Raw genomic sequence first — 1,153,433 nt, 5'->3', positions numbered from 1 at the left:
CACATGGATTCAGTACTCGTAGCTGATATATCTTTGTGCTCTGCAAGAATTTCTAGCTCTAGTACAAATGCCGAAATTTGTCATCACATTTTCAAAAAAATTCTTGGACTAGTCGTGGGATATTTGCTTCCTGTGCTATAGCTCAATTCAGGAATTCAGGAGTTCAGGATTTAGTTAAACTGAGCTTAACCTTATCTAAGAATATATAGGATATATATAATGATATATGATCCAAGATTGACGGCGCTGAAGAGGAAACTAAACATACTTAGAGTTTTAACGAGTACCGTGAGTTTTCACAGTCGCAAAGTGGGTTTGAGTGCTCCGATCAGTGGCTGAGCTCGCGGGTTAATCTAAATCAGCTTTATACCAATAATATTGAGCTGGTGCAGCAAAATTTATGGTCGGTATTAATTTCTGAACAAAATTTATGGACGGAATGAATTTCTGAACAAGGTAGCTCGAAATGGAGGGGACTGGAATGCGACGAAGTATCAAAGCTCATCAAGTGACAAAGCCTCAAACGAGACCGTCATCACTCGTTGAACGCCTACAGCAAAAATGAATTTCCGCTGTTTGCGCACAAACACACACTAGCATAAATATTTCGCTATAATTTCAACACAAATCGGAAATTGTCAACAGATCACTGACCCGCCAGTCAATGATTGATGGACTTAAAGGAAATAATTAAATTGACTATAAAAGCAAGCGAAAAAAATGCAAATAAAATGGATAAACGGTAAATAAATACATGCAGGCATTCGTGTCTATTAAAACCCTACATGTGACTACATGTCTATAACAACAACAAAAACAACAATACTCACCAATGTCTGCAACAATTCGCAACATTCAAGCAATTTGCTTGACAGCGCGTGCCGAGGGCCGACACGACCCACCCACCGCAACGCCCGGGCGATAAATGCCAAGCAACAATATAAGTATGTATGCAACAATGCCACAGAAGAAGTAAACGAAAACAATAATAACAATAACAAGTGCGGTGCATCAACATGTAAATAAGGGTGTACAAAGGCCATCGGCAGGATTACAATGCGGAAATCCGTAATGACAACAAAACACACAATCAACCAACCAACTAAACAAGCCAGCAAGGTAGGCTGCCAGGGCAGGCGCGCAGACAGGCTAGTAGTCAGACAGTCAGCAATAGCAATAACAACAGCAATAGCGCTGCTCTAAAACAGCCGCTGTCAGCAACCAGTCGCTACTCATGGCAAGCAAACAGCGAGCAATAAGAAAATTTACATATTAATAACAACAAAGCAGCGACTTTGTGGCAGCAGCAACAACAACAGTAGCAATGCGCACAAGCAGGCAGCATGTTGTTAGACGCCACGGTTGTCAAGCAAGTGCAAACGCCAGCCAGCCGGGCATGAGCAATAACAAAGCAACAACCAATGAAAATAATAACAACAACCAATGAAAATAATAACAACAACAAATGAAATTAACAACATCACTGCAAAGACAACAGGCAAGGTAAAGTATCTAATTGTTGTCAGTGCCGGCGCATGCTCCCCAGGGAGACGTACCCATAAATAAGAGGAAGCGGTAGTGGCGGAGCTAACACAACCTTCAGTCCAACAACCGCAGCGGAGAGCAAGCGATTCATGTCACTCGCTTACGCTTAGAAGTGGTGACAAGGTAGTACGTCGGGTGAACAAGTGGAACACTAGTAATTAGGGTTGCCAGAGCAATGTGAAGAAATGAATAATATTGGAGGAATTTAAGAACTGAATAGAGTACTCTTTAAAAATGCGGCAGTTTATTTTTGAAAATATAGATAAAGTAAGGTTCGGGCCCTCTAGAAACTGTTACAACTGAAGACTGGAGATGCAAACATAAAATTTCTCACTCGCAAAGTTAACTGTAGTGAGCTTCACAAATAATTCCAGTATTTAATTACCATATTGTGAGGATCGCACGGATGGTTTAAATACACCCCCAGTTTAAGTATATACCTAAATTCGGTGAATGGAGTGTCGTCTAAAGCTTAACGTGTAATAATATCCTTCAGTTTTGTCGTCCGATTGTCTCATGAATCCCTAAAAACCCTTAAATTGTCTTTCATATGTATTGAAGCTACCTTAACTTAGCCACAATATTCTTCTGCTTGCATTAATATTCAATAGATAGTAAATAAGCATAAGAAATATCCTTTCTGAAGTTTTTATTTGCGCTCGCTGATTTAAAGTCAAGCAAACTCTATGAAATTTCGAAAAGGTTTTCCGCGCACTAAAGAGAAACTCACTACTTAAATATGGAACGAGAAATATTATCGAATCGAAATTCAGAGATTATACAAATTTTATGCTATATGCAAAATTTTCAACAAACAATCTGAGATCTTATCGAGAATATTACAGATCTGCACTTAGATTTTCTTTTGAGGTTTGAAAATTATTTCTCTGGAAAAAAAAACGATTTCTCCGACAATTATATAGAGCATTTTGAGTTTAGTTTTGGAACCACAGTGTCCATGTATTTAGAGGTAAAAATGTGCTATTTTGGAGATAATTTAATATATTTTTTTACAAGATAGGGATAATAGACTATAGGTATGCATTCCTAAATATACATAATATTCATCTTTAGTTTGGCAAGTCAAAATTTTCTTCCAATAACCTCCGAACATATCGAAACAAAATTTAGTGAAGTTTTGTCATATGACAATTTATTGGAGTATGAAAATTCTAAAAAAAAAAGAATGATATAGGTATTACTGTTTGTATACATAATATTTTTCATAAATATTCAAAGAAATTTTTCAACTAAATTGGCAACCCTGTTTTGGTAAATTTGTGCACTGTGAATGAAGTTTCTTCGACAGAAATGTGCTTTTTTCTGTAAATTTTTTAACACTGGTTTTTAATTTTATTTATATTGGCTAAGTTTATATTTTTTGAAAGTAACATAGCAAATTTCCACTATTTTTTTGTTATATTTAATTTTTTAACAAATTTATGTTTGCTTATTTTCTACTAAATTGGCAACCCTGTTTTGGTAAATTTGTGCACTGTGAATGAAGTTTCTTCGACAGAAATGTGCTTTTTTCTGTAAATTTTTTAACACTGGTTTTTAATTTTATTTATATTGGCTAAGTTTATATTTTTTGAAAGTAACATAGCAAATTTCCACTATTTTTTTGTTATATTTAATTTTTTAACAAATTTATGTTTGCTTATTTTCTACTAAATTGGCAACCCTGTTTGCTTTTCAGTTAACTTAGCTATCGTTTTTGATTATAGTTTGATTAGAATTATTAAATTATTTATGTTTTAAGAAAATTGCATTGGCAACTCTGTAATTATTAAAATTTGCCTGTTTGTGATTCGATTAATCAGAAGATACTAAATTTTGTTAATTTTCAGTTTCAAAGTTTTTTTTCTATTTAGAAATTTTTTTCTGAATTACTTGGCAACTCTATGACTTGAAAATTTTGCTTGTTTGTAATTAATCAGAAGATACAAAATTTTTTTAATTTTCTGTTTCAAAGTAATTTTCTTATCCTGAATATTTCTTATGAATTAGTAAACAGGAAGTTGGCAACACTGAAAAATTATTTAAAAATTTTGGTTCAAATTTAAAATGTGAAATATTTATTGACAATAATCAACTTTTCTAAGATTTATTGAAGTGGATTGCACATTCTAACTGTGGAGCTGGCAACTCTGCGCCATGCAAATTAGCGGCATACAGTGAGTGGCTCGTTTGCGCTCTCTGGTTGTACAAAAACATTGCTGTATGTTGCTCCAACAGCTATTAAGGTGCTAACAACAAACTGACAGCCAACAGCAACAGCAATAACAATAACAACAACAATAGCAGTGAACTACAAAACAACAAAAGCGAATATGCCAAAAGGGCCAACGAACGTACGAAACAGCGCACGGACACACGAATGAGACAAACCCGAAATGGAACGCGAGTGTGTGTGTTGTTGTATGCAGAACATAAAAATAGATTTTTCTCGGTATATGGGATAACGACCATCAACGACCCCGGCAACGACGGCGACGACTCAATGATGAAGTTTGTCAGCAAAACAAGAAGAACAAGAACTGTAGCGACTAACGATGCGCAGTTGTTGGCAGTTGACGTTAATGAAGTTCGTGTTGTTGTATCAAATAGCGCGTGTATGTGTAAGTGTGTTTGGCTGTTGTTGCTTATGGCTTCGTGAATGAGGGCGGTTAGGCGCAGTGTGACACGATGGTGATAATGAAGCGGTTGCTGTTATTTGTTGTTGCCGCTGACGAAAACAACGCGACGATTCATTTTCATTTAAACAAACGATTCGTGTGGAGCACGACGAGTTCGTTTGAATGAACGATGATGACGACAGCAGGGTTAGTGCTATACACATATAGATTTAAGTATGTAAGCTATATATATATATATATATGTGTGTGTGTACGACAGCCAGCTGTGTGCGAGCCGAATGGGGGTTGCTGACCTCGCTCAGGGTCGTCCAAGTTCATTGAACCTGAGCGCTGGCTGTTTGCGTTCGGCTGGCGCTTCGTGCTGCTGCGCTGATTCGGGCGCAGTGTTTAGAAGTAAACACATACACACATAGAAACATATCAAACTGAGTGTACTTGTGTTGGTGTTGTTGCCCGCGCGCTGCTTGCTTTCATTACTCCTGTCGTTGGCAGTCGTGCACATATTGCTGCCGCTGTTGTTGTTGTTGCTGCTGTGTTAGGCATTGGGGTTGCAGTTTTTTTTTGCGCTTTCGCGAAATGTGTGCTGGTCGTTGGTCTTTGCGCCCGTCAACACGTTGCGCGCGCGTCCTTCACTCGCCCTCGGCTGGTTGCAGTTCGTTGCATTGTTTGTTGTTGTTATGCAGAAGTATGCGTGGCTGTATTTTTATAGCATTGCCACATCCTTTGGCATGTCGCTGTTACAAACATATGTGTCTTTTTGTTGTTGTTGGTCACATTAAATTTTTTCGGATTTTTTGTTGTTGTTTTTTTAAATAGTTTTTTTGGCATTTCAACAGCAACAGCTGCAATTTTTGTAGACAACTAGACTCGTGCGCAAATCGTGTGGACGCAATGTTGCATTTGCACACGAACACACACACGCATGCAGACAACACATGTGTGACTTTAAACGTGACTGCATGTTCGGTATGTGGTTGCTTTGTTGGTGTTTTTTTTGTTGTCATTTGACGTTGTTGTGCATAAAAAAGGGGGCTGGCATTGCGACACAACAATTTTGCCAAGCACGGCGGCATTGTCTGAGGTTAGGCACATCAGTGCACTGCAGACGCACGCACACATACACAGAAAAAACATCCACACACATACACTTATATTTCTGAAATTCACGAAGGGTAGCAGCATACAATTTAATCGGTATTTAAATTATTTGTTGCATGAAATTTAAATTGAATGCGACGAAGCAGCGCAGCGGCTTTAACTTTTGAAGTGAATTGCATAATTTTAGAGCAAAAAGTTTAGAGAACTCATATAGCGGTCAGTTTAACAGGGAGACTTGAATTTTACAAAATTTTAAAGATTATAATATTTGGGCAGGCAACTTCAAAACGTCTTCATACCAAGGTTCAGCATTTCAAAGTCGAGAAGCAGTATAATTGAGTCCTCAAATGAGTTTTAAAGTAGGATGTGGAGATCCAAAAGAGTTTCTGATGCCTTTAGGAAAATTATAGATTCCGCTACTCAATAGGAAGTTAGGTATCGAATGTAACAAAGACTCAACAAGTCAAGTTTGAATAAACCGAAATAATAAGCTGTCGCTCACAATAAAAATGGTCGACCGGAGGTCTTCTGAGGCTCGGAAGACTTCTTAACAGGCTGGATTAGTACACAAGCGACTTCTTCTATATCGTTTACGATGATTACCTCTTGCGTTAAACTAGGCTCAATTAGTCGTAAAATATTATTTTTCAGCGGTGACTCTGAAGTTTCTTTCATAAGATGCAGCTAAAAAAAGTTTCTGGCACCGCCTCGAACATCTAAACCCACTACTGCCACTTTGAAACAAGTTGTGCATACAATTAAATAAAATCAACAAAGTCTGCTGGATTAATTTTCGAACGTTTTTCGCAAGTTAAGAGGAGAATAATTTTAAAACCTTTTAAATTAGTCTGCGCTGAGTTGGACTCTAATGAGACCTCTTCGTACCTTCTTTGAAAGGAACTGAGCAGACTTCGTCCTTAAATAAATAACTACAGAGGCAATCCAAAAGAAGTTGACTTGAGAGACTTCAAAGATTCTTACCAAAAATTGAAGTGGTGCTTCCAGAATGTGTTAAATGCTTCCATTTCATTGTCTAAAACCCCAACTTATTGGGATTGGACTTACTACATCATAGAGGACGAATTCGATAAGATTAATTCAGAAATATTTTTTCGAGTCATTGAGGTGTCCCGGTAATCAAAATAAATTACTTTAAAAGTGCCTATAAAGCTGCAAAGTGAGGTTAGATCTTCCACTTTAACTCTTCTAATTTTAATCACGTTACTTACACAGTGCTTTATCTAAAAAGTACCTATAAAATGTGAAAGTGAGGTTAGGTCTTCCATAACGGTGTTTGACTACACTAAAGCCTATGTTATAGCAATACACGCTCAAAATATATGAAAGTAGTCAATACTGTAAGTCAGCATAATATTTTCCGTCGAACTGACATCTACCCAGTTTGGCTTTAAATGAAAAATCAACTGCTCTATCCGCAGGATCGATAAAAATCGAACTTCCATCGCAATAAATAATATTGCTGAAGTTATCGCTTATGTCAATCTCATTATTGCCATAGAAGTTGGATCAGAATTGGACCAAAGAAATTCCATGAACTATCATCAGCTGCTGAGTCATAAGCATTCGAGCTTGGAGTGAAAATTAATAAGATTTTGTTAAATTGGTACTTCGGAATATTGCAAAAATGATTTGGTCTAATCGTGGATACCTTCAACTTCTCGTCAGCACTCATCAGTCACTTCTTGGCTTTCCCCCTTAAGGTGCAAGACATCGGTTCCAGGAAACAGACGCAGCTCCGCTCAAAAGTATATTTTTTCGAGTCGCAACTTCATCGAAAGATAATTAAATGCACAAACAGAGCTAAATACTGTGGTAGAAAGCAGATAAGATTTCCACGACATCGTTCAAATGCTAGCTGCGGTATCGAGCTAAACAATTGAGATAGTAGGACTCACAAAAACTTCGACTTCAAATCGATGGAAAGAAGCTGGCGACTATGGATGTTTTCCAGTCCTTCACAGACCTCAAGCTTTCTATTTCCAATTGGAGTCCTATTTATATAGTATCAAATTGCTTGAAAGGCTAAAACATCACAAGTAAATCTCAACTCCAACACTTCACGCACTCTGTACTTTCAATACCAATTAAGTATACCATAAATAATGTTTTTTATTGCCATACACTTCTTCGCAGCGCGTTTACTCAATCTACTTGATGGTGTTCGATGACGCTTATCGCACTTTACGCGTGTATTATTGCTATCGGACAATGCACCGAGTAGCTGAGAGCAGCGACCCAGCAACTGCGGAACACATATAAATTCATTATCCGCACACGCCACCCCGCTGCATTAATCGAGCTAAAGGCTAGCTGTCAAAGGCACGCAAGAGCTTATCAATTTACGGCGTTAAGAGTATAAACAATTGTATATGTACTGTTATTTTTTGCTACCACTTTTCTTATTTCAATATTTGCCAACGTTACTGCGGCAGCTGTCACGCGTCTTATTCCTTTTGCATTAATTCTAAATGAATATTTTCTGCTTCGCCTTGGACGTGATTGCCATTGTCATTGTCATCGTACTATATTTTTGCCGTTATCAATAATAAGAAAGTATATTTTTTTTAATGCCATGACCGTGAAGTTGAATGCCCTCGACATCCTAGGCGACCTATCGCGCGTTACCAAACACACACACGCACCATAGAAGCAACTAATGCTGTCCCACGCGCTGATACACACTGCTCTTCGCTCACTCATGCTTCCTCGGGATACCACTCAAATTCACTATTTACACCCCGCGTCCAACATGGATTCCGCTTACACACACACACACGCATATTTTTCGGCAAACCGCTTGCCCTAAACGCCCGCGCCCACGCCTGCGCCTGCAGCACTGCTTTATTGCTCTCTTGCTCTTCAGCTATTTCGACACTTTGGTGTCATCGCCGCTTTTCGGCAACTTGCTGTCAAAAATAAATTCTTCTCATCTTGCTTGTTGTTTTATCCCAGTCACACGTGTGCGTGCTGACGTTAGCGTCGGCGTTTGACATTGAAATTTCATAATCAAGGGCTTGGCCGGTCTTTGACCGCTAAACGGTTGCCAGTTCTTTCACAAGCTCGTTGGTTTGCCTCTTTCTCTTTTATGCCACGCTTCCGTTTGGGGTTTTCACCAATTCGCATTTGCTAGCTGCTCGGTTAGCCGCTTTTTAATAATGACAGCTGTATGTCATACGTCGCTGACTTTGATCATATGTTGTGGCTTTAGCGAATGTGGTTTCCATTGCATGCAGTCGCTGTGAGGTTCCCACCGCGTTACGCCTTCTTTGCTGCTATTCAACTTTCTCCTATATTTTATCCAATTTTATGGGTTTTATTTCCCAGACATTAATATGGAAGTCCCGTTAGCAGTTAACGGTTTTCTTAGACTTCTATTGTGTGACACTAACATCACATTTAGCTTAGATTGCTAGTATGTGATGTTCACTCGAATCTCGCACGAGATTTCACTGTTTTCAGCTTCAGCTTCTATGAGGGATATAGGGAGAGTATCCAGTGGTATTCGAACGAAGAAACTCTTATTTAAATTTACAATTGATAATTCTATCATTAGAAGGGATCTAATTGGAACTTCCGAGAAAACTTAGAAAAGTCATAGGTTTACTTCCTTTCTCAACTCTTTTCGGCAAGTTTAATAATTTGATCATTAGATGGAAGATGGTTCCGAAATAAAAATAATAAACTACTTTTTTCAGCCTTTTCGGTAGGGTCGGTGGCTTTGTTTAAAGTAGTTAACCTTAACTTCGACTTTCTTTTTTGAAGACTTCTTCTTGATCTTAATGTATTTTCATACCATTGTTTATTATTTGGAGTCTTCCCAAAAGTGGGTTCTTTCTTCAGTTGGCATAAGGAAGAATAGGACTCTACGGTGATCGACCGTGCTCATTATTCGAACGATTCGTTGAACTTGCAGAGTTTTCGATTTTCAAAGCTAACCGGTTTCTTTTCTTTTTTTCTTTGTTTTCACTATAAAAGTTTTGGTACTCGGAGAGCCTCCGAATAAAAAATTTCAGAATTTTACTGTCAGTAAATTCTTTGGATTATGAATCTCTATCTTTTATTTTAATTAACGAAAAGCCTTGCATAAAAAGAGGAATCCATAACTATAAATATTAGGGTGGAGCCCTTTTTTTGCTTAGACTGAGGGTAATATCAGTAGATTATAAATATATATTTTTGGGCAAAAAAAAAATTTTTAACATCTAGAGGAATCCATAACTATAACTATTAGGGTGGCGCAAAAAAAATTTTGTTTTGCTTAGCTTGAGGAACAAGAAAAAATTATTTTTGGTTTAAACTCTTTACATTTATATAAAAATTACCGAATGTGATGGTTTTTGACTCAAAATGTATTTAAATGCTTATGGAAAGCATGTTGTCGTTTAAGACTTTTTTTTAAACTCCAATAATGACCACAAACATTTTTTTTTGAGTTAATAACTTTTAATTTAATTTTTACGAAAAAAATACTTTTTACGTAATAAAAATTTTAACTCGAAAATTTACTTTAAAACTGATATAACAATATAAATGTTTTTTGTCCAAAAGTTTTCTTTTGTTATAATCTACAAATTTTACCCTCAGGTTAAGCAACAAAAAAAAAATTTTTTTTGCTCCACCCTAATAGCAATACCATCTTTAAACGACACCGTTTGACTGAGCTCAATAAGAGCTCATTAAAGGATACCTATGAATATGTCATGAAGAGGTAAAAGCTTCCGAAAATAAATAATGGAAGCGTATACTTTAATATACTTATATATATGGCTACAGACTTTGAACGGTGGAATGTTGCAGAAATTTAGGAGAAACTAGCTAAGTAGATTGTCTCTTGCTTACTAAAATACAGGAGCGATTCGTAACATGAACAATATCTAAGGGATCTTAGGCAATAATATCATATATATAAATCAGAAAGCATTTTTCAAGATCCAGTCAAAATAGGGGGCGTGGCTTAATGCTATATATATGTACTACCTATCTATGTATTCGAGATTGAAGTGCGAAAAAAAATATAATATTCGATATCCTCGAAAGAATATGATTGGTGACAGTAGATAAAAACTAACTAAAAAAGCGGTTGTGGTTGAGGTAAACAAAGCCAAACTAAAAAAGTTGAGTGACAAATAGGGTAAGCGTACGGACCCCACTCAATGCAAACGCTATTGACATAGGGCAGGAATGCATTTTTTTACATATGTATTTGAATAACAGTGAGTGTGTTTAGTTTCTTATATGAATATAGTAGACAAAACGAGTATAATGGGTGTATGCACTCGTTATATATGTATATACATACAGATATAGAAATATAAACATTGATAAAGCTTTTTTAATGCAAAACTATTGGCATATTTAGAACAATGACAGACAGTATAATCAATTAAGGCGCAATAAAATGAAAACAATTTGAATTTATAACAAGTAAGGAAGGGCTAAGTTCGGATGTAACCGAACATTTTATACTCTCGCAAAGTCAAATGGTATACTCGTTTGAGATTTCTTTGTGGATTGACTGATATTTTCGGTAGAAGGTCAACTATAGGCACTGGGGTCCACATATTTAGTACTTAGGGGTTTGAACAGTTTTGGTTCGATTTAGACAATTTTTGGCCGCAAGGTGGCATACTTTAATTGCATTAGTCACGCAAAGTTTTAATCATTTATATAATCATTGTTACCTGATTTGCATAGTGGAAAGTGAAAGAATCAGATGGAATTGAAAATGGTGTTACATAGGAAGTAAGCGTGGTTGTAGTCCGCTTACCTACGGAAGGTAGGTAAAAATATAAAAGTTTGCATACAAGATATAGTGGTTTTATAAACAATTGTAGCGCCTTAGGAAGTAAACTATGTAAAATAGCTTGAAGATAACTTGTCAAAAAAAAAGGACTTCGTTCGGTCAGCCTGCTTTTATGGCAACTATGTGCAATAGTGATCCGATATCGACCAAAAAATGAGCAGCTTCTTGGGGAGAAAAGGACGCGTGCAAAATTCCAGATCGATAGCTCAAAAATTGGGACAAGTTCGCGTATATACTGACGAATGGTCAGAAAGACGGACATGGCTAAATCGACTCAGCTCGTCATACTGCTTATTTATATATATTTTCATATATATTTTATAGGGTATCCGATGTTTTCTTCTGGGTTTTACAAAATTCGTGGCATATAAATACGTAAATTAAAATTCAATGAGTAAGACAAAAAGTATTAAAATTAAAATAATTTTTTTAATGAAATAAAATTACTTAAATGAAAAAAAATTTAATAAACTTAATTTCAAAATTTCTGTGAGGCAAAATTATTTCTATACGTATGTATATATATACATATAATATAAGTATATACATAAATACGTATATAATAACGCCATTTGTTCCCCACTAAAGTTCACTCAACGCTGCACAAGACTTGTGCTGCAATAAACAGGATATGCATGCAGGGGTAAGTCGGCGCGCAGGATTAGTAGTCGCACTACTAGTTTTTTGTATTGCAATTTACAAATGAGAACAACAACAATAAATAACTAGTTATGGCAGCTAAAGTGCTATGTAAAGTTCAGTTGGCATAAAGTTCAAGTAGTAGTTGTAGTTGTTGTACTTACGGGAGCGGTGCATGAAAAGGATATGAGCGAATCTATTGGTATTGGCTGCAATATAAGCATTATATATGTATGTATGCGTGTATGTGTTTATATTCATCAAGTATGAAAATTTGTCTGAAGACACAATGCTAAATTGTAAACGCTTGAAAATAGTGCGATGAACAAAAGCAATCGGCATATGAATAGGGATAAAAGAAGAGAAAGAAGAAGAAAAAGGTGAAAAATGCATGCAAGCAATGAACAGGATGATGTTAGCTGACACAAAGCCAGCAATAACAGCAAAAGTAGGAGGAGCTGCGCGTTTGAAACGAATATGGTTGGCTGTTTGGTGCGGCGCTGGGCTTAAGACTCGGCAGGTAGCATGCATACCTGCAAATATTAAAAACAAAAAAATACATGCATTTATAGTTGAAAAATATGAATGAAGCTGCGTTAAGGCGTACATGATTGCGCAGTGAGAAGAAGAAGCGTTGTTTTAATGAGGAGAAAAAAATTCAAATTCAAAAAAATGAAAAAAATATATATAATAAAAAACTGAAAAAAAAAAATTAAATATAATTCATTCGTATATCATTGTTTCGCCAAAATGCATTCACTTCACACAATGCAGCAAAGAATCTGGACAGGCACACAAGCAAGACTTTGCACACACATAGTTTCAAAAATAAATATATAAATATGTTGGAACGCCATTTAGCTCCTGCATAGCTTCTCTTTTCGAGACACATACATATTTTTATTTTGTTTTAAATTTTTTTTATATACAAAATGTTTTTTGCTAAATATTTTTTCTTTGTTTTACTAAATTTTTTTCTTCTCAGTAGTCTCATCCTGTTGACCTAAATACCTGTGCACTGTCTGCAGTGCATTTCAGACTTCTTTTATTCGGAATTTCTCAGGCTGGCTTTACAAGCTTATTGCTTTAGCTTCTAAAGAACACAAATTGCACAGCGGCATTTCATATTTATTTCTTAGAATTCTATTAAACAATAAAACATGGAGTAAACATAGCGACATATTTTTTGCAAAGCGGCTGAATTGGAAAAATCTTCCTGAATATCAATAAACATCGTTTTGCATGCCTCTAGTTGCTGTTGTTATTGTAAAGCTAATTTTAAAGTTGTTAAATTTAAAATAATTTCAATTTATACCAAAATATTTGTCGCTATTATAAACTTACGAGAAAAATCTATTTCCTGGAACATCATTCGTCCGACATAAATACTAGTACCTATGACAATATGACTTAGAAAAACTTATTTTGAAATGTAAGAAATTTAGAAGAACTAAACAGAATCGATCTATGCACCAATCATGACCACTATCTAACATGCCTTCAGTCTGAAAAGCTCAAGTAAGGGAGCGCGCAGTCTATTCTCTCATTGAACTCAATTTCATACTCTTGCGACCGTATTGCCTGTCCTCCTTTTGTCATAAACTTAAGCTTTGCTCTTGTTGTTATGCCACATATCAGTGCCTGGATATGATATTATCATATGGTTGTTCAGAGAGGTTCTGGAACAAGATTTTCAATCAATTCATTGGAATATAGCTCTGTCCTGGAACTTACTACAGGATTATCGAGAAATAGGATGTCAGATTTACTAAGAGATCAAGGTATTTCTAGCGGACTTGAGTGATTTTAAAGCCCTTGTTGTGAACACACTCCTAACCACAAACAACGTATAAATTTCGAAGTCCACGTTAGGCCACGCGGTAACCAGTACTAGTTCGATAGCAAAGATTTTGTGTGGTCGATTTTTTTCCATAGGTTGTATGAAGAAGCAGCAATGTGGATGGAAAACATCGTCGAGATTCTAACTTTGCTGAGCAAAGCTTCGTCATTTAACGGCAATATGATAGCCCAAGCATTTAATGACTTAGATGGCCTATCAAATAACTCAAAGACCGCCTTCCTGATCAATCACTGCCCAAGATTGCAAATCTGCCAAGAATGCTCCCTGCTTTGTTTATGCATCTGGCATATTAAGCTCTGTACGCTTGGAAGTCCTCTCCGAAATTACTTGACAAGGGCGATGGTCATACGAGGGCTGCTATATAGCTGGATGGCCTAGGCAACACTAAGTGTTGCCAGGTGCAATCTGACATTTCCATTGGAAAGTTTGACATTTTTTATCATAACATCACTCAGAACGTTTTGTCATTTAATCGTGGATTATTTTATTTACAGGGAATTAAAAAATTCATCTCGGCCGAAAAATGGAATTAACTCGTGAACATTTTCGTGCGATCATTTTTTACAAATTTCGACGTGGATTATCACGACAAGAGTGCATCGATTAACTAAAATCTTTATATGGCTATGAAGCACCATCCTATAGCACTGTTAAAAACTGGTACAACGAATTCAATCGTGGCCGACGCTCGCTCAAAGACGAATTCCGTGAAGGTCGTCCAAAAACAGCCGTTGTGCCAGAAAACATCGATGCCGTACGTGAACTGATAATGCAAGACCGTCATGTAACATACCTTCAGATAGAGACATGCCTCTGCATTTCTCCCACCAGCATATATTCGATATTGCATGAACACCTGGCCGTAAAAAAGGTTTGTTCTCGTTGGATCCCGATCGCTCAAAAAAAAGCCCGTGTGGATTGGTGTAAAGAAATGCTGAAAAAATACGATCGTGGTGCTTCAAAAGACGTTTATAAGATCGTCACAGGTGACGAATCATGGATCTATGCGTATGAGCCCGAAACAAAACAGCAATCGACCGAAAAAAAAAAACATTTTCGTTGATAAATATTCGTATTTTCATTATTAGGCCAGAAATATATATAGCAGCCCTCGTATATCCTTATAAGAAACTTTTTCTATTAAAAATAGGTTTAAATGCTTGGTAAGAACTACCAAAATGGGTTTATAGTAGTTAATCCAACCCGATCGAGCGACAAGATGTGTGAATTAGTTACCAGCCAAAGCTCCTAAGTCGCTTTTGTAAATCTGTTGGAACTTGATGAGAGCTTTTGTGTCAACCAACTCACTTTTTAGGTTGTGGCGGAACAAACAATGGCAACCGAGGTTAAAAACATACATTATTTGGATTTTTGCAATAAAATTGAAATGAGGTCTACACTTTCAAGCGTCTTACTAAATGTTACTATTTTTAAAGTTGTAATTCTTACGAGCTTAGGTATACTGAAGATACTTAGTCACTTCCGGAAGTCTGATAGAGTTGTGTAGCAGATTTTGACGAAGCTTTGGCTGAGTTTATGCATCTAATGAAGTTCGAGGCGATTTTGACAAGTAAAAGCTTGCGAGCAAGGATTAGTAATTATATAGATAGTCTTGACTATTGTCGAAAAAGTTATATTCTTTGATATGAGAGTAACACGAATATACTTGTATGATCCAACTTATAATAGTCCAGCAGGTCAGTGGGGTTCGGTACAGTCGGTATGCTTGGAATGCTAGGGTCTGTTGGTGCAACTAATAAGGCAATATGTCATATACTAACTTTAGAGTGTTATCAATTTTATATTTCTGACACTCGCTACTTGCAGCTCTCTTATTTTCATTTAATGCCTCCTTATATTGGCGATCTCATGCTCCTAACCCTGCCTCACCACCATACTACTCTAATTTTTGCGCGCGAAATGTGTAATCCGCTTTCCACTTGAGCACAATTTGCAACCCTATTTCAAGGTGCATACACACACGCATAAATTATTTAATAGCAGAGGAAAATAAGATAACAAACTCGGTTGTGCCCCTAATAACTAACCTTAGTCAATAAGTTTTGCATTGTCGACGACATCCTGTCGTGGATGGACTTGGTTGTTGTTGCACACGTTGCTGCTGCTACTACGGCATTTGCACGAGTGTTGACATAATGCGCGCGCATTAAAAACCGATGGATGGAAGTATAATGCAACAGCAGGACATGCAATATAAAATTAAAAGGAGAAATCAACAGAAAAGCAAAGCAAAAGGTCCTTGAAATGTTGGCTTTGCACAAATAGATGACCAAAAATTCAACAAAAAATGCAAAAAAAAAACGCTTGCACGAGTTGTAGCAGAAGCTGTTGCACGTATATATATGTGTATGTGTGTGTGCCAATAACAAAGCATTGCAACACTTCAACAGCAGGACAGCAACAAGCTGGAAGAAGAACAAGAGCAAGGATCGCCTGCAAGGACATTGAACTTCAGCTGGCAGCTGGTAGCGACTGTTGCGCGCAGCAGAACATGAAAAAATATGTTGTGTTGTTTTTGTTATAATATAGCTGCGCTGTAATTTAATGCCAAAGTGCATTATATTTACCCTTTTACATGTTGAACATTCTATAATGGCTGGCAATAAAAGTAAATGCAATAAAAAATATAACAAAAACAAGGAATCCTTAAAAAGGAAGTGCATTGAAGAAGAAGCAGCAACAGCAGCAGCGAAACGCACGAAACAAAGAAAAGCATCGAGTGCTTACGAAGCTGCTGCGCCACAAAGTAAGGGTGTGTTCAGCTTAGGAATAAAAAATAAATAAAAAATGCATTGAAAAATGCAATGAAGAATTCAATTTAAGGCGTGCTTATCCTTGTTGTCGATTGAAGAATATGCAAAGGCAGACATGCTTATAAAGCTAAGCTATTAGCAATAAATTAATCCGAATCTGAAACCGAAATTATCTTAAACAGAAATTCGATAAAATATCGAACCCTAAAAGATTTTAAAATGGCTTACTAATTTTGTATAGCACGGATGTGGAGAATGTGGGTGATAGACCGAAGTAACAGTTCATTTCGAGGGCGTTAGACCGAAAGTATCGAGGCGGCTTAGAAGTAAAGGTTTGAGAAGACGAATGAAAAATATCCAAAACGGCCAAAACATGTCAACTCAGCATTCCTCAAAAAAATTTTTTTTACGAGAACTCTTGCTACAATAACAACAGCATACGTAGTATTTGCTTTGTCGATTCGAACTCACATAAGTAAGCGCATAAGTTGTGACGAAAACTGGACCAGAGGTACCGAAGTCAGTACAACAATGGTATGTTTCGGAAGCTAGGATATGATAAATACGAAATCCAGCCCAAGTCGTACTTACAGTAAACTCAATAAATCAGAAAAAGGTTTTTCAAAGAGGTATTTCTGAGAGCATTCCAAAAGATGTTACATACAAAACATATAGTTATGGTTATGGTTAGGCAGCTTTCATAAATTTGAAGCTTCTTCGGTTACGAACTATCTGGCTCCAAAATATTCAAATAATAATCAGCTACTCGCTTTCTTCGAATTTTCTGCAATCTCCGATTCACGACTTTGGTCACGACTGTGATCATATGGAAGAGAGTTTCCATTGAAAACTCTCAATAAGTTGGGCTTCACTTTGTTTTCCAAATCGAACTAATATATATTTTTAAAAAAATCGGAAATAAAGCTCAAAGAGAATATTTAGTTTATAGTTCCGTAAAATACGAGTACGAAAACGGTAATTTCCTAACCCAAGACGTCAACTATTTTCCAGTCTCACTATAATAGCCGCATTGGGTCACCTCTGCTGAGGGATAAGATACATGATATGAACTACAGCACGAATATGGAGAAAGCTTCTACTTAAGTTAAGCAAAGCTATTAAAGTAGACCCAGTTATAGCACTGTGATACCGCAATAAAGCATATGTATAAAAGAAGTAGCAGAACAAGACGGGAGAGTAAAATGACGGGAGACTTCGTTCAAGAAGCTCGACAGAGTCAAGGAAGGAAGACATAGTTCTATATGCTTAAATAAGACATTAGTCGAGGATAAGCGCTATTTAATTGGTTAAGCATATTAGTCAAAATAGGCCTAACAATTTTTACAAGCAAGATCTGCTTTGACGTAACTAGGAACCCGCTATTTGACCAAAAACACTACCGTAATTTAACTGAAACCCAAAGTTATGCTCGAGGCGCTTGCTCTAACGAGGACCACTCCAAACCAATAGCCGAAATACAAGAATTATAGCGGTACAGAGATATATTATGTTTAAGAAAAAATCATTAAATTCTATAAGCGACAGTCATCTAGGTACAACACTGCGGAGTCGCTTTTTGGGGTATATAATTAGTATAATTGATGTAGCAGTCTTTTTCGGATTCCATTTTAGTGCTTTATCACTCATTTGGGGTCTGCTGGATCCCAGAGAAAGTTTAACAAAACGTCTATGTTGGTGACCACTTAATTTTTTTTTTTAAATCGATGAAATTTGGACTCGAAGTAAAGTTATGTGCCATTCAAACTGCTAAGCGCCATCTAGCTTTAGGTTTCGAAGTAAATATAAGGGAACTAAAACAAAAGTAACTTATGAAGTTTATAAAAAAAAATTCGAAAATATTTACTTAAAATATTTTTTTTCTCACTCCAACTTACTCAGCTTGGCAGCAGTTTTCGTGCAAACAAATGTTTTTTCGTCAGTATTTTACTTAATATCATCAAAAACGATTTGTCACTTACCTGAAAAGAAAATGAGAAACAAATATGTTATGATTAATGGTGGATTGGTGAAAAATGAATTGTTTAGAAAGTAAATGGAATTCATAACAAATATATTTCATAATTTATGAGTCTCACGTGCGCGCCAAGCAATGCTAGAAACAGAAATGAATAAAGTAAAAATAATATTAATAGCAAATATACATGAAATTGGCAAGTCATGACACATAATAAATACATATACTTGAGGAGACACACTCAACGCCGTAAGCAGCCGCACACATCGCAAAACTCGCCTAGTTACCAACTGAGCAGTTAATTTGGAAGATATATATCACGAATTTCGATATTAGATTATATATATGCACATATGCATACATATATGTATATGTATGTATATTAGTATACAATGGTGAAATCTCACGTCAGGCAAAAACAAAATTAAACCGTTAAAGCAAATAGCATACACGAATAATAAAGCCGAAAAACCCAATGCAATCGCCGAAAGTCGAAAAACCGGCGCTTTTAGCTGTTCGACACTCGCTGATCGTTTATACAGTTAAAGGTAGCAATATATATGTACATATATACACACATATATACATTCTTATACATATATTAATATGTACATATGTATATGTTTGTATTTATTTGTTTGCCTCATCTTCGAAATATTTTTGACTGCCTGTTTGACGGTCAATGAACTTGTGCCTGAGCGCGCTGGTAGCAGCTGACTTCAAGCTGATTGCTTTCGAATTTTTATTGTTTTCTTTATTTGTTTTTGGGTTTTCTTTATTATTATTATTTTTTTTATATTGCGTAGTCTTACGGTATACGCCACGAAAAGGTAAGAAATTATTTAGGTAGGTAGGTAGCAGCGATGCGGGCATATTGTGTAATAACTGAGATTTCAACATTGGTAAATAATATTTACTATATATACACATATAAATATATACTTACATTCATAAAATCGAAATTTCTTATATATTGTCTGATTTATATACTTTAAGGTCAACTGGCAGCAACAGTTGGTATAAATGTTATATAAGAACTTGGTTAAGGCTTGAATCGTTATCCACAACTTGTGGCACCTTCTAACTCTAAATAAAGCCCAACATTCCCTACTAATTTTATGAAGCTATCTCATAAACCCGTCGATATATACCAGATCATATTAAATGAAAATACAAAAAAATACTTTTTGGGTATATAAGAGCTAGGCGAAGTTATGAATCGGTGTGAGCCATTTTTGGTACTAATGGATGCAATAATAAATGTCATAATTCCAACTTATTCCATTAAACTAGGTCGAGTATTTACTGATATATACGGTAAAAAGGCCACCGGAAACACGAAAACTCTTATACGTATGTAGTATGACCAATCTTGGGTAAGATGTGAACCGATGTCATTAATTTTTGGTATCAAATCAGACAATCCTAAGTATAACATTCTCTCCTAATTTCCTAAAATCGGCCAATATTGGCACCAAAGGGCGTTATGGTTATCATGTCAAACTTGCCCCCTTAATTTAACAAATATATCTACAATTCTAACCAATATATACCGTATAAAGTCAATCGGAAGGATAAAAACAATAAATATTGGTATATGGAAGCTAGGGAAAGATGTGAAATAATTTCGGTAATTGTTGGTACGAGATGACTCCATATTAAATGCAATATCTGATTTTATAAAATTACATCATATATTTACCAATATAAACAGCAAAACGGAAAATGGAAAAATGGGAATACTTATAAGAGGTTTCGGAAGCTAGGGGAAGAAGTGAACCGTTATCCGTTGATTTTAGTGCCAAGGCATTACACTATGTCTTACATGTTCACTAAATTTAACAAATATATCTCAGATATATACGGTAGTCCACATGTTTTTTGATTGAGTTTAAATATCTCTAATATTTTCCGACCAATTCCGTAAAAATTAAACCGGGAAGACGGAGATCCGATTAAACAGATACATGGAGATAAAGATAAAGCGTGAACCGATGACAGCCACTTTGGGTACCTAATGTTGTTACAATACGTCTAATAATCTCAACTAATTTTGTAAAGTTATTTTGTATAAGAGAGCCTTATATACATATATTGAATACAATTAACCGGAGAAACGGTGATTATTAGATCAGCTAGAACCACTATCTACCATAATGGGAAAGTATAGATCAATTTCGTTCATTTTGTTAAAAAAATAAAATCAATAAATCAAAGCCATGAGGCACATTCTGATATGATTTATTTAACGCCATTTAAAAGTCATACACACACGTAAAATTCTCATAAAATCTAAACAAAACTTCCAAAGCCTTTATTGCATATAGTTAAAAAAAACCTAAAAAAAAATTAATATTAAACAATAAAAGATCCAACCCAGACACACATACACATACAAAGAGCGCTGACAAATACCAACCAATTAAATACAAATTTGGAGTAAATTTTCATGCGCTGTCGCGTTTTCATGCGTTTACGCGAATTCGGCCATGTTCGTCGCACACCCACACACACGCACAAAAGCGCACAGCTGTACGTGCGCGGAGCATCAGAACGCACACGCTCGCTCAACATGACCTTGACTGTGACTTTCATTGCTGTGGATTTTTATCAGCTGAGTGGTGTATTGACGCCAATCGGACTGCGGTCAGTCAATCAGCAAAGAATTCATATTTTGTATTTTATGCCTTTCTTTTAGCAAGTTTTTGTTGTTTTCTCTTTTTGTCTTTTTTCTTTTGTTTTCTTAATATTAATCACTCTGCGGCATGCTTAAAATAGGCCCATATCAAGAAAGTCAGTTCATTGCTCTTAGCGTGTGGCTATAATTAGAAGAGCTCTTCGGATTGTGAAATTTATAATTATAAGGCAATTTGATTCATAAAGGTGGACTAAGCGTATAAAACCGGTCATTACAGACAAGCTTTCGTATCTCCAACAACACTTTAAACGGGAGAGCAAAACCACTCTAAGAGAGGTTTATCATCGCCTAACCACATCGAGGAATGATCCTCACGGTAAAAATGATATTCCGGCAGTATTCTTACTTATTCTTGTGATAGCAAAAGAAGGGGACAGAAACTTATAATAGATGATTGACCATCAAAGCTTGCCTGTAGGATCATTCGGGAGGATAGTATGACTGAGTGAGAGAAACACGAAAAGGTTAGTCATAATTAGATACAATTAAGAGGAAGGTGTCACAGAATAAATAGTATCGAAAGGGATTCCAAAAGTTTGAGATTACGGAAAAGAAATGAGGTTTCTTAAACGCCACGCAGGTTCAGCTTGCAGGTAAGACATTCGTCCAATTGACATTTGAAGACTAGCTGATATAATTTGATATTCAAAAAATTTTCCAAACTTTATAACAAATTTTTGGTTCCTTCAAGAAATGATTTTAAATCTTATTACATAGTGACAACGTACTAAGTGAAGAGGTCGTAAAATGTCACATAAATCAATTCAAGTGCTCCTCCCACACACAAGAGTAACAACTTTGAATTGCGTAACTCAAAATCAGAATCGCTCAATAATCAACAAACGTCAAAAGTGACCATTTGTAAAGGACAAGTGTAACAAAGCGATGACATAAGGTAGAGAAAGCGCATTAGAGCGGCACGAAGTGTAACCAAATAAAACTCTTAGTCAGTAAAAGAAGACACAGTCATAGAAAATAAATAAAACTGACATATGACAAACATAAGAAATTATAAGAATAAGAAGAAGAAGCGGCAATGGAAAAAACTCTGAAGAAGCCCATGCGAGCGAGTGACTCATTTGAATGGGATGCTGAAAACGTTGAGTATTAGCAGACTGCGTGCGTGAAAGAATGAAATATTACTGCCACTAAGAGCCGAGGAAGAGGCAGAAGATGTCAGTGTTGCCTTTGCTTCTAAGACTTCTTTTCACCTTCCGTGTATAGTTAAAGCGCCCACTCGCGAGCACAACGCACACACTCATAAAAACGATTGTGCTCAGCATATTTTCTCTATCTCTGGCGCTGTCTCTCCGACAATTCAAACAAATAAACATCAAAATAAAAAGAACAAATCACAACACATTTGGTGAAAAAACAAATGGCTAGGTCGGTCGTTCACCCGATAACATGAACATTCGTTCACTCAACTCGCGGCACACAAACAAACAACACAGCTAGCGAGTGGGGCTGGTGTGCATTTCTGCAGAACTCGACCGCTCTCGCGTTCCGGCCCCCTAATCGAGGGAGTAGCAAAAGAGAAAATTAGAGGAGCAACTAGAAATGTGCAGAGCAAGCAGGAACTGCTGCAAAAGCTGTGTGCTGTGCGGTTTGCAGCGCGGTGAATGACATTTTCAGCCAAGCAACCGGCGAATGCTTGATTGAAAAAGAGAAAAGCAAAGCAATTCAAATCCAACTAATAAAACCAAAAGCAGAAGCAAAGAAAATGTGCTCGGGCAACCAAACAGGAAGCAAATGTAGACTGAAGATGCGCAGAAAAGCAGTTGCTAACGGCTGGAGCGTGACTCGAGCATGCGTTTGGGAAGCTTAAAGTGTTCCCGAAGTCTAACAAGTCTATTTTAATAGAATGACCGGCAAACATAACATAAAATAAAGTTCAAAAACCGGCTTTTACATCGAGCAAGATCGATCCCGCGAAACCTTTTGGAAAATTCAAAAAAATTAGTGATGCGAATATTTAGGTAGTTCATGGCCATACTAGATCCTTGCGGAGCCTTTTATTCCTTACTTCGTACAGTTTTTTCTTTCTATTTGGTACTTAAATAATATATCTGAGTTGCAAAATACCGCAGCCATTTCGTAATTTCCAAGAGTCAAACCACAAACGGCATCATGGACCATGGCTTTGAACATAGATCTCTGCAGAGCATTTTTTCAATTATTTGTTGCTAGACCACTTCATCTGAGCTCTAAAAAACCTTGAGTCGTTTCATCATTCCCAAGAGTCAACGCTGCTAGTCCCAAAAGAAGCCAAATATTTGTTTTCTGAAGTTTCCATCAAAGGAGGAGTAACTAGTTCTTTGTACGTCTAAGATCTTTGCTGGTCGCATCTCTCTGTGTCTCAATTACTTGCCATTTTGGAACCAGGACTTTTTATTGTTGGTTTTTTAATGCAGTATAAATCATCTCTTAGGCACTGCTTTCCGAGGTCCCAATGAAGACTTCAGCGGGGAGGTTCTAAGTTCAGTTTTATCCAAAACAAATAGTGCCGCTATTATACTCTCGATTACGGTTTTTTCAGTAAGTACTGATGAAGCTGAACAATCATCGAGATTACGTCTGATCAGACACGACGCCTCGTTCCCAGACACGTCTAAAGGTGCAACGGAATTTGTGAACACTGATTTTCCATAGACTAGGACACATGTGTTTCCTTCTTTTCAGGCTAACATTATACACATCATAACTATGATCATCAAGTTATGAGGATCAGCATCTTTAGCGTATTCATCGTAAGCTTTCTCATCTTTTAGCGTTAAACTGGAAATCTGAATAACACTTGGCAGCTTGATGCTTTTGCGGCTCTGTAGAAGTAGCTAAAACTCAAAGTATTATCGCCACATAATATTTCCTATAGACTCCACGTGAAAATACTTTCATGCGGATCTTAGTGCCGAGACGGATGGAAATTTATCTGCCACTTCTTTAGCCAAGCCTCCGTCAACGTCCAAGACACAGTATCACTGGGAAGTGAGAAATATTTTTGCGCGTTTTCCCATCACTAGAGTGCTGTGCGTCTACGCTCGCTGTATCAAGCATATTTTTGATCATTTATATCTGTTATGATTGAGGCATGCACGCGCTCCTGGCACGATAGTTAGTTTTGGCGTTCGGCGCACCAACATGCCACTAACTTAGTACGTGGAGGTATCCTCTACAGTGAGCGCGTGCCGTGTTGCTCTTTTCGCGCGCACCATATATTGTTGCCTTACAAAATGTAACGGTCACTTTTCCACGGTGAACAGACAAGCGCGCGCTCACAGCGCTGCAAAGAGCGCACTGTGTTGTTATTATTATTATCTTTTTTTTACCTAGTAAGAACTCTTGCGAAATTGATTCGCATAAACTTTTGACTTTTGCACAAGCTCACGAGCACTTTTCGCTCTAACTCTCTTGCTCTCTAGCGCGTTGTTTAGCTGTCAGTTGGCGCGCGTTTGTTATGCTCTCGTTTTTTGTTTTCTTCTTTTACATTTTGCTTTTTGTTTTGCCCAGACAAAGTTTAATGACATTTGCTTTAGATTTGTTATTGCTTCCTGCTACACCTACTGGCTGCCGCTTGCCGCTGCTGCTTCTTCCCGTTTCGGTTTTGTTTATAAGTATCTCGCGCGACTTGCGGGTGACGTATCGCACTTGCTCGCGAATACTTGTTTGCTCACGCGGCCATACTTGTCTGTATGTATATATGTATTGGTTTACGGTTTATTTTTATACCTATCTGACTTTATTTTAAAATAATGCCAATAGCATTCTGCTTTTTCTTGTTTTTGTCCATTTTTGCGTTTTTGTTTTTACTCTGCGCTCAATAAATTTCGTAATAATGGGCGTTTGGTGTTCCTTTTGTCATGTTTCTTCCTCGGCACTATGTGTCGTTGTCCCACTGGCAGGCAGTCATGCTTCCGCCAACAAATGTTGGCACTTTTTTGCGGTCATGTCAAATTGTTTTTTATTTGTTGTTGCTTTTTTTTTTGACAGTTGTGCGATGACAAATTTTTGACAAATAAGCCGAAAAGTTGCTAACTACCGTTGGACGTGTCATATGATCTCAGCACACATCAGTTTTAAGTGAATTTATTGCTGTGTGAAGCTGTTTCATTGTGCGTGAGCATACTCCACTCATTTCACAATAATCCATTTAAGGTAATGAGCAGAATTAAAGTATAAGTATATTAATGAGGTTATGTTGGCTAACCCTAATTTAAGTTGACAGTGCCAGCTGTTTTGTGAACGTCAAACGCCCAGGTCAAAATCTAAAATAAAGTTCTTCTTTAAACCTTCCCCATCAAAATCCCAATAAAGTACTTCTTATTGGGGTCGACTCTCGACATAATACATATGTCAACTTAAAACAGAGAGTGACTTCAAGCTGGTTAAAACAAACTGCAGAAAAATACCCCTGTTCCAATTACTCCAAGTATCCAAGTTCCAGTTCATGCAATAACCGCCACATTTTGTAATTTCCAAGTTTCCAAAATATGCCTTGACTTGTTCTCCATGATCAGTTCTTGAGGTTGAGGAGAAGTTTGTCTCTATAAATATGTTGGCAAATGCAAGTTCATAATATCTTGACATTAAAATCAGCTGGAGGGTTTCTTAAACGAAAATAAAAGCCAGTTGCCGACCGAGAACCAATCGACGTAAAATTACTGGCTGAAAATGAGAAGTACTATTAAAATTGTATACAGAACTCCCGAAGAGTTACTCTCTAAATAATATGATATTTGTTGTTTCATAGTCAGATAAATTGTAATAATTAAAGAACCAGCCCAACTAAAAAGCTCTTCGGGTCTAAGATCCTCACTTTATTGAAAGACTTAGAATGGATAGAATACATTTATTCAGGCTATTTTCATTTGAGCTTTTCTTTATCCAACCATGTAAAGGTCGAAAATTCATGAAAAGAAATCAAAATTAGAGTCGCATAACCTTGAACTTTTTAAATTTTTTGAAATGCTCTATGCTTGGTGACAACTGACGAGCATCATTTAAACATATTATATAATATTATAAAATTGACTTGCGCTTACCGGAACTATTGAATTTCTAGTTTTTATTAGATAACTTTCACATTCATTATTTTATTGAGACAAACTTGTTTTTTGTTGAGGATTTTACCCACTCGAAGAAGGTGTTGGCAAATTTTCTTGTTCGGTTGAAAAATAAGACCACATAACCTATAAAAAACATTTTTTTGATCGAAGTAATGTAAGAGGTAAGTTTTAGTTACTGCGAATTGGGCTGATCAGTAACCCAAAATATTAAAAAACTAGGTATATCAATTACAATTCAACCTACCTAAACTATATAATTTCCAAAGCGTATGTGATAGTTTCAGATTTTATTAATCTAAGGAGGTTAAATTGATTATGGTCGAGTATTTTAGCCACCCCAAAAAGATATTAGAAAATGTAGTCGTACGGCTGAAAAATAAGACTACATAACCTATAAAAATTTGAATTTTGTGAGTTTGTATACCCAAATATGGAATAATCGAGCTGAAATTTGTTGCTGTCGAATATTTTAGTCACCAGAAAAAAGTGTCAGAAAATCTACTAGTTAGGTTGAAAAATGAGACTTCATAACCTATAAAAAATTTAAATTTTTGTGTGTTTTTATGCGTAAATATGAACTTATCGAATTGATATTTGTTTTTGTCGAGTATTTCAGCTAACCAAAGAATATGAAAAACAATACTACATAATGTGTGGTATAAAAATTTTACTTTTGGTAAGTTTGTATGAGTAAATATGGAATAATCGACCTAAAATCTGTTGCTGTTGAGCATTTTAGCCACCGGTAGAAAATGCTAGCAAATTTACTCGTTCGGTTGAGAAATGAGATGTTATAATCTAAAAAAACATGTATATTTATGAGTCTAAATGTATGTGTAAAGATGAGCTTATCGAATGGAGATTTAGTGCTGTCGACTATTTTTAATATGATTACTGATTGGTTGAAAATTGGGCGTGGTCCGCAAATTTAAATCTGTTATTTTAACAGCTGGCTGGTCTAAAAGTCAGTACTGAAATTTGAGCATATTGACGCAGTTGCAGAAAATTTTGCTATGTGTAGAACACTTCAATTTTCTAATTTTTTTAGTATTATTATTTTTTTTAATTTTAAATTTTTGTGTACACTTTTAATTATTATTTTTTTTGTGCTTTTTTAGTTAGCTTTGTCAACTTAACAACACTAACGCGCGCGCATCTCTCCAGCGCGCAATATTTCTCACTTAACCAGCGAGTTTCCAATTACCCAACACTTTTTTAATATGCACCAGATTTTTTTGCACACCCGTTAGCGCCAAATTCACAGCAGCGCGTTGTTTTGCACTTCCCGCATTCATTTCAGCAAATTTTTACAACGCGTTTTTTTATTATTATTTTTTTTTAGTTTTTGTTGCAAACTTTGCGTTTTTCCCCACTTCAATTTGTGTGTTTTTAAGCCACAACATGCGTTGGGAATTTTAACTCGCAAATAAAGGAAGTACACTCGTCGCTCAAAATGCTCGCGTCGCACCGCGCCGTACGCACATAACTGCGAGTGCTGCCTGCCGGTCGTTGGTTTGCCTATTCGCTGTTTTTGTCTTCTTCTTCTTTTTTTGTGTTTATTTTATTTACTCGTTGCTTGTTACACACACACGCGCTCGTGCTCGCTATCGAATGTGTGTTAGCCGCGGTCATTCACCGCACCGGCTTGCTGGTGTTCGTTCCGACGCTTTTTCACGCACACAAAGTGGGCCCTTTCGGCTTTTGCCTCCATCATTACTATGCTTTCATTTCGCTCTGTTACGGTCTTTACTACCGTTGTTCGCTTGCTTGCTGATTTGCTTTTATTGCTTTCTTCTTCTACTATCGCTACTTCGCCATTTCCGCGCATAGTATTTCTGTTGCTGTTGTTGTTCAGTGCGTGTGCATAATAAACCCGCTTGTTCATTGACTCTCTCTCTGTGGGTGGCTGTTCATGTGGCGTTCGGGGTGAGAGTCGCGGTAGAAAGTAATGTCAAAGCGCTCTTCTCTCCACTTTTTCTAAGTGCTTCCGAGCGTTTCGTCATGTTGGTGTATAACATAGTGGGTGGTTGGAGTTGTCACGCGTTCGAATCATCTGTTTTTGACTTCACCTGCCGCCCGCTCGAGTTTCTAAGCACCCTCGTGCGACGGCCAATTGAATTGCTTAATTCATTTGGCCGGAGATTAAATTACATCAACGTCCGTTTCTGGTTATTTTTGTATGTCGTTGCTTTGGAAGTTGACTTTAAGTTGATTAGAAATAGATGGGCTCTTGAAGCGGCCGCAGTTATTGGCGATATTTTAAAAGTGTAAGTGAAGTCACTTCAGTTCATTGAGCTTTTTATAGTTCTTCTAAATTACGGTGAACCTAATAATGAGTGCTATTTTTAAGTCTTCGTTTATATATAATACTTGTAGTATGTGATTCTACACAGCCTCAACACGCAGCTCATTCGGCATAAACTCCTTTAAACCCTTAAGGGTAAACTTTCAGGCAAGTCATATGAGGTCCATATCAGATTTTCGAAACCTAACATAATAATGATTCCAAGTGGATTTTCGAAATTCTTTCATTCTTCCATTTCTATTTCAATTCTCTGTCGGCGATAGATTTAGATCCGCAAAATCTTCAAAAAGTCTAGTTTGAAATTACCGCGCGATCCATTTTGGGTGTAAAATATTATATTAAAATATTCCTTTCAAGAGAGTGGTGTTTGTCAGAAGATATCGCTAGAGACAAAAGGAGTTGAATAGTTATCCAATTACGGTCTTAAAAAGAAAATCTGTCAATGTCGGTTTTGGTCTCTGGGACTAAACAGTTCAACACTATTGTCGGAAGCTTCGGTTCAAAAAAATTTCTTACTCGTTTCCTGAACTAAAAAGTCACAAGATTGAATTGAACAACCTATTTCTTTAACCAACAATCTTTGGTGTATCAAAGACTTAAGAAGCATATTTAGAATTGTTATATCGCCCTACTACTCGCCTTCTCCTCTTTGTAATCAAGGTTACCTATCAAGTTTAATGGGCAGATTTAACTACTTTCGAATTCAAGTTTTCATTCGCAACAATATCTCATTTAAATTGAGAAAATCAAGCTTCGAAAGCATTCACCGGCCAGAAAAGTAATTATAAGTTGTAGAAAAGAAAGAGTTCAATGACTTTCTCAGCTATACCAGATACATTAAACTTGACCTCTGAGAAAAAATCTAAGCCAAGAAACAAGTGGAATAGCAACAGAAGAAATAAGCTGTGTAATTTTGGTAAGAAAGCTAAAAATAGCTACAAAAGTTGATTGTTCAAGAAAGTTGGCTGAGCTTAGGCCAGCGGCAGAGGAATTTACAAACTGGGCATAATGAAAGGTAATGACCTTAACTGCCATTAGTATTTGACTATATATTTTTGTTGTACCTTTGCTAACTGCTATTGCTACAGCCAATTAATAACAAATTAACGAAGTCAGTAACAAAAACGCAAACAACACCACAGCTTCCAAGAAATTTGAAAAGAATTCACTTCAAATGCTACAAATGGGTATAAAACGCGCGAGCGGCAATAAATATTAGCAGCATGCAACTAAAATATTTCTGCTTCTTCTTTTTTGTGGTGAGAAAACGCAAATTCACGAAGGTAAGCGCAAAAATGTAACGGATTCTACGCACTGAGCAATTAATTAAGCGCTGGCTGAAAGATAACTGAAAATGAATTTGTGTGTGTATATACAGTTGTAAATTATCTTAAAAATTTCAGCAAAAATGATTATATGGTCTGCCTTACTGTTGCAGCAAGAGACATTAACCACATCTCACACGTCTTCCATACTTGTATGTGAAAATGTTTAAACTCACTCTTTGATGCAACTCTTGTATTTGCCGCATTTAATTTACCGCTTAGCAGTGCATCATTAGCAGATACAATGTGGTAACAACAATGAGTCACTGGCAAGTTTAATAGAAACGCTAATAGAGCGTAGGGATGTAATGAAAAAGAGTTCTTCTTCCTCCGATTCTCGCCGTTTCTTCTACTCTCCAATGCAAATTTTACGTGTATCACGCCTGAAAGTCATCTGGTTTAGGTTTTAATCACCTTCAGGTTCAATTCAACTGTCTTCGCCCCGCAAAACAGATCTACCGAAAGACTATCTCCGAATACTGGAACCAACTTAAATGAAGTTTGGACAAGTCTAAAAACCCTTTTTAGGCCGTCCATCTGTTCATTAGCTGACTGCAATTCGTTACATTAAGTCTTTGTCTATTAAGTCTTTTACTTCCTATGCTCATCAACACTTTTTGTTCTTGTTTCTTAAAAATTCTGTCCCAGCGTTTTCGTTGTACCCTCTAGACGAATCTGCGCAAATACTGGGCATAGAGAAGGCCTCTGAAGTTCTAATGAATAACTACAGGAGGATGCAGAGAGCTACCATATACACAGCTAGCCAGGCAACACTGTTAGCCATCTCGTCGCCAAAGATAAAGTCCAACGTTGTCAACAAATGTAGTAAGGCTTTAAGCTCACTGGCAGGCCAACTGCACCTGTCCATAATTTGTTTTCCCGGCCATAGGTCCAGGTAAAATTCTGTAGAACTGAAATTCGTTCGAGCCAACCCGTAGATTTGTACTCAATAAGTTTTTCTGAGTTCAGTCTGAGTTCTTCGCTCTGTGAAACTGCGGATTTAGTAATTACCCAGGCCAAGGCTGGGCTTTATTCGCAAGTACTGAAGCTAATTTGTCGGGATTTACAGAATGATTGACTGAATATTTTCCGATTCCATTTATAATACAAATCAATTTCAATCAAGAGGTAGGTTTTAAACTCCAGTGTAGCAGAATTAGTTTGCCTTAGCTTATCGCTGCAAATCGAGAATGAGGAACAACTAGAATTCCTACTTTAGCGAAAGCTCAAAAACATATCTTTATATTGTATATTGGAGCGTATCTGAGAAGTCCAATAAGACTATTAACATATTCATTCTGTTCGCATAAGACTTTGGTAGATCCAAGAAGAATTACGAATTTCTTCGCAAGAGATCTCCAACGCCAAAGTATTGTGAGAACCACATATTATCTCAAGATGTCTATATGGACCCGTATGTAAAGGGTACACACTACTAAACTATATATATTCTACTAGGCTAGGTTAGGGCTCCGGCTATATAACGAAGTATCTCTACGAACTATCCGAAACATCTTAGTAAGACTATAGAAACTATAAGATAAATATGATTTGCCAAACTTTAGGGAGTGGTGAATCGAACATACCAACTTAGACATTAAGAATGAAATGGAAATGGAATTTCAAAAGATTGAATGACTATACGGAGTTATCCACATTCTTTCTTGTGTTTTCTTTCTTCTTTGTTGTTGTTTTATAGTTTGTGAAAAGAGAGCAGAGCAAAACTTAAAGAGCAAAGAAGTGTATAAACGAAGATACTTTTAGTTGTAATAGGATAATTTTCGACAGTATCTTTCTTTCGCTTTAGTACTAAAGTTCGATGCTGAGAGATTACTATAGTACTGATACTTCTTTAGTTTCGAAACTAACTGACTAAGCGAACTCTGTATGTCGTGCCAATGATATATTTTCTGAGAAGAGAGACCAAACTTAGTGGGCGGAGAAGTTTTGGATCAAAGACGGTTTTAACTTTTTACAGCTGGGTTAATAGATATCCTGATTCTGCTTTAGTTTCAAAACCTGAACGCCTCAACAGTGATACGGCATTGGTAGTTCCATTAGCATGATTCATTGTAATATAGCTTTTTAGCCACACATACATATTTATTCTGATATTTTCATTTCCTTGTATGTCGAAAATCGCGAACAGTCAACACTTCGTAGTTATAACAGCTGTTAATTAATTTTATTATCTCCAAAAAATGCCAGACTCAAACATTATTTGCACATACCCATATGTAGTATTCTTTATGTATTTAATAATAATACAAATACAGATAAATATTGCCATAAAAAATTATAATTTCAATCTGCCAAAAAATACCATAAACAATTTTGACAGCTGCCAAAATGAATTGTCATTTACATCTGTTTCTTTGCAATTTTCATGGAGAAGCTAAAGAAATTTACCAAAAATTGCAGTAAATATAAATTGCAACTTGCAGACTTTCTTTGTTTCACGCTAATATGGCAGAGACAATGAGTAAGTAAACATTTCGGTGAAATGTCAATATTGACAATTGACACACTCAAGCATTAATATGGGCATTCGCGTGCTCAAGCATATGCACTTTTTGTTGCTGTGGAGGCTGAGTCATTTTAAAGCGCAAATGATAAATGAAAATTTTGGGGACAAGTGCAAAAGTAGGAATAAATATGTAGAACGGGACAGAATTATGGGATGGAAAGTATTTTAATTAATTTTCTTTTTAATTCACATATGTAAATCATAAATTTTAATCGGAAAAGACAAGAAAAAACGTTAACTTCGATTGCTTCGAAGCTATAATAGCCTTCACGGGTGCATTTTTTATAGCATAAAGGGTAAAAAGATATTTATCTTAGTTTTGAACGGTCAGTTTAAAATGCAACTATATGCTATAGTATATCGGAGATTGTAGCAACGTCTTAGGTAATCTACTACACCAAATTTCGTTAGAATACCTTGTCAAAAAAAAGGCAAGGCTAAATCGACTCAGCTCGTCACGCTGATCATTTATGTATATACTTTATAAGATCTTCCATATTTCCGTTCCGGCAAATTTAGTATACCCTGTTCAGGGTATAATAAACAAACAAAACTATGTTGTTAAGAATGGTTGGCAACGCTGTCAGTTATTAGAGTTTTATGTGTTAACTAAATCATTGTTATAAACATGTCAAATAGCTTTTATCATTGGTTGCCTTACAAGGTTTGATTAAAAAGCTATGGAGGAGATAAAAATTTATGAATTGGAAGTGGTTGGCAACGCTGTCGTTTGCATGATGATATATGTATATGACAGTGCAATCATTGCTTAAAACGTGTTAACCAGCCTTAATACGATGATTGTTAGATAGACTGATCGATATATTACAAGAAATAATAAAAGATTGAGAAACTATTTTTCAAGGCAGTAGAGCATGCGCAGGTTGGCGACTCCCGACCGAAGGTCGACTAAGCATTTAATCACCACTCTCAGAGAAAAGCTGAGTTTTTAATCTCTCCAAGATTATACAAAGACGAGCCAAACAAGCAACCATTTGATTTAAGAGTCCACTAAGGAGGTTATCTACCTTCAATTGTAACAGGGCGGAGGATATTTCCCTAAACAAGTCCCCTCAATTTGGTCATATAAAATTAAGTGGGCTCTACTGATTTAAACAAATCAAATCTTTCCTTTTTTAACTCTTATCTAATTATCGATATATACCCACGAAATCTCACACGTACATGAAATTGAAAACTGAAATATAGCTGAGACAGATATTAATGAAAATAGTCGTCACATAGAGGCTAAATCTATTAAATGAACACAATTTTTTTTTTTGACCTCTCGATTTCTTGTGTATATTTCCTTAGACAAATACAAATTAAAGTTCACTAATCCCAATCCTTCTTGGAAAAAAGCTAAGGTTTAGATTTTAGTTCGAGATGAAGGTTTTCCATAGTAGTACATAGTTGGTTGGAATCGAAAGTTTCAAGATCAGATATTTATTTTACCTCATTTAGAAGATTTAATGGAAAGCAGACAGTCGTTTAATATTGTATAATTTTTAACTTGATGGATCCAAACTAAGATTGGTTCCGAAATAACCACACTCACCAACTCTTACCCACAGATTACTAAACTTACTTCAGAAGTATCGAGCAATCAATACTGGAGGCATAAAAATCCTTACATTACACACATACACATATGCATGTACATATATACACTAACAATGCGTTTTTGTAAAGACAAGAAAGTACAGTTGGCGATATTTTTTAACAATTTTTGGGCTGCTGTAATTTTGCTTAAACCACAATTTCAAGCAAAACAAAGTGAAATAAAAGAAAAGAAAACATAAACATGAGAGAGAGTATGTAAAATAACAACAACAACAGCAAACAAACGACTGACTTTGTAAGCTGTAGAAAACCAGTTTTGAAATTTCAAAAATCGTATTACAAAATTAAGAAATGTGGCAGAGGAAAACGGCGAAAAAGAAAAGGTGAAAAAATATGAAAAGGCATGAAACTATAAATACAAAGAAACTAGTGAAAGGGTTGGTGAGCACGAGCAAGCGGAACATGTGTTCAGCAATGAAAAGAAAAAGAAAGTATTTATAGGGTGAGTGAAGAAAATGGGCTAAAATAAATTTCAAATTCAAAAAATGAGAAAGTGAATGCAAATATAGAGAATTTCGAATTAAATAAAGCTATGAAAATATATAAAAAAATGTATGTCAGTATCTTTAACAACACCCAAAAAAATGTAAACCTCTTATCTATTAAGTCATTTAACCACTTATGGCGGCTTAAAAGTTTATTTAAATTTAGAAATTGAAACATCCGCATATTTCATAAAAAAAAGTTGAGAAATGAAAAATTTTTTTTTGGAAAATTTCGACCTTTTTCTAAATAACCGGTTTCTACAACATATAAAGAAATATCAATTTTGTCGACTGAAATCGTCTTCAATTTTTTATTTCTAGACACGAACGAGTTTGGATGAAATTTGCGACTCTTACCCTTATATTATAAAGCTTTCGTGAGCGCTAACTAGCACCTACATATTTCCAATTTTCAACTTAATATTTCGTGCTGTCGTCTAAGTTTGTCTTCACTACTTTATTTCCACAAATTAACGTGATTGAAAAAATATTTCGTACAGTTGCCATATAAATATTATTTAAGTACTGATTATCGCAACAATCAAAATATCGCTTTGAAATTTGGTATTGTCGATGCATTTCGTCTTCACTTTTGTGTGCCAAGAAATAAGCCAGATTGTATGTAGAATTCGTTCATTTGCCATAACTTTTATATGAGCTGATTTAGACAAATATTAAGTTATCGCTTTGATATTGAATATAGTCGACTAATTTGGACTTCACCTTTTCATATCAAGAATTGCGCGCGATTTAATAAAACCATCAAGCACTTGTCATATAAAGGTTACATTTTCTATGCGTTAATTTTCACAAATATTAAGTTATCGCTAGTATATTGAATATGGTCAACTCTTCTGATCATTAAATGAGTTTGCATGAAATTTCTGTAATCAAACCACAGCTTATTTTCTATATACCGGCTGTAATTATTGAGTTAAAGCAGTAAAATTTAATATTGTCAACTAATTTAGGATTCTCGTTCATATATCCAAATATGAAGAAAAACCAATGCAAAATTCAAACACTTTCCTTTAAAGTTCTTTAATTTATCTGAAGTTTTAACGTGCTGAAATTTGTTTTTGTCGAGTATTTTCATCAGCAGCACCAACTTACAAAAAATGGGCGTGGTTAAACACAGATTACGGCAACTTTCCATGAAAATTTATGTAACATAGAAACTTAGTACGCAGTTTAGCTGACACATAGCAGTCTAGTAAGCCGATATTTAGTTTTAGTATTACAACTGCTACACATTGATATATATTTTCACCTATTTAGCCTCCGAATTTACCGAAAATTCTCTTTTTTTTTTGTTTAGTTTTACCTTTATTATTATTCTCTATAATATTTCATTTTTTTTTTGCCACCCTTAATTAAATTTATATGCGGTTGCATGCAACACAATCGATTGACAAAGTTTAAAAATAATTTTATAAAATAATAATTACAACAACAACAAAGCATGCAACCATCCAGAGAGCTACTCGAACTTGAAATTCAGCGCTGTAGAGTGGATTATGAGCATGAAAAAATATGAACAAAAAAAATCGAGTTTAAAAAATTTGAGTAGGAGCTGTTAACTGCCAGCAGACCGCGCAGAATTCAAGTGGAAACCTTCAAAACGAGTTTCAATGTCATGGCAAAAATTATATATTCACTTACAATGTGCACGCAGCGTAATGTAATGCATTACAACAACCCCCAAATTGATATGACATTCGCCATAAAACACACCCATACATAAATAACTAACATAAATGGTATTATGTGTATGAATGCGGTGAAATGCCAACGCACCCTGTTGGCAATACATACATATATAAACACATACAAACACACAAACATACATATGTGTGTGTATTTTGTTAACTCTGAGAGGGTGGTTATGCGCCCGATGAGTTTACAACCCCCAAAAATAAGCCAATATATTTTTTTCAAACAAAAGTCTTCGAACTTCAATTTCAGCTTCAACTAACTGTGTTTTATGTTTATGTATGTAGGTGCGTATTTGTGTCTGCGTATTTGTCATACAACATGCGTATAATTTGAAATTAGCAATATAAAGAAAGGTGTCTCAAAGGACAAAGCACTGCTAAGGCGCAAGAATACTGATGAGAGCTGAGAGCTAAAGATGAAATGAGACCGATGACAGATGCGAAAATGGAATTTTCTTTAATTTTTAAATAATAAATTGTACAAAGTACAAAGTGGAGAGTGTGAAAAATTGGAAATTAAAGTTTTTATTAGGCACATCGTCTTTGCTCATAAGACAGAAACTCATGAGCTGTCGTTGTTAGTCTGCCTTACGAGCTGCCAAAGAGACAATTAGAGAAGAGTAACGACATTTTTTAGTGCTCTCCGCAAGAAATTATAAAAAGATATTGTTTTTACTTCTCAATGCAGCGAAGTTTCCAAATTGAAATAATATTTTCAACACCCTAGACCTTCAAAGCGCTTGAAACTTCTTCACAAAATCGGTTATATTTAAGATGATGAATCTATTGCAAGCGATTTTACTTTTAGAACGAGCTTTTACAACACCAAATTTGTTAAACCAGCGTTTCTTAATTCGACTCTCAACCAAAAATTCTCTTCTTTACTCTGCATAAAACCCAACAGTAGTTATCTTAAAATTATTATTAATTTATTTAAACCTAGAAATGTGGACCATTTCTAATAAAACCTCAAACTTTGAGCTCTTCAAAATGCGTTTAAATTTGCCCAGACAATTTTTTTTAGTTTTCCGATGGTCTATTAGGTTATCTGTGTAATTTTCAACGGCCGTTTTCTTAAAATTACTTTTAGAGCACTAATGTTTCTGTCAGATATGCTCCTGCTTCATTCGAGCCGTCTTTTCACGCATCCGTATCACTCTTTCTAAATATTTTCTCAATACTTAAAGCCTCTTCTCGATATTTGGATTTTTCCAGAAATTTTTCTCGATTACCGAAGATTAAGAACCTGTTTATAGAGCCGATCTAACTATGAGATTGAAGCAACTTCTTCAATATTCGCCGATGCTAATAAACTACTTTAACATATTTTCTCTACAAGTTGCTTAAAACTTACTGTAATCTAATAATTAAGGAAGGGGTTATACAAGTATTTCTAATAAAAAATTATGGTGTGTGACCACTTGTAAGCCTCAACATCGCATTTAAACATCAGAATCTAAAATGAATCCTAGTCGACTGCCTATATATAATCCCCTAGAAGAGTGCAGACAGTACAAAAAAAAGTCGAAGTCTGATCCAGAGGTACTATACTTCAATATTCTGGTATCAGTAGAACTACCAAAAAGGTGGTTCTAAGTACACTTGAGACTGGTAAATTGCTCAAATTCTTCTTAAAAATCGGTGTTGCTTTCTCTAACGCCTATACTTGTATATGAGAAAACTTTTCTATTACTAACTATTCTCTTCGTAAATTTACTTCGTCACCAGTCTCACAGGCAAAATAATAAAACCAAAACTGCCCTCATTAGCATTTGAGCCACAAAAACAAATTGTCTGATAATCAACCGAAACGCCCGCCTACGCATTTAAAGAGACTTAGTTGCGCACAATTACATACATACATAAGTATGTATATATTACTTATTTATCTGTAATATCTAAATATGTAAAGACTGCGAGTTCATTGAACTTGCAATGAATATATTTTTTTTACTTTACTTTCATAACCGTTAGGCATAAATTTATTACTTTCTAGTGATTGCTAGGCACGATTTGTAGCTACTTCGTATACATAGATGAATAAAGTGTATACATATTTACAATATAGGTATATATATATAAACCTTACACTTGCCAACGATGCATGAACGAAGTGCTAATTTTTTACGTAAACTGGAAACATAACTTAGCATAACATAACATGAGACAACATATTAGAAACACAAGTAAATGACACTCACAATGACTCAGACATGATGAAACGTAACATAACATATCTTAAAATAGCATAGAAAACGTAACATAACATAGCTTAAGGACTGTTAAGCAAACATAATTTAATATAACTAACATAACAAAATGTTTAAATTTTGTATCACATAAAATAGTAATTAAGGAAAACTTAACGTAACATAACTTAACGTAACGCAACACAGCTTAACATAACATAACATAACTTAATATTACTTAAGGTAACGTAACACAGCTTAACATTACATAACATAACATAACTTAACATAACTTAACGAAACATAACTTAACATAACATAACTTAACATAAAATAAATTAAGATAACGTAACTAACTTAATTTTTTTTAACACAAGCAGAATGTAATTAACATAATGTAATTTAACATAGGAACTTTATACAGCACAACATAACTTAACTTAACATAACATAACGTAACTTAACCTTACACAACCTATCACAACAAAATATTTAAAAAAATATTTGCAACCCAATTTTGTTTAACACAATTTTAAAAATTACAATAATAGCATATAATTGAACGTAACTTAACTTACGAACTAACCAGAGCGCAACATAACTTAACTTAACTCAACGTAATGTAAATTAACTAAACATAGCTAAATAAAAGACAATGCACATTACACTTAATTTAACTTTACTCACATAACATAACTTTATTTAACGTTACACCACTTAACATAACATAACATAATTTAAATTAACATATAACAACGTAAATTAACTAAAAATAATTAAATACAAAGTACATTACTATATATATAATATATATATACCTTCACATAACTTAACTTAACATAACAGATCACAACATATCGTAACATAACATAACTTCGCAGCTAGAAAGAAAATGATGAAGCCTCTAAATAACAATATTTCGCACCCACTTCTCAAGCACCTTCCAAAACAATTTTCTGCCTCACTGTTGTTGTTGTTGATGCTTACTTTCGCCATTTCACACGACAATGACCTTTAACGGAAATCAGCATACATACAAACAACAAACAAATTTATATTAAATCATCAGCGTCATCATAGGCAATTTCGCTTGTGATATTTGCAATACACATCAACAGGAACAATGGCAACAACAGCAACAACAATACGGGGAAGGTCAATATTTAGTTAGTAACAGCAATAAAACACGAAAAAGGTTATTGTACATGCCGCTTTAACCGCTGGGAATATGTCAAACGGGCATTCAACTTAGATTAGAATTTACGCTTGCGGCGAGGAGGAAGTCTGCGAAGCATTAGTGAGGCGTGAATATTTACGCAATTTTCGACCAATTCAATGATTCGGGCCTAAATAGAGATTAATATGTAGCGGAAAAATGTGAGAAATAAAATTAAGTTCATTGAACCTAAAGTAAATTTGGAAAATTCCCAGAAATGATTGGAAATCTTTGATGATTGAGTAATGGTTAGCAAATATTTGGCACCGAGAGGCAGGTGACGGAGTAAAATAGGATGGCAACTGATAGTTGATGACTGAGCGAAACAGGACTTTGCTGAATTTGATACTAAAAATTTTAATTTAATTTTATTATTGTTGGGCTCAGTTGATTCATGCTGCATATATTAAGTCGGAAAAAACGTGGATATACAAACACACAAATATACATACACACACCTATTCATACTTAAACCGGCTTAGCAACACTTTGGACTCTCATCTCCAGAGATGACAAATTTCTCTATGTTTGTCACATTAAACAAAGGATAATTGTTGGCTCATAAGTTATATACAAACATTTCACATATACATAAAGACAAAGAAAACCCAAAGAAAACCCTCAACACTTTCTTATCAGTCAAATGTGAATATAAATACCTATAAAGAAGAACTAGTAGAGTATGACTCAAAGTGAACTATAAAAAAGAGTGACACAAAGAATCAAAAAAAGGTATATAAAAAAAGAATATATACATATATAAATATATAAAAGTATATGTATGTACATCTTACTATATCTCAAGTTAGTAAAATTTTTTTTTTTTTAATTAATTCAAATATTTTCACACAAAAATTTTAATATTAAAAAAATGGTTATATCTAAAAAATTTATTATTAAAAAAATTTAGTTAAATTCAAAATTTTTTTTTAAATTTAGTTATATATAATTAATTTTTAATTATTTTTTAAAATCTTTAGCACCCTTTTTTTTTACTTTGTAAAAATTTTTGTTAAATATTTTTGCAACCAATTTTTTACTTAATTTTTGTTGAATTTCTTCGTTAGTAACATTATACATTTTTATACTCTTGCAACATGTCGCTACAGACTATAATAGTTTTGTTCACCTAACGGTTGTTTGTATCATATAAACTAATCGAGATAGATATAGAGTTATATATACATACTTGTATATACTACACCCCACTATAACTAATATCAGCATTTTCAAACATCTAGTTGACTTTACGCCTTAAATATTGGTGATGGTATATGAGGTATGTTAATGTTACTCACAAAGCATACTTTTCTGTTGATAATATGTAGTAATGCCAAAATTAAATAAATTCAGGTCAATACTAAACCTATCTCGCATATAACTAATAAGAGATTTTCAAACTTTCGGTTAACCTTATACCGTATATATTGGTCAATATGTAAGATATCTTAGTAAACCTGCTTATTTGAATTTTTCACATAAATTTTGAGGTTTTGTTTAAAAAATTTATATACAAAAGTTAGAGGCGCTTATATTACCTACATAATTGCCATATACACTTTTTCTATAGCATCCGTAGTTTTGACGGAAATCGAGTTAAACCATTCTTAACCCTTAAAAACCACGCCCCAGCCCTTCCCTAAATGTTTGTTATTTTAGCTTTCGTTTACGACGGGTTTCAATTTACAATTATTTTTTTTCTTTTTTTTTATCATTTTCAAAGGCTGCTGCACTAGTCTACATATATGTATGTTATTAATTAAAATATTTATTGGAAAAATAGTAATTATAAAAGGTAAAATATACACAAATATATACTGTACACACAAAAATAGATTGCTACGCCTGTTGTCTTTGCACCATATGAAAAATCGTAGATAAATATATTTTTACAATGTTGCTTTTATCAATGATTTCAACATACATACATAGATATGTGTCTATAAACATAGATAAGCCTTCATATAAATTCTATAACAACTTAACAATACCTCTCAAACGCAGATGACGCAGGTAATAACCAAAAAAGATATGGATTTTTAGTAAGATATAATAAGATAACGCTGGTTATATAACTAAAAATATTTGTATGTACATACTCATATATGTATAACTGAAGCCACAGTTAAATGCTGAAGCTTTAATTTTATAAGCGACATGACGCGCCATTTAGGGATTTGCCTTAAATACATATACTTTTTTTGGTATTTTTTTCACACACCCACCACATTTGACACGCTATTGTAATTTTTGTGTGCTTTTTGATTATTATTATGCCTGCGTTGCCATATCTGCGAAATACATTTCTTTCAGCCGAAGTGTTTTTATTTGTTTGTATGTGTGTGCGTGTGAGCGTGCTGTTTGTTCCCGAAAATTTCAATAGCAAAGTTCAATGAACTCAAAACGCACCGCAAATACGCACGCATACACACGCAACACAAACGGCACGCACACTAAACAAATCAAACGCACATACACACACACATATATATATGCATACAAACGCATACTTTTTTCGTTTTTGTATACCCATTCACACGCACAGCTATCCGTATTTCCAACTTGCCCCGCAGCTCGCCGCTTTTCCTCACAACGCATTCTCTTCCGCACGCATACAGGCACGCACGCACACAAATGCAAACACCCTTCAAGTGCTTTTAGTAACAATCTTATTGACTTCGTTGCTCGCTTCGAAATTTTCGGCAAATAGCCGAATTTGCTTTCTTCATTTGAAACAAAAAAAAGTATATTCTTCCATATCTCATACGCATTGCATTAAGTTTTTGCTTCTTCTGTTTTGCTGTTGTTCAAATCATCAAATACCAGTGTTGCCGCTCAAAATATACTAATGGACAATACCTGATTATTTAATGTGGTACTAAAAACTTTTTTTTTTTAATTTTTAAACACAACATTAACCAAAATAAATTCTGTTATAAAAAACGAATTTTATTCAAAAAACCAGAAAAATTTTTTGGTTTCATGTAAAGCTATTAAACTTTTTTTATATATATATTTTTTTTTGCGAATGAAATATAATAAATTATATATTTAAAAGTTTATTAAAAGATTGAAAAAAAGTTTAGAATCTCCAAGTTTTTAGATTAAAACAAAATTAAAAATAATTTTACTTGCAACTTTACCAGTTTTCAAAATTTCTTACAAAAATATTTAACAACAAAAAAATTTTAAGTTAAATTTCTTTTTTTTTTTGTTTCTAAAATACTATTATGTTAATTTAAATTTTTTTTTTATTTCATTTTTTTTTTTTATTTTAAGAATTTAATGCAGTTTAAGATACACTTGTTTGTAAAAAATTGTTACGACAAAATATAATAAATAATGGATTAAAATAATATTAAATATAAGATTATTCAATAAAAATAAAATTTTTAACATCTTCATGTTCAAAAAAACTATAATATATTTTTTCGAAATTTTAAAATTTTCACAATTTAAAAAAAATAAATTTTTAATAACAAGAATTTATGAAAAACAACTATTAATTTCTAAAAATTTTAGTTTCGAATATATTTAACAACAAATTAAAAAATTCTCGCTTTTACGAAACATATTTTTGCACAATAAATAAAAATATTTTTATTTAAAAAATGAAAATCTGGTTTTAAATGTAAATTCATTTCGAAATTTTTTCAATATTCAAAAAAAAATATTTTTTGTATAAAACAATAAATAACAAGAAAATTAATTATTAATGAATTATTTTATAAAAAAAACACATTTTTGAAAACTTAAATTTAAAAAGTTATGTATTTATTTTTAAATTATTATACAAGGAAGAGATTTTTTTAATTAAAAATGAATATTTATTATTAACGCGCTCTATTTTTAAGATGAAGGTACTGTCGGAGTATGTTAAAATATACGCCATTTTTAAAAAGGAATTAAAAAAAACTAAAAAAATTAAGTCGTAACAAATTCTAATTTTCGATTTCTTTAAAAATCAGTGTAAGTAAAAATATATTTTAAATTATAACAAACATTATTTAAAATATATTAAATCGTAAAATATTTTTTATTTACAAATGTAAAATGTTTTTTATACATTTTTTAACTTTAAAATTTTTAATTTATGAAAAATTCGATTTTTTAAAAAGATTTCAAGAGCTATTTTGGGAAAATTCCACGATATTAACTTTTAAATGTAAGTCTTTAACGAGTAAAAATATTAATGAATAATTGTATATTTTTCAATGTACACTCACACTTTTTTATTCGATTCGACAATTTCCAAATTCTAAGCCAGGTGATCATTTTTAAGCGTTTTTTTTTGTAATATCGTTAAATAAAATGGTTCTAAAAATAATGTTGCAACTGTGGCCTGAAAATTGTTGCATTTTTGTTGAAACTTCTGAGGCTTGAATTTTGAAAAAGAAAGTTTACTTCAAATTGACATATTTTTTCTACTCCACACTAGCTAACATGTCTATCAAGGCGTTTAATCTCAAAATACTTCTCTGAATGTATTAAGTAATTTTTCATTCGAAGGGAGGAGGTATACTGCTGTTTAGTGACTTTACTTAAGCTACTACATAGGTCTTCATAAGTGTAGTAGAAGCTATTTATTCGCTTAAGCGCTATTTATTATACTAGCCAGCGTTCTTTTGCAACTCGTTAACAAAAACCGAAATAGCGTAAAAAATCTTTTAAAATTTATTAGAAGAATCGCAAAATCGGCAACACTGCCAAGCAACAAAGCTGCCGGCATTTGTACGCTGTCAGTGTCGTTTTGTGTAAACAGAGCATTCTATTCGCAAAATGCGTACTGATGCTCACTCTCTTTGCAGCCTAAAACTCACGCACACACCCAAACAAACAGAAATACGAAATATTTTAGCGTTGAAAATATAGTTGTAGTAGCTCCAACAGCCGTGAATGAAGCCAGTAATACGAGTACTAGTATTTGCTACTTAGCGAGTGGGAGCTTAAGCGCTCTTCACACAAATATGCGCACTCTCTACTGCGTTCAAAGAGCAGAGTGTGATTGCTGATGTCTTCTTTCTTTTTAATTTTTTTGGTTGGTAATTTTCGCTGCTTTGTTTTTGCTCTGCTCTGTCGTGTAGTTCGTTATGTTTGTATGCGTGTGTGTGCCATAGTAGGAAGCATTTGTGGCATTATGATGTAATACATGCTGCGTTGCAATTAAATAGCGGCAAATCCACTTTTTTCTGCTTCATTTCCCTCATTGCTTGTTCGGATATGTATTACAATGAACTCTGTGCGGTTCGGGCGAGTTCAATTGTTGGTTTGGCGAAAGCATGGAAAATTTGAAAACAAAATGTGCAATGGGTAATATCAACACTGGGGTGGGGTTAATGGCAATTTCAGAAATAACGATATTTAAATGGGAGAAAAGTTGTAAGAAAATGTTTAAGGAAGGCATAAAATCTAATAAAAATAAATATAACTGGAGTCAAAGAGATTTCAGTGTCGTCTATTGAGTTAAACCTATGTATGTACATTAAAATATTGGCTGGGGTGACATTTGGGAATTAAATACTCAAATCGCATAATTAGAAGGCATTAGGCAACATTGCTACTACAGCACCACCTATCCGATGTAATTTAAGATCAAAAAATTGGACAAACGTTGTGATTTCAAATCCGATTTCACTTTTAAACCTCTGCGAGTATGTCTGACACAAAAATTCATAAACTCTTGAAGATAGGCAACACAAACTCGATATGATCAATCATTTGAGAGCGAATCGGCCAGTCTCATACTTGCTAGCGGTGCTCTACTGCTATCTCTTTGACAAATTAAATTATTGAGTTTCATAAAAAGTAATAAAACTTCGAAGATACAGGTTCACCAACTTGGAACATATAGTCAGATGGCTGAGCTCCAAGTCATATGAGTTTTAAATTTTACCATAAGTTTCACTGATAAAATACCAAAAAAAAAAAAAATAATAATATTATGTCACTGAAAGCACAGTGAACTTGATTTGTGCTGCTCTTTTGTTAGGAGAAAGCAAAAGAACTTCGACGAGTCTGGTTCATTAACTTGTACATTTTTAAATTATCTCAAAAGTTTCATTGACAAAAGCCGAAAAATAGTTAATATGCTGACACTGAGAACACATTGAGCTTGATCTGTGCGAAACCGATAAGAAACGTTTGCTCTTTGCGTAAGCTTCACCACAAGAGGTTTACACAAAGAAGCCTACAATTTCTAACTCCACCCGGATCGATTATGTTAGCTTTCAATGAAATATTTCTCCTAAGAATAAATTTACTGAGAGATTTCACCAATATCTTCCTAAATACAGTTTATATTAACAAAATGACCTTTATAAATCAATAGCATCAGCACTTTCCCTACTAAGTACTAATTAAGAACAGTGTTTTTCCGAAGGTTATATCCCTAGAAGCAACCTGGAAGTTTCTTGCTTTAAAGGCTATCTTAAATCAAAGACACAAGTTACATTGGGAAATATTTGATAGTCCGAGCCTGAGAGCACATTTTAAATGGAGTATCGTTGACTACTTTGGTCGTGGTTTAATGAAGTACTGAGCAGTTTAATACTGAAGCATATCTAAATTGGATACAAATCGGAACCTATTTTCGAAACACTCTGTAAAATTGATTGAATAGTATAAATGACATTGGATCTCAAAGAACTGTGAAATTTATTAAGATAAAAATTTTGCCAGAAAAATGAGTTTAATCGTATTTAAATATTTAATCATGGATTGGAGGACTTAGATGGATGGTCACATTTAACTCTTGGCATTAATCACTTAAATTTACAAAACATTTTTGTATATGGATATACGGTAAATATACGGAGTTCAAAAGGAGAGATATGTATCTGTTTTATTCGAAGAAATATGAACCATTACTAGTGATGCAGCATTAGGTGAAAGAACTATTTGACTCTCTGAAATTGAATGTTACGATTTTAACAATCTTTGGACTTTCTGACAAGAATTGAGTTTTGTCAAAAGTTCAGATAATTTGTAGTGATTCTTGATCTTGATTGTTGATCAAAATCTACTGATTGGTTCCTCAGTTGTGAAATTCAGAAACTGCTTCAATAGAATAGAATAGAACAAATACTTATTTCTATATCATAAAAAGAAGTAAGGTATAAAGAGAGGCTGAAAATATTTAGAACCGTTCTCCTACGCTCAACGTTAGAAACAACGTCGCCAAGTTCTAAACTCTAAATCATGTTTTTCTTCAATTATAGTGTCTACTTCGATCTTAATCTTATCAATATCAGTCTTAACAATTGCTTCGCATAATTAAATCTTATCTTTATCGCTTTTAACTCTTTCACTCAGCACTCTTCAACGCACATGCTTACTTTCCACATTGCGAATGAGCACAAGTTTATTGAAAGGAAGAAAAGTTTTGCGCCGATCGCAATGTGAACTTCAAACTGCTTTTGATTTTTCATTGCTTTCTTCTGCAGACTTAATAGCTGCCTGTTGTTATTATTGTTACTTTTACATTCTTGTTATCTACCAGTTTCGCTACAGCACCGCGGCTTGTTTTGTTGTTACAGTTCATCGCAAATGTAGACTCTCGCGCGGCAGACGTTGCAAGATCAGCAGATGTTGCAAGCACAGCTAAGCGCGTTGCAGCGCAGTGAATGACTTTTATACATATATTATTTGCGCTTTTTTCTCTCAAATTTTGTTATATTTTTCTTTTTTGCACACCGATTGTCTCTACTAGCCAAAACCGCTAGTCTCACGCCAAGTTCAACTGATCATGATCGCTATTATTGTTAGTGCTGTTGTTGTTATTAGCTGATTTTCCTGCCTAATGCAGTTGTGGTTTTTCCAGTCTTTTTACTTTCATTTTCTTTTAGTTGCTGCTCAGAATGCTCAGCAGAAATTGTAGTGGCTAGCTGACTACCTAGCTGACTGGAGCTTTGGCTGGCCAATCTCTCTTCAAGCGAAATCAAGTATCATAAAATAGTCGCGTCATAGTAAAGTACGACAAACTTAGCGATAAGATTATAAAAGCAGCGATAGATAGGTTCATATTATATGTATGTTTGTATGAAATTCTAAACAAATTTATTTTCTGTAATCAGTTCTTGAGCAGTTATTGGCATTGTTTGTTTGTATGGTATGTGTATTTACGGTTGATAGTTTAACGAAAGTTGAATGTCTGATTAGGTGTAACGCGACGTAGACTCGAATGGCTATTAATTTTCAATAAAGCACAGCTATAAGCAGCATGTGAAGTGATCACTTAGACTCTAGTGAGACCACAGTATTAATTTTCTTAAGTTTAAGTTAAAGAAAACTAGTTTGCTTAAAAAAGTGAAAAACTGCCGAAAAGATTTTATTTACTGGTCAAAACATAAAAAGCTTCTTATCAATTCGCTTCTCCTCGCGTGTAATTGCTTAAAAATCGTATCAAACTATAATATGTAATGAGCTAACTGAGGCCTTAAAAGTTTTTTAACAGTTAGATCCGCCGATGCTATGATACTGATATTTCTCTAATATAAACCGCCTTCCCTCGAGTGTAATTATTTATAAATGAGATCAAACTATTACATTTAGTGAGTAGTCTTAAGTCTTAAGGGTCTTAAGTCTTTATCCTCTCGATTCTAGCATTTCCGTAAAATAAATTGTCTTCCCTCGTGTGAAATCACTTAGAAATTTCATTAAACTATTAAATGTTGTGGGAGATCTGAAGTCTTGAACATTTTCGTTCAGTTTGCTCCCTGGATCTGGATCGTCATTTCTCAAGTGTATTAACTAAAAAATCATATCAAACTATTGTATTATATGTAGTGATCTGATGCTGTATAGGTTAAAAAAAACAGTTACTTTCCCGATTTCAACGTAATTCTAGTATTTCCGTAAAAAGAATTGTTTTCCCTCGAGTAAAATTGCTTAGAAATCACATCTAGTTATAATATGTAATGAAATTTCCGAGGACTTTAGGGTTTTGAGACAGTTACCGTCAATAATTTAATGATAATACGATTTTACAACAAATACCCTTATAGTAGGGTTCTACTCTAACGTTCGTACCAGAAAAGCATTCGCAAAAGTCCATGAGATCGACTTTGAATCAGACAAATAGAAAATAATTAATTTGGCTAAAAATATTTAAGTCTCTTCAAGGAGATCTAAGATTTCCCCGATATTACTCAAGTTTCCTAAAAATCCTGACTGCCGGCATCTTCCGCAAACTGCTTGCAACACACTGTAAATATTTTTGTTATTGCATAAGAGTTTTTATTCCGACGAAATCACAGTCCGCACGAGGTGACCTGCCACAACTGAATGAAATATTAAATGATTTTGTCATTGATTTAGAAAAATGTGTTGTGCAAAAGTGTGCGAATAATAAAGATGAAACAAAGGCAATGAACAACAAACAAGTCGTAGTTGCATTGCATTTGCTGCAACAACAACAATAACAGTATGAATGAACGACGTGCAAAAGTGTGAACCGCAAAAATTTTGCAGTAAATTTGCAAAACACAAAGACGCCAACTGGCAAACAAATTATGGGATATACATACAAACATATGTACATATTAAAGGAGGCAGCATAAACATGGCCACCAACAAATGGATGTGTCATATGAGTCTACAAATTGTCATATAAATATTTATAATATTTCGCTGCGCAGTGCAAAGCAATCTTTTGTTATTACTACAAGCAATTTAAATTGTTGTAGTGAGGAGATTGTATGTATCTGTATCTGTATCTGGTTTTTATGACAGTATATTTAAATATATGTAATACAAAGAGGAAGTGCGAAACTGCGTACTCGAACTTTTGTGTTATGACAAAATTTTAAACTGCTCCGTTTGTAACTAGTATCTAGCAAGGTGCAAAAAAATTTTTGTTTTTATTATGTCACGCTGTGTATAAAATATATTTGAATTCTTTATAAAATAGTTTATTCTGAACTGGTCTGATTGTAACTAGTGTGCAACTAGCGACAAAAATATGTTTGTATGTATAGCCAATAACATCGAAAAAAACCGGGAACATAAAAAAAAACATTGATGTATTAACTCATCATGACTGATGGTAATACTGTGCTATTCTAATGTATTTACATATTTATGCATCATAATTGATGCCTATGCTCACCACTCACCCCAGACCCTGAGTACAAATAAATATACAAGTCTTTACACTAAGGCGCGTATTGCTGTTCGTTTTCAACGAATAGAGAGAATTTTATCACATTAAACAAAAAAAATATAGTGGTCCTCGAATAACTAGTTTGTAACTAGTAACCTGTCGATTAAAACATCGCCGAACGATATTTCGGCGCATTCAAATGTAATATATTTTGAATTATTATGTACCGGGCCAAATGTAACTAGTTTGTGTCTAGTTTCGTGCTGTTTAAAGAGTTGCCGAACGAAATTTTGTTACTTGAAAGCGTTAAATAGTTGATAACATGGAACTAGTTCGGAGTAACGTTGTTTCTGCTGCTGTATAGACATACATCCGTACATCGCAGACACGCATACATACACAAACATGCAAGTATCTGAAAATTAACATTTGACGGTACTTCCTTGTCTGCAACGACAGCAACAGCGGCACTATGACAACACCAACAGCTATAGTTTAAAAAAAAAACAACAACAAAAAATATCACGTATTTGCAATGACAACAACAGTGAACTGCTGCGCTTGCTGAGCAAAGCCGAATAAATGAAGCTAAAACAAATCAAAAGGGATAGGTATGCACACACATGCAACAACAAAAAAACAACGAATATGAAAATTTACTAGTGAAAATAATTGCAAAGAACAAATTGGCAACTAAAAAATAAACAGTAGCAGAGTAAGGCTGCAAACGAGCCACCACCGGCTATCTAGAGGCCGTTAAAAAAACAAAAAAAAAAATTATAAAAACATGAGATAAAAAAATATCAACAACAATTGCACCGATCGGCGACAACACGCGTCGTAGCCAACGTAGTTAGCGTGTAGACGTCAAAAGCTCGCCGACTGTTGCCGGCAATGGTAAGCAGTCAATATGGTTCTGACGTTGCAGCCATCTTAATTAAATGTAAAGGCTGCAAAAACAATAACAATAACAATGCATGCAATACAAATACAACAAGCAGCACGACGTCATGTCGCGCTGTTGCTGCAAAGCGTTGTGTTTATGTCACACACATACACACATATATATATGTCTAAATAAATGAACATATGAATATCTGTACATATATACTTATGTATATGTATGTTTGTATATTTATGCAACGCCAACGCTCGCGCCAAACTATTCACTTTTCGTATTATTTGCTTTCGCCAACAGCACGTTCGCGCACTCATTGACGCCGTGAGGGAGGTCATGAATGTGGCAACTATGCGGCAATTTAATTGATGCAATTACATACATACATACGCACACACTCAGCGTATACTGTGCATTGAGCATATACTGCAATTGCTTTTGCTTTTGTTTTGTTATTGTATGTAAATATTGCAAATTGTTGAGAAGAGCGGAACTTGTGAGAGAAACTCATCGATTTGCTTCCTTCAATGCTTGTAATAGCCTGAAATTCTCAACAGATTGATGGAATTTTTATGGAAACATATTTTGGATCATAAATACTAAAAATAGACGAAAGTGAACTTATAACGGTAGACTTACTAAGAAAAAATAATTTTTTTACAACCCTTGACCACTTCTTCGATGCAACCAAGAGAGCTGAAAACTCTGGATAAGCTTTTGAAGTTCTCTACTCACCAAAACACGGTGTTTAGATCTAAATCACATATCATTTGTAAGAAAACAATATAGACTTAACAGATTTTCTGCCAATAGTGGCAATCAGCGTATTTGTAGTAATATAGAACTTCGATCTGGTATATATTTTTAAAACTACAACATCAGTGTTCATTATAAGGAAGTATTTGAAAGATAGCGCTTGCTATAAAAAACATATACAAAGGATTTTTCTTTGAAAAAGCCCAGACACAGACGTCTATGGAAAAATGAGACAGAATGTCTTAGAGATTTCTAAAAATAGGACATAAGGACTTTTCGTTATTAACTTATGAAGAATGGGGAACATGAAAAGGCGAAGAATCTCTGCTGAAGGTAGACCACAGATTTAAAAGCTACTCATATATTAAAATACTTTGGTATCAAAAATATATACAGGTATTAGGTGGTCGATATCAGTATCAGATAGCAGATGCAGTTCCTCAGGCAGTTTTGTCGAATTATAATTCTTTTTTTTTTGGTTTAGGAAGCCTTCCACATACAAGACTATTTTATAATAATTTTTTTTCCAAATAATACTTCAGATACTCCTAAAATAAACGTATGTAACTTTGATAAAATTATTATTTATACATATGTATATAAGTTAATATCATATTTAGTATATATATATACATATGTACATATGTATGCCAAATAAGCGCTCTTGTCACTCACCTTGCTTGTTCATCCGCAAACAGCATCTTTAGCAGAATTCATCATTTTTCGTTGAATTAAATTTGCTTTATGTAAAATTAAAATTTTTACGCGAGCAACTCATCGATATTGATGATTAAACAAAGAAACAGCACTGCAACACACACACATGCACTTAAATGCCATATTTTTATATTTTATATAGATATATACTATTTACTTTTTGGTTGAAACACTTTTATCACTGCTTGTTGTTGTTGTAAAAAAACATGACGAATAAAACTTTGCTCTCTTTGCTGTTAATATCTTAAATTTTTCGTTATTTCGTAAAAATATTTTATAAGCTAAGAACCGTGCTTAATTCGCTCTCACACACACACACATATGCATATGAACACTTGCTGGTTAAACACTTCGCACAAAACGCTCACGCGCCTTACGAGCTGGTTATATAATTTTTATGCACTTGTTGTTGCATTTATACACTTCATGTGTTTTTTTTTATTAATTGGCGACAATTTTTTGCATTTAATTATTCGTTGATTTGATATAAATTTCATTTAACGTTAAACTTCGTTTTTATCGTTTTCAAGATGCAGCTTTCGGGTTTGCTCGATACATTTGTGTTGACATTCTCTTTATTTATTTATTTTTATTTTTTACGTCGTTGGAAATTATAAATTTTGAATTATACATTTTTAACACTAATTTTTTATTTTGTTAAATAATTTAATATTAATTTCTTATTTATATATATATTTTAGAAACACTTTTATTTATAAATACTTTTTGTTTCAGCGCGAGATTTGAACACAATTGGGTATCGTGGCGTTGCAATTTACAAATTTTACTTAAATTATTATTTTTTTTTTAATTTTTTTTTTAATATATATTTTTTGTATCTATGTATATTTATGTATGTACATGTGTATTACATACTTGTATTTACAATTTACACACTAACAAATCATTTTCAATTGACGCGATGTTGGGATACTTATTATCTTTTCTTTATGTTTTATTCTGTCACCTAAAAAGAGAGCAAAAAATATTATTAAATATTTACAAACGATTAAAAATTTATAAAAATTATAAGAATAACATAAAGTATCAATAACTAACATAGAACCATTAATCAAAAGAAGTCGGATCTAAGCTTTAAGAACTCATACATGTGTATGTAGATATTTATGGATTATGGTATGAGCTTCCATATTTCAAATATGGCATTTCATTCACGGAAAAGACCAGAATCACTGCAGCAGTTGCGTGTCTTATTTTAGCGCCGTCGAAGATCGCGTGTAACTCACAAAAATTTTAAGTCTGTTCTACAAAAATTTTTCAGTGTATTCTTAAATTTTTTTAATTTCTGAAAATTTTTTTTTTATGCTGTCACACCAGGTGTGCCTCTTAAATACAAACAGACCATAAAATATATTTTAAACTAAAAAAAAAAATTTATTTAACACGAACTTTGGAATTATGATCGGACTCTCTGTCATTTGAAATCGGCGCTAAACTTAAAGGACATATAATATTGGAATAGAGTCCTCATATTTCAGTACCAGAACGACGGAGAGTCGTTTAGGTCACAGAATTGGGTGCAATAAACGAACTGTTAAATTGAATTTAGCGCTTACTATGATTTCTTTCTTCAAAAATACAATAAATTTCGTCTTAATTGATTATATTTTTGAAGGTCTCCAGACCCACTAGATTATAATATTATAGAGGATTCGATAATCGAATTTATATATATACATATTTCTATAATATATAACTAGAATAGTAACTAGAGTCCACTATAATTATTTTTTTCGGAAATATAATAAATTAGGGGGTCTAGAGACCTTTACGAGTTCTTTCTTCATATAATCAATTAAGTTAATATTATAATGAATTCTTAAACACAAGCTCAGAATTTACAAGTTCTGAAGTTTATTCTTTTGAGGTTATGTTAAAATCAGATCTAATTTTAGAAAAAAAAATATATTGAGAGCGCATAACGGCAATTTAAGAAGTTAATTGGTAATATATAATAATATATTATAATTTTTAAAAAATAGTAAGGGCAGTTTTTCGTATCAGTATTTGAAATGGCTTAAATGTTTTAAAATCTACTTCAACTTCTACTACATCTCAGTACTTACTTCTCGATGCGTAATCCAATCACGGAAAAAATGTCTCACCAGCTGATAAAGTTGTGTTAACACTTATGTATTGCTCGTTAATTACACTGATAATCCCCACAATCCAATTGTATTTACATTAGCTGGTATACACTGTGACTTATGTAGTTGAATAAACTTCATACTCGTATTGCAAACAAAATTTTTGGAAAATGTTCCGTGTTTGAACAGCGACAATTGCACGCTTTAAATTTTGAAACAATCTATATTCTTTACATGCTTATTTTTCGGTTAAATTTTAATTGCATTTTATTGTATTTGCTTTTGTTTTAATAAACAAAATTTTTACACTACTGCTTTTGTATTATTTCCAAAAAAATTTTTTTTTTCGTTAATTTGCTGTATCAAAAAAAATTATTTTTTTAAAGTGATTTTGTATTTTATTGCTTATAAAATTTTAAAATTATATAATTTGTATATGATTTCTTCATTTTATTTTTATTAATATTTCCAGGTTGCTTCATGTTATCCTTACTTCATATATTTTTTTTACAGTTTAACTCACTTCCACACAATTTTCACAATTGACACAAGTTTTCAATTGTCGCACTATTGCTGCACAGTGCACTTTATTTTTGTTAGTCTTAGTTTTCTCCATTTTGGCGGAGATTTTGAAAAATTTTCACAAACGCTTTGAAAAATATTTTCTTTCTTCGGCGCATTTAGTTGTAAGTTGTTATGCGTTATTTGTTTAAAAAATTTTCATTTTAAAAATGCTTTCACTTATTTTCGTTCACGAAAATTATGCAATTGTTGTTGGCTGCGTTGTAAAGAGCTTTTTAATCAAAATTATTTTGGTTAAATTTTTTTTATTTATTCTTGATATTTTTTATTGTAATGTCGGAAGTTATGTAGTTTATTTTTTTCAAATACACCTTATGGCAATTTTCTATAACTTTTAAGTACACTTTGTCACTTTTCTTTTTTATTTTTATTCACTTAAGTTGTTTGGGATGATAAAAATTTCTGACTTTTGTCGCTTTTGAATATCTTTAAAAATATTTCACTGCTTTTCTTACGTGCAGGTGTTAAGAATTATGAAATGTATTATGTTTTAATCATTCAAAAGGTGTTTAATATAATTTTTTAGGTTGGTAAAAAAATTTAAAATAAAAATTTTGCGTTTTTGTTTGCAATTGTTGAATGTTTGATGCTACTGCACGGCTCTTATATAACTTCTTTATTAATTTTGCTTGCTTTTTTGTTTCCACAAACTTTTTCAAACGTGCCAAAAGTGCATTTATGGTTTCGAAAATCATTTACGGTTAAAATTTTTATTTTTTCACGCCTTTTTTCTTATGCAAAACTATTTGAATTTTTAATTTTCGTATGTGTACATAGTTATTTCGGCATATAGGTAGTGGCTTTCTCTGTGTTATGTAGTAAGTAATTAACTCCTTATCCGACTGAATTTTGATTTATTTATTTACAAATTTTGCTTTCTTTCATATGTGTAACTTCATACTTTCCAAGTATTTTCAGCAATATTTTGCATGTATTTCAATTTTTTTATATTCACCTTGCCAATATTTCTTGCATAAAAACTGGCTTTTTAGACCAAGTCACCTTTCTAATGCCATACAATTTTTTTCTGTGCTACAAATTGCGCATTAATACCGTTGCGCGAGTTTAAGTTATATGTGCAACATTTAATTTAATATTAGAACTGAAAACAAGACGTGCTCCAAAAGTTTTCTAGTATTTTTCATTAACTAGAACACTTTTTTTCATCATTTAGCTATTTTCAAAATTTATTGTTTAACTGTTTTGCATTATTTTACAATTTTTACGTTGGTTTTTATATATTTTGCAATTTTTAATAATTTTTTAGTTAATTTGTATGCCTCTTTTGCTTTTCAAACCATATCCACACCACACAATTAAGGCTCTTCTACCTTTTTTTAACAATATGAGTTTTCTTGCCAAATTTATTAGTATTTTTTTATTTTTAAAATTTCAAATTTCAAATTTTGTTTTTGCTATTTATATTTCTTAGCAACCACAATTTGTTTGTTAAAATTGTTTAATGAAATTGCAACATGTTATAACATGCACACATTCTGCAGTTACACCTAAGCTGCACTCGCTGTTTGTTGCTCGTTATTGCTTTATTTATTATATCTTTTTAACGTGCCGATTATTATTGCAAACCGTGTGTACCCAAATTTCTGTTTTACAAATTTCCACACTCCAGTAAATTTTCTTGCTTACAATTTTTTACATTTAATAAAATTTCTTTTATTTCTCCACGCAAATATTCACATGCACTCACTTCTAAATTTAATTTGCAATTGTAAGCTCACTTTTTGCTTTATTGATCACAATTTTTAACGCATTTAAATTCGCACTTGAAATACCATAATTTACACGCGTGCATTTGCAGCCCAAATGACGATACAAAGTGGCCACGAAATGTGTCAGCTGACTGCCGCTGATACCGTTTTGTCCAAAGCGTTTTCCTACCTATGCCGTTAATGCACTAAGCAAACATACATATGTACACACACGAGCGGTCTTGACTTGTATGCCGTTAATCCACTTCGGCATTAACGACGCGCACACCTTGTGCACTGAGCTAGCCCACCATTGCCGGCGCACTTCAAAACCTTCGCCAAAATCATTGCAACAATAAGCCACGAAAATTACAACACTTTTGCAAATTTATCAACTATTTTCAATTTCCTTGCACTTTTCTTTACAATTATATTTAATAATATTTAATGATTTTTAGCGTTCACGCCACAACCAGCACTGAAGAAAGAAATATTTCCGCGTTCACGTACAAAATCTGTGCACTGCGCGCACTTAGTGGTGTCGGCGGTAACGTTGTCGTCGCAAATAACAACAGTAATAATAATAATATAATATAACGAAGAGACGACGGCGAAGGCAACGGTTTTTGACGACAGCGTGCAAGCAGAAAGCGACAACAACGACCGACACACTCGTACAATTGGCGGCGGCAAAGGCAATACACAAACTCTCTGTTGGAGTGTTGCTAAGAGCGGGCGACTATGTGTCCGTGCAACGTGAGCAACAGCAAATGACAGCAATTGTGATCGCAATAGCATAAGTTCGTGACGTCGTCCGCAGATTTGTTGCTCGTACTGGCAATTGGGCTTTATTGCGCGCTCTTTTGCTGGCTGTGAGTGCGTAAGAGTAGTAATAGTAGTGTGAACGCGCAATAAAATCAAGAGAAGAGTAGTGAGTGAGTGCGTATACTGGTGACGGCGACTTTTGAAGAGAGCGCACTTTTATGTGGAGATGTGTGTGCGCGCGCTTTGAGTATTACGTATGACAGCGGAAAGCGGACAAAAAACAAAAACAATAAGAGAAAAGTTCATTCACCGTTTGGGGGCAGTGGATGAAGGGCCCACATAGTTGCATACATACAAACAAATTTATATGCATATATGTATGTTTGCATGTATATATATATGAATAAAAGTATGTATGTAAGCGCGTAAAACATTGTTGCTGCTGCGGTTTGCTACTGTTGTTGTTGTATATGTAATACTGACAGTTGCTTTATTTTAGCTGCTTTCATACAATTTGCTTGCGTTTATACGTATGCACATACATGTATACATACATACATATATATATGTAGTTGGAAAGCAGCTGCTCTTGCTAGCGCAGCGTAATTTGATATTAAAATAATTTATTTAAATGTGTGTGCATATGTATGTATGTATGTAAAAAAAAAATTCATATGAAATTAATTAAAATGTAACCACATACATACCTACATATCTACATGCATACATATGTATGTATATAGGCCTCTTATGCAAATGCACGAAATTTAATGAAGTTAAGGTGCTATATCAACCTATACACATACATATGTACAAATATACATATAAACAAAGTCACCTAAACACATACTATACAAATGGAATATCACATTAAGCTCAGCTTGCAGAGTGTCTTAAATATAAACTTCATTGCTAGAAAGTATGACTTGATGGCGAGCTGGTTCACCTTTTTCAAGGTTAACAGTTAGGAGAGTCTCGGAAAAGCAGGAAAGCCTTCTGAGAAGTAACTATATACATATATTTTTATTTATATATATGTATTATATATCGAATAAAGAAACGACATTTGCCGCTAGTAAAGGAGATTCTAAAGGTTCACAAGACTTCACGATTGTAGTGGAAAGCCATACTCTTCGAGCGTTCGATGTTAGGAGGAGAATTTCGACTAAATGGAAGATAATTCGGTGAATAATTATGTATGTCAGCTAGTCGGCAGCATTTGTTTCTTCTTCTGATGCATGTTTATGTCGCAGATGAGTTTTTAACTTCCTTTTTGTTGTCAACTTTTAAAAATCTGAATTTCTGTATCAGATTTTTTTTATATTGACAAGAAAATAATTTTCTGAAGATTATCTATTTTTTTAATACCGATCCAAATAGGGTAAGATCGCCGGAATGACAACCCTAGGCCAGATAAAATCCGAGTCAATCCCAATACCGTTAAACCGGCTGTTGTAGGATTCTCCGGATTCCAGATACAACAGATCTGACATCTTATGACGAGTTTCTAAATGAACAAATGTCTTGAAGCTGTACGTACATATCTAATAAAAAATCAATATATCCTATTAGTTTAGTAAACGAGATCCGAAACGTTTGTAGACAATCGTGAATGTAATGAAGAGTCAAAATCTTTCAACTAATTCAGCAAAGTTCGAGTTTTACGGATTTCTACGCTGGATGGATCAGTAAGTAGATCAGTATGTAGCTATGTCTACTATTCAACAGCATTTTTCTCTACTTCTGATTCAGTTTCAAGTTTCTCTGGCGAAAGAGAACTCATTTCATTTATGCTGCCATCCTTTGAGGATCTGACTTTCTGCATCAGATTTTGGGTTTTGTATTCTAGAGATTATCTGTTTTTTTTTTAGAAGCTAGAGCGCCAAAATGACAGTCATTGGCCTTATTGTGCAATATATTGAATTCATCTAACTAATGGGTAATCTTGAAGACATTGTGTTTCAAAGATCTTGCAAAAAAACGGTCTTGTGTCTTGTGCGTTCTTCGGAAGTCATTAATCAACAAACAAAAAATAATTGGTATAAAAACAATTAAAATTACCAGAATTCAGCGATATTGAAGTACCGTTGCGCAGCTCTAAGCCCTTATTTAATTATTTAGGACTTAAGAAGTATGTACATCAGTCCATGTTCACTTACATGTACTTCAATCAGGTGGTCAGGCTATGTAAGGTTGACTTATATGGCTGATCCCAAGAGAGGATCGCATATGAACTGATTATGAACAATCCTTTATGAAGCGAGAAAAAGAACTCCAGTAATTTGTTTTTATGTGTCGACAAAGCTCTGTACACATTACAAATCTACTTAGGCATTTCATTTCTATACCCGGCACCACATAAGGATGTCTAAAGTTGTGAAATCCGTGGTGTTATAAGCCTTTTTCTCGCAAATATGTGTCAATCTGGTAGAAGTGTTGAGTAACTCGCATTCATTCAAGCAGCTTCGGCAATTGGCAGCCGGTAAGATTTTTAACCTTACCGCGTGGACACCGATAGAACATATACATATGTATAAATACATATATATAGAGATAGAACAAAGAACATAGAGCAGTAAGAATCCTTACATATGGAGCAAGCTTAACTTTGCTGAGCGCGAAAAGCTCATTGGTCAGATTAAGCTGCAATTTGAAGCTCGAGAGCTTCAGAAACCAATTCTGGTTTAGCATGAGTCTTGAAATCTGAACTTCTAGGTGTCATAGCATGCTCATGTACAGATATTGATATACATATAGACACAGATACAAATGTACATACATACAAGTATAGAAACTGTAGTTCGCAAAATTAAATTTAATTATCGGTGGTTAATTGAAAAGCGAGTCAAAATTCTCCCCAAACCAATATCCATGAATGCAACTGATTAATCATAATTTTCAGTGTTGCTAAGTGCGTACAGTGAATGCGCGAAATAAAACAAAAGAAAATGCAAAAAAAATTAATAAAAAATTATTTATTTTATTTCATTTAGCAAATGTGTCATATCATGAGCTCACATTTTATTTGCACATTTTGCTTTGCACGCATATTTCGTTTATTTCACGCTTCATACGTTATTACAGATAATATATGTAAATATGTTTGCATGTATATTAATATACATATATTTACATATATGCATATGAGTTTATGTACATACATAAACACCTATACATATATATACATACATATATACACACACACCGTTGGCCGCTTACAACTTTTTCCCTTTCTCTACGTTGTTTATTTTTTTTGTTGCTCCCCACTGCTACAACAGCACTCCATGTGCTTGCTGTTGTTGTTGCCTTTAATAATTTCTTTCTACGGGGTGAATGACCTTGCTTAGTACGCGTTTTTTCCCCCAACACACACACACGCAACGCAACTATTCTTATAGTTTTACTCTTTAGCCTGTGTATTCTCTCTCGCACTGTCACTCTTCTCACTCGCAAGCACATACACGCTCACTATGCGTCTCTTTGCTCACTCGCTCTTTGCTTGCTTTGCTTTTATCGGCCAGTATTGCTGGCTGTCATTGCTGGTCTCCGATTGCTGTTGCTGCTTCCTCTTCCGCAAAGCTATGTTAAAGACGCTCTCATCGCCTCGCATCTCCTCTGTGCTAACTTCAGCAACTAACTAACTGCTTATCAAGTAATAAAATTAATAAAGCGTGTTACATGCCTATAGACTTGCGTTTTTGCCTTATTAACTTTCATTGTTGTTGTTGTTCGTTGCTTTCTTTTCACTCTCTTGTGGCTGAAGTGTCTTCCACGCAGTCTTTCAAACAAAATTTCTTTCCGATTTCAAACTGCTGTCTACTTTCAAGACACCTCTACGCTGTTTCTTTCGTGTTAGTTTAATACAATTTTGTTGTTGTCTTACATAATCACCGCTTTCTTCTACTAATGCTCAGCATTAGTGGTTTGAAAATGTTTGTCCACTTTTATCTAATCAAAACTTATTCGTATTATTTAAATATACCCACATTTACGCTATTTCGTGCTTTGAACTTGAACTTAAAATTCGTTTCGTTACTTTTTCTTTGCTTGTTGGTTTTCTTCTGCGCTTTTATTTTTGCATTTGTGTGGCGTTGAGCGCATTTTGTTAATGATGAACTTGAATTTCTTTGACTTTTTTGTCTCTTTTTTGGCTTTTTGGCCTTTCGGTAGTTGGTTTTTTCGGTGGTGGTTAGTTGGTTGGCAGTTCATTGCCCTTTCCTCATTTATGCTTTGCTCTACTTTCATATAATTAAATAAAGTAACTTGGAGAAGAGTACAGAGAAAGAGGCTTGAGGAGCTGGAGTGTATGGTAGAAGCATGAAAATTATAATTATATTTTGATATTCAATAATATAACTGTAGTCCTACATATTTGCAGTGAGCCAAGCACCAAGAGGTGCTCAAATGCTCTAAACACTCTGTAATGGAGCTTGAATGTTTCGTGCTGGGAGAGTATATCTGAAAATACTGATTATATATAAAAAAAAAAAAACAAGAAAAAAAAATAGAATATAGAAGAAAGTCAGATTAGGTTGTGAAATCAAATTTGTAGTAAGCCATATTAAGTACTCAAAATACTCAGCAACATCGGCTTGAGTACTACCTACTCAGAAACCAGAAACAAAACTATTCCATATAAAAAATTTTCATTTTAAAAGCTAAGTGAGGTTATGTTGGAGAAACATATGTCTAGAAATATATTATAAAGTACTCAAACTACTCAACTACGGCAGACATTTTGGACATAACAAAACATATATTAAACTAGCTTGAGAAATTTGTTCTTGAACAAGGAAAAACGTTAATTTCGGTTGCACCTTCAAGCTATAATACCCTTTACAAATAAAAAAAAAATATCGTTTTCGGCGGTTCCGACAAATAAGCAGCATCTTGAGGAGAAAAGAACGTGTGCAAAATTTCAGATGGATATCTCAAACTGAGGACTAGTTCGCATATATACAGAGAGGCGGATTGACAGACGCACACGGTTAAATCGTCTCAGCTCGTCACGCTGATCATTTATAGATATAAGTATATATTTTATAAGATTTTCGACGTTTCCTTCTTGTCGTTAAAAACTTTATGACAAAGTTAATATACCCTCTTCAGGGTGTAAAAATAGAAAATAAAAGAAAGTGGATGGACTCGGCAGCTGCGTTAACTAAACTAAATGCCAATATTTTTGAAGTCAAAGCACACTCTGATATTAACCAGAGCCGAGTAAGTTTACTGAACTATGACTTAACACATATGGAGCCTAATCCAATCTTCGAATAACAAGAATACGCCCAATGCAATGGAGGTTAAAGATTGGAGGAAGAGGTCTTAAAGACCAGTTGAACAAGCATATGATAACAGGGCATATATTATTTACTAAGAAACACACTGGGTAGTCCAAACTAATTCGACAAATACGAAAAGACTAAAGGATGGACCATTGTATCCGATGATTCTGGTGAAGTAACAACAATTTTGGGAGAGTAAATGACGGCGCTAAATTATTTAGCTTCCTGCGAAATATAGTGGGATATTAGTGTAAAATTAAAAGACAGTCTTTAACTACGCAGTCATACGACAACAACTCTAGAACCCTAAGCCATTAGTTCCATCTTTACCAGGTTAAATGTATATAAGTTGGATTGTGTAGGGAAAGAGGATAATATGTATATCATGTTTTTATGAAGTTTAGAGCCTAGACCCAAACGCTTCTGTATGCACTGTAGACCATGAGCTTACTTGAAATGTCTCCCATTTGCTAACTGTTCTGTCTTAATCACGATATTATGGTCAATCATAAATATCTTAATATCTAAAAAGACCTTTGGTTCGATATGCTAACTATCACAACTAACGCCAGTATTAACCTTGAAAAGGAAAATTGGGAGACCTATCCAGAAGTATTTTTTAGCTCTAAACTTGTTAAGAGGTAATATAATATATATTATAATACTAGAGGTGAAGTCATAGCATTTGCTTGGATAGTAAAGCGATCAACAAAACTGACGAGAGATTACATACTTTTTTCTCCACCTACAAATTTGAATTCACTTCACTCTCACTGAGACTGTCTTTAGAAATGAAATGCCAGCTTTATCTTCAAAGGTATAATATTTAGTGCAGTGAACTGAGTAAGTAAAGGCTATATCCATTGATGCTTTGGAAATCGTCCAAGTAAGTCGTGTATGCTTTGTCTAAGGACGTTGATCTTGCCATGGACCTGCACATTTAGGTCCGCTACAAAAAAAAAAAACACGATTGAAAACGGATTTAGTCTATATAGATTTTAAAATCTCGGAATCTTTCAATATTTCCAGCTAAATGGAGGATATATAAGAGATATTTGACTTTGGAAGCTGATTTTACCATGGATCTGCGAATTAAGGTCCGCTAAAAAATAAAATTTTAAATGGATTTAGTAGCTCTACTGCGTTCGTTAGTCAACATAGACTTCAAAATCTTGAAATCATTCAATATTTTCAGTTAATGGAGGACATAAAAGAGAGGTGGTTCGTAAAATCAGCGATCATAGTAGAAAGCTGAATTTAAATTATTTTGAAAATTCTAAAAATTCTTTAAAAAATTTGTGAAATTTTCTAAAAATTTCTGGAACTTTTTAGAGTTTTTTAATTAATTTTGTTTAAAGAATGCAACGCTGATATCATATTTATATATACAATACATATCTATGTAGATATGTTATAACGTATATATGGGATTTTTCTTTTACAAATGGAAAAATTGCCAGTTCTTGCTTTAATTGTATCATAGCAGTTGCTGAATATGACACTTACACACTGCCATAATTATACATACGCGTATATATGTATGTATGTATATGATTGTACTGTATGATTAAGCATGAAAATCCAAAGTCCATTCAACTCCGTTGTGGCAGGCAAAAAAATTTAACGCTGAGCATAGTCAAATTTCATTTATCTAGTTTAAAGTTTCGCAAAATATTTCTGCAATCGGTTTGTGTGAAAACTGTCACTTTGCTGAAATTGCGCATTCGGCATGATTTTTTTTCTAGGAACTTAAAAACTATGGGTGAATAAACCTTTCGTTTTGCAATGCAGCAACAAATTGTGGCAATGTTGCTGATTGCGAAGAATATACAAACTAGCAATTATGTTTTATATACATATATGTACATATGTATATATACTTACACTTATGCATATGTATATATATGAAACATATTATCTCTACAGAAAATCGAATTAACACCAAACTAGCGAGAAAATAAAAAAATAGCGTTCAGTTTTCTAACAGAAGTAGTAGAAGATTTTGGTCCCAACAGCATATTAAAAAAGTCATTACATGTTTTGGGCGGAGCATGCCTTGCGGTTAGATTACCTATAGTATTCGGAATTTGGCTACAAAAGAGTTAGGGTGAGCTCAGAAGTAGATATCAATCACATATGAACCAATAATCTATAAACGTCAGAACTGTCGCCGACCAATAATTCATTTACCTCGTTCCCAGATACTCTTTGCGGCCCAACTCAATTACCGCTAGAATTCATTATTTTTCCACAAATAGGTATAGCTAAGCTGTTACAGTACTATTATCGATCTTGAGAGCTGCTTTTTCCCTTTAAGAAACGTCTGAAATCCTGTCTCTATACTAAGTTTCAACAATATATAACAAGATCTAGAAAATCAGACAATTAGACTCACCGCTATATGCTTTATGAATATTAGAGATTTTTAAGAGAGAGTTTAAGTCCAATCTCAAATTCCACACTTCAAACCTGTTAATATGATGCTTACAGAGTTTATATATAACCATCTTGAAGAATAGTCAGTAAAGGGTGGGATTCCTAAAACAACCGGCGTTAGATCCATCCTCTCTAAGTCAAAAAATAGATGGTAAGACTCTAAGGATCAGTAAGCTTGGATAGGTAAAAGGTAAAGTTGAAAAAAACTCGAAAAATTGTTATTAGATGCTCCAAAAGGTATTTAAGCGAAATTACAGAAAGCAAAAATTAAGATCACTGTAGTAAATCGCCACTCTTATGTATCATACTCTCTCTAGCTTTTAGTTACTTTCTCTGATCATAGAAAAATCGCTTACAGTTTTAAAATACAATCGTTTTGTGCAATCATATATAATACAGTGAGAGACTGCGCCTAGAAAGCATTAAGTATTCTCTGAAATTAAAAGTATTTTTGAGGTTTCTAGAATAAAAAATACCTGTAATATATTTGACATCAACGAAAAATGTTTGTCAATAATATTGCCAATTGAAGTTGGAGTGTCTCTAACAGCACTACCATTTGCTGGACCATTCAAGCAGAAAAGAAAACTAAGCAATCGTAAGTCAGAAATCGAAACCGATATTATATTGTTACGACTTCTTCAACAAATTTTTATGATCTTAATTCAAAAGTTATAAACTTATCGCGCTGAAATTCAATATTGTCGACTATTTTTACTTCTCAAACATTGTACCCAAATATAAATGAAATTGGTTCAAAATAAAGTATACTAACCTTATAAATTTTGATAGTTTTATTGACTAGTATAGGTAAAGAGATTCTGTAGAACTGTAACTTGCCATATATAGGCGCATTTCGTTTTCAGAATTATTGTGGCTTCGGTCCACTACTTATAGTTGACAAAAAGTTTCCAAAAGCTATGCTATACCTTAAATCTATGTGTTAAGTCATAGCATTTAGGATCACAGCTTACTTTCTCGTCATCAATCCCTGAGCTGCTTGCTTTCGGTGTTTCAGACGCACAGGTTGACTGTGGAAGTTCTTCAGTAGCACAAAAAATCATCTAAATAAAGGTAATTTTGCTAAAATCTAAATGTATTTACAACAACAACACTAAATTCATTAAAATTAAAAATAATTGAAAATTTGTTGCAGAAAATTTCAATAAAAATATTCCTAAGTAACCAATTTCGTTCAGCTACTTCAATAATTTCTAATTAGCGCCAAAGAACTATCACAAAACGCTCTCTCAATAGCTCTCTCTTAACACAACTCTCTTGGAACACTACAAGTAAATTGGTGTTAAATTTTTGTTATTTTCGATTTTATAGTACTCTTCCTTGTTGATTTGCCGCTGCTTACTCTGCTCTTCCTGCACAACAATCGCTATACAAATTTACATCGCCACTGACAGATTTATACACAAATATATATATACGCGCAGATATATTTACACTCATACACATGTTTTTGATTTCTTTGCTTTGTTGGTGTGTGCGCACATTTCAAGTTCATTGACTTTTGTGTTGTTATGAAAAAATTGTAAACATTGCAATTTGAGTGAGATACTGCGAGCGTAAAACACCGTGTGAGAGCTATATAGAGTAGCGCTGTAAAATAAACCACTACATATGCAGTGAAGAGTTTGTTACGCTCAAAACCTCAGCGGCGAATATTGCGTATGGGTTGCAAGGTGACGTTTGGAAAAAGTAGTAGTAAAAAAACAAATAAATATTTATATATGTATAATAAAAATCTGTAATAAATTATTTAAAATAAATTATTTGCATAGCATATTTAGCTAAATTATTATTATTTATTATTTTATTTTTAAAATACAAAACTCAATTTCAATGGTTAAATATTAATTTTACGATATTCGAAAAAATGATAACGATAAATATAAGTGCCAATTACACAGTTAGTAATTTTTTATTGAAATACTTGAATTATAAAATTTTTTTAAACTCTATATTTTTTTTTACTGCTATCAAATGATTTAAATAAGGTTTAAAATAAAAAAAACCAATGATAATTAAAATTTTTGGTCTAGTCTTAATTTAAGAAAAAATTTAATAAATAAAATAATTCAAAATAACTAACTTATTTTACGTAAAAAAAAAGAATTTTAAATTTCAAGAAATTTACTTAATTAAAAAAAATATTTGTAAAACAATAAATTACAAAAATTTATTTATTTTAGGTTTTTATTTTTTATAATATTTTTTTCTTTGTTCGAATTTTTTTATCATAATTTAAATTATTAAATTTTTTTTATATATAATAAATTTTTTTGTGCAATTACCGCACGGTAAAAACATATTTTTTATCAACTTTTTTCAAATATTTATTTTTTTATTTAACATATTTGTTTTATTTTATATTATTTTACTCGAAATAATTTTTTTCAAAATTTAAATTGTTAAAACTTTTTAATAAAATTAATGTGCTAAAACAATTTTTTTATGCAATTACGATACAATTTAAAAACACATATTTTGTATTATCTTTTGTTTTAAAATAATTTTTTTTTTTTAATTTGTACAGATACTCTTATTTAAATTTTTTTATCAAATTACTTTAATTATTTTTAAGCCTTAAAATTTTGATATTTAAAATTTTTTGTTATTTATATTTTTAAAATACATTACAATATATTAAACAATTTTTTCTTAAACTAAATTTCTATTTTGTGCAAGTAACGGTATATTTTAAAACATAAATATTGATTACATTTTATTATAACATAATTTTGTTTTTATTTAAAAATATTTTTACTATTTTTTAGCATTATTTTTTAAATTATGTTTAATAAAAAATGTATCTATTCTTATAAATTATTTCTTCTTTTATTACAAACATTTTAAACAATTTTTTTTTCATATTCAATATTTTGCAAGTAACAGTAAAAAGTTAAAATTTTTTTTTTACTTTTGTGAAAATTTTTATTTTTTTTTAAATTAAATATGATTGTTAAAAATAATATTTTTACTTCAAGAATATTATTTAATATATTTGGTAAGTAAATGTTCTTAAAACTTTTTTATATCTAAAGTTAATATTATTATATTTTTAATTGAAAAAATATTATTTATTATTTTTAAATCTTAAGTTAAAATTAATATTTTTTTATATATAAATATTATTGTTTATTATTTTTTTAATTATGTTTTGTCAATAATTATATGTTTGTGTTAAAATTATTTTCTCAATTTATTAATATTTAGTTTACTTGTTTAATATTGTTTTATTCAAGCAAAAGTATTTTTATGTATGTAACGGCATATTTTGAAACAATTCGTTTACATTTTTTAGCAACCCTGATTTTTCACTCTCTATTCTCTAACGCTTCGCTAGACTCTCACTAAAAAATCAAAGCAACTCCACTTCAAAAATTTCATTTTGGGCGAAACAGCTTTCCCGCGCGAATTTCGGACACAACCAAAATAAAGTCATCTTCCTCTCAGCCACCCCTCAAACTACCTTTACGAGTTTATTGCGCTGCTATGCCTTGAATTGAATTGATAAAACATTCCACAAATAAGGCATCAGCATGCCATTTGGATTTGACAATCACAAACACACAAATATACATGTATTGTTACTTATATAAGCGCGACTTCGCCGGGTGCACGACTTCGCTATACTCGCCTGTTATAAATGCCATACATACATATGTATATATGTACATTGATTCATACACCCTTGCGAAAGTTTCCTACCCGCTACATAACGCTCCGCTGCTGTAACATAACCTTTCGCCTGCTGCTGGCTATGTTTACCTGTTACAAATGTGGTATTGAAATCGATTTTAAATCGCATAACGAAATCGATTCCGTAAAGCGTTCGCTTGTCGGGTACATGTTTCGAATACGAAATATGGCAGAGATAGCTGACATAGTGTTTGTATGACAGTGCGTGTATGCGTTACTGATATTAGACAAATTAACTGTACATCATTGGCTTACTGCAACAGCAATTTAAAATTTGTTTAATATCGGTTTTATCGATATTTCGTGTCTCAAGGCAAATTGGTTCTTTCCATGACGACATATAAGTTTTATTTTAATTCTATAATTTAAATATTTTATTAAATTTAATCAAAATCTTTTCACATAAATTTTCGGGATCCCGAAAATGCTTTACACGAGTCCAGAAAATATTTTTTAACAAAGTTTCTTGCTGATTTTTCTGTTGATAATAATATCGGGATCCCGAAAATGCTTTACACGAATCCCGAAAATATTTTTGTAACAAAGTGCTTGCTGATCATTCTGTCGACAATAAATTTTATGTATGTTTGAATTAAAATTTTAATGTTTTTTAATAGTGTGTGTTCATTTGTACAGTACTACAAGTGCTCCATTTATCGTATCTCAAGGCACGATGAAAGATGAGCTTAAATTAGCAAACTGAAATTCTTGTCACACAATACGTTTGACAAAAAATTATTACGGAAAATTTCCGAAAATGTTATAACTAAGTCCCTAAAAAATTTTAATACGCAAATATAAATTTTTGTCAGAAACTACGCGTGACACATAAAAATTACTAAAATTCGAAAAATTACTTAAAGATCGCGAAAAAGTTTTAATAAACAAAAAAAACTTGTCAGAAACTACGCTTGACACATAAAAATTATAAATTATTTTCGGGATCCCGAATGTGTTATAACTAAATCGCGAAATATTTTTAATAAGCAAGCAAGCTTAAGTTATTGTCACAAAATATGTTTAAAAAAAGAGAAACACCGAAATTTTTGGAATCCCGAAAGTGTCATAACCGAATCCCGAAAATTTTAATTTTCAAAATTTTTTGTTGTCGTTCTATTAATCATAACATTTTTTTATTTTCAATTTTTTTTTTAATATTTAAGTGTGCGTTGACATCTACATACACACATATACATACCATATGTTATTACATACATATGTATTTTGTAATACAGCATTACAAACATTACTTTTATTGACATACAATATCATTCGTTATTTATGCGCTTAAATTGCATATATTTACATTATATTGTCTTAAGATAATTTACTAACTGCATATATGCAAAACTAAAATAAATCCCGAAATTTTACGGGATCCCGAAAATTCTTTATGAAAATCCCGAAATGCAAATTGCTTCGAGAATGTATGTATGTTTAAATTAAATGTATAAAATTTTAACCACTCAATGACCTTAGTCATTATCGATATTTTCCACAGTTTGAGCCGTGTATGAATGTACATATTTTAAGTATGTATGTACATACGAGTATATGCATACCCATATATTATACATATGTATCTGTGCATTGAAATCACCTTTATTTAAAATGTATAAAACGTACAAATCAACACTTGTCGTACATTATCTTCGAAATAGCAGGCGAACAGCTTTAACACATCTATCTAAACAAACACACAACCATACATACATGCAATCTATGGGCTATGTCGCTTGTCAGTTAACATTCATTTTTCGTATTTGTTGAGTAGGCGCGCAGAATTGATTCGTCATTCATTGTAGTATGCGTTGTTAATAAAATAAAGCTAACTCTTAATAAACAAATTTGCTATACTATGTGCATATGTATGTATGTATGTACGATACCTAGCAAATATAAAAGCACGAATTTATTTAGCTAGCTTCACATTGGCTAAATGTTGTATTTAATGGCGTGTGTGTGTATGTATAGAGCTTTGTTGCTTTATATTAGCTTTTATTATCTTCGATGTGCTATAAAATATTACAGAAACATATATACATAAATATGATATACAAATATATATAATATATACGAAAGTGCCAAGACCTACCTGCAATGTTGTTGCTATTGCTTTGCTGGAATCTTTTTCTGAAGCGTTAGTCATTAAAATCCAATGTGTCTTCAAAGAAGCTTTTAAATAAACTTTTGCGTAAAGAATGCCGACTTATGAAAAACATACGAATAATTTCACAGTGCTTTCTCAAGTGTATAGACCTATAAAAAGTTATAAAGCACAGATAATAGTCAAGTTCCTGAAGGCAAACTCTAGTAGCAGATCGTTTCCATCAGAGGCTTTTTATCCCTAAGTGTTGAGAGCTTTAAGCTTCAAAGCACTCACTGACTAAGTATCCGTAATAATACTCCACATTTACTACCAGAAGTTGTCTCCCCCGGCCACTAGTTTTCGAGAGCTTTAAGGTCCAAAGCGCTGTCTGACTAAACCTCCATCTATACACCATCGACTTACCTTTGAATATCTTCTGTATGAGATAGTCCATTTGAAGACCGCTTTGTAAGTTTAAAATTCATCGTCACTAATGACTGATATTGGCTATAAGTTACAAAAGCCAATACCCACAGTTTCCATGACGACGTTATACTCTTTGCTTAACGAGCTCTTACTTTTTATACTTACAATACCCCGAAAACTTGGATTTTATGATTTCTCTACACGAGCTGCTGATCACTTCAGTATACACTTCTACAGCCTTAAAACTTACCATCGATTATAAGCGAAATTAGCAATCTGAGTCTCAGTTCTACCTACCTTAACGTTATGGATTTGCTGAATCAATGGAAACCGAGCCATACGGCATTTTTATTTCTCCAAACACCAGTCATGATAACTCCCTTGCCTCCGAAAGTAGAAGATTCTACAAATCTATGTTGGATCTCTGATGTTGCATAACACTGACTTCATTGGAATGCTCAACGCATAGTTCCAACTTCTGCTCATTGAAGTCCTTTGTCAGAAGAGCTCACTGAAAGGTTGGTAAAAACTAGAGTTTGGACTAAATTCGGCTTATGAAAGCTAGACAAATTTGTATTGAATCAAATAAACTGTTCGGCGATCCAAATGGAATCAGCGTCAATTGTTGTATCTGTTAAGACTGCTCGTCCTCGTCTTCCACTACAAAAGAGTTACGCCATTCGAGTCTTACAGAGAACACAGAGTTCTTAGTTAGATATGTGAACCCTGACTTGACTCGTTCAATCCAATTTGTACCACTGACATCCGATCCTACTTAAATTTGAACCACTGAGATATGATGGGACAGACTTACCACTTCCAGAAAACTCAGTTCCGACTTAAGTTCAGTTTCTATTGTAAAATTCAAAAACAAAATGCTCGGAGCTTTCATTCTATGTCTAACCCACCATAAAATCGAAAATTTCGAGATTCGAAGTCAACGCTTGAAACTCTGATGGCTTGAAGACAACGAGAACACTACAAAAAGCTTGAGAAACTTCCGATACCCTTAGACCACAAAGTCTCTCTGAATATCTACTCTAAACTAAGTTGAGTTCATAATCCTCAACTATTTAGCTTGCTTGGAGAGCATGAACTTTATATACCCGGGATACAATTATCCAAATTGGGAAATGAGAACACTTTTTCTAGTTTTTAAAATGTTTAATAAATACTCATACATTCGCATGTATTTATTCTTACAATATATGTATGTATAGGTAGGTATTCGCCAATTGATTTGAGTGAAGCAAAAGCGAGACAAAACCACTACTGACTAAACAGAGAGCTTTCGAATTGTTATCGATTATATATCGATTTATATATGATGTGATAGTATTGTTTAAACCAAGCGCTTGCATTGTATCCAGTTCTGTGTGAGTGTGCTCGACATACAAATGTAAGAAATGTGTACTTTTTGTTTATAAACAATTTCTCTACTATTTTTATATAAATCTAAACCTACATACTCGTATGTATACAGTTATACTGAGACTTACATAGTATCTGTACTGGGTTTGAGAGGGGTTTACGGTAAAATGTTTTTGATTTGTGTGTGTATGTATGTAAAATACTACAAAATATTTTATTGAAGATGTCATAATTTTCTCTTTAATATTTTTATATTTTGCTAAGACGAAGAAACTACTAAAATTAAAAAATAATATAATATTAATTACAAAAAAAAAAATAAATAGAAATAATTGTTTTTTTAATAAAATTTTTTTAATAAATAATAAAATAATAAAAAAAAATTAGAAAAACAAAATTATCAGTTGTAAAACTAATAATAATTTTAAAAAAATTAAAGAAAAAAATATATAAAAAAAAAATAAAAAATAAATAAAATAAAAATATAAAAAAATCAATGAAAAGAAATAATCAGAAAAAAAATTTATTTAATAAATAAAAAAAATAAAAAGTAAAAATACTTTTAAAAAAATTTTAAGTTAAATTAAAAAATTAAAAATTAGAATAAAATATTTGAAAATAAAAATTGGGTTTTTGGGCATCTTTAAAAAATATTTTTTTTTCGATACATTTTTAAATCTTTCGGGTTTTTTTTTTTTTTTTGATAATAAAAAGTAGTAAAATTTTTTGTTTGCATTATAAAAAAATTTTTAATTTAAATAAGGAAAATTTTTTATTAATAAAATTTTTTAGTTTTTGAAAAAATTAAAATTTTTTAAAGTTTTTTAATTTTATGTTGTGAAAAAAATGCAATTATTTACATACTTATTTACCTGTAAATAAATAAATAAACCGATAATATTGGTTTCCGTGACACCCAAAACCGATACAATTTTTGTTTCGAACGTCAAACCAATAATATCTGAATTCATGACACCTACTACATTTTTTTATCGGTTTCAATTCTGATTCCGACAACTATCAGAGTCTACAACACCCTTGATTATATACAACTATTTTAGAGATATCATTTTTGTTGTTCGCTATTTGTAAAATTCGAAAAATACATTTTCCTGTAAAACCGATATATTGTTTTTAAAAAATCGAAAATATGCGTTTCATAATTTCTTACACATTTTGAATAACTCTTTATTAATGAAAAAACTTATAAAATTGAATAGTAATATTGAAATTTTTGTTGAAAATTTTTAAAAATTAGTCAAATTTTTTTAAATTTAAAATTCAAATTTATAAAAAAATTTTTACAATTAAATTTTAAATTTTTGTAGTAAATTTTTTAAAACTGGCCTCCAAATTTTTTTAAATATCAAACTTACAAATTTTTATTGGATTGACTTTTATTGCATATAATATTTTCTACGCCTTTGCTAATCTTGCTACCACTTTTACAGTTATTTCTCCTCACTTGCTTTTGTAAGCCCAACTTACATTACTCTCTTTTACAAACTTTTTTTAATATTTTTTTTTGGAATCTCATTGCAGCTCTTTTGCATTTTTGATTGTTTATACACAAATTTAATTTTTGTTCATATAGTTTTTATTTATTTTTATTTTTCAAAAATTTCATTAAAATATGAATACTTAAAAAGTTGCACTTAAATACTAAAAGATTAAATAAATGTAAACGCTTAATATTTTAAAAATTACTTTAAAACATATGTGTGTTTGTGTGTGTGTTTTGTTCTTTTTTCTTTGATTATACAAATTTTCAATTCATATATAAATATTTGAAACAAAGCAGCGCAGTTTAATAGAAAACGGTTTAAAATATATGCAAAGCAAATGTGTATGCGCACAGTGGCGCAGAAGTGAAAAATAAATATATAAAAATTTTAAATCAATTTTTAAAAGTTTTAAGACCGAAGACGCACAAAAACATGCTATAGCGAAATTTTAGTTAAATTTTCGGAATTTTTTATTTTAAAAAATGTTTCTAAAAAATATTTAAAAAAAAAAATGTTAAAAAATTAAAAAACAAAAATTTAATTAAAAATAAAACTACAAAAATTAATGACAAAAATTTTTTTTTTAAATGATTTTAAAGTAAGTTTTGAATTTTAATATGTATAGAATGCTTAAAAAAATTTTAACACAAAAATTTAATATAAAAAATATTTAAAATAAATGATAATAAAAATTTAATAAGAACAAATCAGAACCACAGTCCAAAACGGCAGTTGTTAAAATTTAAAAAATTATACAAGCTTAGTTTCGCAACAAAAATCGAATATACAATACATATAGTATATATAAAAAAAAAATTGTTAGCCATAAAGTAACTTAAAACAAGCAACGCGTCTAAAAGCTAAATATTTGGAAACGTATATTTTTTTACACTTAGCGCGCAAAATGAAAGCTTATCGCCATATTTCTTTGTTTATTTATTTTTTACTCTCCACTTCAACTCAAGTTCATACTTCGCTGCCGCCTTTACGCTGCGGCGCGCACTAATTACTAACGCGTAAATAATTTAATAAATTTAATTTAAGAATAAAAATTAATTATGTATATAACTTCGAATGCTACGCACTGCTGCTGTTATCCATGCGCCACACGCCAACTTACTGCGCCTGCTGCTGTGCGCTTGCGCCCGCTAAACTCGTTTGCTGTTGTTGTTGCTGCTGTTGCTGTTGCTGTTGCTGTGTTTCATAGCGTTGCCGCAGCGCGGTGAGCGCGCTCAGCAGACGACTGTTGGCGGCATCTAGTGCGGCGATTTGCTGACCCTGCTCTTCGATGACGCGCTGCTTGTGCGACAGCGCCAACGACATTTTCAACTGCTCGCGTCGCAGCTCCTCCTCCATTGTGATAAGCCTGGAAAGAGTTGTCGAAAACGAACTATTAATGTATTTTCGAACATTCTACACATACTTATGTTGCGCGCGCGTACTCACCTGTCGATAATACTGCGCATAGTTGATTCCGATTGCATGCTTAGATTGCTTACACCGCTGCCGCCACTGCCACCATTGACGCTATTGTGACGATTGAGCGCGAACAACTCATCGCTGGAGTCGCGCAGCTCGGCTTCGTCGCGATCGAGCGTGTGCCGCAGCGTGTCGAGTGTTTCTTGCAACAATTGTATTTCGCCATTCTGGTCAAAGCTGCCGCTGTTGGCGCTGCCAGCGCTACCGCCTGTGCTGCTATTGCCGGCCGCGATGTGGTGTTGCTGATGATTGCCGGAGTTTGTGTGTGCACGCGGCTGACGACGACGCTTGCCTTCATGTGGCGCGCAGTGGCCTATAAAACGAGAAATTAAATAAATACAATATATACAATTTCGAAGCGCGCTAAATTTTCTTACCTTCTGTGTCTGTGGAGCTGTCTGATAGCGTGCGCGCTGAGTCCAAGCTCAAGCGTCGCTGATAACGTCCGCTTATATTCGCGCTATTGTGCGCTAAGCCATTGCTCGGCTTGCCAAAACCGCTATTGCTAAACAGGCCACTCACGGCGTTCGAAGCCGCCACGGCGGCTGGCATATAACTGCCGCTGCTACTGCCATTAAGTGGACCGTAATTATCTTCACGTTTAAATTGCGGATTAGTGCGCGGCATGCGTGCGCCACTTGTGTTGGATTGCATTGAAATGGGCCCTAAGCCTATATTAGCGCCCGACGAAGATGAACTGCTGCCACCGCTGAGCGAGCGCTGTGCCTCTAAATGTCCATGTGAGGGCGATTTCATAAGCTTATTGATGCCGTTGCCGCCACCAAAGCCATGGTAGTTGTCAGTGGAAAGGCGCTCGTCTGAGGATGAGGGTGTGAGCGCGCCGCCGTTGTTCAATAGCGCGGCGCGCGCTGCGACAAGCCCGCCACCGTGTGGTTTCGGACGTTGCGCGGCGCCAGAACCGAACAGCTGTTGATGCGCCGATTGTTGCTGGCCATTGGTGCCGGCGTGAAAGCCGCTGCTGTAGTTGACACGCTGATGATGATGATGGTGGTGGTGATGATGCGCCGGCGCAGCGCTGTTCGTCGATTGTTGCTGCTGTAGCTGGTATGTGGGATTTTTGAAAGCGAGTGGCGTATTGCCACCGACGTTTTTTTGTTGTTGTAACTGTTGTTGTTGCTGCTGTTGCTGTTGTTCGATGGGGCTCGACGACTGCGACGGCGGATTCGTGGCGATGCTCTGATAACCCGACGAGCAGTGACTGCTTTTAGCCGACAGCTGCTCACGTGCGTTCTTGCCGTGTTGGCCGACAGCGTGCGTCGCGGAAGTTACCACCTCACCTACCACTGCGTGCTCCTCGGCGTACTTAAAGAGATCATCTAGATCTTCCAGATTCATTGGCATATTTGGGTGCGGATTGGAGTCGCGCGAAGCGTGCATATGAGCGCCTGCTGCAGGCGGCGGTCTTTGGTATGCGGGCAGCTTGTGTGCTAGCGGTGTGGAAGCGCTGCTGTGATCAGGTATGCCTAAATTCAATTTGCTTGGCGTGCGCTCATTCAATACCAAGCTCACATTCGAGTTGTGTAGCTTCTGACGCTGTTGCTGCTGCTGCTGTTGCTGCAACAATGCGGCGTTACCCTTCAGCAGCGGCGTGGGAGACTTGCGCACAAAGGCGCTGTTTGAGTCCAAACCGGATATTTGTATAAACTCACCGTTAGCCAACTCATCGTAATTATTGTTGTTGCCGCGCGGCAGTGTAGTGGCGCGCAACATGCCAGCGGCGGTGCCGTCGCTGTCGTTGCCATTGTGACTGCTCAAATTGCTGCTACTAGCCAGCGACGAGCTCATGTTGCCATTGCTATTACCCATGAGACCGTAGTAATGCGCATTGCCGCCGCCGCCGCCCATATGCAATCTCTCAATGGTATTGCTGGCGCTGGCAGCGGGCGCAGGCGGACAATGATGCTGCACATTGGTGAGTAGATTGTGACTGCTGCCGCCACCGCCATTAATCGATGACGAAGTCAGCGAGCTTTGTGATTGCGCATGCTGTAGTTGTGTGCTCATGTAGCCGCCGGCGATGGAGCTTTGAGAATTCGAGTGGCGCTTGTCAAGCGCGCTATTGCTGCCCATTACATGTTGTGACTGCAGTTGATGCGCATGCGCGTGTTGTTGCTGCTGCTGTTGTTGTTGCTGTAACAGCGCATTGACCGTGGGATCGTTGTAGCGGAAAATGTTCTTCTCCAATGAGCTGGGCGTCAAGACACCGCGCATGATGCCACGCTCCGCCGACATAGGCTTTGTGACGACCGCATGCTGTGGCTGCGCCAACTGTGCTTGATGCTGTATGGGCTGGTGTTGTTGCTGCTGTTGCTGCACCTGCATAGCCATATCCTCGGGATTACGGTTCTCCTGGTTCTCAGTGGGCGTATGCGAGGTGGGACACATGTGCGGCATGTGTTGCATGAAATTGTTGCTCTCTTTGGCTTTGCTGATCTCATCTAAGATATGCTGTAGTGGATCAAGTTCGTGCTGACGCGCTTCCGGCAGCTTGCTAATGCTCTCGCTAAGCAATATATGCAAAATGGAAAGCTGTTTGCCCTGATCAATATAGCCGGCCCAGTCGAGTATGGACTCGGGCGCGGCATGTTCGGGGCGCGTGGAGATCTGTTGCAAGAACTCTTTCATGCGTGGAGCTTCCTGCTCGAGGAAGTCATTGAGAAACTCCATAAAACTCTCCTTGCCCTGAAAGCGTGTGAAGTTCGCCAAAGTTTGCAGCGTCTTGGCGACAAGCGTTAAATTACGTGTGGCGCGCGCGGAGGGCAGCTCTGTAATAAAATTTTTTTTTTTAATAAATGGAACAAAATATAGGCATGTACTGTTTACTCACCATTGGTTATATTAAACAAGCTTGGCGACAGTATAGCCGGACACAAGAAGCGCAAAAAGATGGACGCCGATATAAGATTATCCGCCATATCCTGGCGGCCCAGCTGCTGCAAGCGCTCTCTGAAAGTCGCAAAGCATGAGCGGAGCTGCTGTGGAAAATGTTTGTGCGACTCGTAGATGCATTGCCAAGCGCTGCGCACGGCGGCGCGTAGCGAGGCCTGTTGTCGTTGCAGCGAGCCGCTTGCCTTTGTCGGATCCACTTCACAGTCGCGATCGGATTGTATAATCTCGTTGATTGGCGCTGAAAGCGTGTCCTGCAAATACTGTTCGCCAGTTAGTTTCAGAAAAGCTTCCATGCTTTTGGTCGCCAACGAATTGCCGCGGAATGTGAGACGCTGATCGCCAACGCGTAGCAAATCCAATGCTACCACATCGGTTAGAAAAGCGCCGGCTAAGCCTTGTGCGTGCATTAGCAAGACGAGCGCCTGTCCAATATCCTCTTTGGCTTTCACACCGATCACCGGCTCGAGCGTTTCACAAACGCGCTTATAATTATTCTTTAAATACTCGAGAAAGTCGGCATACACATTGATCGGCAGTATGTCGGTGCTTTGGAAGCGACACTTGATGCGCAACGTCGGCGTCACCTCTTTGCCGTTGCGGTTCAAGCTGTCGTTAGATTTCTCACTTAGTATCGGATACCAGTCCTCGGAGAATATGCGCGATGTCACTTCGTGTATCGGTATCTTTACCGACCCAACAAACATATGCTTATCGCGCTTCTTCTTCTTCTCCACCTCGCGGAATACATTCACTGTGATCACATTGATGTCGGGCACATCGGGAAAATCGAAATATTCACCCCAGAATAGCAAATCGGTTTGCAGCTTCACGCTAGTGCGTCCATACAAAGCTTTGTCGAGGTGTAGTTCGCAGAAATATTTCTTCTTTGGTGGCAAATTCTTAGCTTCGTAGATCCACATTTTAAGCGAGTTGTCTGTGTGGCGCGTGTGTTCTGCATTTGGCGATATGGATTTGCGCAGCGAGTAAATCCACAGATCGCGCTCTTGTCGCGAACCGCAAGCGTAGTAGCGCTCACCACGCGGACCACCGCGCACTTGAAAACAGTGCCGGCGGCCGAGCACCGATTGATGCACGGGCGCGACGCCAACGGCACCGGTGCAGGAGAGATCTGTATGACGAAAGATATTATTTAGTTGATACAATGGCGAAGAAGTAGAAAATGTGTTAAAACTTACCGATCGACGACATTACTGCATGACTAGAGAGCAAGCTCTCATGTGAACGCGAGCCGCGTAAGCCACCTGAGCCTCTTTTGGTGCGTTCCAATTTGGTAACTGACTTTGTACGTTTGAGTGGATTTGATCTGCGTACAAAAAAGGACACAATAAATTAAGTGAGGTCAAGGAAACAAAAAAATAATGCAAATCTTAAATTTTACAAAACTAAGTTTATGAAAGTTTGCGCAAACTGTGATGGCGTAAAAATATTGTAACTATGGAGTAAAGTTAAAAGTTTGGAGTTTGTAAATATCAACTATGCTTATCGCAATGTTAGAAAAAAATGTTTAAGAGCTTGCGCAAACTTTTTTTTTTATAAATCCATGAAACAAAATCTTCTTGCTTAGGCTATGGAATTTCGAAGGTCATAAATTTTTTTTATTGGTTTCTGCAAACAAGTTGGCGCAACATTTTCTTTTTGTCAAGAGATTTTTTATTCAAGTGTACTCTTGTTGGTTATAGGTAAAAAAAAAATGGTATACGTTTGTGCAAACGATTTTGCGCAAACTTTTTTTTATGGATGTAAAACGTGTTTACACGTTCGAAATCAAAATGTCATATTTTTTTGGTTTGTGCAAAATATAAAGCTATTTTTTTTATCAAATCGTATTCTTTATAGGTTAAAAAAGTTTTAATCATTAATTTTGTATTCGTTTGTGAAAATAAGTTTAAAATATTGCTTGAACGCTACAAAAAGGAGTCGTTTTTTCATCGGATTGTGATTAGTGACGAAAAATGGATCCATTACAACTATAAAAGCAAAAGTCATAAATGAAATCTGGACAACCAGCCAAATCTACGGCAAAGTCGAATATCTGTATTTGGTGGGATCATAAGAGCGTGCTCTAAAACCGGTTGAAACTATTAATGGTGAACGCTACGCGGAATTTGCGACTAGACACGAGGCAATAATTTTACATCATGACAACGCTTGATTCATTATTGCCGCGTTTCTTTTGGGATTGAATCCACAAACCCAATACTTAGATCTGTTTCGTTCGGAACACTTTTGAGCAACATTATTTGTCATGAAACTACTTTAGTATGTTATAACCAGCCGCCAACTCATTCAGCTGTGTTTCATGGCCTCCATACGAAATGTAAATGCAATCAATGACTTCAGTGTGTCACACTGCTTATTGGCAAGCCTCCCAACTACAAATTGAGTGCCTAAGCAAAACTGCTACGGAAATGCGGTAATCGCAGTTACTCAACTAGGCAGCCGAGCAATAAAGCAAAAATTGCTGCAAAGTATGCACCGAACTGTCAATCAAATGTCAAGCACAAGTAAACATGACAACTGACAATTGTATGCCAACAGCTAACTGTAAACGTAAAAATGAGCGGTGAAAGAGAAAGGCAATAGCGTAGCAATCACACGAGAGAGTGCGATAAAACTTAGATTGCACAAAAGCAAAAGTTTGATTGGAAAACTTGGCAATTGCAACAGCAGCAGGTGTGTAGTTTCGGCGGAAGGCGGAAAGGGCGTCAATGCAGCAGAGTTTAGAGTTTAGTTAGTTCAGTGACTTCGCCAGCAGAATTGCATGGAAATTGGCAATGTTTTGCAATGTAATTTTTGTTTTTGTTTTCTTGTTTTATTTTGCAATTGCTGCATTATAAATTCAATGCTGGCGCATTGTCATGGCAACCATGCGCTTTGTTGACGCTGCAAGCGGCATGCAATGGCCGTTGCTATTTATATTTATTGTGTGCCAGTGGTTTGTTTGGACATTTTTATGGCGCCCAAGTGCAAAATTTCGCAAACACTTGCACAAGCGCACACATCTTGCTATATATGTATATACATATACATATGTGTTTATTGCATGTGGCAAATTTACAATGTCGCATTGCGCTCATAAAAAATAAGTTGCACATAAAAGTTGCAAGTATTGCAAACTATTTGCGAGGAAGAAAAGTAGAAAAATAAAAACGAACTAATGTGATAGCAATATTGAAAGTATGAAGGGTATGGAAAAACAAAAACCAAAATAATATATGCTGTGCGCACAGTGCGCACGGAAGTAGAAATGCTTTTACATGACATTTTGCCAATCAATTGACCGTTAGCGTTGCCAATGCGGCACAATACTACACTTATTATTATTTACTTTTTATGTTTTTGCTATTTTTGCTATTGTTGTTGTAATGCTCACATGCAATTTAAAGGCGTGTGTGCATATATAACTGCCCTCAGGCACTTGGCGACAGGTGCGCCAATGTGGCATGTCTAATGCAAGAGCACTCAATTTTTATTGTTATTGTTTTGTTGTGGTTGTTGTTGTGAAACGGAAAAAGTTGCATTTGCCACATATCAGCTGTCAAAATGTCGGACTGGTGGTTAAATGAAGGGAATTATTTGAGCGATATTATGCAAATATGAGTGAGTTTAGTGGCACTTAGATACATATCAGTGATATTTATTTGCATATAACGGTTAATTTATTGATGCTTGAAACGCGAGTATTGGATTTAGATATATTCGTTCTAAAAATAAATTATTGTAAGACACTTATAAATGTTTAAGAATTTGAAAATTATGGTTTGGTTTTTTAAACAACTAAAGACAACTTAACTACCAAAGGGAACTGGATATTCTAAGCAACCAATTAGAGAGAGTTGCCAGTGCAACTACGAAGGAATTCGTAAAGAGCCGAATTTTGATACAAAAACTTAGATACTGGCGATGGCTTGACGACGTCTCAGTGGTAGTGGCACAGATAAAGCTTGACATACTGATTAAGTACATCAGAAGCACGTAGTGGTTTAGAGAGAAACGAATAGAAGGAGGGGTTTGGTTCCGGTGATATCACAATGGACCTACTAAAGGTCTAGGTGTGTCGTAAATAACCACTCTACCTACCTACCTACCTACCTGGATACTGGCGCTGCTTTAAGTGAGAGAGTCTCTAATTTTGCCCTTACTGAAGCCATTGAAAAATCTCTTTCAACCGGTTCTATGATATAGAGATCTGATATAAAGGCACAACATCTACCATTCCTGGTTGGACATTGAAACTTCGTCTTTCAGAACAAATTTCATCACTGAATCCCCACTAATACCCTAATTACCTTCACTCATACGATAGAATAAGATCGATGACCCAGCAAACACGAATTAAGATATTCTATTATTCTTAAAGAAAAACGAGTCTGTTCTGCCTATACTACCAGGGTCTGTAGTTAACTATGGCATATGTAACCTTAGCGCGTGTGAAAAATGTGTCTCTCAATCATCAATTATTTACTGCTTTCTTTCGTGCACTTACCGTTTTGAAAAGAAATTCGTAAATCTTGAGGTTGTATTATGCTCTTGTTGCTGTTGCTTCTGACCCAATATGGGTGTCGCTGGTGCGGAGCCACGCCTGCAAGCCTTCTCATATGAAGTGTCTGCAAGTAGAGTTGGAGAGGAAAAAATATTGGAATTAGTATATGTTGAAAAGAAATATATATACATATGTATATATGTAAATAAAAATACAATTTTATATTAATTAGTTTTTATTTTTTTTTTCATATAAGCCCGCCATCTAAGTGCAAGTTTTAGAAAATGAAAATTTTTGAACTTTTCAAAATAAAAAATTTTTAAATTTAATTTACTTTCTTTCTATCTCATTATTTTATTAATTTCTAATACCATTTATAAAAATAAAAAATAAATAAATAATAAATGAATAATAAATAAATAATAAATAAATAAAACATAAAAATTAAAAAAAAAAATTTTAAATAAATAAAAAAAATACAGAATAACATCAGATATATAAAAAAGATAAAAATAATATAAAAAATATATTCAAAAAAATAAATAAAAAATATACAAAAAAAATAAATAACAAAAAATTAACAAATATTATCAAAACTTAAAAAAACAATTTAAAAAAAAACATTAAAAAATATTTGTAATTGTAAAATCATTTTTTGAAGTATTTTTCACTATTATTTACTAAATTCCGAAACTAAGTATTTTTGTTGAGATATTTTTGACTTAAGTCGCTATGCGTATCGGCTAAGTATTGTTTAAAGCGCCTTATGGTAGGCAATGTTTCAACAGTGTAAAGTCAACATTGTTTTATGTATTAAAAAAAATAAGTGTTGTTAACAATTAGGCTCTATATAGAAAAAATTGGAGTGAAAAAGTGAAGAACCGACTCTGAAATGCTGTAAATTTTTTTAAATAAATATTAATTAAAATAATTATTCTTATAATCAATTTTAGATTTTTTTCATATACTTGTATGTATTTTTTGTGATTTTCTGATTCATTCATTTTCGAACATTTTATTTTAATTTATTTTATAATGTTTTTATAAAAATAATTTAAATATATATGCATAGACGTTTAAGACGTTAAAACTTAGACGTTTAAAAATTAAATGCTGCCTACATTTAGGCTGAAATTTAAAAACCGTGACTGGGTAAACAATTTTGAGTGATAAAGTGATAAACTGTTAAGACAGACTCTATGAAAATGATCTATAGTCCTTCTTCAATAAAAAAATAATAATACATATAAATATTAATTTTTTTTTTTGGAATTTTATATATACATATATACTGTAAATAAACATGTCTATATTATATTAAATTTTTATATAAACTTTGTTGTTAATTTTTATAAACGTTTTATTTTATTTAAAGTTCTTTAACTTTTTTCTCAAATATTTAGTTTTATTTTTTTGTATGTAGTTTTTATAAAAAACCGTTTTTTATTAATTGAGATTTTTAAAAAGTTTTTTGGTTAATTTTTTATTATTAAATGTATTTTATAATATCTTTATAAATAATTTATATTACTATAATTGTTTTAGTATTCCACCAAACTTGCATTATTTTTTCACTTTTTCCAAGTATATTTTTCTAATAATTACACGATATAAATTTTGTTGTAATTTTTATATAATTGTTTTTTGCGATTATTTCATTTTTATAAAAAAGTTTTGGTTTTATAAATTTTTTTGTAACTTTTATATTAATTTTTTTTTGTTTTTTAATTAAAAATTTGATTTTTATTATTACTAAATTTTAATATTGTATAATAACATTATTTAAATTATAATTGGTGGTATAATTTTTGGTTTTTCTCACTTTTTGCAAAAATTTGATTTTTTTTTTTAATTTTATTATTATTACTTTGTTTAGATTATTATTCCGGCAAACTTAAATTTTTTCCCTTTAAATGTTTTTCTTTTGAAATTCTTTAAGTTTTTCTAACACTTTAAGGTATTATTAATTTTTATGTCACTTTTACATTTTTAAGCATACATTACATTTTAACATTTCTTTAATTTAATTTATTACATTTTTATATTTTTTTATTTATATATTTTATATTTTTAAAACTTCAGTATTTTTAGTATAAATCATTTGTTTTTATTATAAATAATTTATTAAAATTATTACTTCAGTAAACTTGCATTATTTTGTCACTAATTGCAAGAATTTGTCATTATGCATGAATAAACATGTAATAAATTGTGTAGAAATTGATTTTAGAAAATTTATATCATGAAATAATTTTGTAAATGGAAAGACAGTTTACTTGATTTTGAAATAAAGAAAAAAAAATTAATAAAAGTAGAAATGTAACTTCAAATAAAGCAATAATAAAATGGTTTGTTTTACTACGTTTGTAATATAATTCAAATTAAAAAAAAATGTTATCAATCAAAATCCACTTTTTCAGTAACAGATAAGAATTTTCATATAAAATAGGTTAATTTTTCTCATAAATTAATATTGATAAGACTATGAATGTAGATAGCGATGGAATTCGGCGGCTTTTTAGTGATTTCATCGAAAAGTGATAAAATATATACCTACATACGAGTACATAATAACATATCTATATAATATTTGCAAAAAAAAAACAACTTTGTGCACTAAATTTCAATGTTTGGAATTCCAAAATGAATCACCCTACACCGAAGTGACTCATCTTAACTAAGCAAGCAACAACTAGTTCCAGTTAAGGAGAAAAAATCGCATGCGACTTTTGTTGCTTTTCAATTTGGTATTAGCATTTAAGTGCATTTTATAAATTTTAAACAGCGTGAAAACAAAACAAATTAAATATGTAAATATAAATATAAATTCCAGCGAAGGGTAAACATATTTTGCATGCAGACACAGCGGTAGATACCGAGGAATTTATTGCAATAGCAATGGACAATGGCTATATCAGCAGCATCCAAAGGGCAACAGGCAGCGCACGCCAAGCAGACACGAAGGCAAAAAGGCATAAAAGTATGCATACATATTTATATATTTATATAGGTATATGTAAAGTAGATATGCAGGCATTTATCGCGATATGTAAATGTATGTCTCAGTGTGTATGTGTATGTAAGTATTGGTGCGACCAAGCGACTTGCAGCGCACGCAAATTATTGAAGAGTGTGTTTATAAATATGTATGAAAATATGTAGATATTTATATATGTATTCACAAATACACATATATATGCAAGTATATACATATGTATTTATATATGTGGATATGAACACATTTCTGCATTTAAGGACCACAAAGAATGTTGGCATGCCAAACGAGCTATTACAAATTGAAAGCAAATAAGGCATGCCAACCGCAGGCGCTTTTGCAACAGCAAAAACAACAGTACTAAATGACAACAACACTAATAATATGCGTGAGCAAATAAACAAAACAAGAAGTTGTGATTCAATAAAAAATGGCATGCTGAAATGCCAAACCACTTATTGAACGTAGTAAGGACCCAGAAGAGGCACGTAGGTCAAGCGAGATTTGGACATAATTTATATAGGACTCCACTTCGGTATGGAAATATTTCTATTATAATTTTTGTACACCATAGATAAACACAAATTTCAAATGCTTTTTTGGAAATATCTAAAATTTTAATAAATAATTATATATAGGTATAAAATGTATCATTTTAATTATAATTTAAAACTTTTTATTATTAAAATTAGCTTTTTTATTATTAATATTATTTTTAATTTTTTGTGAAAATTACAAAAAGCTAACATTGTAATTATTATTTTTTTTAATTTCTTGAAAATTTTTAATATAATTGTGTGCATAAAAAATTATTTTAATTTTTACGATTTTTTGAAGTATTAATGCTATTTTAGTGTTATTATTATGACTATTGTTTTCATTAAAACAATAATTGTAAATATTTATTTTTTTTTTTTAAATTGTAAAAATAATATAAATTTTACAGGTAATTAATAAAAATCGAACAAACAAATTTTATAAGAAAATGTCTATAAAAAAATTAAGCCAAAAATAATTAAAACGAAAAAATTATAGTGTAAAAAAGCATAACATGTTTTATAAATAATTTCAAATTTTTCTATATCAATGGAATAAAATTTTAAATATTTTAGCAAATATTTAATTAATACGAAATTCTCATAAATGTTTTGATAAATTTTTTTTATAAAAATCATCTAGTATTTTTATGGCTTATTTATTTTGTAATAATATAATTTTTTATAAAAATTAACATTTAATTTTATTTTGAAATTTAAAAAATAATATAAACTTTTATTAACAGAATTAAAATCTCCAGTTTTTTTTTTATAAAAAAAATATACCTTTACATCAAAGCACATACATTATAATTTCTTTATAAACTAAATAAGTAACACATAAAAAAATTATTAAAATCTAAAATTATTTTTAATTAAATTCTATAATAATTTTTTTATATTTATAAAATTCTTTTTTTTTTAACAGAAACATTGCTTTTTATATTGAGTTATATTTTTATTTTATTATAAGAAAAATTGCGCAAGCATACCAGTCAATTTTAATTAATGATGTGTATGGCTCTAAAATATTCAATAAAAAAAAAATTCAATGAAAAACAAAATAAAAATATTTACAAATATAGTATTCAAAAACAATTATTTTAAAAATATTTTTTAAATATTCAAAAAATAATTATTTTAAAAATACTTTTATTTTGTGCATACATATTGAAACTCGAAAATACTTTTATAAGATTTTATTTTTTTGTTTCTTATCAGCAGCTGTTGAATATATTTAAGAAAACCCCCTCAAGCGCATGTTCTAAGTAAGTACATAAAAGCATCAAAAACATATAGACCAACCAAAAAATGGCAACTCTACAACACCAACAACTCAACAAGCACATCAACACAACAATCAACCACTTGGCCTGCTCCAAAAATGTGCTGGCGCATTCGCCGCTTGGCCACTTCACAGCACAAGTGTTGCTACACAGCAATTTGTTGTTGTAGTGCAATTTTATTAATGTGGAAATACATATGCATAAATGTACATAGCTATATCAGTGTGTTTGTGTGTTAGCTTGTTGTACTCTACCAACAGCTGCCGGGCCGTGAAGAAAATTTATCAAAACATAAACAAAAACATATAAAAAGAAAAAAAACCTAACCTCTTTGCTGGTATAGACTTTAAGTGAACGCTTGCTAGTGCGTTTTGCACTACTTTCTGATGCATTTATTGCAATTTCTTGCTGCCGTGTTTTCGCATCATATTTTTTAAGTGCGCTCTTCTGCCTACTTCTTCTTCTTACTTCAACTTTTTATAGTTTTTTTAATGGTTTCTACTGTTACCGCGCGTTTTTGTGGTTATATTAAGCATTTAGGATGTTCACTTAGCTTTAGTGTAGTCTTTGCTCTGATTGGTTATTTTGTATATAAAAGTCTCCAATTGACCCAATGCTTATAAATCTGTGTAGAGTTTACTCCGAATGAACTTCCACCCATTAATGTTTAATCGATTTTCATAAATACCTCCTTGTTGTAAAATTTTTGAAATAATTTCCAGCGTAGCTCTGCGTGGAAAGTGAAGAGTGAGAGAGAAAGTTCGGAAGAATGCTCTTCAGTCTCGTTAAATCTACATTGAAATATTCTACACAAATAAACCATGGTAAGCGTTTGCTCAGTCTACATGCGTCGATAGCGTCAACAATAAAGGTCTATAAAAATTTTATCGACTGCAAAGCGTTGCCAGACTAATATAAATAGTAACTTGATATAACTAAAATAAACAATGCTAAGGGTCTATACAGTTGGCATGCTCGTTTGAGTTAATATAAAAGGTATATTCAAATTTTTAGACTCAAAAGTGTTGCCATACTAATGGAAAAGCGATTTGGTATAAATATAACTAAACTTGTTAAGTGTCTAACTAGTTTGCATTTATTGTTTGAGTCAAAACAAAAACTCTATTGAAATTTTTAGGGTTCCCAGTGTTGCCAGACTGTTGATAAATGATACTTGGTATTAAAACAAAACACATATTAAGTGTCTACTTAGTTTGCATGCGTCGATTGGGAAAGTCCATTAAAACTTTTAGACTACCAAGTGTTACCAGACTAGTGAAAAAGGTAATCATTACACAAAAAAAAAAAAAAACATAGAAAAAAAAAATATACACTGACTTGTTTTTTGCTATTCGCTACACAAATTATGCTGCACGCAAATGTGGCAACTTGCCACTTGAGCCAGCACCTGCTGTGCAATTTATCAATAAGCTTATGCTGTATTGTTGCAATAAGCGCAATCAGCCAGACAGTGTTTTAATTACGAACTTTTTTTAGCTTACAACACATTTTGTTGTTGTAATTATTTCATTTGCACGTCATTGTTATGTATGTATGTATGTGCCTGCATATTGCATTTCTACGCGCTCATTGCTCTACATTGTTGCAATACTTTGAATGAGCGAATAATAAATGCCTTGCGTTAATGCGTATCTATGTGTGTGTGTGTGCGTATTGCAACATTCACCATTTTCATTCTCTATTATCTTTGCATTATTTATCGCTGATTTGTGATTGTGCAAAGCGCACGCGTGCCGCGCCGTCTGCGTATTTCGAGCCAATCGATGCTCTGTCTACGCGCTGGCGTCAGGCGTTTGAGCCTTTAATGAGGCTGCTACTTATTTTGAAGCGCTTATGTTGCACTTTATAGCAAGATAGTGCAAAAAAACCTTGCATTTTTTATTTATTTTATTCCACTCTGCGCTTTTTAATTTAAATCTTTTGTTGCGATAAGCGGTTAAGCTGTTTTTCTGCTTGCACTCATTTATTCCATATTTTCTTAGGGGGTCTTGAAACCATTCAAGGAAACTTTCACAACTTTGACGAAGCTGGGAGCTATTTCTTAGTTAGTTACCCCAAAATCGCTTTGAATCAGCAAAAAACCGGCCATAAGATAGCAATACACAAAAAATTATCCATACAACAGTACTATCGGAATTATTACCTCGAAACAAGGTATTTTCTCAAGGAATATGCAGCTCCGACTTTATTCAGTATGAGGTCTCAGCGTTATCAAACATCAACTCTGGAATCCAATAGCTCCAGAATTTAAAATGTTATTTAGGAATTCCAATGGCATGGCTATATTTATAACTGTTAAACATTATAAAACCGATACTTGAGCTGGCTAGATTTTCCCAAGAACTCATTCTGAAAACATTAAAAACAAACCAACTGTTTTGAGAGAGGAAGACAATAGTGCAGGATTTCTTCCGCAGTAAAGGTTCACGGAATTACTGTTGAGCTTACGATGAAACAGCCTCAACATCATTAAAATATTGAAGGATTTTTACAAGGTTCGATTTATATATAAGATGACTGTACTAGGCGAGCGTGTGAGTGTTTCTACAAATGTGTGGATCTTTTAGCCACAGAAAAATTCATTGAATATTAAAGTGGCGATGCTTCACAATTGATTCTACCTCTGCTTTACAACATATTATGAAAAAACGAACTCAACAGAATCCGCGAGTAGCTGAATCTCAGGACGGCAGCGAGAAGACGAACCTATCATATATTGAGATTGCAGAGCTTTAAGCGGCTTACATAAGTTTTTGGTACATTTTCTCAACGATGTTGGCTAATGAGTTTATTCTGACACATGAAGTCCCAGCTCCAAGTCAATATCTTGAAACAAATCCTGAAATTTAAAACTACCAGAGTTGAAAAAAAGGTCAGCAGCTTTATTCTCATCTTTAGCAGCTCGAGAGAGAACTGTTATGTATAGGTACTTATACAACCTGAGTTTGAGCGAGAACACACAGACTAAGCGTGTAACCTTTCTTTAACAGGCAGAAAGAGCTCCCAACAAGCTTGGTATTATTGCCGTGAGCTTACCGGTGTTTGAATAAACTATTAGGCATTTTATTGGCTTCGAAATTGATAGGTCTTTCAGGAAATCCGCTAAAACTCAGCAATAAATACAATAATATATCATTTTCGAATTTAAACCCTGATCCAATACTATAACAAACCTCTTTTCTATAAATAAAAACAATTCATAAAACCATCCAACAAAACTGGTAGTTTCGACAGCATCAGCAATAAATTTTAAATTGCGTTGGCAGCGCTGACTTTTGATCTTTTTCTACACAGCTTAGCTGATCGTGCAATTTCTGTGACCTGATAGCCGCACTTAAACCAAACCGGCAGGTGGCTTAGTTGGCTAAATGTAGCCGGAAAGGCAATTACAATGTCTAAGCAACAATAACCATTATGTTACAACAACCACATTTGTGCTACAAAAACAGCAAACAGTAACGGCTGCAAATACAAAAGGCAGCTGACTGCCAAAAGAGAGCGGGAGAGTTAGTAGAGCCAGGTAGAGATTAAGTTGAGCAGTGAGGGTAAAGAACAGGAGCGGTATAATAAAGAGGCCATTGGCATTCGGATTGAATAATAGGCAATACATTAATTAAAAGGATGTTTAAATCATAAATATCTGCTACTATGGTATGTATGTATATATTATATGTATGTATATACATATGTAGGTATGTCTGTCTGTCATGTGCAAGAAAATAATTACAAATGCTGCGAATTGCTTTAGTGAAATGCCAGTTTATGAAAAATCATTGCGGTCATTGCTGCGCAGTCGTGCAACACCGTTAAATATCAGTTAAAGCAAATTGATTGAATCTTTCATATATACGTCATTATATAAATGCATACATATACTAATATATATAGATATACAATTCCTTAGCAACATTGTATGCGCTTTCAACAAAACATTCCAGCTATTATTTATAGTTATAAAATTATTTGATAATTATTGTGATTGTTACTTTTTATGCAGTTGTTGTTGCAATACCAGGCAAATTTTTTGTTGTATATTGGTTTACCGTTATTTTCTCTTAATTACATCACTAATAATTTTACGCACTCCTCAGCGCTAATATTTTTATCACACCACGCTAATACGCGTTTTACAACTGCTTACAAAGTGGTCTGCACACTTCTAGTCTCAATAAGTAGTACTTTGCAACTAGTCGCTTATTTATTACTTTATATTATCATTACTTTATCTCAAAAATATATCGTGAGTTTTTACAACTAGCTACAAACTAGTCTTTAAATAACTAGTTAGTATTTCAATCATATTATACCTAGTTAGAAAGTAGTTGCGGTTACTTACGAAAATATATCTTGAGAAAACATATCTTCGACTTTTACATATACTTTGAAACTAGGCTTAAAACACTAGTTAAATTTTCAGTCATGCAAACACTAGTTAGGCAGTAGTCGCTAATAACTAGTTAAGCACATTTTTGCAATTAAAATGTATGCACGAATTTACATTTTAATTGCAAAAATTGGTTTAAAAGCAACTACTATGCAATAGTAGCACAGAAAGATTAATTTGCAAAAGCAAATCGTCACTGTAATATATTTTATTACAGATTTGTGAAGTTTGTAATTTTTTTAACCTAAGTCCATAATTTTAATATTATGCAACTGGTGACAAACCGGTCTCAATATAACTAGGTAATTCTAGAATACAACGGTACTAGCCAAGAACTAGTTATCAAAAATTTGCTGTTATTAAAAAAAAAAAACTTTTTTAATAAAAAGACTTGACTGACAAATAATAGCAGCAGTTGCAGTTGACTACAACAACAAACAGTTACTTTCAAGTGCCACAACTGCCGCAACTACCTTAGTTGCATCTAATTGCTTTTATTTTGACGCATTGCATTCAACGACGCTCACAAGTGCTCACATCTGCCGCAGTAGCAGCCAAACAGTCACTAAAACCAACTCAAACAGGCATTCAACATATCAAATCCGCTAATTGTGCCGAGTTGTTCAATGAAACCGGCTTGCTGCATGTGCAATAATTTACTCTTTTTTTATTGTTGTAATACCATACACTGGTTGTTGCTATTGTTCGTGTCGACGATTTTTCAATAGTTTGTGAAAATGGCAATTAAGTAAGTGCACAAATTTTTAACTGTCAGGTGCTTGTCGACTATTTTTTAGTCACCGCGGTGGCTGCCGCCGCTCTCGAAATTGATATTGCAGCTCGCTCTTAACGTTCGTATGAATATGCACACAAAACGTTGTCTATGATATCAGTTGTAGTTGTTGAAGTGGAGTTGGTGATTTTTTGCCGTTTTTGTTGTAAATCGTTTAGAAACACTTTATGTGTTAAGACTAGTAATAGCTTGGACCAAATATAGCGCTGGTAGTGGTTGATTAAATCTTTTATTACAGCTATGGCCTCCTTACTTTACGTGTTGCCGAAGACAGCAGGAAATGGTAATGGGAGAAAGGTTTAAAAAAGTATTAAAAAATCGATATCTGCCAATCAAATTACAATAATACGATCGTTTAACTTTTTAATTTCGAACGATAAATGAAAATCAATATAAATTAATCGATAATTTATTCTACGAAGTATGACCTAACGCTTTTCAATCTCAAATAATAAAATATTAAAATTTTAAATAATTTAATGAAAATAAAAAAGTAATCGATATATTATCGAAAATGATCGATAAATGCTAATTAAAGGAATTAAAAACAGAAAATCATTATTTAAAAAAAAAATAGCTGTCACATGTCTATATAATCAAAAAGTTTAGGAATTTAAGTTGTATATTTCAATTTAAAAGCAAATAATAACAAGTAACGAAGGGCTAAGTTCGGATGTAACCGAACATTTTATACTCTCGCAAAGTCAAATGGTATACTCGTTTGAGATTTCTTTGTGGATTGACTGATATTTTCGGTAGAAGGTCAACTATAGGCAATGGGGTCCATATATTTAGTACTTAGGGGTTTGAACAGTTTTGGTTCGATTTAGACAATTTTTGGCCGCAGGTGGCATACTTTAATTGCATTATTCACGCAAAGTTTTACCCCGATATAATCATTGTTACCTGATTTGCATAGTGGAAAGTGAAAGAATCAGATGGAATTGAAAATGGTGTTACATGGGAAGTAAGCGTGGTTGTAGTCCGATTTCGCCCATTTTCGCACTATGAAAAAAACAACAAAAGAACGTTATGCACCGAATTTGGTTGAAATCGGTTGAGCAGATCTCAAGATATGGGTTTTCACCTAAAAGTGGGCTGTGCCACGCCCACTGACTAATTTTGAACGCGGTTCCTATAAAGTCATCTTATACCATCTCAGAGATAAAATTTAATGTCTCTGGCGTGTTTAGTGCTTGATTTATCGCGCTTTTAGTAGTTTTTAACAGTACCGTTATATGGGGAGTGGGCGGAGTTGCCACTCGATTTCAACTATTTTCACACCGTCAATAGAAGTGCTAAAAACATTTGCTTCTAGTGAATTTTGTTATTATAGCATTAGCGGTTTAGGAGATATGCACATTAAACCTATTAGAGGCGGGACCACGGCCACTTTAAAAAAAAAAAGTTTTAACTGCAGATGCCCCTCCCTAATGTGATCCTGTGTACCAAATAACAGTCTTGTATCTTATTGCGGAGCTTAGTTATGGCAAGTTATTTGTTTTTGATTAATGGCGTTTTGTGGGCGTGGCAGTGGTCCGATTACGCCCATCTGCAATACCAACCGTCTCACGGTACCAAGAAACATGTCTACCAAGTTTCATAAAGATATCTCAAGTTAGAGCTTGCACGGACGGACGGACGGACGGACGGACGGACGGACGGACGGACGGACAGACAGTCACCCGGATTTCAACTCGTCTCTTCATCCCGATCATTTATATATACATAACCCTATATCTAACTCGATTAGTTTTAGGTGATACAAACAACCGTTAGGTGAACAAAACTATTATACTCTGTAGCAACAGGTTGCGAGAGTATAAAAATTTAATATCACATTCTTGATGTAATATTATCGATATAATAACAATAAAAAAGTATCGATTAAATACATAAATATAGTCCGATGCAATTTATCGATTTAGTTAAAATTTTAACTACTTCCATTTAAAAAAAAAATTACAAAAATTGTAAATCAAATACTCGATGTAATGTTATCGATAATAAGAATTAGAAAATAGCAGCAAAATATATTATATCAAATTTAGCAAACTTATTCAACATTGAGATGGTGTATTGAAAGAGGTTCGATTTAATATTATCGATATAAAACAATTAAAAATTATCTATAAAAATATATTTAAATATATGTCAAAATAAAAAGCAAACAAGAAAACAAAACAAAATAATTGTATTTATAATATTGAATAGACATTGATGAAATATTATCGTTAATACAATTAACAGTTTTTCAAAACATTCAAAAATAAACGAAATTATGCAAAATCTCAGTAACATAATTCAATATCTACCCAAAATATCGCAAAGTGCATTATATTTCAATTATTATTCAAAAATTATATTTAAAAAAAATTTAATTATATAATTAAAGATGTTCGATAAAAAACATTGAGAAATAGTAATGTAAATTATCGTTTCAAAGTTATGCATCAAATTTATGTAATCGATAAATTGATTAAATCAACAAAAAAAATTTCAAAATTAATAATTTTAAACGGCCTTCAACATTCAACAGATCATTTTTAACCCTTTTTCTTATTCTTATTCATGGCTCGCTCACCTGGATTAAAGTCGATGCTATAACTGCTCGGCTCGTTGTCCCAGAAATCATAAAAAATACGACGTGTCACCGCATAGATGTGACTCTGTGACAAGTTCAAGCCGAAATTTTGTGAAATATCCAAAATGCGCGTATAAAATTCCATGCCGAAGTGGAGCAAGTTGGTCAATAAAGTGCACAAAAACAACACACAATTACAGCGGAAATAAAATTGAGCGACAAGCGGAAAAAATACGCAAAACAAAGCGCGTTGAAGGCGACAAGAAGTGTTGCTTGAAAAAACAAACAAAAACAAAAAAAAAACAGCTGCGTTCGGATTTAACTGCTATTGCAGATGCGGCAAAATTACGTGATTTATTTTTTGATTTTTTATTGCAGAGTAATTTAGCGGCATTATGCTTTAAATTTTGTCTTTTTCTTTTAATATTTTCATTTTATTTTGCTACATTCACTTTTTCGCATACTACTGGTGTTTTTGCGCGCCTCATAAACGTGAAATCAAGGTGATGTCGGCAATCAGTTTGACAATCGGGTGTGAAAATTAAGACGAGACTATTTTTTTATTATATTTAGTTTGTTTTTCTTTCATTTTTGCTTGGTTGCCATTTCTACATGGCACGCTGTTCGAAATGTGATACAGTGGCGGGCCTATAATAAGTGCAAGAACGAGTTATTGTCAGTTGCAGACAAAGCATACGTTATCTGATGCTTAAGGTGAAGAACGAGCGGCGTAAAGGAATGAGTGCTGACAGAATATAAATTGCATGGCAATTTTATAGAAAAAAGTTTAAACAAAAAGCCGGAAAACGTAAAAGAATTAAATGGCTGACATTGACGAAAAGTTTTTGCATGAAATAAAATGGTTTCATAAAGTAAAATTTTGTTTTTTGTTAACTTTATACTTAAGCACGATCACTTGATATTTTTCATATCATTTCTAACAAAATCTCTTTTTTAAAATTAATGCAAATCTTTTGCTTTATAAACAAGTATTTTGAAAACACTTGGCAAAATGCTAAAGAAACTAAATTTAAGTTTTTTAAGGCTGCTAATGGCACGATCACTAAGTTTTTCAACTGAATGAGTTTATTTTTTTATCTATTTTAGCAAAATATGAAATTCTCCCATCATTCATCACTTCATATTATATTTTATAAATATTTTTTAAATACATTTTTCTAACTATTCACTATTCCAACAATCAAAATAATTCACTTTGCCATTTTAGTACAGTTCATATGAAATTTTTGCGCCCAAAACATTTACACACCACTTCAACACACACCGATAAACGATCACTGCACTACTACAAGGCACAGCGGCGACTGCGGGGACATATGCAAAGCGGGAGATCCTACCAGCAATGTTATTTGAGCAGATAATTGCTTCAAAGATTAAACGCGTACAATTAGGGAGAGTTCAAAGGTGAAATTGTAACTACATGTGATGCTTCAGAAAGATCAGAAGAGCATGAGGAAGTGGAAAGGCACACAAGTGGAGAGAGAAAGTAATGTTGCCCGATAAGAATGAAAGATTTCAAGTAACAGGCTGTAAAGACATTTCAAAATAGTTTGTCGGTATTGCCACATTGAAATTTTTTATAAAAACTAGTATTAATTGATTTTGCTTAGAAAGTGTTGCCACAATAAGAAAAATATTTTTGGACAATAATAAAATTTTTAGACTATAGTAAAATTATTTAAAATATGAGGAGGAAAATATGAATGTTTACCAAAGTTGTCACACTGATAGTAATTTATACATTATATATAAAATATTTCTATGCGAAAATGTATATATAATTACAAAATATTTTTTTAGCGTTGCCACAGTGCACAAAACTGATTTTTAATGAATATTATAATTTTCTGTATTTTTATTGGCTTGTAAAAAGATAATTTATTTAGAATATAAGAAGGAAAAAATGAATGTTTACCAAAGCGGCCCATAGCACAAGCATTTATTTCTAATTATATTTATTATATAATAATTATATTTATTATATAAAAAATATTTGTATGCGAAAATGTAGTTAAAAATGTAACGAAGCTAGTCTAATAAAAGATAACCATAATCCCCATAATTGAAAAGCAAGTTCTAAATCTTTTCTAAATACTACATTATTTATCTTTTTTTAGTCATCAAGCACCCTAACCCATAAAAGTAAGTAAAAACTTCGATTTTTCGAGCGTGGCCGAAAAGTAATAAAAAAAAGCTTTATTTATAAATAAAACATGTAATTTTTGGTTTCAAATTTAAAAACTTTCTTGAGGCAAATGCTGTTTTTGCTACTGAAGATTGCTTTGAGATCGGATGACAGAACTTCTTAACCTCAAATTAAGCGTGATACAGTTCTTATACCAAATTTGTAATTCTTATAACTTTTTTTAAAATAAAATTTTTAGTGAAATGGCAACTCTAGCGACTATTTAATTTCCATGCGGTATTTGTTTTGCTTGGAGAACTAAGGTTATATTTACTGGCGTGGGAGAACTGCGATTATATAAAAATCGTAAATTTTCGCATTATTTTAAGCTACCGCTCTCTTATGCTATTTGTCTTCGCACAGAACTAAATCTTAAATTAGAAACTTAAAAAAAAATTGTATTTTCAACTACTTGTATATCTCACGTGCAGCTGCAGACTATACGCTCTTTTATGACTCCCACCGAGAGCGCGTCGATAAGAACTTCGCTGAGAGCAAAGGTTTTAAAAATAAACTGACACTTTCTACCTAGATAACGAATAGGGAGTAACAAGTAGAATTAAAGATATTTTTATGTGCGTGTGTTTATTTGTACGGTTTAGAGAATGCATAACAAAAATATCACCTGCTCAATGGAGTAGCAAAGGAAATGCCAACAAGCAAGTGTTGAATATGCTGAACAACAATGTTTGGTTGGCTGGCTACAAGTAAGAGATAAACCAGAAAAATGCGCTGCTATGGCTAATGCTACAACAAATATGTTGATAATGCCGCACAAAAGGAAAAATAACACGAATAACAACACTAACAACAACATAGGCATGTAAAGCAGCATGAGAGCTGACATTTTCCGATAGCACAAGGTTTGAGCGCGCCAAAAAAGAAAAAACTAAAAACAACAAATACAAAAGAAATAGACAATAAGACAAGTGAAGCAGCGTGCAGCAAGCAAGCAGGTAATATAAGTATACGATAAAATGCATTTGTAAAGCCGTTAAGCGTTCAACAGCACGTTCTCTAAGCAAGTATGAGCGTTTTGCAGAATGGAAGTGAGCGCTGGGAACTGTTGACGCTGCGTGGCGACGTTCCAAAATGTGCACTGAAGTGCATAGTACACAAAGAACCGTTTCTAGCGGCGGTCTACAATATCAACAACAACAACAACAATAATAATAGCAATGAAATGCTACATATTTTTAACTCTAAACAAATTTGCTAGAAATTCTCTTATCTGTAGAAATTTTCACACCAAAGTGTTAAACACGTACGTGGAATACGCGAGACATTAGACGTGCCTTAGAGTTGGCTCTGTCGCCGTGTAATTAGCAGCATTTATATAACCAATAACAAATAGGGAAAGTAATCAGCAAGTCTGCTATCATTCAACTAAAGTAAATATTTATCATTTTTCTTTGCTAAAATAATAAAAATAATTTATCCATCAGATTTCGTTCGGCTAAACAAATATTGTTGTTGACAACTAGCAAAACCATAACTTTTTTTTGTTAAAAATGTATTTTAAGCTCAATACAAAGGTTTCGGCAAACATATAAACACAAAAAATGTAGCTCTAAAGCAATAAATATCATTGTGTGCCTAGTTTCAACCATAGTTTACATAAAAAACAAGCTTAATTTCACTTTTGTTTCAAAAGAAAAAGTAGATTTAACCTAAAATTAGTTATATAACATATTTTTTAAATAAAGATTGTATAAGAAACAATACTGTGGCCTATTAAATGCATAAATAAATAAGTTTTATATTTGTTTTGTTGAAAAATAGTGAAACCATAACCTCATTTTTTGTAAACATGTATTTTAAGCTTATCTTAAATGTATTAGCACATCTATCATCATAACCAATATAATTCTTTAGCTTAATTATAACTATTTTCACCGTAATTTATATAAAAAAAATCATAACCTCACTTTTTTAAAAGTAAAATAATAAGTATAACCTTAAATTGAGGTTATATAATACATATTTTTTAATAAATGCCAAATAAACATTCACTAAATGCTTAAATAATGTTTTCCGAGGTTAAAAACTAGTAAACCCATAACCTCAATTTTTATGTAAAATGTAGTTTATACTTAGGTCAAGGAGTTTTAATATAAGTATTTTCGTAAAAAAATATTTTTAAACCCGAAATCCACAACAAATTGTGTACTTTAAGCTTCATTTGTTAAATACTAAAATAATAAAATCTCACTTTTAAGCAAAATAAATTGTAAACCTATTTTTTTGAGGTTTTCAACACAGACTATGAATGTATATACATATATATATATTTTTTCAATTAAAAAATCAATTTTGTTGCAAACTAACAAATCCTTAATCTCACCTTTTCTCAAATCATCAATTTAACCAAAATTTTAGGTTATTTAGTTAAACAACAATTTAAGTCGTTTTTGACTGCAGTGTTATTTAAACTGTTCATTTCATAATATTAATCATCCACAAAATTTTTTTCTTACATTTTTTTTGAAAATCGGTATGCTCAAATTGCTGATAAGCAGTTCTGATCAGAGCAGATATCGAAGAAAATTCAACAGTTTTGAAACTACTGTGCTCCAACAAAATCCTCAAAACAGTGACACTCAAATTTTGAAAAATACATTTTCTAATAAGATTTATTGTGGAAACCAATAAGAATTATCTCCACGCGATGCACATATAAGCTTTTTTAAAATAACCTGTTTTTGAATAATCTTCAAAAAGTTGTTGGAAAATTATTATTATTTCAAAAAATAAGAAATATAACCAGATATCTACTTCAATACCAAAAAACATATTCACCTTCTTAATTGAAGAGCAAGGAAAATAAGTTTTTGAAGATCACTTCGAGCGATCTCTACTAATCGCATACATTTTCTTTTTTTGTAAGCCACACCTATTGCATGCTTTATTTTCGCACAATTTTCGTAAAATATCTTGCAAAGAAAGAGCGTCAAAAACACTGTCGACACAGAGTTGATCTTTAAACGATTCTCAAGTGATCTCCAGCTAATCTCTGATCTTCACACTGACTCATCGTTGACTTTTGTCTTGCTCTGCTCATTATCAACCGCAACACGTTTATCGCTTTTCTAGAAATCGGCGCTATTTGTATTTTTAGTCAACTAATTTCATTTGCTGTAATTACTTTTTTGTTTATTTTCGTACTCCATTATTATGTATACGAATTGTTTTCAAGCTACGAAAAGCCACTGATAAATAGCCAGATTAAATCTAATTATCTTAAGTAGATAAACGGTTATCTTAGTTAAGCTTGTTTCCGCTGTAGCGGATATATTAAAGAGACCTTGAACGTGTAGAAGGTTGAACATATTTTTCTCACAATATATTTTGTTGTTAAGGGTGGCTGAGTGATGGTGTGAATGCATGTGTGCGAAAGCAAATGAGTTTTTATTTATTATAATTATTGTTGTTAATTGTGGAGGTTTCGCCCATCCCCGCTTCTTAGCCTTATGAACTAAAGTTCAGCAAGTGTTTTATACTTTGGTTTCTTTTAGATTAATTTTTGTGAAAAATCTTTCGGGTAGACTATTTTAATTTATATTTTAATGAGTCTCTTAGATTTCCTTAGTAATTTTTGCAAATATTATGCCAATAAAGCGAATAATGAAAATCAGTGAGATCGGTTCAAGATCAAGACGAATCAGTTACTGTTAAAAATCTTAGAATAAAACTCAAACGCGGGATGTATGTAAAAGGTTGTTAAGAAATCGAAAATGAGTTTTTAGGCGATTATTGTCTTCTATATGATCTTCAACAATTTTTTATTTACTCAAAAGATCATCGAACGTCGTAACGTCTTATATTAAGCAGCTGGCTTTTACTCACAGTTTTTGGGTTTTCTTACATTTGAAACACTTTTTATTTGGTACTCACCTGTAATGAGAAGAAAAAATACTTGTTAATTAAGAGTGAAACCAAATTTAGTCAATTTTAATTTAAATTATATTTATTAAATCAAAAATTAATTTCTAGGAAGTTTCAAGAACAAAGAAAGTGTAAATAAATCAACTGTTACTTTTTAGACTCGATAGCTAATTTTAAAACATAAACCCCTCCCTACTTATTAGAAACAAGATCACTCCCAACATATTGTCAATTAATCGCACACCTTTACAGGAAAGATAGTTAAGGGCTAAGTGAAATATGTAGAGGAAAAAACACGAAATATTTGAGATCTATACAAGAAGAAAGTTGATGCCTCAAATAATAGACTGCTCGCACTTCTTAAACGACATAAAAAGCATGAAGAAGTCGTTGTTATACTCACTAAGAAAACCACATGTCGGATATTGTATTAATAGAATATAATCTCTACAACCTGCTCATCGTAGATGGACTTCAATGATAATAAATTATGAGGAACAGTTTATATAGGAAGTAGGAAACTGAGAAAGAGGGCTCTTGGAGATAACTGATCGAAAAATACAGGAGACCCATTGATAACGTGCCTACCAAAAAGTTTTTTCACGTTATAACAAAAATCTGTATATTTCAGCGATTTATAGTGAACTCGCATCGCTCTCCAAAGAGCTTTAAAGATGAGAGACAGATAAAAATTTTAATTTCGAAGTAACTAAACAAGCCTAAAAACATGAGAGGATACGGCAGCTAAGGTGTTTTTAACTTAGGAGCTCTCGGAGCTTTGATCCTAATCTAATAGGAACTTAAAATCTTCGACAATTATAGAGCTTATACAACTTGTAGAGCAACGGTATTCGTATTTAATAAATATGATAAGGCTCGGAACACAGTGAAATGCAGAGCATAGAGCTTATAAAAAATATTGTAAAAGTCTTTCAAAAAGCATTTTGCAATGAAAACTTATACGAGTATTATGCAGTCATCATGATTCCAATTATAAAATAACGGTATCGTTTATTCAAAAACGCTCCAACGTCATTTTTATTTCGCTCTCAATACTTTCGCTATCCAAATTCAAATCCATAGAAATGTATGAAAAAGAAAAATCCATTTGGAAAAACTAGGCCGCAAGCCATCTGGCGTTGAATAGCCAACCACAAACAATATGGTTGAGTGTAAATAAAGGACAGGTAAATGAGACAGCTTAGCGAATGCTTAGAATTTGTAAAGGAAGCGATTTTCTATAGATTTACAAAGTGGACAAATGCTAAAGCAGAGGAGTTTTGAAATTGAAGTATGAAAGACTGGACGAAGGTGGACCTACTAATACCGACCGAAGAAAGCAAGATAAAATAGAGCGGCAGGGGTAAGGAGAAAATTTTAGAGCGCTGGTGAATGCTCATAAGATATAGCAGAGACATTGTTGACTATAAAAATGCATGCAAATAATTTGCAGGGATGCTCAAATATAAAAAGTAATAAAAGGGAATTTTTAATATTTGCAGTGGTGCTCAAATGTAAACAGCTTTACAAGAGTTTAAAAGTATAAGAAAGCACTTTTTTAATAGAAGTGGCTCAAAAGCGCATCTTTTAATACAACGAGGACACGCTGCAAATGAAGTGAAATGAAAAGAAAAACCTTCGTGCTATGAAAAGCAATGAAAAACAAAATGTAAAAAAGCAAGAAAAGAGAAAAATTTAAAAAAGCATTAAAAAACGAAAATGTAAGAGAAGCAATGAAATGAAAAATAAATAAAGCAGTAAAATGGTTGAGGGACGTTCTCAATTTTGAAAAAAAGGTATATAAAATTAAAAAAAAAGAGATAAAATAAGTGCGAAGCAATGAAAATGAAAAAAAGTATTAAAAAAGTTATGTAACAATCGACCTTTTCATGAAAATCTATGTGCATACATATGTACCTATATTTGTAAGCAAGCCTTACGCTGAACTTTAGCCTTTCTGCTTAGGTCAATAGAAAGAATTCCATAGAAAGTACTTAGCCAGCAGCGCGCATAGTTACACAAATGACATGTTTACCAGGCGCACAATGACACAAAATATACAAAGTACACACACAAACATAAATATGTAAGTAAATATACAAACAAACATAGATATTATATATACATACAAGTGTGCATTATTTATAGAGCTATCTGCCACTTTGATAAAAGTACATTTGTGATATGCTTTCTTTGTATGCAGCCGTATGCGTGTATGTACGTATGTATGCCATGTATTATATGTTATGCATTTATGTGTCAATCAAAAGCACACTGTCGCTTCTGAGGTCCACTGAATAGCCGCAAACTTCCAGATAATGGTCGTGGCAAGCTATTGTACTAGACAAACAAAATAGCAGATTATCAACGTTTATTGAAAATGCTGTCACAATAATACCATATATTATTTCAAAGCGCTATATGGTATATATGTATATATACATACTAAATGAAATATATATACATACCTACAAACAATCATCAATACAACTATTTATATATAAACACAGCTTGACATATTTATTAAGGTAAAAACATATGTATGTAATCTAAGAACAGCTCGAACTCACATTTTAATAACTGCTTTACATAAATACATACATCTATACATATGTACATATATATGTAAATACATACGTACATATTTACCTTTTACTATCATCACATACTTTTCTCAAGCATCGAGAGTAGTCATCGGCATATCCCTTGCGCTTACTCGCATGTCCGGCTGTCAGTGAGTTGACAGATCTGTCATTTACTGACAGCAAATGTTGTCAGGTATTCATGCAAACTTGTTTTTAAAATTTTTTACAGAAATTTGTTTTTTGTTAATTTTTTATGTCATTTTAGTATACACTACAATTTTCTTTGTCTCTTAGAATTTATGTTTTTTGTTTTGTGAGATTTTATTTATGTGGTTTCTCATTTTCTTTTGTATTCTAATGCTGATGACTACTAATGATGAGTTATGAAAATATATACTTACACATGTATATGCATGAAAATATACACATATACACATATAAATATATATAAGTGGATATGTTTTTATGAGCTTGCTCGTTCTAATTTCCAAATATTGCACGAAATGACATTTATGGAAGCACATAAAAAATGTTTTTACTAGTTATAGGCACGTGGGTAAAATAAGGGGAACGAAGTTGTTAAAAAAATATGCATAAAATGTATTGTATTATACAATTTATGGGTGTAAGTGAGGAAATAGATATAACTGAATTAAAAAAAAAAATATTAATGTTAATAAACATATTGAAAAAATATTTTTATGAACAAATAGAATAATATTATTAATTAAAATTGACGAAAATATAACAAAATATGAAAGTTTACAAATTACAAAAAAACAAAATAATAATAAAATATTAATATTAAAAAACGGGAATTAAAAAAAATATCACAATACAAATAAGCCACAAAAAAATATTTTTACCCACAAAAATTATATTAAAAATTAAGAATTTTAAATCGACAAAAAAATTTAACTATAATAAGTGAAATGAAAACAAACAAAATATGTATGTAGTAAAATTATTATTCTCATTTTTTAACCATAACCAATGACTTAAAAGTTGTTAATACAAAAAAAATTAACAAAAAATCAGAAAAATATAAATTAAAAAATAAAATAACAAAAAATAAATAAACAAAAAATTAGAAAAATAAAAAAAATAAAAAATTAGAAAATATAAATCAAATAATAGAATAACAAAGAATTAAAAAAAAAATATAAAGTAAAATCAACAGTAAAAAATATTAAGAATTTTGTATCGAAAAAGAAAAAGAGAAAAATATGTAGTAAAAACTAAAAATTACTAATAATTCTTTACGACAAAAAATAAAGAAATAAAGGAGAAAAAAGTAATATACATTAAAAAAACTTTTTTGTACATAAAGAAATATTTGCAAAAAAAATAAATAAAAATATTTAGATAAAAACACACTTTTTACTATTGATTATAATTTGGTAAATTTAAAAACAAATAATATAATAATAAAAAAATAAAATAATTAGGCGCAAAAAATAAAATGTAAAAAATAAGAAATAAAAAATTGTATTTAATTTAACATGTAGATATTTCAAAAAACAAAAATATAATGTTAAAACAATGAATTTGAAATATTAAGTTATTATATTTTATTTTTATTTATGTAAAACAATTAATTTGAAATATTAAGTTATTATATTTTACCTTTTTGCTTGTTTTTTATTTAAATACCGAAACCATTTTTAGTGAAAAATAAAACATTAAAATAAAACAATAATAAATATTGAATATGTATTTCAAAATAAAAAAAATTGATATTACAATAGAATACATTTTTTTAACATTTTATTTAAAAAATTTTAAATTACTGATTTTATAAAACTACAAAACAATAAAAAAAATTTATAAAATATTTTTGTAGTTTTTCAAATTATTTTAACTTTTTTTATTATTTAATACTAAAAAAGTTTTAGTCAAAATTTTTTACATAAAAAACCTCAAGGAATTTATTTCAACATCAAATTTTTCCGTTCTGAAACACATAAGAATTTGCTTTAATTAAATTTTTTATGATGATTTAATAAAATTCTTATTAAATTAATTTTAGTAGTTTTTAATAAATTATTTTAACGTTTATTATTTTTGTTAATAAAAAAAAAATTTTGTAAAATTTAGTAACATTTTTTTTTAGTTTTTTTAGTAAAAAAAAATTTAGTAAGATTCAATAAAAAAATGTTTAGCAAAAAAAAAATAAATTCTTAATATATTATTTTTAGTAGTAATAATAAATTGTTTAAACTTTTTTTTATTTATTTAGTTTTTTTTGGTAAACAAATTTTTACTAAAACATTTTTATGCTAAAAAAAAATAATAAAAGTTAAAATAATTTATTAAAAAAAAGTACTAAAATTAATTAAATAAGAATTTTGTTAAATCATCATAAAACATTTAATTTGATTAAATTCTTGTATTTCAGAACGGAACTTTTTGATGTTGGAATAAATTCTTTGAAATTTTAAGAATTTTACTTACAAACAATAACAAAAAACCAAAAAAAAATATTTAAAAATTGCAATCACAAAGAAATAATTTTGACTAAATAAACTAAAAAGTAAATAAATTAAATTAAAAAAAAAATTATTTTAATGACAATAAAATATATACAATTTTGTTATTTTTGAATATATATATACATATAATTATAATATATGTATAACATAGTATAAAACAATGTTTTTGTTTAAATTTTAGGTTCAAGATTTATAATTCAAAACTATCTTTCAGAGAAAATTCACAGAAATTCCACCACCATTAGCACACTACCTACTAAAATGCCCTAATATTATTTAATACTCACATTTAACCCAATAAAGTTGTGTTACGAAGTCTTTATCGAAATTTAATAACCGCTCAGGGTCACATAAGCGCGTTCAAGTTCATTTTTCAACAAAACTGCTTTAAAGCTCATTCAAAATTTATTATAATACACAAAACTAATAGAACACATTTAGTGTTAGATTAAAAAATGTATATACATATGAATATAAAACGACCAATAGTCAAGTTACACCTACAAGGCGCCAAACGTAGGCGCAGCAGCCTTCTGAGCGGCTTACAAAGCACAGCGGAAACCGGGCGTTGAAATAATACAATATTTTTGAAGCTCCAACACAATACAATAACGAGCTTAATGCTAAAATTTCATTTACAAATAATTGGCATTTCAACAGTAAATGGACACGATAGCTTAAAAATATAATATATACGGTAGCGCTAATACATGCTAAATTTCTAGCGTTAATAAGTGTAACTAATATTTAAATATGACGGCGTAATGATAAGTGGGGTGCAACAACAAGCGATAAGTCACAACAAAAGTCGAAAATATTAAAAAAAGCAGTAGATGCAATAAAAGAAATGTAGGCGAGCGCAAATTAATGCTATCAAGCAAGCGCACGCGAGATGCGAAGCGCAAAACAAATAAACAGAGCGAAGGAAAAAAGTCCACGCTACACATAAACAGTAAATAAAGCTTAAACAGCAGCTTGGAATATGACGCGTTTCAAAATAGAAGCATATGCTTGATTTTAGTATTCTTTACGCGCAGCGCCGCCATTTTTTTTTTCGTAGCCATCTACGGACTGCTGGTGATCACTGGCACCCACACGCGCTGTTTTATTGATGCCTTTGTTTATCGGCTTATTTTGTAAAAAATAATTGTGCTTTATTGACTTGCGTAGTACACGCACACCCGCTGACGACAACAAGTCTGAGGCATGTTTTTTGCTAAGCGCTGGCTATAAATTACGAAGAAGACATCTACAAATTCTTAAACTATAAATACACAAACATGAACACTGTTATATAAAGCGCTAAGCTACAATTTTGGACAGCTTAAGAACGCCCACGTATACTAAGCGATTTTTTAAGCAGATTCTTCACACGCTATTACAATTGGTTTTCGTTTCATTACTATTCTTCTGCTTTCCACTTACGGCTTTACATGTTTTTTGAACACTTTTCGTTTGATTATAGCACCAAATAAGTTTTGGTTTTCTTGTTGAATTGCTTTCTCAGGTTGGTTAACACCATCTTCTTCAGTTTTTGTTGTTTTAATTAATTATAATATCTTCAAAACCACTAAAACTGTTGTCTTTAAAACCATAGTAGTCAAATTATCTATGAATGAATGAATAGACACTACATTTCTTAGAGAGATCTAAGTTTAGTGCCCTCACAGCAGAAGAAGAATGTCACAAAGATTTCAAATTTCAAAAAACGGTTTCATATTTCCGAGTAATCGAGATGGTTATGAGTGAATGCTGAGTGAACTTTATTCCTCTTGTCTTTAAGACTAAGAAAGCTGAGTTGATTATTATGGAATTGAACTTAGAAGAAGGTTATCCGTCAAGTTGTCCACAATAATGACTCCCAACCGTAACCCGAATCTCCCGAAAATTAGGCATTAAATCTTTAATAATCAAATATGTACTTAAAGACGCTAGAATACTCACCAGCTATGAAGACAGGTTTGTTTATCTTCAAGCCAACATCAAATCTAATAACAGTGCCATTCAGCTAACCAAACGTCTCTGCTCTCTACTAGACCGTGATATCTTCGGCAACTGTACCAAAATTGTTGTCGACGATCAAAAATAATACTTCATAAATTCTTTAAACATCCAAAAATGTGGCTAATTTTGTTAATCCAGCTAATAGGCATTTCTTCTAAGAGAACTCAAAAATTGGAAGCGGCACTTTGGACCCATGATATCTGTATCAAAAGCAAAATTTTCGCTGGACAATCAAATAAAAATAAACTCTTTACAAACTCAGCAGTTTGGCTAATTTTGTTAATCCATCCAATACATAAGTATCTCTCGATAAAGAACTTAAAACCGGAAGTGAGCCTTAAGGTGTCTAAAGTGAGCCCTAAAGTGTCTAAAGTACGACAGAGGGCATGTTCCTACATCTGACGTGCCCAGAAACTGAAAGACCACGCCAGTCTGCGACTTTAGGGTTGGCATACTCCGGCTTAGTATAAGAAGCTTCCATATTTTATAAGTTACAGAATCTAGAATGTCGATCTATTCAGGTTTTCGTTTCAATTCACTTAAATGCATTATATCAGACTACTGGATAAAGTGGCACCAATTGATGAATACGTCTAATATAATATGTACCACTGATTATCAAAACTAATATCATCGAGTGACCCTTAGAGTACCTAAAGAGAACCCCTGAAGGCGTTTTCCGCCATCTGACGTCTTCAGAAACTGAAAGACCACGTTAGTCCGTCTTTTCAGGCTAGCAATCTCTATCTAAGTATAAGAATTTTACTTATTTTATGAGTTCCTAGATCTAGAATGTCGTTCTATTCAGGTTTTCATGCTTCGAAACCATATGTTGACTTTCATATGTACAACAAATGAAAAAGACTTCCACTACTCATACCAGACTGCTGGAAAACACGGCACCGTTTGATGGATGCGTATAATATGTACCGTTGATTATCGGATGTACGAAATATTAAGTCGTAGTTAACTGTACTTAACTTGACAGCAACAAAAATGGAGATCTCTCTGTATTGATGAATTAAGCTTATAAATAATGTAAACTGAAAGCTCTGAATGTCTATCTCACAATAAAGAAAAGTCTGGTTACGAGGTAGCCGTCAAAAATGAATCAGCTGTCATTCTGCAGAAACTCATTGAGACGATTTCTCTGTCATTTCGCTGACATTCTGCAGAATTTGCGTATTAAGTCATTACAAATTTACTCCGCAGTCTATATGTGAGTAAGACGCAAACTGGAAATCGGTCCAACTTATTATGACAAAAAAAAAAACATAAGCTAGGCAAAGAGAAAGGGGATGATATTAAAAAAATGCAATTTACTCAATTGTATAATTTGTTAACCATGTGGTTTGTAGAGGATTGCAATGGACGTGTGTGAGAGAATGATTGCGCCGCAGGAAGTGAGTGCGGGTGCTTTTGGGGAAAAGAAAGAGCACAAGTAACCGCACTTGTTGGACACCACAATATGACAGATATGCAAATTACTGTATGGAAGCATAAAGTATATAAATTGATTTAAGTGAGCTTACAATTCCTTTTTTAAAAGCACCCTGTTGGGATTAGGAGCTTATGTATATTACTAATTGAATACTTCTTCGATTACTGAAGATTAATCTCTTCTTCTACTCCCCAAAAAATAATAATAAAATTATTTAAATATCTTCAAAATAAACTTATATTTGCAGTACACACACGATTACCAGTGCATACATTTTCCTACAGGGAAATTTTATAACCGCATATGCCTCATTGGCTGAAATTTAAATGCGAAATTGTATGTTTTCTTTAGTCATTTGCAAATATGAGCACATAAAGTAATAAAATTGAGGGTAAGCTTCAGCAACAACTGTCAGTTAAGTTGAATTTCTCAAAGGTCAGAGCTCAATGAGTGCGATTTAAATGTGTTTGCTTGGTGGTCGGGTCAGACTAAAAGGGCAGGAAGTGCGCTACGTGTAAATATAAATACAAACATATGTATGTCGAAAGATGTGTAATAAAAAAAGATAAATATATCCAAATGAGCGCTCGCAGTTTTTAGAGCTAGAACTAAGAATAATCGAGCTATTAGTATTGCAGACTACAATTCGATAACATTTAGACAAGTTGTAATACATTTTTTTCTTGCTGGAATATTTATATGAAGCCGCAAACTATTTAAAAAAAAAAAAAATCTCACCTCAGAGGCCTTTATTTATCATTAGTCTCATAGGGCGATCTCTAAAAACAAAAACCAAATACTTTGTGAATTTAAATATTGAAGTTAAGAATAACTGATTTTCGAAAATCAGTAGAAAAGAGATCGAGAAGCTAAAAATTCCGCAAATTCTTATAATTAGTCAAGTCACATGGTTTATTTCATGAATTCCAAGTAGTGTTTCAACTAATCTTACCTGGTTTTCGAAATTCGGTATGGGAAAGATCGAGAAGGAAGCTACAAATTTTGAAAGGCCTTCTAGGTAGTGAAGTATCTACACTACTATAAAGAAAGTAGAAAAAAATGTGTTCTCTAGTAGTAACTATTCTCTCAATTTTCTTTATGAATTATTTCAAAATAATTTCAACCGAGAAGTAATATAAAAATTTCGAAAAGCCTTCGAATTCCACATTCCTAAAGGGAAACTAGAAAGCAATTTATTGCTAGAAACATTTGTTTACTTAATATTTTCTATAAATTATTTGAATTTCGACAGAACACTGACATTATCTGTTTACATTTATAGGTATATAGAGTTTCGAACAAGGTTTACGAGAACCGTTACCATAACAGTTGACTTTACGTAACCATAAGAGAAAGTGTAATATGAGGTCAAGGACTGACTACTGGGAAACATTTTCTAAAAATATTTTCGTGATGGTTTCTGCCGCTACTATAATAGGTTCTTGAGGATAAATGTCAAATTTAACAGAATTTTATCTCTTTTTTAAATTATGAAGATTGCTTTATTTCATAAAGACCTACGAATTTGATTTTCAAAAGCCGTCATCAATCCCATCATCGAACGCGGTTTCATCAGATATACTTATTTCAAAGTGCTGTGATAAATTTCGTTTCAAGGAAATTATTGAATGCTGTTAAAAAAACAGATTTGTGAACAAGAATATTCTGAAATCCGTAAGATAGATTCTGGATTGTGAATATGCACCCCAGGCGTAAAATTTGTCATAAGTATTTATAATTTTAGGCATCTCTAAGAAGTAGTGAAACTATTTTTAAGATATTAAGAATTCCTGAACTACGTGACTTGAAAAACTCAAAAGATACTTACGAAATTAAATAGACTTAGCAAAAAAGCGACAGTCAGCCAACATTAGAGGGTTATGTGCGTCACCAGACACCGACGGCATAAAAAGTGAGTGTCTCTGCCTACAATGGCAATGACCATAACCGTAACCATAACAAAAAAGACGAAGCTACATTGGACACTTTACAAAAATGTGTGGTCTACGAGTATCTTATGTAACAAAGAACATAGGAAGCTGGCGTAGCGAGGTAGTAGAAGGAAGATACGACGAATAAAATGATGTAAAGATTGATTAGTCAGCGGTAGCTTCATGCGTCAGCTAGCAAGGTGCTTACCAATCGTTGGAGACGAAACAAGTGAGGGCCAAACGCACGAAGCGCTGGGACTAAGGCTTGCAGCATAGAACAAAAGCGCAATAAAACCGGCATTGTTATTGTTATACGTGTTGTTGTTTTGTGAAGAAAAGCAATATAAAGAAAGAAATGAAAAGTAGATGGGGAAAAAGTAATAAAAAGACAAAAGCGCAGACGTAGAACAACGCATCACATGACATCACAAACGAAGCAGCAGTTAAATGACAACTGAGGACAACTGAGGACAACACTGTGGGACAGCGTGTCGGCATGCGGCAGCTGATGAAATGCAACATGCTGGTAAGGGCGCAATTGCAGCTTGCAAACAAGCGTCTGCCAACATTATATGGCATGAAACAACCTAATTGCAAAGGTTAAGTTCAGACGCGACACAAAAGACTGACATGCTCTCAAGTTCTCAAGTTCATAAGCATGTATTTGGACGAGTTTGAAGCGACGCTAAGCTGACAGCTTCAATGTGTCGAAGTTGCGAGACAGTACGAGGTCAATTTACGTGCAAACCGCAAGCGTCTTGCATTTTAGATAGACAAGGAAGGCTGACGCGTAGCGGCTGTAAAAGCACGCGCGTATCTAACCCTTAAATTTCAGCTACATTTACAGTTGGAAATGTCGTTAGACCAACATATGAGCAACGCTATCGACACGAAACCACACTGCGCAGATAAAATTAACTGCTATTACGTTGCAGACTGCACATAACCTCAAAATAATGTATGCATAGCTGCATAACCTCAAATTAAGCTACATGAGTAGATGTGTATATATGAATATATATATCTATACCCACCAAAGTCAACGCTGTTGCTACACTCCGTTGATGAGTCATCAGCCAAGAGACAACACTATTGTCCGTCTACATTTCATACATACTGTGCGCGGCTAAATTCTTCCTTATTTTCTTTTTTTGTAGCTGCAGCATTTTTGTCAAAAAAATTTGTGTTTGAGAATGAAATGAAATTTCTTTAACATGTTCGAGCGATGCATCGGTATGGGTGTACATACATATGCATATGTGTCAATATGTTTGTAATTTAAAAATATCCCTTTGTGTTAATTAAGAAAGTGTGAATGAAGAAAGCAGAAAATCAACTTCTAGTGGAAAATTAAGAAAAGTTAATTTGTGGCGTTGGGCAGATTGGCTTAATAAAGACGCGGTGAAAAAATATTATAAAATTTATACGAAGAAAAATATTAATTTTTGTTTTTAGTTACTTAAGTTTTATATGGTCAATGAAAAAATGTTTGCACACAAATAATATTCAGAAAACATAACTTCATATTTATCGCATACACATATGTATATAAAATGAACTTGGTTTAGTTTAAAAAAATAAGTCTTAAATAAAACATAAAATAAAAAAAATTATTGTGAAATATACTTAGACGAAAAAAAATTGTTAACAATTTTAAAAACTAAGTTTTTTACAAAATAACATAAAAAAAATATTTTTAAAAAATTTTGCATTAATAAATATATACAATAATAATATAAAAAAATTATGAAAAAATTCAGAATTAATATTTTTGTGAGAATTTTAAGTTTTAGTAGAAAACTTTAAGCAAATTTTTTTTTTAATTTAAAAAAAATTAATAAAAAATTTAAAATAGGTTTAAAAATTTAAATTTTTGTAGTATTTTGTTGTGTTGAAAAATTTGTAAAATGTAAAAATTTACAAACGTTTTTTTTAAATAATCTAAAAATTTTAATTCATTAATTAAAAAAAAACGTTTATTTTTAAAAAAATATACATGTTTATATCTAACATGTGAAAATTTCAAATATATAAATATTTTTACATTTGAAAAAATTTGTTTTAACTTTTTTTTTTAACCTATAACCATAAAATTATTTTGTTTAAAAATTATTATATAAATATTTTAATTTAGTAATTTAAGAAAAAGTTATATATAATATATTCACATTTTCACTAAAATTAAATATTTAAATTATTTATTGAAAAAATTGTATGTATTATTTTATTTTTGTAAATTTTCTTTAAAAACTTTATTATATATTTTAAATCTTAATAAAGAAATATTTGTTTAAGAACTTAAAATACCGATATATCTCACAGCACACAGTTAAAATTTATCTTGGAAAAAGAAATGTAAAAATTGTTTCAAAAAATGTTATGAAAAAATATAAATATAAGTTTTTGTAATAATGTTTTATCTTGCAAAAACAAAGAAAACTTACCAAACATGAATGCCAAAATGTAAGCATAGGTATTTTTCTTGCAAATTTTTCATTCGAAAAAGTTATTTATTCAATTTAAATACATTATATTAAAAATTAAAAAACTTAAATTTTTTGCAAAAACTCTATAATTCAATTTTTATTAAATTTATTTATTTAAAATTTTTTATTAAATTTATTTATTTAAATTTTTGTATTAAATTAAATTTATTTAAAATTTCTTTAAATTAATATATGTTATTCATGTAAAATTTTTGCTTTTAAAATGTGTAAATTTCATAATTATAAATTTTTATTAATTTTAACAAATTCATTTAAACATTTTTGGAAATTATTAAGTTTCATTCACACAAAATTTTTTTTTAATGTTTACTTTCCATAACGGAAAAATTTTTCAAAATCGTGAATCGGCTTATGCGCATATATTTTTCTTTGCCTCTTTCCACTTGTGTAATATACATATATCTCCATACAAACATGTTATTCTTCTACACCATTTCACCCATCCAGGTATACCTGGCTGTCGCTTAACAAAAAGAAAATTTATTATGCATTTAGAGCGCCTGAGAATTCCTAAGAAGCACTTAACCTAAACCGAAAATGACAAAATACCATCATGTATTGAAGTGACAATTGTCAATTAGGCTCAATGTATGTGTCAATTGAGGTGAAACGAGTGACGAATTCGTTAGCGACAAAAGAAATGCAAGAAACAGAAGAAAGTAAATATGAAACAGAAGAGTTGTGCATAGAAGGGTCCCAAAGCGTCTTCGGTAATCAGAAGTATGCATTGGCGCCAAATAAAAATGTTTGATGGGCATTAAAGACATATTTTAATAAACAGAACTTGACAAAGGTCAAAAGAGGTTAAAGGGAGCAAGAAGAAACACTAAGTTGATGAGAGGTTAGAGAATATGGGTTAATTAACTGAGTTGTGATAATTTTAATTAGCTAAATATTTGAAGTAAATGTAAGATATAATGAAATATATATAACTGAGTTGTGATAATTTTAATTAGCTAAATACTTGACGGAGATGTAAGATATAATGAAATATATAGAAACAATTTGGATTTAAAAAATTTAAAACTTTTTTGGCAACTTTTTTAGTGAACATTTTTTTATAAATAAATTAACAAAAAATTAAAATTTTTCCAAAAAAAAATATATATATTTTTTAATTTTTCAATAATTTTTTAAAAATTTTTCAAAATTTTTTTTAATAATTTTTATATTTTTTTCCATTTTTTGTTTGTTTCGTATTGTACTATTTCATATTTTTTTTTAAATTTGTTTCTTAATTTTTTCATACATCTTTTAAATCTTATTAAATTTTTACGCCATTGCATAGCTATGCATGAATCACTTTCGCGAAATTCCACATTCGACGCATGTCCATATTTCTCTTTCAAACATTTGTCTTTATTATGCAAATATCTTCAATATTTTACGCTTTGTAACTCCCACAGCTTGGCTTACAAATTATTTATATTTAATTGCTTTGCTAAGAAAATAATTATGCAATATTTTCTACATAATTGGCAGCGCTTTGTTGTAAGACATTTCATATGTGCATTTTTTAAATATGGATACGGTATAAAAGAAAAAAAATTATTACAACACAGTTGTTCGATTTGGTTTAATGGAAATGGAAAAAGGGAGAATAATGAACATTAAAGCAGACAAATTAGGAATATAAAGAAAATACGATGAATTGGTAGATGCTGAGAATTCAAAAGAAAAACATAACGAAATTGGCGCAATAAATATTTTTTATAGACTTGGAATATTGAATGCTATTTACAAAATTTAAAAATATGAAAAATAGAAAAACATATGTATATCCAGCATTATTCTCAAACCGTCTGTTATTAGAAAAATTATATTTTTTTTATTACTTTATTAATTTTTCAAACCACTGTAGGTTTATTCTTTTTAATGTTCATTAAATAGTTAATAATATTTAATTTTTAATGATTTCTGTTAATATTTCTTTTGTTTTTGAGAAATACTTATGGATATTAGTGAAAATTAAAAAAAGAATAATTTGCATATATTTTTTTATTTTTCGTTTTAGTTTTAAAATATCTTATTTTCAAAATATTTGAAGTTTTTTTTCTTATTCATGAAGTTTTTTTTTTATTTTTAATTTTAATTTAAAAATATTTTAGTGTTTTTCCTTTTATCATGAAAAATTTTAAAAAATAAATTTTTTTATTTATTCGTCTGATTTCTTTGTTCTTTTTATTTTTAATATAAGTAGTTAGTTATGAAGGCAATTTTTTTTCATTTTATTTTGATGAATGTTTGGTGGAATATATTAAAATTTATTTTAAAATAATTTAAAATTAAAAAGTTTAAATTTTAAGCCCTCTTAATTAATTATTTTCTAACGAAATTTAAAAAAAAATTAATTTCGAATGTATGGTTGTTGTTAACCAAACTATTTATGTATTGCGCGAATACTTAATAAAAACTAATTAATGAATTTACTTTTCCTTTACAAATATTAAATTTTTTTATATTTTCTAAAAATCTTTTATTAAAAAAAAAAAAAAAACAATAAATCGGTATTAATCATTGTTGCTGAGCGCATTCATAATATGATGATTTTACAAAAAAATTTGTGTCTAAAATAAAATTAAAATTAAATAGTTTGCAAATAAAAATATAAAATTAAATATTTTTCATAAAAAATTTAAATTAAATAATTTTGCATATTAAAATTTTTAATTAAAAATTTTGGTTATTATGTAAATTCAATTTCATATTTAAAAAATGCTACCTATCAAAAAATAGTGTCTAATTAAACAAAAATTATTTTAATTTTAAATTTTTAATTGAAAATTTTTTGTTATGATGTAAAAATTTTTTTAATGGATTTTTCAAAGTTTTATATGACTCAGCTTTTTATTTCATATTTCAATAAAATATGCAAAAAAAATTTTAATTTTAATATTAATATAAAAAATTAAAAAATAATATTAAAAATTTGCAATTAAAATTTTTATTCTTTTTAATTTTTTTTTGTCAGTTTATTTTATTTCATTATTATTACAAAATTGGCTGCTTATCGCTCACAATTCATTGTACACATTTGAATTTTTTAGTTATATTTTTGCTGCAGCATTTTGTTATCAGCAGACACTCCTCTCAAACAAAAGCGTTTGTTGTTGTTATAATGCATGCTCAACTCATATCAAGTTGAGTTACAAGTATTTTCTTTTTTCCAAACGATTTCCATGGCAAAATACGATATGCATACAATGAAGTGTGCACATTTAACCATATTACAGACATATATACACATATTTGTATACACTATATATATATATATATATATATATGTATATGTGTATATAATGTATATGTGTATGTATATGTGTATATAAATATGTATGTATATAAATATATGATTCTATAGCATAGTATGGCAAACTGTGGGACCAACAACGCTCCTCCTCTGTGGTTGCAAAAGAAAACACAACAAATTAGGTTAGTAATTTTATCTGCTTAGCTGCCGCAATTTCTTGCTTCCTGATGGCTTCTCGCTTTGGCCGCAACACCACCGAGTCGGGTTGGGTGAAACTGAAGCGAGTAAAGCGCCGTTACATAGTAATGTTGAGAAATTGATATGGGTGCGTGTGCGGCAAGCAATGGAGGAGTTGATTTCTTTTTTATTTCAATTTTTCGTAAAATTACTTTTCTCAAATTTTTTAATAGCTTTCTTATGAAATTTGCATGCAGAAAATTATGTGGAAAATTGCTTTTACGTAAAATGTGAAGATAATTATGTATAAATTATTGGGTGTCAAAGCCTCAAAATTTTTAATGTGATTAATTGTTTCACAATTTTTAATAAAGACATATTTTTTTATTTTTCTTAAATTTATTTTTACTTTTTCTAACAAATTAAAAAAAAATGATTGAAAGTTTAAATTTAAAAAATTTAATTAGTTTGTTTATTAATTTTATTATTTTTATATATTTTAACTTTTTTTAATTAACTAAATATTATAATTTTTATTTATTTTCTTTTAAGCAAATTAAAAAAAATTATTTAAAATTAAAAAAAGTTAACTTAATATTATTTTATTTATTATAATTTATTTTATGTAATTATAACTTAGTTGCTTTTTAGAGTGGGACAAAAGTAATTCAAAATTAATTAACTTAATTTTATTTAATTTTAATTATTTATAATTTTTTTTTTGAATTTTAACTAAATTTTTTTAATTAACTTAATTTTTTTTCTTTTTTTTGATTTTATTACTTTTCAATTATAATTTATTTTCTTTTTATGGGGGGACCGAATCATAACAAAGTCAAAGAACAACTTTAATCCGAAATTGGTCACGGTATTTACATATGCTGTTTTTTGAGCACATTTCTTCCTACTTTATGTGAGGATTATGGAAACTCGCTTTAATGTTTTTAAAAAGGTATAATTGTATAAGAGTTTAATGTTCTGTTTTCTTAACCTCCAACAACTAAAGCTTCGAAGCTTCTTTTACACCACCAAATCTTTGTTAGATTATCGGGATCTCGATATTAGTGCCGTGCAGAAATGTTTCCATTGACACATAAGCACGTATGTTGCTTGTTTCTTATTTATCGTAAACTAGTAACACGAATTCGGGACCCCGAAACTTTAGTTTTGAGATCCCGACATTGCGGAATTTACTACTTTCAATTTTCTTATAAAATATATTTTTATGTAAAAAAACTCGGGATCCCGAAACTGTAATTTAGAAATCCCGAATTTTCGGGATTTACTTCTTTAAAAATGTATTTCTCCGGCAGTTATGGCTTATATGGAATTTATTGTAATTTTTTGTTGCAAATGAATATATTTATTACTTTTACGGTACTTGATATAGCATCTCCTCTACACTTGTGAAATTATGTTGTTGCCAACTTTCCGCTTGAATTTTGCCTGCATATCGTCAAATGACAGTCATGCCGCTCTAATAAATTTCATAACATAAAGTTTTTATTAGCGAAATTTAAAACAACAAGAAAAAAATATAATGAAAATTAAGCCACACCTCACAGCAGCGCTGCGCAGAATTGCTATTAACCGCACGAAAATGCAGCAATGTTTCAACGCCAACCACTGCAGCATAGCGGTTTTGTGCTTTTGACACATTTGTCATATTTACAGCTTCTTAGCTTTCTTATTGCTTTATTTCTAACATTGCGTGCATGTTGTTGTCATGCTTGGTGGCGTTGCAAACATTTAAATTGCATGAAATTGTTGTCAACAAGGCGCAGGGTTGCATTCAAGCGTAAGTGCGTGCGGCACTTTCTAACTGGAATTTTGTTGCTGCTTAGCGGAAAAAAAACTTTTTATATAGAAATAAGCGCACTTTGACATATTTATTAGAGAGAGAAATAAAATTTCTTTATAAATTGCATTTGTTTTTTCAGCGAAAATCTCACGCCAGTCGCTGCTTCCGCTGACAATCGTGTGCAACATGCAATGTCAATTTGTAGTCTGATTGAAAAATCGTGCTGTTTTTTCTTTTAATTATTAAACATATGACAATGACATTACAAAAAACAAGGTCATAATAACAACTAGTAAACTGATTCCGTTAGAAACTATTAGCTGACTATGAAACCGCTATTCGCCTTTTTACATATTAAGAATCAATTATCTCGACTCCAATATGCATTATTCTTAGATATCGACCCTCAAAATTTTAGGATAGAATTGTTCGCATAGACGTTCTTTTGTTAAATTTTGTTACACATTTCGAGGCTTTTCTCAGCCCGATCAAAGCCCTTTTTATCCAAAGTAGTTAAGGAAAAGGCTACAGCAGTGCCCAACAAAAGCAACTTAGCGAAAGTACTTATCATACTCGGGTTATAACAAATATAATATTATATTATATGACATTAGTATTCATCGCTGATTTTCAAAGTTCACTTTGATTCTCGTCTCCGGAAAGTACGCGATTTGATGCTGGATCTCCATTTAATTAATGATAATGTAACTGAAGGATCTCAACAGATTTAATAGATAGAAATGTTCGCGACGAAACCCTTTGCTTGCTCTAATTTTTTTCGAGCCTTAGGGATATCAATCCCTAAGCGTCTTAATAACAACCCCTGCCGAGTTTAAATAAGATTTAATATATATATTGTATATAATTTATAATATTATCCATTCACTATATATACACAGATATAGAATCATCTTCCACTCACTTCACTTCATTCATATAATGAACCAAGACAGATATTTCGTCAGAAAACACCCCCTAAAAGACCATTGAAGAACGATCAACATAGTCGCTATTGAAATTGCTATTTGTTGTAAGCGTTTACAACAACCAAATGTGTTTCCAAGTACGCCCCCTCAGCCAGGTCAAATACCACGAAATAAATTACAAAACATTTTACAAAAACAAAAAATAGTATTTCATATGGACAAACGTGGCAAACGACCAGCTGCTTGTGGCTTATGGAGCGTATGAAATTTTGGGAGTGTAATATAAAACCTTAGACAATTGAAAACGGCTGAGATTTAATTGCAAGTGTCTGCTTTTGTAGGCGTTACAAGAGAAATTAATCGAATAGTAAACATATGGTAATAACTGAGTGTTGTTGTGGAAGGTACCCTGTAGGAAGGGAAAAGCTGATGGAGTGAATCAAAATTTTTATATATTGTACATTGGCGGTAAAATACCGATAGATTTTGATAATGGATGAGAGTTTCAGTTTATTTTTGGAATATGTCCTTCAGAATCCGTTGTTCAAACTCTTTTAGGAAAACAGGAAGAATACTCTTTTACTCGTTTTCTGACAACTTATGTCTAGCTGTTCCTACAGGGCATAGATACAATATATATATGTGATTTCTACAGAACCGGAGCCTACCTTAATATTTTAGCAAGCAATTATTGGCGTGTTCTTGCCAATAAGCGCTAGTCCCTTGTCGCCTTATGTAAATTATTGTTTTGTGTAGGAATTGAAATTAAAATTGAAGCAATTGATCGCAAAATTTATTGCTTGCAGCATTTGGAGGGGTGTTTGAGCGACGTCCTAACAATAATTGCCTCTGTAAGTTTTTCTAGTATATACAATAGGCAAGCAGGCAATATTTTGGTTTCGATTCGATTTTTTCAATCGCTTTAATTTAATTGGAAGAAGAGAGTAGCTTGTGAAAACTCTAAATCGAAGTGGATGTACAGTTCTTCAATTAGCGTTGCTAGTCCTTTTTGTTGGCAAACCCTGCATTCTCTCTCTCTCTTTCGCTCCGTCACTCGCTTTACCTTTTAATTGTTGCAGGTACCGTGTTTAATACCTAACAGGGTTGTTTTTCCGTGCAATTTTTCTGGTACTGATTGTTTTTGTTGGCTTGCAAAAATATTGAATTTCTCATCCGCACATTAATCATTTTAATTGCCGTGCATTTGCACTTGCCGTTAATTTATTGCGTCACAGTTGTGTTGTAAACCATTTACTTTGTGGGTTTTGCAGAGTTCGACGCGAATGAAAATGTTGTCGTTTGCTGGGCGCAGGGTTGTAATTTGATATAGCGGTTATCTAGAACAAATAGCGCATTTATGATATTTACGCACAGCGTAAAACAGCTGACTTGCATGATTTACACAGATTTATTACTTTTATGCATTGATTCATAATTTCAATTAAATTTTCAGGCGCGCATGAAACTGTCAAATGCACACAGCTGTTTTGTATGTTACTAAATGTAAATTTACTATTATTTCTTTTAATTTTATATACTATAATTGTGGCAGACCTCGAAATCGTTCACCCATCTATACAAACTTTATCGTTCTTTAAGTTTCTCATATAATTGTAATACTCAAGTCGTCCAAAACGTGCCACGCCAATAGCGCTTTTGTTGTTATTAATTTGTGATCTTGACTTTGACACACTTTTCACGTTCGCATGCTGTCGATATTAACAAGCACTTATGACGTGTCTAATTGCTGATTGCTCGTTAATTGTAACAGCTGTTTTATATTTATTTATTTCTTCGCCCTCACTCTCAATATCTGATTTTTTCTTAGTAATATTTTTTACTATTGTTGTTTTTCATTTACAACGCTCTGTCGCTAGCATTACGATAAAATATTATTGTTATTCTTTCGAAATAAGATTTCCACTTAATTACCAGGTCTGGCAAGCTCAAATATAATATATTATAGAGTGATTGTACAACTTTTTCCTCCCACAAATTTCCGTTTGTTATTTCTATGTTTTATGTAATTCGATCACAGCTTATGCAATCTTAGTTAACAGGGCACCAGAAAAGTATAATAAAATATTTTTATTCATTCATTTCTTATTCATTTTTAGACATTCAGTACATGTAGCTATGTTATTTTTTTTACATTTCCGATATTTTTACGGGGTCCCGAAATTTCGGGATTCAGAATATTTAATCAAAGGGATTCATACTTATTCAAAATATATTTTATTTGAAAACATTTAGTATACAGAAACATATATGTATCTTATCTCAGTCAAGATATTTTTACGACGAATTTTCGAATATTCGGTATCCAAAATAGTTATTTAGAGTGATATAAATTATTACTAAATATTTTAATTAAAGATATGCATTGCTTGTAGAAATGTATATTTTTTCAGTACTGATACTAAATAGTCCCGAAATTTCGGGACTCCAAACCAAAGGAATTCAGAATTTTTTTTTTGATATTTAGTAATTGTAGATATCTGTATGTTTTCAATCCCGATATATTTAGTGAGTCCCGAAATTTCGGGATTCAAAGTCAAAGTATATATATATATTTGTTTTTGAAAATATTGTATTTAGTAATTGAAAATATGTACATTTTTCAATCTCGATTTATTTATTGAGTCCCGGTGGGATTCAAATTATTTACGCTATTGTATTTCAGAACATTTTTATATTAGAGCAATATTTAAAATCAATATGGCTGATACTAAAATCAGAAATTAGCGATGACGAAAAAATACATAATTTATATTAATTATGATAATTTTAAGTTTATATTCGAAGAAGTATGTGAAATCCAAAATTTCACAACTTCAAAATATAATCGTAGATTTATAAATCACAAAGCTGTTTATTAGAAAGAGATTTATATAATCACACAAATCCTACAATAGATGAAGCCTTGAACTTCTTGCTTACTTGCTGCATAAAGCTTAAATCTGTTGATTGGTCAAAACTACATAATTCTGCCTGCTTATTTATTAAATGTGTTGTGGAAACATGCTATTATGTATCATAAAGTACTTTGAGTATCGATAACTTATGTATAATTTAATTTATCGAGCGCTACTTACAAATATGTATGCATTTGAAAGCTTTATTGACCCAATTTAACGAACTTACCTGAAATAAAAAGAAATATGGAATAATTTAGTTAATGTAATGAAAAAATGTAGTGAAAACTTTTTGAATATAAATAAATATCTAATAATATATATTTAGAAACACTACCACATGCTGGCAATTTACAAATAGAAAATGTTTATCAATAATCAAAATTTATTTGAAAAAGTTCACACGACTCGAAAGCATTTTTGAGGCACAGGCTCAATTTGCTTATATAACATCAAACGCTTAGCCATGCCAGTGAACCGAACTGAGTTAAATTGCTTTGAAAATAAATAAAGCATAACGCCGGCTACACAGTGAAAGGGAAACCTGCAAAAATGTAGTACCGAGCTGAACAAGATTTTTTCTCGAGTTAGAACCCGCAGTAATTTTGCTTGACAGTCCACAAACTTAGCTGATTTTATGATGGCAAGCTGGGGAAATTTGAAAAAATTATACTAGATATTGCAACCTTGTGTTTGTTTTTTGCAAATATAATATTTATCTAAGACTGAACGTATTAAAAAAATATATAAATTAAAACAAAAAGTTTTTAAATTTAGTCGCTTCATATTTTTTCACACTAAGTTCACTGCCTTATGCCATTAAATATATAAAAAACAAGCAAAGAATATTCTTCACATGCAATGACAGGCATACTAATGATCTTCAAGTGTTTTAAGCGTCTTCATCTACAAAAAGAAAAGTCAGAAGAATTTAAGCTAAATTTACTTTTTCATCATTTTCTTGCAGCTTTTTGGTTACAAAAAATAATTTTTTTTTTTAAATAACACACCAGTCGCCAAACACGCGCAGCAAGCATGCTAACAGCACGTACAACAGGCGCTAAGTCGAAAAACAAACGTTAACACGTTGTTGCCGCTGCTGTTGTCTGTTGTAAACCAATTTTAGTGCGAGTAAACAACCAAATAATTAAAACAAATTTGCTGTAACAAGCGATGGGCTCGCGATTGCAGCACTAGGTGAAAGAATATTAATTATATAAAGAGAAAAAAATAAAAAACACGAAAACATGAAATAAAATCAAGACGACCGAAATTTTCGCTGTTTGGTGCGCGTTTTATTGACACAGTTTGCCGAACGAAGTAGCTAAGAAACGTTACTTTTCAGCAGCTAGCGCAGCAAGCATGCTTTCTTCATGCAAAAAACGCGAAGTAGTTGACAAAGCATTGACGTTTGAATAGTTTTTTCGTAGGGTAAATGACCAGCATACCAAAAATGGTGCGACAAAGTAAAGCTGAGTGAGTGACCAAATATGCTGCGCTGCGTTGTCAGCCTTACATGCAAAGTTGACCATATATATTTTTAATTACTAACAGTTTATGACAGTTGGCTAAAACGATTTTATATAAAGAAAAATATACAAAACAGCTGAATTAGTTAGCCAACTTTCTATAAAGTTTTGAGTGATGGGGAGTTTTCGTGAGTTCGTGCCACTAAACAGCTACTACTTCGCTGCTTATGTCATACGTAATGGCGTTATTTGCATATTATTGTGCTAATTATGCTTAAAAGGTAATGGAAGAGTCAAACACAAATATATTTCAAAATTTAATAGAGCATGGTTGGGTAGGAAGACTAGAAAATTTATTTATAGACAGCATTAAAGCTCTATATGGATGCTATTTTAAGAGCACTAGCTACTCAGGTCCTCCAATCTTTAAGAAAGACTTGACAGCTCTCTACAATGTGAGTTCAGAAACTAAAAATTATTCAAATTGGTTCAGAGAACTCGAAAAAGTTCTCAAAACAAGAAATTCCGAACCCGAAAAGGTTTCAAAGCTATAGCAGTGTTTTAACGCAGACAATCCTTACAATTCTCTTATGAAAATTCTTTCTTTAAAACCCATCCGAGGTAAGAGTTAGCTCGTGGACGACTCTATTTGACCACTTATAAAAAGTTATGATTAACCAAACAAATGGTACTCAAAGGTGTCAAGTTCTATAGCAATACAAGTACCACCACACCCGAAAACTACATAATATTTGTTCGAAACGAGCTCAGTACAAACTATAACGAGTCCACGAAATATTTAACCTTAAACTTTAGAACATCTCGAAACATATTTAATGGTTTACAACCGGTGAATAAAAGTAAATTTCTTAATTAAGGACTCTAGCGGGGCTGATGTCAACAAAAATATTGATAAGTCGACAATTAAAATGAAGTTTCAGAAGTTTCGAAGACTACTTGTACCTACGAGCCGGTTTTTTTACAGCCTTCTATAATATGATTTGACTTTAAGCTGATTCATACGGTTCAGTGCATATTCGATTAAGATCTTTCATTTTTGCTTCTAATTTTCTCAAGAGCTACATTATTTGTACCGTTATAAATATGTCAACTCTATTTCTGCATTTAATTCGCAAATTAACTAACGCTCGTTAAAAAGGCGAAAATTTTAGCGTAATAAATATGCGCGACGAACCAAAAATCTATTAAAATGCAAATTAGCAAAAAAAATATTAATTTGAAGCATGAAATCACCAAACCAAGCAAGAGAGAAAACGTATGGGAGTTGTTTAATTTAACGCTATGTGAATCCGATAAACGCTGAGAAAGTGACAATGAAATTAAAGAAGAAAGTGGAATTGAAATCGGTGGACGTTAGAAGAAAAGCTGAGAAAATAAGCAAATAAAAATAAAAAAGATCTGATAAAAAGTAAAAAACAAAATAAAAAGTCAATAAAAATTAAATTTTTTGATACATTTTTTTTATTGCCAAAAATTTTTTTTTTAAATTCTTCTTTTAAAAATATTTTGTAATTAAGGTAATTTTTTGATATATTATTACCAAATGTTGTTATTTAATTTAACATTTAAAATTTATTTTGGCCTTTTACACTAAAAATACTAGACAAACAATTTAATAAATATTACTTTCACATATAAAAATATATGCCATAAAAGTAATTATTTAGTAATTTATACGTGTATAACAAATATTTTTTTTTTAAAATCAAAAAGATTAAAGTACAAATTAAAAAATTTAATATTCGTCAATTTTTTATATAAAAATTTAAGAAATTAATTTTTTCAATATTTTTGAACAGTTTTTGTTTTTACAAAATATTAATTAAAAATTCTTTTTTTATCAAAAATTTATTTTTTTAATCGCAAGAATTTATTTTAATCTATTATAGGCAAATTGTGTTATTTAATTTAATATTAAAAAATTTATTTTTGCATTGTACACAAAAAAAAATTGCACAAAATAAGTTAAAAAATATTTCAAACTTTACCAAATAAAAAAAATGCCATTAAACTAATTTGGGGATATAAATTTTATTTTAAAAGTAAAAAAAAAATACAGCAAATTTATATTAAAAAAAAAAAAATTAAATAATATATACTACAAACAAAGGTGAAAAAATATATATGTTTTTAATATTAAAAATTATATATTTTTTTATTATATATTTTATTATTATATTTTTTTTAATTTTTACTGATTTTAAAAATATTTAAAAATTTTTGAATTTCTTTTTTAAGTCAATAGATGTACATACATAGGTACATGTATACACACATATATAAATAGATTAAAAAACATACTAAAGTCAAATTTTCATCACTACGGCAACCCCTAAAATAATGAAGCCATAAAAAATAATTAAATCAAAATTAGAAAAAATAATATTTTAATGCTGATAACGTTATTACCATAAATATTTAGAAGCAATTCGAAATGCTTTGCATAGTTTGGAGCTACTGCGGGGTCACTAAAAATACACACACTCAAATCAACAATGTATGTATATACATACGTATATTCGTATATTTGTATATTTTTAAGTGCATGCAACACAATTTGCTTTCATCGGCAGCGCAACGAACGCAAGATTATCAAGCATAATCGTTTTCAAATACACCAGAAACCATAAATTCCACTAAAAATATATTTGTTTCAAAAGCCACTGTCACTTGACACATAAATTTTCCGGCGGCGAACAGTTGTTACTCATGGTTTCAGAATAAAAGAACACACATACACATATATACATACATACACACATATGTGTAGCGGAAAGACGAATATAAAAATTTAAAGAAGGCACAAAAAAAAAATCCGAATATAAAAAGAATAGAAGACTAAAGCTGTGTTGGGTGAGTCTGTCGAATCAAAGTATGGGTGTGTTGACATATGCCAATGTGTGTAGGTCTGTATGTTTGTAAATATTTCTGTTTACATGAGAGAATTATTTCAAGTGATCAAACAACAAGAAAGAAATAAATCAGAACAAATACTTTATTGAACATGCAAAGCTCCTCCATTCACAGTGAACCACGAAGGAAACAAATTTAAAAATAAAAAAAAAAAAATTTATAGAAGAAAAAAACAATTTAATAAAAATAAAAAAATACTAAAACAATAAAAAATATTAAGAAAAAAATTAAAAAAAAAAACAGCTTAAAAACTCCAAAAAAACTTTTCTCAAATTTCAAATTTGAAAAAACTAAAGAAATTTTAAGAATTTAATTTAAATAAAAAAAATTATTTAAAAAAGCAAATATAAGTTAAAAAACAACGACACAAATAGTAAAATAACCATATACATATGAACAAACATATATATGTTTATTAAAAAAATACAAAATAAAAAAAAAAATTAAAAATTGAAATAAAAAAATGTTTAATTAAAAAATTCAATTGAAATGTAAAATTAAAAATATAAAAAAATTAAGAAAAGTTAAAAATAAGTACAAAAATTAAATTTCAAATTAAAAATTAAAAAAATATAATTAAAAAAAAAAAAATTTTAATTTATTTAATTTTCTATAAATTTAGTTGATAGAAAAATTTATGTACATATAATTATGACCTAGCGTTTCTAACACACAAAATCAATAGGAAATACAATACATAAATGAGATGCACCCAATAGGCAGTTAGGCAGTTATACATGTGTGTTGATAACGGCAGGAAATGCTTTTCATGCAATAAAATATTTTCGAATAATGCATTTTATTTACGCTGCTTATTGTAGAATGTAATGCGTTAATAATTGAAAAAATAGTAATAAAAATTTTTTTTTTATGATTTAACAAGAATTGGGTGATTAAAAAACGCAGAATAAGAATACGGAGCGTAAATAATCAATGCCAATCATCAGCAGCAGACAAGTCTTCAGGACTTGACTTTTTAGTACTTAAGGGAGTGTTAAAAGTAAAAAAATAAAAAAGAAAATAAGAGTTTATAATAATTCAAAAAAAAAAAATTTAATAAAAAAAAACACAAAAAAAAAATTTAAATCAATTTAAAAAAAAAAATTGTAAATGACTGGAAAATTAAAAAAACGAAATAGAATAAAAATGTAATAAATATAATTTAAAGTTTAAATAAATAATTTAAAGTTTTAAAAAGAGTGAAAAATTAAAAAAAAATTATTTAAATTAAAAAAAAATTAATATATAACAATCTTTAAATAACTCGTAAAACGTATCACACCTGATAAAACAAAACCAAAAGAAGGATAGAGACAAACTAAAAAGAAAACTGTAATAAATATAAAATTATTTCATAAAAAATTTATTCAAAATGCAATTAAGAGTTCATACAAATTATTATTGAAAAAAAAATTTAGTAATTACAAATTCTGACTTAAAATATAAAAATTATAGAAAAAATACGAAAAGTAAAAAATTAAACCAAAATTAAATATATTAATAAATTATAAAAAAACAACGGAAAAAAATTTTCACATTTGAAAAAAAAATCCAAATTTTTATTTTTTAAATATTAAATTTATTAAAAAATATTAATTAAAAAAATAATAATTTTAAAAATAGACAAAAAGTTAAATAAGAATATAAATAATAAAAACAATATATGTATATATAATTTAAAAATAAAAATGTGAAAGCTAAACAATTAATAAAAATTAACATATGCAGAGTAAAGAATTTTAATAATTAATAATGATAAAATAAAATTTAACACTAAATATGTATATTAAAATAAAAAAAAATAAAAATATATAAACATTAAACTTATTAAAAAACGTTATTAAAAAAAATAATTTAAAAAAATATATTTAAAAATAAAATGTGAAAAAAAAAATTAAAATATGCAGAGCAAAGAATTTTTATTAAATTTTTTTTAATAATAAAAAAAACCAAATTCAACACAAAATATGTATATTAAACTAAAAACCAATAAAAATAAAATTATTTTTTGAAATTAAATATGTATATATTTTTATATAATATTAAAAAAAAAATAACTCATAATGATTTTAAGTAAAATTTCATGATTTAAAAAATTTAAATTGCAAAAAAAAATATAAATATTTTTATAAAGCCTAACGCATTATACATAGCAAAACTCCAAATTGAAAAAGAACTCTATGAAAACTAGTCAAATAACTATAGATAGCCAGTTCGCTATTTCAAGAAACTCATAATGCAGGGAGCACAAGTGACAACTGACACATATCAATTCTAACAGGGTCAGAGCGCCGATATAATAGTTCGCGGCCGAATAAAATCCGACGCTATGCAGGTATCTAAGAACCGATTGTTGTGGGAATTGTGTTCGTATCTCGTCTACTACAAGAGTTTGGTACAGAAGAGCGACTAAAGTCCTTTAATATCAAAACTGCTTTTTTATAATAAGTCAACTTTGAGCGATCAACACCTTATAGTAAGTTAACCGCATTCCTAACCTATCCAAAGTGCGTTTACCTGCATGCTGGTCTCTTCTCTGACTTCACGTTTGAGTAAGTATTGTGGAAATTAATAAATTCAGTTTTCTTAAAGGTGCAAGCTAGTAAGTTTCTTTAGTCACATCCTCTTAGCGTGCATTCTAAGAACACACTTTCAATATATCATCGTCGGTTTTGAAGCGCAGACGTCAGATTTCCGCCTACCTACACTGTTTACTCATATATTATTCCACTTACGACTTAGAATAACAATTGCTGCGCACAATAACATAATTTCCACGCACTACTTGTCCTCAGCCAGCAGTGTATTTCCTTTTAAATGCGCAACATTAGTAATTACCATGCATTACTGCCTTCTACAATTGGAATAGGAAAACCAATTTCCCGCTTAAGCCGAATGCAAATAGCCCAAAGACATTTAGCTACTTGAGGATTAGGTGCGACTACCTAACAAACTAATAGAAAAAAGCAACGACAAAACCGGTAAGAAGATTGCCCAAAAAAGCATAAAATTCCCGCACAAAATTGCCCAAAACGAGCCGCGAACGAGACTCATAAACCAGCAGTATTGGTAATTGGTAATGAAAAATGACGCGTGTAGTTGCTTGTGACGTGTGTGGTCCTACTACCACATGGACGGACGTCTGTCCAACGAATAGTCAAATAAAAACAACATGGCCAGTTCGGTCTTGCGGTCCCGAGTGAAAATTAGAGACTACACTTGGAATGGCGTACTAATGAAACAATCAAGCAGCTAGCACCGAAGGCCATGCCATGCAATGTATGAAAGAATTCAAAAAAGAAGCAATAGAAAGCATGATAGATAGTCGAATGAACCGAAAGACTATTAGAAAAGAAAATTGTTGAATGGAATTGCATAAATGAGTTCGTTGGTGTGCTGTGACATGGGAGACGAAGTAAACGAGATAAATAAGATATTTTGAGGAAAAACAATAACAATAAAAAATAGCCATCAATTTCTTGTGGCGAACCGGTAATCATGCTTAGATTGAGGGGTTTAGTCGTTGAATCAATTGTGGAATGTAAGCAGTTTTTAATCCTCAGTGTTCATTTTTACGAGGTAGAAATACTGAAAATTTATTGAGTGAAAAGATAAATCAAAAGTTCTATTGCCGAATTTTATCAAATTAGGAACTTAACACAGCGTTAAAATCTTAGATAATTAAATCTAACCGTAGAAGTTTTATGGACGTATGTAACTACAACCCGGATTTAGTTAAAAACACAGCCTGGAGTTAAGCATAAGTCTGTCCGAATATATCAGGCAGAGTCTATAATCATTATGGAGGTCCCCAGGGGGGATTCCTCTTGAATTGTAACAAGTTCAGCTTCATAATTACTGGGTAAATAAAAGAACATACTAATACTAAAAGTAGCTTCCAACAAAGACGGATGGTAACAACTTCAAGGCACTTCTAGGCCAAACTTAAGTATGCATGATGGATGATCATTGCTGTGATCCTTATCAGGGTTGATGCTATAGAATGTTAAACATATTTCTTCTAAATATCGTTCTTGATAGCACCACATCTTAGCCGAACTAAGGCACATAATTCAGCCTTGATGTGATCCTAAACTTATCAGGGTTGCTTTTAGAAGTAAGGACTTGGAAAGATCTGCGTTTACAAAGAAACTCTCTTTCATATTGACACTTTCCACTAAAGTTTCAAAATATATAGACAGGCTGCGGATGTGCGCATTTCAACTAATCCGATAACGGTTCTTAACTTGAGGCATGCATTTTTTTATAACTACCAGAAAAAACTATTGTTATTAAGACTTAATACAATGTCATTCAAACCACACATATTCTCACTTTCGACAATTTTTCAACGACTTAAGCACACATACTTCACGTCCTTCCGCAAATTATATGCGCATTAATCTCATTTTAACAGGAAACGAACAATAATGCCAGGCGATGACTTTGCAAAATTTCCCCTCATCAAACCAATTGCGTGCAGCCACTTAAGAATTTGCCAAAATTTTCATAAATTCGTTGTCGCAAATGTCGGAAATTGCTGAAAAATTATTTGCATGTCGCAAAATTGCACGCACCCTTGTAAAGTATTTTTTGACATTTTTTGTCACTCATACACAAATACACATATACAAAGGTATGCCTGGATTAAGTGTTGCTGCCTTTGTGTTTTGTGCCACCGTCTTCGATAGAGGTGGAGTGTATGCGTCCCAGGTTCAAGTTCGGTTGTGCGTGCTGGAGAGTTGGTTCTATCTTCTTTCACTGTATGTACATACCTATATATGAATGTGTGCATATATTTGCACATTTGTTTGTTTGTCACTACTTGCTTTGACACCAGATGGTCGCGCAGCGGTTCGTTATTACACCCGAAACTGTTTTTCAATAGGGCTTTTGTCATGTATTATTATTATGTGACCACTTAAATGCCTTTGTGTGTATAATTATGTATACAAAAATGTAGGAAAATACAATTTTTAAATTTTTTTAGCAAATTTAAGAACCACTCTTTAAGCTGATAATTGAAAGAGCTCTTGTAGGGGCACATATAATGATAAAGACAGTGCAAATGGTTGTTTAATTTAAATTATAAAAAAAAGTTCGTTTATTTTCACAAGTGCAGCTTAAAATAGTGCAGAAGGCTAATTTAAATTTTTTTCTTTGTTTTGTAGTCCACAAAATTATAAATTACGCTTGGCAAAGAAAAGAAAGCGTTTGAAGCTGTCGATCATGTTCAATTATAATTAATTTGCAATACAAAAATTTGCTTCAGCATTTGTGTGCTGGTAGAAGTAAACACTTTTTCCTGTCTACAATATAAAATACTATACTCGTAATTGAAATTCACTGTTTTTATTAAAACGTATTTGTTTTTGGCGAAAAAATTTGTTATTCTGTATAATAAGCATAACACATGAAATTATCTAAATTGAAGCACACATTTATATTACAATATAATCACGAATTGTTTACATTTTGCTAAAGTGAGTGGGAGTTATCGAAATTCGATAACCATCAACTGTGTTAATCAGCAGTTGTTTATGTAAACAAGTGCCGGCTGATAAGGATGTGTGCATACGTTGGTTTACGTAGAGAGAAAATGTTAGATAAATTAATTTCATTATAGTTATAAATAATTTTTGGTAAAAAAAACATCAAAAGTGTTGCAAAAAAAGGTTAAATATGGCAAAAAGTTTTACAAATATTTAAGTTATTTTATTAGGATGAAAATTAAAAACAATGTGTTTTTTGAAAAAAAAGGTTTTCAAAGCTTAATATAAGATAAATGCAGATTTAAAAGCAATTCTACATAGATTAAATGTATTAATAATCGAGAATACACAGCTATTCTCAAGTGAAATGAAAATTAAGGCCTGATGCATGACTGTATATGCAAAAATGATTTACAAATATATTTAATAATTCTTATTTTTTATTAAAATAGATATAAAAATCAACTTTCTTTGCTGCCAACTCCTTCTAAATTACAACAAATAAATTTTTTGTTTTCGAGATATGCGCGCAACGAATTCCTCACTTTAGCTAATTTCTCATTTAATACAACTCATTACGGCAATTTAACATGAACCGGGCAACAAGCAATAAACATGCATTTCCGCATTAACCGCAAGCAGAATGTTGCTGTCGTGCTGCAACATAACAAAACTTTAATGATGCGTGCAATGCTTGGAATAAACAAACAGTTGTGATGGCAGGCAGAAGAGCATGTGAAGTAAGATTATACTTAAATTGACGTAACACATACATGCATATGTATATATTTACAGAAAATGTTCGGTGAAATTTCGAAATGCAACAAGCGGATGATGCAGCGCGAGTATGCAATAAAATAAGTGTAGAGAAATACAAAATACCAGTTAAAAGTAACGGTCAGAAGCAGGAGAAAATCAGATTTGCTAGTCATATACTAAGTGATGTTGAGAGCTGTGGCAACAGCGACGGATAAAGTTGAATGTAGAAAATTAGCAACGATTTTTAATTACATATTAAATTGTAAGCAATCAAAATAACAGCTAGCTTTGAGATAAAAATTGAGCTGTGAAAGTAACCATAACTCATTTATCAGTAATTTCGCCCAAAAGAAATTTAAATTCAATATTCCATTATAATAATTTAAAGCTGCTTTCAAATTAGCTACGCCTCATTGATTTGTGCAACCGAAAATTCTTCTTTGCACTGACTCATTAACAAAAAAAAAATGCAATAGCAAATGAGACAAATGCCCAAGACACTGCAGTCAATGACCGTCGGAACAGCAGGTAAGGGAAATGAAATAAGTCGTTGCACTTTATTGTATAGTCTAAGCAACAGGTAACTAAAGCTGATTAGTAATTATTGTTATAGCCAATTCACATAGAATTTTTGTTTTGCTTTGCGTCAGACATTTGTTTTGACAGAGGAGTTCGAGGTACGCTTTTGTACGAGTACGTTCAAAAAAAGTTTTCGACGCGAAGTCAAGCAAAATGTTGGGCAACTCTCATCTTTTTACGCTTTACAAAGCAACGGTCGCCATTTTTATTAGAGAGAAACACCAAAAGCAAAGCGTTCATTGTGGCATACCCTTTGTCTTCTGCGCTTCGTTGTTTCAGTATGAACTGTCACGCAAAGCAAAGAAACTTATATGTGAATGGGTCTTTAAGAAGCTGACTGATTGAAACTTATTTTTCTTCATATTAATTTTTTTTTGTTTTGTACAACAGCAGCTGACTAAAAAGGATACGGCACACGCTTGAATGGCCAATAATCAACAATTGTTGAAACATGTGCAACAACAACAAGTTGCAGTCTATTGTGCGCAGCAGCTGTGCGGCACGCTGACTAATGCGCGGGTTGCGCCTGAAATAAATGTAAAAAATAATAGAAATACATAGCAGCAAATAAAAACAAATAATTTTTGTCGGCGCGAAGCAACAAAGGTATCTGAGCGTTGATAAGGTAGGCTGAAGCGCACAAAAAGATGAGGAATTTAATTTTCGGCGCGTTTATTATTGTAAAACTGCATGTATACATACAAGATGCATTGTTTGCAAGCAGCCAACACTGTTTCTATGGAGACTGCTGAGCTTGCGGCTGCAATTACAAATTATTCAAGCATAATTAGTTGACTATGTGTAGGCGAAAAAGTGGAAAATTAAAAATAAATAATAAACACAAACATTTGCCTCAGGTAACTACCAATCACCAATACTTCCTTTTCTCACTGTGCTCAAAAGCTGTAAGCGGTGATTTATCTCAGGTGTACAATTTAACTACAGTTCAAAGAATACTGACGCTGTTCCGGTTGTATGAATGCGGCTTTTGTTTGCTTCAAAATGCCATATCCGATTATGGATTTTTGGTTGCTTGTGGATTAAAGTGTTTTTGTGGTGAAAGAAGGTATGACAATTGTAAGAGCGGATGCCAGAAGCGCAAAGCGGCAGCGAAAATGCTGAAAAAATTATGCTAAAACCGGATGCAGCGCTGTGGGAAATACCACGAATTGTTGAGCAAACAAAACAATTACTGGTGATAAACAAAAACGAAATTGAAGGAAAAAAGTTAAAAATAAAAAATAATAATAAAAAAAAATTTTTAAAAAAATATAATTAGGAAATTTTGACAGCGGCGACCCACTTTCAGCCGTTCAAAAGTTATATGAAATATTAAAAATTTAAAAAAATGTAATTAAAAAACTAAGAAGGAACATTAATTTGTAACAAAAAATGGAATCAATCAAAACTCAATTTTAAATTGCAATTTGATTTGATTTATTTGAGCGCCGTCGTCTGCGCATGCATAACGCATGGCACACAGTTCGATGCAATGCGCCATAAATACCACATAAAAATATTCAGACTGACCCATACATATCTACGTATGTCGAGTATAGGTATACCTGTTACCTTACAGTTGGGGTCAAACACACAATGCTGTGGGGCAAACATATGTATGTATGGCTGTATACTCACGCGTCGTCTGTGAATGTCAAATGGCGCAGCAAGAGTGGAAGACAAAAGAAGTTGGTGAATAACCGTTTTAGCTGTTAGTATCCAAAAAAACGTAAATAAACCAAACTCAACTTTAAGCTGAGTCATAGCAAAAGAATGGCACTGGAAGTGTCTAATGCCGCGGCTTAAGCGCTCATGAACTGGCAACAGACGTTGAAAACCAGATTTAAGCAAGTGGTGCGTTTTAACAGTCTATGGGCCGTTTGATGTTTGAAAGCAAGGTAAATAATAATTATTGTGATTAAATATATTGGATTTGGGTTAAGTTTTGTTAAAATAAATTTTAATTTCATTTTATAATTAACATTTATTTTTTATGTAATAATTAAACGTCTATGATTTAAATATACATGTATATTTATTTAAAAAAAGTTATATTTTTTTAATTTAAAAAAATTAATATTAATATTATTATTATTATTTTTTAATTTAGAAAATATTAATATTATTATTATTATTTTTTTAATTTTAGAAAATTAAAATGATTATTTTAATTAAAAAAAGTTTGAATTAAAATTATAAATAAAATAAAAAATCGGCACTTTTTAAGTTTTATTTAATTCGCGTTTTTTTTTTGTTTTGATATCACGAGTTTTCTACTATTTTTAAATCAGTTTGAGAATAATATGAATAATTCTCTTCTTTATTTTGTCAAATCAATGCCTTTAAGCATCTATATACTTTTGTTTAGTAATTACATAAGCACGCATTAAAGTAAGCAAATTAGCATTATTATTGTTGCAAACAGGTCACACACGATTCCTAAGTAAATATTTTTATACTTTTTTAGATCATATCTGGTCAGACATGTTTTGTTTTCGTTCACACAGTTATTTATACTAATATATGTGCATGCTTTTGACAGTCGCCAGTTAATCGCCGTTAGTATTAGCAAAAAAGTTTTTTTAAGAATCATTATTTTGTGTGCGCAATGTAGATGATTTTTGTTTATTTACCAAAATTTTTTTTGTTCATTTTTTATAAATATGCCAATATGTAAATAAATATTGATAGAAAAAGTATAAGTGACTAAATCTAATGTTAAATTACACTTATTTGTTAAACACTAATAGCATTAATAAACAAAAATAATAAGCATTTAAAATTTTTTTTTTAATATTTAAAAACTCAATAATTAATAAAAAAATATTTTTTAGACCAAATAAATCTGCAGAATTTTTAAATTTTCTACATTTTTTTTTTTAATATAATAATATGATATTTAGTTTTTAATACACAAATAATTATTTCGTTTAAGTTTTGGTCAATTTTAAGTGTTAGAATACATAACTATTTAATTTTTATATTTACTGAGGTTTACTATAACATTTATCGAATGTGTAAACGCCATATTATGCTATTGAATACTCTCTTATTTTTATCTGAAGTTACGTTGATACAATTGACTGACTTTAAAAAGTTAATTATAACCGTTTGGTTAGGGTTGTATTTTTGGAATAATTAATTTATTTTTTATATAATAATATTAAGTTTGCCAGGATGTTCATAACACCCGATAAAATAATGATGATAAATAATGATCAGCATGACGAGCTTTGAAATTGTAAAACAAAGTTATTTTTTATTTCCTTGTTACTTTTTTTAATTGTCTATTTAAAAGAATTTTCTTAACGAAAAATTGCAAAAAAAATTCTACACTAATCAGTTAAGCAATTAAAAATTAATATTTTCACGCTTATAACTACAATGAATACATAAAGGTATACATACTCGATGAGTAACGGTGAAATACAAATACTTGTATGTATAGTACCTGCACAATATTACAGAAAAGTCCTAAGCACTTGAAGACATTACGAATATTTTTTATCTATAAATTAATACAAAAAAATAATAATAGAAAAATATATATATATAAGTACACGCATACATATGTATGTACTTCTTTACCACAACACATTACAAATACAATTACAATTTAATATTCTACAATTTTTACTCATTATTACGTGCTCTTCTCCACTGTAGTAACTCAATTTATTAGAAGTTTCTAATTAGTAATACCTTGGTATTTTTTTTGTAGTATTTCTGACATAATAACTTTTGATCGAACAACTTTTTTTTTTATAAAACACAACAACAAATATTTATATTCATATTCATTAATTGCGTTCTAATATTACAGCAAAAGCTTTTTATAATGCACGTAAATGAAAGCTAGTGAAGAGATTTATTACACAGAATTATAATGTGCCAAATGTAGTCAATATCCCGAATTTCGGAACTTTCGGGATCCCGAAACGCCACTTGTTATTTTTTGTGAAATATTTAGAACAAATACATTTTAATATTTAAATGTATCACAAAAAATTTCGGGATCCCGAAAAATTTATTTGTCAGTCCCGAAATTTTAAATTAAGTAATAAAGCAAAAAAGGCGAAATATGTTGAAACCAACAGTGGCAACAGTTAACGACTTTTTCATCAATATTTTTTACAACAATCGCATTATTAAACCTTTCGTACATTTACATTAGACAGTCAATTTGAGGGCTGCATACGACAATGACGTGAACTTAATTGGATTTCGCTCTATTCTATTATTGTTATTTTAACTCCTTTTTCAAAATTGAAAAGCAGCACAATTGAAAGGCAAACAAAAACATAAGCGCAGCTGAAAAATTGTCTGCATAAGTGTAAACGAAAAGCGGCTTAAAATGCTGAACAAAAATATTTTTTCATTTTGTGTTAAGATTTTCGAAATCGAAATGAACCATATAAAGCGGTGCAGGTGGCAATAGCCATGTTAAGTAATCGTATTATGACACTGCATTTATTATTATTTTCATGACATACATACGCAGCAACAATAATATAAAGTATATAATACTAACTATATAGTTATGATTAATTAAGCGAAAAAGTTGCGCGAATTCACGAAAGTGTGGCAACACAAAAGATTTTAATAGGAAAACTCTAAAGCGACCCTGATATATTATATTTGAGTTACAACAATGCAGCCATAAATTAAGTATAGTCTGTCAATAAATTTATTTTTAAGGTTTCTGGCATTTCGGTATCGGTAGTTTATTTTCGAAATCGGCAGTTATGAGGTTGGTAGAGATCTACCTGCATAAACTGGTTACAAAAACTACTAAAATGTTTTTAAATATGTTGATACACAAAAATTTTTAATTTTGGAATCGAAATAACTTTTATTATATTTCGGGATTGCCAGCCTTTAGGTTAGGAAAAATTGTATTTCAAATAACAAATAAAAAACATGAAAAAGCGTGTAGCAACAGCTTTAAATTTTTACAGAAGCAGTTTTTTGACTTTAAGAGCTATTAATGTATGTCGGGATCATTAAATTTGAGGTTAGAAATGGGTTTCATGCAAAAATAACAAAAAAAAAATGTTTTATACATACATACATAACACAGACAATATTTTTGTGGAAACCGTCTTAAGCTTTAACTAAATGAAATTTTTCAGTTTCATATATCTTATTAAATTTCGGCACTTGTAAATTTAAGGTTAAATATTTTTTGCATGTTTAAATTACAGAAAAAGCTTTGAAATATTTCTTCGAAAACTGTAAATATACAAAAAAAATTTATTTACGTAGCAATAGGTGTCTAAATTATATGTCTATTTGAGGTTAGTAAGCATTCTTTGTATTTTGAGGTTAGATTAAACACAAAAGACTACCTCAAGTTCTTCGTCGTTACATTCTTTCAAAAAGTTACGAAGTTTGAAAGTATAAAAAAAACTCACATATAACTTAATATAATCAGCACAACTTCGCATTTAGATTTCGAATATTACGCAGGAAAATAAGTTCTTAAAGGCACAAAAATCAGCAACTTATCTTATCACTGAAAAGTAAACATAAGAAAGCAATGATATCGATAAGCCAAGAAAACATTTCAGAAATACAAATTGCAGAAAAATATTACTGTAGCAGTAGGAGTTTAGCAAAAATAATGTGCCGCGATTTTTTTTTGGATTTTTTCAGCGGCTTACACATCTTGCCACGCTTTCACAAATTTTCGTTCTCCCGTACGTCATATTTGTTCACTGTGCCGCTATAAAAAGTCACATTCGCATTCGAAAAGCAATAGACGTTTTAACGAAACAAAACTCTGCTTTGTTCGTTATCAAAACTATGCATTTCGGCGCTTACGTTTCGCCTAAAGCTGCGTAATTACGTTTAATTTGTTTCGGCTAATCAATCATTTTACTGTTTTATGTTACTGTCAGACCATCCGCCGTAGCATAGATAAGCGTACATGTGCGATTGCTCCTAACGAGCCGACAGCGTCTGTTATACATGTCGGCTACGGTTGCACTTGCGTCGCGTTTGTTATTTCGTTTTATATTTCGACTTATTTGTTGTAGTTCTTTCTTATTTTCCGATTTTTTATTAGCTTGTTTATTTTTTGTCTTTATCTTTCGTATTTGTGTCGATACAGCTGTTCGTTTTGTTGTTTCGTTCGTCGACGCGTACTCTTTGGGTGTTTACCATATGTGCTTTGTTGTAATAATATTGCTGGCGTCGCTTGATAAACGGTTATAAGTTGCTAGATAACAGTTTTGGGCATTGAAAGTTTTACCTTGAAAACTAAAGTAACACAACAATTTTCGAAATCCTACTTCGAATGGTATAAATAATAGTTCGCTGAAACATCAAGTCTTGTTGAGATTTTGGAGATTTTACAAAGATAGAAGATTGGCTGGGTTCAACGGACCTCCGAAGACTAGTTTTTCAGGGCTTCAAATGTAAGGTATCGAAAAAAGTTTGAAAGTGAGCTCCCTAATATAGATTCTAATCTAATAGAACAAATTAGAATACACTAGGAGCAACGCTAAGAGTATGACGAACCCTAAGCCCTATAATGAAACATTGAATCTTATGAAGGATGAGTGATACACTAAGTTATAACTATGTAACAGCGATGTCTTCTTTTTGTAAAGATTCTACCGTACAAACATTTCGTTTTCTATGTAAACCTGCAACTGCAAGAGCCCAACCTAATCGATGATCATTACTGAGAAGTCGTTGTCTGCTAAAGTGCTTCAGGAGATTGGCTAAAAAGAGCTCTGTAGAAACAAATTAGTCCGAAAAGACTGAACGTCACACTAAAATCTTTTGATCCGTGGCGTTATAAAAGAAAGATCGTAACAAAATTAAATTGAAGTATATAGACATTTGCTCAGAAACCAGCGTTTTCCAACCCGCAAAGAGTTCGAAGTATCAATTTAAGAATTTCTGTAGTTTCTCAAAAGCTATTAAATGTACTTTCACGATCTCTATCAAAAAATGTGCAATAACTTCACACCATTCATTTAAACTCACCCGAATGATGTCCTGCATCATCGTCTTCCGTTGTTCCGGGCACCCTCAGGTGCTGCTGACTACTGCAACTTGTGTCGAGCTCACGCAATGAGCTATCCTGTTGTTGCTGATGATGCGATTCATCCGCTGCCGAGCAATTCAATGGTATATCCAATATTTTAAACCGTTCGCGTATTAAGCTCGTACAACGTTCCGAACGAAAATACGATTCGAGCTCGTCCAGCGCTAACGGACACACATCATAATTCAAATAGAAGTCCTTACCCCAACTGCCCGAGCAGTCGACTATCCAATTACCAGCCATATTAGCTGACGATGACGATGACGACTGTTGTATATTCTGTTGATGTTGACTGGCGATCGATTTGAGTAGCGAATTATTACGCGACAATTTCGTTGAGTGAGCGCGACGTATAAAACTCAACGATTTCTTTGGTGGTGACGTCACCGTTTGCGTTTGTATAGCACTCGCGTTTGGTGGTGAGGTAATCGATGTATCCGAACTGAAACTTTTCGTTGCCTTCGATTTGCTATGTTCCAGGCTCGTTGAAGCAGACGAGCTCGTATTGCTAATGGGTAACTTTGATGTAGACTTGAGTAGAAATAAATGTTTGGGTGGAAAAGTTTGTGTAATTAGCGAAGTAGACGCACTGTGCGCGAGTTTGTTGGCATCTTTACTTTTGACAGCGCCGCCAACGCTGTGAGTTGTTGTAGCACTAGCGCCAATATGACTGGCAACACTACCACCAAATAAATTATGATGTACCTTAGTTAACGGACCGATTAGGCGTGCAGTGCGCGAGGTGCTCGTAACGACCGCGCCACCACCCGTCGTTTTTGTAGTTTTCGTCTGACACGTACCACTCGTATTGCACTCGTCAAACAATGCCTCCGACTGTTGTAATACAACTGAAGGGGATAAATTTTGTGGGAGCGTTTTGGACTTGGCGCGCAATAACAGCGGTGTGGCGTTTGCATTGGGTTTGACAGCAGCTGCGGCTACGCTCAATAGGTTGTGCTGTTCCACACTCGGTACCGATAAGATATTTGTGCGCGAGCGTGATTTCATCATTTTGATTGGCGTCGATGTGTTCGTTTGTATGCGGCTTATCTCTGAGTCATCGTCATCGTCGTCGTTGTCGCCATCGTTGCGATTATCATCGGTATCCATATCCGAATGCGGTAGCGATTCGTCGTCACCAACATCAATGTCCGAATTGTGCGCATCTATGTTACGCCAATTGTCCGCACGTCTGCCATGTTTTGTTATGCGCGTACTATTACTGTTATTATTACTATTTTTATTAACGCTGCTCGTTGCCGGTTTGCCGGGCGTTGTCGGTGTTCTCGAACTACGCGCCTGTTTGTTGGGGGTCGCCAGCACGATATCGTCCTCATTGAACTCGACTAAATTGGTACATGTTTTCGTTGCCGTCGACTTGTTGCTTGCGTGCATCGGCTGTGCGATTTGCAATTGCTCGTCGTCCAAACTTATGCCATTCAGCACGATACCGTAACGTTTCGTCTTGGCATTCACGCTGGTTTTTTGCATTGCCTTGCTGCTCGTCAACGATGCGGTTGTGGCGTTGCTATTTACAGAGCTTTTACTGCTAGTGCTGTGTCGTTTTTCGGTCTTTTGCGTTAAACGACTCAATTTTAATTTATCTTTGCCGGCATTTTTGTTGACTACAGTCGCGGTTATCTGTTCCGACGCATCACTGTCCTCTTCCAAATCTGTATCGGCGGTGTTGCCGCTGATTGTCCAATTGAAGCCACAGGGTGGTGACATTTTCTTCGCACTGTTGCGCTTGACTACACCACTACCCGCGTTACTGCTGTTACTACCGCTGGCACCAAAACCCAAAGTACTGTTGGTGCGTTCGAAGAGCAGCGCCGCCACCTTCGAAGTCGCGCTGGCGTTCTTCAACGAGGTCGACTTCTTCAAATTATTGTTATTACTATTCTTTTCGGCTTTACTCCTGCTGCCACTGCCACTAGCACTACCGCTACAACTCGAGACGCTCTTACGCTCCGGTGCTGTGCTCGTGCTTGTACTGGAGACGCTTGACTGTCCGCCTAGACTGCTGGTATCTGCTTGCAGTAAACTGTTGCTGCTCGCCGGCAAATCGTTTGACTGCCTTGACGTCGACTCGTTGTGATCGTCGTCGTCCTCAATGACAAGCGGTACGTAGAATGTTGAGCGACGCCGCTGTTGCTTCTCTTCAGCGTTGGCGCTTTGACTTTGGTTATTTGTTGTTACTGCTGTGGCAGTTGGGGGTGTGGCGTGCGCCTTGCTGACGCTCGCTGACGTACTGTGCGGTGTAATTGTATTGTTGTTGTTGTTGAATTTTTGTGGCGTTGTTTCAATGGCTTTCAACATTTTTGTGGCACTTTTTGGTTATTGTTCGTGTGCGGTGTTGTGGGTTAAGTGCGTTTATGGCTGTTACAGAGCGCAGTCATGCTTGACTATGTGCGTAATTTGGCGCTTTGGCGTTTGAAAAAGTGCGTTTATTGGGTAAAAGGCTGTTAAATGGCAGCTCTTTGAGCGACTTCTATTGATTTTTAATATTTTTATTTTAACAATTATTTCCACAGTAGAAATGGCAAACAATCACAAATAATCTTATTTTTGGTTTCAAAAATTTCAAATTAGTTATAAATTACACTGTGCTGCGCTTTTCACTATTTATTTATATTTTGTTTTTATGTATTATTATTTTTTTTATTATAAAAAATATATTAGAAACACTAAAAATTTTTGGATTCAACAATAGGAATTAGTATTTGTAAAATATTTATATTAAAATTTTTTTATTTTTTATAGCATACTTTTTTTGTTTGCTTGAGCTTTCACTTCTTTTATTTAATTTTAAGAACTTCGAATTTATTTTTATTTATTTTTTTATGTTTGATTATTTTTTGTATGCTTTTTTTATGTAATTTAATTTTTTAAATTTAATTTTTAATTTTTAATTTATTATTGAAATACTGTTTATAATAAATATATAATAATAAAATATTTTTTGTATATTGTTAGTTTTTTATTTTATTGTTATTCTTTATTTAACTTTTTTTATTTTATTATTTTTTTTAAATAGCGTTTGTAATTAAAATATAATAATAAAATATTATAAGTATAGTGTGAGTTTTTTAATTTTATTGTTATTCTTTATTTTATTTTACTTTATTTTATTTATTTTTTGTTTGTTTTTTAATAGTGATTATAATTAAAATATTATAATAAAATATTTATTGTAGGTAAAAAATTTGGAATTTTTATTAATTTTTTACTTAAACAAAGGAGCAATTAAAATTGTAAATTTACATTATGCTTTTTATTAAGGAAAAATATGTTAACATATTACAATTTTTTTTTTTAATTTTTAATGCATGAAATTATCAATAGTAAATTTTTATGGCGAAATATTGTTATAACCACTTTAACAAATATTTATTTTATATGAAAACTATATATTAATTTAAATTTTTCAACTCACATTTAACATTAAAATTGAACATATTGTTATTTTGTTGGTATTTTTTTAAGATTATTTGAGAGTTGGGCAAATTTTTTTTATTATTTTTTCTTATGAAATTTCAATAATTTTATTAAAACTATATAATTTACCATAAATATGTATAGGTTTTTTTTTTAGATTTTTAATTAAGATTTGTTGAGAGTTCGACCACGTTTTTATTATTTTTTATTTGTTCCCACTGTTTTGTGCGTTTTGTTTTCACACGTTGGCATCTTTCTTGGTTTTTAGAACTTTAAAATTCCAAAAATTTTACTTTATTACATTTTATATTTATTAGTATTCTCAAATTTTTCAATTTCCACACCAATTCTCTGCAATCGACTTTCAAATTGGTCTTACGGCTGCAACTGACTCCCACAGCGCCCTCTTTGTTTGTACTTCTACTATTTCTGTTGTTTTTAAACACTTCTTTGTTGCACTTTTGCAATTTAAACTTACATTTTACTGCATTTCCTGGTATATTATGTGTTTATTTTCGCTTTGGCTAATTTATCGCACATCAATTCCAATAATTTATTCTTAATGTTTTATCTTTGGTTTTCTTCTATACACTTTATACGTTTTTGTTTTTGTTGTTTGCGATAAATTCCAAACACGTTTTACGTTCACTCCACACTTGTATTTTTGGAATTCTATTTCTTATTTCTTTATCACATTTTCATAAACTACACACAGCAAGCGAATCGCTTGGAAAGGGCATAAAGCAGAAAACAGAGTATACAGCTAGCTTACTTGGCTAAACTTTACTTTAAAGCGGTAAACGCTATTTTTCCAATTGATATTACTAAAATTTACAAATTATAACAATAAATTCACTTTTTATAATTTTTATCGTACATTTAAATATTATTACAGAATTTTATATTCATAGAATTAAACGCATTTATATTTTATTCATATTTGAACCGTACTCTATTACATTCACATATGATCTTAACACCGTCTCACACTCAACTGACAATTCGATATCCAGAATTCCATGCAGTGAGTGCACGAGCTGAGCAGCCAATAAAATAGTTAAGCAGCAGCCATCGGAAGTTGTGCAGTTTTTGAGTTGACTGCGTAGTCAATTGCACTCGGGAGAGTTTGTTAGTGGCGTTTAACCTGAGAACGTAAATGAACGCTCACTGGGTCGATCGTTGGCACAAACTCTTTTGAGTATGTTTGTTTCCAATAGTGCTTCCAATGAGCGTTGCCCAATTGGTTGTAGTGATGAAGTCATATTGGCGAGTTATTTTAAGATATCAGTGAATTCAACACTTTAAAATCAATTAAAGAAAATCGATTGAAATTAATTCATAGACCATGACCCTGAAAGCCTATAACCCAAAGAAGCAACAGTTCATTCTTAAAATATTTTTGAACTATAATTAAGTTAAGTGGAAGCCCGAATATTTTATTTTCCGAAAATACCGAAAAAATATTATAGAATCAGTACAATCAATTTATGATAGTATATTAACCTAAAATGTATTAAAAAATATAGAAATTCAACGACAGAAGTTGAAGGAAAATTATTTTTGAAAAAATCAGACAGGTTTAAAGTAAGTTCCCTTTAGAAAAATATTCTGATTAGATCCATGAACACACAGATCACATTTTCTATGTTGTAAATAACATTTTCTAAAGTACGCACAACTCTATAAAATCTAAATCATTTAAAGGGTATGTGAAAGATACACAAATATTTTGTTCACCTTAAAGATCCTAGATTAACAAAGAATATATAAAATTTTTCCAATAGGCTCTAGGCTGCTTCTTAACTATGATAGCTCAGAGGTGAAACGAGAAAAAAAATATTATTTTACTGTTCGTTTAATAATTTATCCATTCCAAAAAAAATAAACAAAAGAAATTCTTAAAAATATCAAAACACTGTAAATTCTGAGTAAAAGGTTATTCCTTCAATAATATAAATAAAAAAAATACTTCTTTTTGTAATAAGTGGCAACACTTTAGCAAAATACACATATACAGCTAGTACCCATAAAATCAACGTTCTACTGCAAGCATTGTTATGCTCATTTTAAAGAAGTGAAAAATGTCTTACAAAACAACTATAAAAACAAATTACTACGTTTGTATTTCGAAAAATCCGGTTTTGCGGCATAAACACACACCAAAAGGTAAATATGTACGTGTAAACCGCGGCACAACTGGCTCCAATGGCTTTGTTATTATTTTTTCGAGTCACAGAAGTCGTGCTCAATTGAGCGCGCTCAATATCACTCTCTGCGCTGCTCACTACGGAAACAGCATTTTTGAGTTATTGCCTTCTTAATGAGTAGATATTGACTGTCTTATATTTATATGGGTGTAAATATGTATGCCTGATTTTCGAGTGTTGTTTTGTGTTTCCATGGTTTTGTTATGGTCTCTAATTTATTCTTGTTCACTGTTATGCATTTTTCTTATATTACATGAATTTATATTATTTTTCTGTGTGTTTTTTGTTACTTTAATTCTTTATCTTCTACTACGCTGGAGTTGAGTTTGCTGATGGTTGTGAAAATATGTATGTACATTATATATTGTATATGTATGTATGTATTCTCGGTATGTATCTCATACAGTATGTTGTATGAAGAAATGTTATTTTGAAATTGTGTATTGTGAAGTGGTGCTGTAAGCGGAAAATGTGCGATCAAGTAGCTTCACATGATTGATCATTACTGCTTATGGTAGCAATTTTTAAATTTTTGTACGATTTGAAAAATATTTTTATGATAATTTGTCGGCACGTATTAATGATATAATTATTGTTGGCTTAAAAAAAATAAATTCAAACACGCATACATAGAAAATTAAGAACTTATCTTTTTTATCTTATATACACACATATATGTATTCTCCGCGCCGCTGTCGACTGGGCAATGAGTGTCGCTGCTTGTAATGTCGTGGTCTCAAGCTGCCGCTGGGCTGGCTTAGTCATGACATGTCAGGCAGGTGTCATCCAGCATTTTGTATTCCCCCATTCATCCCCTTATGGTGGAATACTTTATCCAACGAGAAACGGACTGGGATATCAGCTCAAATTTCGGTGGAAGACAAGGCTGCTACCACCGGTGGACACACCGATTACTCAAGCTGTTTCGCCAGCGACCACACGTCCACTGCAACGGGAGCAGGTTGCGTTGGGTGTACTTATAGTACTACTGCCAAACCAGCTCTACAGCGAACGGGTGCCACAGTTCTTGAAAACTTAGGCCAAAAAAGCGCTGTAAGCTTAAACGAGGAAATGGTGGAAGAGCTTCTGGGCTCTATTGAGTAGGTGACCGAGATTTCCAACTCTGAAAATAAGAGAAGGCCCCTGCAGAAGCCAAGCAGCGAGTGCTGACAGCAAATGCGCGATACAAGGTGGCGGTTCAAATATGCAGCCGACTCGAGGGCATGTACAACTTAAGTAAGAGTAGGTGAAACGGTTGGCTTGTGCCAGAGAGGAGGAGAAAAATGGCCGGGAACATTTCGCCACACATAACTAGTGCAGTGCCCCCAGATGCCGTATTTGCGCATTGCTTGGGGAGCACAGCGTTCGACAGCTGTGGAAAATAGTGAAGATGAAGCTATTGGAGGCCCTCTTCTCGAGGATGGACTCAACTCACCCATGTCGTCAAAGAGTGAATCACTAGCAGTAGTAATCAACTACATTCGTTTTAAATTGGTCTGAGTGCCTTGCCACAGCGGAATCGTCGGAAATTGTAAAGTCGATGAGTCTGCAAGAAAAGGCACCAATAACCAAAGTCCATCAGAATAGGAACAAGCAGGGGTTCCCCTGTCAAAGCGCATTCGGGTACTGAAACTATGAGCTTTGCGAAAGTTCAGCAAGCGTTGGTCCCAACCAGCACTTGTGGGGTTGCGAAAGCCTTCTGGCCCAGAGTTGAACGTAAAAGGTTCATTTTACTGCTAGCTCTTAGTAAGGCTCATATCGCCACAATGATAGGCCTCCTTACTGGACACTGTCCCATTGGCACAGCGTGAGTTAACTGCAAATTTTAAATCAATTTCAATAGAATATATGCGACTAATAAAAAAAAATAAGAATGCTGAATACAGCACAAAACACTGGCCTCAAAGCCTATGCAATCAAAATCGAAGAAAGCAATTCCTAAAATCAAATTTTTATGCAATAAATACATACATACGTATGTGTTATAGCAATCGTTTTTATAAATAAAAATTATTTCACAATAATTTTCTAGCAGATTAGGCAGTTTTTCGATATTTCCTGCTTTATATACAAGTATTATATGTGTATGTGAGTACTTACATACATGTAAGTATATAGTATATATGTGCATACTTACATGGAAATGATATCGTTCGTAAAAAGATACATAATTATTTACATAAATTTTAGTTTTCTACACCGCAAAATTAACTCAACTGCGACCAAATTACAACTTTAGAAAAAGGTATTGTTGTAATGCCAAAAAAAAAAACTTATAACAATAATAAATGATAAAAAAACATCACTCAGCTGCCTTTCCTATATATACATACATAATATCTAGGTATTATTTTATATGTAGATATAATTGCGCTATGCAAATGAACGGAATCTAAAAGAAACCCTCCCTCTTGGTTTTGTTAGGGCAAGAAGAAATTATTAAATTTTCAAAAATTAAAAATAAAAAAATTAATGAACGAAAGGGGGAAACCAATAAACTACTAAAGCAGTAATATTTTCTTCCTCTACTACTGTAGGCCATGCTATCAAAACTCACTACAACTGCGTCCTGATGCGCCGCTTGATCCTGTTGACGCATGCAGCGTGTCGCACTGGGTGGCGATCGCGCGCTGAGATAACATAGCCGAACATAATAGGGATAGTTGATATGCAGTGATGCATGGATTTATTTAACGTATGTATATACCGGCCAGTTGTGTAATGAGACTAAGCAAAGCGGATTATTTTTGTTAGTTTCTATGAATGGCTGCGTAGATCAATGATTCGCGCACGAAACTATATGATTCCTTCATTATAATTCCAGTAGGATTGACAGTAGTTCAATGAAACCTTTGAAATCGCTGCGAACCTCAAAACGAAATCGGGTCAACATTCGGATGTTAAAAACAGATGTTACGTCAAAAACTCCTCTTTTACGTACGAACTCAAATTAATGAACAAGTACACCTACACGCAACTCAACCACAGACATGAAGGTTTGGTTTTATATTCTAACAACCTGTGTAATTTCAGAGAAAAATTTTTGAAAAATGAAGAATTATAGTAATATATGTAATCTAGAAGTATAAGAATACATCGCTCCTCTTCTATAACTTTCGGGATCCCGAAACTGCGAAGGAAATTTTTTCGGGATCCCGAATATTAAACTAATTTTAAGTATTCACCACAATACTAAATATGAAAACATTGTTTCTCTTCTAAAAATTTTCAGCATCCCGAAATTGTGAAAGAAATTTTTTCGGGATCGAGATAATAATTTTTAATGCACCATAAAACTAAATCTGCTCATTACCATCATGCTTATACTCATCATGAAAATCTTAGTGAAAGGATAAAACAAAATTCCAACACAGGCATGAAAGGCTGGTTTGAAACTGTCAAACTCTAGTTAATTTCAGAAAGCTTTTGTAATAGAGAAATCGATTAAACGTAATATAGCAATACGAAGAATAAACTGTTCTTCTATTAAAAAATATTGGGATCCTGCAAAAATAGTATTTTGTTTAATCTAAACGTATGATAACACACAGTTCTTCTTTTAAAATTGTACGAACCCGTGAAAGAAAATTTTCGGGATCCCAAATGTCATAACATTTGTAAAAGCCACTGTAAGCCACAATGCAAGCTACACTGTTCACTTTCTAAGAATTTTTGGAATCCCGAAATTAAGAAATTAATTTTTCGGGATCCCAAATATCATAATATTATTTAATTCACTACAGCAATAATTTTTATGTATATTTCACACTTCTTTGTTGTTTTTTTTTATTGTCGGGATCCCGAAAAACTCGTTTTTTGAATTCGGGATACTGAATGTCATAATATTTTTTAATTTACTGCATCTGTCCATTACCATGATCGACATCTCAAAATTTCAGCAAAATTTGAGTGAAGGTTCTGTTCGCAGAACAAATAGTAACGTGTTACATAACTCAGTAGCGACTTTTTTTTAGTTTAATCTGGGATCTGTGCATAAAGGCTTAGATTGCCTTCGGTTAAACCCATTTTATTTATGTGTTATACAACTAAACATATCTACAATAGTTTTTTGCATTGTTAGTCCAAGGGCTAACTGGTAAATATAATCACCTCTATAATTCCCTCGGCCACTGATACCTATTAACTGCCAACTGCAATTGCAGTGCCAAGCTGCGACCGCATTTAATGCCAATTTCAACCCTAAAAGTAAGCAGCACACATACACATGTATTTACATATATAGTAACAAGTATGCAGGGCAATCAAAAGGGAAAAAATTGAAAAAAAAATTGCAAAAATATAAAAGGAGGCAAAAAATGAGCGCAAAGCTGTATTTTAAAAATAAATAAAGGCGCAGCATTGACAGGGAAAATATGTTGCATTCAACGAGGTGCGTACTTACAATGCATACACACATGCTACGTGCTAAAAATACGCCAGGCCAGCATTGGGCATGCGGCCGAGCAGCGCATTACAGCAACAATAGCGAAAAAGTGTCAATGCAGCAAAAGCAAAAAAAAAACTAAAAACAATGGCAGAAAAATGTGTGCCAAACATGCCACATGCAACGTTGCGCCATTTTTTGCGAATTTTATTTCGGTGCCTACTCAGGAATGCGTCGTCCCTTGCTGGCGTAGTAGAGGATAAGCTTATGATGCACACGAGTCTGCAGGGTGGGTGAGTAGGTGTGGTGGTAAAGCTTTAACAATATTATACTTTTAATGTTATTATGTTTGCATTTTACGTTTTTTAGGTAACAAAACACGTCTGCGTTTGACGAAGTGAGTGTAAAAGTGAAATTGGCAAAAGGAAACAATTGGTGCACTCTTCAGAAGCCAGTTTGTGTTTGAAAGGATGTGATTATTGCTAATAATGGAGGGTAAAGGAAGCAAAAAACAAAAATAAAAAAAAAACAAAACAAAGAAAATAATAATCAAAAAAAAAATAAATCCACATTTACACAGCTGTCATTGTAATGTTCTGATTGGCAGGCGATACTTAAAAACATCCCTAATGTTTAACACAAAACTAAAACTATATATATGGAACATAATTTTTATAATCTCCTTCAAATTTAATACAATATTGATCTTTTATAATCTTAAAAAAAATTGTTAGTTGGTAACCCTTTGCAAAAATTTTTGTTAATTTAAAATCTGGTAAGTAATAATTAATTTCTCAAGTAGAATTATTTCTATATTTTCCACAAGTCACATATTTTTGACAGTTGGCAACCCTAAGTAAAGAATATTGTAAATTTTAAAATTTCAAAATTTTTATTTATTTTTATTTTTATTTGCTCCTGTATCCTCATCTTTACCTGAACCTCTTGATCTTGATTTATATATCAATATCAATATCTATATATATATCTATATCTATATCTATATCTTTATCTATATCTATATCTATATCTATATCTATATCTATATCTATATCTATATCTATATCTATATCTATATCTATATCTATATCTATATCTATATCTATATCTATATCTATATATATATATATATATATCTATATCTATATCTATATCTATATCTATATCTATATCTATATCTATATCTATATCTATATCTATATCTATATCTATATCTATATCTTTATCTATATCTATATCTATGTTTATATGAATTTACTCCCACTATCCTATCTGAGACAATAGTTGGTACCGTGCATATTTGGAGAATTGCATTATACAAGCTTCTGAAAAGGTATTACCTGAAACCTAACTTACTGCGCAGCACTCATTTTTCGAGCCAAAAAGTTATTTACACTGCAACCGATCATGTGTGTGAGGAAATTACAGAGAAACAGCTGCCAACGGGGCGTAGCAAACATACCGACCTACAAATGTAAACTCACATACATAAGCATACATATATGTGTATATAATAATAGTGGAGTAGAATTAAAATACTAAAAAAAATATACGAAATGAAAAGCCAAGGTTCTACTCGTTATCCAACAGTCAAGGCACCACGATCAACAGCACCAACGCAAGCGAGCACGAAGTTTTCGACATTCTTCGTATTTGTTACTTGTCTTTTCTTTATTCTATATGAAATTCCTGTTTTTGTTTTTTTACTTACACCCTTCCTTGGCTTGTTTTCATTGAGGCTTTTATTGGTGATCGCATTACAACGTAGCAGACAGGATCGCTTGATGGCTAACGTTCAGCTAAGCCAAGACAACACGCATGTCTTTCATTAGTACTCTGCAGCTACTTTGCTTGCTTTTATTTGAAGTGTACGCGTTGTTGAGTTCTTTGCGATCGCGCCATATGTTTTGTTTGTTTTACAAGGATCCCCTGCTGTGTCCTTATTTCTGGACCTACGTATTATTGCCTACTTCTGTTTGTCGCTTGCATAGATAATTTTAAAATCTTCCGCTCTTATTTTTAATACATAAGTATGTATGCTGTTGTTGTGAATTTATGACGCATTACAAATTATTGAAGCATTACACACAAAGCAGCAGCAGAAAGCGGAGTAGAAAATATCGGCTTCAAAACAGGATTTAATTGAAGGGATTGATATATGAATTAAGCCGTAGAAAAATAGGGATTTTACGGGTCGCAGAAATGTTTGCATTGCAGCAAGCTGAGCGGAGGTGGACATAAAGACTTTGAGTATTTTAGGGCTGTAGTCAATAACTAAGAAGTTGGTTATATCGTGGCTGTGAATGAACTTGCTTGGTTTTGCCAAACTCAGCAGGATACTTAGAACATGTGAGATGTTTTTAGCGAGTCCATGGATTCAGCTTTTTAATTAAAAGATCTGCATATTTTCAAGAACTCTGTCTGAACGCAAAGGATTTTCGTGAGAAAACAAACAAACAAAAAAACAATAACGTCCGTGATTTCCAAAATAATGCTTAGATACAAAATACAAACCTATGGTAGTGTGTCCAAAAATTCTGTTACATTTAATGTTCAAACTGAATTTATATCCTTATCGGTTACAGACAATTTAGAGCTCACTAAATTGTAGTAAAGGTCTTCAGTGAGTTTTAATTAGTGTTGAATGAGGACTAGTCGGGACTCACAAGATTTAGAATTTAGAAAGGAATTAACTCAAGATTTCATATACTACTCTTCCCAACAGGGAGAAGAGCTCTGCACGGGAATATACATACATACATATATTTCGGTTGCTATATTAGGACTGATCGATTACAAAGCTAAATGGCTGCGCCAGTAATAATTAGAGAGTTTTAAGTTTCATTAGAGTTTGCAGGGACATAATATCATACATTTTTATATAGCATTTCTCTTTTCTATGCAGTTTGAAGCCATCGAGCTGAGCTTTGGGTTTGGTAGAGTATTTATTCGTCAGCGCTGGAGTTCCTAAACAGGATCGCTTTTCAATATAACTGGTTTCTGGCAGGAGTTGAAAGTGAGCGGATGGAAAGAACAACTATTTTTACTTCTAAGATAAGCGAGATAAAAGTCGTTGAAACCGGCTCTTTTGAGCGGTTAAACAATTTTTAGGGAGCTGAAGGTTTGAAGTTCAAGCTATATTGATTTTTACAGGCAGTATTTCAAATAAGAATCAGTTTGAAGGGGTTAGATTTATGAGGGCAATATCTTTAATAATACGTATTTGAGCTCGTTTCGGAACTAGAGAAGTATGAAGACTAAACGGAGCTTTCGATGCTTTTCTTCAATAAATTAAAATATGTTAAATTTTTCGACTTTTTACAAATATGCCGCGCTCATCTGACCCATTTGTGAACTTAAGAAATATAACCAACATGATTGTGCCACATAACACAGTTCTCGTATGACCAACAACATACGTTCGACCTCATGTCGATGCACAACGAATCACCGCAAATGCGTGTAGAGTTCAAGGCGAGCAGGTACGTGTATGTAAGTGAGTGCATATGTCTAGCTAAAGTTCACGATCTGCGACTGCATTATTTATTTGTAAAATATTTCGGTTTTTGCGTCTGTTGTTTTCTCCTTGGCACTACGACATTTTTGAAATGTGTTCCATGCCGTTTTCACTTTTTCATGTTTTATCTTCTAATACAAATTGTAAAATGTTTACATTTTTACACCTTTTTCCCTACTAAATATAAAAGTACAACAAAAACCAAGAGTATAACCGAAGTTACTTTACATTTCAGAAATGTACATACTTCGGTCAGTCGACGCAGTCGTGGCAATCAGATAAGCGGAGAAAGGAAGCAATGTAGGCAACCGTGAAAGTAAAAGGTGCAGGAAAAGCCATGAAAAATGCCATGAAATATGAGTAGCAGATTTGCAAGAATTTTTTTTTGGATTATTATTATTTTTTTTTTTACGTGGTTACTATCTCACTGCTGTGATAAGGGTGTTTGTTGTTGATTCGGTTAAGTAAATAAGCCAGTTGTAATTCTTGTTTGACTACTTGTTATTTATTTCATTCACGTCAAGTTCGTAGACATTTCCCTTTAAAATCTGATTCTCTATTTGTTTGGATATTTTTTTTTTGTTAAGCAGCAGGAAGTTCGGCAGCTAATCACTTTATTTATATACTTTTGAAAATCCTGTATTTGAATACATATATATGTATATGTATGTGCATGTCGTTAAAAACCGTTACATACTTGATTGTTCTAAAGAAGATTGTTGTGTTTATTGCTCGATATCTGTAATAAATAAGATTCAAATACTGCTGATCGAGCCGAAGCTCCAGTACTGCGCTACCAAACGCGCTTGCTGATCGGATAATCGTGTAATACAATTATGTAAAGAGATCTTACATAATCCTCCAGACCTATAAACTGTAACCAATTACTTTCCATCATTTACAGTAAATTTATACAGAAATGTCTTCGGAGAAAAGAGTTTGCTCTGTGCGTGTTCTATTTGGTGTCGAATTACAACCAAAAGTCGGCGCCTAAATACCTCAGTGTTCTTAAATAAGTTGCGAGTGAAACCAAATCGGTTGAAATCTATACTTTTGAGATATTTCAATGATACCACACGGATAATCGAAAACTATTTTCGTTTAGAGCTCATCTTGCGTCTTAACACGATGACAAATTCCATCTTCAGCAGCCTCAATTCTTTTTATACATTTTTAGTGGCGCGTCCGAGAGTTTAAATTGTGTCATCTCGTTATGTGGAGCTCTTAGATGTACTCCGAACACTAGAAATCACGATAGAGGTCTTAAGCAAGCTTTCACATCTATTCTTATATTCACAAGAGGCTTTCAAATGATGATTCATGGAGTGTTTTGGAGTATCAAGATATGTTACACAATTTATTTTATTACTTAGTTATTGCACTATCACTTCGAAAATAGTGGATTGCGGCACCTCAGAAATGTTTGGTAGCTTAGCGCTATAACCCACGGCATCGGTTAAGTTTGGTCTCAGAAATGATCAATACGAGATATTGTTTTAGTAACTGGTAGAATGCTTTCACTTTAAGATTAACTAATATGATAAGAAATAGTTTCGCAAAACAGGTTTTAGAGAGTTTATTAAAAGGTAGCATGAAATGCTGTTCTGTAAGCTACAAGAGCTTTCTCAATACATAGTGGTACCGAAATTAAGATGATGCTGAATAGGAGCATATATTATATTTCTGAGGAAAATATCGTTGACATTGACATTATGGACAAGAGATTAGCTTTTCAGAAAATTCTGTAATCACTCGGTAAACGCTTGCCAGCTTACAATGAGAAGCTGTAATGGTTTGCACTGTCTGTAATTTATAGGTATGTCGTCGCTAAGAGAGAGTTTCCAGCATATACGTACGAGATAAAGTGTTAACGGGTTTTGTTAAGAAGAACCTATTAATTATTTAAATAGATTTATAACCTCATTAAATATACAGTGCACTGAGGCGTGAAGAAGCGGAATTTGAAAAGAAGCCACTATAAAAATGAATTTCAATATAGAATTTGCATAACCATATAATTTCCTAATTATTTATAGAGTACTAACCCGCAAAAAAAAGAGAAACAAAAAACTCCACGATTTTTTACCTTCGAAGCCACAAATACCTGAAGGCAGCTGATCTACATTCATATGAAGAAATTGTTGCGCAATAAATTTGATGAACAAAAATTTGGCGGCTAAACGAATAAAAGGCATGAAATGAAAAAAAAAATCACAAAGTATAAATGGTGTTGAGTGGATGGATTGACATATTTACATATCCCGTTGCAGGACAGTAAGTATACGCTGGCTGAGGAGGTAAGACTTGTAAAATACCGAAAAGTTCCCACAATTACGTTTAGTGCGGAAGAATTGCTTGCAGCGGAGCTACAAAAGGGGTAAAACGGTTGCGGAAAGCGACTTTTATAGTAGGGGAAGCATTACAACCATATGCCAAGGTGAGTACATTTATGTATATTTACCCATTCGTAAGTTACAGGAAAAAACTGCGAACGCGAGGAAGCTGTGATTTGTTTACCAAGTAGGATAGGTAAGAAGCAAAGGAAAGGGATTGAACATTCTGTATGCGTTCAAGAAGCTGCGGAAATGCCTGAAGAATAGTAAATAACAAAAAACCGATATTAATGCTGTATAGGGAGTTAATTTGACTGATAATAATGGCCAATACTAGTGTCTTTTGGAGCTGATAAGTATGTCATTGACTCTGCTGCCAAGCATGATAAGCAGCTTACGAAAAACGTTCCAATCTGAGTTATTCGAAAAATAAACAGTTTCGAATTGAGCAGTTCTTTCAAGCTCAGCTGTAGGGGTGTTTTATTACATCAGCTAAACAGCTCTATTACCGCTATTTAGCTGATGTAATAAAACACCTGGAGGTCTCAAAACTACTACGGAAATGTTAAATTTTTCATTATCTACGCAAAAGTTACTCAAATACTATATAGCAGCTCTATGAGACACTCTTCGTAAACTTTTTTCGAAGTATTTCCTTATATAACTCCATTTTTCTATATACTCTCTTAAAAGTTTTTACCTTTTCCTGACGCTCTATAACTACAACGAACTTTGTTAGAATAGTTTCCTATAGATATAATATATTCATATAGAATTAAGAGAGACACTCGAATAATGGAGAATACCGTGAGATACCTCAATAGTGACATTAGAAAGCTTGTACAAAAATTAAGATTCCTGATGTTACATCGAATCGACTTTGTTTGTTGAACAATACGATCAATGTAAGCCAGGATTTTCTTTTGAATTGCACAAGTTTTCATTTTTTAAATGAAGATATACTTTAGTGTTAGACTATAAGTCAGTTTGTAAAGTAGATATATAGTATAGAATATTTTTTTCGGATTTTTCGGGATATTAGGGGACTTCTTCTTTTACTTTTATTGTTATGCAGTTCGGTATTTTTTCGGGATTTTCTTCAGGTAAACATTTTTGAAAGAAATTTGGTATGACATTCACTTTCCGCTTTAGATACGGTTTATTTTTGTAAATTATTTAACTCGTGACTTTTCGGGATTCTTCGATATTTTCTGCAAGCAAAAATGTTGGAAACTATTTTTTTAGTATTTTTTTAAGTTATGTAATTCGAGATTTTTTCGGGATTATTCGGGATTTTTTGCAGGTAAACATTTTTGAAAGAAATGTATGACATTCACTTTCCGCTTTAGATACGGTTTATTTTTTTAAATTATTTAACTCGTGACTTTTGGGATTCTTCAGTATTTTCTGCTAGCAAAAATTTTGGAAACTATTTTTTTAGTATTTTTTTAAGTTATGTAGTTCAGAATTTTTTTGGGCTTAATCGGGATTTTTTCGGGACTATTCGGGATTTTTTCGGGAAGCAAAATTATTAGAAAACATGCTGCCAAGAAACGACATTACACAAATTTTGAAATCGTGCATTTTGTGACACAATTCTTTACAAAATTAAAATTTTATCTAATTTTCAACGCACGATTTTTGGTGATTTCTTTTACGAAGAACTGCAAAGAGTTCACTGATAACTACAATAAGTAATGAAAATAAACGAGGAAATGCAGACAATGTTCCAAATACGCTCGCATATGCAGTTAGCACGTGACTAAAACACAATAACTTACAACAACAACAAGAACAAAATTGACCATTACCCAACTTCCGAAAATGATATAGCGAATAGTTAGTGCTAACTCGTTGCTTTTTTTTTGGAGGTGACAATAAAAAACACCTCTTGACTAGAAAAAATAAAACAGCAACAACATCAAGAGAGCAAACTGCCATGTAATCATAAACAGGGGCAATGCCACAACAACAACAGCAACACAATTATAAACAACAACAATTTGCCAAACTAATATGCTAGTCACGAACTTCCGGTTTCGGCGACATAATTCAACTTCAACTATGCAACCATGCACTCGCTTTCGACCAGCTGGGTCCACAGCAGACCGAACTTGGCAGACATACATTACATGCGTCAGCGTGGCATATTGATTGTTGCATGTTTTGTTTGTTCATATGTGATGTGACACGTCGCTTAAAGAGGCAATCAGCCAAACGCTTGACTGCTTTGTCGCGCTGAAGCCCAGGAGCGCTATAGTGGCTTGTTTGCTTCGTTGACTGGTCAATTGCTTGGTCGGTTGGTCGACTGGTGGTGGTAGTTTTCATGTTGTTATTTGTTACTGTCGGCTGGTTAATTGCGTTGTTGTTGCTGTTCTTTGCTTTTTATAGTTGGATAAATTTCAACAATGCAGCTGCTTTAATAATTGATTGTATATGAATTATATGTGCAGTAAAATAGTAAATAAAAAATTTAAAAACATATTGCAGAATTCTGAGTTTTCAATTCCGAAAATTTTTTCAGTCGAGAAAAATTATCATACCCATTTATAAAGTATTTCCTAAGTTAAAGTATTATATTTTTAGAAATCCCGAAATAATCCCGAGTTTAAATTCTCAATCCCGAAAATTTCCCCCGTTTCTTCGTTTTTATTAAATTCTTCCAAAATTCAAATAAAAAATATTTTTACAAGTCCCGAAATAATACCAAATTTCAATTATCAATCCCGAAATTTTTTTTCGCCTCGAAAAAACCACAAATTATTTTTATAGATTGCTACTGATTGTTTAAAATATTTTTTTTTGGGAAGAACGAAATTTTCGGGATTGATAATTGAAATTCGGGATTATTTCGTGATTTCTAAAAATAATTTGAAACATTATTAAAATATTTTTGTCAGAATTTTTTTATTTCGAAATATGGTTAAAATAATATATTATTGCTAATTAGCAGTACTAAAATATATCGAAGTAAAACGATAATGAGAGAGTAACGGCAAAATTATGTATTTGATTTTCTACGCATCTTCATACGTTACGAATTTCTTCTCTCCAACTAATTGCCTCATTGTTTGACTACACATCATACATACGAGTAGAAGAAAGGTTTTTAGTGGAAAGCGATGTTTGCTAATTGTTAGACACTTCAATGAAGAAAAAATAGAAACAGTAGGTGGTGCAATGAGCGAAGATCAGTAGCAGTTAAAATCTTTTGCAAATGTGTCTGCAAGTAGGAAGGTATGTCAGATTTTTCGAATGGTAATAGTTAGAACTATTTGTATAGCTAGGGCTTCACAAATCAGATTTAAACTGTCTAAGTTATTTCAAAGAGAGTGTAAATGAGATGTGTAAATCTTTCACTACTGAGAGAACTTCACTCAGATAATTTTATGAGGTTAAATTACTTAAGAAGTGACATAATATATTTGGCAATCTCGTAATAAACAACGATTCGCAAATTTGTAGATCATCAGCACTGTATAATAATAATTTCGTTCACACGACGAAAGCAATCAATTACTTCTCAACAGGTTTATGAAATTATTAAAAATTCAAAGCCTTAAGCAAATATAGAGTGAATATAAATGTTTTTTTAGCATAAAATTATCGCATTTTTATTTCCAAAGCCTCGATACTTTTGTTTATTAAATTTCGGGATCCCGAATATTTTTGGGACTATATCGAAAAAAAAATTGAATATAAATAACAAGCGAGTTTGCGTCCTCTGGCAGAGTATTTAAAATTAAGAAGAACTACTTTTAGTAAAAAGGTTCTAGCAATAAATAATTTCAGACAATTTCAAAAATTATTATTTACTTGTGACGGAAAATTTTAAATTATAGTTTTTCAAAAAGCAGAGCGTTAAGCTCAATTAATTATGGAACTCAGAATAATGTGAGACCCAATAAAAAAAATCCCGAAATGTCGAGATCCCGAATTAGATATCATGAAACTTGTTTTAAATTGAAACCAAATATTTTTTCCTCAAAATGAACGCTTGAAATACTACCCTCTCTAAAATCCCGAAATTCATACTATATTTACCATATATGTACATATGTATGTGTGTCTACGTACAATACAATTGTAGTACGCAAGTATGTACATTAGTTTATATTTTGACAACCGCATGACACTTCGTGGCAAACAACTGTCTGTTACTTCTGGCGCCAATCTCTTGTGGTGACCACAAATTGCTTGCATGCCTGCGTGTTGATTTCGGCTACCCGTCGAATGCCTTGTACCGTCATTAGCTGAGCAAAAACTATACCAACGCTTAGAAAGTACTTGAGAAAATTGCGGATAATCCAGAGAAAAGTCAACTGGCTGTGTTGGGCACGCACATCTGCAATTAATATGTTGCTTCGGCGGCTGCTGCCGATAATATGGCAGGCTGTCAGTAGCACAATAAACATACACGTACATACACACTCTCATAGACCGAGAAAAAGGACATTTCGGCAACATATGCGAGTTAAGGTAAATTGCCAAAGAAATTTTTAAATAGCCGGATAGGCAGTTATGAGGAGCTCAAATTGGAAAGTAAATTTTTTTGAAATGTATGCAGAGTTGCCATATACATTTTATACTAAAGAGAATCTTTAAATTGTCTATTAAGTTTGCCACGAAATATGTATCAAGAAATTTGGGAAACCTTATAAAATATGTATACATATGTATATAGACGATTGGCCTACGAGCTGAGTCGTTTGAGCCATGTCCGTCTGCCTGTCTGTTGAGATATCAATCTGAAATTTTGCTTTTCTGTAAAGCATACAGCTGTTATACAAAGAGACGATCGGAATAACGTGCTTGTGTGGACAATTTTTTCATTTGAGGAGATATCTTCACAAAATTTTGTATGGGTTATTACCTAAGGCTACGGTATAATTTCCGAAGAAATTGTTCAGATAGTACAACTAAAGCATACAGCTGCCATACAAGCTGAACGATCATAATTAAGTCGGAAACTTTTTTATTTGTGTGGGGTATTATAGCTTCCGTGCAACCCAAGTTAACGTTTGTTCTTGTTTTTTTCTTTTATATTTGCCAGATTTTGTTATTTTATGTATATTTTATTATTTATTATTATTATTCTTAGTTTTCTGTTCCACAATTTACATTTTGTTATTATATTTAATTATTGTTTTTTTTTTATTTTGTTGTTTAAGGATAAAAAATTATTTATTGTTGCTCTACATTATCTATATTTTCATTCATTTTTTTTTAAATTTTTATATTGTAAATTTATATTCAAATAAATAAAAAAAAATTTGTAAAATCTTTATTAAATTTTTTTTTATATTTTTGATAATTTGTACATTTTTTTTAATGTTTAAAAATTTTTTTTTCAATTTTCTTTTACTTTTTATTTTTATTTTTTTTTAATTTTTATATTGTAAATTTATGTTAATATAATATAAATTTAAAAAATTTTGTAACAGCTCTTATTATAATTTTTATTTTTTTTTTACATTTTTTTATATAAGTATGTATGTATATTTTATATTAAAATAAATTAAATTTTTTTTTTAATTTTTAATAAAATTTCGAAACATAAGATCATGAAAATTTTGTATTATTTATATATGTATTTTCCTTAGCAAATAATTTTATTTGCATTAACAATTCGATCTACATACTTTCACAGACACATTCCCACACATACATACATACATACATATTTACACATGCATGCGCATACATTCGCACTCTCTTGCAATGTAACTCTATATAAAGGACAACCAGGACATTTGCAACCCAGACAATTAAAAATGCATTCGTTGACAATCGTAAATCATTTGGCATACAAAAAGAAAAAAACAAGAAAATGCACATGAAGAGGGTGAAATAAGTAGTAAGACAGCAATGGACAAAAAGCCGAGTGCAGCGGAACAAGAATGTCATGCAAAAAATACATAACTACACGCACACACACATACCTAGTATACTTGAGAATTAATGCCGCTCCATTGCAGCAGCTTTTGTGCAAAGAAATGCAATTGTTATTGTTGTTAAACAGTTGGCATTTTGCATTAACAAAGGCGCAAAAATCCTTGGGATAGCATCTAGAGGTTGCAAAAGTAGCAAAACAAATGAAAAGGTGGCAATAAAACACTTCTGCGCCCTTTTGACAGACGGGTTACATTGCATACATACACACAAACATAGTTGTCTACCTATGTTTGTATGTATTTGAGATTTTTGTTAGCTCCATTGCGCTTGAATTCATAACTTCATTGGATAATATTATTGATTTATAATTTAAGTGACAGCTTTATGAGGCGTCATAAGCGTATACATTCATATATACAACACATTTAGCTATTGTTATTTTTGTATTTTTACTTTGGATACTTGCTTCTTAAATTACATTGAATGTACAAATGTGCTCGTAAATCAACAAATTAGTTGAGACTTAGCAGGACCCATAGTTTTTCGATCGACTGTTACATATGTTCGTATATATGTACATACAACACATTTTAGATATAAGAATAATAGAATTTTTTTTAATTGACAAAAAAAATATTACATAAATTGTAAACTTTTTTTAATCTTCTTAAATAATTTTTACAAACGCACACATACCTTTACACATTTCCCAACACACTATTAAATTCATTGTCGACTTTTAGTGAATATGCAGCGATTACACACATATATGTAATGTCATGAAATTGCCTACTCAACACGTTTCAACATGAAATTCGTTGCATACCCATAGGCTGTGATAGACAACAATTATTTGACTAGTCAAGCAGATTGAACGTAGCATGCTTTTAGGCGCGACCTAAACATTCATATGGAATGCTGTTTTTTGGCATGTAAAAATGAATATTCCATAAAGACGGTCTTATTGATGTAGTATTTATTGATAACTAAGGTTACTACTTATTTCTTTTGTTAATAATTTTTACGAGTTAAAGTGGGTTTAGACTGCAAATTTTTAAAAAATATTTTTTTAAACAATAAAATTTCTAGTTTATATGTTTATATTTATGTTATTATATTTTATTTCCAAAACTTTTATATTTTTGTTTTCAATTAATTTTTTAAACATTAGGTTTTTTTTTTAATTGCTTATATTTTATATATAAGTATATATATGTAGTATATATATATTCATCTATTCATCTAAATCATTTAAATAAATTTTTTTATTAAATACAATATTTTAATTTATATTTTGTTTTTAATTAAATAATTAAATTTGGTTTTAAATAAAGTTTAAGCAATTTTCATGAGATCATTATTTTTTAACTTCCAAATTGCTTACGTATTTATGAAAATTTAATGAATATCAAATTTTGTTATTATTTTTAATTTTTTTTCTATAATTTAACACATTTTTCTGTCAGAATTTAATTATTTCCCTGTTTTTAATTAATTAATTGCATTCTTATTTATGTTTAAATTTTTAACACTAAGTTTTTCAAAGATATATTTTTATTAATTAATTACTTAAATTTGCCATTAATTAATTATATTTTATAATATTATAGTATTTTTTAATTTTTCACTTTTGCAAAAAATAAACCGATTTTCTTTATTTTTATCGATTAATTTATGGTATTTAAGTAATTTTATAAATTTATATTTTTTATTAATTAATTAATTTAATTTGTCTCCAAGTAACTAAATTAATTTTAATAAGTTTATTTTAAATTTTTTAATTTTTCACTTGTTCGGTTCATGTGATTTTTTCATAACAATTTTTTTTTTAAATTAATTTAAGTAATATAAATGAAAATCCAGTTAAACTAAATATTATGTTTTATTGTTTTTGATTCTACTTCATTTAATTTTTCGTCAATATTAATTTATTAATTAACTTTTTTTTAATAACATATAATTGCTAAAACGATTTTATTTGTTTAAAAGTTAAAAAGTTATTACTCAATTTTTAGTAAAAAATATTTTTATAAAAAAAATTTTATATGAAACATTTTTTTATTTGCTTTAATTTATTTATTTTAAAAAAATTAAAAAAAAAATTTTATTAAAAATATTTTATAAAAAACAGTAAAAAGTAAAAAAAAATATTTTGGTTATAAGAAAAGTATTACTGTATTTTAATGTTTCAATTTTATATAATTTAATTTTTTTTATTTCTGCTTGATTATTTAAATTTACTCATTTTATTTTCATAATGTTTAGGTACCTATAAAATTTCCCAAATAACACTGCTTTACTTTCAATTTTTTTATTATTATTGTTTTTATTACTGTTAATATTTCTTTTTTATTTTTGTAAATAATTACATTTTAATCTTCTAATTTTTGTGTTTTTAAAAATAAATATTAGTTTTATTTACGATTTTTTGTTTTTATTTAAAGTAAATTAAAAAAAAAATAGTCCAATAAATTTCTATACATACATACTGTAACGTCGCAGTTTTCCCCATTTAAAATCGTGGTTTATTTAGAAATTTCGAAACTTACCTAAAAATCTTAATAATAATTTTAAATTCTTATTTAAAATATTGTAAAAGCTAAAATTATATAAAAAAATAATTTTGTTTATAATATTTTTTTTTTTTAAGAAAACCAAAAAATTTCAAACTTATATTAGAAAAATAGTTTTATATATTTTTTTCTAGGAGTTTTTAATTTCCAAAAATTTCTTTAGCAACAATTTGGTTAAAAAAAATATTTTTAGAAACAATATTTTGTCTGACTAGGTTGGTTTATTCTTTCCAGGTGCTTCATTCTCCTATTGTAAACTCCTCTCGGAAACATTTTCACATCTGAATATATAAGTACTTATGAAAGGACTAACCTACAATATGTACATAGTACCATATATAGCCTACAAAGTGCAAGTATATTGTCGACATAAATGACCGGAAGGCAAAAATAATTCGCCGTAATTGAAGGTGATTGAAGCGAAGTGTTGGTTTATGAAGTATCTGAGAACTTTCAGACTACAACAACTATTAATATTTTTTGTTGTTTCTGCTAAAGTGCGAAAGCAACAACACAGACTGCCTCTAAAACAAGGTAGAAATATGCAAAGTTGCGAAAATTCAGCTGGAAAAAGAATAGCAACAATAAAAAAAATAACAACAACAGTATAAAAAATTATCAACAACATTGCAAAAGAAAAAATAAAATAACAAAAAAAAACGGTAGTTTACGATTTCATTGTCATAAAAATTCACATGAAGTGGCGATAAAGGTTTACAAGCACAAATGAATTTAAGTATGTTTTTTCATATGTATGTAGGTATATATGCATGTATGTATTTAGAGAATAGAAATATATATGCATTCTTAAAAACGGAGTCGTCTTCTCAGTCATCTGAGTCCACAGTCGCTTAGAAGCTGATTGTCCATATAAAACTAATTTTGGTCCAGAGAAGTAGCCTCAGTCTCTCAATATCTTCCAACCCGTTTACGAAATTTTCTTTCTTCCCGTTGCCAAATGTCTCTGCCGAAAGCATTTGCTAGCTGCAAGCAATTTCCAGGAGTTCGTGGACTGATGACGACTACAATAGTTCTGATTACAATAGCAAACGTCGTATCTTTCAGTTGAATCGGCTATCATCTAAGTTTATTATGCGCTCGGTTATAATTTTGTATACTTTTGGCGTTCGTCAGCATGATTAAAGGCTTATAGCAAACTTTAGTCTGGGTAGATTGACATGGAAATAGTATAAAAAGCTTTAACCTTCCTTAGAAACTGAGGTTAATACCTACCGTGTCTCAAACTTTTTTAAAATAAAAAAATAGATTCGACATAAAAGACTGTATACCGGCAAAAAGGTTATATTCAAAGTTATAAGCAAGATTTTAAAAATAATGAATCAAAGGTTCTCTTAAATAAGGCTAACAATCATTAAAAGCTAGTATTATGTATTTTAGGAGCGTTTAGACTTCATTTTTATTCTTATTCCGGTACTGATATTAAGAAACCTGCTGCCATATAACGTGGAACTGCCAGTGTCAGCAAGAGTTAATACATAATACCGACATAAGAGAATACATTAAAAAAAGCAAAATGAAAAATAAAATTATAAGTATAAAGAAAGAAAAAAACGCTCAAAATTTACTGTTAACTTTTAGCTAAAAAAAAATTTGCAGAACATATTTTTATGTTTTTTTTCAACTCTATCTAATTAGACACCGCTTAGTGCCGCGGAAGTAGAGCGCGCCGGAAAAAGTCGCACGAGTTTCAAGTTTCAACGCCAAGAACATATGGCGCTCTACCGCTTTGTTGTAGCTACTAAATTTTATGTCAAAATATATGAACAACTTAAGACGCATTCGAAAAAGAGTGGTGTCATACGGCTACCCGAAAATAATGTAACATCAGCCATTGTGTTTGGAAAAGCGCAAATTTAGCATTTAACTGTAAATAAGTGACGTTTAGAATGTGGCATGAGACTGTGAACACAAAGCTAATTATAGCATATGTATTATGATTGAAAAAGAGACAGAAAGAGAGAGACAGACAGAAGAGAAAAAATATATAGAAAGTTATGAATAAACAGAGAGCAAAAGAGAGATAGATACACAGAGGGAGAGGCGGGGAGAGAAAGATTTGGAGATAGAGAGAGAGCGAAGAAGAAGTGCAGAAATAACCCTCAGACCCATGTCAACTAAGTTAGAAAAGTAAAAAGCAATTTTCAATCGGAATGGTGTACTGACTTCGGCATACTTATGTAGCGTTACTGTCTAAAATATGTTTATCTACCCGATTTGATTCATAATTCCATTTTTGTACATGAAGTATCGGTCCAAAAACTGGTTATTGAAAGCAACCCCCCACCATACTAAGAAATAATGAACAAATAAATGTATATTGGCCTCGTTGCTTTTGAGAATGTTTCGCCACCTTTATACCATAGACAGGGTTTATAAAGTTTGAAACAGACCTTGTAACACCCAGAAGGAAACATTAGAGACCCTGTTAAAAATGGTATATGGTAACCGGTCGTCGTTGTCTCCCCAAGAAGCTGCAAATACGAGGTAGGTTGAAAAGTTCGTATCTTTTCTAAGAGATGGCGCCATTAGAATAAATCTTGTAATTACATCTAACCAAACTATTCTGAATGTTCAAAAGATTAAGTCTTAAGATATTCAAGGAACGTATTGGACTTATTATTCATGAATATTTGAGTATACGAAAGCTATGTGTCAAGATGTTGTCATGTAAGCTCAAACGACGGCAGGTACAGAACTTTTAATAGTCGTATACATAGTTTTCCTTAATTCATTGCACAGCGAGTTTCTACCATTCAAAGACCTCAATAGAAATCAGGCTGTGGAAAACAATTTAGCAATGCTAAAGACGTATGGCCGATATTAAGATTTATTTTGAAGGCTTTGCTAATAAATTTTCCAACTGTTTCAGCTTTTTAAATCTTATGACGCTAATCATACCAAAAGTGTAGAATATTGAAGATTATGTTCAGTTAATTTTGTAAATATATAAAATTAAATATCTATGAAAATCACAGTTTAAAGATCGTTTCTTAGCTGTTATTGTTTGTAGCTGTCATTTGCTGGCATAAAATGACAGCTAATCAGTAAGTATCAGAGCTTATCTAAAAACTCTCCAATTTATTTTGTGTCTATATATGACGGAAATATATAAAAGGTAGTTCAAGGGTGTAATCTAGGCGACCAAACCTTGAAGTATGATGAATAGTTGAAAAGCAGAACACATTTATTACCCTTAATACTTAAATTACTTAGATGGCAACACCTTAATCTTTCATAGTTGCATAGATTGGTGGAAATAGTTTCTAAAACATCGATTAGATACTCTGCAATAGAGATCCAATATATGTAGGTCAAAATGGCCTACTTCTGCTTCATGTTACACTAGTCTTATGAGTTTCTCTTCATTATAAATCTTACACTAATAATTTACCTTCATTTAATGACGTATCATTAATGGAAGTATCGAAATGGATGCGTGGCAGGGTTTTCGATTTGTACTCACCTGAAAAGAGAATAAAGAAAATTATTAAATTTTTGACATACATATCTTATAATAACTAAATTGTTTTCATTATATATTTAATTACAAAGGAATATTATACTATTGTATCAACGGTCTGTTTATTGACTTCGGCGACTGTAGTTTCGTCAATACCAAAATACAAGTATACACTGATTTGCATACAATATGCTTGAGCTTATGGTTTTCTATAGAAACTGAATCAGAAATATGAAATTTGGAAGTCTCTTGGCGGCTTCACTGCAACCGAGACCAATCAACTAATTTGTACTGCTACAATAACGGCTGACACGTTCCCTAGAAAATCATAAGGTGAAGTTATAATTTGTAACTTTAGTCAAAGCTTTGCCGTGCCCCCAAGTTTTAAGACGTCACTGAACGACTCATGAGTTCTATACGAAGCTTTCTTAAAAGAGAAAAAGCTTTGATATCGTGAGTCTCTGCTTTAGCCGTGCACTGTAATAAAGAACTATATGTAGAAAGGTACGGGGAACCTAACTAACCAAGCCCGTAGGTTGGTTCGCAAGGCTTGTTTTGTTCTCTCAAGTCTTAACGGCTATTCCACAGTGGACCGGCGTTCTTAGCTGTCCAAGTGACATCTCTGTTAAGATCGACCTCTTAACCTAATCTACACTACATGCTGTTTCATATGTGGCCAGACTGTGGTGAAATACTCTAAATAGCAGCACTCAATAAATATTTTGAAAATCGATCATGTGTTGGACACACTAAGACGCTTCGCCGTTCAACTATTTATGCGGGTTCCCAAAGCATCGTACATACACATTTTCAATTAAATTTATTTGTGCCATTAAAACAGAGCAAACAGGCGCATGCAACACAAAAACCCCCTTAAGAGTCGGGTCACAAATGCGTTCAATGAAAACCATACAGGCATGCATGAAGCCCCAGTAAAAGGTTAGCGCTTGCAATTGCGCTTACAATGGTCAGTGGGCCGCCGCCAACATTTAATTGTTTACTAGCAACACAAAAAATTTCAAATGTCGCTGATTGGCAGATGAGTGCCAGCCGTTGGCCGGGAAAGAAAAAAAATTAAGCTCATAAAATCTTCAACTTATAACGGTAATATATAAGCGCATATGAAAGCGGCGAGCAAATGAGGCAAAATAAAACGACAGTGCACAGTGTTACCGGCTGTATAAATATTGGTATACATATAAGACTTTGGTGTGAGACAATCTGTGGCGTTTTTCGCAGAAGTGCCAAAGAATATCGGAAAAAGTTTCGATTTTCGTTCTTACTCGGATATCAAGTAACGCAGAGGCAGTTATCCTAGTATATTCTTGCAGATCTTGTTGGAGTTTCAGTTCATAACCTAGGATCTGGTGCTAAAGAGCTAATTGTAGCCGAAAAATTAAGTTTAAGTGGCCATCCTCTCTTGAATGTATTCCTAAGCTGCCCGCGGTTTGTCTTATTTTTTTTTACTTTCATATATTAGGTTACAGTGGTTCATAAAGGGAGATATATGTATTATGTTAATGAAGGGATTCTGCTTAAAATCGGCTAGCAAAATCTGCTTTAAAATCGGTTGATCCAAACTCCGGGCTTTATGAGAACTTCAGCAAACAAATACTGGTTCATACGTTAGTCATCCACGTTAGTAATCCAGCCAATGACGACACTTTTTCTAAAGGTTTCTTACAACTGTAGTCGGACTAAGACCACTTAACGTTTTTCTCCATTCTATCTTTACATATTTTGACCATTTTTATATTGCACCATGCCCACTGTGCGTATAGATATCTATAAACATATGTATATATAATCTGATATTATATATGAATATGAACCACACACATGTTGCGCGTTCTGCAAAACTTGAAGTCTGCGTTGGCCTTAATCCAAACAACACATTCGCAATACTGATGTAAAAGAAAATCGCGAGCATATGGCAGAATAATTAAAAGACGCACTCGCCATGCCTTGTGGTATAAAGAAAAACTTAGCAACAACAAACAACAACGGTGATAATAAAACTTAAAAATAAATGGTTTTGTTAAAAAAACAGCGCCGAGTGAGAAAAAAATTCGAAAACACAAAGTAATGAAATAGCATGACTAAGCAGACACGATAATTTAACGGTTGACTGCAGGTGTTGGTTTTGTTATTGTATGGTGGCATGTCTGGAAAATTTCCTCGAAAAGCCATAAACATCGGTTGAAACGCTGAAGCAGCAAGGTAGTGAAACCAAAAAAAAAACGACGAACGTTTAACTTCGGTTTCAACCGAATAACCTTCAAAACTCTAAGCATTTGCACTTTGTCAAAGCTACTGTAAAACCGAAAGCTCAAGAGCATTATTAGATTTTCCAAAAATTTTAAGCCGTTATACAGCGGCTAGTACAACTAAGTTTTCGAAATATTTTCTGGAAAAATCTTTAAGCCCGATTTTTAACTCTAGAAATACCCCTTGTTAGACGGGACTGGATACTCTTTTTCAGGAGACTACTTGTCTCAGATTTCGAAGGATGTTCGTTTCTAAATGTTTAAGGTCGATTTTGAGTTACATAAAAAGCAACTCTACGAGATCCTTGAGTCATTGGAGGGCAGATGAAACCAGAAAACGTTTCCCTGACATCAGAAAAGAAATAAAACCGTTTCGCAGGAGATTAAAAATTGTTTCTAGAAATTCCTTATCTTTTGAGGACAGAGAAGACTAATACATTCCATGAGACACCTTCCATAAGAGAACAACCCTCTAACAGGCACCGATACCATTAAGTAATTTATTCTTGCAAGGAGTTTTCATGTCTGTAAGCACAATTTATTAATTTTTGTTTCGTTTCTACTTCCATCGGTTAAATTTAACCCCAAATTAGGCGAAAATTGAACTAAACGTACTATTTACGTAAGAATTAAATCAAGATGAATAGCGAACTTAAAGGAAAATTTTACACATCTTCGGGTAACCGATTGAACTATATTTAAAAAGGCAGATTTGATAGAAGTTCGAACACATGCTAAAACATGTGTCTGCCGGAAAAAATATAAGACCAGATAACTTAAAAAAGTTAAAACTATAGGTAAACGAGAGATCTTCCGAGCATCAACCAAAATATACTACGCCTAGAGCTTCAAACAGTTTCGGATCCCCATGACCGCTGGTGTCATTGCTGGTGAGACCAGAAGGACAAGAAATTTGGCCAGACCAACGGTATATCCACAATTTTTTCATTTAGTTCCGGAACTGAAATCGTAAACCTTATTAAGATCCTTTCAAAGGATGATAGTTAAATTCTAGTGCTTACTACTTTACTATACTTCTTTAAAGGGCCAAGTCTTAAAGATTTAAGCGGGAATGTTAAAAGCAGCAGTGCTACCAGATCTCTAAAAGGAGTTTGTGCTGTGACTTAGAGAGATTAAGCTGATGAGACTACATTTTACGTATCGCAGAGTTATGTAGAGGCTTTTGAGTTGCCGAAAAAAATTAATTTACGCTAAAGTACTTTGCGTTGGCAACTCTTTCCACTTTTTTTTATTTACTATGAACTGATGAACAACCTAAACAAAAAAATTGTATTACCTCATCCCACAATTTGGGAAAGTTCGTGAACACATATTGTTTAACAGCTCATTGGTAATTGTTTATTATACTCTTTTGTTGTTGTTTATTAGCAATTGTTAACACAGTTGCTGACGTATAAATGAGGAAATGTCGACATCGTAATTAGTGTTCGGCAATTTAAGTGATTTACGCTTTTCGTTTCAATTAAATTTAAGTTACAACTAACTCAAATTGTTTGGTGTCATTGAAGAATTAGCGAGCTGCTGAGTGGGGAAATAGATACTGATTGAAAGACAATTTTGAAGAAAAAAGCAAGTGTGGTAGATAGCAGAATAAAGTAGAATAGGAAGAAAAGAAAAGGATCGATGAGGAGGAGTAAGAAGACTTCAAGAGCGCTGCTTACAACGCCAAGAAGATGAGAGCAAACAATAGGTAGTTTTTACAGTAAATGTGATAAAGTTTCGGATAATGCTTCTTGGGACAATTTGCAATCCTTGGACTATAAAAACTCTTACACTCATATAACCAAATACGGAAAACGCAGGAGTTGCCTGAATCGATTTAAATAAGTAGTAAAATCTTATAGAAGTATGGTGAAACAAGAAGTGTGGTCATCATCCACTTTACAATATGTAAATATAAACCAAATAAAATATTTATTTCCGCCTACAACGAAGTACAGCTGGCAAATGCGGCGAAATTGGGTCATAAAAATTTTTGGCAGACCGAGGGGTGTAGGTATGCATTGCACAAATAAATATATGTGGGAAATACAAGCACATATGTGCATATACATATGTAAATATTTGCTATTAGAATTTAGTTCATGCGGAAGATAATTGCACGAATTTTGTACATTTGTTCGTGGGATATTTGACGCTGATTATAAGCCAGTGTAAGAATGTTAACTAATTTCAAAATTGTAAATATTTACAAATTTTACAAAAATACTAACCGAAATTCAAAAACTCACACATATCGACATAAAGAGATGTGAATAAGTAGCACTTGTATTAAGTAGCTGAAAAATGTTTTGGGTTTTGTGCCAAATTGCTCATTGGGATTAAGAGGTGTGAAGGCAAAATTAATTATTTTCTTCTGCTACAATATATTTATATACATATAGAGTGTATATAAGGGTGGACCAAAAATTTCAAATATTTATTTTTTTCGCTTGGCATTCCGAAAAATAGATTCTCCGACACCTCTGAGAAAATGTCTCCAAGTGTGAGCTCTTAATTGCAACGGGAAGGTCCTCCAACTTTAGTTTTCTATTTTTTTCTTATTATCATTTAAAAAAAATTCAAAATATTCGATTTTTTGACCCACCCTAATTAATTAACGTAAAAAAAAACTTTTGTTTTTTTAATTTATAAAATATTTATGCTTCGACTTAATAAATATTTATTTTTTTAGTACTCAATAAATATTAAAAATAAACTGATCGAAAAAAATAATTTGGGCTCGAAAAAATTTATTTATTTGTTTAATTCAAAACTCTAATTCTTTCTTTATTTTTTTAGGATCCTTTCTGGTCAGAATTGTGTAATTTTTTATTAAGTTTTTATTTATTATAAAATTTGGAAATATTTAATATTTTTATTTAGAGTTTATGTTATTTGATTTATGTTTTTCAAACATTAAAAATATAAAACATTAAAATATAAATATAATAAATTTTATTTATTTTAGAAAATTTGTATTATTGCTATTTTTTTCTATTTTTATTAACACGCTTATATTAGTTTCACTTGTATAATTTCAAATAGAAGAGGAAAATTATAACTATTTTGAAATTTTGTTATAAAATTTGTTCATAAAATAGTTATTTGTTTAAATATTTAATAAATATTAAAAAAATGGTTGGAGAAATATATTGAATTCAAAATTTAATTTATTTATTTTTTATTAAAAAAAATTTATGTATGCTTTGAAATTTATTCTATATTACTTTATTATAAAGCTTTCCTGACAGTTATTTGTTAAGTCGAATTTATTATTTTTTTATGATAACATTTGGAAATAGATAGTAAGCTTGTCGTTTAAAAAAATAGGAAGATACATATAAACACATACATACATATTTATAAAAATCTATTTGCTCTTGCTGCCGCATGAAAACCCTTAAAAATTATTAATTCGCGATGAACTCATTGCAAACTTATTAATTTGGCATTTTATGGCTTTTTTTCTTTGTCGGCTGCAAGCCAAATGTGGAAAAGCAATTTGAATAATCACGCTGACACAGTCGCTCGTCGTGCTGTCAACTGTTTAGTATGCGTGAAATCATTCTCCAAACAGTTTTCGCTGCACTTTTTGCTTACTAAAAACATTAAGATATACGCGAGCGGTCAACGTGCCAATGTATTGCAATACTCAATACAAAATGTATATACATAGTTGCCATATTGAGAGACTTTTAAAGTAGCTTTAATTAAATTACATGGAAAAATACGATAATGCTGAAATGGTGTTTGGATAAAGCCTTTTATAAATAGAGTTGCCATATTATTTATAAAAAAATATTGAAATCACTTCAAAGAAAATGTTGGAATTTTAACTTTATAATATTGGAAAGAGCATTCTATTTCCATTTTGTTTTTGTTTTTTAAAGTGAGCTACCACAAAAACTTTTCATCTATGTTTGGATTAGAGTTGCCAACTTATCTTAAAATGTTTAGCAATATGGTGAGTAATATTTCCTTAGCTTAAAATAATAAACCAACTAATTAAGTATTATAAGGGAATTATTGCAAATTATTTGTAACAGGGTTGCCATCAATTAAAAAACAACTAATTTAGCATTATAAGGGAATTATTAAAATTATTTGCAACAGGGATGCCAACCATTTTAGTGAAAAGATAATTAATTTTTTGTTCAATTTTATTGAAATTAGTTTAAATTATAAATTTTGATCAGAGTTGCCAGATGACCTATAAATGTTTGATTTTATTGAAAAAGTTTAAATATTAATTTAAAAAGAACATTGGATAGGTTAAATAATTAATTTTGACCAGAGTTGCCAGCTGATTTTTTAGTTGACAAACGCAGTTTCTAACTAATTAGGACCAGCGTGGCCACAGAATATTTTTATTATTACATATTATAGTGTAAATATTTTTGAGCAGAGTTGCCAGATGATTGTTAAAATAAAAACTAAAAAAGCGAAATTTCTCTATTATTTCAACTAGAGTGGCCACACAATATTCCTAGTATTAAATAAATTTTATTAATTTTATTAAATAAAAAATAATATTTTATTAATTAATTTAAAAAAATAACTAATGTAAAAAAATACAAATAAATTATTGCAAAAATTGTATGAAAGATATTAATATTGCTGAACTTTAAAAATATAATAAGATTTTATAAAAAATTGCTCAAAACAACATTCTTTAATTGCTAAAGATTTTATATTTTAAGGATTGCCACTTTAATTAAAAATAACAGTAGTTGACATAGTTTTCACTAGTTTAACATTCACTTCTGGCGCCTAAAACTATACTTGCTTATTCCTCATCCTTCATCACTACTTTCTTTCTTTCTTTCCTTGCATGATTTCAGCGTGCCAGTTGACTTGACAGCTCTCTAGGTGACATTTGTCAAAACACTTACACAGCAATTAAATATACTTATCAATGTAAACACTTACACCTGCCACTCGCATCGGCATGCGACTCCATAGCTCCGTTATTGCCAACACCAGACGTTGCAGCGACGGCAACATTATCCGCACCACCATGACTAATCATAACTGTCGGCAGCAAATCAATTTGTTGCGCACGCGGACGCAACTCACGATAATCACCGACGAACTCATCGCGTTCGCCGCGCAAACACGAAGCTAAACCGCGCGACGAAGTGCGTCGATCGCCGCGTTCCTTCTCCAACGAGCGACAATACAGGTGTGTGGTACGCTGCAGTGATTGCGTTTTTGATGTGTTGCCGCTGCTGTTGCTGCAGTTGTTGACATCCGGTTGGGCGTGCGGCGATGGCAATACCAGTTCGTTGTGCATTATTTGCAGTGTCGGTTGCTGCTTCTCTTCCGGTGGTGGTATTGCGACGCAATTCATTTTGGTTGTTGTTGTTATGTTTTTTTGTGTTTTTGGTATATTGACTAAAATTTGCGGCAGGAGCGGCAAGTTAATTTTAAATTTGCTTAATTTTTAGGTGTTGTTTTAATCAGCCTGTATTTTTTTTTTACTTTTTTTCAAAATTTTTTAGGGTTGTGATTTATGAATATTGTATTTTTTGGTTCCGTTACGTTTGGTTTTTTAATTTTATTTTAAATTATTTATTTACTTTCACTCGTTATATATAGCGACCTTAGTACCGTTATAATCACCGTCTTTTCTGGTAAAACTTGAGTATCCTATGTTAGTACCGTTAAATTTTGCGAGCACTCTTTTTGTCTAGCAGCCACTCCCGTAATCTTCTTCAGTACTGTTTTTTTAGTAAATAGCTGAGTATTCTTCTTTAGTATTTTTATATTGTGCGAGTATTTGTGTTTTGAACGCCTGTTTATTATTACAAATTAGTACCGTTATATTTGGCGATTTTTGTCATAACTGTTTAGCACCCAGCTAACTTTTATTTACACACTTTTTTGTTTATCATTTGCTGCAAAGTAGAAAAATATGCATTTTAAAATAAATTCAACTTTCGAAGAACTGGAATCTGTACCCAAAGTTGATGCGCCTTAACGATGATAAAAATTATTTCAAATTGAAGCGCTGACAATAATATTGCAGATTCGTTAGAAAACCAAATTTTTATAAATATTTTAGGTGAAGTTAGTGCGGAAATTAGTTTTCTACAAGAGCTATTGCGTTGGAATCGTCTCTTTCTAATTATAATCTATTCACTTGAATGTAAACTACAAGCCTCCGAAATTATTTAATGTGATATCAGCAGAACATTTAGAACCTCAAAAGCCTGGTTACCTCAATTATGCAAATAACACACATTTTGATCTTTATTTCCGAAGCTAACGGCTGTTTTTCCAGCTTCAGGTCAATGATTCGTCATTATAACGACCGTAGCTTTAACAATAACTAGTATTTTGGAGATTTGTTAATTCTTTAGATGTACACGTTAATATATTAAAAATATTATATAAACCTGTTGAGAATTGTGAACACCACAGTGTTTTAGCGAATGAAATAAAATTTAAAACAACAACCAAGTCAATTTGTTTACAAGCAACTATCCACATTTGTGAAGAACCATGAAGAAAGTAGCATATAAATAATTTACAACTAACTGGCGCACGAAAAGCAGCTCGTGAGAACTATGCCGTACGAAGCCACCGACGAAAGCTAACGTAACTGGCATAGAAAGCATAGAAATTAAGCAAATTTAGCGGTAAAAAAATGCCGGTTGACAGTCGTTAAGTCACTATTTTATGCGCAGAGCCCAATTAACGGTGCACTAAGTTTCATAATCAGTTTATTTGTGAAACTCTGTTAAACTAAACGTTAAACTAGCAAAAGATGTTTATTAAATTTGTTTCGCATTTTCATAATAATTTAAACCATTTAAAGGCACCCTATATAAGTACATAATATAGCTGCATATATTTGTACAGTTGTATTAATCTACATTTTTATTGCCTCTATATATTATGGCATCTACCATTTCTGTGTGCTTTATTTTTAAATTTTCTAAATAAGCAAAATTTCAATTTGCCTAGAAATTTAGTGCGTTGTTGTACATCGGTATGTATATTTATAAATATGTAGAGCATACGGGAATTGCTCTCAAAAACATAAACAAATATTATAAGATCTTATAAGCCAGGCGGATATGCTCATGTAGACAAACAAATATTTGGATATAAGCAGAAAAATTTATGTGGGTGCTCAAAATACAATGACATAAGCACAAAAATAGCAAAGAAGATATGACGGTGATAAAACTTGCTGAACGCGAAATTTGGAAATAATACATACAAACATTTTTAAAAATTTTCAAAACAAATTCAAAAATAAAAAATTAAAAGCAATTTATTTTATTATTTAATAATTAATTTTTCTCTCTCCAAGCCAACCAAGTCGTTCACAACTCAAACTAATGTTCAACATTAAGCATGCAACCCTGTCATAAAAAAATCAAATAATTTTTCAAGTTCAATACCCCAACGCGCATAAATATCAGAAAATGGCCTCCACAAGCGCGAGATATGTTCATATGTTTGTATATATGTACGTACATATATTTATGTTTGGCGTTGTGCACAATTTTTCCATGCCACTTCACTCAAGTTCATGGCATTTTCCTGCCTTCAATTTGTCTTTTCGGCAATTCAGCACGAAGTACGAAAATACTTTGGTTTGTTAGGCATGCCACAGTAGCGCTGGCAGCATCGGAAAAACGACTACACCTCAGTTGTTGCCACTTTCCGCTACATTTATGTGCAATTTATATCATTATGTTTAAGGTGTAAACGCACTATGCGACAATAAACGATAACACAGGATACTTGGTTACGGAAAGAACTTATATGTATTGTATTATTACGATAAAACTGTGAACGGAATAAAAGCTTGGGAATTAACAGAGAAACCCCAATTTTCCTGAAGTCAAGAAAAATCTTCTATCGATCTTTACAAAAAACGTTTTCAGAGGCACTTTAGATCATATGATTTCTTTTTAAAAAATTTTAATTCTCAATTTTCGAAGAAAAAAAATTCGCAACTTGCAGGAAATCCTGCTTTGTTCGTGTCGCCCCTTCCTCAACGTAACCTAATGTGATCTCACCTTAAGCAATGACAATGTGTAGCAATATTTTTTGTTGTACGAATGCGAGAGGGCTTTAATGTGAAGTGCCGGGATAGGCAAAGTAACATAGTCGCACGCAGTCAAGCAAGTGTGAAATTGTAGAAACGTATGTAAGTATTTTTTGTTTAACAAGCAAATTAAGATTCTTCTAATTCTGTACTTTTATTGCATTTGTAAGCAAATGCTTGGGTAATATGGTAAGTGTGAAGACAAGGGCACCAACGCCTCGGTAAATATAATATAATATGTAGAGAGGTGTGAGAGTGAGGCAAATGACAAAATTTGCCAGTGGTGAAGATGAAGATGTAATTGGAAACGGTGCGGAAGTTTAAAGTCGAAGTAAGTGCGATATTAATTGTGAATACAAATGTAGGTACTTATTGTTTTGATGACTTAGTAATAAAAAAAATTGATTTATTAAAGAAAAAACTCATATGTAACATTTTATACAAAAATAAAGTATTAACATATGGTAATAAGGTTAAAAAAATGCGCTTGATATTAATATTCTAAGTTATAATGTTTTAACGTTGCACTTGAAGTTCATAAATTGATAGTCTGCACCGTACTATATTGTTATCGATTTTGTTTATGCTCTAACTCAGCTCGAACGCCAATTTGCGAATTTTCAATTTGCTTTTGTAATATTTTATTTATAATGGAAATAAGAAATTTCAAAAAACTTAAATGTAAGAATTTTTTCGTAGTGATATGAAAATCGCTGACTTTAATACTAAAATGTTAGTTTCATGAATACAAAAAATTAAATCCAAGGAAAGGACACATAGCTGAATAACATTTAAGCACGAAATTTAGGCTATTGAGTAGATTATCTCACTAATCTCATAGCTTTACTAAGATTTGGCCATGCAAAAATTACACTGCTTTATCACGTCACCGAAGAGATTTGAAGCCAATCTACTCGAAATCTCCCTGTGCGACTTTGATTTCAGGGAAATTTATCACATTATCACAGCTGATATAGACACTACAAACTGACAAAGTGAAAAAGTGAATATGGTGGAAAATAGTATCAAAAAAGTGAGAGTAATGTGGAGTGAGGCTGCCGAAGCCAATATAATAGAGTTGTGGCGAGAAAAATGTCAGCGTCGATCGCCTGGTCACAATGAGTTGTTATGAGTATATAAATCTCCAACGTCAGTGAGGACAGTCCAGATTGGTGAATATATTAAATGTAATCTAATCACTTAAAATTCATCAATCAATGAGCATAGTCAGAACCAGTAGAATTTCAGTACTTTCGGATTATCCCAGTACACTTTCTAGTAGTTCTAAATAAACCTTCAGCTTTATACTAAGTCGCTTTTTTGCAAAAGATGGATATTACAAAGAAGCAAAAACCTTCGTGATCATAACGAAAATTTGTTACAGCTGTCAAAGTCGAGCGCAGAAAATGATTCATTGGCGACAAGTTGATGCCACAAACATATTTAGAAATTTCGTGATTTCTTTTTATTATTTGCTTTTCCGAGACTGCGTAAATATTTTCCCTTCAAAATGTTTGCGTTCATTTTCGCGCTGTAATAAAAATTATGTGCGAAAAAATGCAGTCAGTGAAAATCATGCGCGCTGAGCGCGGCCATACATCACTCACTCTATTTTCATGGCGTGCGCGTGAAATGCGCCACAACCAGCGTTAACGACGAGTTAATAAAAGCACGCAATACATTGCTATGGTGGCAATGGCGTCTGAGCTTCATGCGAGTTGCCACTTTAACGCAATAACTGCGTAGTGGCTTGTGTGTTGGCGCTGTAATGGCCACGCAGCGCGGTAGACAAAAGCTGGAATTCGGAGTAGTGGCGCATAGAAGTTGCGGTTGGCATTTCATTTTCATTTCTTTTCCCGTAATAAGTGATTCAGACCACGGCAGCCGGCGGCTGACGCAGTCGGACGTATATTTTGCGCGCTTTACGACTCACTTGACGCAAACAATGTGCGTGCAAATAAAAGTATTTACCGACTTTGTCACCGCAGCAATTTTTTTTTAGCAGACAAAAAATGGTTTCAAGAGAAAAAATTAAAAAATACACAAAAATGGGTGTAAATATTAATTGTAGCCATAAAATGTACTCCTTAGATGGCGCTGTGATGAGTTTTTTCAGTGAGTCCTATTTCCCGACAATTAGTTAGGAACATCAACATAGAAAGGGAGTAGTAAAATGATAAGCACGCTACCCAAAACTTATCCTCTAGCCACTAGTAATCAACACTGTTAACTCAGAAAGAGAGAAAGGAAGTTTTTACGTTAATGTTGCTGTACTAAAAGGTATTAACGACTCCCGACCTTTTTTCACCGTATTCTTAGAATATGTAGTTCAAGAAACGGGTTTTTTGATAAGCCCGTAACAGACGAAAGACGAAGATGAATAATTACGAAGTTGAAAGCGGATAGGATTGGACGTCAGCAAACATCAGAAAATATGTGATGAGATTGTTCTTTATAGTCAATCAAGAACTCTTCTCCAATTGTACATAGTATGAATACTTGAAAGGATGGGTCAGGAATAATCATTTAAGAAGTCTTCTCTTCTAAAGTTGGACATACGAATATTTGAAAGGATAGTGCAGAATGTAGACTCATATATGTACATGGTTATATCCAGAGCTCCGTGGTTTATGCAAGTAAAAATTTTAACGGATATTTGAAGTAGTCGTTACAGTCAAAAGAAGACTCTAAATTTTTTATGCTTGCATATGCATATTTGGTATAAAAAAGATAAAGAAAAACGGGTATTTACCGAGCTTCAAGCAAACAATAAAGAGTATGGTATAGATTGATTTAAAGAGGTCTAGAATGAGATCGAAGGAATCATGCAGGGATTCTTCTCAAATTATGGATATTTTTGAAGAATGTGTTGCAGCACGTTTGAATTTGGTAAGGTCCAAAAGTGCTGAGCATCTGGGCTTAGTAACCATGTTAATACTAGAAGGTTCAAGAGGAAGATATAAAATATCTTACATATGGGTCTGGGTTAATTTAATGATACACTGGAGAATAAATAATACGGACCAGATACAACAAAAAGTCCGTCCAAAAGCAGAAAAGTTATTATTACGCAACAACAACTGTTCTGCCTACCATATATTTAATCAAGCTGGAGCCGAGGCGAACGAGTAGCTGTCATCACTGCGTATGGATAGATGTAAGTACGTACATATGTATATGTTTAGGCTTGTAACGTGTAAAAATACGATAGCTGCTGCATAAGCTCAATTTAGGCATTTTGACTGTTTGAAAATCACTGAAGCGTAACCAAAAAATGACGCCAGCTGCATGACGCCATAAGGCGCTGTACCATCTGCCAGAGAGTTATGGGATACCAAATATAATATATCTAAGTATGTACATACATACGCACATATGTGTAACATATTGTGCAATACTTGCTACACTTTAAAGCATTACAAAAAATTTCATTAAAAAAGAAATTTAAAAAATTCCTTAAAAAATGTATGTTGCTCTAAAAAAAACCTTGCCACATTGTTGACTAACGAACTTTAAACCCCAACAGTAAATTACACGCACAAAAGCGCTTGACATGCAATCATGCAACATCTGCACATATGTATGTATGCTTGTATGTGAGTGTACGTGCGTTCTAAAAAAGTAGGTGAAGTAGCTGCGTCGTGTCTACTAAGGCAGCCAATTGCTATAAAAAAAAAATAATAACAAAAACAATAACTACTATTGCCACATTCATACTTGCAGCACTTAAATGCTTGCCACTTTTCCATGGAAGCGCAGTAAATTACAGGCAAATTGCCATTAAGTCAAGCATGCGTCCACATACAACCATACAGTGCGGAGGGCGCGCGTACATGCACCTACATTGTATGCATTTGTATACTCATAACCTAGTAAGTGGCAGTAACCGCCGACAAGTGGGTTGATCGGTATGTACACGAAAAAGTTGCAAATAGTTGCATGTAACGCACATGAAATTATCTTGTCGCTGTCGGTTGGCGAAGAAGCAGCGCTAGTATTTACCGAAATGAACTTTGTGCACCCACTTTACGATCTACTTGCGGGGTAATTAGCATAAATGGCCGTAGCTGAGCGAAAGACGCAAAAAAGATTGCATATACAAGTAAGTACGTGCGTATGAGCGTAAGAGGAGGCGCAAAGCTAATTGTTTCGTGAGCTGGCAGTCTGGTAAGCTTTTTTGAAAGTTTACGTAAACTTTCAGCCAGCCAGAGCGCTTTAACGATACTAAACTATAACCTGTCATTAATTTTAATACAATTTGGAAATCACTCACCAAAGGAAAGAAAAAGTAAACGCGGTTAAAAAGAGTTGAGAAATTTGGTGAAAATTATAATTGAGTGCTAGGTACCACTAAAACAAACACTGTGTCTATTTTACTGAAAACAGGGAAGACCTGAGGTTACTATTGTACTTTTAAGCCGTCGAAAAGAGTAGAAATAGAAATTATTCATAATTGGGAGAAACAACAAGAGGCCTCGAGCTTTTAAAAGGCCTTTGCGACCCTCACTAATCTCATTGACAGACATTAATACGAACCTTAGTTCACTACTAGAACTCGACGTCAATAAATTAATATCTAATTGTTAGCGACAATTCTGTACCTCATAATATATCTATTTTTATTTCGTTATATAGATTAATAGATTCTTTAGACACCAGATCCTTTTGACACCAGAAAACCTCCTGCTAAGCCGTCTCACTCGTCATCAAAGTCTACAACCGGAAATGACTTGTGTTTCCTACGCGCACATAACAACTTAACGGTAACTTTGGCTGCCAGGTTGTTTGCAATGCGGTTTTAAGAAAACGGATCGGATCGGATTTATATTCGGCTAAGCACAGACAACTCGACAGCCTATTTATATGGATACTACGACAACAACAGATCTATCTTACTGATTTACTGTACAAATCGAAAACCGCAACAATAACTCAACGAGTGTTTGAAAGAAAAAATATATTTATAATAAAAATTCTAACCAAAACGAGTTCACAAACGCGAACGATATTGATATTTTTAAGGACTGAGATGTCTAAATTCCCCATATTTGCTATTGATAGAGAAAAAGAGAGTTAGAATAGGCCATAGAGAATAGATGAGAAACATATGGTTGGCTTTGAGTTAAAGAGGCCTGCCCTCACGTGACTTTTAGTTACGTTGCAAACTTCAGAAACGAGTCCCAAAAGAACAGTTCCCTGTTGAAACACTGCGACCATATAAGAGCGAATGCAAAATAAATAGAGTTATATGGAACAAGTTTAAAGCACTGGTATGCTATCAAGATCGCGCGCCTTACCGAAATACAACAAAATTTTTCGCGTTTCAAGTTTCAGCTAAGTTTTCGAAATTTACTTGGAGAAATTTCTATAAAATTTTTCAGGTCACTGAACTTGTTTTGTGAAACTACTCACACTTGCAATAGTAGCGCACAAACATAACGATTATCAACGCGCTGATTACGTAGAAAATAAGTAGATCTCCAAGTCATATGGGGGTACCGACATGTGTATGTACGTATATATATTAGGGTGGGTCAAAAACAAAAAATGTTTTTTTCGCTTGGTACTCTGAAAAATTGGTTGATAGACACCTCTAAGAAAGGCAATCCAAGCATGAGCGCTTAATTTTAACGGCTTAGAAAACAGAAGGTCAGATAGAAAAACTCATTTCTCGCTGCCAACTTTTTGAAAACATATTTCGTTTTGTGGATTTGGTAGGAAAAGAACTCATACTTGGAGAGACCTTATAAGTGTCTATCAACCAATTTTTCTTTCGTAAAAAAAAGAAACAACAACATTCGTTAATTTTTGACCCACCCTAATATATTTTATATATGTATGTTTTATCTATGTATTTATCTAAGTACATGTGTTTATGTAAAAGTACAAAGCTCGTAAAGCCTAAAGTGTCAAGGGGTACGCGAACACACGAGGTGACAGCGCACGTAATGACAAAGTTGAGAAGAAAGTGTTTGCAGAGACCTACATACAAACAAGCTACATAGCACAGCGTTGCCACAATAAAGCACAGAATATACATACATACATACAAACACGCATGTGAGTAGCGCCCAATTTCAGCTAATGAAAACACAACACACCTAACAAGTGGGTGAAGAAAATATGAAATAGAAATAAAGAAGAAACGCCAAATTAGACTGTTGCCAGTAGCGTGCTGTGTCATCATAGCTGCTGTTGCTGCAACAATTGGAGCAACAGCTACATGAAAATTAAAAGCGATGATGATGCAAACATACTATGCATAGCAGCAGTAAATTGGATGGCATGAAGCCGAACCCAGTGCTAAATGCATGGTTGTTGGTTTGCTTGCGACATTGGAAGCTAAATACTATGACTCTAGCCGCGAAAAAGCTCAATGGTAGTAAATAAACGAACATAGTACTAACAGTTGTTGCGTGGCGGTATAGAACCCAACAATCTCCTTCATAAATAGTTATGCTCAGCCGCCGCTGTACGGTAAAACTTCAGTATGAATCTATCATATTTTTATTTTCCGTTCTCTTTTGCCTACCAAGAGTCGTTATTTCTTTATAAGAACGTTGATAAACGAATAAAACTATAGATCGTCTTCGATCGGGCCTCAATAGTTCTTTCAGCATTCTTTTCAATTGAGCTCATCATTATAGTTAAGAAATGCTAATGGCGCATTTGCTGCGGAATGTACATAACCCTAGTCTTAATCTTTCCTGTGATCTCATCAAAAAAAGCCTCAGCATTCACTTGTCCTCATTAAGGTTCATCAAACCAGTTACGAATAATAACGTATATAGTTTTTGCGTCTTTGTACGTTTTTGGGCACGATTAACGAAAAGAAGCACTCTGGATAATCAGGATAATGAGTTGAACCATGAAGTTTAACAAAAACCAATTCTAGTGTTAACTTTCTACAAATGCTTCATTCGAGCTTGAGCACGGTTTCGAAGACAATGCCAAGGATTTTGCGTCTATACTTGAGGAATAACAGTTTCACCCATCAGCTTCGAGAATCTTCAGAAGGTTTCTCGTACCAATAAAAATGATGTTAAATCTACCTATCTTTAAATTCTTCCGTGTGTAATAATTTAGTAGCAAAACCCGACCATAACACTACCGATTTCCTTTTATGACTGCAGAAAAAGCAGAGCTTGACATCCGGTGACAAATAAACAAAATTTTTCCTCGAGGAAGACTAGCAGATTTTCGAAAAATGTATGGAATAATTATGAAGCTTGAGGAAGACTAGGCCATCTAATGAGTTATTCGTTCTTTTAAGGTATACTACGTTTGTATATAGCTTACGACACAGTGTTCGGAAGTGATGTTGAATCATTTGTTATTTCCCTAGTTTTCAACGGTACTAAACACGCTCTATTTTTATGACTACCGAAAGTTTTACCACAATAAATCCAAAAATTTCAGTTTCAATGATACTGAAAACAATGGACTACCGTGATTTATGGATCGAAGCTCATTGTAATTCTCCTTTAATACTTCGACGTTTCTTTAAGTTCTCTTTACTCTTCATCTTTATCCTTAGTGATGGGTAAGTTCCTACAAGAAAAAAATACACTCTACTGCTGAAAACTTGTCTTCAACCATTTCCACTTTGGACTCGCTTTTATTAGTTAGAGTGCTAATATTGCCAGATCTTCTGGATTTCGCCGCATGATACTTTTGAACCCAAATGACACTTGCCACAGTTTGCTGACACTTTTTAGTTTGCTTTGGACGCCAGTGAACTGCCATAATGAGTCTTGGCTTCGTTTGTTCAACGTCTGTGAGCCGAATACGCGCAGTTATGTAGTGCGGTGCGGAAAGAGGGAGAGTGGCGCACAAAGAGCAGTTCAACAGACTACTAATATTCATTTGTACGCGCGGATGCCCTTAGCTTTTTCTTTGTTGACTTTTTATGTATTGTTGTTTTTGTTGTTTGTACATATGTATATAATACACACACTCTCATACAGGTCGTAATGTTATTGTTTATCATATGTTGAATGAAACTTTTTCATAGACATCAGCAACATCATCAGCAGCAATATGGCTCAGCACATGGCATGTCGGCTAGATATGCTGATGAGTTTAGCTGCCGATAAATATGCTCAACTGTTGTTATGTTTTATAATTTTTTTTTTGTTCTTTTTGCTGTTATAATTTCCTGTTGATTTATTTAAGCAACGAAATGAAGGCACTCAAGTGTTAAGCTTGTTCGTTGCGCACAACCAAAGTGTGTGGCTCCACCAAGCCAGTTGCTGCGCCTGGCCATTTCTGGGTTCCATTGGCGCTGCTGGTGTGCTGGTTCGGGTTTTTTCTTTCTTTACTTTGTTTTTACTTTCTTCTATGTATATTCTTTGGCGAGGTATGTAATTTCATGCCTAAATTATTTGCTGTTCTTCTTTCATTGCGAATTGCTTGCTTTCGTTCCAGAATATGTAGCGATTTTATGAAGAACACTCGGTTGTTGTAAACGTTTTAACAAATTATGGTTATAAGCTAAAATTAAGGTATTATGCTGTCTAGTTTCATAGTTTTGATGCCGGTTGAAGTGTTTCAACTAGTTTGACCTTTCAGGTTCAAATAGTTTGAGCAACAGTGCTTAAGATCTAAACTTATTGCTGTGGCTTTCAAACTGTATATTAATTACAAAAAAGTCTTTAAAATATCACTGGTAATCACTGGTATCAATAATTTTTTATGTGAATAAAGGGGTACGGTATGTGAAGGATACTGATCTCTTCTAACATAAAGTTCGAGTTTTCATGAATTTTCTTTAACATGCTAATCAAAAACTCGTTATTGACAAGCACCTGAGCCATATATAATATTTCTAGGCAAAGCAATGCTTCAACAATAGAAAAAATATTCTGAAATATTAATTTGAGTTTGTAATCGGAAAGGAATCGCATACGAAACCTTATTGGTTCTGAATATACAATACTTTTGACATGAAACTTTTTTTTAAACAATGTCTACCTTCCTAAGGGGTTTATTCTTTGTACTCAGATTGAAGACTCAGAGCTTACTTTTTCTCATAATCAAAAACAATTGCCTTATAAATTCTATAGAACGAACTTTGTCAGTTAGACTTGCTTTTCGTGTGAAACCGATTGTTTTTAGAGAGCATATTCAAATTCAGAACCAAAAGTAATTTACATATGGATCCCTAAGGAACTCGGCCTAGAAATCCTTTCTTACATTAAAACTCCAGGCTCTAAGAGCTTCGTGCGATATAAATGTACATTCCCTCGAATTATTAGCGTAATTTCTATACGACGGATTTTAAGTTTTGGACTCTAAAAGAGAGGAGCTCAGTTTAGAACCGAGCTATTAAGCTTGAGGATGATCAAGTCATAACCAACTGCCTGAAAAGACGACGTAAAACGGCATGATCAAGGGTTGTGTTAGAAAATGGCAATCTTTCACTGTCTTTCAAAGCTGTAATGTTCAAAAACTCAACTTTTACAGCTGAAATGTCCGCCGCACTTCGTTGAACGCGACTAATCGCCTCTACGCTATTATAATGCCAATTAAAAGGAAGAAGAAGAGTGTCAAAGACTACGCCTTCTCTCAAAGTCACTCAATTATAATTTACATTGTATATATTAATGTCCAAAATTATTGTCGAGTAACACACTTAGCTAAGCTCGTTAATGTATGCAATTATGTTAATAAATATTAAGATTAATGTCGCAATAACCCATTCAAAGTTTAAATACATTTTGCTTTCAACAGTTCTAAAATGTGCATAATCGTGCCACAAAGAGTGCCGTTGCTATTTAGAGCGGTAAAAATCAAAGGCAGTCGGTAAATTAAGCAGACTTTTCTTTTAACTAAAATTAAAGCGAGCCAATTTAATAGAGCTTGATAAATGGTCAGACGGAAAAAAGAAAATATAAATATAAAATTATATGCATAAATACTAATCATGAGCAAGATTTAACTAATTCTCTAGTAAAAGTTTGCGCATTTGGCTTACAGTGGTGCTTTATGATACTAAGGCATTTTTCTAAGTGTGTCAAACGCTTAAAGTTAGCTGTCGCTGTAATAATAGTAGTATCGATATAGATCTTCGAGATGCAAACTTTGTACTCCAATGCTATGATTACACGTACACTTTTAGAGAGAACTCTTAACCAACAGTCCAAGCTCGCATCATTATAAAGATCTGATGGGCACAGCATAAGTTCCAGTAGGTTGAATTGGATCCGATAACTTGTGGAGAGCTTCAATTAAGATATCGCATTGAAGTGCAACAAAGGCCTTAGATTGTATATGAATCTACAAGATTTGCAACCATATTTGATGACTATTGCACCACTTTTCGACAGAACTTTTGGCCAACAGATCCATGCTTAAGTTATATAAGTTATATAGCCCTGCTGGACTTGAGTGTTAGTGGGTTGGATAGAAGTCCTCTCCGAGAACTTGTCAAGAGTTTTGATAAACTACAGTACAAAAAACAGTTTCAGAATCTATCGACCAAAAGTGCTCTCTTAGGAACTTTCGATACTACAGCAGCTTCCCTAACAATAATACGTATAAACAAGTAGGGAAGGGCTAAGTTCGGATGTAACCGAACATTTTATACTCTCGCAAAGTCAAATGGTATACTCGTTTTAGATTTCTTTGTGGATTGACTGATATTTATGGTAGAAGGTCAACTATAGGCACTGGGGTCCACATATTTAGTACTTAGGGGTTTGAACAGTTTTGGTTCGATTTAGACAATTTTTGGCCGCAAGGTGGCATACTTTAATTGCATTATTCACGCACAGTTTTACCCCGATATAATTATTTTTACCTGATTTGCATAGTGGAAAGTGAAAGAATCAGATGGAATTGAAAAAGGTGTTATATGGGAAATAGGCGTGGTTGTAGTCCAATTTCGCCCATTTTCGCACTATGACATAGAAACATGAAAAGAACGTTATGCACTGAATTTGGTTGAAATCGGTTAAGCAGATCTCAAGATATGGGTTTTCACCTAAAAGTGGGCTGTGCCACGCCCACTGTCTAATTTTGAACGCGGTTCCTATAAAGTCATCTTATACCATCTCAGAGATAAAATTTATTGTCTCTGGCGTGTTTAGTGCTTGATTTATCGCGCTTTTAGTAGTTTTTATCAGTACCGTTATATGGGGAGTGGGCGGAGTTGCCACCCGATTTCAACTATTTTCACACCGTCAATAGAAGTGCTAAAAACATTTGCTTCCAGTGAATTTTGTTATTATAGCATTAGCGGTTTAGGAGATATGCACATTAAACCTATTAGAGGCGGGACCACGCCCACTTTTAAAAAAAAATTTTAACTGCAGATGCTCCTCCCTAATGTGATCCTGTGTACCAAATAACAGTCTTGTATCTTATTGCGGAGCTTAGTTATGGCAAGTTATTTGTTTTTGATTAATGGCGTTTCGTGGGCATGGCAGTGGTCCGATTACGCCCATCTGCAATACTAACCGTCTCACGGTACCATGAAACATGTCTACCAAGTTTCATAAAGATATCTCAATTTTTACTCAAGTTAGAGCTTGCACGGACGGACGGACAGACGGACAGACGGACGGACGGACAGACAGTCACCCGGATTTCAACTCGTCTCTTCATCCTGATCATTTATATATATATAACCCTATATCTAACTCGATTAGTTTTAGGTGATACAAACAACCGTTAGGTGAACAAAACTATTATACTCTGTAGCAACAGGTTGCGAGAGTATAAAAAGAGCTTTAGAATCGATCGACCAAAAGTACCAAACTCTTGGAGTACTCTCTGCTTAACTTTGTGTACCACAGAATCTTCTAGAAGAAGTATTAGGTTAGATGTCACATCGAACTGTCTGCTCTGCATACTTTTTTGAACAGTTAGGGCAGAGAGGGTTCAAGTATATTACAGAAATAACATATTTGTTCAAAAAATAGCAGGAACCAGGTCAGCTTATTAATTTAACTTGTGAAAAAGTTAAAGTTTTGAATTTTGCACGTACCAATAGTATACAAAAAAAGAGTACCTTAGGATTGCATTATAGCACAGAACTGGAAGTATAGGTAATTAAGAGGCCCTGGGCGAAAAATCTGGATCGATCTTCATTAGCGATAAACTTCTGACCCTTTTCCGACTTTCGAAAGCTTTTCTGTAACTACGAAGGAGTTATTGACTGCCCTAGGCCACCCCGCTCGTACCAACTTTCAGACTTGAGAGAAAGCTGTAACTTCTTATATTCATTCTTCTTCTTCATTCTATTCAATTAATTTAATTATTTTATATCTTCTTTAATTTGAAATTTCTAACGCTAATTAGCATTGAACCACAAACAGAATACTTAGATGAGCAAGATAATAATTAATCAACAGTTTTACCTTAGATGTTGCATTAATGAAAGCACCGAAGGCCATCATAGATGTTATTAGTTTACAAAATGTGGATGCTCATGCAGCTGACCAACGCTGAAAAGTTCCGTTAGTTACCACCACTTATGCTATATGCAACTTAAATACCGTTAAACATGCAATTAGCTGTCAGAACGTCAGCTGAGCCAGCTTCAAGCATTGTTGAGGAGTAACTGTGATGCTGACAGTGAGCTGAGCTTAATAGCTTACGGCAAACACGCAGAGTTGCTTTGGTGCTTAAGAAGCGCGCATTTCGCCTAAATATTTACTAACCTCATAGTTTTCTATAATTTAGAGCGCGCGCATTACTGGTATTTTTTTTATGAGCTCAATTTTTTTATGTCTTGTTTCCCACAGCTGAATGCGGCACCCAACGCGGCATTTGTCAACGGTATAATAATTTTTCAAGCGTCCTCAGTTTACAATGTACTGCAACTGACATATGACAACAATGCAGATCAGCAGTCATAATAGTCTAGAGTATCCAGCTCCACTTTAGTTGCGCTCCAACAAAGCAGCGGCGAATCAACGCTCGTTCGTTATGTGAAAATTGTCTTTCTTTGCATCATCATAGTGCATCATCGCACAATAGCTGTTAATAATTATAATTAATGTCAGTTAATATGACAATACCGAGCACAAACACAATAGCGCTGCAACAATAACGGTAACTATGGATATGCGCATAAGGGAAAAAAGAAAACAATAAAGGAATTGAGTAGAGCTTATGATGCCGTCTGAGTCTGAGTTGGAGTACTATTTATCGGCTGGTATATTGTTGACAATTGTTGAAATGTCATTGCTTTTGTGTTGCATGCATTTTGAGAGTCGCACGAAATGACAGCGCTTGTCAAAAATGACGGTAATTTGTCAAATATATGTGCAGTTATGCAAGTGCCTTGGAGTTGATGAAAAAATGTCACTGTGTACATACGAGCATATCTTACTAAATTGTATCGTACTTTATGCAGATAAATAAAATGTATTTATAAAGGGTGTTTCGATAGGTGCTAAGTCAGAGCGACTTGCTGCTCACGACTTTGGTAAGCAGATCACTTCGGCTCTAAAATTACCAGTTATTTTTGAATCAATCTCGCAGAATCCTACATTTTCTTTCTAACATAATTAAATCGTATATCGATATCATCTATTGCGCTTTTGAGGGAGCAGCAACCTGTTTAGCAGAACTCTGATTTCATTCAAACTCGCCGTAACGTAATTTCAGGTCATCTACCAAAAGTACAATACCAAAAAAGTTGTGGTAGCCATAATTACCATATACAAAGATTTTAAATCACTTTGAACGCACTAAATGAGTTATCACGATACCGTTTTAGTTATCATAAGGTGCTCCCGATATACTTATGTATAGTTTTGCTAAAATGTGAAAGGATTCTACGATAATGGAATGGAATGAAACTAGAGACGTTGAATCCACATGACCTTAGCGGTCTTAAGTTTCAAAACACGGGTTAGGAATCTTAAAGAATCATTCTAGTTGCATTGGCTTCTATCATTTGCTGAGATCTTTCCAATACTTAGCAATACCATGCCTAGAGCGGTACTTAGAATAACTCGAATAAGCTATTCAAAAAGCTTTTAGATTATATTAGCTTGCGTAATGGAAGCTCTACAAATAAAACTGACTGGCGGATAGGAGAAGAAAAAATAATTAAGTGATAATATGCAGAGCCAATTACTTGTAGTACATTGTAGTGCACTAGAAGACTTATTTTACTCTTTGCAGAGACTCCAAAGTTGGTTAGTACCGGTTTGAGGCCCCAAAGTGTAGCTACTTACTCGTATATAGGGCGAGAAAAGTCGAAATCGGCTTATCATAAACCAGTCTAGGCATAATTAGTGGCTCTGAACCCAGGGCGACTTCTCTCTATGGAATAAGGACTTAAAGTTGAGTTTTTATCTTCGCGATTAGTTAAATAAAGTTAAGAAAATGTGGTAGTAGTGTAGTTTTAGATGATCTAGACGAGAAGCCGGAAATAAATTACCACACAAAAATTGTGAGGCCCGCGAATTTTTTTCATTATTTTGATTTTCTGGTTGAAGATCGACAGCTGAGGAACTATGTATATTATCGACTTCGTTGGAGAAGGCAAAACAATATACATATATAATAAAAATTTCAAAAATTTCATGGTCTCAATTTCTCAATTAAATATTTCCACACTAAATATTATATTTATTATATAACGCGCTTAGAAAATTAATTTAAATCATTTCTTATATAAGTATTTCGAGTGATAATCATAAATCGTCTGTGTAATGTAAATAATCAGAAATGAAGGGCGCCATTTGAAATAGACAATGCACACACATAACAATTTAGAGAGATAAACAAAAATTTCCATGTATACAACTTTTAAATTTCTGCCTGCAGCAGCTTCGAAAAGACTCAACCAAAAATTTTTGATTGCCCGCAATTGCCGCTCAAGCGCACTCGTGTGTGTATACGGGTATAGGTTTGTAATCACTTAAACTTGATTTCACGTTTAGTTGTTGTTGCTGCAGTAAAGTTTACACTTTCAAATGCAGCTTTTATTTGTTAATGTATGTGATAATTGTGATTGTTATGCCGAAAATAAATTTCTCGTTTATACACTGTATATAGGTATATACATATAATATAAATAATGCATGTGGTAAGCGGAGGTGGAGTGGAGAAAATACAGCTCTGTCTTCGTATGCACATACTTATGTATGTTTGTAAATAGTGTTGTAAATTAAGCTGTTACATTGTTATTGTTATTGATAGGCTGAGGGAGCGCCTACAATGAGCTGCAAAGCAAATGCACTTCAGATTTGAGTGGCCTTTGTTGTTAGTTTTCTGTTTCGGAATCCCGAAAATCATATTAAGTGATAAGCATTCAAGCTTTTGATTTTGAATAGTTTAGTTTAATTTCATTATTTGCTCAAAATATTCTAACGATATTTATTTCGGGATCCCGAAATAGATTTTTATGTTTTCGGGATTAACGAAAAAAGTTCTTCCAAATTTTAATGTTTGTTAAATAACTTATTTTATATTCTCGCTAACTTTTATTGAAATTTTAATAAGTTTTTTTTACAATTTAAAAATTGTGCTTTCGGGATTTGAATAGAATTTAATTTAATTTATTTTTCCCGCCTCTAATATAATCTTACATACTTCAGAGCTGCAAATTTACAAATACTAAATGCTTAATAATAAGTGCACTTTCTTCACTGAGAACTTCTCTCTCTAGTTTTGAAGTGTTATTTTTACGACACTTTTGGCGATAACGGTAATACTATATTTTATTAAACAGATATACATAAGTATTGAGAATTTTAGATTTAACTTTTTTAACCTATATAATAATATAGGTATATCAAAATACAACTACTATTGCACGTTAAAAGTTTGGGATCCCGAAATTTAAAAACTTATATTAATTTTGCTTTCCAACGAAATACATCAAATAAATAGCTAAAAACTAGAAATTTTGAGTTTCCATAATGAATATTTTTTTCTAAATTTCTTTTTATTATATGTAAAATTTTAAAAACCAAAAATTTTGCTAATCTCTAATGTTCAGAATTCCACTTGAAGTCGGTCGGTATATTTAAACTAATATTTGTGTATAATTATCTTGAAAACCACGATCTACATAAGTAAAATTCAATACTGTTTTCAGGATCCCGAAATTGTAAAAATTTTTCCAGGATCCCGAAATCTAAAAATTCGAAACTTGGAGTAAAAATATTGACTACATTTTTTTATAAGTTATTTTTTTGTAATATTAAAAAATTAATATACAGCTTAGAAGTGCACCTAAAGGTTAAATTAATAACAGAATAATATGTTTGAAAAAGTTCTTGAAACTCGCGATCAGCAAATCGAAATTTCAATATTGTTTTCGGGATCCCGAAAATGTAATAAGTTTTTTTGGGATCCCGAAATCTTAAAATTGTTTTTTTTAGCCTTAAGCCTACTTTAATAATTGAAAAAAAGTTTAAGTTTGTTTATAAGTTTTATTTTTTTTCAAACGATAGCACTCTAATACTGTCTGAACAGCTACATTTTGATAATAAAATATTTGAAATTGTAAATTTTATTACTCAAACTAGTTTTGTCTCTTTTTAAGTCAACACGTTAATTTGTATTTCCACTAGGCATATACAGAAATTTTTAAACACGGCGCACATGTGCTGGCAACACGCCCTTTTAATAACCGTTAGTGCGAAATATGCCAGCCAGTGCGTGCATTACATATTAATTACTATTTTTTTTCAACATCTTAACTTATTCCATTTTATTGCCAAGGAACAACAGACTTGTGTGAAGATGACATGCTCATAGCATGCTTAGCGTCAGTTTTTCTTTTAAATTTATAGTCAAGAACTTTAGTGTTGGTAAGCAGAAAGTTTTAAAGCCGATAAATAATAATTAGCTGTTGGAATAGTTGACAGTTGAGTATATACAATAGAAATACCTACTTGCTTCTGCCTACATACCAACATACTATGTACGAGTGTATATGGTACTATAATGCAAGTAAATTAACGACGAGCTGTTTGTTTAATAAATAAACCGATTTAAGTACAGTTTTACATTATTAGGTAGTTTAAAAAATTTATATTGCCACCTGTTTGTAAATTTAAATAAAAATGTTTGAATTAAAGAATGCTAAAATTGAAGAGGTTTTAGCTAATTTTCACATTAAAAAATTCGTGCTCTACTCTTGAAAATATATGCCAAAAGGTTGCCACCTAAATTTTTTATTTAAGAAATATTACTACACTGACGACAAATTAAGAAAATGTCATATTTTTAGTCTGAGGGTTATCACAGGTTTGAAAAAAAAAAATTTATTTAAAAATTAAAATTAAAAAAAATGTTATATTCGAAATCGATTATTCACTACTAAATAAAGTTTTAGTGACTAAAAAATTATTATGAAATAAAAATATTTTCAAACGAAATATATATTTTTTATAATTGAAGATTATGATTTTATTTTAAATTTTGAATCTAAAGCTATATATCTTAATTTTTCATATATGTACATACATACTATGTTTTCTTCAATTATTATAATTTTTCTTACTTCTTCGCAGTAACAATTTTCTTTATTATCTGTGTAACAACAAAACAAAAATGCAAACCTTCATGCGTCAGTTAGCTTTAAGTAAACGAAAAAACCCCATAAAAAAGATAAAATATGAAACATTGGAGCATAATTAGAAAAATGCATTTAATGCAGTTGCTAACATGAAAATAAATCAAAAGATTATTAAAAAAGAAAGCAACAACAACAATCGCGTAGTTTAGTTAATTTGTTGCGATAAAGTGCATATTTTCATAATACAAACATTTTTCATTATATTTTGATATATTTTGCAATTTTCTATTTGTATTTTTGCGAAAATTTCCATTTTCCATTCGCAAGTACAACATTGCTAATACAATTATATTATTATCGCTGTTTTTCTATGCGTGAAAGTGTTGAAGGCAGGCAGCACTGAGTAATTGCCATAAGCATGGGAAAGTTTATTTGCTGTTTGCTGTTGTTGTATAATAAACTTACATATTTTATACGCAATTAAATTTGCAATGAATCTTATAAATAAGTTCAGAGCAGCGGTGCGATAAAGTTAGATCTTGATAAAAAATGCATAATGTTTTTTGTTTGAATTCATTGAAAATTAATTTCTTTTCTTTAATTGTTTTTATCTTTCAGAAAATTTTAAATTATTTATTTGAATAAGAAATTTAATATTTAACTTATTTTTATACCGAAATATGATTTTTAATTAGAGCTAAATAAAAAAAAAATAAGTTTGTTAACACTTTTTATTCTAAAGTGATTTCAAACCATTTTTTTATAATTTTAAAGTTGCAATATTCTAAAAACAAAAATTTCGAATACAAATTTTATAAAATTTCAATAAAATTTTATCATTTTTTTTTTCAAATAATTAGTAATTTTTATTAGGCAATAATTTTTTCGAACAAAAATAAGACCAAAGCTTTTCTTTTAGTTTAAAAAAAAAATATAAAAATAAAAATTCTAAATCACATAAAAAAATTTAAATAGTATAAAAAATACAATTTATTTAAAATTTATTTTTTTAGATTCCTTAGTTTTTAATATATTTATTTTCCAAAAAATATTTTTACTGAATATATTTTTCTGAATTTTTTTTTTAATATTTATATGTTTAAATATTTATTAATATTTATTTATTAAAGTTTATTTTTTTAGATTCCTTAATTTTTAATATTTTTAATTACCAAAAATATTTTTACTGCATAATTTTTTATGAATTTATGAATTATCACATAATTACCTAGTTGTAGTGATTTTCATTTTTTTTTTATAAAAATAAAATCTACATTTACGAAATAAAAAAAAAAATAGTAATAAATAAATTTAAAAAAATTATATAATAAAAAAAAAATTTTTAATAAAAAAAACTTATTTGATAATTTAGATAATTAGTTATTATTTATATTTTATGCAAGTAAATGTAATATTTTTTTCATATTAAATATACAGTTATTGTCAAAACAATAGGGTTACTTTTTGAAAGCGTAAATTTAGTTAAATTTTTTTGGAAACTTTGGACAGGAACTAACTACTTGAATGCGGCTATATATTAATTTTTCCAACTTTTGTAAAATTTTTTTTTTTGTAACTTCAATATTGAGATTTTTTTCACTTTTACAATGAAATACAAATAGTATTTGAATAAATTTCTTAATTTTAATAATTGTTTTTTATTGGGATTTGCAAAATCTGAATGGTTGACCCTATTGTTATGTCCATGCCTGTATATTGAAAAATAAAATTCAAAAAACTGGTGTGGCTAAGCAGCCTACCGCCTTCGGAGTTGAGTTTGCGGTGACACCCAAGATAATTCAAATTTAATTACCAGAGGAAAAGCAAAAGCAAGTCGAATGGCCTGCAAGTTACTTTCACTAAAAAAGTTTGACCTTAACAGTGATTTACATATATATGTACATATTTGCAATGAAAAATGCAAAATTACTTTGCAGTTTATTCACTTTCATTGCAAACTAATGAAAGCAAATACGCAGCAAACTTGTGCGATAATACGAAAAGACTGTGGGAAAAAACGAATTGCCATACAAAATACAAATACCACTTATATGAAAGCTTATAAATAGGTTGAGAATTTCAAATTGGCTAGATGCTTCAAACAAAATGAGTTTCTGGCGCTACTATCAAATGAGAAATACTGTTTTTTGATTGATCGCTCACTCAAAACTGTAAAGCACACATGATCGATCGCAATAGCAATTCTAACGGTGAAAAGATTGTGAAAGTTTGCTTTCTACATTCGAAAGCTCATTTATGTTTTAGTTAAGCACTTCCGCTTATAAAATATTATATAAACAAAAACTAAATTTTCTTTCAACTCCTATTTATTTAAGGGAAATTTTTAATATCCTCTAATCCATTTGTGTTTACAAAAGCTACTTTAGTTTAGATTTTTCCACAATGTGAAAGTTCAAAGTCCGAAGAATTTATATTCAAAGTTAAAATAAAGTTTTTCAATGTCCGAATCACTATAAAGACGAGTATTATAAAGCAAAGTTCAAATTTTTTTCATATGAATGTTAAATAAATTTTCAAATCAATTCCGATTTTTCGTTTGTTTACGAATTGCTACTGGAGCAGTGGTCTCACGCCTCTCCCTCCGCTTAATAAGAATTTCATTTACGTATGTAGTTTTGAAAAATTATATTTTTAGAAATGATACAACGTGAACGCTCATCACCGTTAAGCAATATGTTTGTATGTAGAAAAATTTCCATTTAGTAGGTGTGAGGAAAAATGTGGATATACGCGCGGGCGTTCTGTTTATATGCCGGATGTAAACAAATTGCTAAAAATGTTTAGTGTTGCATGTGTATTGGCACAATATGTTTGAAATTCCTGATATTTTTAATTTAAAAAGTATATTTCTTTGGATTAAAACAGTTAATAAACATTTTGAAAATTTAAGACACAAAATTTTTTGATTATAAAATTTTAAATTAAATTTTGACAAAAAATTAATTAAAATAAATTATATTTAAAATTTGTATATATGTATGTATCAGTACTGCTACATGTCCGAAGTTTTTGATTTTTAAATACTTATAATTAAAAAAATTAATAAAAATTTAAAAATCTTTACATGAAAATAGGTAAATTAAATTTTAAAAATTTACAACAATAAAAAACCCAAATTAATAAAAAAAAATTTAATTAAAAATTTTAATTCGTATAAAAACTTCAAGATTCCAAACAAATTTTTAATTTTGCGATTTTTTGAAATTTAATATTTTTTCTTCAAAGTAATAGAAAAAATTGTACAATATTTTCAAAATATTGTGAAATTGGTTCCAAAAACCAAAATTTCAAAGTACACACATGTGAAAGTGATTTCAACAAGTAAATAATTAATCTTCTTTGCAATAGCATTTGAAGAATTCAAAAATATTAGGCATTAAAAACTAATTTCTACAACAAAAATATAAATAAAAATAGAAACAAAATGCTCAAAATTTGTATTTAAAATACTTCGATGACAATATTAAAAGAAACATTTTTACAAAATATTTTCAATAAAAAATACTATAATCAATTTTAATGAACATTTTCGTCGGCTAAAAAATTTTCAAATTGATTTTTTCAAATATTTTTTTATTACTATCTTTTTTTTTTTTTGTTGTAATAATAAATATTTTTGAAAACATATTTTTCTTAGTGTTAAATAAATTTTTGTATTTTGTTTAAAAATAAAAACCATTTTTGTGTGTTTAAGGTTTTAGAATTTATGTTTTGTTAATTTCAAATATTTGCTTTGAAAATTTTAACCACAAAACTAATTATTTAAAAAAAAAAAATTAATATTTTAATAGCTTAAAAACTTTATGTAAAATTATAAAAAATGATATTATCGTGAGTTTCTTTAAAAAAATTAAAAAGAGAAAGATGAAAATTTTTTTTTTAATTTTCAAGCTTTTTTAAATTTTAGTTTTAATTTAAATTGCTTAAGTTTTTTATTATTTTTCCTTTTATTAAAAAAAAATTATTGTGAAATTATTTTAATTTTTTTATAATTTTGATTTTTATTAAAATAAACCAAAGTTTGCCCAAAATATAATATTTAATTTCTATTATAATATTATTTCAGCATTTATTTTAATGTTTTAAATATGAAAATTTTCAATTTTCTTTTATTTTTAATTTAAATTGTTTATAGGTTTTATTATTTTTCTTTTTATTAATAAAATATTTTGTTTTATAATAACTTTTTTTCAATTTATTAAAATTTTTTATACATGCTGATTTATAGTTTTATTTTTAAACAATTCTTTTTGATAAATTATGAATTAAATAAAATAAATTCTAAATTTTTAAATTAATGTTAAGTCTGTTTTTATAACAAATTTGTAAAACAAAATTTTTTTAATTTGTAAAAATTTAAATTTTTTCTCACAAAATGAATGGCTAAATTTTCTACTAGCTTGTTAAATAGGTATTTAACATTTACTTTGAATTAGACAATTGACGGTAATCAATCACGTGTGCACAACAGAAAATGCTGCCTAAAAGGTATGCCACAAAAAAAGGAGAAAATAGCAAATTAAATTAAAATCGATTTCCTGGCGTTGGAATTGCAAAGCAATAATATTATAAAACATAAAAAAAAAACAAAGAAAAAACAAAATAATTGTTTTATCCGTTTAGTCATTCCCACCGCCGTACCATAAAGCTCATATAACCAACTAGGCAGACAACAACTCTGCATACCTCATGCATAATGCAGCGTCCGAACGTCTGGCCGTTTGACCATTTGACCATATTGAGTTGTACGCCTAACTTTTGGCTTTCTCACAGGCATATGTACATTTCCTGGCTTCCCTACGGCGCAACGTTGCATTTCTCAGCAGCGCTGCAATTTTGTCTGTCGCTCTGCGAGTCATTCAGTCTAACTGTCCAGCTCTTTGTTAGTCTTGCCGACAGTCTGCATATCAATCTGTTTTCCAGCACTCATACCGATGCCCAGCGAGTGCGCCCGACCACAACTCTTTTGTTGCAATTTAATTTGCTTGCCGTTTGTACTTTGTTGTAGTTGTTTTTCATCGTTTTTTTTTCATTTTCCTTCTTTTTCTGTGCGAAAAACCACAATTTCCGCTGAATTGTGATTTTCCTTTCCTTTAGTCGTTTTTTCTGCGATCGTTTTGCTCAACTTTTTAATGGATTTATTCTCACATGGGAATGCCTTGGATTTTGTTTTTGCAACAAAATAATTAAATTTCCGACAATAATACGACAAACAAGATTTTTTTATGCAGTATTAACCCTAAACTGTAATACTCTATACACATATTCTTAATAAGCTTTGCAGGAATACAGACTTAACCTCAAATTTGTTGTAAAGCCTTGTTGTCTCAACAAAAATTTACGTCTTAGGGCGGTTATAGACATTAATGATGGCACTATCGCTTATGCTAGATGTTTGGCTCAGTTTTTCTTCCATTTTTGAGGTGCATCTTATTATGGTCTAACAAATGGACGGTTCTACGAGTTCAAAACTGACTTCTACAAGTAATGGAAGTGAACCACTTTAGCGACTACTTTAAGTTTTATGATAGCTTATATCCGCTTCATTATTCCCTAAACTTAATTTAAGGAAGATACACGTTACAAGCTTTGGAAAATTTAGGGCGACTTCGCCTGAATACTTGCCTCGTTTTGCCATTTCGAATTTTGAATGACTATCAATCATAAAAGTTGAGGTAAGGAATATAATTAAGAAATCTTATGAAGAGAGCGAGACGAATAGACTTCTTATCGAACTAGGTGCGTTCTTTATAACCTTTATAGAAAGATATCTTTGCAAATCCGGAAATATTTAAAATATATTTTTAAAGGTTGAGGGTTTTAGAACCACTTAAAATATTGTTCTTGAAAAGTAAACAAGAATTAGTACAAAGAACTAAAATAGAGAGCGTTCCGTCAATTTTAGATACTCTAAAAATCACTAGAAATTTGCGCCTGCTTGGTCTTTTTAAGCATCGCCCAAATACTTTTTTTCCTCCCAATTTCTCTCTATCAAAATTTTTAGAGCTATTGAGTTTTTTCATATGGTTTAGGTGGATTTATTCTTTACACTCATTACAGGATTAGCGCAGATATATTATCCTTTCTGGAGAGTCTAGACGACATCCGCATAAAACTTATTAAACTCAAGATCGCTTTGGTCTCTCAAACATATATCAGCGTCTGACTCTCTCTCTCCCCAAAATTGTTGAATTATTTCTCTGGTAATACCCTCGAATCATTTTATAGTCAATTATCTTGCTGATCGTGCGATTTTATTCTCTCTCGCACTTTCTATCTCTATCTCTCTTCTCAATTACGCAAATATCCAGGAGTCGCAATATCATAGTATATACATATAGAGCGATTGCGCTGTGAAGGATTCAATTACAAACAACCCTAGCAGTAAGTGCCTCTCCTTTTGAACTTGAGTTTCATTCCGCTAGCTTTTTTTCGTATATTCTTATTACACTTTTTATCGCGTACTTAATGGCATAAATACTTGTGTCTTAATTTAATTAGCACACATACTTTAAACAAAACAACAACAACGACAGCAACAATAACATTCCAAACATTCAATGCTGACTCGGTGACTCGTTCAACACGCCAGCTGGTTGGCTGGTTTGCTGGCTTGAGCTGATTTGTGCTGATTGCGCGGGGCCGCAGCACTTCACGCCTTACCGCACGGCATTATGCTGGTCTTGAGACCATTTGGGAATCGGTTTCGGGTTTTGCATGTATTATAAATGAACGTGCGGCCACAAAATTTGCTTACGCAGCAGTTTCATTACTCAGCGACAGTGGCTACTTTTGTTCATTTTTGTTGTATATATTTATTTATTTTTTTGTTTTTTTTTTTTAGTTTGTGGCTCTTCCAATTACAGGCGACATACATACATGCATACATACACATGCGTGTGTGCACAATTTTATTTGCTCCATTTTTTATTTATTTGTGTTTGTATCATGAATTCGTGTCAACATGTCATTATATAAATGCTACGAAAACAATCACAACAAAAACATCTCATGATGACTATCGCTGGCGCTATGAGTTGAAAAGAAAGCCTGGAATCACGTCAGCGGTTTAAGGGGGTCTTCTGGTTTAGAAGCCCGAACTTTAGGCTCTTTTTCGGACCCGATAAAAAAATAAGAAATATTTATATGTTTTTTATTGATATTTAAAGAGCATTATAAAATTAAAAATGAAAAATTCCAAAAATCCTCTCGTGCGATAGTATAGAACTTGAGATATCATGCTCACCGTTTCAAAAAAAGTAGTAGACTTTGTCGGCGCATCACAAAATGAGCTGTAACTCCGAAAATAATTGTAATTAAAATAAAAAAACAAGAAAAAACGTTAACTTCGGTTTCACCAAGCTATAATACCCTTCATAAATACAAAGGCCACTTACAAGAACTTGATTCCGCAAGTTGAATTTGTATGGCAGCTATATCCTATAGTGGCCTGATATCGGCCGTTCCGACAAATGAGCAGCTTCTTTGTGAGAAAAGGACAGGTGCAAAATTTCAGATCGATAGCTTAAAAACTGAGGGACTAGTTTATATATATAGACCAGTTTATAGTATATAGTATAGATAAACCAGAATACCTCCTAAAATAGTGGAAATATTAGAGTTTTTTTTCGAACATTTTTTTTCACACCGTAAAATTGTTTTATGTCCATACATACTTAGAAATATTACCTTTCTTAATTTTTTATACTTTTTTTAATTTTACTAAACCTTTTTTTTTATTTAAAAAAATATTTTTTTTATGGTAAAAACGCATCTGGTTTGTTATACTCTCGCAACCTGTTGCTACAGAGTATAATAGTTTTGTTCACCTAACGGTTGTTTGTATCACCTAAAATTAATCGAGTTAGATATAGGGTTATATATATATAAATGATCAGGATGAAGAGACGAGTTGAAATCCGGGTGACTGTCTGTCCGTCCGTCCGTCTGTCCGTCCGTCCGTCCGTCCGTCCGTGCAAGCTCTAACTTGAGTAAAAATTGAGATATCTTTATGAAACTTGGTAGACATGTTTCATGGTACCGTGAGACGGTTGGTATTGCAGATGGGCGTAATCGGACCACTGCCACGCCCACAAAACGCCATTAATCAAAAACAAATAACTTGCCATAACTAAGCTCCGCAATAAGATACAAGACTGTTATTTGGTACACAGGATCACATACGGGAGGGGCATCTGCAGTTAAAATTTTTTTTTAAAAAGTGGGCGTGGTCCCGCCTCTAATAGGTTTAATGTGCATATCTCCTAAACCGCTAATGCTATAATAACAAAACTCACTAGAAGCAAATGCTTTTAGCACTTCTATTGACGGTGTGAAAATAGTTGAAATCGGGTGGCAACTCCGCCCACTCCCCATATAACGGTACTGTTAAAAACTACTAAAAGCGCGATAAATCAAGCACTAAACACGCCAGAGACATTAAATTTTATCTCTGAGATGGTATAAGATGACTTTATAGGAACTGCGTTCAAAATTAGACAGTGGGCGTGGCACAGCCCACTTTTAGGTGAAACCCCATATCTTGAGATCTGCTTAACCGATTTCAACCAAATTCGGTGCGTAACGTTCTTTTAATGTTTCTATGTCATAGTGCGAAAATGCGCCAAATCGGACTACAATCACGCTTACTTCCCATGTAACACCATTTTCAATTCCATCTGATTCTTTCACTTTCCACTATGCAAATCAAGTAACAATGATTATATCGGGGTAAAACTTTGCGTGAATAATGCAATTAAAGTATGCCACCTTGCGGCCGAAAATTGTCTAAATCGAATTAAAACTGTTCAAACCCCTAAGTACTAAATATGTGGACCCCAGTGCCTTTAGTTGACCTTCTACCGAAAATATCAGTCAATCCACAAAGAAATCTCAAACGAGTATACCATTTGACTTTGCGAGAGTATAAAATGTTCGGTCACATCCGAACTTAGCCCTTCCTTACTTGTTAGAATTAAAATTGATTTTGTTTTAATAATTTTTTACAATTTTATACATACTTAGAAAATTACGCAAAAACTTTATATATAATTTTTTTTTATTTTTTTTTATTTGGATTAAATTTAAAAAAAAATAGTTTTTTCATTCTGGCTTTTTAACTGAATTTTTTTTTGACTGAAACGGAAAATTGAAATATCGTATATTATATTTTTCATACCAATTTGAAAAATTACGTGAAAATTTAAATATTTAGTTTTATTAATCAAGATTTATTTTTTTCTTAACATTTTTTTAAATGGCAAAGACGCAATGGTGTATTCTTTAGTATTTCATTTAAGAATACAATTTATATTAAGATAGTAATCATTAAATTTACAAATATGTTGAATATAAAAATTTTTGAAAACTCTTTCTTAATGTAAAATATTTTTAATTTCATGAATAAATTAATCTTTTTTAACATTTTTAAAAAATATTCAACTTTTATTATTTAATTATATTTTTTACATCTCATTAAAAAAGTTTTCAGTTTAGTTAAAAAATGTTGCAATATACAAATTTTCATAATCTAGATTTTATATTTTTTATATTTTATTAAATAAACTTAATTTAGTAAAAATTTAATTTGTTTAATATTTATTTTTAATAACCACTTGCATTGCATTTTGTGAATAATTTTTTTCCAAATTTTTTTTTAATATTTATTTGAAAAAATATATGATAACAAATTTTTGTGAATATTTAATTTTTTTAATATTTCTTTGTTATAACTACTCGGATTGCATTTTCTGCAATATTTTTTTAAAATTTATTTTCCCAAATTTTGTTTTCAATATATTATATTTTTGGAAAAAAATTTGACTGAAAATAAATACATTTTTTATATAGTTTTTTAAATAATATTTAAACATATTTTATCAAAGTATTTCGTTTTAAGTTGTAATTTGTTTAAATTGTATTTTTAAGTACATACATATGTACATATGCATGTATGTATGTATGTATATGAGGCCCTGTTTTCCACCCAGAAACCCTGGGAGAATATATGTATATGTATGTGAATACATATGTATATATGTAAGTACGTCAAGCTGTTTCCTTCACGCCAACTGACAGCTACAAATTTGGTGTTACCCAAGCAATTTATTTTTACGAAAAACTGACACTAGATTAACGGCATATTTCCACAAAATTAACATACTTTTGTGCATTTCAAAGCATATCGGTTAAAACATGTAAATTTTCTGAGCTCATTTTAATTCACCCCAAATTTTTGTTACGCCTAAGTGCAGTATAAGGTCATGTCCAAAACATAGTTCTGTTATATATAGCGGAATTTAATATAGCAGGTTAAACGAAAAAAGAAACAGAAATTATAATTTTATGTAAATCAATGCGATATGAAGGAGAATATGTATTTCAATGTCAAAAAAAAGAATATAGTATAGGGTAAGAAAGCAAACTAGAATTTTTAGTGTCAATTTAAGTGATTGAAAATTGTAAATATATATTAATATTTTCATAACTGTAATTTTCGGATCGGACCAAAAAGAATTAGTAAAAATAATTTCAAATTCAGAATTTATTTTACATATGTATTTGTATTATAATTTTGATTTCTTTAGATCCTCAAAATTCAATACCTAAGTTATAGATATAAATACTTTTAATTATTTCAATTATTTCAAACATTTATAATTTTTATGTATCTTGATATCTTCTAATATTTTTTTAATATAGTCAAAGTGCCATATATGTTTCAAACTCAACTGTTGAGCACCCGCAAGCGATTTCATTTAAAATATTTTTCAACCCTCCCGCTGTCAACTACAGCGACTATTTAAATTTACATTTTGTTGCTATTTTTAATATTGCTATATAGCATATTTTAATTTTAATTTATTTTTATGACAACCTTGAAATACTTCTAAGCCGATACTTTTTTTGATTAATAGACAACTACGCGCACAACAACAACAAAGTTGTAAACTAGAAAAAAATAGTGTCATAGCGAGAATTAGCAACACACAAAACTCGTGCACTGCTGGCGATCGGACGCTTTATGAACGAGCTGCTGCTCAGGCCAGCTGACTGATCAGTCTTGTTGTGTGTTCGTGTGTGAATGTTTTTGTACAATAAGTATGCTATATACGTATGTATATATGTAACTGAGTACATACATATGTAAATAGGCTTAACAGATACTTGTCTTATTGGTTTGCCACAAACACAGTCGCACATACACAAACACACGCACACAAGTACATATACACCGCAGTACTATTTACATATATTATAGTATATTGAAAGCAATGCGTTTGCCGGCGCAATTCGTCGCCGTTTGTAATTTACGCTCGACCGAAATTAATTTGCATAAATTGAAAAAAATAATTTACACACACATTAATAGTTGAAAAAAGTACAAAAACAATTTTAATAGTAATAAAACCAACAGCGGACAGCAATTAATTTGGGTATGAAAAAATTAAAAACTGTATTGCAGGCAGACAAACTTGCAAGCATACATACAAATTTAGATATATAATATATGTATATAGATATGTATATATGTAAATATTTCTCTCTATTCCTTTGTGTGCTGGTGTGAATTTTTATTTCTTTATTTTAAATAAATGCATGCATAACAAAATGCGCTTTGCAGTTGAGTGCTGCCTGAGAAATTTTGTAAGTTTACGCTGACGAATGCAATTGTTTTTATTTTTATCTTTTTCGACGCCGCATGCAATTGTTGAAATGCTCATATTGTGTATTACATTATTTTATTAATAATTTGAACTTGTGAATTGAGTTCAATTGAATGTTCCTTGAAAAACAAAAATAAGAAAAAAATAATATAAATATTACAGCACTTAAGAAACATAAAATACAATGGAAAACAAACCAAATCTAAATATATTAAAAAAAAAATTAAAAAATTTTAAAAAACTAATAAAAAAATTTAAAAAAAGTTAAAATTTTTTTTTTAAATAACAATACAATAATAAAAAACTTAAATGAAGTGTAATAAATTAATAAATTATTTAAAGTAAAATATAAAAAAGGTATATAAAAAAAATTAAATTTAAAAAAATTTAACAAAAAATGAAACATAAACAAATCCATTATAATTAAAATAAACATAAACAATAAAAAAGAAGAGAACAAAATAAATTAAAGTCAAATGCAACTAAAAAATTTTCAAATAGTTCAAAAATACAAATAAATAAAATATAAATATTAAAAGAAAAGTTAATACAATAAAAGCAAACATCATAAAATGAAAGAAAACTAAATAAACTCACGTAAAATATTATATAACAAAATAAATATAATTTTTAAAAAAAATTAAAAACAAATGAAATCAATAAAAAAATTATTAAAATAAAAAGATTATTAATTAAAAAATAAATAAAAAGTAAAATAAAGTCAAGTACAATAAAAATTAAATAAGAAAAAATCAAATGAAATAAAGTAAAATATACAAAAATTAAATGACAAAAAATATTATTAATAACAATACAAATATAAATAAAGTACAATAAAATATATAAACAAAAATAAAAATTCAATTAATAATAATATAATTTTTTTTAAATACAATAAACAATAAAAATTAAATCAAAAGATTATCATTATTTCAACCAAAACAGCCAACAAAAATGTTTCGAAATAAATTAAATAATAAAATAAAAACATTTAAAACCAAAAAAAAGAAATCAAATTAAAAAAAAATTAAATCAAAAATCGATACAAACATAGAAAAGCGCTGAAAAATAATGTAACAAAATAAAAAAATTCATATTTATAATAAAAAATATAATAAAAAATATATTGAAAATAAAAAAACCATGATATAATTAAAATCAGAAGTAAAACTAAAAATAAAAAATTATAAATTTATTAAAACCAAATAAAACGTAAATTTCGATTGCACCGAAGCTATAGTACCCATCTCAGGTGCCTTTCTTATAGCATATAAGGTTTTAAAAAGATATTTATTTTGATTTTGAACGGTCGGTTGCATGGCATAGATAGATAATACGCAGTGAATATAGTGAACAGTTTACTGGGAGATTGTAGCATTGGCTTAGGTAATAATACATGTCAAATTTCGTGAAGACAACTTCTCAAATTAAAAAGTTTTTCATACAAGAACGTGATTTTGAGTGGTGAGTATATATGGCAGCTATATTATCTATAGCAGTCCGATCTAAAAAAAATTTCGGATATTAAACCGCTATCTTCAAAAATAAGCCATGCCAAATTTCGTGAGAATATCTCGTCGAAACAAAAGAGTTTTCCACATAAGGAGCTGATTTGGTCGGTCAGTTTGAATGGCCACTCTATGCTCTAGTGGTCCGATCGGAACAATTTATTGAGAGGTTGGAGATTCTAATATTGCCTTGAATAATAATCAAAGTGAAATTCCAAGAAGATATCTTGTCAAATAAAAAAGTTTTTCATACAAGAACTTAGTTTTGATCGGTCAGTAAATATGGCAGCTATATGCTGTATGTAGTAGTGCGATTTCAACAATTTGTTCGGAGATTGCACCATTGCTTTAGTCAATAATCTATGCCAAATTTCGTGAGGATATCTCCTCAAATGAAAAAGTTTTCCATATAAGCATTTGCTTCCGAACTTTCAGTTTGTAGCAAGCTATATGCTATAGTGGTCCGATATCGGTTCCGACAAATGAACAGCTTCTTTGGGAGAAAAGGACAGGTGCAAAATTTCAGATCGATATCGCAAAAATTTGGGGACTTATAAAGACAGCCGGACATTCTGAGTGTTAAAAACTTGCTGGCAAACCAAAGTTATAAGAAATTAAAAATTCAATATTAAATAAATAAAAATAAAAATCTTTTAGGAAAATAAATTAAATAATTTAATTAATCTAATTTTTAATAATTAAAACACGTAGGTATGTAATATAAAATTAAACCGGTCTGATTTTTTTCAATAATGTCATTTTCAACAACTTTTACTTTTTTATAAATTTTAGGCGGTCGTACTACCGAGTAAATTTTTAATGGCAACCATGAAAAAGGCACCAAAACCTAAAGAAAAAATCGTAATAAAAAGAATAACTAAATATACCAAAGAACTGACTGAAACCCCATTACGCAAAACCAAAAAAAAAAAAAAACACACACAAAGAAAAATGCCGCTACTCATTGCTGGAAACAGTTAAAAGCATTTGTTCAATACATTTTGCCCAACACCAGACTATTTGGCTCTAAACAGCGCGCTGCAGAGTCAACACAGCTGGATGCAAATAAAAGATTTGTTTAATGGGCATTTCAACGCTGTGTGTCGCTGCTGTTATTGTGATTGTTGCTGTTATTATTGTTGTCTTTAAAGAAACTGTTGCCATTTAATACCTTTAATTGTTGGCAAATAAACAGAAGTGAAAATAAAAACAAAACTATGAAGTGCCGGCACAAAGTAACCATGAAGATGTAATGAGTGACTGGAAGAAGCAACAAATTGGAGAAGGTCAAGAGCCGCAGAATGCTGTGAATGTACATATATATAATATGTATGTATATGTGTACAGGCTAATATTTATGAAGCAGTTGATTTGAGTAAAATATTTGTACATACTTTTTCGGTCGAAATCTCTTATCAGAAACATTAAAGCGCACTTCATTTTGTATTTCAGTTTATTAGTTACTTAGAGTAGTTTCCACTCAAGCTCGATGATTGCGAGGAACATTGAAGCAATTTTAATTGGAGAATATAGCTTTTGATCGATTAAAGCGTTAGATTCAAGATATTGCTTGATTTAAACAAGTTATCTGGAAAGTGAACGAATTTTTTCGTTATCACAACTTCATTCGTGTTTTCAAAACTTTGCAAATCTAGTAGCTAATGACACAAAAATTTGTGAAATATTTTATTTATGGAAGTAAAAAATTGGTAGTAAAAATTATCAAGATTGACCAACTATGACATATAGTTTTCATACAAGCGATTGTTTAAAAATGAGATATGTTGTCGTTATTCTCTCAATTAAATGGCTAAGATCACCAAATTTTGTGAGCTTCTTTATTTATATAAATAAAAAGTCTACAGTGAAAATGATCGAGAACGGATCACTATAACATAAAGCTACCACACAAACGATTATTCGAAAACTATATATTTTGCAATAACTTTGTAAATCATATAGCTACGACTACGAAATTCTGTGAGATATTTTCCTAGTATGAATAAAAATGGTGCAGTGAAAATCACCAAGATCGGTTCACTATAACATACAGCCACCATACAAATGATTGTTCAAAAATGAGATATTTTGCCATAACTTCGTAAATCGAGTAGCTCATGGCACGAAATTTTGCGAAGGAATATCTTAGTATGAACTTACATGTGACAGTAAAAATCATCGAGTTCGTACAACTGTAGCATATACTTTTCAAACAAACGGTTGTTCGAAAATTTCGATTTTTTGCTATAACTTTGTAAATCAAGTAGCATACAAACGATTTTTAAGTTATAAGCGTTTTTTGTAATAACTAAACTAAGAAGTGGCTTATACCGTAAACATTGTTGTTTTTGTAAAATTACGTTGTTAGTTTATTGCTATGACTAAGCCATCGCATGTTTCCCACAAGCCCTTAAACACAAAAAATTATCGCATATAAAAAAAATTGTAAAAAAAAAGCGTTACACAACACTCTTCTAACGCGTCGATAAATCTATTAGAATAATTTGTCATTTCACACGTCAACTTTGAGTACAGATTCCCAAGCCAGAGCTAGCTAGCTTGCAGTAGATGAGATAAAATAATGCGATTCTCACACTTACCTATACAAAAACAAGCGTTAAAGCACTTTTTAGCGCTACAGCTGAGCAGCCACATGCATGTATACACGCATATGTGTGTGTGTTGCTGATGAATTGCAGTTAGCGGCAACAACACCAGCAATATAGCATATAATTTTTGCACTTTTCTTTGTTTAATACTTCGTTTCGCTTTCGTGTGCGCACAGACAATGCTGAAGGAAACAAGTATGGGTTTTTTGCAACGCTTGTTGTTGTTGTTATTCTTGTTGTCTTTGCTGTTTAACGCTATTGTATTGCTAAGTTAAAATGCAAATCGAAGCCGCAATTAAAACGTCAACTAATGACAGTTGAGGTTGCGCTGCTGGCGGCGTCGGCGCATTTGCAACTAATTATTGTTGTTGTTGTTGTTGCGATCACTAGCTACTTATATATGTATGTATGTATAAGATAGTTATATATGCACTTTGGTTTAGTGTGCCGGCAAAAAAATTATCATTGTTGTTGTAAGCACTAATACACCGCTAGTTTTAAACTAAATTGCAGGCGTTGCAGCTGCGCCACCGCTATTTGGCGCTCAACGCTTTTGTAAACGGTTAGTTTGGGCGTGTCAACACACCTTTGTGCTGTGTGTGTGTTGGAAAAGTTTCACCACAACAACAACATATATTAATTATAATGTTATTGTTGTTGTTCCGGCTGCTGCTGCTGCAACTTCTTTGAGACACAGCGCGAAATTAACTGTCAAAGCGGCGCAGCGCTGTTGACATGCAAATGCAACATTTATGATTGCTGCTGCCTTTGTTGTTGTTGTTGTTGGTTGCTTATAATGACGCTTGCCACATCACAGCCATACGCTAGCCGCTGCTTCACACAACACCAACAATTGTCAAGTTTTTTTTTTTTGCACAAAACACTTTTTTGCCACTTTTCCGTTTATCACTTTTTCACACTTTTTTCGAAGTTGCCACTGATTTTTATTTTTATTTATTTATTTTTATCTTACTTCACTTCGTCGCACTTCTTGTGCGCTTTTTTCGTTATTTACTGCTGTGGTAGAAAAAAAACGGTTAAATACTAACTAAAATAAGACAAAAAATGCAAAAGCAAAAACAACAAAAATGCAGTTAAATGCTTTGCATTGTTCGGCTTAAGAATTTTTGCTTCATTTTGTTGCTTTATTTTTCGTAATTTTCGCTCTGCGTGCTGGCGTTCACATTCGCTATGTGTGTGTTGTTGTTGTTTTAGTTACGGCTGTGCTCATTAATATTTCCTCTGGTGTGCTTTCATTATTGTTGCCGTTTTTTGTTGTTGTTGGTTTTTGTTTTAAATTCTCGATTTCCGCTTACATTAGCGCACAGAATTACATAAATACATATTTACACAAACATATGCGTATATAAATGTGTATGTGTGTATTTAAATACAAAGCCACGCACATACGCTGCGCGACAAAAAGCGCAACGACAACTGCAAATTACTCATTGGCTGTTTTAACTTGCTTGATTTTTTTGTATTTAAATTATTTTAAGTCTTTTTGTACATTTTTTGAACATTTTAAATTTTTTATTATTTTTTTTTTGATTTTTTTGCACTTTTTTTTATGTGCTTTTAGGCAGTTGATTTCCGCTCATTAAGCGTCGCATTCACTTTGCTTGTTACATGCATACACATATAAACCCAAACATACATACAAACACTCACACAAACATACACGTACATACATATGAATATGTATAGTCATATGGCCAACACACATATAAGGGTTTGTAAGCAAGAATTTCGAAAGCGACACCTTAAACGGCGCACCGTTGGTGGCACAAATATTTCCGTGGTCGCTTGAAAGAACTTTACTAATTCCATAAATTTTAATATTTAAATAAAGCATATAAAACATATAATTGCAGACTTTTGATAAAAACAAGTAAATTGCTTTAATCTGGTTTTAATTTCACGAAAATTAATTTATTCTTTCCTCGTATATTAAATAATCGAAACAAAGTTTTATGATTATAGGTCTCTAAATGACATATTTGCATAAGTAAGTGCTTGAAAATTTAATAAGATTAATTCATTTTACACTTTGAAAGAATAAAAATTTTAAGTTGAGTTATGTTGTTTTGTCAAATTTTCTTAATTCATGCAATTTGCAAAGAAAAAAATAATTAAAAATATTTTTATACATTTTTTAATTAAAAAAATTTTGTAAATAAAAAATTATAAGTTAAAATAATTCAATAGTAAAATAATTAGAAAAACAAAAACTAAAAAAAAATTATAAAAATCAGTCAACAAGTAAATAAATAATACAAAATTAAAAAACAAAGCAAAAAAAAAGTTAACATCGGCTGCACTAAAGCCATAATACCCTTTACATGTGCATTTTTTATAGCATAAAAGGGTATAAAAAGATCTTGTTCTTGATTTTGATCGTTCAGTTTATATGGCAGCTAGGTATATGATATAGTGGTCCAATCTAGAAAATATCTTCGAATACTATTGCATTGCCTTGGAGAATAATGCAGTTTGTATGACAGCTATAAGCTATAGTGGCCCGATATTGGCGGTTCCGACAACTTAACCGCTTCTTGCGGAAAAAACGACGTGTGCAAAAAAAACTAAGAGACTAATTCGCGAATATACAGACAGACGAACAGATAGACGAACATGGCTAAATCGACTCAGCTCGTCACGCTGATCATTTGTATACATATATTTTAAAAGGACTACTGCTAGCTTAATGGCAACTACCTTTGCTTGAAAAACGCTACAGACATTCGGTAGCATAAAACTATGTTTGAGAGAAAGATCCTTATGGAAAACTCCTCTTCCAACCACCAACCCTTCCTCTAAATTTCAAACCATCCGTGAAAAGGTTCACTGCGCCTCTTCTGCACGACTTCTCTCCGTCCACATATACCTTATCGGTATGTGAGTGTAAGATAGTAAACTCTGCGATGCAGTGATCTAAGTTTTCAGAGCTGCAATCGCAGAATGTGAGTATTTCAGGATGTCACAGTTGGACTCTTTCAAGTACCCATCTTCAATGAGTCTTACAGCGACTATCGCAGCGATGCACCGTCCAGCTATACCGACAGTTGCTATGTAAAGACTGGCATTCTATGCCATTGTTACTGTTTTTCGTAGTACACAACAAAAACCAATGAGAGCTGCTCTTTGAACACGTTCAAGCTACTTAGCGAGCGTTGCTTTTCCGAGCGCCGTCCACCAAACGAATAACGTATAAACCATTATTGGCTTGACTACGGTTTGGCAGAGCCAAAATATCACCTTTGGTGAGAGCTTCCACCTCTTTTCAATTGATTCTCTGTAGTAGTATAAGGCAACGGATGCCTTTCTTACTTTTCACTCAATGTTTGGCCTGCCTGAAAACTTTCTGTAAAGGATCTCAGTCCGTAGCTTAAAAAAGTAAAGTACTTTATGTCAAGCTACGGACTGAGATCCAAATCTCTTAACATTGTCTTTAACACTTAGAACAGTTATTTAAACGAAATAAAAAAGCTTCTTGGTAAACGTAAGAGTTAAGTCCACAAAATATAATACTGGACGTTATCACTCGTATTCATCGAAAGGACTAAGATAACCTGACGCGTTTTGAGAAATGCTTAGGATTGCACCAGACAATCGAACTTACTGAAATCAATACACTATAGCGTTCTTTATTAAAAACAAGAACATTTCAGACATAAGGTCGGGGATATCAAGTCTCCGGATCTTAAGAATAAACTCATACATTTCTATTACGCTATCTTGAATTCCGACTGCTGCTGGTTCATGAACCATAAAAAGTATGGCTTAAAGATAGCTAGTGGATAGTGAAGTAGTTTCGCTATTTTTTAGTATTCTGGAGTCTAAATTAGCATATACTCGTAGAAAGCGTGGTCACTGAGCTTCTGGCTTAGAACAAATGACTCATTGTAGAAATACTCTGAGCCTGTGAAGTTAGAGTTTCTTTCGTTTTGGATTCAAAACGGAAAATACAACGCTTCGAAAGAGTTGAAGAGTTGCTCTAATGTCGGGCCTGGGTAGATTATTGAAACTGCTGGGAGCAAAGACAAAGAGTTCAGTGATTGTGCATTGAAGATTTGACGATGATATTTATAAATATTATCATATTTTTAGGTTAAGAGAGTGTCTTAGAACAAAAGCATTTGCTGTTGTTAGTTTTTAACGGTATAAAACGGGTCTAAGAATAGCTACTAGGGTTTGGTACTGAAAATGCAGTTTCTGCGCAGGTTTTAAGACCTGACTTCGTTGACAATTTGTAACAAACAAAAGAAAATGTCGGAGACCCTATAAAGTATATAGGTATATAAATGATCGGCGTGACGAGCTGAGTTGACTTACGCGAACTACTTCCTCAGTTTTTTATATATCGATCTGAAATTTTGCAAAAGTTCTTTTTTCCCCAAAAAGCTGCTCATTTGTTGGAAGTGCCGATATCGGACCCTAATTGGATATAGCTGCCATATAATTTGATCAATCAGCATCAACTTTTTTAATTGACAATGCGAGTATATTTACACGAAATTCGGCATGGACTATTGCCCAAGGCAACGCTATAATCTTCGAACAACTTTCTTAGCTCGGATCACTTTAACATAGCATATAACTGCCTTTCAAACTGATCGATCAAAATCAAGTTAAAGATATTTCTATACGATTTTAGAATGTAAGAAATGCAGCTGTAAAGCGCATTATGGCTACGGTGCAGCCGAAATTACCTTTTTTCTTGTTTTTCATAGTTCTTTTCTTTATCTTTTATATACATTTAATATCAACACACGACTCCTTATCCAGTTCTTAGCGCAAAAAAACTAAGTTTTGTTGAATTGATTTTATTATAATTTTAAGTTTTGCTGCTGTTTTTGTAATGCTTATGCTCACAAGCGCTAGTAAAAATTTTAAAGCGCCCATAAAACCACTTAGCACTGCGCATTGTTGCATTGTTTGCCACTTTCGCACTTTCACACAGCTGTATGTACCTGCTTTTATTTATCTAATTCTATTTTGTGTTTTATTATTTACTTTTATTTTCCTCCCGAACAATTTCGCTTATTCTACAGACAATTTGTGCTCATAAAAATTTAAATATCAGCAAAATGGCCAGCGCGCACTGTTTCGGTTCACACGCAGCGCGCTTACACGGTCATTCGCTTTTCGCTTAGAAATAATACGCACACACATAAACAAAAAATATCTAAAGTGGAATTTTGAAAATTGAAAATTCAAAAATTCAAAATTTGTTACGCCAGCACGCAGATATGTCACAAAAGTCATACAAATTTCTTTTCGCTAAATACAAATTTGCCATCGTGTGCGCTGCGCATCCGTCTAACTATCAGTCATGTACGCAAGTTGACTGCTGTAAGGGACGCGCACTTTGCTTGCCGCGGTCGCCTCCTGCTATTTGTTTATTTGACTTCACTCGCATGCGCATTCGCCCGTGTCCGCATACAACAAACACATAACAACACACAGAAAACAGCAAAACACGCGTGAGTCAAAACAATAAAACACCGCTAAGAAACGCGTAGCTTTGTCAGTGAAAATTACAACGAAATTTGTTCCGTCATGTCGGCCAGCACCGCCGGAAACTCAATCTGAACTGCTCTGCTTGGGCTCCGTTTCACGCAGCGGCTCCCCAGCAAGTGTTCTCAGCGCCCGATTGACCTAACTGTTCTCTATAGGCTGTGTGCGGCCAATGCATGTCTGTGTGTGTGTGAAAGCGCCGACGTTTCGCATTTTCCAAAGCGTTTCGTGTGTTGTGTGTATGTGTGCGTGCGTTATGGCCGCAACGCAGTGGCAATGAAATTCATTCAAAACAGAGAGCTTGAAAATAGCTGCGCTCATTTGGTCGATTATTTTGTCAAGTGTTTTTTGCTGTTCATACATATGTATGTATACTACATATTTTGTAGGTATGTATGTTAGTACGTCTGAATGTAAATATGTATGTATGTAAGCAAGTGTTTGCGATTATCACCTGAATCCAATGAATGTTGTTGCTGTGTATTGCAATGCAACATTGCGTTTTCATTACTTTATATACTCTTTATAATAAGAAATTAAAAAAAAATATTAAAATTTTAATTCAGTAAATTTTATTTAAATTTTTTTATATTTTATTTTATTAAAAAATCTTTAAAATTTAAAATTTGTTATTAACTTTTTTAATTTAATACTTTAAAATTCTTAAATTATTATATCTTTTAAAAATAAATTTTTTAACTTATTTTTTTTTTAACTTTGTTTTATTTACATTTTTTTTAAGTTTTATCATTAAACTCGAAACGTAAGAAAATATTTTATTGTAAATAAAAAAGTTAAAAAATTGTGAAATGATTTCAAAATTAAAATAAAATACAAAAGAAAAAAAAAATTTTTAAACATAGGAAGAACTCATTTGATTTGTTTTATATTCTTTTTTAATTGTTTTTAATATTAAAATTTTTTAAAATTGTCTTTTATAACATTTTTTATTTAAAATACCGACTAAATCGTAGTAAATGATTTTTTGATATTGATGTGTATGTACATATGCATATAATGTACATATGTATGTACGTATGTATGTATATATCATATTGTGTGCGCTCCGTTGCGTATGAGTGATCATCGCCATCTAGATTGTTTATTTATTCATGAAGATATGTGCATACGTACATATGTATGTATGTATGTTTTTAATTAGAACAGTGCAGCGAGCATCTTGTGATTTCCAGTTAAATTAAGCGGAAACAGCAACTAGTGAGACTTTCGAAAGGTTTGCATAGATGTAAACAAAAACAAAATTAGATCACTCTATTCAATTTCGTCAAAAGAGGAGAAAAACATGAAGGTGTGAAAAATAAATGAAATTATTAAAATAAATAATAACAACAAGTTTTCACTATAATAAAATAATTTAAAAAAAATAAAAAATAAAAAAAAAATATTAATCAGTATTAAATATAAAAAGGTCAATATATAAAAATGTCAGTAATAAAAAAATATTAAAGAAAAAATATAAAAAAACTGTTTACATAAAAAATAAATATTTTAAAATATTATATAATAAAATAACAAAATCAAATGAGCAATATTTAAAGCTAAGAAAAAATATTAAAAATAGTTTTAATTTAATATATATATATTTTTTAAATTTAATAAAAATATTTATTATATTGAAAACCGTTCGGTACAAATTTTGTTTATATTAAGTTGAGAAGAAATTTGTGTACACAATTTTAAGTTCGTAAATTTTTTTTTATGCTACAAATACATTTAAAAAACTTAAAAAATATTTAAAATATAAAAGAAATTTAAAACAATAAAATTTATTAGAAAAATTTTAAAACTGTCCTAACTTATTTTTCTATTTAAAATATTTTTCAACTTTTAAACTATAAATAATTGAAATTATGGCTCATAACAAAATAATCTGAAATCATAGATTAAAAATTGACAAATAATATATAAAAAATTATAATAACTTAAAAATATTTGAAATGTAAAAAAAATTATTAAAAATATTTAAAATAAATTTGTAGCTAAATAAGTTTATGAAAAAATATTTTAAATATAACTTACAATATTTTATAAATGTAACATACTGGAAACAATAAAAGAATTTCAAATATTGAAAAACTATCAAAACCGAAAAAATATGTAAATATATTAAAAAAAAAATAATGATAAATATAAAAATATAATGGAAAAAAATTTAAAACAAATAAAATTTATTGAAAATATAAAAAAAACGTTTGTAGTTGAAGCTCTTTATAAAAAAAAATTACTTTGAATATAACAAAACATATTTTAAAAATATCTTATAGTTAAATAAATAACTGAAACAATGAAAACTTTGTAAAATATTGAAAACTGTCAGAAACCAAATTTTTATTTCATTGGAAAAAGTTTTTAGTTTCAGAAGCTAACAAAAATAAACAAAATATTGAAAATTGCAAACTAACGTAAAATTTTCTAAACTATAGTTTTAAATGGTTATTAATACTGAAAAATAAAAAACATTTAAAAAAATTTAAAAAAAATATATATATGTAACTTTCATTTTTAATACTTATATTAAAATATTTTTTTACATTATTTCATTGAGTTTTTTAATTAATTTTAATAATAATTTAATTTAAGTTCATCGAAAAAAATTTATACTCTTAATTCACAAATAATTCATTTAATAATATTATTTTTTATTAAAAAATGATTTAAAAAGTTTAAAATATAAGAAGTTTCCATTTTTGGTATTTGTTTATTTTTAATAATTTTCATAAACTGGCACATGGTATTTGTTGCGGATGAACCAGACTTCTGTATTTTTACATTTTTATAACAAAGAAAATACTTAATAACAAAGCATTCACCGTTCCTATAGAATAAAAATCAGTTACAAAAGCCGTTTTAGTACATCCAAAGAAAAAAAAAACAACAATAAAACAATAAAGACAACAATTGAAACCAGAAATGTTAATCAAACTGAACGCATACGTCAAAAAATGCAACACCTACAACAACTTTAAATGACAATCGAGACGGCTAATCGACGACGAGGCACAAAGGCAGTTGACTGCTTGCCGGCTGAGCGACTGCAGCAGGCAAATCGCCGATTTTCAGAGGCGACATTGTGTGGGATTGAATCGGTCTGTCGGACTGTCGGTATTGCGGCGGCGATGGCGTAGTTATTGTGCTGGATGCGCGTGCATGCGTGACGTGCAAAAGCAACAACAACAGCAAAGAATTGAGAAAATTGTAAATAAATAATATTGCACAAACAAAAAAGCAGAAATAGACAATGGAAGGGATGATGAAAAAACAATATATTTAAAAAAATTAAAGAAATAAATAAAAATCAAAAACAAAAAATTTAAAAGTTAAACATTTTAAGAATAACATAGAACCAAAAATTTAAGAAAAAAAAAAATAAAAACGAAACAAAAATAAAAAAATTTGAAATTAATTTTAAATTTGTAATAAAAATTTTTATATTTCGACGAAAGTTTTAAAATTTCTTAACAAAAATATTAAAATAAAATATTGGAAAACTGCAAGCATGGCAAAAAACTCGAAGCAATTATAAATATCCCGAATATATGCGAACAAAAATACAAGCAACATTTTAGCAACACTTCGCAAGCCAGCAACATTTTGCTGCAACATATTAGTAATGTTGAATGCATTTTATGCTTTCTTGTGTGTATGCACGTAGGTATAAAGTGAGAAGGGAATGATTTGGCAATGGCACACCAATCGCTGGAGAATTTATGCTTTGTGACTTCTCTTTACCCGCTCTACGAAACACGTTTAACCAGAGAACTTAAAACAAGTTCATTTAAGTTCTCTGGTTTAACATATGAAAACACAAATACACAGTTAGTAATATGTGTGTATATGTGGGAGAAAGCGCCGGCTGTGTTTGTTGCTGCTGTTGGGAGAAGTTGTTGACATTGTCAACATTTTATTGACATTTCTGTTTTGATCGAGTATTTTTCAGGCAACAGCTGAGCTGGATATTGGCGCATATTGTATATTAAAGCTTTTGAGATATCTATGACAGTTTAAAAAGTTTAAAAAAATTAAGAAATTAAAAAAAGCTAAGAAAATATTGTATAAAAAATTAAATAAATCAAGAAAAACAAAAAATAAATTTAATTATTTTTATAAAACATTTATTTAATTTTTTGTTATTTAAAATTTTATATTATTTTTAACTTTTGTAGATAATTAGTTTTCAATTAATTGATGAATTTTTGTTTCATAAGTTTTATTTTAAATTTAAGTTTCCTATTTACTTTTTGTTAGAAAATTATTTTCTTTTTAATTTTTGTATGACATACATATTTTTAGATAATTATTTTTTAACTTTTTTTGATTTAATTTTTATCACATTTACACACCATGAGCCTAAATGTAGGCAATAACTGGATTTTATTATTGTTTTTATAAGAAGTCTACATTTAAGCTGATGTTTAAAAAAAAAAGGGTTGTTCCAAATTTGCTTATACAATTTGGGAACATACATAGAATCACGAACCTAATGGTACGCGCACTTAAAGTTAAAATTAGAGAAAGTCGGTGCGATAGTAAGTTAGGAAGTTGAATATCATACAAGAGTGTTAAAGTTAAGTGAAAGTGGTATAACTTCCTCTTTTTCCCCACTATTTTACTATACCAAACTACTCAATTTATGCTAGTTGCAGGATCGATTCACCGCAGTTTTAAGGTGGCGATAATGGCATCTGATATTCAAACAAATATGGAAGAAAAATCTTTTGAACACACTATCCCCAAAAATTGAGTTTAAAACAAAGCAATCGAACTAAATTCTCCCTTTGTAAAATATAAAATGCTTGCTTCACTTACCTAATTCACTGTAAAGCGTCGTATTCAGCGCTATGTCCATAGGACATGTGTCGGAATCTTCCGGTTCCTCAGGTAACGTGGGCGGACCATCCCATAAAGATTTTGCAGGTCGTCGCAAACGATCTAGCCGAACGCGTGGATATTCATTGAAGAGAACGTCCGTTAACTGAATTTTAGGAAAAAGAAAGGCATTAATTTTAGAAAACATGAAGCAAACAGTGCATCAAAGAAGTAAGGTATTAAAAAAAAGACGTTTAAGAAATATTAAAAAAAAATAATAATAAGTATAATTTTAAATTAAGTTGAAGTTGAAGGCAATTTTACTTCTAAAGTCTGAAGTTCTTCTTAAGTCTTAGAATCGGTGATGGAATATGATGAAGCCTGTTTCGGATACTACAAACAATCTGTTTAGTGAGTAAAATACGGGCTTTGATAATTTCTGAGAATTAGTGCTCAACTTGTGGGTTGTTTTTTATAAACATAGGCCTCAAAAGACTTACTCTGGAGTAAGTTTATAAAAATCTTACATCGAGTCCTTAAAATCCAAGATATATCCATTTTTTGTTGAAAGTAAACTGTATATAGTCTTTATGCGAAAGTTGAGATCGAATTTTATTTTCCTTTACTGTTAAAATGCGTGAAGAGATTATAGAAACTTCTGAGATCTATCGAACCCAGATCTCCAAAGACTTCCTTTGAATTACGTTTATAAAAATCATTCCCCGGAACCTTAAAGTTCAACCTGTTTCATTTTTCCTTTAAAGTTAAGTAAATACAGTCTCGAGCGGCAAAATTTAAACAACCGAGACCTATCGAACTCAGCTCTCAAAAAACTCTACTCTCTCTGAAGTTAGTTTATAAAAATTAGTCACCAGGACCTTAAAGTTTAAGTTTTTTCATTTTACCTAGAAAGTTAAGTAAATACAGTCTCTAATCGCAAAATTAAGACCGAAATTTATTTTTCTTGACTATCTAAAGCCAATATCATAATAATCTGGACTTTTGATGGTTTTCCGCGATGAGTACAGTCTGTGGTCAGTTGAATGTGAGCGCTTAATGGTTTTTTACTGTTATGTATCTATTACATGAATGGGCTTTGAAAGTAAAAAAAAGTATTTTAAATTATATAAATGTAAGTTTACAGTTATTGGCCATTGAATTGTGTTCAAGTGTTGATTTTCATCATTATCTATTTTAAACGTCAACTGTTCTATGTAACTAAGCGTTTTACAATCCAAAAGGGTTAACAGTTTACAGTCAGTGGCTAGCAAATTGTGACCAAGTGCTATTTTTTCTATTTTTTATCCGTATTTTTTCGGCGAAAAAAGAAAATTTAAGCAAGAATAAATTAACTATATTTATATACAAATTTAATAGCAAAAAATTAAATAAAAAATATTTATTTTAAAAATAAATTAATTTTTGTGATTAGAAACTTAATAAAAATTATAAATAAATAATTTCAAGGTAACGATTTACAAAAAATTACTCTACTACTCAACATATATAAATATAATATTACCCACCTCCTTTTTAGGCGTAGCCGGAAAGATCTACGAGTTAGCATTATTTAGATAATTTTTAATTTTTTTTTTTGTGGGTATTTTTTAATGTGTGTTTTTGTGATTTTAATGTTTACAGCGATTAATGGTGAATTTTAAATGTAGTGCGTGGTGTGTTTTTTTAGTAAGGTGTTACAGATGTGTGTAGAAAGCGTACAATAAGAGCGAAGCGAAGGGAGAGAGTAAGAAAAATAGCGATATTTTAAAATTAGTAATATATTTTTAATTAGTAGATTTCTTTACAAGCGTAGGTTTTGGTAAAAATTTTATAAGTAATTAAAACTATTAATATTTTTTATTAAAATATGGAAGAAACTTTTTACAGAAATTTTATACATTGACATATATATATAAATATCATATATATTGTATATATGCCAGACTTTTGTATGTGTATATTTAATTTTGTTTTGTGTTTATAATATACATATGTATGTATATGCATGATTTTCTTTATTTTTACTTCAATTTTTATTTTTGTACTCACCGATATCTCCTCACTGCAGTATGCTGTGAAGGATTGCTCGTCCTGTTGCAGTACACAGTAGAGTGGACTCCATGGCAGCGTTTTGTGTTTGCGTGTGAGTTCACCCTCTGATTCTGCAAGAGAGAGAGATAGGCGAGAATATTTAGTTATTTATATTTTTAAATTAAATTTAATTTAAAATATTTAATTGTATTAAATAAAATTAAGTTAAGCTAAAAAATAATTTTACTTATGAACATACTTGTACATATGTATATATATATGTATATCAAAATATATTCAAATATGTTCAAATTGAAGTAAAACAAAAAATAATGTTAAAAAAAAAGATTAAAATATTAAAATAAAATAAATAAATGATATAAGAATTATTAAAAAAATTTAAAAAATAAACAAGTTTAATGAAAATGAATATAAAAATATTATTATTATTGATTAAAGTTACCAATTTTGACTAAATATAATTATATTTAATTAAAATTAAAAAATCTTCATCATTTTAATATAGAATAGAGTGAAATAAAAGAAAATTAAATTATAACAAATATTAAAATAAAAAAGTAAATGAAATAGCACTGATTAAAAAATTATACAAATATACTAAAATTTAATTATTTAAAATTAGCCAAAATAATTAAATAGTTTTAAATAAAACAAAATTGAATTATAACAAAGTATTAAAATTAGAAAAGAATTTTGATCATTAAAAATTAAAAGCAATAACTGAAAAAAAATTAATAAAAAATTATGACTGAAAAGGTTTTTAAATAAAAATAAATAAAAATAATAAATAAGTTAAAATAAAGTTAAAATAATTTAAATTAATTAATAAAGAATATATTCAAAAAATTAAAAGTAATAATTTGATAATAAATTATATAAAAATTATGTCTGAAAAGGTTTTTAAATAGTAAAACAAGTTTAATTAAAATAAAAAAAAATTAAAATAAAAGATAAATAAATTAATTTAAATTTAATTTAATGTAAATAAAATAAAATTTAATTAAATAAAATATAAGAAATTTAAATAAAATAACATTAGGTAGAAAATTTAAATAATTTAAAATAGCAATGAAAATGAAATAAATTACAATTAATTAAAAATAAAATATATATTTAAAGAAAATTAAATTAAAACAAAAAAGTTACCGAAAATCGCAGTTGATGAATAAATTTCTTTTTAATTTTTCGTTCAACAATTTTGTGTGCTTGTTGGCAACTCTGCCTTACGCCATCTGGCGGTATGTTTTGCATACAAAACGTTTGTGTCATAGATAATTAAGCAAAGACACAAACCACGGGGACTGGTATAAAACGGTATAAAAGAAATATGATGGAAAAAAGCGCAAAACGAAATACGATCTCTGGTATAGACCACAGAAGGAAATAAAAAAAAAAACTGTGTTTACAAAAAAACGAAATTACTAACTTTTCAAAAAAAAAATTTTTTAAATAAAAACAATAAAAAAAAGTTAAAAAAAATTTGTTTAAATTTTAATTTTAATTATAAAATGTAAAATGTAAAATAAAAAAACAAAAACAAATCAGAAAAAAGCTATGTACAAAAATTAATTACAAAAAAATTACTGGAAGCTTGATTTATCTTTATATAATTAAGATGTTCATGTTTAAATTTTTTCTTTGCAATTACATATTTATATACAAAGATATGTATGTATGTATATAAGCACATTGACAGATGACTGCCTACAAATGCCGGCGCAAAATATTTCCTGTTTACATTTGAAAGCCAAAAACAATAATAAAAAACACCAACTCAATGCAACACTGGCAAAAGAGACATAAAAGCATTCCGTCAGCCTTTTGGGCATTGTGGAGACGCGCTGCTGCACCACCAGCTGTAGCCGCTCCAAATTGCAAACCAAAAAATATTAGAACCACAATCAAATCCCTCAATCGTGTAATTATTGGCGTAAAATTCGTCTGAGCGCACCATTTTTAAGCTTTTATGGCGCGTATTTAATTTCGGCATTTGGAAATTTTTATTTATGAAGGCGGGAAATTTTATGTGGGGCCTCAAATTTTTGTTTTTGCTTTTTTATAAGTGTATTTTTATAAGTTTCGCTTGAGTTCACTAAACTTTATGGGTATTTAGCGTAATTAATGAAGCGTAGTCCAAAATATTTATAACAAAAACACGCACATACATTAAGTTTGCCACGAAGTTTGTAACAACCAGAAGGAAACATCGGTGACCCTATAAAATATAAATAAAAATGTCTGCGTTACGAGTTGAGTTGATTTAGCTATGTATGTACTTGTATATACTATATTTTTGAGAATCGATCTGTAATTTTGCACACGATCCTGTCTCCTCAAGGTGCTGTTCATTTGTCGGAACCTCCAATATCGGCCAACTATAGCATATAGCTGTCATACAAACTGAACGATCCAAGTCAAGCCCTTGTATGGAAAACTTTTTTATTTGACAAAATATCTCTTATTATTTTAAGCAACGGTATAATCTCCGTAAAAACTGTTTAGATCGGAGCACTATAGCATATAGCTGCCATACAATCTGAATGAACAAAACCAAGCTCTTGTATGGAAAATTTTTTTATTTGATAAAATATTTTCACGTAATTTGGCAGAGAATATTTTCAAAGCAACGCTATAATCTCCATAGAAATGGTTCAGATCGTACCGCTATAGCTATTTTATATTTTAGTATTATTAAATACTTTTATGAATTATTATTTACCTTATTTCACGCGATTTTTTATTTAAAATATTTTTTATTTTTTATGCCTCTTTATTTTTGCTTTACTTTCTGCATTTAAAAAAATTATTTATTTTAAAGTATGTAATATTATTTTTTATTTATATTCCCTAAAATACATGAAAAGATGTTGTAATTAGATCTTCGAAGCCTTTTCGCTGATTTGTCAAATGTCGTTGGCCTCTTTTCGATTTCGCTGCAGTCACATTATTTGTTATTATAATTTTGGTGCCAAAATTATTATTCGTCAACAAAAATATCAATAGAGTAATTATATAAATACATAGGTATGTACTCGTTCATATGTATGTTTTTTGCACTAAATTATTTTTAATTCTTTTTTGTTTATAAAAAGTGCAAAAATATTAACACATACGCATACATCCATACACACATGTGTACATACAAACTTTATTTAGACAAACAGTTACGTTGGTACGTGCCACAGTGACCGCTGTGTGTAATGGGGTAACCAACAATAATTTGTCCATTTTTTTATGGTCGAAAGCGGCAGCCGCTGCTATGTTAACAACTAAAACAACAACAACAACATTACCATACTTAAAGGTAACTTCATAATGTAACAACATACATATGTACATATGGTAAATGCGGACAGCAAGTAGCCAAGTTATGGATGAGTGTCCGCTGATTTTGATTGTTTTATGTGTGGTATGTGTGTATGTATTTGTTTGTGGGTTTTCTATGTAAAGCGAGTAGCAAGCAGAACTAATTTGTTTTAACCGCTGAACAGCAAAATATCTGCATAAAATCTTCTTTATAACTGCTTTAATGTTCAAATATATAGTAGAAATACCAACACACACATGCACACATGCATACATGTCTACGAGACTGTGTATATGTGTGGTGTACCCTACCGGTACTTTATAAATACAATTACGGCATACACACGCACCATACAAACTAGCATTATCTTATGCTAATATAGAAATGGGTTAAGAGGCAGCCGACTATATAAACTAGATCTGTGAGTTACAAAAACTAAGTTCCGTATCTATCTTCATCTCTATCTATATCTTGATCTCTATTCATATCTCCCTATCTCAATCTTAATCTCAATCCCAATCCTCAATCCCCATCCCAAGCCCAATGTCTATCTTAATCTCAAACTCAATTCGCATCTCTATCTCAATCCCAATACCCATCTCTCTTTGAAACTTATTTTTAATCTCAACCTCTATCTCAATCTAAATGCCAATCCTAATCTCTATATCAATCTCAATCTCTATCTCTCTATATGTATCCCAATCTCAAGCTCAATCTCAATCCAAATCTAAATCTCAATCCTAATCTCCATCGATATTTCAATATTAATCGCAATATCAGTCTCTATATATATCTGGGGATTTGTATCTCAGTCTCAACTTCAACCTCAATTCAAATCTCTATCTCAATCTTAATCGAAATCTCTATCTATATCTCAGTCTCAATGTCAATCTCTATCTCTCTATCTGTTTCAATCAGCTCAATCTCAATCCAAATCTATGTATATCTGAAGCACAACCTCATTCTGAAAACCAATCTGTATTTCAATCTTAATTTCAAAATATATATAATCTTTATCTTTATCAGTATCCGTGCCTTTATCTTTATCTTCAGCTAGATCCGCATCTTTATCTTTACTTTCACCTATATCTATCATTTGTCTACTTCTATGTTTCTATATTCAATCATTTTCTTTGTCTTTAACCTTAACGGTAAACTATCGTATGATCCCTCCAGGAAAACACATGTGAAGTTAGTTAACTTATATAGTTTTATCAATCTGTTTTGCATTCCAAACGACTAATTACGGTGAGATCTCAAGTGCTTCTTCTGTTGTAGAAAATCAATATTTCTGTTAGCTAGGAGCTTACATGAATTTTTTAACAGATCTTTTATACGGTTTGCTTACGGAATGACCGATTATATCGTGATCTCAAATGTTTTCTCAGTCCAGAAAATCACTATTAGTCCGACAACTCTGACCTTACAAGAATTTTCAACATAATTTTCTTTTATGCGGTTTCTTAGAATCTTCAATTTAAAATAACTGATTAGTTTGAGAGAAGTTTTAACTGGTTATTAATATTCAACATCGCTAAAATTTCACAAGGCCTTGCTCGGCAAATAAGTAAATTTGTGTAGGGTTCGACGTATCGAAACTCTTGTACGTATATTTTATGGAATTTTCGATGAACAATATCACTTACTCGCATCTAGAATAGCTGATCAGTTTGTGCAAAGCTTTCAGAAGTTCGATACTTTCTTAGCCTTGCCTCAAACTGCGGTCATGCGAACACTTCCAGAAAGAATAATTCCTAATCAATTATGGATTAGATTGGAGCGAAGAGTTCGCACCCGCCACGGTAGTCAATTACCGAACCGACACATTTACGATGGTCGCTCTTGTATGATCGTCTTCTCCAACTCTCTTTCTGACCATCTTTTATCGTATTCACTTGCTTTGCTTTCTTTCGCTATTTACAATTACAAAATCATATACAGTAAAATGGCAATAACCGCGGTAATGGAAAGCAAGCTGACTGCGGCAAACCCACTTAGTTGCGGTCATTGGTTTGGTAAGTAATTTGTTGTTTGGAATTCTTATATACTTTATATTTCTAGTCTTCATTCCTTTATTACTTTCAAGCTTCGTTATTGAAGTTGATTTAATGCTTTATTTTTATATTTATTCATAGAAATTATGGAAGCAAGGCGGAGGCCTACAACTCCAGCGCGAGCTGTACATGCGTTAAGATATTTTTTTAACATACTGTTAGGATTTTTTTTTACATTTTTTATGGTGCACTTATCTACTTAATTGTATCTTAAAAGTTAATATGTTTTTAATTTGTTTGTTTGGAATAACAACTCTTTCAGCTGTCAAAATGCGATCAGAATTTCTACTACATGTATGTGTAACGGCTTTGAACCGGACGTTGCCTCACGTGTGAAGTCATGGCGAGATCTCAATCGATAAGATGATTTTACAAAACAATAATTGAAGAACGATACTATCTTTTTGGCTTCGTGAAAAAAGAAGGCTCCAACACGCTTAATGCTTTGAAGCTGTGGTTCCTCAAGAATCGGAGTCGCTGACGCTCGTTTTTATATTGTTTATATAGTCTATGTTTTGATAGCCATGAGGCGAGCTCTGTTAGCCGGACATATGGATATACAGATAAAGTGGATCAGATACATAATTTTGATGATCTTAGCGAAGGTTGAGATAATATCAGAGATTGCTTGGTAAGAACAAGAATCTTCTTTACTGAAATGATTCCAAACTTTGGTTCGATAGTCTTCTGTACTTCTGCAGGGGCAGGCGGAGATCTTAATTGCTTGTTTTAGAGGATGGTGTTCTTTAACATTGAAGTGTAGTCTATTAGAAATATCCGCATCTTCAATCCAGAACCAATCGATGTTGGAATGATGCACCAATAATCGATCACACACAACTTCTGTTACTGACTAAGGGCTGGAAGAGCTACAACTGGGATCGTTGACGTGTTATTATAATCAGAACTCAAAAGAAATCAAGAGCATACTCAAGTTTTAAACACTTTAAGACCCATCGAATTTCTGATAAATAAGAAAGTAGAAGTTCAATAGTCACTTATTGATCGCTGAGCAGAACACAGAACTAAAGGGATATGCATCTGAGACAGTGTCATCGGTTACTAAATGTGAGCTTCCTGTTTAAGAGACTCTAACGACCGGTTACATCGTTACATCAAACTTTCCCGTAAAATTTAAGCGGCCATATCCGGTCGTGACAATTATGCGGTAGGTCGTGTGTTCTTACCTCAGAAGAGGCAAATCTGAACTCTTAATACAGAGGTCCTTGGACGACCTCAAACCATAAAAGGGTGGACTGACTTCGCGAAATATCTGGCAATGGTGTAAATATAAATTGTTTATAAATATAGAGATATAGAAGCAGGAAACGAAGGGTCTCGGATTCTTTGGTAATAACTAACGGAGGTTAATAACTGGTCTTTACTACCACAGCGTAATCTATGCAATCAAAACTCCCAGGATTTATAGACATACAAGAAGAGTGTATCATACCAGCAACATACCCTAATGTTTGAGATATATTTACAACAAGAACATCAATAATAATAACAAAAGTTATTTGGAGCAACTTTTACAATAAATATTGGCATTTTTCCAACCATGCGCCGCAGCAATAAGAGCAGCCGCTTGGCAACCAAGCTGCAACCCACCAGACTGCGGTATGCAGATTAGTATAAACAAATATTATATGTAAGTATATATATATCGCTATATATTTTCCTACCTTAATGAAATGCTAATCTATGTGTGATTTTTTTAGCGCTCACAGCATAAATTGCAAGTGTTATGAAAAGCATATTTTATAAATTACACATTGCAAATTCAAATTTATGCACCACATTGCAACACACATACATATGTAAATGTGTTTGTGTTGAAACCAGCTGATTACGCAATTAAAAAATACACTTGCTTATAAAAATAAATATGTTATTACTTTTTGATAGCGTTGGTTGTGAAAATTTCCACACATTTACTTAGTGACGCGCGGAAGCTGTTGCCACCGCGCCGAGACAGTGCGTCCGCCGTTTGCCTGCCGTTGCTTCACATGCATTAGACAATGCAAACAAACACACTTTGCCGTAAAAAATTGTGCACGCATTTAAAATATTGCGCTAATTTGCATTTGGTTTTAATCTGCACGCATTTTCCGCAAACACAGAGTTGCATTTCAACATTTTTTAATTTTTCGCATAATTTTTAATAATTTTTACGCGAATTTTGCGTGCGCAAACAGCATATGCACTGAGTTTTACAATGCATTTTTAGTAGCCTACTTACTTTAAGTCATCATCACCCCCTTCAAAATGCACTTTGTGTCCACTGGACCACGAAGCATGGGAAAAGCTGCAATGCAATTGCAATACTTTTATGCTGTTATTAATAATTTTATGTTATGAAAATGATGCCAATAGAATTACATAATTATTTTGTGATGATTGAACTACATCATTTCGAGTTGCCAACTAAGCAAAAATACCAGAAATTGTTATTTTAGTATATATAGCGTGTTCGTTGTATGAGAAATGGACTATTACTAGCAGACTACGCCTAAAAGAACTATTTTTAAATACATACTTTAATATAGTTGTGAAGCAATTTCCAGCTGATATCCTTAGCAACGGTTTGAAAGAACAATATCATATAGTTCAAGCTCTAAATAATGTTATGAACAAAAAGCTCTGGAATTTTATACGCTAAGGTGTTTAAGACTTTTAAACCGACTTAAGTTGAACTCTGTTTTTGCAGCAAAGATTCTATCATTATTATATTTAAGAAAAAAAATGTGGAAAACGGTTGGCCTCAAGGGCCATCCCTGCAACTTCCCGCTAATTTCATACGCTAACGTTCAAATTTCGCTTTTTTCACTGCTTTTGAGCTCTTCGAAATTTTTCGTTTTCGATATCTCGCAAGTAAATCAACCGATTTTGACCCGGTTTGCGGCAAACGATGTGTTTTTTCAAGGTCAAAATCTACTGGTCCGATTGGGTCCAAACTCACACGAAATTCAAGTGCAATGAAACCCTTTGGAATGCCGTTTAGTTTATTCAAATCGGTTGAGCCGTTTAAAAGTTATAAGAGGGTCACATACATACATACAGACATACGGACATCATCGTAGAAATGTTCGGGGAAGCTTCCTCGACCCTCAAAACGTCGAGATCTGTTGAGAACTCGATTTTTGCAAAATGGGGTGAAACCAATATCTTCCCGATTTTTAGAAAATTTTCAATTTTCTTAGCGGGAAGTTAAAAAACCCCCACCCAACTCATCTTTATTCCACTCAAAACGCCGACTGATCTTGTATCGTACTATAACTATCTTACTTAGCATTCTTTTCTAGAAACTTAAGTATGTCAACACTTTTTATTCGCAAATCTGTAGCAAAGTACATATGTACACTGGGCAGAAAAAGTCCGCGTACAAGGTACATAAGTCGAATAAAATTATTCTTTCTACGATTTCTTCTTAAAATTTAATAGGATATCGGATATTCGTTTTAAAACTTCCGCTAGGAGGTTTCTGTCGAAGGAATGTGCCTTAAAATTCGCCTTAAATTTATTTTTAAGATATTAAGGTATGCATATTTAACCATGATGGACTCTATTAACTCCATTTGGCGCACACAATTACCAGCTATGCACCCCCATATCATGACTTCTTCACCACCGTGCTTCACAGTATGCATCAAGATTTCCTTATCGAGTGCCGTACACATTTTTCGCCATAAAATTCTAAGCTCCTTGATTCCAAAGACGCCAAGCTTGCTCTCATCGAAATAAATAACTTGCTTCCCAAACTCCCGGGGCTTATTTAAGTGCTTTCGGATATGAAGATAGTTTAGATAGCTTCAGCATTAAATTTTAGTCTAACTGATGTCAAGTGAGCTAACACACTGTCTTTCGGAACTTAATACACCTTCCATTTCGGATATTGGGTCACTTTGGTTTATTAGCTTTAATGGAATTTACAGAAATACTCCGAACTTTACAACAATAATTTCGGTCAGAACTTTTAATGAGTAGAATTCAATTATCACTACTATAAGAATATCACACTAGCTGTTTTGAGGAACTTTATGTTCGTACTTCAAACATGCCGACTTCCATGAAACCTTTATTTTATGAAAACTTTCCCTCAGAAGACGAAATACTTATGCCTCTTTTGGAACATACAGTCAAACATGCCTACTTCCATGAGACCTTCAATTTAAAAAAATTGACCTTCAATTAAAAAAATCGAAATATTTCTACGGCCTGCAACATACAGTGAGTTTAAAAATATGTCTCTAACCTCACTTCAATCCAACTGGTGTTGAATTACCAAGGTCTGTCTGACCTCGATTTGTGATAATCAATAAAAACTTGTCTTCTTCATTTCACTTCGGAATCAGTTGATAATCATTTGAGTGGACTGCACGCGCAGAACTAAATCCGAACCGCTGCTTGCTAGAAAAAAATTTGACGACAGTGAAGAAGTAATCAACGAGACTGAAACTATTTTAAGCCAAAAGACAAGTCATTGTACAAAGAAAATGTATGCAAGGAGACTAGAAAGGGATTTTCGAAGTAATGAGTTTTTCTGCCGGTTTAGTTAAATGAAAAGCTTAATAATAATTGTTATTTTTAAGTAATTCGTTTGCGATGAATTAATTTTAAGCAAATTAATATTTTATATTTTAAAATCTATGATAATCAATTCGATTTCAATTTCCGCTCCAAAAATAAAAACTATGGCAATTCAGTTTAAATTGCTTGGCATCAATACCTAATAAGGCATCAAGCGATTTAATTGCATTATGTAAAAATAGATAAGCGTGTATATACATATAAACAATTACTAATAAAGCATATCATTGACTAAATATTATTTAACAAATAAATGCAAAATCCATAGCTTTAATAGGTTTTTTTCTATGAGTTTGGAGTAACCTTTCATTGACCTTCAAAATTTATAAATAATTTCCATAACTGCTACATATATTAATAATTACGAATTTTTGATTTTGGCTTGAGGCGAACAGGAAATTTCATTTCCTACATTTTCCATTTTAATTGAAATGAACTTTGTAAGCTTTAATTGCTATTGCTAATTGGTGTAGCGTGGAAAATTAGATTATGTTGAAGTGATGTTAGGTTATATTGAGGTAAAGTTAAATTAGAATGAAGCGGCTGGCACAGGAAATGACATGCTTTAATTGCAATAATACTTAATTTTTAAAATAAGCTTGCAAGTTTCGAAAATAACATAAACACAGTTTTTTTCTCAACAACTGGGATATATGCTGAATGCAGGAAGACAGGTCTTTTTGATGTCTCTAACCAAACAAAAACGTCATTAGGGACCAACGAATATCGGACAAAAACAGAGCAGGCCACTATTGATATATCTAGATAAGAAACATAGTCTCAAAGACTTAGGACAACTATAAGCATGAACCGTTGATATAAAGTAGGCTTCGAAAACTACTGAACATGTATTAACCCTCTAGTATGTGGTCGGTTACACGCTGAAACTACTAAAAGGTACATTTTTAAAGTGGTATATAAACTTGTTGGTCATCAAAAGTCCAAAAAAAACCTCAAAACATGACCATTTCCTTTCAGTTTTTCTAAACTCCGATTGAGTATTCCGAATGTAATGTGTTTCAAGGTGAATACGTGTCCATCTCGAATGAAGAACCTGCATAGGCCTGGAGAAAGATATGCTAGATCTTCGATAATCCAAAACAAATCGCTTAATATAATTTAGTAGAGAGCTAGCAGAAATCCATCTTTTCCAGTCTTCGAGCTCTGATTCTTATTTTAGTTTCGACCTTCTAATTCTAATAATAGCTCCCTATGTCTTTCTTTTGTTTGAATTAAGGTTTCAGCGTTTCTATCAAACCCCATTATTGTCTAGAGTTGCCACCTACTAACATTAACGACACAAAGAATAATTCTAGCTGGAGTAGTGGGTCAGCTTTATGCCAAAAATTAATTTGACTTTAATTGAATATTTTAATTTGCATAATAAAATCTCCTGCCTAACTGTCACTACTGCTTATCTTGTCCACTCTTCTCTGCACTCGCTTGCACTTTAATTACACTAATTGCACAATTTTCTGGCGCGCACACCAGCACTATCGACGCCAGCCGCTCGCGTTCATTGCCCTCAGAAAAATATAACAAAAACACTTAATTCGAAAATAATGTGTTTGTTCTGTGGCAAATTGCAGCATCGCTAAATATGCGCTTTCGTGCTCGCGCCTCCGCCTCTTCTTCGCGCTTCTAAATAGCATAACATATTTAGGTTGTGCTCATTTAAGTATGTATGTGTGTGTGTGTTAGCGACATTCTTTCAATGAAAGTATTCTAATTATAATCAATTTAATTTTAGCCGTAACAAAAATAATTTAGTATGTGAATATTTAGAATTTTTTACTATTGCTGTTGTTGTATGTATTTTTTACGTTTATGTTGGCATCACGTTTTGTAGGTAGCGGTAAATATGGTATTTAGTGGTTGAGTTTAGCTAAAAACAAGTAAAAATGTCAAGCTATAATACTCTTCACAAATAAATTTAGATAGATTTTAATAGGTCAGTTTGTAAGTCAACTATATGCTATAGTAATCCGATCAGAACAATTTCTTCGAGGATTGCACCATTGTCGTAGATAATAACATTTGCCAAATTCCCTGAAGATACAAGCATATCGTCTAATGAAAAAGCATTCCATATAAGCACTTGATTCCGATCGTTCAGTTTGTATGACAGCCATATGCTGTAGTGGTCCGATATCGGTGGTTCCGGGAGAATAAATGATGTGTGCAAAATTTCAGATCGATATCTTAAAAGCTGAGGGACTATATATCGCATATATATAGACGGACGTACAGACAGACATGTCTAAATCGACTCAGCTCGCCATGCTGATCATTTATACCATACATATATAAATTTTGTTGGTTTTCCAACGTTTCCTTCTAGGTGTTACAAACTTCATGGCAAACTTAATATTATATACTCTGTTCAGAGTATAATTATTAAGTGAATTTGCAGTACTTCCGATTAGAGAGCTACTCTAGTGGAACCTGACAATACTTGTATAAACCCTTCTCTCATAGGGTCATCTACATACAATAACTTCGCTTGTTTTACGTCTTCTTGGACCTTTGCGTCACTACCTACCATTATCTAGAAAATGCTTTCCGATCCACTCAGCTTGGATCGTGGATAAATGAGGCAATTATTCCCTTCTCTACCTGTGCCGAATCTTTACCGGCGGCGATGGATAAGTTAGGTTTTGAAAGATCTTATTCAAGTTATATTGATAATGAAATCAAAGAAGTACCGCTGTCAATATATGGTTATTTTTTTGCGGTATTTCAACCAAAGTCCCCAAATTCGACCAAACTCCACTAACGGAGCACTACGAAGGTCTATAAATATTAAAGTTTATTATCCTTCGACTTGAAGAAGAAATTGCACAATACCGTTTAAGATGGGGTACTGAAAACTGTGCGATAAACAGTTCAGATCTTCTAAAACAGCTAAAAAATCGTTTGTAGAACCTACTTCGAGCTTCGAAAGCCCTGCACTAGCTAGTGGGCCACAAATACTGACTCCAATTGCATGCGACTACTCAACTCCTTAGGCAACTTGAATAAGGCACGAAATAATGTTGCTATGTATCCTTTTACTGTAATTCTGAATCCCACATAACCTACCCTAACCACAGAACTCTCTGCAGTAACAATTAATCAGAAATTATTCAACTGGTATCGGGAAGAAACGCTGTGACTTTACACAAATGAAAAAATAAATAATCAATCACTTGTTCAATGTAAGTAAATATTTATTTAACAGAATATAAGTCAGCGTGCCATTAATAAGAATCTTCCAATTATCAGGTTTTGAGACTGGTCCGCGCTTGAGTTTCTTGAACTCGCTGCTCAGTCTACTCTACTGACATTGAAATTCAGAAATATGAGCGCCTTTCCGCAACAAGAAAAAATTATAACGGCGATATGAAGTTGCAAAATAACGCAGATATGTATTTTTAAGCATGTGTGTGTGTTTGCATAAACGCAAGCAAGTATTGAAGCATGCAAGCGGTGAATAACCGGAGGCGATTACTTATCAAAATTTCGTTGAATAAATCTTTAAATCACGAACGTTCGAAAGCAGTAGCCGGCCAAGTGCGAGGCGAGCTTAAGGTCACAGCGAAGTGGCATTGTTTTAATATAATATTTCTTTTGTTTTTGTGCTTCGATTTATCACAAGAAGTGTATGTAATAGCTGGAATTGGAATTCTACTACATTTTATCATCTCAGAATTTAGCCTGAATTAGATTAGCACCACCAGCTTCATTTCTGAGCACTGATATCAGAAAATGTTTATTTATGTAATTCATCCAAAAGTCCGCCATGAGATGATATTTTTCACAAGAGAATGAAGTTAAGGAAGTGATCAGAAGCAGATATGGAGCTTATTCAGCTATATGCCGGCCTTTTAGTAAAGAAAACCAGATCTGCAGCTTATTCGGTTATAACTTTTTCATTTCAGTTCATCTGCCGGCCTTTTAGTCCGGTCATGGTGTCAATATTTTTATAACTTCAGTACTGATAATTATAGAAGCTCTAGAGCTCATTTAAGATCTAGCTTTATGACGCTGCAATCGATGATCCATCTGCAATAGAGAAAATAGCCAGCCGAAGCTAAAGAGGTCTTCACTGTTACATCCGAAACCGTAATACAGGAACGGGGTTTGAACATAAAACACATACACAACTGCGAATAGGTAGTAGTCGAAAGTTGCAGAAAAGGAGGTCGGACCATTTCTGACCGGCTTAAGCTACATAAATGTCTCTCTCATGGGCACGACTTCAGCTTAAAACCAGGATAAAAGACAGGTAGGAAGCTGCTGCCTGTATCCCTTTCAGTTCAAAACTAAAATTGAATAAATGCGCAAGTTCGATGCTTCATTATCCGAAATAAAGACAAAACTTCCTAAACAGCTTCTGCTGTGAGGCATAGACATTGCGGTTATGAGGTTTTCAAATTAAAATGTATTACACTTACTATCAGTTAATGTTTTTACTATGGGCATGACATGTTCAATTCTTGATGTAAGGTGTCTAAACGTCGATGCTGTCGAAGTTACTTAATTTTATTAGCATTTTTTTGATCATGCGAGTACAAAGTGCAAGGTAAGAGAAATAAATAAGCGTTAATGCGTTTTCAACAACTATTTAGCTGCGAAGATTATATACATACATATATAGCTATACGTCAATACAAAATGTTTTCGATAAAATGTAGATTTATGTTTATTATGTAAATTGCTTGTAACACTGCTGCTTTGTCGGGTCATCCGCAGTTGAGTGACGTGGGTAGGCGTTACTGCGTAGGTAGTCGACAAATTGGTGTCATAAAAAATTGTATATAAAGTGTACATATTTGCATATTGAATAGTTCCTTAGCTTGCTTAGAGTAGCTAATTGTCGTTCAAAATAGCTGAAATATATTTACTGCCAAGTTCGTTAAGAGGCCAAAGAGAATGATGGCTTAGAAAACTGGAAAGCTTCATCTCTAAATCTGACCCTCTACCTAAAAAAACTTTCTAAACGAAAACCACACTAGGAAACATATGGACACAGAAAAAGGCAACCTGTGGGTAGACAGGAGATGGTATAATAGGCATTGGATCGGAGTCATCCACAATTTAGTTCAGATGCGCTCCGACAAAGAGCGGATGTAGCACGGTCAAGTTAGCGAAGTCTTAACTTCTATAAAAAGTCAAAATTGTGGTTGTTACAGCTTCGATACCATCTGGTAAACTGTAGACATTTTTTAATAAGAAAACTTTCAGTACTAAGCGATATTTGCATATTTTCTTATTGTGATCTGATACAGTAACCATTCCTTTTTAACAAATTACGAACTTAATTTTCAAATCCAATCGTATTGATTATTGGTTATGCACTAGCAAAGTACTATAATCTCAATACTAAGTGTCTTAGAGAGGAAAACGCTTGAATTTAATTCGCAGTTTCTGGTAGATTCGTCGATCAGAGGATCGAGCAGCACATCCAACTCATTCTTCTCAAAAAGAAATTATGATAACGAAGAATCTATTGAATGATATCTACAAACTAAGTACTGGAGTATATTTGGTATAACTACATAAGTTCATAAAAGATCATCCCAACGGAATGATAACAACTAAAACAAATCGCTTTTGACTTCTAAGAATTTACAATGAAAACTCGCATCTTCGTTGCAAAAACTATGGTAGTTCCAAAACGTCATTATGTAAAATCTAGGCGAAGTAGTTGGACCAAAATTATAACTGGATTTGTATCTAAAAAAAACGTTTCCAAAAAGGTTTATCAATGGATAGAAGGAGTCTCAACATAGAACACCACACCATTTTGTAGTGGAAGATTAAGCGTCGAAAGTTCTTTTTTTATTGGCAACTGCCTCATTGGAAGAGGATTGACGTACTGTAAGCTTTTATAGCCGACTTTGACTGGAACTGGTATATGTATTTCTCTTCAATATCATTGCTTGAAAGGTCATACCTACAATTCTTCTAGGTATTTGTCGTCAAGCTAGAAAACTCAGTATAAATAGGTTATTCTATTCGAACTTTTGATACCGAAACTAAGTTGAAGCGACTTAAATCTGAACCTGAAGAACTTGCTACATTTTTGCACAGTAAAGAGGTATCGAAGAGGTGGGTAACCCATAGTACTAGATGGTGAATACTGAGGTATATGGAGGACTTTGCTTTTGTCTAGGTGGTCTATTAAAAAGAGTAATAAACTTTATGAAAAAAAAACCAATGAAAGAGAAGCCTTAAATATTTATTTACGGGCCAAAAAGTCAAAGCACCGTTAGCTAAATGAAATTTCCTCCACTTGGTATACAAATGCAATGCAAAGTATTTTTTTATTTACACACTTATACATCTTGCCTCATATGTATGCAAAAATCGCATGCTCCAATTCTTCGTTAGTGATTTTTCCGCACGCTCGACTATTCTATTTCCACTTGATTTCCGCAATACATTGCAATGGCTTTCCCAATGCAGCTCAATTTCATGCCAAACAATAAAGAAATCAAAAGAAAAAAGAAGACAGAAGACAGACAAGACACATGCACTTGCGAGATAATACAGTTAGCAAATGTCAGCTATTGTGGCGGCACAGCTGTGTGTGACAGCGGCGGCTTCCAAGACACCTTTTCACACCTTTCAATTGAGTTATCAAACAATTGCTCATGTAATTGTTGTAAGCTTATGCGGCGCACAGCTAGCCGAGATGTATTGCGGAGCTGCTGTTGTGTTCACACTTTTTTGATTTCATTACTGTTTCGCCGCAATTGTGACATTTGAAACTCGTTTGCGGCGGAAAAAATAAAAATTGCAGAATACTGTCAAGTGTGCAATGTTGTGACGACGTTGATTGCGGTTGCGGTAAATAGCAGTGGTTGGCACTAGCAACAAACTATTGGCGACTATAGCGTGGGCGTGAAGTCTGTAAGCGAAACTGCGAAGTGAAAAATTCTAACCCGAAACTCTGTGAATGGAAGCTAATTGAGGTAAAGGAATGAAATGAAGTGGAACGCAGTGAAATGGAATGATATGAAAATGAAAAGGGGAGTGGAACGCAAAGAGAATACAACGGTATCGATTTGGAAACCAAATAACTGAGTAACTTGTGAATTAGACAGAAGAAATAGGAGGCTCACTACAAAGAGTTAAGTAACAATGGAATTTTGATAACCCGCAAATAACCAGAGACCCATTATATGATTTCCAAAAGATGAGGAATCAGTTGTGGTTAGCAATTTTTGCAACCTTCATATATTCTATTTTATGGAATCATATTGACTTCCAGATGATAAACGCAGAGACTGGAGTAGTGTAGTCAACTTTATTCATCCACTGTTTTACTACCACCAACTAGGCAAATACATAAGGAGAACGCTACTGGCACTTCTTTTATCAATTCTCTTCAGGTTAACACCAATAATTCTTCAACCATTGTTGGCTAACTGTCAACATCACTTGAACCTTAAATCACTCAAGCTTTATAAGATTAAGCATTTAAAGGAATGGTGGAACTTCTCAGATGATGCTAGGTAGAGGGTTCAGTAATAGTAACATTTGTTCTTAATAATATCGGTTCAGCCGATATGATATAGCCATTAGAAGTCGCAGTACAACTTTATTGGAGCTTGATTCGATCGCAGACCTTGCCTAACGTTAAACAAGTTTTTTCTTTCAATAACTTCTCCGTAGGAAATTACAAGCGTGTTTCTTGTATGAAAAAATCTAGACTATTAGAGTCCATCAGCTGTTCAGAGATATCTTAAATCGTTAGGACTTTCTAATTTGCCGTTGAAATCAAGAAACACTTCTAAAATTGCGACAGAAGCTCCACCATATAATTAGCTGAGCTAAGGAAATTCTAGCCACACTCGTCTTGTTTCTATAGTTATTATATTACCATGTAATTGATCAGAAACCCACGCTCTGAATTAACTATAATTGAGTCGCACATGATATTGCTCAAATTCAGTTGGTTACTTCTCAATGAAAACACAATTGAATGCAATTAAATGTTTAGTCACAACTTAAATAAGTGAGATAGAGTTGTTCAACGCAGTCGACCGTAAAATAATTGCCAATCGTGTCAAGTAGCTGGGTTAGTTTGCCCGATTAAACAAGCTCTTAACACATTCCCACTCTCCTTTCTCGCTCTTTTAAACCAGACACAGAAGGGGTTAAAGTTTAACTAAACTAACAAGAAAGAATGCGACCTCCTACGACTCTGTTGCGAACAAACAAAGCAAAATTAGACACAAACAATTTGAAATAAAAGTCGAGTCATCACGGCAAGTGGCAGTTGAGAGGCAACGCGCACCCACGTATACAACAATTCAGCCGACTATCCTGATATTTACAAACACCACCAACAAATACTATGGTATATGGAAGCAAATAGGGTAAACACTGACGAACTCTGTGCGCTGGTCAATTGAGTAATGGAATTTGCATTGTACAGTAGAGCGCCAGCACAAGCCACGCGAAACAAAATTTTTTTTTGATTCAGCAATCGGAAACATCATTTAAGACTTCGCTAGAAGCAGCATAAAAAAATGCAATAAAAAATAAACATACTGGGAAGGGTTTAGAATTCCGTATTACTCTTATGAGTTACTAGTGGATAGCTAGGACACACATCAGCTCAATGAGCGCTAGCCAACTGTCAAAACTTGTGTTGTCGTAAATCTTTCTCAACCGAGGTAAATGGCCTTTTGAATTGCTTGCACTTAGAAAGTTCGTCGTTACCACCAATCCGTTAAAGCTAAACATGTTGCCAAAAGTCTCGAAGTTCTCAAGAAAATGGCAAGGTGGAATAATCTTATCACTTTCATCCTTTCTAACTGTCACACTTTTGCGAGACTATGATACTTTCAGAAAAGGAAGAGCTCACAACGGAATTGCTTAGTTCCGTTTTTCGAGTATTTACTGTACATGTTTGTACACTGCATTTGCAGTAGCAATCAATTTTAATTTATACCACCATTCATTCATTCATTTATTCAGCTCAGTCATTCAACAAGCCAATCTTCAGTCAACTGCTGCGGCGGCAACTTCAACTCTTTCATTATTTGTTCTTGTTTTGATTCTCATTTCTGTTTTCTTGCTTACTTTATTACAACAATTGCACAATTAACATGCCAGCCGGGCGGCAGTGAGAAGCTAACTATCTTACTTTTGGCATCCTTTTTTTAAGTTTTTATTGCACTTTGAATGTTAATTAATTTGTTGTTTTTTTTTTTTTGTGGCACTAGGGTCGGCTTAAGCCAGTAGTTAAAGTGTAATAAATATTTTTCGCTTATTCAATGATCTGTTCATAGTAAGGCTAAAGCCAGAAAAAATACAACAGAAAAAGGTTGCAAGACAATAGCATAACGGTACCGCCAATTTGCAGTTCTTTTATCTACAATGTGGATGCACACACATTTATCTCAATTTTTCTCGCATTTTCAACACTTTCAATTTGTTGCAGTCAATTAGAATAAATGCCTTAAGATAAATATTTCTTCCGTGCCAAAACAGCACAAGCAAGTTTTCAGAGGGTAGAATATAATCGCAGAACAATAACACCAGAAGAATCTGAACTCACATTCAAGTTTTCAAGAGCTTGGTTGGTTTAGTTAGAAAAATATACCATTTAATCGATTTCTTCTTTATCCTCAAAATCAGTTTGATAGATCAAAAGGGAAGTATGGTAGGGTCGGTAATTTCAAACATAAAATGTCTTTTAGTAGTAAAAGATGGAATGAAACAGGACCGGTAGATAGCAGAACCAATTATGAAATATCTTTTGGAATTATGAGGTGGAATAAAATAAAGAAGGTATGTGACGGAACCTTTGTAATAATCTAGGAAATCATTAGAGTATTTTAGCTTACCATACCTTAATAAGGAATCTTATATTATAAATACCAAACCCCTGTCACTGTGAGCCCAGAACCTCTTTGAAACACCAAATTCATATTAAGTCGGCAATAAAACTCGTGACTAAGTTCAAGCTCTTTGTTGTAAATTAACATTTATCATTGAAGTGATCTTCAAACTGGTTGTATGGTATCGCATTGCCTTCCTTAACCAATGGAATCATATTTAAAATGGGTAAATGCTCGAAATTTCGGGATTAAGCTTTAGTAAAGGCGATATTTTTCCTTCAAGATACATACATATTAAGGAGACTGATCCTAAAGTAAGGATGGAAAAAGACGACCGATTAGTGAAACAGTAGCGGTGTCAAATATCGAAAAGAGAGAATAAAAATTAATGGAACCCAATTTAAAAAGATGAACGCTTTTTGGAAACGCAGTTCAGGAGCGCTTTGAACTCATTTAAGAAACATTGGACGATTGAAGACTTCACGATTAGTTGCGATCTCGAAAACTTAGAACCTAGTTTAAAGACGTATGACGTTACAAAGAGTCATCATACTAAAATCCGCAACTTAAATTTTGCTCGCCGAAGTTTTTTTTTTCCAATTTTTCAATTGCTTTCAATCGATTGACCGCAATCTTGAAACGTCGTTTTAATTCTAACCAATGACACAATTTAACACTTAACCATAAAAATCGGTGAAACGACAAAACGAATGGAATTATGGTTAGCTTACATTATTTACGGACAATTGGCGCGCATAAAAATGGCGAAAAGTTAACAACAACAAATGTGTTGGTTATATTGTTCACACCCGCCTCAAATGTCAATACCGCAAAAGAAAATACTGCGAGTACATTTATTTGTTAAACACGCACCCAGCTAACAGACGAATTGGTTAACTTACATACATACATGACAGGCTGACAGACTGACTCATACGCTATTATGACAGGCAAAGACTGAGTATACAATAAATATGCAGTGAAATGTATGTTGATGAACCGGCACAAAGACAAATTGGCTGTATGTTTAGTTGGCTGACTGACTTTTTGATTGCACAAATGGATTGAATTGAACTGGATTAGGGTGAGTTCGCTAATCATGTTTCGTTGGTGTGGTGGGCAACGAATAACGGTATTCGGCATTACACATTTTGCACACCGAAAAATTTTTTTATAAACAAACTTCATTAATTTCAAATCACATTAAACGGTTATAACAACAATTTAGTCAACATTTTCGGAATCTCGAAGTTGATATTTTCATAGTACCAAAATTTCGGGATTTAGTTTTAATTGTTATTAAAATTTTTAAATAATTGCAATAAAAACTAACTCGAAAATTTCGGGATCCCGAAGTTAATATTTTCATAATCCCGAAAGTTTGGGATTTTGTTTTAGTTGTAACTAATTATTTCAAATGATTACAATAAAGACTAACTCGAAATTTTCGGTATCCCGAAGCTGTAATTTTTATAATCCTGAAATTTCGGGATATAGTTGTAATTTTATTTAAGTTAAGTACCTAGTGCGATCACTCTATAAACATTTTTTAGTGCAACTTAAACATGTTACCGGCTTTAAAAATCATTTATTGCGAATACTATGTATACATATACATATGTACATGCAAGTAGGTATTTAAATATTGGTACATGCTTGTACTTGGTCGTTATTTAACAAATAAAAATATATAATAGTTTCCACAGTTGTTTTTAAGGGTTAGTTATAAAAAGTACTGTTGTTATTGTTGTTCGTTATAAACAAGCATTTGCTGCTTGTTGCTAACTGGTTTATTTTGTTAATTTCTTATTTTTAAGTTACAAATCCAACCGCGTTCTTCTTATAAAAATATTGAAAATTTCTTACTTTAAACATTGGAAAAGCCGCTTTCTCAAACACTCGCTCATATAGCAGTGCTTGACAAAACGCGAAAATTTTAAAAACATTTACATAGAGATGTAGATAAGAATATAAATACATGCACGTATGTATAATCAAAATTATTATGGTCCAACAAAAAAGGTTCGTAATGTTGTTTCCCTCATTGCTGATTCATTGCGCATGCGCGACGTTGACATTCATAATTTTATGATTAACCAACAATTGTTCGTATATTTCAATTGATTTTTTTAATACATAGATACATACACACTGAAATTAATTTATGGGTGAGAACACGGCTTTTTTGGATGTTGAGGGTGTCAAAAATAAATAAATATCAGTTGTAGAAAAAATTTATTTAAGCATTTGAGTGTCGGTAGTCACTTTTACCCGCTGCAGAAAATCTATTTGCATTCAAAATGATCGTAAATTATTATATTTTTATGAATTTATAATAAATGTTAAACGGATGTATTGTAATCGACCAAGCAGTGTCAGGGTCACGGTATCGTTTCCACATTTATGGAAAAATCTTGTTTTGCACTGAAAATGAACGTGTAGCCTTTTGTACTACTTGTAGTAAAGTTAGTTTTAAAGTAAGAAGTAAAGAAGTAAGTAAAAAGCAGTTATAAAGAGTGAAACTTAAGCAAAGTTAAATTTTTCAAATGGGTTTCAGCCATTTAAGAGTATAATCTGGATTCCATATTAAAGTATTTTAAAAGTATCAAAAAATCTCGAAATATTTTTATCAAGCAGAATTCTTCGAAAACACTAGCTACTTTGGATGATTTCCAATTTAGTCTGAGAGCGATAAAGATCTACCAAATACGGTCTAAGACCGGAGAAGGTACGGTATACGATATTCAAAGAAAAGTAACTACATATGTGATTTCTGTCTCAGGTAGTGTGAAAGAACAATCAATCAACTTCAATTGTAGGCACAACCGACTTGTCGGTGCTTCTTCTATTTACATAGAAAATAAAATTTAAAGCGTAAAATGTAGCAGTCGGCTTGCTTAATCGACTACCTATAAGAAAACGAAGTTTGAAATAACTACCGAACTTAATCTTAATATATTTATATATTTTTAATAACACTCGTTACTTGACATACAGTATTAACTCTCCGAGGGTATTTGTGATAAGAAAAAGCATTTCAAAACAGTCGACAGCCATCCGGACAACGCTGAAGAGCTTGAGGAATCTGTTCTTTTATCGAACAACATCGAACTAAGACATTTTTAGCCGCAGGCACCTGACAAGCAGTATTAAGCCTTAGAGTGTAATTCTGAGAGGAATCTTCTCCTTTGTCGGACAACATAAAGACAACTGGGAAGAGAAGTTCGGTCAAACTTCTATACTAGTCTATTACATAAACAAAAGGTTTGCGAAGCCCGTTGAAGAGCAGAGTATATCAAATAGTAGATCTCCTTAGATTAAATAAGTTTTCAGTACGTTGTGGTGTTTTTAAGAGCTTTGCGTGTATATATTCTCTAAAAATGTAGAAATGGCGAAACGAACCAAAGGCATTTTGCTTTAAGTTTAAGCAGTTATTAAGGTCACATATAAGCGTATGAATATGTTCTTAGAGCTTCAGCCCTCCAGCTTAAAGGGTTTATTGCATTCGACTACAGTTTAAGCTACCTCACTTGTTTTAAATACGACTTTCTCAACATCTTTTCTCTGGTAACCAAAAATAGTCGCTTTCTAGGCGCGGTAAAAGTTGTGGTGATGCTTGAAAAAACTAAAAGTAACTGTTAAAAGGTTCTACACTAACAAGCTTGCGCGAGTCAACTTAAAAGTAACAAGTGTGTTGTTGTAAATGTTTGCTGTAAAACAAATGGGCTCAGCAACAGCTGTTGCTAATGACATTTTCAACATTGCTAACTTTATCGACGGCAGGGAAATGTAAACAATAAATCTTGTCGCAACGGAAGCCACTAATAGTAGTTTAAGCCTTAGTTTCAACAGCGAGGGAAGCAAATAGAGGAAATAAAAGAGTAGGAAAACAGAAATTTAGAAAATAAAACATGTAATATTGTTACATTGTTGTTGGAGGAAATTAGTAAATTGGTTAATCTGACTAATGATGCTGTGAAAGATTACATGTGACTGAGAGCCAGTACATGCAACTTTAAACCATATAGTAGTATATGTATGTAAAATGTCGGTTGAAAAAATGTAGTAACCGTTAATTGTTTGTCGCTTTTGACAAAACACTGAATTTAAATATGTATATTTGTGTATATTTTATTGTCTTTATGCACAGAAAAAATAATTGATGACAAGTGTTGAAGCTCAAGTGCTGTTAATTCATTTTGAGGAAGTAAAATTCTTAGCGAAAATTTTCGCAGACATCTAAAACAAACATGCATAAAACTAACAGCATTTCCAAACACTTGGAAATTTCTAAGCCATAAGTTCAAGAATATCAGCCTAAACCTCCACAACTAGATAAATCCCCATGTATACAATTTTCTATTTATAGGTAGGTAGGTAGAGTGGCTGTCTAACGACGCACCCAGGCCTATATGAGGCCCATTGTGATACCACCGGGACTAATGTTCCCTCACTCTATCGTCTCCTCTCTGAACCAACCTGTGCTACTGATGAAGCTCATCAGTACAAATAATTTTATACTAGCAACTTCTGATAAGTCGTTAAGGAACCCACGACCTATAGTTGCGATTATTTTCCTGTATAAAGCTTTACATTCGCATAGAAGATATTTTGCAGACTCCTCTTCTTCTACCTCCTGACAGCTTCTACAATAGTCGTTGTAAGATACGCCTAGCCTGCTGGCATGTCTGCCAATTAGACAGTGACCTGTTAGTACTAATATCAGAGTTCTTATGTCATTTCTTTTGAATTTTAGTAGTCGGTTTGTGCGACTCATGCTCCATTCCTGCCACGTTAGTCTGCTGGTTGAGCAAGTTATTGATTGTATCCACCGAGACTCAGCTAGATTTATGGCATGTTCGCTGATTAAGGGGTTAATTGTAGAGTGTTACCTGTTCTGGCTAGTTCATCTGCTTCGCAGTTACCAGGGATATCACTATGCCCTGAAACCCATTGCAGGTGTATCGTGGAAAATGATGTTAGATCCTCTAATAGATCAAGACATTCTTTCACTAGCTTTGATGAGACCATAAGAGACTTGAGTGATTTCAAGACCGCTTGGCTATCCGTATAAATATATATGCTCTTTGTTGTGTGCACACTTTTTGTCAATACAACAAGGCTTTCTTTCATTGCTGTGATCTCTCCTCCTCACTCCTCTCTGGTGAAGAAGGCAATATTGTGGACCGAATTTAGCTTCAATTCTATTGGATCTCGGAAATCCGTGGTTTTGGTAGAAACGGTATTAAACTAAGTATTCCAGAGTGCCCCTTGTTGCAGGCGACTAATTTGCAGGATTCCCTTAGTCTGAGAGCTGACTTTGCTGCTACTTGCTTACAGAACAGGTCTGTTGGTGTTTTATCGCGGTTTAGAGCCATTTATGAATTGATTTGTAGCTATTGTCCTTACAATGTTGTAGTATAAGACCTTGCAGAGATCAAATTGGTAGAGCACTGAATGATGTAAGATATTTTTCCTAAAACCCTGTCTCAGCTCAATCAAATGGCTTTCAATTGGCTTCGCACACATGCAGACCTCTCTATATTACTCTTTTTTTTAATTGAAGTTTCGAATTTTAACTCTATTGCGCTCTGTTTTGGAGCTTTACCGGGTTATGTTGTCCATGTCATCACATTCTTAGATATTACTGCCTACTTACGGGTGTAAGAAAATTGGAACTGAAGTCGTCCATGGTCTGGTCTGAATTCGCTAAATTAAATTCTGATTATAATTTTTTGCTTTTTTCAGTTTTCATGAAATTTTTTCGCTTAGTTCTTGAACTTTTCACCTTTGAACTGTATGCTTGACCTTTGATTCGTACTTCTATTACACTCTGTTTCATGTGGTAACTAGGTATGAACATAGCTCAGTGTCCTTCAATACCAAATCCATTATGAATTAAGAAAGATAAGCTTCACTTCGGATTATAAACAATGTCCTTTTTCGTATTAAAACAAGTCTCACAAATAATTGACTGCGAACCTTGCATTTATCAGTTTTAAGTGTTATCGAGTCCTGGTTCTTTGAATAATATTTTAATATTGGTACATTTTCCAATTTGACAGAGCCATCTTAACATGTCTTGCATGTCTTTCCACTTGAAAGTATTCAAATTCCATTAGTTATATAAATCTTCAATATTTACTTAAATACTGGTCTTTTAAACACTTAAATTCATTAGTTTCGTATTGACTTGATCTTCTCAAAATTTAGTATCTGTCTTAGAACGAGTAGTAATATTATATGTTCATAATAGTCATCTCCTAAAAATCGTGTTGGCTTTTAGTACGAAGGAACATGGAAGATGTTAAAAGGTTCTGCTTTTATTTCCTACGTTCGACATCTCTGAGAGTTTAAGTCCGGCTTCCAATACCTTTGTATTGATCTCGATTTTTTAGCCAATAATCAGCTACGCCTACTTTAAAACTAATGTATTGCTACTCACCTATTTTCGGTCTTCGTATTTTAGTCTGAGTATCCAGCCAGGCCTCCACTAAACCAGCTGTTTTTCGAATTCAGTTTTAATTGTCATTTTACGTAACGGCAAGCAGCCCAGGTTTTACGCTCTTTTTTGTTTGTACGAAGATCTACTCAACACCTACTAACATGTGTTCAATGGGTGTTTAATGCGACACTCAACTGCTAACTGTCAGCTGTCATGTGGACAAGCTTATGTCACACACGTGTCGCAGCAGACATTTTTACTCTCAAATGATGTTTACAAACGAAAGTAAATTTGAAGACAATCACTTCGGCAATAAATTTAAGTATCTACAGACCAGTTTTTATAAAGTAGCGGCACATTGTTGCAATTTTAAGCGCGTTTATGTAAAAGTTATTGCAGCTTTTCGTTTTTTTTTTTTTGCAATTGTTTGCATTTGATTTTGCCACTTTTACTCGATGTCTCGCTGGTCGACAGTTTGGCTTGTCTTCGCTGGCGTAAAACCGGCTTTTGCGCTTTACACAGACCTAATCAATTTATTTTCGAATTTATTTGCCGTTTATCGCAAGTATTTTGCCGTTTTTTTCTTTTTTACAGCCTGTGCCTATTTCGCTATTTTCGTTTTTGACTTCACTAGGCGAGCCGGTTAGCTTAGCTGCTTGCATGCTGTTAACTGTCAGCTTCACTTTAGTTGTCTTAGACAGTTGCTGGCTGCAGGAAAAAGTAAAATTTTCTATAGAAAGTTGTTTAGCAGCTTTTCTAACAGCGGATTGTACTTATTTTTAGGCAAATTTTTCGACGTTTTGCGCAATTTTGGCGCACACTTTCTGCATGTAAGTGAGCGTGTAAGATTTTTTGTGACGCCAATTGGAATTTCTACCACAAATATTTAGGCTCGCACTTTTTCGAGCAAAAATTGTAGGGAATTCTGTTTTATATTGTAAGTCACCGCTGGGTGGCGCTATAATTAAAATGCCTCTTCTTAACCTATATGATTGTATAACAATCGACGGTTCCAAATTACATTGGTTGCAAGCCGAGGTAGTTTCTGTTGTTGTTGTAGCGATATTGTCCAAATAGTTTGTAGATATATGGTATAAAATTCCATGTACGTTAAGTTTAAGTGGACCCGACTGTCACGTAAACAGCCGAAGAACGCATTATTTATCGCTTATCTGAGCTCGAACCGAGCTCCAGAGTTTGTGCCCACCTGATCACCAGATTCTCCGCTTCACTGAACGGTTATACCGATTAGGTAGATCAAAGGCAACTCAAGTCTTTGGAAGGGTTAAAGACATGCCTTTAGAATTATCTGCGCGTATAGGTGATAGGCGTGATAAGGAATATCTAGTTTTATGACTTTATATCTACCTATACCTAAATAACGTCCATTTTTGGGTATAAAAGGATCTCCGACCTACAGTAGTAATAACGAGTTGAAAATAGTGAAGAACATGCTGATGATTGAAAATATGAAACTGGTATCAGAAGAATGCATTATTAGATGTATTTACAAGACTCTCAACTCTTTTGGAATGTCCAACTAAATATAAGCTACAAATAAAGGATTCAGCAAATTCTAAGTTAATATATGTACTTAAAAAAAATCGACGGTTTGGCATTAAGTGCTTCTGGTTTGATTTTGCGCATTTCGGAGCACTTATCCTCATTTAATTACCTACTGAGCTTCAATCACGGAGATCTTAGTATCTACATATTGAAATTTGTAACAAACTTTCGCTCGAAATATACAACAAATAACTAGAAAAAAAAGGAACGGATGAATGATTAGATTGAAAGTAAGATAAAGGGAGTGAAAATGGCTGATGAAAAGATTAGAAATCTCCGAATAATACTTGAAGCTTAATATGAGCTCAGAGTTTTTACTTCGCAAGACGTTCTTCGGAAGTATTTTTAATTAAATTATAAGAATAACCAATTAGCTTACAAAGTTTTTGAGTAGTTTTTCGTTGCTGTCCTCCTCGCGTACGAATTTACATTCCTATCACTCCGCCACATGTGGATAATCTTTGAACTAACTTTACTTTCCCTTTCATGAAAGTGCTTGTGCAACAAAGCAGCATCCCGTTGCGTACTGTCTTTTATTCGACTTGTCATCCATGCTCACCATTTGACATATCATGGAAATTTTATTTATTATTTATTATTTTGCTTCAGCGCATTAGCAGATATTGCTTTTTGGCATTAGTCATGGATGACGGCCAATTTTCTTCCACACACTTAAAAGCCATTGAATGTCTTTCATTTATTAAGATGAAAATAAAAGTTGCGAATAAAAATTAATTGCTAATTGATGTCTTTGAACTCTAAATATAAAAGAAAGTATTTACTAACTCTGTAGTCTGAGTAGCTGAGCGATAAGTTTTGATTAACGCCTGGCATCTTTAGTCTCAGACAATTGCATTGCAGGCCGATTAATTCTACTAGAAAGAATGTGTAAAGAATATAACGCTTAAAACTCAAAAGAACTGGTCGCTGATTCAATCAAAACCCGTTCTCACATTCTGCTGTTGTTGTAGCCGAAGCCATACACCAACTAAATTTTGTATTGGCAGACCAGTAATGACTGGTAATGTTGGCTATAAACTCAGTGACAGGAAATCTTAATTTGACAAGGTTCACTTGACTATAATGTATTCCAAGCAAGGTCCTCATTTTCTATACAGAATACTGGCGCTTTTGGGACATGGAATCAAAAACTTCGGGGATAGTAGAGATCACAATAGACCTCAGGTCGCAGTGCATACCTCATAGTAGTATAATAATATATTATTTGTTATTCTCAGGACCACCTGGTGGGTTAAGTTAGAGACTTGATGCATTTAGGTAGACAATAACCGACTCTGTCTCCAAGATTCTTACTAGGGATGGCAATGCGTTTTTAATACAGTTCAGCTGGCAGCAGAAGCAGATCGAGCTATGACTTTGCAGACATTCTTAAGTGTATGTATGAGTCCCGATCGCTTTCTCCTGTAAGGTAAGATGTGAACAGATAGTTGAAGTTCAGCGGATGCTCAAGCGCGAACTTCTTGTTTGATCGAAATGCTTCTCCCATTTATAGATTAGTTAAAGACTGTGGAAAAGGTTTAAAGACTTCTTAGCGCTGAAATCAAACGAATCCTGAAATCAGAAGTACTAATCGTATGCGTAGATAAGTATTATAAGTACTAAATCATATTGCTTTCTGGTACTAGGTGAAGGTGAATCTGATTTGAAATTGAATAGTCTTTCCAAGCTATGGTAAAACGTACCTTTTAAAATGCGTGTAAGTATCGAACTACGTATGTTCTTTGAGAAGTTCAGGCTTTCAAGAGAAACAGGTTTTCTAGGTTTCCAAATGACACTAGACCGAAGAACCGTCCTTCGGTATGCACAAAAGAGTTTAAGGAAATAATGAGAGCGTAAAATTGGTAATGACCAGCTGGCTTTTCAGCTACGTGTGAGAAGAAATCGGTTTGAACACAACGTCAGAGTTAATATTTGACATTTTTGACTTGATTAAATCGTCTTTAATAAAGGAACACCACAACAAATGACGCAAAACTACATTTTCTCTATTTTTTTTCTTCGTATAATTTATTTCCCGCTGCTCTTTTTAGTGTTTAATAAATCTATTTTACATTCTGAACATTTTCATTTTAATAATTCTTATTCCCCCCTTTTCAGCTAATAATTTATTAGCTATTCCAGTTGTTATCTGCTGCCAACTGCTGAGCGTGCGTTCGCCGCCTCCTGGATGGGTTGCATGTGGGCGCCAAACTGTGGGTTTATAAATAGCAACAACAACAACAGCAATGAAGTCATAGAGCGCACAAATTTAAACTGGTGGGTGTAAAATATATGGAAAAAAAGCACATAACAACAATTGCAAGTGGAGCAAGAAAAATTGTATATAGCGCGAAGAAAACGCTGTTGCAATTCTTTTTTGGTTGCTTAGCAGTTCTGAACATATTTTTTTAATTTTTATTTTTTCTGAATGCATCTTTCTGCTTATATTTATATGCAAGTATGTTTATGTGTGCTTGTGTGTTGCCTTTTAACAAGCAAAACTTTCCCGATAAATGGCTTGCGGCTGCCCTAACAGTGCAACACAAATGTCAAGCATATGTTGCTTCCTCTTGTAATTTCTTCGCGCTTGAATATTATAAATTTATTGCTGCTGCTTTACTTTACAGCAACAAGTGACCCAATTAATTGTGAAGCATTTGCATTTAAACATTTTACTTTGTTAAAATTCTGAGTGTAACAAATGCGAAACGAAATGCATGTGACTGAAAAGTGACAGGCGAAATTAAACAATTAACTCGAAGTGTGAACGGAGTCCAATAAAATTGTATGATGTCATATAAGAACACCACAAAAAAAAATCACTTCATCACAAACAATACACAATGGCCGCCTTTCTTGACATGGAAGGAGCTTTCAACAACATAGAAATAAGCACGATTGTCGGATCCCTGTCGCATGGCGGCATTGACGACTTGACTTGTGGTTGGATAGGATCGATGCCTTTGAACAGAATGATAACAGCATCAAACGGCTCAGCGACACTCACAGGCTTAGTAGGTAAGGTTAGAGAGTCGATCTTAAGAAGGATACGTAAGTATAGGCACTCCACAGGGAGGTGTCTTTTACCTAATGGTGTGGATGGGGGCGCTAAATGGAATACCACGTCAACTCAATGAACGAGGAGTGAAAGCAGTGGCATATGTAGACGACATAGTATTGATGGTATCAGGAATTTTTCCTTTCACAATCAGTGAGATTAGCGAAAACAATTGACGCTTTTCACGAGTAAAACAAAAATACCTCAATTTAAACTACTCTACCAAACTGAACTGGAAAATTAACTTTGAAAAACGAATAAACAAAGCATATATAGCCTACTACACCTGCAAGCCCAAAGCAGTATGGAAGTTTAACTGGTAGTAGCTTCGGCTACGAGGTCTGCCCGGAGACTTAATTCTGGTACCACGGGGAGCGGGGCCCCTTGGACTTCGCTACAACCTGCTCCTGCGGACTGGGCCTTCGGGGAGTATCGTGGTGGCTGTGGTTGATACCCAAATGCGGGAAGAACTGACGTCTTTTCAGTTGAATGTGGAGATGCATTGCAACCGGGTGCCAGACCTAAAGTACGGCAGAGATTTTAGATAGACCTCGAGCCCTACCAAGGGGGTTTGTGTGTCCATTCCACACTACAAATCGGTACTGAAAAATGCTTAGCATTTTCAGGACGCTATATCCTCCCAATGTTAGATTTCAATAGTATTTTACGTGTGATGTTACCTTCTAGATGAGAATGGAGAAGAGTGGTAGTAGGGAGGAAGATAATAACTCTATCTATACCGAGGGGTCCAAAATGGACTGCAGAGTAGGGGCAATGATCAGCCAGTATCTTCCAAGCGGAAATACTAGGTCTGGAAAGGCCTGTAAAGTTCTATTGAATAACTGCGGTAGAATACAGAAAAGAACCATATAAACGAATAGCCAGGCAGCACTGCTGGCCTTATCGGCAGCAAAAATTAATTCCGCTGTAGTTAAAAATTGCAGGAATGCTTTCAACTCGACTTATCTATAATTTGGGCTCCCGGTCATAGGAACATTTTCGGCAACCAGGTTGATGAGTTGGCAAAGCTAGCGGCCTCTTTAGATGAATCTTAGGCGGAGTTATTTCCGTTCCCGCTGGCAACGATCAAAAGAAAGCTTTATATGCATTTTGTACAAACAGAGCAGATGCAAGATAACAAAACATATATGGCCCAAGTATGACAAAAAATAGAACCAAGGACTTATTAAATAGGTTAAAAACAGTAAAAATGGGTGTGCCATATAACAGTATAAGGCATAAAGAAAACGGCATTCCACTTTCTCTGTGTATGCCCGACTCTATCACAAACCCGATACAAATCATTTGGATTCCATCAGGCACCAAACATGAAAGGCACCAAAAGTATTAGGTCCTACGATAATGCACAAAAATGGCGCATTCAACGCTAATTGAGTCCACCATAATTGAGAGACCATAACATATAAAAACAAAAATACGAAGAAAAATAAATACGAAAGCAAACATTTAATTTTTAATTACATATACCTGATAGATTTGGACATCAGTATCAGTGCTTATTCTAGAGCAACTAAGAGACTTTATTTTGAAACTAATTTATGGCAGTAGAGAGATAATTCATATTATAAAGTGCTTGTGATACAATTTCAGACCTTTAGAACGCTTTAATCGAATATTACAAGTAAGAAAATTATTTATATATCTATAATTGTTATATAATATCGGAACCTTATATTTTGTAATATTCCAAAATTTTTTTTTTATGATTTTGAGTACTTTTTATAGTGGCTTTAATGGGAACTCTAAAAGCAAAAAAATATATGTGAAATCTGATCAAACAGCCAAATCAACGGCAAAGCCGGATATCCATGACACCAAGATAATGCTTTGGTAGCATCAGAATGCGTGCTATATTATGAGCTTCTAAAACCGGGTAAAATCATTAATGGAGAACGCTACCGACAAAACTCATCAAATTGAAGCGAGCGATTGCCGATAGACGCACGGAATTTGCGGCTAGACACGAGTCAATAACTTCCATCACGACAACGCTCGGCCTCATGTTGCAAGACTGGTTAAAACATAGTTGGCAAAGGAGAAGCTTTGCCTCAACCGCCTAACAACCTGTCCCCTCCTAACAACCGTTTGTTCTGGTCAACGCAGAACGTACATTCCAGTGAGGACGGTGCTCATAAGAGCAGGGTATCAAAAATTAGTTTGATTCATTCTTGGCCACCAAGCCAGCGTAGCTCTATTGGGTTGAAATCTATAAGTTTGCTAGCCAAAACCTTAATTTGTACTAAAGAATTTCCATTGTTCTCAATTTAAGAATCGTCGAACTAAGTACGAGCACTTATCTCCATTTGAGAATCCTAGTTATTAATAGAATATTCTTCTGATGTTGATGTTATGGATCTTCAATATGAAAATTACCTCAGATAATTTTGATCGATCTTTCTGTTAACAATGGTCCTTCATCAACTGAATTTGTGAGAACTTTGTTTGTTTTTTACAAATCGAAACGCTCTACTTACCCCTTAGATATTTTCGGACCTTCTAAAGTTGTCAAATTAAAATGTTCCGAATAATTTTCTGATCTGATCTGTACTTTATTTATTGTATTTTGCAACCACAGCACTCGACAGTTGAGATTTTGAAATCTTAAAAGAAGAAGATCCTTTTTAAAGCTTTCTAGTATCGATCTCTATCGCTTGTCACAGATCTCTCCTGTAATATACAGATGTCAGCAAACCTTTTTGTTTTGTCCTTCAGAAACTCAAATTTTAACCGAAAATTGCTGGATTTCGTTTTAGAAGTTATGGAGAGACAAATATGGTTATAAAAAGTGGAAGAATTAAAGGCAATATTTAAATCTTTCCGGAAAGTATGTGAGAAAGTTAGAAGTAAGTTAGATCATTTTTCTTAACACTAGAGGTAAGAGCTGTGTATGAGATCCAACGAAAGCTCTATGAGATACGTTTCAAGTGAGTAATATCGAAGTATATATTATATATAGATATTTAAGTACGAATATTCTTTCAACCGAGGTTGAACTTGAACTGCACTATTTTCAAAGTCTACAGCAATTTTCGCTTTAGCCGAAACAAAATCAAGCCGCTGAGAAATATCATTAGTGGCGATGTACAATCTACCAAGAGCTCTGGGAACGGACTAAACGAACTTATTTCAGATTATATCTGGACTAATAACTCTTTGCTCGAAGTGTTGTGCTCTCAATTGCATTTTATCACACTTCCAAGTCGCAACACGGTCATCTAGCTAAGCTGTGTGTAACTTTGTAAGGCTTCATGTACCCAAACAGCGAATTCAAACTGTGTGAACCCGCGTTGCAATAATTTATTTATTACGAGTGCAAACATTACAATTAACAATAGGCTTTGAGACAAGTAAGTGAACTAAGTGAATGTTTGAGCCAGTGACGCAAGACCGCGGCTAAGTCAGCAACAAAAAAAAAAAAACTACAATGAGACAAGGCAACGGAAACTGGAACTGGTCGGCAGAGCGTTGTACTATAAAGCAAAAATATCGCAAATGCAGCAATAACAACAATAGCGAAAACAATATTGTTAACCATAAATAATGACAAATGACATGAAAAATTTAGCAAATACAACAACAACTGTTTGTATATTAAAAATGTATGTAGCTAGAACAAAAAAAAAATGGCAAACAGGACAGCTAACAAATACGCACGCAGCGCCACTGACACCACTCACGACGCTTATTGACTTAATATTCTCATGAAATCATCACGTACAGCAACAACAATAATCAGAAAAAATTATTTAGTGCAGAGGCGTGGTATAGTTTGTTTCTTTATTATAATTTTGCTGTTGTTGTAAATAAAATTGCTTTATTGCATGTGTGGCGACGACTCTTCCACAACTGCTCGACCTGTCGATTTGTCATTAGACGAGCGCACGCACGCAACTTTTTAGTGCTCTGCATGGAAACTATTTACAATGCGTAAATAAGTATATAATAGCAGCAACAAGAGCAAGCACGAAAAATTAGCACAGCAACCTTACTCCGTGTTAGAGTTTGGCAAATGTGTGTGTGAGTATTTATGTACGTTGCTAGGAGACCAGCAGTGATAAAAGTGGCTGAAACATGCATAGAATTGGGTTATGAGTTTTTGGGTTGGGTTCGACCATCTACGGTTAGCGTTACGAAAGTTCCCATAACTTATAGTATAAAATAGACTGACCTTGTGTCGACCTAAAGAATCAGCATCGACCCAGAAATAGGTTACAAAGAATTCGCCGGCTCTTCGCTAATATATGGGAAGTGAGTATTTCATAAGGCATGAGATTTCAGGAGTTCTGATGATATTAAGTTCTTTAAATATATCTGTAACGGGTCTTTTAGTAATCCATTCACGGACTAAAACTCCCTATTATCTATAGACGATTTCCATGAATCCTAATAATAGACGGTTTTGAATAGTCCTAAGTAGATAAGCCTCTTAAAGAAGTAGGGGGCCTTGCGTCGGATTTAATACAAGTTCCTAAGGGAACTAAATGCAATTTTATATATTCAAATCAAATCTCCTGGCCATGTTACCGTAATGCATTCCTTGACGACGCTCTTTTAAACAAGAAAGCTGAGAACTTCTGATCTTTAGCGTCAACTGTCACTAACTACGCTCTGATCTGTTCTGTAGCCTCAAATGCGCTCTGCTAAAGACTAAATAAATTCCACGAGAGATCGCAACCCAAGAAGAAGCAAAGTTGGATACAAAATGGCTGGCTGATAATTTCACTAACTTCATCTTAGTCACAAGATTTATGAACCTGGTCTGTATTATTGTTAAATGAGTTTAAACACAAAAAACAGCATCTCGAAACGCAAAATCTGTTTTCTTGTTGACAATAAGATCTAAGAATAAAATCTGGTTTTTCTAAGGATAAAATGTTAAAGAAGAGCAGCCCAAAATACTTCCACGCAGTCATAGAAGTTCACTATATTGATATCAGACGTTTTGAGTTAGAATCACAGAAAAAAAGGTGTCAGCCATTATGTCTAAAAGGGTTTAAAGACTTGCAAAAGTCTATATGTCGGATGTATGCATTATGACAAATACCTCGAAGAAAATAAAGTCTGGACATATTTCTTTTGACTGATTTTGAAGTTCCAAGCTCTTATATAATCGGAAGCATAGCATATTTGGGATGATCCGATCCCTATTTTACTCTAAGCCTCCTTAAGCTCGTACCTGTTTCTTATATTATAGGGGTCACATTCACCTCTAAGGCTAAAGGTAATGAAAAAGCGTTTAACTTCAACAGTTCACCACACATAAGCCGAGATAAGTTCACAACCCAAATCTGTTATTTATAGCTTAAGAAAAAAACACTCACCAAACTATGAAACGTCAATTCCAATAACCAAAAGTAAATTAAGACACTTACCTGAAAAAAATGTGTGGAATTAGTAAGAAATTTAAATACAAGTCATTTAAAAGCCAGTTAATAAATAATTTATGACTACGATAAGCATAAATGGAATTTTAGGGCGATAAACTTAAGACGTTTACACAGTTTAAACTAGAAAATAATAGATTTACGGATGCATTTAAAACGTCTAACCCAGCTTAACTTGAAGAAATATCTTACGCTATAAGCCCATTATGATCTCAAGCACTGTGCGATCGAATGCACTAAGTTCAATCGTCGGCTTGGCTCTTGTCTTGAAGTTGTTGCTTTCTGATTCAATTATGTTAATTTAATTCAATAACTTATGCGTCGATTCGAAAGAGTAGAAACTAACAGGAAACTGACAATGCGAATGCATAACATAACAGTAAAAACAAATAGCAATAGGAAGAGAGAAAATTATAAAGAATTGAAAACAAAGCGTTGTAGCATAAAGCTAGAGATGCCTAAAGATGGCTCTAAGCTGCAAACAAAAGCGCATAAAGACGGAAGGGCAGCTTAAACACGCGCATGTTGCAAGGCGCAAGCGGTTGCATTTATTATTATTATACACTCACTCACTCATCTCGCTGTGCGTCAGTCAATCAATCAGTTACACACTCATACAATCAGCCCCACAACTTACAGCTATCCAATCAACCAGTCAGCCAGCCAGTGTTGCAATGCGTGAATCTGAGTTATCTGCTAGGCCGCACAGCCTACTTTTATAGGCATATTTTGATGCGGTGGGTCCATGCTAGCAAAAGACAAACAGCTGACAATTTGACGCGAACAGTTGACAGCAGCTTGACAAAATGGTGGCAACCCACGGCATGTTACTTTGATTGTTGGAGTTTAAGTTGTGCCTGCTTTTAAAGCTTTATTTTACATTTGCATTCATTATGCGTTTATTGTTGTCAAAAATATGAAAAAAAGATGTTGCATAAATTTAATATATGACACATTGTCATAATTTTGCTGCGGTGACGTCGCATGACAGGAAGAGCGACTGGCAAGCGTTTATGATGAGTAAATTTATGTGCAGCTGGCTGTGAGCTTGGCTTGGAGTTTAAGTTCGTTTCCGCCAAAGGAAATGCAGTTTTTTACGCAAGAAAAGGAGGACAATTAATTGTGAGTCATTTTAACTGTCAAAAAACTTCAACGCAAGCGATTACGCGAATAATACAGCTGAATAACTGAAGAGTCTATAAAAATGAGTTCTGAGTTCGGAGAGAATCATCACACTGACTCTAATAATGACATCTAATTAATTAGGTCTTGAGATCTCTGAGAGAAAGTACTGACAAAAATGTAGCGAATCGACAATTGAACTGAAAATAGTAAACAGGGAGGGATTTTGCTATAGTTGATGTTTTGAACTTCCAACTGACATTTTTTAGGTATCACTATGTGAAGATGAATTACATTTTCGATGCTTAAGCGATCCACCGTTGTTTTGAGAGGTTCTGAAGCTACGAATTTTCAATTTACCGCTGGTCCGAGGCTGTAAAACTTACAAAAGGAACGGTATTTCAAACAAATTCTTAAAAAAAAACTCAAACTCAAAGAAATCAAATCTAATCAAATCGTTGGGCCACTTACAAGGTAGTAAGAATTTACCCGCGTCCTGTCGTAAGATACGAATAAAATCCACACAATGCAGTATGCCTTTTGTAAGGGCTTTGCTTTAAGCTATATGAATAGTCTAGACAGAAAATATTGACTTAATATTTAGCTTGAACTTAAAATTTAACACTTTGAAGGAAATTTCTATTAATAAAAATTTTAAGCCACAAATATCACCAGTCATGAGATGATTGGGTGTGCAACTGAAACTAGCTTTGGTTACAAGATCTGACCACAGACAAAGTTTTGGTGCCACGGGGAGCAGTAAGCCATTGGAGTTCAGCCAAATCTGCTCATTGCGGTTTGCCCTTTGGAGAGTATTGTGGAGGCTGTGTTTTAAGTCCGGATGCGGAGAGCTGATCTTGTGTAAATTCAATATGGAGTCGCATTGTGGCCGGGCTCCAGAACAAGGTAAAATAGGTATCCTTTACCCTTACCAATTGGTACCAAATATTGCTTGTATTGTTTAAGGCGCTGGTCAAGGTATTGTTTTGATCCTCTGTGCTCTTTACCACCGTGAAGTTAGGCTGTAACATGACAGATACCCACGTAAAACACAAGAGATGTTGTTAGGCCACTTTTTCGAGGAGTATTTGTAAGAGCCCATTTCAAGTCCTGCTTAGAACACAGTCCGCTGACTGTTGAATGTGCCGAAACCACAAATATTTTAGATTAGATATAATTCTAATAAAAGTTCGCAAACAAACGAAATGTGAAGTACAGAAAATCGGTTCATAAACAGAGCGTTCACAAACTCAAAAATTCTTTAAACTGAATAGAAGCCAATTTACAGTTATAAAACTAGTTATTTCTAAAAAATATCTTTTATTTAGAATGTATAGAATACATATAAAGGTATATTAAGTTTATATTTGCTCACAGATTTTTAAATAACCACATTTTTTATAGTTTTTAAGAATACTTGTGGCTTAAAAAAATTCAAATGATGGATGTTAATCGCATATTAAAACTACAATATGTCACAAAAGCACTACTTTTAATTGAAATAAATATAGCTTTTAAAGCACAAGGCGATAAAATATCAACATTGACACAGCCGTCGTCAATTATATACATTTAAAGTCAAAAATTCATAACTTCAATATTAGCTCAGGCAATTTTGAGTGCTACATAAGGCTACACATACAATTTTGTTGCCAATTTTCGCAAAATTAAATAAACTAACAACCAAATATACTTGAAAAATATCAGTTAAAACATGACGTTAACAAGCACTTTTTCATGGTCAAATGTGCATTTCGCCCACACGACGGCTCGAAATGATGAACAGCGGCAACACCGATACTACAGTCTGTTCTAGGTACACTAAGCGTCATTAATATAATGATACCTCCAATCAGCTGATACATTTCAGTTGTAGTTCGAACCCAGAAAAGACGTAAAGACCCGCAATTTGGGCGATAGACAGACAAAAAACCTAACTTGAAACTAATACTCAGAACTCAACCAGCATTTGCGGCGTTGCTAAAGCTTTCTGGCCCAGCTCGTAGCAAGGTTCACATGACCGCAATGATAGGTGGCCTAAGTGGACAATGTTCCATTGGAACTGACGCGATAGGGCTAAAGACTTTGTCACATTTGCAGAGACAAAGTTAAGGTGGAAACTACTAGACAGATTCTTCTCTGTCCAGCTTTCGCCAGACTAAGTTAGAAGCATTATTCGTTACATTCAGTCTACAAACCTGGTAAATTGGGTGGAATTGCAATTAGCTGCCTCATTAAATTTGTAGCAGGCTCTATGCGTTTCGTCGATATACGATGGTTTTTTCATCGATACCTGGGAGTTCTAGGCATCACAACGGATAGACGTCTGTAGCTGTCCAAGTGGACCATTCATGGCCTCACGAAAACCAGCCTATTTACCTAACCTAACCTAACCTATTCAGTACTCAATTCCTGAGTTAATGATCGAAAGGTTTTGAAAGTACACTAGTATTGAATTTATTGAACAATGGCAAGCAGAATAGGAATTGAATATAATCTTAGGTATACCTAAGTCTTTATGTATATTAAAAACTCTAAGTAGTTAAGCCTGACCTGACGTTGGAAAAACTAACTGCCGTGTTTTGATAAATAACTGTATATCGCTTCAAAAGCGAGTCTGATCAAACTTTTAAAAGGAGTATCACTCAAGGAGACTCGCTGATCGCAGCTTTGTGGCTTTCAGAAGTTAAATTAATTTATGTATATGCATACTCGTATATTGGTTCTGCCATTGAGTACTTTGTGTGATCTGTGGGGTTGTAAGACTCTGGTAAGGATTTTCGGTACTCTAGATCACTATATCATTGGAAATTAGACTGTCGATTTGTCAGAAACTTGTTGTAGGATCGCGAATGCCCTTGAGAAAATCACTCGTTATATGTATAACGAAGTCTAGTATCTCAACGGACATTAGTCTGGAGGAAGAGTCACCAGGAAAGCAGGCTTATGACCCAAGGACTATTGTGAAAGCTGAATTGGTCAAGAATTAGGAACTACAAAACTCTAAAGACTATAAATATTTGCTCGAGAACATTCGTTCTTCAAGTATCGTTGCGTGTACGTAGACCATTGCCAGGGTATTTAGACCGATGGCTGACTCCATACTCCATTATTATATGCATTCAAACGCCTAAAATAAGCATCCAACAACGAATATTCAAGGTGATGTGTCTGAGACGAAGTCTTGCGCGACAATAATTGCCGCTGTAGGCGCGAAATTGGTGTTTGTCAAAGCGAAAATTTGCACGAATTATGCTTGCTGCTATTAAAAGCGTCAGCAGAGCATTGAACGGAAAAATTGCGAAAGCAAATGACATGAAATGAAAATATTGCAAAAAGTAAATAAAATCGCATGCGATAAAATTTGTGGGTGTGTGCATTTCATGTTGACAGCGCTGTCAATGTTGTAGCAACATACCGCTGTTGTTGGTGTGGTGTTTAGGCAACGTTTACGCTGCTTTGTAGTTGTCACTGGCTGGTAATTTTTTTGTTCACAATCAATTTAAGCAGTTAGCGGCGAGTGACAGTGCTTTTGATGGCGCCAGCGAGAGTGCGAGCATAGCTCTATGTGGGTTGACAACGCAGCCGCAAGTGGCGCGCAAATTTCATGGACTATGAGCGTCGCCTTGTGTTTTTTTTTTTATTTGCTGCAATGAAGAAAATTTTTTATATGCCCAAATTAATTTCCAAAGCAATTAAATCACTGACAACCATTTAATAATGTTCGTTTTGAAGACTCTTTGACTCGACAATTAAAGTTGTCGACAAAATCAGAAATCAAGTGAAATTTTACGATAACGCTGTAAAATTGGCGTACATTTGAAATGTATTTAATTATATGAAAAAATTTAACAGTTTTTGAAGCCGTAAAATGAGAGAAAGTCTAGACTAAGTTAAATATGTATTATCATATATAAAATATACAAGGTTTAGCGTTAGGTTCTTGGTACACACATAAGTTTTAGGCAACAGTGCTCACTTAAAAAACAACTACACCTAGGATTAGTTGGTTCTTAAGGTTGGATGACTTCGAAATAGTTTCCTGAGTGTTTTCTCAAGTGTCAGACGATGGCAAAAAATATCTCTCTAAGTATAACTCTGTAAAGGTATTAGCATATATTTTGTGAACATATGTAAATGCTCTTCGAATCAGTTGCTTCACTGAACTGTTGGGGCAGAATGGAGATGTTGCAGGCGTACAGAGTTCAACGATCTACAAAAAATAGACTGAAGAGACAGTATATAGTGTAAAATACATGTTTTTATTAAGGACTACAAATGATAAACGTGTTTAGATGGGCTTTGAATTCAAAGGTTTTCAGCGATCCACAAAAATAAGACTGAAAAGACAGTATATAGCGAATATCTTCTTATTATCGACTCCAAAAGATTAACAGGTTTAGATGATGTTTCGGAATCCAAAGGGCCACAGTTGGAACGATCTAATCATGTGAGGGACTTATGGATCTGGCTGTGAAAAGCCCATAGGTACCGACAAATATATATTATTTAAATAAAGAGACTCTATACCTCAGAAACATCGAAACAACTATTCCTTTTACATATTTTAGTAATAACTTTTAGCGAAGAGCTCAGGGAACGAACTAGTACGATATAGCTGGCTTGTGTAACCAAATGAGCATAGTTGGAATGTTCCAATCAGTTGTGAGAATTCAGCGTATAAAGAAGTAAGCGATAAAGGCTGTGAAGAGACAATAGGTACCAACAAGTACATAATATTTAAAGATACTACTAAAGAGACTCGTTTCCTTAAAGTTATTGAGTTTTAGGTTAATAGTCCACAGAATTCATTTGAAATATTTTAGCTATGACTTTGAGGCAAGACTCCCTGAAAGTAACATGTGCGCCGATGTGGCTGACTATGCCCAGGCTGACTTTTACAGGAGTTCTATTCGACTTTTGAACTCCAACGGTACTTTTGATGTTGCCATATAGATAATATGAATGAAAGAAGGAATTTCTTTTGTTTTTGTCTTTCGAAAGTAACTACTTTATTATGAATGCAGCCACTAAACAATCTTTCGTTGATTTTTGCCTAAATATTACACCTAAGCAACCCTGTATGCAACAACTACAATAACCGGTGTTAAGTGTGGCACTATCGCACAACCATAAAGCAGATGAAGCAGAAGAGGCACACAAGATACATACATATCGGTATGGTAATTTCATAAAGATTAAAAACAAGACATGTCCGTACAACGGTAAAACTAGGTCATAAGTCGCACCTTAAAATAAAACGAATACCCGAAACCATTAAATAAAGCTAAAAACAATAAAAAGACGATGTGGTGTAAAATAAAACATAACAACTGGTTGAGAATCACAATCAAAATTGAGCATTTGAGTGATTTGCAAATTCGGCCAATGAAGATCAACGCCGAAAAAACACAACCACAACGTGTCGAAAATAAATGAAAGTACAGGTATAAATACATACATATGTATGCATAATGGGAGTGTAAGCAAAATGAGGCGTACAAGTATAAAAGTGTACAATAAGAACAAAAACACAACAAAACAAGAAATGAAAAAGAGGAGAGCTAAAGAAACGTTAGTGGAGAATGTGGGCATACAACGCGGTCATAAGCACCCAACCCAATTTTGAATGCCACGAGTTAGAGTGTAAGACGTGCAGCGCTCGCAGATTAAGTGCAAGCAGCAATGTGTTATGACGTTGGAAAAAAGTGAAATTTCACATACAAACAAATCTTTAGCTACCTACTTACCTACATAACATTATATACCTGTTAAAATAGACACCCAGAACCAAAAAAAGAAATTATGGAAGTTGCGAGTAAAAGCTTTCTACTATGCGTCTGAACGGTTGACAATAGTAAACAAATCGATGTCATTAACCTAAAACGACGAAAAAATGCCGAAAAATGAAATGCATGCGATAGCGTCGCGAGATAACCTGACGAAGGTAAGGTTTACAAGTTTACAAAAATAAATATTTATTTGCATACAAATTTATTTGTGGAAATTTTACGTTTACTACACAAACAAATACAGCAACAACAACTGTTGTATGCATGTATACATAGGTAACATATGTTTGACTGTCAAACCAGCTGTGCAACAACTGGTCAGTTGACAATTTCAGCCTACTGCCTTTAGTCCAAACGACCAAGTTGGCTGTAGCCTAGTGTGAAAAATATTTTTTTAATTCATTTTAATTTACATAGGCGCTACTTGTTGACAATTTTTATTTAATTTGTTATACACTAAATCAACGGTTTCAGAAAAATATTATATTTACGAGGGTGTGCTTACAAGTTTATCGACTAGCGAAAAGTTGATAGTAGCTTATAGCTTATACAGAGCTTAATAGTAGCTTATGGAATGTGGTAATATAGAGAAGAGAGCATAGTATTATATATTAGAAAACGTGAGTAAATAAGGCATTGAGTCTAAATTACAGACCCAGATCCCTCTAGGATACTACTAACCAGAAAAAATACTAAATTCGGTTGCACCGAAGCAATATAGCCCACACAAATACAAAAGATTCAATATAAGAACTTGATTTAGTTCTGAGTTTAGATCTGAACAATTTCTTCGGAGATTGTACCGTTGTCATGACAATATGTCATGGCAAAGTTCGTAAAGATATCTCGTCAAATAAAAAATATTTTCCAGACAAGGACTGGATTTTCATTAATCAGTGTGTACCGCACCTTTATGCAATAGTGGTCTGATATCAACAGTTCCGACAAATGAGCAATATTTTGGGAAGAAAAGGAAGGTCCACGTTCAAGGGCAGTCGAATATAACCCACACTTGCAATTAGTTGCATGATATACTATTTTCAACATAAATTCTATTGTTGGCTAGTGGCACAGAAATCATTATATTATAGAGGCTAGTAAAACTACTAAACCAATTTTATCCATTTAACCGGCAGATCTCACTCTCATTATCAGAGAAAGATACTCACTACATATTTTTAAGATATCTTGGAGATTAATGGATATTTTTATTTTATAACGTAAGCCATAGGCACTGAGATCATCATTTTTGATATCTGGGGGCATAAAAATGTAATGCCCTGATAAGAACATTTATGTTGAGAGTTATCTTAGAGATTGCGCGATATTTTCGATATAGATTTAACCATAGGCACTGAGGTCGTCATATTTGGTATGTGGGGCCTTGAAAAGTTATAGTGCAATTTTGAACTTTTCAAATGAGAGATGTCAGAGGTGTAAGTATTATTTGTGCACTTTTATTCTGATATCTTCACTGGTGCTTTATTTCTACAATATATTGTAAAGTAAAAGAATTTGTTGAAATTTAATGACGTGTTATATGGGAACTAGGCGCAGTTGTTGTTCAATTAAGGTTAATTTTAAACTGTAACATAAGAACGTCAAGATATTGGCATGCAACGAATTTGGTTTAAGTTGGTCAAGAGATTTCAACTAAAAGTGTACACTATCACGTGGTGCGGTCCCTGAGCATCGAAAAACAATTGAAACGCGTATTCAAGGACAATGTGAATTATTGAAGACTGATTTATATGCAGTTAATCTTAGCACTCCCACAACAGTCGGATCTACATAAACGAAACCGATCCGGATCTTTATCCGACTAAGTACTGTCAATTTGGAGTTTTGTTTAAAAGAATTTTTCAACAAAATTATCTGCCGCTACGACAACAACCACTGCGGCAATGTGATCTGTTACAGAAGACGACATTGTGCCCACGTTCATAAAGCGTTCAATTTGTTGGCCTACCCGCGTATGTATAGTATAATTAGCGTATCTAGAATACGAGTTAAACGCGCGTAATTTGAGTTTTAAGCATTGAACACCTACACACAAATATGCTGCCAATTTCTGCCAATTACTCGTGTATATATCGAGATATGTATATGTATGTGTGGAGATTTGTGGAGGCCTACATGCCACATTACTCAGCGGCAGCATGCTGAAAATATGTACTCGTATGCCGCGTTGAATGGGGTCAATGTCTGCCGGTACCACATTAATGAGGCATCGCATGATTTTGTTCTTATTCTTCTTCTGCTTCTTTTAAAGCGAACCTTTTTTGGAATTTTGTGTTGCTGTGAGTTCAATGGCAGTCGATGTGAAATAATTGCGCGCACTCTTAATTACGCATAGTGATCTCCAATGAACCGCAACAAATTGGATATCGTTGATGAGCATACACTTTAATGAGGTTATGTCGGTGGAATGCGCAATATTTAGAACATTTATGACATAAACACGTTGTTTGGGTGTCAAAGAGTTTAGATTATTAAAAAATTGAGTCCGTTATTAGCTTTATTAGCATAGAACGTAGCTAAACAGTCAGTTTGCCTAGTGAGTAGTTATTTTGTTGCTCTCAAGCAGATCTAACTTCACTGTCAGTAATTGAATATATTGTTATCGTATAGCAAATTCTATAACGTATAACAACTTCCAGCCCGATATTCTTTTTATAAAGCTATTTACTACATGCGTTGAAAAGCCGTTGGTCTAACACTGAAAAAATGTATTTTAGTTTGAAAATATGGCTTTATTCTTTGACATAATCTACAACTAGCGTAATGCATTTGTTGTAACGGTTACCGGCTTAATAGTGTGCAGAGTCGAGACCTTCAAAAATATAGATGTATGTTTCTCGCTTGGCCGCCTCATTTCAGTAAAATCTTTTTGCGCCGAGCCTCCTTTTTTTTATTCTAGCTGAAGAGCAACTATTTTTTCAGTAAAATTTCACGAATTTCAGATATGTTACTGCCTTTTTTGTTCTTTCTGGATCGGGCGCATATTTTGTGCTAGTACGGTTACAACGAAATTTAAAGAACTAATACTTGATCTCTCAGTCAGGCCAAAGACAAAGGAGTTGGAGGACATTTAGTTCCTCATTACTCAATAAATAGTTTTTCGAGTACGTAAAAGAAGACTAACAATTTTTTTTTTGGTTTAGATCAATTTCTTTTTTTTTTATGCCTTATATATTGCCTTCTTTTTTATTTCAAGAATATTTGCTTTACTTTCACTTTAACTCCATCTGTTGATTTTTCAGTTTTTTATACCCAGAACAGGATATATTATGTAGGTAACAATCAAAAGTAATCGTCAAAGGGCCTACAAATATATACCTATGTATATAAATGATGAGTTGAGTGGATTTAGCCATGACCATCTTTGCCTGCATATACGCGAACTTATCCCTCAGTTTTTGAGATATCGAAATATAGCAAAAAGCTGCCATACAAACTGAACGATCGAAGTAAGGTTCTTGTATTAAAAACTAATTTATTTGATGCGATATCGTAATAAAATTTGGCATGGTTTATTATCCAAAACAAAGATATAATATCCTAAGAAAATTTCCAGATCAGATTACTATAGCTTATAGCTGCCATACAAACTGAACTATCCAAATCAGGTTCTTGTATGGCAAACTTTTTTATTTCACAAGATATCTTCACAAAATTTGGCATGGATTATTGTCCAAAAGGAACGAAACAATTTTTCAGATCGGACCACTATAGCATATAGCTGTTATACAAACTGAGCAATCAAAATAACCGTTCCCAACACAGTCGGGTCTACGTAACCGAGACGGATCCGGATTTTAAACGCCCAAGTGCTGTCAACTTGACAGCATTCTTACGCTACAACAATAACAGCGAACAAAATTAAGTTCTTATATGAAAACTTTTTTTATTAGTGAAGGGTATTATAGCTTCGCTGCAAACGACGTTATAGCTTTTTCTTGTTTTTTTTTTTCATTTTAACCTTGTGTGACAATTATCAGCTAAGCCTCACAGTCATTAAAAATGATGTCAGCGCCAATACAACTTTTACATTATAAACAATCGATTCAACTAAAACAGACAAATTAACGCTTTGCTTCTGTCACTAGTTTATTTGACAATCAATTGCAGTTTAATTACATTTTTGGCAAAGCGGGTTTAACGTTATATAACCGTTTTTTTACAGTTACTTTTTGACATTAAATCTTAAGCTTTTCATAGACTATTTTTTATTCAAGCAGCTCAGCGCTTTACAACAAATAATACTAGTCGCTAGTTGTAAATATGTAAATATTATATAGCCAAGTACTACGCACAGCTGTTACGCGTCAACGCTTTTGCTTAGCGCCGCAGCTTAATTATAACAAATGTCAACAACGCGTACGCTCATTAATTTTAACCAAGTTAAGAAATTAATTGGCTGAAACGAAACTATTTTTATCTTCATTTAAAAAGTGGGCAACTATTTGGTAGTTCGTAAATTATTGACTTATGTCACAGTCCGCGCAAACTGGACGAAGCGTGAAATTTGCAATTTAACGTTGGTTAAATACAGTGCAAAACTATTGAAAATAAAAAACAGTAAAAGCAAGCTGCGCTTAGCTTTTATTAAACGTGCAATGTAAAATATTTACAATTTTCACCACAACTATGGCAACGCTACAACGGCTTACAGCATCCGTTTCACTTGTTCAATGTGTGTACACACACATGTATGTATGTGTCGAGTTTACGTTTGTGCGATGAATGAAGCATCTATGAGAGGCTTTTTGCATGGTGTTTATAATTGTTTTGAGCAGCTCAAATTGCGTAGCTGCAAAAGTCAAGAAAGCCAACATAAATATGTACGTAATATGTAAGCTAAGCTATGTAGTTCGGTACATTATTTTTTATTTGCGCCAATCTGTACAGAGCCAACTGAAGCTGTTTTACCACTTTCTGTTTGTACGCAAAGCAAAACAACAATTGTGCATTGTCAAAGCGATTGTTGGTCAACCCAGTTTTAGACAGAAACTCCTAGCCTACAAATATGCCTAGTGAGCAACGATTTTCTAAAGCACATCTTTCTTTTATTGCCTTTTCTAAAACGACTGTTTGGCGCATTGCTTTTTATTGCCACTTTTTGCCTTTCTACACTGTCTTGCCACAGCGCCTGACAAATTCATGCATATGTATGTAAGTGTTATTTACTTGGGTGGCTCAAATATCTTCACTCACTTCCAGCGACAAATTGCCGATATGTAGTTAAGCTAGGGAGGTCCGATAAATATTTGGCTTTAATAGCACAGTGTAAGCAAAGAGCGCTTGGATACCGCATACGGCTCGCTTTCGCTGGCATTCATCAAAAATTGTCCGGTGCCGCGTTTGCTCACTCCGAACAATAAGCGCAACCGTGAGCTCACTTCCCAGCAGGGTTTGACGCTGTTTAAGCGCAATACGAAGAAGCTGTTGTCTCGATGCGTGACTGTCGACGAAACGTAGATCCACGGGTACGCATCAGAGCTCAAGAAACAATGGACTTCATCTGACGAATCTGCTCCAAAGTAGGGGAAGACTGTGCTATCGGCCAGAAGTTGAGAACTGTTCATAAGGTGTGAAATACATCGACTATATAAAGAATGGTAAAGTTCGACAGATTCGATGCAAAATTGCAAAAAAAAACGGCCCAAACCGCTCCTGTCACCACGGCTTAATTGGTCGTAGCCTCACTGCCATCCCTTACACCATATTCTCCAGATTGGTTTCCAAATTGAAATAGTCATGCGGCGCGCCGACATTTGAACCGAATGAGGTAGTTATCGGCCTACTTTGGAGACCTCAAGGAAATGTTTTTTTCAGATGATTAAAAAAGTAAGAGCAACGCTGGGTCAAGCGTATCAAGCTAAAAGTAGACTATGTTGTGAAATATGTCATAATTTTTCGGAAATGTTCGTTTTTCTTTTGTAGGTTAAGTAGTTTTGGGACCGTCCTCGTATGTTTAGCCTGCCGTTTTACACACCTTCTTAATGCAATTCACCATCATCATTGATGCCGTCAGTCATTCATAAATGCAATGGACCTGGTATAAATGATCGGTCAACTGCTACGCAGCATGAATCTTCCGTATCTCAGCCAGTGAGCCTAGTAAACAAACCGGTACTCTGTCTGTCGATCATCATTCGTTGCAGTCACTTGACAAGCATCTCTTTATATTGACAACGCCTCACAGCCAGTCTGTCTATCATTAGTATTTATAGTAGCAAGTATCAAGTAGCTATGTCCATTTTCAGTGATTGCACAACTTCACTTTCCGACTTTTCCGCATGTGCAGAGGCATACGAGTATTTTCGCCCCGAACGGCCATAAAAAGTAACTTTAACGTGCTTCCAATGTATTGACTGGCTCAAGGAAGTCGCCGCAATTGACGTTGCATGAGTTTGCACGGATTTCAAACCGCTTGTTATGATTTGCATTGTGCAGTTTTTCCACCGGCTTATATAAAAAATTAAGATATTTTCTCTTGTTTTTTTTTTTTTGTTTTGGGCACGTCTAATCGTCTTAGACCTATTTTCAACAGGTTCGCCAAACCGACAGATGATAACTCCGTATTGCTTGTGGCATATCATTTACTTTCTATTCATTGCCGAGTTGCTTAAGCGCGTTAAGATTATTTCGACTGATAATTTGTTGTTGGAAAAGAAAGTACCATCTTAGTACTTGGTCATACGGTATCGACAGAAAGTATGCAAATTGTTGTATTTTTAAGTAGCGAAATTTGCAAAACTTGACCCCTAGTGCAATTTAGCCTAACAAATTTATCACAAACATCTTCTACGAGCTAAACAGGGTAAAGAAATAGAGAACTTGTTTATGAATAACTCCGAGAAAAGCGCTGCTTAAAAGCAAAGAATTTATTTCGCTTCCTTTTATCAAAATCAAGCTCTTTTACGAGCTAAACTGGATAAAGAAATTGAGAACTTGCTCGTGAGAAAATCCGAGGTAAGTGCTACATAAGAGCAAATTGGCTTTTCAGAACTATATTCAATATAATCTATAACTATGACTAAAACCCTGCTTAAAAGTTTTACAGAAATGTGGCAATGTTCACAACATGACCAAAAAATAAATAAAAACACTTTAGAACACCTTTTTAACGACAACATACAACAATTATCTCTCCAGTCTGAAAGGTACTCTCCTCTTATTTTTTTTCAGTCCATTAAGGAACCCATTTAATCTTCTCCAAGTTCTTCTCAAGCATATCTAGTCCTTTCGAAGGGGTTCCGCATTTATAAGAGAAAACAGCGTTTTATATTATATATTTCAAGTTCTTCTCAACTTTTGATATTCAGCAGCTGATTTCTGATTTCAATTACGAAATTGGCGACGCCTTAAAGAAAAAATCTAATCTCTAAGATATCCCATAAAACCAATATTAGGAGTTCCAAACATTCGGTTGACTTTACTCCTTATATATTGGTGAAGGTATGTGAGGTATCTGAATGAAATTTAGAAAGCAATAAGTAATACTGCCAAAAATAGAACAAATCGTTTTAATACTACACCTATATCCATATGTACACAAAATGATTTTTGTTATTTTTACAAATATGACGGTCAGTGCGTGAGTTATTTATTTGTTATAAAATTGCTTGAAAATATGTTCTCGAGTATATTTTAATAATGTTAAAGGTTAATACCACAGGCACGGACCTTTCTCTGTCCCCCATATACCTTGTATAGTGATTTCCAACATTCCAGCTGACTTTAAACCGTTTAAATTAGAAAAAAAAGTTTTGCCAACACCTCAAGGTATTTAGCCGGCTTTCATCCTTGCAAATTGCAAGAGTATAAAATGTTCGGTTACATCAGAACTCAGCCCTTCCTTACTTGTTTTTTATATTTTAGGTGGGGCGCTTTTATAACAGCCCTTCGAACTGTTGATTGGTAACTACAACATAAGCAATTTCTTTAATTTTTTTGAGATTAAAAAGTGGAATAGGAAGCTATCCTAATAATTTTTTTTATTGCCAAAGCCATGACAGGTCTGCCTTTGTAGTTCTTACCATAGAAGGCACTTTGTTCCATGTAATGGGTCACTACATTTGTACTTCCAACAATTTTTCTAATTTAATTTGACGATTCGAAAGTCCTTCAAGAATCGAGATATTTGTCCTCTTTTCTCGATCTACAAATTTTTTTTGTTTCCTCGTTTTATTCGAATTTACAAGTAATCGACTAACACATGGAATCCTTAAAAAAAAGGACTAAATTAAGATCCAGTTATTTCATTTAATTAAGTTATTTCACAAATTGACCGGCATAAAATCAGCCACAGCTGCGAAACCTTACTTAATGGCTATCTAGGGGCTTTAAAAGCTTCGATTCGAATGCGAAAATTTTTAACTCAGAATTGCCACAACTTAGCAGTACTATTTGTTATAAGCTCTATTTCGATACATCTATTGATATTTGACTTGTTTGTTGCGAAGTGAGAAAATCTGTTAAAATTTAAAATTGTTACGTGAATAAAACTATCACATATGTGTATTCTGTACAAGATATTGCGAAAGTAAAAAAAAACATGTGCGAAAAAAAGTTGTACCAGTATGACAACGCAATTTAATGTTTCAATATATTGAGTTGTAAAATTTCAACTAATATCATAAAAAAGTGGTACTATTTTAAAAGTTATTAACCATTATAAAAATATTGTGAAATTTCAACTGATACGCAGTTGAGTTGAAAACATAATAAAGATATTATTTATAATATATCGTCATACCCAGTGCCCTATATTTCGTACAAACTTAACAGTATTATTATTCAAAGTTTCGTAAATAAATAAACTTCAAGGGAAAGAACTTTTACTCAATGCAACATATTGCGGGAATATTCAAATTGCATAGGTTCTAAAAAACACATTTTCATTATTTCATTCAAACATATGGGCGCAGATGCAATAAATAATTTTTATTTGACAAAAAACGAAAAGCTATTATTGAATGTCTCCTTCAATTGAGTTTGCAGTGCAAATATTTAATTATGAAACTGAAGCGATTTCTGAGGTGAAATTGGGTATAAATACACTTGTAGCCACCTCAGTTTTATCAGTTCAAGTCAAAGCTTTAACAATTATAACAATTTAACAATTCTAACAATTTAACAATGTTTATTACAAGACTATTCTTCCTGGTTGTTTTGGTATCAGTCGCCAGCGCCATATTCTTCCTTCCTCAACCGTCCGGGTGTGGTACGTCTGGTTCGTGTTGCAAGAAAAAGGTTACAAAAGTAAATGTGGTGGTGAATGACAACCGAAAACCAGGAAGTAAACCTTCATCATCCTCTTCGTCCTCATCATCCGGTGGTAATCCTGCGGCTAATACTCCTACAGCCACCACAGTAGCAACGACAACAGCAGCAGCAGCAGCAAACGCAACAACCACTACAGTAGCAACGACAACAGCGGCAACAAACGGAACAGCTGCAACAGGAGCAACGAACGCAACAGCAGCCACAAACGCAACAGCAGCAACAGGAGCAACAAACACAACAGCGGCAGCTTCTCGTCGATTGGCACGTCGTCGTCGCAATAGGCGTAACAGAAGAGCCGGTATAGGGAAGAAAACAAGAAATAGTCGACGTGTACGCGCTGGAAAACGCGCAGGAAAGCGCGGAGGTAAACGCAGAGGAAAACGTGCAGGAAAACGCGCTGGAAAACGCTCAGGAAAACGCGCTAACGTCTTACTGCGAAAAAATAAGGGCAACAAAGCCAAAAGCAGTAACAGAAGCAAAAACAGCAGGAGAAAGTCTGCTAAGAAAGCTGGACGCAGACAATGAAAATTAATTTAATTTTAGATATTGTTTTTAAATTAATGTTTATTCCCCGTTGGTAAAATTGTATTTGAATGAGAACGATTAAAAATAAAATTAAATATGGAAATAGAATAACTGTAATATTTCATAATGTCTTAAAGACATCATGCGAACTTCACATTATTGGCTCTCTACTCTCGACAAACCACAAGAGAAACTTATATGTCACATAACTTACAAATCGGTGCAGACTCTATAAATATAGAAGTGTTCCCTGCTTTACGGCTTCCCAACGGTGAAGTACTTGACTTCACCTGATATTTCTGCTGGCAACGCACTGGGAACTGGAACGCCGATTATGAAAAATTAGTAGAAACATCTATGCACGTGATCTCATAGCACACTTTTTTGCTTCCTTTACCAAATCTTCTCAAAATTGTTGTTTTTGTCTTGGATATTCCTTAGCGATTTAAATGAGCGAACTTTAAGTGCTAAATGAGATAATGGTGAACATATGGTTCGTCAGTTCTAAACTAGTATCCAAGTATGGCATGCATAATGTTACCGTTACGGTAATCCAGCTATAATCTGATTGTTGTAAGGCGAGTAAAAAATGTTCGAAATTATTTAAAAATTACTTTTCTAAAATAATATAATAAACAGTCTAACCGTGTCAAGGTTATAAGCCTTTAAGTCGACCTTTTGCAACCATTACCACGACAACTGGACCTACTTACCATATAGCTCACTTTTAAATTTAAAACTTTGCACAAATAGTGCGTTTATGGTATGCCATCTCAAGTTTAAAATTGACTACTTTTAAACTTTCACATTTCAAGCCCCAAAAACCGAATATATGGACCCCAGTACCCATTGCTAAATTTTATTCAAAATACTGATCAATCTTTGAGATATATTATTGAAACTCCAAAAGCAAAGCACCTTAGAGGACACTTATAAAGTCCGAAACAACACCATTTATTATATGAATTTCGATTATATATCTTATATATTGACCGATATTTTCGGTAAAAAGTAAACTATAGGCACTGGGGTCCACATATTCAGTACTTAGGGGCTTGAACAGTTTTGTTTCGATTTAGTTTAAACGTATTATTCACGCAAAGTTTTACCCCGATATAATCATTGTTGCTTGATATGCATAGTGGAAAGTGAAAGAATCAGATGGAATTGAAAATGGTGTTATATGGGAAATAGGCGTGGTTGTAGTTCAATTTCGACTATTTTCGCACTATAACATAGAAATATGAAGAGCATGTTATATACCGAATTTGGTTGAAATCGGTTGAGCGGATCCCAAGATATGGGTTTTCACCTAAAAGTGGGCGGTGCCACGCCCACTGACTAATTTTGAAATCGGTTCCTATAAAGTCATCTAATACAACTCCAGAGATAACATTTAATGCCTTTGACGTGTTTAGTGCTTTATTTATCGCCCTTTTAGTTATATGGGAAATGGGTGGGGTTGTCACCCAATTTTCATACTGTCGATAGAGGTGCTAAAAGCATTTGTTCCCAGTAAATTTCGTTATTATACCCTTAGCGGTTTAGGAGATATGCACAGTAAACCTAACAGGGGGCGGGACCACGCCCACTCAAACAAAAAATTTAACCTGCAGATGCCCCTCCCTAATGTGATGATGAATACCAAATAAAAGTTTTGTATCTTATTGTGGAGCTTAGTTATAGCAATTTGTTTGTTTTTGGTTAATGGCATTATGTGGGCCGATTACGCCCATCTGCAATACCAACCGTCTTACGGTACTAGGAAACATGTGTACCAAGTTTCATACATCTCAATTTTAACTCAAGTTACAGCTTGCACAGACAGACGGACGGACAGACAGTCACCCGGATTTCAACTCGTCTCTTAATTCTGATCATTTATATATACTTGTATATAACCCTATATCTAACTCGATTAGTTTTAGGTGATACAAACAACCGTTAGGTGAACAAAACTATTATACTCTGTAGCAACAAGTTGCGAGAGTATAAAAACAGCAATCGAGCGGACTTTAATCCCAAACCGATTGACTGCATTGACAAATAGGGTAACCTGCTAACCGCAACACAAGGAAGTCGGGACAGGTGGGTAGAACATTTCGACCAACTTCTTAAGGGAAGCAGTCTAAATGAAAATCAGCAAAGGGAGGTTTCACAGGCTGTCAGTGAGCCGTCACTCGAAGCACTAGAGTTGAGAGAGCTACTGGAGGCCATTACATGCTATGGCGGACTATATATTCCTCCGCTAATTTTCCAATATTCTGCAAGAACGATTACACCGATACGTGAACCAAATTGTAGGTGACTGCCAAGCAGGATTTATAACTGGAAAAGGAATCAGATATTTATACTAAGACCAATTATTTAAAAAAACTGGAAAATAATAGCAATATTTGACTTGCTTATAGATTTCGACACGGCATATGATAGCACAAATAGAACACTATTCTAAGAGGCTTTACATGAGTTTGGTATACCCAATTAATTAGTACATCTCGTTAAAGCCACCATGACGAACGTAAGAAGTGTGGTAAAAATTGGAAACTTGTGTGAATTTATTTCAAAAAGCAGCCCACGACAAGGTGATGGTATTGTAACAAAAATTAAATTAAACAGGCTGGCGCTAACGAAAAATATTCTTCTAAGTAAATTTCAATGGGCAAATGCAGAAGCATCAGAGGCAGAGGGAGATCAAAACTTAGATGGATTGATGGTGTGGATCAGGACGCTAAAATGCTGGAACTACGATGGTGGCGAACTCAAACAAGGGATAGTCAGTTTTCGAAGTTTGAAAGTACATACAAGAACTTCAAACATATTTTTATTTGGAAAACAAGTTTTTGTATGATATAGATTGAAAAGTGTAAACAACGATCGCTAAATGTGTGAATGCTAGTGCTGAATATATACAATAATACGAATTATTTTTGTTCCTTAAGTTTATTACATTTTTTTATAGCCATGATATCTAAATCTCTATATAAGTGCATTGTATTGTTTTTGTTCCCTATATTAGGTGTAGTAAAAATAAATCCATTATTTTTGCATGAAATTGAATGCTTTAATTATTCTCGCATCCTGTAATAATGGATTAGTAATCGATGTTTGGACTCGGCGATTTCCATTATTTGATCGTATTTTTCGATAATTGGTCGATTAACAGAATGGAATAGACGAAACCGAAATTGCGCATGATTGACTATGACAGTATCAGGACCATAAACGCTATTCACAATTTCAACCGCCTGGCTTACGTTTTCGCAACCAATCAACCATCACAAAAGTGTCAGAAAAACTTTTTTAGTATAAATGTCATCATTCTAACGCCATCTAGCCGACCCTGATCGAACTTATACAACGCGAGATAAAGATAAATAACGCCATCTATTGGAAAAATATTAAGAATAATATTTTTTCCGTTTAAAGTTAAAAATATTATTACCAAAAACTCAATAAATACACCTATGAATTTTTTTTAAACGATCAATGTAAAGTTGTAAAAAATTTCAACTAATATAATAAAAAAGTTGTAACGTTTTAAAAGTTTGATTAATTATCCATATTAAAAATATTGTGAAATTTCAACTGAAACGCAGTTGAGTTAAAAACGTAATATAGATATTATTTATAATATATCGTCACACCCAGTGTCCTATATTTAGTGAAAACATAACAGTATTATTATTCAACGTTTCGTAAATAAATAAACTTCAAGGGAACGAACTTTAACTTTAACTCTATGCAACATATTGCGGGAATATACAAATTGCATAGGTTCTAAAAAACACATTTTCATTATTTCATTCAAACATATGGGCGCAGATGCAATAAATAATTTCTATTTGACAAAAAACGAAACGCTATTATTTAATGTCTCCTTCAATTGAGTTTGCAGTGCAAATATTTAATTATGAAACTGAAGCGATTTCTGAGGTGAAATCGGGTATAAATACACTTGTAGCCACCTCAGTTTTATCAGTTCAAGTCAAAGCTTTAACAATTCTAACAATTTAACAATTCTAACAATTTAACAATGTTGATTACAAGACTATTCTTCCTGGTTGTTTTGGTATCAGTCGCCAGCGCCATATTCTTCCTTCCTCAACCGTCCGGGTGTGGTACGTCTGGTTCGTGTTGCAAGAAAAAGGTAACAAAAATAAATTTGGTGGTGAATGACAACCGAAAACCAGGAAGTAAACCTTCATCATCCTCATCGTCCTCATCATCCGGTGGTAATCCTGCGGCTAATACTCCTACAGCCACCACAGTAGCAACGACAACAGCAGCAGCAGCAGCAAACGCAACAACCACCACAGTAGCAACGACAACAGCGGCAACAAACGGAACAGCTGCAACAGGAGCAACGAACGCTACAGCAGCCACAAACGCAACAGCAGCAACAGGAGCAACAAACACAACAGCGGCAGCTTCTCGTCGATTGGCACGTCGTCGTCGCAATAGGCGTAACAGAAGAGCCGGTGTAGGGAAAAAAACCAGAAATAGTCGACGTGTACGCGCTGGAAAACGCGCAGCAAAACGCGGAGGAAAACGCAGAGGAAAACGTGCAGGAAAACGTGCTGGAAAACGCTCAGGAAAACGCGCTAACGTCTTACTGCGAAAAAATAAGGGCAACAAAGCCAAGAGCAGTAACAGAAGCAAAAACAGCAGGAGAAAGTCTGCTAAGAAAGCTGGACGCAGACAATGAAAATAAATTTAATTTAAGATATTGTTTTTAAATTAATGTTTATTCCCCGTTGGTGAAATTGTATTTGAATTAAAACGATTAAAAATAAAATTAAATATGGAAATGGAATAACTGTAATATTTCATAATGTCTTATAGACATCATGCGAACTTCACAATATTGACTCTCTACTCTCGACAAACCACAAGAGAAACTTATATGTCACATAACTTACAAATCGGTGCAGAATCTATAGCTATAGGGTATTCCCTGCATTACGGCTTCCCAACGGTGAAGTACTTGACTTCACCTGATATTTCTGCTGGCAACGCACTGGCAACTGAAACGCCGATTATGAAAAATTAGTAGAAACATCTATGCACGTGATCTCATAGCACACTTCTTTGCTTCCTTTACCAAATCTTCTCAAAATTGTTGTTTTTGTCTTGGATATTCCTTAGCGATTTAGATGAGCGAACTTTAAGTCCTAAATGAGATAATGGTGAGCATATGGTTCGTCAATTCTAAACTAGTAGCGAAGTATTACATGCATAATGTTACCGTTACGGTAATCCAACTATAATCTGCTTATGGTAGGACGAGTAAAAAATGTTAGAAGTTATTTTTAAAGTTATTTTTGTTATGAGTAACAGTTTGACCGTGTCAAGGTCATAAGCCATTTAACCGATGTTTTGCAATCATATGGTCTTTGACATTTGACACACTTATGAAATAATTATAAATATACCATATAACTGCACACGCCATCTAACCAAATCTATAAGGTACAGATGTACATATGTGAAAATGTGAAATGACATAACAAAAATAAAGTATACAAAATACCAAGAAAAGTAAATAGCAAACAACTGCTATTTTTTTGCTGTGGTGTGTTACCGCTTTATTTGCATAAAAGTTTGTTCTGCTGTCGCATATTTGCTGCGCGATTTAGTGTTCGTGTTCGTCTATCATTTCTTTATTTTCTATTATTATACTCTCGCAACCTGTTGCTACAGAGTATAATAGTTTTGTTCACCTAACGGTTGTTTGTATCACCTAAAATTAATCGAGTTAGATATAGGGTTATATATATATAAATGATCAGGATGAAGAGACGAGTTGAAATCCGGGTGACTGTCTGTCCGTCCGTCCGTCCGTCCGTCCGTCCGTGCAAGCTCTAACTTGAGTAAAAATTGAGATATCTTTATGAAACTTGGTAGACATGTTTCATGGTACCGTGAGACGGTTGGTATTGCAGATGGGCGTAATCGGACCACTGCCACGCCCACAAAACGCCATTAATCAAAAACAAATAACTTGCCATAACTAAGCTCCGCAATAAGATACAAGACTGTTATTTGGTACACAGGATCACATTAGGGAGGGGCATCGGCAGTTAAACTTTTTTTTTTTAAAGTGGGCGTGGTCCCGCCTCTAATAGGTTTAATGTGCATATCTCCTAAACCGCTAATGCTATAATAACAAAATTCACTGGAAGCAAATGTTTTTAGCACTTCTATTGACGGTGTGAAAATAGTTGAAATCGGGTGGCAACTCCGCCCACTCCCCATATAACGGTACTGTTAAAAACTACTAAAAGCGCGATAAATCAAGCACTAAACACGCCAGAGTCATTAAATTTTATCTCTGGGATGGTATGAGATGACTTTATAGGAACCGCGTTCAAAATTAGACAGTGGGCGTGGCACAGCCCACTTTTAGGTGAAAACCCATATCTTGAGATCTGCTTAACCGATAACGCTTTAACCAAATTCGGTGCGTAACGTTCTTTTCATGTTTCTATGTCATAGTGCGAAAATGGGCGAAATCGGATTACAACCACGCGTATTTTCCATATGACACCATTTTAAATACCACTTGATTCTTTCACTTTCCACTATGCAAATCAGGCAACAATGACTGTGTCGGGATAAAACTTTGCGTGAATAATGCGATTAAAGTATGCCACCTTGCGGCCAAAAATTGTCTAAATCGAACCAAAACTGTTTAAGCCCCTAAGTACTAAATATGTGGACCCCAGTGCCTATAGTTGACCTTCTACCGAAAATATCAGTCAATCCACAAAGAAATCTCAAACGAGTATACCATTTGACTTTGCGAGAGTATAAAATGTTCGGTTACATCCGAACTTAGCCCTTCCTTACTTGTTTTTATGTATTTTTTTTTGTGAAAACGAGGCGTGGCTTAGCGTGTTTCACTTTTCTTTGCTTTGTTTTCAAGATATTCACAAATTATGGTTGAAGTTATGCGCGCCTTTGACAAATTGTAAGTGACAGTCAAAAATTGTGTTAAGTTTACTATGAAATTGAGGTCATATGTGTGTTTTTTATTTTTACTTGTAATATTGGGTTGGATGCATAGGGTTTAGTGTTGGTTTATGCTATGAAAAATTAAGATAAGTTTTACAGCTATACAGTTCATTACATTATGGCAGTTTGAAACTAAGATAACATTGTAAGATATCGTATATCGCCTACCGCACCACACGTTGATGTTACTTTGAATTTGCCTTATATAATTAGGAAATCTTTTTACGAAATTAAAAATAAAAGCGAAAATATTAACTCTTACATCTTTGAAATCGAAGTGTACTTATATGTATTTTTAAAGTTTGGAATTTGTGATTTTATTTCACACCTTATTCGGCTTGTAATTTCAACTCTAGCGACTATTTCCTTTCCCCTAGACTCAAGACGTCGCTGGTTGGAAAAATAATGAGGAAGTACAGATAAATACAAACCTTTTTTTAAAGGCCTCGAAGCTTCACAATATTGAACCGCAGTTGAAATGTTAGAAGACCGTTACAAAAAACGCATTACCCTAGGTTAGGGATTATGTCGAAACATAAAGCCATATTTTTATAAGCAAAAACACGTTTTTTCAATGTTAGATCAAAGACTATTGAATCCATATAGTAGCTGTCTTCGATTGGTCATTTCCCTGCTCTCTTTTACAAAAATTTACATATGAAGGCAACAACAAACTTAACGAGTTGAATTGAAGCAAGAGAGTATGCGGATAATGGAATGCTGATTAAAGTGGTATAACTTCTATCTTCAATGCTACCAAGTTTTGTTTTGCATATTTTAGCTCACTTTTACTATTGTGAATGCTTCAAATTACAAATAAAATTACAAATTTCTTTTTTTCTTGTATTTTTAAGACATAAGACTTAAAATCAATTATAATAATTTATATAAAACCAAAATAAATGGTAAGTAGGTAGGTAAAGTGACTGTCTGACGACGCACCTAGCCCTATGGGAGGCCCATGGTGATACCACCGGGACTAATGTTCCCTCGCTCTATTGTCTTCTCTCTGAAAAAACCCGTGCTTCTGATGAAAATGAAGTTCAACTAACATAACACTATTGCGCTTATCTCAGAAGACATGTTAGCGCAGGGTTGCACCACAAGAGCTGCCCATTTGTTTGAACATCTAGTATAGTTTGTTCGCTTCGCTGGAGAGTAACGCTTGGCGAATCGAATACAGCTGGTATAAAACAGTGGTGACTAAAAAATTGAGGTCTTTAAACGTTAAGTTCGGGTATAACTGAACATTTTATACTCTTGCAACTTGCAAGTATAAAAGCTAGGAAAAAAACCTTCGGTTGTTGAAAAAATTTTATTTCGCAAAGTGTTGCGAAAGAATCAATCATTTATTATTCGATGAAATTGTAAATGCATTACAATCAAATTTGGTATCTTATTAACTTATATTATAGGTCGCAGGCGCACTTAGTTTTATAACCAAATTTTACTTCCCGTATGCGAAAATTATATTAACATTTTTTTTTTCAAATGAGATATACCTATGTGACATAAACTCAACCAAAGTTGCTAAATTTAATATATATTGAGTTAATTTGCAAAACGTCAACCAGAAAGTCGGAATTCATTATATTAGGGATATGAGGTTTAGCCTAAGATCCGAACCAACTTCATTCAGCTTCGTCGCTAAACAAACACAACATTTTTCGGAATACTTATCCATTTAATTTCAATAAAATATTACACATGTTGACCAAGCTTAACGGCTTAAAATGAGCTGGAAAGTCGGAAATCATTCTACACAGGTGAGATTGGGGGCAGTAAAGGTCTGGGCTTGTTGCCTTAGCCTTTGACATTACTAAAGCATACTCAAGAACATGTTTGTACGCCTTTTTATTTACATAAAAGTCAGATACTATACGATACGGCATATGATTTGTAATAAAAATGTAGTATGTAGTATATGGGAGTATATGGGAGTAATTCGTAGACCAATTTAACACATTTTCGGCATTAAACTATAGTATATCCAATATTATACGCTCAGTTAACTTTGCTAATATATGTAAGATATTGACCGATATATAGGGTATACCACAAACCCAAAGATAATGCACCAACTCATAAGACAGAAAATGTTAATGGGTTTTTGATAAAAAACGGATTACTCTCATCAACCACACTCCGTATTAGCCTAATCTAACACTATGTAATTTCTATTTCCAAAACTGTTGAGTTGTAAACCATAATATAAATAGACATTATTTATCATATATGTACATTTGTATTATCTTCATCACCGAGACGAAGGTCGTAACACCCAGTGCCCTATATTTAGTGCAAAATAACAGTATTATTATTCAACGTTTCGTAAATAAATAAACTTCAAGGGAACGAACTTTAATTTTAACTCTATGCAACATATTGCGGGAATATACAAATTGCATAGGTTCTAAAAAACACATTTTCATTATTTCATTCAAACATATGGGCGCAGATGCAATAAATAATTTCTATTTGACAAAAAACGAAACGCTATTATTTGATCTCTCCTTCAATTGAGTTTGTACTGCAAATATTTAATTATGAAACTGAAGCGATTTCTGAGGTGAAATTGGGTATAAATACACTTGTAGCCACCTCAGTTTTATCAGTTCAAGTCAAAGCTTTAACAATTCTAACAATTTAACAATTCTAACAATTTAACAATGTTGATTACAAGACTATTCTTCCTGGTTGTTTTGGTATCAGTCGCCAGCGCCATATTCTTCCTTCCTCAACCGTCCGGGTGTGGTACGTCTGGTTCGTGTTGCAAGAAAAAGGTTACAAAAGTAAATGTGGTGGTGAATGACAACCGAAAACCAGGAAGTAAACCTTCATCATCCTCTTCGTCCTCATCATCCGGTGGTAGTCCTGCGGCTAATACTCCTACAGCCACCACAGTAGCAACGACAACAGCAGCAGCAGCAGCAAACGCAACAACCACCACAGTAGCAACGACAACAGCAGCAACAAACGGAACAGCTGCCACAGGAGCAACGAACGCTACAGCAGCCACAAACGCAACAGCAGCAACAGGAGCAACAAACACAACAGCGGCAGCTTCTCGTCGATTGGCACGTCGTCGTCGCAATAGGCGTAACAGAAGAGCCGGTGTAGGGAAGAAAACCAGAAATAGTCGACGTGTACGCGCTGGAAAACGCGCAGAAAAACGCGGAGGAAAACGCAGAGGAAAACGTGCAGGAAAACGTGCTGGAAAACGCTCAGGAAAACGCGCTAACGTCTTACTGCGAAAAAATAAGGGCAACAAAGCCAAGAGGAGTAACAGAAGCAAAAACAGCAGGAGAAAGTCTGCTAAAAAAGCTGGACGCAGACAATGAAAATTAATTTAATTTTAGATATTGTTTTTAAATTAATGTTTATTCCCCGTTGGTAAAATTGTATTTGAATGAGAACGATTAAAAATAAAATTAAATATGGAAATGGAATAACTGTAATATTTCATAATGTCTTATAGACATCATGCGAACTTCACGTTATTGGCTCTCTACTCTCGACAAACCACAAGAGAAACTTATATGTCACATAACTTACAAATTGATGCAGACTCTATAAATATAGAAGTATTCCCTGCTTTACGGCGTCCCAACGCTGAAGTACTTGACTTCACCTGATATTTCTGCTGGCAAGGCACTGGCGAACTGGAACGCAGATTATGAAAAATTAGTAGAAACATCTATGTACGTGATCGTATAGCAAACTTTTTTGCTTCGTTTAACAAATCTTTACAAGAATCTTATTCTTATTTTGATATTCCTTAGCGAATTAAATAAGCTAGAAGTGATAATGATGAACATACGGCTCGTCAGTGATAGACTATTATGGATGCAAAAGTAATGTTACCGTTACGATAATCCAGCTGTAATGTGATTATTTTCATTAATGTGTGATTCAATTGAAATTACATATATTAAACATTATTTTTCCTAAATAGCAGGAGTAACAGTATAACCGTGTCAAGGTCAAAAGTCTTTTAACCGACTTTTTGCAGTCATAACCATCACCACCACGCCTCCTTCCCATATAACACAATTTTAAAATCCATCTAATTCTTTCACTTTCCAGTATACAAATCCAAAACTATTAAATGTATCCAGATAAAACTTTGCACGAATAATGCCTTTAACGAAGTTTACCAAAAATTGTCCAAATCGGACCAAAACTATTAAAGTTCCCAGATACCGAATATGTAGACCCCAGTTCCTAATTTGAACTTTTTATCGAACATATCGGTCAGAGATCGGTGACATTTATTATAGAACTTCGAAGAGAATCCTTTTCTGAAAATAGTTTACCTGTATGCCATGAATGAGTTGAATAATTCTCTTATCCACCATATAACTAATAGAAAGATTTTCGAATTTTCGATTGACTTTATACCACATATATCGGCAAATATGTATATAAGTTATTTTAATAGAATTAAGAGAACGTGTTCTTCTAATAACGATGCAACTTTCTGCCTAAAATGGATAAAATCAGGTGAAAACTTGCCCTAAACGCCTTACAACTAATGAAAGATTTTCAAACTTTTTGATGATGATATGTGGAGTGCCTTAATGAAACTCAGAGAAGCACTACCCCTATCTCCCATATACCTTGTATTTTCAAGATCACCAAAAGCTGATATGTTCCTCTAGGGTTCATTGCTTCAAACATCCCTTGAAGGAGCTGAATGGCCTGGGGCAGCTAAGGGGAATTGTGTCTCCAGCTGCCCTCAGGCTGCCCGCAAGCCAGCTCGTCTGCCTTTTCCTTTCCTTCAATATTAGTGGGTACCCTGATAATATTAATCGAGTTGCTACGACTAAAAGTCTAGTTATTGCTTGCTTGCATAACCTAACGCTATGTGATTTAGTGCTGGCGCTACGGATAGCCTAAATTGCCGCTTGTCTATCCACTAGGATGTTTATGGACTTGCTGGTTAGAGCAGAAGCCCACTAGGCACCTTCTGTTACGCCCACAAGTTAGGCGGGAAAGACTGAATTGTAGTCATTTGGTCTGTTATTGTAGGGATTATAACAGAAGAAGCCCGCTCCTGTTCCTGTTTCACCTTTTGCTCCCAATATACTCTATATAGTTATAAGACTTATTTAGTCTATGACCTATATAAATTAATATGATACAAATTTGATTGTTATCAATTCACAATTTCGATGAACAATAACTATTGAATTTTTTCGCAACATTTTTGAAATAAAGTTTGGCCAACACCTGAAGGTAATAATGTTTTACTAAATTTTCATAGTCGGTGCTGCAATTGCCGGTGCGATGAATGCAGAAATATCAACTGAAGTCAAACCTTCACCGCTGGGTCTTTCGAACTTCTATAAAGTTACCGTAAAAAGCCGTAAAAGCAGGAAATACTTCTATAGTTATAGAGTATGAACCAATTTGTAAGCGATGTGATATAAGCTTTTCTTGTGGTTTGTGGAGAGTAGAGAGCCAACAATGTGAATGATGTCTATAAGACATTAAATAATATTACAGTTATACTTCTATAGTTATAGAGTATGAACCAATTTGTAAGCGATGTGATATAAGCTTTTCTTGTGGTTTGTGGAGAGTAGAGAGCCAACAATGTGAATGATGTCTATAAGACATTAAATAATATTACAGTTATTCCATTTCCATATTTAATTTTATTTTTAATCGTTCTCATTCAAATACAATATTATTAACGGGGAATAAACATTAAAAACAATATCTTAAATTAAATTTATTTTCATTGTCTGCGTCCAGCTTTCTTAGCAGACTTTCTCCTGCTGTTTTTGCTTCTGTTACTCCTTTTGGCTTTGTTGCCCTTATTTTTTCGCGTTAAGACGTTAGCACGTTTTCCTGAGCGTTTTCCAGCGCGTTTTCCTGCACGCTTTCCTCTGCGTTTACCTCCGCGTTTTCCTGCGCGTTTTCCAGCGCGTACACGTCGACTATTTCTGGTTTTTTTCCCTACACCGGCTCTTCTGTTACGCCTATTGCGACGACGACGTGCCAACCGACGGGACGCTGTTGTATTTGTTGCTGCTGTTGCTGCTGTTGCGTTTGTGGATGCTGTTGCGTTTGTTGCTCCTGTTGCTACTGTTGCGTTTGCTGCTGCTGCTGGCGTTGCTACTGTGGTTGTTGCGTTTGTTGCTGCTGTCGCATTTGTTGCTGCAGTAGGAGTAGTGGTAGCAGGATTACCACCGGATGATGAGGATGATGAAGGTTTACTTCCTGGTTTTCGGTTGTCATTCACGGTCACACTTACTTGTGTCTTTCCCTTGCAACACGAACCACACGAACCACACCCAGACGGTTTAGGAAGGAAGAATATGGCACTGGCGACTGATAATAAAACAACCAGGAAGAATAGTCTTGTAATCAACATTGTTAAATTGTTAGAATTGTTAAATTGTTAGAATTGTTAAAGCTTTGACTTGAACTGATAAAATTGAGGTGGCTACAAGTGTATTTATACCCAATTTCACCACAGAAATCGCTTCAGTTTCATAATTAAATATTTGCACTGCAAACTCAATTGAAGGAGACATTAAATAATAGCGTTTCGTTTTTTGTCAAATAAAAATTATTTATTGCATCTCCCATATGTTTGAAAATAAAAATGTGTTTTTTAGAACCTATGCAATTTGTATACTCGCGCAATATGTTGCATAGAGTTTAAGTTAAAGTTAGTTCCCTTGAAGTTTATTTATTTACTGTTATTTTGCACGAAATATAGGGCACTGAGTGTTATGACCCTCGTCTCGTCGGTTACTTCTATTTGAATAGCAGCGATGTCATCATAAAATGCTCCTGTTACCATATGTTGGTTTTCAGTTCTAGAAATAGAAAATAGAGGCATAGTGATCGACAGGTGAATACGAAGGGTGGTTAATGAGAGAAATCCATTTTTCAAAAACTCGTTCACATATTTTGTCTTACGAGGTGCTGCATTATCGTACAATAAAAACAGATATTTTCCTGCTGGATATTCTGGTGTAATGCGACTAATTATTTTACACAAACGATGTAAATCGTGTGGGCAATATCCTTTGATTTCCAAACAGGAATCAACATTGTCTGTGTTCGCGGCTTATGAAAACGGATTTTTTTTGGTTTTGGCTCGCCTTTGAACTTTAATTAATGCTTACTTTTGAGGTCACATTTAAAACACCATGTATCATTTAGAGTAATGATCGAACTAAGAAAGTCGGGATCATTTTCTGCAGTTTCAGCTTTGTCTTTGCAATGATCTACAAGAACAATATTGTGGTATTCATTCAATTCATGTGTAATCAAACATGCACAGACCCATCTTTTACCCAAATCTTCAGTTAAAATTCTCCAAATAGTATATATTACTCGTATTTAATCTCTCAGCCAACATTCTCGTAGTAGTAAGTCGATTGATATCAAAAGCTTCATGGACTTTTTCCACAAATTCAGCACGATTAATAGGTTTTGGACGACTTGGCCTTTTGTCGTTATTTAAATCAGGGTTGCTTACGCCATAGTCTATTTGGCTTCGTTTGGCTAAGATCAACATCAAGTCGCTCCGTTTTGGCTCTGAATACGGTAGGGGAGGGTCTAGTTCACAGTACAGCCTTTTCAATTTATCAGTCCTATCACAAGCTGAATAAAGTGTGAAATAAAACCGAAAAATAATTATAAGTAGCCTTACAAGAAACTCCAAACTTTAATTTTACGTAGCATAAACCACGATAATAATAAGTCAAACCAAACAAGTAAGGAACTTACCCTTCTTTACTTGTTTCTATCGTGAAGTACAAAACGGTGGTAACGCCACTTTAAGACTAATAACTAAAAAAAGATTGAATGAGCAGTCATGAAACAGTGACAGTACTAATGAATTATTATTTTTTGACTTTGCTTACAACCACATTGGCAGGGGTTGTAAGGTAACACCATAAAAAAGTTGTACTAGTATGACATCTCAATTCACTCTCCCAACTTAAATGTTTTAACAGATTAAGTTTTACAATTTCAACTAATAACAAAACAAGGTTAAACATTTTTAACAGGTTGAGGGTTTTATCCATATTAAATATATTGTGAAATTTCAACTGAAGTGCATTTAAGTTGAAAACGTAATATATATATTATTTATGATATATATTTTTAATATCTTAAGCTTCGAAACGAAGGTCGTAACACCCAGTGCCCTATATTTAGTGTAAAATAATGGTATTATTATTCAACGTTTCGTAAATAAATAAACTTCAAGGGAACGAACTTTAATTTTAACTCTATGCAACATATTGCGGGAATATACAAATTGCATAGGTTCTAAAAACACATTTTTATTATTTCATTCAAACATATGGGCGCAGATGCAATAAATAATTTTTATTTGACAAAAAACGAAACGCTATTATTTAATGTCTCCTTCAATTGAGTTTGCAGTGCAAATATTTAATTATGAAACTGAAGCGATTTCTGTGGTGAAATTGGGTATAAATACACTTGTAGCCACCTCAGTTTTATCAGTTCAAGTCAAAGCTTTAACAATTCTAACAATTTAACAATTCTAACAATTTAACAATGTTGATTACAAGACTATTCTTACTGATTGTTTTGGTATCAGTCGCCAGCGCCATATTCTTCCTTCCTCAACCGTCCGGGTGTGGTACGTCTGGTTCGTGTTGCAAGAAAAAGGTTACAAAAGTAAATGTGGTGGTGAATGATAACCGAAAACCAGGAAGTAAACCTTCATCATCCTCTTCGTCCTCATCATCCGGTGGTAATCCTGCGGCTAATACTCCTACAGCCACCACAGTAGCAACGACAACAGCAGCAGCAGCAGCAAACGCAACAACCACTACAGTAGCAACGACAACAGCGGCAACAAACGGAACAGCTGCAACAGGAGCAACGAACGCAACAGCAGCCACAAACGCAACAGCAGCAACAGGAGCAACAAACACAACAGCGGCAGCTTCTCGTCGATTGGCACGTCGTCGTCGCAATAGGCGTAACAGAAGAGCCGGTGTAGGGAAGAAAACCAGAAATAGTCGACGTGTACGCGCTGGAAAACGCGCAGGAAAACGCAGAGGAAAACGTGCAGGAAAACGCGCTGGAAAACGTTCAGGAAAACGCGCTAACGTCTTACTGCGAAAAAATAAGGGCAACAAAGCCAAAAGGAGTAACAGAAGCAAAAACAGCAGGAGAAAGTCTGCTAAAAAAGCTGGACGCAGACAATGAAAATTAATTTAATTTTAGATATTGTTTTTAAATTAATGTTTATTCCCTGTTGGTAAAATTGTATTTGAATGAGAACGATTAAAAATAAAATAAAATATTGAAAGTAATAACTGTAATATTTTGTAATGTATGATAGGCATCATGCGACCTTCACATTGTTGGCTCTTTAATCTCGACCAGGATTTTCCAATAAAAGCGATATGATTTAAAAAAAGGCAAATTAAAGAAATTCCAATGTTTTTTATTTAATGTGAAGTACAATCGATACAATTAAATTTTGAAGAGAACATCATTCAAATAGCCTACACGACTTCTTATGCAGAAACGAATTCGATGATCCCAATTTTCGAGTACTTTTTCCACTAAATCAAGTCGTATGTCATGAATAGCACGTTTAATATTGACTTCTAAAGCTTGAAGAGAGTCTGAATTATTGCTAAAGACCAATGGCTTCAAATAGCTCCAGAAGAAGTCGTCTAATGATATTATATCACAACTTCTTGGACGCCATTCAAAGTCACAATTTCTTGTAATTAACGAATCTTCAAACTTTTCCCGCAATAATCCGGTGCGGGACGTGCTGTGTGGCACGTAGTCCCCGTCTTGTTGGTACCAGATGTTGCCAAGATCAACTTCTTCCAATTGTGGCCATAAAAAGTTGGTTATCATCGATCTATACCACTCTCCATCGACAGTAACGGTGTCACAAGCTTCACTTCAGCTTCAGAAGTGGAGACCGATGATTCCAGCAGAACAAAAACCACTGCCATAACGACCATAAAATGACAAAAGTGCACGAAGAGTTGCAATTGGAAAATTATTATTTTGATAATAAAATTGAATTATTATTTTGATGTAAACATTACTGAATACAATGAAAAAATAATAATTACAGATCATGGCATATTAAAAGCGCCGAAACGACACTTAGAAATCATATCATCACTATTGGAAAACCCGATATGTCACATACCTTACAAATGGGTGCAGACTCTATATATATTCCGTACTTTTACGGCTTTTTGTGATTATACAGAGGGTTCGAAAAAATTACTGGTGAAGGGATTAACTTCACTTGGTTTATCTACTGGAATGGCACCGACATTATTATTAAAAATCAGTAAAAAATTCTACATGAGACGGTTGCGTATTTGAGACACCAAGCCCAACAAATACATAAGAAAAACGCATAAAACCCGCTAAAAACTTAACAGAAAAAGCGACGCTTTTAAAAACTCCGGCAAAGCATGACGTCACTGAAGCTTGACACACTTCTATTGCCCACTATATTGTGACATTTCTATTTATGGAAGATATTAAGATCAAAGCAAAGAATGATAGTCCCTATAACGCCTACAGCGCATAAGTCACACTGAGATTTTCTTTCTACATAAACTTCAAACGGCATTCACACAACTGATTAGACTTGGTAATGAGTGTAGGAGTGCACACAAATCAAAATAACTCAAGCATATACCACCGGCGATTGAAACGCGCGTCAAAGGCGCTTTCTTGACTTCATCTCCATAGAGAGTATTTGAAAATGTCTGTGCAATATCGCATGCACCGCACATTTCATCGACACTTTTGATTGCTTCATACTTACAATATATTTACTGAATGAACGAATAGTGGGAAGATTACGCTGTAAAGGAATATCTATGTACACTTGGTGGGCTCAACACAGTACGCGGCTAATAATAGCGTGACATGGGAGACAAACAGCCAAGGCACGTTGACTACTGTCAGCCACTGCTAAGGTCATTATTTATGTATGCTTTTGTTTTCTTTGGCTTATAGTTGTTTGAAAGATATGCCATTTAATTTTATTGGCTTCCGGTTGCCTCTTATAGTGTGCACCGTTCGTTTGCCGAGTGTATATATGTTATTTGATTTGCTTTGATTTGTCGTTTAATTGTGATGGAATGGTGAAATAATGAGTTCGGTTATTTAAAGAGCTGTAAAGAGTAGAGCGGAGCTACTTTTTTGAAAATCCAGCAAAAAGCTAAGTACAAATACGAAGCTTCCCGCTTACCTTGAAAAAAGGAGAGAGCCGCTCAAACACTTCTTGGATGATTGCCTCACTCTCGAGAGAATTCAGGTATGAAAGCACTGCTTAGTTCTATAAATCAGATAGATTTGGAAAATGTATAGATCAATATTGAAGAAGGATCCTTAAGCTCTTTGCTTTACTTCTATAACTACGTATGTGAAAATCAGTAATGTCGATTTTTTTCTATATGAACACAGTTTTGAAATAGCATGGAGAGCTCTTTCTCTCTTTCTCTACATTTTTAAATTCCATATACTACTGTAATGTTTTGCTATTTCTACAAATCTACCAAACAAAAGACGGCATTATTTCCTGACCTACATACATATGTACCACATATTAGGGTGGGTCAATAAAGAATAATGTTTTTTATTCGCTTGGTACTCTGTAAATTGTAAAATTGATAGGCACCTCCATGTTGAGCTCTCCACGTATGAGCTCTTAATTGCAATGGCAAGGTCCGCCGACTAACGGTTCTCTATTTTAACACATACGAGGTGTGTTCAAAGAAAAAGGTGAATTTTGATCTTTCGCAAGCTGTGTACATTTCATTATCAATATTTTGTTTTTGTTATAATCGGACACATACATATGTTTATCATATGCCTGCATTAGAAGCCAATTTCGATTAGTAGTTTGTTTTTGACAACTAAAAAGGTTAGTCACGATTTTGTGTGTCTTCGATTTTTGAGTCCACTTTGTCTCAAAAAAGTGTTTATAAATGGTACAAGCGCTTTACAGAAGGCCTAGTAGATATTGATGACGATAAGCATCCTGGAGGAGCGACCACGTCAACAAGCGAAAAAAACATCGAAACAGTAAAAACAATTTCACCGTAATCATGCTTCAGCCACCGTATTCACCAGATTTGGCTCCCTGCGACTTTTTCCTATTCCCAAAAGTGAAGTAACCAATGAAAGGAAAGCGCTTTGCCACAATCGATGAGATCAAGTTAGAATTAGAAAAAGAGAAGAGTGTTGGAAAAAGCGTTGGCACCGAGGGGGATTACTTTGAAGGGAAAAAAATAGATATTGATGAATAAATAAGTACTTTTCAAAAAATTCAAAATTCACTTTTTTCTTTGAACACACCTGGTATATCGCTTCCAACTACTTGGAAACATATTTAGTTTTTTAGTAGATTTTCTAGGAAATTGAATGTTCTATAAAATGCTGTCGAACGATTTGTTCGTAAACTTAACCGTTTACAACATATTATATTAATGGTAGAAATTCTATGGAAACTAGTTATTTCTTCAAATAATTGCCTTCTCATTGACTGGACTCTTCAAGCGGGATGGTCACGAAGTCGCAGTTGGAAGTCACAAAAAAAAATTCACGACTGAATATACTAGTTTTTCGGTCGTACTGTATGGATGCTCGATTAAATTTTGCGGTCTTTAATAATTTTGAAAGTTCGAAACGATTTTTGCGCATTGAAATTTGTGGTATTACGCAGTGATCTAAAAGGAAACATTTGAGATTAGCTACATGCTTAGCAGAATTGTCTATACTACTTTTAGAAAAAACATTACTAAAGAGTAAAGATTGAGGCAAAGAGAGAATGTTAACCAATCTAATGACAGTCAACGGCTAAATAGGAGCACATTTTTAAGGTTCTAAGGTTGAAAATTTTGCTTAAAGTTTAAACTTTCTTAATATTTTTCGAAAAATATTTATTGGTATAAAAGATTCATATTTACATTCTTGATTATATGTACATATACATACATACATACATAAGTACTCGTATGTTAAGCTTTATAGAATCTTTGCATTCCTGTTTAATAATATCATTCTGGGAAACTGCAGGCCATAAATAATTATATTTCTACGCATACTTTCTAAGAACATATAATGCATATGTACACATACTACATTAGGGTGGAGCGGAAAAAATTTTTTTTGCTTAGACTGAGGGTAAAATCTGTAGATTATAAAAAAAAATATTTTTGGGCAAAAAATAAATTTTTTTTTAACATCTAGAGGCGGCCCACTCAGCTTTAAAGTAAATTTTCGAGCTAAAATTTGAATTTCGTAAAAAATTGATTGTGTTCTAGAAGCTGTGGAGTGTCCTCTGTCTGGCGAATTAAAAGTTATCAACATAAAAAAAATTTGTGTGGTCATTATTGGAGTTTTAAAAAAAAGTCTTAAAAGGCAACATGCTTTTCTTAAGCGTTAAAATAAATTTTGAGTCAAAAACCGTCACATTCGGCAATTTTTATATAAATGTCCTCAGGCTAAGCAAAAAAAAAACATTTTTTTTTCGCTCCACCCTAATATGCATACAATAGAAATAAGCTTATTCAATAGAATGCAGAACCTAAGCCCCATTTCAACCGTTATAGGGTTGTAGCTAATGCAAGTCAAGACCATAACGCCGACAATGGCAGCTTAACAACAATAATGAAGTGTCAAAAAACAGCAACAAGCAATATAGGAAAATGGAAAAAAGTGGAAAAAAACAAAGCGACAACTGCTGTTATACGGCTTGTGGTAGCGAAACAGCATAAGAACTGAGCTAAGACAGAAAAAAATTGGTGAAAACCCGGCAGCAAAGAAGTGTTGGCATGTTGCACTACTTTACGGCTGTCAATGCTAGGGAATGGTAGAAGAAAAGGAGGAGGCGCAAATAATATGGTATGACAGATTTTTTTCACTTTTGCTCGTTCTTTTGTCACAGCTTTTCATGTCATTTTTGTGGAGCGACCGACTTAGCATTGCGTTCATACTTGGTATAAATTTAACTTTTGAAATAGTTCTTGTAATGCTTTTTTCAAATATTTCTTTTTTTTTACTTTTTTATTCTTTAATATATTTTTGTTTTACATTTGCTGTATTTTTGTTTTAATTTTTTTACTATTATGAATATGTGTTAAATTTTCCATGGTCGCAAAAGACACGAACGACATTAATGAGCGTTTGACATTAAAATAAGCATGTGTAACTGTAGTCTGGGTTTTTTCTCAGACAGCATGCTCGAAGCGTAATTTAAGACTTTTATTTTAGAATTAAGCATCATAAAATCAAAGTGGAGCATTTTTAATTGGAATTCAACCGCTGAATGGTAATAAAATATGAATTGCGGCACAAGAATTCTTAGAATGGCAAAAAATATAATAATAAAAGAAATAAAAATTGCTAAAAATAATTATAAAAAAATAGTAAAAAAATGTATAAATATATTAAAAAATAATTATAAAATTTTTTATAAAAATTCTGCGAAAAATTGTAGCAAACACAGCTAAAAGCGCACACGATTTCACCCAAATAATTATTTTATAAAAACCCATAATTTTATTACAGTTCGTTTAACGTAAAATAACAAAATAAAAACGCATCAAAAATACAGTAAAATTTAAAAATGGCGAAAACTGCCGCCAAGCCCATTGGCTAGCATTTACAGTTATAGCTGACATTTTTTTCTACATTTCAAGCCTACACTCACTGCCTGTGTGTGTAGTGGCAGCACGTATTGGTTTGCCGGTCTGTTGCCGCGCACTTCAAAGGCAACGCCGCACATTTTCAATCACAAAAGCTGATAATTAATTGTTGGTTAATACGTAGTTGCCAGATTGTTAGTTTGCATGCGTATACTAATACTAGCAAACTTGATAACTATATATTATAGCGAGCGCAATAGCTTGATCATTGTTTATTACTGTTTGGCGGTTTTTACAGCAATTACTTTTACTACTGTTTATTACTGTTTCCACGAAAGGCAGGTCGATTTAAGTGGCATCGACGTGGATTTATAACCGACCGAGAACTGTCGGGACGTTGGTTTTCACAGCTACTACTTTTACTGCTGTTCATTACTGTTTCCAGGAAAGTCGGCTCCAGCTAATTGTAATCGACCCAAATGTGCATCGGGTCGAGCACTGTCGACTCGGCCACTTTCACAGCAACATATATATGTAGGTATGTTTAACCTCGACGAAGTCTCTCAAGATTCAGTATCATTAGTATTATTAGTATTAGAGAGTTTCTTGATGAATAAGTTTTGTTTTTCAAAATCCAATGAACTCCAACTGAGAATATAAAGGAAAGTCATCTTTTTTTCAAAACTTAATTAACTTCAACTAAGATAAAGATTACAGAAGACCAACTACCTGAAATTTACCTTAGACGTTATTGCTAAACTATTTTATGAAGAGTTACTTATGCGCAAGCACCTAACCAGCGCTGAAAGCAATCCTAAAATGAAAAATTCGGTGCTACCAACTATTTGGTTAGCATTGCCTCCTCCTCCACAAGTTTTAGGCTTCTAAAGAAATCGTAAGCTTCTAGAGAATTAAGGAGCGTAAAAGCTGTTTCCAAGCCTTAAAAGTTTGTAGATAGCATTAAAATGTTCTTATGCATTTTTTACGGTGTTAATTAGAGCTAATTATACTTCAAAAGTTCAGTGAATACTAGATCTGTAATTTTTCAAATCAAAGTAAAATAAGAAACAACGTTAACTTTAGTAGCACCGAAGCTATAATACGCTTCACAAATACAAAAGATTCGATAAAAGAACTTGATTTATATTAAGTTTTTACTATTACTTTGGACAATAATCTATGTCAAATTTCGTGAAGATATCTCGCTAAATAAAAAAGTTTTCCATACAAAGATATGATTTTGATAGATGACTTTCTATGGCAGCTCTATGCTATAGTGGTCGGATATCAGCAGTTCCGACAAATGAGCAGCTTCTTGAAAAGAAAAGAACGTGCGTAAAATTTCAAATCGATATCTCATAAACTGAGGGACTAGACAGACGGACAGGTATCTGTAAAATAAAGAGTTTTCTTGTATGAATTCGATACAGAAGAAGTCTTAAATAGAGTATTAAAAGTACAACTTATAAAGGCATAAATGAAAAATTTTTTTAGTAATGGAAATGAAGTCCCGATGACTTGAAAGAACATAACGACCACAATACGATGTTCCGATCGCGCACTCGTTTGTTATAAAGAAAGTTCGAACATCAGAAGCCGCACCTTACTGGAAACAAACTTAATACACTAAGTTGGTCGTATATAATGTTTAACGGAAAATAATCGTATTGTTACAAAATGCTGTTAACTATTGTTTAAACTAGTGGTTTATATGCGTATGTACAATAGTTGTGACACTTTGTCGATGCAAACAATAACAATAATATTACGTAGTCTAGGCGCTGGCGTTAACTTTGACGACTGAGTTCATTCTGTGCATTGTCGCAGCATTTGAGTTGAACACTTACTTTCACTGTTTGTTTCACTTAAAAATCGTGAAAAGTGTTTCTTTGCGCAATTTTTCGTCATCATTGCAAATATTTACAAACTAATTGACGCTTCACACAAACTATTTCGCAATGACGTAACGTTGAGGTGCGTGCAATTGTGAAAGTATCGCATAGACACCGGTTGCTAGTCAAGCAGGAGCGTCAAAACTGTCGTCATTGTCATTACAAAAAATTGTAGTTGCGCGGTAATTTTTAATTTGATGATCAAACTATTTTTTAGGTAATTAAATACTTATCAAATCGCAGTTTTGAAGTACTGATTGATGTTTATCTTTTGTGGGAAATTATTACACTGGTAAACAAAATTAAACTTTTTTATGAAGTTTATAAACTCATACAAATACATTAAGAAGAACTTATATGATCCGAATAGATTTTGGTGGCTATATTTTTAGATAATGCCATTTAAATGCGACTTATTCTAAAAAAAATTGCCTATTTGGAATACTTTGGGAATAAAATACATGGAACATAACTGGCTGATATGCGTCAATAATCAAATGGTAAATTTTTTTTTTGAGCCAACAAGCAAGATATACCAAATACACCTGTTTTATTTGCTTATGGGATATGGGAAAAAGTTGGGCCTTTGGGAGTGAATTTAGTGCCGGAAAGTATGAATTATGAAGAATGCCCCTCTAGTAGCCAGAGATCGCATTATATTACTCCCTTTTTATAGGTCTGGTAACACAGTTTCTAAATACTAAAAATAAGGATGAGGAATGTTTTAAATATATCAGTAAAATATTTCCGAAATTGAGCACAGAAAAAATTAAAGCTGGCATTTTTAACAGTGCTCAAATCAGGGAACTATTGAAGGACCAACATTTTACTGATTGTATGACAGATAAGAAGAAATCTGCTTGGATTGAATTTATTTGAGTTGTGCAAAATTTTTTAAGAAATAAAAAGTCTTCAGATCAGAAGAACAAGGAGAACGCTTTCAACACGATATTCGCACTATAGAAGAGCAATATCAGGGTCGACTACAGATTTGGAATCAGCGTGACAAAATCATACAAAACCGCGTAAGAAACTTCATAAAACAAAACCACTGTTTCATAGTGTTATTACTACTATCTTTCAAGTAAAACGATCTTTCAAATAAAACGATAAGCTGATAACTTTTCAATAGAAGTAATGTCATTAGAAAGCTTGACAACTGTAAGGGAGTGTAAAAAAGTTTATTACCTTGAGCAAGGTGGCCTATTCGCTACTATTTGTAATATTTTCTTTTATTCGAGTACCGCATTGGAGGAATTTATTGGGTATGAGTCGACAGCGACACACTGATGACTACTAAAGAAATATTTTTGCTTATCAATCAGACACTAAAGGTTTGACTTTGCGTACCGAAAGACGGAAACCCCTTTCCCTAATGGGGATATTTCTTTCTTCAGCGTTGGAAATGATAGTTTGTACTTAACGTTCGCAGCTCTTAGACATCGACATTTGGTACCTAAATGAGTTTATTCTGTTAAGTAGACTCAAAAGTGCGTAGTCTATCTGGACCAAACTTATTAAGAACAAACAAGAACAAACAAGTGGGGAATTCACTGGGCTTTAGAAAATTGTTTCAAAGTATAGTAGAAAAATCGATTCAAAATTCGTAGTAGAGGTACAAATCAGATTACAACCGACACACTAGGCAATTAACTGAGCACAAGTGGCTCCACTACTAGAAATATTTTCAAAAGAGAGATGGAAATCAAAACAAAAATCATGCTATCGCACTCAATTGAAGCTAATAAGTATTGAAGAAGGAAATTTATTGTTTACTTGATGTTGGCTAACTCAGTCTAACGCCTAGTAAAATATCAAGCACATAAGCTTCAAACATAAAGTCCACCTTTCCATCTAATAACAATGCCTCAGTAAAAAAAAGTTTATCTAAGGTCTCAGTCTCAGTCATAGACTTTGCAATCAGTACAATTCTCTTCTGAATGTATTGTTCCTATTTGCAATACGCTTAGTGGGAGAACTAAATTGCAATTACCATTAGTATTTTATATCTCATCTTTTCGCTTCCTATCAACAATTTGTCAAAGACAAATGCGGTATCCGGAAATGTCAGCAATTGGAAACAGTCAGAGACAATGACAGAGTTGTATGCAGCATGGGAACGAAAAATGAGCGCAATGTCCGCATGTTGGCATGACATTTAATTAAAGTTAATTTTTCCCTAAGAACAATAATTAGAGTAACAAACAGTCGCATGCTGTGAGGGCAGCATTTAAGGTTGCCAGAGTGGTGTGAAAGACAAAGCGAACTAACTTGTTAATGCTCTGTATAATTTATAAAATGCAATTAAATGCAATTTTTACAACTTCACTATGTTTTCTATGCATTTTTTTTTCATTTCGAATTATTATTTACTATTTGTTATTGTTTCTTATCTATTCTATACTATTGTATTGCACTGTAATGGACGCATTGCTGTTCCCACAATGTCTACGAGCGTTTGCACAATATCAAGTTGTACAATAACAACAACAAGCGGCAAAAATGTGCGAATCAGCTTTTATCAAGACAAGAGGCAAGAAACAGTGTCGAGCACTCATTTATTACATACACATAATATATATGTATTTAGTACACACTTCAATGTTCCAATGGAGCCCTGCAATGAAAATATGAACTGTGTGAAACTAGTGGATCAGATTTTTAACGTAAACCTCCGCGTGAGTTTATTAACAGTTGAAGTATAAGATGTTAGACTAATCTTCAAAGGAGAAATAATTATTAAGCACAATTATTGATATCCTACGGTGAAAATATGGACTGCTGGAACAGATTTTTGTGGTAAACCTCCGCAGTAGTTTATTAATAGTTGGAGCATTAGATGTTAGACTATTCTCCGCGGGATGAAATAACATATTTATTGGACACAATTAATGATACCCTGTATCGAAAACGTGAACTTGTGGAAAAGATTTTTGCAGTAAAATTCTACGTGATCATTAGTGAGTAAACAAGACGTTAGAATATTCTTCGAGGATGAAAGAATTATTAGGCACTATTAATGATGCACTGTAGTGAAAATATGAACTTGTAAAACAGAATTTTATAGTAGAGGATAAGAGACTATGGGAAATTGGAGTGGCGAGACAGTTAATCTGTCTAAACTTAGCTGACCATTCGTCCCGGTTTGGCCTGGACAGTCCGGTTTCTGAGTTAAGCGTCCCGGGCTTAGAAATTAAAAAAAAAAGAATGAGTTGAATAAAATTGTGTTGCTCTCTCACCTATTATATGGCGAGATTTTCAGTGAATTTTAATATGGAAATTATCGAAGACTAAAAAAATGACCTTCACGGATTTTGCCGGGACAAATATGGCCATTTAAGTCTAAACTTTGTGTAGGATAGATAGACCTTATTAATTTACTAAGAAATTAAACAAATGTTGACAATTTTTTAACCGTCTTCCCTATTAGTTAAATAAAATTAAGCACAAAATATCACAAAATCGCTTAATAATAACAACAACTAATAACAATAACTAGCCAAGTATATTATCAACAAAAGAACAACACATACATACATAGTGAATTCAAGAGAAATCTCCAAGAAATACTAAACATTGTTTTGTAGAGCATTGCGCTCATTATTTCATTTACAAATACAAAATTCAGACTAGAATTATATATGTACATATGTAAGTATGTAGCGATAATTAAATATGGTCATTACAAATGCATGTAAGTATAAAGTATAAATATAGCATATAATGTATTGCTTTCATTAACAGTCGTTGCTCTAGTAAGTAAATGTCTCTATATGGTATATTTTCCACCAGATTTTTATGACTTTTAAACAATTATTTATTTATTTAAGCGATACAACAATAACAATAGTCAACTACATGACAGATAATGGTGATAATTATTTACTGATATTTATATAAACCTTATCGTTTGCCCACAAAAGAGTTAAGTTTCTATGAACCCCATGTAAAAAGTGTAAATATTTGTTTATCAGCTTTTATGGCCATTGCGACAACCTTCATAATTCATACAAACCATACAAACAGACAAAGCGCGGATGTTATTTTTTTGTTTTAGTAGAGACTGTATTTATATTCCTATCTCTATCTATGTCACTTCACAATTTTACTTTACCTTTCAAGTTTACTACAGATAAAAGGTACTAGCTAAAAGATTTATGACTAATCAACACTTTGGCACTTCATTATTTGTTAAATTTTATATTTTTTTATTAATTTGCTTGATATCATTGAACTGGTAGAAATTTTAACGAGACGATATCATGGCACAATAACGCCAAAATTTTCACAATACCAACGGGTTTGGGTACGCAAGCTCAAATAAAAATTGTGGGTCTCTCACTTTCGAACATGTTTTGTCGAGAAACTGCAAAATTTGTGCAGTGTAATCAGCACATTAAAACCGAAAGGCTAGTCAAGACCGTTGGACTAGTTCAGAAATCAACTGTGTTGTTCGACAGAATTGCCACCCTATATAATGTGGCTTGAGCGAAAATAGTATGTCAGTGCTGTTGTTTCAGCATCGTAAAATTCTACAGCTGACTCGGGTTGCCTAGATTCCAAACCCGAAAAGTAATCAAACCCTACTATGCCAGGTCTTTCAAGAGAAAGGAGAGGCACTACTAGCAGTAAATGGCGCTTCCAGCTTTAGTGACATTATGCAATCATGGTAAGCGTAATATTGTGGAGCGGGCTCTGCTATTTAAATGTCTACCGTAAGTAAGTACCCCGACAAAAAATTTTTCATAACCTTCAATTTATAGCTGCCAAACTAAATTTTTTCAATAAGCTTTGGAGCATTCTAAAAATTCCGTTGGTTGATGGTCTTAAAATACGGAAAATACCAAAACTAGCGTGTTGACTCTGCGCTTATACTAATCACTCGTACGGGAAATGCGAAACGATTTCAATTCTTGCATTCATAACCTCTTCAGAACAGTTACAAATTTCATCTAATTTCCAGGCTTTTTTTAACACAATCAATATTCACAATATTATGTTTCTTCGACTCTTTCAGCAATCCCTAGACGAATCGATTATTTTTTTTTATTTTTAATACCCTAATTATGTGTCGCAGCATATAATTTTTTATGAAACCCTTGACAGGTGGTACCATAGAACACCTGCGCTTAATATATAACCGCTAAAAACTATGTAGAAAGAAACCTGATAGGCTCCAAGTGCACTGAAAGCTGAAAGTGTTATCAAAATCTATCACCAAATATCTACCAAATCACAATTTTAACGACCTACTAACGAGCTATCATATCAAAATGGCGTTTTTATTAATTTCTAAGCTTGTAATATAATAAAAGCTTTTCAGACACACATTAAGCGCCTCAAAAGATAAGTTAAAGTTGGTAATTAGTGTATTCAGAAGATTATTTGAATTTCTAGACACTTTGATAAATGATGCAATAAGTTCTAGCAACAGAATTTCCGTCTTGTGGTTGTAAGCTATTCTGGTAATTTGATATGTATCGCAAAAGCAAGAGCAATCAAAAACTAAAAAAATATGACTAAGTAACTTTGTTAGCTGATTTAAGTTGTGTACCGAAATTCACTTGTTACACTTTTTGTATCTACTGTTTGACGTTCCAACATTAATTACACTTACTTTAAACCATCACTTCCGCTTTCCCTTGCCCATATGCGCAACGCATCTACGCTTTGGCTCTTAACTACTCTCTCCAGTCATGTGTTGCACACCTTTATTCTAGGTCATTAATTGTTTAGGGTTGGTACCGCCTATCCACACTCAAAATCAGCATGTCATGCTGACACTAATAATAAACATAATAAATGTCATGACTGGCGGTCCTTTTGACTTCCTACTTGTCAGCGCTAGGAGGGAGACCTAAACAAGTCACCTACTACCTGTATACACTTAGACATGATAACACAGCTGATTACACATGGATTTTATTACAGCTACTTTGAAAGGTATTTGAAGAAGTTGGTTTAGTGTTTTTTTAATCGTTTTGTGCGTACTTCTGTGAAAGTAAACTACATCCCTGAACAGGTTCTTATTTAGAAAGTAAAGAATGGAAGAATAAGTTTAATCAATTTCTTTGACATAAATTATAACTCGCAATAATTAAACTTTGAGGTTTTTCAATGGCAGCTCATGTTATTTAAGTGATTTGGTGCTCTAAAATTTAAAAAATTATATAAGGTGTCTTAAAAGTACCGAGTTTGTTTTAGCGCGGACACTAATGCCTTCTTAACTGCACCCAAAAGTTGAAAAAAGCGCATTAAGACTACAAGTAGTGACTAGAATTGTGGTAGTCTGTCGCAATCAAACTTCAGACGCTTTTTATCAGCCGAACGAGTTGGCTGTAAACTCAAAGCGCTATATACCTGTGAAGACTCTGCAAAGAGTCGTGAATTTACAAAAACATCGAAATATTGACTCGAGATTTAGATTTAGCTAAAGAGTATCGATGTTCAAGTTTTTTTCGAATGATAGTCAAACTCGGAGAGTCAGTGCCTTAATAGCTTCATAGATATGAAAAATGCGTATATAGCAAAAAACTTACTATAAGTAAAAATTTGAAAACTACAATACTTGAATCATTCATACATAAAACTTTATGGTTATTGCTATTCACTAACATTAATGAGGTTAGCTTAAATAAAAATTCAAAATTTTGTAAAGGGTACTAAATACAACTCATTACATAAATTGAAATATATAAAAAATATTAAGCGCTGCTAAGTTTACTTTAAAAAAAGCAAACAAACAACATATTCAGTCTAGCGTCAACTTGAAAGCCAGTTTAAGCAACAGGTTTTAAATTGTTTAAATTATCGAACTTTTTAATTGACGCTACCTCGCGCCCGTCGCTAGCCGCAGGCAATTTATTTCGCACTCTTTGCTTTTCTTTACTTTACTAAGTTGCCAGTTTTCTGTTTAAATATTTTATTTTAGACATATTCCCATATGTGATAACTGTTTCTTGCTATTGCTGGTAGCGTTTTTCTGCGCTTCCAAATTTACACAGAAGACAGTACGGGTAGACGCTTCTGGTAAAAGTTGTTTGCACTGTTTGCCAAAAAACCAGAAATCGTGTCATGAATTTGAATAGATTGCACTAATGACTTAGGTGGAATGCTCTAAAGAGTACAGCAGAGTATGAATTAGTAATTAGGCAAGAGTAAACATAATAAATGACGCCGACAACAGAACACGGATTCGGTAAAAGAATTGTTGTGACAGTTTTTTGTTGCTCTCTTTTTGTTGAAAACTTCTATTCATTAGTTTTTTAACGCAAATGTACATTTTATAACAAATTCATTCATGCTAGACAGCTGATTTAAACAGCTTTTGGTAGATAAATAACAAGAAAATCTGATTTGAGCAACTTGTTTGATCTCAATGTGATTCTCAATATTGTCGAAATGCAAACGAAGAAAATATGTCTATGATATAAAATATGTTAGAGCGTGCTTTGATGACCTAAACATTTTGTTGGAGCGAGCTAAAAGCGCAGAAACCACAGCTCTAAAAATTATGTACCGTGTAGAGAGATTAGTCTCGTCTATACTTTATATATTTGGAAGCATATATTTACGATGAGTAAGTCAAAGTATGAATTGCCTACCGAAACCACTACACCAAAGATCTTGGGGGATTGAATATTGTGTAAGCATGCCTTGAAAAGCTAAAAACCTTATTAGAGGCAGCTCTAAATGCCTATAAACTATCCGAAAGTGTAGTTTTAAGCAATCATAATTTCAGTCCAAAAAATCGCCGCTTATAGGCAGCTTAGTATCGTCTATATATGCATCTATATACCTAAGATTTATGAAGCTAAGAGTGCATTCGAATATCTACTTTTGCCAAGAAATTAACTCTCTACCGAAACAAATTTCTTTAACTACGATGGTCAACCAAAAGGGAACTTTGAAATAGTTAAATTTTTGATATCTACTAATGCAGCACGTATAGCACTAATTTGTGAATTTTTTGAGCTCCATAAAGTTTAAGGTAATGTGGCGATCGCACAAATGATCATTATACGCTGAACAGGGTATATTAAGTTTTCCACGCAGTTTATAAAACCCAGAAGAAAACTTCGGAAAACCTATAATATATAAATATATAAAAATCATCAGCGTGACGATTTAGCAATATCAATATGTCTGTCTGTATGTATATACGCGAACTAGTCACTCAGTTTTTGTGAAAACGATCTGAAATTATACAGACATCCTTTTCCCCCAAAAAGCTGCTCATTTGTCGGAACCGTCGAAATCGGACTACTCTAGCATATAGCTGCCGTACAAACTGAATGATCAAAATCAAGTTCTTGTATCGAAAACTTTTTTATTTGACAAGATTTAATTACGAAATTTGGCATAGATTAATGTCCAAGGCAACACTGTAATCTCCGAACAAATCGTTCAGATCAGAACAATATAACATATAGCTGCCATACAAACTGATCGATCTAAATCAAGTTCTTCTACGGATTGTTTTTATACGGGTATTATCGCGCCGGTATAACCGAAGTTAACGTTTTTTCTTGTTTTTGTTTGTATAACACAATCATGAAAGTATTTCACATGTGGCGTGTTCTCTCAAAAATTCTCGAAATCAAACTACCACTGTATGGCGCGTGATATCAGTTTATTAAATGATTCATTTAAATTCCATGCAGCAAACAAATATTTTGTATTTATGACACACGTTTCATTTAATCGCCACATAATTTTGCGGTTATTTCCTTTGCGTTATTGCCGTGTCTAGCAATTTAGCCGGGCAAGTGTAGTGCAGTGAGGACTAAATTAGCAAACAAGTTTGTACGAAAACATCAATTTATATGGGTGGAAGCTTTTACGGGAAGGACCTTCGCAGGCAACAAAAATGTAGGAAATTAAAAGCATTATTTCAAAAATGGACGACAAAAAGCATGCTTACAGTGGGTTCACATACAAGTTTTTGTGTTTTATTGATTTTCATTTCAATTTATTTTATTTTTTTATTTTAAATCAAGTAAATCCGTTTAAGGACATCTTGTCATGCATATGTATGTTCCCAGCCAGTTCTGCAACAAAATCCTTGCTTTTTTGCTATCTCGCTCACTAAATTTGCACATTTTAATGCAACATCACGAACCGTAAAAACCGATTTCTGACGCTTACTTCCCTTTATCTTGGTTTTTAATTTATTGCAATGACGCCATAACATGCAGCCTCCCACCATTCTTAAGCGCATTATGTCCTTACATGGTCTCTCGCAGAAGGTCTGCTTATTTTTGTGTGCTGTTTCTCATACATATTCGCTCGTACTTAGGTGGATACGTGTATATTGTAGTAATCATCCCTTTTTGTGCTAAGATTAAGTAGGAAATATTTTGTAAATATTTTATGTATGCAAGCGCTTTGATGATTCAATGGCAGGCCGCACAAGGGCTGGACGTCAAGTGGTGTTTATTTGAGTTACAGATCAATCTTGATATTATTCGCAAGCGCGGTGGCATAACCAAATAACACACATTTCATTAATTATTTCCAATAATATGGAAAGCCCCACTTTAATTTAGATATATTATGACAGCTAAGATAGCAAGAAGCTTAACTTAATACAGCTCAAAGTTTGTGATCAATATGAAATTGAGCCCCAAAATAACCCCGACTAGCAGTTCTATTGCTATTTAATGACCCTTACCTTGACTAAGAAAGCAGCCCTGCAGTGGCCACATAACCTTAAGCTTATATAGAAGACAAATCCTACTAAAAAACAGCTCTAAACTTTTTATAAACCTTTGAAAAACTTTAAGCATCTCTGTATTAATTCTAGCCTCCTCGCGTGAACATTTCCAGCAGCAGCTTTGAGAATTAATTTCTCGAAAACCACATTTAACTCAAAAGCACTGATTATCTCTGCAAAATTTTTTAGAAAGAAAACTTTTAAATAAGTTGTGAAAAATCTCAAAAAAAGTCAGGACACCAATTGTAAGGAGCTAAAATAAACTTGATTAAGCCGTTTAAGCATATTTAACAACTTTAAAGAAGACGTTCTCGATAATACAATTTTTCGATTTTACCGATTTTACTTCAAACCTTATTTTAAGCAACTTTTAAACCCACAAATATATTTAAACAGGACCCAAGTAGCGGTAAATGTCACCTTACTTGGACTATTCAGAAAAAGACCTTCAATATTAAAATACCTGCTTGTAGTTAAAGCAAGCCAGTTGCTATTTCTCGCAATTATTATACGAAATCCTCTCTTCGACAGCAACTTCGGAACGCTTAACTGATGTTCAAAGGTGTAAAAAAAACAACTTGGCAAAGAAGCAATGAAATCACACAAATAAAAATTTTCTTCCGATCTCTCTAACATAGAATACCAACTACTATTTGTTGCACATATTCCACAACAACTATTTAAAATTTAATTAATTTAATTTTTCATATTATTAATTATTTCTTGTACTCACCACAAACATCCAACCAACCCTCCACCCGACTTGGATAATTTATAGCGCAGACGCGATTAAAAGAACGACGTCCCATCTTGTGACTGCAAAATTTGTTGTTATTACTCTTGAAACAGCGCGCTCTCGTCGCAATTTCCTCAAGCAAAGGGTTCAATTTTCGTCCTGACGCTCTACGCTGCCTCTTAGCATCCACACTACACTTGTACGCTCTCTTTTATTCACCACACTTGATAATCTCTCACTCTCTTTCTCTCTCTCTGTCTGTCTATCACTATACTACTTTCCACTTGTTCGCACGTACGCTACGTGTCCTTCGCACTCAACTCTGAACACGTTTTGTTTACTTCGAACACTTGTTTCAGCATATAGCTGATTTTGGCGCAGCTTGTTGGATTGCAAGGATATACAGATATTTATAGAAAAAGCGCGTTATTGCACTCATACTCCTTCCTGCCGATTTGTGAGTGTGAGCACGACGGTTGAGAGGATGGAAACGGGCGTTTTTTGTAAGGTAGATGCACTGGACGTGTTTATATAGTTGTGGATGCTGTATGAAGAGTATTTTGTTGTTTTATAAAATTGCTTTTGTTTTGGTTTGAATCTGAGTTTTCATAAAGTGATTCAGTTGTTGTACTTTTCTCTATTTTCAAGTGTGACGTTTGGTGATTTGTTGTTGTTTACTGAGACTTGTTTGAGTGTATTTGTGTCGATTTTATGGATTTTCCAAATCGCTGACGGAAAATGCGTTAATGTTGTATGTATAAGCTTATGCAAATTCGCGTTTAAGCATGTTGGTTTAAAAATAGCTGCTTGAGTTCAATCACTTCACCAAAAGCATCTCAAGCGCAGATTTTGTTTGTCTGTGATTATTTACATTTTTTTTTCTTGAGTATAAATTATTACACTTTTATTGCTGGTTTTGCAGATTTTTGATAAATTTTTAAGCAAATATTAGTTTTAAAGCTTGACATTACTTATTATTCATTTAACATTAAATTTTTGTTGTGAAGCTCAGATTTTTGTTACTTTTTGTCAACTTATTTATACACACACATATTCACTAGAAATATTTTTGATATATTTACATATATTTCTACTTACATATATAAAATTAATATGTTGAATATATGAATTTTTTTTTAGTAATTTTGTGTTAGCCGTCCAAATTCACATATTAATTTTAATCAGCATATTTTGCAATATTTTTTTTTAGTTTCGTTATTAATTATTTTTCTTTTTTAAACTTAAATGATTCTCTTTTCTTCATTTGTGTTTTATATATTGTTGCGCATACATTTACATATTTTATATTCACGAGAGAGAAATTAGCACTGGCGCCATTGAACGCGAAATATTATATATTATATATTTTTTCAAAAACTTGCTTAAAACTTTATTCCTAAATTTTTTTGTTTGTATTACTTATGTTCACCACTTCTTCGTTGAACTGTTTTTAACTGCAAAACACAATAAATAAATGTTATTTATAAAAAAATTCATCCATCCAAAAAAAAAAACAAATAAAAAAACCAAAAAATAAATTAAATAAAAAAATATCAGAACAACAATTATAATGCCACTTTTTGAGATATGTCAACACAGCATTATTAATTTAAAAGAAGCAAAAATATCACAACTTTAAGATTTCTGCATCTTTCTTACACCACCATTTTATTAATTTTTTTTCCAAGCTTTACCAATATTTAGTATTGTTCTATCATAGTTTATCAATTAATAAATATGGTTGAAATTAAATTTCAGTTTATTCCAGCTCTTGACAGCGCTCTGAGCTATAGATTAATTGCACGTGTATATGCAAAACCATCACTGCCAGACGTTTTAGCAAACAACTTTGTGTTGTTCTAAGCCCGCAAAGCTGTTTGATTACACATTTGTAAGAAAAAAATTTATTATTAAATAATTGTGCCTTTGTACATGCTATAAAAGTGCTTCTAAAAGTATTTACCGACTTGTGTCCAGCTGTCACACTTTGTTGTTCTACGCGGAACGCTTTTCAATGCCACTTGTTTATTAAATATTTATACAATATGTATATATGTTAATGTATGTACATATGTGCATATGTATGTATATTATTCGAGCTCAACATTAACCACCAGCTGACTCGTTATTTCTTATTTACAATATATTTTAAATAATACTAAAAATTATTTGCGCTCCAACACTTATTTAAATAAGTTACACATATACATATATGTTTTCTCGAAACGTTGTTGTGCACACGAACCACCATTAAAATATTTAATTTTATCTGCATTATTTCGCAAAAACACCCACACACAACACTGCACTTTCGCCAGAAAAAAAATCAAATATGCTATAATACAATACTTGCGAAAAGTGATAACTTTTTCAAGTAATGAATATACATACTATGTATGTATGTATGTATAATAAATAACTTGTGGTGGTTTCTTTTTTTGTTTTGTTCTTAGATATTTCTTTTCTTATGCTTTTTAATTGTGGTATGTAAATATTTGTCCTTATACCAACTGCTGAAACCTCGAATCGATAACTTTTAAAAAGTAAATCGATAAAAATATATTATATTTAAGATATAAACATATTATATGTATTTAAGTGTAGCGGAAATAATCACGTACGAATTAAACGAACTTGTTTGGCAGTTTGAAGCTTCTATTTTAAAAAAACATTCCCAATTTTATCTAACTTATATGTAAAAAAAAAATTAAAAGCAGAACCTTAAAATATACAATAATAATCGCGCACTCAAAGCACTAAGTGCAAAGTAAAATAAAGTATTTAGAAATATATTTTATGAATATAAAATATGTAATACATTTTATAAATATTTAAGCAGTTGGTTTAATTTGTATTATTTCAAATTAAACTTTTCACATAATTTAGTTTATTTTAAAATTTTTATGCATGGTTTTGAAAATTTTTATTATTTCAAATTATACTCTTCACATAATTTTGTTTATTTTATAATTTTTATGCATAGTCTTGAAGTAATAAAATTTAATTTAATTTTGATAATCTGCAATCAATTTTTACTTATTTTTCAAAGCATTTCACAAAAACTAGATTTTTCCATTCCCAATTGCAAGTCTTAAATTTTTCTTAATTCTGTTTAAGCATTGATATCGCTGGCACTATAACATATGCTTATTTTCAAAATATATTTAATTCTTTAGTAATAACCACATACAAAAAAAAGTTTATAGAGCTCAAATCACTTTGTCTTCAGGTGTTGGTCCATTCGCTTACGCCTTATTTTCAAAATATTAAACGCTGGAGTTCTGCTAAACTCTGCACCCATAAGCAAACCAAAATAAGTGAGCTTACATATTTCTTTTTTTATTCATATAACCACAAATCTATAATATATGTATGTACAGATTCAAAGCAGTACCTGCCGGACTCGCTGCTCATGATCCAACAGATAGAATTTTTCGCACATTATTATCAGTACGCCAGCAGCTGTGTATCAGTCTGCAAAATTCGCATAAGTAAACATACACAAATTGAATGTGCAACACATACATACATATGTACACATACATATTTTATTTCCACTTTATTTATTTTCTTTTGTGATTTTATATTATTTTTATTATATTTTTGCTATTACTATCACCAGTAGTTATTGATTTTATTGTACATACGTACATGCATACATGTATGTAGTTGTGCTTGTACATACATATGTGTACCGGGCTTTTATACATACATATTGTTATTAATATTTTCTATGTATTCATACATATATTGCATGTACATCCGTACTTTTTCTATATAAATATGTATGTATGTATGGCTGTTATATATTGTGAACGCACTTTATCAACACCCGCATGTGAATGCGTCGCTTTGTGTATTAACAGCGTGCACACTTGTCAAAGCCGGTACAACGCTCAGCACACAAACTTACACAAATCTGCATTTATATACACACGTATGTATATATTTCCATTTTACACAAAACATATTTTTAATTAACAAACAAACATTTTATTGCGTGCAGTTAAAAACTGCATTAGTATTTGTGTTTACACATATGGTTTATAAAGCTAATTCCCACAGCTTCTTTTGCAATCAACATTCATTTACAAATAGTGAGTACTAAATCCTTAACTCACTGCGCATCGCGCGTAAAAATACCACGCAACCACTTCTTGAAACAAAAAAGATTAAGCTAACATCTCAACAACTCCCATATGAATACATATTTACATACATACTCGTGTGTATGTACATACGCACGCATGTAAATAAATGTCAACTCCAAAGGGACTAACGCACCTACTCACAAATACACATTGCTTTCGCTCGTTTGAGTGATGGCTTTGAACGAGACAGCAGAATCTAATAAGCAAATAGTTTGCGCAAACATTTGTACATACGCATATTTTCACCTGTGTGTATAGAGCCATTTCGTCGGCCTGGTATTTACACACATACTATGTACACAAGGCACTCGCGCAATTGTTGCTGTTATTGTATTACCTTAGCATTGTTATTGCAAGGCTATGCGTATTTTACCGATATCCATTGTCATTGTTGTTATTAGCTGCTGAATTTTGACACAAATATATATACATATATATATATGTTACTATAAAATATAATAGTTCTAACAAATATATATGTACATATACGCACTGCACTATTTTCTGCCCATTTGCTATTATTGTGCGATAAACTACACTGGATGCTGCAAATTTTGATTCGTCACTTCCTCACTTTTTCTTAAAATTGCAGCAGTCATAACGTGCTGCCGCTGCCTCTACAGAAACTGGGTACTTTTCATTTTTAATTTTTTATGCGGCTTTACATATACACATACACACACATTTTGCTTGCACCTTACTAGTACTAATGCTTACCAATACAATTTATTAGCCACAAATTTCTGTAAATTATGCAAATTTAAATCAACAAGAAAGCCACTGCGAGGAAACGCGAATGTAACGACAACCGACCACACGAACGTAACAACGATTAGTACACGCAACGCACCCACATTTTCTCAGCTCAGCTTCACTTCATTTCCCAGCTAGAACTTTTCACATATCCGCATCCGCGCTAGCACAATAAATTTTCGACTTCCGTACATTAATAGAATACGCAAAATACTAAAAGAAACACTTTTGAAGTGAGCAACACACGCGTATATAGACCGTTTTACACATCCGACACACTAAATTTATTAACACATGTTGTTCTCCAACATCAACTCGTCACTGAAACTCTCAGCGTTGGCAAAGTGTATGGCGACCGTTGCGTTGCTGAAGTTACCACGAAATACAAACCAAATAAGCACACATGCATACACACACGCGTGCTCAGCAGTCGGTGGTGGTGGATTGTGTGGATGTCAATTGTTTGTTGGGTGGCTGGTGGAGTAGCATTAGTGCGACCGGTAACCGGTGTATATGCGCGCGAAGTATGGCATGAGGCAAGTTGGATGCTAAAAGACTGTAGTTATAGAAATGTGTGGGTGGAAACAGTTGAATATATGAAGCGCCCGCTTGTGTCTATATTATAATATACATATGTAAATGCAATGCTTTTATTCACCACATTAGAGCTTTTAGATGTATGGGGAATTATGTAGCGGGACTTACAAGACACTAAGTGTTAAGTTTTGTTGTGACGGTGCCGGATATGAAGCGTTTGAATTTAAATTTGTGGATTATGCTAATTTATAGCGTAAGAAGCTTTTTGTAAGTAAGCTTTAAAAAGTGGTAACATAAGAAAAAGCAAGCACAAAGAAATTGTTTTGCTTTAATTTATTTAAATATTTAATTTATTTCATATTTTTGTAAGAAAAAACTTAATAAAAGTTCTCAACCTTTTATAAAAAACTGTTATCGATTTATCGAAATATTAACTACACCAGCTGACAAGTTTTAACGCTGTTACGTGAATTTTTTTAAAAAGATTCATGAGTAGAGCAAGTGTTGGCGTTGATAAAAGTACTGACTATAAAATATATACATATGTACAAGTATGTATGTACATCCAAAATTATTTTGTGTTAATTCTAATTTATAAACAGAGAATATTTGACTAAAAAGCAGTATTAGCTGCAGTATTATAACAAACACATAAAAATATTTTTGTGCTCTCAATTGTGATTATTATTATCTGTCAAATAATTGCATTAATGCAGTAAAGTCACCCTCACCAAGCAATGCATTGATATTGGAAGACACAAAGTCTGACAACTAAAAATACTATGCTTCCCTGCATTGGTTAATATGTTTAGGACATTTTCACGGTATCGCACAATATTTCGCTAGTGTGATAATAATTTATTGCAAACCTAAAACAAATGTATTTTCGTAATACGGTAGAGCTTAGGGGACATAGTTTGCGCTTGACATGCCCTGTGACGCGTCAGAATGTCACAGATTAGTAACAGCAACACTTCGGACATAATCACAGATTTCCTAACCAAGAAATTAATGATGTAGGGGAGGAGGCACTAGAAGAAAGTGGAATTAATATGAGGGATGTAGGATGTACTATATACTTACGCATATACATTTGTACATACATACATACGCATATATAGAACATACACAAATACATGCATACATGTATATGCAAAACAACAACACTTTGTAAAGTTCACATTGCTAGCAGTCCTCATCACTGTTCATTCTCTGCACCCAAACACCTAAAAAATCTTAGCCAGGGGTGGAAGCTGCCTTATGACACCTCAAATTAATAATGATGTCGCGTGTGCCATGACTAGACTGGCGCTGCGTAACGTTGGGGTGACAAACTGACTAACTCATGATACGCTAAATTTTATGCATTGGCTGGCATAAATGTTCCATCACTTTGTTGTTGCGATTGCTCAATAATGCCACATATTTTCCATAGTAAATTTTTCAGTTCTTCTAATTCGTGCCGTTTCTGCTCCTGAAAGTTGGCCAATATTTTCATTTATTTTCACATGAACGCGTTTCAGAAGATGTTTTCGCATATACAGATCAAATATCGGCGTATATGAAAAAGGTAGAATGACTACAGCCAAAACAAAAACAATGAAATCCAGATTTCGGCAGTAATCGCCTCATTCGGTAGTCAAGTTCATTTTAATCTTCAGTTCTTCAAAACAAAAAACTGATTTAAAAAAAGTAGATTGTATATAGAATGAAAGTGTGTATAAGTTGATTACCTAAAGATAATCAGACCATTAAACTTTTGAAGAAGCAATTTGCTTTTACCTAAAAAGAATTATTGAAGTTTCACGAATATATAGTTATTATTAAAATTAATAAGTAACTGTTTTTATTCCCTGTACAGGGTATATTAAGTTTGCCACCTACTCCCAGAAAAAATCGTCGGAGCAAATATATAAATATAGGTTGGTTGTGAAGCGTCTGCTCTCAGCAAGAAATAGCACACCTACCTTCAAATTTTTGTTTACTCAAGTTGGCACATTTGTCGTGAGAACACATGTAAAGTTATAAGTCATTCTGTCAATTAATTCTTTGTTTACAAGCTATTTGAAGTTGACGAGTCAGAGTATTTTTTAATTTGGAAGAATTGAATATTGCGCAGTGATTAGATTCTTGGTTTTGAAAGGTTTAAAAGCAAAGGAAATATATAAACAGTAGTTAGAAGTGTTTAAGGAGTCCTCACTTTCAAAACGCAACGTTAAATTTTCGGTTGGTGAATTTAAACGTGGTTATACTAGACTTGAAGACGATCCACGCGGAGGACGACCAAAAACCGTAACCACACCAGAAATCATTGAGCAAGTTCATAATATTGTTAGTGAAGATCCAAGTTTGACTAAGCGTGAAATTGCTAATGCCATAGGAATCTCAGACAAACGAGTACTTCATATTTTACATGGACAATTACATATAAAAAAGATGTTTGGTAAGTTAGGGCCGCACACGTTAACAATTCAACAAAATCGGGATCGAAAACAAATTTGTCAGCATAATTTGGAGCGTTTTAAATAGAACAAAACCGCTTTATTGCGTCGTTTTATAACTATGGATGAGACTTGGCTCTATGCCCATGATCCTAAATTGAAACACGAACATTTACAATGGACTGAAGCTGATTGTTCAGCTCCAAAGCAGGTGAAGTCAAAACGATCAGCAAAGAAGGTTATGGCATAAGATTTTTGGGAAGCAAAACGAGTTTTGTTGATTGATTATCTGCAGAAATGTAAAACAATCAACTCTGAATATTATTGCAGCCTTTTGAATCAGCTGGATGAAAAAATTTGTGAATAAAAAACCAGGTTTGCAACACAAATATCATTTTTTAGCAAGACGATGCAGCTGCTGCCAAAGGTGTCTTAACAATGACAAAATTCAACGCATTAAAGTACGAATTGCTTGAACATCCACCGTATTCACCTGATTTGGCTCCCAGCGACTACTACCTCTTCAGAAACGTGAAGCAATTCCTTCTTGGAAAGCGTTTTTCGTCGAATGATGAAGCTATTAGAGTCGTAGATGAGTATTTTGCAGAGCTTCCGGAAAGTAAATTTATTGGCGGAATAAAAAAATATATTTCGTATCAAAAACAGTATTGTTTCAATTCGCGTGCAGAAACTTTTCAACCAACCTACATGAATATAAATGATCGTCACACTGATCCGATTTAGGCATATCCGTCTGTTTTTGAGTTATCGATCTGAAATTTTGCACACAGCCTTTTCTCTCAAAGTAGTTGCGCTTTGGTCGGAACTACCGATATCGGACCAATATAGCTAGCATATAGCTGCTTTACAAACAGACTGATCACAATCAAGTGTTTGTATGGAAAACTTTTTTATTTGGCAAGCTATATTCACAAAATTTTGCATAGATTATTGTCCAAGGCAACGGTATAATCTCCGAACAAATTTTTCAGATCGGACCACTGTAGTATATAGGTAGCATACAAACTGATCGATCAAAATGACCGTTGCCACGACAGTCGGGTCTACGTAACCGGAGGGACCCGGGTTTTATCTGGCCAAGGACTGTCAACTCAGCAGCACTCTTCCGCTACAACAATAACAGCGATTAAAATGAAGTTCTTGTATGAAAATATTTTTTATAAGTGAAGCGCATTTTAGCATCGGTGCAACCGAGGTTTACGTTTTCTTCTTATTTACTGCTTTTTGAATTAATTTAAAACCGTGTTAACAATAGGTAACAAAAATTTATTTCCACTTTTAATTAAAACAAAATTTTCAAAATGCATTGCTGTTTAAATTAATAAAATTCTATTTACATAAATAAAATTAAGTGTGAATGGAAATGTCTTTAAATATTTGAAAATAATTTTTAAAGAATTTTCTAATGTATGTTTCAAAAGAAGAAGGTTTTTTTTTTTATTATTAAAAAAAATATTTAATAATAGCTTAAAATACTAAAGTTGTGTTCTTAAAGAATTTTCAATACGAATTTTTGTTATTTTGAAATGTGTATTATGTACAAATATTGTAAAATTAAATTTTTCTGTAACAAACATTATTTCAAATTTAAACAAAACTTAACAAAATCCACTTAATATGTATGTATTTTAAAAATATGAGTTTCTAGCAAAAATTTATTTTACGAATCCATATATTAAATTATATTTTATTTTAACCATACATCCTAATTAAGCGAAAAAGAATCGATACTTTGATAGCTATTACACATAATAAGAAAATGCGTTTTTGATTAACAACTTGACTTGATTTCGTATATAGTATGTATAAATTTACAGATGTCTGCATATGTACAGCATTCTAGTAACTCTTTGCAACAATTTGTGTGCTTAAAACTAAACAAAATAAACAAAAAGCAGTTCAGTACTTGTTTTGAAGTCACAACTCAGCTAAACTTTTTTGTATGTTTATAATTTAAAAATGCGAGTTTTAAAATTATTTTACTAGCAAAGGAGCTGTAAATACGAGTCTGCATTTGATTGGAAGGAACATAGCGCTTGAGGTTGTACGAAATATTTTTTTTTTTAAATAACAGTACATATTTTTCACTACAAATGGTAGCAAAAGCATTATTGGCAAAACTACTAGTGTTTGTTGTAGTGTAGCAACAAATGTAGCGAGGAAAATATTTTATGTCAAAATCTGATGGTCATATTATACGACACCATCCAGACAGTATAATTTTCTTATTTATTTACAACTTGACGCTTGAATAACCTAAAGATATGTATTATTGACAATTTTTTATGGTTTTTCCGCCACTATATTTATAACTAATATCTATTATTGGATTTATGGCATTAAATATTATTTCAGCATAGCTTACTTTGCTAAAAAAAAAATATTAAGATTAAAATAATGTAAAATTAAAACAAAAAAAAACAAAAATTATATATATAGAATTCATATAACCATAACTTAGAACATAAAAAGTAAAGAGTATTTCCGCTCTCCAAATATTAGAATTTTGCTCAATTCGAAGAGAATGGAATGTATAAGATATTCTTTTCATCAGAGTTATATTTGTTGCTATAGAATAATTTCTTATAGCTAACTACCAATAAGACTAAAAATATTACATTATCGATAAGTAAATAATCTAACCTAACTCTTTCCTACAGGAAATAGAGCAACAACTAAAACAACCTACTAAGACTTTAAACTACATAAGTTACAAATTAATCTGTAAATCTAATTTTCTTATAATATCCTTCGCTTTATTGAGGCTTGCCGGTCCATGTGTATTTGTTGTCGCCATCTTATAGAGATCAGTCATATATTTCTCGATATTATCCATTGTGGCACCGTTTGGCTGTGTTGGTATGGCCAAACCGGAGAGCGCATGCGCCAACTTTGCTTTCAATTTATCCAAATATAATTCGAGTAAACGATTCTTTTCCGCCAATTCGTCATTCTCGTTAGTCATTTTTTCCACACCGAATTTCATATTCTCCACATGTTTCTCCAATACAGCATTTTGTTGTTCTAAATCTGCTTTCGATTTGCGTAGCGTACGTAATTCCATATCGAAAACTTTATTATGTTCTAGAAATTCATTGGTGAATATTGGTATTTCGCCGGGTACGGCTGTTGCGGCTGCGAGTGAGTTGGCTGTATTAGTGCTTGTTGGTGTTGTGGTACTGGTTGAATTGCTATTATGATTACTACTTGATGTGGAGTTGTGATTGTTATTGTTGTTGTTAGTGTGGAGTGTATTGTTTTTGCTTTGACTACTGTGTGTATCGCCAGCTATGGGTGGTGTCGGTGTGCGCTTACGTCGAGGCTTATTATCCAACGTTGTTGCTGGCGGCGTATTGTCCTTTTCCGAACTACGGCGTGATTTATCTTTACCAGCGGCTGTGTTGGCATTTGCTTCCTTATTTGGCGGTTTAATATTGCCTACCGACTGTGATTTCTCCTTTAAAACCGTCTTGCCAGCCTCGCCGGGGCTTTTGCGTATTTGCTTATCTTTAGCCAGCTCGCATGCCAACACATCGGGACGTTCTTTGAGGAAAGTGTGCAATTCGGCGAGGTAGCTGAAAGCGAAAATTTTTGATTTATTGTAAATATTTATTTTTCTTAAAATTGTACTAAAAGTTGGTCAAAATTGCTTTAAAATTAATTTGTAACGACGTTTCTATCAAATTTTCAACATCTATGTACATATAAAATTTACATATATTTATAGGTACATACATATGTATATATACCTGCAGTGAATATCAAGTGTATACGGAGTTGCGCCTCGACTCTTATGAATCACAATTAGTGATTAATAGTAATTAAAAACGTATGCATATATGAATGATGCATATTATATGGCATGTAAAGAACACCCATATAAGCAAATCCATTTATTTTAGCAACTCAATTTCATAAATCACTGCTAGACAGCACTAGAAAATGCCCTAGTTTCCAATTGAAAACCATTAAACTAGTTTAACCAGTAGTTAACAGTCACATCTGACATATTCTTGCAATTTTACATACTTACAAACATAGATACAGAAAGAGATATAGAAAAAAGTACATACTTATAGTAAAAATATATGCATATGCACAAATAGTTTACTTAAATGCAGGTAAGCCTCTTGGTAGATACATAATTTATACGTATACATAAATGGTGTGCTTTCATGAATGTAGTTGTGTGTATAAATGTATGCCATACGGGAGCACTCTAAGTCACAATCGAATATTAGCATTCGTACGTTACTAAAAACGATATATAGCACGAAAATCACCAGGTTTCATTGTACGTGATAATCGTTGATATGTGTATTGATTTAAAAACTACTTGTGTACAAATGTAAATATAATGTGTGTGCACATGCTGACAGTAAATTAAAAAGCATTCGAATTTCTGTATGACATCTAGTATAAAGTTGCTGCACGCTTTCATACATAGCGCACTTAATATACCAACCTGTTACTTAACCACTCACCGTTGTTTATCAATTTCAGCTGCTTTCATATATGGCGCTTTTTTGTCCTCCGTCATCTTTTGCCACTCTTCACCGATAATTTTTGTGTGCTCAATCGCTGTTTTGGACGGCAGTTCCTTACGCAGCATCTCGCGTCGATCATTCATGTAACGTACATAACCTAACAAGAATAAAAACAAAAATACTGTTAGACAACATGCTAATGTTTATGCATAAGTATATTAACAGTAATCGGAATGTGTATGTAATATTTATCACCCATGTTAAAGTGTACCTACAACGCATACCTGCCGATAAAAAGTATTGTTTTTCACATAGTAGATTACAACATAAATTAGCTAGAGGCACATATATTTAAATACTAATACGCATACTCATACTTACCAGTCAAGGGCATCTTAGGCGCACCGGCCACTTTAATTTTTCGTCGTTTCAAACGGAATGACTGGTCGTCTTCTGCTGTAGCAGCGCCTACACTACTACGTTTGCGGCTAGCTTTTTGTAAAGTTGTTGTTTGATGTGAGCCCACAGCATCTTCACCATCTGACAATGATATAATGGGTGTATTAACATTCATTGGCGCCGTATGTGTCGATACCAATTTGGCAGACTGTTGTTGGCATTGCTCATTGGATTTGGTGTAATCTGTTGTTGCTGTGGACTTTAATGGTATTTCCTCTATGTCCATATCAATATCCTTGCTAGCAGAGCTTTCAGTTGAAGTTGTTAAATTTGTTGTTGTTGTATTGTTATCCTTTGTTCTAGTTTCCGCTGTTGTAGTAACAGCCAGAGAACTATTTGCAGCGCTGCTACCAGCACTACCAGTCAAACTACTATTGCCGCTGTTTTCTGCCATCGACGCCGCTGTTAACGTTTCGTTCATTTGTTTTTTACTACACTCTGCCGTTGATTCAACAATTTCCATACCTTGCTAATAAAATTAAGGAAATACAAACACCGCTATTTAGAATGATTTGTAGTTGTCCTTTGATTGCTTTGAAAGTCGCTGTTATTTAGTAAACTCACTAGCACTATGTAATTTATATGCTCAGCAAAACAATATAGTATTTGCTAACGAACTTTCTTGCACGAATTCAGCTAAACATATGAAAAGGCCGCTGCGCTGGGTATGTTTAGTTGGCCATATATAAAGTCGCATGCTATACACAGCGTTGCAAATTAAAGAAGCCTTTTTTGAATTTGCTTGCAAGTGGACTTAATTCCAAAGTATTACGGCATTAAAAAAATCGCTTTCTTTTAATAAAAAATTGGAAAAAATGTCGTTAATTCAGCTCCTTTTTTGCATCATCATTTCTCGACTCTTTAATTTGTGTGTTAGAAACTCTTTTGTTACTTTTACGTTTATGTATGCAATGCAACCCCACTATTTTTTTTTTTTGCCACCATACAATTGTCACTATCCTTTCTTGTAAAGCATCCTTTAAAAGACGTTTGAAATAACGTTCTTTAGCTAAAATCTGTACACGCCAGTTATTAAGTTTTAAATACAAGTTAATTTTTCGAGTGTTATTATTTTTTATATTATTTATGCTAGTTTTATTCAGTTGCAAAAACGTTGGAATTTCATTTATTGATTTAAATAACACATGATATCCATTTGAAAGAATTTGCTTGCGCGTTTTCTATGTACAGCTGTTCAGTGGTGTTCAGTGTTTTATTCTTTTTCTCAACTGCTCGGTATGTTCAACGTTACTCGGATATCATGATATACGTTCTCTGCTGGTGTTCCCCTAAAGTTATTAACAATTTGTCTTTCTATATAAAATCGGTGTCAATTTCTTATACTGGAATGAAAATAAAATAAAAGTTATGCTAATTACCAATAATATACAGTAATTACTTAAATTAATTTCACCGGTTTCCTGACATATGCCAGAGAGCGTATATCATATATTCAATTTAATATACGTTCTCTGGTATTTACTTTATTTCCTAATTATTCCACACCACCACATTCTTGGCAATAGTTGGCAACACTTTTGTATTCAATTCCATCAAAGGAGAATTTCAGTTGATTGGAAATTGTTGTGTTGTTTTGAAGTGTTATATCTGCGGCGGTCAGATTAATGAAATTAGAAAAATCTCAAATAGTTATAAAAAGAATTAAAATTTATTGTTGCCACAAAGAAGCGATGGAAAGAGTATAAATGCAAGACGTAGTGGCTAAAAATAAAAGTGAAGTGTAGTGCATAATCAATTGAAAAGAATGAAAATAAATATGAAAGTTCCGCGACATTGATCTGGGAAAGGAAGCTGTGAAGTAAAAGGAAATAATTCTAATGGAATAAAATTTCGGAAAAGATAAGAATATAATAAGTGGTACATAGCACTATAGAAGGCAGCTAAAATTGTTGTTGTGTTTAATAAAAAATAAATATATATATATTTGTATAACTGCTTAAAAGCTGTAAGAGTTCTCACCAGCGCTTGTCGGGAATGGGCAGATGTCATTAAACTGCAAAAAAGTGAATATAATAGATAAATAAAGGAAAGAAGACCTACAGAAACGCTGAAAGGCAAGCAAAGTGAAGTTTTTTTTGTCTGCAACACTTCAACTTGCCTTTCATTTCACCAAAGTGCCCTCAAACGGCACAGATTTCTATTTGCGCGTAAGCTATTTGTCGGAAATCAGGTAAATTGTAGTATGTGTTTTTTTTTGTCAATAAATGAAGGGGTTTTATACGCATGTATAGTATTAAATTATTTAAGTTCTTTGCTGCATGCTGTATTAATTCTTTGTCTATTTGGCTGCGGCTTTAGCCTGAATATTTTTACGTAATTTTTATCACACCTTAAATTAACGCATTGTAAAAAGCTTTTAGCTGCAAGAATTAGTCTATTTTTGTTCTTAATTTACTAATTCTGATCTACTTGCGAATGTTTGTTTTCATTGTTTAAACTGGTATTTCATGTTTCCTGTTGTGTGAGCTTTGCTGCTGCACCAACCATTTCTTTACACATGCATAATGGTGCATACATAAGTATCTCCCAGCAAGCATACATAATGGTGCACACGTATCTCCCAGCAAGTGGGTTAATATTGCCAACTAAAGCATACTGAGTGGAATGCAAAGAAGCCATGTGATTTCATTAAGTAATCACGTACAAAACCATGATGGATGATTAAATGAAGCACGTTTAAAATAAAGAATTGAAAGGGACGTCGAGTGCTTCGCAATAGTTAATAAATTTATATAAATATGATTGTACAATATATAAAGTTTTAAGGGTTTTGTTTATTTCAGTTATAGAGAGTTAGTTTTACATTAGTTTAAAAATATATGTATATATATTCATTCATACATATTCTAACTACATATTTTTAGTAGTTCATAATAAATACATATTTTATAAGCATATTATTGGAAGGAAAAACATTGTTTTGTATGAATATACATACACATATGTACAAGTATATTACTAGACTTAGAATATTCTTTGTTACACAGAAAAGTTCTACATAATTTGTTGTATGTGTTTATGTACGTAATAATACCAAGCCTATCAAAAGAAATGTTATATATAAATGTGGATAGAACACCAAAGTAAACTTTACACCAGCAAATATGTTCACAGATACTATGTAAATTTGTAATTGACCTAATTTTACATTATAGTGTTTACACTTGTAAGCTGGTACATAGTTTATTATGTTTGTGGCCTTTAAAAACTTTTGGAAAAGGTGGGATTTTGTAGCTGTTCAATAAGAATCCTATTAAAACGCTTCAAAAATATAGTATTTTTATACTCTTGCAAAATGTTGCAACAGAGTATAGTATTTTTTTTTTTACCTTACTGTTGTTTGTATCACCTAAAACTAATTGAGAAAGACATGGAGTTATATATACGTACATATGTATATATATAATCAAGATGACGAAGTGAGCTGAAATCCGGATGTCTGTCTGTCCGTTCGTCTGTCTGGTACAAACTGTAACTTGAGTAAAAATTGGCTTATAGTAATGAAACCTAGTACACGTGCCATAACTAAGCACTAAATTAAGATATAAAACTGTAATTTGGCACAGGGGATCACAGTAGTAGATCAAAATTTAAAAAAATGATCGTGGCCCGCCCTCTAAGAGAGTCTAAACAACTCCAGGTAAAACTACCAAATCCGCTCGAAGCAAATCCCTTAAGCAGCCCTACCGACACTGTAAAAATGTGTCAAATTCGGACGATGTATATTATCTTAATATTTCTATGTTTCAGTGCGAAAATGGACGACTACCATGACAGGAATTAGTCCTTCAGTTTTTTAAGTAGCGATCTGAAATTTTGCACTCGTCCTGCTCATATAGCAGCCATACAAACTGTACGATCGGAATCAAGTGCATGTATGGACGTTTGACGAAATATCCTCAAGAAATTTACTTTTCGACATACATATACAATGCATATATAGTTTACATACCTACATGCTTGAATATTTTTATACAATTAGTTGTTGTTATAGCGCCAGAATTTTTATACACTAGTCTTCAGATAATGGTTTATTTATACATATCAAAGAAAGGAAGCCACAGACTTGCCACCCAAACAGGGTTATCCGCTACAGCAACAGCAACAAACGTGCCAGAAAGCCACACTCCGTACAATTCCGGGATGTATGTTATCTTGATGTCTTCTGAAAATCACCTACACAGTGAGGGTAGCATGCTTCCGGTTAAGTAACATTGCGAACTTATCCAAGCAATTTCTGTTGGGATATTTTCGCAGAAATCATATCTGCTTGCTTGAAGCCAAACCACGAGTTCCTTCCTGCAATACGTTGACAAAATCAAACAATTTAAATGAGGCTTTAACCGCCATTCACAGTGAAGTCCCTAATCGATTCTTTCATTGGGTATAGCTTCCTTGGAGACAAACCACCAACCATAACAGAACAAATGCCTAACTTGCTCCGCGAAACTAGAGTAACCCTATCGCAACTTCCTTCGGGATATTGTAGCAGACTAAATCCTACTTATCCAAACTAGATCTCGCCATACTCATCATATATTCTGCATGCAAAGAGTCTTCGCATGACACTAGCCATCTCTCTCACATCTTGTGAAACGCACTCATAAAAACCCCTTTTCTTATATTCCAATCCCGTCGTAACATCGCGTTTTCTGGATCTTCCGTTAGATGATATTGATGATAAATAATTTACCTAACCTACAAATATGGTTTGGCTTACCGACTTCCTGCTGGCAACAAATTATATAGCCGCGGCTTCATCCAGTAGGCCAAATTCAGTTCGTTCTCGATCTTTTATACCCCATGCCACAGGCCCGAGTAAGTTTTGGATCTTACTTATAGGATTCCCACACTTTTTTTTAACTAATTAAACGGACACTTCATCATTTTTATATAAAATGTTGAGAGCCTTAATCTGTTGATTACTGCGTGCATATAAAATATGAATTCAAGGCAACAAAACCATGTAGACAAGCATAACTATTAGTCAGTTACGCGCGTCCACTGGAGGTCATTGCAGCAATTGACTCAAAATGCAAACTTTTCATAAAATGTGTGTGCATTCATAGCCAGCACAGCTTGGCAACCGCACAAGCATCATCAAAACTATGAACACCACTCAGTCAATCATTCAAACGGTCGATCAAGCGACCACGCTACCATCATGACTGCGGCCTCTGCCAACATTTGCGCATTGCTCTATCGCTGAGCGCAGTAAACAGCATAAAAATGAAAACACTCACGCGCCGCAAGAAACGTGTGCCGCACATCCCCGACTATGAGCTGCTATGTGCTTCGCCTATGCTGGCTGACTGACACGTCCTCCGGCATGTATGCCATTTTTCTTTCTCTTTCATTGAACTTCATGCGCTGTTTTTGTAAACTTTGAACTTTTTTATATGCCACTCAGTCAATTGTTAATCAGTTTTTATGTTTGTATGTCTGCAGCTTAAACACTCTTCGAAAACGTTTGTCGTCGAATCACTTGTTAGCTGCAGCCACACGATTTCCAGCACATTGCCCTTATCAAGCAAGCTGTTTATGCGTACTTACTCTGCTCTCAATATGATCCCTTTCCCTAATTTTCCAGCATTTCATATATTTTGTTCGTCTGCTAATTCTTTATGTTTTCGTCTCGCCGTCACTCCATCTACTCATACCAATTGGCTCCCATTCTTTGTTGCTTGTCGCTGTGTCAGTGTTTCGCCATAACTTGATTTTGGGTTTTAATATTGGCTTAGCGATTTTCTTGTTCGTAGCTGGGGCGCAGACAACAAAGCGCGGTTTTTGTTCGTCTGCTTCTTGTTCGTAAAATTTGCAATTTCAATTTCTTAAGTACGATAAACTTACAAGTATATTTATTTACTGAATAACAGTAAGAGTGGGTTTTTAACACCTAAAAATAACTTTTTGTGATCAGCGCTACATGTAAAAAATAACAGTATGTGCGCTCTGTGGTTCGCTGAACTTAAATTTTATTACATTCTACACACCGCAAATATAGTTGGTGTTACATGTACAAGTCTTCCCATCAATCCAGCAACACCACCTTCCCTTTGTTCAATCAACGAACTTGGAAATTGCGGTTGAAATCTGGATCTAAATTTTCAGATCGATGATATATTTGGTTTAGCTGAGAGATCTAATGACCAACACTCAGTAGAGTAATTCGGTAATAGTTGGTTGAAGATCTTTTGATATATACTTACCGCCATTTATGATAGGGTTAAACGAAGACCTAAGGACTGAATTCGTATAAGGAACTGATTACAGCTTGGTATATGACGACCAAAAGATCATATCTAGCTGGATATCTCCGGTTTGAGAAAACATATAACTTAGATAATTTTCTCCATTCCTGCTGCCAAATTGTCTAAGCTACCATTGCTTTTGAGGAGAATGAAGCGCCTAGACATTAAACTCGAGCTCACTTATTTTATAATTTTTTTAGACTGTCTACGGTGTCATGATCTGGATTCTTTGTTGAAGTTAATGGACTGAAGCTCAGTTTTTTTTTTGTTCAGGACTTTTGGTTATCAAAATTCCAAGGACTATACAGTGGCGTACGGAACGAATAAAGTCGTTAGAAAATAATGAAAAGTTGACAGCCACTCTGCCACAAAAGCAGTCGGCCTCCCCTGACTGCATACGGTCGTTTTTGGTTCTAAGGACGTTCTTTCTAACGAATTGTCGAACTGCATTTGAATAGATTTCTTTCGACACGCAACCAGTTACTGCACGCTCTTTGTCGATATAAAAAACTCAGTTATAAAGGGACTAAGCTATTTATGTGATAAACTACTAGAGACCGCAGATGAGGTAAAATATAGCGATTTAGACGGAATCGACATTTTGTTCATTTTCCAAGGTACTGTCACTTCGAATCACGGAGAGGAATGTAGTTCTCCATTTGCTTTTTTTTGTTTTGTTTTTTTTTTTCTTTAACGGAGAAGAGACAGAAACTGTGCGGCTTCCTCCATTAACAATTAGTATATCAGAAGTCAATTCATCGGATGCTGTAAGAATGTTGTAAAATATTCTTGGTAGATTCTGTGCAGTTCAGAGTCTCTATCGAGTCACATTCTGGTGGTTGTAGTTCGTATTCTTCCCATCCAAACAGGGTTAGATCGCCGCAAGAACAGCAACAGCCCTTGACGATACAACATCCGGCAGGGAGGCATACCTTAACATATAATATTCGTGTTCCAATTTTTCTACAAGTTATGACTCTAAACAGTAAATGTTTATGTGAAGAGAGTATACGTACGTGTATATGTTTTCATGTTTTCTTCGATTGCGGGCCGTTTTACTAGCAATATGATTAAACATGTGTTAATTTTTACTATATTTGTTTTATGTGCATTATTTACTTGGCTTTCTTTGCACCGTTCGACCCATATCGAATACTTTCTCGCAAACTCATTTACATGTTTTCATTTTTATTTTATTTTTACGAGTTTGTATTTTCTTTTACTTTCGCATTTTCGATTTGCTACGCTTCTTTTTCGCTTTTCTGTTGCGCTAAAAGTTAAATAAATTATTTTAGCACCCATATTCGTTCAGCACTAACACGTTTTGGAAGTCATAAAATGTGCGACACTATTGCCATTTCCTCTTTTGCAGTCTTTTCTTTAGACGCTTGTACTCTATTCCAAATTTTCGTCGAACATATTTGCAGTAAACCGGCGAGAGTGTCAATAAAAACAGTTAATATCACATACAATAATAAAAATGAAATTATTTGCAAATTCCAGTTAATGAGTATTGCTAATAAAAAGCGGCAAGCACCGCATAGGCGCTTGTCGCTCAAATGGATGAAGCATCAACTGGGGAATTACGTGATGTCAAGTGATTGTTTATACATATGGTAGAGGTACTTTTTTCAATAGTATTTTCTTGACTGATCACGCGTGATTCGAGTTGTTTAGTATTGTTTGACATTTCATTATGAAAATACTTATACTAAAGACGTTTACAAATCGTTCAACTTTATTACGAAAACTCACAATCCCGCTTCGATTCAGGACTTACCAGTCGAAATAGTCGAACGAGTCATCGAAAATTAGACTCAACGGGTGGACCATCTGAGACACAGCCGTGGCCAACATTTGATAGGATATAATCTTCAAAAAATAAATGTCAAAGAATGTTCTTTCGAATGATAATAAACGTTCCCCATTAAATTTAAAATTTCTGTATTTTTTTTTTCAACGAATCTGCAAGTGTCAACAAACGTTTTGATAACTGTTTTTATTCATTATCAGCATTTTCGGCTCGTTGATTATATATCATGAATCACTGCTTTATGTTTAGCATCATACTTGTATATTTAATTTTTGTGGCCTATTGACATTGATATACGAGTTTAAGCAGCGACGCCGAGCACGACATCGACATTGCCATTAAGTGCAAACTTAGTCAGCAAATTCTCTGTTGTTATGAAAGAAGTTATTTTATGTTATAATAAAATATTTAAATATATGGTACATACATATGTAGTAGAGTGATGATTATATTAATTCAGGGTTTTTTCGTTGCGGCATTAGAAAATACCTGCTTGAATGTGTTTATACCTAGATTTTTTTTTTTGTGGGAATACTTTTTTATATTCTCGCAACCTGTTGCTACAGAGTATAATAGTTTTGTTCACCTAACGGTTGTTTGTATCACCTAAAACTAATCGAGTTAGATATAGGGTTATATATATATAAATGATCAGGATGAAGAGACGAGTTGAAATCCGGGTGACTGTCTGTCCGTCCGTCCGTCTGTCCGTCCGTCCGTGCAAGCTCTAACTTGAGTAAAAATTGAGATATCTTTATGAAACTTGGTAGACATGTTTCATGGTACCGTGAGACATGTTTCATGGTACCGTGAGACGGTTGGTATTGCGATGGGCGTAATCGGACCACTGCCACGCCCACAAAACGCCATTAATCAAAAACAAATAACTTGCCATAACTAAGCTCCGCAATAAGATACAAGACTGTTATTTGGTACACAGGATCACATTAGGGAGGGGCATCTGCAGTTAAAATTTTTTTTAAAAAAAGTGGGCGTGGTCCCGCCTCTAATAGGTTTAATGTGCATATCTCCTAAACCGCTAATGCTATAATAACAAAATTCACTGGAAGCAAATGTTTTTAGCACTTCTATTGACGGTGTGAAAATAGTTGAAATCGGGTGGCAACTCCGCCCACTCCCCATATAACGGTACTGTTAAAAACTACTAAAAGCGCGATAAATCAAGTACTAAACACGCCAGAGACTTTAAATTTTATCTCTGAGATGGTATAAGATGACTTTATAGGAACCGCGTTCAAAATTAGACAGTGGGCGTGGCACAGCCCACTTTTAGGTGAAAACCCATATCTTGAGATCTGCTTAACCGATTTCAACCAAATTCGGTGCGTAACGTTCTTTTCATGTTTCTATGTCATAGTGCGAAAATGGGCGAAATCGGATTACAACCACGCCTATTTTCCATATGACACCATTTTAAATACCACTTGATTCTTTCACTTTCCACTATGCAAATCAAGCAACAATGATTATATCGGCGTAAAACTTTGCGTGAATAATACGTTTAAAGTATGCCACCTTGTGACCAAAAATTGTCTAAATCGAACCAAAACTGTTCAAGCCCCTAAGTACTAAATATGTGGACCCCAGTACCTATAGTTGACCTTCTACCGAAAATATCAGTCAATCCACAAAGAAATCTCAAACGAGTATACCATTTGACTTTGCGAGAGTATAAAATGTTCGGTTACATCCGAACTTAGCCCTTCCTTACTTGTTTTTAACTGTTATTAATAATTTAATTATTTATGAATGTCAAAAACTGATCAATATTCTGACCATTGCATTATTTAGTTATATTTGTGTTTAAGTAAGCTCTATAATACAAGTACACTCAAAAAATGTTTTCTAATTGAAATTTAAAACTACAATTTTGACTAGGTTAGGACGTAGGGTTGATCCAAAATCGATTGATCTCACTTGGACAGAGATTCGTCTTTTGTGTTAACCATAAACTCCTAAAAGTGGATCAAGATCCTTATGGATCGACGAAGAAGCGACAATCGGGCATGGCTAAATATACTCAGCTAGTGACGCTGATTTAGTTTGTAGTGTCTCCGACGTTTCCTTCTGGGTGTTACAAATTACGTGCTAAACTTAAAATAGGGTATAATTAGTAGCACTTTTATGATGTCCGCTCGAGGAAAGAAAAATTATGGTAGGTACCTAATTTGGACTCAAGAAAGAAAGCAATAGTATAGAGCATGCCAAATCCGCGAACCCGATTAGTTTCAAAAAACTCGAAATGAAATTGAGGTTAGCATCCATTCAAACTGTGTATTTATGACAAAACCTGTTAGCTCAAAATGTTTCGCTTATACGCTAATGCTTTTTTTCTTGATCGGCTTATTTCTGGATAGAAACTGAACTTTGCCTCGGTCGAGAGTGTCGAGAGCCGCCATTATCTTCAACACATTCCCAAATCTATATCTTGTTACCGCGAAAACAGAAAACATGAAAAGCTATAACTATTGTGTTCGGCTGTAATCTTCTTGAGTCACTTATATCTAACATATTTTGAAGAATCTGTTCGTTTCCTAAGTGAAATATTATACAAGCTAAACATTGTGCTTCTACTTATTTTTCGCTGAGTAACTGTATAACCTGTTACATAGCTGCAGAATTCCTTTAAAAGCGAATATTGCTCATATGATTCACTTTGTTCTTCAGATCTAATTAAACTGCTTGAAATTATGGTATAACAAGTGGAGTCTTATTATGACTCATTTGATTGCATTTCATGCAGTATATGTTGAAAGTTCTTGATCAGTATTATTTTCTACTAGCTGCATAAGAAATTAGTTGTCAGTTCATCACTTTCGCTTGCACTGCCACCAAAGACTACTATTAAAAGAAACGGAAACTTGTCCCTCAGCTCAGTAGCTCTGAAATTATTTACTCCAACTGTTTTTTTCTCATTAAATTAATATTGATATTAAAATTCTGTGAAAGTCTTGACAATGAAACAAGGTCTATATATAATATAAGTATATAAATATCGAAATATTTGTAATTCTTTGTGTTATCAACCTCAGTGACGTTAGTGACGTGTTCTTCTTATCTTTTGTTCAGACTGCTTCATCTTGGAACTTACGCAGTTTCAGAGCATTTTTCCTAAAGTTTATTGCCCTTATTTATTCTGTTTATCTTTATTCAAATATTCTTTTGTTTAAAAAATGTATTGTTGTAGTTTATTATAGGTAAGTCATATTATACCTACATTGTTTGGTTTCCATAGAGCTTTTAGCAGCAACTGTGTATATTCTTTACTCAGCATCACTCCTCTTTGAATAACTCTTTATTATTATTATGCCCCCAGAGAATCCCAACTCCCATCTAGCAGGTCAATTTTTTAATGGACTTGAAGGCTATAGAAAAGCTTTTTCACAGCAGTTTCCTGCTTCGGTACCATCTCTGACAATGAATATACATATAAATTGGATTGTCTATACTATGTTGTTGTTGTTGTAACAGTTATCTAATTCCCGTAAATGCGACAAGACTCAAGCCAGTTCTCATCGAAATCATCTAACGGGAGGCCCAGGAAACGTGCTGTTTCGACAGGGTCGGACCATAGGTTGAGGGGTGTTAGATGAGTGGGATTCATTGCGCATGCAAAGAGATGGTTAGAGTCATGCCGAGACCCATTACATGCAGGACATATGTATATTTGATATGTCGAAGTAAATTAATTTAGGTTTGAGTTGGACCTGCATCAATATGCAGAACATAGTTACGCAAGAGTCACTCTGGGTTCGCGAGGCAACTCGAGCTCTTCGTCTACCATGGGTATTGCTTTGACTCCAAATACACCATGCAGTGGCGGGGAGCTCGTGAAGGTATTAATGACTTTACTGTGAATAGCTTTCAGTGCATGTTTGAAGTTGATTACGACTGTAGTGTGGTCATTCGACTGAAATGGCGGGGCAGAGCCCCAACTAAGTGAAATTTGCACAGCCGTAGCAGCTAGCAGCGCAGTTGTCCGTTAACAGCATGGTTTACTCCCTATGTGTCTTAAGGTCTTAACAGGTCTTAAGATAGCTACATCCTTTGAACGTGTTACACCGTACTGTGGCGGAGTTTGGATGAAGCCTTTAGGCGCAAACGCAGCAGAAAAATTCCTCCGAGACCGAGTTGGCCTCATTGCCAGCAAGGAGCAGGAAGATGCGGAGCCGCCCTGCAGCTAGGTGTTGCTCCAATAATGACAAGCTTACCTCAGAAATTACCGATCTAACCAGGGTTAGATAACCCTTGGCCGGATGAAATCGGTGCTAACGGTCGATGAAACGATTTTTGTTGTTGGAAGTGAAATCGCGCAGTGAAATCATAGATGATATATACGGTCACTCTTCTTTGGCGCCGACCGTCAGAAATTGGATTAAAGAGTTTCAACAAAGTCGCACGTCGGTTTGCCTCGAAAATGACTTAACACGTAGGACGACGAGACAAAAGTCCATGACTCGACTTCCTTTGAACTCTTTTATAAATCATGACTTGTTTATCAACTGGAGGATGAAATGCATTTATTCAAAAGATGGAAAGTTTAAGACTAAAATTTCTAAAGTCTTCGACGTAGAACGATATTTATTAAAATACTATAAATAAAATTAAAAGTTTTACTGCTGCCGTCTACCTAGTCGCCGTCTACCAAGTCGCCGTCTACCAAGTCGCTGTCTGCCAAGTCGACGTGCACTTGCGCCTCTAGCGGCTTTTCTGCTGCGTGTATTTCCATTTCTGTTGCTTCGGAGAGATCTGTTTCTGACTCTGTTACCGCTGTTGGCTCTGTTGCCGCTACTTCTTCGCTTTGCGCCGTTAGTACGCTTTGCGGCGTTAGTACGCTGTGCGGCGTTAGTACGCTGTGCGGCGTTAGTACGCTTTGCGCTGTTAGCACCATTTGCCACACGTACTGCCACACGCGGACTATCCCTTGTTCTTCTGCTTACAGCTGCTCTTCTGTTACCTCCATTGCGCCGACTACGTGCTAACCGACGAGCAGCTGATGCTGCTGCTGTAGTGTTTGTAGCTGTTGTTGTCGTTGATGTTGTACTGTTTGCTGCAGTAGTATTAGTAGCTCCAGTAATGGTAGTAGCTGCAGTAGTGGTAGTAGTGGTTGAACGTTTACGTCCTGGTGTTCCATTGTAATTCACGGTCACTCGTACTTTTGTAATCTTTTGGGATGGAGGACAAGCGGGCTGTACAGGAAGGGATAATAAGGCATTGGCAACTGATACCAAAACAACCAGAAGTAATAACCTTAGAGCCAACATTATAGAATTGTTAAAATTGTTAAAGCCTTGACTTGAACTGCTGAAAATAAGTTGGCTCCAAGTGTATTTATACCCGATTTCGTCTTAAGAAATATTACTTTCATAATTAAATATTTACAGTGCAAACTCAGGCATTGCAAATATCGTTCTGTTTCTGGTTAAATAAAAGTTATTTCTAGCATACGCGTGCATAGTATGTATGTTTAATAAAAATGTGGGTTTTTAGAACTTATGCAATAAATGGAATGCCGAATTATGCATACTCTCGCATACTTATTAAACAGAGTACAACGGCTTTTTCCGTATAGAGCATATATATATGCAGATATTGAAATGTTCAAGCCAAATCAAGCTGTCCGTCCGTGAGCTCTTCAGCGCATGTAATAATAAATGTGAAATATTTTCAGATGTAACGCATGTTCACTTCGCCACCCTAATTGCTACCAGAGTAGGGCTCGGAATGCTCTCTTATTAAGAAAAAATGCATTTAATTGTTCCGCCTCAACTTGATGATCGGCCATGGTCGAAAGTTTAATCGCGTTTTTCTCAAAGCGACTCTTTTAAAACTGGCGTTCAAGATAACTCGGAAAGTTCTCAACCGATTCTTATGAAAATTAACACATATTTTCTTAGTAGTGTTAGCTTCTAGTTATACCAACAAAATGCCACAAAAATTTCAAAAACTTCCCTTTTTGACCCAAAAAAAGTCAGAAAAAGGGTCAAAATTTTGCCAGTTTTTGATTTTTTGACTTTTTTTTTTGGGTACAACTACAGATACATGTTTCATGAACAAACTCCAACCTTTATTTCTTATTTCAGATAGCTGAAACTGAAGCTAAAAATTCCGCCAATTGATGCCTTTTACCGCGAGAGCCTCAAGAGATCGATTGCCACAGCGGCCATTTTGAGAAAAACAATTTTTTTAAATCGGATTTTCATATTTCAATATTAATAAACATGCTGAGTTTCATTATCATTAATTTTTTTTTCATTTCAAATAAGCCTAAAAAAATTGGTCTAAATTCAGGCGTTTACATGTATCGCCCCTGTTACAGTTGTACATTAAATGCTCTGACTCTTAGTACCCTTATCGTATGAGTAACACAAAAATTTTGAGGCACTTCTATGAATGCTCAGTATATTTGGTGCACAACTTAAACTGCGCATAACTTTCAAAGGAATGTTTTAAGCATTTAGACCTTTTTTGTACAGCGGAAAATTCTGTACTAAAATATTATGTTTTCAAAGTTGTTGGTTTAATTTCTTTAGAGATAAAAAAATTATTGCAAAATATCAAAATATCTCATGTAAAATATATAGTAAAATGATTTGGGCACGGTTTTAATTGAAAATAAAAAGCTTGTTTATGTTGCGTTTGCAAAAAAAAAACAAATAAATACATTTGTGAAATAACGGATACCCTAATGTACATACATATATACGAGTTTGCGCTATCAATCAATCAGCGTACATACTTGCATATTCAACTAGCGTACTTATAATAGACGTGCAGATTTTATATTATGATTGTAAATGACTAAAATTCACAAATTACTTATGTTTTTCTCTATTATTCTTCTTTACTTTTAGCGCACAAATTAAGATATCCAAGAACATTAGACAACGCAGAATTGCAAAAATACATAATAAATGCTGAGTATGCACAACAAAGCCAGTTATACAAGAAAAGAAAAACAAAAGTGAGCGGATATAAATTATTCCAGTCATTCAAGCAGCCGAACGATCTAACAACGATTACACTGTACGAAGCAACTGTCATAAAAAGTCATACATCAACAACTATTTGAACAGCAACGGTAATAATTTGGCGTGTTACAAACCATCAACTGCGCAGCAACTGCTTCAACGACGTAAAGCCTAGAGTAATAGCAACAGCAACAACATGAATAAAGCCGGCAAACATATACAGAGTGGTATCGGTGTGAACACGTCACCCACCGCTGTCAACTCAGTCGGCGCTTTATCCACACAAAAGAACGTCATCAATTCCATAATGAGTTTTTTACCCGACAATCGACCCATTACGTCGTTGCAAATTGTTGAGGACTACGAGAAGTACGTATAAATATCGATGAAATGCATGCATTCGTATATACATACATACATATATAATATTTTTTTTTTTATAAAATATTTGTTGTCTGGTATGTATAAGGTGAATTTTCAGAGGCATAGAATTTGCTAATGAGATAGCTGTCAAATCATCCGTTTGACATATATGTATATTCAGCTGTCAAACCAGCTACTTGACCTTTGTGCTGATATTAAAAAAGTGTAACCGCAAGCTCATGTAATTTGACGTCGTTTGACTACTTGTTGCGAGGATACGTGAAGTCAATGGTCTATGTCGATACACCATACCTACGACTAACTAATTGTAAATCAATATTCGGCAACTTAACATATTGGCGATCTAAGACCGAGTATGTTTAAAAAGTTACGCACAATTGGACCAAAGGCACGCTCCGCATAAGACGAAATCGAAATTCTGCCCTTTTATTTAAAAGAAATAATTGCTATACTCTAAAATAAACACCCTATATAAGTCATTGTAAGCCGCAAATAAGTGCTGCCATGAGCCAATTTCTTTATAATGTATTTGATGGTTGCCTAAGAAAGCGTGCCGTTTGCTTGTTGCCCGCAAATTCTTAGCTACACTTTGGCTAATAGACTTATGTCGTTGCTCGATTTTGCTGTTAACGTTGGGGTGCTCTTATTTGCTCGTCGCTATTGTGGGCACTTGTGCTTGTGGTCGCATAATTAGCCCACTTTGCTTCCGCATGCATGCATTTTCTTGAAATTCCCTATCTAAGTATTATTTGTAGCATTTTCCCCTTCACTTTGCCGCGACTAACATTCTTAGCTACACTTGTGTTTACTCTATAATATAGACTAAGTATGGAGTCTATGTATACGGGAAGGTAGTCTACGATAAAATATTTGCAAAACGGCAATATTGACTTCTAATTGTTAAATAACGCAGTAAAATAAGTATTTTGGGTTTTGATGCTTCAGTTTTGTTGAATAACTTGAATTCAGGTCTGTAGAAAAGTATGCATCTAAAGATACTGTGTCCGCGTAAAATCAGGCAGGCACTTAACCTAGTTTGAAGTATATAACATATAATAATTTAGTCGAAAAATCACCATTGATAAGGTAGATATTTTTTCAAGACTGTTCTGTTACTTTGTTAAGCTGAAAATATAAGGTCTAGTAAAAGAAACCCATTTTTTTGCATTAAGTTGAAAGTTTTATTTAGCATAGTTAGAATTTTATGATCTTATTGAAAGTAATTTCATAATGCCACTCTCATAAAAACCCTCGTCCCTATTGGCAGAAAGTTCGAACTGTCGATTTTCACAAGCTTCTCTAGTGCATCAAGTTTTTCTTGTCTTATAAATTACGGTTTATTTATACAGTTCAGAAACATCAAAGGAACGTCGTAAAATACACTGACGGCTTCAAGAAGTGTAGACAACTCTCGTAGAGTGCAGTTTTGCATGAGCTGGCACTGGTCTTTATTGAAAAAAAATCGGCGAGTTTCACGTAGAATTTCAGTTCAAACATTTCGCGAAAATGAGAAAGCTTTATTAAAGATTGACTAAACTAAACTTCTGCCTTCTTTCCTCTTGCTCATGATTTTTTTAACATTGCGCCTAAATGTAGGCAACATTTGTTTTTATTCAATTCTAACCTTATAAATGTTTATATTAGAGATTATTAATTACTACCAACCCACTGTGCCTAAACGCAGACTCCATTTAAAATTAAAGTGTGCGCTTCTCATGCAACAACAACTCAATTCTCAGCAATTTTGCAAGCGCAGCACTTGATTGCGTGCTTTCGATATCTATTTCATTACATTTCAAATGCAATTTTGTTGTAGTATTTTTAGTTACGTTTAAAACTGCTTATTTTTCTGCTTCTAACTCATATATGTTTATTCATAATTTTTTTTCTTCCACTTCCAGATGCCCCAAGAATTTCACACCCATACATCGTACTTATGATCAAGATGCCGATGCGGATTTATGGCGTGAAAATATACTCTTCGTTCGACACACGAATACGCGCTATTTATGCTTATCAAAGACTGAGGGCTTGCCAGAGTATGTGGTGGAGACGCTCAAGTGAGTATAAAAACTTAATAAATTTTGTAGTATTCTCGTGAAATCATGTACATACATATATAAAGTAGGGTGATTTGAAAAAAAATAGGGTAATTCATCCTCGCAATTGTTTCTATTTTATGTAAAAAAAATCCTCATCAAACATGAGTCTTATTGCCCAACTCTAAGGGGTCGCTTATCTCGATTACATCTGATTAGGAACGAATTGAGTCTCCGTTGTCCTCTTGCGTTCTAACGCTGGACCTCTGAACTTTGAGTGAGCTTAACAGGCGCTGGTCAATAACTAGCTGCTGTGCGACTGGGGATTCTTTTTTCGACGCTAACTGCCAAAGTTGTATAGAGGAAGATAAAGTGGAAACATTCAGGCAAGAATTTTTTTTTTGCCAGCTTTTGCAAGACTGAGGTTGGAAAATCTTTGTAGTCTTATCTGCGGCGAACTTGGCGAAATAGCTGGAATTGATATCAGCCGCCTCAACAAACAACTTGCCACAAATTTAAAACGTTTTATCGATTTTTGAAACTCTTTTCGTTATATTCTTAAAGTTAAGTCTTTGAGCTTTGAGAAAGTATGCTTATCTTTGAGTAGTTACAGCCATTTAAAAAGCACTAAATTTTGAAATTCAAAGAAAAAATTTTTTTACATCAAACCGAAACCTTTGAAAAATCTTTTTTTTTTTGTTTTTTTTTTTGAAGCACCCTAATGTAGGTAGGTACATATGTGCAAGTGTGTATTGTGTCTAACTGCTTGAATGCATTCATTGTTTGCACAAATTTAATTAAACAAAATTGTTTATTTTTTTTCCAAAATGAACGGATGTGCGCGTAAGTGAATGAAATGCTTTGAGGAAAATGGCATAAACTATTTTTGTGTTCGGTTATATTAATAATTTTCGTTTAGCTTACGTAAAACTATTTGATTTCGAATTTTTTTTATTCTCTTTTGCACACTTTCTTATATTCAATTGCACTTGCTGCTTTGCGCGTCGCTTCTTGCTTGCATTAAGCACTCAATCAAGTCAATTTTCTGTGCCTATTCAATTTCTTTCATTTATTTCTTTTTTCTTTTGCCTATCAGCAGACCTTTAACTTGATAAGGCTTGTAGTTGCGCGCCGCCAGCACTTATATCAAAGCAATTGTTTGCATAATTGACTATCACTTGTCTGGTTCCATATGTTTACAACAGGGTGAGACCTTGACTAATTAATTCGCTATACCAGTATATAAATTTACAATAGACAACAACAACAAACGCGTTAATAAAGCTCCCCAGTTATAAACCTGCCTTATTATGTTGATTTTATTTTATTTTTCGCTACTTTCCATAATATGCCTGATGATTGAGTCAGACCTCAAAGCTTGTATAATTGAAACCACAGACGCACCTGTGCGAATTTGCCTAGACTTACAATATAGTTTGCAGCTCAAAAAAAAAAAAACTGTTGTTTTCACAAGCTTTGCTAGAAAAAGGCAAAAACATAAACTACATCAATAAAAATAACAACAAAGTGTACAATTTAAATAAACAATTGATTTTTGATTATAATCCGTAATTGGCGTGCAACGAGGGCCGATCGAATTGTATCCATAGTTGAAAATGCTTTAACTCAATTGAAGTGAACAATTGTATACTGTCTTAGTCAGATTTCTGTGCCCACTGATAGTCTCGTAACAGGGCGGTCCGATAAGTATTTAACCCACAAAAGAGCGACAATTTATGACGGTCGCCATCGATGTACAAGAGTCTCTGTATATACCATATACATTATTCGAATAATCTTTGGTTTCACTGCGCGATTTACATTCTAAAAATCGACATTGCTATTTTTTCTATTTCTCTAAAATCCACGGACCAATCTGCTTTCACAAACTGTACTGTCGAAATTGCGAGTGCGATTCGGTAAGAAATTGGACAGTAGTCGTTTTCGAGAATTTACTAGAATGGGTGGAAGGCTCAGCCTTTGCACGGCTGGTTGATGTCCTCAAAAAAAAAAAACCCCCTGACATTACTAAATAGAGCGGATATTGTTATGAAATTTAGCACACACACTTTTCCTTCCGAGAAGCTGCTCATTTGCCGGAACCGCCGATATCGTAAGACTATAGCATATAGCTGTCATACAAACTGTACGATCAAATTACAAGTATGGAAAGGTTTTTATTTGTGAATGGTATTTTAGCTCCGTTGCAGCCGAGGTTTTTTCTTTTCTCAACAATGCGCCTAAATGTAGGCAACGTCTTAACCAAAAATATCTTCTCAGCGCTTGTATAAGCGCGGCCCCATTTGTGTGGGTCTGGGTTTCAGCGTGTCTGAATAAGCCACGGAAAAGAGAAGTTTCCGACTAGATGCGAGAGAAAAGACGTCTACTATATGACAACCATACGATTGCGTAGAACATAAGATTCGACTCATTGAAACATAGCCCGGATTAAGCCAGAGTTCCAATTTACCATATGAAGAGAAGAATTTCAGGCTACAATTAAAAAAGTTGAAGAAATTTATACAACTTTGGTTAAAAAGCATTCTCGCAAAAATTTGAAATCGCCTACAAAATAAAAACGATTACTGCATGCAGAAGATACCATTCACTCCTCGCGATATCAAAGACTGTCGTAATCATAAACTTTCTATATAATGCTTTCGCTTAGATCATTTCATAAAAATATTTGCAATATAAATGATGTAGAAAATTAATGTTAGTACCTTTAAAATTGAAGCTTAAAGCTCAATTAAGTTGAAAATTACATAATCTCCTCAACTACATTTCAAAAATTTCAATTTTTCAAACAATTTGATTTGAAACACTTAGGTTATGATAAATTGTCTGTGTTTTACTTTTATGTGCAAAAAGTTAGGTTATGTAAAATTTCATACAAATTAAACTGCTTTCTTGAATTTTTGAATGACCCACGAATTTTTTTTTGTAATATGTACAAGTATGTTTTTTTTTACCATATACCGTATTGTTTATTTTGTAAAGTGGTGTAGTTTACTTAGCAGTACAAACAAAGACTAAATAACAATAAAAAATGTAGTAGTGCTAATATTAATAATCAATTACAACAGTGGTAGATAGTGTTAACCTATGTACATACATATGAAAACAAACTGCATGAGAAGTTAATTGCCAGCCTGTTTTTATCGATATACCGATAAAAGTGTACATGTATCTGTGCTATTTATGGAAAAAGTTAAATAATTTTTGTTATGAAGTATAAAAAATAAAGAGATTTTAAATCTCACGGGAATTTATATTTTCAAATGCACTTATATTTGCCATCAATCGTTAACTTGTTGGTAAATTTATTATTTATGTACACATAATAGACGACGTATCTTCATTGTAAAAACTTTCCACATTACAAAATTTAGCGTCAGCATTTCCCAACATATTGAGTCATTGGCATTTTCAAAGAAAAGAGATGAATGACGCAGGGAATTTGCACTTAATGACACATATACCATGTATGTTGATACAAAATATGTAATCAGAGCAAGATAAAGATACGTTTAATGGGGGACATGAAAATAAAATAGTTTAATGAGTACATTCACTTGTGAAATAGGTTAAAATTGTCGACGCTAAAGATGGTTATAATTTTTTTTTCATATTTATATACGTATATATTTTTGGCGAAAAAAATTTATATATCGTTATTTTGGTTAGAACAAAAATTAAAGTAAATTTTTACACAAGACATTAAATGAATTTGTTTTTTTTTGCATTTTTTAGTTATGAGTTAAATATTATTTTATTTTTTTTAATTTTATTTTTTTAGTCTTTTTTTATTTTTATTTTTAACTCTTTTTATACTCTCGCAACCTGTTGCTACAGAGTATAATAGTTTTGTTCACCTAACGGTTGTTTGTATCACCTAAAACTAATCGAGTTAGATATAGGGTTATATATATATAAATGATCAGGATGAAGAGACGAGTTGAAATCCGGGTGACTGTCTGTCCGTCCGTCCGTCTGTCCGTCCGTCTGTCCGTCCGTCCGTGCAAGCTCTAACTTGAGTAAAAATTGAGATATCTTTATGAAACTTGGTAGACATGTTTCATGGTACCGTGAGACGGTTGGTATTGCAGATGGGCGTAATCGGACCACTGCCACGCCCACAAAACGCCATTAATCAAAAACAAATAACTTGCCATAACTAAGCTCCGCAATAAGATACAAGACTGTTATTTGGTACACAGGATCACATTAGGGAGGGGCATCTGCAGTTAAAATTTTTTTTAAAAAAGTGGGCGTGGTCCCGCCTCTAATAGGTTTAATGTGCATATCTCCTAAACCGCTAATGCTATAATAACAAAATTCACTGGAAGCAAATATTTTTAGCACTTCTATTGACGGTGTGAAAATAGTTGAAATCGGGTGGCAACTCCGCCCACTCCCCATATAACGGTACTGTTAAAAACTACTAAAAGCGCGATCAAGCACTAAACACGCCAGAGTCATTAAATTTTATCTCTGGGATGGTATGAGATGACTTTATAGGAACCGCGTTCAAAATTAGACAGTGGGCGTGGCACAGCCCACTTTTAGGTGAAAACCCATATCTTGAGATCTGCTTAACCGATTTCAACCAAATTCGGTGCATAACGTTCTTTTCGTGTTTCTATGTCACAGTGCAAAAATGGGCGAAATCGGACTACAACCACGCCTACTTTCCATATAACACCATTTTAAATTCCATCTGATTATTTCACTTTCCACTATGCAAATCAGGCAACAATGACTGTATCGGGATAAAACTTTGCGTGAATAATGCGATTAAAGTATGCCACCTTGTGGCCAAAAATTGTCTAAATCGAACCAAAACTGTTTAAGCCCCTAAGTACTAAATATGTGGACCCCAGTGCCTATAGTTGACCTTCTACCGAAAATATCAGCCAATCCACAAAGAAATCTCAAACGAGTATACTATTTGACTTTGCGAGAGTATAAAATGTTCGGTTACATCCGAACTTAGCCCTTCCTTACTTGTTTATTTTTGTTTTTAATAATTTTTATGTTTATTTTTTTTAATCATTTTTTTAAATAATTAATTTTTAATAACATCCTTTTTTCCATGCATTTCTAGAGTGATTCCTGAGAAGACACAACCACCCAAAGAGTTCTCGCTGCTTTCACGTACCGCCGATACGGAACAGAAGGCGTGGCGTAAACGTCAAATTGCCTACAAACTCACCAAACGCGGCAATGTCACACAAGCAGTCACCGACATAATACTTTGTTCCAAATTGAAAGTGGCACCGGAGGGTTTCAAGTTAGCTGGGTGAGTATAGCCTACAATAAATGCAATAAGCTTGCAAAAACTTAACTGTTTGCATTTATTTCAGCGACATAAATGGTGTATTGATTTGTTACAAAACCAGCGCTATACCGATACGTTCGCCGCCACCCGTACCGCAGATACCGAACGGTGGCAGTATCGGTAATGGCAGCAGTGAGGTGGAGAAAGCTTTGAATCGTTTGAATTTGAGTGGTGGTGCGGGTAATTGGAGTGGCCCACCCAATCAGCCGGTAAGCATACACACACATACACGTATTTGTGTATATTATGTGGTAATATGTGTGTAAAATGTTTAATTTATTTTTACACTTATTACTGAACTATCTGGCAGCTACCGCCTGTGCCTAGCGACCATGACTACGAAGAAATACTGACTTCATATCAAATCAAATCACCACAACGACCTGCACCGCGCCCACCAAACACAGCAAATTGCGCCACGAACACATCGGGACATAGTGTCGGCACTTTGGGCGCCTACTCGGAAGTTGAGGGTGTGCCATTTATAATAAATCCAATGCTAAAGCGTATGACAGATAGTGAAGTGAGTATAAAGCTACGGCTAAACCTCATATATACTCTTTTAAATTTTTTTAAAAATTCTAAAATCTTTTACTACAATTTTATTTTTGCAAAAAAATAATAAATTAAAAAAAAAATTCATCTCTTTTAAGTTACCAACACTGCCACAAATTGCGGACGTGCTTAAAGGACTCGAATATGATTTTCAATTAGAGCGACAAATACTTTGCACTATGAAATCGTCAGCATCGAAAAATCCATTCTTTAAATGAACAACAGAAAACTAATATATTGTTGAAATTAACAAGAATTTCAAACTAGTTGTTATAAACAATGTTAAGAATTGACTAAAGAATTTGAAACAGATTTTGCGCGGAAAAATTATTGCATGGAAAACCAAAACAAAAAAAATTAAATTAAATAATAAAAAATGAAACTTATGCTCGAATGCACACCAGCGTTTACATGACTGTAGCGTGTTTAAGAAAAAGCGTTAAAAATCACAGTGAACCAAACTGCTTTTAAACTTTATTAAATTATATTCTAAATTTTTTGTGTTCTAACATTTTTTCTAGTTATAAATTATACATTATTTTCTATTGAAAAATGTATGTGCCACTCTACTATATATGTCCATAATTATTTTCTTTATTAATAAACAATTTTTCTTAAAAGATATAAATTATATAAAAATACGTTACATGTAATTTATCGTTTCTCTATATGTACTTGTGCCTTCCAGCAGTGTCCAAACAAACTATTTTCCATCCTAGTAATCGTTCACCTCCTAACTATGCACCCTGCATAGTTTATTATGATTTATACTTTCATTTCATTAAAATTTAAATTAATTTAGTTATAATTAAACAGCCTTCTTCGCTCTAACCACTTTAATGTACACCAATTATTGTGATCAATTTTTGTCATAACAAAATAAAAAGTTTATAAATAATATTTATTATAATTCGAAAGTAAATATACACACAAGAATATTTTAAATAAAAATCGATAACAGCAAATGAAAATTTATTTATACATACATATATACACATATATTTATAGAAAAAAATAAGCTATTTACTACCATTATATATTATTATATACGTATCTTAATTTAATATAGTTTATTGTATAATAAAATTGTGCGTGCATACACACAAATATGAACTTAGCGTCGTGCATACACTTATGTAGGTTAGTTGTTAACTATAAAAGTATTAAATATTAGCAACTTAATTAGATTTGAAAATTAATAAACATGTACACAAAGCAAATATAAATAAAAATTAATATATTAAATAAAACGCAATAAATTCATAGCAACATAACCTTAATTAGAAGTTCAATTTTAGCAACAGCGTTGTTCTTTCAAGAAAAGAAACTGATATTATACTTGTATGAACAAATTGTCTGTTGAAGTGCATAAAAAAGGTTGTAGAGCATTTGAAAATAAAATACAATAAATTTGCCGAAAAATGTGTAATTTTATTAAATATGTAGCTATAGAATCTCTAGTATACATTTGTTTACAAATTATTTGCGATACTTTCAATTTTTGAATATGCAGTCCCACGTTGCTGCATGCATTTGCATTAGTATTTTCACAGCTGCATTCCAGTAAAGTGCCGTTCTACCACTATATGGAAATCGAGGTTGTTAGTTTTTTGCTTTTTTTTTTATTCAGTGGTAATAATTAAAAAATGAGCTCATACCAGGCACAATGTATTTAAGCGATTTATATCTGTTATTACTACTGGCACTTGTCATGGCACTAATTGAGTTACGTTTTGGTACTGCATTTTTCATCAATGCATCATAGAGTGCATTATCGATATCGCGTTGCACACACAGCTGAACACGAGGATCTTGAATTTTTCGTAACTTAGCTGCTACGCCCTCAGCGAAAATTTCAAATTCATCCCTATCAGCTATTTGTGATTGTTCAACTTCAGATATTGTGTCACTGGACGGAGGATATTTACCATTCTGTAATTTATATGCATGAAAGTATGCTTTAGAAGCTTCGGCAATAGAGGAGTTTATTGAAACTGGTGATGTTGGTGCCAGGGTCAAGGAGTTGCACTGAAAGCAATGAAATGAAATATTTGTAAGCAATAGTTAGAAATCGTCTTAGCCATAATTATTCATTATTGTTTCTATTGTAAAAAAAGTTTACCGAATCGTGGTTATCCACGAAGCGCATATGTTCGTATGCAAACCATGAGGGCATTGCGTTCAAGGTGCTGTATTGCAATTTTTCACGTCGATATTGGTTTCGCAATTCTCGCCATTTGCGTTCAATTTCAGAACCAATACAGCCAAATTCCAAACCAATCTCACTGAAAACACGTCGTTTCTTCACAATATTCAGAAAATCAATGTCATGTGTGTCCCACAGCAATCGTTGCTGTTCGACTTTTTTAATTAATTTCATTGTTGTGTCAATATCCCAACTCTTATCACGTTTTTCCATGATCTCTTACAAGTATACAAAAGTCGCCTAGTATTTTATAATCAGCAATCTTCTCATTCACTGCTTATTTCGTTCACACTAGATTAGAAAATTTAATCCTTCTATATATTATTTTACTTATATCTCATATATGACTTCCTTATAGGATATTAGAGGTAACGAAATAATCAGAGCATAAAGAATATGCCAAATCGCGATTTAAATATCTTATTGTATATTGCACCGGAAACTGAAATTTCGAACTTTTCAAATTGTATCCAACCGACTATGTCAAAATTTAGAACAAAGGTGAAACTTTAACGATTAAAGCTATCGATAAGTCGATGTCTTGTTATCAATTTCAGTAGAGATTGTGGGTTATTGTATTTGATTACAAATAATTGAATGGTATTTATTTATTTTGACAAATTATAGAATAAATTGTTGTTGCAATTAAATTCTACGCGAAATTCCAATTAATTAAAGTTTCACTACACGTAGCTAATTTCAACTACAACATTCAGCTAAATCACTGAACACACCCAAACGCCGTTACAATAGTAGTCAGCGCAGTATTCTTACTTTGAAAGAGCAAAGTAGAGTTCGAACAGTCTACACGCCATTTTAAGTAATTGTGACAACCCGCAAGAAAGTGTTCTATCCTGTTTGTGACGGTAGACGGTAAAACGCTGTTAAATAATTCTTTAAATAAAGCAAAAACGTGTGCAAGTCACAGCTTAACATACGCGCTAAGTTAATAAAAAGTTTTTGTGTACTTGCAAAGTGTATGTAACGCATTAAAGTTATAACAAATTTTCTATCGAGCCGAAAGAAAAGATTCTCATTGGATTCTGCTTCCTCTTCGGTTCAGTTTCCCCTTACACCTAGCACCTCTTCGGCATTTCAGATACATATATATGTATATAATTGCAAAGAAAAGTAGCTGAAAAGAAGAAAAATAAAATCAAAAGGGGTGGAAGAATTGGAGCAGGCAGCTAAAATAAAAAAGTGCGAATCGAAGGAGTAGGCGAGTTCACTGCTAAATAAAAGTAGCGAGCAAAAGCGTTTACGAAAGTAAGTGCGCGTAAAGGAGACAACGCAAAATTTTTCTTGTACTTGGGTGAATTTTTGCACTCAACAGCATTTTCACGGTACGCTTGCATAGGTGACACACACACATACGTAGCATATAGTATTAAAATTGCGTGCTCGTGTGTGTGTGAGTGCGAAAGGTGCAACGAGATTGAACGGGTGTGAATTGTGTAGGAGAGCAACGAACTCGCGTGCAAGCGTCGAGAGAAAGGGTAAGCAATATATAATATTAGGAATACTAGAAGTGTGTTTTTTTTTCATTTAAAGTGGGTATCTCTTTTTGTTTGTGCGAATGCATTGAAGTAACCGGCATAACACCAAAATTTTGCTATCTATAAAACTAGTCAATGTCAACAGTATTTATTGTTTGTATTGAAAGATATTTCTATTTAGGTAACGTAGTAATTTAAAATAAGGTTAAACTATCTGTTACTACCTTTATTTAGGCCATGAATTGCTAATTACTTACTAATGCAAAAACCATTCAACTAAACTGAAGATAGTGAGTGTTGCCAACAGCGGGTCCACATTTCTAAAACATTCTGTAAAAGTGGGCATTTGTGCAACAACTAAAATATATCTCGCTTTGCAGTAAAAACAAAAACAAATGTATTTGTGCAACAACTAAAATATGTTCGTTGTGCAGTAAAAATCAAAAAGCAAATATAAGCGTTGACTGAAAATAAATGAAGGATTGATTCATTTCATGAAAGTGTACATAAATATATTACTTGTACTACCTGGCAATGCTATCTGTTCTGCAAATTTCACTGACACATCACGTATACAATACTTGCTCCTGTAGTATCGTTAGTTTATTCTCTCCCACGCATCGTTGTTTGCTAAAGTGAGAGCACAGTTAAGCTCAAGGTTTATTCTCGGTTTATTTCGCTTGAAAAAAGGTTTGTCTTTTATGTGTCAATTGTATGTTAGATAAAGTCAGCTATACAGAAATCTTTTGATTATGAACGATTCATCCCGTTGATGGGAATAGCAAATGCAGCGGTAGTAAAGCTATTCAACGAGCAAACGAAGCTGAAAAGTAGTTGCAGAAAGACGACAGAAACGAGTGCGAAACGGAAAAAATTTTCGTGTCGGAATCATAAAATTTTTACTGCAAGAAAAGAGAAATATCGCTCTAAATACGCTGAAAATTGTGTGAAAAATTGCATTAACAAGCATTTTATAGTTTGTTTATAATTGAGTGTGTTTATTGACGTATAGATTACATGGTAATCTTGTGGAAATTTGCATTATAAAAGTGTCTTCACCGAAGTCACTGAAAAGAAGAAGCATACAATTTCAATTCTGGTATAGTGTGGTGGAGCTCCGCCAACAAAAGCAAAAAAACGAAACCAAGCGGTTGCGGCGACTACATCGATAAAGTGGAAGTATTGAATAAGTGTCGATAGAAAACGCCAATATCGGATGGTATCTTGGAAAAGGAACGCATAAGGTAGCAAAATTGAAAATAATTTCTGAATTCTCGTTAAAATCGGTTGTGCAAAGTACTACTTCATATGCATTGTAATACTGAGGGTAGGTGTGGAGGGTGGCATTGTCCGTTTACCACTGCCTCTCGACCTGTATTCGCACAAATGTATTACACTAGTTTTAATAGTAGAGGAGAGTCAGTATATTATATCAGACGGTTAAATAGTGTTGTGCCGGAAAAAATATATTATGCAGTATAATAATTGCTGCATTCTCCAAGCGTATTACCAATTCGCTGACCTATACAAACGGTTTTTTAATAACAGCATTTTTATACACAAATGTTTTGTATATAATTTTGGGCGTACTAAACTCATGTATTTTACAGGGGCATTGATCCTTTGCATACAAAACAATACCTAATGATCTTATGGTCATTATTGCAAGACGCCATCACGTTCTTCGTTTGTATTTTCCACATCCTAATTCGCTTTTTGAATGTGTGCACATCAACTTCTTTGTTTGATTGCCCTTATATGTTTGTGTATGCATAGTTTAATGGTTTTCAAATTTTCTCTTCTTTTTTAAACATTTTAATATTTAGTACACACTTATTTGTGTATTTTTCTATAAACCGCTTTGATTGTACATTATTAAATTTATAATGAACAACTGAACACATTTCTGTGTATAATCTCTCTTTTACTAAATTATTTTATTCAAAATAGCAGTAAAGTCAAAAATTATTGTATTAGGATAACAGACTGACAGTACGAGTGCATCACTCGTTTCGTTATTATTCCACACGCCTTTCGCTCGTTGGTTTAGCTGTCAAAATATAGCTCCTCACTTTAGAACTTTATTTGTCTCGCTTACTCTAGCAAATTGCCTTTGAATGTTTTGTTAAATCTGTATTATTAAAAAATTTCACAATTCTCTTTTTACTTAAATTCTTTAAATTGTTTTGCTGCTTAAGTTTAATGTTTAAAGCAATCTGTAGTAATGTGTTATATTACAAAATTGGGAAAGCTAGTAAAAATTGTCTGTTATTTGTGACCATATTTTTACTACTTTGGTATCTCATCTTTTCATATAAAACTTTTTATTTTTTGTTTTATTGAAAACATGTCGCATTTCGCTTTACCCAAGTATACAGCAGTTTTGTTATGTGTTGTTAACCTTTCTTTTTTTTTTTTTGCTATATTTGCTTTTAGTTTCCTAATGCTTTTTATTCACTGATTGATTATCGGTGTTTAACTATTATTACACAAGTTTCCGGTACTGGAACATTATTTCACCTGCCTGCACAACGCAGCACAGTTTGTTGGTTCTACGTATATGTGTGTATTCACAACGCATATCTGCCTTTTTTTTTTTTGTATTTATTTTTTTCTGTAGAGGTATGGGTTGTCTGTGGGGCACCGCACTCTCGTGAATGTGTATTCACGGCCAATGCCATGTGAATCTGCATTTGTTGTGTCTTACTGCCGTACGATCAGTGGGTTAGTTGACGTGCTGTCTACTTCACTAACTTCTGAGATATATGGATACTCTTGGTGATGCGCTTTTAGTATGTGTGAGCAGCTTTTCCATTTGTTATATTATTTTTCAATATACGTACTTCTTAACTTGTACGCTTTGTGTTATCCATCTAGATTTTTTCTGTATACCACCTTTATTAGTTTTCAAGTCTATTAAATAGATTTCATTAAAATTTCATTTGATATTATATTAGAACCTAAGATATGGCACAATTATACACTTCCCTAGAGCATTGACCAGTGGCCATCACTGCTGTGAAGTAAATATAAATTTTTATCAAAACAATTGATCACAATTATTTGTTTTTATTACCCCATTTGAATCTCTTAAGCTGTTGGTGGGCTGCTAAAATCGTGATTTGACGTTTGTAAGGATGGAGTAAAAATAGTTTTTATTTTCATTTATATTCTTTATGTAATAAGTACAATTAAATCTATAATTTATGATAAATATGTGTTTTATAAACTAACTTGTAATTAAAGTATTTCGTTTTATTTTTCAGAATTCAAAGAAGACTGAGGATATAGATTTAAAATACCACGAGGATTCCCTTTTAACGAGGAACGGACTTATAACCGATTCGAGAAGTGTCTGAAGCCGTCAGTAGTTTTATTTATCTAACGCATACCACAAAATATAAGTTTTCTCCAGCAACAAAGCAGTCCACCGTAGTGTGGTAGATCAAACCGAAACGCAGCGGCTTTTCCGCCGTTGAAAGTGAACCAGCACCCTTCGTCATCATACGGCGTTGTGGAGTGTAAAAATAAATCTCATTTACATTAACAACAGCAGAAAAAAAGCGAGAATATACAAAATACTGTCTGTTAGGAAAATCTTTGCAGTTTATATATGAAACAGACAAAAATTATATGCTGAAACTGGATTAATTTCAAATTTGTCATTTTGAGGTTGAAAGTGGCCGGATCTTATAAACAAAAGTTCGCATCAAAAAAGTCCCATTACAAAAACAAAAGAGAGAAAACCGAGCTATTATTAAATAAAAGAAATTTGAGCAATTGATTTGTATACTCTTCACAATAATACCCTTTCAAAAGATCAGATAAAGCTGGAAAACTCGCCAGTGTAGAACAACAGTCGCTGAGCTATTGTTTTAATATAGAGCAGAATAGCCAAAGAGCGGTGTATCTTCAATAAAAGAATCGAAACGTGACATTTTTGTGCAACAATACGTGGTTGCTGCGAAACCGATAATCTAAGTCGGTCAGAAGTATAGTCATCTGTTTAGATCAAATAGTTAGCTTTGACGCTTTTTCACTCCGCTAACTTACAGACTACTAAGTGAAAGACACAGTTACAAACACAAAAAACAAATAAACAAACGAATATAACACACTGCGCAACGAGCTGCAGTACTCGTAAAGTAGAAGTGGTGAAGTGAGTGCGGCGCAAGGGGGAGGTAACGCTAATGAGGATCTACTGGCAGCATGAGTACACTGGGGGGAAGTAGGGGAGAGCGAAATGCCAAGCCCAAGTTCTCAGCACTCGATATAAATCGAATGTACAAAAATAGTCGCGTAAGTTTCGATCTTTACAAATCAAATTTCAAATTGTTTGTACATATATGTTCTTTCACTTTCAATTTTGTAAAATAGTTACATTTTATACTATACATAATATACTTTCAACTTCTAGGGTGAACCAGCTGAACCATCTGCACAAAAGAATCAAGTGCCACGTAAACATGGAATGCAAAGTTTGGGCAAAGTGCCGTCCGCAAGGCGTCCACCAGCTAATTTACCATCCCTGAAAGCTGAAATAACAAATTCGCCAAATACGAATAACAATCTAATACCATCAACTGGACAAGAAGGTATGCTTTTATCTTTAAGTGAAAATATAATAATCTTTTAATAGTAAAATGGTTATAACTTTTTAATAGGGAAAATAAAAGTAATTTTCAATAGTGAAAATATATTAGTGTTTGCAGTTTATTGAACAAAATTTAAAATATTCTTTGAATAGCCATGTGCATAAACGTGTAGGAGTAGCAGTAGGAGTATTGCGGTTTGATTGCCGTAGGCCTCTTTAGAACTTCTATTTTTGGGGAGATATTAAATACAATACTATTGCTTTTATATATAGGGTTAAGCTGATACTGCATATAATTACAAACGTTATGCCATTAATCAATAATATAACATTTAAGTTCTTACAGCACTTTGTAAATATTATGAAAATTTTCTTGAGCATTGCCAGTTTGCTCTAAGTTACACGCTTTTATTTATGTATCCATATCTTTGGCACAACCATATTCACACTTTTTAGTCAACTCAACGAGCGGCGGTCAAATAACAACACACACACCCACAGGAGTAGTAAATAATCAACAGCAACAACAACAACAACTAAAAAACATCAGCAACAAATCCGCACTTGGAAATAGTAACAACAATAATAACAACAATAGCATTAGCAACAGCGTCGGTGGTGTAAAACTTGTTAACAATTCAACAGGTGTAAGCTCTGGCGGTAGTGGCGGTCAACAGCTGCGCAACTCTTCAGTAGCGAATCACGCCAATCAACAACAGCAACGAAACTCGCCAATAACATGGTCTGCTGTGACAACGGGCAACGACTTGACCGGCGGTGGCAAGGGCAGTGGTGGTATTGGGGGCAAATCGTCGGTACCGCCACTCTATCAGAGTCCACAGTTTCAATACGAATTTCCAACGTTAGATGGCACAGTTGGCGGCGGCGCCGGTGGTGGTGGTGGTGGCAGCGGCGGCAGCGCAACGACTCGAAACAAACAGCACCAGCCACAACAGGAGCATTATCATCATCAACAACAGCAACAACAACACCATCATCAGCATTCGAATCAACAGCAACAACACCATTATCATCAGCAGCAACATTCGCAACAAAATCATCATCACCATCATCAGCAGCATCATCATCATCAGCAACAACAACAACAACAACAACAACAAAATCACCATCCACACCAACGAGACTACAACAACCAGCAGCAACATGGAAGTGGCGGCGGCGGCCGGCACGCACACGATCAGCGTTACGATGCGCACAATTACAAAGATGGCAGCGACGGAGACGGTGGCAGCGATTACGTTTATCAACAACAACAGCAGCAACATCATCATCACCACCGCGAACAGCAACAGCAGCAACAACGCGAACTGAACGAAGTGAGTTTGCGTCCACAAACCGATGCGAACACCTGGTTACAGCAGCAGGAAAAATCAGGCAAGGGCACAACCGAAGGCCAGTCGAACCAACAGGGCCAGGGCCACCAGACACAGAATGCGAATGCTGCAGGTGCAGCAGTACCGTTGCCCATCCTGCAGTTAATGCCATCGTTTATGCAGCGTGGTGCACCATTGCCGCCAGCTGGCAGCGGTGGCGGGAGTGGTGGTAGCAACGGACCACGCTCTCAAACACCACCAAGCTATCAGAACGGCATTGGTGGCAAAGATACGGGTGGTGGAACAATGCGCTCACAGCAACGTGCGACAGGTGGTAATGGTGGTGGAGCCCAGGACTATCGGTCGGGTTCCCCAGCTGTTAGCAGTTTCCGTGCTGCAACTACAATACCCAAGAGACCACCACAATTGGCCACACCTCCATTAGGTGGTACGCAAACCCCTAACTGTGGTGTTCGGAAGGATAAAGAATTCATCATTGAACCAGAAGTGGTGCAGATGCAACGACCAATTATACGCGAAGAAGATTTGGAACGTCTAAATGCTATAGCCAATGATGATAGTTGGACAAAACAAGATGATATAGATTACACGAAAAAGCTGACATTCTCAGATGATGAATCGCCTGAAGAGCATACGCCAACGCAAGAGCGTGATCGACCAGCATTCAATAAGTCGAGCGGCAGTAGTGGCGGTGATCTACGCAAGAGCTCCAACGCGAGCAGCGTGAATAACAGTTGGCAACGTAGCGGTAGCATTAAGGAACAACGTGAGAGTGCCGAACGCGAGAAATCGGCCGATCGTGAGGATACACGTCAGCAAAATGGACATCGCAGCAGCGCAGCGGGCAGTATTTCCCTGGATGCGGCCGTGTACGAACGTGTAAAGCAGCGTAAAGAGGAGGAGGAACGACGCGAAAAAGAGCGACGTGAAGCAGCCGCACGTAAATTACAAGAGCTCGAAATGAAAATATATAATAAAAAGGCAGCGAGCGCAGCAGCTGCTGGAGGAGTTGTCGGCTCAACAACTGTTGGGGCTGGTGGCGACACAGTAGAACTACCGACTCCGCCACCATCCATTGGCGGTGGAAGTGAGGAGGAATTTAATATGCGTCGCAGCGGTGGTAGCAGGGATTACGAACGAGGAAATACACGTGGCAGCTATGACACACGTGATGTGCGTGGAGGCGGTGACTATGTGCGCGGCGAACGTGGTGTTGGCACTGGCAGTGGGGTGGGCACCCAAGGCGTTGGCGCTGGTGGCAAACCTATATTTTCTGCACAATTCCAATCGAATTTGCCGCCACGCTTCCAGAAGCAGCAGCAAATGCAAGCGCAGCTAGGTGGTCCACCTATTAGCGGTGGCGCATTAAGTGGCAATGGCAAAGCGTCTGGTCCGTTGGGTGGTAATTTAGATAAATCGGGCTCGGCAACGTCCGCCTATGAGCCCGGTGTAGGCCGTTATATGCAAAAAGGTGGTAATGGCGGTGGTGGAGGGCCGCTGCAACGTGGCGGCCGTGGCGATTATCGTGACAATTATACACGCGGCGGTGGTGGGGGCTATGGGCGTATACGCAATGACAGTGAACGCGACGACGAACCACGCTATCATGGTGGACGTGGTGGACGAGGTGGTGATGATTACATGCGCGGCAATGGCATGTCCCAAAATCAGTTGTCACGCAGCATATCGGATACTTCTCAACGCAAAACTAGCGTCTCGTCCAACGACGAATCTAGCAAGTACGGTGGCAACAGCAGCTTGAACGATTCGAAGGAGTTTGGCAGCGCCGCACTTGTATCGTCTTGGGCTGAGGAGACAGATGCCGAGCTGAAACGCCAACGCGAAGAGAGTTTCTCTTCGACGCATAGTCAAGAGTCACTACCCATAAAAATATTGCAACGTCCACATACACAGAAGAGTGTGTCGGAGGAGGAGACTTCACCACTTCAACAGCAGCAGCTGCAACAACATTCACACTCCCAACAACAGCAATTGCAATCTCAACAGCAGCTAACGCAACAACAACAACAACAGCACCAACATCAAGCACCACATCGGCGCAGCGAAAGTGAACAAACAACGCTTTTTGCACCCACTCAAATTTTACGCCGCTCCGAGTCGTCGAGCGATGAGAAACCCAAGCAGCCGCAACAAACCGGCAGCGGAGACGCAGTTACGGCAAGTAAAATTACCGAAGAGAAGACCGCAACGATAACAAAGCAGACCACAGACGTCGAATCTCAACAAAAGAAGCGTAAAGAAAGTGAGAGTAGCAATTCTGCAGCTCCAATCCATGCAGGAGTTAGGAAGGAATCTGTATCGACTGATGACAGCAAATTACTGGTTGATGAGAATCGTTCAGCAACATCTTTAATAGCAGTAAGTCAACCGCAGCGTGAGGCAAAAAGACCTAGTACACGTGGTGGCGTTGTTGGCGGAGGTCGTGATCGAGGTGGTGAACGTGATCGCGATCGCGATCGTGACAGAGACCGGGAACGGGGCCCACATTCACGCGCTTATCCTGGCAGCCGTGGTGTTCGCGATTGGAATCCTCGTGCCACACGTGGTGGACGTTACTATGGTCCCAATGAACCGCGGTTACCCAGCGAATCGGAACATTCGGAGGATGTCGATGAAGAGGCATATGGCGGAGGTGGACGACGTGGGGATCGCCAAAGTCCTAAAGTCCCACGAAAAGACCACGGTGGTCATCGTAGTGGTGGCGAAGAACGTAATTCTAAGGAAGGTTTCGCACCACGTGGTGAACCATCGCGTCGTGGTCGTGGCGGTGGCGCGAATATTGGTGATCGCGCCGATCGTGGAGAGCGTGGCGATCGCGGTGATCGTGGGACTTCATCGTCGTATCGACGTAACGATGGCGGCGGTCGCGGTCAAGGTCGTCATTATGGGCGGCAACCCTACGATGAACATCATAAAGATCATAAGCGTAGCTCCGAGTCGGAAACAACAGGTGGTGGTAGTGATGTTGATAAAACGAAACAAAACCAATTAGCACTTAGCGCAGGACTTTCTAAAGTTAAAGACTCCAATGTGACTACGACAACATCTGCAGATGAAAAGACGCGTACACAATCTGGCGGTAAGCAACAGACTCCTACACAAGGCGCTGCAAACGCGCAACAAAGCAAGAAGGCCAATATGGTTGGCGAGGCAGAAAAGAAGGGTGCTACCCCCACTCCACCAAAGCAGTTTGGTAGCAATATTGGAGGTGGGACGCAAAGTCGCAAAGAGAGTACATCGAGCAGTAAAACTGATGAGATCGCCGAACGTGAACGTAAGTCCGCATCCAAAGAAAAGGATTTACCCAGTGGCGCCGTGCAACAGACGCAACAACAGCGTAGCAATAATTCGGTTCAATTGCCCGCAGCGCAACGCAGCAGCTCCAGTGTTGGTGCAAAGAAACAAGATTTACCTATGGCCTCATTGCCCACATCGCAATCGGCTTCCGCCATTGGCACTAACAAAATCAACCAGCAATCGCAACAACAAACGGTGACGAAACCTCCACCCGGTCTGGGTAACGTCAACAGCGGCGGCAATTTCAAGCCTACAAATAGCCCTTCGCTACCAAATCAGAGTGTTGCTTCGCAACAGCAACAACAACAACAGAAACAAAACGTCGAACTACTAAAGAGTAAATCGGATACAAACCCCGTTACAACGAATGCGGTACGTCAACAGCCGCTCGCACAGCATCGCACTTCCATCAGCGAGATGGACAAAACGAAATTGGCTGCCGGCCTCAGTGAGAAACCGAATGCAGTTGTTGCCGGGGGGGGCAGCACTCTATTACTAGATGGTGCACCCGTTAATACGATTATCTTCGAAAACACCAACTACAAACAACAAGCGCAGGCGGCACAGCTTAAACGCTCCTCCGAGTCTCTGAGCTCAGTCGTTAGCAGCGGTGTAAGTGTCTCCGCTGTTGAGACGCTAAGCACGGCGCTTTCGCAGATGTCTTTCGCCAAAGGGAACGATACGACAGTGCCTGGCGGCGTCGTGGTGGGATCTGCTGCGGGAGACTACGACAAAGATATGAAGTTAGGTTTCACTTTTGGTGATGCCACTGAAACATACGTCTCGGCGGTGCCTAACAAGTCGCCAATTGATAGCGAATCCAAAGTTGTTAGTGTGGTTGCGCAACAAGTAGCTGTCACCGCTGTCGGACAACAACAACATCAGCAGGTGCAGCAACAACAGCAACAGGCGCAGAATATTATTTCAACTGCGGATTTGAATATGAAAATTGCGAGCGTGAAGAAGGTATGGGAAAGTGTAGCGCCTATGACATCTGAGGCGAGTTCGTCGGCGTTACAGCATCAGCAAGTAGCACACCAACAGCAACAGCAGGCACAACAAGTCCAACAACAGTTGCAGCATCAACAGCAGCAGCAACAACAACAACAGCAGCAACAAGCCCAACAGCAATTAGAGGTGGTTGATCCAAGTGGACATATGTCGGCGGCTGCCTCATTTGTGGCAGCTGTTGCAGCATCGCAACAACAACATCAGCAGCAACATATGCCACACTATGCAGTCGCCGCTGTGCCACTGCATCAACACCAACACCATTCCCTGTCCTCGCCGGGTCCAGTGCCAAGCGGCTACGGCAGCCATGGCTCTCCCTTCGACGTCGCCACACCACTCGATCAGCAGTTCGCACAGAGCGGCAGCATTGTGGTGGGCGGCGCCGATGATCCGACTAGTGTCGTTGGCTATCCCAGCCCACAACAGACACAACAACAGCAGGCGCAGTCTGCTGCCGCTGCACAACAGCAACAGCAAGTGCTGAAACACCCAGATGTTGTGAAACAGCAGCAGCAGGCGTCAGCTGCCGCAAAACAATTGCAACAGCATCATGGCTCTTCGATGGGTATGTCACCACCACCTAATATGCAACAACAACAACAACAGCAGCAGCAACAACAACAGGCACAGCATCAACAATCAGCAGCTGCGCAACAGCAACAACAATTGCACGCAGCACCGCCCTCCTTCTACCAAGCATCACCACAATTCACCGGCATACCCAGTCCCCCAACTGTCGTGTTCAATTCATCGCAAATGGCACCACCACCCTCACAGGCTGGCCTCTACGCACCATTCCATTCACTCGATCATTCGAGCCGTTCACAATTCTCAGCCGCCGCAGCGGCGCACAGTTTCCCCAGTCACTATAGCGCAGCGGCGGCGGCCGCTGGTGGACCTTTTAATGCATATACAATGCAAACGCCACCTAATATGGCTGCTGCACCCACACCCGAAATGTATTCCAGTCTAACGTCACAGTTCCGCATGGGCGGAGGTCCATCACCCTTTGGCAATCCAAATTCCCAACAGCTGAGCAATCCGAATGCACAAGCAGTGACGATAATTTCCTCTAATTCCAATTCGATGATGTCTTCGGTGGGTTCGGTAAAGCCACCGCCATCATCGCAACAACTCGGCACGATCGGTTCGAAAGGTGGCGGTGGTGGCGGTCCTTATGCAGCACAACAATATCTGTATGGTCCACCACCACAGCATCCACAAGGTGGTCCCCCGGGACCACCTGGCGCACATCAATTGCAATCGAATAGTTACTACTCGAATTCGGCTAGTGGACCGAACGGACCGACATTCTACGGTGGTCCACCACAAGGCGCAGGCGCCGGTGCGCAAAACTTTGGTCTAGCAGCTGCAGCTGCAGCTGCGGCTGGTCTATATGGCGGCCATCAAGGCGGGCCGCCCGGTTCTAATGGTCCACCTGGACCACAAGGCCCACCTGGTCCACAGTCGCAACATACAATGGGCAACTTTAATACACCATTTATGAATTCGCAGTTACTGACGGCTGCGAGTATTAATCAATTTCGTGCAGGACCGACGCCCCAGCAGCACGCAGCTGCCGCGGCCGCATACATGAAATCTGGACAAGGACAAAGTCATCTGCAAGACTCGGTAAGTAATAGAATAACCTCATAATTTCATGTTTTGTCAAATTTGAAAAAAAAAATGACACTTTGAAATATTTTTATAGATGGGACGCCAACTAAAAAGCCCACTCGGCGCTGACGTCAGTTTAAGCTTGGCCAAACAGGTGCAATCTCAACCTAGTCCACCGCACCACAAGAACTATGGCAGCGTAAGTGAAAATTAATTGATGTATAATATGCATGCTACTAACAAATATTTTTAATATTGGCCCCTTTCACACAGTGGGATCTGCAAAATCAAGTAATGCAGCAACAACAAGCACAACAACAATCTCAGTCGCAGCAGCAACAGGCCGCGCAGCAACGTGCTGGCGGTGTCGGTAGTGTAGGTGGCGGAGGTAACGTACAGAATATGCCACCCGGCAGTCGTGGTGGTGGTCCACCAGGCGTACAAGGTGGTCCCGGCGGCGGTGGTGTTGGCGGACAAGGTGGCCAAGGACGTTATCCAACACCAATACAGCGCCCTAATAATTATCCCCAACATCCACAAGGTGGCCCACAGTCACAACAACAACAGCAGCAGCAACAACAACAACAACAGCAGCAATCACAAGCAGGCCAACGACCAAATAACATGCGGCAAGGACCTGGTGGTGGGCCACCCGGCAGTGGCGGTGGTAATGGACCACAAGGTGGTGTTGGTGGCCCTGGCGGTCACAATAATGGCAATGTAGGCGGTGGTCCCAATGGTGGTGGCGGTCAAGGTTGTGGCCCTGGTGGTCCAAACAATGGTGGTGGAACTGGCGGTCCCAACGGCGGTGGACAAATGAATAAACCCTACTATGCGAATAATGCGGGCGGCGGTGGAAGTCGAGGTAATTGAATGAGCCAAGCGACCACACCAACATATACACACACACATGCCAACCAGTAATCCAAGACAGTAAGAGCAAAGCAAGCATATAAATAAATAAATGTATAAACGGAAAGCTCACAATGCGTACTACAGAAATTTCATATTTCTTACAAAATGTAGTACAAACGTGAAGTTTGTGAGAAGTGTGAGAAATACGCAATTAAAATTAAATATGAGAATATGAGAATTACGTAAACAATGGTAAAGATGCGAAAATTGCAGAACGCAATAAAACAATGATATACAGAAATAAACATAATTATTATAATTGTTTGAGTAGCAAAAATGCGCAAATGCGTAACAAACACATAGTAATAATGATGAAAATATAAAATAAAGTTGAAAAAAATGTACACAAACATTAGCGCATTTGACATAAGCGAAAATGCGCTTTGTAACGGTAAAAGTTGAAAAGTGCTAAAAACTAACGGCACACAATGTAATGTGACATTTAATTTTGACAAATACATAGAAGAGTGTGTTCAGTGTTGAATTAATGCATTAACTGCAAATGAAATTTCCTAACGATAAAATATAGAAAATCTACTGATGCAAGCGCAAGAAAACTAGTTTTCTTTTCGTTTATGAACACATGTGCAATTGTTTTGTGTGCAGAAAAAAGAAAAAAAGTTGCAACATGAAAATGTAACACTTACGTATCTTTAATAATCCCCAAAAAACTGGAATAAATAAAACTCTGCTTCAATGTTTGGTGAAAGAGAGCAACAAAAAAAGAAGAAAAAACATTTAAAAACAACAAGAATATTAAAACAAAAAAAAAAAAACTATTTAATTGAAGAATGCAAAAATGAAATGAAAATGTGCACGTTTTCAAGTGGTGTGTAAGACGTAGAAACCGGGTCGAAAAGTATAAAGAGTTGGAAATGAGAAAAAAAATGAAAATATGTAATGAATAATGAAAAAATGCATAGAAAAGTTTAAAATGCTGGAACTATGAAGCGCGCAAATCATGAAAAGTGTAGATGAACAAAGAAGCAAGTGACAGGAGCATGGCAGCAGTTGTTAGGCAACAACTTTAGTGGCTACTAGCCAATTTATTGTACTACTCATTATGTACGTACGCAGTACAGTGGCAGCGTGTGTTTGTGAATTTGTGTGCACAAATATTTGTTAGAAGTTAAATGCCATTGATAATAAAATACTTTGAATTAGCTTTTACAAAAAAAAAAAAATTTAGTTGAAAAAAATATACAAGGAATTGCTACAGTCGCGCTAAGGCTGTGGCTCAGTTTTTTTTTTTAATTAAAATATATTTAAGTAATTTATTTCATACATTTTTGGAATATTAATTACTTGCGCGTGAAATTTTGTAAATTATGGCATAAAAATATACGAAATACTATAGTTTTCATTGAAAATTTTGTAATATTTCACCAACAGAGCATTGTTATGTTTAACAAATATAGAATTTTGTCACAATTCACTGTTTCTACACAAGAACGCGCCCCGCTGCAACGCACGCATATTATATATATACATAAATATGTTATAATATATGCTATATAAAAATATATAAAACTAAAAATTAACTTTGGCAAAAATTAGCAATAACAAGCAAATTAAAATTGCTTTCTAAGCAATTCAATTGTTTTAAAATTGTATGGTTTCCTTAGCGCGCTTACAAGCGTCCTAACGATTACAATTCATTTGCACTGTAACAAAGAATAGTGCATTTATGTATAACCAGTTTTACGTCTACCGTCACAACAACTGTTTGGACACACACATACATATACATACATTTACTTGAATGAATGAATAAATAAATTAATAAATATTTATACTTACAAATAAATAAATAAAATTAAAAAAATGTAAAACACCTCGGCTAAAACACACTGAAGTACTATTATATATTGGAGGGGCATGCGGCAATGATGTTCTAATAGAAAAAGTTCGTTAAGAACATAATATACAATATTAAGCAAGTGCGATTTCTGAAGAATTGTAAGAAAAAAGTTTTCTTTTTGGAAAATTGTTACAGCGATTTAGTAAGCGCAACCGTTATCTCTTTATCAAGCTATGCAGTGAGTGTTGGCGCTGTGTGCGTAATAAATTCGTAAAATGCGCGCCAACTTTTGTAGTTGAAAAAAAGTTTACGCTTTATTTTTGTTTATTAATGTTTTTCTGTGCACATCTGATGTTGCGAAACTGTTTGTATTCTTATAGCCAACAGTTTTTGAGTTGTTGAACATGAAAAAAATGATATTCTTGAGAAGTATTTGAAAAAAATTAATGTAATTATTGCTATACATTGTCAAATAAAATTTTTGTTTTAGAAAAATTAACTGTATGACACAAACTTTTCAGTACAATTTGAAAATGCATTTGAAAGTTTTCATTTTTAGTTTTTCGTAACACTTCAAATTAAACGTATACTTTTACAGCTTTAAAAATTATTTGTTTGTTGGTATACTACAGAATACAACTCAACGTTCAATATTGCACATATTTGAATGAAATGTATGCTGAAGCTTCTTAATCTATTTTCATTTTTATTTTTCAACTTTAGCAAATTCACATTGTGTGCATAAATATAAATAAATGCGTACATTTTTCGCTGCAAGGCTGCACTTCATTATCCCTCCCAACTAACTGCAAATATACGCAGCTGCAATGTTGTAACTGCCATCAAATGTCTGCGTCCTCACTATTTTCCACAAAAAAAGTTTGCTGTCTGTAACCACTTGAAAATGTCGCACTCAAACACATTAATACATAAATATTATATTGCTATTATTTACACTTTATTATCTACTATTAAACACAAATGATTCATTTAAAAATATTTTTTTTTTATATATACATATATTATTAAAACAAATCATTATATATCGATAATAATATTTACATATGTATTTCTCTTAAAAACAAAAAAAAAATCAAGAAATAATAATGCATACATACATTTTTTATTTATTTTATAAAACAAAAAAAAAAATACATTATTTAAATATTAATTTGTAGTTTAAAGCGCCAAGCAAAAATAAAGCGTTACATAAAGCGTAAGAAAGTTAACCTAAAACACTGCTTAAACAAATGGAAAAAAGTAAATAAAAAAAATATTAAAAGTAAATTAAAAAATACACAAAAATTGCAAAATAAAGAAATACATTATCTTCTACTTTAGCTGAAAAGTCTTTAAATCAACACATGCACTGCACACAGACGGACAAACAGGTATATTAGGCGTTGGGAAAATATTCAAAAAGTAAATTGCAGAAATATTAAGTGTGTTGGAGATGGTGAGGATATTTATAGATGGTATTAGAAACAATTACAAGTTTACAACAAAACAGCGTTGGTGTTTGTGTATAGTAATAAAATTTATTTTGTCTAAAAAATGAAGCCTAGTTATCTAAGTAATACTTCTTGTTTGCTACGCCAATGATATTATTTACACCTATATTATTTTTTTTTTGATCACTTCTGTACTTTTATTTACAAATTATGTATAATTTTATATTTTATTTTAAACAAGCGACAATGCTTGCAAAAGTTGAATCTTCAAACGCTTTACTTCACACCAAAGCTATCATTTGAGTGGCCTCACCGTGTGTAACCCTTTGTAGAATATTTTTTGTAAATGGTAAACGTGTTGCAAACAATGTATGTGTCAATATTTTTTCTTTTATTAATACAAATTTGGACTTTTTTTGTTTTTTGATTTTAAATGGTAGCTGAATACAGTTTTTAAACCAAGTCATTTGAAAACCGCAAATGTAACATTAATTTTAAAGTTTAAAAAACTGTTTCCTAAGTTAATTGTACAAAAACGCAAGCGACAGTTAATTTTAATGCATAACGAAAATAGTAATTATAAATATTAACTATCCTAAAGTATGATGATGTTTATAAATAAAACACACACAAATGAAAACAAAAAACTACATAAAAAATATAAAATTTCCAGATTAAAAAGGAAGCCCCGAAAACAACAATATTTGTTTTATTATTTCCTATAAAATAAGTAATATAGATTTTTTTGTTAGATTTATTTTTATTTTTTCAATTCATTGAATTTTAAATAACTAATTTTAATTGATTTTATCCTATATTATTACTATAGAGTATATAAATTAATTTTTAATCTAAATTTAATTGTTATATAGTTTTTCTGTTTTCATTTATTTAATTTTTTATGTAAAAAATCACAAAAACAACTGGTATTTTGAAACACACCTATAAAATTTTCTTACTTAGTTTTAGCCGTTTTGCTCAGAGCGCTTTTAAATTAAAACTGCTTTCCTATATTTTCCTGATGTAAATATCTTTGCCTTTACAAATATTTAATATTTTACTTAGTTAAAAAAAATAATTGGTGCCATGTTTTATACATTTATATTTTATCAAAAAACGCGTGGTGTCAGTTTTGCAAAGTAAAATATATCCCTCGTATCAAATCAGTAAATACAATACATGCCGATGTGGTAACCGCAAGGCTCAATTTAATTTTATTTTAATTTCCACAATCATATTTGTTATATCGCTATATATATATATATAAAATTTACGGAAAGAATGCAATTTCTGTCACTAACAATTCTTAACCCAAAAGTAATGTCTAACGAACACCATTCAAAATGGCCGCATCACCACAGTTAAATACAACGCGACTTTCATTCACTTCGTACGAGTATTAAAAGTACACACAAAATATTTTCAGATGTATTGAATTTTTATACAAATATCCTTTAACTAATTCAATTCTTCAATTTTGTTCTGATTATTTTCAATTTGCACACAAAATACAAATACAATATAGCAAACCATGCTTAGAGCTCTTACGGATGCATAATTAAGTGTTCGGTTAATTTTGAAGGCTGAACAAAAAGCAATTCGCCAGAATTGGAAAGGACGAGAAAACGTCACAAAAGCAGCAACAGCGACCTGTTTTATTGAGTGTATATGCACGAAGAATTAGAATTAACTACTAAAATACTTACACGTGAAAATAAAGTTAAAATTTAACATATTAGCAGATCCAAATTGAAATAAAAATTAACATACATATATACATGCGTTAGTAGCAAATATTGAATTCAACTAAAGAAATAGAGTGTTCACACATAAGCAATCAGCAAGATGGAGAAAAGGGTACTATAGTGAAATGCTGCCGTACGCTATAGTAAAATGTTTTTCACTTTTCACAAATATATACTAAACCAACTGAAAAAATCACCCCACAAAGGAATAACAAAACGTCAGTAATAGTAGCAGTAACGTCTAGCCAACTAGCCGAAGAAGTAAGAAAATTATTACTAGCTCACGAGTAGCGCGTTTAAACAACAAAAAAAAGCAAGCGGAAAGCGGAAACGATGCAGGGAAACAAAAGGAATGCAGCAAAAATGAGTGCGAATGAGAGAATTCCATATACATACATACATACTTTATTATGTTACGCCAATTTATTCATATAATTATAATTATTTTTAAAAAATATTAACATTACAACATATACGTATGAACATATATATTTTTAATTAGCCTACATGATATTGAAAATAGTTTTCTTTTATATAAATAATAACGGAAGAACCCTATGCAATTTTCTATTGTAATTAAAAAGAACAAAATGCAGAAACACAATATGGCTGATACATTAGTTGTATTTAAAAAAAAAAAGTAAATAAAGCAAACCACAAGTATATACACTAATGTATACCTAAATTATTAACCTGCAACATTTGTTTTGAACTACACTGCTCTTAAAACTGTCACTGCTTTTTTTTATAGCGGCATAGCTGATAGCGCTAAAGCAAAAAAGTTTTTTTTTTAATCTGGCAGCTCTTAATTTTGAGTCGGAAAAGGAAGCGTAAACATTAATCTGGCAAGTCTGTAGCAAGTTAGTTGAGACCGCGTTTCCTACATCCGGTCAAGTGCTTAACAAATTTGTTTAGAAGGAAATGTGACAAAATGAAATAAAAAGTGTTATGTGTGTTATTTATGGTCAAAATATAATATATTTGTAATAAGTGAAGTGCGTGATCGTTTTAAGTCGTTTAAGTAACATTTAAAGTGATTTTTTTTAATAAAAAAAATAGCAGTGATTCAGTTAAATTAGTGTCCTCGGACGCGTAATTTTAAAATGGTAGCATGTAGCTGTAATTATAATGGATAGCATTAAAATTAGGCGCAATATTGTCAAGCAAATATGTTGCAAAAACACATGGCAAGTAAATTCGTGCAATAATAATGCAAGTGACACTACATTCATGCACAAATATGAAGTAATTTTATTGAAAAATGTATATGCTTATTAGAAATAATAATAATAATAAAGGTGCATACAAATGTATATGTAACAAGCTAACCGAAAAGCTACCAAAAACATATTTTAATATGTATTAACAAAAAAAGAATATGTATAAAATTAATTCATACTTACGTATGTATATAATAACTTTGAATACAGAATAATTTAAATTTTTTGTTGAGATATGCGTCCCAACTGATTATTTTATTAAGACCCACGAAGAAAGAAACTTTAATGTATATTACATATGTATGGTATATGTATAACTCTATACATTTCTTTTTTTCCTCTGAATTGTAATTCATTTGAACTTATTACGGTTTGACTGTTGAAAATATAAATTAAGAGATTAAGTTGTGCACGATTTAAAGATATTAACAACTCAACTTCTTCATAGCGTAAATTGAAATTGGTTGCGCTGAAGTAGACAGGAAAATCGATGGAAAAATTGCAGTAACTCATGCAAAAATATTTGTAACCTCAACGAACTTAAAATAAATTTTTTTAATAAAAATGCAAACTTGAGTTGAATGCGAACTAACTAGCGTATACACTGGATAAAATCTATTAAAATACGCTGAGCTTACGAATGTTACTTCTCAAATCATAGCAAAATGATTGATTATACCATGATTAGAAACGTAGAGACAAAAAAAAGGTAATTACTATAATTAATATTAAAGCCAGTTACTTAATTATACATATATATATAAACGGTCAGTTTAAATTATGCAAGTTTGATATTTTGGTGTTTGGATCAAATGTTTCAGTAAATATGGTAATTGCTGGCGGGAGTGCTGCCCACCAAATAAAAATCAAATTAAATTTATTAGATTTCAGATTCAGAAGTATTAAATGTATATTAAATAAGTATTGCAATTAAATAAAACCACATATTTCAATACATTCTTTTAGGAAATGCATGCTTAAATAATGTCAGACATGAAAAATAAAGGCGAAATATAAAGAGAATTGCACGCAAACCGCCTAAAGGCTGTACTCAAAATGAAAAAGTTTAAAAAACGTATTAATAAAAAAAGAGAACTTACATTCTATCCTAGAAAAAACGAAGCATAGTTTTTTTTTCTAAACACACTAACACAAAATTTTTTTGCAATTTTAGAAATCCTTATTACAAATTCTGCTGCTGACTATTAACTTTATAGTTATTGCATTAAAAAGGGGTTCATCGTTAAGACACGAAAACACGGAAGTAAGCGTTTACATTTCTGGTAATATTAGTAATGAATGAATTTAATTTATACCGTGGGTGCAAAAACTTTCGCTGTTTGGATGACAGTGCAAGGATATAAATATACATGTACAGAAAATTCTATAAGCTAGTAGTAAACACGTTTATAAAATAACTTCATTTTTACTGGCATCAATACGATTTTATTTCACACTTTTTTAAGAAACGCATAATTCCAACTGCAAATTAAGCAATAAATTCCCCCATAAACTATATCGTCAACTCCCCACCAGCACAACAAATTTTTACTGCAGCTGTGCCATTGGCAGCATTACGAATTGAGTTGTATCGCTATGTTTTGGCTTTAAATAAGTGTTGTACTCCTCTACTTCTTCTTGGGTTTGACAACATTATAGGCAATGATGAGACCTATCACAGCATAAGTAGCCTTAGCAACCTGGAGTTGTACATGGAAAAAAAGGGTTTATATAATTCTTGCATTCAGTTTTTCTCATGCATGCATATACTGACATTTGCGCGACCACGCATTGTGGAGCCATTGAAATGTTTCGACAGTCCAGACAATTTAGCATCCTCAGCATGTGAATCTCCAGCCATTTTGCTGAAAGCATATAAATTTTACTTATTTTGTATTACTAACTTTTTATTTTTACACTCACTTGCTTTATAATTTAGCCTGTTAGCGGATGGAAAAATATTCGCTGATACTTGCAGACAACTGTCAAAATTTCGAGGTTAGGTTATGTAAGTGCGAAGTCGAAGTCGAATTCGAAATGAGCTGTCAAATTGACAGTGCTAAAACTGCCTTGCCGGCATACAGAATGATAAGGTAGTGCAAGGTTATTTGAATGATGTTTTATTAACGAGACTACATATACGCGTACTATTTTTTGCTCGTATTTTTTATTTCCGCTGAAAGTTAAATACTTATAGCATATAAATTTGTGCAGACTATTTTGTGTTACGAGGTTAAGCATGTTGTTGTTGTTGTTTGGTTTAAATCATTCTTGAAATAATTCTAGAAGATGCAGTGTAGACAGTGCTTGGCGTTATATTATTTTAGGTTTGCTCCGATTAATGTTTTTGTAATGATTGAAAATAAAGGCCGAAAAAACACTGGCGGTATAAACTTCTTTCGTTAAATATGAAGTGAACGGTAAAGAGAGTTCGAAAATAATTCCGTTCGCAAGCTGCAATGCATAATTTTTATTCATTCTAAATGACATGTGAAAAATAAAATTCGGTTGCAACAATAAAAGAAAAAAGTTTTATTTCATAATTTTAACATATATGTATAAAATGATCACAAAAAAAAAAAAAAACAAAAAAACCTGTCACTAACGTTAGTTCCCCTTTATTATTACATATATTTTTTAAAAGAAACAACTTTCAATTTATTTGCTTTTATAGATCTTTTATTCCACATTTTGTTTGCTCATTTTCTAGGTGTACTATGTGTAATTAAATTTTCATATACAATAGATAATTTACTTATTTCGAAGATTCATTGTTTATTTGATTTCGTGCGTTTTCTATTCAGAATTTATTAATATTTATTTTACTTTGATTTCGCATTAATTAGAATCTAGTGTTTAAAGCTACAAGATTATGGAGTACTCGCATAATGTGCGGAATAAATGAGTGTGTGTGCATATAGATTTTTATGTTTCTTTTTTCAATATATTTACAATGCTTAAGGCGTAGCAGTAAATTAAGATAGAAATGATAATTTTGTGTCTATTTTATTTTAATGTGTAATCAATTTAAATTTGTGTGAATTGTTATACTTAATTTTTTATTTTGTTAGATTTTTTTTTAAGAATTATTTTATGTAATTTATTACTTCATCTAAGTTTTTTTTATTATACTTATTACCTTTTTTTGTTAATTGCATATTTGTAAAATTATTTTGTATTATTAATTAATATTTGTTATTATTATATGTTTTTATTATACTTTTTTATGTTTTTTTTTTATTTTACTCTAATATATTTTTTAATATTTTTATAATTTTATATATTTTTTTATTATACTGATACTATTTGGTTGATATTATAATAGTTATTAAACTACTTTCTTTTTAAAATCTTTTATTTTCTATTATTACTTATTGATTTTTGCATTATTAATAGTATATATGTTTTTATTTTTTATTTTCATCATTATTGCTCTTTTTTATTTTTATATTAAATACATTTTTATTTTATTTAAACTTTAATATATTTTTTATTATTTTATTATTGTTTTTGGTTTTATTTCAATTTAAGTTTTATTTCGTGTTATTTGGTTAGCATTTGCTTTTATAAAATTTATATTACATCTAGCAGTTAGTAATCAAAGAACACTTTCGGACTTGCAAAGCTTAAAGTAAGAACTCCCTTAATATTAATTAAGTAATTTTCGATTTTAAATTATTATTTATATATTTATGTACATACAACACTGGGTACGAACGTAAAATAAAACTAAAAATTACTAAATTAAATCACAATGAAAATTGCTTACACCTAAAAACTACATTTTATGCTATACATGTTTATATTTTATAATAATTTAAATCGAATTTCAAATCATGTGCTTCAAAGTAGAAATAGTGTATTTGTTGCTTACTGTAGTTTATACCTTTTCTTTTTTATTTCATTAGATATTTATAATTTCTTTGATTTTGCTTTCATTTAAATATATTTAATGTATAATTTGTGCTTCAAATGCATTTTTACCGCTTCTCACATACTAACATATACATACATATATCTTTGCAATATTGACAGTGGCAGTAAATGCTCAAAACTACTGTTAACATACAAACATTGTTTATATTCGTGTGAATTTATTGATCATGTCGCTGCATGTAGTGTCAATTGTTTCTATTAAATACAATATTAAATGTGAGATTTTTTCGGTCAGCTGCGAATTTTTCTGTGGTAAAAGCTTCGTTGTTTGTTATATATTTAAAATTATAATATTTTAATGTGCACTTATTAGAAAAAATAGTGTTTACATTGCGTATTTTTTGTGCGGTGAGTTTTAACAATCGAAATAAAATCGATAGTTATTTGCTTAGGCCAGTGCACATGTGAATTAAATGCAATATTTATAAATCAGCAAGCGCAGTGCATTAAAGCTGATTTTAATGGAAAAACGAAAGTTTTAAGAATTTAATTGTGAACCTAAGTTTTTATTCGATTTAATTAAATTTTGTTAAGCCGTTATTGATCTGAATTGTCAGCAATCTAAGTATTGTCTAGGCAATAATAAAAGTATTGACGCAGATTTTGAAAGACAATGTGAAAATTTTTTTAGATATAATTTTGTTGTGTAATCTTTAACTTTAACTTTATTTGTAAATATCGTTTTTAACTATTTTTTTGTTACAAATTTATGACTTTTGACCAGCTTTATACTTGCACATATTTCCCTGAAGCTCTAAATTTCTACTTTACAAACAATTTTACAAATAATTATATTTTCTCAACAGCATATATATAAGAAAAACTATAATTACTTTCAAATGCTCATATTGTGCGCTCTTTACTTGACTTTCTCCCTAATCTCTTCAATTTAGGTGCATAAAAAACCATGAAACAAGCGTGGGTTTAACGAAAAGCTGCGCATGTTGGCCAATTTACTTCAAAATTTCACTTTTCTTCCAGTATTCTTATAACACCATGCTTGAGTTAAAAAATTTCGCCTTGTACACTACACCCCTCTTACAATAACACATCAATACACATATTTCATCTGCTCTCCAAAGCCATTGACACGCTGCTCTCCTGCTTGATCCGCTTCGCCGCATTCTCAGCGCTCAATAACATTTTCATATCCTTATCATCGTCCACATCGTCACAGATGTCAATCTCTTCTCTATCACATTCATCGTCATCATCATCACACATCGGTTCCTCATCCGCCTCGGCCTCACGTTCGCGTTCACGCTGTTCATGCGCCTCCTGTCGCCTGCGTTGCATTTCCGCTTCCGCCGCCAACAATTGTTGTTGATGTTGGTGTGCTGCTTGTTGTCGACGTTGCGCTTCAGCATGCTGTTCGGCCAATTGTTGTTGATGTAATTGCTGCAGATGTTGTACATGTTGCAAATGTTGTTGTTGATTGTAGGGATGATGTTGCATAACATGTGCGTGCGCCTGTGCATGTGCTTGCTCAGCCAAACCACTCATAGCGCCGTTAGCTAGATCCATGCCGCCACCCATAACACCGCTGCTCCCCACATCATGATGTCGCTTGTGTTTGGATGGTGCGTCGAAGAGTAAACGTGATATGGAGAACGAAGAGATCGGTGAATTGTGTGTACTGCCAGCGGAGTAGGAGGTATTCGTGTCGTCTGAGGTCGGTGTTTCGCGATCACTTTCATCCGATTTCAGTATATCGGCGGCTTCGAGTGATTTCTTATGCATGCCGAGTAGCCAGGGTGCCACCGACTCGTCATCTTTAGCTGATTTCAGTATAGTTTCGGGTAGTGGCAGCGAGTGTCGCACCATGGCACCGTAGAGACCATATTCGGCCATTTTTGTGCTATGGCCCCAACATTTCTCCGTTTTACGCCATTTAGCGCGACGATTTTGGAACCAAACCTGTAAGAAGTAGAGAAAAAGTATACTTTTAGTTATTGATTTTGAGATTTGAAGCTGCGAGTTAGTTAGAGAAACTGAAGAGTGTGGGTTTTAAACTACAGAAAGTCCTGCTGTAAGTCTAACTAGCTACGATATTATAAAGCTCTCTAAGCATTATGCAACGGTTCTATATTTTTTTTATTACCTCAGCTATTTAGTGGTTTTGAAATCTTATCGAACTACATACAGCCACTGATTTTTTTATGAAAAGCGTTTAGAGCTTTTAAAGCTTTCAAGGCATTTTAAAACTGGTTTAAATTTTTTATTGTCTCAAAAATTTAGTGGCTTCGAGATTTTACCGGACTACATATGACCGCTAAATTTTTAAGAAAAGCTTTAAAAACTTTATAAAGCTTAGGACATATAAAACCGATCTGTATTTTTTATTAACTCAAAAATGTAGTGGTTCCAAATTTCTAACCGCTAAATTTTGTAGAAAAGCTTTTAGAGTTTAGAAAGCTCTCTAGGCATGTTGAAACGATTCAATATTTTTATTGTCCTGAAAATGTAGTGGTTTCCAATTTTTTGCCGATTATATATGTAAAGCCGCTGAAATTTTAAGAAAATCTTTTAAAGCTCTCAAGGCATCATATGATTAAATACTTAAAAATACATCGCCAAATAGAAGTCGCATTAAAAAAAACACACAGGGATGCTTTTGAGTGCATAAAATACTTGAAAACTTCAAAAAAGCGCTTTAATTTTTTACCTTTTTGTTAATCGTTTCAAGAAAATGTAAAATGTGGTTTATGTTTCGGTTGCTTTTATTATTATTTTTTTTAATGTTTCTTGTGTGTTTCTTTCATGTTCCACTTGTTCATTTGCAACGCTGTCAATTGTTAAATGCATTCAAAAGTGAAAAAATATGATTGGCAGTACTTCTATGCCATAGGAAATCATATTAATAACTTCTGCTTTACTTACTCAGCATTTGCCAATGTAATTATGTAATTAGTAATGAGCACGGCCGCCTGCAGCCACTCAACTACTAACGAAAACTCATTGCAACGAAGCAGAAGTGCGCGTATTGAAATTAATGCCTAGCGCCGACAAAGTGTGAGTAGAAGTATATGTATATAATTCTCTGCATATTTTTGGGGGTTAGTTTGGCGCACAAAATGGTGGCGCAGCAAAGGAAATTGAAATAAAATTATTTCCTTTATATAAGTATAGCAAATGCCCCACTCGCAATAACTCGTATATACACGCTTTCACCACCTTTGCGCTATAACGGCACATGCCGCTGGCGCATGCACAGTCAGCGGGTGGTTGCGGCTTTATGCGCGATTTCAGGCTTTGCTATCGAATTGGTTATGCGCTCTAAAGGTCGCCTAGTAAAATTTGTTGAAGTGTGTGGTTTGCCTTATTTGCTTAGTGTATGGAAAAATTTGTTCGTTTGACAAAACTGTGCCTGCTAGTTCTCACATATCGAAATCATATACTCGGTGTATTACTGTTATGTATCTCCTACTACATCGCTTTGGTGTTTGTGTGCACAACAGGATAATAATTAGTTGCTCATTAATCAACAAGGCCTAGTTGTATCTAATAATAATGATGCTGCGTTTGAAGGCCAATGCTGTCACGTTGAGAACGTGTGCACTAAGTTTGAAGCAAAAAAAAAAAATTATAATAATAATTTCGCTACCATTCATCTAAAAGTGTTAATGGTCAGCTGAATTTGCGCGCATCATCAAATAAAGACCAGTAAATAAAATAAAATAATGGAGAAAAGCAAAAACAAAAGCAACAACAAACCGCATACCGTTCACTACGCTCAGCACCGACCGCCTTCATGCATTGTTGTGCCTTCTTTTCACAGCAAAAGGAATTGAAATTTGATATTTAATTAAAAGAATTCATTCAAAATATGAGCACATTTCTATCATACTACATTTCGCAGTTTCATATATATGAATGTGTGCATATATTTATACATGCATGGCGATTTGAGCCTTTGCTATGTGCTTTAATTAAAGAAAATGTATTTTTTCATTGCAAATCGCGCGGATTTCGGTGTGCGTGTATGTGCTTAAAAATGTAAAAATATTTGGTCATTTCAAATGTGGCCTTGTGTAAATATTTATATATTAAATTTGTGCGATTTTATATGTGATATGTGTGAAAAAGGTTAGCAGCTGACAGTAGCGGTCGCATAAGGTGAGCACTAAGTGGTGCATATATGATTTGTTGCTGGCACACTTTTGTGATTTTGTTGAAATTTGTTGTTTGTAGAGAAATAATAATAATTTGATTAATGGCTTAAATTGCAGTGATAATTCGATTAATGGCATTATTTGCGCGGAGATAACTGTTTCATCAACCCTTAAAATACATTCGCGATCTCTTCGATTCTTGCCAGTCTCTTCAATTTCCAGCACCACAAGCAATAGAAATCCAAAGCACGGAAATTTTTGTTCAAAAATAGTTACTTTGGTTTCTCAGTCTTGTCTATATGAATTTTAGTCGAAAAAATTATATCCAAACGTAATATCCAAAGTATAGCAAGAAGGCAACTGTCTTATCATCGCTTAAAATACATTTTCGTTCTCTACGGTTTTTGCAAATCTCTACTTTTATCACAGACCCAAAGCGATAGAAACACAAATGCGAAAAGTTTTAGTGAAAACAAAGAAATATCGCCTCGCCTGCATGGTTTTAATTTGAAAAGATGATATCCAACCGTTGATGAACCCAAATTATCGATATGTGTATAGCGATCATCAGCTCTACTAAGCACTAAATAAGATAACGATAAAACCCTTTTTTTAACATAGCAAATGATAAACTAACATTTGTCCTCTATAAATCAGCGCTTTTAGTTTAGAGCTTCGAAGTAAAATGAGTCAGTAATTAGTAAATGGATAATAGGATTCGTAATGCAAGATTAGTAGAAATATTTTAAAAGGAGCGGATAAAAACAGGTACAAAGAGAAAAAACGAAAGGGAAAAGGGCTCATAGCTTACAGAGCTCTTAATGAGTAGCTTTGACTTGATTGCGTTATTTGTATGCTCTCTAACCTGACTCATTTGGATTTTTGGTCTTAATTTTTACACTTTGCAACACAACTCGCATAATATTTAGAAACCAACTACCGTTATAATGTTTATGGCCAACTTTCTGCTTGATAAACATTTTGAACATGGAAACCATATTCAAAACTTTGGAGTTTTTTGGAGTTACCTTCTAATATAAGGTGCTTAGGAATTAGGCCAGCCCAGGATTTTCAAAATAAAGTATACTTTAGGCTCAGAGATTAGACCAAGCTAGAATTTTCAAAAATGTATGGTTTTTTATGGTAAGTACACTTCAGGGTCTAATATTAGGAGCTTAAAAGTGTTCGACCAGTCTAAGATTTTAAAAATGAATTTTTTTTACATAAATTACACTTTATACTCTGAGTCCCCAGTCTGGGATTTTCAAAACTCACTTTTTTTTTACTTAACGTACACTTTAGGCTCTTAAAAACATTACTTTATTGGAAGAATATTAAAAACAAAGTATCTCTGTCCAATCCGCTGTAGTGTCGAGCGGTCGTGTGGGTCAGCTTCAGCACGTAACACCATTTTTCTAATCGCGCGATGATGCTATTGGGAAAAGATGGTACTTGAAAGTTTAACTAAAGTTTAATATTTTTTCAATTTTTTTTAGATAGCACGAGTTCCTAGAAACACCGTCGCCATATAGACGATCTTGAAAACATTTGAGTTCTTAGATTGGGGCAGCAGCCACCATATTGTATCAAAATGTTAATATACTAAATTATATGCTTGCAGTCAAATACAGATTTCTTAAGGCTGAACGAGAGAAATTCGTTTACTTTTTTTCTATTTGCACCCAGAATAAATGGTAAATGTCCCTTAAAAGAACCAAATGGAAAGCCTAAGCAAAAACTGACATTGTTTGATCGTTTTTTAAGACTTTTTCACTTTTTTTAGCATCTACTTTTATAGTGCTCTCCGAGCGTAATTTTAATATTCTAGCTTTACTTATTTATGTTCTCTGCAAAATTTTCATGACTCATTCCAATTTTTACTCTTTAATTTTACTCTTTTAAATAGAACGTATAACATTTAGAAACTAACTAGCGTTATACTTGTAATGTGTTTGGTGAGCTTTCAGCTGAGAAAATATTCAAATATGGTGCAAACGGATGTGTTATTAAGGATTGTAGGGGTTTTTTTTTGGGTTTTTCTAATATTTTGCCTTTTATATTTTGTCCAGCGAAAAATTACTTAAGAGCAATAACTGATATATACCTAAATGAAAATCATTTACAAGGAAAATATCCCGTTCTACTTGTAAGCATTTACATTATTTTCCCACAATCATAAATTAACTATACATCAACCCTAATTACTGTAGAGTGGTGCCTCCAATACTTGTTATTCGTGCTTTTCAGCTCTTTCTACTAATTTATCTCTTAGACTCTTATCAACAGTTGCTTGCTACTTAGGCGGCAGTAAATCCCAAAACTAATTAAATAAACGATTGCGAAAAGTCAGTGTGTAACTTTGCTATTTTTACTGATACACGATAATAACGGTAATTGCGAGCATAATAGTGCCAACAACGAACAAGTGTACGCCGAAAAAATAACAAAGCACATTTAAATAGTTCGGTAAATTTCATTCATTTTCATTTACCAAATGAATGTGAATGAAGTGGAAAAAGTACAAGAAAATAGCGCAGAGTTCGTGAAGAAAGCTATTAGGCGCACGAGTAGCAACTCCCGCGGGACAACTTGAGCGGCTGTGTGGAAAAAAAATCAACTTGCAGCGAAAGTTTTTGGCAGCGGGTGCATGGAAAATATTATAACAAGTTGGTGGGTAAATTCGCAACAAGCTTGCGGCGACCGACGCGCACATGACACGCGCTCATTTGCCACAATTTTCAAGTGTTTGCGTGAGAAAAATTGCTCCGCACTTGCAGGCACGCTGCATGTAGACCCGAAATGTGCGTTCTCAGCTGTGCAGCGCAGAGATAGTTTGAGTAGCGGTTAATGTGCAATAAAGGCGAATAGGCGCGAACGCGTGTTGCAATTCTCCAAGGTGCTTTCGGCGGAGGGTAAAAAAGTTACATGCATGAAAAACAGCTACTTTGCTAGTATGCTTGCCTATACAGTGCATTAAAATTAGACAATGTGAAGCGGCAAATAGAAATTTCTTGCACATGACTGAATCACAGCAAAGTTGTTGTTTGCAACTTTTATGTGAAACACCAAATGGGTGCATTATCTATTAGCAGCAACCCCTTATTTGTTTCTTTTCTCGTGTTATTGTTGTTGCTTATGTCAGTGATTTGCTTGTTTTGTTGATTTTACACTTGTTGTTGGGCGCTTGTTTGCTTGTCAGTTACTGTTTCGACTATTTATTCGAGTATTTGTTTAATTTACTTGTTATTATTGTTGTTTTGTTGTTGTAACACTTGTCATATAAATAGCAAATTGAATCAGCTATGAGTTAACAACAACAATTAAACACGCAAATGCACCCTAATTCCAATGTTTCCAAATTTAAGCGAAGCATTGATGCCAGTAAGTTAGAAAAACAATAACAACAAGAAAAAACGTTTACTTGGGCAGCAGCGAAGCTATAATAATACCCCACACAGGTGCATTTCTTATAGCAAAAAAATATATCAAAAGATTTTATGTCGATTTTGATCATTCAGTTTGTATGTCAGCTTTATGCTATAGTGCTGCGATCTCAACAATTTGTTCGGTGTTTATAGCGTTGCCTTGTTTAATAATCTATGTCAAATTTCGTGACCATATCTCGTCAATTAAAAAAGTTTTGCAAACAAGGACCTGATTGCGATCGTTCAGTTTGTATTTCAGTATATGCTATAGTGGGCTGATAAAGGCGGTTCCAAAAAATGAGCAGTTTCTTGAGAAGAAAAGGATGTGTGCGAAATTTCAGTTTGATATCTCAAAAACTGAGGGACTGGTTCGAGTATATATAGACGGACGGATATGTCTAAATCGACTCAGCTCGTAATGCTGATCATTTATATATACTCATATACTTAGAGGGTCTCTTCTTGGAAAACATTTAAAATTCTGTTCAGAATATAAAGATGAGAAAATGTAGCTTGTGCAGTATTGACTTTGATAGAGGTAGCAGTTTTAGCAAATACTCAATTAAGCTTGGAAGCCAACTCCAAAGCATTATTTTCAAGCTCAAAAATAAACAGATCACAAAATTTAAATACAATAAGATTCACTATTTCTTAGCATGAGAGGTCTCTTCAGAAATAGATTTTTATATAACCTCACTTTTTATCCATTATTTTGATTTCAAAATCATACTGCCACATGTTTAAACTCAATTTTGATACGAAGATATCTTTAAAGCATAGATTCTTTTGAAAGAGACTGAAAATCTTAATAAAAATGTGTTAAAAAACTCCGAAAATTTAAAATATTATTGGTACTTATTAGTCGAGTATAAATTGCTGTGGTATGTGATAGAAAACCTCGCGGCTATTAGAGATAGCTCAGTTGTGTACAGCAAGGCTTCTTAAAGCTTATATTGAGCAATAAGATTCTTGGTTTTGGATAACCACTACAAAATCAAACAGAAGCAGTTCTTGTCTGAATTGAGCTGAAAAACGTTCCGGAGTTTACGCCTCTAGGTACAAAGCTTTTATTTTTTTAGTCTAGTAACTACTATCGAGATATAAAATATCGAAATAATTCTAATAATTCTTAAAACAACAAAAATATTGCAGTGAGCTAGTCAAGCCTGAATTGCTTTAAAATTAATTTAATCACCCGTCTCTTTTTCCGCTCTTCCCAACTCTCTGCCCAACCTAAAAGCAATAATGTCACATACGAGTACAGAAATTCAACTGCCAGCTACATTTCACGAGGGTTTAACTGGTCTTAATGTTGTTTCAAATCAAATGAGCGGGTAGTTTTTTGTTGTAACTGGTTTTAAAATATTCAAAAATTTTTGTTGTTTTAAATGTGCATCGATTAGTAGGCTATACAAGTTTGTAATGCCGTTTAAAAACTGATTCGCCCTTCAAAATTGTTGTATTTTTTGTTGTTGCACACAATCATCATTTATAACGTGTTGATTAATGTGTTTAAAAATTTATACTGGCAGTTTAAAGTGTTTTTTATGCACTTCATAGCGTTTAAACAACATTAAGTACCGTTAAACGTTTATTTTTTATTCTCAATGCAAACTGTTGTTGCTAACAAGTGTCACGATATTTACGGTTTTTGTTCTCGTTACAACTTGGTTATAGCTGTTACTTTAATCGATAACAAATATATATTTTTATATGCAACCCTGCAAAAAATGCAACAAGTTCGTTCTAAAGTTAGTTCTAAAGTAACATTTGTCTAAAAGCACTTTTGATCTTTCTATATGGCATAAAGTGTTTCCACTTGTTCGAGTATTCGCTATAAAGAATACCCTTTTTACCGGTTTATACCCAAAAGGCTAATTAATACCTAATTGTATCCTAAAAGTATGTATGTAAATGTATTAGTCACCAACTAATTCATTTCCAATTATACCCTAAAGAGTGTGATTCGTGTGTACTCTCTTTAAAACATGACTGACAACCTTTTTTTTCGGCATAGTATACAGCTCATTTTAAACTCTCTTATGTTTTTCTTCCACATATTTTTATTGTTCGAATCATTGCTATTGTGTAACTACACTCAAACTATGTTTTTTAGACGTTAATTACATTATTATGCATACTTTGTTCAAAGCTTTTGAACTTTCTAAAGAAAGAACATATATTTTAAACGATATGTGACTTTTTTTTATTATTTCATTATTACAATTCATGCACGTTTGACATATAATATAATATGAGCCAGGAGAGCTGCTGCTCTAACCACTGTATTATAATGATTGATTTGCGTAAAAATTGTAAAGGAGAAAATTATTACTCTAATCGCCGTATAAAAATATCAATATCTAAAGCTTGCATATGTATCCAGGATTGCAAATAACGCATTAAAAAGAGCATTGAATTAAAGATGGAACTAGTTTCTTATTATTTTGTAATACCTAAAATCTTAATTAAAAATAATTTGAAATTTCTCATCACAAATACCAGATGGAAAAATTAAAATAAATATTCAATTCTAAAAATCGGTTTAAGATTTTAATTAAATATTAAAAAGCTTGAACAAAAAAAAAAATATAAGAAAAGGTTTACAATTGGAAAACAGAGTTTTTATCATATTTGATTATTGCGCGCTTAATTAAATTTAATATGAAAAATCGGTCGGTAACAATCGGTTTAAGATTTGAAACGAAAATTTAAAAACTTGAAAAAAATGAAGAAGTTTGCAATTGGAAAGCAAAATTTTTAAAATATTTAATTATTTTGCGCTTAATTACATTTAATATGAAATATCTTTAAATAGTATTATTTTAAATCAATTTTCATGCCAGAAAAATATATTTTTTATTTGCTGCTTCAATTTTTTAATTAAAAACTTTTTTTCCAATTTGAGTTCTAATTTTGGCATTAAAATTTTAATTTCCTGCTTTTAAATCCTTAGTTCTAATTTTGCAATGAAAACTTAAATTTGCCAAAAAAATTTAACATTTTTAATTTTGATTTAAAATTAAATTTTAAAATTTTTAATACGTAATCAAAAAGTCTGACTTAAAAATAAAATTAAAAATAAATATTTTTGAATTTTTAGCTCTGGTTTAAGGATTAAAATTTCACTTTACGATTTTTAATTTGCAATTAAAAACTATAACTTCAAAAACGAAGAAGAGTGATAGTTATAAAATTAAATTTTTTACCTCCAATTCTGTGATAAAAATTGCAATTTTAAATTAATTTTTTTATTAAAAAATATTTAAAAATTTTAAATTTAACTTTTGTTTCAAAATTTAGAAAATTCACAACCCAGTAGCTATGACTTCACGTATTAATAAAAATTGTGGGACTTGAAGTGCTCATTCTAATTAAAAACTATTGTGGATATGTTAGTCAAGAACCAATTTTCCACGAGGGTTCTTTGAGAAATAATATCTAGAAAAGGTTGGATATTATTATTATGGTGTTGTCATATAAGGAAAAAGTAAGTGAAGTATTCAGCACAATAGATTCTTAGCAACTGACTTAACTGTACTGACTTTTACGCACCTTGTTCGTGAGCATAAAAATTTGGTCAAATTATTGCTAAATAGTTTACAAAATTTAGTAATTTATAACTTGAATTATCTCAGCTTTGAACCAAATTTGACAATCAGCTGTTTTCTTTCCATGTATTTATATATGGCTTACACAAATGCAGGAATATATACAGTGAAGGTTTTATTAAAAACATTTTTTTTAGACCGTAAGGAGGGTTTAAAATGCCGTCGCACCATATAGGAATCGTCATCCTACGTCAGTGGTGTACCCACTAAAACGCTCCCCCCTTCTATAATGGATTTTTCCTTCCCCGGAACCGCATTATTTCAGACCAAGAATTCCAAGATGGACCAATTGCAGCTCAGTTTCTACAATCCCTGCGTCCAAGGATGCCTACAGTTTTGTAGCCAGCAGCAGGCTGACTATTTTCTATTGAGTGGAATTGGTTGGCGACTCTCAGGGCTGCTGTCCTCTGCATCCACCTTAGCAAGCACTTTCCGTCTATGTTTCACGTTTAATGTAATGAGGAGAGAAGATCGGCGACAATTCTTTCCGGGCTTGACAAAAATATTTCGCTGATTTTTTTCTCCAAAACAACTCTCTACAATTAACTTCGGTTAACGATTTTCTCTCTACGACCTTCCATTTAAAACTTGTTTCATCTCAGTTTTGAACCAAGTTTGACAATCAGCTGTTATTTTCCTTACTGTTCAACCTCGCTTCTGCTCTTTCCATTCTCTACTATTTTCTAAATTACATTTCGCGCTTTGCATATTTTTCTACTTTCTGTTCTAATTACACATTATTAACAATAGCATTACATATACAATTGCTGTAAATGCCAGTAGCAATAATGGCAGACGTAACAACGTAGACGTAGACGTAAACGCTGCGCTCGAGTTGGTAGCGACTGGGTTGTTGTAGTGGTTAATTGTATAATTATCGCTTGCAAAAAGGTAGCAGAAACCAGCTAAGCACGAAAAATAAACTGTTTGGCGGAAATGAAATTAAAAATGCAACAAACATAATTAAAAAATTATGTTATTATCCTGTTAGAAGCAGGCAACAATGCAAATTTTTCTACACTGTCGTTTAGTAGTACTAGCATTTTTAAGCTTAGCGCGCTCGCTGTATTTGCATACAAATTAATAATGAATTTTAAATGTTGCTTTTTCAGCTTTTTCTGCTTCTAGTGGCGGAAAAGTAATTTTGCACGCGGAATTTGCGGCCTGATGAGGCAAAAATGTGAAATGAATTTTATATAAAAATTATACAAAGCGTGTAATGTACACAAAATGTGCAAGTAAAAAAGTAGCAGTCAAAGCGGAAGGAAGCGTGGAAGTAAAAATTGCTTAGTTATGCATTTTGAAATCGCAAACGAAAAAAAAGTGTAATTCAAATTATATGCTTTGCAAACAAGTTAAGTACTGATACAGTTGCACCAAAACTCGCAGCTCGCAGAAAAATTACTTATTTTCATGTTTTTTTTTTATGCGCAAGTGCTACAGCGTAATTCTTGCGCAGGAAATCTCGAAAATGTGCGCGTATAACACGCAAGTGCTTAATAATTGCGCTGTTTCGCATTTTTTTTAACGGTAATGCATTAAATACTTGAGCGCGCCAGGCGGCATTTTGGCAAAGTTCAAACGCGTACTGCCAATCTGCAGCGTTGCATGTAATTTGCACGTTTTGCAAGCGGATTTTTTTTCGCTAAATATGCCTAAAATGTGAATTGCAACATGCGGTTGAGTGCATTTCGCTTTTTATGCTTGAAATACTTGTAAAATGCCGAAAAAGCACCCTGCCGCATGTGTTGCACCAAAAGTAGCAACAAATTTGCTTTAAGTAGGCGGCTAATCATTGAAATTGAGCGGCAAATAAAATGAGCATTAACTAATGCTGTTTAAAGACGCAATGCAAACAATGTAAAATATGGCAAAATATTGAAAAGGTCTAAAATTGTATCGATGTTGGAAATTTATGCACTTGCTATTGCAATTATGACAGCTCTTATAAAAAAGCGGCAGCTTCATAGCCAACCGACTTTGAGTTCGTACTTTGTCGCATAAACGACGTTTGCAACGCTGTTTTTGGGGGTATTTTAGTCTAGAAATTACAAAAAAAAAATTTTTTTGGCATATTTATATTCAAAAATATCTTTCTAAAAAGTTTTTTCGCAATTCAAATTATTTTCAATGTTACCCACTTTTATTGAAACTACTTTTTACGCCGCGATCGTCATGCTATCTCAAGTGCAAAATATAGAATATTTTTTTTTTAAATTCGCCACGAATATTTTTTAAATAACTCTTTTATAATTTTCGTTGTAGGTTAAAAAAAAAAAATTCCAATTTTTTATTCTGTTTTTTTTTGGAATTAAAAATTGAGTTTTTAATTTTGAATTTTAGTTATTGAAAATTTAATTTGTAATCGCAAATCGGAATTAAAAATTCCAAAAGTTTTTAATTAGAGAATGCAATTTTTTTTAAATCTAATTTTTGGCGTATTTGATAATTTAGATATTCAAAATTTTTCCAAAATTCAAATTATTTTAAAATGTATAGCTGTATAAGGACACAATAGACCCAAGGTCTTATAAATCTATAGCCATCTTGTCGTGGCAACTCTCTTGAAACTACTTTTTTCAATGCCGCCTTAATGTTAGCTCAAGTTTAAATTATTCGATTTCCTTAATTAAGTGTTTGAAATTCGTCACGAATATTCTTTAAATATTTATATAATATATTAACTATGATATAAACACAAAAAAATTCTAATTTGTTATAAAAAAATATTTTATCAACTTTTAATTCTGACTTTGTGATTAAAAAATCAATTTTAAATTTGCTAAATTTTCAATTTTTGAAAAATTCAATTTTCAAAATTTGCAAAATTTTAAACTTTTAAAAAATTTAGTTTTCAAAAAATTTTTAAATTTAAATTCCATATTTGGGATTTCTATTTTGTAATTTATCATACTAATTTTCAGTTTGGAAAATTTAATATTTTATCATTTTTTAATTCTGATTTTGTGATTAAAAAATCAATTTTGAATTTTTATTTCCAATTTCGTAAACAAAAATTCAATTTTCAAAATTTGCAAAATTTTTAATTCCATATTTGGGATTACAATTTTGTAACTAAAAACTAAATTTTCAATTTTTCATACTAATTTTGAGTTTGAAAAATTTAATATTTTATCAATTTTTAACACTGATTTTGGGTTTAAAAAATTTATTTTAAGTTTTTATTTTCGATTTCGTAATTAAAAATTAATTTTTCAATATTTAAAAAATTAAATTTTGAAAATTTGCTAAATTTAAAATTTTTTATTTCAAGTTTGGGATTTCGATTTTGTAATTAGAAACGAAATTTAAAATTTTTAATACTAATTTTAATTGTAAATCGAATTTAAAAATTTCAAAATTTTAATACTTAGCTCAATGCTCAATTCTTTCTGTTTACTAATTGCCAAAAAAAAACGCTTGAAATTCGGGCCTCTGGCGTATAAAACTTTCTTAATAGCTGCTTAAATGCAACTTTACTTAAATGCGAGACTTTTTTCACTTTGGCCGCGCACTTAATTTATTTTATTACATTGCATTGAAATTTAAACTTAAATAAAGCTTAAAAAATAAACTCGCGTTATTTCCAAAAACACGCAATTCTCGCACTGTTTGCTTCAAATAACCTTCCTCCAAACCTTTTATTCGTGCCAAAAATTTCAAGTTTTCAAAGAAATCCTGCTTTCAAATTTCAACACAATACAACACTGCACTTAAAGCCGCACGCAACACACGCACACGCATTCTCACTTTGCACTACAACGCTGCAACTACACTTTAACCTTCGCAAACGCATTTGAGCGTTCGAGTGTGAAGACTACACGCACGGCAGACAGTGCGAGTGGGTGTTGCCAGCGCGTTTGTAGTTTGATAAAGAAAGTTTTCGTGCAAATTAAGAAGTATTGTGCGAAAATGTGGTTGAGTAGTAACGTAAATCTAAGTAAAAAAGCAGAAAGGAATGTCAGCGAAAAACGTTGAGCAAAAGTGCAAGACTATACTTACATATATGTATGTCTGCACACAACAGCTGCAATATTTGCCTCTCATTCACGCAACAACTTCGACTGCAATGCTTTTGAAAGTTGTGCGCATTTACACTTGCTTACATACGCACAAAAATTCTCAAGCGCCAAGCAACAACAAAAAAGAAGAAACAAAACGCAATAACCAGCTTTAAGCGCAACAACAACCAACAAACAACAATGTCAAAGCAAGCGAAGTGCTGTTGCTCTGCTGCAGTCAGCCAGCCAGCACGCCAGCCATATTTGTTGGCGGCTCATGTGTTTTCAAGTGTTGTTGCACGGCATTGCAAAAATGCAAAAACAAAAGTATGTGTGTAAACTTGAAAGGTATCAAAAGATATGCAATGCAAAAAAAAATAAAAATAAAAACAAAAATTAATACAAAACACAACAACACAGGGGTATTAAAATGTCAGCAAACACAACACTAAACTTGCAAAAGTAAAACACGAACGCAACGCTGCTGCTTGCAATAGTGTGAGTGCGCAATTTTAATGGCTGCGCTTCGATTTTTTGCACGACATAACTGAATAGGTCTGCAGAACTAAGTATGCCATGCTTTTATTTGTGTTTTTTTTTTAATTTTTAATTTTTTTTTTTTGATTTTGCATATTGCCTGTTACACATACAACATGCTTTATTTTTAGGGGTAAGAGTTGCCGCCAAATGCCTTGTGCGAAAACATTGAAATATAACGGCGGCAAATTGAAAGTGAAGCGTAATACATATGCTGCTTGTAGTTTGGCTTTTTGCATTTAATTGAAGTGCCTATCCTCTTGCAATTGTGCACAGCCGCTTTGCCAACCCGCTCGTCCGCAAACACTTGCATACACACGTTTGTGTTTGCCAGCTCATCCGCCACACATTATTGCCAATTGTACTTGTATGTTAATTTGCAATTTGTGGCGCATGGTGCGCGTAGCGGCCGCCACCGCAGTAGGGCACTTTTGTGTTGCACATGTATGTTAGCTATGTACATAAGTATGTATAAAAATTTCGTAGGCGTTACTTTGGCACTCAACGCACTTGATATTTTTCATGCACTCACAAGAATTCTGCATTTATTTTTTTTTAGATGGGCGCCATGTCACATATTTGTCATAATTGAATTTGTATATGAGCACTTGTGCTACATTAATGGCTGCAGCAGGCGAGGTAATTTAGAGTGTGAGGTGTAATTAAAAAATAAACAATAATGTGTAATAAATATAAAAAATAAAATAAAATATGAAATAAATATAAAAATAAAATAAAATATGAAATAAATATAAAAATAAAATAAAATATGAAATAAATATAAAAATAAAATATAATAAAAAATAAATTAAAAAAAAAATAAATTAATTAATTAAAATAAAATAAATTTAATAAAAAAATAATAATTAATTAATAATTCAAAAAAATAAAATAAAAATTTAATTAAAAAAATATGTAAAATATATATACAATATTTTTTTAACATCGAGCAATCTGTTATATTTAAATACTTCTAAAGGCTAAAAATCTTATCAGGCGCGAATCGCCGCAGTTGTAAGGAGTACGAAGAGGTAAAAAATATATAAAAAAATAATAAAAAAAAAAATTTATGAAATAATTTTGTAAATAAAAAAATTACAAATAAAAAAATTAAATTAGGAAATTAATTAATAATTTAAAAAATTAAATAAATATTTATATAATAGATAAAAAAAATAAATTAAAATAAAAAATTAAAAAAAATAAATAAAATAAAAATAAAATAATAATAAAAAAAAATTAAATTAAAATAATATTAAAAAAATGTATAGAATAATTTTTTAAGACTGGTAAAAAAATGTCCGTAAAAATTTAACACCTATGTACATATGTATATATAAATGCTAAAAATCTTGTGGAACACGATTTGCCGAAAGTGTATGTAGTAAGGCGAGGTGGTAACAGCCATGTGCCCACTACTCCATTATTCCAATTTTGCAAAGGCTGAGGTTGAAACTGTTCGGCAGTCATATTTTCGGCGAACAAGGGAAAATAGCCGAACTTAATATTAGCCACCTCAACAGATTTGTGGCAGCCACAAACAACCCTCTTAAAACGACAAATAGAGAGTCTCAGGGATAAATACTTAGGAAGTCTTGGCAGTTCAAGTAGGATCCTTTGGCTTTAGTCGCAAGGAACAGCCTTTTAATCTAATCTAACTTAATCTAAGTATCTACAAATTATATACTCGTATGTATGTACTATATATCAGCTATTTTGAAAGAAGACAACTTTGAAATTGTTAAGAAATGATAATATGTTCGTGATAAAATTTCAACTTAAACCAGATTCGGTATTTTACTTAAGGAGGCAATTGTGAACTAAATGCTGTAGCTTTATAGATCTGATAATTAATTATAAACGATACAATGATGAGTTATACGAGCTTTATTGTGAAAATGTAACGAGGAATTTAATAAAATTTTAGGGTTGTAAAACCATTCTGTATTTGGTGAAAAAAGAAATTTTTCGCTGCCCAATCGGCTGTATGTAGTGTCATAAAGTTCGGATCAGTCAACACGGTACGGTTAGATTTGTTTTCGAAATTTCGCATTTCAAACCGGGCAACGATGCTACTCGGAAATTATCGCAAGTATCTACTAGAATTTTTAACTGTAGCTCCAAAGTGACATTATATAGTAAAATACGTAAGGTGGGTCTTTATTTTTATAAGTTTTTTTTTTGGTGATAATTTTTCTGCTAATTTTTCGGTCAAAACTTTGACCTTTTTTACAAATTCGCATTTGACGAAAAATTACGAAAAATTATTTTTTATTATTATTTTACTTTCCAATCTTCCGTAAAGTAGCCCATTTTATATAATACTTTGTTTTATGTAGTATGAGTCACAGAACGTTGAGGCGCTTTTGATAACCGCGATTCTCAAGATCGAATCCCTAGATACCACTTTGTATCAAAATGTCGCTAAAAAAATGTTTATACACTAAAAATATGTTTAATAAAGGCTAAAAAAGAGAAATTCGTTACATTTGAGCTGTTGGGATGTTTTGGGCATTTTTAAGGGCACTAGACTGTCCTTAACTTTTGAAACATTAAAACAACCAACTTTTTTTTAACTGTACGAATGTTCCAATGCTCCAATATAACATCAATTTAAAAAAATTTTTGGAAAAAAGCTTGGAATTTCAACGTCGACTTCCATAACCTCCAAATATTAGCGGCTACAGTTATTTTAAAATATCAAACCGATTTAAGGTTAGGAAATTCTTGCCACCGTAGTCAATTTTTTTTTGGGAACATGACATTAATATTACAATCGGAAAAAATCTTTCTTGGAAGAAACTTGTTTAGAACTAAAAGCAATTATATTCTAAAAGTGCATACTTATAAGCTAACCTATCATTTTATACCGTTAGCCATTAGCTTTGCGTTCGCCATTTTAAAAAGTATTCGAAAGGATATGGCGTTGTCGAATCATGACAAATTATAAAGTAATTACAAAATGTACTTTCAAATATAAAAATTCCAAGTATTGCACACTTTTAATTATCCTTCAAAGCAGCCTTTCAATTTTAAAAGCAGCAAACGTCAGGCAAGTGCCTCTCAAAAGAGACTACCGAAAAAAAAATCGCTTCAGCAGGGGTATTGCATTTGTCAATATGGCACTTGAAAAGTTAGAATGTGTCGAAACTCCTTACGAGTTTTGCATTGCGTTTGACACATGTCAATTGTTTTGAAGCGCAGTCATATTAATGATGATGAGATGATGGCTGAGTTGTGGATTTGTACATAATTAAATTTATAAGTGGTAATTGTTGATTGTGATGTAGCTATGTACAGTACTTATGCAGTAATTTTTTTAGACTTATATAATGTGCAAAGGAGTGCATTTTTTGCATTTCGCATATGTAGTAATTTATTAGTGCAAAATTATTGCTACAGTTATTGCATGTTTAAGTAATAATAATGTATTATATGCAGTAATTTTTTTTTAATTTGTCTAATTAATTTGCACTGTTTGCATTTCGCAATTGGTTAGTGCAAAATGTAGTTATAGGTATTCCAATAGCTTTAAAAAGAAATTCACTTTTTTAGTATTCATAAAATTTACATGCGCTTTTCGCATTTCACATTTTTGCAAAAACGAAAATATTAGCTACATTTGTTGCGTATTTAAATAAAAATAATTTAATTTTTGCAGTATTTTTTTATTACTCAATATTTATAATCTTTATGCATACATATATGTATGAATATGAAATTTTGCATATTTGCATTTCGCATAAGTGCAAATAGTTTAGGGAAAAACTTTAACAACCGTTTTCGCGATATTGTTAAACAAATTTCAAATGTGAAAAAATTGCAATTTTGCAATTTATATTTGTGCAAATTGGTTAGCGAAAATTTTTAGCTACAGGTTATGCCTATTTAAATAATAAATAATATATTTTATGCAATATTTTCAAATTTTAATATTAATAAAATGCACAAAAAAGTGCAATGTTTGCATTTCGTTTTTTTACAAATTGTTTGGTGAAAAATTGTACGTACAGTTATTTCAGTATTTTTTTTATTTTTATATTATAAAAAAAGTACAATTTTGCATTTCGCATTTGTGCAAATAGTTCAGGGAAAAAATATAGCAACAGTTATTGCAATATTTAAAACAAAAGCTTTAGAGATTTATAAAATGTGCAAAAATCTGCATTTTGCATTTGTGCAAATTAGCTTATTTAATTAAAAATAATTTACAACTAAATGAATTGTCGTTTTTGCAATGCATTGCAGAAAAAGCAAATTTTAATTTAAATAAATATTTAGAAAAATATATAAACAGTTTCTTGCGGCAACTATTGCAGCACTTATTCAATTTGCCAGCAGTGTTGCTTTTATAGTCAGCCAATAATAACAAGAGAAAAATCCATGACTATCTAATGATACGCTGCAATCAGTACGTACATATATGTACATGTACGTGAGTTAGCAAAAATCCAATAAAGCACTTTGGTGTATATAATAAAATTTCCTCGTCAATTCAGTATTGATTGCTGCTGTGCACTACAGAAAATGTCAAACAGCTTTCAGCTGGCTAGTCCATAAACTAAACAACGGCACTAACTCTTCGTGTCGGTGCAAACATATCAATCACAATAAATAAAATAGCAATAAAGTGAGTTAGAGCAAAAAAGAAAACACAAAATATATGTGCTCGTATAACAACAACACACTCACCTGTATGCGATCCTCAGCCAGGCCTGTCTTCATCGAGAGCAGCTCACGTGCGCTCACATCCGGATAGTGTGCCTCCTTGAAAGCCTTCTCCAGCTCCTCCAATTGATTGCTCGTAAATATTGTACGGCCATGTCGTCGTTTATTCTTCTTTTTACTGCTTAAACCGCCTACGCCACCGGGACCGGCACCGCCCAGCAGCGCGCTAGGATCACCACCGTGTCCGAGCAGGCCATTAGGTGCGCCCACAACACTTCCGGCACCGGCCATGCCGCTACCGATGGCAGCTGCTGCCGCCGCCGCCGCCGCAGCGCCATTAAGGAATGCCTCATGTGTGGCGCCGGCATGCGGATGGTGAGCGTGCGGATGATGCGCATGTGGATGGTGGTGTGCATGGTGCGGATGATGGCCATGATGGGCGTGCGTGTGTGCATGATGCGCATGATGGTGGCCATGTTGATGATGTGAGTGTGCATGATGTGCTGCAGCAGCTGCGGCAGCATGATGCGCCAAAGCGGCAGCCGCATGTTCAGCGGGTGAAAGCGTAGGCCGTGTTGCTGGTGAAGTGTTATTGTTGTTGCCGCCGTTGTTATTCGTAGCGCCAATATTGTTGGAGGATGTGGCACTGCCGCTGCTCGTTAGGCTGCTGCCATTCGTTGTGGACATATGTGAGATGCTGCTGCCGTTAGAACCGTTGCTTGAGTGCGCTTTATTGGGCGAGTGTGCATCATCGTTGTTGTTGTTATTATTATTGTTTAGGCTATTTGTGTAGTCTTGGGCACCACGTGCGGCTTGTTCTGCGTGGAAGAGAGAGCAATAAAAGACATGTTGTATTAAATTTGTGATTGAAAATGAATAAATGATGATGAGGAGTTCGTTGAGGAGTTGATAGGTTGAGAGAGAGAGTGGTGGAAATTATTTGGTCATAAAGTTGTTATGTTATTATTATAACTTAAACAGAGTATAATAAACAGCCTAAAGGAAACGTCGGAGATCCTATAAAGTATATAATATATATATAGATGAGCAGTGTGACGAGTTGAGTCGATTTAGCAACGGCCGTCTGTCTGTCTATATATATGCGAACTAGCCTTCAGTTTTTCAAAAATCTATCTAAAATTTTACATATGTAGTTTTCTTCCCCAAGAAGCTGTGCATTTGTCAGAAGCGTCGATATCGGACCACTATAGCATATATCCACCATACAAACTGATCGACCTGAATCAAGTTCTTGTGTAGAAAACTTTTTTATTTGCCAAAATATCTTCACGAAATTATTTTTTAAAACAATGCTACAACCTGCGATGGTTCAGATTGAACCACTATAGCATAGAGCTGCCATACAAACTGACCGATCAAAAGTAATATAAAAATTTTCTGTTTCCTTATTAAGTAACTTAACGGTTGTTTACATCAAACAACGTGGCTAAGTTAGTTTTTTTTTGTTAATAATGATATTTATATAATATAATATACATATTTACAGTTAGTACCAACTTCACTAAAGTTAGCTCAGCATCAATACTCCTCTCATTACACTAAGTATTTAAACCAATTATTTTATACACACACACCTTACAAACCTTTTTAACGGCACTTAAATGTCAATTTTGACATATCTCGCGTATCGTAACCCTTTCCCTACACTAATCGCCGCACAATTGTCAAATCACTTTCTCCTTTTTCTCCACACACTCGTAGGGATTCCAGTTCATTTGCCAACAAAGGCGTTTGAAGAAAAAAAATATAACGCACACAAATCGCCCACTTCAAACGAAATTCAACACACATAATCCCGCAATAATGCCAACACAATAAAAATAAACCGACAAACATACATAGCAGGGCCTATATCGAATTTCACATGCCATAATTGGCATTAAATACCGTCGCAAACACATACAACACACGCCTATTGTGGGCAAAAAGGTAAACTTATAATTTACTTAAACTATTTCCTTATGCGATTTCAAATAATACCAGCACGTTCGCACAATTTTCGGCGTTTCCAACACAAGAGAAGTCTGAAAGAACGCTGAAAGTTGAGCCTCATTTCCCGCAGCAGGCAGACAAATAAGCGATTTTTTGCAATGCTAAGTTTTTCTACTGAGTTTTTCACAAAAATTAAAGCAGACAAATTTATTTTATCTGCAACACCTTTTTGCCGGCTGACTGTCACAATAGAATGCGCCCATAATTCTTAAGTCTTGTGTGTTTATTGTGTGTTGTTGCTTGAAATTTATTTACCGTATAACACAAAGTGTTCGTGTGCAGCCAAATTCATGTGTGTATGTGTTTCGTGTGTTGCTAATGTGATTGTGTGCGACTTAAGATGTCAACAATGTGCCATTTTGGCGAAATTTGCGTTGAGTTTGCATACATTATGTACTGTCGGAGGCAACCCTGTAGGAAATATGTATGTGCAACTCGATTGCCACTTTGTGAAAATGACATTTATTTGAGTTCTGTCCCGTGATTGCTAAAACTTTTTTCCTATCATTTGCATAGTTATATCCCTGTAATATTTGAGTCTCAAGACGCTATATTCAGTACAATCATTTAATATCATTTAAATGTAATAAAATAGGAGCGTATGGTATGAGTACCGGCTCACACCTTCAGGGTCATCGTTTTCGTCGAATTAGACCTCGAACTGCTACCCCATTCACCGTATTTTCCAGATCAGGTATTTTGCGAATTCTATTTATTTCCAAACTTGAAAAAGGCAAGGTCGAATCAGAAGCCTACTTTGCAGATATCCGTAGACGCAGCTTCCAGCTCGTTTAAATAAGTTGAATCATCGTTGAGTCGAAGTGTATCGAATTAAAAGTAGACCTTAAATCACCAGCTTTCCCAAAATTTTCGTGTTTCTTAACTAAATACTAATCGGACCGCTCTCTTCTTCATTAACAACACAACAACGTCGATCCTCTGGCTAAAAGTGTCTCTCAAAGGTCGCAGCAATTGATATGGCCTGCAAAGTCCAAATGCGCTTAACCAATTTTTGTAAGCTCAACCTATCAAAGTTTGGTTTCTGAACAAATTTCCTAGCAATATAGAGGTATTAACCAGTCAGAGATCCTACGTGAATGGCCTTTATAGTGCTATATTTATAACAAGTGACTATTCCTGCTAATTTCACAAGATTTAAGCCTTAGTCCGAAAGCTCAATCTATCAAAGTTGGATTTCCGAAAAAGTTTCCTAGCAATTTAATGGTATTAACCAGTCATGGATCCTACCCGAAAGCACTATATGGTATATTGATGATACTTAAAAGTGACCAATTTTATAAGCTTTTTATCATTGTTCAAAAGCTCAACATACTTCCACAAATCAGTCAGAGATCCTACTAGGAAGGCTGTTATTAATTTAATCAAGCTTGATTGAAAACCCCACATTTATAAGAAGTGACTATGGCAACTTATTTAAAAAATTATTTAGCCCATTTAACAAAATTTTATGAAAACCTACAATACAACTTCAACTTTCCTGTTGGGTCATTCGTAATCTGTCATGTGTGAGCAGTTCTTTCAAATAAAAAACGGCTCCAGCTACAAAAGAGAAGATTTGCAAATCGCATTTCCTCAAGCAGCCAACACAAAGGCGAGTCTACACGCATACAAGCAAAGCAACATTTGTACACACACACGAAAACATATGGCTATCTGTCAGTTTTGATTTCAAGGAAGTGGTGTGATTTGTCGCATGCGATAAGCCGGCGTACACCGCAAGCCAATTGCTGAGGAAGAGCCTACTAAAGTGGTAGAGTATCGAGTGTGTGAGTGTGAAAGTGTTGTCAGCGAATTTTTGCACGTTTGACAAATGTTTTTTCAAACGCCATTCAAGCAAGAGTAGTTTGACAAGCCGCGATTGTTTGTCAGATATTTTGAATGTCAAATGTTTCGTGGTATGTTTGCGTGCTGAAAGGTTAAGTTACCTTTTTCGCACATGCCTAGCAAACACAAAAAAATAAGACAAATTTTCGCGTAGCAGCTTACAACAGTTTTACAGTTTGTTGTTGTATTCCGTACACATGTATTTTTATTGTATTTACTTTGTGTTGTGACAATTAGGGTGTTAAGTGGTTCAGCCGCACACACATACACATATAAATTTGTATGTATTTTAACAATGATCGCATCAAATTATGCTGAAATGGATTAAAGGTGTCCTTTTTATTTATCACCTATTGTTATGCTGATAACACATCGAGGCACGGCAGACAATTGTGAAGTCTTTTTTTGCATACTGCGCCTAATTTGATTTGTTGTTGCGATGTGTTTATCACTTTCTTTGTTGAATTTGAGTAGATTAAGGTTATTGTATTTCAATTTAAGCCAATCATGCTTGTTAAATAGAAAACTGTGTTGAATTCAAATGATAATATTTTAAATGATTTTTGTACTGACAACTCAGTCTTAACCCGATCGAGGACAGCTTCAGTAATTTTCCAATTATGGCTTACTCGGATCAGGCTTATGGACTTTTCGGATCAGGTTAGCCGGATGTAGTTCACTGTTTCGAGGACCACATATCGTTCTCAAAAACAAGAATCGAATCACTAACTGATATGGTTTTTCATTACTTCAAGTTTCCCGACCTCTCGGCAAGTTTACGCCCATTTTCGCTTGCGTTTACAACAAAACTACGGAAAAAGTCGAAATTTTGACTGTATGGTTGTAGTTAACAAGAACCCCAGAAAACGGTGATAATCAACTTTTCGTCCGACAGGATAGTTTTCGGAACAGGTTGGTCGGGTGAAGTCTTCTGCTTCGAGGTCGTGTGGACCCGCTCTTCGAAAAAAAAGATTTATCTAAGAGATATTGTTTTTTTTTGCATTTTTTTCAAAATCCTCAAACAAGAACGGTTTCTCATGCGGTGAAGACAAAACAACATCCCATCGAAATTTTTACTCTACTCATCACTTTCGTGATTCACACATGGCGCTTCAAAAGAAAGAGTCTGAAATCACAGACCGATTTTTTTTTAAATTTTTTTAAACATTTTTTTTTAATTTTTTCAAAATTCTTGAGCACGCCCTGTAGGACGGCGAATCCTACGTGTCCAATTCCGCTGAAACGTTGATTTTTGTATGCTTTGAGAACCACAGAAAACGGCGCTCGTTATCTGTTTGACCGATAGGAGATTTTTTGGAGCAGGTAGTTGGATGAAGTCACTGTTCCAAGGACCACACATCATCCTTCGAAAACAAGAATCGACTGTTGTATTTTTGCTATTCAAAATCCTCATACGCTCCCGCTTCTTCATGCGTTCGAAACAAAGCTATGCGTCGGATTTTGTAGAAATTTTGATTGAATCTACGATCTGTTAGCATATTTTTCCTGCTCTTTGAAAATCTGTTAATGTTTAACAAGATGTCTTTTCTTTTAAACTGCTGAATATTCTGGAAATATAACTACACTTCCAACGTTTCTGGGTACAGCTCTCGCCGGAATCTGTGTTTGAAAGGCATCAGTATAAGCACAGCAGCGAATGAATAAGTGTTTGGGAGTCCTTTGAAGATTAATTTAATTTTTAAAATAATAAAATCCAGGAAGTGAAAGTCAGGAAGCATTTTCTTTTGCATTATATTACGAAAAAAAAGAATAATAATTTGTAATGCAATTTAATAGTTTTCGCGCTTATAATTTTTCTCTTTATTGTTGTTTTCCTTTGCTATCGTATCGCATTACTAAATATCCTTGAAAATCACACATTTTCAATACCTTTCATAATAAGAAAGCAAATTGTTTAATTGAAAAATTAATTGTATAAAGCAAGGACACGCTGATAAGCATGATTTACCACCAAATAATGAATGGAAATGAAAGTAAGAAGAGAACTATCGAAAATAGCGGGAAAAATACGAGCAGTTTCAATGATTGGTGTGATTTAATTGCATGTGAAGGAACAAAAGAAGGTCTACTAGGTAGTAAATTGCACGTAAATAGTTTCTAACATTAAGCCAAATAAAAAGTATCGCATGTCGGCGGCGCTGAGGGCAACTTAAGCAAACAATTAAGCGAACAAAAGTACAATTTCTAGACTAGTTATGTGATAGCTTAACGCAAAATTGCTAATTGATTTATTATTTGTATGGACCATGCTTGCTATGCTTTCCTTTATATCACATCGAATGCCTCACCATACAACCCTGCGCTGCCAAAGCAAAGCAATCGATAAGGTGTACTGTCGACAGTCGCCGTACTGGTCAGTTTTTGTTGTTAATTGATGCGTGTATAATGACATTTGCGTGTGGTTTGCATTGCGGTCGAATAGAACACTCCACTCACTCACTCACTCACTCCAATGTCTACGTGTTTTCATGTGTTCAATCATTCAATCAATCGGTAGGGGATAGCGGCGTGCTTTTGTGGCGCTTTTTGTATTGTGGTCACCTACTAATTGGTTTCGTTAAGCAGCGCCCTCGTTTGGGCACACACAAATTGATTGATTAGCAATGAGAGCGTGAAAGTGGGAGATTTGGGTATAAATAACTGGTTGGTACGATGAAATTGGCATTATCGCTCATTGTGCTTTGTTGAGTGAAAAGTTTTAATTTTTTTGGGGTAGTTAAATAGATAGTTAATAGTTAAATTATATGTTTCGCGATATAGAACACAATATAGGTATATCTAAACTTCGAGTTTATTTTTGGCATGGAAAAGTTCCTACAAAATCGTGCTTGAATGTAGACCTTAAATTTTAAATAGAGGTTCGTAAAAACCTCAGTATATTGCTCTATCTCGAAGAAAGCTTCAAATAAAAACTTTATTTAGAGACAAAGTAGACAAGATTATTGGATTCGAGGAGCTCAGCTGCTGTCTCTTAACTAAAATATTTCAAATTTGTTGTAGTTGAAACTTGGAGCAAATGGCTAGATAGATGAGGATCTTATATATATCAATTATCGAATGAGGTAGCGACATAAATGAAGACGAGTTTAAGAAGAAACCGTTCCCACGACAACCACTTCCGGTTATTATATATATATCGAAGGTCGAATAAAATAGAAGTAAAGTCAAGCCTAAGAAACTTAATTTGAGGGATTCCTGGAGCTCGGCTGCTTTTTCTTCGCTTATAAGTTCTAAACTTGTTAAGGTTAAAATCAGCTAAGACTGACTAGATACGTGGGGATCTTATTTATAGCGTTCGTTGAATGAGATAAAACTATAAGTGAAGACGAGCCTATGAACCAAAATCGTTCTTACGTTCACGGTACTACTTAACCGAAACCGAATAGGATTTTTAACCGGATGAGAACTGTTAATTCCGCAGTATTGGTCAAACTTATTTCTGGAATGTTTTCTATCGCTACAACAACATCAGCGCGCCTCAGAAAATTATTTCGAAGCAGTCTGCATTTCAAATCATTTTTTAGTGTAAATACGATATGCTTTCTTAAAGACATAGCTAGGTCTTGATTCTTGATACTGAATAAATTTTGAATTATTGTTTTGGCAGTTTTACTATAACTGTATTCTAAAATAATTAATCGCTATACTCAAAAACTTTGTTTACTTCAGGCTGGAACACGAGCGACGTTCCTTGGGTTCAACCGGTCATTTTCGAACTGGTAAAGTCACATTAAACGACATCGTAACTTCTCAACACCACTACTTCATTTTTTGATGCTATAACGGAACAAATATGTTATGAGTTTTCAAAAATCGCTTGATTTTGGAACCACTAGAGATACGGTAATCCAAAATTCTTCTCTACTTAAAACAAAACATACCTTTTCTTTCTGGTTCTTCTCTTCTGATCTTTAGATTTATTTCGGCAAAGCAATACGCGGGTTCATAAAATTTGTAGGTTTGGACTTCGATAGCATGATTTGTCCTGTATTTTTTTTCTTACTTTTCTCTTACTAGTGGAGTGATAGTGTAGTGTATTCTGCAAGAGTCTTTGATTTTTAAGCTCTGTTGATAGTAGTTTGGATTTAGTAGAGTTCAACCCCTGGGCTTCTAAATTATCTCAATTTTCTATACTTGATTGTTTTGTATATAAAAAATTAAGGTAAAAGGGTTCTTTCTGATAAGAGGTTTTTGTGGTTCTGAAAACAGTTAAATATAGGTTATATTCATTAATCAGTGAAACTTTTGTGCTGTCAGTTAAGATGCTTTGAATGTCACTCTGTCGGGAAAAAAGTTGAGATTTAGTATAGTTCCACAACTGGACGCGGATATTATTGGATTGATTTTTAGATCAAAAACTGAAGCTGGAAGAGATTTATCTGAATTTAGAAAGAGCCGTTAGATTTGCTTATTTACTTTTTAGTGTTCTGAGGTTAGATAAATCGCTGGTCATGTCGCAGACGCTGTGAAACTTTTGCACGCTCATTTAGCTCAGCTGCTACTTTGGAACTTTCAAAATTTTTAAGCGTAGTTAGTGGCTTACTGCATTGCAGTAGCCGCAAAAAACAAGAGAGTAGTTAAAATCTCCCCAAAAATCTTGCATAAAACCAAAAAATCAGCCATTTTTTAGGAGTGAGTAATTAAATAACCAATTTGAAAATAAAACGGTACATACACACAATTCACAATAACTGCCGATGAGTGTTACCACCCTGTAGCAAATCTGTAAAAAGTGATATACGAAATTTGATGCGAGAATAACCCTCGCAAACAAATGCGAAATAAACGAAAATTTAATAAGGATAATTGAGTATTAGCACAAGTGAAGCAAAAGTAAGTGAAATGCATTCGGGCAAACATTTTATGTGTAGACATTTGCAATTCGGTATGCGAAAAATTGAAATATTATCAATAACTAAAAAAAAAAATTGTAATTACCAGACATGCTAATATCGAAAAGTGGACCGCAGAGTATGAGCGCGTGTAGTCACAAATTACATTACCGCTTATACGTGAGTACACTCGTGAGCAACGCACCAATTACCTCGTCAAGAAGTCATTACTATGCGCAGAAAATGCTGCAAAACTGTAACCAGCGTGCGCTAGAATACGCTGCATAATTTTCTTAAAGCTTAAGTGGAGCGCGGCCCCTCCACACGTTCCTATTACACATAGTCGGCTCGGTCATGTGCGCAGTACACTCACTCTCCCTCTCCAATTGCTACTTATGCTGGTATTTTACGGTTATACAGAGTAATGCTGCTGTTGCTCGCCAAAGTGATGCGGTAACGGAAAAGGGAAATACGCTGTTGACAGGAAATACACTCGAAATTGGCAATTTTGCATTTACGTTAATAATACTCCAGCGTATTTACTATTACGAGTACTTTACGCGTCTAGAAAAAACGCAGAAAAAAGTAGCAAAAAGGGAGCAAAGCGGCAAATAGACATATACAGCAACAACAAAAATAAGAAAATGGTATGAAAAGTAACGAGCAAGTTAGCTGGATGGCTTATGAAAGTATAGATAAAGTGTAGCCGCGGTGGTGCGGGTAGCGGTTATATAAAAAATTGTATAAAATACAAGAATTTGGTTGATAGCAGATACTACATGTACTTATACTATATAAGTATGTGCGACATGGCAACACTGACAACAGTGTCGTCTCGCGTAGACAGTAACAACAAGAGCACGGCTGTCTTGCTGCTGTTGCCATAGACTTTGTCGTAAGCCAATATGACGCGCAATTATTTGTAATGGAGACGTCATAAAAAACGGCGTACGAAGCTAAAGCTAAATAAAAGTGGCGTAAAAAGTATACAAAAAAAGAATGAAATGAAAATAATGTAAGGCAAACTGGCGTATTTGGGGTGGCTCTGTAAGCTAGCTGCCGACTGCGGTAGCTATCTTCTTACATATTTTCATGTACATTTTTTTGTTGTTGCTTATTGCCAGTCAGCTTGTGCAAGTGAAATCGTATTTCAAAGATGGCGCCAAGCATGGCGGCGCTGTTGGCACACAAATAACTGTAAATACGCGCATACAAACACATCAACAGCATTAGTTGCTAGTTAGCTCGCACTATAGATAGCTAAGCGCCAAAGTTTAAAGTTCTCTGCGTTTTTATTTTGATTTTATTGCAAACGTATTCGCAAGTAGATAAAAATGGCACGCATAGTTTACTTTGCTACTTCACACGCTGATTGCCATAGTTCGTGCAGTTACTTGCCGGTCTTATATTATTTACTTTGTTTTTGTTGTTGTTTATTTTTGTTGTCTAGTAGCTGCAAATTGGCAACGTTTCTGCATTGCAAGCAGCAAGTTGTACGGAGTAAAACGCTTGAAGGCTTGTTGGACAACAAAAAACACGACGCTTAGCAGACTTAGTTGGAGTGCGGCAAGAAATTGCGAAAGTAAAGAAATTGTTGTGGTGTCGTAGAGCGAGTGTGTAGCTAAGTTTGTTGATTTTAAAGTGAAAATTGTTTAATTCGAGAGTTTTTTTATTCTTATTTGAAACTAAACGCGTTGGAAGATTTGAAATTGTAATAAAAATCAGCAATGCAAATTTTCTATTTAAACTATTTTGGATTAAAAATTAAATTAGAAAAAGTTTTTTTCAAAAAATTAAATTTAAAATTTAAATTTTTAAAATAAAAATTTATAAAAATTAGGACTGCAAATTTTCTAATCAAAAAAGTTTTGATTCAAAATTAATTAAGAAAAATTTATATATAATAAAAAATTTTATTTTTAATTAAAATTAAAAAATTAGTTTCACAAGAATTCGGGTTCTAACATTTTAATTAAAACTAAAAAAATATATTTTCAAGAAAAATATAAAAAATTTAATAATTAGTTTTTAAAAAAGTTTTGGTTTTGGCTTGAAGTTTAAATTCAACTAAATTAAAAAAAAACTTTGTTTTGAATTTTAATGCTGGAAAATGTAACGAAATCAGGGTTACAAATTTTATAATTAGAAATCTTTGATTTAAAATTAAATTTTCAAACAATTTTAATTAAAACTAGTAAATAAACATGTGATCAAAATGAGGGTTGAAATTTTTTAATTTAAAATTTTAGAAACAAAAATAAATTTTTCAAGAACAAAATTTAAAAATTAAATTAAACAAAAAATAATTTCGATTAAAAATTTGGTTTAAAATCTAAATAAAATAATAAAATTAAATTAAATAAAATTTGTTTAAAAAAATTTGAGTTTTTCAAATATCTAGTCACAAAAATTTATCTTTTAATTTACAATTAAAAAAATTTGATAAAAATCACGGTTAAAAATTTTTAATTTAAAAAAAATTAAATTTAAAAGGACAAAATTAAACATTTTTCAAATTTTCAAAGAAAAATATTTAAGTTTTTAATTTCAAAATCGAAATTAAAAATTGATAAAATATTTTTAAAATTAAAATTTGAGTTTTTGAAATATCTAGTCACTGCTGTGTTTACTTATTTAGAAGAAGTTAAAATTTACTTTTTAAAATTTTCATTAGGAATTTGGGTTTAAAATATTATTTTTAGTTTTTTAGTCCGTTATTTGGGAAGAAAAATTTGACAAATATTTTTAATTCAGATTTTTGGGAAAAAGTTAGTTTATGTATATCACTTCAATTAGCTTTTTAATATTACACATTATTTGCAACCTTGGAAAAAAATTACATAGATTCAAAAAAATACTAATAACAAATATATATGGTAAATGTAAATTAATTAATGGAATATTTATTAATTTTTTGTCTTTAATTTTATTAATTTTATTTTAATGTACATAGATCAAGGTTTTAGCGTTTTTTTCACTTTCTTCTGTTTATGCAGTGCTCGCTGAATGCGGTTCTGATCGCTTCGCGTTGTGCGCATTATTTATGCTAAAAAAATTAATATTTCTATAACATAAAATTCAATTTTGAAATAAAAATGAATAAATTTAGAAGATTAGAAAGTTAAACCTTTATATAGGAATAAAATGTGCTGAAATTTAATGAAATATTTAATATTTTATGAAAGTAAGCAGACATAGAAAAGAAAACAATTAAAGAGGATTCCAATTTAGCAAATATAGAAGCCAAGAATATTAAAAAAATTGACAACACAGTCAGACTGCTGGTTAAAATATAGCTGCTGGGCCAAAAACTACCGTTAGACTCGATTTTTAAGCTTACATAAACGTATTAAATATAGCTAATTATGTGCAGATTTTCTCAAATTCTTTTGCGAGAGCAGGATGTGGTCACTTTCAAGCTGCCTTCAATAGCCAGCATTTCCGCAATTCGCTACTCGTTAACTTATTATATGCTTAACCAGCGAATTAAATATGACAAAGCGGCTTTTCTTTAATTTTCTTCATCTGCAATTCATTTTGTATATCTAGATATGGTATTTGGATTTTTCATACTTTTTTCCTACGCTTTCCAACAAATAAGTGTTTTTTTGCAAGCGACGTGTTAGTCTATAACTGGTTTGGGCAGGAAATGCAAGCATTGTACTTGTAGAAAATCAGCAATGAAAGCAGCAGTCACTTTTAACAAGGTAATCTTAGACTTTTCCTTAGCAATGGAATGCTTTTCCATGGCGGCACATTTCCGGTGGTTACACGGCAGCTGCTTGCCTTTCCGACAGCGCGGCTGACTTTTCGCCAAGTAACGCTGTCGCATGCTATTTCAGTAAATTCTTTTTAATATTATTATTATTTTCTTGTTTTGTGGGTAATTCAAGCGTTTATATGCGTCACTTAGCAACTCAAGCGCGCTTCGCGAGCGCACTGTTCGTTTGCATTTGTGCCACTTGTCGTTTATATTTTCATTTCACATTTCCATTCATTTTCAATTCAATGCTATTCTTATTCGGCTGGCAATTTTCTCGACTAAATTGCCAACTAACAGCTCGAGCACAGTTAGCGCGAGTGCCTAAGTTGTTGCTAGCGTTAGTCTGCATGTTGTTGTTGCCTAAGTGGCATACGGTTGCCAATGCTTTTCTTACATCTATTATTATGCCTAGATTTTCGCCACCTGATTACTGCGCTTATTTTCCATTATACTCATAAATACAACAACAAAAAAGTAGCGCATTTCAGCATTTTTAGTTTTTATACTTAAGCAACATGTTGCAATAGAGTATAATAGTTTTTTGTATCTAACGGTTGTTTATAACGCCTAAAGTAATCGAGTTAGATATAGAGTTATGTGTATGTAAGTGATCAGGCTGACGAAACGAGTTGTTAGTTACAATCGTGTGATAACCACGCCCACTTCCCATATAAGGGTTATATGGAAAATGATTTAAAGTGCGATGATTCACCAAATGAATACGTCAGCAGCATTAAATTTCGCATTTTTGATACAGAAAGGTCTAATAGGAATCGGTGTAAAGATAATGGGTGTGGCACCAGTAACCATCACTAACGACACGAACAATTTCTACCGAATTTGTTGCATAATTTTTTCATGAAACTACTATAACATATTGTGGAAATTGGCAAAATCGCACTACAACCACGCCTACTTCCCATATATAATATAACAATTTTGAATTACAGCGAATTCTTACACTTTATAGTATATAAATCAAGCAACAAAAAGGTTATCGGGTCAAAATTTAGGCAAAAAGTGGCTCTCAGATCTAAAAATTCTTGAAATCGGACCATAACTGTTCAAGGCGCCAGATATCGAATATGTGGACTACAGTGCCCATGACTGACTTTTTACCGAAAATATTGAGATACAGACAGCATTTTTTCCCAAAAATAGTGCGCCCTTGTGTTAAAAATGGAAGCAAATACTTCCCAAAGCTTCCATATACCTAAAATAAAAATTTTCAAACATCCGGTTGACTTTATGCTTTATATAAAGGTCAATATATATGCTTTTTTAATGAAACTTACAGAGCCTACTTTTTCGCTAATAGTATGTTGTAATACCTAAAATGAATAAAATTAGGTCAATACTTTTCCTAGCCCCATATGTCTAATAAAAAGATTTTCAAGCTTCCGATTGACTTTATACCGTATATCATGCAATATATAAGATATCTTAGCAAAATTAAGTGCACATCTAATATTTGATTACCCCGCTTCCATATACCACATATAATGATTTTCGTTATCGCAGCAGACTTTATGCTGAATATTTCGGCGAGTGTATGTGTTATCTTTATACAATAAATTTGGGCGGCATGCTCTTGAGTATACTTGAGTAATGCGCAAAGTTATTGCAATCATTCCAGAATAACAGCGCGCGTGTAAAATTTTCGGTTACACCCGTTCTTAGCGCTTCCTTTCTTGTTTTATTTTTATTTCATTCTTTTGCCTTATTTTCGCTTTTATTTGCAGTCATTTTCGTTTCGTTTGCTTTATTTTGCATTTTAATGATTACCGTATTGTATTTCGAAAACAAGCCTGCAAGGCAGTGCCAGCGCCAGCGCTTGTCTATGGCTGACTGCTTACCTAGCCGGCTTGTTGGCTGATTGGATAACTGGCAGCAGCTGACGTTGTGCTGCTGTTGGGATTGGGTGGCTTGTCTGCCACGCTATACACCGCCAGCCGGCTAACTGTAGACTTGTGCCGGCACTGAAGCTTAAATTAAATAATTGGGTAATTTTTTTCTTTATTTACGCTCTACATTTGTGTTTGTTGGCCGCTATTCGTTGCTGTGTTAAAGCCTGGTTTAATTGTATGCGCTTATTGTTGTAAATAATAAGAATAATTGGAAAATTACAATTAGGAAATAAGCAATAAAATGCGCGTTTGTTGTTTCTTTTTTATTTTGTTTTATTATTTATTATTGTATTTTGCTCACTCGCTTTATTTAATTTGCATTATTAATTATTTGCTGCACGTTTAAGTGCGCGGTGTGGCGCGCAAAAAAGTAAGCTGAGAAAGCATGTGCTTGTAATTAGTAGTCACTGCGCGGTAGATCTCGACAATCATTAGTAGAAATGTATATCTGACTGAATTTTGATTAATTATTGCATTTCTGTATGTTAATTGCTAGAAAATATATGAAAAAGTTTGCGAAAAGCTCACATTTATTATGAAATGAATGGAATGTTCAAGGACAACGTATAAAATAGACTTTTATGAGTGGTCCGTCGTTCCCACAACAGTTGGGTCTATGTAAACGGAGCAAAATGGACTCGTGTTTTTATGTGGGCAAGAAGTGTCAACACGGCAGCATTTTTCAAAATTATTTGGAGCATATTTTTGCGGCTTAAGTAACAACAAAAACAATAATCTCTTGACTGTTGTGTCCTTCCCATTTCGCTATCTCATATCTAACTGAATTCAAGGATTGTAATTGGGGCCAGAGTGGCAAATCGCTCACTGCCTTAATGCATCCATTTGTGGTTTCATAGGACTTACATATTCTTCAATTGAGTGTTGTGCTAGCACAAAGCAGGTGCTCCAGAGTTTCTATCATATCAGTAACACCAATTTAAGAGACTATACTTATACTATACAAATGCTTACTAGGTCGGTAGTGGCATGTATCTTATGCCACAAGTTTTAATTTTGAACCAAGAGCAATTCATAATTTGTTTCAATCTTTTAAGGTTGTACCCTCCCAATAATAGTTTAGCTTCGTTTCACTTTCAATCATTTCTTCCTTATGGTATGTGGTTACAATGCGAAGAAAAACCGTAATACTGGCGGTAACTCGTATTATAGAAGGTTCCACAATTTAAGTGGACGCTATGTCATTCCAATCATCCATTGAGCTAATAAGTATTATGTAATTCAGAGCCTAGTTAGTGAGTTTTAGCTTATCTCTTTGCTAATTAATTAATACGCATATTACTGGTTAAGAATTATAAACGCGTGCTGGAATATTAATACTATGAAAAATTTAGCTTATGATTATAGAAGGCAATTTTTTTGTTAAAAAGTTAGCATTAACCCTTGTAGGTTCGGGTAAAGCTTAACTATATATTTGCTTGCTTTAATATTTTTTACTTTTAAAGAGTTATTTTTAACCCTTAGAGCTACAAAAAAATATAGCCATATGCTAAGTTAAACAATTTTTGCTTTTTAAAACTTGGTCTAGAGCTAATATTAGTATGGCTATGTTTTTCTGTAGCTCCAAGGGTTAATACTAACTTTTTAAAAATAAAAAAATATTAAAATTAACATATAGCTAAATATTTCTAATACTAATATTAGCGCTAGACTAACCGTTAAACTAAGTTAAAAAAAATTATTCTAGAAACGTTAGTATTATATCCTTGTACTTTCAGAAAAACTTATCTCGTTGCCAAATTAAAGTATTGTATTTTAACTGTAAAAAAATTAGCATTAACCCGTTTAGGTTCAGAAAAACCTCAAACTCATAGCTAAAAAGATATCTTTTTCCGTAACAAAATTACCCTTCTGTACTTTCGGAATCTTGTGCTACATGCTAATAACAACAATCTTTACAACTAATAAGTTAGCATTAACCTTCTATACTTTTGAAAAAAATTAGCTGGTGGCTCTTTTCAGCAATTTGTACTATTAAAAAGTTAGTGTTAACCCTTGTAGCGCCGTAAAAACGTAGCTAAATGCTAACTCAAACGATTTTAACTGCAAACAAGTTAGTTCTGAGCATTCTAGGGCCCGAATCCTGAGCGATATGCTAATTGCAACAGTTTTTGCTGTGCATATGTTAGCATTAACCCATTATTGAAGCTACAATACATGTCTACCAAGAAGCAGATAATATTAAAGCTGCGCCTAATCGCTAAAACTAACTGTCTTTCAAATGTATAACTCCTTCAAATTCTTAAGATTAGTTCGAGAGCGCTTTCCTAACTTGTAATGAGCAATCTAAACACAATTTTCCACGTTAACAATTGAAAAAATTAAGCGTGAAGCCGATTTTTGCACACTTAAATAGCTGGGTGTAACAAATAGCGCGAAACCTTTGCTTGAACTTAAATGCATACTATTATAGCCCATTGCCACTGCCCCAAATAATCGTATATTATACGCATAAAAGCGTGAAGTAGGCAATAACTTTACACGTTAATTGAATATTAACCGTGTAAATACGTGTATGCGAGACATGCATGTATATAATGTAATAAAAGTGGCAGGAGCAAACATATACATACATATGCAACGAAGTATCTGTCATATCTGTCAACTGAGCACCTACTGGGTTGTATTGCTGGCGACATAACATAAACATATACATATAGTAGCAATCCGCCCACTCGAAGTACATATAATAATTTCCCTGTTGACAGAAATTTGCTATGCTGGCGCTAAAACGCTCATATACAACTCTTTTTAACAAAATAAAAGCACATGTACGTGTGTATGTATGGAACATTTCACGGCGCATTGTAAAAGTTTACGAAAGTAACAAATTTTACGCGTATGTGATGGGTTAATAAATATTTAAACACATACTCCAACTTCTGTGCAGTATATGTGTGCCTGTGAAAAAGAAGTTGGCAACGCCAAACATCCAACCACATGAGTGCGTGTCGTATACGCGAAAGTGTCTAAAGGAAGTGGCAATGGTAATGGCGTCAATGTGTTGCATATGTGTTTGTGAGTTTATGCGTTTGCTTAACTGCTACACTTTACCATTTTTTACGGTCAGCAATATAGACTCAGTACGGGTGTGCAGGTGTGAACACGTAGTCATAACTAATGCCGTGTACACACTGGCTTAACTTTGAAGTGTTCTAGTGAAGTTTGGACTACTGGGAGAAAAACCACTTTTTCTAGAATTTTTACATTTCTTTGGCGCCTACAACTTCCACGGGCAAAGCTTTTTCGTTATCTAGAATAGAAAAGCTTTTAAGCAGAAATCTCGCAGACACTCGGAACAACATTTTTGTAGACTAGCAAAAAGTCTAATTATCGTGTGGTCTCGCAGATTTTTTTTTAAATAAAGTAGCGCTAAAGACGGTTCCCAAATAAATTATTTAAGTCAAGCACTTTCAATATCGGTTAGACACTTAAAATGTGTGGCTATGATAGAAACAGGTGACTTAAAACTAGCAAACATTTTTGCGTTTAACCTGAGTTTTCTAAAACATTTACTTTCTACATAACCAAATTTTTTTTTTAATAATGAGTTGATTTTTCCTACAGGGTAGTTATATGTAGACCCATAACAATTACAAGCGTATATACGACCAGTAAACTAATGAATTTTAAAACAATTTAAAACGCAATAACATACATATTACATATGTACATATACTTAAGGGTTGAATTCGCTATGGGGTTGGCACTAAAAGAATTTTCATTTCAATTTCAAAGCCTATCAAGAAAGCTATTTACGTAGTTGGTAGGGTAATGTATGCTATGGAGGAAACATTTGGAAAGTTAGAAAGTGAATGTGCACTATTACACACATACATACAGGTATATATAACATACCTACATACATATATTTATGTGTATATGTAAAGTTACCGTTATATGCTAACGAATTTTCACTAATGCGACAATGAGCTTTTGGTGCAACGGCGTGTTTTGTACATATGCGTGTATGTATATATGCATAAATATATGTACATATATTTTGATGTGAATATACTCAAGTAACCCCTTTTTAAACTGTTACGCGCTCTCTTTAAATGGCCCCACAGCAGGTTTGTGCGGTCCTTTACACGTTTGTTTGGGCTTTTTGTGTCGCAACACTTTTCATAATTTATACTATTAGCATGAAATAAGTTTAAAAATAGTGTTCCAATATTATAAATAAATATCTCAGTAAATTTCACATATATTTTTGCATTTCAAGTAGCCGAAAGGTGTAGTGACCTGTTCTTGGGAACACGCAATTGGTAGCGCTTCACCGCTCTCTCTTTAAATTTAGTATTAATATTGGAAAAAAGTTTTATGGATTTCAATGCTGATAGCGTGAAGAAAAAATTTCAAAAATGGGGGAAAAAATATCATAAAGAATACTCGCATATGAGAAAACTTTCCTTGCATTCTGAAAGTCTTCCACAGGCTTTACATTTTGAGTTACTTAATCTGTTCTAAGTTTCGTGTTTTTTTTTCTTCCTTTTAAAGAAAGTCCTAGGCTACCTAAAATTTTAAACTTTTCAGAAACAGTTGTAGTCTCCGATTTAGTATTTCTCTGCGCGCTATGCTTGAGCGCTGCTCTCTTTCCAAAAAAAAAAAATGTTATGATAAAGCGACAAGCGAAAGTTATCCAGTCAAATTCAAAATCAACTATGCGTTATGTATATCAGTTGTTGTGCTATTCGCCATTCTACAAGATTGCGCGAATCGAAAAAAACTATTTTACAAAATATTAAAAATGTTAACTCAACTCTTTTCTTAATTCTTGGACATAAGAAAAAAAATTGGGAATAAGAGTTTTAGAAATATATAGGTGCATTTAGCTATAAAGAGATAACTCTTAGGTAAAAAAAAATTATGTTAAAGAAGGCGTTAAGTATGCTATGTTTTCACCCTAACCTCAGAAAATCTCAAAAGAAGAAGAAAAAATATACGAACTCATGAACCACTGCACTCTTGATGCAAGAGGCGTTTAATATATTATATGTATATATATATATATATATTTAAAACCTCTATCCAATAATATCTAAGCGCTAAGGCACAATTCAGACTCACATCCTTAGTCAGAAACTATATGAGTCGTCTTCTATATCATCAAAAGCGGTTATAATGAATATATAATATTCATTCTTCGCCAATTTTTAGCAAATTATTCATAATTATATTTTATACCTTTATGCTCACATTATTCTTTGAGCTTAAGATTTTCTTTGCACTGAAATTTGATAGTTTTCAAATATATTTCAAATTACTGTGTACTAATAATACCATTAATGCTATAATGGCACAATTATTGGACATTGAGCCGTTGTAATTGCTAGGGGAAAGCCACAAAGCAGTTTCTCAAATATTTTTTCGCTATTAATTTAATTGTAGTGTATTTTCCGACAATTTTACCCCAAATTCCAGCAGTTGAAAAGAAAAAGTAACAAAGAGCAACTAATAATGCAAGCAGCTAAATGACTAATGGAAAATTGTGAAGGAAATTATAAGTGTAATAAGCCAAAAGAAGTGATGAAAAGTTGGAGAAAGGTTGTCAATTTATTAGATACGTGGGTAAGCCGGTATTTAGGTAGGTAGTGGTAGGTTGCTTATGCTATTTTTGTTGTTCTTCGCTTATAAATTTTATTTTTTCGATTTTTTTTTTAATTTTATGCGTATATACATATAAATATGTATGTACATAGACTTCTTATGCCACTTTTGTTGTTTTTACAATTTTTTTAAATTCTAATTTGGAATTTTATATTTTTGTATTTTTTTAAATTTAATTTAATTAAAAGTTTTTTTTTGTTTTTTGTTTTTTGTATGTCAGTCTTTTATTTATTTTTTTTAAGCTTTTTAGAGTATTTTTGTTTTTTCTACTTTTTATATTTTGTGGCAGCAGCATTAAGTGTGCGCCGCAATTATGTTACTTGGCAACTTTTTAATTAAAAAACTACAAGTTCAACAATAGCGTGTTTAAATAAACAAAATTGTTAGTTGGAAAAGAAATATTTCTTTCTGCTTACTTTTACATATTTATTTTTTATTAACAAGGAAATAAACACTACAAAGTAATTAAGTAGAAAACTACAAGTGTGTATTTACTGCTATAAGCAGTCGGTGGCAGCGACAGTCGGTCTAGTTCATTGCACAAACAATGCTACATATGTAAGTATGTGTGTTTACACGCGTGTGTGTGTACGCAAGTTGACAAGTGGCACTTTCTCAACACCTAAACAACACTTGTTGGCATTGCTGACCACTAAGCAATAAGCATGCAGCTGGTACTGTTATTTTCGTGTCGTTGTGTAGTTCCTTGTTTAGCGTTTGACAGCCGACGAATAGCAGCGCTGATCATGTTTGATGTTCTTATTGGCTAGCCGACTGCTGTGTGTTTCTATAAATAACGGCAGTGCAGCGGAAATGCATTAAAACGACTGGCGCACACAGTCGCCGCGTTCTAGGGAATGCGATGAAAATGTGAGAGCTGGTTACATGCTAGACAAGTAGCACTGAGCTTAGATTTCATTTAAAAACGAAAAAAAAATATTAAAAAAATTTTATATATCAAAAAATTATAATTTTAAATATAAAAAAACTTAAAAAAAGAATATAATATAAAACAACAAATTATAGTCAAAAACTGTTAAAATTAAAAAAATTAAAAAAAAATTAAAAAATTTAAGAATATAAAATTAAACAGTAATAAAAATTCAATGAAAAAAAATTAAAATTATACAAAATACAAATAAAAAGTTGAAAAATTAAAAAATAAATTTTTTATATATAGAAGGTAAAAGAAATAAAAATACATAACTAAAATAAAAATTAAAAACAATTGATAAATGTAAAATTATGTACAAATAAAAAAATTAAAATTTAAAAGTTAAAAAGAAAAAATACACAAATAAAATAAAAACCAAAAAGAATTTAAAAATGTTAAAATAAAAACTAAAAAAAAATGAAAAATAAAAATATATACAAATATAAAAAATTTACAAAAAATAAATAAAAAGTACGCTTCACACAAATTGCATTCTTGGAAGTGCGCACACTCTCAAGTGCAAAGCAAATAAGGTAGCGCCTAGCATGTGTAGTTGCAGTGTGCAGTAAAATATAGAATATGTCTAGTGATGAGCTGCTGACAGCTAACTAAGTATTTGCAGGCGCTGTGCCGAAGTGGCTTATAACCTCAAAGCAAATAAAAACAGTGTTGCATTTGAGAACTACTTGGCAGCCAAGGTAACATATGGTAATTTTCATAATTCTTTATAATTCGACTATCAACTTACAGACACTCAGCTAGTATTTACCATTGGTATATGCAGTCATATGCACTTATGACCAACTAGGCAAAGTTTATTGTTGTTGCTATTATTGCTGCTGCGCGCATACGTCATTCCTCACTTCTATGCACACAATTGCATATAAACATTTTATATATACACACATACATACATATGTATATACATGCATACATACAAATATACATATTTACACATACAACTCCTGTCCGTCTGGGCCACTTCAACACTTCAAAAACTCATCATCACTCGCGCTCTTTTTTTTGCCGTTTGTTTATTTAGTGAGTATTAAATTTTCATTTAGTTTAGAAAATTTTAACAAGATTCTATTTCCAGGAAGCGTGGCCCATGCCTTGGCATCCTACTTGTAATTGTATTTCTTTGTGTAGTTTTGGTTTTCAATTAACTGACCTTACAACTACAGCTGTTGTTGTTGTTGTTATGTCGGCGAAAAGCAAAAAAAAAAAAACAAAAAAAATACAAATTCTAAAATATAAAAGTGAAGTGTTATCAAAACACAGTAGCTACAAATTGTGGGAAGGTTTCAAAACTACTTTGAGAACGCTTCGAAGTTCCAAGAAACAGCTGTTAGCATTGCGGAGGCAAAACATTTGTTTCGAGTGAAGCGTTGCAAGCTACTGACACTCTGGTGTTAAGATGAGATGTTATAGAAAGATAGTTGACATTCTTTTACAGGTCTTGAGAGACTCATATTCTTGTAGAAAGTAACTTTTTGGCCAAAATCACGTTATGTTCTTCACTGTATGCGATAGCATTCTCTTCAATTACACTCAGAGAAGACTTATTAAGTTCTATCAGAACTTCCGCAACCTAAAAGTCCTCTAGCTTAACAATACTGTTGACCTCAAGTAGTTCATATTTCCGAAATGAGTTGTTGCGTCGCTAATACTCACGTCGAATATTCTTTAGGACCCTATACGTGTATAACGCTTTCTCGACTAATTTAGCCTATTGTGAAGATTTACTGAGGACAAACTTTCGCAACTTAAAACAACTCTATCCTTCTGCAGTAATGTCGACCTAGAGTTCGGTTCTTAAGAAACTCATATTCTTAAAATAAGTTCTTGGTTTCGCCAAAAGCCAAAAGAATTTGGAAGACCCGTTATAATTTTAATAGTGTACATTTATTGAGGAAGCATCTCCGTAATATAAAGTCTCTACATCCCTACAAGGTTTTCGATCTAGATGTTGGATCTCAAAATACTCGAATACTTTAAATAGTCACCAAGTCAAATTATTGCTTTAATGGACGCTATAGAAACCACTGTCGGGCAAATTCGCTTGAAAAGGAAGATCAATTGAGAACTTCCTGCCTGAATTGTCATCCCAAGCGATGTAAAACTTCTCTATCCCCCCAAAATTGCCGACTTAGATGACGGATCTAAAGCGATGAAGTTTGAAACAGCCTCGTCAGTCTCTTTCAGCAGTAATCGGCGCACCTCTTTCAATTCGTGCGAAAGGGCGTCTTTAGATTTGAAGTCGCTTATGATATTAGGTCGCAGTCATGCGAAATTGTGACGCCTGACCAAAATAAACCTTTTTGTATTATTTTTTATTATAATGAAGTTACATATCTCAGTTTTTATGTGGCTTCTAACCTGAAATAAACTTTTTGATTCCAATTAGAATTTTTAAGACTTCGACTTAAGAGCTCTATAGTCAATCACAGTCCGAATTCAGTCGAATAGCTCATATTCGTATCCCGAAGAACTCTTTCAGTAGAAATCTTTCATCGTTTTGTTTCTCTTTCTTTTCTCTTTGAATTTCGGAAAAACGACGACTTTAGCTTAAAAGTCGCAATCGTACAATATAAGGAACTGACATCGGACAGCTCGAATAAGACTTTTTCGAGTTTTGCCTAAGAATATTTCATGCTCTTAAATTCATTTTCTTCTCTATTTTCAGCTACTAATTTCCTTATTAAATATACATATTAGAGTTTAGTTAGAAGTTGTTACTTCGAATCAAAAGCTTTAGCTCACTTTTACTGAACTCAGCAGACGAATTCTGCGATGTGGTCATGAACGAGCTGAAGAGCTTTACTTTTAAGTGATTGGATTTATTGCACGTTTTTGTATACAACTTTTTTTGTTTTCCCAATATCTAGTAAAAAGCCTTAAAGTCACCTTTAGCGCCAACGCCACTTATAAATAAACGCAGCATTTAAAAAAAATTATTTCCTGCAAATTAAAATACACATTCACTTTTAATTTCCATTTAAATCAAACAACCTTCTTCTACCTTTCCCTCATAACCACACTTTCACTCTGACTTCTTTCGCACACCGACTCTTTCTTACTGTCTCTGGGGACAATGTGCGACACAAAACAATTCCAACTTCTTAAATTGCAGCAGCTTTAACAATCAACAACAACAAAAGCAATATATAATCAAATTAAAAGCGAGCACAATGTTACAGCAAAGCATAGGAAGAAGGATATCCGGACGCTCTAGTAGCTACGTACTCGTGTATATATACAAGTATGAGTATGTAAGTGTGTTTGCATGTAAAGGAGATATACGTTTGTATAACTGCTGTAATTGCATCGCAGCACTCCTACAAACGCAGCAAAGCGGCGCAAGAAATCCGCAAGGATATGCCGCAAAAAGTGAAGGAAAATTGTGAAAATTACTTGCGACCGAAAATAAAGGTGAACCACAAGCAAAACGTAGTGGTAGTGTCTTGGCGAGCACACCCACACAAACATACACTTACATACTTATATTTCTTCTCACAAATAGTGTATTCAATAATGCTGGTGAATTTTCAGGTGCCAGCTTGCTGTTGTTATTGTTTTCGTTATTAGGAAAGGAAAATCGCACTTGAAAAGGGCGTTTCCACATTGAGTGTCGTCCATGTGTGTTAGCTGTATATGTAACTCTGCGAAATGAGGTGTGAAAAAGGTGGCAAACAGTAGGCGTTTGCCGTCGCTGATTGTAATGTAAATATACGCCACTTAATTTTTGTAATTTTACACATTTCTTTCTCTAATTGCAGCAATAATAGCCTGCGTATATATCTTAAGTAGGTGCGTGTATGTGTAAAGGAAATGGGGACTTGCCAATTGTTGTGGTTTGTAGGTGAAGTATCAGCTGCCTGGCTTGCAAATGAGGTGTGAAAATCGTACAAAATATATAAAGATTTGAAATGAAAAGAAAAAAGTCGGCTGAAGAAAATTATTGAGGCACTCAAAATTTATTTGCTGAGTGCGACGACATTCGTGTGTCGGAAGAGAATTAATTGTTTACAGTTAGTTCGATCAAAATTATTGCTACCTACTTCTTAAGAGGCTCTCAGCACGTTCTTATATTTATAACGGTCTTATGAGAACTGTTTATAAGCGGATAAGAGCAGTTTGTCAAAATGTTCGTGAAACTTAATTAACAGCTTTTAAATATTCAAGTCTAAAGAGCATCAAATGAATACTCACATGACAAGTCTTGCAAATAGATTCCATAATGCATTAAAAGAGCGTAAAAAGATGTCACAAAGAGAAAATGAAAATACAACGGTTAGATTAGGTTATGCTGGCTGGTTGTTATGCCACTCATGCACTTGTTAGTTCTTAATAATGTCAGATGGAGTTTCAGTTTAATTCGAGTTGAAGTATTCGTCATATTGGACGTCAACGCTTTTTGCGAAGTTTAAAAAATACTTGATATCTAATTTTCTACTTGAACTGCGTAGCTTCTAAATAAGACGAGTTCTAGATAAGATCGGACGTAGGAGTACAGAGAGAAACTTTAACCGTTGGGAGTTAATATTAAGCTACAATTTTTCCGTCTCTTGGAAGAAGGAATATCTCTTCTATATCTATAAAAATTTAAACTGAGGATGGAAAAAAGCTTCTATTCTAAGTGCACTAGTGTTAGTATAAGACTTAAGCACATAGAGAGCAGACACGCTCAATTAACTTCAGACCACTCAGAGAGAAAACCCGACTATCAAACTATTTAGTTGATTTTAAATTTATCTAATTAAAATTTTTAAAATTATTTATGAGTTTATTTAAGAGTCTGGTACAACAAAATAATGCATATTTAAATTGTAATGGAGCCACAGACACGACTAAAAACTCTTTCAAATAAGTCTCTAATAGATACGTTAGATGGAGCGATAAAGAGAGCATTTGGTTTCTTTTTCACACTCTAACATAGCTTATTTGTATGTATATTCAGTTAAGATATGACAGATTCCAAATTTTTGACATAAGATCGCCCAGAATTTCTCAGAAAACCAAGAAAGCAAACTTAGAAAACGTGAAGTTAATTAAATATTAAAAAATTGAAAAATCGAGATGATTTTTAGGTTGAAAAAATATTGAGTAAATATCGCGAATTTTTAGCACTCTTGAAAGCTTAAAACAATTGTTAAACTTCAAAGAAATCATATTTACCTCAAAATCGCTCACATCATATAATATTTTAAATCTTAGATCTTTAACTTATTAAGAACGGGGTAAACAATTTTTACAGAGCTTTCGCAACTTTTTGAGCGCTAAGCTCGATGTTTAAGCTCGAAGTTTACCAAGAATATATGAAAGACGGGTTAAACACTGTTGACAGAGCTTTCAGAACCAAGAACTTATACAGAACGGGTAAAAGCTTTGTACAAAGCTTTCGGAACCTTAAAAGTCCTAAGTCCAAAGAAGGACGCAGTAGCAGTTCTATATCGAGCTTTCGAAACTTTGTAAGAGCGATGTAAGCTTACTAAGAACTTATAAAGAACGGAGTAAAAACTTTTTATATAGCGTTTGGAACATTGTAAGCCTGGTGAAAGCTTATACGATGGTGCACCTTGTATTATAATCTCATGACATGCTAAGTAAAGTTCAGTACAGTTCAAAGATACTGCTCTCAAGTTATAAAATTTATTCAAATCTAAAAATCCTGAATTTAATTATATTAAGTAAAAAGCAAAAAGTTTTCAACCACTTTAGTAGTTGTAAAAATTAAACTTTTGAGCAACATTTAATTTCTCAACACAGAAAAATAGAAAAAGTTTCCATTTGTACTGCCAATTTGTCGCGCCACAAGTGCAAAATGCTAGCCATGAGAAATACTTGCATTTGAGTGGTCATTGAGTGTACCTCCAGCCCAAATGGTGGACAGCCACAGGAGCAATGTCAGCAAACAGCGAAGAAATGCCACAAGCTATTCTCAAAACAACTACAACAAATAGCTTATATTAACACCACTGCTACTTAACAACATTGTGCACCCTGCAACAACATTAACCGCTACTTTTGCCACTATTATCCTCTATTTTGCCAGCAGTTTTTTAAGCCACTATCTATCAACCGCCGTTGAAGTGCGCATCATGAGTTGCGGCATTCACACCTTTGCTTTGCGTTTGCTGAGGCAAAAAGGTACAAGAAAACAACAAGCGTGTCCTTTTTACAGTGTAATTTGTTGTTATCTGGCGTGTTGTTGTTGGCATGCGCTTGCATTATCCTCTTCTAACTGTTTATACAACAATTTGCTTGTGTTCAAGTGTCGGCTGCTACCGTACTGAAGAGCACAACGTAGCCTGCTAATGGTCACGCTTGAGTGTTGGGAAAGTTGTATACTTTTCAGACCTTCTTTTTTAAGCAGAATTGCCGTCTACTTTCTTTGCCTGACTTTCCTTTATACCGTTAGAAAAGTCAATATTATTATAGCACAATTTGTTGCTGACATATGTTGCAAATACTTAAGCGCAACTAACCCCTATTAGTGGCATATTATAATGCCTAGTTCACACTTCAGTTGTAATGGCGCAAACGAAGGTGTGTCGGCGTGTGTTTATATATATATAGTATGGCAGTGACTGTCTTTTTTAATATAGTTTGGGTTTGTATTTATTTTCACATATTTTTTTTCGTTTGTTGCTGTTGTTTTTCATAGTGAATTTTTTTTTATGTGAAATTCGTTAAATTGACCAATTGACTCGTTGCGCGTTGGTGTCAAATCGTAAATATTGATTGTTGTAAAGTGTCATCATTTGCTTTTTACTATCGTGTGAGCAGCCGAAGCACATCATTAGTTCAAGTTTATGGTCTTACGGCAATTATGTTTAAATAGTTTGCCATTTAAAGTGAAGAGTGTAACTTTTTTGTGAAACCCGGGAAAGCTGTTGTGCATTTTCTTCAATAATATTGATAATATAATTTATTAAGGCAAAGGGATAATATAAAAAAAAATGTAAAAAAATATAAATACTTTAAGAGCTAGATAGTAAAATAGTTGTTCAGAAATTTCGTTTTTTATATGTTTCTCGAGCAAATATTACCTCCTTGTATATACATATCTACCTCGCAATTTGAGAACTTTCAGTGGCTTAATACGCTCTAACAGCAACTTTTTTCCGCTATAATCATCAAACTAATCCGAAATCATAAATCTAGCATAAGAAATATACTTAGATTACCTCAAAGCTTAGTACCTTACCCAAGCTTCATAGTTTTACTTGGTCTTAATGGACTTCTCTTTATAACTGGAACTACTCTTAATGTTTATTATTTCAATAAAAGGTCCATATTTAATCAAAATATAAAGAAAAACTCTTCATCCTTAAGCGTTATGAACTTGCATGAAGCTTTTGGTGAAAGCTTTCTGCGGTGATTGTTAATTGTATACTTTTGGGTGTGCTATAAAAAAGTTAGAGAGAAAGATAGCTGAATAAAAAAAGGATTGTGGCTGTTTTACGTTTGTCCACTGTTTGTTTGTCTAATAAGAAATAAATATTCTTCTCTATACGTTAGACTCTTTTCTAAACTTTTTGGTGCCTATGATCGGGACGAAGAAGTAAACCAAGCATTGCTTTCACTGAGATTTTGCCTCGAGCTTTGCAAAAACTTTTACTTTTGTACAATCACTGGAATTAAAAGCTCTGCAGTACTTTGCAGCTCTTGTAGCTCAAAAAGCCATAGGAGCTTAGAAGTGAACAGAAATACTGCCTCTTCTAAGCAAACAATAGCTTACAAGTCTTGCAAAAGCTTTCACTTTTATACAATCACAAAAAAACGAAAGCTCTGGAGAATCTGACACCTTTTATAGCACAAATATCTAACTCTTATAGTATTTGAGTAATTTCTGAGTGTCATTCTTCTGTATAAAAAATTAAAGAGCTTAGAAGCTGGCGAAATATTGCCACAGCTAAGCAAAAGACGACTTGTAAGTCTTGCAGAAGCTTTCACATTTGAACAACCTCTTACATAGAAAGCTGTGGAGCACCTGTCAGCTTTTGTAGCTAAATGATCATGTTCTCTTAGTTTTTAAGTAATTTCCGAAAGTCATACTTTTATAAGAACAGCTTTAGGAGCTTAATAGTAAACCGAAATATCGCCTCGGCTAAGTAAATAGCGGCTTGCAAGGCTTACACTTCTATATAACCACAAGAAAATGAAAAGCTCTGTAGCAACTGAGAGCTTTCGGACCTCAAATATCTTACTCTTTCAGTATTTGCGTAATTTCTCTGAGTAATTTTTTTGTACAAGCCACTTTACCTCTCACTCTAATTCACTACAGAGGTCGTTGTACTCACAATTTACTCATTAGCTTGAATCAGCAGCGCATGAACCGCCATATTTGGCACCGAATGGTTGATATTTTAAGTTTACATTTCTTTCATGTTTCTTTTTCATAACACGTTACTCATTCACGCAACGTTAAGGCACCTCCCCTCAGCCTCAAACCAGTAGCGCCTTCGCTTCAACGCCAGTCATGAGCTAACAAATTCCTCTGCGCATACATATGTATATATATATATATGTGTGTGTGTGTGTTTCCCCTCATATGCTTATTTCACATATGAATTCACACATTACCATTTCACACCTTTCTGAGCAGCGGCGCTGCAGAGTGCCTGCCATAACAGCTGCTGCGGAAAGCTTACTTCTAGCTAAAGTTAGCGAAAAAAAGTCAGGTAATTTGGGTAACAGTGAGAAATTGAGATATTAGTTGACGCAACCTGGTAGTTAATTTTAGCGCAAACGGCAGGCAGGTGAAAATAAAATTCAACAAATCCCTGAAAGCATAAATATTCGATAGAAAAAAAATGTAAAAGTTATACATGCACGTATATTTAGCAGATCCAGCGAAAATAGCTGATTAACTTACCCTTTAGGGGCCAGCTCGGTCGCCGCTAAGGCGGCTCTTTGCCTTTGGCACCTAACCGCGCTTGCAGAACCCACTTGGCTTCTATTAGTTGCTTAGCTGTTGAGTTTGTGCGCAGGTGCGTGTGTGTGTGTGTGCCATGTCACATCGATATATTAATTTGCTTAATTAGCGGCAAACTGACGCATGTCAACGTGTTGGAATGGATTAATAAGCAGTGTGCTAGTTGAAATGACAGTCAACCAACAGACTGACAGTCTGCAGACAAATTATGGTTGGCGGCGTGTTGCGTACTTATCGTACATACATATTAGTCACAGCTTGTTAGCAATACTTTTTTTTTATTTATCTGCTCGTTGTCTGTAGTTTACTCAACGGTATTTTTTAATTAGCAAATACCTGGTTGGTGGCAACTCTGCCAGGTGCTTGTGCTCATTAAAATAATTAGTTGATGAAAGTGAAGTTTTTTCACCAGCACTTTACTGGTACTTTCAGAAATATAGACTTTTCTTTATTATAAAGATAACGCTCAACATAGACTCAATATAAGTTCAGTTCTTTTCGAACTCGTGAGCTCTTCTAAGCTCTAGCTTTCGTGTGCGCTTTAAGGCGTGATAAACAAATCCACGGATCAATAATAGATCTTGAATAGTCGAACTCCAGCTTCCTTTCGTTACTTGAACTTGCAATCCGAAAATTGAAACCCACTTAAGTAGCTCAGACAACTAGCTCATTTATTCTTCTCGTTGTCATGTCATTGCTATATGGTACTACAACAAAACTTTTTGAACTGGAAGTCCTTCTATACGCTAAAACCCCTATAACCTAAGTCTGTGGAGTCGTCAATCGCGACATTGGATAGCATTTGACTCAAAGTAGCCATGAGTAATTGCCTTGGAAAATCGGCAAAATGAATTTTTAAAGACTACAATAATCAGCGACCTTAATATGTGAGAAACCGTCCATAAAATTTGGGTACGAAAGCTCTGAACACTCTAAGTATAAAATCACGAGTATTAATTTAATCCGACTCGAGTCATTTGGAATCATTGTTGTGAAAGCTGGTGCTAATAATTGGGATTACTGATCTTCGCATGCCGCTTGGATCTTCTGTAGTCATTGTTGTTAAAGTTTTTTTTTTGGTAACTTAAGAATGTGACACAGATGATCTGGAGTATTTGTTGTGGAATCTGACGCTACTCTCTTTAACTACTGCTTCCAGAAACGACAGCAGCGAAAGTGGGAGACTTTGTAGTATAAGATTCTTTGCGCTCAAGCTCGACGAACTTATGCTTGCAGACTAGCAGACTTCTGCATATACCTAAAGCTTGGAATTGTTTTCTTACATCATTTAACATACTTTGAGCTACCGCGTCTCACCTGACATAACTTAAAATTCTTTAGCATTAAAAATTAGTCTAATTTCTATCTTAAAAGCCGGTATATTAATTTACCAGATTCATATATACTTTTATTTTGCTCCTTGCCCCCTCAACGCAAGCAAATAGTTTCTGGCAAATAATATTATATTGTATTTATTCATAAATTTACGACAAGCACTCATCCAAGCAATTTCACGCCTACTAAATGCATCATATGAGGCTTATTAGAGCGCTGCTCAAGCCAAGCCAAGCCGCGCCAAGTCACGCCGGCGTCATTATCACTTGGCTGCGTGTGCCGCAACACCCACATGCAGTCGCATACATAACTAGATATACATATAATGATGTATTCATGTCTGGTTATGTAGCCGTGCGCATTTTCGCTAGCCAACAAGTCGGCGAGACAGCCGAGCCACCTACTATTGCGCCTTTTGCACTGCAACTCATATTCATAAGCTCTCCGAAGAGTATTCATAGGCTGCCTTTGTGCTTTGTAACTAAAATTCCATGACAACAACAGACATTGTTGCTTTACCAACTTTTTGTTTTTGTTTCTTGTGCTCATTTGCCTATGCGTGTTGTTGTTGCCTTTGTGCTACTTTTTTGTTTTTGCACTGCACTTTCGCTATTGTTTCTGTTGTTGTGGTTTTTTCTAAGTTAGCCTACTTCAGTGTCTTCAAAACGCAACAACAACAACGAGCTCAAAGGCGAATTCACTACTTACACATGCACACACATATATATAAATGCAGACATTTTGATGCCAGAGACATTGAGGCTCGTTCAAGTGCACCCAATGGATCTTACGTGTGACTAACACAATAACAATGTTATACAAGTATATGAGTGCAACAAAAACAAAAACCCAGAAAAAGTGTAAAAAAAGCACGATTGTGCAAAAAAGTTGCAAAAATAACGCAATGCTCAGATTAAAATGCCAAAGACTTTGCTGCATGCCTGTTGGCTCTACAACGGCTCTGCGTCGCCAACGCTTCTCCCGCAGTGTCTTTTAAGATTTCTAATTAGCTGCGTTTGCACTTATGGTCATGTCTGCTCTCTCCGCCGCTCCCCCCTATATTTCACTACAGTTTGTCAGCTCGACATTGTTGCGATTTTGCACTTGCCAGTGGCTGTGGGAGGGGGCGGTAGTGGGGTTATCACTTTTAAATTAGGATTCTTAAGCAATGTCACTGTAGAGCTAATAGAGAGTGACAGTGGGCCACTATTGCTAATTTTTCTCATATTTTTTGCTACCAAGTTGCGTGGATCAAGGAATCTCTAGGTTTCATAGCATCAGTTTTATGTGCGGCCTTGCATACCGCTTTAAAGAACGTCTTTTAGAACTCTTTTTTTATTAATAACAACAAGTACCGCTGTATCCGGACTAAAATCTTTTTGGTATTAGTCTACTCGGAGTATCAGATGCAGAACAACCTGAGATTATGTTACCCTTATGGGTTCCTCGGACACTCTTGAAGCTCTGCACCGCCAGTTTTGTTTAGGTATCCAGATTTAAGTAGCTTGATTCGCGTTTTCTTGCTATAGCTTAGTGGGAAACCTTACATTTTCATTTTTTAGGTAGCAAGTATCAATTTGTTCGAACTAAAGAATTCCTCGTATTATTCTCATTGCTGTATCGGATTCTGGTCGTATTGTTAATCTGTATTAGCCTTATTGAGATTTCCTATCTAAAATCAGCTAGAGATCTAAAAAATACTTCGATTCCCGAGCTTAAAAATCGTACTTCGAACTTTTTAAAACTAAAGCTAACATTTGACAACATAAATCTCATAATGGTTATACGAATAATATTACTCAACGAACTCATCTACGGATCAATACAAAAATTCGGTCGCCACAAGAAAGTTGAACTGTCGAAAACTTCAGTTAAATGAGAACTGCGAAGTTTCGTGAGTTTATGTTAAATATTTATTGGTAGTAAACAAAAGTGGTAGAAAACTTATTATGAAAGCATTTGAAAGCTTTTCTGAGGATTTGGCCGCTTATATATCCAATACAGTAAATCCGACTGTCTTGGAAACATTATGTAGTTTTTCGTTGAAATGAGTTCTCATTAGTTCTCAGTTAAGGGAATCTACGTTAAACTATATCTATCGGTAGACCACTTCTGAATCTATATTTACATACCGTCGTACCTTTTCGAAGTGCATATTTCACATAAAATTGAGATCAAATCATAAATTAAGAAAAACAGTCGGCGACAGTCAATAAGCACGATCCTATTGTAAACAAAATCTCAGACAAGTCAAAAAATTATAAATATTCGGCAAAACTCGTTGAGGAAAAGATTTTCCTTGAGCTCATAAACGGTTCGAAAAACTTTGAAAGTCGCTAAACTGACTTTTCGCGAAAAAAAATTCTTGCGACTAAAAATAATATCCAAGTAACATACACTAAACTCACACTCACCCGCAAATTGGCTGCCAAAATGCTGCTGAAAGTGTCCGCGAAACTCATGCGGCGTGCTGAAGCCCGGCGGCAAAAAGCCACGCAAGTACGCCGCTGCTGCCAACGTCGTCATGTGATGATGATGTGCCGCATTCAGCTGCCCCGCATGGTCTGCATAACCGGCTGCTGCATAAAAGTTCGCTGGATTGAAAATAGGCAGTTGACAGTGCGCGGTAGCGGCAGCCGCAGCAGCCGCCGCGGACAGACGCGTCACATCGGGCGATATGGAACGGGAATCGCGTGTCGGGCGACCGTGCGAGGAGGCAGGTGAGAGTGGTGCATTATTGCATTCGGTGGCGGTGGGTGTAGCGGCGGGTGGTGGCGGTGTGCAGTTTGTTGTAGTGCTGCTATGCCGCTGCTGCTGTTGCGGTTGCTGAGTTTGTGAAGTAGGTGATTGTTGTTGTTGCAGTTGCAATGGTTGTTGCTGCTGCTGACTGTGCTGCAGCTGTTGTTGCTGCTGCTGCTGTTGACTAAGTTGCTGCGCCTGCTGATAGTTGGCGGCAGCAGCCGCAGCTGCCGAGCCTACACCCAAGCCGAGTATCTCCTGTATGGCGAAGGGGGTGCGCATTTTCGTTGCTTGCATTTTTGCCGACGGCAAATTTGTTGCGCGTGTTACTGTTTAAGCGTGTTGTTGGTTTTTGTGTTTTTTTAGCACTACGCGTTTGTTTACTATTTTATTGGAGTGTTCTATCTAAGTTGTGTTTTGGTATTTAGAATTCACTTCAGTTTTTTCTTGTCATATTTACTTAAGAGTTTTTTGTTTTTTAATTGCACTGGAGAACTGTTAACTAGGAGAGAAATATTTTTAAATTTTGCATACAAGTAAATATTTATTTAGAATTTAATTTGAAGTACATATTTATGGCATTTTTAAGAGTTATGTTTTGTGTTAATATTATTTTTTTTTTTTATTATTTATATTTTTAACTTTTCATACAAAATGCTTTATTATCAACAATTTTTTTTATTTTTATTTATTTTCTTATGCTTCATACAAATTTATTACTTTTTATTTGCTATTTTTTTAATTTTCGTTTGTCACTTTTGTAATAATTAAAAAAAATATTTTATTAATTAAAAACTATTTTAGTTTTTGATTAAAGATATTTATAATATTTAAATTTAAAATTTATTTATAAATATTTAATTATATGCAATTTTTTTAAAATTTTTAATAAATTTTGTTAAGTGAAATTTTATATTAATTTTTTCATTTCGAATTTTTCATTTGAAGATATTTATATATATATGAATGCAAGCAATTTATTTAAGTCTTTTTTCACGAATGTAAAAGTTTTAAAATTTTAAAATAACAAAATTGTTAATTAAATTTTGTTTTTAAGTGCAATATTTAATTTATATTTTCATTTCGTTTTTTTATATACAGAATTTTTGCATCGCCTAATTAGTGAAAATTGGTGAGTTTTGAAGTATAAATAAAAAAAATTAAAACTTAAATCATAGTTTTTAGTTTTTACTCTGATTTTATATATCAAATTTTGGCAAAAATCCTAAATAAAATTTTTTTTCTTAAAATATGCAAATATTTTAACTTATAAAAACAATTCAAAGAGGTTAACAACCTTTTTTTTTTATTTTGTATAAACAATTGATAAAATAAGTATAGCAATAATTTGCATAAAATTAAATTAATTTTCAATTTATTCTCTCATGTTTAAAAAAATACTATTTTTTGTGCAAGTGTCATCTGCATATAAATTTTTAATAGGCTCGAAAACTTTTAAACTTTGTTATCTCTCTATATGTTTGTTGAAAAGTTGAGTCAAATGTATGAAAATATAAATATAATGCAATAACTGAACTTTTTTTTTAACAAAAGAAAATATGTTTCGTTTTCTAGGCATTTCGAATTTTATTTATTTATTTATTCATGTTTCTTTGTTTATTTACATATTTTATTATTTTATCACTTTTTCGTTTTTATTTATGCTTTTAAATGTCTCCCATTATGTGCCTCATGTTATTAACGAGCTAAAGCAGCTTTCACGAACACCAGCACCTGTGCATTAGTTAATATGTGATTTTTAGTAAATACCCATTTTTAAAATATTTTTCAAGTAAATTTTCATATTTTTTGCGTTAAATGCTTGCACCCAGTGTTTGTAATTTTTTTTTATTTATAATTGAGTGCTTACTTTTTAAAATTTTCTGGGTAAATATGTTTTTATAAATTTGTAGTTTGTAGTTTTTATTAATTTTGGTTAGAGATTTTTAATTTTTCTATTTACATGTTTGCTGTTATGTTATTTCTAGCTTCAATTTACACGCATTATATTTACATAAATGAGTAAAATTTATTTTTTTGTGCAAGCAATTTAATTAAAGCAATGGTGAAGTTTGAAAATTTTCATAAGATAAAATATATTGAACTCAATATATTTCCTTAATAGTTGCTCTCGTTATTCAGCTGTCTTCTTTGTTGATTTCACTTTCGAAATTTTCTTGAGCTCATCAATTTTGTTTTATTTTATTTATTTGTTAATAATTTTTTTTTAATTTTCAGTTATTTGCTATAATTTTTGATGTGTTTTGTTTATTAAGAGTAATTAAGGATAAGCTATTTTTTCATTTTATTTTGAATGTTTTTAGTTTATCAACATAATTTTTACGAAGCTTTTTATTAAAATCATTCCATTGAAAGTTATAATATTTTAAAAAAGACAAAGAATTTATTTAAAGTAATTTTAAATTTTTGTTCAAATTTTAGTTTGCTGTAATACTATTATTATTTAATTTTTAATCGCAGTTTAGCATATTTTTTATTTATTTGTGCTTTGAAGCAGAAATTATTTAAGTTATAATTTGTAATTTTAACTCAATTAAATTTTTTCAATGTTTTTATTTTTAAATTTATTTATTTTATTTTTAACAATTAAATATATATTTTTATATTTATAGTATTTTTATTATTATACTATTTTTCTTTAATTTCTTAATACATAATTAAATTATTTATGTAAATATTATTATACTTTTTATAATTTTTTTGTGTGTTTTATTACGCCATTTTGCATAAAAAATTAATAAACAATAAAAATTAAAAATTTTTCACTTCACTTTTCATGCTCAAAATCTTTTACCTCATAACAGTGTTTATTAAAACAGTCACTTTTCGCAGCCGTTTCTTGGTTTTTCATTAAAATTTCGTCTTTTATTTCTTGCTTCGCTTTAATTACTAATTCACCTCTGTAATTGCCACTTTTTTGTTGCTGCGTCCCGCTAAGTGTACACATACATATGTATGTATTATATATATTTTTCGAACTGTAACTCGTCTCACTTGGTGCGCGTCACACGTGCGTTGTGGTTGGTGTCTTTTTCCAACTGCGACAGCGACGGCTGTTGGTTGCCTCAACGCCACACAGCACAACACGAATTCGAAACAACGCGCACAGCAAAGTACCAAACGGAACTGAGCGGAGGCTGACACCGTGTCTGCTGTTTGCCAGCAGCCAGCAGCAGTCACAACAGCAACATACACACTACAGCAAAAACAACACACACGCTCCGTCCACAAGAGTGAATAGGTTGCTCAGCAAGCAAGACTCGTCTGCGCCATCTTTGCTTGCTATAAAACGGTAAAGCGTGAGTGTGATAGCTTACGCTTTGCCTGCTGTTTCATTCTAACACAGTGTGCACACAGTTATTCCAATTTGAGGAGTAATATTTCCAATTAGCATTTCGCCTTACCAAATCCACAATTGGAAAATTCCATTTTGCTATTGCTATCGCACTCACACACACAAGCGGCGCTAGCAACGTGTTCATACACGCTTTGGAAGGTCACACCGTTACGTGTACACTATGCGTGTGCGTACAGTGGTGTACGTGTGGCTGTGTTTGTGCTTCAACTTTCAGGCTGATTTGATTTTGCCTTTTGTTTGCGTTTAATTACTGACCGAAAAGTCGCTGCCAGGACCCCGGCACCGCCGACGTCGCCACCACAGTCTCGCCTGTGTCGTGCAGCAATTTCTTATAAGCTTTACAAAGCAACAACAACGCATGTGATTTTTCGTAGAGTGGAAAATTAACTCATCGTCGTGGCAGCAGCAGCAGCAGCGAGGCGGCAAGTAGCCGTAGTGGCATAGCATTTGTGGTTCGCAGCAAGTGTAAATGTTTAGCAAGCTTCTATTGTATGTTGTTGTTGTTGTTGCGTAATTTCTCTTATATCTTTGCTATTAATAAAACACACTTAAATTCGTGTTAATGTGAATTTTCTATGCAGATGCTCATCGGTAGTTATGCATGTACCATGGATATGTATGTACATAAACGCATATGTATATATATATATTGCGTAGATTAGCTTAACAATATTAATATTAGTTTCATTCTAGATGGCTATTTGTAATATTAAGCAGAAAATATCAATTACAAAATATTTGTTGGAAGTTAAATTGCAATAAGCGATATTCAATTGGCTTAAAGGCTTAATTAATAATGATTCATTTTACAATAATATTATCATTATTTTTAATGTGAAATTTAGACTTTTTAAATTGCGTTATTTTGTGTTGAATGTATTAGTAATTTTGAACATTTTCATGGTTTTATTTTCTCTAAATAAATAATTTTTGAATTATATTTTTTAAATAAAAATAAAACAAATTTATGCTAGAAAATATATAATTGTTTTATACTGTGAAAATTTACTTTTGCATGTTATTTCCACTAACAGAATTTTTGATTGGAATTTTAAAATGTTTCAAAACATTTTTTAAATAAAAATCTGAAAATATGCTTAAAATTATACAATTTTCTCGATTGGATTGCCACAAAAATAAGTTTTGTTGTTACTATAGATTTTGCTAAGAAACTTCTATTAAAATATATGAAAGGTTTAATTTTATAAAATTACCTTCAATTGGTTGCACCAATAATAATTAAATATTTCGTATTTTTTATCGATTTTTGTTCGGGAGTTCTATTGTAACAATTTTCGACGACAGTTTTTCAACATTTTTTGGTTTTTTTAATTTTAAAATTTGTTAGGGAATTTAAAAAATACATTTAATTTTTTTTGCTTTTATAATTCTATTTGTCTTTTATATGCAGTTTTTTTTTGTTCGAAATTTCCATTAAAACCATAATCGATGTACATTTTAAAATTTTTCAACGTTTTTTATAACAAATTAAAAATATGCTAGGAAATATAAAAAATTTAAAAATTTGACTGCGCCTTTAATCATTTTGTTTTTTATTTTGGACTTTTTTACAATGTTCGTATCAAAACAAATTTCGACGGAATTTTAGAAAAATGTTCAAAAGTGCATTTATTAAAATTTAATAATATGAAACTAAATTATTTCTAAAATATATATAGCGCTAATATGGTACTTTAGATGTAATTCTTTTTAAAAAGAATTTTGTGCAAAATTTTCGTTAAAATTTTTATGCATAAATTTTACAGTTTGTAATGAAATAAATTTTATATGCTAATTTAATTATCTGTTTTCTTCAAAATTTTTTTTTATTTTAAAATATACATATTATACGTATTTTTTAATAGTAAATAGTATGTACGTATACATATATTTTTTAATAGTAAAAACTTATTTTTTTTTCTGTGTACTATATTTTTATAATTTAAAATTTTTAATGAAACTGAAAATTAATTATTTAATTGAGTTTTCATTTTAAAATAACTTTTATTATTGCGAAAAAAATTTTATTTATATAATTCAAAATTTGTTTAGCCAGTGCAAATACATTTTTTTCTTTGTAACTTTGCTTTCATTATTCATAATTTTACCTAAAAATGCAAATAAATAAAATAAATAAATTTTTTTTTAATAAAAATAAATCAATTATCTTTTAATTAATTAATTCTTTAAATAATATATATTATATAAAATGGCAAAAATAAATCTAAAAAAATACAAAGTACAATATATACATATGTATGTATATAATTGATCAGCGTGGCGAGCTGAGTCGATTTAGCCTTGTCCGTTTGTCTGTCCGTCTGTATATATGCGCACTAGTCCCTCAGTTTTTGAGATATCGGCTAGAAACTTTGCACACGCCCTTTTCTCACCAAGGTGCTGCTTTGTAGGAACCACCGATATCGGACCACTATAGCATATAGCTGCCATATAAACTGACCGCTCTACATTAAGATAAAGATTTTTTATACTCTTTTATGCTATAAAACATGCAGCTGTGAAGGGTATTATAGCAGCAGAAGTTAACGTTTTATTTTGTTTTTGTTATGAATAATATAAGATTTGCTTTAAGTTATTCACTTCTGTATTTATAATTATTGTATAATTTTGTAAACCGGAATATATTGTAAGCTACATATTACAGCTTCGTAATGGCGCTAATTAGAGTTAAAAAGTTATAAAATACATTATGTTTAGTTTTCCACTTATTACAAAAATAACGAACTTTATATATTATTATATTTTTCTTATATAGTATTATATAATAATTTGTGTTCATTTGCCAATGCTTTTAATATTAATAGAATGCAAATGCTTTTTTTTTACAAATATTATTTTTGCCATTTTCAGCAAAATGATTTTAAATAAAATATATACTCAAAAGTCCTCACAATCATAAGTACCGCTTTGTGAGATATTTCCATACTATTCAAATAAGTTTTTATATAAAATTAATGCATTTATATGTTCATAGAGAGAATCAAACAAGCAGCAGGCAGAAATACACACATCCACGCACATACGCGTAAACATTACCACCTCATACTCAACTATATTATATATATACATATGCATTTATATATATGTGCACGTATATATTAATATATATACATATGTATGTATGTGCGTGCCAAATTCCTTTTATACCTCCATCTAAAGGCACTTACTTAAGTTCTCATCTTTATACAGATTCAGGTAGATAGAAAAATCCTTTTTACGTTTTTGCACTTCATTTTTGTTCACGCGTTTGCCTTTGCTTTTGCATCCATATTTGTTTTAATAACTCATGATAATGTTTTCCACTTAAGCAATGCTGTTTTCAGTTGTTGTAGTGCTTTGTTTTTATAATTTCTTGCTTTGCATGAAAGCGGAAAAAATACTAAAATGGATTATTTCGAGTAAACTGAAGAGTATGCTTGTATATTTAACCATATATGCATAAATACATATGTATTTGTATATATGTATATGTGGCGCTTAAGATTCAATAAGAGGAGCGCAAATATTTTGGTATGCAGAAAATATGTTAGAGTTATAAAAATAATTATACACAAATATACCAACAAATAATAAAAATAGTTACACTGGTAGATTTTTTTTTAGATTTATCATATATTAGATAATTTTTACTTACTTTCTAAAAGTAATAATAAAATATTTAATGTTGTTGGTAAAAATATTATGGCGAAGTGTTTATGCTTGAAAGAATTATGCAAATAATTATACAAATAACAGTAATAGATTAATTGATGAAAATTTTTTTGTATATATTTCATTTTAAACTTTAAAAATAGTACTAAAAAATTAATAATTCTAAATAAAAGTGCAAAAAAATTTGCATATCTTCTTAAATGTATATTGAAGAAATGTTTAGAAATATTTTTTTAAATTAATAATTGAGTAAAATTTTTGAGTATTTCTTGAAACAAAAGAATTTTTTTTTTTCAAAACAAAAATTATGCAGCTTTTTATAAAAAATAATTCGAAATATTTTTACACATGTGCTATTGCAGAAATGCTTACAAATATATTTTTTAATTAATAGGTGAGAAAGAAAATTTGGAGCTTTCCTTAAAAAAAAGTATATTTTTCAAAAAAATAAATTTTTATAAAAAAAGGATATATTTCAAAAAAATAAATTTTTACATTTTTTTATAAAAAAAGTATATTTTTCAAAAAAATAAATTTGTATATTTTTTCATACAAATAATTCGCAATAATTTTACATTTTTGGTAAATATTCTATTTGAAAATAAAAAATTTTAAATAGAATTAATTATAAAATTTTAATTTTATTCTTTCATAAGAAATAAAACGCAATATTTTTGCAGTTTTGTTGAATTTTCTATTTAAAAATAAGAAATTTTTCCTTTTTAATTTTTTTATAGAATATTATTTTATTTATTATTCGTATACGTGGATATTTTTTTAAATTATAACACGAAGTTCGAATTTTAGTTAATTTCTTAAATCAATAATAATTTTTTCTCAATAATATGCCAGCTAATAAATTAGCAAATATTCTTAATATTTTTTAAATTAAAAATCAGATTCTCTTTAAAAAAAAATTTGTAATTAAAAAAAAATTAAATAAAATGAAAAGTTTTAAAGAGAGAAACGGTTCATTCATAGTTTAAAAATTCTATTTTTTATTGAGAATTTATTATTTTTAAACATCAGTTAACAGAAAAACAACAATTATGTAAAAAACTTCTAGGAATTAAAGTGGCCGTTACAAATATTTTTATCATAAATAATTTTTATATAAAAGTTTTTATAAAATTGTATATTGAATTGGAAAGCTCAAAATTTTTCAAGCGTTTAAAAAAATATCCCTAAATGGAAAAACATTTCTATATCTATGCAAAAAATTGTGTAAAAATATATGTATTTTTGAATTTACCATATATATATGGTATAACACGAAGTTTGAATTTTAGTTAATTTTTTAAATCAGTAAATACGTTTTTTGTCTCTCTCAAGCTAATGAATTAGAAAATATTTGTTAGTTTTTTTAAATTTGAAAATTAAGATTCTATATCAAAAAAATTTTTTATATACAAAAAAAAATTGTTTAGTATAATGAAAAATTTTAAAGGGGAAAAAAATCATTCGAAATTTAAAAATTCTATTTTTTATTAAGAATTTATTATTTTCAAACATTTGTTAAACCGAAAAACAGAGCTTTGAAAATTTTGTAAACCGAATTTTGAAATAAATTCTAGGAATTAAAGTGACTGCTACAAATATTTTTACCATAAAAAAATTTTGTTTAAAAGTTTTTATAAAATTGTATATTGAATTGGAAAGTTCAAAATTTTTCACGCAATTAAAAACATGTACATTTCTATATCTATTCCAAAAAGTGGTGTAAAAAATTTGACGAACTAAAGTTTTTTTGGTTTTTTTGCTTACTTTTAGCAAATTGGTATATTAATATAATATTATTTTTTTAACAGTGAGTTAACATTTTTAAAGTACAATGCTGCCAAATTAATATATGATAAAAAATATAATATTTCATATTCAGCTTGAAAATAATGTTCCGCTATGCAGATAAGTAATAAAACTATAAAGTATAATGCAAGTAAAAATTATAAATGTTGAATTTAGCATGAAAATTAATTTTTATAATTTTTTTTAAACATGTGAAAATTTCGAAAGAAAATTTTATATTTTTCACATATTTTGTTAGAAATGTAGAAATGTTTTATATTGATTTAGAGATATTACCTTACTTGAAAATTTCAAAAATTTTAACAAAAGTATAGAAACATAAAGAAAGCAAACTTGTCTAACATTTTTTTTAACAAAAATTCTAAAAAAGTTCTGTTTTTTATATTTTTGGTAAAAAATAGATATATTTTATTTTGATTTAGGGATATTTCCTTACTTGAAAATTTTACGAATTTTAACAAAAATATAAAAACATAAAGAAAGCAAAGTTGTCTTAAGTTTTTTTTAGCAAAAAAATTTGTATTAATATTTTTTTCATTAATTGCGGGCTTAAAGTCAATGCATAGTGAATCAATAATTTTAAGACTCACTGTCGGTTTCTTAAACTCACTTTAAATTTAAAAGAATTATAATTCAGTCCTAAATACTTTTACGCAATAACTTACAACAAGAACTCGCAGTCAACTCTAAAAATAGCAGAGCTTCGAAAAATTTATATGTTTATATACATTCAATTTACTTACTCAAATACATACACACAAACAAACATTCAAGTTTCACCCAACGCAGGCAAGTCACTTCAAATCTCAATACTAAACAGTAACTACAACAACACTCAACTGCCCCTACAAACCCACATTTGTTCTCATTCACAGCGTCAGCCGTTGCGTCTACCACACTCTCTTCGTCGAATTGAAAACACTCTTGGCGCCATTGGGGAGCTTGGGAAGAGCTAATCGATAAAACTTGACTAATTGGCAGGGCCAAAAGTGAAAATTTCTTAATTAACATGTTTCCTAGACAACAACACTAACAACAGCAATAGCAACAAAAACGACAACATCAGCATTGATTGCAAGCTATAAAACAACAACAGCAACACAAATATTCTTGAAAATTTAAAACAAAAACAAAAGAAAATCCAAGTTTTCTGAACGTGCATATGTGTGTGTGCCGTGTGTATATGTGTATGTGCGTGGAAAATCGGAAGCATTGGAACTTTCTGACTACAAAAACAATAAGAACCAATACGGCATGAGCGGAAGTGCAGACAAAAGCAAAGTTGAAAACAGCAAAAAAAATTGGCTGGAAATGATTTTATGCTTTTATATGTATGTGTATGTGTGTGTGTATGTGAAATTTTACAGCAGACTGCAAGTACGAAGCCATATTACAACAATCACAATAGGAAATTGGAATAATTATTGGAATTGTATTTCGTTTGAAATAATAGAAAATTTTTGCTTTTGGGAGAGCAGAGCGTACATAGCCCAATTGAGCGTAGCAGAGTAGATACTTGGCATTAGACAAATTACATGTGAGCGTAGAATTCTCAAATGAATATGAATGAATCGGAAGTGTGAGGACAACAGAAATTTGAAATCACAGTGGTTCAAGGTTATTGATAAGAGGTAAAGATAGTCGATTTCCTCCAAAGCTTGCTATTGTAATAGTTATTCTTGGAATACCAAATTGTTAATTTGTAATATTAAAATCGCTCTAGCATTATACAGGCTCACATAGCGACTCCTCATTATACTCAACATAACCTCACTATATAGTAAATATGTATAGCTGGCGACGGAAACACGCCAAAGTGGAAAGCTTTCGCTTCTAGTACCAGGTAGATGTTTCGTAACTATCTCCTTTTCACGACTGGTGCTGGCAAGACGCTATAACCAAATCTCGTTAAGTATTTAGACTTCTCCCTTAATGAATTTTATTTCCTTCCAAAGTAGTCAGTCAGGTTTTAAAGATATCATATTGAATTTCAGAAGAACATTGCTTTCATCGAAGCTCTTTGGGGATTAGGACGAGCAGCTAATTCCTTCCAATTGTGGGACGTAGTATAGTTCAAACTAATGACTGATTAATACAATCCTTTATAAATCTAGAATATATAATATAAATCCTGTAATCAGATCTTAAAAGTCGAAAAGGCGTTGTATTTCTTTAGCCACTAGCTTAGCGGGATATCTGCAAGTGTAGGTATTTAAGCCTAGATATTGCAAAGGTGGGTCGATCAAGAAGGAAGTGTTGGTATGTTTCAACGTCGTCTTCTATTAAACTGCTTCTACAACTGGTATCCGGTAAAATTCTCAACCTTACTCCGCGAACACCGATGCCTACTAGGCAAAGCCTAGCTCTTATTGAGACCCATTCTATTGATAGCGGCGCTAGATGCTTTTTCTTCCTATTTTGTCAGTTTTGCAGTTACTTTGCTCAAGCTGTGGCCTGGCAGCCATGTTAGCCTTATAACGATGTGACTCGATGCTGTTGCTAGCGAGGTTAGGAATTCCTTAACTAACCATGAGCAAGCGGGTAGCGAGATCTAACATTCTACCTGTCAAGGACTTTATGAAATGGATATCAGTCACTGCCTGACAAAAATCAAGGAATGCTACCATAGATAAAAATTCTTTTAACCCTAGTACACCTTCGGCTATCCTGGAATACTGTCTTCAAATGGGAAGACTGCAAATATAACAATCATCATTTTGCTTCAACGACGGGGAGATTGAATTGGAAATTTAAGATATAAGGCCTAAGCCATAATTGGAGTTTGACAACTTTTCTGGACGAAAAAACTTTAAAATTTGAAAACTTGAAAAAAAAAATACACCATACAGAAGTATAATAGTAAGACTACAGGTATGTATACATTTGAGATATGCAGTCCGTAGTGCAAATTTATCATAGAACTCTCTGAAGATGGCGGGTTTCAAGGAGTGCTTAGATGCCAGTTGTGTCCCGACGAGCGCCATTTGTAAAGAAATACTTGTATAAAAAAGTTTTAATAATATAAAAAAATCTTAAGCTACTTCATTTCACTACATGTGTTCCTCCTTACATATCCCATTTACCGTTCGTTCTCAAACGTATAGCGGCACTTACACTCAAGTACAAATTTTCTTTCGCTTTGTTCTTCGTTTAATGCATTTCCGTTATTTATCGATGTTTAACACCTGGTAAATGGTTTTTTAAGCAGTACTCTTACTTAGTCATTGTTATTGTTGTTTGGTGAAAATACACTTGTACGAATATGTGATATGTGGCACTTTAGATCAAAGCATTTCTTCAACTAAGTGCCAAATGCAGTTAAACCTCATTTCCGTATTTTGAGTGGAAAACAATTTAAATGCCTACTCTGTGCTTTCTTTTTGTTTTCAAATTTATTTTGCACTTGAAAGCGGATGCATTACAAAATAAATTTACACGCTTCTAAAGATTTACAACAATTGTTCGAAAATATAATATGTAATAATTTTATTTTGTATATAACGATGGATTTTTATTGGGTAGAATACAGTGTAATGCAATATGTCTGTCAAGGTAGGCATAGTCCATATCGATGCATTAGAGCTTTTCACTAATATTCCAAGACCTAAGTGTAGCTCTTAAGGCAATTAAAACTGCTCTCAATTCAGTATATTAAATGCTGAAATGGCATGTTGTAAACCCCTGGCATTGCGACCAGTCAATTTGGTCCATGCAGGTTAGAGATGGAACCACATTTATGAAAAATCTAGGAAAAACCTTCTTAATTGCATTTATTTCGTATCCTGAGGCCTTTTTTTACCTTCTAGTTAATCGAGTGAGACTTTAATGTGCTCAAGTTATCATAACCGCAGTGTGTTTTCCCTGCCAAAAAAGTCGTATTCAGACATCTAAGTGATCTTTACAGAATGTCTTTACATTACCTTTGAGTGTAACTTTGAAGTTATTCAGACCCGATCTCTTCATCTATCACTCTATCAAGAAGGAAGCTTGGCCTTTTATTCACTCTCAGTTCAACCAGACAATCCAGAAACGTTGGTCCTTGCAGATAGGTACTCAGATGCCATTAACGGTAATCCAACCTACGTATGCAACTGAATTTTGGCACTTCTTTCGAATTATGAGATTGCTTTTTGTCTTTTGATTCACTAAGCTGGACTTCTATGCCTTGGGATAGCATCACTACCGAGGTCTTTCTCTTTCGATGCTCTAATGTGTCCTTAATCTATAACCTTGAACTTAGGCGACACCCTGAAATTTCATTATATGTATATAGCGGTTTTAAATAATATCAAAGCTGAAGTTATATCCTTATTGGAGATTTGCAATTTATGATTGAGTGAACTAGTCGTCGTTCAGAAATGATGAATCGGATACCTTATTTTTTGTGATATCATGGTAGTTCTCGTCTAACCGGTAGGTTCTTGTATGGTGGAATAAGAAGAATACGGTGACTATTTCAATGGAAGTACATATGGTCTTCTGAAGGTGCGGTAGTGCATTTCAGCAAAAGATTTAGGCCGGTCCTAAGCTTTGCTGTGTATTTTTACCATGTTTAGCTTTAATTGGAAGTTCATACTTAGTTGAGTTTCTTACTACACTTTGAGTTCTTCGGTTTTGCCATTAAAAACTGTAGATAAGAGACGCGGCGCTCCTCTTAAACTTATTTTATTAAAATCTTTTGATTTTTAACACTTCTTCAACATGCTCTCTGTGTCACGATTTTTTACACTAAAAGCTTCTATAACATTACTGAATTCTCTGCAGAAGTCTTTAATTCAAACTTATGCACAGTGACGACTCATCTGTCATATAACGACAGCCGGCTCTTTGGACTAATTAAGCCAATGACTAATTAAGCTAAAAGCTAGCACTTTTAATGCCAAAGCAAGCGGAAATCCACTGAGATACCACAAATATAAATTGACTGATTAAACGAGATGCAAAAGACAATTGCAACCGTGTAAGTGCTAAGTAAAAATAAAATAAAAAGTGCAGTGTTGTTTTTTTAAACGTCAAAGGTTGTCGCAAAATGTGCTTAGAAAATTGTGTGGGTTTCCATTGTCTGTGTGCATGTAGAAATCAGCACTCCCTGGGGATCATTTCCAGGAATGCATTTGAATTTTTTCTAGTTTTTTTCTCGCATATTAGCTACCCACTCAAAGTGTCTTGGCATCACTGGCGCGAATTGCAAATTCACAAATGTGGTTTTGCAGTTTGTTAGCGCTGTAGAATATACATATATCATATGTCTATATATATATGTATGTATACATGTATTTTGTATATATATTTTGCATATGATATGTGTGGGTGTTATTGTTGTGCAGCCAATTGTCACTTTGCATCAAAATTCACACCTCAAATTTGGCGCGTCGCATGCATTCGTGTGTGTTTCATTGACATTTCAAAGAAAGATTTTGCAAAAAAAATTTTTTTTTTTTTATATTGTGCAACATTTACCAGTTCATTGCACTTGTTTAGCACTTTGCCGCGCTTATGCCTATTATATGCGAGTTAATTAAAAATATTAAAAATGTGGCATGATTTTTTCCTTTATAAAATTTTCTTTAGTGTCAGTGAACTCTTGAGGCAATGTACATAAAAATATATTTTTTTTGAAAATTTTCGCTCACAATTCATGCTCCAGTAACCTGATTTCAAATCCACTTGCCTAGCGCAAAAATTTGTGCAACATTTATATGCATTTATCAAACGATTTTAGTCATAAAAAGTAGAGGTTAGTGTGCATAGATACTAGCTATTTGCAAAATTTAATTTTTTATAATTGTCATCTGTCATAAAATGTGTCCAACATATTCGTACATCACATAAAAAGTTCGGGTTTTTACACAAAATCTTCCTTGCTTATATAAATTTGCTTGACAACAAATTATTTTCAAATTTTTTGGCTTTTTTACACTTTTTATTTTTGAAGTTTTCTAAAATTTGTTTACAAAATTATTGCATAACAAACAATAAATATTTCTTTTTTTCCGACAAAAACTTGTTTGCTTCATATAAATTTTTATTTCCTTTAGACACATTGTCAAATTTTTTGACAATGCTTTTTTAATATTTTTTAACTTTGAACTCTTCTCAAATTTGTCTTAAAAATTATTACCCTACATCAATACTTATTTTTGTTTGTCAAAAACAAAATTGCATTGTAAAAATATTTTTTATTTCAGGTAATGTGACCTTGTCAAATTTTATGACAAGACCTTTTAATATTTTCTAAATTTGAGCTCTTCTAAAATATATCCAAAATATTATTGCACTACATAAATGTTCCTTTTTCGACAAAAGCATGTTAAGATCATAAAAATATTATTTATTTTACATAATGGTACATTGTCAAATTTTGTGACAATGCTTTTTTAATATTTATTTAATTTTAAATATTCTAAAATGTATCTAAAAAATTATTATACTACATTATTATTTATTTTTTTGTTAAAAATATACTTGCATCGTAAAAGTATTTTTAATTTCAGATAAAGTGACCTTGTCAAATTTTATGACAAGGCTTTTTAATATTTTCTAAATTTGAGCTCCTCTAAAATGTATCCAAAATATTATTTCACTACATAAATGGTCTGTTTTTCGTACATTGCCAAATTTTATGACAATGCTTGTTTATACCAATCTTTTTTAGAAGTTTTAAAAGGACAAAGGGAATGAAGTCAGACCATCTACAATACATACATTTATCAGATCTTATCACTGCTCAAGTTATTTTGATATTTTAATTGCTGATCTACTGCATATATATATATACTATATCTCTAAAATCATGCCTAAAATTTAAATGTATTTTATTAACGTATTTTTTTATTTATATTACATCACTATGTCATTAAATTTTACACTCGCTATCTAAATTTAAATTAAATCATGCACATATGTATTTGTGGGCATTTTTTTCTCCACTAATACATTTGATTATTTATTGCTTTGCTTGGTAATCTAATACACGAGCAATAATTGCCTTTTTAACGCCATAATTAACAATTCAGCAATTAAGTGCTTATTAAATTATTGCGTTGGCATTCCGCAAAAATGTTTGAAAATAAAATGCGCACAATTTATTCGAGTGCATACATGCATACAGTGAGTCAAGAAAGTTGGCAGAGAAAATTTTTATAATTGTTTTATAAATTGTAAAATTAGTGAAATTTTGAGGAAAATCCATCCAATATTAGATAAAATAAATCGTTGCCACCCGTTCAAATTGGTTTCATCTGCGAACATGTTTGGAGAATTTATGAGAATTTTATAAAATTCGTCCGAGTAATAAATATAAATAAAAATATTTTTTTTTTGGTGATATTAATACTTTTTATTATTAAAATTTTTTTTTTTTTTATAAATAAATTCTAAAATCTTTTTGTATTATTGTAGAAAATATTATATTTGAATTTTTTATGCGTACAAAAGTATCCATTCAATAAAATGAAATGACAGGTGTTTTTTTTTTATTTTTTTATTATTTTTAAAATTTTTTATGTGACAATTTTTCTAAAAAATATTTATACAATCTTTAATTGAACAACATTTTTAGTATATTCATTGTTTTATAAAAATCAAATCTATCCAAATATTTTTTCGTAATTTTTAATTTTTTAGAGTTTTTAATTCACTATATTTAAAATTTTTTTTTTGTTTTTAAATTTATTTAGAAAAAACTAATAAATTAGTCTTATTTTTAGTTTTCTTTTCTGATAATTTTAATTTTAGTTTTTAATATTTAGTTTTAGAATATTTAGCCTTTAAATTATATCTCTTATCACAATTTTTACGCTTATAAAAAACTTTTAATATTCAAAAAAAAATTTAATTATATGGCTGTTAGGTTCTGCAACTTGCAAAAAAGTTAAAAATGATTAAAATAAAAATAAAAAATAAATATTTAAAATTTTTTTATTGAATATAATTTTTTTCGATTTATTTAATAATATTGCTACTAGTTTGAAGTTCGTACGACAAAAAAAAATTTTATTCGATTTTTATTAAAGGGTTTTTTGTATAAACTTTTTTCTTAATTTTTTTTATTAAATTTATTTTTTCTAAATATACACATATATATGTATATTTTTCTATTGCATAAAATTACAAAATGTACATAAGTTTATCTCTATACACAAAAATGCAAGTATGCACAATTTTTTTAAGGACTGTGCTTTAGCATACAACAAAAATATTCTACATAAAAAGCCAATAAATGAAGTGATATATTAGGTTTTTTGTAAAGCAATAAAAATTTATGCAAATTGAAACATTTTTAATTAACCAGCTTAGCTGGCAAGTCGATGACATATTTGCAAATTGCTTTAACCTCATACATATCTTATCACTAAATACATATGTATATGCAATAAAATATATGTATATACATAAATCGGTATATGCATAAACAAATGAGATTAAAATATCTCTGCTGCTTTCTAAAAATGTTATTGAAAATTGCAAAAGCATTAAAAAGTAGCAATTTAAAGATAATCACTACACAAAAAGAGACTTTAAGTGGTATAATGGAAATTTTATATTACAAAAACAAAAACAACAACAATATTTAGCGCGCTAAGGACTAAGAACTACCTTTGTAGGCAGCTGAATGAGCCTGCCTGAAAAAAGGTGCTGAGCTGAGCAGAACAAGCCTCTATGCAATTATCAATATACTATATATACATATGTATATATATGTACTTGTAAATATGTGTATGTATGTATGTGGGATCTTTAGTTGCACTTATTGAACTCTCACTATGTGCAACTGTGTGTAGGCGTGAATTTTCGTTTATTTTTATTACATAATGGTTCCCTCACACACACACATACATACATACACTCGCGCATATATATGTATATATATCGTATATCGATGAAGTTCTTGTCACTCACATTACATTGTTGTTGTTGCATTTTGTTAACCAAAAGTGGCTGCTTCTTACACAGGCACTCATGCCACTCATTTCTTCATTTTCTGTTTGCTTTGTTTGCATAGTTCACCACATTCGTTGGCCAGTATGCTTTCGTGACGAAGGTGTATTTTGTGAGAATGCAGCGAAGGAGACGTGACGCTGACAGTTGAGTGAATAATTATTAATAATTATGCAGATTGACGCACTTTTCGGCGCTGGTCCGCAATGCGGTGCAAGAATATAGGCTTTATATGTACATAGGTATATGTATATGGTATATATATATTAATAATATTTTTGTTATAAACATATAGAAGAATGAAGAAGGAGTGAATATATCGATAAGCAGTATATAGACTATAAAAAAAGCTTTAGTTCATATTCAGGCAGTTAATATATAATTTCAAAAATCTGATAGAGTTACAATTCGCAGGGTTGCTAAAGCTCTCCTTCCCAACAAGAAATAAACTTCTTTAATAATTTTCCGAGCGATAGGTTATAAGCTCATGAACAACAAAGCGATGTTACAACTGTCCTGCTCTAGGTTACTACGATTATTCCAAATTGTGGTCAATACCTCGGTCACAGAGTTTTTCTATCACAGGCTTAGTTGATTTGTTAACTACCAATCCAAACGGGGTTAGATCAGACCTATTATTTTCCAATCTTTCTTTGTATAATAGAAAATTAAAGGTCTTCTATAATACTAGTCCAATTTTGGAGTTTTTATAGACCATAACGAACCGAAAATTTTATTAATATGATTAAACTAACGTCTTCGAGACCCTTTTTTGATAAGTCGTTTGGTATATAATCCACATGAAATGTTATCAACGGCAACTCACAGAAAGAGAGAGTAAAACCGACACAGTTCAAGTGGTTAGTTAGGTTATATGAACTCTACTGAAAACCGTTCAGAGTCAGTCCATTGCTCTTCATGATAACCACCAACTAGGGCGAATTTTTACTACTGTTCAGTTCATAACTCTTTTTATAACACTTGCTTATTCTTTTTATTTATGCATGTTGTCTGTTGTAATGTTCCCTTATATATGGTCCCTAATATTATTACTGAAGGTTTGCTAACTGTTAATTCTTTAAGTTTTCTAAAATAAAAGGCATTATTAGCCAGTTCAGTGTTTCCACTGAATTCCACTGAACTAACAAACCTGTTGCCCTAGACTGAACTTGCCTTGAACTAATGTTGTCGTTGGTGGAATCAAATTTTCCAAATCTTGTCATCGGTCTAAAAACAAGTCTATTTACTTAATGTGGAGCCTTAAACTATAGATTATATAAACTATAAATTACGATTTACAACCATACCATAGGGATTTAGTTATTTCATGGATGTTAGCGATCTAGTTTTTATCATCTTTCTCTACAAAAGAGTTTGCAGAAAATGAACAGATTAATTCGCCAGCTGAGGGCCCAAAAAACAACATAAACTTTAAAATTTAAATTTCCGAAACCTTTCATTCGATGCAGAGTAGTATTGGTTGGTGAAAGCTCGTATTGTTATCTGAGCAGTTAAAAACTCTCTCCTCTCTACAACACTTATAGTGACAAGAGACGCAGCCTTTCAGAGACGTTCTTTTCAATGCTATGAACGCGATAGTAATCAAGTATTTAGGCCTCAAAGCTTGAATTTAACGGTAGACCCTTTTTTTAAATGCTTGGTGCATATTTGATAAAGTCATGAGCCTGAGTTGATAAGGACTTTGAGTTTATACACTAGTTCTTAGAAGTTTTTGGCTTCGCTTTTGTGGAGGGAGAGCGAGTGATATGGGTAGAGGGTAAAATGTAGTGGAAATAGATATACGAAACCCATTAGACAGAGTTGGTACGCCAAATTTAATGTCAGGCCCTCTTTAATAACTGCTGAGTGTATACTCGTATTCGAAAGAGTAATGACTGAGAGTCGAGGAGGCGACTATGGGTAGAAAGAGTGAGGAAAAAATTCTACTGCCACCGATTTACGAAATCCATTAGACCGAGTGCAAAAGCCGCTTTTTTGTTGTTATATAAACTTTGTCCGCAACAAAGATGTCAAAATATCAACTGAGTTATTAAAATTTTAGTTTACCGTTATTTTTTAGACTTTTTAATTTAAACATTTTATGGTAAAAATTTTATTTAACTTTGTTTGACATTTATATGTTGAGTTAATAACAGTTGTTTTATTTTTAAATTTTAAACAAAATTTTTTCTATTTGAAAAAAATGCAATTGACACGCACATGTGATATAAAAAAGTTTATTATGCAAACACCATATGGGCGCACTTGAGAGCGGTACAAAGCGTTAGAAAAAAGCTGTAGCAATCCTTAAGTCACAAATGAAAAAGCTCACCCACAACTTTCTCACTGCCAACAAAGCCATCAATGTAGCTACCACAACGCCAGCACAGCTTAGCGTTCAGCATACAAATACGATAAATTCTCAACCCATTTTTTCGACAAAACGCAGCACTTGCTGAAGCTTATCATTTTCGCTCATTTTCTCGCATTTGCTTTTTTGTATAATTCTTCATTAATAATCCCATGTCTTTTTATCTTCTTGCTCTTTTGAAATTGTCTCAAAAAATGTTCTTTGCTTTAAATTTTTTTTTATATATATTTTCTCTGCAACTCCAGCGAGTGGCTTAATGAAAGTGCCTTTTTAATTAAAATTCTCTTAATTCATTTCATAACTCTATGCAAATGCTTAAGCAGCAAATAGCAAAAACGCTTAAAAGAAATAGGAATTAAAAGATCTGCTCTTTCTTTACAATTTGCTTAACACACTTATGCGTTTTCATTTCTTTATTCGTAAAATGCTGATTCAGCAATATTTTAATTGAAAATGTTTGTCCTTCTTGCGAAATGAGGAAATGATTTAATTTAGTTTAAATGCAAAGTCGCCAAATAAAGAAACATAATTTTACAAGCAGATAATATATTATATTAACACGCATTAAGGTTGTACTAATATTTTGTTGGAGAATTTCAAAATTTTAATTATTTTTTATGCTTTTTTTTATATATCTCTGAATGAAAAGTAGGTCTAATCAATCGATTTTTGATTGCACATTAGGGTGGTCATAAGCTCTTTATATTATTATTTACCAATATTTGCATTTATATTTAATGTTATTCCATAGTCTTTTATTATGATTTGAAATACTAGTGTGACTCATACTTGTAGATCATTTTTTTATGAAAGTTCAAAAATTTGTATGCGGGATTAAGGTGCCAAATAAAAGCGTTAACTTGTTTGAAAATATGTATTTTTTAAAATTAACAACCCTAATATATGCATATCAATAATGTATAGTATATAATTAGTATATATAATTATAGAAATACAAAAAATAAACAAATTAATTATTAAAAATGTGCACATCCCTTGTGCAACTTAGTCAAGTAATTATATTTAACAGAAAATTCGAAATTTTGAAATATTAAATTGAAAATATTTTTGAAAATGTATGGATAGCCCTAATCGAATAATCATATAAATGAATTTTACCTTATTATATATTACGACTACATAAATTATATATATAATTTTTGCTTATACTTTTAATACTCGCTTGAAATTTTCATTATATTGAATACAAAATATCACATAAAATTCATTGAAAATAAGAAATTGCCTTTAAAGTATATTTTATTGCAATTACATATATTCTAAATTTATTTAAACACGTTTTTATATCGTTTCTCTAACTATGGTCAATAAAAAAATTCTAATAAGCATTTGAAAAATTTTAAAATTTCACGCCACCCTAATGTACCAGTTTGATTAGCGGTAATATAAAAGAAATATGCTTTTATTCTGTATTCAGAAGTAATAAAAATTAAATAAAAAATACAAATTATATATCACTCAAATATGTACAACCCTAATGTATTCACAGCATAATTATTTGAATGAATTGCTTTCAAAAAAATATAATCAACTTAAAATCATAAAAAAAAACTAAATATTAGAAACAAAATGCATTAAAAATAATGCTAAAATGGCGACTACCCTAATACTCTACCAAAGTGAGATTTCAATAAGTTGAAATTTTTAAATTAAATTCCTATATTATATAAATATTTGGTATACAAGAGCTTCAAAAATTTAACAAAAAAATTTCGTACATATATGAACTCCCCTAATATTTACATATCTCCTGCAATACTGAGTTTCATTACTTTTATTTTTTTTCTTTTTTTATTTATTTCTGTTTTGTAATAAAAAATAAATTAATAAAAATAAATTAATTGACGTTAATGGACACCCCTAATACTCACAAGATCCTCCATATAACTGTGTTTTATGACGTCCTCTCATTTCCCTTTTGACCAAGCACATGTGTGTTTTGCTTTATTTGCTTCCTATATATTTTTTGCCTTCCAGCTACAAAAAATGTCCTTCTACCTCCCCTTTGTATGCAAAAAAAATATATATATTATTATATTTTCACTTTTTTCCTACTTTTCTTATTATCCATATCCCATTCGCTTGCAATTGCGCGTAATTACGAATATTAATTTTTTTCGCTTTCACACATACCGTACAGACATACATACATATGTACATACTGTACATGACTTTTTATATTTTTGTACATTCAAATACATGTTCATATACACACTTGCATACATACTTACATATTCGTGCTTTTTTTCTTGGTCGCCTTCGTTTTGCTTGCTTTTTTGTTCAATTCGCATTGAGAGTGTTGCTCATTTAGGCATAAATTGCGCTGCCACTAGGCGCCCTCCCACCTCTTCACAATCAGTCCGCATATCCTTGTGTGGGTTATTTGTTGCTTATTTGCTATTTGTTGTTGGTGTTGCTGTTGCTGCAAGGTTGTTGTGCTTTTCTACAGCGAATTATTAGTATTTTTCATGTTAATTTGATATTTTGCGTTTATGAAAAGAATGACATTTTCCAATTAACGAGCAAGCGAGTGCCGCTTCAAAAGCCAATACGTACCGGCGAGGCAGCAAGGACACATTTATGTGTAGAAAGTGTGTGCTAAAAGTGTGTAATACAAAAGTGAAGATTTTTAATTTGTTTAATTACTTCTTCATTGATAAATTGCAAATTATTATTGATATTTATTTTAAATTTAAGTTTTTTATAGTTAGATACGTGCATATGTATATGTAAACGAGTTATATAAAATTAAAAAATTAATAAAATAAAAATTTTAAATTTAAAATTCTTGTTTTAATTTTTCCGCTTATTGTGTAAGTTATATAATTTTTTTACCGTAAAATTTTTTACTTTAAAATTAAAAATTATTTAATTTAATTTTTTTAATAAAAAAAATATTGTCTAAAATTATAAATAAAAAAATATGTAAACTTTTTAAATTTAATAATTTCTTATTTTTAAATTTTTTTTTATTTTTTATAAACACTTGTATACTATTATATTATTTCTGAATACAAATATTCAACGAATTGGTAAAAAAATTATTTTAAAATTAAAATTTTTCAAACATTTTGATTATTAATTTATTTGTGCATTTTTATTATTATTACTTTTATGCATTTTTATTATATTTTAATATAGCGTTTTTAAAGCTTTCTTAAATAATCTTACACATCAATTTTCAATTAAATGTATTTTGGTTTTTTTTAAATTTAATAATTTCTGAATTGTGAAATGTCTAAATTTTCAACTTTCGTCTAATATATAACATTCTTTTAGGTTAAATTATAAAAGAAAAAAGCAAAAATATTTATATTTAAATTCTTTTATTTTTATTTTCTTTTATTTTATTTTTTGTATATATGATGTGACATAAAAAAAATTTTATTTATGCATAGACATATATATATATTATATTATAAATTATAAATTTTATACTGGAGAGTTAGTAAAATTTTTTCAAAATTCTTTTGAAAAGAACAATAAAGTTGAAACTAAGAAAAACTTTTATTCTAATTGAAAAATATTTTCTGATTTTTTCAAGAATTTTTACAAGATTGTCATTTAAAAATTAAATTATTTGCATACCGTTTGGTTTGGCCTATATTAAATAAAAAAAACAATTTTTTTTAAATGAAACAAAATTAACTATAAATAAAATTATTTTTCTAAAAATTAAAAAACAAAACATTTATAAATAATTAGAAACTTTAATAAAGGCATACAAGTAATAAATAATTTAATAAAAAAATTAAAAATAAAATATTTAAAAAATTATGTGTACTTGTTTTGAATTCTTGGAAATATAATTTTAAAATATTATATAAAATAAAAACAAAAAATATTTAAATAAATTTGAAATTTGAAGCATAATATTTATACATACATATACATATATTTTGTTTTTAATTTTGTAGAATATATATTATATACAAGTAAATCTATTCTAATTTTTATTATTTCTTAATTTTTAAGATATATATTTAAAACATTTCAACCTGAATGAATATAAAACTTATATACGTGTTTGTGAATTTAAAATTTCTTGAAATAAAACTTGAAATATGAAAAAAAAAATTTCAATTCAAACATGATAAACAAAATCGAAAAATATTTAAATAAAATTAGAATTACGAAATTGTATGTATATGTAATGTATATAAGTATTTTAAAAAAATTAAAAAATATATTAAGAAATACGTTTTATAAAAATTTTGCATTTAAAAATCGCGAATATAATGCTTTAAGTTTTAAAAAAAAATTCTTAAATATTTCAAACAAATTAAGTATTTACGAAATTATCTGTACACGTACTTAAACCGGGTTTTATCTAAATTTATAATATAAAAATCACGAAAATTAAAATAATTTATTTTGGATTTATGTATTTGTTTTATTTCTCTTTACCGTTGACAAATGGAATAACTTAATAGAAAAAACAGATTTGTTCAAAAATTAGTTTGAGTAATTCTTTTTTTTTATTATAAAAATGCATACTTTAATTCACGCCTATACATGTATATGTGTGTACATATGCATATTTATTTGCATGCGCACATAAATTCGCAAAATATTTCTTTTTCTACCATAAAATATTTTATGGCAAATTTATTATTTCTCTTACTAGTTATCCTGTATTGCGTTAAAGTTAAACGACAGATGTCGCGCTTTGGCCCGTGGTGATAAACGTAAGTATTATGGTGGTGAATTAATGATTTACATTTAAATGTGGTGGGCTTTCATTCTGCTGGTTTTGAACTCCGCTTTGTTTAATAAAAATTTATTTAATTTTGGAAAAAAATATTATAAAATATTTTTGGAAAAAACCAGATTCTGTATGTTATAATATTGCTCTCCATAGTAGATTTACCCGTGAATGTAGTGGAAAAGCAGACAAATAAAGACAGTCGAAAATGTGCATGCCACTCATACTGTTGACACGGACGTTAGTCAGCTTTAGTGGTCATTCAAACACTAATATATTGAATTGAAGCTTATAACCAAGTATATTTAACCTTAATACCGATGTGACCTGCGCATGAAATAACACGCCATTAACACTATCCGTTATATTAACACAACTTTAAACTCATCAGTAATGACTTTAAATATCAACCAGCACAATACGAGTATGCTTCGATGTTTGTATAATGATTCTAAGAATCTTCTTCAAATCCTTATTTGCTCAATCATCTCTATTTTTCCTCTTACTTGACTAAAAATCATCCTAGCGCTCCCCTGGTCTGTCTCCTGTGAATCTGGCCATTGTAACGAACTTTATTCTGGAGGGTGATAGATTTACTGCTTACACTGGACTACGAAAATCTCGTCGTTTTTTTTCCGGCTACTGTCGATTACTCGATCGACCTTACTCTGTATTAGACCTCATAAGTTTCTGAATATATTTTGAGCATAGGGATTATGCTCTGATAAGCTTAACCTTACTACTGAATTACAAATCAAAGTTGAATTGTGGTTTCCTTCTAACTTTTTAGACCACTTAATATGTACTTCCTGTACATAAACGATGTATAACCGAGTAAAGTCTCTTAATCCGATAGAGAAAGACCCTTCAAAGTATAAATATACGTGCGACACTTCAATAACCCGACTGCACGCTTTAAGCTGAGTTTGTGAATTGAAGGGGCTTCATTCGGGAACTTCATTGCAAAGTGCCTTTACAAGTAACTAGTAGTCACGAATGAGGAGTTGCATTTTTACCCCTCCGGCAATTCAATTTGAGCCGATGTTAACCTTTGCTTAAGCTGAACGTTTAGCTGCTATTCTTGTTCTATTATTGTCATTCGACTTAAGCTGACATTCATCAGCTTCAATTGGGGTAGGATTGAAGTTTAGGTATTAGCGCGTATACCTTTGGTTGGCCTTTATTTGGATGAAAAATATTTCCAGATATAGTACTGTGTCCTTTCGATCACTCTCTGGAAATACAACTCTTCAGATCTCAGTAGTAGTCTCAACTATGAGCCAAGAGAGAGTAGAGATTGAGTGTAATTATATGTAATGCCTAGTCTTAAAAACCATAGAGAAAGTCTTTTTTGGTATAGTAGGTAGGTGGTTAGAATCTGTTAGCAAACTCTCTTAAAGGTTGAACGTTCTTACGTATTAAGGTTGAACTAATTTAAGTTCTATCACCATACTACTGGGTCTCTCATACGGTGTTTGAGCCAGTCACAAAAGCTTTCACGGTAAAGTAGTTTTAATCAAAGTAAAATGTTCTAAAGGTGAAATGTACTTAAGTACCAGTTTCCATTTTTTGTGATATGAAGCACTTTTGGACCTAACATACTCTTAAACAAAAAAAAAAAAAAAAAAACAAGAACTGTAGAAGGTTTTAGCTAAAGCATAGAATTTTGATTTTGAGTTTTTTTAGTGTTTTTTCTATTTGGAACTATTACATAAATAAATTTGAAATATGTATAAATCGGTCAAATAAAGTTCATTACATTTTGAGGTTTTGTGTGAAAAAAGTTAACAACCATATATGTAAGTTCATAAGTTTTAAGTGTATATATGAACACTATGTGTAGCTGTAACATGTATTCACCTGAGGCTGTTGCCATTTTACGCCACAAAAAGCTTGACTCTCCAATTTCCGGTACAACCGGATGCATGCGGAAAATCATATTAATCATTGATGTAGGCGTATACACCAACACAATACACACATACAACATATGTAGAACAAATTTTTCAGTCTTTCACACGCTTTCATCATGCAGTGAGCGTATAAAGGTTAACCTGTGCAAAGATACTTTGGCTGCTGATGATGAACTCTGATTGAATCAAGTTTATTTCGAAATGATGCCACTTAACGCTACAAAAACACACACGCATACATATAGGTGTATGCATATGCATATCAGTGACAGGCGTATTTTCACACAAATATATCTAGTTAACACTGTATGTGCAAAAGTTTATATGTAACTGCGCATTTTATTATATATGCACACATGTGTGCAATGCGAACGCATTACTTTCGAAGCGTCAAGTGAAACTTTTAACGATTCAATGTATGTGTGTGTGTGTACATTTATAGTGCGTTCGGTAGTGTGTGTATATGTATACACATAAAGTAGTGCCAAAAACAGTTGCACAGCCTGCGCTAACAAGCCATTTCTCACGTACAAGCGTATGCGCCTGCTGGTATGCAATGAAAAAATGTTAAATAACAATTTTGGCTTCACTTGGCGCTTGTTTTGGTTTTTTTTTTTTTTTTTTTTTTAAATTTGCAACTTGTTACCTTTGACATGGCACGGCAAAATCATACATACATCCACACATGTACACCAAGGGTCGCCTGTGTAAGTGTCTTTTAGTCACTTTTATTGCGCTACTGCCATTTTTGCTTATCATTAGTTTAATTGGGCACGTGTGGCAGGCGACGTTGCATGTATGACTGTTGTGACATTTTCGTGTGCACACACACATACAGCACGCGGTAACGACGCTGTTATTTAATTGGATGTTGTCGTTCTTACGCGGTGAGCGGTCGGTACGCGGTGGTTCCTTGACTGTATAGTAGTTTTTTAGTTTGAAAACATATTGAATTCTCCTGGAACTGAGAAGGAACCCAAGGTTTAACTTTAGATTTAACTTTAACTTTAACTTTAACTTTAATTTTAACTTTAACTTTAACTTTAACTTTAACTTTAACTTTAACTTTAACTTTAACTTTAACTTTAACTTTAACTTTAACTTTAACTTTAACTTTAACTTTAACTTTAACTTTAACTTTAACATTAACTTAGACTTTAACTTTGACTTTAACTTTAACTTTAACTTTAACTTTAACTTTAACATTAACTTTGACTTTAACTTAAGCTTTAACATTAACTTTAACTTTAACATTAACTTTAACTTTAACTTAACTTTAACTGTAACTTTAACTTTAACTTTTACTTTAACTTTAACTTTAACTTTAACTTTAACTTTAACTTTTACTTTAACTTTAACTTTAACATTAACATTAACTTTAACTTTAACTTTAACTTTAACTTTGACTTTACCTTAACTTTACCTGCTTAACATTATCCTTACTCTTGTACCTCTCATCCTTGTCCATGTCCATATCCTTATCCTTATTTTTACCGTTAACCTCATTCTTGTCCTTGTTCTTACTTTCTCTTTGTTGTTGTCCTTGTCATAATGCCCTTTTTCAAATTTTTGTCCCTTTGCCTACCCTTATACATATACTTGCTTGTATTTCTAACCCTGCTCCACTTAAACAAGCATACATTCTATCTCCATATTTTTGTTGCCATATATTTACTCCATAATCCCCCAACTAACCGTTCAATCTTCCCTTATAATTTTTTATAAACGTTAACTCAGTCTATTGATCTATTACCATTGACATTTAATTTATCACTTAATTTACTTCATTTTCTCATCAACAATTTATCAATCCCGCATGCCTTCACACGCAATTTCCCTCAAACTCTCTTTCCCACTCCGCTCTTCATCCATTAGTCGCTCATTAACACTTGCCCTCAAGCAAATTACTTAAATTTCCGTCGCCATTTAATGCCCACATGCCGCCCGCTGTCAACCCGCTTCCGTTCGCTTGTCGCGCTCACAAAGTTCTATTGCGTCGCTGCCAGCCTGTTTGACCAATTCGTCCACCCGCCATCCCAACCGCCAACCAACCAATCAAGTAAATGTCAGCTTTGATGTTTATCACATCATCATTTATAATTTTATTTATTTACTTATTTATTTATTTACACAATAATGCCGTTATTAGAGGCCTCTGGCTAGTTGATGGCGTTAAAGTATTGGCGTAGCGTTGGCTCTCTCACCTCTTAGGCAATCATTTGTTGCCTCTTCGCTGCCACTCTTCCATCAAATCTCTAATGTCCGGCGCAATTCTGTTTGATTGATTGGAAAATATGTTTTGTTGGTATTTGTTGTAATTTTTTTTACTCTGTGTTATAAATTATTACATTATTGTTCAGATACCAGTCGGCTTATATCCAATTATTGTTAAATAATGAGACATTTAGACACATTTAATGAGTTGCGCACATTGAAAGGATAGTAAGAGGTGGGGTTTTTTATACATAACTTCTGAAGCAAAAATATGGGATGCTAGTTTTGTTGATAAATGGGATCTTTCGGTGAAGCAAGGTTAGGCTGTTGAATCTTTGTTTGATACCTTAACGTAACGAGGGAGGCGGAGAGAACGTGGACAACTACTCTCGGGCGCGGAGTTTTCAGATTCTAGTTAATGAATAACTTATGTCTGTATTGTTGCTATAGTTCTTTTTCGTATATGACTTTGGATCCGTTCCGTACCTTTACCCGCCGTTTTCTAAGATTTGTTAAAATTGTACGTTCTTTAAGCTATTTCTCGTTACTATTTCATTCGGATTCTGATTTTAATTTCGTTTTAATTCAAGTTTTTGTACTTCAGGGAAATTATTCCTAAGGCTGAGAAATTAATTTTAGGTTTCCCTATATGCCAATCATTTTAAGTCATTAGAAACCTCAAGTACTTGGAAGGCTCAGATGGATATTCCATTGAAAACATCTCGGTGTTCCAGAGCGTTGTGAACTCATAAGCTAATTCTTACGTCACCTGCTCTTAAGTAAAAGGGAATCAGACAGAATTTGAATTTATGAATGCATGGATTAATAGGTACCGAAGTGCTTTATAGTAAATACTTTTTGGTGAGGTTGGTATGATTATTCAAAATATATCTTAACATATTTGGAAGTTACTTAAGTGGTAGTCGAGAGAGAATTCAACTAATGGAAGGTTCCTGAAGAGGTCAGTATGGTATTTGGCAATATTTTGGCTGCACTCGTTTAGATTATACGGTTATTTTAGCGCAGTTCAGTGGTAATTTTGAAGTTCATAAAACTCGGTTACTAGAGAGTAATTTGAGTAACATAGGGGAGAACTTTTGGTATTTGGCTTTCACCCTTCTGAGTTTGTCAAGCCACTTCATTTATTATTCATTACAAAGGTCAAGAAATAATAAATTTACTATAAAATCGACAGATTTCGAAGAAAATGTACAAAGGTTCCTTCAAAAGTTTGGCAGCAGCGTCGGGCTTAGCTTCAAATAGAGTCTGGAGCTCGCTAAGTCTCTAACGAATAAAATTAAAAACAGTAGCGAGGCGGTTAATTAGCTAGAATTATGCTCTAAAAAAGACTTGAAATTTGTGAAGATTAGCGTAGTTAATGGCAGATAGTTCATATAATACTACAAAGCAATTATTTGGAGAGTTAAGTGCTTACTCTGAGCTCTTCTATCTAAATAATGAAATCATATTACTTTCACTAAAAAAAATTCATTTTTTATGTTTCAACTTAACCTCACTTTTGTTTTGAAGCCTTCAAATAATATACAGAAAGAACATTCCAACTTATTTAGCTAACTAATACATAGCTAAAATGTTCTTGAGCTCTATTTACCGAAATATCATTAATTTATCACGATTCCCCTCTAATGAAAATATATATCTATTTCATTTTTTGTAATATATTACGTGACTTTTACGCTTAAAAGTTCACAAATAGAATGAGTCGCGGTAAGTATACGAAAAATAAACACGCACATGCACACATACTTACATATATGTTAATATTTTAATAATATTCTTGATACTAATGTACATACATATATATAGTGTAGGTTTATGTGTATCGAATAATATCAAAATGTCCCCCTGAATTTTTGCAATCAGTGTGCCATAATTCATTGGCTAAATTTATGAAAATTGGCAGCATACTCAAAACGTTTGTATATAGCTTACTACTATATAGAATAAATATATGTATCTATGTATATACATACATATTTGTAATCTTGCGCTCTCTTGTGGGTTATTATGTGTTCATGAAATCTGAGTTCCGAAGTGATATACAAGTATGTATGTAGGTATAAACTTTTCATGTACATAATTGGTATTATAAATGATATTTCACATACGAAAAGTGATAAAGTGAAAAAAAACTGGTTAATATAAATAAAAATATGATAGGGCAGATTTTCGAAATAAATAATAATAATTTTTTAGATTTTTGGCATAAATAAAACGGCAAATGGGGTCATATTAACGAAGCTAAAAACAGTTTGCATATGAAGTTTTTAAAAATATTAGAATTGGATGTGATTTATTAAGTATGCAATAGTGTTTAAAAATATTTTTTCTTAAAAAACAAGTATTCACACAATAAATGTACTCAACTCTAAGGTTAAAAATGTAAGCTTTGTATTATAGATAAGTCTAAAACTAATCATCAGTCATTTTGAGGTTAGGTTTATGAGCAGTGGATGTTGGCAGATGTATGGAGTCGGGTAGCAAACTAATAGCTGCTGTCAAATGAATGTCAGCTGCCGGTCAAACTGCGTATTGTTAGTTGCATATTACATATTTTCTTCCACATGGCTGTCAGCAAAAAATTTTAGTGTTTGGCTGTTAGCAGATGAGAAGATGAGCTTGTGAGCTTATTATTAACTTTTTTTCTAAAATTCTAATATATATGGTACTGCGGTATTGTTTGCTAAATCAAAGGTTTTCAAGCCAAAACGTTGGAAGATATAATCGCGTATAAAATTAAATCGAATTAAAAACAGAAGATTTTCTTTAAAATAACATTATTTTCAGTTCCTGAATTTGATTCATTGGACATTTTATTTCAATGATAGTAAATATTCATCTCTTATACGTTTCATCACTAAGATATAAGATGTTTAAAATCTTGCCCTGTTAGCTCTTTAGAAATATATTTTCACCAAGAATTTCTAACACACACAATACAGATTCTTCCATTCATTGTGATGTTTAAGTTCAGCCGTTGAAAGTTTGAAGCAGTTTAATATTTTGGATGTTTTGATTTTCTTAAAAAATTATTTTTAAACTTTCGGTTGTGTTTGTGCTTTGATAAAAAGTTTCTAATTTTGGAAATTTTAATACATAATTTATATGTTTTATCACTAATATTTTAAAACTCATCATTTGTATATTTAGCCACTATAAGCTTTCAATTAAGTTATATAATTTTGGCTTTAAGACGCTATATCGTTTTGTCTATATGCTTTCATTTATTGGAATTTTTCTTATATTTTTTTCCTTTCGACGTTTCATAATTTTAGTAACAAATTCATCGTATAGATGATTACTAACCTTATGATAAAGTTTTTTTTTTATTTTGGATGTTTTACAACAAATTTCATTCTCTAGATATTTATTTACTTTCATAATAAAGTTTATTACGCTGTATGTTTTAGGATTTTGGTAATAGATAAAATAAAATTTCATCTTTTGTTCGTTTCGAGAATACCATAAAGTGTATTCTTCAGGGTATTTACGAATAAAATTTTATCTCAGAACAGCTACTTTTATTTATTATTTATAGGGTGTATATTAAGTTTGCCACGAAATGTGTAGTACCCAGAAGGAAAAGTCAGAGACACTATAAAATACACAATATATATAAATGATCAGCATGACGAGCCATGTCCGTCAGTATGTACCATACCATATACTGTATATGGTATATATCTGTTTGTATATACGAAACTAGTCCCTCAGTTTTAAAGCCATCGATCTAAAATTTCGCACACCTTCTTTTATCTCCAAGAACTGCTCTTTTGTCGGAATCGCCGATATTGGATCACTATAGCATATAGCTGCCATACAAACTGAACGACCAGAATCGAGTGCTTTTATGAAAAGCTTTTTCTTTTTGCGAGATATCTTCAGGAAATTTGGCATGGATTATTGTCTAAAGTAATGATTCAAACTCCGAAGAAATTGTTCAGATCGAGTCACTACGTACATATATGCTACATAGCAGACATACAAACTAACCAATCAAAATCAAGTAATTTATTTAACTTAAGTAACTTCACGAAATGTGGCAGAGATCATTAAGGCATCGCTATAGTCTCCGAAGAAATTGTTCAGTTCGGATTATTATAGCATACATATAGCTGCCATACAAACTGATCGTTCGGAATTAAGGCTTTGTGTAGAAAACTGTTTCATTTGACGAGATAGCTTCACGAACTTTATACAAACTGACCGATTAAAGTTCTTTTAAGGAATCGTTTGTATTTGTGTATTAAAGCTTCGGTGCAACCGAAGTTAATTTTTTTTAAGTGTGTTAAAATACATAATTCATCTTTTGTACTTTTCATATATTTGATTATGCTAAAGTTTAATCTTTTGCATGTTCTTTTTTAAGTTTCATTTTATGGATACTGATCACTTTGCTAGTAGTGTTTCATCCCAGAGCAGTTATAATTTTGTATACCTTTGGTGATATTTTTTGTTTTGGCGATAATTTTTTTTCATCGTTTAGACGTTTCATAACCTTTATTACGATATAGTTTCATCCATTGGACATTGTGACAATAAAATTTCATCTTTTTAATATGTAGACACTTACGAATAGAGTTTCTTCTCAGAGGTGTTATATTTTTCATGCCTTTCATAATAAAGTCTCGTTATTAAGATGCTTTATAATTTTTATTACGGCAAAGACTCATTCTTTGGACGTTTCCACAGTAAAGTATTTTCTTCTGGATATTTTAACACTCTAAAAATTAAATTGTGTTTCAGAACAGTTATTTTTCATTTCATAATTTCAATCATAAACTGAAATAAACATGGCCGCCAAAGGCTTACAAAATCTATGCGTCCCTAAACCCGCAAAACCTTTTCTAAATAAATTTTTTATATTAATTATTATGGAGCATTTATATGTATATGTACGTATAATTATATATACATTCATTTCTTTATTTTCATACCGCATTGCAAACCTGCCAACAGCATTTAGCCGAAAAACCTTTAAATCAACTGAAACTTCAAACGCGAAATGTCAAAACAATTAAATGTCATGCCAAGCGCATTTTGAGGGAGGAGTATAATATCAAACGCGGCTTTGTATTATTGAAAAGGGTATTTTATGGAAATATGTACAAATGTTTTACGATTGTGAGCAAATGAAGGCAGAGGAATACTTTAAAGGGATTGAGTTGTTCAAAATTGAAAATGGCGTTTACAAAAATTGAAAAAATAAATAAAATAAAATAATAAGAAAAAACACGTCAACACTTGACAATATTAGAAAACAAAAAAAAATAAATAATAAAAAAACAACAACAACAAAGTTGAAAGGTAATGCGCATAATAGCATACAAATACGCGTAATTCAAACCATCAAAAGTGACAACGGATGTCAAAACAAGGAAATGCTGTTAAAGCTTAATTTTTGGAAGTGTTTTAGAGCGAAGAATTAAACAAAAAAAACAGACAACCACAAATAAAAGAATGCAAAACGCATCCGTTGCTGCCTACACACTTTTGTAATTGAAACCCTTGCTAGAGTAAAAAGCCAAAAGATATAAATAAATAATTGTTAGCATAATATTGCTACGGCCCCTAGCCAAAGCCACAACCACAGCACGTTAGAACAGAGTTGATTCCGGCATCTCGCACTCGCTTAGCAATTAAGCCAGCAATTTAATCATTCTCACACTCTTTCGATCAAAAGGATATCAATTTCAATTGCGCAATTGTTTTGACAGCGATTGTCTGTGGATTTAATTGTGACACATAGACAATAATATATATTTTTTTACTTGTTAATTTCAAGGTATTAGCGTTGATTTGAAAAGTTAGATATCAAATTTCGGCAAAGTTCGTAAAAAAAGGATGTGTGTTGTCATTCGATTTATTTCCGATTAATAAAGAAGTTTTTAATTTGTAAGGGAACGTAGCAGTCCTGATCGAAGTGACTATCACATATTTATGGCTGAATTTTAATGAAATGATATACATATATAGAGTCATTGTATAGACACAGTCATAAGCCTAGTACTTAACAAAAAAGAATTTTCTTAAAATTAATTAGTTTTATATGTCAAGAGTTGAAAAAAAACTTATTTAATAAACTGAGTTTACATAATTAGCTCAAAAAGCTTTCTTGAAGTTTTCTCATTTTGCTAAGTCCATGGCTTCTCGGAGCTGAGAGAGTTTTTACGTCGCTTTCGACAGCAGTAAACAAAATTCTATCATAAGCGCTGCCTTAAATGCATGACTACCGTTAAAGCTTCCAGAATTCTTCGCTCTCAGACGAGTCACAAGCAGACAGCAGTGTCTTTTTCTGACGCTGTAGCGGATTCCAATTAGATTTGTGACAACGTACACTCTAATAAATAATTTTGAAAACTGTAAACTTTGACAATCTTCCTTTTGCTTACTGCTGTTTTGTTTTATGTAAGCCCGGTAGTTCTATTACCAATGATAATTTTTAGTTACCAAGAAAATTGCTGTAAGTCAGCTGCAGTCGGTTTGGAATATTTTTAATTACAGTTGATTCGTTCTAAAAACCCCTTAAGAAAGTTTTGCCTTGTACAAAGCTAGTTCGAAATATTTAAGGTTTCTCCAATGCAAAGATACTCTCCTACTTCCTCTTTTGTCTTCAATTAGTATGCACTGAAAGGTCTGCAACATGAAGCATTTGTACTGACCCTTTACCCAAGGGTTATATTTTACCGTGATATCTAAAATATTCTTAACACATCGAAACCCCAAAATTTGTGAACAGCTTTACTAGATGATTTGGTTGTCGAAAAATGGAATTTCCACCATTATCCTTCTGTCAGTCAATCCCATACTGAACAGAGTAAACGAAGTTTGCCACGAAGTTTGGAACGAACTGAGTCGAGTTTGCAATGTCCGTCTGACCGTCTGTTCTACGAACTTATCCAAAATTTTGCACACGCATTTTTCTTCTCAAGAAGCTGCTCATTTGTTCAAGTCCGACATCGGATGACTATAGCATAAATATGCCATACAAACTGATCAATAAAAATCTAGTTCTTGTGTGGCAAATTTTTTTATTTGATAAGATACCTTCACTAAATTTGGCTAAATTTATTATTCAAGTCAACGATACAATCTCTGAAGATTTTGTTCAAATCGAATTACTATAGCATATAGCTGTCATACAAACTGACCGATCAAAATCAAGTTCTTGTGTAGCAAATTTTTTATTTGTGAAGAGCATTGTGACTTCGGTGCAACCGAGGTTAACGTTTTTTTTTGGTTTTTTAATTCAATTATTGTATTTTTCGATGTCCAGAATGCATATTTTCAAAGAACTTCTACTATGGACAACTTCTTTTGTTGAACTATTCTAAGAGTTTCCAATATTAAATTTTTAGTTTTTGCTCGAAATTCATTTCTAGTTTAGTAAAGTCTATGATAATCCTGATAAAAAATTTTGTAACAAAAAAATATTTAAAAAATGAGTTTTCGAAAACTTGCGAAGAAAAAGGGGCTGCTATCTCTTTTTGCTCCATAGAGCTCCATTCCAAACCGTGATGAATGGAATGGGAACGAATTTCTGCACTAGTGACATATAACTCATTTCAGTTTGTAAGCACGACCCTAAAAAAGTTTTTTTTGCACAATTTAGTATCTATCTTTTTGTCTAAGTTGCACCTATCGCTGAATCATGCAAGTTGATGTTTATTGTTGTATCATCCTGAAGAATACTAAACTATTTAAAAGCTCAAATTGTGAGGTCGAATATAAGTTTTGAAATGCAAGAAGAAGTAATTCTGTTACTGTAAGCGATGTAGTATAGGTAGTAGCAAGTCTGGTGGAAACTGGAATTCAATAAAATTTGTATGAACGCTGTAAATTTCTTCTTCTTGATTCTGGCTTAAAACAAGTGAACTTAAGTTCTTTGTAGGTTATAGAAGATGAAATTTGCGGCTGCCGGATAATATTGTTAGTTGTAGTTATGGTCAAATTTTATGTTTAGCAGTCTTTTTATTAACAAAATACTATCCTCGATAACTGGTCCTCTCAGACTGTAGACTGTTTCTTGCTATTATTGGAAATTGAAGAAAAAAACTAAAGTTGATACACTGTCATTATTTCTCATACGTTGTAGTTCAGACCAAAAGAATGCCGGACGGATTTTAGAAGATGGGTCGCGGCGTTTAAAAATCGGCCTTATACATACATACATATATACATATAAATTAGAGTGAACCAAAAATCTTAACTATTTTACTTTTTTTGGGTAAAAATTTAACTGTATACAGAGAAATACATATATATGTAGGTATAGGTAGGTATTTAAAGTATCGCAATTAAATAACACTTAGAAAAATATTTTTTCATTAAAAATAATTTTGAACTGTTTTGGATAAATTTTTTTTATATTAAAAATAAAAAAATCTTGTAGAGCATAAAATGTCTTAAATAAGCTACTTCAAAAGATTTTTTTTTAATGCAAAAAATTAGCACATTAAAAAGCTTTGAAAAGTGAAAAAACAAAAAAACAAAATTTTTTCGACTCACCCTAATACATATATGTATGTATGTACATATGTAAGCATATGATACATATGTAGCATATGTCATTAAGTGACATAACCTCAAACAAATTTTATTTGTAAAACAAAAAATACAAATTAATAAAAGAAATCTCGCATTAAGCACATCAAAAGGAATTTTTCACAAAAACAAAAAAAAATATTCTATTTATTTCCAATTACTGGGCAATTTTTAAATATTCCTTTGAATATTCCTTTCATTTGCACAAATTTATTCACTCAACGCTTCATTATCTCTTTGCAGTCGCTTACTGCTGCATCTGCGTTTCTTTTCTTACAACCTTTCCTCCCTCACGCCACCGCCGCAAAGACACAACGAAGAGCACTTTGCTACTTTCTACTTCTTTCGCCAAATTGACACCATACAAAAGGACTTGTTTTCCACTTGAATTATCTTTATGATTGCTACGAATGCACACACATACAACAACAACAACACACACACGTATTAGATATTATATTATTATAATAAATGTTTCTAATATTTTTTCCAGCCAACAACTCGAGAAACTCAAGAAAAGTAGAAAAAAATTGCAAATCAAGTTAACGCATCACAAGCGTGTGCATGAAAGAGACGGCGAACACAAATACACATTACAGTCGCACAGTAAATATGTGAATAGTATCTATTAAATAAATTGAATTGATTCAATTTGCTTTCCCGTTCGCAAGGATGCGCAAAATTAAATCAAACAGAGCTGGAAGTGTAAACGAAGAGCGCAGAAGAAGAAAGTGTGAAGTGAAGAGCAAGAAAGTGACAACATAAATATTAGTGACGCTGTGTTGTTGTTGCATGTGTCCAGTTACATAATTTTTTCCATGGCCGTCACACAAAACAACAAACAATTCAAGTATATTCTCTACTGCTGGTCTTCGGCTTACAACTTCCTGCGCCTCGCCAGCCTGTCGGCCCTCGAGCTCTACTAATAGCTAGTATGTACGGTAGTCGTCCGCTTGGCTGCCTGCTCATTCTGTACACGCTTACTTACAGGCTCGCTTGTCAATAGCAATTCGCATTCGTGTAGAAAATCCAATTGAATACGCTTTTGTATGATATGTTGTTGTTGTTGTTGTTGTTAGACGTGGATTTTCTCGAAATTGAAAGAAAGACAATTTGTGCGCATTTATTTTGCACTTTAAGGTGAGTGCTGAATTATAAAAATTTGTAGTGAGGCTTATGAAGCACTTTGGCTTTAGATCCAAGCTTGTAGAGTTTCAATGTTAAAGAGAACTAAACCTAGCGGATCTAGATGATTTGTTATGTCAAGTCTAATTTTTTGTCCGAATTAGCTAGCTTTTTAATCTACATCTTTTCTACTATGACAGCGATGTATTGCCATTTCTTGGTATAACGGTTCTTTCGTCGAGGTTTTTTTCCGTAGACAATTCCTATTTAACGCCAAAAGTTTTGACAAAAAAATGTGCTTACATGTGGCAAGCTTAGGCCAATATCCATCTCATTACTTTATATAAGATATATACAGAAGCTTCGTAGCAACGGTCGCAAGCCAAATTACAATTACAAAAGCCGTGAAACTTGATCGTTTCATTCGAAACATCATTCCTAATGATGTAACATTGCATTATATTTTAGCAAATCATGATAAATTATATTTAATGCCGAGCTGGTTCTAAAAAAAAGAAAAACGTCAACTTCGATTATACCGAAACTATAATTCCCTTGACAGGTGCATTTTTTACCTTTTTATGATCTTAATCTTGATTTTGATCGGTCCAATATGAACAATATGTTCGGAGATTTGTAGTGGTGCCTTGGATCTATGCTAAATTTTGTGAAGATGTCTTATCAAATCAAAAAGTTGTCCATAACAGAGCTTGGTTTTGATTGAGTTTTTTTGTATGGCAGATATATGCTATAACGGTTCCTTTTCAGCCCAGGAAGCTGCTCATTGTCGAGCTTCCTGGTGAGAAAAGAACATTCGACAAATTTTCTATCGATAACGCAAAAACTGACGAACAAGTTCGCGTATATATTTTATACGGTCTCCGAAGTTTCCTTCTGGGTGTTACAAACTTCGTGGCAAACTTAAAATACCCTGTTCAGGGTATAAAAAGAAGAGTGTATACACAATATCTAAAAAAAAATGTCCACCCTTAAGACGAAATTATGTGAATTAGGCTGCTCTTAGCCTTAATTCTTGAACTATTTCCTGAACTCAAACATCTCAATCATGGGCATCCTGGTACTCTTGAAATTATTATATAAACTCAAAACACTCAGAAATTGTTTCCCAGTGAAGATATGCAAAATATTAGATGTTCACGAATCTTGAGGCAACCACCTACCTGGTTAAATTAAAAAATCGTAGAATTATTAGACTAACCTCGTTATTCAAAAAAAAAACTTTTGTATTTATCAATTTTTGTTAGAGTTTACCCACTTGCCTAATTATTATCAAAAATATTGATCATACATAAAAATATTAATTAATTTTTTTATTTTAAAAACAATTATGGCAACTCTGCCACAAAAATTTACTAAATTCTTCATCGATCATAAGTTTTTGGTTGGCATTGGTAAACTAGCCTAATTATACACAACCATATTGATTATAATGTTGATTTATTAAATATTTATGGCAACCCTGCTAACGAAATTTGTTAAAGTTTTTATGAACTATCAACTTTTTGTTAGAGTTTGCTTACTGATCGCGTTGTTTCCAAAAATAGCTATTAATGTGTGAACTTTAAGTATACCGTTGGCAACTCTATCAACGAAAATATTTAAAAATTTCAATTACTCTAATTTTTTTAGTAGATTTGGTCAATTTATATCTTTATACCGAAAATCTTTATTAATGTGCTGACTTTAAGTATAGCGTTGGTAATGCTCCCAACGAAATTTACTAAAACGTTTAAAGTCTATCTATTTCTTTTATCAGTATTGGGCAAATAACTGATTTTAGAAGTTATAGCGGAAACCCTGTCAAAGAAATTTGCCACAATGTCCATAAACCTTTCATTTTTTCATTAAAATTAGCCAACTAGTGTCATTATTCCTAATTTATTGATTGATTTTAAGCATGCTGATGGCAGCCCTGTCAACGAATTTTATCATATTTTCTATATTTTTTGTTTGTTGTACCATTTTAAAGAAGTTTTTTTGGTATATTCACTGCTTTTATGCTAAAACAATTTGATAACTTTCATTTTTCTGCTTTCCTTGTCCTTATAGACCATTCGCAGTCAGCTTGACAGCCCAATAATACAATTGCAAGCATTAGTAATTGTCACAAAGCATTTCCCTTTTTTCTTCAACGGTGCAAATATTTTGATGATGATTTTCTAAATTTTTTGTTGCTTTTATTTTTGTAAGAACATCACTGTATGTACAATATCTTATATATTATTTATGGGTCTCAGTAGTTCTTAAATACTTTTTTGTCATTTTTGTTGTTATTACTGTGATGCTGCTACATTGTCCCTGTTTCATATTGTGTTTTCGTTGTTGTTGCTTTACATTTCACTTCTCTCAATGCTCAATTATGTTTGGGATTACACCTTGTCAATATCTATGTGCACGAAAAAAACTATGAGCAGAAAATTATAAAAGTATGTTGACAGTAGCAAGACACAGCAACAAAAACAACAAAAATACTGAAACTGGCTCGTTATAGCTCAACTTCCCACACCCCAATGTCATTATCCTAATACCCTTATCATTATTTGTTATTGTTTATAACTGTGTAGTTCTCACTATAACAAGCGTGTTGTTGTTTTTTCTATTTTTTTCCAGATTTTCTCAAAGTCACGCTGCTTGCTGTTCATTTGCGGTACACAAATTTGTCATAATCTTTTGACGCGTGTGTGCAACGTCTTGTCGCTATGGCGTTCGGTCGCACAGCAGGCGAGCGCCGTAGGCGAGAGTTGATTGAGAAATGTCGCAAACCCTCGATAGAGTGGGTGAAGGTTGCATGCACCCATTTTTTTATGTACAGTATTTTAGTTAATGGTTGTAAGTATATCAGAGGGAAGGTAAAATTACTGAGGTATAGTTAAATAGACTCGCTTCGTAGATTTAAGTATCTTATTTATTTTAAGCCTCATATATTGAAAATCTGAAAATTTCGTGGTCAAAAACTATTCTTTCCGATTCAAAAACATTTGATATGAATCAAATATCTCCGGTATATCCAGTGAAGAACATTTTGCTTTTCTTATTGGCGAAGTGGTAATCCTTTGATAAGCGCTAGTGAAGTCGTAACGACATATTCGACTTAAGTGCGCTAATTTGCGTGCTGATATTATACTTATTATTAGCTGCCGATTCCTAGAAGATACCTTAGTCATCGAAATTAACGCTTGCTGTCAAATCTCTTTTTAAACACCTCATAATTATCATTTATGAGTTCCTTGAAGTATGCTTAGGTCCTGTTTGACTGCGGTTTCATTTTCATCTCAACTCTTGATGTTAAATCCATATTTTAGTTTAGAAATACTTAACCAATGAACACTTCTATTAATACCTCTCGGGCTTATTGATTATTTAATTCCTGACACGTTGTTCATTGGTTCATCCCTTCAGCCAAGATTATGAACTGAGCTGTAGACACTGATCTTATACTTTTGCAGTCAACAAGCGATCATTTTGAGATGCCTAAATGGGTCCTCGGGTTTTTACCATTGATTATTCGTTTATAGATGAAGTCACAATCTTCAGCAAGCTTCGGGAATTCAGTTATTTTTAGCTGCAAAGTAGTATGCGCCTTTTCTTTTTCGGTATATACTGTTAGTTCAACTGTAGGTGTGATTGTAGGCTTCGCACTGAGAACCTAGTGAATCTTCTTAAGAGGCGAGTTTATTATTGGTTGAAGTTATTCTTTGAGATATCAATATGAGTTTCTGTTTAAGAGATTGGGTTATTAAAATAAAAAGAGTTCAAGTAGGTAAGAGGTATCAAAAATGAAGTTTCTCCAAGATCTGATCTCTCAATGCCAACAGATATGAGTTATGGATATTTAGTCCTTTGCTAAAATCTTTCTTAAAAACCAAATAAAAATTTGACCAGCTTTGGACTACGAGTCTGCTATTTCTGAAATTTGAGTTTTCATGTTATTCGGAAATATTATATACAATAAGTCTGAAGCCACCTGCGAAGTATAGTGAGTAAACCCTTTTTTTTACTGAAAATACACTGCGAGATATAATACGTTGATTACATGTTGACCGCCGAGGTCCGAGCGTTTGATTGGCTCCCTCGTAGTTCTTTAGTACCCAATATCGATTTATGGTTGATATAATTTATGGATTTGTATATCTGATTAAGACTTGATATATGATTAAGTATTCTCACTTAAAATCCTCGCCGAATTACTGATATTTAGAGATTTTACTACGTAATTTGAGTTTATTAGAGTTCGTTTCTCTTCTTTGACGCTTATCTCTCATCAATGCTCCATTTTATGCTACGCTATGTACTTAGCCTAATAAATTGGGCATATATTGGTAAATCGTGAACTAATATTTCATAAGTTTCTCTTTCTACTTAAATTTTTTCTTTTCAATTCCCTTATTAATGTTAAAGGTGTTCTCACCACCTTTTTTGTTCTCAATCACTGGCTCATTATGAATTTTCCACTTTTCAAAAGCTTCTTCCGACATTTTTAGCTGCTGCTTAGCAGCAATTTCTGCTTTACTAATTTTCCTATTCTACACTGTGTCGTGCGAATTTCCACACTTTTTCTTTAACCCACACTTCGGTGCAGGCATATCACTTTTCATCTCATTAAAATCTCAAAATCGCTTTGACATTTAAATAACTGGTGATTAAGCGAATTGTAAGCGTATTCTTGTGTGCAAGCTTCTACTTATTATTCATTTCGCTCCTAATTCTTGTGAGAAAAATATGAATTTGTGTGTGTGTGTAAGAGAATTTTCCGGGACAATTAGTGACATTATTTTACGAAGGCGGAAAAACTTCGGTGGGCAACTGTATCATTCCACTACGAAAGCGCATTGAAAGTGCTTAGGGAAAGTAAGTAAGTAACCTAGAAAGTTGGGTTTCGCCTTTTTAAATTATTATGCTTACTTCATAATAGTATAATTTTTGACACCTGAAACTTTGTGTTAATTGTCAAGTAGTTTCGATGTCAAGTTCGGATCGTTTTCTTTTTTAATTGGTTTGTTAAAATAGAGAAATTTTTATAGAAATACGAGAATATGTTTCATTAATGTGTACTGCTAATAAGGCTTTGCGGCGAATGATGATTTTTACAGATATATTTCATAATTTTAAGCCCTTTTCACTGAAAACTGCTTATCGACGGCTTTGGCCACTGCTGCAAAAAAAAACCGAACTGTCTGAGTAAGTCCGCTTAAACTTAATGCTTAAAGATAATTAGGTCTTCAGAGATTTGGCCTCACTGTGTGCTTAATTTCAAAAAATTCCGTCGAAGCTACCCAAGTTTGGCTCTTCTAAGCATTCAAAGCACACAAATTTTATTCGGAATTGATTTATAGAGGCATTGATCTCTCATACCTGATATGTATGGAAATACACTTAACTAAAACAGCAATGATTACTTGGAGTAAGTACTAATATATAGTGAGTTCCACATGGCACTTACAGCTTCCCTTTAAGAGATCAATACACTAAATATATTTAAATTTCTTAAAATGTTGATGTTTTCTACATCTGGCACTATATCCAGTACCGTTTATCTTTCTTTGTCAGCGAGCCCAAACTATGCTGGAAACGCAGCTAAGAACCTTTGTCTAACCTCACATCGAGTGTGGCAAATACTATGCAACTTAACATAACAACGATTTTGTCGAATTTTCGAACCTGGATTTTCAGATACTGAAAAAAATTAAATCAAGAAGAATGCAAATTATTTAAAATTTATGAATCCGCTCACGTTTTTCTTAAATACTGGATGGTATTCTACTAAAAATCGTATTCCATGTGAACTCCGTCAGTCAACGCTAGATAATCAAAGATCTAGTCTAAAATAATAAAGATCTTCATCACTATAGCGGTACCTAAAACCTCAGTTAAGTTTCTTCCAAAGCACTTGCCGAATTTCTTGATTTAAGCAGAATCTGCATCTTCAGTTTCTTAGTTGTTAGTTTGACAAAAGAAGAGAATCTAAAAGAGGTCTCTTAGTTGGGGACCAAAGTTTTTCTTAAATCCTTATGCCATTTACTTCAAACGAATCTTTTTTTGAGCTTCGTTAACCACCTTAACAAGCTTTTTTTAAATGCTTAATTTAGTTCAAGCTGTTATACATTACCCACCGCTATGGTTCAAAGGGTCTATTTGTGGAATTCGAGTAATCTCCAGTTTAACCTAACCTGCTACTAGTAATAATAGGTTAATACCTCACAAGTTTAAAAGTACCATATAATAAAACGCCCCAGGCACACATTTCGACTACTACAGACTCAAGAAGCACCTGTTAATACCTCATAAGTTTAAAAGTACCATATAATAAAACGCCCCAGGCACACATTTCGACTACTACAGACTCAAGAAGCACCTGTTTAATATGGGTATAGCTTCTTATTCAAACTGCCGATTTTGTGACATAGAGATGGACACGCATAAGCACCTGACTCCAGACTGCCAACTGTAGACGCAGTACTTAGGTCTTTAGGTTACGTTATGTGAGGTAAGATGGCTGAATCCTCAACATAGCGGGGAATCACACTTTGACTGTTATGTACAGTCCTTTGTCAAGCCAGATGAAAAAATACTGTAGTTAGATATCAGTTATCGATCAAGTGCCCTAAATCTAACACAAATATACTAAGATGCTTTATTTCTATTGTCGATATTTCCCCTGGGTGTGTAAACGTGGAAGGAAGTTTGGATATGATTCTATCTCCTCTTCCCCTCCTCAAGCAGCTGATACAACAAGCATCCGGTAAAATGCTCAATCTTACCTCATGAATACTGATCGTATAGTGTTCAGTTAGAGTTACTTCCCATTCCCATTCCACAGTCATTGAGATTAAAATACCTCTCCTAGCATGTTCATATGCCTTATAGTTCCTGCAATACCGCTATATAACATCCGATTATAAATGAGATCCCATTGAATATGTATGAAATCTCTTTTAATATATGTGAAATTTTATTTAATCTACATGAAATCCGAATAGGGACCACTTTGCCTCAATAGCTCACAGCAGGATGCTAGAATTTATCAAAGTGCTGGGCCGTTGTGAGCACGTGTGAAAAAGGAAGGGCACAATAGATCTTAGGTCGCAGTTCAAGCCTCAATTTTTTCTAATTTCTAACCTTATCTCACTTTGTTGCAATCTCCTTTGTTAATATATTAATAGAAGTCTACTCTGTGTTGGTCAAATGCTGGTCACGCTTTACGTTCCGCATCTCGATTTTCAGCCTCATTTTTATGGTTTTCACAGTTGTATGATCTTTCTCAATCGCATTTTCGTCTGTCTTCACGCGGCAGTGCCTTCAACGGCACAAAAGTGAAGTGAGCATAGAAAATTACTAAGATTTACTGCTAGCGTTTGATGTTGCCACAGTTAAGTGACTTTTAACAAAAACAAAAGCAAATGATTTCAACGCAAAATTCAAATGAGTTTGAAAAGCATAAATTAAAAGAGTACAAAATTCAAATGAATGCAATTTTAATGAAAAGAAAAGTGCAAAGCGCGAAGGAAATGATATATAAAATGCATAATGAAAGCTCGGGATAAAAAATTCAAATTGTGCCAAACGGTGCTTTGAAGCATAAGCTAAACGCTTTGATATTGCCACTGTGCGGCGAGTGGGCATTTACAATATGATTTTTACCGTTAGAAAAATGAAAGAAAAAATTAATAAAAAATTTTATATAAAGAAATGATATGCAGTGCAAACAAAAATGCGCAACGTTGCGTGATATTCGTGAGTTTGTGGTAACGCATGAATTGTTGCCACTTGCTTTGAAGGCGCACACATAAAGTCGGAGAACGAATGCAAAGCAGCGAGGCCGGCGAATTTTGCAAGAGCTGCAGGCGAGTGTGAAAAGCTGTTAATTCATGGTGTCTGCAGCCATTTTGCAGGCGTTGCTTTGAGACAAAACAAAAAAAAAAATTTTCAGAAAAAATGAGTTTGCAAAAAAAAAAAAACTAAATTTTTTTCATTTTTCATTTTATATTTGTTCAATTACAATGAAGATGTCTTGCATGTTGAAAGTAAAAATCAAAAAGCGAATAATGCAAAACAACAACAAAAGCGGCAAAATGGCCGTCAACATTGGTGTGGGCACTTGTTTATGTTTGCAATTTGCATATCAAAGCTTGTTGCACAATAATAAGCAGCTTTGTTGGGCGCAAAAAAAGGTGTGATTTTTGAAGCAGCAAATTTGCATGCCACAGGGTTGCTTTCGACAGCATTGCTTGACAAGAACATAAAAACAGCACTTGAGTTGCAAATACTAAAAATATAGAAAAAAATTTAACTGTAAAAGTAAAAGTTTGATGATATTAAAAATATATATATAATAAAAAACTAAAAATATATTACTGTTACTTTATTTCTTAAAGATATTTTTAAATATAGGTATATATTTTTTTACATTATTTTTATACTCTCGCAACCTGTTGCTACAGAGTATAATAGTTTTGTTCACCTAACGGTTGTTTGTATCACCTAAAACTAATCGAGTTAGATATAGGGTTATATATATATAAATGATCAGGATGAAGAGACGAGTTGAAATCCGGGTGACTGTCTGTCCGTCCGTCCGTCTGTCCGTCCGTCTGTCCGTCTGTCCGTCCGTCCGTGCAAGCTCTAACTTGAGTAAAAATTGAGATATCTTTATGAAACTTGGTAGACATGTTTCATGGTACCGTGAGACGGTTGGTATTGCAGATGGGCGTAATCGGACCACTGCCACGCCCACAAAACGCCATTATGCAAAAACAAATAACTTGCCATAACTAAGCTCCGCAATAAGATGCAAGACTGTTATTTGGTACACAGGATCACATTAGGGAGGGGCATCTGCAGTTAAAACTTTTTTTAAAAAGTGGGCGTGGTCCCGCCTCTAATAGGTTTAATGTGCATATCTCCTAAACCGCTAATGCTATAATAACAAAATTCACTAGAAGCAAATGTTTTTAGCACTTCTATTGACGGTATGAAAATAGTTGAAATCGGGTGGCAACTCCGCCCACTCCCCATATAACGGTACTGTTAAAAACTACTCAAGCACTAAACACACCAGAGACATTAAATTTTATCTCTGAGATGGTATAAGATGACTTTATAGGAACCGCGTTCAAAATTAGACAGTGGGCGTGGTACAGCCCACTTTTAGGTGAAAGCCCATATCTTGAGATCTGCTTAACCAATTTCAACCAAATTCGGTGCGTAACGTTCTTTTCATGTTTCTATGTTATAGTGCGAAAATGGGCGAAATCGGATTACAACCACGCCTATTTTCCATATGACACCATTTTAAATACCACTTGATTCTTTCACTTTCCACTATGCAAATCAAGCAACAATCATTATATCGGCGTAAAACTTTGCGTGAATAATACGTTTAAAGTATGCCACCTTGTGACCAAAAATTTTCTAAATCGAACCAAAACTGTTCAAACCCCTAAGTACTAAATATATGGACCCCAGTGCCTATAGTTGACCTTCTACCGAAAATATCAGTCAATCCACAAAGAAATCTCAAACGAGTATACCATTTGACTTTGCGAGAGTATAAAATGTTCGGTTACATCCGAACTTAGCTCTTCCTTACTTGTTTAATTTTGTTGTATTACATATTTTTAGACATATTATAATAATATTTTTAAACATTTCTTCAATATTTTTAAATAATTTTTTAAATATTTTTTTATTTATATTTTTTAATATTATTTAAAAATATTTTTTTACTAATTTTTTACACATAATCTTCTTTAATTATTGTTTCTAAATGTTTTTAAAACTTTTTTTGTTTATACATTTTTAAATGTCACATGCATCTATACTTGTAATTACTTTGTTCTTTTCTAAAGCGCACATGTTTTTGTTGTAAAGCTGCTTCATTAATTGTTTGTGTGTGTGTTTATGGTTTTTTTGGTTATGTCGTTTCCCCTTCTTCACTTCCTTTGTCTCATTGCTGTTGGCCATATTTGTTGCGCCATACTGTGCATATTAATTTAATAAACGACGTCATATGAATAAATGAATGCCCTCCACTTGTGGAAGGGTTGTTGCCTGGGTGCAACACTGGTGCCATTGTTGCACTCACGACAACTCGGCAGCTGCTCTCAACCGTATGAAACCGAGTGTCAGCAATGATAATTGAATGGAATCAACCGAGTGGTGCGATAATAATATTAGAAACAGTTACTTTTGTTGTTTTTTTATTTTACACAGTTTTTTTTTTGTAATTGTTTGTGGCAAGTGTGGTGCACGCGTGAAGGCTTTACATTTTTTTCAAAGCTCTGCTTTTGTTTAGCTTACATTTTAAATCATTAAAAGCCTGGTATAGCTAAGGCTGCGTTTGGTCAAAGCGCACTAAGTACAGTTACGGGGAGGAAAGTCCAAACAAGTCTTATATTTTTTAACAGAAATCTCTTATTAAATGTTCTTTCTACCGTTGAACCCCCTGTTTTTTTTAGTCCGACAATAGCTTCCAAGGAAAAAGGTTCAAGTGTTTTCGACTCTTTAGTTTTATCCTGCAGAATGTTGAAGCCTACGTCTTAAACTCTGAAGATTGTCACTGTTCGTTTGCTTCGGAAAGATGTAATACGAAAGAATTTGACTTCCATCGCTGAGTGCATAGAGTTCATAAAGCCCATTGACTATTTGCATAAGACGTCGCCACCACGGTTTCCAATACCAGAATATGTCGAGCTCATAGCTCATTCACGTAATCGAACTCTTTTCGTTAATTTTTTGTGATAAATAAGTTCAACAGAAGAAAGATAGTAAGTAGCCTTTTGTCTATAGTTATTCGTGCTTCATTCCATCGGCAACACTTAAGAACGGTATGACCACATCTATTTATATTCGATTAGTTTGGCAGGCCATCTTCCTTTGCGTTCCGTTGTCCACCGATTTTGTCAGAGTTCACATGTCTGCTTCCTCCCCTGTTGCCTTGTGAACATTCATCCTTCTACCTTAACCAGAGTTGTCTTCTCGCTTTTGCGTTTAGATCTATTGGATGACGCTACTTTTCACTAGCACTGCGTATTCGGATACAGTGCAGTACGCCGAGGCACTCTCAGGGCTGTTGTCCTCTGCACCTTAGCAAGTACTTTTTGTCTAAGTTTTACTACCATACCATAGCATATACCATAATAGCGCTGACTGTGTTGTTTAGACATATAAGACTCGTGACTCCTGAAATATTACTCATATCTCTTTATGCTCACAAATTGAGAACCACATCAAATGCAGTGATGCTTTCATCGGAACTTACATATATTTTTGTAAGACGAAAAGCAACATGTAAAACTTATCTTTCTTCACACATGAGTGTTTGAGGTGCTATATATTTCTAATGAAATGGGAAGAGAAATATGTGCAGGCATTAGGTCTAAGCCTCATTAGCAACTTAACGAAGTTTTTCGAGCTTTAGACCTTTATCTCAGCCGACTTGAATATGACAGAAGCGAAGTCTGCTTGACGAGTCAAGTGATCCTGTTACAAAATCTTAACTGAAGTATAGATTTAATACTATACCATAATTAAGTTTCAACGAGCTTTAACGAAATTACAAGAACATAGTAGACGCTCTGGCTTATTATAATGAGAAGTATCAACTCATCTCCACAGTCTAAGTGGAACCAGCAGGAAATGAAGTCAAAAGCGATAATTAAAATTGAAAAATGCAAAACTAATGAGTTACCTAACTCCTATTGACTTTCAACAACAAAACTAAATACAAATTCAATCGTAGATGTCGATGTGCTACTCAACCGCAAGACAGACGAAATGAAAACACATTAAAATAATTGCAATGAAAATTTCGCAAAATACTCATTTGACATAGCGATGAAATTATAAAAGAAGCTTAAAATGATATTAAAATTCATTTCAGCGTAGGATAAAAAAATATTATATGGAAAAGGATACGCTGAAGTACATATGTTTGCAACTCCACCACAAAAGTATTAAATACAGCTTAAGCGCTTGTTATAAAAAAATTCCAAATACAAAAAGTAAAAAATGAATGACAGAAAATAGAGGGTTAAGCTAAATTTGCGTAAAGAAATTTTTTTTATTTACAAAAAAAAAAGTGGAAATATGAAATGCATAAATCAAAGCGAAATTGCACTCATTTAAAATTGATGACAACGCTTCGTTGAATGGAATTGATGACAAACATGATGCTGATGATGCCGATGCATTGAAAAGTATGCAGTGCATAGGTAAAGCGTAAAGTTGGGTAAAAAATACTAAATTGCAACCCTGCATGGGTAGCAGATAGTATGTGGCTTTGGCGCGCAACGCATAATTGTTTACGCTGTTTTAGCAATTTTTGTGCGAAATATGAAGATGCGAGATAATATGAGTGACTGTAATATGTTCAAAGAAAATTTTGTAAAGCTAAGGCTTGAGAAGAATGAGCGCCAAGTGGGGGAAGTGATGCGGCGAAGATGAAAAGAAGTTAAAAAAAAATATATTTAAAAGCTACCTTTCACTGAATTATACAATATATAAAAGCAGCTAAATAAAACAATATACTCGTATGCATATACATACAGGGTGGTGCACACAGCGATTTCATAAAAAGGCAGTATCACATTTCCCAGATATTTATTAGTTCATTCAATGACTTTTGGTGTGCGATTTCATTGATTTTCAAAATGGACTGCTTCGATCGGCTCCTGCTAGCATTATCTTTTAAATAAATATAAATAAATGTTTCAAAACCTGAAGGAGCATTTTAGACTATAACTCACGATAGGTGCATCAAGGCGGTAAATCAGGTGGATTGGTTGCAATAGCACCAACTTTTGACTGAAAATCGTTACGAGAATAATTTTTCCACACGCTAGTTAAGCCTTTGGAATTGAACAGCTTGGTCTTTTCGTAGGAATACTGCTCATCCAAGTGAGTTAATCGTCAGATACAACTGTAGAAATTCAGATCAAGACCCGCACCAAACTTTGCAGAAAAAAACTGTGTTTCTCTGTGATATTTGGTTCTGCTCAACTCCTTGAGTCCTATCAAAAACATATCTCTATCTAGATAGAACGTTTTACGTGAAGCACTTTCTTAACAGTAAAATATTTCCATACAAAATTTTTGGCCCGAGATTGTTTCAGTTTGTGACCAAAGTGTCTTGTACTTGGCAGTAAGACGGTTCCTGAAGCATTTCTATGTGTCTATACCACACAGGCCTTCTCATATTGGTCATTCTTTCATTTGAAGATTCAAATCTGTATTGCCGCCTTCCGCGCGGTCCATCAACCCTTGGGTTAGTGCACTCCATATGGGAAGAAAAAAATTTTAGCTGCTCCTTCTCATTTTTTCATTGCTTTCAGTCGATTATTCTGACTCAAAGAGGTGTAAGATCAGATCCATGTTTTATCTCTAACCCCTTGCTTTTTACTTATTTCATGACAAAAAGTTCAAGAAAACGATGAGCTCCATGTTTTCAATCTTGCGATTTTCGATTATACTTTATTAATTTATTTATTTATTAATTTTGCTGTTATAATATATATTTTATAATTAACAAGTATTTTTATAAATATTTGCTTCAGGGAATTTCGTATATTATAAATTACAATACATTCCGAAAGACCTGGTTTTTAGGTTTGCGATCACAGTCGGTAAACAAAGGTATCATTTCCATGAGTATAAACTTTATCTTGAATCTTGAAAATAATATTTCGTGATTAATAAAAAAATGTCGGTACAAAATCAATTTAAAATTCTTACATGCTGAAATCCCGTAATTATATTTTCGGGTTCATGATCAAACTGAGTTTAAAAATTTGTTATAATTTGAATATAAGTTCGGGATCCCGATAAAACAGGATTTATATGAATTGCTTTTATTTTCAAAATATTTTTACATTCTGAAATCCCGAAATTACATTTTCGGGATCCCGGTAAAACGAAATTAAATTTTTTTTTTTAATTTCAAAGTATATTTGTGTTTTTACATGCTGAAATCCCGAAATTACATTTTCGGGATTCCGAAAAACGGAATTTAAATAAAATTGTATTATTTTCAAATATTTTTTCAAACAATATGCAAACATACTTTTTTAATATTTAATTCGAGATTGATTATGTATTCGGTATCGTGATATAAAGGGATTTGATGAAATTTTATTATTTTCATTTAGTATTCAAATATTTTTTTTAATATTTAACTTGAAATTGAATGACTCCATGTATCCGTGTAACCCACCTCTTCTACTTAATGTAATGTACGCCATAACCAAATAACGAATCAACCAACCAAAACGACCAAAGCACCAAACCACTGGCGTCATCATTTACTGCATTTTCTACAAAAAATCAGCTCTTTTCGTTGACTTATCGTTGTTGTTATTGTAATTTACATATGCATAATATACTTAGAGAATATGCATTTTCTACTGTATGCTAATGTTTGAGTAGATTTTTTCCGCAAACGTGCGCAAATTTCTGTTTCCTTTATCCGGTTGTGGCGGTAAGCACACACACGCTACACACATACATATGTATATAAAGGAATACATCTACATATACCTCTGCATTTCATTTGAATTTCCCTGGATAACTGCTGCTGCCTGAAATATCTAATGAAGTGAGTCCTTAGCGCAGAGTCCTTCATATCCTGCTCACACAACTCATCTCATCAGCGATACACACACACTCATATGTACATATGTTTTTCGCCATTTACTTGTGTTTACATCTCGCGGGAATAAATCCATTTTGCAGTTTTCATATTTATCATTTTACAATTTTTTAGCTTTCTTTTTTTTTAGTTTTTTTTCTCCTCTGCTTTTGCTTTTGGGCCATTTGAGAGCGTGAGACGTGATTTCCCTGCGGAAATTTTCTTAAAAAATAATGAGGCTTCATTTTCATTTTACTTGAAAAGATATTATTAACGTGGGCTGTTGTTGTTGTTTTAAGTAGTTGAATATGAATGAGTAAATGTGTTTACTGTATCACTTACAACTGTATAACGGTAATGATGGTGAGTGAAGAGACTTCCAAATGCAACACTGTTTTATAAAAATTACTAAGTGAAATTAGTTTCTTTGATGGTTGAATATTAATATGAAATCTCATTTCAGAGCAGGAATATTTAAAAATTAGTTAAAACGCATAATAAACATCCAAACTTGTGTGAAATCGAATGTCGGACTCCGACTCGTGTTCTAAGGCAATATACCAAATCTTAATTTTAAGTATCTGTTACGTGGTTTTAATAAGGGAGTATGGGAAAAATATAAAGTTAATATGGTTTAAGCACTTAGTTTGGATTGTACTTATCACTACTGCGATCTAAAGCCTTAAAGGAAAGCATTACATATTTACATTTCGGCAAGCATCCATTATTGGTTCGAGTTCCAACGGAAGCATAAAAATTAACATATTCTCTATTTAGGAAATAGGTGTGTTTATTGATTTATATGGCCTTTATTTGGTACTAAACGCCTCCAAGTTATATTGAGTTTAAACCTTGTCGAAGTTCAAACATACGGGCGACATTTTAAGGTACTGATTAAGCTGGAGCCAAACTAATGCAGCTCCTCGAGTCGAAATGCAAAAAGAATGATGAGCATAAGTCCCATAGTTTTGAACAGTTCATCTCACAAGAAGCTTGCCTTTTCCACTTGATTTTAACAATATTATTTATGGACTTATGTTAACACTTTTACCGTTATATGGAACCCATTACACCGGTGATCAATGAAATTTACAAGTTGAAAACTAAACTCATCTGCGTAATTATTGGGTTCAGACCAGCTATATTCAGCAAAACGAACCAAGTGCGTCTATTTGGAGCAAACTCTAATTTCTACTTATTAACAAAAGTAGTTAGGGAAATCTTTTAACTTTTCAAAGAATTTTATAAATGAAAATTTAAGCTCTTCTTTAAGAATATATTTTCTTCTAATTTATTCTGCTAATATTCTCGGCCAGCGGATTCCGCATTATTGACGGGCATTTCTTTTCAAGACCTTAGTATTCTTTCTTTGGATCCGTTAGTCGGACTTTTTCGGCAGATAGTTCAAATCCACAAAAGAAAATATTAGACGACAAAAAATACAGATTTCATAGCTTTAGTATAAGTTCTTCAGTACTTTGATTGGAATTCGCAAATTGATAGATCTCATCAGTTTTTACCATATATTCCATAGTCTACAATACTAATCATAATCCTTCCGATTAGCTTGAGTCGTCCGAATGAACCACCTGTGGAAACTTGTACAGGAGTTCTGTATCCAATATGCGCAAATACTTACTCAGATATTCTTGATATCGCAGCTTATACTAAATTTGAAGCTTATCAATTTCTCGCTGATTTGAATTTCAATTTTTGAAACGTTGTCTGATCCCTAGATAAAGAGGACTCTTAAAGAACAAAATTTTTGTAGCGGTGTCTAACCTATAAATAAAGAGTAAATCTTAAACAGTTATTGGGTAATCATTGGATAAGTTTCAACTTCAAAATACTTGTACAATGAAAGAACCTCCATATAAATCCTTGTGAGATGTTTTAAGAGGCTTGGATGACAGATCCAAGAGCCGAACAACTTTGCTGAGAGTTTTCTTTATTTATTTCATTGTCATTCTTTGATTATGCATAATATTTAGATATTCTACAGCCATAAAAATCTTTGTGAGAGGTTCTGGGATAGTATACCAAGTAAGAGGACAAGGAGTGTACGACAGAGCATCCAGATTCGGAAAGCTTTGGTGAGAGTTTCGATTCAGTCTGTTAGGCGAAAGAGTGTACGACAGATGTTCCAGACTTAAAGAACTTTGCTGAGAGTTCCGATTCAAATAGTATACAACCGATACCAACAGAAACTTAGAGAATTTTGCTTAAAGTTCCGAATTAGTCTTTGAGTCAAGGAGTGTAGAACAAATTGTTCAGACTCGGAGAACTTTGCTAAAAATTGCGAATAAATCTTTGATGCCAAGAAGACTACGACAGATCTTTCGCACTCAGGAAACTTTAGAAAAAACTTTGAATGCAATCTTTAGTCAAATATAATACTCAGATATTTAACTTCCCAAAGCACCTAAATGACATTCAAGACTTTCAGTGTGGGTCTGCCTGCGAAGTAGTAAATTAAGTTATGAAAAATATTTGTGACTTAATGAATTTTTAATTTAGCCAATAAAATACTACAATCCGCCAACGCGCCTTTATAACTCACACACAATTCCTATCTGGGCTGCGCTCACCCACGCTGCTCAAGCACTTTGCATTTAAGAGCCGCTGCTAAAAGCCAAGAAATCAAATTCCACTCAGAGCAAGAAAAATCTTACTAATGAAGGGATAATTATGACAAGGCAAAATGTCAAGGATCACAAGGCGGACAACACAAACAAATCCAGCCGGAGAGCTGGTGTGGGACGATATATACACGAACATAGTTATCCTACGGATAGTACAATAGCATAATGCAAAGTGAAGAGAAATGTCTTGAAGAGCAACTGTTGTAAAGCTGCGCAAAGAATTAGACGCATTAAGGATAATCGAAATTAAGGCATCATCAGCCAGCGCAGCGGGGTACGAATGGCCGCTGCCGCCACTTATGCCTACACAGATATAAACGACGACCGAGTTGAGTGGTTGACTACAGCTACATGACAGAGCGAGTGCGTGTCAGCAGCTGCGCATAAGCATGAGTGAGAGCGCGCACCACAAATGCATTTAATGAGGAGGGAGGGGCATGAGCGCTGAGAAGATAAAAAATACTGCTAGAAAAAATGGCAAGTGAATAAAAGAAAAGTGGAAATACAAATACAAAAATGCACAAACAAACACAGCTGTCGTTGACAAGCTAACAACAATAACAAAAACAACGAAAACAAGCTTAAACTTACTCTGTGTGCTAACGAAGCGTATGAGGGTTGTTTGCTCTTGGCATTTGCTGCACTTTAACTGCAGGTAAATCTCGCAATCAGTGTGAAGAGTGCAACAACAAAAAAAACTGCGCGCAACTACTATGTGTGTGAAAGAGCGCGAGCTGGCCTGAAGTACGGTAAGCAACGATGAGCGTATACGTGTGCGTGTGTATTGCGCTTGCAATGGCGTGGGTGGCCTACTTGGTTGGTTGACATACTTGTTTGTATATATAGTGCATGCACACACTCACAAATATATCTTGCAGTGTGCCTGTTGTTTAGTGGTTGGTTGATTTGTTTTGACTTTTTTTCGGCTCTTCTCTAGTGGCTGTTAGCTTGGAATGGATGGCCTGTGACATAAAAGCTGATTTTGTTGATGCTTTGCGGTTAGTTATTACTTTTTTTCGCAATTTCTTTTAGTAGTTTTTTCTGCAATTCAGAATTTAATTTAATTTTTAATGATATTTGATTTGTTGATAATGAGACCGATCAATACTTCTAAGTTGTATAATGGATTATGAATAATTTATAATAGCCAAGAACACTTGTATACGGTATAATAAGGAAAAATTTTATGCATGAGTTTTTGCTGCCAATTGGGTTTCGCATGCTTTCCCTAATGGTGAATTTATGATATGGGGCTGGAAAATCGTAAACTCTGTAAAAAAATAAATAATAATAGTAATAATAATTAAAAAAACCAGTTAATCATTACTCCCGATTGCATTTACTGAGAGTATGTTCTGAAGAGAGGGGTATCACAACATATACTAAGCTGAGACAGGCCGCTGGGTAGTTGTTTAGTGGATAATAAATATTTAAAAAGCGGAAGATTGCTTTCAATACATTCGGATATTAGATAAAAACAACAAAAATAAATAAATTTGAGGTTACTTTAAAAAACCACTTCTAAAGTAAATAGTACATTCCTACTACAAGATCAAACAACGGGGGACGTTATTCTAAAAGTCATTTTTATAAGTTTACTAAAGTCAATTTCTCGTAAAAATCAGTTCTTTAAAACTAGGTATTGACGCAAAAAAAAAATTATTATTATAATAAACAATGTTAATTTTCCTACCGACGAATTTGTGTAAAAAATATTTATTTTTTCAACATAATGGAATTTTATCGATATTTGTGTCAAAATCAAAGCCTAAATATAATTTTGAAACGAAGATTGTAGATAAAGTTTTAATTTCGGAGTAGTCTGTAAAGGAAGCTAAAATCAATATTTATATATTTCTTAAAGAAAATGCAATAGTATATCCAAAAATTTTTGACCAAATAATATGAGGATTTTAAAAGCAATAAATAAGATAAGTAGTCCCAAAAGTTCAAATTACGTAAGTTATATGAAAGCTTAACGCAAGGACAAAAATTAACGATTCTAAAGCCCAAAATTTTTAGTACTACATATTGATCCAATCTTAGTTGCTGAGACAAAAACTCAACTGCCATTGTTTTTACCAAGACTGCTAGGCAAATTTAAGGAGGCTCTACCTTTAAGTTACTTTTTCATCAATTCTTATACAAATAAGTTAGTATAAAATTTAAAAACAGCGCCTTTTATATATACGAGCTCGGTTCAAACGAGATAACTCTATAAAGCAAGCAAGACCACTTTTTACAATTTTTGTTCTTGTTTTGATATAAGTGTCCTTAACACACCTTTTAGATGAACATGAACATGAAAGAATTTTTCAAAAACCTCTCATCCAATCCAATACTTATGTTTTAAAATGGTCTACCAAAAGTTTTTTTCAACATTATCAAATATTTCCTTGAAAAAAATTCCTTTGAAAACACAAAATTTCTTGCAATTGCGTTTTAATAACAATAACAGATCCTGCTCTTAGTTTTTTAAAGGCATTTTAATAAAATAGGCAAACTTTTTTTTTATGTGAGAGTAAATAGTTTAATGTTACCTGCTAAATGGTACCAGTTCTCATTATCTTTCAGTGCCTATTGGGCTTCTTTTGTAAATATTTTTGTAATTAATTGTATAGTACTTTCATTTTCGAATAAGAATAAATAAATGCAAATGCAGCTCATTAGATTTTTTTATGAAATTTTATTTTATAAAGACACATCACAAAAACGTTAATTCATTAAAAAGCAAATCAAAATGAAATAATTTGTGTTCTTATTTTTAAGTGAGAGTATGTAAACTATTTTCAAATTATACTGGTACATATTATACACACATATATATTGTACAAACAGTGGATATGTACATACGTGCCTCCACAAACCATACACATTACTTACTTACACAAAAATAAAATTAACTATCGAATTTATGGGTTAAAAGTAACACATAAAAGTAAACAGTGAAAAACTATCGCTGCAAGAAAGAATTTTTAGCATAGATCTGAAAGGTTTCGGTGAGCTTTCAAAGTTTCTCAATAAAAAAACACGCAAAAAATCTGCTTTCAGCAAAATTATTTTAACTTTTGAACTGTTGTGGATAACATTTTTTACAACACGGATTCTCATAGAGCATAAAATTTCTTAATGAATATATCTCAGAAGAATTTTTTCTATTTGAAAATGCGTATATTTAAAATTCGTTATATTATTGGACCTAATGTACACGAAAATATAAGAAAAATTTCTGCCACCATTTATAGGTATGCATATAGTATTTCTAAGTATATGCAAAACTAAAAAAGTATATATACATAGATCTACATATGTATTCACATGCATAAATATTTCTATGCCTCAGGAATAAAAACTGCCACATTTGCACATTGCCGAGATAACGAGGATAATAATTGCGCGTCGCACAATTATGGCGGTAGTTGAGCTCATATACAAATCTACATATATATAGTATCTCATATATGTATGTATATGTTTCTTTGTGCATACTTTCAATCATACATATATATGTATTGTACAAATATATTGCTACATTTATAGTAAAAATATCGCGCACCCAATTCAACATGTATGCGACCATTCAATCAGTCAGTCATATACTCGTGCATAAATAAGGCTGTGCATACTCTTAGATATGCTACACACATACATATATATTTATTTCTCATATATATATATATATACATACATACATATACACATAACACTGTCATTATATCCACATTGCAGCTGTTCCACACGGTGTGTTCTAAATACGAGTATTTGCTGTTGTTTTTGCAATATGAATTTCCCACCACCACGAGCATGAACTCCCCTCAGCTGATTTATTATTACGACGATGATGATTATTATTATGATTGCTTGAGTGGGAAAAAGTGAAAAAATGGAAATCAGACCGCCATTAAAAATCAACATCAACACACACACACACACATACACATACAGACGCACATGCTTACAGCGCCGCATTCGCCCTACCCACCACCGCATAACTATGCTGCTTAACGTTGTTGGCTTCATTTGCGTGTCGCATCCTCTCGCTTGCAGCATTTCTGATTTTATATGCTTGCAAAATGTTACAGAAAGCAAAAAAAAAAAAAATGTAAGAATAAAAACGCGTACAAAGTTAAATAAAAATCACTCGCTTCTCTGGATTGTGTGCCACAAAAGTTTCTATGCAAATCTTTTGTATTCTTATTTTTAATTTTACAGTTTATTCTATTTTTTTTTCAACTTTGCTTTCATAGCAAATCAGCACTTGCTAAGAAATAGAAAAAGAAATAGAAGTAATAATAGTAGCAAATCGCATTGTATTCATTTGGTTGGTAGTGGCGGCGGGTGGTCATGTCGAGAAGTTATTTTTTGAGTTGGCGCAAAACCGTAAATATGAAAAAAGGAAAATTATGCATATCCTTTGGTGTGCGACTGTTGCAAAGCGCATAATAAGGCATACAAATTATTCTCTAAGAAAAAAAAAATTTTTTTTTTTAGAATTTCTAAGCTAAAGATTGGTAACTAGTGGCTGATTATGTGAGTAGAGGAAAAATATTTTTATTTTTGTTTCTATTTGCTACAAGTATATGCGATATACATATGTACATACATACATATGTCGACAACTTTTAAAGTATTTAAACTTTTTTAATTTAGTCAAAAACAAATTTTTTTGTTCGAAAAATTTAACTTCGAAATTTTTTTTAACACTTTTTTAAAATTTTTTGTTCAAAACTTTTTTCGAAATATTTTTTTTTTTTTGAAATACGTTTTTCAAAGTTTTTATCTATAAAAAATTTTCGAAAATTTGTTTTACGTGTTTTTTATTTTTCTTATAAAGATGAGTGAAAATCTACAAAAAATAAGAATAAGAATGGAATGCGTTAAACCACTTTCAAATGAAATATTAACCTTTTACATGCGACTAAAATATTTGTATTCCCTTGCAACATGCTGTAACAGAGTATAATAGTTTTGTTCACCTAACGGTTGTTTGTATCACCTAAAACTAATCGAGATAGATATAGGGTCATATATACATATATATAAAAATTCAGGACGACGAGTTGAGTTAAATCCAGGTGAGTTCGGTAACCTCTGGGATAAAGTTCTAATAGGTTTAATGTATATATCTCCAAAACCAAAGCTATATCACCAGAATTTGCCAGGACAAATACATTTCACATAGTGCAATAGATAAAATTGAATAATAACTCTTAACCCTTAAAAACTACTAATGATAAAAAAATAAATAAATTTGGCAGTAACATAAAATTTTACACCTATTTACCTCATAAAATGTAAAAAAAGGGTCATTGATCCCAAATGTAAACAAAGGTTGTTAATTTGGCTAGATGTACACACAGGTTGTGGACTTGGCTTAATGTAAACAAAAGAGTCATTGACCCCATAATGTAAACAAAGGTGGTGGACTTGGCTAAATGCAAATCTCGTCCCTCCTGTTCAGATTGGACTATTATTGAATATAGCTGCCAGGCAAACTGGTCTATCAAGTTCAAGACCATGATCTTTTTATACTCTTTTATGTTTAAAAAATACCCCAATATACAAATAATCAGATTGTTTTGTGGTTCAGTATTTCCGAGTATGAAAGTTTTTTCACTCTTCAGGATATTTTTTGGTTTCAAATCACTTTCTGTCAACAGTTTTTTGCATTACATGTGCTCACAAAGAGTCAGATTGCTTTTGTGGTTTAGTAATATTGTGGAAACGTTTTTGTTATACTTCTGGCAATTTCCTGGCTTCTACACCTTTTCTGTTGACGAATCTTACCATTAGTACTATCACGAAGAGGCAGAGTGATTTTAAACTATGTATGGAGTTCTGAGGTATCACAGCTTTGTATTCTTTTCCAACCTCCCGCTTAGAGTTGACACAAGTAGCGAATGTTTCTTCAGGCATCATAAACAGTATTTAGCAAAGCAAACTTATGCAATTAATATTGAGTACTGTTAATTCGAATGATTTTTGAAACAGTTAGAAATGAAGAAAGGGGTTGCTATTGTTTTGTGCGCATAAAAATGTGGGGAAATGTAAAATAAGTGATTTTTTCTTATTAAAATGTTTTTAGAAAATTGCTAAATAATATCTGGTGTGAGTAGAAGCACTCAAAGAAGAAATTGTATGAGCATTTTTTTCATACTTTTTCCAACATTCGTTGCATCCAATCAAATCTAATGTCGCATAACTCACGCTAAATTCGTTCGAATTGAATTCCATCAGCGAATCACTCAGCCATACAACCCACACTCAATCAGCCAGTCAACCAAACCAATCAACTAACTCAGCAATCAAAGCAACCAAGCACAAACAGTTATTCAGCAACTCATTTAGTTAAACGAGTTTAATGAATAACACAACTACACGAAAGGATAATGCTAGGCAAGGATATGCTTACATATGAATATGCGGTTTTGGCATACACTTGAAGAAATCTATACGCCTCAGGGCACAGCGGAAGAGTGTGGAAGAGCATGTACGCGTAACTGTAATATATTACAGTAAATCGGAAAATTAAAAATATGCAATTTTTAGCAAAACGAATAGAGAGTGTGGGACAATAAATGATACTGGAAAGAATTGCACAAAAATTAAAAAAAAAATTGCAAAAAAAAAAAGTTTTGAAAAATATAACGGTAAATATATTTATGACCTCGCTACACTTAATTCATGCAGTAAATATATTTGTATGCGCGTTTGGGTGTGTGTCTTTGTTGCCATGCTTGTTGCATGCTTGATGAGTTGACGAGGTTTTCCAGGATATTAAACGTTACGTTAATGAGGACGATTATGTCGATGAATTTCCACTGATGTTGACGTTGATTATAATGGCTTCAAACGGGCGGTGTGGCGGTTGTGTGTGTGTGTGGGGTAACTCGGCAACTGGCATTCAGTTAACAGCCAACCAACTGCCTGACTTGCTGACGCACCAACCAGCGCGCGTGCACCTGCTAGGCAGCTTCCAGCCAAACAATCACTCATCCATCACTATGCCCTGCGTCCTTCGTTCGTCCGTCCATTCATTTCCCACATTTCATTGCGCTGTTTAGCCTCGTTTACCTCGCTTTAGTGATGAGTTCAGTTGGTTGATTTGCGAGATTTGCGAATGAGCAGGTCGTTAGGGATTCAGTTTTTCGATTGCTGTTGTCGTTGTTGTTGCTGCGATCTCGTCCAACGGCGTCGTTGACTGCCTGCTGCTAACGTTGATGACTACTTCACTTAATGCAAATTTCAAATTGAGTGTTGCCTAAAGCATTTTATTTTGTTCTCATTCTCAATTCTTTGCACGGCTGACTCCTCTCACACCCACGAAATATTATGCGCCCACTTGTAAGCCGTTACTTTTTTTTTAAAAAACGCGCATAGGTAACTTAGTCCACCAGCGCCTAACAATTGCATTCGCTATTACGCCATTTTTGCACCACTTCCCCACGCCCAAACTTTGCTCGGCGCATCCGCTCTTCTATTCAGGCCGCCAGCTGTCGGCTCATTGTGTAGCCTCATTTTCTAAGCCATTGTCAGCCGCCCGCGCCGGAGCTGGTGGGGCAGCTGCTTAATTTTTTTGTAGTGCGGTATAATGAATCAGTTGAAGCACTCGACGCTGTTACCGATATGCACGTGTTTGTGGTGCTTAAGTTGAAGGACTCTACTGCTGGGCGGATGAGATTTTTATGCGTAACTTTTGCGTCCTCTACTTTTGAAGTGTTGGTATTCGGTTATTAATGCGCGGCTTAACGATGCATTTTGCATAATGCATTAAATATGGAATAGATACTTAGTAATATGTATAATGTGTGCTTGAACTAAGTATGCGTGGATAAGTAGGATGTGTCGAAGCCAAACTGATGTGGGAAACCAAAGTCTTCGACAACCTGGCTTGGCTGCGAATGCTGTGTATCGAAAACTGCAAACGAAATCTCTGCAGCAGCATTGTCGACGATAAAGACACCTTTAGTCTTAAAAGAATACCTCTGAGATCCGCCTTTAGCTGAGAGAAAACAGACACAGCGATCTCCAAGAAATATTTTTTGGTCACTTCGAGTTTTGCGGCGGGACAAGGAAGCGCTCGAATATCAAGAGAAACACGTTTAGAACTAAACCCGCAGAGAATCGTAGACAACTAGGCGAAATACCTACTGAGACTTGTAGAAAATTATATTCGATCGCTTCGAATGTTGCGACGGGGCTCTACAAGAAATAATTTTCGAACCCTTCTAGGTTTGCGGAGGAATAAAGAAGCGCAGCTGCCTCAGAATAAGGTCCACATACAGCTGAGCACCTGCAATGATCCTTAGCAGACTGTATTCGGCTCTTTCGAAAGCTGAAACAGAGCTTATTTCTCATTAATCTGTTAAGGCTTTGAAAAAGATTCCGACTTGGATTTAAAAACTTCGAATTTTTTCCCAAATTATCGTTATAAATTTATCTCTCTAAAGGTCGTATCAGCGCTTAGACCTCAAAACGCTTAGCTTTAATGACATCTGATTTGTATATGTCTCTGTTAACAAGCCGCCAATTCATAAGATCGAAGATAACTGGGAGAGGCCAACAAAAACAAGATGGAAAAAAATTGTAAGCTTCCTTCGGATGAACGGATGGAACGATGTACGAATAACAGGGAAGCATAAACAGCAGTTTATACACTTGGTTAGGGTTTTCGTACTCCAGTGAAGTCTTATTGATCCGAATAGTATTAAATAAATATCTAATCTCTATAAAATCTAAGCACAGTTTGCTGTTCCTTAGGATTCCTGAAGTATAGAGAGACCTTCCTGTCGTTTTTTTCGGGTAGCCTTGCAATGTACTGCAAAAATCGCTTGGAAGTCTCACTCTTATCCATTCGTCCAGAAGAACTTCTACTGCTCCATCTTCTAACAGAATTCAGCAGCAACTCATTGGTACATGAATAAAGTGTTTTCTTTTTTGGAACACTGTCCAACGAAACTCAACAACAACTCTCACATCAAACAAATCGCATTTTTTGACCACATAGCCAGCTTTCAAATCTCAAACAAAAAGACAAATGGAAATTTGCTCAATAAGCGTAAATTTTCATTTGCATGAAAATCGCAATCATTGCACGGACCTCCACAGAAAGTGCACAAACTGGAAATAAATATTTGAAAAGATGAATTGATAATTTACACCGCTTTGAATGCTATTCAAAAAGAAAAAGTCAAAAAAAGAAATTAGAATGAAAAAATAATAATTTGTCTGATAAATATGTATTCAAGAAAGTGTATAAATGAGATGTGAATAGCAATTTTCACGAAATCAGCAAATAAGATAATAATTCATTCATTCATAAATGCCCAGTCCGGCCAACAAGAAAGCTGTAATGACAGTTATGAATGACGGTAAATGAAAAGTAGTAGGGAAAAAGAAAAACATGTTCATATAAAAGACTTCGCTATTAAACCACTGAAAAAAAGAAGATGAGCAGCTAAGCTGAAATGGCAAATATGACTTCCAGAAAGCAACTCAACAACATCTAAGGGCATTATAGCGTTAAAAATAAGAACTTTACCTTAATATAACACAATAATAATGCGAACCAAAACCTTATTTTCCAAGATCATAACTGGAACTTTGCGATAAGTGATTTTAAAGCTCTTTCAAAACTATCTTCTAAGGGCTTTTGGTTATCTATAAAGGCATGCTTTCGCTAGCTAGAGATTAGTTTTCGAGCCTAAATTCCATCTTATACTCGTTCAAGACGCGAAAATCATCGTAGCCTTGAGATAAGCCAATTATTATTGGCCTCAAGGCGCGTTGTCGACTTATCAGATCTGATTACAGAAGTACTAGTTTCTGGCTTCACAAAGAACTGTATAGCATTAGTAACAATGAACGTAACCTAACCTAACCTGTTCATATATCACTTCTCTTGCTCTGGTATTAGTCTACTTTAAAATGATAGATGTGTTTGTACTTATATGCAGATCCTAGAACACAGCTGTGCAGTTCTTCCCCCCGTTGAAAAGCATTCTATAATCACAACGAAATATTGGTGATTTTCCAAAAAGAGTTTGGATCTCGATTTATGAAATAGGCGGCTATAGATGCTTAAAGTCAAAAGAAAACCCACTATTTAATGAAAATCTTAGCTGCAATGGCAGAAAAATTAATATCTATATATCCATATATCCATTCAATTTATTATCTTTACATTCTTGTTTCTTTGTGAAAAACTTGAATCCAATCTGTTTGCGCTGATCAGTTTTATAGAATTTTGGCTTGCTTTTTGAATAACCTTGGACTTAGTTTAAAATTTGAGTATTTGTAGATCATGATCTTGAAAAATCTGAAATCCAACACCAAGTAAAAGTAAGAAGTAAGTTAAAAGAGGATGAGTTGGGAAGTCTTTAGTAGAAAGAATGAGTGGAATAATCGGTGCGTTTTCTGAATAGAGTTAGTAGTCTTATGTAAATGGATAGAGCGTTATAAGGCTGAAAAAATGGTTAGCTTCTAATAGACAAAAGTGTTCAAGCACTGAACACAACTTTTAGCTCTGCTAGAAAGAAATGAAAAATGTAAAAATTACATGAGATAATTGACACAAAGTACTCTAGCCCGAAGCTCCAGATTTTAGAAGCTCGTATGAAAAAATTTTGTTATAACTCTCCCTATATAAAAAAATTTATTTTAAATGACGCTAAGAATATATAACTTCCCTTAAATAAAAAAAAAATGAATAGAGATACTTAAACAAGAACCATTTCCAAGGACATTGCATGTACAAGCTTACCTCCTAGTAAAGTGCCTTTCAGCCGCAAGCACAAATAAACCCAATTGCAAATAAATCACTTGAGGCGAGTCACCAAAATGGAATGTCCACATAATAACCGCCTTTCAAACGGCGCCACACACGCAAATTGGGGTTTGCTGGCAAGCACATAAACTTACATTTGTAAGTAAGTGATTTGTTGGCAAACACCGAAGCTCTCAAGCAGTGGGAGTGCCAGGCACGTAAACAGAGCTTTCGAGTTCAAGTAACAAAATATGCTTGTGGCGATTCGAAAAGACGTAGTAGCAGTTGTTGTTGTAAACATGGCACTTATCGAAAATGCCCACTTCAGTTGGAGTTGCTGTTATTGACAACCTTGGCGCCATTGGTCATGTGGATATGCTATACTAGTACAGCACAAAATGTGGCGACTGCAAACAACAGCAAAATACTATAAGGCGCAAAATTCTTTTTTTCAAAATTCGATTAATACTCTTACTCGGTGTCATTTAATTTAATTTGCCGAAATTATTTGCTGGCTCTACACACTAACCGTAATTGTGCGTAGCTGCGTGTGCGTGTTTAGCTTCGTATATTAAATTGAATCATCTCGCATCGTCCAACCACAATTAGTAAATTGAATAGTTATTTGCTACGTAATTTACACTGTGGCGCGGAGCACAGTGTTTGTGGCAGCGCTAAGCTGCTGGGCGTATTTAATTTGCTTAAGTACGCCGTTAAAATTATTGTGTAGTAATAAAATTTTAGCAGTGAACTAAAGTAGGAAGAAGAGCTTTGTTTGGCGACTTTTTCAACTTCCATCCGTATCTACACAATTTGGTTCTAAAAGGCCCAACCGCTAGTAAATATATGTTTTTCAGCGTCTTGAAAGTTCGGAAGTTGCGAGTATGTTTTGAGAGCGCTTAGTGTAACAGTTCTCTTTTCGGCGACAAAAGAAGCGATTTCGTACAGAATCTGAATCTAGAGAGCCAACCGTTAGTGAATATATGTCTTTCAACGTCTTAAAGTAAGCTTTGATCCAACATGCTAAGAAGTTGGAAGTAAGTTGAGAGAGATCTGAGTGTAAAAAGTAGAAGCGATTTTTTTTAAGAAAAATGTTCTTAAGTATATTTGAGATCGAAATAGGATAGTTGTAGTAGTGATGAATACTTGGTTCTGCGCCCTTTGCCATCGACGTGCAAGTGCTGTTAGACATTTCGGCAGGCACAATTTTTACAGGCGCTGCTGGCCATACCTGTTCATAGAAGAAAATTCCAGTCGGCGAAAATTCGTGCGAAAGCAGTTTTAGGGTAACTCAGATCCTCTTTGGCCTGGTAAGGTTAAGTTTAATTAACTACATTGATCATGATAGGTTTGTCGAAAGAACAGAGAGGCTTTTAGAGCAGATCTGATCAAATTTTAACAGTAACACGGATCAGCACATGCTAAGCAAAGACATGAAATATTTTAGCTGACAAAATTCTGATAATCGATAAAGCTTTAGAAAATATCATCTATTGTGGAAGTCCACTGGCATGTTAGCATTAAAGTTTGCTGACTTCTTTGAGTTCTCCATTCTTGGCAACAAGCTTTTAACACTTTAAATTTATTAAAAAATGCAATAGCCACCCAAAAGTGACTACTTACCAAACAGCTGTCAAAAGAATAATTTCCGCAGTGTTGCATTTAGCAACTTTAAACTTTTCTCCAACGGCTTACAAACATATTATTACTATCGCAATGACATTTACAATTGAATTCAATATTTGCAAGCGTGAGAATAACACAAGCATATGTAAATGTCAAAAACTTCAGTTGACATTTCACATGTGCCATTTGCAGTTGTCATGCAATCGCAGTGCGTAACATCAACAAACTGCAAACACATGACAGAAAAACAAATTTCAATGCATACAAAAATGCAATTTCTAAACGAACTTTGGAAAAATCAAGTAATATTCTAAACATGCGTGTGTGTGGTTGCAATCATGCATTCTCAGTTGGTGAAGTGCAAATGTAAGTTTTGACATTTAGACGCGCACAATGCAATTCGATTACGTGTCGCCTCCGCTCAGCTGTTGTGACAGTTTTATTGAAGTTTATTTGCGTTCGCTCGCTCTCCACGCACTCGATTGCGTTTGTTGCGCGCCGAGAATTGAAATTTCGTGAATTGCAAATTGAAATGCAATTTCAATGTGCACACGCATTGCAGATTTTTCAATTCTGCGCCGTGGCAGATATTATAATGGTTGTAAGTGTAGAAAAAATAGAAATAGATAGAAGTAGAAATAAATTTGTAAAACTTTTTAAGTTATTTTGAAGTATGTGCTCATCGGTGCAATTGCTTATAGTTGAAGAGAAGTTAAACTGTTCAAGAAGTTTAGCTGTAAATAGTGTTTGAAATGTATATAAATGCGTAAAAGTTTATATGCAGAGAGCTGGGGTAGCCAAATTAGGATGACTTGATCAGTGGGCATTCAAACGACCGGATATAATTACAAATTTGGGGGTCGACTCCTAAATAATATAATTAGGACTCGCAGTTTAAGGATTACGATAGAACACTGTGCTGCTGACAGCTGTACTCCGTCACCTGAGTGTTGTCGAGTGTTACCCAGCAGTAATGGCTAACCGTCTATTATCACTACCAGCTTCGTAAAACATTGACACACCTTAAAGTATATTCCTCAGATATCTGGTGGAGCGGAAAGTCGGTGGAAACAGCAGAAATCTGCTGGCAAGTGTCGTGAGTAAGGTCACCCTTTTGGCAATACGATCGATATCACGCTATGTAGGCTGAAATTAAGATATTTTGTATTATTTATGTATGTATTGTATAAATTTTCATTAGGGTGGTTCTTAAAAATTCAGATTAACGCATTTTGGCAGTCTAGTTCATCTAAAACCACAGTAATACCGAGTTAAATGATATCACGTATAAATTATAGTCCTAACTTATGCTTAGGTATTCACATAATATCGAAATACTAGATTACACTAATCAAAGTTTAAACATATATATAATTTTTTCTCGAACTTATTTTGTTTATTTTATGCCACATTGCAAATAAAGTTAAATTAGTTTAATGAAGACCACCTTAACACTACAATATGGTTTACGAATTTTCTTCTTATATTTAATAACTACCATAATATGCAACTACTACATATATCGATATGACATTAAATGCGTGTGCCCCTTTTTATTATTAAACATTTGATGACGGTTATAATTTTGACAACCGCATGTCATTCCAAAAACATCCTTGTTATCCTATCAAACAATTATCATTTACAAACATTTATTTCAACACCTACGACGCACAAAAGTTAGCGCTGCTGCATAGTAGACGAACATAGTGTTTCTTTATTATTCTGTATTTGTTGTTCAACCTTCCAAGAAATTCCACACGTTTTGCTTCACTTGCAGTTTTTTCCATTTTATTATTGTTTTTTTTTTTCTCAAACGCACAGCTGCCAAAAAATACAGACCTCCATATATTAATATACATATGTGCATATTATTTACATGCCTCATTTCATATTTTCATTGCGAAAATGTCAACACAACAATGGCGCTTATGTCAAATGTGGATGACATATCACAACAGCGCATCGCTGACGATGAGCTCAAGTGGATGATAAGAGGGGCTGAGAATGTATAGAGGCATGAATTATAGGTACTATATAAATATATTTGCTTATATAAATAAATATATGTATTAGATATTATGTACACTATACTCGTATTTGCTTACTTGTAATTGTTATTATTGCTATTACCGTCTGCTGACGCTCACACCAACCTTTGTACTACCTACATACATAGGTATTTCTTTTATTCACACTACTGCTATTAGTCACACGCTATATCCACTGGTTAATGATCTAATCACAAATTATGCACACAATATTTATTTGTTATAATTTTGTCCTCAGTTATCTTAATACGATCAAGCTGTCAAGCTGCAGCACATCCTTTCAACACTTTTACGCATTTAATTGTTGGCCAAATAACGGTTGTTGATATACAAATACGATTATCATATGTTTATAGAATACACATACATACTCGTATGTATATAATATACATTGGTATATTTGAAATTTTCTCCCTAGTGTTGTGGTATTTTTGGCCTGTGTGAGAATTGCTGCATATGCTAATGTCGTCTAATCGTTAAGTTTTTTTGAAAAGGACTGTCACTGTTTACAAATTTAATTTCAAGAATACTTTTAATAGAATTCAAAAAAGCTAATAAAAATGCTTCTATTAAAAAAAAAAACAGAGTTGCCATCTGTTTACAAATTTTATTTCAAAAACACCTTTAAGACATTTACAATCCATCATTCAAATTAAAAAAATATAAGATTTTGTGAAGTTAAAAATAAATTCAGAGAGTTGTCACCTGTTTACAAATTTTATTTAAAAGTACTTTTAATAGAACTACAATGGGTTATTCAAACTAAAAATGTCTTAAAAATATTATTTCATTAAAAAAAATAACAGAGTTGCTAGTTTTAAAATTTTTATTTCAAGAACACTTTTGAGGCAATTACAATGCGTTATTCAAACTGAAATAAGTTTAAAAGGATTTACAGTCAAAAAAATTGATAGGGTTGCCACCTGTTTAAAAACTTTATACTAGGAATTCTTTTAGTACAATAACCTGGTGTCAAACTAAAAGTTTTAAAAATAAATATAAATAAAAATATAAATATAGTAGAAAAATTTACAAGGGTTGCCATCTGCAAAATAAATATTTAAACTAAATGATAGTATAAAATAATTATAACAGAATTGACATGAAGCTAAGGAGGTTTGAGAAATCGCAGCTAAAAATATGGTTGCATAGTGTTGCCATGTTCAAATATGCAATTATCTATCATTTAGTTCAACGCTATAACACATTAGAAAATGATTATCAAACTCAACAGTTTTAGGCAATGCTCTAAAGATATTGAGCGGCACATACCGTTGATAATATTTTTAAAGAAGGTTGCCACATATTTGTAATTTTTTAATCAATTAAATTGAAATATGTATATCAAATATCCATTCAAATATGGACTTCTCCCACTAAAAAGGTTTAAGAAATATGGGCAACATTTTCAAAAAGCGCTGCCACCGTTTTATAACATTTAATTCGAAAGAATTTATGAAATAAATACCACTGATATTATTATTTACTAATTTTATCTGTTTTTAAACCGATTCTTAGTTATTATAAAGAGAAGGGTTGCCAACTGTTTTTTTATTTCAATTAGTTCCTTTAATGTAATTAAAGAAGTATATATAATCCCAATATCTTCTCTAGATAGGTTTAAGAAATATGGACAACATTTTCAAAAAGCGCAGCCACCTTTTTATAACATTTAATTCAAAAGAATTTATGAAATAAATACCACTGATATTATTATTTACTAATTACATCAGTTTTTAAACTGATTCTTAGTTAATAAAAAGAGAAGGGTTGCCAACTGTTTTTTTGTTAATTTCAATTAGTTTGTTTAATGTAATTAAAGAAGTATATATAATACATATATTACGATATAAACATCGACAACTGAAACGATGCCACCTTTTTGTTAACATTTATTAATTCTTAATTTAAAAAAAAATAAACTTGTTTTTATTATTGACAAATGAAATAATTATTTAATTTTTAGTTAATTAAATTTTAATTATCTCTAATCCAATGCATACAAATTATTTTATTTATTAATTTTATTTATTTTTTTCAAAATATATTTAGCTTCAATTCTTCTAAATTTAATTTATTTTTTAACTTTTAATAACAATTTTTTAATAATATTTAAATTTTTTCGTTATATGTATTTCATGCAATACTTTACTGCAAAACAAACACCTGTGCGCATTAATGATTGCAACTTCTCACACCGCTCTTCAAAATTCCATCACAACCCTTATTCATACATACATTCTCATTAGAAATTCCTTTACACATGAGGCGAGAAAGCTCACTTGTTTACTTGACAAAAGCTTTTTACCTTCGTTTTTTTCCTGTTATATTTAAGCTCGTTATTTTAATCACTCAGCCTGGTGGTCGTTTCCGCTTAGCAAATACAGCAACCATTAAATGCAATGTGTGTGTGTACATATGCATATCTACATGTGTATATGTAGAACGTTGTTTTCGGGGTTCATAAGCGATTTATATGAGTTTATTCTTGTTCTTTTTTCATTTTCGTCATCTTTCAGTAAATGCGTTTTTTCTTCGTCATTCAGTAATATATAATCAAATAAGCACGTTCAAAGCATTCATTGTCATTTCGCTTAAAAAAAACTTTAGGAAAGAAAAAATTTTGAGCAGGAGAGACCCGAATGAGCAAATTTGTCGGTCAAGGCCAAAAGAGGAATACAATTCCATAGCTTTCATTCTTTGAACTTCTTATTGCTAATATGAAGTAAAAATCCTTTAATGCTTTTAATACCGTAAACCGCTAAAGCGGATTATATCTAGCTCGTGCCTTTCAACGTAGGAGTTTTGTGTTTGAAACCCGAACTCAGATTTAAGTTAATCCAGCTTGAGCTATCAATATTTACAAGACCGTCAATTACAAGCTAAGTGGTGGGCATTTATTGGAGACAATTTATATATGATTTCACAGATAAGTGCTAATTTACACTGAGTTTCGAATTGCATCAAATTAACTTTCTTTTAAAAACCGCTCATCGACAAACATTGGCGCTCGGAAAGAATTCCTGCATTGAAAAAGCTTCTCAAAAAATGCATTATCCAACAGAAATGTGCTCAAAGCAAATTTTTGGGTTTTCAAAACCTCACGGAAATTTTAGGTCTGAAGCTAACATTCCTTGCGTTTTTTTGACTGTCTGAGCACTTTATTGGTAGTTAGCACAGCGGTATAGCTAAACTTTCTTCTTGCACTTGATATATGTGTAAGATTTGAGAAAGAGTCGGTTAAGCCTAAATCAGCTTTGAGTACAGAGCGCACAACTTATTTATGCATATTTATTCAGTTAAGCAATTATAAGTGGGAATTGCTCTTGCGTATGCTTCACACTCCAAGAGCGTACAAACTTTTAAGCGTAGAGTGGCACTTAAAGGGTTAATGTTTTTTCTAATTCAAAAATGTTAACTCCATTATTTTGTAATATTAATTTTTTTTCATATTCAAATAAACGCCCATTTATGCAATTGCAATGTTCTTATACAATCCAACCACCCAATGCAGCCTCTTTCATATGGTAATAATAATTACAAATCCTTTGATAATAACTCCCTCATTCAAAATTTGAGTTCAAACACCTTAACTCATCTCATTTCTATGCATTTGCTGCGCTTAGTCCACCAGTTGTGTTGTCTAATTTTCGCCTTTCAGGATATTTAGCATTTTTCCAATTTCCATTAACATTTGCACAGAACACTTTAGCAATTTGCAAATTTTACAATTTACACAATTTGTAGCTGTAAATTGCATTAATCATGACAACGGTAAAAATCTGCTACAACAACAATAAAAAACAACAACTAACAATCAGTCAAGCGTTAACAAAAGCGAAAGTCGTTGTCAAGCAAAGATAAAAAGCGTCGTGCAAAAATTGCAGAGTTCCCGTGTGCGCGCCTGAAATCCGCTTTGCGCCAAAACAGAAAATCCACATTGAATTGTCGCCTTGATGAGTTGCCACTTTGGCGTTCGCCATCTACTCCTCAAGCTACCTCTTGACACGCCCACTATGCCGTGTGCGTCCATTCAAATTCAAATTTCAATTCAAAAACTCTCGATGCCATTTCCCCAGCTTTTAGCTTTGCACTTAATTTTTCACTAAATGCATTTACTCACACAACGATTTTGTAAAAGAAAAAAAAAAATTTTTTTTTTATGATAATTTCTCAAGAGTGTCGTCTTTTGATCAGCGAATGCGTCTCGACGCATTTTAACTGCACATTTTCATAAAAAAATTAGCGCGCGGGTGGCAGCTAAAGTCATAGATATATACATACACACATATATGTATATGGAAGTCATTGAAGCATAAATTCAGCGTCGCACTTTGTCGCTTCCGCAAGGCAGAAATTCAACAATTGCAAGCATATAATAATAAGTGTAATAATAATGCGCTAAAAGCGGCTAGTTGGAGCAGCCGACGCATAACTGCGCTGATACTGCAGCATTCGTGCGCTTCTGCGGAAGTTGGCAGCCTCTAAGACGCCGCTTTGTGTCTGTATGTATGCGCTCAACGCAGCTGCAGTTATATTGTGTGCGCACCTTAATAGCGCAAAAAGCTGATTTCTTGACAGTTAAGTGGGTAAACGCCAACATGAACTTTGTTAGTTCTAAAAAAATATGGTACAAAAGACATAATTTTCCTGTTTGCCCAAGTAAATCGCTGCAATTAAGTCTTATTTGTATATTTTTGCATTTTGTACTTTCTTGAATATCCTTGCAACGCCAGCTAAGCGTTGTCACTGCCCGGTTTAGCTGCATTTTGCAATTTTGTACTCCCTAATTCAGCTGTTCTCCTTCTCTCTCCACATCTCTTGAGGCTTCAAACCAAATTTGGTTTTAACCGTTACGTGCTGTCAAATGTTCAGGGTTGTAATTTGACAGACGTCAAATGTAGTTTTCATATCAAGCTGGGATAAAAAAAAACAACAATTTAAAATACCGGAGCTGCTAACAGAACCCTAAAAAAGCGAATAAATTGTGATGAGCTCGCTCAACACTGGTTCGATAACTCCGGTAATGTCACTATATAAGCGTTTCATTCATTAGTCTGAAAATATCGGCCTTGGAAATCGATTTGTGGCAGAAAGCTTATCGATCTCTCGATTCTTCTAGACACGTGGTTGAATAACATAATAATGCCTTTTCAACAACAATCTGCAAATCGCTTTAGGTCGTCTAAATGAGGTAGAAAGTTCAATGTTTCCTCGAAGTTTGCAGATTTTTGATCCAGAGGTTGCTCACTAACGTCGAAACAAGAGAGATAAAGTGTAATGATTTTTAGAAGTTTTCAGGTCTTTGAACCAGAAGTTGCTCACTAACGTCGAAACGCGTAAAAAAGGTTTAATGTTTCATTGAATGTTGCAGGTCTTCGATCAAGGGACTGCTGATAAGTTCCCGTCAAAAGACATCGTTGATTTAAACAAAATAATATATATTTTTCGAAAACAAAGCACCAAGCTTCGTGAGAGTTTCAGACCACACTAAAAAATGGATTTACAGAGCAAGATCCTCTCAAAAGAAGTTTTCGACATAGCGCTATTAGCTATCCATTGAAATCTAGTTTTTTTGGTAGAGCTTGATCTGGTTTACTGGTCCCCGCTACTAACGAACTCTTGCGACTCAACTCCCACTATGATTCACTATATACCACCAATATATAATATTTAAGAAGCTTTTCTATCCAAATGCATTTAATGTATTACCCTTTACTAGAGGCTCCCCATATGAATGCATATTTGTCGTTAGCGCTGTGCTTGCCGCATGTGGCGAATTTCATTTGCATAATTTCTTAATTTCGTCGACGCTTTTCAAATTCGCATGCACACAGGTATCCTTCACATGGCTTTCATGCATTTGTGGCCTTATTATTTTCATTTTTTCGCTCTTCAGGTGCAAAAAGTAGAATTACTAAGTTTTTTTTCCACCAAACTGCCTAGCAAGCCTGATGGGTACTACGGGATTTTTCATGCATTAATTTGAAAATTTGCAGTTGCGTACATTTCAAGTGGTAGAGGAGCTCATACTCTTCTGTTAGCTGTGGCACAGAACAGTGGATCGTTTAGCGGAGAATTACTGAAATACTTTAAAATTATGATGAGATTATGCGAACTATCAAAAGAATTTTCGGATGATAAACATGTCTAACGGTAGTCTTTGTAATTTGAGATGAGATAAAAGATGTTCCGGTCAGACGTCGGGACCGACTTTAAGCCATCATTAAATTTGTATGCTTCCCAGTGAATGGAAGTTAGGTAAAGGGGACATAAGAGTTTCACGTTGTCTAAGACCTTTTATTCCAAATAAGCTCAGCAAACTCCGGATACATCCAACAGAAGTTTCTGATGACGAACTTAACACTTTTACATGCCTCCATAGTACTTTAGCCATCGAGTCTGTTAAATATTGGCTTCCCTCCTATTTAACCAGAGCTCACTAAGCTCCTTAAGCGATGACCTACATTTCGGCGCCAGAATACTAAAGAATACCTAATCGAACCAGATTAAATTATTCCTAGTGTTGAAATTAATTAATTTGCCAATTGTTATATAATGTACTTTGAAAATTAGTGTGCTTAAATCCAGAACTTCACCTCCTACAAACTCTGAGACTCAGATCTAATAACCGGTGAGGTCAATATAGCATCGAACTACTTGGCTAGCTGATGAAGTTACTATGTATACTTCTTTTCTAATCAGTTCACACCAACTTATAGTGCTCTGAGAGATAAGACGACTTAATTGTTCTCAATACGAGAATACCGAACCATATATCGATATCTTTTTAGAACTACAAGACAAAAATTATGGAAAGTCTGTAATGTAACTAAGTATCTAGATGGGTTAAGATTTCCTATTGCTTCTAAGCGGATGCAAATTAGAAAGGTTTTAAACAATAATCAAAGTACTTGGCTTTTGCTCGATATGCGCGTCTTTAATTGGGAGTGGTGAAACCCTGCTTGAAAGAGCATCTTGGATCTATATGTCGAATTACGGAACCAAATTCTTCGCAAACTTTTTTTTCAATACAAATGAAGCCACGTTTTTACTTTACCCAAACGAGATGGAACACTTCCAGTCGGCTGAGTCAAGCTGAGTTTTCGCACAGCTTCCTCGTTTTATGATAAAATATTTAAAATTGTCAGCACTCCTCAGCGAAGTCTAACTACAGTCCCTTTACCATCACACTTCGCAAACTCTCTTAGCGAATATTATCGACTGAATTTCTAAAAATGCACACCTTTTCCATACAACATTGCACCACTGTGGCACCCCTCACCTCATAAAATAATTGCAAGTACTAAATTCCTCATTATGCCGTGTTTGTTAGCGGCAAAGTCAGCCATCAAAAAAAAAAAAACAACACATTGCGAAATATTATAATTACAAAAAGAACGCGCTCACACAACCCCAAATGCGGCGCGATAAAAATAAATTCACTCACCCTGCCACCGTTTATGAGCCGCATATGAACACGCCCATTTCAAACTTAACAACACATACGCACCGTCAACGCCGTCGACGACGACGACAATGTGGGCAATGCAAATATTTATGCCAAAAGCAGCTAAAGCAGCTTTTAACTCATAAAACTTGAGCAGCTTGGCAAAAGCGGTCGCGGTGTACATAACTGGGAGGTGAGGAATGTGCGCTGCAGAGTGCAACAACGAAAGATATTCGTGGAAAAAGAAGTGTCGCAGCAACAAAAAAATGCTTGTTGCATAATTGTGATTAAGACGGCTGGGCAGCAGGAGGCAAGCGCACGAAGGTGGCTGGGGTTTGACGAAAGGATTGAAATAGTACTTAAATTATAATGCAAAACTATGCAAGAGACTAAGGCAAGCGTAAGCGTATGCGCCTAAAAGCACACGAGTGAAATTAAGTATTGCATAATTACAAAAGCAACAGCAACCGTAGAGAGGGAGAGTGTAAACTAACTAAATTATGCTGATAAAGTCTGCTTACTGGTAAGTGGACTATATAAAGTAGGGAAAAGAAAACTCTCTGACCTTTCCAGCTAGGTATACGCACGAATAGGAAACCGCCTGGTTTAGATTCTAGATAAGTCCAAAAAATCTATGTAAATGCAGTTGACTTAGCCAATCTATCAGTTAACGATTCATTACCATTGCTTGAACCTACAAAACTAACACAACAGATTATGGTTAACTTCTCAAAAACTTTTGAACGTATTAACAGCAGATGCTGACTGATTGCCTTCCATAAAAGAACCTCTTTATACAATTTTTTGTTTATGAGACGATCGCTTCAAACTCAGCGCTGACTACATTTTTTATAAACCCATTGTATACGGTAAGCTACGGAAGCTCAAACCATATGTATATACATATATAAGTTGCTTACGGTTTCAGCTCTCACTGGCCTTTGGTAGCTGCTTAGCTTTAATAAATCCGCTTATATCGACAACGCGAGTCTACTGCTATAATTTGCGTACGACAATAGATCGGTATTTGAAACCTTAACTCACAAAATCGAAGTCGCGATTAAGACGCTTTCAAATAATTAAATGAATATATCAGAAAAATATTAGTCCAGACTTATCAAGAGATCACTAAAGACCAGTTAAGTTAAGAGACTTAAGATGCTGGTTAAAAAGCTTTGAAAAGTTGGTTGATAGTTATGACCAGGAAAATAGCGATATTTAAAGCTGGTGTTAGAGATATATAGAGTCAGTGCTGCCAACTGAATACTGTGACGTGAGAAACAATGCAGACGAAGAATAAGTTGTGCTATTATTTGCGCTTAGTGGCTGCCGATCTCATGTAAGGTAGTTATAGCGGAAACTTTAAGCAAACTATCACCTATGGTAAAATACATACAGTCTGCCATCCGCTGATGCTTAGACTAATAATAGGTTGGGTTCATGATCTCTTGATACGAACAAGCTGCTTGCTCTCTTTTCACTGTTATATAACTCGTAAACGTTCTATGCCTTTGAAATCGATATCTGTTGAGTGAATGGAATACCGCAAGGTAGTAAATTGGCGTTATATGCCAGCCTGTGGTTACAACGTTTGCTTCAAAATCTTGAGAAGAGTCCACAGTTCCTGTAAAATCGATAGCTAAATTTTTCAGCAGCATAAAAGTTTTTTGTTTCGATAAAAATCTGGCATGTTATTGTTACTTCCAATGAGTAATTCCTTGATGGCTTTGTCTAAACTCTTCTTTTATATACAGACACCGAGTATTTTCAATATTTTTCACTATTTATTTCTCACGCCATTATTGCTACGTATGTATGGAAGCTGCCTAAACGCTCACTTAATTCCGAATACCATACTTGGGTTTGCAATTAAGCTATTTGACGAATGTTTAACTGTTAAATTCTAGATAAAATGTACGGTTAATTTAATTACCACTCGTTAGAAATTAAAAATACCAATAAGGAGTTCTAATCAGCAATCACTTATTGGTAATTTTTTAATAATCTGTATTGCATCTTTCTTCTACCATATTCAGTGGAGTCTTTTCAGCTATTCCCTCAATTATAAATGCTCAGCACAAATCACATGCACTCATTACAACTCTAGCAACACTTCAGCTTAGCGCTGACTAAATGAATCATTTTCCAATTAAACTTAATTGGCACATGTGCGCCTTTATATGGCAACGCTGTTTTTTTATTTTGTATATTTTTTAAATATTTTTTTTTTACAGTTTTCTATTTTTTTTTCTTTCTTGCATACAGTACACCCACCACAGTTTATCTTAGCTCGTTAGCGTTAGGTGGAATCGTACGTATGGCAACTCCAGCACGGAGTGTCGGTGAAAATTAGTTGGAAATTGACGTCGAAGGCGTGTTAGAATATACTTAAGTACACAGATAATTGATTTGAAAAATGTGTGTTGTTGTGTACAAAAAAGTGTAAGCGTGACTTTTTACTTTGAGATTGTGAAAATAAAAGCAAAATAGATGAAAGTAGTAAAAAGAAAAAAAAACAAAAAAAAAAACGAAAATAAGTTTCAAGTGCCTTGCATTGTTTTCAAAGCAATTATTGACGGCGTTGAAGGTGTTAAACGTTAAGCGGGCGCTCACAGGTAGAAAGGTTGGGAATATAGATGAAAATAACTACAAAGCGAGGTAGACACTAGCAGCAAGGCGGGAAAGCGTGAATTTTTCTGTTTATTAGTGCTGAGCATTTTTTTTTGGCAGCGGGCGTGCAGATTTCGGCACTTAAAAAAATATACTCGATTTTTTATTTATTTATTTCTTTTTGTTTTTTGAAATATGCCAGTTGCTTGCAATTTAAATTTGCTTGCAATTTAAATCCTTATTAAGCCCATAAATGCGCTCGGATCAAAGCGTTTTCACTTAAACATTTTGCCTTTCGGGCGTGAATGCACATTTTATGCGCTCATTAATTCATTGTTTTCATTTTTTCTATTTATTTTGCAAGAACTGCATTCTCGTGCTTTGCAACACATCAAAGCAAAAACGAAAAAATTTATGCTCAACGAGTGATGAAAATTGCAAAAAATACATACATACATATTATTTCTTATATACATATATATATATCTTTGATTGGGAACTTGGACTAAGTTACTTAGTTAACTTCGCGCTTCTATAAAAATTATAATATGAAATATTTTAGGTTAATATTAAAAGATTATATAGAAAAATTTTGTATCTAACTAGTTTAAACCGATTGGTCCTACATCCGCACTCAAATAGATTAAAATCTGTTATAACAAAGTGAACTTATCAACCTTTTGTATTTATAATTGCAGTTAACGGCTCATTTTGAAGTCGCTTCGAAAATTTTCAAAGACATTTGTGTATTGCCTGTGCTTGCACCGATACAAAGTGAGGTTGCATTCAATATTTTATGCTACTGAATTAAAATATTTAAGCGAGTATAAATTAATGTCACTCTAATAGGTAGACTCAAGCGCCTAAAAACTGTAAGTCTTGCAGCTCACCCTGGCCTGATCACAGAAAGCTTCCATCCATCAATATTCAATCACATTGAACTAGTCATTTCTTTCAGTTTTCTACAATCCATACTAAATAAATGTTGCTTATAATTGTAGTTCCAACCTAAAATCTCTAGAAATAGAATTAGATCTTTAACTATATTATCGTTAGGTTAAGTTAGAGTCATGTTCACTGCGTTTGTGATATGAGTCAAGAGGGATTCCACTTGGACAGCGGAGAACGACAGTCTTTCGTGATGTTATCATTCTTCTTTTGGTCCACAGCACCCTCGTAAATCGAAAAACGTCTCGAGTCTGTAGCAAATATGTCAATTTCGGCCAATTCGCCTGGTTCGCCGAAGGTGTGTCTACATTGATGCTGCAACCTTAGTCTAGCGAAAGCTAGAAAGTGAAGAAAAAAGTGTCTAGATGTTTCCATCTCGCCCTCTACCATACAATTTTGCCATTTGACGTCCGGCACGGTTTTTAACCTCACCTCATGAATATTTTTAGGACAGTGTCCAATTTTTTCTTGTATCATTACGCTATTTAGATTCAAGAATCGCTTTTTCGTTACATATTCTCGTACCAGGTTGTTGCTATAGCTACAAAAAACATTCCCACATCCTTTGAGCGTATAAAAACTCGGTCGATTGAACAAAATAGTCGATAAAAAAGCCATATTAATGCGATGAAAATTCTAATCTAGCTCAAGTTTCGTTGCTTCGAAATCTTTTTAATAGCTGTCAACATAAAATAGAGTTTTTTTCAGTCACTGATCGCAGAGTTATAAGATATTCGTGTTGAAGCTAGTTTCATCTTTCGAATATACCTTAAATATAAAAGCCAAATTTCAATGAAACGTTGCCAAGAACCAAACTGTTTTTGCAAGCTCTAAGGATCATCTCATAAGATATAATAGCTTTTGTTTCGGTGCTTTACAGTATTTTCGCTTTAATAAGAGTCTCATAAAGTATAGTTTACCTTTACTTGGAAATCCACCTCACTTTCTAAGTACTTATTGATCTTTGTTTAATCTAGTCTAAAGTTCCGATGGCACAAAGCGGAATTCTCGTACTGCCCTAACTTCAACAACAATGCGCCGGCTTATAGACCAAGATTTTCTGCATATAATATGTGGTCTATATAAGTTTTTCATTTGAAAGTGATTAAATTCAAGTTATTTTTCAAAATTTATATATCCAGATAGTTTTGACACCTAAATTCACCATAAATACGATTACCGGCATTCCAAAAGCAACGCCAAAATAATATTGTAGCAAGTGCCATATATCGCACAAATCTTAATAAACACCAGAGAAGCATTACTTAGTTTTCTCCAAGTCAATACTAGATCTTTTTCAAAAAAAAATTAAAAGTTTTTCAAGTGATTCGTGCGCTTGGGGGAAAAAACACGGCCACCCTCACTGATACATATGTAAGAAATATACATCAGCCCTAATGCCACTTTACCTCATTTTCAGTCGGATACCACAACATAAGTATCACTCACTTAAGTACCAACAGCCAAAGTATCTCTTTCGCAATATGCGCATCGCTTTTTGCAAACGCTCTGCTGCATTTGCGGCAGCTGCATGTTTATGTGTGTAACCAAGTGCTTGCATTTCGCACTATTTTTTCACACTAATGTAAAAATCTGCAAACCTGTCAGTGGACATCACAAATTTCTTACAATTGCAGTTATCACTTTTGTTCTTGCCATTGCTGCTGCTGCTGCCACTTTTGCTTTTGTAGTGAATTGTTGTTTTTTTTGCTTTTGTATGCGGGAATTTTTAATGAAGTACTTTTTCATTATGCTCCCACTACTCATTTCCATGTACATATGTATATGGTATATATTTGTACATTTTCATTATAAAATATTTGCATTTTTACTGCTATATATTATATTACATATATAACTTTTTATGTCATGGCAAAGGATGTGCAAAACAAAAAAAAAAAAAAAACGTCCACTTTGCACATATGAAGGATATACCTTATTTTATTCCACTTTTTTCTCTTCGTTTCGTATATTTTCATTATCTCTTTCAACTATGCACAAGTAGAAGCTGCTTATGAGCCGCTGCTTGGCGCCAGTGCATTTGTCTTAATTTCTACTTTAGACCACCTCCCTTTGCATATCCCTCTGGGCACACACATATGTTCAGACAGCATAAAAGGCATCATAATGCAAAATTGTGCGCTCTAATTCTTTTAGAAATAAAAAATAAGTAAATATGAGGATATAATCTTCTCTGCTGACGACAGGAAATCAACGTCGATACCAAATGCCACTGGGTGCGACGTGGAACGAAATGATGGTTAAGAAATGTTTGTGATATATTTTCAAAATATGACTCAACAGACTGGTAATCGATATGCGCAGCCTGTAACTATCACACTTTTTCGATCTTCAGCCGACTGCTCTCATACGAAAGACCAGATTTTCCGCTATATTTTCGGAATCCGCTCCAACAGACTCGAAATTGATATGCGACTGCAACTGTTACACTTTTGCTGTCTTCAGCGGACTCTTCTAATACAACAGGCTAGATCTTGCGTTATATTTTCCTAATCCAATCCAGCAGATTCGAAATTGATACGTGAAAACTGAAACGGTGACACTTTTTTCCCGGCATCCTTAGTACGATAGATTCGATTTCCCTCTATATTTTTGAAATCCAATCCAATATACTCGAAATTTATATGCTTTCAATCTTGCATTATATATATTATTACACTTAATCTGGCTTCAGCTGACGAAGTTTGTTACACCCAGAAGGAAACGGCGGAGACCATATAAAGTATATATATAAATGATCACCGTGACGAGCTGAGTTGATTTAGCCATGTCCGTCTGTCCGTCCGTCCGTCCGTCTGTATATACGCGAACTAGTCCCTCAGTTTTTGAGATATCGACCTGAAAGTCTTTTTCTTACCAAGAAGCTGCTCATTTGTCGGAACGGCCGATATCGGACCACTATAGCATATAGCTGCCATACAAATTGAACAATCAGAATCAAGTGTTTGTATGGAACACTCTTTCATTTGACGAGGTATCTTCATGAAATTTAATTTAAATTTATTATTTAAAGCATTAATCTAATCTCCGAAGAAATTGTATGGATCGGATGACTATAGCATATAGCTGCCATATAAACTGAACGATCGGAGTAAAGTGCTTGCATGGAAAAATTTTTTTTTGACGAGGTATCTTCACGAAATTTGGCACGAGTTATTGCTTAAGGCAACAAATTATTCTCCACAGAAATTGGTGAGATCAGATCACTATATCATATAGCTGCCATACAAATTGAACGTTTGGAATCAAGTTCTTGTAAGGGGCCTTTGTATTGTATTTGTGAAGGGTATTATAGCTTCGGCGCAACCGAAGTTAACGTTTTTTCTTGTTATATTCGAATCCAATCCAAAAAACTCGAAATTGAGAGCTTCAGATTTCCGAAATTCATGCTTCATAGACTTCTCCAATAGACGAACTTGCGTAGAAAGTGGAATAAAGACTTCAAGTGGTCTTTTATTGTAGGGTGAAATGGTTTTGATACCAAGAAATTGATATTTGCTTTGTGACTTGACTTACTAGAAGCTTTCAAGTGTTTGAGCTTGCCTGTGCGAGATCGTTGTCAATTCAATCAATTCACAAAACAACCGGTTTGGTGCTACGTTACCGGAATTGATCCGAATTTTATCTGCCCAGGTGCTGTTATTTCGTGAATCTAACCCTGTTTGGAGCTTTTATATACATACATGTGTGTAAGTACAGAGGTTATTAGATGACTTGAATATTTTAGGTTTCAAAGTGGTATAGATTTCTTATTTTAATTAGGATGAGGTCTAATTTATCGAATTTCGACAACTGCCTGAAATCTCAGGACTCTCTCAAATATTTTTTCATAGTACACCCGCAGTTTAATATATTATATATACAACGCGATGCATTTATATCGTGAATATTATTGAATCTTGGACTCTAAGAGGAATTCAAAAATATAGTAGGACCTGTAAGAAATAATTTCAAAACTGCGAGTTCAATACACTTTCCTACCACCGAACACATTCGGCTGCTACCAGAAAGCATTTTACCAATGCAGAGCTCTACGAAAAATGCAGAAAGCGCATTAAACTCTTTACGAAATGTATTAAAGCGCTTGACAACGCAAATGTCTTTCAAATGCGATTTCCGTACTGAAGTTTTCTCCATAACAGAAAATCACATGACTGCCACATGTCAGCCCATGCTATGATGCGCCGCGCTCGTTGACTGCTTGTTAGACGTGCGCAACAACCCACCTACTTAGTGAAGTATCAGTATTCAGTCTAGTTAATTGTGGTTTTCCTGCGCTTTCCACGCCCACATGTGAAATCTCAAACGCCGATTCATTATTTGCTTTAAGTATGCATTGCGCAATTTTCAATTATTTTCACGCCTTGAATGCACAAGTATGCATGGCTAGTGTGAGAGCGCTGATGCTTTGTGCGCACAGCACAACCGCATTTTCCGGCTCCACCATAAAACCATTTACTTGCTTCTCCGCCCGACGCAAACGACACTCCACACAATTGCAGTATCAATGCGCGCTGGTTCGTTGGGTTGCTGGCTCTGACAGCTGTTAGGTTGGGTGTAATTATAAGCTGTGTGGTGCCGCACATTTAACCATTTCACTCAACCCGAACTCCATGCATATTAGTGACGCCGACGCCACATTTCCGCCATTAAAGCGCGTCCACGATAATCAGCGGTGCAGCAGAATTGTACTTTTTTTTTTGTTTCAGTATAGCTTGAGTTTGCACTACTGCTGCTTGTGTGTTGCAATTAAAAATGCAAAAGAGTGTCTGTTGTACGGCTCAACCATTGGTTTAACTATGGGGCGCATTGTAATGTTGAATGTGTGCATGTGAAATTTAGATTGGAGCAATGATGTGGCATGTGGCATAAATTATGCAATGGTCTTATTACTTTTATTTATAGCTATCTTCGTATCTTATGAATACCTTATTATTTCTTTTATGCTCTATAATTATTTATTTGAATGAATGAAAATTCATATTTTCGATGAATGAATTGAATGAACTCAATTCAAGCTGGAAATTAGTACTTTAATGAGATTTTTTTATGGAGGAAATATGAAAAAAGAGCAAACGCTCATTATTTTACCACACCTTCTTTCGACTGATGCCATAATCAACTGAAAGCATCGAGCTCTAAAACCCCAAACTGGTCTAGTAACCTGCTCAAACCGCCAAGATAGAAATTATAAAATGTTATCTTATATTACTACACTATCTTTCGACTGATCCGGTAATCCGCTCAAAGCATCGAGACAGCAAACATAGAACTCGAAAATTTCCGACTGATCTCGTAATTCTCTCATGTCGCTAAGACAGGAGTTATAAAAGCTTAGTTATCTTACTTTTCGAGATTTCGAAATGCACACAAACTGTCGCAGCATAGAGCTAAAATTCCAGACTGATATGGAGTCAAGCCACTAAGACTGTTTAAAATTAAAGTGTGAACTAAATTTACTGTATTCATCGCATATTAAGTGAAGTGAAGATGAAATTTCTGATAAAATCTATTCCGAAATGGCGTTGTCTGCAGCCAAGGCATCCAGAAATGGCTAGACCTTTCCTACAAAAGTTCTCAAATACGAAAGTACTCGTAACCGTAATGTCAGATTTATAGCCAGTAAAGCACTATCGCCTTAGCAGCATTATGCAAAACTGCTTGTGGAATAATTTGTGCTAACACAATGACAAAAACCGCATGAGTTCATCGAATATATTGGAGCTTTTATCCACGAACAAAAGCTTTGGTTTGTCTTCAAAGCATTGAGTAATTCTTACATAAACTCGCTTTAGCTGCTGCGGCGGTCTATCTTTAATATATATAATAATATGAGTATGCCCAGTATTTGAAGATCTTGCTTTGCAGCTAGCAAGGTTTTTACGTTTTCCTAAAGCTTCATCTAAATGACAATGATGGCAACAGTTCAAATCCTTTCTTATAGCTTAAGAATTGACCTCAAAGATTTTTTAAACAATACCAACAACATACATATTTATCACGCGCAGAGTCCCAAAATCTTAGCACTACAACCCTTATATTAGAATCGCTTATCCAGACTGACCACTGAAACATAGCATATCGCAGAGGTTAGGACCTCCTTCTCCACACCATCTTAAAAGCTTGCATTCATTACCGTTTCGCTTTCGGTTCAACCCCCAGGACTAGCATTAAAAATTGTTGGCCTTTCTTTTAAATAAGTTAGGCGACGCACTTCAAATTGTTTAAAGTACTTTAGAAAGGGATCGGATTTCTCCAATTCGTGTTTCTGACTATTTTTATAATTATACCCTGAACGGCATACGAAATTTGTAACACCCAGAGCGAAACGTCAGAGACCCAATAAAATACCAATAACATATATATAAATGATTAGTGGGACGAGCTGAGTAGATTTAGCCATGTTCATATATCTGTTTATACGTGAACTAGTCCCAAAGTCTTTAAGATATCGGTCTAAAATTTTGCACACGTCCTTAAATCTCCAAAAAGCTTTTCATTTGTCGGAAAATCTGAAATCGGACTATATCATATAGCTGCCATCAAATTAAGCTATCAAGATCAAGTTTTGGTATGGAAATCTTTTATGTTTGACAAGATATCTATGAAATTTCGCATAAATTATTGTCTATGGGAAAGCTTAACAAAAAACTGTAGCGTTAGTGGACCCTGGGTTGTCTTTGATTTATAATAGTTGTCTGTTCGATACGTCGTTCTCCAAGGATTGGGTATTATATTCGTTGCATTTTCATAAAATTACCAAAACTACTTCTAAGCCACAATTTTACTGTAGTCCATTACCGATACTCACATCACTCGGTATTTCAAAAAGATCACATGACTTACTAAATATCCTCTCATTGTTCAAACGAAAACGCCTTCATGTATTTGGTAATATTTTTTTCTCTCATTGCTAACCTCACCAACGTGCGAAATTTTTGGCATACCACTGTCAAAATATTTACACAACATTTGTCATGCACACGATCTACAGCATATACATAGCCATCCTTCGAAGGTAGCGGCTTAAGAACGGCTTTGTAATGAGCATTTGTCCGGTCTACGGTCTTTGCTTGTCTCGCTCGCAGACTGCATTCCACACATTGTCGACTACCTGTCTGCCGTTTCCTCATTATATATGGAGATACATATATACAAAAATTGTTGTCAACGACAGACAAACCGTATTACCGAAATGATCATTACTTACTTTTGTGTTGAGCATTCGCTTGCACTTCACTTTTGTGGCGCTGCTTTCTTGAACGTCTTGCACATCTTTCTTAGAACTCTTTATTTATTTATTTTAATTTAATTGTAGCGGTTTCTAAAGTGATCTACCCCCGGACACTGAACTTAGAAATAATTCTATTATTTTTCTTTTGTGCGTAATTTGTAAGTAATTAATGGAAATGCCTTCCTGCGTTCTGACGTTGCGACTTTCTTTAGTCAACAATCGGCATGAAATCGGATTATGCTCTTAATCCAGCTCAAAACAGTTGCAAATAGATTATTTTGGTGTTAATACACACATAATTGTAGGCGTGTACCCAAACGATCGCATAGAAGTGGCAAATTGGTCGGCGTAAAGAGTTTGTATTTCGCACTTGTACCGTTATACCTATGTCATGTTTCGTTGTTTTTCTTACCGATCCTTCTACGAAACAGTTTCAAGAGAACCTGTACTGAATAGTTCCAGTCGATATTCTCACGGCTATGAAATGTACAAGTTAATCTCTTGAAAGTCAAGAGTGGATTGGTTGGTCTGAGAAAATAGATATTTAGTTTGAAGGAACTTTTTATACGCATATTAAGGAGTTGTTGAGTGAATAACAGCATATGTATATTTCATGAAACGCAGCGATATATATTTATAAAAGTGGGCTGGATTTGTCAATAGTTCTCTTCCAATAGCTCCAATTTTCAGTCATGGTTGTTTGGTTGGTTGAAAAGGGTAGGCGCATGCGCGTCCACTCACGAGTCATCATAAGGCTCGTTGTGCTTCCAAGTTGTATCCAATTAAGTCCCTCTGTGGATCTGGCAAATTTCACCCTAACTTCCAATATCTTTTAAGTTGAAAATTTTTTAGCCGTGGAAGATCTCCCGTCAACAGCCTGAAGGCTGGGCATTGACAAAGGAAATGTTCTAGTGACTCATCGTCCTCCGCGCATGCTCTGCATTCTGCCCATGCTACGTTACCAAGTTTCTGAAAATGGTATTTTAGAGGTAGATGCCCTTTGATCACCCTTACAATGTTGCTTGGTTCCCTTCTACCTAAAAGTAGACGCTTTTTGGTCTAACCGTCATCATAAACAACATCCTAAAGCACTTTTGTGGTATGCTCTGTGTTGCTAGTACTCCAAGACCTGAGGTGTTTCTCTAGAGTCCGTTGCTTCAAGCAAGCCTTGAAGGAACTGAATGTTCTACGGCAGCTTAAGGCATATCTTTAGTGAAGTTAATGTCGACGTGTGCTCCCAGGTTGTGCCGAAGGACCAATACGGTACCAATCTCTTTAAATATTTCCCCAAAATGCTAATCTTTAACATATCTCGGAGTCGTTTGTTGTTTAAAATTTATAATTTGGTAATTATGCTAAAAGTGGGTGTGACCCAGGGGACTTGGTGCTGTTCTTATTACTGTTGCTTGCTGCTTCTTCTTTTTAAGCGCTATAACTGTAAAATAGTTTGTATTTGCATTTCATTCTCTTTACTATTATAATTCTTTCATTGTCAAATATGCATCAATTTTATTCTCTGGTTTTGGTTATTTGATAGAATTTTTAATGTATTTTTGGTTTCTGTGTATCTTGTTATAACCTTATATATTACAAAAACATTAGCAATTTTTTTTATTTTGAAACATTTAATATTTTGATTAGCAAAGTGTGTGCCCAGCGCAAACCTTAGGCTGTGTACATACTATCAGTTGAAATATCGATATATTTGCGTACAATTGAAATTATGCCGTAACTCATCATGAATAAACCTGCAATATGCAAAATACCTTACCCACAAACTTTATATATTTTTTTAATAACAACCACGATTTTTCCAATTTTTCATTTACCCTTCATTACCATTTCTAATATGCCGTTTTTTTTGTCCTTCACTCAACGTGTGGTATTTTAATTTCACATTCATCACTTCCAATTCGCTTCTATTTTAATTATCACAGTTCACTTTGTGCGTACAAAATGCTAAAATGCTTGATTAACTTTTTAAGTCCTCCCACACAAGGCTCTACGCGCTTTAGTGATTTTTAGAGTGGAAATTTACTGCGAAAAAGGCGTGCCAAAGGAATATTCAAAAATACATATAACTCTGCAATGCATTTCGACTATTGTGGTCTCGATTATTATGCCTTTTATGTATGCATTTGTGCGCCCCCGCTTCAACTTTGGTACGACTATAGGGCGTCTATTGCTGTCAAAGCGTAATTTGTCATTTCTACGCAGATTTGCACTTGCACTCTGGTCGCATTGCAGGTGCTTTTCATATGACAATAGCTATATTTTTTAATTATGCTTAAGTGGTTGTCGTTTTTTAGTTGGGTGGGTTGCTGTGGTGCTACAGCTTACGTATTGACTTTGTTGTTTTGCCTAAGTATTTTTAAGCCTTTTTCGCATTATAATTTTCGGTCAAAAGCCGATTTTTTAATTGCAATTACAATAAGTTTATTGCGTAAAGTGATTTAATACGTTTAATGAGATTTTCAGTATTTTGCTTGTGCTAGATTTTTTGGTGTTCTTTATAAATATCGAAAATTGTAATAGCGAAATAATTGGAGCATAGTTATAGTTGAGTAATGTGTCTATCGAAAATCGATAACTAATGATTTTGCGACATATTTAGGTGTAGAAATTACGAGCTCTATTCGTTAATTGTTTCGAAACTTCTTGTTGCAGCTCTTTTCAATTTCAAAAGTCTTAGAGTAGAGCGAATCGAACAAGCAACTGACAAAAATTATATAGACTAATATAATAAGAAATTAATAGGATAGCAAACGTTTACATTACCTTTACTTAGTTTTACAAATAATACAAGTTCTAATAAAAAGAAATCCATTCTTTTTTAATTGAAGGTTCTATTTAGCATAGTTACAATGCTCCAATTTGGGTAACATTTACACCGTTTTGCTCGATAACTTGCCGTACCTATTGGTAAAAAAGCTGAAACGATCTATTTTTTTCTTGATGTAAATCATTCACCATAAACTGAAATAGGTAGTGAACACTTGGTATCAGGGCCGTATCATAAAGTGGATACATAAGAAAGTCCCAAGCAAGCTCTCGGAGCCTCTGGCGAGTCACTATCGATACGTATGACGTGGCATTGTTCTTAAGAAACACAATGCCTATTCTATTGTACAAAGCAGATTTCGCTTCTGGGCGATTGCTTCCTTCAGACAGTCCTTATATTCCGAACTAAGAGTTTGGCCGCAGGGATGCAGCTTATAGTGGATGACTCTGCAAATCCAACCAAATACATAGCAATCGATCACGACCATTTGGCCACCATTTGCGCCGTCTCAACGTAGTTCGATTACGACCATTTTCACTTGAGGTTGCCTATGTGATCTACTTTTATCACTAATAATCATTCGCTCAGAAATGGATCGATTTTGTTGCGATTTGCAGATTACCATCCATTTAACCAGTCCAGGTGGTTTTTTTTTTGCGTGTTGTGATTATACATTTAGCTTATTATTATATCCAGCCGTATATAAATGACTTCAAACGATTTTTTGTGCACTGTTTAGCTTCTGGAAAAACAAAAAACTGCTTACCTGACAATCGGACTCGAGGCTTTTCGTTAATTTTATCGAATTTTTCGGTAACTGGCCTGAAACCTGGTGCAAACTGGACTTCGAAATCACCGGTACTTAATCGAGGCAACTAAAATTGCGCGTGTTTGGCTGCCACAATAACCTTGCCATAAACACTATTCCCACTTTATTTTCAGTAATTTAAGCATGCGTTCCTAAAATCTAAATTGTTGCCATTTCCAATTTTTTTAAATTTAAAATTTTTCATATTTATCCATGCAGCATTTTATTTGATCTACTCACCACAAACCAAATGCAAATGTGAGAGCCTCTTAAACTTACCGTAAATTAGTTTATTTCAGTTTCGAAATCCACCCCACATGCTGCTTGCCGCACTTCAACACATACCTTAATTTGTAACAAAATGAAACAGTAACAATGCTAGTGACAGTAATTGGTAAAGAAGTATGAAAAAGGTGCAATAACAACAATAGTAGCACTAGTAGCAGCAGCAGGGGTGCTTTACCACCATGCTTCTAATTCTTTTTTATTTTTTTAGATATTTTTTTTAAGTGCAAATCAAATATGGCTGCCATATAGTAAGCTGTAAGAAAGGCCGCCTATAACTGTTAATATGCAGCGCGGAAAAGAAGGGCGCAAAGCGAAGTGTGAACGCCTGAATGATTACCAACAACTGCTAATGTGTAAACATACGAGTACTTTTCGTCGATTTACAGTTAATTTACGTCGCACTTTACGGCATATATACCTATGTACATATATTATTGTTTTACTGTTGTGCCGGAATCATCAATCATCCCTGTTTTCCTAGTTAAATTTGCTATACGCTATAATAAATAAATATTTCGAGGGTAAAAAACCCACTACATTTAATGTAGACGAAGTGTTGCTGGCGGGCGGTGTTGTAGGAGGAGTGCCAGCGCAACAAAACGGCGGCAGTGTTAATCAACATGAAAAGCAGCACACTTTGGTGTACGGTAATCACCCAATTGATGGCAGCAATACGACGCCGCAACACGTATTTTTCGCTAGCCGGTTTGAGGCGCTCACTAAGTGGCAGCAACTCGATACTTGAAAACGACAATGCGATAACTTGTCGCGCTCTATGGCACTCAAGCAGCAGCAGCAGCAGTAAGCTGTGATTTCCATGCATGTGTTTGTTAATGGGCAATGATGGAGTCGCCGCGCAAATTCATGCACAAATATGGCAGCTTAGCTTGTTAGGGCTGGATGCAGCGCAGGAAATTATTCATTATATATATATACGCAGTGTTGTGTGTTTACTTATTGGGCGGCGCATAGGCTTGCGCGGCAGCCGCTTTTGTCTGCTCGACACCCAACCCAATTGAATGGTAATCACAGCAATTGAAAATAAAGCCAGCATGTAAATAAATCAAAAATAAAGCAAACAAACATAAAGCCGCGTCGCTGAGGACTGCATAGCGTACGTTTGTTGAAACGCGCAATCACAATGCTTCATTTGCAGCTGCTGTTAGAAGCTTCCAGTTGGCGTTTTTAAGTGCTACTTTGCCACTTAATGCGTTTTACAAATAAATATGCATAGAAATTGCATGCTGATACACTGTTCCGTGTGTTTAATATACATAAATTAGTATGAATTCGAAATAATAATTTTTTAAAGATAACTTTTAATAAAAATAAATATATGTTTAAACAACACAGTTTTTATCTGTTTATAATATTTTTTTTCTCTAAGAATTCTGACCCGTTGTCAGAATTGAAATAAAGTCGCGTCAAATTTTTGCGATTAATAGTAATTGAAAACTTATCAAAATAGCTCTTTTAGCGTCTTATATTTTTGTTACTTAAAAAAATTTACGCTCTTTGCTTAATTTACGCTTATGCAAAACAAAAAAATAAAATAAGTTATTACTAATAAGTAAGTAAAATGTTTACTCTTTATTAAGAAAAAAAAATTTGAAGAAGCCTACCAAAGATATAGTATCTTTATTAATAATATCATGGCGCACTATTATGATTTTTACAATATTTACAATTTCTAAACAGAGTATATAATATACTATTATTATTTTGCCGACGGCTCATTTTAACGGCGTTGATTTCTAATAGCACGTAAACCATTTCATACTTATCGATTTTGTCGATTAATTGTTTTCACTAATTATTTGACAGCACATTTGGGGTAAATTTAATTTGTGTTTTAAATTATTTTGTGTTGCGTTTATTTAACAAATTTCAAATTTTAGTGCTTTTAAGTGTGTGTAACATAAAATGTGTGAAAATAGTTTAGGTTTTATGTTAAGTCTATAGTGTGTTTGTGTTGAAGTGTGTCACAAAAGCTTTGCAGGCTGATGCTTGATTGACCTGTAGAAAACGCTGTTACAAGTTCAAAGTACTGTTTTCATATACTTTGTATTGTTAAATATTTTGTTTATATGCTTTTAATAGAGTTTTTCTTCAATTATTTACAGAGACGAGTAGCTGGTTCAAGACATATGGTGAGTACTGTTTCTTTTATTACTTTAAATAGAACGAAAAGCAAAATTTAATGTATTTGCTAGCATCGTATTAAATATATTAAGGTATTTGAACCGTTAAATGTACAAATATATGTGCAATGTATACTTTTTTTTGTTTGTATATGATTGAAAAAATATTTAGTATTATGCAGAATGCCCAAATAATTTGACTGGCATTGTGGGGCTTGTGTGGGTTTAGTTGCTAAGCTTTGTTAAGAATCCGCAATAATTAATTGGGATTATTTAATATATACTTTAATTATATTCGTCTTTTGAATATTTGCATTAACGTTTGTTTTTATTCACCAGCTATATTCAGTCCTCTTGCCTAGCTCTTTTTGATTTGTTTACCTTTACTCTAGCAAAGGCACAAACCATTCATGCAGTGAGCCAATGAAACAATTAGCCATAATTGATATGTGTAACAGCGACATCTGTCGTTGAAAAGTTATACAAAAGAAATTAATTAGTTAATTAGCAAAACTGCATAAAATATTTAATTTATTTATGTATTTTGTCAATATGTAAAGGAAAATTAATTTTTAAATTTTAAACTTTTATAAATCTTGTATTTATAAATTTTTATTTTTAATTTTGTGTGAGTAAGGAACAGTTCTTTTGTGTTGTTTGAGTGCTGACAATTACTACAACACCAATAAAAAGAACAACAAAGCTGCGGTTTTTTCTTATAATATACATGACAAAATTCACGTGAAAAAATTGGTTAATTACTACATAATAATCAACGACAATAATTGAAATTTCTCACCAAGCTCTCCAACAATTTCTGCTGCGCACACATGCTACAAAAGCATAGTAGTAAACAAAAAATAATAAAAAAAACGTTTTATATTCCGCGCATAAAAAATCACCCATAATTAAGCTGTTTCAATGACAGCGCTGAAAACATAATTAAAACTATAATAGACGTGTTTATAATCGGTACAATGTGTGCTTAAATACGGATTAGACATTCAAGAGTGTAATTATGTGCGTGTGAATATGCAAGAGCAGGCGAAAATAAAGCGATTCCAATGATTTTTTAGCAGAGTTCAGTTTTGAACACCTTTCTGGCAGCTGTAAGAGTGCACAACAACAACAACAACAAAGCAATAAAGTAAACTACAAAAGACGCGAAACCATTGTTTAAGCCAATTCGAACAAGCCAACACACACACGATTACTAAAGGGAATTGCAAACAAATAGTTTTAAAATTATTTTTTTTTTGAAGATAATCAAACCTTTTGTACACTCGTAAGCTTTATTGATTGCTATAGCGTTTTACATAATGATATAATTATGCACAAATTGTTAAACTGACAGTTAGCTGCTTAATCGTTGTATATGATTTTTAATTTTTTGCTGTTTTATTTAACATTACGCTGTAATTTGCCAGTGAGATTTCCAAACTACTCAAGTAGCCACTTTTCGTCATTTACGCGCAAGTGCGGCGTTTTATAATTGACAGTTTTGTATATTTTATAATTCATGTTTGTTTATTTTGTTTTATATGTATGTGCGTGTATGTGAGTTAACACTTTAGCCGATTTCTCTGTTTAACTCGTTTGTGAGCGCATTTGACTTCCTCAGTTTGTAGCTTTTATACTTACTCATTGTACATTTGAAAGGATATTTACGGGTCACAACTTCACATTTTTACTAGGGTGGAGCGAAATAAAAAAAATTTATTTTTGCTGGCCTGGAGGTAAAATCTGTAGATTATAAAAAAATTAAATTTTTTTACAAAAAAAAATTTTTTGTTTTACTCTCGAGGCGGCCTTAGTTTTAAAGTAAATTTCGAGTAAAAATTTTTTTGGACAAGAAAAAATTATTTTTGTTTACAACTCTTTACATTTATATAAAAATTACCGAATGTGACGGTTTTTGACTCAAATTTTATTTTAACGCTTAAGGAAAGCATGTTGTCGTTTAGGACTTTGTTTTAAAACTCCAAAAATTACCACAAAAATTTTTTTTAAGTTGATAACTTTAAATTGGCCAGAAAGAGGACTCTCCACAGCTTCTAGAACACTTATCAACATTTTTTTCGAAATAAAAATATGAATTTGTAAGAGAAATTTAGGAATTTAAAAAAATAAAAACTATAAGTACAATAAAGGTATGAAATAAAATATAAAACAAAAACAATAACTAAAACAATAAAGTAAAATAAAAAAATAAAATTAGATAAATTAAAATCAAAACATATACATAACAAAAAAAATTAAACAAAAAAAAAAATAAAACAAAATAAAAATAAATTTAAAAAAATCAAAGCATTTAACAATAAAATGGAAAATAAAAATTAAAAATTAATAAAATAAAAAAACTAAATAAATATTAAAATAAAAAAACGAACATAAATTCAAAAATTAAACAACAAAAAACAAATAAATAAAAATTAAAATAAAAATAAAACAAGTAAGGAAGGGCTAAGTTCGGATGTAACCGAACATTTTATACTCTCGCAAAGTCAAATGGTATACTCGTTTGAGATTTCTTTGTGGATTGACTGATATTTTCGGTAGAAGGTCAACTATAGGCACTGGGGTCCACGTATTTAGTACTTAGGGGCTTAAACAGTTTTGGTTAGATTTAGACAATTTTTGGCCACAAGGTGGCATACTTTAATCGCATTATTCACGCAAAGTTTTACCCCGATATAATCATTGTTGCTTGATATGCATAGTGGAAAGTGAAAGTATCAGATGGAATTGAAAATGGTGTTATATGGGAAATAGGCGTGGTTGTAGTCCGATTTCGCCCATTTTCGCACTATAACATAGTAACATATGAAACGAACGTTATGCACCGAATTTGGTTAAAATCGGTTAAGCAGATCTCAAGATATGGGGTTTCACCTAAAAATGGGCTGTGCCACGCCCACTGTCTAATTTTGAACGCGGTTCCTATTAAGTCATCTTAGACCATCTCAGAGATAAAATTTAATGTCTCTGGCGTGTTTAGTGCTTGATTTATCGCGCTTTTAGTAGTTTTTAACAGTACCGTTATATGGGGAGTGGGCGGAGTTGCCACCCGATTTCAACTATTTTCACACCGTCAATAGAAGTGCTAAAAACATTTGCTTCCAGTGAATTTTGTTATTATGGCATTAGCGGTTTAGGAGATATGCACATTAAACCTATTAGAGGCGGGACCACGCCCACTTTTTAAAAAAAAATTTTGACTGCAGATGCCCCTCCCTAATATGATCCTGTGTACCAAATAACAGTCTTGTATCTTATTGCGGAGCTTAGTTATGGCAAGTTATTTGTTTTTGATTAATGGCGTTTTGTGGGCGTGGCAGTGGTCCGATTACGCCCATCTGCAATACCAACCGTCTCACGGTACCATGAAACATGTCTACCAAGTTTCATAAAGATATCTCAATTTTTACTCAAGTTAGAGCTTGCACGGACGGACGGACAGACGGACAGACGGACGGACAGACGGACGGACGGACAGACAGTCACCCGGATTTCAACTCGTCTCTTCATCCTGATCATTTATATATATATAACCCTATATCTAACTCGATTAATTTTAGGTGATACAAACAACCGTTAGGTGAACAAAACTATTATACTCTGTAGCAACAGGTTGCGAGAGTATAAAAATATATATTAAAAAAAAGAAACTTAAATTCAAATATAAAACAACAAAAAATAAATAAATAAAACTTAAAATAAAATTTTAAAAATTTAAGAAACTTAAATAAATAGAAGAAACTTAAATAAATAAAAATAAAACAAAAAAAAAAAAATTTAAAAACATAGTTAAAATAAAATAAAAGTTAAAATAAATAAATAATAATAAAAGAAGTCAGCGAAAATAATTCATGACATAATATGAAAATAATAATTATCAAAGTAAGTATCCAAAAATATAATAATATAATTAATGCCTTAAAAAATAAAATTTAACAAAATAGAAAATCAAAATAAAAACTGTATAAATAAAGCTTACATGCATCATATCATGCCATAAAATATGAATATAAAAGTAATTAAAAGTAAAGAAATCGATAATGAAACAAAAATGCATACCAAATTCAAAGTTCGATGAGCTTTTGATTTCCACATCAAAAAAAAATTCTTTTATATCGTCAAAGGATCTTAAGAACACCTTGTAGGCATGTAGGCTAGTTGGAAATGATTTGAAGGCTAGAAAAGTTCCATTTCTAAGCAAAAAAAAAAAAATAATTTGATGAAACCAACATCAGCTTGTTCGGATCTCATGGTAAAATATATGTAAGACCTATAAATACAACCTTCGATCCTAAACACACCGTACAGACTATCAAACATGGAGGAGGCAATATTATGCTATAGAGATGCTTTTCCGCCCAGGATTTAAACCGATATTTTAGTTAAAAGACAAAATGTGTGCTCTAGACTACGTAAATATACTTGAAAAGTTGAAGCTACCAAATCCGAGGAAGATATGATTTTTAACTGGGAGTTCATGCCTCAAAACTTGTTATGAAATGGACCAAACAATTAATATGATGTAGTGGCCTGCCCAATCCCCTGGCTTAAATTCAATAGAGCAATTATTTGTGGGGAATATTAAAAAAGTCAATTGCTGGTTTTAACAAAAAAATAAAGAAGAACTTTTGGAAAATATTATATCCGAGTGATATGCTTTACTTCCCAACTTGCGCCAATATGGTCAATTGGATGGCCACATCGGTGCTCTGCAATCTTAAAAAGTCAAAGGTGTAGCACCAGATATTATTTAAATAAATGTTTTCATAATGTAATTTGAACAAATCCACTATTTTTTAGTTTTCCAAGCGGAAAAAATTAAATAAATTTTTTTGTTAATAAAAAATGATAAAAACACGTTTTTTTATAATAAAGATTGCTCATATTAATATAAAAAAATACTAGGTATTGTTACGTACGAAACATTTGAGCACAAAATATCTTAAATATAAAATTTTACTTAAATTTTAAATAAATAAAAGCGCAAAATGTGCAAAAACAATCATAAAAATACAAATAATTAAATTGATAACAACGTTAAATATTACATTTTTTTTTAAATAAAACTTGTTTGAAAATGTTTGGCTATATAATAGAATAAAATTCGATTATCTTTCGTAACTAAAATTTAGTAGAAACCAAAACTGATAATGAATCACATAAAAATAAATTTAAAACATAAATTACAAATTATTATAAAACCAAAAAGACAGAGTGAATCGCATAAAAATAATAAATTAAAAAAATTAATTAGATATGATCTTAAAAAGTAAAAAATATAATTGTGTAATAAAGCAAAAAAGTATTTCATTGTTTCTTTTTTATTAAATATTGAACACAGAAAAAATAAAATTAATATTTAATTTATGATTCAAAAAATTTAAATGAATGAATTAAACATTATCGAGTTTGAAAACAAAAAATGAAGAGAGTTAAATTATAATTGGTTTTAAATTTATAATTAAAAATATTATAAATTTAATTTAATATATAATTTAAAAATAATGTTATATTATTATTAAATAATTAATTATATTTAAATAAAAAAGACTGAACTGCATTAGAAACAATTAGCAGATTTTGAAAATAATAGTAAGAATGCAAATGAAATTAAAAATTTTTATTTAACCAACAATAAAACAAATTAAATTTATTTAAAAAAAAATTAAAATTATATTTATAATTTAAAAAAATTTTAATAAAATTTATAAAAAAAAATTAAGTATAACATTTACATTATTTTTATGTTATATAACATTTAACTTTAAATACAAAAAAAAAACTGAACTGAAATACAAACAATTAAATTGCAGATTGTGAAAATAATAATAAAAATTAATAATTTGTATTTAAATTACAATAAAACAAATTGAATTTATATTAAAAAAAAATTAAAAATATATTTATAATTTAAAAAAATTTAAATTAAATTTATAATTAAAAAAAATTTAAATTATATTTGTAATTTAAAAAATATCAAATTCAATTTATCATTAAAAAAATTAAGTTTAACCATTACATTTTTTTTATATTATACAACATTAAATTTTAATTAAAAAAAAAGACAAAACTGAACAAATTAATTTGCGGAATTGAAAAAAATAGGAAATGCATAAAATGGAATAAAAGTATCGACATTACAAAACAGAAATTTAAATAAAATTTAGAATTAAGTTTTTAATAAATATATTAATTAACAGTTAATTTATTAATAAAAAAAATTAAATAAATATTTAAATTTATAATTTAAAAAAATTTTAATAAATTTGAAATTAACATTTAATGTATGATTCACAAAAATTATTTTAATAAATATATATATATAATATATTAATAAAATATTTAAAACCCTAAAAAATTAAAAAAAAAATAAACTTTCCAGTAAGACGTTTTTAAACTTGATTACAGAAGTCTTGTCTTTATTAATGCTATATACTGGTAAGGGTGGCTCTCATCGGTGTCTTTTTTTTATGTAGAGCTAAAGGTACGCTTTGGTGCTAGTACCCATTGATAACGGACCAAATTATAAAATATAAAACCAATTCAAATGCCACGGCGTAACCAAACAATGGTTTTATTTCTATTACAAAAATAATCTACGAGTAAAGTAGGACTCTCTACTAATAGTGAATACGTCATTCGACTAAAAGCGCTTAAAAAGAGTTGACGAAGTCAAAGCACAGCTATGCGAGCGCTGAAGCCACGCTGTCTGACAGCGCAAAAGCGGCGATATGAATTATTAATGGCACAAAAGCAATGAAAGGTAAAACACTAATGAGGAAACTTCACTGCAAGTGCAAACAAAAAGTAATAAAAAAACAAGAAGCAAGCTAGCTTTTAAACCGAGCCAACACGCTGCGTTCGCCATGAATGAGTGTCGGTTCGGTCAGCGTGCGCGCATGCGCAATGATTTTTTCATACTTGTGTGTGTAATTTGATATTTTCACATTTCGATTTCATACTCTTTTGCGTTCGCTTATTTCATTAGAATTCCTTACAAAGCATTCCACGCGTACGCATTACCGTTTTTTCTGCAGTTTTTAGCAAAACAATTGAAATGTCGTGCGTGATTTGGGCTACAAAATACACATGCCTCTACTCTAGTCCACTCCCGTCTCCTCTATTGGAATTTTGCATTCTACCTTGCTTTTATTGTTGTACACTTTGTGCTGCTAACTGTGTGCTATGAATCATCCGCGTCGCACCAACGAAAGGGAATTCCTTGTAATCCTATTAAAGTCTTATTTACTTGCTGTTAGACACTGGCTCATTGTTAATTAACTTTAATGGGTTTTTGTTGTTATTTGTGCGTTTTGCAATAGCTGAGGAATCGCAATCGTTCGCTGTCAAAATAAAAATATTAAATTTCTGCGCTATGTATGGCTCAAGTGTAGAGCGGAATACGATATTTTGCTATAAATCTCTTTTGCTCAGTTTCAGTGGAAGGAAGTTAATACTTAAAGGTTATAATTTCAATTTTTTTTTTTGTGGAAAATTACGTTTAATATAACAATATATTGTTTTGAACATTTAATTTCGGTCTAAAATTTTGATTTTCCTACTTTTGTACGTGCGCCGTGTACTTTGCACTCATGAACGAAACTTCGAACTCCGTTCCCACGACAGTCGGACCTACCTTTTAACTGGCCAAGGACTGTCCACTCGACAGCAAGAACGGTCAAACCAAAATCTCAAAACTTGCTTTAGTTATTGTTGTTGTTGTTGTGTTTATTAAAACGCCATTTAGCGGTAATACTATGCGTTGTTTTTAAGGAAGTCATCAAACGGGCGCAGGAAACACTTAGTCTTCAAAGATGTTACTTAAAAGTCCTCAGTTATGGAAGCTTCCTACAACATCTTGCTTTTATTTTTACTCTATGCGCTAAAATCTATATATGTTGTTATAGCGGCCACTTAAACTGTACTTAGCATCATGGTAGCAAATTTTTTAGGGATGTCATCTAGCGGGTGGTCCATAAAACGAGCTGATGCCACGTAATTGTACCATACAAAGTAGGTAACACCTTACTTACTTACTGAGGGGATATATAAGTGAACCTACAAGTACAAAGAGTTGGTTAGCGCCTGGTTTGTGCAGGACATGTCTACGGTAACTCGTAGTACAGTGTGAGGAGTAGAAGTCCAGCCCGAAACAGTATACAAACCGCAATTGCATGGTGAATATTTCAGTCTCCCGAGGCAAATTAACCTCTTGGTTCGCAATTGATCATGCTAGCGTTATCAGAACCTCTTTCGTAACCAGAGAGTTGCTAAAAATGTTAACTGTGTTCTGCAAAACATACGGAAGATATTGCTCATATTATTTTGAGGAATGCTGGCAAGTTAACAATCCTTGGTCAGATAACGAACCGAACTTTTTTCCAGTTACGTAGACGCAACAGTCTTAGGTTTCGGCAGTAAACATATAGCGGGTTTGGTTGTCGGTTCATCTTAAAGTGGTTCGAACAATGCGGCGGGTTTACTGGATACGCAGGTTTGATTGTTTTAAACAGCGCTCTTAAGATTATCAAGCGAAAAATCTTCATATTTCAGTGGATTGTTTATTGGTGTTTAAATTATGTTCGGTATGCTACCCTCATACAAAATCCACTGTTTTGAACGACAGTATATTCTGAGCGACATTAACTAAAACTGTCTTCGGGCCTAATTTTCGAGCTTTTTTCTATTTGGTCCTAAAAATCTCGAAAAATAAAAAGCAAAAGTTAATGTGGGAACTTGCGGCAAAATTTTAGCTCGAAAATTCCCCTCTCACTTTGATAAACAAAGCAGTACTGCCCTAATTTAACCACGTGCTCTCCATCCAAATATCTGTATAAACGTTTTTCATTAACTTCATCTGATTCTAAAGGTAAAAAAATTAATTTTGAGTGGAAATATCTGAGTGTAACGATTTTCTAAAAACTAGGATATGATATCGGAACTTTTGAAGAAAATTTAACCCAAGTTTTTGAGCAGATTAGTTTTTAAAGGAATTCGTACTAAGGAATTCAATAAGAAGTCTATGGGTATGGATCTATGGGATGGTCCATTAATAGTTTTTATGAGTAATTATGTATTACAGAAATGTACGTGTAGGTTTATTTTCCCTGTCGAGGGGTATTGCAAAGAAATTAGGATAAAAACTAGTTCCTGACTTTGCGGAGTAGTAGTTGATCTCTACGGTTGTAGCAAGATTAACTGCCATCTAAAAAGCACAGCCCATGAGAATCGAAATTCGTTCTAGCATACGACCTGTTTAAGCATACCAACTTAGTAAGGATGAAGAGCGATTACAGAGAGACCCAAAGAAAACCAATAATTTTACAGTTGAAACTCCTCAAATCTACACTACGGTATACACTAACTCAGCACTTGAGAACAGTAACAAAAGTACTAATTATTCCAACAAAAGTCGAATTTTAGAGCAGCAATGCAACAACAACCAAGCACGCAGTGAATGCGAGTAAACAAAAAAAGCAAATGAATGCAATGAACGGCTGCGTTTTATAAATTGGCGTACTCCATTAATCGAAGCGGCAATGTGGATGACGCACAACAGCAACAACTATGTAAAATTCATAGTTGTAAAGAGCTTTACAAAGCAACAACTACGTTTACATTTCAACGGAAGGTTGAAGGACTTGCCTTTTGTTGTTGTGCGCCGTATGAATGGCAACAAAAATCACACCAACACAGCGATGAGCAAAACAAAAATGGTAGGAGAGTCACGCATACGCGCGCAAATCGCACACTAACACATGCATAACGCGCCAGTATTCCAACTGGAATATTTCCAATTGGAACCAATATACTGGAAAGCAGTATGCATTAAGCGCGTGCGAACAGTGCGACAAGCGGCGCGCCATTTGTGCGCTTAGCTAGTTGCACCGTTTACGCTTGCGACGCACATGTAGGCGTGTTAACGCGCATGCGCCATATTGCTTAGCGTAAAGCGGCAGGGGAAATGCCTCACATGGCTGCTGTATGTGTAAGCAGTGCAGCTAGCGAGCGCAACTAACTGTGTATACACATGTTGTGCCGTTCGGACGCCGGCGCTGTCTTCATGTACCGTGTTTGAGGTTGACGCCCAATGTTTTGTGCGAGCACCGGGGTTTTTGACTATGCGCATGCAATGTGAATTAAGTGTAGCGCGAGTGCCGCAGCAAAGCCTGTTGGTTTGCTGGTCGGCGCTGAGAGTTGATGAGATTTACCGTAAGTAAATAAAAAAAAAGAATTGAAATACAACAACTACTAAGGTAAAAGCTGCTATGTAAATGAGAGTGTAGTAAAGCAACAACAAGTGGCGTATTATGTTTGCAACAACAACAATTGTCAAGCGTACGCTTGCTGCTACAATATTTTTTTTTTTTATATTACTAAAAAACGCTTTTTGTTTTTGCATCTGTTTCTCATGCGCAAATCTTCGTGAGCAACATAAGAAATGCATTGAAAAAGCATTAATAAAATTACAACAACAAGAATAATAAATATATATATGTATATACACTTAGCTTTGGCATCGCATGACTACTTGCCGCTTGCATATGTCGCATGCCGCGTGTGCCATGCAAATGCGTACGTTTGTCTGCCACTAGCGCCATTACGCCACTGCCACATGCCACAAACGCTATGCCGTTGATGATTTCGCATTTCGCCTAACAGCCATAGTTAGCGCGTCGGAGCGCTGTGCTCGTTGTTGTCGTCGCCAGCCAGCCAGCGCCGTTACTTACTTTACTTGCTGTCGTTTGGACAAAACTCTCGGTGCGCTTGCAATCGGCCAACAGTTGTACGTGGAAATTATGGCGAATTTGTTGTGTATTTTATGCGAAATTATCGGCGCTTGACATTTTTGCAAAAATTTACGTAAATTATTGTACTTATGTGCGGCAGGCATTAACTAGCGCGCCACGCTTTTTATTGTGCGCCACTAAAGTATGCTTCGTGTTAAACGCGTCACTCAGCGCGTTATTTACAGTTGTTGCGCTGTTGATTGCCCTGCTCGCGAGGCAATGTACTGAAGCGTTTTCTATGTGCGCTCACAGTGTGTTCGGTTGGAGCGCGTATTCGTATGTGCGTTTGTTTGTTTCGTGTGTGCGCGCTCAAATAAACCGGTTTATTGCTAGTTAATATTTTGCGCTTGCTGCGACGCGTCAAAATAAAAAAAAGACATACGCGTGACGCATTGTAACTTCGTGTAAGTGCATAAGAGGCGTCAGTGCGGTGTTTCTATGAGTAGTGAAAGCATGGCTGCTACTATTTGACTAAAAAGTTGATTTCCAAAGCAAATTGATGTAATAGATGTTCAATACTCGCTATGAAATTTATCTCTTAGAGTTAGTATGTATTTTTTTCTCTTATTTTAATTTATAAAACGGATAGCTCATTCCTTTAGCTTTAAAATGTTAAGAATAGAGAGTTGCGAGATTAAATAGGTGCTTCCATAGAGTTGTTATAGTTTTTGTCGAGCATTTTTTTATTTTGTTTTGTGCTTGCCGCCTTTTGAACCACTTTTTTTTATGTATAAAAATCCACAATCCACAATATTTTTTTTTTAAATTTCTTATAAATAGTCTGCCATAAATTACAATTTTCTTAATATACGCAGCAGCTATTTATTGTTGAAATTCCTTGTTTCCAAATTTTTTCGCTGTATTATTATTACTTTTACCCAAAACATATGTTTTTTCCTTAAAAACTCGAATTGCTTTCCAAATATAATCAACTTAATGGATATCGCATTTAAATTATTTTTTTGTTATAAAGTTTTAAATTTTTTTTTTATAAATTTTAATAAAATATATATAATCAGCTTAATGGATTTCGCAATGAAATTATTTTTTTTTTTTAATAAAATATGTTTTTTTTTATAAAAACTTTCTAAAAAATTTAAAAAAATATGTGTTTTTCAAACATTTTCTTTTTTCCTAAAAATTCTTTTCTCCCAAAGTTTTTTCTTCAAAAATCGATATTCTAAAAAGTTTTTTCTTAAACATTTTCTTTTTTCCGTTTAAATTTCTATTTTCCTAAAATATTACTTTTCCTTAAAAGTGTGTTCTGTGTATCAATAATATTTAATTTTTTATTTTTTAAATGGAAATTCTAAAAATTTGTTCCTTAAATTTTTTTTCTAACATGTTTTTTCCTTGCAAAATACCCTTTCTGCAGGTTGCAACAATTCTAGATTTGCAAGAAAATTCTTAATAAGTGTAGTTAAGGCTTTCTAAATTGTTTCCTAAAAGTTTTCCGACGAAATTTTTTTTATAAATTTAGTTAGTGTTTCCAAGCTATCTACATTATAATATGAGACATTAGCATAACGTCTTTTACAAATTTCGAAATTAAGCTTTGACAACCTGTACTTCGTACTCAATGTCGAACTTCTTCCGTTAACTATGTAGTAGTGGAATCTCTCGTCAGATGACAGCACACCTCCAAGTATCGTTCGAGTGTATTTCTGCCCTCAATTTTTCGAAGGTATGTTCAAACTTTTTGGAACCCGCAGAAATCATCCAAAACAATTGAAAAATAAATCAAATATCGAAGAAAGTTCCATAGATCAGACTTTTTCCCGTCAAATCATCATTTCATCTGGTTTGCGAAGAAATTCGATTGGAATGAGCGGGCTGTGTCATATGAAAACGCTGATTAGTGAGCTTTTTTAATAAAAATTTGAAATTGGATGAGAAAATTACAGATATAAAGTTTCAAAGAATTTTCTACCATTGTTAGCTTCACGCTATTCAAACCCGGCACAGACGAAACCGTCTTCTGTGGATGGTAACTCTTTTCTACCATCTTCGACTGGGGTCTTCCTTGGTAGAAGGTCGTCAAACCAGTTCCTCAAAAGCTATGTTTCGACATACATACATGTGAAACTAGGAAAGTGTTTCTGATTTGAGTGCACGTTATTTGCACTTTGGAGTTTAAGAAAAATGCAGGTTATGATTAAGGTAGGAATAGTTATGAATCACTGTGCTATTTTGAGTCATGCGAGGACAATGAAGCTTCATCTGTGAATCTTTTATATGGTTCGGAATTGATATCTAGAATTAATGCAACAGAAAGGGTTCCAGTTTTAGCATTTTATTAGGTTTCTACATTTTATTAGACCTAAACCTACTTGTTAATAAGTATATTAAGCCTTTTCTCACTTGGCCGACGGTGTCTTCTCGATTATATATAGGTATGAAGAACATCGTCTATAATATGTTTCTTAAGAAATGAAAGATAGAAAAAAGTTCAGTTCTTTTTTTTTTGGTCCAAAGTTTTGACTTTTAATGGTTGTACCGCAAAAATGCAGAGTCGGTGCACTTAAAAATTACTTATAGTTTGTATTTAGCCCATTCAGATGATAATAACGGATTGCAAATAAACAAATAAACTTATGAAGTGAAAATTGAACAAAAATTTTAAATGAAAGTAAAAAACTTGTGAAAGTGAAATTAAAAAAAAAAATTATCAACGCTGGATTAATTTATCTAATTAAAATTGCAAATAACTGCATTTTCCAAAAAAAAAAAAACATCGTCATAAAAAAAATATGCCACAACGTTCACCATTCGCCATACAAGAGCTGCTCGGCTTGAGCAATTCAGCCGCAGCAGCAGCCGCCGTGGCCGCAGCCGTCGCTAAAACACACGAACCCATCGCAAGTGGCAGCGAGCTCAAAGACCACGACACGCCGTCTGCGAAAACAAAAGAACCTGTGGTAGCAGCGACTACGGAGGGCACACCGTCACCCACGGCAACAGCAACGCGTACGCCATCGCCCAATCAGCCAGCGTTGGCTGCCAATAGCAGCAGCAGCGGCAGCGCTAGCAGTTCAACCACTTCATTAAACACGACCGCAACTGTGGGCAGTAGTGCGCCCACACTGTCGGCGTCCGTGGTCACTACGGCAGCAAATGGCAGTATTGCAACCGGGTCGTTTAGTGTTGCCGCCGAACAACAACAGCAACAACAACAACAACAGCATGCTGTACAACAACACCAACAACAGCAGCAACATCATCATCACCAGATGACAATGGCTGCTGCTGCTGCCTCACGCATGGCCTACTTCAATGCACATGCCGCGGTTGCAGCTGCATTTTTGCCACATAATCTAAGTAGTGGCGGTGCTGCGGCGGCGGCAGCCCAACATACTACCAATTTGCATGCATTGCAACAACATCATAATCATCATCATCATCACCAGTTGCAACTGCAGTCACATCATGCACACGGACATCCGCCGCATCATTTGTTGCATGCACAGGGTAAGTGGCGATTTGTGGCCTTTGCAATATGAATTATAGTGCACGCAGGCAAATACCGTTATAAGTTTCTGTAATATATAATAAATATTTCGTTGTGAGTTTGCAAGCTCCTACATTTTTATTTTTATAAATCTGTTTGCGTAAGGTTTGAATTATTAGTTACCTTCTAGACCCGAACTTAGCTATTAGGGTTAGCTACAACTACAGTTGTGCTACAGCTGAGTCCATGAGCTTTTTTCAATACCATTTGATTACATCTCATTAGTCGATAGCCAGCCTTCTACCTCACCAATTTATCGGCGTAGGCATGAAACCGGAACTGCTGGAATGCAGTGGTTAGCGTGAAATTTTAAGCTTAGTTTTTTATAGGTGTTTAGCTTTGTTTTCTTTAATTTTTAAGCACTGTTCTTTTCTATTATATCATTTTCATTCGATTTCCTTGTAGCATTGCACGCCTAAAAAACAGTGATCCAGCGGGTCTACGGTTCCCTCGCTGACATTGTCATCTGACGTAGTAATTTAATATTTTACGGTTGGATGTTTGGATAGTCTGAACAGTTAAGTGGCCTTGACTATTTATTTTAATGCTTTCTAATAACGCACTGACCGGAATTTTATGAATATCTATTACTAGTTTGGCTTAAATAACGCGTGAGGTGAACTTTCTATGCAGTTTTTTTTCTCATTCGTCAGGCAGCTGCTACAATGGTGTGGCAACTTAGCTTCTGCTGAGTTTATTGGTATTTTTTGCTCAGAGTAAGATTCATTATATGCCGTTGAGGCAATTTTTTAGTAAAGGCTATGTTGGCTAGATCCTAACATCATTAAATGTTTGACAAAACCGCAACAAAATATATATAACTGTTTATAATAATATATTTTGTGTTTATAATACGTTTCCAAAAATATTATACTTTATTTAATTCATACAAACCATTCCTTAAAGACTGCAATCAATAGACGTTTTTAATTTTTTAAGGGATTATTTATTAGTTTTTTATTGTCTAATTTTTTATAATTAAACATTTTCATTATTATAGCTTACATATAGTCTTAATCTTTTTTTTTATGTTATATAATAAATTTAAAGCTACCAACTATTTATATAATTGTAAATATATTCTTTTGGATGCATAATATTATATGAATAATGTTTTTTTTTATTCTACTAATTATAATTTTATTATTATTTTTTTTAAATAATTTTATTAAAATAATTTTTTATACTCATTATTTTATTTAAAGTAAAAATATGTTTATTACACTTTTGTACAATTTTCTCACACAAGTTTTCAAACTTGTTAGGTTAGGATCAAAAGTAGAAGACAACTAAGAACTAAAGCTAAATCTTATTTTATGTTTAAACATAATTTCATTCTTAGTTTTTATATATTTTTTAAGTACAACTTATATCGTATTTTTTTCGGCATATCGTTAAACCCTTTTGTTGAATAGATTCGTTTTCTTGTTTATCACATTTTTATACAATAGTTCAAATTTGTTTTCCTTATTCACATAATTTTCTATACACTTTCTGGTGTAAAATTACAAATATATTTTTTTATTTATTTTTTACAAATATTTTTTATTTTGTTATTTATTTATTTACATTTTAAAAAAATTTTTACTTTGTTTGGTTTAATTTTTTTTGCGTATACATTATTTAAATCAAGGCTATAACTAAAAGAAAAATAACCTACATAAAACTTAAGCTAATTTTTAGAATGGGTTTTATATATTTTTAATTAAATGTTTTGATGGTTTTATTCTGCTTGATTCACATAATTTTTTTTTACTCTTTTTGGTATGGAAATTACAAATGGTATATTTTATATTTATTTTTTAAAATTATATTTCTTTATTTAAAAAAAAAATTTATTTATTTTTTAAAATTATATTTCTTTATTTAAAAAAAAATTTATTTATTTTTTAAAAATATTTTTTTTTTACTTAATTTCATTTTATTATTTATTTTATTTTTTTATCCTTTTTTTATCAACATTTTTTGCGTATAAAATAGCTAAATCAAAGTTAGACCCAAAATAATAAGAAACTAAAATAACTTTTAAGATAATTTTTACAATAGATTTTATATATATTTTTAATTTAATGCATATTGTTATCTTTTTTCTCGATGTTCCGTTGTTTTGATGAAGCTAGTTTTTTTTCTTAATTCACATAGTTTTTTAAAATTCTTTTTGCCATTAAAACTACTAATTTAAATTTTAAAAAATGTAGCTTTTTCTACTTTCTACCTTATAAATAATTTTTGTTTAATATTAAATCTTTTTGTATAATAAAGTTTAAATTGCTTGTGTGTTTTTTTGCTATTTATTATAAATGAATTTTTGGTCATTAATACTTGTATAATAATATGTGTTAACTTAATAAAAATATGTATTAATTTTTTCATATTTCCTTATAACTATAAATATATTTATATTAGCTATTCGTATTTATTTATTGTATTCTTGTTCCGTATCATATTATTATATTATATTATTATTATTTTATATTTCATGATTTGTTTTATTTTGGTTTTAATTTCTTCTTTGTTTTTTAATTTCTTTTTTTATTGTCTTTGTATTTTAATTTAACGCTGTTTTCTTGCACAATTTTTTCTAATATTTTATGCTTTAATATATTACCTTAAATATATATTTATTTAAATTTTTTAATTGCTTTTTTTTAATAATTTTTATTTTTTAAAAATTTGTTTAATTTTTTATTATCAATTTTCTTTTTAATTTTTTTTTTATTACTATTTTTTTAATAATACTTTTTTTTATAATTTTTTTTATTTATATTTTTTTATTTTTTTTTGCTTTAATTTTTTTAATTTTTAATTTTTTTAATTTTTAATTTTTTTAATTCTTTAATTTTTTCTTTTTTTGCAAAATGTTTTATATTATTTTAAACATTGACATAATATCTCAACCACAATTTAACTGATATATTATTTTAACAGATATTATTTATTACATTTCCAACTAAGTTTTACAAAATTGTTAAAGTTTATTTTAATAAATTTGTTTATCTATGTATAGGAAGGAGCGCCTTTTTTAAATAGTTTTTTTTATAAAGTTATGATACCGATATATTCAAGTACATACATATATAGTATACTCAAAAAAAAATTTACAAGAACTGTTTTAAAAATATCATGATATTCTACCGTTGTAACACATTTTCATTATTAGAGATCATTTTTTATTTAATTTCCTATTTAGAAAATCTTAAATTATATATATTTTAACTTAATTCTTTATTAATTGTTTAAAAAACAAATATATAAACTAAAAAGTTCAAATATCTTAACTAATAATTTATTGTAATTTATATAATTCATAGTAAAATTGCTTGTTATAAATATATACATATACCTATTTTCCTTTTGTGCTATAAATATCCATAATTTTTTTATTGCATTTTATTGGTTTAACATAAATATTTTTTATTATTATCACCTAGCATAAATTTAGTTGTTGGAAAAATTTTTGAATAGTTTTGTTGAAAACTTAGAAACTGAAAGCAAACAAAAAAATTGTTTATTTTTAAATATAAATACAACTCTAAACTCTAACAATTGTGATTAAAAACATAAACTTACTACAATCCAGTAATTTTATGCAAATGTGATGCTTTGAATATCGCTGCCCCTATTCACTATGTAACTACCATTAGAGTTTACCCGTCAAACCTAGTAACTTAGGCTATGCACGCAGTGCAGTGTGGCTAAGAGTGTAACACAATTGTGTCTCACATATGGAACGAAGATAGCAAGATGAGTAATTTACAAATTTGTATAGAAACTAACTCACTAACAACAATTTTAGCATATATTAGAGGCATCTTCTTCACAATTTTCTTGCGCTAAAAGAGTGTATTCTAGTACAGATTTTGGAAAAAATCGTAAATCGCAAAGTATTATTAAATTATTATTAATTATTGTTTGCTTACAACATTTGATCTTTACTCTGCTTCCAGCTTCACTATGTGCATAGCCTAAATTACATCTATGTATATTCTGTGGAAGGTTAAGGTTAGAATAGTTGAAAATATTTCCTACGATCACTTTCAACCAAAGATTAAACAAAATTATCTTACTAGAATCTGATCTGACCCAAGAAAGTCTGGCACTGGCATTCAGATTATTACACTCGCTTCGCGTATGAAGTGAGCTTCTTAAAAGTGACTTTCGTCGCGCGGTGGTCGTTATCATTGGTTTTATTAGATTATCGCCAACTGAGAAAGGTGACAAGTGATATTAAATAGCAGTTGTAGCGATCAGTATAGAAGAGGTCTGTATTTTTTAGATTAGCTGTGTTAAGGATCGGCAGAAACTCAATAAGCTTGGGGTTTAGTTGGGTGTACTTCCGAAAAATCGCTTTATTGACGCCAAAAGAAGGCATATAATTATAGTAAATGACATTACTTCGATTACTGGGATATTTTGTTCTTTAGAAAGTACGTCGTTTATGCTCTCAAGAACAATTAGATATCCGGCACAATTAAATATATGAGGATTGTTTGTCCCCAAAAGATGCATTTATAGTACATGTTGGTCTCTTAACACAAGAAAATACTATATTTATTTATATACTTATCAAAAAATTTAAATTACTTTTACGAACATTATCACAATTTTGCATATGAGTCACCCTTTGGCCAAGTGGAGGTATAACTGTTATTTGATATTAATTTTATAAAAAAAAGTGCGGTTTAGCAGACCGTAAAACATATTAATAATTCATATATACGTTTAAATATACAGCCGTATAGGTATATACAACGATTTTAAATGACTCAGGGCGCCGAATTTTTGCTAAGTACAATTGAATTCGCGTTGAATTATTTTTTTTTTTTTTGCGAACACAAATTTCGAATGTCACTATAAAATTTAAAGCATTTCTGACAATCACCAAAAATAATTGCATGTAATTATCTTCCAAAATGAGTATAGGAAATCTGCAGACAAACATATATGTAAGTACATATTAATATATATGCAACGTTATCGTTAACGTTGGAGAGAAGCATACAATTTTTTCACACACTGATTAAACAAATTAATAATGAAAGATAAACAATGAAAATTAATAATATGAAAATTACTTAAATTATAAAAGCAGAGCGTGGAAAAAATTTTAATTTCAAAGATAATAAATTATTGAAAAATCAACGAAATCAAACGGAAGTCATAAGCTAAACAATAAAGTAAACGGAGGAGTGAAAGATAAGTAGGAGAAAGAAGAAACAGCTGATTGTCTGCATGACAGAGTTGCTTAAGCGAACAAGCGAGAGAAGAGTGCTGTAGCCGAAAATGTCTAAATTCTCAGCACGACTGAGGTGACAATGAAATATTCAAAACACTTGGCCATTAAATAAAAAGAAAAACAAATAAATCAAAAGCGGCAAATTAACGAATGCAAAACGAAACACTCCAACTACAACAACAAAAATAAACAAAAAATGTATATATCTACAGTTTGACAGTTGAAGAAGCGCCGAGCGTAGTCAACTGGGAGTTGACTGAAATTGAAATCAGATTAATCCATTCGTACGCTAATTACTTGCAACATCAGCCGGACGCGCCTACGAGGGCAGTTAACCGATTGTACAACAACAGCAGAGCGCTTACAATAACAATCACATTATGGTTGACGTTGTGTTGACCGCTTATAGTGGTGATTACGCTGTTGTCTGTCCAGCGTTGGTGGTGAGTGAGTGTGGCGCGAGAATTGTCGTCGCCTTGCTGTTAAAGTCCTATGTTTTGTTGTTGCAAAACATGACAAGCATTTTGCATTCGAGATGTACATATGTATATCTATAAATATACAGGGTGACGAGTAATATGTAAAAAACAAAAAATTATTTTTTACTGTGAGCTAACCTAACTTGAGTTCACATTTTTTACTGATCAAAGGTTAAGGATGAAAAATTTGTGTCTAAAGTGTGGTGTAGAGCTCAATGAAGGACTGTATGCAGGAGGGACTTGATGATGCGGTTCCTAATTACCAAAAATTGGCGGAAAAAAATTGAGTGTGATTTAATAAAGCTTCTTCACGTTAAATCACGCAAATTCTTTCGGAACTTCTAAGCAGAACAATCGCAAAAGTGATCTGGAATCTGGTTTGGATTCAAAGTGTAATGGTTTAATAACGACTGTGCCAAACAAACAAATACACTTCGTATCATAGTCGAGCAAACGCTGGTGCGACTTTACGAGCTGTTCGTTGACTTTAACAAAGCTTTCGGCACCATAAAGCGAAACTTCATCTGACAGACTACGTAGAATGGGATTCCTCCATGAAATCATCAAATAATCCGCACAATCTAATCTGCTTAGAAGAACTCGGAATTGGCAGGGCTGACCTAAGGGAAGATCAGCATTCCATTAACCACAAACACCGGAGAATCATCTGGTTGTGGAGTTAAACAAAAGAGAAGCCCATACTGAAGCAAATAAAACATATATCTAGGCCATATTCTGTGAAAGACTCCAGACAGCATAACGAGGATGTCGCATAACTGGAAACCACAAGCAACTAGAAGTTGTGAGGACCAAAAATAACATGGTAAAACCAAGTTCTGTCCGAATCAGCCGTTGCTAAAATTACCTGGGGGGGATTTAAAGAAATCTTGTAGAGGACCTATGCTACAGAGAGGAGTGAAATGGAAAGAATGAAGAAATATAACATCGAGAAAGTATAGTTGATACTTGTTCATCAGCCGGTACTGTGACTTATGTATATATTATATTTTCAGCGTTTCTTCGTTCCGTTCACCCTGTACCTGAATAAGCATCGTCTCGGCAAGCAAGCATCGGCTCATTGCCATTGTCACCGACTGCTGATCCTACATTAATGTCGTTGTGCGTTTAATGAGTGTTGAGATGGTACATACAAACATACATAACTGTGTACTCATTGAGATTTTGTGACTTTGTAGCTAACTATTCAACCGCCCACTTACTCACTCACCGGCACTCAGCTTGCTTGTCCGTACGCTTGCTCATTACTTAGCGTCTGATTGACTACCGACTCATTGTTGTTACTACTTCAATACATATGTATTTATTTTTCAGCCGTTTAAACGCTCAGCTATGCAAAATAAGTTACTTGAGCTACGTATTTATTCTGCTGACTTTGTGATTTTTAAGCTACCTGTTCTTTTGCGCTCTTCAAATTTGTATTTCTCCGCAGTACCGTAATTTTTATGGCTTAACAAATTTAGTACCACACTTAACCAGCTCCTTGTGGTGTTAAAAAAAATTTATACGACAAAAAAATAAACTATATTTTCAATTAAGCTGGCTAAATACTCAACAGAAATCTCTCTTGTTGCTACTCTTTGTTTATTATTCTTGTTACGATGGCATAATTAAGCCAAATAAGCAGTTATGACAATATGAATATTAAGTGAAGTGTACACGAAGATAGTTAGAATAGTAATTAAATATGTAAAAATGCGAGAAGTGCCTTGTAAAATGGAGAATGGTTGATGATAGCTTTTGGCAGCGCTTATAGAGAGAGATAGTGGTTCTGATATCAAAACAGAGTACAGATTACAAAGTCCGACAATGTGCTGCAAATGAATATGCTTAGCACTTTTATAGACGTTGTTCCATGGAGAGGTCCATGGAAACTAGTCAGCTCTTCATGGTCTTGGTACTGAGATCAAAGTTCAGCTTTTACTTTTACGGAAAGGAATCAGTTTACGTAAAATTTAAGATGCTGTTGATACATTGTTGATATTTTCCGGTTTCCCTTTCACTTTACTACATACAAAATCTATCAACCGGTAAGCGCTACTATTTTGATTTTCGTTCCCACGACAGTCGGGTCTACGTTACCGGAACGAACCCGGATTTTTATCTGGCCAAGGACTGTCAACTCGGCAGAACTCTGCCGCTACAATATATACTATTTTGATTTGCTATCCGTCTGTAAGCTTCTTAGTTTAGACAGTGTAATAAACGGCTGTTTAAAGTGGTTCTTAAATGACCTGACTGAATACTATTATAGTGGTTTAAGAAAAGTGAGGCTTTCAAGTTCTTTCGGAATAATGTGCTGGAACACGGTTATGTTTCTAACCTAACACATACACTCAGGTATTTGTTATCATCTTTAGTTCGACCTAAGGAACTTTTTTGCATATAGTGAAGTCCTTCTACTTGTCAACTCTCTGGCTTGAGGCGTTGAAATCCTCGCAAAATGTCTCTAAACTCAGTTCGTCGGCTATCTCTTTCTTGCATATTTTCAGTTTAGTTGATGATTGAGATATGTTTTAATACTTGGTACATGGTATGACTGCGTCGCGTATGCTCGAACAAATTTTGAATTAGCGGTTGTTTTATTATTGAATTGCACTGTTGCATTCAAAAAATAAGTGACTTTTGCATTAAATCCTCATTTATTAGCCTGTTTGTCAAAGTGAAAGGGGTTCGGCAGCGGCAGGCTACACTCCATACAAACACGTTGCAACTGCACATTGAGTGGCAAGCACACTCAATGAACTTCACTGGAGTCACATGACAATAGCCGTGGTGTGACTCGTGCAACAAAAACAAAAAAAATCGTCGTCACCTTCTATGCATTGTATGCGACAATGGACGGGACGCGGTATGACATTTGTTTTTTATATGGTGCTTAAAGCTACTTAAAAGTATGTTGCATGCAACACCATCCAATAATGCCTGCATCAATTGTGAGTTCGCGCAAACTGGAAGTCCATCAGTCAGTGACATATCAAAGGGAAATTAAATTTGACAGACAAGCGCGCTAATTTCGCGGTTGCAATGCAAAAATGCTTTTGTTTGTGTATGTGTTTGTGTATATTTCGGTGCAATGCGCCTTAAGTCGCTGCCGTTAAACCCGTCAATCTGCGTTGGTTCGATGAGGGCAATGCAAAGCTTGCAACCAGTTGTGCGGATCTTTAGTACAAATACGCCTTTGTTTTGTGGTGTTTAAATGTTTTTGTCTAAACGAAAAAATAAGTGAAATAAAAAGTGAAAAATCAAAAATGAAACAATGCCGTGCTAATGGAAGGGTTGGAATTGCGGTTAAATCGTATTATTGCTGACTTTCGAAGAGCAGCAATCAGCTGTGTGCCGCTGTTTAGCAATATTTGTATACGAATCTGAGAGAATGGACCGCAGTAGACTTGATCCATATTTAGCGATTATAGATTTTCTTGTTACTATCGAGTATATAATGGAGAGCATAGCAACGGTTTCTCTAACAGCGCATGGTCCGCGTAGGCCAATGACGAACATCGGAGTGTATGAAAATCTCTCCAAACGCCGTCAGTTGTTCGAGATCTAGTTATAATTCTAAAGACGCTTCTTTGCTAAATCCACAGCGCATCTGTTTACTGAAACCTAAATACCGACTGTCAACAACCGAAAATCGCATAGAACCGTGATTCTGAGTCTCAATACAGCGAACCTGTTTACTATGAATGAACGTTTACAGTAGAGCCTAAAGAAGATTTTCAAATTGCCAGCCGATAGCGCTTGACAGAAAGGTCAACAACGCTTCTTTTGGCTACTTAGAAGGCAAACGGTTAAATGGTCAAAAACTATGCCGCACAAAATATGGTCACATGGATCCAATAGAATGCAGCTGAGGAAGCTCCAAAAAAATCCTCTTGATGTCTTTTGAGGAACATCTTAAATATGAAGCTTCATGCTCTTAGTGAAGAGATACAACGAACTCCTTTGTAGCAGTTTCTGCTGGGCTACCTTGATGGAAAACATTCTTATAATCACCTGCTTGCAGCGAAACCGCCTCCGGTTACAGCAAGGACATTCCTGCAGTGCATTGACGACATAAAACATTTAACCACCACACTTCAAATGCTAGCTAACTGTCATTCACAAAGGAGCCTTTAGCATGTTCGCAGATTTTTTCCAGCGTATGGCATTTTTGGAGTTAAATCGCCACCCATAGCAGAATGAGAGTTCAGCTTCCCTTGTGAAACCAGACTAACTCAACTACAATTTGGATATTGTAGTAGACTAAACTACCCTACCATTTATCCAAAGCTTTGACATACGCATTTTTTGTTTGCAAAGTGGCCCCGCATGACCTTAATCAACTCTTTGCTTGCCATGTAACCGTAGGGTCCGCTAGATTATTTTGATGATTGCCTTCACCTCCAAATAGGATATAGATTATGAATTTAACAACAACAATACGTTAGAAAGAGTTTCGAGCTTTAGTCTTAAGCAAAAGTTTATTGTCTGACAAATTCTTACAGAATTTCGAAGAAAGCTGCGAAAATTAAGTCAATCATACTTAAAATACATGTCTGCTTTACTTAAATAGTCCACAAGCGTTTTATTACAATTTTATTGCCACAGTTTTGAACTCAGTCACTTGCCGTACATTTGTACAACACAACAAAACTCATATCTAAATGCTAAGTACTCAGTTCAGGTCGTTAGCGTTTGCAGCAATTATATGAAATTCGATACTCCATCATGTTTTCAAATATTTCTTTCATTTTTTTTTTGTATTTTTTTATTATATTTTTAACACATTCCAACTTGACAAGCATAAAGCGTTATTTGCTAATTGCTGCCTACTTGTACGAGTACAACATCAAAAAATTGGGGTAAGTGACGAGTTAATTAAAAACTGATTAATGCTAAACAATGCCTGACGAAGGTACGCGGAAAAAGAAAAGCATTAAACGAATAAAAAAAAAAAATAAAGTGAGATAAATAAAAAAAAGTTCACAGTGTGTGTGGTGTGGCATGCGCAAAAGTGTTTAAAGCAAATATAAGCAAAATGATATGCTCAAAATCAGTAAGCTCTACCTCAAGCTCACATAAATATCCTTCAAAGGCTTTCAATAACCACAAACTAAGTATGCGCAGCGCCGTCTAGCGTGTAAATTTTACATGAGGACGATCAGCTGTGTGTACAATGCACTAACGGGATCGGTAACTGTGCTTTCTGTAGCAGTTTTTCTATAAAAAAAAATTAAATGCTTGGCATTTAAGCAATTATTAAGCAACAAGCAAGATTGAAAAAGTGCAAAATACTTTGAGTTTCAAAAATTACTATTTTTGGTATGCAACGCTGTGTCTGCAGACCACCCAAAAACCAGCGTGGTTGTGTTTTTTCCAAGTAAAGTTGTCTGCCTCCATTGCGGCTGCTTGACGCTGCCAATTGACGTCAACCTTTTGGCCGCCAAGTAAGTGAGCTTTTCTTTACAAGTATTTGTGTGTGTGAGTGCGTGCGCATTGAAAATGATTGATAGACGGTTTGACGCTGGAACTACATACACATATGAAAATGCAAATGTGCGCTACTTTCAAACAGTCGGTTCACAAATATATTTACGTAAGTGCAGTAGCTGCAATGCTTAAGATGTGTATGTTGTAAAAATTGTTGCTTTAGAACTCTTTGCAAAGAGCTCTGAAATATTCTACCGCATAACATTGAAATATACTTCCGCGTAATAGGCAAAACTCTGTTGAAAACACTCAAATCCAGATTTCCATCAACAATCAATGGATTGGAGGCACTAACTACAAGTCATACTTTTTTACTCATCTTCGACTAATCGATTTACTGTTTCCCGGCCGCATGTGGCGCCAATGGAATGAACAAGTGTGTGTCTGTAGTGCCGCAAACTATATACATCGTTGTAATCGTAATGGTCCCAAGATTACTGTGTAATTTTGGATCGTTTTAAGGACTTCATTAAAAAGGCTTTCCGTCTTTTGCTTTGACTAATATTGCACTGTGCCTTGAAAAGAAGCGGAAGCGGATGTCTTTAAAAATTATATACGACTACATCTTAAATCGCTAGTACTAAGATTCCGGAGCTATTTTCGAATGTTGAATAGATTCCTTTAAAAAGCCTTTTCTATTTGAATCGTCGAGCGGAAATCTATCTCTTTAGAATCTTAGTTCGCTGAATCGCAAGATTTATGAGTCATTGTCAACCGTTTTATGGATTCCATCAATAAGCTTTGTATCTTTTAACCGTTGGGCTTGCTTTGGCTTTCGGTACAGTTATGCTTGCATAGAAGCGAAATCTTAAACGGTCTCAATATTTCTGAGTTGAATTGTCATTTCATTGTCGGATTATTATTGGTTTATCAATGTCTTTAGAAATGAAGAACTATTTTAAGATCTACCTTTTCGAAGATCTTTTTTATACATCAAGTTGTTTATCAACATGCTAGGGCTAGATGAGTCGATATGACTTAGGGGAGGGCACAATAGAACATAGGTCGCGGTGCATACCTCAAAATTAATCTATCTATATATCTATACATCAAGTTTCTATGAGCTTATTTCGCATGTTGAATAGAAGTTTCAGAAATGTGTATTTCTCTGTTTTTCTACCTGCTCCGCTGAGCATATACAATGTATTTGTTATGACCTCCTCACTTTGTCGACGCATTCACTCAAGTACCCACTCGAGTTTTGTCGATTTTCGTGCTTGAAATCTCAACTCGATTTTTTTTTTACTGTTTTCCAGCGCTGTGTATGAGCTTGTTTTCTCCAAAGCACTGACTTGTTTATTATATCAATATATATTTATATAAATCAAAAAAAAAGCTGTCATTTTTAGAATGCTAATCGAATTTGGACTACAAAGAAAAAAATTTTTTTACCAGAGTAGCAATTAAAAATCAGATACATATTTTTTTCAATTTACCAGTATTTCAAGTGTTATTTCGTGTACTGGTTTTTCGTTATGGTTTCATTTTTGGCCTACGGTAATTGCCTTTTAATTAGCTTTACTTTAGTTCAATATGCAATAAGACAATATGTAATGTAATGTAACGGCTTTGGAGCTGTTAAGTAAGTCTATTAAATGATTAAATGTCTGGAGCATTCCTTGAGAAAGTGATGGCATCTGCAGTGTTTGAAAATTAGACACAAGACCACTTGGTAAGCACAGACCCCACAAATTCGATTACGTTGCTCTTAAATACAGTGCAATCTCTACAGACTTAGTTTCAGTTCATTCTCTAGTTTAAACATTTTCTAGGAATTGTATTCGAAACTTGAGGTATCATTATTTGAAACGTGCATTACCATTTGCTCGATAAGCGGTCGATCTTATTTTTCTAAGTAACTAGTTAATTCTCTTAAAGCACAGATATCGGTAGAACATATACGAGTATATGGCTTTTTAATGAGGCTCGCGCTTTCTATTTTCTTACTGACCAGTCCCTACTTCATTGTGTCAGAAGATAACAGTCTATGCAGAGAAAAAGTGCATCTAATGTTATGTAGTCAGTTGCCTTCACTAACTTTTTTCGCTTCGTGTTCCAACAATAGATACCTTGGCCATAAAAGTTCCGAGTCGAGTGTAAGTAGCTAAAAACCTGTACACTTGATGTTAACGTTTGTGGCTGGCTATTTCCATAAAACATGTAAATTTTTTAGAAAAATTAAGAGTCAACGACTTGTTTACCAAAAATCTGTTTAACGGATAACGGTAAAAACTATATGGCTAAAACCATTAAGAAAAGGAAGAGAAGTTGCCAGCATACCATAACACAACTGATTATATTTATATATGTTTAGATGAAAATTTTCTTGTATTTTTTAATTTATTATATATACAAGTACAATATTAAAACAGACTTTTTAGAAATATAAAATAATTTTTGCTCACTTAAAACTACCCTTTTAATTTTATCGACCTTTCGCATGACACTTCAAGCCAAAGTCAAGTACATATGGTACATACTGTATATTAGGGTGGAGCGAAAACTTTTTTTTTATTTGTTTGCTTAGCCTCGGGGTAAGATCTGTAGATTATAAAAAAAGAAAATTTTTGGACAAATTTATTTTAACGCCTAAGGAAAGCACGTTGTCGTAAAATAGTTTTTTTGAAACTCCAATAATGACCACAAAAATTATTTTGAGTTGATAACTTTTAATTGGCCATAAAGAGGACTCTGCACAGCTTCTATAACACTTATCAAAAATTTTTTACGAAATACAAATTTTAACTCGTAATTACTTTAAAACTGAGTGCGTCTAGATGTTAAACAAATTTTTTTTTTGTCCAAAAATTTTCTTTTTTTATAATCTACGGATTTTACACCCAGGCTAAGCAAAAAAAAAAAAATTGTTTCGCTCCACCCTACTGTGTATCAGAAAACAAATATTTTTTTTTATTATTAAAAATGCACTTAAATTTTTGCTGGCCTAATTAAAGTTCGACATTTCACACCTCAAACAATTGCAACGATTTGGCTGCCGTGCATACGTTTGCCACTTGAATTTTGTTCCCATCCTTACTATGGAGTCTGGCGAATACACGGTGGTTGAGATATTATTTTATTACAAATTTCCAATCGTAATGGTATACTTCAACCCGCAACCGATTGAGAGGCATATGACACGCTATGACAAACACCAAAACTACGAGTATATTTCAGCCAACTTCGAACAACATAAATATTAGTATATGTATACAGAATATCAGCAAAAACTTTGTATGAAATGACAAATCGTTTCCTTCATTACTTATTGAACTTGTGAAACAGCTACCTACAAGTGGCAAATGAAGCAAGAACTGCTCGAAATGCTACTCAAGCTTTGAGCTAAAGTTTTCTCAAGCGAACTGAGACGTCAGGAAGGTATTTAACTTTGCAGGCTCTATCGGTATACGCCTTAGAAAATTATTGACTCAGAAAATTGTTGCAGGGGTTGCATAATTTCAGTAACTAATTTATTGTTTTTTTCTGATAAAAAAATTATTTTAATTTAGCTTAATTTATTTCAATTACTTTTTCTTTGCCTGTACTTCAATTATCACGCTTGTATTCAAAATATGCAGTAAAGTGCTGAAACCGCTATTTAGCATGTTGCCAAGTTTTCAATTAACCAAATTGAAGAATTGTTGTGGAAACGACTATTAGGCATGCTTCTCAAATATCAAAAGAAAATAAACATTTAAATTTTTCATTTCATTTAATTTCAACACACACCAAGTGTGTATTATTTTAAAAATCATTTCCTATCTTGTTAATTTATGAAAAAAAACAACGAATCTGTGTAGTGTGCTTCAAAATGCAAATACTGTTAAACAGTGTGCGACATTTTATTTATTCTTGTAGCGACAGCAAACATTCCCCGAATAATTTTGCGATATGTTGCCGATATAACAGTTCTTGGCCCTATAGAAATCCGGTTCTGTACCGCTTACGTATGTATACCCGACTCCCGACCTCGCCTTGACTAATTTTAAAGTGGTGTACGCCAGTAATGGCCGGCTGTTTGACGAGTTCAAGGCAAACATTAGCATAAAACACCCTGTATGTATTGATGTCGTACTTTTACGTCAATTTGTCAACAGTATTGCTAAACATTTAGTGGTCTTGTTTTGACATGTAAATATCTATAGCAAGAATGTTCACAGACCTAGGCATATAATTATAAGTTGAACAGGAAATATGTTTACGCAGAAAATATGTAAATAAATCAATGAAAATATAACATAAAATAAAACAATTAATATCTATAAATATTTTCCTCTTTTACAGGCTTTCCACAAATTAAAAGCTTTGGCATACCCGGCGGCTGTTTGGCAGGTAAATTTTTGGTTTTTAGTATAGTTATATATTAAGCACCAAACAATAATATACAATTTTTGTATAGTTTTTGTCTATAAGTAATGTTTACTTACATTTTCAAGCTGCATTTGAAGTTCCTACGCATCCACTTCGAATTTGTTTTGGTCCACGCAATTGGTGCATATGTTAATATCCTCATTTGGTTCGAAGTTGTCTTGATATAGGCACTTGTGAAACATAGTTATTTTTTCAGCGGTCTTGAAAACATTTTCGGCAATGTATTTTTTAGATGTGCTCACATACCCTGTTTGGACTAAACAATTATGGAATACTTCCCTCTTATATTTCACGGGGAATATGGTTGGCTGAATGTATTTCTGAAATATTTTGTTAAGCGTGTTCGGTTTATTCCTGTTTTGGTCAATACATTTTTCGAATATTTTCTTAGGTTTGTTCGGTTGCAATTAGGCTTGGTAAATATATTTCCTAAACTGCTGCTTAGTCTGGTCTGGTTTAAATAAATTATGATCAATACACTTCTTGAATATTCGTATAGGCTCCTCTGATCTAAACTTAGTCTGATCAACACACTTCATGAACATTTGTGTAGGCTTGTCTATCTGATACGTGGTCTCGTCATTACACTTCTTGAATATTTTCGTGGGTTCGTTCGGTTTTAAAGTAACTAGTTCAACACATTTCTGAAATATTTGTTTACTCCGATTTAGCGTGAATCTCTTTTCATCCACACAACTTTGGAATATGTGTTCTTCGTTATCTGCTGAAAATACAAACCTCTCTACACAATTGCTGCACATACATATATCTATATTTTCAACTGATTGGAGCACATTTTGGTCTATGTAGTTATGGAATATTTCTTTCCTATCTTTCGCGGGGAATGTCTTTTGCTGAATACATTTATTGAACAAATGTGTTATCTTATCTGGCTCAAGATCAATACATTTCTTACACATATGTGTAGGCTCGCCTGGTCTAAATTTAGTCTGATTAATACATTTCTTGAACATTTTCTTAGGTTCGTACGATTTGAATATGCCTTCTTCTATACATCTCTAAAATACTTGCTTATTCTGCTTTGCTGTAAATCTGCTTTTGCGCGCGCAACTTTGAAATATGTGTTCTTTTTCATCCGTTACAAATACATACCTGTCAACACAATTTCTGCACACATCCATACTTTCATCAGGTTCGAACACATTTTGATCTACGCAAATATTAAATACTTCCTTCCTATCTTTCCCTGGGAATGTGTTTTGTTGAAGGCATTTCTTAATTAATTGTGTAGGCTCGTCCGATTTGAATTTAGCCTGATCAATACACTTCTTGAACATTCGTGTAGGCTCGTCGGATTTGTATTTGGCCTGATCAATACACTTTTTGAACATTTGTGTAGGCTCGTCGGATTTGTATTTAGCCTGATCAATACACTTCTTGAACATTCGTGTAGGCTCGTCGGATTTGTATTGAGCCTGATCAATACACTTCTTGAACATTCGTGTAGGCTCGTCGGATTTATATTTAGCCTGATCAATACACTTCTTGAACATTCGTGTAGGCTCGTCGGATTTGTATTTAGCCTGATCGATGCACATCTTGAATAATTCCGTAGGTCCGGCCCATCTGCCTGTGGTTTGTTCAATGCATTTCTGAAATAGTCTGTTATTCCGATTAGGCGTGTATCTGCTTTCGCCTACGCAACTTTGGATCATGAGTTCTTTCTCATATGTTAAAAACACATATCTGTCCACACAACTACTGCACCTATCCATGTACTCTTCTTGTTGGAACACATCTTGGTCTACGCAGGTATGGAATACTTCCCTCCTATCCTTCGCAGGCAATGTGTTCTGCTGAATACATTTCTTGAATAATTTCTGAGCCTCGTCTGCTGAGAATGTGGTTTGGTCAATACACTTCTTGAATAATTTCTGAGGCCCGTCTGGTGTAAATGTGGTTTGCTCAATACATTTCTTGAATAGCTTCTTAGGTTCGTCTGGTGAGAATGTGGTTTGGTCAATACATTTCTTGAATAGCTTCTTAGGTTCGTCTGGTAAGAATTTCGTTTGTCCAATACATTTCTCGAATAGCTTCTTAGGTTCGTCTGGTGAGAATGTAGTTTGGTCAACACACTTCTTGAATAGTCTGTTTGGTTCGTTTGTTGCGAATTTGGTTTGTTCAATACACTTCTTGAATAATTTCTGAGGCCCATCTGGTGAGAATGTGGTTTGTTCAATACATTTCTTGAATAGCTTTTTAGGTTCGTCTGGTGTAAATGTGGTTTGTTCAATACATTTCTTGAATAGCTTCTTAGGTTCGTCTGGTGAGAATGTGGTTTGGTCAATACATTTCTTGAATAGCTTCTTAGGTTCGTCTGGTGAGAATGTAGTTTGGTCAATACACTTCTTGAATAGTCTGTTTGGTTCATCTGTTGCGAATTTGGTTTGGTCAATACACTTCTTGAATAATTTCTGAGGCCCATCTGGTGAGAATGTGGTTTGTTCAATACATTTCTTGAATAGCTTTTTAGGTTCGTCTGGTGTAAATGTGGTTTGTTCAATACATTTCTTGAATAGCTTCTTAGGTTCGTCTGGTGAGAATGTAGTTTGGTCAATACACTTCTTGAATAGTCTGTTTGGTTCATCTGTTGCGAATTTGGTTTGGTCAATACACTTCTTGAATAATTTCTGAGGCCCATCTGGTAAGAATGTGGTTTGTTCAATACATTTCTTGAATAGCTTCTTAGGTTCGTCTGGTGAGAATGTGGTTTGGTCAATACACTTCTTGAATAGCTTCTTAGGTTCGTCTGGTGAGAATGTGGTTTGGTCAATACACTTCTTGAATAATTTCTGAGGCTTGTCTGGTGTAAATGTGGTTTGGTCAATACATTTCTTGAATAGCTTCTTAGGTTCGTCTGGTAAGAATGTAGTTTGGTCAATACACTTCTTGAATAGTCTGTTTGGTTCATCTGTTGCGAATTTGGTTTGGTCAATACACTTCTTGAATAATTTCTGAGGCCCATCTGGTGAGAATGTGGTTTGTTCAATACATTTCTTGAATAGCTTTTTAGGTTCGTCTGGTGTAAATGTGGTTTGTCCAATACATTTCTCGAATAGCTTCTTAGGTTCGTCTGGTGAGAATGTAGTTTGGTCAATACACTTCTTGAATAGTCTGTTTGGTTCATCTGTTGCGAATTTGGTTTGGTCAATACACTTCTTGAATAATTTCTGAGGCCCATCTGGTGAGAATGTGGTTTGTTCAATACATTTCTTGAATAGCTTTTTAGGTTCGTCTGGTGTAAATGTGGTTTGTTCAATACATTTCTTGAATAGCTTCTTAGGTTCGTCTGGTGAGAATGTAGTTTGGTCAATACACTTCTTGAATAGTCTGTTTGGTTCATCTGTTGCGAATTTGGTTTGGTCAATACACTTCTTGAATAATTTCTGAGGCCCATCTGGTGAGAATGTGGTTTGTTCAATACATTTCTTGAATAGCTTTTTAGGTTCGTCTGGTGTAAATGTGGTTTGTTCAATACATTTCTTGAATAGCTTCTTAGGTTCGTCTGGTGAGAATGTAGTTTGGTCAATACACTTCTTGAATAGTCTGTTTGGTTCATCTGTTGCGAATTTGGTTTGGTCAATACACTTCTTGAATAATTTCTGAGGCCCATCTGGTAAGAATGTGGTTTGTTCAATACATTTCTTGAATAGCTTTTTAGGTTCGTCTGGTGTAAATGTGGTTTGTTCAATACATTTCTTGAATAGCTTCTTAGGTTCGTCTGGTGAGAATGTGGTTTGGTCAATACACTTCTTGAATAATTTCTGAGGCTTGTCTGGTGTAAATGTGGTTTGGTCAATACATTTCTTGAATAGCTTCTTAGGTTCGTCTGGTAAGAATGTCGTTTGGTCAATACATTTCTTGAATAGCTTCTTAGGTTCGTCTGGTGAGAATGTAGTTTGGTCAATACACTTCTTGAATAGTCTGTTTGGTTCATCTGTTGCGAATTTGGTTTGGTCAATACACTTCTTGAATAATTTCTGAGGCCCATCTGGTAAGAATGTGGTTTGTTCAATACATTTCTTGAATAGCTTTTTAGGTTCGTCTGGTGTAAATGTGGTTTGTTCAATACATTTCTTGAATAGCTTCTTAGGTTCGTCTGGTGAGAATGTGGTTTGGTCAATACACTTCTTGAATAATTTCTGAGGCTTGTCTGGTGTAAATGTGGTTTGGTCAATACATTTCTTGAATAGCTTCTTAGGTTCGTCTGGTGAGAATGTAGTTTGGTCAATACACTTCTTGAATAGTCTGTTTGGTTCGTCTGTTGCGAATTTGGTTTGGTCAATACATTTCTTGAATAATTTCTGAGGCCCGTCTGGTAAGAATGTCGTTTGGTCAATACATTTCTTGAATAGCTTCTTAGGTTCGTCTGGTGAGAATGTAGTTTGGTCAATACACTTCTTGAATAGTCTGTTTGGTTCGTCTGTTGCGAATTTGGTTTGGTCAATACATTTCTTGAATAATTTCTGAGGCCCGTCTGGTAAGAATGTCGTTTGGTCAATACATTTCTTGAATAGCTTCTTAGGTTCGTCTGGTGAGAATGTAGTTTGGTCAATACACTTCTTGAATAATTTCTGAGGCCCATCTGGTGAGAATGTGGTTTGTTCAATACATTTCTTGAATAGCTTTTTAGGTTCGTCTGGTGTAAATGTGGTTTGTTCAATACATTTCTTGAATAGCTTCTTAGGTTCGTCTGGTGAGAATGTGGTTTGGTCAATACACTTCTTGAATAATTTCTGAGGCTTGTCTGGTGTAAATGTGGTTTGATCAATACATTTCTTGAATAGCTTCTTAGGTTCGTCTGGTGAGAATGTAGTTTGGTCAATACACTTCTTGAATAGTCTGTTTGGTTCATCTGTTGCGAATTTGGTTTGGTCAATACACTTCTTGAATAATTTCTGAGGCCCATCTGGTGAGAATGTGGTTTGTTCAATACATTTCTTGAATAGCTTTTTAGGTTCGTCTGGTGTAAATGTGGTTTGTTCAATACATTTCTTGAATAGCTTCTTAGGTTCGTCTGGTGAGAATGTGGTTTGGTCAATACACTTCTTGAATAATTTCTGAGGCTTGTCTGGTGTAAATGTGGTTTGGTCAATACATTTCTTGAATAGCTTCTTAGGTTCGTCTGGTAAGAATGTCGTTTGGTCAATACATTTCTTGAATAGCTTCTTAGGTTCGTCTGGTGAGAATGTAGTTTGGTCAATACACTTCTTGAATAGTCTGTTTGGTTCGTCTGTTGCGAATTTGGTTTGGTCAATACACTTCTTGAATAATTTCTGAGGCCCGTCTGGTGAGAATGTGGTTTGTTCAATACATTTCTTGAATAGCTTCTTAGGTTCGTCTGGTAAGAATGTCGTTTGGTCAATACATTTCTTGAATAGCTTCTTAGGTTCGTCTGGTGAGAATGTAGTTTGGTCAATACACTTCTTGAATAGTCTGTTTGGTTCGTCTGTTGCGAATTTGGTTTGGTCAATACACTTCTTGAATAATTTCTGAGGCCCATCTGGTGAGAATGTGGTTTGTTCAATACATTTCTTGAATAGATTTTTAGGTTCGTCTGGTGTAAATGTGGTTTGTTCAATACATTTCTTGAATAGCTTCTTAGGTTCGTCTGGTGAGAATGTGGTTTGGTCAATACACTTCTTGAATAATTTCTGAGGCTTGTCTGGTGTAAATGTGGTTTGGTCAATACATTTCTTGAATAGCTTCTTAGGTTCGTCTGGTAAGAATGTCGTTTGGTCAATACATTTCTTGAATAGCTTCTTAGGTTCGTCTGGTGAGAATGTAGTTTGGTCAATACACTTCTTGAATAGTCTGTTTGGTTCGTCTGTTGCGAATTTAGTTTGGTCAATACACTTCTTGAATAATTTCTGAGGCCCATCTGGTGAGAATGTGGTTTGTTCAATACATTTCTTGAATAGCTTCTTAGGTTCGTCTGGTAAGAATGTCGTTTGGTCAAGACATTTCTTGAATAGCTTCTTAGGTTCGTCTGGTGAGAATGTAGTTTGGTCAATACACTTCTTGAATAGTCTGTTTGGTTCGTCTGTTGCGAATTTGGTTTGGTCAATACATTTCTTGAATAATTTCTGAGGCCCGTCTGGTAAGAATGTCGTTTGGTCAATACATTTCTTGAATAGCTTCTTAGGTTCGTCTGGTGAGAATGTAGTTTGGTCAATACACTTCTTGAATAGTCTGTTTGGTTCGTCTGTTGCGAATTTGGTTTGGTCAATACACTTCTTGAATAATTTCTGAGGCCCATCTGGTGAGAATGTGGTTTGTTCAATACATTTCTTGAATAGCTTCTTAGGTTCGTCTGGTAAGAATGTCGTTTGGTCAATACATTTCTTGAATAGCTTCTTAGGTTCGTCTGGTGAGAATGTAGTTTGGTCAATACACTTCTTGAATAGTCTGTTTGGTTCGTCTGTTGCGAATTTGGTTTGGTCAATACACTTCTTGAATAATTTCTGAGGCCCATCTTGTGAGAATGTGGTTTGTTCAATACATTTCTTGAATAGCTTCTTAGGTTCGTCTGGTAAGAATGTCGTTTGGTCAATACATTTCTTGAATAGCTTCTTAGGTTCGTCTGGTAAGAATGTCGTTTGGTCAATACATTTCTTGAATAGCTTCTTAGGTTCGTCTGGTGAGAATGTAGTTTGGTCAATACACTTCTTGAATAGTCTGTTTGGTTCGTCTGTTGCGAATTTGGTTTGGTCAATACACTTCTTGAATAATTTCTGAGGCCCATCTGGTGAGAATGTGGTTTGTTCAATACATTTCTTGAATAGCTTCTTAGGTTCGTCTGGTAAGAATGTCGTTTGGTCAATACATTTCTTGAATAGCTTCTTAGGTTCGTCTGGTGAGAATGTAGTTTGGTCAATACACTTCTTGAATAGTCTGTTTGGTTCGTCTGTTGCGAATTTGGTTTGGTCAATACACTTCTTGAATAATTTCTGAGGCCCATCTTGTGAGAATGTGGTTTGTTCAATACATTTCTTGAATAGCTTCTTAGGTTCGTCTGGTAAGAATGTCGTTTGGTCAATACATTTCTTGAATAGCTTCTTAGGTTCGTCTGGTGAGAATGTAGTTTGGTCAATACACTTCTTGAATAATTTCTGAGGCCCACCTGGTGAGAATGTGGTTTGTTCAATACATTTCTTGAATAGCTTCTTAGGTTCGTCTGGTAAGAATGTCGTTTGGTCAATACATTTCTTGAATAGCTTCTTAGGTTCGTCTGGTGAGAATGTAGTTTGGTCAATACATTTCTTGAATAGTCTGTTTGGTTCGTCTGTTGCGAATTTGGTTTGGTCAATACACTTCTTGAATAATTTCTGAGGCCCATCTTGTGAGAATGTGGTTTGTTCAATACATTTCTTGAATAGCTTCTTAGGTTCGTCTGGTAAGAATGTCGTTTGGTCAATACATTTCTTGAATAGCTTCTTAGGTTCGTCTGGTGAGAATGTAGTTTGGTCAATACACTTCTTGAATAATTTCTGAGGCCCACCTGGTGAGAATGTGGTTTGTTCAATACATTTCTTGAATAGCTTCTTAGGTTCGTCTGGTAAGAATGTCGTTTGGTCAATACATTTCTTGAATAGCTTCTTAGGTTCGTCTGGTGAGAATGTAGTTTGGTCAATACACTTCTTGAATAGTCTGTTTGGTTCGTCTGTTGCGAATTTGGTTTGGTCAATACACTTCTTGAATAATTTCTGAGGCCCATCTTGTGAGAATGTGGTTTGTTCAATACATTTCTTGAATAGCTTCTTAGGTTCGTCTGGTAAGAATGTCGTTTGGTCAATACATTTCTTGAATAGCTTCTTAGGTTCGTCTGGTGAGAATGTAGTTTGGTCAATACACTTCTTGAATAGTCTGTTTGGTTCGTCTGTTGCGAATTTGGTTTGGTCAATACACTTCTTGAATAATTTCTGAGGCCCATCTGGTGAGAATGTGGTTTGTTCAATACATTTCTTGAATAGCTTCTTAGGTTCGTCTGGTAAGAATGTCGTTTGGTCAATACATTTCTTGAATAGCTTCTTAGGTTCGTCTGGTGAGAATGTAGTTTGGTCAATACACTTCTTGAATAATTTCTGAGGCCCACCTGGTGAGAATGTGGTTTGTTCAATACATTTCTTGAATAGCTTCTTAGGTTCGTCTGGTAAGAATGTCGTTTGGTCAATACATTTCTTGAATAGCTTCTTAGGTTCGTCTGGTGAGAATGTAGTTTGGTCAATACACTTCTTGAATAGTCTGTTTGGTTCGTCTGTTGCGAATTTGGTTTGTACAATACACTTCTTGAATAATTTCTGAGGCCCATCTTGTGAGAATGTGGTTTGTTCAATACATTTCTTGAATAGCTTCTTAGGTTCGTCTGGTAAGAATGTCGTTTGGTCAATACATTTCTTGAATAGCTTCTTAGGTTCTTCTGGTGAGAATGTAGTTTGGTCAATACACTTCTTGAATAGTCTGTTTGGTTCGTCTGTTGCGAATTTGGTTTGGTCAATACACTTCTTGAATAATTTCTGAGGCCCATCTGGTGAGAATGTGGTTTGTTCAATACATTTCTTGAATAGCTTCTTAGGTTCGTCTGGTAAGAATGTCGTTTGGTCAATACATTTCTTGAATAGCTTCTTAGGTTCGTCTGGTGAGAATGTAGTTTGGTCAATACACTTCTTGAATAATTTCTGAGGCCCACATGGTGAGAATGTGGTTTGTTCAATACATTTCTTGAATAGCTTCTTAGGTTCGTCTGGTAAGAATGTCGTTTGGTCAATACATTTCTTGAATAGCTTCTTAGGTTCGTCTGGTGAGAATGTAGTTTGGTCAATACACTTCTTGAATAGTCTGTTTGGTTCATCTGTTGCGAATTTGGTTTGGTCAATACACTTCTTGAATAATTTCTGAGGCCCATCTGGTAAGAATGTGGTTTGTTCAATACATTTCTTGAATAGCTTTTTAGGTTCGTCTGGTAAGAATGTCGTTTGGTCAATACATTTCTTGAATAGCTTCTTAGGTTCGTCTGGTGAGAATGTAGTTTGGTCAATACACTTCTTGAATAGTCTGTTTGGTTCGTCTGTTGCGAATTTGGTTTGGTCAATACACTTCTTGAATAATTTCTGAGGCCCATCTTGTGAGAATGTGGTTTGTTCAATACATTTCTTGAATAGCTTCTTAGGTTCGTCTGGTAAGAATGTCGTTTGGTCAATACATTTCTTGAATAGCTTCTTAGGTTCGTCTGGTGAGAATGTAGTTTGGTCAATACACTTCTTGAATAGTCTGTTTGGTTCGTCTGTTGCGAATTTGGTTTGGTCAATACACTTCTTGAATAATTTCTGAGGCCCATCTGGTGAGAATGTGGTTTGTTCAATACATTTCTTGAATAGCTTCTTAGGTTCGTCTGGTAAGAATGTCGTTTGGTCAATACATTTCTTGAATAGCTTCTTAGGTTCGTCTGGTGAGAATGTAGTTTGGTCAATACACTTCTTGAATAATTTCTGAGGCCCACCTGGTGAGAATGTGGTTTGTTCAATACATTTCTTGAATAGCTTCTTAGGTTCGTCTGGTAAGAATGTCGTTTGGTCAATACATTTCTTGAATAGCTTCTTAGGTTCGTCTGGTGAGAATGTAGTTTGGTCAATACACTTCTTGAATAGTCTGTTTGGTTCGTCTGTTGCGAATTTGGTTTGTACAATACACTTCTTGAATAATTTCTGAGGCCCATCTTGTGAGAATGTGGTTTGTTCAATACATTTCTTGAATAGCTTCTTAGGTTCGTCTGGTAAGAATGTCGTTTGGTCAATACATTTCTTGAATAGCTTCTTAGGTTCGTCTGGTGAGAATGTAGTTTGGTCAATACACTTCTTGAATAGTCTGTTTGGTTCGTCTGTTGCGAATTTGGTTTGGTCAATACACTTCTTGAATAATTTCTGAGGCCCATCTGGTGAGAATGTGGTTTGTTCAATACATTTCTTGAATAGCTTTTTAGGTTCGTCTGGTGTAAATGTGGTTTGTTCAATACATTTCTTGAATAGCTTCTTAGGTTCGTCTGGTGAGAATGTGGTTTGGTCAATACACTTCTTGAATAATTTCTGAGGCTTGTCTGGTGTAAATGTGGTTTGGTCAATACATTTCTTGAATAGCTTCTTAGGTTCGTCTGGTAAGAATGTCGTTTGGTCAATACATTTCTTGAATAGCTTCTTAGGTTCGTCTGGTGAGAATGTAGTTTGGTCAATACACTTCTTGAATAGTCTGTTTGGTTCATCTGTTGCGAATTTGGTTTGGTCAATACACTTCTTGAATAATTTCTGAGGCCCATCTGGTAAGAATGTGGTTTGTTCAATACATTTCTTGAATAGCTTTTTAGGTTCGTCTGGTGTAAATGTGGTTTGTTCAATACATTTCTTGAATAGCTTCTTAGGTTCGTCTGGTGAGAATGTGGTTTGGTCAATACACTTCTTGAATAATTTCTGAGGCTTGTCTGGTGTAAATGTGGTTTGGTCAATACATTTCTTGAATAGCTTCTTAGGTTCGTCTGGTGAGAATGTAGTTTGGTCAATACACTTCTTGAATAGTCTGTTTGGTTCGTCTGTTGCGAATTTGGTTTGGTCAATACATTTCTTGAATAATTTCTGAGGCCCGTCTGGTAAGAATGTCGTTTGGTCAATACATTTCTTGAATAGCTTCTTAGGTTCGTCTGGTGAGAATGTAGTTTGGTCAATACACTTCTTGAATAGTCTGTTTGGTTCGTCTGTTGCGAATTTGGTTTGGTCAATACATTTCTTGAATAATTTCTGAGGCCCGTCTGGTAAGAATGTCGTTTGGTCAATACATTTCTTGAATAGCTTCTTAGGTTCGTCTGGTGAGAATGTAGTTTGGTCAATACACTTCTTGAATAATTTCTGAGGCCCATCTGGTGAGAATGTGGTTTGTTCAATACATTTCTTGAATAGCTTTTTAGGTTCGTCTGGTGTAAATGTGGTTTGTTCAATACATTTCTTGAATAGCTTCTTAGGTTCGTCTGGTGAGAATGTGGTTTGGTCAATACACTTCTTGAATAATTTCTGAGGCTTGTCTGGTGTAAATGTGGTTTGATCAATACATTTCTTGAATAGCTTCTTAGGTTCGTCTGGTGAGAATGTAGTTTGGTCAATACACTTCTTGAATAGTCTGTTTGGTTCATCTGTTGCGAATTTGGTTTGGTCAATACACTTCTTGAATAATTTCTGAGGCCCATCTGGTGAGAATGTGGTTTGTTCAATACATTTCTTGAATAGCTTTTTAGGTTCGTCTGGTGTAAATGTGGTTTGTTCAATACATTTCTTGAATAGCTTCTTAGGTTCGTCTGGTGAGAATGTGGTTTGGTCAATACACTTCTTGAATAATTTCTGAGGCTTGTCTGGTGTAAATGTGGTTTGGTCAATACATTTCTTGAATAGCTTCTTAGGTTCGTCTGGTAAGAATGTCGTTTGGTCAATACATTTCTTGAATAGCTTCTTAGGTTCGTCTGGTGAGAATGTAGTTTGGTCAATACACTTCTTGAATAGTCTGTTTGGTTCGTCTGTTGCGAATTTGGTTTGGTCAATACACTTCTTGAATAATTTCTGAGGCCCGTCTGGTGAGAATGTGGTTTGTTCAATACATTTCTTGAATAGCTTCTTAGGTTCGTCTGGTAAGAATGTCGTTTGGTCAATACATTTCTTGAATAGCTTCTTAGGTTCGTCTGGTGAGAATGTAGTTTGGTCAATACACTTCTTGAATAGTCTGTTTGGTTCGTCTGTTGCGAATTTGGTTTGGTCAATACACTTCTTGAATAATTTCTGAGGCCCATCTGGTGAGAATGTGGTTTGTTCAATACATTTCTTGAATAGATTTTTAGGTTCGTCTGGTGTAAATGTGGTTTGTTCAATACATTTCTTGAATAGCTTCTTAGGTTCGTCTGGTGAGAATGTGGTTTGGTCAATACACTTCTTGAATAATTTCTGAGGCTTGTCTGGTGTAAATGTGGTTTGGTCAATACATTTCTTGAATAGCTTCTTAGGTTCGTCTGGTAAGAATGTCGTTTGGTCAATACATTTCTTGAATAGCTTCTTAGGTTCGTCTGGTGAGAATGTAGTTTGGTCAATACACTTCTTGAATAGTCTGTTTGGTTCGTCTGTTGCGAATTTAGTTTGGTCAATACACTTCTTGAATAATTTCTGAGGCCCATCTGGTGAGAATGTGGTTTGTTCAATACATTTCTTGAATAGCTTCTTAGGTTCGTCTGGTAAGAATGTCGTTTGGTCAAGACATTTCTTGAATAGCTTCTTAGGTTCGTCTGGTGAGAATGTAGTTTGGTCAATACACTTCTTGAATAGTCTGTTTGGTTCGTCTGTTGCGAATTTGGTTTGGTCAATACATTTCTTGAATAATTTCTGAGGCCCGTCTGGTAAGAATGTCGTTTGGTCAATACATTTCTTGAATAGCTTCTTAGGTTCGTCTGGTGAGAATGTAGTTTGGTCAATACACTTCTTGAATAGTCTGTTTGGTTCGTCTGTTGCGAATTTGGTTTGGTCAATACACTTCTTGAATAATTTCTGAGGCCCATCTGGTGAGAATGTGGTTTGTTCAATACATTTCTTGAATAGCTTCTTAGGTTCGTCTGGTAAGAATGTCGTTTGGTCAATACATTTCTTGAATAGCTTCTTAGGTTCGTCTGGTGAGAATGTAGTTTGGTCAATACACTTCTTGAATAGTCTGTTTGGTTCGTCTGTTGCGAATTTGGTTTGGTCAATACACTTCTTGAATAATTTCTGAGGCCCATCTTGTGAGAATGTGGTTTGTTCAATACATTTCTTGAATAGCTTCTTAGGTTCGTCTGGTAAGAATGTCGTTTGGTCAATACATTTCTTGAATAGCTTCTTAGGTTCGTCTGGTAAGAATGTCGTTTGGTCAATACATTTCTTGAATAGCTTCTTAGGTTCGTCTGGTGAGAATGTAGTTTGGTCAATACACTTCTTGAATAGTCTGTTTGGTTCGTCTGTTGCGAATTTGGTTTGGTCAATACACTTCTTGAATAATTTCTGAGGCCCATCTGGTGAGAATGTGGTTTGTTCAATACATTTCTTGAATAGCTTCTTAGGTTCGTCTGGTAAGAATGTCGTTTGGTCAATACATTTCTTGAATAGCTTCTTAGGTTCGTCTGGTGAGAATGTAGTTTGGTCAATACACTTCTTGAATAGTCTGTTTGGTTCGTCTGTTGCGAATTTGGTTTGGTCAATACACTTCTTGAATAATTTCTGAGGCCCATCTTGTGAGAATGTGGTTTGTTCAATACATTTCTTGAATAGCTTCTTAGGTTCGTCTGGTAAGAATGTCGTTTGGTCAATACATTTCTTGAATAGCTTCTTAGGTTCGTCTGGTGAGAATGTAGTTTGGTCAATACACTTCTTGAATAATTTCTGAGGCCCACCTGGTGAGAATGTGGTTTGTTCAATACATTTCTTGAATAGCTTCTTAGGTTCGTCTGGTAAGAATGTCGTTTGGTCAATACATTTCTTGAATAGCTTCTTAGGTTCGTCTGGTGAGAATGTAGTTTGGTCAATACATTTCTTGAATAGTCTGTTTGGTTCGTCTGTTGCGAATTTGGTTTGGTCAATACACTTCTTGAATAATTTCTGAGGCCCATCTTGTGAGAATGTGGTTTGTTCAATACATTTCTTGAATAGCTTCTTAGGTTCGTCTGGTAAGAATGTCGTTTGGTCAATACATTTCTTGAATAGCTTCTTAGGTTCGTCTGGTGAGAATGTAGTTTGGTCAATACACTTCTTGAATAATTTCTGAGGCCCACCTGGTGAGAATGTGGTTTGTTCAATACATTTCTTGAATAGCTTCTTAGGTTCGTCTGGTAAGAATGTCGTTTGGTCAATACATTTCTTGAATAGCTTCTTAGGTTCGTCTGGTGAGAATGTAGTTTGGTCAATACACTTCTTGAATAGTCTGTTTGGTTCGTCTGTTGCGAATTTGGTTTGGTCAATACACTTCTTGAATAATTTCTGAGGCCCATCTTGTGAGAATGTGGTTTGTTCAATACATTTCTTGAATAGCTTCTTAGGTTCGTCTGGTAAGAATGTCGTTTGGTCAATACATTTCTTGAATAGCTTCTTAGGTTCGTCTGGTGAGAATGTAGTTTGGTCAATACACTTCTTGAATAGTCTGTTTGGTTCGTCTGTTGCGAATTTGGTTTGGTCAATACACTTCTTGAATAATTTCTGAGGCCCATCTGGTGAGAATGTGGTTTGTTCAATACATTTCTTGAATAGCTTCTTAGGTTCGTCTGGTAAGAATGTCGTTTGGTCAATACATTTCTTGAATAGCTTCTTAGGTTCGTCTGGTGAGAATGTAGTTTGGTCAATACACTTCTTGAATAATTTCTGAGGCCCACCTGGTGAGAATGTGGTTTGTTCAATACATTTCTTGAATAGCTTCTTAGGTTCGTCTGGTAAGAATGTCGTTTGGTCAATACATTTCTTGAATAGCTTCTTAGGTTCGTCTGGTGAGAATGTAGTTTGGTCAATACACTTCTTGAATAGTCTGTTTGGTTCGTCTGTTGCGAATTTGGTTTGTACAATACACTTCTTGAATAATTTCTGAGGCCCATCTTGTGAGAATGTGGTTTGTTCAATACATTTCTTGAATAGCTTCTTAGGTTCGTCTGGTAAGAATGTCGTTTGGTCAATACATTTCTTGAATAGCTTCTTAGGTTCTTCTGGTGAGAATGTAGTTTGGTCAATACACTTCTTGAATAGTCTGTTTGGTTCGTCTGTTGCGAATTTGGTTTGGTCAATACACTTCTTGAATAATTTCTGAGGCCCATCTGGTGAGAATGTGGTTTGTTCAATACATTTCTTGAATAGCTTCTTAGGTTCGTCTGGTAAGAATGTCGTTTGGTCAATACATTTCTTGAATAGCTTCTTAGGTTCGTCTGGTGAGAATGTAGTTTGGTCAATACACTTCTTGAATAATTTCTGAGGCCCACATGGTGAGAATGTGGTTTGTTCAATACATTTCTTGAATAGCTTCTTAGGTTCGTCTGGTAAGAATGTCGTTTGGTCAATACATTTCTTGAATAGCTTCTTAGGTTCGTCTGGTGAGAATGTAGTTTGGTCAATACACTTCTTGAATAGTCTGTTTGGTTCGTCTGTTGCGAATTTGGTTTGGTCAATACACTTCTTGAATAATTTCTGAGGCCCATCTGGTGAGAATGTGGTTTGTTCAATACATTTCTTGAATAGCTTCTTAGGTTCGTCTGGTGTAAATGTGGTTTGTTCAATACATTTCTTGAATAGCTTCTTAGGTTCGTCTGGTGAGAATGTAGTTTGGTCAATACACTTCTTGAATAGTCTGTTTGGTTCGTCTGTTGCGAATTTGGTTTGGTCAATACACTTCTTGAATAATTTCTGAGGCCCATCTTGTGAGAATGTGGTTTGTTCAATACATTTCTTGAATAGCTTCTTAGGTTCGTCTGGTGTAAATGTGGTTTGTTCAATACATTTCTTGAATAGCTTCTTAGGTTCGTCTGGTAAGAATGTCGTTTGGTCAATACATTTCTTGAATAGCTTCTTAGGTTCGTCTGGTGAGAATGTAGTTTGGTCAATACACTTCTTGAATAATTTCTGAGGCCCACCTGGTGAGAATGTGGTTTGTTCAATACATTTCTTGAATAGCTTCTTAGGTTCGTCTGGTAAGAATGTCGTTTGGTCAATACATTTCTTGAATAGCTTCTTAGGTTCGTCTGGTGAGAATGTAGTTTGGTCAATACACTTCTTGAATAGTCTGTTTGGTTCGTCTGTTGCGAATTTGGTTTGGTCAATACACTTCTTGAATAATTTCTGAGGCCCATCTTGTGAGAAAGTGGTTTGTTCAATACATTTCTTGAATAGCTTCTTAGGTTCGTCTGGTAAGAATGTCGTTTGGTCAATACATTTCTTGAATAGCTTCTTAGGTTCGTCTGGTGAGAATGTAGTTTGGTCAATACACTTCTTGAATAGTCTGTTTGGTTCGTCTGTTGCGAATTTGGTTTGGTCAATACACTTCTTGAATAATTTCTGAGGCCCATCTGGTGAGAATGTGGTTTGTTCAATACATTTCTTGAATAGCTTCTTAGGTTCGTCTGGTAAGAATGTCGTTTGGTCAATACATTTCTTGAATAGCTTCTTAGGTTCGTCTGGTGAGAATGTAGTTTGGTCAATACACTTCTTGAATAATTTCTGAGGCCCACCTGGTGAGAATGTGGTTTGTTCAATACATTTCTTGAATAGCTTCTTAGGTTCGTCTGGTAAGAATGTCGTTTGGTCAATACATTTCTTGAATAGCTTCTTAGGTTCGTCTGGTGAGAATGTAGTTTGGTCAATACACTTCTTGAATAGTCTGTTTGGTTCGTCTGTTGCGAATTTGGTTTGTACAATACACTTCTTGAATAATTTCTGAGGCCCATCTTGTGAGAATGTGGTTTGTTCAATACATTTCTTGAATAGCTTCTTAGGTTCGTCTGGTAAGAATGTCGTTTGGTCAATACATTTCTTGAATAGCTTCTTAGGTTCGTCTGGTGAGAATGTAGTTTGGTCAATACACTTCTTGAATAGTCTGTTTGGTTCGTCTGTTGCGAATTTGGTTTGGTCAATACACTTCTTGAATAATTTCTGAGGCCCATCTGGTGAGAATGTGGTTTGTTCAATACATTTCTTGAATAGCTTCTTAGGTTCGTCTGGTAAGAATGTGGTTTGTTCAATACATTTCTTGAATAGCTTCTTAGGTTCGTCTGGTGAGAATGTAGTTTGGTCAATACACTTCTTGAATAGTCTGTTTGGTTCGTCTGTTGCGAATTTGGTTTGGTCAATACACTTCTTGAATAATTTCTGAGGCCCATCTGGTGAGAATGTGGTTTGGTCAATACATTTCTTGAATAGCTTCTTAGGCTCGTCTGGTGAGAATGTAATTTGGTCAATACACTTCTTGAATAGTCTGTTTGGTTCATCTGTTGCGAATATAGCTTGGTCGATACATTTCTTGAATAATATCTGAGGCTCTTCTGGTGAGAATGTAGTTTGGTCAATACACTTCTTGAATAGTCTGTTTGGTTCGTCTGTTGCGAATTTGGTTTGGTCAATACACTCCTTGAATAATTTCTGAGGCCCATCTGGTGAGAATGTGGTTTGTTCAATACATTTCTTGAATAGCTTCTTAGGTTCGTCTGGTAAGAATGTGGTTTGTTCAATACATTTCTTGAATAGCTTCTTAGGTCCGTCTGGTGAGAATGTAGTTTGGTCAATACACTTCTTGAATAGTCTGTTTGGTTCGTCTGTTGCGAATTTGGTTTGGTCAATACACTCCTTGAATAATTTCTGAGGCCCATCTGGTGAGAATGTGGTTTGTTCAATACATTTCTTGAATAGCTTCTTAGGTTCGTCTGGTAAGAATGTCGTTTGGTCAATACATTTCTTGAATAGCTTCTTAGGTTCGTCTGATGAGAATGTAGTTTGGTCAATACACTTCTTGAATAGTCTGTTTGGTTCGTCTGTTGCGAATGTGGTTTGGTCAATACACTTCTTGAATAATTTCTGAGGCTCGTCTGGTGAGAATGTGGTTTGTTCAACACATTTCTTGAATAGTTTCTTAGGTTCGTCTGGTGAGAACGTCGTTTGGTCAATACACTTCTTGAATAATTTCTGAGGCTCGTCTGGTGAGAATGTGGTTTGTTCAATACATTTCTTGAATAACTTCTTAGGTTCGTCTGGTGAGAATGTAGTTTGGTCAATACACTTCTTGAATAGTCTGTTTGGTTCGTCTGTTGCGAATTTGGTTTGGTCAATACACTTCTTGAATAATTTCTGAGGACCATCTGGTGAGAATGTGGTTTGGTCAATACATTTCTTGAATAGCTTCTTAGGTTCATCTGGTGAGAATGTAGTTTGGTCAATACACTTCTTGAATAGTCTGTTTGGTTCGTCTGTTGCGAATTTGGTTTGGTCAATACACTTCTTGAATAATTTCTGAGGCCCATCTGGTGAGAATGTGGTTTGGTCAATACATTTCTTGAATAGCTTCTTAGGTTCGTCTGGTGAGAATGTAATTTGGTCAATACACTTCTTGAATAGTCTGTTTGGTTCATCTGTTGCGAATATAGCTTGGTCGATACATTTCTTGAATAATATCTGCGGCTCTTCTGGTGAGAATATGGTTTGGTCAATACACTTCTTGAATAGCTTCTTAGGTTCGTCTGGTGAGAATGTAGTTTGGTCAATACACTTCTTGAATAGTCTGTTTGGTTCGTCTGTTGCGAATGTGGTTTGGTAAATACACTTCTTGAATAATTTCTGAGGCTCGTCTGGTGAGAATGTGGTTTGTTCAACACATTTCTTGAATAGTTTCTTAGGTTCGCCTGGTAAAAACGTCGTTTGGTCAATACACTTCTTGAATAATTTCTGAGGCTCGTCTGCTGAGAATGTGGTTTGTTCAATACATTTCTTGAATAACTTCTTAGGTTCGTCTGGTGAGAATGTGGTTCGGTCAATACACTTCTTGAATAGTCTGTTTGGTTCATCTGTTGCGAATTTGGTTTGGTCAATACACTTCTTGAATAATTTCTGAGGCCCATCTGGTGAGAATGTGGTTTGTTCAATACATTTCTTGAATAGCTTCTTAGGTTCGTCTGGTGAGAATGTAGTTTGGTCAATACACTTCTTGAATAATTTCTGAGGCCCATCTGGTGAGAATGTGGTTTGTTCAATACATTTCTTGAATAACTTCTTAGGTTCGTCTGGTGAGAATATGGTTTGGTCAATACACTTCTTGAATAGCTTCTTAGGTTCGTCTGGTGAGAATGTAGTTTGGTCAATACACTTCTTGAATAGTCTGTTTGGTTCGTCTGTTGCGAATTTGGTTTGGTCAATACACTCCTTGAATAATTTCTGAGGCCCATCTGGTGAGAATGTGGTTTGTTCAATACATTTCTTGAATAGCTTCTTAGGTTCGTCTGGTAAGAATGTCGTTTGGTCAATACATTTCTTGAATAGCTTCTTAGGTTCGTATGGTGAGAATGTAGTTTGGTCAATACACTTCTTGAATAGTCTGTCTGGTTCGTCTGTTGCGAATGTGGTTTGGTCAATACACTTCTTGAATAATTTCTGAGGCTCGTCTGGTGAGAATGTGGTTTGTTCAACACATTTCTTGAATAGTTTCTTAGGTTCGTCTGGTGAGAACGTCGTTTGGTCAATACACTTCTTGAATAATTTCTGAGGCTCGTCTGGTGAGAATGTGGTTTGTTCAATACATTTCTTGAATAACTTCTTAGGTTCGTCTGGTGAGAATGTGGTTCGGTCAATACACTTCTGGAATAGTCTGTTTGGTTCGTCTGTTGCGAATTTGGTTTGGTCAATACACTTCTTGAATAATTTCTGAGGCCCATCTGGTGAGAATGTGGTTTGTTCAATACATTTCTTGAATAGCTTCTTAGGTTCGTCTGGTGAGACTGTAGTTTGGTCAATACACTTCTTGAATAGTCTGTTTGGTTCGTCTGTTGCGAATTTGGTTTGGTCAATACACTTCTTGAATAATTTCTGAGGCCCATCTGGTGAGAATGTGGTTTGTTCAATACATTTCTTGAATAGCTTCTTAGGTTCGTCTGGTAAGAATGTCGTTTGGTCAATACATTTCTTGAATAGCTTCTTAGGTTCGTCTGATGAGAATGTAGTTTGGTCAATACACTTCTTGAATAGTCTGTTTGGTTCGTCTGTTGCGAATTTGGTTTGGTCAATACACTTCTTGAATAATTTCTGAGGCCCATCTGGTGAGAATGTGGTTTGTTCAATACATTTCTTGAATAGCTTCTTAGGTTCGTCTGGTAAGAATGTCGTTTGGTCAATACATTTCTTGAATAGCTTCTTAGGTTCGTCTGGTGAGAATGTGGTTTGTTCAATACATTTCTTGAATAACTTCTTAGGTTCGTCTGGTGAGAATGTGGTTCGGTCAATACACTTCTTGAATAGTCTGTTTGGTTCGTCTGTTGCGAATTTGGTTTGGTCAATACACTTCTTGAATAATTTCTGAGGCCCATCTGGTGAGAATGTGGTTTGTTCAATACATTTCTTGAATAGCTTCTTAGGTTCGTCTGGTGAGAATGTGGTTCGGTCAATACACTTCTTGAATAGTCTGTTTGGTTCGTCTGTTGCGAATTTGGTTTGGTCAATACACTTCTTGAATAATTTCTGAGGCCCATCTGGTGAGAATGTGGTTTGTTCAATACATTTCTTGAATAGCTTCTTAGGTTCGTCTGGTAAGAATGTCGTTTGGTCAATACACTTCTTGAATAGCTTCTTAGGTTCGTCTGGTGAGAATGTAGTTTGGTCAATACACTTCTTGAATAGTCTGTTTGGTTCGTCTGTTGCGAATTTGGTTTGGTCAATACACTTCTTGAATAATTTCTGAGGCCCATCTGGTGAGAATGTGGTTTGTTCAATACATTTCTTGAATAGCTTCTTAGGTTCGTCTGGTAAGAATGTCGTTTGGTCAATACATTTCTTGAATAGCTTCTTAGGTTCGTCTGGTGAGAATGTAGTTTGGTCAATACACTTCTTGAATAGTCTGTTTGGTTCGTCTGGTGAGAATGTAGTTTGGTCAATACACTTCTTGAATAGTCTGTTTGGTTCGTCTAGTGAGAATGTGGTTTGGTCAATACATTTCTTGAATAGTTTCTGAGGCTCGTCTGGTGAGAATGTGGTTTGGTCAATACACTTCTTGAATAGTCTGTTTGGTTCGTCTGGTGAGAATGTGGTTTTGTCAATACACTTCTTGAACAATTTCTGAGGCTCGTCTGGTAAGAATGTCGTTTGGTCAATACATTTCTTGAATAGCTTCTTAGGTAGGTCTGGTGAGAATGTAGTTTGGTCAATACACTCCTTGAATAGTCTGTTTGGTTCGTCTGGTGAGAATGTGGTTCGGTCAATACATTTCTTGAACAATTTCTGAGGCTCGTCTGGTAAGAATGTCGTTTGTTCAATACATTTCTTGAATAAATTCTTCGGTTCGCTTGGTAAGAATGTCATTTGGTCAATACACTTCTTGAATAATTTCTGAGGCCCATCTGGTGAGAATGTGGTTTGTTCAATACATTTCTTGAATAGCTTCTTAGGTTCGTCTGGTAAGAATGTCGTTTGGTCAATACATTTCTTGAATAGCTTCTTAGGTTCGTCTGGTGAGAATGTAGTTTGGTCAATACACTTCTTGAATAGTCTGTTTGGTTCGTCTGGTGAGAATGTAGTTTGGTCAATACACTTCTTGAATAGTCTGTTTGGTTCGTCTAGTGAGAATGTGGTTTGGTCAATACATTTCTTGAATAGTTTCTGAGGCTCGTCTGGTGAGAATGTGGTTTGGTCAATACACTTCTTGAATAGTCTGTTTGGTTCGTCTGGTGAGAATGTGGTTTTGTCAATACACTTCTTGAACAATTTCTGAGGCTCGTCTGGTAAGAATGTCGTTTGGTCAATACATTTCTTGAATAGCTTCTTAGGTAGGTCTGGTGAGAATGTAGTTTGGTCAATACACTCCTTGAATAGTCTGTTTGGTTCGTCTGGTGAGAATGTGGTTCGGTCAATACATTTCTTGAATAGTTTCTGAGGCTCGTCTGGTGAGAATGTGGTTTTGTCAATACACTTCTTGAATAGTCTGTTTGGTTCGTCTGGTGAGAATGTGGTTTGGTCAATACACTTCTTGAATAATTTCTGAGGCTCGTCTGGTGAGAATGTGGTTTGTTCAATACATTTCTTGAATAGCTTCTTAGGTTCGTTTGGTGAGAATGTGGTTTGGTCAATACACTTCTTGAATAGTTTCTTAGGTAGGTCTGGTGAGAATGTAGTTTGGTCAATACACTTCTTGAATAGTCTGTTTGGTTCGTCTGTTGCGAATTTGGTTTGGTCAATACACTTCTTGAATAATTTCTGAGGCCCATCTGGTGAGAATGTGGTTTGTTCAATACATTTCTTGAATAGCTTCTTAGGTTCGTCTGGTGAGAATGTGGTTCGGTCAATACACTTCTTGAATAGTCTGTTTGGTTCGTCTGTTGCGAATTTGGTTTGGTCAATACACTTCTTGAATAATTTCTGAGGCCCATCTGGTGAGAATGTGGTTTGTTCAATACATTTCTTGAATAGCTTCTTAGGTTCGTCTGGTGAGAATGTGGTTCGGTCAATACACTTCTTGAATAGTCTGTTTGGTTCGTCTGTTGCGAATTTGGTTTGGTCAATACACTTCTTGAATAATTTCTGAGGCCCATCTGGTGAGAATGTGGTTTGTTCAATACATTTCTTGAATAGCTTCTTAGGTTCGTCTGGTAAGAATGTCGTTTGGTCAATACACTTCTTGAATAGCTTCTTAGGTTCGTCTGGTGAGAATGTAGTTTGGTCAATACACTTCTTGAATAGTCTGTTTGGTTCGTCTGTTGCGAATTTGGTTTGGTCAATACACTTCTTGAATAATTTCTGAGACCCATCTGGTGAGAATGTGGTTTGTTCAATACATTTCTTGAATAGCTTCTTAGGTTCGTCTGGTAAGAATGTCGTTTGGTCAATACATTTCTTGAATAGCTTCTTAGGTTCGTCTGGTGAGAATGTAGTTTGGTCAATACACTTCTTGAATAGTCTGTTTGGTTCGTCTGGTGAGAATGTAGTTTGGTCAATGCACTTCTTGAATAATTTCTGAGGCTCGTCTGGTGAGAATGTGGTTTGTTCAATACATTTATTGAATAGCTTCTTAGGTTCGTTTGGTGAGAATGTAGTTTGGTCAATACACTTCTTGAATAGTCTGTTTGGTTCGTCTGGTGAGAATGTGGTTTGGTCAATACACTTCTTGAATAGCTTCTTATTTCGGTCTGGTGAGAATGTAGTTTGGTCAACACACTTCTTGAATAGTCTGTTTGGTGCGTCTGGTGAGAATGTGGTTTGGTCAATGCACTTCTTGAATAATTTCTGAGGCTCGTCTGGTGAGAATGTGGTTTGTTCAATACATTTCTTGAATAGCTTCTTAGGTTCGTTTGGTGAGAATGTAGTTTGGTCAATACACTTCTTGAATAGTCTGTTTGGTTCGTCTGGTGAGAATGTGGTTTGGTCAATACACTTCTTGAATAGTCTGTTTGGTTCGTCTGGTGAGAATGTGGTTTGGTCAATACACTTCTTGAATAGCTTCTTATTTCGGTCTGGTGAGAATGTGGTTTGGTCAATACACTTCTTGAATAGTTTCCTAGGTTCGTCTGGTGAGAATGTGGTTTGGTCAATACATTTCTTGAATAGCTTCTTAGGTAGGTCTGATGAGAATGTAGTTTGGTCAATACACTTCTTGAATAGTCTGTTTGGTTCGTCTGGTGAGAATGTGGTTTGGTCAATACACTTCTTGAATAGTCTGTTTGGTTCGTCTGGTGAGAATGTGGTTTGGTCAATACACTTCTTGAATAGCTTCTTATTTCGGTCTGGTGAGAATGTAGTTTGGTCAATACACTTCTTGAATAGTCTGTTTGGTGCGTCTGGTGAGAATGTGGTTTGGTCAATACACTTCTTAAATAGTCTGTTTGGTTCGTCTGGTGAGAATGTGGTTTGGTCAATACACTTCTTGAAAAGCTTCTTAGGTAGGTCTGGTGAGAATGTAGTTTGGTCAATACACTTCTTGAATAGTCTGTTTGGTTCGTCTGGTGAGAATGTGGTTTGGTCAATACACTTCTTGAATAGTCTGTTTGGTTCGTCTGGTGAGAATGTGGTTTGTTCAATACATTTCTTGAATAGCTTCTTAGGTTCGTCTGGTGAGAATGTGGTTTGGTCAATACACTTCTTGAATAGCTTCTTAGGTAGGTCTGGTGAGAATGTAGTTTGGTCAATACACTTCTTGAATAGTCTGTTTGGTTCGTCTGGTGAGAATGTGGTTTGGTCAATACACTTCTTGAATAGCTTCTTAGGTAGGTCTGGTGAGAATGTAGTTTGGTCAATACACTTCTTGAATAGTTCCTTAGGTTCGTCTGGTGAGAATGTGGTTTGGTCAATACATTTCTTGAATAGCTTCTTAGGTAGGTCTGGTGAGAATGTAGTTTGGTAAATACACTTCTTGAATAGTCTGTTTGGTTCGTCTGGTGAGAATGTGGTTTGGTCAATACACTTCTTGAATAGTCTGTTTGGTGCGTCTGGTGAGAATGTGGTTTGGTCAATACACTTCTTGCAAAGTCTGTTTGGTTCGTCTGGTGAGAATGTGGTTTGGTCAATACACTTCTTAAATAGTCTGTTTGGTTCGTCTGGTGAGAATGTGGTTTGGTCAATACACTTCTTGAATAGCTTCTTAGGTAGGTCTGGTGAGAATGTAGTTTGGTCAATACACTTCTTGAATAGTCTGTTTGGTTCGTCTGGTGAGAATGTGGTTTGGTCAATACACTTCTTGAATAGTCTGTTTGGTTCGTCTGGTGAGAATGTGGTTTGGTCAATACACTTCTTGAATAATTTCTGAGGCTCGTCTGGTGAGAATGTGGTTTGGTCAATACACTTCTTGAATAGCTTCTTAGGTAGGTCTGGTGAGAATGTAGTTTGGTCAATACACTTCTTGAATAGTCTGTTTGGTTCGTCCGGTGAGAATGTGGTTTGGTCAATACACTTCTTGAATAGTCTGTTTGGTTCGTCTGGTGAGAATGTGGTTTGGTCAATACACTTCTTGAATAGCTGCTTAGGTCGGTCTGGTGAGAATGTAGTTTGGTCAATACACTTCTTGAATAGTCTGTTTGGTGCGTCTGGTGAGAATGTGGTTTGGTCAATACACTTCTTGAATAGTCTGTTTGGTTCGTCTGGTGAGAATGTGGTTTGGTCAATACACTTCTTGAATAATTTCTGAGGCTCGTCTGGTGAGAATGTGGTTTGTTCAATACATTTCTTGAATAGCTTCTTAGGTTCGTCTGGTGAGAATGTGGTTTGGTCAATACACTTCTTAAATAGTTTGTTTGGTTCTTCTGTTGCGAATGTAGCTTGGTCAATACACTTCTTGAATAATTTCTGAGGCTCGTATGGTGAGAATGTGGTTTGTTCAATACATTTCTTGAATAGCTTCTTAGGTTCGTCTGGTGAGAATGGGGTTTGGTCAATACACTTCTTGAATAGCTTCTTAGGTAGGTCTGGTGAGAATGTAGTTTGGTCAATACACTTCTTGAATAGTCTGTTTGGTGCGTCTGGTGAGAATGTGGTTTGGTCAATACACTTCTTAAATAGTATGTTTGGTTCTTCTGTTGCGAATGTAGCTTGGTCAATACACTTCTTGAATAATTTCTGAGGTTCGCATGGTGAGAATGTGGTTTGTTCAATACACATCTTTAATAGTTTGTTAGGTTCGTCTGGTGAGAATGTGGTTTGTTGAATACATTCCTTAAATATTTTTGTCGGAGTGGCTGGTTCGAATGTAGTTTTCTCCATACATTTATTAAATAGTTTGTTAGGTTTGTATGGTGAGAATGTGGTTTGTTGAATACACATCTTTAATAGTTTGTTAGGTTCGTCTGGTGAGAATGTGGTTTGTTGAATACATTTTTTTAATATTTTTGTCGGAGTGGATGATTCGAATGTTGTTTTCTCGATACATTTGTTGAATAGTTTGTTAGGTTCGTCTGGTGAGAATGTGGTTTGTTGAATACACATCTTTAATAGTTTGGTAGGTTCGTCTGGTGAGAATGTGGTTTGTTGAATACATGTTTTAAATATTTTTGTCGGAGTGGATGATTCGAATGTTGTTTTCTCGATACATTTGTTGAATAGTATGTTAGGTTCGTCTGGTGAGAATGTGGTTTGTTGAATACATTTTTTAAATATTCTTGTCGGAGTGGATGATTCGAATTTTGTTTTCTCGATACATTTGTTGAAAAGTTTGTTAGGTTCGTGTGGTGAGAGTGTGGTTTGTTGAAAACACATCTTTAATAGTTTGTTAGGTTCGTCTGGTGAGAATGTGGTTTGTTGAATACATTTTTTAAATATTTTTGTCGGAGTGGATGATTCGAATTTTGTTTTCTCGATACATTTGTTGAATAGTTTGTTAGGTTCGTCTGGTGAGAATGTGGTTTGTTGAATACACATCTTTAATAGTTTGGTAGGTTCGTCTGGTGAGAATGTGGTTTGTTGAATACATTTTTTCAATATTTTTGTCGGAGTGGATGATTCGAATGTTGTTTTCTCGATACATTTGTTGAATAGTTTGTTAGGTTCGTCTGGTGAGAATGTGGTTTGTTGAATACACATCTTTAATAGTTTGTTAGGTTCGTCTGGTGAGAATTTGGTTTGTTGAATACATGTTTTAAATATTTTTGTCGGAGTGGATGATTCGAATGTTGTTTTCTCGATACATTTGTTGAATAGTATGTTAGGTTCGTGTGGTGAGAATGTGGTTTGTTGAATACATTTTTTAAATATTTTTGTCGGAGTGGATGTTTCGAATGTTGTTTTCTCGATACATTTGTTGAATAGTTTGTTAGGTTCGTCTGGTGAGAATGTGGTTTGTTGAATACACATCTTTAATAGTTTGTTAGGTTCGTCTGGTGAGAATGTGGTTTGTTGAATACATTTTTTAAATATTTTTGTCGGAGTGGATGACTCGAATGTTGTTTTCTCGATACATTTGTTGAATAGTTTGTTAGGTTCGTGTGGTGAGAGTGTGGTTTGTTGAAAACACATCTTTAATAGTTTGTTAGGTTCGTCTGGTGAGAATGTGGTTTGTTGAATACATTTTTTAAATATTTTTGTCGGAGTGGATGATTCGAATTTTGTTTTCTCGATACATTTGTTGAATAGTTTGTTAGGTTCGTCTGGTGAGAATGTGGTTTGTTGAATACACATCTTTAATAGTTTGGTAGGTTCGTCTGGTGAGAATGTGGTTTGTTGAATACATTTTTTCAATATTTTTGTCGGAGTGGATGATTCGAATGTTGTTTTCTCGATACATTTGTTGAATAGTTTGTTAGGTTCGTCTGGTGAGAATGTGGTTTGTTGAATACACATCTTTAATAGTTTGTTAGGTTCGTCTGGTGAGAATGTGGTTTGTTGAATACATTTTTTAAATATTTTTGTCGGAGTGGATGACTCGAATGTTGTTTTCTCGATACATTTGTTGAATAGTTTGTTAGGTTCGTCTGGTGAGAATGTGGTTTGTTGAATACACATCTTTAATAGTTTGTTAGGTTCGTCTGGTGAGAATGTGGTTTGCTGAATACATTTTTTAAATATTTTTGTCGGAGTGGATGATTTGAATGTTCTTTTCTCGATACATTTGTTGAATAGTTTGTTAGGTTCGACTGGTGAGAATGTGGTTTGTTGAATACATTTTTTAAATATTTTTGTCGGAGTGAATGGTTCGAATGTTCTTTTCTCGATACATTTGTTGAATAGTTTGTTAGGTTCGTCTGGTGAGAATGTGGTTTGTTGAATACACATCTTTAATAGTTTGTTAGGTTCGTCTGGTGAGAATGTGGTTTGTTGAATACACATCTTTAATAGTTTGTTAGGTTCGTATGGTGAGAATGTGGTTTGTTGAATACATTTTTTAAATATTTTTGTCGGAGTGGATGATTTGAATGTTGTTTTGTCGATACATTTGTTGAATAGTTTGTTAGGTTCGTCTGGTGAGAATTTGGTTTGTTGAATACATTTTTTAAGTATTTTTGTCGGAGTGGATGACTCGAACCTTGTTTTGTCGATACATTTGTTGAATAGTTTGTTAGGTTCGTCTGGTGAGAATGTGGTTTGTTGAATACATTTTTTAAATAATTTTGTCGGAGTGGATGACTCGAATGTTGTTTTCTCGATACATTTGTTGAATAGTTTGTTAGGTTCGTCTGGTGAGAATGTGGTTTGTTGAATACACATCTTTAATAGTTTGTTAGGTTCGTCTGGTGAGAATGTGGTTTGTTGAATACATTTTTTAAATATTTTTGTCGGAGTGGATAGTTCGAATGTTGTTTTCTCGATACATTTGTTGAATAGTTTGTTAGCTTCGTCTGGTGAGAATTTGGTTTGTTCAATACACATCTTTAATAGTTTGTTAGGTTCGTCTGGTGAGAATGTGGTTTGTTGAATACATTTTTTAAATATTTTTGTCGGAGTGGATGATTTGAATGTTGTTTTGTCGATACATTTGTTGAATAGTTTGTTAGGTTCGTCTGGTGAGAATTTGGTTTGTTCAATACACATCTTTAATAGTTTGTTAGGTTCGTCTGGTGAGAATGTGGTTTGTTGAATACATTTTTTAAATATTTTTGTCGGAGTGGATGACTCGAATGTTGTTTTCTCGATACATTTGTTGAATAGTTTGTTAGGTTCGTCTGGTGAGAATGTGGTTTGTTGAATACACATCTTTAATAGTTTGTTAGGTTCGTCTGGTGAGAATGTGGTTTGTTGAATACATTTTTTAAATATTTTTGTCGGAGTGGATAGTTCGAATGTTGTTTTCTCGATACATTTGTTGAATAGTTTGTTAGCTTCGTCTGGTGAGAATTTGGTTTGTTCAATACACATCTTTAATAGTTTGTTAGGTTCGTCTGGTGAGAATGTGGTTTGTTGAATACATTTTTTAAATATTTTTGTCGGAGTGGATGATTTGAATGTTGTTTTGTCGATACATTTGTTGAATAGTTTGTTAGGTTCGTCTGGTGAGAATGTGGTTTGTTGAATACACATCTTTAATAGTTTGTCAGGTTCGTATGGTGAGAATGTGGTTTGTTGAATACATTTTTTAAATATTTTTGTCGGAGTGGATGATTTGAATGTTGTTTTGTCGATACATTTGTTGAATAATTTGTTAGGTTCGTCTGGTGAGAATTTGGTTTGTTGAATACATTTTTTAAATATTTTTGTCGGAGTGGATGACTCGAACCTTGTTTTGTCGATACATTTGTTGAATAGTTTGTTAGGTTCGTCTGGTGAGAATGTGGTTTGTTGAATACATTTTTTAAATAATTTTGTCGGAGTGGATAGTTCGAATGTTGTTTTCTCGATACATTTGTTAAATAGTTTGTTAGGTTCGTCTGGTGAGAATTTGGTTTGTTCAATACACATCTTTAATAGTTTTTTAGGTTCGTCTGGTGAGAATGTGGTTTGTTGAATACATTTTTTAAATAATTTTGTCGGAGTGGATAGTTCGAATGTTGTTTTCTCGATACATTTGTTGAATAGTTTGTTAGGTTCGTCTGGTGAGAATTTGGTTTGTTCAATACACATCTTTAATAGTTTGTTAGGTTCGTCTGGTGAGAATGTGGTTTGTTGAATACATTTTTTAAATATTTTTGTCGGAGTGGATGACTCGAATGTTGTTTTGTCGATACATTTGTTGAATAGTTTGTTAGGTTCGTCTGGTGAGAATGTGGTTTGTTGAATACACATCTTTAATAGTTTGTTAGGTTCGTATGGTGAGAATGTGGTTTGTTGAATACATTTTTTAAGTATTTTTGTCGGAGTGGATGACTCGAACCTTGTTTTGTCGATACATTTGTTGAATAGTTTGTTAGGTTCGTCTGGTGAGAATGTGGTTTGTTGAATACATTTTTTTAATATTTTTGTCGGAGTGGATGATTCGAATGTTGTTTTCTCGATACATTTGTTGAATAGTATGTTAGGTTCGTCTTGTGAGAATGTGGTTTGTTGAATACATTTTTTAAATATTCTTGTCGGAGTGGATGATTCGAATTTTGTTTTCTCGATACATTTGTTGAAAAGTTTGTTAGGTTCGTGTGGTGAGAGTGTGGTTTGTTGAATACACATCTTTAATAGTTTGTTAGGTTCGTCTGGTGAGAATGTGGTTTGTTGAATACATTTTTTAAATATTTTTGTCGGAGTGGATGATTCGAATGTTGTTTTCTCGATACATTTGTTGAATAGTTTGTTAGGTTCGTGTGGTGAGAATGTGGTTTGTTGAATACATTTTTTAAATATTTTTGTCGGAGTGGATGTTTCGAATGTTGTTTTCTCGATACATTTGTTGAATAGTTTGTTAGGTTCGTCTGGTGAGAATGTGGTTTGTTGAATACACATCTTTAATAGTTTGTTAGGTTCGTCTGGTGAGAATGTGGTTTGTTGAATACATGTTTTAAATATTTTTGTCGGAGTGGATGATTCGAATGTTGTTTTCTCGGTACATTTGTTGAATAGTTTGTTAGGTTCGTGTGGTGAGAATGTGGTTTGTTGAATACATTTTTTAAATATTCTTGTCGGAGTGGATGATTCGAATTTTGTTTTCTCGATACATTTGTTGAAAAGTTTGTTAGGTTCGTGTGGTGAGAATGTGGTTTGTTGAATACACATCTTTAATAGTTTGGTAGGTTCGTCTGGTGAGAATGTGGTTTGTTGAATACATTTTTTAAATATTTTTGTCGGAGTGGATGATTCGAATGTTGTTTTCTCGATACATTTGTTGAATAGTTTGTTAGGTTCGTGTGGTGAGAATGTGCTTTGTTGAATACATTTTTTAAATATTTTTGTCGGAGTGGATGTTTCGAATGTTGTTTTCTCGATACATTTGTTGAATAGTTTGTTAGGTTCGTCTGGTGAGAATGTGGTTTGTTGAATACATTTTTTAAATATTTTTGTCGGAGTGGATGATTCGAATGTTGTTTTCTCGGTACATTTGTTGAATAGTTTGTTAGGTTCGTGTGGTGAGAATGTGGTTTGTTGAATACATTTTTTAAATATTCTTGTCGGAGTGGATGATTCGAATTTTGTTTTCTCGATACATTTGTTGAAAAGTTTGTTAGGTTCGTGTGGTGAGAATGTGGTTTGTTGAATACACATCTTTAATAGTTTGGTAGGTTCGTCTGGTGAGAATGTGGTTTGTTGAATACATTTTTTAAATATTTTTGTCGGAGTGGATGATTCGAATGTTGTTTTCTCGATACATTTGTTGAATAGTTTGTTAGGTTCGTGTGGTGAGAATGTGGTTTGTTGAATACATTTTTTAAATATTTTTGTCGGAGTGGATGTTTCGAATGTTGTTTTCTCGATACATTTGTTGAATAGTTTGTTAGGTTCGTCTGGTGAGAATGTGGTTTGTTGAATACATTTTTTAAATATTTTTGTCGGAGTGGATGACTCGAATGTTGTTTTCTCGATACATTTGTTGAATAGTTTGTTAGGTTCGTCTGGTGAGAATGTGGTTTGTTGAATACACATCTTTAATAGTTTGTTAGGTTCGTCTGGTGAGAATGTGGTTTGTTGAATACATTTTTTAAGTATTTTTGTCGGAGTGGATGACTCGAACCTTGTTTTGTCGATACATTTGTTGAATAGTTTGTTAGGTTCGTCTGGTGAGAATGTGGTTTGTTGAATACACATCTTTAATAGTTTGTTAGGTTCGTCTGGTGAGAATGTGGTTTGTTGAATACATTTTTTAAATATTTTTGTCGGAGTGGATAGTTCGAATGTTGTTTTCTCGATACATTTGTTGAATAGTTTGTTAGGTTCGTCTGGTGAGAATGTGGTTTGTTGAATACACATCTTTAATAGTTTGTTAGGTTCGTCTGGTGAGAATGTGGTTTGTTGAATACATTTTTTAAATATTTTTGTCGGAGTGGATAGTTCGAATGTTGTTTTCTCGATACATTTGTTGAATAGTTTGTTAGGTTCGTCTGGTGAGAATTTGGTTTGTTGAATACATTTTTTAAATATTTTTGTCGGAGTGAATGGTTCGAATGTTCTTTTCTCGATACATTTGTTGAATAGTTTGTTAGGTTCGTCTGGTGAGAATGTGGTTTGTTGAATACATTTTTTAAATATTTTTGTCGGAGTGGATGGCTCGAATCTTCTTTTCTCGATACATTTGTTGAATAGTTTGTTAGGTTCGTCTGGTGAGAATGTGGTTTGTTGAATACATTTTTTAAATATTTTTGTCGGAGTGGATGACTCGAATGTTGTTTTGTCGACACATTTGTTGAATAGTTTGTTAGGTTCGTCTGGTGAGAATGTGGTTTGTTGAATACACATCTTTAATAGTTTGTTAGGTTCGTCTGGTGAGAATGTGGTTTGTTGAATACATTTTTTAAATATTTTTGTCGGAGTGGATGGTTCGAATGTTCTTTTCTCGATACATTTGTTGAATAGTTTGTTAGGTTCGTCTGGTGAGAATGTGGTTTGTTGAATACATTTTTTAAATATTTTTGTCGGAGTGGATGGTTCGAATGTTCTTTTCTCGATACATTTTTTGAATAGTTTGTTAGGTTCGACTGGTGAGAATGTGGTTTGTTGAATACATTTTTTAAATATTTTTGTCGGAGTGGATAGTTCGAATGTTGTTTTCTCGATACATTTGTTGAATAGTTTGTTAGGTTCGTCTGGTGAGAATTTGGTTTGTTCAATACACATCTTTAATAGTTTGTTAGGTTCGTCTGGTGAGAATGTGGTTTGTTGAATACATTTTTTAAATATTTTTGTCGGAGTGGATGACTCGAATGTTGTTTTGTCGATACATTTGTTGAATAGTTTGTTAGGTTCGTCTGGTGAGAATGTGGTTTGTTGAATACACATCTTTAATAGTTTGTTAGGTTCGTCTGGTGAGAATGTGGTTTGTTGAATACATTTTTTAAATATTTTTGTCGGAGTGGATGGTTCGAATGTTCTTTTCTCGATACATTTGTTGAATAGTTTGTTAGGTTCGTCTGGTGAGAATGTGGTTTGTTGAATACATGTTTTTAATATTTTTGTCGGAGTGGATGGCTCGAATCTTCTTTTCTCGATACATTTGTTGAATAGTTTGTTAGGTTCGTCTAGTGAGAATGTGGTTTTTTGAATACATTTTTTAAATATTTTTGTCGGAGTGGATGGTTCGAATCTTCTTTTCTCGATACATTTGTTGAATAGTTTGTTAGGTTCGTCTGGTGAGAATGTGGTTTTTTGAATACATGTTTTAAATATTTTTGTCGGAGTGGATGGTTCGAATCTTGTTTTCTCGATACATTTGTTGAATAGTTTGTTAGGTTCTTCTGGTGAGAATGTGGTTTGTTGAATACATTTTTTAAATATTTTTGTCGGAGTGGATGGTTCGAATGTTCTTTTCTCGATACATTTGTTGAATAGTTTGTTAGGTTCGACTGGTGAGAATGTGATTTGTTGAATACATTTTTTAAATATTGTTGTCGGAGTGGATGGTTCGAATGTTCTTTTCTCGATACATTTGTTGAATAGTTTGTTAGGTTCGACTGGTGAGAATGTGGTTTGTTGAATACACTTTTTAAATATTTTTGTCGGAGTGGATGGTTCGAATGTTCTTTTCTCGATACATTTGTTGAATAGTTTGTTAGGTTCGTCTGGTGAGAAGGTGGTTTGTTGAATACATTTTTTAAATATTTTTGTCGGAGTGGATGGTTCGAATGTTCTTTTCTCGATACATTTGTTGAATAGTTTGTTAGGTTCGTCTGGTGAGAATGTGGTTTGTTGAATACATTTTTTAAATATTTTTGTCGGAGTGGATGGTTCGAATGTTCTTTTCTTGATACATTTGTTGAATAGTTTGTTAGGTTCCTCTGGTGAGAATGTGGTTTTTTGAATACATGTTTTAAATATTTTTGTCGGAGTGGATGGCTCGAATCTTCTTTTCTCGATACATTTGTTGAATAGTTTGTTAGGTTCGTCTGGTGAGAATGTGGTTTGTTGAATACATTTTTTAAATATTTTTGTCGGAGTGGATGGTTCGAATGTTCTTTTCTCGATACATTTGTTGAATAGTTTGTTAGGTTCGTCTGGTGAGAATGTGGTTTGTTGAATACACATCTTTAATAGTTTGTTAGGTTCGTCTGGTGAGAATGTAGTTTGTTGAATACATTTTTTAAATATTTTTGTCGGAGTGGATGGTTCGAATGTTCTTTTCTCGATACATTTGTTGAATAGTTTGTTAGGTTCGACTGGTGAGAATGTGGTTTGTTGAATACATTTTTTAAATATTTTTGTCGGAGTGAATAGTTCGAATGTTCTTTTCTCGATACATTTGTTGAATAGTTTGTGAGGTTCGTCTGGTGAGAATGTGGTTTGTTGAATACATTTTTTAAATATTTTTGTCAGAGTGGATGGTTCGAATGTTCTTTTCTCGATACATTTGTTGAATAGTTTGTTAGGTTCGACTGGTGAGAATGTGGTTTGTTGAATACATTTTTTAAATATTTTTGTCGGAGTGGATGGTTCGAATCTTCTTTTCTCGATACATTTGTTGAATAGTTTGTTAGGTTCCTCTGGTGAGAATGTGGTTTTTTGAATACATGTTTTAAATATTTTTGTCGGAGTGGATGGCTCGAATCTTCTTTTCTCGATACATTTGTTGAATAGTTTGTGAGGTTCGTCTGGTGAGAATGTGGTTTGTTGAATACATTTTTTAAATATTTTTGTCGGAGTGGATGGTTCGAATGTTCTTTTCTCGATACATTTGTTGAATAGTTTGTTAGGTTCGACTGGTGAGAATGTGGTTTGTTGAATACATTTTTTAAATATTTTTGTCGGAGTGGATGCTTCGAATGTTCTTTTCTCGATACATTTGTTGAATAGTTTGTTAGGTTCGTCTGGTGAGAATGTGGTTTGTTGAATACATTTTTTAAATATTTTTGTCGGAGTGGATGGTTCGAATCTTCTTTTCTCGATACATTTGTTGAATAGTTTGTTAGGTTCGTCTGGTGAGAATGTGGTTTGTTGAATACATTTTTTAAATATTTTTGTCGGAGTGGATGATTCAAATGTTGTTTTCTCGATACATTTGTTGAATAGTTTGTTAGGTTCGTCTGGTGAGAATGTGGTTTGTTGAATACATTTTTTAAATATTTTTGTCGGAGTGAATGATTTGAATGTTGTTTTCTCGATACATATGTTGAATAGTTTGTTAGGTTCGTCTGGTGAGAATGTGGTTTGTTGAATACATTTTTTAAATATTTTTGTCGGAGTGGATGATTCAAATGTTGTTTTCTCGATACATTTGTTGAATAGTTTGTTAGGTTCGTCTGGTGAGAATGTGGTTTGTTGAATACATTTTTTAAATATTTTTGTCGGAGTGGATGCTTCGAATGTTCTTTTCTCGATACATTTGTTGAATAGTTTGTTAGGTTCGTCTGGTGAGAATGTGGTTTGTTGAATACATTTTTTAAATATTTTTGTCGGAGTGGATGGTTCGAATCTTCTTTTCTCGATACATTTGTTGAATAGTTTGTTAGGTTCGTCTGGTGAGAATGTGGTTTGTTGAATACATTTTTTAAATATTTTTGTCGGAGTGGAAGCTTCAAATGTTGTTTTCTCGATACATTTGTTGAATAGTTTGTTAGGTTCGTCTGGTGAGAATGTGGTTTGTTGAATACATTTTTTAAATATTTTTGTCGGAGTGGATGGTTCGAATGTTCTTTTCTCGATACATTTGTTGAATAGTTTGTTAGGTTCGACTGGTGAGAATGTGGTTTGTTGAATACATTTTTTAAATATTTTTGTCGGAGTGAATGGTTCGAATGTTCTTTTCTCGATACATTTGTTGAATAGTTTGTTAGGTTCGTCTGGTGAGAATGTGGTTTGTTGAATACATTTTTTAAATATTTTTGTCGGAGTGGATGCTTCGAATGTTCTTTTCTCGATACATTTGTTGAATAGTTTGTTAGGTTCGACTGGTGAGAATGTGGTTTGTTGAATACATTTTTTAAATATTTTTGTCGGAGTGAATGGTTCGAATGTTCTTTTCTCGATACATTTGTTGAATAGTTTGTTAGGTTCGTCTGGTGAGAATGTGGTTTGTTGAATACATTTTTTAAATATTTTTGTCGGAGTGGATGGTTCGAATGTTCTTTTCTCGATACATTTGTTGAATAGTTTGTTAGGTTCGACTGGTGAGAATGTGGTTTGTTGAATACATTTTTTAAATATTTTTGTCGGAGTGAATGGTTCGAATGTTCTTTTCTCGATACATTTGTTGAATAGTTTGTTAGGTTCGTCTGGTGAGAATGTGGTTTGTTGAATACATTTTTTAAATATTTTTGTCGGAGTGGATGGCTCGAATCTTCTTTTCTCGATACATTTGTTGAATAGTTTGTTAGGTTCGTCTGGTGAGAATGTGGTTTGTTGAATACATTTTTTAAATATTTTTGTCGGAGTGGATGGTTCGAATGTTCTTTTCTCGATACATTTGTTGAATAGTTTGTTAGGTTCCTCTGGTGAGAATGTGGTTTTTTGAATACATGTTTTAAATATTTTTGTCGGAGTGGATGGCTCGAATCTTCTTTTCTCGATACATTTGTTGAATAGTTTGTTAGGTTCGTCTGGTGAGAATGTGGTTTGTTGAATACATTTTTTAAATATTTTTGTCGGAGTGGATGGTTCGAATGTTCTTTTCTCGATACATTTGTTGAATAGTTTGTTAGGTTCGTCTGGTGAGAATGTGGTTTGTTGAATACATTTTTTAAATATTTTTGTCGGAGTGGATGGTTCGAATGTTCTTTTCTCGATACATTTGTTGAATAGTTTGTTAGGTTCCTCTGGTGAGAATGTGGTTTTTTGAATACATGTTTTAAATATTTTTGTCGGAGTGGATGGCTCGAATCTTCTTTTCTCGATACATTTGTTGAATAGTTTGTTAGGTTCGTCTGGTGAGAATGTGGTTTGTTGAATACATTTTTTAAATATTTTTGTCGGAGTGGATGGTTCGAATGTTCTTTTCTCGATACATTTGTTGAATAGTTTGTTAGGTTCGTCTGGTGAGAATGTGGTTTGTTGAATACATGTTTTAAATATTTTTGTCGGAGTGGATGGCTCGAATCTTCTTTTCTCGATACATTTGTTGAATAGTTTGTTAGGTTCGTCTAGTGAGAATGTGGTTTTTTGAATACATGTTTTAAATATTTTTGTCGGAGTGGATGGTTCGAATCTTGTTTTCTCGACACATTTGTTGAATAGTTTGTTAGGTTCGTCTGGTGAGAATGTGGTTTGTTGAATACACATCTTTAATAGTTTGTTAGGTTCGTCTGGTGAGAATGTGGTTTGTTGAATACATTTTTTAAATATTTTTGTCGGAGTGGATGATTCGAATGTTGTTTTCTCGATACATTTGTTGAATAGTTTGTTAGGTTCGTCTGGTGAGAATGTGGTTTGTTGAATACATTTTTTAAATATTTTTGTCGGAGTGAATGATTTGAATGTTGTTTCCTCGATACATATGTTGAATAGTTTGTTAGGTTCGTCTGGTGAGAATGTGGTTTGTTGAATACATTTTTTTAATATTTTTGTCGGAGTGGATGGTTCGAATGTTCTTTTCTCGATACATTTGTTGAATAGTTTGTTAGGTTCGTCTGGTGAGAATGTGGTTTTTTGAATACATGTTTTAAATATTTTTGTCGGAGTGGATGGCTCGAATGTTCTTTTCTCGATACATTTGTTGAATAGTTTGTTAGGTTCGTCTGGTGAGAATGTGGTTTTTTGAATACATGTTTTAAATATTTTTGTCGGAGTGGATGGCTCGAATCTTCTTTTCTCGATACATTTGTTGAATAGTTTGTTAGGTTCGTCTGGTGAGAATGTGGTTTGTTGAATACATTTTTTAAATATTTTTGTCGGAGTGGATGCTTCGAATGTTCTTTTCTCGATACATTTGTTGAATAGTTTGTTAGGTTCGTCTGGTGAGAATGTGGTTTGTTGAATACATTTTTTAAATATTTTTGTCGGAGTGGATGGTTCGAATGTTCTTTTCTCGATACATTTGTTGAATAGTTTGTTAGGTTCGACTGGTGAGAATGTGGTTTGTTGAATACATTTTTTAAATATTTTTATCGGAGTGGATGGTTCGAATGTTCTTTTTTCGATACATTTGTTGAATAGTTTGTTAGGTTCGTCTGGTGAGAATGTGGTTTGTTGAATACATTTTTTAAATATTTTTGTCGGAGTGGATGGCTCGAATCTTCTTTTCTCGATACATTTGTTGAATAGTTTGTTAGGTTCGTCTGGTGAGAATGTGGTTTGTTGAATACATTTTTTAAATATTTTTGTCGGAGTGGATGGTTCGAATGTTCTTTTCTCGATACATTTGTTGAATAGTTTTTTAGGTTCGTCTGGTGAGAATGTGGTTTTTTGAATACATGTTTTAAATATTTTTGTCGGAGTGGATGGCTCGAATCTTCTTTTCTCGATACATTTGTTGAATAGTTTGTTAGGTTCGTGTGGTGAGAATGTAGTTTGTTGAATACATTTTTTAAATATTTTTGTCGGAATGGATGGTTCGAATGTTCTTTTCTCGATACATTTGTTGAATAGTTTGTTAGGTTCGTCTGGTGAGAATGTGGTTTGTTGAATACATTTTTTAAAAATTTTTGTCGGAGTGGATGGTTCGAATGTTCTTTTCTCGATACATTTGTTGAATAGTTTGTTACGTTCGTCTGGTGAGAATGTGGTTTTTTGAATACATGTTTTAAATATTTTTGTCGGAGTGGATGGCTCGAATCTTCTTTTCTCGATACATTTGTTGAATAGTTTGTTAGGTTCGTCTGGTGAGAATGTGGTTTGTTGAATACATTTTTTAAATATTTTTGTCGGAGTGGATGGTTCGAATCTTCTTTTCTCGATACATTTGTTGAATAGTTTGTTAGGTTCGTCTGGTGAGAATGTGGTTTTTTGAATACATGTTTTAAATATTTTTGTCGGAGTGGATGGCTCGAATCTTCTTTTCTCGATACATTTGTTGAATAGTTTGTTAGGTTCGTCTGGTGAGAATGTGGTTTGTTGAATACATTTTTTAAATATTTTTGTCGGAGTGGATGGTTCGAATGTTCTTTTCTCGATACATTTGTTGAATAGTTTGTTAGGTTCGTCTGGTGAGAATGTGGTTTGTTGAATACATTTTTTAAATATTTTTGTCGGAGTGGATGGCTCGAATGTTCTTTTCTCGATACATTTGTTGAATAGTTTGTTAGGTTCGTCTGGTGAGAATGTGGTTTTTTGAATACATGTTTTAAATATTTTTGTCGGAGTGGATGGTTCGAATGTTCTTTTCTCGATACATTTGTTGAATAGTTTGTTAGGTTCGTCTGGTGAGAATGTGGTTTGTTGAATACATTTTTTAAATATTTTTGTCGGAGTGGATGGCTCGAATGTTCTTTTCTCGATACATTTGTTGAATAGTTTGTTAGGTTCGTCTGGTGAGAATGTGGTTTTTTGAATACATGTTTTAAATATTTTTGTCGGAATGGATGGTTCGAATGTTCTTTTCTCGATACATTTGTTGAATAGTTTGTTAGGTTCGTCTGGTGAGAATGTGGTTTGTTGAATACATTTTTTAAATATTTTTGTCGGAGTGGATGGCTCGAATGTTCTTTTCTCGATACATTTGTTGAATAGTTTGTTAGGTTCGTCTGGTGAGAATGTGGTTTTTTGAATACATGTTTTAAATATTTTTGTCGGAATGGATGGTTCGAATGTTCTTTTCTCGATACATTTGTTGAATAGTTTGTTAAGTTTCCATGGTTTAAATGTTGTTTGTTGAATGCATTTTTTGAATATTGTCTTTTTGTGTTTTGTATGTTTCTTAAAGCATTGTTTGAATCGGTCTTGTAGAATAATATTTATCCGTTCTCTTTTGTATTTAAAACACTGTTTGAAGTTTCTTCGTAGTTTTTCTATATTTATTCGTTTCATCAAGCATTTTTTGAACGATTCTTCAAGAATAATTTTTTGTCGTATTTTTCGCCCTAGTAGACATTGTTGAAAGGTTTTGCGCAGCTGCTCTTTATATTTGCGTTTAATAAAGCACTTTTTGAACTCTTTTTGCAGAATAAAAATTTCTCTATTTTTTATTTTCTGTAGATATTGCTTGTAATTATTTTTCAATTCTTCTTCGTACCTACGTTTAATAAAGCACTTCTTGAACTCTTTTTGTAGGATAATGATTTTTCCGACGTTTCTTTTCTGTAGACATTGCTTGTAATTATTTTGCAACTCTTCTTCGTAGCTACGTTTGATAAAGCACTTCTTGAACTCTTTTTGTAAAATAATAATTTCTCCGACGTTTCTTTTCTGTAAACATTGCTTAAAATTATTTTGCAACTCTTCTTCGTACCTACGTTTGATAAAGCACTTCTTGAACTCTTTTTGTAAAATAATAATTTCTCCGACGTTTCTTTTCTGTAAACATTGCTTAAAATTATTTTGCAACTCTTCTTCGTACCTACGTTTAATAAAGCACTTTTTGAACTCTTTTTGCAGAATAAAAATTTCTCCGACTTTTCTTTTCTGTAGACATTGCTTAAAATTATTTTGCAATCCTGCTTCGTATCTGCGTTTAATAAAGCACTTCTTGAACTCTTTTTGTAGGATAATAATTTGTCCGACTTTTCTTTTCTGTAGACATTGCTTAAGATTGGTTTGTAGTACTTCTTTATAGCCACGTTTTACAAAGCACTTTTGGAACCCATCCTTTAGAATATTTTTTTGTCGTTTTTTTCTTTCTTGTAAACAGTGCTTGAAAGTGTTGCGTAGTTCTTCTTTATCTGCATGATTCTGGAAACATTTTTGAAATTCGTTTTTAAGAATAACTGTTTCTTGTGTTCTTCTAGCGTGTAAGCATTGCCGAAAAGATTTACGCAGTTCTTCTCTGTTTATTGGTTCGATCTCTTCTCTGTTTATAATAGTTTGCTGTGTTCGTTTAATGACTAAACAGCGTTTAAAAGTTTGACGCAATTCTATTTTTACCGAGGATTTCATAAAACACTGTTGAAAGTTTTCTTTGAGTACACCGGTTTGTTCCACTTTGCTGGCATCCAAGTATTGTATTGAATTTTCTGGCAGTTTTTCTAGCTGCATATTCGCTCTTGTTTTTGTAAAACATTCTGTGAATCCAATTTTATAAAGTTTCAGTTGCGGTTCACTAGATTTGAAAGATTCCTGAAAAACGCTTAGATACTCATTTGTAGTGGTATTTTGTGTTTGAGTTGTGCTCTGAGGCCAAGTTTTTCGAAAACATTTTCTGAACTGCACTTGTAGTGTATCTAGTATAATAGGTAACTCAATAAAAATGTCTGTGTTTTCATGAAATATATTATTATTTTCTTTACGAAAGCAATTTTTAAACTTCCTTTTGTTTTCATCTATAGCTTTTAAGCTCTCGCTGTTCATGCTATTTTCTTTTTTCAAGCAATTTCTGAAATGTTCTCTTAAGTAAGTTTCACCATCCAATTTTCCTGTGATATGGTATGCATTGGATTGCCATTCTGCTGTACTCTGAAATTCATTTATTTTTAAATGGTAAAATTTAGTTTTCGAATTTTTAATTTTTTTTTTTTAAACTGTTAGTTGACAATTACTAACCATGTAGATGAGGTGGCTCAATAGCACGAACAATTTGTACATTTTGTAGCACTTCATTTTTGTTTTTTTTTCAACACTTTTTACCACAAAGCAACGCAATAAAGACAATAGAAATAAAAACATATGGAAAGGAAAGAGTTAAATGTTATATACGCTATATATATTAATATAATATATAGGAAACTTACCCGCAACTAGCCAATTACTTTTAGGCAGCAATTCCTTACTAGGATTTTCTCTTTTATGTGCTCGAGATTGGTTGAAATATAAGTAGGCTCGAAAATGAATGATTTTTCATTCGATTTCTTACTTAGAATATGGTTATTGAGTTTAAATTTTATATATGTTTTTGTTTTGTGTATCTAAAGCAAGCTTCTATCATAAAATTTTATTTAGCACATATTTGCCTTTATCACACGTCACTCATAAAATTTTACATATTTTATTTTTACCTCCGAACTTCCTACTGTTAGTAAACAATTTTTTGTTTGTAAACAAAAACTTTATTACATATATATATATATATACCTGTCATAAATATATAATTTCATTAATTTGTTACACTTTATTAGCAATGCTTCAAAATTATAACAATACACCGTTAAGAAAAACGGGTTCAAGAAACTATTTGTTTACAATTTCTTATTTTATTTTTTGTTTTCTACTGAAAATGCAATAAAATTAACTATTTAATATATACTGTATGTTAAGTTGAACAAATTGCATTTACTTGCATTAATTGCATGTAATTGCCTAAGTTATTATGTTCATGGTGTATATAGTATGCCACTTCTGATTATTTGTGTTTCGTTATGGGAATTCGCCGTTAATACTTTGGCACACTCATTTCGTCATATGTATGTAAATAGTACGTTTTAAGGCTTATGTTAATTATTTCCAACTTTTATTTTAATTATACGATTTATGTTCTAAATTATTCCGATATTCACCTGATTTGAACTTTTTACTGAATTTTAAGTTTAAGCGTTAATACATTTTTCTTTATTATATTACATATAAAAAACTTATTATATTATATATTACTTATGAACTGTATATAATTATCTTTATTATTTGATTTATTTTACAACTTTTGTATTTCACATGAATAAAGTATAACATTTTCTAGTACCTCTTTAATTTACTATTCATACTTTTTCACCCTTTATTTCATTTCAATTTGGCATTATATTTTCTATCACCGCTTTTTATCTCGGAAAATTTTTGTTTCGTTTTCTTTTTCTTATTTTTATATTTTAATTTTAAGCCACTTCACTTTTATTTTCTTTTACAAATAATTTCACTAACTTTGCGGTAATTTTTTTTCCTTTTTTTAAATTAACATATTTTATTTCATTTCACCTAATTTAATTTCACACATTTACTTCTTAACGCTTTGAAGGCTTAACTTTTGCAAAAGTAATCAGAAATTACTTTATTTTTTATTTGGCTTAATTTAATTGTTCTATTTTAAATTACTTTTTTATTTTATATAATGAAATTATTCTTTCCACCTGTTATATTTCATTTTCACAGCTTTTTTCACTGCCATTTGGCATTATATTTTCTATCACCAATTTTTGTACCACATAACTTACTTTTTTCGGCCCTTTTCCTTTTTTACTCATTTACTTTATGACTTTAATTTTATTCCACTTCTTTTTCTTTCTCCTTTAACTATGACTTCACTAACTTTGCGATAATTAAATTTTTTTTAATTAACATAATTTATTTAATTTCACACATTTACTTTTTTACGCTTTAAAGGCTTAACTTTTGCAAAAGCAATTAAATATTGTTTAATTTTTTATTTATTTAATGAAATTGCGCTTTCCCCCTGTTATATTTCACTTTCACACCTCTTATTTTACTTATAGCATATAAGTATTGTATTTTATTTTCCATCACCAATTTTTATCTTACATAACTTACTTTTTTTCTTCGTTTTCCTTATTCACTCATTTATTTTACTTTAATTTTATTACACTTCATATTCTTTCTTCTTACACTATGATTTCACTAACTTTGTATGAAGTTGTATTATTTCACTTGTTTTATTTTTAAATTAACATAATTTATTTATATTCATTTCAGCTTCACTTCAGTTATGTTTTATCTCTTATCACTCTCCACTCCTTTTTTAAACGATTTTTTTTCGTGAACGCAATGTACTTGTATGATTATATTTTATTTCATAATTTTGTTTTATATACATATCTTTTTCATTTATTTTAATTTTTTTTTTATAAAATTCCATTATTTAATTTAATAATTTGATTTTTATTTCACTTATTTAATTCAATGAATGAGTTCCACTCCTTGCAATTTAATTTCCACTCGCTTTATATTAACAATCTAAAAACCATTTTCTTAATTAATTCACTTTTCATCATCTATCCTTACTTCACTAGTGGATTTTATTTTATTTAACTTTTTATTTTTTATTATTATTATTTTTGTTTAATTTTTCAATTACTATCCGACTGACTTGCATTTACTATGAATCTCCAACTAAAATTTTAATTAATAATTGATATTATTCTTTTTTTTAAATTAACGTATTTTATTTTCACTACATTGATTTCGTTAATTTCACTAGATTTCATTTCTTTACATATGATCAATGGGGGTTGTATACTATATTAAGACCATAAAAAAATATATACTAATATAAATAATATATTTATATACCCACTACTATTTATCTTGAAAACTAACCATTAAGGGATATTTTAAAGTAAAATTATGGGGGACATCTTAATTTACGAATGGTACATTATGACCTTGACTAACTTATATGTATGTAATATAATATATAATATATATCTTCAGCGTATATAGTAAACAGCGTAACGAGCTTAGTCGATTTAGTTATATCTGTCTGTCTGTCTGTATACACGCGAACTAGTCCCTCAGTTTTTGAGGCATCGATCTGCAATTTTGTACACATCCTTTTCTTCCCAAGAAGCTTTCCATTTGTATGAAAGGGTATTTTATTTAAAAAAATATTGTCTAAAGCAACGCCACAATCTCCAAATAAATTGTTCAGACCGGAGCACTATAGCATATAGCTGCCATACAAGCCGACTGCTCAAATTCAAGTACTTGTCTGGAAAACTTTTTGATTTGTGAAGATTATCCTTTCCTATTTTTACTTGAGTTAATTTTTAATTTAACTTAATTTAATTTCTCTTATATATACCATTTAACATGATAATAACTTGCTTAACACACTTACATAAGTAATTAACTAACTTATTTTTTCACCTTTTTGTCTTAAATTTTCTTACTTACCTTTTCATCTATATTTATTCCACCTTGTTTGTGATTTTTTTTTAATCCTTTTACTAATTATAATTAATTTTCTTAGTATGTTTTCACTTATTTTACTGCAGTACACCAGATTTGACTTAATTTAAGTAATTTACTGTTTTTATTTATTTCATCTTATTATATATTCTCCTAACTTAGCTAATTTAATTCAACTTCTTTGTAGTTATGATATGTGTTATGTTTGTATGCTATTAAATATTTATTTTGTTATATTATTTGTTTTGTGTATTTGTTGCAGAGTAAATTATCTTATTTATCTTCACTTATATATATATTTATTTACATAGTTTAATCTTTATACCAGCAAAATATTTGTTGTAATTCTTTATCATGCGTTATTTATCACACTTTGGTCATGTATTGGCATATCCTTATTATGAGCTTTACACTTTCCTTTAACCGTATTTACTACTCTTTATCGTTTTCAGCCATCTTCACTTTCATAAATTTTAATTAACATTTACTTAATGTCACTATGTGCAAGTTTCATAAGTTTAAATTAACCTTTATTTAGTGTCACTTATATACACGTTTCATAAATTTTAACTAATATTTATTTAATACTATTTGTGTGTAAACACGCCATAATCGATAATTTTCATTTAAACACACATTAATCGTTACACTTCATCATCATAGCTTATTACCCGTTACATTTAAAACACACGCTAAATAATTCGTTACACATTTAGAAATAGCCTGCACACATTTCTTAAATTCCTTAAAGGCTCGTAATTTCTCACTGCTCTCTTATTTGTTGCAAAGCACGTCACAATTTAGTTCACCATACCACGAGGTGCATTGTACTTTGCTCTGAATATATATATTTTCCATTTTTTTCATATTTATTTCATTTTATTAATTAGCTACGGCATACGTTAATATATAAATTATTGCACGCGTGCATATACGTGCACAAACACACGAACGTCGCTTTTGCCATCTTGTTAGCGCACAGAAAATTTTCCGCGACACGTCAGCGCATACAAAAATTCACTTTTAACGCACTTAATCCGCCATTTTTAGCATTTAACGCACATATTTATATCACACCACTACCTTTACACACTTTTCGTGGCTTTTCTACGTATATTTTGTGTAGTGGAAAAAAATTTTCACAACAGCCACGTAAACGAACATAACCTCAAAATTGCATAATTTTCTTTGTTTTGCGGGAAAAAGCTGCCAAATTCACTAAATTTACATGGAACGCGTAGTCCGTGCACGTATCCTTAACGACTTTATACATTTCACAAACCGTTTGCATGTAATTGCGTTTTTGAGTGCAAATAAAAGTCAAATTAGCTTGCGCACAGTTTCGCAACGAATTTCGGGTTAAAATAACCGTTTTTTGAAATTTCTTTTTCTTATTCACTAATCACAGGCACTGCATAATGCTTTATATGTTTCATTTTTGCCCGATTTCAGCTTTTTAAGGCTCAGGGACCTTCAAAATTAGTACTTGTACGTGGTTGCTTCCGAAATATTGTTGTTACTCCACCGGCGATCGTACGCGGAATGAGCTCCGATCGCTGTAAAATTGCACTATTTTTTAAATTCACCATGGCTTAATTTCACGCTTTAACAGAGAGTTTCATGCAATTTTGTAACCTGGCGAACGCGAAATTGGGGTTTCAGAAAGAATTGTTAACGGCTTGATACGCGGTTTTTTTCCAGATATTTTATAGATTCTACTACGCCGTAATCCCTGGCTTGCCACGGTACTTTCACAAAATTAAGTGTGAAATCCATTCCAAGAAAAACCGAAAACTTTTATATTGTCCTGTTTCCTTGTTTTGACGATCTTTGGCGAGCTTATGCAGTTGGCAACCGACACTATGTCCAATCTTACCGCATGAATCCCGATAGGACAGTGTCCAATTAGAACTCCTACAACCAATGCAAAGTGGACTTTGCTCAGAGCGCAAAGTTTACTAGACCTCTTTCGATTTACTCTGGTCCAGAAGAGGCTTACCAACGCTTGCTGAGCTGGCCTGAAGCCCAACAATCCAGTAGTGAGCTGCAAGAAGCCAACGGAGCTCCACCCGTTCCTATTCCGAGGTTATTGAGACTGAAGTAACTGTCCTAGGAAGCCCATTAGCACCGCTGTGGCCAGGCACCCAAAACAGTCCACTCATATAGTAACTCAATGCTGGAGATAAGGCGCCTAGACATCCCTTCACTAGTCTTGAGCGCACAGTAAGCAAGCTCAAGGCAAATATCGCTGCTCAACTATCGAAGTGTATAGTCACCACTCTGAAAGAGGCTGCGCTCCGGAGCAGTAGATCTACTGCTTCGTTCATCCACAACCACCGATCTATTTCATCACACAAGCTGCTTTAAGCTGATCCAAACTGCCTAATCAGCAAAGCTCTGCAAAGGTGAATCGTACGTAGATTTCTTGTACAGTCTTTCATTTCAATCAAGTTCATGTTCAGTCTGCAGGATAACCTGAACCGAGCAGAATATAAAATTTGATATCCTTTCGATTGACGGTACACTCAGTCCAAAATATTCAAAAAAAAATAAACTTTTTGATCGAAATTCGCTCGACTTTGAGTTGCATATTTTTTGTTTGTTGGGTAGTCAATGCACTGAATATACAAATATGCCATATATTTTTTTTTTCGAAATGTGCTCAACTTTGAGTCGCAAATTTTTTTTTTGTTGGGTAGTCAATGCTCTCAATCTACTTGTTGATTAGAATTTTAGCTCGATGTAATGGTAAAAAATTTTGTTTACTGGGTTCTCCTTGGAGTTGAAGGCAACTGAGCGTTATTGCTTGTGGCGCATTGGGTTTAAGGTCGGTTCCTCCTATTTTATGGGTTGTGTCTGGGATTTTCGCCCCAGTAGGTATTATTTGCAGTGTTTGTTTAATTGTTTTCTTGAGTGAACATGATACAGTGAATCTTCAGCTCATTAAATACGTATCTATAGAGTAATTCAGATTTTGTATCTGACAGTAATGCGATTTGTCTTAATTAAAATGTGTTCCCATCTTAATTCAAGATCTTTTGTAGAGTTCTAAAAACTATTATAGTTAAAGGGCAGTTGAATGTTGAGTCGATCTTAGATCAGGACAAAAACTGTACAATTTATTTCCAAATTCAAGAATGGTTATCGATACATATCTTCGTTGATTTAATCGAGCTTGTGATCGGTAGTCCATCGCCCTCAGTAGCAACGTTTGATATTTAGCCACAATTCCTTCTTTTGTGGTGGTTAGGAATGGTACTCCATATTTTTTTCTCTGGTTCTTAAGATTGTCTCCACATAAAGAAGAGTTCGCCTGTATCAATGTCTCGATAAAAGGAAAGAGCTGATGATCTTGAAATATTTCTTCGTGAAACTCCAGGTATTGTTGTGAATTTTATAAAAACAATTTTATTGGATATATCTTTGCAACATTAAGGTACAGCCAAGCCTGGGCATTCGCCAAAAACATAACCCACCTTCTTCATCATTGTCAGTATGTCCTTAGCATTCTGATCATTCTATCTTAACTAATTTCTTGAGATGAGATCTCAGTAGTAAATACCTTTTTATGATCACTACCAAAATACTGAGTTTTGTGCAAGTTTTTTAGCTTGCCTATATTCTTGTGTTTCAAGTTTCTTGAATTACATCGTCTTACTCTTTACCGTTATACTAAACTAACCTACGGCAGGCCAGCTGGTGCCTACTTTCTACTCTTCCCACCGTCGAGTTTTTCTCCACCAAAGTGGAAAAGCTAAAGCAAAAGTGAAGATATCCTTGCCGCATCCATTTGGTACACTCCTTACATCCTTTATTTAACGTTAAGTGCATTAAAGCCAACACTACGCGCTGACTGACAAGTGGGGTAATTAAATTCGCCAAGAAAAAAATGAAAAGTGCTGTCATACAAAAAATGAAAAGAAAAAAAACACGCAACAAATGAAGCGAAAGGCAGGCTTCACAAAGTAGCACTGAAAGGCGCTTGCAAATTTTTTAATTGGCTTTTTTCACACTACACCAAGGGACTTGAAGCCGAAGAAGAAAAACTGCACTTTGCTTGCTGAATGCGTTCTCCAGTCTTTGTTGACAAGCACTTTTCAATTGCGCACAAGAAATAGCACTTCTAGAAATAGCGCAGTGTTGCCAAGTCGGCTGAGTGCACCTGTTTGCAATCATTTTATGCATTCTTCTGCACATCCTTATTTATTTGCTTAGCGTAACTGATGATATTATTAAGTTTGTGAAATGTGTTGGCAGAAAAATATAATTGAATTTCACACATAACGGATGCTTTTGTTTTGAAACATTATTCATTGGTACTCGCATATAGCATGTCCTCTACGACCTTTGACACGCCCAATATAAAACCTTAAGATACACATATGTGGCGTGTTATACAAATAATTACTTACATTTTAATATTATTGCTGCTTTACGCCTTTGTCAGGCAATCAATGTTGACAATGCCGTACAGAATTTATGTCCAAAAGAGAAGGGTTGAATTTGTGGCAGCGCGCTTTGTTAGTAGGGAAGTGTGTGAGTAATCGATATACAAATGTATTGCTTAATAAACTTATACATTATAGCCAAATGTATTTTTGTCTTTAAAAAAAAAATTGCTGACTAAAAGTATCATTACTTAAAAGTATTCGGGAAATTTCTCTATTACCCTTTAAAAAAATGCTTAGATTTTCTTCTGAATTTTCGCTCTGATAAAGTTATTGATACTATTGATCATGATCCGATCTTAAATTTGCTCTTTTAGTGTCAGTGTATGGAAAAACTCAGCTGCGGATCGCTCTTTGCCTTGTGTATTCTTATGAAGTTTGTCTTTAACCTTCTTTATATTGACTTTCTGCTGAGTCTTCCTCTCGGACGAGCTATCGAAAACAGGGACCATAATTCGTTCCATCGTTTGAGTTCCAGTGAAGTTCAACTGCGGATCGCTCTTTGCCATTATGAATCAAATCTTCATCTCGAGGTTTTTTATGCCTGAAAGGGCAACTCTCACTCGCCGAAAACCTCTACCTATTCTTGTAGAACTCTGCAAAATACTAAGTTAAGGCTCCGCCCGTTTGTGCTCAAAACCTTAAAATTTCGTGGAGTTTGTCTCTCACCCTCCATAGACAATTTATTTTTCCTTCGAAATCTTCGTCCCAGACGAGTTATAGCAAATATTTATCATAATTCGATTTTAAAAGCTTTACGCTCACAGCCTTTTAATCCTGGTGAAGCTTTTATTTCACTCTCTATGCATTATTTATACTTACATCTATGTTATCGATATTAGCGGTCATGATGGGATCTTGAAAACCATCAGTTACTGAAATTCTTGAGAAATCTGCCATTAACCTTCCGCGGATTATTTACACATTTTTCTTGATCTTCATCTCTGACTTTTTGAAAATAGTGGCCATAATCTGTGCTTCACATCCATCCTATGGATTTCAATGATTACTGAAATTAAACTAAATCGTTTCTTTCAGTAATACAAATAAGCAGTTGCTAGTTGAACTTTTTGATTAATAAATTTTACAATCGTTTTCCTAAAGATATTAAAATATTTCTTCTAGGTAGAGAACTTACGATATTAATTTCCTAAGATTTTGCTTTGGAGCAATAAGGTTCATCCCATTCTGGCCACACGCAAATAAGATATTCAGTCTCCTTCGTCATTCTCAGTGTGTTTTCAGCATTCTGAGGATTCTATCTTAACTTATTACTGGAGATGACACCTCAGAGCAGAAATGTTTTCTGATGACCTCTACCAAAGCACTGAGATTATCTTGTTCTCTCTACGGATAGATTAGGTTAGGTTAGTCTAGGCTAATAAGCCACGCATAAATACCAGATGCAAGTGCTGTCACGTAGCGTATGATGAGTAATCATCGTTTAGGACACCAGCGCTTGAGATGAATTTTAATAAGCTCTGTGACCTCACTAACGATTACTTTTCCAATGTCTCATTCTGTGGTGTTCCACAATGCTTGAAGCGTTGCATTGCCAATGCAGGACAACTACAACAGAGATGTTCCATGATTTCACTGGTGCCTTGCTCTTGACATTTTTTGCAGTATTCTCGATCTGTCAGACCCGTCGTCTTGCCTAAAAGTATGAGGCTTTTGGTTTGTTAAATATACCTACTACTCCAAAAAATTTTGTAATCTATATATTGCTGCTGTTCCAAGATCTTAGATGTTGCTCCAGCATCCATTGTTTTAAGCAGCCTTTGAAGAACCTGAATGGTCTGGGGTACCAGGATCGTCTTAACTCTACTAAACGATTAATAGACTAGGGATTAGTGCGAGAGCTCCTTTTTTTAAATAAGAAATCTTGATCTGGAAGTTTTAGTCGTCCATATATTTGAAGTCGTATTTTTATAGGGATGGTCATAGACAGAACACTTGTGTTCGATTCGCTCTTTCACCCAAGGCTTAATACATAAAATCCATCGCTGTTTTTAACCTTCCGTCCACTGTTATCATTTAAACATAATTGATTTAATGAGTCATACTACATTATTTGTATTAATCGTTTCTACTTCAAAGCTGTTTATCGACTTTCCGCACCTTAAACCATCGCTATCGCTTCAATTGCCTTTAACACACCACATATGTGGGTAATACATATGCACATATGTGAACCTGTAAGCGTGTGTGTAAAGCAGGGTGGTTAGCTTTTCTGGTGGAACGAAAGGGTTAAATTGCTTGTGCCTTACCCCTGCCATTTAAGAGTTACTTCTTTAAACAAGCATACATACACACATTCACTTACATATGTATGTATGTATGTACGTGTAAGTATATGCGTTGGGGGCTTGCACCAACTTGCTGTTTCGTTTATTTTTTCACCTTTTTATTGTTTTTGTTTTTGTTAAGCGACTGATATATGCGCGTGTTAATTGCATAGCAGGCACTCTATGCTTTCGGTATTTGTATAATGTGGATGTATGTATATGTATGTATATGCTTATCGTTGCAATCATACATACACACATGTGTGCCGAAAATATTTATTACCGTTACAAATTGTAACTAAATGAAAATTTTCATTACGTATTTGTTTTTAGTTTATTTGCCGTGTGTTTTTTCGTTGGGTGTGAATGGACTTGTTGTCTTCTTTGTATGTTAGTAGAGGACTCTTCGCATGTTGTGTGGTGCGCTATATAAAAATATGCCTCGAATTGGACTCCCACATTGCGTAGTCCTTTTATGTAAAAAATTTGAGGAATATACTAGCAACTTTTGAACCCAGTTGTGTGCTATACAAGTTGCTAAAGTGATGTTTTAATAAAAACAATATAAAATGTCGGTAGGTATTAGGTTTGATCCCTAATAATTTAGCAAGAAACTTACAAAAGCCTTCACTTTTAAGTTTTTTTAATTTTTGAGATACTGGTGGATAAACTGGTGAGCAGAGTTTCAAAAAAGCTTCTACCTAAGATATATTGGTAGTCCTTTGAAAATGTGTGGAAATCTATTTGCGGAATCTCAAGAAGAATTCCTGTAGACGAAAGACTTAGAAGGTATTAGGTCTTCCTAACAAATTAACCTCAAGACTATCCCATGTACTGATTTGGCTCTGAAATGTTTAAAATTATAGGAAAGGTTTCAGGTAATCACAAAGGAGTACCGAAGAATTTCGCTGGAGTTCGAGCTGCTTCGAGCTCCTGGAGATGCTTCACTTACTTATTCAGAAATAAATGGCTTAAGTGTTGGTTACATGTACAGCAGTGCATTAAGTGTCCGCTTTTATAGTATCTTATGACCTACTCCACCGTCCACATATTGAACTTAATTTTGGTCTTAAACTAAATTGAGGGACGATTCCTGATTCGAATTTCTTTAAATTATCTACTTATCTAAAATTTATTAAAAATTTCAAGCAAAATTAAAAAGCTTTGAAGCCTGATTTTGTAATCGATAAAGTCTGGCTGGATAACTTTCAAGCCAATACAGCAACTGTAAAGGATTTGAAGTGTGCTCTTAGGTACTGTTGAAAGTGGAGCTCGAACTTTGTAATGGTTCTTCACTTAATTTTGAAGTCACCGCTGCAACTTTAAAGAATATGAAATGTACCAAAAACCTCTACTAGCTTTTAGTTATAAGCTCGTGCTGCCGTCGAAACTATGAGCTTACTCAGCAATTATAATTTGGCTCTGAAAAAGAGTGTTGCAAAGTTCTGGTATTTTCATTAACTTTGGTGATCGTTTGATCCTTCCGGTGCTTCCAAAATATTCGATAGTGGTGGTGAAGTTATACCAAAACGACCACCTGGAATGACTCATTTTACTAGTTATTAAAAAGTCTCCCATACTAGGGAAGCTCACGCCATAGCTAATTTTGACTCCCAACAACTATACCGTAGCTCCTCCGGAGTTAAATTTTTTAGTCACCCCTTTCAAACTAACTGATATTTGAGGAAGCAGTCGGTAAATGAGGAAAATTCCAGTCATGGCGAACAAATGTCGCGGTTGATTATTAATTCTTTTTCCAGCGATTGTTCAGCTGATAAATATACTTTTTTCGGATTTCCTATATCTAGTATTTCGACATAAATTTTGTGAACTTCACGAGACAGCTACAACTCTTTCTTAGCATTTCATTAAGATATTCACTAAAAGAAACGGCTTTGTGGTGTCAAAAGTTTCATGTTGGATTCTCGTCTCGTCTCTCTGTAAACTGTCCCTGTTGTCTCCGACTGAGCGAACCAAAAGTAGCTAACACGCGGTGCTTCATTGGATCGCGACCCAGTTAATTATATTTTTTCCCGAAGGGTCGTCCGATAAATAGATGTTTATCAAACTTCCTATAAGATTTCTGTAATATTCCGACTTTTACCACTTTTGAGGATTTCACGAGACAGTTCAAACTCTCCCGTAGCATTTAGTCTCGGCATTCGCTATGAGAACGGACTTGGTGTTGTTAAAAATATCGTTGATATCTCTCTGGAAGCCTTGCCTCCTCTGCAGAGATCTAATAGGCACCAAATGTACATATTAAACGCGGCTAATACTGGTTGAGTGGTTGGATCATGGCTCGATGGCTTAGAAATTTTGTTCGTACAACTGTTGGCCAGCACCAAACGTTCTTAAATCGTTGACAGAATTTCTAACAGTTTTGTAACAAAAAATTACAACATTCCTATGTTACGTAAATGTGTCCAAGCCCGACATACATATATGTTTTGGTACATGTACATATGTGTTTTAGCACAACCCTAACATCAATTTCAAAATGCTAAATGCACTAAAAATATTTTTACGAGGCAATTTTGCGCTAGCTGGCGAATTGCAACGAATAATGCTTGCAAGCTTTTTGCACAGCTTTGCAAGCACGCAGCATGGCATGTGTCAAAATGGCGCACATACTCGGTACATTTTTCATGCACTTTTGAGCAAATTAGATTTCCTAATTAAATTGCCAACAAAAAAGAACAGCAACAACGATACAACGGGGTGCCGTGTGTACATTAGTTGAGTGCAGAAAAGTGCAAGAAAAAAGCAGCACAAAAGTTGAGTTAAAAGCGCCAAAGAAATGTGTCAGAATGAAAGCGGGTGTGCGGGTATATAATAAAAAAGCGTGAAGACTTGCAGATAATGGTTGTTTTTATACCCTGTACAGTGTATATTAAGTTTGCCATGAAGTTTGTAACACTCAGAAAGAAATGTCGGAGATCTATAATAGATATATGCATATAACTGATCCGCATATGAGCTGAGTAGATTTAGACATGTCCACCTGTCTGTATAAACGCGAACTAGTCCCTCAGTTTTTGAGCTACCGCTCTGAAATTCTGCACATGTACTTTTCTATTCAAGGAGCTGCTTATTTGTGGGAATCACCGATATCAGATCACTATAGCATAGACCTGCCATACAAATTGAACGATCTAAGTTAAGCTCTTGTTTGAAATTTTTTTAAATTTTATGAGATATCTTTACGAAATTTGGCTCAGATTATTTCTAAAGCTACGCTAAAATAGCTGAAAAAGTTTTCCAGATCGGACCACTATAGTATATAGTTGCCATATACACTGAATGAACAAATACATGTCATTGTATGAAAGATTTTTTTATTTGATGACATATCTATGAGAAATTTGGTAGGAATTATTGTCTAAAGCAATGCTAAAATATCTAAAGAAATAAGCCAGATCGGACCGCTATAACATATAACAGAACGATCTAAATTACATAAATACAAATTGAACGATCAAAATCAAGTTCTTATATGGAAACTTCTTTATTTGTAAAAGGTATTATATCTTTAGAGCAGCCGAAGCTAACGTTTTTTCTTTTTTTTATATACGTATATGTGTGTGTTTGTGTGCGTGCGTGGTTTTAATATGCTTTGGCACTACATGCATTTATGACCTTTATTCGTCAATGGATGCAAGGCAAGCGGGAATATATTATATATGTATATATCTAGTGTGCATATAAAACTGTATATGTGTGTGTATTCGTATATATGTTTGTATGTGTTTACTTATGCGTTTGTGTGTGTTTCCATACATCTACTTTCTTGCCACTGAGTGGCAGCGTTAAGCTGCATTGCCATTTTGACAGCTTTGACGTTGGCAAACAAACACATGCCAATGTCTCGTGACACACTTACACATACGTAAGAAATATATATGTATACTATATATTAATTTACATATAGCTTAGCGCATATTTTAGCTAGCCAACAACAACAGCAATGTGTTATATTTATTTGCCTTTTAGCTGGCTGACGCGCCAAGTGGCTGTTAATGCATACATGCGCAAGTACAAGTATATAGTTGATTGTGTGCGTGTGTTCAGTTGCGCATTTTAGTGCCGCTCGGTCTGCGCAAATTTCCAACACATCCATTTATGTACTCATACATTTACGCTCGCCTGAGCTGCTTAAAGTAATTAACTAGGGAAATTTTAATTGCTAATATGTGCTGTGTTGTGGGCGTGTATGTGCGCATGTGTGCATGCAAACTCATACACATACAGACATACATAACGAGCTCAGCTCGTTAGCCGGCTTGTGGCTTTCCGCTACTTTGTGAGCTGTATGACCTCAGTGTTATAATTTTTCGCATTCACACACATTCACATTTTATACAAGCACGTATACATATATAAGCAGCAAACACATATGCATACATACACTCATATATGGTATCCTGCTCGCAACCTATTCCTGACCCAACAATAAAAAAGTAATATTAAAATATGGCATATGTCGCTCTTATGCGTATGTATGTGTACGTGTTGTTAATGTAAATTAACTTGTTTTATTTAAAATTGTTAATTAGAGGAATATTCGTATTATTTCACGCACACACACACACAACACGATATTGCTCTTACAAACACATAAATAAATATATTTTTCAAAACGCCTTATTCGCTTTTTACACTTTTTCACATGCAACCGTGCATGGTAGTGTTATATTTTCACTTGTTTGTGCCATGCAACTCTGTGTTTGTTTATGCATTTTAATTAGAGGAAATAAATATTGAAATAATAAGGCTTTGTGCGCTTCATTTTTATGAAAATGTGTGTGAAGTTTTTCAAAGCGTTCGAAAAAGATGTGTTATCGCGGTGGTTATATACTGCTTGAATGAAAAAAATCAAAAAATTTGGTGAGAAAGGAGAGAATTCTGCTTTATCTACATATAAACCAAATCGTTATGCTTATTCGGCCAACGTTGGCTCGCAATGAAAAGTCAAGCAGCTCTTTGATCATTACGAAATCAGCAATTGTGAAAAAAGGGCAGTTTATGAAAAGCACTGTATAAGACAATAAGACGTTTCAAAGACTAGGAGAACCCCTTTGTATGTTGTCTATCACTTCTGCTTTATGAAGATCACGACCAGTTTAAATCGAATGGGCAACAGCCGACATAAAAATTTACTAGAAACTGCAAAATATGCTTGTAGGTGAGATCACTTTTTTACAAGATTTTATATGCTAAGAAAATATCTCCGGGATTCATACCGAAAGTGTTAAAAAGGCAGCAGATATTTCGGAGAGTTCAATATCTACTCACTTGCCATCTAATACAAGCTACCAGGTGCTTTCAATTTATAACTTCAAGCTTTTAGAGGACGTGGAATACATAACTAGTAAAAGAAGGTAACAATTGATCATGAAGCAGCGCTACTGTGGTGGTCAACCGTTGTTGTAAGTGTTGTTGTGACTGACTACATTATTGACGAATAATTTTGAAAAATACTGCCGGGTTAAATAAAAGTCTGAGTCCATTATAGTTATGTAGACGCAATTGTCGTGAGAACGGTCATCCGATGTAAACACCATGGCCGCATACCGGTATGTTTTATAATTAAACCTAAGAAAGCTTCAGTTAAGAATAATGAGGATAAGCGTAACTGAAATAGGAATCTGCTAAAATGTCAGCTGTGCTACTGCTGCCGGTATCGTGACTCTGAAGTAAGCAAAGAAATAAAAATCAAGGAACTGCTTTGCAATCATTCCTCTTTGAAGCGCATAATACCTTAATCAGTCTCCTTATATTGCATGGCCATCTCAAAAAAAAAACAACTTATTGCCAGATTAAATATTAAATAGAAAATGAGTTTTAAGAAAAAGCACATAATTCTATCCTTTGCCACGATTTGTGGTGATCTACTGTAGAACTCGACGTTCAAAGAGAATATATACCTACGTTTACACATTGTACCTCGACCGCAAGCGTCAATGAAATCGTGTTTTTTTTTCTTCTATCACGTAGGAGAATAGAATTAATCCCAATTTTGAAGCGTTGTTTAGAGAGAGATATTTTCAATACCTCTTTCAAGTAATTTCTTCTCGCGAACTATTTTTTATTACTATTTTTATAGGAATAATTGTAGTTGTCTCATGATATCTTCAATGCGATTGAGCTTAAATTATTAGATATAGAAAGTTTGATAAATGTCTGTTTATCTTGACTTGGCTTGAACTTAACATAAATAATATAGCGTGAAAGCGACGGTAACCCGCGATGTCTCAGGAAAATCATATCTTAGGGATTGTAATAGAATATCTAAGATAGATTTAGAACTTTATCAGAGAGGCTTCACTGGTGATTTTCATGTTCAGAGAATCCTAACCACCTTTGAATTATTATAGAATAACTAAGATTAAGCTGATGAGCTTGCAAGGCTAGGCAATTCAGCCTCGATAACAGTACAATGGAAATAGGTCGGAGCTCTGCTGCCTTCATATATTTTAACTGGTCCTCACGTCAACTTGGCAAGCGCTGTGAAACTACTAGTGCTTGTGCAGTCCCAAAATCCTTCAGGCCCAAAATAATTCGTAAGAGGTTTACTAGCCTCTTCGCAGGGTTAGCCTTTACCTCCTTATAGGGACTTTAACTGTGCATTGCCCAATTGGTCTTCACGCGGTTAGGTTAAAAATCCTACTTGAAGCCTGTATAGAAGTTATAGAAACAACTCTTCCTTCTTGACTGTTCCGATCTTTGCGAGATAAAGGCTAAAACAGCTCGAAACTCAAATTCTCAAACATCCAGTTGAGCTAGCTGGCCTAACACCTAAACCTATTTATGGTGGATTCAAGAACAGCTGAGATGTAATTATTGGACTTTTTGTGGGCTCCTAAAGCGATGTATATACATATATAGCAGTTCAAGTGTGATCTTCATCATAGAAATCTGCCATAGGACGAAATCTAACCTATGGTTAAGCCTAAATGTATTAGAGTCTTGATTCCAGTGAAACTTGCTTATATATATTTATTATAGTCAACGATATACTGAATTCTCCTTACCTATAAATATTTGATTTACTACTAATTCTACGAATAGAAAACAGTTTAAAGCAACAATTGAAAAAAAATAACACAAAAATCAACAGTAAAGTCAAGGAAGTCAAGGAAAAGGGGTCGATCATATTGCAACAACAATAAGTTTGAGTAAAGAAAACACTAAGTGGTTGCAGTTCGTGCAATATAAGTACACTCCAGGCATGGGAACGTAATTCGATATGCAAAAGAATGCACTAGCAACAGTTGCAACACATGCAACATGGCGTCTCGAACGCTATAAAACTCACTTTAGTGAACCCCACACGCGGGCATGTTTTATGTGGAAATCTTTTCGCTTCGTTTTTGCTCGCATTGCGTATCAAATTACAAATTAAACAAAACTCTAAAATCACGCAGAAGCAGATACATGCGTGAGACAAAACAACGTAATGACTTGCATTTATCGTGTATTGGCGCAAAATTAAACGGTGCTTTAGTCAACTACTTCAATTGACTAAGTAGCATTTGTGGCGAATTACTGCAGGCTTTTGATTATAAGCACAGATTTTTTCAAGCTGCCATTGCATAAGCTGCAGTGTTGCATGTAGGCCAAGTGCTGTTGCGAAAAGTTTATACAAGTGTATAACGGAATATATTTGTCTGTGTATTTGTATGACAACTCTGATTGTGTGCAGCTTGTAAAGTGGGTATTAATTGTCAACGCGCCGCGATTTGACAGGCGCATTGACAGCCTGGCGGCGGCGGTTACTCCATTATCTACGCTAACTTCGCCGGCGGAGTCTTCAATAACTTCTTTTACACTTAAAAAAGTATATAGTAGTTGTGTATGTTTTCGAAACTCTTCGTGATATTCTGGGAATCTTCGAAGGTCTTTCATTTGAAAGATGTTAATTGAAAATGATGAGTTTTTGACAGTTCTGAGTGACGTTTTAGGCGGCTACTTATCGTTTTTGCGCATTTAAATTTTATATATATGTATATTCCTTAAGTGGATATATTTTAGTTAAATGTAGAACTTAGACAGTCAATGGAACTCGTTTATTTTCCACGCGAGTGGAAAATTGCTAGGGTTGTACCTCTCCTGAAGTCCCCTGATAAGATCAGGAGTGATCCTCGCTCTTATCGGGGCATCAGTCTCCTTCCAGTACTTGGAAAAGTGCTGGAAAGAGTTATGGTGGAACGGCTTCAGGAGCTAACGCGGGGTATGTGGTCGGATAGACAGTATGGGTTCAGGAAAGGACGCAGTGTAGAGGATGCGTGGTTCTACGTTCAGGGTGCTGTTAGGGAGAATGTCAACAAATATGTCCTTGGCATATTTGTTGACTTCAAGGGGGCATTTGATTACCTAAGCTGGGATCGAGTGTTGCAACGGCTGGAGGAGCTTGGCTGTCCGGAAATTACTCTTTGGCGGAGTTACTTTTCGGACAGAAAAGCCTCTCTAGTCGGAATGAATGGGAGTGTGGAGATCGGAGTGGTTCGTGGCTGCCCGCAGGGATCCATCTGCGGTCCATATATTTGGAACCTCATGATGGACTCTCTGCTTGGACAGCTCGAACCCCTCTGTAAATGTTGTGCGTATGCGGACGACCTTCTCCTTCTGGTTGAAGGTCGATCGCGATTTGAGTTAGAGCGGGCGGGAGGACAATTTTTAGAAATTGTAAATAGTTGGGGTTTAGGTGTGGGGGTAGACATATCGATGGACAAAACGGTGACAATGCTGCTTAAGGGCAGATTGTCGCCGGTTCGTCCACCGATTGTCAAGGTGAATGGGGTCAGCATCAGGTATGTGACGCAAGTCAAATACCTGGGGCTGACCATGAGTGAAAGAATGTGCTTTACTCCACACTTAGCGATTCTGAAGGAGCGACTGCAGGCGGTCGTAGGCAAAGTGCGACGCATCTTGAGGAGCGATTGGGGCCTTGGACGCCGTGCTGTTCGCACCATATACCGTGGTCTATTTGTGGCTTGTGCCACTTATGGAGCAGCAATATGGTGGGAATCAGCGATGACGGTCTCTGGTCGCCGAAAACTCCTCTCGGTGCAACGTTGCATGATGCTTGCATGTTTGCCTGTATGTCGCACCGTTTCAACGGATGCGATGCAGGTTTTACTAGGTGCACCCCCTCTTGACCTGATTGTTGTACAGCGAGCTGTTGCATTCAGGTTAAGAAGGGGCTTGAGTGTGTCATTGCTGCGGAATGATTGGATTTCCGATGATGATGTGGAGAGGGAGGGATTTCTAGGGAGCAAGAGGCTTCTAGATGATAGGGTTAGGAGTAGGTGGCAAGACCGTTGGGACAATAGTCCTAACGGTCGGGTGACTTATGAGTACATCCGGGATGTTAGGTTCGTTGAGGGTAACCCAGACTTCAGATTTTGTCTGAGTCTGGGTTTTTTGTTAACGGGGCATGGGCCTCTGAATGCATTTTTGCATCAGAGGCACCTTTCTGATAGGTCGGGGTGTTTGTGTGGGGCGCGTCGTGAAGACTGGGTTCACTTGATCGCGGAGTGCCCGATGTACTCGGACCTTAGGGATCTAGGGGGTATGGGGATTAGCTGGACTGATGGACGGTTAGATGTTAGCGGTGTGATCTCCACTAGTCGGAATGCCGAACAGTTAGGGTCGTTTGCGCGTGAATTGTTTAGGCGGCGGAGGCGTTTAACTGTGAGTTAGGGTTAGCTTCTTGTGTGAAAGGTGTGTGAGTGTAATGTGCGTATGGGGTTCAACCCTTGGTTACCAGTCCAGAGCTGTATGGAGGCTCAACTGGTAGTAGCTTCGGCTACGAGGTCTGACCGGAGACTTAATTCTGGTACCACGGGGAGCAGGGGCCCTTGGAGTTCGCTCCAACCTGCTCGTGCGGACTGGCCCTTCGGGGAGTATCGTGGTGGTTGTGGTTTATACCCAAATGCGGGAAGAACTGACGTTTTGTCAGTTCAATGTGGAGTTGCATTGCAACCGGGTGCCGGACCCAAAGTACGGCAGAGGTTTTAGATAGGCCTCGAACCTTACCAAGGTGTGTAGTGTGTCCATTCCACACTACCAATCGGTACTGAAAAATGCCTAGCATTTTTGGGGCGCTGATCAACGCATTGTATTGATACGCTGTGCTTTTGAGCGCCGTGAGATAAGGCCGTCGACGGCAGGTACTCACGTTAAACACACCGGACGTTGTCAATGGAACTCGTTTGCTTATACTCTTCTATACTTGAACAAAGTCCTTCTAGGACGAAAGATTCTTTCTGATATTCAAAGGATTAATAGGCGCGTTCTTACATAAAATTTTTGTTTAGCAGCTGGAAATTGAAAGCCTGCCCTTTATAAGAAACTTGAGCTAAATAACTAACTAAATAAGGTCTTAGTATTTCGTACTAACTTCTGAAGAAGAAATACGTTCGGTATTCAATACAGTGAACGCAGTCAAAATCGGCTTGGCTTTTTAAACAAGTCTTTATGACCTGGATTCATGACTCGTTCAGAGCTCTATTAGACTAGTAAATTGTCTATTCTAAGAAAAGAAAGAATAAAGACAAAGAGTATGATAGTGAATGCCGCTTAGGCCCTCCGGCTGCTTATGATAGTCTTCTTTTGGTTAAGCTTAACGAAGTTTTGATGAATTCTTGGAATAATTTTCTAAAATTTGAAGCTTGCGACTATTGCTTATTACATACGTATGGTTCTTATATCAAATTTTTCCTTCATTTCTCATCATATCATATTTCTTTCCTTCCCTTTTACTCACTATTAACTCTTTTATAATATTTATTTTCAGGTCCTTTGTCCAGCAAGGATTTCACACTTGATGGTATAAATGGTTTTGGTGGCAAGAAAAAGAAGAAGAAACGTCGACATAGTCGTACGATTTTCACTTCTTATCAATTGGAAAAACTCGAAGAGGCCTTCAAAGAAGCACACTATCCAGATGTGTATGCTCGAGAAATGTTATCGCTAAAAACTGAGTTACCTGAGGATCGGATACAGGTGAGTCAAAAAGATCTTATTATATTTTATGGTGTAAATATTTTGATATTAGTAAAATTATATATTTTTATAATAGTCGAAGGAAATGATTTTCGAACTCTAATATCTTCCATCTCAAAACTGTTAGAGAGCGAGAGAGAGAGAAAGAGTGGGAATATGTAGATCTTTCGTTCTACTTCGGAGCTGAATTCGAGATGCTAGCAGGCTTCTTCATAATGACTAAACCTTTCTTTTTTTGATTCATGATAATTGGGAGTTACTTAGAAGATTTTGCGATTATTTCTGAGTTATCTTCAGCAACACAAAACTCAATGTGAAGTAATCTGGTCTGATCAAGAGGGAGGAGATCGGGGACAATTCCGCCCAAGCCCGAAGTTCTCAGGGGGTTTGGTGTCTGCAAATATTTTTTCTCCAACAATTCACTACACTTATCACCGGGTCGCGGTTTTCTATCTACGGGCCAAGGTCTGACCAACCTTAAAACGCACAAAAAAGCATTAAAAATTCATATGTAACAAGAGCTCTGGAATCACTGGTTTAGCTTTTCTGATAGTATCTTTCATAGCAAAAGCCCGAGTGTTACCAATCACTTCGAGGTATTATTTGTCCGTTCCCACGATAGTCGCGTCTACGTAACCGCAACGGACGCTGATTTTTATCCGCCCAAGGTCTGTCAACTCGGCAGAACTCTGTCGCTACAACAACAACATGTATTATTTATAGAAACTTAGTTTTTCGTGATCATTCTGTTGTACAAATATTGTAGCCAAACAGGCAACTATGGTAAATGGTTTTATTTATCCTTCTTTCGAAAGTTTTAACACTAATTGTAGATTTGGCTTAGCCTCATAACGGGTGACAACTGTTAAAAAACTTTGCCACCGAAATCTCCCGAACTCCAGAAAATTGGAACTCTCTGCAAACTTCTTCCCTATACATAGATACAAAAATTCTTTTATTCTTTCTTCTTCATAATGAATAATGGTAATTTGACACTTTTGGTGGTAAACAAACTACAACTTAGACTAATTTGCTTTTAGAACAATGGAAGCTTCTGCACAAAACTGAGAGAAACATTCTGCGTGTAGATATTTTTGCTTACAGGTGTGAATAGGATTCCTTTCGGCTGCACATCCTTTTGTTCGTATTCATATCAACTGATTTTTTATATTTCTCTTTATTTCATTTTGCTTCTTTTTCTGTTTTTTTTTTGTCTGATCCCAAATTCTTTTTGCACTTCCCTTCTATGCTGAGTGAATTTAAAAATTTTTTTTTTTCGTCCTTTTACTTTGTCACTAAACGTTTGATGAAATTTTGAAGCTTCGCTTGTTTGGATATTTCATAGCTGATCTTTCACACCTCCTTTCGACATCCTGTGGCCATTGCAGAAATGCATTGTACTTTCAAGAGTATTATAAATTTTTTATTTTTACTAATATCATTTTGATTGCATGCAGTAGCTCGTAATTTTTCGACTGCCCCTTAGCTGAGTGCTCGCTTTCACACCCCAATTCAGTTGGATATTTGCATTTGTTGTGATATTACGTTCCTGCAACGGTGTGCGCGGTTGGCTAAATAAAAGTGTGTGGCCTAATGGACGATTTTGCAAGTGCAAATATTGAGTGTTCATGTTTGGTGTCATAACAAAATATTGATTTAAATATAATTTTAAAGTTTTCATTGTGAATAAAAGTGAGTAGTAAAGTCAACTAAATATATTTGTGATGTCCGGATGCTATTACATTTTATATTTTCTTTTGTATAAAAATTCTTTTAATTATTATTTTTTTAATATATATACAGTGAACGATTCCCGAATTCGCGTCACGACGAGTTCTAACTCGCTAGTTCGCGTATATAAAGGCGGACATGGCTAAATCGACACAGTCCTTCAAGCTAATAATTTATATACACCCTCTAAAGGGTATTCGGTGTTTCTTTCTGGGCATTACAAACTTCATATAGTCGCTTCAGGGTATAATGAGATTGCAAAGCTATGGGGAAGTTGGGACGTGCCCTAGAAAGTAGCAGGCTATTAATTTGAATTTCATTTTATACACACAATTTGTACATCAATACATCAGTATTTCTTGACTACAACGAACTTCAAATTATATTCTTTATACCTGTCGAAAGACATGAAATCAAATTTGTACTTATAAAAGCAGCTTCAAATGTTGCTCATGGTTCAAGAACTCTACGAAATCAGCGTACTTCACGTAGATCAAGTTTTCAAGCATTCTAAATATCTTTAGAAATCCGACAACCTAAGTTTTTTTTTTCTTTGGTCGCAATTTTTAGTGGATTAATATGGAATATTTGAAATCAATTTGTAGAATCTGGAAACTTCCATGTAATAATTGGAGTTTGAGCTCCTGCGCAGCCAGCTGTAGTCAATCTCAATATTACAACTTCTGAAAAGCTTTAATATATCTGTTATTCATAAATTAAAAGACCATCAGCAGATGCCATTGTATTTTTTCCAATCACCATAAGGTCCTTCGATTAGATACGCCATAAATAAGAAAGACGATGTAAAAATTCGTGTGGTGCGTTGCGCGATATTACAACGGGATGGCTAATGACGCTCAGGCGACTAATTGAAGCGTAGCTATAAAATATTTTTATACTCTCGCAACCTGTTGCTACAGAGTATAATAGTTTTGTTCACCTAACGGTTGTTTGTATCACCTAAAACTAATCGAGTTAGATATAGGGTTATATATATATAAATGATCAGGATGAAGAGACGAGTTGAAATGCAGGTGACTGTTTGTCCGTCCGTCCGTCCGTCCGTGCAAGCTGTAACTTGAGTAAAAATTGAGAATCTTTATGAAACTTGGTAGACATGTTTCTTGGTACCGTTAGACGGTTGGTATTGCAAATGGGCGTAATCGGACCACTGCCACGCCCACAAAACGCCATTGCCATAACTAAGCTCCGCAATAAGATACAAGACTGTTATTTGGTACACAGGATCACATTAGGGAGGGGCATCTGCAGTTTTTTTTTAAAAGTGGGCGTGGTCCTACCTCTAATAGGTTTAATGTGCATATCTCCTAAACCGCTAATGCTATAATAACAAAATTCACTGGAAGCAAATGTTTTTAGCACTTCTATTGACGGTGTGAAAGTAGTTGAAATCGGGTGGCAACTCCGCCCACTCCCCATATAACGGTACTGTTAAAAACTACTAAAAGCGCGATAAATCAAGCACTAAACACGCCAGAGACATTAAATTTTATCTCTGGGATGTTATGAGATGACTTTATAGCAACCGCGTTCAAAATTCGTGGCACCGCCCCCTTTTAGGTGAAAACCCATATCTGCTTAACCGATTTCAACCAAATTCGGTGCGTAACGTTCTTTTCATATTTCTATGTCATAGTGCTAAAATGGGCGAAATCGGACTACAACCACGCCTATTTCCTATATAACACCATTTTCAATTCCATCTGATTCTGTCACTTTCCACTATGCATATCAAGCAACAATGATTGTATCAGGGTAAAACTTTGCGTGAATAATGCGTTTGAAGTATGCCACCTTGTGACCAAAAATTGTCTAAATCGAGTCAAAACTGTTCAAGCCCCTAGGTAATGAATATGTGGACCCCAGTGCCTATAGCTGACTTTTTACCGAAAATATCGGTCAACATAGAACTAGGCGGCAAGATCCACAAAGAAATCTAAAACGAGTATACCATTTGACTTTGCGAGAGTATAAAATGTTCGGTTACATCCGAACTTAGCTCTTCCTTACTTGTTTGGATTTACTTTTTTTAAAGGATTCTTTAATGTCGTTTTGTGCTCCAAATCGGTCCAGATCCATTTCATTCGCTTCAAAAGAGGTATTTTAAATGATTTGAGAACCTCTAGGCAATGTATGTCGATCTGAAGCTCTTCAGAACTGAACGGATAATCGTCTTCGCATTCAGTTTAGATAGTTCCGTGTGCTTAGACCTTATTTACAAATTTAAAACTTAGAAAAGAAAGATATTTTTTTAATATCAATCTGAAGTTCTCCAAAACTTAAGGGCATTGTGGTCTTTACATTCTGTTTAAATAGTCGAGTGTGTAGACCTTAATAGTTCCTTAGCGAAGGAAGAGTTTTTTCTAACTGCTTGTCGCCATGAGCTGGATTTTGAAATGATTCTCCATTGAGCTGTTTGGATTGTCCTGCTTATTGCAACATCTAGAACGAAGTAAGATAGAGTTAATATAATAATAGATTTGAGTGCGGAGCTTCTGTTTCTAAGTCTATGATAAAAGTTAGCAAGATAAGAATCTATATAATCAACTATTTTTCCAAGCAATGGTTGGAAAGCCATACCCACTCAACTCCACAGCTAAAGCTTACTTTTTAATATTTAGTCGGTTGGTTAGTGCAAATATTAGGTTTAGAGACCGAAAATCGGTCAAAGAAATTTTTGACATCATATTACCGCATTCCTAAGTGGATCAGGTCACATAGATAAATTTTTTTTTTTTTTTGTTTTTTGCAGTAGAGTGTTGAACTCTTAGTGTTGCTTAAGTTTTTTCTACAGATACATTTTTAGAGTTGCAACTCACACCCAAATTTACATATGTACATACATTCTCTTGTTCTCGTTTAGGGGTGTGTCCTGTAATTAAGGTCGCTTAAGTATACTACGCATTCACACCAGTTGCACATAACTACATTCATGCTCGTGGTAACAATGGGATCAGCTGCAGGCCTCTACCTACTTCAAATATATATTTGCAAGCATTTACATTTGCATGCACACTCATATCAAGATGTGTGTGCCCTCACTGTCTCGCTTGCAACGATATGCATAAAATTCCGCCCATTTTTAATAGGCAATTTCACAGCCATTGAAGCATCTTGAGCACAAAAAATATCCGAGCTGCAGCCACTTAATGTGAGTGAGTAGGTGTGTCAAAGTAAGAGAGCGTGAGAGTGAAAGGGAGAAAAAATCGGTGTACCTATAAATTAAGCATATAGAACAAAAGGCTGGGGAAGGAGATAAATATTATTGCCGTGTGCGCAGTAAATGGTTAATCAGTCTGTCAGCTATTTGGTCGCTTTTGTATTCGTAATGGATTTTTCATATTGTTATGCAAAAATTCTGAAAAAATTAACTCATTATTTCATTAAGCGGACTCATTTAGTGCCGCCAAGCAGCTAACTGCTTTTTCATAATTTCCTGTGATATGTGGTAACTTATAACCTAGCAGCTTAGCGAATTGGTTTCGCAAGTAGGGGTTGTGGAGTAGAAAAGTTTTTCCCAAGTGAACTGACGTTGTCAGAAGGGTTTTGGGACCAAAACGTATAAAAATAAGTTCCAATTGAGGTCGAAAATTCAATCTCAGCTCTATAATAAATGTGAATAAAAGGAAAAAAAGCTTGTGCTCAAGCAGCTGAAATGCTCTTAAAACTGATCCTATAATCGGTGTCGCCTCAAAACTCTTTGAACCTGTCACTTTCGTGTCTGCTTACGTCACTGGAAGCAAAGTCATTTTCAGTTTTCTAATATAGACTAATCAAATCTCGAAATATTAAATGAGAATATCTAAGCAGTATCAATAACTGGAGGAAGCGGTGTATTGTGTTGTGATTAGCCTTAAAATTCTTAATAATTATACTGGTCTTATATTGCCGCGATCTTCAACGAGTTTCAGTTCTGTAGCTGACGAGCAGAGGATGCGTGCATATATAATTTTCAAGCAATTCAGTTGGCCCCATCAGGAAGTTTGAATGGGATTAGTCCATAAAACACTGCAGACTCCAAAGGTTGGATATTTCTACAAAGTTTGCTATTTTCTAACTGTTCTCGGCAGAGTTTTGTTTTGGAAGCAATTGTGAATTAAACACAATAACGTAATGCCATGCAATATATGGTATAATATCAGAGAGATTGTGCTTCCTTGAAGCAACAACTTAACCTTGTTTAAAAGCGTCTATACTTTTCTCAAATACTTTTGGAAACCTCAGTTCTGACTGGTTTTCAGCGTAAAAAGCTTCAGGTATTTTTTGCGGTCTCTGGTTTGCTCTAGATCCTACAAGTGCTAAGAAATTTGCAGACATCTGTTTGTAGTATTTTCTTTTTTTTCTGCACGGGCTTCTGCGCACATTATTTGTGCAAACAATGTCTTCATTATTTAATTACGATGACTTGGCGTTTACTCACACTACTACGACAGACTGGTCGAACGGTACTCAACATGGTTGCATTTATTAGGTTTTACGTCACAAGCAAGCACAGCGGAAAGAGTATGAAAAACGAAAAAAAAAAAAAAAAATTGTCTGCGTTTGCGAATTTATAATTAAGCATTTTAATGGCTGACGCTCTCCCGTATCCACACTACCCCTTAGCTAGAGTATGCCATATACCAGTAGCCCCGTGTACGCGTTCGCTGACAGGACATCACAACGCGCGATTACCAGCCATAAATTGCGAAATTGCCACCCTTAAGGAATTTTCGAGTGGCGGTAGACGGCAGTTGGTAGTCAGCTACACGTTCAACGTATGTACGTATACTTGTATGCCTGCTGTGCTGTTATGGCGTCACTGTCGAGTGTGCTCTGCTATAATTTGTCAGTGAGCTCCTAGCACATTCATTCATATGTGCATAAGGACGTGTGAGTGCGGAATGTTTGGCATTTGTATTGGCAGCGCTAATGATGTGCGACAGACAAGTCAGCGGGTTTAAAGACGAGTTCATATATATCATAAGTCCTCATTATTGTTGTTGTAGCTGAATATATTGTAAGGAGGTAGTTCTGATGTTTAGTGATTATATAAATTTATTGAAAACGGTTCTTGATGCACATTCTTGTACTCACTTAATTTGTAAGTAGGACTTATTTAAGAAAAGCTTTAGTAAGAAGAACTGTTTGAAGTATGAGCTTCTTTTAGATCTGAGAAATTTTCCGAAAAAGAATTATTAGAGTATCCATTACTCTACCAAAATAAAGGTACTCTACCAAAGAGTTCCATTCGGTTAGTATGAACTGTTGAGCCTCTGATTAGTATAAAATGGTTGTAAGCATCATTTTCTTCTTCACGATGGCTTTCCACTTCATTCCTTAAGCACTTCGAGGCAGTCTTTTTCAATATTCAGAGTACAAATCTATGATTATAATTTATTACTTCTCTTAGTTTGCATTCTGCTTTGTATTCGATGTAGACTTTGAGTTTTAATGTTTTAAATAGTTCGGTTTATACTTTGTATCTGAAGCGGGCTTGGTGTTATATATAATTCATGCTATGTGTATCAAAATAAAAGGGTTACTCATTACCATTTTCCAAGCCAATATATGCTGCAGGGCTGCTGTTTAGTCTTGAATGCTTAAATGCTTCATTTTCCTTTTGACGATGGTTTCGTAGTTCGATTCTTAACCAGTTGTATGCCGTCGTTTCTAATACTGAAAGCAAATATCCATCGCTAAATTGACTGAAGTACCAAATTTGATAATTTAGTTTAAAAGCTCTCCCATTTATAAACTAGAACTGAATTGTATGATTTTAGAAAGAGGTAATCTGAAAGATCGTATTTAAAGATAGCGTCAATCGAACGGCTATGAAGCCGACTATGCTTTTGTCCTTCAGTAGTCTTAAATTCGGTAGTCCTCTGGACAATGTTGAATTTTAACTCTCCACCACCATATACTTATGTAAATGCTCATTTTTGTTGAGACCTTTGGCTATTAAACATCTAGAGTACTTAAAATCATATTGACCTTTTAGTCTAATCCATAGTTTTACATATACGTATACCAGAACAGATAGTTTTTGAAAACAAAAAAATTTTAGTAGGATGAAACCCATTACAAACGAAACGAAAAATAAAATAACAAACATGTATATAAAAATAGTTTACGAGCCATCTGAGGTCGTGACGATAAAAAGGAAGGAGAAGCGTGGTTAAGTTTTTAAGGCGACGATTTAGCTCGAGTTACTACTAATCCTACAGAAAAAAGTTGTAGGTAATGCAAAGATCTACAACTTTCGTTTTAACATCTTTTTCACATTTCATCATTCAAAAATTCAAATATTCAAATGTTGGATTTTTTATTTTCATCTTGTGCAAAAATAAAATTTCTGTCACAAAATTTGGTATTTGGTCACTAACACATTGTGTTTCTTTTTAAGTGTTAAGGACGAAATCTTATTTCGACAATTTTACATCACCATTTTCGAAGGTTTCAGCACTGATCTAGTAATAATTTTTGTCGGTTTATATTGTAAAATTGATTAATTCTCAGAAATTTTCCAAACCATGCTGACTTTCAGGTCTTCGCTACCATGTCACATGCTTATTTTTTTCAGACTTTATAAATGAATCGGGTTAGTCAAAGTTGTAAGCTTTTATTGCAAAATGGTTTAAAAGACTTACGTAAACAAACTTCAGAGAATGCAGTGAATTGTTGTCTAGATTGTTCGAACAGTCTTCAATGCATGCTTTTTAGACCTGAATGGAGCTGTTTGAAGTTATAGAAATGTAGCTAGCGAGTATATATACAACCCGATTTAATTGGGGTGAGAGTTAAAAGCTTACGAGTGGAGTACAATGGCGCTAGTGCGGAGATTCGTAAATTAGCTGAGTCTTATGACCAAGACTTGAAGTTAGAATCTATGTATATATGGAGAGATATCGCATAAAGCTGGTTTACCGAAAAGCTTGTTCGAAAGGACACCAGCAGTGAAATCTGATTGAGTAGTGAAAGCTCACCGTTCGCTAAAGTGCCGGAGCTTGCGACTATGTATATACCATAAATGACTGAAAACCGATTCAAGGGTAAAATGCAGTGGTTTACCGACAAGTATTGGCGAAAAAAGGAAACCTAATAGGTGCAATCTGCTTGAAAGGGAAAGGCACGACATTTGCTATAGACTCTAAACTTGCTGGTATATTGTCACGATGCAACACGGAAAACCGACTTTATGGTTATATAATCCTGAAAGATACACTGGAAGCAACTTCTTATAATAGCGTAATTGAACTTTTATACAACGTAAGACTATACAGAAACACGCACAGAACCTTACGGCAAACTGAGTCGCTGACGGATTTGTTCGAAGAAAGATGTACTACGGGTTGTTTGATTGAGTAGGAAGCGAACGGTATACGATATGAACTGGGAGTTCTTAAGAAAGAGCACACATGAAGTGGCTTGCCGACGAGCTTGTTGGGAAAGACTCTTTTGAAGTAGAACGATCTGAAGTGCAAGTGAACAGTCTGCGACTAGAAACTAACAGGAAACATTGCTGAAAGGTATTGTTGCGCTTGCCTATATTCTAGAGCTCGCTTTAGTGGTGATTATATAATATTATATTATTTAATTAAAATGTATTTATATTTTTTCAAAATCTGGCATTATCTTTTCAATTATCAAAATTTATTTGCTCAACAAAAAGATTCGGTCATAAAAATTGTTCGGTATTCTCAATTCTCTAACATTCAGCACACATTCTCTATGTGCGCCGCTTTTAATGAAAGTATGTATATACTTGCATAAACCAATTTTCAAATTAACGAAATATTTTGTAGGAAACTATAAATTCACATATATTTCTTGTGCAATTATTTCCAACTAAATGATATCGCTGCGTAAAAGTAGCAAGCAAAAATTGCTAAATGAATTTAAATTACAAAATACGTTAATTGTATAGATTTTGGTCTCGCCGCCGCGCACAAATGTAGGCAACAATTACACGCACACTTGCATAGTTTCACAATTTGCCATAAGTATTTAAGTGTTAAAATGGAAAATCGAGTAAAAACAAAAAGCGATAAACAAATACTTTTCCACCAGAGGGCGGAGTGTGCTGCCTGCTGGCAGCCACGCATGTTCAAGGGCTACCAAGTTTCCGGCGGGAACGAGTGGCAGTGGTGAAAACCAAAATGGAAAACCAGCAGCCAACACAAGCGAACATAATTAACCAGACCCACCACAAACAGCCACAAGTGCACTTGCCACACACCCATGGCGACAGTAGTAGCAGCACCAGCCGCAGCAAACATCAGCATGTATGCGTGCTGTGGCGGCACATGTGCGTAGCTACACTGTCGTGTGTGTGAATGGCTTATAAGCTTCGTACGAATCATCGTTGATTGTGCTGATGTTGGCATGGAAAATTAACAATTTTTCAATTAAAATCAATACGAGCTTTGGCTCGGGCTCAGTGTGCAAGCCGCTGTGCTGCAAGGCAAAGTGCGGCATGTGTCTCGGGTAGGGCGTAATGGCGAAATTCATTGTTTGCTAGTTACTACTACTATATGAGGTGTTATGTCTGTGTATTTGCTTGCATATTTCCAGTGGCGTAAAACGACACGAAGGCAGGGTAATATAGACTCTGGGCGTCATTTACATACATACATATATACATATACTTTATATGCATTGGCAGTAGTACTTACACTTGTTTTGACACGCACAGCAATCAGCTTTTGCTTTTGTACGTAGGCATATACCTATATTTGTATGTGTACATAAGTGGCTGGCTTCGATATATTTGCTTCGACGCTCTTAGTACACATGTGTCTACATGAGACCTTACGATGTTTGCAAGGATCGCACGCCTGCGACTGAGCTGCCAGTCTTAACAAGTAAATGACTTCAACTTTCCTTTTATTCAATTAACAACCAATCCAAGTTCACCCACTACAAGCCAAGTGGACTCCTGACCATAGATCCAGTCAGTAAGAAAACAATAAGTTTTGAAGCCATGACTAAATAATTATTCAGATTTATCGCATTTACTAACAAACCAAGTTCGGATTAGGTCTAGATATGTCAATAGGAAGCCTTATGTCTTACCGTATGTCTGTCCTTAAAATCGTTGTTGTAAAAAGTATAGGTGGCTTTGCCAGACAGAGGCTCGAAACCTCCAATAATTCAATCCACAAACACAAAATTTCCAATATAAAAAAATGCCCAAACTCAAAATGGTGTTCCAAGTGAAAGAACTGATGATACCCCGATGTTAGATCCGCCAAGGTTATTTTTTTAAAACACACACAAAGGCCGCCTATGCAAAAAGGAGTGTTTTGGTGATTTTGTAATCCAGGGTTTCAAGCTTAACCCGCTTTGCAAGAGTCTGAGCAAGGGCTGTTGGCAATATCTTTTTGTTTTTTTCGGTATAGATACCAGATCTATAATCTTTGCTGAAACTTTGGAACCTTTCCAGAAAATATTTATAGATTTCTTAAACATAAACAAAATCATCATCAATATCTCAGCCCTGAAAGGGTATCAAAGCCTACCATTAACACTTAAATTCATTTAAAAAGCTGATATTATCTTAAAAACCATTCAGGGGGAGCAGATTAGGCTCGATAAAATAGCAACGTGATATTCAGGGCATTATTTATGTAGAATTACAACTGAGTCAAGCATAATAGAATAATGTTGGGTTTTCTGTCTCGCATTCAAGTCCCAAATTCAGTTAAGTGCCTCGCAGATGACTTTTTCATAATTTTTCTAGATCTTCTTCTCTCCCTTAATGTTATTATTGTCATGTTCGACTTGCAAATGCTTCCTAATGAATATACTCATCGGATTCGAATAAGAAAAACTCTGAATGTTCGTTGTACTTATGTATCGGGGGCTTTTCTCTAAATAGATAAAATTGAACTACGATTACTTACCTATTCCTTCTATATATATATATGTTTGTCTTGAATACCTTTCAATCATCACTTCTGCACTAATTCGACTGGCATATTTCTACCGGATATCTACTAGTGAACAATCTAAATTCTTATTACTTCATAGCCAAGTACGAAGTTTGATTGCCTGTTATGGCAGAGAAATGTTCAACCTCAGAAAATGAACTGAAGATAGACAAACCATTTTAGATTTTAATACGGTAATTTTGAATATTTGAAATGCATAAGATGAGTTACTAACGTTTCTGCTTTAGCGTATTCGATAATTAATTTTCGTTTTCTAAGTTTAAGTATGAGCGCTTGATCAAATGTGGATAGATATACAGACAGTGAGTTGAACTGTATTTTTTTTCTAATTCGGTCAATATCGGCTTCGCAAAGGTTGGGGAGCAGAGTTACAGTGATACAAGGACTTATGAAAAGAGACATTCTTATTAGGTGTATTCCGCTCGCACTGGGATGTTAGACATTTGAGATCTTTGGTTGAATTGAAAGTTGATTACAACTTCGCACGAAATAGTTGACAGTCGGTCGTGTGTTCCTAAGCATCACAGTTGCGACTTACTTCTGATTTGCTTGAATGACAACACAGTTTTGACTCAACTTGAATCACAAGCAAATCCTCTGAAAGAGTTACGCTGAAACTCGGCTATCTAAACTCAAGCCACATGGTCTCCGTTCTCTGCGAGGATAATTGTAGCGACGAATATTTGGGCTCAAGCATTACCGCCTGCTTCACCACAAAAGTAGCAAACACAAAACTGCTTACAACCCACTTAGCCCTAATCAAAATTAACTCAACAAGTTAATAAGAAAATCTGAAAAAGTTAAATAAATACATAAATGCTTAACAAAAAATCTGCTGATAAAGCAGTAAAATGAAATCATTCGGTGTTTTTGTAGCTTGAAGCCACAAAAGTGCCAATTCTGTGAAACTAATTTTCTACGATGAATTTCAAATGAATGAAGAAGTATAAAAATATAAAACGAAATGTAGGCAGAAAAGGCGCAGTGATTAGTAGGGAAGTGTATAACGAAGGGGTAGAGTAAAATGCCCACTTGAGGTATGTCAACGGCTGTGGTGGTGGCAAAGCAACTTGGCGATAAAGATATAGCTCTGTGTGTAGATATGCGGTTAAGTATAAGTGGGTAACAGATTTCAATTATTGTGTAGTCATCTTGCAACAATGCAGGCACACTTGCAACGATATACATATATAGGTATGTACGGACCATATACATATAATATATATGTATAGGAAGACAAGTAAGCAGACGAGCTGGCGGGGTAGCTTCTCATACAACTTAAATAGGTTTGGTGAGCGGTCTGCAGGAAAAAGCAGAGCAGGGTGTTGATGTGTGATTTTGCCACTTGACGCAATGCTGTCTGCCGCACAGTAAAATGACGTATGACCGACGTGCAGTTTGAAATGATTGTCGTGTCTATCCCGTCCAAATGTGCCGACGACAGATCAAACAACTTAGTATATATGTATCTATAAATACTATAGTTTCTCAGGCGTTCTACGTTGCAACACACTTACCGCTTGCCAGTTGTTTTTGCATTGCAGCTTTCTTTCGTCGCTTTTATGCAGCGCGTGTGGAGTTCGTTTTGCTGCCTCACTTCCAATTGGTATCAATTCGTAGAAAATTATTATTATTTTTTTTAATTTTTTATTCTTATGTTGTTGTTATTGTTCTTCATAATTGTCAAGTACCTTAATCTGTTGGCAATGATGACTTTGCTATATTTACATTCAATCATGCAACGGCAGCGTCCGCACAGAAAAGTCGCAACCAGTGCCAAGCTGGATGTTTTGGTGCTGTACGTTTGTAGCAAGCACAGTGTGGCAAATTTGTTTGTTTCTAATTATTTTATAGAAGCTGTTGTTGTTTCAAGTTAACAAAATATGCTGGTAGGGTTTTAAAATCGGGAATGTGAAATTAAAGAAATTAATTCTTAAATTTTGAACTGTGAAGATCAGTACCTAAAGTTGAGAGCCACAAACCTCTTACGAGTGCAATCTAATCCCGTCTAGAGCTTTAAATAATTTTGTGTTGTAAATTATTAAAGCACTTTCTAGCAGCAAGGCTAAGCTGCATCGTACTAATATGCTCAATTTGGAGAAGTTATTTTATACCTAATTGGCCTTGAAAGGCTCTATCCATCCATCGCTTAGATGTGGTGATGGCAGCTACCATCTCGCCAAACATTTTTGAAAAACACATGAAGTGGTTCACGGTTTTTATATTCCGTCCCGTCTTCTGGCAGCAGTTTCCTTTAAGCGTCACTAAACTTCCATTACAATCAATCCACACAGGTAAGCCACCAACGGTGCAATGGAGCTTCGACAGACCAAATGACTATTGAGCTCTGCAATCTCTGGCTCCATTCTACAACATCTCGTTCCACAAACGGTCTAGAATATAGAATTCTACATTACTATTTGCTAACGGACCAAAAACCATTTATTTAGGCATTTGATGATAAGAGGTGAGAGAGGGTGTTGGGTAGGTCCTAGAGTGGTGGTGTACCGATTCGGTTTGGCTAGGAAAATTAAAATCTGGAGGAAAGATGATCCAAACTATTAGAAATTAACGATGCTGCTCTGTAATCACTCTTTTCTCCTTCAATGTTCCACAGAGTGTTGGAAAATAACAAAAGATGCCTACAGCGCATCGGACGAAGAGATAGAACAAGAATAAGTTACGAATGTATAATTCCTTATCGTTCCAACGACAACCGGGTTTACGTAACCGGCCTGGAAACGGATTTTTATACGGCCAAGCGTTATCAACTTGGCAGCATTCTTAAAAATTATTTGAAGAATGTTTTCTGCCACTACAACAACACTAATTTACACACAATGTGGAAGGACTTCCATTTAAGTAATGAAGGCGAAGCGGAATCTTTTACGCGTACTTATAGATTTGTTTTTCTTTAGAGACAGAAATCTAACGCTCTACACAAATTACCTTTCGGGCATTGTAGGGAATAAAGTTTTGTTGAGCCTGAATGAGAGTGAGATTCTGTGTTTCAGTTTTGATTTGTACGTCCCAAATTATGTTAGTGGGTCAAGGTTGATTGTGAATACGAAAAAAATGCTAGCTTAAAAATCAATTACGGGTATTAAATAAAACCTTTCTGGTTTTGGCATAACCGGGTCACGCTACCCAAACATCTAAATTATTACCTAGCAGTGTCAGACTGATATGAACAGTCTGATGCCAAATTTCAATTATATTATATATACATATCTACATGCCCCTGTAAATACTAACTATCCTTCTCGAATTCGTTCGAATTTGTTACTGTTAAAAGTATGCACATAGTACCTCCGAGGAGAACGCTGTGGCAGTTCTTATTAAGCTTGTTGATTTTTGTGGACTGTTGTTGGTGTTACTTTCGACACTTGACGTTTCGACGTGGTTGTTTTTGTTTTTTTGTTTTTGCAGCGTCATGATGTTTTCAACAGTTCTCAAGTTCACAGCATTGTTACCCCACATCAACGCACTCCACACACACACACAAACCAGACACTCTCGCAGAGTCATTTTCGTTCTACACTGTTTCCCCCACGCAGCCAATGATTGCAACGCTGCAACAACAACATTTTGTACTGCAAATAGTAATTTGTTGTTGTTGTGAGGTGTTGCATTGTGTCGTGCAACAACACTAACAAGCAAACGCTGCTGCATTTAAAGCAACACAAAATGGAAACGTCAATTTCAAGGGCTTTTCCTGGTAGTAATTAGTAGCTGAGGTGGGCATTTAAATACTTGCGACGCGCACTTGTCTGCTGGATGACAGCTACAATAATAAAAACAACAGCGGCAACAAATATAGCGTATAATAAGCGTACAGACTCACACTACAGTCGCGTCCAAAAGTTTACTTACAAAGAATAGAATTTTCTTATATGAGAGACTGTCAGAGAGAACTGTAGCGAAGTACCGAGGTTGAGGAAACCCTAATTTGAAAACCCGAGCTTCAGAAATTTCGGACAGTTTCGGCGCTAATTTCAAATTAAAACCTGTTCTACAAAGTTGATTATTATTGCGAGCTGCGAAATAGTTCTGATAGTTTAAAACTGTGTCATTTCAGCGCTTCCGAGTAGCAGTGGGGTAATAACTCGGACCCTGAGAATCTTGATTGCAAGTATATATCGTCTCAACATCAAAGCTTTCGAGCAATACTAGTCTTTTGGAACCCAATTAAGCGCATTCCAATATCATTGCTGCATAAGGTCTTGAATGGCCTTTCAGTGAAGTAATGGATGCGGAACGAAAATATACCGAACTTCATCATCAGTCGCATTCGGTACATATGATTCTCTCTACAGAAGTCCCAAATCTATAGTTCTCGCAAGACAACATTTGGTGCATTGGTGGAAATTCGTAATCGAATAAAAATCTTCGAGTAGTGCCTTGTGCTGTCGCAGCTCTTCTGTTAAAAAATATATACTGATCTCTCCAGGAAACATTCGAAACAATCAGTTCCATTGTAATTAAATCTCGAGAAGGACTTGCTTCAATTCAGATACTATGGTCTCTAGAGCAAAGATCTTAGCTCGAAAGGACACACCAGTTAAGTGAAAGATGGGAGGTCGTCTCCAAGCGTTGATCGATACTTCTCTTTATCTTCAAGCCACCATCGCTCTTGAAGCGGAGGATATATCTGTGGTTAGAATAAAAGAAAAATTAATAAATCTTCAGATGAATTAGTTATTTCTTGCGTGTGCGCTTACTTTTGCGACTCACTGTACTCACATAAACATATACATATGTAGTATATCCATGCCGGCTTTCTCATTATTAATATTTTAGTTGCCGTTCATTGCTGTTGTTGCTATTATTCGGTGTGCAATCGCTCATAATTTTTCAATTTTGATTTTCCGGGTAATTCAACGGTGCAGCTATATGCCATATTATATATACGCTCACTGATTTTAGTTTGATATTTTGGTAAACTCATTGAAAACTGCCGATGGAACAAGGTTATAATTGCATTTTAAGTATTTCTGAGGATTCTACGAACTACATAATTGTTGTTGCACTTGTTGCATTAGATAATTGTTATTGGTAATTTGAGCTGCGCGCTTATTTTCTGCTTCACCTTTTATGTCTTACACACATTTGGTGCAGAGAAGGCGTGCCACATGTTGATAGCATAATTTGTGGGCGCACACATTCAACACTCTGCTTAATCGCTTTCAATTCTTTTGTTGGGTGTCGCTTTATTTTAATTTTTTCTTTGATTTTGACATGCTTGCTAAGCGGGCGGAGCGGAGTAGATCTATCATCACACACGCTTGAAGTTAATTATTTCTGAGAAGACAGGAAATCGCGGTGGTGTTGGTGGCCTAGGGCGCGAAAAGCTCACGAGCTCAAGCCAATGAGAGAGAACGTTTATTAAGAAACTGCATCAAAGAACTCAGGATTCGAGATATATAATATAAATAGGCAATCCACAGTTAGCTTAGAAGATCTGATTTATTGTTACTGACCTATTCTATTATCGAAAGTATTTAGTGCATTCTGGTTCCTACAAAATACCTTGGCGCCCTTTAGTTTCGGAAGAATGCTTCCATAGTCTGAAAATGTCTTCATAGTCCCAAAGTCCGTTGACTTTGAATGATTTCCTTCTTAGCCTCAAAGAAAAGTAACGCTGTATAATCTGTCCAACTCGACGTGTGTTCATTTATTAAGATAGATGTTTTAATATATGCTAAATTGAAGAAAAAATCGGATGACTCACGTGTTGAAGGCTTATAATAATAGATTTGAGATACGAATCTTAAGCTCTTACGTTTCCAGTATTGGCTTAGAAGTGTCAGTCGAATACTGCAAAAACTGTACTTTTTACGCGTAAATAAATAAATTTAACTTTAATGTTGAGCTGTTTAGTCGAAAACGCTATGTGTCGTCGTCTTCTTCTGACTCCAACTCTTCCTTTTTGACTTCTTCCTAATTTTCGGTAAGCAGCTACACATTGTTTTCAATTGTAATAAACAAATCTATAGCGGATCTCATATCCAAGCTCTGAGCTGAGCTGAGATGAAAGAATAGTGACACGATGACTGCTTCCCAATATTCCTAAGGTCTGTCTTTCGAAGCTGAGAAATATGAGGAGAGACAAAAATTGGCTCTGGTTCTTGAAGAAGTTCTCAAATGTAGTTTACTTAGTTTTTGTTGTTATATCAGCAGAATATAATTATTAAAAAGTTGCATTTGGAGAGTGAAACACAGAGTTTTTTAGAGCTACGCATAGTAATATTTCGTGATATTTTCAGAGGAACTGTCATTAAGAATTACTTAAATTATATTCTACCCTGTGTTCCGTGAACTCTGTAGAACTGTCTTTGGTTTATTACAGTCAGTATACAAAGAAAAATATTCTGTGATTTGGTCGTGCTTAATATGTTTGGCATACATATATTTATACAGAATGTGTTGATAATAGACATAGAAGTTCAGAGGCTATTATCGGCCCTAAATCTCATTTAAATATGATGTTTAGTTTTTAACAAATATTCTTAGCGTCGGCGGTTTCCTAATAAGAATGACAGATTGTTGAGAATAGCCATCGCGAAAGAGCCCTCAGATTACTCCGAAATTTTCAAGGTTAATTCATAATTTAAATAACTCTTAAGATTCCACAACTTCGATTCAACGGTGCAGCAGAATAGCCTGTTGCAAGAATATATTATATAATATAATAAAGAAGAATGAGTTTCCAAATCAACTAAGGTTCCAATTCAGTAATCCAAGAATTCTAAATTCGTTTGAGCTCTGACAGAATAATTTCACGACAAAAACTGTGATTTCGAATTCTATTATTCAAACAACTCTATAGATCTATAGTAAATGCAGATACATAAATGTAGGATAATTTTTTTTCATACTACTACTAATTTTCTATACTCCTTCCATCACTTAACTTCGCTTGCGGCATTGCTAGTGCAAAAATAAAAGCGACAACTGGCACTTTCGAATTCACATTGTCAATGCGAAAATCCCCAATTATCCCCTTAGCAAACACCAACACTCACACGACAAGTGCTCAGCCGCAAAATCATTGCGAGTAGCAAACTAACTACTAGAGTGCAGTTTTGTTGCTAGATGTAGGTTCGCTTATACCTACATACACACCCACATACATATACATACTTTTATATACAAACACACCGAAATATTGTAGTTGTTGGTGTAAAATTGGCGCTGGCATTGTAAGTAGTTAGCTGTACTTTGGCGGCACACTTCTAAGTCCAATTAGTAGCATGACTAACACTTTAGCACAATAACAACAACAACACAATCACAAAACAATCATCAAAAGTGGCAGAAGAAGAAGAAGAGTAAACACATTTTCGTGCGCCTGTCGGTTCGTTGCGACTTTTCTTCCTGTGCAGCAGCTATGCAAATTGTGTTGTATATTTTTGTTTTTGTTTTCAATGTTTTCGGCGCGTTAGTTTCGCCAATTTGTCACATTTCCTTCACCCTGACACACTCAGTATATTTACATAGTGTGGCAGCACAGCGCCGACTAGTTGCCGTCTATATTGCATATATTTAGGCGCATATCCTAGACATTTCCTCAATTTCCTGCCATTTATTGCATCCATAGCTACTCAGCGCTATGCTTATTATTCTGTGTGTGGTGGTGTCGTAACCCTTTCTCCTGGCTGTGTTGTTCTTCAGTGCGAAATATCGCTCTTTTCTTAAATGCACAGTACTGTTTCAGGGGTCAATCCCAGTGATTGACATAAAATCAATAATTTTCGAAAAGTACTCGTTCCTCCATAGGATTTCTACTATTTAAAAGGTTTTTAAAAAACTCCACCTGGCAAGTAGACGAGTCTTAAAACTTACAAGACTCTCCATTGGCAAGTGTAAATAACTTTAAGCAATAAAACAAGTACATTCTAACCAGACCTCTAGCTCTAACAGTAAAGCCACTAGAGTATTGAATTAATTGCTCTAAAATTTCTGAAAAATTTCCTCACAATTTTTATAACTATACTTCTTATATACTGCTTTTCTATTGCAGATAGTAAAGTCCCCACTAGAGTCTCAGAATTTCAAAAAAAAAAAAAAATTTAATGACAGCTCCCAACCTTGATTAAGAAGCTCTTATTTATGGATTTTCAAAGCAAACTGATAGAAATTGCTTAATTTGTATAATGGGTGCTGCTAGAGCTAGAGTGTTCTCTAGTCACACCAGCTGAAGCTCTCACCGGAACAGATTTGAGATAGGCACATATGAGGCTTGGCAGCCCGGAAGTTTTGAAGTTTAAATAGAATCTGTAGTCTCAATTTAGTGTATAGTTGCAGCTATAAATAAAAAGAGAAATCTTATTCGGCTACTTGGAGAAGCGATAGCAAGAACTTCATAAAAGCATACAATTAACTTTTCCGCTCGAAGTATTTAAAGAAATTTCCGAATGTTTCTCCCAAAACCACCCTAAAATATTATCGTTTGAGAGCAGCAATATACGGGTACCTAGTCTGCCTCAAGTTTCCACTTGGGCTTTGTGTTGGTAAACCATTCTATGACATTTCGCAAAATAATCTCATATAGTTCTAATGTTTTTAATCTGCTCGATAGTTGTTCTCTAAATTGAAGGATTTTCGCTGAAGATTTCACCCAAACGAGTCAGTTTTAAAAAAATGGACTATTTGCATTCAAAAACTCGATTTGAAAGACTCAAGTGCAAACCAAACAACTAAGTCCTCGAATCTTACGTTCGTTATAGATTTATGGCGCTGAAACTTCCAAAGTACTCACAGGTTTTGGTCAGTTGGCCTGATTTCATTTAAGTTAGGCATATGTTTCATTTGGGAATCAATCAGTGAAGAAGAAACTTATATTTCTCACCGAGAACCATTTTTTTTTGCATGAAACTAAATTTATTAGATGTCTATTGTCCTCCTTATTATACCTATATAATAAAAAAGGTTAACGGAACTCCACGGTTCCTTTTAGAGTTAGTTAAGCATTCACAATCAGAACGTTTAACTGAGAGTTCTTCAAATTCTAAACTGCCAATAAATGACGAGAATAGCTAAGACTCGACTGCTTTTAGGATAAAGAGAATTGTACTGTCAGAAAAAGCAGTCAGACCACCAGGTAGCCTTATCACACAGTCTTTAAGAATCGACTACCGTTTTTTTGAGGCTTGGTCAACAAGTAATGCCAAAAGATGCTCAACTAAAATATGAGTTCATCTCATAAGTCTTGATATGCTAAAATGTAAGCGAGGTTATGGTTTCTTTTGCATCAAAGCACTCTTTATCGTCTTTAGAGCTTGTCAGACTTACTTATTTCCTCAAAGTCAATAATAATTAGAATACAAACCAATTCACATGTACTCTTTATCTACAATACAAACCATTAACGATTGTGGTTGATTAATAACACCAGAGCTACAGATTCACCCTTCTAATGCTGAACTACTCGCTCGGTGTCTGCCGAAGTGTCAACTGGGGGTGGCTCTCAGCAACTCTTATGCGCAAGTACGTGGCTAACATTGTTGTTATTACAAAGTAGTTTAACATAACGGGCCTTAGAGAATACTGAAAGCGAGCAAGGGTATGCTCCCTGCAACCGAAAGTTACAAATGTTTATTTTTATATTTTTTGCTTCGTAAATTTGCTTGTTGAAGGCCATAAAACTAATGATTTCACTTTGTGCGCACACAATCACTTTGTTGTTGTTATTGCTGTGTATGTTTTGCTATTATAAATGTGAAAACACATATTCATTTGTTCGAAAAAGGGTGTTAGCAATAATATTTATGTCAAATACACACACAAACGTAAATTTCCGAAAGTTCTATGCGCAACTCTGCAGAGTCTAGTTGTTATGTTGTTGTTACAGTTGTTGCCTTGGTGCATGTTAAACGCACGCATGACACGTGTAAACACGCGCTGACACTGTCACAATTATCCACTTCCACCAGGCACTAACTTACCGCTACGTACTTCCGTTATGACGACAACCTGCTGCGCTGCCTTTGCCGAGCTGCCTGCGCGCGGGTGTATATTTAATATCTAATATGTTTTTTGTTGTACACTTCTTTGCCGATTTGTTACTAATTTGTTATTCCTTTTCTTTTGTAGTTGTTTTTTGTTTTTTTTTTTTGGTTTTTTTTTTGTTATTATCCTTGTTATCCTCTTTGTAGCACTTTGGTTTACTGCCTCAACGCATTTCGTGGCTGATTTGGCTTGGCTTTGGTTGACCACCCACGGTGTGTGAACGTGATCTTAGCGGGCTTTTAGACTGATGAGCTGCAATTTGCAACTCTCATGTGTACGCACGCCGTAGAAAGTGTGTGTGAGATTTTTGCCACTTAACGTTGCACTCTTCGTAAAAATACAAAACACTATTTATTTTAAGTTTCTCCTCAGTTTCTAAGAGCCATCTAAATGTGCACAGCCTGGAAAGTTATTCAAGAATACAAGTTGGAGTTAAGGTCTGTTATGGGATGAGCAGAGATCTGCAGTGCACTGAATTGGATCAGAGTTCATGGTTGTTTAAGTATTTGTATCAGTGAATACACTGTTAAATAGAGTTACAATATGTAAGCTTTTTAATTGGAAAGGCATCTAAACCGGATTCCGGATCTTCCAGATTTCAAGAGGCTTTCGTACTCAGTCTACATGCTTTCCTTGACTTCGTTCGATATTCGTTCATTTCGAGAAGTAAATTGTAATCATGTTTGAGTCCATGTTATACCAAAGACTCTTTAAGTCCATATTCCAATTATAATCTACTACAGATATGAAGTCTATAGCTTCATTAACTGCACTACTTCCATTCACCGATCTACCGAATTAATTCCTTGAGTATTTTTGATTATTTCTGATATGACAAACCAATACTAAAGATATTCAAATAATTGTGGGTACGTTTTGACATTATCGTACAAATAAATTGTCTTACAGTCCCAGAAAGGTTCAGCAATTGGTTTTGTGACACTAACATAGGCTTCATCTCATAGTTACGCAGTCATACGGTTACATCGGCCGCCATATATTGGGAAATTTGAGTGAAAGCACACCGAAAGCTGTAAATCAAAAAGCAGCTCTTGATCACATAATTGGCTCAAAAGTTCCCATAGTTGCACGTAAACAAAGTCAAGCAAAGCTGCGATTGACTTTCCAAGAGATAAGTACCTCAAATACTCGAATTAACTCATAACACATTGAAATGATACAAAAGTATCTTCTCACAGCTTCCATTGATCTGCTCCAATTTGAAGATTCCACAATTTCAGTTGTACTGAAAAATTTCACACGATCACTGCATAAACGACAGATCAGCAGCACCTTCAACGCATTTCAAAACTTAATTATTTATAAAAAAAAAGTACAATTAAAGGGAAAAAAAACATGTCTTGACGAAGGCGCACAATTTGTTTATATTGGAAATTAAATAATTAAATTTGAAAGCTGTAAAGATTTGGTGTATTCAACATAATTGAAATCCAGCGCACAATAGCTTGAGTGGACGTCAATAAGTGGTGTGAAAAAGTAGTCACAAAAACCAATTAACTTGAAGTCTTGACGACTGGTTTTACAGAGCAACGGTATTGTTACTTTTTTCTTTATTATTTTCAAGTTTTTTTATTTTGTGGATTATGAGCTATTTATTTTTACGACTTTTTGTGAGTTGTTTGTTTTTTTAAATTATTTCAAGATCCAAATCAGTTACAGTAGATCCAAATTGATTGAATGAAGCCACTTAGCCGGGATCGACATTTAAGCGAAAATCATAACGGTATCGAATCATGATCTGAGCCGTATTGCGTTCTCAGCGTCTAGCATTTCTAACACACTAGAGGCAAGGTTTCCACTAATCAGCGTGGTCGTTTTGGGATTATATAGAGCTGGTTCTATTGCAATACCGAATCCAGTAAAATTTTTCCTCGCTCTTTTATGCAAAGAAACCGCAAAAGCCAGAAATAAATAAATGCTACGTCATTCCGCTTAGTCCTACTAGATTTTTGACATAAGTTCAAGAATTAAACCGATTGCTTAAATCGATCTTCATAGACTACCTTTCAGTTTGCATATGCGAACCTATCGTTTTGCACTCGGTTCTTGGGTACTAACACCTCGCCATCTAACTATACTGGAGGACAGCATTTAATATGCTGTTGCTCTCGACCCAAATGTTGGTGTTGCCACTAATTTGTGACCTCGTTCGATTTGAGTTATATACGCGTCATTCATAGTGGATGAAAGCTTTAAAAATGATTGGTATCTTGAGTAGCTTATTTTTATCTAGTTGTTGCAGTTAGTACAGAAAAAGTGGGAAGGAAGTAAGATAGAGATGAGAATATTGGCTTGCTCCAGATAATATTTTAGTAGTGCATACAACTCTCAGTATTACCTCTGGCAACTTCGAATTCTTTGAATTCTATTAAGGTTTTTGAAGATATGTGAAAGACATTTGTCATGTCTGTCCGGAGGTAACTTTTAATTACCTAAACGTGCATCCCATTTTCGAATTGGATTATTGGATTCCAAAGAAAGCGAGAGTCTAAGTTCTTTTAAATGATATTACAGTTGATTTATATTTCTAAATTTATTAATTGCTTTGCCTAATATTTCGCAGAAAATGAGATGAAAATCGTTGTCTGTCGCCATTCGAATAATAAGCTCAACATTTCAATTTTGTTAAACCTTTTCATATAAATGAACATTTGACCTTGGTGTGAATACAGTTATTAATTGCAGACAAAAGTGTGTGTAATCAAATTTTCGTAAGTCATCTAACAGCCATCACTTTTTATGTATAATTTGAGAAATTATTTGCGATGAGTGGCCTAAATTACAGCTCAAACGAGCTGCCTAACTACGCGTGTTTATTAATAGTATTGTTCAGTAAATTAACTTTATGCATTACAGTGTAATTTTATAACATTTTTTGTAGATAATATATTGTGTGCATATGTTTGCATTTGTGTAGAAAAATATATGCTCCGTTGAGCTTCTGACAGTCGGAGAATGCCAGACTCAGCAACTAGCTAGTTGAGAGTTTTTCATGCCATAAATGCGAGCTCACTTGTAAGTGATGGTGGAAGGTGGCACGTCTAATTCTAGAGGATGCCCATTGTGAATCCATCGGGACTAAAAATCCCTCACTGTATTACGTCCTATCGGAACCACGCTGTGCTCCTCCTGAAGTTTATTAATTCAAAAGATATAGAAGGTTTTCTATAGTCTCTTCTTCTTCTACCTCCTGGCAGCTTCTACAACAATAATTGTTCGGTGTCCTTAATCTGCTGATACAAGTATGTCTGGCGATAAAACAGTGACCTGTTAGCACTCCTAGTAAAGTTGGTTCCGTTATTTTTTCTAAAAGAAGCGTGTACCTTAAATTCTAGGTTGAGATCAGAAAATAATTAGTGTTTTCTACAAAGCTAGCCCAGTTTTTCATGCAAGTACCTTCTACTTTCGATTGCACCATCATTCCCATGCTTTACGATTTAACAGATTCTGAAACCAGACAACAATTTTTATTAAAAGAAAGAGTTCGACCCGAGGTCTTTTCCAGTATTAAACCCCATATCTTGCGGTTTTTCGGCGTGAAAATGTGACAGTTAAGTTTTTGTTGTCTATCGTCTCCAGATATTCTTTTTTTTATGTAAAACAAAAAAAAATGTATATATTTCTTTTAAAATTTCATGAAAGAACTTCTCTTATATCGACCGAAAAAGACACAAGCCATGCGACACATATTCATTACAAAGTTTATATATCGGTTAACACCTTCAGAGTCAGTCCAACCTTCTAGAGCTCAAATAAGGAGCTGTCCGTTAAGGTTAGCTGCTTAGCGTGAAGAAATATTGGCTGCTTTTCCTCCACCCACTTTCTCAATAGATCCAGCTTCTTTTTTTGGTAACTTTCTTTCATTTTAAGTCGCTCTCTCTCTCTCTCTGAGTGTTCTCCAACTGCTGCAATATGGTATAACTCATTTATTTTTCTTGATTCACGCGAATGCAATATAGTTTGATAAAATCCTTCCCCACTTCCACTTTTAATAGAGGAACCATCGTTCTCTTTCTACGATATTTTTTCCAAATCGAGATGTTAAAAGCTGTTTATAGTGCAGCGTAGATTACTTTCTTTCTCTGCTGCCACCAGCGGTTTTTCGATTGAACAACCTTTGAAAGCTGAGACAACTTTTTATTGATCTATTTTATTGGTATCGGTTATACAGCTGATTTTAATCAGGTCACAGTTGTTTTAAGGGGTAACATGGATGGATGGATGGATATAATTTTTTTCTTTTTTACTTTTTATGATTCTGTCAGAAGTTCTGCTGTCAAAGCGAAAGCACCTTTTTTACGAAGAACTGCCAGCAATGACGTCGTAACGACCGAGTTTTAAATATTTTCCTTTGAAAATTTCACAAAATCTTTATCAAATTGTAATGTAACTTCGGAATAATAAAAAGTTTGAATAAAATATTTCATTTTTATATGAAAAAAAATTATTGAAAATAGAACGTTTTTTGCTCCACGAAACCCATGTAACCACTTAAGTTTCTTGTTGACTGTTTTTCTAAAAAATATGGTAAGAAGTCACTTATTCTCGACAGTACGAAGGTACCAGATGACAAAGTCTCCGTGCACACCATTATTTAGTTGAATTTTATTTTAGTATAGGCTGCTTCTTGAACAAAAATCGTGAATAATTTCTGGACATGTTAGCATTTAGTTCGAAATAAAGCTACTGGACGTCAAGTTGGTTTATTGAAGATTTTTAAATATGAGTCTGAGAATAAGTTTAGGTATCCTGACTGGATCAAAGTAGTAGACCGCTGATTACCTATTTTCTTTTAACTATAGCCATGCAAAGGATTTAATTATTGGCTTACATTGTATATGGTCTCCGAGTGGCTTTGAGTATGTGATCTTCTAAATGCTTAGTACAGCATCCTAGCATTTTAGTTGTTGTTTCGAAAACTGTTGGTCTATATTTTTTATCTGGTATGGATATAAAATTGTCGCTAAGTGAGTATCACGAAAACTTCCTCGGATTAATCAGCTGCTTGGACCTTTTAAATGCATTCCATATTAGAAATTTGATGTATGTATGTTGCCGTTTGAATGTTTTAGAACTTGATTTTATTATTATGTTTTTTGTGACAAAAATTTTATATGGGTGGCAACTGTCAATTGGCGTAAATAAAATTCTGCAGACTCATCAAATTGCTGGTTTAGTTGTTGTTGCTAAAAAAAGCGAAAAATCATACTAATTATTATGCGGTCTGTGTTTTACACTCATATTCGCTTCTAAAAATACATGTGGATAGTGTTAACCTGTCCTTATGCATAATTTGTGTCTTAAGCGGCCACTTTAATAGATAGTTTTTGTTGTGTTTGTTTTTGGACTCACCCCCTTTGCTTTGAACCCTTTTTCCTTCGCACTAAACACTAAACAACAACATAAATCTATCAGCGCTGTCAAAATTTGAAAGCGCAAGCTATTTGTAAACTAATGCCTAAAAGCATGCCACACGAAAAATCATAATACGCATACACATACACATAGAACTGCCGCAGTGAGCGCATAATGGATTTTAGTTAGAAAAACAAGTTTAACTAATTTTACACGCTCATTGTTTGCATTAGCAAATAAAGAGTGGAATGAGCGTGCAATGAGAGCGTGAGTTGAGTGGCAGAGCCGTGAAAGAGTTGCTTGTGCACTAATGTGCAGTGTTGACTTGGGCTCAACACGGCATTAATAAATGATTTAAGGCGCTAAGTGACAGTAATTGGTAAATTAAATTTGAGTGATGAGCTGAGCAGTAGCGCGAGGGGTATGGAGTGGTATGTTTGCTGGTGTTAACTGTGTAAAGATGATGATAAATGAAGTCTTTCGAAAATGAAGACTTTTCGCAAGCAAAGAACTCGTTAAAAGAGGCGTGTGTGCGAGTGCCTAAAGACTTTTTATATGATTTTAAATTTTTCGTTGGAGTTAAAATTAATTTAATAATTAAAGGAACGTATTCCAAACAGTTTAGTTTTTTTTAGAAGTATGTTATAAACATCTTTATTTTTTTTTTTTTTTTGTTAACTAGTGGCCTAATTCAAATACATCGCAATTTTCGAAAAATATTTGATTGTCATTTATTCATTATATTAATCTTTAAAAAAAATTTTTTTTTTATAGAAAAATATATATTTTAATTTTATTTTTTTGACTTTTTAAAACCCCTCTAATTTTGAAATCATTATTTAAGCATACTTATATTAATTAAAATAATAATTACAATAACAATATATATTTTATAAATTAGTATTTGGTATTTATTATTAGTTTTAAATTTTAAATAAACTGATTTCTTATTCCAAACATTTGCATATAATTATTTGCACTTACATACAAACTTTTAAATAAACACACAAACAAAAAAAAAACATTTATATTAATATTTGAGGGAAATATTGATTAAAAATTCTTTTAGATAAAACATTAAACAAATTAATTTGAATAATAATAACTTTTTTTAAGCTTACCAATTTTTTTTTTTTTAATTTTAAATTTATATTTAGATTGTATTTCAAATAAAAATTAAAACAAGATTATTTTCTTACCTTAACTAACTCACTTTTGTTCACGGTTGCAAATTTTTTTAATTAAAAAATTTTAGTTTAAAAATAATTTTTTATTTTAATTAATTTTTTAATTAAAAAATTTTAGTTAAAAAATTTTTTTTTTCAGCTTTTAATCCAAATGTAGGGGTTAAAATTAAATTTTCGATTTTTAATTCTGTTTTTGGGAAATTTTCAAAATTAATCCAAGATGGTTGGGATTCAAAATTGATTTTGTTTAAATTTAATAATACAAATTTTTAATTTAATTTTTAGTCCCAAACAACTTGTGTTAAAAATTGAGGAACTAATTTTTTTATTAAAAACTTGAAGTAACAAAAAAACAAATGTTTGTGAAAGTAAAATCAGGAATGGAAAGGGACAATAAAGAAAATATTTATACATTTCTAACTGAAACTTTATAATAAAGAGGTATTAAATACAAATAAGGCAAAAAGCGCAAAACTATGCTAGGTATTTTTTTCAAATATAATCAAAATGATAGAACACGAAGTACGCAAACGGAAAAAAATTTATATTCCAATACAATCTTTTTTTCAATTTTTAATTTTTAATTATAAGCCGATATTTTGTGTTTTTTTTTTAAAAAGTGTATGCTTTAATCCGGTGTTTTAGATTACATATTTTTCAATTTGGTGTTTAAAAATTTAAAAATCATGTTTTATTTAAAGTTTTAGGTATTACGAAATAAAAATACATTTTAATAAAATTATTTTTTAATGCATTATTTGCAGCTTTTCTTTTGCTTAGTTTTCCAAACTATAAAAAATAATTATCATAATTTTTTTATTATTAGTATTATATAGTTTTATCAACTTTAATTTAAGCTATATTCTTTAAAATTTGTGCATTTATTAAAATTAGGTTGCTTTTTATTTTTAAAAATATTTTTTTTTCTATGAAAATTTTTTTTTTAAATTTCAAGTGAACCTGACGGTACAATTTTTTTGGTATTTTAACTAATTTGAATTTAAAATATTGGAAAAATATTATTTTATTTATTTTTTATATAATAATTTTTTACATTTTTTTTTAAATTTAAATTTTTAAATATACACAATACATATTTATTTCTTAAAATATAGTTTGAAAGAAAACTTTTTTTATTATTTATCATACACTTTTTGTATTAGTATGGTTTAGTTTTTTCAGCCATATACATACATATTCTTTATCAGCTTAAAAATTTTTTTTTGGAAAATTCATGTTGTGCAATGTATAATAATTAGGTTTTTATATCTTTAAACATTTTTTATTTATAAAAACAAGTTTTAAAATTTTTGTTAGCTTATTTATTTGAAAATTGATTAATTTTTTTTATGTTTTACTATATTTATTTAATTATTATACAGTTTTATTAATAGTATGGTATAAAGTTATTAGCTTATATTCAATCTTTCGCCTTTTTTGTAGTTTTAGTAAACTTCAAAAATAATATTTTGTATGCAATAATTAAAACGACAATAATAAATAACGACTTCATATGATTATTATCTTTTATTTCTAATTAGATTTAATTTAAACGTGTGCTTTAGTAATACTTACTAATTATTATCTATATATTTGTTTTTTATTAAAAAAAAATTATCTAATTATTAATTAAATAATTTTTATTTAATATTATATTATAAAATAAGGGCAATTTTTTATACTACAATATATACTTTTTTGTACCATAGTAATTTTTTAATTTATTTTAAATGTTTTAGGATAAAGAGTTTTATAGAAAAATATAAATTTCAATTATTTTCCATTCTTTATTTTATTTATTTAAATATTTTTTATATGTATAATTAATTAATTAACACGCACTTCTGTAACAAAACGCCACTCATTGTCTTCATAAATTTTAATTTAACGCTCTCGTGCATTAATCCGCACATTTTAAAATCACATCTTTATAAAGTGCTAAAAAACGAAGAAGTCAACTCACTTCGTGAAAATTCGCATTTACGTCCCAGTGGATTTGAATTGCTAGCAAAAAACCCAAATTTGCTGATTAGTATAAAACACTTATCAATTTAGCAACACAAGAGTCACACCGCCGCTCTGCCGCTCGCTTAGCACTAATACAACAAAGCACTTTTAACACCTCCAATCACCCCGCTAACGCAATCTACGCTCCTAATCAACTCAGAGAAAATGGTAGATTTTCCAATTTTTATATTTTGCTATATAGTTTTTTTATTCTTGTTGTTGCAAGTACTTGAAAGAGCTGCTTGAAAAAAATCACTCCCCGGGGACCTTTTGTAAACACTGTTAGACAATCACTTAGACCGAAACGAACGTCGTTGTGGGCGGACAGCCGCCACAGTAGACAGACAAACGCACGAAGCGTTGCGTAAACACTTGTAACGATTTTGAGAAAATTAATTTCGCAGATTAGGCTGACACATTTTAAACAGCAAGAAACAGTGAGTCGGGGGGGGAAGTGCGTAAAGAGAAGCCGCGCTTTGCAAGCGATTAGCAGTGTGTGTATTGTGGGGAATCTCATGGCTTGAGGTTAGTTCTTGTTTGTTTTTTGTTTTTTTTTGTTCGGAATGTCAGTCGAAAATGTATGTCCTTCGTCACGCCCACTAAAGTGTAATGTAAGAGCAGCTCTCTACTTTGGCCCACACTCCAACTCTCAGTGCTGTTTTTGTAACTTTTACTTTTGTAACAGAAATTAATTTTCCTTTATGGTTGCGACCCATTGTCTTTTGATTTGCTTAACGGGCATTTCAACCCCTAATCAAGTACGTAAATACCTAGGCAAATCAAATATTTGCTTTCATTTGGTTTTCTGTGTGTTCTATGTGGTAGTTATCAGTCGATTGAGTACTCATTTGTCAGATAAATTTGTATTTATAACTCAAAATACTTCGTCGTCATTCCAAAGTACTGTATATTCTATGGTTTGGTTTGAGTTCGTGACTAAACTCAGTATACCCCATCAATGCCATCCATTCCACTGAATAACCTCTCCTTTTCGTAAACGTAATTTATATGAATTTGAACCTCGAACTCGCTAAAGAGCTCCAGCACTTTTTCATTATCCTACACGTATGGATTTATAAATCTTTAGTTTCAATCGAGTTAAAAACTAAAAGAGAACTGAACGAATAAATTGTGAGCACCACTTAGTTTAAGAAAAACCGCCGACTGCGAGCTCTATATTTATTATTATGCGCTAACGAGAAGCAAGCTCTTCTTGTCGAAATAAACTAGCCTTTACTTCACGCTTCTAAAAGAACTTTTTTACAAACTGCTTCTTTTTTGTCTAGGTTGGCCTAGAGTAAATTTTGTGTTTTCTAAAAGTGAGCAGAGAATGAAGTTGTAAGAACGTTTGATGACTGCTGATTTCTCGGGGTATCGGCTTTTGGACTCTTCTAAATTCTATAAGATCGAATACATGGGCATTCGATGTTTGTTAGTGTTACTGTTCTCAAGTGAATGTTATTTTTGTGAATTCCTTCATATTAAGTACTTCGTAAACGTTGCCATTCGTCCCACCTGAAGATCGATCTGTAATACGTAGAAACTGCTATTGAGTGATCTTGAGATGATCTCGCTGATTCGAGACTTAAAAATTTTACCAATATAGCTTTTTGTCAGTAATTTCATTGCCTTTTAGCCTTGAGTCAGATTGTCAGTCAATTCAAGCTCACTCTCCATTTTACCTCACTCAGCCCACCACCTGCTGTGCCAAGCTGATTAACAAATTTTCCAGCAGACGTAAAATTGTGGCCGCCATAACTGACCGTCATGCAAAATCAGCGCGGCAACAGCTTTTTTTTTGTGCTTACAGCAAGAACTACACACCTCTCGCAGCAACCTGCCACAAAAACTTTCCAACTGCTACGATTAATAAGCAAACAAAAAGGTGAAAAGCAACTTTTGTATGCCTAAAATTATGCCACGCAAATTGCATACACGCCCAGCTGGCGCATGCCTTGTCTGTGTGCCACCACAGTCCCCCACAGTACTGACAAGTCAACGCGTGTGACATTGATTGAAAAATGAGTGAATGTCGCTAACTTGATGTAAGCGTGTTTGAGCAGAGAACTTAGAACAATTCTTTTAAGTTCTCTGGTTTGAGTCGGTGGTGCGTGGGTGTTTGAGAGCGTGGGGAGTAACACGCAATTATTGTACATATGTTTTATTGTTTGAGAAGTGAAAGGCTTGTTTTTGTCGTTAGTAAGTGCCGTTTCAGACAGGGACTCAAAAGAGTCGCATTTTTTTCAAATTTTCTTTTGGTGTCGCTCTGGGCATTCACACGGCCAAAAAGAGTCCAGCAACTCGAGTCTAGTTTTTCTGCATTCCTTTTCACAAAATGTTCGTAAATATTTGTGCGGTTCGACTGCGCAACACCGCGCAACACTGCGTGCTGCGTATTTCATTTGTATGTTGGGATAATGGTCACACATTTTGCTTGCAATGAATTACCATGAATATGGTAGAACAATATGCATAATACAAGTACCTACCCGCTAAATAGTTTCAAAAAAATACTAAAGACGGGAATTCCCTAATCCACAAGAATGTATTGAATATCCGCTGCTAATATTTTCAAGGCCAAATTTATAATAGGAATTTCCTAATCTTTAAGTATTAAAAACTCATAATTTCTTTACTCCATAATCTATATCTTAATTTTCTCCTTATTTACAATTTGTCATAATATTTCTATTATTCTATGCATACGTATTTGCATATTACATACAAAAATAGATAACAGAACTCAAATTTGCGATCGAATTCATTTGAAACCGAACGCTCTTGCAACCATTCAAAGGATTTGAAAGTGAAAAGGAATGCTGAAAAGGGTAGCAGCGAGCTGTTACGAACAAGAACACAAAGCGTGCCACCCGAACACGAGTGGCACGGTCCCTTCGTCTTTCCTCGTCGTCCCCTCACCCACAATAAACTGGTTTGAGACTCTTTTGCGTCCCAATGTGAAACGGCACTAACACTCCTCCGAAGACTGTTACATGCAGCTCATACAATTTTTCCGATTGTGTGTTCTCTCCATTTATTTGGTAGTTGTTCACTTGCGTGTTTTCGCGATTATATTGTTATTGTAATTTTTATATTCTTGGCACATGTTGCTACAGAGTATAATAGTTTTGTTCACCTAATGCTTGTTTGTAACACCGGCAACTAAACAAAATAGATATAGAATTATATATACAATATATAAAAGAGCAGGATGACGGGACGCGTTGAATTCCGGTTGACTGTCTGTCCGTCTGTGCAAACGATAACTTAAGTAAAAATTTAGATATCTTGGTATATAGGTTGCTTGACACCCAAGAGTCATCAAGTTGTTATTGCATATGGGCGGAATTGCACCATTGCCACGCCCACAAAATGCCATTTATCGAAAACCTATAGAGTGCTCTAACTATATATATACTAAACTCCAATTTGAGATATAAAACCGTAATGTAACCGTTTCAATATCTTTAAATAGTGGGCGTGGCCCGGCCCCTTAATTGGTTTATTCTACATACTTGTAAGTATCTCGCAAACCTCTTCAGCTAAATCCACCAAACCTGCTGAGAAAAATTATTTTTAGTATCCCTTTTGCAACTGTAAAAATAGTTGAAATCGGATTATAACCCCGCCCACTCCCCATATAACGGTTATAAAAGCGTCAGAGACACTAAATTTTGTTTTCGGTTACAGCCAGACTTAGCACTTCCTTACTTGTTTCTTTTAGTTTCTTCTGAATACCTTTTTGTATCTGACGGTCTCTCACACTTTTATTTTCGCTGCCACAAAATTCGCGTGTGTTTTTTTCAACTCTACAAAAATGCCAGCAGTAACGAAAAGTTCTCTTTTTTTGTAACCAACTCGCATTTGCTCGAACTCGTTGCTGCATTTGACACTTAAATTGGTTTGCGCGTGAGTGAGCGCATGGAACAAGAACTATAAATATGTGCACATATGTGTACCTATATGTTCGTATGTATGCAAATGCAAATAACGGGTGGTATAAAAAACAGTTAGGAAATGTCATATATATACTTTCATCTGAGTTAAGCCTTAATATGTTATTTATTTTACATTAATATTTTAGAGCAGATCATATTCTGCATAAGAGTTGATGTTTGGAGTACTTCCTGGAGTCCACTGGCTCCATTACTTAAGCCGACCCCATGTCAAATAAACTGCCACATAGTCTTGTAATGATTTATCCATCATTTGCCAGGAATATAGACTTTAAACAGCTCATCGAACTAATATTCAGTAGCTTTGATAAATACTTTCTCCCTAAAAATAAATCTGCATGACAGTTGTCAGATCTTCCGTCCTATTATCGGAATCTTCGAGTTAATGTCCTCAACCGCTCTTTGTTGCGTTCTTTCAAGAGCTAGAATCTGTATACAATTCATAAATCAAGAACCTCAGTCATCTGTATGCTCCATAATCCCAGTGTTAAAACTTTTTAAATGTCAGTTGCCGGATCACCAACAAAATTCTTACAGGAATTCGTTCCGGTGTCGAAATCTTCGAGTTATTGATCTCAAGAGCTCACTATTGTATTCTTTTAGAAACTTATGTTATATGGTATATACAGTCCAAATATTATGAACTTCTGTCATCTGAATCCTGCATAATGCGAGTGTGGAAACTTTCTTGGAGACAGTTACCAGCTCGCCTTTTTAACATATTATATATAGCCTAGCCTTAAAATTATATTTGAATTAATGATTATACTTAATGTTAGAATATTTCTGCAAGTCTCTCAGAGATTTCGATCCTCTCTCATTTTTCTTATCTTCCATCATTATCTCGCTTTGCCCTTTGAAGAAAGAGCTTCATCTAATTATCAAACAAGTTCCAATGCCAGTTCCTATGAGTGACAAAAATAGCCAGGATGACTGTTTGTCGAAATCTGGCTCCTAAAATCTCTCCTCCATAGTTGCTTGGTCGAAATGTTTCGTGCTGTCTTCATTTCAACTTTATCACGGAAATTATTGCATTAAACAGAATACGACAGCCACCCTATTTGCGTCTGTAAGCATTCACGTGTTTTCCCCAGCTTGCAGACAATTTGCATCCTGCAGTGACCGTAATTGAAAAATTATAGAGTTTGTTTATCTGGCATGCTATCGTCACTACATCCCACTTGTTATACTAGTACACTGATGTTGGTATGTAGGCGACAGGTAAAGGTTGTCGTGCGGACACGCTATTATCAATTTATTAACAATTATCGAACTTTTGTGTATTGTAATCGACATGTGATTGTAACATAAATAAGAAAAGATTATAATTGTCTGAGTGTAGCAGTCTGAAAACTCTAAGGGTCTCTTTGACACTTTGCGTTGCAAAAATGGTTCAATCATTAGACATGACAATTAAACTTAAGAGCTAACTACTGCGCTCTTTGAGATCATGATTGTATTTACTTGTAAACCTGAAAAAATGAGGTATCGCACCAATGAGTGCAAGCTTTATGTGTGATTAAAATTCTTAAGTTAACTAATCTGTAATCTCAGCTTTAGAAATACATTGATAATATAGATATTATATATACATAAGAAATCAATTTTAGCACCTTACCAAGCCAAACAGGGTTATAGATTAAAACCAGCTGACGTGAGAAGTTCAAACTGATACAAAAACAGATTTGTTTTCTCCGAATTGGCAAGTTTGCAAAGGCTTGCAAAGACTAAAAACTTTATTTGTGATCCAGTGATACAAATTATATCCTAGCAGGCCCTTAAAATTTTCTAAGAAAAATAGTAAAACATTTTTCCCTTTTTATTACTTAAAAATTTAACTGCTTACGTGCCAAACAGCTTCCATTGAAATTTTTATATACATATCATATGTATATGTATATACTTATATGAAAATGTGTCCCAAGCATTCTCGCGCGTGAGTACACATGCAAATACTTAAGCGAATTGTTGCGTTGATTGCCCCTAAAATAATGAGCGAAGAAATATGGCGTCATGCGGATAGCGGTTCCATTGCGAACAACAATGTAAAATGAAGATATGTAAATGTTGCCAGATGTATATAAATAAATATTGGAGTAAAAAATGTATCAACTGTCAGGAACCGCAATCCAATGAAAACTCTATCCGGAGAATTCCAGTGAATCAAAGTCTCCGAATAGCAAGAAACAGATCAAAAGCCGTAGAATTTTAGACAGAATAAAAAGCAGGTTAAGACAGCAAATCTAAGTTTTCTTTCAAACTAATCAGTTCTCAAAACATGGCTTTAAAGAGTACCCGCGTTATATGTCCCAAAAGTGATAGGGTCGCGTCGTCAATTATATTTATATTAAGATATCGGTTCGCTTTTACATGTTTGCTTTTCAAACACAGCTTAAGACGAATCGAGATGAGCAGTCAGCTAGCGTTCTAATGTTTCAATTGCAGTCGGAACTAAAGAAATCGGGCGCTCAATAGTGTAAATAATACTCTCACCTCTGGAAATAAACCTTCATCACATTCTCTTCTTAAAATTCAGTCTTTCGTTCACGGTAGAAAAAATTGTCATCCATTGCCGCTGCCCTAGAAGACTTCAGTGCAGTAATTTTTCATAAATTGAGCTTACTCTTGTAGCCTCTTTGATTACACCGTTTTAACTTCAACTTTTTGATATTTTGATATCAATTTTATTTCTTAGATCTGGTAACTCTACTAAAGTTAGTAAATTCTTATATTATTAAATATTTTACGTATTCGTAATTGACTAATTCGCATAGCTCGTCATATTAGTCGTAAATTAAGCGTTGGTGATGAGCAAGCCGCCACAGCGCGAACCAGCGCCGTTTTTCATATCACATTTTATACACTAGAAATATGGGTTGTTGCGCGCGTGAGTCCTATGTTAAGTCTTTGCCTTTGTCATCGTAAGTTTTCTCCTTGTGACATGCAAAAATGCGTGGAATTTTCATTCAAACAGCTCTTCGCTGCTAAAGGCAGCTGATGTAGGAATGCAATTGGCGGCACAATTGGCACTTTACGCTCACCAATTCATTACTATGTTGTAAAGCTTAAGCTCATTGTTTGTTGGAAAACGAGGGGTGGGATGAATAGCGAATTCCTTAGTTTAATGAGATTATTAGTTCGTGCCTTTTTCTGCATTGTAGTGCGTGAGTGTGTTTGACAAAATAATTGGGTTATCATATAAGATCGCATAAACATGAGACTCTAAAAATATATTAAAATAAAGACAGCAAAATAAGATTTTTATTTCCATAAATGTCGATGGGTTTAAGACTTTCTTGTAAATTTGCCCTTCCCGACTTTCTAAGTTTTGAAGTGCTTGCATGCTTAGAAGAATATATTTTTTCACTATCCTACCTGAGCTAACTGAATTGGAAGTTGGTTCTGCTAAAAAGGTTTAAAACCGGTTTGAAAACGATATCTAGAGATCCGAAGCTACTATTCTTTATTAAACTAGAATCATGGTTTATACATACAAGTATTTAGAGCTTCTGAGCACCTCGAGTGCGTATGTGTCCGAACAGTCGAATATTTGACTTCACTACTCTTGGAAATAAATACAGGTACTTGACTACATAGCTTTCTAGTGTTCTCATTCAGATCGAAGGCTGGAACTCAAGACTTTGTACATAGTTCAAGCTCGTGCAAGTAAGTTCGATGTCTAAGGACTAAATCCAGGGGTTTTTCTACGGAGTAACAACACAAGAAACTTTGGTTGTTACACTAGAACTAACCACAAAAAAAAAGTATAGCTAAAACTCATCACACACTTTAATCTCATATAATCCAAGTCTTATGAACTTGTTTGATTGGATTCCGAAGTGAGAAATTAGTGTATCACGTGCCGTCGTCGTTCCGTCTTACCCTACAGCGCCAAAACCCTCTGCGTCATCAACACTATTAAACCACTAACCAACAACTTATCTGCTGGCGGATATGTGGTGTGAATCTTCTCCACCACTTGGCTGCACTTGCTGCCGGATAATGTTTAAACAGCGTGTGAATATAAAAGAAAAACTTGCCCACAGTGGGTGAATGCTCGCTGCCACTTGCCAGCTCAACGCTTCGTTGCACTGCGAACACGCGCACTCTTCGATTTTCTCTCTCCTTGGGGACAATCGCGCACTTCTGACGTTAAATATTTTAAGATTTATGTCGCATATAATTTAGCAAGCCATATTTTTGTGCTTTCGGTCACGTGTTTATGGTCAAATTATTTAATCATTTATTTATTTTCCGCTATTCATAATATAAACATACTTCGCAGTTGAATTACTGACGAGTGCGCTGAAATAATGAAAAATCAAGGGATTTGCCTAATGGTTTGTGACTTTTCGACGTCGCATAGAAGTGTGTTAGCAGAATTTACTTAAACTACGATGGATCTCCTGTTTAGGGTTGGTATTTTTATGTTCCACTCTCAGGTTTGGCCAAGACTGCCGAGGTACAATAACTTTTAGAGTCTTTTTTGAGGTTACCGAGTTGCAGATTTTCGAATTTAACTGGATTTTGTAGTTATGGTAGTGACAGAAAAATTCCCGAATCATGTTAAGTTGAGAATTCTTGGCTAGACATAAATGCGGGCCCGGTCTGTTTACGTAGATCCGACTGTCATACTTACTGCAATTGGGTTGATATTCGACTCTGCTTTGAAGCACTTAGGATTCCATTATTTGAATTCGTAATGTTATGTCGTCTAAAGGGTGGAGTAATCAATTACATAGTTAAGCTATCTCTAAGTTAGTGGAAATTGCAAGCAAAGCAATAGACAATGTTTGACAACTCTTTTTATTTCTTACAAGCGCGGTTCAAAAGGTTAAGTTCTGTTCCTCTTCCACACCAACCAAAGTAATTTTTTGACATCCTTTATATATTTTTTTTCAAGTCCTGAGGCGTGTCTATAAATCAAACTCATTGCATTAAGCAGAAGTTCAAGTTTGAACAAGTAGTTTGGTTTGGCAATTTCATTGGGAACTCGGTCCCACTTGAGCGGACCTACTCGTGCTTGTCCTGTTTGGTTTTTATATGAACGACGTTGTATATCAATACATCGATGATCATGCTCTATGAGTTTGGCGAGCTTACAAGTGAAATCAGCGAGTTTTATGAAAACCGCATTGACAAAATGAGCTCTGCTGAGCTAAAAGCGTGGTTTTGGACCGTTTATGTCGATTAGAATCTTCAGAGAACTTCACTAGATTTGAATCTAGTGTCAGTATCAGTATTTTTTCTGTGGTAATGCCTAATCTTAGTTCGGTTTCCATAGCTATTGTGAACAAAACTCAATGGTTAGGTCTTATCTTGTCTTTTAACACTAAAGATTTCTGGAAAATATGGCATGTTAGATTAGCTATGGAAGGAACTCAAGGCTGAGTTCTTATCGAACATTCTAATAATAAAATTAAGTGGCAAATTTTAAGGCAATAGGTGTTAGTAGTTATATAAAGTTTTCTAGAATGTCTCGTCTCAGTACCGTTAAATGCATATAAATAACGATTTCCAAGTCGAAATTACCGTTGCCAGCCGTTTTAGGGCAACAATAACACCATCAAAACTATACAAAGCATGTTCACCATAAATACATATTAGTACACCTCTAGTATATCCGAAGCTTTCTAAGGTGGTTCATAGCATACTTTCGGTAGCAAATAGCAGTATTTGTTGGACAAATGCCATGTGAATTGTAAGTTTGGCAATAAAGAAATCACGTTAGCAATTTACTGATTGAAAATTTATTGCGAAATTCTGTTTGCGCTTGTATGCTTCAGTGAGTGAGAGGTGAGTAATTGAGTGAGTGATTTGGTCAATGAGTAAGTGATTGCATGAGTGAGTGCTGTTCATACAAATGCGGATAGCGAAAAGTGGTAAGGCGAAATTATGGTATTTTGTGGTTTGAAAGTGTTTGGTTTTGGGTCGCTTTTTAATTTAATCGAATTTGTTGAATTTAATTTATTTAATATGTATATATATATAAAGGAAGTAAAGATTGCCTGCCATTTTTAATGCTACGAACGGTTGGAGTACCCACACTAGGACCAATACCCTGAAATATTGGAAGTAGGGCCAAATAAAATATTACACTTCTTGATTGGTTCAAAAGCTCAGCGGTTTTAGCCTTGGTGAAGCTGAGTCAGATTTATTTAGTAGTTTTACATTACTGTCGTTACATATTTAATAAGGTTACAGTTTCGCTTATGATGTTTTTCTTTTGGCAGCTTATTATGCGGAAATTATTGTCCCTGAAAGACTCTGATACATAACAGCTCATTATGCGGAAATTCATTGTCGCTGAAACTCTGACTCTTGGCAACTCATTATCCGGGACTTCAAGTGAATGATAGCAGAATGGATCGTTACGCTCAACGTCGCTTTTGATCTGTAAGGTTATTGACCTGGTTATTGCAGACTACCGTGGTTTTAGCAGACTCTGTCGTCTGCCTCAACTCAGCTTCAAAACTGATGAGTTTGAACGTCGTCATTTTAGTCATTGGCTGAGCTATATGAGATAATCTTAGTTCTTTTGCTTTCTTTACCTCTCAAAGAACTAAAAGTGCCATAAATTTCCAATATTTTTGCCTGACTAATACTTGTGGAGCTTGGAAGTTGAGTGAGACCCAGATTTTTAATATTTTGGAGACTATTTCTGCTTTTACTATAAGTTGAACCCATCAGTGATAGTTCAATAAAATCTAGTTTGTTTTATTGATCGCTGTACATGTTATAAGTTGGACCCAACAGCATAGGTATATATAGAGCTTGTTGAAGCCTCTTCTCCATGCAGAAAGGCGATTATAGCCAACTTAAGCGCCCTCTCCCACTGCTGGCCAATGTAATATGCACGCCATTATTAATCAAAAGCGGAAAGCGATTGTGGTGTAGCGACCAATTTGGATGCGTATGACGTGCAGCGAAAAGGGTGCACCCGATAGAACGCTTTTACGCGCATTATACGTTCCGCAATGCATGAATACTACGTTATGGGTTATTGAATACGCCGGTTGAAAGAGCAGCTGGACCGATTTGTCCACGCATTCAACGTATTATACACGTACCAGCAATAAACAATATGGCGGCGGCGGCAGCGGCAGCGGCGGCAGAATACCGTTGACATGTTGTGGGTGCTGTCAGGGGCAAAATGTCAAATGGAAATTGGAAAACGTGCAACACAAAAGTAAGCGCCCGAAAAGGTAGATGAGGGGGGAGCAGAATGCAGCAGAAGTGCAAAAAAATTGCTATACAGAAGAGCAGGTCTCTTTTTAAGCAAGCTGGAGGCGGGGGGTAAATATAAGCGGATAAGCGCACAAAAATATGACTACAGCGACGATTGACTGTGTATATTTATCGGCTATATTGAATGGCTAACGGTCTGTCGAAAGTGTGGTGAGCTGCGGTGCTGTAGTGGTGACCTGCCCGGCATTGGTTGATAACGTTGATGCAAATTCATCAAGCGACTTGCATTCAGTTGCAAACAAAGCGTGCATTTTCACAAATATAAGTAAAATAGTTACATGTGTTTGTACATATGTAAGTACATGTGTATGTGTTAAGCTTTTGCACCTATGCTCCGCACACACTCACATACTCGTATATATAAATGTATGCATGTGCGTCGCGCCCAAGTGCATTTCAATTTTGCAATTTACAGCAATTTTGATGACATAAGTATGTAAATATTTATTGTTTGTAAGCTTCAGTATGAGCAATGCTTGCCCAAAAATGTCATGTAATATGGTGAAATTGCAACCCCTGTGAGAAATTGCAACTTTGTATAACATGCCAATAAATTAATTGTGTAAGGTGTAGTCTAATATCAGGCCGCGTTCTTGTAGTAGTCTGTGTCAGGCTGAGGTAGCTGTCATTGAAGGAGCAGGAAGCTCATTATTGACATTAGTAACGATCGTTAAGAAACTATGGCGTTAGGCCAGTCTATGATTTTCAAAAACTAACAAAACAAGAAATAAGGTTAAATTAAGGTTAACTTTGGCTGCACCGTAGCTATAATACCCTTCACAAATACAAAATATGGTAGTCCTTACAGTAACTGAATTTTGATCGGTCAGTTTGTATGGCAGCTAAATGTTATAGTGCTCCAATTCAATTTCTTCGGAGTTTTCTCGCCAAGTTTCTTGAAGATATCTCGTCAAATGAAAAATTTTTCGATACAACACTTAATTCCGATCGTTCAGTTTGTATGGCAAGTATATGCCATGAAGGTACGCTATCGGCGGTTTCGACAAGTGAGCAGCTTCTTGACCGGAACAAATGGTAGTCAGAAGGGCCAATGTATGAGCTATAAGGCGGGTGAGGCATTATCGTTGTTAACGCTTTAAATGAAAGACAGATAAAGAGCTTTCCAACGCATGTTCGAAATACGGGAACAATTAGATAATAACTAAGTTACGCCATCTATTGGCAAACCGAACGAATGTATTTATAAAGCGTATATATTAAACGATTAGTCCATATTGTCACTGAAACACTCAATATTTGGTTTAGTCAAACATTTTTTTTTCCTTTTTCATATTTTTTTTCATTTTAATTTTTTTTTTTTTTATTTTTAATTTTTTATTTCTTTTCAATTTTTTGTTTTACTTTCTACTTTTTTCTTTGCGATTTAAAAAAAAACTAAAATTTGAATACTTTTGACAAAATTGTGAAGTTTTTTCTATAAATCAAAAATAATTATAATTTTCTCACAGGGAGCCTTCAAAGTTCAGCTAACAGTGCTTAATAACATTGACTGTAGTTGTTTTTGTTACTTTTGTTTTCCCACTTCAACTGATGGACTTGCAGCTGTGTATACATATGTATGTATGCTGATACTTTGAAAATCTGTGCGCTTTGGCATTATTTGTGTTAATGTAACAGATTTGATTGGTTATCAATATTTTAATTATTCCCAACGTTATTTGTCGTATATACATACATATGTATACATATATTCACATCACTTTGTATAGTCATACGGTTTTCATGCATATAAGCTCTTCGTATGAAAGCACCCGCATATTTGTTGTACCACGTTTGTTTTTAATCGAAGACAATTTTTGTTGTGATAAAGATCTGTAACTATGTACCATATATGTTTGTATGTATGTATGTATTGCCCTTTGGGTTAATTGAAAAGTGGCTTTAATTGAAGAACGGTATATATGTAAAAGGAAATTAGCGTGGAGATAAAAGGAAACGAATTTAAGAAATAAAAAAGAACAGGAAAGTTCAATTTGAATTACATTGCGCTAAATTATATTAAAGTATATTAACGAAAAAGTAGTATAAAAGATAGAAGTCAAAAGTGAAAGAGAAAAGGCAAGAAAAGAAAAGAGACCAAAGAATATAAACGGTAGTTAAAAAAAAGTTGATTTTAGCGAAGCTTTCTTTAAGCATAAAAGTGTACAAAAAACATATTTATATTGATTTGGATCGAACATTTTGTATGGCAGCTATACGCTATAGTGGTCCAATAGCGGCGGTGCCGACAAATAAGCCGCTTCTTGGGGAGAAAAGGCCGTGTGCAACATTTCAGTGCGATATCTTAAAAACTGAGGAGCTAGTTCGACTTAATGCTAGTATCTGACAAATGTTGAGTCTTACAGGTTAGAAGTTTGAGCACCTCTCTGCTAGTTTTTCTAGCTTTTTCGATGAGTATAGATTGTTTTAGCATTATTACTGTATTGAATTGGAACCCATTGCACTCCTAGTGCTAGTCCCATCACTCCATACACGCAGCTTGGCAACGTCGAAACAACATAATAAGAAGAGGAAACAAATATCTATTATATACATACACATATACATATGTACATACAGTCATAAATAGTACGCATAATATGTATATAACAGACAAACTGCAAACTTGCAACACAATAGCAGCTGACTTGTGAAATATTTCAATTTATGCTGCTTCGGAAGCACCCTATAAACAACGTGTGTGCATACAAATTCATACAAAACCATAATAGTTTATGGTATCTTCTGCATATTAACGCCAGTTTTGCTGTGGTAATTTAAACCACAATTAGTAGTAAATTCTGTTGTAGTTCGAACCGAAGACAGTGCACGAAGATTGTAATGCGATTAAATCTCTGCAAATACATATAAAAGGTATATAAGTATGTTAGTAGTTAGAATTACCGTTAGGCTATGGGTAAGTCAATCAGAGCTTAACAATCAATGTTAGAATCTGTTGCGCAGAAGTAATATAAATGCTTGTGCTCTAGCTAGTATTAAACTTTTGGCAACAGACTCAAAAATTCTTTAATTTTTATGGAGCTGTTAGTAGTTGAACTCAATAAAAAATTGTATCGTTGTCACACCTACTGAGTAATGAACTTTTTAGAAAGACTCACTCTATTCACTCTTCCGAAATGCTCCCAAAATTCTGCTACACCGTCTATGTCTCTCTTGAGTTCCAACAGTTTGTATGTATTTACCGAATGATAACCTACCCAGAATGTCTAAAACTCTGTCTTTAACATTTAAAATGCAATAGATAACTCGAGTCAGCGTAAATTTTTTAAGTTGAATGTACCAAGTTGTCTTAAAGTAGCCGCTAGACCATCTTATATTGTTGAGACTCGACAGCAGTTTTGCTCATGCCACTTCGTTTACTGGCTGTTATTTAATCAAAAGAGCTTCCATTTGTAGTAACGGTCATTATTAGGCATCCGTCCTTTAATATTAAAAAAAAAAAAACAAGGCGGAATCTTGTTCGTCTCTTAAGTGAACACCTAAAGGCATCCAAAGCAGAAAAGAATCTTTCAAGTGAACACATATTTAAATTAATTAATCCTACCCCGTCAGAGCTTTGTTAGGAAACACCGAGCCCACAAGCGTTTTACCAACAATAACAGTAAATACTTACTACTTGTCATGTTTTAGATGTTGTTATTATGTGACAAACTGTTTGATAATTTAATTTTCTCACAACAAATTTAATTAAGTCATTGACACTTACACTTAGTCATTGAGACGTTACAAGTAGGCTGGATAGGGTGTTGTATATATTTACATAGCTGAAAGTAACAAATTCATCGAATATGTTAGTATATTAAAGCTGTTATACATGAATGCTAATATTGAGTTTTGTATACTTATACTAAGTATAACAAGTTATAAGCTCGTCGACTTTCCATTAATTATGCATTTTTAATTTAGAGTCAAGATTAAGATTCATATTTAAGATTACTTTGAAGCTTAGCAGAGCATGTTTTATTATTTTTCAGCCGTTATCTAACTGACTAACTCAAAAGCAGTGCAGGAAACTATAACCTTTCAAGAAACTCTAACCTTTCAAGAAACTATAACCTTGATATTCCTTTACACAAATTATTGCTGAAAAAGTGTCGCTTGTTTTCTAGTAGTAGTCAATACCAACGTATATTTCGATATGATTTAAAGCTATAAATTTTCGTTTGCCACTAACTTTTGAGAAAACTCGGAAGTTCTTCCTAATAAAAAAACGTCACTTGCATGTTATCCATGAATAAATTGTTTTTATACCCTGAAAAAGTTATATTAAGTCTGCCACGAAGTTTGTAACACCCAGAAGGAAACGTCGGAGACTCTATAAAATATATATATATAAATGATCAGCAGATGAGCTGAGTCGCTTTAGCTATATTCTCCCGTCCGTCTGTCTGTATATATATACCATCTAGTTCCTAGTCTAATTTTTGAGATATCGATCTGAAATTTGGCACCTGACCTTTTCTCACCAAGAAGCATCTCATTTGTCGAAATAGCCGATATCGGACCAATATAGCATAAAGCTGCCATACAAACTGAACAATCGAAATCAAGTGCTTGTATGGAAACATTTTCATTTAACAAGATATCCTTACGAAGTTTGGCGTTGATTAGTATCTAAGAGTATTATGCAATCTTCGAAGAAAATAATCGCACCACTATAGCATATAGCTGCTATACAAACTAAACGATTGGTAGCAAGTTCTTCAAAGAAACCTTTTGTATTTGTGAAGGTTATTATAGCTTTGGTGCAACCGCAGTTAACATTGTCTCCGATACTCGCAGATAGTCAAGCCTCTGAAGCTTCTTTTGCAATGAAAAGAGTTCGGTCTACATAAAGTATTGCAGCCGTTCGGAGACGGCTTTAACCTTGTAGCTGGTTTTTGCTCTGCCTTAGCCACTAACTGATTATTAGATTGACATGACAGTCCTCTACGTTACCGAAACGGACCCGGAGTTTTATCCAGCTAAGAACTGTTAACTCGGCAGCATTTCTCCAAATTACTTTGGAAATGTTTTCGCTACAAAACAACATAATACATTTTAATTTAAGAGTCATTCTCATTAAGTAACAGTAATAATATAAAAGATGCTAAAAAATACCCCCCATATTTGCAAAATTCTACCAGCGTGTATTTAAAATTCTTTACTTCATATTTCAAAATACAACATCTGTAATAAAATGCGAATGATAAATCTCCAAAATATTATAACACAAATTTTAACTGAAATAAACTTCCAAAATGCCGTTATTAGGCACGCTAGTATGTGTGTACTTACATATGTACTTACTATACTGTACAAAATCGTAAGACAGCTTCAACCCCATCAAACGCTCTCCAAGTCCTGCACACAATTACATTTAATGTTTAATGACAAAATAGCAAATAATATTCAAATATTCGCATATAAGTGACCAAATTAGATTATCTTCCACAACATTTAACCGATTCACTGCATTTCATGTACTTACACATGCATACATACCGACGCGTATGCGATTTTACATATTTGGGCACTTGAGGCGAAGAGCGTAAAGTAAATGAACAACAAATAAATTTTAAAATTTCCCAGTAGGAATCAGAGATGATATAATCATTACACTTGAAGCTAACGCTAAAATATAATATAAGGCTCTTAATCAAAGAATCGTCTATGTAATCAGAAAAGTTAGGCTATGAAGTAGTCACTGCAAATTTATAGATAAAATATTTTCTGTGCTTGATAGGTAACAATAGATGCATGCAAAAATGCACATAATCTACTTTCCAATCAATAAATAAGCGGACTGGCTAAAAAGCTCTCAAACAGGCTCCACTTACCGCTAGAGCCCTCGTAAAAATAATTTACTTAGCAGCAGAATTGATTGCTTTGCGAGGGCTATCATATATGTGCTACAAAAGGCATTCTTCAATAACGACTAAATCGAAAAAATACTATTTTCCGCCGATTCAATGTTACAGTTTCGATTGTCTCATTATTAACGGCCTCAGTAAGGTGTGGTTCTGACTAACTGAGTTAATACAGTATTGATCCTACCAGCGCACAAACTTCTAACTCTCATCAGATTAGAAGTTTACTGTATAAGTTCCCAATGACCGTCAGGCTAATTGAGTATTTAAATAGTTACCGATTCTCTGCACAGTTTATTCATAATAAGGTGGTTCTTAGTCACTTTATGGATAAGCTTTTTTCGAACTCTAGAGATGCTGTAATTGCTAACATACTGTTGAGGTAGACATTATAAATACGTCAGCGAATGTTCCTAGATCGCAATGCTCTACTGACTCTCTTTAGTTCTATTTTTAGGTCAAAAGGTCAGCTTACTGAGGATTCGAAATAAAGCGCTATGTTATGAACAGTCATGAGGTACAAATTTAATATTGAAAATACCGTGAATTCACGTACCTGTGATAGATTTCAACATGTATCACGATGAAAAACATAACGGATCGAAACTGTCGGAAACTCTATTTCGCTCTATCTTACAAAATGCTATTTATACAAGTAGAGCTTTAAGAGCGCTACAATGATATTTCGTTCGAAGAATTTTTCTACTACTTTATAGTGCTCAACTCAAGACCCAAGTTACGCTCGTAAAAATCGGTCTGGGACACATAAAACCGTTAATATACTGTAAAACAGGAAGTCAACAAATTATTAGTGATGAAATAGTATTAAACAGTCTAGAACCCGCATCAGCAAGTATCAACTAATGTGTAAATAAAAGCAGACAATAAAAAAGACGAAAGGTTCATATAGATAGTGGCTGGCATTGAAAGCGAACCAAAACAACCCTCCCCCTTACACTACCACCCAGCAGTTGAAGAAGTCATCATTTTTCTGGTCCATCAAATCGCTTAGTTCGGCTATTAGTTAAAGTGTAGCGGGCCAGAAAAAAAACAAACCCTTAAAAAAAACAGCGTCTGGTTCGCCTTGAGTGACTAAACGAGTGGGTTGAGTTCGTGTTATTGCTTTGCCAACTGACAAACGTAAGCACTTGGCTTGTACATCTGCTCTCTAACATTTCCTTTTCACTTTTACTTGCCAAAAAAGTATTCACTGTCGCGCTAGATTTATTTTTCACGACTTTTTCGGTTTTTTCTGCTTTCGTAGTATTGGAAAAAAATGAACAGTTAACTAGCGAATATGAAAATATTGCCTGCCACTTTGCTTTGCACGTATTCACTTCTCCTTTCCTTCGAAAAAAAATCATGCTTCGTTAGCCGACTGCGTTCCGCGGCGAAAAGTCGAAAGTGTATTGAGATTTGTCTTAGATTACCCTTTAACTTCTTCGCCAGCAACCTTGCTCAGCTGACTGTGTGGCCGGCCAAAATGTTGCGCGAAAAAATTTGCATAATTTGTTAAAAGACATTCCGCAGTAGAATGTGAATTATGGCTGGCGCTTGCGTGTATGCAGGAGAGGATCTTAGCTTCGATTTGTGGAGCTGGTGGGTGTTGGATGCGTCTTAGTTCTTTGTCAAATGTGTTTCTTCGAGTAGATATGATAAATGACTTTTTAATAGCAATTTGACACACTTAATTTATAGACACTTCCGCAATAATGCTCGTTATTATTTAATTTTTGGTTTTGGTATAACTAATAGACGAAAGATTCCGTAATTTATTCATTGTTTTTGTTAAGACTATATATTTATTGTAAAGGGTCTACCAACAAATACTGCGTGATGTTAAAATTAAATAAAACACTCAATCGCAGGGATGAAGGAATAGTCTAAACAGTAATTTTCACACGGTGTATATGCTCCGAAGCAGGTGAAGACTGTCTTATCGGCCGACCATGACAATACACCGGTTCCTAATTCCGCCGTCGCCACCGCCAAATTGGCCGAATTATGCCATGAACTACTGTCCCATCCATCGTATTCTCTAGATCTGGTTTCATGCGACTTTTTTTGTTTCCAAACTTGAAAAAGTTACTCGCCGTATAGAAATTTGGATCGAATCAAGAGGTGGTGCTGACCCCCAGACGGGTATAAAAATGTTCAGCATCGCAATATCAAGTGAATGGAGCTTAAAGTAGAAATCTCAAATTTACTAAAATTTTCATTTTTATTTTGTAGGCTACGTACATATCGTACCATTTTAGTAAAAAGAGCGAAATTCATTATTATAGAAATAATTTGATAGTGGCTTTTCGCACCAGATACCGTAGTTTTATCGCCACCTATCGTTAAGTACGATTATTTGAAACGATCATTATATGTAGTCTATCTGATTATATTCAAGTGAAACTATTGAAGTCTTTTTTAATCGATTTTCTAAACTCTTGTTTTTTCTCGCATTTTCAGGTTTGGTTTCAAAACCGGCGCGCGAAATGGCGCAAAACGGAGAAGTGCTGGGGGCGCAGCACAATTATGGCCGAATACGGATTGTATGGAGCGATGGTGCGCCATTCGTTGCCACTGCCGGAGACCATAATCAAATCGGCTAAGGAGAACGACTCAGTGGCACCGTGGCTACTAGGTATGGAGACGGAAAGTAAATGCAAAAATTTATCAAATTTACTTTTTTCATTATGCAAATACTAATGCGCAAAACAATGATAACGATACGATAGTGGTTTTGTTAGCATTTGTAGACTACTAATCGTTTTTTAATCAATCTACAATTTTATTCACTAACTCTTTCTTGGTTACAACAAACAAGCTAAAACAAAGAAAATTTTGAAAATTGTGAACATATTTGAAGTGCATGACGAATGCATGTTGTCGCCGATTTGCGTCATATGTTCATAATATAAACTAGATGCGTACAGCACCCCACCCTTCGCCCGCTGTGAGGCATCTCTATTGAATTAGTAGAAATGACTTTGCGGATTAGCCACAGATAGACAGACACTCGGTCACATAAAATATTCAATAGACAATTCTCGCACTACAACAACAACTACATAACTGCATTTGAGCTGAAGGGTGACGGGCAACTGGTAGCGCGACAACAACAATGAAAACTAATAAATATTTTCATCTTTCACTCATTTATAGATTCGAGGGGTGTAAATTAATGCTTTGCGTATTCATAATGCCCCGTTCACCACAACTAGCCAAGCCTTTGTATTTATCTGTCTTTGTTTCCACTTTTATACTAGCGCCCTTTACACTTGGGCTTTGGCGTAGATTGATGCGTTCAGGTACGTGCTGCGCATTGTACTCATTATACGCTAACTTGATCCTTTTATTGTTAATAATCGCTTAATAAATGCAAGAGACCGACAAAATCATCGTTTGTACGATTGTTGTTGTTGTTGTTGTTATAACGATTATCTAATCCCCGTTTGGGTGATAAATTCTAGATTCGTTGTCGTCGAGGTCATCTAACGGAAGGCCCAGGAAACGAGCTGTTTCGACGGGGTCGGACCATAGGGAAAGGGGTGTTAGATGAGTGGGGTTTGTAGGGCATGCAAAGAGGTGGTTAGTGTCATGCGGAGACTCATTGCATGCAGAACATGTGTTTAGTATGTCGGGGTCTATTCTGGATAGGTAGGAGTTTAACCTGCTACAGTATCCAGAACGAAGTTGCGCGAGGGTCACTCTAGATTCGCGAGGCAACTCGAGCTCTGTGTCTGCAATGGGTGGTGGTTTGACTCGTATTACGCCATTCACTGAAAGGGAGTCGGTGAAGGTGTTAATGGCTCCACTGTGAATGGCGGTCAGTGCTTGTCTGAAGTTAGTTGCGTCCGAAGTCTGGTCGACGTGCTGTCTGATGTCGTCGACGTAGTCAAGGAAGGACCTCTTGATGTTCCTAGGAGGCTGCTCCGCTGCAAGCAGGCGTCTGCAGGGGTGGTTTCTGCGAAAACATCCCAGCAGAAACTGCTTGGAGAGGAGCTCATTATGTTCCTTAACCGGAAGCATACGGGCCTCACTGTGTAGGTGTTCGATTGGGGACATCAAGAGGCACCCCGTGATAGTCCGGAGTGCAGTGTTCTGACAAGTCTGGAGCTTCTTATTCTGCGTGTCACTACATCCAGGCGACCATATTGCGGCTGCATAATTGAGGACCGGCCGGCCGATTGCCTTGTATGTTGCCAACAACGTTTCTTTGTCCTTTCCCCATGAGCTGCCGGCAAGCGACTTGAGGATTTTGTTGCGGCTCTGTACTTTGGCAGTTATCGCGGTCGTGTGAGGAGTGAAAGAGCACAGACTGTCCAAAGTGACGCCTAAAATTTTAGGGTTATTTACTGTCGGAATTTTTGTGCCATCGACTGAAATGTTCAGGTCCAGTCTGTACTCCTTCGTCCAATTGGTGAAGATGGTCGCTGTGGATTTAGTTAAGTTCCTTGCAGAAAAGAAGCGAGAAAGATCGGAGAGGTAGCCGTTTACTTTTGAACACATGCCATCGATTCCATTGCCCGACGTCAATATCGTACAGTCATCTGCGTACGAGGTCATTGAAATTCCCGCTGGTGGCTGGGGGAGTTTCGAAATGTAGAAATTAAACAGTAGCGGGGAGAGGACACCGCCCTGCGGAACCCCCTGTTTAATTTTCCTGAGTTTGGAGTTTTGACCTCGAAATAGTACGGATGAGTGTCGACCGCTCAGGTAGTTCATGGTCCACCGCTTCAACCCTGGAGGGAGCGTTGATTGTTCCAGGTCCTCAAGTAGCGTTGCGTGATTGACTGTGTCAAAAGCTTTTGACAAGTCCAACGCTACGAGGATCGTCCTCTCGCAGGGTGGCTTCTGGTTCAGGCCATGAACTATCTGGGCGTTTATGACGCTAAGTGCTGTGGTGGTACTGTGCACTTTACGGAAACCATGCTGATGGTCTGCTAGGCTCAGGTGGTGGGTGAATGACGGGAGTAACAAGGCCTCAAGTGTCTTCACTACTGGGGAAAGGAGAGTTATCGGGCGATAGGACTCCCCTTTGTTGGCGGGTTTCCCAGGTTTCAGTAGTGGGACCACTCTTCCGACTTTCCACACATCGGGTATTTGAAGAGTGGATATCGACAGGTTGAGGACCTTGGTGAGGTAGTTTACTCCCGTTGGGCCTAGATGTTTTAACATCAGCATGTTTATTCCGTCAGGGCCGATGGATTTGGACGATTTCGCCTTTTTGATGACATTCTGAACCTCCTCATCGGTGAAAGTAAGTGGTGCGCAGTCTTTTGGCATTTTGCGCAACCGTCGGGTAACACATCGTTTGGCCTTGTCGGTCGAAGGGTGCAGTATAAACTGCCGGCTAAAGTAGCTCGCGCACTTCTTCGGGTCCGAGGAGGCATGACCATCGAATTGGATTTCAACCCGATCGTCATGTTTCCTCGGATTTGACAGGGCCTTGACAGTAGTCCAAAGCTTACTCACACCGGTGGAGAGGTTGCGGGACTTCAGGTGCTCTATCCATTTTGTCCGCTTATGATGGTTTACCATTTGCGGAATCTCCAAATTGAGATCCCTTATTCGGGGATCACAGGGATCGGCATGGCGTAAGGTGTCGCGCTCATTTGCTAATACAGCTGCTTCGGCTGGGAAATTAGGGCGGAGTTCCGCTATTCTTCCAGCCGGTATGAAGCGAGCTGTAGCAGCAGCGATCACCTTGCGGAATTGACGCTCGCCAACGATGACGTCCGTAGGAATGGATAGTGCGTTGAAGGTGCTCTCAGTAAATTCTGTGAAGCCGACCCAGTTAGCTTTGTTAAAGTTAACATAGGTGCGGTTATCCACAGAAATAAAGTCAGGAGGTTTCTCGATCGAGATAATTATGGTCCTATATGGAGGTTGGTCAGATTGGGAGTTGTGCTGTCTTTGTGAGCTCCTTAGGACCGTGGAGGTCCTATTTTGGCCATTCGACTGGAGTGGCAGCGCAGTGCGCGAACATGGTGCAGGTTGCACGGCCGTTGAGGCAAATGTCGCATTATTGCGTTGACAGCATGGGGCCACGTAACTCGTGGTCCACTCCCTGTGTGTCTTAAGGCCCGAGCAGGTCTTAAGATGGCTCCATCCATTGCATGTATTGCACCTAACCGAGGTGGAATTTGGATGGAGCCTTTTTGCGCATACGCAGCAGTAGAATACCTCGGGGCCCGGGTTGGACTCGATGCCAGCACGGGTCAGGAGGATACGGAGCAACCCTGCTGCTAGGCGTTGCTCCAGTGACGACAAACTTAATCTAAAACTTACCGATCCAAACAGGGTTAGATCGTCGAAATAACAGCCCTTGGCCGGATAAAATCCGGGTCAATTCCGGTATCGCAGAACCGGCTGTTGTGGGAATTGTTTGTACGATTGTTGTATATCGACGATGAGTGACTGTTTGAGTTGAGTAGAATTGCCAGATTCAAGCTGAGGCAAATGAAAATTAAATTTAACTTATAAGAAAAATAAACAAAATACAATGAAATCAATAAAAGTAAAAATAAAAAAGCAAAAATATAAAAATGATTAAAATTTTGAAAATGATATTAAAAAAGAAAAAACAACGAAATTAAAAAAAAATTTTGGTTAAAAATTCAATGCATTGGCTTGAAGTAAATTAAATAATAAAATTTAAAAATAAATAAATGAAGTAAAATTAATAAAATTTAAAAATAAATAAATAAAGTAAAATAAATAAATAACATAAGAACTATTTAAAGATATGATAATTATAATATAATAAAAAAGTAAAAATAAAACAAAAATAAAATTAAAATATAAAAAATAAAAGGGTTTCAAAAAAATAAAAATAAATATAAATATAACTTAAAAAATTAAATAAAAGAAATTAAAAATTATTAAAATAAAGAAGGCAAAATAGATAATACAAGAAACTTATGGAAGGAACAAAATATTTTTTCTATAAATTTCAAAAAATAAAATAAATACAAATTAAAAAATAAAATAAAAGAAATTAAAATTAATTAAAATAAAGATGGCAAAAAATATAATACAAGAAAATTATGGAAGGAACAAAATTAATTTTCTATAGTGTATGCATAATTAATAAGTGAAAAAATTAAAAAAAATATATATACAAAAGCAAATTATCAAAACTTTTGCTTTTAAAAAATTGCCCTAAAATGGTAAAAATAAAAAAATGTGTTAAATATTAAACTAGATCTGAGAATATAACAAAAGCAATGATTACTAATAAGAAAACAAAAATTAAGTAAAAATAAATTCGGGTAAGATGAAATATTTGAATAATTAAAATAAAAATTATTAACACACTGAAATAATAAAAGTAATAAAGGTGAAAAAATTAAAATTATACATATAATATAAGTTAAAACTAAATACAAAAAATTAATTAAATTTTTGTTGAAATAATAAAACCTAAAAAAAGAAAAAAATACATATAAAAAAATGTTACAAATAATAAATAAAAAACTAGTACATAATAACATAAAATACTAGTTTAAAAAAATTAAAAAAATATGTTTTAATTGATATAAAAATAATAATAAAGAAAGAAAAATAAATATAAAAGTTAAATAAATAATAGTTTAATATTTAAAAATTAAATAAATAATAATTTCATTAATAAAAAATAATATAAAATTTAACAATAAAAATAAAAAAATATGGACCTGCAATACTAAATAATAAAAAATAAAATCCAAATGAATTTAATTTAATATTAAAACAATAAAAGAAAATGCCAATATTTAAAATATTTTTTATTGATACAACAAATAAAAAAGCAATAAAGAAAAACAAAATTAAAAAAATAATAGTAATTAAAAAGTAAATAAATAAAAATTTAATAAATAAAAATAAAAAATTAAAAATTAATAAAAAATACATATAGATCATTATTTGTGGATAAAAAAAATAAATTCTTAGTGAAATTAATAAAATATTAAAGTAAAAATGAAAGAAGAATGCAGTTAAATATATAAAATTTAATAAAGTAAATAATTAAAATATATTATTTATTAATACAAAGAAAGAAAGTAAAAAAGGAAAGAAATAAGTATTGAAAATTTTATATTTAGTTTAATAAATATTAAATTGAATAAGCAAATAAAAATAAATTGAAACAATAATAAAAAAATAAAAAAATCATAAAAATTTTACAAATAATATTAAAAATGGTACAAATAATATGAAAAATAATAACAACTAAAAATACATAAGCAATACTGGTAAGGTTGATAATAATTAAATTTTGGAAAAAACTTACACAAAAGAATTGAAAAAATAATAAGAAATCAAACAAAATTCTAAAATTAATAAAAAAATATACTTAATAATTTGAAAATTATTAAAAATTTAAATAGTTATTACATATGTTATTAGAATTTTGTTTAATTCCTTGTTATTTTTTTACATTTTTTCAACTTTTAATTGAAAAAATAGTTTCTGGCATTTTTAAAATTAAAAAGCAAACCCTCAAAAAAAATTATTAAAAAATATAGAGTTCGGCAAAATTATTATTTAAAGTTCAAATTAAAAAAAAATGTAAATGCTACCTTAACCAATCTAAGAAATCGAGGAAATTAAAAAAAATTAGATAAATTTTAAAATCGCATCCAATAACAAAAAATTAAAACAAAATTTAATAATAAGAAATGTGTTGAAAATTTATAAAGGTATAAAATTCATAAAATAGCAATAAAATAAAAGTTTTAAAGCAAATGCTTAAAAAATTAAAAAACTATATATCTAGTGCTTTGAAGATCTGCAGAAACACAAGAACAAAATATTTAATATCACATATAAAAAAATTATATAATTGCTAAATTTATAATTTTTGTAAATTATAATTGTGTATTTTGAGTTTTCTCAATTTCTTTATAATATTTTTTAATAATCTGCTTTTATTTTTTTATGCGCTTTTATTTTGATTTTCATGTTCAGATTTAAACTTTTGAAAACATTAAAATTTAATTTTAATTTTAATTTTACTTATAATTTTATTTTATTTTTTAATTTAAATTTTAATTTCAGTTTTAATATAATATTAATTTTAATTTAATTGTAAAGATTTTTGTTTTTATTTTTGTTAAAATAACCACAATTTAACAATAATTTTAATTTCATCGAAATTTAATTTTAATTTTACTTTTAATTTTATTTAATTTTTAAATTAAAATTTTAATTTCAGTTTTAATTTTAATTTTAATTTAATTGTAAAGATTTTTGTTTTTATTTTTGTTAAAATAACCAAAATTTAACAATAATTTTAATTTCATCGAAATTTAATTTTAATTTTATTTTATTTTTAAATAAAAATTTTAATTTTAGTTTTAATTTTAATTTTAATTTTAATTTTAATTTAGTTGTAAATATTTTTGTTTTTACTTTTGTTAAAATAACCAAAATTTAACAATCATTTTAATTTCATCGAAATTTAATTTTAATTTTAATTTTATTTAATTTTATTTTTAAATTTTAATTTTACTTTTAATTTTAATTTAATTGTAAAGATTGTTGTTAAAATAACCAAAATTTAACAGTAATTTTATTTTCATCGAAATTTAATTTTAATTTTACTTCTAATTTTATTTTATTTTTAAATTTATTTATTAATTTTAATTCTAATTTTAATGTAATCATAAAAATTTTTGTTTTCTTTTTATTAAAATAACCAAATTTTAACAATCATTTTAGAAAAAGTTTAAAATAATTATAAAATTCTGGCACCACTGTTGTCTCAATCCTTATACTCTTAATACCCAATTTCCATTATTCTCCCGCTAATCTCCAACTGATCCTATTTGTTGTGTTTTTAAGCACTTGTCCTGCAATTTAGTTCTCTTTTATTGCTCATTGTTTGCAATTGCAGCGACGTACAATTACCCTCCTGACCCCTTGACCCCTGTCAATTGCCCATAAAACTACTTCAATACGTTGAGGGCTGAGACTACTTGTTCACGTAATCTAGTCAAACGCACGACATATGGCACACCACAACTCTACCCCTCCTCTCAAATATATTCGTTTGTACATATATTTGTTGTTTTTGTTGTTAGTTGTAAGCCCACTTTAGAGGCAACCAGCTAGCTGCACTTATTTATTCATATAATTTCATAATACCTTTGTATGTATGTATGTACTTATATCCTTAACATTTCTGTAGTTATGTGTGTGTGCGTTTACGCGTCTTTGTTGACTTCAAGTAGCTTAACGTGGATTTAAAATGGCAATTTTCATTTAATTCCGTTTTATTTTATTTCATTTATTAACTGCTGTCAAAACAGCCAACCCAACCACCCGCTGTGGCCGCCCACCATAAGTACCCGGCCGCATTTCATTGCTATTCAATACAACTCTACTACGTACATACATATATACTATACATACGTGCGCCTTCGTTTCTTTTCGCAATCTGCTTGAAATTTTTAATTTTCCACCGCCTTTAATTTATGTCCTTTAATCGCTTTGATAATTTCAATTAAAATCGTTTTCAAATTCTCATTTCGTATATGTGGATTGGAGGGGTGGGGGATTATGAGTCGCATTATATTGACATCTCTCTCTCTCTCTCTCTCTAATTAGAAATTAATAATGAAGAGACATTAAGAATACAGTTAAGATCTCAGCTAATGGCATATGTGTATTGTTGTTGTGTGCTTGGAAGGAGGGACAGAGGCTTAGCGGTTCAATAAAATATTGCGTTGTTTAAATTGCTATTGTTGTTGTATAAGAATGGCTGAAATTCGTGCAAAATAGGTTGTTGTTGTTTTAGCGGCAAAATTCCGCCAAGTTGACAGTCCTTGGGCGGATAAAAAGGCGGGTTCGTTCCGGTTACGTAGACTTGATTGTGGTCGTTCTTGTTGTTGTTGCGAAATAAAATATTACCATTACACATATTAGTCGTCCTTGTCCGCATAACGATACGAATCGGTTCCAATTACGTAGACTCGACTGTCGTGGGATGTGTATTTTAAGGACTCAGTGATCTTATGTAAGAGTAGTGAAGAAGAAACTGCCACGCATTCCTATTTTGTAATTATTTAATTTACTAAAACTTGTTTTTTTATAATTTCATACTAATGTCCTGCCTCCAACCCACTAGGCATGCATCGCAAATCGATAGAAGCCCAACAGACATTCAAAGATGATTCCGGCGTCAGCGATCACGAGGACTCGGCTGGTTCGAAGTCCAACGATGAAGCGCAACGTCTCAGCTCCTCCACCGAGTCGTTGAATGTCGTTAGTCCGGGACCGACGCTTGAGCGTTCGCACATATCCTCCAATGCGACCACACCAACCGCCACCACAGCTTCATCATCGTCGCCGCACATCGATTTGAGCAGTCCCTCACCGCCGTCATCACATGCGTCAAACGCATCACTGGCACTACAACTATCACCGCTGCAACAACATCAGCGACATTTGTTTCAGCAAGCGCTAGTGCCGCCTACCGTACAACCCTCTTACCACCCGCTCATGGATGCGGCCAATGCCAGCGCTGGTGCGGCCACAAGCAAAGATTTCCATATGATTATGAACACGGCTGTGGCAGCGGCGGCGGCGGCCGCTGCAGCAAGTGGTGCTGCCACTACGGCTGGTGGCAGTGGTGCAGCGGTTAGTGGCGCAGGCGCAGGCGGTTTACATCATCATGGAAGTGGCGCGTCGGCTGCATACGCAACGCTCGATCATGATCCGGACACATTTCGGTGCGTTTATGCTTTGCTTTTAATTAAATTTTCATAAATCTATATAAATTTCCTTTCTTTTGCTCTTGCAGCAACAACTCGATTGCCTGTCTGCGCGCCAAAGCGCAGGAACACCAAGCTCGTCTGCTCAATAGTGGCCTATTCTTGCAGGTGCGCTCCTTTGCCGGTTTTCAAGCCAACAGCAATGCCGCTAGCAGTCGCACCGTTGGCAATAGCAACAAAAGCAATAACAACAATGAATTCATAAAAATTGTAGACGAGTTGGACGGAGGCCAAAGCTCACCTGTTAATTTTGGTGGTATTTGTAATGCGGATGGCAGCGGGCACAACAACAACAACAATATCAACAATATTGATTTCTGTTTGCCGATCGCAAATGCCTTGCAACAACAACAGCAGCAGCAGCAACAACAATTAAAGTTGGAGCGCATGTCCTGTGATCTGTAGCATTGAAAAGCTAATTAATCGCATCAAAAGCCAAAAGCACAAAAATAGTAACGAATTTATTTATAAATTAAACTTTACAAATTGTATTAATAAAAACAAAAAGTTTTAATCTAACACGTATATTTAAGTAAAAATATATTCTTAATTTTAGTTATGAATAATTTAAGTCAATGTAAAAATTTTGAACATATTTGTAAGCACAAAAAAAATATATAAAAATAATTTGTATTCTGGTAAATTTTATTCGCAATATGCAAAAACACGCTCATAGGTGTCTAAAAGTCATTTTTAATGCAATAATAAAAATATAAAATAAAGTTTTTACAAATAAAAAAAAAATATTTTCAATTTTGTCTGTTTAATTTAAATATTTTCATTTTATGACAGCCCATTCGATTCCCTTCAATTTGACACCCATATTGCTATACTACGCCAAGAAATAGCGCATATGCATTTTTTGAACCACCCCCGTCGTGTGCTTTCTGGCCAATAGAAATTTTCGGGAATTGCACCAGGCGCGCAGAAGTGCCAAGTAAGCAATCGCCGCTGAAAAGGCCCCACATACAAAAACTGTCGTTATAGCAGGGTAGCGCAAACACAAACCGGGAGTACTACCTTGCCAACATATGCACATACACTGCCTTACCAATCGAACTGTCATAATATGGCAACTGTCGTGCGCCGGTAAACAACACGTCAGATTTTGTTGTTTTTTTCTGCAGAAAATTACATTCCCAGAATAATTTATTCAAAGCAAGCAGTTGTATAGATACAATTAATTGAATTATTAGAAATCGCTCAAGCAAGTCGTTGCTATGCTGTTGCGGCAAGTAATAGTAATATTTTCATTGCTTGTGTGCTTGGTGCATGCAGGATCTGAGGAAAACGAGGGTGTCCGCTTCGCTAATCGCTGTGAAGCTTGCAAGATATTAGCCACCGAACTGCAGGAGCGCCTCAAGGAAACGGGCAAATCACACGATGTCATCGAAATGGGGTAGGCTACAAATATATAAATTATATATTCAATAAATTAAAAAATAACGCCTGTCTATAGCTACTCGCTTGACGATGTGAAGCCAAAGAAGCGCACCGCGTATCGTCGCAGCGAATTGCGTCTGCTCGAGTCACTGGAAAATGTTTGCGAACGTGTTTTAGAATACAATTTACACAAGGAGCGCAAAGATAGCACACGCTTTGCCAAAGGCATGTCACAAACCTTCAAAGCGTTGCATGGACTCGTCGACAAAGGTGTGAAAGTCGATTTGGGCATACCATATGAATTGTGGGATAAGCCGCCCGTGGAAGTGACACAAATGAAGACGCAATGTGAAAATCTGCTTGAGAACTATGAGGAAGTAATCACCGATTGGTATTTCAAGCATCAAGACGATAAAACACTGATAGCACATCTTTGTGAGGACGCAGTGTTGGCACAAGATGACCGTAAGTGTTTGCAGGAGACATTGCCGCCTGCGGGAAGCGAAGATGATACCGACGACGACGATGACGATGATGATGATGATGTTACAGCTCAAGCAACTAAACAGCCAAATAAGCAACAAAGGTCGAAGCAGAAAGGCGATGCAGGCAAATATGATGCAAACAAAGAGCTTTGATTCATTAGCGTAAAATAAGTGTGCAACCTTGTATGTGTGTATGTAGAAATGCAAGTTGCAATTACGAACAAAAATTCACATTTACTTTTAAGTAGAACCTAAGATTCCTAAAGCATTTACAATTTGTATTACACAATTTTTAAAATATACATAATTAAATTAAAAAAATAATGTTAGTAACGGATATAGTAATAACAAATTATTTGGTTTTAAAAGAGTTAAATTATACAGGGCAAACATGTTTACAAAAACTTAATAACAATGAATTTTTTAACGTGTTCGAGTGCTAAAAAGTAAACAAAAAAAATTAAATTCCAAAATTAAAGAGCGAAAATAAATTTGACACAACAAAACAAAATTTTTCACACAATAGACGGCAGCAAAAACTATTACAGTTAGCCTTAGGTTAATTAAAAAGTTTTATGCAGCAGTTAAATAACCTTATTAAAAAAGCTAAGAACATTTAAGCGTACCGGTAGCTTTCATATTAAAACCGCATTTAAACTACATAGACAAATGTCCAAAAGAATGCGTTGAAAACTAAAAAAGCTAAAGGAAATACACAACGTGCTTTGCGATCGATCCACATGGATATTTCTTGCGGTGTGAGCGTGGTCCAGCCATTATTGTGATGCTCCTCGCCCATTTCAACGTTTCCCAAATCTGTTTTTTCACCAGCATTTAATGTTGTGCTACTGAAACTAGTCGATTTCGATAGATTATCCACAACTTCATGCTCATGTATCGTGTGTATCGGTATATTGTGTACCGTAAGATAATTATTAAATGGATCGTTTTCTTTCTGTGTTGTTGCCGGCGGCACACAGAAGGAACGCGAACGTCCAGTAGCACGTCGTTTGGCGCGTGGCGACAATGTTGATTTGAGTATATGCTTGCTATTCAGTTTTTTCACATCCACATTACGTTTGCGACGCCAAATTGTATTGACGAAAGCGAATTCGATGAGGCTGCCGAAAATGAAGAGCGTACAGCCGAGGAACCACACTTCCGAAACTTTTATGTAACTAACCTTGGGTAAAGTTTTACCTATTTATAGAGAACAATAAATTATTGAATATACGAGCATTAATAATCAATTTGTTCGCTACAACCTTGTGCCGAGGCCAGTGTTATGAATGTTAGCATAGTGCTGGTGCCCAGCATGATGCGTGGTGGCGCTTGATCTGCTTGCAACCAGAAGGACACCCACGAAATTCCCACTATAAGCACTGAGGGTAGAAAATAATCCATCACATAGAAGCCTACTTCACGCGTTAAATGCACTGTGAAACTAAGTGAGCTGTAATTTCCAGCAAAAGCACCGTGCCGCAAATCATTTAAATCGGCATTGACTACAGTCTCATTGGACCAAGCACCATGTAGCATGTATTCGGTTAGGTGTAGCGCGGGGTCGATCGTTATCGGACGCTTTTGTTCCCAATGCAACACAAGTTCAGATGTATTATACATCCAACTCTCTAGTATGGTGCTGCATTGTTGCTCATCGAAAGGGAATTTCTGCAAATTCATCCAGCAATAGAGTGTAGCTTTAATGCGTGACGATATGATTACAGTGCCATCGGGTGAAATTGAAGTCAGTATATCCTTTTCATTAGTACCTAATACAAAACGAAAATAAAGAAAGATTAAAAATAAACGCACAACTGAGTTATTAAGTTGAAATATTAATAATTACTAAAAAGTTTACCTAGTAAACTTGAATCCCTTTCATTTGCCAAAAATATATGCGGCATCCAAAGTGTATCTCGTAATTGCTTCTCGCCCAAAATAGGTTGTCTTCGCTTTGGCGCCACTTTACGGAACGTTAAGCGGGGATCGAGATATCGTAATTGCAATAACACATGTATTTTAAATTGCAAATCATGCGCTTCTAAGTTTTGCATGAAGTAAATATAAGCACGCACATAAACGTCTATGGGCAGGCGTGCGCCATTTATTTCGGTATAGCTAACCGGTCGCTCCAGGCGATCATAACGGCAGCCGTGTGTAAGCCGTTCAATTAACTGTGTCTGTGAGAGATTATCAGCATCATTCAAAGCCGGACAGTTCGTATCAGCAGTTTTGCTTGTGGCAGCCAATAAAAGAAAAACTGCGCATCTTAGACTTGACTTCATTTTCAATTTTTAACGTGGCGTGTTTGCGGATACACTGCGTTAAAGGCTAAAAAACACTAATAAATTACAATTTTGTCTATACTAAAATGACTTCAACGACACTAAACTGAAAAATGTATGCATATAACGGTTGTTGTTTAAAGTACAGTAATATTTTCACTGCAACAACTAGCAGGTATACGCAAGTTAAATATAAAAACTAGAACAAATATTTAATTATGTACTGTAGGCATCGAAAGTAGTTTACTCATATTTTGTTTGAATAATACTTTACCTCAACAGTAATTTCAAAAAATATATATATATAACTTTGTCTACAACAATTTGGTTTACCATGAATTTTACAATGTCGCCAACATCATTTCTCCCCTACAGTTATATTCAAACTATCAAATGTCGCCAACATCATTTCTCCCCTACAGTGATATTCAAACTATTGTTTACAAACAATGTTAGGATTACCACACCACACGTGGATACTATATTTTGTTTCGCCATCTTCTTCACAAAACCGAATAGTGCTGCCATCATATCTAAAACGGCTTCATTATTCTTCTGCTTGAACTGAGTTGCTGGTAATTTGTTTATTCGCATGCATATATTTGATAAATGAATTGTAAAAATTATTTTATTAAATCAGTTGAAGAAGATTATAAACAGTGAAAATTTTAATTTTAAAGCAATTTTTTTTATATTTTTCAACATATCGTGTAAATAAATTTTTTTATACGTGAAAGAAAAGATAATTAATTTTTTATTTAAATATATAGGAATATTTTAACTTAGTTAAAAAGTGGTAACTAACCTTGCGAGATAAATAATTTTAATAATATGATTTACACTTAAATCTCCTCATTTATGCAGACATCATCACGCAGAGAAAATAGTCTCTATGGTAAACTTTCTCTGCTCTACGTTACGGTTTAATTCACAAGGTAAAATTTTGTTTCAATAAAGGTATGGCATCACTTACCACGCCACAGCTGTTTGCGTCTACAAACACAAAATCGGGATTTATGACAACTTTGCGAAAATTTTACGCAAAAATAAATTTTACTTTTTCTATAAAGTGTTATGGATATATTCTCAAACATAAAGAAATAAATGCATTTTATTCATATTTTATATAAATAATATATAATCTGTGTAGTGAGTGTATATATATATATATATATATATATACAGTGTATCAGGCAATCGGCACTTAAACGAAGAAACGTGCAGCAGGTACGATAACAAATTGATTTCTACAATTTATCAATTGTAATAAAATATTTATAAATACAGATGATGGAATCAATGGACGCCTCAGGGTCGGCTAATGAATCTGAAACACCAGCAGACGCGCCTGTTCTAATGGAAACAGATGAACCTAGTGAGCCCGCTGCATCAAGCGCTGGAATTACGAATGCAGGAAATAACGCCAATGCTGAAGGCAATATCGACAATACTGCTAGTGCAGATGCTGGTGGTACAACTTCTGACGAAACGAATGATAACGGCAACGGGAATGAGAACACTAGCAGTCAAGCTAGTGATCAACACAACGGTGTGTCTTCAAGCACTGACATGCCACCGCCACAACCGACAGGAAATGTGCCTGCGGGAGAAAATGAAGCTGTAGCAACTACGCCATCAGGGCCACCTATTGATGAAGAAGATGCTAAATGGCACACAGTGGGCATTTATAATGGACTTAATGCTACGGTTTCTTCGTACATTGATAATAGCATATGGTCGTCTTCTGGTTTAAAATTGACTTCTAGAAACTTACCGGATCTTACAACAATTCAACGTGTTAATCTTGAGCCTGGTACAGCTTACCGTTTTCGTTTACGCGCCATCAATACTTGTGGTGCTAGTGATTGGAGTGAGATATCAAGTTTCAAAACCTGTTTGCCCGGTTTTCCAGGCGCACCATCTGCTATTAAAATATCAAAATCATCCGAGGGCGCCCATCTCACTTGGGAACCACCACCGAGCTGTGTAAATTCCAATGAAATCATCGAATACTCCGTTTATTTGGCCGTAAAACCTGGCAAAGATAAAGATGGTAAGCCTATTGGTGCTGGTGCACGCCTACCAGCCCAACTTGCATTTGTACGCGTCTATGTGGGTGCAGCTAATCAATGTACAGTAGCACATTCGTCCTTGGCGACAGCACATGTGGATTGCTCAAACAAGCCAGCTATTATATTCCGCATTGCGGCGCGTAATGACAAGGGTTACGGACCGGCGACGCAGGTTAGGTGGCTGCAGGATCCAGTACAGACTGGTTCATCTCCGGGCAGTAGTTTGGCTGGCAATACGGGTAGCATACAGTCTCCAACGCGAATCAAACCAGAATTGGGCAGTGCATCGCCAAATAAACGTTTTAAGGGTAGTGGAGGAGCAGGTGGGGGTGGACGCACTGTTTTGCCTTGAGTGGGTTTACAGTTATAAAATCGAGCGCAGGACACTAATATTTAGTTTATAAGTAATACTTTATAAATACATTCAAATAAATTCAAAATTAATCTATCTATAAATGAAGATAGCCAAATGTAAACAGTCGATATAAATTTCGTATTCTATCAAGGCAATGTCTCTCAGTTTCATACAGCGTTTACGTCATACTTCCGGAGATTATCTGTAAGCACATTATAAAAAAATACCCCGTATGTACATGTACAAGAACTTTGAATCAATAAAATTATTTACGATTGCATCGCGTTGTGTTTGGATCTTTCAAACATTTGCTGATGATTTCAATTGTTTGTCTTCAGTGCATTTTTTTAAATATATGACTTACCTTCAATAGTATTTGCACACAACTCCAAGTACTCTGTATTATTATGGTCTTTCATAAAGTTGGAGGCCTTAATATGCACACTATAATCTGGACCATATTTTAGGAAATCACTATTATCAGCAGGTATATCTTCTGGCAGTGGTACGGCGCAACAGCTGGCGGTCAATTGGGTCCACAAACGACTAGAATTCGTAAAATTATAACCGCCACCGCCCAAAATCATAGTTGGTAATCTACTAGTTAATACAAATTCGACACAATCAATTAAGTCTGCTGGCGTAAGATTTGTGCCACCAAGTGGATCACCAACTAGGGCGTCTGCGCCACATTGTATCACACACACTTCTGGTTTGTATAACTGTAGTATTGTTGTCAGCACCCTAAAAACAACGGATATGTAACAGACTTCATATATCGTATATCATATCACCTTCAACTCACCGTTTAAAATATTTGCAGAAGTTTTGACCGCCTATACCACTTTGATAAGGAAAATTTGCTGCATAACCTTTACCCTCACCAAAACCACAATCATCTATACCGCCTGTGCCTGGATAGTAACCGCATTCATAACGATGCAACGAAAAAGTAAAAACACGTTTGGTTACTTCAAACGCTTGCTGCACACCATCACCATGATGTGCGTCCAAATCTATATAAAGCACACGTTTGAAATGTTTACGCAGCACCAAGATACCTAAAACGATATCATTCACGTAGCAATAGCCGGCGGCGCGATCACGGTGCGCATGGTGCCAACCACCAGTCCAATTAATAATAATAGTCTGTTCACCGTGGTGTGCGGCACCATATTTGCACAATGCAGCACAAGCGCTCATTGTGCCACCCGCCACTGTACAAGCATATTCCCACATGCCTCTCCAACTGGGACAATCGAAGCCCAAACCATACTCGATATGTGTGTGTGTTGTGTCCAAAACACTGTCATTGTCATCGTCATCACTGCTTGCGGCAGCTGCGTCCTCTAACATGTCATTTAGTTTATTTTGTTTTAAAAATATATTTGTTGTGTTTTTTGTTTTAGTAAATGCAGTTTTCCTTAACAACTCTTCCACATAAGCGCTATTATGAAAACGACGTAAATCTGCGTATTTACAAATTCTGGGTTCCAGTCGTTGCATATGCTTGAGTAGTCCATATGAGGCAATCAGTGTATGCGTTAGTGAAGCCTTTAAGTAATAATAGTGAGCATTTTCGCATAATGTTGCAATGTTACTGCTTACCCTACCCCGTACTGCAGGGTTTTTGTCTGCTTGTTGTATTAAATTCGGATTATGCACATAAATCACTTTTCTCTGTTGCATTTTTTTGTAAATTACTTATAATGCAAATATTTAAAAAGCGCGGTTTTTATACAAAAAAAAATGTCAACAAATGAATTCGAGCAGTGTGGCTAAGTAGAGTTTCTTATCAGCGCACAAAGCCAGAGCTCGTAAACTATTGACAGAGAACGTAAATTATAGAGAAGGTTCACGCAGAGCACGTATATTATATACGTTTTCTGGTTCACGGTGCGGCCGTTATCAAAATATTTTAATTTTCGAAGGGGAACTGAAAACGATGAGCGTGTTTCACCGCAGATAATTATTAGCGTGTTTCACCTCAATCAACATCAGGGATCTCAAAAATAGCAGAATGCATCATTTTCAGTGTTGAATGAGAAAAATACGTCTACGTTCTCTGCGCAAGTAAACAATAATAACGGATTTATCACGTACAATTTCTTTGCCAAACCGTACGTTACAACTTAAACACAATTTTATTAAGTTAATTAAAAATGTTTCTAATTATACACTTACCTCTCACGCGTTTCTGCGAAATAAAAAATTCCATACTATTTAACAATTAATGAATTTTATTTTCTTTAATTACTGCCGTTGCTTTAAAAATTTACAATTTCACTTTAAACTACATACATATTAGTTACGCTTAATATTACTAAGTTTATATACTCCAATTAAAAATTCTTTCAATTCAACTAATAGTTATGTATCTATTAACATTCATTTCTTTCACTAACATTTCAAATGTTTTTATTTTATATCTACAGGTTTATTACTTTTATGCATTCTGTTTAGAGCTAAAAGTACAGTTAATTACTTATATATTATTGACATGTACAAAAGATTTAGAATCTATTAATATGCGAAAGTAGTTTAGTACGTTTGTTAATTCGATACTTCTAACTTCTTTAAAGTTAATTATATAGTTTCACTACAAAATATGTTATTTATATTTTTCAAGAATCGTACAAAAATTCTTAACAATTATTTGTAATTATTTATTATTATTTAGCGGAACCACACAATATACATATAAATTTTCAATTGTTAGACTAATACTATTTATTGGAGTTCAGAGTGACAGCTAAGAAGTCAATTGTTGTTGTTTTATATACAGCTCTTTATGACTACAGACACATATAAATCTAACGTAAGTATATACCTATATTCATATTATTTATATAATTTATATATTAGTCTGCATTATTTATATATTTTATAATTTATACTAATTATTTTTTATTGTTTATGGTCTGAAGTAATTTATTTAACCCCTATGCACTGCTAAAAAATATTATCATTGTCTCGACTAGTGATATTTTCTTCGATTTTTTTATGAGCCATTTTTATTTAAATTTTATATTACTGGTAAGTGGTGTTATTAAGCGCCTTATACTGGTAGAACATTTTACATTAAACTACAACCGACTTTTTTGCAAAGAAAAATGTAGTTTTAAGCTAATTCAGTGTTGTCAACTTTTGCTTTAGAAAACGAAAATAATGTTTTAACGAATTTCAGTTGAATCTAAGAGTTATTAAAAGGTTCTACCTTGAAATATATTTTTATATATACTTGTTTATTTACTGAGACAGGAATTCTGGGATTTAAAGAAGCGCTGGCGGTTTCACATAACCAAAATGAGCCTGGAGCAAAGAGGTGCCAACACAGCAGCATTATATATAAGCTGATACCTGTTGCAGGGTATTTTTCGAGTTTTTTCGCTCTTCTGCGGTATTTTTATGGTGGGATCTACAAGTATATGACCGGCTTCGAATAGCTGATTGATGTTATGAAAAGCTTTTTCAATTCGATAGTCATTTGTGCAAAGTCTCATGATCATCAAGAATCTGGATTTTCTCTCCGCTAATTATTACATATTTCTGCTTATAGACGCTGCAGCTTTTAGTTGAACTGCATATAGAGTTGATTTAAGTGGCTCAATTTATGTTTCTTTGTTTAGAACCCTAAGTGCTGCTTGTCATGCAACCTCATCTGGAGTCACTCAAACTTCACTAATGTTTTTCCATTTACATTCTTTATAAGGCTCCAGAGAGTGCTTTATATTTTACGATCAGAAATCGCTGAAAGCGTTGCTTGACTAAAACTTTGATTTGGAGCCATTCAGACTTCCCTAATTTTCTTCTATTTACAACAGCAAAGCTGTAAGGAATGGAAAGCATGGAAGGAAAGGAATGGAAAGCATCTGGGCTGGGTTTAGAGCTTGTATGCTCAAAATAACGAAGTTCACAAAAAAGTCGGATGCATAATACCCAGTAAGTCATACTAAAACGCGTACTCGAAATATTTACGCAAACTAAGCAATACCTACTCCTTCTCAACAGAGCTTTTAAGAACCCTGGTACAAACTATACAATTTTACTATTTACAAACCTACTAACTATGTAAGCTTATAGATTGGTCTAACACTTTCACTTATTTACCCAAATTTTCATTGTTTTCAAATCGCTGCTAAACTTATATCTATTAATCACTTACATACAATCATTTTAAGAATCCATTTCGGGTTCTTCACTCAAAGTGTAAACACTCATGACTGCCTGCGACGCACTGCCGCTGATTGATGAATCCAAGCAGGATTGCGACGACAACGTGGAATTATCCAAAAGAGGTGCTTTCAAAGTTGTCAGACCGACGCCAGTCGGTAGCAGACTTGGCGGCGTCGTAGCCGCGGTTGTAGCGCTTGTGTAGGGTGTCAAGCTGTTTAAAGGCATGGCATTCGCATTTGCGCCTTTTAGGAGATGGTTTGAGGTGGTTGACGAGCTGTTCGGATCCATGGTGAGTATGGGAACAAGCTCATGATTGACATAGTCCTTCAGCGCATGTAGCTGACTTAAATCGGTATCTAGCTGTGCGCCGTAAGCGAGTGACGTTGGCGTGCCTGCAAAAAGATAGATTTTAAATTGAATTAACAACAACAATTGTTTGTATTACCTGACACCAGCGTCTCTTCGGTGGGATTGCGTTTGTACAAGCTTGTGCCCTTTTCAAATTGTCAAGGTGGCATATAGTAGCCTTGCTCCTCACTCATCGTATCCAGCGTATTGCCCGTTTTCTTGAATTCCACCACGATTTTGATGCGATGCACAATCTCTTCGTGTATAACATTGAAGCACATCGCTGTTAGCGCCATGCCAGACATGATATAAATCGAACAAAACCATGTGGTTGCAGTAGATTCACGTCGCAAACCCGGTAGCATATCACCAAAACCAATTGTTGATAAACTCATGAAACAAAAGTAGATGCCATCGAGTATGGGCCAGTCTTCCAGTCGGTATAGCACGGCCGCACCGATTAGTATGTAAATGATCATCATTGAAAGGCACAACAAAATCGGCGCCAATATACTCAGCCCATGCATGGAGCCACGTGATTCACTCGCACTCAACGAATCGATGTCGGGTGGCAACATTTGTGTGCCACCAGATAAATTTGATTGTTTCTCCGCTGTGGCGTATGAGTCGTGTACATAATATGGTTCCTGCAAGGCAGCCTGCTGTTTACGCAATTCCTCTTGCTGTCGTTTACGCTTCATGCGACGCTCCTTTTCAGCCATACGCTTTTCATCGTAACAACAATAGCCGCAATTTGAGCAGAGACAACAGCATAACGCTTTGGAGAATACCTCACGTGCCACTTTTGCTAAAATGCCACCGGTACTCGAGAGATAAACGAGCGTAAGCGGTATGCCGAAAATAGCGTAGACGAGTGTCACCAAACGGCCGAGCGTAGTGCGTGGTGCTATGTTACCGTAACCTATATGTAATTGAAAAGAAGTAGTACGAAATTAATATGCGGTGTCACAAGAGAGATATTTTTTTGTATGTTAAGAGAAATATATGTAAGCTTATTCCTCCTTTTAAGCCTGATGATAAGTGGGGCTTTTTCTCCTCTTTAATGAATGTAAAAAAACGGTTAGTTCTGGCCTCTCTTATGTATACTATATTGGAATGCCGTCTATGTTAGCTTGACTTCAAGTGACGCCTAACTTGATGAAGCGTGACACCCAGTTTGACCACGCGTGATCCCTAGCTCGCTTGTCGCCCTTTACCTCGCTTATCGCCAAACTTTAATTTCATTGACCACTAGCTTGGCTTTACCTGACCACTAGTTTGATCTCACTTGACTCCGAACTTGACGTTGCTTGTCTTCTAAATTTAACTCTTTTGCCATTTGCATGACTTCGCTTGACCCCTAGGTCTTCATGTTCGGTATTTGAAACTTGATAATACTAGTTCTGTGATTTCCACTATTTTTTAGTGAAGCGGAATGTGCGTCAAACATTAGAATCACCATTCTTTTTATATTTTATTCCGATATCAATTTTGATGTTCGATTTAAACGCAAGTTATCGTATATAGTTTTAAATTATGTCATAACAGTAACTAAGTTGACATCAAAGCAAAGTTAATTTTGGTACAAATTGGTCGAGTACTTGCTGAGATATAGAATTTTAACTAAAAGTGGGTGGTGCCATGCCATGGTAACACTTTTTAAAAAAAATTGGCCCACAAGTGTTTCTCTTTACTTTGAGCCTCTGCCCTGAGTTTATGTTTTGTAGCCTAATTTGTAATTTAACGGCATTTTGCGGGCGTGGCAATGGTCCACTTTTACCCCACATATTGCTAATGTATAATAAATGGCTAGCTGTTTGCCAAATTGAACGTTTATCTCATGTTAAGTATTTTTTCATTACCCTCATTTATTACTTTCTTTCCTTGCGCGCGAAGTAATAAAACAATAAGATATTCATGAAATGACACAAATTTTGTGCTTGAATGTTTGGAAAGCGCTGTAGTGGTGTCTGTCAATTGTGTTGTTTTAAATTACATCAATAACAGTAAAAATTTACAATATTGATTGATTGAATTTCGACAGTCGACAGGGAGTGCAAAATTAAGTATGTAGATGAAAAACTCCTTTGTTTTTTATTATGTAATTTTATATGTACTCGTATAACACAGCTTGCATATATGCATATATTGTTTCAACTTTCACTTCAATTATTGGCATTTTTTATGACTCTTCAATGTTAAAGAAGTGGCGGTTTTATTGGAAGCAACAATAAAAATAAAAAATGTAAATAAAGCTAATGGCTCGAGATAAAGACTGAATACTTTTATTTTGACAGGAAGTAACAGCGAAAACATGTCAGTTCATAAGGTTTGATTGAATGACAACAAGAAGCACATAGAAAAACAAATTCGTGGATGTTGTGTAGTAATGAAATATGGGTAGTTTTTTAGACATGTGGTTTTCATTATATATTATGTTTTAAAAATGATTTTGGGCAAGTGACCGCCGTGGCTGGAATAAATTCAGCAATAACGCGCCGAATATTCTCTACCAAGCCATCAATCGTCTCGGGTTTATCAGCGTAGACAAGCGACTTCATACGAGTATAACTCCACAAAAATAGACCAATGGTGTTAAATCGCGGGATTTGAAGGCCACGCCACAGTCCCAAGACGCGAGAGAATGCGCTCATCAAAAGTTTCCTTCAATAAATTGATTGTTTCATTGGCTGTATGGTATTTAGTGTCGTCCTGTTGGAACCTAAGCTCTTCCATATCAGCATCCTCCAATTTAGGTACGAAAAAGTCATTAATCAGGGCTCTAAGGCGTTCCTCATTGACTGTAACATTATGGCCGGCTTAATTTTTGATGAAATATGGAGTAATAATTCTCTTCGTCCACGGACTCAGACAAGAGTTCCCATGACAGTCGGATCCATGTGGAACGAACTCGGATTTTTTCCGGCCAAGCATTGTCAAATCAGCAGCAAACAAATAATTTTATAGTTATTGGAGATATAGCATTTACCGTTACAACAACAAAAACAACAGCAACAACAAAACGATATTAATCTTGTTATGATGATCTCCACATATACCTACTATTGTGTAATTTACGCTGGCTGCGTAGCTGAGTGACAAGCGGATCGCTTGCTAACCTTGATTTTGACTAGAGATTTTTTGGTACTATATATATTAGCTTTCATTATAAAAAAGATTGTCCTATTTTATCAGCATAATTCGTCCAAAATTGCTTTCTTCAAGAAATATTTGAATTGTGGCAAATTACCTTTAGCTCAGTAGTTAACTGAAAGTTGCCTCGACCAATTGAGATCAAGAACCAACATTTTTCAAAGTTTATTGCTATAAAGTCACCAAACGTTTTTAGTTTAGTTATTAACCCTATCTGAGCTCATTAAGATCCAAGTGATTATTTAGGAGCTTTCATGATTTACAGCGTATCAATTTTTTCGCCAAAATCTATACTGGCAAAACACTTTTTACTTCTTATAGTGGAAATCCTGTAAATCTTACTTAACTAAATGTTTGCTGATATAATCCAATATAAAAATCGGGTTGATAAGTATATAAAAATGTACTAGATTATTTTTTTTAGCAGTAAATACATGGTAATTTACAACAAAAGATTATTTTCTTAAATTTTCAGTATAAAATTAATTTCTTTTATGCTTTTATGTATACATATATATTTTATGTATATATCAGCTGCTCGCCATATGTTCATTTTTAATTGTTTAGAGTGTTTACAACACAAAAATCGTAATAAAAACCGAATACAAAGAAGTAGAACGAACTAATTCACAAACTACGAATACTTTATAGTAGTAGTAGTAGTTTTTGTTGTTCTTGTTGTAATACGCATTACTTACAATTGCATTTGTTTATTGCTTCGCTTGTGCAGTTGTTCAACTGCGAGTGATTTTTTACGGCTGAAAAGCTTGACGCCAGAGTCATGAAATACAAAGTTCAATGCCAGTTGGTTTTGCGCCTGTGCATATGCTTTGCATTTTTATTTATTAACAAATTACTACAACTACAACAGCAAAAACATCAATATATATGACTATTGGAACGTGGCGCTACAAAACTACCAGGCAACAGCAATACTTTAGAATTGTTAGCAACAACAAAAACAAAAACAAAAACATACAGTAAAGCATTGTGTATAAGAATTGATGAAAATACTTTTTGCTTACATTACGGGAAACAGCAAAGCAGTTGGCATAATGTATGCAGATGTACAGGCTGTTAAGCTACAATAAGCCACTCTGCGTACTTATATGCATGTATGTGTATGAATTTAGGTATGTGTGTTAGTAAATGCGTGTGCCTGTAGTAAATTTGCAAATTGAAAGAAAAAGCAGCATTGGAAAAATTCTGCTGATATTGGCAATTTGCAAATATATTATGAAGATACTTTATTGTTTGTTGCGTATATCCTTACTGGGCATCTCTCCCACACAATTGTTGTCTTTATTGGGTTCCTAAATGTCTGTTGTATGGAACGAGAAGTGGTGTTGTGACATTTTTAGTGTGTATGTGTGTTAAAACAATATCCGCATATACGGGAAGGCAAATGCTCAATTACATACACGCATACATATATACTCACACACACACATCCACTTATAAGCTATTCTATTTTTACTTGACTCTGACTGTATGCCATTATTGGCCATTATTGTCATTGACATAAATGAAAATTTACGATATCTCACGCTGCGTTTGTGGGTGTGGAAATGTTATTCACATGCTTTTGTATATATTTACTAGGTTGTATGCTTTCCCTCTAGCTAAGGCGCTCAGAGCTTACTTCTGTGCATATATTAGATACTGTTTGAGACAACATTTTTGCAGGTGGGATGGGTAAGGGAATAAAATTCTTGTAGAAACTCTGTGAGATAACCTGTTGGGGTCGAGTTTATGTTATAGTTTAATACGTATCGGGTTGAAAGCTTACAGTGGTAATCTAAAGGATCTTGTAGTAAACCAGCGGTGATGGTTTTTTTTTGTAAAAATATAGCTTTTACTTCGTTAGTACAGATCATTTTAGTGCAGATTTAATTATACAGAAAAGTTGATCAGCCTTAAGAAACTTGTTTCCAAACAATTTTCTGGTAAACTTGTTGTAATATATCTTTCTAAAAATCGATCATAACCTACAACAAACTAGGCGGGAGAGTTTACATGCAGATGTAGAATTTCCTAGAGGGACATCTGTCAAATCAGCTGTCAAAGTAAATACGAGCGCACTTAATTCTATGACAGAGGGGAATTAAACCGAGTTAAAGGCATAAAAGTTGGTAGCTTCTAGCCTAGCTTAAATCCAAAAGGTGCGTTTTGATATGGATATTCCTAGAGGACTTGCTGTCAAAGTAAACTCGTGCACACTTAATTCTATGAAAAAAGGGAACTCCACTTAGCTCCTGGCATGAAAACATAATAGTGGCTAGCTTAAATATATAAATTGAGTTTTATTATAGTATTTCCTAGTGGGATAGTTGTCAAATCAGCTGTCAAATTAAACTCTTGCAACCATAACTCTACGGCAGAGGGAAATTGAGTCGAGTTAGTGGCGTGAAAGGTTGATAGCTTCTTGCAAAGCTTAAATAGAAAAAAGTGTTTTTTGCAATGGAATTTCCTAGAGGGATAGCTGTCACACCAGCTGTCAAAGGTGCAAACAGGTGCGTACTCATTCCGATGCCGCAGTGTAATTCAACAGAGCTAGAAGTGCGAAAAGTTGAAATTCTTATACACAAATATAAGTGAGTATTGATATAGAATTTCCTAAAGCGATAGCTGTCACTCTAAGCTGTCAAAGTTAATGACTTTGATGGTCGCTATTTCATTAATTTTTCAGTGTGCTATTTCAAATATGTATGTCTCAGAAAAATGATTTTATTTGTACTGTTTAGAAAATATAACTAATAGACATTGGTTCTAACAATAACCAAATACCACACGGATAACATTTTTCAATCGCCAATGTAAGTGCATATAATTGATGCTGAGCTCGTTCTGTAAATGGGATTGGAGAAAGCCGAGTATTAAGTTTTGCGCAAAGAAAGATAGAACTAAAAACATTACCAATTCGTACAATCAAATTATACTCTAATTGTTTCCAACTAAAAGCTTTTAGTAGCACACCTCCATTTTTCAAAAAAGTAATTAACTATAAGCTTATAAATCCTCCTGCTATGCTACTAAATTAAAAACTGCCACTAAAAACTTACCAATTGTCGTCAGTACGGTGAGCGAGTAGAGAAACGCTTTGGCGAAATTCCATTCGTGCGGCCCATGACCATGACCGTATTGACCGTGTGTATGTAGTAGCACAGCTTCCGTAGCCGGACTATTACCGGCAATCGCCGCACCATTTCCGCCGCCAGCAACGATGCCGCCATCCATTTCATGTGATAATTGCAGTAGCGCATCCTCATTCAGTCTCTTGATTAATTGGTCTTGAAATTTGGCAATTTCCAAAGCGGCTAGCCTACAAGTATTTGGGGAATTGATAAAAAGAAAAAATAAGTAAGAAATGTGATGCAATTCCTATATAGCAGAAGCTGAATTATTAATGCATTTGAAAATGAATTTTAAACGCTTTTTGGTTTTTAGTGCACTGATAACATTAAAAAATTCTTTAAAATAAAACCTTTTGCAAGAATTAAATATATAATTTTTAATTTCTTAAGAAATATTGGAATTCGCCGCAATACAGACCAGTTTCCAGCTCATTATACCATAGTTCAAAATATATATTTAGTATTTTCATAATTTTTATGTTAGTCTACGATATGCCGGTCGAGACATAAGCTCACATAATATAGTATTAAAATATATGTAAGTAGTTGTGTATATGTAAGTGTAGCTTATCAATTTTGCTTCTTAGGAGTTATAATAAATACAATACCTAGTTCCGGTAATTTGTTACGTATACGCACTGTCAGACATTAACAAAAGTGCATACATAGATATTTATGTACTAGTAATTTGTATTTAAAAAGGTTAATATATAGAAATTTTCAACACTTAAATTCAAACAAATTTAAAATTTCTAAATATAAAAATTTAAAAAATTTAAAAAATATAAAAAAGAAATTGAAACAAAAAACAAATGAAAATTATAATAATAATTAATATAAAATAAAATAAAATTTTAAATGGAATGTATAAAATATTAAAATTATATGCCTATAAAGTTTTAAGCATTTTGAAACATTTAAACTTAACAAATAAATTAAAAAATAATAAAACTATTAAAAATTTTAAAAATTAAGTTAAACCAATGGAAACAAAAAAAAAATAATAATCGAAGGTAGGATGTACAAACAATTTAAAAATTGCAACAATAAAATTTCAACAGTTCTAAATATTAAAAAAAAAAAATTAAGCCAAACGGATTAAACCCAAAAAAAAATAATAATAATAATAACAATAAATTTAATTTAGAAAGTAAAAGAATAAAATTTTAAAATTATAAAACTTTAAATATTTTACACATTTTTATATACCAAAAAAAACAAGTTAACGATTTTAAATTCATATAAACATTATAAAAAAAAATAAATATAAGAAAAATAATTTTAATTAATTTAAAAAAGTTTAGTATTACCCTGAAGTAAGTGTACCTTGATAACAAGTTGCACAATACACAACAATTACATATTTGTAGATTTTGCGTCTTTTATATACTATATGAAGTCAAAAGTAAATAATTTTTTATGTACCTAAGCCATTCTGCTACTACTGACGCATAAAAAATACTTGAAAAAATATTTGGCTAAGTTATAAAAAAAAAGAACTGGATATATGCAATAAAATTTAATGAAAACAAGAAGAAACGTTAACTTCGGTTGCACCGTATGCATATAATACCCTTCACAAATATAAAGGTTCCTAACAAGATCTTGATTCCGATCTGATTTCGTGATGGTACCTCGTCAAATAAAGTTTTCCATTCTTTATTCCGATCATTCAGTTAATATGCCAGCTATATACTATAGTAATCTGATCTATACAATTTCTTCCGAGATTGCATTATTGCCTTAAATAATAAACCATGCTAACTTTCGTGAAGATACCTCTTCAAATGAAAGAGTTTTTCATATAAGCACTTGATTCCGTTCGCTGAGTTTGTATGATAGCTGTATGATATAGTGATATGATTTGAACAATTTCTTCGGAGATTACATTGTTGCCTTAGACAATAGCTCATGCCTAATTTCATTAAGATACTTCGTCAAATGCGCAATAGCGGTGTATAGGGGTCCGATATTGGCTGTTCCGAGAAACGAGCAGCTTCTTAGTGAGGAAAGGAAAGGTGCAAAATTTCATATCATAGCTCCAAAGCTGAGAGACTAGTTCGTATATATATAGACACACAGGCGGACCTACGGACACGTCTAAATCAAGCTCATCGTGCTGATCATTCATGTATATACTATAGAGGGTCTGCGACATTTCTTTCTGGGTGTTACAAACTTCGTGGCAAACTTAATATATCTTGTTCAGAGTATTAGATATTTAATTAAAAAAATTAATTAATAAAAAACAATAAATATATCAGTATATATGTATGTCTAATTTAACAATTCTACCTATTTAATTTATTAATATTTTGCATTAAAGGTAAAGTAACATATTTTTGCAAATTGTTGCTCATAGATTAATCAAATGCTTGAGCACAAATTATGCAAACGTTAAAAAATTAAAATGTAATAGAAAAAATTTAAAAAAATTTATAAATAAATTTTGAAAATATATTAAACATTCTTTAGTCTATGCCATATTGAAATTCAGTGTAAAGTTACTATGTTAAAAGAAGATTTCAGCAAATCGTTACTCATACGCACTGTAGAACCACTCTCTAAAATTGGAAACAAATAATACAAATATTAAAAGAACTAAAAGATAAACGGCAAAAATGTTAAAAAATTATTAGGATAAGTAAAAATACTCAACAACAATTTAGTGTTTAGTCATATCATATAATATAGAAAATATAATTGTATATCTAGAGTAAAACTATTTAGTTGTTTTTATAAATAAAAAAATTTTTATTTGGTAATATATTAACAATTGCTAAAATTTTGAGTTATTAAATAAAATTGTGAATAATAAAAAAAAATTGTTTTTATAATTTTAAAGTATTTTTAATTTTTTTTAAGAAAGAGTACTTTGTGTGAATAATAGCAATTCCAACAAGTTGTTTTTACGTAAATGTACACTAACGACCCGTATTGTTGCCAAATCACTGCTAAAATATACCTACAAGTATAATATATACCATACAATATTTCAAGCTTTTTGGCAAACATTATCACACATATCACCCCACCACTAATTAAAGTACCCTAAATCAAAATGATACCATTGCAAATACCATACCTCACCTCTTGCATGCACACACTAATAAATCATAAATCTTCATTCTTCACTTACTTCGTCCAATTCTCCTTGTAGAGTATATTCAATGACACCGTTATATCCCAGATATTCTCAATGGTGCGCTGTCGCACTTCCTGCGTGTCCGCCGACAGCGCTAACTGTGCCGACGTGACGCCATCGCCGCCGAGCAGTTCATCACCATAGCTGAAATCTACAACGCCCGTGTCGCCATGCTCATCGCTCAACGGTACAATGCCCTCGAGCATGGCATTGGCGGCAGAGGAAGCAACATTTGACGTAGAAGAATAAGCAGCCGTGCCAGATAATGATTCTGCAGCGTTTGCAGCAGCGGCGGCGTCGGCATGTGGGGCGTATGCGTTTTGTGACGATAATGCTGTGGCATTGTCCAGATGCATTTGTGCGGGTGAAGTGTGATAAATATTTTCCATATTACCGCCACCACGTTTAGTGGAAGCGAGTGTGTGTTGTTGTTGCTGCTGTTGCTGTTGGCGTTGTCGTTGCAGCACTGCATGATGACTGGGATGATGATGGTGATTATGATGATGCAGAAACGTTGAGTCTTCGCTCTCGATTGTTAGAAATATGAATGAACCTGTGAATGACAATAGAAAAGCAGTGGAGGTAAATGTGAGAAAAAATGTGTTGCTTATATAGTTATTGTTGTTGGTGCCTTGTTGTTGATAAGGGAAATGAAGATGAATTCCCGGTATGCATAACTAAGGTGCACAAACACAATATAACGCGTGGAAGGTATGTGGAAGCAGTGTGCAGTGGTTAGACATTGTGTGCGATAATGAGGGTCCAAACGGAAGCGTCAAGTGTTGCTGAAGTGTCTGGCACTAGTAGTGGAATATGCGCTTCAATGGTTTATATAAGTAGTAGTCATTTCTATTATTGTTAGTGTTGTTGGTGTTGTTAGTAGTAGTTGTGATTTTTTCCAGGTTTATTCTTGTGTACTCGTGCCATCAACTTTGGTATCGCATTGTACTTGGCTTTAATAGTGAGAGAATAAGCACTAATGCTTACTAAAGCAGGTCTCTGCAAAGTACAGTGGTTTGAATTATGTGAATGTTTGCATGAAAATTCCTTTAACAAAACTGGTAAGAAGGTTGATCTATGAGAGTGCGGTGTTCGACCTCCTCTCTCCTTTATAATCTTTGCCTCAATCTATTTCTTACGCCAAAGCGAACAACGATCGGTCGGGTGGAGTCTTTAAGACTAATAAATATGCTTATATTTACAACAAAAATTTGCAGTTTGCAGTCTAAAATTATTAAACAGGGCCTGAGAAAAATGTATGCACATTTTAAATCACTATTTTCGCCACAAAAGCCTTCGAAATGATTTCTGCGTGATTTTCGCTTAGAGTTTTCGCCTTGAAAGAGCCGAAAATATTCCTTGCTATCAAACTCACCACACATTTCCTTTACTATAGATCCAACTGTACTAATATAATTTATATAATACTTATTGTTTCAATTTATAAAGACTCATTCTTGCTTAAAAAAGATCGATAGAAAATGCTCCTCTCCATTTCATAAGCTGACGGTCTCTATAGATTCAAGCTATTGATTCAGAAATATTCTCTGATAAACTCAACATCTATTTCACCATCCTCACCATTAGCTGAATAAGTACTGAAAGCAATTAGTATTGAAAACTATGGTTTGTGAGTTTCTTCCTCTATTTGTGATGAAGAAGCGATTTCAGTTCTCCAAAGATATATTCTATCCAATCGAATTATCCCTCGCACTTTAGTAGCACAACCAGGGAGGGTTTTTGATGATTTTACAGGAAAGTACTAAAAATTATGTCTGTGTTGGATTATATTTACAACTCCATACCAAACTTCCCAATCACTTTGTCACTCACAGCTTTATTCAGCTATTACTATCTTTAGCTGAATAAGTGCTGAAAGCTATTAGGCGTGAAAAGTAGGATATGGGGTTTGATTTAATGATTTTTTCTTTCATTTATGATGCACAAGCTATACCTTGCTCTCATTGTAGAAGCATCAGATTATATATTTCATATTTTATTACACAATACCTGACCTTACATTAGATTTGTATTATACTCGCTACCGCTTACATTCGCGAGTGCTTCCCTATACTATGCTTTCCATATGTTTTCGCATTCAGCACATTATTCAGCTTTTATATTTTAATCTGAAAAAGTGCTGAAAACCATTAGGTTTGAAAAGCATGCTTTGGCTTGCACCTGATGAGTTCCTGATTTGTCTGATGTTATCTGCTATACTATCGAAATTTTTATGTTAAATTTACACGCGGAGTTTTTATATTGCGCAGCAAGAGGCAATCGCTGTAAGAAAAATTCACTCAAAAATATAAATTCAGACTGTGTTTGGAGCTGATAGGCTTGAGCTAGTTTTAATTGTTATAGCCTCTTCTATTCATTATGTTTGAGCTCTGTGATATTGCCAAGGTACTTGTTACAGAAAAGTGTTTAGATTCCTCCTTAAAGTGGTTTAAACACTTACCATTCCGTTTCTAATTTATTATACCAGTTAATTTGGTTTATACCCAATCCACACAACAGCCGGTTCTACGTTACCGGAATTGACCCGGATTTTATAAGGTCAAGAGCTGTTATTTTATAGCAGTTGTTTGTTCGATTCGCCACTCTCAAAGGTTGCGGCGAATTGAAAATGCTTAACTATTCAAGCATATCAGTTTTAGCCGAAAAGATTAAGAAAAAGTTATAGAAAAAAATTCGCTAGGTTAGTAAACTTAGTAAAATGCTCAAGAAGCAGCCTTGTTGTGCATTCTAAGCACACAGTGCATGAGAGGCTAACTGTCAGCACACCAAAGCCAGCTGCTGCTGTCAAGTAAACAAGAGTAGATAAGCGTTGATGAGTTACTTACACAAAACAGCACACACATATATATATATATACCTACATGTGTATATGTATATACGTGCCAAATGTTATATTTGTAGAGTAAATGGAGCTAACGACAATAGTCCAGCGCAAGAAGGGTTGTCACATTGGTTATGTACTTATATAGTTAGACAAGTGTGTATGCTCAACTATTATATTTTTAATGCCATGATCCTGCTGGGAGTGGACTTGACAAACTAGCTGTGCTAGCGCAACCACTGTAGCTGCTTAAAATCTGTTGGCATGTAGAGTACACAAGCTGTGCACACTTCAAGTTTTAAAGCATGCTCACACTCATTAAACTATGCACACCACACAATCAGGGACTAACGGTAGTTGAAGTACTCGTGGTAATATAAAAAGTAAGCAATAAAAGAAGAAGTAGTAGTGGAAGAAATCTTATATTACTTCTTCGTCTTTTTTTGTATATATGCTATACACATATATATTTATTAAGGTGTCCGTTATTTCCTAAGTTGATTGTTTTTGCAGTCGCTACCTGAAGTATCAGTTTTTGTCCAAAAGGAAATAGATCCAACCAAAACAAGTTCTTTATTTTCAATTTAAACCGTGTCTAAATTATTGTACTTTTTCCATACATTTTTCATGGGATTTCTTAATACATTTTTTTAGTTCAAAATACATAAATCTACAATTGCGAAAAAAAATATTATAATACAAAATTTTTGGTCTACAAAAATAAACTTATGCGCTGTTAAATTTATGCTTCAAATGTATTGTATTCAAATAGTACAGCATGTCGTATGAGCAACATGGAATGTTTGGTGAGGATTTTTATACCTGAAACCACGAAGTTTATAATACCCAGGGGGAAACAAAGGAGATCCTATAAAATATACATACAGAAATGATCAAATGACGAGCTGAGTCATGATAGCCTGTCTGTCCGTCTGTTTGTATGTAGGCGAACTAGTCACTTGGCTTTTGAGATATCGACCTGAAATTTTATATACGTCCATTTCTCCCTAAAAAGCAGCTCATTTGTCGGAACGGCCGATATCGGATCACTATAGCATATAACTGCCGTATGAACTGAACGATCGGAATCAAGTGCTTGTATGAAAAGCTTTTTCAATTGACGAGATATCTTCAAGAAATTTGGCACAGATTATTGCCTAAGACAATGGCGCAATCTCTGCAGAAATTGTTCCGATCAAATAACATTAGTATATAGCTGCCATACAAACCGATTAATCGGAATCAAGTGCTTGTATAGAAAGCTTTTTTATTAGATGAGATATCTTCAAGCAATTCGGCATGCATTATTGTCTAAAGCAATGGTATAATCTCCGAAGAAATTGTTCAGATCGGATCACTAAAGCATAAGGCTGCCATACAAACTTCCCGATCAAACTCAAGATAAAGATATTTTTCTCTCTTATGCTTTAAGCAAAGTATTTGTGAATTAAATAGAAACATTCAAGTGGCTGAGAGTTAAAAAAAATTGTAGCACCCTAATATATACAAGTATATATATATAAATGCATGTGTAAAGTTTAAAGTCCCTGTAAGTGTTAATTAACGCAGCAAGCGTGCGAAAGTGAACACAAGTGCTTGAGACAAACTTAATCGTTATTGCTATTTTGTATGAGTGCTCCCGAAGTTGTATGACATGACTCTGCGTACTGAAAGATTGACTATTTAAAGTTGGTCAACTTGTGGTTGTGGACGGCGTTGACTTGCTACTGTTGTCTTAAGTTGATACCCAGTGATACCCAGCTGTAAGACAAGCATTTATTATGACCTTCATAGATTTTGCCACACTCTGCCACATTTCTCATTCTTGCACTTTCAGGTTTTATTTTTTTTTGGTTTCTTCTTTTGGTACTTTGTAAGATTTGAAAATTATAAGCATTTTTACACTTGGCAGCGCAAGTTTAATTGCTTTGAGCGTCACGTATTACGCTTAATAGCTGTCCTGTTGTCCAATGTTGCACATTTAAGTTTGCAAAAGTGGCTTCAACTATAACAATTTGTAATTGAGCTAGTACGAGTGCCGCTGCTGCTTGAACGATGTACACAATTAGCGGTAATTTGTATGCGAAAGTGTTGAAGCGTTGGCTGTCTCAGTGTGTATGCCACTGCATAAATTGTGATTGGGTGGCAGCCTCGTTGTGCTTGGAAACAAACAAATTTTTATTATGTTGTACTCGTATTTATGGAATTTTTACGTGATTTGATTTCATTAAAGGCATGGCTATGAAATTTTGTAAAAGAATTTTAGAAACGCTGAGCCTTATACTATTGCGTGCCAAACTACATACATATTATTAGATAATAAAACACGTTGTTCTAATAAGGCTATTGTCAGATAAGGTCACGCTTGGTGGAGTTTCTTTGTGACACCGAATAACTCCTGACTAGATCCATGAGAAGCTGAACGGCAATTTTAAGCTTGTTGGAGCTCAAACAGGTAATTGTGACAGTCTGTAGCAGTAAATTTTACAAAAGCGAAACTCTGCTATTTCCAGACTCAAATTTCAAGTTGAGACTTGCGCGTATTTTTTTATGCTTTGAGGATCGACACCAGAAAAAATTATGTAGCATACTCGTCATGAAAAGTGTGTCACTTATGACAACGTTAAGTGAAAGCTTAGAAGCGGCCAGCTTTGAACGATAGCAGCTTTTGAAAATCGACTGTTCTAGTTTTTTGAAGATAGGAACAAGGGTTTTTATCACAGTGACATCAAATTTAAAATGACCACAAGCTATCGATCAAAACGAATCATATTTGACCTTAATCCGATCATTCTAACTATTTTAAATAAAAACTTCAATTTAACGCAAAAATAATGACATATAATACATATTATATAATATATCGTCAGTATTCGATATTAAAAATAAATCCAACATTTTAAAAGGATATAGAGTCACCAAATATTTGAAATAAACAACAGGTTTACAGTCTCAAATACCTTTACTTACGAGGCGAATAGTTTCAGCGCTTTATTCAGCTATTACTTCATTAAGCTGAATAAGTGCTGAATCCGAGAAACACTGAAAGTTTTGGTATAAAATTATACTTCAAATATTGTGGATCTTCCACTTGTATAATAAAATCCCGCGGTATGCCAAAAACAAAAGAGAGACTCAGTTAAATATCCAAAAATTGTAATTGAAGCATTCAAGTGTATACATATATGTTTGTATCTAAAATGAGCTGCGTTAGATTTTTGAGTGTAATGGGTAAAAAGAAGATGCGATAACATAGCTACTCAAAACTTCTAGTTGTTTACTGGAACTCAGTTCACTTGAGTGGTAAAAACAACGGAGATCAGGTTCATTCGACCAGAAAATAGTATTGAAAGCTGAGAATCTGAAAAGTGACATATATTACAAACTTTATCTCTACGGATTCAATACAAAAACCACTGGAGAGATCTTTAATTTTCTGCAAGTCAGTGAAAACCTTAAACTTATGTATATCTACAATGGAACTTCGATGGTTGATGATCAGACAACATGTCCCATCTGACTAAAACTAATGACACTTTGTAGTATGTTGGAATTTCCGAACTTATTGCCATCCCTATAAAATTGTCTGTGAACTTCGTTTTGTTCATTAGCTTTCTATTACTTATGATCTTATTTAGAGAAAACAAAGATAACTTGGTTGTATAATAATAAAACTGGCTCGAGTATTTAGTCTTTGTAAAAATTAACTTAATTAGGGAATTTGTTTAATCTTAAATATATTTTAATGCCATTTTTCTTACTCACCCAGCAAAGTGTAGGCTAGCAGCAAAACACAGATCCCCAGATTCGTTAATAGAGCGGACCAAATTGTTTGTGCCTTCTGTTTGCGGTGCTTTTTATGCTGTGACTTCGTTGTTGATGAGGAGTGGCTGCTACCGAAACAGGCGCAGCATTTTGCCGAGCGTTTTGAGTCCACGTTACTGCTTGACGCAGCCCCACCGGAGCTGCCCATACCAACGGCAGTGTTAGACTGGTGACTGTTACGCCCCATATTGGCATTGCTGCTCGTATTTAAGCCATGCGCAACACCACTGCTGTTATTGAGTAAGCCCACAGAGGGCGGCGGTGCTGGTGGTAACGCTTGTTGCGTGGAATGCTGCAGGGAAAGCACCGTTATTGGTGTCGTCTGATGCTGCATCATATCGCTGGCTAAAGAGAGTGTGGCAGGCGGTAATTGTTGTTGTTGCGCATGTGACGCTGATTGATAACTACTGGTAACACCACTCAAATAACCACTAGACACAGTTGAAGCGGGTAACGATAGAGCAGGCGCTTGCATTAGCGTCGGTGGTGGCCCCGGACCCATGCCACTGCTGCACATACTCAGCGTAGATGGTGGCAGAGTAAGCGGTGTTGTTGCCACCGATGCTGCGGCGGCCGCTGCGGCAGCATTCGGATACTTGAGTATACCGACCGGCATTGGAGTGGGCGCATTAGCTGTGGTGACAGCCAGCAGGCCACCTTCGATGTCCTCGAGCGTGGGCATGGGCAGTAATGGTGTCTTGAAGGTGCTTGTGCCGCCGCTATTTGGTGTACTGCCACCACCCGCCATCATTGATATGGTTGAAGGTGGTGGTGGCGGCAGTGGTGGTGAGGCGGTTGATGTAGATGACGTGGATGTGGGCAGCTGACCATGTGGTATAATCGGTATATTCACGTAGGTGGTCGTCTGCGAGGCAGGCGACGACGCCGATGTGTCTGCCGAGGTTGTGGTAATGCTGCTGCCACTGGGTGTGGCATAGCCGTTGGTGTAACCGCTGTCGGACAGCAAGTTCGTTGGTGGTGGTGGGAATTTCTGCTGTTCGATGTTCATGTTGCGGCAATGAATGCTTAAGTGCCTGTGTTTGTTATGCAGCGGTTATTGGGATTACGGTAGATGGGGTGTGATTTAATGTGCTGTCCATCATTTTGGAGGTTTCAGACAATGTAACTGTTAGTCGTTTTAGAAAGATTGTTTTTGCTTGCGCAATTTAATTTTTTAATGTAGAGGAAACTGTAAAGAGACAAAAATAGACAGACAGTTATATAATATTCCAAAAAAAATTTCTGTCATTTAAAAGAGAGAATATATATCGCGAAACTGCTTTAATCGACTATAAGTTATTTTAAACACACAAAGAATGTCATTTATTGAAGAGCTTGAAATATTTATTACTTTTTTGAGGCGGTACGTTCAACCTAAGTCTTTCAGCTTTCTCATTTATATTTCTTCAAACATTTAACTTCGACAGTTCGATTTTGAAAATACTTTTATGAGCTCAACTAAAAAGTTTCAAACCTCATTTGATTTTACAAAAACGATTATCTGCGATATTTTTGTAACAGCTTAGAGATTTTTGTAAAATCAAATGGGTATCCCCGAAAGTTTACTTTGAATTTCTGCATGCCATTTACAATAGTGTTATATTCTATGGTGAATTCACATTCATTTATTTTAAAACTTTTCCTTTAGAAATTTTTACTTAAGGGAAATATCACCTCCATTATTATTATGTGTATGTCATATAGCGCGAATATCTAGCTTTAACCTTACATCTCTTTAATTGGTTTGGTAGCTATGAGAAAGCAGCAAAATAGAAAAAAGTGGTGACATTAAAATAACTTTGAGGAATAGCATTATCCTTTACAATATTGTTATAGTACTCATTTTCTCTATGGTGAATTCACATTCATTAATTTCTTAGGCATTTCTCTTTTAAAGTGAATTGACCCATTATTATTACGATTGTCATATAGCGGAAATATTTAGCTTCAAACTAATATGTCATTTATTGCTTTGGGTGTTATGTAAAACACAGAAGGGAGAAAAGTGTTTACACTAAAAAACTTTTAAAGGGACAACAATATCTAAAAAAATTTTAAATGAAATATCTTTTTGTTTAACTTACATTCCTTCACAATAGTGTTTCTTTATGGTGAATTTCCTATCATTAAATTCTTTAGCACTTATCTTATAAATTTTTACTAAATGAAAGCACCAATTAAATTATTATTACTATTGTCATATAGCGCCAATATCTGCCTTTAAACTAACACCTCATTTATTCTTTTGTGTGCTATGAGAGAGCAGCAAAAGGGAGAAAACTAGTGAACCAGTACCATGTTGAATATTAAAAACAATAATTTATCTAAAAACTTAAACTTCGCTGTCTGCAAAAACACACAAACTTGTTCAACGTATACAGCTTCTGAAATGTAGGTATTTCGGACTTCTTTTTGTAAATTTATGTTGGCTTTCTTTGTTTTTGTTTTTAGTGAGAGGCAAAAGGCACAGGATTTGAACTCTAATACATGCACATTTCAGTATATAACAAATATTTTCTGTAGGTGACCCTTGAATTTAACCTTGACTAACGTATATATGTACAGATACAGTTGGATATATACAAAGCCGCGTATTGATGTTCTCATACCAAAACATGTATATACTCCTAAATGTATGCAATATATTCGCTCATGTATGCTAAATAAATTGCCGCGCTGCTCAAGATATGCCGAATGCACGCATACATATGCGATTCTACGAAATTTCAGCTCAATTTCACTTCAAAGCACACATAAACATATACACAGGCATAAAAGCATACTTCAAAATCTGCCTGCATACCTGTCAGATAAGGTTTCAATATACCAAAGCACTTTATTGCATAGTCACACATACACATATACTTGAATATATATATTTTTCGATATGTGTAGATATGTATATTTGCACAAATTATTCACATTTTTGCACATATTACTTGGTGCTCCTAACAAGCGGCGCAGACCTGCTAACCTTCAGCGCTGTGTTGGATTAAGCGGCAAACACGTAAAAATAAGTGAAATAAAAGTAAACAAATAAATAAATAAAAGCGCGCACTCACTTAATACAAACGTCATATATTTAATTTGTATGCGCTGCTGTCGGTGCATATGTGTGCGTGTGTGTGTAATTTAAGTGAAAAACAAACATTTCGTGACAGGCATTGTAACATGAGCGCTCTCATACGTGTAAGTGTGTCGCTGAATGCGAAAATGTAATCCAGTCAAAAGCAAACACATGTAAGCGCATATAAGCATGTCTGCTTTTAGGCGCGTACGCAGATGTCATTACACAACGCCACTACTGAGCACATTTAATTAAATCTACCAATGTTGGTGAGTTATTTTTTTATGATTATTTTTGCACTTTTGGTTTGTTTGTCTAGAAAAAAATTTTCGCCACAACAATGTGGACGAACTTTCTGTGCGCTTTGCTAGTTGCTTTGCTATTTGTATAGAGCGTCATGGTGGACAACGTGGCCAAGAGACAAACATACGTATTGCTGCTGACAGTAACGGGTATTTTGTTACACTCCAATTGCACTTTGCTAAAAAGTAAAGCCCTTGAACTACTCTACCGCAACAATGCTACAAATATGTCGCATATATTTAGGCTCACAACAGATATAATATGCGCGCCGCAACGACGTCGCGTCGTTAAAGTTTCAACGAAAATTGTACATTGTTTTGACAAGTAAAAGTGGCGCTCAAGTGCGCGCTTTTAAAAGCATTCCATTCTGGTCGCAGCAAATAGAGTTGTTCCAAATGTGTGCGCACGCCTAAATGTATATTTGTTTTGCTGCGAAATTGCGCGCTAAAAGGTAAAGCAATAGTTTATAGTTTCATTTTTGAAAGTTTTGCAGTTCAGCACTGTTATTTTAATTACTTAGCAGAAATTTGTGGAAATCATTTTAAAGTTCGAGTTTAGTTTTTATTTGGTATTATTTCAGGGTCCTAACAGTCAATAGTTTCAGAAAGTTTGAAGCTACAAATATTAATTTATTATATCGTTGAATGTTTGTTTTATTGTTTTTTTAATTAAAATTTGCGTTACGTTTAGGGATTGGCGCGAAATTTGTGCTCCTAATAGCATTCCCTCATTAAGCAAGCAAATATTCAACTAAACACTTTAGAAGTTAGTGGAGAGCTAAGCCCTTTCGCTAAACCAAGCTAGTCTTATTAGAGACGAACCCAGTTCAAAATTGTTTCTTTTTAAATGGTCATCAGACAACGGAAAGCATTGGAAAACATCCATTTCTATTTCTACCTTCTGCTAAACTTCTCATAAAATCCATTAGACTTTCAGAAGTGACTTAAGAATTGTAGAGCCCTTGATTTGTTGAATAATATTAAGTTACAACATAATGGTTAGGTCAGATAACGAGCATAAGTAGGTTAGTTAGTATAATAGGCTAATAGATACACTATCTAAAGTAGTTACATACTTTTAGGGTTATGTATAAAATCTATCCATTATATGATTGCTGCGTGGTACGCGTATATACAGAGTTATTTGAGAACTTATGAATGTGATAGGCAATTGTATTTCTATTATATAATATATATATAGTATATTTTTTTGTTTCCGTAACATTTTAGTAAATATATATTTATATAATATAATTTTGGAACCGGCAGTCGAATGCCATTGTAGAAGTATATTTTACGTTATGATGTAGAGATTTATCATTATTCTGGAGAAACCCAACCTTTTTGGTTAAAATTGAAAAAAAAAATTCGAATTAATAGATGGCGCTATTGTCGAGATAATTTTCGATATAATAAATAATTTTCGATATAATATAATCGATAATAATACAAGGAATTTGCTTGGGAATTCAATGCTCGACTCACGATAAGTGAGGAAAATTATCAAAAGCATAAGTTTGGGATTCCATAAAAAATAATTAGAAATTGTGTCTCCCTATTATTCTTAAATAAAAAAAAGCTTAGAAATCTATGCTTTAAGTACAGCATTTCAAAGAAAGCTCCTCAAAAAGATTTTCTAAAATAAAGAATCCGGTGGAGAATTCAATAATCGACCTAAGTTAAGTGATGGAAATTATTAAAAAGTCTTGCATACTTTTATGATGGCATAAATATAATTAAAACTTTTGTGTCTTTACTATCTTTAAATACAAAAATTTTGTATTGCCTCAAATTCTTACCGAAAAAATTTATATCTTGTGTAAAAGGTCCTTGCCTATATATAGGCATATATTAATTTAATTGATAATTTATCTTAAAGAAAGACTTAAGTATGCATCTTATTCCACTTAACCAAAGAAAGACCACTGAATTGAAAGAAGTTATAAAATTAAAGCGCTTACAACATCATTAATATTAAAGCTTGCACATCTTTAGGCTCGTACAAGTAAGGATTGAATAAGTTTTTTGTCTGACTAAAGTTTTAATTTTTTTTGTATACTTTTAGGCGTGTCTACAAAAATCCACTGTTAAATAAAAATTTATTCCTGACTAGTAAAAAATGCCACCATAGAATCATACCTTTTCATGTATGTACAATCCCACTAGCGAATGCGTCCGAAAGCCACCACCTCTATTGGGCGCAAATAGCCATTGACTTGTAACTCCACAATCGCTCTTATTATTTTTACTAAAACTTTTGCCATTCATTTTGCGATTTGAACTCGATTGGTTTTTCGTTGCATATCCGGCGGCTGAAAAATGTGCGCTCAAGCGGAAATTGCAACGCCGCGTTTCAGAGTTCGAAAGCCGCCAACAAATAAAAAACCACACATACAAACGACAACTTTTTTAGCCAATGCCACAGCCACAGCTTGTACATCTATATGGCGTACGTAACGTAGCGCTTGACTGCGTTAACAGCGAGATTGCACCGCATATGCAGCCACTATATATGCAACAATGCACAGCACAGCTGTGCTGCTAACTGCTACTTGCAGTATGTTGGTGTGGTGAAGGAAATTTGGTTATGCCACATATTTCTACGCTCTTGTTTTATAATGAAAGCTGTTATTTTTTATTTCGAAAATAGTTTTTAGGCAACTATTAGCAATATGGCTAGTTCGTAGCCATCAGAAACCATTATCTAAACGAACTAGTGATGTGGCTGAGTGGTCAGCAGCTCGTTTGTCGGCTGTTCTTTTGTGGGCTAACTGATTGCAAGGGAGTATGTAATAGCGCCAGATTAAAAGTGGCATTTCTGCCACAATAAAATTCATCCATTAACCAACACAAAAACAAAGTGTTATTGTTGGTATCTATTCTGATATAAAGGGTGGTGGTTAAAGAGAAAATTTGGTTGAGAAAACAAAAAAATGCAATTTTAAAATATATCACACAAAATATATAATAGGATATACCAATGCGAGGGTAAATATGTAATCGTTCTTCTATCATTATTAGTTATCAATAGTAAGCGGATATGAAAAGTCCTAAAGGAACCACTAACTGAGACAGAGTTGCCCTATATCTTTGTAGTTATTAGAGATTGCAATAAAAATCTTAAATTAAAAAATTTCAATTTCTAAATAAAAAACGTCAAACTAGTTATAACTGAAACAGGGTTGCCATTCATATTTGATTGCCTAAAGTATTAATAAATTTATCAAGCTGTTAACAGTTTAACGGTAGAAAAACTTTTAAAAGATAAATATTTAGTAGGGTTCCCATATATGTTTACTTCTTTTAAAAAATATATAAATTTTAAAATTGTTTAAAGGAATTATATTATATTAACAACAGCTGAAATCAATAAAAGCGTTTTCAAAAAAAATCATTTAAAATGTATATATGCTATATGTTCTTTTTTGAGCAGAGTTGCCAGCAGTGTGCCTTAAAAAATATCTTAAGAGGTGTTAATATTTAAATATAATTTGTAATAGTGCTGTCTTAAACATATTTTTCTTAATTGTTAACGGGTGATTAATTGTCAATAATTTCAAATAGAGTTGCCAAATATCCTATTTATAAAATTTTATTTTTATAAAAATTTTAAATTTATTAAATATTGTAAAAACCTGTTCTTCTTAAAGAGAAAAATTGCATATAGAAAATATAGTTTAATAAAATGTGCGATTAATTTTTATGATTAAAAATAAATGTTTCAATTAATATTTGCTACAAAAAAGAAAAAAATAATAGGAAAACTTAGTATTTAAAATAATTTTTTCTAGTGTTCTCTAGCATTTTTGTTCAAAACAAGAAAACATATTTAGAAATTACTTAAATTAAATAGGGTTGCCACCTAACTATAGTCAATATTTTGGGATTTTGGAATTTTATTGATTATTACTCAATAAAAAAAATTGGATTGATTGGATGGAAAAATATATAGTTCAATAAGCTCTTCAATTAATTAAAAAAAATATTCAAATTATTTTTACTTTATAATGTATTAAAAAGAAGTTTTAACTTTTAAAATAATTTTAAATAGTGTTGCCAAAAGTTTTTTTTCAACAAGTGTTAACTACATATATGGGTGTCTAAATGCACTTTATTTCAAATAGAGTTACCAAAATTATTTAAATTTTTTGCAAGCGGAAAAAATATAAAAGAAAGTTCTTTACCCTCCCCCTTCTTAAATTGTTTTCTACTCTCAACAACTTTAAGTTTAAAATATTGCTGCTTTGCTGTTGTTGTGTACAAGTTTAAACTCTTGAGCGTTATACTCACACTTGTGTTTTAATCCCGAAGAAGTACCTTTCTTAACTACACTTAAGACCAAAATGTTGCTGTTGGCAGATTTATGTCTGCTCATAATAGCTATTGACACAAGCGAAGTATTTCGGCAAATAACGGGACAAAATGTGTTGAAAACAACCGCAAAAGCAAATAAAGTGGCAAAAGGCCTGTGCGTTTCTTACAAACGAAAACATGTGTGTATATGAAAATGCATGTGTGTATGTATGCATATATGACTAGGTGTGTGTTGGTGTGATGATGCATGTGAGGAGCTTAAGTCTGTAAGTGCGTGTACTTAGTTAAAATGCGTGCGTAAAAACTTTAAGTACTCAACCATACAGTAGACGGGGTAAATACGACCGTTTTAACGACACGCACAGCTGATGCAAGGCGCATTTATCTGTATGTATGTCTGTATGTATGTATGGGTGTATAAGTGTAGATGTGTGCTATACGCACTGTAAGCAGGTTTTATACCGCTTGCTATCACTTTTTTTTTTTTGTTTTTATTTTTTTTGTTGTACTTTTTACGACGCTTGTTTATTTATTTTACTTTATTATTGTATTTACGCGAAAATTGCATGGCCTGTGTCAGCAGCTGTACTATATTGTGACTAGCTGCCTGTCAGCCTATGTTCCGCTGTTGTCTGCGTGCTCATAACGGCACAAGTGTGACAAAATTTCGCTTATTTGCATACATTTGGGCGCCAATGCAAATAGCACTAAAATACACATGCGAAAAGTGAAAAGTAAAACAACAAAATATGTACATACACGCACACTCATATAAAATTACACTCACACACGCACCGAAAGTGAAAGAAAATCGTGCAAAAATGTGTCGCGCTTGCTTGTAAGCTAAGCTGGCCGCAAGGCTTTTTCGCGCTTGCCAAACAAGTCAGCCGTAAATGGCTTTTTCATTAAATACTTTGCATACTTTTAGGCGCACTTTTGAAATTTGTTTATTTTAGCATACATATGAGTGTTTGGCGAGTGCACGTTTTGTTTATTTGCATTTTATTGCGATTTGCTTTATTTGCTTACAGTGTGCATGTATGTTTGTGTGTGTGTGTGTGTGGTTGCGTGTGCGTGTTATTTCAACTTTTTATATACAACAATCGACGCATTGCTGTTTTTGTGGGACTGCTCTATTGAAGTTGATTGCTTTTTTTCAGTTGCAATGCAATTTCCCAATGTTTTTACAACTTAATAAAAAGTGAAGAAATTTTTTAATAAAAGTTTGAATAAAAATTTCTACATTTCTACAAATATTTGTTTCAATGTATATTATTTCAGGGTTCTCCCAAATGAATAAGTGTGCTATACATAGTTTTTAAAAAGGTGTTGGAAGCGCAATTATATAAATAATTTATGAATTTTTTAGCCCTTGACCGTCGTTTGCCTGTTTGGTGATCTTAGAATTTCAAATTTACTCCAATTAATGATATTTTGTAGCAAAATACTCATTCTGAAGTTACTTTTGATACCTACGACTTTCTTCTTGAACATTTTTTCCTTACCTTCGTTTTATTACCTTGAAGTATTTTCGAGAAATTGTAATTTTAACACTCTGCAATTCTTAATTAATAAATTAATTTCTAGAGTTGCCAAATGGCATGTGATTTACCTCTTTTAAAATTAAAGTATTATAATTATCATTATTTTACCAGTAATACCATAAGGATGGCAATATAGTACAAATACGTTAAAACTGTAGTGGGAAAACTGAAAACTTCAGCTCGAATAAATTTCTTTAAAACAAGTACACATAGTTCCCCAAACCCCTACCAATTCTGCCTATTTAATCCTACTTAATGATTTTACTTTAAACGAAAGGAGAACATACCTTTTGCAAAGGGTTGAAATACCTCATCAATCCAATCAGAACCTCCCAGTTGGGATTAGTACATCAAAGTCCCCAATGAGGAAATTGTGTATATGTAGCGTAATAGTGGTTTAGACAAGAAAAATAATAAATGAATTTTTGTGCATTCAGCTACAATAGTATGAATTTTGAAAAAAACAATTAAGGCGGTTGCCACCTGTTTGAAAATTTCATATAAAAAGCTGTGATACAATAAAGAGTACGTCAATAAAGCTAAGTTTCAAATTAACAGAAAATAATTTTAAACAGGGTTGCCACGTATTTTAAAATTTGAACTAATAAAATGTGTTAAATTAAAGAGTACGAAAAAATAATTAAATATTAAATCAATAAATTATAAGAACTGAAATTGAAAATAATTTTGCGTAGCGTTGTCAACTGCTCAAAAGTTCAACTAAACAACTGTGATAAAATAAAGAATACGCGAATAAAATTAAGTTTCAAATGAAAGATCTGGAAGCTTGACAATTGAAAAAATTTTTGGTAGCGTTGCCGCCTCTTTAAAAATTCAACTAACGAACTGTAACTAAAAAATAATTCGCCAATATCATAAAGTATCAATTTAAATAGCTTTAAGTTTTACAACAGAAACTGTTTTTGAGTAGGGTTGCCAAACTGTTTCAAAAACTCAACTTAATAACTCAGATAAAATAAACATAACGTCAATATAATTAAGTGTCGATTTAAAAAGCTTTAAGCTTTATGGCTGAAATAATTTTTGAGTAGAGTTGCCATCTGTTTAATTTGTTTGTACTTAGCTGATAAACATGAAAACCAATACAATATTACAGTATTACAATTTAAACAATTCTAAGAAATATATGTAGGGAATATTCTTTAGCAGAGTTGCCAAATATAAGAAGAATTAAATTCAACCAATGAATTATTGAAATGAATTTAAAAGAATAAAATAAGTATAATAAAAGAATATATGTATACACAATATATAATAATATTATATAACAATTTTGTTATCTATGAAATATTTTTGTAGCATATATATTCGCAGTGTTGCCAATTATTTGAATAATTCAATTAAAATGAAATGAAGTTAATAACATTACTGTTATTCTATGAAGTTTATTTTTTTAAGTTTTTAATGTATGTATATAGCAATATTTTGCTAAGATTGTCACCTCTTTAAGCTGCAAAAATTGAAAGTATGGAAATTAAAGGAGATATGTGTGTATATTTTTTCCAACTATTATTAAGACGCTGCTAATGAAATCTCATTTTTCTAATGCATATTTTCACGTTTGTATTTTTTTGCAATTTTGCGCTTCCTTTCTGGCAGTGTATTTGCGTTTTCACTAGAGATTACATACAAATTTTGCCCATATTTTACCACCAACGAATTACAACCGTTACTACCAAACATTTCAAAGGATTAAACCGCACGTAATCACATATGCGCTTATTTATCTAACGGTAAGTTTATGTGAAATAAATAGTACAATTTCGTAATAAAATTTCGCAACTGCTTACCTTTTAAAGGTATTAAATCTAATGGAATTGAAATTAATGAAATTAGAAGTAAGTGGTTAAAAGAGAAAAATAAACCAAAAAGTGGCGGAAAATATTTACTTAGACAAGATTGGGCACCAATTGGGGAGGGATCAAGAGATATAGAGAAACAAGAAAGGTAGAAAAGAGGGTAAGGAAGGGTACAGCATATAAGGAGAGATATATGTGTGTTATATACAAAAGAAGTTGTTCACTTTTGTAACTTTTCCTCACCTTTTCGTTCCACTAAACGCTCCCGTCTTTGTAAAAGTTTAGAAAATTATTACACAATTTATTTCTATCGCAAACGTTTTACGCAATTTACAATATCATGTATTTATAAAGATAATTATATTTATAACAATCAAAATCAAAAAATTACAATTTCACTTTATAAGTTGTTAAAAGATAATCGGGATCTACGACCGTGGAGAAAAGGCGGAACTTCAACTGCGACTTCTCGGTTTAGCGCTTTCGATCGAAAAAAAAAAAAGGCTCGGCGCGATCGCCCTCCCTCCTTTTGTTAATGTTGGTGTGTAGAGTTATTGTGTGTGGGTGTATGCTGCTGCTTCCAGTAAGGTTGCTTTGGTGCGTGGTGTGTGGGTATTTCCAGGTGTGGTGTGCCAGTGTTGTCCTGTAAGTGGTGTGTTGTGTTGTCGTGTGAGTGGTGTGTTGTGCGGTGTGATTGACTGCATTAGGGCGGGAGGCTGAGCTCATTTAGCCATCCCGGCCCCCCTAGGCGAATGTTCAGCCTAGCAGTCGCTGGAGTTGTTGCAGCGTTGCCACGACGTTGCTGAGGCCTGTCCTGCGGCGAGTCTGCGGCCTTAAGGGTTGGTGTGGTGTTGAGGTGCTATGGAGCTGACGCCAAGTACGGGGTGCGGCGAGTGCTTGTCGTCGACGGGGTCGTGCTGCATGGCTTGGCTGTGGACGACGGCCTGCATCATGGCGGCGGGGTACTGAGGGCCGTGCGACAGGGCGCCTTGGGTTTCGATGCAGCAAGGTATGATGCGGCCTGTCGCAGTATTGGCACACGATATCAGACACGCATTCCTGCGTGTCATGCGTCTGGGCCAAACAATTCAAACAGTGCCCATGTGCCTGGGCCACCTGCTGACGTTGATTGGGTGTCATACCCTTAAAAATGGGACAGTGCTGCAGCCGGTGTGAACGGCAACAGAGCGGGCAGCGGAGGCGAGGCGGCTCCGAAACTACAGTAGGCGTTGGGCGCATGGCACGTCGTGGAGCTGTCGGTACAGTTGTTGCTGTTGTTGTTCGTGGCGCTGCTACGGGGGTAGCCCCAGGGCGCGGCACAGTGACAGCCGAACGTATGGTTGGCGTAGGGGTAATTGACATTTCAGCGTCCATAACTACCTGTATGGAGAAAAGGCGAGTTTAGTTACGACTCAGTGATATAGATAATGGATCCCTTTAAACTTAACCAACTTTATTTGGTTAGTGGGGGTCGTATTAGTCCACCCATTATTGTATTAGTATATATTGTGGTGATTTATCATATTTGCGGTTTATTTCGGTTTTAGGTTATTAGACGGATATTTTGTTTTCTGCGTGTATATATAATATTATTGTACGGATCTTTTATTACTTGCGTTTTCGCTGTTATCTGCGATTGGTAGGAAGCATAGTTTAACGAGCGGCCTGGTTAGCGTTCCGGTTCGAGTACGGAGGTCAACTACTCGTATATGACCGTCGGGACCATGATGTAGCTTCTCTATGCAACCAAGCCGCCATTCTGTAGGGGGGAGACAATCGTCATGGATTAGGACAAAATCTCCAAGCTTTGGCGCTTTTTCGGGAGTTTTCCAGCGATACCTTTTATGAAGGTCCTTTATATACTCCTCCTTCCATCGGCGGCTGAAATCATGATGGAGAATTTTAATTCTTTCCCATCTATTATGCAAGGACAGCGACTCCACGCCTGGCTCAGGTATGGCCAGAATGGGTGCTCCTTTTAGAAAGTGCCCTGGAGTTAGGGCTGTGAGATCTGAGGGATCTTGCGAGAGTGCCGTTAGTGGCCGTGAATTGAGAACGGCTTCAATGCGAATTAATAATGTTGTAAATTCTTCATAATTAAATTTGTAGTTTCCAGCTACTTTTTTAAAGTGGGATTTGAAGCTTTTTACAGCTGATTCCCATAAACCACCCATATGAGGAGCGCTTGGAGGAATAAACTGCCAGTTAATACCTTGGGGAGCGTATTTTTGTACAATTTCAGGTGAGACTTGTTTGACAAAATTCACGAACTGTTTTTCTGTGGCTCTTTGAGCTCCTATAAATGTTTTGCCATTGTCGCTCATGAGTTTTGACGGAAAACCGCGTCGTCCGACGAAGCGAGCAAATGCCGCGAGAAAAGCCTCCTTTGTCAGATTCGTACATAGCTCGAGGTGTACTGCTTTTGTCGTAAAACAGACAAAGACAGCCACATAGCCTTTCATGAGGGTGGGAGACCTTAACATGGATGCCTTTATCTGAAAAGGCCCAGCAAAGTCGACACCTGTAATGGTGAAAGGCAGAGCGAAGTTACAGCGTTCCGGTGGAAGTGCTGCCATAATCTGCGTTCGCATCTTCTGCTTATGCATAGTGCAGATCTTGCACATGAAAATGCATTTCTTTATTTTGGGCTTGAGTCTTGGAATATAAAACTCTTGACGGACTATTTGTTGCATGAGGCGATGTTCTGCGTGTAGCAAAAGCACGTGGACATAGTTAAGGTATAAGGTGGCAAGTTGCGATTTCTCTGGGATAACTATGGGATGACGTTCGTTATACGTCAGGCTGGAATTGGCAAGCCGACCATTCGCACGGAGTACTCCTTTCGTGTCAATGAATGGATTTAAGACTAAGAGTGAGCTCTTTTTATCTATCGGCTTCGATTCTCTTAGTAATAATATTTCTCGGCTGAAATAACGCGCTTGCGTAGATGCGATAAGAGCGACCTTTGCTTTTTGTAAGTCTAGGTGCGTCACTGTATCGCATTGGGAGTGTAATGAAGTTACTCCCTTAAGTTTAATTTTGAGTCGCTCTATGAACTTGAGCATGTAAGCGATTACCCTGAGGGCTCGGGGATACGAGGAAAATCGCTCAAGGATGTCATTATCCTGCAATGTTGCGTGAAAGGAGTCGATTTTTCGACTTTCTGGGGCTATTATATTGCGCATGGGCGATTGTGGCCAAGAATCAGGAGATTCTGTTAACCATCGGGGGCCATTCCACCAGAGGGTGGTGGTGACAAGGTGCAGGGGTTTGCACCCTCTTGTCCCTAGATCAGCAGGATTGTCAGCACTGGCTACATGTCGCCAAGTGGCTGATCCTACTAGGTCAAGTATTTGAGACGTTCGGTTGGAAATATACGTCTTCCATGCATGTGGTGGTTTTTCTAACCATGCTAATACGATTTCGGAATCGGACCATAGATATAATTTATATTGTGCCATGTTTAAATGCGTTTGTACGATGGACACTAGTTTGGCTAGTAATAGCGCTCCACATAATTCAAGTCGTGGTAGACTTATTGTTTTTAAAGGAGCCACTTTTGCTTTTGCTACTAGTAAGTGGCATGTGGTCGCAGTGTCGCTTTGTGTGCGAACATATATAGTTGCGCAATATGCCTTTTCAGAAGCGTCACAGAAGCCGTGTAGTTCGACTTTGTGCTCTGGGGCATAATTTACCCATCGTGGGATTTGTATCTGTGAGATATCCTTTAGATTGCTCGCAAACTGGGACCACTTTTCTAAACGAAGTGGTTTTACTTGTTCGTCCCAGTCGGTTCCATCTAACCATAATTCTTGTATTAGGATTTTGGCTTGTATCATAATTGGCGAAAGCCATCCTGCGGGGTCGAAAAGTTTTGCCACAGAGGATAGAATTTGTCGCTTTGTTATGGCGGATAATGCAGATATTGACTCTGTCGTGTATGAAAACTGGTCAGATATCGCATTCCATTGGATCCCCAGAGTTTTTGTTGTACTTTCCTTTTCGAATTTAAGGAAATTAGTATCTAACAAATTTTCATGCGGTATATTTTTTAATATATTAGGGTGATTCGCCGTTATCTTTTTCAACGGAAACCCTGCGGTTTTGAGGGCTTTTACCACTTGTGAGAGTGACTCGTATGCTTGTGGAAGACTGTGACTTCCAGACAAGATATCGTCTACATATGTTTGTGTTTTTAACACTTTGGTTGCCAGAGGAAATTCTGACTTTGTGTTTTCTGCCAGTTCGTGGAGGGTTCGAATGGCTAAATATGGAGCACAGTTGACGCCAAAGGTAACTGTTTTAAGTTTATAGTCGCGTAGTGGACTATTGGGAGATTTTCGGAAAATAATTCGCTGAAAATCTTGATCGTCTTTATGTACGACTATTTGTCTATACATTTTTTCGACGTCTCCGTTAAATACGTATTTGAATATACGCCAATTTAAAATGAGTAGCATTAAATCTGGTTGGAGCGTGGGTCCCGTAAATAGGATATCATTTAGGGAATTCCCGGAGCTGGTGGATCTTGATGCATTAAAGACAACTCTTACTTTAGTTGTTTTTTTGTCTGGCTTTATCACTGCATGATGCGGCAAGTAAAATGAGTAGTATTTGCCGTTGATGATTTTTTCGCATGGGCTTACTTCCTCCATGTGGTTTAAATGGAGGTATTCTTCCAACACGCCATCGTATTCTGGCTTAAGCTCACCTTTTTTAAGTAAGTTTTTTTCCATACTTAAAAACTGCTGTATAGCAGAGGTGCGAGAGTGACCTAAGGCGATTGTGCTAGGAAATTGTTGTTTTAGTGGTAGTCGTACGACATACCGACCATTATCTGATCTAGTAGTTGTGGCTTTGTAAAAGTCTTCACAATACTGATCTTCAGGGGTTGTGATTGATATGGGGGGGAGTTCTTCTAACTCCCAAAATTTTTTCAATTGTGAATTGAGGTATTCGTTTGAGATTTCCCACAGCCTAAAAGAAAGGCACTATCGATGTATATAAAAAAAAAAAAAAAAATTACACATATGACCAAAGTGCAGTGAAACGGTGACAAAACCCGTAAATTACATATAGAAATATGTATATAAAGTGACCAAGTGACCAAAGTGCAGTGAAACAATAAAAAAATTCCGGAAAATAAAAACCGGCGTGAAGTGCAAAAACAAAAGTGCATTTACAAAAATTAAAAAATACATACACATATGTACATATAACAAGTGCAGTTATTGAAAGCAAATGAATTATGGATATACATATGTACCGGTGAAAAGTTTCATATATATTTAATATATACTTCAAAAAGCACATCAAAAATAAAGTGAAAAAAAAAAAACAAAACCAAAAAAAAAAAAAAAAAAAACACAAAGCGGGCGCGAAATTAAACCAAATAACCCATATAAGCGGGCGCGAAAGTAACAACAATATTAACAATAAACCTAAACGGGCGCGAACTAAAATAAAACATAAGATCCAAATATCCGGCTCGAAGGACCATGTTCACTTTTGTAACTTTTCCTCACCTTTTCGTTCCACTAAACGCTCCCGTCTTTGTAAAAGTTTAGAAAATTATTACACAATTTATTTCTATCGCAAACGTTTTACGCAATTTACAATATCATGTATTTATAAAGATAATTATATTTATAACAATCAAAATCAAAAAATTACAATTTCACTTTATAAGTTGTTAAAAGATAATCGGGATCTACGACCGTGGAGAAAAGGCGGAACTTCAACTGCGACTTCTCGGTTTAGCGCTTTCGATCGAAAAAAAAAAAGGCTCGGCGCGATCGCCCTCCCTCCTTTTGTTAATGTTGGTGTGTAGAGTTATTGTGTGTGGGTGTATGCTGCTGCTTCCAGTAAGGTTGCTTTGGTGCGTGGTGTGTGGGTATTTCCAGGTGTGGTGTGCCAGTGTTGTCCTGTAAGTGGTGTGTTGTGTTGTCGTGTGAGTGGTGTGTTGTGCGGTGTGATTGACTGCATTAGGGCGGGAGGCTGAGCTCATTTAGCCAGAAGTAAAGCACAAAAAGGTGTAAGGAATAGAAAAGGAAAATTAGAGCTGTGTATGGAAGCATGAAGCTGTCAATGCTACTATACGGTGAATATTTTCACTGAATGTGTGTCAGTATGCAAGATACACGCGATAACTGAGTGTGAAGGTAATAAAAGGTGAAAGTGTGTTTGAGCAGAGGCAACAACCGAAACTAATGCAAGTGTGCTATGCGCTGACATAAACCAACAGTGCTTAGAAGGCAGCATAAACACAAACACTGGTTTACATATACAAATATTTATGCATTTATGGAAGTGTGTGTGTAGTTTATATACATGTTTGTATGTATATATAGCTAACGGCAAACAAAAGGCGAACGCGCTGAAAAGCCAACTGTCCACACTTTTAACGACAGACAGCAAACGTGCGAGCAGTTTGCCAACCCCAACTAGACACACACACGCGTAATAGTTTTGGCGCAAGACTAACCACGAACGCCTTGGCGTATACATAATTATTTAAGTCAAGCCTCAGCTTAACAGCAACACCTTAGGCCACAAAGCAACCGCACTCTTTCACAGCCATGTATACTTGTATATGTAGTAACGAACCGGCGTTGAGGTATAATAAAATAGATAAACCTAAGCGCGCATACACGCGTACATGCACACATAAACAAAAATAGACGCGCGCATAGACACAGCCAACGAAGTGTGGCAAGAATGGCAAAGGCATAGCAGCGGTGATAAAAGTGAGCGTGTGTGTGCGTCCCTGTGTTTGTGGCTGTAGGCGAAACAGCTGAAATGTATAGCAGACATTGTGGCGCCTAAGACAAAAGGCAAATAAACACACATGTAGGTAAACAAGCAAAGCAAAAGCGAAAAAACACAACAAAACTCGCGCATAGCGGCTTACAGCTATAGAAAAAGAGGCGTGTGAAAAAGTGTAGCAAAAACCAAGCCAAATAAAAACGTGCTTTTCTTGTGTTGTCTTGTCGAACAGCAGCGCGTTAGCACACGAGTTTGCAATTTTCGTTACAAGCGCAAAGGCAACACAGAAAATAAGCGCGCCACAGCGTGTGTCTGTTTACACGACTTGATTACCAAAAATGCGCTACATTGTCTATGCGCGCGCGTACATATATGCAGTCAGCGCGACGATTGCATGCCACACAACGCTATTGTGGTAAATATGCATTGCGTGCTGTTAGGCGCAACGCCGTTGTTTTGTTTTTGGCGCCAGCCCACTGCTTAGCTGCACTTTTGTTACACTTGTGGCTGCTAAGTAAGCCGGTCTGTTTGCTTTTGTATGCACTGCTATCTAGACGCTGTTGCTCGCTGCTAAGCGTAAATCCTACAACTGTATACTGTAGCATACTTTTTTGCGCACACCACTTTCCTGTAACAGCTTACACACTTTTTACCTTACTTTACTTTTTCTTTGTATTCGCTTTACTGCCTGGCAGCCTTTCATTTTAATTTGTGCTCTGCTCTCGCTTCGCTTTGCTTTATTTTTCTGGGCGGTCATGCGTTATTAAATTAGTGCATACTTTAAGGCGTGCAAATGCGAAATTAGTGTTGGAGTTTTATTTAGTGCTCTGCACTAATTTTGTGTGCAATGGATAATGAAAGGCGTGGTTATGGAAGAGCGCATAGCAATTAAGATTTATGTTGGGCGGAAAAGCAAAATTTTTTGGTTAATATCCGTTGAACAGAGTTTTAAGATACTTTATATGAAAAAAAATTGCAGATACTGATGTTTAGAGAGAAGAAAACGTTCAAGTTCTTAACTCAATAAGTATTTTGCCTTGAAAATATTGTGTTAAATTTTTTTTTTTGAGGTTAGGGCTCCACTTATTTAACAAAAATATATATTATTCGGTTTGTCTTCTTTACTCTTGATTAAGATTTGATTTTGAGGAAGAAATAAGCTTATAATTAAGGAAACAATCGAGATGTATTCATTAATGATAAATACATTAAGACTGGATTTTTAGATGATGTTTATTTTAAACTGAGAGCGCTTCAGGGGGTGGAGCAATCTCTATACTCGAAAGTTGAAACTAAAATGTTCATATTAAAAGGAAAAAATAATAATTGAAGGTTTTTATTAATGATAAATATAAATAAGTAAGGAAGGGCTAAGTTCGGTTGTAACCGAACATTTTATACTCTCGCAAAGTCAAATGGTATACTCGTTTGAGATTTCTTTGTGGATTGGCTGATATTTTCGTTAGAAGGTCAACTATAGGCACTGGGGTCCACATATTTAGTACTTAGGGCCTTAAAGAGTTTCTTTTAGATTTAGACAATTTTTGGTCACAAGGTGGCATACTTTAAACCCATTATTCACGCAAAGTTTTACCCCGATACAATCATTGTTGCTTGATTTGCATACTGGAAAGTGAAAGTATCAGATGGAATTTAAAATGGTGTTATATGGGAAAAAGGTGCGGTTTTGATCCATTTTCGCACTATAACAAAGAGATATGAGAAGAATGTTAGGTATCGAGTTTGGTTGAAATTGATTAGGTAGATCCCAAGATATGGGTTTTCACCTAAAAGTGGGCACGCCGTCTAATTTTGAACGCGGTTCCTATAAAGTCATCTCATACCATCCCAGAGATAAAATTTAATGTCTCTGGCGTGTTTAGTGCTTGATTTATCACGCTTTTAGTAGTTTTTAACAGTACCGTTATATGGGGAGTGGGCGGGGTTGCCACCCGATTTCAACTATTTTCACACTGTAGGTAGACGTTCTGAAAATATTTGCTTCCAGTGAATTTTGTTATTATAGCTTTAGCAGTTTAAGAGATATGGATATTAAACCTATTAGAGGCGGGACCACGCCCATTTAAAAAAAAAATTTCACAGCAGATGATCCTCCCTATTGTGATCCTGTGTAACAAATAACAGTCTTGTATCTTATTGCGGAGCTTAGTTATGGCAATTTATTTGTTTTTGATTAATGGCATTTATGGGCGTGGCAGTGGTCCGATTACGCCCATCTGCAATACCAACCGTTTCCCGGTACCAAGAAACATGTCTACCAAGTTTCATAAAGATATCTCAATTTTTACTCAAGCTAGAGCTTGCACGGATGGATGGAAGTACGGACGGACGGAAAGACAGTCACCCGGATTTCAACTCGTCTCTTCATCCTGATCATTTATATATATTATATATAACCCTATATCTAACTCGATTAGTTTTAGGTGATACAAACAACCGTTAGGTGAACAAAACTATTATACTCTGTAGCAACAGGTTGCGAGAGTATAAAAATTCAGCTACTCAAATGTTTTTTTCTCACCAGGTGAGAGCGCACGGAAGAAGAAAGCATGCTCTTTACCCAAAAACAGCAGTTTTGAAGGTTGGTATCACAAAGTTAATTGCAAAACTGTTGTCGGTGAGTTGCAAAAAAAAGAAGTAGCTGCTTAAAAATACATCTGCCAGGCTTCATCAATAATAAATATTTTAAAACCGAATTTTTACTGATATTTTTTCCAAATTAAGAGCGCTTGAGTGAACCAGGTAGCCTCGAAACTCACAAGCTGAAGCAAAAAATATTATATTACAAAGCAAAAATATATTTTAAAGACTCTCTTAAAAATTATGAAACAATACACAAAATTTAGCTTTTCAAACGATATTTTCGCCGGCTGAGAACGCCTGAGAGAAGAACATAGCCTCTATACTTAAAAACGGCAGCTAGAAAGGTTTCTACCACAGATTTCATTTTAAAACTGGGTCGGTAAGAAATAATAATAAAGAATAAGAAATAATTATTTGAGTAAAAACATCTTTTAATACATGTACCATACTATGCCCACATATTGAACACAATGAGCTGTAAAAGGTTTATTTTAATTGAAACTCTCTTGTTGTTGTTTTTTTTATTTTAGCGCATATTTTTATATAGCTTTCTATCTATCACATCTTCCACCTACACAAATGCCAGCACAATTTATCTTAATTAAATATTTTGTCAACCAAAAGTTAAGTATGCAGCTTTGACCACCCCGGGCGTATACGCAACATTGTTGTATGTCAATACTTGGCAAATTTTTGTCTACAAATTTCGGCTATTGCCTACACGTCGACATTTCCTACTCATTGCTATAGGATATAAATGATCATTACGCACACACACATACACATTGACGTCACTATCATCCCCCACAAGCGTTGCGTGCTCACTGCCACTAAGTTATGCCATTAAATGCCTTTGTCGTAATTCAAAAAATTAATTAAAATCTTGTCAAGCTGCATTTGCTTCGCGTTCTATGCGACTGACTGCCGTATTTAATAGCCTAATGAGTAGCATAAATCTGTAGGAATTCTTAATTAGCAGTGGCTCACTTTCAGCGCGTGGTGCTTTTTTCACTCGCTACACAAGCTCTGCAGTTTATGTGCTCGCTGACCAAAACAAAGCAGGCAATGTAGTGGAAAATGAAAATAAAAAAAATTTGTGGAATAAAAATTTTTGTACAAACTTAAATGTTGCCGAAAAAATTAAATTCTTTGCTAATCTGCAATGTAGCAGAAAATTATTGTTATCACTAAATATTGCTTCTTTGTTGAATTTTCTTTGTTGATTTTTTGTTTTTTCATTTTTCCTTTTCTTTGTTTTTGGTACTTTATTATACTCTCGCAACCTGTTGCTACAGAGTATAATAGTTTTGTTCACCTAACGGTTGTTTGTATCACCTAAAACTAATCGAGTTAGATATAGGGTTATATATATATAAATGATCAGGATGAAGAGACGAGTTGAAATCCGGGTGACTGTCTGTCCGTCCGTCCGTCTGTCCGTCCGTCCGTGCAAGCTCTAACTTGAGTAAAAATTGAGATATCTTTATGAAACTTGGTAGACATGTTTCATGGTACCGTGAGACGGTTGGTATTGCAGATGGGCGTAATCGGACCACTGCCACGCCCACAAAACGCCATTAATCAAAAACAAATAACTTGCCATAACTAAGCTCCACAATAAGATACAAGACTGTTATTTGGTACACAGGATCACATTAGGGAGGAGCATCTGCAGTTAAAATTTTTTTTAAAAAAGTGGGCGTGGTCCCGCCTCTAATAGGTTTAATGTGCATATCTCCTAAACCGCTAATGCTATAATAACAAAATTCACTGGAAGCAAATATTTTTAGCACTTCTATTGACGGTGTGAAAATAGTTGAAATCGGGTGGCAACTCCGCCCACTCCCCATATAACGGTACTGTTAAAAACTACTAAAAGCGCGATAAATCAAGCACTAAACACGCCAGAGTCATTAAATTTTATCTCTGGGATGGTATGAGATGACTTTATAGGAACCGCGTTCAAAATTAGACAGTGGGCGTGGCACAGCCCACTTTTAGGTGAAAACCCATATCTTGAGATCTGCTTAACCGATTTCAACCAAATTCGGTGCATAACGTTCTTTTCATGTTTCTATGTCACAGTGCAAAAATGGGCGAAATCGGACTACAACCACGCCTACTTTCCATATAACACCATTTTAAATTCCATCTGATTATTTCACTTTCCACTATGCAAATCAGGCAACAATGACTGTATCGGGATAAAACTTTGCGTGAATAATGCGATTAAAGTATGCCACCTTGTGGCCAAAAATTGTCTAAATCGAACCAAAACTGTTTAAGCCCCTAAGTACTAAATATGTGGACCCCAGTGCCTATAGTTGACCTTCTACCGAAAATATCAGCCAATCCACAAAGAAATCTCAAACGAGTATACTATTTGACTTTGCGAGAGTATAAAATGTTCGGTTACATCCGAACTTAGCCCTTCCTTACTTGTTTTTCATTAAATTTTTGTTTCAAATTCGTTTTTCTACTTCTTTTCACTTGCAATGCGTTGCTTTTGCAGCAAAGTAGCGTCAAATAAATTCATTTGTTTCATCGCTTTGTTTTTTTTGCTCTTCGTTTGCTTTGTGTTGCCATTTTAGTGCGCAACAATGTGTCTATTTTTATGCTTTTTATTTCATATAGTACGGGGAAATGTTTTTAAAAATATATTTTTATTGTATACTTTTATTATCCATTTTTTTTCACTTTACTTCCATTTTCGCCTTAGTCGTTTGCCTATTTCTTGCAATAAATGTTTGTATTTATGTATATCTATATATAGTAGTTAGTTTGGTTGACTTTCTAATCTGCTATGATTTAATTTGTTAAGAGCTATTTTTTTGTGGCCTGTTATGTTGTTGTGTACAGTGGTTTCGTATAGAGCAAAAATTGTTAAAAAACAAAAATAAAATATTATCTATTGTAAATATTTTGGTTTATATGTCTTGACTTGAAGTTCTCACAGTTATCGAAAGAAAATATTTTTTAAGATACTTTGTTTCAAAGAGAGTTGAGAAATAGACATTCGTATAAAAAGCAAACATTAAATAAAAAAATCACCATACTATGTACTCTAACCTCAATTTGTACTTAAAAGCTTTTACCTGAACTCAATATAATACGAATAATATTAAAATAAAGCTTTTAGTCTTTTGAAAGTACGTAAAATACCTAAAATTTTGATGATTTATTTTGAAAAAAATTTGTATTACCTTCATTCCATAGCCGATCTCTTAAAAAAGTGTTTGGCGGTGAGGAATCTTTTTCTGCTTAAATTTATCTCAAATCCAAAAAACAAAAAAAAAAGTTGTTATTACTATAGCTGAACAAAGGAAATGATGGAAGGACTAATAACCATTTTCATTCTTGAAAAACCGGCGACTTCCCAAAAAAAAAGTGGTTATGTTTGAAAAAATTTATAAATATTTCGAAGTGGCTTAAAAAACGATATTATTACAAAAATTCCTTCGACAATTCCCTGAACAATATATTTAAGAAGGTTGTGTGAAAGTTTCAAGACGATCGGTCAAGTCGTTTTGGAGAAATTTTCCCACCGACCCAGAAAACAGCATTTAGAAAAAAACACGTTGAAAGTTTTACGAACTGATTACATTTAAAAGTTCGTACAAATATGTTATGCTCATATAAAATAATATTTGCCGGATCAACTCAACATTTTTGGAGAATAATTATACATTTGGTATGTATGCAAAAACAAAATTCGATTTTTTGAAATTTACAAGGGATATAAGCTTTTAATAGGGCTACATAATTGTTTTGTTGGTTTTTTAAAATGGTTTGCAACCTAATATTCGCCGTAATCTAATTTCAGCACCTACTATCATGAAAAAATTAGCTGAGACGCACACCACAAATGAGAGCAAAAACCCGATCAACCATTTATCGTGGGTTCAAGCAAAGCCTTTAATTAAAACAAAGCCAGATAGTAATTTTATTATGAATTTCACCGAGAAAGTGAACAAAGTGACAAACTAAAGCTTTAGCAAGGATACAATGACTTCAGGTCGTAGAGAGGACAACAACTTCTTTTGATAATATTGCAATAAAAAATTTTTCGCGGAATCTATTCTTATTATTTCTCAAACAGCTCAGGATTACTAACTTTCGAACAGTAGTGATTGAGAGGATAGTATACCGCTGACTTTCTTTCAAAACGGTCAAGTTAGAGCTGTTTGGACTGACTTCAGCTGGATTTAAAGACTGGTTAACATGCTATTATGGCCTAAATTTTTTAGGAGAAATTTAAGCAGTACTTGCAGCATGTATTTTTAGCGTATCCCAGAAATAAATAGATTCATACAGTAAAAATGCTTTTTCGAAAGAAAAGAAAAAAGCAGAACTAAAAAATCAGATAATCATATATTGAATGAAAAAAAGTTATATAGAGTGAAAAAGTTTACATATTGTATTTTTTCAATAATTTTTTTTATAGGTTAGAGATTTTTTTAAATAGTTGCTTTACAAATACAAATTGGAATATATCGTGAAAATCCACTCTAAATATTCGATATATTTGAAGCAATTATCTTGCATAACATTATGCCACATAAACGAGAGACCCTTAAGAGTTCTTAGCACTTTTTTTAAATAACAGCATTCCACATAACCCTTTTTCCATAATTGCACTTTAATGTCATTCGATGACACTTATTTCACACTTCCGCTAATTTCGTTTTCTTTCAAGCAAAATTTTATATATTTTTCTTTTTCGGGAATTTGCTTCTCCTTCTTTTTATACGCTTGCTACTTCTTCACTTCTACTTTTTCCACTTGCAGCGAGTGTTAAATTGCCCTTTTGCTCCGTAGCTGTAGAAGCATTTAATATGAATTTGATTTCCCCTGTGTGCGGCGGATACATCAAATTCACATTTGTTCGACAGATGAAAGTACACAAATACATATAATCACATGTAGGGTATATGTGGCTAGATACATATATATTGGTATATGTATGTTTACTACACATGTATATGGGGCTCCCAAGTTTCTTAAAAACTGTTTGAAACACACAGCAGCCAACATCAAGCACGAAGTAACCAAGTAAACATTTGAGTTGTCATTTAAGCCATATTTATTATTTTGAACTGATTAATAAAGAATGGCCGATGCTCGACTTTTGAAGATTGAAAAATGAAATATTAGGTCCATATAGAGCGCTAAAAGCTGGCTAACAGTTGGAGCTCACGTCCCTTGTGGAGTAAATTTTGAGAAACGGAGAGAAGGAGTTAGTTTCTCTGCCATTAAACGGTTTTGTTGTTTTACTTACAGAAAATAGTCCCAAAAAACTTGGAGGAGTGTTATCCAAAGATCTTGTCTGTATATAACTCCAGATTCGTTTCGGTATGCCTCAGACTGTTGTGAGAACGGAATAATCTGATTTATGTAAGCACATGAAATAAGAGCCGAGGAAACAAAGTCCCAGGAGCGGTATAAAGGTAATAGCCGAAAATCGCTCAAACGTGCTACTTGGAATGTGTAATACCTGTTTCAAAGCCGACGTAGAAATTTGGAAAAAACGATTTGTTCGTATTAATTAGTAAAGGAAAGGAAGTTGCAGACATGTCATCCTCATACCGGCCTCTCTGCATACTTGACACAGATGGTAGACTTCTCGAAAGAATGCTGGAACTAAATATAGAAGGAGTAATCATGAAGGCAGGTGCAAACATAATGGTTTCAGACCTGGTAAGTTAACACTGTGAGCAATTGAGAATGTTGCGAGGAGCGTGGAAGAAGCGCATAGAGGATGCAAATGAACTCAGACGAGCTGTTTTACCGGTCACCCTTCACGTTAGGAACGCTTTCAACAGCGCTTGATGAATGAAAAATAACCGACGCAAATCCCTAGAATAAGTGTACCGCACAGCTGCTTTAGAGGCAGTATCAGCTTTACGTATAGTCTCTGGCGAAGCTGTATATGTAATAAGCGGAAGCATGCCTATCAACTTATTAGCATTTGAACGAAAGAAAACGTGGACGTTGAAGAAAAAGGAACAGATGTCGCCACCACAAAAGAGGAAATAAAGAACGACACCTTGGAACAATGGCAAGCTCGTTGTGAGCAAGGACAGCAAGGCAGATGGACGGCCAGGTTAATCAGAAAAATCAAAAACTGGTCCAATAGGAAACACGTTGAGATGGATTTTTATACTACCTAGATGTTATCCGGGCACGGATATTTAAGAAAATATCTATTCAAAATGGGAAATGTCGAGGATAACGAAAACACTTACGCATACCCTAGAAAACACAGCGAAATAGACTCCATACTTTAGTCGGCCTCCTGAATGCGAACAACATCTTAACTGTCATGCATCAAAACGGGGAAAACTGAAAGAATGTGAAAAATTACATAGAAAGCGTACTACGGATAAAAAATCGGGACCTAGACGCAGGTAGTGACATGTAAGTCTTAAGACGAGAAATATGGAACGACACACTGAAGTAAGTGGCACATACCATTGCTGGGATGACACAATAATGATGCGGAAGCCATTTTTCTCAACCTAACCCGAAATAAAAAAAATTCTCATGTGCCCAAAAAGTTTTTGGCTAATTCACTTTATCCCCTAAATGACATAAAATGGGCTTTGTTGCCTAGCTAAGCCATCCAAATCTCACTAGATAGACTAAATAACTCGTTCTGATTTATTTTTGGTTCACTGGTATACTCTACATATTTCGGTACATATGCACTTTTTGCTGCGCACAATTTTCCTTTTTTTACCTACACTCAATTTAATAATACTGAAAAAAAATTACGGTAGAAATATCGGGTTAAAAATACACAAGAGACTATGAGATATACAAACAGCATACGAATATCGTATACAAATATTTAATATTTTTTACACTACAAATTGCTTGCTTTATTAAATGTTATTATTGGGAGTAGGTAGATAAGGGAGTCTGTACTGTTTTTAGTACGTTATTGTCAATTAAGGGTTAAGGCACATTTCGAAGAAGGAAAAAATTCAGTAAGAAAAAAATATATATATATATTTTGAATTCGCTGAAATCCCATTAAAAATTGTGATATTTTACTGCATCTATTTTAATCTATCGATAATGATGGTGGGTCATATTGACCCGTGCGTAAAATCATATGATAATACTATTACAATTAGTACTTTATTTCTTACATAGAAGTTTCTTTTTAGTTCTTGCAAGCATATAACCTAATAAAATCATGTAGTTTCAGCGAAACTGAGTTTTTGAATAAATATGTGTTGTAGGGTGATTCTTTGCAGTTATAAACTATATTCATTCATTTGAATGTGAGCTTAGTTGAGGGTTAAGCAATCAGAAGTCTAAGAAAGAAAAACGTTTACTTTAGATTTTTTTATGGAAATAAATTCTGAAAGATATTTTATAAATTTAATTTGAGGCAAAAGTTTTCTCAAAAACATATTGTTATTAATTACTTTTATATATCCTTAACCCGCTGCTAATGGCAACGGGTCGCATTGACCGGAAGTTTTATTATATATTTTTATCTACATTTTAGTTATTGAAGTCTTGAAGTCGATTTATAAAATATTATTATTTTTATGTACTTAGATATATTTTTAGGCCGTCGAAAGTGACAGTGGGTTGAAATTGACCTACCAAGTCGCACATAAAAATATTTGAAACTTTCGGCAACATTAAAACGTATTTTTAGCATTGAAAATAATTCGCTGAAATTACCTTCAATTATTATTATTAGTTGAGAGTTAAGGTAAAATAAAAAAAAATATTTGCAAGAACGCGTAACATATCTTTCGCCATAAGTCATAAGTAATATTTCACAAAATTGATTTAGAGAAAAAAATGCTTTATTTTTAATTACTGGAAGATAACTTTAACCTGTCAACATATATAAAAATATTATTTATTTTCTCCATTTTATTTATTTTCTCCATTTTATACCCAAAATAGGTTACTTTTGTGAATAGTTGAAGATATATATTCACGAAATTTGGTATAGATGGTATTTGAAGCAATGTTGCAATCTTCGTACGCATTGTTCAGATATGGCTATTATAGCTTATAGCTGTCATAGAAACTGATCGATTAAAATCAAGTTCTGGTACGAAGAATTTTTTTTGTTGTTTTTATTTTGTGTGGTTAAGTGGTAGTTTGAGAAAATGTTCAAATAATTTTTTGATTTCGATGCATTAATTGATCTTGAGTAATAAAAATAAAAAAAAGTGGTTTAAATCAAATTTCAAAATCAGTGTATATATTTCTATTTATTCATCGTTGAGTACTTTAACCCGCCAGTGATGACATCGGGTCATATTTGATATACTATAAGAAGAAAGTTAACAAAAAATCGAAATATTTAATAAGCTGAATTATTAATTATTAAAAAAAACTTTTGGAAAATACTAAAACTAAACTTATTTAATTTAAATGCACTTTCCAAAAAAAAATTAAGTTTTATCACTAACAAATTAACAAAAATTTAAAATACTTAATAATTTACTATTATTAAATTAATAGCATTATAAAAATACCGAAATTAAAAAAAATAAATTTAAATTAATTTTATTTATTTATTTAATTTAAATTAAATGTACAAATAAAATTAACCGTGATTAGGTACAAAATATTTTGAAAAATTATATTTTAAATGCTTTAGTTTTCATATACATTTATTAGCCTTTTCACGTACCCCAGTACCGATAAGTTCACAAAACATACACACAAACACAAAGAAATAGTAATTACAAAAAATTTTAATTTAATACTTCTGCACAGAGTCTTCTGACATATTACATATATTCATCAGCCAGCGCATAATTTTACTTTGTATTCCACGCACTTTTCATGTGTGCAACTGTCATTTCTTTTATTAGTGTTTTCCTAGCTAAAAGTCCTCAGCAATTATTTCTATTTCGCTTTTTGCCTTTTTTAATGCACACGCATTCATCGCTTGCAATTAAATACCAAGAAATAATTCCACTAATTTATTTAGTTTTGTGCATTTCACTTGACCTTACTGGTACACACCTCCGTGCCCCGTCCAGCGTCTCAGCTGTCGTACACAGCGTGGCTGCTTGTGCGAAGCGCACGTAGCATTTAAGCCAAGTATTTGCTTGCTTGTCTCATTGTTTGTTTGTCTACGTGCGCTTGCAATTGGACAAACAACAAAAAATAGATGGACATTTATCAGCCATATCAACATCCGCTATCAGCAACGCATTCACTCGGCAACAACACTTGACAACACCAAAAACAAACTGTACTGCCAACACCACTAAAGATAACAGTGCTAGCACTAACATTCACACATATACACATATATGTACATATATATACCCACACAAATGTATACATACATATGCTCATGTGAACATTAGTTCCATCTCACTACTTCTTCCGCCGTTATTACGATTGTCGTCATTAATATCCTTGGTAAATCATAGTTTTTGCTTACTCGCTACTCCGCATTCTTCTGCGTTTTGCTTGCCATCATCTATTGTTGTTTAATTATTTCATGTGTTTGTCAGTTGTAATAGAAATGAAATGAAATGAAAGCTTCTAGCTCAACGGAGCAAAGGAAACACATAACAATGTAATGCAAGCTTGTGAGTGTGTTGGGGTGTGTGTTTGTGTGTATGTCCGAGTATGAGTGCTGGTGAGTACTCAGAGTCCTTAGTGAAATTTCGTGGTCGCATAGCGTAAATATTGCTAATATACAATGACAATTTGTTGTTGGCGTGGTTGAAGAATGTGATGAAAGCAATCAATTCTTTTCAACATAAATCCACGGTAAGAAAAATGGCGCTTTATCTTTTCCTTTCAACGAGAAAAATGTTAATTTCCATTATTTCTTCGGTTCTTACGAGTAAAAAATAATAGTTCATCAAAAAGATCATAATTAAACCAAAAAACGTGAGATTATTGATGAAAAGTAAGCTTTAGAGCTTTTTGAAAGGATCTCATTATTTTGGGTTTAAAAAGTGTGCTTTTGAGATAGTCAATGTTGAGTGTGGCTGAAGATGAATTTCTCAAAGTAAAATACTTTATTTTGAGTATTGTTGCGTATGAGCTTTTAGAGCTTTTGTAAAAGTTCTTTTTCCTCAAGGTCTTCAATGCTATGCATCAGCTTCAAGATCTATTTTAAAGATTTCGCTTATGTTATTAAGGTTTTAATTAAGAGTATAGGTAGAAATAGAACTTTTTATTAAATTTCACAATGTTGAACAACATTTTTTAAAGCTTTTACTAAGATTCCCATTCATTAAAGTTATCAGTTTACAATACGGTTGGAAGTAGAGCTTTTCCGTATGAGCTTTTGGAGCTTTGTGAAGGTTCTCTTCTATTGTTTTCATTAATGCTGCGCACCAGCAAGACCTAGTTTAGGCTTCTTATTTATTGAGGTTTTTAATGTAGAATACAAGTGTATAGGTAGAAATAGAGCTTTTAATTTGCCATATTTATTATATTTTCTAGCCCTTTTATTGGGATTGCATTTTATTAAGGTAATTAACTTAAAATACTGGTGAAAGAAAAGCTTTTACTAACCTACAAAATGTTGGAAGGGCTTCTAGAGCTTTCATTAAGGTATCCCTTTATTAAGCTTCTCAATGTAGAGTGCGAATATGAGAAGATCTAATACTAACTTTTATAATGTTGCCAAAAAGCGTTTGGAGCTTTTTTGACGTTCACTTTTATTAAAATATTCAGTGTAAATGGAATGAGAAATTTTATAAAAATTTACAAAATTGAGTTATTGTCTCAAGAACCTTTTTTAAAAATTTAAGAGGAAGTGATGGATAGAGACGTTGTAAACAACATCAATGTCTAAGTAATAAATCTATATAGCTTTAAGTTTTTGTAAAAACGGAATTTAGAACTTTTCTTAAGATAGAGCGGAAATAGTGATTTGGTATTTTGTTAGTTAGATAACGTTAGGCAGGGTTAGAAATGTTGTATAACGGAGAGATTATTTTGAAGAAAATATATATTATTTATTACACTGTTGCGAAAATTAGGTTTTTTTTTGTAATAATACGTGAACCCAAATATTTTTTTAATCAATTAGAGGGCAGAAGGTGTAAGTATAGTTCTGATAAGGCTCTAAATGACTCTTCGTGATCATAGTTCCTTCGATTCGAAGTAGTGCAATCTACACATCGTCTTTCTTGACTCTTTTTCGACGTTTAGCTTATTCTTAATCACAAAAAATGAATCACCTTCATCACTGTTTGATAATTAAAATCTAGCAGCAGTCACTTATAGCAACTGTATATCACGACTCAGTTCATTATCTGTTATTCTTGCATATCCTTGTGGCTTAAAAATTGCCCTAAGCTAGTTTTATTTGCAGAGAAATTTAACTTTTTAGCTTTACATGGTTTTGTAATGCTTTCTGCAATATTTTCGTCATAGCAAAAATGTCAGCAATTGTTAAAAATACACACATACACACCCACTGCAGTTGCATACTTTAATATATAATTTTACATACGTACGTACATAAAAACATGCATATATGTATGAAAATTATTTGTATATCCATGCGCAGCATTACAATCAATTTTGCCTTGCTCCCATTTATATACAGTTATAGTTTGCTATATTATTCCCTTTGCCAAAAAGTTTGTAACACCTAAAAGGAAAGATCAGATCACCTATAAAATATATGCCATATTTAAATGATTAGCATGACGAGCTAAGTCGATTTAGCCATGTCTTTATGTCTGTATATTAGCGAATTAGTTTTTGGGATATCGAACTGAAAATTTGCACATATCCTTTTCTTCATACGAAACTGCTTATTAGTCGGTACTGCCGATATCAGACCACTATAGCATATAGCTGTCATACAAACTGGCCCACAAAAAACAATCCTTGTATGGAAAGCTTTTTATTTGACAATATATCTTCACGACATTTGTTATAGATTATTGGCTAATGCAAAGCTACAATCTGCGAACATATTATTCAGATCGCACCACTATAGCATATTGCTGTCATACAAACTCATCGCTCAAAATCAAGCTCCTGCATGGCAAACTTTTTTATTTGAGAAGATATCTTCACGAATTTCGGCATCAATTATTGTACAAAGAACCGCCACTAAAGTCGAATATATTGTTCAGATCGGACCACTATAGCATATAGCTGTAATACAATCTAACTTACAAAAATCAAGGTTAGGTGCTTTTTATATTCTCTCATGCTATAAAAAATGCACCTGTGAAGGGTATTATAACTGCGGTGCAGCTGAAGTTAACGTTTTTTCTTGTTTTATTTATAGTTTTTCTTTTCTTCAATTCACTCTTTATTTTATTGTGCAATATTTTTTATTTATTTTGTAGTTGTTGGCAACTGTGTGCTTTGCTACAAGTCGTTTTCTTTTGTTTTTGCTGCTTTCACTGCTAGCAGTATATTATTTCCTTTAAACAGCATTCTTGCGCCAACCCACTGCCAGCGCCACTACATTTAATACAACGTGCAGCGCAGCGCTGCACATTTGTTGCCGCTCTCCGCTGGCATACATTTCATGCTCGTCCATTACTTGTGCTATATTTATTTACTTTATTTGTTATTGTTGTTGTTGTAATTTTTGAAAAATTGTTACTACTCTGCTTCATCTACGCTGCTTTGCGACTGCGTTATACTTTCATTGCATACATGTAGATATATTTATATTACATAGAGCGCGTGCTTGCTTGCTCGTAAATAAAATTTTTACTCCTTATAATACGCAATTCCCCCCTCCTTTTGTCGCTTTATTGGCATTGCAATTGCATGATATATATAAATACAACTCTGGCAGTGCATTTTCTTCATTATTTGTAACCATTATTTTTATTTTCCTTTTCCATTTTCATTTGTATTTCCGTTATTTTCAGTAGCATTTCTCTTATTCGCATTATGGTTAGTGTTTTTATACAATGTTTACGTTGGCATTGCAATTGCTATTGTTATTGTTGTTGCTGCCGCCAGTGCCACTTACACATATTCAACTTGGCAGCACTGACACTTAGGGGCAATGGCTGGCTGTATACGCTCGCTTGACTCGCTTTGACTGCGAATTATGTTGGACGTCAAGGCGAATGTTATTGATATATTTTGTCAGGCACACATACACACTCACACATGTTCATTCACAATTGCCGCTCACGTATGACAGTGCATTACTTGTGCAAGCTGCAACGTGCTGCTATTTATTTTTATTACAACGCATAGTGGAAATGGCGCAAATAAAATATGTTTATGCACAAATGTGTTTTGGATGTATATATTGGTAGCGTAAATAGATTACTCCGGTTGCTGTGCTGCATTTGTAATTGCAATTAAAAAATTTTGATTGCGCCAGCCAGTGTTGATTTCCAAGAATTTGGCAGCTGTGATTTTGTTTTGATGCGATTGCCTGCTATTACTTGCAATTTGTAGCGGAAAAATATTATTTTCTTGAAATTCTTAGAACTATATTGTGTTAAAGGCAGTAGAAAACAAGAAAAAATGTTAACTTTGGCTGCGCCAAGGCTATAATACCCTTCACAAATACCAACGATTCCTTACAAGAACTTTGTTCGGTAAGTTTGAATAGCAGTTATAGGCTATAGTGATCCGATCTGAACAATTTCTTCGGAAATTGCATCATTACCTTAGTCAATAAGATATCTCGTCAAATTAAATACTTGTATCGGTCCGATCGGTGGTTTTGACATTAAAAAGCAGCTTCTTCGGGAGGAAAAGATCTGTGCAAAAGTTTAGACCGATATCTCAAAAAATGAGAGACTAGACTACTTTTTTAATCAATTGACATTATTTTTATGGGGACACTCTGTTGTTGTTGTTGTTACAGCGATGGCACACCCGAATATTATTGAAAGGGGTTGGGGAGGGAGGCGTGGTAACTAAGTCTTAAATATTATCCGCTGTCACTAAAATATTCTTAAACTTTTTTTTTCTACGCGAAATTTATTTCCAAAACACAATATAGAACCTTGTATGAAAGAGAAACTCCATATTTTAAACAACATGTGTCAATCAAGGATACCTTAGCTCACTGTATAGTATGAACGATATACACCTTGCCTTGATACTAGAATACGTTTATATATTTTATTGTTTTAAAATTTAAAACCTTTAATAGAAATAAATTATTTTGTCAAATGTTCACTGCAACTTCGTTTACCATCCCATCAAGACAGGGGCGTAATTTCATCAAACGACTTTTTTCAGTCATCAGGTTTATCCTGTCATAAACAATTGTTTCATATTAGGGAGGCCGTTAGTAATATAATCTTATATATAACACTTCCTAGCTAATGATCTAAGATAATTAAAATATAATAAATTCACTCGATTTTTCCGACATTTATTTGGTGTACTTAAAAAATCACCCTGGAATATCTATTGGTATTTCTAAGATATCTTCTTTGTTTGACAAGTACGGCATCATTTAAATCAGTTTCAATGATCTGTTAAGCTTTCATTAACAGCATATTTGATACGAAAAGCTCTTAGGGGTGACATATGACTTTTTAAAAGGCGCATTTTATCAAAAAAGAAGAGAGCTCTTAAGCTTATATTTAAAAGCTTTCAATATCAGAATAATTTTAGATAGTCTGTGCATTAACCTACCGAGGACAAGCATATTTAGAACAAAAAAGCTTTCACAGGTCGCATATTATTTCCTTAAATACAAGCATAATTAAAAATAAGAAAGCTAAGCTTTCATTAAAAGCTTTGTTGTAACAACAAAACTTTAGAAAACGTTTAGCTTTATCTAATAAGAGCGGTCATTAATTATTAAAAATAGTTAGTATTTGCTTGATGGCTAACATTTTGAGGATTATCTGTTGGCGGCGCGTTAAATTAGTGAAAATTCTTATTACTTTGAAGGCAAGCGTTAAAAGGGACTGCTGAGTTAGGATAGCTGAGTTTTATGAGAAAAAGCTGTTAGCATATTGTCGCATATTGTTTTCAAATGCCAGAAACATTTTCTTTTTTAAAAAGCTTAATTCCAGCAAAAAAAAATTTTAAGATATATAATGAGTGCCAGCATAAATATAACAAAAGCTGTCTAAGGACGCATATTAAGTTTTTAAAGGTAAACGTTATTATAAAGGATATGGTTAAGCTTTCTTAAAAGCATTGTTGTAGCATAAAAACTTAAGATATATGTCGAGTGCAGGCATAATTAGAAAAAAAACTGTTTGCGGTTTTTTGAAAGCCCGGAAGTTTTAAAAACAGATTGGTTGAGCTTTTTTAAAGTACTTTGTGTTAGCAGAAAAACTTAAGCAAAGCTTTTTTTTAAGCTATTAGCGATTGCATGTTACTTTTAAATCTTAGAAATATAAAAATGATGAAGGTTGAGCTTTTTTTTAAAGCTTTGTTGTGGCAGAAATATGTTGTGTGAAGACATCACTAGAAGAAAAGCTGTTAGCGGTCGCATATTATTTTTTTGAAGGCCAGATATATTAAGAAGAAGATGGTTGAGCTTTTGTAAAAAGCTTTGTGATAGCAGAAAAAAAAAATAAAAAAAAAAATTAGAATAAAAGCTAAGAGCGGTTAAATTTTGTTTTGCAAGCCCAGAAATATTAAAGAAAGATGGTTGAACTTTTTCTAAAAATTTTTTTAAACCCTAGCGTTATTTAAAATAATATGCTCGACCCTACATAAGAAGCTTAAAGAAAAAAATTTAGAAAAGCTTAAGAAATTGTATTGTTCTTAATTTGAAATCTTTACCTTGACATCTTGTCATATAAATTAGGTCATCAATGCCTTAGCATTTAATATTTATTGCACTATCGGCGCACTTTCAAGCATTTCAAATCCCTTTTGCACTATTTACGATGTCATGCTCCAATTATTCAGCAATTGTCTCTATTCGTATTTGAACATACTAATTTTTTGTTAATCATTTGCGCTTTTTTATCACAGTTTTATTTCCATTTTGCAATGCCTTAGTGTAAAAAATAAAAATAAAAAAAATTAAACAATCTCAACGCTTTGTGCAACGGCCAAGGGCGCAATTTACTGCCAAACAAAGCAAAGTGCAATAACAAAAATTTTGCAACATTTGAAATTACTTTCTATTGCACGAAAATTAGTATTTAGTAATTTAGTGCTTTGCAAACTCAGCACTACATAGGCATGCAACAATTTACGGTAATGCCGCAGTGTTGCCAAAGTGTGTTGTTAGTGTCTTTTGATGTTGAAATTAGGCAATTACTTTTTGGTTATTTATAGCTAGCACGCTACATATATATGCCTATGTATAAATATATCTATATATATGTGTGTGTGTGTAAAAATGCATAATTAATGCTCGTTTGTGTATGTGTAAGTGCAAATTGTTGTTTGTGCAAAAGCGAGTTGCATAAATAATGAACTTTGCAACTGATGATGGCATACTTTTAGGCTTAAGGGCTGCTTGCGCTGCACTAGCCGAGAGCAGACAAGCATTGTGCGGTCGACAAGTGGCGCATAAATAAGCTAACACAAATATAGACATTTAACACAAACGCACTCATATATACATATAATTCCATGAGATATCCGTCAACTAACTAACACCTAAATGCAAGGCGCTAGTCACTCATGCACGCTCATCCATTCTCATTTGACTTTTGTGAGTGGCTATTTGTAAATTTTATAAGCTGGCAGCTATGTCAGACTAATTTATTTACTTTTTGGCATACAATTAGGTATTCAATTCCCTCAACAACTGCATTAAAAGTAGCTAGTGCAAAATAAATGAATAAACACATACAAATTTGCGCCTGCATGCTTGGGTTTTTGTGTGTTGCGAAAATCTGCAGTCTGACCTGCATGGTTTGCACTCAGCGCTCGACTTGCCCTTTGCACCGAGAGAGAATGCAACCACATTGGTTGACTGACTGACTGACTGACCAACAAAGCAACCGAGCAAGCGCAGCGAGCAATCAACTGGTCTTCTGCTCCGGACAGCAAATTATTCTACGTTAAATGCGAGTAAATTATTAATGAAAGGCCGCAATGTTGTTATTGTCTTTTTTTATGGCTATTTTTGTTGTTGGTTTTGTTGTTGGCGGTGTAGGTTGCAAGTTTGCGCCGAAAAATTTACAGTATGTCAAAGAGGGGCCGCTGTGGCGCATAATGTGGCAACCATTACCATAAATTTTATTTACAATCCCGCTGCTTTGTAGTTGTAAATATTGTGCGCTGACGAGCAGAACTTTTTATGAAAACATTGTAATATTCGTCAAAGTAATAAAAATATTAATATAATAGTACGGCTTTTATTACTTGACAGGTATTTGACGGGTATTGGGCCGAGCTTCCGGTAGGTTAAACACCAAAAGGGGGACGCTTCAAGTTCTAAATAATCCTCAAAGCAGTAAAAAGCTTATATATGTATGCTGTTCTAAACTCACTTTCAGATCTAATATTTCTTACCAAGAAACGATACATGTTCTAAAATACTGTTTTGTATTTCGAACTTGCCATTAATTGACTGCTAATCCCCCAACAAAGACAGCTAACTAGAATATGCACCTAGTCAACCAACAAAGACAGCTGTCTAGAACTTTCAGCCATTTCACTACAAATAATCGCAATTGTTATTGTTTTTCATATAAACAACTTTGTATCTTTTTTGCTCTCTTTATTTCTTTTTCTCATGTTTTGTTCTTCTTTCTGTGGTTACTTTGCCAGCGGTTTTATATTTATTAATATTGTAGCCTTGACGCGACAGCTGACCCATGAGCTGAGTTGTACGCTGTAGTAGTGTCATAAAATATGAAATATACGCTAAATGTAATGCCAATAATGAAGGTGAATGAATTACTGTTATTTGCTATAACGTTATAATGAAGTTTGTGGGGGAAATAAGATGGAAATATAAAATTAAAAAGTTTTTTCAAGGCTAAAGTCACACAATGAGATTTCTTAAGAAGACTATGAACTTTAATAGAAAGTATATTCTAGTATTGCAAAATCGGGTTAAGGTCTTCAGATTTAGCGCGAGGGGAGTTTGCTAAAAATATTGTTGAGGAATCTGCGCACCTTAGGGATAAAATTGAGCTTTGTTCTGGTGATATGACTTTGAAAGTTTTCTGATACCTAGAACAGTTGTACAAGTACCTTAGAAGGAAGTGAGAGTGACTTTCTTGATAACAAAGTTTCTTTATAATTTTATACACAAAAAATTTTAGACAACATTTTGAGTTTACATATTGAGGTTTATTTTAAGATCTTTCTTAATAGAGAGTTATTATTTAAATTCCCAATGAATTTGTATCAGTAAGACCAGCCGGAAATTTTTATAATAGAGGAATCGGTGAAATTGAAGAAAATTATCGGAGGGTCTGGTAAATTAGGGCTCCATAACTTTTTGGCCATTGCACAAAATTATAGACCATGGAACGAGGAAGAGTCCATGAGAGGAAGAGAGAGAGAGAGAGCTGGTCCGAAGAATCTAATGCATAAAGCTTAATGTTTGACGTTCTAAACGTATTAGTATAAAGCAAAAGTGTAGCTTTCACAAAATTTAGGACATTTACCATAGCTTAGTCTAGTTTTACCGCTCTTTTTTATTTTGATGTATGGAACAAGGTATCTATTTAAATAGGAAACCTGAGTAAAATATTCAAAATTATAATTATGTTATAAGTTTCGGAATGTTTTCGTTGACGTGTTCGTTTATACAATAATACTTGTAATATAGAATAGAGTTACCACCTGAATGGGAAAAATATAAACTAAACAATATATTAAAAACTATGTGACTAAGCTAAAACATTTATAACATTTTCCAGTTTCCAGAAAAGGATTCTGTAATTTAAAAATATTTTAGAATAGAGTTGCCAGCTAAAGAAAAAAGTAAAATTAGGCAAAGTATGGAAAAATGTTTCATCAAAACAAAAATTTTTATAAAATCTTCATTTCCAAGAAGGTAAGCTTTAATTAAATAATATGTTGGAATAGAGTTGCAAGAAGACGAAAGTAAAGCATTTGAGATAATCTTTGTATCCAAGAATAGAAATTTCTATTAAACAAATTAAAATGGAATTTCCAACTATTGAAAAAAGTAGAATGTCGAAAAATATTTCACAAAGAAAATCGTAATTTCTCATAAATGTAAAACTGCTTTCAAAAAAATGTCACAACAGAGTTGCCACTGGACAGAAAAATATAAATCGATCAAACACAGGGAGATGTGCGCCAATGGTAAGGGGTTTGGTAAAATCTATATATGCAAAGATAGAAACTTCTATTAAAAAAATTAAAATAGAGCTGCCAGCTATCGTAAAAAGTAAAATGGATAAAATGTCGAAAAACGTTTAACAAAAGCAAAGCGTTTAAGAGTAAAACTGTTTATCTCATAAAAGTAAAACTGCATTAAAAAAAAACGTTGCAACAGAGTTGCCATCGACCATAAAACATAAATCAATCAAAAACTGGAAAAGTGTGCAAATAGTACGGCGTTTAAAGAAAGCACTATTTTACAAAATGTAAACTTTAATTTAAAATTTTGTTGGAATATAGTTACCAGCTTTCGAAAAAAGTAAAACTGCTAAACGTAAGAAGTAAAATAGGCTTTCCAAAAAGTATGCCTTAAGGCTTCAGTCTAGACGTGTTATAGAATACAGTTGCTACTTTTTAAAAAATTAAAAAAAAAAAAAATAAATAGAAGTAAAGAAGAAATCAAAAAATCAAATGAAGTATATATTGTAACATATATTGTAAAATAATACTCAGCTGCGTATTAAGTTCATATGAATGATTATTTATCTATTAATTGCCAATTAGTGTTACTGAAAAAATTCGACATTATTTCATTTTCATTTCATTACTTAATTAGTATTAATTAACGCATATTTGTTTATGTGGCTTAATTAATTTCAATTGCTGTTATTTTTTTTAACGCAGATGGCTTGTTTAGGTAAATTAAATTATTAAAAAAATGTTAATATTTTTTTTTAATATATTATCTTACTTTTAAGTTTTTATACAATGGTAAAATTAATTCACAAAATTAAGTAAATATTTTTATTAATGATTTTTACTTTTTTTTAATTAGGCCAGTAGAGCATATGTTCGCCTATATGAATTGTCCAAATACTGCTTTTTATTGGAATATACAATAATATAAATTATCGTGTTTACTGCAGACAGCTGTTGGCCAAACCGCAAATATAACAGTAAACAGCGACAAACGAGCGCAAACAAAAGTGAGCGCTGACCAGTGACTAACTGTTTAGTTAAATTGCAAATAGTGTGGCGGATGGTAACGGGAGAGGGAGAGCTGTGGCAAGTTTAACCAAATTAGCGTGAAATTTGCTGAAATAATTGTGGTTACCAATGTTTGTCAATTTGCATGCCAATAAATCGTTATTTTACGCTTTGGCAATATTAGCGCAGTTTGCGGTGGCAAGCAAAGCTTTTTCAATTTTTTTTTGTTTGTTTTTCATTTTATTTTTATTTTGTTATTGTTTTTGAGCTGTTAAGTGGAATTTGTTGATTTACTGCTGTGGAAATGCCTATGCGTCACACACACACACATACACACACACAGGAACACACGTTTGAAAACCAATTTAATTTATATTTATTCACTTCATGCATGTTGACCTGTGTATTTTTGAATATTTTATTTTATTATTTTTTTATTTGTACTTGTAGTTTCATAAACCAATTATTTATGCTTGTTCTTGTCAGCGCTTAGCTATTTATCATTGAAAATAAATTGCACTCGATTTAAATTTTATGTGCCATAAATAAAGTGCACTGCGGATATGAAATAAATTATGAATCTACATACACATACACGTATAAATACATAGATATGTGTATTTTTAACGCTCACCAAAGGGGGCTTTCATTGAAAATTATAGACCTTAAAAGATGCTGTTAATTTTTGCACCTGTAACACTTTGTGTTTGAGTAAGGCCTACTTTTTGGCGCATCCTCTTTTCTATTTGCTATTTTAAGCGCCAAGAGAAGATTTTTCAATATAAGAAAGGAACAAATTTTTGTGTCGAAAGCCAGTATCCAATGGCTCATATTTTTTTATTTGAATTTTTGTAAAGATACATTCTTTATGTTTAGCGTGCTTTTCTCGAAAATTTGAATTTTTAGCTTTAGAGTAACACATTTTATTTTTTTAAATATTTAATATTTTCTAGTTTTTATATATTTTTTAAATTTGACTTTTTGTAAAGACATTTTTTTGAAGTTTTGCGTGCTTTTTTCAAAAATTTAATTTTTTAGTTTTAGAATTATATTTTTTTTTTTAAAATATAAAACACATAAATATTAATTTATTTATATATTTTTTATTTAAATTTTATTTTAAAATTTATTTAAATTTTTATAGTTTTTAAAATTCATATTCCTTCTTTAAAATTATTTTATTAATAAACTATATTAAATTCTTCAATTTTTATGTTTATGTTTAAAATTTTAAGTTGTTTAAAATTTGTAAAACAATTTTTTTTCTTAAATTTTTAGGCTTTTACTTTTAGTCAAACGTTCTGAGTATGTATGACATCAAAAATGTCAAACTTTACGATAAAGTTATGAGTTGCCAGATTGCAAAACTAGGGTTACGTATACCAGCATTATATGTAAATTAAAAAAATTTGAAAATTACCAAAAAATATATTTATTTTAGTAAAATTTCTCTTAAAGTTAATTAGTCAGAATTATCATATTGAGTACTAATATTTTTTTGAACTGTTAGTACTTCTTATGATTTTGATTTCTGATCAGTCTGAAAAAGTGTACAATTTTTTTACTTTACTTTTGTTTTTTTATTAAGTTTTTCTTGGTTTTTATTCTAAAAACGACCTCTCGTTTATCTTGCTAAAAATACAATGCTCGCCTTCAATTAAGCTATATATATATATAGCGTCGATAAGTTTCGTTAAAGCGATACAAATTGCCTTAATAAATTTTATTTAAAAACAAGCTACAAAATTGTCAGGTTATTATTTATTTAACTACTGTTATGTGCTGTTTACTGTATAGTATACAGTTATGTGGCTGCTAATATTTGCAAAACTTTATTGTTGCTTTTATTTGTAAAGCCGTTCAGCAGCACTGCTAATTGTTGTTGTAGTGCACTCAAATTTCATTTATAATCCAATTAGAAATCAGGAGATTGCATCTTTGTTTGAGAAGCTCATACGAATAAGCACACACACATATAGAAACTGGAATTTATTCAAAAGTATTTATGGCAGAAAGTAATATGAAAGTGAATATGTATTTTTTGCTTTTATATATGTACCATATGTATGTTTATATATTTAATAAAACAACGGCATATGAGATTTATATATATACCTACATACTCATTTCTGCCATTTTCATATTTTGTTTTGCGAGAATTTTTCTGTAATTCCACACCAATTAACTTAGCCAACTTTTTTGGTGTTTTTATTTAAATTTTTGGTATTTTGCTCAGCTATCTTTTTCCTGTCACATAGCACAGCTACTCACATACATATGTGCTGTTATGTGTGGGTTGAAAATTTCTCACTGCCTTCTTTGCGCTCTCCCACTCCCACCTCCTCCCACTCTTACGCTTCCAAGCTCTGCTGTGGCTATATCTCTGCGCCTTTATTTATGCTTGACAAATTTGTGAAAATTTAAGCAAAAATTGCTGATGTCAGTTGGATATGTGAAAAATTTTTAATATAAATTACTTTGTTTCCCAAATATTTGCCTACACTTTGGCGCTACCGCAACTTCCGAAACTCCCTACAGACTTGCCTTTTCCACTTAAAAGCAAAGCTATGTGCATGTAATTCGCTTTCTTATTCCCCACTTCGTTATTTGATAATTTTAGTATGTATACATTTAGGCGCGTAACATGGGTAAATGACCTTTTTTGATTAGTTTGGATATCTGTGATTTTTGAGCTGTGAAATATGTTTATTTGAAAGTCAATCTAATCTAATGCAATCATTTTAAACTTTTGTAATATTGTTGTTGCTGTGTTATTGGATGCTAATTTATGCTACGGTGAACCACAACACATTCTTATGAGAGCAAAAATATTTTATGCAGTATTACATTGATATATAGCCAAGATATGCCTTTAAACTATGAAAATCTCTCGAGTTATTTTCAACTCCGCTACCTCAATAATGGAAGAATAGCAGTAACAGCAGTAACTCCTAAGATGGAACTCATTACAATTTGGAGACCAGTAAAGACTGAAAAAGGGATTTACTCCTTTTCCGATAGAGCCAATCATCAATACTTTATACTGTTATGGGAGCTAAGGCAAGCCTGCTAAGAATTGTCATAAATCAACAAGTCATACGTCTCGTTACTAAAAACCGCTATCAGACACATTGCAAATTTAAAAATTGTTCTAGAGATAGTTTTGGAGCAGATTTCTCAGCAGATCGCCTACAGCTGGAGAACTCATGTTCCTCAAATAATTTCGGAGACCACCGCTGAGATGACGGTGTTTGGTTGGATATATATCCAGGACTGTTCCGGATATGTAGATTCATTAGTCACGAGAATGGATACGCTCTTTCTTCTCGTCCAAACGTTTCGATTAGTTGAGCAAAATACAGATACAGTGAAATTTTGAGCTTTGATCAATTTATACCTAACCAACTTCATTCTTAAATTTATTGAGATGAACATAAGTAGGTGAATGGCTAAATTAGTGAGAGGAATCAAGCCGTACTTAAGATCTTCGACAGAATATCTCAATATATTGCCAACAATAAGCGGATCACAAGCTCCTAATGCACCGGTGGGTAGGCAAAGTAATCCAAGAAATCAAAATTAGGTTTTCGGAATTATCTCTTAATCTCAATGAAAAATCTATCTGTCAATACAGTAAGTACAAACGCTTTTTAATTTCCGAAACTAATACTTTATAATATCAGCAATACACTGTTTAATGCTTAGAGCTTACGTTACTAAAGACAACTTAAGCTCCCTGCGCAAAAAAAGAAACATTTATATATGTACTTAGGGAAAAATAAAAAATGCTAAGTAATTTCTTCGGACTAGTATATTTCTAGGCGTTCTAAAATTGTATGCAAAACATAACGATTTTAATTATGCAGCAAAAGCTTTTCCAGCTTAAATATTTAGCATAGTTGCAGCTGAGGAGTAAAAAATACATTACGCAGCATCATAAATAATTTATGCTTAGATTTGTGTTGGCACACATATAAAAATAAAGAAATTTATATAATTTTTTACAATTTTGGTTTTGCTTCAACAAATTATAATACTTACAGCTGCGCATCTGTGTAATTTTGCATAGCTTAAGGCGCTTTTTAAACAAAATCTTGTGCATAATATTATAACAGTGAAAAAACATGCTTCGAAGCGGTAAGAGCCAAGTAGCGGTGTAACGCCTAAAAGCATGCAAGCTGAAGTTTTCTCGACAACAAACTTTTAGAAAATTTATAATAATTTCAATTTCGCTTTCTTGGCAAATTGTTTAATTATTAACACGCCAAAAAGTATGTAATGATTTCGCACAAACAGAAATTGTATAAGCTTCAAGAGTAATATAATATATAATATTTAAGATATATGTAATCTTCTGCAAAATTGTGTATGCTTTTAGCCATTAAAGGCTTGATAGTAAGCGAAAGTGAGCAAGAAACTTTATGAAGAAAATACAAATTAAAAAGAAATTGTTTACTATTATTTAAAATAATTTTTGCATTCAATAAATATTTAAATTTTAATTGAATTACTTTATGTAAGCGCTTCAAATGGTGAAAATTTCTACTAATACTTTAGTAATTGAACATTTTATCACTTGAAGCGTACATGTATGCTTTAAAAAAGTAAAAAACAATATTTCCAAATACTTTATTTGAATGACCAGCTATTGCTGACAGCAATGTGACAAGCTCTTCTTAAATATAAATGTGGTTTGTGTTTCTACTGAACACTCTAAATATTTGAATAATAAAAAAAATTGTTTAATGGCTGTGCTCGAAATATATGATGCAGTTATATTGTTTTTCAAAGTAATATTTAAAATTTGTATTGTTTGAAGCTTAAATGTATGCTATAAAAAAGAAAAACAAAATTTTTTCCAATTCTTTTTTTGCGTCACCAGTTTGTTGACAAATATCCAGAATATTATTTGAACAAATGTGATGTGGTTTTTTGATTATTTTGAGCATACTAAATATTTGAAAAATAATGTCGTAAGGCTGAATAGGCTCCAATAAAATTGTTGCAGCTAAGCAAAATGTCAAACAATATATATAAGATTACAAGATAATTAATATATGGCAACCGAAAGGTGTACAACGGTAAAAATCTTTTTCAGTTAGCAAATGTTTTAATATAAAAATGCCAATAGAAGGAACGAGACATATTTTACTATAAGATTTCAATCAATCTTGTAGCCTAAATGTATGCTTTAAATAATATTAATGAAAACAATATGTTCGAATACTTTGTTTGCTACTGTTGACAGTATTTCCAGCTTTGCTTTAATACAAGATAGTGTTTAGGAAAATGTATATGAATATATGCGCAGACTACAAGTAACGTACAAGTTTCAGCTGAAAAGTATGCAGCAGTAAAATTTATTTTATTAATGCAAATGGTTTAATGAAAGAAATAACTTTCACTTAGCTAGCTGCTGACAATAGTGGGTGAAAGATGTTTTTATATATATGAAAACAATACTTCAATGAAATCAACAATATATTTAAATTTTCTTATATCACGCCTACATGTATGCTTTAAAAAATATTAAAAGCAATAAAGACTTCAACCACTTCTTCTGAAGCCTGAATGTATGTTTTAAAAAATTAAAACAATATTTTTTAATCCTTTATATGCTATGGTTGACAATTGAGTGCCGACATTTTTTAAATATATGAATGTGGTTTTGCGGCTACATTCCAAACATTTGAAAAAATGTCAAAAAAAAAAAGTAAAAAATTAAATCAAATATAATAAATATTTACAAATATGGGTTGGGAGGTTTAAGAAAATATTTACAGGTTTGTGATTTAACATATCGAAGTCGAAAAATATGCTACAGTAAATTTCATTTTAGCAAATATTTTAATGAGGAAACCTTCAATTTGGACTGCTGCTAAGAGCTTTATTAAAAAAAAAAAAGAGTGCTGCAAGTTCTATTGCAAACAAAATGTCGTTTAACAGTTGTGGATAGAATATAAAGTTATATTTATATATAGTATACATATAAATATAAATTTATGTACATAAACATGTATATCGTAAGCATTTAAATAAAACTTAAAATGCATAGAAGAAGTTCATTCATTCTACTGTAAAGTATTATTATTTTAAATTGAAAAAATTCAAGCGCCTAAAAGCTTGCGCTGAATTTATTTCGGAAACATATTTTTCCAAATTCGAAAAATGTAAATTGGTTGCAGTGCTCAACATTTAAGCGCTTTTGGCAATATGTGGCATTTTCGTTTTGTTTTATGCGGTGTTATTTGTTTGGCGCTACTAAGTATGCAACGAAAATTTCTGTTAAAATAATACATATTTGGAAGTTTTAAAATATTAAAATACATTTAATTTTAATTTTGGGTTATATTTTACTCCATCGCTTACGGCTATGCAATAAAAATGGATTAAAGCCATATTTGAAAAGAAAATAGACAAAATATAAAATACGTTTAATTCGACAGATACAAAAATGGTAAGTGCAAATATTCTAAAATATTTTCGAGGAATTAAAGAAGAAGTCTAAATTTTGGGCCTTTCTTTTCATTAAATAGTTGCAATATCCAAATTATTTTTTCATTCAAAAAAACACACACAATACTCAATTTAACCTTAAAGATGCCTTCAAAATTTTTTCAATATACTCCACTGCCCGCCTAAAAGTTGACTTTATTTCAGTTGACATATTGATGCGCCTTCATGGCTGCTATACTGTAAACAGAAATATCTCCATGTGTACACATATACTCTCATTCAAACCACAATATGGCCAATTTATGCCGAGATACATATACATATAAGCCAATTTTCATGTCATAAGAATTATTTTACGAAAAAATTTGATGACCTTTTAGCATAAATAAAAACATATATATTATAATATATAGATTGAAGAATACATTTAGGCGTAAACGCAGACAAGTCTTAATAAAATGTCAATGTATACAAATGTATACAAACCAACGACAAATTGGCTTTAAGGCATTTTAGCATGCAAATGAATTGCCCGACGGGCATAGTCAAGGAAGCCGACACAAGGCAGTAATGCTAAAAAAATTATGGACGAAGTGAAAGTAGATCAAGCGGAAGGAAACTAGTACAATAAATTAATGGCATGACTTTATTAGGCTAGGAATAAGGGTATAAAGCAGGCGCAGATCGACAGTTGAGTTTCTTAAGTATGTAGATGAGCTTAGAGGCATGAGTGTAAATGCGCCTAAAATTATGGAAAATATAAGTAAATAAGAAAATAAAAATGGGGGGGGGGACTTAAGTATATAAATAAGAGAGTGTATAAATGTTTGTAGCTAACGGTTTCTGACTTTAAGTACTGTTTAAGCCACATATGTGACAACTGCTTTAAAATATGAAGGCACACGGTACACAAAGATATATAGAAAATAATAAGGTTATGAAGTCAACGTTATATTTTAAGGCTTCATTTAATAACTATGCCTTAAGGTATACTTTAACCGCATTTCAACAACTCGTACAATGCGCAATTAATGATGAAATTATATTTTCCGTTGCTTACCACTAGGCGCGGCACAAGCAACTCAACGAATTTCCCTAAGTGGCTAAGCCACAATAGCCGCTCTTAAGGCTAACTAAGCTGGAATGTATGTAACAATGCTGCAGGAAATAGTCGCAGAAAACATTGTCTACAGGCGTCATCATCAACGTAGGCACTTTCCGGTCTGTTTGTAAGCGGAAAAAACCCTAATTCTATATTAGCGGCAGCGACAGAGGAAAAGAAGCTAAAAAATTAAAAAAAAAAATGTAGACAAAAGTAAAAAAAAATTTGGCAAAAATTGTGTAAATATAGAGGGCAATGACAAGTTAGATTTCGACCAGAGAGTCACCACCGCAAAATTCTCAACACCTGTCGTCAACTATTTAAAATTTGTATGTTTGTGTATGCTGAATTTTTTTGCATTATTTCTTCGACACAATAAAACCCGTTCTTTTGTACGTTGGACATATTTTCGCGACTCCCATTTAATAGGTTGCCAAGCAAAAAATTGTTTCTGTCGCGAAACTTTTTGCGCTGCTCGCAGCCAAAAGAAAATGAGTTGAAAAATCTGCATAAAAAGACATTTCCAATGCAAAATACTGCTCGTTGCATGAAAATGTTTTTAAGTGTGTGTCTATGTGAACGCGCAAACTCTTTTAGCTTCGCGTAAGCCACCTGAATGCGTTAGGGAAATTTTTATGCCTTTGTCCCTAGATGTAGGCAACAATTTTGTGTCGTGAAAAAGTTTGCATTTCACAACCTCATTTTTTCGTATAAAAGACAGCGTGCTATTGCTGTTTTTGTTATTTTTTCAAGGTTTACTTTTACCAGTCAGCTGTTTACAGCATGCCTTCTATATATTTTCATAGATTTTTTAGCATTTTTTGCTATCCTCTTTTATGCGCTTTTGAATATAAACCTGCCTTTGTGTTTCGGTATCAGCGTGTCTGCCTTGTAGGTTGTCGGTTTAAGCTACTACAGCACAGTTATGCCTTTTTCATTTCGTATGCAAAATACTATTGTGATTATTGTTATTATGCCATTGGAGTAACGTGGAAAGTTTGCACAAATTAAATTTATGTCAAATAAGTTAATCTTATTTGCATTACGCTGACGAAGAGATTTTAAATTGTGAAGTTTGAGTGTGGAAGGAAATATTTAGGTTCTAAGCATGTGTGAGTAACCTAAAAGTAGGCACCAATTAAGTGGTAAAAATAAGCACACAAACAATAAAAATTGATATATAGATATCAATTCCAAAATCTATATCAATATTAATATCACTACCAATACCTATATCATTACAAATACCAATATCATTACTAATACCAATATCAATACCAATATCATTACTAATATCAGTATCAATACCAATACCAATATAATATAAATATCAATACCAATACTAATATCAATATAAATTCTAATACCAGTACCAATACCATTATCAGTACCAATACCAATACCAATATCAATACCCATACCAATACCAGTACCAATGCAAATATCATTACAAATACCAATTCCAATGTTAATACCAATTCCAATATCAATATCAGTATCCAAAACAACAATACTACCAGTGTATATAGCAGTAAGAAAGTAATATCAATATGAATACCATACCGATATTAATACCATACCAGTACCAATATCAACACTATTTTCAATGTCAATACGAATACCAACACCAATACCAATATAATATAAAGATCAATACTAATACTAATATCAATATAAATTTTAATACCAATGCTGATACCATTATTAGTAAAAATACCAGTACCAATACCAATATCAATATTAGTATAAATAACAATACCAATGTAATTACAAACATTATTACCAATACCAAATAATATACCGACACAAATAACAGTATCAATATCAACTATATTCCACATTTCTTAACACACTCAACAGACACAAACCCTGAGCAATAAATTTAACATCGAAATCCTTTAAAAGCTCTTTAGCCTTCAGCCACCTTACACACCTAAGAAAAAACGCATCAAAAGTACGTAAACATATTTATTTACAACTCATTAGAATTCACGGCGTTATCAATAGTCAGCCGCATTGGTTTACTACCCTCATGGGCGTAATTGTTGTAGGGAAGAGCGCATCTCTATTCGCAATCGCACTTTTATAAATATGTACATAATATACTTATATTTATTGTACCCAATCGGCGCTGTGTCGCAAATTGAGCTCATGCATAAATGCGCGTATCTATATCAATGTGACACGGCGCACTGCTCATTAGAGTGCTGCGACAATTGCGCGCGACCTGTGCGCTCTGAACTTCATTTGAATATTTCTATTTGTTCCGGTGCAAATATCCGGGCGCAATTGTCAAGGATACAATGCAAATCAGGCGAAAGAGAGACATTGACTTAAACGTAATGCGAAACTAAATATAGATGGCTGGGGAAATTTGTGAAAAAACAAAGGCGAAAAGAAAAAGAAAATATGATTTAAGAAAAACGTTTTTAGAGAAGAATGTTTTGGGTGTGGAACTTCAAATAGTGACAGCATAGTTACTTTTTTCTATAAAACTGATACTTTATTTTGTGGCCTTAGTTAGGAAAAATATACTATTTATTAACGATTCTGTACACTAAAACGGATATAAAGCAAGTCAATTAGTGTGAGCTTGTCTTTACTCTACGATAATTTTTTAAACACCCGGTAAAGCATACATTTAGGCAATGAGATCGAAATGAAAGTTTTTTCTTTTTGCTATTTATTTAATATAAGTAATCATATTAGTAATTATATCAATATATATAATGCTGCATACTTTTAGTTACTACCAACTTCTTCTTCTTTCTTGACTTTCAGGCGTTGCATTATTTTGTAATTTGTTATAATATCAATTGCTCATCACTAAATTATTGATTCGGAATTGTCTTAGTTAGTACTTAATTAAGTTTTTTTGCATATTTTTAGAATTGACGTTCTTTTGAACATTATTCTATTCTATAGAACCGGAACAGGAACATCCTTTTGGCTAGCTGTCAAACATTTTTCAAAAAGATAATAATGCATTTTTGTAATTAGAAATTTGATTTATGAATTATTCTAAGCTTACTCTCAGGCCTAGTTTAAGAAAATATAGGATCAGTTGGTCAAGATTATGTATATTTTTAGACTTTTAAAAATGTTTTGCATACTTTTAGCAAAATTTTAAGAAATTATAGTATCAGTTAGATTCCAAAGCACTATACCAAAATTTCTACTTAAATTACTATAAATTACAATTTAGCTTTGACTAACTATATGCTATACATACACATATCCATATATCTATACACATACATAACATGATATTGTATTTCATTCTCTATTTAGCAATTTCAACGTCATACTCCCAATATAGCTTACTTTTGCGTATTTCGAGAAACTTTATATAAGTTTTCATACTAAAATCTATTTTGCACCATCCTTTAAAGCTTACTCGCATCAATTATTTCGCCCCCGACTCAAAGGCTTTACCCTAAGCACTCCTTCTAACCGACAAAATTAACTACGGTCGTACGAATCGCCAAACCGCCTAAAAATATGCAACACCAATTCGTAACAAAACTTTAAATGAAGTGCAAATCAATGTGGCCATCCACGCAACAACAATACCATGCAGGCACTAAAAATTTTACCTTAACTGTGGTGGAGCAGCATGCAAAACAAGTTTCGAACGTTTGGCAAAGACAAAGTTTTTAACTTTCACAGCCATAGCACGATACGTACAACCCGGCCAAAAGCTTGGTCCTGCTTTAATTTGGCTTTAAATGATTTTTTCCTATTTTGTTTTGTGAATTTTTTTGGTTTGCCACTATGTCTATGCTGGCTTAATTAAAATTACATAGCAGGCTGAAATGAGCGTCGCCGTCCAGCCGGAAACTCTTCTGATAATGTCCTGTCCGCTGGCCCATGCCGAAATATAGTTTGCACTCAAGCATATACAGCTATCTTGCTCTCACACTTCATTACGTCAGCTTTGTATTTGGGCTTTCGTTTGAAGATAGTTAGCGGAAAGTTCGAAATACTAAACTTTGCCATTTTGTTGCATTCCTGCTGCTGTCGACGCCGCCGCCGCTGCTGCGGAGCAAAACTTTGTTTTCTCTTTGCGCATTTTTTGTTTGTTAGTTTTTACCCAATTTCGGTTGGATAACAACACCTAGTTGATACACCGTGTATAGATAATTAAGCGCCTCTGACGTAGTTGCTCCGGCAGGCGGTGCAATTGAAGCCGCTTTCATATGCTGCTGTATGTGTTTGCTTACGCAAAAGGATTTACTTTACAAAGTGACTATTGAAAATGCGCAGTTTTTTTGTATGAAAAGCTTTCCAAAAAAATTTTAATTGAGCAAAACTTTGCACGTTTATGAAATACACTACAATTTATGCAATGTTTACTCCAAGGTATATGTTTACAGCAAAATTTCGAAAAAATTTGACCTAATTTTTAGCTGTTAGTTAATTTTTAATGGTCATAAATGAGGAAATGGTGTTTATTTGCCTGATATTTGAAGCATTTTGTTGATGAAATTTAGAGATTTGCGTTTAAAAACTAAAAACTAAAATAATTTACGAAATTAATTGCATATTTTCAGGCGCTCCGTGTTTAAACGGAAATTTGATGGTAAAAACTATAAGCAACGACTATATCTGGTATAATTCAAACCCGCAGGAAATTAATAGTTATTTCTTTTAAGCGCTTTCAAAAATAAGTCAAATGGTAATTTCTAGAAAATAAAAACAAACAAAAAATTGTTCTAAAATTATTTTAGCAAATTGAACTGTGTATACATCAAGACCAGAAAGTTTCCGGAAATTGTTAATAAAACAAAAAATTTTGAATCTTCATCAATATTTATTTTGTCGCTTTAAAATATGCTCCTTCTGAAGCGATACACAAATGCCGCCTCTTTTTCCAATCATCGAAACAGGCGCTGTCCGGGATCCCCTTAAGTTCCTGCGAATTTCTTTATCGGCCTCAGTCGAGTCGAAACGGGTTCCACGGAGTGGTAACTTGAGTTTAAGAAACAAAAAATCACATGGGGCCAAATCCGGTAAATACGGTAGTTGATCGATGATATTGAACGAGTTTTTGGTCTTAAAATCGTTCATTATACTCTGTACATTAAGTCCAGAAAGTTTCCGGAAACTGTTTTCATTGTGGATATTCGCGGTTTGGTTCATCCTAAATTCGTTCCAACGGAACAGTCGGTCAATGAAGAGTATTATTTGAGCGGTTTGAGGCATTTGCGCGAAAACATCCGTCGTAAACGGCCGGAGTTGTGGGCAAACGATTTCCAAAAACTTTCTGGTCTTAATGCGCTTCAGGCGCAACGATATTATTGTTATAGCATGGATTTCTCTAAGTAATTTGTTTTTAATTATAAAAAAGCCCAAACGAACAACGAAAATTGTCATATAAGCAAGGGAAGTACGTTAATGCAATTCTATTAACATCTAATCAAAATAGTTTGTTCAAATGCTCTGAGAAGTATGCTATAAGAAAAAGGCCACAATTAAATAATAATTCATATTAAGAAAATATAATTATATGGGTCAAAAAGTCCAATTATAACTATATAATTGTTTTTGTATAGCTTTAGCCGTCGGTTCTTATACAATTTTAAGAAACATTATATCATTCTATAGAAAAAAAAAAATATTTTTAGGCGCCCAAGCGTTTTTTTGGTATGATAGGTAGGTAGGTAGGTAGGTAGGTAGTATAATAGGAAGGAAGTATATAAAATGTACTGAACAAGTTTGTCCAAATTTCATGAAAATTAATGGAAAATTATAATAGTTTTAGTATATTGTGGCATACTTTTAGGAAAAAAGTTTGAAATAAACATAAAATAATATTTTTTAACTTATTTGCATGTTGGTTTAGCTTATTTAGTTTGGAAATGCTCAAAACTGGAAAATAGTTTAACAAAGTAAATATGCTATCATATATTTTTTAGTAAATAGTATATCCTGGGGCGCTATAAATAATATAAAGCAGAAAATAATCAAGTATAATACCAGGTAATTTATATAGTAGTTCGCTTAACCTAAAGTCAACGACTATATTAACTACAATTTTTATATGAAATATGAGTTATGAAATAATATAATGTACAATTTTGGAAAATGTTTACTATTATGAAGTAAAAATTGTAAAAACAAAAATAGAAAATTATTTTGAACTACACAAGCGTGAGTACAACGTTTGTAAATGCTTAAATATAAACGAATGTTAAACGCTTTTGGGCTTTCAATCAATTCAATTTTACAAAATAATTATTTTTGAATTTGAAATAAATGTAGTAAAAACAATGAAGAATGCCCTTAAGCTTTTAATTCTAATTATAAATACTATTTTTTATATTTATGAAATTCCAAAAATTTTACTAATTGAATGCTGATGTTACAGCGAATTATGCATATACATATTGAATATTTGCGCCTAAAAGTATGCCTTAAAAAATAAAGAATTTACTTAATGCTATGATTGCTTGTAAACTAATGTGTGCTCAAAAATAGAAAGATACTAAAAATAAGAATGACTGAAATGCCAGAAAGTATACTCTCTAAAGACACACGACTTATGCCTGCTTTAAAATGTTTTGCATTTTATTTAAGTATAAAAAGTTCGTACACAACCATTACGTTACCAGCAATCATCATGATAGCGTGGATTTTTGCCTAAAATTGTGCGATTATTTCCGCTCTAAATGCATTGAGCACCAGTTTCTCTTAACATTGTGTGTTGTCATGCATTTTAGCTAGAAAAAAACGCACCTATATTTTTTACTCCATATAATTTCATTCTAGCTGTTATATCAAGTTTTGCCGCCCAAAAGTGGTCTACATTTGTTTCGTAATGTTTGTGGCTTTGCTACTTCTTAGTACAACTTTGCATCTAATGCTATTTTAACTACCTCTTTGCAATGCAAAATTATCAAGTCGCATGACATTGCGCTTTTCTGTTGTCTGAGAATATTACCAAAGATTTTAGACGTGGTTTACAGGTATAGCAGTATATTTCGGCTTTATTTTTGGTTTTTTTGTTTTTGTCATTGCATTCAAAAGTAGACTCTAATAGCACTTTTTGTTTGTAACAACTTTTAACGAAATTAAATCTCCTTGCATGTTTGATAAGCACCTGAAAGTATGCAATGCTTATTTACGTTGAAGTTTTAAGCAAACAAATGCGAAAGTAATTTGAATTTTTCATTTAAAAAGCATAAAAAGTTAACTATTTGTCTGCGCTATGTTTATGTTTGCATTGTTTTTATATTTGAGCGCCTATATGTAGGCAACGTTTTTAACAAGATAGTGCTGTTTTTCGTTTTGCGAATCAATAAATCTTTCAAGTGCTTTAGCAATTAATTTAAATTTCCTTTAATACCTCCGCATGATTACAAAACTACCTAAAAATATGCAATGCAAATTGCTATTAGCAAATTAACCCTGGCAACTAAATATTGATATATTTGAAGTAGTTAACTGTAATTTAAATTGATTGCCAGAAAATGTGTTAGGTTTTTGGTAACAGTACTAATTGAAAAGTCTATTTTAGTATGCTATGTTTCGATTATTCGCTTAGAAGCTTAAGTATTTGTTTACGAAACACATTATTTTAATTAAAATGTTACATTTCCGGGAAATAAATAGAAAATTTACTGAACTACGACCATTGTAAGTAGATATTATTGATTGTGGATGTCTATAAGTATGCTATGCATAGGTGCAATCAAGTATTGTAATGAAGTACTAGTCAAGCCTATAATATTATGAACGTATGTGCTTGGGAACAATAAAGTAGAAGAAACTAAATACTAACATCAACATCTATTATATTAAGCACTTAAATGTATGCTACACACATTTTTTGAATTGAATTCTAGAATATGTTGAAGTCGAAAATTGAATAGTTTTTGTATTAGTAATATAATATGTTGGGCGCCTAAATGTAAGCTACACACTTATTGATGGTAGGTTATTTGGATTAAAAACACATGTTTGAAGAATTTGAAGAGCATATAAACTTTAGTGAACTAAGACCATAGTGTTAGATAGTACTGACTGTAGACGCTTACAAGTATGCTAAGATAAATACAATCAATTATTGTGATGAAGTGATAGCCAAGCCTTTGAAATTATGAGCGCCTGTGCACTGAAACACTAAATAAGAAGCAACTAAAAATTAATAGTGTATTATATTGTGCGCCTAAATGTTTGCTACTTATATTTTTCAATTTAATTCAAAAATAAGTAGAAGTTAAAAATTGAAGAGGCTTCGTATTGCTAAATTATTAAAATGTTAGTGATAGTGAAATAACGAAGTAATATGTTGAGTTATATGCTACCCACACTTATTGATGGAAGGTATTTTGAATAAAAAGACGGGTTTTCATTGAAAAACTACTAGGAAATTAGAAATGTAGGTTTGTTTGCAGTGCTAAATTATTTTTTCTATAATATTCTAAGCCTTAAAATTCCCTGCAATTTTATTAATTTAAAACGCTGTCGCCGTATGCAGGATTTCATTAAAATTTAATCTCTTTCCGCTACAAGTGAATGCCGTGTCCTTGTCTTCGTTAAAATGCTTGTATTCTGTGTATTTATTTTATTATTTGTTGTAATCTTTCTTTTATCTTTTGCATTTAATATCTCATCTTAAGAATTTACATTGCCTGCAAAAGTGCTGCTTTTTTTATTTAGCTGCAAATGGCATACATTTGCTGCCTTTCACTTGTCAAATACACAAGCGTGAGCAATTATTCATGCGCTAAGACATTGACACACAGTCACATGTGGCAAATGGAATTGAACGTATAAATGTACATTTCTATGTGCAACATATGTAGGTTTTATTTATTGTTGTTAGGGTGGCCAGTAAGTAATTGATGTAATGATGTTTTTTTCCGTATGTTTGTATAATTTTAAGTTTAAGTTTAAGTTAAGTTTATGTTTAATTTAAATTTAATTTAGTTTAATATTAGATTTTATATTAATTTTAATGTGAATTTGAATTTTACTTCTACTTTAAATTTACATTTTAATTTAAATTTTAGTTTTATTTTAATTTAAATCTAAATTAAGTAATTTTAAATTAATTTTATTTTAATTAACATTTTTTATTTGAACTGTAATGTTAATTTTCAGTTTTAATATTAATTTAGATTTTTTAAGCTTAATTTTAAGTTTAAGTTTTAGTCTAAATCTTAATCTGCATTTTAATTTGAATTTTAATTTGGAATTTTAATTTTTTAAATTCAGTTTTAATCTTAATTTTAATGTGAATTTTAGTTTGGAATTTTAATTTTCTAAATTCAGTTTTAATCTTAATTTAAATTTTTAATATTAAAAATAAAATTAAAATTAAAACTAAAATTAGATTTAAAATTACAATTAAAATTAAAATTAAAACTTAAATTAAAATTAAACTTGAATTTAAAATTAAAATTAAAATTAAAATTAAAATTAAAATTAAAATTAAAATTAAAATTAAAATTAAAATTAATATTAATATTAAAATTAATATTAAAATTAAAACTAAAATTAAAATTAAAATTAAAATTAAAACTAAAACTATAATTAAATTTGAATTTAAAATTAAAACTAAAATTACAATTATAATTAAATTTTAATTTAAAATTAAAAATAAAATTAAATTTAAAATTAGAACTAAAATTAGAAGTAAAATTAAAATTAAAATTAAAACTTAAACTAAAATCGAAATTAAAATTAATATTAAAATTAAAATTAAATTTGAATTAAAAATTATTATAATTTATATTAAAACTAAACTAAAAAAAATCTAAACTTAACTTAATTTTTAAAATGGTTATTAATTTTAAGTTATATATTAATTTTAATGTTAATTTTAATTTAAATATTAATTTGAATTTGAATTGGAATTTGAACTTGAATTTTAATATTAATTGTAATATTAATTTCAATTTTTTTAAATTCAGTTTTAAGCTAATTTTAATTTTTATTTTTTTAAGTTTAAGTTTAATTTTAAGTCTAAACCTCAATCCTAGTCTTAAAAGTTTAGTTTTTATTTTCATCTTTATCTTTATCGGAAATATTAAGGATGACCTTACAAAAGTCATAAATCCATCTATCTTTTTCCCTACTAGGCAGTTCTTACTCCCAACAAAAACAGCACAATTTCTACAGGCATGCACTTGTACACAACTGCAGCACATGCTTGTAGATGAATGCATTTTTAATGAACTTGAGCTCATTTTGCGATTTTTCACTGCTGATTTCACTCATTCACTGCTCACTACCACAACAGCACTCACACACGTGCATATCTGCAGCTATAAACAACCTAACTGTTGTCGGCCAGCTGCGAGTGACGAGCAACGGCCTCTATAACAAACATACAAATGCCTGTTGGCTGACTGATACTGCTGCCGAGCAACTTTCTTACACTTTTCATTACGAAAAATTTTACAAGCAACTTTTTCTGATTTTCTTCGCTGCCTTAGCTGGTTGAAAAAGGCATTTTAAATGAGTTACAGTTTTTGGTCTGTCTGCTAAGCACAAGGGAGCGATTTCTAGCTGACTCCACGCAGCGCCTTGCTGCTGCGCTGTGCAAGTTTCTTTAGCAGATCACAAATGCTTATGCATATGTGTGCTACACAACTGTATGGCATTACCGTTAAGCTGCACTTTTACATTCGGCGCATGTGTTGGTATTTAAAACGCGAGGTGTATAAGTGTTAAAACGAATGAGTGAAGCGAATGGTAAGCGTATTGCAGATGAGTAACCTTAATCGCCACACACAAACACACATATAAACTGCACTCAAACTGTTACAATGTCATATGTGTGTGTGTTTGTTGGAAGATTATATCTCAATGCGCCTTAAGTTATGCTACAGCTGCTGGGCATGGCAATATAAATGTATATTTTATCTAGCTAACTCAGTGCTGCAATTTATATGCAAGTAAGCGTGTGTATGTGTGCGTGTGTGTGTGACATCAATATTGCTGTGTTGAAAAATGATAAATTGCTGACATTGCGGTTGTGGAGCGCAATATGCAATTGCAATTTTCGTTGCCAACACATATACAAAAAAATTTTTTGAACATACACACATACATATATATATTGAATGTAGATCTACATATACTTATATATATTTCTAACCAGCCAACACATATGAATTGATGCCGCGTTCCAGCGCTTAAGTAGAAAATAAGCAAAGTTCTTACTCCCGTCTGTAATTGATGAGCGAAATATGAGACGCAACCAGTCAGACGGTCTCTCGTGTGTAATTGGAACTGCTTAAGCGGGTGGTGTGCTTTTTATGATGCGCACTTTAATGCCGGTTGAAAGAAATATTGTCGAACTCAGTGAAGTAAATGTCACATTTAATGAAGATTTAGTTGTGACAGTGGAATTAAAGCAAAATAAATTTATAAATAAATACTAAAGAATGTAGGAATGTAATCAGAGCCATTGGAGGCTAGATCAAATTGCAAAGAAACACAATGCGAAGAATGTTTTGCGGTTAAAAAAATAATCAGCAGTTTGGCGCCTCGTTTCACATAATTCCGTTTAGCGTCATAAGTTCGAAAGTGTAGACAATTGGATACAGCTGGAAACCAGCATTTATACAAAAAAATTTCAAAGCCGATCTCAAAATTTTTTGTAGAATCACGCTAGCAACTCCAGCTTCTTTAGTGTAAGCAATTCGGAATAGAGTCCTCATTCGTAAATCAAAACTAATAAGTTGTAACGATCTCCGCATAACCAGTCTAACATATGTAGCAGTAGAGTAGATTAATACAAGATCCTAGATATATTGCTACCCCTCGATATAGTAATTCTAACTACGACTTATAGACTTTTATGTTTAAAATGTCGAATATTTTCTATGAATAATGACCATTAAGACGACATATACTAATTTTTTTAATATAATACAGCGCTCAGTTTAGCTGGTCAGTCAAGTGGATCTAAATAAAAGTAGGTAAGGCTATAACTTCTGGTGGTAGCTGAGTTTGTTTCCCTGGAAACATCAAATATGTAAGGACCATTTCGTGATTAAGTAAACTTTCGATTAATAAACGACTTATTGTTTACGAGGTCTTTAAAAAATACCAGGCAGTTAAATGAAAGCTGACTGAGGACAAGGAAATTACCACAGAGAAGACGGACTCCGATCTAAGTAGCTCCTCCAATCGACTAAACTGACTACCATTGTAACTAATATGCACGAAGTGCGACATATATATCTTCGAAACCTTGCACCAAAATATAGTCTAAGCCTTTCGCGGTTCTAAATGTTCACATATAATAACAATGGTTCTTCTTAACTATATTCGAATAAAGAGATCAATTTTTATTTTTAGACTCGCCTACTGGTCTCTCTGTCTGCACATCACTTACATAAAAAACTGAGGTGAACGGGGTACAACATCGATTCCGATTTTAGTCACAAAGTCTTCCGAAGAAGATAGTGATAAGATGGAATCTGTTTTAAGGTCACGAGAGTCGGTTTTAAGCAACTGGAATGGATTCAAATTTTTGTCCGCCTCAGGGCTGCATTTCTCACAAATATTTGGGAAATACAACAACGACAACAGAACAATCTTAGAAAACAGTTCATGGCGAGTTACTGCGAATATTTGCCGATGTCTTGTCTAAAATCGCTGCAATCAATCAATTGCAGGTGAGAACAGACTCAGAGATCTTTATCGGATGTTTTTCGTACAAATAAAAGCCGAATTCACTTAATAAGATGTACTGAATTACTGTTCAAAGTTTTCTTTAACTAAGCCGTCGCTACTGCTTATAATGGACTCTTTCAAGGTTCGCGAAAATTCGACAAACACCGATCGATTGTGAATAAGAATCCCCGAACGTGGGAATTTACTATTCGAAGGTTAGTTTTTTAACGAAAAACAATGAAAGCTGCAAATTGTCTAGAGCTTATAACAATGCATAGCGGATTCTAGCGTCATCTAGGGCGGCTTTAGATGAGTGAAAAATAATATATGCATGACCATTCTGTTAAAAAAGGACAGCTCGATATGACACTAGCACTGTTAGCGAGCATTTGGTACGTATTTTCTTTGAAATTTCTCACGTAAAGCAAATGTGTTGTCCTTTCTTTGCTTGGCAAACATTTGGTATGGAACTAAACTAACTGGTATGAAACCAGACTAGATGCAATAGAATGGGAATATTGTAGGAAATTTTCGATCTAGTAGTATAGTCAAGATGCTGTGATCAACATAAGAAGAGTTTATACAGAACTGGTTAAGTGCTGTCTATTTAACAGCTATCACTGAAATTATAAAGGTTATAATATACACATACACTAGGAAGTAATTGATGTACGAATCCCACTCCTGGATCGCAGGTAATTTTAGCGTAAATGTGTCGTACTTGCCACTTTCTAGACATTTAAATTGCAAGAACTCTCTTAAGCAAGCGCCATAAGTAAATAGTTCAGCGAATCACGGTTATATACGTATGAAGCGCACTGTCAGCCAACTCACAAGCGCATGACAATTAGCGGTCCAACCGAGCATTCAAATAAATGGCAAGAGATTAATGGCATTTATTTTTCATTTCCACAACAATCTGGTAGCAATTTCGGCAAATTTACAGAGTGCAAGGGTTAAGCAAAGGCGCTGCATGTGAGCATATATTATTGTAAAAGTGTTTGTGTGTGTGTGCTTCGTAGCACATACGGGTTGTGGACTGCAGGCTAGCGGATTGCCAAAAAGGAAAGAGTGCGCGCTGCCATGTTACACTTATAACGGTATTGGCGTTGTTGGTGGCAGTTCAATTTGTTGCCTGGCAGCAGTGCTATTGCATGTACGATGCCTGCCACTGCGCGCTTGCCAAAGAGAAATTTATATTTGCTTTTTTTTTAGATGCTGCTTTCTTTGTTTTTGGCGCAGCAGTTGGAAAGACAACACGTTTTTGGCCTCAATACACGTAACGGTATTGCGCAAACATGTCTGTGTATATATGTGGGTATATATGTGTGTGTGCTGCTTTTTACTACTCGACCAGGCTTTTGCTGCAACTCGACATGACCGCGGGTGCAAAGGATTAACTAATATATGAGGCTAACGTGCGGCGGTCTGTGAAATTCCGCCAATTTTTTGTACTCCTTGGGAAGTACAAAAGTTTCCGTTGCACAAAACATAGGAAAAAATAAAGAAATAATCGAAAGAAATTGCTGTTGGTGTCGAATAAAAATTTAGTGGCCGGCTAGTGTACGCCATTGTAGGGCTACAATAATATTAGAAAGCACACACATATGATTACACATATACACAAATACATATACAAGCTATACATCCTAGCAGCGCCTTTTTTGGCTTGCCACACTTTGTAAATTGTTGCCTTTTTCTCGAAAATTGTTTGCCGCTCTCAAAGTAATGCCGCTCGCGTTGAGTTTGATTGCACCAAAGTAACTAAGTGAGGGATTTAGGAAATTGCTAAAGCAAATATATAACTCCCTTGGGTTGCATTAGGCAGATAGAGGCGCACATATCGCACATACACAAGAACACATAAATGCATGTGTATATGTATGAATAGTTATACATGCTGCTCATATTTCGCTCTTGGCTCTGCTCTTTTTCACAGCTGCCAAAGTTGTTAAAAAGCGTGTTTCCTTTGTCTGCGGTTTGACCTGTTTTCGCTGTTGTTCTTTCTTTTCAAACGAAGCGTTTTTTCTTTTGCTTTACTTTTTCATAAAGGGGAAAGGAATTATGTGTGCGGCGTTATATTTTATACAATAGAATTGTTTGATGAACGCGAAGTAAAGACAGGGTGGTTGGTTTAGCAGATGAAATTACAACAGAATCTTTAAAAATGATCCCGAAGCTAGAATACTCTTCACAAATAAAAAAATGTTGCCAGAAAAGAATTTGATTTTGATCGTTCAGTTTGTATAGTAGTATAGCAGTCAAATCAGAACAATTTCTTCAGAGATTGTAGCACTGTTTTGTAGAATAACCTGTGACAAATTTTGTGAAGATATCTTGCCAAATAAGAAAGTTTTCCATACAAGAACTTGTATTTGATCGCTCAGTTTATATAGCAGCTATATGCTATAGTGCCCGATAGCGGCAATTCCGATAAACGAGCAGCATCCGGGAAAGAAACTGATGTGTGCGAAATTTCAGGTCGATATTTCAAAAACTCGGTGACTAGTTCGTCCATATGCATATGGACAGACGGATATGGCTAAGCCGACTCAGCTCATCATTTTTCAAACTTCGTGGCAAACTTAATATGCTTCCCTCAGGATATAAAAGAACAAAGATCGGTATCACAATGCAGAGACCTAATTTTTATAGAAGTCATGCGTAAAGTATGGATTTCAGATTTTCGGAGCACTATTTTTTTAACTCCATTTAAATAATATCAAACAAAAAACTAAATTAGTTAAACATACTTTTTATTATTAACATTACCCTTAAAACGGTAAAGTTTACCGTTCACTCCTAATAGTATGCTACACCGTAGCGCGTGTTCACCAAGCCGCAGCGCACTACACGTCCATTATGTGCGTAATAAATTCACTTTTAGTAAATTTTTGACATTAACATTTTGAACGATGAAAAAAAAAAACGTAAGCGAGCCGCAGAAATTGAAGCGTAAAGTAAAGAAAAAATATTGGAAAACGCTGAATGTACACGGATATTCCCCGGTGCGCTTAAGCGCCAAAAAATATGCAATCAAACTTTATAGCCAGCAATAAAGTGTATGAAAAAGGCTTTTCGTCGGCAGCTCGTAGCTATCGGGTTAATGGAAAAAACTATTTAAATGTTTTTTTAAAATTTATTTTCTTTTTTGACGATTGTAAATGGTGTTAGTGGAAAATATGTTTATGTGGAATTCAATGACTACTATAATAAAAATGCTGAAAGTATTTATATAAAGATATTACAGTTTTCAACAAAAACAAAATATTTTAAATATATGGAAAGTTACATTAAAAATGTTACTGTGTTTTAAAGGCAATAAAGCTGGTTCTGGTTTAAAACAATTGTTGATATATTGAAAATTTAAAAAAAATATTCGTACATTTTTTTTTATATAAAAAAAAGGCAAAAGTATCATTTAAAAAAAAAATTTAAATATAAGATCGAACATCTATAAATACAATGTAATAAATCAGAAAAATGTTTGGGGAAAAACATTTTCGTGCAAAACTGGTTTTCAAAATTCTTAATGCATATTTCGTAGGAGTAGAAGTATAATAAATATTAATGAAATTAAAAAACATTTGCACAAAAATAAAGAAAATCATAAAAGTTATTGTTTCGAAAACCCAAAAGCTTGTTTAAAAACGATTTACAGTGAAAAAATATATGCAAATAAATAAAAAATATTTATTTTACTAAAATGTGTCGTCATAAAAATTGTCAGATAAAATTTTTTAGGCAAAAAATATTTTTTTAAACATTAAAAAAAAGTTTAAATAATACTAATATGTTTTAAATAATATTTTGTAAATTATGATTTTTTTGTTTTGTGTACTATTCGAACAGTATACTTTATAAAGCATAAAAATCAAGGAATTTCAAAAATAATATGTACATAAAAAATTATAAAAAAAAATTTGAAAACTAATTTTTATTGAAATTAATAGGGAAATATATTAAAAAAACTGATAAAAACAAAAAAAAAAACTTAATGAAAAAAATTCAAATGCAAAAAATGTTATTTATGCTTGCTAAAAGGAAAACCTGTTAGAAAGATTATTTGGGTTGCACAGAAATTTTAAAAATTTGAAATAAAGAAAAAAAAAATTTTACAAATAAGAAATAAATTAAATAAATTAAAATAAATAACAAAAAATTAAAAATAAATAAATCACACACAAAAAGTCGAAATAAATAAATAAAAAAACAAAAAAAAATTTATTATTGTAAAAAATAATATAAAAAATAAATTTAAAAATAAACAATAAAAAATATGTAAAAAAATTAATTATGCTTGTAAAAAACAAAGCGTGTTATAAAGCTTATTTGAGTTGCACAAAAATTTCAAAAAGTCGAAATAGAAAAAAAAATTATTTATGGAAAAAATCATTAGGTAACTAAAAAAAAATTACATATATTTTTTTTGTTTTTATAATATGTTGTTGAAAACATAAAAACAGTTTTTAAATTAATTTTTTGTTGTTTACTGGTTTTTGCAATTTGTTAAAAATAATTTGTGTACTATAAAAAATAAAGATTGCATATAAAAAAACAAAAAATTGTTCTAACAAAATTTGTGCACTGTTAAGACAATGCAATCATTTCTTGGTGTAAATATTTGAGGAAAATATATAAAAAATTGATTTTAGCTGCTAAAAAACTGCTGAACTTTTGAATAGTAAATTTTTTAAACTAAATTTTAAAATATTTAAAAACGAAGATTTGAAAACAGCTTAAAAATATGAAATAAAAATATTTGAAAAAGAAGAACATATTGTAAGCCATTATAAAAACAGTATGTTGCATAAAAAAGTATTAACGGTAAATATTTATTAAAAAATATGTGAACAATTTTTGTCATCACATATTTTATGCGCGCTTTGTTGGCAATAATTCTGCCACAGCAGCACAGCTGAGCTGCGCTTGCATTTTACATTAGTTAATGCTGCCATATTTTCCATATATTTCAGCGACTTTTAGCTGGTCGCAAGCCAAATTCGACGTACACACACACGCACACACATACAATGGCTAATGCTGACAGGCAATGCATGGCCAATATTGGTTTATTGCTAACTAAACTATACGAAGCTAGAATAACACGCAAACACATATTAAATACCTATCTATATATGTGTGTATCAGTGTATGTGTGTGCGCATTTGAAATTATGTTGTATATGAAGGTAAGTGTGTGTTTGCCAGCTTGCAATCATTTGGCCATGCGGCTAGCATAAGTCTGGTGGCAGCTGCAGCTGCACCTAAAAATATGCTTTGTTTTATATTGCTCGACATAATTCGTTGGCGCAGTCATTCATTTACTGCTTTGCTGCGCTGTTTTTATTTTTTTCGATTTGTTTTTTCACTGAAAAGTGCATATGTGTGCGCGCTTACTTTGTGTGCAGGTTATTTTATATGTATGTGTGTGCGATTGCGTGTGTAACTTTGTGCCCTATAACCTTTTCGTTGCTGCATAATTTCTGCTGCAGCTGCTTAGTTATTACAGCTCACCACTACACACAAAACTGGCATTTCGCTTCGCACATTTCGTGCAGCCAAGCGTTGCTTGCATTTTTATTGCCTTTGGCAACACTCTAAGTGTATTAAAATTGCAGTGAAAAAATAGATTGCAAGAAATATCGCAAATCGAAAAGATTGCATACGAAATCAGCAGCAGCATATAACCAGAAAGCAAGATTGAAAAATATCGGACTTGTATAAAGTTGCTATAGAATAAATTTCTTTTTGTTTTTACATTTTATAGCAATTTTCTTGGTACTCACCTGCAACTGCTGCTGCTACTGCTGTTTTTGCTGCTTGTTATTGTTGCTTTATCCACAATTTTTTGTTGCTTTGCTGCGCGCTCCTGCGCAGCTTTTAGCTACCCTAAATAGTCTGTTCAAAGTTTGATATGAATTCGTTGCGCTGATTTTCCCACAGCTGTTGAAATTCTTTTGCTTTCAAATTGCAATCGCTCGCGTTTGGCTGCAAGCTGTAATGAATTCATAGAAAGATGAAAGATGAAAATGCATGCATAGCAAATCGCTTAGAATGTTGTGATTAAATTAGCTTTGTTTAGTTTTGATTTGCAGTGGAAAATTTAATTATCTTTCGATGAGTAATTGAATTGCTTTGGAAACAAATTAGCACGTAATTGAAAAGTTAGAAAAAATAAATCATTAGATAATAGTAGAGAAATATTGAAAAAATTATTATATATTGGTGAGGAGAAATAATGAAAAAAATATCGAAAAAGTATTAAAATATAGTTTTTGATTGAAAATTGCAAAGTAATGTCGCTTTGTATAGCATACTTTTGAGCGCCGTTGCTGCAAATACTTTACATTTATATGGTTGCTATATGTTGTAGTTGTTTAATCTTTTTGATTGAAGAAGTTATGGCAAAAACTCGCATATCTTAACAAACGATTGTATGGCAGCTATATGTAATTGTCAACCGATTTTAATAAATTTACGCCTTTGCTTTGCTTATATTATAGTCAAGCAATACACAAAATTTCACGTTATTAGCTAAACAATTAAGGCAGGTACACCACAATTTGTCATATCTGAACAATCGGTTCAATGGCAGCTATATGTTGTAGTCATCGAATTTGAATAATTTTTAGTACCAGTTTTGTATACATAATAGCAAAATGTTATCAAAAAATGTTATATCTGAATAATCGGTCCATATGAGTATGTACGTAATAGTCAACCGATCAAGCATCACAGTCACAGTATATTTTCTATTTATTATAACTAATTAGTTTACAAAATTTCGTGTTTTTAAAAATATAATTTTAAGAGTTATAAGCAGATGCTTCGCAGACTTTTCAACTTTTTATATACATAGAATAAAAGAAATTTAAAAAAAAAATTTTGTTTGTAGAAACGTAGTTGGAAAAGTTTTAGAAAAATATATGTATATATATCTGAAAAATCGGTTTAATAGTACATGCGCTGCAAAAAAATGGCGTCAATTGTCTTGCTTTTCTACACCTGGCAGCTAATCTCAAAACTGCTGCACTTCAAAAGTAGTAACTGAAGCTTAGTAGAAAAGTCAGCATAAAAAGGTATATTTAAGCCGTAAAGTAATATCTTAATGTGGGTTCTAGAATCCACAAAAAGCTATAACTGAACACTTGGTATTATTAAAGGCAATTAGTGTCACATTTAAAAACAGCGCTGCCAAACAAAGTATGTGTATCACATATGCAACCCCTTTTTTATACAACGCCTAAATATATGCAGCAACTGCTGACGTTTAAACCTATAATTTAATATATGAAATTCCACAACTTCGGTTTATCGCCGTAAATATGTAGTACAGCAAGTGCTGTCAGCTGTCAAGTGTTTACAAAGTAAGGCGAAAGATTTAATGCCCGTTTATGCGCCTAAAAGTATACAAATAACAATGTGTCTAATATTAAAATAGACAAACTTAATGCGTTGTGGCTCAACGGTGAAAATATTATGGCGGAGTTGTGAAAAGTATGTGTCTCCCTACATATATATGGCTGAGTATATATATAATATATATTATATAAAGCATACAGCACAGAAACGATTAAATGAACATGTACGAGTACGTGTGAAAATAACAGTAAATTTATGGTTAAGTGTAGCTGTGCAACTGTATGATGCTGTAGTTGGGTTTTTGAGCATGTTGCATACCTGCACATATAAACACATGCATATATGGCACATACAAAAAGCATAACTGTCAAAGTGCCACTTTGCGTCTTGTACGAGCTGACATAATCCCTAATAATCCACGTAGATGCACGTATGTAGGTCTACGCCGCTTAACGTGCGTGTACTTAAAAAATTTCGTATATACTTGTACAAATATAGTACTTGAGAGTATAAACACATGCGTCTATATGGTACATCTAATCTACATTCCAAAGTGTACTTTTTAGGGTTGAATCTAGATCTGGGGCAGTTGGGTAGTTTGGTTATTCAGAACAAAAAACTTGAAAGCTATTTTTAAAAATATTTACACCACAAGTATAAAATAGAAGCTGTTATAATATTTAGCCGAACTATAGCGGAACTATCTCTCTTTTGTGAAAAGTTAAAAATTCATGGATAATAATTAATAAGAATATTAAAAATTTTAGGTAGACACAAAAAAAAAATAATAACTAAACAATCTAAAATTTTTAGTAATATAGAATTTTAAAATATTTAAAAAATAATTCTTGATACAAAAAAAAAAAAAAAAAATATTTATATATTGGAAAAAAATTACTGTTAAAAATTTAAAAAAAATGTCGCTGTTAAAAATTTGTTAAGCGCTAGTTAAAAAATAATAGCAAAAATATATTTGGAAAATGTGTCTGGAAAATTAATATATAATATTATATATGAGAAATCCAAAGTAGGCGCATTACTTTTTATTTACGGAATATATCAAAAAGGTCATTAAAATTATAAACAAAGGCAAAAATTCAGATTAACAAAATTTTTTTAATAATTTAAAATAATTTATAAAAATAATTCTTACTAAAATAAAAAATATGTGTATCATGTTAAATTTATTGAATAATTGAGTGAAAGTGTGAAAATAAAAAAATTATAATATAAAAAAGGATATATAATTAGGCTTAAAAATAGACAGTTTACGCTTTATTTTCAAAATATTGCCTAAAAAATATTTAATGCATAAATAAATAAAAAAAATCAAAATAAAATGTGTTTTTTAAATTTTTAATATTTTGTTAAAGTTTTTAAATAATTTTGAATAATTTGCCCAATTTTTTTTAAAATTATTTATAACAATTTATAAATATATGGTAGTTCATTCAATAATTACAAAATATATATAAAGTTAAATAATTAAAAAAAAAAATTATAAGGTTTTGGGGTTTTAATCAATAAATAAATAAATAAAAAAAATTTCATCATGTTAAACTTAAAAAAAAAGAAATTTGCCAGAAAAGTCTTAAAAAAAATTTGTGAATGAAACCTATAAAAGATATAAATTATCTGAAACTATTAACATTGCGATATTTTTATAATATGGTATAATTAAAAAATAGGTTCGAATATAATAATAAATAAAAAAATATTTTAAGTTAAGTAGTTTAAGAAGTTTTGTATACAAGTGCTATCTTAATACGTTTCTCTAAAGCAATATTTTAAGTTAAAATATAAAAAAATATGTTAGAAAATATTTGGCACAAAAGCACAAAAAATAATAATAAATAAATAAATTTCGAAAATATAATATAATTCTTAAAGCAATTGCAGTAAAAATTGTGAATACTATACTTAATTGCAATTTAACTAAACATTTACTCATAGAGGATTGTGAGAAAAAATAATAATTGAAAAAAAATGTTTGTTAAAATAACAAAATATAAATATTAAGAGAAAAGTTTTGAAAATAAACGTTTTTTTTCAAAGTTTTCTTAAAAACTTTCCAAAGATTAATGAAAGGCGTTAAAAAAAAAATGTTAGAAACTATTTGGAAAAAACTTGCTCAAAATTCAATTAAGGAAAGAAAAAAAAACCAAAAAAAAGTGTAAACTGCTTAAATTTTAATTTTATTTTAATATACATACATATGTACATTCAAAGTCCAAGTATATTCACTAAAATTGGTTGTCCAATTTTATAGTTTTAACATAATATAATAATTAGAAAAATGTGTAAAGAAGTAACTTCCTTTGAAAAAATTTTAAACAACTTTAGACTTTTATTTTCAAAGTATTTTTTCAATAATTTCTTTTTTAAAAAATTACTATTTGTTGGTTTTAAATAATTAAAAAAGTTCTTTTTTTAAAAATATTTTTTATTATTATTTTTGTTTAATTTTTCAATTTTTTTTCAAAGTATTGTTTCAGTGCTGTTTTTGTTTTTAAAAATTTCATCTTTTCGAAATTTTTAATAATCAAAAACATTTTTTTAGTAAGAACAATTATTTGTCAAAAAAATTTTTTTATTTTAATTTTAAATTATTAAAATAAATATCTCTTTGTCAATTAATTCATTATCATTTTTATTTTTGTTTATTTTCTTAGAAATATATAAATATTTTTTTTTGTCAATTTTAAAAATAACTTTACAAAACAATATTTTTTAGTAAAATTTTTGTTTTTAAGAATTTTCTATTTTAATTTTTTTTGATAATTAAAAACAATATGTTATTTAAAATTATGTTATGACGCTCCCTCATTCTTATATTTTTTTTCAAAATTATTTTTTTAATTTTTATTTTATAATTGTATATGTTTGTATAAGGGTGAGTTGAAAAAAATAAATGTTTTTTTTTTCGTTTGATTTCCGAAAAATTAATTGGTGGACATCTCAAAGAAGGGCTCTCCAAGTATCAGCTCTTATTTGTAAAGGGAAGGTCCTCGGATAAAAAGATTAATATCTGGCTTCCAACTACTTGAAGCCATATTTAAATCAATGAATTTTGTAGGAAATTTAATACTATTTATTTATATTTTCGTAACCTGAACCGTTTAAAAGATATTAACGTTTGAAGTTTGACTATTTTAACGCAAATTTGTTTGAATTTTATAACTCATTGCAAAAGCATCATTTTAAATTGCAAAGCTCATAGTTTTGTAAAAAATTTGGTATAGCAGTAAATTCTCTACAATACTATTAGCTTTTTGACCCACCCTAGTATGTATATACATATGTGTCTATTCCTTCCTATTTTTGCAACTCTTGCCATTTAGCGACAATGTAACAAATTATAATACCGCGTTGCAGCAAATCACTGCGCATTGCAACTATGCAGCTATTTTTAAGGCCACTTCCTGCTGTGTGCGCATAATATTTTTATTTTTTCGAATCTTTTTTATAGATTTTTTCTAGCACAAAATACCTTTTTCTTTTTAGTAGCAAATTAAAAAAACATTTTATTTTGTTGGTTTTGCAATTTACTGTTCTGCTTATGCACGGTTTAACCAAACACCCTAACAAATTATTGTGGCGCAGCTGAAAAAACACTCATACTCATGCATTTTTGAGTTGATTGCGTAAGCGCGTACAAAAAAATTGAAAGGTTGCTCATACCACGCGGTGGCCCATTGTAATGCTGCCAATGCGGGATTGAGTGGCTTCTTTGCATTTATATGTGTATGTGTGTGTGTGTGGGTTTCTATTTTGCGCGATTTTTATATTTTACCATTTGAACGCTGTTGTTGTTTGTTGTTGCTATTCAACACGCTCTCTACATATTTAGGTGTTTTTAGCATCGAGTCAAAGATTGTTTATTTACGACTTTTTTATGGGTCAACAAAGCAGCAGCCGTAACAAATCAGCAATCAGTAGAGTGGAGGCAACGACAAATCGAAAAAATATATATAGATATATGAGTATGTATACATATATTTGAAAATAATTCTAAAAAAAACTTCAAGGCATCCTGTATAGTGTCGCATAGATTTGGTATTCGGCATAACAGCACGCGACTAAAGGCGTAGTCACAAGCGCTTAGGTACACATACAGATATATATAGAAGCATGTGCTGGCAACTGAAAACGCGAATGGTTGATATACCTTACATTCATATATGTATATGTTTGTATGCATGTAATAGGGCACTCGTAAGGCTTGTAAAAACAAGTGTTGGCGTTTAAAAAATTGGCTCAGTGTTGTTTTTTTCAAAACACACACATACTCAAGGTTGCATTAGCAAGTCTACTGCCACTGCTGTGCATTTCGAAAATTGTTATGAGCGCTGGTTTCATGTTTATGCGCGACAACTCAATTGCTTTCAGTTTTTTCCATAACGTTTTTACATATTTTATATATTTTTAACAGACTAAATTTTTTCCGCGTCAAATTTATTGGTTATTCATACTTTTTAGGCGAAGATGTCATAAAATGTGTTGCAGTTTTTTCTTTATACACATGTGCGTGCGTATAAAAATGTGTAAATGCAAAAATGCAATAAAATGGAGTGAAATAAAATAATATAATGTGATTATTATCGTTACAGCTTCGCGCGTCAATAACTTCATTTGCATTTATTGAGTGTAGTTGGCTGGAGCTGTGTGCGTTTTATGGCGGTTTTTGAGTTTTTATCATAAAGTGCAAATTTAAAAAAAAAAATATTGATATATTTGCGTAACAAAATTTAAATGGGTTTTACTAAAAGTGTATTTTATTATATTAAAAGTTGATAGATTGATGATATAACGATTTGTTACTAAATTTAAAGCATAAAATAAAATTCTAAGTAAAAAGAAAAAGTATTTTATATCAAACTATTTCCAATCCATTTAACTTTCAATTTTTGTTTTATTCAAATTTAAGCTTTGAATCAATTAAATTTTTTTTTTGTTTTTTTAATTTGACTTATTTTTCCATTTTAAAATTTCGAACAATCTAATTTTTTGTTTGTGTATTTCTCTAATTTGATTTTTGCTTGTTTTTCAGATTAACAATTTGGGTAAAGTTTTGCGTTTTGGTTTTCTTCAAATAAAGTTTTTATACCCTGAGTTTGGCACGAAGTTTGTAACACCCAGAAAGAAACGTCAGAGACCGTATAAAGTATATATATATATATAAATATGAATGATGGCCATGACAACTTATCAAAATCAAGTTCTTGTAAGAAATCTTTGGTATTTGTGAATGTTATTATAGCTTATGGCTGAGCTTAGGTTACAAGGGATATATTTTGTCGAATTATTAACCGCTTGAATTTTTATATAAGCTGCAAATACCCAATAAATCGCCTTTGGTCAAGAACGACGGGAGAGTAGGGACTTAAAATACTTGAAATATATTATGCATCTCCAGTGCCGAGCTGAATAGATGCCGCCTCGAAATAGGCATACACAACTTCAAAGGGGTTGCCTGGATGGAACACCTACCCAAGAGAGGAAGGCAACGGAGCGACGAAGGACGCTACAACGTTAGCTTTTAGACAAAAAATATTCAATTGCTAAGCTCAGCCAGGGTCATAGATTGCGCATACTGTATGGCCTGCAAGAAGTAGGTTAGGTGTGGATTAGAGAACAGAAGCTCCCGATCAAGAGCATAGCACAGATGACAAATTCAGAAATCGAGCAACGAAGTAGGATCACGATTTTGACCAGCGATTTGGAGACGTTAAACGTGGACTGATGGCTGTGGCATTCTGTTAATATTTAAATTAAAAATTATTTAGTTATTATTTTAATATTTAAAAATTACAAAAACGGTTATAAAAAATTAATAACCAAAAATTTAAATTTTGCTAAACAAGTTTTTAATAAAACTAAAAAAAAATTTATAAAAAAAACTTTTTGAAAAATTAATAATTTGTTTTAAAAAAAATAGGAAAGGTAAACTTTTAATTAAAAAATAATTTATAACAAAATTAAAAATTATTTAGTTAACAATTTAGTTACACTAAGAAAAATTTATTTTAAATAAATTAGTTTAAATTAATTTAAATTTAATTAATTTAATTAAATACAAATTATCTGTTTATTAATTTAATTATTGCAGTTAAATTTCGAAAAATATTTAATCGAAACAAAATATGCAAATGCTTAATACACTTAATTAAATTTTAAAATTTTATTAAAAAATATTTCTATTTAAATATTATATAAAATATTTTTATTTAAATATTAAAATATTTTTAATAAGAAGTTGGAAATGGCTTTGTAAAAATTCGTGCCGGAAAGTGCTATCTTTGCGTTTTTGTTTCTTTTATGCAGATAATTAACTTCGCTCTGTCTTTCTCTCCCAATTTACTCATTCCTAATTAATGTTATAACTATAGGCTTTCATTTTTTAAATAATTCCCTTTAAGAAGCAAAAAACTCCTCTTAATTGAGTTAATTTGCACATTAAATGCGAATATATCGCACAACAAAAATTAAGTAGTACATAATTTTAATATTTTTCAACAGCTGTCAAATGAATTACTACATTGACATTTGTAACAGCGCAAATTAGTCAATGAGACAATAAACCAATTTCACTTGCCAACAAAATACAAACTGAGCACCCGTTGAATTATTTAATGCAATTAAAATAAGCAATAAACTAACCTTTAAAATGAGCTGTTGAATTATATAAACTGAGGTAGTGCATTATGTAATAATTATGAAATGAAATCACTGAAATTGACTGCGACTGAGCAGCTGCGACGGATGCACAATGAAAAATTTTTTTTATATAAATATTCATGATTTTTATATTGTAAATAAAAGTCATTTTAATAAATTTAATTTGTATGAGAAGAAAGCGCAGCATTACTGGGATATTTATACAATTTTTTTTTCAAACTGATAAAGCGCTGTCTGTGCAAATAAATAATGACGGAAATTTCAAAAGAAAAAACATTGTTGACGTTTGGCTGTAAAGTTTATCGCGAGCTTAAATTAAATATGAATGTGCAAATATAGGTGTATGAGTGTAAAAAATAACAAACAAAAAAAAAAACAAAAAATTGCTGGAAACTACAATAATATTCATGGTAAAGCGGATTTCATTATGACAACAAGAAAATGTGGTGTGGAAAAATGCGCAATCTCTTTATTTGTATTTTTTGGTTTGAACGAAGCCACAGCTGAAGGCTAAAATGACAAACAAAGCGGGAGAAACTAAAAAAAAGCTTAAATGAAAAAACTGAACCAATAAATATTTAAACAAAATAGTAAAAAAATAAATTAAGGCAATAAACATTTGTAAAAAATCAACAAATATATTAAACAATAAAAATTTATTTAAAAAAAAAAAAAATTTAAAATAAATGTAACGCTGTAAGACCTTTATGAATGCATTATGAAAACCGTCAATAAAATAAAGCGCAATATTTATCAACTGACACTGATTTAAAAAACAAACAAAAAAGTTAAAAATGTGTATCGGCATCGTCATTAGCTTTATGAGCCATGTAAATATTATTATGTTGCTGCGCTAAAATTGATTTACTGCAGATAATGCGCTGCTTTTTATGCATTATTGTTTTAATTAAATTGTCGTTATAAATAAAGAAGCGTTTTTCTTCATATTTTTAATATTACAAAGGATTTTAATAAAAATGCTGTAAATATTTTATTTGAACAGTGAATTTTCCCTCCGTGTGACAGCTACCGTTATTATAAATTCTCTTGTGCAAAACAGCTATGAAAAGTGATACAAAATTCAGAAATATTGAAAAATTGAAATTTTTCCAAAAAAAAAATTACAACTTACAAAAAAAAAAAAATGTTTTTCAAAAATTGAATTAATATTAATATTAAAAAAAAAAATTAATTTCGTGAAATTGCTTAGAAAAAAAAATGCAAATTAATTGATATTACAAAATTAAAAAAAAATTGATTATTATTTAATAAGCTTTTATGAATTAGAAAAAACAGAAAAAAAAATTAAGTTACCGAAAAATGAGTAAAATTGATTGATATTAAAAAAGGTTAAATCGAAAAAAACTTACTTAAAAAATTAAAAGAATATATAATAAAAATAAAAATTGCTTTAAGTTTTACGAATGAAAAAAAAATAGAAAAACAATTATGAAAAGAAAATTATTAAAATTTATTTAGTATAACAAAATTTCAAAAAAAAATTTTGAATCTCAAACAATTATAAAAGTATGTTAGCGAGAGACTAAACGACAGATAGAGAGTTGTTATATAATTGCAAAAATGTGTTAATGTCCAGCAATTATTTCATATATTCCATATTGACAGTTAAGTGAAAATTAGAACAACCTTTTCTAAAATTTGTATTATTTTTCTGATCGGGATCTTAAATTATTTTATAATTTTAATAATATTTTATTGTCCAGTTCCAGTTCATTTGGCAATTAAATAAGAATTAGAACATAGTTTTTTATAATTTTGAATGTTTTTCTGATTGGAATCCAAATTCCGAGCTCAACCTGGACTTCCCCACCTTCCTGAAGTGAAATCACTACTTTCATCATTTTATATGATTGAAATTTGGCTTTTCTGACTATTTCTGGGAGGTACTTGGCTGTTTTGTTCAAAGTCATAACCGTTTATTAATTGCTTCATAAACTTTTGTTGCAACTAATTTCTGCTTACTAGATGCTTTTGCGTGATTTCTTCTGAAAAGTACAGTTTATCTAGCATCTAAAGTCTAGTTCTAGACTTTTTAAAATATTATGGGTTCGGTACTTTAAAAACCTTTATCCGAACTTAAAGCGATTCTGATAGTTTAGCGCTGATGTATGGAAACATAGAACTCATGGGAACCATTAGATGTTGTTGGATTACGTATTAAAGTGTGGGGAGCTTAGCATATGCTCACAATTAACTGCTTTGTTTTTCGAATCAGTGGTAAAGTCAGCTTGGAAACTCTCTAAAGATTATTCGAACTTTTCTGAACGCCCACGTTTCCAAGTGGAACGCAACTTGGCTGTCAGCAAAAAACTTTATTCAAAGTTACCAATTGCTGTACTAATCAATAATAACCACTGATAGAGCTTTTACACCTCATATATCTCTAGGCAGGCCATGAGAAGATACTGTTCAGAAGTTTTGTTCGATTTTTTTCTTTTTTTACTCACAACTGAAATTTTAACTTCAACAAGTCAATACTTAAATAGAGCACTTTGTATAGTTGGTCGATTAGATCATCAATTAGGGAGCAGATGACATCCATTATTCGATACAAAAAAAACTCAGTGTTCGTATAAGCTTATATATAGGTATGGTAGTTTAAGAACCGACATTACTTTCTCCATTGATAGAAACTTCCGCTTCATCTTCAGGTTCAATTTTGGCTAAACTGTTCTCAATTTTAAATCCATTTTAATAGAATACATCAGCGGATAGAGAACATGTTCCAAACACTGCACTTACTACATCCTTAAAAGCTCGCGAATTCACTTCAGATATTAGCCGGGGCCGAGGTCATTTTATACCTGTCATCCAGTCAGATCTTCGCCGACGTAACATGGACTCGGAATCAAAAACTGTATTGGAAATGACGGCGACTAACTCATATCATGAAATAGGGGTAAGGATGATATGTATTTCTCGATAATAAGGACTCAGGGATCCTATAAGCTCATATGGTTTTAGTACCGATGTCTTGAACACGGAACTGGCAATAAAAATGGTAATATTCTAATTTGAAGATAATTAACAAGTTCCGTGTGTACTTATGACTGGGGCTGGAAAGCTGACGGTTTGTACAATCTCTAAATGGGTTTGGCTCATACAGGTGCTCCAATCATAGGTACTTAAGTCACCTGCTGTTGTTTTTAGTTGAAGCGTGCATCGAAACTGTTTACCAAACAGGTGCTTTTATCAACTTTTTGGTAGATTTTCAGTTCTAGAATGTAGTACTACTTTCCGCAACCCTATTTCAAATTTCCTATCGTTAATTCTACAAGTCTACTTTTCGTAAACTCCTAATGAAGCACCCATATTTATTTTAGTTTACGCAAATCCACCGCTAATTTCATTGATTACTTTATGAGCTCGTCTACGATTAAACGAAAATTTGTTGCGCACTTCTTTGCCATTTAAGGCAGCAGCAATATAACTAATAGCGGCGTTGCCAACTATTTAAATAAGCAGTGAAAGCAAAAGAAGCGGCTGAGAGCGCCAAATCCATTTTGCCGAAATCCCATTTAATGCAGTTGAATTATTCGAAAAAGCTTTTGGCCGTCTTTCCTCTAGGGAATTTTGTCGTTTGTTTTACCTACTCTTTGCCCCGCCACCTCTCTTGTCGTCGCTATATTTAATGAAGCCTTACTGCCTCTCACTACCAACTGTTACGCCTCTCTAATTCAATTCAATTTAATACGCTTCGCTGCTCTTTAATTTTTTTGCCTTTTGTTTACTTTCACTAGAAAATTTTGCTTTGTTACTTAGATATCCTGGTGTTCATAGCTGCTTATGTAAGTATAAACTCTCTCTCCGGCGCTGAAATCTATCCAAGTGGCGAGTATATGTAGTTTGCCGCCAACGCCTTGTGGCAGCGCTTAAGTTCGCTTGGCGAAACAGCAAAAACCACAACAACAATGAAACGCCTTTACGCCTACCGCTATCAGCAATGCCGCAGTCTTCAGTCTTCTACGACAGTGTTGCCATAGTGTTTGCTTAATTGTTTTCGACAGCTATGATTGCTAACTGCAATTTGTTGTTATTGTAATGTGTTGCTTGTCGGCTTTTGGCCGGGAAGTGCCAACACCCGAAACCGCGTAAATCCACGCAAATCAATTGGCGCTTTCTGCACGCGTCGCCTTAGTGCTTTCGTTGTTATAGTTGTTGTTGTGGTGGCTGTTGTTGTTATAGTGGTTACTGTTGTTGCATGTTGTTATTAATGCGGCTTCAATGCTATTTTGTGTAAATTTTGATTTTTGGCAAAAAGTCAACAGAACGCACAAAAACACCCTCCAGAAAAAGGCGCATAGCAAATAGCTGAGGGGGTCCGCCGCAGCAGTGGTTTGTGGGGCGGAGGCCAAAAGTGAAAACAACTTTCACAGATTTGTATCTTAATTGTTGTTGCTTGTTGCTATTGTGTACAGCTGAGCTGACAAGTAATTGAAACATTTTGTACAATTTCCATGCGAAGGCGGTTGGGAGTACGGCTTTTTGCTAAGTAGATGTGCCGTGGGCGAAATTGGCTAGAAGAAGACAAAGCTGGCTAAAGTGGCGAAGATTAAATTGAATTTGAAAGCAGTGTGGATGAGTGAAAATCATCCGAAAATTTCATAAGGAAGCAAGGTCATGAGCTTTGCTTTCATCATCCATAGAAACTTCCGACCTGCCATCAGGCTCAATTTTGACTAGTTTGATGATGCTAATGTTCCAAAAACTAAATATAGTTGTTCCTCAGAAGCTCTCAAACTTTCTCAAACCTAAGCCGAGAGACAGGCCATCTAAAACGTGTTATCCAGTCATCTGTTCGTCGACGTTACATGGACTCAGCGTAAAGAACTGTATTTGGAGCTACTGCCGTTAACTCAGATCGTACTTTGGTATACAGTACTTCATTACTAAAAGCTCATAGTATCAGATAAGAGCGAAGCCGTCTCATAGACCATCTTAAACCTGTTACCTAGTCAGCTGTTCATCGACATAACCTGTATTTGGGTTCAAAAGCTGTATTGGAAACGACCGCGATTAACTCAGGCTCTACTTTGGCATACCATATAAAGATGTAGGAATTCCTGTTACCGTGACTTTAAAGTCACTTCAATAGCGAACTCTCCCGCTTTAGTCGAACAACCAGCTTTCGTTCATTTAAATTAATTGCCACAAGTTATCTTCCTCCCATCAGCAACTCAATGATCAGAACACGGCTAGATATTTCGAGGCTCTGTTCAGCACTTGATTTCCTACTTCTTACTAGCGCTATTTAAGTTCTCTCTTAATGCTCGAAGCTGGTTGGTCCTTAATTTTTATGCGTACCTTCATCAGAATCGTTAAAGTACCTAGCCTCATGATTCTCACTCAGACAGATCGTGCTCCTTATGAGATCATCCGTGCCTTCGGAGAACCTTGCACTGATAACAAGTACGCCTTACCTTATTAAAGTTAGGAGTTCTATATACTTTTTTAACATAACTCAGTCCACAACCCTCAACTATACCCCAGTTAAGATTTATGTGATGGAATCTAATCAAAGATTCTGTACAAATTCACTTTGAACTGTTTAATGTATTTAAATAACCTCCACGGAATTTTATCGGATTAGTTCTATATTAATTGGTTTATAAACTTATAATACTCGGCTCAGCAAACATGTTGTCGGATAATGCTTTTGATGGGTTGCTCGTGAATCAAAGTTACAAAGTCAAATCTGCATAAAACGTATTTGAATTGTAAACGCTTTTTCAAGCAACACTTCAGAAATACCAAGCTTAAATAATCCTATCCCTATATGAAAATTTTGGTCTCGGTGAAATTCGTCGTTCTGGCGTTGCCAATTGCTTAGAAACAAGTTTTGTAGTAATTAAAAGGTTAACGAATTCTTTCATTAGTAAACGAGTTTTTATATTTTCAAAAGCTTCAGTTTTTTTGAAGTTTGAACGGAGTAAATTGAGAGTTGCCACATTTATAGAACCTTTAAATATTTATAAACAAATAGAAAAATGCCAAAGGTAAGAAACGTGTACTATTTAAAAAAAGTTCTTTCAAAACTATGACAGCACGAGGTTGCCACTTAATTAACAAGAAGACCAATTTGCCTGAAGAGTGGGTGCAAAGAGATAAATGTTATCGATGATTTACTAGTTTATGATGTTGCCATCTAATTGTAAATATACATACACTCTTTTTGTTATTTCAAAACTATGATTATATGAGGTTGCCACCTGTTTTTAAATTTAATAACAACAATTGATTTTTGAAAATTTTCAAAAATCGTGTACTAAAAATATTTGTTTTTTGTTGGTTTGTTAGTTTAAATATATAACGTTGCCAGCTAATTTGGAATTTATATTTATACATTTATAAAAATTGAAATTTTAATATATTTAATATGTTATATATTAATTTTAAAATTTACAATAACAGTGAATATATGTATATAAAAATATATATTTTTGGGTGAAATTGGAAATATTTGCAAATGTTTTATGTTTAGGTTTATGACGTTGCCACACGGTTTAAAATTTTATAATTAAAAAAACGTAAAAATATGTATGTAAGTATAGTTTTAACTGCTTAAAGCTCATATAATTATTTTGATTTGCATTTATTTTTTCTTGTTCTTTAATCCCTATCAATAAATCAGGTATCAGCGCCTGTTAACTGATAAATTTTACACAAAAATGTCAAACATGTCAACACACATAGAAACACAGGTGTACGCATGTGTAAATGCGAACAATCCCAACACAATTCACATATTTTTAAGTCTACAAGAGATAGTTAATTAAAAGCGGTTATATTGGTTGTTTAAAAAAGTCAAAGCGGAAGTTAAAAGTTGAGGCTGCAATTTACGAGCACACGAGATTTAAAGGCGAATAAAATACAAAGCCATAAATACATACGTAAATAAAGTATGGGAGTAGCATATATTTACCGTTAATGTGAAAAATATGCGACACATATTGATTTATGCACACTGCGGTGGCTTAATGCCCATCAGGCAGTGCACACGCGTGCGTGTGTTCGCATTTCCTACTGGGTCATCGATCAATGACGTTGAATAACTGCGCGGCACAATTTATTGTGAGCGTGCTTAATACATATATACGCCGTTGTGGTTGTTATTAACGGTAAATTTTGTACTGAAATGAGTTTATTAAAGCAAACATGCTTGTCAACAGGCGCGCAGAATGACACATGTGTTCGCATTAGGGTGAGATGTAAATGTCGGATGGAAATTTTTACAACAGATTTCGAAACCCTGAAAGTTGGGATCAATACATGCGAAGAAAAAATAGAGTATTTTTTATTTTCTGGGAATATATTATATAATTTTTTTTTCTAATATCCAACAATTTTTAGTATATGTAAAAATAAATTTTTTACATCAGTTTTTGAAAACCTAAAAATGGCTCGATAAGTTTGAAGAAAAAATATATTATTTTTAATTTCCTTACAATGAGGTTTTGAGGTCTGATTCAGTAGTCAAAGTTTAGATTACATGTTAAAACAATTTATCTTCTTCTGGTACCCACAAAGTTTTGGTAAATTTAAAATTGGAATTTCTACATAACGTTATGAAATTGTAAGGGCGGTCAATATATTCAAGAAAAAAAGTATTGAATTTTTATTTCCTTGGAACGTGGTGTTGAGCTTGCCAAATCGAAATCGTGACATATTTTACCTAGTTCTTACCGACTGAGGGTATAAAACTGTAAAAAATTGCAGTTTATAATTTTGAAAAACCACCCTAAAGTACATACATACATACTTATATACAATACCTTTATATATTCTACTCATATTTAAAATGACATTGAGATATATTTTACCCAGTTTTTACCGCGTGAGTACATAAAACTATAAAGAATTAACATACATTTTTTTTTAAACCACCCTAATGTATACACACATGCGTTAATTATGTAAACAAATGCTTTTACATTACTAAATCAGAATTGAAGCGTTTTTTGCCAAGATTTAACTGATTGCGTATAGCAACATTTAAGGACCACCCTCATGTATATAAAATACCGTGACGTATGTTTAATTCCTCTTAAATCTGAATGCAGTTTGTTTCTGTTATCTTTTACCGACTGAGGTTCTAAAACTGTAAAAGCATCGCAATTCCGACTTTTTAACTACCACCCTAAAGTGCATATGAAATTATTTAATACAAATATATATGCATGCAAACGCTTAAACATGCACCCTTCGCCTGCTAGTGTCACGCCAGTGCGCTGTGGACATTGAGGTCAGCGTGAATAATCGAAAATTGCATGCAACACGAAATGAGTTGCATACTTTATGGCGTGCAGACGCATAAGTGTTGTTTAATTTATTTTAAATAATAACACGCATGCCGAGTATATGCACTGGTAGTTGCATGCAAACCACAACAACATGCATCATTATGTGGCATGTTGCAATGTTGCATTTAACGTTTCGGCATGCGCGCGCTCCACGTCCCTGCTCCCGAAGCACATTGTTGACCGCAGTGTGGCGTTTTTTAAGTACAAATTAACAGCGCGTAAATATGAATGTGTGTGTGCGTATATATAGAAAAATATTTACTGTGTAGGCAATATTGTTGTGCTTATTGTTGTTGTTGATATTTGCAATATTGATTGTTTGATTGATTGGTTGATTTGTCGGCCGCTGTTGTTATTGTGCGCCGGATGTGAAAATTAACAGCCAACAGTTTGTACATAAATTATTTAACATTTATTCCTGCATGCCGTTGTTGTTATGCCGATAATGAGTTGAAGTACGAGTGCATGAAATTCTTCAATAAATAAAAGCCTGTTAAAAATTTATCATACAATATTTATTTCTAGAGTTATGCGGAAAATTTCCGGCATGAAGTGGTGCTGCATTTCCAATAGTTTTAAAGCAATTTGTGTGTAGAATGTAGGAATAAGAACAGCCCGCTATGGTATCAGCTCACAACTTCAATGAAAATCAAGTACCGCTCCATTTAATAAATTTCCAAAACCCACAAATCTTCCTCTCCTCCTTTCATAAGAAGTTGCAATCTCGTCGATTATTATCGAAGGAGTCTACCAAAATTTTTAGAGTTCTAAAAATCTCATTGAATCGAATTCCATGGCTCATATACGTATATAGTCCTAGCTGCAACATTCATCATCAGCGACCTAGATTATTAATAAGCTGACTATCTTCTTTCCCTATAAGCCACAGCATTTACCGAATATTTTTTTTTAGAAGTTTGATCGATACTAGAAAGAGGGAGGTTCATTGATCAAAAAAGTTTTCTCGGCAACCGGGAATAACCGAATTGGTAACGAGTGGTAAAGTGTGTCAACTTGATAGCAGTCCTTAATATTTTTGGGGGAATATTTTCGGATCGGAAGTCTTAGATCAGATTAACTAATATTTATCAAAGAGCAATATAAGATATACTGATATACAGATTCTTTATATATACAAACATATATTTACAAACATTATATTTAGTTAATATATATAGCTTAAGTCAAACGCCGTGACTAAGCAACTGGGGGGCCTCTTAAAATCAGATGAAGTCTATTTTTCTTTTGAATATAGTAATGTTCGATTTTTTTAGGAAAAGTAAGAATTTACAAGGTAACTTCCTCGTCTGCTATGACTCGGCTAATTTCCCTAGAATGCGGATTGCGTCAGTGGCGTCGATTGACCGGGAGGTGGGCAATCGTAGGATTAATATTATAATCAAACAGTGTTCTTGATTTTGGCTCTCCGTCAATACTTCTTATACAATTAAAAATTACAAGCGTATATTAAGTTCAGCGAACGAATCAAGTATCGAATATTTTCATCATCTGAGCTCTTGCCTTACTTGGAAAGGTTTCTTTTTCTTTTTGTGTTATATGGTTGTAATCTGATTTCGCCCATTTTTGGACTGTGATATAGGCATTACTTACCAAATTTGGTTGAAATCGCTCAAGTAGATCCCGAAATATGGGCTTACACTTAAAGGTGGGTGGTACCACGCTCATTGTCCAATTTTTGTATTGGCTTAATTGTACCTTTCTATGTGTGAAATTTAAAGCTTTTGACTGGTTTTTTGAGCTCTTGCCTTTCAAACAAAAATTCATTTAAAAATATATCAGGATGGTTGCCACCAGTTTGAGAAATTTAATAATTCAAGTTACTAAGAAACAGCATATATTCAAATATGGGTATCATATTGAAGATAACAAAGAAAGCTAAAATATGATACTTTTAAGAGCGTTGCCAACTAGATGAAAATTTAATACCCACTCAGATGAATGTTCCACTCAAAATTTTAATTTTTAAAAGTTGAATTTATTACAATTTAAAAGTATTTAATATAATTATTTCAGACATAATTTTTGAGAAAAGTTGCCAGCTACTAGCAAAAAAAAAAATATTATTAAAATGGTATTGTTAATCATATACAGTTATTTTTGAAAACATTTCACCTTAATAGTGCTTAAAATATAATTGCAAAGAAAAAGTTTCTTTATAAAAAATATTCTCGATAAGGTTGCCAGAAGTATAGTATTGTACTTTGGCAAACTAAATTTTTTATTGTAGTTCATAAATTATAGTCTACTATTACTACTGGAAGAAAATATCAAATTAGTTGAGCAAGTTCATAAAATTATACAATTTGTTTAAATGAGTTTGCCACATGTTAAAAAAATAATATTCACGCATGGTACAGGTATTGGAGTTGTACTATTTATCATTAAAATATATTAGTTTCCAAAAAATTTTCCACATTTTGAGCAGAGTTGCAGCATCAAATTAATTTTTAACTTAAACTATACTACAATACACATGTATATTTAACAATTACAATGAAAATGGCTAAGAGAAACATAATGCTAAAAATATTTTGATAAGGGGTTGCCATCGGGTTGAAAAAAAAATCATTGATTTATTTATACTTTGCCATCAATTAAAACTTGTCATATCAAAATTATATGAAAAGTCAAATATTATTTGAGATTTCAATACATTGATCTTTCAAATTACTGAAGAGCTCTTTTGAGCTCATACGCCGTATTTTTATTATACTCGTAAGCAAGTTAAGCACTAACAGCAATAATATTAAAATACGCTAAGAAATCAATTGCCAAAAGAAAATTTCATACAAGAGTGGGCATAAACAGGCGCATGTGTATGTATATATTTAATCACATTACATATGCCTATGGTATATATTGCACACATTTCGACTTCATCAATAAATTCGGCAGGCAACAGCCCGCAGCAATGCCTACCGACGCATTGCACTTGACATTTCTGCTACAATATACAAAATGTTGTCGTTGCATGTGTACTTGTCAAATATTTGCCTTTAATATGCAGAAATAATAAAATTAAATAATATTTGCATATTTTTCGGCTGACACGAATAATATGTACGCATATAAAGTCAATTACACGTACACATATAAACAGAGTCAGCGACTTGTGAAAATGCGCTCATCTTTGTTGCCACATGAGAGCCTGCATACAACTACTAAGTGCGCTCACACACACACGAGAGAGCGTGCTATGGCACTTATGCCTTATGCAAATAGTTGGCACTAAATTTACAACAATAATAACAACTAAAATGTCAAATTTTTGCAACAATTTCAACTATGAGTTTATGGACAAGTGTACTTAGTTGGCTCATTTACATATACAAATGTATTTGTGTTAGTATATATAAGTGTATGGCTGCATTACTTGAAGTTTATATATATGTATGTATATATGTATATGTGTGCATGCTGGCGCTTAAGTGCGCTCGTATGAGTGCGCATTTATTGTTTGAGGCTCCAAAAAATGACTGTTCCGTCGCACAAGTGGCCTGCATTTAAGCGTACAAGTGCACTACACCTACACATGCATGCGTAAATATTTATAAACACGTGTATGTGTGTATGTGTGCAGCATAGTTTGGTGGCAAGCAGACACTTATACGCATGCACTTAAGCTGTACTTTTGTATGTGTATGCAAATATTTTGTAGGTTTTTACTTTTCTAGTGCCACTACACGCGCACATACACACACGCACAAGTATGCTTTTATGAGTATATGTACTAATTTATGCGCTGGTATGGCGGTGTGTGTGTGCCATAATCGCACATTTATTTTGCATTTTTGCCAACTCAGCGATAGCAGCTGCGTGCCTGGCTGGTGCCAGCAGTTTGCCAATTTGCTTACACATCTATAAATGTGTGTGTGTGTGTGGGTTTGCTTTTGCATTTGTATTAGTTTCTGTGCAACCACTGGAATCTCTTATGTTTTATTATAATAGAAAATTGGTCGTATTTAACAACAGACCCAAATAGTTAGCTGCCGAAAGCGTATATTTGTTTGGTATTTCTTAAAGCACTCTTGACATTTGGGTTTTGCTGCGCCTCTTTGAGTGGGTGTATGGGTGTGCGTTTGGATATTTATCTCTATACAAATTATTATTGGTATGTTAATTGAGGGCAACAAAAGCTGTGTCCATGCTCAAATGGCGTAATTGACCACTCAGCATAAGTATGACGAAATTTCAGGGTCGATTTAACTTTTATGCACTGCATATTCAGCAGTTCTCGTATGGTTTTAAGATAAAATAATGAAATAAAAATATAAATAAGTAATAGAATTATTAAAAGACGAAAAAAAAACAAAAAAAAAAACCTTACGCAGAAGTATTTCTTTAGCATTAAAAGGTATAAAAATATATTTTTCTTGATTTTGTTCAAACAGTTTGTATGGCAGCTGTATGTGTATAGTCTCGATCTGTACAATTTATTTGGAGATTGTATTGTTGCCTTGAAAAAACATCTTTGCCAAATTTCGTGACAATACCTTGTCAAATAAAAAAGTTATCCATAGAAAGTCTTGATTCTTATCGTTCAGTTTGTATGACAGCTATATGATATAGTAGTCCGATCTAGACAATTTATTCAACTACTGTAGCATTGTTAAATATAATAATCTTTAACAAATTTGGTAAAGATATCTCGTCAAATACAAAATATTTCCATACAAGGACTTGATCTCAATCGATCAATTTGTATGGCAGCTATATGTTATAGTGATCCGATCTGAAAAATTTACTCAAAAATTATAACATTAAGATACCTCAAATAATACTCCATGCCAAATCTTGCGACGATATCTTCACAATTAAAAAAATTTTCTATACAAAGACTAGATTTTGAACGACTCTTTTTTATGACAGCTTTAACGTATATTGATTAGATATCGACAATTTTGACTGAGGGCAAAAACGCATTTGGCTAAATCGACTCAGCTTGGCACGCTGATAATTTATATACCATAGACACTTTTCATAATCGCCGAGGATTCTCTAGTCCTTTTAGAAGAAAGTTGCCTTATATCAGTGTTATTATATAAGTTAAGCTTTGGTATTTTGTCCTTTTTGATGCTTGAGTTAACTGTTGACAAGTCAAATTGTCTGGTAAATAAAGAAAAGGTATTAAAACATTTGTTTTATACCTCCATTATATGCAGTAGGCCTGGGGTCTAAGCTTTCCTTCAGTGATTGGAGAAAGATATACTTGTTTGACCGAAATAAGTTCTCATTAAAACTTAAACAAATTGTGAATGAAAAATAAATTTGGAAGATCGGTGTTATAATTCATAGTATATTTCATAAAAGTACAAAAGTCATATATGTACGTAAGGATATTAAAACCCTGACCGACGGAAAACTTTAATGTAAATGGGGATAAGCCTTCTTGGCTGGAAGAAGTTTAAAAAGTATGGGGTAGTTCATGTGGAGATAAGAAAAGGAAAAGGAAGGCCTGCAAGTAATTTAAAATGTTCATAGTATAACTAACAAGCCTTTGTGGGCTTAAATATTAATGTCATTTATGAAATACTCTTGAAAAGACCGTAATGGTCGAAAGATTAACTCAAAAGGTTTATTTGCATATGAACATTTTTCAACAGTATTGTGTTTATGAAGGAAACACAAAATTTAAAACATAAATACAGGCTTATGGCCCACAATCTATATTAATTTTAAGATACATGAAATGCTTGAATGACTTAACAAATAAACTAAATATAGACTTAATCAAAGTCAGCTTCAATGAAGCCAAATATATTTTATCGCCCACTTCATTAGTAAATAACTCACAACCTACTCGAACACATTTCAAAATCAATTATTCCTTTGATCAATCGGTCGAGAAAATTTAATTGGGCTAATAAAATCTTCTTCATTGATTTTTTTAAATGGCGGCAGTGAGATTTATTTATACTTCGCTTTATTTTATTAGTGACTCTGAGTCGCACTGTGACAGCTAATAATACGCACATGAAGAAACACATAAAGTGACTGTGTGTACACAGATACACAAATGTATATTTAAACTCGTTTCTATATATATTGATAGATATATAAACACCTTTACAAATAGTAAACAGCCAGGCTGGGCCGTCTACAGTTTTTATATCCGAGATCAGATTTTGATGCATAGGGTATTAGAGCTCTGTACAAACAAGGTTTTTGTTTTTGTAAAATATCAACTAAACCATCAGTGTATCATCGTTCTTGGATCAGTCCGTTCGATTTTTTTTTTAATCTATATAAAAAAAACTTTGCTTGGCTTTGGCGTGAACCTTTGGTTTAGACCAGATGTCAATGATGAACACTAGAGCATTTTATTTTGTGGTACCTTCTATTGGTTGACATTGGCGTCACCCTCGGTTAAGCTTGGAATATCCCTAAGTGATCGAGCAACCCAATGCGTGAAGCAACTTCGGAGAGCCAGTGAGAGAATTTTCTGAACAAAATCAAGTTGCACCTCCATAGAAGCTTTTAAGAAGATCTCGAAAACTTAAGTTCAGAGAGAAAAGCGTCGAAAAAAATTTGGACTTTATCCGTTTGGACAGCAAAAGGATAAAGATCTTTCGAAAAACTTTATAAGAGTGTTTGTACTAATCAAATAAGTCCAATTTACAAGCTTCTTTAAGAGTGAGAGTCAACCATACCGTACAAAACTTTAGTCCCTCCGAAACTTTCATGACTTTCTTAAAACATTTAGACGAACTTGCTCCTACCTTACTTGTTCATTTTCGCTTTTTACGTCTGCTCCGTTTGATTGTAAATCTTCGCTTTGGCTCTCATGCGCCTTAAAGATAAAGTCAACAACATCGAAAGCGGATATTACAGTCGCCATACCACAACAGCGCAGTAAAATAGCAATGAAGCAAAGGATACATGACTGTGACAGAAAGGCTACAAGAGCGAGCGGAAGAATGTCACATAAAATTGAGTGAAATCAAAATAACGACAATGGATGGGATAGTACGAATACGGCCAGCTGGATGGGCCATAAGCGAAGACTGCTATGAAAGTCAACAGCTCAGCTGGTCGACGATGGATGCGACATATCGATGGCATGACAAACCAGTGCGCCGACGCAGCCACAACTCAAATGACAATCGTCAGAACATTTCCGGCAGCACAATGGATAGTTAGGCGTGTCGTTGAGGAAGCGCCGCATGAAGTGGCGAGCTGCGTTGAAGCAGCAGAGATTGCGTAGGAGTAAGCGGGTAGCGAACAAAAATGACAACGGGATATTTCGAACAACAGTAAGTGGCTGAAATTGTCAGCTGTAATGATGCGGCGCAGCGCCACATGGTGTGGGTAGGCGTAGGTTGGATGATAGATGGAGATGTGTGCGCTGCAAAGCGTCGGAGTGCAAGTGAAATGTAAAGCTGGGGGATATCGAATTTGTTCGACTCAGTTGATTGAATTGGCAGCATATAATGGAGGCGCTGTAAGCGAAGTGGAAATGATGGCTTTGTGAAAGATGCACAAAAAAGTATATATTTGTAAAAAGGGATATAGAAATGTTGACGGAATGTAGAGAGGCTCGCGATGATGCAATGATTTAAGTCAACACTACGCGGGAGCTGCGTTTAAACGCCTGGAGGCATTAAAGTGATGGGCCATACAAACGCAGAGCTCTCCATACAGTTGACCGAACAACTGGTCGATGGACCGACCGTATGGCTGATTGTCCGACTGCCTGGCCCACCAGCTGCCCAATGCGAGCTGCGCAAATCAATATTTCTCACTTAAACTACATGGCGTTGTTGTTGTTTTTTCGCCTTTTCTGCGGTCATTCTCTTTCGCAGGCGCTTTTGTTGTTATTGTTATTGTTCTCCCTACACATACATATGTATATCATATGTGCTTGACGCATAAGCCATATCCGATGATGAGTGTGCACGCCGTAAAATCAGCACTTTACTCTTATGTGTATGCGTGTATATGAATGTGTGTGCGTATTTCGTTTGCCATTCAAATTGATGATTTATTGTGCGAGGCCTATCAGGGTTGCCGAAAGTAGCAGTCGTGACACAAACTGGCAAAATAATAATAATAACAATAACACATAAGCATACTTTTGTATGTTTGTATGAGCGGCATAAGAGCTGTAGCTCTTTTGTCAACTAGAATAACAACAATAACATGTAGAGTAAGAAAGGCTATAATGTCGTCGTCGCCATCATTATTGGAATTGAAAGTGTCAGTCGTCGACCACAAGCATTTGTCAAGCATTTTATGATCGCACGTCTGCGGATTTGAGGTTGCGTTGAGGAAATATATAAATTTTCACATATATGCCTGTGTAGACTAGACTTAATACAAAAGACCCAGTTGGGTTGAGAATGTTGAAACAAAAATGAGAAAAATGTTTCTTTTAGTCGGCTCAGATAAATTTGTAATCAGAAAATTTTTTATAGTGTTGAAAATTAATATAAAAATTTTTCAATTAAAAAGATAATAACAAAAAAAAAAAAAATTATAATAATAAATATTATACATAAAAATTTGTGGAGCAGCTTTTTTTCATTCTCAGTTTTAAAGATAGCTTAATAAAGAAATAAAATAAACAACAACAAAAAAGAGATTATAGTGATGCTTTTGACAATTATTCTTGCCAGATTTTTCGAAGACAACTCTTCAAATGATAAGGCTTACATACAATCACTTTATTCCGATCGTTCATTTTATATGGCAGCTAGGGGATACCTAATTTGGTTTAGCGCTGAGCCCAGATTTAATAATATTAATATTTTTGAAAATTATAATATGAATTCAATTAATTTTTGTGACAATAGTTAGAGGATAGGTCGTTTCTATAAAAATATTAAATTAAAATAAATTTTACAAGTCATAATGACCTTTTGTAAAAACCCAATATCTGGTAACTCTTAATAAAGCTCAATTAAAAAAAAAAAAAACCTTAATTGACTTTAAAATATATATTTAAAGTTAAGGTTATATTTTATAAATTCGCTTTTCTAAAGTGCCTTTGAGCTTTTAAAGTTGCAAATTATAAATAAAGCTGGTTACTTTCACCAATCATGTTAAATTAATTTTCAGAATTTCATATATTATGCTGCGGCTTTCATTAGCTTTAAGCTTTTTGAAAACCAAATAGTATATTTTTTAAAAAGAATATGGAAAAATTGGTTGCGGAGACTATTTTTGAAAAGATTATAAAGTTTTCCAAACTGAAAAGTTTTAACTAAAAAAAATTTTCTTTCTTTTGTATAGTATTTTTCGTACAGGGCTTATAGCGAATTGAAAATATACTAAATTCAGGCCGAAAAAAAATAATCAATTTTCTTATATACTAAAATCTCTACCTTTTCCACACTCCAACAAAGCAAAAGGCTAATCAGCCAAGTCAATCGAGTGCGTCAATTATCTTGCGTACTGGTGCACTATTCACTTTCAACATATAAATACCTTTTCTAACTCCTTGAACATTCGTTTTCGTGCTCATTTCTGTTTCAGCTTTTCAGCTTAAATTGGCATTTTATCTCAAATGAAAGCATTGACTGACGTCGCCTAATGACCACTCATGCGACTATATGTTACTACAAGGAATTACGGCATTGAGGTTAGGGTAGGCTCTAAGGAGCTTTAGGCTGGATTCTATTAAAGCAAAACAACATTAGTGGCAGTGCGCAATTGCTAAATAAATGCAAGAATACGTCTTAAATGTATCTTTGTAGGCACGTACCGGATATTACTGTGATATGTTGAAAAGCTTTTGGGTAGAAGTGCTTAGAAATTGATTTATGCGTGTGTATGTACATATGTAGAGTGATGATCCATTGATAATTCAAGGCAAGCTAATTTATTATGTCTTTGATATGTGTATAAGATTATGTAAAATAATATATTTATGCTTCAAATTAGGTTATTAGTGCTCTAAAAGCTTTGAAGCTTTAACGTTTATACTTATTTTCTTTAACACTCAAAATAATTGAATAAATTCAAAAAAACTAAACCAATGGTTTGTTAACAAAACTTTTTAATGTTACTAAGTAATCAAAAATTTCTGAGAGCTTTTGGTATAATTAACACTTTTATAACTAAGTTTAATAAGATAACTCTCTCAGTATTAAGTAAACCCATATAATATATTTTATTTCGCCAGAAAATTTCATAAGTTGTGTTCGGAGCCTTTTGAGAGCTTCTTGAAGCTTCTTTTTGCCACACGTAGACTTAAAAGACAATAAATAATACAACATGTTTGCAAAAGTTGGCAAGAAATTTTAAAGCTTAGTTAAACTGCATGTGGTATTAATAAAGCTCTATTATGAACTTTTGACAAGCGTTTCAATGTTTTTAAACTACTTGTAAATATGAAAGTATATCGTAAAGAGTATTTAATATCCAATACTGAAGTTCTGCAAAAGTTTTTTAATACAAAGCTTTGACCTTAAGTTTTTAAGTATTTAAAATTATTCAATAAAATTTAGTATTTTCTTGTTACGTTATTTCATATTTTTTCTCGTTTTCTGATTTTGAAAGTAAATATAATCGAAGATTTCTCACAAAATTAAGACTTTATTTCTCAAACATACTAAATTTTGTGCCTATATACATAAAATTTATTAAATTACTTTTAAAGCTTTCAGTGAGAACTGTATTATTCAAGACTGAACTTTGCTCAGCTTTCCCAAGTAAGTGAGCTTTCATGTTTCGTACAATTTCTTGAAATCAAAAGCTTATTTAAATTTTGTAAATTGAACTTTTGAAACACTTTAAATGAAATTTAATTGCTACATCTTGCTTTTATGACAAGTTTAGTACCACTTAACGGGACAACCGTGCAACATTGCATTGCCAATGCAACATGTAATGTGAGACTAGTGTTGTCAACTTGATAAACATGCAATGCGCGATTTTTACGATAGTGTCAAATGTGAAATGAGAAGTGTTTGCAAACGAAGAAGATACTCAAAATGTGAGGAAATAAAAGACGAAGAGAAGTGTTAAAAGAATTGATGTCTCTTTACATGACCGAGGGCAGGAAATAAGTTTGAAGCAAGCATGGAACGGAAGTCGAATTGAGTGGTTCTGAAAATTTATGAGATCGTTTAAGTTTATGTACGGTATAAAGATGGGAAGTGTGAATTAAGGAGCGGAGATATGAAATTAAGTATGCTTACGGGCTTTTTGATTAGCGGGAGCACTTATGGGAGTTTGAAGAGCATATGAATATGCTGTAAGAATGTAGTCTCCTTCACCGATTGGTAGAAGATATAAGGTGTTGCCGAACTTTCGGTGCTTTTTTATTGAAATATTAAACAAAAGATTAAACGAAGTGCATTTTGTTAAGGAACTTTTAATGTGAAACAAATATAAATGTTCGAGCCTTTTAGGAAGCTTTTTCAAAAGCTCTAGTTATAATAGTTTCAACAGTTATGTAATGAACTCAGTTCAACCAGTTAAGTAGTTGTGTAATGAAAGCTAACTAATTTCAAAATTTTTATCAAAAAGCTCTCAAAACCAAAAGTTTTTCTTAGCAAACTTTAAATATGTTGAAATATTTCAAGAAACTAGAACCAAGTGCATTTCATTAGCTAAATTATAAAGTGACACAACAAAAATATGTACTTTGGAGCTTTTTAGTAAGCTGTTTTGAAAGTTCTAGTTATAATCTCATTCTTGATTTTTATGTTGAGTACAAGTTTTTAAGAAATTGTTAAAAAAATATTTCTACGAAGCTTTTTCAAAGCTTTACTTAAAGAAAACGTTTTAACCACTTTGAGCTGAGGTCCATTCCAAAAAATTATACAGTTATGTATGAGAATATGTTTGAAAGGTTTTAACCAGAAGCTCATAAGAATTTAGTATATCAAAAATAAGTTTATTTGTGGTTATTTTTACAAAATATTTGTCTTAGAACTTTTGCTATTAATAAATATAATCGGAAAATTTTTGATATGTAAATAAAAGCTTTCAAGACGCTTTATTAAAAATTGTGTATAAGAATTAATCAAATATCAAATGAGAGGTTTTAAAGAGCTTCTCCGAAGTATGACTGATTTCATTAGGTACATATTTGTGTGTACTTTCTTTCCCGAAATCTTTAACTCAAATTACATTACTTTCCATTATTATTTTTGCATTTCCAGCTCATGCCAAAAATGTGCGCGAGCTATAGTTTGTAGCAACAACAGTGAAATAAAATAAAACATTTCACAAAAGCTTGCAATTGTATACAAATGCGGAAACATGAAAACTTTTATGTTGCACACTAATTCTGCCATTTCTAAAGTATTATAAATGAAACAAAATCTAAAAGAAACTAAAGACGTTCATAAAGAAATTCGCTGAACAAAAAGAACTTTCGCCTTTGCACTTTCTTTTTAAATTAATTAAGTGTGTGTTATTTTTGAAGTGCCGGAGGTAAAAGTATGTTAAGCAATTAAAATATAAAGCAAGTGCAATAAAAGCTTTGAAGAATTTGAAGAGGAAATAGGAAGAAAAAAACAGTTATGATGAGCAAAAATATGAATGAAATTAGAGAAAAATAAGTATAAGAAAGCTTTTAAAACTAAAGAAATAACTTTTGATGGAAAATCGTTCACAAAGCTATTTAGCTTTTGGCTTAAGTATAAAGTAAAGCCAAGAATGTCAAATTTGCTTAGAATCAATTATTTCAATTAATCACTAGCTTAATCGTAAGACCTTTCAAGAGCTTTATTCTCAAAAAGTGTTTGCCAAAGGTCGAAGTTTACGTACATAGTCTAAAATGACAAAACGAATGTACGTTTTACTAATTTCTTATAAATTTATCATCTTTAATAGATAAAATTTTTTTCGTATCAAGTACATCCGTTTTTGATTTAATGCTTGAGGAACTCTTAAAATAATGTAATCAAATAGATAATACAGTTAAAGTACTAGTTTTGTCGAAATAAGAGCTTTGTGTGAGCTTGCAAGAACTTTTTAACAAAAGCTTTTAAAAACACTTTTCTTGTAATTTGTGTAGCTTACACTCGAATAATCATTGTTGCTTGATTTGCATAGTGGAAAGTGAAAGAATCAAGTGGTATTTAAAATGGTGTCATATGGAAAATAGGCGTGGTTTTAATCCGATTTCGCCCATTTTCGCACTATGACATAGAAACATGCAAAGAACGTTACGCACGATATGAGATAAAATTTAATGTCTCTGGCGTGTTTAGTGCTTGATTTATCGCGCTTTTAGTAGTTTTTAACAGTACCGTTATATGGGGAGTGGGCGGAGTTGCCACCCGATTTCAACTATTTTCACACCGTCAATAGAAGTGCTAAAAACATTTGCTTCTAGTGAATTTTGTTATTATAGCATTAGCGGTTTAGGAGATATGCACATTAAACCTATTAGAGGCGGGACCACGCCCACTTAAAAAAAAAAGTTTTAACTGCAGATGCCCCTCCCTAATGTGATCCTGTGTACCAAATAACAGTCTTGTATCTTATTGCGGAGCTTAGTTATGGCAAGTTATTTGTTTTTGATTAATGGCGTTTTGTGGGCGTGGCAGTGGTCCGATTACGCCCATCTGCAATACCAACCGTCTCACGGTACCAAGAAACATGTCTACCAAGTTTCATAAAGATCTCTCAATTTTTACTCAAGTTAGAGCTTGCACGGACGGACGGACGGACGGACGGACGGACAGGCAGTCACCCGGATTTCAACTCGTCTCTTCATCCTGATCATTTATATATATATAACCCTATATCTAACTCGATTAGTTTTAGGTGATATAAACAACCGTTAGGTGAACAAAACTATTATACTCTGTAGCAACAGGTTGCGAGAGTATAAAAAGCTTTGGAAGTTTAGGGGCTCATATGTATATGTAGTCGTTTGTAGCAGCTTATGGAGGCCTTTTCCCTGGCTTGAGTTAACCTTGCTTGAAGTAAAATAAGCTTAAAGATCTTTGAGGTAGCTTTCAAGTGCTTATTAATTAATAAACCAGTAATTTTTTATTATCGCTTTTAAGCAATACAGGCTTAAAAATGCTTGAAGCAAACTAGGGCTATAGACGAAATAAGCTTAAAGAGTTTTGTAGGAGCTTTTCATTCATTATAAAACAGTGACCAGTAATTTTATGCTTTGATGTTGAAATCACTTTGAATCACTGCAGGTATTTCAACATTGGCTTTAAAAAATATATGATTGTTTTAATAAGCTCAAGAGCTTTTTAGCCGCTTACGAGAGCTTTTTCAATATAAAACAGTAGCTAGTAATATTGTGTTTTGAAACTGAAATCCTTTGAAGCACTATAGGTATAGTTTACTTCAAGGAAGTACTATTTCCGTATTCGCTCAGCGCTTGAAAGTATACTTACTTATTAAGGACTTATTGCAAGTTTCAAAATCAGGTTAAACTCGGCGGCAATTTCTAAACACATTTTCTACAATTATTTATTTATTTAACTTGAAACTTTATCCCTTAAGCAGCTATCCACAGTCTAAAAGTAAAATACACTGAAAAAATTGCATACTTTAAGGCGCAGCTGCACGTGAGTTTGATGAAGACAGCACATTGTGAGTACTACAAAAGTTTCTTGCTAGTGCTGCTTCTAAGTGCTGCTATGCAGCAACACAGTATGATATACTTGTACACTTTTGCAGCCAACTTCTTCATCTACTACCGAGCATCGCTGCGTATACGTAATTTCATTACAGGTGCACGTAGCTGAGTAGAGGTGGCAGAGCGTGTGCACGTGCCCCTTGTCTTACTCAAGACTGCACGATTCACTTTCGTTTGGCACTTTTTCGCTACAAAAATTAAGTGTATTTAATTTTCAAATATTCTTCTATTTTTGGACGCAAACTTTATTGACATTTTTTAAGCTTTGCTTCCTTTTCGCTCACTCCACTCGGATTTCTTTGTGTATGCACTAAAGCAAATTTAATTAAAATATTTATTGTTGTTGTTGTAATTTTCAGTGATTCGCGGTGTGGAAAAACTTTGTATGCCGTCGGCTTAAATCACACGTGGCCAATAGCTACAACATTAACAACAATAAATGGCACATCCAAGCACTTTGCTTCACCACAAAAAGCAAAAAAAAAAAAATACGTAACCAAACTGAAAAGAGATTTACGTGTGGCATTAAAAAGTTTTCTTCTCTCTACGCTACTTAGGGCTTGTCTTCAGGGCCAGGGTTGTTTTTTGTTGTTTCACTGGCGAAATTTTACTGTTCTCAGAGTATAGTTTTTGGTTTGCAGCGATTGGCCTTTAATGCCTTTTAGGAAAGTGTTTTGTGAAAGAATCGTTATACTGGCGCATGGTGAACGCCAGAACTTATCGTTTTTATAGTATTTAATTAAGCTTAAGATATTATCATAAAAAAAATAAATTATTAAGGTTTTAAGTAAGGCATAATATAAAATAATAATATAAACATTTTTTTCCATATTTCAAATTGGTATAATATTAAGTTACACAATTTTTTTTTCAAAATTTTTTTAAAAATATTTAATATAACTACATTCGGAATACAACTATTTTAACAAAAAATTTGTACTAAATTTTCATAACTTTTTTTTAAATATTTAATTATATTACTAATATGATCTTTTAAATTAAAAAAAACTTTCTGTTCAATTTTCATAGGTTTTTTGTTTTTAATATTTTATCTTTAAATAAAGAATATGTTATTTGTCATTTAATTGGAAATGTTAATTTTTTTTACTTTTCGACATGTATTTAAAAAAAAAAATTTTATATAAAAATTGTAAAAAATAATATTTATTTAAAATTACTTGTCCAGTTGAAATTTTGAAACTGAATACTTTTTTTATTCAATGTGAAAAGAAAAATTAATTCAAATTTTTAGTTTAAATCAAAACGACGAATTTCGAATTGAAAATAAATTAAGATAATTTTTATAATTTTTTCAGTATGCATTAAAATCTTATACTTCTTAATATTTTTAACAGTTAAAAAATTTTAAATTCCAAAAGTTATTACATTTTCTAGATTATTTATTTTCTAGTTTTCTAGTCACACTCACAAGTTTTTCCTACAGGGCGTTTTGTAATCGCACGCCTGCTTACCGCATGTCTTAATGAAATTAAATATATTTACCCGCTTGCACGCATTTGCTGACTAGCTGTTACATGTACGGCATGCTTTGTATATATTATATAAGTACATATCTACATAAATATCAACTTTACATGTGTATGTGTACTCTACTTTCACAATTTCCACGCGGTAGTTATTGTTTGTGTAGCTAATTAAAAAGTTAGCGACACGAAATTACATCGCCGTTGCCGTTAAGTTTCATAAAAGTCTTCGCATGCGAGTTCCATGTTATATAAATAGCTGTTAACCCGAAGTATGTGCGTGTATGCATCGTACAAAAACATTTGCAGAGATTTTGTATGCTTTTAGTGGTGGCTAATTTAAGTTTCTTGAAAGCATCATTTGCGTAATTTAATTGCTTGATGGGTTTCTTAAAGTTTTAATTTTGTTTCGCTTAATTTAAATATGATAGTGAAAGTACAATAGTTTTTTAGGATGAGGGTGCTGAGAGAGAATGTGGTTGAGAGATAACTAAAAATTCGAGGAGAAGTTCGATTGGTTAACTTTTGCGATACTATTTATCACATAAAATAAAATTAAATAAAAAAAAAAAAATAAAACAAAATAAAAAAAATAATAATATAATAATAGTAAATTGAACTAAAAATGCAATAATCAAAAAAAAAAAAGATATATAAAAATTTAAATTTAAAACCAAAATTAAATAATTAAAAATAAAAAAATTAAACAATATAATAATTAAAAAAAAAATTTATAAAAAAAAATTTTAAAACTAAAAATACAAACAAAATGGAATTAAAAAATAAAATAAAATAAAATAAAATAAAATAGAAAAATAATAGTGAACTGAAATAAATAAAAAGGAATGCAGTAAAAAAATAATAAAATATAAATAAATAAAAAAATTAATTTTAAAAGTAAGTAAAAAATAAAATAAAATGAAAAATAAATAAATAAAAATTAAAGCAAATGAAATACATATGTAAAATGAAAATAAATTAATAAACTTGATTTTTTTTCTTAATTTTGATAAAATATCTTAATTTGTAACGCTTTTATGACGAACCCACCCGTTCAAAGTTTGCACCTATTGTAACAACTTCTAAATAAACTTTAATATATTATATTTAGTAAGGAAATTCTTACCTGGAAATAGAGAAAAAGATTAATTTAGGAGGATGAAATATTCTTAGGCAAAACTATTACTATTGCTAGAAAAGGAGTTAAATTTATGTTTTTCTAATGTCTTATTATGTTAATCTTTGTGTAAGATATTAAAGTACAGGTAATATAAGGGGTGATCCATTTAGAAATTTCCTACTTTTTTTAAGAAAAAAACACCGAAAATTCCAATTTAATAAGGAATGTTAATTATCTTTCAAAGAGCATTCTTTGGCATCTTCTTTTTCAACTTCTGGTTAAACTGCGAAACGCCCTCAGCAGCACTGGATGGGTGGATATGGATGACGCTCTAGAACAAATGAACAGAAACTTGCATCGGGACATGATACTGGCACAATTATTTCGCCAGCTTGCTACGAAAAAAGAGAGAGTAACTAGTGCTAACATAAGCATATAGTATGTACCTCTCGAAGTACCATAAGTATGCAAGCAATAATGGAAATTCTAAGGATATAAAAAGCAGTAAACTACCAAGTTTTAAGACACGATAATACAAAATTCCTAGCATTCTACTCCACTTAAGGAAGATTAGAAAAAGAACAAGATAAACAGGCGAGTATATTTGTACTAGGGATTCTTAGAACAGTACCGAAACTTCCGACTTCAATCTAAATATCAAAGGTCAAGGAAGAAATTGTCTTAATATTGCCAGAATGAAACCTTAAGACAAGACTCCTATTAGAGTATTTAACTTACCCTGAATCAAGAAACGAAAACTATTCCAGCGAAATTGTGCTACCTTATATATGCAAAAAGGAATGTTAGTGTATTACACAAAAGTTGAGCGAATTTAAATCACAGCTCTGAAGAATTTTCATTGCTTCATCCCCAGGTCTACAGTATAGATAGCTGAAAGTCTCCCCCGGCGAAAAGAAAAACCAATTTTTTGTTAACTCTGATGGTACAGTGTTGAATTATATGCTACGAGGGAAAGAAATAACAGAGCAACTGTAACTAAAGAGACCGCATTATGCTAGATCGAAGAGCAGTAACCCAGATTTATAGTAGGGAGAGAAAATATCTCTTATCTACTAAACGGAGTAGACAATCGCATGTTCAGAGAAGACAATGTGCTGCAGTGAGATTGGTGTGAATTAGAAGAATACCTATAATAACTCCGTTTATATTATTTCGTGATAGAAGTTCTCATTCTAATATATTTTGAACCCAATTCATTACGTATAGTTAATGGACTTCACGAGAAGCTTTTTTCATCACCGAAATATATACGCAGGCATTTATCATTGCCTGTCGTTGGCCGTGAGCTATTCGTAATGTTACATATATATTTTTTTGACGTTAATCTAAAACAGGAACCGACAAAGCTTCTGCTAAACTTTATTACTGCTACACAAAAATTTGTTGACTAAAAAATGTTAAGGGAAAATCGCTGACTAAAGTAGAAGCTGCTTACGAAACTTCGCTCTAAAATTCCGATTTTTCATTTGCAGACATCGAAAACCGCTTTGAGGATTTTTTCCACACTCTTTTTTTGCAGTTTTCCAACCGTTTTTTCCGCACTTTACACCACTGCAATTTCAGGTTCGCTAACACAAAAACTTCCTATGTCTAACCCAATTTCCGTTGCTGGTAGCACTCAATGTCGTCAACGGCTGGCCGAAATCCAAAAAAAAAAAAAAAACTAAAATATAAACGAACATTACAACAACAGCATCGAAAAGCGCAAAAGTACAAGCGTTGTAACACTACTTTTCACGGTATGTGTATTACGAAAAAAAGCGCTGTGAGAAAAAGTGAACAAGTTTCCGAAAAATGTCAACAACTTCCTTACTGTTGCCTGCAGCAACAACTACAACACCGGTTTACTACATTTGACGACAAAAGCGGTATGAGCATTTGCGCTACGCCGCTGCTCAAGCGATGATTTTTCTTTCACTTTACTAGCGCTTTTTCCTGCCTGCACAAAGTGTGTGGGTTAAGTGTTGGCCAAGAGAAAACTTCACATGGCTTGTTGGCCACTTTCGTATGGCGGCTTGAGTGGAAAAATTGAAGCAAAAAAACATAAAAAAAAAATACTTTTTTTTTTGTGAGCCGCAATAGCAGAGCACTGACCCAAAAATCGTTACATGCATTACATAATTTTATATATAATATATATATCAAATATTTTTAATAATTTCACAGCTACAAACAGGTAAGTGTTTCTTTCTAAGCGGTAAAATCATAAAAGTGCTAACGGTAGTTGTCTGCTAGAGTGCCACATACTTTTGGGATTTTAACGAGTGTGAGATACATTAGAGAAAGTTTGTACTTACACACCATTAATCAGTTATAATGAGGTCAACGAACACTTCTAACAGTCAGGTGGGCTTTAACTAACGGGTAGCCGAAACGTAAGAGCTTTTATCGGTCAGTAGTTTGTTGAAATGCTGAACTATTGTGCTTACCATAAGCTTATTGTAGTAGATTAATATTTTGGTTTGACGTTTCTTTGGGTTTTGCAGTTGTAAAGCTTACTCCACTGTAATCGTGACTTAAATAATCGTAGGAGCTTATTTTACTCAAACTGGGTGACACCCGTATATCCCGAAGATGATGCCTGAAGTGATCATAGGTCCTAGATACTCAAGCTCAATCTGTATTATTTTTTTCTTATAAGAACCTACTCTTATACAAATTAATGTTGAGGTATTTGAGAAGACGGCACTCAAGGGTTTCGCTGGTGGTCAAATTAACTGAGATCTATGACTGTCTGTACCCGCGCCTCTGTTTCCATATGAATGGGTTTCACAAATTCAGAATGGCTCCAGGTTTTTATCTGGCCAATGTATGTATGTAAAGATGGAGCATTAGCAAATCTTTAAAAGAGGTGAAATTGATTTCTACAAAAATATTAGTAAATCGACGAACTGAAAGCTTGAAGTCTGACAGTAAACAGCTACGACTCAGCCCTTGGGCAAGGATTTTGTTTTGGTAATCTGCGGAAGGTCTGGATTCCCATTGATCTAACCGTTACTAATTATTGTACAATATTTGTCTGAAGTATAACACGCGGGGAGTCTACAGTATATGAAGATATTGATTCCGGGTTTGGATGACATTCCTAAAATCATGTTAATGACAAATATATATGGAACTAAAGGCTTACAGCTTACACGGTACTATGATAAAAATGTCTCGGAAACGAAAAATTTCGCCTACATATTACATTAAGTGTCAAAATCTTAGGTGATACGACCCGGATTATATATCTAAATATGGCTTGAAATCAAGGTTCCCAGTTTAGATACCATTGAAGTTGTTATCATCGTAGTTATTGTTGTAGACAGCAAGTATCAATAAAGTAATTTGGGGAAATGCTGCCGAGTTGAAAGTCCTTGGTCGGATTAAAATCCGAATTCGTTCCGGTTACGTAGACTCGAATGTCGTGGGACCGGCTTAGTCTTACGTCTTATATTTCTTTTGGATATATGATTTTATCCCTCTACTCGTAGAAATGGAGTTGCAGATGTATGAAAATAATTAAGTAAGAAGAAGAAGCACGCATAAAACTATCGAACAAAAGAATTTTTAATTCTTCCATACAAAGTAACAATTTCTACTCGCTGAGCGCAGAGAAACAAAAAAAGTATGACACGCAAAATGTGGATAATGTTGAAGAAAAGAAAACTAATTTCGATGTGCTTTAGCGCACAAGACATACTTGCAAAAAGTGAGGTTATGAGCGCGTTAAAAAAATTCCGTAAGATGATGGCATGCAAGGCTATCATCAGAACAGTGGCAGCACTGGCAAGGGTAATAAAGCAATGGTATGCCGAAAATGATGGCGAATGCGAGCAGCGCCGCTTCACAGCCAGCCATTGTGCCGACGACATTTTCATTTTCCGCTTGCGTGGCATATAAAAATGTTTGCAAGCTAACGGCAGCGTGTCGTTGTGGCAGTTAAGTGCACATTAATCTTATGCCACATCAATATTTGCCGTAGCAAATATTCGTCGCAGGCAAGGCTACGTGGTCTTGGTGGCATGCAGCACGCAAAAGAAGTGAGTTGAAGACTTCGTGCAGTGCGATTACGCGTGCCGTATTCCGTAAGAATTCGTTGTATGCTCTCTTGCCTCCACTGGCAGCAACTTTGGTGACACACCGCGCCTCAAACCAGCGTCGCAACTTTTAACTCCTTCGTCGCTTCGCTGCATTCGGCATTTGTGCGCGCTGTCAGTAGTTTTTAAGCAGCGCATGCAATCGCTCACGAAATTGCTTATCAGTTGGCGAACTGTTTGGCGTATCCTTCGTACTCCTACGTATGTCACTTTTTCTTTCGCTTATCCTTTCTTGCTTTCCGTTTTTGCCGTTGCTATTGTAGCGGTAATTTGTCTTTTTTCACAAATTATTTGTCACAAACAAACGAATTTGAAAAATTTTACGCTTGTAAACAATGGTGATAAGCGCCGCAAAGTTCTTGTACCGCTCTGACAGTTTGAAGTATTCGTTGACATTTTTTTCCTTTTCTATATTTGATAAATTTTGTGACATACTTTCGGGCGCAAAGTTTTTTGCCTAGATAATCGCGCTCCTGCATTAGCTGCATATAACGCAATGATTTGGGTTTATATAAAAAGAGTTTAACACAATTTAGTGGCATACTTTTTAAGCATAGTACTCAATTTGTTGACATTAACGGAAATTTAAAGCATACATTTAGGCGAAAGTTGATTTATAACTTGGAATTAGGCGAGTTTTGACTGCGGGGGTATTAGACTAACTTACGAGCGCACTAAAAACAGTTTTGGGCAGAAAAACTGACAGTATGGGTTCTACACTAGAGAATTAAGACCACTTTTATAGGCTAAAATTTGAGAGCATAGGGGATCAAGAAGTGGTTCTACAATTATCTACTTCTTCAGCACGTATTTGAACCAAAGTACTAGAGATTGTGTGATTATGCTTAACCCCGTAATACAGAAAAGTATTAGATAGAACGGCTCTCGAAGACCAATCGCAAATCGAAGGTGAAAACTATGGACCGAGGGAGGCTTTGTAGAACATGTAAGAGCTGTCTTTAGCCTTTTGTAAAGCTGAGGTTACTTTGATGCATATGGATAACAATGACTACAGCGATAATGGATAAGGTGCTGACCATGACTGAGGCCAGTATTCAAATCCAGTGTTTCCAGAAATTCGTAAATTTCGCAAACTTACAAAGTGTCTTTACAAATGCAACACACTTTATTAAAAAAAGTAAGACTGCATAAGCAAAGTGAAAAACATGAGAAAAGCCGACATTGTTCTAGGTTAGCAAGCGACCAAGATGTCTAGCGCATTGGAACTATTGTACTATATATAGTTCATTGTGAAGCCAGAAAATGTAGCTTCAGACAGATCAAGCGCCTTGAGGCCAATACAAACCTGCTCATTCATTTTATTTCTATACCCTTTAATTCAGCGATATGCCTGAAACTGTCAGCTCCCATCCCATAATCCTCGCTTAAATATTCTTGAATGAAATGTTATCATTTTTGAATAGAGGGAAGACTGAGATGGTAAACTGACATATTTAACAGTTGGTTGAAAACACATTCCAGATCGAAAGGAAATAATACTATCATCTTCAAAAGTAAAAAGTTTATGATTAGCGGGACAGGTCTCTGTAAACTCAGAAGCTAATGAAGGATATTCATATGATCTCAACGAGTCTTTAAGATTTATGGGCATGTGTATTATTCAGATACGATGGATTCCAGAATTAAGGAACAAAAGGGTAATTGATCTAGGAATATAGAGACACAACTAAAAAAATATAATGTGGACCCAAAGCTCTACAAAAAATAAATGTTAAATAATGAGTTGCTTATGTTCTAAGACAGTTTAAAGAGTACATTTTGTTTATTTGATCGATTGCATAGAGAGTTTGGATATTGTGAATGCAATTTTTCTAAATTTTGAATCAACGGCTAGTTCGCAAGCTTATTGGACTGTGAAGCATCCATCTGCTAGATAGAAGTATTGAGAAATGGCCAGATCTGTTTCTGAGACAGTCGAGTCTACATAACAGGAACGAGTTTGGATTTTAATCCGACTAAGAACTGTTAACAACAATAACCATACGAATCCCAATTTTTATCGGGCCAAGTAGCGTTAACTAGCAGGAAAAGATTCGTTCCCGGTACGGAACGGATCTGAATTTTATGCGGCCAAGCCTTGTCAACTAGTAGCATTCCTCAAAATTGTTTGCAAAACTTTTACTACCGCTTCAACAACAACAGGAATGGGGAGCTATGTGACCTCGTCCACATAGATTGAGAGAACCGCATCAAAATGTCAGAAAGTCTTAAGTTTTTATGAGCTTTAAATTTGCAAAAGAAGTCGTTGAGCCTATGTCTATACGGACCATTTTGTGAGTTCAAAGTGAAAAGACGAGAAGAGAAAGTCTACAGTTGGAACTCACATATGAGCTGTGTGGTCTTGAAGAAGCAGCACCACCGTAGACCCACCAATTTAATGATCACACAATATTATACAAATAAAATTTCCTTCCGAACATATATTCACGACTTTCGCGAATTATTTACTTTTATACAATTCTCAACCCAAAATAACGCCATTGCACATTGTTTATCCAACAGCAGCAATCTAGCCAGCCGACAATGTTTGCGCTTCCGTTCTTCTTTAATACATTTATTACTTAATTATACCAAGCTAATCCGACACACTTCGCTGCACGGAGAAAGCACTTTCATTTTACTTCACAAAACTAACGCGCCTCGCTGTCCACGCTTGCTACCAGTTGCCGTCACACATTCTCAGGCGCCCACTCTTCCTATCTAACCCGGCGCGCGGTCTCATCTTTTCGCTGGCACCCACTAATAACTATTGTATAATACCCCACTCGAGTGCCGTTTAATCTCTACCATTTTAATTGGCTTTTCTGGCGGTCTTAATGCTTTTGCATTGCCATCAGTTGCTCTCTTTTGGTACTATAAAATGTTGCTAAGTTCGGTTTTGGTGTGGTGTTGGGTTAGCGGCAATTGGTTTGTGCTTCGTTGGGTGTTCTTAGCAGCGTCGGCAAGCGATTTTTCGAAAATTTCGACCTTATTGTGTCGGTCTTTGGACCACTCTAAGTATGTAGCTTTTATTGTTATTATTGTGGTTATAAGTACCATTTTTGTTGTTGGTGTTGTTTACGTTATCCTCAATGCTGTCACTGCTGTTAGTTTTTGTCGCCTTTCGGCAGCCGCTTGGCTCTTGTTTTATTTTTATACCCTAAATAGAGCAATATAAGTTTGCCGGAAGTTAGTAGCATAAAAATGTCGGAGACTCTATAAAATATATATTTAAATGATCGGCGGGACGAGCTAAGTCGATTTCACCATGTCCATCTATCTATATATAATCCCTGAGTTTTTGAGATATCGGTTCTAAATTTTGCGAACGTGCTTTTCTGCCAAAGAAGCTTCTCACTTGTCGGAACCGCCGCTATCGGTTCACTAAAGCATATAGGTGCCAAACAAACTGTAGGGTGAAAATAAATTTCTTGTATGGAAAATTTTTTATTTTATTGTATTATACTTTTTATTTTTCGAAATTTTTTTTTTATCTTCATGAAATTTGACATGGGTTATTCTTGAAATGTAGTCTATTTTATCCGAAGAAATGGTCTAGATCGAACTACTATAGCATATAGCTGTCGAATTTGAGCTCTTGTATGGAAACATCTGAATTTGTGTAGGGTATTATAGCTTCGGTGCAACCGAAGTTTACGTTTTTAATTTTTATTGTTTTTTGCGGCCACAATTTACCAGCAGTCAGCTCATGCAATTTTCAGCGTCTTCTCTCTGTCAACCCTCCACTCTTTACGCCTTTCAACTCGCTCTTGGGTTCGCTCTCCACCCCTCTTTCGTTATTATTATTATTACTTTATATATTGTTGCAGCCGGTTTCACCACCACCTCTTTGCCATTGTTGTCTGCCAGTCATTGTCAACGCTAATACCGTTATTGTGTTGACGGCTTTTTTGTTTAACTTATTATTATTGCTGTTTTTGTTGTTATGACTGCTATGCAGTCGCATCAATTTCGGGCTTTTGTTGCTATTGTTGTTGTCGCTTTTGCTGTTGTCATTGTTTGCCGGATTTGTAACGTGTTATTATGGCGTATAAAATATTGAGATTTGTTGGGCAATTTATTGGCCGCTCAACCGCACGCAGAGTTGCATAACATCGCTCCTCCATGCTGGGGAGAGCGCAAGAGATTTGTGTGGCGTGATGGCGTTGGTTTTGTGGGTAGAGCGCGCATCATTTGGGCGCAACGAAAATGGCATGCCATAAATTTTTGGTAAGTGTTGGCGGTAGATTTTTAATTAGAATGCCAAAAAGCTTAATTACCTTTGTATGAGTTTCTTCTTTTTGTGCGGTTTTTTCGGAAGAAAATAATGGAATTATGGAGGGGGAAAGCGGTTATTGGTAGCAAAAAGCGTTAGCCGTGCATATTTTTGGCAGCTTTTTGAAAAATAATATGGTAATATGGTAAAGAAAGGATAAACTAAAGAGTTACTTGAGCCAAAGTATGACTGGCACAGTTAAATCCGAAAAAACTATATTATATATCATATAAGTATACTATGCAGTAACCGGTTTAAAGGAACGGCTTTGACTATGTGTAGGTTCTATTAGGATTCCAAACTGGCAGTCATCTGCTTGGATCGGAGCCGCCTACTAGAAGCAACAAGTGATCATTCCTTGATTGCGACGACGAAAGCGCACTATTAACAGATCAGTGGACAGGCGCAACGGTCTTGAACAGTGTAGCTATTAGCAGCTATTGACTTCCTCCCAGTGAAGGGCGTTCTTGGAGTCAAACCACCACTCATAGCATTATAAGAGCTCGAGATTTTTCGCGAATCTAGAGTGATGCTTGCGCCACTGCGTTACTATAGCAGGTTAAACTCCTATTAAATATATTGTATGTGCTGCATGCAACGAGTCTCCGCATGATTTTGACCACCTTTTAGCATGCGCCATGAAACCAACTCATCTGACGAAACTGCATGTTTTTTGAGTCTCCCGTTTGGATAAGTGTTATAACAACCCTCTTTATACTACTACATTTAAACTCAGCCTTATGTATAAAATGTATGTCTAAAAGATTCTCTCCGCAAATCTCATGATCTCCTAATGTAAAATAATTGCTAGAATTCTTGCCAGAACTTTCGATAGCTTGAGTTGAAAGAGGCAACGACATAACAATAGTTAAACGGCTTTCTTCTAATTTTTTGATCAGTGTCTCAGAATCAAAGTAAAGCTCCATAGGCGAACATATTTCGATATTATGATTCGGTTCTTGTACTCGATACTCTGAATTTTCTTTGACCTTCTTTGAAGTTACCATAGATACGCTTCAATTACAATCACGCGTCAATTATAGTACTGTGCCCTTTCAAAAGGTACGTGCCAGTTAAGAAACGATATTGATTAGTTAAGTTTTTAAAGATAGTTGAAAAAATATGAGTCCAATCGCATTTGTTCGAAAACCTAGTTCATTCACTGAATCGCTTGTCGTGATAAAATCTTCCCATTAAAACAGTCATTGGGAGCTCTTGACTGTATATAATCTTTTCCGGCCTTTGCTCAAACTCTCATTCACAACGAAAAAGATATAAAACACCGTAAAAAATGTTTCACTTTTCTTTAATAATCACTCCAATATGTGATAACTTTGCCAGTTTTAGAAAAAGTTTAAAATGCCATACAATCAACTCCGAATTTTATAAAGAATTTAGATGAATATTTCAGGACAGCTAATACTACAATATAATTAATGAGTCCAGTATTTAACCAAAACCGAAAGTTGGGGTAACTAAGACGGTTGGTCCATCACTTGGTGAAAAAATGGGAAGACGATGACGGGTGACTGCGGTAGTTGAGATATCACCATTAATAATGCTAATATAAGAATTTCAAATTTCTCGGGGTTATTATAGACTGTTTCGAACTCCAATTACCTGGTTGACTTTTTAGTACAAAGCTTTACAAGCCGTATCGGGTAGTTAACTGAAAACATTGTTTGAGCGGCATTGTTGAAGGGAGAGACAGAGAGAGCATAGAGATCTGGAAGTAATTTAAAGACTGGTTAAAGTGAGAGTATTTTGCTCAGGGCATGCGGAACTTATCTAAGAAAGTGTGACTTAGGCAAAAGTGAAGAAAGATATGTGGTTTCTGCTCCAAGTATCATTCTAATCTAAACGCTTTCGAAACTAGTTTTTTCAACTATCTCTTCAACCAGATTAAATGAGTCCCTACTCCCTCATTTTGCGACCATAAATCAATTATAAATCATATTCGTAATAAACGCAATGTAGTCAGTGCCAGTAAATAAAATAAAATTACAAGTATGAATATTCAACGCTAGAAGACAGCAGTTAAACAAGGCTTGAAGCACCCATCCAATCCCCGCCGCCATTCACACAAAAGCAACCACGCGGCCACAGAACGCTGACCCGGATGCGTGAAGGGAAGCAGGAAATATAAAGAGCAACACCAAGCAGCGCAACACAATACCGTTACAAATGTGAACAACAACAACAGCAAAGCCACCAACAACAAGCCGAATGAAATCGCGCTGAAATGATAACATTTTTATGCAAATTTATGCAAAAACAGTGAACAAAAAGCAACAACAAAAATGTTGGAAACAACAACAACTAACGCGTATTAAACACGCGGAGTCAACAAAGTGGTTGCGCTAGACAAGTCAGCGGCGCGATTGTTTATCGAGCAGGAGTTAGTGGGTCGGTAAGTCCGCGGGTGTGTGAGTCAGCGAGTGTAGGTGAATTTGTTAGCGAATGAGGTTATGTCACTTACAGCGTTTTGCAGACTTGTGCATGCGAATATGTTAGTTATGAATTCGTATGGGTGCGTGTATGTTTGTATACAGTTTTGATGTTTGGAATTGACTGCGTTATGGATAAAATATGAGCGCGATAATTTTTCAGCTTAAGAAATAGCTTTATAGTAAGAATATTATTTTTGACTTAAGGCACAGTGGGCTGAGTTACAGATTATTGGAGCATAATTGTATTAGGGTTTTTGTTTTTTTTTTATTAAAACTGGAAAAAATCTTGTAATATAATAACAGTTATTACAAAACAAATTGATATTGAAGAAGTAAGGAAGGGCTAAGTTCGGCTGTAACCGAACATTTAATACGCAATAACACATACTATTAACATGCCAAATACTAACATAATATCCCTGAGTTTCATTAAGATATCTCACTTACCATCACCAATGTATATAATATGAAGTAAAGTCAGCCGGATATTTGAAAATCGTTATATTAGTTATCATATATGGCGACTAGTGCAAGTTTTCACCCGATTTTATGCTTTTTGACACAAAGATGCACTGTTATTAGTAAAACACGCTCTCTAATTTTCACTGAGTTACTTAAATATTGGGTGATATATGCGATATATGAATATTAAAATAAACCGGAGGTTGTGAAATATTTATATTTTATTAGGTGTAAATATGTGAGCTAACGCAAGCATTGTTCCGTTTCAATCCATTTTTGATATACGACATGTGATGAGCACAAAAGGACTCTCTTGAAATTGCAAAAATATATCTCACAGATTGACCGTTGTTTTCGGTAAATAGTGAACAGTAGGCACAGGGGTTCTCATATTCGTTATCTGGGGACTTGAAAAGTTATGGTCCGATGGAATATCAGGGTAATACTACCTACCAAATTTGCTTAAAATCTGTCGAGCAGCTCCCGAGATGCTCCTTTTTAATGAAATTCGTTGTACTACATGTAAATAGCAGCCTTGTATCTTATTTATAAGTTTACTTATGGAACTTTAAAGGTTTTCAATTACTGGGATTTTGTGGGCATCGCAGTGGTACGATTACGCTAATCTACAATATCAACCCCCTTTTGAACCAACCAAATAACAGATGTACCATGCTACATCAAGAAATCTCAATTTATGCTCAAGTTATCGCTTGCATGGACCGACTAGCGGTCAGACAGTCACTAGGAATTTAACTCGTCTCGTCATCCTGTTCATTTACAATATAATAAACAGTTTTCAATATCTCTAAAAAAATTTTATGTGACGAATCGTATTGTAGAATGGAGGCAGTGGGCACGGAATGACTTTTTCACTCTTTTGAATTTAAAAAGGTTTTTTTCATAATTCAATTGCGATAAATCAAAAGCATTTCCCATTTGAATTAAGAAGAAAGGAAATCCTTTTTACTACATGTCTTTAGAAGCGGTGGAGTGGAGTTACAGTAATCAGTTGCTTTTAAATATTTATTTTGTCTCCCTAAAGGATGTTGTGACAAAGCCGCAGAAGCAACAGTACCCAAAAAGCAAAAAACAAAAGCAAAGGAAAAAAGAAAAAAGTAAACTAAAACACAAATTATCTGCCTAAAATTTTGCGCACAAAAATCTCCACCGCTGCGCATTCAAATGCTGATTATGCCATTGCTATTTTATGCGGCGCTTTAAGCAATTACTGTAATACTGATAACTCCGGTTGGCGCCTAAAATTATGCTAACTAATGCGTGTGCCATGTTATGAATTTGTTGGCGCAGGCGAGCGGCGTGGCGGCACAATTTTCTATCATTATGCTAGCCCATAATTTATTAGACGCATTACGCGCGTATTTGTTGCGTTGTGATTGTTGTTGCAGTTTGTTGTTTTTCCACCGATTTTGGTGCTCATTGTTTGCTTTGTCTTATTGTCATGAAAGTGGAGAGAGATAAAAATTTGTTTGGACTGACTTTTAATGTTTTTACGCGCTTTGTTGGCTTTAGAGGTTTGTTTCTGTGTTCCTCTGCTTTTGGTTTTTTTTGTTGTTGTTTACTTTGTTCTTTTGCGTGTTGTTGTGTTAAGGCGTGCAGTGTTAGGAATTCGAAATTAGCTGTAAAATACGTAATGGAAATGAATACTTAGGCACATTAGAGAACTATGTAAGCGCACATTAAAAAGTTTTGAAATCCCCCCACTCTCTCTTGTCTTCTGTTGACTTGGTTGGTAGATGAATTTCATATTGTTAATAGCGCATTAGAAATTTAAATTTGATTTTGTAATTTGTAGCAACAAAGCAAAAACGTATACGGTATTATGTAAGTGGAGAATTATGTGTTGGATAAGAGTGAGAGTGGCTCAAAGCCCTAAGGTATGCTAAGCAAAACTTTGTATATCCGCTTTTGTACTTTGCAGAAGTGTGCTGATATCTTTCATTTGACAGCAAAGAGAGTGAAGCTGAGAGAGAAAGAAGCGCCAGAGAGTGTGAGAGAAATTTAAATAAAAAATTGAAAAATTATTCTTATTTATATTTTTTTCGGCTCGATCTACGGCACTTGAAACAAGTTGAGAAGAAATGAGAGAAAACGAGAAGAAAGTGACAGAAAAAGGTGGCAGAGAATGTGAGTGAGATAATAAGATAGCGATAGTAAAATAGAGAGTGAGAAAAATACTTTTAGAATTAATTTATAATAAAATTATTATTTTTTGCTTCTTTTTACGACTCTTATAACAGTTGTTAAGAAGAAGTGAAGGAAAACAAGAAGAAGAGAGAGGTGAGACAGAGAATGGCTGAGAAAGTGAGCGAAAAATCACAGAGAATATGAGAGAGATAAAACGAGAGCATAGTTATAGAGAGTTTCGAATAAATATGATTTAAGTTTTCTAAAAAAAAATACCACATTCCACTCATTTTTATTTGAATTGTCGGTATAATGAAACCTGGAGCACGTCGCTGCTAGTTATTCATACTTAAACTAAGATATCCGCAAAGCTACCTTCACTAAAGAAAAACGTGACTACGAGCTGTTAGAGATCTAATTAATCGTTGACGATAAAATTGTTATTCTGAAAATTAATTGAAAACTCGCCACAGAAGTTAGTCTAATTAAATGCGGAAGCCTTATTGAAGCCTTGGAGACTTGCAACTTCCAACGAAGTATTCGAATTCCGACTTTTCGAGCAACGTTATATTTATTAGCTGGTTCAAGGAGCCGAAGCAGAAATCAGAACAGCAATGTAGTTAAGTTAAAATATTTGTAAAGTTAGGACTATTCGTCAAGGCTCACTCGGTTGGAAATTTAAATACTGTCATGCTAGAGTAACCTCAAAATGATGAGGTGTCATTTGTCATTACTTCGCTCATAGGACGACTATAACTGTAAGTTTCAATTAAAAAATTACAGTAAATAATGTAATTAAGGTCATCATATGAACTATCCGTTCAAGGACTTCCATGTTTCAAAGCTTCCTTGGAACTTTAAGGCCACACTTTTCACTATAACTTAAAAGTTCTCGCATTGCCAGCAGCTGAAACTATTTCTTTGTTTGCACAAAATTTAAAAGGTTCATTATTCTATTATTTACCAACGTAAAGCAAACCGGCGAGACTTCACCTGGCAGCATAGCCACGAATTTCCGCACAATAAATTGCCGAAGGAAGTGGGCAAATATTACCGAAATGAATGCAATATAAAAAGAGAAGCTAAACGAAAACGGACCTTCAAAGTGAGTGGGCAGCCGTTGTGGCTGTAAAGGAATGGCTGTAAGAGTATATAAGTGGGTGTATTAGTTTGCTTAGGTGTGTACGTGTATTTATATGTGCGTGTGGCTGTACATTTCTATGTGTGTGCATACATTTCTAACTTTTCTGCGACAGCTTCATGTCGAAACGTGCTGGTCAAGGTTGTAGTCGCAATTGAGATGCGTGAAAAATGAGAAAAAAATTTATCTTTTTGGCATTTTGAGGTGCAAAAGAGAAAGTCGGCAAGGTGAAGTGGTAGTTGGTAAAAATTGCACACTTCCTTTTACATCATTTATCTTTATTCGCTACATTTCGTAGCAATTCTTGCAAAGCTTTGTCTACACTTTCAATGTAAGCGTGCTTACAACAACAATAATAACAAGCACAATAAAACAAAAATTGCGCTGCTTACACGCACACTTGCACGTGTAAACACACATAAATACATATACACATACATTCCTCTTTCGACCGAATTTCAACACGCCGTCGAGCTTTTCACTCAAATCAGCTGACGCGTTGTGCCCACTTGCCTTGTTAGCCTTTGCTGTGCCAATGTTGTTTATTTATTTCATTTTATTTATATTTTTAATGCTCTTTTTTTTGTTGTTTTTCTATATAAACACGCCACCTATCCAAGCCGTGCGCTGCCTGTCTGGCCGTGCATTGAGTATTGAGTTCGAGCTTGTGGAGTTTTTCGTACATTAAATAGTGTACGCCACGGGCAATAAAGTCTGGCGGAAAGTGTAACTATTTTCCTTAATAAATACTCGCCGACTTTGCCAACACGTTTTGCGCTACTTTGTCGAAATCAAGAGAAAAAAGTTATTTGTTTGAATAGCCAGTGGGCCGAGACGAGCGCTGCGAAACTTTTACGTGTAGCGGGCGAAAGTTTTAAAGTAGCAAAGTACAAGCTTTTTACAGGCTTACAGCTCAAATGGTATTCTATGAAAGTAGGTTAGAGAGGAAATGCGCTTTATTTTACTTGAAATCAATAAGTTTAGCAAATATTTTGCTTTGATGTTTACTGAAAAGAGAAAATATTTTCGAAACAAGAAAAAACGTTAACTTTGGCTGCCACGAAGCTATAATACGCATTGACTTGGAAAATAGTTCATGTCAATTTTTGTGAAGATATCTCGCCAAATGCAAAAGTTTCTCATACAAAAGCACTTGATTTAATGCTATAGGGGTCTGATATCGGCGGTTCCGACAAATGAGCAGTTTTTTGTGAAGAAAAGGACCTTTGAAAATTTTCAGTTCGATATCTCAAAAACTGAGGGACTAGTTCGCGTAAATAAAGACGGACAGATAGCTGGATAATGAGTAAGAAATAACTTTAGCGCATATAAAGCAATACAGAATTAATCAAAATTTCAACTGAAGTATAAACCAGCTCGTCAAACTTAACCATCTGCAGCTATTCTCATTCTCATATACTTCTTGTCGTCAGTTGTGTATTCCTTTGTATCAGCATTTTCAATATTTGAATTAGTAAACTTGGAAAGGTCTCCCGTCGAAGTTTCTGTAGCATATATCTTTAAACTTTTGCAGGCTAGAGAACTCAGGCACCATCACACAAGAACCAATGCACAACGTTACTCTTTAGATATACAAAACGCTATCTACTTCAGTCTTCTATGTATGCTATAAGGTAGTAATTGGGAATAATTCAAATGAACTCAGCAAGCCATTGCAACCATAAGTCAATTCTCCGAGTTCATGGCTTAATGTCACTCGACTAACTTGACTCAAGAATTTGCTCAAGAAATGAAGATGCGTTGACAAAAGCCGATATTAAGTATTGACATTTCTCTAAATACGTTCTTAGAAATGAGATTAAACCCTATCAAATTTCTGGTTCATTGTTTACATGACATCAGAATTTCTTAGTAGAAAGTATGAGCTCATGTGTTTCTCTAATGAAACTTTAGTTTCGTTTCAAAGAATTTCTGGAAATACCCGACGAGTTAAGATCTCAAGAATTTATAATATATTGTTGAAGCCCACTATTTTTGATGAAGCTGTGTATGCACAGCTTTTATCGTACTATTTCGAAAGAACTGTTTGGCAGTCCTTGCCGATTTATGTTAAAAACTGAAATGTTTTTGAGGTACTTTCGAGGTAAAATATTTTTTATGGTATTGCTTTAAGCTTAAGCGACTGCTGTTAGTATTAATATTACAGTAGTCGACAGCGGTGCTGAATACTTTCATAAAATATTTTACAAACTATCAAAATCTTAAGAAAACTATTTCCACAGGCCCAAATTTCTGAGGCATTATCGAATAATGGCATAGAAGAGCTGAGTTCAGAGAAACTGCGCATAAATCTGAAAAGTCTAAGTGCTATATTTTAAAGGCAATCGAACGTGTTTATTGTGAAGAAACTAGACGTCTCGATGTACACATTGGACTTAGTGGGGCCTATAAGACATCGTTATCCTGCAAACTGATAACTCTCTGACAAAATTTCTTTGCTAAATTTTTATATAAGAACTTAATTGAAGCCGATGCAGGGAAGTCTTAAGTAAGCGCAACTTTGGAGCTTCCCGTTAAGCTTAGCTGTAGCCTACCGAATCACTGTATTGTTATCAGGCAGAGGTCGCTTCATTAAGCTAAAAGTAGATGTATTGTATTGTTCCGAAGTGCTGCCTCTTTCACGGCATAGCTCTCATTCCAACAGCAGATGGTCTTAACGATGGTCTAACGCTGCACTCACAACGGAGTGGCAACGAGTTGGATCGCCATTGCCCTCTTACGTTCTAACCCTGATCATGTAGACTTTGCGTGAGCTTAGCAGGCATTGATCGACGAGAAGAGATTTACTGAACTACTTGCAGTTGACAAAGTTCAGCTTGTCGCAATCGTGGAAGTTCTTACTGTCATTGTCCAGTAGTCTTCGACGCTTTATGAAAAAGGGTATTGTTGAAATATTCTGACAATTTCACGTTCATTGTTTAGCTTTTGATAAATTGAGGTTAAAACTTCTAGGCAGTCATACTTTCGGCAAACCAGGAGGCATAGCCAAAACTGATGTGACCTGCCTCAACAATTTTGTGATAGGCTAAAAGCGCTTTGCCGATTTAATAGTGTCTTTATGAACAATATAAAGGAATTTTAGGTTTCACAACGTACCGGTTTTCCACGCAGTCTAAATAAGATATCTTTTTGGCGCTACCTACTTTTGACCTAACCTAATCTAGGTATCGCAATAAGTTTTCAGCCTAACCAGTTGATTGACCAAAATGTGAACGCTTCCCCATCAAATAAGATCGGAAACCAATATTGGCTCAGCTGGCTTGTTGTCCATCGTACAGAATTCGAAGAACATTAAGCTCAGTAGGTCTCTTTCACAGAGATTCGATGAATGCAATAAGATTCAGAGCTAAGACAAATTAGTAGGATAAAAACTCTTTAGGTTGAATTTGTGCTGGTAAAATTTGTATACATGTAAATAAGAGCTTGTACAAGTCAGTTGGATGCTTCCCATATACATATTTGAATACTATTTTACAAACTAACCACTTGATCCAAATAGAGAAACCGAGTTTGTAATGATATTTACACCACTATGGGTCATGTATCAATTTATGTTACAAAGATATATGCTTTACATTAAAACTGTAATCTGTAAGAGTATGAGACATCATACTTAAATCGCAAACACTACTATAATGACATGACATCGTCATAAAGCCATGCTATAAAAATACATCACGTTTTTATAGCTGGATGACCAACATTGCTTGTCACTGCTTTAATCACGCTTATTATATGAGATATCATAAAATTAAATACAAATCAATCATAAGCTTTATGCGCGTATATACTAGCAATAAAAAGAAGCAGCAAAAATAACAACAAAAACGAATTAAGAGTGAAGCTCAAAGTCATAAGCGCCAAAGAACTCACATTGTTGGTGCGCGCAGCAAAGGGAGGAGTGTGCTATTTGACATTGCTGTCTATAAAACATACACATGCACAACACATACACATACTTGTAGAAGTGCAAATAAACTACTATTACGAGCATTATTATATGTCCACTTCGCCATACACTTCATCGCCATGTGATATGAAGCGGCTTAATGGCGTACGCGCTGATGGGCTAACGCATGTGAAAGTGTGAATATGTGTGTAAGTGAGTAACAGTGAGATAAAGAGACACAAGTCGTCATATATATACATATATATACATATGTATATATATATAGCGCAGTCGCCTCAGCTTTAGCTAAACACTTCATTTTGATTTCATTGCCTTGTAGTGTGGTGCGTTATGCCTATGAGAGCCTGAAAGCAATTTAGGCAAAAGACAAAAAACAAAGAACGTGCTATACTCTATAAAGTAACAGTAAAATAAGCCACGTATGACAAAAGCATGTCATTGCACAAAAGTAATCCGGCTCCACTCCAGTATTAATTCCATTACGCCGTCGAAAAATGCGTACAAAAAAATTTGGCAGCTTGAAAGCGGCAAAATGACACCACTACATATGTGAATTGCACAAAAAACATATCACACACACATATATACATGCATACACATAGCTATAATTGTTTTCATGTAACGCGTAGTAGCATACATGCGGGCGCTGGTGTCATGTATACGCCATGTCGTACAATTAAGGTCGCAAAAAAGCATGTGAAAGACAACAAAAACAACAAATAGAACAGCATACAGTGTACATTTGGACAAAAGCCGCCTTACAAAGTATGTAGCAAGTGATATTTAGTTGGTACTTAAATCAGCAACGAATCCAGCTTAATTTATTACTACAGCTCAAAGAGACCGCAGGCTACAGCAGATTGCGCTAACTAACACGACATTATGCTCGCCAATATATGCACATACGCTTACATACACCAAATAATAAATAACTGCATATATTGTAAAACCTTCCTATTTTTTGGTAGAATGCGTAAAAAATTTCTAACGACGTCTGCCTGGTCAGATTAAACGTTCCTTTGTAAAAGCGCCGCGAGCTGAGCTGTTTAGTGGTCTGTAAGTGTGTCACTGAACCATTGAGTTAGCTTTCGCGTCATTTAATTTTAGATCTAGGTCAAAAATCGTGTTAAAGCGTAAGTAATGCCCAAATGAGAACACCGATATATTATATACTGAATTTGTGTGTGGAACATATGTGGATTGTAAATGGAACATATGTGGAACGTAATAAAATAAACGTTAATGTACTATATTATGGAATTGTACCATAATATACAAATTTATTCAATTTATTTACGTTTTACATATGTTCCACATGCAGTTCACAGTCTATAGAACTTTCCTTGCGTTAGTTCACACAGTACACGCTTACAGTTTCATTTATATAGTCAAAGGAAAGTGTTTGATTTGCTTTATTTTAATTGAATTTGCTAGCAAATGAATAAGACCAGGTCCAAAACCCAGCCATGTTCATATTTGCATCTTACTTATTATTAACCAAAGAAAAAATTACGTTTTATTGTGCTATATCCTTATTTGAGTAACTTTGTGTTAAAGTATATTAATTTTTGTTAACTTAACATGATTTCATAGTCGCAGCTTCAAAAGTGAGTAACGCAAATACTTCGGTTTACTCCCGCAACAGATAATTCTAGTCAATAACAGTCTTGCACTGCGTATGAGTAACATATACTTGGACTTATCAAATTTAACTCCACTTCTCTTGAATAATTCAACACAAAAAAGCAGTGATACATTGCGTATGAGTAACATTTTGACACTAATTGACATGTTTTCCGAAATGTCTAATGAGGCTTGTAAGCTTTTCATATGTCAACAAAAGTTTGAAATTTACTTCCCTCTATACATTATGCCAATCAACAATGATAGAAACGAACATGCAACAATGCATACGAAGCAATGACATAATGGTCCGCATACCATTCGTATGAGTTTCAGACACACAGCTTTAGAAATTTGCACAAACATCTGAGCAAACGAGTCAGAATTCATGGCCAAATGCGCCAGTAAACTTCGGGCGAAATTCAGCAAAAGGAACTGAAATCGAAAATTACAAGAGCTGAAGTTTACTTTGTGTCCGCAGAGTACGGAGAGGGTGGCAAAGTGACGATCGAGTGAACGAAGAAGAAGAAAAGGTGAAGAGAGCACGCAGTTATAATAAACATTTCGGAAGTTCGAAAGCAAATGTGAAAGGTCGCAAATGTGTAGTGGTAAGTCTAAATTTATGTAAGTGCGTGCAATGCACAGGTGTGTCTAAAACCAGTAGTGTAATATCCTCACAATGTGCGAACACATTGAGGGTGCGTTGGAGTTATACAATGCATTTATTGCCATAGTGGCAGCAAACGAAATTAGAGCAATACGTGCTTATATAATTTGTATGTTTTGCACACAACGGCACTATTAAACAGGTCATGAAAATGTAAAGCAGAAAGCAAGATATTGGCTGCGGAGTGCAAGAGATTACTTCTTTTCCACAGAAAAAAAAAACTGAAAATATGGCAGCTATGTGTGTGTTTACTACAAATATGGAAGTCAGGGAGAGTTTGGTTGATGTCTTTACATGTTAGTAAGCTGATGTAGTGTTGATTTGTAAGCGACTGCAACTAGTTGTTGCAAAAGTCTTGAGTATGCATGGTTAACATTTGTAATAAAATTAAATAGTTTTGAGATGTGGAACTTATGTGGAACGTAAGTTAAAGTTGAATATTTTCGTTTTATTTACTATAAAATAATATTATTACAGCTTTTCTCTTAAAAATATACCAATTTTAGTTTCAATTGGTTTGTGGAATTTATTTTTTTTATGAAACTTTTAAACAGGGTATTAAAAATGAAAAGTTATAAGCTAGAAGTCGGCTGTGAAGTATAAGAGATTACCAATTGCACAATATGAAACTGGAAATATGGAAAGTTTGTGCGTTTAGTAAATATAAAAAATACGATTTAGTTTTAATTTTTTTAAGTATTAGTAAGCCTTTCGAGTGCTGACTTGTAAGTGACAGATTGTGAATAATTGGTTAAAAAATCTCGTGGTTGCTTAATCAGTAATTGTAAACCAATACGCATTATTTTGAGATGTAGAACTTATGTGGAACATAAGTTAAAATTTAATATTTTCGTTTCCATTACTATAAAATATTGCTATTAGAGATTTTCTCCTGAAAATATATCAATTTATGTTTCAATTGGTTTGTGGAACTTAATTTTTTTTGAAAGTTCTAGCTAGAATGCTGTTTTTAAAGCAACTGGCGCATTTAGTACTAAAATTAGTTGTGGTATACATATATGTGGATTGCATGTGGAACGTACATATATATATAATTGAGCTATACTAACTGGAATACAACTTTGCTTGAGTTACTTCACACAATCCTCGTTTGAATTTGCAGTTGTCTATTCCAAGTAATTTTATTTTAATTGAATTCACAAGCAAACGAGTAAAAATACATAACTTCCATTAGTAAAATCAAGCAACACTTGCACTTGTCGTCTGCGAAAACTTCTTTGATAATTAAAAGCGTGTATTCTAATGGCTTACAGGCACCATACCCCTATCCCTTGGCCACTTCAACAAACACAATACACATGAAAACTAAAATTCACAGCAGTTGTGAAGACGACTGGCAAACAATTTGCTTTCGTTGCTCAAAAATGTAAGAAGAGTTTGTGAAATTTCACTGCAGTTGGCATGGCAATCAACAGAGTTTTCACAGCAAAAAAAAAAAAAAAATACACATAGAAGCACAAGCACACATACATACACGACAAACAATTTGCACATGCACGCAATGAATAAAAACAAATAAAGCAAACGTGCTTTAATGTTAGTGAAATTGATGAGATTACCCCTCGCATTTGGGCGATGACTTGCTGCTTCGCACAGTGCGCACTAAAAGTCAGGAATTTATGTCTATAAAGCGAATGCGCACGAAAGTGAGCAAACACTTCAATTTACTTCAGCTGCTTAACAGCTTATACTCATATATGTGTGTATGTATGCGTATGTATGTGTGTGTGTGTGCATCATGTTTAACAAAATTGGACGTGTTAACGGAAATAACTGCTTTTGAAGTAGTTTAGTAGTTGCTGGCAGTCAAGGTGAGTTTCTGTTTGTAACATTGGAGGCGATATTAGTAAATTGTGTAAGTGTGTATGTTGGTAAATAGCTATACTATACTTTACATAGTTACATTTTATGTGCAGAAGCTCGTTGACAACTCAGCTGTATATACATGAAGATATTAAACTTTGAAGGCGTAAGTGTTGTAATTAGATTCCTTAAAAGTTTTCGAAAACGAGGTGTCATAAAAAATATGTTGAAGATGAGAAATTGGCATAATGCAGCAAAAAACACGCAAACACACATATGCATGTATATATGTACGTTAAGATTTGTGAAGTGTGGATAAAAACATAATTTTTAACCTACTAAAAAGTTTGTTGTTTTTTAAGCAGAAGGTTTTAATTAGGCTAATTTTTGTATGGAATGTATGTGGAACTTATGTGGAACGTATTATAATTATTTAGTATTTATTCAAAGTCAAACAACTTGTGCATATATTTTTCAGTATTTAAAAAATTTGCTGAGAATCTTGCAATTTGGAGCAATTTTTTATTACTTCCTAGCTGAGTAACGGAGTGTAAATGCTTTGTATATATATACATACATATTTATGATTGAACATTGACCTCGAATGAGCTAAAGGCAAAATTATTAACGGTATTTCAACAATTTTTGTAAATGATTCACTAATTTCTATATAAAAAATGTGTGCAACATGTATGCATGTACGTGTTAATGGTTTAAATACGATGTATTGACCTTGAATGAGTTATGGTCAATATAATTATTGGTATTTTAACCGTTTTTGCAAATAACTCAACTTTTGTTTTATAAAAAATGTGTGGAACATATGTGGAACATAAGTACATATATATTATTTTATTCAACTTTACATATATTTTAAATTTGCAACGAAAATAAATGATGTGGAACGTAAGCTGTTTATAAGATTTGGTGAAGCTGTTTCGCAATAATAATTTTTGTTGTTCTTTTATTACTTGCTTATTAACTTTACTACTCACCAATCGATTTGCGAATGTACAATATTACAAAGATAATGCAGACGTTCCACACCCAACCTTAATTCAAGTGTTGCGAATACAAATTTAAATTAATGTTGCATGCAACTCCTATGGCGTGGCAATGGTGCGTGGTACTGACAAAAGCATTGTGTCGCATGAGTGCGCAGCGCAATATATATAATATATATATATATATGAAAATTAATATGAAGGTGGTGTTTGATTATGTAACGAAAACTTATACACATCTACATATGTGTATATTAAAAAGCTTCCTGCGAGATCAGCATAACCAAAGTTTGTTAGGGCCAGCTGGAACCCCAAGTGCTTTGGTCGCATTTGGAATTAGGAGTTATGAGCGTCTGAAGCATCTCTCCAGAAATATGTGAAATAGAAAAGGTGAGATAGAAGCTACAATAAACTTAGGACCCGCATCGGTAGTACCAGATGCTGAGGAGACAATAACGACAATTACTGAAAAATAAAATATTGGCTGAACGGATGAGTGAGCAATCGGATGAAGATAAGAAGATTGGATGAACGAAACAACAGATCAAAAGATTGATTGATGAATAAAAAATGAAATGAACGAACTAGCTGGATTATCAAATAGATAGAAGCAGGTTGGGTGGACTAATGAAGGAAGGATAAGGTTCGATGGATGAAGGCTTAGCTGGCAAGAAGATCGAATACTTGGATGGACTATCGGAAGGTGCCACATGATTTGTCAGATGCTTGGGCAATCGGATAGACGTAAAAAGTTAGATGAGCTATAATAACATACCGACTGCTGTTGGATAATTCGGCATCCAAATGAATGGACGAATGGATTAAAGCAAGTGCGATGGATGAACGGAGGAATGAAAGATAAAAAGATTAGATAAATGTGTGCGTGGATAGAGGTTTGGGATGGATAGATGCGAACATAGTTTGAGGGATGAACGGACGCTTTGCAATATCGTTAGGGTAAAGAAATCACAAGAGATAAAGTCTACGATATCGAAGGCCTAAATTATATAGTACTATTTTATTTTTGCTTCGTTCCACTAATTTTTCCATAAAGTACTTTATCTGACTGTGCTTAACTGCACGTCGGAAGCAAAATCATATTTCAGAGTCTGTTAGACTCAATTATATTGCTGGCTCCCGTCATAAATGGCTATCTTTACAGCATTCGCGTTTACAATTCAGCAATTTGCTTACTGCTCAAGCATACTAAACGCTCCGCAATCAAATCAACAAACGCCACAAAACATTAAACGACCGCTGTGGTGGCTCAACAATCTTATCGCATTATAATGTAATTTATAGCCAGCATTTCGTATTGCAACAACCATATACTACTAAAATGCAGTTAAGACTATGCAATATCCATAAGAGCAGACGCGGCAAAACCAAGAGCACATGCGCCGAAGGAGACACAATGTGCGGTTTGTAATCACTATACAAAGGGGTGTGAATACTGACGAGCTTATAGCCAGGGCTAGAAGTATATGCGGGCAGTCTTCATCACCATCGCTTGCGCTCATTGCGTACGGTAGTTAACGTTAACGTTTTACAAGGTTGTTAACAAGCAGCCACGCCGGCCGCAGTAATTGTGCGACGCAGCTCAAGCCGAACAGCGCTAACAAGAGGAATGTTTGCAGGCATCCAGCACTATGAATACGGCTTGTGGATAAACATCAACCGCAGTAATTTCTGCACAAATTACCGCGACGCTAGAGCCAGTCATTCGACCGAGCAGCCATCAAGCAAACCGCCAACCAGCCAGTAAACCGGCCAAGCAGGCAATATGATGACGCGCTGGCGACCAGCAGCTAACCGACAAAACAACCATTTGGGGTGAAATGCAATAAAAACTCACATACATGGACATATAGAATACCATAGGTATATATGTTTGGGTATACACATATATGTAAAAGTCTACGAACTGCGATGTTATGCCATTAGAGTTCGCATGCAATAGCTTTGCTTTTACTGTTGCCATCATAGCCGTTGATAATTTTACATAATAATTGGATCAGCATTGCAGCAGTAACTGATGCTTGCGGCGGTCATCAGTAGCTAACAAACAACAACAATAACAGTAAGTTCAAGCCAGCGACTACTGACTCAGTTGGGTGGAGATGTAAATGTGAGGGAGTGCTTTCGACGCTTGTAGTGAAAGTAATCGCACTTATATACACACATATATAACTAGAGAAATATATCAATAATAGGGTGCTTCTTATGGTACCAATTGAAATTGGAATGTTTTTTGTACAAAGGGTGTTAGCTTCTAGAGTAACCAATCTTCGTAAACCAAAGAAGTCCTTCAGCGGTTGAGAACATCTTCTGCATTCGAAAAATGTGCGGTCTATTTCCTGTCAGACTGAAGTCTGCGGATTATCTCTAACTTGCGTCCTTAGCTGATGAAGCGTATGAGCTCTTAAAGATCGAAGCCCAACTTTTGCAAGGAATAATGTATGGCAACATTTCTGATAAATTGCAAGATGTTCAAGATCACTAGTCATAAAGATAGTCGCAGCCGTTAGATCTCTTGAAGCAAAGCTCAAATGGAGAGTAGAACACTTGGTTCACCGAAGGGTCAGTTGAATTAACTGATAGTTTAGAGGTTGATTTTGTGAGACCCTAACCTTGTGCCTACGTTATAAAAGCATTACTGCACAGTTGAAATTTTATTTTTCAAGTCGAAGGTATGCTTCTACATGGAAACTGGATTTACATCAGGCCTTAATGATAGTATAGAGATTTTAGACAGACTCCAAGGAAGTTATTAATATTTTTACTCTTATCACAATACTACAGAGTTCAGTCCTCTGACTCATCCATACACTACACCCATTATATGCATGCTGCTTCCAGCATAATATACCGTAGTTAAATGCATTCTCCACCCACTACATACACGCTTCGCATTCGTATTCGCGTTGACCTAAATATTCGCTAGATGCTTTTCCGAGTAGGGCTCGCGGTGGCTGGGTATTGGCGACCACGGCGACTAATGCATGCAGTTAGCCGAGGAAATTGAGCAAAGTAACCGTCACACAATTCAATCGCCTCGCATATGAATGTGTATATACTTGTAAATATACATATGTATATGTATTGCCTTTGTATTTCAATACTCGTTACATTTTTATGGCAAATTGAAATTGAGATTTTATGACAATTTAATTAAAGACAAATGGCAAAGTAAAACCATAATCCGTGTGCAAGTGGTGGTTACTTTATACCAACTGCGCGATTGGTGTGCAATCGACTGTGAATAATGGTTGATAAGGTCTTTTGTGTGGGCATTCAATGTGTATGAGATGGTAAGGTCCATTCATCGACATGGAAGATTCTAATCGAAAAGCTGACTTTATAGTGTGTAACTGAAACTATGAAACTTTTATAATAATTTAAATATATTTATGTTATAGTCAGAGCTCGCAAACGAACGACTTATATGAGCAGCGGACCAGGGAAACAATAGCTTGAAACTTTTGCAAGGGTAACCGGTCGCTGAGATGGGTTGATGTTAACAGGAAATCTAGAATATTGAAGTTATAAGCAGGTTAACTTTGGACCACCACATCATAGCCAGCTCGTGAGAAGCCCTACTGCATACTAAAATGGATTTCTCCAAATTTTTCTTTGGCTTACAATAAAATATATAATTTGCTCTGGAAGATGCGGTTTGGGATATGAATCCGTCTATAACGCGCTAACATATATGGAGAGAGGATTAGAACTCAAACATAGAAGCCAAACCAGTTCAACGCTCAACAGTCCTCTTGTATTACATTTTCCGAAGGACTTGGAATACTAAGAAGTCTAGATAGAAGCCATGAAGGGTGGTTCTACTATGGACAAAGTCTTGAGCTTCTTTGGACACAAATGTGAAAATTTAGTTATAGAAGGAAGTTAATTCAATTAAGATAAAGAATTTCCGCACTAAACAAAATCCAGAATGGAGTATTGCTTTACGACTTTAGGAACTTGGGAAGAAATTAGAAAGAATTTTGCCAATATTATACTCCGCAATTTTATAAAAAAGCAAGAAAAAGTTTGCCTAAAACAAGAACTGAGGTACTTTAGAGATCGCGTTACTATATCTACTGGTATATAATCACATTAAAAAAATTCTTTTGGAGTACCCTTCATGAACTGATAGTTTAGATTAGTCCAAAACATCGAACAGCGCTGAAAACAAACAAACAAAAACACCTCGCTAACAAAGAGAATGAGTGTGGAGGCATAAAATTAGGAGCTAGTGAAGTGAAATTCTTTGGACCGATTCACGGTCAAGACAATTCATATTAGTTCTCTTTTAGATGTATAAATGTAATAAGTACGGTTCAAAATATTTTAAAGAGAATTATAGTAAATAGTAACGCCTATAACTATGCTTTAAGATATAATAAACTACGTCATACACCTAAAAGTATGCAATGAATATTATGCTTCAAAAATCGCAAAAAATATGTTGTTCTATGGACCATATGGAGCATAAAAGATATATAATATAATTAGCTAGACAGTTAGAGAACGCGTTGCATAATACTCAAAGTAGGCAGTAAAAGGCACGTTATTCGTCAATTATTCATTGTACACTTTTCGTGACACACGTGTTACATAGAAGATAGGCTGACTTGCAGGTGAATTAATTAAAGAAGATAATATAATATACAGCACGCACCTACACATACATAGCAGCGCTGGATAAATATGTGTGAGATTTTCACATATTTCCATTTGGTTAGCATACCTTTAGGCATGCATGAGGCAAACATAACACGTTGTTGGCATGTAACGGTGACATATGTTACGCTTCACAGCTAAATACGCAAATATATTTATATGAAAATATATTTTAGTAAATATGCAAAAAAGTATGTATGGCGATAATGCCAAGGAAAAATTGAGACGTGCGACCGACGCCACCGCCAACACCGCACAACACACAACAAAGCTACGCAACGCTGAAATGATAGTGGGAGAATCTTAAGTAAAAGTCACGATTACTAACGTGTGCAGATGAACACAATAATGGCGCAGCGACAACAGATAGGTAGCAACAACGGAAACGGAAGTGTTGTCTTTAGTTATTTTGTATTTTTCGAATTTTTACATTTTTCTTGCTTTTGCTGTACCGTTGGCAGTACGCACGTGCGTGTCATATGTAATTTTTCACGCAAGCATACACAGTGCCACATTCAGACATACATCTAGGTAAACGGCTGCACGCGTAATACATTTCGCTGCATTTGACGTGTATGCAAAATTAAAGGGACATCAGTTCAATAAGCACATATCTCTTTAATTGTATTAAAAAAATTGTTAGACAAAGTCAAGCTGACAATACCGCGCGCATGTGGTGAGTTGGAAAAAATATGCGACAGCGCGGTTTTAATTATTTTTCTTGAAAATGTCATTGTTATTTTTTCACTCATCATACTAAGACATTATCCGTGCTGGGTTAAGGCAAATGTGTGGTCTGAAAACACTGAATCGGTCAGATGTGGGTTAAAACCAACTGCGAGAGGTCGCATAATTAATATTTGTCTTGCAAACAGAGTTAGTTACCTTGTCAAAGAAAAAGTTTGTATGACAGCTATATGTTATAGTGGTTCGACAGTAGAGGTTCCGACAAATGAGCAGCTTCTTGGGGAGAAAACGACGAGTGCAAAATTACATATTGATATCTCAAAAACTGTGAGACTAGTTGGCGTATATACAAACAGGCAGAAAGACAGACGGACATGACTAAATCGACTTAGCTTGTCAAACATTTATGTATGTATACGTTTTACAGAGTGTCCGACGTTTCCTTCTGGGTGTTACATATTTATTGTTTTAGTAATAATATTTTAGAATCTAAGTTAAAGGTTTGACCTGTAGTTTATTAAATATGTATTGTAAAACGTCTGAGAGCTACTATCGTGTTACAAAGTCGGCATGGTTAATGCAATCCAGAGCACTTGAGCCTAACTAAAAATTAAATATTAGCTAAGTTTTGTGCAAAAATACAAAAATCAAACATATTTGCATCGGTAAAGATATAACTGCAATATCTGAAGTAAAAGCCTGGCTACGTATATATAATATATACTACCTCATATTCGCATTTCGTGTTTGCTTTCTACAACTTTTCAAATCTTTACACACAATATGTGTGCAGTAAATAGTGCAATTGCTTGAGTTAAATTATTTACTTACATATTGCCATGAATTTCAGAGAAAAGGAAAAAAGAATATCCACATGATAGTACAAACTAAGCTCTGAAGCTTTTCGTCATTGGATTTCCTAGTAAATATATTGCAATAACAAAATAAAGCCGCATTGATTTGTTGAATAATTTAATTTGATGTTGAAAGCATGCGTTTAGCATTTACAGTAAATAAAAGGATAAAATGCTGACATAAAGATAAGACAAATTTGTTGAATAAAACTATTAGAAGCGAGAAATCGAATAAGATAGCATGAAAAGAACTAAAATAGTAAATCTCTGCTGAACAAAATGAAAATTTGAAAAGCTGAAAATAGAAAGCTGAGTAGTGAACTGAATTGAAAGGAAATAAAAATAAATTGAAAGCAGATAAGAAAATGTGGTATATTTTAGTAATATTTAGGTATGCCAATGTTTAAACAAAGCGCCAAATGTACTAGAAATGATTGAAAACTTTGAAATTTATTATAAATGCTTGAATGAATATATATATATGTATAGTTAAATATATTAAAAATGTGTTCTAAACAGGGTAACGATATTATTTGGCAATGTGTAATTTATATCCACAATAAAGTGGAGTCCAAAAAACATGCGCTCTACACCAGCATCTAGCTAATGGAGCTGTTGATAGTACTCAATCCATTTGTAAATGTATGAAGTACAATACTATTATGTAGTAAGCTCCAAATTAGGTTGAAACAAGTTCGGAGAGTTATACTCTCCAGCTCTTTTATACCGAATATACCTACTGAGACTGAGATGTCGAAAGATTAATCCTCTATTGTTGAAAACATTATTCACTGAAAGTTCCGAATCAAGACTTTAGTTTTATAACTAATCAAGAGCTCATTATCCAAACTCGGTACTCCGACTTCGGAAGTTAGAATCTTATTACAAAGCTTGTTACTAAAAGCTACTTAGTATATATGTACATATATATGTAGTTAAAAGAAATCACTAAATTTTATGACCGCAAGATGGCTGGAGTCCTTAGTGGCGACTGGAACCTAGGGAAAACAAAGAAGACTGAGTTAATCTAAGCCCTTTTGACAAGACTTAAGTAGTTGAAAGGAATAAAAAAGCAGCTGAGTTTCTTGGGCTTTTTCAGAAACACATCTGACTGTATTCACCTTTTCGATCGCCGAATCCGGGAAACGATGAAAATAACAAAAAAGAGACATCTCAAGGCTTAAAAAACATAAAGGGAAAAAGGAAAGGTAAGGTAAGGTAAGAAAAAGAAGGGAAAGTAAAGGGAATGAAAGGAAAAGGTGTTTGTAAAAGGAAAAACGTATATTTTATACAAGTAAGCATGACTAAAGCTCTCAAGCTGGCTCTAATAAAGCTGCGACGGAGATAGTCACCTGTATTGGTAACTTCAAACTATCGATTGAATTGCATTTAGATATAAATAAGTTTCCGTATATTTAAAAAACTTTTTGATAAAATATTTGTCTATACATTAAAGTCTTATTATAGCAGAAATTGCTTTAAATGCTTAAAATTACTTTAATTATTGAAGACTGAACTTTCTAAAATATATTTAAAAAAAAAATTATAAATTATAGAATTTTATTTTTATATATTTCTATATGTATATTCGCTTTTAAGCGCTTTTTTCCCAATATAATACGCCATTAATTCTGATTAAGTGACATCTCCTAAAAGTAGGCCATAAATCAGTGCAGCATCATTAGACAATTAGTAGGTCATAAAAAGAAATTTATTTCGACTGCCTTGACATTATTAAATCCGCCTAAAATTATGTAATGACATTAAAGTAATTATGCGTGCATTTATGACAGACTATAACAACCAGCTGGCATGCTGGCCCTGATCTTTTTCGCGTACAGAAAGACAATGATTAAAAAGAGGTTATAAAAAGATGATGTGAAAGCGTATATGCTGTTATGCGCCTAAAACTCTGTAAGTCAAAAGTGTGGAGTATTATATTTAAGATTTCTAACAAACAAGTGTATGTCTAATTTATTATTGCTATGTTTTAGAAACGTTTTGGTCTCTCCGTGTCCACAGCTGCGATCTTCGCTTTCTCTCTACAAGATCTTATACTTTCGGTTACTTCGGAAGCAATTAATGCTGCATTGCTTGTCGTAATTTTCTCACTTCATCGTCCCCTTTCGTTGTGACATTTACAAGCCATTTAACCTTTTGACAATAAGCTACACATTTTGTGCGCCTAAAAATATGCACAGAAGTAAATTAATGACGCAATTTAACACGTTAATGCAAAGATTTGCCACGGCTGAACAAAGCAAATATAAAAGCAACGCAAGCAAGCTATGCTGAGCCGCTGCTACCTGCTGATTTAGAGTGCTTACATTAAGCAGTTGAGTGAGTCCGCCTAAAACAAAATCGTGCTGTGCTGATTTTTTTCTCCGCCGCGTTTCCAGAAGCACTTTGCTGCACAAGTGGGTTCATATTCTTTCACTTTTAAGATTTTTGTTTCAGTTTTCTTTTCATTTCTTTACGTTTTCAATTCTAAGGCTTTGTAACGGCAACCACTATGGTTGCTTCTTAAGCCAGTCAACGAAGCGTGCGCTGATTGATGTGTCGCGCCTGATGTGAATATGAATGTACAAGTGCCCTTGGATATGTATGTATGTATGATTGCCATGTGAGCTCAATCTACTTTCAGGTAATGTAAAAATGTTTGCTTGTGTTGGACATCGAGTGGCTGACTCTTGGGTACAAATGCATACCTCAAAGATTGGTAGGATCAAAAGCATGCTGAGCGACTTCAAAATATGATGCATCAGTATACCCGGTAAGAAATAGATGTTCGAACTAACATATGAAATTTCGATACGTGCATAGATGTAAGTATTTAAGAAATCCTTTAAAGCTTCTTTAAATTAAAATGTATTATAAGATGTTCTGCCAGACGACAGCTTGTGATATTTGAGTTTAAACATGGCTCGGCTTAACACAGCCGAGCATTATTTGTCGAGGTTAAGGAGAATCAACTATAGGATATAGCTCATAAAGTACCAGTCTGATGTAGGCTGTGCCAAGGCGTGTGGATGACAACTTTCCAGTGACCGAATTCTCTCGTTATTTTGCTTTATTTTTGAGCATCCGAAAGAGTATAACTTCGCTGGGTAGTAGAGAGGCTTTTGCACGTGGATCGTAAATTGTAATTAACATATGAGGCTTCCTAAACTAAACAGATGGCGTATGGATATGGGCTCATTGATATTCGTGGAGAAGTAGACTCAATGCGGTATAACCAATTGACTCTTCACCGGAAACCACGATTTAACGCATCGGGTGCAGTAAGTCAGTCCACTCGGGAAATTAACACTGGACTCAGGAATATACATATAATGAAATTCAGGGGATATCAAGAAAAAAAGTATCCTGTGAGTGAAAGCTTGGAACAACGGAAGAACTTTAGATTTTCACGCTTCGAAGTTACAGTTAGTCGAAGAGCACCCTGTGTCGAACTCCCTCCCTTCTACTCTTTCTCTCTCTTCGTAATCGGACCTTCTTCTGGACGCTTTGAAATCCTTGGATAGATATACAAAACAATCTTTAGCATGATCGAGCGCCAGAAAGTCTCGATTTCCAACAGGCGCACCCAGCGGCATGCTTAACAGTAGTAATTTCCATCATATATAAATCTACCTACAATGAGCTCTACACGTCCGCCTAACCACTTGTGAATCAGAAATGAGCGCTCTCTAAACTTACAGTTAACTGATGGGCCAGCAAAGCGATATATTGTCGACGAGAGGAAGTAAAAGAAAGCGCACAAAGCAAAAAGGAAAATATATAATAAAATTCAACATATCGCTGTCACTCAACGGCTGCTTGTTGCACAAACCGCCTTTGTTGCTGTCATTGTGGCAAGTTGTGTATGTAGCTGCTGTCGAGCTATTCTTTTTCTATTAAGCGGAAGGAAGACATCTAAACGTGCCGGGTCTCATGACAGGTGTCTAGGTGAGTGAGCGGCGACTTGACGCCAATGTCAAGCTTTGACTTTTTATTCACAGCGCCTGCAAGTCGGATACATTTTTTCTATTGCTCCAGCGCAGTTTGGATTTATGCAGTTGTTATGTGTGCGTGTGTGCTTCAAGCGCGCACTCAAGCATATTTTCCGTCCGACACTCAAAGATTGTACAGCCACATACACGACAAACCAATTTCTATGTCAAGGTGCTTTTAACCCCCATTTGGTCGTTTTGTCTTTGAAGTCTGCCACTGCTTGCTTCTTCATTTCAAGCGCTTCCTTTCTTCATATGCATACGCGCTTGTTATCTGTTAGCGATCACATAAATTTTCAAGCAGCTTAAGAGTTCATAAATTTTAAAAGCCTTCGCAGTTGACGCAGGCCATAAGCCAGAAGTGGTAGTGTAGACGGCGCTGCTGTGTCACTGGCGACAATATTGCTGTCCTTGTCACTTATAAATATTAAGCGAGTATGCAGATGTGTGTTCTTTTGCTTTTGTATTCGCATATGAATATTATCATTCCCAACTCTCATTCCGAAAAGTTTCGGCGCAATTTAAATATTGTTAAGTGTCTTCGCACATAATTTAGTCTGCGTACAAAGAATTAATGAGATAATGACTGCTGAAGTGTTGAGAGCGGTGTGAAGAGGAATTCAGGAGAGTGGCCCGGTACCTTTGTTAAGTGTGTATAAGATTTATGACTCATAATAATACTAAATGTACACGTAAGCGACATGAACAATGGTCTTTGAATAAAAGGATTCTCTCAAAAAATAACCCACGCTCATTGAAATAAAAAATTAAGAATTCCTTTCGTTAAGTATCTAGAGGTTTGACCAAAATTTTGAATTAAGATTTTTTGGTTGAAGGATCGGCAGTTGCCCATCTTTTTCGGCTTACCTTTATATTGCAATTGTTGACAGGATTGATTATATAAGCGAAGAGTCGAACTATAAATGAAATGAAAGCTGTTTCGCAAAGGAAGTAGCCGTCATAGCAACAGCGTGCTCTGAAAGTCGAGAGTACCACAGGCTTAACCGAATTGCGCGAATTGGTTTGAGGATGAACTGACCAAAAATTATCATCAAGAGGACTGATGGACGGAACCGAGAGTCTGTGTGGACCGCTGAGATTGTACCATTGTTTGAAACTGTTACATGATAAACCGACAAACAACGACTTCTAGCGGCAGCTAAACTTACATTAATATTGGTAGGTTCAAGAAAAAGCTATTGATCTGCTCGTTCGAAGGTTTCCTTATATCCACAGGAAAATAATAACCTAGCGTATTGATAACTATAACGGCAAACCGAAGTGAGGCTGGATTAAGTGAAGTTTGAGTGATTTTTAAATTATTTGCTGAAGTCATTTGACCTACTCATTTCTACAGTTAAAAAGCTGTATGAGATCCGGAAGATACTCAAATACGATTTGAGATTATGTCAATACTGAAATGTAAAATTTTAGAGGATATTCCCATTTCGAACAAGGGAGGAACTACGACTATTGGCACCATAATTTAATGGAGGCAATAAATGTGGGGCTTATAGAGCAATATTGCGAGTACCAAATTAAACCAAAGCTTTAGTAAAGACGTCTTATAATGTTAAAGCTAAAGAACATACAGAGATTCGGAAAGCAAAGTAATGTCACTGTGGCGTTAGGAAATCTAATATCAGTGGACGTTGCCACTGCAAGACTTTAAGCATGGACTGCGCTGAGCTTGGAAGCTCTAAATACGAAGAAGAATTTGCTAAAAGAATAAGTAAACACAATAGATAGGTAGCCAAGCTCAGAAACTGGCAAAGGTGCGCACGTATGATGGTTTGCTGGCTTTTTTAAACCTTAGTACCTACATATTTTCTATTAATAAGCCCTTGTATATATACATGTATGGATACACAAGAGATGTCATGGCGGATAATTTTTGGTGGAAACCGTTAGGAAAGAGAAAGAAGGTCCTACCAGGCATCTACAGCTTTTGATATGCGGACGGTATTCCCAGCGGTAGCCTTTTGGGTGGTAATATTTTAACATGCTGGGATTTTGTAATGGGTTTTCATAAAATTTGTCTACTTTTAAGACCGCCTTAAAACTTGTAGGTCCCTGTCGATTTGTCAAATAACTATGAGATTTCGGCTTAGCATCTATATCTATCTTTTCATACATATTACGAAGCCAATTATAAAGAGAGTGACGCGAAAGTGAGCTATGAGTATGTCTGCAAATATTGTGGAATTTCTAGACTCTTCTATTAAATAATTGAAGACATACAACTTTTGGTTGATTGTGCAAGCTCAAAAAACACCAGTAGCTATATACTTTTTTTTATAAATCTGTTGAGAATTTAAGATGCGTTTTATAACTAAACGAAATAAAAAATTAAATTCATATAGAGAGATCAGAAAATTGTAGTCTAAAGGCGCTATTAATGTTTTTAATATTTTAATATTATTTTGAGGCAAAGTTGAGCTTTCAAGTGAGCTTTTAGTGCACTGCCAAAATCCTCGCTTTGATCATAAAACAGTAAACTTCTTTTACAAATTTGATGAAAAACTTTATTTCTTGAATTCAAAAATTAAAAAATTACTCCAAAAAGCATACCAAAGCAATATATAAATTTAACTTGAAATATCAATCTAAAATGCGCAGAGTTGCACGTGTCAGCTTTCTGTCTTGTTATTTATAAACAGTGCTTGCAAGTTGCAAGCTGCTTATGGCTTGTTTGCTAAGTTGCTAGCATTACAACTTGGACGTGGTAAAAGATTATATGTATATATGGACATTGAGTTGACTAGTAAAAGGGTCAAGAGAATAGTTGAGACAAATATTTATGAGTATATATATGTATATATAAATATAGTTTATATTATATGTATGCATATATACACATATGTAATATATAACCAATCTCTGGCATTTTGAAATCATCAAATGCTCGCCAACTCTCACAAAATGATACTCAGGCATAAATCCGATTTTAATTTCCGTTACACATACACACACACACATAAATAAGTGCACTCACACACACAAGTATATAAATTTACATTTACAGCGCATTTTTATATTTACCGTAAGCGTTGGTCGTATTTTACATTGTAAACTATGTGCCTTACTACTTTTACTCAAGCGCTTGATACGACCTTCGAACTCCGCATGCAACTCTGAGTTGATTGTAGACATTCAAAATTCCATCAAGCGGACAAGTGGGGCTCGTAAATGCAAATTTTAGTTACGAACAAGTCAAGAATCTGAAATAGAGATGCGGCAGCGGCAAGCAGTTGAAGTAATAGTAAGGAGAGTGTGAGAGCAAGAGGCGGAGACAGGTGGAGAAAGGAAGAGCTTAAATATAGAGCATGTTCCTATATATATGTGTATTATAAGTAAGTGAGTGGCTGCGGCATCGAGCATTTCTCGGTACTAAGCATGGCAGCAAAGGATTGCAGGTGCATGTATTGGTGTGGTTGCGTGTATGTATAAGCGGCGCGTGGGTTTCACATACTGTCATGTAGACAAGTGAGAGCAGCACATAAATCAAAAAGAATCTGTATTACACATACCACAACACAAAAATATATGCATGTATGTGTATAAATGTTAACACACACATATATATATACATACATAAAACAACACGCCCTAATACTATAGCATGTAAGTCAGTAGGCTTTTATATTTACGTCAAGTTTTCAAAGAAGAAATAAACTTAAATAAAGTAAACTGTTTTACAGCTTACAACTTCTTCCCGCTGCCCCTACCTCTGCTGCTGCTGCACGTAAACTTTATTATGTATTAAAGGATAAGCGTGGGGATAAAAACTTTTTTCTGTTGAACGTTTGTGTTGGTAGCCTTGTCGCGAGTGGTTTTTATGACTTATTTTACGTTGATGACGTAACACGTATGTAAGCCGACGGTTACATTCCTTTAAAATATGTATGTATGTATGTGTGTACCATTTCTAAGGATTAAAGTGAAATTACAATTCACGCGTCCAAATGAAAATGCCAGCGGAATAAAAGTGAAAATTGCAGCAGTAAAGTTGAGTAATGTGTTGAGTGGAAGCAAATTACGTAAGAAAAGTTAAAAAATGTATGTAGAAAGATAGTGAGAATACTTTAGAGTAGAAAATATTTTAAAAAGTGTTGCCAACCAAATGAAAAATGGAAAAAATTTCATTAAATGACGGATAATGCGTTACAACTACAAATGTATAATTTTGCTTGATTTTATTAACGGAAAAATAAAAATTATCTAACAAAATAAATTTAAAAAAAAGTTGCCACCTAATTCGGAAGACCAAACGGTATAAAGAATTGAGTTATAATAGAAAAGTTTGCGACCCAGAGTTTATTATCAAAAAAGGTTAAAAAATACAAAAAATGTTGCTAACTATTCTGAAAAAACTAACGGTATAAATACTTGAGATACCCAAGGTTTAAATAGCTTAGCTATAATAAGAAATTTAAGACTCAAGACAAGTTATATTGACTGTGTTGTATTATTCCAAATTTATAAGAAATCTAAAAACTATTGCCGCATAATTCGAAAAGCTATGCGGAATAAATATTTGATATACATATCGTAAAAAAATTTGAGGCTTTGTTTAACTGTGTTTTATTATCACAAAAAAATTAAAAATAAAAATAAAAGTTCTCACCTATTTCAAAACACCAAATGGCTTATATATTTTAGATACCATAAAGAAATAAAATTATTTAGTTTAATTATCAGAAAAATTTAACAAAATAAATAAAAAATGATGCCACCTAATTCGAAAAACCAAGCGGTATAATTATTTGATATTTATTAAAAAAATCGAGACTTCATTTAACAGCACATTTTTTTATCAAAAAAAAAAACAAGAATTAAAGTTGACACCTATTTCAAAAAATCAAACGGCTTATATATTTTAAATATTATAAAAACAAAAATTTTAAGTTTTATTTTTTGTTTTGCAAAAAAAAGTAATTTAGCCTGTAATAAATGCTATGCACTCAGAGTGGTCACCTTTCAAAAAATTATATTGTTCAATATAGGCTATAAAAGCGTTGTATCATGCAAAAACATTTTTAATTAATACCTGTGCATTAATATATTTGCAGAAAAGTTGCTATCTGTTTTAACAATATTCTTAGTCTAATTAATCGGTGCAATTCAAAATAGTAATAAATAATAATAAAATGGGTGCATTTAAACTGTTTATATAGAGAAAATAGTATACATATGTATATATGCGTATACATATGTGTACATACATATGTATAACTGAACATTGAGAAGAATATTAAACTGAAGTTGCCACCTTTTTGAATAAATCAGAATATTTTATTGAATTTTCCGAGATTTTTATGTTTTATCAGCAAAAGTAGGTTGCTATATGTTTAAAAATGGAATACTAATTTTAATAATTAGTGGTTCGAATAATAAATCCAGAGTTAAAATAAATAGAGAAAAAAAATAATAGAGATTTATAAAAAAAATATAACTTTAAGTGGCCACCCTTCTAAAAAACCACACATCAAAACTCAATCACAAATACAGCGCATTTTTTATGGTTTTTATACTTTTATTAACAAAAATAGTTTGCCATATATTTGAAAAAAAAAAATAAAAATATTAATAGAACTTAACAAGTATATATTGTTTGTTGAAGACAGTATGCAAGGCGTAATCATGAAAATCTTCATACAAGAATTGTTGTATAGCTGCAACCAAGGTTGCCACTTTTAAAAAAATGCATAACTTAAAATAGTTGGTAATTTGAGTATGTGAATTAAATATTAGAAAGAGAGTTTGAAACAAAATATATGCAATTGAAAGCACTGTAGCCAATAATAATTGTTAAATAGGGTTGCCACAAGCAAGTACAATAAAAACTATAGAATTCCATACTCGATTATATTATATTATCCTTAACAGTTACACACGTTGTTATACCCATCAAAGCCCATGAAAAGCATGTCGCAAACGCACTCACGCAATTCCATTCACTCGTTTTTTCTCTCTCACACTCTGTCAGCACCATTTCTCGGCTTGTTTTTGGGTACGCCCCAGTAATTTCCACACATTAAATCAAAAATGCTCGTGCCCACACTTTTTCACGTGCGACTGTTTGTCTACATAAAAGTGTGTGAAAAATGAAAAAAATCGCTACTTGGTTGTGATTTAAATACTATTCTTTTTTTAGTTATACATTTTAAAAATATTTCGTACAAATAAACTATAATTTTGGGGGAGTGGTGATGTTGTTTTTCTTTCTGACAGCGTATATTTGATATTATTCAGTAGGATTCTTAAACCCGTCTTTACTTTTGAATTTAATAAATTATTTCGTGAAAGGTCATTGATCGTAATCGCTTTAAAATATATAATTTTCAGTATTTATATTTTCACCGAATTTCATAAGCTGGTTGAGAAGTGCGGAAGCATAAAAAATAAGATGAGTAAAAATATCGAGTAACCAAATTTTCATTGCCATAATCTCAAAATTAAAAATAGAAATTGTTAAAAATGGCTTAGAAGGCTTCATTTAGTACATCGTAAAATGTACCGTTAGAAAATGTATGCCGAAAAATCTCATGGTATGGATAAACATGAAACGAGCAGTATAATGGATGAATGTGATCTATGTCTCTCTAGATTTTCTCTGATCAACACTAGTGGATTTTTGACACTATAGAGCACTTCAGATAAATCTCATCTACCCAACAGATGTGGCTTAAGGCGTTAAAGATGTTTCAACTGATACACGATAGGAAATGAAGGCCGACCAATTATGTAAAAAAAAAAGAAATAAAATTATATGATGGGTCAAATCGATACGATACACAAAGGCTTAGTTACTTCAGAAAGTTCAACTTGGTTCCATAAACTCGAACCTTAATTTCTTCACCCAGTCAGAGTTTCAGATTTCATCAATCGTGTCTGCAAAATCTTTGAGACTGTAAAATATTGCTAAGCTCCTCTCTCCTTGAAGCTCTAAACTAATACAATATTATTAGCGGGAACAGAGTTCCTCGAGTCACACAATCTATCATAAACCTCTCTTTGGAAATTAAATAATAAGTGGGAGCGGAACTTAGTTTATTACCAATACTGGCTGGGTATTAACAAATTATTTGCGCCACAGGTGGAAATTAAGAGTCGAGTTCGGGATAAACTTTGTTGGAAAAAGCTTTTAGCGGATTCATTGAAGAACTTTTCATGGAGCTGGCCACAAGATAAGGTTATGGATCAATTAGATTGCTCTAACTATTGCAAAATGCTTATTTGAACTCGTGATGAAGCAGTTCTGTGGAAATGCTGTTGGTCGCAAATCGATTACAAAGTCTAAATCGAAAGACCTTATTGATATAATTAAGTAAGCTGATATTAAGGAGATTAAAGAAAATCATAGGATCTTTAAATCTTCTGCAATTACCCGTAGATCGAATAAGAACTCAACGCGATACTCTATCATTAGAAGACACACTTTGATCTTAGGTCTTTCGGAATTTCGAAATTGTTGAAGACTTTCTCAACAAATAGAGCATGTTATCAAATTGAGAATGAATGGATGAAAGAAAAATGTATCAACCTTAGAGTTTTTAAGTTAAGATCTGCTGGTAAATAATTTTCGAAGTTCCTAAAAGTAATACATCAATGGAGGTCCCATATCGTACTTGCTATTCAAGATAATCGGAGTTATTCATAGTTCCAACCTCTACTTGGATTTGAACCAGCTCAATGGAGGCACGCATGAAGAAATCAGGCTCTTCGTAATACCCTTAATACCAGTAAATTGCAACTAGCGTTAATTTTCATGTATTTTTGAACAAAAAGAGAACTCCAGTTAAACATTAAGCCCCCACATATACGATACTAGTTAAACCCATAGCTTGTACTGGGCTACTCGTGGATAGGCGTTAAGTAGTTGCGCTACGACTCTATTTTTTTCTATGATTTTTTTGACTTGTATGCCATTCACTTCTGCCACATGCTACAGTCAATGCATGACCTGTCAGCTGTCATGTCATGCCGTCATTTGTAAATAATGCAAAACATTAAGGGCTAAAAGATGTGCGTGACCTTGGTGTTTATGCGTTGTAACGTTGGTCGCCATCAATGGTAACAGACAAAGCAAGTGAATCAAATGAGTTTCGACATAAGAATGCGCATAGGGCGGATTTTAGTTTGGCAGTAGTGTGTATGAATGTACCGTTATGTGTATGGCTAAAGCATGTTGTGTGCACGACACGAGCGCCTATGGCGCGTGTACATGGTCATTTCGGTCATAACGCTAATGGTCATGGCTGTTGCCATGTCAGTCTGTGACTTTTGCTTTAACGCCTAAAAATATGCAAGTTAATGTACCTTATAAATCATCCATTTTAGACAGCGGCACACGGCAGTGCTTGGAGGCTGCCAGCCAGGCGTGTACGTAGTGTCTGCTAGATCGGCTGTTGTTGTTACTGTTGTAATGTGAATTTTTGTGCTCTTATAGCCTTTTCCACCAGAAAAAAAATTTCATTGTCACTTTATCGCAATTGCTGTCATCCGCTTCCTTTTGCAGTTTCGTCGGTATTTTCTTCACTTTTCTTTTGGGTAATTTTTCTTTTACGCACTTTTTTCTCCAAATTTTCTACTTCTTTGCCACGCACTTTGTCACTAGTTGTTTTTTTAGAAATTTTTGTTGTCGCATATATACATATTTATTGTTACCGTTAGAGTGGATTTAATACTTTGTGGGTGTCGTCAAGCCGCTAGGGGAGGGTCTGGTGAGCAGCAAAAAAGGTCAAACACAACTTTTAGTTTTCTTTTCGTGGATTAGAGCAAATTTTGTATGTTTTTCTTTGCACTTGAAATTTTATTCATGATGAGCACATACACCCACGTACTCCCTTCAAAGTTATTTATTTTTCAAATTTTTTATCCGAAATCTGTATTTTATTTATATTTCGGTTAGGGCTGCTTTGATACTATTTAGTCAGGCAATCACTGGTCGGTGTGTGTGCGTCGGCCAATAACAACTTTGTCAACTTCATTTAAGGCGCACAGCTGTTTGTAAATTGCCGTTATGGGCTTAACCTCACTTTTTGTGCACTGATATTTTGATAAACGTTTTAATTTTGTTTTTCTTCGTTGTTTGTGCAATTTGCCATATTTAACTAGCTGGCGAGGAGAGTCTTGCGCATTCCGGTAGCTGGAAAAATGTAGAAAAGGGTCAAAAGGTTAGGCGTTTGGTTATGTGTGCGGTTGAAAGAAAAAATTTAGTAAATATAATAAAGCAATTACTTTCACATGATTTCAATGTGAAAGATGCGGCTTTCAGGTTGTAAGTGTAAAAGAGTTGGCAGATTAACGTTATGTATAAAAGAAGTTTGAAAAACACTCATCTTTAAATAAAAATACACAAGTAAATAAGGTTGCAATGTTTATGCCAATAAAAACTAATAGAATTAGGTTAGGCTAGGTTATATTGGCCGGCTGTCACACCATTCTTAGATCTACTGGTCCTTCGTAATGCCAGATGGAAGTTCAGTTTAATTCGAGCTAAAGTATTCGTAATTCATGACTCTTTAAGGTAGATCTGATATCTACTTTTGATACGTCATATAGCCCTTTGAACTGCAAAGCTCCGAGATATCTAAAACGAATTCTCGATAAGGCTGGTCAGAAGCAGAGGATCGTCTCTCATATGCCTACTTCGCTGCACTTTCTGTAAGTATAGTCATTACCTATGCCCATCAAGCTCGCATGGGATGAAAGTAAGTTGTGACTTGTCATTAGAACAACAAACGTCCTGCAGTCGTTTCGAGAACCCTGCTTGTTTTATTCGAGGCCCAGGATCTTAATCGATTTTAGTTTCGGCCTTTGCATAAGACCGGGAGAGAGCTACAGGCAAATATCAGTGGAATTTAAGCGTGCTGAAAAGTTTTGGATAGAACTTTAAACATCAGTATAATCTATATTTTTGTAAAATAAATTTGAAGAGAAGTTTCTAAGTATAACTAAGTCGGTTCCCAGGCATGGAAATTTCCAGCTGATAATCAGCTGAAAATTGCAGAGAAATTTTGAATGAAGGTGACCAACAAAGCAAGAGTCTACAAGTAGTGTAATGAAATTTGCAACGTTTTCATGACTAGAATTTCTATGAACAAAATGTAATGAATTTGATGAGCTTCCACTGACCCAACTTTTTCAGAATTAAATTCTTGAAAAAAATCTTTTAGAACTATCTTCGACTGGTCGAAAGTGACTGACCCAACTTTTTTAGAAATAATTTCTTGAAAAATTTCTTTCAGACCTATCTTCGACTGGTCGAAAGCAATAGAAAAGTGATAAATTCTTATGCGTTATCTTTTTTGTATCTTCATTTGTTTTCGAAAATACCCAGTAAATTCCAGTACCGCGCTTCTTTAGCTTTATTAATCCGTATCTACTTTTTTATTTACATGTTTCATAAATAGGATGAGAATTACAGGTTGCATCTAAATAAATTAATTAAAACTATACTTTGAGTTCAGTTCAGTTGAGGGAATCAAACAACATAATTGAAAGTATTTTTCGCTAAGCGGAATAGTTTTAATACTAATGTATGCGAAGGTAGCAAAGTTTGCTAAAGGTCCCATTCTCCGTAAATTATTCAACTTTCCGCATTATAGAAACACTCAACTGAACCGCAAGTTTTTTAATCAATTCTGATCTCAGATAGACTGAAGAATAGAACCTCTATTCAGGATGTCGAAAATTAACTTTGTTGTGCTAAGATATTTCCCTTCAATACTTCAGCCGATCTTGGAATTTTTTCGGTTTCCTTCAATATGAAGTGTCATTTGTTACAGTAATACTCCTTCAATGACTCTCACTGTTTGTTTTATTAGAAGCCTTCTCAAGTGAAGGTATGAATAGGTTGCAATACTTAAATAAATTCCTTAATTATGTTCTAAAAAATCATAAACTAAATAAAAAATGTAGGAAAATGGTAGAAAAAAATGTAATTAATTTAAACTTTCAAAAGCTGTATACCAAATCACTTTTCATTACTTAAAGCTCTAAAGCATATAATAGGTAAAGCTTTGCATATCCAAAGTCCTAAAGAATCTGAATTTCAATAAAAATGGTTGAAAAAAAATTAATTACTATAAATGTTCAAAAGTTTTATACTAATAAAATAATACTAAAAAATAAATAATACTAAAATTTAATACATGGAATAGGTATAGCTTTGCTTATCCAAAGTCCTAAAAAATTCGAAATTGATTAAAAATAGCAGAAAAACATAAAAAAAAATGTTCAAAGGCTATCTACAAATTTGTTTTTTATTAATGAAATCTCCAAAGAAATAAAGCTTTGCATATCCTTATTTATTCAGTAAACAATGATATATTTTGCCATACCCTAAGATCTAAAAAAAGACAATTAATTTTTCAATTTTTAATTAATTCCTGCTAAGCTTTTACGCTTTGAAGCTCACTTTGAAGCGAAAATTAAAAGGTCAAAGGTGAATTGCGTTTTGCAATGAACCTAACGGGCATGTGACTTCCGCAAATAAAATACCGTTCACTTTTGAGAAAATGCACCTTTTAGAGGATAATAAGCTAGTGAGTTCAGCTGCGAAATAGCAAAAGGTCGCACGTATTATTTGGTTGGTATTTATATTTGGCAAATAATTAAGTTTTTTCAAAAGTGGTTAAATTTTGTAATATTGAAAGAGAAAAATGTTGTACTTTATTGTTTTCAAATAAAATTCTTTTATAATTTTTTTATCTTTAATTATTAATTTGTTCTTTTTAGTAAGTTAGTAGTTTTTTAAATTTTTGATTTATTTAAAACAAAAAAAATATGATAATTTTGTATGCGTTTTTTTCAATTAAAAAAAATACAAAAAAATTAAAATTTAAAACAATAACCTAAAATTTTTTTTAATTTTCTAAGTTTTAAATAAATAGAAAATTAAAAGAAAATAAAATTTAGGAAACTAAATAATAATAAATTATATATTAATTAAAATATCAAAAAAATTTGATTTTTTATTTTTAAAATTTGGTGTTTATACATTATATAATTTTTGACTTTTTTAAGTTTCAAAAAATTTTTTATTTATTTAATTTTTTTATTTTCTGTTTAAATATTTTTTGTTTTAATTTTTGCTGTTTATTAAAAAATTACTTTTTTTAAATTTCTTTAAATTTAAATATATATTCTAATAACCTATATTCTCTTTTAATTTAGTTTTAATCCCGTTTTAAGATTTCTTATTTATAATTTTTGGTTTTTTTTTCATTTTAATATTTTTGAAGTTTTTTAGCATGTAATAATTTTTTTATTAAACGAATATTCTTTAAATTCAATTTCAATTTATTTTTAATTTTCCATATTTTTAACTTTTTATAATTTTTTTGTTGTTTTAAATATTTTCGATTTTTTTCAGCTCCACTTTTCATGCTTTCAATTAAATTTTTAATTTAAACAAAGTTTTAATTTTACAAAATTTAATTTGAATTTTTGTTATTTATTTTTTAATTTTCCTTATTCTTAATTTTTAGTTTGTTATAGATTTAATTTTTTTAAGTTTTGAATAATATTTTGACTTATTAAAAAATTTTAATTCAATATAAATTTTTTTTAAATATATTTATACTCTCGCAACCTGTTGCTACAGAGTATAATAGTTTTGTTCACCTAACGGTTGTTTGTATCACCTAAAATTAATCGAGTTAGATATAGGGTTATATATATATAAATGATCAGGATGAAGAGACGAGAAATCCGGGTGACTGTCTGTCCGTCCGTCCGTCTGTCCGTCCGTCTGTCCGTCTGTCCGTCCGTCCGTGCAAGCTCTAACTTGAGTAAAAATTGAGATATCTTTATGAAACTTCGTAGACATGTTTCATGGTACCGTGAGACGGTTGGTATTGCAGATGGGCGTAATCGGACCACTGCCACGCCCACAAAACGCCATTAATCAAAAACAAATAACTTGCCATAACTAAGCTCCGCAATAAGATACAAGACTGTTATTTGGTGCACAGGATCACATTAGGGAGGGGCATCTGCAGTTAAAACTTTTTTTTAAAAAGTGGGCGTGGTCCCGCCTCTAATAGGTTTAATGTGCATATCTCCTAAACCGCTAATGCTATAATAACAAAATTCACTGGAAGCAAATATTTTTAGCACTTCTATTGACGGTGTGAAAATAGTTGAAATTGGGTGGCAACTCCGCCCACTCCCCATATAACGGTACTGTTAAAAACTACTAAAAGCGCGATAAATCAAGCACTAAACACGCCAGAGACATTAAATTTTATCTCTGAGATGGTATAAGATGACTTTATAGGAACCGCGTTCAAAATTAGACAGTGGGCGTGGCACAGCCCACTTTTAGGTGAAAACCCATATCTTGAGATCTGCTTAACCGATTTCAACCAAATTCGGTGCGTAACGTTCTTTTAATGTTTCTATGTCATAGTGTGAAAATGGGCGAAATCGGATTACAACCACGCTTATTTTCCATATGACACCATTTTAAATACCACTTGATTCTTTCACTTTCCACTATGCAAATCAAGCAACAATGATTATATCGGCGTAAAACTTTGCGTGAATAATGCAATTAAAGTATGCCACCTTGCGGCCAAAAATTGTCTAAATCGAACCAAAACTGTTCAAACCCCTAAGTACTAAATATGTGGACCCCAGTGCCTATAGTTGACCTTCTACCGAAAATATCAGTCAATACACAAAGAAATCTCAAACGAGTATACCATTTGACTTTGCGAGAGTATAAAATGTTCGGTTACATCCGAACTTAGCCCTTCCTTACTTGTTAATTTTTAAGTTTGTTTTATTTCTAAATTTTAATATGGTATTATGAAACTTTTTCTAATTTCAATTATTTAAATTTTTTAATTATTTTAAGTTTTCAAAATTTCTATTCTGGTTTATATACATTATTTTTATTTTTATGCTCAATATTTTTCTTTTCCTTAGTTTTTAAGTTTTTTTATTTTATTATTTTTTTTTTTTCAAATGTAAGGTATTCCAGAATTTTTTTTCCGGCACAACTTTTCTTGCTGCTCCCAGCTACTTTTCTGGTATTCAATTTATATTAATGCTCTCTTTTCTCTCTCTCTTCTTCCGTTTCATTGCCAATTGTTATTTTAAGCACGTTTTCCTATTTTCTTGCCGTTACATTGACTAATTAATTATTTGTTTGGGTTTCTGCTACTGTTCCTGCTGCTGTAGTTTTTGTTGTTTTTAGACCATGCTTTGCTCCAACTTGATTGTTATTGTTTTAGCTGTTGTTGTTGTGCAAACAAAATACTCCATGTCATAGTGTTTGTTATTAATTTGCTTTGTTGTTCGAACGTTTGTGGCCACAAAGCTGGAATATTTGCCAAGCAAGGTATGCATGAATGTGTATATGTATGTGTGTCGGGGGGTAGAACTGTACGTGAGAATGAATGCGTTAGCTTTTCGCTGGCAGTGAGGAGATTAATGCGCTTAATTTTAACAGGCAAATTAATTATGGAAAATTTAATTTAATCGTAAAAGAGTACCGAAAAAACATTTCTATGTTACAAAATTAAATTTGTGCGATTAGCAATTTTTTAAATGAAATATTGATGTATAATATTTTATAATTGCAAAGCACATGAATCCATTTTTATTTATTTTGCAGACTGTTAAACAAATTGCGAAGACTAAAAAAATAACATAAAATATAAAGAAAAATGTTCAATTCGGCTTCATGGAAGCTATAATAACCTTCGCAAATACAAAAGCTTCAAATAAGTTTTTTAATTATTCATTATTCTTGTTAAATTTTTTTCATTAAAAAAAAAAAAATTTACAAAAAAAGTTTATCAAATTTTCAAACTAACTACTTTGAACTGAATTCATTTAAGGCAAATATTTATTTTTAGAGTTTTTTGTTATGAAGTGATGAGACAAATTAATATTTTAATTTTCTTATTTGCAGTAAGTACATATTATATATAATGCTTCTTTGGGAGAAAAATTTTTTTAAATTATATGAATTTTATATGTATAAATATTTCAAAAAAAATATTATTTTCGTTTTTAATTTTGTTGTTAAACACTTTAGTATATATTAAAAATTGGTTACATTTTTCAGTTCGAAATTTTTAAAATAATTTAATTAAACGTTGATGTTTTTTCATTCAGTTATAAGATTCAGAAGACAACTAATTTGCTTTAAAATAGTCAAACTTCAAATGCTAATATCGTTTAAGCTGTTAGATTTACAAATATCGAAAATATACCGATACGATACCGAAAGAGCATAAAATTTTCTACAAAATCTATTAAACGAGATATTTTTTTAAGTTGTGGGAAGCGAGATTTGAATTTTTCTATCTGATATAGAAATATCTGAATAAGAATAAAATAGAAAACCGTTAGGCGGAGTGTCTTCCCGCTACAATTAAGAGCGCATTCTTGGAGGGGCTTTTTTAGAGGTGTCTATCAACAATTTTTCAGAGAACGAAACGAAAAATTAATATTCGTTGTTTTTTACCTACCTTAATGCATATAAACCTTTTTATTTTAAATACTTTTAAAATCATTTTTTTAAATTTTTAATTAAATTTTTTTATTTTTTATTTTATTTGTAAACTAACAAACATGTATTATATTTGTTCGAATTTTTTAAGAATTAATTTAAACAATTTGACTCTAGAGTTCGAAAGAAAACTATTAAAGAGTGATTAAGAAAAAAATTATTATTACTAAATTAGTTCTGATTATTAAGAAATGTTTTCAAATACTAACAAAATAGATATAAGAAATCTAAATAAATAAATAAATCAATATTACTAAAAAATAGTACTAATTTAAAAATAAGTATAAATAAAACAAAAAATTAAAAAAATATAATTTACACAATAATTTAATTTAGCATAAAATAGGCAGCAACCTGGGAAATTTAAAATTTTCACTCCTTAAACACCACAACTAAAAATGTTATTAATAACACTACTCAACAAATATGGAAAAAAAATTTGCCACTGATGTGCTAAGAAATCTGTAGGGGTATTTGAGGTCTCCTGATTACGAGTTTGAGTTCAAAAGTTTTCCATCACGTACAGCTATTTTTGTCATTTTGGTAAATGTTGATGGTTTGGCTCCTACACCCCTTGACTACAATACAAAAACTCCTACGCGTTAGGAAATTTTTACTATTGTATCATTTTCGGTTTTAGCAACATAAAATTAGCAAGAAACAACCTCTAAAATCACGGTGGCAAAATGATTGTTGACTAGTGCAATCAGAATAAAGTTTTTTAAAATGTTCGGTAGCAATTATCATTAAATTTTTATATATAAATACAATTTTTGCATATATTTAAATTTTTTATATTTTTTAAACATTTTCAAAACTTTTCCTTTTATTTTTATACCCGAAAAAATTATTTAAAATTTTTTTATATTTTTTAAACATTTTCAAAACTTTTCTTTTCATTTGTATACCTGAAAATGTTCCAAATATTTCTATTTTAAAGCACAACTCCCGGATTGCTTTAACAAATATTTTCATTTGAACACACATTTCCCGAACATTTCACAAACATTGAAATTGGCATTTTATGACGTTTGGATATTAATAAAAAAATTCTCAATAAAAATAATTTAAAAAGCCGAAATTTACAAGAATTGTAATTAAAAAAAATTATTACAAAATACGCCATTGCAAAGGATTTAGAACACAAACATTTACCAGAATTACAATTGATATCAAGTTTCATAGTAAAAGAAAGGGGTTTAAATATGTGTATTAGCTTATTACTAGTATTACTCATATAAGATATTGTATTTATATAAATTAAATAATAATAATTTCTATACAATAGTTCTCATTTACATCGAAAACAATAAGATAAAATATTACTTGCATTTTTATGAGAAATAATATATTTGTAACTAAGCAAGAGCAGAACTAACCTAAGTTCAAAGTTGTAACACCATATCTTTCTTATAAATTTTATACTTTGCTTATTTTTAAAATTAAATACAACTTTCTCTGTTTTTATTGCACAATAATCATAGCTTTAGCACTTAGCTCGCCAAAACGATTCCATGAATTTTACGTAAAATACATATTTTCACGGTTTTGCACTGTTTACACGCAACCCTTGCCAGACACTCATTGCGTATTGTGGCTTCGCCGCCAGATTTATCGATATTTTCCAACTACTGTTGGTAAAATTAAATGCACCACAGCATTAGATTAAGCTCAACGCTAGTTTTGTACGCTTTCTCGGCACTCTTTTCACATAAAATTACATTCGATTTATTTAAAACTCACAAAAAAACTTTCTTTCGCCTTCAATACAACAACACTTTGCCTGCCAACGAAGCGTCTGTCTGGCCGCAGGTGAGCAAAATAAAAAATCTGTTTGACAAACAAACAAAAATTACTATTATATGTGTCAATACACGCGCGCTATCAGCAAAATATTCGCCCGTCAACGTCAAATTTGCACCGCCCGCAAGTGAACCGTCACTGACGTTCATCGCACGACTAACACGCTCGTTGACACCGCTTGGCAGGCGGCCGCGCAACCCCAACGCCTATTGCAGGTGTGTCTGTGTGTGTTTGTGTGCTTGCATGTTAACCGTTAGTGTGGTGAAAAAGGCACTCGTGCAAGTTCTGCTTTTCGACGCTCTTCGTGTACTCACATTGCACGGGTAAATGAACGCATGGTGAGTTAGAGAGCAGCAGCACTGACCTTGTGCACGAAGTTGTGTGCTCAGTGGCGAGATTTGCGCTTGCCGGGTCGCAATGAACTTCCGGTTGAGGTGAATTGTTATAGATATGTCACAAAAGTAATGTATGAACGATGCAGTTGCTTCAAAATTGTGGTGAATTATTTTACAAGGTGCACGAAATTCACTATAATTCGAGTTTTGTTGCAGTTTTGGAGTAAGGGGAAAGTAACATTACGATGAACTCAACACACAAGAAATTATATCTACATTTTCACCACATTTATCTGGTGAAATATTGTATACACCTTTTAAGCTAGGGGAAATATTATGTTGCAACTTCTATACCATAAGAATCTTGCGGTTTCAGCGAAAATTCACCACATCCAGTTTCCCCTTTCGATTTAAATGAACCTTGAACAGGGAGTATATGCCGGGGATGTATGATGCTCTTTCGTGGTAAAAACTTTATTTTTCCACTAGTTGTTGCCGTTTTATCGTCAGCTGTGTTGAGGTAGGTCCCTGCATTTAATAAGTATTGATAAACTTGTAAGTACGGAGAAATGTTAAATGCTGATGTTTTATACTAATATGAACATATATTTGGAAGAAAATTAAAAAGACTCGACTCGAGAACGAGCTTCAAATACTACTTTAGAAAAGGAATGAAAGAAGCAGCTTTGAGGAAATTGAATACGTTTCATCATCCAGTCAAGAACATGTATGTATATCTAATCCAGAATTAAACCGGATAATTAATCGTCCCCGAACAAACTTGACAACTTTCTTTCAATTATTCGGATTCCTACTACTTCCACTCACGGAGAAGAAATTTGGTATATATTTTACCCCAGTCTTACAATTTATTGTACCCTTATTGGTAAAGAAAATGTTTTTTTGCAGAGTAAATTCTTATATATGCTATGAAGTACCCTTTTGGATCTTCGAAAAAGTCTAAGTCTAAGGGAAATTAGAGATATTTATTTAAAATGAAATAATTTCATTGGTGTTATCAAGTATTCACCTCATAAGCACTTGTCTCTTACTAGCATGCTTTTTATAAATTTTCTCTTTTTCTTAACATTTTACCATATGCAAGAGAAAGGTGTTGTCTCTGTTAAAGATTAAGCTGTAAAGGCACAGAGCACTGTAAAATCTGCTAATGTTTTATATAAGTATATGTTATATTTAATAAAATTACTAAATACTATTAATATTAGTTAATGCTAATTTAGTTTCTATGTAAACCATGCATTGCTGAAGTCTAAATAATCAGAATTTTTTGAAAGCATGCTGTGTCATTTCGGGAATATCTTATTTCCTTAATGCAACATTTCACTTCTTTCTTTGTAATTGATCACGAAATCCTGGGCTGTTTTCAGGAGGGGCACGGAACCTTGGTCACTTCCTTACTTTTTCTAAAAAACTTCATCATATTTTGTACCAGCGACCAAAATAAGCTTAGTCGTGAGCTTTCCATTAGACATTCTTACACTTTTCCGAAGAAAAGAATGATACAAATCTTGGTTACCGTTAGATCGCACTACTATGAAGAAGGTTAGCCTTGAGCTTAGTCGTGAGCTTTCCATTAGACATTCTTACACTTTTCCGAAGAAAAGAATGATACAAATCTTGGTTACCGTTAGATCGCACTACTATGAAGAAGGTTAGCCTTGAGTTTTTATTTTCTTCATATTGCTTTGGTTGAGCTCAATCCGTCTAGTTTTCTGCAAAAACAGGATCATCCATTTTAGGCTCCATTTCGTCAATGCCTTTCTTCGAAGAAGATTGGAATTCATATTATTTAAATATGGCTTTCGTTGCCCTCAACCGTCGATATTTTTCGAAGAACTTGTTTCTAATCCATTCGTTCATCTCATAATGGCTACATGTAATTCTTGCCTTTAGGTCTAGTTTTGTCAAGGAAGGTCATCCAATTCTATACCGCTAATAATATATATACACATGTCTCTTGGCATAAATAGAATGCTTCGGATGCAGACGCAGTTAGGTTGGTTCCATTTGAAGTTTGAAAAAAGCTTAAGCTAACGAAGTTTTCACTTCACATTTTTATTTGTAAAAGATCGCCACTTTGGACTACAGGTCTTCAAAGACTGCAGTATATATATCAAGCGCAGAGGAGCATTATTTACTCAGAGTATTGATCGTGCCGTCTGTGCGCCTTTGGACTACACTTTTTCCTGGAAGATGTGAGTGCAAGCATACTCAGCAATGGAAAACCTTTATAATGAATGTTTTAAGACCTAAATTGTAGCGCATGGATGTGGACTCCTGATGCTTCAGTATGAGGATGCCATGTGCTTTACAGCTGAGAACCCAAACATTATTTTTCCGTCGGAGATTTTAGGTAATACTAATATTTAGTAGAATAAGGAAGAATTAGCGATTCTTTATATATTTGAGTTTAGCGAGGCCAGCGGCAGCAAAACGACATTTATTGAAATTTATTTAAATTAAATACATATTCAGAGATTTTAGTGCATTTTACAAAATAATACACAGGCCTTAAATTATTTCCGTGGATTACTGAAGTTTGAACCATTCAAGGGTGAAAAACATCGTAGGCATGGTAAAGGAAAAGCGCACAGGAAAAAAGTAAAAACCACTGAAATCTATAATTAAAAAAACACGAACCACAAATCACAAAAACCAAGTGAGACAGCGAAGAATAAGCACAAAAGCCGCAGGCTTGCTGCACGAGAAGCAGATCAAGTCGATTTGTGCGCGACAAACCAAACGAGAGTGTGGTGAAATAAATGAATAAGCAAGCAAAGGCATAAGAAAAATGCGCGCGAATAAACATGTCAAAGGTAGAGCCAAAGGCAAGGCGAAAGCAAAAGTTATAGTGCAAACGGAAGTGTGAGTGCGTGTATTTGTAAAATTGTTAAATGTCAAAGTTGGTTGCCGCCTTTAACGCGCATTCATGCAACTCTTTAGGTGCGCAGGAAAAAAAATATCAAACAAGATAAAGCATTGAAAGCGAAATAAACGGCAAAATCGAATGAGAAGAAGAAGACAAAGACAAAGACGTAGCAACGGCGGAAGAAATGCTCCACATGACAAGCTGAATGCGCAAGCATAATGACAAAGGATAATAAAGGCAAACATGTATGCGTAAACTTTACATACATATATATACATATATATATATATATGTGAGTGTTTGTGCGTGTGTGATTTAGAGAAAGTGTTAAAGGCATAGGCATATGGCAAATGTGAAGCGCAAAGGCGTTTGCTGATACTGGAAGGTTGACATGCGTGCTATCAAGGACACAGGCTTGCACAGCCAACAAATAAAAACAATGATTTTGTCATTAGTCGTAAGAAAAAGACATGCTTAATACCCTTTTAGTGCTCGTTTCGCAACCACATTTTAATTAAAAGCAGTGAAATTTGCGAAAGGAAATAAAAATAAAGCTCAACTCATGATACTTCTTTAACGTGTCCTTAAATTATTCTCGTTGGTTGTTAAAGGGACGAGCATATCTTTCATTTAGCTGATAATTTAGAAATTAAATATCGTGACAATTTGTACTAAGATACTTTCAACAGCTTAGAGCGAGAGCGTCTAAAAATTTTGCATGACAAGTGACAGCTGACTGAACTGACAATACTTTTTTTTTAACAAGAAATAAGATTTTTTTAAATCAAAATAAATAAATATTTAATAATTTCAGTAGTTATGCAATAAAAAAAAATGTGGAAAACGGTTGGCCTCAAGGGCCATCCCTGCAACTTCCCTCTAATTTCATACGCTAACGTTCAAATTTCGCTTTTTTCACTGCTTTTGAGCTCTTCGAAATTTTTCGTTTTCGATATCTAGCAAGTAAATAAACCGATTTCGACCCGGTTTGCGGCAAACGATGTGTTTCTTCAAGGTTTAGAACTGATTAGTTCTTGGTGTCGATCGGTCAAGTCGTTTGGAAAAAATTCAAAAAAAACGATTTTTCAAAATTTGCATTTTTGAGATTTCTCGAAATCTACTCGTCCGATTGGGTCCAAACTTACACGAAATTCAAGTGCAATGAAACCCTTTGGAATGCCGTTTAGTTTATTCAAATCGGTTGAGCAGTTTAATAGTTATAAGAGGGTCACATACATCCACACACACACACATACATCCACACATACATACAGACATACGGACATCATCGTAGAAATGTTCGGGGAAGCTTCCTCGACCCTCAGAACGTCGAGATCTGTTGAGAACTCGATTTTTGCAAAATGGGGTGAAACCAATATCTTCCCGATTTTTAGAAAATTTTCCATTTTCTTAGCGGGAAGTTAAAAAACGCTGAGAAATGAATCATGACGCCTGACAAATGACAGCTCACAAAAAATTAAAGATCATGTCTACTGACAGTTGGTATAAAATTTATTGGTGTTGATATCTAGTTGAAAGTAAGTCACATACGACAGCTGAGTAGTATGGTATTTATATCTAGAGCCTTTTCTTTATACCAGAAGATTTCTTTAAAATGCCAGCTTTGAAAGATGACAGCTGACAGCCTCGTAATTTGACAATATTTACTTATATTGATTAGCCAATAAAAAATAAGAGTTTTGCTACATGAAAACAAACTAGTTTTATTGTTTAATAAAAATTCGACTAATGACAGGTGACAAATTACAGCTTATAGAATATATAAATGAGTGTCTATTGACAATTGGTATAAAGTATGTTGTTTATGTTATTTAATAAAAAGTGAGTAGTGACAAAAATCAGCTTTGTAGAAAAGAATTGGCATTTAGAAAATATTTGTTATAGCAGAAAATTCTCATACAAACGACAGCTAAGAAATGTGACAGCTGACAGCCTAAAAATGAACCAAATTGACTTATATTGGTAACAGTATAAAAATATTAGAGTTTTACTACAGACTACATACAACTTTTATATCTAAGTAAAAATATGACTAATGACTAGTGACGAATGACAGCTAGTATAAGACTTTGCAGTCTTATTGACATATGTTGTAACAGTAGCTTGTTATTATTCCAACTAGGTAAAAGCTATATAGTTCGCTTAAATAAAGTATGACTGGATACTGTTTGATAAGTGACAAATGACAAATAGTATACCCTTTTAATCTGTACTTACAAAACTAATATTTTATTAAATTTATTAGACACATATTATTCCTAGAAGTCGTAAGGTAAGATAAGAGTTTTCGAAGTGATAGTGATTATTACAAGCGAAAAATTACAAGACATATTTATATTTAGTTAGAAAAATATAAAGATAAGTAAAAATTCGATAGCTTCATACGAAAAGTTATTGATCGAATTAAAAATATATAAATATGACAGCTGACTGACTGATATGCAGATGTCTCTGGCTGTTGACTGCGATTTTTCGGGTTGGAGTTTCCACCAGAAAGATTTCACTAAGAGAAATCTAGACTAAGCTTATTTTTCTGCTTCTGCTGATTGTCACTATTACTCGTGATCTTTCAATCTGAAGTCCACAATAAACTCAAAGTAGTCTTATCAAAGAACTGTTTTAGATCTAATCATTACAGGTTGGGTATTAAATGATGTCTATAGATCGATAAATCAAACTTCATTTCTAGAGTGAATACTGAATAAAAAACTAATTTTAAATAATATTTCAGGCTTTATATGCTTACTTATACCTAATTTATTCTCAAGCTAAAGTTATGAGCTTCCTTCTTTAAATGTTTTCAATTACAAATTTTTATTTTTAAGGCAGAAGGAAACCTGTGGTGAAACATATGCACAAGACTAAAATTTTTGTATATTTTTTTAGTATTCTTCGGCTTGTGCCGGTTTTTATCATACACATTACAGTTCTCCTGCATAAATGTCTGCATACCTGCGGCTCTACTCACATGTCGCTGTACTGCACATACTTTTACCGACCCCAGAGCGCAAAGGTGCGTGCATTTGTTTGCCTGAATTGCGAGAAAACGAGTAAAATGCGCAATGCGACGAATAAAAATTCTTATTTTCATATTAAATAAAGAAGACACGGGTATTTTAATGCAAGTAAAATACGTAGGGTGAAACAGGTAGTGTGAAACAGGTGTCTGGTGTGGGGTCCGAATTCGTTTGGAGCTTTGAGTATTGCAGTATGTCAAGGCCAAGCAGGAGATGAGCAGCGGAAAAGGAAAGACAGGTTGGACGGCCAAGTGTAGTTAGAGAAGTTTCTCTCTAGACTACTCCGATCTGTTTATCAGCTCAAAAGCCCTGCATTCCAAAAGTCTTCTCTTATTTGATGGCATATATTTGTTTACTCCCTACCATGCTGCTATTCATATACTCGTCGTCTTGCTGCTCATTTCACATATACCACAAGCGAATCTCGCTGTCCGGTATTTGTGTCCCTTCAAGTTTTAACCTTCTGGACAGCGCAAAATGTTTACTCGCACTTGTTAGCGTAAATATTTGCATATGCATTGAACTGAAGTATGCTTTAAAAACAGCAACACATATTCATGCATAAAATACGAGATATATGCACATGCAGCTCCATATATGTAGTACCCAGCGAGTTTGCAAGTAGTGCCCTCGTATACAAGTATATAGATAGCGGCATACACTTTTCCACTCGACCAAGCACTTAACAGCGATGGTGGCTGTAGCTCTGCGCCAGCTGCTGTCGCTTTAAGTGCGAAAAAATAAATGCCACAGCACCGAGTTCGAGTGGTTTTTGACTGAATGTTTTTAAACTGCGAAAATACAAAGATTTTGAGGTAGACACTTACTAGTGCCATATACAGGTTGCTTTCGGAATTATGATATGACTTTTGGATTTCGCAATGTTAAACTATAGGAATATATTTGAAGTTGGATTCGAGAACGGCATAGAATAGTAAGCGATACAGAGATCTAATTCGGAATCACATTGTTCATAAGTTATTTTATAATCGGTTAAAAGTAAACATCGGTAAGGAACCCACATCAATGTCGCTGATAGCCTCAATAAAGATCTTTTTATGGATATTAATATTCTTAGAATCTTTGGTAGGTAAGTTTAGTCGTATATTAGGATCTAAGCATTGTTCACTTATGCATTAAAGATTGTGCTTTTTAATTAAAATTGGGTTTGTTGCCGTCGGGCTACATAAAAAAAAAACCGTATGAAGCTTTTCGCCCTTGCAGAAGCATTTCCCATTACTACGATCTTACATTACTTAGAGTTCTAAGCAGACAAAGGCTCTGTCGACTACCCTTTAGAAAAACGTATTACCTAGCCATAGCAGCAGAATAGACAATCACATTATGTCTCTTGATGCTTACTGCATTCCGGTAATGGAAATATATTTGCCTGCTGTCAACCGCTTTCGCTGAAATCCACCTTTAAGACTTGAGCTTCAACAGAGCAATCTGTCTGGGAACCAAAAGCCGTGTCTTACAATACTCTGACATCGTACGATCCAAGCTTTTGTGACGCCCTTGAAATATTGGTAGACTTCTTACCTATTTATATAAAACGTAGACAATAACTACATATGTTTAGCTCCTTCTAAAACCACACGTTCAATATAACTTCGTTGCGGTTCTACCCTGTCGAAACACATTCCTCTAGCTATCGTTGAAAGGCATCCATGCCATAGCATAACTGTGAGGAGAAGTGGACAAAGTGTGAAAAGTGTCAAAGCGAATCTGCGAACTTGTAAGGCTCGGTACTGGCTGAGTTCTGTCAAAACCAGTGGCGATGTTGGTTAATATTTGCCATTCTTTGGATTCTTTACCACGGTCACTAAGTAATTGCGGGAGAACCAAAAGGCGACATCCATTCAATATTTAGACTCTCTCATACACTCAATACTCATTCTCCTTCCGCTTCTTGACACAAACCAGATTACAAGTTAATTCCTTTATATTTTGTGTGAGATTTGTAGCTACCAAATTCCAAGCTAGTATAACCTTTCTTATCTATCCATCTTAGTTCATTGCTCAATCTATCCTTTTTGAAGCGTACAGCTGAGAATGCGTGTACTCTTCAAATCTGCTGCAAAAGTTGTAAGAAGATTCACTCCACAATACCAAAAGTTTCTAATTTAACTAACTTCACTCGACTGCATTCATTATTAAAAAATTCTTTCAATTACTTTCGCGGCCAATTAGTGGGCCAACAAAAAAAATATGCTTCAATGCACGACAATGAATAAAAAATTGAGCTGACCAAGCAGGCGAAGAACTCAACTGCGAGCGGCAAGCTGCTTGAAAAACCGAAAAAGCGAAGACTGAAGAACTAATAAAAATGGCTCAACAGAACATTAAAAAGGATTAAACTTTAAATACCAACTGAGCGAAAATATAAAGCAAAAGCCCGAATTCGCGACACGAAATCGAAAAAAAGGAATCGTGGAAATAAGAAAATCAAATTTCAACAAATGCGATTGTGTTGCCCACAAGTTAGTGTAGGAAATTTAACCATTTATGGAAGAAAATGGAGCCTACTGTGGATATTCAAACGTTATAGGATATTTGGATGAGACTGTGTTGATTGTTTTTTAAGAGCACGTACTTTGCGTTCAGGAAGTGATTGCAAGGAGGGAATTAGGTATAGAACAAGAGAGTATATGTTTACATTGACAAAGCAAGTTTGCTCATTTTAGCGTGAGTATGGTCTTACTACGTGCGATCTGATATGGGTACACTGATCTGAGTGGAAAACTCATTAATAAAATTTTATGATATACTACTGAAAAATATCTTTTCTTTTCTAAATAGACCGTGTGTACCTTTTGAAGACCATGATCATAATACTGGATTAATCAGCTTCTTTCCAGTTGGCAGTTGTATATAATGGGAATGATAAAGCTGCTGTTTAACTAGTCTTGGAGTACTCATTTTGTTGTTATTGCCTCAATTTTTAGTACATTTGCTTTCACTCTCACTCAACTGTCCAAGATCTGGTTAGAATACTCGTACATTCCCTGTTCAAGAATAAAGTCAGAGCGGTTCTTTTACCTAGCTTGCTCCTAGTAGTTTCAAATTATTCTTAAGGGGCCGAGAGATAAATGTGGTTTTCAGCATAAGATAATTTATTATTCGACCTTGGTTTGTTTTAGCTCTGCCGCTGCGTACGAGTATTTCTTAGAAATGAAATTCACAACAATGAAACTTCAATGATAACAAGAGCCCTGATTTTATCATCCGCCTTTGTTTATCTGACTAAAAATATTAACTCAAAAGGCAATTTTAGAGCAAATCTGATTCCACTACATCCTTCCAAATGCGACGTATTGTATAGCAGAAGTGGATCTAATTCTCTTAAAATTTTCAGGGTCACATTTTCATTTGTGCTTCATGCATATTTTTCCAATGCTCTTCATAATTCATTAAGAGATATTCTTGGTATTCATTGGGAATCTAGGAAAATTGAAGTAGTAGACTGAAGCATACTCGGTCAGCCTGAGGAATATGGGCTCAAAGTGCCACGATGCTAATTTTAAAATTGCCGAAAATAATTTATGAGCTCGCTTCCAGATATGAGTATTGACTGTTCCCAATAAACTAAGAGAATAAGATAACATAACTCGACATAAGGATCTTTCTTACAATATTCGTAAGCAGTTACGAAACTGTTAAGCCAGAAAGTCCGCAAGTCGGTACTGAATGCTTACATCCAACCTGTTAAGAATGCTATCAGAGTTCACGGAACTGGTAGGGTAAAAAGCTTATAAGGCTTGGAGTAGACTGGACTTTTTTGGAAGTCATATATAAGTAAGAGGCTCCAGAAGAGAGAGGTGGCTACATATTTCCATGATCTTTCCGAAACTACTATAAGTAAAGTTGTAGGTGCGTACATGTTTAAGTCGAGGGAGTCTAGTCACTTAATATTTAGATTATTATTTCGTTAAAATGTTTGCTTGAACGATTGATTTTTACAATTCCATAAATTTATCGATTAATCGATAATCGAAACAATTATCTATCTTGGTGGAGTTTTTAGTAAATTTTTATGCACAGCAAAGCAGAATAAAATTTTTTTCGAATATCGATAACTTTATCGATTAATTGCAGTGACATGTTAACCTCACATTTTGAGCAGTGCTACAAATATCAAAACAAAGGCAAAAGTTAAGTTAAGAATGCGAGGAATTGCTACACAAAAGTCATTGGAGAAGCGATAAGCGAACGAAATAAAAAACATTAAAAATGTAAAAGAATGAAAATGAAATAAAATATTAAAAGATAAAAAAAAATTAAATTGTGAGAATAGCTGATGCGCCGGGTAGTTGATACAAAAAGCGTGTTAAGTGCGCGCGTCCTTCAAGTCGCTGCGCTAAGAGGCAATGAAAATGAAAATGCAATGAGTGTGGATGGACAACAACGGCAAGAAAAGCAATAACAACTACACGAGCTGCTATAACAGTGGCACGAAGATATGGGCCGAGCGATAGAAGCGTGTGAAAAAAATTCATTAAAAATGCATTAAAGCTATTAAAAAATTGTTGCACATTAACACCCCTGTAGCGGGAAGGATAAGAGTTTACTGGGTGAGAGAGTCGCTCTACGTTACGTGTAGTGGATTGTGAGTGTTATGTGCTCATTACTAACACATACATAAATGCATACTTGCGTAGACAATTGCAAGGATATGGTGCAAAGTGCTAGAAAGACACGGAATGCACGAAATAAAATGGCAATTAAGTGGGGACTTGGTAATGAAAAAGTGCGGGTAAGCATATGCAAAGAGGGATGCGTGTGTATTTTACATTTTAATATATTTATGCTAGCGTGAGAGGTAGCACTTTAAAATGCATTAATTTTTGCAGCAATTTTGTTGTAGGAGAGAGGTGCGCGGCTTAAGATTACAGATGAAGGAAAGTCTGTGAAAAATTACAGTGGGGAAGGATCGCAAGAATAAATATAATACAAGCTAGTTCTTCCAATAGAAAGTTCATCCTATCACTGTTGAGAGACTCACTGTTAAGAGATACTAACATGAGGAAGAATTGCCAACGGACGTTCTTTGGAGTCCAATTGTCATAGCGAAGTTAAAAAAGCCTACTGCATTCTGTGAGTATATCTGAATGAATCAAAGATTTTTCTAAATCCATATTTGGTTTTTCTAAATCAACTATAGCTGTAACTCGTCCGCTCGGCTTAATTTAGTTTCATATGGCATTCATGTATATATCTTAAGTCATGCGCTCTTTCAAGATCGGATCTCTCAGTTCGGAAGAACAAATAGGGGATACGAAGCTCTGTAAATAAGAAATATACCAAAAATATCACTACTGTTCGTTAAAATATACATATCCAACAATGGACAGTCCATCGCTTTATGTAAATCTATCTGTGGCTGGCTTACATCGTATAGCCGTAGAAGAACCAACTAATTTAAATATCGGCGATTTTTATGCTCATACCTTGAAATTTCTAGCATAAAATCCAAAATATTGATCGACACCGGTGACCGACGCTGGTTTTGTACTAGATTTGAACCTCAGAGCTTTCGGTTTCGCGTATCCAATAGGACATAAGGTTTTGTAGATAAAAATCTAGTACAGATGAAACATTGATTTCTACTACGCCAACGAACGTTATGAGTTTTATAAAATCAATATCAATGAACTCCACTCTATGTTTAACGTCCATAAGGAATGAGAGCCTACCTCATGGCAGGCATATCTCCGCAGCAACATTATTAAAAACGAACCCACTGCCGTCTGAGCTGTCGTTTGAAGCCAAAGGGAGTTCGTTGGATACTAAATACGGCTGCGGACAGCACACATTTATAAATTTTTATTTAACCAACTGATGGCAAAGAGTGCTGGTACTTCCTGCACGTGAGTCCTGTGCGACTGAACAAAGTTAGAGGGACCAAAGTGAGAGAAAAGGAAATAAGGGCAAATGCGGCACATAAAAGGTAAAATTAACTAGCAGAAAGGTGTAATGAGCTGCAGCCAAAAAGCAGTGGAGAGGCAGTGTCAGCAATGCAGTAAAGCGTCAGGTGTAAAGCAATAAAAAATTAGTACTAAATGCAGTGTATAAGAGTCGGATGTGGTTAGTGTAAGCAGACCGAGGCACAAATGCATGAATGTGTATGTTGGCAAGTGAAATTTAATGCAAAAGTTGGATGGACATCTCAGTTGGTTGTATTACCAGCCCAGCTGGTGAATCTCAGAGTGTTTTTGGAAGATTTTTATTTGATTTAAAAGGGAAGAGAATGGTTAAATGACATAGATCTTGCCAGCAGCAGAGATATCGCCACAAGACCCTTCCGTCATACGATATACCATTACATCCTCCTAGTCACATCGTCCTAGTGCACACCGAACCTACAATTTGTGAACCAAGAACCGAAGTACCGAGCATACCTTTAGGAGCCAAAGCATAAAAAATCTAACATGAAACTAATAGCGAATAGCGCATTAGCATTAGGTAACCACGTATGTCTGACAGCGAAAAAAGTATTAATAAGCTGCGAGGTCAACTCGTGCTGAGTTAAAATAATTTGCATACGTCAAGTTTTATAATCAAGCATTGCGATAAACTTGGCATATTTTGCGGCGCACATGCGTTTATGTAAATGCAGCGGAGCATGTGTGTGGTCAGACTGGCTCCGTTTTTCTTTCAAAATGCACCGCATGGTTTTTTTGGAGCACAAAAAAATGGCTAACCGACTCGCTTGACCTAATTAGACGGCTCACATTTATGTTTTTAGTCATTACTGAACTCATTAAATCGTTTGCGTTGAAAATGAAGTCAGACAAAGTTTAAATCAGAAACATATGTGCATGGAAAGCTAGACTGCGCTTCCATTGCTTCTGTAGCGAAGAGCCCTTAAATAACTGTTAGTATGACTCAAAATAGACTCGAAATGCTGAGGTTAAGCCATCAATCCATGGTGCATGATAATTTCGTCTAGGATTGTTAGGTCTGAAAAGAAATTCTTCCTTACTAGCCTATGGTAAAAGAGAATAATACAACAATATTGTGGTAAGGGTATTTCCGTTGGGCATTTAAAATCGAATTTATTGGACAACACTTCTGTGTTTTTAAACTTGAAAAATGATCGGAAGACTGACGAGTTTTGGAAATGGAATCTATACGATTCCAGAAGAGTTCCATCCATAGATGAAACAGAATGTGGATGGATGCGAAAATTAACCAAGTATATGCTCTGCCTCTCTAGCTATAATACCAAATAAATACTCGCATACCATACTTGTTTACCATGTTTAAAGACAAAAATCCATTCATCGAAACAAATCAAATATATGTGTTAACATTTCCGTCTTTTATCAAATTTGATTTCCAATGACTAGTTTCAATTTCGATACCAGTGGATCTCTGCCAGTTCAATAAACTTTATTGAACTAACTGAATTTCTTAGAACTTTGCTTCTACTTCTTATCTCATATGTGGGGATCGGCTTAACGCCATCCCATTAATTTGATCACATATATTGCTCTAGAAGCCTCAAGACTGCATTATGGGTGGCGACCTTTTCAAGAACACAATATTTCGATTTTGCTGAGACTAGAATCCCTAATCATTCGAGTACTGGTCATGAACTCATTGACTGTTGTCGCTGACGTGTCGCGAAGTGTCTAATTGTTGTTTTATTTATACCATCCATTCAATTAATTGTATAACAGTAGTTACTATTCGGCCAGAGATGGATTCCAGTGCACCCAGGCCCCATTTCAACAGCAAAGAAATTTCTCGCTAAGGATGCGTATCTTCAAAAAAGGGTCTGAGGCTGAAAGTCTGCTGTTGTAACCAAAGTTGTCAGGGGTTCCCAAGCTTTAAGAAAAATATTTTAGGATGTTACTTAGCGTATATTCGCTTAGATGAAAACCGAATATTTTGACTACTGTTCATAGGTTTCGCCTTCTGCTTTGGAAACTGATAACAAACTACTCTTCCTCAATTAGTATGTCAACGATTTCAAAGAGAAATTAATATTTTAATTGACAGAAATTAGCCACAATAACTCGCTCCTAACCACTTATCCCCATCCCTGCTCTCTAGTGTCAATGTCTTGGGGGTGTCAACCCTACTCGGTTTTGGCACGTCAACCCTTTTCCATTTCGCTTTCTCTTTTCAGCTTTTAACTTTCTTTTTGTTTTTGCTTCTACTTCCACTTATCGGCTACCGTCGTCGATAATTTCACATTTTGTGAAGCAAACAAGATAATTTGCTTTGGCTATTTGTTTACATTGTAGCTAATTTCTGCATCGAACGGCATAACTAAGTTCAACTGTGCGTGTTGTTTTTTTAATTTTCTTTGCTTCTACGAATACTTTTTATAAAAAATTGTTATTTCTGGTTTCTTTCTTCGTCCGCTTTGCTTTCTTTACCCACACCGTGCGGTAGTACAACGTACTACCCAAAGAGTTCACCTCGTCGCCTCCCACCTAATTAGACGGTGAAATGGGTTAGTCAGTATGGAGGAGTAAGGTAGCCAGAAGCTGCTAGACTTTTAATGGTTTCCCCTACTTTACTCGGGTTCGACGATAAGTGGTAGAGTGGGTGGCGCTACTAGCAGACGGCAGCAACTGTCTGACGTTCGGCTAAAGTGCGTAATTAAATATTAAGCACGTGTCAGATTAAAGTGCATTATCTCGGCCAAATGCATGCAAACCAGCAACAAAAAGAAAACATAAAATATGTTAGATGCGTGGAGAAAGAGCTAGAAAAATTTTTAACAGCTAAATACAACAATAAAAATAAATGTGGCCTGCTTGTCTAACCTGTAGTGCAGCTTTGGACGCAACACACCATCGCTTCTCCATTTTATGGCTTCATAATTTTATCACTTTTTATGCATTCATTGACAGTTTGGATGGCAAAAGTTTGCAAATAAAAAAGTCATAAATACCTAAGAAGCAGGTGAAAATTGCACAAATAAAAACTTGGAAAAAACCTAAGCAGCTTGAGAGTAGAAAAAAAATATTTTACTGATTCGAACTAGAAATAGTCGGTTTGATATTATGGCGATGATTCAAGTCCAATATATTATGGACGTTAATTAAGGTGGGCAGCCCTAAAGGTTCTTAGTAAGACTTCTTTTAAGCCGCATATGTAATATAGAGCTTATTCCAATTATCGCTCTTGAAGCACTTGACATGACTAAGAAACTCTTTAACTACATAAATAGCATAAAAACTAATAACGGCTTAGATCCCGATTGACTTAGTTCAAGAAGCTATAATACAGATCCGAACTGTTATTAGTTAAAAGGTTTTAGGTTACATTGCAATTTAAGCCATTTCACAGCCATTGAAATAATGGTTATATAAATATCTGAAAAATAATAGTTTTAATCAGAAGAAGACGCCGATATGGGTTTTGGTCTCTTCGACTAAACAGCTCAACACTACACCACTATTGGATCAGATCATATACGTGATTTCCTAGAATTAATAGTCTGAGTATGAGCAGGGAACTTAACATAAATGCTATGACTATATCGCTGTACGAAAAACCATAAAGTCCATTAAGTAATTAAATTGAATTAGCACCAAACCGATTCAAATACATACAACATCTCTCATATTTTTCATTATTAACCCGCAATCTATTCAATTTCTGCCAATAATTACCATAATTTTCTCAGATTGGGAACGAGTTGGTACACCGCTGTCCTGTTGTGTTCCACTAGTGAATCCATGGAACTCCCGTGAGCTTAAGATGCGATTGTCAACAACCTGAGCTTGTACGGCTGCGAGATATTTCTGGCCCAGAGTAAGCGGTCCTCGGAACTACCTGCTCTTAGTTAGGTTCATCTCGCAACAATGTTAAGTCATATGATTGGCAACTGCCTAATAGGTTCATATAATGTAAAGCTACACATCATATCAGATGCCACAGCTGCATGAAAGAAGGCGAGGTGAAATCATCTAGGCACTTTTTTCTGAACTGTTTAGCTATTACCAGACTACGGAAGAAACATCGCGGTAGGCACACCATTCTTGGATCTGTTGAAGTCTTTGAGATTAATAGCCACCCTAATAAATTTATGGTAAGCTCAAAACGCTTTATCGATCTATAAGTATGGTGATCCATATTTAAGGGTTTTTGGTATAACACAGGACCAGCATTCAATGCTGTCCAGGTGGGATTCAGCGTTACCTGTGGTGCGAGGATTAGCCCTATAACCAAATTTAACAATTTTTTCTCATGCATTTACGGAAAATTGAATCAATAAAAGGGGGTAGTATTGCCTTTTTAATGCGAAATAGTTACAGGTTTTGCTCATCTCTTCTTTCTTACAACGCAATACGCCCTTTATATTATATAATATATAAGTAAGTTGTCAAATCTTCTTCAGATCACTCGTAAGTTTTTAATAGTTTTATAATGCCTTGGATGACTTTGAAAAACAATGAGAGACTGACTTTAGACTGTGTTATTTCGGGAACACTTTAAGGCCAAGCAATTCTTTCCCACTCTTATGAAATATTAGTACAAGGAATTTATCATAGTTTAGGGGTTGGTACATTAGTAGGACGAAGAGCCAGTCAGTGATGAAAACATAATTTAAATCTATGAAATCATCAAGTGAAGATGGTAATAGGTACTAAACACTGAATGAACGACAATCTTTCGTGTCTCATCTCACCGCTCAGCCTTAGTGAAGGTTTGAGTAATCACTGCATAACCTAATTACAATCATTAAGTAATTATGCTACTATATATAAAATGAAATGTTTAAGATTTAATTTAATTATACTAAAATAAAACTTTAAATTAATATAAAGTCATCTTCTAGGAAATATCAGCACAAGCACTACAAGCGCTGCCATTGAACCGAGACGACTTTGCGCAAACGAACTACTAATAATTTGCGGTGCCTGTTAATTTAAAATTATTTCGCAAATTGTTAATGCGCATTGAAGCATAAATTTTTGGTCTGCCAGGCACGAGAGTGGGCGGTGGTGGCGGCGAAAGCGACAAAAAGGGAACAAAGAAACATGCTGCAAGGGGAAAATATCAAAAGGGCAACAACAACAAGAATGACAGCTAACTACATAAATATAACTTACAGGCAGTTAGCAGGGATAAACTGAAGATGTTGCTAAGGGTAAAGTGAGCAAACAGTCAAGTTTTGTATATAAGATGATAGTATATTGTACATATATATATGTTTATAAGCGTCCCCTTTCGGCATGTTTATATGAGCATAAAATTGTTATCGATTTACGTTTTCAATACTTTACGCATAATTAAACAAATACGCCATGAAAAGCAGCAGTAAATACGCGCAGTAACGGCTATAAATAAAGCATGCTTTCAGGCGTAAGTGAAAGAAGAGTGCGAGCTGTGTGTGAAAAAGTGTTAATAAATCAACGAAGAAACTTAATTTGCTATTACTTTGTGCAAAACTTTGCTGAAACGCTGAATGAAAAACGTTTTTCTTTAGTTAAACTATAAGTAAGCACACATTTAGGCGCAACAAGCTGGCGCTATAAGTGCTCACAATAATTCTAGTTTATGCGTATGGAGCCAATGACACTTAACGAGCCACAAAAGTAATAGTAAATGTGAAAACTTTCATCATTTACGCATTAAGCAAAACAGAAATAACAAAAACTACGAATCCACACATATTTACAAACTTGTGTATGTGTATGTGCGAACGTTTCCATAAATTTCTTTCCTTTCAAGTAAGCCGTCGCTTAAGCGCCTATCTACTTAGCACATTTCATATGATTTGAGTCGTAAATTTTATTTTCACTTTCGCTTGCGACGCAGAAATTGAGAATACGCAACTTCTTGATGTATGTATATATGAGCTGGTTACTGCACGGAGCGTGTGTAGTGGTCAGTAAAGTATGTGTTTCTGTATGGAAATATCCTTACAATTATACATGTACACATATACAACTAATTTCTTGCAAGTATGCGTGCTTTTCTATGCTTATAGCTCGAAACGCCTATAAGTATGCTATATTATGGCGCTAAATTGGCTTAGTTTTATGGATTTATAATCTGGTTTGCAATTTATTCATTCGTTGTTGCTGTTGCATGCCTAACATTAGGGTATTATTAATAAGCTGCTTAAGTAGTGGCGCATAAATATGTGCATATATTATACTTTTAGGCGCATATACTTTCACACACTTATCTAAAGCTTATTTGCAATATCTGGCATGCTATATAATTTGATTTCTCTAAGTAGGCAATTTTAGGACGGTAAAAGTGAGTCTACCAAGCAATTCCGTTGAATAATTCATGCGTCGGACATCAAGGAAATAGCTACTTATTTAGTTAGCAATTTAATTTAATCACCTTTGGTAGTGCTGAGAGTGCTTATGGCATATATTAACCGAAATATGTTAGCTGTCATATATGATGACCTATGATTTTTTGTTGTTTATACATACAGACTTACGCTAAGATACTTAAAGTGTAATCTCACACATATTTTTACATAATATTGGTTAAGAACTCTTTTTCCATGCCCTTCCCAAACATAAAAATGCACGAAATCCCAGCATAAATTAAGTCCTCACACTACAAGCCTGTGAGAAAGTGGCAGAGAAGCAGCTGAGCTCCTAATATATTCTGCAGTCACTGTAAAGGCATGTTGACCGTTAGAAACCGGCTCTTGAGTGAAAAAGGGGTTAAGTGGTTATTTCTTTAACAAACTTAATAAGCTGAAAGTCTTTGGGATTACTGTCCTCAGAGAATTTGACAGCCGAGCTAATGTTTTCAAACTTCTTATGGTAGACTTCAATTAGGCTATGTATGCACTTATATGTGTTTAAAGTACTCCTAAGCAATTTATATATTATACCTTTATACTATTTTCGAAAGAAAATATAGATTTCTTATAGCTTCAACATTGCTCGTTGAGGTGTGGAACTCCGCTAAAGAGCTATTCCTTTGGTTTTCGTTGCCGAGTTTCGCACCTACGATCTAAAGTTCAAGGCACAATTTCTAAGCGCTCGGTTCTGTTCGTCGTAAAGCAAGATTTCGATTTCGCACCACAAAGAATGTGGGACTTTCACGTGTCCCTCATAATGTAGTTAATTCTGCGAAAAATATTCAAATTCTAATGAACTCATGATAATTACTGTGTTTCAAATTTTCTTTCTCATGTTAAGTTCCACTGTTATTAATGGCATTTAACGTAATCGACTCTGCCCAATCGATTACGTTTTCAAACAAAAAGCTACCTGTGGAGCTTATTTATATGAGAATATTAATGATTTCCAAAGCAAATTAGCCTCTGGTAAAAAGATTAAGTAGTACATACGCCCAATCGATTTGTAGAAGTCGAAGTGAAAGAAGTACATACAATGGATACAGCGGAATATAGTGGCGTGACTTTACAAAGAATGCTGTAAACGGTTTTATGAATGCTTTATAGGAAATAAGATTGAAAGGGACTCCTTTTCCAGAGCGGTCAAAATATGACAGTTGATACCTCGAAATTTTTGGAGAAAAAAATTCAAAAAAATATAAAAAAAATTTGAGATAGCATGATGCTGAGAAAAATTCAATTTTTAAAACAGGAGACAGAAGCAAATACATCTTAAATATAATTTGGAAAGAGTGGGAGAGAGTGTTGAAGAGTAATGAGATCGAAAAAGAGAAGAACCTTTCTGTAAAGTTTATTTAAGATAGAATAAAGAAATTGTGAAAAAATTCTAGATTATAAAAATTAACGAGAGAGAGTTTGGAAAAGAAGGAACACCTGTTTCCTGTTGAGGTCTATAAAAAAGAGAGAGAGAGAGTGACCTCAGAAATTTAGGAACCTCAAAAATGTTAATTATTTTAAGACAGCGTAAAGCTAAGACTAAAAAATTTTAGAGGGATAAAAAGAAAGCAAGGAAGCGAAGATGGAAAAATTTAACTACTTAACTCTTATGTAATCAAATAAAAAAAATTTTGCCAGAGAGAAGATATTTAAGAGAAGAAAACTGTTGTTTTTTAGAAGTATTCAAATTAAGAAAAAGAGAAAAAAGTGAGAGAAATTGCATAAAATCTCAGAAAAATTTATACTTGTAGATAATCATATTAGGTGTAGCAAAAAAAATCGATTATTTTTGCATGAAATTGAATGCTTTAATTATTACTTTTCGTATCCAGCCTTATTCAAATGGTTCCAAACGGATTTTTTTGCAATGTTTAGAACCTGGACAATCTTAATCGATATTTGGACTCGTCGATTTCTATTATTGGATCGATTTTTTCGATAATTATCAGTCTCCATTATCGTCTTCCAGAGCGTGGTGCATCTTTGACATCGAAATTATCGGAATAGAATCAACAAAAACAAAATTGCTTATGATTGGCTGTTACAGTATCAGAACCATAAACGCTATTCACATTTTCAGCCGCCGGGCTTGAGTTTTCGCCCTTATCGAAGAAAAACTGTAAAATATAGCGTATTTTCTCTTTGCCGGTGTCCATCTTTGACGCGCGCTCAAACAAAACTGAATCAACCAATCACAAAACTGTCAGAAAAGTTTCTTTAGCACGAAACGTCATCTTTCTAATGAATTATTGCCAAAGCCGATCGGAATTATACAACGTGATATACAGATAAATAACGCCATCTATTGGAAAAATAATGGACTTCTTTTTACTACACCCAATATAGACCGTTATTGAAAAATTTTTAGAAAACGTGACTGCTTTTGAAAAAATTAGAAAAAGTGACAGAGAAGGATTTGCAGAAGGTGAAAATATCTTTTGTTTAATCGTCCCAAAATTATGTTTTGACAAAAAATTATCGAATAAAGGGAGAGGAGAGCAGAAGAGCGAAAACAAATGAAAAAACGCAAAGAGAAGGTATTTATTTTCTGGAAATAGAAATAGAAACACGTTGAAACGGAAATCATTTAAGAAGCAGTCGTTTAAAAAGGAATTTAGCTGAAAAGCGAAAAAAGTCAAAGTAATTTGATATGAGATAGAATTTCTCAACCAAATAACACACACTTAGTACGACAATGTAGGGCAAAGAGAGGCTAACAAAAACTACACATTTGATTGCTTCATCGCCTCAACGACAACGGCGGCTTAGCTGTCATTGCTTGTCGGCATACAAAAATCAAAATCGAATTGACAAACAAAATCTGAGGCAGCAATTGTACGACAGAGAGAGAGAATGAGATAGAAAGAAAGATTGTGAAATCTAATTCCCTAAAGTGACATAAAATCCTTTTTTTCCGATAACGAAATACAGCACACAAACGAGTACAGGAGATTGGAAAAAAAAAAGGCGCACAAATCCTAGAAGCAAACGCTTGTAGAGAGTGAGAAAGCGTCGACGTAAAGAAGAGTGAACGGCATGCCAAAGGATTGGACAAGTGATACGTGCGCGCTGAAATGAATTGAGTAGGAACAGCAGCAGCAGCAGCAGCAGGCAGTTTGCCGAGTCAGCACACTTGACCAGTTAGCCAGTTGACCAGTTGACCACTTAGTTGGTAGCAATAACCCAAGCAAAAACAGCAAAACAACAAAAATGCATTGAAGAAAAATCGTAAGGCCATTAAAGTCAGCCTACACAATTTTCCAAGCGAAAGTGGGCGAGGGAGAGAGTGCTGGTGGTGACTGCAAAAAGGTGAAGCATGATTTGGTAAATGAATAGTAAAAACAAGTAAAGTGAAGCGTAGAAGAAGAAGAGAAAGTGAAAGAGCATTGTAGAGGTAAGTATGCATGTATACGTAAGATTTTGAGCAAACAAAGATGCAAATATGTGGTAGAAAGAGTGCACATACATACACACATACATGCAATAGCATACCGTTAAGCAGTTTTGCTTTCAGGGGACCAAGGCAGAATACCATAAAGATTCAAGTTTACAATGCGGTAACTTAAAATGACCGACGCAATTGTCTACACACAAGCAAACACATACACACACATCCATATTGTACAAATGTAGTGTGTGCGCTTTTGCTTACCTTGCACGTATGCCTGCTGCATACACAAACAACTGATCAACAACTGAATGAATGAGGGTGGCTTGCAACGGAGGCTCTCCGTTGGGGTTGGGGGTGCTGGTGGCTTTTAGACTGCTGATTGCATAGACCTAGTTGATTGGGAACCAAGTGAATTGGCTGAGGTTGGCTGGACAAGTGCATGTAAAAGAATTATAACAACAACAACAAAAACCAATGTAACAGAATGCTTGTAAGAGATGACAAAAACAAGCATGAAATACAACAACAAATAAGCAAGGAAAGGCAATAAAAATAAAAGCAATAGAAAGTAAAACAACAACAACAACAACAACCAAAGTGTACAGCAACAGCATTGTGGCAACAAAATGTACAATTAACAACAACTACTTACAGCGACAACAATGAAGAAAATACAACAACTACTTAAGCACAACAATTACGAAAAAAATAATAACAACAACAACAAAAAACAAGAAAAACTGTAGATAACGATTGCACCGAATTTCATCGAAGTACCTACACACATAAAATAGTTTCCAAGCAAATACTTGCTTTTGATCAGCCATTTTATATGGCCGCCATAAGCTATAGTGATACGATCTGAATGAATTGCTCGAAGATTGTACCGTTATCTTGGAAAATAATCCATGTTAAATAACGTAAAGATATCTCCTTACATAAAAAGTTTTCCTTACGAAGACTTGACTATGATCGGTCAGTTTGTATGGCAGCTAAATGCTATAGTAGTCCGATCTAAAATATTAATCTGGCTGTTGTAGTATTGCCTTGGGTAGTAGTCCATGTCAAATCTGGAGAAGATATCTTGTCAATTAAGAAATTTTTCCATACAGGGACTTGAGTTCGATTGGCAGTTTGTATGGCAACCTATATACTGTTGTGATCCGATATTGGTGGTTGCAACAAATGAGCAGCTTCTAGGAGAGAGAAAGGCGTGTGCGAAATTTCAAATCGATAGCTTCACAACTGAGGGACTAGTTCTCGTATATAAACGCTCGTGGCGCTGATCATTTATATATACAAGTATATGCTATATTTTATAAGGTCTCCAATGTTTAAGGTATAACAATCAAAATGCAATAACAAAGAAATGCAGAAATAACCAAAAATAGAGCAATACAACAACAACATTAAGGATACCAGAAATATGCAACAACAGCAACAACATTAGGGATATAACAACCAGAAAAATGCAACAACAACAAAACTATCGACAAACACTGCAACAACAACAGCTTCAAAGGCGACAAAATGCGTTGCAAGCCAAAAATGGGCTCTGTGGATATGCTAACTCACTTGGCGTTTCACTACCATCAACTGATTCAGTTGCTCACCTACACACCCTGGTTGTTTTCATTGATGCTAAATAGACACACCACTAAATTAGTGACCGGCTGACTGACCTCCGAGCTGACTGGGCACACACTGTGCGTTTTTCTCTTGGGTGACCAACTAAACAATTGACCTAGTAGCTTCTAATCAGTTTAGCGCATAGACTGTAGAGGTAAGGAGAGGAGATGGGCATTTTATAGAATCGGAAATAATAGAAAATGTTTGGAAAAATTGCAATGGAGCGTGAAGTTATCTGAAGTAGTATGCGGGGTATAAACAATTTTCGATTACTCCAAGAGAAGCTGTGAAGGGTCATCCTTAGGAAAACCCATTCCTACCAGTTTCAATTTCAGCCGATATTTAAAACGGCATCCTAACCTGTTAGATATCTTGCAGAATTTTTTAAGTGAAAAATTGGAGATAAATATCGTATACGCACAATTCAAACATTCGCGGCATTCTTCAATACCAAACCATATAATAGCCAAGAAATTCATAGAAAATTAGTTCACACTTCAACAGTATAGAGATTTTCTGGTATATCTGTGAGCCTCGCTTTCAAATGACACAATAAAATATTTCAGAATAATATTTGGCGCACCCAGTTGAGCGCATAGTTTGTGCAAAGCGCGGAACTTTACACTCATCTCGAGACGTCGCCAACATTTTACAATTTCAACAGGATTACGGAAACTGAACATGAAATGGTTTTAAACTTAATCCCTATTAATCTCTATTAAGTTTAAAAAATCTAATTCTCCAATGAATTCATAGAGCAGATTTCTGGTGACTATACTCTCAGGCATCGAGCTCCTTGCAAAATCCCAGATCTGAATTTCTACTTTGAGCATTAGTCTTACATTACCGAAGGATTCCAAAGCTCCAAAGTTTTCATTGATCTGGAGTTTGGCAGGATTACTGCCAATAAATTTATCAGTATGCATAGCATAGGGACGACGACGAGCACGATAAGCAAATTGTTTTGATACCTTCATTGAATAAAGAAATCTACAGTTCATTTATGTTTTAAGTCATCTGATAAGTTTAGCGACTAGATTTTTTTCATGGTTTCACTTGAATTGAGGTGATGCCAGGACTAAATATTTGAAAATCATAGCGCTTTGTATATCGACTTAGCTTCAGGTAGTTACTCTTGAAGAGAGCAACAATTTGTGCTTCAAGGCTTTATAACAAAGGTAAAGAGTCTGCGGTTCAGTATAACCGCAAATGTTTTTACTCTTCCTTTCTTCGATTCCTTCATTCTTCATTACTGACTTCACGTTTCTTGTTCGGCCCTCTGTTTTGTCTTTAGACTTCTTACCTTATTACTTGTGTGCATTTTTGCACTTTTGAGGTTAGCAAACGAACACAAATGTATCTTTCATATATGGTTGACTTTCTCTATTGCTAATCTCACTCACTAGCTATTTGCTTAATGTCCGCGTTTGCTTCGCTATACTTCCCACTCTTTACCGTTAAGCACTTGTAATTTTTTCCTTTCAAATTTTCTTTCTCATCCACGGCTCTCTGCTGCAGTAACCTTTTTACTGCGTCCCTTTTTTTTACAAAAGCTAGCTTCTGTTCTTGACATCTTTTTCTGCTTCTTCATCGTTGTTTTTTATGCTCGCTGGTGCCACGTTCTATTGCTACTTGCTTGCTTGCTTCGTGTGTTTACCCTTCTCGTTTATTGGCGGGAAGCACTTGCTATGCGCTTAGGCAGACAATTTCATTTGAATTCCTAGAGTATATGTGCATATACTCATGTATACATATGTATGTCTCTTGTACTCTTGTATTATAGGCATTTCAGTTTTAAGCATGACTTTGTGCAATCTTTTCTTCGCTTCCTCGTAGTTTTTGTTCTGCTACGTGTGCGTAGGCATTTCGCATAATTGAAGATGTAGAATAATTGAGATGAGCTTGTCAAGAGGACTTTCGCTTTTAACTTTCAGATATCCTCTTTTGTGTTCTCAGTTTTTTTATGGTCCCTTTAACTTTGAATACCTTGAATGGGTCTCTAGTTTTTGTAGAGCTAATTGACGCACAAAGTCAATTGCGTTTATTAGTATATGCCAACTTAACCAGAAGCAGATGCATGGATACGTGAGGCGAGTGTGAGGGATGAGGAAATAAAGGTTATGTTCAAATTTTATTGTTAAGTACAGCATAAGAAACTGTTCCGGGACTTCTTAGACTATTAACTGAGGTATAGATGAGTAGAAAGACATTATTCTAGCTCTGCAAGTCCACCTTCGGTTCGATTCTTCAGCTTTGAAAGTTTTTTAATAACAGAAGTGTCACTTACGACAACAGTCCTATGATTCCCTGCTGACAAATCGGCACCAGTGTAGCTTGAATTTATTTGTCGCAAGGAGTTTTGGCCTTCAAGTCCTTAATCCCATACGTCGATTTGAAAATACTGAGATTTGATATGAATATTCAACTTTGAGGACGATTATTATTAAGCAGAAGCGCCGCTTATAACAACGTTAGGATCTATCATGCACACTTTGAAAAAAATTGGAGTGCGCCATCTTCATAGCTCCGTTAATGAATTGTCTTTATTAACGCATGGAAATTTCAAAGCACTAAATCTTCGAATGAAGATTGATCTCACATACTGAAAATCGGTAGTCGATGCTTAAGTTGGAGGATTTCGAAGACAAGGTCATTAATACAGACCTTCTAATATCGTTTTCGTAGCTTGTCAGTTTTTCTGAGGCGCGAGACTTTGACACATTTAAATCAATCTCATTTTAGACCTTACCAACTTAGAAGCTCGTCATGTCTGGTAGATTTATCTAGGACACACTAATTTATAGCTTGAATTTTCACGCCTAAGAGTTTCATTCCGCATGTAACATTGGTCGAGCTGTAAAGACTTTGACGCTTTGATTTTCACCCAGTAACCGACCACACCGGTTATAGAGCTCTACTTTGCCTGTGTGTCTGTCCTAATTGTGAAAACATGAAGGTTTGGATCTCCATCATGTTAAAAGTCACATTGGAGTTTGACTGGCTATACTTAGTTTTTTTAAATAATTAAATATTCTTAGGCCTGCTGCTCAAGCTTCCTGACTGGATTTGGACCTATACTAAAGAACTTTCCAAAAAAACGTTAAATTCCAAGGCTGAAGACTTTGTAGCGGCAGCCCCTTTGGAATCTTAATTTCCCTAGTTTTTAACTCATTTAAATAAAACTCACTTGGGAATCAAATAAGCCAAAGTATTTAACATTTCACGTCGGCGTGGACAGCAAAGCGAATATCTCCATTTAATGCCGACTTCCAAACTAGTTTTGCATTTATTTTCTACTTTCATTTAGCAACATTGTTGTAAATTTGCTAAACTATGGGGGAAAAAGTTTCACAAATTATCGCACTTTATTTGCACATTTGTTATTCAAGCATACGACAACAACAACACAAACAACAATAGCAGCACTAACAAGTATGCCACTACGCCACCTTTTCAGCCAAGGCATCTGCATATCAAGCACACTCGAGCTGGCAGGCAGGCGGCAGGCAGGCAGCAAGAAAGCAAAGCTTGTTTAATCCTTCAATTCGAAAGTGTTTTGTAAACAGCGTGCAACGGCGTGCAGCGTTGAAAAGCATAAGAAGCAGAAGAAACAAATAACAAACAAACAGCTGCACCGGCACATGCATTTGTCGACAGAGGGCGCCAGGCCGCGTAATTTATAGCTGTTGCATTGTCCTTCCTTATTTTTTATTCTTTTCTTATATTTTGTGTTGTTGTTTAGGGCGCTATCTATACTCTGTCGTTTTTCTTGCATTTTTCTGTATTGCTTGCTGATGGTTCTTGTGGGTTTTTTCACGCTTTTGTGCCCTCCCAGCAAAGAGATTTGTAAGGTGTTGCGAAGTTTGAGTTTTCACAATCGAACTAAAATTTTGTCTAGCCTTCGAAGAATATTTTTTTAAAGAAGACAGTTTCCGAAAAAGAAGATCTATGCCTCGTTTAAGTCAACCAAAGCGGTACCGAAAAGTTCACATAAAATAATTTAGAGGTACTGATTCTTTAAAGGAAAGCTTTAGAAGCGCTCGAAAAACTCGAGTTTGAAGAAATATAAGTAATATCCAACCGGCCATCATTTAAGTCAGCCAGATCAGTACCAGAAAGTGTCAAACCCATGAAATAATTATGTGGTACTGATTCCTTAAAGGAAACCCCTACTTTCATTCATCACAACAGCCAAAGCAATCCTAGGTCCGTCGGAATTTGAAGCGTTCTAGTAGCGCTCGCAAAACTCCAGGTTGAAAAAGTAAGATCCAACTGGCATTTATATAAGTCAGACAGATCTTTACGGAAAGGTCCGATGTGCATGAAATTTCTTAAAGGAAATTCCGTTGGAGCACGAAAAACTCGAGTTCGAAGAATAAGATCCAACCCGCATTCATTTAAGTCAGCCAGAAATTTACCCTAAGCACATGAAATAATTTAGATGTACGGATTATTTAAAGGAAACTTCAAATTTTATATAAAACAGCTGCCAAAGCGGGTACGAACAACCCGAAGGAGTTTCAATTTTCCGAGAAGCGCTTGAAAAAACAGACATCCAGAGAGACCAGTTTAGTCAATTTAGAGAAATAAAAGATAAACTTCGTTGGGGGACTAAAATTATCTTCTAAGTGATCATGGACTTGAACAAAGCAAATCACGTATGAATCCTTGGAATTAAATATATAAAATATCTAGAAAACCGCAAGTTATTAAAAACTTAACATCTAAGCGAGCACTGTAAAGGGAATGTACTAAGGGCCTTCACAAGCTATGGATGAAAAGAGAGACATGATAACCACCAACCTTATAGTGATATAAAATAAAGGTAGTGAAGCAATTTCAAACCAAAGAAAGACCATGCATGGACTAGAGGATCTACGTGCCGAAAATAAGACACCATAAAGAAATATATTTAAGAGTATCTTAATTGGATGGCTGTCTCGCGTAGAATAGTTATAAATTGATTGTGAACGTCGATCGAATTCAGCCTCTTGAGACGAGCAATAAGGGAAAAAGGCGCTCGAAAAAAGACCACAGATTCCATTAGTACCTGGATGGCGAAATAGTATCTGTATACAGGACAAGCAAACACTACTCGCAATATATAGAAGAGCAGCAAATTTCTGTGTGCTTCGCCCCCGTTTAGCGAGCTATTTTGCTCGGCAGTATTTTATCAACAGTTCGTCATCATTTCCAATTATTTTCTTTGACAGTCGCTAATGTCTTTTGGGCAATCGACTCAATTACAAATTTACAGAGTGCAAATCAATACGCTTTTTACTCGTTTCAATTCCTGAAATGAGTTCAACGGCAAGATAATTAATGATCAAGCAGAATGGTATTCAATGCAGAAAATAATAATTAACGGTGTTTGTAGAATTCATTTTCTCAATTGTAAACGTAAGTGATGAGCACAGTTCGATTCACAATTATCTAATTTCCTTTTAATTAGCGTCCATTGATGATGGGTAGTAAACTGAAGTTGGGTTCGAAGGCAGTAGCGGACAACTGAGTTTAAAGAGCCTCAGTGGCTGCTCAGTTTATAATTATGTAACACCATTTTTGGCGAAATATTCAAATGCTGTCTAATGTTTAGATTTCGGAATGGGTTCAAATAACCATCAAAAGGTTTAAGAGTTCGAAGCAGTTGTAAAAGATGAATAGGAATTGAGAGTAAATAATGTGAAAGGACAAATGGATGACCTATTAACGCTTATACTACGTTGATAGTATATACTTGGCAACCCGGATCATTGATAATTGAGTGCCCTCATCAGTAAATCTTTGAAAAGTTACCATATATACAAATTATGTGGAACTCCAAACACGTAACGGTAGAACTTTTTGAAGTAGGATAGACTTTAAAGACCTCAAAGAACGGAACGGACGCCTAGCCAGGCGAAACTAAAGAGGACAGCCCAAGCTGCTTTAGTTCTGACACTAACTGAATGAAGTTCTCTCTCTCTCTCTCTTCTCTCTCTCTCCTTCTCACTCTTATTGGTGCAATGAATGGACGTTCAAACAGCAGAAAGATAAAGCTTACGAAAGCTTTGCGGGCTTTTCAGGACGTTCCAGATAAAAATGTACTATGATAACACAAGAAAATATATTTCACCATGCCAAAGCCAAGATACTCCAAATATAAGTTCAATATTTTCAGTTGGGTGCTTGATACACTAATTGTCTCGTCGCACTGTGCCTCAGGATTAACCATAATCTTTGTTAGGATCAACCTTTTGCGATAAGACGTACTTTCGTTTCTTCAGATATTGAAATGTTTGGTGAGCTATATTAAATCTATAGTGCACCGGTTGTCTTTCAATGTTCTTCCAAATATGAGATGTAAAGCGCAGTTAAAACTTCGATGCTTACTCTAACGAACGGGCTAAGTCTTGACGAGTTGGCTTAGAGTTATGAGACGTCTGAAATACTCTTAGGCATGAAATGTACAATGAAGCTCAACAGTCTCGGACTTATAAGTACGGATTCCTTGGTGTCTATTAGATATTCACTTGGTTTGAACAGACGAACACAATTAAGTCTTGGTTCTCGCAATCCCTAAACGATAGGTAGTGTTTTGGTGCTTCCATAACCTTGCTTAGTTGAAGCAGAGCCAGTTCAAAGCCAACACACTGTATATAAAAGATAACCTCCTGTTTTCATGCATACCCTTCATGTGTTGAATAATAAACGAATATCTCTCGTCTGCATCAGCTCGCCTACTGAGACTGATGCGTCATTAAGCATTGGACCATTAACTGACGACTAATTTGTTTGGCCTTGATAATGACATACCTACACACATGTTTTCATCCGCACGTCTAAAATATATTTCCTTAGACAAAAATACGAATATATAAATATATATCTACTGAGTATTTTTATGTGCCATTCTCAGAGCTTTTCACGCATTCGTCTAGACGGTATTTCATTAAAAAGCCTTTTCAAAATTTCAGCTGCAATCAAGTAGAAAATATATGGATATGACATGTTATGGCCTCAAGTATTCACATATACACTTATATATATATATAATCCTAGTATATTCCTATTTATAAGCTCTAGCAAATTGGAGCTTATTAATCGACACTGAAAAAGATTCAGTTCATACAAGTATGTCTCATGAGCATGTGTGTATGCGTGCGCACGTGTTTGTTTTTATCGGTATTGAAACGTGTTTGGCATGCGAGTAGGCTGTTTATGATATGGATAAATATATTTATATATTTTGACAAGAGTGAATTTATCTACTTATGGTTTAAGGCGAAAATTAGTCAAATTAAATTCCGTTTATATAAATTGAATGATAAATACTGAAACCATTTAATACTGAACTAATATCTGAGGTTAATCAACAAGTTTTTGACCCCTGTTACCGTTGTAACCGACATATAAAAAGCTTGGTTCCTTCTAAGCAGTAAATACTTTTTGTTTACTAAGTTCTATAGTCTAGAAACTATAATAAATATTTTCTTACCGACTTTAGGTAAGGCTTTCCATATCCAAGCTTCTTCTGAAATTACTCGCCAGTTGCACCCCTGAATAACGTTTGAGGTCGTTCAAGTATAGTTCACAAATTAAGACTGCTATGCTGGCCTGATGTATGAAAATCTCTAGAGTCTTACATCGCTTCGCTTACGGGCGTCTTGCCGAATTGGTTTCTTACTAGCCCACTAAGTCCCAGCAAATATTACTTCGAAGAGTAGAAATACTTTGGAATAGTAAAATTTTCGCATTACTTAGAAAGACTATTGAAAGAACGTCGGTATTTTTACAACAAGAATCCAATCATACGATTAGCTTAAACTCGATGGCTCTTGAAAACTTCTTGATTATTCCTGAAAATGCCGTATTTTTTGTTCAATCCGAACTACCTCAGTCATTTCATTTATATTACTCCAGTCTAGACAACAACCACACCTATGAGCTTACGAGACAAAGGCTTCTTTCGCGCCACTGACCACAACAATTTCAATGACTAATTATTTGAGAAGTTGAAATTTTCTAAAAATCGTCACTAATTTCAACTTTTTCTGATGTCGTTGGGTGAAATGCGTTGTAAGCTTTGTTTAGTCGCACTCGAAAGTTGGATGGCTTCGACTCACATATACCTTTACATTACGCCTTATTCTTTAGCGCAGTCCCGAGCAATATTAGTGACAGAAAGACCGAAGCTGATGTTGATACCTTCAAAGGCAGCGACCGATTTAGCCAATATCTTATGGTTATAAATGACATGATTTGGACTCATATCGAAGCAATAATATTTTATTTTGGAGTAATCTATTCGTCCGCATACTCGAGCTCTGACTCCAAAAGTAGTTAGAATCTCGATGTCTCATTAAAATTTGCCTTGTTTTTGCTATGCCCGTAGCTTTGCTCGAGTTGGAGCTACTAAAAAATTCAGTTCGCTTTTTAGTTCAGTAGACCCTGGTGTCTAGGTCGGAGAGTTTATATTTCCAGGCATGAAATCAGGAATTCGAGTATGCAATACGATGTTGGCTTGAAATAGATATTTTGATATCGCAATTTATTTCGGTGTAAAATCGATAACAATATCTGCAAGCTTTGCCATAACATATTCTTTTAAGTCATTTTTGGCAGGCTTTGGTGTTATTTTCGGGATCTATAGAAGAGATATCTAACTCGATTTTAACTCCTAAACACTAATTTATTAATCAATTGATTACATAATCCAATATTTGTTTCCATCCCACACACAAGGTTAACGAGCTTAAAGCTCACTTTTCAGTTGGCATCTCTTCATCGCCCAGATTGCTCATAAGTCTGCGAGTGTTTTATTTTGTGCAGAAAAGATGGACTGTGTTGCATACTTATTTTTCCTCGATGAGTGTAAACTAGAAACCGAAAATTACTAAAAAACTGACGTTTATGCGTTCACCGATTTTAGAAAGTGCTGAGCCAGATTTTAGACCCTATCGCACCAACTATTAGTACTAATTTATACGGTTTTGGGGGTTAAGGAGTCGAGAACGTTTTGTAGGAAACTGTATTCTCGACTTTTCGCTCCATAACATGCATGCTGGAATTGCTGCCAACTAAGGAAAATTTAAAATTAATTACACCAAATCAACAAAGCGCCGCAATACGTTGCCACAAGTGGCACTACCGATTATATACTTTTATATCTATATGGGTTCCAAAAAAATAAAAATGAATGGAAAATGCTTGCAGCATAAGAAAAATTCTGTAAGTGGAGTCTACGTTTATATAATTGCTGCGTTCAAAAACAGGAATGTGACAAGTGTACTAACATACGACAGTTAAATACATATGCTCCATAACTTAGCATCGACCAAGTCCCTAGCGGCATATGACAGCAGAATACTATACTTCATACATAATAGAGAGCGAGTTCTTGCTGCGCCCGTCCATATGTCTAAATTTATGTGCTGCCTTTCTTATTTTGAAAACTTTTTTTATTTTTAAATTTTTTGTTGTTTTCTTTGAGGCTCCAATTCGCTTACTACAAGTATGTGTATGTATGTATGCCAGCAGCGCTCATATTGTAGTTTCCACTAATTCTCCGAAATATTTCCCCTACATTGCTTCGGTGTTGGCATGACACTGGCTTGGGGCACTGAGACAATAAGCTCACTTCGAGTTAAATGCGGACTAAAGTAGTTGAAAATTTTTCTACGTTCAACTCGCACAACTTGATACCACTAAATAAATAAACGCACACGCATACAGGCGCATAAATATATATGTGTACGCATACAAATTTACAATAAATACTTCCCACTGAAGTAAAAAGAAAAAAAATAAAACTAAGAAAACAAAGAAGCAGTCAATTCATAAATACAAAAAAAAAAATTAAAAACTGAAACCCGGAATAGAAACTGACACGAACATACATTTGCAGTTGTCAAATACATTACTTGCAGTAACATGATAGAAGTTTGGGCAGCCAAATTGGAAAATTTATAAATTCTAAGTTAAGCTTTTTTTTATAAAAAAAAACTTCGATCAAGTTTTTGTATTATTAAAGCCCACTATTTAATTTACCAGTTTGTGGAAATAAGTCTTTAAGTGAGGTTAAATGCAATTGAACGGGTGTGAGACTTGGCTATGCTCTATATGGAAATTAGAGGTTAAGTAGCTTGGGTGTGAGACTTTGATATTTTCTAACGCCTAATAAATTAACTAATCATATTGCTATCTTACGCTGAAACTAGTTAAATATCATTTATCATACTAAGATCATCGAAAATCTGCGCAAGCTTTTCAATTTGATTCTGTACAAATAAGGATAAGTAATATATCTTCGAACTAATAAGAGTTTATAAAATCAATTCAAGACTTTCATTTCTGAAAATGTACGTTAAAACGAATTTTTTTAATTCTGGATGCATTCTGTATAGAAATTTTAAGTTATGTCCTTGAATATTTGAAGTGTTTCTAAAAATTTAATACTTACTAAAGCCACGCAATTGCTTTTATAGTACTGTAAGATAAAAGTTTTTATCTTGCAAGTTCCAAAAGAGAAAAGAGCAAAAGATGATCCAGTTTCGTGAGATCAACTTAAGCAGAATTATCAAACTGCTTCGAATTTCGAAAATGTTTTTTTTTTCCATAAATAAGTCTAACTTCGACCGTCATGATGTATCTGCAGCCAGATTAGACTTGGTCGAAAGTCTGAAAAGACCGCCCTTCGCAGTATGTGGCGAATGAACTGGAAATGTAAGCAAGGCAGATGAACCATAACTAAGAAGACCCACTGTGTGTTGTATGTGTTTTTTCAACAAGTCATAGAGACAAGACGACTAAACAAAAGCCGCGGGTTTATGGCTTGAAATTTGAGGTTGATTAGGGAACGCAGAAAGACAGCCACAAGCTACGCTTAGTGGACAATAAGTCTAAACCTCAATTAGAAGACTATTAGTTTAAGGAAAGTCTCTTGGATTTTGCGGATACCAAAACATGACGATGGAGAAAGTATTTAATTTCGAATAAATCACTGCATCGTTTTCACTTTTACACCATTATATATTCATCATTAGTAAATGGAGTTTGAAACAAGCGTGAATTACAAGGCAATTGCAGAAAATATCATGCTAATTCTTCGTTTGCTTTTTGGGTCTGAAAGGAAAAAACTTTATGCTGTTTAAAGAAGGGATGTTATCTCCATATGTAATTATATGATTTTTATAAGATAGTTGGAATGGATTTTCGAAAGCATATTTCAAAACAAACCCCAGTTTAAGCTGTATCCAATATTGTGTAGTAGCGGCTAGAAGTGCCAATTATGATATCAAAAGATCTGATCTGTGTCTTTATGCTTCATTTTCTAACTAAAATATTTTCTATAAGGTTAAACGCTAAACATCGACACCAACAAAATATGCAAGCAATGTTCGAACAGCATGCAACTGCCATCGGGAGTCGCTGACATGAATAAATCCCCCATTGGAGCAGCCAGTTGTAGCGCACACAGTTGCTAAGATCCAAACTTGACAGCCGTATCGAAAACGCTATACCAGCATGCACACAATGTTAAACTTATGTAAGTTCACAACAACAATAACTACGAACTAGTAGAGCCAGCAAGACAGACGACGCTAGAGTAACAGATGTAACAGTAGTTTGAGCAAAACCGAAGGGACCAAAGTGTACGGTATTAGTCGAATGGAATTTCTGATGCATTTCTGCTCAGTTATGCTTAAGTTATGAGCACGCGAAACAACAAAAATAAGTCGAAGTTGATCTGGCAGTTTAAATTGTACGAAGCAATGAAGTCGGCAACAAAGAAAGACCGGCAATGAGTTTAGCGCGTCTGTGAGCTGAGCGGTTGCAAAGTAGGTAGCGATTGCAGTGTGGGTGCTTTATGCCGAAAATTCGCAGTTGGCAATGCACTTGCTTTACGTGACACATAAAAATCAATTGAATTTATGGCAGTTGATAAGGGAAAGTTATTTCAATTTTTGTAGCATTCAAAATGGTCGATCAATAAATCAATTGCATGCAATAAATGGATTAAATGGTTTAAATATTTGAAATGATTTTAAGTAAGTTGTGATTTGCTGAAAATGCGTAAAAGAGCGGAGGCAGGAAGGTATTATCATATATAAAGTTGAGTGTATAAAAGATGTTGAAGTGCGTATTTGTTTCCAAGAGAGTTGAGCGGATTTCACAAATTTAGCTTCATATCGAATGCAAAAAAGGCCAAAGAGAGCCAGAGGAGGTTAAATCGAAGTTCTGTTCCATTTCAGTCTCTCGAATAGGCTAACTGAAAGGCTAATGAGCTTTCAAGGGAGTTCGGCGTTTCCATGAGATCTAGATCTCACCAAGCTAGAGCTGACAACAGAACCGTGGAACCCCATTTTATTAGATGTGAGAAAAGTGTGCGTCGAACGTAGGTTCTCTACCTTTTCGCTTTGAGTTAATCAAATCAAGCGATCAATGCAGATTTACGAATTTATATTTTTGGGATCCAGCAAAATGATTAGCTCATCTAACTTCAACTTTGACCTTAATCCTTAAAGTAGCGATGAAGCATGCATAGTTGCTTCTCGACCCAGCTACCCTAATCAAAACTATTTAAAACGATATAGACATTTTGTGGATTCATCAGTCCTAGTCTGTTGCCGTAGTCGACATCATGCATGTTTTTATATACAAATGACTAAATATTGTAGCATTCACAGCTTCGGATTCATAAGAATTTCTTCAGCATTATTGTTGTAACTTTGTCGCTATGAACGGCATGGATTTGCTTCGTGATAACACTAGTATGAGACCCAGCTCACAGCGGAATATGCAAAGCTGCCAAGCAGGCAAGAAAAAGAACCTTAATCCCACTTCCAATAGAATGCGACCGCGTCGGAAGCCTGATCTCTTCGTGCATTTTACTACTAGATTGCTAGGCTTTGCGGGAGCTTGGCCTGAGCTGAGCTACTTGCTGTATCAAGATTATTTTCAGCATTATATTAATATTTTATTTCAGCAAATTTAGCCTTTCCCTAGTTTAAGGGATTATAAACGGTCATTACCGAATCAGTGTGCGTTAAGATGGAGAATCTTACCCAATGCCAGAAAAAGACGAGGTAGAAATGCGTCAACACTTAATTCTTGATTGTTCCGCCTAGGCGAGATCATAGCCTGAGAGCTCACACTTTCAGACATCCCGGTTAGTTGGTGGAACTAGAAATACAACGTCTAAGCAGATTTGTATTGGCTTACAGGCACTATGTTTAATTATAAGATCTGATTACAGGAGATATATTTTCTGGCTTCACAAAACTGATTTATAGTACTAACAAAGAAACCTAACCTAATCTAACCAGTCGAAATTCGACTCTGGGTTGAGTTCCGATTATTTCAAGATCAAAACATTGCCTTCTAGAATCCTTCGTTTTGAATGCACAACCGCTAAAACAGATTGCGATGGCAGACTTACCAGTTATATGCCATGTGGATAAATCTGAAAATTATTCGCACTCTTCTTCATTTTACAAAACACAACAAAAAAACTTAGCGGGTATAAAAAGAGAAACTCGGGTAAATATTTAGGTATATCATCGTAGGCTGAAAAAATGGTACGAAGCCCGAAATAAAATAACCTTCAGTTATTTGAGGGCTTCCTTTAATCTACCATAAAATACAATTTTTTACAATACAGGATTTTGAGTCTGAAACCGTCATTTGCATACTTAAACCCCATATCTATTTTTATTCTTTTTTAATCCTTCCACTTTCTTACTCATTCTCATTTGTAAACTTCTTAGTTTTCGATCTTAAAAACTTCGCGATAAACAGTTTCAACTTTATTTGCCAAGTGCAAATGGTAAATACTCTACGCTTAACTTTTATCAACATATTTCTATACTCAAATGTAAGTAGGTACTAAGTATTTACTTACGTTTAACTATAAGCTGGATCCAATATTTATCCACTACTGCGGCTGTACTTGTGTGCATTAATAAATATTTCTTCTTCATATTTATTTTGCGTTTGCTTGATGCATTGTTATTTGCTGAGAGTCGCCAGCTGTTTCTATAAACAATGAGGTGGAGAAGCGGGGAGCTGCGGATCCTTGGTTGAGTTACAAAAACTCAAAGAAGTATGCGTTTGCATGAAATATGGTTCGAAAAGCACAAGAGGTAACGTGTGGGTGCTGGAGTTGGATAGTTTTTGTGAAGTTTGCATGGTAAAGTTCTGCGGAGTTCAACGAGCTGATGAAGAAGGGAAATAAAATATTCAATATATTGGTTTATAAGATAAAATATATTATCTGACATAGTTTGGTTATTAGAGCTAACTTCTCAAATGGTTTGGGGTTGCAAACTTAAATGATAACTATGAAGAACCTTAAAAATCGGAAAGCATGCGTAATCACAAACCGATAATCGGGTAGAACTCGAGTAAAATGAACGATGAACCTCAAACGTTGTTAGTAACTAAATCTTGTCTACCTATATGACTCTTCACATGAACACAATGACAACGAAAGATGGTGAGTATTGGGCGATAAATATAATATTGCTGCATTATACACAGAAAGATGTTGGAGGCTGGCTGGCTTCAGATTCTAGAAGAAGAGTAATAACCATATTTCTGGATTGTTTTCAAAAGTATCCAACGACAGGCTTTAGATTTTAGGAGAAATCAAAAGAATCGCTCATTGATTGACGACTCGAGAAGCTCAGCGATCTCGTGGATAGACTTGTGGTATCATTTTTGAGAATACATGAGTACTGAGAGCCCTGGAAGAGTGGTAGGTAAAATAGATAAATCGGTTTTCAATTTTTAGATTGGATAGTTAGAGAGAGAGCAGGCGAGAGACTTATTATGACTTGAAACTACCACATTTTATGCAATTCAGCTTCAACACGACAATTTTTAATTAGCTAAGAAAAACTGATTTAAGATTAACTCATTGGTCGCTTATCTACCAGCATTTACGACGATAACGAGAATAAAAAGCGTGTAATAAAAGTACGCAAATAGTTCTATTAAAAGTTTTAAATTGATAAAAAAGGCGTTCACACTATCTAAGCATAGTTCAAGCGCATATTAATTCAGCACTTTGTCTTACTGCTAAACCCTACTTAACTGCCGTTGTAATCCGACTTGCCGCACAACTCTATTAATATGCTTAGATGGTGCTGGCGACTATATCTATGCTCGCTACGTTCGTAAGAACAGTTATGGATATGAAAATGGATCCATGTTCGAAAAAACAAAATCTTTTCAAGTTCTTCTATGACTTCAGGGTGAACGAAAAATCACAAAATTACTAAAGGTAAATGAAAAAGCTTTAGTTCTGACAGTTTTTAGAAGAAAACTAAAGTAAGAAACGTTGGTAAGACCAGATATTAAGAAAACTTGTGAGACTCCGTTAACTACTTTGCTGAAGTAGAAAGAATGCATGCTGTATAGAGAAAAGCATATATGAGTGCTAAATCATTAAAATTACGCCTAGGTTTCGAAGTCTTTGTATAAAGAAACCCCAAACGGAAATTACATCAAAAATTTGCAGAAATTGCAAAAAGTAAAGCGATCTGCTGACTCAGAGTATGCATTTGCGGCTTATTTGACTGCGATTTTTTCTGTGATAGTTTTTTATTGAAAGAAAAGGTGATTAAGAACCAAGATTTTATGAAAGAAAATCATCAGACTGAAGAGCTTAGACATAATTTTGGACATTTTAATGCCAAGTTTGAGTTTTTTTTGGATTGAACTCTGAGTGTGAATAATGGATTATTGGCTGTCCATCAGTCGAGTCTGGTTAACAAAAACCTGAATATTAGTAGCACTTAAAAAGTATTGCTGTTTAAAACTAATTTCTCAGCTAATTTTTCGTGTGTTATCAAATAAATAGGTGATCCCAGTACCAACTGATCTCTTGTCTTCAAGGTAAGGCTAATTTTCCGACAGTAGCGACTCTTTGAGGGACATCCAAACAGTGCAAATTTTACGGAGTGTCCTCATTTCAATGCCCACCGCGGTAGATTCCACGCAGTTCGACTACTACCAAGTAGTGCCGTAAAAATAGACATTTTTTTTGTGAGTGCGAAACTTGTGTGAAAAACCGGTTAGTATTAAAACATTTTGCAGTCATTGAAGTCATTAGAATTTTATCAACTGTTATTCACTCAAACGCACACAAGCTTAAGATATATACACACACACATATATATGCTTGAGTAGCTGCCTATAACTGTATGCACGAATGGTGCAGTTTCGTGTATGAGAAAGTGAGTGTAGCTGGCTGTGGCTCTAGTCTACGGCATCAGTGGCTTAAAGGAAGTGTTTGTGTGTCTATGTGTGTGTCTATGTATGTGCGTTGGCTGTGCGACGCACTCGTGCGTGGATTTTGTGCCTCAGCTAGCTTTCATACTTTTAACACTGCACTAATTCTAGCCATAGATAGCGGAAAGCTAACTAGATGCACACATACATATACATACATACTCGTATATACATTCTTGTTTACACACATATACACCATAATATTTATTTAGTTGAATAATATAACTTTTCAGTGAAATTACATACCAGCCACTTTACTCTCATATGCAGTCTGAACTTCTCATTTCAGGCCATCCACAATTCACAATTTAATACTTAGGATCTGACAATGTAATACCCACCGATTGTGGTGGCAATGGTGATAGTGGTGGTGGTTATCCTTCGCGTTTGGCACAGCGATTACCCACAATGTAAAACCAACAACAAGCACTAACACCTAATATAAATGACAAACAACAACAAAAACAATGATATAACGACAACAAAACTAGCGTTTCAACAACAACCATGAGAAATTCAAAAACAACAACAACAACACAAACTTTGTAACCACAAGCAGTCAACTGAGCAAGTAGCTGTCGCAGGCGTACGGGCGAAGTGGGGGAGGAGTGACAAAAACTAAGCATAAAAGCTTATCGGCAGCACGCAACTGAGCGTATAAAGGCGTTGACGTGAGCATATATACATATGCATATGTATATGTGGAATATACCGTATTAATATATGTATATAAATTTATACATATGCAGATATATACGTATATATGTTTAACAAAAATATATCGCTGCATTTACTTATATTGCTATATCACTGCTTATGCATTAGTGCGCGTGCATGTGTGTGTGTTTGTGTGCATGCATAATATGATAGCGTGTTAACGACATGAATGCGGAATGTCAAACGTTGCCGAAGCAGTAATTTTTCGTAGCGCTAGGAGCAAAAGCGCAGACACAGTGGGTATAAATCGTTTAAATATGTGGTGAAAAATTATATATAAAAAAAAAATTGAATAATAAGTGATTTTTTTAATTCTAGGCAGTTATAAATTTAATAACTTCTTTTTAAACTATTTTTTGTAAAAAAAATTATTTTTTTAACTTTTATCTTAAAACTTATTTAGACTACTTAATTAATAATGTAATAAGTGGTCAATTGACAGTGCAAAATTTTGATTAGTTTTCCAAAATAAATAAATATCAAAAAGGATAAGCTAATTTAAGATTTAACAACAAAATTTTTTTTTAAATGGCAACATTATTTTTTTATGCTTACTAAAATTTTTAGTGAACTATTTCATTTTCAAAGACTAAGAAAAAAAGGAAACAAAAATAATATAAGTTACTAGACATAAATAATTAAGTTCAGTTTTAAACAAAAATATATATTGTTTTTTTTTCATATTAATAAAAAAATTCATTTCAACTACTTAGTGACTACTATTTGTAGTGGTCTAATATAGGTGCCTAATTTATTTTTAATTCTCGAATATTAAAAATATAATAAAATGAAGAACTAATTTTAAGTTTAACAAAAAACATTTTCTGTAAGTGGCAACATTTTTTTGTGAGAAAACTGTGCTAATATAGAAATATAGATAATAATTAAAAATAATATTAAGTATTAATTTTTTAAAAATAATTTAAAAACAATATTTTTAAATTGATAAAATATTTTTTTAACAAATGGCAGCCGTATTTAATATTATATAATTAGTTTTATACAAATAAGTAAAATTATAAGGCATATCTGAAACGAATTTCGTATTACTTAATTTATGATTTGTGATAACTTTATTTTATGTGCCTGGCAACACCGGATAAATACAAATATATTTGTTTACGAAAGTACCAATTTTGGCATATTATTTTTGTATTAGTCTAAATTTACAAGTATTTACATAAAAGTTATAAATTTATTTGTTTTATTAGGTGGCAACGCTTACTCCAAAGTACCAATTTTTTGCATATATTTGTTGACTAGATCGTTATATTTTAAAGTAAAACATTTTTTTACTGAAAACATTTACTATCTTTTAATTTTTCATACTAGGTGGCAACCCGTCCTGAAAATTTAATTCGCCGGTAAATGATTTAGAAATGTTTTTTTAGACTTAATTCTTGATAGCAGTTGTCTTTTGTTTTTCCAACATACGCATAATGTAAAACAGAAGGATTTTAACAAGCTGGCAACTCTGCATTACAAAAAAATTCCTAAATATATGTATTTTTCATTTCATAAATTATTTCTAATAAAGTATTGTGTTGTTTAGATATGACATCATTCGAAATAATACTTTCCTCAAGAAATCTGGAAAGCAAACTTCGCTGTTGATCCACAGTACTTTATAACGGTGCGTGACCAGCTGGTTGTCGTAGAAAATTCAAAAAAATTTGAATTGTGAACTCATAGAGCTTCTGCACAGTAATTGTAATTGAAACTGTGGTTACGACGGAATTTCGTATGTTTGTCAGTGTGCTACAGAGAATAGCGAGTACATACAAACAAGCACCCATACATACGAGGGCAAGAATGCTTTAAACGCTTTGAGAAATGTAAGCTACCTATTATTGCAATTATTGATTGAAATTAGCGCAAAAGCTAAATTTCAGCTATATTTTTGGATATAGTGATAGCGTTGATTTCTAAGAGTGGCTTAAGAAAGTTATTGTATCTTATTAAGAGATTATATCGTCATAATTCCTGCATATTTCTTCAGTTTCCATATCCTATCAACCCATATATCAAAATAACTGAACTGGTACAGATTCACAAGCATGGCAGGGAAGATAGGCTGACTAAAATACACTATTTTTCCTCAAAGTTTATGGAACAATTTCGATACATACTTGTGCTCTTTTCCTACCTCTTAAAGGTTTCAAAATGGTTTAACTCATGCTTGCTTTTATAATCTGTTCTCTAGAAGAAAGAAATTTAACTGAATTTTAACTAGCAACACCGTAGACTACTACTAGTATTCTCTGCAACCGTGTTTGAGTCATACAAATATTATTATTAACGAAAAATAATTTGAATATTACAACAATAAAAATGAGACTGCAAAAATCAGCAAAAATCTGCATGGTAATGTAATTTATTTTTCAACGAGAATTTTCAGCTGTCCTTAACGAATTATTGCCACCTGGAAGCTAAATCTCAATATTGAATTTTCACCTTATAAAAAAAATATTGCACTTTTTACAAAACCAGTGCTGCATTTTGTACTTTTTCGCGCTCATGAACAATGCATAAATCCCCTGAAGCGTCAATATTTTCGTTATTCCTTATTTGGCAAAGCTCAACGCTTGCGAATGCGCCATTTTGAATATGAATAGATTGGCTTTGAATGCGAGACAAGGTAATAGTTACGTAGTGCCTAGTCCACAAAACACACCGAACGCAACGCCGTTATTGAGTGAGACGAAAAAAGCTCGCGCGCGCGGTTATTCTTTTTCCGCATTTATTTATGCAATGAAAATGGAAATCGTGAAAAATGCAAATGTACGAGTACAAACACCAAATACGCACACCGACTGCAAGTGCAGCAAGCAAAGCGAAATGAAAATATGAGCGGTTGTGTGATTGTGCAACCCCGGCGGTGCGGGTGAAGTAGAGTGAGTGCAGTCAAATACAAAACTAACTCAAAACTAACCAAATACAACGGCAATGAAAACAAATATTGCGCGGTTCAGAGGAAGCGAGAGACTCTTGAGCAGTGCTACGGGATGCGGGGTTTTATCGCAATGGCAGATAAATAGAAAATACCGCACCACACCACGCAGGCGTTGCGGGCAACAAAGTAACAGTCATAAAACATAACAAAAATAGATAAAAAGTTAGAGAGGCGAAGCGTGAATCTGACAGAGGTGGAGGGTGTGTAATGGAAGGCAAAAAGGAGCGGTAGGAAACATAAGAAATATAGAGAGAATATTTTTTAATGAGGCATACAAGTAAGTATTTTCGGAGTCAGACCTAAGAGAACCAAAATCCAACCGAAAGCAGGGACACATAATACTACAAGTATTACTCAAGCTACAGTCTTTGAGAGCTCTAGATCTGATAGTTCAATGTCAGATTCTTAAAAATAAATGCAGGTAAGAAAATTCGAAATAAACTATAGACAAACGTCAAATAGCTAAATCCATCTAATCCCCCAGGCGGGCTAATACCGCTATCCACTTCTGAAAAGATGCATGAAGTCGGACGAAAAAGATTTAATACCTTTTAAATTGGCGTATTCTCAATTTTAAGTCGGCTTTTCGGTAGAATAAATTATATTTATGTGTTACGATAAAGCGGATCTGTCATATCAAATCTTGATGGTATATATGTGTTGCCTTTACAGACTTGAGAGGAACACTCTAATTGTTAATTTTTCCATATAAATAAAAAAAGAGAGCGTTAGTTTCAGTACTCTTGAAAAAAGTGGTCTGTTCAGTAAAATTAATGCAGAAGAATGAATTCACATTTGATGACATACTTTTCTCTTCTACTTTAGGTGAGGATAAAATCTTCTACTTTAGGTGAGGATAAATAAGACAGTCAAAGTTTAACTGCAGTCGAAAACTTTAAAATCTCTCTGGGGCTCGAAAGTTTTGGTAGAAATTAATGTATTACCAAATTGTTAGAGCCTTCTGGCTAATTACGATTAGTTGGAAATTCCGGGGCACCAGCTTATTATTGCGAGTATGCCAGAAATTAGAACCTGATTTAAAGTACAGTCTCAAACTTTTATCGTTATTCTTTGACCTTAGAATTGATTACCGGTATACATTGTAATTAATCAGGAAAATATAGATATATAAAATTTATTAAGATAGATTGGTTGAATCCACAGTAGTGTTGGCTAATAATCGGTTGGTGAAGTCCTTTCTCTGAGCGAAGTTCGCTTTAACCTAGCTCCTGGTTCAAAAGACAACTTGAAACTTCTGTAATCTTTGAAAGGATTGCTTATTTGGCAGTGCTTTCGATTTCAGAATAGACCGCAGGTATACAAATAATGAATCGGGAGGAAAATATATAAAGATAAATGTATTAGGACGGGTAGGTTGAATCTACAGTAGTGTTGGATGGTAGTATTTGACTGATGGACGTCATTTCCTTTTTTGGGAGATCAAAATTGAGACACTTAATATATCATACTTTTAGCCATACGACCAACTAGTTTGAATAGGAAATAATAGCTAAAGCAGATTTGTGTTGGATTCATGGTGGTTTGCCGATAGATTCATCTTCAGGGTTCTGGAAGAGTTTTGCAACCCAATTAACTTGTTGCTAGTTCTCTAGGTAGGATTTCTCTACCGGATATCAACCGCATAGTTTTACCTAATATAACCTACCTGAAAGAAGCGTTAGCTCCAAAAGATCTCTGTCAGATAGTAAGAGTAGAAGTAGCATTAGGCTTCGCGGAAATTAAATATTGTGTCGAAAGTTTTAGGCTCTCTGGATGATACCTTGAGATTTGGATTCACTGAGCTCTGAAGCAGCTATCCGAATAGAATATATGGTAGAAGTAGAAGTACCTTTAGATTTTCCGTAAAACATATGGTGTGTTGATCGTCGTGGGCTGCTTGGTTGAAACCCTTGGAATCGAATCTATTGCTTATGGAAAGCGGAGGCTATAGTTGAAACTTTCGAAACTGGATCTAAGTCTTGAAATTTTCAACCTATCGAGTTGCATTAGAAGTTTTAATGTCTTTTAACAGACTTTGGTACAACATCTGGCCAATCATTTTGGACTTCCTGAGAGAATAAAAATATGTGACTGCATTCTCAGCGGGGTCAAATCGAGTTCGAACCGAGTTATAAAAGAAAAAAATATACAAAAAGGCTTTAATCTATTTCCAGTGGCCTTAGAGTTTCAATACAACGGTTTTTTAGTATGCACTCAAACTTATACAACGCGTTTATTGATTGCAACTATTATATTATATATATATATATGTATATACATATAACTAGAAGATATGTTTTTACTACTTCTCTGGGTGCTTTATAGTTTTGGGTTGTAAAATTCTCAAACTGATAGCGGCCAAAATGGCAGGCATAAAGCAAACAGCAAAAAGGAAGCTGAAACTGCAAAACAACTACAACAACAATAACAAGAACTGAGTGAAAAAGCAAATAGTGCACTAAGCCTTTCAATCTTGGCCCCGAGCAACACTGGCTTTATATAAATTCGTATGAGTATGTGTGTGCGTGGGGATGTGTGTGTGTGTGCGTGTGAAAAAGGCGTCCTTCAAATAAGTGATATTCAAATGTTACAAATGCATTGGCAGAAGCGCATACTTTGTGGCGTTGAATAAATAAAAACAACAAACACACATATGTACTACATATATACTACACATACACGTTAAAATATTGACAGGAAGTTCAGTGTTGATATTGAAATATCGCAAAATTTTGTGGCAACAAATGCTAAAAAAAATTGTACATATATATAAAAAATGGAACCGCACACATTTTGAAGATTTATACGCTTACAAATAAATATTTATGCGCTTAAGTTTAGTTGCAGATTGTGCAAATGTATCACAAAATATGTGTGGGCGTATGTATGTTTGTGCTTGGCAAATATTTTCCTTGGCTTTCCAAAACACACAAATGTATGTACGTGTATGAAGTGTTAAAGCCGCATGCGCCGCAAAGTATGCAACAAAGTCAGTGGCAACGTTAATATTTGCTTTTACTTTTGCGTGCTCTTGTTTCTTTTTTTACATATTACTATGTAAATATTGTTTAAAGATAACTTAAATTTAAAGATAAATAGATGATTGATACATAAGCTATATTATAGTGATATCTGTATTTTATGGCTCAGTTATATGTCTTTTCTGCAATGAGCTATTTTAGTCCTGTAGTAACGCTTCAAATGCGGTATTATAAATATTCATTTCAATTAAGCACAAGCATATTTCGGCAAGCCCAAGCATGTTCAAGCATATACAAGTACGTTCAAGCAAACTCAAGCAAGTTAAATAATTTTCAAGCAAAAACAAGCATGTACAAGCGAGTTCAAGCGAGTTCAAGCAAGTTCAATCATGTTGAAGCATACCTAATTACTCTTCTGAGGCAAGTTTTAACCAAAAAAGTAGAAGGTAATTAACTAAAATGAATGCAGATTAAAAAAAAAGTTAGAAATTTTTTTCAGTTAAAAAACTATAAATGTTCATATGTACGTTAAAGCATATTCAATCGTGATCAAGCACGTTCAAGCAAGTTCAAGCATATTAAATCTTGTGCAAGCATATTCAATCATGTTCACGCAAATCAAATTAAACGCTGCTTTTTCGTGGCAAGTCCGTTTCCACAAAAGTGGGGGCTACATATGTAGATATGTATGTAACCAGAACGGATTACAAAACCGTTACATAATTATCAAAACAGTTTTTTTAAGATTTTAATTTTTTTTTTATAAAAAATTATTTTTATTTTATTATATATTATTATATTTATATATTATTTATATATTTTTTTAAAGAATTTTCTCATTCCATTTCTCAGAAAACATATACAACTTGCTAACCGAAATGAAACCAATTTCTCTATTCACAATAAAATTGTTACTCATACTGCATCGTCATCTAACGCTATAAGTTTTACGGATTAATTTTGATATTAAGAGTAATAGCTAACAAAAATTAAATTTAATTTAAATTTTATTTTATAATTAATAATTTTTTTCAAATAATGATTAAAATTATCTTTGTTTTTATAAAGATGTTGTAGTGCAAAAAGCAAGAGGAGAGAGCAATTTGACTATTCCATGAAAATGTTACGCATTCAGCACGGTATATCAACAATGAGTTCAAAATAATATGTATAAATTCAAAAAAAAATATAGAATTTTGAAAAAAAAATTCTTAAATATTTTTTTTTATAATTCTTTTAGTAGAACATCAAATTTGCCAACAGGGAGTTGTAGTTTTGACCTGTCAATGCTTTGCTCATAGAACACCAGGAGTTGTACTGACATTCCTGTATGACTCATACGCTATGTCTTACTAAATTTCAAGGGAATACCGTAAAATCTCAGCAAATCAATATTTTTGGTCAGAAAAAAGGAAAAATATGATTTTTTCGATTTCTTGCAAAACTGCAAATAATGAAATTTTTAACAGATTTTATTGTATATATCAACTCATATTCCTTAAAGCTGTACCTGTTTACCACTCATGTATGAAAAAATATTACTCATACGCAAAGGTATACCCGCTTTTGGTAATAAATGTATGTATTTTATATGTTTTTCCATATATAGACGTTTCTAAATATTAAGTGAAGCATTAAAGTTTTGTGTGACAAAGGCAATGATATTTTAAATACTTTAAATTCCATAGCATTATAGTCATTTCATTGCACAAGCATGCTCAAGCGATTTCAAGTATGTTTTAGCAAGCTCAAGCATGCCCAGGCTAGTTCAATCATGTGCAAGCAAGCTCAAGCATTTTCAAGCAAGTTCAAACATTTTCAAGTAAGCTCAAGCATATTCATGCAAGCTCATGCAAACCTAATTAACGGGTTAAGCTATGCAAGTATAACAACTGGTATCAAAACTGGAGCAAGAATAGACCAGATTTGTTGAATTACAGGTCGAAACCTAACGCTTTTAAATATATAATATAAGTATTTTAATTTTTATACAAAATATATTTACCAAAAATATTTAATTTCATGCACTTATCCACTTCGACTTGGTTGTTGAAGTATAATCCTCCTTAACTCATACGCATCACTTGTTGCTCATACGTCGTGGTATACCCCATTCAGCATTCTTAGACAATGTGCATAACTCATTTCATATACTTGTATAATGGTAGTAAAAAAATTGCATAAAAATTACAAAAAATTCCTCTTCTTGCGCTACGCCGGTCATTAAGAGCTTTTAATTTTTATTTTAGTCCTTAATTATTTGTTTTCCTATTTTTGGTAGCTTTTTTTTTTGAATTCACTGGTAGTTTTTCACGCATTTCTCGCTACTACAGCTGGTTGTGGGTCGTTAGTTTGCTTGCATAAATTATTATGCAAATGCAGAAATGAGAAAAATTAAACGAAAAATATTTTGAATGAAAATATATACTTGTAGTGAAATGAAATTACTTAATCTGCTTGTTTATGCACATTAAACATTTATTTTTGCTACTTATTTTCTTATGTTCTTCATTTTTCGCGTACACTTTCATAACGTTGCCACCTAATTGTTCATATTATAAGCGCCGCATTTGCATAAAATTCATATTTAATGCAGTTAGTTAGCAGGGAGCGCAAGTAAGTGTGAACGAAGTAGAAGAAATTTTTGTTCACATTTTATAATTTAAAATTTTATTTTTTGTAATTTTCATTTATTTATTTTTTTCTTACATACAGTACCCATGCTAATTTTCATAATAAAATAAGCGTAATTGAATTTATTTACATTTATCCTGGCTACTAACTTGATAATTTAAATGGTTTGCGGCAATTCCGTTGCTGCTGTATAAATATTTTCGCGAATTCTTCGTACTCATTTTGCTCTTTTTTTACTCCTTGCCTGCTATTAAACTACTGCTCATTTCCAATTTTTATTTTTCCAACTTTTTTTTTAAATTTTTTTTTCGCATATATTTTCCCTCAGCTATTCCCCTCAACACAAATTATGTTTTGCATTTTTATGACAAATAACTATGTTATTCACTGTATATGTGTGTGTGTTTAAGTGCAGCGTTGACAGCGCTGTGTGTCTGTTTAGCGCTTGTTTACTCTGCTTAGCTGCTGTTTATATGGACCGCCTGCTGTGGCCAGTCGCTTTACATGAATTATGCACATTACGCGACCTATGTGAATAATATTTGCTAAATTTTTTGTGTCGAAGCACTTGTGTGTGTACAGTTATGGAAAATATTGTCGGTCATTATAATTTAATGTCACGATTGTTAGTGGTGCACTGGAAAAAAAGTTGTGAGAGAAACCTAATTTTTAAAAAAAATTTAAATAGAAAATCACAGAAAAAAAATTGAAAATTATTTTCTAGTAAAATAAGACTAATTTATACAAAGACATATTTTGTAAAAAATATTATTTATTAGCAACCTAAGTCAAAGTTTAAAAAAAAATTAAAATTGGTTTTTGCCCATAAACAAAAAATTATAAAAATTAAGCCAAGAATGAAAATCTTTTAATAACATGCATTTTTTTTAACTTATACAGCTAACAAAAAAAAAAATATTGTTTTAAAAAAATTAAGAAAATGATTTACACAAAATTGAAATTTGTAAAAAAAAATTATTTTTTTTTATGAATATTATGGCAAAAAGAAAATTATCATTGGCGCAAAAATTTTTTTTTTATTTATATTTAAGACATATTAGAAAAAAAATTGTATACCAGTTTTACAATTTAAACATTTGAATAGTATATTACGAAGCATTTTATTAGAAAACTAAGAAAAGATTTTTTAAAAAATTTATAATACTTTAAAAAATTCTGCAAAAAAATGAGACTTTTTTTTATATAAATCCAATTTTATTTTTAAATTAAAAATAAGCGAAAAACAGTTTAAAAAGAAGTTTCTCAAATAATTTTCAAAAAAAAGTTATGTTTTTGTAAAATTATAATTCTGGTAAAAAAATGTTTAAAATTTTTTTGAGTAACATAAATTCATTTCCTATAAAAAATTTTTTGTGTGGAAATTATGGCAAAGCAAATTAGCAAAGTTACATGCATCAGAAAACATTTTTAAATTAGTTTAACTAATTTGTAAAAATAATATTAATAATACTAAGCAAAATATAAGGACAACATTTTATTTTATTTGAATAAATTGTAAAAAAATTTCAAAAAAATCTGTTTAAAAAATTTGAAAACAAAATTTAATTGATTGAAAATTTATTTTTTTATTGTGAAAAGTTAACCAAAGTAAGTTTTAATTTTGAAAAAAATATAAATTAATTTTTTTTATAAAAAAAACATATTTTCGGAAAAATTTTGAGTACGTTTTATTATTTTATTAAAAAACAAAATAATAAAATAAAATAAAAGTATTTTTGAAAGCTGTGTACCTTATTTTACAAACGAAACTAAAGTTGATTTTAGTTTTCAATTTAAAATAAGTTTTTTAAAATAAATTATATAGAATATTATTTATACCCGCTACTTACTAACCTCCCACTAGGCATATACATTAATATGCTTTTGTTGTTAACATTACAACTACAAAAACATGTTGTACACACTCGTCACGACGACATTAAAGCTGATGACAATTTTAATGGGACCAGTTAAGCCGTGGCGAATGGCAGAATGGATGACATAAAAAATTTGCAAGATTAAAAGATTCCTTTTTAATGGCTACCAACTGTGTTTAACATAACTTAAAAGCCATATTACAACAACAACAATAAAACTAAGTAAAATAAGAGAAATGAGTAAAAATGTGGCGGGCAGCTGATGTTATTTTTTGTAGACATGAAATGTCGCTAATGAAGCACAACTAATAGCTTCAGCCAGGGATGTAATCGAAAAGAAAGCATTAGTGAAGAGTTATGGTGAAAGCTGGAGTTTTTCGAACAGATTAAATATTTATTATGAGAGTTTTCATGTATTTCGAGCTTCGTAGATACTAAGAGCACTGTCATGAGAATAAGGTATTTAGTCAAGTTCAAACCGTTTTTTTCACTTCATTGTAGGAGCTTAAAGCTTTCAGTTAAGTCACAATACAGTTTTTTAATACAGAGCTCGATATTATATGAAATTTTAGATCGATCTGAAGATCAGTTGTCTATCTTAAACAGGGTCATAGTCAATGAAAGTCATTATAGCGCTGACTGTCGGTGCTTAGCAAGTTCTTAACCTATGGTAAAACAAGTATTTTACATACAATATAGAATTGTAAAAATGTAAGTGTCCACAGCTAGGGACAACCATGAAATCAAAAAAAAAATCTCGCGCCACCACATACGGATGCCAGTGGCAAAAGAAGTAATTGCTAGACAGTTTTAGTGGCGGTTGCAAGTGGCAACCAGAAAAAAAAAAATAAAGAGAATTTAACGGAAATACTAGTAAAATGGAAAATATAGCGAATTCGTGGTTAATTCTATATAAAAATTGTCGTTTGCTTACATATGTATAATAACGTGAGCAAAAGTAGCAGTGAGCAGAAAAAAGGATGTTTGTGAGAAATTAAAGCCATATTTTAGTTTTTCAAATGTAATTTTTAACATACATACAATACGCTCAATCATAACTATGGGAATAGAAAGATAAAATGTCGTAATTATCTGCGCTTGAAGTCATATAAAAAAATTATAAAGCTGAGTTATAATCTAAATTTGGGGTTACGATATTATTTCCACTATAAATTCCTACAATTTCAAAATCAAAAAATCACCGATCATAAGGAAGCTCAAGCAAAATGTAACAATTCGCTTATAAATTAATTTCAAGCATACTGAAAAAATGTAAAATGTGAAAAATATCCGCGTTATAGCTTGTACGAGTATTTATCAAAAAAATGTGTTCAAGCATTCCGTCAATCATTATAGTTTGGTTTTTATTAAGTAATGAGTAACAATACGAAAACTACAATTATTAAAGAGTGTAAAGATTTAATTTTAGCACTGCTCAATCAGTATAAGTACTCATCAATCATTGTTTATTTTGTTAGTTTTTAATGAACTTTAAATAAATAACACACATAAGTAGGGCTACTGACTTATGAAGCATAAATATCTATTTTTAATATCAGTCAAGCATATATATGGCCGTCAAGCATTGCTAATACTATTCACATATACTTGTAATGTAGTTTTGTGAATATCTGCAATGGTGATGTTATCTGAACATGTAGCATTAGATTAATTTAATTTTGAGAGTATTCAAGCATTGTAAAATTGCAGCGAGCATAACTAATTCCGTTCATTTTCAATGCAAACCGATGAAATTTACTGCGTATTATATAAAAGATATACGGAAGTACACATGTTAAATTTTTTAAAACTGACACTAAACACTGCAGCGTATATGAATATAACTCAAGCACTTTATTATTTGATTGTTTTTAGTGCATATGTATACGAGTATACGTTAAGTGCTGAGTAATTTACAGTGTTCTAAAAGCATGAAATAGTTGCTTGTTCACTCATTTTTAATAGCTCAAGCTTTTAAATATGTGTCAAGCATAGAGGTTTTGTAATTAAATTTTAAGTAAAATCATTATAAGAAAGTACGAAAGTTATGACTTACATCAATCATTACAAATTCTATCAAATTTTATTGCTACTGCTGATTTCATTATTTTAATATACATATTTCAATACATTAAATTGTTTACAAGCATCCCAACCAGCTTCAAGCGTGCTCAATCATTCTCGGTTTAGCATATTTTAACCAAAATTGAAATGAATTTTAAAAGAATTAACACGTGTTGTACAAAAGTTATAGAAAAGTGTTTTAAAATATAAGAAAATTGTAAGTTGAAAGTATACAAGCTTTACAAAAATACAACAATCATTGCATGTTTTAGCAAATGTATGTGCTACTGCTGATTTAATTATTTAATATAAATATTTCAATACATTAAATTGTTTACTAGCATCCAAACTAGCTTCAAGCATGTTCAATCATTTACCGTTTTGCATATTTCTGAATACAATTGTTATTAAGCAAACGTTTTAAAATATAAGAATTTTAAAAAATTCTAAGTTGAAAGTGCTCAAGCTTTACAAATATGCATCAGTCATAGCAAATTCTAAAATATTAAATACTCTAATGTGCTTAAACCCAACCAAATCAGCTTCAAGCATGTTCAATCTTTTTCGGCTTTGCATATTTTCGAACCCAACTACAAATTTTATATCGAAACATATTTATATTTAAAAGTTAAGAGTTATTGATAGAATATTAACCTTCAAGCTTTGAAAATCATTCAATGTTGCTAAAATTTTCTGCGCGTCAACTCTTTTTAAGTTTACATTGTGCTAATGCACATCGATAAATCCGTAGCCACAAAAGCCGACAACTGCAGCATTAAATGTGGCATTTTGTAAGTGCTTTGCGGATTGTCACCATATTCTGCCGTTCTTTTATTTCAACTTTAGCCCTTCAAGCATATTGTGCGCTTACCTAGCGTACTGGGCGTATCTTAGCCACGATCATTACTTATTTAAAACTTAAAGTAGCTGCGGACCTGCTTAAGTACCGCAAATAATGCAACTTTACGTTGTGTACATATACTTACATAAACACAAGTAACTATACAAATACCAGCATGTGTACTTATTTATAAGTCAGTAGCTGTCGTAGTTTCAAAAAAGTGTATTTACAGACTTAGGTAATGCAATTCTTCTGGATCTTCGGCTTAGAAAGTGTGCAACCAATATAGAAAGTGGTGGAGGAATAACCGAGGCTAAGCGAAAAGGACATACGATAGAACTGACAAATAAATAATGGAAAAACTAGTGTAAAGAAGTGTAAGCATGCAAGTTTTACTACTTTCGAAATTGTTTAGTTTTTTCGTATATCATTTTTGTTGTTGTTGTTACTGTGACAGCGATAAGGGCGAAACAATAGCGTGCAACACATGTGCTGCAACTCGTGTGATGGCGGTTGCATGTGCTGCATGTGAGCAAAGTAGCATGAATAAAAGAACGAGAAGTTTCTAAAAAATTTCTTAAGAAAGTTGTTTGGCAAGTGTGACCAAATTGAAGGCATATGACAATTCTACTGGGCTTGAGGCATATATGAGTATTAGTTGATGTGTATTAAGGGTATACTTTTTCTACTTTTTGAGTAGTAAAAAATACTAGAACGAAAGCACAGAATAAAACTCATTACGTTCAGAGGTGATCATTGGATCCCTAACTCCCTGCCATTGATATCCAGTCAAGTATCCAGTGCTCTCAGCTGTAATACGGTTTAATTCATTTGAACCTTAAAAAAGACACCCAAGTCCAAAATAATTTTTTAAAAATAAGAATAGTAGAATATAACAATATTCCAATTTGTCGAATCCTAAGAATCATCTACATGAATTGAGCTTTTAGTTATGTCCTAAACCATATTACTAAGCTTTATAACCAAAACTTTCAGCTATTAGTTAATGCACAAGCTCTTTTCCTTTACCTAGCGTAACATTTTTTAAGATTTTAAATCGATCTGAATATCAAAACAGACCCTAATATATGTATTATAGCTTTTCAAATCTTAAATAACGCTTTGGTATCTATTTAAATACTAAACCCCATTTACATTGAGCTTCGATCGATGTAAAGCCTAGAATTTCGACAACCAAGTAGAGACTAAATTCTGTTTATCAGAGATAGGGTCAAGCTATAGTTACCGTAACAATAACTTAGGCCAGTTCAGCTATGACATGAATCGGCTTGAGGTATGTTACTTCAACTTCTTCGAAAGATCTAGAACCAAAGCCAGGCAATATTGCAGTAATATCACTTGCAGGCGAACACATTTTTAAGTCATTCCAGAATCTTTCTGAGTTTCAGAGAAACGACGGATAATCAATAGCTGAAATTCGACCAACCTTAGAAGTATTAACAATCTACTTTTGGCTGAAAGCTTAGTTAAATGCTTTCAGACCGACTCTTATCATTAGTTATCTTCATGGCAAGAGTATGGGAGACAGAATTCTACCTTGTGTGGAAGTACAGAGATCCACCTTGTCTGGAGCTTCGAAGCTTATTGGTTCTCTGCTGGAATCAGTCATAACATTACTTTGAAGCTAATAAGTATTATTTCTGAAACGGGTTCAGAGAAGATTGCAGCTACCGAGCTTGGAAGAAGAAGACATATATATTAACGAGTATAGTAAATGGAAATAAGTCATTGTAATTTCGGTTAACGCAAATTTGTGATTTTCGCTAAAATTTATAACTTCACATAGAGTTAAATGAGCTTTTGTTTAACTGATCCATCATTGTGCCAGCAGCTTCTGATTTTATCTGACCAATGTCTGTTTGAACAAATTATCTGGTGAATAATTCTCTCCTAACACAAAGCTCCTCGAGCTTAAGCTAATGGTCTAGGGTCTACTAAGTTAGAGACTCATATAAATATATACTGATATTCGGTTCGGAGCAGTATAGTCTAATCTCGGTTCGGAAGGCTTCATTTGAGTCCAAAAACAAACATATTTCCGGAAGGCAGTGTCAGATATGTGAGTGAGTTTTCTGTAAATTTTTTTATGTTGAGAATATGAAGTGTTTACCCTAAGATTCGATTACTATTCTGTGCTTACTTTGTGAGCTGTCACTTTTTTCAGATAACATGAAGTCTGTGTTTCAGCAAGTATCGAAACCGCATAAGGTATACATAGTTTCAGTTTCACGAATTCACCATTGCACTATCAGCTTTGTTTTAGTGAGACCGGATTAACAACAACAATAGGTGAGAGTGTTTATTAAGAATTTATTATCGTAACTTTGGACTTAGCATAGAGCCCAGAACTCTTTTTACAGAAAGTTTGTCAAGCTGGAACTAAGAGATGGGATCTAATAGTTTAGAGACTCACAGAAATATATGCTAAGGTTCGGGGTGGAGCAGTGTAGTCTTGTCAAAGTTTTGAAGCCTTCACTTTGAGTCCAAAAACAAAAATGTTTTTGGAAGGCAGAGTTTGTCGAATATGAAGCTCTACATGTGAGTTATCTTTAAGAATTAAATTTCCGTTTTATTCCAGCATTTCTTCTGCTAAACTTTAAAGATCTCCAAACTAAAGTCAACAATCTATTTTCCGTTACTTATTTTGTAGCAATTTAGCAAAATTGTCTGCTTCCATTCTTTAATGCCACAAAATTGAACTTACAGCTGCATATTTGCTATGCCAAATGCTCTTACCGAAGTTTTCATTTTAAATCCAAACCAAAAAAAAAAAAAAAATTTTTTTTAACAACAACAAGACAACAATAATTTCCAATTTTCCAAGTTCAAATTGTCAAATTTTCTTTAACAACATCACTTTCAATTTTGTGCCTACAAATTGTTGACAAGCATTTTGTATCTGATTTGCTCTTTCGCATTCACTGCTCAATGGGCATTTCAATGGCATACGCCCAAAAATATGCCACACACACAGCTGGTGCACAACGCAAAAACCTAATCAACTGGACAGTCATTCAATTTGTAGCATCACAAATAAAAAATACGGCAAATGACATGCCAGCCGAGAGATTTTCAATTGAACGATTGGGGCTGGTGGTGGTAATGGAAAACACTGAAGAATGGCTGGTCGTGTGACTGGCAAGTGCGAAAACTACTGCCACCAATATGAAATTAAATAAGTTTTTGACGAAAAACATGAAATGTAATGCCTGCTGTGACGGGCTATTGTGTAAAACTGCTGGCGCGCTGAAAAGCGTGCTCTTCGCTTTTGCTTTTTCCTCCAAAACAATTTATCGTTCTAACGGAATTTCAGGGCGGAAAAGGCCGCAGTTATGCTTCGTGTATTTGACTAAGGGCTAAGCAATATTATTTGACATTAAATTATATAGATTTTTGTAAGGGTCTAGCATAGCCTTAGGCGCATTTTAGGTGTATGCATAGTAAATTGTGTATAGAATTCTTAGTGCGAACAATAACAGTGAGTGGAATGTCAAAAGTTCGGTACATGGCAAAATGTTGCAATAATTTTGGTTTAGTGGCATACTTTTAGGCGAAACAAAACTTTAACTTGTAACATACTTTTAGATACTATTACTTATTTTGTGATATTGATATTTGCCAATAAAAAGTGCGGAAAATTTGCAGCTTGAAAAAGTTAATAACAAAATATGTTGCAGTATTTATGAAAAGATCTAATTTGGAAAATCTAAGGTGTTGCGAAATTTTATTAAAAATGTAAACTTGTCAGCTATACCTCTGTATACATCCTATACATTTGGAACACGCTGTAAGCTAAAGCAAGTGTGCTTAATTGCGCAAAGGAAAATAACTTAGCATACTTTTACGCGCGCATATTAACCAAAACTATTTACAGCGCTAAAGTTTTGAAAATTTATTAACTTAGTATACTAGATTTAAATTTTATTAATGTTTATAATTAAAATAATATTTTTGTATTATACTTTTAGGGGTTTACATACTTATGTCAAAAACGGCGAGAGCCTAATTAACAGTAAAACGAAACCCTATTCAATTAGGCAGCTATTGGCAGCGTTTATGGTAGTCTTAATTATTTAAGACAGTATTTTTAACAATTTCTGTTGCATTCTTTCAGGAACTTCGATGCTTTTCGTGTCTTTTCCATTCCATAGAAAAGATAAATATATTAAAGGTTGTAATATACATGTAAATATACAAAGTATGGCAAAATTTTCTCTAGTTGCTTATATATTTTATGCTATGATTTTTTCAAGAGTATATTCGATGGCATACTTTTAGGCTTAAAACTTACTTTGGTTATTTAAAAGTAATAAAATTTTGTTTAAGGTTTTCTCATAAAGTGGAGGTTATACTTGTACATTATATTTACCTATTTCGTTCTAAATTAGAAACCTGATGTATATATAATATATCGCTAGAAGTCTTGGAAGTAACCTAACAGCACAATAATTAGTTATTTTGTATACTATATTAAGCGAAAAATACATATGGAACTTTATGTTTGTATTAAGAAATTCGGTCGTTCGCTGGTTTGAAAAAAAAATACCGGACAAGAACAATGAAGAGGATAGTTTATTGCTTAATTATAACTTACTGTAGCATACTTTTAGTAGCGCAGATAAAGGTTTTTTACAACTGACATATACAGTAATACATAATTAATAATGTTGAAACAATAAAATACCATACATTTTACAAATACCATCACTAATAATAAAAAAAAATTCACATATTTTTTGTTGCATACCTTAAGGCGCCTGAGCTACGAAAGCTTAAAATTTAAGCACTATAAATCTTACAATCCCACAAAACTAGTTTTAACTTAAAGTTAATATTATTATGCATATTTTTTCATATTCTGTAGCATACTTTTAGGTAGTTTTCAGAAAAAATTATTAAATTGCATTAAATCATATTCCCCGTCCCACAAAATATTGCAAAACTGTAAAAAAGAATTTATTAAAAAGATTTCCACATAATTTCTTATTGCTTAGTTTAAGGTGCTTGAACTATAAATCATTAAACTCAAGCAATTTTACACTTCAGATGCCATCAAACTAGTTTTGACACTCTTTGTTTAAATATTATACGACAGCTTCTTTTTTCAAGTTTATTGCATACTTTTAGACGCCCAACAGACTTCTGACTAAATTTCTAAACTATTTACTAGTTGTTACAGTAACCCATATTGCGTGTGTTAATACCGAGCTTTGTGGTATTTAAGACGCAGTTAACAAACCACTTTTTTATATTAGCTAAATTTTAAACAGTTAAGCTACACTTTAAATCAGGCGGAGCATAGTTTAATATGTGTAGGAATGTTTGAGAAGGTGACATGAATGACCCAAGCACGTTTAACCCTCTTTGATACACGTAACGCATACGCAGACACAATGAAGGTGCGATGTGAAATAAAGTAAAGAAAAAAGGGAGAGCAAGCAATTTTTGTTTGTGAGAGAATTCCAGAAATTGCACAAAGAAAAATTTGTGAAAGGGATTACCGTAAAAGATCGTAGGAATTTAGTGCCGAACTGTCAGAAAAATCAAAATGAAAGTGTTGGCACGTGCGCACACCTAATGCTGTGGGTGGGTTGAAAAGGAGTTGTATGTGTAAAAGAGCGAAAGAGTTAGGCCACAACAGCGCTACTAGCACGAGCACCAGTCACGCCTTGGCACGCCGTTTCAGCATCCGTTTTCACACTTGAGCGCTTCAAACTTACGAATTTTGACAAAACTGAGCGATAAAATAGTTTAAAGCGGCGGGTTGGGGGATGTGAGCGCCGCGCATATGCTCGCAACTACGCTTTAGAGATATGAAGTGACAGCAGCTCATCATTTCTGCCGCAGCTAGCGGAAAATTACGCATTCACAGCAGCAGCTCACGGCCGTAAGCGGAGTGCCGATAAAGCAGCAAGCTAACGGCGTACTCATAGCTGACACCGCATTCGCCAAAACAAACTAAAATGTGTGGCAAAACTAACCCACAAATCCCAGCCGCATTCCAATCGGCCACCGCTTTTGCCATATGCAACGCAACGCCACACCACTGTACTTCGTAATAACAAACCTATTTTTCTTAAGCATACATACAGGCGTTCATGCGTACGCTTGGCCTGTGTTTGCTTTGTGCGTACTCTTGCATAGATAGCAAAAGTATTCCTTTTAAAATTCAATGCATCAACGCACATTTGACCGAAATCTTTCACATTTTCTTCAACGCCTCGCTCGTCGGTGAAAGGAAAACTCGAAAAGTTTTATTTCGGCGCCTACATGTATTCAGCACTAAACATGTGATAGATTTAAATTTGCGTAGTGTGTAAGCGAAACTTTGTTGGCCGAAATATATACAGGCATTTAAATCAATTTTTACCCTTGAGTAATATTAAGTTTTTGGAAATGAAGCAAATAAATTTAAGTAGCGGTTAGTTATGTGCGCTGAAATATACTTGTATGTAAGTTGTGTACTAAAGCATACATTTAGGTGTTAGATAAATATGTGCTGGGTATATTAAGTACGCTCTAAATTGTTACGAAAGACGATGAGAAAAAATTAACAATGTTTGGGAATTATTTAAAAATTCATAGGGTTTATAAGATAAAAGAAAATTGTAAATTTTTTAAAGCATACTTGTAGTTGCCAACAAAATGTAAGCTCATTCTTTGAAGTTTAAAAAAGTAAAAGTATAACAGCTTTAATTGTTGTTCGATCATACAATATTTTATAACATACTCTTGTATTGATATATAGAAGAGTAACCAGAACAAGATTTAAAATTTTTTTTTACCAACAAAGGAATCTCATCAAGGTATAACACCAGGATTACCAAATCAAGCGTCTTAAAAAAATTAAATTAGAAAGCCCAATTTTAGGAGCAGACTTAACAAAAATGTGTATATTAAACTGTAAACTGAAGTTAAACTTTAAGCTTGTAAAGAAAAGAACGAAGACACAAATTTTCCTATAATAAAATATTCATCGAAAAAATAAAGCATACCTTAAGGCGTCAACTAGATATAAATACGCAAAAGAAGAAGTTTGTAACCCAAATTAACCAAATGATGAAAAGTATCTAATTCTTTCGTAAGAGCTAACACGCTATATCGGATGCTACATTTGTTCAGCCCCACAGAAGAGGTAAGGAATATGAGAACAATATTCTCACTATAAAATATTATACGAAGATTTATAGCATACCCTAAGGCGTCAACTGGGGCTATTTTTAGTCTTATGAAACTGCTAATTGGTTAGTAGTAGTGAAAAGTATCTAATTTCTATGATGGAGTTAGCATACATAACGTACAGAAGATGATAAAGGCATCGCTTCATAAAATATTATTCGAAACTATTGAGCATACCTTTATGCGCCATGTGGGTAAAAATAAGCTAAAAAATTGTTTTGACAACCAAAATTAATTAAATAGAAAAAAAAGTACGTGTGGCACTCGGGCACTGCCGCGGTAAAGCCATTTCGCAGAATTTTTTCATCAACTTATGCAATTATAATTACTCATTTAGTTTTTATGCAGTATTTTTTTTTTCATTGATATTAGTTCAAGTTTTTTCTTTGATATTAATTAAAGTTACACTCTTTGAGAGTGGTGATCGATAAGAAAACACATTTTTTTCGTGTTATTGAACAAATGAGAGTTTAATATTGTTTAAAATATTATTATTATCTCACAATTCATGTATGTTTTTCAGGAATTCCTGCTTCTTATGGATCATTCTGCATTTTCTAATTCAATTTTTCCGAAAGTAAAGTTATCAACCGCTCTGATATTTTATCAGCGAAGTTGATGTTGAAAACGTCAGCCAAGATAAATAGAAATTTATTACCATTTATTACCATATTACCACCGATTGAGATACATAATTTTAATTGTATTGTTCAAGTCAAACGAGATACTGTTCCAAAAGTTGGGGTAGCTATTTACCAAAATAATAATAATGTTACTAATATTAGGACTACGAATATTGAATAATTTATTTTTTATAAACTAAATTTTTATTAAATTCTATATTTTTATTTGCTATTTAAAAAATTGTATCTTAAATATTATTATTTTTTAACCATCCTGCTCTTCAATTGATTTGTTCCGCTCAAGATATGCGAAAATACGCCAAAAAGTATGCAAACATTTTGCGCATACTGTGTGCTTGTATTAGGTTTATTTTCGGTACATAATTTCTTGATTCAGTCTCCACGCTCAAGGCCCGCAATAGAAGCTATGCCATAGCTTAAAAAAAAGTATTTGCATGTTAGTGCTAACACCCTTCCGAAAGCTTAAATGTTTAAGCATGCTTTTAGGTGTTTCGTATCGATATATCTATGATAATATAATCGCATGGCAGTATGGATCTTTTAAGCCCGTAAATTTTTACAAATGTATTTTTTTTTTTTTTTTTTTTTTTTTTTTTTTTTTTTAAGTAGGGGGAAGCATCGAAAGCCGAAGTGCGGAACTTTAATCCGCTAAACCTAACCTACTCCCAACTCAAGACTCTCCCACGGAACCACCTGATTAAGTATTACTTCGTGGGAGTGATAAGACATTTAAGTCTCCTCTATCGTACGGACTGACGAACGCCTAATCTGTTCCATATGTCTTAGTTTTATCATGATTGAAGCTGCCGCTTCGCTGACAGCTTTCCAATTCTCACTGGACTGACACATAAGTGTCGTCAAGTTTTCCACCATAAAACTACCACCGAGTGAAGTTTTAAGTTTTTCCCTTGTACTCGAAAAGCGAGGGCAATAAAAGAATACATGCTCAGAGTCTTCTATGCACTCTGTACACATCGGACAGTTCGGACTAACATCATGATGGAATCTGTACAGGTAGCTTCTAAAGCACCCATGTCCGCTTAATATTTGGGTAAGGTGGAAATCCAGGTCCCCATGTCGTCTGTCTATCCACGGGTGGATGTCCGGTATAAGTCTGTGGGTCCACCGTCCTTTGAGTGAGGTTTGCCACCGCTGCTGCCATATTGATAAGCTTTTGACTCTCTCTGCTCTTTTGGCTTCTAAAGACGACTCTGGTAACTCGTATACTCGCGCGAATTCGTCACCCTGGATGTCAATGGGCATCATACTGGCTATTACTTCCGCAGCCTCGCTGGATATCGTTCGGAAAGCACTGATTACTCTAAGTGCCGACAGCCGGTGCACTGAGTTTATTAGTTTGGCATATGCTTTAACGTTTAGCGCCTGGATCCATATTGGGGCCGCATATAATACAACCGATCTCATTACCTTTGCGAGTAAAAATCGCCGGCTGGAACGCACGCAGCCTTTATTTGCCATCATTCTTGATAAGGCGTTGAGGATTTTGCTTGCTTTACCAGAGGTGTATTCTAAGTGCTCCTTAAATTTAAGCTTAGAGTCTATTATTACTCCCAGATACTTTAGTTGTGGCTGTGATTGAATCTCACACTCCCCTATGGTGAGAGATATTCGTTCCTCCACTTTCCTAGTACTTATTAGCAGGACTTCTGTCTTGTGCTCGGCCAGAACTAAACTCCTTGAGGAGAACCATTGCCGCAGACTATTGACGCATTCATTGCATTTGCTCCGGAGGTCATCAAGATGTTTAGACACTGCTACCACTATGAGATCATCAGCGTATGCGACTAATTTAACGGCTTCTTGTTGGTTTATTCTTAGCACCCCATCATACATCACGTTCCATAGAAGGGGGCCTAAAACCGAGCCTTGCGGTACTCCACTCGTAATAGTGTAGGTCTTGGTGCCTTCATCAGTGTCAAATATTAGTTGCCTGTTTTCAAAATAACTTGTAATAATGTTTACCAGATATTGAGGAGCGCGTATCTCATGCAGAGCTTTGATTATGTTTGCCCATTTTGCTGAGTTGAAGGCATTCTTCACATCCAGGGTGATCAGGGCGCAGTATTTTTTAGTCCCGCCTTTCCATCTTTTTCCACTTACTGCGCATTTCGCGGTGCCAACGACATCGTTTAGTGCGTCAATAGTGGACCTCTTTTTTATAAAGCCGTATTGTCTTTCTGATAATCCGCCGGCTTTCTGGATTGCTAACTCCAAGCGGTTTCTTACTATGCTTTCGAACACTTTGCCAATCGTGTCAAGCATGCACAGAGGTCGATATGAGGAGGCTTCCTCCGGAGGCTGATTTGGTTTAGGTAGTAGAACCAATCGCTGAACTTTCCATGGGTCGGGGAATATTTCTTCTTTTAAGCATGCATTGTACATTTTTACGAACACATTTGGTTTTAAACTTATGGCTTCCTTTAAGGCTCTATTTGGTATGCCGTCTATACCAGGCGCCTTGCTGATTTTAATTTTTCCCGCTATGGCCAATAATTCTTCTTCACTAACTAGTAGCGGTGGCTCTACAACTTCGGTTCGTGGTTTACCATAGGTAATCGGATGATGCTTAGGGAATAATGTTTCCACGATATTCTTCATAAAAGATGCGCTTTTGGGTTGTTGTGTCTTATTCTTGAATTTTGACATGCATATTTTGTACGCCGTACCCCAGGGGTCGACGTTTGCTTCCTCACAGATCTTTTCAAAACTGTTCCTTTTGCTGCGGGCAATGGCCGACTTTAGAAGCTTCTTTTGTCTTTTAAAAATTTCCCTGAGAGCGTTTGAATTTCCCCCGCCTTGGTTACGCTGTAGACGGCGTCTAGCTGCATTACAGAGCTTTCTGAGCGTTGCTATTTCTTCATTCCACCAATAGACGGGCTTTCGTTTGTTGTGGTGTACTGTTCTGCGCATAGTTGCGTCGCATGCTGTGACCAGTTCTTTCCGCACTGCGGACACCAAGTCGGTGGCGTCCCCGCCTGGTGTTTTTGCAGAGCTCCAGACTATCTCAAAAAGGTCGGCATCAAACTCCTTTTGTTTCCAGCTTCGTTTTTGGCAGCTGCCCTTGCTGCGGGGTTCCGTCTCTCCGGAAAACGAAACATCAGCAATAATAGCCATGTGGTCACTATTTGTGAATATATCCGACACCGTCCACTTAATATGCCTGCTTAGAGCATCGTTTGCAAACATGAGATCGATTATGGAGCCTTTGTTTCCTTTTTGAAAGGTGTTTTGCGTTCCGCTGTTCATTATAGTAAGGTTCGTTTGACTTATGAATTCCAGTAGCAAACGACCACGATGGTTTGTGTGCCTGCTACCCCAAGCAGTTGACCACGCATTGAAGTCGCCTGCGATTATGACTGGCGATTTGCCTCTGGTTTCTAGAGCAAGCTCCAGGAGGAAGTCTTCGAAGTCTTTGATTGAGATGCTGGGAGGAGCATAGCAGCTAACAAAGTATATGCCACGTATATTTGCCCATGTGTAACAGTTATGATCTTTGGAACAAGATATAAAAGGTTGACCTTTACAAGACCATATTGCAGCCTTGCCGGATATGTCTGTGGCCCATGTGCTTTCCGAACGCTGGGAGTATTGCTCGCTAAGTAAGGCGACATCAATGTTATTTTCAAATACTGTCTGTTCGAGCAGATCTTGTGCTGCAGCGCAATGGTTTAGATTCAGCTGTAATATCCTCATTTCCCTAACGCCTTTAACATTTCCAGGTACTTGGGGCAAGTCGTACTCAAAACTGTGTGTGCTCCTTTGCAAAACATGCAACTAGGATCATTGGTGCATGACTTCGCTACATGTCCACCGGCTCCACAACGTGTGCATAGAGACGATCTGTCTATTGGGTTGCAGCATTTGCGTGCCATGTGCCCTAGGTGGAAGCACCTATAGCAACGGGGAATAGGGGAGTATTCCCGGAGGCGGCAGACGGACCACCCTACTTTAATTTTGCCTACTTTAAGCGCAGTCTTGGCATCCTGCGCGCGCAGGCATATGATAGCTATTTGGGTTCCGCTTCGGGTCTTTCGCATACTTTTAATATTAATTTTCCCCAAATTTTGTATTCCGCACTCCTTTTGTAGTGCCTCGCATATCTCTTCGGGTGTAGTTACCTCATCCAAATCCTTGCACATAATCGATACGTTGTGAGTTTTGGGCTGTATCACGGCCATTTCCCCGACCACTCCCTCTAAAGCGCTTTGGAATGAGTCTGCTCTCTTTTCTGCTTTACTCTTTAATTCTAAAAGCAAGTCTCCTTTCAAGGTTTTCCTAATGTATGTGACACTTGAACCCAATTCTTCTAATCCGCTGTCACTTTTTATTTTGCGGAGAATTTCAGCGTATGATACACCATCCTTTTTGGTAAGTATGATGGCGTCTGGCCTCGATCTGATTTTCTTTTCGATCGGTCTTCTCTTCTTAACGACGTCCACCCATGTTTCGCCTCCGCCAGGTATAATCGTGGTTTCTCTGGGAATTAATTCCGCAGCCTCGTTGCTGGTGGGTTGCGCCGCTTTATTTGTATTTTTCGGCTTTTTTGTGGGTGGTAAAAAGCCTAAAGCCTCACGCATTCTTTTCTGGGTATTTACATCTTTACCCATAGGGGATACCTGAGATGCTTTCCCTACCATAATTCTTTTGGGTGGGTTCCCACCTTTCTCAGCCTTCGCATGTAGTGTTACTATGCTGCTAACTAGGTCGCGCATTGCCTGGTTTATATGCCTTTGGCCCGCCATCATGCTCTCCAGTTCTTTTATTTTACTACCCAACTGGTTAAAAATTCGGGTAGCTCCACTACTTGGTAGTTCCTCAGAGAGTGTGCCACCTCTAATTGTATGGATGGCATTTTCGCATTCTTTTGTTGATCCAGCAGCGGTGGATAACTCATTCTTTCCATTAGGAGGAGTTCTCATAATTTTTGAATTCCTTCTGAATGGATTCTCTGGAGTGTTCCCACTACTGTTCTCAGAGGCCATACCTCACTGAGAAAAATAGTTGGAAACTCTTGGCAGTATGTACGTTCAGTCAGTGCCACTAAAAACCTTGCGTATATTTTTGTGGTTGGCAATGCCAAATTCAAAGGGAATACGAAAGAGGAGAAACAAACAGGAGAACAGCTGAGCGATCAAAACAAAACGGTAGAACAAATCAAGAACACGTTTTGTTTGGATTGCTGTTCAGGGGAAATATAACAAATTTTCAGCAAAAATTGCAACTATATGCAGGTAAGTGCAAATGGATTTTTATTTAAAAATACAAGTTGTACTTATCTTTCTTTATATATTTTGTGTCCTTTTGGATAGATTCGGTTTACGAAATTCACCGGGAAGCAACTGAACTTATTTGGTGTGGAAAAATAGGGATTCAAAGAAATACCCCAGGACCGCACCTAAAACACTACCACTTCACTTGAATATCGCACATACATGTTTTACAAATGTATATATAATACGATCTGATTTTATGTTTATTCTCTCTTCATTCCACAAATACAAATTTGACTGCCACTAACATTCTTTGACGGGCACTCTCTAATTTTGTTTATACGCTGTTCAAATTAATCACATAATAGGCAACTCAGCAATTTATTTAATCACTGAGAACCACCTGTCTGTCTCCTAACCGCCAGCACCTTCATAAATATTTATTTATAAATTTATGTATGCCGTGCAGGATACAAAAAAAAGTATATGCATACTTATATATATATATATATTCACGTTGGTCAATCATGTAACCACGTGTGACACGCACGACTGCGGTCACTCACGTGCACTTTCTCATAATGAATTTTACTTACTGCCTTTTGTGTGTGTTGTATGTTTTTATCGTTTCATTTTTGCCATTTAATTTATTATTCATTTATTTTCAGGTTTTGTGCGCAATAAACTAAAGCACATGTAGTGAAACCACAAAAAAATGTAATGGATATTCATTACTTATCATTGAAGCTATTTAATGTCTGTAGGGCGCCTAAGGGTTTGCTATTGCAAATGTATAATTGTATATTTGGGTTTTTGGAAAAATACGAAAGTCACCATTCTATATACTATAAATTTTTCTTGAAAGTAGATATAGGCTTAAGAAAATGTTTTGTAAGTCGAATGTGTATCTATTTAAGAATAATAGGTTGGCTAAGACACCAACCTAACATAGTAATGTCCAGCACCAAATACATTTCCTGGGCATATATAATATATAAATTATATTTAACCAGTTAAGTAATTAAAACCAGATAAACCTGGAGGACAAAGATTGTCATAACCAACCACTAAGATCGAGTGACGTGCTTCTGACAGCTCGTGGCGACCATATTTTTTTACGGATTTGTGTAAAATTTTGTCAGCGTGTTCGGTAAGGTTTGGCATTTCATCATATCGCATGTCATTTTGATACAATGCTTGGAAATTGTTTAAGATTATTACACAAATTCACGTTCTTCGAAAAATTCAAAAAAACACGTTCATCAAAAAAATACTTTCTCAGATGAACCGCTTTTCTAGCTTAATGACTTCGTCAACAACTGAAATTGTCGCTATGGGTCCCATGTGGTTCAGGAAATGCAACTGTATTTCCAAAAATTTGCTGTTAGGTTAACGCCAATTAACCAGCAAGGCTCGAGGAGCTTGAGGAGAACATTCGCACTATAGCCGAAGTTCCAGCCGACAGGCTGTACGGGGTCATAGAAAATTAGTTTAAACGGGTGAAGATATGAAAACGGAGTCGTGGTGTCCAAATCATAAATGGCATAAAAAAAACAGAGCCCATTCTGACCAAATTTGAGTATTCTATTTCAATTTAACTTCATGTCGTTCTTGTTGGTCAAAGTCGCGGTCGGTTTCAGCGAACAACTGGGCTCCAGTAGTGTAAACTCCACACATTGCTTTCCTTCTATCCGTGAAAGCTTACGTTGAGCTTATTGGAGCTAAAAGGTCATCACTTCTTTAAGCTGAAATTCTCACTTAGTGTTTCTTCCGTGTTTTATTTCGGTATATTTACTCCTAAGCACTTAACTTCTGACCTATTTCATCCAGTGTAACTTCATTTATCGATCTTCCACAAAACCACACCTCTTCGAATCACTCGCCTAATGCACTCCATACTCGGTGCACTTAAGTGTCAGCATATTAAAAGTTATTTTAATGCAAAGAAGTCGACGGTCGACGGTGGAAATGGCAATGGTAACTATAATGCGTATGCATTTTCGCTTTAGAGCTTTTAGTTGCACTCCAACCGTCACTTTGCCCGCAGCTATTGTGTTCCAATAGCACGTGGTGAGCAATTAACTTTAAAGCGCGCCCATAAAACCATTGCAGAAAAGTTCATCTTTCAATTTTAGAGCTCAGTTGGCAGTCATTAGAAATAATTGCAATTAATGCAATGCGTGCGTTGATGTCAGCAGCGGAGGGTGGGGGGCGAACCTGAAGGCGTTGCGCAGCGCATTAGTGGAAATCACAAACTACGAGGCATACTTCAGGCCAAAGCTACAAGCTAAATACTCAGCGCGCAAACGCTCTGTAATCGCGCACAATGGTGTGCAACATTTGACGACCTTCGAACTAGTGAAGTGTAGATTGAAACACGCCCATACTCGTGGCATGATGTAAGTATCTAGTTAACAAGCGTTGCTTGTTGCAACGTGTGGTAAGCCTGCAATGCACTGGGAGCCATGGTGAACTCCATTCACTAAATTACGAATTTGCAAAATTACCGCTACCGCTTTATGTGGTCTGCGAGCGCGAGGGCAGGGTATACACGTATGATGAGTATTAGCGATATGTAAGGAGGGAGGGTAGAGTGAACGTCAAGTTAAATACATAAGATATGGCAAGCGCGACAAGTGAAGCAGATGATGTGGTTAAATTAAAAGAGGCTTGCCTACTTTGCAGCTGAGAAAGCAGCCGGTAGGAATTTGAGAGATAAAGATTCTATATAAACTACATATAAAAATATTTATAGGTAATTGGTTAGATATCACCTTGGAACAGGAAGTAAGAATAGGAAGACCATAGAATGCAGTATCACAGCACTTCTCTGCCTAATAGATTCAGCGCATGACTGCTGCAGGTTGGTATACCAAGACATATAGGGAGCCCGAGCCCGGTCGAACAAGAATAATGTTCTCGGAGCGATTAAACTTTACTTAAGTTGCTACGAAACATTAGAGAATCGAACTGCAATGAGACGCTAATTTAAGCTTAGCAAAATAATTCAAAAATCTCTATAGTACTTAGAGCTGCAGGTTTTTGTTCATGTCCAAGAATGGTAGTAAAGCCAGTGAAGTTAAGTAAAGTCGATACGAAGGGGTTTGGATGTGGTTGTGGATCAATAAAACAAACCGTCCTTCCTTTGTGTTTGAGCTTATCATCTAATATTTTGCCTTCACTATATTGAAGACTTCACCTGCTCTAGCCTCCGCATGTCGGAAATCAGAAATATACTCAGAAGCTTGACACAGCTTTGAGTCTTTTTTTATTTAGAAAAACCCTTTTGTTAAAGTTTTCCACGGCCTATTCTCAATATCAACTAAGTGAAGTAGGAAAGAGCTGGAGTTTGAAATAGTATATAGACCATAGTTTGTAGGTCCTCCCTGCTTTTTAGGTAAATTCCGCGATATCGCTTTTTATTGTTGGTTTTGTTTCTGACAAAAAACCGAGCTGAAGTAGGTGGAGTTGCCTTCGATTTCATTCCGTAATGCCAGAAGCTTTGTGACTACGAAACAAAAAAAGTATTGAAAGCAGCTGATATCTCTGGTAAACTTTTACGACGTAGGAAACTATTAAACTATCCTATGGATTGAAAAATTTTCCAAAACCAAATCGAAAAAGGACAAAAATTGTCTATGAAAAAAGTTGCAATAAGGTGAGGACATATTCGGCAACACATGATTTCGCCGAAAGACATATTGATTTGTAAAGTGCAAGTTAGAAACAAACCAAAAAAAAATGGTCAGGGAACAGGTTAGATACAAAGTGATCGGAGTGAAACAATTCGAGCAGATATTATGGAATTAAGAAGAAGAAGAAAACAGTACTCAAATATAGGAATGTTTCATTAAGAAAGAAGTGCCGAAAATGAAAATATATTTTTTTTTGAATCAGATTCATTAGTAAGAAGACAGGCAAAGAAACTATAAAATTGAAAAAATTATGAAATATACCAATAGCCACATCAAGAAAAAGAAAAAAGAAGTTAGGAACGAGAAAATTTTGTAAAAATTCCGCCACTGTAAGAGATTATTAGTATACACAATATAATCTCTTAAAACAAACCGACATTTTTTTTATTTGTTATTTGGCGACATTAATTAAGTACTGGTATGGTGTGTCTGGCACCGCCTTATAAAATGACGGTAAACCTTAGAAGTAATTGGTGTATGATTGTGAATTATAGAAATTTCGAAGAGTTTTGAATCTCTAACGTTTTCATGAAGGATAGAAAACCGTAAGGAGAATAAGAGAGAAGAGAAGAGGATGAGGGAGAAAATTAGATTTCAGAAATAAGAAAATTAGGAAATATTTCATTAGGTGATTGAATTATTCAAATAGATTGATGACCTTTCTAGGCGTTATACCTTCGACACCTCTTTAAAGGAGAAATATATGCTTTAGAGCTGATTTGGGACTCATTGAGTAGTACAGCAGCACTTAATTTGATTTTTGAATGATTTAAGTCCTTATAAAATTTGCAGAAGCTTAAAGAAAAAATTGTAGAATTTTTTAAACTTCAAGCCAAATTTTTAAATGACCTCCAATATTAGCTCAAAACTCAATTTAAGATTTAGTTTATCAACGATTGAACCTTTTATCTCTGGTACTTGAAAAAGTTTGTTGTCGAATTATCTTTTGCCGATTCCTAGTAATACTGCGTTAGATCTTGCTCAAAAACCCTTAATTTTAAGCCACGCTTATACACACATGACTTTCAGAATACAGCTCGTAGCTCGATTTAAAATTTTGTTTTTAATTGAATATTCAAGATCTTTTATCTCAGGAATTTGAAAAACATTGTGCTGGAATTATCTGTTAGAAATTGCTAGTATCACAAGACGTCTTAGCTTGATAAAAATTAACTCAACTTCGCCACATAAATTTCTCACAGGGTCTACAAATAGTAGATTTCTATGCATATATGAGTGCGCACCACTTTTTTCCGCTCACTGTTTGTGTAATTTCTACATAATCACTTCACATAGTATTATAGACGCACATATGTACGCTTCATTAAATTTAATTTCTCAATTATTTTGCTGATGTGAGTTGGAAAATGTTTAATAGTATGGCAAAGTGGTGAATGTGGTGGCATAGAATTTAATTGTGATTACGTTTGTATTTTTATCTTTTCTTGGCATTCAAAGAAATGCGGATACATGGATATATATATAAATATGTACATATACATATGAATATATATATACTCCTTTTTGTAATGAAAAGCGCAATCATATTAGGCGGATTTATTTTTATGCCACTTATTTTAACTTTAACGAAATCGTTTGCCACCAATTTATGCAATTTATCACATTTCTTTGCTGGCAAGTACAATTCTGCCAGAGTATATGTGAAAAATAATCACATATAATATAAAATAATTCGCTCGTCTGTAAGCATATTCAATTTCATTCCTTGCTGCGCACCACTGCGTATGAGTAACCTCATCGATATTATCTGCGCTTTTGTACTCAGCATTGAAAATCACTTTTCTTCTCTGCTTTGCTTTCTTGTTATTTTCCAGGAATTTAACGCTAATGCATACATAAACTTGCACTTAGCCCCCTCCTCCCCTGCAACTTGGATTGTGCGCCAATCATCATCTCATTTGCAAAAATTTAATTCAATTGCGCTGCGTTGTATATAACACTTGAGGTGCTTATCTAGCTGGTTTACCGATATAGGAGAAGGTTGGGTTGCATGTACATATATAAGAATTTTGATTGCAATCATTTGAAAGCAATTCGTACAGTGAATATGCTACTTGAAGTTCAGTATCTCAAAAAAAAAAAGAAAAATAAGAGGCTATGAACTTATGGAACGCTAAATTAGATATCGTAAGGCTTTTACCAAGCAAATATGGAGTGATTCTAAAAGTTGCAACGTATTTGAATAAAGTAGCAAGTCTCTATATAAAACATTGGAAAATAGTATCGAAAAATAACTACTAAGCTCAAAATATCATGAACCCCTAAAAATAAAATTAAATAACTGGAAACGTACAGAACGAATATGAAACTTAAGCAAAAGTCGAATAAGGTGGCAACTCTAAATAAAAAGTATTTAGAGTTAGTGCTGAAAAGGAATGCGCCAGGTCAATATACTTGAGTCATATAAGCGATAAACAAAATAACGACGAGAACTAAATATTTTAATTATAAAAAGATATCTATTCCACAACGTTCCGAATTAAATGGCAACATTATTGACTAAACAATTTAGAATTGTGTCGAAAAAAAATAATCCCATTACAAAACACTCATCATACTTCCTCTCTACTCTCATGAGAATTCATAAAAATTACAGACTTTCATTATGTCTGAAAAGCTATTTTAAGTAAGTAAAGTTTTGATAGCAAAAAAAAAAACACTTCTGGAAAACTGAAAACCTTTAAATACCACAACTCTTTAAAATTTCTACATGAAAGAATAATGAAAAAGGACAGTAAAGTCATTTGCCACAATCCTTGATAACCCATAGCAAAGTCAATGATTTTTAGCGAGGTCAACAATCCCAATGCGCGTTAAATGGTTCTTGATTTTGCTAAGGCTAAAATAAAATAGATCATTGGCATCAACTAAGGTCACCTCGGGTCATTAAACTCACCTAGGACCATTTACCTCAGGTTTTGACCTCGCTAAAGGTAAAAAAGGTCATTGACCTCGGACTGCTCACATCGCTAAAGGTAAATAAAATATTATTGACCTCAGTAAGATAAATGTAAACAAATGGATCATTGACCTCTTCAAGGGTCATTGACATCTGGTTGTTGACACCGCTACAATTAAACAAAGGGTCATTGACTGGTTTCTGACTTAGCTAAAGGTAAGAAAAAGAGTTGTGGGGATTATCGTTATCGCATATCTTTATTTAATTCATATTTTATTACAAAATTTCTCATAATTAAAGCAGATTATACCTAAATTTAAAAATTTCGGTGACTTCGCAGTATTGTGCTTCATCACGTCTGTATCACTTGAGTGTTTGACTACGAGTGAGTTGTAGAAAAACTAGAAATTCATACAAAAATCCGGCTTGGGAAATGTATAAGAATTTAACAGTTGTAACGGTGGGGGAAACTTTGGGTAAATTTGATTGGTTGAAGATCAACTAAGCTAATAAGTGCCGAATATCATGAAAAGATTGTCTAAATGAAACTACACATCTTCAAACTCTTAGATACCGATATGATATTAGCGTCTTCTAGTTTATGCTCGGTTTTATAGTGATAATATCGGTCTTCTCTATTGCGTGTTATTTCTCATATATGAACTGTATCACAATCTCGAGCAAATGCAATATATTTTTTGCATATTACAAGAATCACACATTTATCACGCCCACATGCAACATTGACCTTTGGAAAACACAAACAACAGAACACATACGTACATACACGTATTCGCACTCAATTATGCTGGCAAACAAACTAGTTTATCTTTCAATTTCCGCTCAGCTCAAGCGTTGTGATTTAAATAAATATTTCATATGCCCGAACGCTTAAGGGCCATTAAGTGTGGGGTCAATGAACCAATTTCACGCACACAACAAACACTAAAGCATTTGCGTCTAACGGTATGCGAAAAATGAAAGGAAAATGGATATGCTTTCCGCAAATATATATTTTTGGCCATATGGCAAACGGAAGTCAACAAGTTGCACGGGATAAGTCATTAAAATCCTGAGCGCTTTTATGTGCTACCACATAAATTATGGAAAATATGACAGCTATGAGAGGCATGAATTTAGGCGCTATGACGTACACAAAACTGGCAAATGGATAACATAAGGTTATATGTAGATATTTACAGAGAAAATACATCAGTTGTAGATATGTATGAGTTATGTTCCCAGGAATACATATAGACAAATATATATTGTAGGTCCTTATAAAATTTCTCCATGTAGATTTCCATTGTTCCACTTTCTTCATTCTTCATATATGATTCTATATATATACCTATATTCGAGTAGAACTTTTGTGGTTACTCCATATACATCCAAGTTCACCCACACGAGAACAAAGCTTACGTTTGCGGTTCATTGCGTTTGCAGAGCGGAAAATAGAAATTTTGACAGCCGTAACCTCAATTGTATGCTTGAGTGCAGAGAATTCAATTAAATCTGCGCGACTTTAGAGGTTGCACAAACTCTGCAATTTGATGCTTCGATTTGCCATTTGATAAGCATGACTGAGCATGAATTTTGAGGTTACAATGTTTTAGCAGTGACCACAGGGGTAAATTGACAATTAAAGAATTTATTGTACTGCTAATATTTGCTGATAATATAAGCTAAAATATTTTAGTAAAGTCCGATAATGCAAAATTAATACGTTAAGGCAAGTTTCTCACAGTAGCGCCCTCTATGTGTGAATTTTGCTTAGCTGGCTGTGTAGGTACCATAAAGATTTCTGATCTCGAGCACTGCATGAAACCCAGTTCACAATTTTTCCTCCAATTTGGAATTCACCTGGGCTAATTCTATACTTTTTAATTCCATAATTCTAGCAAATTCGCTTTATTTCTAATCAAGTCTTCCAAAGCAAAGCAAACTCTGTTACAATTTTGAAATTATTCAAGTATATGATATAGTAGTAACATTGCTAGATTATACACTCTCAATATATACTGAACTAATTAACTCTCTTATAAGACAAGATCAGGTCAATTTGTCTGCTCAACTCTAACTCAGCTGTCGGCTGGAAGAATACTGATCATCCGGAGCTCTGAAGAACCCAGGGCTTCAGTTTTTTGTCTTTCAGTCACCAAGGTTCATTTATAAAATTCCCTAGTTTCTATTTGAACTAATTTAAGAAATTTCCTTCAAACAAGAACTCGGCTAAACTTTGAACTATCGCCTGATAAATGATTGCATAATTTACTGCTTATATCTTATTCTAACGACATCAGCGAAATGGATCCCGACCACCGACCACAGTTAAGCTCTGTTATTAGATGGTCGTATAGTAAGAAGGAATATGGATTATGCTAACTGAGCTCGTGGTAAAACTACCAAGGTAATGATAATTCGGAAAATTTCAACGCCGACTAACCCATTTTTCATCGAGTTGGGAACAAAACTCAACAAAACCTAAATAAATCACCTCGACGTTGGTTAATTCCTTCGTTCCTAGACTGTTTTCATAGCTCGGATCCTAAAATAATAATATATTGAATTTCAAAGTTTTTTCGGTAATTATGATAAAACTTTATGATTTTACTGCTGCGTCTATGTACCCTAATCCCTACAACGGCAATCTTATTCACTATTATAGAGGCAACAACTGACCAGATTGCGATACGTTCAGGATTTTAAAATTGTGGATCTGACTTAGATAGCGACTTTCTGGTATAGTCAGCTCGTCATACACAGAAATACAAATCATAACCTTGTTCTTATTGTACTCATATATAAAACATTCCGTGATAAGGTTTGACCAAATAGATCAGAGATCGGTAGGGGTTACACGAATATGAAGAACATAAGTTATAAAGTACTTAATGAGTGAATCTGAGTCAATTTAGAATTGGGAGAACATGACTGGCTTTATTAGCGATAGGATGCTAAAAACTAGGGATTCCACATAGATTAAGAGTATTTTTAAGGGGATCTGAAATGAACTATAGTAGAAAAATGGGGTCCTAATTGGGCTGGGATATTACACAAAGGCTATATTAGCAATAGGATGATACAAACTAAGGATTTCATATAAATCAATGGTATTTTTGGAGCGAAAAAAGCGATGTTTCCTCAAATTAACTATCAAGAGTATTTTGGGAAGACGTAGATCAAGAGTAACTTTAAGGAGACGAAAAAGATTTTGACAAAGCCAGCGTTTTAATTGCAGTTAATGCTTTCAATGTAGCGTATTGTTAATGCAAAAATATAGTAGTTGGCATGAAATGGTCTCATATCGTCCAATTTTCTGCTTTTCGCGATAAAAAACTAGCTTCAAAATTCAATCCAATATATTTTCGCTCAAAGCATTTTTTCTAACGCGCAATTTTTTTACACGGACTATTTAAAATTTCAACAGACTTCCTCAAAGGCATTACCAAAAAAAATACATACAGTTACCTAACGAAGGTACTATTTCGCAAATATGCAGTCGAACATGGCGAGCATATTGCATAACAACAGCGATATAGGTTGCCAGCAGCGAGCCATTGAAATAAAAGTGAAAATAGCTAGTAACTGCAAGAACAGAATTAACGGTAAAAGCAACAAAAACAAAACCAACAAGATTGCAAACGAAATTCCACGATAGTGAATGCTATCTAAATAGACCGTTAGTTTTTAGCATTACTACCCCAGTTGTTACACGCTTGCTACACGCCACCAATGATATTTTCGTTGTTGCTGTTTTTGTTGTTGTTGCTTACGGTTGCATCTAATTTCAGAAATTGCATTTCGAGCATGAATGCTGCATGACTCAGCCAGCGCCCACTGCATTCACAGTGATTTGGTCCGACCGACCAAACATTAGCGCGACTATTTGTGCCCGTCATTGGAGTGAATTTGCATGTGGCGGGCAGAGAATGAGAAACAAATAGCAAGTGAGTGAGAGGGAAAGGAAGAAAGAGAGTGAGAGCAGTGGGGTGAAATTTGCAGTTAACTGCGGGCAACAGCAAGTTAATGTTTTGCGCTTTAATAGTATTTGCATAGCAGCGTCAGCTACAACAACAACAATAACAGCAACAACGAGAAAAAAACGTTTACTTCAGTTGCACCGTAGCTATAATACCCTACACATATAAAAATTTCATACCAGAGCTTGATTTTGAGTGGTGCATTTGTGTGGCAGCTATATGCTATAGCGTTACGATCTGAATAATTTGTTTGAATTTTATGGCGCTAGCTTTAAAAATATTTCTCTGTCAAATCTCGTGAAGATATCCTGTCAAATAAAAAACGTTTGCATACAAGGAGTTCTTTTAGATCGGTGATTTTGTAAGGCCAGTGGATGCTATATAGGTATATTCGAACTGCAGCATGTGTTCGGATATTGGTGCGCAGGCTCGAAAAATGATATATGTTAAATCTCGTGACAATATCTTGTCAAATAAGAAGGATTTTCATACAAAGACTTTATTTGGATCGGTCAGTTTGTATGGCAGCTATATGTTATAGTGATCCGATATGAGCAATTACAAAAAATAAACAGCTTTTTGCGAAAGAAAAATTGCAAAATTTCAGATCGATACCTCAAAAACTGTGAGACTAGTTCACAGACCGACAATGCTAAATCAACTCAGCTCTTCATGTCTTCAACGTTTCCTTCTGAGTGTTATCAACTTCGTGCCAAACTTAATAGTATACTCTGTTCAGGGTATAATAACAACTTCTCAGCAGCTTCACGAGTGCATTTATTACATTTGCTGCGCTTTAGTGGCAACTGTTTCAATAGTTGCAAATTTGATTCTATTTTGCTTTTGTTTTTGCATTAGTGTGCTTGTTGTTGTTGGTTTAACAGTACGCAGCGTAAATTAATGACAACGTTACGTGGTCTGTCAACAATATAGCAAAACATTGCTTTCGACCTCACGCTGTGGCGGTACTTTTTTTTTCGTGCTGCCAAATTGTCTTTCGTCTGATTGTTTTTGTTATTTTTGTGCAACGCGTGGCATGTGATTTTGCTTGAATGCTCGGGTTAATTTGAATTTATTCACGAAAAGCATTTATTTATTTATTTATTTTTTCTTTATTTTTGATTAGAAAAGCGCCTGCGACTCAAGGATCCAGAACAAGTCTCCTTCTTGATGGTTGGTTGGAAGCGTTGATTCCTTAATGTGATCCCACTTGAGTGGGCAACAAACGTTTGCGACTAGACATTCACTTAAACAACTGTTAGAGGAGAGTCGTCTAGGGAACATTGTAGGTCGAAGCTTTGCACTCTTTCATAATCTTTGCTCGTCGACTCTTAGTTTAGATGAACTTGATGTAAGTAATTCAGCTGTTTTCGCTGTGTCGATGCGTTGGTTAAGAGTAACTCTCGTTCTCGGTCGCAAGTTAGCGACTTCCAAACTCCAGTTAAACTGTTTTTTCAGGCACCCTTCGCTTTTGGAAACCAACTGATTACTACTTAGGACTCCATTTCAGTATGTTTAAGAAACTTTATAATGATACCACATTATATAGAAATATTCCTACGAAAAGATTTTCTTATATACACAAATATTTATATTAGTAGTTGACTTGCGACTCTCAAGTAGTCCAATGTCCAGATTTTATGCGCTAAATAGCTACTTGTAGAGCCCTAGCATATCCATTGCTCAAAAGATACATTTATATTCACAGCCCCATAATAGTTTTGCAATCGAATATGGTCGTCAAAAAGCCCTGTAACCTAAAGTTCGTGTAGTGGTCTATACAGTATTAGGTCTACTTATGTATAAGATCTTTCTCCATACGTTTACTTGATCCGTACTCTAAATGATTAATAGAAGAGAAGTCAGATTTCACGCTTGTCCAGGAAGGGTACTATACTCAGTATTTATAAGTTTGTGCTTCCAGAATCAAGCAGCATTTATTCCAAAGTATGGTAGAAGAACTTTTGCTGCAGACTTGACTCTTTTATCGGAACAGTTCTTCAGTATTCTGCCTCAAAGCTAATATCTAGTAAAAATGAGGTTCAGATTTCATGTCAATAACAGTCTCAAAGTCTATGGACGACAATTTCAAATGTTTAGTTCTGTCTGGTGGCCCATGGCATATGTATGTGTTTAAATGTATGCTATATAAGCAGTTCTTGGAAACTGGTTAAGGTTAAATCAACTCAGAAAAAAGACAAAAGCCCTGCTAAACTGGGTACGATTCGAAATCTTTCTAACTACAGAATTCACAGACTCCCCATTAGCTTAAATTAAAATCATTATACCAATTGGATTATAGCATAAGAGAAAATGGAAAATGAAATAAGTAGATGAGCTCAAATATGAAAGCCCCTAAATTTGAAAGATCAAGACATTTTTCTAGCCCTTAAGGTCTATTGACAGAACCTATAACAAGTTACGATTTTTTCCGATTAATCCCAGATCATAAATAAAAAAAACATCTTATTTTCACTGTTTATTATTCCGGCATTCGTTCGTCCCCCATTTTTTACCGTGCGATTTCCTCAGGAATGTTTCAATCTCCCCATCATCAATTACGAAAAACCAGAACACTCTCCCTATTGCACACTTCATGCACTGACTAACCCTGTATGCATTCGGGGAATCATTTATTGCCCGTTACACTTCAGTTGATATTAAAAATTTTCGCCAATGGCAAACGTATGCTCGATAACGCTTACACCACCAAACCGACAATAACCAATATAACAACAACGATTTCTACTACTACATGACAATGCATAATAAATTGTATGTGCAACAATTGCATTTTGTTGGGAATTGGCTTTTGTTTTGAAGAACGCTAGCCCAGTAGGAAATTAGGCTATTACAAGTCATCGATGAAATGTGACTAAAGAGTAGTGAAGAACCTTAGTTTTGCGATACTAAAAGAGGTAGAACTTATATTTTAAGAGTCTTTGTAGCCTCTTCAGCCTTTCGAAGGTGTATAATGGGACTGCATTCAAGATAAGATCCTAACTGGCAGCCATCGTTCTTCGGTTGTCGCATGACGCATTGTATGTGAATAACTTTACAAGAACACTTCATTTCAGTAATAAATGAATTCCTTTCTATTTAAAAACATATGGGATGAGAAAGGTATATGGTAAGGCATATGGAATGAGAGAAGAACTTAATATTTAAATAAATATGTTCTCCAGTTTATGAAGTGTAAGAGATTTTTAAAGGTTCTAAGCTTAGCCAAAAGGTCTATTTTTTCTATAAATCTGAGCTGTTGTCCTGGCAAATTCCATCCCTCTGATATTTGGACTCCGATCCCTCATTAGGGGAAATGTTCTATCTATCTAAATTTAATCCTTGTCTATAGCTCAACTTTGAAAGACCTCGATTCCGTTTTCGCTGATTGCCAAAAAAGTTAATATTTTCTAGTATCGGTTCTCTGTAGTCTGATCTCAAAGTTTTGGCACAGAAACTCCTTAGGCCGCAGTCTCAGCTTCTCGAGTTTCCCTAGACCTCGGACTTTTTGACCACTATTTTTGGTAATCTGACCTACTGATTTCGTACTCTGACCTCTAGCTCCTCAACTCAGTAGTCACTTTTGGTTTATATTTCCGTTTTACGTTTTGCCACTCTGGATCTCTCATAGTTTGCCTCATATCAAACCTGCAACATCGCTTATGTTGTCTTACGAATTATGAAAATATTTTCATTCTCTAGTCTCTTTGTTGACATACTTGAAACATAGTCCTAGACTTAACTAACAGCCTTTCAGTTACTAATCCGTTTTTGGTTTAAGACTGTCGATCTCTCACAATCGGTTTCACATTATTAGCAGTAACTAATCATCACGCATCTGTTCTGTACTTCTGTTATTGAATGTGCTGACAGGCTATGGATACTACATCGAAGCTAGGGTCTCTGGTTTCTGTTTTTCGTACTCCTACTTCAGATGACCTTCTGTTATTGAATCTGTCGACCAGGTAAGGATGTTGTATCGAAGCTAGAGTCGCTGATTTCTTGTTTTTTTACTACTTTTGCAACCGAGCTTTGGTCTCCAAGATCCTTAATTTCAGTGACTCTGGTTTTGGCAGCGAGATCCTCGTTTCCGGCTTACGGATTTTAATTTTTGTTTTTTCAAAAGATTTTTTCTGAAATTATTATTTCTCTTATGGCTTCCTTCTTAATCTCTCGGCAGATTGATAAAGAATTGCTTCACACGTAATAATTTCGCTATTGCTTTAGTCATATGATTGTCTAGTTGTTCATTTTTTGTCAATAATTTTATTTGTTGCCGCTTCGAAGCTTCACTCCAACGCTCAGGAACAAGGCGAACTTCTAGCGTTCACTCGCTTCATTGCTAACACCGACTTTTTGCGCTGACTGCTGTTTTTCACGCCCGCCGCTCGTAGTTGTTATTATTGTTGTGGTTTCTGCAACTAAATTGCACGGTCACGTCTTGACCAGTATCACACTTTTCAACAGCGAAAACAACCATCTATCGTTATTTCCGCATAAGCTCATTTTTTCTGTCAGTCACTCACTCAACTGTCCCGTTATTCACACACTCACTTGTTCTTCCATCCATCCATCCATTGAGTCAGCCATCGATGCATCTATCTATGCAACTATTCAATCATTTATCCAACCATAGCTTTGGTGCCAATCAAACGCTTGAAAAGTTCAAGTAAATGCAATTTTCCTGCGGACAGCTGAGCGAAAAAAATTTGTTGGCATTGTTGTAAAACATTACCGCATCGCCTTCAATACGTTGCGTTATCGCAATGTGTTGCGGTTGCACTAGTTCAGGTCAGTTTGTTTGACTAGCTGCTGGGTTTCGGTGTGCTGGAGTTTTATTTTCGGGGTTTCTCGGTGAAATATTGATAGCTGTCCGGTGAGTGGTGCTTACTGGGTCAACAGTTGTTGTCATAGTAATAGCCCCTTGTGCACTGGCGCTCCCTTCACCTGCGGTCGCATTGATAAATGGTGACGAGTGTTGTATATCAGCACTGTAGTGGAAATAATGTCATTTAAAAGTAGAATGCGAGAAAAAAAAAACAATAACGTGGAAGCAAAGCGCTGGAGAGTACATTTAGTTATTTGCAAAGTGGAAGTTAGTACTTTCGATGCGTGTGTAACCATATCGAAGCTGTTTGTATGTGTTTTATGAATAATAAATGTTAAGCTTTTTATGATATACTCTTACATGAGTGGAAAAAGTAATGATTTTCATAGAGATAAAGAGAAAAAGTTGCAAAGCTTTAGGGATTGCGATATATTTTAAATGATAAGAGTATAAAATTAACTGGGTTATAGTTTTTTGAACACATGGTAAATTTGGTAGCATTGCTGATTTCGGAGACTTCTTGAAATCAAACCTCTAACATATCAATTATACTCCAAATCAAGTCTATACGAACATATTACCACTTTGACATATTTTTTAGAAGTTGGAGACTTTGTAGACTTTTTGAAATAAACCATATAATGTATTAATTGTACTATCAATTGAGTCTATACAAACATATTACCAATTTGATACAATTTTGAAAAATTGTAGACTTTGGAGAATTTTTAAAAACAAGCGTTAAACAAGTTTTATGTATGTACATATGTATATACAATGTAAAAGTAGATAAAATGTACACGAAGCGGATATGCAAATGATTTAAGCGAAATTCAAAACCACAAAACAACAACTATGTAATATGTTGTTAATTACAAAAGTGATCAAATATCATAAAGTTAACAATTTGGAGACTAATTCCTTACATGCATCCATTTGTATGTATGTATTTACATAGATATGTATTTCTATCTATGTCACATATATTGACAATATATTAGTACAGAGTTATGGAGGTAAAATATTTGGAGATTATAAATAATAAAACAAATCAGTTTACAAACACCTTGTTTAACAAATTTTATAATTTTTCGTTATAAATATGTGAAGAATTTTTAATATAAAATATCCGATTTTGTGTTTTTCAATTTGCAATATTAATAATTCTTTTGCGAGTCTCGAGAATTATAATATATAATATGTATGTATAGGTATTTAAGATGTTAACAAATAATAAAAATATATTCCAATAGGAGAATTTAAGCTAAGATTAGTAGGCAATTTTCGATAACCATAAATTAGTGTTATACGAATTATTTGGAATGGAAATAAATTAGCATCAATCTTTTTTATGTTTGTTGCTTTTCTATAAATACATATGTACATAAATGCATATATAGTATTTAACGAACTTAAGTTATTTCAAATGACGCAGAGTTCAAGGGACAATCAACTTCTTTGTGAATCTAAGCTTCAAAACGGGGTTTCAATGCAGAGTTTCCAAATTTACTTTTCTTTATGGAAATTTTATAGATTGTGTAGAGTGTGAAGAATTTATAAAAAAATTAATGAGATATATTTAAATAATGTTACAGTTGTGTTAGAACCTACATTAATTATTTTTACAGCTTTTTTGGTTTTGGAGAGTTTGGAGACTTAAAAAAAATTTATTGAAATTTGTTTTTATTATGTAGTAGTTCTATTAGCAACTGCGTAAATCATGTTTGCAACTTTTTTAGTTTTGGAGACTTTATAAAAAATGCTCTGAAATATGCTTAACTTATGTAATAGTTGCGTTAGCAACTGTGTAAACTATTTTTGGCAGCTTTTTTGGTTGTGGGGAGTTTGAAAATTTTCCATAAGTTCAAGTAATTATATTATTAGAGTAAATACAGTAAGACGCTGAGGTTTTTATGCCAGTTTGCATATTACAAAAATAAATATCAACTCTACAAAGCAAATAGTTTTTACTATACAGCAGTGCTACCTACCCTTGGCAGCCAATAACGTTTATTGCTACAATCGATCATGCGTGTCATTCAAAATGTAACTAAAGCCATATTTCAACCGAAATGCAATTAATTGAATAAAACTATATATAAATACCACTTGGTATGTATCAATGGATATGTATGTAACGAAACCCACCGCATGAACAACGACAAGAGCAACAGCAACATCAACCACCAACAAAATAAAACCAAAATCGTCAATTAGTGTCGATTGCAAGCACTGAGCATTGAACATTGGGCAACCGAAACAAGAGTGCGCATTAAAATATGCAACGAAAATAGACGGAATCGTGTTGATTGAGCAGCTGCAGCAATCCCAAGCGGTCAAATGTATGTGTGTGCAATGCGGCTACTGGCAAAAACTTGTGCATTCCCAAATAAACGCCAATGATTTTGATTGCACGCTAGACTCTATGTGTGTGTGGCATAAATAATATACAAGCAGGTCATTGTTATGCATGTATGTTATATGTATGTATGTATGTGTAGCAGCTATTTGTGGGGCAACTAATGCTATTTGTAATCAACGCAGCAATACACACACACCGCACACGCGCAATCAAAGCAATTCTCCTGCGTACCCTTTCATATTAATAGTACATGCATGCTTGCATATTTTTAGGCGCTCAATCACGCATTCAACACCATTAAGACCGCGTCGCTAGCCGTTTGACTCTGATGCATATTGAAATAATTTAGAGATTTGCATTTCAACTATTTGGAACAAGTGCCAATCGGCGAGCAAATAAATTTGCGTTGCCACCACGTGGCTGTTGTTGGCGCTTATGGTGGTGATTAGTTTCAAAAATAATTAAAGAGAAATTAGCGTAGTGTGAAACTGAGACAGATTAACTTAAAAATTAATTGAATTAAATATTTTTCTCCAACGTCCCTAACGACCTTGTTGAAAATTACTTAAGCAAAATCAAAATACCGGGTTGCGAACCTCCGTGGCTCCGACGGTCCACTATTTGAATACTTTTTTTTTTGATGAACTGTTCATATTTTCCCTGAAATGGACTCCAGTAGCCCACTTTCAGGTTTGAATACTTTTTTTTCGATGAACCGTTCATACGTTCCTTAAAATTGACCTCACACTCGTTGCTGGAGCTTTCAAGTGAATACATATATCAACTGACTACTCCGCGTACGGTGGTGGTTTCTTCTGAAGGATCGTTTTCCATAGGTATCTATCTATCTATCCCATCTAAAGTTTTGTTAAGCTGAAGTATTTTTAGTGGCTGCAATTGAGCCTGCTGAGTTCAGCTCTTCTAACTTCCACAGCAAACGTTCCAGGAGATTTGAAGTCAGCCTCCTGACCAGGTTCCTCTTTCATTTTCATTTCTTATCCAACGTTTTATTCGGTAGATTATATTTCTTTCCAATAGACCATTTTCAATGTATTTTCTATAGATATCGATCATCTACCCATTTTGTGAAGTTTCCCCAGAACCATCTTAGATAAGTGCACAGCTACTCGAGTTTATCTTGGAAGGTAAACTTAATCAAAGTCTGGCAAGTTATTTTTATCACAACTTATTTCGGCTACTGGGGATGTGTTCGAATCCATATTTTAAAGTATCAGATCAAAACAGAAACACATATCATACATAGGTTTTCCCTAAGGACTATCGCCAATATAGGTTACCGGCATCTCGTTCTGACATTTTTGTAGCTTGATGAAACCCGGAAATTTGCTTTTTGGATCTATCTCAGTTTACAAATTTTTTCAGAGCAGCAGTCCAGATTTAGCCTTTAACGCGATATCGTCAAAACATCCTTCGTTTTTTCTATGGCTTAGTCCCCTCAACGTCAGGCGATATCTTTCTGTCCACCATAAAAGCTGATCTTTTAATTTCATCTAATCAGCATGATCTGATCTTTTGGACATTCTCAAAACTCACAAAACTTGACTAGATAGTTATTGGTACTTTGTATAAAAGCTTCACAAATACATACAGATCACTTTACAACGCCTCTTCCTTCTCCCGCTAATAGTGTCACTCTTCTAAATTTGTAAGTCGTAGGAACATCAACAAAGCGTTTTGAACTGAAGAACATGAGCAAGTACCGTAAAATATTTGAATTCGAACGTTATGAAGTTGCCAGAGAGAAGTCTGTGTTTAAAAGACTTTTCCAAATCAGACTACCAATTAAACCAAAAATTGTGCTTAATTGTAACGAGAGAATGTCATATAACTAAGTGAAACCCCGCTAACATCAACAAATCGCAAAGCCTTTTTGGCAAGAAGATCCTTTAAAAACCCTATTAACTCCGATAAAGAACGCCTGTGATAATATATTTTTAGAAACGCGGGATTCTAACATTATTACAAAGTTCCGGTAGAGCTTTAAGCTTTTATGAACTCTTAAGAGATAATAATGGATTTTAAAACATATTGAAGTGGTTTTTCTCAAAAAGTGCCTCCGAAAGTGCTTCGACAAAGATCCACAGCTCTACAGCTCTACAGACCTACACTAATACAATAAACTCGCCAAAGCACACGGAAGCTTTTAAAGCGTCAGTGCCGATTAATGAATGGTTTTGGGATGCAAACAGCAATAGAAACTGCGCGAACTACATGCACTTGCTGTAAATCTAACAGAATTCCAGTGCAGTAAATTTAAAAACTAGAATAAGTGAAAGCAACAACAACTACAATTCGTATACAATACACTAGAATTGTAAAGGAGGTAGCGCAGCAATTGTCGCGTAACGGAAGTGCAGATATGCCAAGTACGCGACAAATAGCGGAAAAGTTGCGAAGCGAAAGTGAGAGAATAACCCCAAAGCAAAAAAAAAAACTAGAAAAATTTTGAAAAAATACAGAAAACAAACACTTCTTAAAAATGGCGCTAGAGAGTAAACATGCGAGAGGTCAATGCTGGTGGCAACCAGGGCGCTCATTCAAATTAGTGTACACATGCCTGAATACCAGATATGCATGTGTGTGTAAAGCATAAGCGATGTATATGTGTGGGTCAAAAACAAGCCATTGACAACAAACAAAAATTGACAACAAACACAAAGCCACCGGCATGTTGGGCGACACAGAGTGCTCAGCTGTGATTAGACAACCGAATTTGCGTGCTATTTGCTATTTGTTGTTGTTGCTTTCAGCGGTAGCTATGCAAGAATACTATTAAACCTCAAAAGAACACACACACACGAGCGCAGTTAAAACAAATGCATGACAAATGTAACCGAAAACGCTGCCGAAAATGCGCTTGTGGCGGCAGAGTTGCATGGAAAAAGCATAGCATTTGCTTAGCTATGGAGGCATGTGACGAAGTGCAAAAACCAACATATAGAAAAAACAAGAAAAAACGTTAACTTAGATTGCAACGAAGCTATAATACCCTTCACAAATACAAAAGATTCTGTACAAGAACATAATTTTCGGTCAGTTTGTATGGCAGCTGTATGCTATAGTAGTCCGATCTCAAAAATTTCTTCGAAGATTATACCGTTGTTTTCGACAATAGTGCGTGTCTAATTTCAGGGAAATACCTCGTCAAATGAAAAAATTTTCGATACACGGATTGGATTTTTAGCGTTCAGTTTCTATGGCAGCTATATGCTATAGTGGTTCTTAGAGAGAGAAGACCTTGTGTAAAATTTCATATCGATAACTCAAAAACTAGTATGCGTGTATACAGATAGATAGACGGACAAACCTAAAACGACTCAGCTCGTCATTCTGATCATTTATATGTATATATATATATACTTGTATATGTTTTATAGGATTTCCAAGGCTGCCTTTTGGGTGTTACAAACTTCGTGGCAAACTTAGTATACACTGTTCGGGGTATAAAATATACTGACAACAAAACTGAATGTAAGCAGTGAAAGTTTCAACCAAAACATGGTATAATGCGACAATGTATGCAAATTGAAAGCCAGAATTTACATACGAAGATATTTACATACAAACGAGTACATAGCTATGAATACAGTGAGGTGTGGCATGGATCACGGCTATGTGTGGTCAAGAGCGGGGTATACAGCGAGTTTGAACAAAGAAAATGTAATTTGTGAAGAACTCGACTTAACAAGAGAGAGTTTTTGGAAAATCGTTATATATAAAATGGGCGTGGCAGTCGCTGATTGTAATCTACTTACAAACATTTCATATTTGATAAATTAAAGCAGCATAGCTGGAAAAAGTTTCATGTAAACTCTGCTAATGACTAACAGATTTTCAGCCGTGTTTCGTCAACCCTGAAATCTGATGGAAAGACACTTGACACTGCCTACCGGAAGTTGACATTTTTAGGAAAACCGAGTACATGTGAACTACAGCCTTATAATATATCGCGAGCTTCCAGATAGTTGAATTACCATATCTAACTGCGAGCTTCAGAAGCGAACTAGGAGAAAGTCTAGGTAGCAACTGCTCCTAGCTTTAGAGATTCACAAGGGAAACTACGGGAAATTATAAGTTAAAGCAGCCATAATAATTAAAAGTCATAGAAGAAAGAGACTCAAAAGAAGAGATGAGTAATCATATGGACAAATACAAGTATAAATCAGTCGGCGCTTTCAAAATGAATGTTCATCAAATTTTGTTTCAGCCTGTTTTATCTTCCGCCAGCTAAGGAAGACAGAAACTTCAATGCCTAAGACAGACCCTAAAATATAGCTAAGCTAAAGCTTCCCATAGCCGCATTTCCATTAAACATATGTTGAGGTCTGGGTTTCTTTTTGACCAGCAAGTCGCTTCGGTCAGTAAGAATTAAGACTCATATTCTTAGCACTATTTTCCTCAACTCCGGTTGGAGCGTAAGACTCAGACGACTCAATATGGGAAAGAAGTCGAAACTTCTAGACACATTAAGGTTTACCTCCTAATAACCTTAATCGTCCGATTTTTCGCAAAAAATATATACCATACATTGCTGTAGATGGTAAAAAGGGTTAGTACTTGGAATTCAGGTCAGTGCAATGTTTTCGGTAACATCGACTAAGTTTAATAGAAAGGATTTTGAGAATAAGATCTCACTCATTGTGATCGTGGACCAACTACTGTTACTCTTATGGATTTTCCGCTTACAGCGATCAGTACGACATTTTTTGAATGCCTTCTAACAAGTTCTAAATTAGTGAGGGTTACAGGAGATTTCTGAGCTCAAATGACCTTTACTTTATCAATATGAAGAAGTGGAGCAAGTTCCTGGGTCTGAAATTTCCGCAACATTTATTATATTTAATATCCAAATATTCAATTCGTTTGAGTACAAATCCTCTCTCTCTCTCTCTCTATTTTTGTACCACCCTGTTTGATGCCGTATATCACAATGTTTTTTATATTCACTACCCTTGTGGCAGTTCATTTCAATATTGTATGTCGTATTTCCACTACCACATGCACACTAAATAATAATAATCCCACCTGAAGGCCTCACTGAGCACACAAAGCACTCGCCTATCAAACTAAATCAACCTACATTAACCCTAGTAAATCAATGAAATTCAAACTGTATATATTTCCACTGACAGTAAAGTTGTCAGCAGGTGGCAAAAATTGAAGACAACAACAGCGAAAACCAAAAACAAAAATAATATTTTGTATTGACAATATATTGGTGAATGGTGATTTTCATTTTATTTTGAGGCTTTTTATTTTCCATTTTTTGTTTTGAATATTTTTACATGCATAAATATTTATTGACCACATGGAGAAGTGGAATTTGTGGCAAATGCATAGCATTACAGCTGTGGCATATCATTGAAAGTGGTAAAAGTGTGGCGACACAGGACGCTACGAAGTGATTAAATAAATATGTGAGAGTGTTCTGTCTATGGTTTTGGACATATATACAGGTATTGTACAATATATTATTTTTGTAAATTTACATAATTTAATCTTTATTCCAACATATGTGCCTATATAAAAACAAATACACGTGCAAAATGTATTACAAATCTCGGCTGAGTAGTTTTGTTATTGTAAAGGTATGTACAATACATATATTTCTAGTTGTTGTGAAGTTGTGATTTTGATGTTCATAGTTATTTTATTATTTAATGAAATTCTGTTTGTCCAATGTTTCAAAGTAGTAGTCATCAAATAACGAAAAACAATTAAATTAAAAAATAAAATTATTGGAGACTTTGGAGAGCTTGAAAATATATAACTCAGATGATATATTGGCTTGTTTAAGTTATTGATGAACTGTTTTTTAAAAAAATTTTCTAATGGAGAGTTTGGAGACTTTACACAAAACATGTTTTCTAGTCTTAGCAACTACCAGCGCAAATCTAGCACTCAAATAAATGAGTGTAATGGAATATATAAATTTATATAAGTTGCAAAAATTGTTTGCTTTGATATTCGAAGCAGAAAACCTGTAACAGCCTTAAAATTCTTTAATTAGAATTAATATGGAATGTCTAAGTGATACTTAACAATAAACCTTGACTTTAATAAAAGAGGACTTGATTTCGGACACACTGAGTAATTTCATGAACAAACAAACTAAGTGATTTTATTCACCACTGTTTAACCAAGAAGAATTTAATTATAAATCTTGAATAAAATTGTAATAATATTTAAGAATATGGATTTCTAAAATATAGTTGATTTTCATTAGAAAATAAATTTCTTATAATTTCTGAGCTCTTTATTACGCTAAAGTTCATTTGCAAGTTTAAGTTATTTGGATATTAGGCTTTTTAAGTTATTAAACTATTAATAATCTGCACAAACTTTGGGGAATTTGTATTTGGCAAACCAAATACGCATATTTAAGCACTGTGATACCATTAAAGTGAAACACTATACTTTTTATATAAGCAAAAAATTAAGTGAAGAGTTTGGAGAGTTTTTATTTATAAGCGACAATTTAGATATTCTTACACAAACTATTGTTGCAAAAAGAAAATTGATAAATTGCACAAATAAAAAGTGGAGACTTTGGAGACTTTTAAAAAATTTAGGAATTTGAAAGAAAATCAGAAAAATCTTATTTCTTAAATTGATGTAATTTGTAACACAATTCTTTTAGAAAAGGTCAGTAGCAGGACAGGATTTGAGTTGCAGAAAAAAGTTAAAAATTAGAAAATATAAACAGAACAAAATTTATATTTAAATTGCATAACTGGAAATAAATACGACGCACGGATATTGTACGATAAGTATTCATCTAAATTCTTAAAAGTTGCAAACCGAAAAAGTCACAGTAAGTAATTTGCGATATTTTTATCATCACAATGATTTAAATAAACAAATTTACCAACACATCACAAAGATTGACAACAAATATAAAAATTGAATTCAATTTCAATGAGGCAACATGTCGTGGAATGTGCAACAGGCCAGCTGCTGTCAGCTGCCAGCAATCAACAACCATGACACCTGCATACATACACACACATGTACACATAAACATGCACACACACAAATGCATAACTGCATATGTATGTGTTGTTATGCAAACTTAGATGTGTATTCACTCATTCAGTTGACGCCTGTCGAAGTAGTGAACTGTATTTTCATCGTTTCGCTGGTAGTGAGTTGACGCGTTGTTTGCGCCTTTGAGTATGCAACACTTCATGGTGATTTACAATTGAAATGTACACATATTTGTGCGCAAATATTCCGGAGTAGTGAGAACAGCCAGACAGCCCTTGTTAAAGTTGTTGCTACAGTTACTTTTTGTTGTTGTTGTTTTTGTTCATGTGACAGTTGGAGACCTGCAGTAATCTACATAAACAAATATCATACGGAGTAAATAGGAACAAACGCAAATATCTACATATATTATATATGGGTACACCGGCTTATGAAAGCAGTTGGGGTAAAGCTTACTTGCACAATTTACAAGAGGAACTGACTGAAATACAGCCTGGGGTGTATAGAACTATATGACTGAATATGACCCAACATGAGAAATTTTTCCGAGCTTTGAAATCAAGCTTCGACAAGTTTTTACCTAACCAACCCTTATGGTTTATATAAACTGAAACTTTCAATCCTCCATCGATCTCGGTTGGTCAGGTCGAAATGCAGTTTTGTCAGACTCAAACCCATAAGCAACTATTGATCCTTTCTCCAACCCTATTAGTTTCAAAGTTTGTGACGCGAGTGATAACTCTCCAATTAGAACTAATATATCTGAGACAATGGAAAAATGGAGTTGGAATCATCACTCCTTCGTTCCGAAATATTCCACACATGTTCTCTTCAGAGCCGTCTTCGCTTCTATTAAAAACTAGAATTAATTTTTGGAAGGCATATTTTGATGATTTTAAAGCCGGACAAAAATAATATCTTGGATTTGAGTTCTTACAGAAATTATCGAACCAAATTGAATATTTCTCCCAATTCTGCAATATTCTATGTATATAACAACAATAAAAATAACGCTAATAAACAAAATATAGTACGAAATCCGTTTGTGTTAAATTAGATATTGGAATCTCTACATATGAATCAGTAATTACTATTTACGCAGGGATCTCAAGCAGCGAAATGTAAAATTCTCAGCAATTTCACTTCTTATGAAATCCAAAGTGTTCTGAAACTTCGATTCGAATTTTGAGCTTAATTGATCTCGTAAGATAACTTTCAGAGGTTTGTCCAACTCATAATTGGTTGCACAACTTTTATAGACACATAGGCATAATGACACAAACATCTTGTGGTTTTTATTTGTCATCTTTCGAAAACGATGCTGAGTACTGTATACGATAGATTTGGTAGCACTCTTCTTGAAAGTTAGATAGTTCGAAGTTTGGACTATAGCAATAGTTTCTTCGAAATTTGTAAGAGATCTGAGTTGTCAATGTTGATTACAAATCTGTCCGATCTTGTAAAAGCCTACTGATTCATTGATAGAACTGGTAAATAGCTGCACTTCTTTAAATGAAAACTGGATTTGGTAAGACAAATTCCGACTGGTTCGAAAAGAATGTCAAACAAACTGTTTAGTGGCGAGACTCTTTTTGCAAATTATTAATTTTCTAATTAGAAAGAAACCCACTGAGTAACTAATAGAACAGCTATGTGGTTTTCCAACAATTGGATATAGTCATAAAGAAACTTTATGGATTTTGCTTGGTATTCCTTTGAATAGGGTTTCAAAAGGAGGAGAAGTTATTTCTCCAAAAACTCAAAAATTTTTTTATTTAAAAACTCGAGTAGTTTTACTTTAGAACGTCAAAAGTGTTCTAAGCGTAGAAAATTTGTAACTCTGAACCCCTATAAATTCCCTCTTGAGTATCAGACATATAATAAATTCATTAAACATTATATGTAGTTCTAAAAAAGCATTCGAAACCTACAGAAAAATTGAAGAATACATGAAAATGCTTTATGACCTCATTCGAGGCGTGAACTTAACCGCCACGCTCTTACATCCAATTTTTGATTCCTGTTCACTTTTATGCCTCAGTAGCAATCGAGTGGAACTCAATGCATCTTTGGAAATTTAAGTGGAGCGCCCTTCAAAATGGCTGTGTCCTACTCACGGCATCCGCATTCATTGCTTTCTCATTCGAGAACTTGTAGATTTATGTATTTTCGCCTATTTCTCTGCTCATCTGCACATATGTTGATTCATTTGTTTGCTCAAGTATTTGCTTATCACACAAGTGTTGGCTGTTTTGAAGTTGGTTTGCAGCAAATGACATGTTGCCACATGAAAATTACAAGCTGCATATATAATATTGAGAAAGATTGTTGACAGAAATGTTTGGGTATATGTGAAAGCCTGTAAATGCGAAATACTTTCATAGTATCAGAAGCTTACAGCGGCATACGAAGGTTGTCTGCTCCCTCATCAACTCACACGTGCCAGCGAGTTTGAGCCAACGCAATGCAGAACTCATACAATTGGCTCAACATCCTTTTCCTTCCTTACCTTCCTTAGTTGCCAACTATTTCTGGGCTAACAGGTGTATTAAAATTTATGCAGTCCTACAAGAATGTCGTATGAGCACATGTTTACGTCGCTACCAAACATACAGGTTGACATATAACGGTAACAGGACGCCGACAAGCTCTGTGTCGACTTGAGCTTGCCAGTTTATCGTCGTTATCCTTATCTGTATATGTTTAAGCATACAGTTGTAAGCTCAAGTGCCCCTATAACCGACAACGCCAATGGAAGCCTTCAGCCACAACTGGTCTTCTAGTACAAACATACATACAACAGCTGCAGAACCTAACTTCACCGCAGAAAATATGAAATGTGAATGCATAAATATTGAAAATACAATTCCAGTTTAGTATGATTACATACCATATTTGAGCTGAGCAGTGTTGGAAAGTGGCATGACGTCGTCGTGTGGCTGGGAGCAGAGCACTAATCAAGATTAACTGTGACTTTAATTATGCTCTTTTACTTGGAAAGTGTGTTGTTTGGGATCTCATAGGATGAGTTCTAGATTTATTAGTTACTTAGTTAGTTGGTAAGGATCTTCTTAATTTAGGTCATCAAATAACCTAATAATGAAACTAAATTAACCCCGTCTAGATATGTGGTAAGATATGTAATCCGCTTGTGTAATTGTCGTATCATAGATTTCTCGAAACTTATTCAATTATCTCTGCGAAAAATGGGGGCACAAAAACTTCTTTTTTTGGATCTGAGATAAACAAACACATAAACCTTCCATACAGCTCCGGCGACCTACTCTAAGTAGATCTGAAGCATATGAAAAGCAGAAAATCGGAAGATCGACTTCATAAGATCTTCAAGTGGGAGGTTATAGTGGTGTTCCAGAAGTGGGGCAGTCACACTTTGATCATCCTTCTATTATCCCAAGAAAATATAGCTATAAACCAACGAAGATACTCCGCTTACCTCTCACCGATGCTTCTCTGATGTTGTTAAAGTTTTTCATTTGGTCTAAGGTTTACAATTAAGTCAAGAGTACGGATTCAAATGATTTAAGTTCAATTCGCATCCTATCCTTATCCCAATCAGAATCGGCGATTTCCTCTGGTTCATTAAAATCGATGCTAGATCTAATAGCTACCTGAAGGTTTTAATTTAGTTTTGGAGATAAAGTTTCCTTTAACCAAGCTATAATAATTCTTATCATCCTCAGAATAAGTGAAGTGCAATGTTCTTTCATATTTTTGAACTTTAATCTGAAAAGGTTTCCATCAATAATTTACGTGGACTACTCTGCGGCTGTCCACATAGAGAGCGGAATATATATAGAGTAAAGTAACATGTGCCTTCATTTTATTGAGCTTTCATCCAAAAATGTTCTCATCAATACTTGCTATATAGTTTCATGAGCTTATCAAAGCCGTTGCAATTAAAAATATAATATGGAACGATGCGCACGCGGTGGCTGCCAGCAGGAGAAGAGGCCGTTAATCGTGTTGTATCGTCTTTTATAATAACAGCAGGCGTCCTCGAGCCTAACTGTTGACTATGTATTTGCTGTTCCGTTTTGTGTCGTATTCGTTTCAGCGTTCCTTGTAAGCCAGGATCAGCTGACTTGCTGACATGGTGTTGCCATGTTATATTGTTATATATAATATTATATTGTGGCTCATCCCACAAGTACTCCCCTTCTCGGAGTACGTTATCGAAATCATTGACAATTTAAAAAGGTGATCAGTAGTTCAGCGGAATCTGACGCGTCTCTTGGGTAACGGTGTAGGTGAGCTGAAATCGGATTCTGGTGGGCGGTATGATGACGACGAAAATCGAGATGTCCCAGATTCGGATGACTCCGGTGAAGTTGATGTAATAAGCGTTGTGTTGTTGTCATCGTCGTTGTTCTGCTCACTGTCGTTGAGCTTATCGTCAGGAAGGAGGTAGACAGGCTTTAGTCGATCGATCGAAACTGTAGTGTTGTCGCCTCTGACGTTTACGATGAAATGTTTCTCATGCCTTGAAATGACTCGGTGAGGTCCTTCATACGGTGAAGTGAATGCGTGGTGTGGAGCGTCGCGACGAACAAAAACGTGTGAACATGTCGATAGTTCTTTAAAAATAAATGTTTTCCTCTGACCATGTCGGACGATAGGTTGAGGTGCGAGGTCTGCGAAGTAGTTTCTCAAACGTTCTGCCATATTGGATGGTGGCAAACCAGATAGTGGCGAAGGAGCGAGGAATTCACCTGGTAGACGAACTGGCTCTCCATAAACAAGATCGGCAGGAGTTGCGCCAAGATCTTCCTTCCAGGCAGCGCGAATTCCAAGAAGGACGATTGGTAGCATGTCGACCCATGAGTTATTTTCGTGACAACGAATCGCATCCTTCAAATGACGGTGAAGACGTTCCACCATTCCATTTGACTGTGGATGGAAAGTGGTGGTGTGTATGTGTTTACTGCCGAGGAGACGAGCGAGAGCGTTAAAAAGTTGACTCTCAAACTGTGTACCCTGGTCGGTCGTGATGCGTAACGGTACTCCGTAGCGGCATATCCATCCGGCGAAGAGTGTGCGAGCGACACATTCGGCCCCGATATTATCAATAGGAAATGCCTCTGGAAACCTGGTGAAACGGTCAATGATTGTCAAACAGTTACGATATCCTCTTGATGGTACGTATGGTCCAATGATGTCCACGTGAATATGTTCGAAACGTCTTGTGCGGCATGGAAAGTTTTGGATTGGTGATAAAACGTGGCGTGATAACTTATTTCGTTGGCAAGCTAGGCACGTTCGGGCCCACAAACGGCAATCGCGGTTAATGCTGGGCCAAACGTATCGTTGCGTTAACAATTTGGCGGAGGCTCGTGCTCCGGGGTGACTAATGCTATGAAGAGCGTCGAATATTCTCTTCCTAAGCGCTGCAGGAACGTAGGGACGAATAAGGTCGCTAGAAACGTCGCAATAAATTGGTTTATTGCAGCCTGGAATGTTGACTGGTCGTAAGTTCAGTGAATCGTGCTGTTCCCTTCGTATACGTTGCTGAAGTTCCTCGTCTTCAGCTTGTGCTTGAGAAAGTTCGTTTGAGGATACTGCCGTTGATATTTCTTCGATGCGGGAAAGAGCATCTGCGACGATGTTGTCTTTGCCGGCTATATACTGGATATCGGTTGTAAACTGGCTGATGAAATCCAAGCGGTGGAATTGCCAAGGTGTCGCTCGATCAGGGTCCTGAGCAAAAGCATGTAGCAAAGGTTTGTGATCCGTGCGAAATTTTCGTAAAGCTGCGTAGATAGCGTGAAGCTCACGGTCGTATGGACAGTGTTTCCTCAGAGCGGGTTGAAGCTTCTGGCTGAAGAAAGCCAATGGTTCCCAGTGTTGTCCACGTCTTTGTTGGAGAACGGCGCCGATAGCATACTCGGAGGCATCAGTAAATATTGCCCAAGGAAGAGTTGTGTCTGGGTATGCTAATATCGTTGCTTTGCGTAGCTCTTCTTTGCATCGGACGAACGCTGCTTCTCCTTCTGGTGTCCAGGGGACCGGATGAGAACCTTTTATTGAAACCCCTTGAGTGTACTCGTGCAGGGGTGCCTGAAACTTGGCAGCATTTTTAAGAAATTTACGATAGAAATTTATCATGCCGAGGAACTCACGCAGTTTTCGGATCGTTGTTGGACGAGGAAAGTTAACGATTGCGTCTACTTTACCTGGAAGAGGTAAGATTCCTGTTGCTGAGATGCGGTGTCCCAAAAAATCCACTTCAGACAGACCAAAACGGCACTTAGCGGTGTTAATTACGACACCATACTTAGTGAGCCGTTGGAAAAGCGAGCGAAGGTGACTGCGGTGTTCCGTAACATCCTTAGAAGCGATTAGGATGTCGTCTATGTATGAGAATACAAAGTCATCTAATCCCCGTGTTACTTCGTCGATAAATCGTTGGAATGTTTGCGCAGCATTCCGAAGTCCGAACGTCATGAACGGAAATTCGAAAAGACCAAACGGTGTTATAATTGCAGTTTTGTCGACATCTTCTTTGGTGACAGGTATTTGATTAAAAGCGCGCACGAGATCAATGGTTGAAAATATTGTTTTGCCGGTTAGATTGGCAGTAAAATCTTCAAGAACACGAACAGGATATCGGTCTGGCAATGTACGGGCGTTAAGTCGTCGATAATCTCCACAAGGTCGCCACTCACCAGACTTCTTTGGAACCAGATGGAGCGGAGATGACCAGGAGCTCTTCGAACGTTGAGCGATTCCTAATTGTAACATTTTTTCGAACTCTGTCTTAGCAATTTTGAGTTTGTCGGGAACAAGTCTTCGGGCCTTACAGGAAACAGGAGGTCCCGGCGTAGTAGATATGTGGTGCTGCGTCGTATGTTTCGTTGGCTGACAGATTCCTTCCGGCTTTGTCAGATTAGGGAACTCCACTAGAGTATCTGCCCATATAGGGTCGACGGGCAGTACTTTAATTTCCGAAATGATGTTGGATGCTGATAATTTACATGCGACTTTTAGTCCAGTGATCGAGTCGATAAGGCAGTTGTTCTTTAGGTCGGGTAAGATTCCGAAATGTGCTAAAAAGTCTGCGCCAATAATAGGTTTTGTTATGTCCGCCACTACGAAGCGCCATGTAAAATTTCGTCTGAGGCCAAGGTTTAGTGATAGAGTTATGAAACCGTACGTGTTTATCGTAGACCCATTTGCTGCTGTGAGATTATAGTTGATTTGTTCCGGCGACCAAGGTGCGAGAGACTTGGGAAACGTGCAGAGATCAGCGCCAGTATCCACCAGAAATTGGATTTTGGTGGCACGATCTGTTACGAAGAGGCGGTTTGATTCGAGTGAGGAGCCGTTAACCGCCACTAACGGTCCGACGGTAGGTTTCCCTGAAATGTGCAAGGTGACCGGCAACGTTTCGCTTTATTGCCGAAATTTTGATGATACCAACACGTGTCGTTGTTCGGTGCTGGAGAAGATGTGCGCGAACGAAAGCGATGACGAGAACGGGAACGAGATATGACTTGTCTCTTAAAACTGGAAGCTAGCTCATTAATGGAAGCTTCGAGACGAGAAATGCGCGATTCGACTGCTGATGTTGCTGCTGGTTCTTGGACCGAATTGATTTGTGCTGCTGGTAATGCGATATCGTGTATTTTGTCTGCAAGAGATGCGAGTTTATCGATATTCATGTCTGCTTGGGACGCAAGTATAGATTGGGTTGTCATCGGAAGTCTGCTGAGCCACTTAGTTCGTAGAATATTGTCAGGAACAGTGTTGTCAAGGCTTCTGAGATGTCGGAGAAATTGCGATGGTTTTCTATCACCCAAGGTTTCTCGATCGAGAAGCTGCTGTGGTCGTGCTTCTCGAGAGAGCGTAAGGCGTTCGACCAGTGTCCCTTTTAAGCGAGTGTAAGGCGTTTCTGTGGGAACATTCAAAAGAAGATCTTCCACTTCTGCGGCGGCCCTAGCGTCAAGATGTGAAGAAGCATAGTGGTATTGCGTAATTTCATCGGAAATTCCGGCGAGATGAAATTGTCCCTCAAGTTGGGCGAACCACAAGGCTGGTCGTTCGGAATTGAATAACGGACACCGTATAGAAACACGTTGGAGCGGCGTTATACTGTCGGCCACTTGCACGTCCACGCTATCTGGCATAGCGATTTTTGCTGAAGAAAATTAAATGATTGGAACGTTTTATGCGCTGTGCTCAAAGCTGTGAAGATTAGGAATGCGCGAAAACTCCAGCTGTCCTCCAATCGGTCGTATGCGTGGGCAGCCACGTGCGCGATTATGCACAAAAACCAATACACAAAGTGCACTATAATCGCAAATTTATGCACAAGTGTTGAAACTTGAAAACGAAATGCACTGTACACGAATTAATCAGCGAATTTTAAAATTATATTTACAAAATCGCGGAAAAATTATTATATCACGTCGGGGTCACCAGTTGTGGTGATTGATGTGCAGGAACGATGCGCACGCGGTGGCTGCCAGCAGGAGAAGAGGCCGTTAATCGTGTTGTATCGTCTTTTATAATAACAGCAGGCGTCCTCGAGCCTAACTGTTGACTATGTATTTGCTGTTCCGTTTTGTGTCGTATTCGTTTCAGCGTTCCTTGTAAGCCAGGATCAGCTGACTTGCTGACATGGTGTTGCCATGTTATATTGTTATATATAATATTATATTGTGGCTCATCCCACAAAAAAATATAAGATTTTCAAACGTAGTAAAGCTTTCATAAAGCACAACATTAATGCAAAAAAATCAGTTTGATTCAGTATACTTGATACGATTTTAAAGATGTCACTGCTTTTACTAGAAAAAAAGAACTCTTAAATTCCACAAAGTGAAAGCTTCCTTCACACCAGCTTATATCAAAAACTTGATATCTTCAAATCCACAAAATTTTAAAATTGCATGCCACTCGAAATATCAAAAAGCGTTTTCTAAAGCTCTAAATTATTTTCGTAGTATAAAATGAAAGCTTTATAAACAATAAATTTGATTTTTTCGAGATTATAAGCGGTGAAGCTCCATATTTCAAAGATGCCTAGAATACTTTCAACCAATTAAAACTAAAAGTTATGAACCCTATAGCTTACATGAAGCTTTCAGCAAGGCTCAATAAAAACGGAATTGAATAAAATAAACCCTTTCAGCGAACATTACTCAAACGATAATTTCCCAAAGCTCAATTTTAGCCTGATGATACTATATCGAAGCTCCAATGCTTTTACGGCAACTTAGTAATGCTATTTTCAGCCATAACTGCAGATGTTGTTTAATTGAGTCATTAATATTTATAGGTGAAACAAATTGTGACTGCAATTTCCACCATTTCGATCAAAGCTACAACTCGTATGTAAGAAGCACTCTCACTCCCACAATGCCTGCACTTAAAAGCTTTTTGGTGTACCGACATTTAATTTAGTAGTATTTAACAAAAGTCGATAACAGTTACAAGCACGTTAACTAACTGTAAACTCGCGGTGTATTACTTTTTCAATTTTTTTGTTTGAAGAAATAGATAATTGAACTCTACAAAGCTTTTTGTGAGCAGACCCAAAATAAAATGGTACAAAATATTCAAAACTAAAACGCAAACGGATAAGAGCAAAAGTAAATAAAATTTATTTTAGTTTCTTTTACAGCAACAACCACAACAAAGTTAACAAAAGGCAGCACACGGCCGCAGCATCGGTGGCGCAAAAGTCGAAAGTTTAATTGAAAATGCGCATTGCAATCCAATCAGAAAGCATGGGAAACGGGAATAGTTATTTGGAAAGTAAAAATGTGATTTAAAAAAAAACACATACGCACACATATACACGAAGAAAGTCAAGCACTGACAAATGAACACATTGTGTAGAAAGAGAGAAAAGCGGGAAATAAATAAAATCAAATGCATGAGTTGTTCGAAATTTGCGGCAGGAGCTTTTGTTGGCGAGTGTAAGAAGGCGTAAGAGACTAGCGCTGAGTTCGCAGTGGTTGTTAAAATTCTGGGCCAAGAGGCCCACTTCACATAGATAAAAAACAATATAGACAAAGTCTATATTAATAAATCAAAGCTTTCTAAAAAACGCCAGAAAAACGAAAATTGCAACCCGTTCTGGCTTTAACTTCTCAATTTGTTAATAACAAAATCGCTGAATCATATTCTCTCAGCCTTGCCACAAAGCTCGAATGCTTTTGAGGGCAACCATAACTCTAAGGAATAGCTTAGGTGTGCTTTGGTTATTATTGTCGAATCATTCGAACTATGAAAGCTTTTACAATTCTACAGCATTAAAATGAGTATTATAAGTGAGGTTCCGATTTTTCTTGAACTATTAGGTTATATCCATGAAGACCCAGAAAGAAGAAGCAGTTTTTATTTATACTAGTCTCAGTTTGAAAACATTTCATTCAAGGCTCATAAAAAACTTTATTTATTTAAGTCTAATAGGCGCCCTAGAGTCTTATTATAAAAGAAAAACTGGTTACAATAAATTTTTACCAATAATTTTTGATGGTCATTTTCTAAAAATTATAGGGCAATGACTTAGTTGGTAGGGTAAAAAGTAATTACTGAAGAGACAAAATTGTCTCCATCAACAACAAGTACTTTGAGCTTTTATAGTAACTAAATTTTGTGGAAATTGGAACTCTTTTGTCGTGCTAATTTAGTAATTTCCTCATAAGCATAGCTCTTTAGCTGATTTTTATAAACTCGTTGAGAATTTCAGACAATGCAGCTGTAAATAAACGAGCGTTTCTGAAGTTCATAAAATTCATTTAAATGGACTAGCGTTTCTAAAGTTCATAAAAGAGCTTTAAATAAACAACCGTCGCAGAAGTTCATAATAATGGTTTACAGCATACAAATTTTCTAAATACTTCTAAGATAATAGAGATAGTAGCCAGATAAGACGGTATCTGAGATTAGTTGGTTTTGGGCTTTAACAAACAAATTTTTGAAAGTAAAGATCAAGTTAAGAGTTTTCGCAATAGTATGACTTTAAAAATCTGTCTGGAAATTTGCGTAGCTTCAAGGTTGGATCGACTTGACTTTACGGCGACCGCAGGAGCCCAATATAAGATATATTATATATAAGTAACTATATATCAATATAACAAATTATTGACAGCTTTTGAAACGAATACTGGTCGGAAGGTAAAATGAAAGCATTTAACAAAAACTTCATCGGAATGCTTAACATTTATCTAAACTACGAATACTACAGAATTCATATATTTCTAACTGAGTAACCCTGTTGTTTAGTATATTAAGTTTAGCTTCGACCAACGCCTACTGTTAGTTATTACGATTGAATTATGCGAACCATAGCGGACGGACACATTTGTTGTTTGATTTTTTGCAACTTCTCGACTATCTCTCTCCACCACTTTGGTCACTGCATGCCCAGCAGTACCACACTAGCCCATTATCTAACCTTTTGATAGTACTTTCGACTGCCGCAGTTCGCTTTGTTCATCCACATTCACATTTTATGGCCAGCTTAGCATGTGGCTTATATTATTTTAAACATGTAATCACACTAAATGCTTTTCATTACTATTAAGCGCACACAAATACGCACAAAAAGACACACACATACACGCATATAAAAATATAGGCACATACACAATTCTAAGCGTTTTCGATTAAAGCTTACGTCGGGTGTATGTGCGCTCAAAATTTTAGCACGCATGTGTTTGTTTGTGCTTTTGTGTTGCTGCAAAATGCCGTTAGTTTTTCATATGCTTGCCATGCTTGCTGTGGCAGAGATAAAAACGTGCCACAATCGTTTTGTATGGGAAAATTTGGAAATTTTCACATGTATCCGCACGCCAAAGCCACACATATACATACACACACACAGAAGTGCATTTTTACGCATTTGCGGCATGGTCAGTGTTGTAGGTGTTGTTATACCCTGAACAGGGCATATTAATTTTGCTACGAAGTTTGTAACGCACAGCATCACGAGTCGGAGACTATAGAAAATTTATACATATATAAGAGATCAGCATGAAGAGCTGAGTCGATCTTGCCGCGTCCGTCCGTCTATCTGTATATACGCGAACTATTTGAGATATCGATCTGAAATTTTGCACACGTTTTTTTCTCTCCAAGAAGCTGCTCACTTGTCGGAATCGCTGATATCGGCCCACTACAGCATATAGCTGCCATATAAACTGAACGATCAGAATCAAGTGCTTGTATGGAAAACTTTTTCATTTGACGTGATATCTTGAAAATCTGTTGCATGTATTATTTTCTACGGCAATGGTGCAGTCTACGAAAAAAGTGTGCCGATCGGATCTCTATAGCATATAGCTGCCATACAAACTGTCTGATTAAAATCAAGATAAAGATGATACCCTTTTATGTCATAAGAAATACCACTTGTAAAGGGTAACATAGTTTCGGTGCAGCCGAAGTTATCTTCCGTTTTGCAGTTTTTGTTATAAATGTGGGTGCTTTTCTGCAAAAAAGCTTGCTAAATATACCGTTATTCGATTATTGCTTGCATAAAACTTTTATTGTTGCATTTTTTTGTTGTTGTAATTTTTGTGATAAAATCACTTGTGGTTAAATTGTGAATTTCCGAAATTTGCCAAACGCTAGTTCGTTATTCGTTTTGCTTTGTAAAGCACGTGCTTTAAAGTTCCATCAAAGCACCCCGAGCAGCTATTAAATTACTGGCGTCGTTAGAACTTTGTGTGTGCGTTTAGTTACTAATATGTATGCATATACAAGTACATATTTATATATATATATATAATATATATATTATTTTTTCATCCACAAAATACTATTTATATAAAATTCACTGGTTTACAAAATATTTTCGACAGTGCAGACCACAAAAAAGGCACTGACCATGCATATTTATTTCAGCTACAACTTCGGACAACCGCAATTGTTGTGCTATTAAATTACAATTTTATGACCAATCGTGGTTAAATGGTGAGCCAGTTAAATATAAGCATAAACTAGATACATATATGAACGAAATAAATGGCCGGGCGGCAGCGAAGGCTGCATATTGATTAATATGCTGAAGCACAGAGATAAAAAAGTTGAAAATATTTTAGTAGCATAAGAAAAACTGTTAATTGAATTTGACCACAAAGTGTTGTATGCATGAATATTAATTTATTTTTGACAAATTATTAGTTTTAGAATAATATTTTTAGGTAAGTGGCAACAAAAACTCAATCGAAGTATTATATAATATATAAAAAAAAAATTGAATGAAAGCGTATGTAATAGAAGAATTAAAATTACATAGCTTTAGAATTTCAAGTTGTTATTTTACAAATTACGTTTCGACATAACCTCAAATTAATATTTTAGTCGAAATGAAGCACTTTTCAGGCGTTTAAAACTCCTTATGTGGAGTTTTCCAATTTACAACTTTAACCTAAACTCAATTGAGTATACTTTAAATTAAGATCACACCTTTTTAGTATTCTAGCAACAGATTAATCTGGTAATTATTGGCTAAGAATAACACTCTTACATAAATGAGAGTATAAGTTGGTTGAGAATTTTTGTTAATATAAACTTAGATGAACGAGTGTTACTGAAGTTCATAAAAATAAATTGAACGCAGGAACGTTTCAAAGTTCATAAACAATTTTTTAAGAACGAGCGTTTCTGAAAATCATAGAAATAGTAAAACCTAAACTAAGCGACCTCAACTGATCACATTTCAAGCTAAACATTCATGTTTAATAGTCTTAAAGGTTTATTTGAAAGTCAGAAAAAACGGTTTTTATTGTATTTTATAAACTTGTTTTGTGCAAAGGTATTTTATTTAATAAATAAATGAAAATAATGTGGACTTACAAAATTTAATACACTTCAATCATCGGCGATTCATTTTGAAAAATTTTGGATTCCGATCTCGAGGAGAACCTCTGAAAAAAGTTTCTAATGGTGAGCAAGATTTTTACTCAACAGTATCTAGCTGAGAACCCGCCACACAGCGCTCAAAGTCACTTTAGCAATTGCTAAATGAAATCAAACATGCAAAATTCTTAACCTCTCATTTTGGAAACAATACTTCAAATACCGTTATTTTCTAAGTAATCTCCCGATAAATTAACTTACAAAGCAAATATCAACTCGAGTGCACCCACGAATGATTTAAAATCACTTTCGTAATCGCGAAATAAAAGTAAACATACAAAAGCTAATGACATAGCCGTTCTTTGTGGAAACAATACTTAACATACCGTTACATCTTAAGTAATCTCTCCGTAGAATACTTTAAAAAGTAATTATCAAAGCAATCAGAACATTAAAGCTTATACCACAACTGTCGTCCTTGACCTGCATCAACAATCACAGCACATAACCACAAAGTGAAAGGCAAATAATACATTTTCCTTACAACTTTAACAGATTAACTCGTTAATGACGATGAAATTTATTTAAAAAAAATGCTTTTACTTTCAGTTACCGTAAATCATACACGGTTCTTTTAAATCTCAACTTATCTTATTGACTCTTTAAAGCGCACAACCTGCGCTCACTACTCGCAATCATATATTTATATTTACATTTATTTTATATAGTATGCACTACTTACAAGTATTAAGCACGCGTGAAATTAAGAAAAACATTTTCAATGGATATTAATCAGTATAAATGTCAGTAATGAAAACAATAATACACTCATGCAATCCCAGAGGAGTGAAAGCAAACGAGCCACCAACAAAAGCAACAGCAAAAAATTGTTTGTAAATTATATAAAAGCAAGTGCGGTATACTTTACAGTTAAAGTAATGAGTACATAGTATAATATGATATACCTATATGTAATTAATGCAGAATATAATGATGTATATATTTAGTAACGGTTTATAACGCAGTGTGTGAGCAAACAAATTTCAAGGAAATCAATAATTATAAAACGCAAAAGGATGCACTTGATAATGCGAATATAAGTCGGCCTGAGGATGTGCAAAAAGCGTATAACGGTGTAAGCAAAAGCTCAGAAATAGGTAAAGCTAAAGTGACTTTTATTTACTTGTACAATAATATGAATATGCTCAAGGACCTCGGACGCAATGATATCACATGCGTCATATTTAAGGTAAGGTTTATCTTAGAAAAGATTTATGCCATCAAAAAAAAAAAACAATTTACGAGATTTTTAAAGAACTAGTCTCTCTGAGCGTAGTCCAAGAATTCTTTGCAAAATTGTTAAAAATTTTGTTTTTTATTAAAGCAATGAAATTCTTAAAGGCCTTGAACATTGCGAGATCTCAAATGCCAAGTAAGTAAGGTAATCTAAGTTAAGTAAGGTAAGGTGATCTAAAAAAATGTTAAACCCAGAAATATTAAAATTTTTTCTTTACAAGAGCTGTAAAGAACTAGTTCCAAAACTAGTATATTTGAGAGTAGTTCGAGTACTCTTTAGAAACTTGTTAACATGTTTGCGCTTTTTATTAAAACAATAAAATTCTCAATGACCTCGAACATAGCAAAATCTCAAATGCCAAGTAAAAAAGATGATTTCAAATAAGTAAGGTAATGTATTCTAAGATATTTTGTACTATAAAAGCTGAAAATTCTTTTTTTACGTAGTCTATGTAACTATCAGTTAGCTAACTAGTTCCGAAAACCTTTATTTTACAGTAGTTCAAGACTACTTTAATGCTTGTTGACATTTTCGTACTTTAATTACAATAAAAAAATTCTCAAGCATCTCGGATGCAATGAAATCTCAAGCATTATATTATTAAGCTAAAGTCATTTAAACTGTTTTTTGTACCAAATTAGTTCATAAATTTTCACGAATGGTCTGTCAATAACTAGTTACAAATGAATTCTTGTTGGTGTAATTTGAGAACTGTTTTGAAATTGGGAGTAATTTTAGGCAGCGGTTACTTGTTGAGCAGTACTCGAAAGCTTCGTAATTTGTGCTTCTATTAACTAAATTAGTTGATATATTCGTAAATTCTTCTTTGCCTCATTTCTTGTTGAACTATTTAAAAATACCTAGTTTCAAAGTGGATCACTTGGCAGCGTCTTCAGACCACTCTCAATTTCTTATTGTGAAAAAGTTATGATAAAAACTATAACTAAACTGGACGTCACTAGTTCTGAAATCATTCTTGTGGAAAGAGTTCTCGAAGTACTTAAACAAAGCTAACTTTATTAGTAGTTTAAAACTTCTTTGTCACTGGGTAGTAAAAACTATGTGCCACTATTTCAGATGGATCAGACAATTTAAAAAGATGAGTCTCTAAAGCAATCTTATGACGTAAATGATCGCATACCAGCAGCTTTACCCATAACAGTCGAGTCTATGTAAACGGAATGGACGTAAATTTTATCAGGCCAAGAACTACCAAGAGCAATATTTTGAAAAATTTAAAAAGACTTTGCTCAGTCGGTAGCTGTTCGAGTTGAAGGGTCTTTTAAGAATTTTTCGAGTTCTAGTAATATGTCTTTGACGACCGATACTGCTGATCATAAAAAAAACAGAGAAAGATCAAATTAGTGACAACAGCAGAGACAACTGAGGAACTTGTTGAGCCTTGGAAACGAAAGAGCAGAGCGACCACATTATGAGTGTTGAAAAGTTATTCAGTGCAATTGCAAGATATGGAAGTGCGGCGATCAACTCGATGAAAAAAGGCATAACAAATATTGCGGGAGGATTTGGAGGACCATGTAGACTGCTAGCTTGCGTACTCGAAATAAATTACAAACAGTTGAGTTTAATCACAAAGTACAGGAAGATAGGGGATGATCACTAAAGAAGAGATAAAAAATATCAAGGGAAGGCTTTGGAAGGTTATATAGGCTGCTGGCTTGCGAACTCTTAATAAATTCTATTACAAGTGTTCACGGAAAGTGTGTGTATGATCTAGAGTATGTATCCTAACAAACTGAGTGTAACAACGCTCACTAAGCTGTTGGTATATCGCATAGATATCAATACAGTCGGTAATCCTTTTAGTAACGGTTGGACAATCCTAAAGCCGAGAATCCATGAAAAATACTTTGCTTGAATAATTTCTACACAAAGATATTTACAATTTCCACGGATGGTCTACAGTTAAACTTGGAATGACCAAAAATAATGATATTCGTTTGAAAAATGTGTCAAGTTACTTTATAGTCTAATAAACAAATCAGTTTTAAATGATCTTCTTTCTGAGAAAATACTCGGGTTCCATTTCATCGCATGGAAGTACCAACAAATCTTTTATAAACTACTTTTTTCGGTATTTCAGCAAAAATAGCAAAGGTGTCCAGCACCGAGGTGATACTAAGCTAAAAACTTATAACGGAACTTATGAAAGCTTTCTCTAAATGGATACTAGAAAAAAATGTATGAAATATATTTCTAGGTCAACTAATAACCTACAGTCTTAAGACTTCTTTTATAGCATTAATGTTTTTCCTCTTAAAAGCGCTTCTCCTTTCCGCGCTCTCTCGTTTTTATACTCTGATCAAAGCAGATCAAAGTTTGCACACGTTCCTTTCGTCTGAAGAAACTGCTCATTTGTCGTAACCGCTGATGTCAAACCATAATAGCATATATATATAACAATCAAGTTCTTGTACAGAAAACTTTTTTTTTTTTTGAATATATCTTCACGAAATTTTACATAAGTTATTGTCCAAAGAAGCGTTGCTATCTCCGAATAAATTCTTCAGATCGGATCACTCTAACATATAACTGCCGTACAAATAGGTCGACCAAAATCAAGATAAAACCGTTTTATACCCTATTTAGACATAAGAAGTGCAGCTATGAAGGGTATAAGAGCTTTGGTGCAAGCGAGGTTAACCTTTCTTTTTGTTCTTAGTAGATTAGGCTAAAGGAAGCATCACTCATGTGAATTCTGTAGCAAAATATATGGCGTATAAAGTATATTTTGCTAAACAGTGTAGACTAACCCTTATGTGAAGAATATGCCACATATTTACAATAGTATATGTGTATGCATGTATATATGTATATGTGTGAGTGCGCATGTATGTAATAGTTGACTGCACAGCTCAGCTTAAATATACATACTTACATGTATATAAATATGCGTGCGCATTTTCAAATATGCCTGCGCGTAAGCAACTTAATTTCACAATTATATGCGTGAGTACACAATTTTAATTAAATTCTCATTACCCATACACATACATACATAAATATACATGTAAAGCTATGTTAAATATGTTATAGCTGGCTGTAAATGAATGAACGCGTGAGCGATTCAAATTGGCAATGGCAATCAGCGATTTATATATTAATGTATATGTATAATAGTGTGTAAGCATTTGTAAGTAAAAGTTCAATGAGCTGCGCTTGCATAAAGTGCTACAACAACAGCAATATTACATAAAAACATTAAAAAAGCAGCAGTAAACGCATGTAAAAATGCAAAACTACCCAAACTCAGAGGAATTCACAGTGCTGCAACCTTGATATTATGCGCGATAACTATTGCAACAACTACAATAGCAACAACAACAAAAGCTACAACTAGCAGTGTATATTAATGCGTGCGGCAAGCGCAAATTAATAGCGTATTTGTCTGACGGCTCAAAAGCAGGCGGGCAGGTGAGCGCCTATAACTGCACAAGCTACGAGGCTACGAGTGCGCAAATGTGGCATAACGGCACTTGCATAACTCACACACATACACACACACGTGCATATGCAAGTTGCCGCAGCATAATAATGCCCAAAAGGCATGTATTTATTCAATAACTGAAATTGTGGCAAACTTGGCAAGTTTCGGTGACTTTATTTTACACATTTTTCATACCAATCCTTGGTTTTGTTTTAAAATTGTATTGTTGTTTTTTCTTACGTACCTTTTTACAATTAATTTGCGTGTTCGTGCTTCATTTGCATCAGCACTTTGCATTTCGTAATTAATTCGGCGAGTGGAAATCATTGTTGCGCAAAGAAAAATTGAATTTACGTAGATAACTGTAAATGTGAAAATAAACGATATATACAAGAAAAAAGAATAAATGAGAAAAATTCAGTGCACACACGGTTTTCGGGTTTTAATCACTTTTAAATGATATCGGAGCACCCTGGCGTATACGGGATTTTTTCTGAGCTTGATATGGTGCTTAAGGCTAAAAAGCATTACTTTGAAATATATAGACACACATATCTTACGTACACATATAAGTATATATTTAGTTTTTGGGAATCAAAAATTAAAAAAATTTTGTAAAGAAAATGTTAAAATATGCAAAAAAAAAACTTTGATTTGGTAGAATGAAAAGTATTTTGATATTCTTGTTATGTATTTGATATTTTCTATAAATGTAAAAAATTTCGGAATCCCGATTTCGGCATTTGAAATCGGAATTAGATTTTCAGGACTTTTAACTTTTTTGATTTTCGGACCCTATTCGGTTTTTTTAAATTTATTATTTAAAACTTCTTATTAAATCTTGTAATAATAATTACCTAATTTAGATAAAAACGAAATTATAAGAAATATAATTTCTTTTCGGCTATTACTATTTTTCAACTTCAATGGCGCCTAAAAGTATGCTACATTTTTATAAAACGCTAAATTAGTAAAATAAAAATTAGTGTAAAATTTTTCGTCTAAAATATTAAAAGCATTATTCATGGCTTAGATTACCTTACGTATTTCCGGGACCATTATAACGGGAATTTTTTCGGGGTCCCGAATTTTAAATCGAGCCTTTTTGGCAAAAACAAGCTGGCTGTTACTTTATGGTAGTGCTAGTAACAAAAAAAAATTATTTTCTTATAATATCCCGAATATTTTCGGGATCCCGAATTCCAAAATTTTGCCATAAACAAGTTGTTTAATACTTTATGGTAGTATTAGAAACAGAAAATTTGTGTTTCCATAAAATATGTCGAGTATTTTCGGGATCCCGAAATTTAATCTTGCAATTTTTGCTTAAACGAGGTGTGCAATATTTTATGGCAGTGTCCTAACAGATATGTACTCAAGTGTCCATGAAATAAAACTACCAACAAATTTTTAATGGAAATTTATATAATATTTATAAGGCACTTCTGGACAAAGTCTCGGCATAGAACTACTTTTGCATTCACCTAATTAAAAAGTATTCGTTGTTTTTTAGCCAAAACTCAAGCAAGGACTTAATTTGACTTGTTTTATTCACAAAAAAATAGCCCAGTTGCTAATTGCTTTGTCTGATAACGAATGAAATATAGAGAAAAGTTCTAGTAGCTCCCCCAAGAGTACCTTGCGGGAGTTTTCGTATGAGTTAGAGGGTTAAACTTTGCACAATGCTTTCAAATAGATCGAGTTCTTACTATTTACTAATCTGTCTAACTTTAAAAATCCTCGTTAGCCTTCGTAGTATATTTTTTCTGACTTTTTTTTTAATTAAAATTTTTCGCTCGTATTAAATCTGGCCTACAAATTGCCATGAAAATTTCGATAAATAAACAGCTAATCCGCTAATGAGCTGTACAAATTTTCTATTGTCTAAAACTACAAAATTTGTTGTTGTTGCATTCAAATTTAATTATTTACATTTCAATGGGCTAATCCCGGCGGAGTAATAGTGGCGAGTGAAATTATGGACCATTTATTATAATGTTGTGTTGGGAGCTGGGGTTTGAAATAGTGGGGTTATATATACATTAGTAGCTATAAAACAGGTGTACAATTACAAATTTTTTTACTTTGCCATGAAACAACACATTAATTAACTGTACATTTTGCCAAAAATGCTACATATTATTTAGCAAGCGGAAGCATTATTGAAAATTTAATGGAAATAGCGCAAATAAACAACGGCTAACACCTAAAGCAGTGCGCACTAATTGACATGTTGTTGCACAATGCCAACAATGCTAGCTGTGTAAATATTCACGAAATTTAAAATTCCGAAAAAAATCGAATAATAGTAGATTTACCGTAATGTGCTGTGGCTTAATTTTAAACTAAACACCGGTAAATGCCTGCAAATTGTTGACTAAACCGCCTAAATGTATGCAACAATGCTGATTGCCAGTTGTTACAGTTCGCGTGGAAGCCACAGCCGAACTCTTTGTTGTTGTTGTTACTGTTATTAATTTTTTTTGTGCGAAAAGTGCAAAGTAAACAGTTTAGTCGAAAAATTGGACTGTAAAATTCAATTTGTGTAGCGGAAATATAAACACAAACACATTTTAAATGAGATCTTATTTTATTTAGCAATTGAATATAGGGTGGACGGGAGAGAGAGAGTGTGTATTTTTAGGGGAAACATTGGTCTTTCAGCAAAATAAAAAAAAAAAATCAGATCATCATCAAAAGCTAAAAACTTCGATATTCGTCATTACTGTCTAAGGATGGTTTCTCTATATATGTATTGAATCTCACAAACTGCGTTGTCATTTGAATAAGAAACTAAATTCCAAATCAAAAATTCCTCTGCGCCACGTTCGAGCCAACTCGCACTTATATTCTCAGGTTTTAAGTTGCTGTATTAGAAAGACTGAATGATCTTAAGTTGATGTACTGCTAAGGAAAGTTACCTGAGTGGTCCACTAGGCCATTTTTTATTGCAGCACTGTCTTATCTATATTATTATTTTTATCTTCGAGGAAGATTCCTCTTCTCATATTCTAAAATGCGTGAAACCATTTTCCAGTCTTCACATATTGCAAATTTTTCGCTCTTTCAAATAACTCTGACGACGAAGCGGTTAACTAGAGGCTTTTTTGGGTGTTGACACAATTAAATGATTTCGTTGACAACTTGAGGTTATTTATAAACAGGCGGTCGTTTTACGTCTAAGTTGGCTGTAATGCGGATCTGGAAGAGTCATTCAAGGGTTTCTAGCTACAACTGTATAAAAAGCAGTAGCGTGAAACCGATGGTTGAATCGCAGTTCTCAGCTTTGGCTGGGGTATTATTTTCTAGTGCTATGCTTTGGGCTGATAAAACATACCGATGAGCGTGAAGTCGGAATTCTCGGCTCATACAAAGGGCTTGAGCCAATCTCTGAATCCGCACTAAATTAGAGGGAGCTTGAACGAACCTGTTTACAAAATTCATGAAATGGATCTCTGCCTTCTTTCATTAAGGTATTTAATCTAAGTTGGTTTTCCAGTAGCTTTGAAGATGCGTGGGAGCTCAACTGTTCAAAAGCCAAGCTTGTAGTAGATCTCATCACAGCTGAAAAAGAAAACTAGGACAAGAAACCCTCGATCAAACACAGGAAGTGACACCTTTTGTTTTAATGTCAATTTGTCATTATGGTCTTTCATTAAGGTTTAAGTACAATAATCCAAATGCATATTTTTTATCTTACCTAAACTTTGTTGAATTTTTTCCCAAATTTCCCATATTTGAAAATGTTTTGGGACTCGAAGTCTCATATGTAAAGTTTTTAGCAAATCAAAATCCATCTATCGAATATTGAACGGATGTGGATCTTATTTGTATCTACTATTCATGGGTTGCAGCTCATCATTGAATTGCAGAGGAATTGATTTATTTTGTAGATTTAAAAACTTTTTTTGCATCTGGTCCACAGGTTCAAAAAATGCATGAAAAACTCTTCATTAATGAACAGAATAAATGATTTTAGCTTGAAGAGATTTTCAATATTATACCATTTTCCAGAGGCTGTTCCACTTTAAGGCACTTGAATATGCGCACACGCCACCGCATTATTCCAATAACTATAATTAGCAAGCTTGCTTATAATTAAATTGTTGTGCGTGTTTTGGTGCTCTAAATATTTGCCCGGTTGTAGTTAGTCGATGTTAACCAATTGTGCCGCTTGTAACACATTTCATAATGGAAGGTAAACAGCAACGTTTGCACATTTGCCACTCTGTTTGCAAATGAGCTGGCATGTGTGCAAATCGCCGAATATTGTAACTCAGTTTTAACTTTAACAAATATCAAATAAATGTTATGAAGCATACTTTTCGGCGGTTGTACATGATATCTAAACATTAAATATTCAGAATTTTTTTATTAGTTAATGAACCTGTAGCCTCGTTCTAGGTCTACGTATAACCATTTTGAGAATAAAACCTAGACCAAACTCCAAATAAAACCAATTTAGGATAAGATCGAGACCACATGCACGATTTAGACCGACACCATGATCCAAATCGAATAATTTGTAGTAATAAACCGACACCAACCAGCTCCTTGATGAAAGATAATCGCTTCAGCTAACCTTATGAACAGTTGTACTGCACCCTAGCTGAGGTAAAAGCTAAATTGTTATAGAGAATATGTCTCAAACTTGATCCAAACCAATTCATGTATAGGGTAAGACAGAGACCAAGATCCAAATTAAGTTACTTGTGCGGTAAGACCAAGATCACACACCCTAGCGAACCATTTATAAGTAGTTTTGTCAATATATGCTATGTGATCTCTAGGTGGTGGATGAGAAAAGTCATGATAATTCAAAATCTAGAACGATGAAACACAAACTAACGTCGGTAAAAATCAAACCTGGGTACGGAAACCTGTAGTATGTGGTCAGAAGTCTCTCTCTTTTCGTAAAGCGATTCGAAACACTTCGCTATTGATAGATAAATTTATTCCAAAGGTTCTAAGTACTTCCTGGATCTTGAGCAAGAAAACTCGAAAACTTTACATTACATATGAAGAGATAATGTTATGAAGAGGAATTTCCGTCGCCATATCAAAAATATTTATTAGTCTCGTAAGACTTTCTTTTCGCTGAAGGACTATATAGTGATATTGGCACGCTTAAGTTTTCAATGATGCCCATTTTAAGATTTCGAATCTAAAAATTTTTCCCTACTTCCTAGCTTGCTTTCAGTATTGCAATGACTTTCTTTGGTAACCTTTGGGTTTAATTCAGAATCTGGTGTTTGAAACAACTAAGCTGACAAAAATTTCTGCTGATCCCTGCGAAATAGTTGACTTTTTGCCTTACGATTTCTAAACCAGGCATACAGATTATGTTGTCAGGCCGTTTTGTCGCTTTGCCTGAGTTAAAGTCATACTTCGTGTAATGCCGCGTTTCACAAACCTCAACCCTATCTTGCATTTTTTCGACCAAAAAAGCTTTGAAGCTTGGCTGAACAATATTAGTTTTATGGTGTTGAAGGTCTGGACGAAGCAACACAATTGCAGGCGCCTTTTTGCACCAAAATTAAAGCTCAAATACTTTTGGTTGGACAAAAGTTGATGCCGGAATTTATAGTTTGACGTTGCCACATTTAAATTTTATTGCAAATTTGTGCAACTAATTTTTACTTTCTCAATTTTTTCACAAAACTGCGGGCAGACAATAAATTTTAAATTGCAAAGGCAATGGGAAAATAAGCAAACACACACATACAAGCACAGTTGAGCAAAAGGTCACAATATTTGGCATGCTGTTACATGCGACATGACACTTGCGGCATGTTGTATGCACTCATTGGTTACAAAAACGCATTGTTGCATGCAACAAGGTAACCAAGATGGCGGGCAGTCAGCTGGGGTACCTAATTGAACAATGAACGCTGACATGCACGCAAAATGCATGCCACACACTTCCATTCACATACATTTTATATGTTGCAAGCATATTTGCAACCAGTGAGGCTTTGCAGCATGCATTGTCGAGCAAATTAATGTTAAAACCAAATGGAGAAAAAAACAAAATTAAAGTCGTGTGCGAAAAATTCGAAATTAATTTGTTGCAAATTTTCGTGTTGCACGAGTGACATGGCAATGCAGCGCTAATTTCTTTTTGTTGCAACTATAGCTGTTGGTTTATATGAAAGTATGCATGTTGTATGCGGCAATAAAAAGTTTGCACCTTTTTTCACTCCGAAGTTGTTTGCCTGGCTGCTGCCACAAATTGACTGCGCTTGTTAGGCACTTGCCACAAATGAACAACAGCTTGCAATACATGCTAAACACGCAGGGTGGTTTGTTAAATAATGATATACATAACAAGTGGCATATGTACATATATATAAATATATAATTGACATACTATAAACTACATACCACAAAACAAAGTCAGAGCTTGCCACTCAGTTTTACAATCAATCTAGTAATTGGACGCACCGGAAAAATTATTAACTCTAACAAGTCTCTGCTGATTCCCAAACTGTGGTATAAGATGCTTCCATTAATTTCAGAAAGCCAGCTCAATTTATTTGTTCTGTTCTGCTTCTACTCAAGGAAAGATTGTTATCCGGTTATCCAATGCTTCAATGCGTCATCGTGTTGCGCATCAGTTATTTGATTGGCCACAGCTCCTTATAGTCTCATCTAAAACCAATAGGTCTACCTTCTGTGTCGAAATCCCCACTATTTGGAACGAATACAGCTCTATTACTCCGAATTGTAAGAATTATTGTTGCAGCCGATGCAAAACCAACAACCTCTGCAATTAACTTCGACTAAAAACTCGACTAGAGCAAACGTGAAACTAAAACACAGTCGTCGGAGCCGAGGAGCTCTTATACGAAAATTTCAAATAGAATGACTCATGGCTACAAAGATTATTCCAACAAAACCTTATATTTTCCATTGAAAGATTCTGGGATTCCGTTCGCAGTATATTGTGATATTCAGACATCCGTACTAAGTTTAGTGATAGTATATAGATCGGTAGGTGGATGCCGCCAGAATGTAACCATACATTAGAATTAAAGCTGGGAGGAAAAAAGTAAAGTGTAAAGCTTTAGTATTAAATTCCTAACGCTCCAGCCTGGAATCAGACATTCATCTGACGACTTTTTTCAAATAAGTAAAATCTTAAGCTCCAAACTATGTGCACCTTAACTTCGCCAAGATTGGGAGTTCCAGCGAAGAGTTCTACCTCTAAGTGACTAGTATAGTAGTATGTGATAGGGTGAGTCCTAATAAGATAAGATCTCTACCGTCTACGACTTGTTGTGATAATATTGATTTCGCAACCTCTAGGTTGCTAATGCAAAGTTTTGTATATGAAAAGAATCGCAATTATCGGTCGAGGGTTTTTGACGATATTTCGGAGGTTGTACAAATAAAATTTTTTGTACTGATGAACTTCATTAGAAATATGGGGAGATTCAGAGAGGACATAACAGAGTGAGAATATTTTAGTACCGATAGTTTCACAATGGGCCTCCTAAAGGTATAGATAGATGCGTCATCAGACAGCCATTCTACCTACCTACCTACCCAGGTCGCTCTGTTCGGCATTGCTAATCTTCCGATTTGCCCAAGAAAATACTGCAAACAGCTTTACCAACTCCAGATATTTCTTTCTTAAAGAATACCATTTCGAGTATACCCCATCTGACGTGTATCTGTAACTTAATTCATGATACAGGGCACTGTGACTTATTACTGTCTTTCGACCTTTTTTGAACAGTAGTTCTGTGAGTACTTTTCTTCACAGATCGTACCTATGAACCCCACTTCTTAACGATGCTGATTGATGATAATAGTCATTTAATTTGAGATGGATATATAATATAGCTCATGCTGTATCGAAAATTGATCGACTTCGATTCAGCGTACATAGTCTAAAGAAATTTAATAATAAACTGTCATTTACGCTCTTGGAATAGCTTAGTACACCTTTGCGACCTGGAACATGCCCACTTAACAACAAGCGCCAACAAAAAAGAGGTGAAAAAAAAACTCACCAAAATCACATCAAATTATATTAACTTATTTTGCACACCTCTCTTGCTGTGGTCGCTATAGCGGTTACTCACGTGTTGCCACATTAAGTGTTGTACATGTAACAAGCTTACCAGGTAGTACATGTAACCAAAAGAGCAAAGCAAAAAAGTGCAAATTATATGCAATACTACAAACATACAATGTAGTATATTATTAACAAAAAAATTATCAATAACTGAAGCATACCGAGTTCGTGGCATGCGGCAAAAAACACGCAGTTATGACAACAAGAAAATTAAAGAAAAAAATACATAAACCAGCATCCGCTAGTTAATTGAGTTTACGCATGAAATTTATGTTGTTCTTTGTTGCGCTTTTTTTTGAGTGTCAAATTGAGTGATTTTCATATGAATTTTCTCATTTAATTTTTTCCATGAAAATTTATATTTTATTGACCTTTTATATAACGCTGCCTGCCGACTACTCAATCAGCAATCGTAAATTTTTAACATCTGAATTTAAGTTTAAAAAAAATTTTACCATTATTTTCAGCATCAAGTGTTTTTAATGTTTTTTTTTAATATGCGAAATTTTACATTTACATTGCTACAGAAAGAATTTTTTTCGTTAATAAGCATATGAAATTATAAAAGCCAATTGACTGCATAAATCTGTTTTTTTTTTTTTAAATTTACGCCAGGAGCAGCTTTTGATAAAGAGTTGCTTTTTTAAACGTCGGTATTTAAAAAAAATGCCTTTAAAATATGTAAAATTTAAATTGTTTTAGTATCTATTGTGCGCCTAGACTTACACATAAAACTCTTCACAGAAGACACGATAAGAATATGCTTTCGCATAGTGGGTGACATGAATACATTCGCAAACATACGCATTCGTTAACTGAGGACTTGCTATTGTTGTAGCAAAAAAAAAACATTCCCCAAATAATTAAGAGGAATGCTGACAAGTGGACAGTCCTCAGCCGGTCAATAATCCGCATCTCTTCCCGTTACTTACATTCGTGCTAACGTAGTGTCATGTCTTGGAAGCGTAGTCTAATGTCCGAGCTCTGATATTTTCACATACACAAGAGTCTAAGTTTTTTTTATCTATATATACAGTAATTATCTACACAGTTCTTTGCCCCTGCAGAAGATTTTACTCATCAAATGCTAGCATTTGAACTATATTAACTCCGAAAGATCAGTTTGAAATCCGAAATATTCGTAATATTGTACAATAGTGAGTTGTATATGTAAAATACTGCCGAAAACTGTGCAGCGATTAGAGTAGTCGGAGAGACCGGTAGAACCTTGCCTATTGATGCCTATACTCTATTATATCCAATCATTTCAAAATTCCATAAAATAGCTATCTTATAATAGTATTTTCCATAGCGTCGTCTCCTCCTGGATATCGATTCTATATTTAGATTATTGTCTACACTGAGCTGGCTTTCATTCGGGAAATAGTTATAGCTGTAGTAGAAAAAGGTTTCGTTTCAGTGTTGAGTCCACAACAGCTTTCCAAATCCACACAAATATTGTTGATAAAACTCAAGAAGGAAGCTCAGCCATCTTACAGTCTCTAAAACTCGCCTAACTCAAGGGAAGGAGCTTGTATACGAAAAAACGAATAGTTCATAAATTGCACTTTAGGGGCTGCCTCAGACACTTGAATATTTCATTCCGAGTATAACACTTCGAGAAGGAAATTGACCATTCTGTTACAATACCCGATTTCGTTATTCACGGAATTCAAATCAAGTCCAAGATTTGGCTATTCTAACCTATCAAGGGTTTACCAAGAAAATTCAAAAACTATCTAGCCAGTCCGCTCCACTCAGCTGTAATTATCTGATATCTGATCTAGAGATCTGAGTTCAAAAGCCACCAGAGCGCTCGAAAAGGGTGAGCTCACTGGGAATGAATATATGTATATCATGTAATAATAAAGAAACTTTTCTATCTAGTGACCAAACTTCAAGATTCACCTCTAACTCTATCAGAGTATCTTTCTAAAAATTGAATGCTCTATTCATGAGCTACTTTTTCTACAATTGTACGTCTCTTTGCAACCCTTCTGTACCCACCACACAAGAAACAAAATTTCACAACACTCTGCTCATTTTGAACTCGACTGTACAGGAAGGAAACCAATTAACGGCTAATTAACATTAACTTATTTATACAAGTACAAATGTGCGGCATTGAAAGGACAATGGCTGTGTAGAAGTTGAAAGGAAAAACAATATAATGGCGAAACACATTACCCGCATCATTTGCAATACATACAAACTAATATATAAACAAACAAATAATGGCAACGTGTCAAATGAAGGCAAATAAATAAAATGACACATGGGATACCTTGGCGGAAATGGAAAATGTCGATAACGATATACTTGTAGAGAGCAGAGCAGACCGCGTCTGCCGGAAAGTTTGTGGTCTCTTGTAAAATTCCACAGATATATTGATCCACTGTCGACGTGTTCTCGATTTTGACTTGACGAGATAGCAATACTCCTACCTCCGCGGGTTTGGTCTATCCAACCCTAATCAAGCGATCTCATGCGTCAACTGTAGACTTGATATCGATCGCAAGAAGGTAATGCAACTTGGGTTGGATAGTTCAGCATCGTAAAGTCCATAATCCACGATTAAAAATGGAAAGGATGGTTTAAACAAAAGAAGATAAATCCATTTGATTCACTTAAACTAAGTCCGTCAACCTGCCTCGTCTCGCCACAACCATTAAAAACACAAAACGTAGTCTCCAAGCTCTAAATGTAGATCAGCTTACCCTTATTACTATTCTTTAAAGACTAATCTATACATACGGATGTCAAAAGCAATATTCAATACCCAGCTTCGTTTTTTGATCTTCGCGCTGAGATGAAATAGTCCTGAACTCCAGTAAATTGAAAATAATTACTCTCAGTAATGAAATGGGTAGGATAATAAACGGGCAGTACTGACCTCTACAGAATAACTGGCAAGATGTGAGGGAGCTTGTCTATGGACCTCTCACGCCACATATACTTGAGTTCACTTTAAAATACGAAGATATAAAATTTTCTCGAAAAAATAGATACTGAAGTTGAATAACTGTATCAAATAGAGTCCCAGAAAAGAGTTAATGAATATCTGTTTCTAAAATACTGATTTTCTTTCCATATCTCACATTTCTTCGCCTGACATATGGGCGTGTGCTAACGGTTCAATCCGATTAAAGCCCAAATGTGTTTTACAAAGCTCCAGAGCCATGACTACCGTACCATTTCCTGTTTCTACCTTCTTCTTTCTTCTATATCCTTTAAACCACATTGTATAAATTTCCTACTGCCTCTCGGCTTCGTGCACTTATGGCCGCGAAACGTGCAATCAGCGAGCATACTTACGATGTGCTTATCTCAACGCTCAAGCGGAATTGCGACCATGCGTGTTGTTGTAATGCACGATTATTGTTTTATTTACACAATGCCATTCTTATGCTTGTTGTTGCAATACTTGTCTTAAGCACAAACGGCACGTAGTAAGTGCTGAAAGAGCACTGCGGGAATCAGTGCTGAAAGGAGGTGGCAAAGGAAGAAAATTGAGCGGCAAGCAAGTGCAAAGAAAATGTGCTGCCTTGTCTGGAAAGCTTTTAAGAAAAAGAATTGATAGTGAGTTGAAAAGGGCACGAAAAGAGTTGGGGAATAATAAAAGAATGATTTTACCACAGCAGAAATTGCATGCATTCAATTGGAGGTAGCCACATTAGTGTGATGCGCCGCTGCTAAGGACCGAGTCGAGTTTTTAGTTCTACAAAAAGGGCTTAACATTTGGTAAGCTGGCCCCATATGAGAGGTGCTGAAGCTAAAGTTCACTCTTTCGATACTAAATACTGTTGCTTTTAGTGAAGAAAGATATGGACGAGACCGAGATTGACTACTCCACGACATACCCAAGAGCTCTGTCTCTTTTGGGGAAAAAGACACCACACTTTACATCGGCTCCAAAGTCGGCGATGTAAAATATTCCGCTTCTTTAACTTCAACTCAGCTTTTTATGTAATTGAATTTAGAGCTTTCGTACTTCTGGATGTTGACTTAGCAACACGATCGACTCCAATCCAGAAAGGATTCACTATGAGTTGCTGTTGGTGAGGGTTCATGATAATTACTGTTCAAGATAAACATACTACTAAAGTTTCGACTCCATTTCTTTCATTGATGTGCTAAAACAATACAGTCGAAGCTACTGGAGTCACAAATTAACCAACCCTGGACATTTAAAGCGAAAGTTATACCACTACGCGGCGACTACGTGTGCTAAACAGTGAGCAACTTTACTTATTAGAATCAATACAGTAGTTTTGTCAAATTCAAAAGTTCTCGTGATCTCCTTCTATCGACCCGTGACCATATGCTGTATGAAGCTGTATTGGACGAAGATTGGTATCCAAAGTCATAAGATTTGGAATTCTTAAGCCGTCAATATGAGCCAGTTAGACGCTGTCGGTCACCGATCTTAACACTGAAATTCCTTGGAGCACTATTCAAAAATTGTTTCACCTTAAACCAACATCGAAGTACTCCTAAAGGAACACGCTTTGCTTACTATTTTTACAAATATTCATGCATGCATTCGTGTGTTCTTTGCGCTCATCGCAAGACAACATCCTTGCTTTCACGGCGTCGGTAATTGCGCCAAACAATAGCAAGCAATTTCCCGCTCACACTTTGTATCGTTTCACTACCTCTACCCCCATTTACGATGCAAATGCAACACTGCAAGTGCACCTGACGTTGCGTCAATATGTGTCCGCGCATTTGTGGCAGTGTGCACCGCAACTTTTTCGCGCCTCATACATTTTTATTTCGCTTTACTTCACGCCAGCGAAGGCTTTTGTTTTATTTAGCGCCTCTCAAGCACCTAGCGCCTCGCATTCCTTGCCGCATGCCACATATGCGTGCAGCATACGGGCGCTATCTGCAGTGCTGCGTTCGCTAGAAACCCGCAACTGCTTATCTGCTCCCCATGCGCTACTTACTTGTGGCAACAAATTGTTGTTGTCACTTATATTGTTGTTATATCTGGCATTACTTTTATTGTTTTCTAAATTTTTGCCCACTAATGCGCTTGGAATGGCATGAAAGTTCGTGCTTGGGCACAATAAATATCGTCGGAGCGTGTGTGTAAATAGAGTAAGGTTGCCACAGACTCGTGTTGGCGTGTGTGACAAATGAAAGGTGCAACAAATTGTAGCAACAGCATGTGTCGGTATTGTTTAAATTATTTGTAATAAAGAAGAGTGCAAGCATGTGGTCTCGCGAGCAGCATTCCTGCCACCTAGGGTTCTACAAATTGTTGAGCGATCATAAATTTTCATTGTTATTCCGCTGTTTACTTTGATGGAATTTAAAAATTGGAAAACTTCAATTGAACGCATTGCAATTTACTGTCGAGTTAACCGTTCAAAGATGCTTACAATCTAAAATGATGAGCTCTCTAAGGAATTCGCAATTTGCTGGTACAAAAAGGTTGGGAGCTAAAATATATTGGCCTAAAGGATCTTCCATGGGGTTATAATTAGAACTATGATAGTCTAAAGAAATCCGGTTCCCTATAAAAAATCGAGTTATTTGAATAATCTACAAACGCAGCCTAGTATTCGCCGTGAAGTATTGAAAGATTCTATAAACACATTTAATACAAAAATGACAGAAAGAGTATAGGTTGTTTTCAGAAGATCGTACTGGAATTTCCCTGAAAGAGAGCTAAAAAATAATCAATACTGCCGAAAAAGTGTAAAGAGATCGAGGCTCTCCAGTTTAGCCAACTTTGAGTTAAAAAAGAAAAGCTGATTTCTACTCAAAAGCTTCTACATATCTCGACAGCTCTTCCATGTGCTGTCAATAACCCAGTCTCGACAGCTTGGGCTTTGCTCAAACTTTAACAGACTGATCCTTAGGTATAAGTAAATTTGGAACCACCAGGAATGCAGTAATTGTAGTAGCATAAAGTTCGTGATTTTTACAAGCTCGAGAGACCTGCGGAGATCTTTACGACTAAATTGAAGCCAATAAAAAAAATAGTTTATATGGATACGGTAACAAATCGTAGTTTTAGAAATTAGCTCTACCACAAAAAATTGTTTCGCTGTACATTGAAATAAAATATATGGATAAGTCGCTGAGGTCAAAGAGATCGAAGAGAAATATGGGTAAGCAATCCGAGCAAAATATACTAAACGGAAGGTAAATGTGACTTAGAACACTCGAAGAATAAATTTCTACATGAATAGAAGCTGTTTAGCTTGATAAAATAGAAACAGACATCTTTGGTAGCTGTAGGATACCTAACACTCTGAGACAAGCTCTGCAGAGTGGTGGGTAACAGACGAATGTGCGATCTATAAATAAAATTTAAGTAAAAAGAGAATTTAAGAAGTAGAGAGTTTTAGGGCTTGAAGAGAACTCAAATTGAATTATTAACGGAGTAGAATTACTGGAGCCCAGTTTGCTAGCACAATAAAGCAGGTGAACTACGAAGGATCCCTCACGGCACGCAGAGTTTGTATGGACAGAATCGTCATACTACACAGAGCTTTCAAAAAAATTAAGTAGAAGTATTTGAGAAGATGCCTAGTAGCTAGAAGTACAGCTTAGAAGGAATAAGGGTTACAAAAAGACAATTTGTGAAATCTCCACAGCAAGCTTAATGAAAATTTGGCACATAAATCATTTACTTAGCTCGTCAGCTCGACTTCAGTCGCTCATTTCGCTTGTCTTACCAAATTTTATTTCGTTGTGGTTCCAGCTCAGTACAGTGCTTCCTTTTGCATACAACATAATCCTTTTCGTAAGCGCTTACTTCTTCTTTTATGACTTTTTCTTTCGTTCACGTTGCGGCTTTGCTGTATTGCCAACAACAATTTTAAGTGGCGCAACTCAGCAATTCAAGTCTTTGCCAAATCTACCATACACTAACAACTTGCTCTGCTGTTTCCGTCACTTTAGCGAGTTCTTTTGATTATTTTTATTAAGAATTGTTTTTGTATCTGTGTGTTTGTGCTTTCTGCGGTTTAGCTGATTTATATGGACACATTAAAAATGTTAAAAATCGCAATCAAACCGAGGCACACACATACATATATTTATGTACATATATAGATACCATACTTTAACACGTGCCCCCAAAGAGGATAAAGGAAGAAGAAGCATCTGAGAGTTTAAAGTGCAAAGCAGCGAAAGGAAATGACATTAAATGAAATGAATTGAAATGAAAAAGTGAGCATGTGGAAGCGGAAGTTGTGGTTGGAAATGAAAATGAAATGTAAATGAGAAAATAATGGTGAAAGGCCAAAGAAGGTGGTTATTTCAAGCGAAAGCACGCACTTTGCCGACATAATCGTGCTATTAATAAGACTAACAATACACAAAGAAGATGAGTGAGAGCAGTATACAGGCATGTATATAGGTACACCTGACTACAGTATACTTGTACCTAAATGAGCTTTTCAAACTTAAAAAGGCATCCACAACAGCTGTGCGGAGTAGATATCTGCATACGAGTGCCTCTTGAAGTCATTCTCAATATTTTTATGACCTTACTGTGTATTTGGATGTCTGTACTCTTTATAAGATCACAATAAATTTTGAAATCATTCAGACATATTTGAATAACCTTGCAAAAAGTCCTTCGAGCTTAGAAAACCCAGCACACTTCTCATATATGAATCATCTAAACGAATCTGAGCCAAATATCCCCCAGGATCAGTTAGATCGGATGTAGCGTTTTGTAGTAGAAGGGCTTAACATTTTTCATAACTATTGAGTATATCAGGTATCAAGTTGAGACTGATCGGTAATCTAACCAACTGCAGTAGAGCTGATGAACTTCACAAATTGAGAGAAATTTCTGAATGATTACGTAAATCTTGTTATCCAAAGTTACATGAATTACTTGAGAAACACTTAAATAATTAGAAAAATATTCAATGCTAAGAGGAAAAAAGGTTGATGAATAAGCTTGATAAAGGAAAATGGACACTAAATTGGAACTGCAGCTATGGAGTGCAAACAATCTCGACAACTCTAACAATAATAACAAGCTTCTTAAGATATGCCTAATGAATCAAAGATCAAAAACAATTGCAATATTGAAAAAAATTTTAAAATTTTGTCAAAACGTCAGCACACTTTTGTAGAAAGATTTCAGATTTTGGAGAAATATTTTAAAATTTCGCGACCAAAAAAAAACTTTTGTGTGTAAAAAATATAAAAATTTTAAGTAAAAAATTTTAAATTTTACGAAAAAAAGATTTAAAAAATGTATTTACTTATGTAAAAAAAATTAATTTTTTCGAAAAAAATATAACCAAAAAAAATTTTGTTCAAAAAAAAAATATTAACCAATTTGCAAAAAGTTATATTTTGTGTACAGAAAAACAAAAAAATTTCAAAGTTCAACAAAAAATTTTTAAAATTTTTGCCATAAATTAATGCTATGTCATAATATTTACACAAATACATTAATTAATATATTTCAAAAAAAAAAAAACATCAAAACTTTTATTAAAATATAATTACAAAATTTTTTTAAAATATTTTAAAGGTTTTGCAAATATATACCAATGTTTTTGCACAAAAGAATCAAAATATTTTTGAAAAATTTAAAAACTTTTTTTTATACAAAATTCAAAATTTTTCCAAAATAAAACAAACTTAAAATTTTTTTCAATACAATCTTCAAAATTTTAAAAATATTTCAAACGTTTGTGAAGAAAACGTGTGCAAAAAAAGTAAAAATTAATGATGCTATATCCTAATATAATATTATTTTTAAATTCCAAAATAAAAATATCAAAATTTTTGTAAAAATATAAATAAACATTTTTTAAAAATATATCATAGGTTTTACAAAAATATTTTAATATTTTTGCACAAAAGAATCAAAATATTTTTGAAAAATTTTAGAACGTGTTTTAATACAAAATTTTTCCAAAATAAAAGAATTAAAATTTTTTTCAATACAATATTCAAAATTTTTCAAAAATATTTTTAAATTCGAAATTGTTCAAAAATATTTTAAACGTTTGTGCAGAAAACTTATGCAAGAAAAGTCAACATTTATGTGAAAAAATTCTAAAATTAAAATATTGAAATTTGTAAAAAAAATTTAATGCCATCAATAAGCTTTTGTTTGTAAAAATGTATCAAAATTAAATTTCGGGATTAATAATTAATAAATTACTTTTTGAATCAATTTCAACATATTTGCAAAAGAAATATAAAACTTTTGTCAAATATATATTATTTAAAAATTTGTGAAATTTGTTTTAAGTTTTGTAAAAGGATATAAACTTTTTTTTTTTGAAAAATTAACGAAATTGAAAAAAATTTAATTTTTGAAAATAACATTAAAGATGTTAAATAAAAAAGCTAAAATTGAAACTATTTCAACGTTGTGAAAAAAGTAAATTTTTTTTCAAAACACATGGAAATAAAGAAAATTTAAAAAAAAAAAATTTAAAAGAAAAAAAACTGAATTTTGTGTAAACAATATCAAAATCTTTACAAATTAAAATATTTGAAAATGTTTGTAAATTAATCGGAGTTTTTGTAAAAAGAATACCGAAAATTTAAAAAAAAAGATAGTGGAAATTCGCAAAAATATATTAAATCCGCAAATTATTTTTGTAAAAAATTGTCATAATTAAATAAAATTATTTTTTGCAATAATAAAAAAAAGTGTTTACAAAATATGAATAAACAATGCATATAGTTTTTTATGTTTTTTTAATTTTTACTTTACTATCTCATAGTTAAATAACTAATTCGTAGAAAAATTTAATAGCATCGCAAAATTTATTATATTAATATGAGCTGGTTTGACTTGTCAATTTCCTAGAAAATAAACATATTGTTTTCACTGTCTAATTGCATTATGCACACTTAGGCACTAACAATTTGCAACAACAACAATTCGAACAAATGAAGCGCGTAATTCGATTTTGAAATTCTAAACAGCACACACAAAGGAACTCTTTAGCAAGTCAATCAAGTTAAATTTAGTGTGAAACGTTTTCAATAGAGCAAATTTAAACGAAAATTGACTAAAAACAATAAAAATTTCAAAGCAAACAGTGCAACAAAGCAATCAAAGTTGAACAATAGCAATTGCATAAATCTTAAGCAGTCACAGAAGCCAGCTAAATATCTCTGTAAACAAAAAAAGCAGAAAATAGAGTAAATGAGCGTTTAAATAAATAAGCAACAACAAAAACCACAAGCGCATCATTGGGAGAAAACAAATAAGTTTGAAAAGTGAAATCTTCCAAGTATTAGTGCGCTTAAATGCACACGTATGGATGTACCATTATATGCGAGTACGTGTGGGTGTACTCACTCTGCTATACGTTATTTATAAATATTGTAGCTCTTCATATCATTTTATTATGTCATAGAAACGTGCACAAGCCAGTATTGCATATAAATGCACTGAAGAAATTTTTAGGTAAGAAGCGAAACCCACCATTAAGTAATCCATCTTCTTTCTCAATCAGATCTCTATGCTAAACGAAGTCCTCTCGGTCCACTCGGAACTTCGTGTTTGATCTCAAGTTCTCGAACATTGAAAAGCAACTTGAAAACCCATTAACATTCCAATAAACTTAAACACGGAATACATAACGGATTTCTCTTTCGTCTTCTTAGCGTCTTCTTACTGGTTTTGGTTACCAGTGAAACATGGCTCTATCATCCGTACAGGTATGAGGAAAAATTTCATCTATTTCATTGAACCTCGTTGGAATTGTAAACAAACGGATTCGAACCTTATTAATATACAGTACAGCCGCAGATCCTTCTGAGTTTTGAATTTTGGGCGAAAATTATTCCAAGAAAAAATAAGGAGCTTAAATTACCTGACAGAGCCCAGTTACTTTATTGGCAAAGTTGAGTAAGTTGTCTTTACTTAAGACCTCTAGATTTTGATCCATCCATTCAAATATATTTGGTAATCCGAATTATGGAACTGAAGCAAAACAGAGGTGTAGCTCAGAATCTCACTGAATCAGAAAGTTTTATGAATATATTGTATTTGGCTCCTCATAAGACATTCCTTTTGCAAGTTGCTGTTGGTGTTGGCAGACTATTTGGTTGAGAACTGGACTGAACTAATTTTAACTATATAAGAATGGTTAGTCAACTTGACTTTTAGTCTTAAATAAAGAAAAATTTAATCTTTGTTACATAAAATATAGAGAAAACAAGCACATATTCTATTTTCAAAGAATTCTTGATTTTTTCGGGTTCTTAACTATCTAAGGGTACTAACCTGATATCGAAATTTTCGTCAAAACAGAGTTGCTCATTCATTGAGAGAGAATCTGTTTGGCATCACAGGGATCGTAGCTGAAATTGTCGCTCTGTAATCTTGTGATAAACAAAGCCAATCCCGCCGCAGTTGTAGGTGTTCTGACTAGAGACTGTCCAATAGGTTCAAATGTGGTGCGGCAAAATATTTTATTGGACGCTCTTTGCCAAATCTGGATGGAGGAAGGCAAGTTGGACTCATTCTTTATTCATTAAAGAGTTAAAAACTTTTAATATAAACCAAATTGTATTAACATTTAATTTTAAAATATTGCAAAAATTAAAAAAACGTGGTAGAACAATAAAAATAAAGAATGTGAGTTGCCACCCTTTACAAAAAAAATTTTTAGAGCCTCTAAATTTATTTAAAATGTAACTAGTATATGCGTGTCATTCCTATGAAAGCACGAATAAAAATAATAAATTTACATCGCGTTTAAAAGGCAGTTGCCACCTTTCTACATTTCTTTTCTTAAAGATTCTTAATTTATTTAAGAATGTTCTACAATATGCGTGACAAGCCTTTAAAAGCGAGTAAAAATAACTAAATTTGCATACATATATCTGTAGAAGGAGTTGCCAACTTTCTAAAAAAATGTTTCTCAAAATTTCTAAATTTAAATATAAATGTTCTAAAATATGTGTGTCAATCTTATAGAAACACGAATAAAAATAATTAAGTTTGCATTGCTCTGTAAAAGGTTGCCACACTTCGTCCTAAATTATTATATTATATTATAAATTGTATGCAATATTAGTAGCTTGTAAAAAGATAGCCTTCTTTGTTAAGAATTCCTTGTTAAGAATTTCTCCTCTATTTTTCGGCAAACCTTACCTAATCTCCCGTTTGTAAATAAGCCGCAAAGTCCTAACATAACCTCATTTATCTTGAAACGGAATGCAAATGGATTGCGCTGTTTAGAATCTGCTTTCATCATTTCAAATGACTTCTATCTTCAGAATAATATAGATTTCAAGCTCTTAAAAAATTGAAACGGTAATTTTTAGTACTTGAAATAGTTTGTGAACGATCTCGAAACCGCAAATATGGTAAATTCTTGATTTCAAACCTAACACAATTGTTTTTTTCGCTCAGTGTACAGTGAGTCTATGCTCGCCGATGCCATACGTGACTGCTGTGTAATCGAATAGCCATTCAGGTATGTCGAATCCCACAACCAAGTATATACCCAAAAATATATTCGTTTTGAGTTTCGTTTCTGCCATGCACCTTATTGCACTGAGTTTGCTTAGTGTTTTGTGTTTATTTTCTCTTTTTCTCTTGTTATTTGACTATTTTCTAAGGGTAATTGAACCATTGCTACTCGTATTTGCCAAAATCGTCGCTTTGTCTTAACAAGAAAGTGTACCTGAGTGGGTATTTTTTCATTTATTTTACTTTTCCAATTTTTATTTCACTATTTTCTGATTTTATTCTCGACGAGCAAAAGTTGTGGCATCTGTGCCAGAGTCGTTCCAATTTTTAAACGCACATAAATATATTATCGCATGAATTTTCGTACGTGTTCTAGTGCGGAAATTGCCGAAAATTGACAATAAAAGTATTTATCTCTTTGGGAATTTTTATTTGCTTTTATTTTATTTTTGCATCGAAAGTGCAGCTATGATTGTGTGGTGGCTAGTGGTGCATGAATTGTGGCTTGGGGTTAGTTTGATGCTTGAAAATTAAAATCTTTATCAAGTTGGAAGGAAACAAAATTTGAAGAGAATTTAGAAATTAAACCGAGTTATTTGTAAGGTTGTTTTAAGACTGTTTAGGAAATTTTGAATTTTTAAATATTGTTAAACAAAATATTAAAATATGGCAGCCCTATAAATGGAACGCATTGTCTCAAAATATATTTATATTTGCATGAAATTTTTTATTTTTTAGTTCTTGGCATGTAAGTTTTACTATTCATTCGTTTATGGAAAACTTTAAGTCATTATTCATTTAAAGGTTACCAACGTTCAAAAAAATTAAAATATATTATTATTAAAATTTAAAATATTGCCAAAAATTAATAGGGCGTGGTAATGAGGACCTCACTGAATTCACCTTACTAGAAACAATCAAAAAAAAATATATATATGAGTTGCCACCCTTCAAAAAATTTTTTTTTAAAGTCTCTAAATTTATTCAAAATTTACATAAGTTATGCGTGTCAATCCTGCGAAATAAAAAATATATAATTAAATTTCCATAGCTCTGTAAAAAGGAGTTGCCACCGTTTTTTTTTTTTATAAAATTTCGAAAGCTATTTAAAAATGTTCTAAAATATGTGTGCCAATCCTTTGAAACTACGAATAAAAATAATTGAATTTGCATTGCTCTGTAAAAGGTTGCCACACTTATTCTTAAAACATATATAATAAATTTTATACAACTGCTTCTAATAACCGTTATTTGAATATAATATGTAGTAAGACCTCTTTCGGCGCACTCTTTAAACTCATTATCTTACTTTATTTCTCAACAACATGCTGTCTAATTCTTCGGCTTTATCTCATTTTCTTCCGCTGTTCTTCGTATGTACAATGCTTAGAAACGTTGTACTTGTATAACCGCACGCCTCCTCTCTGTGGCAACACCGCCGACCACAATGCAATTTAACTCCAACCGAATTGCCGGTGGGCGCAAATAACTTGCTGAACAGTGTTAACCAATGTAAGTAAAGGTAAATGATAAGCAGTTTCGCTTAGACCATACACAAACACGCGCGTTATAAATCGGCATCATTCTAATTGAGAGCGAACAAATGCAAATGGACGAATAGGTTTGAATATAAAACATATGTGATAGTCTATGTAAGTTTGTATGAAAATATATATGTATATACACACAGTGGGAAATCAGAATTGTAAAGTATTAAATTAAATTTTTTTAAGGTAATCACTTTAACAAAATTACCTCAATCAAATAAAAAAATATTGACTTTTAATAAGATATAAAAAAATTTGTGATAGAAGAGAAATATTTTTCTTAAATAATATATTCATTTATATTTGAAAATTAATAATTTTTCTTATAGAAATGAACAATAAAAATGTTTTCAGTAATATATTATAATAAAAAATAGTATAATATAACAACAAAATAAAATAAAAATGTTTAATTTAATTTAAATTTATAATATTTAAAAATTTAGTATTAAAAAAACTGTTTTTTTTTGTCTGTACGAAGACATATTTGCTTAAAAAAATACCAATTGAAACTAAAAATTAAAAATAAAAAATTTACAGTAATAATAAACGAATTTAAAAAAGTAAAATATTATTTATGAAGTTTATTTATATATAAATAAAAAAACTTATTTAAACTTTAACAAAATTTGTGCAATATTTATAAATATTTTTAAATTCGAAAACTCTTTAAAAAATACAAAAGTAATATTTATGAATATTAGGAATTCATTTATTTAAAATACACTTTTAGTATCGTATATAATAATTTAATAAATATTAAAAAAAAATGTTATCTAAAATAAAACGAAAAATTTTTTTTAACCAAAAAATAGATCACATCAAAATATTTTTAAAATAAAAAAAAATATTTTTAAATAAAAATAATAATTTCAAATAAACCAAAATATTTTGATATAAAAAAAAGTATTTTTTAATGAATTAAATTAAGTCAATCAATAATATAAATAGTGACTTTTTAATAAGAAATAAAAAAATTTGTGGTAGAAGGGAAATAGTTTTCTTTTAATAATATATTCATTTATATGTGAAAATAAATAATTTTTCTAATAAAAACAAACAATAAAAATGTTTTCAGTAATATATTATAATAAAAAATAGTATAATATAACAACAAAATAAAATAAAAATGTTTACTTTAATTTAAATTTATAATGTTTAAAAATTTAGTATTAATAAAAATGTTTTTTTTTGTCTGTACGAAGACATATTTTTTTAAAAAACTACCAATAGAAACTAAAAATAGCAAATAAAAAATTCACAGTAATAATAAACGAATTTAAAAAAATCAAATATTATCTATGCTACTATTTAAAAATTTCTGAAAATAATAATTTTTAAAACTAAATTTTAAACCTTCAAACTTTAATTTTCCAAAAATACATATTTCTATATTCAGCTTGTTTAAATTAGTTAATATTTAAACTCTAACAATATTTGTGTAAAATTTAAAAATATTTTTAAATTTGAAAACTCTAAAAAAATATAAAAATAATATTTATGAATATAAAAAAATTTATTTCAAATAAATTTGTAGTATTATATATAATAATTTAATAAATATATAAGAATAATTTCTAAAAAAATATTTTTAATATTTTAAAATTTTTTAATCAAATCAAAATGTTTTTTTGAATAAAAATAATAATTTCAAATAAAAAAACTTAAGAAATATATTAAAAAAATTTTAATTTAAAAAAACTTTTATTTAAATTTAAAAAAGTTTTAAATAATAAAAAAGCAAATTTTATTTTTCAAAAATAAAATAAAAAATCATAAGTATAAGAATTGATTATTTACTTTATTTCGAAATTTTCCATTTTGTAGATTTATTTTCTTTTTCATTTACAAAGTATTAAATTTTGTGGATATAATTTTTCTTTAATAACGTAATAAAATTCAAGAATGTGTAAAACTAATTAATTCTTTTTGCTTTTCTACTGAAAAAAAAGTTAATTTAATACACATATGTTTTTAAAGAATAATTTATTAATTTTTAAATTTGTATGCACATATGTATATTGAAGAAACAACATATTGTTTTTTAAATTATAGATTGGAAATAGATTTTTATAGTCTAAAAACTGTTATTTTCCTTAATAAATTTAAAAAAAAAAAGATTATTTGATAGTTAAAATTAATTTATTTGTTGCTCAAGATTATTGTGCAAATAAAATAAAATTAACAGAAAATCAAATAAATAATGTATGAAAGAAATTGTATTTAAATAATGTAAATGCATTTATTTGGTGGCGAAAATAATTTACAAAATTACAAAAAAATTCGGAATATAATTTAAAAAAATATTTTTTTCTAATAAACAAATTTTCATTTTTGTAAAAATTTTAATAAAAGCTTTTGTTTGGTAGTGCATATAACATGCAATAAATAAAAATAATATGTATTTTTTATTTAGCGTCGAAAACTAAATCAAAAATAAATCAAAAAAGTACACAAAAAAGGCATAAGTAATTCCTGAAACTATAAATACACTACATTTTCCGCACAATTCATATTAAGTAATTATAAAACATTAAATAAAATTTTCATTATTTACATGAATTTTAATGATTTTTCTCATAATTAGTGCTCTGGATCATAAATAACTAATAGTTAAATATTTAAAAATAATTAAAATTATATATAGCAAACATAAATCAATATTATTTTTAATATTGCTCGTTAAACAAAAAATTGTAATTTAATTATTTTTTTGTCAATATTTTACTGCGCTTGAGATAAAAAAACTTAATTTAAATAAATGTTTTAAAAATATTTTATAATTTCAATCAAAGTGATTGCAAATTTAAGTAATTAACTTCAATTGCAATTATTGCCACCTTCAAATATTTAATTTAAATACGATTCCTTATTTCCAACACTTTAATCTCTTTACACCCACACTCTTTAATAATCTCTTGCACAGCATTACAAAGCAACTTATTTTTAATATCAATTAAATTCTTGCACATTCAATTAAGTTTGCTGAAATTGTGCAAAACTGCAAGTTGCTATTGACTGAAAATTTCTAAAAGTGCAATTTGCAACACAATTTGTCATTTATTCGAATTTTCTTTGTATGCAACAAGTTCGTAATTAAATTAATGCCACGCAACAAAGGTAAGCTAAGAGCGCTGAAGAGCGTTACAGGAGAAGAGGACGAAGATGCAAGGGAATGCAAATGAAGTGCCTCGCACAATTTAGCGCTTATTCCACGGACAGTTGCAAATGAGTAAGAAATACCCGCGAGGGTGAATTGGAGAGCGAGAGAATGCTGGAAAAAATAAAAGCTCAGTGTTGCCTTTGCGTGCAGGCTTAAATATTGTAAGCGAGTAGTCAGAAATAGGTGGCAAGACATTTGAGCACTCTAGTTGATTTGGGATATTTAATAGTGCAAAATACACAATAATTAAGATAATGAAATTAATTTATTTTTGATTTAAAACTACCAGCATCATAAATTCTTGTTTGATAGATACGACAAAAGCAAACTACAGAGGTAAACATTGCACAAAAAACCGTTTCAAACCATTTAAATAAGGCTAGATATAAAAACAACAACAATTGAAATATGTATGGGAGCAACACGAGCAGTGACCCAGAGGGGGGAGAGATCCAGGATAATTTCTCTCAGGCCTTAAGTACTTAGAGCGACTCGGAACAATTTTTTACAGATTTTACCTCTAGAAATTGTTGGATTCAGGGGGCTCGCACTATTTATCTTCATGGACGGAATTTCCATCGACGAATCGCAACAAAATCAATCCATTTCGGAAACGCATGGTTACTGATGAAGTGAGTCAATTACGACAACGTCAATCGAAACGGATGAGTTCGAATCGCGGTAAGATGACGAAAACTGTTGTTGGACGCCCAAAACGGCTAGATTTGGTGAATAAGAAAAAAATTGTCTGCCACTACCTGCTCCTAATTATGCAACAGGCAAAAGTTAGTTAAAGGCAACAACTTATCGAACAAATAATTATAATTTTTTTTCGTTAAACCATTAGATCATAAAGAAAACAAAACAATAAGAACTCTCTTAAGGTATGTTTTTAAAGTCACCCTGAACTTATCATGTTTCAAAGAGTCCTTATTAACAAAACTATCAAAATTCGATCCAGGGACTGATTGTCTTGTAACCACGGATTCCAAACCTCATTGGTTTAGGTCTGGAGAACACGATGTAAGGAACTCAGGTATCTATTCTATTAGAGGCGTCAGAGACTCCATGGCTAATACTCGCTCATTTGTGAGTTCGAATGTCTACTGGAGCGTTCTTCTGAATTTCTATCTTCAATAAATGATATAGACAATTTTTTAAACTACTACTAACGGCTGGCGGACTTTTTAAATATATACCTTCAAGAATTTTCTGTGTCAGAACTCGAATTAAATACATATTTCAGATAGTCTCGAAATCGGCTTTTTCAGTACCAACTAACAGAGCCTTTCTTTAGCTCTTCTCACATTATATTACAGCATAAAAAGCGAGTACCGGAACGAATACACAGTTTACGCTCATTCCGAACTCTCGTCTCTCTTAGAACCAACTAACAGAGCCTTTACTTAGCTCTTCTTATATGAATATATATCAGAAAGGAGACACGTCGGGACCAATTCGCATTCAAAGCCTCGTACAGAAGTCTGAATACAAATTGTCGCGGGCTCCTGAGTAGTAGATTTTATCCCAATAATGAGCTATGAGATAAAAAGAAGTACCATTATTATTATATTATTATAATTGGTTTTTAAATCACTTTATAATTTATGGCGCTGAAATAAATATACTGTGCACTTAAAAGTATTCTCAACAGTTGGCTTTTCAGAATGCTCGCCCTCACTTTATCTCATCAACCCTATATCAAATACCTTGCTGATATTTTATTAAATTTGTATACCCTGAACAGGGTAGATAAAGTTTGACACGAAGTTTGTAACACCCAAAAAAAACGTCGAAGCTCCTATAAAATATGTGTATAAATAATCACCGTGACGAGCTGAGTCAATTAGCCATGTCCGTCTGTCTGTATATACAGGAATTAATGCCTATTTTTTTAAGATAGCGCTCTGAAACATCACTTTCTCTCCAATTAGCTGCTCATTTGTTGGAACCACCAGTATCGGAGTACTATAGCATATAGCTGTCATACAAATCGACCGATCAAAATCAAATTCTTGTATGAAAACTTTTTATTTGTGAAGGGTATTTTAGCTTTAAAGTTTTTAATTATTATGTTTGCTTTAGTTGTGGTTTTTGTTTGTTTGCTTTTCAGTGTAATCTGCTTATCGCCGAACAGCGGTGACAATCGTCTGCTGGCACTGCCACGTGCACAAATGCGCGTGTTATGGCATCGATATGCAAGTGTGTGTGAGTTAAATCAAATCATAATTGTATATCACACATATATGTATATATATATATAAATCATAAACATTTACATATATATATATATATATATGTATATATGTTTGTATGCATATAAATTTGTGTATTGGCATCTGCCAATTGGAGCGTCAGCGATGGCGATGGCGCTTGCGGTTAATTCCCAAAGGCGAGGATAACGGCGCTTAACAAAAGTTGAAACATTTTGTATAATATGTATATACATATGTATATTGCACCAAAGCAAAAATGTGCAAATTAATAATAAATTTATTTCTCAAATTTTTATTACTCAAATTTTAATTTTTTTCATTAAAATTCCTACAAATTAAAAAAGTCACAAAATATATAATAAAATATTTTTTCAATTATTTCTTGCATATATCTTAGTGCATCCATACCCGTGCATCTACTTGAAATTACATTTCACTTGAGTATAAGCAAAACACATTCTCAAAGACGCCGACTGCGCTCGTAAATTCCACACTAATTACCTCCACGAAGTACAGTTAAATCATGCGCTTATCCCTTATCGCGTCGTAAACATTGAAGTAGGCATGTAATAAATAATTTCCTTCCGCTTCGAAAGATTATTGTTTTACTCAATGCATAAATTATACAAATTCTCATTAGGTTTACAAGTTAGCTCAACTGTGTGAAAAATGAGAGTGAGAAAGAGAGAGAGAGAAGAATGGGAAGGTGAGAACACATATGACTATACAAATCGTAAAGTTCAGTGAGAGCGCAAGACTTGTTGCATGGTTAAAAAGTATAAATCAGTATGGGTGGTTGCAAGAGAGAGAGAGAGACAGAAAGAAGATTTTACCAGTCTTACTGTTAATAAATGAAAACTTTGTAAGGGTGTCAGAAAGGTGGAGAGGTAATATAATGCTTAAGTTATAGATAATTCCTAGTCGACCAAAGAAAGTAGCACAATCTTCCGAGAGCTGTGGCAGCTTCCAACTCATTACAAACTTTTGCCGAAAAAACTAGACTGTTACAGAAAGCTTCGGAGATTGTCAATCACTTATTTATATGATAGAGGATAGTTGTTGTGAAAAACAGCCGAAGCTGTCTTCTAGCAACATTAGACGGCTATGAGTATTTCTGTTTATCTAGAAAATAATAGGTCACAAACCTTCACTAGATTATTTGGAAGTAGAACCATTTATGCAAACTTCAAAATGACAGTTATCCCTAAAATAATTTAAAACTTTACTACGTGCTTGTAAATAAATGCTTTCGAGACGTAAGCTGCGGATATTTGGAATCTAACTGTACAGATATTGACCGAAATAGATCCACCAAGAGGGATGTAGATGGGTATCTTTGAAATGAACAATTTGACATAGACTCCAATGACTTAACGTTAGTTTAGACTTTTATCATATCAACTACTATTTTCTAACCTCTGGCGGTCTCCGTTTCACCAATCATTCATTTATAATTAATATGTGGGGAAAACATAGTTTAAAAATTCTGCCTGCTTGAGCGGTTGTGCTCCGAAGACGTAGATCCATTACTTCAATCTGTAATGTTACGATAGTCTTCACAACACTAAGTCCACTTCTGACTTCACGACTATCCGCCACAAAATCGTAAGACTTTTCAATATTTAAAGAGACATGACGTTCTTGTTATCTTTCGACTTCATAAAGAAATCTTCAACTGAAAATAACGTGTATCAGTTTGTATCGCTGTCTTATTTCTTAAAAAATGCCGTAAAGTCAATCATCCTCACCCACACCTACCACAACTCGTTTACGTTACTGCTTACATTTTTGTTCTTTTTTCTTTTACTTTCCGGATTTTTCTCGGAAAAATCTTCCGCTGCTTTTGACTCAATCGAATTTTCAATATCGGCAAATTAAGATCAACGCGCTGTGGAAATTAAATTAAATGTGAAACAAAACGGCGCTGCCTTCTTGCTGCTCTGCTGTTGCTGCTGTCCGCCTGCTTTATAACGGCTCAGTGGCACAGCGCCTAAAAGCCAGCTAAAAGTATATACCTACAAACGTTGTACTATAACAACGGCCGTTATTTTGTGACCGGAAACGAAAAGCGTTTCCAGCGTACAAACGCTATCGATGACTTTTTGAAGGGGAATTTATTTCGCTTTTTTTAACGTCTTTCCTGCGCCGCGGACATGCAGTGCGAGCAATGACGACGAGTCGGCAAATGAAATGGAAGTAATGTGATATCATTAATCATTTCATTAATCATTTTTAATATTTCGGTCACAGGCGCATTATGAACGGCCGCATGGCAGCGCGCTCTGCCCGCGTCAGCTGTTTCCAATTTAATGCTCTGCCATGGCCTATAATTCGGTTAGCAGGCAGCAGCAAGTGCGGGCGCTTTTAATGGACAACTTTCCATGATACAGGTTATTACCGTAGTACGACAAGTATTGTTAATGCTGTTTCGTGGGTGACGGAGTTCATTTGATTTATTTGGTAGCTTTTTGGCTATGAGGCCGTTGAGTGGTTTCGTAAGCCGTGTATATTGCGTCAATATATGGTTGCAGCTAATTGTATTATTTTCTCAAGAAAAATTATGTTTCTATATTTAGCTTTAAGGAAGGAGGCAAAAGTACGTTGAGCTTTCAGTAGGTTGCAACTGCAATTTGAGAACTCAAAAACTCTGAAAAGCTGACACGGCCATTTAGGGATCACTTTGATAAGTTTAATACTTATTAGTGAGCCAATTATTCTAGTTCCCTTACTTCAACATCGGCATTTATCCGAGTAACCATGTATATATTCAAAACATACCCGATGCGACCGCTTCGGCGAGGCTGCTTTCTTAAATTTGGCCAAAAAATGCCTATGTAAAACATAAAATCACTCTACAAACGCCAGTTTTTTTAAATATTTCCTCTTAGATTACATGGTAGGTTAGAAGTTCTCTAGAGTTGGTTATAAAGTTGAATATTGGTACGATTACGAATACGAACATCAACCTGATCATGAAGTTGAATGATACTATGTAGACTATGAAAGCCGATTGAAAGAGACCCAAAGTTCAAAGTCAAAATAGAATCATCGCGAAAAAAGAAAAATTCTGATGTTTTGATTTTGAAAATAAAAATCTCCAAATATTTTAAGAGACTCTACAGACTTCACCAAAACTGACCGATCCAGCAAAAAACAATGCTCCGTTGCGCACATTTCCTGGTAAAGAATATTAAGATTTTTAATATGCGACTTTCGAAGTATTACTTAATAAGCTAGAGATTTCCGGACTTAAGTCAGTAGCAGAAGTGGTGTACTTCAATAACTCTAACATGTGAAGGAGTTTGGAGCTGAGCAAAGATGATCTTGTGGCGGTATTGGATAACACTATAAAAATAGTCTCAGTTCAGTCTCTATCACCAGAGACTCTTCGGCGGAATCTACCCAAGCATCACAAGATAACTGATTAGAGGCAAAATTACAGAAACCACGTACCTATTTTTTTTTCACAGTGTCTGTCAGTGGAGATTTGCTATAGTAATTAAGGCTCTCCCCGCGGAACTTGCAGCAGAATACAACGGAAGTAAGGTAAGATTCGAAGGAAATACAAGCTGACATAACTTCAAAGATGTGGTTTTACGTAAAGCCGATTTTCTAAGCTCAAACTTCATGGCTTTTTTTGGTAGGTAACTTCTCACAAAGTGAGGGTGATAATGATACTATTAAGAACCGAAACTTTAACTTCAAACATGTCGGCGAGGATGTAAAGGAGCCCTTGGAAACTCGAGTTAGAAGCTCAGGGTTGAGACTTTTAGCCAAAAACATTTCATCTGTAACTCATTCTTTAAAAAAATTCCATTTTTTTTCCAAATTATTGTAATGTTATGCCTAAGAAAGTATTTTCTACTTCACGACAAAAAAATTTCAAGCAGTGATTTGAGGTTGTCATAAAGGTTTAGCGGTCGAAGTGCACGCTTAAAAACTCTGGTTCTCAATAGTATTTTTCTTTAAATATTATACTTAAGTTATTACAATAACCTGTATTAAAATATCTCTATAAACATATGGCTTGAGGAAACCAACACATACAGTATGGCCGCAATAACTCAAGAGAGCAAAAACCCCAAATAGCGAAATTTTGAAAAGTGTACCGTGGCAAAATACTAGTATGTATATAACGTGACGTGTCAACAATAATTTTCCCAAAAAAATGCTGATAAACAATGTTTATGGTCCTTAAATTCCAATAAAAAGCGCATCTGGCAAAATTTGAGGTTCCAGGTATTATGATAGACGCAATGAGAGATATGAATATACACACACAACAACAAAAGTTATTTTTAAACAATGTCATTGTTTTTTTATTATTTTTATATCTATAACGATTGATGTTTTCATTGTTGTTGTTACCGCTGATGATCTCGATGTTGCCGCTGACACGTTGGTGGCCTGTCACCGCTTGGTACCCAGCCAAAAGCCAGACTCAAAGCGATAAGACATGCGCGGCAGCATCACAGCTCGAGCCGAGCGCAAGCAGCTGCGGCGCGTGGAGTGCAGCGCAAAGGCTTGCAAGAACATGCTAATGCCGCGCTGAGCTGAGTATGTTCTTAATGAGCCGTAGCAACGCACAACCACATGCAAGTGTTGGCGTGATAGCGTTCAAAGTCGAACGTGTTAATTATTCCCAAAGGATGGTGTGACAGGCGACAATACGGTACAGCGTACGGTTCATTGTTGTGATTGCTTTTGTTGTTGTGGTTGTTGCTGGTGGTGGCAGTGTCGTGTGGTTGTGTGTTCTAAAGTGAAGTGTTTCGTCAAAATTGACAGTTTGTGAACAAAACAAATCAATCGTAAACAAATGCATAGCCACACTTGGGAAGTGCCAATATAGAGGGCAACAACAACAAGCGCGCATATTGTTGGCATTGATTGAAAAATTATATTAATTATGTTTTGCTATTTTAGTATGATTTTATGGTCAATTTAGAATGAAAATAAAAATTCCAAATATTATACTAATGTTATGTGGAGTAGTAATAAGTAGATTCACAGCGCTGCCAGATATTTGACAAAATAATGTGAAACAGGAAAAAACATAAACTTCGACACCGCAGAAACCATAAAACCCTTCACATGTGTATAAAAGGTTAAAGAAAGATCTTAATCTAGATTTTAAATGATTAGTATGTATACCAGATATATATATGCTAACTTAGTTCGATCTGATTATACCATTACCTTGGACAATAATCCATGCCACATTTTATGGAGATATCTCGTCAAATAAAAAAGTTTTCCATACAAGCACTTAATTCCGACCGTTCAGTTTGTATGGCAGCTATAAGCTATAGTGATCCGATATAAAAAATTTCTTCGAAGATTGTATTATTGTTTTAGAAAATAATCCATGCTAAATTTGATGAAGATATCTCGTAAAATAAAAAAGTTTTCCATACAAGGACTAAATTTTGATATGGCAGCTATATGCTGTAGTGATCCGATAATGGCGGTTCCGACCGAAATGAGCAGCTTCTTGCGGAGACAAGGAGGTGTGCAAAATTTCACATCGATATCTCAAACCCTGAAGGACTAGTTCGCGTATATACAGACAGAGGGACTGCTGGACATGGTAAATGGACTCAGCTCATCATGCTGATCATTTACATACATATATATTTTATAGGGTCTCCGACGTTTCCTGCTGGGTATTACAAACTTCGTGGCAAACTAAATATACCCTATCCAAGGTATAAAAATTCTTCAAACGACATTTAAAAACTATAAGCTGGCAACTTTGTTGCCTATACTACGCATAATACCCAGTTGCGGGTGACTGTGGGACGGCGACTGCGCTTACGATCTACATTTATGCCATTGGCGATATTGATTGACCATCGAGTAGATAAAAATGCGCCAACTCATTGATCTTATTTTTTATTTCGAACTGCCACGCGGCGCAGCATTGAATCTCAGACAGAGAATATAACTTAAAAACAATAAACGCAGCCCGAGAACACGGCAGTACAATTGCAACACCCAAAGTGACAAGTGCAAACGCGGAGAATTTACAAAAAACAAAAAAATAATAATAATTTTATTTAACTAAAATGGATTTCTTTGCCGCTGGCGGCTTCCAGCAACTGTTTAGCGACTTAAATGACACGCAGTTGCATGAAAACTGGACGGATATCGGCGCGGACGTGGAAAGTGGAACGCCGGTTTACAGTTACAGTTGCTGCGCGCAGCAGAAAATCGACGAAAGTATGCGACTCAGCTGCGCGGATGATCCTTATGTGTTTGCGGCAACGCCATGTGAAAAAACGCTTCTGGAATTGCATGTGGATTGGGATGAGAGCATGGCTGAAGCGAAGTATAATATACACGAGGAGCGAAATATGCACACAACCTACCCGGAATACAAGAAAAACAACGAACAACAGCTGCAGCTTTCGCTCGATCGGTTGCTCAGCTCACCAACTGATGTCTTAATACATGACACTACGTGTGATTCACCTGCGTTGCCCACAAACTACGAAACATTAACAACACAGAGTTGCAGTGAAATGGAATACCACAACAACAGCTGCGTATACAACACTCCAAGCAGTCCCGTCAGCATAGATTCCACAATTGTGGTGGAATTCGAGACGGCTGCCTACATAACACGCGAAATGGCTGAGTGGGAGGAGAAATTCTTGGATAACTACATCGAGATACCAGAGCTAATCGACTTTCTACCTGAGAAGACGCCACTTTGCACTGATACCTGCGACCACTTTTTGCACGAAAGCTCTAAAAACCTCAAACTGCATCGCAAAGCAAGAACTGCAAAGCGCAGCAATGAGTCCAGCAGCCAAGATGAACGCTCGGCCGCTGGTTATCCTTGTACTTTTGGCACCTGCGATAAGATTTATGCGAAGCCTGCTCACCTTAAGGCACATCTGCGTCGCCATATGGGCGAAAAGCCCTACACTTGCGATTGGCCTGCGTGTACCTGGAAGTTTTCACGTTCCGATGAGTTGGCGCGCCATCGGCGTTCGCATTCGGGTGTGAAACCCTACAAGTGCAGCTATTGTTTGAAATGTTTTGCGCGTTCCGATCATCTGACGAAGCATCGGAAGGTACACGAGCGGCGTCTGCTAGCAGCGAGTAAGGCTGGAAAGGCGATCGATGGTGTGTTGCCGCATAGTGTGTTAACGGTGCGGCCGGGACGTAAGCGCAAGAATCAGTTATGATATAAGGAAAAGAAGAGGAGGGATGGTGAAAGTGTTAGAGTAATATTCTATTTTAAGGACATGTGATTATTTAAAAAGAGTTGTATTTTGTATAAGTGCCATAACTTTAAAATACTTTTTTATTGTGTATTGAAATAAATGGTCGGAATTGGAAGACTCTATAAAGTATACCTCATATCAAGAAGAAAAAGGGAAAAGATAATGAGTTAATTACCGTTTATCTTAAGATGAGTAGTTAAAGAAAGTCAAGAGACCAAAAATATAGATTCAATCAGTTCCAAAACAGTGTTCCGGGAAAATTTGGTAGAACAAAAATCCGCTCTTCAATGTCTGTTAAAATATCTGATCCGGTTCCAAGAAGTTCAAAGACTAGATAAGAAGCCTATGGATTAGCTCAGATTTGGATGAGGTTTTATTTTAGAAGTTCTACATTCGGACAGTCATACATATTTCTCTAATGTTCGACCTTGGAAAAAACATTTTCAGTGCTAGCTCAGTGTAAAAATTAATTACGGTCGACCAAGTAGAACGGACAAAACAAAATTTCGAGCTTGGGTCATTTTGGAGAATACCAAGCTGGAAGATTTAACTTATTTCACTAACATTTTAAAACAATTTTCATAAGTTGTGATGGGAAGGAGTAACCCGATTTTTTTCCCTTAAGGATCCTCTAAAGTTTGCCGAAAAGATGATTAAGAATCTAAAACAGATATCTAAATCTTAAACTTAGACATTCTTGCTAAACTTAGTTTTTGCGTGCCAATGCAAGAGCTCGGTATCATTACAAGATTTATTTACTAAGTTAGGGCTTCACTAATCCATTCTATCTAAGCTTGATGTTCAATAAAAGAATCCCTGCTGTAACTCCGAACTTATTTCGTAGTTTCTAAGTAACTTCATTATCCTGAGAATTGATCAGTCGATGCTTGAACAGGCTTGCTTAAAACTTGGGTTTTTTTATTCGAATTCTCAAGTCATCTGAAAATGGCATACATCATATGAGCTAATGCTTTTTCAAAGTAGTTCAAAGGCGTCAAGACAGGGTTGTAGCGGTAGAGTCTTTAACGATGATCAAGTGGCGACAGTAACTGAGTCGATAAAGCGATACCCGAACCCCATTTTGAACGTGAAAGCAGGCAAAATGTAATGAAAATCGAGCTTTTACGCTTCAAAGGGCTTTAGGCTTCGTTTAGGCTTTATGAATTAACGCCAGGAAATATGAATCCAATGAACTAAATTTGGGTATAACGTTTCATAAGTACGTGGAATGCATCAAAACAAAACGACGTGGAACGCATTACGCGTTCATCTCAGCATATCAGTTTTCAGGAGCTTTAAAGTACCAATATGAAGCTGTAACGTAGAGCTTCCAATTACCACAGTAAATGTGTATGTGGAAATGTACTTCTATTGTTTCTTCAAATTACATAAAGTAAGTTATCTAAATATTGGAAAACTTTGAGGACCAAAGCAAGCGATGTGACACATACGCTCCCCCGCAAACAAAATCTCAGTTTCCTGAGTCAAATTAGCCAAATTAAGTAAAGCAATAGATAGGTGACTCCTGTCAAAAAAAAGAAGAAACGAAAATTACAAATCCACCACATTTTGTGTGCGTAAATAAAGACATACATTCGCACAAACTCAGTGAAAGCCTCCAAGCATACTAAAACCGGGAGGGGAAATGCCACATATTGAATGAAAATGCCAACAGATTTTGAAGATTTTTTAGAAATTCAACAAATATATTGAATATTCGACATAACAATGACAGTCAACAACAATAACAACGGGCCACAGCTGCCGCAACCACACCTTGCAACAGCTGCAGGCGTTCAAATGAAGTTGACTGGGTGGACTAAATAGACATTCGAGAGTGTATATATAACTTCACTCGCCCTAACGTCTAACGGGTACTTCAATTCATTCAATTGGAAATCCATACAATTCAATAGTGAGTTGTGTTGAATGAACGAAAGAGCGAGCGAGAATGAATGACTCAATGAGTAGTGTGTTAGCATGCCACGAGGCATGGATTGTATATGTAGTATATATTGGAATGAATCGAATTGAAATCAAGTGGTTCGGAATGGCATGTGAAACGGTTAATGGTTGCGGGCGGGACACTTCTGTTGAAAGGAGTTTATTTGTTTGGCTGTATTTGACTCTTAGAATAAACTCAACGGATGTGCGACGATTGAGAGGAAATTAAAAAGGAACCGATTCGCAACAGGTTCATTTTTTCTATGTATGGAAAAGTGTTAAAATATATAGACATATATACAAACAGGTTGGCAGTATTATATTTGCCAAAGAGTTGATTATCTGTGGATAAAAGTTGACATTGGAGACGTCAAAGGTACTTCAAAGGCCTTTATACCTCTGATGGTGCTTACATACAGTAAACGACTTGGTTCAGACCGTCAGCACCGAAGTAACGGAGTGAAACATTCATTGAAGTAGAGAAAATATAAACTTCAACCTCGTGTTAGTAAGTACTTGTATATACACCGATGAGTTCGATGACTTGGGAACATCAAAAACCCGTTATTCTTTAATGAGAACATAGCAGTACATTTCCTTAGCCCGTCAATCTGGAATACTCCACTGTCATTGCGGCACCGCCTTTTGAACGAGAGCTTAACTACAGCCTCTATGAAAAGTACCGGTTATTTAGGATACCGTCGGTACGGCGAGGGACGACAAAGAAGAAGCTAAATTGAGAGCACAATTGACATTGCAGTATCGTGGTCAAACTTCAGAGCTACAAATTACTTATTGTATATAACACGAATATTTATTTCCAGTAATTTAAGATAGAAACAACTACAAAGTCATAAGACCGTTTACCTTTAACAAGGAAGCTTTAAACCGAACTACGGAAATTCGTTACAAGAGAACTATAGCTGCATCTGATCTACAATAACTGATGAACAGATGATCATTTAGGTCACCGAAACAAATAAGAGCCCGGCTATTTCCACTTAAACCCATCAATACGTTGCATGTAACTGATGTTTAAGACATGAGATATCCGTTATACTCGTTACCAAATTTGGCTATACTTTGGCTGCATAGTTTACATATTTCATATTTTAGTATCCTTACTTTACATTTTATCATTATCCAACTATCGTTTCATTACAACTTGTGGGTTATCCGAGCTTATCCGCTATTATCCGAATCAATATAATCATAACCAATCTATAACCAATAGTTATTCAATGCGATTATTGTACTCATGAGATCCTAGTTTATCTGCTATTATCCGCATTTATCCAAACTGCGCTTTTATCAAAGCGCTACTATAGTACAAATAGTAATAAATTCAATGCATACTTGTATGTAGCAAAACTCAAGCTATCATCTTGATAATTGCTTATCCGACGACAGCTATCACCAACTTCAGCCAATTTTCAGCACTTTACAGTTTGGAGGGTATCCGAACTAAAATTTCATATCCTAGTTTTATCATCATTCATACTTATCCAAATCTATCCGTTTTTATCCTCCATGTGTTATAACTTATTTTACTTTCCAAAATTTGCATCATTTTTCCTTTATGCATACCGTATTGCCTTATGGTTATCCATACCGTGGGTTATCCGAAGATATTCTATATTATTCGACTTCTTATTATCCTAAGCAATTCTTGACGAATCATTATTCAACTCAGTTTTTGTTTTTTATGGTACTTAATATAATTTCTGCGGTATTATACTCTATATTATTAATACTTCCACTGCAGCCAAACTCAAGTAATTCACTTGAAAAACGTTTATCCGAAGATAAATATTACCGAATTCAGTTTATATTCGATATTTTTACTCTTTGCGGCATCTAAAGAGGTATTCATGGTCATCTATACATCTTTTTTTTTAGTAATGGTGGCACGCCAACATCTTAAGTATATAAATTAAGCAGAGATTACATTCATTAACAGTAACCTTAAAATTAGATTTATTTAAGTAATTTTAAGCGGTTTAAGAAGCCCCAAACAAAAATGTTGTAAATGAAAACGACACGCAGAAAAAGGTCCCAAACTGCTTACAGTTTTACCGAGCGTAATACCAATTCGAGCTTCGTATGCATTGATTGTGCTGTAGGTAATGGGAAACGTGCCTGATTTGCCTACCCACATTAATTTATATGCATAGTCTCTTGGTTATTTAAGAGCCTGTGAAACCGCTGCACAACTAAAATATTGCCCTAATTTTTATTTGTGTTCGCTTCGCTTACCCTTCTAGCCTTCTAGTAAAACTACCTTAGCGCCTGAGTTACCTTTGTTTTTGTGTGCGTTGAAGAAAAGTAAAATGTATTTTATTTGTTACTAGTGACACGCAAGACAAAAACTTTCTACCTCTTCACATCCCTTGCTTACACACGCACACACCTCTAAACAAGGCTGTGTAGATTTACGAGTTCTATCACAACAAAATCTTGAATTACATTTGATCTATGGAAACGTGATGAATGTGTAATGTTGGCTTGTCTTCTGGTGTCGGTTTCTTTTTGCCTTTCCGTTGGACCCTGAGTGCGTGCCCACACGTAACTGACATAACGTTGATGTACCTTTCACTGTCACGTGTCAGTTAGTCCGGCTGGTTGTTGCAAAGCTGATGAGTTTAGGAAACTGCGTCAACAGGAAGCCAGTTAGTCAATCAGTCAGTCACGTCGATCATATGCAGAGGGTCATTTGTGAGAGCTAGAAGTGTGTGTTGAAACTAATTTAATTTTTTATTCCTTCGATAGTTTTAGTTTTCAATAGCGGGTTTGCGGAGTCACTCAAAGCAAACTGCCTTAGGCAGCTAATAAAAGTGTAGTGGATAAGTTGATGAGTGTGTGAGGTTCTTTTGATGGTGCGAAGGACAGCTTAGGAAACCTCATTAGAAGTGAAATTTTCAAGTTGTCTTCATAGGTACACTTCTCGAAGCTTACGATACTGTTATTTCCTATATAGTTCGATGTTTATTACAGCGACTTAATTAATAGAGTTCAAAGTTCATATCCAACTGTCAAATTCTAAAAGGTCAAAGTCAATAAGATCGACCAGACACCAATTCTTCTCAAATTCCAAACGGCCAAAGTTAATCAGAGGGACCCAGCACCAATCCGACTCTGCAATTGACCTCCTCTACGTGAACCTAACGACTTTCTCTCGGTTAAAAGCTTAATGAGTGAAAGAATAATGCCTCTCGAGGGATCAACTATGAAGTTCTGTTGACTGTAGAATCTAGCTAGTATTGACCGTAATTACCACTTACGACCCCACTTAGTCAAGATGGGATAGCTAATGATATCATAACATTAAATCAAGCTAGTACTTGCTTGGATTGATAATATATGAGTTATGTTAGAGTGTAGAGTCCCTTTTTATTGAGTATCAAGTTCTTAAGTTGGATCAGTACTCTGTTTCTTTACTAAGAGCGGTAATGGTCCCCTATCATAGCTAACTATTAATCGTGAGCTTCCAACTTTCACCAGATTCTCAAAGCGACTATGAGATCTCAGATTTCTTTAAATTTATTCTTATATTCGAAAGAACCCATTCTGTCATTGTCCTACTTGAAACTTAACTTTTCAAAGCCCTTCTTCATTTGGGGCGATAGAGTTTTCGAATTTGAGTCTGCTAAGCCTTGTGAAATTCATACTTTGCACCGAAGCCCTCATGTTAACCACACCAGGAATCTGCAGCCGCATTCTGGAGGTCGTTGTCTTCATTGATAAAATACGGACCCTTGAGTATACAAGTAGAGTAAACATATCATATTAACAAGGTGAAGTAAAAGCTCTTGTTCCCAAAGTTCTGTGAGCTTCAATCACAACTCTCTTCGAATGGTATGGAAGCAAAATACACATCAGCAAAACTAATCATTCCAGCTTTCCCGATCAAGAGTGAAAATTTCATTTGACTTAAGTGATTCTTAAGGCACTTACACGATAGTTTAATCTTCCACCTCATCTTCATTATTTATCCAAATGTAGAGTTTTATCAAGTTCACGTAAAAATGATACTTGTCTTGTTCTTTTCTGAAGTTTTTGAACTAAAATTAATATACATATATACAGAAGCTTAGTAGCGCCTTAGGCATTTATTCCCTTCACAAGTAGAACTTACAGCATTCTTCCTTACTCTTTTGCTGTACAAATAATTTTAATAATTACATCCGCTCACAACTTCCTTTTTACGCTCAAGTTTACTAGCTCAAAAATTATTCTCGACTATTTAAATCCATTTAATTTCATGTTCGAATATTTGTAAAATTTACGCAACAAGAAATTTGCTAAACGTTAGTTGTTAACAACAACCTCAGCAGATGTTCAAAATTGATGTGTCTCCAAAGACACAATGTATTAATAAAAACTGTTTTCAGTCTTTAGTGGCTACATTAATAACAAATACAACAACGTAACGGAAACCGGCAACAGCATGATGACAAAACTTTCTAGGAAGAATAAAATTTTACAACAACAAATGCAATAACAAAATTACGTGTATTGCAACAATGATGACACGAAAATTAATAATTCTCTGTGTTCGGTAGTTGGAGGGTGTGAGTGGCCAACGCACGCAGCACGTCATGTTGTGGCGAGAAAGGCAATTATGAATTAGTCAATGCAAGGAAAATATAAGTACATACAGCAATATATAATGTATTTAAGTCTGAGGATATTTTACTGCATATGTACTCTGAAAAGACAGGAAAATATGAAATATATGGCTAAGAAGGGTTGGAACTAAAAACACACGCTACTGAAAATACGTTTATTCAAGAATTTTTATTATTTAACTTTACAATATATATATATATATATATGTATATGTACTTATATAATATATATATCGAGCTATTTTAATAGCTAAAAAGAGCTAGAAACAGGTACTTTCTTTATATTCTCTTATTTCTAACAGATATTTTCTTATAAAGGAAACAGTTTCTTAGTTAGCTTAAGAGTATGTATTTTTTCGCTAAAATGTGATTTTTTTTTTAAGTGAGAACAGTTGTTTTAGAAAAAAGTCTTCTTAATATTCCTGTGAAACATTTTAAAATGACTCGCTGGTTATTTTTTTTCTAAAATGTGAGTTTTGTTTGAAGTGAGAACAGTTTTTTTTAGAAATAATTCTTTTTAAATTTCCTGTGAAATATTTTAAAATGACTCGCTGGGTATTTTTTCGCAAAAATGTGAGTTTTGTTTGAAGTGAGAACAGTTTTTTAGAAATATGTCTTTTATTTTCTTTTTTTTTTCTTACTAGGAACAATTATTATTTACAACTGCCAACTTCCAAAAAGTTGTTATAGTATTTTTATGTGAAATTATTGGAGAAAGTGCACTAACACTTACTTTTTTGCAGTTAGAGTAAGGTTTGTGATATATTAACACTTTTTTACATAATTGAGCTGAATGTTGTTGTTTGAATATTCTAAACTGACTGCCTTCAGAAAAAAAAATTATATGACGCACAATAAAATTTAGTTTATTGGCAAACACTTTTAAAATTTTTTGTACGAAGCTAGGAACAATATTTGTTGAACAAAGCTTACCTCAGAAATCTAGCAAAAAACGTCTGCAAAAAACCAAACAAAAAAAATACTTTGTGTTTAAAGGCAGCCAATAGAGCTATCTATAGTGGGAACAGTTTTGAAAAATTGTGAACAGTTTTTGAAAATTTCGGTTTTGCACAAAACAGTGTATTTGTACACAAATGAAGCTAGATATAGCTTGTATACCAACTACTTCAAGTTTTTTTTAATGGGAACAGTTTTTTTTTTACCTCGTATTACATAAATATTTCTATAATTCAACTGTACTTCTCAAAACGCTTACGAAAATGTCAACTACAACAACTTCAAAGCAATTGTAATAGTAACTTTATTCAGAAAATGTTGATCAACACACTTTCAATTTACGCTTGACACAACACTTGCTGTAAACGTAATTTATTTTGAGTGACAAACAAGGATGTTAGCATGTGATATATGTAGGTGTAAAATGTCAAATGCCACTTTAAGCTGTTTCCACCTTAAATTATATAAGCAAATACACATGCGTATATGTACATTCAGGGTGTGCTTTTAAAGTTATATAACCAGCAGGATGTGGATTTATGTAGTAGATATTGTGTGCCGTCATCATGTGTAATTTGTACGGAAGTTTCAATTACTACTTACTAAATTTATTAACACAAATTCAATATTAACTTTAGCGCAACGAGTCGGAAATATATTTCGCAGTAGTGCGTATGTAAATTGAAATATATAGCAATATATGTATGTACATGCATATGTAGATGATTATGTAACACACTTGTGAGTGTGTGCATTCTGAAAATAAATTTATCTTTATGTTTGGGAGACCACGAGAACTCGTATTCGGATTGACAATCATATCCCTGGTGAAGAGCGTGATATCCGTATTCGGGTGTATTTTTAAACTTTTAACCGTACTCGCATACTGGAAATAATTAAAAATTATTTCTACTTATTTTTGAATTCGTATTCGTTTCAATTGATATTTAATTACATATTCGCATTAGCTTAATGATATTTTCTTCAATTTCAAAAATAATTGCATTCATTTTGATCTTACTTTTCATATTTATGAACATTAGGGGTAAAATCTGTAGATTACAAAACAAGAAAACTTTTGGACAAAAAAAAAATTTTTTTAACATCTAGCGGCGGCACTCAGTTTTAAAGTAAAAATTTTTTTTGGACAAAAAAAAATAATTTTTTTTTTTCAAGAAAGACAAAACAAGAAAATTTTTGGACAAAAACAAAAATTTTTTTTGAACAAGAAAAAATAAGAAAAAAAATTTTCAAGAAAAAAAATTTTCAATTTTTTTCAAGAAAAAAAATTTTTTTTTCAATTTTTTTTTGTCCAAAAATTTTCTTTTTTTATAACCTACAGATTTTACCCCCAGGCTAAGCAAAAAAATAAAATAAAATTTTTTCGCTCCACCTAAATGAACATATTCGTATTTTGATTCGCATAACTATTCGTATTTGCACTTATATTCGTTCTCAAATTCGTATAACTATTCGTATTGTTACTAATATTCGTATCTAAATTCGTATAAATATTCGTATTTACACTCACATTCGTTTATAAATTCGTATCCGCTGATATAACGACACTAATTTTCATCTTTGTACTCATATGATAATCGCATTAACATTTGTATTCAGCTTCGGCTTAACATTCACATTCGTACCCGATTCGGTTTCGCTTCGTATGCATATACATACCTATGTATATCGCTTATTTTCCATATTATTACTTAAATTGCTCTGCTAACCTTTTTCTATTTTTTATATTTCCTGCAAGCCTCAAATATAACCTTGCTTCTTTTCTTCCTCTTCATCAACTGTCGCATTCGCAACACACTCACCGTTCTTACAATGATCACCACTTAGGAAAATTACCTATATCTGTTACAAAGTTTCAGTCACTTGTGTACTTAATCCACCAACTTTCTATGACATCATGCGGCAGCTTCCAACAACAGGCCAAAATACTACACTAAACGTTTTGCCATTTTAATTTTTCTGATTTTATAACCCATCTCTGCAATGCTCTCCATCTCCTACCGTACGCATTGTGCTTTTTGGCATTTTCTTGCCTTTAGTTGCTTATCAAAATTCTGTACGATATTTTGCAGATAATTTGCAATTGTAACATTGTATGCCATGTAACTGTTTATGCGTATATGTGTTGAGCGAGTGGACGTGAGTCCATATGGTGGGATTTTTAAGAGCATACCCGTAGGAAATTAACGGAATAGAGTTAGAGAAACTAAAAAATTCTCTAATGCTATTTGGTGTCGATTTTTTCCTTACCTTTCTAGATTATGATCTCAACTTTCAAATATTCTTTCATTACCGACATTCAATCTCGTACAATCATTTATCTTACAGTCTGTATCTATTCGTACTTTTTAATATACAAAGGTTGCTTATCTCCTTCATCGCCTGTCACGTATTCTTTGAGATTTCAATCAATTAATCTTAGTCACTTACTTGCTTATATTCTCTGTCTTCGTTATTATACTTGCTTGCCTTTGTTGATTTTTACCTTTAGCAGTTCGTAAGGTCAACGATCTCTCATATTGATAACTCAATTGTTTATTTCATTGGTTGTTTCTTTAGTTGGTATTCATTGGTTTTATTTACATTCAGAATCCTTAAGTTCCTTAAGTTTCTCTCCGTAGTCCAGTCTATACTATAAACTCCCATTCGTTGGATTTGCAAGTTATGGATTTAGGTAGCTTGCTTCAGGTCTTCCTTCCTTAAATAATATTTTCTAACCAGCAGTCGGTATCTTAAGCATTCACTTACGAGATCTGGTCGGCTAAAACTCCAAGCCTTTCGGGTTTGATCCGAACTCTTGCTCTTTTCTTTTCAGAGCATTTTTACGCCAATTGATATCTACATCACATAAATATTCCCTACAGGGTTTACTAAGTGTTTACATGACACAGCCTTGACTTAGGTATGCATATAAATGCTTGTGTACGTGAATTTTGACCATTTGAAAGTCTTGTCTAATATTGTTCAAAAATTCTTTTGCTTATTTCACTGTTGACTTGACTAAAATCTTACATTGTAACCGAAGCGTATGCGGCTTGTTGCCAAGCTTAATGTTTATGAAAGTATGTATGCATGCATTTAAATGTCTACATAAGTACCGTACATGCGAGCTTATAAGCAGCATACGGTTCACGACACTTGTAACAATTCTGCTGCTTACGTTATTTTATTTTTATTTTTGCCCTTTAATCTTGCCGAGATTTGGTGATATTTAAGAAATGAGACTTTTGTTATTCGTGGGGACTTCCACTTTGTTTAAGCTAATATACGTAAATCTCATCATATTGATTGAGAACCTCTGAAAAAGACTCTATTTTCCCTGATCGGAGGATTTTTTTCGACTTCTTTGTGTCACCCCAACTCCTTCCGTACATCGATTTCGTAGCCCTCATAATTTCTCTCTACTTACAACAAATCTTAAAGGATCTCGTTCGGTTTTAATGTCTCGCATTAGGAATTAATTGTTTATTATTTACAATAGATCTTTTTGGCCCTCAAACCGAGGAAATCTAATATGCTTAGCACTGTACAAGTATGTTTATTTTCAAAACTCGAATAGCTTATAGTAAAACCCACAATATTTTTCTCTGAGAGCTTTTAAAAGCTTTAAAACATTAGACTTCTTCACCTTTCTTCAATTTTGGAGCACAGCTATTAATTAATCCATTCACACGTTATCTATTAATCACAAGTTTTTATTCCTTTGAGAGCTTTTTAAAAGCTTTAAAGCTTCAGATTGCTTCCCGTTTGTCTACTCTTTGATAATGCACACGGTTATTGATCAATTGGCCCACACACAATCTATAACTCTTAACTTTTGCTTTCTTTGCGAGCTTTTTAAAAGCTTTAAAGTTTCATATTGCTTCCCCTCTGTCAACTTTTTTATTATGAACACGGTTATTAATCAGTTTGTTCATGAACTAGCTAACCTATAACTCTTAATCTTTTAACTACTATATATGAGAGCTTTTTGAAAGCTGTTTAGCTTCAGTTTTTTTTACATATATCTACTTTTCGATAAATAACAATAATTGATCAAGCGGTTCGCCCATAACCTATAATATATTTTTTGTTTCTTTGAGAGCCTTTTAAAAGCTTTTTTTCAAAAATAAAAATAAATAAAGCTTTACTAAACTTGAAAAGCTCGCTGTGACTTCAAAGTAAATAAAACGATTAGAGATAACTTTCACTCAAATCAAATTATATTGAAATAAATGCTACTCATTTCCTTCACTTCCTTTCCTCCTTTTCTTTCTTTTTTATTAAACAACCCAAGACGCGCCACAAAGCATTACGCAAATTTAATTGTTATAGTTCTTATTAGATTTTACGATTCTCATTTGGACACTTAAAATGGGCAAAATTATGCGACGGACCTTAAGGCGCACACGCTCAGCCCTCCTTGGCCTAAAACTTCAGCAAAAACTTAGCTTTTCAAACACTTGGCAGCAGAAAGGGTGTGTATGTTTCTTGGCCTGCTTGTTGGCTTCTGTATATTTATGTATTTCATTAAGTGATTTTGATTATTTGCCTACTAAGGGCTTGGAAATTTTTCATTTCACCAAATAAAAGCCATAAAAGCGGCGCGAACGAAACTCTACAAAAGAACACACAATCTAAGTGAGTTGACGACTTTAATATTAAAAGGCCAGCCGGTTGTTGTGTATTGTTTATGTGCTGTCTGGGTGGTTATGTGTGCAGGATATATATAATAGTGTATTGGCCTCGCTAAGCGCAAAAACAATATGCTTTAAGGAATTCCACTCGGCAGCGCGGCAGAGGAATGAAAAACTTTCTTAAGACCTAATTAAAATACGCACAAAAAATTTATGACGCTGAAAATTAGGAAAATTCTCCAATAAAGTTTAGAAATTTGAGTAAATAGTGTGAGCGAGTCGTAATGGGATAATGGAGCCAATTTCTTTGCTGTCAATTATTCAAAGTAAAGCGGATAGCGCGATAACGAGAAAGAAAGAGAAAGAAAAATCAACAGATAGAGAGAAATAGGCCGCAACAATTAAGTTTGAGTATTTCCACACACAGATAGCTTCTGAAAAGATTAAGAGACTTCAGGTTTCAGTCTCCGTAGAGTGAGAAAGACAACAAAAAGTTATTTCAGATAATTTGTAAAACGAGTAAGAGACCAACCTTTAAACATGTTTTAGTCTCCGTGGACAACAACCAGATATTTCATAATTTATCTATAACCCTCTGGTATCCAAAAAACTTTAGATCTGTCTCCAAATTGACACTAGAATTAGTAATACTATAATAAGTTTCTCGAATTTCGAAATACTCGTCCATAGTTCACATATTTTATTGTATGAGAAGACCTCAACAATATTTGGGATTCCTTAGACAATAACCAGATGTAACGTAGTCAAGACATACTCCCTAATTATAGTAATCAATATACTTATCTAGGTACTCCTGCGCGGTGCCAATTCCATCAAACATACAACAAAACATTGCTGATCGTCAATCCAGGCTTGTTCACCATGGCTCGACGTTGTCATAAGTAATTTAATATAAATATATAATAATTTACTAGATTTCCTAGAATTGCCGGCTTAAATGCCCAACTTAATTTTAAGAAATAACCGAGCCTACACACTCAAATATATATAATATCACCCTGACTCTTTTCTCACTTTAAGTAATAATTGAGCTTTAACTGACCCAATTAAAATAAACAGCTTTAAATAGTGCGGTTTCAAGTGCAGACAATATTCATATTTTCTTTTGCCAAGAATATTCAAGAAATTAATTTTTTCAACCAAATTCACTTATCCACTCTAGGCCAGACCGCAGAGCGTCTGATTTGTGTGAGAAAACTTTAGCCATTTAAGCTGTAATTGCCATCTTTGTTTTTCTTTAGGCACCACTACTTCGTTTTTCCTTTGACAATTATTTTTGCAAAATTTTTGTAATATTTTTTTTTTGTTGGCTGTAGCTGCCTGTTTTTGTCTTGGCCTTGTTTTTCATATGCGAACACAGCCGTCCTTTGTATGCTCTCATTTTTATAATATTTCTCTTATTGATGTTGCGCTTATACCCGTTGTTGTTATTGTTGCTGTTATTGTTGCTTCAGCGACATGTTGTTTATTTGAGCAGCCAGCAGCAGAAACTTTTAATCGGATCGAACGTATTCGCATACAGCTGGGCGTATGAGTAATGTGTTGCTGACAAACACAGTCACACCACACACACAAGCACAGCTTAAGGTCGCATACTTGTAATATAATAAATATGGGCTTTTGTTGTTGCAGTGATTGTACGTCTGTGTATTTAAGTTTTTGAATTTTCATCGTAGTTGGCAAGGGCAATATACTTCATTGAGAAGTGTAGTGTTGCCAGACCAAAATGTGGGTACATTTTACTGTCATGTGTTTTTTTATACAGCCATAAGAAATTTCTATTCAGATAAGAATAAGTAGTAGTGAAAAGTCCCAATTTAAGCCGTTTTAAAAGGTAGAGCCAATAATTATCCGAGTCTTCTTTGACCGAATCTATGGACCGATATCTAATGGACAGCTTTAAAAATCGAGTTTAATAGAGTTTGTATCTGTCGTATAAAGAAAGGTCTCAAAGTACTCTCACCTCCATCTTTTGTTTACTTCACCCCTATTTAGTAAAACGTCATCCAACATGTACAATGTACTGTATCTTTTATTGACTTCTCGTATAGATCTCCAATCGAAACATCGTAATTTATTGTACTATACACCATATCCTCCTAATACTCCAAATAACTACTCAAGTTTGTATTTTTTTCTCATACTGAGATGATCTTCCTACGATTCGACCTCGGCTGTAGGAAACGCAGACCTCTCGATACTAACAATGAGCTCCATTTTGCCATCGACAAGTTCTTGCCTGAACACTGAGTCTTCAAAAGAATGAATTTTTCAATCCCTAATTTTAAAATATTTGCTATCTAAAACAGTCTTCCCACTCCGATTCCAAGTGCGGAATTAAAATATGTCTTTGCTAATCGATGAAGGGATGAAAAATTATCGTAGTGCTTTTTTTCTTCGGGTTACTGCTAAAAAGTGAATAAAGTACCAAAAAAAACGAGTGCTATCTACTGAAATTTTTTGTAGTTATGTAAACAAGTTTCACTGGACAACGTTTACTCCGAGTTTGAAGACCTTGATAGGTATAAAATTTGTTTCTAGAAATGTTCATTATTATATGTAGAATTCCTGGCCGAAGTCGGTGTGAGATTTTAACCCAAAGTGATCGTTACCTGCGAGTAAGTTTGATCGAACTTCATGTTCCATAACCCATCACAAAGCTGTGAAGCAAAGAGGCAAAATTAATTTGTGAGTATAAACTTTAAAAGTCACCAACTCTTTCCTCAAGATAAACTACTCTACCAAATACTTGTAGACTATGTTAACATCACTAATCTAAATGCGTCGGTATGATTTTATTAGCGGACAAATTAGCAGGTTTTCGCTATTATGTTCCTTTTATAACAGGATGACTATACTAGCGACGAGAAACTCTATTTTCTTCTCGGCATAAACTAAATATTTCGTTTTGGACCACTTGCTTTCAGAAAATTGCTATTTTTAAGCCATGCTGAGGTTTAAGTAGTGTTCACATTTCGTGCTTAGCAAAAGCTAGCTTGGATTCTGCAACATGTTTCGCTCTGTATTGGACTTCTATAGCTCGTCCGCCAGGCGAACTTTATTGAAAAACCTATTAGCTCACATACAGCAACATTTGAAGAGATCTATGGAAAGAAAGCTCGAATTCTTGAGCACGCTAAAATTGTTGATGCACTCTGCGAGCAGCTAATGGTGGACGACTAGCCTTAAATCAACAATTCCCTTTCGTCGAAGGTAACTTTAGCTTGAAATCAACAAATAGGGCAACACCACACGCTCATTCACATCACTCGCTGACACATGTGGGTGCCTCATATTACAATCATAAATACACATGTGCATAAGTACACCCTCCAACAAGTGTGAGTAATGAGTCTACGGTGTACGATTTTCGGCGAAACTTTACAACGAACGAGTTTTGAACGATGTGTGGCAATGTATTGCAACTTTCAGAATGGATGAGTCCACAGCGCATGCAACTTAAGTACAGTACACACACACTTGCCGACATGTTCGCTCCCCAGTAATGTGCCGTGCCGACTGCAAGTTATCAAGTTGGCAGGCTGCTTGCTAGCTTCACAACTACGACACAATGCGTCTGTGCGGGCAGAGATGTTACAGCAAGGATGCGAAATTTTGCACCGAACGAGAAATGTGTAATACAAGGGTGAGCGGCTTTGCAACTGAATGCAGCAACAAAAAGTTGGAGTTGGTTAACAAGATTTGTCGAAACCGAAAGCGTAGTTTGGTTGCCAAATGTTTTTGTGGTACAAAAATGGCGGACAGATGTTGGATCTACTAAGTGGTAGGATAGCGAGCAGATTGGTGGTTAGCTGTAGTTGCTAGTTTGTGTGTTAGCAATGGAAGGCAACGGAAAAGTTTTGGTCGCCCTTTGATTGGAAATTGTCAGTTGGCTTGGCAAGTATCGAACGATAGGGCGAGACCAGAAAATTTTTGAAGGTCATGCAGCTGTTTCTCACACTAGTAGTGGGTAGAAAAAAATGTTTTGCGAACTACTATGCATGAGGATAATAAGGGTGAGCCTTGGAAAAAAGTAATATAAACGGTATGGTTTCCAACAGAGGCACGAATATATATAGCTAACGAAATATTAGTCCAAAAGGCAGGTACGGAAGCTTACAGTTTTTCGGGGGATTCACTACGCTCGGCGTTTAAGTATACCGGTCAGCTTACAACAAGTCGAACAGTACTTATAGAGTTTAGTATAAAAACTCATAGAAATAAGAATTATTTTTAAAGCGCTGAGCAGACCTTCCTTAAACTTAGTTATTCCTCTACATTCGCTATTAAACTTTCGAAGAAAACCTATTATATCTTAAAGCCTAACAGATCAGGTGCAGTTTATCGTAAGCAGAACAGAAAACTATTACGATTCTGCTGGACCAAAATATTTTTTTTTTATACTCGGTGTCTCGGAACGGCAATTCCGCATCGAAACGGATAAGCTCTCAATTTCAATCTGACAGTTTTGTACTGAAATCAAAGCTAGAAAGCGTTAGGATTGTCAAGAGTTCCGCCTCTTTACTTTCAAGAACAAGGTAGTCCAGCTTCGACAAAAAAATAGTACATGACCAAAATGGAGATTATATCTGAGTGGTATTTTAAGCACTGCGACTTAGAATGAAGCTGAAACTCAGGAGCGAAATGCCAGTCCCTATTCAAAAAGAAAAGTATATTTACAACAGACAACTGGTTTGACTTTACCGATCTTCTTAAGACTAAAAATCTCTTCTAGGTTAGACAGAAATTTTCGGAATCAAAGGTTATTCAATATTACACTCTGCAGATCATTCCGTAATAGTCGAAAATGCGGAAAACTAAAAAGTTTTTGAGTTAAATGGGCCTTGAACTCTATTTGACATGTGCTTAAGATAAAAAAAGTCCAAAATTCCGATTGTTTCTAGAGATTCTAAGAAAATTCATTCCATTAGTCTTTCATTCGAGATGCAGAAATAAACCTCCAGCGTAACTATCGCAATAACCGTCTTTCTATACTTAGAGGCACTTAATGCCTCTTACGAAATTAAATCGCCACTGGTTGTACAGTGCATAGAATGACTGAACAGCCTGTCAGTCTGCAAACGAGTTCACCTTATCCGGGAATGAACTGTCCGTTGAACTTTCTGGCTACGCAGCGGTTTCTAGGATGGAGGGACCGGTATCTTTTATCGCGCTGGCTTCTCAAACCGTTAAAGAGTTGTACCATAAGGAGGAAAGTGTACAGGAATAGCTATTAGCAGCTAAATACAGTCACGCGCCAGGCAAAGCTGTTACTGGGGGATTATAACCTCAATAGATTTAAAAAAATGTTAAACCTTTTCGGGGTAGTCCCTATTCAACTTGGGCAGATTGTTGGCTCTGCAACGTGAAGTCGGAAACTCCGGAGCAACTGCTTCTAGTTTGCGTAGTAGATGTAAGAATAAGGTCCGTGGATCCTTATATCTATGAAGGAACACATTGCATTTTTCAAAGTGCTGAGCCTATATAGACCTCAGGTCAGGTACACACTTCAATTTAATTCTATTCTCTACTATCAGACATCGAATTCTAACCGAAATTAGATTATAGAGATGTTGAACAGTGGTCTGAATTGGTTGCAATCTATCCAAATTAGCTGGTATAGCCGAGTTGATAACCGCATGCTCTTCAACGAAAGCTCAGCTGGACTAACCATGATTTTACACAGCCATAGAAGCTCAACGGAAGTCTCGATACATTTTCAAAACCAATCTTTGGAATTATTTACTTTATGGTTTCGTCATTAAGCTTAGGAAGAAAAAATCGTTGGACCCCTACCTACCTACTCCGTATAACTGACTATATTGGTAAAGTCCCTTTCTAGTCTTAAAGTTCTCTTTGACAACATAAGCAAGGGTACAGTAACTATAAAAAAATATGAACACCATTGAGAGAAATTGAACCTCTCACCACCAATTACCCACAGAAATCTTTCTTCCACTATTCACATTTATTTCCTCAACTCATTGCATGAATAATTCAGCAGTCAATTACGGAATCTAATAAGAATTTGAATAAATTGATAAGCTACGAATGCCGTAAATATGCTAACTATGCAGAAATGATACCTGCGTCAGGCATATGGCAAGCTTATTGATAAGCTCGTAAAATAGCCACAAGCAATAAGGACATATGAAATTTATAGTGCGCTGCAGGGGTGTAAGGTGCTTCTTTATTATTAAGGCCTTTCGGACAATGAAAAAAAAAAAAAAACAGATGTTCAGATACACACACATAAATATGTTTGGCATAAAAGTGATTTAGAAATGTAGTTAGAAAAAAACATATTTTTCCGTTTTACTCCACACTGCTATTTAACTATGAAATGGGCATTTCACTGCATATTCTCTAAAGACTCGTTGATTGAAAAATGCAAATGAGCAAAATGCCGAAATGAAAAGTAAGTACGACAAAAAATGCTGATACTTTTTTAAACACACATAACGGTGTGCATAACGGCTTTTGTACGAGTGTGAAGGTTGCAGGTATTCTTTCTAACTAAGCTATAGTCTTCATTACATAAACATATTCATTGTATGCAAATCAATCTTTTCAATCTCCTCTGGCTTGTTTTGCTTTATTATTCGTTTTCAATTTCGTACACTTTTTCGCCTTTTTTCACTAATTTAGTTTATTTTAGTTTCATTTTCTTTTCATTTACTTTACTAACTGGTCTATATTAGTTTACTAAGCCACTCAGGGTTGCTTTGGTAGTGGTTTTAAAGTCTTTAATGACAAAGCAGATGCAAATCAGGGTTGCTTAAGTGAAAGTTTTGGTTTCATTAAGATAGAGAAAGCTAAGAAAAATGATGTTTGGAAACCATTGATATTTTAAAAGAGCTCAAAAGCAAATGATTTTATATTTTAATTACACTAGAAACTAGTTCTGTCCCATGCCATCAACGCTACTGAAGTTCTTGCTAGTATACCTCATGAAATATTTAATGGCGCACGCCTACTTACTTACCTTAGAATAAGTCCCTTATCATACGGCAGAAGGCTTGGCATTCGCAAAGATAATGTTTCAGCGTCTCATCCGAATCCACTTTTCCCAATTTCTGAAGATGAAATCCTAAGGATAGGGGCCCTGTGATGACCCCTACAATGTTACTAAGCTTCGGTTTTACTAAAAGTAGGAGCTTTTTGGTCTGTCCACCATCAACACTACCTCAAAGTAACTTTGTCGTATGCCCTGTGTTGCTTGTGTTTCCAGATTTGAGGTGTTCCTCTAGAGTCCATTGCTTCAAACAACCCTTGAATGAGCTGAATGGCCTGGGGCAGCTAAGGGGAATTGTGTCTTTAGCTGCCTTCGAGCAGGCTAGCAACGTCTGCCTTTTCATTTCCTTCTATTCCTATATCACCGGCTATTCAGAGGATATTAAAAGCGTTATCTGCTAAAAGTCTAGCTACTGCCTGCTTAGATAATCTAACCGAAATTATTTTTTAGATATCTTTAATAGCGATTTATTTCGATAATAAAATTTTCCCCAGATAGATAAAGGAATGAAAACCAAGTAATTTAGCTATAATCAAGCTAAAGCGGGGCAGCGGAAAAGGAAATGCAGGAATTATTCAAACTAACCTTCCTTCAAGCAACTTTGTCAATGAGCCTTGCGAAGAATTTGTATACTGACCATATATGTATGTAGATCAACCAGATATAGATTAATATATATTTAATACCTACCATAGTGCTTCAAAAATTGAATCAGTGAATAGACAGGTCTACCTTAGGGTTCAAAACCTCAAAGGATCTAAATAATTGCACGATCTAAAAACACTATTGGACGCCAAGAAGCTTGGCTTATATCCAAAAATTTAAGGTTTCGAAAGGAATACAAAAGCAAATGATATCTTTGTTTGTATTTCTGACTCACCGACTACGACTGCTGCACGGTCTCCATATACTCATATATCAGTAAACATGTAGTTTGCATGAAAATTCGCTACGCCATATTTTGCTTCCCTAGCACACATTCATGTCATCCCTTTGGGATATTTCGCAGCGCCGCTTAGCCATTCGTGCAGCTTTCAGGTTTATTTTTTTTTTTGCAAGTTGTGCATTCATTGCTGACATGTCCACAGAGAAATCAATAGTGTTCAATGATGGAGTGCAAAGTTGACGACCTCGATGTCATGCTGGATGGAAATTTTCAATATTAAATAAAGTAGTAAAAAAAATAAATTGGTAGAGCAGACTACTAAAATATTTAGAAAATTTAATTTAAGCGAATCGAAGTTACCAGCTTTACATTAATGTGCATTGGAGTAGGGTTGGAGCGGAAATTTTTATTGTTTGAAATGTGTTTGAAAATGTAATGTTAATAAAGCGAAAGGAATTTTTAATGATTAATAAATTTTTTGTTTTTCAGAAATAGGAAATTGAATTTTTAATTTTTGGCTAATTTTGTTTAAAAATATTTCTTTTATTACAAAAATTGTTTGGACAAAATACTTTACTTTTAATATAAATTAGAATTTTTTTTTTTTAGTTTAGGAACAATAATATATTGAAAATTTCATAAATATTTCCATTTTTGCAAATGAGCTAAACACAAAAAAATTATTTCAAAAAATTTAAACAAAAAATTATTAATTTCAATACCGAAAAAATTTCAAAAAAAAAAAAAAATTCAGTTACAAAAGAAATTAAACGCTTATTTTTTTTAAAGTTAGTGAAAGTTTTTTTAGAAAATATCTATTTTTGTTTTCAACACAATAAATTTGTTAAACTGTTAAACGAAATTCCGTGAAAACCATTTTTTATTCTGGAAAATTTTTTAAATTTAAAAAAAGTTTCTATTTTAAACATTCTGAAAATAATTGATTAATATTTTTACAAATTTTGATTATATTAAAAAATATAAAAAATTTTTTTTTTTTAATATATAAATAAAAATTAGTTTTAAATTTTGAAAAAATCATAAAATCATTTTTAAAAATTCTAGAATTGAAAATAAAATTAATTTACTTAATTTTGTATAAAACAAGAAAAAATGTTAACTTCGATTGCACCGAAGCGATAATACCCTTAACAAATACAAAATGTTCTTTACAAGAATTTGATTTCGATCGTTCATTTTTTCAGATATAGTGATCTGATCTGAACAATTTCTTCGGAGATTAGGAAATAACTCATGTATAATTTCGTGAAGATACCTCTTTAAATGAAAAATTTGTCAATGCAAGCACTTTACTCCGATTGTTCAGTTAATATGGCAGCTATATGCTATAGTGGTCCGATATCGGTCGATCCCATAAATCAGCAGCACCGAAACGATAGCTTAAAAACTGAGGGACTAGTTTTTATATATACAGACAGACGGACAGACAAAAGGATATGGCTAAATTAACTTAGCTCATCATGCTTATCATTTATGTATATATTTAATAGGGTCTCCGACGTTTCCTTCTGGGTGTTACAGTACCCTGTTCAGGGTATACAAAATCCAGAACTAAAAGATCATATTTTTTAGAAATTTGTAAATTTAAAAGTTTCAGAAAATTGGTCGCGTAAAAATTTTTTTGTAAATTTTGTCAATATTTTCGTTTCGAAAAAAATTAATTTACTAAATTAATACAAAATTCATGGGAAAAACATTTTTAAGAATTTTTTTTTTAAATTATAAATCACCAATATGTATGGTTGGCGACTGACTGTCGTAACGGTGGCTCTGTATATATATGCATACCTATAGCTAGTTTAAAGTAGCTTTAACTAAAATATGATATACCAATTAGTTTGCGCTGCCAATCGATGTAACCATAAGCTCTTGAACTCGGCCGGCGCAATGTCAATGTGTGGTCAGCAAGGACTAAACCAAAATTTACGCAAACGAAGTAGCCAACGTTAAGCCTGTCAACCAGCCAGCCAGAAATCCAGTCATTGAACCAAGTAAAGTCGAATTGAGCGTCATTTGTGACGTGTATGAAACCACTATCGAGAGCGATTTTCTAATATTAAACGCCCTAAAGCCACAAGCACTACAAACGACCGCTAAGCGGGTGCACGGTAGCGGGTGCTTAGGGACAACGGCGTTAGGTGTTATGTTAACATGACTTTGATATGCAAATTATGCGGTCAATAATGAAAATAATTGCACGATGACAAGCCAAGCAACCAGCTAAAAAGAGATACACAACTGGTGTGGCTGGCGGCAAAGTCACCGACGGCGGTGATAAACGTGCGAGGCGTGGCATTTCGCGCAACAGCTGTTCGCTGCCTGACCTGTCATTTGCATACGGCATGCAGTGGCTTTGCAACAATAGCAACATAAATTGCTGTAATTTGCGCTCAAATGACGTTTTGTGACCGGTGGCTGCATTTAATTGCAAGCGTCATGGTGTAGCGCAGGGGGCGATGACGTCGGCGGTCAGTTGTGCGGCAGTATGTGTTTGAATGAAACAAATGCGAAGTCATTGCGCTAACGAAAACTGTTTGGTCTGTGTGTATATCCATATGTAGTCCCCTGGCCAACTGGTGGCGACAAGTCAATTAATCAAGACACAATAGACGAGCCAAGCCAAGCATAAGGTAATGCTACACTACTGTTAAGGCTTCACAGGCTTTCTTTGCTGCTATATGATTACACAGCCATACAAAGAGGTGTAATTTGGCGGTGCGGTTGGCGGTGTCTGCATAATATGTCACAGTGTGCCGGTCTCAGAGGAGAAACAGCATTATTCAAATATGTTGCCAACAAACATCTCTCCTTATTGTTGTTACCTTGGGAACTATAGAACGAACTAACTCCAATTTATGCCCATTCAAAGTTCATGTGTTGATCAGTTTGATTTGGTAAAGTTGTTGTGAAACAGTTGACTCCGGTTGTTTTTTGGAACAAGACACGAAAAGCCACCATAAAGCCACGAAATATCTGAATATGATGACTAAAATTTCAAAGAACTGATTACAGTGGCGTTGAGATAATTGAGATCTATGAACCGACATATTCCGAGTATTGCTGTAATTAAAACCAACAAAGCTTCAATGAAACCCTACTAAAGCAAGCATTCCACAGCTCTGTCGATTTTGGAGTGCTGAAAGTGATATGGCTTAGTTGCTCAAGGTTATCGAATGAACCCCTTCTTTCATACATAGACTAATTGTTCGGACCGAAATGATTCAGGGTTAGTGCTGTTTTTCAAAATGCACACATCGCTATTTTCGTCTGTTTCGACGACGAAAGAAGAGTTTCTATAGAGTAAAAAATCGAATAGACAATAGCTTTTTTCTAATGAGGCCAAAGTGGTTCTATTCTAACGTGAAATCGAGTGGGTTAAAATTTCGTTAATTAATTCTTACAATTGAAATACTGCAGCAAGGGCACTGGGATCTCTTCTTCTATGAATTTATGACCGTAACAGCCAAAAGTGGCAATCGTCGAATCAAGATTTCTATGCATAATAGAATACCTCATATATGATCTCAAATTACATACGCAGTTCAGAGACTTGATTACTAAGGTATGTTCAGCTCTATCGCGACCCACTGTTTGACTGCGTCTGCAAGCTGCAGCAACTACCGTATTTGCATTTCATTTAATTGGGTTAATTTCACGACAAACACGGCTGAAAAGCAACCGCACCAGGTGCACAGATTCCCCGGCTAAGTGATAATAGGGCCCGGGTAATGGCGGGGTAGACAACAGGTGACAAAAACAAATGAATGTTAAGGATTGCAGCAGCACAAAAGGTTTTCAAAGCGAGCAATACACACACACATACCCGCCCTGTGTACACTCTATTGGGCACTTAAGTAGTGGAAAGTGGGTGTGTCCCCGCCTGATGACAACTAATAATATAAATGTTGTTGTTGACACCTTCCGCAGAATCTGTGCTATGCCTCTTGTTGTTGCCGGTGTTGACACTACTTAATGACCGGTGGATTTGTATAGAAAATCACTGTGTTCAACAACCACATTAATTGTCGAGCTGAGAGCAGCTTTGGATGTAAGGATGTCAGTTTATGGATTGGTTGGATGAGCAGGGACACAGTGACTTAAAATTAATATGCAAAGGAAGAGCTGAAAAATATAAAAATAAATATATATGAATTTTGTAGATAACCAAAAAAGCTTAAAGGGACGTCAAACACTCGGAAGCTTTGGATTTGATTTTTACCGAAGGCGGAAGATTTTTAAAATATATAATTTTTTTTAGTAAGAATAACTATTTCGAGATCAATTTTATGTACTATTTTGTCGATCCTATGTATTATTTTTGAACTAAGAAACGTTTGGAATTTGTGAAACACTTTTTTTTTTCTATTTACGTAAAATTGACACGAAATGCCCATTTGTTCCTAACTAAATTTGAGGGAAAAAAGAATTTAGCAGCAAAAGAGCACGACGGAATACTTGAAATTTTCGAAATACCACAATTGAAGTCTACAACATTTGTTTATATTTATATGTATATGAAACTTGTTCAAAAACATGTAAGTGCATGCTATGTAAGTATGTAACGAATTGGTTTTTACTTAAATCTTTTTGTCTTTTTGCACAGTGATAGAATCAACTAAATAGAATAATACGCTTTAAATTTCGAAAACGTACTCTAGAAAATATAAATTTGAAAAACATGGAAACTAAAGATGATTTTTTGGTTACAATAAATGTATATGTGCATGTGAAACGTTTTGGAATTTTCGAAACACATGGGATAAAGTTTTATTACTCATACTAAAACTACCTCCGCACAATTAAAAAAAAAAAATACTACATTCATGGTAGACATAATGAGGAACTATTGGAATTTTCAAAAAAAAAATGCGTATTAATTTCCTTTGATTAATCATACATTCATATTATTGTACTATCAATTATGTCACCCTTTATCGTATTATGTGGGTAATTAACTTTTTGCAATTTTCGAAACTTATTGAAATTCAAAATATGAACAATGAATATGATATAACAAATGAATTTTCAGTTAGAATAAACATACACCGGTATGTGGAACATTTTGGACTTTTCGAAACACACTTCAAAAAAGTAAAAATATAAATTTTATACGCCTTTACGGAATTAAGAGGGCTAAGAAACGTTTTGGAATTTTCTAAACAAACATGATAAAATATAACATATGCATACGAAAGTTAATATGGATTATACCGTGTGATCACAAACTTGCTTTTATATTTTCTTGAAACTTGCCATTTATTGCTTTCAAAAAGTTCTAATTACAACCAATAATGCTAATAATTATTTAAATTATGGCACAAACTCTTTTTGTTAGAATTTTGAATATATTTACCATCACTCAGGAATTTTAAGACGTGAGTCAGCTATTAATATGGTATGTATCATGAAATTCCAATTAAGCACACTATTTCACTCACTTCCTAGACGCCTTAATAAATCTTAATTATGTGTCGGCTAATAAATCAAAAATTTACCTGAAAACCAAACTATTTAGGGTTATGAATATATATGTGTATATGTAATTAAGTATGTGCATCTTTGTAGAAAGACGCAGGTAGCCACCAACAAATGACTTTTATAATAAATGTAATAATAATAATGCCACGTGTGCATTAAAATAAATGAGAATGCATAAGAATGAGTTACCACAAATGTGTGCTTTACGCCCCTTGGACTGCTATACTTAACCGATGCGCGGCGCCTACTTCAAAGCCAACAAAATCCTGGCCAGAAGTTCGTTTTAAGCCCAAAGCATTCGTTTGCGCATAATTTATTGTTCATAAATTCAATTTATGCAAGAAAACTACAGCCACACATACTCATTTATGCGCGCACACTTAGAGAAAGAGCAGACGCCTATTCACACTCATCGCGTTAGGTGAAAGATAAAGTTTTCCCATGGTAATGTCGTTGAACGTTGGACGGTCTAACTGAGCAAAAGCACTAAGAAAACAAGAACAAAAAATCTAAACAAAAACAATTGTGGCGAAGGACCAAGGAAATCGCTTTCCAACTTCAGTCAAACACTTGTACACAAGAAGAAAAAGCGCGAAGACGCGAAGAAAGCAATGGAATAGGGAAATTTCGACGATGTTGAAAATGTCTTGACTAGTGTGGCAACCGCAAGGTGATGCAAAAGCACTTAAGAAAGATGCCAGCAGGAAATTGGTTACGCAGATTTTATTAAATAAGTTTGGAAGATACCTTCGTATAAGCCTTTGTTCAAAACAACGGTTACATGACTTGTTTAATTTTCCTATTATATATTGTAAACATAATCATTTAACATAAAAAATAATATTTCATTAGCCAATTGAGGATTGCAGACAAACTTGCACAGCGAAATAAAAATAAGGTAGCCGTGGAATACGCAACCAACTTTAGCTGGAGAAAATAGAATAGTTCTGTGAAGAGGGAACCTGCAACAACCCATTCTCTTAGATATTTGGAAGTCTTCGGCGATAAATCAAAAAAAAATTACCAAGAACCTGTAAAGCTATAATGTGCATTGATTATATGCTAAAATGAAAGCTGCGATGTGAACTGCTACCAATTGTATTCTGACTCCTACTCAAACAACCCATTCTCTTCGACATTTGCGAGACTTTGGCGATAGCAAGCAGAACATAACAAAACAGCTTGTAAAGCTATGAGGTTTATTAAATATATTGTAGTAACATACGACAGCTTTTGTTGAAACTGCTCCCTATTTTACACCGATTCCTTCTCCTATCCGTGAAAACCAAAACTAACGCCAGTTCCAGCAGAGCTTAAACAATTTTCATACCACATCCGTTCTACTCACCTGTCTGGACTGGTTGGTTACACACACGGTAATGGCTTAAATGCGCACAATGCTTTATGGGCTTGTAAAACACAATAAATGCATTTATTTGCGCCAAAGTCGAAGCACTAACAAGTAAATGTAAATATTTATTTATGAGCGCCGCCACTAGGTAAGGCTTCTATAGGCAGGCACCTATACGCAGCCATGAAAGTGAGGAAATGGGTGGGATCAAGCACATACATGTAATATATTAGAAGTTAACTTTTTGCTGTTGTTGTTTTATTACTTTTTTTTGCACTGCTTTCTAGCATGTGGAGAAAACTTTGATAAGCACATAGCTTTACTTTCGAACCTTTTGAATATTTTTTGAGTGGCGCCTAAAGATGTTAAAACATTTGAACAGATAAAGAATATATAATATATTCGCGAAGTCAGATGAAACAAGCTAAAATTGCTGTATCGACTAGAAACCGAATCGAACTGACTTTTATACAGTTGGTTTCTTCAGTCAAACGATGCAGTGAGAGACAAAAAAAAGGTATAATAATAGAGTAAGAGAGAGTAACAGAGCGAGAGATAGAGAAAAAACAAGATATAGAAGAAGAAGAAGATATAGAAAATGTGATAGATACATAGAAAAAAAGGAGAGTAGGCTTATAGAACGATAGGTAAAAAAAGAAAGGTATATCTAGAGTAAGAGATAGATTAAGAAGTGGTAAATGTACTGGACCGAGCTAAGACTTACAATAAAAATCACAACGGTTCGGCGAAGATCGGTAATAAAAGGAACGATACAAAACAACTTTGTATACATATATCTGTTGCTGATCAACAACATATGAAACTGCGGCGAATGAGTCTCATCTTAGACCGCTAGAAGAATCCCTAAACTTGAAACTTGTATGAAACAATATTAGATTACTAATTATGCATATGCAAGTTAATATGGAAGTGAAATCTAGAAAAATAAGAAATTAAATTATTTTCCGGTTACAGTAAGAGCAAATGCGTATGTGGAACATTTTGGAATTTTCGAAACACGCTGCATAAGAGTAAAAATATACATTTATAACCCTTTGCAGTATTATATGGCTATGAAACGTTTTGGAATTTTCGAAACAAACATAATAAAAATACAAAATGTGCATATGAGACTAAATATGGGTTATATAGAATCATTTCTTAGCTAAAAATTTAAAACTTGCATTTAACACCCTTTATTACCTTAGCAAAACAGAGAGCTCATTAACAATTATCAAGAAAAACACAAACACAGCGTTTCGTTTAAGCGAAGATTGTGTCTACAATATTTGTTAGTAAGAGTTCGCATGTTAAACCGTCAAGTTGTGTGCGCTTTGAAGTGTAAGTGATTATTAAACTATTATATTGTCACGATTAAATTAAACATTAATGAACAACTGCAGTACAAGTGCATTGTGATGCAAATAACAACAAAACAAACCGGTCTGGAAAAAATCTCCCCAAGCTATAAACGCTTAAAAGTTAAGACCGTGCTGCTGTATATAGTTGAAGATTCCGCGATTCACGAAAGTATTGTGTTTGACTAACGGCAAAAACGATTAGAGTATGCTTATCTAAACTTAGATTTTACTTACAAAGAAACAATTTAGACGTATGTATGTAACTCTAAAGAGGAGGAAACGGTATAAATTTTAATGTATTGTAGTTGTCAGGGAATTGTCTAATGTGATTGTTAAGGTTGCTTATGGGTTTGATCCTAGCCTACAAATTTCGCGAACTTATGTAATTTAATTAAATAGCGTTGTAGGGAAACACGCGAGTTCTATACTCCAAGCGTAGGGTCTCAAATGAATGCTTCAGAGTCAAATATCTTAACACCTGTACTCAGAAATCATTCGGCTTCGGCAATTAAGAATTTAAGTGAATATATTCCGCTATGTAGCGGTTGTGGCAAAGTTTAGTCCAAATTTTCACTCTAACTTGTTGTTCCTACATTAAAAGTGGTATTTTCAAACACGTCGGAGGGACGTAAGTTCGAAATTCTCCGTTCATATTCCTCACAAAAATATTATTTTCTATTTAGAGCGAAATAATATTTGTACCAAAGCAATGGTAGTATCGAGTTATCATAATATATGGAGGTATATGGAACATAATATATTTAATTTGTGGTAGTAATAGCAGTTGTGAATAAAAATTATAATTCCCTAGCGGAGTAGATAATCGAAGTCGAACCGTTTCCAATTATAGATGTCGCCTTTTAGGAAAAAGCCTGTTCTTTAGTTTTGAATTGTTTAGGTCTGGTGTTTAGCGGGATTCGCATCTATTCAATGTATATACTACTACAAACACTATTTTTTCTAGAATTTTTCGAAAATAATTCAAAACGTCGGTTCTTATAAACCTTCACTCAACCAAGTCCAACAGATATGAGTAGTCCATCCACTGATTGCTCTAGCCCCAGTGCTGTGACTATATCTCCACGCATAATTATGCATTCATGTTCGTCAGATGCGGCAAGTACAACCACAGTGGCGTGCTCGGAAGAATCTTTAAATATCTTTACGCCATCACCTTCCATGGACTCTGCAACATCGGGCATATACTGTGACGGAACGCAAAGTTTGCTGGACTTACCAACATCACCGACTACAAGACAGGAAAGTCTACAAGAGGAGGAAGTCACTTTAACCACCGCACATTCTACAGACTACAGATTGGCTAGAGCGGATCTACTAGAGAGCGAAGAACAATGTAACATTTTATGGCAACGTATTACAGAATATGAAATTAGGAATTTCATGCAGGTCAGTTATATATGAAATTAAACAGATTTTTAATAAGATTTCTACTAGCGCCCATGCCAACTACTGTTTTCAGGTGTCTAAAAGTCCGGAATTCTTTGATTTCAACGTCGAACACTTGCAGCGTTTAGTGGAGCATGACGATTTGAATGTGAGCGCTGAGGCGGATGTCTTCTGGGCCATACGGCGTTGGTATAAATATGACGAAGGGGCACGAAGGTGCCACTTACCCGATTTGGTTGCTTGTTTACGGCTAACACAATTTGATATCGACTTTTTATACTCGCATATCAACAGCCTACCCGGTTGCGAGCTACTGGTGAACAAGGCAGTAGAATGGCTGCTACGACCTTGCGCACGTGGTACAATATCATTGCGCTATACGAAACCCCGCAAAGCGCTACAAACTGAAGATGAAACCTATTGGATCGTAGTGCAAACACGTGGAGATGTAGTGAATATGGATTTATCATGATTTTATAATTAATTATATAAGAAATCTTCACAATATAGCATAGGTTCGCGGACAAATGCATACTCCGTTACAGCAAAGCTCTTAATGAGTGGCAGAAGTGGATCGAAATAAAACTGGAACGCAGCAACTTTGCCGTAGTTCAATTGGAAAATAGTATCATCTGTATTGGTGGCTTAGGTCGTAATACCAAGCCGAGCAATCATGTTAATCGCTATAATTTGAATACACAAGCTTGGGAGCCAATGCCATCGATGGAGCAGCGTCGAGTTTACATGAGTGTCACGCTGTTGGACGGCAAAATATATGCCTTCGGTGGACAGGATGAAAAATACCAAGCTCTGAACTCTGTGGAAGTGTAAGGGTTTTCCAAAAGACTGTTGATAAGGAACGTAGGGAATATTTACTTTATAAAACAATCCGAAAGACCGATTTAAACGGGGTAACGCTAAGGGCTCTAGCGAGTTTATACTAAGAGCCAACCGAGGCCAAGTACACATACCAAAACGTCTTAATTTTTACTCAAGTTATCGCTTGCACGGACAAAAATACAACCGGTATTTAATTTTCTCAACGTCCTGATCATTTTGACTTATATAATATACATATATCTAGCTGTAGTATATATATTAGACTGACACCGTCTCAACTTTTCTCACATTTTGCCATCGCTTTGAATGTTCTACTTTACCACACATTTTTTTTAGATTCGATACAATCGCCGGACGCTGGCAGACTATAGCTAGTATGTCTGTTCGTCGAGCCGCCACGGCTGCTGCAGTTTTGGACGGCAAACTCTATGTGATTGGTGGCTTTAATCGAGCACATTTACGCACAGTGGAACGGTATGATCCAGTGAAAAATATTTGGACTCAATGTGCGGAAATGAATGAGGCACGCGGTTGGCCAGGAGTGAGTTTAGAAAGTTAAAAAAATATAATATTTTTAATAAGAGACTTTAGGTAGCCGTGCACAATGAATATATTTATGTGATCGGCGGTTGGTTCAACGGCGCATTGCGAACGGTCGAACGCTACAGTTTGTCGGCTAATAAATGGACGACGGTGAGTTTTGATGTCTGACTTAAGTTCAAGAGGTTTTTTTTTTATATTTTATTACGGCTCTCTACAGATATGCTCTTTGAATGTGGCACGTGGTAGTATTTGTGGACTGTCTATGAATGAGGCACTCTGGGCGGTAGGTGGCTACAGCGAGGGTGTACTTAGGGACACTGTGGAGGTTTACGATGACGAAAATGATAAATGGCTGGAACAGAAAATGTTACCAGAAGCTGGGCGATATGTGCGCTAATTATTGTAAATTAGTGTGTTCAAACACATGTGGCAGCCCTGTAAAACTATTTTTAGGTGTTCGCAATTCAAAATAATTCTAATTCTTCAGACAAAAACTAAACAGGGTTTAAAAGAAATTTTTTTTGTGATATTATATGGCAACCCTATTAATATTTGTTTACATTTTATATTTTGAAATTATGTGACCGGCAATAAAAATATACATATATGTATGAGAAACTAAAAATACTTAACACTTTGTTTTCATTTAGGCAGTTATGGCAACTCTTTTTTATAAAAGCAATAAAATATTTTAGCGAATTTCTCAAACAATAGTTATTAGGTTAAGTTTTATATGAAATATAATTACTATACTAAGTATCTAAGCTTAAGAGTAAGATAACTAATCGCAAAGAGAGTGAAGTATTTCCGCTACTCGCTCACTAAGTGGTTTGAAAAGTTGCCAGGTTGATTCGTAGGCGAATAAAAACATAAAGAAAGGTTCTACAAGTATATGAATTGGCTACTAAAGAGAGTCTGAAGAACAACAAGAAGTTAGCTCATAAGGAGGCAGCTCGATATGTATTAGGCTCAGCGTCCGAAGAAAAATTTATCTACGGAGAAATTTACCTTATGCACGGCTACTAAAAAAATTCCAGCCGAACCGGCGTTGTAGTTTTGTTTTGGCTTCGTGTTTATGCGCAATCCGAAGTGGCTTTTGTTTCGTTTCGTAACAATCGACGAAACATGATATATAGCACAGACCAAGGAACAAATGAAACATGGACTTCACAAATCTCTAGAAGGTTCTGTCTATCGCCTGGAATGCTGAAGCTTCCCGTGTTTTGGATTGTACAGGGTGTGATGTACATAGCGAAGAGTAAAATGGTCACGGTTCTACTATAACGAATTATTGGTTACATCTCACGGACGGATTGGTCGAAGTAGGCTACGCATTCACCTAACTCATACATACAATCAGATCAGATCACACAGATTGCCGTGAGACTTCTTTTTAATTCCAAAAGTTATTCGTGAAGCAAAAAGAAGGTTATCACATCGAATTAATTGCATATTGACTAGAAAAATAACTTCATTGAGGTGTTTGACTACTGCGATAAAAAGAACTGAGAATGTTAAGAATTCAAAAATCTACCAATTACTTAATGCTTCAAGATCTGGCCAGTAAATTTGTAAACTCTCACTAAGTAACATAGAAAAAAGAGAGCGAGCTGAAATCGGGGGTTGAGTTCCGATACTCACTTAAAGCTCTTAACGCTAGAGTCTAGCTCAGTTTTGGTATATTTTATATTGCAAAGCATTTCACTTGTTAGTCGCTAACGAACTCTTAAACTTAACGGATTGCAATGTGTGGTTTTGCATTCAACTAGTATTAAATAGTTACAGTTATTAATATTTCTTTTTTGGTTAAACGAGTATGGAGCGTCGCTTGACAAGTGAAAATAAACCGATTTTAATGAAAGGCGCTTTGCTCTCGAGTGAAGACGATGAGCCGGAAACCATAATTTTAAGCAACTGTGATCTAGAACAAAGTGATATTGATGTGCTAACGGCACATTTTGCTTATGCAACATATTTGGATGTATCGTATAATAAGAAAATTGGTAGGAAATTGTTATGAATGCGAAGTGCGAAAGCGCAATGAAGTCTATGCAAGTATTTATAGCGCTAACGGCATGTTAATAAAAACTGGTATCATAAATGCATGTAGTTACGTATGCAGCGTGTAAAGTTAACAACAACAAACTTAATTCATTAAGTGTGATTTTATTTCAATTGCATTTACAAGTTTTGTTGCTGGCGGTGACTTTGTTGTTATTGCTGCGTTAATTGTGAAGAGCTTACTATCGCTTTTGTTTTTGCTTGTTTGCAATATTTGTTTATATTGTACTAAGCGCTTTAATTGTTTATTGTTGTTGCATTCATTTGTAGTTAATTATTGGCGGCAAAAATGCCGGTATTTAATGTGCTTAGCGGAGATATCTCTATTTTTGTTTTTAATTTTTAATAGTTATTTTAATATTCCAATAAACTCTTTGCGAAAGTGTCTGATAGATTTCATAAAAAAAACTTAATTTTATTAAACTTAAAAAATTTTCATAAGACATTAAAATTAATTTGATTTTTACATTAATTCGTATTCAACTTGTAACTTAAATGTTGTAGCAAATTTTATTTTTAGTTTATTAATTAAATTTTTTTTAAATAAAAAATTCTTATTCAATTTGTTATTTAAAGTTTGTAGACAGTTTTAGTTTTAATTAAATTAATTTTAATAATTTTATAAAAATCTTCTAATTTTTAATGAAATTATTTGAATTAATTACGGTGCTTAATGATTTTTTTTTGGAAAAAACTAGTATTGAATTTGTAATTTAAATTTTGTTGACAATTTTGTGATTTATTTATATTAATTTCATTAATATAATAAGACAATTTTAAATTTATTTAAATTAATTTAAATGGTTTTATGAGAAAACTTCCATTTTTAATGAAATAATTTTTATTTATATTTTAAATTAATCGATTTAATTAAGTTAATTTAATTTAAATAAAATTTTTTAATATAAATGAAAATTTCAAATTGAAAACGAAATAATGAAAAAACATTTAAAAATATCAAATTATATTTTTTGAATTATTTTTGTTTAAAAATATATTTAGTTTCAGCAACAATTTTATTTAATTTTCGTTAATTTTTAGATTTATATTTTTTTTCAAATGCAATTGCGTTGAATTATAAATTTACTTGAATTGTGTTGAAAATTAAGTTTTATTAAGTTATAATTAAAAAAAATTAATTAAAATTAATAAATAAATAAAATATTATTTAAATTCATTTGAGTTCATATTGCTAAAAACAATATATTCGAAAACTTTAAAGGATATACAATATAACAAAATAATAAATACATTTTAAATTAAAAATTTCATTTATATTGAAACAAAAAAAAAAAAAAAGTATACATAAAAAAATAAAACAAAATTTGAAAATATTTAAAAATTCAAATAATTAAAAATTTTATTTTAAAATGTAACAGAATATAAAAAATTACAAACACTTTTAAAAATTAGTTTTAAATTAAAAAAAAGCAAAATTAATTATTATTTTATTTACAATTAATAAAATTGAAAACAGATTAGGATTAAAAATTTAATATAATTTTTTTTTATAAAAATCTCAATTTATTACAAATTTTATGTTAAATTTTTTTAATATAATAAAATCAGAACAGAAAAAAAATGTTTCAGGTGACAAAATATTAAAATCATTTTAAATTTAATATTTAATTCAGATTCAACGAAAATTTTACAAACTAATAATGCAAAGCAATTAGTTAAATTTGCGAAAAATTAAAAGATTAATAATAAATTAAAATGATATAGGATATACATATGTATAATAAACAGTTAACATATTTAAAATTTAATTTTAAATTCAAATTCAATAAAAATTTATTATTAAAAAAAAAAAATTATAATTTGATTATATCTGAAATAAAAAACAAAAGATATTTTAGAAATGTTGTACTGTAAATAACAAAACAGTTAACAAATTTGAAATGTAAAGTTAAAATTAAATTTATAAAAAATGTATTAAAAATAATAAAAAACGTTAACTTCGGTTGCAGTGAAGCTATAATAACCTTCACAGATATAAAGCTTCGTTACAATAACTGGATTCCGATCGTTCAGTTTGTATGACAGCTGTATGATATAATGATCTGATCTGAACACTGACTTTGACTCGCACTCTGAAGTGATTCCAGGTTTCACTAGTTGTCCGCAGTGACCAAACGTGATAACATCCGCATGGACAGCTTTCTCATGGCTAATATTTCATGCTTGATATCCACGAGGTCTTTTGCCTACTGTTTCAGCTATCTTGAGCATCTTGAAACCGTGGTCTGTAAATACGAGTTCGTGAACTTTTGCCACGTTATCCTCAATGGTAGATTTTTGTAAATTTTTTTAGAAACCGCTCGCTTTGGCCGACATTTTCACAGTAGCTGTCTATTCATAGTAAATTTTTTAGGAGAAAGTCGCGCACCGGGCGGTGAAGCTAAATACTTATCGGACCGCGCTCTTATATTTATAAGCATATATTAAATAAGCTTATGTCGGCACAAGCATAGCCAGGTATATTGATATTTTATCCCTCATCTCAATTTTATCGTTATGTGAAACTCAAGAAACTGAGGGATAGGATGAGTCTCAATTAAGACGAGAAAAGTGTCCATATAAATCTAAGTCGATACAGATAAATATTTGCAAGTGCTTAAAATTTATCTTACGCTTCTACTTGCAGCATCCATTAAATTCTTACTAATTCCTACAACGCTCTACCTTAAGAACTGCACAAGCCTGCATGAAATAAAGTACAGCTTCAGCACATGCACGCTGAAAATCCTAGATATATCAGGTTGTCCAATTGACTATGAAGAACACTTCATGAACTATGACTTTCCGACACTGGAAAGCCTGACACTCAGCTGGCAACCGAAAGTGGATTGGCGAAAATTACTAGGCAAACTGAAGGTGTTGCAAAGTCTAACGGTTGAAAACACCGACAGTCGAAGCACTCAACTCACTGGCGCAAAGGGAACACCACAAAGCTATGAAACGCTGTTAATGGCGTTGTACGATTGTAAACACATTAAAGCTGTCACTTTAGGTGGCATGCTTAACGTGTATGATATCAGCCAGCTAGGCCAGTTAGCTGACAGAAAACTGTCTTTTCATATTAGGCACGAAAGCGGCCAACACTTAACCAGATTGCATAACCTACAAAACTTAGATACAGTCTATTTGGAGCACGTCAACGCTGTAACAGACGTTGATTTGTTGAATTTGATAAAAAGTTGCGCGAACTTGTCAAAAATAACGTTGGATTATTGTGAAGGCGTAACGAAGGATTTAATATTCAGCGCTGCCGAGTTCTTGCGCGAGCGTGATAAAAACGAACCACTAAAGGCGCGTCTCAATCTGGAGATGTGTGGCTGTGCTGGCATTACGGAAGATATACAGGAGGTAAGGCTAGGTTTCTTTCCAAAATATATAATCTAGCTAATTACAATCGTTATTTGTAATCCACTCAAGGATCCGCAATATGCAAAGGCTGAATCTGCATTGAGCTTAATACTATTCTTCAAGTGCAAACATCCGATGACTAGCTACAGAAATGAGTGAGTAAATGATTTTTGAACTAGGAGAGGTTAGGTTAAAACACATACTTAGGTTTTTTACCTAATCCACTAAGTTGCTGGATAAGACTTAAATTGATTCCCGCCCGGGAGCACAATGGGCCTAAGTACGCCCGCCTGCGGTCCGGCGCTCATGCCCTTTTCAATCAACCAACCAATCCTGTTACTACTTAACTTTGAGGTTCTTGCATCCGGTCTTTAGATAGGATTCGTTTTCTTTAGAATAAAAACTTTTGGAACCCTGTATTGCGGTTCCCAAAATTTTATTATTGATCCTGAAGTGCCGAAGCATACGTTTGAAGCAGTTTACTACTTAAGTTCGTGGACCTTGTGCTCTAATTATCATGCAGTTTATCCATCATTTAGACAAAACAGTTGGAAACCCGATGTCCGTTCTAAAGTTTTCATCTAAATACCTGAATTCCACATATTACCAAAGCCAGATGTTAATAATATGCAACGTATTTACGGAGTTCTGTGGTCCGGTTCTTCAGATGCCATGTTGGGCCCGATTCCTAAAATTTCATGCTCCGACTACTTTTCAAACAAATTATTATTTGGTTTGGTAACCCATTTTCAACAAATCACTATCTATCAACCTTTTTTTACAAATACTGGAAACCTGCGTTCCATTTTCAATAGTCATTTCTAACTGTTTCATTCAAGTCACTTTATTATGTGAAAACTTTTCCACTTTCAGCCTCATCATACCCTATCCTCCGCCAAATGTACAACTGAGCATTTACGTACTTTTCGAGATCTACAGGAAGCTCATAAACCAACCGGTTGCCCAGCGATTCGCTACCGTTTGTGAAGATTTCGAAAACGCTGCCATCGAAGAGGAGCGACATCTAAAGATAATCGCTTGTCGCAGAGCGAAAATTGTACACAATGATATCTATGATGCTTACTTGGAGATTACGTCTGAAAGAAAAGACTTTTTCAACGAGCTACGCTGCGCAAACGCTACAAAAATGGTGCTCAGTAATCGTGTACTAAGCTTTGACACGATACTTGAAGATTTCCCAAAATTGAAGCGTTTAATATTGCTAAATTGCATTATCGCTGAAGAAGAGTTACCGAGAAATAAGCAATATAATAATATCAGTGATTTGGAAGTGTCGGGTGCGACTGCTTTTCGTCTATGGCAAAGCATAGCGGTACTTTTTCCGCATGTCCAAACAGTAAACTTAACGGATGCTTCGCTCGAGAACCCTTTGGGTATGATGATGCTTAGGATATTGCGTTTTAAGGACAACAAAGTTTTCCAAAATATCAGGAGGTTCTCTGTGATTGGCAGCATTTTGTGCGATGAGGACGTGGAGTTCCTAGCTAATCTAACAAATTTGGAAAGTCTCTCTATTATTAGAAACTCAAAAGTTACAGGTATAGCAGTATGACTTTTCATTCGTAATTCACAAGAAATTCTAAAGCGTTCTCTAATTGAAATATCGGACTCAGTAGATATCTGAAAGGACTGTGGATACATAACTAAAAAGACTACTCTGAAAGATAAAAAGAAGATTTTATTCTAAAAGATTTTAACAGAGCTGATTCCTCATAAAAATTCCCAAGTTTCCGCCCAGATCAATTGAAGTCAGAAAAAACTGAATAGATTCCATTGTGGATCTTCTGACTATTAGCGCACATCCCACCAATAAATCAATCGAAGATCTTTGAGGTCTGAATTGGGTTAAGAAATTGTTTCAAGAACCCGTGTTCATAAGGTGTTTAGAAAGCAGTTGTTGTCCGATATTGTCGTTTTATAAAGAGTCTCTTTAGGAGTCTTTTGCTGATATACCTTAGATCTTTCAGACACTTTCAAATAATTTCTTACACCAGAACTGTTACTTTATTTTTTGGAGGAAGCTTTTCGTGAGAAAGCTCTGAACTTTATTATCCAACTAAGTTTAGTCCTCCGTAATTTGTCATACAGTTTGATTTTAATTGATTTTAATGCACAACTAACTGTAATAATCGTTAAGTCTTCAAAATCTCACTTTTGTTTCTAATCATCACTTACTTATTTTAGGCAAAAACATCGCCGAGCTCAGCAGCGTTAAGGAGCTCCAACTAAGTGGTTGCGAAAATTTAAGCCATTACTATCTAGTAGACATACTGAACTCATTGTCACTAAGCTCGCTTGACATACGAAACAGTACGTTCACTGACGTCGCTATGCACCTCACGAACCTCATGTGGTTGCGCTGTGAAACGCTCATTACACTCAAAGTCGACTGGCGGTTGGAGCATACAATTACGACACTACAAACTCTTCGGACATTAAAAGATTTTGAAGTGCGAAATTTCAACACACATCCGTGTGCAATTTGTATGCGAAACGAACTGCTGCCGGTACAAGGTCAGAACTACCAAATTCCACCATTGCGCTGCGCATGTGCTGACGAACCAGAGGCACGTTTGACACAACGCTTCTTTCGCACGCTTATCGCGCGTACCAGCATCACGAAGCTCACACTTGAAGCTGAAGTTTTGTGCCGAAATCTCAATTACTTGCCGCACCTGCAACGTCTAACGCACCTTAGTATCATTGCGAAGAAAATCGGACTCGATGGTCTCTGCATCCCACTGAATTTCCCACAAATGGTTGGACAGCTTGTGAACTTGGAGTATTTGTATTTAGCGCGGTTTTTCTACTGCTTCGACGACGTAATATACATAGTGAGCAGATGCAACAGACTAAATGAGGTTAGGTTGAAGCAATGTGTTGGTTTCTCGGATGTGGTGGCTTATGATTTAGTTGAGGTTTTGAAGCGGAAGCGTACTAAGGATCAGCTGCCGTTCAGATTTTATATGCTTAACTTGAAGGATGACTCAAGTGAGACATGCAGTGTGAGTAGTAATGATTTTGACATGTAAAATAATTTTAATTAAGTTCACTGAATTTTCAGGAAAATTCGAGCGACAGTCAGCAGGCAGTAAGTAATTTTTAGAAGCATTTAAAAAATTTATCTAATTAATGTTACTTACGATACACAACAGGTTAACCGCTTTGAGGATATTGCAGATTATATAAAAGTGATCTTTCTTTAACAACGAATAATCAAGCAACAAATTAATAACGGGATAATAAATGTAAAGTTTTGACAGAGAAAACTTTATTTATTGCCGTTTTGAGCATTGAAGAGAGGGTTTCGTCACAAACACTTGTCGTCACTTATAAATGGTTTCATCTACATAGATAAATCAGTTTTGGCGCTATGGACATCAAGTCTATGCAAATATTTTTGTTTAGCTTCCCTACGGCGGAATTAGGCAATGGAGACAAATATTGGACATTTCAGGACTATCTTCTTTTATATTTTTTAAAGCTCTATTTCCACAAAAAATCGATGTTCTTCAAGTCATTTTTCAAACTTCGGTTGACAAATGGCCGGCTCGGTTTATAAAAGTCTCAGGTCTCTGCTAGAAGTTAGATGCTACGATCTATGGCTGAAATCTATTGCATAAGGATGTAAATAAATAAAGTAAAATATACGGACAGCCCAATGAACATGAACTTCATACACTATGGCTTCGGAATGGCGCTAATCTCGACTGACTGAAAACATATAACATACATTTATATGAGTAAGCTAGTTCTACAACGTTAGTTCCTCACGTGGTAATATCGAAACTACTGAAGATCGCACAGCAGGCAGATAATAGTCGAAAACCGGCAAGAGTCATCCATTTTTGTAAGTCACAAACGATCGAGTTGGTTCATAAACGAGTCAGATTAATTATGAAAGTCAGATGGTACGAGCTCTGGCTGAAACCTATTGCATTGCAATGGACATAAATAAACTAAATTTTAGCAGCATACAGTGATCTTGGGCTTCATTATCGAATATCACATATATTGTATATGAGAAAGGTAAGGTAGCGCGGTTGGTGTTTATCCGACCGACTCACAATCTAGATTTATGAGTAAATTAATTTACAATGTTAGTTTCTCATCAAGTAAGAAATTTCTGCATATCGAATAACCAGCATTAAATAATAGTAATGTAAAAGGTTCATCTTTAGAAAGACTGTTTTGTACGGTCATCGGAATGGCGGCATAATTAGCCTATATTTCTTGAAAATGTCGCTAGAAACAGTAGTGTGCTCAGGATTATTTGGTATAAGCGAATGAAAAATCTAGGTAGAGTTTTTGATAATATTTGGTAAATTTTGGATTTTTGGCTTCTCTCTCCAAGGAAAGTTATTCGGGAAAAATAACGTGAAATGGTAGACAAGCGACGGGAAAACTGAAAGCCCTGAATAAACAATTTCTTTGACGAAACCGTGATAAAAACTAAACGGTCTTATTCGCCCTCTATCCTTTTCTCTCTTTAAAAGTGTAGACAGCAATTTTGAAAAAGAGTCCTTGCAAAAGAATTATTCTCAACAATTTATGAAAATATAAACTTTTCTAATGCAGTTGTCACCTATAAATCTTGTTTGACTACTCTGTCTGGCTACACAAGCCTAAGCGACTAGAGTCTATTTTCCACTTGAAGTCGTTAACAACAACAGCAACACAATAAAATGAATGAAATAAATCTTCAAAAGGTGCGTAGCATGAATGAGACCTTTCAATTTACCAAGTCAATGAATGGGTTAACAGCATACGAAATAACAACAACAAGGGAAGAAAGTGCACAAAAGGAATGACAAAAGAATGACTTTCTTCTTTTTATGCCATTCATATGGAAAGGATATGTGTGAAATTGGTGTAACTCATACATAATATATTAAGCCCGCATTTTTGGAAACCGTGTTAGGGCAAATTATGCATACTACCAACGACTGCAACCACATCGTAATTTGTTTTCAAGAGTAAATACATTTTTTTTTGTATTTATCTCTAGAAATTCGAAGTCACTTGAATATATTTGCAGGCACCGAAAAGGAAAATAGAATTATATTAAGAATATATTTTTGGCAGGTATGTGTTGAACAATATGAGACATCAGATATTAGTGAATCATTCTGGAGACTTGAGACTTCTTACAAAAGCGTATTTCGATCTAATGGTAGGAAAAGTCTCAAGCTATACAAGCGAGATTTTTATGTTGACTCACTGTTCCTCGGTCCGTCTTCTTCCGAAAATCCCAATTCACGCGGATTCTGTTTGTATAAACCATTCATTTGGCTAGAATTAACGCTGATAAAGTGAAACAACGTTATCCCTACGACCGTTAAACTCTAAAATTCTCAATGGTACAAAACCAAAACGTAGTTTAAGGTTTTTAAGGACGTACCGTATAATTTAAGGAGAATAGTATTTCTTGCAGACCGTATCATGAACCGACAATTTTCGAAGTTAGAAATTGTTGATCGGAAAAAGCTCTAGCCGCTTATGTCTTTACAAAAAGATCTCTCAAAAGTTGTGTAATCATACGAAAACCTATCGACTTTTGGCACCTGGCCTTATTTCAAAAGTGAATGCTTTAAAGCATACTATATGAGCCGAAATTAGTGGTTTAAAGTCTAAGGCTAACGAAACTAGAAAAAATATTGATAACAGTAAAATAGGTAAATACCTCCATAATATTAACCGCAGGCTAACTAGTATGGTTTGACTATTAGATAGAGACAAGAGTTAACAAAGTTTCTCATCTTCTCACTTTTCGACAGTTTCTAATATTTGGATATAGAAATCTACAAGTATTCCAAAAAAAAAATGAGCTAAACTGATTAATAGTGAAGGTAAGGACTTAGGTCAGATCAGAGCGCAAAAACGTTTCTCGGTTATATTGAAAATAAAAAATAGAATAGCTGCGATGTAGCTTTCATCTAAGTAAGAAAAGTGAACTCCAGGTAGAAGACATTTACCCATTATATTTTACTAATTTTTCAACCATAGCTAGTATGCTAGTGAAAACCGAGAGACTAGCGAGTTAATATAGAGAGCGGGCTCAGTGGATTTTTGGAAATTACGGCATTAGTAACCTATGTGATACAAAATGAAGTCTTAAACCGCTTTTACCAAACTTTAGTCAATCTTAATTGGGTTCACTCATCAATATATAATATTAACCCTTAAAAAGATGCTTTAGCAAAGCGAAAATAGGGCGGTCTTAAAAATGTTATGGCAACTCCAACCCGCTGAAAGCTTTTTTAAGACTTTTTCGTAGCGCAAATGCACTCGGAAACTTAACGTTTGCTACCCACTCTGATTTCGCATTAACCAAGTACCAGAAAAGTATGCAATGACTACTCCAAGTCGATTGCCACTAAAAACTGTAAAAAATTTTTGAAAGCTCTAACAATTCCACAAATGAGATTTAATACTGCCACAACTCGTAGCTTTGCACAAACTTTAGGAAATACCTCCTACCAATATCTGGTTATAAATTGTCATTTCCTGCAAATGCCTAAATAATTCACACCCAATTTAGCTATCAACAACTAATATGCGCTTGACAGCCCATCATAAGCTACACACCACACATAGGCAGCGCTATTTTCTGGTCAAACGCATACAAGTCTTACTGCAACTGTATTAGTAAGGTATGTGGCTTGACGGCTGGGTCATTTCGATAGTTTAGAGCTAATAAATATCTCACTCAAGTATGATTCATAGACCTGTTTTCGATACGATAAACGATGGTTAAATCTGCTGTCAATATAGAAAGGTGGTCGACAACAGCAACAATAGTCAGAACAATAACAAATAGTATGTGCAACAACAAAAAGCATAACAAAGTTATGTCATCAACGCTTAGAATACATAAATTAAATCAAGTGTTTCATCACTTCGATGCGATCAATGGGTCGGACGGTCGGTCTGTTGGTCGGTAGTTGTGCGCTCAGCAATCGTGTTTTCTGAAGTTAAGGAAATTTCATTGCATGAATTTGCGAAAATTCCATAAACCAAAATGAATGGACACTCAGCAACAACAACAAAACAACTATAACTATACAAGTGCACAATAAATCAATTGAGGTTGTGTGTAGGCAAGCAGACTGAGCGTAAAAGGGAACAGAAAAAAGTATGAATATATCAAAGAAAATATTTTTCAAGCAACCTGGTGGATTTTCTGCTTTGTACAACAACAAATACATACAAGCAGGCAAACATACGTGTATAAATAAATGTGGGTGGTACTAAGGTTTACAAAAAATGTTTTTAGAAGGAGTTTTGCTAAATAAAAAAAATAATTTACAGAAATATACAAATGTATGTATATTAGGGTGATTCTAAAATATAAAATTAAAGCGTTTAGCTAATATTAATATTCGGGTGGTTCTTAAGTGAAGATGAAATATTTTCGGAGATAGAAAAATATAAGTATACTAGGATGGTCGTAAATCGCAAAATTAAAGATTTAAATCATATTACTATTAAGGTGGTTCCAAAGAGAAAAATAATTTTTTTTAATTACCCAGTTTACGTTATGTATGTATTAATATATGCATAAAATATATGTGTATTAGGGTGATCCTAAAATATATTTATGTTAAAAATATTTGATCAGTTTCCGTTAATGGGGTTATTCGATACCACAACAGTCATATATACATTCAGCACCTTATATAAGACTGCTTCCGATTCAGTCCACAGTCTTTTTCCGCCGAGACCTAGGACTCAATTTTCAGACAATCCTAATAAAACTCCAATATACGAGTATATATCCATAATTTGTATACTTTCTTCGTTTTTTTGATACTGCTTCGAATAAATTGTACGCTTTAAACGAAAAAAAATTATATTTTTGTTGCCTTATAAGGATAATACCAATTTTGTACACAATGCGATACACCTTAACCTTGCAGAATCCAAAGCAAAAATTATATATTCTAATTATAACTCGCGCCTTAATAATTAGGATAATGAAACAAAGGCCAACTGTTGACTATGACAACTTTAGTGCCACCCTAATATAAGTAAAGACTAGTTTTGTTGTTATATTTTCCACCTATTGTTATAACAAAGTATTGACTTATCCTCTGATGGTATTAATGCTGAATACACAAAACAATCAGTTGGTTACAAAAACATACAAAAATCAGCAAAAACAAAAACAAAAACCGACAACAACAACAACAAAGTGCTATCTGAATAAATTGTTTGCTGCAACCAAGGACAACCACACAATATCCCAACAGTGAGGTATCATACACATATTCACATTACTATACCAACACAAACACACATATACTCCATATCGGAGGAGTCTATATTCACATCTTTTGTATCCCAAACATGCAAAATGGATATAAGTGTCTGTATATTTGCCAATAAATAATACTCGTTGGTAGGACCAGTAGCAGCTTGGGCTGCTTAGGATGAGCAGTAAGTTGGAATATGTATTTGCTGGAGTGAAGCATACTTACGAGTAGGCTGGACCAAGTTGAGTAGCTACCGGAAGGAAGACAAGTTGGCAACTCAACGAAAAGCTATTAACATTGATATCCTTGATATCCTGCTGAATGAAATGTGTGCAAAAAGTTGTTAGAGTAAAGCTTTCGTAAGATGAAAATGAAGGAAAAGAGATAACTGCGACTGTTATTCAACCGTCTATGAGTTCGAACCCTGACTGCAAAATTATAGATAATTTATTTCAAGCAGCGTGAAACTTTGGGGGACAACGTCACACCTTGTAAATACTGAATGAAAGGGACAATATGTTTTCGAAAATCTATCATCCACCTACAAAAAAAGTAGAAGTCTATTCACACAATCCGCGAAGCTCGGCCAAACTCTATTCTATTCGTATTATGGTTAATCGGCGTATGAATCTTTCCTTAGCTAATAGAAAGTTAAATACCAAATTAACGAGCTCGAAATCGATATTAGACCGTAATACATATCGAGTCTTCCGGTACGAAGTAGTAGAGTTTCAAATAGGAAATGAAAAAACTCGCACAGGAGTTTCTGATTAATATCACATATATATGAGTTAACCTCAATAACCGGTCTGAGCTCAGAAGAATTTATCCCTAGAGCTGCCATAAAAAATACTCTCAGCATCTAGAACAAAGAGACAGATGCACGGTTAACTGAGAGCTCAGAACGACAAAATTTATTTTTTATTTTTACAAGTTTATTTCGAATTTTCTTTTTTTAAGCTATATTTCTTGCCATCCCTTTTAGTATTCAAAATGAAATGATTTTCCAACAATCATAGAGTCTTTTTAGATTACACGATGTGTATAAAGTTCTTCAGCTCAGTTGATTCCTTCCTTCCTTCCTTCCACTTTTCTGTTAACTTTTTCGAATGAAAGGAGATGAAAGTACAGTCTTTACATTTAGCAATCAGAGATATAAACCATGGATTTCAAGATAGAAAAAGGCGAGCTTTTGCTTCAAGATCGACTACTTCAAGCGGTCGGTCATCTATGGTGCCAACTTGCTGTGAACAGCCGTTGTAGCAATCTCAAAAATATCAGCCCACACTGCAGAAGAACACAAGAATAGATTTGACCTGAAGTTTTTTTCGACGTCGAGATTAAGAATTACAAAAGCTTTGGTTCTATGAACTTGGAAAATCAATGAGTCCTCATAAAACCATGCTGCCAAAGCCCGGTATCTGATCGAAATACTTCTTTGTCACTTAGCACTTTTTAAGTGTATTATCTTAGCGTTGGAGGACCTGCAGGTGGCAGAACTAGCTGAAAATTGTGGTTATGAGCTCTACTGTGTTTTAAAAGCTTCAATCACTTAAATCTCAACTAAAACTTTCAAGTGAACCCGAATGGAGTAGTTTTCACCTGACACATTACTGAGTTCTAAAGTACCCTAAGTCTAATTGAAAATGACTTGAAAGTGAAATTGTATGAAGTGCTCTTTGTGAGCCCTTTGAGTATGTTTAAGTACAGGAAAGTGGAGGAGGGAGGAAATGGAGAGAATATAAGACATATGTATGTGAAGTAATCGATGATGGAGGAAGTTGGAAAAGGAGATAAGAAGCCAGTTTTGAATAAATGAGGGACTTGTCATTATTTAATGCTTTCGATTGATGTTAGTTTATATTTGAAGAGGAAAACGACTTATACGCTACTTAGAAATGAATCAAATATACTTACACAACTAAAGTTTTAATAAAGAAATGGATGCAACACCTCAAAGCACGTATAATTTCACTGCCACCTGCACCAACTCCGAAATTTAAACAGTTTACAGCTCATTAAAACTTACGCGGAGAATATTAATTATTGGAGGTATTTATTTAAGCATACGCACATAGAGAAACCGTTAAAATTATTTCAACTTGCGCATACACTTACACACACTCATATATGTACATCAAAAATACACATGCCACTCACTCGAACTATAAATGCACTTGTATATATGCCGTGAGTGAATGCCATCATTCATCTTGCGGAGCTGAACAGCTGTGCGCACACATGCATATATACTCATATTAACACATAACAACATACATGTGCACATTTATACATATTTCTCAGCTACTTTGCATAAAACACATTTACTGGCGTTTAGACGCTTGGTAATTGTAATTCTGTATATAATTATGCAATGTAAATAATTAATAAGATTTATGACATTTGATATGTTCTAACAGCGCTTCAAGTTGCACATACACATTCGCATTTATGTTTATGTAGGTGCTTGTAGTGTTATTTATTATGTAGCTGTAAGACTGACTGATTTACATGCATTCCATAAGGGAATATGATATGCCAGCACACAGATATACAAAAACATGTATATGTATATATGTATGTATATATATAAGGGTGGAGCGAAAAAAATTGTTTTTTGTTTGCTTAGCCTAAGGGTAAAATTTGTAGACTATAAAAAAAAAGTTTTTTGGAAAAAAAAATTTAGAAAAAATGTTTGAAAACAAAAATTTGGGAAAAAAAATTGGAGAAAAAATTTTTTTTTAACATCTAGAGGCAGACCACTCACTGTTAAAGCAAATTTCTAGTTAAAATTTTTATTTCGTAAAAAATTTGTGATAAGTGTTCTAGAAGCTGTATAGAGTCCTTTTTATGGTCAATTGAAAATTTTTAACTTAAACAAAAATTTTTTTTTGGAGAGTCCTTTTTCTGGTCAATTGAAAATTATTAACTTAAACAAAAATTTTGTGGTCATTATTGGAGCTTTAAAAAAAAGTTTTAAACGAATATGCTTTTCTTAAGCGTTAAAATAAATTTTGAGTCAAAAACCGTCAAATTCGGCAATTTTTATATAAATGTGAAGAATTTAAACCAAAAAAATAACTCAAAATTTACTTTCAAAGTGAGTGGGCCCCGCCTCTAGATGTTAAAAAAAAAAATTTTTCTTTTTTTATAATCTACAAATTTTACCCTCAGGCTTAGCCAAAAAAAAAAATTTTCTTCGCTCCACCCTATTATATATATGAAATACATCTATTTGGTTTTTAATTGTTTGGTATTAATTAGTTTAAATTTTGATTATTGTTAAAATTTTTCTTGAATTTCTTCGTTCTATTATAATATTTAGTATAGATATTCAAGCTTTCCATATGATCTCTGATCCCTGCATTTTACTCTTGATTCTCGACTGCTGTTCTGATATTATGGTATATGAATTAGTTTTGAACATTTGTTAGATTTTTTATAAAATTTCTTCGTTCTTCTAAATAGTGACATGACATTTGGACTTGAACATATAATGTCTGCTCTTCGATCTTTATCCTAAACCCTTGGCCTTCACTCTTTGACGTACAGCCTTTTGTCAATTATATTGTACAATTCAAGTATATTTTTTGGCCTCCTCACAGAGATCTCTCATCGCTAATCTCTAACTGTGGATACTTGGTTTTTGAGCTTTTAATATATCTTTTTACATTTGATCTATAGTTTGAAATTTCTGAATTCCGGTCTTTTATATTTGATTTATATCACCTTTGATCTTCGTCTTTTGGTTATGGTTCCTTTATGCCTGAGATTGGTAAACATTGGTCATCTACTTATACTTCCGAAATCTTTTGATTGTAAATAATTTCTGAAAGGGTAGTTTTTTTAGACATGTGGTTTTAAAGAAGAAATAAAATGCATATAATTTAATGGTATAGCCAAGAATTTAGCCTGTAAAGACAAGAGCTTACCATTAAAAACGAATTCCGAAATGTGCTTTTCGCTTGATGGTCATGCGGCTTCAATTCTTGTACGAACTTGACTCTGAAAGCCCGCTTACCAAGATACAGCGTGCGCGATGCCATTATTTTGGTATAATTTTGCACGATTTGCAAACGTTGTTCCGGAGTACGTCTGTTCATTAGGAAATATTAAATCAAACTAAATAAATCAAGTAAAAGCTGGCAAAAAGACCTATACCGAAAAAAGTATTGGCTCATTGAAAACCGCACGGCTATAAAATCACACTTATTTAAGCTTCGATATTTGAACCTCAATCCAAATTTTTATTTCTTTGATCTTTGTACACTCCCGCCTAAGGTTTATGACCCTTGTAAAAAATAAAATTAATGTTAAGCAATATGCTACACATAAAAAGTAATTAAAATAATAACACAAAAGTATGTATTGCTGTGTTTTTAAATGAGCTCTATACAAGTCACTCTCCCCATATACGATGATTAGCACATTGCGCTTTTAACAAAACCGGTTTAAGTGATCCACAGTATTTTATGCGTTATCTATAGTATTCACTTTCTGTTTCCGATCTAGCAAACTCAGGGAAACACAAATAAATACGTCTTAAGTTATAGTTTAAATGTCAACAAAGACGCAGCATTATTACTGCATAGCGTCATTTAATTTCATACATATACATAAATATTGAAGCTTAGCGACATACCAGATTTATGGTATGTGCTTGAGTAATAAAAAATTTTAGCAGCAATAATTTTTATGAAAAATTTTCAATAACATTACTTACATGTGTCTTTGTAAAAACCGACTTGAATAATATTATATTTTCTGTCTGTTCGTATGACTTCAAGTTCAAAATTTATATAAAAATCATAAAATAATTCACAAACTGGTGGCAGCTTAATTGAAAAGCGCTCAAAATCGAGTTAGAGCAATGTTTTGAATATGCATTAAGTAACTAATTGTTTTGTAATTCACAAGACTATCACAATGAGAGAGCATTACAGATAAGAAAAACAAATATTGTATTATAATATATACAAACATCCAAGCAGTTGAGCTTCCGCTTAAAACAACATTTATATGCAATTAATTTCGATAATCAGTAAGCAATATTTTTATACGCTCGCAAGATGTTGCTACAGAGTAAAATAGTTATGTGCAGCTAACGGTTGTTTGTAACATAGCGTAAAATGAATGAAATCGGACACGTCGTATATGGCACGGAAAAGCTTCATGGGAGCCCTAGAAAAAATTAGACAATATTCGTAGTACCGCCCACGTTTAATTGAAATTCTATATCTCAAGAAATATTCCACAGATTTCAATCGAATGCGGTGCATAACACTATCGTAATATTCATATATTACAATGTGAAAATGAGCGGAAGAAAACCAGGTTTACTTCTCATACCACACATAGTGCCTTCAAGGTTTGCCCTCTCATGGCCTAAAATAGTTAAGTAGGCCTATAACTGCCCACATATACTGATTGCCGATCCTTTGGTTAATGCTTTCACATATGCACAATATATCAAATCTAGCCACTTCGATTGAGTTTATATCACATATATGTATCTCATTTGAGTTAATTAGCTTGATATAATATTAATATAAGTATTTCAGACAAGGAAAATGTAGTGACTGTGAGTGAGTCTACGAGCTATATTATGAGTTAATGCCGTTGATCTTTCTAAATTTCTAGAGTATAAAATGTTCGGTTACACCCGAACTTAACGCTTTCCTACTTCATATTAGCAATTTTTTTACTGTTATTGTTTAGAATATTATAATTTGCAATAATTGTACTCGTAAAATAATTCATGACAATTCAAAGTTCATTTTAGACTTATAAAATAAGCTTCATGAAACATCGTGCCGTCAGTTTTCGTTGCGACGTGAGCGTGTATACTAAACGAGTGCAACTAGCGGATTCCAGTGTGAAAAATGTGTCTTAATACCATTTTTGATTCAAGCCACAAGCTGGTGTTGTTGGCTTTTGTGGCGGCGCTGTCTGTACAAACGTGCGCCTTAGCGGTCGAATTTCGTAAGTAACGGTTGCGTAGTGAAGAAAATTTGTAGCAAATATGTATAATTATAAAAAGAAACGATAAGAAATATTAAAAGAGTTTAAAAATTCGACGGAAATAATAATAAAGAGAGTCAACATATACAAAAATAGAGATCCGCTGCAAGGTTTTCAGACTTACAGTTTGACGATATTCTGTTGCTGCCTCTGCTCCTGCTGCCGGTGCTGGCGCTGCTGCCGGAAAAACGGAAAAAGTCCCAAAAGGAGGCATCGGAGTCAGTCGACGATATAGATTTCAACGTTCTCAACTATTGGACGGAAAACCATAGAGAAGTGTCGAATATCAGGACTTACAAAGAAAAGAATTCAATCAAGAATCCGTATTTTGAAACACTAGAGTTTCGCGGAGTTCATTGGACAGAATACTGTATAACATATTCGTATATGACTCGTCGTCGATCAAATGAGACCAGTAGAATTGAATACAAAGAACTTAATATCTCTTTAATCAGACCAATTCAAAGCACTTGACAACATTGATTTTAAAAATATTCAGATTGGATTGATCTCGTTTTAGAATATCCTAATCGGACTCTGGGCAATTCCAGAGAACAAAAGAATATTGATTTAATAAGACCGTTGAAAGTCAATATATAGATCTCAGCCTCTCTTAAATCAGATCTATTTTGAGAAACCATTCTGGAGAAAGTATAGCTTTTAAAGTTTCTGTTGAACTGAACTTTAACTTTCCGCCAGAGATGACGTTGGTATAGAAGAACGTATTTGGGTACATTCCGGGGTACTAATAAATACTAAGCCTAGATAGTCTGCAAAGGACGTTAAGTGAAACTCGATAGCCAGGAGGCTATATTGTCTATATATATAATACATAAGCCAAAAAATTGAGATGGTCAGGCAATATGGTTTAAAATATCAGTATCTCACTAATCAGATGCCGTCAGGGTTGTAAGAGGTCTCCATTAAGAAAGTTATACAACTTGTTCATTTATAAGAAGCACGTTCAAGTATGTATTTAGGTATATTTCGTGGTACCGAGTATTTCTACAAAAAAATTGAAGGGAGTTAAAGAGTGTTCAATGCTGAATTAAGACGTCTCAAATATACTTCAAGGTACTCTTTAATACTGGCAAAAGATCGAAGTAAATTTAATATTTCGAACATCTAAGATTCAGGCCACCTTCGCAAAATTCACCATTATGACAGAAGAAACCAGCAGTCAGAAGCTCTACGTAGTCGCGTAGAGTCAGGCGCTATCTATATTTACTTATTGTATTAATACAAGAGAAATGTTTATGTCAAAAGCGATCTTCAGTTCGAGATTATTTAATTGGACTTCGGCTTACATTTACGTGGAACTCTGATATATTATATAAGTAATAATCACCAAATAAATTTACCTCCCTTTATTTTATTTTTACAGCCGATCCCATTACAAAATGCCACTTTGCCGACGAAAAATGCATGATCGAGCAGGCGCAAAAGTTGATGAAGAAAGCGGCCACCGGTGTGCCCGAAAGGGATATACCAGCTTTGGAACCGTTGGAGTTGGGCAACATCGAAATGTTAGGCGATAAAAATAGCGCGTTAAAAGTTGACTTGGTAATGAGCGATGTAGAGTGTTATAATTATACAAAGTCGCGTATCACATCAATCAAGTAAGTGTGAAGAGAGAGATTTTTCATAAAATTTTCCTAAATACATATATTTTTGTTGTTCTCTAAATCTTTTAAATTTAGAGGCTTTAGCAAAGATCTCAGCAAACCAATGAAAGTAGTCACGCAAAATATCAACCCCCGCATTATTATCAAATCGAAATATAAAGTCAATGGCAATATACTTGTGCTGCCTATTAGAGGCGAGGGTGAGCTCACGATGATCTTGGACAATGTAAAAACTCGCTTTACGACTACACTTACAGTGGAGGAACGTGATGGCAAACATTTCTTGAATTCAGATACTTTTAAAGTCGAAACACAAGTGGATAAGTAAGTAAAAGCAAACTTTTTAAGTGTCAGTTTTAATAAGTTTCTCTATTTGCTCAATTTTCTAGTGTTCACATCGACATGACAAATCTCTTCAATGGCGACAAAACGCTCTCTGAGACCATGCTGCAAGTAATGAACGAAAACTGGCGCTTACTCAGTGACGATCTAACGCCGGTAATCAACGAAGCGTTAGGTAATAAAATGAAAGAATTGTTAAAGAAATTCTTCAAGGATATACCATATGAAGATTATTTTTTGACGGACTAATAAGAGTGTGTAATAAAAACTGTAGAAAATAATATAAAAGAAATTAATGGCTTAAAATTTTTTAAGGAAATTAAAGACTTAAGTAAGTATGGCCGTAAAGTATATTACGTAGACTGAGAATATAATGAATGTATAAATTTTTTTTAATTTACGACACTTTAGTAATGATTACATGTCATGCACAATAATGATTACCTTTTACTATTTTTTTTTTATAAAAATCGCTGTAAATTCTGAAAAATTATGAAAGTTTTATTTTTTTATTTGCGATATTATAGTAATGATTGCATGTAATGCAAAGTAATGATTACCCATTAAGATTTTTTTTATAAAACCCATACATAGAAGTTCAACAATTGGAGACATTTTTACATATATTTTAATTTTATTTAATTTGGTTTACTATAGGAATAATCACATGTAATGCAAAGTAATCGTCACTACTATGATTACGTAAACTAAAGAAATTATGCAAGTTTTAGTTTTTTTAAATTTAATTTTTGATATGTTAGTATTGATTACATGTAATGCAAAGTAATGATTACGGCGATTACTATATTTTAATGAGAACGAAATATTAAAACAACGATTGTAGACACTCTTACAACTTATAATTATTTAATTTTTGACACTTTAGTAATTATTACATGTAACGCAAAGTCATGATTACTACTATGCTATTTTATTACTATAAAAATCAGTATATATCTAATAACTGACAGCTTTTCTTTATTTTTACCCAAGTTGCAGCACTATATGAATGATTACATAGGTTAGGTGGTGAGTTTAGAGTGCGACAGCAGCAATACTTATTCTCTCTCGATCATTAGTAAGACTGTTGTTGACCAAAGAAAATTCGAAACTTGTGTAGACAGTTGATGTCGAATTTATTGAAAATTGTCGAAAGATTTGTTTGTTGTATTGTCTGTATTGTGGGTATTTGCAGAGCATATAAGTCAAAATAGCATTAAAGAAATGCAAATAACAAGAGAGTAAGAGAAGGCATAAGGAAATGATGCGCTTATACTTTAATGTAAATATATTTATAATATATATAGATATTAGATATTAGATATACTATATACCCAATATAGAGTAAACATAAGAACGACTACCAAACAATTTTACTCGGTATGTACTATAGGTGGGGCGTGTGGTGGCAAAGGTATCGGCAAACAAAAGCTGGCGGGCACGTAATCCATTGCTTCGACAAATACCAATAATGGAAACAAAGCGAGTCACATCTAATGCAGTGAAATGCAAACAAATACGACATACTATATATTAAGCACACACATACCAGCGACAGGCAGCAGGTCGAGAGTAAATCGGATAGACAAAATCGGTGATGAAAGGATATGCATGCAAATCATGCGGCAAGGAAGGCACACACATGCATATGTAACAAAAAATATATACTAACATATGAGTATACATATACATAAAAAAAATAGAAGGAAAGCGAAAAAAAGAGACTTAAATGAATTCGTTCAAAAAATATAAAGAAAACAAGTCAATATGATAAAATGTTGCAACAGCAAGGATATACAAGCATATATCTGCTAGATGTCCATATGAGAGGCATACTTCAGCATTGTGCTCGCAACTATGATACAAAAACCATCAACAATAAGCATTACAAAGGCAAGCAACAGAAACCAGTGCACAGATTTGATTTTTTTGCACAGTTCCCTCAACTAGAATTTCAATTTTATTTTTTACTCTTACGGAAATGGGTATGGAAGCAAAAACCAGATGGCAAATAAAAATAAAGCAAATAAGAGTATACGCAAATAAAATGAAGTAAATGGAGTGCAACGAAGCTGGCAAGGAAAAAACAAATAATAAAAAACAAAAAAAAAATAAAATATAACTTAAAATAGAAGTAGGAGTAAAATTATTCAAGGTACTTGCAGACTTGATAGCAAGTATTGAAAATCAGTAAATTATGTATAAAGAGAATATATAAACTAAGATTTTTCAATTTTACAACACTTTAGTATAGATTACATTAAATGCAAGGTAATGATTACTTGCTGTACTTTTATTAAAACTATATTTGAATTCTACCGCTAGCGCGGGTATTATATCTTAATTTTACTTCATTTGGAACAATTTAGTAATAAACTAAGCTTTTTCAATTTTATAACACTTTAGTAATGATTACATTTAATGCAAAGTAATGATTACTACTATTGCTGTATTTTTATAAAAAATATATTTAAATTTAACTGCTAGCGCGGATATTATATCTTAATTTTACTTCATTTGGAACACTTTAGTAATGATTACATTTAATGCAAAGTAATGATTACTACTATTGCTGCATTTTTATTAAAACAATGTAATGATTGCTGCTTTTACTATTTTTTATAAAAAGTCTATACAAGTTCAACGACTATAGTCACCGCTATCCTTTATTTTTACTTGATTTACAAGAGTTTAATAATGATTAGATGTAAGGCGTAGTAATTATTACTCCTATGACAGCATACTACAAAAATAAGTACAGTTGCAACGACTGTATACATTTGATTTTTGCTTGATTTGCAACATCCACTAATGACTACATTTAAGGTAAAGTAATGCTTATCATAATTACTGCATATTTCAAAAATCAAAACAATTCTAATGATTAAAGACACTGCATTATGATTAGAATGATAATAATGGATTACAAAGTAATTATTATAAAATGTTATTAACACTTCTTTATGATGTTTACAAAATATTAAACTAAGCGCATTAATTGATAATGATTACAAAATATTGGTAATTATATTTGGATATATTATTAGAAATGAATACCTTTTATCCATTAATGTTGATTACTAAATCAAATTAAAAATAATCAAGTTACAGTTTATTGCTTTGAATAAATTGCTTTGAAATAATTTATAAAAGAACTTGAATACTAAATTATTATTATTTCGTATTTCGCCTTTTCAAAGTAATATTTATTATTCTCACCGCTTCTTGCAAAAATTTTCAGTACATATCAGATAATGCAAAATATTGCATTCTGTTTTCCGGTAATTGACTATAATATAATGATTACAGAATTATGCATATTTATTGTTGTTTATAACAATATTTTGATTATAAGTACTCGATTGTTTTTCTTTTATAATTTACGTATGTGTGCTTAAATTAATCATTATTTTCTACTATTCACGATTATTGGCTCATTATTATAATTTATGCACTTAGAGATTACCGCCTTCAAATTTTATTAGCAATTTTTATTATCAATTCTTATTATTTACTATTCGGCAATTACTACTTCTTGTTGTTTTGTACTTGTTATAAATTAATTATTCATAATTACTATCTAATCAGTATTGATTTTATGACAACAATTATTAATTGCAAATTGCAATACATAACTTATGAAGCTGTGTGCTGATGTGCTGATAGTTTATTATAATATAGTGACTGGTAACAAGCGTTTAACGTTTCAAGACTGTAAAATTAAATTAATTATTTTGATGTCTAATTATTGTACTCAGACCTAATCCGGTGATGCGTAATGAATTCCAGCTTTGCTAGTATATTGCTTAAGAGGTAATTTAAGGTCACTACTGCTGACTGCCATTAACTACAACAACTATTCATTATTGGATACTGATTAAAGGAGACAGCATGTAATATATAATAAAATAAACAACACCGATTAGACGCAATTATAAGGTAATGATTACATACAAATATTCCGAATATTGTAAACTATATATTGACTAGTTTGAATAGTTAGGATTACATTTTAATTAAATATAATGACATATGATTACTGACTCGTAGTTACTGAGTATGCTTTCATCATTGATGACTTCTTCATGATTATAAATATAAATTATTACTGTACTTCATATGATTATCGAAAAACGAATACTGCACCAGGATTACTTAAATACCAATTTATAAGTTACTGAGTAGTTAGAATTGAAATTATTGAGTAATCATTATTGCGTACTGAATATTTTCAATTCTGGAGCCATAGATAAGTCTCTGTCAATAATTTAAAACGCCTCAGCTGAATCAAGTAGACATTATCGAGTAATCATTATCGAGTACGGAAAGCTCTAAACTCTGGAGCGATCGAAAATCAAAGTCTGACAATAACTGAGGGCTCACCCAATGAAGCAAGCTTAAGCGACTACGCTTTTTTAGTTTTTTAGGTCTTGAAGACTTCTCAGAATTAAAACTAACACTCAAAACTATCCTTAGCATGGGAGTTGTAATACCTTAACTTCTAAGCTGCCCCTTTTAATATATTTTAAAAACTTTAAATGTATTAAAAACAATAAATTGAAAATCTAATAACAACAACTGAAAGAATTTCCGAGAATGAAATACATTTTCACATACAAGTTCATTCACAATTCTATTCACAAGTAGACATCTACAAATGCATTTCCATAATATACATAAAACGCTCTTATGTGGCACCACCGAATGATTGATGATGGTCAGCGCGGATGAATTGTAAGTGAATAGTGACAGCGACGGAGCCAACCTTCTATGACTGCAATGAATGTGCGAGAGAAATTCTTCTATTTTACACATAAACATGTATTTGTGTGTATTTGTTGCAATGTGTGATTACATTAAATGCATGCATGTTGAACGCTTTCAACTCGGTCTTGACGAACAAGCGACTGATATGCAAGCGGTAATAAATAAACGCCAACCATCCGCCCTCTGTCCGTTTCAACACGCATTGCATGTGGGTTGAACCACGGTGAATCGGACTGAGCACTCTCCCATTGCAAGTCATCTACTCCCACTTTTTACTCATCACAGAAATGCATTTAAAATGCGACAAGCAGCTGAAGCTCTGGGACAAAACATCCTGTGGCAGCATAAAAGTATCGTATATATGTGAGAGCGAGTGTATGTGTGCCAAGCTATTGCATGCAACATGAGTTTTAAATAATGCAACAAAAGAGTTGCGCATATTTTTAATAACCGCTGGAAAATGAACAACAACAAAAACATATGAGAGAGTATTTTATAATAAGTGCAAACCAAGAGTAATAGCAAAGCACTAAGCTCCTCAGAAGCATAGAAAAAGTCGAAAATAAATGTGACCAAAAGATGAAGGAAAAAGTTAAAGGAACGCGTATTAAAAATATCAGAAAGTCGATAAAATATATGTCCTTAAGAATACTATATAATATTTTGCTTGCACAAATAGGTGGTTTTTGGAAGTATTTAAGTCTTCACTACCTTATAGTGTATTTACTATGTTATTAGAGATGGTAGAGCGAAAGTCTGATATAAGCTATTTAGAAAACGAAACATTTTGAGTGTATATGAGTTTCCTCATGATTCACGTCGAAAGTATATAGAATCTCGGAAGGAAGTTGGAAGAGAATGATGGTAGATGGGAGATGGGAGATGGAACAACTATGTCTTACAAGAGCTGTTATTTCGGCGATCTAACTCTGTTGGATAGATAAGTAGTAGTAAGAATTGCTCTACAGGTCGGACTTAACTGAGTTAAGTCCAAGAGACTATATCAATGCAAGCTTGTTCTAAAAATGAGCTATAGGAACTACAAAGAAGACAAAGATATACATAATTCAGGATGGAAACACACAAGATGAACTTATAGTTCCAACTGTCGCACCACGAATAAGTTCGAATAGCAAAAGCTCTTCGCAAGGAGTCGATACCTGAAAGTATAGAGTAAAGAACGAGTTAAAGTATATATCTGAAATTGAACAAAGGATTTCAAGACGTCAGCTAAATTTTATTGTATGCTGTATGTAAGTTTACGCCTAACAGAGTCAAATGGACCAGTTGGAAGAAAAGCGACTTCCGGATTAGAAGTTTGGTTGAGCTTTAAAAAGCTTTTTTCGTCCACTTCATTCTGTTGTTCATAATATTTGTAAGATCAAATGGCATTACCCGATAAAATGAAAGAACTTGAGATGCTAGAGGCTTATTATAGAAAATATCAACTCAAGTAAAAAAATTTCTGTAGGCAAGAAAAAAAGTATAGACGATACGCACATTGGTGGCAATAACTATTGAAACGTTTGTGCAAAATGGCTTGTGTTATTATAAACAAACGAAGCAAAAGTGTAGAAAATAACAATCAAACACACAACTTCCAGTCTACGGGCTCTTTTATTATTTATCTAATCCGAAACTTTTCAATTGCCTCCAAAAATGAGCAATATCAAAGAGAAGAACATGACATATTGGCAACGCATTAAGAGTCTTCAAGTCAAATTAAACTTTTGTCAAAGAAAATTTTTGTGAAATTGCAAATCCTCCGAAAAAAATATGTATGTATATACATAATTCATAGATATATATATCACCAATATATATATATCTCTTATTCCAATCGGATTTGTCGTCACGCTTGTTGTCGCTCAAACTCAAAGTACTGTGTGTGTGTGTGTGTGTGTAGATTTTCTTTTAACACTGCAAAACTTTACAACTTTTCAAATTATCGAGTCTCAAGCAGCGAACGGTGTATGTAATTGGAATTGATAACTACCATGATGTGCTATCAAGGCGTGCACTTGTACTTACACACCCACCCACACAATCATGCCTACAACCATGCACATTCAAGCACACACACATTTGCTTGCGGCAAACAAGCGCACAAGTTCAAATTATTGATTTCTTCGGCATAAGCCGAATATGCAGTTATATAAATATTGTCATTTCGAGGAAGAAAAATTCATAAGATAGGTAGAAACGCAAAATATTGCTAAACTTCTCGGAGCTTGAAGTTGAAAAACGCAGAGTTGGCGGTAATAACGAATTGTAGGGGGGGCAAGCTGGCGACTATAAGAAAACAAGTAAATTTTTTTGACTGCGAAGTTGTAGACTTTTCCAAAATTAAATATTTCTTCAAATATTATTAATTACGCAAAACTATAACAAATACAATCACTAAATATTATAAAAGAAATAAAACAAAATAAAATATAACAATATAGCTTTATATTAAAAAACATTAAAAATTACTGAATAGATTCAATAAAAAAATTTTTTAATGTAGTAATTTATAATAGTTTTTGGTATACTATATTTAAACATTTTTTCTCAAATAAGGTTTTTTCAAAAAACATATTGCGTAAATATTGAAAAGTAAAGTAAACAATTTTTTTTAATATTTATGACTATTGCAAAATTTTTTCGAAATTATTTACAAAACAAAAATTTTTTTTCAAACAACTTTATAATAAAAAATACGACGTAAATATTAAAGAATAATTGAAGCAAATTTTTTGGAATAAATCATGATTCACGTAAATCTTTTTTTTAAATTATTTTCAATAAAATTTATTTTATACACAGCTATTTATATAAAACAAGTAAAGAAGTTCTAAGTTCGGGTATAACAGAACATTTTATACTCTCGCAACTTGCAAGGATCAAAGCCCAGGAAATTAATTCAGATGTTGACAAAATTTTATATTAAAAGAAGTATTGATCCGATTCAACCCATTTTTGACACACAGACATACTATTATTTTATTACATGAATTTCAATTATTTATCTTACACATTGACCGATATTTTCGGTAAAAATTCACCTAAAGGCAGTGGGGTCCACATATTCAGTACCTAGGGGCTTGAACAGTTTTGGTTCGATTTAGAGAACTTTTGGTCCCAAGGTGGCCTACTTTAAACGCATAATTCACGCAAAGTTTTACCCCGATACAATCATTGTTGCTTTATTTGTATACTGGAAAGTGAAAAAATCAGATGGAATTTAAAATGGTGTTATATGGAAAATAGGCGTGGTTGTAGTCCGATTTTACCCATTTTCTCACTATAACATAGAAATATGAGAAGAATGTTATGTACCAAATTTGGTTGAAGTCACTTAAGCAGAACCCAAGATATGGGTTATTTACTTAAAAGTGGGCGATGCCCACTTTATTTAATTTTTTATGTCTTATAAAAAAAAAATTTATTTAAAAAAAATTTTCACAAAAAATTTTTAAAAATTAAAAAAAAAAGATAAAAATATGTTACAAAAATTTTCGAACTTTTTCATACTAAAATTTCATAAGTTTTCAAAAATTAATTTAATTTTCAAATATTTTATAAAAAAAATTTAATCAAAAAAAAGTTTTCATAAAAATATAATATAATGAAAAATTACAAAAAAAATTTAAAAATATGTTTAATACCATATTACATAAATTTTTCTATATTAGTTTTATTTTTAATTATTTCAAATAAAAAAAATTTAAAAATATGTTTGAAAATCTTTCGAATTTTTTTATACCAAGTTACTTAAATTTTCAAATTTAAATTTTATTATAAAATATTTTTATTATTAAAAATTATAAATTATGTTTTGAAAATTTTTGTACCGTTTTTTTTTTACAAATATAAAGGAAGGCAAAAAATATATTTTTTTTATAACTGAATTTACAAACACAATGTGCTGTACTTCGAAATCCCCTCAACCAATTTTCTAACCTCACCCATGGATATATTATTATTTTTTACCTTACGGTTTTTGCAATCATGAATATTGGTTACGTTTTTGTAATATTCCAATAACATGCAATTTAACAATTTTTTGAACTCAAGCAATGCGCACAAACACACCCACACACCCGAAAAGAAACACACACACACCAGTAACAAATCAAGTATGCAGCCAGATGAAAAAAGACAAAATTTCCAAAACGCAAAAGTACAAACACAAACGCAAGTGAGTGAGTGGCAGCACACACACTTTATATATATGTATTTGTATAGCCAGAAGAGTAAAATAACTTTGCGATACTTTCAAATCAATAACGAAAAACTTTGACAGCAAAAGTTGAAGTACATCGAAAAAGACATGAGTGGGCGCACGCAGACACGGACACACGCACACACATAAAGAGGGAATACCACTCGATTATGCTCATATATATGCAAGTGCGCACTTGGAGCAAAATATGCTTTTGTGGAATTACTTTGGTTAAGAATTTTTCTCTACATGCGTACAGTATATAAGGCGTTTAGGTAATATATATACATAAATGTATGTATGCATATAATATAAGGTATATAAGGTAGGAATGTTTCGGTAGCGAAAGCAAGTTCAAAAGTGGATGTAGAAGATTTTCTTAACATTCACAATGTGCATATCCTGTCATAACAAATCAGAAAATACCAAGCAACCAGCAACAACAAAGAACAAGAACTTCATGATTAGTACGAAAATATGTGCCGCTACTGAAAGACAATATATGAAACAAGTATTATAATATTGTTTCTAGATCTTGTACATACATACAAAAGTACATACCCAATTCCCGAAATTGAGGCAACATCACAGTCAGTGTGCGAGTAACTGAGTCGCTAGCTGAAGAGCGTAAAAATCTCATTTCGGTGACATGACATGACATGAAAAATTTAAATCCTATGGTTTCGAAAAAGAGACATAAAGCCCTCTCATCTTTAGATCTCCTTTTAGACCCTTAGGCCTTTGATCTCTTTGTCAGAGATGGTGGAAACGAGATTTTGATTGTTGACAGCATTCCAAATTTTTTCAGGGATGATGCCGCTACAACAACAACAAGGTTTTCTGATATGAAAAACTGGTAACCTCTATGGCGGATTTACTTTATTTTTTTCGTACTTTTATTCTTACAGTATCGAGATTGAAATTAGAAAAGATTTCGTTCAAGGGGATCATGTAAAATAATTGACTAACGACAACGCTACCGCAGGTGACGAGGAATGCAATGAGGTAGAGTGAGAGAACAAAGTTGCGAGAGAATACAATAGGGACGGCGAAGAGGGTTAGTTAAGAGAATATTTGATTTTGTCAGTTTTTTAGATGAGACCTCACAAATATTTGAGGTCTTTCTAAACAATGGTTCCTAGAATAGACTGAACTCACTATACCTCAAAATATATTCTACTCTAATAAGAACAAAATATAGAGTCAAACTCTCCGAGAGAACATATATCAATCCCAAATCTAGATACTTTTAATAAGTGGGTGTTTTTCTATAATGTAATCTTAAAAATTTATTTGTAAAGTGCTCTCGAGTGACCTGGTATCGTGGGAGGTTTCAGGTTTTATATATAGGCAAGCGGAATGGTTTCAGTATCACTGAAGATATCATTAAAACAGAATGGTTTTTATGTATCGACATCTCTGCCGGAGTTTCAACCTATTTAATCAAACTGATCCTGGAAAACCCTGGTATATTGCCACGAACTGATTCAAGAGAAACTCGATCTTAAGGAGTGATGTCGAATATTTTCATAGGCACCGAATCTCTTACAGAAGGATATCTCCGGTGTGGAGACGATAGAACAAAAACGGAATATGAATCAATATTGGCGCAGCTTCTTTCATTCATTCGAGCATAAAAACGACGGATTATGAAGAAGAATTAGAGCTTAAAGCTCCAAAAGCATCGCTAACAAATTTTATATACATGGAATTAAACGCACTCATTAACTCTACACCCCAAGCTAGACCTCTACTAATCGTTCATTAAAGGCGTTTGTAATTGAACTTGTTTAACCCGCCTATCAGCTTCGGCTAACAAATTTATTTGCGTTTGCTTTTTATGCATAAGATGAACACAGTTGTTTGCACACCCTCAAAAAATCAAAAAAAGAAAGGAACCGTATTTACATCTAAAAGCTTCGGAGGATACCATTCGCTCTTCGTTGCACGTCCATCATTGTCACAGCTGCATGTCCGATGGCAGGCGCCACTCGTTGCAGCTAAACTATGTGAGCATATGTGTGCCTTATAAATTGCTCCCAAGGACACGCACAGCCAACCAGACATTTATTGTCCCACTAACTGACATTCGAAACTGTGGTTATCGCTTTGGCGCGCCCTAAGTTTGCAAAACTGCGTAGAAATTGTCGGTGGTTGTACAATGAATTTTGTCCGCTTCTGTGTATGTGTGCGTGTGTGCATTGTAGCACAATTAGTTGGGTCAGGAAAAGACTATTGTCGTTGTTGTGGTCATCGCCTTCAAATGGTTGTTAGAATTGATGCGTTTTCTATGGTAAATAATAGCGGACGTTGTGATTGTGGTAAGAGACAGTAACAACTCTGATTGGAATTTAATTGATAAATGAGCATGACCCTCAAGCGTAAAGTGTTCGCAGCATATGAGAATCGAATGGAAAATGAAAACGCAATCAATGAGAGTAGAAATTGCAGGAAAAATTCGAAAGGTTTAAAGGCTAACCGATCTCTTGGATGTCTACTAAATGAGCCGCGGAATCGACTTAAGTCTACTACTGAACTAGACAGCTTTAACCACAAGCATTAGCAGTCGGAGGTTTAACAGGAACACCATTGTGTACGTTTGACAAAAAGACCTCAGGTTTATAATACCATATTTGACCATAGCAGTTCAGTGGTGAGATTAAGTCGATACGGCGTCCGATTACGAACTCACCGAACTTTCGTAGAAGAATTGGTATTCATATTTACACTTTCCTAACTTTAAACTCTTTTCAGACCGGAAGTCTGGGAACCAAGGGCACGTAAAGAGTAAGCAGTAGGAATATTATATGGTTTTCCTATCAAACTGGTAATAATGGAGAAGTAGAAAACAATGCTGTCCCAGGAGTGCCATGAGTACAAATTCAGTTTAAAACAATGATAAAAATATTGGTACGACAACAGTATGGAAATATCAAAAAAAAAAAAAAAATACTCTCGATCGTTTTCCATACCAACACTAGCGGTGAGCACTCTGAGTGCGAGGAATTCATAAACTATACCAGTGTAACTCTCTGTACTAAAATCACCTTGTAAAATTTTCTTCTACAAATCTTCGTTAGTATATCGAAAACCTATCTTTTTTGGAGCTAAGATACTAAAATATACGCCACGCTCTCTTCGTTGCGTGACATCTCACTCTTTGTCTGTTAGTTCGGGGGAGTATTACCTTTAGTTTGGCATGCAAGCAATGTTAACTGCAAAGAGAAGAGAAAATACTGTTAAGAGTGTGGTGAATATATTTAATCATAATACATATAATACTGTTAAAGTTCTATAGGTATCCAGTAAGAATACTTGTCGTACGATAAGATGTTGTGTCTAACAAAAGAGGAAACAAAGCAAAGTATTTACAAACTGAATAAAGGCGTGGATGTGTCATAAAATACCTTTAATATTAATTTACCTTTATTGCACAACAAATGAAGGAAATTGGTTTCATTAACATGGTTAGCGTTTGTGAAACATTGTAACAACATATACAGATCTCCCTGAAAAGCTAAGAAGTGGTTTAGTCTGAAACCACATGAGAACATATAAGGTATCGAATTTCCGGAAAACTAAGCAGTAGTTCAGTCCAAAAACGGATTTCAAGTTCTACTAGCGACTCCAGCAACCTTAATTATTTTGGCAAAAACTTCAACCTCTATGTAAAGGCCCGAACCTGTTGCTTTTCAACATCACAATAATATACGCTGGCAGCCGCCCTAGTAAAGAGATAAGGAGTTCCGGCACCCATAACTAACATTACTCCTACGTAGCCATTTGAAACTATCTGTTTTGTTTTTCCATGAAACTAAAACTTGAGGATGAAACTAGAAGTGTTGTAGGCCTTGTGATTTGATAAATGTTTCTCTGTCTACCGGGGAAGAATGTCGAACTATTACGACCGATTTCTCATTGACCGGATTTGTAGACATCGGATCAAACAGGCGCCACCCTTCTCCAAGAAGAACAGCCGTTGCGAAATATTACATCATAAGCCAGTATAAGTCCGGACTATTCTCATTAGATACAGAAACTTTCTTTGTGGACGACTTTTATAGTCGACCCAGAAGCAACCCATCAAGCAACAGCTATGTACCCTTTCCATTATTGAAATAGTTACCGCTACTTTAAAATATATAATCATTTTTTGGTGGACATGTATTTGGATCACTCCCTTAAGTAATCACTACTGTTTATAATTGTCGATCGGTCAGCTTATCTGGCTCTACCTACCTACCAGGGGTCGGCGCTCGTCGCGTATTGGATATTCGGCTAAATAAACAGAAAGTCTTTGGCCTTTTGTTCGTGAGCTCTCTAAGAGGTCCTGTAATGTAACTGTTATTCAAGTACAGATTGGCTTTAAGCCATTTAGGCACTCATTTTCAATTTTCCTTTCAAAATTTTTGTCGTTTTTTCTTAACACAGTCAGCATTTGTAGCTTCTTACATTTCAAGGGCACTCAGCAACAAAATTACAGTATTAAGCACAAAAAAGAATACCGTAGAGAAAGCGAAAGTAAAAAGTGAACGAGCAAAGTATGTAAGCGACAAGAAAGAGCAAAACAAGTAGGAAATAACAAGAATAAAATAAAAATTCAAAGAATGTAACATTTCACCTTGAAACTTACTTTGAGATGAATTTGCCTGTTTGTCTGAAATGGAAAACTTTTAAGTGTCCATAGTCATTAGAAAGTGTTTACTGCATTCATTTTTTGCCATACTCACTGAGACTTATTCCACAGGATATTAAAATTAACTTTATTACCTAATTCAATTGTTGTGTTGCGCCAATTATAAGTGATAAGAACGTAATGGGAAATAACAGTAACGAGAACGGAAACATGTAAAAAATGAACATTCAGCATTAAAAAGTTTTCTGTGCTCTTCGAAGTGAGTACAAAGCTGTGTACTAGAAATCGAACACAAAGCTCTTCGGTGTCACTCCAAAATTACTGGAGAGAGGATAAATAATTTACCTTTTAGGAAATGAGAGAGAGTTAATGGATATTTTCGGTAAGTGGAATACAATAGCTGATATTTGACAATATTTCTTTAAAAAAAAATCGAAATCCGCAATGAAAATACAATTTATTGTGTTCTTTTCAGATAATGTTTGGTTTAATACTCCTGAAAGACCGTTACCATATGGTAGATATTTCACTTGTCAAAATTACTAGAGCTTAAATAGCCCAGGTCATCGAGTAAGTTGTATCATGTTACAAAGATCAGAAACGAAAAAGTTTCAGAAAGTTTTTGTTTTCAGACCTAAGACATCTCACCTTGATACTACTCTCCCTTGGTGGATATACTATATAATTATAAGCAGAAAGAAGAATATATAGGATTTCAAAATATATGATACACGTACATTTCGTTTATCTTTAAATGGTTGGGCCAGACTAGAATTTCCAAAAAATCGATTATTAATAGTTTTTGGCTTAAAGTTCACTTAAGCGGACTAAAACCATTATTCTATTGCTAGAATAGTAAAATAAATGTTTGCTATGTCGAATACGCTGTAGAGCTTAAAAGTCTTAGCCAGCCAATTTCAGTACGTAAAACCTTTAACAGTTTTTACCGAATTTCACTTTTTAAATCGGATCTAGATTTCCTGTTGCCTGTGAAGGCTTTTGTAGAATATGTTATTCCGAAGACTGGCGTAAAAAATTATATATCATATATCATTTTCAAAAAATTTTTATACACTCACATAATAGCTAAAAATTCATTTTCGTGAGATATCTGATTTCTTTTCTCTTACTCCTTGAATCTATTATCCAAATTATACTTTTTTTGAGAGTTCAAGATTGACATAACCCCATAAAATTTCAAGTGGATTATGATGATATGAAAATGAGATGAAAATGAGTCTTTAGCAATTTCTTCCTTCGTCATTTCGATTTCGTTAAAGAATTAAATTTTTGATAAATTATGAGCATTTTGACCCAACTAAATAAAACATCTATTAAAATTCAGCAACATTTATAAATAAATCGTGTGAGAAGTGCACCAGTGCGGATATGAGCGAATGAAATCATGTGCATAGGCGCGCTTAAAGGTATGCTATAAATTAACCGATAAGTAGAGTAGTAATAAAGAGAGTTCTTGGAGCCTAGTAAAACATTTGTTAAGGTATTGAAAATGTTATGGAGCTGATTCATATGTGTAAGAAGTTTTAAACTCTGATTTTGGAAACCACCTATTTATAGTGGATTTCTGACTCGTTATTGAGCCTTATAAACTTATGGAGAACATAATTATATTTGCACAGGATCCAATCTAAAACACTTGTAGGCAGTTTATAAGCGTTTAAGTAAGACCCTACCTGACAGACGTCAGTTAGAACCAGTGTCGTTTACTGTAAGGGTTCAATTTATACCGCGAAAACTGTTACTGGCTGGTGGTCTTGCTTGACTCAAGTTATGCAGTTAATATTTTTTAACCTCACATTCAATACTTCACCATAACTGATGGCAAAAAAATATACATGAATTATTAATTCGAATTCCACGCTGACTGACAACACATAAATTGAGCACAGCTTTGTTCAAGTGTTTAATTGAGGTGAAATGCCAACAACAGCGCGAAGTCAGAAAAAAATGCCAAAAAAGAAACCACGAAAATGTTGATTGTACAGCAACAAACAGTCAGTGGCCGCAATATATTCAAATTATTATATATATTATATTATATGACACACATATTCGAAAATGCATATATGCTTATGAATGATTGAGCACGTCACCTCACATATAGCAATGTCCTTACAGCAGCCACGATTTCAGTGGTCAACTGGCAAGTGCGCGTGACGAGCGTTAGGGACCGCCAACAATATTGCCAATTTATTGTGTGTCATGTGTCATGTTTATGTAGTTACAAGAGGGCGTAAAACTCAAATACCGAAAGCAAAAACAACGGTAACAAAAACAAACGACAACAATGACCCCCAGTTCTATTTGATTGCTTGGCGTCTGTACGCGTTGACATACGTAAAGGCTCGACGAGGGGCGCTGCTTGTGCATAGTCATTTCAGCATACTTATGTATATAAAAGAGCTGGCAACACTGAGCGCAAAGAGGAAAAAAATTACAAAACATGCAATTTTCAGCAGTCATTTTGGTGCAACACAGCGGGAGATGAGCTACTCATTTTGGCGCAAAAGCAATCATGTTACGTCATGGCATATAATGAACAACATATTAACTCAACTACGAGCGCTACGTCGAGGCGATGACAGTTAAATTTAGCCTGTAAAACTTGGCAGCAGCATCGCTCGCGATAGATGGCTGTTTATGAGCGTAGAAGTATTGCAATTGATTCCAGCAGAGAGGCGGAAATCTTAAAATGTACTCTTTAAGTCATTTATCCATAAATTGCTACTGTGTCGAATACTGAAATAATAATACTATCCATAATATCATTTTTTTCAAATTTATATCCAGTTTCACCCCTAGAGCAGCTTCCACAGATTTTCAGTCATGCAAAAGCTGCACGCAAAGCCTATTAATCTTTGAGAGGTATATATACTTTATTCATTCATTACATAAGTTATTACAAATTTTATCATCGAACAATTGTTCAAAGCTTAAGTAAAGTAGAAGTTGAGGCTCGAGACTAAAACTAAGTTGTAAAGTTGGAATAGGTTCAACCCAAAACCTCAAAGACTGCGGGATCATCCGCTAAGCCGGGATTCAACATAAAAATATAAGCTAGTACCAAGTTTCCAGTAACCTGTAATTCGAAAACTAATATTTTAACAATTTGAGGAAAATAACCGAACAAGTCTTAAATCGACAGAAATAATGCTCCGAAAAACCATTTAAACACGGTGTTGGAGCAGAATCTGAGATAATAGGAGACCAAAACTGAGCAGAAAAGATAGAGTAGTTTAAACCTAATCCTCAAAGACTTCAGAATCATGCAGTAAACCGGAAATCAACATACAAATAAGCGTAGAGTTTCTAGAAATCCGTTATTCGAAAACCAATGAACAAAAGCCGTAAATGTTTTAAAACAAGCAAAAAGTTCCGAAGAAATACTAAAACACGTCCCTAGTCAAAATTTTAGGGCAAAATCTGAGATAATACGAAATCAAAAATTAACAGTTAAGCTGGGTTGTAACTATAACAAAACTTTGAATATTTCGAGATCATCCGCTAAGTCAAGTATAAACTTAAAAATAAAAGCTCGTCCAAAGATCCGGAAACCCGTTATTCGAAAACCAATGGTCTAACAATCTTAGTAATTACAAATAACTGAAATGTTTTAAAATATACAAAACGTTTCGAAGAACTAGTAAAAACTATCACTGGTCCAAATTTTAGAACTGAACGGTATATTTCGATGAAAAGAAACCAAAACTGAGCAGTAAAATTGGTGAAGTTTCAACCTAAAACCTCAAAGACTTCGATATCATCCACTAAGTAGGGAATCAACCGAAAAATAGAGACCAAGTATCAGACGTAACTAAATCCAGGATGGACAGGTAGTGTTTCCCTGAACCCCAGCAGTTAGTTTCAATCACCAACTAGTACAGACGGAGTATCTTAATTTATCCCTTCAATACACAAAGTATTAAATCAAAGCGTACGAAGCATTGACATCTTTTTTCATTATACATGGTCACTAATTTATAGTTTCCACAGATTATCGACTGCGCACAATTTTGTCAATGGCAATGGTTTTTTATTATTCTAGACATTACGGAACACTTTGAGATATATATTTTTACAGCAGGTGAAGACCCCAACACAACAGTTGGCTGGAATATTCTGTGTCATAAATTCCACGATTTACAAGGATATCGAAGACTTATAGACTTAAAAAAAATACAAATCTTTAGAATATCTATTTCTACAATATTTTTATAGGACTAATAAGACCCTTGCACTTAAGTTCTTCCGTTTTAAGTGAGCCGTTAAAACAATGACAGCACATTCGCCTTTACTCTTGCAATCATAATTATAAAACCCCTAAGTAACTTGTCTGAGAATGAAGAAACTGTCCTCTTTGTGTTGCATAAATGTAGAATTTCATATTAACGCTCTCAAGGTCACCCAAACGGAATAAGTTGTATTCAACCAAACTTTTATGAAGTTTTTCTTTCTACGCTTATCTATCTGCCAACTCTCTTCAAGCTTATTGTAATAAACCAGCTAAGTAAAATGTTTGCAGGCATATGGTGCCACTGACCTTGTCTGCCGTGGAGCATAAAAATCAATGTCTACTTTGCCACATTTTGAGAACAAGAAAAAAACGGATACAAGGCAAAGGCGTAACAATGCTTCATAAATCATCTCTAGAGCATTCACAATCACGCTCATTTATCATCGAGATTGCATGCTTCCTGTCACATTTTCTTACAAGTACTTTACTGATTATAGAAAAGGTAAGCGCGATTGAAAGCTGGAAAGGGAAAACTGATGTCCAGCGGTGTCAACTAATGTCGCCTAATTAACCAGTCTCGCAACAAGCAAAATCATTTGCTGCAACGTTTTTTGTAGCCCTTGTCGTAGTATGCTGGTGAGTATGCCACTTGTTTTGACATTAATGTGTGCCGCGCCTAAAGGTAGGCCAACTTTTTATGCTTCCATAGATATGCAAACAAATGGTTAGCTGCACTTAAAGCCTGCTGAATGATAAATTAATGTCAATTTCATGTTCTGCCTTTATGACCATGGTATTAGTAAGCAAACTGCAAAGCAAATAAAAATTAAAATATTCAACCGCGTGCAGTAACATGCATACTTTTAGGCTTATGTCTGGCTTAAATGAGTTTCGTTGCACCTGCCGGCTGAATTTCATATGAAGGAAAATAGCTGTGTATATTTTGGTTAATGACATTTTTAGAAATATTTTCAGTGGATTTATTTTTTTGTAGCGCCGAAATGTATGCAACATGGAATTTTTATACTTTATATGCGTAAATTTTTGTTTTTAAGAGAAAATTTCAAACAAGAAAACCAAAAATCGATTTTGAAAGCGATAATAAGATTTTTTTAGACAAGCTATAACAGGTGAAAAGATAAAAGTTACGGTAAAGCTTGAAAAAAATTATTTTTTTGGGAAATATTATAGAAAAATATTGTTTGAAAAAATTTTTAAACAACAGTGCTACCATATATTAAACTATGAGTAAATATTATTTATTATAAAAATGTAATCGTTTTTTGTTTCAAAACGGCAACATTCTATTAAATTATTTAAAAAATAATATTCATGGAAATACAATGTATAATTTCTTTTAAATCAATGTTAAATACTTGTGATGTTGCTATATATATAATTTTGAACAGATTTTATATATTATGAAAATCCCAGCTAAATTCATTCTAATAAAAAAATTTACTGAATATCATCTAAACCTAAAAAAAAAATATATATATATACATTAGAAAATCCAAGCCGAGGGTAAATTAAATCTTAATACTTCACTTTAGAAAAAAAGTAAAATAATAAAATTTTTATTTTCGAAAAAAAATTAGATAAATGAAATTATTTATGTTCAAACGTGAAAAATTATAACAGTGTTGCCAATATGTATAAAATATTTTTCACAGTTCAATATTGCGAATGCATGTACTAATCAACTTGGAAAAAAATAAAATGAAATAATAAAATTTTATTTCTTAAAAAAGACGCGGAAAAAAAGTAGTAAAATATAGAGTTTTCATAAGAAAAAAATTAGATATAACCAAATTATTAAGAGTATAGTAAAGTTGCCACAAAAAATTTTTTATTACTATTTTATATAGCAAATGTAATCTTAAATTTAGAAAAATTTAAAGTGAATTAGTAAACTATCATTTCTTAAAAAAGATAGATAAGCCCAAATTCTGTTTATAAAGTGAAAAATCTAGTAGGGTTGCCACTAAAATTTTGTTACCTTTTTAATAATCCAAGTAAGCAATATAGTGGTTTTTTAAATAATTTACTTTTTCTTCAAGTTTGATCTGATTCAACACTTCTTTTAGTTCGACTCAGTGTTGCCAGTTTTACGTAATTAAAAAAAGTTTTAAAAATATAATATTTTAAACAAATTAGTAATATATTATTTAAAAGAAACTTAAAAGACAAAATTATTTTCACAAAATATAAATAGGGGCAGGGTTGCCACAAAATTTTTGTTTACCCTTTTAATCCAAGTATGCTATATTTTAGTTTTTAAATAATTTATTTTTTCGTTAAGCTTTTTAATACAACACTTATTTTAATTCGACTCAGTGTTGCCAGCTTTATGTAATTTAAAAATAATAATAAAATGTAATATTATAAGATTCTTATCTATGTTCCGAAAAAAAAATTTACAAAATATTAATACTTAGATTATTTTTATATAATAAATTATGCGAACAGGGTTGCCAACTTGTGCTGAGATATATAAGTGAGTTATTATTTTTTGCTTTTAAAACCAGGACGAAATGTCAAGCGATTTGCATATATGATTTAGGTTTTTGCGCTTTTTTATTTATAAAAATACCGTTATTTAGCAAATTTGGCTAAAGCAATTAATATATTTTTAAATTTATACGCACATGTTTGCATATGTTTTTATGATTACATGTGAAATTATGTAAGCGCATGAATTTTTTGTATTTATATTCCAATGTAAAGTTGGAATCTCCAATATGTTAGGGATTAATTTGTTTTTCTTGTTTTTATTTTAATTTAATATGCATCAATCATTGCAAAATTTTAATATCATATTCAACATGGCCAGACAAGCATACAAATTTTATGTGGAAAATAATAAAAGTCAACGCACATATGTATGTGTATATGTGTATAAATATGTTTGCATACATACATATATATCAGCTGTGTATTTAATTTTTTTTAAATAAATGCGCTTATGCTTCTATGTGTGTGTGTGTGTGTGTGCTTGAATGCGTTTTTTGTGTAGACACAATCAAATCGACACATGCCTGGTTAGCTAACACAATTTAACTTGGAAAAAAGTTGTTGAATAATCAAGCACGGGATTAGCTGTCATAGTTGACATGACAAAATCATTCAATAATAACAAAAAATAATACAGCTTTTGACAAAATAATTAAAGCGTGTTATATGAATTGAGTTTTACCATGTAACCAATTATGACGCAATTCAATGAATACTTTAAAGTTTGAAAATAAATTGTAAATTATAAAATATTTTATATTTTTGAAATCTATAAGAATTTTTTAGTTTCTGGTGCTGGCTTCACTAAGAAAAAACAATATATTTTAATAATTTAAAATCTTTTTTCATGTTTTGAGAATTTTTTTTAAAATAAATTTTGTATATTTTACTAAAAAATTTTAACTTTGACAAAAAAATATAATAAATATTGAATTTACGAAATTTGGATTTTTCGAAATCTATTTTCATTGCCAAAAGCTAAAACTTTTTTAAAATCTTTTAATTCTGTTCTTAAAGTTATCAAATTTTCTAAAGTTTTAAACTATTTTTTAAATTTTTTTTATTTAATTTTTAAATTTTGTCATATATATAAACTTTTAACTGCAATTTATATTTATATTTAGTGAACTTAAAAATAAATTTTAAATTCTAAAAATATTGAAAGAAAATTTTTTAAAAGAAATTTTTAGTTAAAAAAATTTTGAATTACAGAAAATTTCATAACAAATTAAGAAAAACTTTCAAACTTATTTTCATCAACAAATTTTTTAGCATTTTTCAATTGTGTACCTAATTTTTTTTTTTTAATTTTTATAAACTCTTTAAATTTTTCCAAATAACAAAAAAAAATTTTTTATTAGATATATTTTTAAATTTCAATATTAATTTTCATATTGTAACTACAAATTATGTTTATCTTCAAAGAATTTTTCTAGATTTAAATATAATTTTTATATTCTCAAAATATTGAAAAGAACTGTTATACAATAACATTTATATAAGAAATACAATTACCGGTATCTATTAACCTACCTAGTTTAGGAAAAAATTTCAGCACAATTTTCGTTAATATTTAATTTTTATTTTTAATTTTCCAATTTTTTTTTTATATATATAATAATATATATTTTTTTTTAATATTTAATTTAACCGATTTTTATTTTCAATGAACCTATTTAGATTTAGAAATAATTTTTAAACTCTGAAATAACTGAAGGGAAATTTTTGAAATATAATTTTTGTTCATTAAAAAATTTTGTTGATTTGAATTTTCGAAATTTATTTTCATAACTAATTTAAGAAAAAACTTCGACCCAGTTTTCGTGAACCAATTTTCCACAACCTTTTAAATCCAATTTTATTTAGTTATTTTTTTAAATTTTTTAAATTGTTCTATATTTTTCAATACATTTACTTTTGTGTTTAAATTATCTTATATTAGTTGAAAGAAAATTTTTTTAAATTAATTTTAAATTCCAAAATGTGAATACCTTATTTAAAAAAAAAAAACTTTTTACCAATTTGCGTTAGTAAATTTTCTGCAATCTTTAATTCAATTATTTAATTTTTTACTTTTTATAATGTTCTAAAATAACTTTTATTTTTAAATAATTATTTTTTGTTTTTAATTTTAAAATTTCTTTGTTGTTTTAATTTTAAACCACACTGTATATAACAAACAACTCTTATGCTACCCACATTAAAACTTAATAAATTTACTGCTACTGTTCTCAAACTTTTCCAAAATGTTTGATTATTTGTCATTATATTTCTGGAGTGAAAAGTTTTATTAATACCCACACCGCATTAGAAATGAAAAGGCACATAAATAAAATTTCATAAAAGAATAACAAATAATATGAAAACTCTACAACATGTGACATTCAAGCAATGCTGAGTTTGAACGTCGATAAGCTCAGTTATGCCCGAAATATTATTTGCCATTTATCTTTAATGGCAGCAATTTTTATATATCTGGAGCGTTGAAATGCGACTGTTGTATGTTAGAAAGCTTTCAATGCCTTAGCAATTCATTATTTTAGAATAAAGAACGAAATGTGAAGTAGGAAAATGATTATATATGGTTTCTTAAAAAAAGTTAATAAAAATAAAATTTGAAAAATTGGGAAAAAAAACTTCAATACAAAAAATTACCAAAAAATTTTGAATACACTTTTCAAACAGTATTTTATGAAAAATAATACATAAAAAATAAATTGCACATATTTTTCTTTATAATATTTAATATATTTTAATATGTTAAAAATTTTTAAATCTTTTCTGTACTTTTTTCAAAACATGATATATTTTATTAATTAAGAGTTTTGATAAAACATAAAATAATTTAAAAAATAAATTCTAAAAAAATATATTTTATATTTAAAAACTGCAGTCTTTTGTGATTTAAATTTTTTCAAAATCAAAAAGCTTTAAAATATTTTTCATAATTTGAAATATGCAAGTAATATAAAACAAACAAATAAATAAATTAACATAATTATCTTTAACTTGTCTTAATTTAAAGTTCCTCCATTTATTTTTATTTTTGTATGTAAAAAAAAACACAATTGCTTTTGTATTTTTGCTTAAATTTTTTAATCTTTTTCAATTCAAAAAAAATTTCGAGATCGAAAAAAAAATTGAAATACTTTTTAAAATTAATTTCAAATATTTTTTTGTTCACGACTACTTCAAAAAAATATTCTCTACACCACAATTTACAGTTACTATTTTTAATTTAATGAAAATGATTTTACTTCTTTACTGTTAACTTTATAAAATACCGCTCATTTGCTCTTTCCTACTTCCACTACCATACAACCACCGTTTTAACACTTCTTCTATTCCATTGCTTCCTTTAAGCCTTTACGCTACCTCCGCATGTCGCAACGCAGATTATTTATGCTGAAACTGACTGGCATTAACTTATTTTAGTTCAAAAGTTCATTTAAAAAATCTCTTAGCATATTTCTGAAATGGCGTCGGAGCAGCATGAAAAGGCAATTCTTATTGGTCTAAGAAGTTAATCACTGCATGCAAAAAGTATGCGTAAAGAATAAGAAGCAAAAAAATTGCGAACTGCAAAAAACGCAGCATTGCCGCAACTTTCTACAAGCTGTTAGCACACACATACTTAATGTAATTTTGAAGTCATTAATCATGGAGTTTGCTGTACAGTTGTGGAGTTTCTTTGAAGTCAGTGCTTAGAAAAACTATATCCACCTGACTACCTGGTTTTTTTAATACAAGTACAAAAGGTTGTGGCAAATATTTAAACATTAAAAAAAAATACTTTAAAGGCATTGCTCTTACTAATATTTGAAACAAATTATTTCGCATGGGTTTTGCAATTTAAAAATTTTATTTCAAAATAAATACTTTTTAATTCTTTTTATTTTTTACAAAATAAACGAATTTAATGTACCGAATTAAATTATAGTAGTATTTATTATTTAAAATAAATAAAAATGTTTTTGTTTTATTAAATGTCAATTAAATTAATTTTCTTTTCTTAACACTTATATGCTTTTTAAATAAATTTTGTTCTTAATTTTTTTTAATAATCTTATATATTTTAATTTTACTTAAATAATTCACATTTTTTACGCTCGAATACTGATAAAAATATTTTATATTTTTTAAATTTAAGTTTAATTTTATTTGTATGTTTTTTCCTACAGTTTAGTCCCGTGAGCTGTTTAATTTTAAATATGCGCATTTAAAAAATTGTTTTTATTTTGTAGTATACATATTTTTTTAGTTTTTATTTTTTTTTGTCGTTTCTTCTGTTATGTTTTAATCTTTTTTTTTTAATATTTTTTGTTTTAAAAAAAAAAAATTTAATTCTGCTTAAGCAAATTTACTTACAATTTTCCATTTTCAGAACTCACTCCGCAAAGCAAATTTATTTTATTTCCCACTTACTGTTTGCATTTTTCCTTTAAATATCTTATTGTTTTTAACAATTTCATAGAAAGTCTGTTACAAGTTGCTATTATTTTGCCAACGTTTGCCAAAGTACTAAGACTTGTACATAAGCATATCAGTATTGCTAAAAACTTTTTCATATGCTCAGCATGCATGCACTTTTGACCACTTTTAGCTGCATTGTGGGGCGTTGTGAAGAAAAATTGCTCAAACTTGTTTTAAATTAAAAAAAATTTATAAAATTTCAATTAAATTTAAAAATTAAAGATACAAACTATAAGAAAATAAATTTTATTTTGGGAAGAATTAAAATAATTAAATTTTAAATATAATATTTAAATTTTTATTATTTAAAAAAAAATTAAATCAAAAGGTATAAATAATATGCGCTACATCAATAAAATAATAAATAAATAAATATATGTGAAGTTAAATTTATATAATTTAATCATGAATTTAAAATAATTATTATAAACTAAAATTTCGGAAAAAAATTATTTTGATTTTATTTGAGAATATATATATACATTTGTATTAAAAAGAAAAAAAAAAACTTATGATTAATATATATTTTAGAAAAATATTATCATATGTAGAGAAAATTAAAAAGAAAAATATTTGATAGTAAGTAATTTTTTTCATTTCTTATTTATGTTAATACTACGATTTTTTTTTTAAAAAACTGTTTATATATGTATATCTAAACTTTTATTAAATTTTTTTTATATTATTATCGTATTTTACATAAAATTATAAAAAAAAAATAACTATAAGCAATTTTTTTATAATTTTGATTAATGAAAATAATTTTTTTTTTAATAAGCGCTTAAAAAAATTATTATTTTTCAGTCTTGATTTACGTAAATAAATATTTTCTATAGAAACTCATACATTATCTACCAAACGAGTCCAAGCACATGTCGACTGCACAAATTCGTACGAAGTTTTCTCATATGCAAGCCAATTTTCAAACAAAACTTTCTGCATACACTGTTATTATTTTATAAATTTTTTGCGTTTCCTACTGTACCCAGCAGGTGGCCATAACTTCTTGTAAAGCTAATATGAGTGCATGGGTAACGGTAATTTTATAAATAAGGGTAAAGAGTGAGCTTTTGTGAAGACAAAGTTGTAACTAGAAGTAAGAAATGAGAAAATTTTGCTTTAGAAAATAACTAGTGGAAGACAAAAGTGAGAAATTCAGTAAATGTTTGGAAAAAGAAAAAAAAATTGAGCTTACTTCATATAGATAGAAGAGTCTAAATATATATTATAACAAAATATAAAAATAAATTGAATAAATTTATAATAATATTATTTTCTAAATATATAAATAAATTTCATAAAAAAGCAATGTCAATATACCATATAAATATAATATTTTTACAAATTATGTCACTATTTATTTCATACAAGTGTTACTCACACGCAATGGTGCTTTTATTTCATTTCCTTATAACTTTAGCTATCGCACTAATAATTTTAACTTATTTTTTTCATTTTCTAAATTAATTTATCATTTGTTTACAATATTTATAATCGCAAAAAATATTGCTACTTTCATATATATTCCGATATTTTAATAATTTTCATTCAAAGGTTACTCACACGCACTCTTGCTCTTAGTTTATTTCTTTATTTCTCTCTTCTAAATCCATCTCTCATTGCTCTACAAACGTAGTATTTGCAAAAATTATCGATATATATGTAAATATTTTGATATATTGTATTATATTATGACTAGTTCAAATGTTGCTCATACGCAGTGGTATTTTTTTTTTAATTTTATTTGCTCCTAATTTTTAGCAATTTCATTAAAATTTTTATATTTTTTATATTCTTTTTAATTTAATTTATTTTTTTTTAAGTCATTAACACTATTATTATATATGTTTCCATACAATAAATTTGATTCAAATGTCACTCATACGCAGTGAATATCCATTTATTTTCTTTTTCTGAACAATTTTACTGATAGTTTTGACTTTTTTGTGTAAATTTATCCCCCAGGGAAAATCACGTTTCTTTGCGAAATTAAGTATCTAACACCACGGAGTTTTATTTAAGTAGAACATGTCAATGACAAGTAATGAGAGTTTTGTTGTTGTTGTTATTCTTAATTGAGTTGCAACTGACAGCGGTTAAAGCAGCAAAAAACAAATACTAGAAATAAAGAATCTGTCTACATACATACATATATACTTAGCTATAGAAATATTACACTGGCGGTCACATAATTATTTTAAGCTAACTTGATATTCCTAATTGCATTAATTCATTGCAGCCTTGTAAGTCGCTCTCTTACTAGTTCACTAAAAACCTACCTTATCTATATTTATAGCTACAACTACTTAATCAGATATATTGCAGACTTTTTTGATCCTTTTTACAAACTTAGGGGCTTTATATAGAACTGCAGCTACTTTTTCTTCCTACTAGTGTCTTCAGAAATCCTTTATATGCTAATGGATTAAGCGAGTCGCTAAACAGGAAGCTATTTTTAAATTAATTAGTCCAGCCATCGAACAAATATACATTACAAATCTTGAGAAAGTCCACTAACATTAATTGGAAGACTTCATCTCCGATATCGAGGAAATGAGTTCCAGTGGCTACCTTACAAACCTTAATTTCTGCTCAAAATAGACAATATCCGTATAGCCTTACTTCTCAAAAAACTCAGATTAGTTCCCAGCTCTCCCCAGAGTCCAACTTTTTCAGCGGTGGTGTAGAATTGGTCCAAGCTTTCGAAATTTGCAATAACAAGGCTTTTGGAGAGTTCAAATAAAGGAAGCTCGGAAATATTTAAGTGTCTTTGCATTTAGATAACGATAGGCGACTCACAAGATCGACCGGTGAGATTTATGTGTGCAAGTAGTATAAGGTTGATTTATATTCATTCAAGATAAACATTTGTGCTGGTTTGAACTTCTCATTCAAATAGATGCCGACTTACCTGGTATAAAGGTTTACAGTTGGCGATTACCTAGAAGCCAGAAAGCCTATTGAGTAAGCGCGAAAAAAGAATTGGCACCATCTGGCAGAAGAAGAAAGCATCTTGGGCTTCACTGAGCGGTTTCGCAATATGCTATAGAATCGGAAATTAGTTCCGATTCGATGGCGTTCCTTTCCATTCCACAGTGACTGGCTCGAAATATCTAAGAAAGGTATAAGGAAGATGTGGTATATTTGAAGTATTGGTAAAGGATAAAGACCGACCATATATAACCTCGAGAAGAAACTGGGGCATCCAAATATCTATGGTCAAAAAACTTTTGGTCCAATCAAGCCGAAATAAGTGGAAGAGTCTCATAGTGACCTTTTGCTCCCTAGTACAGCCATAGGCTACAACATATATTGTATTTGGTAACTTCAACTCCAGCAAGCTTTCCTCAAAACCACAAAAATGAGTTGGGTGCCAACTTGCAGGTAAGCAGCGGCGTGAGATTGTCTGGCGACTTGCGCAATACTGAGCCCTTTCGCTAAGATTGTGTAGGGCTTCTTGGACTGCATAAAATTTCCATCTAATTCTGTGTATTTCGTCAAGTATTTTTAAAAAACTTAAGATCCCTGCCGTGGTAAACTTCTAATTGACCAACAGTGTTAGTCGCAAAATACTTTACCACTCAAACGCTCAAAACTTAACAGCAGACCACTTAGTAAAGCTTAAAAATAAGGTAAACAAGTAAGCTAAAATGTGCATTAGAGTGTTTATTTGCACAAACACATACAAATACATGCCAATACATAGCCAATTAAATTAATTTTTGTAATTCAATTGAAGTCAACAGTACGTCAATTAGTTGTAAAGAGTTACACAGTGTAAACACGTTTATATAAATACAAATGCACGCATGAAAAGTAAAATACTGTGAGCAGCTAGTTGTAGCGCTTGAAAAGCACTTCCTTGTAATATGAGTACCCAAAGGCAGGCACACACACAGATACACATAGATACTGGCATTTATTTGCTCACAACACTCAACAAACACTGCTAAGCATATTGAACAGCTGCTGCCACCAATACACACACATATAGACTCACATATTCACTCGCATATTGGTAGTTAGCCAATTTAATTACCAACGTCTACACACAAACGGTATTCTATTGATTGTTGCATACTATGCTCATAAAGGCTTTGGTTTTTTATATTCAAGTTTAATTTAGAATTATTTCTCCCCTCTCTATAATGTACAGTTAACAGCAAAATTCTATGCAATAATCAGCACTTAGCTAATCATATAACCTTTGAGTGCTTATATAATCACTGCTGTGAGTCTTAATGATTTTCACATTTTAATTAAAAAGTAGAAAACAATTTGCGCAATAAATAAATCGCTGTGCTGTAGAGAGACAAGCTATTATTGAAACAAAAGGCTATTGAATATGAGAAATTAGTGCTTTGCAACTTTTCAGAACTAAACCGGGCTTCTGAAACTGTTTTAACTAACGCCAATCAGGGACACAATGCTTCAATAGTGCTGAAAAAAGAGGAAGCTTCAGCGTTGTCACCACAAGTATACGTTTCAAGAGTATATTAGAGTCTATAATCTGCGTTGATGGTCTCTTAGAATTATGGGACCTTGGAAGAAATGGTACAAAAAGAAGACATCGCAACGTTAAAAGCTATTATCTTAAACAAATGTAAGCCTCTTATGCTTGCTCTGCTTTATGACAAAACAAGAAAAACATTAACTTCATTTACACCGAAACTATAATAATACCCTTTACCCGATAAACAGATTGTTGCGAAGGGCTTACTGTTCCTTGTGGTACCAGAAGTAAGTCAACGGTCAGACCACATAGCTAAAGCTACTTTGCATTGAGCTCGTGACTGTACAGATATTCCGATACTTCTGTCAGTACTAAGAACCACATACGAAGGATCACAATGTCGCATGACACCAACAAATACAGTGAGAACTCAGAGTACCATCCTGGTAGTTAGTAAGTTAGATATGACGAAAGTTTTATCAGTACGGAGGACAATGAAAGAACAGACTATCGCATAATACCACCAACACTACCTAAAGCATACACTGAAATCAAGATGTCCACGAAAGTTACTGAACCTCTGGTAAATACGGACGAAGAGTTCTGGTTTACTTGGGAAAAGCCACATATATTTCGAGTAGTCAAAATTGTAATGACATGTGAAATTGATTGTTTAATGGAGACATTAATCATAACTGCCGTGGATGCCGTCGAACAGTTACTGCGTTCTTCTTATTAACATCGACAAGATGTTTTTGGTTATTTAAACGCTAACTGGAGGTTATAAGACTTTACTGAAACTGTTTAACCTAAGAATACTCACCATCTAGTGTAACTCAGTAACCCTGACGAACGAGAAACTCTATAAAAAAGGAGTTGAAAAAGGAGGTAAATTGGGTTTTGGTATAATGTGTCGCGACTCAGCTTGGTGGATTTGAGAGAAGCCGACCTAAATTTAGCTTAATGTTTAAGCTAAAAAGTAATATTAAAAAATACATACAAAAAGACAGATTCTATATAAGAATAGTGGGCAATATCCAGTAGACACGATGCGGTATGAAAACCCATGAAAGACTCGTATAATTCGTGTTGCGCTATGTTCGTTAAAGCAACCGAAAGCCATAACATCTTCTTCATCTTGCTGGCTGCTTCTTTTTGACTTCTTCCAACTTCTTGATCAGCTCTTTAGTTCAAGAGTGGACCTCCGGTGAGATCCAAATTTACTACGTTTGAAGTGTTAATCGCACAGATACCTTTTGTCGACAAGCATTAATTTGTAACACCCTGTATATATATGTGACTAGCTATGAAATGAAATAAATTCAACTCAACTAAGTAACTAAAAGGGTTTTTATCTCCGACATAATAAACACATAAATAATGAAAAACAATAACAACAACAACAACAACGATCGCGAGCAGCACTTCACATACTTTTCTAAATGATGACATGGTTGCATATTATGCGATCCACATTTGTTTTTTTTTTTTTATATATATTGACAAAGTTGCTGCCACTCATTACACGTGTGTGTGCGCCTTGAAGTATGCTACTGCGTACACAGAACCAACAAGTAAGCGGCTTCATTAAATACACTTGTGCGTCAGGTGGTCATAACAACTTCATCAATGAGCCAACAACAACAAAAACAACAATAACAACCCTAAACGGTATCTACAACAACAATAAGAGGGCTAACAAACAGCAACAGCAGCAAGCGGTAGACACAAATAACGTTGACAGCAACAACAACAACAATAACAACAAGCGCTGAACTGTATGCAGTAACATTAATAGGGGTGTATGGATGCAGCATGAACACACAGGGCCAAGCAAACAGTGCCAAAGCAATAACAACGGCCATGTGTTTGTGTATGTGTGTGTTTATGCTCGTATGGTTACTCACCTGTGTCTACTTGGAGTGATGTGTCGTCGTTAGCGTCATCGTCATTATTGTCGCCTTTGTTGTTGTTGTTGTCGCTGTTATTGGCATTGTTGCCAGCACAAGTGAGTGAACCGAACACAATAGAGCTCGTCACCGAAGCGCTTTGTTAATTAGCAAACAATACACAACAGCGAAACGGTACATGCACGCATGGTCACACATACACACACACATGGGTTTAAATATACATATTATAATAAAAATTATGGTCAGGTCGCGGTAGTAAATTTTAATTTAATTCTCATTACGGTTGGAAAATTTATAACCGAATTAAAGTAAAAAATTTAAATATTTTTTGTTTAAAACTTATAAAAGAAATTTTTGTTTATTATATTCGAAAATTTTGTAACTGCACTGAAATATCAACTTTAAATAAAAAAATAAAAAAAATAAAAAATAAATAAATTAAAATAAGTGAAAATAAAAATATTAAATTAAAAAAAAATACAAACATTTGTAATACTATTAAAATATTTTTAATAGTTTTTCAATGTAATACAAAAATTATTTTTAAAATTTTAAAAATAAATATTCAATATATTGAAATATATTGAAATTTCCTTCTAATAACAATAATTTTAAAAACAAGAGTATTAAAAAAAAAGAATTTCAAAAATTCCATAGCTTTTTGTTGCATATTATATTAGTTCAACAAAAATTTAATAAAATAAAGAATGCTGTTACTTATTGTAACACAAGCTTCTCATAAACATTTCGAAACGAAAGATTTTTAATATATATATAACATTATATTATATTAATATTTGTACAGGATTTTACAAATGCTTTAAGTTTACCAAAAAATATGTTTGTTGTTGTTTCATAATTCTAAATTGCTAATTTTTAAATATTTTTTTTTAATTTTAAAAACAAAAAAATTCTAAAATATTTTGAAAACAAGAAATTCTAAAAAAATTTTATATTTCTTAATTGCATACAGTTTGGTAAAATAAATTCAAAAAAAGGAAACAATAAGCTATTACTACACACAAGCGTCTCAAAAACGTTTCGAAACGAAATTTTGTTAATAATTAATATTATTTTTTAATATTTAATATTATATTTCGTTTCGAAACGAAATTTTGTTAATAATTAATATTATTTTTTAATATTTAATATTATATTTATAGAGGATTTCATAAATGCTTCAAGTTTACCAAAAAAAATCATTTAATGTCTCATAAATTTAAATTGCTTAATAATATATTTTTTTTTTTAAAAAAAAAAGATTCTAAAAACTGAAATTTTCGAAAATTCCATATCACCAAAATTCTAAAATAATTTAAAATCGTCAAAGGTTTAAAAAAAAAATTTAATTTCAACATAATTCAAAAAAAAAAGTAATATTAGAATTTATTTAGGAAAGAAAAATTCCAGCTGTGTGTAAAAAAATTATATCTTAGCTACAGAAATTTTCAAAACTATTATCTTTTGAATTCGGAAATTTTATAAAAAATGTTTGTTAATAATTAAGGTAATTTTTATTATTAATTTTTTTAAAAAAATCATATCTAAGCTACCGAAATTTTCAAAATTATTTTATTTTTAATTTAGAAATATTATTAAAAAACATTTTATTTGTTAAGAGAACTCTTAATATTACTTTTGTTAAATTTTGGGGTTTTATAATAGATAGAGACACTATTTCACTGAATATTTAATTTATATATATAATAAACTTTTAAAACAAAATTTTTGAAACACACAAAATAGAAAACTTTGTTCACAAACCGCGAAACTTCTCTAGAAAATGTCTTCAAAAAGGATATTTCGAAATATTTGCGACTAAAATTCAAAGAAAAAAAAACTAACTTCGCACCGAAGCACTAACACCCTTCACAAATACAAAGGCTCCTTACAAGATCATGATTCCGAGTGTTCAATTTGTATGGCAGCTACATGATATAGTGATCTGGTCTGAAAAATTTCTGCGGAGAATACATTGTTGCCTTAAACAATAATTCGTAATTTCATAAAGATACCTCGTCAAATAAAAAAGTTTTCCATACAATCACTTTACTCCGATCGTTCAGTTGGTTTGGCAGTTATATACTATAGTCGTTCAATCTCGTGAAGATTCCCCATCAAATAAAAGAGTTTTGCGTACAAGCACTTGATTCCGATCGTTCAGTTTGTATGGCAGATATATGCTATAATGCTCCGATATCGGCCATTCCGACAAACGAGCAGCTTCTTGGTGAGAAAAATATAGAGAAAGCTTAAAACCTGAGGGACTAGTTTGTACCTATATATACAGACAGACGAACAGACATCAACTCAGCTCATCATGCCGATCATTTATATATATATAATATTTTATATGGTCTCCGACGTTTCCTTCTGGGTGTTACAAACTTCGTGGCAAGCTTAATATACCCTGTTCAGGTTATAATTAGTGGTTTCCAAAAAAAAACGTATAACTGAAATCAAGCTACAAATATGTAAGGTACAATTCACTCGTTTCCATTTGGGCATTTCTGAACCAGCACATTTGCCTTTACCATGAATGCCATTTGTTTGAGGCAAATGTGCACCATTGTACGCAAGATTTATTTGCTCTTCTGTCAACGTCAAGGAAACAATACCGACACTACTGACAACACTCAACTCATACAACAACAAAAACAGAAAATGACAATAATAGCATGTAAGTAATTATAATACATCAAACAAATACGCATACACATGGCAACTCCACTACGGTAATTATATAGGTTCGCATAGATTTTAGCGTAGGTGTTGTCACACAACGAAATAGCGGTTTCCAGTTGCTTACGTTTCCGACACTGAACTCTCACTTGGCAAATAGCTAATTCGTAAGGCAGTGGAAATATGAGAAGCTGTGTACAGGGTAGCTGCATATAGTATGTGAAGCTGTCAGTGTGAATTAACTTGATGAGAGATACATTGCCTTGACCGGTTATTATGTGCTGGCTGCTGCTATGAATTCTTGTGCTCCGGCGTTGAGCATAAGAATTTTGAACTTAAAGTTCTAGCCTTGATCTGTTACTTCAGGTGATTCGTAGGTGGAATACCAATTCAAGAAAAAGTATTCGATTTCCGAATAATATGATCCATTGAAAATACTTTTACCATAAAGATTATCATCTCACATATAGCAAGCATTCTTCGAATAGATTAGAATTGAAAAAGATATCGAGAAAGATTTCAAAACTGAGATCAAAAAAATATAGACTGAACCTTGAATCGCATCTGATATCTAGAGTGAGTTTAAGATGGTGATGGACTAAATACAGGACTTACAACTTGAAATAGAATTCAGACGGAGACAGATACTCAATGCATAGCCTAGATTAAAACTGATTCTGATATAGGTATGTATGACTGAGATACTGAGAATGAGACTGTCAATCAGACTGAGATTGAGACTGAGATTGAGACTTAGATTGGGTCTGAGATTGTGAATGAGACTGAGGTTGAGAGTGAGATTAAGCTGAGGCTGGAACTAAGGCTGGGACTGCGGCTAAGACTGAAACTGAGAGTAATACTGAGCCTGAGACTGAGACTGTAATTGAGGCTGAGACTAAAATTTATACTGGGAATGAGAATTAGACTGAAAATGAGACTGAAAATGAGACTGAGACTGAGTCTAACACTGAGATTGACACTCAGACTGAGAATGAGATTGGAACTTAGACGTAAATTGAAACTTAAATTTAAACTGAGAATAAGATTTATACAGCTTATGTGACTCAGACTGAGATTGAGATATAATATAGTAAGATTTAGACTGAGATTTAGGCTGCGATTTAGACTTAGAGTGAAGCTGAAACCTAAGCAGAAGCTAAGACTAAGATAGAGACAAAAACATAGAAACTGAGGTTGGGGTTGAAACTGAGTCTTAGACGGAGACTATGGCTGAGCCTGATACCTAGGCTGAGACTGAAATGGAGATTCAGACTAAGACTGAGATTGGCATAATCAATATCTTTTACACTGTTTCAATAAGCAAAAGCTCTTAGTAGTAGGAAGTTTCAAGGGAGCTATATCCGTGGTTTGCTTAGGAGTTGTGACAAATATTACCAAGAGACACACAAGAAATAGGAAAAAGATCCCGATAGAGCTCGATTTGCCAACTTACAAATGTATTATGTAAAAGAATCAAGTTCTTTAAGTGACATTTCCGGAGTTAACAAAGCTTTTATCAAGTTTAGCAACCACTTCGGGCATTTAAAGGTTCTGTCAGCTTTCGGCATATAAGAAAAGGTTATAAAAGTAAACTAAAGTACAGTTTTGTTTTTACAAATAACAAATTTAGCAGTTTGGAGTTAAATTTTAAGCAATTTCCATCTCACACACAGACATATTGCAAATGTTGATTCACTTTGATTCACTTTGATTCACTTTACATATTTTACGTTTACTTCACATACATTAAGTTATGCTTATTTGTTGGTTATATATATTTGTTGGTTTCACCAAAACATGCCAATAGGCGCCAACAGATTGTTGCAGGGCAAATGTTTAGCCCACATAACCACAATTTCGATGGTTATTGTGGTTGTTCGAATCCATTGCAAAATATGCTGAACTAAAATTCCAATATGCCTTTGTTGTTGTTATTTTTGCAAAGCAGCACAACATTGTGCTTGCATAATTTTAGTTAGTTGTCGAAATATATAATGGCAAGTGAGGAAAACAACATCAATTTAAATAAATGTAATGATTGCAGCGAGAAATTACGATTACATGTCAATTGGCATTAAGCCAAATGTATACAGATTACCAACAGATAGCAGCAAAGAGGAAAATATATTATATATATATATATATATATATATATGTATATTGTGGGAATATTTCACAATATTTGATTAGCAAGTGAATGTATGTATACAAGGGCATTTTTATAAATATACTTGTAGTATATAGGACGATACTGCAAATTGACAGCAAATTACCTGAATATGTCATAATCATTCAATGTTTGGCTTAATGAGAAAAATGTGTGCTATTTTTAAATAAAATGAATGAGTCGAGACTCCAAAGAAGCAAACGCCACCATGAGATCACTTCACAGCAGCTTAAGCGAAATCTGAAGCCGTATTTGGATCATTTCGTGGCTTTCGACGAATCATAGAGCCACTGATGCATACCAGAGAACAGATGAAATAGGCAATCTCAACCGGCGTAACTACTTCGAAGAGGACGAAGACTGACCTATCGACCGGATAGAGGATTGTTGTCTGGGAGTCATGAGATGTTAACTATGTTGACTATCTGTAGAAAGGAAAAACGGTCACAAAAATCTATGTTGTTGAATTATTAGACCGATTCGACGGCGAAAGGTAGCAAAAATATCCACGCTAAGTTTGAAAAATTGATCTTTCACTATGCAACGCAACGGTTCAGTTGTACGTCATCACCACGACCAAATTCGTCTATGAACGGCTGTCTTGTCCCGCCGTATTGTCAGACAGGTTATGGAAGCGGGTCAATTTTATCGAGCATAAACATGTTGGGAAAGAAATTTGTTTCTTTCAGTATTATCGAACTGTCCACGTACATGCATTGGACAAGAAGGGTTTGATCTATAAAATTATGTTCGCGTATAACATTGAAGAAGTTCAAAGCTGAACAGCTTAGTAATTACCTACTTTGACCTTTGACATCACTAAAATTATATTGAAACATCAAAGTGGTTTAATTGCAAAATACTTCCTTAGAGAGCTTTGCAGGAAAGAACACGAGATGCTTAAAAAGCTTATATATGATATTCGAACAATAAAGATGAGTACTATGAGGCCTTTATCGTACCGCTGCCCTTGCTCGAATGGTTTAGGAACACTTTAACTTCCCACCGTTTAAGAAGCCATTCAAAGGCTGCCAACAATTTTCGAAAACCGACACTACTTCAGTAACTACAAAGGAAATAAATTGCTCCATTAAGGTGCAATTAAAACACAAAGTCTGTACGTAGAAAAATAATTGTTACTCATACGCAGCGGCGCCCCCAACCAACACAGCTGCTGCAATGCATTAACAGTAATCGTCAGGTGCAACGACTAAATTGAGTTCACTAAATGTTTTTTAGCCAAGCAAAATGTCAGGTGTTCAACGGCGCACATTTATGCGATGTGTGTGTGTGTGGGCTTGAAAATAATTGCCTAAAAGTATGCAAGTCATTATTCATATGAGAATATTTATGAGCCGGCAGAAAATATTGCCGGCAGAAAAACGCGCCATGCAAATACACGCTTGAAGTGGGCTTGGAAATTTGTGAGCACATACACGCACACATATACAGCTGGAGTGAGAGTCAAGCGTCTGTGTAAATATATATGTGTATGTGCGCGTGAAGTATTTAAACACTTGTCTACGTTAAACAATGAATAACTTAATAAGAAAAATAGACTGACATACAGACTGGCTAAAATATTAACATACACGGTTACACATAAACAGAAATATAACAACAACATGCTTATGTACATATATCTGCGTGTGTACAGGCACAATTGAACTTGAAAGTGGCTGCCTACTGCCCTGTCAGCTTTGCAGAGCTTAAATGTATGACTGGCAATTTTTCATTATCACACACACAAGAGCACATTCTCGTAACGTCGCTTACACACGCAGCTACAAAGTCGTATTTATAAAACAATTCGTTCTTATACCATATATGCATGAGAATTTGTGTGCGTTTAGGGGTTGGAAATCATATAACAACCGTTATGCACAGTGACAGTGATAAGTTGCGAAAATAATTAATGCCTACGCGGCGTGGGCAAATGTGTGGGAGTGATGGAGGTAAGGGGACGGTAGGAAAAGGAGGTAAAAATTAAAAAAAAAAAATGTGGTAAAACACTGATACAGTTACTGGATATATAACAGAGTCCGGGACTGAAATTGAAATTGGAACTCAGAAACAGATTAATGACTAAGAATGACAATGAGATTAATACTGAAGGTGGGACTGAGACTGAGTGTGATGCTGCAACTGAGGCTGCGGCAGCTGGAGCGAGACTGGCACAATAAGACTGGGACGGAGACTGAGGTGGAGACTGAGATTGAGACAGAGACTGACATTGAAACTGAGTATGAGACATAGACTGATACCGAGACACAAGCTGAGGTTGAGACTGAGCCTGAGACTGAGGCTGCGACAGAGACATAAGCTAATATTAAGGTAAAGTCTCACTGGGGCTGAAAACTGACCACATTTTGACCCAGAAACTAACTGTCATAAAATTGAGATAGAAAGTAAATCTATGGCTACTGAAGCTGAGCACAAAACGTATACTGCACCTGAGGCTTTCCTTAAGATCCAGACAGAATCTAAAAAGAAAACTGTATGAAATCTTAGGTCATTATTAATTTAAAATCATGAATAATTGTAAGAAAGTAATATAGCTGGCGCAGGTGCTGTTATCGAGGTTTAATACAAATTAAGGGTAAAGCAAAGTCTTTGAAATGGGTAGGGTCAACGAATCACTGACTAAAACTGAGCTTAGACTAAAACTACGACATAAAAAAGTAGAGCCATCCATATTATGAACTCAGTTATATAATAGTGAGGTCTTTTCTTTTAACTGAGTAAATTTTTGCTTTAGAACAAATCTTTAGTTCATTCATATGTTTTTAGAGTATTCTAAATATAAACATATAATTTTTCTACTTATTTGTTCATTCACTATTCAACAGCCATGTGATTTGTTGAGCGCGACATTCGAACCATACGCTACAAGGTGTTAGCACAGAGCCATTACCATGAACGTTAATTCATATATAAATAAAAAACGATAACTATTTGTGGCAAGCTATAACTTTAAATGGTTGTAGAGATTACGTGAAAGCATTAAGTGGCATTTTTATGGAATTTCTGTACAATACGAGGCCAAGATAGTGACATTAAGCCATGAAAGCCAAGAGCTCGTAAACTAATGTAGTTAAAATGGCAAGCAGATTGTAAAAATCAACAAATTCAAGGTTTGTTTTTCGCTTAAATGGTATTGAGTGACGTTCATAAAATTTATGAGATATCTGCTGGCTTATGCATGGGTTCGAAAATCAAAAAATATATATTAAAGTTTAAACATAATAACAGCAGAAAAAAATATTTGCTTTATTCTTGCCGCGTTGAAAAGAGAAGTTCAATAGTGACTCACTAACAAAAGTGGAACTGACTCAGACCAAACCAGAAGAACAGGCATCACTTTAGCAAGCCCGGCACCTTGAATAAATATAGTTTTTACTTGTTAATAGCAATTCATAAAGGACTGGTATTGGACTTGGTATGTAGCCAATGCATTAGAGAACCATAAAACGTAAGGAGAATACAAAAGAAACACTCTAGTTGATTTCCGAATCTCCACTAATTTTCCAAAGTAGGAGGTCGCTAAAAGTATTTATAGGACGCGCAAGGTGATTTTAGAATGTGTTTCATGGTAAACAAAAAAAGCTGATAAAGTCTTTATAGATATTTTGCATGAGTTAGGCACTTAGCAGAAGGTATTTTCACTGTTCCGTGATTTTCACTTCACAAGAGATTTCTGTAGTAAATTTTTAACTCCACATCATGGCTATGGCAGAAGACCCTCCTAATAATTTTTATATGCCACCATACTGTTAGGCTTTAAAAATATCTTATATCGTCTAAATACAAAAAACCGACCGCAATTAGTTCCACTAAGTAGCCATAAGCTCTTCTCAAACGTCAACGGGTATTTAGACCATTTGAAAAATTCTCGTTGCCTTTTTTTATTACACAACCGACTGGTCTAAGGATTCCAGCTATTAAATTTGGTTTTATAAATTTAATTAATTGAAATAAATATGCTTTACGGCGAATTGTGCACAGCCGCCAAGCTCAGTTAAAAATACTAAAAAAATAAGGCATAAAAATCCTGCAAAATCTTTTGTTATTATGGCAGCAGATTTTATGTAAAAGCATATTAAATTTAATTTAAAGAAGGTAGCAGTGCTACAAATACACCGAAGGTGGTCAGCAAAGCTATAATTGTGTGCTAAACTAAATAAGAGTGACCGGTAGGAAAGCTGAAACTGTATTAAATGAAGATACCTCTGGAAGAAACTTTTAAAAAATTATACATTATATCTTTAGACACCCTGAAAACTAAAGTTCACGTTGGACTCTACTTGGTATATGTCTAGGATTTCAAATTACCGAATCGTGATAGGAATCTATAATTTTCTAAGTCTTGAAGAATTTTAAAAAACCATCCAGACTGCTAAAGCAGACTTTTCAAAGAGTAAATTACTTTATTTCAATTGGGTTCATAATTAAATATAGAAATCTTCTTCCTTAAAGCTTGCTAATTAATGAAGTACGAGACTTTTCGCACTATCTTATACCCAACAAGTCCTCCATTCACGTCAAAATGCTGTCAGCCGCCCAATTACTCCGAGCTTCTGCTTGTCTGGAGAACCGGCAACAGAATAGTGATTGAAATTTATAAATGTTTTTACAATTCAGTAATCAAACAATCATTTAGACTTCGATAAATATTTATTTTAAATATCTTTCATCACAATACAAAATTTGCTTATCCCCAGTCAGGAATAAGTATTAAAATCTTGCAATCTTTCATTATTTAAAAAAGAAATGATTAATCTACCCCAGTATTGACTAACATCTAGTTGAGTTATTAAATTTCAGAGGCCAAACTCAAAGAACCAACTCGTATGCGAGCTTAATAGCGGAGCCCTCAATATTATCATAAAGAAATGTGTCTGGGTTTCTCAATCAGACTCGGTTGAGTACCTAGTCATAGCAGGATCACTGGAAACTACAAAGCGCATACATTCGAGTAGAAACAGGCTGGATCCACGTTATTTCCCAACGTTCTAGCACTGGACGTATGAACCTCGCGTGAGTGTAGCAGCCGTTGGTCTATGACCAGGTGCTGTGCGACTGCGCCATCCTTCTCCCCTAGAGTAAAACGCAAGAGGTTTACTTACAGCGAGGTTCGATAGACATACACGCGGTATGCGCAAATTCTCTAATTTGATGGAGGAAAGTGAGATAGATACATCTAAGCACTTTCATCCCATTGTTCATTGTTCAGCTTCTGCAAGACTGAGACACACATACCTTCGAAAAACCGGAAAATATAGCCGAAACTGAAATTAGCTGTCTCAAAAAATTTTTGTTAAGCTCAAAGCGCTTAGTCATATTACGAGTATAAGGGTCTTAATGATCATGTTATGCTAGATTTGAAACCTCACCGGTCCGAGAGAGACCTCTGTTTAGCCGTTGTAACAGGATTGGGCTTTTAACCTAGCCCAATTTATCAGGGTTGCCGAAAAGCTGTAGTTTTCGGACACTTGGAACACTTGGATCTGTACCAAAATGTAAATAAATTGGCCTAATTGAATAACACAACCGCTAGGCGTGTAAAAACAATATGCTCAGGCTTATTCATATTCATGCCCAGAAGCACTTTTGCGCTGATTGGACCACATTCCACAACTTGCGGAGTCACTGAAGCATTAAACTTTGGCAAGTGAGTGAGTGCACGTAGAACTTAATTTTAAAATGCCGCAACTCATAAATACACTTGCCGAAAAATACGCAAAATGTAATTTAAATTAGAGAAAATACGGCAAGGACGTTGCAAGAAAGGAGAGCTGATGTGTGAGTGAACGATAAATTGAAAGAAGTAGCAGAGAGTTGGTAGAAAATAAGGAGAAAAAGCTACCAATCTACTTGTGAACAATAAAGCACATTGAGTCGAGTTCGCATAACAACACCGCCGGTAATTAATATTTGTTTTTGTTTCATTTTTATTTTATTGTTCCACCTTTTATTTATTTATTTTATTTTTTGGTTATGTAATTTATAGGTGATTTTTTCTGAGCTCTTTTGCTTAAGATTGTGACGGCAAAGTGCTATTTTCTAAAATTAAAACTTTCCCAAATTTTAAAAGCCAAACATAAATCCGTGTAAATTGGCTCGTACCATTGAAAAGTTGGGGTGAACTGTAACAAATTTAATTATAGACTCAATGTTAAGAAATAATGGCACAACAAGCGAGAGCGCGTGCATTTAAAGGCCATATTGAAGTACTTAGAATAATTATACAGCTTAAGAAACTTAGCCCGAAAGTTAGAGAGATCGGTCGCTTTGGCAGGTACCTATCAGCTTTTGTGATATGGAATGTACACCTGAACCTTTTAATCCCCTTAAAAAAAGCTGCACCTTAAGTGAATGAAGAGCAATTAACACTAAAGATACGTGATGCTTGAGATGCTATCGAGAGTTATCTACGTAAGATGCCTTAATAACGATTCCACTTTTTTATCTTTCACTCTTCAGAGCTACAGTTTTATCTCTAAATTAAAGAAAACTCTCAAATTCGATTATCTATATTTTTCTAATATAAATATTCGAAATATCAGAAAATAAGTATCTCTCTCCCTCTCATTATTTCGTTGGGGAACATGGACCGAATTTCTTATAGCGTATCGCTGCCGAATCCCAACATAAACGATCCATTTTTGAAGCGAATGGTTACTGGTAGTAAAAAGTGTTTCACTTACAACAAAGTGAAATGAAAACGGTCGCGTCCACATCGCTGTGAGCCGGCTAAACTTTTCATCCGACCTATACTGTCAATAATTCAATCGTATCAAGGAAGCAATCGCCCAGAAGCGGTCATCTTTGATCACTAAGAGAGGAATTGAGACAACGTCAGACCACACACATCGAAAGTGACACACCAGAAGTTCCGGATGCTTGGTTAGAAGGTTCTTATATATCCCCCTTATAGCACGAACATGCTACCAAGTAGTTATTAACTGTTCCTGAGTATTGCGTATGATTTTGCTGTTAAGAAATTCGCCTCAAGAGAAGCTTGTAAATATCGACTGTCACAGTTTAGCTAATAAGGACCAAAGTCGCTATGAAACTATCTTTAAAATGGCAACGAGTTATAGAAAAACGATTTGTATATTTGACAGAAATTGTCATCAAATCATTGTAACGTTGCTAAATGAAACCTTCAATTTAATGCAAAAATAATGGATTTCTATTTTACTAAACCTATTATCTCATTTACAACAAAGCTAAAGCAAATATTTTAATTACCAAAAACAAAACAAAATTGCAGTAGTAACTTAATTAGTTAATAATCCCTGCTGCGCCTGCATGTATACTACATTTTCTTCGCAAATCTTGCTAAATGCAACGCTGTCTTTCCTTACGCATATATTTTGCAACAAAAATGCTTAAATTTAGGCAAGAAAATTTACTTTAATACTTAATACAAGTAAGTAAGATTTCTTATCATATTTACTTATACTATTACTTACTATAAATATATGATCATTTAATATGCGCACTTAATTACCATTGTGATATTAATTTCTATGTATATATGCTACATGAATTGTCAACAATTTTGTTGTTATCACGCTTGTTATAGCCATTTCATGCGTTTGAATTTGTTGTTGTTATGCATATCCAGGCCATTATAATGTGACACGCATCAGCGATTTTATACAATTTCGTGCATAATTATTGTTGCAAGGACATACACATACATACATATGTGTCTATAAACAACTTGAGTGACGTTTGCTGCACTAATAAGTATATAAATGATAAGGCATTTAAAAGAGTTCTGACTTCAACTGAACTGTATGGGTATACATACATATAGTAGAAATGTTACTATCAGGCTAAGTCTGATGGGAAAGCGTTAATCATCAGAAAGATGATTTTCTACAATGATATAAACCCTGATAATGCACTCTAGGAATTAACTTTATATTTGCCGAATGAATATCTAATAGGTGGCCCCGGATTTATGTATATTTCCAACTGTCATAGAAAATATCTTTTGATGTTTTGGTGCACTCTTGCGCTTTGGCTGATTATCTTTCTTAAAATAATACCATTCGATAATAATATCCATTACATAAATTGAAGGTACTAATGCTTCTGCCACTTCGTAGAGCTTTAGACTGCTCCTCCTCCACCAGTTTGATTTTAAACTTAGTACTTTTATCGAGCGGTTTACTTCGAATAAAGTATGCCTCAAGAAAACAAACGGATTAAGGTCTCTGGCTGTTATATTACCGTAAATGAAACTGTAGAAAGCCACTTTAAAAATCTGTGGTAAACGTGAGAGCAAAAACACTTGTTCACTATTCAATAACAATCTACTGGAATAGCCTCAAAACACCAAGGACGACCTATAAAAATTTTAGTTTCTTGAGTTCTGAGCAAAATACATGTATTAGTACGAAAGGAGCCCTAAAAGCAGAGTAAATATTGAGCGATATTTTCCGATTACCGATACCAAAACTTCTATTTCCAAGAAGTTCAAACTTGACAATTTCTGATATTGCGCATTGCTTTGTAGTTATTCGATTTTATACAATATCTCCTCATTGCTGATATACAAACTGAAATTTTTTAATACAAATTCTCATAAAATTCTTTATTTCGAAGCTGATACCTCATTACCTCTTCCACACAAAAATAACAATACCCACTCCAAATAAACATAACCCAAATCGAAAGCAATCACACAAAGCAACTTTGTAGACTTTGAAATAATTTATCATTTTTACTTCTATTGCGCCCAAACTGCTATATTTATTACCTATACTCATATTTCTTTCCCCATCACATTTTACCGTTATCGCCATGAACTTTTCGATCAAACTTTGATTGATTTTAAATTGCCACACATAACTTACAACCACCAGGAAAAGTAAAGTAAAATAAAAACAACACATAAAATACACACAGTGTAAATAATAACAGTAACACTAGCGCTATAAGTTGCAACAATAACAATAAAATACTTGCAAACGCCCACAGCGAAAATGTACGAACTTCGACGAGTCTCAACAGGTACAAATCTATACGTATTAAAATAAGTGCTGGCAAGCGATTTACAACTACAAATACTCACACACTTGCAGACCTTCGATTGTCGGCAAACAAACGCTTGTCTTGGCTTCGGCATGGCTGACGCCTTTGGAAAACTTTTCAAAAACTGGTTGAGAAAATTTTTGGACTCGGGAGATTTTTGGAAGTTGTAGATTAGAATGATTGCGTTTGATTTTGTAATGCCAAAAGTTCGGTTAAAATACTAAAAAATTATAAAATGTTGTCAAGGTTATGTTTATAGTTAGAGTTGCGTATTTGGATAGTATTCGACTTTATTATATCCGATATACCCTATTAAGTTTGCACAAAGTTTGTGACACCCAGAAGGAAACGTCGGAGACCCTATAAAATATATGGTATATAACAATGTAATATATAAAAATGATCAGCATGGCTTATTATCCAGGTCCAATGTCCAAATAAATCCTTGTGATCTGATCACTATAACATATAGTTGCCATACAAACTGACAAGTTAAAATAAATCTTTGTATGTTATTGTAGCTTCAGAGCAACCGAAGATAGCTATTTTTCTTGTTTACTTTGTTCTTTATGATTTTAAGCATTATTCCGATTTTCAATCTCTATATTTTTGTGTTTGTTCTATTTTGTCAGCTTTTAAAATGCGTTCTCTTTTAGTATTTTCAAAGTCAAAATTTGTTTAAATTTTTTAATTAACATTTTTTTATTTTCATTTTTATCTATATTTTTTGCTTTTTTTTTAATATATTAAAAGAAGTTAACAAAAGCTCGAAAAATGCTTTAAATATATTTTTTATAAATATTTTTTTATATATATATTATTATAAATATATTATATATTATTTATTTTATAATTTTTTATATATTTATTTATTTGATATTCTTCTATATTTATTTTGTGCAAATAAAGCGGCCTTCGATAATTGCAATTAGCTTCAATTCACTCAATTTTATTTTTCGCGGTATATATGAACTTCAATAATAATATTGTTGTTATTTTTTGTCACTATTCTGCATCCTGTGTACTTACTTAAACGCCAAAATCGAAATATGTAAGCATATATGCAACAAACTAACAAAATATCGACTCATCAGTGACATTAGCGAAGACAATAGCGGCAACGTTGCCGCCAACAAGCAAAACATAATAACGCAATTACGAGCATATAGACGGAGGGCGGTGGGGGCGCACGAGAAACAATCAACATGGTAGAGCACCGAAAACTGTATACGAGTACATGCTGTCGAAAAACACAGAAGCGCATAGCCGCATACGCAGTCACACGTAACAACATATATATACATATGTATGCATGCAGATATACTTGTATGTATGAGAGTTCTAGATTACTTATAGTATATGTATATGTATTTATATATGTTGATATCTAGATTTGCCTCTCTATCTATCTATTTCTGTGGGTTACTGTTATTATTGTTAATATTATCCGTATCATTATTTCCTATTGTGATGTTGCCGTTGTTTTTGTTGTTATTGTTAAGCTATTTTACACAGTGTTTGTTGTTGTTTTTGTTATTGCACATTGTACAGTAGCATGTCATTTGGCGAAAATTACAGTATCTAATGAAAATACAAGCTTGTGAAAGGCATATTCAAATAATATTTGTAAAAACACAGGGTGACTAGCAAAGCTTCAATCCATGCAATTATTACCTTAAGACGCGTTCGGTCTGGTAAATTAAATTCGTACTTTTACGATTCAATGAATTATATGCCTTTCTTTTTACCTGTATTCCGTTTAATGATTTAATAAAGTCAAACCTTATAGAAATTTACATTAGTACCAGATAAGCTGCCATCATAAATATTGTAAAAATATCGATATATATATATATATCGATAATCGATACTTTTATTCACGAAATCAGTGCTAAAGAGAAGCCATTTAACCATTAGGCACTTTATAAGTAGTCACCCTGTTTACTTTGCTGCCCTTCTCATTTCTCTCTATCAAATTTAATTAAAATTAAATTTTTTTTTCTTCCCTTCTCCATAGCTTGGCTTTATATATTTATTTTTATTTATTTTTTTCTTACAATATGCACTCTATGATATTTCGTACTTTCTACTTTGCACTTCACCTCCGCTTACCAAATTATTCTCATGCTGTGTTTTAAATAACCCTATTTTGTGAATATAATCTATTTTTTGTTAATATTCCAAGCTCACCTACACCCTGTGTGCTACAGTGCTTGTTGCATTTAGTATACGTACTACAGTAATTTCAGTTTGGCTTTTGCATACAAATGCAGCGGTTACGGTATTCTATAGTACGCATCAACACATTATTGCTCATTCTGTTGGCTTCTGTGTACTGCGACTTTACTTCCTGCGGTGTCTACAGTGGCCCCACAAGTTGCTACGATCTTGCCACTTTTGATTGTCACTTGATTGCTTTGCCAAATTGCAAATGTCAAGTAGACAAAATTTGTAAATTGGTATGCAAGTCTAATTTATAATGTTGCATTATTGTAATGCATTCCAAAATATATCGGTGCTGAAAATTTATTATTATTATTATTATCGATTACTTTTATTTATTTGTGGTTGGCTCAACAACTGATTGCATTGTCGGCTGTGGATATTTTGAATATTGTGAATACGGTCACAATGTTACACATTCCACTGCATTTAATTTGCCACTGATGAAGTGCATGGAATTTTGATTTAAATTTTTGAGTTTTTGTATGGAATTCTTAATTTTATGTAGAATCGAAGCCAATTTCAAAATTTGATAGACTGTGGCAATTGGTGAGGGCAGAATGTAAATATACAATAATATAATTTTTTTCGATTTGATTTTTTGATGTAAACAAATTTAAATAAAAAATATTTACATGAAAGTATTTGCATATTTTATTTTATTAAACCAAGTAGCCCTCACCACTTTTATGCATATATATTTAGATGTTCAGCTCAAGCTCAAGTTGGCTCTTTATACTTTCTTTTTATATATATTTCAATATGCAATCATTGGCTGGCTTTGGCAATGTTTTTAGCAGAGTTAAGCGGTTAATTCACTCACAAAATCAGCATATTTTTAAGGATTTTTTAAGTTAGTTTACATATTCGGCTCCCAAAGTTTTGAGCAGTTACATTGGTGTTCTCGAGCGAAACACGGTCGGTTTTCAATAATTTTTTTTTTCATATAAAAATTTAAATATTTTATTCTAACTATCTTATTCCAAAGATACATATTTTACAAAGATTTTAGAAATTTTCAAAGGAAAGTATCCAAAACTCAGCTATTACGACGTCATTGCGGGCAGTCCCTCGACAAATAGGTGCCACCGCATTGAGAGCAGAACTGTGTACGGGCTTATCAAAAGTAAAAAACAAAACAAACTTGTACTTCAGTCAAGACCAAATCTTGACAACCGACTTTGAATACACGGTTTTGAAGAAAAACACCTTTAAAGTTTCAAGTGACTATTTAGCTGAACTCGAGCGCGCAACTTTTCAAGACTCCATCTCCAAAACTATTAATCGGATCCACTTGAGAATTTTTTACAATATTCTAAAGAAGTTATAGAATCAAATATGACTAAAAAAAAAGGATTTTTTAAGCCGTGAAACTCATGTAACCCGTTGAATATTTTTTTTTTGAAACACTGTTTCCAAAGTCGGTGACGAAAATTTCTCTAAAACAATAGAGCCGATAGACTAGAAATTTTCCTTCTGAGACATATTTGTGAAATGAATATTTTGTCAAAAATCATAAATCTTTCGATCGTTACCTGTATTCAACTATTATACGATTTTTTTTTTTTTTTTGGCTTTTGGATTTTTAGTAATTTTAAGCAGAAAAATCTTCGTTACAGCCTAACACCTTTGTTAGAGGTCCTACAGGTTCAAGGGAATCCAAAAATTTTCAAAATAAATCACTGATTATTGAAGTACATTAAAATAAATTCTGTAATTGTACCATACATTATTATACCCTGAACTAAGTATATTCAGTTAGCCATGATGTTTGTAACACCCAGAAGGAAATGTCGAAGATCCTATGAAATTTAAATCTAAATTATGAGCGCGACGAGCTGAGTCCATTTAACCGCCGATATCGGACCACTATAGCATATAGCTGCCATAAAAACTGAGCTTCAAAAAGCAAGTCGTTGTATGGAAAATTTTTTTATTTGACAACATATCTTTACGAAATTTGGGAAGGGTTATTTTCTAAGGCAGTAATGTAATATCCGAAGAAATTTTTAAGATCGAATCACTATAGCATGTAGCTGTCATACAAACTGAACAATCAAAACTCAATTATAGCTTCGATGCAACCGAAGTTAACGTTTTGCTTGCTTTTATTTACTTATTTAATAAAATGAAACTTCAAAAAAAAAACATTTGGTAAAACGCGTTTTTTCTGACTTTCAACTGGATATAACCACTTAAGGACACATAAACATGAAACGGCTAATAAGTTCTAAAGCAGCTTCGACAAACCAACACCTCTTGGAGGGTCTACTGTGACTGTCGAGAATCTTTTACTATTAAAAATATAAGTTTTGTAATTTTATTTCACATTCCCCGAGATTTACGAGATTTCCCACGACTAACCACAGCTTGAAGTATTGAGTCAGCACATGTTATACTTTAGAGATTAACTTCAAACAATATATCATACCTACCGAACATAACCCTATAGCCAGCAATGCTTTCTCACGTCACACAATCTTTTCTAATTCTCATTTGGTTTATGATAAAACTTTTATATAAGATATCATAGATTTTGAAAAAAAATATTGTGGGTAGGCATTACCAGTTATTTCTATCTAATTTTTATCGTTAACATGTTAAAAGACACAAAATACTGTGGCCGTGTGTCAACAGTGCCCAAAAAACTTCGCATTACCTATACCGCTCTTTCAGTGGTAGTACACAAGTTCCAAGTATTCCTTACACCTTCAACCTCTTCAGCATTATAAAATAATTAGAAACTATTAAACGTGTAATATATGTATGTATTTTGAAAGTTTTTTAAATGTTTGGAAATTTTATTGAATTTTATATAATGTATTTAGCTCTACTCTCTTATTAATTTTTCATAAAGTTTTTTGGTTTTAAAGGTTTAACTTTAACTCTTATTATGTCAGAAGAAAATACCATTTCTACAATAATTCTGAAATGATCCGATAAGACAACAACTAACGAAATAGCTACATAAGCGTTCTTTATGTGCTCCTTCCAACTCCAACATCTGCAGCATTCTCGAACGTATCTGTGTGAATCTCCAGTGTTGAGTGAACCAACCACGCTATCCACGGCGGCGGCAGCAAACTCTAATGAAATTCCACGCACTTATTTACGCCAGCATAACTGTCAATAAATTGACATTTTAAAACGAACCACCAACGCGAGGAGTTAAAACGCAAAACAAAAGGGTTGCGCGTTCCACCCTAGAGTATATACACTTCAGAGAACCCTAGACAGCACAACCCCACTTGAAGCCAGATACAGCCTGCTTACTTGCCATGGCTTCTTCATGAGAAATGCTGTCAACCTCCACTCAATCTCAGGCGTAGAAAAATAAATAGATAAGACCTGACTTGCACTGCCGTCAAGGTTACAAAATACGAAAAGCCATTAAAAAGTGCTTTACTACGCATAGTAACGAGCATATAGGTATATAGCATTATATATTGCTTTACACACCACAAAAATAAAAATATGACAGTAACAGCATTGCGCTTGTCATTGGAAATTTAAAAGTAGTATCGAAAGGACATTTAGAGGAAGTGTATAGTGACAGCAAACGAGAAATATGCGCTTGCCTCAGCATATCAACGGCAGCAGCAAAAGTAATTACCGCAGCAATTTCCAGTTGGGAGCGTTTCTTCAACGAGCAGAAAATTGCAGAACAAAAATAACAAATTATATAAATGCACGAGTGAAGGAGTCAGCGATGCAAATTGGTGCAAAACTGGTTTAAGAAATATTTAGATGAAGGCGAATTTTGCATTCATATGATTATCGTCGTTGGGGCGAAGGAGCGGGAACATATAAATATCCTTTAGTTAAATTTAGAAGCTGAATGATAAGCGCAGAGGTGGAATTTTGCTGCTGTAAGCTAGCCTTCAACTCGAGTAGGTGAAAATTAGTAGCTCCAGCCCTCACCCTTCATATAAATAACCTCCACTACAAACGAAAGCATGTACTCTAGCTCATATTTTGTAAATAGCAACCAAGGCTATTTCAATGAAAATAGAGACCTTCTGCGAACCTGGGCACTCTGGAAGCTCCAAACACTCTGATTTCATTGAAAATTACTAGAATTACCACGTCGTCGAGTCTTACCCCGGCTCCCTCTTTTCAATGGAGATATGAGAGCAAAGAACTCATTGGAGTAGAGGGGTGGTGAGCTTTTTATGAATGGTTTAAAGTTGGAGGGTTGTTGGAGGAGTGTACTATCGGCTTTGGTCTTTCTGACCACTATAGCGTCTTCGAAACGAAAGTGGCTGTCATAAAGATAGCAGTAGATCTATTTCACCAGAGCGCAGCACAGTGCTGACTATCCACTTCGGTAGTAGGGTGGCGATATACGCCTGGAGCTCGCTGACTGTAGGCTCAAAACTAGTGGAAGCTTAGACCCCTTGTCACTACCACTCTGATAATATATGATTAGATGGGTTTGTGTGCTTGGCTACAGCGGTAGTATAAGAAACTGTAAGGAAGTGTAAGAGGTCTAGTGAGCATTTCACCCTCAGCAAAGTTCACCTTTCAATAATTGTAGAAGTTTCAACTGGACACTGTCTAATTTATGCGATAAGTTTGAAAGTTTTGCTAGATGTCAGTTGCATAAGCTGGAGAGAGATGAGATTGAATAGTATCTACACTTCCGTCTCAAATATCTCACCTTTATCAGATCTAGGCTAAAACACCTCGGTTTTCAACTTTTTAGACAAATTCAAGGCGCTTTGACGTTAGCTGATATCCAACTATTGGAATTTGTTTGTGGCTTCACAAAAGTCAGTACATAGCAGTCTAAGTGTGATCTCCCGCCATCTCTGTACAATGATAAGCCAACTTACCTAACCTAACCTAACCTAATCTAGTCTTCTGAAGGATTTTTCTAACCTAATTTCTTCCAACCTAACCTTTATAATAATGATTATGATTTAGTAACTGAATTGTTTACCTACTTATAAACAATTTTTCAATGTAATACAAACTCAAATCTCTCTATTTAGTATTTTTATGAACTTTTTCTTCAATTTTTTTGTATGATCAGCCCTTTAAAGGCGCCTTTGGATTAAAAACTAAAGTTTGACCTAAAATTTTTCTTAATCCACAGGCTGTAAACCAGACAATGCTTTGGTTAAGAAATGTAGACTCCCTTATGAACGGTACTCTGATTGTTTCACATTTCGCCTAATCCATAGAAGTGAAAAAGAAGTCTGGGCCTAGCTTTTTCCTTAATCCACAGACTGTAGACAAAAGTAGACTTTAATTAAGAGTTTAAGCCAGTGTCTGCAATGAATTCGACCTTCTACTCCCCAATAGCAATAAGAGCATTGTCTGCAGGATTTCAGCACAAAATAACCTTCCTAAGGATTCTACTTAAAGCTCATTTAGTTGTCTTATAAATATTTTCTGCTTATGACACGTTTACTATGTTTCACACAAAGCGCTTCCAACTTAGTTGAGCGTCATTTTCACTTTCCTTCGCACATTCATTTGCGCGGCTTTGTTTATAAGCTTTTGCATGAGCAGTTATCAGCCAGCTGCTATTGTTTACTTGTTTCTTTGTGCTTCGCTTGTTGTAGTGAGTTGTACGCTTTTTGAGCGACGATTGTGTCAGCGTTAGTGTAGAGCAGATTATGACGGAAGGATAAGTGAGCGAACACAATCACTTTGATTTGTAAATAGGAATGGCAAGTCAATAGAATAGGCGGAGGGAGCAGGAGGATGTATGCCGATATTATGGATACTAAGTAGTCTATTCATAGCGGGGCATGTATTTGTCGCTAAATGAAAAGGCGCAAGTCGGAGACAAATATACGCTATTTTGGTTTTTTAAAAAAATTTGTTTGGTAAAAATGCTATTTCGATACCGATAATTTTGTGGTGTGTCTTAAGCTTAAATGATTTTCCTTTACAAATAATTTCATTAAGTAATTTTTTTTCGGCTTTCAATCATATGTACGAGTATAAACGATAAAAGTTTTTGCAAAACTCAAAAATAAAAGAAAAAGTTGGATGTTGTAGCGTAAACCTAAATATAATATGTATTAGTGGGTTAAAATTTGTATGCTTACCTTATTAAGTTAAAAGGCTTTTTGTTAAAAATTTTGCAATATATTTTGGAACTCTAAAAGTTTATTATTTACACTTTTTTACATTTTAATGCTCTTACAACATGTTGCTGCAGAGTATAATATTTTTGTTCACCTAATGGTTGTTTGCATCACCTAAAACTAATCGAGACAGATATGGAGTTATATATAACATATCATATATAAATGATCAGCATTAAGAGACGAGTTTAAATCCGGGTGAGTATCTGTACGTACTTCCGTACGTCCGCGCAACCGCTAACTTTAGTAAAAATTGAGATATTTTGATCAAACTTGGTACACATGTTGCCTGGCAACCAAGCATGGTAAATATTACAGATGGGCGAAATCGGCCACGCTTACAAACCACGCCACTCTTACAAACCGCCATTAATCGAAAAAATATAAATCACTAAGCTTCACAATAAGATACAAGACTGTTATTTGGTACAATGAACCTCATTTAGGCGAAAACCCAAATCTCAAAAGGTGCTCCATCGATTTCAAACAAATTCGATAGGTAATATTTTCCTGACATTCCTACATTACAGTGCAAAAATGGGCGAAATCAAACCAAACCACGCTTACTTCTCATATAACAAAATTTGAAATTCCAGCTTACCCCTTTACTTTCCAGCATACCAATCAAGCAGCAATTAATGTATTTTGCACGAATTTTTGCTTTTGAGATGTGCCACCGTATGACAAAAAATTATCAAAATCGAAACAAAACTATTAAAGCCCGCAGATACAGAATATGTGGAACCCACTACCTATTGCGAACTTTTTAGCGAAAATATAGGTTAATCTGTGCGATATCTTATAAAAATTTGGAGAAAATTATTTTCTGATAATAATATGCCTGTATGGTAGAAATGGTTTGAATCGGTTCAATAATTTTTTTAACCCCATATACCTAATAGAAAGATTTTCGTACTTCCGGCTAACTTTATGTAATGAGGTACCTTAATAACACTCAGGGAGGTGAAACAATCAACGATGTATATTTTTGCAGCCTTTTGGATCCGCTGAATGAAAAAAAAATCAGATTTGGCTCCCAGTGACTTCTACTTCTTCAAAAACCTGAAACAATTCCTTCGTGGAAAACGGTTTTCATCGATTGAAGAGGCTATTACAGCCGTATACGGGTATTTTGGAGAGCTTACGGAAAATCATTATAGGGATGGGATAAAATTATTGGATGATCATTGAAATAAGTGTATTGAAGTTAAGGGCTATTATATTGAATAAAAAGATATATTAGATAAGTAGTAAAAAGAAATACATTATTTTTCCATTAGATGGCGTTATTTATCTGTAACTCGCGTTGTATAAGTCCGATCGGATTCCGCTAGATGGCATTAGAAAGATGACATTTCGTACTAAAAATGCTTTTCTGATAATTTATGGCAAAAATTATGGATTTTCTTTACTACATCTAATATTACCAAAAATAGTATTTTTACATTTCGAGCGCAGAAACTTTTTACCCAACCAATATGTATTTTAAATTGAAGTCAAGAAATTTGCGCAATATTGTTATCTATATTTTTCAACTTTCCTAAATTTGTATTTGCCTTCACGTTCAGTGGAGTAATACTAAATGTTTATTAACTGCTGGCAGAGTACTTGTACGCTTCATGTGCATTATGTCTCTTAGTCAAGGTCACTCAACTGTAAGTTATGATTGGCTCAAGTGTTGCTGTGCTCAACTGCTACTATATTGTGATGCCAAGAAATAACACACATTTGAGTCGCCAATGAACGCGACGTGTACGGACAGGTAGTCAACATTGCTACTCTGACTCTCAGCCAATGGTAAATGTTTGAAATGAACTGACTGCACAACAATAAAAACTTGCAGTAGCGTGTTGCGGTAGTTTATATGTAAATGCTAAAGTATATTTGAAGTGAGCACCTGTAGTATAAACTGCAATAACAGTTTAAGTCATCAACTTATATTGACTACTACCGCACTTAATTCAACTTTGATTCGATTTCCTCATGCTAAAGCGCTGGTACGAGTAGCTTCATTTTATTTTTATTTTTTTGATCTTTTTAGTACCCTAACAGCTTTGCATGTACACTGTACATAGCTGCTCTTACGGCCACACAAGCAACTAGCGCTGCAATAGCGCCACTACAAACTGATTGACTGCCAATGCAACAAGTTCACGCTTAATGCTATTTATAAGTCGGTATTATGCAAACAACGCCATTTGCACAAAATAGCATCAAGTGTTCTAAGCGGCACGGTGCATAAGAAATACCAAAGCAATTACTGCCACATTTTTGTAAATACTTAAAATGAAACAAAGTGCATTTCTGCATATAAATAGGTGAGTAAATATTAAACAATATAATGCAAAGTATTTCATATATTTGTCTGTACAGAGCAGCTGCAAGTGCGCGCGCTCTCTATATAGTTTATATGGTATATGGGCCATGCCAACAAAAATTTACATTCAAAATTTTTTTAATTTTTATTTTATTTTTTGAAAAAAATATATTTTTATGTTCCTTAAGGCAAATTATTGCAAACTTATTTTTTTATTTCGACTAAATATGCCAAATTTTGTAGTTATAAATTTTCAAATTTTCAACACTTTTTTTTAATTATTGTTAAACAGTTTTTTTAATGAAAAATTAAAAAAAAATATATATATATTTTTATATAAAAAAAAATATATATATATTTTTTTTAAATATATTATAAGCTTATAAAAAAAAGTCAAAACAATTCAACGTATAACTCATTGGATAGCTGAGAAAAACCCGTAAACGATAGGCCGTCTACTTATTTTATAATGCATTACTTTTTTCGTATATGCAAATTTTTAAAGGTGCTTTTTTCGCGCGTTGAAATTTTTAAAATTCACAAATCTGCAACATTTTTTATATTGCGTCGAAACAGAAAAATACGTGTGCAATAAAATGAGCCTCAAAGCACACAAAACAAATATTTTGTACGAAAATATATTTTGCATGTAAATTTTCGATGGAATGACCCATATACTTACATATATAAATATGTAAATATCACGCAGGGTAAGCGCAAAAAAATAAGTAAAAAATAAAAGCCGTTTATTTAGTTGAGCTCTGTGGCACGGCTTTACTTGCCGGTTGCTATCATACGACTTGCCGTGCCGCCGCTACGCTGCTCAACTTCTGTAGCTGCCGCGTTTTTGCAGCGCGCGCGCACCTGCTTTACCTTTGCGCAAATTGCCTTAACTTCCTTTGCTGCCGCTGCTGGCTCACGTGCTTTATATTTCAAGTGTTTTGCATACAATTTGCATTTACTTTTCTGCAGCTTTACTGCCTGTACTTGCCTGCTTGCAATTTATATATATATATTGTTGTTGCAGTTACTTATGTAATTATTTATTTAAGTTGGCAGCTGCTGAATGGATTTTCTTTAACTTATGTTATGTAACTATACATTGCGTTTGGTATTTAAATGTAAAATTGTGTATACGCTTTCGAAATTCTTTAATTAAGCATGAAGGTGCTACGTGTAAGCAGCAGGACATAATGATTGAGCTGCGCTTTAATTATCTATGGGAGATGTGTGCGAATCTTTTCGGATTATGTATTGTGAGAACATGGTTTCCAATTTTTTTTTTATGATTTTATTGTAGTTGTAGTAGTAAAAACTATAAGCAAAGGATTTCACAAGGCATAACGCCACTCTCAGTTTAGTCGACGGAACCGAGACCGAGCCGGATATTAGCCGCACAAGGACTGTCAACTCGGCAGCATTCCACCCAAATTATTTCAGCGATGTTTTCAGCCGCTGTTACAACAACAACAACAATAACATTGCTTGAGCTGTGCTTTAGTTATTTTGAGGGTTCCGTGTGACTTTTTAGAGGTTATATTATGCGGGAATAAGGTTTAAAGTTTTTTCATGTTTTTGTTGTAGTAGTAATAAATATACGCTAGATGTTTGATAAAACGTAAAAAGGCGCTGTATTCAACTGAGTGGAGTGATTGAGTAGCATATGGAAAATATGTATATTAGCATATGAAACTAACTGGAAGGACCTAAAGCTCTTACCCTGAAATCGGCTTTAACCTCTACAACAACATTTTTAAAATACAATTATGAAGCCGATTCTACAACAGCAAGTTAAAAAGTCTATCTAAGAACGGATGCCACTTGGACAGCTGACAACATCGTGTGGTACTGATCGAAAAGGCTCCCAAATCGACAAAGCGCTTTGAACCTTGCACAAAAATTGTGCTCCTGATATCAATTTCAGGTTTTTTATCACGCTCGCCGAAGATATGACTGCCGACCTTAAAATTAGCGTTCGTCAAAATTTACCGTAGGCACGCCGTAGGCACAAATTTTGTGTATTTTTAAAAAACCTGCAACATTTTTTATAATTCTCAACCGGTTTACAATTTGTGTCACAAAAAACAATTTATACTTAGCAATAAAAAAAATTCTATAAACGATGCCTTTCACTGGTTTACACCTCATAAAACTCTGCGTGCTTTTCAAGCGACCATAAATACCAACTCTGCTTTGAGTATTGCATATAAAATTTAAAATCTCCGCACAATTTCATTAAAAAATTGGTGTGTAAATTCTTGCGTTGTTAGTAAACTTTGCGAAAGAAGCCAACAGTCAATGAATAAGCAAAACTTCGACACATAAAAAGCCGCAGCACAACGCCTGCCACTTGCGGCAAAGCGCTGCTTATTTACTAATATTTCATTAATCTATAAATAAGGCCAACAGTTTTGTAATTAAGACAATACGCGAAAGGTATACAAACATCCGCGCGCCTAAGTACCGCCCAACCCACCAAGCCGGAAATAGCCTAGCACTTAAGCCGCATTCGTGTTTGTTAAAGGGCGCTGTCGGTGGCCGCGCTCTAAACTCACCTGCTTTGCATACACTTGGGAGTCCACTTAATTGTTTTGGTGCGCTTTTGATGCCACAAAAACGCAAACTTTGCTCAAATTTAATTATGAGTTTTAATTTTTTTATTATTATTTTCATTTGCACCATCCGCCCGGCACGTATACCTTGCTTGGCCTGGTTTAAGCTTTGTGCAGCACACGCCACCAGCCGAGCGCGCCGTCGCGTGCTTTAATTGCGAAATGTCGAGAGTTACTTCTAAACTTTTTTTTTTTTTTGGGTTAAAGGTTGCCTAAGTATACAAGTTTATGCCGTTATGAAGTGGCAAGAAACTGTGGCTGCTGCTTTGTAGTTTGCGCTGGCTGCTGAGACTTTGCTCATTGCTGTGGATACAATAAAAGAACAATCAGCTGAGCTGCAGCTAGCAGGCGTCCAGGCGACGGCTATGTGCGGTTTTAGGAAAAACTCCGGCCACAGGAAGTTATTGAAACTTTTTGATTGAATTCATTTGTAGTGAGTTGAAACTTGTAAATGTAGTGGTTAAGTTTTACAATATCATTAAAAGATAGTAAAGCGAATGAAGTGAAATGAGTTATGAAGTGATTGTGCAGTAAACAATGGGTGAGTGAGCTGGACAGTGGTCTTAAGTTTAGAAGCTTAATTTTATTGTTTACGACGAACTAATCTTGAGTTATTCTCATACATATCGAGTCCCAGCAGATAAACTTACGCAGCTTTAAAATACCTTTGGTAATGATTTTGGTTGTTGTTATTGTTGAAGCGGTTATCTAGACGCTAAGACTCATTTGGCTTGCAAAGAGGTGGTTAGAGTCATGCAAGGACTCAATGTACGCAGGATATATATTTGATATGTCGATATCGATTCTGTATAGGTTGGAGTTTAACCTGCTACAATATCTATAACGAAGTTACGCAAGGTTCACTTTGGATTCGTAATGATTTTAGTTTGCAATTCGCAATCCCCGCAACGGTCGACTCTACGGTACCAGAATTGACCCGGATTTTATCCGGCCAAGGGCTGTGATTTTGGCGATCTAATTCTGTTTGGATCGCTAAGTGTAATGCTTTTGGTCTCAGGGGTTCCCGAATACTATTTCTTTTTTTAATTCTTATGGAATTTCTTTCAAGGGCAATACAAAGTACTTGCATAGAAGGAACCAACGTTCACGATAGCTACCGCTGCTACAGATATGACAACGACATTCTAAAGGTCAATATATATGAGAGTATCCCCAACCTTTTCAATAGTAACGTCTTTATATGCCTTTCCAGACCTGTTTAACTAACAATGTTTTCCCAGTGGTAATATTAATTCTAACCTACCATTATAAGAAGTTGTTGTTGTAGCGTCGGAAAACATTCCCCTAATAATTTTGAGAAACGCTGCCGTGTTGATAGTCCTTGATTTGATGATAAAAATCGGAATCCGTTCCGATCACGTAGATCCGACTGTGGTGGGAACAGCTTATTGTAAGAAGTCATTACTGACAACTTTCTTCAATACCAATTTCATCCTTACAAAATATGTTTGATTCCATTTTCAAAAAATATTTATATTTTCGAGATTGTTTAAGCAAACATCATTTAGAGATCATACTTCGAAAGACCTGAGCTGTTTTGGTCAAAAACTCGGAACTTTCTGTCAACAAGCACAAGTTACCCGATAATCGTCTACCAAATGACAGACCCTCGGAAAGAGCCTTTAGCCGTCTTGTCAAAGGCAAAAGTTTCCAAAACATTGAGCTGGGCGAAATCCAATTTGTATTTTACCTCTTGTTTGATGTATGTACGTACTGTTGAAGCCTGCAAGACCAGCGGAGTCATATCGTGTCAGTAGCGAAGACTGTTGTGGATTTTCGTCCTACAATCCATTCAATAGCGCCATTACGACCAAATTATTGACTGTACATCCTCGATATTGTCAGAATCAAAAGGTTCAGACAAACAAGCTCCAATTATGCCATAGGATCAATCTACTGATGGTGGCCATTCGAGATGTCCATAACATAAAACCTAAACAGTTTGCTTCTTGAAAGCTTCTCGAAACTTTTTTTTTTCTATTGTTAAAAATATGACTCATAACTCATCAGGACATCCAAAACCTCGTTTTACCGCAGTTTCATTATATCTATAATTGAAAGCTCTGCCAGCTCACAGATCCTCACACCGCTTGAGCTTATTAAAATGTTAGGACCCGACTAGGTTTTGACTACATATAAAAGTTTCCTTACAATCACATTGTGTCAGAACTCGACTCATCTGACATATGAGAGACTACTACTAAAAGTGTCGTATTCAATTAACTCTTGTTTGTACAATGTAGTGTGTAAGATTCCGCCATATGATGGACCGGAAAGGCGTCTAAAAGCTTCGTATTAAACTGCCAAATAATCTTCGAACCTGTATTAGCCTGTCTTGTGACGAAATTTAAAGTCACTAAGCTTTAATTTGTTATGCAAAAGTTGAATGTTGGTTGGCCGAAAGCATTAAAATTATTTTGTAGACACTTCCTAATAGCCTGTCACAGTGGTAGTCTCAAAATCAGTGCACAGAATATTTTCTCTGCTACAATTGATTGAATATAATAATAATACATTTTTACCAGCTCTTCTTAAATATCTTACTGTCAATACTTTGCAGCCGCTCCACACTCAACGAAGCTACAATTTTATCATCCACCACCCACCACTTCGCTAGCAATCACATAACCAACACAATGTTTACCTTTTCAATTTAGAAGAAGCCCCACGGCTGTCACATCAAAGTGCAAATGCTTACGTATCCATGTGAATATAATTTTAAGTATTTGCCATCTAAGTGAAAATCAATTTAATTTTCAACACTTAAACTGTCAATTGACTGTCAACGCAAAGATAATTTGCAAGATATACACAATTATAAATAACTAAAGCGCGCTTCAGGGGTTCGAGCTGTGTATACAAATATACATAGATATGTTTTGTATATACATACAGACACTAAAAAATAGATGCTTAGAAATACATTCGTCTAAATATAACTTCGTTTGTCAGCCGATAATAAATGAGTATCGCCAGCAGCACTTGTAACTGTACAAAATTCAATTATAAAGTTTTGCATAACTGACTAACTTCCTGCCCCTTTTACAATAATATTGAACAAATGAAAAGTTTAAGCTCGTTTGGCAATAATATTGAACAAATGAAAAGTTGGTGCCGACAGGAAATTCTACACATGTATTTTATAAGCTCTGTTGTTATACAAAAGCTTAAAGCTGCCACCGGTCAGTGAAGGGATTAAGCTAATTATTGACGTCAGTAATTGAATTTGGCTATCAACTCCCATTAATTAACATCATTACTGTTAAGGATCGCATAAAGTTTGCAGCGCCGCTTTCATTTTGTCGAAGGCAACTGTTACACAGACAACATCTGTAAAAGTTCATTATATGTTTTGCTTGAAAGTATTTTTACTTTAGAAACCATTTCCAAAACTCTTATTGTTTTGTCTTCTAAAGGTCTACTACTTAAGGCAACTACTTGCCTCAATCGTATCGAACAGTTTATTGTTTTCGTATTATCGTATTGTTTGTTGTATTATCCTCTGCACAGCGTAGGCTGACTTGGGTTGAGAATGTCACTACCTTGTCCTTTAGGTAGATCCCCGATTCAAGGTTTTAAACAGTTCCATACGCACTTTTCCATAGTTAGTAAGAAACGAACCAATACGCTATTATTATACGTATTACAATATTTAAGGCATTCCGGCCGACAATAGAACCCACAGTTAACCGTTTTATATTTTTGCAATAATCGCACATCAGATTAAAGTTTTAATACTAAAGATGTCATCAAAGATTACAAGCGGTTGATCCTTAGTATTCTGGCGTTTGAAAGCCGAGAAAGGTAAATTAATTGGAGACTAAACGTTTTAACCATAAGTTAATAATTGTAGTAAGGATAGAATATATATTATTGTTTTATTCTTAAAGGAATTTAAGTCCTTGGACCCTATGAAATTAAGATTAACCCTCTTTGACAACAAAACAAGAACCCTTTCAACTTATAAGAAGAGTAAACTGTTACTTACGCTGGTTTACTATGTATATGTTACCGTTGTTTTGAAAGACCTTTCCACTTTAAGCAATAATAATAGACTATTTATTAAATGGAGGCCACAGACAACCATATTTCTCGTTACCAAACCCGTTACGGGCTAAGTATATGGTATAACCCGATGGTCGCACGTAGTTTGTTTGAGGGTTGTTAATTGACATCCGTTTGACATATGTTTGATTTTCATTTGGACTTGACATATCTGTTTGACAGCTGAAATCTGTCATGTGTTAGTAATACATTTGATGGCTGTCATCTGATACCCATTTGACCGCTGTCATTTGACAACATTAGACATTTATTTGAAAGCTGCGATCTGACATTCGTTTGCCAGCTGTTATCTGACATCTATGTCACAGCTGTAATCTGTTTTCCAGCCGACATTCGTCTCACATCCATTTAACATTATTTTGCTGTATACTGCTAAGATTACGGTTCAGTACAGTTAGGATCCCATGTGTAATTCTCATTGAAATAGAGAGTAAAAGTTCTTCTGAAGCTCTTTAACCGACTCTTTTATAAACCTAGCAACATTAATGGTGTTCTTCCGCATTTTTAATGGTAAAAACATACTTTCTAAGGTATATAAATTTCAAATTATATTTCCAAAGCGTATGTATGTCAATACAAAAATAGTACAACAACAGCATAAACAACAACAAACGGATATTGAAAAATATTTTTGCGCTTTCAACTTATCAAACGCAGTGACCAACTAGTGCCGTTGACAGACAATATATTGTAGTATGACTGCCAGCAGTGAACCGCTAGACGTACTGTAAAACTCACACATAAATATATAAAAACCTATACAACAACAACAACAACACTACGTACTTACAGCTGGAAGCCATAACACTTAATTACTTTAAACTTTTTAATTAAACGCAACGAATGAGTAGGAAAGCCAACAAAGTTCGCTCAGACACACCAACAAAAAAGTTATTTATAGTATAAATATATATACATACAGTAAAAATACAACTCTACTATCCGTACTTTTTTTACCGCGCATGACAAGTGGGTATCTCGCAGGCGATAAACTGAAGCAACAGTCGGCAAGCGAGAATTTGTGTGTTTGACTGTGTGTGTAGGTGTGTGCGTTGAGTTGAGGATAAAATTATTATGTGCCTTAAGGATAATCATGCGAAAGGCGTGCGTTTATATGTGTATGTGTATGCATTTGTTGCCTAGTTTCAACCGGGTCTTAGGCCAAGAGTTTGCATTGTCGAGTGACATTTTCTCTAAGTGACACAAATTTTTCTATAATGAACACTAATAAGAATTTGATTGGCGCTTGTCGTCAACACGTTTTATCGCCCGCTCGCCACTATGTCTGAAATACCGTTTACTTCGTGAACTGTCTGCATTTTCTTTTAAAGCGATTAATTAATATCTTAATAAAGTCAATAAGAAGAAAAAACATGTATAAGTCACAACATAATTAAAGTTTAATTGCAGAGTGCATAATGATCGGAATTGATGGAATTTGTGGGCACTGCAAGTGATTGACGGGATATGGTGCAGATTTTTGCACGAATAATATTTACTGCTATGAAATTTGATTAATTTTTCAAGCATTTTATAAGTTGTGAGCAAAGAAATCTTAACGAAACGGTTTTTGAAATTGTGGCGCCTGAATGTATACTATAGTTTTTATTATTTAGCTAAACGCTGATACAAGGGGCCTTTTTTTCAGCGATTGACAAGTTGTGTGAGATTCAACGTGAACATATTTTATTTACAGTCGAATCTTCATGCTATAATAAATGTGTGCTAGTCTCAATCTCACAATAAGTCACATAACGATTTTGCAATATCAGTTTGCACACAGCAATAATAGTTGCCGAAACAAGAACTAATTTTGGACCACCTTCATGAAATTTGTCTTGAAGTGATCTATGACTGCGATTGAACTTACCATAATATTGTTGATGGAGCTTTAGCGCCTAAAATTTAATTAGGTTCTATTTACCCATGTCGAAAGTTGTAAAATATAATCGCCCGAAAATATTCGCGATTTAATCCATTCCAGTTTTGGACCGAGATGAATATTTCAAGTTACTGTAAACAACACAAATAGCGTAGACATATGACAAAACGTTCTAAGTATGTCTTATATCAAAAATGTCAAAATTTACGATAAAGTTGTGAGCTACGCATATGGTTGGCATCTAAACCCTATTAGCTGTACGATATTTTGTTTTCGAAGAGCATCTGACTTTATAAAAAAAGTGGGGGTCAGAGTTAGTTATTAGCCTAGTAAATTTTAAATTGAAGGTATGCTATAATTGTTTATTATTTGTGTGCAAAATTGCTATACAGAGTAATAAGCTGCATAGGAAATCGAAGATAGGAACCTATAGTGCCCTGACATAAGCATCTGACTTTGAAAATCGCTATGGAAACAACTGCAGGTTCTTCAAACACAATTAAACCGTGTCTAGTAGGCGTAATCTTAGACTTTATTGCTTTGTCTTCTTGCCGAAAAGACCTTGACCTAGTCGATATATAAAAGACCGCGGAGAGCTGTGATAGATCGGACAAGATGTCACTGATATTGGATGCTTTTAATAAACCTGTAAATTGAAACAATGCCTCTTTGAGTGCTTTTTGGATTCAATAGTCTCTTCTTCACCCATGAGCTTTCCAAACAGCTCGTTTCAAGAAAAAAATTGGCTTACCTTATTGTTCTTTGAATGAAATTACTCAGCCATGCTACGAAAACTATTTGGCTAGCTCCCCCTAAATCTAAACACTTACAGTTCATTGATTCGCCATTTATTATTCTTAATTGTCCATTAAATGAAATCGTTGTATACATCAAGGCGCTAAATGCCACTACCAAGTATAGTCCTACTGATTGTTAACAGAAATTTAATTTTGCTCAACACCCATAAACATTTTATTTGAATGGCAGTAAAATCGAACTGCAAATATTTATAGAAATTTTGATTTCATGCAAAAATACCAAAAAATTAAGCTTGGTAACTCGGTAGCAAACGATAAAGCGATTTCATGCTATCGTTAAAGTGTTGCTGCATTTGTATAAAGTTGCGACAGTTGTGCAATACTTCACTGAGTTCTAATCCATATGCATAAATGCGTACATATTTGTGACTGTTAACGAACTTGTGCGCCGAAAACTATGCTATAAAAAGCAATTGCAGCAAATAGTAAAGCGATTTCAGCAATTCGACTCTTTTAACTTTCACTTAGCACAAAGGATATATTTGCTGGCAAGCGGCCTGTTGCTGAAAATGCTAAAAATTCAGTTACAACAAATATTGCATACTTTTGGGCGCACTATTTTCACAGCCGTTGCGCGCTCAAAAATCCATTTCCTTCGACATTTATGGCTTTTTGCATGCGCCATGTCGCATTTATTGACTTTGTGGATTTTCCTTCGATTTTTATAACTCGGTTTTAGTTATTCTATTGTTCTATTTTTTTCTTTCTTTCTTTCTAATTTTCCTGCTTTGTTTTACCTTTTCGACTTTTGCAACTCGCTGGCACTCGGTTACACTACACTGAACTCGCCACCACAATTGGCCTTAACGTATTGCTCATGCGCTCAAATCACTTTCATATTGGCTGCTCGACTGCCAAAAACTGCCATTTGGCGCCAAAAGATATGCTAGCGAAATTTATTGATTTAATTTGTAACCTAACGCTTATTTTTATCGCTGCACTTTGGAGCTGCGGGCAGTTGGTACTAAGAGTGATGGCTGGCGGTACGGTGGGATGGGATGTGCAATTCGTAGAAAATTTAGAAAAAATTTGGAAAATTTCGAATTTTGAAATTTTTTTTTTAAATTTGTGCTTGAAAGAAAAAGTTTTGAAATTATAAATAATTTATTTCAAAATATATTTTAATTTAAAAATAAAAAGTTGTTTAAAAGTTTTGAGAAGTATTAATTTTATCTTTTAATATATATGTATATATATTATTTCAATTAATAAAAAATATTGTTTTAAATTTTTTTGTACAAAATATTTTTAACGTTGAAGTATATATATATATATAATATTATATTATAATAAAATAAAATTTACTTGAATTTTTGTATATTGGGGGTCTTTAAAAATGTACATATATGTATATAATATAATACAAAAATTTTTTTTATTTTTGTTTAAATCAATATATAATTTTATATAAACTATATTTTTATTAATAAAATCTGGTTCTGCAAAAAATTCAATTTTTAGTACACCTGTATAATTAAAATTTAATTTAATTAAATTATTAAATTAATAAAAAAAAATGTTTTTATACCGGTAAATAATTATAAAGGTGCACAAAAATTTAAATTTAATTAAATTATTAAATTAATAAAATTTCAATTAACTAAAAAAAATTAATTAACTACTTAAAATTTATAAATAAAAATTATTGTTTAAAAAAAATATAAGCATTTAAAATCATTAATTAATTTAAAAATATAATAATATAATAATTTGTTCTGATATTTTTTATTGCTTAAGTTTACTCACATATTATAAAAATTCTATAAAAAAAATTAAATTTTATTATTTATCGAAAATGTTTCACCCGTATACTCCGCCACCCACACTACGCCACATATGTATTTTGTGCAACTCCATGAGTGTCGTTTGAAAAATTGGCATGTTTTTAGGATTACAAATGGCCCTCAGTAAAGGCAGGATATGTGAAAAAGTAAAAAAACATACGTATGTATATATATATATGTACTATGTATGTATGTTTGTGTGCATTTACCGCTTTTATATATGTACATATATGTGTATATGTTATACGCGCACTCTGTGACCCACTATATAGAGTACGCAACACTTTGTGGCAAAATTGATGGCATGCTATAATTCGTAATCGATAACAATATGTTTGGCTCTTCCAGCAAGGAAATTTGGTTAACTTTATTTATTTATATATTATTAAATTTTTAAAATTTTTTTTCTTATGTATAATGTTTATCCTGTTTCAATTTATATTTATTTTTAATTTTGCATTTTTTTATAGTTATTTATTATTTATTTACAAATTCTTTAATAATTTTTTTATGTTTTATATATATATTTTTTTTAATTTTTAATATTTTAAATTACATTTCATGATTATTTTAATTTTTATTTTTTCAATTTCAATTTCAATTTTATTCTTTATCTTGTTTTGTATTTTTTTATTATATTTATTTATTATGTACTTGCAACGACTTTAATACTATTTTAAAATTTAAATACAAAGTGTTTTAATTTTTAATTTTCAAAATTTATTTTGTTGACGTTTTCGTTTTATTCTATTAATTTTTTTTTCAAAATTTATCTTAATTTCTTTTCATTTTAATTTTTGATAAAATATTTTTTATGTTTAATTTTTTATCTTGCTTTCATTTTGTATTTTTTATAGTAAGCTATTAATGTTTTGCAAAGTCTAATATGTTTATATATTTTATGTTTAAATTATTACATTTTTTAATTTACAAAATTTTTTTTTAATTTTTCAATTTTTATTTTATTATTTTAAATTTTTGTTTTTAATTAACTTAATATTTTTATTATTTTTTAATCTCTTACATTTCAACATTTTAAGACCTTTTTTTAAATTATTTTTTTCATTTATTGTAGGTGTTTAATTGTTTATCTTGTTTCCATTTTGTTATTTTTATAGTTATTTATTAATGTTTGACAAAGTCTGTAATATTTTTTTTTTACATTTTATCTATAAATTTTTTTAACGTTTTAATTTTCCAAATTTAATTTTTTAACTTTTCTTACATATTTTAATTTTGCTTATTTTTTTTTTTAATTTTCAAAATTTCAAAATTTTTCCAATCCTTTTTTTTAATATTATTTATGGTTTTTTTTCTTGTTTTAATATCATTTTGTTTTTAATTTTGCATTTTTTTTTATTTAATTTCGTTTTTTTTTTGTATTTTTTATGTTTTTCTTTATTTCATTGTAATATTATTGATTACCCATTTCATGCGCAAATGTCAAAAGCGTCTCGTTATTTGCTTTATAACAATTTCTATCTTTCTCAAATTCCACGCTTCATCGATATTGACTGGCGCATAAAGCAAATATACATAACTATACAGTAAGTGGCAGTGATGGGCAGCCAAGAAGCGACAGCAATTAATAAAAGTTTTCCAATTAAAAAATTTCTCTCAAGTACTTTACACTTTCTCCTCTCACTCATTAAAAACTAAACTTTACTGCAATATTTTCACATTTAGGCTGGCTTCGTAACGCTTAAGTTTCATACTTTAATAGGAAGATTTTCGCATTAAAGAACTTTCTGGCGAATTCGAATTTTAGAAACTTTAGACTTCATCTAATTTTTTTAATGACCGTATATAACGGTATACAGCCAACTATAATAGCGAGAGATCCTCATTTCGCTAATTTTCAAAAGAGAACTGCCGCATTACCATTAATATTTTAACGAAAAACAATGCTCTTGACAAGTTTGTCATTAAACTAATTTAAATTTTAATTTAAAAAAAAATTTAGGTAATTTTGAATTTAAAAAATGTATTTTCTTCTAATTAATATTTGTTTAGCAAAAAAAATTTTTGCTGTTGGTTTTTGATTTTATTTTATTTTCCGTTGTTTTTACTTTACGATTTTTACTAATAATTTGTTTTATTTCGAATTGTAATTTACTCTCCTTATTTTTAATTTTTATAATTATTTGCATTTTATTTTTTTTACTTGAAACTTTCTTTTAATTAAAAAGCATTTTTGACATATGTATTTTTTACTTTACGTTTCTTAATTAAAGTTAAGAATTTTAAAAAATTAAAAAATTCATTTAATTTTTAATAAAGAAGTTTACTTTTCCCTATTCCATTTTTTTATATTTTGTAAGTTTATTAAAAAAATTTTATTCTTTATTTATAGTATATTGGGGTTTTTTCTTTAAAAATGTATTGAACCTCCGAAACCTATATTAAAAATTTTTTAGTTTTAAATAAACTTAACCTTTTATTTTTTATTTTTTTATTATATTTTATTTCTATTTTATTCTTTTATATACTTTTAAATTTTCATTTCTTTTGTCTATTTTTTTTACATTTTTTTCTTATGTTATTTTCGTTCTATTTTTAGTTTTTACTTTTTATTTTTAATGACCAAAAATTAATAATTTATACAAACTGTAATTAATACAAATCTCTGTATCTTTTATCTCTTTCAATTTTTTTTGTTTAATTTTAGCACTATATAAATTTGTTGTTTATTAATTTTTTAATTTTTTTTTCTTTGAAGTTTAAATGTATTATTTTTCTTTATATTTTTTCTTTTATATTTTATTTTAATATTATTTTTTTATACAATATATTTTTTATTACTAAATTTGTATACCCTAAACAGGGTCGGAGCCCCTATAAAGTATATACAAGTATGTATATAAATGATCAGCGTAACGAGCTGAGTCGTTCTGGCTATGTCCGTATGTCTGTCTGTATATATGCGAACTAGTCCTCAGTTTTCGAAATATAGATCTAAAATTTTAAGCACGCCCTTTTCTCTCCAGTCGGAACCGCCGATATCGGACCAATATGGCATATAGCTGCCATACAAACTGAATGATCGGAAGCAAGTGCCTGTATGGGAAGCTTTTTCGTTTGACGAGCTAGCTTCACGAAATGTGGTGTGGATAATTGTCAAGAACGGTATAATTGCCGATGAAATTGTTTAGGTCTTGTCACTATAGAATATAGCTGCCATACAAACATACCGATCAAAATCAAATTCGTGTAAGAAATTTGTATTTGTGGATGGCTTCAGTACAATCTTCAAAGCATTGTTTTTTCTTGTTGTTTTTCAATTTTTTGTTTATTTTTTTTATTTTTATTTTATATGACATCTTATTGTTATTTTTTACTTTTTTATTTTGTTTATTTATTTGTTCTATATATTTAAAAAAAAATATTGAAAAATTTTTGGCATTATTTTCTACATATTTACATATAATCCAAAATATTTTTATTTATTTTTTCCTTTTCTATTTATTGATTTTAATTTTTCTTCTGCTCTTGAATTTAAATCTTCACTGTTTTACCATTTTTTGTTCACTGTATAAATTTCAAAATGTTCATCAATTCTAGTAATTTCATATTCACGTCTTTCACCTTCTAACACTTGCCACTTTTTCCTCCGCTGCTCACAGCACACGTGTTGCACCTTTTGTTCACATACCGCACACATTCTTCTCATCTCCGTAGCAACACCACCCCAGCAGCTCACCGGGAAGCGACTGCATCATTACTCTTTCATGCAACTTTGAACTGCTGGAAATTCCATTGTTTTCTATAAAAGTAAATAAAATAGGAAAATTCCGCAAATACCAAATGCTATCAACACATTCGTGCAACAACAGTGTTGTATGAGCGCAACAACAAATATAAATATAAGAAAATACACTTGAAAATATAAATAAATATAAACACAAGTGGCAAGTGGCAAGTGGCAAGTACTTGTCAACACTTCTTGAACTGCAAAAACTATGCAAACAAATTGCATTTTAAGCCTTTAATGTCGAGGTAAGCAAATACTATTTATAAAATGCGCCGGTGGCATTTGCATAACGGTACACTCGCATGAGTTGAACTATTTGGGGTATTTATACGGCACATGAGTTGCCAAATTATGTTGAAAATTTCGCATATGCATGCGTTGCAAGGAGAGCTTGCCACAAGCACTTGCTTAGTCATAATAATAATTTACCGCTACGTTTTACTTATTTTTCTGTTTAAGTCCGAAAATCATAAACAGACACGTTTTAAGGGCACTGTTTGCACTCGACGCGCTTGTTTTCGTACATAACCTCAATTTCGCATATCTGATGCATGAGACTTTCTTTTCAATATTTTTGTGTGTTTCGTAGCATTAAAATTCGATTATTTATTGTTGTTGTAGAAGGCTTCGAATATTTTCTCCGACCAGTTTTTGATCAAAAAAGCTATCAATGACTACTTTAAAAGCCGTCTAACGGTAGGCAAGAGCCAATAACGCCATTGTTAAACCATGTAAGCTTCATAAACAAGCTCACTTGGATATTCTTCGAAAGTCTGAAGTCGTATACTTTATCTAGCGAGAAATAACCCAACGAATCAACAACCACAACTTGAGCGAGATCTCTCTAGGTGATCCGACTGGACACGATCCAATAGGCTCCGGTGCGGCTCAATTTTTTGGCGGTACGCTTTTTTGCCGAAGCTGTATGGGAAATGGCGAGGTAGAATCAGCTAAGCCCAGCCTTTTCCAGATTGAGGTTAAAATATCTCGGTAAACACAACTTTGGCGTACCTAAGGAAGTAGATGGGATTTATATTAACCGCCTTAACAAATGTATGGTAAGTTTAAAACGCTTCGTCGATCTATAAAGATCTGGTGATGCAATTTTGGCAGTTTTTGGGTATCATAAAGGACCAACGCTTACAGCTGCCCAATTAAGATCCTACGAGGATCATCTCTATGACCTATCAGCTGAATTTATTTTTGTTTAGTACTGGGGTCTTCACTGGGTTAACAGAGTACTCACTTTGTTCATTTGGTGCAATATCAATGGATATTTTAGGTTAGGTCGAGCTATACTATATATTAGCTTGTAAGGTATTGGTGCTTCTTGCAGAGAGTACTTCTTCTTTTCTGAGAATAGACAAAGAAGTGAGGTTAACTTGAAATTTAAAAATTTTTGTATATATATAACAAGTGATGACTGACTTATTTATATTTCTATCTGCAAAACGGATTTCTTAAATTATTTTATATACGACTGAGGTCACTGACACTACGTACAAGAAACATAGAAGCATAACAAAAACTTCGAAAGTTATTAATGGAAACAGAGATTGTTTGCCTTCAAGAGCCATTAACAAATCCGGTGAAAACAGTCAAAATGCTTGTCATTTTCTTTAATGACAACATTTACACCGCAAGCGCGCGCATAAAACAGCTTCGGTGCTTATTAATTATAAAAACAATAATAAAAATAGAAAAAAAAAATCATGCTGCCAACAAAGCAAGCAACAATATGACTTAAACAAACTCTTTTTATATATTTTTTTCCCACTTTTCCCGTTAGAATTGCTGAGCGCCACATCAAAAGCTGCCAACGGTTGATATCTTGTTTGACAAGTCGCCTCGAGGATACGCTTGGCGTTGACATCAAAATCTCTTTGTTGCGCTTCAATGCAATTGCTGTTATTGCTTAGACTTGTTGCTACATTTGCATGCTTTATTTTGTTATTTGGTTATCTCGTTTATATAGTTTTTTTCTTTTTTATTTCTTCTCAGACGGTTTTATCGCTTGGCATTGCTTTGTGACCGTTCTCGCAAAAAGCTCTTTGCTGTCAAATTTAATTTGATTAGCATCCGTTACAATTTTGTCATGAGGCAATTATGCGCATTCTCGTTTGCTCAATATCGCTCTGCCTCAGCATCTCACTCTCTCTCTCGTTCCCAGTACTTATTGCTATGATGGGAATACTTAACTTTGGGTTTTATACCATTCATTCATGCCAGACCTATGACCTAGGGTTATAAAGACCCAGAAAAATTCAGAAATTCGTTTATAACAATGCAAGTGTATATAAGTATATTGAATTTGCTCTTAAATACATTATGCTTGATATTGGAAGAAGCCAAAAAACGTTTCTTTTTGTATATCCTAAGCATTTTCATTGTGTCTAAACGAACTGGCACTATAACTCTTACAGTTAATCCCAAATTTAGGAAAGCGCATAGTGAAAATTATCGATATTCAACATTTATGTCATATATAATAGTTTTCATACAACTAATTGTTCAATTGTATAGTTTTGCATTATAACTCTTCAAGTTACACTAAATCTTATTATTTTCATTTATACCGAATCTAAAGTGAAAAAAAGCAGTATTATAGCTTCTCATAAGTTGAAAGCGTGCAGTGAAAAACATCGAAATCGAGTGACCAAAGCTTAGTAACTCTATGCAACCGATTGAGAAGATATGTAGTTCTGTAAAAACTTGTATAACACCTATTATTTAACAGTTATGCGCATGAATGCATTTTTATTCATATTTATTGTAAAATCATCGCGATCGGGCGACTATAGCATATAGCATGCATAGAAAATATTCTTCAGAGAAAAACCTTTGTCCTGTAGCTTGTGCACGTATAGAATTTTAGTTACGAATTTCCGCAGTATTTTCATTTATAATTAACCGAAAATGAATAGTGAAAATTATCGGCATCGTAGGACTATTGCATATAGCACCCATCTCACTGATTGTGCAGATATTTGCCTTAATATTAAAGCTCATCTCTAAGTTTTTTAGCATTTTTTATTTGCTCTCTTCGAGGGTATATAACCAAAAGCCGCGAAATTTTCTTACCTTTCATTATTTTGCTGCATCCGTTCATTTTATAAATCTCTCTTCTAGTTCTATGACAACTGAAAGTCTTTCCTAAGAAAATTAGTTGTTGCTGTTTAAGTAGTCTGATCCATTTGCAGCTTTAATGCGTGCGATTGTCACTTGTCACTTGTATAACTGTTATCATTTTGTCTCGCCATTTATTGGTCTATACGAGTGTAAAAATCAAGCAGAGATATGTCTACGTATTAGGGTAAGCCTAATATAAAATCAATACCGAATTTATGAGTTATAATGAACACCATATATAGGTATGTTCATATGTACATAGCAAAAACTATACCTACTAGGCAGAAAAAATTCGTTATTAGTTTTCTTTGGCTCACCCTAATATATATGTATATATTGTATGCTACGCATTGATGTGTTGTAAGCCTATTAACTTGTGTAATAACTTGCTGTACGTGCTTGGCATTTTTGTGCCAATACAACTCCATGTAGGGCGTGAAAGGTGCAGAATACTACTCTTAGTGCTAGTAAGCATACACACGCACTCACTCACAGAATCCCATACATCCAAAAGGCTGCTCGACTAATTGGAGAAGTGGTAATTGAAATACCTGACTGCTTAATTGCATTTCATTAAATCAGATAATAGTCTGTTGGCATCACCACATATACATATCTACATTCAGGCCAAGTAATAAAAATTGCATTATACTAAATGAGACAATGAATCTGTCAGCGCATTGCCTCCACTTTAAATAGATAAGTGAAGCTTACAGATTATTTCTGGAAAATCTCCACTACTATTTAGTGCATTTAATGTCGGTAGTGAGAGCCTCGCTGAGCTGCAGTAATCTGTAGTATCTAACAGAACCTCACACACCATCTTAAACGCTAAAGTAAGACTGTATTCGATGTGGAGAGGAAATGAAATTGAACTATGGTCTTGGCTCTTAATGTACCGTTATCCTATGGAGTTCAAAATAACAATTAATAAATATCAATATAGAAACGAATCAGAAGCTCAAGAGTCTGCTATCGTCCCACCTTAAACAGAAAGATTCTCCATAACCAATTTGTTTTAGCTAAAGTCATAGTCAAGTTGAAGAAGGTATTACTTTTCTAATTTCTCTTAGGATCTGAGGTTGTGTTCATTAGCTCTCAGAAGTTGTAATTTATAACACCAGATTCCAGAATAAGAAGAAACTAAACATATCTACAGATTAAATAATTCGAAACCAAATCCACCATGTTGTGATAGATTGTCATTTCTGGATTTCTAAAAGTGCACACAATACGAAATCTTAATGGACGCGTAGAGTAATTTACGAAATTTCGACACGTCAATAGCTTTATTTGTGTTTATTGAAGCCCTCTTTCGATGTTTGATCGTGTTACCCACGTACTCCACCTCTCTGGTACAACAGTCAACACCGACTTGAAAACTTTTTACAGCCTAGAGGTACTCTAATCCATTGGAAGACATACAATCCGCCTTTGTAGGTATCACAAATCTATCGTGAAGGATAGATTTATCAGCTATGACTAGAAGAGACATAATGTCTTCAAAAGCTGGAGTAGAAAATCGTTCAGTGCTTTGGGGTACTCTTTATCTACTGAGAGTCATAGATTGGGTCACAAATAACCACCTGTAGTAGTGTCACAAATCTTACCATAAAGGTGAGGCTTATCAACTTTGATCAGACATAATGGGTTCAAATCTAGAGTTTAAAAGCTTCCAGAGCTTAGAGGTACTCTCATCTATCATCCATCCTACCTTATTGGTGTCACAAATTCTATCAGAAATCCCCTTGATACGCAATAAACGTCCATAAACTGTGATCATAAAAGCCATAATGTCAATGTCAATTCAGAGTAAAAAAGCTTCGAGATGTGAGGTACTCTTTATCCACTGAGAGCCAAAAGATCCATCTATACCGATATGCACTAAATACTTTAATAACTAAAAATTTATTTTACTTAAGCCATATATTTGCATAAAATTTCGAAGAACACAAGCTTAAATACTCAACCTTGCTCTTTTCGCCCCCATAATTCGGCTTCAATGCGGCGTATAAATACACGACGATCATTATTAAGAACCACATCGTTTTTCTACAACACGCCAACTTTTACTTGGCCCTAATTTAAGCCACGCGTTGCGGTTGCCGCCGTTTACGCCTAAAAGCCGACATTAATGTGTTGTTTGAATTTAAATAAATTTACTTACCCCTTGCACATGTATTGCATAGCATGTATTTGCAATCATTTATTATAGAATTTATAGCAATTTTCTGCCATCAACACCAGCGTAAATTGGCTGCTACAAAGTACGGCCACGCAACTTAAGCTCAACTGAGCACCGGCGCTCATATACTCGTAACCAACAAGCAACTGACAACTAAATCATCTGACATTTTAGGGGCGTATTTCAACGAGAAAGCCAATATGCAGTCAAGTAGCTGCTTGTTTTTTTTTAGTGGTGAACAGCAGCGCCGCCGCCATTTACGTATGAAATTTGCATATTCGAATCCGTAACGAGTTTGGCAAAGCTTCGAGTGGCTGGCATGTTGAGCGGCATTGAGTTGAGTTCGTTTGCGCGCTCAGTGAGGCTATACTTTAGGGTCGGACAGGTAAATGTTAGGTAGGGCTCCCTCAGCTACATAAGGGCGGCTGGGAGCCACGCGCTGGGGTCGTTGATGGGCTTTCAGCAAATTGATCACAATGTCATTGACAATAGCGATGTTGTTGTGGTTTAAGTGCGTTGTTGCCTAACGCACTTGCCTAATAACAGTGAAGCTATAAATAGGGATAATTCGTAAAAAAAAAAGATGTATTTAATATAAACTTGTTTTATGTTCTGTACGAAATTAACGAGTAAAGGCTAATAATGCTGCACGCGTAATTAAGCAATAACAACGCACTGAATGACAGGTCAGCAATCGCGTTAAGGCAGGAAGATAAACTGCGTTTAACATGAGAATACTTAGCTGAAAATTGGTGGACTTAGTAAATTAAAAGAAAATAGGTTAATATTTATGGAAGCAGTAGTAGTACTAAAGTAGTATGACTATTTAAAACAGAGTTTTGATGACATACGATGTTACATCGCACGATGTGATGTCATATGATTATCAGTATCATGTAGAGTGATTTCTAAAGTTATACACAATTTTTATCGCATTATTATTTACAATATTATGTAATGACACAAAATGTATAGTCACTAATGAACAGTCACGTGATGTTTGATCATATCTCAACATCACATGCATTTAAAAAATTTAAATTTAAAAGTATTCAATACATATACTAAAGCGAAAACAAAGAAAATAGATATATATGCTCTCAGTTTTCACCAACAGTAACACACACAGATATTTGTAAAACTTTTCATTCTGTTCATTCACTTCCTTTGCTTTACATTATTGCGCTTCAAAACTTCTCGCTTGCCATTCACAAACATTTCACTTCGTTTGTGACATTCGATTTAAGTTAGTTTCAATGGTTGCTGAGGTTTCCGACATTTTGTAAGACCGCCCGTTTGCCTGCTAGGCTTTTTTACAAAACTAAATAGCGGAAAATAGTTGAAAGAAACGCGCTGCTTATCATAGTGTTGAGGCGAAAACATGATTTCTGCGTAAAAAAATATATAAAATTTGCGAAAGCAGAGTAAAACGTTTTTGGTAAAAAATTTTACTAAAGGCCTTTTGACTCAGTACGCAGTTATTTTTTTTTTTTACGTTCTGAAAGAAAATTATTTTAAAAATTTCACCGCGCCACTAAACTCTGCGCTGTTCTTATCATAAAGCTGAGTATTGAAAACTATTTGTTTATTTCTTATATTTTTGACAATCTACTACTTGTTCTCATACGCTGTCAAGGTGACATAAGCTGCATGCTGTCGCGCTGCACGTATACTTTTTTGCCCGTCTGTTGTTGCTGATTTCCGCTTTCAGCGCGCATTCATGCTTTCTTGTTGTAAATTCATTGCTAAGTTTTGTAAGCTGAATGTCAGCAACACAAATTCATAAATAAGCTGCTTGCAACTTATGAAATAAATGACCGGAAAATATGACAACGCAGTCACGTTGTAAAGAAGAACGTAAATGTTGTAAAGAATTGTAGAAGGCGTTCTTTTTTCGATATTCAGTTGCAATCACAAACAATCGCAGACAGAAATCCTTTTGATATTTTCATTAAGGAAGTTCATACAACGCACTGATTGAAGAGCAAGTCGAATGCAATTAAGCATTAAAGTATTTTTACTCATTAATATTCCTTAAATAGCTAGAGAACCCTGGCGTACGTGATTTTCTCCAACAGAACTTAAAAGTTATCGCCAGAGCTTAATTTGAGTTGAAAGTTGTTATGAAAGCTTAAGGCTGAGGAAATAGTCATCAAACTTTCGATTAATGTTATGAAATAAGCTTTTATGGTAAGGCAATAGTCATAAATGCTTCAATTACGATTATAAAGGCTATGAAAGCTTCGATTGTTGTTATGAAAATGTAATGATAATGATACGGAAATAATTACGAAAGCTTCAATTATTGTGATTAAAGCTTAATGCGAATTAGTCATGCAAGCTTCGATTACCTTCTATTGATGATGAATGATATTTAATGAATGAATTATTCGAGAGCTCAAGCTTACTTCCTCCATCTCTTTCAGTTCATAATCGCATATTTAAGGGACTGTATATTGGCTAGCTCGGACATGCACTTTATACTAAACTTTTTTCCTAAATTAGTTGACTGAATTCGGATTCCTGCATAGAAACCTGTTCAAATTTCGATGAAAGTTTTGCTCCACCCTCGCGAAATGTTCTGTCTTTGATAATATAATAGTAAATGTAAGATATTAACATATATATATATAATTATAATACATTATAATAGATTTCGAAAAATATAATATTTTATTTTAATATTGGATCTCTCTCTCTTTTCTCTTTCTTTGCTCATAGACATGTAGTGGATGGTTGTTTGCAGGCTACATATCTATTTCCATGAGTTAAACAATATTTTTTAAATAAATTATTTTATACGGGTAGCCATTTTCCCTGTAAGTCTCAGCCGGTTTAAGTTTTTAATATCATAAAACAGTTTCAAAACAATATTACAAGCTCCTGCACTTTTTCATTGGCTTACCTTAATTGTTTTTCAATTCTTAGCAGACTTATGCCTTATATATAGGTTGAGACTAAAAGAACAAAATTTCCTGGAAAAAAGGAAAGCCTTCGTTCGCATACCCCGTCGCATGTTCTACCGCCTATATGCCTTTACTGCTCACATAGGAGCACTACCTATACAGTAGCTAATAAAATTTCCAGCAAAAGAGCTCTACCAACGCAATGCCGACGCCTTCGATGCAGCGTAACCAATAAATTTTCACAGCAGTAATGAAGTTTTCAACTGTCCCAACAGCTTACCGGTTGGACAACACCAACTAACTGTCTACGTAGTCGAACAATCAGGAGACGGCCGATGTATATAACTTGTGTGCATGAAATAAAGCAATATAAGCTAAAGGAAAACAATCTGCATACATGCGAAACTTACAATTACCAGGATATATGAGCTCATACTCGCACAGCAGCAGCAGGAAGTCGATGGCTACCACTGTGTAGCTGCTTACTTTATGTAACCGGCGTGAGTGAGATTAAAACTTTGCAAAAGTCGAAATTCGTATGAAAATTTCGTGTAAAATATGCAAAGTGGTGCATTTAATAAACTCAGAATGGGCCGATTGGGGTGCAAAGGGGCGACTATGTAGGCAGATCTGTGGATTACGCATATGAGTTTGTATGTCGTCGAGTTCCATACGAAATTGGTGACCATTAAAGCTTGAAACTCCAATTTTGGAATTCTCAAGCTTCTCATTTATTACTCGTCTCTGTTTCTCTGGTTTCTTAACGCGAACTACGATTATGGTTTTAATTTTGACATTATGAGTTTGGGCTCAGTTAAACTAGATACAGACAGAAAATAAAATTTGAGGACCTCGCTGGTGTAGAAGTTATCAGACTATATGAATGGTTATGTCGTAGTTGACACCACTGGAAATATAACCCTGTCGAGACACAGTAAAATAAAAATATTTAAAGTGTAGCGATTGAGTTATAAGTATCTAAAAGTCTGATAAGAGGTATTCGGTTTTTACTTTTTTTAGTACTCACTAAAAATTTTTATTCGCTTGTAAGCTATTTCTTTTATGTTTTTACAATTCACAAACAATGTAACGAATTCGCATATTCTCTAAGAATTAGTCAATTTTTATGTAATGGTTATTCGGATTTTTTAGTTTATGAGCCAAGTTCTTCATATCACTATTTTCTATATGTATAAATTAATATAATTAATTTTTTAATTAAAGTAATTAATACAAATTAACGTATACCTCATTTCTTTTAGAAATAGTCGATATTTGGTAAAGATTATTCGGTTCTGTTAGTTTGTGAGCAAAATTATTTATAATAATATAACAGATGATTATAATACGATCAGAATGTAGTACTGATTATTCGGTTTTATTATTTTGTGAACAAAATGCTTTATTTCAATACGTTTTTAGGTAACTAAAAGATTTGTAAGGCATACGTATGAGGTGTAGACGGTTGTAAGTGTAGATTTTTCGTTTTTTTTTTAATAGAGCTTCTTTAATAACTAGTCGGTTTTAGGTATATATTAATCGGTTTTATTAGCTTATGAGTTAAATTCGTTGTATCACTACTTCTTAAATAATTAAAAATAAAGTTGCGAATATCCGGTAGTCAGTATTTAGTAATGGTTACTCGGTTTTATTATGCAAAGAACAAATTGCTTTAATTCAATACTTTTTTTTCGGCAACTAAAAGTGATGTAACGAATATGTATAAGGTGTATGCAGTTTTTAACTCTGGTTATTCGGTTTTTTCAATAGAGTTTATTTAAGAAGTAGTCGATTTTTTGCAACGGTTATTCGGCTTTAATAGTTTGTGAGCCAAATTCTTTGTTTTACTAATTTTCATATAAATACAAACAAAGTAACGAATATCCGATTTTTGAAAAAGTAGTCAGTATTTATTAATGGTTACTCGGCAAAATACTTTGACTTAATAATTTTTAAGTAGCTAAAAATTATGTAATGAATAACTAGGAAGGTTATTCGGTTTTATTTTTAATTCGGCGTTAAATTTGCGCTAATTTATTGTTAGAATCTTTGATTTTTTGAGCGCGTTACCGGTTATTATTTGATAAGTAGCCGCAACATTACTTTTTGTTAGTGGTTTTCTACGGCACATACTTTCTAATGGCTTTTAGTAATTTTACTTAAACCAAACTACTTAAATAATTTGCATTTCAGCTTTGCGCACTAAATTCCACCGACGTCCTTGAACCTGTGCAGTTGTTTGTACACGGCAGCATACTTACGCATACCCTTCAACGTTGCAACGCTCAAACCTACATTTGCTTTCAGGCAAACAACAACAACACCAACAAAACGAAAAAGGTAAGCAAACACAAGCAAAACAACAAAAAAAAATGTACTATGTTATGCCTACGAGCGAAAATTCTCAATTTCCACAGCTACGTTTGTCCTTTTGCGCTTTGACAGCTTTTTACAGCAAGCCGACAAAGCATGTTAACTAACTAAATTCACTCGCTCGTAGACAAACAAGCATATACGAGTATGAGTATATTTGCTTGCTGCTATGTGCCAGAAATGCATTTTTAAGACTGTACGCATATATTCTTATATATATATGTGTGTGTGTTTGCCTAGTTGCGCCTTGTCCTCCATGTCAGAGGGCACTTATGATAAATGCAATGATTGCTACAAACGCTAGCTTAGACCATATACGGTACTCTACAACTGATCTTCAAACATAAACTTGCGCTCCTCCTTCCTCCATATGTTCTCCTTCTTCTCCCTCTGACTTTCCAAGGTTGTTGTTATTGTTGCTGCAAAAATGGGCAATTATGTGGAACTGCCTGCCTGCTGTTGTGAGATCAAGTGCATGCCTGCACATACATGCATATATACAATATATATATACATATCTATAGGCGTGTGTGTAGTTGTGCTGCATATGAGACACTCATTTGTAGGCTTAGTCATGTTCATTGCTGCGGCAGATTTCCTGCTTTCATTGCTTTGTGTGTGTGTGTGTGCGTTCGTGACATAAAAGTGTGTGCGCATACGGAAAAACACTGGTGAAACGTTTTGCTTGTTTGCATTTATGACTTGAAATTTGCTATGCGAATTTGTGCCGACTGTAATTAAGATTTTATAGTCCGGCAGAAAGCGAAGTGGGTTGGCCTTAACTAGCAGAATAGCAGAATGATAGGATGGCAGTGTGTAGTGCAGGTCTTTAGGTCGCATGCAAGTGAATGCGTCAAATGTTGTGGAAATGCCGGTGAGATTAGCATGCATATGTACATATTCACACATATATACAAGTACCATATACATGAGCATATAAATATGTATGTATGTGTGTTTGCGTGCAAAGCACTTGAGCGCCGTATGTAGCAGCAAGGCTTCTAGTTTAATATTTTTTGCAAATTTTTGCTTTGGACTTTTGCGTATTTTAATTAAATTCATGCAAACAGCGTTGCCAGCTCTAGTTTATTGCTTTATAAATTATGTCTATAAAAGAAATAAAATAAATATGCAAAAGTGAAATTTGTTTAGCATATCATATGTGGCCTTGTAGTTGGTTTTCATGGATGGTTACCGTTACTGTGCATGCAATTAATTTATTTGATAAACAAAGGAAGATTTGTTTTGCTACAAAATTTTTTTAAAAGCAATATTTTTATGCAAAAATTTGTATTTTTCGTATTTAGAAATTCAAATTTCAAATTTTGCTTTAAAACTTTAATAAAAAACAAGTAAGGAAGGGCTAAGTTCGGATGTAAGCGAACATTTTATACTCTCGCAAAGTCAAATGGTATACTCGTTTGAGATTTCTTTGTGGTTTGACCAATATTTTCAGTAGAAGGTCAACTATAGGCACTGGGGTCCACATATTCAGTTTTTTTCGATTTAGACAATTTTTCGTAACAGGGTGGCATACTTTAAACGCATAATTCACGCAAAGTTTTACGAGGATAAATCATTGTTGCTGGATTTGCATACTGGAAATAATAATCAGTTGGAATTTAACATGATGTTACATGGGAAATAGGCGTGATTGTAATCCTATTTCGCCTGTTTTCGTACTGTAACATAGAAATATGAGAAGAATGTTATGTACCGAATTTTGTTGAAATCGGTTAAACAGATCCCAAGATATGGGGTGTCACCTAAAAGTGGGCGGTGCCACGCCTAATGTCAAATTTTGAACGTGGCTTCTATAAAGTCATTTTATACCATCCCACAGATAAAATTTAATGTCTCTGGCGTGTTTAGTGCCTGATTTATCGCGCTTTTAATAGTTTTTAACACTGCCGTTATATGGGGAGTGGGCGGAGTTGCCTCTCGATTTCAACTATTTTCACACCGTCGATAGAGCTGCAAAAAGCATTTGCTCCTGGTGAATTCTATTATTATATCTTTAGTGGTTTAAGAGTTATACACATTAAACCTATTAGGGGGCGGGACCACGCACAAATTTTAACTGCAGATGCCCCTCCCTAATGTGATTCTGTATACCAAATAACCGTCTTGTATTTTTTTTTGTGGAGCTCAGTTATGGCAATTTATTTGTTTTTGTTTAATGGCGTTTTGCGGGCGTGGTCCGATTACGCCCATCTGCAGTAACAACCGTCTTACGGTACTAAGAAACATGTGTACCAAGTTTCATAAAGATATCTCAATTTTTACTCAAGTTACAGCTTGCACGGATGGACAGACGGACAGACAGTCACCCGGATATCAACTTGTCTCTTCATCCTCAACATTTATATATAGGTGATACAAACAACCGTTAGGTGCACCAAACTATTATACTCTGTAGCAACATGTTGCGAGAGTATAGATATTATTGCAATGCATATGTAGACCAAATTTTTAACTGATATCTTTCTCCAAAACCCTTAGTTTTATTGTTTACGTTTGAGTAGACATAGAGAGTCGGACAGAGACAGTTTTATGGACTCAACTCATATTTTGGAGACCTTTTATGTAAACAAATAATTTTCTACACTTTGCGTTGCTCATAAACGTCACAATTGTTCTCTTGTGGAGCTGTTCTGAGTTCTATAGCTCTAGAGTTCCGACTAGCTTCAGTCTTCTATTCTAAAGCTCTGGGAATACACCAAGCATGGTTGTTGATAGAAGGATAGGCGCTTCTTTGCTTTAGAAATACCAAACTCGGCCAAATGGAATGAAACAAGAACTAAATAAATATATTTTAGAGGTTCCTATCGCACCGATATAAGCGCTGAATAGGGAGAAATATAGAGAAGCTGTCGTCAGCGAAGTATCGACAAACAAGTGTGAGCTTTCGGAAAGACACCAAAGGTTATTATTAGTTTCCAGATTAGCCTCTTAGGTATAAATCCCTAATGCGTCCAACCGCTGATATCGAGTTTTCTTTTAAGGCTTGTAAGACATGCTTCTTCTTCTTTTTTCTTTCACTATAAGCAAATCTCAAATTTCTCAGTATTCGTTTTACAACTTCTAGCTCATTTCATTTCATTATAAAACCCATGTGTATCGCGAATCATAAAAACCCGTGAACTATTTCATTTACTTTCCATTTTCTCATATTCCAATCTTTCGCAATCTTCGCAGCTACACTTCAGCAAATTATTTTCCCCAAATTCCACATCAATCCGTTCGATTTAGCACGAATTTCTCAAAAGTCTTACGCTGCACTACCACCATCATGAAAAAAGTCGTAGAAAAAATACGTTTAGCAACAGAAATATGCGTGTATCTGCTTGCAGTGCCAGCAATTTAGCGCATTACATTTCGTTTTGTCGATGTTATTCCCTGGTTGTCACTTACATTTCCGCTTTCAACGATATATTAGCCTTCGGAGAATTGCCAGAATACGCGCTATAAGAGCGAGTGCAGCACATTACTCATACGCACTGATATACAGCGATTGGGTTGCGCGCAAAATCACGCATATGTGTGTATGTTTGTATCTCGTCCTGTAGAATAAGCCACGCATTGTTGTTTCGTTAACTTTTAGCAATTGCGTAAATCTTATTAAATGTAAGTGCAGAAATGTTACTCATACGCCCAGGCGTACTTATGTACAAAGAGTGTGTTCTTTCAATTGTCTTGTTTAATTTTTCGTGCAGAGCAAAACAATGTATTCATTGAAAGTTGTATATAAATTGTTGATTTCGGTTAAAATATATATTGTATAAACTGCATAAGAGTATTAAGACTATGAATTTTTCTTTTACAAAATATATTTTTGCCTCTAGTGGGAAAAAATGCCTCAGAAATAAAATTTTTATAAATATTACATACTTTGTTTTCACTCAGAACGTTTCTAAAAGTAAATATTTTTTTGTTAAACTTTTTAGTTTTTTTTATTTCATAGAAAAATATTTTTAACAAATAATAATTATTAAAAATTGTGGGTTTTTTTACATATTTGTTGTAAATTTATTAATTCTTGGAATTTATTGGTTTATTTAATAACGCTTTTTTCTTATTAAAAGGCTATGTACAAAAATTTTATAATTTTTGTAAAACCAAAAAAAAAATCATGTGTAATTTCTAACGTTATAGCATGTTTTTATTAAAAGTGTTAAATTTTTGTGTTTATTATCATACAAAATTTGTAGTTTTTTTCTTTAAGAATTCTAATATTAGAAAGTTGTGGTCGAGAAAACAGTAAAATACTTAAAAATAGATTTAACAAAAATCGAGAAAAATTATTTCAATTACATGCTTTTTATTTATTGTTTGCATATACATATGTATATATATATATTATTTTTAATAAGTAAAAAAATTCGAGTAAGCATTTTTTAATACCTAATATTTAGAAAAATATTTCTATTAAGTTTAGTTTTTTAAGTTTTGTTAATACGTTAGCTAAAAAAATATATATATAGCTAAACAATTATTTTTTTATTTGCATATTTTTTTATTATTTTTTTTTGCAAACTTAGTTTTACCAACAAAAAAGTATTAAGTCAACTTTTAATATTTTTTAAATTATTTTTCCTTTTTCTAAATACTTCTTTTTTCAATACTATTTAAATATTTTTTTCTTATTTTTCTTTGTTTCAGTATGGCTTTTTGTTTTACTTTTTTTTTTTAATTTTACAAACAAAATTTTTATAAAAAAGTATTTCTATCTAAATGTGTTATTATGAGTATATTGAATATCTTTGTGGATTTAAAATTTAATTTCTTGAAACAATATTTGTCAACGTTCTCAAAGTCGATTTTATATTTAGAATTATTAATTTAAAATTATTTTCTTAAATTTTAAGCTTAATTTTGTAAATATTACTTATAAAACTTTTTTTATTTCATAAAATCCTTTTTTTATTTTTCCTTTTTTATAACTTCTCACAAAGTTTCTCTTTCCAAGAAATAATTTGAGTATATTGCAATTTTTATTTAATATAACTTATTTTTATTTTAATTAAATTTCTAAAAAAAACTTTTGTTTTCATTTCAGAGTAATTTCTTAGTAAAAATCATTAATTTCAAATTATTTTAATATTAAGCTTTATTATCTGAATATTACTTTTAATTTTTATTTTTTCCTGCTATTTTTTTGTTTCTTATATTTTTATAAATTTTTTTTGGAATTTTTTAAATTAAATTTTGAGTTACTCAAAAATTTTTATTTACGAATTATTTATTTTAAAATTACGGAAAAATATATTTAATTAAATGATTGTGTGTATTTTTATTGTAATTTTTATTTTAAATACCCTATGAATTGTTAAAATTAGATTTCGTAGAAAAATTTTTGTTTGCGTTTCAATATCAATTTTGTAATAAAATAAAAGATATTTATTTAATTATTCTTTTAGCATTTCCTAAAATTTTTTCTTTACATATTTTTGCTTAATTTTTATTTTCCATAATTTCAAAAAATCATAGTTTTCAAACATTATTCGAACTTAATATTTTTTCATAACTTCTCGAAAATACATTTTCTAAACATTATTCAAACTTAAAATTTTTTCATAATTTCTTGAAAATATGTTTTTGTCAAGCAATATTTAAAAATAATTCATAATTTCTCAAAAATGCATTTTTATTAACATTATTCAAACTTAACTTCTCTAGAATACATTTTTTCAAGCATTATTTAAAATTTTTAAATTTTTTTAATTCATAACTCAAAATTTCTCTCACATATTTCTACGCAATTAAATTTTTTTATAAATAATTTTCAATTCTACAGTTTGTGAATTATTCTACTTATTCATAGAATTATTTTTAATAAAAAAATCTTAGACTTAAATCTTATTTTCAATTATTTATAAATATTTTATTCAATTAAAAATATTCAATTTCTTCAAAATTTACTAGAAATTGCAAGCCTTGCGCAATAATTCATATTTTCTTCTTACAAACACAAGCCTTCACACATTTTTCTTTAGCGCCACAATTTCCTACAACTGCAACAACAGCAACCCTGTGGAGCGCCATAAATCTCATGCAGTGCATTTATTTATTCATAAGCTAATCATATAAAATTTGTATGCATTCAAAATCGTACGCAACAAAAATAGCACTGGAAATATTTTTGTATATATTTACAATCTCATAAATACATCCGCATACACACACACACACACACACATACATGCATGCGGGTTTATTACGAACTACTACCGTTGCCTTACGTCTATTAAGTGGAGAAAAATTGTACACCGATAAAGTCTAAATCGGCTTAAGTGCTTAAGTGCAGGAAGAAGTATTTTTAGCAACGCGACACAGCAAGCAAACAGTTAAAACAACAACAATAATAACAGCAACAACGATTTTCTGCAACTACAATAACAATAAAAATACCGAAGCTGTAGATTTGCGCTGTTGCTTTAGTTGTTGTTATTGTGTGAATTACCGTTAGCTCTGCTGCACCGCCTCGTCCGCCGCTAAGCGGATGTTGCCTGCTGCTATTTGTCGCTTGCATACAGCATATTCCTTATTTATTCGTTATATTTATTATTTATGTTTGTATAAATATAATATCTATGTCCTTGTTGCCAAATGTGGGCACATTTCTGGGAAGCGTCGCTGTTTTTGTTGTTGTTGTTGTTCAACTTTCATGAAATGTTGTTCTTTTCAAACCTGTCGGCTTTTTTAGGTTTAATTTTTGGAGCTTGATATAAAAGTGAGAAAATATTTGTTTTAATAAATAAAATATTTGAAGATATTCAGAGAAAATTGTTTTTATTCCTCAGTAAAAACTTTCTTAAAAATTTATAAGCAAATACATATTTTTACTTAGAAGCATTAATTTAGTTAGTTCTGGTTCACGTAGTTTAGGTTAGTTAGTAATGATTTAGTTAGTTTAGGTTAGTTAGTTACAGCCACTTTAAGTTAAATTGGTTGAGAAGAAGTTAGGTTAGGTTTTGTATTGTTAAGTCAGATATATTAAATTCGTATCAGCATAGTTAGTCCCACTAATAGCCTTTAAACCATTTTGCATCTCATCCATCGGTAGACACTTACCATCTGGGCTCCTATCTGCGCTCTATTCTGATAAGACTTCTGATATTTCACATGTGTTTTGATCCCCCTTCGACTCAGCAAGTAAAAAGTGTGTGCATCGTAGACAAGTTTAATATTTTCAAAAGCAATTCGTGGATGTTGATGTGTTCTTTCGTAGTTTACAACTGAGTGAAATCCCTATCAGTTGGTATTCTCTTATTAAATTTAGCACGGCATTCTTACACCAAAGCCGTACTGTATTATCAACAGCGTTACTTTAAGACTTACCCAAAAAAAAACATATAGTATTTGAACCTATATTCACTATATCCGTATGTATTTCATGCTTGACCTGCTCTGGATTCGGCGATGGCAGCAACAAAAGAGTTTAACGACAGATAAAACCTATCAGCTCTAGAGTAACAAGTAACTCTCTTTGAGAAATAAAAATTTACTTGTAAGGTCATGTGTATCTCAAAACATAGCCCCGAAACGTAAATTTTTTTTAGACTTCAGTTTGACATATGTTATGCCAGTATCCAAAGCTAACTCCATAACCAATCTTTTAAGCAAAAATGCTTTAAGTTGTATAACAATATCGTGCATTTACTTACCTAGTTTTTGTTAGATTTACTACTTAATCATAATCGTTGATCAAAAAATTAAGTCAGTCTAGACTTGCTGCATTTCGTATGGCTTTTCTGATTTAAAAGTGTTGATAAGAAGTCAAATATGAAGACCTCTTCATACACATTGTGTCATATGATATCCAAACTTGGTTTTTAGGAGCTTTAGCTAAGCTTTTCTTTCCAGCTTATCAAATATTTTAAATTTACTTTTAGAATTAAGCAGGTTTTCCAACAGTCTGTAGGAATTTTATTGTCCAACACCACAACTTAATAACTTCAGTATAATTTAACTACCAGATATTTATAAAGATGCTATTTAAACCAAAACGTTTTCTACCAAGCTGTTTGCAGTTTTGTAAATTGTATGTAAACTTCTTGAGATCTGTTGATCATTGCGCAAAGGCAATAAACTAGTATATATTAAACATATATCGTCTCTGGGTCTAAAAAAAATGTAATAGTTTATCAGATCTCATCCTAAGTACCAGGAAACTAATCGGACAAAACAGTTACTCGGAATAATACCAACCGTTCTCGCTTACTAAAATTACTATTGAATTTCTAAAAATGACCAATCAAAAGCACCCCAGTTTTGTGTAATTTTAGTATGGAAGGCAATATTTATAAAATATGTTTGTCTGTTCTCAAAGACGATACATTTTGAGACAGTTATGAGTCTTGGCATTGGCCATAAGGAAACTGTATCTGTAACTTTCCTTAAGAATTTGAAAACCTTACGATATTTTCATCGAGCGATCAAGATATAACTTATGTGAATGCTTTCGGATAAACGGATCAATAAATAAGCATAATTTGATATTGGAGAGTAATAATAATATCTGCTGTAATGTTTGTGATAAATCTTGAATCATCATTTGCAACAAATTGTTCGATGTTGGTCAGAGGAGAGATGGAAACCTGGTGCTGCATTTGTTTTCTCAACATTTACGGGTCTTTAGATGTCTCTCCGCTTGAAGATCTTTATGCCAGAAATTGTTTATACTGCTTAGGGTTTACTTTGGACCATTTCTCCGACAAAAAAAATTCATCGTCGGTAGCATCACCTATTGGAAGACATTTGACCAGACTCACCAAACCTAACATATCATAAGATTTCTAAGATTAATGCAAAAAGTTTGGTCATAGAAGTTTGAAAGACTCCAACGAAATATATAGCAGTCATATTTTTGTCAGGAAATGTCATTCCGAATCAAAGTGATAACAGAGTCTCACAAGTCTTAAAAATAAATACACATATGTACCCAAACTGTTAAGTAAACAACAAGTGTCAATGAAGCAAAAAAGTAGCAGAATTTGAAATCCGAAAAGCGAAATAAATTTAGGAGAGAATGTGAAAAAAAGATAAACAAACAAAAGTGCAGGCGTGTAATTCAAGCTGACAAAGTGCTGAGGAATGGCAACGCTAGTCAAGTGGCAGGTGGAAGTAGCGACAAGAAGCAATGAAAGATTGCAAAATTACCTGCAGTGTAAGCAGTTGATTGGTGCGTCCAAATGTCAGTCAGCAGGTGAGAGGTAGGAAGCAGCTTGACAAGCAGTGAATTGTCCTGACAGGACAAACAGTGCATTTGTTGTGGTGTGTTGACGAAGACACAATTCGCTGTTGCACCGCCTCTATTTGTCAACTGCTTTTTATTTCTTTTTCTAAGCACCGTAAATCGCAGGTATTTTTTCTATGCCGTAAACGAGCGTGTGTAGCAACTTGTCAAGCAAACACAAGTCTTTTTGAGGCAAACAATGAACCTTGAAATGAGCAATGTGAGAGCAAACAAACAACGGAGAGTGGGAATGAGTCTTTCACTGAAATGTTATGGAGGTAGTGAGATATTTAGTGTCTACTTTGCAAGCGAATAAAGGAAGTGTGAAACAGGGGAAAAATTACCTTTCGGGGATACTTAAAATAGTTGGCTCATTGCATGGAATTAACAGAACACAATGAAACAGAACAGATCTTTGATTATACAGAACAAAGGGTGCATTACGGCAAAAAACTGTGACGCTTGTTCAAAGTATGAAATATAACTTCATAGTTCCCTTAGATCGCAGATATCGACAAGGTGAATGGTGAAGAAATTGCGAGCAGCTCCAATGGCCTACATAAATAGACCATAGATGGAGTCAGTTTAAAAGACGCTCTCACAGATTCAATAATACTCAAACCCAAGCGCCAATTATTATCCTGACCATACGATCACATCTAATACTTCTGCGATTTAACATTTAGTACCGTAGTAAAGTAATAAACCTTTGCTAGAGAAGCTTTTTGATATATGTGAATCCTTAGCGTTCGATATTCGAGTTATTGTCTAATTTTTCTTCCCTAAATTAAATCGGAATACAATAACGGAACGCTTATTCAAAAGGACAAAAAATAATTTTACTCTCTTCGTTGTCCAGTAGACAACTTTTAGTTGTCTTCTTCTTTACTGTCATACGCATCGTTTACGCGATTATAGCCGAGTTTACAAACCTTTCAATCTAAAACTCCTAACGTCGACTTATCAGATGTTGTCATCGTCCATGCAACTATTTTAACTTTAAAAAGTGTCAATCGAATTCTGAGCTTCGACCTTCGATTTTCCAATAACCTTTTTCTAATAATAATGACACCGAACTACTAGAAGTTCGGAAAAAATAAAGGAATAATATCTGAACTGAATCGTGATACTTACCTCCCCACCTCTTCACATTTCTTTTGACTTATCAATCTCTCTCCATCCGCACACTTCTCTTTACAAAACTTCGACTGCAAACTTCCTTTAACTGACCCACCGACCATCTGCTTCAATTCGTATTAAATAAACTTAACGTAAATATTTCTCAGCTTTACATACTTCAAAATTTTCTTTTGCTTTTTGCTCACTGTAATTGTCTTCTTCACATTTGTTCACCACTTCTTTGGTTAGTTGTTCTTTTGCGTAAAGTTTATTTGAGTTTGGTTCAAAATGTAAGCGGGCTTAAGGTATCGCTGGTGCACGGTTATTGGTGGAACCAATGAAAAGCTACCGAAGCTGCAAGAAAGCTCATCTAATATATGTTTGCACTATAATTTTGTTGTTTTTGAAAGTTACTCAAAAACACATATTGGCTAGTGGAGAATGGTAAAAGTTTCAAATTGGCCATAAATGGAAAGTCATTTTGAACTTCACGTGGTTACGAATATACATATTATATGCAAGGATGATGGCTGGGGCAAATATTATTATTTGGTTTTGAACTCTTCGAATAAATATTAATATTCCTAACATATTGGCCTTTTGTGCGCTTTGAGTTTTCTTAACCAGTTAGAGGGGATTACAATTAGGCTATTATGTACAGTATAAAACTGCATAAGCTCTTAGGCAAGACTAATATGATGCGAAACTCTTTTCATTTGCTTGTGGACATCTGAAGCTCAGCGTGCACAAGTCAAAGAAACTTCTAGACTGCTAAACACTATTCAGTAAACGTTATTTTGAGTTTTACAGTAACAATTACTGTAGTCGACTCTATTGTTGGATTATGTATAGTCAGTCAGTCTTTAAGGCTAATTTAATTCTATCTTTGAAATTACCTTTCTTACTTAGTACCTCCGAATATGCCGATAAATCCTTAAACTTCACAAATGAACAGTGACTATTTTTTTTCTCGGCAACCTATAAAGGTCACTGACTTCGTTAAGGGTCACTGACCTCATTAAAAGACTATTGCGTTCACTTTGGATTATTGATTTCACTAAAGGGTTATTGAATTCTGTATGGGTCAGTGAGCTGCTTTACTAAAAGCACTCCTGTTTTTCGACAAATACTACTCCCTCGTCCAGGTTTATTAGGTAAATGGGCACATTTTTAGCATTAACGACTCTTCCTTTTTGGTATCCTAGAAGGGTCAGTGACTTCGTCAAGGGTTATTGACCTCACTAAGAGTTTTTGACTTCGCTAAGGGCCCGTTATGGACCGTGCGAAGGGTTATTGAACCCTGGATGAATGCGATTTTTTTTACCGAGATGCAAATAGGAAGTTAATATTGCTAATTGAGGTTATGAATATATTTGGTAGAGGTGGTGTTAAACTAACTATCAACTTCGTGATATTGAATCTCTTTGGAATCATTTTTTAGTGGTTCTTTATATGACCGGACTGGAGTGGTAAGATCATAAGAATATATAGAGATACATGTATCTCCCATAATGCTCCGGTGGAACATAGTGCCTCAGTTCATAGGGAATGAAGTTAACACCTCATCTCAAAGCTCTTGATTACCGAAACCGAAATTAACCAAGAGCATAAGCATGAACGTTGTAAAATTTAGATATTAAAAGGCTTTTGGTTTCGTTTCAAGCGACTAGTTGACACAGTTCCTCTTTCGGCCTTCGGAGATTCAAAGAAAGTAATAATTTACACTTTTTAATCTTTGTTACTAATATTTCACTTTCTCATTGATACTGTTACTTTTGACATATCTAGTGTTTGCAATGCAACTGTACATCTCTATATGCAAAAATATGCGTCATAATTCCTCATTGAAAATACCGCAAAGTTTGCACATAAAATATGAATAATTATTGCAAAACTAGTTCAACAATTGGCACAGTTTTTCTTTTCTTACAACTGAAAACTTATTCTTCATTCAAGCGCAAATATGCACGAAAATGAATTTCGAGCTAAGACCTCACAGCCGAGGCGCAATGTACTCATTGGAACAATGTCTACAATGGAACTTTCCTTCAAGAGCTAGCAAGAATTTATGTGTGAGCTTGGCAAAAGTCATTGAAAAGTTCGCCTATTGAAGTATTCGGTCTATTCATTGCAATAATTTCGGTGACAATTATTGTATTATTATACTTTCGTACCTCCGGTTCCACTGCGTCAGCGTCTTCTTGCCTGCTTGTCGCGCACATTTTTTTCTTTTTTGCGCCTCTCTTGCCTTTTGTGTGCGCTCTTTTGCTCGATTGGCATATGCTTGACATGAAATAATTATGAATTATAGCTTTTGTTGGACGAACATATTTCATGCATTTTCTCATAAATTCCGGCTGCTGTGAAGAGAGACATCGGAGAGGCGAAGCTTGCGTAAGTTTTCAACAAAGAATAAATGATTTGTTAATATGGTATATGGAAAATGTGATACATTTCGAGAACAATTGCTATTGAAATAATTGAAGTCGAATATATGTGGACTAAGGAATAATATATGGAGAGTACCTAAGAGACACACATTCAATTTCGTCTTTAGCTGAAGAATGGCTGAAACTTCTCAATTTATATTTGTAAGGTTTCAAAAAAAAGAAACAAGTACATAAAAAAAAGTGGAAGAATATGACATAAATTATGGCCGGATTACGAGAAGATGTTTCTTCATCCCACATGCGAACGTCAAAAGAATGACAGCTGTGCAGAGAACATAAAGTCTAGTTTTGCAGTGTACTCAAGTTTAAGAATTGCCTTAGAAATCAGCCCTACACCAATTTGAGCTGACAAATTTTGTCTACAAAAAACGCAAGAGCTTGACTGTCTTCACTAAACAACAGATACTGCTGATGAACGCTTGGTACGTAGTAGGTGACAGATGCAAGTAGAGTTATTTTAGCGATAGACGCAGAGGTTGAGATAAAGATAGAGATAAAGGTAGAAGTAGTGACGAAGTTAGAGGTAGAAAGGTAGATAGAGATAGGGACACGAGTAGAGATAAAGTTGAAGACAGAGATCGAGAGAGAACTCGAGAACTTGCGATAGAGAGATGGACAAGGATCGAGATAGAAATAGAAATAGTTAAGATAAATTTAAAAGAAGAAAGATAGATTCAGAGGTGGGGAAGTAGATATAGGGATTAGCGATAGAGATAAAGTTAGAGATTTAAATAGAGATAATAATAGAGCTGGAAATCGATATAGAGTAAGCAACAGGCATAGCAATGGATGTGATAGTTAATGAAAGAGGCAAAACTAAAATGGAAAGAGGTAGGATGTTGTCATTAACTTTTATAGAGATAAAGTCAGAGGTAAAGATAAAGTTGAAGATGGAAATAAAGATAGATATGCCATAAAACTAGAGAGGTAGGAAGATAGATATAACAGGGACAGAGATAGAGATAGCTTTATGATTAAAAAAGTAGAAAAGAAATAGTCAGAGGATTCAAACAAAACAACTTCAACATATAATGAAATCAATAGGCACGTTGCATGGACTCTAAGTAAATGACGGCATGATACGAGATTTGCTCGCTTTCGGAGATTTACACTTGAAATTGTGGTTTGCTTGCCACACAAATGGTACCCATATCTAACGATGGATTTCATCAAAATATTGCACAGCTAAGATTTAGCAGAGCCCTTTAACTTCAGTGATTCCATTTCGGGCTGCTTTAAACATTTCCATGATGTTAATACTTTGGGATTTTTGCTCCACACTGCAGGTAAATATAAAAATTTTGTGTATTTTACTGCAAATACTCTGCCTTACAAAACCACCCCATTTTTAAATGGATTCATGTGTCTCAAATATCCACGTAAGCTTTGTGCTTGTGTGAAACTTTAATTACACTCTTATTTATGAACCTTTTGCTCCATACATACACTTAAGCTCAGTAAAGCTTACTTGTATAGACAATTTTAGTGGGAAATATGTCCTCAAATATTAATCTACCAAATAGGCCTGAACTCACTCGGTCAAGATCCTTATTTCAGCTGCTATACCGCACACATTGGCAGACACACTAAGTCCCATTAACATTCCTTATGGCACTAAACCCACACTCCATCATAAACATTTCGTTTAATTTGTTGAAGAACTCGAGCTATTTACGACAATTTCACTCGCATATTCGCACGTCTAGTGTCAATGTGGCCGTAAAGCTACAAGAAATTACAAAGTGATAGTAGTGGTAACTTAAAGAGCTGGCAGGGGTATGCAACTGAGATGAAATGGACCCCAGTTTAAGCAGCCAACTGTAAGGGCAAGCTATAAAGCAATTTAATAGTTGGCGCTTGTTGAAAATTATTGTGTCAATGAATGTGTGATAAAAGCAGAAACTGTCGAATCAGTAGAGCAGTAAGTTACGTAGGTGAGTGAGTAAGAAATAATAGCTGGCACAAGGCGGCTTTTGGTGTGAGTAAAGTAAATAAAATAAATATTTTCTTTAAAATGACACCCTGCCGGGCGTCCCACCCGCTCCACTCAAACCGTCGTCGCTTACAACTGGTCAAAGTAAATTGCTGAGTGCTCCGGTTTATGACCTCAGTGCGCTCCGGCGGTAACCTTTGACCAGCCTAGTTGTTAAGCAAATGAAAATTTTACAATTTAATGGCAATTTTATGCACTTTTGCATGCAAAATGAGCGAAAGATTTCACAGTTTACTCGCACTAATGAAAATATATCAATGTGTGAACTGGTACTGGGCGGATTGGAAGCTCTAAGGGTGACATAAACATTTGTAAGACTATGTAATTTATTTGTTAGCCATCATTGATGTCATGGTATAATGTGGTAATGTCGGGCGTGAGTTGAAGTTACTCCTATGTAATTACTTAGCTCAGTTCGGGTGGACTGTGTGGTGTAGTCGTCGGACTTCGAAGAGCCTGCTACTTCCACGAGCTTGCAGAATAGCAGAGGTTGGTGAAAATATTGATTTTATGAGAGGACTTGATTAAATCGGTTTAACAAATAGTATAAGCTTCGAACGTATTTATAACTTGGGAGATCAAGCAGTTGCGGCAAATTGCACCGCGGGCAGCTGTATCAAAATCATGGAACTCTTGACAAAAAATTGAGGATGAACGGATTTAGGTAGATGTGAGAGCTAAAGCGGTATTTTAAAGCACGAAGAGTTAGGATGGAAGAAAATTAGGTTAAACTAGGAAACTTCTTTCACAAAGGGAAGGAGCGCTTCACAAACCTGCAACCTGTTATTTATTCGGGACATGGGTTGAGAAGCCGGTACAAAGACAATATTCTGCACTATTTTCGGGATTTTAATTAATCCCATAAAATGCATAAGATTTCATCACGGACTCCATGAACTATGCCATGTAGTTAGTCTAAGAAGAGGTCTTACTTTAATTTCCACCAATATGTTCTTTTCCGAAATCACTCGGTTAGCTTGTATATATCGAAACTAAATCATACAGTATCAAAATAAAGAACAGTGTAATCTTTAAAAATTAGTAATTCCCTCAATGTAGAACTTTTCAAATGAAATATTTTTGGGTCCCAATATAACCAGTCCCGCTTACTTCCGAAAACTTTTATCCGGTATACATGAAAAACTAGCGTCTTGATGTAACCAAAGTCATTGGTACTTTGAACTGAGCTTATCAGAGTTGTACGCCATTTCATCCAAACGGACTGGACCATATTAAAACCATGTGATAGCTGGGGACTGTCGTTTGGTTAGTATGAGACTTTTATGCACCTACTTTTGATTTAACTTTGGCTGGAAGGCCTTCCTAATACCGCAAGTTCTTAGCTCAATCCAGTCTTCGCTAAAACCTTGCAAATTTAACTTCCCTAGAGGCGTTCACAATGTCCATTACTTTCTTTTTATTTCCTTTCCAGCTGTTTTTTGATCGCCTTGTCCGGGTTCCCAAATCAATTGATGAAACAGTCGGTTTAAGTGGTGCGCTTTCAGGCATTCTTCAAATTGATAACTGCAGTTTTACTTGGAACATGCGGAACCTGTTCTGCAGATTAACGGATTGACAAGTTCTAAACCGGGTTTTGAAAATAATACATTTACGAAATAAAACCTAGTGAAAACAGCTACGTAGAGTTGTTTGAGGAATATTTGCTGCTCTAAGACGGTCTCTTTACCCTGAAACTCAAATTCACTTTCCCGCAATTTAATAAAACAAATAATTAAGCATAAAAGCTCTTAGCGCTTCCTCTTACTGCAACGTTCGTAATCCTTCACGACTAACTGCTACCAACTAAATTATTGTGTAAATTTTCGTTGCAAAGCTTAATCGCCAATTGCCATTTGAAGTGATATGTGTGTGTGTGTGTGTCTGAATACATTAAAAGTAATTGATTTTCTTAACCTTAAGCACAATATCAATAACAATTATTATCCTTACTTACACCTTATTTCCTTCTGCAAATTGCCTTTGCCTTTCACGTCTGATGGCAATCAATAAATTTCGCAGTAATCTCGCCTTAAAGGCGTTTTACTTTATAGTAGCGATAAGCCTGCGATGAGAAATAAGTAATAACGCAATTCTTTTGTATAGCGTTGGAGCTTTGCAAGGCTCTTTGGTCTTCTCCCTATGGCTGTCGGTCTTTTTGGTGAAAGTATGTTTGTATTGAAAATTGAATATTGTGGCTTTTAGGCTCAAGTGAAATTGTTGCGTGTGCAAAAAGAAAATGAAAGCAATTTTTTATTATTTTTGAGTAAAAATAAATTTTGAGGCCTTTTGTGGTACTTTGTACCTTAATTTATTGTTAAGTATTTATCAATTGTTGTGGAGTGATAGTTGAGGATTTTAATACCAATTAATTTATTTTAGTCAATAGTACGAAAGGTAGATTACTTTCCAGCATAATATTAAATATTTTCGAAGAATTAAATATTTTAGTACAAAATAACTTATAATCACATAAAGATGTGTTAAAAGTATTTGTACTTAAATTATAGTAAACATTGGACAGTAAATTTTCATTTATTTAAAATATTCAAATCATTTAAGTTTTAGAACACTTGTACCTTATTTAAGTACTAAAAATATATTAGATGCATAAATTATACATATATATATAATATGAAGTTGATTTAGTACAAAATTTACCCAACATATTATATTTAGTACAATTTTAATAAGTTAGAACAAAAGTTTTAACCTATTTTTAGAACTGGGAAACTTAGTACTAACATATATGATGATGAACATTCTTAATAACTAATCAAATTTCGCAACTAATATACTTATTGGTTAGTAATTTTAGTACAAAATATTTTCCTAATTGAGTACTAAAAATTATCAAAAATTAGTACTAAAAATTTAAAACAGACATATATTTTAGTTTAGTACTAAAAAAATTTCAACTAGCTACTTATGGTGGTACATATTTTATTCTTAATTTCATCTTTTTAGTACAAAATTTTTATTAAACTTAATAATAACATACGCCAATAAATTTTTAGAACTCAATTGAAAATATTTGTACGTATTTCATACTAAATTTCAATCATTCAAATCCATTTAAAATGATATATTTTTAAAAAGTTTTTATGAATTTATTCAGTATTTTCAATTCTAAAAAAATTTCCAAACTACTAACCTTTCAAACTTTGACCACAGTGATTTTTTTTAAAGCTTCGAAAAGTGTAGTAATACATTTTTAACATTTAGATTTGATTTTGCAATTAAATATTTATATTGTGAAATATTTGTAAATAGGCTATTTTATTAAACATCTGACAATTTAGTACTATATTACTTATGTGATATTACTCGGATATATTGAAAATATACATTTTTTAATTTAGCAAAATTTGGAACAAAATAAATTTTAGTACTCATGACATATTATAGTAATTAATTTATTTAAAAATTATTTCGATACTCTTAGTATAATCTACGCGCTGGGAATGTAAATTTTGCAAAATATTAAAAAATATATATATTTTTATATTTTTATTTTAAAAAATTTAGAACAAAATTAATTTTAGTACTTGTAATAAATTATAGTCATTAATTCAGTACTTAATTATTTTGATACACTTAAAATTAATTAGTGCTCTTAGCAAATTGCAGTATTAATTTAGTACTAAATAATTTTGATACCCTTAGGATAATATACGAACTGAAAAATATTGAAAAAATATTGTTTTTAATTTAGAAAAATGTAGTAATTAATTTTGTACTGAATATACGCATTGGAAAAAATTGAAAAATATATATTTATTTTATCTAAACAACTTTGGTACAAAATAAATTTTTCAAACTATAGTAACTAATTTAGTACTAAATTAGTTTGATATTCTTAAGATAATATACGCACAAGAAAATATTGCAAATTATTACAAATTTTTTTTTTAATTTAAAAATTTAGTACAAAATTAATTTTAGTGCTACTAACAAATTGTAGTATTGTAATTAATTTAGTACTAAATTATTTTGATACCCTTAGTATAATATACGAACTGGAATATATTACAAAGTATTGATATATATATATATAATTTAATTCAGGAAAATTTAGTAGAAAATAAATTTTAGTGCTCTGAACAAATTATAGTAATATTTAATGAAATCGTATATTATTATAATTAAATTTAATAATAATTATGATAAATTTTTAATAATATTTATAATTTTTAAATTTTTTTATTAATTTTTATTTTATTTTTAATAAATGCATCGAGTTTTAGTACGAAAAACTTACTTTATAATTTAAATGTTAAGTATTAGTATTGAATAAAGCTTTATTTTTAAAATAAATGTTTAATGTTAGTAATAAATTTTTGAAATTTAGCCAATACATATATGAAAATTTAAATAAAATCATATGTACTAAAATGGTTTAGCCAGCGAAAACTGCGATTACTTAGTACTCTCAAAAATAATTTTATTCAAAATTTGTATAATAAAACTGAAAACCATTCAGCTTCCTAAGAAAGTAGGTGCAATTAGTATTAGTACTAAAAAAATTTAACTGAATAACTTTTAGTACAAGTACCAAATTTACTACCGTTTTTTGTAAATATTTCAAATTACTTTATAATTTAAATGTTGCTGGAAAATATATAAGAAACAACTAGGAAGAACATCTGCTAACCACAGATAATATATTTCGACCATATATGGGTTAAACTCACTTTTTGTGTTCTGAAAGGAATTTTGGTCCAAAAGTGTTCAGTGTTTGATGGCAT

The 1,153,433-nt window shown here is 33.6% G+C and overlaps 18 protein-coding genes and 2 long non-coding RNA genes across 36 annotated transcripts; 9 read left to right on the top strand and 11 right to left on the bottom strand.

The window, feature by feature from the left end:
• Positions 1 to 74,887: 74,887 nt before the first annotated feature.
• On the bottom strand, positions 74,888 to 313,763 carry raskol (Ras GTPase-activating protein raskol). Of its 9 annotated transcripts, none has more exons than XM_070110496.1 (10): positions 312,729 to 313,763; positions 225,721 to 225,833; positions 225,198 to 225,224; positions 223,672 to 223,837; positions 82,861 to 82,981; positions 79,550 to 79,677; positions 78,292 to 79,482; positions 75,821 to 78,229; positions 75,411 to 75,756; positions 74,888 to 75,354 (listed from the first exon to the last, which is right to left on the bottom strand). In XM_070110496.1, the coding sequence occupies exons 1-10, from the start codon at positions 312,802 to 312,804 to the stop codon at positions 75,081 to 75,083; spliced, it is 4,851 nt and encodes a 1,616-aa protein (XP_069966597.1). In that variant the 5' UTR covers positions 312,805 to 313,763; the 3' UTR covers positions 74,888 to 75,080. The 9 variants fall into 9 exon arrangements, with proteins under 9 accessions (XP_069966597.1, XP_069966599.1, XP_069966595.1 ...); XM_070110498.1 differs by having other exon boundaries at positions 74,888 to 75,330; positions 312,729 to 313,762; XM_070110494.1 differs by lacking the exons at positions 223,672 to 223,837; positions 225,198 to 225,224; positions 225,721 to 225,833; positions 312,729 to 313,763 and adding exons at positions 169,626 to 169,697; positions 176,894 to 177,861; positions 213,316 to 214,341; positions 218,595 to 218,920.
• A 609-nt stretch (positions 313,764 to 314,372) lies between these two features.
• LOC138857574 (uncharacterized) lies at positions 314,373 to 314,908 on the bottom strand. Its single transcript, XR_011396698.1, has 2 exons — positions 314,695 to 314,908; positions 314,373 to 314,604 (listed from the first exon to the last, which is right to left on the bottom strand). It is a non-coding gene; the product is annotated as an uncharacterized lncRNA (long non-coding RNA).
• Positions 314,909 to 321,936: 7,028 nt separating this feature from the next.
• Hmg-2 (High mobility group protein 2) lies at positions 321,937 to 327,079 on the bottom strand. Of its 2 annotated transcripts, none has more exons than XM_036376841.2 (5): positions 326,980 to 327,079; positions 326,145 to 326,923; positions 325,503 to 326,078; positions 325,119 to 325,278; positions 321,937 to 324,209 (listed from the first exon to the last, which is right to left on the bottom strand). In XM_036376841.2, the coding sequence occupies exons 3-5, from the start codon at positions 326,041 to 326,043 to the stop codon at positions 323,345 to 323,347; spliced, it is 1,566 nt and encodes a 521-aa protein (XP_036232734.1). In that variant the 5' UTR covers positions 326,044 to 326,078; positions 326,145 to 326,923; positions 326,980 to 327,079; the 3' UTR covers positions 321,937 to 323,344. The 2 variants fall into 2 exon arrangements, with proteins under 2 accessions (XP_036232734.1, XP_036232735.1); XM_036376842.2 differs by having other exon boundaries at positions 325,503 to 326,049.
• A 104-nt stretch (positions 327,080 to 327,183) lies between these two features.
• Mvb12 (multivesicular body subunit 12-like Mvb12) lies at positions 327,184 to 350,398 on the top strand. Its single transcript, XM_014238108.3, has 7 exons — positions 327,184 to 327,771; positions 340,541 to 341,026; positions 342,943 to 343,101; positions 348,188 to 348,382; positions 348,447 to 348,630; positions 348,732 to 348,944; positions 349,075 to 350,398. Exons 2-7 carry the CDS (start codon positions 340,854 to 340,856, stop codon positions 349,192 to 349,194), a joined length of 1,044 nt encoding a protein of 347 aa, XP_014093583.2. The 5' UTR covers positions 327,184 to 327,771; positions 340,541 to 340,853; the 3' UTR covers positions 349,195 to 350,398.
• On the bottom strand, positions 350,387 to 351,691 carry LOC106619828 (uncharacterized). Its single transcript, XM_014238109.3, has 3 exons — positions 351,099 to 351,691; positions 350,635 to 351,004; positions 350,387 to 350,558 (listed from the first exon to the last, which is right to left on the bottom strand). Exons 1-3 carry the CDS (start codon positions 351,393 to 351,395, stop codon positions 350,524 to 350,526), a joined length of 702 nt encoding a protein of 233 aa, XP_014093584.2. The 5' UTR covers positions 351,396 to 351,691; the 3' UTR covers positions 350,387 to 350,523.
• A 305-nt stretch (positions 351,692 to 351,996) lies between these two features.
• Positions 351,997 to 372,769, top strand: nocte (no circadian temperature entrainment). 2 transcript variants are annotated; one of them, XM_036376835.2, is made up of 7 exons: positions 351,997 to 352,678; positions 355,945 to 356,977; positions 357,096 to 357,273; positions 357,729 to 364,588; positions 364,668 to 364,772; positions 364,847 to 365,438; positions 370,266 to 372,769. In XM_036376835.2, the coding sequence occupies exons 2-7, from the start codon at positions 356,888 to 356,890 to the stop codon at positions 370,277 to 370,279; spliced, it is 7,839 nt and encodes a 2,612-aa protein (XP_036232728.2). In that variant the 5' UTR covers positions 351,997 to 352,678; positions 355,945 to 356,887; the 3' UTR covers positions 370,280 to 372,769. The 2 variants fall into 2 exon arrangements, with proteins under 2 accessions (XP_036232728.2, XP_036232729.2); XM_036376836.2 differs by lacking the exon at positions 351,997 to 352,678 and adding an exon at positions 353,428 to 353,922.
• A 359-nt stretch (positions 372,770 to 373,128) lies between these two features.
• Neb-cGP (ATP synthase membrane subunit K, mitochondrial) lies at positions 373,129 to 603,773 on the bottom strand. 2 transcript variants are annotated; one of them, XM_070109586.1, is made up of 3 exons: positions 603,769 to 603,773; positions 373,480 to 373,570; positions 373,129 to 373,405 (listed from the first exon to the last, which is right to left on the bottom strand). In XM_070109586.1, the coding sequence occupies exons 2-3, from the start codon at positions 373,564 to 373,566 to the stop codon at positions 373,334 to 373,336; spliced, it is 159 nt and encodes a 52-aa protein (XP_069965687.1). In that variant the 5' UTR covers positions 373,567 to 373,570; positions 603,769 to 603,773; the 3' UTR covers positions 373,129 to 373,333. The 2 variants fall into 2 exon arrangements, with proteins under 2 accessions (XP_069965687.1, XP_014093574.1); XM_014238099.3 differs by lacking the exon at positions 603,769 to 603,773 and adding an exon at positions 373,629 to 373,769.
• Vsx1 (Visual system homeobox 1) lies at positions 375,218 to 433,085 on the bottom strand. The gene is made up of 4 exons (XM_036376843.2): positions 432,769 to 433,085; positions 429,629 to 430,455; positions 396,020 to 396,813; positions 375,218 to 377,558 (listed from the first exon to the last, which is right to left on the bottom strand). Exons 2-4 carry the CDS (start codon positions 430,248 to 430,250, stop codon positions 376,707 to 376,709), a joined length of 2,268 nt encoding a protein of 755 aa, XP_036232736.2. The 5' UTR covers positions 430,251 to 430,455; positions 432,769 to 433,085; the 3' UTR covers positions 375,218 to 376,706.
• On the top strand, positions 538,050 to 676,679 carry Vsx2 (Visual system homeobox 2). 2 transcript variants are annotated; one of them, XM_070109585.1, is made up of 6 exons: positions 538,050 to 538,947; positions 554,480 to 554,527; positions 616,746 to 616,954; positions 666,754 to 666,928; positions 675,401 to 676,004; positions 676,076 to 676,679. In XM_070109585.1, exons 1-6 carry the CDS (start codon positions 538,230 to 538,232, stop codon positions 676,449 to 676,451), a joined length of 2,130 nt encoding a protein of 709 aa, XP_069965686.1. In that variant the 5' UTR covers positions 538,050 to 538,229; the 3' UTR covers positions 676,452 to 676,679. The 2 variants fall into 2 exon arrangements, with proteins under 2 accessions (XP_069965686.1, XP_069965685.1); XM_070109584.1 differs by having other exon boundaries at positions 666,754 to 666,943.
• A 464-nt stretch (positions 676,680 to 677,143) lies between these two features.
• CNPYb (protein canopy b) lies at positions 677,144 to 678,251 on the top strand. Its single transcript, XM_014239221.3, has 2 exons — positions 677,144 to 677,445; positions 677,506 to 678,251. The coding sequence occupies exons 1-2, from the start codon at positions 677,267 to 677,269 to the stop codon at positions 678,065 to 678,067; spliced, it is 741 nt and encodes a 246-aa protein (XP_014094696.2). The 5' UTR covers positions 677,144 to 677,266; the 3' UTR covers positions 678,068 to 678,251.
• LOC106620668 (pH-sensitive chloride channel 2) lies at positions 678,129 to 680,638 on the bottom strand. 2 transcript variants are annotated; one of them, XM_014239220.3, is made up of 4 exons: positions 680,536 to 680,638; positions 679,776 to 680,248; positions 679,180 to 679,686; positions 678,129 to 679,114 (listed from the first exon to the last, which is right to left on the bottom strand). In XM_014239220.3, exons 2-4 carry the CDS (start codon positions 680,200 to 680,202, stop codon positions 678,567 to 678,569), a joined length of 1,482 nt encoding a protein of 493 aa, XP_014094695.1. In that variant the 5' UTR covers positions 680,203 to 680,248; positions 680,536 to 680,638; the 3' UTR covers positions 678,129 to 678,566. The 2 variants fall into 2 exon arrangements, with proteins under 2 accessions (XP_014094695.1, XP_036232738.1); XM_036376845.2 differs by having other exon boundaries at positions 680,477 to 680,575.
• Positions 680,639 to 681,189: 551 nt separating this feature from the next.
• Positions 681,190 to 682,953, top strand: LOC106620671 (host cell factor). Its single transcript, XM_014239224.3, has 2 exons — positions 681,190 to 681,429; positions 681,490 to 682,953. Exon 2 carries the CDS (start codon positions 681,490 to 681,492, stop codon positions 682,624 to 682,626), a length of 1,137 nt encoding a protein of 378 aa, XP_014094699.2. The 5' UTR covers positions 681,190 to 681,429; the 3' UTR covers positions 682,627 to 682,953.
• LOC106620670 (histone deacetylase 8) lies at positions 682,667 to 684,410 on the bottom strand. Of its 2 annotated transcripts, none has more exons than XM_014239222.3 (4): positions 684,238 to 684,410; positions 683,435 to 684,183; positions 682,994 to 683,373; positions 682,667 to 682,831 (listed from the first exon to the last, which is right to left on the bottom strand). In XM_014239222.3, the coding sequence occupies exons 1-4, from the start codon at positions 684,316 to 684,318 to the stop codon at positions 682,797 to 682,799; spliced, it is 1,245 nt and encodes a 414-aa protein (XP_014094697.2). In that variant the 5' UTR covers positions 684,319 to 684,410; the 3' UTR covers positions 682,667 to 682,796. The 2 variants fall into 2 exon arrangements, with proteins under 2 accessions (XP_014094697.2, XP_014094698.2); XM_014239223.3 differs by having other exon boundaries at positions 684,243 to 684,329.
• Positions 684,411 to 684,892: 482 nt separating this feature from the next.
• On the bottom strand, positions 684,893 to 854,915 carry LOC106620667 (uncharacterized). The gene is made up of 8 exons (XM_036376846.2): positions 854,351 to 854,915; positions 845,759 to 846,587; positions 769,832 to 770,040; positions 703,193 to 704,441; positions 696,580 to 697,138; positions 693,369 to 693,628; positions 687,251 to 688,075; positions 684,893 to 687,197 (listed from the first exon to the last, which is right to left on the bottom strand). Exons 4-7 carry the CDS (start codon positions 704,259 to 704,261, stop codon positions 687,312 to 687,314), a joined length of 2,652 nt encoding a protein of 883 aa, XP_036232739.2. The 5' UTR covers positions 704,262 to 704,441; positions 769,832 to 770,040; positions 845,759 to 846,587; positions 854,351 to 854,915; the 3' UTR covers positions 684,893 to 687,197; positions 687,251 to 687,311.
• On the bottom strand, positions 714,793 to 715,673 carry LOC138857480 (uncharacterized). The gene has a single exon (XM_070110238.1). It carries the CDS (start codon positions 715,671 to 715,673, stop codon positions 715,056 to 715,058), a length of 618 nt encoding a protein of 205 aa, XP_069966339.1. The 3' UTR covers positions 714,793 to 715,055.
• A 143,720-nt stretch (positions 854,916 to 998,635) lies between the features above and the next one.
• Positions 998,636 to 1,000,048, top strand: Klf15 (Kruppel-like factor 15). Its single transcript, XM_014237384.3, has one exon. The coding sequence runs from the start codon at positions 998,654 to 998,656 to the stop codon at positions 999,779 to 999,781; it is 1,128 nt and encodes a 375-aa protein (XP_014092859.3). The 5' UTR covers positions 998,636 to 998,653; the 3' UTR covers positions 999,782 to 1,000,048.
• Positions 1,000,049 to 1,028,021: 27,973 nt separating this feature from the next.
• LOC106619346 (kelch-like protein 17) lies at positions 1,028,022 to 1,031,536 on the top strand. 3 transcript variants are annotated; one of them, XM_014237390.3, is made up of 7 exons: positions 1,028,022 to 1,028,099; positions 1,029,084 to 1,029,526; positions 1,029,600 to 1,029,974; positions 1,030,037 to 1,030,353; positions 1,030,703 to 1,030,907; positions 1,030,958 to 1,031,059; positions 1,031,127 to 1,031,536. In XM_014237390.3, exons 2-7 carry the CDS (start codon positions 1,029,149 to 1,029,151, stop codon positions 1,031,304 to 1,031,306), a joined length of 1,557 nt encoding a protein of 518 aa, XP_014092865.3. In that variant the 5' UTR covers positions 1,028,022 to 1,028,099; positions 1,029,084 to 1,029,148; the 3' UTR covers positions 1,031,307 to 1,031,536. The 3 variants fall into 3 exon arrangements, with proteins under 3 accessions (XP_014092865.3, XP_036232741.2, XP_036232742.2); XM_036376848.2 differs by having other exon boundaries at positions 1,029,600 to 1,029,977; XM_036376849.2 differs by lacking the exon at positions 1,028,022 to 1,028,099 and adding an exon at positions 1,028,113 to 1,028,322 and having other exon boundaries at positions 1,029,600 to 1,029,977.
• A 1,098-nt stretch (positions 1,031,537 to 1,032,634) lies between these two features.
• LOC106626374 (uncharacterized) lies at positions 1,032,635 to 1,040,335 on the top strand. The gene is made up of 7 exons (XM_036376851.2): positions 1,032,635 to 1,032,912; positions 1,035,618 to 1,036,339; positions 1,036,409 to 1,036,494; positions 1,037,213 to 1,037,898; positions 1,038,545 to 1,039,365; positions 1,039,425 to 1,039,451; positions 1,039,516 to 1,040,335. Exons 1-7 carry the CDS (start codon positions 1,032,726 to 1,032,728, stop codon positions 1,039,564 to 1,039,566), a joined length of 2,580 nt encoding a protein of 859 aa, XP_036232744.2. The 5' UTR covers positions 1,032,635 to 1,032,725; the 3' UTR covers positions 1,039,567 to 1,040,335.
• A 6,295-nt stretch (positions 1,040,336 to 1,046,630) lies between these two features.
• Positions 1,046,631 to 1,048,860, bottom strand: LOC118683656 (uncharacterized). Its single transcript, XR_004979482.2, has 2 exons — positions 1,048,548 to 1,048,860; positions 1,046,631 to 1,048,444 (listed from the first exon to the last, which is right to left on the bottom strand). It is a non-coding gene; the product is annotated as an uncharacterized lncRNA (long non-coding RNA).
• A 1,562-nt stretch (positions 1,048,861 to 1,050,422) lies between these two features.
• Positions 1,050,423 to 1,052,895, top strand: dyw (daywake). Its single transcript, XM_014237391.3, has 4 exons — positions 1,050,423 to 1,050,597; positions 1,052,021 to 1,052,255; positions 1,052,337 to 1,052,585; positions 1,052,651 to 1,052,895. Exons 1-4 carry the CDS (start codon positions 1,050,498 to 1,050,500, stop codon positions 1,052,850 to 1,052,852), a joined length of 786 nt encoding a protein of 261 aa, XP_014092866.3. The 5' UTR covers positions 1,050,423 to 1,050,497; the 3' UTR covers positions 1,052,853 to 1,052,895.
• Positions 1,052,896 to 1,153,433: the final 100,538 nt, after the last annotated feature.

This window comes from Bactrocera oleae, chromosome 5 (assembly GCF_042242935.1).
Source record: "Bactrocera oleae isolate idBacOlea1 chromosome 5, idBacOlea1, whole genome shotgun sequence".
Classification (NCBI taxonomy): domain Eukaryota; kingdom Metazoa; phylum Arthropoda; class Insecta; order Diptera; family Tephritidae; genus Bactrocera; species Bactrocera oleae.
This window is presented reverse-complemented; position numbering and strand designations above follow the sequence as displayed.

Coding starts and splice junctions, on each gene's coding strand:
- raskol (XM_070110493.1), bottom strand. CDS start 144,185: ATGTTGAAAGCCATTGAAACAACGCCACAAAAATTCAACAACAACAAC. Junction 82,982..141,805: donor TGATGCAGGACATCATTCGG/GTGAGTTTAAAT, acceptor CTCTACTTGCAG/ACACTTCATATGAGAAGGCT. Junction 75,757..75,820: donor CAGCTCCACAGACACAGAAG/GTAAGAAAATTT, acceptor CTCGTTTTATAG/GCCACTGCGCGCCACATGAA.
- Hmg-2 (XM_036376841.2), bottom strand. CDS start 326,043: ATGGAAATTGTTGAATCAACGGCAGAGTGTAGTAAAAAACAAATGAAC. Junction 325,279..325,502: donor GCCTAAGATGCCCTTGACTG/GTAAGTATGAGT, acceptor TATTCTTGTTAG/GTTATGTACGTTACATGAAT. Junction 324,210..325,118: donor GCTGAAATTGATAAACAACG/GTGAGTGGTTAA, acceptor TTTCGCTTTCAG/CTACCTCGCCGAATTGCACA.
- Mvb12 (XM_014238108.3), top strand. CDS start 340,854: ATGAATAAAGCCGGCAAACATATACAGAGTGGTATCGGTGTGAACACG. Junction 341,027..342,942: donor ATTGTTGAGGACTACGAGAA/GTACGTATAAAT, acceptor TTCCACTTCCAG/ATGCCCCAAGAATTTCACAC. Junction 348,383..348,446: donor GAGGGTTTCAAGTTAGCTGG/GTGAGTATAGCC, acceptor CATTTATTTCAG/CGACATAAATGGTGTATTGA.
- LOC106619828 (XM_014238109.3), bottom strand. CDS start 351,395: ATGGAAAAACGTGATAAGAGTTGGGATATTGACACAACAATGAAATTA. Junction 351,005..351,098: donor TCGTGGATAACCACGATTCG/GTAAACTTTTTT, acceptor CATTGCTTTCAG/TGCAACTCCTTGACCCTGGC. Junction 350,559..350,634: donor GCTTAAATACATTGTGCCTG/GTATGAGCTCAT, acceptor ATTTCCATATAG/TGGTAGAACGGCACTTTACT.
- nocte (XM_036376835.2), top strand. CDS start 356,888: ATGAGTACACTGGGGGGAAGTAGGGGAGAGCGAAATGCCAAGCCCAAG. Junction 356,978..357,095: donor GAATGTACAAAAATAGTCGC/GTAAGTTTCGAT, acceptor TTCAACTTCTAG/GGTGAACCAGCTGAACCATC. Junction 364,589..364,667: donor AAAGTCATCTGCAAGACTCG/GTAAGTAATAGA, acceptor ATATTTTTATAG/ATGGGACGCCAACTAAAAAG.
- Neb-cGP (XM_070109586.1), bottom strand. CDS start 373,566: ATGGCTGGAGATTCACATGCTGAGGATGCTAAATTGTCTGGACTGTCG. Junction 373,406..373,479: donor CAATGCGTGGTCGCGCAAAT/GTCAGTATATGC, acceptor GTACAACTCCAG/GTTGCTAAGGCTACTTATGC.
- Vsx1 (XM_036376843.2), bottom strand. CDS start 430,250: ATGCAAGCAACGAAAATGCGCACCCCCTTCGCCATACAGGAGATACTC. Junction 396,814..429,628: donor TTTTGGCAGCCAATTTGCGG/GTGAGTGTGAGT, acceptor TCTTCCACGCAG/AACAAGCCGCACGTGGTGCC. Junction 377,559..396,019: donor TGGCTGAGGATCGCATACAG/GTGAGTGTGTTG, acceptor TACTTCTTACAG/GTTTGGTTCCAAAATCGTCG.
- Vsx2 (XM_070109584.1), top strand. CDS start 538,230: ATGCCACAACGTTCACCATTCGCCATACAAGAGCTGCTCGGCTTGAGC. Junction 554,528..616,745: donor ACCCGGCGGCTGTTTGGCAG/GTAAATTTTTGG, acceptor ATTTATTTTCAG/GTCCTTTGTCCAGCAAGGAT. Junction 616,955..666,753: donor TACCTGAGGATCGGATACAG/GTGAGTCAAAAA, acceptor TCGCATTTTCAG/GTTTGGTTTCAAAACCGGCG.
- CNPYb (XM_014239221.3), top strand. CDS start 677,267: ATGCTGTTGCGGCAAGTAATAGTAATATTTTCATTGCTTGTGTGCTTG. Junction 677,446..677,505: donor CACGATGTCATCGAAATGGG/GTAGGCTACAAA, acceptor GCCTGTCTATAG/CTACTCGCTTGACGATGTGA.
- LOC106620668 (XM_014239220.3), bottom strand. CDS start 680,202: ATGAAGTCAAGTCTAAGATGCGCAGTTTTTCTTTTATTGGCTGCCACA. Junction 679,687..679,775: donor AAGGGATTCAAGTTTACTAG/GTAAACTTTTTA, acceptor GTTTTGTATTAG/GTACTAATGAAAAGGATATA. Junction 679,115..679,179: donor AACACTGGCCTCGGCACAAG/GTTGTAGCGAAC, acceptor CTCTATAAATAG/GTAAAACTTTACCCAAGGTT.
- LOC106620671 (XM_014239224.3), top strand. CDS start 681,490: ATGATGGAATCAATGGACGCCTCAGGGTCGGCTAATGAATCTGAAACA.
- LOC106620670 (XM_014239222.3), bottom strand. CDS start 684,318: ATGCAACAGAGAAAAGTGATTTATGTGCATAATCCGAATTTAATACAA. Junction 684,184..684,237: donor ACCCTGCAGTACGGGGTAGG/GTAAGCAGTAAC, acceptor TATTACTTAAAG/GCTTCACTAACGCATACACT. Junction 682,832..682,993: donor GTGTGCAAATACTATTGAAG/GTAAGTCATATA, acceptor ATGTGCTTACAG/ATAATCTCCGGAAGTATGAC.
- LOC106620667 (XM_036376846.2), bottom strand. CDS start 704,261: ATGAACATCGAACAGCAGAAATTCCCACCACCACCAACGAACTTGCTG. Junction 693,629..696,579: donor TACAAGGAGAATTGGACGAA/GTAAGTGAAGAA, acceptor AAATACTTGTAG/GCTAGCCGCTTTGGAAATTG. Junction 688,076..693,368: donor CACCGTACTGACGACAATTG/GTAAGTTTTTAG, acceptor AATTACATATAG/GTTACGGTAACATAGCACCA.
- LOC138857480 (XM_070110238.1), bottom strand. CDS start 715,673: ATGGACGCTGAAATGTCAATTACCCCTACGCCAACCATACGTTCGGCT.
- Klf15 (XM_014237384.3), top strand. CDS start 998,654: ATGGATTTCTTTGCCGCTGGCGGCTTCCAGCAACTGTTTAGCGACTTA.
- LOC106619346 (XM_036376848.2), top strand. CDS start 1,029,149: ATGAGTAGTCCATCCACTGATTGCTCTAGCCCCAGTGCTGTGACTATA. Junction 1,029,978..1,030,036: donor TGCAAACACGTGGAGATGTA/GTGAATATGGAT, acceptor TTCACAATATAG/CATAGGTTCGCGGACAAATG. Junction 1,030,354..1,030,702: donor GCTCTGAACTCTGTGGAAGT/GTAAGGGTTTTC, acceptor CATTTTTTTTAG/ATTCGATACAATCGCCGGAC.
- LOC106626374 (XM_036376851.2), top strand. CDS start 1,032,726: ATGGAGCGTCGCTTGACAAGTGAAAATAAACCGATTTTAATGAAAGGC. Junction 1,032,913..1,035,617: donor ATCGTATAATAAGAAAATTG/GTAGGAAATTGT, acceptor TTCTACTTGCAG/CATCCATTAAATTCTTACTA. Junction 1,039,366..1,039,424: donor ACTCAAGTGAGACATGCAGT/GTGAGTAGTAAT, acceptor CTGAATTTTCAG/GAAAATTCGAGCGACAGTCA.
- dyw (XM_014237391.3), top strand. CDS start 1,050,498: ATGTGTCTTAATACCATTTTTGATTCAAGCCACAAGCTGGTGTTGTTG. Junction 1,050,598..1,052,020: donor CGCCTTAGCGGTCGAATTTC/GTAAGTAACGGT, acceptor TTATTTTTACAG/CCGATCCCATTACAAAATGC. Junction 1,052,586..1,052,650: donor GTCGAAACACAAGTGGATAA/GTAAGTAAAAGC, acceptor TCAATTTTCTAG/TGTTCACATCGACATGACAA.